Below are 1,153,433 nucleotides of genomic sequence, written 5' to 3' on the forward strand. Positions count from 1 at the left end.
CTCTAAGACAAGTATTTATTATGTACAAATTTATTAACTAAAAATGACGCATTCTACCTGAATACTTAACAATAAAAGAATTTTTTTCCAGTAAGAATATATCATAGGAATATTCAGATCTTAATTTGTCAAGATATTCAAATTTACAAAATCATATTATCATAATTAAGTTTGTTATACTTAGTGTTAAAGAGATTGTTATTATTTTTTCAATCATTAGTAGTGCACTGATCAAACTATTAAAAGAAATTTTATAATGATATAAGGATTTTAATTTTAATGATCTTACACAATAAAGTGTAACATCTAAAAAAATAAAGGAGAGTAAAATCTGAAAGCGCATTCTTTCTGGGGAAAAATACAGAAAAAAGGTAAGATTCCATACAGGCAATTGCTTAAGTGGAATTAATCATATTTAGTTTAATAAATTGAATTACAAGGCAGTGGCATATAAAATTAAAATAAGTTTGAATATACAGATGTGTATATAAATACAGAATGTTTTAGAAGAAATGATCAATACTTGGACATTAATCTGGGTATGAATAAATTTCACCATAAATATGTGTCTAGTTTGTTCTAGTTTTAGATTTATAATGTAAGAATTTCTGTAAAAGTTAGATAATCATTAACTACTAGTAAAAATGGCACGTAAAAGATTTAACACATTCATTTACTCTTGAACTTAAGAAACCAAAAAAAATGAAATACTAAGTGATATACTGCAGTTAAGTTTTGTTTATTCACAAACTAAGAATTACCCAAAATCTCTTACGGAATGCTGCTAATTTTCAAAATGGAAGATCCTCCAAAATTAAAAAAAAAACTATTTTTTGTGAAGTTGTACTTTTCAAAGTTCCTATTTAAAGTAAGAAAAAAGTGTAGATTTGGAAAAGTGGGGGGGCTGTGAGTATAAATTTATTTTTTGGCTCAACAGCAAAACATAAAACCAGACATGAGGGAGTCACAGCCCTCTGGATGTCAGTGGGATATTATGATCAACCACATAACTTCACTTAACACATCTAATTGGTCAGGGTTATTTTCCTCAGTCTTACGGTATTTCAATAATATACTGAAAAAGGTAGGAATAAGTGTTACATCAATCTTGATTCAAATATCTAAACCTTTTCTTCATCTCTTAGGAAATGGTAATAACAATGAAGATTGTTATTAATAAATTAATAAGCATGTTTATTAGTATTTAATATGGTACTTGAAATTTACAATCCAAATGTCCAGTCCAACTATTATGTTTTGAGTGCAGATTTTTTTTTGTTTCTATTGGAGCCAGCCATTCTAATGCTTCATTATATATAATATTAAAAATTTACAATAGTAAAATAAGAAAGAAAATGAAGCAAAAAATTTAGCTATGAATATTATATTGGCAAAATAAATAATGAATCAGCTATTATACAAAAGTAAAATGATAATTCATTAAAAAAAAGTTTTAAGAAAATGCCATCTAATTGGAAGTAGAGTTAATAAATCTTTTGCCCTTAAATACTTAAAAATTTATAAAAATATGTACAATAATTAATTACAACTTTGTCAAATACTCAATAAATATCTTCCAATATATATTGGAAGTAACACTAATATATATTATATAACATATATAATATAATATATATTATAATATATAATATTAAATGTAATATTATATGTAATATAATATATATTATAGTAACTAATGTCTTAATTACATAATTTGTAATAGAGTTTTAAAACCCTGTACCTCAGAAAGAAAGGTATTAATAAAACGGAAACAGCCTGAATATACTTTATAAAATTAGTCACACTGCATTTTGAGAAATAAATCTAGAAATAAAAGAATCAAACAGAAAACCGTAACTGAAAAATTAATTAAATAAACTTCAGAAAAAAGTGCTTTTAGATTACTACATAAAATTTTATGAAAAAAATCTCTGCTACTCACATTTTATTTCATAAAATATTTAAATTGACAATCCTGGAGAAACAGACACATATTTAAATGGAATTTTTTCTGCCCTGGATTATAGTATTATCTCTTAAAACATCAGCATTTATTCTAAACCCTTCTGTAAATATATATAATACATAATATATAAAATCTGTATACACAAATATACATTAATATAGTAAGGGTAATTCATATCTTAAGAACAGTATATAAATGTAATTTTAAGTATTAATTATAATATCCTTATACCATGCGTTAAGCGTTGTTGAATAATGTTATACTAAATAAATATATATATATTGTTGTTCTTTATGTACTTAATTATTATTTAGTTTTAATAAGATAAGCATAATATATAATTATAATAATAAACTGATAATTTATAATTATTAATAGTATTTAATTTTATTGTTATTACTTGTTTAGATTTAACTAAAAGAAAAAACCCAAAGATGTTTTTCTTTTTTGGTAATTATTAGTTTTTTTAAATAAAAAAAGAACAAAATAAATTTTTAATTTAGAAAATATTATTTTAAATAATATTATTACATTAATGTATAATTTTTCAATAAAGTATTAATAATATAAAAAAAATATTACATTATTATATCAGTTTTTAAGTGCAATAGCATAATGATTCAATCATGAAAAACAAATTTGAAAAACTTAAGGTAAAAATTCAAAAAAATCTTTGAATTCAGTACTTAATGAATTGTGTTATTGATCTTGCTACTTCTCATTCCAACAATATTATGTTATAAATCATTAGAAGTTGAAAATGACTTGCTTTCAAATTACTTGACAATTATTATACAGAACAATTAATTATTAATATAGCACAAAATACAACATATCAGACAAAAACTATAATTTGAATAATGTGACATGTTTGATCCAAGTAGGAGAGTACAAACTTCATCTATTACAGTGCAATACATTTGATATAAGACAAACAAGATGACACAAAGAATACATAAAAGCATTTTACTCTCCCAACAAATCCACTTTCATAAAACCATCAACTGAAACAAGTCATGCACAAACATCAACATAAATGCATAAACAAATTATTTAATGTATACACAACAAAGGAAGCAAACTAGACACAATCGAGCAAATCTGAACATATAGATGGCAAAAAGTTTAAAAGCAATGATGTAGGTGAACAAACACAATTTAGATCAAACCTATTTTTTTTTAAAACATCAAGGTGATCAAAACCAAATTTAAATACCATTAACACATCTAACAGCACCAAAACACTCAACACTCCTAGTGGCAGTCTCTATAGCTGTTTAACATAAACTGAAAGCTAGCACAGATACAGGTGCTGAGTTTATAACATTCATCTCAAAATAAGCATATTGTAATTGCTTTAAAAACTTCCATCTTTTGGGTCTTTTTAAGTTAATTAATTAATGATTTTTCTGATTTAACAGTTGACAATCAATAACATAATTACTTTATTATATATATTATTTGTATTATATTATTATTTATATTAGGTCCTTTGGAAGAAGGACTTTTAAGAGTGATTTGAAAGTGAGACATTTATAACTGTTATCAAGTTTCATCATGTTGTTCCATAAATCATGTACTATTCTCCAGTCAAAGTCTAATTAAATGGATTTAGTTCAGCTGTATACTTCTAAACAACACTGGGGATACACTATTCCATGCAATTCAGTCATACTTCCATCCTTACCTGAGGATGGGTAAGGCTTTTCCTTTAAAAATTCTATACTTGTTCTCAGGCAGCTTTTAACTTTGTAAAATGAAATCAGTTTTTGTTGCAGAATATATTAAGTTAGTCAATACAATTCTTTGATTAGTAATGTGTTGGTCCATCACAGATAAAAATGTCTCCTGATGGACTATGGTTGGTATGGATGCCCATTGTCTGGAGGGGTTCTTGAGCTATCCTCTGACCAAGATTACCTCTTCCTACAGTACATTCATGGATAAATATTTTCATTTATTTTTTTTCAGTCATATTGCTTTGGTTTTTGCAACTTTAAAGAAAAAACAATGTTTTGAAATAAAGTGGGTTAAGAATTTTTTTTTCTTAAGGGTGAAAAACGCTTTCGTTTTATCATTGTCTGGAGGAGTTAAGAATTAATGTTTTGAAAATTACTGATTACTGCTTAAAAATGTAATTTGATTTATATAATATAGTCTGTAATGAAATTTATTTATTACATTGAAAACCTGGTTCGTGTATGACTGGCACATTATATTTTATTTCAGTTGGTTTTGGATTTGTTTCCACTATATCCTGGAATTTTTTTTATCATCCATTATTCTCATGTTTTTTTATTAAAATAAATGTTATGGCATATACAAGGGTGTAATAATAAAATTAACATCCTTACTTCCATTTCACATATTTATCAGTCATACTTGACTCTATGAGTGAATAAATGTCAGCAATTATTTCCAAGCCTTGTGTTACAGAATTGTGTCACATTTCAACAGATACACACACACACACGCACACACACTCCATATAATCCATAATATATGTTGTAATACTCCTTATTTACTAAAAGGGTAGTAATTGTGGATGTGGAAATAGTCAGATAACTTCTCAAAATTCCAGGTAAACTATACTCCAGAATTTTGAAAAAAATATTTCAAAAACAAATAGACGTTCTACTTAGTGAGAGTCAATATGGGTTTTGGCAATCACAGTACTCACAACATCTTTATTCTGAAGCAGATTACTGAGAAGCACCTGAAGTACAAAAGGTAAAAGGACTATTCGTTTTGTATTTTTGGACTTGGAAAATGCCTTTACATAAGAGTTTTGATAAGTGTTTCCAAGGAAAAAATTGGAATACAACTTATTAAAGCCATACAAAATCTACCCTGGGACTGGTTTAATTATGAGAGAGATTGAACAAAAAATTAATTTGAATAATATATCTATAGGAGTTTGGCAAGAGGATGAACTGTCACCACATATCTTTGTTATGTTGATAATTATTGCTAAGAACTCACAAAGAAAATATAATAACTGGGAAATGAAGTTTGCTTTGTTAAAATGGCTTTTGTTGATGACTTAGTTCTCATCTCAATTCTATACTGAGTTTTGATTTGCTATAATAAAATGGGAAAAAGGAGTGAGAATAAGCCATACTAAAAGTAAGACCACTGTCATGAGTAAAGACGTCATAATATTGCAGTAGGAGATGAACCAACAAACCAAAGAGATGAGCTGTGTGAAAGTAGTCCAGTAGTTGGATGCTGCAGTTTGTGATGATACAGAATAAATGAAGAATTCATTTACCATGTCAGACTACAAGCAGGTTTTTCTTGGGAATTAATTGGAAAAATAAACAAGAGGACAAATTTAACTTTATTTAGCTCTACTTTAATTCGGTTCACTTAATGGCGATCAGGTTTTAAGAAAATTAGGGAACAAAACTTTGTAAGATAAAGTCATTAACCTCAGTATAAGGAATAAATGAAAAATGTAACTTCTTTAAAATAAAATAAATTATTTGAAGCTTGATATTAGGTGGTTTGAACAGGATAAGTGAAAAAGGGTGTTTGGGAAGAAAAGGTGGATGGAAGAAAGGAGAAAGAACTAAAGTTTGAGATCCTGGAAGAAAAATGTATGCATGATAATAAAGCAGAAAGGGTTGATATGGGGATAGACAATGTGAAGGACAAAGGACGAAATAAGTACAATGGTGAGCTCTCTGCAAGATCTCTACATCCAGTATGTAGAAAGGCAAACTAAGCAAGAGTAATGCATTTTGCGAAAAGCCTAGGCTTTATAGAAAAGCATAGTTTGTGTAGTTTTTTCTACTGATGTTCACTCTTCATGAATTGACATTTTTTATTAAATAGAAAAGAACATGTAATTTTTTTTATGATTAATTCACCACATAGGCTCAAAGCTTGTGCACAGTTATATGAAATGGAAACTTTGCATTATCAAGCATTCTCCAGTTTATTCTTACTCATCATCATTTTAGAAATGATAGTATTCTATTTTGATAATTTTTTACAGTAGTTCTCATTAAAATTCAGACAAAATTAAAATAATTCATAAATCTTCATGATTGGAGAACATTTTGTTATGTTTCCTAATAATTAAATAGTCATTTCATTATGATATACTGTATTAAGTTATGTTACTCTGTTTTTCTTTAGAACTTTTACCAATTAAATTATTATCATTATTATAAATTATTTATTATCATACAAACTGATTTTACTTATGTGCCACTGTCTAACCTACAACAGAATCATTTGCTATGTAACAAAGAAATAATTTGTATAGTTAATGTAGTACACAGGTACATCTTTATACAGCTAGGAAAGTAATAAAAAAAGAATTGTTTATGTGAAATGATAAGCATAAATAAATAAATAAATAAAAATATATCAATAATTAGTATTCAAACAAAAAAAAAAAAAAAAAAATGGTAAATTAAATTAACAAAATCTTAATTTAAAAAAAAAACCAATAAATAAAAATAAATAAGTAAAAATTATTAAAAACATTTATCTTTTAACTTTTCTAAGTTTCTCATTTGATTTCTAGCTTAACAAAACAATTAAGTTGATAAAATTTAACAACAAACTCAACTATGAAAGCCTACTTTACAATAAATCTTTATATTACAACCACAGAAAAGAAATGTAATGGAAACTTAGGAGATTGGTTTGATTTTTGGAAGAATACTGATACATGAGAAGCTGTTTTATGCCTTCACAGAGGAAAGGTTTCTGACAAACAATAAGTATAGATTTTTATACGCCTTTTAAAAACTTTTTATGTATAAACAGGGCTGTTATGATAAAAATTCTTAACACAATAAAAGTTGACTTCAGAGATAGAAGAATTATTAATCCAGAATATATGAACAGCAAACATCACTTATAAGGATAAGCAGTCAAAATTTTTCATTTAAGAAGGGAATAAGGATATGCTGCAAATTAATGAAGTTATTATTTAATATATGCATAGAACAAACAATAAATCTTAACAAAGTATGTTGTAATAGAATTAAGGTGAAATAAATCTAAATGATCTTTAGAAAGTTTAGAAAATAAATTAAAAAGTCACTTAAAATGAAAATCAATAAAATAAGGCAGAAGTCATGGTATATAGCAAGGATTCTGAAAATATTATTAAATAGATGATATTGTCCTAGAGCATCCATAAGATACCAGTTACTCTGGTAGTGGAGTCGAGGGTTTGCCAAAGCTGGTCATACAGTATATGTGGCTCAGTGTAAATGATCTAGGGATTTAGATACATATGCCCAGTGGATTAGTTTAATGTGAGTGTAAACAAATATAATGAACATCAGAGCAAAACAATTCAACTTGCCTTCATATCATTAAAGCTGACAGTTGTTGCATACAACCTTTTATTTTTTGATCAAGGACCCTCTTACCTGTTGTATAGGGATAAAATACAGTGATCACTATAGCTGCTAATATGAATGCTATCATTAAATTAAATGAAAACAAAGTAAAGATTTAATTTAATGAAAATAATGACAAATTTTTCAGTGTTACTACTTAAGTTGCGAGACAAATCAGTAATTGAAATATTATAAAATATTGTTTTTAATCACATGTGTGGTTAATATATATTTTCATTTAAGTTTTCAATATTAATATCCTTTTTAGTTATATTTATAGCATCTTAGAGAGCTTAGGAAATTTTGTATTACTTGTTTATTATTATTGCTGAGTATGTTGGAGAAAAAATTAAATTAAAAATTATATAAACAGTGAAATAATAAAGGAGGCTTCATTTATAATGTAGAAGTTACTACTAGGCTGTAAAAAAAAATGTGTTGTTTTTGCTAGGTTAGGAAGAAGAGCACTTAGAGTGAAGTTAGTTTATAATAACTCAGTTATTTCCAGATTTTTTAAACCAATTATTATTTTGAGGCTGAAAAAACTTTTGATTATAAATATCAATGTTATTATAGACATAGACCAAGAAAGGGAGTTTAAGCTGATGAATAAATGGAGAAAAAACATTCAGCGAACAATCAGTGTTCACTGAACAATCAGTATTGGGTATAAATGAATTAATTAATATTTAATTTTACTATTAATTAATAAATGGGTCTTATAAAGAATGAAATTTCTTGTTTGTAAATAGAAAACATTTTTTAAAGCAAGCAATATTGCATTATTATCCATTATACTTTTATAAATATTATAATAATATTTACAAAATCTATGTTAATCTCACTAATGTTTCACTTGAATTTTAGAAAAATGTTTCCAACATTACAATGTATGTTACAATGAGTGACTGACTATTGATGATGCTGGATAAAAACTTTGGCTCTGTTCTTCATTAATTAAAAATAGTTAATTCATTCAAATTAATATCTACGAGTAAAATATCAGTCGATTCTACTGTAACACAGTCAGCTAAATATCTTGCACTGTGTTGTCATGTGGACCTGAGTTTGTCTTTGACTATTCCCAATCTTCTAAATACTTTTTATTTTTTCTAAGTATTTCTTTTTTCTTAAACTTATACATAATAATGGAGTGATGAGAATAAAATTAATATACTCTTCTTGGACTTGAATCGGGGACCCAGTCTAGAAAAATATATAGTATAACTGAGAAAAGTGACATAAATAAAAATCAGCTACAAAGAACTCAAAGTTATTTCCATCTTATCTCTTGAACCATCTCAAACCATATGAGATACCAGATCAAATAATCAAAAAAGGTAATAAATAATGTAAAGTTTATTCCAGAGGTTTAAGTTAAATGCAATATGGCAAAACTATTTCATGATTGAAAAATAAATAAATAAAATAAAAATGAACAGTACTGTTATTCCAGGGAAGTAAGTGAGAAAAAGTGAAAAAAGAAATCATAAAAAATACTACTAAAATAATAAATATAAAAATAGCTTATATAATTGTGGAAAATCCACCATCCTAAAAAATTAATTTATTATTTATTGTTACAATTTATTTACTTGAAAATTTTCTGTAATTCTGCTGTATGTAAATATTTTTTTAAGAGTGAGAACTGTTTTCAAACCTTATCAAAGAAATTAGCAACTAGTACCTCACCACTCTTAAAAACACAAGTTTTGTTAATCTTTTACTATTCCGATCTATCTACTTTCTTTATAACAAAAAATTACGTTATACTTTAAACAGAAACTTGTGTAAGCATAAAAAATATTTAATAATAATAAAAAAAATATTGTTTTAATTCTCCAAAAGATAACAGTATAGTTTGATTTTGTTACGAATGAAATCAATCTGATTATTCTATAAGAACTTGTCATTTAGTAAAACACCCAGAAATTTCACTTTATGGGTAACAGAAATACTACCATTATCATTAATAGTAATTCTGTCCATGCGATCAGCAATGTTACATCTACCTGAGAAGCACAATGCAATAGTTTTATCTACATTTAAATTTAGATGGTTACAATCCAGCCAGTGAATAATTTTTTCAACTGGTTACATTCAATTTTTAAGTAATTTTACATAATTTTCTTCAGATATAGATATAGTTATGTTGTCTGTAGAGAAGTTTATAATGAATGAGTCCTACCTCTTTTTCTGTTTGCCTCCAGAACCACCACAAGGTGTTACTTCAGGGGATCAATGAGCATGATATGTATGAATTGTAGTCTTGTACAGTCTCAGGTTGACTGTTCCTGAGATGTGTGGTTAACTGAAACCTAATCACCAAAGTACATCAGTATCCATCATCTAGTATTCAAATCCATATAAAAGTAATGCGTTCAGATTTTATAATAAAGAATAAGAAACGCAGAGGTAGAGGATACTTCCTTGAGGACTCCACATTCTACTCTTGACAGTAAAACAAAGGTCACCTTGCTGTGAGTTGACAGAGACCCACCTCTCCCAGAGATAATCCCTCATCTGCTGGAGAAGATATGCACTGACATCCTTTCCTCGTAAAGCCTCAAGAATGGCATCGCCTGGGACTGAACCAAACACGTTGCAAACATTCAAGAGGATGAGCATCAGCAGCCTCCTGGTACGCCAATTACCTCATGCTGTTTGCCCAGGTTCAAGAGCGCTTGCACTGTTGAGCACCCCTTCCAGAAGCCGAATTGATTCTTGTAGTCCACGGTTAGAACTAATTTCATCGATAAGTCATGTCGCTAACATAAGTTCAACCGCCTTACCCATATTTTTAAGGAGACAGAGCGGTAATTACCTGTCAGACCGGCCGCCAACACTTGGTTTTGGTAGGAAGACAAGTTTGGCCTCCTTCCTGCACGCTGGGAACGAGCCTGTTCGTAAGCCTTGATTAGCTACATCGACCATATCCCTCGGGATCCGCCGTGCAAGATCCTTGAGGACAGCCGCTGGAATTCCATCTGGGTCTGAGCTTCGGTTGTATTGGAGCCGGTTTATAGCGGAAATCACCTCGCATACGGTGTACTGTCTCTGTTCAAAAGCGGTGGGGCCCGCCAAAACCCGTTCGCCACACGGGAACAATCTAGCCAGTTCTGATCTAGCCCGTTCCTCCATCAAAATTGGTAGGCGCCTGCCTAGCCACTTCATTACCAGCTGATATGCCTGGTCCCAAGAGTTTCCATCTATGTCAGCCCAGAGATCTAACCATTTCTGCCTCTTCGTTTTTTTGCTGAGAGCCCTCATGCTCTCTCGGTAGCGCTGAGCTGTAAGGTCATAAGCATCTACGTCGTGTCGTCTGAGCCGTTGCATTAATCTTCTGCTACGCTGTAGGTCTCCTCTCAATCTTCCTACCTCGGGGGTCTACCAATATGCCGGGCGATGGAATCGGCGCTTAATCCTTAGCCTAGCAATCTCGTGCTTGATAGCACCCTGTAGCACCTCCGGCGTCAGATGAAGACTACACATGACACTCTTCGAGATCTCCTGAACAATGCAATTCATCTCGCAAGTTTTCAGTCGGGTAGGTGGGCCTTGCGTTTGGGAGCGGAAGGAGGCGTCTCCCAGCTCCACCAGGGTGGTCAAGAGGTCACTAGCGGTGTCTTCTTCCAGCACTCTCCAGAAGCATCGATATTGATACCACCTCCCATCGAGGATCGTGAAGTCTAGCACAGAGAAGTGGCCTCGGGCGACATAAGTCGGCGTCCCGTCATTCACGCGATACAGCCCTAAGCCAATCATCATATCTGTCAGAATCTCTCCTCTCCGATCGGTGTAACTACTTCCAGCTTCTACTGCCTTACAGTTAAAGTCTCCTACAAGTACGTCCTTCTAGTAAGAAGGACGTACTTCTTGCACTCCCGGCCACAAGTGCGGTGTCCCGTGTTGGCCTTACACCCGGGACTTCCATAAAGGGGTACAAGCATTAAACCCCACCCATTTTTTTTTCTTTCTATTACACTTCTCTTTTTTCTTTTTTCGTTTTTAGGCTCAGTCACACTCTTTTACTAATTAGACGATTCCAGTACATTAGTATGCTACTTTGAGCGAGGGATGATAAGTATATTTATTTTTAAAAAAATTTTTTTGCTTTTCTCATCGATTGTTTTGCTTGATGTCTTCAGACCGGATTAAACGACTTTTGTGACTTTTCCACGATGACTTCTGGGTGACACGGGTGATTCTCTTTAATTTTGATAACAATCAGTGAAGGAGTTGGGAAGACGATCACCATGAGTCCTTATCTCAAAATTTTACTCAAAGTAGGATAATTTTTTACTTGCTTACTTACATAAACTAATGTTTCACTTAATTTAACTATTTAATAGTAAACTGCCCCGACAAAGTTATTCAACGCTTTTAGGTTTTTTTAACTACATTTAATGATATCTAAGACAGAGTCTTTATCTCAAGATTGAATTTGGGATAATTTTTGCGACTGGTTTAAGGAATCATAACAAATTTTTTAATACGTAAATAAATATAAAGAAATATTATAAGGGAAATAATAATTTTCAATTATGTTGCTGATAGTTGGCAAAATTCTTCACTGAAAAATGCTGGGAAAGTTTAACAACATCGTTGCCAGATTTGTTAATATGGCATCACATTTAAAAAAAAAGAAGACTATCCAGTGAAAAGGAAAAAGCAAGCTATTATATTTAAATACATATTTTAAATTATAATTCTTTTTTTCAGTTGCAACGTTTTATACTCTATTTCTATTTCTACTAGAAATTATTTTTACCGAAGCTTGTGAAATATTCTTGCGTTTCTTTTGTTTATAAGTTCAAAAATATACCTATTAAATATAGATTTTAGCTCTTGAATTTATAAGGATAAATATTTAAAACAGAAAAAAATAATAAGTAATGATATAAAACAAAACGAAAGTGTTTAATTATCTCTTACAAATAACCAGCCGTTATTTTATGAATTTACTCGTAAGAATAGGATAACTTAGATTTACCATCAAATGGCTAAGATTTAACGAATGCCGTGATGTATATTAAGTTTTTATTTTATTATTCTTTTTTTTGTAACCTATGTAAAAGAATTTATGTTTACTGACAGGCCTATACAGTAACGTACCCAATAACTCTTGTTCTTACTAGTATTATATATATTATAATATTTTTAATATCATAAAATATATATACGTATAGATAATATTTCTGACAAAAACATGTTTTACTTTTTCATAAAAATTGTATGTTTACATGAATGTTTTTAGGTGCGAGTTTCTATACGCTCATCCTTGGTTACAGGTGGAGTTTTACAGAAGAGACGTAATTAATTTCTCTATTAGTAACCGTCCAACATTCAGGTTTACAGGAAGCAGGAACATACACACACACACACACACACACACACACACACACACACACACACCACAGATTTCAGCCGAGTAGTTTGATTTATTTTTATTGTTCTCCTCCGGGCAGGCTGAAGAAACTTGCTCGGTCGTAAATGCAGCAAAGGATACTACAGGAAGGCAACAAGAGGAGCAGAGATGGTATCCTGCCGAAATCAACCCTAACATAAATCAGGGCTGCTGGCAGGAGGTCGAGCCGCGTTGCCGGTTCTCTCACCTTGTAACACAGTCGGATGCTGAAGAAGGAATTCCTAGGTTTTGTCATAAAACTGTTGGAATGTTTTGTTTAAATCATTTGTTACCTCATCGTTTAATTACAGCAACTATAACTACGTAACCGTAATAAAATTCAACTCGTCTTTAGTAGGAACAACCCTCGGTACTCGGAATCAAAACCAACTATTCGTTCCAGGCATAATATTTCCGCAATCGTAATAATAATTCACGTAATAAAAAGCAAATACGGCTTCGTCGATGAATAAAAAATCTCATAGAAAGAAGTTTTTCCGTCGGTTAATTAATGTAGTTGAGATCAAGAATAATATACAAAAATGCGTTAAGAAAAATACGGGAAGTTATAAAATAAAACAGAAACGGGATTCAGGGCATATATACAATTTATACCGAGAAACTTTTAAAAATAAAATATAAATATTTTAAGTCCTATTTTACAATTTAAACAAGCATTTACAAACACTTAAACAAATAAAATAAATATTTTATTAACAGTCTTTACGTAAGTTATAATTATAACTACTAAAATCCAACAATTAATTTTCAATACGGGTTTCGAACATTTCTTTATATATTCTAAACAGTAATTTTATGTTTCTACAATTATTTTTTATTTAAAGTAAACAGTTACACTTAACATGTGTAAGAAGATTTATAATAAACAACACTTCCTGTAAATAAATTATTTAATTAAAGTAAACAGTTACATTAAACGTGTGTAAGACGATTTATACTAAACAACACTTCTTGTAAATAAATTTTTGATTAACCTTTCAGTTAATATGTTCCTCCAACATTCATTTAAAAATTTTTTCTCCTGTCCTTATTAGGATGAAGTGAAGAATTAAAATTTATTATTATTTTTTTTAACATCAATAAATAAATATTCACGCTCGCGCACACATATTTTTTTCTGTCTGGAAAAAATAAATCGATTATATCTTACGATTATTGTGATAAGAATACCGACATTAAATTTAACAAATTTCTGAATCGTAAGAATATTTTTACAGGCTACTCCTAACATTTCTGTAACTTGTAAAATTCTGTTCATTGCCTAGCGACTAATATTCAGGAAATATTCTTTATTATATTTATTGCTCGAAGAAAACTCTTGTCAATATTCCAATTTTCAAAAAAAAAGGTTTTTTTTGAATTTTGTTTGTTTTAATTCCTATCCCTCCGAATTAAAAAAAAAATACATATCTCCTGCTAATTATTCACAAAGAACTTCTGCAAGACGGGAAAGGAAATTTCAAAAATAGTTTTATGAAATTATTTTTAAATACTATTCGCTGAGTTTTCACCCCATAAACGTTTTGCTAAAATGAAACATCTAGTGAATCATAAAAAATTCGATTTTGTCAAAAGGCAATCGAAGTTTTCGTTTGAAATGAACCAGAAAATTTCTAATGAAGTTTAAAATATTAAGTTTAATAAAATGAACCTTATAGACACAATAAATGATAACATTTATTTAAAACTAACGGGTTTATTTTTTCTTTTTCGGAAAAGTACTTACGAATTGAGTAAATTGATTTTTGTATTGAATAAACACAAAAATCTGTTTTTCTTTAAGAAAAGGAAGTACACGGATAAATATTTTAATTACCAAATCGCTATCAACAATTAAAACTAGTATTTCTGGGAAAAGTAGGTCAAAGGTGAAGCTACAGCCATTTGGACGCAAAATGATGGCCACGTCTTTTGGGATCAGTTTGTTATTACTGATTGATTTCACGCCACGTAGAACGACTATAAATGCAGAAGCCTACTGCGAAACTCTACGTAAATTACCGCGCGCCATTCAAAATCGGTTACGTAGGCGACTGACCGATAGCGTCGCCCTGCTGCACGATAATACACGTCCACATGGTGCGGGTCCGATACGTGATTTGCTGAGAACATTTGGATGGGAAATTTACGATATTGTTTGGACTTAGCTCCTTCTGATTACCATTTATTTGGGAAAGTGAAAGAATGTTTGAGCGGTAAGCAATTCGCGGGTGACTAAGAATACGACGAGAATACGATATTGAAGCTGGTTTATCACCACGATAAATGCCTTAATTCACGTAACAATTATATAGAAAAGTAGTATAAGGTATGTAGTTTAGGAGAAATATAAAATATTTATAAATTTTTCAGAATAAAGTTTTTTACAATGAAACGGTCTTTACTTTAGAGATAACCTCTCGTACAATACTCTCTGCTTCTTATGATAATTGAAAAAGAATGATTTTTTTCTAATCGTTGGTATCTGGAGAACGTCCCCTAATTTTTTATAAATATCGAAAATAAGATTTAGACTATTTTTTAAATTTAGTTAGTGTGAATCACGTAGTTTTCTTTTTACAGAAATTATTAAGTCAGTGACTCAATATAGGCTATTATTAGATGCAAAATAATTTAAATAGGATACGCTCTTTTTTTAAGATCTACTCTTCACCTAATAATAAAATTATTTCGAAAAATCTACTCCAAACACTTTTCTCGAAGTTCAATAAATGTAGTTGTAAAATAATGAATTATAATGTTTTTGAGTTTTAAAATTTGTACAAACTCGTACACGTAGTTACACATATATATATAATAAATTATATCATTAATTACTTCGGCGGTTTCTAAATAAAATAAGAATAAATATTTCTTTAATGAGAAAAATTAATAAAAACCAAACAAATAAGATTTTAACTTATCCATAATTACTATTAAAATAAGATCAGAATCATATAATGATTCATACATAATTTATATTTTACAGTGTAATAAAATACTGATGTGATCGTAATATGATATTTTTTTAAATACTTTTTTTAAGGAAAGGAAAGAGTTCAGACATGTGATTATTGTAAATTAAAACTAAGACATATGTTTGGCACTCATTAATTAATTATTACAAAGATAGTTAATAATCACTAAAAAGGCTGGTGGACATATAAAAATATACCATTGTTAACGTAAATGTAATAAAATACCATCAAAGATAATATTAAGGTAAAAACTGATAATTATTATTATTCAATGTTGAGCGCAATAATATTTTATAATTCTATATAATTAATAATTATACAATAAATATACAATAATTTTAATAATTATATTTGAAAAAATCCTGGTAATATCTTACTAAACGTTCCCAGCATCTACACACTGTAATAATTTAACTCGGGGATAAAGTTGAAAATTACTATTACTGTAATATAATAGAATATTAAGAACAGAACGGAAATAAAATAAAAGAATGAACTGATGATGGTAATAATACTGCTATAAGAATTGAGTACTATGTCGTTATAAAAAAATAAAATAAGTGTTAAATATAATAATACAGTATTTACTTTCCGTAACTAAAATCGTTTTGAAGTCCTCTCAGTAAAAAAAAAATAAAGGAATTCTTTAAGTTATTTCTCTCTCTCTCTCTCTGTTTGTGTGTATCGGAGGATTAACTGGAGTAATTTTGGCAAACTCATCGATCGACGTAGTTCTACATGACACATACTACGTAGTGGCACACTTTCATTATGTTTTATCAACAGGAGCAGTATTCGCTATTATAGCATTGGCTATTAATAGCCAATGCTATTTTGTGTGTATGTGTGTGCACACGCGCGCGTGTTTTCGGAATAATTCGATGAAATTAGTAAAGGACTCGTGTTACGAAGCACTGATACTTCGTGTATTTACGTGCATAAATACATGCACTGATGCTAATATATATGAAAATCAGATATCGGGATAAAATAATTCCTCTTTTAACTGTGGTAGGGTTGATTTCAGTCGGGAAAGTTTCACGATCACATTTCTAAAGATTGTATTACTTTCCCAGCCGTACATATCTAGTTGCAAAAGTATGATGATCAGTCAAAAAAACTGCCTACCGGGGTTTTAAAAAAATCTCGATCATTTCACCGCCTAAAAATCCATTAATACAAAAAAAAAACCGCTAATATATTTCCGGAAGTAGGTAAATATGTACGTCCCACTAATTTTTGCTAAATATCTTTAGATTGGATTAACCGATTTGTTCAAAGTTGGTCCATTTATCGAGTAAATATTTTTTGCAATTTTTTCAACAGAGTGAGGGAAAAATGAATTTTTCATCTTCGACTTTTTACTAGAGGTTATGTAACGTTTAAATAGTTGATAAATCTCAGCTTTCTTCACCCGCGAAATTTGCCGGTACACTATTTTTTATTATTTTTTTTAAATACTCACCCTCGTAATATATAATTTTATTTTAAAATATAAAATTCTTAATTCATAATTTTATTTTAAATTAAATGAAATTCATAATATCATTTTGAAATAAATTATGGTAAAAGTTTTGGTAATTACATTTTTAATTTTTCTCCTTTAAATAATAATCTAAATGAAAATAACTGTAAAAAAATTCTTTTAATCGTTCGAGAAATCGGTTTTTGAAATAGAGCTTCAATTTTTCAGTGGTCCATGATGATCAGTCGTATTTGTTTAGAAATGACTATAAACATATTAAAAGTTAACAAACGATTGCATTCAAACTGTTAACATCCGATAAAAACGTTTCAAAAACTTAAAATATTAATCAGAATTTTTTTGAAAACGTCTGTAAAAGACGATCCTGTAAAAATGTAAACGTAATAATCGCACAAACATAAGATTGCACCAGTAAAAATTAACAACTGAAATCGTTAAAAATATGACAGTACTTATAAGAAATTTAAATGACGATTACTGGACATTTTTAACGTAATTTATTTCATTATTGACCTTCGTAAAAAAAACATAAAACATTTTTTTCTCTTTAGAACGGACTCATGTTATGTTCTCCAAGCCATTTTTCTGGGAACCGACCTTGTGGACGTAGTCTGTAGCCTATAAATAAGAGCGCGCGGCCCGTTTTAAAAATGTAGATAGATCATGAAGCCTGTTGTTAAAGTTTATGCCTTTAAATGGGTCTATAATTACTGCTAGAACAGAACCTCGGCTACTAGCGACCGGTAACTGGTAAACGTTTATTCTCGAGTGTTTAATACTGTTTTGTTTTGTTACGTGATGTTTTAGAGACTTTACCGACATATAATATACGTCCCTACATATGTATACATAAGTGCATAAAATCTTGACATAATCTGGAATAAATACATTTTAATACTATATCATTATTTATTTTTAAAATAACATTTTATATCGTGAAATTATAATAGGAGATATTAGTTTAAGCGTATTAACTTCTGCCGGTAGTAAAATCAACCGTATGTGAACATTTTTTGATTTTTTTATCATTTTAGTATATTTTTAGAAAAATCAGAATCTTATTTACTTTATCTAACTCTACAATTTTTATGAATAAATTTTCTTATCAGAAAATTAGAAATACTACATTATAAAATTTGTGGATTTATTTGGAAATATTATGCTCATTAATTAAAATTTATCATTAGTGCAGTGAAATGGGACGTACAGGAAGTAAAGTGATTAAAAATAAAGATTTAAAGAAAAAATTATAACGCAAAATTTTATTATTTTGTAAGTAAAATCTCGAAGAATAGATAAATGAAGATATCAAAACTAGACATGCACAAGCCAAGAGAAAAACTGAGAACTTTTATAAGGAAAAATTTTCCTGGTATAAAAATACATTTAAGAATTGAAAAAAAACATTTTGTCAAACGGTTATATGGAGTGGAGCGTTTCGGTGAAGGAATTTAAAACGGTACAGCTTTATACGACACCGATCATAACATAATTTGTTACCAACAACATAAAAATATGTTAAATGCAAAAGATCTCGTTTTCCTTTGTTTTTTTAATTTTAATTTTTATTTTTATTAACTTTTCGAAGCAAAGTACGGCATGACTTTCGATCGCAAGATGGGATTGGGGGTTGTGAATTTTCTTTAAGTTTTGAAGCACAAGGAGTTCAAAATACCATTCACTCAAATTATATATGTATATGTAGGCCTATGTATAAAATAAAATTTGTGGCTCAAAAATCTATATCATGTATAGTAATATACAGTAATATATCTGAAGTAGTGAAGATTTGAAGCCGGCCTCCGTGGCGTGAGTGGTAGCATCTTGGCCTTTCATCCAGAAGTCCCGGGTTAGAATCCCGATCAGGCATGGCATTTTTCACACGCTACTTGTCATTCATCATCTTCCTAAGCAATACCTAACGGTGGTCCCGGAAGTTAAAAAAAAAAAAAAGGTGAAGATTGGTTGTAGTTCTTCTGTTACGCTGAATGTTTTTGAAGTCGACCTCAAATTGAGGTTATGTTGACTTTGTATTGATATATTTTTCATATGCAGTGCCGCAATAGTGATAAGTTGAAACTTGATGCTTGTGTGCGAGTTTCTTCGTTAATCGAACGAATGTTATGCGTTTTCTGAAAATCGGCGCGTTTCTGACTACAAAACTGTTAATTCGCCAGAAACGAGAAAGTCGACCTTCTTGCACAGAACTATACAAGAGTTTCTTAAATTAAACTCGTCGACAGAGTAATACTTTTTCACTTCATTGTACGAAGTAAAAGAAATATTGTGATTGCGAAAAATTTCGGTTTTCAGATTTCAACGGAAATATCCATTTTGACCATCCTCCCTGAATCCATTTTGACTAGTTTCGGCGTGACGTCTGACGTTTGACTAAAAAACGATTAGCCATAGGATGCTAAAATTTTAGATTTAGGTCTGTTGTAACATCTAGTCGATCATCTTCTCTTTTGATTGCAATCCACTGGACCAAAAGTGTCCAAATAGCCTAAACTCCAAAACACAAATTGGATTTTGGACTTTTTCTTAACTGCATAATAAGCCCTCATCGAGAGCTTTTCAACGATATGTCATAAGTGGTACTTATTTTCATTGGTTCCAGAGTTATAGCCAAATAAAATTTTAATCAATGAAATATTTGAATCTTACAAGGGGAAGGGACATCGGTTCGAATTAGACTTCATGTGTTTTTTTTTAACTTCCTTTTTTAATTTAAATATATTGATTTATTAGTAATTATTAACCTGTAATTGTAAAAACATTTTACGACAAATAATAATTCAATAGTAACAATAAAAAAAATATATGAAAAAGTATCAGAAGTTATTAATCGAAATGAAAATTCGGTTCGGTAATTTATTAAAATTGGCGATATGTAATATCACCAATAATATGTAATATGTAATTTACCACTAGACCAACCCGGAGGTTAACAATATTACGTCTACCTGGAAAAAACCGACTGTTTTATCAACATTTAAAAGTGATGGTTTCAATCTATCCGGTGAATAATATTTTTAACTCGTTAATAGAATTTTAAAGTGTTTTTAAATAATTATCTTCAATTGATTAAACACAGGATACAAGGATGTAAGTGCAGCTGGAGAGTGAAAATTTAGGACAGTTCAGGGTATTTAAATACATAGGCAGCGCAATAACATCAGGTGGTAGAAGTAATAGAGACATAAAAAAACACGAATAAGTCTGGCAAAAATAGCATTTAATATAAAGAATCATTAACTATATTCCAATATCAGTGTGGAAGTAGGGAAGCGGTTACACAAAACGTATGTCTGGAGCTTGGCACTGTATAAGAGAGAAATATGGACGATTGAAACCCCGGAAAGAAAGAACCTGGAAGAGTTTGAAATATGGTGCTTCATGTGATTGTTAAAAATAAGATGGACAGACAAAGTAACTGATTGGGAGATGCTTAAACGAATAAATGAAATTAGATCCCTACGGAAAAATCTTACAAGAAGAAGAGATATATTAACAGGATATCTGCTGAGACACAAGGGCATTCTGAAGACAATTACTGAGGATGCGAATGAGGAAAGGAACCGCTGAGGAAGAGAAAGGCTGGAATATATCAGTCAGATGATAAACGATATGAACTGCCAAAGCTATCAACAACTTAAGAGGAAGACACAGGACAGAAGACTTTGGAAGCTCGCTGGAAACCAATCTACGAATTGATGACAACAGAGACATCTGCGAAGAGGGTTACAATTAGCGGTTCAAGATTTTAAGCAAAAAATATTAATGATCTTTTGGCACCGATACTTCCTAAAAAACGGCATTCAAAATGAAGAAGCTATCTTTTGAGTTGTAAATTTTTATCCCTAGTTTGTTAATGTAAATTAAAAACGATATAAAGTAGAACTAATATTTAACATACTAAAAAAAATTATTTTTTTCTATTATGTAAATATAAAATAAATTAAATTATTTTGTGAGATAAGAAATTACTACTGAAAGCTTCTCTCTTATATCGAGTGATATTTCAAGGTAATTTTTGGGTTTAATTAATTTTATGTTAATCTACAGTCTTCTTAATTTCGAAATGTATGTTAAAATGGATTACACGAATATCATTTCTGTAAGGAAGCTGATATATTAGAAAAGTAGGAAATGAAAAATGAATAATGATCAGAGATTCGGAATTACTTTTTCATTACATCTTGCTTAAATTTGAAATTTATACAAATAAATTTCAAAGATAAAATTAAAGATAAGATACAAATCTTATCTTATTTTATTCAAGATAAAAATTTGATTTAGACTAACATCATTCTAAAAATCCTTTTTTGAAAAAAAAAAACAGATTTTCAAAACGAATGCTAAGGGTGACAATAGATCTTCTATTTATATTATTGTGTCAAGTTTATTTCTTTAAATTCGATTTTATTGCTTCCAAGTGACAGCATTTCAATACACAAATCTATCGATTACATTTAGTTATTACATTTGGTTTATATTATTTCGGAATTTATCTATGAATAATCAATAGAAGGAAACTACTCGTAACCCCACCGCCAGCACTTTATTAACATATTGGCCATAACGAATCGTCTTCCACGAAATACCATTTTTTCCTATAACGTTTTAGCGTAGGCCAATTAAAAATAAACTCCTCTGTTCATAACCGGATACGTAATTGAAATTCATCACTATAATACGGAAGGAACAGAAATGGTGAAGCATCAAGGTATTTATATTCGTCAAATTGTATCCGGCGTATTTTTCGAATTATACTTCTGCCATGACCTAAAATATAAGAGATAATATTTTCAAAAAATAAGATGTTAGGATCTATAATCCTGGTTTTTATGATTATCCTAATCCGTTGTTCGAATCCGAAATAAAAAAGTAAATGGATTTCTAAACTGGTCGTCTGTCTCAAAAATTATCGATTAATTCGCTAGAATGCTCTATACAACAATAATGAGTATAAAGGTTTCGTTTTATAGGTTCCCTATAAAACGAAACCTAATCAAGTTTCGTTTTATAGGGATTTTAATACAAGATGGTGGATACCGGTGTTCCTTGGTGGTTGGTTTCAATTAACCAAATATCTCAGGAATTGTCGACCTGAGACTGTACAAGACTGCACTTCATTTACTCATACATATCACACTCTGAAGTATACCTTAATACCTTAATACCTTACGTGGTTCCATAGGCTAAACAGAAAAAGAAAGGAGTAGGTTTCGTAATGAACAAGAAGTTAGGGAAGAGAATAGAGTATTTTAAAAAGCTTAGCGATACAATCATTGTAATAAGGATAAAATCAAAACCTAAGCTGATATAGATTTTTAATGTCTATATGTCTACAAGTGCCCATGATGATAATGAGATAGTGCGTATACGAAGAAATTGACAAAGCAATTAAACACATAAAAGGGGATGAGAATTTAATAATAGCTGGAGATTGGAATGCAAGCATCGGAAAAAGCAAGGAAGAAAATATTGTGGGTGAGTACCGACTGGGCAAAAGGAATGAAAGAGGTGACCGACGTGTTGAGTTTTGCAGAAAGTATAATTTAGTAATTGCCAACATCCAATTTAAAAAACATAATACGAGAATATACACATTGAAAAGTCTGATGATACTGCAATCAGATACTGATTGCAAGTATCTGATACTGCAAGGTATCAAATAGATTATATGATGGTTAAAAAAAATTTAGAATCAACTCCTCGACTGCAAAGTATATCCTGGAGCAGATATTGATAGCGATCATAATTTAGTGATAATGAAATGTAGATTGGGGTTTAAAAACCTGAAGAAAAGATGTCAGATGAATCGGTGGAATTTAGAGAAGCTTGAGGAAGAGGAAGTAAAGAAGATTTTTGAGGAGGACATGGCAAGAGGTCTGAGTAAAAACGATAAGGTAGAAAATATAGACGAAGAATAGGAAAATGTTAAAAAGGAAATTCTTAAATCAGCAGAAGCGAACTCAGACGGGACAAAGAGAACTGGTAAAAAATCTAGGATACCAGATATATTGCAGCTTGTGGATGAACGTAGAAAGTATAAGAATGCTAGTAATGGAAAAGGTAAAAGGAACTAGCGACAATTAAGAACTATAAACAGGAAGTGCAAATTAGCAAAAGAAGAGTGGATTAAAGAAAAGTGTTCAGAAGTGGAAAGAGGAACTATCATTTGTAAAATAGACGGAGCATACAGGAAAGTTAAGGAAACTTTTGTGGTACATAAATTGAAATCTAATAATGTGTTAAATAAAGATGGTACATCGATTTATAATACGAAAGAAAAGGTTGATAGGTGGGTAGGACATATTGAAGCGTTATACGGAGGAAATGAATTTGAAACTGGTGTTATAGAAGAAAAGAGAAGGAAGTAAGGGAAAAGAGAGATACAATACTGAGATCTGAATTTAATAGAGTATTAAAAGATCTGAATGATTATACAAACTGGTTTGTAATATTTACGAAAAAGGTGAATTTCCGTCAGACTTCAAAAAGAGTGTTATTGTCATGGCACCAAAGAGAGCCGGAGCAAATAAATGTGAAGAATACAGAACAGTAGTTAGCTTAACTACTCACGCATCAAAAATCTTAAGTAGAATTTTTTACAGAAGAATTAACAGGAGAGTAGAAGAAGTGTTAGGAGAAGACCAATTTGGTTTCAGGAAAAGTATACGGATAAGGGAAGCAATTTTAGCGCTCAGATTAATAGTAGATGGAAAATTAAAGAAAAACAAACCAACATACATAGCATTTATAGACTTAGAAATATCATTTGATACGTAGACTAGAATAAAATATTCAGAATTTAAAAACAATTAGGGTTCAAATATAGAAATAGAAGAAAAATTGCTAACATTCACAGGAACCAAACTGCAATATTAATAATCGAAGGACATAAAGAAGCCGTAATAAACAAGGGAGTCTGACAAGGATGTTCCCTATCCCCGTTACTTTTTAATATTTACATAGAACTAGCAGTTAATGATGTTGAAGAACAATTTAGATCTGGAGTAACAGTGCAAGGTGAAAAGATAGAAATGCTACGATTTGCTGATGACATAGTAATCTAGCTGAGAGTAAAAAAGATTTAGAAGAAACAATGAATGGCATAGGTGAAGTTCTACGCAAAAACTACCGCATGAAAGTAAACAACGAAAAAACGAAAGTAATGAAATGTAATAGAAATAATGTAGAAGGACCACTGAATATAAAAAAAGGAAGAGAAAAAATTATGGAGGTAGAAGAAGTCTGTTATTTGGGAAGTAGAATTACTATAGATGGTCGAAGCAGGAGCGATATAAAATTACGAATAGCGAAACGAGCTTTCAGTCAGGAATGTAATTTGCTTACATCAAAAATTAATTTAAACGTCAGGAAAACATTTTTGAAAGTATATGTCTGGAGCGTAGCTTTATATGGAAGTGAAACTTGGACGATCGGAGTACCCGAGAAGAAAAAATTAGAAGCTTTTGAAATGCGGTGCTATAGGAGAATGTTAAAAATCATATGGGTGGATAAAGTGACAAATGAAGAGGTGTTGCGGCAAATCGGCGAAGAAAGAACATAGTTAAAAGAAGAGACAGAATTATAGGCCACGTATTCAGATATCCTGGAATAGTCGCTCTGATATTGGAAGGACAGATATATGAGAAAAATTGTGCACGCAGCCAACGTTTGGAATATGTAAAACAAATTGTTAGGGATGTAGGATGTAGGTGGTATATCGAAATGAAACGACTGGTACTAGATATGGTATCTTGGAGAACTGCACCAAACCAGTTAAATGACTGGAAAAAAAATGACAAAAAAAAATCAATCTTTTTTAACTGACTTAATATAAAGGGGTTATAGTCAATCGGGAGTAATCATTAAAAATTACTCGCTCTTATTTTTTATTTTTAAAGTAAAAATTTCGTTTTTTTATATCACCCCCATGTTTAGACAAAACAAAAAACATATTTTCACACGATGAGAGCTTGCAACCGGTTATCTTTTTTTTAGCAGATCTTTATATCTCAGTTTATTTGAAAAATTTCTGACAAAGTTCTGTCAAAATCTGCTTAAAAATATAAAGATTCATGAAATATCAATGAGTGAAAATGTTACAACAAATCTTACAACATTTTTTCTGACAGTGATTTGATTTAACCGAATCCAGTCTAACGATAGTTGAAGTCAGTAGGCCTTCTCCGAGATCCGGAATTTTAGATTCTGAAGATTTGTACTCTGATGACGTTACCCTGATTAACTTATTTTATTTATATTGTAGGTATGTTTGTTGTATGTGTGTGTGAGCGTGTGGGAGTGGATGGGAATCTGCTAATTTCTCTGGGAAGGTATAATGTAAAAGTTTAGTATAATGGCTGATGTATAGAGTAAGTAATATTTAAGTTATAATGAAATTTGGAAAAGGGTTAGGGTAGTTCTGAAGCAACTAAAACCGATAAACAAATCGCTTGCATTACTAAAGTCATAGGTTTTTTTTACTTTCAACAGCTATTGCAATTTTTCACGCCAACCCGCTATTTTGAATTGTTATTCGAGATGACATTATTAATGGCGTTTTTTTTTAATTAGAAAAATACTTATTTAATTTAAAATGTTTTGGAAAATGAACTCTTAAATATATTTTTGAATTCATCGTTACAAAATGTTACCTAAAAAAAAACATAATTTTAAAATATAAAGAAATCCAACGATGACAGAGTAGTTATTCTAACAATTCAAACCACCTGACCTCATATAAACTTCAAATTTTAAAACTATGATTTACAAATCGCTCAACGCACCTGTTTTACAAGATCATGCAAAAGAATTTAACGCTGTTAACACGTCTAGTTCGTACAAATAGGTATACTGACCAATTCTGTATAAAAAATGAATAAAAGCAAAAAAAAAGTGTTTAAACATTACATTTCATGAAGCCCTTACTTAGATAAAAATGATTAGAAAAACTCATGAACTAGAAAAAAAGACATATACAAGAAAGCATTCTGTTTAAAATCATAAGAAATACAACACTCCTAACTAAAATTTCTTTATTGGACAAACGAGATATAAATTGAGACAAAGGTAAAATGAACAGATAAAAGCGTACAGGTAACAATCGCTGACCACTTATAGAGACAAATCTATCAAAATTAACATCAACCTAATATACAGACTATGAGAATTGACGCAGGAAAAGCCACCCTACTTCTGATAAAAGTATTCCGTGATGAAGGTTCACGCGTAAACATATTTATATATCGATGCGTATAATCGAAGAGCGAAGAAGTATTCAATGAAAGACGGTTAATTATCTCCCTTTCATTTGACATACTAGAGGCTACTGGCGTGTTGTTAGTCAGATGTAGTTATGTAGAGAAAGAGTACTTCTCTCGCTTTGCATCGATTTCAAATTTTAAACACCATTCTTTTGTTGCCTAAAGTTTAGAAATTTAACAAGTACATAAAAAAAAATCACATCTTAATACAATCGAACAGTATGCATAATAACGTTAAACATAAGCGATCGTATTGTTAAGAAAGATCACAAGAACATCTGAAAGGGCTTTGACACTACGTAAAAAAGTGTTAATTTCGTTTGGTATAATAATAAAAAACTAATAATCTAATAATAAATCTGTATTATTAATAATAAAGATAATAAGTTTATTTGGTGAACACTTAAATTATTACCAAAAACGTATACTTCTGAGACGGGAAAAGAACCGATCATTAACAGCATTCTTAACCTAATAATTTCATTTTTGATATATAGGTTTTATATACAGGTGAAGGAAGCTCAACTCAAAGGATTTCTAAGCCGACGACCGTGAATAAGAATTATACATACATATTTCTATTACACAGAATTTTGTTTGTTCTAAAAGATACTTAAATACCTTAGGTTTTAAGATCGACTTTTAAGGATTCTATGATATTAATCATAGCATATTTATTTTAACTTGTCGGCAGTTTATAATTAATTTAAATTGTTTATCTAAATTTTTGTTCGGTAAATTTAAAGCAGGAGGTCAAATGGCATTTCGCTGGAAAACAAGGTACTGAAACGTGCTGGAAAATCGGCTGAAGCCGTCGGGCTGTTCTGGAATAGATAACCTTTATGGTTAGTTTTTAAGACTTGAATAACATAAATCACTGTAAACAATGTATAGTAAACGTTAAAAAAGTTATTTGTAATAATAAATAATTTTTTTTTAAATTTTATTATTTTTAATTTATGTACTACAATTATGTATGAATATGCAAAACGTAAAAATAAAATAAATTATTTTTTATATCTTGATGTGTTGACCGGAGGTCAAATCTCTGATATATAGGGTCAGTAAGAATTTATCAAATAAATTGGGCAATTAGAAAAGCAATCGATTAATAAGGAAAAAAATAATAATTAATATAATGCTTTCGTGTTCGACAGCTTTATATTATTCATACGAAGCAGTTTAAACTTTACTAAAGTTGTTCATTATCGGCTGAAAACGCAAGGCGAAATTATTTTAAACACAAAATAACGATCATAATTAAACATTAAAATAATCTTTAAAGTCGAAGGGAAAACTATTAAAAAAAATTAGAAATGTAAAGATATTAAAAAAATATTTTATTACAACAATCATTAAATATTAGCATATAGTGAAATTATTAAAATTAAGATTCTTTCAAGAACACTCCATTTATAGATTTAACAACTAGATTCCAACCTACAAGTCAAAAAATGAGCGGTGTTAAAATTCTTATGATTTCACTAAAACTTTATCGCATTGTCAATCAAAAATCCAAAAATATATCATTTAGCTGTATTTCTCTCGATATGCTAATTTTATGAGCACTTTACAAACAGGTTTTACGAAAATCGGACGAGTAATTTTTAAATTTTATGACGGTAACATAGATAAACGCATACGTAGATTGTAAAATAAACGCATACGTAGATTGTAAAATATACGTATAACATTCCTGGACGTACACTGAGTGATGATTAACAAAGAAGTAAAATCTTTTCAAACTTTCAGAAACTAAAAGTGAATCGAGAACTGCAGTAAAACAATTAAGCATTACCGTAACTCCAAATATCGGAGAAAGTGCAATTTCCTCCAAGCATTAATGATAAAAATATATTATTTTTCAATTACATTTTTAGATATTTAAAAAAAAATCTGATGTGGACATCACATGACTTCTACGCCTATTAAATTAAATATACACATTTTTAAAAGTACATAAAATTTTATTTCACTAAAACTTCTGACATTTTTTTCATTTTTTATTTTTATTATTGAATTATTATTTATTATAAATATTTGTTTTCAATCACAGGTTAATAAATAAATAAATAAAAAATATAATAAATAAATATATATATTAAAATATATATAAATATTAAAATTTATTATTTATTTATTTATTATTATTATTATTATTTATTTATTTATTTTTTATTTTACATATTTATATTAAAAAAAAAAACAGTTAAATAAAGGAAATGAAGTCGAATTCAAAACGATTTGCCTTCCCTTTGTAAAATCCAAATATTTAATTAATTAAAATTTTATTTAGCTATAACTCTGGAACCAATTAAAATAAGTACCACTTACGATATATCGTTGAAAAGCTCTCAAAGAGCTTTTCAACAATTACTACAGTTAAGAAAAAGTCCAAAATACAAAAAAAAAAATTGGATTTTGAACTTTTTGGACACTTTTTTTCAGTCGATTTCAATCAAAAGGGGAGGAACACAACTAGATGTTACAACAGACCTATATCCAACATTTCTAAATCCTATGGGTAATCGTTTTTGAGTTATACGATATACATATGCACATACGTCACGCCGAAACTAATCAAAATTGACTCAGGAATGGTCAAAATGGATATTTGCATTGAAATCTGAAAACCGAAAATTTTTGAGATGAATCTGTAAAGGAAATTTTTCCTTTACTTTGTACAAGGAAGTAAAAATGATTCTTCCAAAACATTCAACCGAATGTGATTTTTCTCATACATTGTTATAGCGTATGATGAAAATTTTACGTAAAAGATCACCTACTGTAAATGCTTACTGAAATCACAAATATGTGTATTTCTATTTGAATTCATAAGAAGGAAGGTAGCAAGTGAATTTCATAATAGCTAATTCGATCATAATTGTTTTTTTTTTTTTTTTTTTTTTTTTTTTGTAAAACATTAATTCATAATAACATAAGTTTAAGGTTGTGCGTGATTATATTCTTTTTTCTGTTTAGCCTGCGAACCACCGTAAGGTATTATTTCACAGGATGAATGAGGATGATATATATGAATAAATGAAGTGTAATCTTGTACAGTCTCAGGTCGACCATTCCTGAAATGTGTAGTTAATTAAAACCGAACCACCAAAGAACACCGGTATCCGCGATCTAATACTCAAATCCGTATAAAAATACGCCTTTACTAGGATTTGAAGCTTAGAACTATAGACTTTGAAATCAGCTGATTTGTGATGACGAGTTCCGTTAGAACAACTCGGTGGGTTTGTGTGAGTATACTAAACAAAACTTCTGTAGCATATGAAAAATTCCATGGTTGATTAGATTCGAATCTTTCGGATGAAAGGGCTGACATCCAATACTCTGTCACGGAGATCGGCATTGAATTGTTTAGTTTTAAAACCAGACACATTTGTACGTTTAAAAGCAAACCAATCCAGTTGATTTTTGATGAAAAACAGTTTTCCTTTTAACAAATAATTGAACGATAATAATCGGGTTTGCTTAAAAGAATGATTACAAATTTTTAGCAGATCTTCACTGTTGCTAAATTTACAATTTCCCCAGTAAAAGTAACATCGCTCGCTCAGTCCAGAGTTATATTATCCTACTGAAAATTTGTGCTCCGTGGTAGGGGGGGGGGGGGGCTTGAGGGTACCTTATTATGTAAACGCTACAAAAGACTTCATTCATAAATCGATAGTAGATTACGAATGAAGTTCAATCACTGAATTGTCTTAATATTAAATTTTCAAAACCAGAACACAAAAAACTGGTTATAACACTTCCTTAATATCCCACCAAATTTTAATCAGATTTAAAAAATAAATCTTCTTGTGCAAAATAACGTACCAAATGTTTAAACGCAAATTATTTGTTCCAAAAACATAAGGGTAAACAGATGCCGACACACATAAATGCACGCATACATACATGCATACGACATGTTTAATTCTTTAAACAGCATTTTTTAACTTGTAGATTTCAAAAACAATATATCCATGGGGAAATATCTTATATCATTAGTTGGTTTCCCCTCTGTTGTAAAAAATTACAAAATGAATTCCAGTTCCTCTAGAATTCACATACTATCTCTGACGAATAGAACCCTCGGAAAAATGTAAAAAAAGAACCTTTAAAAACTGATTCATATTTTATTCGCTTAAATCCTTATTCCTTGAAATCTTTTACTAAAGTACATCCTGGGTGAATACATAAAAAAATAATAAATTCAAAAAAATTTTCACGCAAAACGGGGAAGGAATTACTTTCTTTAATTCTCAAACTCGAAATTTTGGGCTAAATTTCTTCCTTGGCTAATAAATAATAACGAAACTGTCAAAAGGAAGTTGGAGACTCCATTTCTCATTCGAAATAAAAAAAGAATTCTAAAAAAGTCAATGTGAATATTATTCTTTTCTCTTGAATTCTTTTGGTTGGAATACAACCTCGACCTTTAAAATAATTAAAAACAAAATCACGCAAAAAAAAGAAAGCAGGTTTAATTTTTTTCGGTCCGCTTAAACCCGATCCTTTAAGTTAATATGAGAGTGGATTTAAAAATCTATATTTAGTCAAACGGGGGTCGTCCAATAATAATTTTGTTTCTTTTTATACCATTCTCCAGTGATAGATTCAATTTTTACACGGATTTGAATACTAGATCGTTGATACCGGTGTTCTTTGGTGGTTGGGTTTCAATTTACCACACATCTCAGGAATGATCGAACTGAGAATGTACAAGACTACACTTCATTTACACTCATACATATCATCCTCATTCATCCTCTGAAGAATTATCTAAACGGTAGTTACCGGAGGCTAAACAGGAAAAGAAAGTGATAGATTCAAGGATGATGAGGATAGTATAAACTATGGTAAATTTGAACTAAATACTCCAACTACCAGAAATTCTTATGACAGGGAAGAAAAGTAATACTTCGATGATGTAGTAAGTTACTTTTCTATTAACTTTAAGCACTAATGATGTATGGTAATTTGTCTACAAACGCTAGTCATACGTAACATGGCTAATTTATGTACTTTCATTTGTAATAACCATGAATGATTTATTAAATTACCTTGAAAAAAATATATATATATATATATATATATATATATATATGAATGTGTGTTTTGTGTAAATATATATATATTAAAATTTATTGCTACAAGACAGGTGCTCATTACAAAAGAACTAGAATAATTAGAGCAGCAAAAATTCAAACATTTTTAAAAATTAAAAATTTCTGAGTATCCAGACTTTAATAATAAAGTTTAAAAGAAAAAATTTACAAATCGCCTAATTTTTGTTTTTTACTTAATTTTTGTTTTTTACTGTGCAGTGCGTCTTAAAAAATGAAAATGGTTCTAATTAATGAAGTTGATACACTCTAGTTTTATATATATAGTAGTAGTAACCTGAATGCCTATTTGTAAAAATCTGATCAATCAATTTCTAAAATTAGATTGTTTTTTTTTCTGTTCTATATCATTCTATTCAGTTTTAAACATCTTTAAAAAAAAAGATAAAACCTAGTATCTTACTGAAAGATTAAAAAATCCCTTTCGGCATGCCAGAAGGCGGAGGTAGATTTCACCGGTGCTAAGTAGGGGATAAAAATTATTTCCACCTTAAAGTTGAGAAAAACTTCAAATTTATTCAATACAACAATGGTTGCATGTGAAAAAAGTTTCACATGTTTAGCATACGACAAGCTCCATCTTCTTACAATTCCGGCAATATTTTAGTCATCCCTTACCGTAAGGGTTGATGATATCAAAAATTGTTTCAGATAAAGGTTTTATATATTGTTTAGAGTATTAACGACCACTTTAAACGGCTGTGATTATTAAACGGCTGTGATTATTATGCTGTGTCTATTAAGGGAGGTATGATTTTTTTGTCTTCAAAACCCCATTGGTCCCAAAACCACCTGGGCCAATGGTTGATAATCAATGGTGATATCAAAAGGCCCTTAGGCCCTTATCCAATGAATAGTAGGTACTTTAAACGAATTCAATATTTTACTTAATAAGAAAGTTATAGGGAAATATAGTTTTTTTTTCGAAAAAGTCCTCCCATTCCCACTCCCTTAGTCCGATTTTGGCTGAGATTTTGGGACGAGTTATTTTTAAGAAACAATTTGAAAGTTATTAGCGCAAATATATATATATATATATTAATATATATATATATATATATATATATATATATAAACGTTTAAGCTGACGGTGGTTTTGGAGTCTGGGAGATGTGAAACGCGAAGATAAGTCGAAATTTTCCGGAAGTCGAATCCTGGTACCCATTACAATAGGTAGCTTTCTTATGAAATCTACCTGAAAACGGTACTTACAACTCGAAAACATACTTTTGGAGAATTAGACATAATCTTCCTTACAATTCGTACTTTACAGTAAGATTCAAACCCTATTGGTGATTTTCCGAAAAGTTTCAATAGATTTCCTTAAAATGACGTATAACAATAAAATGAGTGTTCGACCGACTAAAAGTTACAAATGTTTAGTTGTATCCGACCAATTGTTCTACTACGTACTTGCTGATCGGCGAATATTTTTCTGTTTATAATTGTTTTTTGCCATAATATATAAATAACAAAAAATAATATTTAATAAAAATTATTTTAATAAAAATCTACAAAATTATAAAAAATAATACAAACTTAGAGTAATTCTTTTAGAATTTTTTAAGTCAGCCACAATGTAAAAATTTAATAATAACCTATTTATTAATCTTTAAGTTGATGCGTACTTCAGAAAATAGAAATTTATAGAAAAATTTTAGAAGCACATTTTAAGCTTTTTAACGAAAAAATGATCAGATCTAGGTTCGGGATTTTTAACATTAATTTACATTATTTTCAGTAATTTTTTTACTCGTTCGGTATTTTACATTAACTTTTTACTAGTTTTATTATACTAAGATACTGACTGGTGTTGACTACAAACGTACTGTTTGTATGACAAAAAAAAAAAAACAAGCACAAAAGCGAAAAACTAGAATCCTAATAATAAGAAAAGTAACGCAGTGCAACATGATGAAAGTACTATATATATTTTTTTTTGCCCTAAAGTTTTAACTAATTTTCTTGTATTTATATGTGAACATATTTTGACTGTAAGCTACATATCAAGCTACATATAAATCCGATAATAAGTTATGATGATAAAAAAATAAAAAAATATCTTTGAGTTTTTTACGTAAATAATGTATTTAGTTTAAAAATACTACAGATTAATTTATCCAGATTAAAACATACAAGGAATCCCAAAACAGCAACTTTCTTAATAAAATAAAGATAAAAATCATCAAAATCAGTCCATTTGATCAAGAGTATATATGTTGGATATATGTTGGATATATGTTAAAAAATATTAAAATAATGCATGCACACAAACGGATCAAATTTATAACATCCTCATTTTTCTGAAGTCGGTAAAAATTTTAAATTAAAACTAAGAAAATTGATCTCCGCAAATCATTGAAGAAATATGTATTTTTGTTTATTTTTAGAGTACACTGCCTCGAAATTGGTGAAAACTGAATTACGATTTTACATTCGATATCTTCGTCGAAGTTCTTTTGATGACTGTTCTAAGGATTGTGCCGAAACATCTGCAATACAGCGTCTTATTCGATGTAATGATAGATAATATCACCTGATTACGAAAGCAAATTGACGACTGTTTTAATATTGTTCAAATTTAATATTTAGTGAGTTCTAAATCACTGTGTAGATTCTTTTAAACCATATTTTTTAGAAAATGATAAAAACCGTACTTGGCGGTACAATTTTATTTCCAATTTTATAATATTTGAAAAAAGAATAATAACGATAAAAAAATAAATGTTATTATTTGTTCTGAAATTTGCATGAGTTACATCTTTGAATAAATTAAAAAGGTAAAAAATGAGATTAGAAAAATAAATCAAATTTCTAAACGTATGTCTTATTAACAGATTAATATTTAGTCTTTCTCCTTATATTTTTTACTAAGAATAATGAGAAATTTGAGATTATAAATGGAGATGAAAAATGACTTCAGGATGGCAGGTAGTTCAGTCAGGAATGATTATTTTTATTATTTTATTTATAAAATAATAACAACTGGTTGATGCCCGATAACACTCGCTACATTGAATGATAATGCAATTTGTAACGCGAGAAAAAGTAAAAATATCCGTATTATAGATTCGATAAATGGAAAAAGAAAATCGTTGTTACAAAACAGACAATGTAATGCTTAAATAAAAAGTTTTAAACCAACTGCTCAATTTACTGCTTCAGAGAGGAAAATATTGGATCGATCGCGTTATAACATAGCCTTTCTAACTGCTGTTGAAGTCTGCTGCTTGTGAGAAAAACCGGTTAATAATTTTCTAGTGTTATTAACGAAGCGTAATATTTAATCACATTTTATTTTCAAATACGAACGGTTTATAATTTGAACAAACGGCTATTCAATATCATCTCCGTGCTACTGTTCGGGCGGAGGATTCTAATTAGCTACATATCATGGGCCTAGACATCCTCGATGGTAAACAAGATACATACTTAGCCGTTTATAAGAACAAGGGACTCGACCTTCTACAAGCTCCCGATTAAGAAAGCCGCCCTAGATATCTGAGAACTTCCGGAATATCATACAATTAACTTTCAAACACCAATTTTATACCTGTTAGTAACAACTAATTTAATTGTTATACAAATTTTCTCCTTTGGGTTATCAAAACGAATGCAAAATTTATAAAAGTTCAACGTTATTGACTGAAAGAGCAATTACTTTATTTGGAAATATCGGGAAAACACCCAAACCAGGCGAAGAGACAGAATAGATTAACTATTAGACAGTTAATAGAGCAAATTTTTTTAATATATTTTTTTGTATGTCACACGGACCTTAAATCGTGTAAATTAAAAAAAGTGTAAAAGGTATTCTTTTAAGTTTTTCTTTAGTTCTTCGAAGACCAATGTCAATAATGAAATGAAAACGTATAAGTTAATAGAAAACCAATCGGTAAATAAATGAAACCCGATTATAAAGGTCTTATTGAGAAATCAGGCGATTCAAAATCTACTTGAATCCGCGATTCAAAATACTTCGTTTCAGTGTCTTACCATTTTAGTTTTAACAATAATAATTATTTTTGTCATAAAAAAATATGTATATAATTTATCATAATTATTTCTCGTATTCATAAAGAAGTTTATTTCTTTCTTTTTTAACGGCTGTAGTGAGAGAGCGGAGAGATATTTGCTTTGTTGCGACATGGAGGGGTTCTGCATCGGCTGCAATTGCATTGTTCTTAATGACACGTATCTTTTATAGATGTGAACAAGTCTTAGTTGAAGCATAATGCAATAGATCGCACCACTATGGTATACGCATACGTACGTGTGCAAGAATCTCACATATACAAATGTACAAATAAACAAACAGACAGACGTGTACGCTAACACGCACATACGTACATCTATATATATATATATATATGTATATACATATATACACCCACACACTCTCACCTGCGGACTGCAAGGGTTTAAGAGTCACCCGGGCGATAAAAACAAATTGACCCTGAAGTCTGAAACCGTATTACAGGATAACTTCTTAAGTCTCTTTCAACTCGATGGGCTTTATTTACAGCTTGATTGGCACGTTCGTAGACTTATGCTTGCACGCCTCCTCGCGCCAAAAGACTGGTCACGACAAAACAATGAAACTTTCTATTTCGTTCAAACGATTTACAATTTAAATAGTAATTATTCCGTAATAACATAATTTGAATACGTGAAAATAATAATATGTACATAAATACTAAATGTAATAGAAGCTACATTTCACCGTGCTCTTACAACATCGAAGAAATTAATCGGTTAAGAAAATAATCTCTATCGTAACAATTATTAAAAATTATTTTAATAAAAAAAATAATTACTTTTTAAACATACCCTCCACATAAAAATTATTTTCAATCAGGGATGGAGGGCTAGATAAAAATCATATTTTGCAATTCAAATTTACATTATTTTATTTGATTCTTCTTATATTTAGCCTTATAGCCTAGAAACGAGCCACGTTAACTGCATTTTCTAAACTAATCGTAATTCTTCTTCGAGTGAATATTTATCTGGGTTCACGCAGCACAAAGTAAAAGGTGTTGCATATCTTAAAACGCTCCGTAACCGACAATTTTTTCAGGTCTCGTTTTATTAGATCATTGTAATTTAAAGAGACTGAATTATTTAACGTTCGCGAACTATCGTGTATTTTAAAAAGAACATACTTAAAGCTACCTCCATTAGAAAATTTCCATTGGAGAAATTCAGAAGCGATTCGTTACTCCGAGAGGAAACAATAATCTGATTGTAAGCTAATTAGAATGTATATTACCGACAAAACTAATGAAGCAAGTCTATATATTTTCTTTTAATTGACCTCGAAAATGCAACTATTTTATTTTAACACGAAGATAAATACAATTATAGGTGAAAAATACAAGATTATCACTGAAATGACTTTAGCCTACCAATAATAATTACATGTACAAAAAAATTGTTTGTTATTATTGAAAACAGCTAAGCGATGTTTCAGTGCATTTTATATCAAATAATCTCATTTAAAATAGCTTAGAGCGTTTGGGTTTTGATACCTGAGAGATAGATTTTTACACTATCCATCTTGAGTGAAAAAATGTCAAAAATTCTCAAAATCTTTTAAAATTTATAAGTTTTATTTTTTCTAGTAATTTTTTTAATGAAATCTTTAAAGGAAAATATATTTCTTAGCAGACAGGACTAGACAAAAACACTTTTTATTAATATTTACATAAAATACTTATCTCCCTCAAGAAAAGAAAACCCAGGAAAAAATCTATTTTAGATAAACCCTGCAACTACTACTATTGATGCACACCAGCTAAAAGTGTTATAAATTTCATAGAAATCAGTATCACCGTTTCTATGACGAGCCACAACACTTAAATAATAAAGTTAAAAATAATTGGATTTACTTTTAAAATAAGAGTAGCGATGAAAAATCAGAAAAAAATCAATTTTTCATCAGGTACCGATATTTAAAAAAAATAATTATATTCATGAATGTTATTCAATTTCCCTATATAAGCTATAAGAAATACAATTACAGAAAGGAAGGAAGCAATGCAAGAAATAAAATAACAATAGCATACTTAAACCAGAACTGTATACATCGCAATCTATTTGTACAGCTGGTTTTATGTATGAAAAGAAATATAAGAAAACAGGAATTTTTCTCGGCATTTAAACTGATACCTTAACGAAAGTTAATTCATAAACCGTGATACGTATAATATATTTATGCAATTGTGTATAATACGGTACGTGTATACATCTTCATAAACACGCGCAAGTACACTGAAGCATATTCACACATTATATTACTCACGCAATACTGCTGAACTCGTGCGGAAAATATAGGCTATATTATTATGTATTACATAAAAATGAAATATGAGTTAATATAATGTCATTTCCATAATGCTTCTGTGTGATAGCTTAAAAATATGAAGAACACTTAACATTACAAATTCAATCTATCTTTTTAATATAGATTGTTGTTTTTCCCATAATTAAAGAATATAATAAAGGTAAAGTAATTATATCGATAAAATATTAAATTTTACGATAAGTAAAATTTTACTCGTATTTCCAGAATTTTTGAGGTTACAGAAACTAGAATTACAAAAATCAGTCACAAAATATGTTAGTTAGGTGTATGATTGTATATATTGATTGTATTAATTGTGTAAAATATTATTATTCAATTGTATGTATATATATAATAATAGAGTTTAACAAAATTATATATATATATATATATATATATATATATATATATATATATATATATATTAACAGTTACTAGTTTTTTCTTTATAGCCATGTATAAAGCTGATATACAACGGTATATTTATAAATTTTATTTCAGTAAATGAGATAGTTACAAATATCATCTAAAATTTTTAATTATTTTTATACAGTTATTAAAAATTCTTCTAAAAACGCAGAGATCCTTGCAAAAGTGCTAAACTGAGTTAACGAAAAAATAATTTAACAAACTAATTATATTTTACTCTTAAGGTGCAATGTAAAAAATTGTATATATATATTTATACATATGAAATAAACATTATAATGAGTACAGTTAAAATTTTCTTGTAAGGATTTTATTTACAAAAATGTTAAGTTTTACCTTTATTAGTATTATTTTTATTCTTTAGGTTGCCAAAAATGAAAGGTAATACAAAAACACAAAAAATATTATTATTATAAAAAATAAATAATGAAGTCAAATAAAAATTGGCTAAGTATACACAATGATTCGCCTAAAATTGTAGCAAACCGAACTTTATTTTTAATTTTTTTATAACACTACAGTAACTTTACAATCTGTGTAGAGTTAAAATTGAACAATAAGTAATTAAGCTAAATTTGTCATGAACATTAATAATGAAGTTAACAACGAAAAGAAATGAAATGAAAGAGGAGTTCGTAAAGCTGGTTTATAAAACCACTTAATTGATACGATATTTCAAATCAAGGATATTGTTTCTTATTAATCTTCAGGTAATTGCTTTATACCAAGGCATATGTAACATTTTTTGCAGTGTTTTTGTCTGATAATATTCAAATATGTCAATACTGGAGTTGCTTGCTGTACCCCACAATTCAAGCCAATAAGTCCAAATTGGTATCAAGATGGATTTATAAATCAATAATTTATTTACTACTAAGAGCCGAAATTTATGTCCTATTAGCCAGTACAGGTTTTCAAACTTTAGGTCTAACTGCATTCGCTTTGATTTCATATGTTTTACCCGAGTAAGGCGCAGGTCAAGATGAAAACCTAAATATTTACATTCTTGAGAACTTGGAATTGGAATATTGCAGTTGGGCAGTTTTCCTTTCGAAAGGTGAATGTGACGTGCTTCGATTTTGTTTCGTTTATCTTTATTTTCCAACTAGTAAGCCAGGATTCGAGAAGAGTGAGACAATGTTAAATGTAATGAGATGCAGTAGTTGGATTTTCATGGACAGCAAGATTTGCGGTATCGTCAGCAAACGTTGCAATGGTTGTATCTGCCGTAATTGGCAAGTCATTAGTAAACAGAACATATAAGATGGGCTCGAGAACGCTTCCTTGAGGTACCCCTTATTTCATTAGGAAAAAATCCGTTAAAATGTTTAACTTGAAGATATTCTAGGTAAGATTTTAGCACTACATAAAAAACATGCAGTAACACCTTTTTTAATTTGTACAGCAACCCTACGTGCCAAACTTTGTCAAAAGCTTGACTGACATCGAGCAAAACCGCTGAACTGTATTCTTTGATGTCTAGAGCATAATTTATAACGTTAACAATTCTGTTTGCTCCACAGTAGTATGTTTCTCCCTAAACCTAAACTGGTGATCTGGAATTTGATCATTTACGAACAGCTTCATTCTTTTTAAAGAGAGCTTTTCAAATACTTTAGAGAGCACTGGAAGCAGGCTGATAGGCCTATAAGATTTAACATCTGTTGGTTCTCTACTCGGTTTTATATAACAAATATTTGTGAAATTTTCCAGGGGCCAGGAAAATTACCAATTCGAATAACAGCATTAAAAATGACAGTGACTAAACGTATTGCTTGTCGAGATAATGCTTGAAGAACCTGACCGGTGATTAAATCATATCCTGGCGCCTTTTTTTGGATGTACTTCGTTATTAATCACTTAAGAAACCTCGTGGATTGTAACGCGTTTAATTGATAAGGGACATTTGAAAAGGAGAGATCAAATATTCAGAAATATTCCTAATTTCATGTGGATCCGTTTCAATATTACTGGGTTGGAACAAGTCGGAAAAGTGCTCAGCAAATAAGTTCGCCTTCTCTTGAAAACTTCTTGCCCATTTTCTTTTATTTTTACGGAGAGGAGGAATAGACTGCTGGGATCTCTTGAACGACTTTGTAGCTTTCCATAAATAATATTCAGCAGACTGCCTATCAAATACATCTTCAATATAAGATTGAAACGAAATGTTTTTAAGAGTTTGAATTAATCTTTTTAAATCTTGAGAAGCCCTGTTAAATCTCCCCTTATCAACAAGGTAACGAGTTCTCTTCCATACGCGTTGTAGTCTCCGACGTTCTCTATCTTTTCTCTGATGAAGACCGGATATGCATTTTGAGCTGGGGGAGCAGCCCTCAACCAAATTGGGAGTGGATCTATCATCGGCCAGTGATTTTAAAGACGTCCAACCTTGTATTTTCCTCCAAAAAATCTTGAAAACGTAATTTACTGGTCAATTTATTAAAAAAGAGTGGGAGATCGCGCAGTTAGCATAACGTCAAAAGATACCGTAAGCACAACAGGTGTATGATCCGACGACAAGTCAAAATGTTGTTCAACATATAAATAATTTTTAGAAATACCTTTGATAATGAAAAAATCAAAAAGATTATAATTTTTAAATTTTTCATTAATTTCAACTTTTAAAAGTCGAATTTTAAAGAACAACATTTATACGATTTTAAAATTTGTCAAAATTTACAAAGAAAATTGGAAATGTATCTGTTTTTATACGAATCATAAAGATAACAAATAAATAAAAATTAGCATAGCAATTTACATACTTAATTGAAATCGTCTTCATAACTATGAAAAATTACATCTTTCGTTTGTCTATGAAAAGTTTGAAATTTTTACAAGTTTCTCTCAAGACTTATCCTAAATCTTTAATAAAATAATCTAAAAAGTGTTTTTATTCAACGTAATACTTAAAATAGTTCTTTTTTTGTAAAACTATTCCTTCTCTACTAAGATGTGATTTTATATCGCTTTAATTTTATTACAAAAAAATTGTCTTCACTTATCTACAGAAATTTGTTTTATAATGTAATTTACTATTAAATCACTTATATCTCCAAAAAAGTTATTCTGATTTTGATAAGTAGAAACACTAAATTAAAATTCAGCCTGTTTTCTAAATTTCATTCGTAGATACCAAATATTTTACTTTTATAAAATGAGATGTAGTCAGCGATTTAAAAAGGAACACAAAAAATTACTTCGAAAAGTATTTCTTGTTTTCAATTTAAAGTATTACTCTCCGAATAGTATAGTCATACGAATAAATCTAAGCCAAAAACGTTCTCAATATATATATATATATATATATATAATATAAACTGAAGTAAGTGACATTAATATAACTTTGCTGTAGTACTATAGCATACCGATCGGGGTACTGAAAGCCTTGGTTGATTCCATAATTACGAGTAGCCTGATATGTACACATTTTACAATATTATTTCATCTCTCTTTTTTTTCATTTTCAAGATAAATTTTCATTTATGTGTAGTTCAATTTATTCGTTAAATGTAATTCTTATTCGAGAACTGTGCACAGCACATCAACACATGTTTGTTATGAATAATAACGAAAACCCGTATTTTTTATTAAAGAAAACTATGTTTAATCAGAAACAGAATAATAATACGCAGTCGTTATAAATAAATTACAATATTTTAAATAAAATAAATATATATATTTTTTTAAAAATAACTACCATAAACAAAATAGCTGTGTAGCTTCATCCCGAGTTATTCATCTCTTCTGTATATATGTTTATTTTATTTATCGTTCACCGTAGCTATTTTTCAATATCAAAAATAATTGTTTAATAGAATTTTATGTTAATTTCGAATGGAATTAGTCGTTTTCAAATGAGTTGATTCTTCCTAAAAGAAAAAAAGACAAGCATACGAACACTCATCTAAATGCTGTTTCGGCTTTATAACGACCATCGGACAGAATGGATCTTTTGGCTAAAACTACTCTGTTAACATCGCTGCTCCTCACCGTCCTACAGTATTTTGTTTACCACTCTCCCACCTTGTATAATGTCCGTCCAAGTCTGTTAGAAAAATACCTACGCAGCAGGAGTCAAATTGTTCTTTACAGGGCTTCTTTTCCTTTCCTTTCCTGCAAGAATTATTTATTACACTTTACATTTTTTTTCTCTTCTGTTCAATATTTATTATTCATTCATTTACATATATATATATATATATATATATATGTGTGTGTGTGTGTGTGTGTGTGTGTGTGTGTGTTGTTACAAAATAAAATACTACTTGGGGTCAATTTTATTTTTTATAACTTTTATTAATTGATATAAATGTAAAATTTTATATACACGTTGCTCAGTTTTTACAATTTTTTTCTTTCTTTTAATAAAAAATAGTATTTATAGTGTTTATAGTGGATTTTACTTGAAAATTTATAACTAATATATATTCATTTTTTTTTCAATTTTTAGAAAATTGTCTCTTATTTTATTTTTTATTCATTTTTTACTTTATTTTCTTATCATCGATTTTTTTTTTTCATATAATTTAAATTTTAATTATATATACTTTGTCATTTGTTGATTTTATTGAGAATTTTTTTTTTTAATAAAAGTAATATATATGTCTTTACAGAAATAATAAAAGAATTTCAATCATAATCATTCATCTTAATCGATCACAGCATAAAAAATATTTCATTAGTACAACGAATTGCGCCTAGTATATGCATACCACACGCTACGCACCCTACAATAGAACGCAGAACGACCTTGTTTTTTCTTTCTTTTCCTGCTGTTATACATGCCTTTGTAAAAATATAAATATTGATAAAAAAATACTTACCCCTAAGGTTTTGTATTTTCTACGGTTTTAAATGTTTTAAGTCTCTAAAAATTTAAGTTAAAGAATTCTATTTTTATATATTTCATTTCGTTTTATACCACAGAAATATAACATAAGTATATAATATAATATAAATATGTTTATATAATAATGTGTAATAATAATCATAATAATATGTTTATATAATATAAACGTAAGTATATGTTTGGAGCGTATCTTTATATGGAAATGAAACTTGGACGATCGGAGTACTTGAGAAGCAAAGATTAGAAGCTTTTGAAATGTGATGCTATAGGAGTAATATGTTTTATACAATATAAACATAAGTGTATGTTTGGAGCGTACCTTTATACGGAAGTAAAACTTGGACGATCGGAGTACCTGAGAAGTAAAGATTAGAAGCTTTTGAAATGCGGTGCTATAGAATGTTAAAAATCAGATGGGTGGATAAAGTGACAAATGAAGAGGTGTTGCGGCAAATAGATGAAGAAAGAAGCATTTGGAAAAATATAGTTAAAAGAAGAGACAGACTTATAGGGCACGTATTAAGGCATCCTGGAATAGTCGCTTTAATATTGGAGGGACAGGTAGAAGGAAAAAATTGTGCAGTAATTTGGAGTATGTAAAACAAATTGTTAGGGATGTAGGATGTAGGGGGTATACCGAAATGAAACGACTAGCACCAGATAGGGAATCTTGGGGAGCTGCATCAAACCAGTCAAATGACTGAAGAAAAAACCCCCAGGAATGATTTAACTTTAAGCATAAAATTTTAAGTTATCAATGAAAAGTCTAGTAAAACTTTCCCGAACGAACATTTTTATTATTGTTACTACTCTTTCAATTATTAATTAATTTCTAACAAATTTGTTATCTCTAACTTCTATTTACGCTTCAATCCCTAAGTTAATATAATTTATTTATCTCGTGGTTTTAGGCCATATTTTATTTTTTTCATTTATTAAAATTAGTTTTTCACCATTTTATGACCGTACACTTGATTTAAAAAACTGATATTTATGTATGTCTTAGGCACTTTATTCAAACTTTAATTAGAACATTTTAACCAACGACAGCTTACACCGTAATTCCATAATCATTATTACAAAATTTAAATTTGGTGCCCATTTTGAGGTGAGCCCAATGGCGGCCATTCGCATATTTTTGTAATCCTCTGACTATGTTTAATCCGAATCCAAAATCAAAATCAAAATCCGAGACAAAAGTGTTCGTTCACACACAGATACACACGTACATATGTATTAAATTCAATAATGGACTGTTGGTTCGTTGAAAACATTTGTAATATTACATCGTAAACCGGGATGACACATACTGTTAAAAAAATGTTTACATTGTAAGATAAAAAAATATATTGTAAGATAGAATTATATTGTAAGATAAAACGGGATAGATGAAATATATTACTGAGGTAGGCTGTATTTCAAACAATAAAAATTTCACTTTTAACTTTTTTTAGCTTATAAAAACACCTTTAAAAAATATTAGAATTTGATAAAACTTAAAAAAAGCACCCTACCTTAAAAAATTAATTTTTATAAAATGTTATAATTTTCATAATTTCATTTAAATAAGGTATCTTATGAGAGATATATTAAAACTAATATATATTAATAGGCTGTTTAGCTTTTAACATTTATTGCGAAGGTAAGAAGTAAAACTTTAAAAAAGTAAATTTCGGTCAAGTATGCAAAATATTCATTTGCGGAGAGAAATTTTTAGTGGTATATAAATCAATTCAAATCGTTTTGTTAATTTTAATTGTTTTTATTTAAGCAGATTGTCGGTAAAAACAATTTTCAACATCAATACAATGTACATTATAATTAAAGTTTAAGTTATATGCAAACGTAATGAATTCGCCACCTCTTTTTCCAGCATTTCATCACTTGTCCCAATTAGTTTGGTGCAAGGATTCAAATCCCGATTCCCTTACATCCCTTCCTTTGCTATTCTTCAAACATCAAACCGTGACTATGAGGCAGAATCTCGGTTTTACATCCGGAGACCTCCGAATTCGAATTCCGGTCTGGTATGGCATTTTTTATACGCAAAATTATTCTATTTTCATATTCCACGTACAAGTTTCAAGGTTATGTGGTGATATCATCAGGCAAAAAAATGCCTTCCTACATCCTATATTACATGTGTGCTTATAAATAGATAGACATTTTTTTCTGATCGCTACATAATAATAAATTATATAAAACACCATAAGAAAGGGTAGATACGACATTCAGCATATAAAAAAAGCGCTCCTCTAGTAGTTCCCTGGATGTATCAAGGGAAACCGTCATAAAACCTTGCTCGGAATTGCGTCAAAAAGTATACGCTTAATTATAAAATAAAAAATACAACTTTTTTAACTTTGCCTAGTACATAAATGTAATAAATAAATGAAGCGAAATTAAAGTAAAAGTGTTAGGATACAAAGTAGTAACAATTCGGGAGGTTTTAATGAAAATTATTTTAGAACATATAATTTGTAAATAAAAAATTAAAATGCAGAAAATTCAACTTTTTGTAGAATACTTTTTAGGCTATTATTATTTAAACAAACATCTGCAGAGTAATATTATTTATGTAAAGGGAAATTTTATTTTATTTGTATTTTAAGCAAATCAATGGGAAGATTTTTTTTTTTAAAAAGTCTATTATTTATTAAATACGGCATCGGAAGCATAATAAAGCCCTTATTCGTTCTCTGAAGTAGTGTGTTGCGTTCTGTTTTGCAATTTGAAATAGGTAAATATTTCTAGTTTTTTCATTACAATTTTTAATGTTCTAGAAATCGGTCTACACGATTTACATTAACGAGTACCGAATAACGATCTGATACCTATTTTTTTTTATACTAACTACTCGTAACAATTTTTGAAGTTGTTTAAGAAATTATATATTTAAGACGGGAGTACATTATATCTAGCGTAATAAATATTTAAAAACGATATCTTAAATATCATTTAATATATGTATTTTAATAATCATATACATTTAATCTAATTTTGTTTTCATTTACTGTTTTTTATCTGTGTATTTTCTTCGACAACAAAACTAAATAATAATATTAAAATCCATTGACCTGATAACTCGGTTTGACTTTTATAACAACTTCAGTAGCTATCCTAAATGTTTAATAGGCGAAAAGTGTACAGGTATTACAGAAATTGTCGACGTTAAAAAAATTTTTGTATATTACAACCAATGTTCATGTATAAATTACGTGTTCGATTAGGTCCGACATTTTTTTCTTTATTTTTAATAACTAATAATGTTGATATCTTAAATGATCTGAGTTATCTAAAACATCATCTTTTTTTATCCAGCTCAACGGTTTCCTCGTTTAATAATAGTTTTCATAATTTTCTCGTATCTTTCATTACACGAAAGGATATACTCGAATTTTATATCTTATCCTTTATAAATTCATACGATTCTTTTAAGCATGAAATGAGAATTAGTCGTGACGAGTTCGAATAGATCGTCTGATCTTTCTAGAATAAACTTTTTGGAATCATTAGACAACTGACAATGAGAAGTAAATTCAGTATATTCATGACTTTTAAAAGTTTTACCGATTGAGGAGAGAAATATTCATACATATAATACGTGTACAGAAAAATTTTAATGAATATTTCTTGATTCATTCCGAATCAAATCACCAAATGATAAAATAGTATGTATTCTCTTCCGTTAAAAACTGATGTTTCAGGGTCGTTTACAATAAATTACATAATATTACATAAAATCATAAATATATTACAGAGAATTCAAACTAATACAAATGTAACCTACTGAGCGCCAAAACAAACAAACAAACTTGTATGACTCCAAAGAATATTTATAAATTATTATAATGAAAAATAAACGATACAATTAGTATACAAAATGTCAAGTAGCAATAAAAGCGTGGGTGTGTGTGTGTGTGTGTGTGTGTGTGTGTGTGTGTATATATATATATATAAATATTGATAATATGAATATTGTTGAAATATATATGTTAAAGCGTTCACAATCAGTAAATTCCATTCCAGGAAAAAGACTTTACGGTAAAAGCAGTGCAGAAAATCAGAGACTACAATTTGTAAACAGGTAGCAGTTGAAGTAGGATGCGCGAAAACATGCATCTATTTACTCATCGAACGACTTCAATCCAATACTATTAATTATCGGCTGTAGAAGGCGACGTTCTCAATGATAAGTGATACCGTAATGAAACCGTTTAATTTTACAGCTAAGAACTTCTATTTAATTATTGTACTAATTTTAGTAAATGAGACTGAAGTAGGGATGAGTTCAAAGATGGACGGTGCGTCAATCGTATTCGTGCCGATGTGGTGTATAGGTAATGTTAGCCTTTGAAACGTTCACTAATCGTCAAAAGCGGACGGTTCATAATGGCACCACAGTGAAACGTACTTCCTGTCCGAGAAGAGATGGAAATAAACGCTTCCGAACGATTTTTAATGCATCTCGTAAACGTATCGGTTAAAATGTTATCCCAAAAGATAAAAGGTCGCAAGGGAGGCTATATTTATTAGTCGTATGGGCTATAATGTTTGTCGATATGTGAGCATATTTTAACCATTTTTTGCGTTTTATCGTATACTGAGCGGTTCAGTGGACTCCTCGGAAATTATTATTTTTTACTATATGTAATTATTTCCATTCGTTCGTAGCGCAAAAAGGCTCAATCGAAAATTTATTGATTTAATCGAACTTAAAAAACATGAAATTTGGAAAAAATGCGAATGTCACATAAAACGGCTTTTACTCCAAAGTCATTACCGAACAAAATCGAAGTTTAATGTTTAAATAAATTAAAAATCGAAAAGAAAATGCTACAATACTAAATAGCTGAAAACATCGTGAAGAGTTATGGATGGAAATTAACTCTATACGGAAGGAAACTATAGCGAAAGGAATAAAAAAAGCGACAAAGAAAGATTACAACTTTCGAGTTACAATATAAAAGAGGGAACAAAATGTTTCAAGGACAGTCAAAATAAATCACGAAGAACTAATTTAGAGGGTAACAGAGGATTGAGTATTCCTCTTGATGAAAATTTTATATATTTTTTTATTCAATTACTACAAATACAGAATCTAATTTAAAATCACAATTAACGCATAAAAATTGAAGCCCGTAAAAATAAAAAAATAACGTTCTTTAAGAATTGTTTTTAAAATTATGAATGGAAGGGGTTTCAACTTTATTCTGGTAGAAACATTCTTATTATTTTCTCATAGAGAATACCATTCAGGCCAAAAACATTAAGAGTTATTTGAACAAAAACCGAAAACAATATAATACAAAACAAACTTTGTAGAAAAATGTTTTTTTTTAAATTTTAAATCAGGACCCACCTTCTTTTTATTTTTTATTTTTTTTGTATTTCTACTCCATGGAATCATTGCAGGGAAAAATTAACAGTAAGAGAAAAATAAAACAAATTTCTACAATCATTTTTATGTTTTGATTTTAACGGAGCTCCACTTGCCATTTTGCAACGAAACTGTATTTTTGTAAAATAATTTACATACAATGGATAATAATAAAAGAAATTAGAATTTAAAAAGCTTTTAACAAGAATATATTGATATTTCAAGTTGAATATGAAATTTCGTTTATTACATCTTTTCGGAATTCTCTTCCGGTTTGTAAATAACAAATAATAATGTAACCGAAGGAGTTCAGATTTGGATTATCTGGCGTTGTTAAGCCATGCATACAGTTTTTTATTAATAACCTTTCCGGTTGTCGATTTAATATTTATTATTGAAAATTAAAAATCGTGCGATTAAAAAAGTAAGTAATTTCACAGAATTAATTTTTATCATCGGTTATTATTTTATACATATCAAAAAGCACAAAAAAGAGGTTTACAATTTCAAAATTTTGAATTTAAAACATCGTTTTGGTCTAAGGGACCTAGTTGGACCCAAAAGGTTAAGAATTGTAAAAAAAAATCCGATATCCCTTTTTGATATGATCATTATACTTTTCCCTTTATTGCAATAACTTTAGCTACAGTCGGGAGGAAAGTAAAATAAGCCGTTTTATTTTATTTAAAAACTTCTTTTTCTTTTTTCCTTATTTTATTATTTTTAAATCTAATTGTAAATGAAAAAAAAAAATTATTTCCATTAAAATAAATTGAAACCATTTATCTGTTAATTTTTAATAAAACTCTCACACTGATTCGATGTTGGTTCAGATTCAAACCTAAACCGTATTTCGGAAATATGACCGGGATGCCCCCGCCGACTTACTTTATTGTAGAAATGCTATTTTTGTCATTTTTTGTTATAAATACTTAAAAAGAATTAATAATTTAATCTTTAAAACTTATTCAACAATTTTTCTCTAAAACATTTCTGGATAAATTTAATTCTTTCAGATTAACGGTGTTCTGTTTACAATGGAATAGTCCAAATTGCTTAACATTTCAATAGAAATTGTATACATTAGAAGCATTATGAAATACGCAAACCATAAAACTTGTGACGATTACTCTAGATCAAAATAATTTTAGAGATTTCGGAATAAAAAATTATATTTAAAAACTTTTATCGATTACGAGTAAAGAAGGTAATATTTCATAGTAAAATATGTTTGTATTCAAGAATTTAAAAAATTAACGGATTCAAACAAAATATTTTTATTAAGCTTTTAGTTGTAACATTTAACTATTTTTCTTTTGATTGTTTTCAATACGTAGAAATATTTTTATAGATGACTTGCAGTAATTTTATTTGAACCGTCTTTTAAATTTGTTTTCCGAACACTTGAAATCGATCCTTTTTATGAATATGGTACCGAAATATCGATTCGGTTTACGAAGGGAGGATTCTACTGTCTAACGATTAATTTACACCTAATCGTCAACATTTTACGGAGGGTTTGAATGAAAGCGAATAAACTTCGGCAGTATTACTCCATGCGACAGTCAGACAACGGATTATTATTCGACTTAACCGTTTCTGCTGTAATTGCAATAACTTATTTTAGACCTTTTTTCCAAAGATAAAATTCTTTTTAGTGTCACTGTACCGCTTATTCTTAAATAGAAATTATTGAAGCACTAGTCCACGAAGGGTATACATTTTCACCCGTCCTCTATTCGGTTCACTCTCCAGAATTTCCTCCGCTAAGAATAAAAAAGCCAAAATTTATGTTGATGTCACAGTTATGCGACATTACGCACGCAGCAGAGTACATGCGTTATGTTTGACCTCTCTTTCTCGTTCAAATATATAAAATGGATACTATATTAAAAATTTAATATTATTATCTGAATATAATAATTACTCTGTAATAAAAAAATAAAAATAAAAATGTAAATTTTAAATTATGTATTTAAAACCTTGTGAATACTATGTAAGCCTACTAAATAATAAGTGAATTGTCACGATTCAGACAGGCAAAATATCTACCGTAAATTTCCAACCTAAAGAAAAAAATATCTTGAAGACAACAAAATGAAGATTAAAACTACAAAATCCGCGCACATGTCACGTTCACTCCAAGAGGGAAGTGGTATCAACATTTCTATGATCAGCTGTCGATATCCCACTCCCGAGAGGAGCTCTCTGCCGAATATACCCGTTTCTCCTTGACGATGCGATCATTAATCTTAATCGATACTGTTATTCTACAACACTTTTTTTGCTAACTTGCTTTTCTGACGGCTTATCTGGAAATACCAACAGATTTATTGTTACGAATTACCTTTTCATTTAAAAATAAAATTATTATCAATATAAACATCTCTTCTTAAACCCGTTCGGATGTATGACGTAAAATTTTTTTGTGACGCTAATAAAAGTATTTTAATATTCGTACAACTCTTAACATTTTTCCTTACATCGACCATCCTTCACATCGTTTATCCGATCATACCCTACATTCTGATTTAAAAGTTCCTATTGTAGAAGATACTACGATACAAAAGGATTGCAATCAAGATTTTAAAACGTTTTTCCAAATTTTCTACTCAAAATATTCAAATGATCAGATTTCAAGTAAATCTATCAAGTTTCATCAAAATATTTAAAAGATCTGCTTCGTCGGAGATTATAAAACTTATATTCTTAAAACTTTTTATGTAATTATTTTTTTCGATGAAATTTTAAAGATTTTGTCTATATAAAAAAATGAATGAAAGCCGGTTTTATTTTAATGCCGTTTCATAATTTTGTTTTTCATCACATCTTGTTGTACTGGTGGTGGTACAACGTTACATAAAAATAAAGGCTAAAAAAACCCTTCTTAGATCAATCATTATATTTCTTAATTTACAACAATATTGACAATGTGCAATTACAAAATTGTTAACTGTTTTATTAATTATTTTTTAAAAGCATGATTTTTTCGACCCATTATATTCTACTGAATGCTACCATACCACTGTTATTTTTTAAATCCTCTTTTTAAGAATGTATTATTCGTCACTCAACCACTCAGTGAGTTTTCTCACAATTTGGTTTTAAATTTGCTACGGCCTTGGTCTAAATTTTGGCTAAGTTTAATTATCATACCTTCTTTTTAAAAATCCGCGTAAAATGTATATATATATATATATACAAAACCAGTAAAACAAATATTGTGCGGTTTTTTGTATTTCAATAAAATAATACATTAATTTTTTTTTGTGTTTTCATAAAACAAAAAATTGATTCATAAAACAAACCAGAACATTTAGGTAGATGTCATAAGAAATCTACCTATTATAATGGGTACCATGATTCGACTTCCGGAAAATTTCGACATATCTTCGCGTTTCACATCTCCCAGGCCCCAAAACCACCGTCAGCTCAAAAGTTTATATTTCACATTCTTGTGGATACGATAACTGCCGTAATTGTGGGCTAATCACTTTCAAATTGACACATAAAATGTAACCACCTAAAATCTCCGTCGAGTTCGTTAATGGGCATAATCGAACCGGAGGGAGGGCTTTTTCGAAAAAAGAAAATATCGCTATAACCTTTTTATTAAGTAAAATATCGAATTCGTTTAAAGTTCCTACTATTCTTTGGATAAGTACCTAAAACTTATCTAAGTAAAGTTTTTTGATATTAACAACTAATGGCCCAGGGAGTGGAAAAAATGGGGTTTCGAATACAAAAAAAAAATTATACCTCCCTTAATAGGCACAGTATCGAATCGGTTTAAAGTGGTCGTTAGTACTCTAAGAAATATCTAAAACCTTTGTCTGAAACAATTTTTGATATGACCAACCCTTACGGCAAGGGATGATCAAAATGTTGCTGGAATTGTAAGAAACCAATAGGCCTTGTCGTGTGCTAAACAGTGGAACATTTTTCACATGCAACCATTGTCGTATTAAGCAAATTTAAAGGTTTTCTTAACTTTAAGGTGAAAATCTTTTTTTTATCCCCACTTATCACTGGTGAAATCTACCTCCGCCTTCCGGCGTGACGAAAGGGATTTTTTTTAAATTTTATTGAATTAATTTCGATTTAAGTAGTTAAATCTTCTAGAAGTACTGAAAAAAACTTTACTTTATTTTTGCTGCAGTAAATGAACAGGATGACCAGTGAAAAAACAAATTAAAAAAATACTCGTTTTACATTTAAAATAAAAACGATAAAAATTTACAACGAAATTAATACAATAATTTAGTAGATAACAGTTTTACTTCGGTCAGTACTATGAAATAAATGTATGAGATTAATACTTTATCAGAAAAATTAAAAGTTTATATTTAAAAGTATTAGGTTCTAAAAAGTTTATTGAATAAGTATAATAAAATAATATAAAAATACCACGGTAAAATCAAACAATAATTACATTAATACTATTTTACATGGCTCAATATTATGGTTACATTTATGGTTTATTATTGAGATTCCGTACAACTATAATATTTTATTTCAAATATTCCGACGGGGAGTCTTGCATTTTAAGACTTTGAGGGTTGACATTTCCACGGCCCTAGCCTCTGCAGCTTTCTTCCGATTACACCTAGAGATACAGAACACGTTACACTGCGCACACACTACACCGAGAACACTACCAAATTACAACATATACCCCCGTTACACAACTACACAACAACTTCCTACACTGTTTCTTCTTGTATTTATACTCGGCACGAGGAAGGACCTAACTAATATACCGGGAGAACATCGTAAAACCGAATCGCTACAAAATAGAGTTGCGACATGTAAAATATTCTACGAATGAAATGAAAAAACGAAAACCTGTGAAACCGAAAAAATAAAAAACTGTTTTCTTATGTCAGTTAAATTTTGTATTTATATAATCAAAATTTTACATATTTACCATATTTTTATAAAATATGTTCTAAGTAAGCGCAACGATATACTTTTGTGGTCTAATGATCATATAGAGGATCACCCGATGCAAAATGTTGTTGTTAAGGTCGTCGATTTCTTATTGAATTTTCGTTTTCAGTTCATCGATAGAATGGAGAATTAATTCATAAACTCTATCCTTCAAACAGCCTCACAGGAAAAATCGGAACTAGACATTTCTGGGAAACGCGGAGGCCATTGTCCTTGCTGATAGTTCGTTTTTTTATAAAAGACATGAATGCATGCTAATGAATGGTTTAATTGTGACACGTTTCTTCGCTGTTGGAAGAGCCGTACACCTTTTCACGATCATTGAACTGAGTGTAGAATTCTTCGAAAATTGTGTGATACAATTCTCTACTGGCAGTACTGTCAAAAAAATATTGGTCCAACTAAACGATTACCAGAAACGGCGCATCGTACACCAATTTTCTCATCCTGAAATGGACCTCTCTGAATTTTCAGTGTTGTTGTCCTGTGAATTATATTCTCGAATAAATGAAACCGGGCCTCAAGGAAAAACAGCATCGGGTCTGCCTGTCCATCGATAATTTTTTTTAAAAGCCAGTGGCAACTTAAGAAGTTTCAGTTTGTCTGTTTTTTTAAGTTGCTGCATACTTTTTACACGATATGGTTTGAAATTTAGACCATAAGAATCTTAAGGCAAGATGTGTATTTTAAACCATTTCTTTGTAATAACTTATAGATTTTTTACGTACTGGCAGAGATTTTTTGAATATCAAATATGTTTCTGGAATCTTCACGGAGAGTTAACTACTCAAAACCGTACATTTGTTTTCTATAAAAACCTATAATTAAATTTATAATTTTTATCATAGTTTTTTTACGGACTGGCAGAAATCCTTCTTTGAATATCGAATATTTTTTAATTTTATTTTTTTTCCCTACATCCCTGGGCCGGACATCCAATTAAGTATACTCGACCCAGGGATGTGTCTTTTGACTCTAAGGCTGTCTTCCCGCCCACCGGTTTTACACCCGGCACGGCAGGTCAACCGCCCCGGAACTAGATATTTTCTTGCTTGCCTCTAATTCCCGCCGACGAGGGCAGAGCCCGGCTGCGCCGTTCCCCACCTCCGCTGACAGAAACCGGGTCTCGGTCTTTATGCTATTTGCCTCTAACCGGCGCGACCAGCACAAGGGGCGCACACACCCCCAGAACCAGCCGTAGGTCTAGGTCTTTTAATTTTATCCCCACGAAATCTCCCCGGAGTCCCCATCCCCTCACCGAAACCTGCACGCCAGGGCATACAGGCTCTTAGAGACGGGGCTGTCCACCTGTCCCTATATACGGTTTAACCTAACGATTCCTTCGTCGCGCCTCCTCTTCCTTAGTGCGAAGAACCGTACCGGCGAAATTGTTAAAAACGTTCCAGTTCTGCTCGCTTCTTAGCGACCACTCTACTATGTTATTCGCGTTCAGGCTATTTTCTGCTACGAATTGTCTGAATTGTGCCAATCTCCGGCATTCGAACATCGTATGCTCTGCGTCGTCCACCTCGTGGCAGTAGTCGCAGTTGGGTGTGTCTCTCTTGCCGAATCTTTTGAAATAGTAACCAAAACATCCATAACCCGACATCATCTGTTATGTAGAAGTTCACCTCGCCATGTTGGCGATCCAGCCATGCGTCCAAATCACTTATTAACAATGTTTATTAGCCAGTTGTCTATGAGTTGGAGGGAGCGATTTGCTTTATCCTCTACATCACCAATTTCCTTATCTTCCACCAGTAGTGCAATGTCGTCAGCGTAAGTGACTACGCTGACTCCTTCCGGATAAGGCAGCCGTAGCACCCGATCGTAAAAAATGTTCCATAGCAAGGGGCCTAACACAGACCCCTGTGGAACTCCTCCGAAGACCGGAAATCTCACCACTCCCTCCAAAGTGCGAACCTCCGTCCATCTATCAGACAGGTAGCAGTTTACCTGCTTTAGCAAGTCGCTTACATTCATTTCTCTAAGCGCCGCTACAATGGCCGCCCACGGTACCGAGCCAAACGCGTTTTTAATGTCTAATTGGACCATTAGTGGGATCCTTCTGGTCCTCCAAGTACCTCTCCGTACATCCGCCGCCCAGCTGACCACCCTGTTTATCGCATCCAGTGTCGAGCGGCCCTTACGGAACCCATATTGCTCCAAATGTAGGCTTCCACTTAGATCCAACTCCTCTTGGATCCGGGTAGCAAGAAACCTCTCAGCCGCTTTACCCATATTATTTATGAGGCTGATAGGACGATACTCGCAAACGCCTGGGTTTGTATTCGGTTTGGGAAGAAAAACCGTTCTGGCCTCCTTCCAGCATTGAGGGAAAGTGCGGTGTTGCAGCCCGTAACTCAAAATGTCCGTCATCTCCCACGGTACCATTCTAATCAGGCCTTTAATGACCGCTGCCGGGACTCCATCTGGGCCCGGACTCTTCTTGTTATTTAACTTGTTGACTGCGGCAATCACCTCATCTTGTGCGAACCTGCCACGTTCGCACAAGACTACCTTCCGTTTTATCTCCTCCTCCCGTGGGAAAAGTACGGACATCTGACGCGCCGCTTCGTCCCCATTCAGCACAGGCACTCGCCTCCCCAATCGCTTCATTACTATTTGGAAGGCTCGCCACCACGGGTCAGCTTCGAGCTCACCACACAGTTCCCTCCACTTAGACCTCTTGGCGTTCTTGATCAGGTAGTTCAACGTTTTCCGAACCGTCCTATAGGCCTCCGTAGTTTGTTCAATCTGGGCCTCGGATCCCTGTCTAGCTCTTAATCTTTGAGCCATTCGTTTATTTCGCTGAAGTATGGTTCTTTGTTCTGCGATCTCCTGGTTCCTTCCACCAGTACACAGGGTGGTGCCAATGCTCCGCTTCCGGTATGCTAACGGAAGGTTAGCTATTTCATTTTTCGTTTAAAACCAATCCCGATGGACCACATTTTTAAATAAGATAGTATGCTACTCTTTTCTGGCATCCTGGTATTCAAAAACGTTTTCCGCGAATATTTGACGAGTTTCTTGAAAGGATCGAGAGTCGAATAACGTATTTTAGAAAAACACAACAGCAAGGAACGAGACTACACTGCGCTGAAGCATTATTGGTTTACAACTGACAATTATAAACGAGTGAACTAACACACACAAACGATAGTGGCACTAGTAGTAATAGCGTTAAAAGTGATACTCAAATTACTGTAGTTCGAGCAGGCTCAGTTTGGTTTTAAGTTGCTCACCTGGTGTGCAGTACTTTTAATGTAAATGGTGACAAACATTCATAGAATCTCTACAGATGAAACCTAGCATTTAAAGATTACGTTTTTTAATCTTCTGTATGTAAGAAACAAAATTTAAACTGTCATCCGTAACACATAAATCTTTAATTTTCATTACTCTGGAAAGAGTTAGACATTATTTATAGAGCTGAATGATGTAAGTTTAGTTAATTCAAATATACGAGATAATTGCACACATACTACTACTAAATTTGAGGCTAATAGCAGCTAATCAGTCTATTAATTTATTTATAATAAGCTCTAAGTCAAATGCATCTGCGATGCTAATTAACTTTTTAAAAATGTTAAAATCATTTCTACATAATAGACAATGTTACAACCTATTTTGTTTGTAATATTAATAATAAATAAAATAGAAAGGATTTAATTCTTTGTGCGACAAAAGTTTTATTTAAAAAAAAAACTAATGGTCATAAAATAGTTATGTCGTTTTTATCTTTCTAATAATTATAACATTTCCCTTGGATTTATAATAGAAGCTTGTTATACGAGTATAACAAACTACAAGTTAATATTATTTTTTTAATATTTTTCTTTATCACTCATTTTGTTGTTTTGATGGACTTTCCCATTTCTTATCGTCCTGTGCTAATCTTTTAATTTACGTTTATGTAGTTACTAGGACCGCTAACAAATTAAATTATGCAGTTGATGAATTCTGACATTTGTCACCCTAATCTTTATTTTCCGCACAGCTTTGTATTAATAAATTAAATAAATTCGTAAAACTTCAAATACCTTCATCTTAATACTTATTATCACATTTCATAAACGTCTCTGACCCGATTCATCTTAAAAGATTTTCGTTTCAAAATTTATCGATCAATTTTCTTAATTTTTGAATATTCTGTGATATCAATTTCAAAAAATTCTATTCTTTTCTATCTACACTTCCATAAGTTTCGTTTTCATAAAGCAATCAATGCACGCTACATAATACTTTATAAAATTCTCGTCTAAAAGTATTTTTGCTGAGTGTGGGTAATAAAGACGTTCAATAGGAAAAACGGAAAGAAAAACTAGTAGAGGTCTTTCAAATGGGGTGAAGAATTTTGAAAATTAGTGGTGAATCATTGAAAATCAGTCAGGTCGGAAAAAATCGAATAAAGAAGTCTAAAGAAGAATAAGAGAAGAGAGAAATTTTTTGACAGAATCTTCTAAAGATGTGAACTAGATCCTAAGACTATACATTTTAAAACATCCAAGTTTAATTAATTTAGTAACAGAAGTTTGTGCAGAAGGTAAAAACGTGAAGGAAAAAAAGACGGGCTTATGTCAAACGGATGGGTTAGATGTACGATACAGCAAATAAATGTTAAGGTTAAAATATAACCAACCGGAACGGAAAGGAAATAAAAAAGCAACAAACTGATCAAAGGATCGATAAATTAGCAAAAAAGTTCAATTTTCTAACTGTAAATTAGGTACAGAAATAGGCAAACATATTGTAACTTTTTAGTTGAAAGAAGTTGTTTTCTCTCAGTTAAGATAACGAAAGAAAAATACTTTCGATCAAGACATCGTACTTTTGAGAAACACCGTTAAAAAATGTACGTGATCAGATTATAAAACATGTTATTTTCTGAATTATGTAATTAACAACTTACACCGAAAACAAAAATTTCATCGTATATCTGAAAAAAAAAAATTTTTTTAACTTTTTATGCTCAATCTCTGAAAAGTAACTTTCTAAATCCTATAACTTCGGTAGAATGATAAAATATTTCTTCTTAAAATTATAATAAGATATGAACTTAACAAATTTCAAGTCATTTCCTTCTTCTTCGACGATTTTAAGCCTCTAAATAAAATCTACATCTCCGTTTACAAGTATTCTATAAAAACGATTTATTTCACCGTAATTAAACAGTTTCATCTTAGATTGCAATCCTGCATAAAGTTAAAAAAATTGTTTATTATAAAAAAAGGGATATATATTATTATTTTTAAATTCTGAATTCTTTTTTGTTTGGATATTAATCAGGAGACTTAAAATTCAACATCAGATGAAGAAAATATAAATATTCCAACTTATTTCATGGATAAAGTATTTTAGCTTTATGTAGGGTAGAGAGGGTGGAGTTCACAGACTTAACGGGAGATGGTAATAATAAATTTTAATTTTATTAAATAACGATTCCAATTTTTACTTTTAAAAATTTTATTGAAATTGTATGATAACCTTTACCTGTAGAACAGTTGGTGTATAAAAATCGACTGGAATGATCCAGGGAAATCTGTGAGATTATACTGAATATTAATTATAATAAAAGTATTAATTTATCATTTTACAAACTCGATATTGCAGTGTATTTTCACTTAATTGGGAAAGTGTGAGCAGTCTTTTAGAAAAAAATTATTCAATGCAAATTACGTTAGAATGATAATTAAAATCATCGTTCGATTCTCACCTATAAAAACCTTTTAGGACGGAATATAAATAATTAGTTGGTGTGTGTTTCGGCAAAAAAAAGAATACGTACTGGAAGTTCTTTCTATCTCAACTAATCGTCTGAACAAAGAATTAAACCCAAAAATTACTTTTACTCACAAATATAATGTAAATTAAATACAATTTTATTGTTAATAAATTATTTATTCAACATAAACACACACGCGCGCGCACACAAAAACAATATAAATGTTTTATTAACTCGAAATTTGATATTTGCAGACATTCCATCACGTTTAAAGCGCTAAATCTTTTAGATTATACCAGAGATGACTAATGCGATGTTTTACCCTATCCTTCCTTCACAAAACACACTGAAGAATAATAAATAGCTTTAAAAAGACGCTTACTACATTCTATACAGTCGGAAAATCATACGTGTGGAAAATTGCCGAGTCGCATATTCGGTCTCCGTCATCTGAGATCCTCAAACGAAGGAAGATTAATTAGGAACTGTCATCGTTCATATGTACTAGAAGGTGGCTACAACTTTCTTTACATCTCTAAGGAGCTCGACGTAATATACTCTTATTTGGAGGTAAGAACTTTCCTGAGATCCAAAGAAGTGGAAAAAGTAACACCAAACAAATACCGCACGCAGGTAAACGCATCGAACATTACGGTAGCGTAAACTTATTAGGATTAAAAGGGTTCTAATTTAGTAAATACTTTTTTCTGTCCAAGGTTAATTTTATTAGGGGAATGGGCTACTGGAATTTACGAGAGTTTACTTTCCTATATTAGTCCTTGTCGTTTAAATGCGTTGAATGAAACCGCTTATTAAAAACCGAGCGATCTAAAACTTGACCCGTTTCCGTACGATTACATGACGGTATTATTAATATAATTAATGATATCTTTTTACGATAAAATTACTGGAATTTTTTTTAATGTTCAAAATTATTTCATTAAACCGTTTAAGATATATTCGGTATCTGTAGGTACGGTGCGATTAATTTTCCAGTTCGTATTACTGATAATAACAAATTCTTATTCGGGTTATTAATGCGATAAACATTTTCTATTTAAAAACTTGAAAATAAAAGAAAAAGAAAACATTTGACGGATCGAGTAAACGGCAGGAGTAAAAAAGTTTGTAATCGATCGAAGTACTTTAGATAGGTGATGTCAGATGTTAGTACGGTGGCACGATGTATACGTTCGGCCCGGTTGTATGTCCCTTATCGAATGTTCGGTCCGGTGGCCGGGAGCGTTTACCCCGGAACGGGACGCAAAGAACTGTCAATCCTTCGCGGTAGTGAAACAGAAAGAGAGAAGTTCGATGTCGAGAAAGAGAGAGACGGACGGATCGAGATCGTGTGGAATGGAAAGACGTCGAGAAGGAGCGCGGTAAGAAAAGGGCAGGAGGAGGGTGCAGCGGTATAGTTGTAAGTCTGAGCGGCGGCAGCTACAGCGACGGCAGAGCAGCGAACGCAGACCGTGGTGCTGCGGATGAATCGGCAACACTGTGGATACCGAAGCCAAAGACCCGCTCTTATTGGTCGGACGGCACTACACCGCCGTTCCCCGTCCTTGTTCCACGATACCCGGTTCTCTGTCGTTCTCTCTCTCCTCACGTTATTGTAAAAAAGCAAACAAAATAAGATGGCCAAACGACGTTCGATGTAGCCGAGCTGGCCGTGCGTCTTTGTCGCAGTCGTAAGTGATGTGAACCGATACGAGTGCTTCCGGAAAGTAATATTGTCATGTGCATCCGACGATTATCATTATCGTTATTATTTACATTGTATTTGTGTGTTATACGTGCCACTGGATATATGTGACGTCATCGGATCGCTCGGATTAAATGCCTTCGACCGACACGGTACGTTATCGCCGGACACCTTCGCTTTCCTTCTAACGCCTTGGAATTCTTCCCTTTTTTCCCGTCGTGGACTATTTCTCCCTTTTTATCCCGCTTCAGATCCCGCTTGCATGCGCCAGCTTCATATATTTTAAAATGTATTGTAACATTCCTTATACATTTTAACATCAATAATATGTACAAAATGATACGAAAATAAATAAAAAATATATTAAATGACATGCACGGGCTTAGTTTCGAATTAAAATTCTTTTGAACAAAATTTAAAAAAACATACATTTAGCTAAACGTACCGTAGTTTTTAAATAAATCTAAAATAAAAAAAAAAAAAAAACAAAAAGTAATATTTTGAAAAATATTAAAAATATAAAAAAAATCAGTTACGCATTAAAATCCGTTCTAATAAATCTATAAACAAATATCAATTAAAATCTAAGTGGAAAAAACAAAAAATATAAATCTATAAATTATAACAAAAAATTTAAAATTTCAGGGTTTCACAGAAAAATAATTTAAAAGATCAGTTTACGAGAAAGAATATTTTTAAAGTAAACAAGACATGAATGCAAGCAGGTGTACAAGATCTACATCGGTCTACAGCAGTTTTCAAAAACATATACTTTATTCGCTAATAAAATAACGTTTAAAAAATTAATCAATTACCATAATATTATATATAAGCTTATTTAAAGGTCGATTCTACTTATGTTTTACAGAATCTAACCGTAAAATTGTATCGGTAAACATAACCTCTCATTATGTTATTTTATTAAAAATATTTTAAAACACATTCGTTTAATTATACTTATGTATACTGTACATGAAATATGAATATGCATATTTGAACGAGATCCTTTAATTATATACATAAGTATGTAAATGTGTACAAACAAACAAACGACTTCGGCAATAATTCATGAAATAAAATAAACAAAAAGGATTAATATTTAAATACAGCTCGTAAAGAACTTAAAGTTAGATTTATTATTTATTTTTTTATCGCGAATAAAATTTTATTAAATTCTGGTTGTATTTTATTCGATTTCACGTTAATTAAATTACGTAAATAGTATAATTAAATTGAAAGATTTAACAGATTGTTTGTTTTAGACGATCATAAAAGGTTACTATGGAATCTGCTACCGATTCCGTTATGTTTAAAACAAAATTTAAATTGCATTTTTCAATAAATTTAAATTTTAACTTATATCAAAGTTTAAATTATATCAAAGTAATTAAATATATATATATATATATATATATATATATAATTTTAAGCAGAATACACAACCAAAGTATTTTAAATTTTATAATGATTTACACAATTTTATATTAAAATAAAATATGTTTTTATTTTTTTATTTTTTATTTATTCTACCTAAATTTTTAACTTAAATTTGTTAAAATGGAACATAACCTAAAACAAATAGTAAGATATTTGAAGTAACATTATCTGTAGGTTTAATATCAATAATTAAACTTGTTTTTTACCAATTAATTATTTTTGGTGTTAAAACAATAACTTATTTTAAATTTAATTTAGCTAATAAAAACGTTTGTAGTATAGTAACAGATGAGTATATATAAATATAAATTTTAATAAACAATAAATAAATAATTTAATTAAATTAAAAATAAAAGCCTAATAATATTACTATGTAGGTCGTTATTAATTAAATAAATAAAGAAAAAAGAAATCACACCATCCTGCATTTAGAAGTGTACTATCAATTACCCTAGATTGTAGGCTAATTATATCTTTTTTCTTTATTAATACAAACCAAAATTAATATTAGAATACGATAATTATTTTACTAATAAATTGAAACTATAGATTTATTGATGTAATTATGTTTAGCCTGTTTAAAAGAAAAAAAAGTTTGTGGTCTAAATTTCTTAGAAATTTCATTATTACAACCAAAAATTTTTAATTTTTGAGTAGAATATTATTATTTTTTAAATATTAAACTAAAAAGTAAATAAACAAATAAAATAAATAACTAGTAAAATAAATCTCCTTAAAATCAACATTAATAATTTAACCGTTAACATTTTTTAAACTGATTATTAGAAATCCGATGAAATGAAATCAGTGAATGGGAACAAACATATAAAAATGAATAATTTATTACGAAAAATTAAAGAGGGCAACTTTGCTTTTTGTTTTTTTTTTCAGTTTAAAAACAATCTTATGGGTTTTTTACAACTTTCTAACTACTACTGCATACTATTTACTGTTACCATGTACAGATCGTCAGGTCGTACAACTATATAAAAAATTCTAATAAACCTTCACAAACATTTTTGTTAGCCATTTAAAATTATAGTTAATTAATATTTAGATCATTGGTAATAAATTTAAAAAAGGTATTTAAGTAAAAATAGAATATAAACACGAACGTTTTATTTTCTCACAATATATTGTTCAATAAATATTTTTATTAGTTTTAAAAGTACAAAAACTTATATATAAGTTTTTTCTTTAATATTATAGATAATTAATTTTAAAATTAGATTACCTGAGTTTATTTATTTTTGTTAAAAAGGTTATAATTTTTTATAATACATTCATACTTATATTTTTTTTTTTTACTTGTAATCAACATTTTATTAAAATATGTTCAACTTCAGACATTATTCCTCGATTAACAGTTCTTCAAAACTTTCTTCCACGTTATCTACAGTTCAAGGCTTATAAATGTATCTTAAAACTGATTTTATTATCGTTTAAAACCACTTAAAATAAAACCTTTTCATTAGAAACTATTAAGAAACGCAACTGATTCTCCTTTTCATGTAATAAATACAACGATACACTCAGACTTATGAATCCCAAACGCACATCAATAATTTTACCGTACGAATATATTTTTTTAAGATAACAAAATCGTAATCCCGACCTACCGAACTATCTGTATGAAGACTGAAGCCGGAATAGAAATATCCTAAAGCACAGTAATCAAAATTTATTTCTGTTTGTCTAAATTAATTATTCCCTTTTAAATATTTTCATGTGGCAGCGATTTCCTGAAGTTCTTTTACTTGTTTATTAACACATTTATTTATATTTTATTTATTATATTCGGGAATGAAGTATAATAATTAAAAAAAAAAAATTAACTTTACTATTTTAATGTAACCATTATATTGATTTGATGGTGTATAGGGTCCCGAACTATTATTTTCGTTTATGTGATTTTATTATCCAACAAATAACAGTTTAATTTCCTGTATTTATGTTAATTGTATGTTCATTTATACCGGTTAAATTAAGTCCAGCTTATATAATTTAAGAGATAATAAATGTAAAGTAATTAAAAATAAATAAAAATATAAAATACAAATTTTCAATCGAAAAAATATCTTTTGTTTTAGAAAAAATTAAAATGTTTAGGTTATTATTTTTGTATTTAAAAAAATTCCGTAACCGACCAAACTGGTTTATTAAAGTTAAAATTACAGTATTATGTAATATATTTATATTCATACTATAGAGTAATAAAAATATAAAAAAAGTAAGTAATTGTTTATTAAAAATAAAATACGTTAGATGGCCTGAATGATTTTATTTTTTTTTCTTTACTAATTTACATTAGACAGCGACTTCGGTTGCAATTTGATAGCTGATCATCTCCGGTCTAAGACGATACACCATTAATTAACCTCTGACAGTTAAAGAACGCCACGGAAACAGAAATATACATTCAGTTAATATTTTAATTTAAAAACTATTTTTTGTAAACGATTAGAATTTATGTTTAAATAGACAAAACCGGCAGTATAGATAACTGTGGATGCGATGTAAAATTAACTTCATAACTTGTATGAAAGATACGTACTTGTATGAAAAGAAATTAAAGGATTAATGAACACCTATTATAAACTGCAGTCAAATAAAATGCAGTTAAGAAATATTTTCGGTGGTAGTTAAAGTCTCACCACGGATAAAAAGGAACTAATGTCAACCGGTCGTCAGACATTCATAAAAATTGAATAACCTGAATGCCTCATAAATATTATATACTAAACCGTACCAAATTTTATTATTATACATTTACCCGTTTTAGGAGCTTTAAGGAAAACATAAAACAAATGTTCATATTCACAGCCAAGCAAAATTGAGCGCTAGTTATTTTCCATTTTAAGACTCAGTGGATATCAAAACTTCAAGAAATGAGTAAAAAAATGTATCCCACACTTTGACCATCGCAAAATTTACCCTTATTATATATTTGTTCAATGTTCTCCGATATAATAATCTTACAAATTAATTTTATTAGTATTTATCTACACTAATATTGTAATTTTATCAAAACCACTGATTTCATTTAATATTGTATTTATTCCATCTGATTAAATTTAATTCGCTTTAAAGTCATTATTTTTGCTAAGCGAACAAGTCTAGATTATATGTATCAATAAATTTTGTTTAAAAAAATTTAAACCTTGCAAATCTAAGCAAACAGAAAACTGGCATCGGTTCTGAGTAAAACTAAACTAAATATTGTAAAGAAATTAAATATTTTATTAAATTCATTAAGCATTTCTGCAATTCTCGATTTCACTTTTTGTAAATAATGGTAGTTAAAGATACTAATTTTATGAAAGTAGGAATAGTATAATTCGATTTTTATTATATATAATTTTTTTTTTGTTTTTTTAATTTAAAATTAATATACTTATCTCGTCACAATACTCTAATTCTAATTACAGTCGAGCAATTTATCTCATCTCAGGTAGATTATTTTTTTACATATTTCCATTAATTAACACAACCACCGAAGTATATCAGTAATAGTGGCATTCAAATCCTGTCGACATTAACAATAAATTACTTTCACTCTAATGTAGTAAACTTAAAACATCGCTACTGGACGGCGGTCCACCGATACCGCTGACCATTGACCTTATCGCCGGTTTATGAATTATAAAACGGTGTAATGAAAGAAAATTAAATTTTAAGTAATTTTTTTAAACAGTCATTATAACTTCAAAAAAAAATTGTTTAATTTTTGGGTCAACCAAAAATTATGTCTCTGCTTTTACAGAGACTATTTAATATTACAGAGTACTAAGTCACTACTGTAGCGATACTTTCAGCTTATTATTATTTTTTTTTAAATGGATCGTAAAAGTATAAAATAAACTTTAAAAAGCTAATAAATTAGATTTAAACTGCCATACTAAAAAAAAATAAATAGTAGTCATCTCCAATTTAAAAAATTTTTAATTTTTTAAGAAATATGCTTCAATATAATGGTTACTTAATAGGTAGTCGTTAATAAGGTCGTTTCTCTAAAAAAAAAAAAGTATTAACCGTCATTATTTAACCTTTTCTATAATAAAACTTATTTTAAGAAGTTTTTTTTGTTAAAAAATATGAATATCTACAAAAAAAAAAACGCTGCCCGCAAGGAACAAAACCTTTCTCTATGAACGAAAAGTAAGAAACCTGCATTTTCATTAAAAAAAATATGAGGAATAGAGATTTCTATCATGGTGGAGCCAACTAAGCGCAATAATAAACAATGCTAACGACAAAAAGAATTTAAAAAATCTTTTATTTATCTACGTAGATAAATTATTCGTTAGATTATAAAATTATCAAAAGATCTATTTGCTAAAGATTTGATACATATGTATATATGTACATGTATGTTTGCGTACAAATATATGTATATTTAAGTCGAGTATGTAATTTTCTATCTTTGAAATCTATTAAAAAATCTGATATTGAATTAATATAAAATCCCTTTGATCTGTACTTAAAAATGTACAGTCAGTTGATAATGTGAAAAATGATGTTTTTCAACAAATTGTTTTTTTTTGTTTTTAATACTTTTGCTTGGAGGGACTAAAAATATATAAAAATGCTTATTATTCCAAGCTACAACACATGAACATTAATTTTATGCAAACTGTAAGAATATTATTTGAAAATAATAATAATTATTATTATTAAAATTATTATTTTTTAATAATTTCATGAAAGTTGCTCGCGGTGTTAAAAATATAATCCAAGCATAAAATAATTACACAGAACAATAAATATACTAAAAATGTTTTTAAAATTGTTGGGGACGTTTTTTGAGAGATTTTACCAAACTGTGGTTGAGCTTATCAACCATAACAGGAGCTTTAGCATTAGAATTAATCCGGTTATTTTGGATGTATCGTTTTAGTAAAATGTACACGTAATTTAAATGTTTTTATAAGCAGAATATCATGTATTGCCAAGTAATAAAGAATTAGGTTCCTTTTACTTTAAAAGATGAGATTTTCACAATTAATCAAAATAAACAGATAGATAGAGAGAAATAGATATTTATCTCTGTACAAATATATCGTGTGTGTGTGTGTGTGTGCGCGCACACACACACACACCCTCGGTGGGTGGATCTGTCTGTGTGAATGGGACAAAAAGTAAATTTCAGACATATGTTGGGTTAAGTTTTAAAGAAGGCATTTTCCCTAATTGAAAAGTGAATCCGTTTTATCAAGTACAAATTGATTATTATTAATCAGCTACTACATACTTAATAGTAGATAATAATTTAAAGAGAATAAGATAGATACAATGAAAACAATGTAGATAATGCAATGATTTTTAAATAATTAAATATCTTTGTAAGTAGAACAGTTTTAAATATAATTTCAAGGAAATATACTAAAACTACGATCAAGTAAATTTAAGTCTCTTAAAATCTTAAATCTTATTAAGTAACAAATACATTTTAATTTTGAAGAAGTCAATTGTTTCGATGTGGGAATGTAAATGTCGATTTGTGAATAAATATAGTCCCTAAGAAGACAACCGACCTAAATTGTAATTTATTTTTGAAATCTTTTTTTTTAATTTTAAACTAGCAAAAAAACAAAATTAATTCGTTTAATTTAATATAATATTAATCTGATTTTGTATGATAATAATAATAATAATAATAATAATAGTTTTTTGGATGCCCCTTACTGACCCCAGACCCAAGGACAGAAAGGGCAACTGAGTTAGAAAGGAACAAGAATACAATAAAACATTCTCTATATTAAGTTAAAAAAAGAATTTACATTTAAAAAGTAATTTTTAAATGTAGTAGTAATACATTTGAAGTACTCACACTTTTTTATGCGAGAGCGTGCAGCAACAGCTACGGTCGTTGGCCCGGCGTAAATTGGTACCGTAAATTAGCCGTATGAAAAGATGCCATGCCTGATTGGGATTCGAACCCGGGACCTCCGCATGAAATTCCGACACGCTATCTACTCGGCCACGGAGGTCGGGATTAGCAATCTCAGTACACTTAATGAAATATCACATTTTGAATCGGATAAAAACATTTTAAATTGTAATCAGGTGCTCTTAATTCAATGGTATCAAGATAAAAAAAAAATTGAGTGAAAAAATAACAATTAATAATAATATTATCGGTTAAACTACTTTTTTATTACAATTAAGTCCTGATCTAAAAAATCTTTTAAATAATTTAAACGTGTAGAAAATTAAAAATAAGAAAATTTTAAACACAAAATAAACTTTTATAAGAATTAAATCCCATAACAAACGATTACATTTTATATTTAAAAAGCTGTATTTAGTATTAATAAGAGTTTAACAGTCAATTTATCTAACTGGCAACCCCTCAATTGTTTAATTTTATTTCCTTTTTTCTTCATTTTAAAAACGATTAAATTCATTTTTGATCCAATTAATGACATTTACACAATATGTTAAAAATTTTTAATTTTTTTTTTTTTTTTTTTTTAAAGGAAGTATCTTTTTATGCAAATGGAAGTTAAAGAAAACTATAAATACTCACTTTAACTTAACGGTACGTTATGTTAATACAGTTGATTAGTTAGAATAAACTTCATTACGTACACTGACATAATATTATATTACACAGATTTATAGAACATTATTAATCGGATACTAAAAATTTCTGCTGTAAGAAAAAAGGATTTTCGATTACGTATTCATAGGTAATCTTTAGGTTCAAAATTAAAAAAAAAACAAAAAAAAACTTATAACTGTTTATTTATTTTAAATAATTACTAAAAATTATACTATTTCCATTTATAAATACCTCTAACGTGTGAAATCTGTAAATATATTTTTATTTATTTAAAAAAAAAGGAAATTTATTTGAAGCCTTCTGAAAACGTTTGTCTTAAAATTTCTTATGACAATCACTAATAAATAACATCTAAGAAGAGAGTGAAATTAATTCAAATTGCTTCCTTTAAATGTAATAATATTCACTAAAGACCTACTGTCTTTAATAGTATAGAGTAAAAATTTCATTTGAGAAGTACCTGTATTTTAATCGGTTGGAATTATGATGTTTACCAGTACATTATTCTACCAATAATGTAAATGAAAAAACCCCTTCTCTTAATGTTTCCTTATAAATGATGCATTCAATTTTTTATTGTTCTTGAACAGATCCAGGTAACACATGTATAAATGTGTTTTTTTTAATTTATCAAAATTTTTACATTATTAAAAGGAAAATAATTTCAAAGTATCTGTAATATACAGTAGCGCATATAAGCTATAATCAGAAAATAATTTTGTAATAAACTTGTATTAAATTACGTAAATAATACATTACAGAGAATAATTAGTTAATTATTCAAAGATTTAAACAGTTTTTTCGTGATTATTTATAACAATTAAAGATAGTTTCATTAATAATAATATATAAAAATAGATTTATTAAAACAAAAAAAACATTATTTTTTAAATTGAGATTATTTTTATATGAGTAAAAGAAGATCTACATAAAATCTAAACAAAAAGAAACTTTTAGTTAATACTCCATTTTGTAATAAGTTAAATTTAAATACCAATCTATTTCAAAATAGTTTGTTTACTCAATACATAAATTTATTATATCATACGATTTTATTAAACAGTTATGAAGTAGTTGCTTAAGTTATATATATTTTCTATTTACTTATTTTTAATAAAACAACATTACAGAGGTATAAAAGAGAAAAAAAAAGTTTAATTATTTTTCTCTCCTCTCCTCTTTTAATCATTAAAAAAGAACTACCCAGTTTAAATATTTTAATCGATTTTTTCCTTCAATAAAATTTTTAATGCTTTATTAAGACATATATTATGTTTTACTGTTAATAATAACATTAGCAAATCAGTCTTGTCAACCACAATAAATGTTAGTTTTGTTTTTAAAGTGAGATTTTTCTCTTACTATAGGTTTAGCGAAGATTATTTTTACACAAATACAAAGATAGATTTGAATTATATACCCGCGGGGAGGGGGATGTAAAAGTAGGTATACAATTGTAGAGATCTAGAGTTCTCTTTATTAGTAGATGTAATGTTTTATACATAATGCGTTATTTATTATGAACAAAACTACCTCGATCAGAATTACAATAACAATTAAGTACAATCTGTGAGGTGTTCAAATTGCCGGCCTTCTGCATTTACATATTCCTGCAGTCTAGTTTCTTCACTCAAGTACACTTTTGCACAGAGATTTTTATCATTATTAATTTCTGGACCGAGCCAGTTGCATCAAATTTATTGCGTAATCTGTAAATTATTTATTTAATTGGCGGAGGTGTATCAAATTTTGAAGCCCATTTTCGTTGAACCTATTCAGCATTGAAAAGGTCTTCCAGTATTGTTTGACTATCCACTTCCGTTGGTCGATGGTTAAATTACCAGCCATGATTATTTGAAAAATACTAAAATGTAAGTAATTAAACAACTTACTAATTAAACACCTAATTAAGTAACAAATAATAAATCAATACCTATTACAACTGTATACCTACTTTTGCACCCCTCTGTGTGTGTGTGTGTATATATATATATATATATATATATTGTTGCAACCAATAAAGTTTTTATGAGAGATTTTTAACCGACTTTTCGAAAAAAAAAGTAGTATTACATTCGGTCACATGGTAGGTAAAAAAAAATTCAATTTCAACCCCAATATATATATATATATATATAGGCGTATGTATAACTTAGATGAAGATTGCTTGAGTCGTCCCTGAATTACGCTCAATTTAAGATCGACAACAGACAATATAACCTCAATTTGAGGTACTTTTTCCGGTCGCATGGTGATAGTGGGGGATGAAAATGAATTTACTTTACGTTTTGAGGTACGAAGATTACAAAAATTCTATTTATATATAAAGTTTTGTGGTTCGAAAATCTCTAAAAGTACCAGATCAATTTCATTGAAAATTATATGTGCTGTAGTAGTGTATCTGAAATTGTGCATGTGAGAATTTGATGGTGATTGGTTGAATATTTCTTGAATTACATTTAATTGTTTAAAAAATTTTAAAATTTTGTGGATCCAAACTCTTCAAAACTACCTAATCAATTTCGTTAAAAGTTAGATAGATATGCTGTAATAGTGTATGTGAAAATTTTATGAAGATTGGTCGAGTCGTTCTTGAGTTACGTTCAATTTAATGTCGATAACAGATAACATAACCTCAATTTGAGGTTATGTTGATTTTGCATTGGTGGATCTTTCATACGCGCTTATGCGGTAAGTCATAATGGTGAGCGAGTTGAAACTTAATGCTTGTATGTAGAGTCTTCTCGATTGAACGTATGTAGTGCGTTATACTCTAAAAATCAATGCGTTTCTGACTGCGAAACAGTGAAGGCTTCGGAAACAAAAATTAGAACTAGCCAAGACTTTTTTGTGATTATTACTTAAAACATCTTTAGTAAATAATGTAATTAAACGTGTTTTGTTAACAAGCTAAACCGATAACAAGTGGAAAAGTTTAATATATTAGACGGTCGCTTCACTGGCTAGGGGTAAAAACTTGTGATTAAACCTTTACTAGACCTAAAAAACACAAAATTTTCTGTATCTGGGAATTTCACAATTTTTGAATAGACGAATACCGTACAATAAAGGAAATCTGAACGATTTTTTAAGAACGAAATATTTCCAAAAGCGATTTTTATTTTTACACCGATTTGTTCGTGATTTTTACGTATGGATAACACTGAAGTACAAGAAGGAATGATGTACTGAAAATTATCCGTCGGTCGGGTTCCATCATTGAAAGGTTGTAAGTAAGTACCCGGACAGGAGACGAAAGATCATTACCGAAAAGTGAAAAGGTTTTCCATTCCATCGGCAAGCTGAGATTCCCGAAAAGTAGGGCATAATCAGGCTTAAATGCGGTTCATTTGTCTTGCAAATTGTAGAAACCAGTTGTATAATGAACTTATTACCCTGATACAAATATATGATCGGTGTCTCTTGTATTTCAGACAGTCTACATGAGTCACAGCCATTAAAGCGACTGGAAATTTTGAAGCGAGTGAAAAATGCCAAACTTCCCTGTGATCTGAACCCGAAAGCTTTCGATTGAAAAACGGAAATTCTACCAAAAGAAGTAAATATGTTTATGAACGTAAAATATCGCTATACTCGATAGTTTTCTTTCTTAGACGGTACTAAAGGTAATATTCACATACATGAAAATATAATAATGAATATTTCCTTTCCATTATAAGTTAAAGGATCATTTTATTTGGTCGATATCCACCTAGACGGTGACTTTTTTCTTACCAAAAAAAACCTACTTATATTCGCTATAAATGAAAAAAATCATTATTATCCGTTATTTATAAAAAAAGAAACTTCTTTCTGTCCCAGCGATAATATTTTTGAGATATTCTGTTTTATACTTAAAAATTATAATATAGACATCGAATATGTAACGCTAAATTTAGAAATTACGTCTATCCCGATTAAAGACCAATAATACACTTGATAGGATTTCACTTTATAAAATAGTAATTTTTAACGAGTTACCATACGAAATCAAAAACTGTCTCAAGATATTTAATTCTAAGATTCTTTAAACAGTTTTTAATTAAGTTTTGACGTATAATATCAACGAAATTCATGTTTATTATGATGTTTTTCTTTTTATATTTATTTATATTCTGATCTCCTTCCTTTAAAAAGTACCAGTCTCCTGGTGCTCCGAGAATTTTATTGATTATTTTTCACGATTAAAACAAAGAATACGATGTTTTTAGAATAAGAGAATTTTTATTTGAGCGATTATATTTTTATTATTTAGATTTGCATTTTTTAAGGCTTCAGTAAAAATATATTCTTTTTTAATTGATATATTACCTACTGTATAATGTATTTTATATATTACCTTATAATGTATTTTAGCCGATCTCTGTGGCGGAGTGGTAGAGTCTCGGCCTTTATCCGAAAATTTCCGGTTCGAATATCGGTCAAGCACATGACTTTTTCATACGCTAAAAATTGTTCATTCTCATATTCCCACGGTCAAGCTTATGTGATGAATTATTTCATCAAGAAAAAATTAGGTATGTAAATATAATGACTTGTAATAATATATTTTAATTTGTAATAGTATACTCACGTTGTATTCCTAGTATTTTATAGACGTCTTATGCGTTACAGAAGTTTCTTCCTATTTTATTACGAATAATTAAAAATCAAAAAAGTCAATAAGACCAGTATTTTTAATTCCAGGCGTAAGTCTTGTAGTGAATGGGTAAGTTGAGCTGGAGGGATAAGAAATGTTACCTATGTAAAATTATCCAAAGCTTTTCTCTTCCCAATAACTATACAGAAACAGCAATTAGGTTTCCAAATTTGTAACCGACGAGATTAAGCGAATAGAAGTTTTTAAATACTGTTTTTGTAATACAAAATGGAACCTTACGGCCGAATATTAAAAAGAAAAAAAATTAACAATTAATAGTTAAGTAGAAATAAATAACCCTAATGTATGCAGAACTGTTAATTTAAATTTTTATCAGTGCGCGTTCCATTTAACAAGTACTGAAAAAAGGATAGGCATTACATCTGTAATAATCAGTCCTGTAAAACTTTTTTTTAAAAGTGTACAATTTATAAAATGTAATTATTTCTTTATTCTCTTATAGCAAATTTTAGTATAAAACATGAAAGGAATTTTAAAAAAGGTATAAAACAAAGTATAATAATAATAGAGGTAGTAATAATTATGGGAATAAAGTAATTACATTATTCGAAGGCAGCAAATGCATGTATATAAGCGAAGAAGATGATAGTCTTGTCACAGCGGATGGTAACACTCATGCAGCAAATTTATTTTTTAACAGGTAATTTTGTTAGTATCTTTAACTAATTGGAAAGAAATAAGCGTTTATTTTTCATTTGTAAATCGATTTAATTTTATAATAAAAAATTGTTAATTCACTTTAAATATTTTCTGAAATAGAAAAATATTAAAAAAAAGTGAATATTAAAACATTTTTATTGACTATTAGTTAATCACTCACTATTTATTCAAATAGTGATTACGTGTTAAAAGAATAGTAATTCGGATCATTTAAAAAGAGTTAAATCTCAAATACTATTTCTTACTCGTCATAATAACAATTAATTTTAACTAATTTAATTACACATTCCTTACTCGTTAATCAATTAGAACATACTGCTTCGTTTAATTTTTAAAAATAACTGTTTCTGAATAAAATAATTATTACTTGAAAAATGGAGATAACTGTAAAATTGTTAGTAGAGAAACGCCCGAATCGGACAAGGACAATCGGTAAAAATCAGTTGTTAGCGATTAATAGGAGCTCATCTTTAGAATTTATTCGGCCGTTTTTAGTCGTTTTATTCGGGTGTTTTATTTTTTTTAAATAAGAAATAAAATTTACATAAAATAAGATGGGCATCACTATTATCCTGTTATGTTATAAAACGCGTTATTATTATCCCTCAAACAGATCAGTAAATATAATGCGACTAGTATAGTAACAGAAATAACGACAATTATCAGGTAAAGTTATTTTTAAACTTCAAATTATCTGACGGCTTATTTAAAATACTTCAAAAAACAAAGGATGGTTTAAATGTTATGCAAAGGCGCCCATATTTCGCAAATTTAAAGAGATAGTTAAATGAAACAATTGACATAAAAGTAAATTATATTTGCTACAAAACTTGGATTTATTTTTCCAAGTAGTTACCATTTACCAGATACACATTTCTCTTAACGGTAAACCAGTTTTCTCATTCCATCAATGAAGAATGCTGGGAGTCTTTTCTTGATCCACGACCTCACTGCATCCGTAATCATCCGTGGTAAAATTCCTTAATATTCTTCTTTAATTGCGGAAAGAAGTGAAAATCGCAGGGGATCAAATGTGTACGACTAGACGGTGTAGAATCAATTCAAATTTCAACTTTATAAGAGCACCCACAACGAATAGATTTTATGTTAGCTCAATTTTTACAATAACGCGCCTTACTCGTTTTATTGATATGCGCATCTGCGTGGCGATGCGTTGCGTGATGCGAGTTCATCTTGAATCAGTTCATCCATCTTGTTTACGTACTTTTCATCTCACAGACACTGATCGATCACTGCGAGGTCTGCTCTAATTTTCGGTTTACAATGTTACATTCTCACCTTCTCACAGTACTTGGATCAACAGTTTCATCTTCATAAACGACAACTAATGTCATTTGCGTTCTCTTTTCTGCTGTTAAAAATTCATTCACTTCACGTTATTTTAGACACGTTGAAATAGCATTCGTACTCGACTCCATACTGATGGTAACTGTCAGAAAATAAGAGGATGTGGGTCAACTAGTTAAGAATGTTACTTGCAGGGGAGTGAAACTACAAGTTGGCAGCAGCTGCCGCTTTGGGAGAAATTCTCTTCTTCCGTTATATTCCAGTGTCCATTATATTTCAGCCGTTCCTCGTATTCTATTTACCTGAAGAATAATTCCAAATTAAAAAAGAAATACTTGTAACTTCTTTTGAATTATTTTTCTCACGAGTTTTATTTTAAAGCTACATAATAATAAAAGTATTGGAAAAATGGGACGAACGAATTTTTCTTGAATGACTATCGACTGATAAATTATAATTAAAATTTTACTCTCAGAAGAAAACTTCAGTAATTAATGATTTTTTCAAAAGCTATAGAATTAAAACGAAATCTATCCGCTTACAGACTATATACACAGTCACCTATTTTAGCATCAATTTTTCTAGCGGAAATATCAGGCGTCACTAAAGTTCATCTTATTTTAGTCTGTCGAACCAAATTTTCATATCATTTAACTTTCTAGCCGATTCAAAATGTTTACTTTGGAAACAGATTTTCATTGAGTGTTTTTAAGTTGCATGTATGTAACAAAAATTCATTACATATTCGAATGTTTTTATAGCATCGATGCGTGGAATAAAATCACACTTCGTTTGATTTTTAAGAGTAGGATTTATAACGTGTTCCCTTTCCCATGTAAATGAATACGACTGTTTTTAGCTTCTGGGATCACCATTAAATATTGCTTCAGTGGATGACATGAAATGGGATTTTTTAGCAAGTAAAAATACCATACTTGACCGACATTCGAACCCGGTACTTCCTGATGAAAAGCCGAGATGCTTCCACTCGCGCCACGAAGACCGGAAAATGGATACCATCTAGATCGAATTAAAAAAACATTTCTTTAAATTGTTAGAGATCGTAAATTTTAAAAACTTCATTATTGTTTTGAATTTTTAAAAATTTGTTTATCGTTGTAATTTTGTCATTATAAGATTGTTTTTTTAGGTAGGTTTCATTAGAAAGCTACCTATTGTAATGGATACTATGATTCGACTTCCAGAAAATTTCGACATATCTTCACGTTTCACATCTCCCAGACCCCAAAACCACCGTTAGATCAAAAGTTTATATATATAGATGTTTCACTTTCTTGTGGATACGATAACTTCCGTAATTTTGCGCCAATCACTTTCAAATTTTTCCTTAAAAATAACTAGTCCCAAAATCTCGGTCAAGTTTGTTAACGGCCAAAATCGGACAACCGTCTGGGTGAAAATGGGGGGGGGGGCGCTTTTTCGAAAAACAAAATATCGCTATAACTTTCTTAGCAGTAAAATAAAGAATTCGTTTAAGTTCATACTGATCTTTGGATAAGGAACTAAAACGTATATAATTAAAGTTTTTTGATATCCCCAACCATTGGCACAGAGGGTGACAAAATGGTGTTTTGAAGACAAAAAAAAAATCATACCTCCCTTAATAGGCACAGTATCGAATCGGTTTAAAGTGGTCTTTAGTCCTCTAAACATTATCGAAAACATTTATCTCAAACAATTTTTGATGCGACTAACCCTTACGGCAAGGGATGACCAAAATATTGCTGGAATTCTAAGAAAATGGGGCTTGTCGTAAGCTAAACATGAGAAACCTTTTTTCACATGCGACCATTGTCGTATTGAGTAAATTTAAAGTTTTTCTTAACTTTAAGGTGGAAATTTTTTTAGCCCGTACTTAGCACCGGTGAAATCTACCTCCGCCTTGCCGAAAGGGATTCTTTATTTCGCAAACGTTTTTTTTTTGTTGTACACGACACCTCTCTAGTCATGCTTCTCTAGTCATGCTTTAGGGAGGAATGTTATAAATAATATTAAAAAGGTTTCTACTTTTAGAAGGAATTTTATGTTGTTTCTTCATAAAATCTTTGATAATGTCTTTTGTAATCCGTCCAGAATTCAGCCAAATTTTAACTAAGGCCATACACAGCCTTCGTTAAAATGCCGAACTCCGAACTTTACGTACGAACGACTTATCAACTTCGAAAAAGTTGATAAGTCGTTCGTACGTGAAGTTCAGGCGAGGAAGAACATAGAAGAAAGCCAATGACAAATACTGTAAATAATTGTGTAAACATACAACCATTTATTGTTACTTTAACCCTACATTAAATATTACCCTACTCTAATATTTTTTTAAGCATGACATAACATAACATAGCATAACATTATTTACATATATATTACATCTTACCACAAACTTCGCCGTTTTTCTATTCGTATTACCACCATCTTTTCAACAATCCGTAATATTCCGTAATACCCGTTCCAAAAAATCTACATTTTGGTTTATTTGACTTCCCTATTTTCCATGTTTTGCTGGTATTTATCGCGTTACATTACATACAGATATTTTAAATAATTAGTTTGTAATCCTCAGATTTACAATCGGTAAGGATAAACTTTTCATTTCCATATAAACGCCCTCCTGGCTTGTACCGGTCTGCTTTTTCTATTTTTCTTTATTGTTAATTCGTTTATCCTCCACAACCTGAATTATGTGTTTTCTGTTTATTTTAATATTTAAAGCCTGCTAATATTTCATTAAGTTAGTTTTACTTTTGTTTACTTTCAAACCCATCACTGAATCTTTTGACCAGTTCGTAATTTCAGCCGAGTAACATTTCATTGTGGTCGCTTTCCAAATCTGAGTACTATTAATGCGTTATATATATAAAAAAATAAAAAGCGAAGAAGATAGGCCAAATTTTGGTCACACTCCTTTTTATAATGGAGTCTCTTTTTTTAATCAATACAAAAAGACACCAGATTCTCGAACAAATTATAAATGACTATTATTTCACCTATTTAAATCCAATTTTTCGTAAAATTTGTAACATTTCTTTCTATTCTACACCATGAAATTTTTTCAAACATCTATACGTGACACTTTAGTAAAATTAATTTTCTTCAAAAATGTTCACCTCATGTGCCTTCTAAAATGTCTCATGCTTTTTCTAGGACCAGTTTGTTCTTCATTCATCTAGTATACATTCTTTTTTTATTGAAATTCTTTAAATTTATACATGAAAATGACAAAAATATCCCTGGTATTTTTTAATGCAAGAATATTGAACGACCAAGATCGAAATCGAATCTAAACATTTTTGAAGTGACATCCTTAATACATATTACGTTTATCTATCTACTGATATATAGGGGGGATAAAGACAATATTATTATAATCATTAACTGAGAAAAATATTAATTTTAAAGGTTTGGCCGATGAATTATATACATATAATTCATCGACAACTAAAGAGATGTACGAGTATGTGTAGGAAAACAAAGAGAATTGTAGCGCGATAAATTTAATAAATCGGCATTATATTTTTGAAAAAATAAATTTGAGTAATAGATAGTTTAAAAAAATCGTGATAACGGTACATAATAGGCGAGTAATAAACAATATATTTTCTGATATTACTTAGTACCCGTCAAATTTTTACTTAATTGACATCGAACGGCGTCTTATAATATTAATAATGGTCGTAGTACACCCTAAATTTTATAACTTAGATAAATCTATTATATATTTATGCGTTACGAAGTTCAACGTATTATTTTATTATTTTCACAGCTTATTTCAAAATTACCGAAATATTTCTTATTTTAGTACGCCTCGAGGCCTGATTCATCAAAGGAATTCCATATTTTGATGCGCATATATATTTATAAAAATTCTTATTTTAAATACACTAAAGGAAAAAACCACTATATCAAAAAATTTTGATAGTCGTTTTTTTCCTTTTAAAATCCCGCCGTACGTTTTGTACCGAACACCACAATATAACAGCCTAATTTGAAGTAATATTTTCAAAAGGTTATAAGTATTATACAGTACATTTAATGGGCACGATATTAAATTATTAATCACGAATAGCTGTAGAATTAGTCACGATATTGTATTTATATTCTTGTAAGTCCCTCGCGGAATTTAAGAGGAATACTTATTTAGACAGCGGACTCGGATGGACATGAAGCAAAGCAAAGAGAGGTCAGATCGCATTGATACCGGTCGGTTAGTACTGAAAACATCCGAACGATAAAGCGAGTTAAGGAAGTAAAGTACTGTATATACTTGGATCGAACGGGCGAATGATGCCGAAGTCAAACTCGATTAGGAGTGCTAACTAACTAACTCTTCGGGGTCAGGTCAAACTATACGTTTCGAGTTACGCGCTTATTTCCCTTAAGTCCGACCGATTTAATAAGTAAATTCATTAATATTTTTAATAATAGAAAGTATTATTAACAGAAAATATCAGTTTAACCGCTAATCGATTGTAGCTTTCCATGAAACTTTTAATTAATTATGCACTTATTCTACATAAATTTGTGCAGTTTGTCGGTTTACTACCGGTTACTTCATCTGAATTGATTTACGATTAGCTTTTATCTAAGAAGGGTTATTTTTTAGGATCTTCCATCATAAATTAAAAATTAATACAAAATCAAACCTTTTATACGGCGTATAAAATAATGTCGTCCCGTATATAAATGAAGTAAAAGAAAATGAGATCAATTCTGACAGACGGATTCTATATAACACCTAAACTGATAAAGTTTTGACAACCTGCTGTTAATTTTTTTTTTGTTATAACATACCCAGTCTTATTCACATTATTATGTTCATAAAAACAATCGTTTTAAATATTGTGAAATTAATAATTATACTCCGTCTATTAATTTAATTAATAATATATGATTTTATTTTGTTACTTTTTATGAGTGCTAATATGAAATTATTTCCCTACAGATTTTCAGGCGGTTTAAATTGTGTATTCATAGTGACTTATATAATTATTTATTTGCTGATGTGTTTTAATAAAATTCTCATTATTCATTTTCTTATTTTAATTTATTTTGTCAAGTATCCCTATATCTTGGTATAGATAGTATATCTTTTTCTATTTTTTTTGTTGACACAGTTGTAACTAATAAACGCTTAGCTCTCTTTTAAAATTGCTAAACATTTTCATAGCAGTAGTCACTGCTGGTTATTTCTGGTTTCCTTTTAACTGTGTTGATCAGATTTCATTTCATCGGCTCGAAAGGTTAATTCTCTTAAGCGTTCTATCAGGGTCTTAAACATCTATGAGACCAGACGGCTTCGAGGTTTTCATGCGTATGTAGTCTGTTTTCATGCTTAGTGAAATTATCGATTTCCCTGTTATCATCTTAACTTTTAGATTAAAATCCTCTATCGTACTCTGAACGCACGGCAGAGCGTTCACTATGTTTTTAATAATTTTGTTTCTGAATCTCTTATAATATTTATATTAATCGGTTACGTACAATTCCAAAATCTTATGTTTATACACTTTAAAATTTTCTTCTAAAGCAATCCTCATGAGATACACAGATACAAGACCTCGAGCACTTATTTCTTTACTTCAGGCAAAGTTCCTTACGTTTCTTTACAATCTGTGCTTTCTATCTTAACCCAGCGTTTAGCGTAAGACCCACATATTTTACGCGTTCGAGTACAGTGTGATATTTACTTGTATTGAGTCTTGTCATTAATTTAATTGATTGTCTTTTGCTTCGGTCATTTACATCGTTTATAACCGGTAGTTCGATTGCGAACTTCATAATGTTTATTTTTAACGGGTTCTAATCGACAACACATCTTGGCGTATTCAGAGACGTATAAGTTATAGATACTCGTTATATAAACTGGGGGATGCGGCTTCCTACAGGACCCAAATCAATAAAGCTGGACTAAAAAGCCAGAAACCCCGTTGAATATCACTGTAATCGATCGATATGTTAATTAGTATTTCTAATAAATTTTAAGTGTATTTTAACTTTATTTACAATTTTATAACATAATATCGATTTGGAAAATCCTATAATATATTTATATAATTAAAAATTATGATTTATGTGTACTCAAGATTTTATTTCTTCTAACATCTTAGTTTTCGTCAGTAAGCAAATATAACCGAGGGCTAATTTTAATTTCAAATATAGAAAATTAAAAAAAATATTAAAATGAAATATTTTAATTACTGAGGTAACCACCTCGGGGGCAAAGGGATAACGTGCTTGTTAGATACATTGAAGAATCCCCGGGTTCGTCAATGATAAGAATTTGAATACTTATTACTGAATTAAAATAAAGAACAGTCAGGTCAAGATTTCAGTATCTAGTTTTAATATTTAAAAAAAATAAAAACGTAAAATAATTTTATGTGGATGCAAAAAGTTCTCCTGAAGGAGTAGGAAATTATATAACTGGGACATTTTTAGAACTATGATTCGTTATAAAGTATGATATAACAATAATCAGAAATCATAAAAAATATTTTTCAATGGATGGTCTTTTTTTAAGTTGAACATTTTTCAACAATATATCAAACTCTTTCAGGTTTTTTTAAAAATGTATTCTTTATACAATTTAAAATACTGAATTTGTATAATTCAGTAGCTGAATGGTACCATTATGCTAAACGCATAAATCAAATTCCTACATACTGACTGATTAACATTTCCCAGTTTTTTATCCAGAAACTTTTACATTTACAGAAAATGTGTACATTACTGCTTGCAGCGAAAGAAGTTTTTTTATCGGAGTTAAAAATATTGGTTTTTAAAATGTATATTTTATATTTCCCGTTTTATAGCTTATATTTATTAGCTTACATTTCCCTTTTTCTAAACGGTTAAAATGTTCAAAATACAACTATAGAAAAAGTGCGCCTAATAAATTTGAGGGAGAGCTCTTGGTCTGAAATCTGAACTACTTGAACTTATATAGACCTAGCGTATATAATTCAAAGCTCTCACACATGAAATACGTATTTTGTTTTTAGACATCATATTTAAAAATTTTTCTTTTTTCTATATCGGATAAAGCTCGGTTAAAACGCCGGTCTCGTAGTAGTGATATTCTTTTACGGAACTGTAATTTATGTTTTCGACTTAATGCTTATTTAATGTTTTAATTTATTAAACGTATAACCGATATAATACCACACTTTCGAAAGTAAAAAGTAGCACGAACGAGTAAAATATTTAAACGGTAAAATATGGTAGTAACATAAACGAGTGTAGCATTTTCATTAATTAAATACTAAAAATATATAATTTCTGGACGACGTTAACACAAAGAACCTAAAAAACAATGCCTCATTATAAATGACCTTATTATTTCTATTACTGTTCATTACTACTTATAACCGACTGTTGTGAACTGTCTCCGAGGTAATAGCATCGTTATTTCATTAAAATTACATTATTGTGTTTAGACGTTTAAAATCACAATAATTAAAACAAAGGGTGAAGGTTTTCGATTAGTTTTACTTCAGCTATTAACCAAAATGAAAAAAAAAAATAATTTTACCCGCACCAGCGATCGACTTTGTTTTTGATTCAAAACAAAACTTGTTCGTCACCTTAACGAAATTTAAATTAACAATATCAGATTTATAGAAAAAATATTTGGATCGATTCAAAATTACACGGCAGTACTTCGGGAGATTAATATAAGTAAAAATATTCCTATAAAAATATACACCGAAAACATTTCCTTATCGAGTTACGGGTAATGTGAGATCTTTAGGCTCTGATTTCTGTTCCAATGGGTAAAATAAAACGAATTTGTGATCAAAATTAAGGGGAAGATTTGGTAGTTTTATATGGCTTAGACCTGGAAAATTGAATAAAATGGTCTCAGATCTATAACTTAAATAAAAAAAAAAATGTTGCAAAATCTAAAAAAAATTGTATCTGAAGTTTTTAACTTGATTAAATTTTCTACAAACAAATGCAAATTTAAAAAAAAAAATTATGTCGATATTTAAATCTCTTACCACAATTGTTTTTAGATTTATGAAGTAGATTTTTGTTGTATTTAAAAAAGTATCATTTATTTTCATCACAATCTGATCGATTTTCTTTTAAACTAGTCGAAATTTTGATAGTTTGCTTGTTATCTATTATCTATTTATATCAATTTTCTCAAAATTAAAGTTTTCCCCAAATTTTGTTGTAATTATTAATCGTTTGCCTGAAGATTAACGAAAGTAAATTACGACAAACCTAAAAAAAACGTATTTTTTCTATTCCGATTTTTCGGCCTTTGCAATAATTTTCTCGGAAAATAGGAGGAGATGCATTTTTGAGTCCTGCTTTATTAATTTTTTATGCCGAAAAGCATATAAAACCACATTTTCCTTAAATTTGGGACCAAAGAATCTTTGCACTGCTTCATTTTATCTTTGGAACAAAAATGAGGTCGAAATATTTTGAAAGCCGTAGCTTGAAAACAAAGATTTTCCTGATATATATTTATAGAAACATTTTTGCTTATATTAATGCTTTAATCAGCTACCGAAATATTAATATCATTTTGAATCGCGTTATATTTGATGTAAATAAAATGTTGGCTAAAAATATCTCTCGTTTCAATGTTTTTTTGTGAAACCGAATTTGTTTTCATCTACCATTCCTCTCTCGTTTTATTCTTCTTTGAAATGTTAACCTTACAGCGTGGTAGTTCTCACATTTATCAATCGCTAATTTCTTTTGCAGATTGAAGATATGATTTCATTGAAATCTGAAAGTATTTTTCCAGTCTCCAGTAATTTTACACTTCTTCTGGAACTTCCCCAGCGATTCTTCATAATAGTGTGTTCACCGTACTTCTAAGATACCATAGTAATTTGTATGTTATGTCGTTTTTTAATCGTTTTATCTTAAAAAACTGATGACTTTTCTTCTAAGAAAGCGATTAATAGTGATAAGGTGGCTAGAATTTTTGATAATTTATAAAGAGTAGGTTAGTGCAGCGGGAAAATTTAAAACTTTTATATTTAAACAACTTTTTATTTTAACATGAATGTTTCTACAGTTTTCTGTTAATTAAGACATGGCATTTCATTTTTAAAAATATCGCTTAACAGGTAGCCATTACAATCTACGCACTCTTGTATTCTTAATCGAAATTTTTCTATCAGTCGCCCTAAAATGGCAGGTGTAATGCGGGCAAGTTGTTTTTGAATTTTTAACTTTAGTTCCACTAAAATTTATAACATATAGGTTGCTCTTGAGAACCCCAACGAAAGAAGTCACATGCGGACAAATTAGAGATCTATCCGATCAAACAACATCCCCATTTTTGGATATGATAAGGTTTGAAAAAAGTTCTCTTAAAGCAGTAATAGATACACGAGCACCATTTTGTTTGAACCACGTAATCAGAAATTTTAATCAGTGCTAGGGTAACACGCAGCAGTAAAGTATCGTTTCTTGGATCGTCTTGAAAAGTCGTTTCGTCACCACCAATAACGCCAGGTGACTAAAGTGCAGAACTCAATGTTACCTTCGGACTTTGTATTGGTTTCTCATGTAACTGAAATGAGTTTTCTGCGCTCCAATATCGATTATTCTGCTAATTTACCAAGCCGTTCAGGTGAAAATGAGCTTTATCTGACATAAATAAGTAGTTAATTTAGTTTTTATCACAATCCAAACGCTCTACATTTCTTGACAAAAATTCATACAGCGTCTTTTTTATTTTTTTTGGATGATTAATTCACCATATAAGCTCGAAGATTGCGCATGGGAATATGAAATGGAAATTTTGCAGCGAATGAAAAGTGCCATCCCTGACCAAGATTCGAACCCGAAACCTCCGGATAAAAGGACTAGACGCTACCGATCCGTCACAGAGATCGGATTTGAATTTTATTGGGAGGAGAACTTAAGTCCTTATTTAAGATTCGACAAATAGTTGGATTTGCTGATATTCAGTGCTAATGCGTGTTTAATCGCAGAATGTTTTGGACTGCTTGTTATGATAGTTTGAACTCTACCAATGCAATCAACCCTAAGTTGATTGGATGAACAGACATTACCCGCCCATGACGCGGAATATTAACCGACTTCGAAATAACCTGTGTGCAGTTGTCGTGGAGTAACCATTTAAAACAATTTAACACAGAAAGTTAACAAGAAAGGTGCATTATGTGCACCTGACCACTGTTCCATGTTTACTAAAATGGCATTAAATGACCAATAGTACATCATTAAGATCAGCGCCCTCCTCTAAACAACAAATGAATAACCAAGCTTTTAAATTCTTCCGCTTCACTGACGTGCCCTTTATATATATATATATGTCCATTAAGAAAGGTAATTTTCCGGATGGTCAGTAATTTTCCCGTACTTTGGAAAATTTACATCTCAAAATAAATAAAGTAGATAAATAATGTCTTATCTCGATTCGTTTTTGGCTGCTCGCCATTTCGTATTTTTTCAATAAAAATTCATATCTCAAGAACTGATACAGCTATTTTAACCGAGTTTGATATACAAATTAAAACAGATATGTTAAAAAGAAAAAAATTAACTTGGATACTTTTTCTTGTCATATTTTAAAATGGTGAATATTCAAATATTTTAGTCTTTAATATCTTAATAACTGCATGATTTTTAAAATTTTATTTTATTTCCAAAATTGATAAGCATTTTTTGTGTCAAACAAAATCACGTCTCATTTGTGTAAATGGGATTTTAAACAAACCAGTTATAGGAGAAATGTTTTTCAAGTATATTATTGAACTTGTTTTCTTTCTCTCAGGGAAACCATTGCTATTATTTTAAAAATAGAGCTATTTAAAATCAATAATTCTGTTTACACGAATTAATTAAAAATAATTCTATTTTTTAATTTACTAACTTAAGCAGTGGTAATAATGTTATTACAATTCAGTTATACCAGTTAAAAACGTTTCTTCCCATGAAAGATGGAGTGCTCTTTCATAGAAACGAAAGAGTGTTTAGTAATACCAATTTATTCCATTTTGCTGATTCTTCGTTGAATTTTGCATTCATCAATGAGAACTTCTAATTCTTATTTTACTCTTTGATACACAAATTATAAGCTAAAAGAAAAATAATTACAAGTAAATAAGAAAAATAATTAAAAGAAAATGTAATCGATTGATTTAAAAATTAAAATTCCTGGTTAAAGTTGTTTTTTTAATTACGTTTTCTTCACAATATGTCGATCGGTAGAAGAAATACCGCTGGAATGATAGAAATTTTGATGTACAAACGAAAATATGAGGCAGTTTGGAATAACGACAAGAAAATCTGATGAACAGTGCACTGAATTGCAAACGTAAATCAGTTCTCGAACTTTCTCAATAGATTGGCCCATATATTATTTTCATACCATTTCGAATAAATAATATTTCATATTATTTGATATATATATACATATATAAATTTCATTTTAATTAATGAAAATATGAACCAGGACTTCTGCGTTTAAAAAATAAACTCTTGATTTTGCTCGAAATAAGGGAAACATTTATTTAACCGTTTACATTTTATAGCTCGGAAAAAAAATTTCGGTCATCATCAAAAGCGAGGTAAAAATATACTTTTGTTAAAGACGATCGAAAAAGTTTTGAATATTTAGGAAAACACATGGGGGTGTGCCGCTATGCCGTTATGCTTCTCTAGGTTGTACTCTTAAACAAAGTTTAAAAAAAAGAACGAATGTTTTCATTTACAAGATTTAATTAGAGTTAATTTTTATTTAAACGCACGAAAGAAAGTTTTTCTATGTAAGTTTTCTTTGATAATAATTTATATGTGATTTTTTATAAGGTAAGCAACAAGCAGTCAATAAAATTACGGTGTTGTCTGTCAAATAATTTTATTACTATTATTATTATTATTTGTTACATGCTATGTCAGATAATTAATTATTTCAAATCAGTGAATTAAATCTTCGTAATTAAAGACGACAACATTAATTAAATGCTAGAACCGTGGTATCCGGTGCCATCTTCATTCAATAAAGAGAGCAGTGTTTGAAAGCGTTTATACTATAAAAACAGAAGATTATGAAGGTAACAGAGTTTGTATGTTAGGTTGCAGCTCGTAGGTATATAGCTGCTGGTAGATAAATTATAGCTTACGTAGAGAAAAAACGAAAAGAATCAGTTTGTGTGTGTGTATACATATATATATATATATATATATATATATATATATATATGTGTGTGTGTGTGTGTTAGACCCGTCCATACTTTTGAGTTATTATCTGTCCTTGCATATCAACTGCCTTGTTATTTTTTTTTTTCATCTTGCAACGGCACTAGGAGACTAGTGTTTCAGTGCAATGTTATTATCTTTGTCTACTCAGTAAACGAAACTCGTATTTTTTAACATTTTATTAGATGTAAAACATCAAATTCTGATCAAACAACATGGTACGTTCATAAATTTTTTTTAGTACGTTCTAGTCCTTATCTTGAGTTTTTATTTTTTCTAAGTAATAGTTCACAGTATTGTCTATCAGATAATACTCTTCTTTTTATTTTTTATTTTTATTTAGGTGCTCCTTTTATTAACAATATTATAAATACTAAGAAAAGATAAATAAAAAAACGTTGAAAAAATTTGCAGCATTATTATTTTAAATGTAAAACATCTATTAAAAAAAAAAATTATCAAATTATTTTACCAGTTTTTTCTTATACTCCGTATCTGCAAAATTATTTTAAATCGACTTAAAACGTTTTAACTTTTATTTCATAGAAAAGGCTCTACCTCAAGGAAAGGAAAGGAATCCCGTATTCCTTTCCTTTCAGAAAGGATAGCTCCAGACAGAGTAGTTTTCTAATTCAAGATTTGGGAGCAAAATCCGGACTTCGAACGATTACACTTACTCGTAGGTTAAAGCCACGATATATACGGCCAGCAATGAAATTATTTATTTATCCCTTTACTTAAAAAAAAAACAGCTGTACAAAATAACAAACGACTAAATTAAATCTACTCGTTAGATACTTATTTTCGTTAGTATCGAAAATAGTAATATTTCGTAACTTTCTGTCATATTAATTTGTCTTTTCTTGTGTACATGAAGAAAAGATTTAAAGTATTCGTTGCATTAAATTTTTTTTTTGTTATTATTTTTCCATTATAAGTTTTGTATTTCAAACGAAATGTCAATAAATATTATAACAATAAATAAAAATAATATTAATGATCAACATTTTCATAAATGGTTTGAGACTGTTTTCGAATAACGAATAATTTTATATTTTAAAAATAGATCACTGGTATAAAAAACCTATCTTTATTTTTTTTTACCTCGACTTGATTTAAATTTAATTGCAAAACTTACCGGTAAAAGAGATAATTGAATAAGTTTCTCGATCCGATACGAACGGTTATAAATTTAAGTAAGTTTAAAGCGCATTACTGCTGCGTCGCAAATTATCTGGGAATAAGCGAAGAAACTACAGAAAACAATTTTTCATTACAGGATCCCGACCAGACATTTAAAATAATTAAGTATTGAAAATATTATTCGCTTTAAATTCAGTCGTATCAGTTGTTTGATAAAACACAAAATAGCCTTAAAAACAAAGAATTATTTTTAATCTAAATGCGGATGAAACCTCACCAGGGATATCAGAAAATAATTTTTTAGAAAATTATTTTAAATCGTATAGGTTTTAAATGTTCTTTTTAATAATTGTTATACGATGAAAGGTAAGCGATAAAACATATAAAATTGTTTTCATGCTGAGAAGAGTTCTCCGTCTCTACGAGCATTAATGAAATTCTATGTAGCTTCTAATCCTTTCTGATAATGAAGCTTTCCGAAGGTGAAGGATTCATTCAAATCGGATCTGCCATTCTTAAGTTAAGATGCACAGTAACAGACGCGTAAACTTAGTTCTAAAAGCGATAGAGACCGTCTCTGAATGCAATAAGATCGGCTAAATAACACCGTTAAACTGTCAAAAATTTCAATATGGAAAGACATTTTAATTCCATTAATATCGTTGCGTTTATTCTCATTTAAATATTAAAATAAAGGAAATCGTTGTAAACGACAATGCATTATCATAAATGTGCCTCGAGTTTTATGTTCTCGTTTGTTCAATAAATTTAATTTAAAGTATCGGTATATGTTTATAACAGACAGATTTATTTTTAATCTTGTGAATACAACAAGATGTATTTACAAAGTAAATTTCGGGCTTAGAGATCGAAGAAATTACCGTTCGGCCTACAAGAATATCTCTTTTTATACGTTTTAGAATTTAATAGAATAATAATATAAAAATATCGCTGAAATCTGTTGGTATTTATTTTTTAGATTAAATTAAATTAAAAAAGTCTAACCTGGTCGATTAGATCTAACACATTTTAATTAATAGGAGGAACAGAACAAAATAAATCACATCATGAAAAGATAATGTTCACTTTTAAAGTTAAATTCTATACATCAGACTAAGTAATGTAAGTAAATACTCTGTCTACAAAAAAAATTTATGTAGTATCTCTTTTTAAGAAACATTTCGATCACCCTGAGTTTTTATTTTCAAATCTACTACTAATTTAAAGTAAAAAGGTAAGAGAATATAAAATAAATAAATTAAATAAACAGATCTAATCGAAATAATTTGATTATATAAGCCGTTTTACTTATTAGTAAAATACTGTAGAACAAATAGGATTAACATAAGTTTAGATAATAAATACATATTACAGTTAATGTAATATGTATTTAACATATTACAATTTACAGTTAATGTAATGCCGTTTTTGTTCTTTGTGACAAGGAGGTCCAACGCTACTATTTAGTATTTTTTTGGAATTCTACACGTGAAACATTTGTGTATATATTTATAATCTATAGCTAATATTTTTTTTTTCTAAAACGGTAAAATCTGAAAATAAAAAAGAGAATAACGAAAAAATAATTTCGGAGAAACCCGTTAAAGATTAAAAAATAAAAAATAGATATTGTCGAGATAAAATGTTTTGTCGATAAAAAAGCTTCTTTTATTCGAGGCTCGGTTAACATTCTGTTGTCAAAAACATAAATGTTACCGAGGAGCAAATGAAAGTTTTTAAATGCGCGAAAAAATTAAATTTGTAAGAATGTATTCAGTAATACTGCATAAGATATACATTATCTACATAAATAAAAATGTGAATGTTCGTTTGTTCAAAATCTTAAATCTCCGAAAGTTCTTCGCCGATTGCTTTGAAATTTTAACACAATGTTGCACTCAAATTCGCGCGTGTTTTACTATTTATATGTTTTCTACTATTTATATACCTAAGATGTCACACCTATGAAAGGAAAAAATATACTTTTTTTGAAAAACAGCGATATCTGTTGGAAGTAAAACCACCACACACTATCGTAAATATTTTACGATTCCATTTCAATGTTTCCGATATGAGTGTCCGCGATAGACTAACAACTACTGGACCAATTTACGCGCGGAGAAAAAAGGAAAAAGGGAAAATAGGAAAAGGGAAAGAGGGAAAAATCGAAAAAGGTAAAAGGGAAGAAGGTAAAAAGTGAAAAATTGAAAAAAAAGGGAAAACGGGGATAAGTAAAAACGGGAAATAGAAATGGTAAGGGGAAAGGAGAACAAAAAGGGGAAATGGAAATAAGGGACAGATAAATGGGGAGAGAAAGGGAAGGGGTGGAAAAGGGGTAACGAGGGGAAAGGGAAAAGGGGAAAGAAAATATGGTAAAAATGAAATTGGAAAAAGGGGAAATGAAAATATGAAAAGGGGAAATGGGAAAGGGGAAAAGGGTAAAGGAAAATGGGAAAGATAAAGGGGAAAGGGAAACGGAAAAGTTAAATTTTGTGAAGTTCATGTTTTATCAGACTTTCAATTGTGTTTATTTAATTTATACTCAAATCTAGCAATAGCAAGGCATGCCGGGTCTGCTAGTAAGATATATATATATATATGTATACACTCGTATATGTAATCAGTTAATACCTTAAATTGAGTTAAGCGCCCTGAAATATAAGAGGGCGCTTTTTTTTAAACAATAGTGTTGTAATGAACAAAATGAAAAATTTTCTTATAAGGATAAAAAATAGACACTCACGATCCGATGGGCTCGGTAAACTGTTGAACAATATAACGGGAAACCGATTTCATTCTCGTTTTCCTTAATTAGCCAAACCCGACATCGAATCGATCGTTATAACTTAAAATAGTTGTGCAGTTTGCGACAGTAACTTACAATTTGTGGTGATCACTTAAACCGCAACATAGATTGAAAAAGAACATTGCGTAAAAAAAAAAATAAATCTCTTTAAGAATTTTCGTATATTTAACTATACTACTGATTAGATGAACTATTAATATTAAAATAATATTAATAGTTTATCTTATCCCTTCTAAATGTATATTTTAATCTAACTCGAAGAGTTCAACGGAGGAACATTTTTACAAAATATTTCCTGTAATAATTTACGTGTAAATTCGATATTAATTCAGTCGAATCTCGCTTTAAATCTAACCTCGCTGTTAATTAAATTATTTTTCTTTTTTCATTATTCTTTTTTAATAAAAGCAGGTAAAAATCATTCACCCTTGAAGATATATAAAGGTTATTTGGGGAGCTAGGATAGAAAATGTTCACCAGTGTAGGGTGAAGAATCTTTCTGAACTCGACTGTATTTCATTTATCTTGCTTTTTTTGACATATTTTATTTCTTTTACTACCGTATTTCAAAGAACTATTGACAGGGGATGTGTTGAATAGACAGAATTACTGACCGTATCCCCACTACCATTACACATTTTTAAAAATAGTTTTTTTTTTGTAATTTCACACGCTTCAAATACATTGGTCAGTCTTCTTTGGAACGTGTACTTGTGTGTTTCGTGTCGTTTGGTGTTTGTGTAGAGGTTAATTTAAGAAAGAAATGTACAATTACATTGTGCAGTATTAATTTGTTTTTTACTTTTTCCTTACAACAATAATTCTAGTGTCGCAGGTGTAGTAATTCATCGAGAATTACTGTACGGTATAATCACACTTAAAAGTAAGCAGAATATATTTTTTATATATTGATTTAAAATTTAACAGATGAATCTTAGCAACTTTCTATAAGAAAAATAATTAATAAATGAAAAATTTGAATAACAATTCACTACGTTAAATTAATTTTACATTGTTTTATGCCGATTGTAATACACACACACATACACACATATATATATATATATATATATATACTGAACACGTAAAAAAAAAATTGACCTAAACTTAGATGTCTGGAAAAACAACACTCAGTTATTTTTTTAGATTATTTAAAATCAATGTGAATGTTAAATTCAGTTCAAATTTTGTCAGTCATACCAATAACTTATGTAGTAATACTGTATAATGAACGAATCATGTGAAGTATTTTTCTTCTATACAAATGTAATTTTTAATTTTTCTTTTATTCCGATTCTAAATGAATTTCATATTTCGATATCCATTTCCTGAACGTAAATAAACGTTCAGGGTTTTCGGTCGGAATTTTATCTATTTTCATTGGTAAATTTGTACGTACAAAATGCTCTACTTCTAAAATATAATTCATAATAATTTTTTTAACCGAATTCATTAAAAATGTTTCAGTAGAAACAGTTGTAAAAATGAAACAGTAGAAAATGTTTGTAGTTTCAGTTTTTTTATGCATATTTTTATTTATTATTTTCTCTTCAGTACATGGACAGATTTCAGTGGTTTTATTTTATTTTATTTATTTATTTATTTTTTTTTTTTCATAACTTAAGTGAAAAATTACTTCGTGTGATTTAAAGGAATTTATCATTAATTGCTTAGAATTGAGTTGTGTTAACAAAATTATAAAAAGTCAATATCGTCATCCTGATATTCAAACTATTTTCACAGGATAATTTAGGAAAATTACGGAAAAAGCATAAGGTAAAAGATAATAAATAGTCCTATTTTCTAGAGCACCTTAGCTCTTTTTCGGTAGCAGTCTCGTGTCGTTTCTCTGCATTTTTATGAAAACACAGGTGTCTCTTCTTTCGTTTTTTCTTATCAGCTTTTCTTATAAGGGTAAGTTTTTTAAGATCTATTTATATTTTAAATATAAATAGAACTAAAACTTATACAGTAGCAAGCAAAAACTATTAAAAAAAAAAAAATAAAAATAAATAAAAACCTTTGTAATTCGTACAATTACTGACTATTTTCTTAACCTTAATTTGGTTCTGTCATCAAAAAGTCGTAATTTAAAGAACAATTTTTAAAAATTGCTTTTTTAGCTTTTAGTGCAGATTTATTGATGTCTTTTTCATATATTTTTTGACAAATATGTAATAATATCTAATAATGTAGTCTCAAAACTAGATACCCTAAACGTAAGCATGTCAGTGACAGTTAATATTGTTTATAAAGATAATTTTATCATTTAAAATAGTAAAATATAAAAGTAAAACATTAAGACTAAGTGAGAGTTATTATTTTTATAAAATAAATTTTTGTAAACCAAAAATACAATTTTTAAACATCTTTCATTTCCGCACATTACTTAATTTTTTTTTCATTAAAAAAAAAACAAAAAAACGGCCGTGACACGCTGTAGTTATCTACTTTGACGAAGTGGAATAAAGAAATATATATAAATATTTTTATTATAGATTTTGAATTTAATCTCTTCATAATAATAAAATGTACATCTATTCCAGCTAAATCTGAAACTTAAAAACCGAACGTTATACGCAGTATCATGTTGTAGTGTTAAATTACAAATCTATTCGTATTATAATACAGAGTGTTCCATAAGTTTCCATACGTAGAAAATAAATATTCTTTAATGAAAAGCAGTTTTATTTATATAATATGCTCTGTATGACTACCATTGTTTTGAAAAAAAAAAAAATTTTGATGCGTGTTCTTCAGCAGTGAAGGACACGCAACCCTATAAGTTTCCACAGGAAAAGTAAAAATTCTTTTATGAAAGCCAACTATGCTTAGCACAGATTATAATGGAGTTATGCTTGTAATGGCGTAGGTGATACGTTCCTTTAGATGATTTATGTTTTGTATCTTTTCCTGATACACCATGACCTTCTTAATAAAATGTCTAATTTTCCTATGTATGGAAACTTATGGTAGGTATACTGTGTACGAGTAGTCAGTACAACTAAGATAAAAAGTCTGGTTTACGATATTCGTACTTGATTAAATCCTTACAAAGTATTTAAGTAGGATACCGTAAAATGAAATTTAATAAATCTATGCTATCTCGGCTAATTTTTATTAATTTAACTGACATGGTCGTAAAATCGAAAATGTTATTACAATCGGATGAACCCTTCATAGATTTCTGTTTGTACGACAGGACCGGTCGCTTATAGGAAATGATTTGTTTTAGAAAATATCTGACAACAAAATTGTAATACTTTCCTGGCTTTGATTATTTACTATCATTAGCGAAAAAATAATGATACATGAAAAAAGTTAAGATTTATTTTTTGGATTGGGGGTGAATTATGATGAAATTTTATTGTAATATTATCATTAAAAGTTAATTATTTAGACTTTAAATATCAACAAAAATCACTAAAAATTTTGAAAAATTCGTATATCGATATTTTTAAACTATGATCGGCTCCCCCAGCCACAAAATTCCCCCAAAGTATTTTTTATTTTTTATTTTGATCGCTTGCAATACTGCTATACCTAGGAAGACAATAAAGACAATAAAAATGGTATGATAAGGATACACACATGTACTGAGCTTAATATAAAGTGTGATTATGTTTGAAAAAGTTTAAGAAATTTACTCCCAAAACCGTCCTTGAGATATTAAACCCAAAACTTTACCATCCAATTGCCTCATATACTCGATTCTGTATAAACTTTCATCAAAATCGGTATATCTAGTCAAAAGTTATTAAGCTTCAAACACGACAAGCACTTACACACTCGTACGTACGAATATTACCCGTACTCTTTTTTTTAGAAATCCCTGGGTCATGAAACGTCGAGAAGTGCAAAAATCCCATACCTCATTTTTTGACTGATTGATCTACTTTACTTCTTGCAGCATATTATTAGATTTATGATACCAGGAATTTAAAAGCAAAATTATGCGTCTTTATAGAGTTCACAGCATCATAAAATTCGTTACCAAATATTCAAATTCTTAAAAGAAAATTTTCACTTATTACCTAATACCAACCGGATAATTTATCCGATCATTCCAAATTTATCATGTGAAAACAATTATCTAAACCTGCACAGTTTACTTATTATACTCGTACGAACTCATGTGAAATATATGTCGGCGTTTTATTTAAGAAAAAAAAGGAGAAATCCAAGGAAAAATATTATATGAATTTATATATATTTCTATAAAACTTTACGCACTCACGCATACGCATCAACATAATTAAAGTAATAAAGTAATTTAAGTTTGAATGATATTAAAAGAATATATTTTCTACGGGTAAAACTTTAGATTTTTTAAAATACGTAGTCAAAATAACATGCAGCAATACAATAACATACAATTTAAAAGTGAAAATACAACACGGGTTATAAATCAACATAAAAATACCTAAGGGTAACTCGTTACCTATTGTTTGTAGACGGGAAACAAACGTATAATACTCTACCTACGCATATGTACATAAAGACAATTTCATGTAGTGACTCGGGTTCAATATATACTACATTTCTATGCGGAATAGTTAAAATCCACAAACAAGAGAATATGTTTTACCGTTTGCTATTGAATATATATTTAATAATAAGAATGAAATCTTACGTATTATTCTGTAATTGGTCTTTAGAAATAACAACCCATTAAAAAGATATTTATAAAAAAAAAACAATACTATTCTAAATCGTTTTTAAAAATATTTTAAATAATTAATAATGTAAAATAAATAAATATATCATTTTAGTGTAATAATTATATAAAAGTTTTTTTTGGTAATCAGAAAGTTTCCATAAACTTGGAAATATAATTAATAGAATCTCTTTAAAAACAAAATAGAATAACCTGTATTGACAGCTCGTAAAAGACCAAGAACTTTCTGTATTATCTCATCTTCCGGAGAAAGGACTAATGGATATTTTCCCTTAATGATGGATTTAACCCAAAAGCGCCCCAGTGTTAGGCTTTTAATGTTTGATTTTATTTAGATTCGTCCTTAATATCAACGGATTACTGCCAAGTTTAATAAATAATTTGTTTTTATTTCAATTAAAGAATAATTTTTATTGAAATTCGTAATATTTTATTCCTTCACTGGAAGAAGTTTTATAGTTTTTGTTAGTATAAAATAATGAAAATATGTTACAAAAAAAACTGTTTATAATTTAATCGCTGAAAATTAAAATTAAATTTATTTGGAAGTTTGCAATAAATTTGCAATGAAAGTGAATAACTGATGGGTTAAAAAAGAAATTTTTGTGCCTTTTGAAATTTAACTGGTTATTACTCATCAAAATTTAAAAAGCTCAGTTGAAGAACAGGATGAAGAAGGATTACTGTACCGTGGGGAAACAAGAATATTAACGCAAACACCGTTGGCTTGGCTTCTTGCTATCTAGACGTTCTGACGCCGGTACACTATCCTTCAACTGTACTATTGGTAACGCCAATAGTGTTTCGAACACCCCATGTAAAATTTACTCTTTCTAAACTTTGACGATTAATAATGTAATGTAGTATTCATAGTATTTATAACATGTACATAAATACGCACGCACGCACATACACGCGCGCGAACACACACATACACAGAGAGAGAGAGAGAGAGAGAGAGGGAGAGACGCTCGTGCACGCGCGCTTACGCATACGCACGTGTCTATTGTAGAGAATTGCACTGAAGCCAGCTCTAATTTTCATTTTAATTTTGAATCAAGATGATTAAAACGTCGAGAAAAAATTGAGTATCCGGCAAAAAGCGGATAACCAGATTATGATCCGTTGCAATACTACAACACTTTTTTTTTATTACAAAACGTTTACTTTCAATACCTCATGAATGCGGGCTGAAGTAATGCTTCAATTACCAGCTAAAAACATCAAGATAAAACGTTAACACTAATTGATCACACTGGCACGGATCTGACGCACTTTCTGCAGAAAAAATTAAAGCTTAGGTAAATCACATTTCAAACAAAAAGAAGAGAAGAAAATTTACCATTTATTATATATATATATATATATATATATATATATATATATATATAATAATGAAGTCGTTTGGAGTAGCATCTCAGAATCTAAACATATTTTTGAATTTTTTTTTCTTACTATCATACAGAAGTTGTTAAGCTTATTTACATTTTCATCAACTAACTTAAAACTACTCGATTGCTTATGGAGATGATGGCATAAAAAAAATAAGACAATCTTTTAATGCGTTAATCTTTAAAAAAATGCAAATTAGCAGTGCATTAATCAAGGCTATAAAACCTAAGATAAACTCTTTATTTCATGAAAACCAGTCGGATAATTTTTAAAATATATTACATTATAGTAAACAAATATTTGTGGTCGACCAGAATAGGTTTTTTAAAATGAAGTTTTACGTCCGATTAACAACATCATAAAAGCAAAAGTTCTAAACTTTTTATACTTTTTCCGATCGTATTATTTCTTGAACTATTCCACAAAATATTTACGGAAATATAAACATCATTAAACCAAAAAAATTACCTTTCTCTTAACAGAGACGGGTATCGAATAAAACTAGGAACAGATCTTTTTTTATTATAACCTGTCAAACGGTTTGATGAAAGATCGAAAAATATTTTATAGAAATAGGCTCCTATTTAATATTTCTTATTATATTTACTATGAGGAATGAAATCGAAACTTTAGATATTTGATCCGAATCGAACGGAAATTTTCGACAAAATTTATAATTTTGGAAAAATTATAAAGAAATACATTTATTACTTGCAGCAGTGGTTCCCAAACGTTTCCGAGTCGCGACGCCCTATTTCGATTAAAAATTTTTCATGGCGCCCTACCCTAAGTAAAACCATGACTACTCGTAATTGAGATAAAAATAAATAAAACTAGTGTATCTTCATTATTTTTTTACTATATTAACATTAAATTAATAATTATACACGTCTTGGTTCAATTAATCATGAAGCTTTTAAAATATTTCGCGGCTCCCCGAGACGCCGCGGCGCACAGTTTGGAAATCACTGATTTACAGGGTAGTCCCATAAACCGATAAAGTTCTTAACGTTTTCTAAAATATCGACAGGCAGGGATACAACGTTTCGACGGAGTAAGAAAACCGAAACGTTCTAAATAAACATTGTATGATCTAAAACATTGAACCGCATATAATTTTCTATATTTATATTTTTATTACAAATACTAGCAGACTCGACAATGCTTCGCTGTTGCTATATTTGAGTATATATTAAATGACTACAATTGAAAGTTTGATAAAACATTAAAAAAATGAACATTACGGAACTTCACAAAATTTAACCTTTCTCTTTTTCCCTTTTACCCTTTCCCCTTTTCCCATTTTCATTTTCCCTCTTTCCCTTTCCCAATCACACCTTTTCCTCTTTCTTCCCCATTTATCTCCCTCATTTCCATTTCTCCCTTTTCTCCTTTGCCCTTTCCATTTCTTTTTTCCATTTTCCCCTTTTTCCCTTTTAAGATTTTTTCCTTTCTCCCTTTTTCTCCGCGCGTAAATTGGTGTAGTAATTTTTTGTCTATAGCGGACACACGTATCGGAAACATTGAAATGGGATCGTAAAATATTTAGCATAGCGTGTGTTGCTTTTACGTCCAACGTTGTTTTTACGTTATAAATAGTAGGCATATAAAACACGCGCGTATTCAAATGTAACGTTGTATCAAAATTTCAAAGCAATCGGTGAAGAACTTTCTGAGATTTAAGATTTTGAACAAACGAATATTTACATTTTTATTTAAATAGCTTAATCTGTTAGATACTAAAAAAAACTTACGTAAACATGGGAATTTTTACGAAGAAATTTACGGAGGCATGTCGACAAACTCTTCTGTGAGTAAAGGCATTGTATATAACAAAATAGTCATTGTAATGTCGTTTCTAGGGAGAAATTAAAATATTTTATGGACCGACCCATACGGATAATTTTTATTTGCCTTTTTGTTACACAGTAGAATTCTTTGAAGAAAACTATTGTAATCGGGGAAACATTTTGGATTGACGGGTTTTAATTTTTTGATAATTTGAGATCCGTTGAATATACTAACGGAAAAAATTAGGGAACAATCGTGAACACGTGTTTTGTGTACATGTATGTGTGCTAGCATACATACAAATATGTATCTAAAAAAAAATGAAAGTACGATACTATTCAATTTTCATGAAAATCAGACATGGTGGTGGGGTAGTTCCCCTTTAATCCCCCACTACGTCCCTAGATCAGTACCTTTTGGTAAAGCCTTATCCAAAACATTCCGGAAGGAGATTTTCGAAATCGAATTTCGGAAATTTTTTATGTATCTATCTTGATTGGGTACGATTCTTTGAAATATTGTCTGAACATTTTAAAGGCTCTCAGTATCTACGTAAAAATTTTGAATATCTTTCTTCATGTTGTCTTTCAGATCAAAAATTTTATCTAATCATTCAAGGTTTAAAGTTTTCTCGACATCTTGCAGTAGAAACACGTACAAAAAATGGTGAAGGAACCGGAGAGGACAATCCTCCACCCTTTGTGTTCAGGGAGGAGGAATAGGCAAATTTATTCTTTTATTTTTTAAGAAAATTATTACAAGAAATATTCGTAAAGTCAATAATAATGTTTAAATTTGTTACTGAAAAAAAAATTTATACATAAATGCAAACTCCGAGAACTTCAGGTTCATCGTTAGTCGCTTTTTCTGGTCTGTATCTTGTGGATCTCAAACGTAAGAATATATTTTATTTGGAAAAGTAGATTATATGAAAAATATTTGAAATAATTTTTTTTGAAAAAGTCTCCTTTGCGATATGCATCGAATTGTATTCTTCGGGGCGAAAATGTTAAAATATTTAATTCGGATATAGGTTTTTTTACTTAACTAATTAGATTTAATGTTTAAGGTTTAATTTTTGTAACGCGGAGGGGTGGTACTTTATATCTCCTGCTACTTAGCTAACAGATAATGCGATACCGTTACTTCATTATTTGATCATAAATAGAGAACTATTTTTATTAATTTTTATATATATTTTATAACATCACTGCAGCTAATAAATTTTAAAATCGGTTTGTGAAAATGAAGTTTACGTACTTCAATGTTACATGTTCTAATAAGGAATTTATATCTTAAACGCATACAGAATAGTGGTCGAAGTTAACTTCAGTTTAGTTTGTTATGCATTCATTTTTTACGATTATAACAACAGATTATAACAGAAGTAAAGAGCATAAAAAGCGTGTAAAGTGTGAAGTTGTTAGTTATCCGGCGATGTAGCTTCGTGCTTAACACGCGCAAATCAACCGCTAGCAATCGATGCGTTCATACACATGCATACACATACTCCGAGCGGGGAGGTTCCAATGTGTAGGAATTCACGGTTGCAGAAAATGTTATTCATTACTCATAACCGAAGTATTTTACTATTTTTATAACTACTACAAATAACAAAGCACTAATAAACAAGTAGGTAAGGTGCTGTCCATTCGTTCTTTTTAGTGTACGATTGCCTACGTCTACTTCGTATAATTATACATGTGTATATTGTACGTGTCTCTCTCTTTCTCACTTCTCTCTCTTTCTCTCTCTCTCTCTCTCTCTCTGTGTGTGTGTGTGTGTGTGTGTGTGTGTGTCAGGCTGAGAAACAATAGGTAAACTCAATTCTTCATCATCTTTATCTTTACAAATATTCTTCTTTAAGAAAAATAGCTGTTAAAGGTTGTCTGTCAATGTGTATTTTATTTCTTTCTACATGAAACGGGTCATATGCGTGCCACTTAACACAATCACGCAATCCTTTTTAAAAAATATTCATGTTGTCGAATGCAATAGTATCTAATATTTACTTACAATTGACTACCGTACCCGGTGAAACTTCTAATTTTTATTTTTATTATTATGGATATTTTTGTTTGTTTTTTTAAAGTAAAGGAAATGAAAATACTAATTTATATTCTTTCTTATAAATTAAAAAAATAATTAGGTAAAAATTAATACGCGTGAAACTAGGGTTAATATGTATTATTAACAGAAAGTTAATCGTTTATAAAACGGTTCTTTCTTAAAACAAGGGTAATTATTTCAGGTACATAATATTTATACGTTAAAAAGCCGTATAAATAACGAATAAGTAAATTCATATTAATTAACTGTGAAAAGAATTTTAATTTTTACTTTAAAAAAATAAAATGAACTATTTAATTTTTGTTTTTCAAATTACGGCGTAGTAAATGAAACATTATAAATGCAACTTCGTAAGAGCTAGGCTAATACTAAAAACCTTCTAATATTTTACCTGCTTTTATTTCTACGATACTTAATTTGCATAAGATATAAATTTACTCAAATTTATTTGTTCACTTTTACAGAATTCATTATACGTTGCAATTTTACAACTCTTAAACGGTTTATGATATAAACGAGGCATTTAAAAAAAAAACTTTCATTTTTTAAGTGGCCTTATAAAAATTCCCAAAAAATTTCAATCCGCAATTGAGCCGTCATACCGATGGCTTAACTCACATCGCGGATGCAATTATCGTACTACGTTGTGCTCTAATTCTTATGTCGAATAAAACAAATACCTTCGGAGGTACAGGACTATACTACTCTCAGCGACTGCAAGTTTTTTTCCAGCTAAGAAATCCTAGCGACGATCGCAGTCACTTCAGAAATTTAGTTACAGTCGACTTTCGTTGACCGCGTAATCGATTCCGATTATACATTCTTCATGATTATATACGGTGTGTTTGAACGAGCGGTCGGTCATCGTCGACAGAAGCTAGACACATAAAAAATACTCTATCGCAGAGAAAATTATCATCGCAAACAGACTTATTAATTACATTCGACATCCTCGAAAAATGATAAATGTAAATAAAAACAGCCTATAAAATTTGACAGATCCCTTTTAAACAAAAACCGATGAGCATGCTGTAATATTCTATATTTAAGCGACACTGGCGACGTGGGCGCCATTATAAAAGTACAGAAATATTTTCTAGAAACACATTTTCACTTAAAAAACAATTCTTTATTTTTTATAACCTTATTTTTTTTAAGTAAGAAATCTTTACAGATAATGCTCGGTAATATGTAGAGTTTAATAATTAATTTTTTTTACCTGACAGATCACTCGACTGCACAAGCTTCTGCGATGAAGATTCGTGTTAAACGTAAAGCGTAATTTCGTCCGGTAGTGCGTCACGAGAACGGTCCAGAAATAAAGCTATGTATTATGTACATATCTCAGCTAAGCTATGTACATAGCTGTACAAATTGCCGATAAATCGATTATAAAAAATAAAAAAAACACTGTCTGTCACATCCTCCATTTCAGATTTAAGCGAAATAGTTCAAAGCGGACTGGATGATCAACATAGCAGATCCTACAAAATCGGTTCTGTAAACGATACACTCGGACGCTTTAACGGAAATATACTTCCAAACACGCACGCGTACACAAGAACGTTTACAGAAACGTAACTTAATGGAATCGTAATGTACAGTTCGACAGAAATATGCGGCGGTATTATCGATATCAAATATATAAAAATTTTATTCCGGCAGCATAATTTAAACATAACTTGAGATTTTTAAAGCGTACGACATCAATATTATCGGTGTAGGCAATCGCTACCATTTCTTCGTGTAATTGCTACCGTCTCGAAAGATCATTCATTATAAAGCTAAATGCAGTGCGACTACCTAATTATCGGATATAATCGTAGATTAAATAGGATCACAATGTTTCTAATAATACCCGACATATTCCTCCCCCCTCTGCCAGTACTTCTTCCATCTACCTACATCCTAACCGCCTTCACTTCTATCCGACTGAGCTCTGTACACAAGACGAGTGTTTTGTCTATACCGTCCATATTTTAAGTGGTTGTATAGGCCTATAAATTTTAAAATTTGAACGTTGATTTATTACTGAAAACGTACGCTATAAATATAAGAAAATATTTCATTAATCGGCTATCTATGTTTTTTTTCTTTTAATTTGGATACATGTATGTAAGAAGTTTTAATTATACAGATGATTTAAAACTGCACGGCAGCTGATTTTAGCCATTAATATGAGAAAAAACTTTCCTAAAAACATATTTCCAGAAACGTTTTGTTTTCGAGTTACGGCTAGCGAAAATTTCGTCCCGATTTCCGCTCCAAAATACAAAAAGAAAAAAAAATTAAAGTAAAATAGTCATACTGAACTTCTTGTAATCAAAATTTACGAGCAGACCTTGTGGTTTTGTATGTTTTTTGTCTTGAAAAATAATAATGTTAAAATAAATGCAAACTAAAAAATAACTTCTGATGAACATCAAATTATTTGAAAAATATTTACTCCAATAACATGGCAATAACAATCAAGTTTTTTAATAACATAAAAATAATTTTGTGAGCGGCTTTACATATCTGTTTAAATTAATAATTTAAAAAATAGTTTAGTTAATATTATACTTAATGAGAGATAACACGAATTTATATGTGTATTTCGCTAGCTGTAATTTGAAAACAAAGAGTATTCCTACATATGTTTACTTTTAATATTTAGTTTACATTAATGACTCAAATCAGTCCCCAAAGTATTGTATAATTTTCAATCACCTTACAAAACTAAATAAAAACTTACAACAAACTTGGTTTTAGGTAATTTTATCTCATATTTTCAGAAAGATGTTAGTAACACAATTGTTTAAAAACACGAAGAAAGAAATTAAATGTTTAATGTGACATGAACAACTTATTAGCAGGTAGTAAGTTATTTCAGCTATTAAAATACTTGATATTTCTTTTTAATATATAGTTATTGACAAATGAATAAATTTTTGAAATCGTTCGTAAAGAGTTCTTTCCAACTAACTTAAATTTTTATTGATGAATCGCTAAGACTACGTTTCTTTTATGATCTGTGCATTTTTGTTTATACGTTTGATCATCACACGAGAGCGGCTGGAATGAATGATTTTAACGAAATGCACAAAATTTGCCTGTCTTAATAGCGATAGAAACTTGTATTTCGGTCAACGTTAGGTACCGTAGCCTTGCAGTGGACGGAAAAACAAGGAAGCGACCCAGTATTTTTGTGGATGAGTCAAGGGAAATCCTGGTAAAACCTTGATCAGTGCGGAATCTCAAAATACACAGTTAATTATAAAATAAAATAACTGAGGTGATAAAAATAAATATTAATTATTTAAAATATAAAACACGTGAAATAATTTATAGGTAAATACATGAAGGCACTAAATATAATAATAACTACAAATAAATTACATTTTAGAACAGGTTAATGAAATTATTTAAGCGTATATTTATGCACATGTTAAAAGGAGATGCAGAAAATTCAGAAATTAAAAAAAAAATTTATGAGGTATTATTTAAATAATCATCCACTGTAAAATTCATTTGTGTAAAAGAAAATCTTTTAAATTGTATTTTAAATAATTGGTTGGATAATTTTTTTTACACGGTTTGGTAATTAAATGGAATGATAATTAAAAACGGAAGCATAAGGCTTTTTCTAATGAGCCGAAGTCTTGCAGTGAATTAGTCGAAAATAGTGCCGCTATCCGGTTTGATAAAGATGGATATTGTTATACTTTTAAGAATAAGTGACTATACTTAATGTTTAATTTTTGCTAAATTCATAAACACCAACACAAGAATAAGCTAACATTTTTAATTTACTAAATATAGGTCTACATGATTCATACTTTGGGAACCAAACAAACCAAACATCTGATAGAATGTTACATGGTTTACGTTTCATCACCTATGATTTTATTAAATGTTTTTGTCAATTGTAACTAAATAACGTTCATGAATTTAGCGTACTAACAACAAAAACTTTTACAGCAAAAAGCTTCAAAATCCTGTAAATTTTTAATTGTTTCTTAAGTTGTGAATTTTTAACACAGTTCTAACCTCAACGTTTTCCTTTTTTATTCTCAAAACACAAATATAATTTTAGATAAATCGTTCATATCAAGAAGTATAAATCGTTCGTGCGCTTCATTCAAAATAAAAATGTGAACACACACGGCAAACAAACCAACGCACCATGCTTCTTAATACGAACGATAATGACAAAGTTTGTATTTTATAAATGTGCTTCAAATTGAAAAATTAAGCTTTGAAATTACAGAGTTCTGTAATCGAAATTTCCATATTTTTGGAATTAGAAGACCAAAAAATGACGAAAAAACAAAACAAATCGCGTGGGATTTATTTTTTGATCCACAGGATGGATATTTCGTTCTATTATAATAGCCGAGAAAGTAATAAAACAATTTTAATAAACGTACATACACAATATTAGGATATTGTTATCAATAAAACTAGTGCAAGCTTGTGTACACACACACACACACACACACCCAGAGAGAGAGAGAGAGAGAGAGAGAGAGATAGAGAGAGTGAGAGAGAGGGGGAGAGAGTGTGTGTATGAATATCTACATGATTATATCGATTAGTTAAACCAGCTGAAATGTTAATTAAGTCCAGTTTAACCGCTTGTTTAAAGTATGATGAAAAAGTCTTGTTTAATGCGATATTTGCATAAATACATCTATCTTTAAAATTCACACAAACGATAAAAAATAAATAAATAAACGTAAATTAAAATGTATAAACTTATATAAAAAAGAAGAAAATTCTTCAATTAGTAAGGGTGATACTAAAATCACTATATTATTAATAAGTAAAAATAAATAAATTAAAAAAAAGAACATGTTCTTACTCAGGTATAAAAGAAGTCGGAACAGTATAAATTTTATAATTGTGATTACGCGAGTTGTACGCCTATGTGAAAAATTACTTATTTATTGCTGTGCGTGAATAACTCATGTAGTAAAGAATACAGAGTTGTTTGATATAAAAGAAATAGTGGGAGGGGGCCGATTGTGAGAGGAAGAGAAAGAAAGTTTTTCCTTTTCCTTTATTTGTAGTTCCTAGATACATTTTGTAGTTCAAGATCACACAACAAATTAATTCCTTACTTTTACCGATAGATAGCGTGGCGATCCACTCCGAAGCGTATGTAGAAAACACTGATATGTTGCTTATACAAAAACCTGTACAATATTCCGGTTCATTTAACTTTAATGTTTATTTTAATCTAATAATAAAATTATTATAAAATAATTAATTAAACAATTTAGATTCTTTCTTTAAATAATAAATTAGATTCATCTTAAAAAACCATTAGATTATCTATAATTAATATATAAATTATTATGTATTATAACATAAGATAAAGTAATTGAATATAATCGGCGCGCTTTTTTCTAATAAATATAACATAATATTAAAATAATAAATGCACGTACCTTTTTTTTAATTTATTGTTTTGCTAATATATTTTTTCTTTTTTTATTAATAAATTAATCTATAAAGTAGAAACGAATTATTATTAATTTAGAATTAAAATTTGGATTAAAATACAGTTAATAAAATCACCGCTTAAAACTTTGCCTTTAATTTGTAAAAAAAATCATTTCATAATGGAAAACAATAATTAAGTTTCTTATAAAAAAAAATTAATGGACATTTACAGATAGTCTATATTTATCAAAATACAATAGGCCTATCAAGTTAAATTTACTCTTTGGGTAACTTTATCGAATTACCATCAATTAACTATTGTAATGCATATTTTTTCAACAACAAAAATAAAAATAAATTAAATAAATAAAAAATATTTTAAGTTACAAAAATAACGACCGAATGAATTTGACCGTTTCTGTAACTCACTTATATTTTAAGTACAGAAGTGCTTCACTTATATCTGAAAAAATAATTTTAAAAGAATTGAACAAAACGTCAAAATATTATTCGATCTACAATAATTTTTTTCTTCAGAAAGTTCAATTGCTAGGTTTCATTAAATGTAATGATACTTAATATTTGAACTAAACTTTGTTAATACATTTATCTAATTTAATCAATTTTTTTTTAATTTTTATAATTTTTAAATTAACTTTTTAAAGTTAATGTATGTTAAATTCCTTCGCCGTTAAAAATTTATAAACAAATGTTTTTATATTGCCGGCATCCGTGGCGCAAGTGTTAGCATCTCGGCCTTTCATCCGGAGGTACCGGATTCGAATCCCGGTTAGGCATGGCATTTTCACACGCTACAAAAATTGTCTTTCGTCTCATCCTCTTAAGTAACACCTAATGGTGGTTCCGGACGTATAAAAAAAATTGTATTTATGTATTGTTTCTGGGTAATATTCTATTTGAAATATTAATTCAAAACTGAAGCAACGTAAGACTTCACATAAATCGGTCAAGAATAAAAAAAAATTTATGTAGAAATAACATATGTAAAACATGAATTACAGTACCGAAATCAACGTAATGAATTTTTATTTTACCAACTATTATTTTGGTGGTACCTACAGTTAAAAAAAAAATTATTCTCTCATAAGACGAAAAATAAGAATTTGCTACACCAACTTCTAGTATTAAGATATTTTTATATCCTCAAATTTGTTTAAATAGAAGTGGCTTTTATAAAATAAAAGAAGAAATCTGATGTGGACACCACATGACTTCCTTGTACGCATATTAAATTACATATACACACTTTTAAAAGTACATAAAAGTTTATTTCATTAATAACTTAAGATTTTTTTTTTTATTGTTATTATTGAATTATTATCTATCGTAAAATCTTTTTTACAATCAGAAGTTAATCATTATTAATAAATCAATATATTTATATTAAAAAAAAAAAATTTTTTTTAAAGGAGATGATTCGAACCGATGTGCCTTCCCCTTGTAAGATCCAAATATTTTATTAATTAGAATTTTATTTGGCTATATCTGGAACCAATGAAAATAATTTCCACTTATGATATAGCTGAAAAGCTCTCAATGAGGGCTTATTACTGCAGTAAAGAAAAAGTACAAAATCCATTTTTTTTGGATTTTGGCCTTTTTTGGAAACTTGGTCCAGTCAATTGCAATCAAAAGGGGAGGTGTACTAGATGTTACAATAGTCCTAAATCCAAAATTTCAACATCCTACGGCTAATCGTTTTTGTATTACGCGAGATACATACGTACACACAGACGTCACGCCGAAACCAGTTAAAATGGTATTGTCAAAACAAATATTTCCGTTGAAATCTAAAAACCGAAATTTTCGCGACCATAGTATTTTCTTTACTTCGTACAAGGAAGTAAAAACACACTTTTTTCCTTTTATAAAAAACTATTTATTTAAAAAATAGTTGTAATAAAATGCTAATTTCATATTTTTATAGTCATGGAATAATTTTATTTGAATTCTTTCAAAGACGTTCGTTCCAGAAAAGGGAGAATTTAGTATTTCATCTCATACTTTTTATTAAATAAAATTCTCGTATTTTGTTTCATTACTTTGAATGGAGAATTTGTATTATTATCTTTCGTTTAAATTACTAAATTCCGTTTTACTTAACTTAATATTAGGTACGATTTACTAAACCGTAAATTAAGAAAAACTGCTATTTTTATTTATTTGAACAGGATTATAATAAAAACGTTATTTATTATCATTTACTTAAAAACTGTAACGTTCCCCCCTATAAAGTAAGTATTTTTTTCTGATAAAGATTAGATGTATTAAATAAATTGTGAATAATATTAAATTTAATCTAAGCAGAATTTTATTACTCTGCTGCGAATGTAGAGTTCCATATTACGGTATAATCCTTCACAGTAGTTTTTACGTTAAATTCATTTAATTAAATAAAGTAAATATTTTGAAAATTAAGAAATACAAATAGGTATTTAATGAAAAGTGTTTTAGGATTACAGTAAAAAAAAATAATAAAGCAATGGCATAACAGTTTGCGATTTTATTTTTTTAATAATTTTAATTTACTTGGAAGATTTTAATGATCTCTTCGAGTTATAAAAAGTTTATATTTATCGACTGAATCACATGTTGCGAATATAAGATATAGAGACACGATTGAAACGCCTATTTCAACTCCTATGCTTATTAATTCTTCTATTGAAAAATAATTGGGAAAATTTATTTACAAAAAGAAAAATTAATTAGTACAAAAAGAAAACTTCGTGGACATAATAACAATTTTTAAATTTACAGTTATCTGTTCGCTTATTCTTTTTTTTTTGTTAAAATATAGATATACGTATTTTTAAAAGAGTTTCGAAATCGTTCTATCACAATAGCAACTACGGTTTTTCTAATTTCCTTATAAAATCAATAGTAATATTAATAATAATAAAACTTTAAAAATTAAAAAATCTTAAAATTAAGTGTGATAAAAGTAAAGAAAAAATTATTCTGTTAACATAAAACATTAGTTATTTGTTACATATGAAGTAAACTCTATCTTTCAATACTTTATGGTCGTCTTACAAATATATAAATACATGTTTATAAGACTCGAAATTAGCTCTGTTTAACATTTATGATACCTTAAAATTTACGCGTTCAAATTTGCAGTTGACCGATTAAAGACGATTAAGACCGATTAAATATGTAGTTGGCCAAATATCATCATCTTTGTATGAGATAAGAAAGCGCCCTTTTTAATGATGGTAGAACAGCAGAAGTATAGAAACTGATATTTTTATTTTATAGCCTATAAGATATACCTAAACAAAGGATTCTATAAAATGATAAAAAAATTATTCAGCTTGTATATGCCCCTGTAGATAGATTGCTTATTTATTCACAAATTTTAGTAATAAAAAATTATTAATATTCCGATAAAAGATATTGTGAACGCATTAAAAATATAAAATTTTAAACTACTAATTCATCCGATATAAGAACCGATGATCATAAGTCGAATGAAAAATCTAGAAATAAAAAATTAAAAAGAAAGAAGGCATTAATTAAAACTATTTGTTTAAGTATAAATCACAATTCCGAAAATAAAATAACAAACTCATTATCATTTTTAGTATCACAAAAGTAAATAATATTAAAACTAAAATGAAATTACATTCAGATAAAACGAATAATTTGATTTTATTAATACTAAACAATATTTAGCGTAAAACAATTTAAAAAACAAATAAATATATTAGACCTATATTAAACTATGTTATCTATAACGAATTAACAAATATATTGAGGGGTTTTTGACCGTCATAATAAAATAAAAGTCGATAAACGTTTGGAATATCTAAAGTTATAAAAGAAATAAAAAATACTAATTTCTTTTACCTCGTAGATATATTTATTTAGCTTTATGCAACAAGTACGTTTAATGCATATGTTATTTTAAAAATGATTGTTTTTTTTAATAATTTATCGACCGAAATAATTTTTTGTAATAATTAAACTTTAATCGATAAATAAAACAGAATTCCAACATTTAATGCAATATTTTTATATAAAAAAGGACTTTATGTAGACTGAATTAGAATTTAATGAAACAATACTACAGGTCGATTTAAATAATGATAATTATTATTAATGAACACAAAGATTAACTAATTGATTTTATTTTATAAATTGTTAGTATGTCCTTATTAAAAGTTAACGATGCTACAAAATAATACATTTTATGGAAGATAAAAACTACCTTTTTGAATAAATACTTACATTTTTTAACGACATCAAACAAAAAGAATATTTACTAATATATAATGCAAGAAAATAATTAATGAAAATGTTATTTCCGTTGAAAATAGTTTTTAAGAAATAAAGAAAAATTAGCTTTTTTATTTTAAATATTTCTACTTTTTTATAAATAAGCGATTATTTAAAAAGAAAGGAAGAGATCCTTGCGCGAGTTTCCGGTAAAATTAAATAGGCCTACGATGTAATTTAAAGTGCATTCGCCGTTTTTATTATGCGATTCCGAATTGCCGAATTTAATTTTTAATTATTAATTTATACATCGTTACCGTAAAGGTAACGAAGAACTGTCTCTCAAAATTTCGTAGTTTTAGTCGTTCGAAAACGATTTTTAATAATAAAGTAATACGAACGGTAAATAAAAGAGTGAACCGTATAATAAATACGGTATATTGTGTGTTTAAATTGTTGTAAAACACGTGAAATATTGTTTAAACAAATTTTATTTCGTTTACTTATGTTATATGATAAACTTTTATTTATAGTCGATCGATCTAACGTAAACATTGTTTTGTTTTTTTCCAGAAGGGAGAGAGGGCTGCGAATAAATTCGGCTATATGTGAGGGCCTTCTGAAGTAACAGCGAGAGCAGAGGTAAGAAAGAAGCCGGTGGGAGAAACAGAGAGGGGAGATACAGGTTGCCGACGCCATGTTGAATACCTGGCCGGCCTAGGCCCATCTATTTGCGGCCATAGGATCCCTCGCGGGCTCCCAGCGGGAGGGGGAACTGTGGAGTCAGTCGATGTTGGGCGGTCGCACAGTGAAGACAGAACTGTTCGCGTCGTGTGCCGCGTTGTCGTGCGAGATGTGATTGATGGTGATGAACTGGGACAGGTAGGAATGTCATGCATTAAGAGCGCCGCCTGGCTCTGGCTGGTGTTAGGCCTTGCGGCGGCCGCTGCACCGCCGGACCAGATGCAGTCCCGTGCCGTCGACACGCGTGTCCAGCTCGAGATCCTGGAAGGACAACCGCGAGGAACCCTCGTAGGCGCGATACCTATAAAACCGGGCTTTACTTATCGCTTTAACGAGCCGCCGCGGGAGTTCGTATTAAACGGTTCTACCGGAGAAATTCGTACGGCCGTCGTCCTCGACCGCGAGAGTCTCTCCAACGATCGCTACGACCTCGTCGTCCTCTCCAGCCAACCGACGTACCCCATCGAGGTGAGAATAGTGGTAGTGGATATTAACGATAATGCTCCTGAATTTCCCGAGCCTATCATCGCCGTCAGCTTCTCCGAGAGCGCCGCAGCAGGCACTCGACTGTTATTGGATGCTGCTACCGATAAGGATTCCGGAACGAACGGCGTGTCGGACGACTACCGGATTGTAGCGGGCAACAAGGAGGATAAATTCCGACTGGAAGTAACAGCGAATCCGAGCGGCGAGACTTCGTATTTACATCTTCAGACGACGGGCAAGCTGGACCGTGAAACGAGAGCGTTCTATAAACTTAACATCTCCGCCAGGGACGGTGGAAGTCCTACGCGCTTCGGCTACCTCCAGGTAAATGTGACTATTTTAGATGTGAACGATAATCCTCCTATATTTGATCACAGTGACTACAGTGTATCGTTAAACGAAAGTGTTCCTCCGGGTACTCAAGTGTTACAGGTTATGGCGACGGACAGTGATTTAGGAGATAACGCTAAGATAACGTATTATTTAGCAGATACAGTTCGTAAATTTACAGTCGATCCGGAAACCGGTGTTATTTCTACTTCCGAACCGTTAGACTGCCCCCATCAAAACTGTTTACAAGTTTCACATACTAAATCGAGCGGAGGGTGTCCTAAGAGTTGTGTATTTACAGTGTACGCTCGTGATCACGGTACCCCCCGTCAGGACGGTCGCACCTACGTAACGGTTAACCTTGTGGATGCTAACGATCACGACCCGGTTATAAAATTTAGATATTTTCCGCCTACAGCCGGTTTCGCTACCGTCGATGAAAATGCGGCGAACGGATCCGTAGTGGCAGCAGTGTCTGTTATCGACCAGGACGAAGGGCTGAACGGGGAAACTCGAGTTGAAATTCGATCCGGTAATGAAATGAACCATTTCCGGCTTGAGTACAGTCAAAGTTTTGATATAGTGCGCGTTAATGGTGTTTTAGACAGAGAACATACGAATAAATATAATTTAACTGTGGTCGCTACCGACAGGGGCTCCCCACCGCGGACCGCTACTGCGTTTCTTATTATTCATGTGAATGATGTTAACGATCACGAACCAGTTTTCGAAAAGAGTGAATATTCAGCTATATTAAGTGAACTCGCGCCTCCGGGCACGTATGTAGCCGGCATAACGGCGACTGACGAAGACTCCGGTGTAAACGCTCAGATATATTACGCTTTTGTTTCGGGGAACGACCACCAGTGGTTTCAGATTGATTCGGATTCAGGACTAATAACTACCAAGGCGGCTTTAGACAGAGAGGTGCAAGGAACCGTGGAGCTGCGTATATCTGCGAGAGACGGCGGTCCGAATCCGAAGTGGGCGCATACGCAATTAAAAGTGTTAGTTTTGGACGAGAATGACGAAAAACCGCAGTTTTCACAATCGCAAATTAACGTTTCTTTATCGGAAAGCACCCCACCGAACACTCTGGTCGCCATGCTTACAGCTATCGATCACGATCAAGGGACTAACGGGAGTGTGATTTACAGCTTACATTCCGACGTCCAACCGGGTGTATTCGCTCTGGATTCGGCTACCGGACGACTGACTATTAAGACGAAATTAGACAGAGAAACGATACCGCACTACGAGGTTCGAGTTATAGCAAGAGACCAGGGTACTCCACCGCAGTCGTCCACCGCTTCCGTCTTTCTAACCGTACAAGATGTGAACGACAACAGTCCGGAATTCTACCCGCAACAATATTTTGTTCAGGTCAGCGACGATACTCCCGTCGGAGCTTCGCTTTTGCAGGTCACCGCCACCGACAAAGATGAAGGAGAAAATGCAGTTATAAGATACGGCATGGAGAGCGGTAGCGAAGGTATGTTTCAAATAGACGATAGAACCGGTGTGATAACTTTAAAAGTGTCGTTAATAAATTCACAAAAAGTAATTTATAAAATAAAAATTTCTGCTAAGGACAGGGGTGATAGGAAAGCTGTAGAAGATGCTATCGTAGAGATTATTAAAGATTCTCATACGGAAGAGTTGGAGTTCGACGCTTATGGTGGATATTCTTTTCAGATACCTGAAGATCACGATAAAAAAGAACCTACGATAGGGAAAGAAGTGGGGAGGGTACAAGTAAGGTCGTTAGACTTTCATCAGAACGAAAGGTATTCGATAATGTACGGTGACCCGAATCGCAGCTTCAGAATAGACGAGAGAACGGGAGTGATTACAACAGCAAAAAGGATAGACAGAGAACAGCAAGCCAGTTATATTTTAACAGTAGCGGCGAGGGCAGGTTTATCGTACGGAAAAACAACAGTTAGTGTTTCTATCCTCGATCAAAACGACAATCCACCGTTATTTCCTAGGGACAAGGATGAAGTGCACATACCAGAAAATGCAGCTGTCGGTCAGGAAGTTTATCTAGCGAGAGCGAGAGATAAAGATTCCGGTATTAACAGTCGTGTAACTTATTCTCTCAGTTCTAATCCCGACCAGCAGTTTAGAGTAGTCGAATCGACGGGAGTTATCTACCTCAACAAGCCGATACACGCTGATCCCGGTGCTGCTATTACACTTGAAGTCACCGCATCGGATTCAGGGCATCCTTCCTTATCATCCAAACACACCATTATCGTCATTGTAGATGACGTTAACGACCACACTCCTGTGTTTGATCATACTTCCTACGAGACTTCCCTTTTGGAATCTACGCCTATGAACGACAGATTCTTCATGCTAGCGGCTACAGACACAGACTTAGGCGCTAACGGTCGAATTTCATATTTAATATCAGAGGGTAACGTGGAAGGAAAATTCGGTGTGTTTCCAGACGGATATATGTACGTAAAAAGTCCATTAGACCGTGAAGATCGGGATTATTACAGCCTGACTGTCACAGCTTGCGATCACGGTGTTCCTCCTAGAAGTTCGGTAGTACCTGTTGTCATTCATGTGATAGACGAAAACGACAACAGACCAGAATTTACCAACTCGACATTTACGTTTCAAGTTAGAGAAAACGAACCTCCGGATTCCTTTGTCGGTAAACTGACCGCAACGGATCGTGATATAGGGCGGAATGCGGAACTAACATTCTCGTTAACAAACGCTAAAAATGACTTCGCTATCGATCCGAAAAACGGTTTTATAAAAACTTTACATGTTTTCGACCGCGAACAGTTGCTGGAAACGACCGGACAGACTTATTTAACTTTAGAGGCCGTAGTGAGTGACAACGGGGCGACGAGACTGAAAGATAAAGTAAAAGTTAACGTTCAAGTGACCGACGTAAACGACAACGCTCCGGAGTTCCTTAGATTACCGTACAGAGTACAAATATCGGAGGGATCGAACGTCGGTACGCAGGTAATGAGAGTGTTTACTACGGATCTAGACGAGGGCCTAAACGGGGACGTATTCTACACGCTCAGCGGTGGTAACGAAGACGGAAGGTTTTCTATGGACGAGGCGACAGGACAAGTGACAGTGGCTAGAACGTTAGACCGAGAGACTACCGGACGCTACGTATTAACAATTTTAGCAAGGGATGCTGCACCTACCGCCCGGCGCCTATCCTCGACTACAACGTTGCTGATCGAGATTTTAGATGAAAACGATAACGCACCTGAATTCACGCAGTCCGATTCAAAAATATCGGTTTTGGAAAACACAGCCGTTAATACACGGCTGATACAGTTTCGTGCTACGGACGCCGACTTAGGAGTAAACAGCGAAGTCGTGTTCTCTATCTCCGCAGGAAACAGAAAAGACACGTTTCAAATCGACCCCGCTTCTGGCGCTCTTTATCTTCATAAACAACTGGACTACGAAGAGCTAAATTCTTATTTATTAAACATAACCGCATCCGACGGCGGCAACCCGAGACTGTCTACTACTATATTGTTTAGAATAGACGTAGAAGATTGTAACGACAATCCTCCGGCTTTTCCTAACACGGCTATAGTGCGTCAAATCAGAGAATGTATTCCTATTAATACTCCTATCGTGACGGTTACTGCGGAAGATCCTGATTCCGGAATCAACGGAAAAATAACTTACGCGATTTCCAGACAAGAGCCCGAAGATTCGTATCATCCCGGTCTTATGCATTTCCAAATCAATCCTAAGACGGGAGTGATACATACGCAGTTGCCTATCGATAGAGAGGCGGTGGATACGTTCAGACTCACCGTAGTGGCTACCGATCAGGCTGTGCCGGAGTCCACGAGGTTATCCGCAGAAAAACTGGTTACTGTGATAGTGGAGGACGCCAACGATAACGCACCGGAGTTCGTGTCGATGAACGCTGCGCTGTTGCCGGTAGAAGGTCGGGTGATGAGAGTGACCGCTAGAGACTTGGACTCCAGCACGAACGGCTTGGTCACGTACGATCTCGTATCCGGGAGCTCCGATCTGTTCCGGCTTAACCGCAACACGGGTGATATTATGTTACGCAGACCGCTCACTTCTCCGGAACCTAAATATCAGATAGCTGTAAAAGCGACGGACGAAGCCGTTCAATCGGACCGTAAAAGTACCGACGCGTACATCACGGTGATAGCAACAGGTCGCGGTCCCGGCGGTCCTCAATTCGATACGGATAGTCCTTCCGGTAGTGTGTACGAAAACGAACCTCCAGGAACCAGCGTGCTGACGGTGAGTGCTAGAGTACGAGACAACCCTCTCGCCGAAATAGAATACTACGTGACCAACGTAACCGGACAAGGAGGAAGACAAGCCGATCGACTGTTCGACGTGGACACCAAACTAGGAATCCTATCGACGGCTGATATGCTGGACAGAGAGGCTGGGACCGACTGGTACGAGGTGGAAGTCCACGCCATCTTATCAAACACTAACACACCACGCATCGCTAAAACAAAGGTAAGAAATATATGAAATTTTTATTAAATAGATTAATATGTAACATTACAGAAATGAAAATTATAAAAAAAACATAAAACACACACACACACTCACTCACACAGACATACACAAAAAAAAACATATTAGGATCCGTTACATAGTTTTAAGAAATTCGTGATATTTATGGTATTTTAAAATAATTAATAACAAAATGGGAACTCGATTTTGTAGCTTTTTAAAACGACAATAAAACTGATAAAATTCTTTATAAAACCACATTACAATATTTGCTGTAGTTTTACTAAAAGTAAAAAAAAGTAGTAGGCTAAAGAAACGGGTTTTAAAAAAGTCATTATACATTACTTTATGGTCCATTAATTATCTTCTAATTTATCAGCGAAACGATTTAAAAAACTAGTAAATTAAATTAATTAAACGATCAAAGACCAATAAATTGTCGATATCATCTTAATTTGTCTATAAATTGCACCTCCTTTCTGATTCTGATTATTTTTATCAGGGATCACCTCGGATTAAATTTAAAATAACGCTAACTTACTATAATTACTGCTTAATATAAATAAAACTATGTTTTCCATCGTTTGCAGCGTCTTACTTTATTTTAAAAATTGGAAAAAAAATGTTATATCTTAATATTAAAAGATCGTAAAACAGCGAATACAATTTTTAATATTTTACCGGACCGACTGAATTGAAACATTTAATATAAAAAGTGAAAAATACTTTACTCTGCAATCCATTTTGAAAAGATGTGGAATTGGTACACGAATATAACAGATTTTATTTAGAAATATTAGAATGGAAACTGTACTAAAAAATTAAACTAATTGACAGTTAGGAATGCTTTAATTACGGTCTGAGAATATTACTCGTATATTAAATTAAAATTAGTCGGTTAAATTGTAAAATAAAATTACATAAAATGAGGGGAATAATTTTATCGTAATAAAAGTCATAATATTTCTTTTATTAATATACTCGTATTATAAAAACAAAATCTTTAAAAACTTACAAACATTTTTAATTTATTAGCAAACAAATATAAATTATAAAACACATTTATATTCTAATGAATTAATTTATGTTGTAAGAAAATTTAAATCTTCAGATAAGAACCTACATTTAAACACATAGAAACGTCGATTCTTACGTTGGAATAATGGTCACTACCTATCAGCTGATATTTAAAATAGTTAGAAATAACTAATAATAATAATATTTTTCAGTAGAATTTTTATTAAAAATAAATTATTAATAAATGAAATAATTAGTTTTATAGTTTTGGTAGGTCAATTAAGGAGTTTTATACGCGTTAAAATAAAAACAAATTACCTAGGTTAAGTTTCTAATTATTTCACCACTTGTGTCTGAAACTGATTTCAAAATATTTAGCTTCAGAATCATTAAACAGACTTAGCTAATAAATAAGTTAATTTTGTTATTTTCTTCAAGACTGAACAACAGTTAAAGGATAAACAAAAAAAAATCTCCCAATTTCCTGTAAGAATTTTAATTAAATAAATAAATTAAAAGGAAAATTTGTTCATATAATCTAAATCTACTTATTCATTAATAAATTAAAAAAAAAAAAAAAAAATAGTATACTAGCGAAGCACAGTATTAGAGTTTTCCAAGAGATATGTTTAGTTATGTACAATATTACATGACACAAATATTTTAATAAAGGAAGTGAATTACAAATAATTTCTTCAATAGCTACTGAAAAACTGCTTGGATTAAAAAATTAGTACAAGGTTGATAAATTTGTTACCTCATTTCCAGAAATGTCCCAACCAATCTTACTTCTTTTCGAAAAAAAAACAAACAATAAATTATATGAATAACAATTACATTGAATACTACAAATGTATAATTATAAACGGATAAATATTTTCTGAAAACAACTAATTCGAATTTACAGATGCTGGAACCAAGTGTGCTCGTAAAATTATTAATAGATATATTTTTGCACCATCACACAAGAATTAAATTCAAATATACAATACAAATAAAAAATATAAAGAAGCGACTTAAAAATATCTATTTTTTTCAATTTAAGCATAAATATATCCATATATCTCTACAATTTTTTATTTATTGTTTGTTTTAATCAGACTAAAAAAAAAAAAAATCAATAAACTTCATGAATAATTGAGGGTTTCTATAAAGAATACAAGATCTTTTTAAGAAGTCAATAATCTAATCATAAAAACATAAATAAATAACTTCTAATTAAAGGATATTAAAAAAAGTTAGTTATTTAGGATTCACAAATAATAACCATGTAAATAAACACAGTAAGTATAATTAAAATTTATATATATATTTATATTCTGACTTTACAACTTCTGGATAAATTATAGAAAAGTTTATATACATTAAATCTCACAAAAAATTGATAAAAAAGTTTATTTTATTACGAGTATTAGTCTATTTTAAAATATAAAAAAAAAATCATAGTCAAAAAAATATAATAAATTTGTATTACTTTAAAAAGATTTAAAAATTTTGTTACATTTTTAATCATTTATATAATCTAAGAAAATTAATAAATATAAAATAATTTAAGCTAAAAAATAAAATAAGTAGACCTTTACGGGTCGAGAGTTAAAGCGTAAATCTTAATTAAGCAAAAAAAATATATATTTCCTAAATTTTATCAACAAATGAAATCAATAATTTAAGCAGAAAAATTACTCTCATCAACGCCTTTAACGTATTAAAAAACGTAAAACTACAAACATTTGGAGTAGAAAAAATAAAATAAATAAAAATAAACTATTTATAATACAAGAAAATTTAATGTTTTAATATCTTAAATATGTTCCCAATAAAGAAAACGATTAAAGGAAAAATTAAATAAAAATAATTTTATTTATAATTTTAATATAATTTTTACGCAATATGTTAGGCACATAATATTAATCTTCATTAGAAAATAAATAAAAATAATACTAATAAGTAAAGATTTATTCATTCCGATCGTCTGCTCATAGTTCTCAAAAGGGAGTAAAAATTCAAATTTTTATTTTTTGTGAAAAATAAAACTAGTTTAAATACGATAAAACTAATTAATTACGTGTTTATTTTTTTAATAATTTAATTCTGCGTAGAAATAAAAGTTTTCAGTTAAATACTAATTAATTACATCTCGGTTAAAATCACTGTCGACATAGAATTGAAAATTGTATAAAAAATACATATAAAATTAACTTTAAAAAACACAACTTTATAAATAATCGTAATTATTTAATAAGGAACCAGATAGAGATTAAAATTTTAAATAAAATAAAAAAATTACTATGTTTTTTGTAAAGGAAAACAAAATCGTACAAATATATGTTAAAATACAGTTCCATATAATAAATACTTTATATGGAAGATAAAAAAAACTATTTCTTGCTGCACTCAATCTAAATAAAAAATAAAAATTCCAAAAACGTTCAGAATTTACAGCTGTAATCGGGTTGACAGACATTTTACAGGTGTACATGTATATATAAAACGATGTATATATATATAACAAAACTGATGTCAATTATCATGAATTTCATCAAGATAAATAAAGATAAATATTTAAAATAAATAATTGCTTATCGAGGACTTAAATTTTTAAATAATACATTTATCATACACACATTATTTATCCTGACGTTTGAAAAATAAAATAAAAAATAAAATTTCGCATCAAAAATAAATATATGCATGTATAATAAACTTAATCTAGCGAAACGTTTTTTTTCTTTTTGTTGTTTTTTGAGGTACTATGTAAAAAAATTACTTATAAATTTGTTATTTTTTTAATTTTAATTAAACGTTAAAATAATTCTGTTTTTATTTTTATACTTGCTAAAAAAAAATGTAGTTTTAAACAAAATCAGTGAGGTTTAAACAGGTTTATCGTTACGATTATTCCCTGAAAAAATTATTTAGGAAATATTTATTCGTTTATACGTAGCGTTGAGTTAAAATTTAATAAAATCAAGTGATAAACATTTTTTTTAATAATAAATATTATAATAAAAAATATTTATCGAGGGATAAACTATAATTTTTAATTATTCTTACTTATTTTCCAAATTCAATAATACATAATTTTTTTTATAAATTTGTTTCTTACAACCAAGCAATTTTTAAGACTTGTTTTGTGTTAATTATCATTAAAAATTTAGCAAAGAGTTTTCTGATTAAATACAGTTTTCGTTTTCTTTAAAAAAAAAATATTGCAACAATATTACGTAAACTTATAATAAAACTTAAGCTTTTTACCTGTAAATGATATATATATATATATATATATATATATATATATTAAGATAAAAATAGCTTTAAGCTTTACAATCTTACTTATGTTGATTACTATCTTGATTCAAAAAGTAAATTAATTAATTAATACAAGAATATAATAATATTCGATTATAAAACCAAAATCTTTTTTGAAGTCCTACATTTATGAGAAGAGGTCTGTAATTTTAGTGGTAAGGGTGAAAACTGGTCTGATTTAGAGAAAAGTCCTTTTCTTGAAAGAGTAAAAAAATAAAAAAATATATAATACCAATCTTTATGAGTAAAAGTAATTTTTAAATAAAAAATTATCGATGATATTATTTCTAATGATATTTATAATCTGATTACTTTTTTATGCTTAAGTAAAATACTAGAACGAGTAAAATTTGTTAGTACTGTAGAGTTAAAATCAGTCTTTTTACAGATAAAAGCATCTCCTCAATATATGATTACAATGTATTCAAAAACATAACTAAACCGATCCCCCGATACACAAATTAAATATTTCACAATTTATGTAATACATTTTTATAATAACGAAACTGATATACAACACGGTTTAATGAAAGCTAAATACTTTCAGACTCAAATCGTTGGTGAATACAAAAATCTAAGAGGATTCATTTATTTAAACGGTAAGAGTATATAATCATTTATTATAGTAACCAAGAAGTAATAAAACATAATTTTATACAATAAAATTTCTAAAATCTTTTAAGGTATTCAAAAAATCTACCTAAAATATAATTTTTCTAAAAAAAAAATTGTAAATCCTTATTTTTATATGAGAATATTATGCAAATTGTCGTAATCTAATTTTTTTTTGTATTCAGACAAACCATTAAAAAAATCACAATAATAAAAATCCCTTTATTAGAGCACGTAAATATTAAAAAGTATTTTGAACATCAAATTATTGAGAAGCAGCCAAAAAAGAAACGTAATAGATTAGAAATTTGTAATGTCATACAATATTTTTGAGAAACTTCAGAAATAAACGATATATATATTACGTAAAATGAACTACGAGATAATAACGATACTTTATTTAAAACTATACCTCATTGTACTTATTGAGTAACTGCTTAAAAGTAAATATTTAATAATTATTCAAGCTCTTAATACTTAAAATTGTTTTAATTAAATGATTTTTATGTATTATTTTGTGTTTATCGGTCTGCTTTTATTAAATACTGATTTAAAGCTTGTTAGAATAGTCAAGTATGAAAAGTGGAATTAATTAAAATCACCAATAAACAACACGTTAACAAATATATGAAAATAAATCTAAAAAAATATATTATTTTTAACTCCTACATATTATTTTTTCCCTCCATTTTTTTAATAATTTTTTTTCTAAAAATAATTAATTTATATGCGAATTGTAAATATTAATTTAAAGTTTTAATCGAATGTATAAAAAAAGCATTATTTATTTTTCTAAAAAATAAAAATTATATGTCAAACAAAAATAATACGTTAAAAATAACACCTACGCTTATTCATTTATTCTGTAACGAATTAAAAATAAATAAAAGAAATTTGTTTTCTCACCACCGAATTCATATCAAAAAAAAAAAGATAGATTGAGGTCTGTAACGGCCAGGATTAAATATTATAATTTATTTGGGATTGTGTAAATTTGTAACATATATTTTGTTATACGATACAAAAAAATATTTATGACAAAAATGAAAACCTTGTAATTTTTATCTCAGCATATTAACGAATACCACGATCAGTAAATAAAAACAGAAGTACCCTATATAATCGTGTGATAGCAAAAATGGAATATTTTTAACAGATTGACACTCAAAACAATGCTACAATATTTTCCCTCAATTCCTTTTTTATTTGCAATTTATACATTTTCAATATAAGAACTTTAAAATACATTATTTTAAAGTTTGTAATTATAATAAAAAAAGAGACATAAATTTTGGGTACACAACTTCAGTGAGTGAAGACACAAATTGTAGCCCCAAAAGATAAATTCAACGAATGAGACGTAAATGGGGAGAGCTATACACTGTGTTGTTTACAAGGTTGAAATAAGAATAAAGTTGATTATTTTTTTGAATGAATTTTTATAATTAAAACACAAAAGCCAACAGATCATGTTTCTTTGTGAAGTCCCTGCCGATTAATATACAGTATATATAAAACGACAACTGAAACTGAAATACGTAATACAGTTAGAGAAAAGTTAAAAAAGATTGTCATAGTTGCGCGTAGTTGTTAAGAAATGTGCAAAAATGTAGTATTACACAACAATAAACTAATAAATATTTTATTTAAATAAATAATCATTTTTGAGAAGTTTAATTTTTATTTTTACAATAATTTTTGTTTAGAATCGCAAGAAATATTCGCAAAATATTTTAATTATACTTTAAAAGCAATCATATTAAATTTTTCTTTAGTCGGTATAAATTTTTAAAAAAAGTTTGACAAATAAATTTTGAAAATAATTTTGTAAAATATTGGTCGTACTTAATGCAGTATTAATGTGTTTTTTAATTCTATTTAGATAGTAATATAATTAAAAGAAATAATAAATACAATGCTTATTTCAAATTTTTCAAACGAAAACGTAAACAAATATTTTTGATTCAATAATAATTAGCCTGTACTACACCACTGTCAATCAAATTTAAATAAAAATGTAAATCGAAAAAACAAAGCAGACCAATGTATTTTACATTATAATTCGTGGGGTTGTCTGTTACTATTAAAATATAAAAAATTAATAATAATAATTAAATTTATAAAAGACCATCCCATAATGAATATAATTAGTGATAATAGTACATATTATTTATTCAAAATAATTTGATTTTTTTACACGTAAATGGCTACAAATTAAAAATACTATAATGCCTTTATGAAAATTAAGCTATTAGTTATTAGAAGTTTATCATTACAGTTTTCTTCTTTTTTTTAACCTGTGTGTAATAATATTAATAGAAATAATTATAACTGACCCGAAATATTATACATCACAAAATTACAATAATAAATATATTAAATATATATTATTCCTAACAATAACATCTATTATACTTAAAATGGATACCTATATTAACTAACAATAATATTAACATTTTGTATTCACCGGTTTATTTGTTGTAATATAAGAAATTTCTTTAAATCACAAAAAAAGACTTTTACATTTAAAAAAATAACGAAAATTACAAGAAAGAAAAATGTGTCATTAAATCAAGAACAAAAGTTTTATGGTACAAAAAATCTTATAATTTTTCGTAATTACATTTGATTACTTTAAATAATACAGGGAATTTAATAATTTTGAAAATTCTATCGTTTATTAGGGCCATCATTCCTTTTTATGTACTGTAACAGAGGAATCCCAGAAAAAGTAATAGTGTAAAGTACCTCCAAAGTGAAATAATATACATTAATGAAATACTTCAAAGTATTCAATTAAGGAATTCTTTCTGGGTTCGTTTGTCAAATATTAAAAATAAGTTGTCTTTAGTATTTAAAAAACCTAATACTGAAATGAAGACTAATTTAAAAAAAAAAAATTCCTACTATACGTCGATAAGACGTCTGCAATTTTTATTTTTTGAATTATTTAGTGCATAAACTAAATTTTTGTTTTGTATGTGACCAAGAAAAATTAAAACCCGTTTGAAAAGATTTAAAAGAAAAAAGTTTCCCTATAAAGTGTTGGATTTTATAAACTGTTTTTTTGTACGTTACGAAGAAATCTTGTTAAATAAGCTTCATTTTAAATTGTTTTATATTATAAAAACCCTCGATTTAGCGATAAAATGTATACATTCTTGTTTCGCTGATGTTTGGTATCTCTATTAAGTTAACATTTTCTAACCAGTATGGTCAGCGGTAAGAGGTTAAAAAAATTAATCTTTATGAAATATACTCGGGAAAATATAACATACAGGTCATGATTCGATTATCTTCTAGCTATATTATTATATATATTTAAGTAAATAAAGTAAAAAAAAAAAATGTTAAAAAAGTGCAGTTAGAACTAATAAAAACTTTTAATAAATGTAAATGAACTTTAAACAATAGATCGATTGAAGCTCGACTCAATTTTTGATGTGTATTTACTAGTTGTGTTTTTAAACATGATGTAATTTTTATATAAAAATTTAATTTCATGGCTTATTCAAAACGTCGATAGAGAAATATTTCTTATAATAGCTGCAGCACAACTTAATCAATAAGTAAAATAATTCAAATACATTTCTTAAGTTTTATATCCCGGTAACTTTCCTAAAGTTTAACGATTATAGAAGCTGTATATACGTACTATAATTTAACATCTTATTAGTTTCGTATTTTTTATTAAAGAGTAGGATAAAAAAGACCGAATAGTTTTAAAGGGATAATACCACAATCATAGAACATAAATACAATTTTTATATGTTTACAAACGTATTTCATTTAATGCGAATGCAATTTTTTAATAATAATCAGTAAAATGATAAAATGATAAAAATGAATTCACCGAATCGTGTCTTATAAGAGAGTAGGATGTTAGACAATCTTTTATCTACGTAATTGCATGCCTTACACTCGCAGTAATGTAGACTGATATGACTTTATCGTTTTACAAGAATGGCAATTAATGATTCATTTCGATCGAGTTAATGTAACTTAATATATTATGAAAAAAAAAAAATGATGACAGACGCAATTTTTCCTAAACTTTCCCGGTAATTTAAAAAAAAAAATATATATATATACTAGAAAAGCATTTTATCAATTTTATACGAGTTGCGTAGTTACATTATGAAAGAAATATAATTAATGTAACAACAGTTACTCGAAGTTAACATGTCAATCTTAACATGATAATTAACAAAATTTTAAAGATAAATCAATAAAATGAATTACTAAAAATTGTAAAAAATGTTTAAATTAGTTAAAATAAACAAAAGGGTCGAATAAAATAAATATAAAAAATAACTAATAGATAATGGTTTTTTTACAAATTGACTTTATAAAATGAAATGGAAATCATATATTTTCGTGAATCTAATTCAAAACTTAACAACGGCGATTGCTTGATGATTTTAAAAAGATTTAAAATACTTACTATTTTTGAAACCACAAACAATCAGTCTAATAATGCATAAGAAATCATACGATCTTATAAAGAAATAAATATAATTTTTTTTTTATGATATAAACAATTTTTTCACTTTTTCGATATATTTTTAAATACTACTGCGTAATTTCATTTGTTTTTTTAATTACGTATTTTTTAAAAATTATCTTAAATAACAATAACGCGTGATTAGATTTATGTCGTTTTCCGATCATAATCACAAATTAAAATAAATATTTTAAGTTATGTTTATTTTAAAAACTCCGCCGATTTGCACAACGAAGTAGCATCTCTACATTCATGTGTATGTTTCTGGTCCAGGCTCCGGTCAAAGATGATATTTTTCACACGGTATAAAAATTATAATCATCCATAAGCATCAGAGTATATCAGGCGTTAGTCTGTTGGTGGTATCAGTAAATAAATAAATAAAATTGAATCCAACTCACAAAATATAAACGTAAAATATACAAAGTAATCGTACGAATATTTCGTTAACGATTAAAATATAGTTGCTTTCTTGGTAGACTAATTGTCAATACGAAAAATTATTTATATCAGTAGCAGAAGAAAACAAAAATTTCATTCCGTACCGATATAAACAACTAATAAACTGCAAATTGAAATAAACAATAAAATAAATCACAATCAAAATCGTAACCGTATTATAATTATATAAGTGTACAAACGATTTAAAAACATTCGCGAAAGATTTCGTAATTTTTTAATTCAATTGTTATATATTTTCCACGACAAACACACCGGGTCCGAAGTCTTTAAAAGGTTAGATTTACTGGCATAAACTTCAAGTGTATCATTGTGAGGTTATTAAATAAAATCGATTTTAAAAAATGAACATAAGAACCCTTAAACCCTTAAAGTACATCGAAACTTTATAGTTTCGATGTACTTTTTTTATCGAGATTCGTTTGAAAATGATATTTTTTTTTAACCTCCGAGATCACCGTTAGGTATTACTTCAGAGGATGAGATGAACGATTTGTAGCGTGTGAAAACACCATGCCTGACCGGAATTCGAACTCGGGACCTCCAGATGAAAGGCGAGACGCTACCACTCGCGCCAAGGAGGCTGGTGAATATTATATTACAACAAAGATAAGAAAATATTCTTATCAAAACAATAATTGCGTTTCATCGTTATTCGCCTTAGAAAACAAACAATATTTTTGAGTTTATATATTGAGAATAAACTAAATAAATTCAATTCATCTGCGAATAAAATGCTTTTCAGGAATTACTTTTTAGAGACAGCAGATGTGATGCAAAAAATGTATTTGTCTTAATGGAAGAAATACAAGCAAACTTCAATCGCTATTATTAATTATGAAGATTTTCAGTCATAGGTTATTAAATCGTTCAGACTTTTTTTAATTAAATCACTCAAAATAAGATAACAAAAATTATGTAAAAAAGTGCTTGAAACCTCTTTACTTTCTTTCCATTAATAATCAAAAACACCAAATTTTCGGAAAAATCAATAACGAAAAATATTGTTATTGTAACTGCACCAATAATACTTGCGAGATATACATTTAAAGAAATGTAAATTATACGAAATTACTAATATTAGTATACACGTATTAAACACTTGCGGTTAAATATATATGTATAAAAAATAAGATAATAGCCGAAAAGTTGAACCTCAAAAAATTTTAAATTTTACTATAACATATTTTGTTTGTTATGTTTATAATTTAAGTTGTATAAATGTGCTCTGTAACTTCAACACAAACTATGACAAGAGAACAATTTAATATTTTTAATTTCTCACTCTGTAATGAATCCTTTTCTTAAAAAAACAATAATATATATATATATATATGTGTATGTTTTATTCCTCGTTCTCTAGTTCAAGTATATAATAATAATATTAACTCATAAGTTCAGAGAATTGAAGGTCTAACAGTTATTTCTCCAGAATCCAGCCGGGATTTGAATGTGAGGGTTTTCAGTTTATCGAAGCACTATACCGAGGCCTACGGACATTGAGATTAATACATAACAAAAATGATACACGAATTAATCCATTTATTACTCCGTTTTATCTCTATAATTTGAGACGATTATAGAAATAACAATAATTTCAAGAACATTACAGTGTAATTACATTTTATATTTTCTGTTTAATTAGATGTAAGTTAAAGACAGTAAAAGTATTTTATATTAAACAGTGTATTTTCTTTTTTTTAACCATTAAATAATTATTTTCGAAAAAAATCTTTAAACTTCGTAATAATAATAAATTTCAAAAAAACATTATTTTAAAATAAATTTTTGTAAGATTTAAAAAAAATAAAATTATAGAACTTTAAGATATTCCATTTTGTATGTACTAGAATTTTTTTCACGTAATGTCAGCTCATGGAAGTAATTATTTGAAAAAAAATTTTCTGTTAAAAACATTGTCTACCGTGAAGTAAAAAAATATTACACAGAGAGATTTTCTATCGATGCAATTTCGAATTAGGTTTTATATATATATATATATATATATATATATATAATCGGGTAATCGTTTATGTATGTGTACACACACACATAAACGATTACCCGAGGAAATTTTTAGACACAGTATTTATTTACTTTATTTTTATACAATCTTCAAGAAAGTTTAACCTTATAAACTGTGATCCCAGTATTTAAAAAGATTTGTCTGTGGCTTTTGAAGGATTTATATATATATAAATAAATAAATATATAAATTATATATATATATATAATCGATTATATATATATATAATATATAGATTATATATATATATATAATAATATATTATATATATATATAATCGTACTGTTAATATAATAGTAAAATTTTTTATGATGATTATTATTGTACAATTATTAACTGAATCTAAAATTAACAACTATAATAAGAAATATAAAATTAAAATAAAAAAAAAGAATTGAAAAAAATGAAATTTTAAAGCAATATTTTGATATTAATATATATAAAAAATATGCATTTTTTAAATTTCAAGTTATTACGATATCAAGAAGCTAAATTAATTATTTGGAAGCGATTATTACATTAGATAAAATATTAAATAGCAATAAAACAAAATCAAATAATATAAATTTTATAAACTTAAACTAAACGCTAGTACAGTAAGGGATGATCAACAGGTTACGGTAATTACCTAATACAAACATCTTAACCGAGTACTAAATAATTACATAATACGCATTGAATTCTTTGCTCTTATAGTAACTTACTAATACGGACAGTACGTAATTTTATTAATATCGGTATGGACTGTAAGTTATATTCTGTTGTAATTTAGTCTGCGGTATTCGTATGTGACCGATATTTAAAGCGATATTATATAAATAGTATGCATATGTATATTTTATTGAAGCCAGCGTTACACAATATGTTTACTAAGTATGATTTTTCAGAAGTTCCAATGTATATTAATATATCTAAAAAAAATATTACACGTTATTTTTCATGCGCGTTAAAAATATACATTTATTAAAATTATTTCGCTACGAGTAAATGTTTTTTTTCTTTAATGTGGTTGAATTTTTATATGCGTATAAAAAAAGGATATAAACATAGTTTACGTACTATATATAGATAAAGAATGATCTTGAACGATATTTTTAGAATCATAGAAATTGCTTTTAAATCGCCTACTACGTAATTATACTAATACACCTAGTTTATATTTTATACTTTAAGTTAAAATCTGTTTTTTCCTTACATATATATATTAATATGTAATTTATTTTCTAATATAAATTAGACATTACTCGTTAACAATTTTATGATCTATAAAAGATATAAATAAATAAATAGTTTATTTTTAAATTAAACTATTATTTTATTAATATTGCGATACAATAATTATTTGAATATTGATAAAAAATGGAAAATTTAACTACTAAAGCGAGAGTATTATAAAATAAATCTTTAGATACCCTGACAAATATCTTCTAGGTCACAAAGAGGATAGTTAAATAGTAATTTTGCTTGATTATTTTTATTCCTGTAGAACGGCAGCAGCAGTTTTCATTAATTAAATATCTAATTATTAGAATCGGTCGTGTGAGTAACAATCGGTAGATAAGTAATAGTAGAAACTACAATAGCAGACGGTAAATACTATTCACTATATAAGCCGAAAAAACAAATATATATAAAACAAAAACTTTTAAAACACGGATTTTAGGCACTTTTATGTATTCGGCCAAAAAAGTGCATATGATCTACATAAAATCTGATCGATTCAGTTGTTTTATTATTTCCGATTTACTAAAAAAAATTACGCTAAACTTACCGACAAAACGTGAGACTAACAAACTTTCTATTTAATCGCTGATACCTCGAAAACTACATTTTATTTCGATATACGAAATACGAAAATAAAATTCATGGTCTTCGGAGACTGTATAACTATTTATTAGGGGACGTGATTTTGTTGGAATTCAAAATATCACTAAAAGAAAAATGACACCCTAAAATATATCTTCTCGATTTACACATTATCCCTCGCCTAATTATCGAGTTATTAGGTAAATCTACTCATAAAACTTTCCTCAAAAATGAATTGTGAACTGATATAAGAATCATTCATATCGACTCTTTGGTTCACGACTTTTAAACAAACATACGCATAAACTTTTTTATTTAAATTCAAAGATAAGATAGGTTACTATTTTTGCTGAAAAAGTTAGATATTATATATATATATATATATATATATATTTAATTTACAATAAATACTTAAAATATTAAAAAAAATAAATAAAAATTTAAGTTCAATCACCGAAAATTGTTTGAAAAGGTAAATCGGAACGGATATTAAAAGTAACAAAAAAAATAACTAATAAAACAATAACACAAGTTAAAATTTTACAAAATTTTTAAAATATTGAATTTATACGGTTAAGATAATTGACATTTTCGTCTACAACCTTCTTTCTTTTTCCTGTTTAGCCTCCGGTAATTACCGTTCAAATAATACTTCAGAGGATGAATGAGGATGGCATGTATGAGTGTAGTCTTGTACAGTCTCAGGCCGACCATTCCCGAGATGTGTATGGTTAATTGAAAACTAATCACCAAAGAACACCGGTATCCACGATCTAGTATGCAAATCCGTGTAAAATTCGTCTACAATCTATCAGTAATGTTGGATATCAAAATCAAGAATTTACTTATACAATATAGTATTTTTCAAAGCTCTATAGTATTACATTCGGGTTAGAAAATCCTACCATTAAAAATCATATTGCTTTGAGCTTCCGTTTTTTTTTTTTAAATTAATCTTTCGCTAAATACAGTTAATTTAGTAAAGATCGACTTACATATGGAGCTCTTTTGTAGTAGAGATCATTGCTAAATTTTAACATCGTACCCGATCGCAAAGCTTTTAATTCGACAAGCACTAAAATTCAAACTGTTATGATGAAAAATGTGTTTTAAAAAATTCTAGAGTATAAGCGTTACCCTTAAAATGTTATCTAATATTTCGATATAAAAGCAAAAATTAAAGACTTTTTCTTTTTTTGGGGGGCGTTTACGTAGGAGGAGGCCAAAAACCAGATACCACAACGCGCCCGTATGTGGTTTTATCCGGTTCCAGTCAAACCGACCCGGGTCGATGAAACTAAAATTTGTTATACATCACAGTATAAATTCAAGTTTTGAAATATTTTGTATAAATATCAAGGTATAAAATATTTTGTTTTAATCGAACTATTTATATATTTGTTACTTCAGTGAAACCCCTTTTTTAACTCTTTCTATCGTAGTGATGTTTATTATCTCTAATTTTGACTATATATGGTTTATATAAAAAGTATTTATATGTGTTACATATATATATATATATATATATATATATATATATATATATATCACGTTAGTCGATAAAACGATTGTAATTAAACAGTGAACCGAGTTATCGGTTATAGTTGAAAAATTAAAAATTTAAATCTAAATAAAATTAGATTTAAAATCTTTATCAAATATTCAGAATTAATTTAGTCATATAGTATTAATTACATTACCTGATCTGAAACTGTGATTTTTAACTTTAGATTTTTTTATGAATACGTAAGGGAATTTTCAGACATTATACAACACAGAAATTATGAATTTCTTGAATTTTTCTCTCGGATAAGTTAACGACAACGATTTAATTTAAATAAGATTCAAATTTGATTTTAAGCCAAAATATTTATGAAAGATAATTTCTAATCTGTAATTGTTTTAAATAAGATTTTAAATTTGAATTTATATTCAACTACGCCAAAGTTTTACAATTATATAGAAATTATTCAGTTGTACATGTTTGAAACTAAAGAATTTATCATTACACGCACCCGACCACACATTTACTTTAATAATGTGTTATAATTATTGTTTATTTTGTTACCAAAGATAGAAGAAATACATTATATCGTTTTTACGTTGTTTTAATACAGCAAAAAAACAAGTATTTATTGTGTTAATTAGACTTGTTAATATAAACGTATATAAATAATGTAGTTTACAGATTTATAAATATGTATTAAGTCGATTTGTAAATAAAATCAACTATTAATGATATAACAAATTATTTTACTGATCAATGTCTGTTTGAGATACGTATTTTATAAGCTAAATTGAATATTATTACTAAATAATCAAGTTTCTTTATTATATTAATAAAATCTGTAATTCAAATGAAAAATAAGTATTTCATCAGATAAATATGTGAATATTTGATTGGTTATACAATTTTTAATGTTATAAAACAAGTTAAACTAAAAATCGATTGAAATAAATTGAATTATAATATAGAAATCAAAATTTTGTGTATCTATAAACAGTTTACCCGAACTATTTGTTATACTTTGAAAGTATATTATTTAAAAATATTTTCATATATTATATTCTATCTCTGAAAAGACGAGTAAAAGAAACTCGGTACGATAATAGAATTAAATGTCTAAAAAAAAAATTATTTTGAGTCTAATTAAATGATCAATATAAGGTGGATACAATCACGCTGTTATATTCAGAAAGTATGCATCATATATTTCATAGTTAAGATATGATGTTATACGATTTACTTTGTAAAATATCTCGTGAAACATTCTTTCTACTTTTTTTCCGGATGTTTTTTATATCTTACGATGAAATTTTAAAACTAAAAAATATGTAAGAATATTTTAAAATTAATTTTTTGCTTATTAAATGGATTTGAATCGGTGACCGGGATGAATTTTTTTTTTTTACTCGACCGCACAAGGAGGAGTGTAATTGGTACGGGTGGTATATTTATGCGTCTGCACCCGCTGTAAACCCAGAACGACCGCTTTTATTTTCATGAAACGGATATCGAACGATTCGTTACGACTGTGAAACTAATACCGAGAGACCATGACGGTTTGTTAAAAACAAAACAAAGTTGACGAGGATATGCCACTTTTTCAAAACTGAAAAAAAATATTATTTGAATTCATCAGTCATAACAAAACTTAAACTTAAAAAAAAAATTTAATCGCTTAAATTAATAAATATTAATACGATGAGGTAAGTCAAATAGATTTGCATCGAATCAATGGGACTGCAGAAAAATAGTTCTACATAATTACAAAAATCGAAAAATATTAAAGACTAAGTGTTATAACCTAGCTTTGAAAATAGTTTAACAACTCATGAAAATATTTTGATCTTTCACGAGTAAGGAATCAAATTATTTGTTATTTTTCTACTAGCGATATAAGGTATTCGCTAATTTGATGTAAGAGGAAAACTTAAAACTATAATTTAGTATTTATGTCTTCCTACAGCCTTTTCTCGTCATCAATAATTAAACAAATTTTTCTTTCTCTTTTAACATAATATTTTAATTTTATTTCATCCTTCATGTACCATTAAACAGGAATTTAAATAATTAAATTCATCTTGTTTTGAAGCAAACAAGTTGTCTTCAACAAAAATTATATCCATTGAATTATCTTAAAATTAAGTAATATAAAACCGTTGAAGAAAGTTTGTTTTTCATTATAAAGTTATATGAACATTTTAGTCGAAAGATCGACAATTAAAGTGAGGGATTTTCCATAATAGTTTTTAAAAAATTTGCTATTTTACTTATTTACATCGGTTTATCACGAACTTATTACACATGATTATTATAAAATAAAATCTTGATGAAAACGTTTTGTTTTTACTCTTCAAATATCTTTTAATCGTTACCTTCTCTTACTGATGTATTATTTTATTATCCAACAGTAAAACATAAACAAAAAAAAAAAAAAAAAATTAAAAAACCGACAACTTTTTAAAATATCCGTTTATGATCCTCATCCGTTTACGGCAAATCCACGTTAAGTTTTTAAAATATACGTTTTTGTTTACTCTCAACATTCTTTAAAACTTTACTTCAAATTAAAAAATAAGTTTTATTTATTTTTAAAATAAATAAATTTTTGGGAGGGGAATTAATGTTTCCTAGTCTAATAAATATGGACCCACCGGGTTGGTCTAGTGGTGAACTTATCATCGCAAATCAGCTGATTTCGAAGTCAAGAGTTCTAAGGTTCAAATCCTAAGTAAAGGCAGTTACTTTAATACGGATTTGAATACTAGCTCGTGGATACCGGTGTTCTTTGGTGGTTCGGTTTCAATTAACCACACATCTCAGGAACGGTCAACCTGAGACTGTACAAGCTACATTTTATTTACATTCATACATATCATCCTCATTTATCCTCTGAAGTTAATACCTTACGGTGATTCCAGAGGCTAAACACAAAGAGAAAGTCAAATATATTCAATTTTAAATATTGAAAAAGTATTTTTTAATCAAGAGTTAACATCGACGATTTCGATGTCTTTATGAGGAAATAAAGCAATATTCTACTTAAATCTTTTCAGTTATTGCTGCAGAATTATTTTAGCGATACTGGAAAACCTCTTGTATACAGTCAAAAACATAAATATTTATGTTATAAATATGTTTATGTTTATGTTCTCTTTTTATGAGATAGCCTTTTTAGTTTTTAATTAAAAAATTAATATTAACTAAAGAAAGTTTATAAAGTAATAGAGCTTATCGATTTATAATGATTGATAAGTTTATTTTTCTCCAATATCTTTTCAGTATATCATTCCGACTTCCGCAGCGAAGTGGTAATATCTTCATCTTTAATATTCGGTTTCAAATCCGACCCGGCACGGTAATTTCCACAGACTAAAATTTTCTACTCAAAATTACCTCCTAAAAGATAATTTTAGGAACGATATCCCTAATCGCAAAACTTCTGCCACATATCTCTCCTATAATCCCAAAAAAAAAACTTGGGAAAAACGGGTGTTAGAAGGATAAAAAACATTTTTATGAGTTTTAAAATTTTGTATTATCGTTACTAGCTAACTATTATCGGATACAAATTCTATAAGAAATAGTCCTTTTTAGAATAAAAATTATAAAACTATGTTTATAAATAATAGTTAAAATATATAAAAATTTTGAAAACTGTAACAGCGAAATTATTTAAATATAATAAAATATAAATTCATATGTTATGAACAATTTTTGTTGTTATTTATCTTTCTAGATCATTATTATTTTTTAGACGCTGATCTGGAACAAATTAAAATAAAATCAGTTATATTTATATTTGATATAGCCTCGCAATAAAATTTTATATTTGTATTCATTCGGATTAATTTATTTTATTTTATTGTTTCCAAGCGAGAGGCGACGGTGCACGGAATTACTCTGAACTACTACGTTTTTGCTGTAAATTTTGTTAAGAAATATATTAACCGTAATAATTTATCAAATGTTTTTTACATATTTTAAAAAGCTTCACTTTTTTGATCGGTTTAATCTAAATTCTATTTCTTTGTTTACGTTGCTGACCGCTTAATACATTACATACTCTTACATTCTAATATCTTCAGTTATCAGTTTCATATGTTCTAATTTTTGTCTTTATTTACCGTTTTATGCTTTCTTCTAACGCCGAATTCACTTACCCCGGGACGCCTTACTCATTTGGGCCACCGGGATTATAAGTAATTTTTAGAAATACTGCTACAAATTTTTCTTCCTTTTCAGATTTGACATAAAACCTGATTTCGTACTCTACAGGCTGATTTTTACAGAATCTGCTGTAACACTGCATCTTGAAAAGCTGTCTCTTTAAATTTTTCGGCTTCTATACCGTCTGCGTTTCACTATAGTACCGCGCGATTAGTAAATGCAGACAATGTTAAGTTCTACACTCCGTTCAAATAGGCTACATTCTTAGGAAATTACAGATTTCTTTATTATTCGTATACGTGTGATATTTTTAACTCTGTAAGAAATACGCTTCTTTTTTTAATAAAAACTTTATTGGCACTGGCCAGCAGAGCTTTTAATCTTCGTGACTACCTTCGTCTTTTAATTTACATTCCGAATAAAAAAATTGTAAATTCTGATATTTCTATTCTCCTACTTAATATTTAAGCATATTCTGTTTTTTTTTTTTTTTTTTTTTTTTTCACTTACCCTGGTTCATTTTTGAACTGAATTACTGTCCCGACAACGAATTCGTAACTTCCATTACTTCTAACTCGCTCCTATTCCTGACCTAAATAACGACATCGTCGGGAATCAGACCCAGTAGTTTGTGACTTTAATATAATAATGAAATAAAAGAAATGAAATGGTAGAGCCCTCTGTAAGACCGGACTATAAAGTCACCTAATTGAAACGATAAATCAAATCAAGAATATTGTTTCTCATCAATCTTGAAAAATCACTGATTGTATTATCCAATAAATTGACTGCCATATAATTTGGGTTCTGATACAAACGATCTTCATATCGTAGGCTGTCCAGAGAGATTTCCTGTCGAATGGTTCTCAATTTAAAATCAATATATACGAGGTTATTGCTTATATACCTCGGTATGTTCAAGAATGTTCAAAGTAGCGTTCAAGTATATCAATATTGGAATTACTTGCTGTACCCCACAATTTTCTGTACGCCGTAAGTTCAAATAGGATTCAAAATTTATTTATAAATCAATAATTTATTTTCCACTGAAAGCCCCGATTTACGTCCTATTAGCCAGTACATGTTTTTAAACTTGAGGTCCAACTGTATCCGTTTAGATTTGATATGTTTTACTCAGGTAAGTCGTCGGTCAACATGAAAACTTAAATATTTACATTCTTCAGAACTTGGAATTGGAATATTAAACATAGAAACAGTTGGGCGGTTTTCTTTTCGAAGAGTGAACGTGACGTGCTTCGACTTTGTTTCATTTATTTTTATTTTCCAACTTGTAAGCCAGGATTCGAGGAGAGTAATATAATCTTGAATATAATGAGATGCAGCAGTTGGATTTTCGTGAATAGCAAGAATTGCAGTATCGTCAGCAAATGTTGCAACCGTGTATCTGCCGTAATTGGCAAGTCAGTCGTAAACAGAACGTACAAGAAGGGTCCGGAAACGCTATAAGGAACAAATCCGTTAAAACCTCTTCATGTTTAACATGAAAATATCTTTATTCTAGGTAAGACTTAAGCTCTACATAGAAAACTTGCGGTAAAATTTGTTCAGTTTGTAGAACAACGCTACATGCCAAACTTTGTCAAAAGCTTGACTGACATAGAGGAAAACCGCTGAATTGTATTTTTTCTTGTCTAGAGTATAATTATAACGTTAAAAATCCTGTTTGCATGCTCTACAGTAGCATGCTTCTCCCTAAACCCAAATCGGTGAAGCGGAATTTGATCGTTCACGAACTGCTTCAGTCTCTTCAAAAGGAGCTTTTCTACCACTTTAGAGAGCAGAGAAAGCAGGTTTATAGGCCTATAAGATGTTACATTTGTTGGGTCTTTACCCGGTTTTGCTATCACAATTATTTTTGAAATTTTCCACGGATCAGGAAAATGACCAATTCGAATAATAGCATTAAAAATTAGAGTAATTAAACGTATTGCATTTCGAGGTAATGCCTAGAGAACCCGACCGGTCATCAAATCATATCCCGGCCCTTTGATGGATTTATTTCACTCTCAATAACTGACGAAACCTCGTGGATTGTAAAGCGTTCAACTGGTTTGGAAAGGAGAGGTCAAATATTCGGAGATTTCTCTGAATTTATCTTGATCCGTCTCGATATTATTGGGCTGGAATACGTCGGAAAAGTATTTAGCAGATAAGTTCACCTTTTCTTGAAGGCTTCTCGTCTATGTTCTATTAATTTTACGGAGAGGAAGAAAAACTGCAGGGGTCTCTTGAACGACTTTGTAGCTTTACATAAAGTGTATTCAGTAGCCTGCCTATCAGAATTATTTTCAATGAAGATTGAAACGAAGTGTTCTTAAAGCTTTGAATTAGAATTAATATTTTTAGTTATTGAGGAGCCCTGTTAAATCTTCCCTTATCAGCAGGGTAACGAGTTCTCTGCCATATGCGTCGTAATCTCCGGCGTCCTTCTATATTTTCTTGATGAAGACCGGATACTTATTTTGAGCCGAGGGAGCAAAATCCAAATTGAACGTGGAGGCCCACTACGCTGATTGAATCGATTTGGTCAATTCGTGTAATGCATTGTCCACATCGGCCGGTGATTTTAAAGGCACGTCCAATCTCGTATTTTCTTCCAAAAGGTGATCACAATTTATATTTTTTCCCCTATACTATATTTCTCGGGTATACTGTTTTATATACAAATTCGATCAGTGTATAATATTATACGACAATATTTTATTAGGTAAAATCAATATTTTCTGGATAAAAAATAACTACGTTCTGCTACATTAACAGTTGCATATAGAAATTATCAATAGGTCATAGAAAAAGTCAACAAATAAGAACATAAAGTAATAAAACAATAACCGCAGTAAATACTTTAAAAGTAGATTACATCTACGTAGTTCATTTACAACGATAATAAATGTTATAAATTTGAAATAATAACCACAACTGTAACATAATATAAATATATATATATTAAAAAGGATATTACCTTATATAGGATGTAATATAAAGTCGGAAGTTGGACATTGTAGAAATATATATATATATATATATTTATGTATACTGTATTGACTGCTACACTTAACATAGTTTAGTGAGTGAACTGTGATCAAGTATGTGATTTGTACTAGATAGTTGTATTTTGTATCTGTTTATTTGCTAAAAGACTACATAAATATAATCACGAAAAACACCACACACGATATGTAGTATACGTATAAATACAAACACACATAGAAAAAATAAAACTGTGATTGAATCGGTTACATTGCACTTACATTTAGTATATAGGTAGATTCGAATCTACTGTTTCTATCAGAGGACGTGAATGTAGCTTTTTATTGCATATGTGTTAAATCTGTCCCGATTGTGATTGTGAACCGCGGGATTGAATGTGTGTGTGAGAGAGGGAGAGAATGAGTGAGAAGATGTAAGATTGTTGTCGTGGTGTCGGCTCTCTCATTAGGCGGCACTAACCTTATCTGTAGTTTATAAATACCGTAAACTAGAGAAAAGGTAACAGAAATTCTGTAAGCGATGATAATAATAATAATGTAAGAACACACGATCACGTCACCTACTCTCTTTCGCATTAAAAAAAGTATTGCTACGTAATTGTGTAAAGGATTTTAATACTGTTTTAGAAACCGTACGTTATAGGAAAGTAATACCTACGGTTTCAATGAGGTAAACGAAAGGGTCCTGGAATTTTAGAAATCGTTCTGTATTGTAAAATCATGTTTTCACCATATGCAAGTCCTAATTATTTGTTAATACTTTAATCAATTTACCTAAGTAAATCATAGTAACGTTACTAAAAAATTATACTACATAGAATAAAACAGAGTAGTTTTTTTCACTGAAAATTTTGTTAACCCACTGACCGGTATATTCCAAAAATGCATATATATATATAATAAAGTAAAAGAAGGCCTATATTTTTTTAATATAGAGCGGAAGTCCTATAGAATTACTCAAGAAAAATCTGGTAAAAATTAAGAGAATTTTTAAAAAATTCACGGCCCAAGATTTGATGAAAATATTTATAAATTAAGAAAATCAGATAAAATTTACCAAAACATTTGAAAAAATACACCATACAGTGAGAAAAAAGATACTCAAATTTTATGGTCATTTTATAGAATGGATAAAAAATGGATTAAAAAAACAAATATTAAACGTTTTCGAAAAAGGAAGACCAGAATAAACTGGTTCACAAAAATTTAGTTATTAATTTAGCAGGCGATCTATCGCTGTAGTTTCTTAGATGGCGTCACTGAAACGTTATATTGAAATAAGAAAATAAATAAAATTATAAATATAATTAACCTACACTCGCGTAGCTAAAGTGTAGTTAAATTATAGTTACTATTTTATTACTAATTATTTATTTTATTACTAACTACAGAGGTCGCCTAATTCATTACAATAACGAAATTTAAATTATTAAACATTTCTAAAGAAATAATATTAGACAGAAAATTCTACAGAAAACCAGTGGACGACTCTGAATTTCCAGAGAATCAGAAAAAGAAATATAGTGGATGGTCCGAAGAAAGAAAAGAAACTTTAAGGGAAAAATAAAAGAATTTTGGAAATGAAAGAAGTTAGGACTGTTCACGCGTGATTGTTAGGTGATCCAATCGCAAAAAACATCCTCCAACTGTCAAGGCGTTGACCGATCAAGCCTTTGCTTTAATTGTGGGAAGGCCGGACCGGACATAAGGGGGCTCAATGCACTCACCGCGGGTATGTGCGATCTGCAGAAAGGAGGACTACCGGACGGATGAGTGCTTTGGCCGGACATGAACTTTCGTCCTGGCGATACGGGAAGGTGCTGGCGGCCACTGGACATCTGTGGTGACGAAAGGGTGCGGTGGCGACTACCCGTCGCTACCCCACCCTTTCGACTGTGCAGTCATCGTCCGTCTGCATTGTGCGGATGGGCAACGATAATGAACCACGGAGACTCTGGCACCCCGGAGCAGTTAAAACGAAGCGAGTACCGGCCGTGGCGACTTTTGGATCGCTTTTGTTAAAGTCAGGCACTAAAAAGACCGAGTCCCAGCGGAGGCGGATCTAGATTGCCTTTGCTAGAAGCACTAAAAGACAAAGTTCCGGCTCCTGGGACGGGTAGGCCGGGTCCGGCATCGCCGGGCCTGGAAGAATTCTTGCTCTAGGGGATAGAGGCGTGGCACCTCCCACGGATGAGTTATACTTAAGTGCGGGTTCTACCCTGGGAGGCTTCGAGAAAAAAATAAAATAAAAAATAAAACGACAAAAATATCACAAAAACATAATGTAGCTCGATTTTTATCCTTCTAATATCTCACTAATCAACTGTAATTAGAAATTTAATCCAATGGAAAATATATATATATATAATTATATATATTTTATATATATAAATTATAATTATTATATATAATATAATTATATATTATTTTTTATATATAAAAATTATTATATATTATATATATATATATAATCAAAAATTATATATATATATATATATATATATATATATATATATATATATATATATATATAATTTTTGATATTTTTATGAAGTTTGATTGAATTAATTTTTTATTATATATATACGTTTAACTTACAATCTATTTTATGAATATAAATTATTATTATTTTACGAAAAATAGTTTTATTAGAAGAGTACTTTGTTATTTTGAAATTTACTTTAAAAGTTTATTTATTTGCTTTAAAATTAATAAAAAACCCAAAAAAAAACCAGTAATTATATTCAAAACCTTTTTATATATTTAGTTGAATTAATATAATTTATGAACCGACGAAATAAAAAAAAAAAAATCAGGAAATTATAACGTATCTGAAGATGTATTCAGATATCTAACGCACGGAAAGAATTAAATGAAAATTTAAATTTAAAAACTTAATTAATATTTTAAGTTTAATAGTACTATTAATTTTGAATTTTGTTCGATACCAACGTATATATACGATTGCTGTGGATTGAGTTAATAAAAACTCTCAGAAAAAACAAATCAAATTAGAAATTTTTATCAGTTATAGTTGACAACATTATCACTTTTATATCTAAAGTTCATTTAATAACGGAGATCAATGTTTTTTTTTCTTTTAAATTATTTATTTAATTAAAATTTCTGTTTATTGTTAAATAATAAACATATAAAGTTAAAATAAATATTTAATGCATATTAAGCGATTTAATTTTATTATTTTTTAAATAATAATAATAATAATGCATTTTTTTCAGTTAATCTGCGTCACTGTAAATAACTATATAGAGATTATGTCAAATAGTCATATTAAAATGCAGTTTATTAATATCAAGTTTTATAAATTATTTCTCTTAAAGATAAATTTGAATTATTTATGCACAGGCGTTGCATCCGTCTGTGTGTACTAATGGAATACAGACAGGCAGTTTATTAAAGTGAAGTTCAAGTTTATAATGTAATGTTACATTCTTATTCTGTGTGTGTGTGTGTGTGTTGTGTGTGATGTTAATCAGTTTATAATATTCAGTAAATGTAAAAAAAGTAATAACCGATATATTTTTATTACAATTACATCAATTAATTTCCAGTACAAATAATCTCCAGGATATAAATATATTATTTACTTATCAAGTAGCATTGTACAAATTGTACTATTAAAAGCATACAAAATTGTTTTTATTTTAAATATTTATTTTGTAGGATTATACTGAAAACAACTTTCCAGTTCTCGAGCCTTTGTAAAAGTCATAAATAATTATTTAAAATTTGCTATTCAAACAGTTATATGTGTAAACAAACTTGTTATACAAAAACATATCGTTATCTAATGAAACAAAATTCATCAGTATGATAACATATAAGACATTTAAATTTGATTTGTAATAAAAGGGTTAAAATAGCAATCTCGGAGGTCTAGGATGATCCCGATTTTTTTGTTAGTTTATAAGAAAATGTTTGTGAAGGTTTAATTTTAATAATTTTTTTTATATTATTGATTTATATGAAATTATATTTAAACTTATTTATTTTTATCGAGTTTATATTATTATTTTTTTTTTAATAAAATGTGCGGGCATTGACTGCTATGATCATTTAGCCCGAATGGGAATTTGTAGCATATGAAAAATGCCATGCCTGACCGGGATTCGAACCTAGGACCTCCGAGTGGCGGAGACGCTACCACTCGCGCCACGGAGGCCGGCAGTTTTATTTATTTTATACCATACAAAGGTTTAAATTTTATTTCAAATATAAAAACAAGTGAATAAGTTAATATTTATAAGAAAAAACGTTTTACATGTTATTTCTAGATTAAAAAAAGAAGCAGCAATTATTACATAGAAAAATATTGAAAGTAGCTGGATCCGAACGATAGATTAAGCTGTCTAACATTCTTTTTGTCTTATTAAAAGAAATATTTTGTTCTCTAGAATATTTCATTACATCGATTTTGTAATTTTTTCGGTTCTATTTTTGTAGTTCCCATTATTTTAATTCATGAATTATTTATTTTTAATTTTAACTTTTAGATGGTTTATCTTTAAAACGTAAAGGCTTTTCAAGCTTTATTCATGCAATCACTTTACAGTAAGAAAAACAAATTATAAAGTATATAAAAAGTGTTATGGTAAATTACAAAGTGTCTTATATGAATGTCCTCTAAGTGTTTTATAAAGTACATTATCGTAATTATTACAACTTTACTCGTTTTCTGTTCTCATAGGTGTAATATCTTGATATAAAGAACACTCAAATAAGTCTAGGGGGTTTTTGCCTGCTCCATTCCATCCCGATTTTCGATGAAAATACTTAGCCCGTTATACTGCTGGCATAACAACATAATAAATAGGTAATTGAAAGTTTTTTTCGTAAAAATTAATTTTTAAAGAAAATCTAGAAGGTATAAATAAATCTTCTAAGGTAGGCGTTTTTATCACTTATTATCCAGAAAATTATTATTATTAGATTACGGTGGAATTAATTAATTTTTTTTTTAAAAAGTTGAAAAATGTTTAAATTAATTAGCTGAATATAGATCATCGTTGGAAAAAAATATTTCTCTGATCCTGGGTATTTAAAAAATGGATAACAACCGAAAAATCTTTTCATGGGGTTACATACAGAATAAAGATCCCAATTCCTTCTGGTAATGAATTAAAAAATATAATAATAATAAATAAAGTATTTATAGATAAATATCATTCAAACCTACTAAATCATTTAAAAAATTTGTATATAAAGAAATTTTAAACAGCATGCACGTGCGTGTGTGCAAGCGCACATGTACATATATTTATTTAGATATAAGAAAACCTATTGATTTTAATCATACAACAAAGTTGTTTTAGTTTTTTTTAAACAAAAAATAATAAAAATAGTAAATAACAATTAATAACTTAAGGTACACATTATCAATGAGAAAACAAATTTAACTAAGCTTAATGTTTTTATCAAAACAGATTAAGCAATGAGTAAAAGATAATAACAATAATAATAATAACAACAATAATAATATTTTTTATCTAAACAATGGTTATAACACTAACTGAAACGACGTTAATACGAACGACGTTTTTGTTAAATCGTTAAGAATCAACAAACTGCTTTCCTTTCCCCTAAAGAAGGAAGGCAACGACTAAATTCTTTAGACAAGTTTTTGTAAGCTGATTCTTTATAGAAAAATGTAGAAATGGACCCTAAACCGGTCAAACATTTTATGGTCCTTTGAGTCTTCTACATTAAATTACTATTCCTCTCCGCAAAATATATATATATATAAGCTAAATACAACTTCGTTTACCGCGCGTGTGTATGTGTGTGTGTGTGTGTGTGTGTGTGTGTGTGTGTGTGTGTGTGTGTGTGTGTGTGTGTGTGTGTGTGTGTGTGTGTGTGTGTGAGTGAGTGCTTTGGAAATAAAATAAAAGAACGTATAATTTTGTATTTAATTCTGTCAGAATTTTTAAAACAAGAACAGATTTAGGCTCTATATTGTAAATAATTATGATTTTATTACAATAAAAAATAAAATACATTTATTTTAGTTTTTTTTTAAATTATTGAAAGAATTATAAATTAAATATAAAAAATAGCTTACACAGAAATTAAAAAGAAAAAAACGAGTAAATCAGAGAGTTAAGGAAAAAAATACGAACAATCGTTTCAGCGAAATAAAATCACTAAGAAACATTAATTAATTTCATAAGCATTGATCTTCAGGAACAAGATTGTAAACGATTAATCATTATGAAAAAATCAAAAATGGGGGGTCTCTTGAAATCATTTTAACATAATAATTCTTGTTGAGCTGATTTCCGTGAGAGGGTAGCTTATCTCTGCTTCAATTAACTTTACAATATAATGTCATAATCTGTTCTTTTCGGTATAACAAAGGTAGAAAACGGAGAGGCACAGAGTAATGAACAATGTATATAAAGTAGTTTCATTTGTTCGTTAAATATCAGAATGAATGTCTTTTCTACCATACATACACATCTTTTCGGGTTTAACTATAAAAATTTTGGATGATTTATTAATTTATTGAAATTCATCTGCACGTCGGTAAAATAAATTAGTAACTTTTACTAAAAATTATTAATATTCTCTTTTATGAAACCAGACCTCAAAACTATTTTGTTGTAAATTTATTTAAAATTAAATATTCGTTTTTAATTTACATTATTTTCTTAATGAGGTTTTAAATAATATCAATATTTGGATAAGTCTGAATTTTCTATCTAGTACTTTTACGTATAAATACAAACACGAAAAAGTATGCTCTAATCACCGCCTTCAAAATTGTTCTTTTATGCTGCAATCATCTCATTTATTTATTTTACTCATTATTCTACATATTGAGGGTCAAAACTACTTCTAATTATTATATGTAAATTTTTTACTCGTTCTGACCACAAAATCTTGGTCAGATTTTTTAAAAGGTTTATTTTATTTTATTCGTTTAGATAACAGTGCAGTGTATTGTAGAATAATACATCTGTCAATTCCTAACATAATCTATTTGTTACATTATTGTATCTTAATAAAGAATTTTTTTACTTGTTAAAGAAATAAAATTATTTACTGTAATCGTGAGAAAAATGATTGCTTTTCTTATGTACTTACCAAAAAATGAAAATGCTGAATTAATACAAAAAAAAAAATTGATGTGGACACCGCATGACTTTCTTGGAAACCTACTACTAAATTACATAAGCACATTTTTACTTCCTTGTACGAAGTAAAGGAAGTGTCCTAAATCAACAGTCCTAAATCCAAAATTTCAACATCCTACGCCTAATTGTTTTTGAGTTATGCGAGATAGATACGTACGTACAGACGTCACGCCGAAACTAGTCAAAATGGATTCACGGATGATGAAAATGGATATTTCCGTTGAAATCTGAAAACCGAAATTTTTCGCGATCAAAATTACTTCCTTACTTTGTACATACCACCCTTTTTCTATCCTAAAAAAAAGATGTTTCATAGCCCACGTCTACTGCCATTATTTTATTTAACATCTAATCAACATTTAATTCTTTTTTTTATCGTAATATTTTGTATTAAAGTTTCTTCTACATTCTTTTTAAATCTTGTTATGAAAATTTTGTTTAGTGGTTTGTAGTTGTTGTTTTAAAGCTAATCAATTTATTATTTCTTTTCAAAAATTTTAAAACAGTTTAATATAAATAGTTAAAAGTTACGTAGTTTTAATTTTTCTCAAAATAATTTTTTTTTTGTTAAAATTTGAGATTTAGGTAATTTAAAAACCCACTAATCCCACAGAAAAATTTTGAAAATCATTCTGATTTGGTCTACAGACAAACGACAGTCATCGGAAAAAGATATTGTTGATTTCTGCGATGCTTTTGAAAATACTTACATTTAGTCGATCGATATTAACAGTAAATAATAGAGAATAAAGGCTGAAAAACAGTAGAGCTAGAACACGTTTATAACTGGGAATGTAGAATGTCAGTAATAAATCACCGTATTTTAACGTGAACGTATTATTGTAGATCTATAAGATATTGAGATTTTCATTAAACTAGTTAATATACCGCATTTATATAATACTTGTGTTATTCATAAAATATATCATTTAAATGATATTTTAATGTAGTAGTTTTAATAATATATAGAAAAGAAAAGGAAGTAAAACAATGAACAAATTGTTTGTGTAAAAGGAAATTTGTTATACATAATTATTCTGTTGCAATAATACTTACCTTTTCTTTTATTAATAATATATAAAAAAAAAAAACCATGAACTGCAGACAAATTAATTACATGTATAGCGTTTACGTAATTGATGTTTGTCATGTTTCCGATTTGTATTATTAATAATTTTTTTATCGTTTTTATGCAGTATGTTTGAGATTACGTAAATCGTACGCTCAAGTAATCGTTTTTTAATTATAGGTATTTTTAATTAAGTTTATTAAGTCAATTTATTTAATAAATTGAACATGCTTATCAAAGAAAAAGTTGCTGTCTCACTTGTACTTCGTATTCGCGTATATTTTGTCATTTGTTTTAACGTCATTTCTGAAGGAGTTAGCATAAGAAAAAGAAATTTCATAAAGAAACGAGTCCGTTAAGAGAAGTTTAGTAAATTAGACAAAGTCTAGGGTTCTGTGTAATATTAATATTAAATTTATTTACGGCGTGAAAAAATTATAATGCAAAATAACAAAGTGTTTGATAGTAATTTAGACCTTTATCGTAGATAACGTAACTAATTCGTATAAAAAAATAAAGATTATTTATCTATATTACATCTACGAAAATAAAAATATATATATAGCGTAAATACTTCCTGATATTCTATTGTAAAATTTTACTTTTAATAAGTAATAGTGTTTTAATTTTACTACGTTTGTCTCATTTCTAAAATCAAACTTTAAAAAGAACAGTTATCATTTTTTGGTTTACTTAAACAGTATTTTTTTTTATTGAAAAACTAACTTTATTGATTTTTGAATTTGACAGTATATTTTTCCGGTTAACTGTAAATAAAAATCGATTTCTAAGAAAATAATTAGTAATTTATTTTTTAGGCAGTTTATTTTAATACGTTATCTAATTTTGGAAAAACTGAGATTTTTTCCCAATTTTATAAAACACCGATAGGATGTTCGGGTTATTCTGATTTTTTTTCATTATTTAATAAACGCTATGGGATTAAAATTAAATATGTAAAAGTTTAATTTTGAAAATCCTATGATCGAAAGAAATTATAAATCTGTTTAATGTCGAGTTAGTTCTGATTTTTCTGCTGATGTATTTCTCATGTTCAAACAACGTCCATCAAACGTGTGTATTATATAAAATATTATGTAAGTAAATATAAATATCTGTATAAATAAATAAAAATATAAAGTATATTAGGGTTAAGTCGTATTTACGTGAATTTCAAGATCTATTTATAACAACGTTAACTCTCATAAACTTAAGATGAAATTCGTTTATCCTTCATGTTTGTTATTTTAATAAAATTTCTTTAAATGCTAAGTAAAATAAAAATAAAAATAAATAAAATCCAATTTTACGATTTTATCTGGTTTGGTGAAGTCGATATTTTAATCTGATTATGATGTCGAATCAACGTTCAAGACGAATCAAAAAATAAGATAAATTATACTTTTTATTATTATACAAATCGATAATAAAAAAAATCCGAATATAAATACTTTTACGAAAAAAAGAACTGTGGCATTGCACCTAAAGTATTTATATTGGCTGTATTTACATAAAACGACATTTAAATAAAAAAAACTTAATCCTTAACAGTTACAAACAGAAATTTCATCTCCTGTACAAGTCAGTCTAAAAGACTGGTTCCAGTTGAAGTTATCAATCCGAATAAAATGATATCGACATCGAAGCTATTGTAAGTTGTTATTTAACGCATAGGCAAAAGTTATGTGTACGCAATACAGTAGGACCAATAAATTACTCTTATACAGAGAACTTAACCGGATACATTACCGTTTTTTTTTGTTTTTGTAAGGTTACTTAAAATTCAACGTTGCTGTTCTTGAAATAATTTTATTTTTATTTTTGACAATCTATGTATTTCGGGCTAAAATAGAAATGTTTAATGAACAACACCTTACAGCGGTATCAGATTTATTCTATCTTATGTTGGTATCGATTGTTACCGTTCGTAATGGGTAAGGAACACAGATCACGGTTAATAATTTACGGAATAGCCGGATAGTAGCGTAAATAACAAAAGTTGATATGTTTCCATTACATACAGCCTAACAGATCAATTATTTTACAATACTAAACAAAGACTGTAGGACTAACAACATTAATTTACAGAATCGTGGACAGAGGAGAAAAAACAGGAATTTTTTAATCAGAAATTATAATAAATATTTTCATTTGGGTTGGAAAAATGTTGAATTTTTAACTGGATTTGAAGTTAAAATATAACTTATATGAAATAGAAAAAGAAAATCTAATCCGAGGTCTGTTACATACGGTCTCGTACGAGCTCACAGAAGTAACCCGATTCGTTCCTATAAAATAAAGTTAAAAGAAAAGTAATAATTTGTTTAAATCGCCTTTAAAAAACGTACAAAGAAGTAAAGATAATATTATTCGAATACTTTTTTATTTGATTTCTTGAAGTTGGCACTAACTGAAAACAAGAACTTCTTCGGATTTACTATCCTTTATTCGAAACTTCAAATAATTTAACATTTAAAGAATTATTGAAAGATTATTAACTTTTTAGTCACTATCTTTGTAAAATTTATATTAACTTATTTAAAGTTTTTTTTTATTTTATATTTGTTTAAAATACGGGTAAGCCGATAGAAAAAACCCATCGAATAAAAAAAAAGAGGTTTCATAAAAAATGCATACGTCTGGGACTTGATAAAAATAAGCAAAAAACATGGTAAATTATTCCCAACCTCGATGGGTATAAAATTATCTCTTTTACTGCAATTTTTCCCGTTAATTTTCTTGTAGTTTCTAGACGAAAATACTTCAAATATTAAATCTTTGATGATGCTTTGAAAATATCGATGATAAAATTACTCAAAAACAATCCGATACAACGGTAGCGATTACGATAAACGAGTAAGAAATGTTTTCAAACAGTTTATTTATACCGAATAATTTTTTGTTTCAAAATTACGAAAGGACCTTTTGCCACAAAATAAAGAAAAAGAATGATCGAGACTAGTGGATCACTGTAAGTACGGGAACATTTATAAAATAATAACATACGATCAAATCGAGAAAATCCTACATTCTTCTTCAAGTTTGTTAAAAATAAACAAAGTAAAGTGAAATCTGTTTAAAAATTACTGTTTTAATATTAAGAGATTTTATCTTAAAGGAGTAAGATTTATATAAATGTTCCTTTTTAGGAATATTATTGTGATTTTATGTAAGATGGTCTATAATTATATAAGATTTTTTTTGTACTATTTTGTTTATGAAAAATTATAGAAAACAAAACTGACTTGCAATAAAAAATGTACTGAGTTATTTTGTTAGAAAAAAAGGTACCCTACTGAGGTTAAATATTTTAACTAAATGATCTAAAATATGAGGTATTTTTAAATTGTGAGTTCGATTTATATATTTTTTAATTTTATCATTATTATAGAGATAAAAACATTAAATAAAGTAACTCGATATAAAATTAATTATTTGTTTTACAATAATTATAATAATTCGCTTCGTTATCGAACATCGGATATATTATTGTTTTAATAAATCTACAAAAATTAAAAAACAAAAAATACTTTTTAAGGTACATATCCATCCGAGGTGTTTGACGTTTGATGCGGATTACAGCAGCTGGAAATAGTGGAAGGACTGACCGTCCCACCAGTCACTCTCAGTCGGTCGTCGTTCGAAAGGCAGCAGCACGCCTCGTGTTAGAGAACATCGGAATGCAGTCGGTATTCCACGCTCGACAATGTACCTTTGCGATCTATTGTTAAAAAGATGGCGCATTATTCAAATTCTTTTCCCGGCTTCAGACTTCCAAATTCATGAATTTTTATGTAATTATATATTTTCATCGTATAATAATAAATATAAACGTAATCTACATTATTATTAATCATATATTAAATTTATAACAAATTATATTTTTATGCTCATTATTTAGGCTTTGTTATTATTTTATTTTTACAGACACCAATTCTACTATTACAATTGTATAGTCGTTTTTAATAACAGTAAAACATTTAAAACCAATTTAAAAACCTTACACAAAAACCTTTCAAAATCTATTTTTTTTTCATAAGAATGGAACTAACGATTCATAATTTAATGTTTCGTTCATAAAAGAAAAATATAATAAATAAATACAAAAAGGAACAGGTAATAATAAAATTCAATAACCACACCGAATTCCATGATCATACTTCATTCTTTCCAGAAATATTAAGCAAAATACGCATTCACGCATTCATTTACATTAACAAAAAAAAAAGTCTGTTTTGGCACTCAGGAAGGCGGAGGTAGATTTCACCGTTGCTAAGCAGGGGGATAATAAAGATTTCCACTTCAAGTTAAGAAAAACTTCAAATTTACTCAATACGACAATAGTCATGTGAAAAAAGTTTCACATGTTTAGCATACGACAAGGTCCATCTTATAATTCCCAGTAACATTTTGGTCATCCTTTGCGATAAGAATTGCATATCAAAAATTGTTTCAGACAAAATTTTTAGATAATGGTACTAATAATGATGAGTACTAACGACCACTTTAAACCGATTGCTGTGCCTATTAAGGGAAGTATGATATGTTGTTGTCTTCGAAACCCCCATCTTTTCGACCCCCTGAGCCAGTGGTTGGTGATATCAAAAACTTTACATAGATAGGTTTTAGGCCCTTATCCTACTAAGAATAATAGGAACTTTAAACCATTTTTATATTTTACTTAATAAGAAAATTATAGCGATATTTTTTTTTTAAAAGCCCCCCATTTCCACCCTCATGATCTGATTTTTTCCATTACAAAACTCGATCGAGATTTTGGGTCGTTATATTTTATGTAAAAATTTGAAAGTGATTGGCAGAAAATTACGGCAGTTATCGTGTCCACAAGAAAGTGATACATATATATATATATATATATATATATACATTACTTTTGAACTGCCGCTGGTTTTGGGGTCTGGTCTGGTCGGGTTTTGGTCTCAACCATGAGCATGAGCAGACCCAGAGTCATGGCACCCATTACAACAGGTGCTTTCTTATGAAATCTACCTAATTTAATGAGTCCATATCAAATATAAAAAAAAAAAAAATAGGATACAAAATTGCACCCGTTACTTGTATTAAATTTTTGGATTCCTTAAAACTCACGAAATCTGGTTCCAAAAGCTGTTACATATTACATTAATTTTCTTTATTATATACCGTAGTAAATAGTACTTAAGTAAACGACGGAAACAACCGTTCTACAATGACGTGTTGGTCCGGTCATAAAGGCAAAAAAGAACCAATTTTGTTTTACGGCGTTCTCCGGTTTTATTTCACAGCAAATGTTTTTAAAAACGGCAGTGTTTTATTGAGATATTAGCTGCAGAGACGTATCATAGACACGCCCTCCAGGTGGGTTGCCCTGGCGGGCGGCGTCTGGGAATTGGGATTATTAGGTGTCCAAAACTCCTCTTGTGTAAAAATATTTTTTTTTTGAATGATGAAAATTGATATAACGAAAGTTAAATTAGAAATTCAATTCTAGAAATCGATACTAACTAATCGGGATTTTCCGCTAGTGATCGGTACATTCAGGTGCTGGGGACGGACACACACACACACACACAGACACACATACAAATGCTCTTTAGTAGGGTAGGATTTGGACAAAAAACTAATTCTTAAATACGTTAAAAAATTTGTCCACCTTTTTCATGAGAATATTGAAAAATATTTCCATCCTCAATAAGAGCTTCACTTAGAGAAAATTGTACGAAAATAATTATACAGAAATTTATAATATCAGGCTAAATAGTTAGCTTTATCGGTAATTTAATTGAAATAACATTTATTTTATGAACCTTCAAGACACCGATCGAACTAAAGTAGATGATGGCGTACTTTAAACTGAGGGATCGTTTAACAGCACCGTCTGGGTGTTCGATCCGATTTATCTTTCTTAATACCGAACATGACCGGTTGAAACAGAAATATTAGCCTAAAACTCTTGGAGAAATAAGCAGAAAAATGTACAGAATTCTTAAAAATAAATCTTACTTTCTTATTTTGAATTATAATTTAATATTAAATGTTACAAAAAAAAAACCCAGTTCAACGTCCAGAATCTAATAAAATGAATTACCGTTTAATATCTAGTTATGCAATAAATAATTATCAGTGTAACGAAAACACCCCGTAATGCCTCCATAAAATTGAAATTACATAGAAATTCATTACAGATGCGATTTAATTTAATTAAATCGAGAATAAATTCGAGATGATCACAAAAACAGTTAATTTTACGACATTAATTCCAGACTATTTAAATTACTAAAATATAGTAAATGCTATTTATGTTAATAATAATAACTAATAATAATAATAATAATAATAATAAAAATAATAATAATAATAATAATCTGATTTAATCTATATACATATTTCTTAATAAGTGTGAGCTAGTTGGACTGCAGTAATTTTGATACGACTAGCCAACCTCTTCTTTCATTTCAGAAAGGGTACGTTTAAATATATTAATTTTACAAGAAGGAAAGTTTTTATATACTTTCAGTTTTTACTTACACTATCATTCGACAACCGCAAGAATAACGTCTCAAATAAATTTAATTCGTAATTACGTAACCACAGTAAAGTTATTTTACTGTAAATCTCGTCGTATATTAAAGATTTGGAAACTAAGAAATGTAATTAAAATGAAAGCAGCGGTCGATTTATATGTCGGTGCGTAATTAATTTTTCTCTAGGTTCGTGTTAAAAGTTAAGCTGCAGTATAAATGGCCTACTAATACTTGTTAAAAAACTAATAATTTTAATGTATATTTTAAAATAATTGTTATTAGTATTATTACCATTTAATTAAAGAAAATTTTGTCGATACTTTTTACTGTAAGTCTTCAGAAAGTCGAGAATTATTTTCAATCGATTTCATTGCGTTTACTCCATTTACGATCCGATTATTTACTTCTTTCGCTCGCAGAAAAAGAACGTAATTTTTTGGACGCCATAGTAATAGAACGGCGGTAGGTATGAAAAGCAATGTGAGCGATCAGTCGATCGATATTTGACCGCTAGGTTCTGTAATTCGGAGTCGATAATCTTTTCCATCTCGTTCAAGACACGTTGAACATCATACTTTTTAATAATACCTTATTTTAATGACGATTATGCGCGATAAAATTTTCCTTTAACATCGTGTTTAGAAATTTTGTTTTTATTTTTAAATTTTAACACTTTTAACTTGTATTATAACCGTATTTCATATAACACTACTTGTAAAAATATTACTTACGTACACTGAAAAAACAGTATTAAATGAGAAATAAAGTAAAAATTTAACGACGCTGCTACCAATTTAGGAAACAGACAATGATTATGTTCTCGGTATTTTTATTAGTAACGACAGCTGAAGCACGGCTGAAGTTATTGCCACATCGCTAAGTAAACGATAACGTAGCTGTAAGTACGATGATTGCAACAGTTTAAACTCGACCGATCTCTTATTAATTAGCAGACCAGAAATGATTGACTTCTAAACCGGGATTGACGGTTGATATATTTTAAACATAATTCTTCTACACGAGCACCCGTTCGGCTTTTATGATCGTCATTAAAAAAAAAAGGTTTTAGTAAAATTTCATAAAATCGTACAAAGTAAGGAAAATACAATTATATTATTTTAATACTTCTTTAAATTTCGATTTTTAGAAATCGACGCCGAATTAACAATCAGTAAAGTCTATGGTATTCGTTAGCTTTAATTCGGCCCCAACTTGTAAACGACAAAATTTATAAAACTGAAATAGTAGTTTTTAATAATCAAGGGGTTTTTTTTTTAAAAAGTCGGCTTTGTTTTTTTAATCTTATTTTACATGTTTTTGGTTTATTTAAAATATAACCGGGCTAATCAAACATTCCATAAAAAATAAGCTGTTCACGAGAAACAAAACGGCGAGACAAATAAAAAATCTGTATCTCATTAACGTTAGAAACTACGTAAAGTGATTGCGCTACCATGTGCGAGTTAAAACTTTCTTAATCGCGAGAATAATTAATATTTATTTTTTATAGCCCTGAATTGTTCATTGGAAATACTTTAAATACAAGAATGATATCGGATCGCATATCCTTACGCTACGATAATTACGTGAAAAAGTTTTTAATTTTTTTATTCCCTCCTAATTTAAATAAAAAGAAATTAAAATGCAACCGTAGCAGGAATTTATTCTACATAATAAAAACGATCGTCGAAGTAAATCTGTTTGGTGAAGAGAAAAACTTTAACGTACACAAATGACACAAAATACGTAGACGAACTCGAATTTAGAACTTCCTTCCAACTTCTTCGATCTTGATAATGCGATTGGCATAAATTAATTGTTGAGATTATCTATCTCAAAGCATTAAATAATCGCTCACATGATAATAAACACAAACCAGAAAGAATAATTTGTTTTACGCTTTATTTTGTCGATCTAGAAATTTGGTCCGGTACTCCAGTCGGTCAATTTGTCATTTTATTTATGCACAGTACATTAGAATGTACATCATTAGTAAAACCCGAAAATTAATAATTTTTTACTTTAAAATTTTTTCTGTAATTCTGTTATCATATTTTTATTTCTGATTCTCTAAATTTAGTTTTTATTTTTCAAGTAAGACGGAACTAATTTCATCAGAAACCGTAAATCATTTATTTGCTTTCGTCTTATTTTACCGTCGATCTTATAATAACTTAAACCAGTTATACGATGGACGTTGTATTATATGTCAAAATAAGTCGTTTATTCTGTTTGTTATTGAAACATATTTTTTATATATATATTCAGTAATATTTCTCAGTAATAATGGCAGCATATATTTTTATATCATTTCATTTTAAGTAATCTGGTTTTATATATTTCTATAATAAGAATAATCCTTTAACTAAATAAGATTCATTTTTTAATTAGGAATAATAAGATTTCTAATAAAGATTAAAATTATAAAATAAATAATACTTCCATAAAGCATCCGTAATAATAATTTAATATTTTTATCATTTTATATTAAGACTATAAAAAAATCGATTAAATAATTTTAATTCGATTTCGTTTTTAATATTTGCGATTTTGTCGCTGTACTACCGTTAACTGAATATTAAAAAAGATTATTACTTTATACTCCAGCATACACACGTACTAAATTTTTTGCCTGTTAAACGAACCGAAAAATAATTATTACGATACGTTAATAATTGTATTAGATAGAGTTGTGATTTTATAATTATACATTATTATTAGTACATTTTCAAGTTTACCATTTACGCTATTTCTTTGCCGATAAGTTTTAAGTTTCATAATAATTTGAAAAAGATCGGTCTTATTTGGTTTCCGACTGGATTTTTTTTTAACCAATCTAATTTCATTTTATTATAATTCATTTTTTTTTTATGAAGTAAAGATCGCTATTTTGGCTAATTTTTTTCTTAATTTAACTTTCTTTACACCCGCATGAAATCCACAGAAAAATGTTTAAAATAACTAAACTTTTCTCGTTACTTCATCCATTCTGGCAGTTTATAAATGGACCGTTTTCCAATTATCGTGATACTTGTACCGATTAAGATAAGAACGGCTGTTTTTTTTTTAATTTAAAAAAGAATCCACTCGATTGTTGTAATAAATCAAGTGAGAAAATAAGGAAAAAAACAATAGTTTTCGTCACGGAAAAATCTATACTTTAAATAAAAAATTTTATTAATTATTCGTGACGGTGTAGGGTGATTTACTTTTGCAAAAAAAAATTTACAGAATTAGCATTTTATTTTGTGAGCGGCCAACTATCACTAGTGTACATTATTATGTGATCATAACAGTATAAATTACTTTCCTTAATTTAAATTAATATTTTTCCCTTTTAAATATTTTTCTTATTGGGTTTATCTACACTGGCATACCTTAACAAAAAAATAGTAATAATAAATAAATAACCAACCTTGATAGAACACAGTTATTATTTTGTAAATTAATAAAAAATCTTCCGTCCAAAAAGACAAAATTCGGAAAAAATATATCAGGAATGATAATATTATTAGAACTTGATTTGCGTGATTCACATTATATAAGGTCGAAAAGTAGTTTTACTTTTTTATAATTTTTCTTTAATTTTTTAAATAATTATCGATTCATAAAATTACTTCACAAGGGTAAAATGAAGTGTGATATGAAATTTACGTATTAGCGGACAAAGAAACATTGTAATCGCTAAAAATGTCGGTTTTGAGATTTCAAGGGAAATATCCATTTTCACTATTTTCGACGTGACTCTGTACGTACGTACGTATGTATCTCGTATAACTCCAAAAACGATTAACCGAAGGATGTTAAAATTTTGAATTTAGAACTGTTGCAACATGTAGTTGTGCACCTCCCCTTTTGATTGAATCGACTGGACTAAAAGTGTCCAAAAAAATCAAAATTCAAATTTTTTAGATTTTGAACTTTTTCTTAAAAGCTCTCACGAGCTTTTAAGCTTTTCGTGAAAAGCTTTTCACGATATGTCATAAGTGGTACTTATTTTCATCGGTTCCAGAATTATAGCAAAATAAAATTTTAATTCATAAAATGTTTTGATCTTACATGAGGAAGGCACACTCCAAAACTCCACATAAACTCTTCAAAAACGGTTTAAAGATATCTCGATAGTTTTAAGCGAATCGGATTTAATGGTAGGGGATATTCAACGTTATTTCTAAACAGTTTTTGCACCATACCTAAAAAAACTCGTTGACCAAAAAATATAGAAATCTGACATAAAAGTTTGGCCCTGTATATATATATATTTATTCCAACTTTGACCTGATTTTCTGTTCCATCTACCAGAGGGACATCACAGTATATATATATATTTTTTTAATGGAAGTAAATACTCAATCTCAATAAATGAACTTTTAAGCTCCTAAAAACGAAGGGAATCTACAGTTATGAGTGGAATCTAAACTTAAAATATTAATTTATTTTAAACTTTCTGAAAACTCAACTGTGTCTAGCATTAATATAGACGATGCGGACCTTACAACATTAAAAATTTTTGAATTTTTATAAGTTTTATATGTTCTCTGTTTTTCAGATTGTGGTTATATGAGGGGTAACAATGGGTGATAAAATGTGATCCAAATTTTTTTAATCGTTTTTCCCTTTTTAGCAATTATATTCTAAATAAATTACTATTTTCTTGATAATGCCATTTGGTTAAGGGAATCAACTAGGACCCAAAACCTTTAACTTAACATTTTGATTTTTTCTCTCATGTATTTTTAATACTGCATAAATATTTACGGTAAAAAGGTTGATGATTAAGGTAGTAAATTTTCGGACCCAAATTCTTTTACTTAATATTCCGATATTTTTCTCAATTGTTGATCAAATCTGCTTTCTATACCCGATCAGTTAAACTAGTAAGATCACTATTTTCAATATTAATAACGATGATTATAATCGATTAATAACTTAATTTCATAATAATATTCGCAATTTTATATTTATTTATTTAATAAAATGATTTATTGACGCTAAATATTGTTTGATATTAGCATTCGTAAAAGCTGAAAATAATAATATTTACAATTTCCATTTAAAATTAAACAGATTTTATTGTATTATATTCATTATAAAATTTTTTTAAACATAAGAGACAGCGCGAAAAATGTTCTCAATCCTTTTTTGTATATATATTTCAAATATTTTTAGTTTTCTCTAGCTGCTCAGACAGGCGTAGTTTCGCTGTTGTCTTTAGGGCGTAAAAGGAAATTCAGTTTTTTAAAACCGATTTATTTATTGTAACGTGTAAAAATACATAACTTTAACTATAAAATTCACTAAAATTTTACAAAATAATTGTAACTGTTTTCCACACAACCCATGACAAATAGCCAAATGTGGTTTTTTTATAGTCTTGAAACTTTTTTTAAGACGTGATTCATTTTTGCCTGCCTCTCATTATTTGCGTATTACGAAAAATTACTGTAATTAAAAGATTTTTACTAATTGTTTTTACGGTAATTCAATTATTCGTTTCGATTTCTTATTACTATTTCATAATTATAATGTTAGCCCTTTTACTGCTATCAAATACGCTGTTTGAATTTTTAAAACTGGTGGTCCGTTCCGGAGATATAAGTAAATTTCGGGAAAATAACGGATAACCGAATACCCGAATGATCCAGTGTATATCTTTTTTTATGCAAAAGTTAGCACTCAGCATGGTAAAAATTAAGCCATTTGAATTTTTAAAATTGGTCATACCGTCTGGTAGATTTAACTGAATTTCGGAATTTGATAATGTCCGGATAACCGGACAACTGGATAATCGAGAGTATAAAAGAAAAACATAAAATCCACCCTTGCAATAAATAAAAACCTTTTGTAGAATTAGATTTTTTTGTATACCTATGGGGTCCTTAATCTTACATTTCAAAGAAATCAACTCCTTTTATATATATATATGTATATAAGGTTAGTGATCATTTTTTTTTTTTACAAAAATATTATTTAGGAGCAAATATGACTTTATTTACGTGGAACTCTACGGACGAGTCTATCTTCAACTCTATGGAAAAAATGAAATCAAAACACATTCTGTCAAGCTTAAATTTTCGCTCGATAATTTTCCTATTAGATGAAGTTTCTTTTAAATTTCAATATAAGATTTATTTTCCACATACAACTCTATGCCTAAACATATTTATGTTGAGCTAATGTCTTTTGAAAACCATTTATATATTAGATATCAACGAAAGAGATGTAATGAACAAAATGTATCACAATTTGTTTTTATACAGTATTCTTAATAGCGTTTCATATCTTACTGAATTCATCCTGTAGAATTCGTTGTAGGATAAAAACAATATATCTCGTATTGAAATGGGATCCCTATAGAAAAAAAGGAATCGACCAAGTAACCCACATCGTTAATCGATTTATTTTCAATCGAAAACACACGGGACTTGGCCATATTTGACCGAACTTCGTCAGTAAGAGGCGAAGAAGTCAATGAACTACGTTTACAGTTCTAAACATGACTTATCTTAAAAGTGAAATGAAAATGAGGGGGAAAAATAAGCGTGAAAACATTATATTTCAGTTCAATTAGATTAGTAATAAAGAATACTTTCAAACAATACCTCGAATTTTGTTAGACAATTTTTTTTCCATTTTATTCATTTTTTACGGTGATTTTACGAATCGCGCCGCTAGATAGCAGTACTTGATAGTACTAGCTAGCATACAAAAACTTTAAATGTACTTGAAATAATAAAATTTAAAAGAAAATATACTACAGCTTGTTTTAATAGTAAATGCTCTTATGTATGTGAAAATACTGAAAATGAAACGATTTTTTTATTTCCCATCACTTCTTTAGTATTAGTTTACGAGAGTTTATACTAGTTTTATTAAAAAAGGAATAAATAAAACAGAAATAAATTCGATTGGTAAAATAGAATTAAACATTAAAAATCGAGGGTTACATTACAAAGTAATAAGTGCAATATTACATCACGGGTTTTCGATTCGTAAAGATCATTATACAAGTTTTATTTAAAAAGGAAAAATGCCAATAGAAGCTGCAGAAATGCAGTTCGTTACGGCAGTTAAGAGAAATTTAAGGCTTAGAAGTGAGATTTTATTCGGAATGAACTGTATATTAAAAAGCATCATTGAGCTTAGAACTCCTTATCACAACAGGTATTAAGAACATTTACAGAAAATGGATAGAGAAGGACTTTCAATCAACATACAGAGATACTGACTTAAAGGAAGGAGAGACGCAGGAAGACCATGTACCATATGAAAGTAAGTTTTTATATCGAAACAGGTTTCACCAGGAACCTAATCCATGAAGCGAAGAATGTTTGAAATTTAACCTGCCACTAATTTTTTTAAATAAAATGAACGAAATTTAGATTTAAAATAGTATTATAAATAATATACTATTGTGAAAATAACATTAATTTATATTTAAAGATCAAAATCCTTTTTGAAATTAATTATGAAAGATTTAATTAAATTAGTTTTCTGTAAGCTATACGCACAGTTCACATCGTTTTGAGTCTTCAGTACATCAACCGCGTTAATGCATTCTTTTCTATTCTGTGTCGGTCGCTTACTGTGAATATATCTACCTCATCTTAAATTTTCAACATTATTTGTTTCATAGACACTAATATCTTTGTCTTTACTAGTTTATTATTTTTTTTATCGTTTAAAAAGGTATTGGATAAGCCAGTACACTTAAATACCGTGCACGGCCCACAACCTTTGCTCTTGTTCTTTTTTAAGATTCTGCCAGAAAAGTCTCTCTGTGCGATTAATTTTTAAAACTCTTCTAGAATTTCTTTCTTACAATTTCCAATAGATATGTTTGATAGTAGCGTTGTCATTTCTAAATAAAAGTTCCTGGTACTTGAGCTAGTCTGTTTTTTATTTATTATAACATCGATATCGTATAAAATTAAATACAATCTCAAAAGAAAATTTTGCAGTTTTTCTATCTAAACATTTAATTTCCTGATATTTTTGTTTAATTACCTTTGTACTTTTTTAACGGTATATTGTATTAAAAGATATTAATTTAAAAAAGAAAATACTTTTAAGCAAATGTACATTTTCTTAAAAATTAAACTACGTAAATATATATTTCAGAAGCAGTGATATATTTAATCGTTTGAAAACTTAAAAAAAAAAAGGTTAAACTATATCCTCACCGACTAAATGTAGTAAACGTAAAATTTATAATTCACTGTGTCGGTTGTTTCCTTAAATTAAAAATGAAATAAAACTAAAAAGTACAGACTACTGTATTTAACTATTTGTACGATGTTATGTAATGAAGTAAATTGTTGCGGTGGTAGAAGGTTGTTTGACGTGTTACTCGGTACATTCCGACTTTAATAGATAGAGATTTGTCGATGGTAGTAGTTACGTGTACGGGCAGGGGAGAGGATAGTGTGTAGCGCAGGCGATAGGCTATGTAGCAGACAGATAGATACGTAGACGACAGACAGATGAAGGAGTCTTGCGTTAAAAGAGAGGCCGGTATAGGAGGATGTCTGGGTAGTCGGTTAGTTCTCTTCTAGACCGTTATCGTATCTGACAGTCAGATACCGTTACATTCCCTTCTCGACAGAATATCTTGTGGTAGTTACTATCTTACATTTACATTTTTTTATCTTTTCTTTTAGTCGGCTACAGAAGAAGAGAAATTGGAAACATATCGAGGCGATGAGTTTTTGAAACGTTTTTGTTAAAGAAAAAATCATTAATAATTATCGTTCGATTTTAGTTAAACCTGAAATGAAATCGAATCGAGACAAGATATGAGTTACCGCATGCGGTTAAAATGAGCGAACAACAGACGGACAAGATTCGAATCATGTCCTCGGTATTGAATCGAAGTATCGGTCGGTTGCAGTGATGTCGAACGATGTAGTCACCGGGTTTCGAATGTTGTCGATGTCGGATGTCGCTCCATTAGCTTCTCTTTCTTTTTCGTTCTCCGTCTCTGTTACTCTTTGTAATACGACATACACGAGCTAGAGTTACGATAATCATATGCAGGGCGGCCTCTAGCTAGAATTCAATTTCGTGGGGGCTGGAACATATTTCAATGAACCGGTAGCAAGAAGCGGTTCTACAATGAACACTGCTGTAACTCGGTACCGACCCGACGGACTGTTTGTTCGGGAGCCATAAAAATAAAACGCTGAATTACTGCCCACAATTAACTATTTTGTTGTAGAATAAAAGTATAAAACTAAACCGATAAATAATGATTACTTTCATAAATTGTTTTACGGATATCTTCTTTCGATTCTGATAATTCAGATCGCATCGATTACTCGGCATAACAATTTCAGTGATTTATAACCTCACAATTAAGTTTACGCTATTTTGTCCTTCTTTTGGAATTACATCATCTGATTTCGCAATAAAACGATTAAAGCTAATGTTAGCACCGACGAATTTAGGTATAACTTCAAAATATTATGTAAAGGTTTAAAATCATTAAAAATTATAAACGATTCGCATTCAAATTATATGGAATTTTTTCTTCCGTGAAACCTTTCGGATTACGCAATTATTTTTTCTGTGGAGACAAGTTACCGTAGATAATGTCAATTTCATCAACTTAAAAAATTTAACGAACTCCTGCAGCGTCTAGTAAAGTGATACGAGTATACTACATCTATGACATGATTTTTCGTTTAATCTATGTACTTCAATCGAAATCGGAATCCTAATTTATATCGTTCAAATGAAGTGAGATCTTAGTTTTTATATTACGAGAAAATCTGCATGTTATTTATATAAACAGGGCAGATCGGATGCATGATCATCCATAAATACAAAAAAACAGGTGCAGGCACTACAAACGAAGAGGATATTGACTTCTGCAAATCTGAATTGTAAAAACTGAAACCGGACATAAGATAACATTAAGACTTATTCAACCGCATACTAAAGGTGTTTCGTAACTTTTTAAGGCAGGCGCTGTTAACGGTAGTGCCATTAAAAATTACGCTGAAGAAGGAACTTTTAATTATGTATAATAAAAACACTCTGAAAAAGCAATTTCATAGAATTTGACTTAAAACTCGTCAATAGCTTTTAATAATTTTAAATTTTATCGATTTTTGACATGCCGTTCGAGGAAATTATTTTTGATATGATGTGACACGGATTGGTTGGTAAATTAATAAAAAATCGAATTACCTTTAACGTTATTCGAATATCGGGTTCTATAAAGCTTTTATTTTTTACATTAAGTTCCCTTTACTTATATATTAGTCTTGTTCCGTTTACAATCTATACAAAAAAATTCTTCAAATTTTATTATATGTTCTACTATCTTCATTTTTGATAGCTTCATTTACGATCTATTTAACTGTTTTCCATTTGATATTTATTTTTAAACGTAACTTCTTTACGAGCATTGGGCCACATCCCACTACTCAGTATTTCTCAAAGTCATTTTTTTCTTTTTGTTAAAACAAAAGTGTATAAGTGTTATGTTATTTCTCAACTCGAGTCACATTCTGTACGCAAGAATGCCGATATGCATTTCTTTACGTACAAAGTTTTCCTTTTATCGTTTCATACTTATACAAATTTAATTCTCAGGATAGATATTTAACATGTGAATCTAGTTTCGTCTTTTTTTTTATTATTATCTGTCTTACGAGTAACACAGTGTCTTTAGAAAAAATAATTTTTTTATCGTTTGGTAAACTTGCTAAATTTGTTTAGAATTGAACAACAAAAAATAATTTAAGAGAAATTTCTTTGCCTTGTTTATTTAGAACTAAACCTATGTAATTAATAATTAGTTATTAATAAATATATATGATAAAATTTCAAGAAATTTTCTTTTGTATGTCTATCTTCTTCCGCTCGTTTGGGCATATAAGATGTATTTACAGAAAGTCAAACATATTACTTTAATAATAAAACTAATAAATTGAATTATCAAGATGAAATCTTTGTTTCAGACTTTTTTATAAAAAGGTTCTTAAAAAAATAGACAAAAAACAAGGGAGCAAAATTAATATGCAAATGAATCGAAATTTAAAATACCAGTTGTTTAAGTTTAGCTTCTTCGGGTATTTTTGTTAAGAAAAAAAAAATTGTAAAGCACTGCGCAAGAAGACCTTCGTTATTTCGTTTCCGACGCTCTCAACAATTCACAGTCAGAAACGCACTGATTTCCAGAGTACAACGCACTACATACATTCGATTAACGAGTAGGCCCTACACTCAAGCTAAGTCACTACTATGACTCGCTGCATAAGCGCGTATGATATACACGTATACACCACTACACAATCAACATAATCTCAGAATGAGGTTATGTTGTCTATAGTTGACTTTAAATTGAGCGTAACTAAACGGCTGAACCAAACGTCATCAAATTTTAGCATGCACAACTTTAGATATACTATTATAGCAAATCTGAATTTCAATGAAATTGATCCAGCAACTTTGGAGATTTTTGAGGCACAAATTTTATGTGGAAATTACATAAAATGTAATTACATAAAATTGAGGAAATTACATTTTATATGATATTTATGTGATATTTTTGTACTTCTCATTCCTCAAAACGTAAAGAAAATTCACTTTCATTTCCAATCCTATCGGCCCACTGAAAGTAATACCGTAATTTTCAACGAAAAGTTGGTAAAGAAAATTGGACAATATAAATACAAAGGTTACATAAATAGCTGATTTGAAGGAATTTTCTTAAGCATGTTAACAGATAAACTTGAAAATTTTAAAATTTCAATGTAATTTTAACAAAGACTGCTTTATATTATCCCGTATAAATTACGAGTTTTTATTCGTAAGTTAAAAGTAATACAGTAGAGTTTTGAACAAGAAGATCCGAGTTCAGTGATAAGAGATCGAATGTGTCTACCTTATCAGATTAATAAGTATTATCCCGATTTAATTATGAAATTCGATGAAAGAATAATTTAATTAATTTTTTTTACATTTTATAAGAGCTATTGTGTAATAATCTGATTTGATAAACGTTTTAACAGTTCACTGTATTAAAAAAGTTATAGAATTAAGTCTCAGCGTTCCCTTTTCTACTCGCACTAATAAATCTAATCTGTTAATGTTTCGCAAAATGTAGGCTATGTAGCTTGTTACACAATCTGGTAATACGGCTGTACAACGATATCGTACCTTATCTTAAAACAATACAGCACGTTATGTTTTGAAATTTAATTTATCTATTTCGATCTGACATTAAAATCTGGGGTAAAAGAGCAATGGAATTCACGCAAATTTATCTTCCGCCTTTAAATTATCTACAAATAACACCGAACAAAGCCGTGGCTATCTCGCTGTCGTTTTTATTATTGTCGTTATAAAGTTATAAAGACTCTATTTTATCGAAGTTCAAACATTGCTAATTTTTTGTAATCCTCCATCGGTAAAAATACGGTTTAAAATCTTTTTCAAAACTAAATCGAATTTTCTTAATTATTCCTAGAGTATTAATAAAATTTTTCATTTTCTTAATGACGTTTAAAAAAAAGGATTGAATTTTTATTTCCCACATTCGACAATGTCGGGCGGTAGAATAATTTCTTGAAAAGACTGAAATACATTAAGAGATTTTTACCAGAAAATCTCTTTTCCGGTTAAAAATACTTGGGATGCTCACAAACTCGCCTCGTTTTATATCCTACAATGAAATATACAGAAAGAAAGAGAGAGAGAGAGAGTGAGAGAGAGAAAGAGCGAGAGAAAGATGAACCCTCTCTCGAAATACATAAAAAAAATTAAACACTTCAAAATGGCATAAAAAATAATATTACGAAAATTCTTGATCTGAAACGACTGTATGTTAGTGAGTTATAACGAGAGCAATCAGAAATCATCGATACGTAAACATTACAGGAAAACCAAGAGGCGTTATCTCGTCGAAACATAAAACTTTCAGTAGAATTAATTATTGCTCTGTCAACATAAAAATATATAATATTAAAATATATACTCGTATACAGTATTTATATTGGAGGAGAAGTCTGGACTATATATATTTCGGCTTCTAGTTGTTATAGAAACGGTTTTGTCAGTGTTGGAATGCTATTAGAGCTACACTAAGAGTGTGCTGAAAGTGCATTACGAATACAAAATATTTGAAAATTTAAAAAAATGTAAATTTTTTTCACTCCTTTACAATGTAAACATAAACACAACTATTGTAATCAGTCCTCTTTACAGCGGTTTTTTTTAATTATAATTGTCATGACTTATTTTAATTACGGACTGCCTTAAAACGAGTTGAATTTCTGAATTCATGATTTTATTAAATCATTTAGTTTAATCATAGAAACATACTCTTAACGAAATTTAAAAAGCTACTGACCTAAGTTTTTAATAGGTTTAAATAAAATAATCTTCCCGTGAACAGGGTGTTCAAAAACAATACAAACAGCTTTGTTTTCTAAATACATATACATACTTTTGAAATAGCTTATTTTTTGATTTGAAATTTATTGTTTTGTTTTAATTTTTAATTTCTGTTATAGAATTTAGTTATTACACAACAAACACTTATAATCTAACCATTTTTCCAAGATTTAGGCGCTACAAATCTTTCATTTTAAAGTTATTTTGAGACTAATAAGCTATTTTGAGTCAAAGAAGTATATCCAAAAAACTGCGAAAATGGGCGTTTTCTTTGTTTTTCGTTTTTTTTTAAGTTTCTGTGACAGAACAACACGACACCATAACGTGATGAATTTCAAAATTTAACTGCCAGTAAGTTAATTTGTACGAGTAATTAAAATAAAAAATAACTGTAATAATAAATTCAAAACCGCTATAATGAAAACTACATTAAATTACAAAAATAGTGATATCCTTACATTTACAAGAAGAAAAAAATTATATTTTATAATTTTTTGAATATTCTTTATTAGTAATGCTTGTGTTTTCAATCAAACCTAAATATAGCTCTAATAAAGACCTTTCAAATTCTGTAACAAAGACCTTTGTACACAGAATAGAAGCCGACATAAAACATACATTATCCAACCTTTAACTAGCGTCTGTATAAATATAAATTAACTTAGAATCGTTTTTTCTTTAATAATGATTATTTCCAAAAATCAAGTATTAATTTAAAAAGTAGGCGATAAAATAAATTCGTTTTAAAAAAGAAAGCAGTTTTTTTTATAAAAACTTTAGTTCAATTTTAACAAAAATTCTTAATTAATATTATCAGTTTCTAACAAAACGTTTAATAATTTTGTTTGGGAGATCGCATGTTATAAAAGAGCGCGTACCCAATTACGTTTAGTTTAGTTTTCTCCCCTATTCGATCAACCATTCTTTAGAATCCAAAAAGAATTTTAAAGAAATTTTCGAATGAATTCAGTTAAAAATAACTGTTAAATAACCGAACGAGAGAATAGTTATAATTATTTCGGAAAATAAATCCATAAAAATAGGCAGATATAAACTTGCAATCAGTAGGTATTCATTATTATATAGACAGACGTATAAAAAAAATTGTTTATATGAGTTTCGTTGAACTAATAAAATTTCTATAAACCAATCATAACGATCATTTGTTTTTTTTTAATGACAAATAGAAAAAAATTAATCAGATTACATAAACTAAAACATCTACCTAATAAAGTTAAAATTAAATAAAATTACAAAAGCGCATGTTCAACCGTTTAAACAACAACGCTATAAAACAAGTAGGATAGTTAAAAATAAATACAAAAAATTAATGTTTGTAAAATAAAAGGATTAAACATATTTTCGACTTTTTCATGAACAGAAAAACTAGACACAAACTGGTTCAAACACACTCAAGAAGACATAAAAAAAAACTAAAGATCTACGAAATTATCGTTACCGATAGACAAAAGATCAGAACGACACTAAAAAACGAAGAGTTAAAATTTCAAGAAAAAATTTCAACCAAAAAGATCTAAGATGTCGGAAAAAAGAAGGAAAGTCAAGTAACCTCAGAAAGAATGAAAAAATATTGGAAGAAGAGAAAAAAACAACACAGAAGGAAATAACTTGATATAACGTAAAACAAAATATGTTTTTGATTTTCACAAAATTAATTTCATTAATTAATGAATTTTTAATTAAAATTCATTTTCACAAAGTTAATTAATTTTCCACAAAATTAATTTTGTGAAAATTAAAAAACATACTTTGTTTTCATTTTCTTTTTGTTATGATCAATTTTCATCTAGTAAAAGCTTCATCATTCGATTGATGTAACGTATCATCAGGCTAGTGAATTCAAAACAAAATTCTGAAGTGGACACCACATGACTTTCTTGTACGCCTGTTAAATAACATTATACATTTTTAAAAGTACATAAAATTTTATTTCACTAATAACTTCTGCTTTTTATTGTTGTTATTGAATTATTATTTATTATAAAAATGTTTTTACAATCGGAGGTTAATAATTATTAATAAATCTATATATTTAAATAAAAAAGGGAATAAAGTCGGATTCGAACCGATGTGCCGTGTAAGATCCAAATATTTCATTATTAAAATTTTATTTGGCTAAAACTCTGGAACCAATGAAAATAAGTACCACTTATGATATATCGTTGAAAAGCTCTCAATGAGGGCTGGGCTTATTACTGCAGTTAAGAAAAAGTCCAAAATCCATTTTTTCATAAGGCATAATTTCATAATCCATTTTTTTTTAATTTTAGGCTTTCTTGGACACTTTTGATTCAGTTGATTGCAATCAAAAGGGGAGGTGCACAACTAGATGTTACAACAGTCCTAAATCTAAATCTTCAACATCCTATGGAAAATCGTTTTTTGAGTAATGCAAGATACATACGTACGTACAGACGAAACTAGTCAAAATTGATTCAGGGGTGGTCAAAATGGATATTTCCGTTCAAATCTGAAAACCGAAATTTTTGCGATTACAATACTTCCATGCACGAAAAGGAAAAAAAATAAATTTGAAAAAATAAATAAAATCAATCTGATGATAGAACAGTCAAATTTGCATTACATATAATTCCCAAAAAATCAATATAACAGATGCAAAAGTTTTCAGCGGCAGGTAAACCTCAGCCTGTAAACCTCCTTGAAATATTATTATTGTTTCTGAAGCAAATTTATAACAAAAATAAATTGTTTAGAGGTTAAACGTAAATCCAATATATTAACAGAAAAGGAAAAATTTCGTTGGTTAACAAAAAACAACACAACTAACAAAACAGAAATAAACCTAAATAAAAGTAAACATACCTAGTAAACGTGCCTCATAAACATTATATATAAAAATACGACAGGTTATAATGACAAAATGATTTTTTTTGTCTCTTATAAAACGAATATCGCATAATGAAATTGTAAATCTAACCTTGCTCTAAGATGTTGTATGACAATAATAGTTACATGTAGCTAGCTATTTTATAACTCTTTCTTATATCATTTCTCTCACTCTATTTGTCTGTCGCGTGTGGTGAAGCGATGATATATCTGAATCATAAGACAGAGTGAGACAGAATTAGAGAAAATAAGAACATGATAGAATATATATATATATAGAATAAGAAAAAGATGAAGGCAGAAGACGAATCAGGACACCACACCGCGGTGTTGTAGAGTTGTTGTTGTCTGAAGTTGTCACGTCCCAGTAGATTACTCTCTTTGATGACCATTATTATTGAAGCCCCGACTTACAATTGAATTGTTCATTCATTCGATTTGGTGGAAAACCGAGTTATTTTCACACGCCGCGCTATACTACGCCGCGACATAAAATTATTATTTATTCCAAACACAATGTATATATATATAATGTTTATACGTAATCCTTTTGTTCTTTTATTTAATAATAATAATACAAAACTGAAGGGTGGTTGGGGTCAAATAAGTCACCTTTTTGTAATTTTAATTCTTATTGAGTCTTCATCAATAATTTTACAGATCTTACTAAGTGTCATTTTTTTTTTATGACATCGAAATATTGAGAGTAATTTTATGCTATTAAAATTAAAGTTGAGTTTTTTTGGTTATCTAATTTTATTTTTCTTACGCCAGCAAATGTAATTATACTTTTTTTCGTTTTGGCTATCCTAAGCTTTGTTGGAAATTTTTTTTTTAACTTGAGATATTCAATAGGATAGTGAAAAATATGATTCGATCAGAATATCACTTTTGTCGATAAAAATTATCGTCTAGCTTATACAAATAAATATTTCAAAGAATTAATACCAGAATACCACAATATTAAGTAAATCGTTGAAAAAAAATTAATAATAAATACATAAATCTATTATCTTATTGGCATGTAATATTTCATTACGTAAATCACATCAGGAATGGGATGGTAAGCTACTCTACTAATAAAAAATCAATACTCAAACCTGGCTAGTGATGGATAAAGAAAAACCGTGGTAAAACCTTGACAGAGCAGCATCGAAATACGTACAACTAATTATGAAATTAAAGAATAGTCGTGATGTTAAGTCCATATTAATTATTTAAAATATAAACACGTGAAATAATTATAAATAAATTCATGAAGAATAATAAATATCTACAAAATAATTTACCATTCAGAAGACGATGAAAATTATTCTATCGCATACATACATGTTGAACGGAATGAATTTTTTTTTTTAACTATTTTTGTTTCAGTTCAGGGCTCTTTGAAATTTTTAAAAGTTTTGTCATCTACAAGTAATATTTTTTCTGTAAAAGTACATTTTTTTATTTGTTTTTTAAATAGATTGACGGAAAGATTTTTGATAGTTTATTAAAAATGATAAAGAAGCACAATAACATTCCTATTGTACGCTGAAGTATGTATTAAGTTCCAAAAAAATTCTGCCGTCTGGTTTGATAAAGATTGATATGCTTTTTAAGAATAAACGATCAAACTTTCTAACAATGATTGCAAATTCATAAATATAAACATACGGATAAGTCCATTTTTGTTTCTTGAAAACGTTTTTTTGACCTTTTGAAGGAAAGAAATCTTATGGAATAAAATTCTATCATCCTTAATGAAAATTCTATCCACCGCAACTAGCAATGTTACGTCAATTTGGGAAGCTTAATCTACTATTTTATTCATATTTAAAATTATTTAATTACAATCCATCTAATGAATAACGCTTTTTGATCGCTACGGTAAAAGTTTCTTTGAAATTAATAAAATTTCCAAAGAAAATAATATATCTTTGGATATAGATACAGTTTTGATTTGCGAAGAAAGTAAGGTTGAACGGTTGAAGATTTTGTGGCAGGTCATTAATAAAAAAAAACAAAGCTAGGGATCGACGACACTTGTGTAAGACACGCTATTCTAGATTTTGAAGTGAAGGCCTACATTTTACATTTGCATTCTTACCAAAAGGTAATGCCATAGTTAACTAAGTTTTTTATCAATAAGAAGCACGGAATTAAATCGAGTTCTCTACTGAAAAATCTATTTGTTTTCTATGCTATTTAAATTATTTTCTAAGGACTGGGTAATGGTCCAGTCGGTAGAGAATATTTTTCTAAAGCAGTTCTAAAACTGTGACAATATGAATCGCTTTTTAATAAATTTTATAAGCGTATTTTTCACAATTTTATTAAGTAATTGAAAAAATAAGGATAATAATGAAATTAGCCTATATTTTTATAAATTAAAATAAATTCATTTTAAATTCTTTGTAGTATTATGTAATTTATGTACCCGGGGCGGGGGTTATGAGATATTTTTATATTTTCATAAAAAAAATCCTATAAATAGGGTTTTTTCTAGTAATTTTTCAAGTTAGTTGATTTTACTAGTTATAGATAAAAATTCAGTTTAAAAACATGTTTGGAAAATACTACTTAGTATAGAGATTCTAAGGCGTTTATGTAGCTTATTTCTGAGTCAAGTAAATATCTAATAATATATATTTATTAATCGCCGGGTTGATCTAGTGGTTAAACTCGTTATCGCAAATCAGCTGATTTCGAAGTCGAGAGTTCAAGGTTCAAATTCTAGTAAAGGTATTTTACTTTTATATGTATTTCAGTACTAGATCGTGGATACCGGGGTGTTCTTTGGTGGCTGGGTTTCAATTAATCACACATCTCAGGAACGGTCGACCTGAGACTGTACAAGACTACACACTTCATTTACATTCATACATATCATATTCACTCATTCACTGAAGTATTACCTTACGGTGGTTCCGAAGGGTTAACGGAAAAATAAAATACATATTTATTATTTATATAATTATATCTTCACTGCATCATCGGTTTAGATGTGAAATGATTGTGTAGTAAAGTAAATATCCTACCGGCGGAAGAGAGGGTCGATGGCGATTCAAATGCTTATGAATAAAATATCGATATAATTTTAAAAAAGTCACTTTGGAGGACTAACATAATTCATTGTAATTAGTCTTTTATTTTTATTCAATTGAATCAGTGGATTTAACAGAAATGAAATTAATTTTTTTATTATATATAATATTTTATTTACAGTTAAAATTGCTGCTTATGTCGGTTGTCGTTTTAGAATTATTGGTCAAAGGGACAAATATCATATTAAACTAATGTCAATATACTTTCCATGCATATGTATACAGGAGGGGAACAGTATCACTCGGAAATGCTTATTATTTTTTAAAGTTGCCCATTTTAAAGAAATTCTCGTTTGTGATGAATATAGTGGAAATGTCTCTTATTTGTTGATGGTAATTGTGCCTAAAAGTTTTTTAAGTTCAAAATGAATATACCAAAATTAATTTCAATAAATATATAAAATGGAAAAAAAATTGTTTCTACAATTTTTTTTATTTGGAGTTTAGTTAAAAAGGAAGTGGTGTTTATATCCGAATGATTTTTTTTAATAAGGACTTCTTGATTATTGGGAAGAGTTTTCACTCGTTCGCAGAATTAGAGTCTGATAAATCATTTTGCGATATTGTAATTTAATAAGATTTTAATGATAACCCTGATGTTAACATTAATGATTTTGATTAGGACCTTTAAGATCGTCAATACGCACGCATTATTGTCGCGTGGATTATGAAGCGATTATAAGAATAAGACGGTCAGCCGCTCATCATGGGTGGTACGCATATAATCTTACGGAGAATGATAACCGTTGCTCAGAAAGTCTTTAGCAAATTACGGAGTACCGTCGTGACAAGGCTCAACGTAACGCTGTAAACCAGTTTTATTGTATCTTTGTATTCTGTGTTCCACTCTCTTCTTCCATCCTCACACACATATATAAACACATACACATATATGTATATCTGTATATATATATACGTATATAATGTGTACACACACACACAAACACTTCTTACATCGCGCCTCACCTGTCAGACGGCGCCGCAACCACCACGGCTAAGACCACCGTACACCGCTGGCACAACTACCGGAACACCGCCTCTGTTCTGTGTTACTATTTTAATTCTCATCACTATGAAGGTACGTACTTGATGCCCTGCCACGATACGATACAGAACTTTGCAGACAGAGTCGCCTCTCTCCGACCGACTGTTTTACCGGCAGACCGACCGGCTGGTATTCGCCTTACGATTTCACTTTACTTCTTGCAACTCTTATTTCAATAAGAGTTCCCGTGTGTCTTCAGCTGATTTTAACGCGCGCTGTAATCTATTAGCTGCTATCTTAGTTATAATACCTGGCATTAATTTTATTCTTTATAATCGAATAATTACTGTGTGTCGCAACAAGTTTAATATACACAATCGATTCTCTTACGATATAATCATAATAATAAATTAAAAAAAGTAAAAAATGATAAATAGAAAAAATACAATATGAAATTTTATCATTTTTTTTTTTAAATTAATGCTCTCACGCGTTATTACCCCTCCATTGTTTGTATGCATTACAATTTTATCACTTATAACTATTATCGTTATTTTCTCAATTGTTATTAGCCCGTCTATTAATACGTTCTTTTAATTTCATAAATGCATAACATAACTTTTTTATTAATAGTAATACTACTAGAATATTTTTATTCTTCGAATTAATTTCTTTCCTTATATTTACTTAAATTTTGTAATAGATTGAATGTAAATAAAATTAGCAATGAAAATATATTTTTTAAAAATTAACAAAGAAAAAACAATATAGTCAATTTCGTTAAATTATTTCAACACAAGTATAACAGCAACAAAAATTCGTTTTTTTACAAAACAAGAGAAAAGAGAAAAATTGTTTTCAATGAAGGGATTTTTACCCAGAAAATGACTACGTAAAAGAATAATTTAAAATCTATTTTTAATTATTTTTTTTAAAATCAGATAGTACTCGAATTTTTTTGCTTGAAGGACAGGAAAATAATTTCATACTTAGTTCATAAAAATTAAAAATTCTTTATTTTTTTTTTTGTAAAATTAGTAGTCAAATCAATGGATTTTTTTTTAAATTACTAATTTAGTTCTACTTTAAATTCAATAATTTTTAAATTTTTTAAATTAATTAAATAATTTTTAATTTTGTTAATATTTTCTTGAACGTTTCTTTTAATTGTCACTTTTTTCACGAAATAAATATTTATTACTCAATTTTCTTTCTTTCAAAGTGCAAATCGACTCCAACCACCATTTGACCTAATCGTTTGAACTGTATCATTAATATCCCTTATGAAGTTACAAAGACACAAAGAAACACTTATCATATAGACTTGAACATATAATTTTCTTTTCGTTGAAACAGGTAATAAAATACGTGAATTCTGGAGTAATTCCTATTAATATTCAGATAAAAATATCAGTAGATAAAGGGAAAGTGTCTTATAATTTTATAAAATACAAAAAATGGGACTTGTGCTTGAAAAACATAAACAAATAAATTATATCAGCATGTCCTTCCACTATCGATATTCAGAAACCATAACCGATTCTAATTTAAGACCGAAAAGTGAACGATTTTTGCTTATTTTTCATTAATTTTGTGAAATATTGCTTAGTTTTACATATAGTGAAGATAAATATGGAGAAATATTCTCATTAAAATTTATTTAACAATAAAAAATTAATGTTAATTCTTTCATTTGAAAGAAATTAAAGGAATTACAAAGCAGTAGTTGTTATTGAAAAAATTATAGTTTTTCAATTAAATACATGATTTCGTTAAAAAATAATACAATTTCTGATCAAACAACTTCTGTTATGATAAATTTTTATACATTCTATAATTTGTATATGTCAGAAACATAAATATCAAAGATAATCCAAGCAAATTCTACATCGATGATATTTACTTATGATTATTACAATGATTTAGAGGCGATCCCAAATCCTTATATCAACACTCGTCTATTATATTATTTCCTTGCACTCCCTGAAAAAACTATAAGATGAATACACCGATGACGGAGTAGAGATTTTCTAAGATGAAATAATACTACTTTATATATTATTGAATATTTTTATTAAAAATATATGCGCAAAGGAGTCTTCTAGCCTAGCGTTCTCTACTAAGTTGTTCTCGCCGATGCTACCATTCATTATCAGCACGTTCCTTCATTGCACTGTTAAAAATGTAGTAACAAAATCTAAAAAAATAATCCTAATGTTATTTTGGTCTGACATTTGCATATTTTTTTATGTTTTAATGTTAAAATAAATCCTTGACTATAAAAAAACAAAATAAAATGTTATAAATAAAATACTAAAGTGAATTCTCACAAGAAAAAATTTATAAATTTGCGATTTTCAATTTTTGTTTTCAAAAAATGCATTCTTTATAAGAAAAAATAATGAAAATATTTTTGATGCTTCCCAATTTAAGTTTTAAGGCAAAAACACAAAATAACCTTTAGTAATACATATTTCTGTCGATTGTCATTTGGGATAACTTAGCGAAATCCTAGCTTAATCTTAGTCATTTAGCGACGGTATCCAAAGATTTCGTTAAGAATCAGTCAATCATTTTTTACTATAATCGAATAAAAAAAGGCTAGCAGTAAAACATTGTACTACGAAACTTTAAAAAAATATTTAATTTTCAATTTACACAGTAAAATTTTATTACAATAGTCAAGATTTACGTAGAAATGCGCGATACGTTTAAAGGAAATATTTTTATTAATTAACTTTTTTATAAATGATTACATTACTATATACAGTTAAAGCTCATTTGAGGGATGTAATACCGTTTTGTAACTCCACCAGAATTCGACAATTTATCGTGTGCGTGAATATCTTCTGTATTTCTACATCTCATCTTCTATTTCTAGGTGTTATCGGAGTTAAATCGCGTTTTAATTACGTAATTTTAATTTTAATTTTACACTTCTACACGGAAATTTTATTTAGAACTTTTTCCAAGTAAGCTTTTATATTAGGTGTTACATTATACCTGATTTCTTTAATCATGATTTTTTACTAATCATAACTATTTAAAAATAATAATAATTTTAATAAAAGCTTCGTAAAGCTTGTGAATTTTTAATTTCAAGAACAAATTGTTAAACCGTGTAAAACTTTTATACTCTGAAATAAGAAATTCGTTTTATAAAACTAAAATGATGATGTTTAACTTGCTTGCCCAGGTCATATTCCATACAGAAAATGGAGAACATAAAATTATTAAATTTTCGAAACATATTTTTATTCTTTCTGATTAAAATTAAGTCTGCCTACGATTTATTTTATCAGTATTATTAAACTGTTATGAATTTATTTTATAAACATTTTTTTAATACAAATGGTAATTTTTTTAATATAAATTCTGTTTTTTCTTATAAAATGCGACTATTAAGTGCTTAAACGATTACTTCGAATTAAAAACGGCAATTATTAATCTTTGTTACACCGACATCTACCGAAAAATAAAAAAAATGGTATCGATGAAAGTAAACTACATTACGATTATTAAAGAGTGATTATAAGAATAATATTATTCAGATAATTTTTTTTCTACGGGTATGGGGTGTAGATGATAGGGAAGAGAGAAAAAAGGTTTCATAAGGAGAGGCCGAGGCCGGAAGCTTGTTGACGCCAGTTCCCCCTACCTGTATATCTCCCACGCGAATTCTTACTACAATTCTTCATTTGTTATAGGGAATAATACATTCTCAAGGTAAAGACCGGCCTTCTAGGCAGTTCAACTTGATATTGAGTTAGGCCAACGCTGCTCCCTTCAGTTTATATGACTGATCGCGTAACCGCCCGCACTTCAATAAAATTTATGTACAACTAGTATACACTTTCTTTTCAGTAATCAAGTAAGATAAAAACATAGAAATTTAGAGTAATTTTACTAATTTTATCCATTTATATATATATACATATATAAATAGTCGAATTGAAAAATAATTTTACTTATATCCCTGGGATCAAATATAAAAAATAATCAAAAAGAAATACACAAATTAAAAAAAAATTATTCAATTAATTTTGAACTTATTTTCAATTAAAACTCTAGTATATTGTATAATCTAGCATTCGTTCCTTTCATTTATTTCCAACAAAAATTCAGGTGTCAATTGAACGTATGTTCAACAATCTATTATTAACTTTGTGGATTATGCAAAGTACAAAATTAAAAAAGAAAATAGTGTTCTATCTCGGTTTCTGTAAAAGTTTTTTTTTTTTTAATTGTTCTGTCTTCCATCATTTAACACCACCAAAATATAATTAAAGATTTGAAGTAACACAGTGATAACCGCTCTACATCTTCATGACTTATTCATTATGTTTACATCTCTATCATTGATCTAGAAAATTAGTAGTATTAAAATATTTTACAAGAACAAATAAATAATGACGAACAGAATAACCTTTATTTACTTTTTTATTAAATTTTACTTCTTATTAACTGTCTAGGTTTATCTCATTTTAACTGTAAATGAGTAGGAGATGCAAAAATTAAAACCGTTTATTAAAAATTAAAATTAAAAACCGTTTATGGAAAAACTCACATTAGAGATAATAATTAAAAAATTATGTCGATATACCTATCGAAACAAGAAATAAATAACTTTTATTACGTGAGATAAGGAAAAAAAGAGTTTTGTGATACAAGTATTTTCTAGCCCGGAAATAGTTACGAGGGCTACACGATGAGTAATATTTTATTCCTAACTTGAAAATATTTTTAAGCGGCATAAAATCGACCATCATTCGTAAGATAAAACGAATAGAATTTTACCTCATTCATGGGAGTTCAATTTTCTTTTAATATTGTAAAATCAGTATTCAAATAACACATATTAAACGTAATATTTGTTTTGTTTTTACTCAGTATCCGTTTCGAACCGTGTCCGTAAAACATTTCTGTGATTAAATTCAAATTAAAATTATTTAAATTAAATTAAACAGACTAAAAATGATGATTTAATATAGACTAAAAGTGAATGCTAAATAGTAGTAAAATGTACTTGTTTTTTTGTAAAAGAATTTGTATGATCCTTTATTTTAGCACAAAGCTCAATAGCTATAGCATTGTTATTTACGTTATGGCAACGTTTGTCCCTAGGTGTTTCGTTTTTTTAATAACGATGAAGAAAGAGGTTTATTGCGCTTTTCAGAAACATGAAATAAACTCATAAAAGTTGTTTTTACAAACACTTTGTCTATTTAAATTTATAAAATATAGGAAATTTGTTGACCTGGATTTCGGATTTTCATCTTATGGTCGCCTCTGTTTTGTGTGAAATTTCTAACGAACCTTGTAAGTAAATATTCTGTCCATTTTTACTTGAAATAGACGAAAGTGTGTTTAATATGCTTTGCTTTTCATGTACTACTTTTTCATATACTTAGGAGGAAATTTAAAATTTTCTCCTAGTTCATGGCCAGAAGCTTGTTTTCCTAGACAATTTGTGTACGGGGTTACTTGTAATCGTTCATATTTTATTCTATTAAATACTCGTACAATTTTTTTCGTTTCTCACATCTTTTTTCCTTTTAACAGGGCTGCTGTTGACTTCCACCACCAAAGATTATAATAAGAAAAAGATAAATATTTCCTTCTAATGCTACGAATATTTTTACTAAATATTTCGAATTTACTAAACAAAAACTCAATAATATAGATTAACTAATTTGAATAATTACTATTTTTTGCAATACAATGCAGCAAAACACAGAAAAACATACCACCTCACTTTAATATAATATAACCTTTATAACTGTTTATTTTTAGTGCAAAATAGGAGGGAAAAGATATTTCGATCAGCTGATACAGTGATAACTTAGTTGAGTATAGAAAGGGAATCATATAACTGATAACTTTTCACAAATATAAATAAATATATAATAAGAAAAATATATAAATAATCAATATATATATATATATATATATAATATTAAATTATTATTATTACAACAACAGATAAGGCCAACAAAAGATAAGGCAAAATTAAACATGTGTTTTCTTATTTGAATAATTTAGCCACAATATTGCTTAGAAAAACATTGCTGTAGCAAATATTAGAGCTCCAAAATACCACTGGCATTAATAAAATTAACAATAACATTAATTAGGGACAAACGTTACCATAAAGTAAAAAGCAATACTATAGCTATTGAGCTTTGTGCTAAAATAAAGGATCACACAAATTCTTTTACAAAAAGCAAGTACATTTTACTATTATTTAGCATTCACTTTTAGTCTATATTAATTCATCATTTTTAGTCTGTTTTTGTCTAGCTTATTAATATTTCACATATAAAAATCGATAGTACACAGATTAGTATTCTTATTATTTGGATTTTTTTATTCACTTTGTTATTATTATTTATTTTATTTATATATATTCCTAATGCATATGTTGCAATCTGTTCAACTAGGGAACAATAAGCAACCCCCCATGGCCCAATGAAATGAGGATGATGTGTATGACTTGAAAATGAGGTGTAGTCTTATGTAGACTCAGGCCGACCATTCCTGAGATGTGTGGTTTAATTTAACCACCAAAGTACACTGGTATTCACTGTCTGATATTCAAATCCGTATATAAAAGTAGGAATTTTTACTAAGATTTGAAGATTTCGAAAATTCTTCTGTTAAAAATTTGCGACGACGAGTTTACCACTAGAGCCCGATCGGCTACAAACAAATAATTTAGAAAACTTTTATTTATTTTTTTTAAATTTATGGTGCAAAAAAAATTCCTCAGAGAAAATTATTTCTTTTTTATAACATTTTACAAACAAATCATTTAGAAAATACGTTTATAAAAAGATTTTTCATGGGATTTTTTTGTATAACATTGCATTGTCATCAATAACGAATGTACTTGCAAAATTCGAGCTCGCTAGTATTTCAGTAAGTAGGTTTAAAATTGATTACAAAATTTTGAACATGACATTTAGGCAGGTTAAATAAAAGCGTATAAAACATCGTTATTATTTAGATACCGATTTCAGTACTAAACAAAATTATGTAAGATCTGAACTCTTTTATAATTCGAAAACGATTCATTAAAATTTATTAGTATTATTTTTATGCCGGCCTCCGTGGCGCGAGTGGTAGTGCTTGGCCTTTCATCCGGAGGTCCCCGGTTCGAATCCCGTCCGGTCAGGCATGACATTTTCACACACGCTACAAATCATTCATCTCATCCTCTGAAGCAATACCTAACAGACACAGTCCGCTAATATGTGTTGTGCCGTCAGTTGGCATCCGCAGCAAACACAAATGGGTGCATCAATCTGGTAATCAGATTTCCACGAGTGTGTCTAGTATGCCCTATTTGCAAACGGAAAATAATAACCTCCTTACGACGGTTATTCCTATATGAAGAGCTCCAGGGTGACACATTGCCCCTAACTGGACTAAAATTATTATTGATAGTAGCATTCCATTCACTCTGCCACTCATCACCAACTACACTCTTCAGAAAACATACAAAAAAAATTCGAAATAACGCGATTAGTGAAAGAAAGCTGCGAACAAGCTTCCTTTGCTGCACGAACAGCACGCTCGTTTTTAAAATTCCAACATGTTTGGGGATCCAGCAGAAGCTTACACTTGCATTACGTTGAGTCATTTCAGAGATTGTAGACTATATGTCACAGACAACAGAACTGTGTACTCTTGACTTTGTCTGGAGTACATATCACTAATGGCTGGCAAGGCACTCATGAAATCGTTAGATAACCGGATTCTTTTTTTTATATTGACCACAACTAAAACAATAATTCTCGAAAGAAGGCCGCCAAATAAAATTGAGTAGCAGGAGGCACTGTAGGTAACTGTATACGTAGAGCTAAGAGAAGGCGCTAAGCTCTGATGCCTAGCGAAGCAGTAGATCTCGGATGTTCCTGTTATCGATTAAAATTTGGTTGAAGAACATCGCATCAAAAGTAGGATGATTTGGTTGCGCTTTAATGCGAGCTACATAGGAGCAGAAAATTTGGCTTTGTCTATCCCAAAGTGGTGGCTCACCACTATCCACTAATAGATTTGTCTCAGGGTTTGAACGAAACGCACCTCTTAAAATGTAGATCGCTGGAATATTTTTAATTCGCAAAAAGACTTGAAAAATCTCTAAGATTCAGTTAATTTTTCAATAGTAATTCCTTCGAAAAAAGTAAAACAATTTATAATTTTAGTATCAGATGTAATAAAGAATTTAAATCTCGTTTATTATGCGATAAAAAAATTAAATATGTGAATTTTATTAAAAATAAAATGCTTTTTAAAAGCAAGCAGTATCTAAAAAACCTAAGAGACTCAAAATTAAAAAAGATAAATTTATAATATATAAATAACGATTTCGTCTCGTTTATTAATAATAGTTTATTATAGTGCATCGCTATTAAAACCAAAATTGTGATGGGTAAACGCGTATAAACCCATATTTATATACATAGTACAATATAAAATAATTAGGCATGTAACGTACGGCTAAATCAAAACATTAAATATTTCAACAACATTTTTTATGAACAAGTAATGTAACGGGTTCTCTCATATAACGACGTAATGCTATTTCATGCGTAAATTAAATTTTGCTTAGCTTTAATCGTGAAATGAAATTATAAAATGCAACAAGCAGTAGATGCACCGTAACTTAGTAGTAATAATTTAACTTCTTTTATTTACAAACACACAAAAGCTGATTGATACATGGCTAGTTATTTACGGCTTTTTTTTTCAAGATAACGCTTACAAATTGTAATACGCACTTAATATTTAACAATAATTTGCATAGTTTTTAAATATGATCGCAGACTGACGCACTGAAAAAAGATACCGTTATAAATAATATTATAAATCAGACATTAAAATTCTATATAGTTCCATCAAAAGCTAGTTTAATTATTTAGTCGGAGTAAAATTTCTTTTACGAGACTGTGTTGAGGAATAGGTGATGAGTGTATTCATCGCATAGGATATCTTTTGAAAAATATTAATTAACAAAATGAAGAGGATTAACGATAAATCTAATCTCGTTATAAAATATGAACGATGCAAGTAATTAAATCGATAATATTAAATTATGAGATCAAACAGTATAATTTTATCCGAATCATTTATTTTTCCGTTATTCTATTCCGTTTTAATGAATCATGAAGTACCTTTCTTTAGAATTTTATATTAAAAAGATTTACCAAATATTCTATCATTCACGACGTATATCGTTGTGTGACTTATATGCATCTCCAGACCATTAGTTTTCTTTTTATGCCAGTTTATTCGTTTTTATGAGAATAGAAGGTCGAAAAACGATGATATTTTTACGGTCTGATGCCTTTCCTAATGCTGACGTTCTAGAGAAAATATAGTAAAAATCGGTTGCATGTGAAAACTGTCGCCACACAGATTTGAATCGAAGACCCCCTAGTGAAAGTTTGAGATGATACTAACAAATACTCCGCCACAGAAATACACACAGATTATTTAAAAGTAATATTAATTTTTTTTTTAATTTTTCAATAAAAAAAGTAAGAGTATCTTATCAAAATGCGCATAAATTTTTTTTAGTTTTCATAAATTTAAATCTGCATTCTACAGATCGATATTTGTACCCACATTTCCTATTATTATTCATTTATCAATGTTTTTCAAAAATATAGCTTATGATATGATTGAATGGGATTTATTCGTTCTACTGAATTCGAACTACTGACATCAACAGTATTGGTAAAAACTAATAATTAAAAATTTTTAAATCAGTTTTAGCAAAATAATTTTCAAATCGATTAAACATACCGTTCGATTGGTGTTATAAACAGCGTATAAATATCATTATTTAAGAGTAGTAAAGTTTCTTCAAAGTTTTTTTTTTTTTTTTTTTTTTTAATAAAATCGTATCATTCCGGTAGTAAGCGTACTATCGAACGCACTTATATAAACCAATTTAATAAATAAATATATTTATGTAAAATATTTTTAAAAAATAAGTGAAAATTAAGTAATTAAAATAAGTAAAAATAAGCGTTTCTGACAAATAAAATGTAATAAATTTTGAGTTTTGTTATTAATATTGTATAAAAAATGGAATTATTTAAACATATAAGATTAAGAAAAAAAGAGAAACTTTTATAATAGGAGAGCCTAGAATGTTTCAAAAAAAATATTTTTAAAAGGATAATTGCACTGGAAACTCAAAACATTATGAAATTTTTTAATTCGACTGAGTCAAAGAAACAAATCTTTAAATTTCTTTATAATTCTTACAGACTTTTTAAATAATTTCAATTCGATTTTAAATTAGGCAGCCCATAATTGTTTTTTAGAAAAACAATTACGTTTATAGAAAAACAATTTTTTTCTATAAACGGGCTTTTACTCCTGCGTACATCGTCGTTGCTTCAGAGATGCCGATCAAACAACTTGAAATCATACTCATCAATTAACACCTGACAGTGTAATACGCTACACCGAGACATGAGTACTTTTAAATTACTCTTTGAAATTATAAACCTTTAGCATCGAATATAAAAGAAAATTAGGAAATGTCTAAAAATCGGGGAAAAATCGGAAATAACATTAGCAAGACAAATATTTTAAAACAAGACCGGTCATTATATAAATGTTACAGATATATCGATGAGTTTATACATCGGTTATTCGATATCAAAAAGTATTTGTAAATATAAGGATAATTTACTTTAATATTAGCTTGCAAATAACAGTAAAGTATTTCTGAAAATTCCTAAAAAAAAAAAAAAAAAGCATTTCATTACATGGAAGATACCCACAAAAAAACGATTTAAATTACCCAAAAACGTGTTTTTTTAAAAATTAAGTAACCGAATAAGCATTTAGAATTTTTAATCGTTAAGTTTATGATACTTCATGGAGGATATCTCTCATGACAATTTTACTTTTTTTTTAGATAATCTAAAAGTAACACCGTATGAAATTCCAATAATGTTATAAAATTTATTTGAAAAAAACTTTTTCATAAAAACCATAAAATTCTAGAAATTGCTTTTAACTTGTTTCATTAATTAATAGTTCACGGTTTTGTTTCTTTCGATTTCATTTTACTCGGCCGCTTAGGCGATAGACTTTAAAGAAAAAAACTTTTTCAAAGTTAATCGTTATCAATTCGTCAAAAGCGTATCAGCTGGAGAAAATGTAAACGTTTTGCAAATCATATTTTTCCCGAATAGCTCAAAAAATAAAAACGTTTTTGTTAACGATTTACTTAGAATCAGAATCTTACTGGTAGATAAATTTTATTTCGTATACTAAAAAAACTTTTTACTACTTTAAAGAACCATTTTAGAACTTAATTTATTACTTTTCTTTAAAAAAGAAAACAAGAGAATTAGTAACGTCCGTACGGCAGTTCCAATTTAAAATTTAATCGCTTATGAATGAATTAAACTTAAGGCTCCGTGCAAACACCAGGAAAGCACAGCGAATCGTTGACTGTTTTTTCTAGATGTCTTTTCTACAGATATCATATTAAAAAAATATTCACTACATTTTATCTATTTATGAAAAAAACGATTGAGATCGGATATAACATTTCAAAATAAATGCTTTTATCTGTGGATAGAAGATTTACTTTTACATAGCTGTTTTTGTAGAGCAGACATGTCCATGAGGTTTATAAAATGAATAAGAAAAATGAACACGTATTTCAAAGCAGACTATGTATTACAGTGAGAGAAATGATTGTTTTATCGATTCGAAAGGAAAGAATAAACTTTTAATATATATATACGAAAAGAAAGTAAATTCAATTAATTTTTTCGTTTAAAAGTAAATTTATTGAACGGCTATTTCGATTAACGATTTCTCCAAGTGTTAGAGTAACTTAATTTCGTTCTTCTACGTAGGAAAAAATACAATAGTTCACGAACGAAATAATGGCATTATTAATCCTAAAATAATATATCGGCGTTATTTTGTTACTTAATATTATCATAAACAACTTCATCGCTTGCCGCATTGTAAGATTAAAACGTAACAATTAAATTAACAATACTCGTATACTCGTATCGTTGAGTTCAAATCACTTTCAATTACAATTTCTCATACATTGCAATTGGAGCGCATAATTCATTTATTTATATATACGCGTATAATATATTGATATTGTGATATTGTGTTAAATTATCTCAAAACTATTTTTTCATATTATGCATATATAAACCAGGAAATATTTTTTGTTTTAAACAGTTATTATCTTATTTGCTATTTCATTTTTATTATGTCTAATCCAGTCTAAACCAGAACTATCTACTCGTATTTATTCTTGTTAACAATGTTTTATATATATATATATATTTATTTATTTATTTTGTGCGCACGTGCTCGTGTGTATTATTTATTTTAATTAAACGTGTTAGAATAGTTATAAATTTTCTAACGTATCCAGAGTTTAAGAAACAAAGTAAATCCATAAGAAAAGTAAAATTATAATTTTTTTACATTGCCTCAATATTTTTTAAAAAAATATACAGTATACAAGACAACAGGAATTGTGTTATAGAGTCTAATTTCAAAAAGTTGAGATGTTTCTTAATTTTATGATATCGTATGCGAATGAAATATATTGAGCTAAATATCGGCTGATTTTATTAACTCAAACCGAGTAATAATAAATGTAAATAAATATAATTAAAAAAAATCTATTATACGGTAAAATGAATTCGATCGATAAATTAATTTATGCATGCGATAGTTATTTAAAAGTTAAAGAAACAGCAAAAAACCTCTTAAATCAATGATTTTGCACTGTGCAATCTTGTGCCATTATATATGGCCATTAGTTGATGCTCTAATTGAATAAACGGCCGGTTTTATATCGCTGCAGAGTTAAACTAGACATTTGCATCGGATGCAAGCTATGCAATTGAGCTATTTATTTTATTTACTTAACAATGTCGTTAAATTTCAGTGATTATTGTTATTAGGACGGTTTTTCTCTTTCTCCCTGTCTCTCTCCTTCTTTAATGTTACTAGTTATTTAATTTTTACACCGTTTTTTTTTTACTCCTGCTATTTAATTAATTTTTCATAATGTATAAAATTCACTGTAAAAATAAAAAATATAAAACATTATAAAATAAAAGATTATTACGTTTCATTATTATTTTTTTTATACAAATAAATAACAAAAAGATTTTTTAAGGGTTATTATTATTCTGTTTGAACTAATTATAGAGTTTGGCGCCTACTATGGCCGAGGGGGAATTACTGGATAATGAAGAAAATACCGGATGATTATGTATTTAAAAAAAAATTGTAATATGTAAGTTACCTCAAATCATTAACATAATCATTATGTATTTTAAATATTTAATATTTCTGTTTTTATTACGAGGTCTGGCCTCCTAAATATAAATATGCCCCAACGTTAAGGGGTGAAATCTACTACATCAAGACACCGGAAACAGCTACGTTAAAATACGATGTAAATTAATATTCTTTTAATTTTAATTCCGTAGTTTTAATTTAAAATACATTTGATTAAATCAAATGTACGCGATATATGTCTAAATTATTAATTTCGTGTTTATCATTGCCTGTGTCGGTAAATAAAATTTACTAACCTTACGCAATATCTAAAAATCGTCACAGAGAATTTGACGGAATGAAACGTTTATATACGAAAAGAAAAAAATAAAGGAAATAAAACAAAAATTTGACAGCTTTAGTGGAACAACCAACCGAGAAAATTGAACGACAATAAAATGTAATGATGTAATATGTCAGCTAATAGAAAATATATCTTAATTTAAAAACTACTAATGAAATACAAAAATTTAATTTAGATTCTTTTTATAATAAAACATTAATTTTTAACTCGATTTAATCTGCAGAAACAATAGAGCTGTCTTGTAAATCAAAGTTTATTGTAAGATCTAAAAATTGACTTTAGGATTAGAATTCTATGCAGTTTAGTTTAAAATATTTAAAACTGATTTCAAGAAGAAATTATTAAAATGATATGTATCAGAAAATTATAAAACGTTATATATTATACTTTTATTACGTAATTATACATTCCTAACGAGGGTTAGGTCTGTCGTTAAGACTTTATTTGCAGCAGGTTTAAATTCGGTTCGGGAACCGAGACAAATCACAAAAACTAGAAATACACCGTAAAATATGAGCCTTTATTGTAGCATGCTAAAAAAAATAAAACTACAGCTTTAAACCACTTTAATCACGTAAAATCATCTGTTTTTATTGTGATGTCTTATGTTATATCCGATTACACCGTGACTCCTAATAGATATTTGAATGCATTAAATCATAATATTATTAGGCTAACTTGTTTTCATAGAAAACCTAGAACACACAGACCAAGACGAAATTCGGAATAAGTTTTTTTAACCGTAGACGAAGACAGATTAGGTTTTGATAACGATAAATCAATATGTGGCACAAAAAAATTAGAAATTAAATTTTGAATCATTTTATAGACCTCAACCCGTATTTATTAAAAATTGGACATCATTTGCAAAGTGGTTATCCATATTCCAGTAAATCCACATAAATGGATTTAATCCATCCTCCAACGGTAAAATTAAAAGTTATTATTGATATTACGGTTTTATTTATTTTACTATCTATATTTATTTACTAATTTCTGTATATAATGCGAAAAGAATGACTAAAATATTTTACAATTATTTGCTATAAAGGTCGTAAAATTAGCATGAATTCGATAGATTGCTATGCGCTCTCTTAATGAAACATAAAATGTTACAAGATACCCGAAAAATAATGCATTGGCATATTTACACTGGTAAAGTATTCCCATTCTATTTCTTCTTCAGTTAGAAAAAATTATAAAAATTTAAATATAAAATGTAGAAGATTTAAAAAGATCAAATTTACGTATAGAGTACATATAAAATTATTTAAAAAATTGTTTTCAGTTTTATTATTTACAATCGTATTATTCGTGAAAAGCTAGAAAATAATATAATTTAAATAATACATCGACGATATTGATCCTCTTCGAAATACAGTACCTTTTCGATACTCCCGCAACTATCTCGTGCAATTTTGAAAAGAATTTAATTTGAACTTCCCGTACGAGCTGTTGAACTAGATATACCTGTTCCCCCGACACATAAAATGAAGTAGAAGATATTGAATTCTATAACAATTTCGTGTTGTTTTCTCAAAGGGCTTAAAAAGTTGGGAACAAGAAAACTAGGGGGATTATTCTTTCATTAGTCGATAGCAATACGTTCGCTTGTTTTATGTCATACCAGCCATGTAAGTAAAATAAAATATTACTTGTTTCTATACAATTCATTATGCAACCGGTCTTCTGTTCGGTGTTTATTTATTATATTATTTGGTAAATTAGTTATAGAAAACTAAATTTACTTCGGTTCGGAATTTCATATATTTCTCTAGTAGGATGCAGTTTTAATAAATACAATAAAGTTAGTTATACTGACTTTAAAGTTATAAAAGTTACACGATAAAGTTTAATAAAGATAAAGGATTTGAATAAAATATTATACAGGTAGAAATACATTTCTGTTATAAATATATATACATAAAATAATAAAAGAAGTAGAAATAAACCACACAGTTGAGAAACTGACTACTCTTTGTCAACAATATAAGTTATAAACGCCGGTAAACAGTTATAATTTTACTATTACCAGTATTAATTTTACTTGTGAAAACCACGATACGAATTTAGTTTCTCCGACTTTCTTATCGACTACCTTTTAGACGGAACTCAATAAGTCTAAGTAATATCAAATTTGTTTAATTACTTTCATCTGAGACCCGTTAAAAATAACTATAAGCAAAAATGATGACATCTTTAGCCAAAAAACGTTTAGTAATCGAATTTACTTAAATTCTAAAAACAATCGGGTAAATACTCTTTGCATTAAAGAAAATAATTATTAGATTTACAATTTAGATTTGCAAATAATTTTTAATTTTTTACGTTTTAATTATAGTGCGCTGTTGTACGTACAAAAAAAAAGTTTACAATTTTTTATATATTTTATATTTTTTATGTCCTTCCACTAAGACGCGTAGTATGAAATGTTTTAGTCTTATGTACTTCTAATAATTATGACACTCACTCATGAACAATTAATTCGTATGTTTTTACTACCAACAATTGAATTTAGAACCGAACGATTCGGATCGTGTAGTTACTTTGTGCGAAAGATATCAGTGAAATGTCGTATCTCTCCCAGTAAGTATAATATTTGAAATAAAGTCGGCCTTATTGATAAAAGCAGGAAAGCATTAGCATTCTTTTCCATGCTTTATTCAGTAACCTCTGCTTACGCACGGTGATTTACGCGCGATTTTGATTAACGGTTAAATTATGTAAATCCTAGGGACTTCAAACAAAGTAAAATTCAATATTTACGTTATTTTAACACGATGAATTTGTCCTATATCGTATTGATCCATCGATATACTTTGTCGATCGACGAGTATTATGCCCGTTGAAAGAAACTTTACTGACTTATGATGTAATCTACCCTCTGGGTCAGTGTAATAGTACAATCTTCATCACAAATCAGCTGTTTAACAGATTACTTTCGAAGTCGAAGATATTGAGATTCAAATCCTAGTAAAGGTAAGTCGCTTTTATACGGATTTAAGAACTATACAGTAGATGCCGGTGTACTTTGATGATTGGAGTTCAATTAATCGCACGTCTCAGGAACGATCGGCCTGATTCTGTACAAGATACACCACCTTATTTACATGCCATTCATATCATCAAGCCAGGGGTTTGCTTATTGTTCATAAGTTGAGCAGATGCAACGTACATATTAGAAACAGATAATAGAAAATGGTACACTAGGTCGTTTAATGAGATCAACATATCTAATATGATTTTACGTACATTAATTTTATAACAATATCCAAACGAGCGAATTTATCGAGTAAAATAATAAATCATTCCCGTTCAAATGATTGTACGTATTTCTATAACAGAGAGATATTGTATTGTTAATTTTAATTTTTTATTACATTAATGCTCCAGGACCTACACTAACGATTTAATTTATTCTTTCGTTTCGTATTTATAACAGAAAAGAAATATACTTTCCTTCTTTCGCGATTAAAAGTTATATTTTATATCATTGTTCGTTTAAATTAAATAAATAGATATATTTGACCTATAAACTTAAAAAACAGTTTTTGTACACATTCTTTACTACCGGTACTTTGAACGGAAGTAATACGATATAATAGATTACTCGAGAGAATTCTATAAAAAAATGTTGGAGGCTTTTTATATATTTGTTTGATACGAACCTAGGTTTTTATTATTATTAACTATTTTATAGAATGTAATATAATATTTTGCGCTTTTATTCGGTGAGTTTTTGTTTTTCGATCGGCTGAGAAAAACTGCGGTCTCTCGAACGAAATACGATATTTTATTCTTACGATGTATTTTCTTTCCGCTTCTTAAGAAATAACAACAGATGGTTGTTGTTGAATCGAGAGCTATTTAATAGGACTAGTTGACCGGCCTCAAAAACTCCTCCCCCCAGGAACGGCTCACCGCGTATTACTTCCCCGTTCACCTTCTTTATACCCTATTATGCACCTTATCTACCCTTACTAGGGCTAATTTTATTTATTAACCCCGCGTTCTGTAAGGCTGTAATCTCGAGTACGATCCCTATAGAAAATTAAGTATTAAGAAATTAAAATTTACATAGCTTTTATAAATTAGTACCTAATAAAAGTACGATAGATATTAAATCTTATTATATTACAAAAAATTAACACCTGCTACCGTTGTTATATTAACACAATTATTAAACAATTTTTTACATTTTTATTTTCTTTTTTTACGAGTATCCAAGTATTTATATTATAATAAATAGACTAATAGTCCCGTCACTATAAGTATTAAAAAATACTTTCCCTAAAAAGTGTTTATATACCGCACCAACCGCTTAAAATTTTAATTTTAAACATTTTAAACGGTCTAAACTAATATAATCTTTGTAAAATTATTGTAAATTATAAAATAGGCGACCAGACGATTATTGATTTTTAACTCTGTGATAACCAGTAATTTATTACAACACGAGAATAATACCTAACTATTTATAAATTACCGATTATTATCATCGTTGTTGACGTTAGTTTGCGCGGGATAAAAGAAAAAAATTCTCGACCCAGATTTCTATGTATCGTTATCAAGTATAAAGATATCATAGGTTACCACATGATCGGGATCGATTAACTGTTTCAAGAAGAGAATATTGTACGCTAAAACTGAAGTGTATTTTTAATCGCGACAACATCACTTGCCAGCACGCGCGAGGGCACGAAGGACTTTATCTCCCACAGTCTTTATATTCGATCTGTAACTTTTTAAACGCTTTGTGACAAATAAAAATTTTTCCCGACTACAACATAATCTTTCAACAGTACACGGGCTACATCTTTAAGGAAACAAGATAATGTTTGAAAAATTTTGTATAAATTTTTAAAATTGTAATTGACTTAATAAAAAGATTAAAATGATAAAAGAGCTTTGTCCCGCTTATCTGAAATTAAAATCGGTAATTTATTATTACTCGGTTTTAAATGAAATAAGAATGCTTACTAATAAAATACGTAGTAGTATTTTAAAATTCATATAATAACGATAATATGGACATCAAAGTGGTACTATATTACGATGAAACTTACAATTTACAAGTATTATTGTACAGCTACGATAATTTAAAACAAATGTATAACACTTGTCTAGCAGCAAATCAAGAAACAAGTCTATTGCTTCAACATTGTTTAAAATCGAAATGGACAAAAAAGGCTCTTGTACAATGCTACAAAAGTGTTTAATAGCTGAAAAGACAATCTGAAATTTTTAAATACTAATAAAAATATCCTTAAATCTAAACCGCAAAGGTGGCTACTATTAATAAGTAAATAGAATATAATGAAGTAACAGAATATAACAAGTATTTTGATTAGATTCATTTTAGGAGTTTAAATTGGAATTGTATGAACTTCTGATACGAACTGAAATCTAAATAATGTTTTTAGGGTAAGATATTTTTCAATTTTTCTATGCTTTCTATCTTTATTTTTATAAAAGTTTTATAAACCTTCTACAAATTCCAGTGCGACTTGTATATGTGTAATAATTATATAAGCGTGTATTGGAATATTGTAATAATTCCAGGTAAATAAATATCCCTGATTAGAAGCACCCTGCTACCGCTTAAAGTGATATTTTCAGAAGTTAAAAACGTATGAAATAATACATAACAATAATCACATTTTTATTGTATGTAAATATTTTTAACCCCTTTCAGTAGAAGATTTTTCAAATTATCATGATACCACAACCAACAAAATCAATCAACAATATAGCCTCCTGCAAGATCACTTGATCAAAATTATTTCTAAAATATTTTAAACGATTATTTATAATGTCTGAGCTTTATTATTATTCTTTATTATTATTCTTTGATGTCTGAGCACCGGTTCGGTTTGAAAAATGTTAATTAAAACCAAAAAAAAATTAGACCTTTGAACTAGTTAAAACGGTCGAAAAAGTAAGAAACTTTATAAAAACTTTAATAATATTAAAAACCTTCTTCATAAATGGAGACTTAAAATTTAATGTGTATAAAAAGATGTTTCACCTGTCCATTTGAATAATATCGATTTATCCTGAACAACAGATAAACGTAAAATATGAGGAATGTATTAAGCAGAAAACCGATGTAGGAAAAAATATAAAAACTAACCAGCTGAATTGAACGTATAAATAAACGAACTGTTTAAGATACCCGAAAGAAAAATCACATCGGGCAAATTTGGGGAGCACAAGACAATTTTAAAACCGAGCTGACGTATTCGGTATTAGACAGTGGAGTACGGTAAGGAATCATTCAGAGATTTAGAAAATAAAGATCTTGGTTCTTTTACAAATCGATCGATATCTATATATGCAAAAAATTTTCGAAGAAATGAGATATTACAACAATCAGACAACAAAACGAACGACGATTTTCACATCAAGATTTCTTAGGTTTATATTTTTTACATAAAAACAATGAAACGATGAAAATTTTAAATAAAATAATAAAATGAAATAAAAATAAAACTTTCTTTAGGCTTAAAGAAATTATAAGTTTTATTCTTTACTAAAGGAAGTATTAATTTAAATTTGTGCATTCGACTAATAATTTTTTTAATAAAATAAATTCCTTTCATAACTTCTTTTTGTATAAAAGAAATGAATAATTAAAACTAAACAATTTTTATGGCCGACTGTAAACATTAAGTAACAACAGTTCTTGTATATTACGTAACAGGATATAGGAGAATCAAATGTTTAATAGAATCTAGCTGCTGAATTATTTTTAAAAACTTATAGAATATTTGTTACGGTCATTATTTTTAAAAGAATTTGTAACAAATGAAAAAATCAGATAAAAGATAAACATTTCAGTTAAATACTGTAAATAGATTTTCATTTAGGCTATTTCATGTATTTCTTATCTATTTTATAAATGAAAGTGTTAAATAAGGTCCATTTATGTTAGAAGAAAAAAATATTAGCGTAATTCAAGCAGGAAATCTATTTTTTTTTTTTAATTTTAGACTTATAGAAAAAAAGATTATCTATAATTCTTACGATACTAGGAACAATTACAAAGTTTTTTTAGAGAAATAATTTATCTATTACCTTAAGAAAATAGTTTTATACTCATTCATAAAAATAAAAAAAATCTACAAAGTGTAATTTCCAGGATATCAACACGATACACAGTTACTATGTGATGGTATGATAAACAAATAATACTTCAAAAAATTTCAATGAAGCAATAGGTCCTCAGGAGATTGATTTCATATTAAATCTGCCATTTGCCATACATTCGTTAGTCTTATTTTTATGTCTGTGGACGATATAAAAAGATCTACATTCCGCTTTTTGAGCTATTATTTATCTAATAATTTCTATTAAATAAATTTATTACGTGACTAACAAAGAACGGACCTTAAAATCGGAACAGAAACTTCGAATAGCTTTTATTAATTGGTATCGGGAATATATATGTACGGTCACGTATAGCTATACTTTACAAAGATTTATTCTGCTGTTTTTAATCGGTGGTAATTATTTTAGTCATGTAATACCTCCTTATTCGCGGGTGAGTTATTATTAATAGTCGACCGGCTTATTAAATTAAATCATTTCATTCCTTTTATGTGTTAATTTTTTGCACGTGTTAGATACCTTTCCTGATTATCGATGAAAAACCCGGGATGAAATATTAAATTTCAGCAAAGATGATATATGTAACTGCAGTTGTAAAATTGATACGGGATGCGCATTTTTAATTTCCTTCCTATCGCTACCTTTAACCGACCTACGAAAATCATTCGGAATTTTGAGAAGTGTTAGACTAGAAGATATGCAGAATATATATTCTAGAGTAATGACGAACAAAATAATAAATTTACTTCGTTCGAAATGAAAAATGAAGTCTTATCTCACCGTTTTAACCGAATATTCGTTAGGAAAAGTGAAAACAATAAAAATAGCAACAAAACTTAATTTACTGTTTCGTTAAAAGTCCTTTATGTAATGAAAACACTAAACGCTAAGCGGTTCGCTGACTTATACGATAACAGTCGCTTGCATATTACTCGGCTAAATAATTTCATTAAAGAAATATAGTTGTCAAATGGAGCTCGTTGATTACGTAATATGTACGAGTATAAAAGAAATGAGTCGGGTGCGGTCAAAACATATAACGAGATTACGGAATACAAAAAAACGAATACTTTTATCAGCTGACTTATTAATTTTTAATTAAATAAAGAGTTAACGTAGAATTTATTCAGAAACCGGTAGGTAGAGTAATGAATGTATTTAAGATGACGTCGAATGAGCTAAGTACAACAAAAATATTACTTTATTGTAGTTTATAATATACAAGATTTAAATAAAAATGTATTAATTTAAATCGTATTATTTCTGGATTTATTAATTTGTTTTTCAATAAATTACATTTGTTCTGACCGGATTTGTGTCGAACGTAACAAAATGTTTGGATATTACAGTAGCAAATGAGTTTATCGATCAAAGGCCGGTCGGTAGGGTCAATTAATTGGAATGGCTAATTAATGGTGCCCGTTGAGAGATGTTGCTCTAGATCGGACCGCACGACTAGTTCCAGCGCGATCGTATTATATGGACTCGCACGTTCCCGCACACATTAGTGCAACTAAGAAAAGTATCGTTCCTTAGTTATCAATATTCTCTGATATGAACTAAACTTTTTTCGGTCTTTTTTTTTTAATTTATAACAACAAAACACATCATTTGCGTATGTGTATGCGCAAATGTAAATGAATTTTATATATATATATATATATTTTTTTTTTTATTTCTTCGAATAACACACCTCACGACATCGTCGATTACAACAGAAACTTATCTTTTCCGATTTCAAGTACATATATAACCAAGTCGGTGTCAATTATTTAACGATTACTATCGAATTTCACTGATAACACGATCATTTAAATTGATACTTCGATCTAGTTTTGAACCGCAGTCTAGAATTAACGCAGATTTATTTCATTAGTTATTTTCAGTATAGTTATACGTAACGTATATGTAGTATACAAACACGATAATCATTTATTTTCTAAATCGATAACAGCTTTTTTCTAAACTTAAGCCGCGTGACTGATGAATTGTGACCGCAAAAGAGAGTTGCGATGATGTAAATCATTCATACAATAACTGAATTAAGTGTTCGTTATTATAAAGACGAATTAACTTTTTTAAACCGGATTCTTAGACGCGAACGTTTACAGACATGTCGGTTCTGAGTATCGATTGATATATCTTACTTAAAACCACTTCGATGCCGGCCTCCATGGCGCGAGTGGTAACATCTCGGCCTTTCATCCAGAAATCCCGGACCGGCCAAGTACAGTAACGTAGTTACGATTACGCGTTAAAAATAAAATATTCAATATTTTCACATTATAATTACGAATACTTTAAGTTATACGGAAGTATTTTTAAAACTTTATACGTTCTCTTCACCGAAGCCTACAGGCATCGGATTCATTTTCGCATTCATTAACACGTACGCAAACCACAAAAATCAAGAAGCTGTAAACCTCTTCGACGACATTGAAACACTTACAAGACCGAAACGAACACACCTTATCGACTTATTTTAACGACTACACGATTAGAGTTCATCCATGCATTAACGTTATAAGACACCAACGGGTGTATTTTCGATCGAAACATTTATGTATCGTTCTATAAGCAAAATCATACGTATCATTCGGTGTGAGACTACTTTCAATTAATTATTTCAAGCGCACTGGAAATTAATTATTTCGATTTTTTCGTTCGCTTTTGCAAATAATCTCTCAGCTGTCATATTATAAAAGTATAATAAATAATATGAGATCGATGATAATTTTAATTATTATTCTCTTTACATTTATATCTTTGTATTAAAGATTTTCTGTCTCATTCAACAATATTGTAAAATTTTGTATGCACTATTTGAATGCAGCAAGTAGTCTACTAATTAATCAATACGATGTTTACCATCGTGACTGAGAGTTAAATAACACGATTGTCGATATTATTATCTATAGTTTAAGAAATTAAAATAATAAAAAATATCGAAAATAAGACTGTTTAACTTTTAAAATCGAACCGTACTATAGAAAAAATGGTCGTGAAATATAAATACGACTTTCCTGGTAAATTTAATTACAGTAAAAAATTATCGGTTTGGTTTTTGTTGCAGGAATTATTTTAATAATTTTATTGTCTTGTAAAAAATTTATTCTATAAGTATGACCAAGAAAAAGCTAAAAAATAATTTGAACTAAGGATACAGAAGTCGAAAATATACTTGAAAAACGACAGACCTGTTTGTAATCAAAATGAAAAACGTTCGTCTAGAAAGCATCACGGTAACAGCTACAACCATCGATCTACGATTTTAAATCCACGTCACGAAAAATTATATTTCGTTAACTATTTCGATTTCAACTTCTGCAGATGATTTATTAAATGAGAAAGATAGCTGTTCATTAAACATGTCCATTTTATATGAAATATTCAAACGTATTGTATAATAATTCCCTCTCATTCCATGTAAAATCGATGCGCTTATAATAACCGATGGTCTTATAATAACACATCATTTCTCACAGATTTGGGTATATTAATTTCTCATTTTACACCGTCTTTCCTCGTTTTCCTTTCGGCCGTAAGGGGAACGAAAGCATCTGAAATACAAACAAAATCGGTCGGAGTGGCTTTCTCTTAGAGAAATGATGTTCATAAAATGGTCAGAGCCCCTAAGACAAGCAGAAAAAGGGGTCGCTGGTATAAATGAAAAGATATCACTGGTAGTGAAAAAAAAATAACAGGTATCGGACAAATGTTATATAACTCTTTCCTTTATTGACACTATGATCATAATTAAAAAAAAAAAAAACGCGTTATGTGTTGTAAATTATGTATATATTATATCAGGTGAAATTTTCCTTAAAGATATTTGTTTACTGTAAACATATCTATCACGATTAAAAGAAAACACTCATTATTTCGAAGTTATTGTTAACTGAAAAATTAATTCGATAAATTTCAGAACTATAATTCTGTTAATTTATTTATTTTACAAAAGTAGCTGATAGTTAAATGCACTGCCACGTACACCAGCACGAAAAAACTATCAAAAATGTAAAGAATACATTTAAAAATATTTCTGAATATTTATGGAATGAAATTGATTTTTCAATAACATTCGATTACAGTTTTTTTATAACGTAATAAATGTGTTTAAAAACAAAAGAATATATTGTAGGAAAATTCCAGATCGTGAATATAATATATGCATAAACTATAATACATAGCTCGTTTTTATTTTTAACATATATCTTAGCGTGCACACGCGCAAGAGCGGACGTTACATAAAATATAGCCGATACCCGTAATAAAATATCCGGTGATATTTTTTCATTTATACAACGTTTATATAAGCTATTATTATGTTATTATAATATGTTTTCTATGTATAAAAAAAATGTATGTGTATGTGTGTATGTTTTAGTGAGAATGAAACGGACGGTAGGGTTGTTGTAAGATGTGTGTAGGGCTGCGAGGCTAGATACGTCGAAAGGGGAGTGTAGAATGCAGCGTTGTGGAGTCGAGTGGTTCGGTTCGGAACCGTTTATCTCGGATCTGCGGATGGATAATGATAGCCGGTGGGTAGTAACATAACCGCCAATTCATCAAATTGTTTCCAACATCCTCCTGATTTTCAAATGGGTACTACTACATAACTACTAGTATATGGCCGGCTTAAGTATAGGCCAAACCAACCGTACTGCCGTATACCATTACTATTATAACTTATCATATCAGAATGTATATATATATCCCTGTTTAATAAGTGTATAAAAATTATAAAAAATAATTTTCAGAATAAAAGGAATGATGCTTTATACTTGCATAAAACCTGCAAGAATAGATTAAATATTTGCTTTAATATTAATATCGAGTTATATTCGGTCAAAAGTAAGTGCAAAAAAATTCATTTCGAGATAACCAATAAAAACTCGAGTGGATCTCGAAATTATTTAAACCGAAGTAAATCCATCATATGCGAGTACCTTTGTATCCGCTTTGTATCCCCTTCGTACATAGAATGACAAACATTAACGGAATTTTTTCCAAAGTGATAAAACAAAGTACACGAAAAAATGATTTCATAAAGAATACCTGTAAGCAATTATATATACCTAAATGCCAAAGTTTGTGGCGGGCTCTGTTTGTCTGTCCGTTCGCAACAAAATCATGCGAGAACCAACCGATCGATTGCTTTCAAATTTTCAGGACACATTCGTGTTATTCACCACCTCTTGGTGGTGAAGTTGTAAAATTTTACTCGTCAAAGGTCTGTGTACTTTAGTTACCATTATTCTGTCTTTTGTAATTTAGTTTCTTTCTCAGGTATTTGTAAAGTCGAAATGCTTTAATTGTTATTTATCAGTATTATTCTCGTAACCATGAGGATAACAAACACAGCAGGAGTCCAGGGCGCGGAGCTCCCTAGCTAGACGGCTAGCTGAGAAGGGGTCGCTCGCCCTGACCGGCTATATACGTGTGTGTAGACACACATATATATATATATATATATATATATATATATATCTTCGTTCAAATTAAAAACTGAAATATATTAAAATTTATAAATATAATGAAAATGCTCTAAGCACGTTCATGTTTCTTATATTATTTGTTATCAAACTCTTTGTCTATTTTTGATTGAAGATAAAATTATAAGTTAAAATATTAATATATCGACCATCATACTTAGTCGGATAAACGGCATCCGGTTGTAAGGCGCGCACCAAACGATTCCAGCATTGAACAAATTTAACGTTTTCGGTCGTTCGGACGTCCTGCATACAGCGACATACTAACAACACCTACATAGTAGAAAATGATTAAAATTATTCTCAGACGTATATACTTTCAAATTAGAAACATTTTAAAAAAAGAAAGAAAGAACTGTTGAATGTCACCGAAATTATTTAGTAATAAATAATGTAGATGCAGTAAGAAGATCGTAAACGTTATAAGCATCTTATGAAATTATTTAATAAATGCTCGATAATAAAAAATTTATAACTCTTTCGTTCGTGTTTTTCCAGTGGTAAACTTAAATAACTGTAGAAATAAACTACTGAACAAATCGTAAATTATTTTGAGATAGCTCTGCCGAGAGTTACATATTAAAGAGTAGATGTTAAGTTATTTGTAACAATATCTAAAAGCAATTTTCGTGAAGTTTGTATCCGTTTTCTGAATGAGAATCCCTTCATCAGAAACGGTATCATTTATCTTGTTTTTTCTACTTTCATTATATAAAAATATATTAAATCTTAAGATTGATGTGTTGGCATAATTTTGTAACGATCGATTGTAATTATGTGTTTACAGTATCGCATCATTATCAATGTATCATTAATGTTATTCTAGTTGATAATTCGATCGGTTTAATATTGTATAGGGAATACACAGATATTCGATAAAACACAAAAAAATAAAATAATTCTGTCGAAGTTAAATATTAATACAAATAAAGAAGAAATATTATCTTCTGAAAAAGTATAATAAAAATATTTACATACTTGTATACGTAACAAGACTTATTGTTAATTTATGCTAAAAACATTTACTTCTTTTTTTTTAATTGATCGAATGTATTGTAAAGAATATAGAAAATAAACTGCTATTCATTCTAAAAATAAGCCTAAAAAAGAATGAGAAACCGATTTAGTTTTTAAATAAAGAAGGTGTAAAGTATGATTAATGACAATTCTTTTTTTCTTCATTTTAAATGACGGACACGTGTTTTATGTTAAAATGTAATAAATATAATGCAATAATAATAATAATTATTATTATTGTATACCGATATAAATTTATTATTATAAAAAATTATTATAAATAACTATAATATTAATAACAAAAACAAGGAAGAATGTGTAATAAATTTTCTTAAGTTTTTTTTAACACTTATAAGTTACTCGGAATAGCTTATACTCGTAAGTTATACAACGTCTAGACCAGAACTCGATTCACAATAGATTCATTCATTAACAGTATATTCAAATGGAGTTACAGTAAGTTATCCGTGTTGTATACTAATTATTCAAAAACTTTGCAGACAATACCGAATGTTGAAGTGTCTATGATCGCATGCACACGTGTTCGTATTCGTATGTACGTTAATTTATATAAATTTTACATTACTAAAAAACAAACAAAATATTGTTAACGTATTCCGGTTATTATGTAGTAAAAAATGTATAATTTGATGTTTTGTTAACGTAACGTTGTACGTTTAATTTTGTTACAATATTAAATTAATTAACAAACGAAACTTAATGAAAATTGAAGAATTTGTAATGTTAAATGAACGTTTTGACTTACTTAGTGCATAGAAACCGAGTGTCGTATGCGAACGATTAGCGCATCTGACCGTTCATCCAACTGTTTATATACAAAATAATTCCTGAAAGGCTCATCTGATAATCGATGTCGATAGTCAAACCGATAAAAGTACGTATTATCAAACGTTATCGGGTTCAGGAAGCAGGTAACTGTATAAAATCGTTATTTTAATAACAATTCGAAAAAAATTGCTTTAACTGACTATCGTTCTCTTTCACTTATATCACAACACTTTCAATCGTTCTTTAATAATACAACGCTGATGTTTTTATCCGTTGACTTTTAAGTTTTATTTTTCTAGGTCGTATTTTTTATTAATAACTTTTGTATGTCTTTATATATATATTTTTACATAAATTATCATATTATCACATTTTACACTAAGTTTACAACGGATTACCCTTTATCATCATAAAAATAGTAAAAGCACAAATGTGAAAAATTGAAATGTAAACAGCATAGCAACTGAACGAAAAATACGATTCAATTATATTTGTATACCTTATGATATATGACGTAAAAGACGTAGTTCTTTTACGTTATATATCATAAGGTATACAAAATAGGTATCATAAGGTATCATAAAGTATACAAAAATAGAGTTACACGAGAAAGTAGTGCTTTCTTTTAAAATACAGTCTCGTTACTATTAAATACAAGTCTAAAAATTAAATAGAAATTCTTAACCATTTTTTTGCGAAAATACAGCTTTAGGTACACAATGTCGACAGCGGAAAAAAGAGTATAAACTTTTAAAATTCGATAATAAAGTAAGATAAGTAAGACCGCAAGTCGATAATATTCAAAAAGAAGTATTTAAGACGAATAGAACTGTAAAATATTTGTGGCAGAATCTTTTAAAAAGAGGTATATCTTATAAACCGACTCGGCGGGTGGGTCGTATATATTAAGCCTTCCTGTAAATTTCAAACGTGTAAAAGATAATTTTGTAGAGTGATGAATGTAGAATTAGATAAAGATAAGATATATTCAAAACTGAGAACTGAGAACTGAGAACCTAACATGTAATAACGTTGAGTTTAAAAGATTAGCGTAGAACTGAAGGAAAAAATGTAAACCGGTCATACGATTAATAACTTCCCCAAAAAATTATCTTACCGTCTACCGTCATTCACAACATTGTAAACATTTTTTAAGAGTACTCATTATGTTAAATTTCATATTTTACGGCTATAAAAATCAAATTGAATTAAATTTTATACCGAGCAAATAATAAATATTAATTTAAAATGTTTATAAGTATTGTACATACTTCGAATCGTACTGTGCATTAATATTGTCTACACCACTTCTAAAGAACTTATCGCGGGTTAGCTATATTTAATTCGATTCTTTATTTCTGAAATAAAAAAGGAACGTTCTTGTTAGGAACAAGGTGGGAGCAAACATTCATAAGTACATACGTACTAAAGATAACGCTGTTCACTTCCTCGCCCTACCGTCATGAGGTAAAAATGTGTAAACAGATTAATAAATTACACAGATAAGTCGTAGAATGACTATTATTATAATAAAAATAGAATAGCTATAGAAAAAAGGGTCCTGTAAATAACAATCAAATAGGTTTAGAATAAAGATGTTTTCAAAACACAAACGCGAGCGCATACACACAAAAAAAAAGATAGAATACGCAACTTTTAATAGACTGCAAATTCTAGGTGTTACATTTGTTGTCCTCGTTCGACATATTAATAGTGGGAAGTTCTTCTAGTTGAACAAACACAAACGTAAGATGACCATAATGCAGCTTTCTTTTTATCCTAGCAACAAAAGGGCGTGCCTAACATTCTTTTAAGTTATTTCTTTCAGAGTCGTATGTACACCGGTGAACCGTATTAAGCTGTTGTATTTTATTAAATCTTATTAGCTTCGACTCATATCTGACAGTTATTTAAATATATATATCATTTTATTTTTATACGTGGGATGGTATTACATGTACATAAATCATACGTTAAAGAAAATTGTTTATTACAGCCACCTGTCTTTTTTCTATATTTATACTCGTACATTTTTATAAAAATAAAAAAAAAATCGAGGAAAAAAAAAACTTAAAATTCTATTTTATTTTACAGTTAAGATATATTTTTACATCTATCCCCGCCTATCATGAGTACGTAAGATATTTATTATAAGTACACATATATCGTAGCATACCTACCGTTCGTTACCCGGCTGTTTCAGTACGATTCTGCATTATTGCGTGTTCTTTTGTTTCTCTTTTTAATTTTTTATTTCCGTTATAAAGCTCTAACCCGCGAATTATACTTTCGGTAAATTTTTCTACATTATATCTTTGTCGTAAAAACATTTGTTTATAATTTTTTTAGGATCCGATATAGCCTTCACATCATCTTTTTAATCGACTTCAAGAAAAAGGACGAAGTTTTTTTGATTCGATCAATTTGAGTTTTATATCAAAAGGTTTTAGTTTTCATCTAACTGAAGACGATGATACGTTTACTTGTGCAAGAAGTTTCTTTAATACCCCTGTTATAATGTTTCTTGCGATTAAGAAAGTTTTTTAAACGAAAATTTACATTATCTCTACGTAAAAGACTGACGATTTACAAAAAACTGTTTGACATCATTATTGGATGATTATAGAGTAACGAAAATTAAAGAAAATTATTTAGAAAACTTAAGAGTAAAAACAAAAATTCTTAAATACTGAAGAGTCCAGTATTTCAAGAAATCAAAAAAGAACTAGAAAGAAACAACATAAAACAGGATGAAATATCAGAATAAGATGTGTTTCGTAGAAGAGTGCGAAAAATAGGATTCCAATGTAGGAAGGATAAGAGAACTGGAACAAAGTGACCCGAAGAAAGGAAAACACGCATACCGGAAAGAGTAGTAAAAGATAAGGAAACAACAAAGGAGAGGAAAAGAAATTATTACTTGGTCCTTAGGCCGAAACGAAAAAATAAGAAGAAGAATCCAGTAGCACATGCTCAGTAGCAGTCTCTTTATGTCGTTTTCTCCAATCGTACTTCTTATTTTTATGGAAAGGCATGTTTATCGCCTCTACATTCCTTAAAAATGGGTTTTTCATCTGAAAAAACCCCTTTTTTAATTGAAATAAATTAAAAATGTAAAATGATAAATTTGCTAACAAGATTAAAAGATTTTTCATAAAATTTCAGTATTTTCTAATACAATGAATATGTTCCAAATCAAAAAAACAATTCTATCCAGAACATAACGAAAATATCTATAAATTTAATGTAGGTCACGGTTGTGTAGGTATAAGGATAAACGGAGGTCATCAGGTTTCCAGAACTATATTATCAAAGTTTTCGCAATACCATCGTATTTATGCAGTTTTTAATTGCTACTGGAGATATTTTCAAAGGTCTACTATTAATTTAAAAAAAAAAAACCTGTAAGATCATAGTTTTAAATTATTCCGGCTTTGATTTAACAGTAAATCACGATTTTACTTTCTCTTTATAATAAAGAAATGAATTTAAAATCGCGTATTGTAATTTTCATTACTATATAATGGAATCGTGAACATATTTGTACAAGTTATGTAAAAGACAAATTGGATTAAGATTCTCTAAAAGATTTTCAAAATTTCAATACTAATCTGTTTAATGAACCGATTACCGAATTTGTTTTATAATAATAACATCGATGCGAAACTGGATATAAACGTCATGAAGAATAATTATATTCATCGAAAGAAACGTAATTAACTTTTATCTTTTTGATTTTTATAATTCAACAACATATTTGAATCTGTAGATTTTATTTTAGATATTTCATTGTACTGAAAAAAATACTAAAATACTTGATTATAATATATATAATCATTATATAAAAAAAAAGAAAAACGGTTCACCATTTGTAAAATATTTAACGCTTTATTTTTTTAATTTTCGAAGGAGAACCTGTAAACGGTCAGATTAACATCTTTTATAAAGTAATCGATGGATTATTATACGTTTACGATCACATTTTAATTTTAATTTAAAGAACATATTTCCTTTCTTATAAATCTAAAAGTATTAACTATATATCAAGTTATTAAAATACGTTCAGTTTATATAAGTATTTAATGAAATCGTTAAATAACGATTCCCTTAAGTAAAATATTGATTTCATTATTTATCGTAAGTAAATAATAAACAAATAAAAAACGTTTACCGAACCGTTAATGTATACACATAATGGTATTGAAGTGAAGTGAGCGAAACAAAGGAATTTAACCGCACAATTTTAATCTTTACAGTCGGAACGAAACGGTAAAGAAGCGGTAGAACGGCACGGTATATTTGCATTTCAAGCCGTAGATTAGGGTGCAGCTAATTGTAAAAGTATAATTGCAGTCGACATTCCTAAATTTCCCACCGAACACATCCATTTCGAACCGACTTTGTGAAAACCGATATGAGATTAATCAAAGCTTTTAAAGTCGTGTTTCCTATTCCACTCGGATAAGGTAGGAGCTGTTGGCGCACAATGACCGTCTCGTTAGGCCGGTAGTAATCAGGAATTCGGTTCCGATAGGCAAATGAGAGTTCGAGGAGAAATGCTTCTGTCTAACCCTATCGAAGCCACTTTATCTGCGACTTACTATATTCTCTAAGGACGTGAAACTCTATTAGAAGCGAAAAAAAGTGTTTCTATCGATAAATAATTCATGACTGTACTCTAAAATATCAGTAGCTCGAATAAATATTTTCAACGAGCACGGAATCGCATCGATTAGATAAATCGACTGTTCGTTCTTTTTTTTTCTTCATTTTTCTTTTTAATAGCTAGTTTATAGTCAGAATCGTCGGATCGTCATCATATATTACACCGCGATGAAATGATCATACAACTCAGAAAATATCTATTTCTTAACCGGTTTCCCTACATCTCTTTTCTTCTCAAGACTTTAATTATTACGCCGTCTCTACTAATTTATCCACGAAAAAATCTAAAAAAAATATATATTAATTCTTATGTTCTCACATATTACACTAATTTTAGATCAATTACTAAAAAAATAATCCCAAATTGTCATAATCTTACTGTAAAAACGAGTTCAAACTTTTGTAAACGTTCTTATAAAAATATTTTACATCTTTTTATCCATGTTTTGTGAATATAACTGGTGATATAGATTACTTTATATTCCGGCTTCATTTTTATGGTGATTTTGACGGTTTAATTAATACTGTCGGCCGTGAAAAAAAATATCGAGATTAAATTATTACGACGTATGTACTAATAATTATTACTTTCTTAAGAACTATGACACAAGCAGCAGCAGTATCAAGTAAGATCCAATACTTCAAAACATACATAAAATTTACATTTATAGATTTGTTAATTTTCATACATCTATTTGTATTTATTTAATTGCGCGCGCGTGTGTGTGTGAGGTAAGACAGAGTGTCTGTTATTCGTTATATTATTATGCTTTCAGTAAAAATTTGTAAGGTCTGCAAAAAACAAAATCCTCCAGATAAACGGAAACTTAGAACAATGTCGGAGGAAAACTTATTTTTTCGTGAGTTGCGGAAATTCAATTCAATTCAATCTGAAGAATTAATTCCATATATAAGCTTTAAGCTTGCAGCTTGTTCGTGGAAATATGGAAATGGAATTTTTGTAGTGTGTGACAAATGCCATGCCTGACCGTGTTTCGAATCCGGGACTACCGGATAAAAGGCCGAAACGCTACCATTCCGCCACGGAAATCGACGGAGTAGTAGATATAGAAATTTTTTTTAAATATTGCATTTTCTAATGATTAAGAACATTAGAAATCTGTTTAGCGAAATATATATATATATGTAAAATCTCACTAAGCGTCTACTTAAGCAAGAGTTTTTATACTTATAACTTTAACAGGCCGATTCTAGATGACCGTCTATTTCGATGACATCGCTTTTCACAAATAACAATCGGATAGTTAGCTGTCGTGACTTACAATTTTTGAGGCACCCAAGAATGAGAATACCCCGAAAAAAGACACAGGTTTAATTTAGTGCTAATGTAGACTGGAAATAATATTTTTTCCGGTCACCTAGTGAGTTCAGGGTGCTACAGTAACTTTCGGAACGAAACGGTACTATTAAATCTCGGTCAGTTCCAGCAATTCATACTTAGAATTGATTACTTAATCTCAGCAATAAAATTTAAGTTAATGAACTATTAAATCGTATTACAATATATTGTTCATTTGTAAATAAATATACTATGTTAGTAAAGTTCTTTAAATTACTTTTCTTTTAGTTTCAGTACCATTTATTTTATACCAAATATTGTATTCAGAATTACCGGTCGACTAGAATGTATCGAATATTATGGAGGAAACTCAAAATGATTTTTAAATAAGTTTTTATCTTATAAACTACCTTAAAACCAGTACGGTAGGGCACCACTACATACTACGAAATCGAAATTGATAAAGTAATTAGAAACGTATTAAATGCTTTTATACTTACAGAAACATCGAATCATCGTCATCTCCAGATAAGGTATTTAACGGATGAAATACGACGTTCCAGAGTCGCCTATCGGATTAAGTCGACTCGGGTAATTTGTTCGAAAACAGCGAAGATACTACGCTATAAAATCTCTAGATCCGTGCTACAGAATATCTACAGTTATAAAAATTCAATATTTTAGCGAAGAAATACGGACGAAAATTAAGTGAAAGCAATAAAACTAGATAGTTTGATCAAATATTTTGAAAAACTTGATTAAGAATAACCGATTTTAATGATTTAAATAACCATAGTTGTGGGTAACGTTGGAAAAATATTTTTAATTCGGATTAAATTTTATCTCCATTGGAAGTCTATCTCCGCGTTGTAAGGAGCATATTTTTTGCTTATTATCAATTTATTAATTATCGCAGATGAAAGGATCGAACAAAAAAATAAACAAATAATAATAAAATACTGTGAGAATATGAAATTACGTAATTAGATAACATGGAAACGTAAACGTAACGTAATAAACAAAAACTATCATAAATTACTCTAAACATAAATCAGATAAAAGTTATTCTGAATCGATAAAAAACGTTGGTAGAGAATTAGAAAATAAAAGAACTGAAGTCGATAATAGTATAAAATATTAAACATAAAACAGTAAAGATTATTGTTATAAAAAAAGGTATGAGATTATTTTTTAAAAAAAACACCATACCGATTCGTATAATGAATTGACTGATATTTACCTACAATCAAAGAAATTTTATTAAGAAAGTAAGAGAAAAAATAGAATTGAAAAACTATTTACAAAAGTTAATATTTAATACAATCGAGCCGACGTAGATGCTTACTAAAAACCGATCTACGTAGTATCTAAATTACAATTCTGTCTTTCCATTAATTTTTATTACTGTTTTCCCATTTACTCCTTTCTTCTTTTTATTTATTATCTGATTAATAATAAAACGATCGTCTTGGTAAGTCACTACTGTGGTAGCGTGTGTATCGTTTTCTTAGTAATGATTTCTTTCTATTCCGGTTATTAAAGACTACATTTTTATTATTTTGTATAGCCTATCATAATGCATGCAGTAAAACACTTCTTTTCTTTTTAATTACGAAGGAATTTCTTTAAAGTGTTGGACTTTTAAACACGTTAACGATACATTACTAATCATCTCTAAAGAATTCTGCTTTTTTGAGCCGACTAACTTGTTGCAAATCCTTTACATTGTACTTTGTTGGATGTAATTTATTTAAAAAAAACTAGTTAAAAATTTCTTCGAACTAGTTCAGAAAATTTAAATCATAGACCTGATAGGTCATCTTCTAGACAAATTCTATCTCCAATCTCCAAGTATTCAATATTTATAACAAAAAATAAATAACATTATTTAAATTTAAATACATTTAATTCTACTGTAAAAAAAACAACTGACAACAGAGTTGTAGGACTTTCCCGTCACGAAGCTAAAGCCGCATTCCGGGAAACTTTTATAATTGAGGGTTGTTTCTGATGCACGACTTAGACACACGACATAATTAAAAATATTTATCACTTTATTTAAAGATAATATTTTTTCATTCATTTAATTCAATAAATTCTAATTAAAACGCACGCGCATACCATGTTTAATTCGTGCAGGTTTGACGGTACTAACGGCGACGGTCGGCACTAACTAAATAATGTAATTTCACAACTTACATACAACAATTTAGCTTGTGTGCTCGGCAGACTGGTGTAACCGCAAAGCTTAACGCATTAGGTACCGAGTCAACCGGGTAATCGAGTTCGAGACCAGCCAGACCGACTTACGTTTTTACACTTCAAATATTACTAATTTGTTTAATTCTACCGATCACCTGTGACGTCACAACATAGCAATAATAGTTTAGAACAATTTTTGGGGTGGGCGTGCGATTTTGCAAAACGTTTTTTGCAATATTGTTATTTTTTAATTATTAACAAATGTGTCTACAAAATAAGATCTTAATTAGGCGAAATCTTGAAATACTGAGAGTAATATTGTTCTACAGCTTAATCCCCTTGATTTTTTAAGTTGAAAATCTAATGGCATCAATGCCCAAATATAGAAGTAATCTGACCAAATTTGTTCAAAGTCTAGTTCTGGAGATAAAAGGTGATTTAGAGGCCAACACCGAACACACGTACGTACGAATATTAATATCCTAAAAATTTTCATCAGATTTTTTGGGTATTTTAGGTAAAAACGTCAAAATGTACTGAAAATAGCATATGCCCTAATCGGACCGATTACAACATCTTCCCTTCTAGAACTGTAGTGCTACCGTAATAGCTCTGCTGTAGCGCTATCTTACGGTAAAGTAAAAATCTAAATATCTACAACGTTTTCATAAATGAGCCGTCTTACGTCACTTCACCTGTAACTTTTTGGATTGGAACTCGGACACTAAAGTGAGTCAAATGTGAATAAAGTTTTTGTACTGTGTTCTCTACTTTAGGAGAGATTGGGAGGATCTGCTTTATCCGGTAGGCGCTTCGGCCCTTCACTTATTTGTGCGGCCAGCGGACAGGAAAATCCCAAGCGAGCCCCACAGCCTTAGTACGGAAAGGTTAAATAAAGAGAACTGTGAAAAGGAGATCGAGAATAAGGATGAACGAGTAGTTGGTGAACGACTCAAAAGAGCAGCACGAGAAAAAACTGTACCATCCAGAAGATAGCTTGAGACCTCTTCCGGTCGGGCTGCTCATCTGATCATCCTAATTATCTGGAAAATCCGGGTATTTTTATTGAGATAGAAATAGTATATTTTCATACACGATTCTGCTTCGGTCGACGTAAATGTATGCCGCAAAGAAGATAGGTATTCACGAAAGAAATACCGTACCTTCTTCAACCGAAGGCCACCTAAGCGAATCGGTGAAAGCCCTCGATATTTAGCCGGATCAGTAACAACCTTCATTCCGTCCATCACAAAAATTAATCGTGTTTATGAATAAAATTACTAATAATAAAATCAGCTTTTACGGATGCCTCTACTATTCTGGTAGGCCAGGTTTACACGCGCCAAGTAAGAAAATTCGGGACGAACATAGTAAAACAGAGAACTAATGTATTTCTTTTGGTTTCGAAAGCCTGCACTATGTACACTGTTTTACCTTGTTACGGGAAAATATATTTTTATAAATAAATACGTAAAATTATGCTTTTTTAAACATTCTTTTTATTAAATTGAAAATCTTTTTTAAGTTATTTTTGTAGTTGAAAAATGTAACTATTTTTTTTGTAAGTTATCGATTATAATTTATAAATAAAAATGAAAAATTTATTAATTATATGCGGTTATTATTTGCTCAATCTACGTCGACTAGGTGAAATGTTCAGAATTTATTCCTATTAGTTTAACTGTCAGTCAGTAAAACTTTATTAATACGTATAATTTATACTAAATAAAATACGAAAACTCAACTGTAATTAGTTAAAACTTAAGGTCATGAATACGTTTATAATTGCATATATAGCTTCGACAAACAGATATCACGTAATATAATTATTTTATTATTATTATTTTTGTAATAATATCTAGTTGTGGCATTGGAGAAATGATCGTCGCCCGGTTAGTAAGAGTTACGGTGTAGCTACTACGCTATCTGACCCCGCTGCAGTTCTTATTTGTATTTGTCTGTTTATCATATATAACTCGTATTCCGTGTGTGACCGCTAGCACAGTTTGTTCTGTAACTTGATATTCGTACCGTGTCGAGACATTTACGATTATTTCTCCTGTTAACAAATAAACAAAATATAATGATACAATGCGGTGGAGAAATTATCTTCGCATTTTGCATTCATTGTTTTCTTTTATTATAAGATACATTTTCGGATATATAATACGTTGTATATAAGTAAAAGGATTAAAGTAAATTAGTGTGCCGACTATATTGTTTTACTATATAAGTGAATACATAATAGGTAAGATGCAACAAAACGTGCAGAACGCTTGCTTTCATACGTCATACAAATTTACTAATAAATAATACGCGCTCATGACAATCTTTCTAGTAAAGGGAAAAATATTACAGCATAAAAAAGACTACAAACATCTTTCGTACTACTTGAGAAATGTTAAGAAAAGAAACCTTTTTTTTACGGAATAAAGTGTAGAATGAACAATAAAATTAATTATAAAAAGGCTCAAAATAAAATATTAAGATTCCAGAGTAGATAAAACAAGATAAAAGAAAAAAAATTACATAATATAATATCCAGGAAATAATACAAGGCTGTAAAAACTGCAAGGTAGGATAATATCGAAGCGGTTATAATTTTGGATGGAATACGTAAAAGATAACATTTAAAAAAAAATAAAACAGGCTTCCTTACATTTATTTATCACCTTTGTACATCTCACAGTAAAGCGACTGTTAGGTCCAGATTCCATAACAAAAGGAACATTTCGAATCCTGAATTCACATGCCCTTAGAGATAATTTACAGACGTTTGTAATATTTATCGGAGTATCGGCTCGATCCTATGATGGATTAAAACCTGCTGTTAATAAAAGTAAAATGTTAATTTAATACGCCGATTAGTTTTTCTTGTAGATAAAAAGTTGTCGGTACGACTTTTAAATGTACAAGTTGTAACTGTGTATGCAATTAGTTAAACTCGCTAGCTTATTACAATTAATTCTGTACACTCGTATCGATGAAACTACTGGTTATCAGTTATTATGAGAAGACGCAAATCAAAAAAAAAAAAATTAAATGTATCTTTCATAATGATATTGGAAGTTATTTTCAGAGTTTAATTAAATTTTTGCTATAATTATGTGGAAACTAAGATCAAGGTTAAATGAAATCGATAGTCGTACCGATCGATCAGTAATCGATACCATTTGAATATATTTGAGCCGGTCGAAGTAAGATCGTTAAGAATACGCTGATCCCGTATCGGAAAGAGATTTCTCGATTTCCTGAGGTACTGTAAGCGGAATGGAGGCTACTGCCGCTCGGGATGGCCTTGTGCAAATATAATCACCCGTTAACACTTTGTTTTATATTTGATCTCTTCTTCCTCTGTGTTGTGTTATGGGTTTTGACTAGACATCCACCGAATCTACTCTGAAATCTTGGATATCGATTTCTATAAAACCTACTACAGACAGTTTCCTATACACCGTACGAATAAGTCATACGCGGGACCGAATTGCTTACCGGGTTTTATTTATCTAATTCCTCTTAGGTAAACGAACGCCCTGACGATCAAAATTTCAATCGACAAACCTTTTTGATGATGCATTTCTGATCACTCGATTTCGCAAATTGCAAAAGTAATTGCATTACGTAATAGTCGCAAACATCTTACAAACATGACGATACTATGTTATTGATTTAACAGTTTAATTTAAAAACGATTATTGATTTGAATTTAAATTAACTACTTTTAGAAAATCCCTAAAGATGGAGTAACCGCTCCGAAAGTACTTTACATTTTTTAAATTGTTGGTAAGTGGAAATTTAATTTAAACAAGGGTTTGAACGCCTGTTATTTTGAACAAGCTGCATAATTAGACTTTGAATACAGTAAACCGACTTTTAAGAATATTCTAAAGATGACTGTTTTTGAAAATCGCCAACGTTTTGGCTAGACTTAACTGTAATCGGTTGATTCGCGCTGTTAGTACAAGGAAATTAAAATTTGTAATCTCGCTTGATGGTTAAATAAAATTTTTTAACGAAAATTTGAGTAAATTATCGTATAATACAAATTACATTTGAGTAAATATTATTTAATATGATCTTTTCGAAGAAAACTTTTATTTTTGTTTATGTAGAAGAAATATGTTTATTAAAAAGGATGTAACTAGACCCTTATATTAAGAATTACACAGTAGTTTTAAAGATTCGTCTTTCTTACATTTCACGGAATCTTGTTCTATTTATATGAATTAGATTAATAACGCATTATTAGGACAAAGAAATTGGAGCAAAATCAGCTACTGATATAATTCGTACTAGAACTCAATTACTTCCCGAATGTTACTACCAATGTTGTTTTTTTTCGGTTCCTTAAACTGCTATCTCTTCAGTCGTTGTCGATCGTATATAAAAACAAAAAAGAATGAATAAATATGTTTATACATATAGATATTTAGATTCATAAAAACATATTTTCTGAAGAAAAAATATATGTATTGAGAGAGAGAGTTTAATGTCTTAATTACTGCATTATTATTGGCTTATTTGTAAACAGTAAACAGAGGGCGAACGAATGGCAAATTAAAAAGCAAACAGCAAAGAAAGATCCAGTTCGGTTCAGTTTGTGTCGGCGACTGGACGACTCGAACGCCCGGCCGCGGTTAATTGTAATTCGATCCATACACTAATTAAGGAATCTCATTCCTCATAGTCGGATGCAGCAGGAGTAACCGTAGTGTGATTATACAGTGTGGTGAATCAGAAATGGAGGTTTGACAACGATAACGCATAAAAATGTTGCTTTAAGTATTTATGAATTCACAATATCAACCTTAAATAAACGTTTAATTATTATACCGTAATAAAATAAGTTGGAGTAATGAATTATTTATAAACAAACAATCATGGTTGAATTATTATGTGTGGGAGATAGATAAATTTTTGCATATATGTATGCATTAGTTTAGTCCGAGAATTAAAATTTACTGTTAATAATTAAATTAATAAAGGCTATTGGGATAGATTTTGTAAAAATAATAACTACTCGTAACTTCCATCATAAAAATACTATATTTTCATTATATGGTCTAAACAATAAAAATTAGTTGAATGTTTAATTTCTACAACTTTTCTTTAAATTTATTCGTTTTAAGTTTTTAAGACGCATTTATTATAATTTATTTATTTCTATACTTTATTTTGTTACTGACTTAATATTATTTAATGAAATTAAAACTTTGTCGGTCACTCCCGATCAGAAAATAAATTTAATGAGCCGTAACATGTTTAAAGATAGACGGTCTGTTTAAATATTCTTAAATTAAATTGAGTTATGCGCTACATTTTGTTCACAATTCGATTGAAATCAGTTATTTTATAAATTATTTTATCCGGTTACATTTTAATCGAATCTTTACTCGACAGAATTAGATTTATACTGCGATTTTCTTGAAAGATTAGAAGCAAACAATTTTATTTTTAATATTATACCTATACATATTATTCAGGTAGTTTAATTTGCCTAAGGAAATAAATAAGAGGAAGGTAAACTTCTCTTTTTTTTAAATTGTTCGATCGTTTGTCATTTATTTGTTTGGTTTTTTGACGGCTAAACGTATGATTTAGTCATTAAAACGTGAATTCCTTTCTACCGAATAATAGACATTCACTCCATCGATACCGATCAAAATTTTGTTAAAAGAGACTATATTATTAAAGCATTAGTAAAGATTATACGTATTAAATTTATTTAAATTTCCTTTACTTTTAAATTTATTAAAGTCGATGTACACAAAATATATTTAAAACCGACTTATTAAATTACTTAGCCGATAATTAACTAATTAATAAATATAAAGTAAGATTAAATTAACCAGGTAATTTTGCAGAAAGTAAATAAAATTTTACTTCGTTTGGTAATTTTTTAATCGGAGATATTTCTATATCAAATATTTTTTCGACGGAATAATTATGCAAATAATATTTTTACCCCGTTAAATACGATTATCGGTTCTTGTTTAAATAAATATTTTATATCGTTTATACTCGTAGATGCGGCTGTTATTTCCTAAAATAATTTCAGATATTTACTGCAAAGATTAGTACAACAAAACTTTTTTTTCACCTAGTTAGGCGTAACCGGACTGTTTCTGTATGGTATTTATATTAATCTGAATTATGACAAATCGATTCGTCCTTTAAAAAGAATTACTAAACTGTTATTAAAATTAAGTTTGATCGCTGAAAAACAGGCTTGCTTTTCTTAAGAAATATATTTATAGTTAAGAAATACCGAGAACCTAGCGTTAGCTAGCGGAAGCTGAATTACTCCTTTGTAAACATCAATGAAATATATGTCCTGCGTTCTTCGTTTACAAGATATGATAATAAGGAACACGTTTACAAGAATAGAAAAAAATTATCTACACCAGTCTTCTTGACAGTTTATTGTTATAAATTACACAAAATACTTGAAATTTATCATCCACCCTAATAATACTTCCTTTATTTACGTACTACTTCGATAACAAAATTCACGTACCTAAAAAATACCTTTTTTGGGTATATTCTTTCCTTTAAAAACTTATTTCTTACTAATATTTTTAATTTACGGTTTATTACATATATTTTTAAATTCCCAGTCGGTTATACTGTATAACAGAAGGAAATTTTTGCTACCAATTAAAAAATGATCCACTACTCGGAATTTTTTCCCAAATTAAAAAAAAAAACCTAAACTTTATTTTACGATATTATATAAATATGGACGTCAGTGCAAGGGTGCGTGTTTTGGCCTCAATTTTGCTTTACATTTTAATATCAAATTTTGCTATTTGATATGGTAACTTTGCTACGGTAACACCCAACAAAAACTACTAAAACAAATTCATGAAAATGTGTATATACGCGTATTTCTTACGGTGTAGGTGCATTCAAAGAAAGGATATTTGAAATTCCGAATTTAAAAGGTTAAAATGAGTAACTTAAATTTTACTATTTTTTCAATTTCTCGGTAAGAAATGAAGATAACAACTTGATTTTTGGTGTGTGTGTGAGTGCGCGCGCGCGTGTGTAAACTTTATATTAATACCCAAAAACTAATTTTTATATTTTTTAAAGTACAACCATGAAAGGGGCGAAGACGGATAACAAATTTCGAACAAACTAAAACTTTTCCCCATCTCCTACTATACCAAACTAGATATTCACCGATCTGGGCTTGCAAATACTGTTCAGATAAATATCTAAAAGCCATTTTCGGGTTTTTGAATTTTAATACTTAAAGATGTGAAAAAAAAATAAATCGTTTTTTATATTTTTGCCATTTTACGGTACCGCAATTAAATCAATCTTTATGATATTTGGTAACTTTGTGATTGTAATTTAGAGAAATGCTATAAATTTTGTTTCATGTTATACCTCAAATAGAAGTTGAATAATTAGAAAAAAGAAAAATATTTCGTAATTTTTCCGTAGGAAAATGAAACCTATAATTCATCGTGATAGGGGATTATGGGCCGTATCATCTAATGAACTTTTCAAAAACGCCAAATAAACTCGGAAAATCATTTTCTTCAAATACTCTGCCTTTAACCGCATAACATTTATAAAATACAGGTAATTTAATGACCGGGATTTTGGATTTTCATTTCGTCATCGCCTCTGTTTTACGAGTAAAATCTCTAACAAACCTTGCATGGAGATATGCTGTCCATCTTTACTTGAAATAGAGACGATGTCTTGAATACAGAAAGAAAAAGATTCACATGATGATACAAATATTCTTAATTCACTATTTCGGATTTACTAAACTCAACAGTAAATACTTAAAACAAGTGATCTCCCTTCAAAGTAACGTCATAGAAGTTACTATGATTACTGGCTGTGTACCAAGAGAATCGGTATTCATACCACGTATACCACTTATACCATCAGATATCCATTCGAATTCAAACGGTTGCAATTTCCTCTTAAGATTTGTTTTGCAATAATAATCAGTAAATCTCGAGGACAAATCTTTAAGGGAAGACTGTTTCTCTCATGGGCAATTATTTTTAGCCTGCTGTAGACTGAGTTTATCCAGTAGTCTATTTATTTTGGCTCCAGAAGGAAAGACTACTGTGTAATTTACAAGGAAGTAATAAACTTTTCAAAATCTACTTTAAATTCAAACAGCACTCATACCGTGATATGCTTTTATTCATTTGCATGAGCATAAGCATATGCTGACAAACCTACCATTCATTGTTGTATTAAGCTAAACATTTTCCTTTTTCTCAGAGCTCTTTTTTTTCCAAATGTTACATTTCGTACTATCTGTGTTCATTTTTTTAAGATTTTTTTTTTTTTTTAATAACTCATTTTTTTGTAATTCAAAAAATAAAATAACCTTGGCATCGAGTTAAATAGTCCAATGTAGACGCACGACCTTAACAAGTAATAAGACATCGTCATATTGACGATACGAAATAACACCGTCATATTGTCTGCTAAAATATCTCGGATGTTAGCCTCTTATTTCCGACGCAATACAGCATAACAGACACATTCAACAAGTATGTGGTGTACCGTTAGTTGACAATCGCAGCGAACACAAACGAGTGCATCGGTCTAAATCATGTGAGATATCCATGAGTGAGCCTAGTCTGCCCTCTCAGCAAGCGGCAAGTAATAACCTCCTCTCGACGATTATACCTGCATGAAGAGTTCCACCGTGACACGGTGTTCTTAACTGGACTAAGTTTATCGTTGATGGTAACTTTCCATTTATTTTGCCACTCATCACGAACCTCCTCTTCAAAAACAGACAAGATGATCCGAAACAATGGATTACTGAAAGCGGGCTGTAAACAAACCTCTTTTGGCGTGCTGTCACACGTTCATCGCTATTGAAATTTCCAATATTGCTGGGAATTTGTTCCACCAATCCAACATGCTCTAATTTTCTATGTCTCTTATGAATTTTAAGGTAAATCGAGGAAAGATAAAGTACCTTAGTCGCCGATACCCAATCGCTTAAAAAAATCATTATCCCGATTTTCAAGAAATAGATATTAAATGATTCGTCTCGATTTCGTAAGTGATACATAATATACGAGGTTTCGAAGAAAACAAAACGGTAGATTGAAGACACTTCTTCATCCGAGCGAAAACCCCAAGAATTTGAACCGAACGATTACAAAATCGTTTAAAAAAATTTGTAACTAATTTTTTTTAATTAAGTTAATAAATTCGCTTTAAATGCTCATTTATACTTTACATATTCGAAAAAAAATTCTCTTTTTTGAGTCATCAATCGTTCGAGCTGTTCGATTCTTATCCCCATCGCTTTCTGTATATACCTGTCCTATAAACAGAACATATCCTCTGTTTAGTATTATTCCGATCTATGCCTTCCTTTTCCTGTTTTCACCACGAACAAGTCTCTGTATCGGTGAATTAATCAAATCCGGATGTTTAATACTCCTGTAATCATAGTTTTTCGATTTGCAAGACTGTGTCCCACTTTCTCCTTCTCCCATTTTCTTTATTTAAAATTTTTTTGATCGCTTAACAACCAACGTTCCCTGTAACATTTCATACCTCCTTAGAATAGTTATACAATTAAAAATTAGGTGAAATTTAGTTGAAATAATCGTGAAAAAAATTAAGATAAATCTAAAAATCAATTAATAGACTAATGAAGACTAATAAGGAGAATTAACTTAAAAGAAATTTAGAGAAACGATTGAAAATCCTTTGATAATAAAGATTTTTTTGATTCTTTTAGATCTGTTGATTCTAAAGATTTTTAGATTTTTTGATAAAAGTTCAAAACTTTTGTTGAGAAGAACAAGAGCAGAAAAAAGTCATTTTTTTATAAACGGATAAAAAAATGATTATAGTTTGAGAGCGCATATCTATTTAAAGTTATATATTCATGAATAACAAAGGTTACAAACTAATTTAAAAAAATATAACGGTAATTGAAAAGCTTTAAAAATACTATTCAGTATTTAAGTAAGTTCCTGTAAAATTTTCAACTTGATTTTGCTTTTAGAAATCATAGCATAATATATTATATTAATAGAAAACGGACATGATTTTCTATTAATTCTTATTTGAAGATAAAAATAATCTGTTAGCTACTTTTAAGTATTACTTTGTTAACAATTGTATACTGCTGAGATTTTAAAAATAGTTTCTGACATACTACTTGTTTTTGAAACATCTGTACACATACAAACAAAGAAATAAATAAATACTGATTTAAACATTTAATTTTAAACTAATGTTGACGTTAAAATAAATCTGCGTATTTTCTAACTTTTATTATTATTATTATTAGTAGTAGTAGTAGTAGGAGTAATATTAATAATAATAAAAATAATAAACAAAATCTATAATTGAAAAGTTGCCATATTTTATAACTGACTTTAACATATACATCTAAGGAAATTAAATTGATGTATGATACTGAAACTGCTACATATTGTAATAATTATTTACATTATGTACTTTCATAACGTATTTACATCGGTCGATTAATAATAATAACTATTATTATTATTATATATATATATATATATATATATATATATATATATATATATACGGAAACTACATCTATAATAATAATTATTTAGATGTATTATTTACCAGTAATGTTGAATAATAATTAATATTAGTAGCGTTTAATTTAAGTTTTTACATTAAAAAAAATTACGATCTAAACACTGATATATATATATAAACTTACATGCAAACATTTAAATAAAAATATAATATGCTAGTCTTTGATTATGTTAAATAAGGTAGTTAAATTATTTATGACTGAATATAAATATAATAATTTACAATCTCTATTAGAAAACAAGATTTACCTGAAACTGTTAATTTTATATCACCGTAAGATTACTAGATTTCATTTAATATTAGAAAAAAGTTGTTTACCGGTTCTAGTAAATAGATCGGGCATTGTTATTTATGAACGTGTAATATATGTAATAAGTATAATACGAAATAGTTCGCAATCGAATTATACAAGTTATTAAATCGCCTATATAAAAGTAGTTTTGTCACAGAGTTGATTCGATAACTCGTTGTAAATGTTTCGACATATGTAGGCCGTACAATTTAAATGATAATTCGAGAATGCGTTTGTTCATCGTATTTGTTCAACGATATAGGTATGTCTATCGATTGTGTAAAACGTGAAGGACCGGCTGTCTCAGTGTATTACGCGACTGCTAAGTTAAGAGCTGAAAAGGGGTCGCCTTACTCTACCCTTTGCACCTTCCAAAACACACCAGACTACTCCGTAAACGACCTCTTTCAATCCGAATTTATACACAATTTTTTATCGTTACCGCACAACTAAACCGATCGAATTCGGTATTTTCATCACATGGAGTCATCAGACGAGTCCCGGTAGGCGACTACCAGAGGTCGGCAGCTTAAGCGTTTTGCATATTTGGTTAACTTAGATGAGTATTTTATACAAGTTTTTCTTAAAAATCTCTATTTTTTATCGGTTCTGGGAATAAAATTTTCCCCGTAACTTCTTTTTTTTCAGAAGTAGAGTATGAAATCGTTCCTATTATTAAATACACGAGTTTCAATAAATACAAATAATAACAGAAAAATTAAAAGTTCAGCTAATCTTAAAGGATGAACGCACATTTATCCATCGTCGAGTTCGATTAACGGTATCTTAGGAGTGGTGATAAAAGACGGCCGAAGACTGACTTCTAAGTACGAGTAGTAATTTTAATAGGATGTTGAAAGAGAATTTAACGCGATCGTAAAAAACCATTATCTCTTTTTTATCTGTGTATCAGTTTCAAATCGTTATCGCACGATGCCACTTATTAGTATTGTAAATATTTACTACACATTTTTTTTTATTTATAAACAAAAAAAATTAGAAATATATACTAATGATGGGAAAAAATATTTTATTTTATTTTTCTATGTTATTACATACATATTTTATAATAGATAAAAATAAATATAAAATAACAGGGACGTGAATTCAAACTAAACGATACGATAACTTACAGTTCGATTGCAAAATCGTGATACAAAGGAGTAAATGAATCGACTAATTTCTTAAAATACGATGTTTTCTAGATAAATCTATATTCAGATACGATGTAATCGTATTGAAATCAAACTGGAAGTTTTAAGAGTAAGCATGCTGTAAACACAAGAATATTTAAGAACAAAAGTATGAAATCTAGTAAATAATCTGACAATAATAGATGTAAATTATAACAGTAAGAAAATAGATCGTTTTGTAAACTATTATTATTATATATATAGAATACATTTGTAAGATAAACTCACAAATACAGATTCAATGAATTAATTTATTCCAATACAAAGAGAAGGGATAACTAAAGAGATCATAGGAAAAACCGAAAAAAGTAATAAATCGCAAGAGGATTGTTATTAGAATTGTTACTAAATAATAATAAAAAAAGTATTATAATTTGATTCGATGTATACAAAAAAAATTTAAAATGAACAATCGCATGAAGGACAGCTAACGTAGTTTATAACTACGAAAATGCATTCTTCCTGGTGAAAAAAAAAGATATGAAAATAAGGTGAAAATATTCTTATAGTTTACTACTAATATAGAATTCATCATCATAATTAATAAATAAAAATACTTCTATAAAAGAAATTCTATTTCAGTTATTAAATGCTTAATATTCCGATCGTGTTAAAATTGTTAGCATAGTTACAATACTTTTAAAGATATAATTGAAAAAAGAAGTAGTATAATGTGACAATACAAGCTATTTGCCTTTAATATAGTTTTCATAGAATCAACTCTTCATTATTCAGTTACTGTTTCTAGTAAGATTTTTTATCTGCACTTGTTGTTGTGCGTGCGTGTATATATATATATATATATATATGTGTGTGTGTGTGTGTGTGTGTGTGTGTGTGTGTGTGTGTGTGTGTGTGTGTGTGTGTGTGTGTGTATGTTCGTAAAAGAAAGAAAGAGAAACAGAAAGGATATATATAACAAACAAGAAAATTATTTTCTCTGAACATTTATAAGTGATAACATTTCTGCAGAAGCGTTATATTTATCATGTAATGCGTTTCTAAATTATAATTAATTAAAGAGCATTGAAAGGGAGATAGAATGAAAAAGAGGGAACGGAACGGTGGAAGATATAAAGAAAGAGAGAGAGAGAGTGAGCGCGAGAGAGAGAGAGAAATCGCCTTGTTTGCCTTCGTGCGGCTGAAACTACTTTCATTACGGTTAAGATATTAAAAGATGTGCGATGGGCGATGGACGATGCTTACAGACCGGTAGCACAGAAGCTGTTAAGAATTATCTCCCCTGAATCCTGAAACATTCTTCATTCAGTGTGAACCTTTACTCTTAGCTCTCTTCTAATTCTTCTTCTTCTTCTTCCTGTACCACCCACTATAGTTTATCCTACCCGACTTCAACGGTCCGGTATTTATTTATTTATTTTAATAATTAGATTATATGCTCTAATTTTATATAACTGCCACGTTTTACTTTAAAGACCGGTTCAGAAATAAGCTAACAAAATTCATCTAATTTTAAATTACTTTTCTTTCTAACTACCGTTGTTATTTCTTCGTTTTTTTCTTCTTTTTTTGTGCCCTGCGTTTAGACACGATTCGTACCGATTTAAAAAAAATAATTTTGTGAAAAATTAAAGATTTAATAGTAAAATAATGGAATGCGTATTTAGAACATCTAAATATTAAAGAATATACATTTTTGTTACCGGAAATTTGACACGTTTTTATTAAAAGAAAAGAAAGAAGAAACTCATCTGCAGTTCAGAATTAAAAAAAATACTAATCCTAAGTAAGAAGATTCATTAAATGCATTTTTAACAGTAGGGTCGTTTTAATTTTACCAATTAATAACAGAGATTTTAACTGATTATTTTCCCTGCTGAATAGACAGTAAATATAACGCAATGGTTTCCGCAGAAAGAGGTATATCAATTTGATTACACGCTACTTATTTCTAATGGCAGTGATGTATATAAAATACAAGTTGCACCAGTGAGAATTTCTTTCTTTGGGAGTAATGATGTTAATTATACTACGATGTCCAAGATGAAGGAGTGAAGATCGTTTGTAAAGAAAAGATTTCATATTTTTCGCGGGACTCGAAGTGCTTATATACACCAGTACATTCAGCTCTGTAAAAAAAAAAAAAAACTAGAAGCCATATTATTATTCACGCTTGTATTTGTAAGCGGGATGCTTGTTTAGCTTGGCTGTCCGATTTCCAAATCCGACTAACGTCTTTCCAAATCCGAGACGCCAATAACCGTATTGTCACGTCGCCAATTAGGTTATTGTCACGTCGCCAGTAACCGCATTAGGTTGCATAATACGTACAACTAATTAAATTTTTAATTCCCTTCCATCATAATATGTAAATCATAAAATAAATCGTCTTTGTGCTATAAAGATGGTTATCGTTTCAAAAAAATTATTAAAATAGAAATAAAGTAAAATTTCATAAACCTAACTATAACATTTTAGTCTTAAAACTTGTAGTTTTTAAATTTACTTGTCTTTTTTACTTGTAGTCTTAAGTTATTAGTTTTTAAACTTGCAGTTACAATTATAGTGTACTTATTAATGTTTGGATATTTGATCTTTGAAGTTCAGTTAAGTCAAGCCGATTGTAAAATGTCAGGAATTACCAGTTTGAGACAGGAGTAGACCAAAGTTTGAATAATAGTCCGCCTAATGACATCTAATAAAAATAATTATAAAACTCTTTTAAATATTTCATACAAAAGTATTTCTCAAAAAGGTAATAGAAATAATAGACGTTTACTAAGTTTATAGCGAGATTATTTGTTTTATGCCAAACCGTTATAATTCAGAAACTACTCTCGAAAGATGGTCAGCAGGCAAGAAAGTTAACGTGATGATAAAGATAGATGTACAGATAGATGCTAAACATTTAGAGCAAAAAAAAAGAAAAGATATATAAAACAGATAATCGATGTCGTAAGCCGTAGTAAACACATTAAATTAAAAAAAAAATCGTTAAAACAAAAAACGAATGGTTTCAATAAATCACTCGTATACCCTTAATGAAAGCCCTATTGAAAATTATTATTATTTTTTTATATTTACCGTAAACAGAAATAAAAGCTCTTATTTTATGAAGAAAAAAACTAATAAAAATTATAACGTATCATTAGGCTGATTTTGAATTCTGTTTGAAAAATTTTACTTTAAAAAATCTAAATTAATTACTCGTTAAGCTAAGTTTTATATAGTTTGTATGTTTCCCAGTTTTTGTTGGCGTTTTACATTCGAAAAACTAATCGAATTATTCGATACGATTTATTTTCTCAAATAAACATTTCTTATCAGTATTCTAAAAAATAAAAAAAACTTTTAATGGAATATTTCATTATTATTTTAAAATTTTTTTATTACAAAAGTGTTGTAATTCAAAAACTAATAACTTAACTAAAGATGATGTTAGTATTCTTAGTTCGACTATAAATATAAACTCTATCAAGTTTTTACTATTTAAAATTTTTTCGTTCAGTAAATAAATAAATTTTGATTCACTGTAAAGCATTTAAAATGCTGATCTAGCGAAAATTAAATAATACAAAATTTCATCATTTATAATAAAACTTGCATTCCATAAAAAAAAAAATTCACATTGATATTCACGATAATTTATTTAATGTTATTGTTCACACCGAGTAGCAAAAAATTATTTAATTTTCTTATCTGGGTAACGATTAATAAAAAAAATTAAATATTATCGGTTTAATGATTTTCAAGAACAAGTATTTAACGGAAGATGCAAAAGTTAAAAAAATATTTATAATGTATATCTGTGTTCAATGTATTTATATCACGTATTTTTTGTTAGTTTTAAAAAAGATAGAACGTATAAGATGCGGTTCTTGTAAAGTAAATAAACATTTCTATTCCTTCATTGTATTAATAAATATCGAACGGGAAACAACAAGAAGGAACCTATTTCTAACGTACTAAATCCGAAGTTCTTTTCTTTTTTTTTGTTTTCACACTCTCACTTAGACTTACAGTAGATATCTCCGATGATCGGGGCGCGCTAGTGCCGTAGTCAGCGTGACGTCATACCACCAAACGATTATTAATTACTCTTTGCCAACCTCCCTGGCTTTTATAAAAAGAGAGGGTATAAATTCATTGTAATCGATACGAAGTTGTAGGTTACGATACTAACTAATGCCTTCTTGTTGGAGTTAAATTCACTAAAATTTATTATATAGTACGAGTAAATATTATTATTTTTATAACCGCTATAAACTATTTTCAATATGCTCATCATTTAACTAATCAATATTTATTTACCTTAATAAGTATTATCGCGTAATTTTAATTTCGTTTATTTATTTGGTTACTTTTATAAACGATGTAGAAAAAGAAATGGATATCTAAATGGAAACAAATCTAGGAATTAGTTAACTTTTTACTTTTTACAATGAGATATTAATGAGATATTACAATGAGATATTATATAGTACGAGTAAATATTATTATTTTTAAAACCGCTATAAACTATTTTCAATATGCTCATCATTTAACTAATCAATATTTATTTACCTTAATAAGTACTATCGCGTAATTTTAATTTCGTTTATTTATTTGGTTACTTTTATAAACGATGTAGAAAAAGAAATGGATATCTAAATGGAAACAAATCTAGGAATTAGTTAACTTTTTACTTTTTACAATGAGATATTTCAAGTATTTTTTCTTATTGTTATTAAACAATTAACGTAAACGGAAATTACTTTATGTTATTGTAACGACAGCTATTTCCTGTCGATGTCTTTAAAAGTCTTTAGTACGTGAATCGAAATGCAATTGTACACAATCGAACGGAAATTTGGAAGCGGTCGGAATGCAGTAGAATTAGCGTGCGGATACCAGATTAGTTTAGAGTTACATAAGGTATTATTATAAATAACGTACTTATTATTACAATCTGTGTAATTAACGACTATAGATAATCTTAAGTTGCATTAATCTTAACCGAATATTCTGTTATAACACGGTCATTTTTCATTATAACAGTGTAATAGGAGTTTTAACAAAGAGGAGTGGAGTCAGGGAAAAGGTTCAAGAGACCTTTCCGTCGAATGTAACGGTTCTTCGTTTTTTCATGGATTAATCTTATTTGTAGATATTAGTTTAAAATATAGGAGTATAATGAACATTGTATAGATTTCGGGTATATCATATCGTACTCGTCTATTGTCCGGCCGTATTATCCATATTTAGAGTGTGATGTACGAGTAAATAAGCCATGCGTATAAATTAAGTCAGTTTTGTTTTCCTGTAAAGAGGAATTATCAGTTCCATTTTATCGGAAAGGTACTTCCGAAAAAAATATTAAAACAAATCGAAAAGCTTCCCAGGAATATATCAGCCTCTTCCAGGCGCAGGCCGATCATCCTGTCCGCAATCCTTCGGGAGCTCAGGATCTCTTTATCCGAGATCGACCGTTTCGAGTCTATCGGCTCATTTATGACACTATATAAATTTATTTCCTCCAGAAATTAAACGACTACACTGAATAGAATTTAAACGCCTAATGGAACTGACGTGTCTGGATCGACATCACAATTCTGTGCCGTGTAAAACTAATTATGACTATAAATCGTTCCACTCAACTTCTCGCTGGTATTGTAGATAATAAAGGCATATTTAAAGAAAGGAGAAATATTTTATTAGCTTCCATTAATCGATACGTGAATTTGAGAGACCGATATTGAAGCTTCCCATTTAGAGTAGATATATAAGCGCGTGTAATTTGTATATTTTATACAATTAAGGTTTATATGGTTTTTATATTCTTTAATACGTAGATCGAATAATTTATACTTGATTTTATTTATACTTCCTAAAAGGATCTGAGATAACAAAATTTCACACAGTTTACTTTACTGATTTTTTACTTTTTTTCATTTATCTTTTTATAAATTTTTGCAAAATAGATGGTTTTGATGAAAATGTATTTTAGCGGTTTGAAGCTGATACAAAATTTTTTTAAAATCTTTAAAATTAAGTACGATTTTAATGGCTTTTATTATGTTGTTTCATTTTTTTGCTGTTACAAGCACACTTTCGTAAGCAACATACAACTTTTATGTAATAAAAAAATATCCAAATAAAAAAATGCCAACAGGTCTACTCATATTTTAAATATGAGTAGACCTGTAGGCATAGAAAATGCCTACAGGTCTACTCATGCACAGAAAAAACCGTTCTAATTTGCTGCACAACAAAAAATGTAAAAAATATAGGGTCTATATATATACATATATTTAATACTCATATATATTCACCAGTTACATGTTTTTAAAATCTGGTAATTACCCGATGAATATAACGACGGTGATTTCATATGTACAAAAAAAAGCGAATTTAATTTACATATTAAAATTATTTCTAAGCCTATATCGATTAAGACGATAAATCAGGAATGTTTTTTAAGCGTACAATAAAACTCGAAATCTCTGTTAAAGAAATTAGAGAAGTTAAGATGTATCATTCGGATGTTTTAAAATAAATTAAAATCAATCGATAATGTAATTAATCGATTTGATATTCTTAAATTTTATTATTATTGTTATTACTAAATTTTTTTTTTCTACATCTATTATAATTATTTTATTTCTTTATAGTAAGAACGAGAATGAATTTGTTGTCTATCTATTTATTTAGCGATTTGGTAAGATGAAATCGAAAGAATCAAGCCTACTAGAAAATCTAAGTGAATGTCAGTCACGGGACAAATGTCTTCATCGGTCGTATTAGCATATCTGAACCGATAACGAACCATCAATAAAATAAACTTGAATTTTTATTATGTTAAACACTTAACCGAACCGTTTGTACTCGCTTCGTCAGTAAGTTCTCCGGTCTAATACTACAACCAAAACTACCACTTATTCACTCGCTCGCCGCTGTTCTTTAATGGATATTTTCGTTGTCCAATCGACATATTAGTGTGGCTGTAGTTCTCTGACAAGATTAAAACACAAAAAAAAAACACCGACTTTCCCACTATCTTTATAAACAAACGTACCATTAAAACTAAAAACCACTACTATTACTACTACTACTGATATTAAAAATAAATATGTATTACATTCTATAAATACGTAATGTAGATCTAATTATTATGACATTTAACCACAGATTTTCATTATACTATCATTTATTATGCCCAATCATTTCTAAAAAGGTTTTATAAACACGTTAAATATTAGAGTGATACTTTACACGTTTTGTTTTTTTTAATTTTCTCGACTTTCCATCAACCATGTATCCCCATTTCGATAACATTTTTCAAATCGAATTCACATTTTCGCTATTCTGGAATCAAAATAAATTAACTTCTACGTATATTCTGTATATTCTCTATCTTAAAGATTCAAACATATTACAAACCGACGCATAACTACTTCGTTTTTTGACATTATAAATGAATCGAATAACGTAAAAGAACGTAAAAGATATGTTAAGATACTCGGCCTGTAAAATATCCATTACAGAAAAAAAAGTACGTCGAACAGATCATATACCTGTAAAATAATAATAATAATAATGTAACTTCGATCGGTTAGCATAAACAAAAATCTTTTTACAACAGCAGACTTTTCGTCCTTGTACCAAGTAAAAGAAGTATTATAATCGCGAAAAATTTCTGTTTTCAGAGTTCAACGGAAATATCGATTTTGACTATCCCTGTATCCATTTTGATTAGTATCGGCGTTACGTACGCAAGTATCTCGCATAACTCAAAAATGACTAGCCGTAGGATGTTGACATTTTGGATTTAGGGCTGTTGAAACATTTAGTTGTGCACTTTCCCTATTGATTGCAACCTACTTGATAAAAAAACCCAAAAACCAAAAAAAATGGATTTTTAATTTTTTTTTTAACTGCAGTAATAAGTCCTTATTGAGAACTTTTCAACAAAATCGTAAGAGGTACTTATTTTCATCGGTTTCAGAATTATAGCCACATAAAATTTTAATTAATGAAAAATTTGGATCTTATAAGGGGAAGGGGTACATCGGTTCGAATCAGACTTCATTTCCCTTTTCTTTAAGTTAAATACATTGATTTAATTAGTTATTAATAAAATAAAATATTATGTTCTTTTAAAAATGTGTATGTATAATTTAATGGTCGTAAAAGGAAGTCAAGTGGTGTACACATCAGTTTTTTAAATTGTGAATACATGTTTAATGTCGTATCCTAGCAGAAGCAAACGTTCTAATAAGGACAAGTCGTTACTGGAAGCGGCATAAAAATTTCCAAGAATAAGGAATACGTCGTACCGGGGATATGTTAAGGAAAGCGAGTAATGTGTCGTAGAAATATTTTCGCGGATCGTTGTACCGCACTGTAACGTAGATGATACTCGATTCTATGAATACCCACCGGGTTGATTTAGTGGTGAACGCGTCTTCCCGTATCAGCTGATTTTGAAGTCGAGAGCTCCAGAGTTAAATCCAAGTGAATTCAGTTATTTTTACACGGATTTGAATACTAGATCGTGGATACCGGTGTTCTTTGGTGATTGGGTTTCAATTAACCACACATCTCAGGAACGGTGGAACTGAGACTATACGAGACTACACTTCATTTACACTCATACATATCATCCTCTGAAGTATTATCTGAAAGGTAATTACCGGAGGCTAAACAGGAAAAGAAACCTCTATGAACGACACCTCTCGGTTCAGCGCAGCAACGAACACTGTTATCCTTAAAAAAAGCAGCTCTGAATATATACTTGTTCATGAGCTGGTTTATGCACGTCGCAGCCGTAAGAAACACCGAAATAGGTAGCGTAAAGAATATTATTTTTACTACAAGTTTTTAAATCGTTTTATATATATAAAAAAACGAAAATCGAAGGAGTATTTAAAAGTTAGAAATATTTTTGTTAACATCACTCAAACAAATTATTAGATTCGTATATGTGCAGGGATGATGTGTTTGAACAAAAAAGAAGCAAGTTACTTAAATTGTGATCATAGGATAAATCTAAAAATTCTTGGCTGATAATTACAATATTTAAACGCTTTTGAAATCTTTTTTTTTAAAACAATAATCTGAACGATAAACGATCAATAAATTGATTGACTATTGAGCTAAGCTATTTATGTAATTTGGTTTTAAACATTAAATAGCCTAATATAATTGATTTAGATTAGTCCGACTCTCTGCTAGTATCACAATACGGTTGAAATATTACACCGCTATTCATTACGGTTATAATATTTGTTCTTTTTATAACTGCTCATTAAATAAATAATTTTTTTTAACACATTAAAATTTAGATTTCGTATCACAATATATTGTTTTTTGATATATTTATTTTAATTTTAACCCGCTTAAACAATTTAATTATTAAAAGAATCCAGAACAAATTAATAACGATATTTATTTTTTTAAGTTACGAACTGAATACCGATTCTAGGTGACGAACGGATTGTTTGTATAACATCAATGACGTGTGCGTCTATATGACTATTTTTAAACGTAAAACTTTTATCCTACAAAATACAAATGTAAATTAAACACGAATTACACAAATTAATATTAGTATATTTTATCAACACTTAATTAAATATAATATTAACACATAAAACGACCTTCGAGAATTATAAAATACAATATAGTTTTTTAAACGAAACTGCATGCCTGCATATTTCAACTGTTACATTCTGTAAATTTTATTTAAAACCCGATACTATTTCCGCTATAGATACACTTCTTTGAAGATATCAGAACTTTCTGATTCGATCCATCGAAATGAAAAAATCGAAATTGATTAATAAGTGGCAATCTTTGACGGTTTGAAATTATTAAACATATTATTAATAAAATCAACATTTATGAAGGAAATTTTTGTACGATATTGTTTTATTAAAAATATTTAAGAGATAATGCACATAGAAAATCAAATGCAAGTAGTCGGATAATAAAACAGGAACTGGACATATAATGCAAATTTGAAGTAAGTGTTGAACAAGAATAATAAAATCAACAATGAAAACAGTCTTACAAAAAAAAAAAAAAAAAAATTGAAAATTCTGAATAATAAAAAAACCTAAATATTCTATAAGAAAGAATTCAATAATAATTATTCATCTTATTTAGCATAATTACTGATATAATAATATACATTCAAGTACTAGTTAAGATTTTTTTAGTTTAAAAATACACCAAAATTAAAATTCTTATTTTTGCAATCTTAAATTATTAGTACTAATTTACGTAATAATAAATTATAACTAATAAAACATGAAAATGGTAATAAATTAAACGTGCATAAGTAAAATTACAACGGTTATTATTGTATTATTAGATGGGTGTAAATGTTATCAGATTCGTTAGTAATGCAGTTTCGACCTTCTGCAACACAATCTGTTATTTTCATTGTACGTTTTGTATTTTTCTAATATCAGTTCTTTAAAATTAGGCTAGTCACTAATTTCTCGTCCTGGCCAGAGTGATCTATTATGCTTATCGGGAAATCTTATGTACTATTATAAAGTAGGTAATAGGTTAGATATAAAATAAAATACAAATATTGCACAATAATTTCAGAAAATTTTATAAATTCCCTTACGATTACAAAATAATGACTGAATAGCGGTATTTTACCGATAAAAGTTAATTAAGAATTGTTATTAAGAATACGTTATAAATCGATAGGCTGTAGATTTTTACTTTTTTATTATTAAATCGTTATAATTAAATGATGAATCGTTCATCATTACGGTTTAAAATAAATTTATTCTTGGAGATCTGTTCAATAAATTCTGTTTGTAAAGAAAGTTATTTACACGATCGGTTTTTTCATCCTGTATAAAATTTTGTATAATTAAAAGAAAAACATTAAGTGCATTTCATTACGTAAACGTCCGTATACGCTCGTTATAAATAAATAAATCGTCCGTCATAAAGTACATTTATAACGATTCGATGATAGTCTATAAATAAATTGATCGAAGCCTATAAATAAAAGATCGGTTTAACACGATCAGTAAAAACATTTTACTATATTTATTTTTCTATCGTTATTATACGAATCGACCCAGTAAGATACTGTATATGAATAAGAAATCGATTGCTTTCACGACTATTAAAGAGTTTCTAGACGCCAGTCTTTTTTATCATAAGAAGTGATTGAATGTTTCAGTATATTTCTATAGATAATATTTTTGTGCACAATATTTTCTTCTAACTTTAAAAAAAATAGCATATAAAAAATACACGGCTCGTATTACATTAGTAAAACTTGTTTCTTATTTCTCGTCGTACTTTTGTAATTATTATTTCTATTTAGAAAACTTACCTTACATATCCCAATAATTTTCCATACAGTCGTGTTTGTAACAGAAAAACTAAAGCACCTTTAATAAATTGCGATAAAGAATACAAGAAATAAACTGAGCATCTTTCAACATAATTTTAATACTTTTCTTTCTTTTGTTTCAGGTAAGCTGAAAAGGTAGATTTTTCTATTATCTGATCGACTGTAACGACTCCGGCTATTGAATTATGTAAGTACAGTTAAGTAAATGTTTAAAGATTATATTTTCTAAAATAATTAATCTTCCGATTATAGAATTAGATCGAATTTCATCATTTAAGCTAGATTACAATAAAACTGCCGTCGTGTAAAACGAAAAAAAAATCAAATCAAAAAGACATTGTATAATTATGTTAGACTACACAAATAAAATTTTAGTATCTTTTTATTTAATTTATAACTTATTTTTTTTTTTTTTTTTTTTTAGTAATCGACTGGTACATAAATGTAAATATTTATATAGCTTTGATGCATACTTATATAGTGTCTTCCCTCTAGGTTGTAGCCTTAAATAACAATAAACTCGAATACGGATGAAATCTTAACCGGTGGGTTCTTTTAGTTCATTTAATTATTTTAGAGATAAGACGAAATATTTCACTGTAGTATTTCCTCCACCCGTGCATAGAGTGGCGTCGTATTTGTTTTCTTTTGAAGTTTAACTGCCGCTTGTCAAAACTTATTCGTTAAAATTTATTCGACTCAGAATAGGATCAAGTATTTTATATTTAGTATATAATCCATTTTTAAATTTGAACAAATTGAATTCTTCAACGTCTCTTAAAGTATTAGTTATCGAATATGAAAACAAATTAATTTGTACTTATAAAACATGCTCTGACTGATTCATAATCAACGCCCAGCAAAAACTAAAGACAAATTTATGAAATAACTAGAAATAATTGATGAAATGAGATAAACAACAAGATAAATTGATTAAATTTGAATACATGTTTTTTTTACGGTATAAGTGTACACTAAGATTGAAATTCCGAGTATAAAGGTTAAAATGGAGTAACACTGAATTTTTCAACTTTTTTAATTATTCGGAAACAAATAAAGATATCAACTTGATTTTTGGTGCGTATAATCTTTACGTAAATATTTAAAAACCGATTTCTAGATTTTTCAAAACTCGAACTTGATAGGGGTGAAGAAAGGTAAATATATTTTGATCAATAATTGCAAATTTCTCCCATTTCCGAGTGAAGAAATATTCACTCGATACGAGCTTGTAAATATTCTTCAGATAAATATCTAAAAACCATATTGGCGTTTTTTGGAATTTTGATTTTTTAAGCGGTGCGTCGGTGTACGGCGCAGCGGCTTAACCAACGCATCCACTGCCACTGTTACTGTATGGGCAACGCGACTGGCTGCACCTGCCTCCGGTTTCTTGATTAAAAAACATAAAATAAAAAAAATTAATACTTTTAAAAAAAAAATGAGAAAGGAAGTACGGTCACATCCTAAGTGGTGTTTGTCGGGTAACACAAAGAATAAAACTACAAAATATTAAAACTTGTAATTATCGAGTTATTTATTTAATAACAAACCATTGAACACGATAAGTCCTATTAGATTATCGGTTGCAACTTACAAATTATTTTACAGGCACTTAGAACTCAAACGGAATATACAGACTTGACGTTTTACTGATAGTCGTATGAGTAATAACTACAACAAATTTTAGAATTCGATGGAAGTTAAAAATTAAAAATGTCAATACATTATCATTAGTTTTTTTTCCGGAATGAGTGTTAGAATAAGCATCATTCAGTCAGTCGATATTATATATTTTCTGGATTAAATATTTTTGAAAACTGTTTTTTTAAGGGAAAACAAAATTCCAGTTTGCTATGATTACGATTCGGATTTTCCGGATGCTACTGTAAATTATATAATGCATCGCTTCTCGAAAGAAGCGCAAGAAGAATTATTAATTTGTCATTTAAGGCCTGCTTCCATCCACTTCGATTACTGAGGGTGGGATAGTCGGAAGGGATCGGACTATATTTTCACAATCTGCTGTGATACATTAAAGCAATGAAATCAAATCCATTAATAAGGAAGAAGTAGTCTGACTGTCGGATATAGTTAGGTTACTACTACTGGTTTGAGTCGGTGGTACTACAAACACATTAGACATAATTTTTCACGGATCCAACATTTTCAAGCATCAAACAAACATAAATTTCTTATGGATAGTAAAGTTTGCAAAATAAAAATATTTTTATTACGCCTGTCATCGACAGACACGTTACTACAAATCAGAGAAGAAAGGTATTCCATTCCTATGTTCATCATATCGTGTATTTGAAAAACACCCATTAAATTCACTTTCATCTATTTTCAAATTTTGAGGGTTTTCTGGTTTTTTTGTATTATTTTCTACAAAAAAAAAACAAGGTAAACGAAAAGAATGTGATTTACTGTTGGATTTTGGCTTTTCTTTGTAAAAGTTATAGAATTATTCAGTATGCTGAAAGAAAAATATTGCTGCTGGTCTGTTGGAAAGATAGAAACAGAAGTTAAAACTTAATTAAATTCCACATTTTAAACATATGTAAGCTTGGACATCAGTGCATATTACTAGATATTGGCCTTAACTGTAATAATTATTATATACATTAAGAGTAAAAAATAAAAAATAAAAATAAAAATTTTTTAATTTTTTTATAGAATTGAGCTAAATTACATTTTTTTTTTAGAATCAATTGATTAATAGATAAGCGTTTCCTTATGCTTATATTAGATAAATATATAAAATATTATATGAACGAATAGGGAATCGTTTAATTTACAGAACGACTACAAGAATATTAATACTGAAAATACGATATACTCTGACGGGAGTGGAGACATTAACGTAGAGTAAAACGTAAAAGAATAAATAGATCCTTTTACCAATTTAATGTTTAAGATGTTTTTTTAAAACCCTCAAGAAAGATCTGATAGTTAGCACATTTACGAGCCATAAGGATCAACTATTAATCCTGACCATTAACACGATCGTTGAAGTCCTCTCTCTCTTTTCTATATATAAATTTATATATATACACACTACTAAAATATACAATGTTTAGATAGATATAAACATACGCGTTCATACGCACAGGCAGACACATTTGAATCCCGCCATTATTGTTATGCCTGCGGTAATCATTCCCAATCTGTTTGTTCTTCAAATTTATATCCTACAATAAGAACAGCGATAATTAATCATGTATGTAGTAATTACGTACGAAAACTGTTGTGGCGGGTTGAATATCACTTATATTTTTCACGTCGACCACAAGATTGCGGTTCACGTGGGCGGAGTTGTACGCTGTTTATTTTTTATTATCTACTATGATTATTGGCAATTACAATAATAAAATTCAAAACGAATAATAAATTAAAGATGGAAGTTAATCCTATATATAAAACTAAGAGCGTAAGTAAAAATTACTTTAATAGTTTTTTATCGGCGATAATAAAAACTAGCCGTTAAGTTATAAGTATATAATGTGTAATATAAAAATAATGGTATCTTTATTCGAGGGTTATTTTTAGTTCGTTCGTAGAATACAGCATTTTCCCTTTTCTACTACATCATCTATGTCTTTTCTCCGGGTTATTCAAAACTTAAAAAAGCTGTTAAGTCGAACAAATAAATATAAAAGTTCAGATACTTCGATATTTTTCCGCAACATAAATGATTCTTTTGTGTCTCCAATATAAATCTGATGTAGGTGCGAGAAATCGGTAACGGTAACCGAGTAAGAAACTATCAAAATAATAATAAAAATGTGACGAATAATACGTACGAATTACATTTTTTAACGAAAATATATTACGCATCTGAATAATGAATTACTGAGGAAAGGAATAATGGTTATAAATAAAACTGGTTAGAAATAAAGTTTAACAAAACCCGTTAACCTATCTTTATCAAATTATTTAAGTGTCGGACGAGAATGTACTTTTATTTGTGATTATCTGTATGTTAGTTATACTTAAAAACGAAAGAAACGATAGATAATACGGTCGCTAAACTTTCCGGTCGTATTTGTCCCTGCCAAGGATAAAGAAGAAATCCCTAATTCATTATTTTTTTAATAAAAATATAATAACATTAATGCTCCGTTCCGTTCACCCTTTTCAGAAATACCACATAAAATATAGGCAGGCACTCGAGCGTTCTTAGTATGGAATCGCACGCTAGTTTTTTTGTATCTTTAAACTTAGGGGACTAGAAAACTTGAAAAGCAAAACAAATCGGGTACGTGTAATTTTGCCTGATACAATAGTCTCGAAAAAAATTAACAGTATTACAACTCGAATAATTTAACGAATGTGTTTTTATATTTAATTATTAAAATTTTATGAAATCTTGTTTTACTCCAACTACTTCAGTATAAAAAAAATTGTTTATATTTATTATTAAAAGTTACCGATCAAATAATAAAACTTTATAACAATTTTTTTTTGTTGGATTTAGATTTCAGTCAGATGTTTGCTGACACAATTACCGGATCGAGTTAGTTATTTTCTCCTTGACAGTTAAGGAATCATCGAAACTCAAAGCGGTCCTACCTTACGTCAGATATCTTTTCGTCAGGTATTTACGATGCTAAACGATTATACATTAAAAAACTATTAGACGTCATCAGTTATTATAACTTAATTAATAGACTGAAATATTACGGTTTAGCGACATCGATAAAACATTTTACGAATCGGAAAAGAAGTACGATGATATCAGTAGAAAAACTATGATTTTATAACAAACTCAAGTTTTTATAAAAATATCTTCATTAAGTACATTGAGTAAGTATTATTGTCGTAGTAATATTACCGATAAGATATACGTGTTAAAATAATGCTACTTACAATGTTTGTTTCCTGCTGGACAATACGAAGACCGCAGTTCTTATATCAAAATATATTAAAACGGTTTACTTGTAGTGAAACCCCAATGCATAAAGAAAAAATTTCTATCCAACAATTTAAATCTACAAATTTTTAATTTAAGCTACTCGTATAGTTAATTCATAGGGTATAAATTTTTTATAGTAAATTCTATTTATTAAAACAAGACTTAATGAACAACTTACACACAACACACACACACACAAACACAAACAGATATATCGCATATATTTTATGTTTATTTATATCTAAAAATACATTATCCACATCTGTAAAATTATTTTCTATGAAGAGTCGGCTAACATTCTCTAACTTCGGATATTATTATTGTTATTAAACGCGGCAATTCTCATACAGCAGAAATAAATGAAAAAATAAAAGAGTCTGAAAAAAAACGATTAGAAATAAGAATAATAAGAAAGGGATTACAGTACTTTGTCTAATTCACCAACGAACAATCGTGCCGATTAAATAATACTTTTTGCATAATCTTTTCGTAAGATGATTCTTTATGTTTCAACCAAGGTCACTACCGTACCGTGTCGCATACAAATTACTACGTGTTTTGTGTGCGCGTGCGTGTGAGTGTGTGAGTGTGTGTGTGTGTGTGTGTGTGTGTGTGTGTGTGTGTGTGTTGCTGTAGTTGTACTGTGGCTAAAATAAGTACAGCTTATATGAGATGGCTTCAGAAGAAAGATAGAGAAGAAATAAATAAGAGAGAGTTTAAAAAATTTCAGATAATCTACATGAATCAGATTTCATTATAGTCTGTATTATACTGTAATCCCTCAGTCCTAGTATTTTATACATGCAGTCGTTGATATACAATGGTGTGTGTGTGTGTGTGTTTGTAGTAGTGTAGTGTATGTCTGTAGATATATTCCTCCACAGATCCTAAATTGTGACCTTTACCAATAATTACCCGAAAATATTTTCTATAATTAAACTTATATACAATAAGTCTCAACTTTGCCTGTAATATTAACTTTAAATATTTTTAATCTCTATATTATATCCAATATTAATTTAAAGGCCTTTCATAGTAAACAATTATTTCAATAATATTTTTACCCGTTACTCTCATAAGATAAAAAGTTATAGTTTTTTTTTTTTTTTTTAGAAATCCTAATTTCGAATTTTATTCAGATAGCAAAAAGCCACAAATTCTATTTGTTTTCTGTTAATGTTTCGATCTTTTTTACACTAGAAACAGTTTTTACAGATATTTCCGAGTAGTTAAGAAGAACGGTTTGCACTACCAGATATTTCCAAAGTTACATTTTTATTTCTTTATTAGAATAATACCGTTAAATCAAACAGCTTTCATTACCAAAACGACATACTAAAAACACATAAAAAATACTAAAAAAAAAAAACAGATAAATAATTTCTCTATTAGGGATCTTTATTGTAGAAATAAAATCTCGGAATAATCTACTGATGTTACCTTTTTCTGAAAACTCTGTGAAAGGATAATATGCTACAAGATATCGGCGAATTAAGATATATATATATATATATATATATATAAGGATTCAAAAAAGTCAATGTAATCCGTTCAGAGAATAACCACCAGAACCTTGAATAATACCAACCGGGTTGGTCTAGTGGTGAACGCGTGTTCCCAAATCAGCTGATTTGGAAGTCGAGAGTTCCAGCGTTCAAGTCCTAGTAAAGCCAGTTATTTTTACACGGACTTGAATACTAGATCGTAGATACCGGTGTTCTTTGGTAGTTGGGTTTCAATTAACCACACATCTCAGGAATGGTCGAACTGAGAATGTACAAGACTATACACTCATACACTCATACTCATACACTCATACAAGACTATACTATTTACACTCATACATATCATCCTCATTCATCCTCTGAAGTATTATCTGAACGGTAGTTACCGGAGGCTAAACAGGAAAAGAAAGAAGAAAGAAGAACCTTGAATAATATTGTAATATTTAAAATCTTAGATTTTTGAGATCTCCAAGGTGAATACAGATTAGGAAAGTTTCTTGTAAAAAAGGATGTTTGCGGATTACTAAATTATTTTCTAAAATTTAAATTCTCCAAATTTAAGCTAGCAGGGCATAATATAAAAGCTAAGAAACTGACCTTATTTGTAAATGAAGTGGGAAAAAGACAACAGATTATAAATTCTAAAAAAAATCTAAAAATACAACATAACTGTATTTAACAATTTTTTCAAATAGTTTATTTAACAATGTTTTTCTAACACGTTGTGCCTCATAAAATAGAACAGACAGACATTGTTCAAACTTCTACAAGACAGATAGTATTAAAAAAAAAATTGAAGTCGGACATTACTATTTATCCGACTTCGACATAAGATTTACAGGTTTTTTTTTTTTATAAAAGAGATATGAAACTTAAAACTTTATAAAACAGCGAAAGAAATTATCTTACAGAAGAAGGTCTTAATCTAAAAGCTTTAGAAAAGGCTATTATAAATATTCATAGAACTGTCGGATTAAACTGTTTAACTCGGGTATTTAATAATGTTAGGGTAAAGATATACAATAAATTTATTTTTCGGTTAACATACCCTAGTGTGAACAAAGAAATCGGTAACCGTAAAATTAATTTTATAAACTGGCCGGACAAGAGATTAAAAAATATTATAAAATTTAAGCTTATCTCATCTTTGAATTTGGTACGAACTGCCACGTCGATATAAGAAAAATAAATAATCTAGACGTATTGAATTACATACTATAATGTTTTGTTAGAAAAGGGGTCTTTTATATTACAAAATACGATTCTATATTTTCTTCGATCAAAAATAATACTCGTACATTATAACAAATAACGGTTCCGATCAGTGCAAATTATGTAAATGTAATCCTAGATTACGAAGACTACAAATGTTAAAAACATTTTAATGTAAAGATTTGCGCGAAATTAAAGAAATAAATTTAAACAAGGAATTGCCTTTAAAAACTATAGTTAGAAAAGAAAAACGTACGTATTACTTTAACAACAGGTAGAAATACATGAAACAAACTGGATTCTACGGAGAAAAATGTCAGAAATCGTTTAACGAAGATGCTAAACTAAAAAGGAAGGCGCAATTATTAAATCTTTTATTCAGAAATAGTCGGAATTAAAATTATACCGAACAACATATCGCTCAGCATTTTGCATTGGAAATTTAAACAGAATTATATATATAGGAGTATTAGGATCTGTGGAAAAATATAGAAAACATTTTAAGGTGAATGTAATTACGCTATGAAATACGCTCGTAAAAAGGTTTTTTGTAATACAAAAATGCTAGTAAAAGAAGGATTTAAAACATATGTTTTTTAAGAGAAAGAGAAATACATAAAAACAATTGAAATTTTCTGTTCGTAGAGTTTTTAACAGTAGAAAGAGGATTAACATCTTATAATAGTAATATTGGTCAGATGTAAAAGAAACTGCTACATTTTTAATATTAGTTCCAAAGTCGATACAAATCACTTAGAAACAAAAAAAGATACAAAGGACGAGATTGAATAAAGCAACAGATTTGCAAACATACACAGGCTAATGACAAACAAAAATAATACAGCGCACTGAAAGAAGTTAAAACATCTAGAGCAGAATTAATAATATTTATCGAGTAAAGAAATTACAGGGGGCGATTAAGCTATATTTTTGACAAAGAAAATGTAAAAGAGTATCTTGCGATTTTGAAATTTAAGATTTAATCTAAACATGGACTTTAAATTAAGACAAATTTAAAACAACACCGAACAAGAATTTAAAAATAAAGAATATTAATTAGCAACCTTTAAACGTCTAAATTTTAAAATTAATGTTTTAAAGAGTATTTTCCTGTAAAATTTTGGTTTTTAAAACATTTACAACTAAACGCCAAATTATCAAATCTAAGCAAGTAATACTCTCCGTTTTAATTGAAAAATGTTTTATCTACTTCAGTTCAGTCCTTTTATTAATTTGCGTTAATAAGAGAGTATAAACACGAGTCTGTTAATTAACTTTTTTAGTTTTCTGGAATCTTTTAATATTAAGTTTAGATGTACGGTAATATTTGTTTGTCTTGTCCGAAATTATTTTGAAAAATATTCAATTGCGTTATTCTAGTTAAAATTCACGAGAGAATTGTTGAATTATACTAACGGTCTGAAAAAATAGAATATTAAGTAATAAATTAAAAACTTATATAAATTTGTAGGAAAGTAATAATTTCATTCTTACTTTCTAAAGGTGGAGTTTGAAAAAAAATCAATATAACGTAAACTAAGTATGAATATAAAAGCGTTTAGTATTTCAACATTAATAAAGAGTAAATAATATAGACAGGTTTTAAATAATAAAAACAGGAATAAAAAATAAAAAAAAGTGGTTTATTATTTTACTCGGTTAGATATAAATTCTTTTTGGAATCATTTGATTTCTTTATCCGAGACGAAAAACATAAATTGTACGTATTTATATTTTGACGTGAAACGTCTTTAAAATCAAATCGAAACATACGGAAATAGTTAATTCCTAACTATTAGTCTCAGAGACGTAAATGCGGTGTCATTTTATAACTTACAGGGTCAGCTCGCCGATACGACTTTGAGTTTGCGTCAATGTCGATCGGGTTGGCGAGGAGGTGGTACAGTGCAGATCGGCCAAAACTGGTACTCTCGTTCATTCGATTCAATGTAGCTCACCGCTTAGACTTGATAGCGGGGAGATTCGTGTGTTTATGTTTAGAATTTGTCGAGATAGATCAATTTAAGTAATAAATGTAATGTAATAAATGATTTAAGTAATGGACAATATTTATGTATAAAAAATTAAAGTAAACATGTAAAAAAGTATAAAAATTCGATATGTCAGCTTCAGCCCGTGCAAAAGCCAGCCGGAAATATGAATTACGCGTATCGTCAGAAAAAGGAAGTTATGGGCCATACACAGGTACCCCCGATGTCTGGTGCCGAATGAGCAAGACTGTTTCGGGAGCCTCGCAAAGCTGGCACGGCACGCTCAGTGAACGACGCCGACGGCACGAGCACCTCTACCGCTGCTGAAGATAACACCCATACATCTGTCGAATCCATTCCCGGGCTGATGGATATCATCAGTTGAACTGATGCGATGCAGGCCCATTGGCGTGCAGCGGACAAACGCTTCAAATCGGTATTTGAAAACAATCCTTTTGTCTATCCAGCAGCGTTTGTGATCGACTTTGGTTCGACGAGAGTTAAAGAAGGCGAAAGTTCGCAACATTCCTCCTCTTCAGACTGGCGAAAATGTAGCGGCATTTCGTTCATGTAGTACTTGTAGCAAGTCGATAAATGCTGATAAAATCGCGCTCAAACGGATTTCGACACAATAACGACCATGACACAACAGCTCTTTCATTGACGTCATAAAGAATGAATTCGGCCCAGCTACGTGCCCACAGAACCAACAATACCACGATCGATTGTATGTTCACCAGGCACATTGATGTTGATATTATACCTTATATCTCTTACATCACAGACCAATCTTGATTAAAATTGTCGTCGAATGTTAATCGAAATATAATAAAAGTACCATTTAGTGTCTGTTTGTATGTTAAAATTAAATTTAGTACGCAGTCAATGTCTCGTTTTTATTTCAATCCAATACACTAAAAGTGACTCGCTGACACACAGACCAACCAATTTATGTGTAGAATTGGCCAAATGAAGGAATTAAAATTTTCAATTGGAGACTTTCAGTTTTGTTCAAAAACCCGATTTTATTTTATTTTTTTTATTTAAAGGTATTTTTGGAAACAAATAAACCTGAAATAGTAATTGCAGGTCGTTGAGAATATTTTTATTTTTGTCTATTTTTATGGTTATTTTTAAGTTAGAATTTTTATTAATTAAATTTAAAATTTTAAATCATTAAAAAATTTATTATTAGTCTTTTTATATATAAAAAAAAAAAGATTACTACATACGAAATAAATTTAAAAAAAATACATATGAAGTCAAATAAAGCTATCTGAATGTAGAATTTTATAGCGTTACTTTTTTAAGTGTAGTCTATGAATTGAGTAAAAAATTCGAAATTTTTATTTTTCGCGGTTATTCTACATTAAAATTTTTTCCTTTCCGAAAACTTCACTTTACGATCCAGAAATAATTATTAATGGAGAGATCAATTTGTTCTAAGAAAAGTCACAGTATGCCGGCCACGGCCTTTCATCCGGAGGTTTATTTTTTACATGCTACAAAATTGTCATTTCATCTCTAACAGTGGTCCAAAAAAGGAAAATCTTTCTTTGTTACTACTCTACCTAAAGATATTTTGTGTTATTAATGTCATCGATTCATGTGTTTATAATATACTCTCTTTTGCGGCGTATTGTTTTTATGATCACAGGTTTATATCTTGTTCTTTGAGGTTATCATTATTTTTGTACAGTTTTGTTAGTTTTTATTTTATTAAATAGCTTTTATTGTTTGCAAATAAATTTACAAACTTTAGTTTGAACCAGAATCCCTAAAAACATTTTTTTGGTTCTATAGACATTGTCATTTAAAGATTAGATGTATCCAGATAAAAAGTGTTGAAAAAGAAACAATTTCAGTGTATAATAAAGCTACAAACAGAAATAAAAATTTTAGGCTAGTAGAAAGAAGATCCTGAAGACCCTGCATATGCTCCAGGAGTGCACTAAATTGTAAATAATATCTTTAATTGTCGTTTACAAAAAATTAAAATTTCCCAGACATATTACCCATTCTCCCAGAAACTAATGATCCCACATTTCTGAAAATTTTCCCACTAACTTACTACGGCTAGATAGCTTAATTGACACCTTTTTCATGGTTCTAAATTTCAAAGAAAAATTAAAAAAAAAATTGCCTAAAGTTTTTGGAACTTAAAAGCATAATAATGATGGATTTTTAAAATGAAGACGAAACATTGAAATAACTTCAAAAAAAATATGGAAGAAAAGCTGTAAAAACTTACAAATATCTAACTAAGGTAAACCAAACCTGAGAAAATGGGTCACAATGGAAAATGGGTTGTGAAATTTAACATTAAAAAGATACACGGTATAGCGCCCCGTAAAGGAAAAACTTTCCCGGTAAAAGAAGTACTTCTGAAAATACGCAGATTGTAAATTTATAAATCGATAAGGATGGAAATAATTCACGAAACTAGAATGTCCCTTTTGTTTACGAATGCTGATGAAACGCTGTATTTGAATTTATATGGTATATAATATAGATCTAGATAAATTTAAATTTGAGCGTAGGGTACATTACGGACTATTAACGTATTAATTGCCATAAGTGCATTAAAATATATGTTGAAATGCGCAGACATGCTCGTACATGTATTTTTAGGGAATTAGTCTGGTTACGATTATTAGATGCAAATATGAATATTCACCACCTATAAATGATAGTACGATAGATATATATTGATAATAGTATGGTAGTTTATGAATTATATGATGATCAACAAATACGGGTCCTGGCACGTATTCCAATCGCATATCGTTGATAAGCGATTTCCCACTCAATATTTATTGGTTATTTCTATTTTTTTATGGTAATCATATTCTATTGGAAAAAGCAAAAAAAGGTAATGGAAAAAACTGGTGCCATATAAGGGATAGATTTTCATAAAAGGGTGTTAAATTTTACTTATAAATAATTTTATTCTATACATTTACATATTACATACTTTTTATATTTACAAATTTTTCTGTACATTTAGTTGTTTTTTTATATATTTTTTTAAAGTAAGAAGAATTTTTATTACTTTAAAAATCTTATTTAAAGTGTAATCTTATGAAATAAAACTAGAAATAATAATTTGTTATCACATGATAATAGTTATTAAATTGCCATCATGTTTTGCGTTAAAATACAAGCGTTTTATAGTTATTCAACGTTTAAATCGTTAATATTTTGTAAACTCAATATAGGTAAAAAAAAAAAAATTGTATTTACAAGTAGTCTCTGATTAGTGAGAACTTAACATTGACTCTAACATATTTTTTTATTTTTTTGTAAGTTTTCGTTAACATTATATTAACTGGTACTAATTTTAAGAAAGACCTATTTCAAATTGTGTTATCAGAGGTGCAGTATATAAAAAAAAAAAAATATATATATATAGAGGTGCAGTAAATTAAAAATAAATACATTAATCTAGCTGGGGGTAGAAGCTCCTGAGTTTGTATCCCCGCTGTGTTTGTTATCCTGTTGTAACGTAATAATTGAAGTAATCAGACTTTACAAATAGCCGAAAAAGAAACTAAATTACAAAAGACTATGGTATTAGAAACTACGGAGGACCTCGATCTGTGGCTTAAAACCTTTCCTGAGACAACACGAATGTATTGTGAAAATTTGAAAGGAATCATCAGTTGGCTCTTGAGTAATGCTATTGCAAACGGACAGGCATAGAAGCCTCCACAAACTTTCGCATTTACTTTTATTAAAAAAAAAGAAAGAAAAATGAGATAAAAAAATGAGATGTAAAAACAATTTCACAAACACATAATATATATATATATATATATATATATATATATATATATATATATATATATATATATGTGTGTGTGTGTGTGTAAATCGTAAATAGCAATTTACACATTTTTTTTTAACTTTAACGTGGTTATTTGGTGTTTTTTGTTTGTTTATAAAGTGATAACGAAATAAGTTTTTTATTCAGAAATAACATGATAAAATGGACTGATTTTCCGTATCTTTCTTCTATTATTCGCATGTTTCCTTCTTTATTTTTCTGCGTTGAGAAAACATATATAACAAACTTTCAATTAATATACAGAAAATTAACCGTATAGATAGTTCCGGACTGAGGAGATATTTTTTACCCAGATGATTACATTTGATTTTATTAAAAAATTGTTAATAAATTTATATTTACTATTAAAAATCAGGCCGCTTTAATTCACTATTAACTTCTTATTAATCGCAGATATATTTTATTTTACACTTTAGGACAATTTTGAACGATATATTGATACCTTTAATACATCCGTACTGATACCGCACCAAGAAGATGCAGAATTCTAGTTGCAACGTCCCGGCGCTTTAGAATTATGAACATGCTTAAGAGATTCTGTGGACGATTATGGAAAAAGGATTTAGAGAAACGGGATGGTGGATAATAAACAGAATTTTTAACAGTCTACCAAAACCTGTTATCTTATGATAAATGTTTGGAAAGTATCTTGCAGTATTTACAAACTTTAAGCGGAGTAGTTGTAGTATTTATAACACATTTTTAAGTGGCTGTCAAAATGTTAATCAGAAAAATTCGATAATCATTATTATTCAATAAACAGCAATAATTTTAATAAACGACAAATTAAAAATGTTAAAGCTTTTAACTTTTAATATTTAAAAGTTAAAATAGTCGGTGATAAGACAGACGAAGAAGATTTAAAAACAAGTTTAAGATTTTGTTATACATTCACTGTAATAGGACAAGATGTATTTTATTAATAGACGAATATAATTCCTCTATTCAGCATGTAACTTTTTCTGGCGGTTTAGATTTAGACAAAATCAAATCCTTATTTTCTTCAATAACTTTTTAGGGGTTAACGGGTGCTAAAATCTAGTGCATATATTTGTCATTTTTATGATCGTTTACTTAATTATAAATAAATGACTTATTTTTTGGATTGTATATTCGATAAGATTTTTAAAATAATAATGGATACTACTTTGGTATGTACATTTGATGACCCGCATACTTGTACGTAAATATAATTTAATCTAAGACTAAAACTGTAAAATATTTCCCAAAGAGCTATAGTTCGCGTCTTGTTTATTTTCGATTATTTTTTAACTACAATTAATGGAGTACAAATTCTCCGTACGAAAAGTTTATACTTCGGTCGGATATTTCCATTACGCCACACGAACTGAAGGTTACCTTACAGAACGAATTGTTGGCTCTCGGGTAAATCTCTAACGTGTTGAGGTAAACCGACTGTTGCGTCATACATTTTAGCCGGTCGACACTAAGTTTTTTGCCGATAGAGTGCTGCTTCCGTTCCGATTAAAAACAAACCGAAGAATTTGCAGGCGGGACGTCATCCGCAATTCGAAGAAATCTTGACATTAAATCACGAAATTAACAAATAAAGTATTTTTAATTGTTGAATTATGTACGCCTCTTGACCGATGCCAAATCCTGATTTACCGATGCCGTTAAAATAAATTTTGTAACCGATTCAATGTGAAACATTTTTATAACACACATCATTTATGAGCATTTTAAAAACTAATAACCCACCTCTCTTACTAGATGTGTCTAGATTAATTATTATTAATCTAGTTAATTAATTAAATTCTAGCGTCAAATATCTTGTCCGAGTCTCCGTAGTGGCTTCCGACTTGATTTTGATCCGTACAAAGCGCCTATTCTTATTTATTATTCGATCCTTATCTTTGATCTTTTTTTGCCGGAAGTTTATTATGGGATTTGAATAGAAGCTTAATGGATCCGTTTGAAGGATGTGAGAATCTTTTGATTCACTCAATCTTTAGTATTTGTATTTTGATGAAGGCAGCAATACCTTAATTCACACCTTTAGATTCTACTGACCAATGGTCGTACAAAACACCGAGAAAGGGCTGCGGTGCATAGCATGCAAAGCCTACAGCCTATATAGGCTGTAGGCTTTGCATGTGTGTATATTATATATATACACACACACACTCACAAGAAAGTTTTGTATGCATACTTAAAATTGATTTAACGAGGAAAAATAAAACATACTGATATACTGGAACGAATAATCTTTAATCATGGAATTCTGTATAGTGATTCGTGCATATCCGGAGAAATAAAGCTATTAAATTTTTGTGAAAATGAAAAAAAAGAGGTGAGGTAATTCCTTTTAACCAGGTGTAAGAATATTCGCACTTAACTAAAAACTTCATGGAAGATCTTTTAACTTTTAAATGATATGGGTAGATTACGTGTGTATGTGTGTGTATATATACAAAAGTCATAATTGAGGCTAAATAAAATCGTACAACGATTGAAAATTATTGCAATGTTTCATTCCAATTCTAAATTATTACGAGATAAATTTAGCGTATTTATAATTATGTTTCTCGATAGAAACGGTCGAGAATAGTAAAAGAATTAGAATTATTGTTGTACTCGATATTAAAATCGCTAGAAATTCATTAAAAACGTTAAATAAGAACTAAATAACTATTGCTAATACTTCGTTACTGGCCAAACGTGTATGTTACATCAACATCCGCTGTTCCATCCCTATTAAATTCTACTAGGAGCTTAATATGTCTATTAAGTGCTCATAAATAGTTTTATATATACATGAAAATTGCACTTCATGTAATTCTATAAAAGCATGACCCTATTAAGTCATAATTGTATCAAAATATTTCCATCATCGAAATATTCGGTTGTTTTTTTTAATTTGGGAATATTTATTTTTTAACGTCGGTAAAATCTATATATGGCATACATTAAAATAATAAATAATTAATATTAGGCAAGAAAGGATGCTTTTTTGATTTTGTTACGATATCATAGTTATCAATTAGTTTTTAAGTTAAATATAAATTAAATTTACTTCTAAAGCCATAAACTTTCTTTAAATTCTGCTAAGTTTTTTCCCAGATAACAATTAACTAAATTATTGATATTAATATAATTATCATAACTTTTTAGTTGTGTTTTATCTCTACAGAGTTAAAATCTTAATTTATCGATCAGTAATAATGGTTATAAACAATTAAGGATATTCTTACTTTAATCCCGATCGTTTTTCTCTTAAAATGTACAATTTTATTTTACAAATGAGAATTTGTGATCAAAACTGAAGTAAAACAAAAGAAAATACCATTTTATACAATTTCTATTTATAAAATTTTACTCTAATTTATGCCCTTTATGGAACGCGTAAAAGATGAGCAGATATACACTTAACTGCCTAGTAGCTAATGTTTTCTCATTTTTCTCCCGAACTTAACAGATTTTTACCGGTGATATCAAGTTATCTACCATGGGTAAAAAATAGCTATTTCAGTGTAGGTAATTATTTCCAAAAATAAAACTTGAATATTCTTGCGATGTTCAGCAAGAAAATTAGTAACCATTTTTATGAAGGGGGTGCAAATAATTTAGAAAAAGTCATTTAAAATTATTTTCCGATCTCCGTAACGGAGTGGTAGTATCTTCGTCTTTCATTCGGAAGGTTGTGCTTTGAATTCCTGTCACTGCTGCGGGGAAGGAAAAGTATTATTACGAATACAATAGAAAACAATGTGAATCGTTACTCATAATACAGTGTATCGACAGATCATTTTATTACGAAAGTTACTGTAATAATTCGCATCGATGCAAAATAATTACATTTTTGTTTATGAATACAATCTATCTGCCTCGTTATCATTTTCCCACCATTATTTTATAATATTTTATTACTCGGCTTATAAATCGACTTACAGGTTTTTTTTAAATATTTTTAAAAATAACAAATATTACTAAGATAGCTTAAAAAATTGTCCGATTATCAACAAACCCACCCGAACCCGAATTGAAAGTAGAAACTGCAAAAAGACGATTAAAATAATCAGTTATTTTTGTAATACACTTCTGTTTTTTAAACAGATTTATTCTTAGAATTTTGTTCACGCTATTTAAATGTTTTGCTTGACATGTTTCACACGGGGGTGAAGTTAAATTTGATTAAAAAGAAGTAAAAATGTATTTTAATTTTTTTTTTAGTATCGTAAAAAAAGGTCAGTACTGAAATGAAATTTCATAGATCGACAGAAAAGTGATGGGGGAATAAATTAGGTAATGACCGCCTTCGATCTTTTTAGATTATTATCGAGCGAGATGCTAAGATTCAAATTCTTCTGTAAAAAATAACCACGCCGACAGCTCAATCTTGTAACTGTAACGTATTATCAGATCCTAAAATATATTTCACCGTCCAGTAGTATTTCGTTTACAGTTTTTATAACCGAAGGGTTTCTTCGAAATTATGAAATGAAATAAATAAATTTCATTAGTCTATGAAGAATTATTAGTAAATTTCATAAAATATAAAGGTTACATTACCGTTGAATGTATTTAAGGTGACGAAACCGTAATTATAGAGAACACAAAAATTAAACGATGCCACACCAAGGAAATTACATCGTCTTCCCAACAATAACAAAATTCCACGGCGAACTTACTGATTAAAGTAAGATCTAAAGAGGATTCCAGGCGGCTTCTTAACCTGCCAACTCGCTCGTATCGCAAGCCGAGCTCACTGAAATGCGGATAATATTGGGCCCTACTAAAGAAATCACTCGGTTTGCTGAAGGAAACGGGTGTATAATGGACATCTTTAATCTCTCGGGGGAAATGTTCAAGTACCATTTGTATTTCAGACGTCTTTACTTCAGGCTCAGCCATAAGAAAAATAGGGGTAGATTGTGTAAAACAACGAATAAATGTACCCCTTTCTGTGAAAAACTATACATTATAAAACATCGTCATTCAGTAGAGGAAAGATTATCGTTAACACTTTAAATGATAATTAAACTGTACATTCGATCAGTAAAAAATGATGTAAAATTTTCAGCTTTATTTTGTCAAATAAAAAGAGCAAGAAAATAATATCGACTAAATCTAAATAAAAATGTAAATGTTCGTTTGTTCAAAATCTTAGATCTCCGAAAGTTCTTCAACGATTGCTTTGAAATTTTGAAAAAAAAAACGTTTGCATTCATATACTCGCGCGTTTTTATATACCCACTACTTATATACCTTAGATGTCACACCTGTGACAGGTATAAACATGCTTTTATTGAAAAACAGCGCTATCTATTGGACGTAAAAGCAACACACGCTATACTAAATACTTTACGATTCCATTTCAATGTTTCCGATATGTGTCCCCTGTAAAGTAAAAAACCTACGGGGAAAAACGGGAAAAGGAAATGAAAAGGGGAAAGGAGAAAAATAAATGGGGAAAGGGAATATGTTAAAAGGAAAATGGGGAAAAGGGAAAAGTTAAATTTTGTGAACTTCCGTAATGTTCATTTTGTTAATGTTTTATCAAACTTTCAAATGTGTTCATTTAATCTATATATATATATATATATATATATATATACTTAAATCTAGCAATATCGAAGCATTGCCGAGTCTGCTAGTAATAAATAAAATAATTATTTTACAACATCTCCAGAATACAAAAATATGACTAACAAATAAGCTTATTATTATTAATATTAATAAAGATAAGAAAAAATTACAGACCAATCTAAAATGAAATGAGGTATCTAAATTTCGTGGGAAAGTGTAAAATTTAGTACTCTATTTTAATTCACACCGGTACTCATATATATATCCCATGAATATGCAGCACATTCTTTACGATTGGACACACTTATAACGCTTTCTTGATGTCGACATGCGTCGTTCATGAGATAACTTTATAATGTGAAACTTTATGATTACAATAACTTAAAAAATTAAATAATTTTTCCGATATAAAATATTTAAACCGTGAAACGAAAAAAAATGTTTAGTAATAATGTATAATGTTTAATTAATTAGGATCTGGAGGTTGGTTCAATTCCTCGGCTAAATTTAACCTACGGAGGAGCTTTTCAAGAATATCAATTTCTCACAATTTTCCTTAATATATTTAATTACTTACCCTTTCTTTGTTTATGTATTCTAAGAATAAATTTATGAAAAACTATTAACAATTTTAAATACGCGTAACCACCAATACAAGCAAAGAATTGTTTTATTCACGAAAATTTAACATTTTAGTATAAATTACACAATAAGGGAAGTATTGTGACTTGTGAACGTTTTGCACATCTCAACCTTTTCAACTCCCTTGAGTTCAAAGATGCAGAAGTTGATTCTGCATGTACATGCGTGCGCGGTTCAATTTCCTTATATCTCTAGAACGAATAAATCTTCAATCATGAAATTCTGTATAACGATTCGTGTATATACGGATTATTAATGCTATTCAATTTTTGTGAAAATGGAAAAAAGAGCTAAAATAATTCCCTTTAACCAGTTGTAGAAATAGCGATATTCGCACTTCATCGAATAAAACTTCATCGATTAACTTTTAAACTGCTAGCGTGAGGTAATATGATTTGGTACGAGTACTGTAACATTTTTAAAACCTATATTGGTAGAGTGTAAAAATATTGTTTTAGACTTCGTTCATCCTTCTCCGATCTTGAATACACTCAAGAAAACCAATCAATATTATTAAGGAATTAAATAAGTTTGTGTTTAAACGATCTACAATTATGAAAACGTCGGCTAAAGAGTCGGGGTTAAATAGAGCCAGAAACGTTTTGCGTTTGCATCATCGGTTTATCTAAAAAGTTTTAAAATTAGTATGTTAACGTATTAAACTATAACGTTTTTTTTTTGTTTTTTTTTTATTTTTTTTATTTTTACTACTGCCATTTTAAAACTTTCTTTAAATAATTTTCTAACGATTCGATTAAAATTTATTTAAATTAAAATAATTCTACTAATCTTTCAGATTGGTTCTATAATAAAGCAAAAAAAAAAACAATTTTTAGAAAATTAACGAATAGGGAATATAATATCAGTTATTATTCAAAAAATTAAGCGAAATATTTTTGACAGGAAAGGTGACATTCGCCAAGCCGATAGATATCGGTTTATCGGCTTTGCTTACGTCACGATAAATTTCACAGATGGACGGGTCGATAAATCGTTTTTATTTTCTTTATTATGTGGTTTTATCGTTACTCATCGGCTGAAGTTTGAAATTTTAATTGCTTTCTATCTACAGCAGTGATGTGCGGAACGTAATTTCACGGTTCCTGTACGCGTTCTCTCGGAATAGTTAAGTGGTATTTTATTAAACAAGAATCGTGTAATGCGATATAAGAGGTCATCGGATGCAAAAGGGTTACGATCTTAAATAAATATTGTAAATATACATTTGACGACGATTAGGATTGTTTTCGACGTAAGAAGAAAAATAATTTTTTTTATTCGAATCGATGATTCAACGTATATTTATGACTACAGATTAATAAAATACGTCGTCCAACCGACCAAAATAACAGATGAACCAGACGGACTATCTAAACCATCCGGACTGATAACCGTTTTCAGTCGAACTCGGACCGATGTAGGCCTAATAATCTGTAGAGATGATAGTAGTTTTTAACCCTTAAGAAGAAAAAAGAATAAGTAAAATAAGAGATGAAGGAGGCCTACATTTCCATCGAGTTAACCTCGTATGGAAACGTTAATTGGTGTAATTCAGAACTTCTTCTACGGCTTATCGTCTTGAAAATCTTAAATAACAACTCTTTTTTAATATTATCTTCCACAATATCAGTTTTTAAAAAGTAACTTATAGACGTTTAAAAACATGAAACAAGCATTTATTTTTATAAAGAAAGGTATAATATTTAACATTTGGTTTTTTTATTTTTTTTTTTACTTCTTAACTCTTATTAAAAATTAAATATAGCATATTTTAAAATTTTAATGTATAATTAAATGTAGTGTATTTTTTAAATAATCAATACATCAAACTTTTAATTTATAGCTTATAAAAAAAAAATACAAAAAATCCGATGTAGGCTACAGTCATTAAACATCGACATCGAATTTATTAAATCTATTACAAAAGAAAATATAAATACATTCTTTAAAAAGTTAAATCGATGTTCCTTTCATTTTTTGGGTCTAGTTAAGAAAAAATAAAATAATGTTTCGATAACTCCGGTCTTCGTAAAAGATGTAAACATTTCTTTTATACATAAAATGGTATAAAATTATTTAAATCTAACGGATGACGGAAAACGTTAATAATTCTAATCCACAATTATTTAGCTGTTTAAAATAATTAATAATAATAATAATAAAATCAATAATTATAGATAAAAATATTATAATTAAAAAGATAAACAAAGACCTTAAGGTGAAATGAAATTTTTAGGAACTAAAAAAATAAAACTAGAAAAGAAGATAGATCGTTCTGTTTCAAATAATGACAGAGTGCGTCGTGTTTTGTAAATTACTTCCCGTTGGATTAATAACGAGCACTAAACGAGATAATGATCTCTTTCTGGGTATTTCTGGATCCCGATTGAGAAAAGCTCTTCTTTTCTTTTGGCGTTTCTGTATATAGATCGTACACATATTTTATACATATACACACATACTTAGGCTGTAGGCGCGTATATTACAATCCTGAAGGCGATTAGAATTTTTTTATTTCCTTTACCCCCTTCCTTCTATACGTTCTCGGAAATAATTCTAATTAACACTATCTTACATCTTTATCTCCACCTTTGTTATGTAACACGATCAATCTTTATTCGCATTACAAACAAAATTTACATCTTTTCAACATAAAATGTTGTAAAAACGCTGTAGATTATCATTTTTATACTTATAACAAAAAGATTTGAACGTACGATTCGTTTAAAAAACCGTATCGTCTTTTCGGCCGGTACAATTATGACTTCCATAACTCGAAAAATATCAAAGCGTAATACTATCGCGAAACCCTCGAAAACGAGATAACATCAAACCCTAGTTCGTAAAGCTTGTAAAGCGATTCTGGATCTATCGATACAACGACAGGTGTACCACTACACCAGTGGATAATCTTACAATGTTATAAAAACCGAATCTAAAACGTCTAACAATATCGGAGACTGAACCAAATCCTGTTAAACATCAAATAATCAGTCCGGCGAGGCTACCGCGGATGGAAAGAGGTATCCGCACCGACTGGATTTTTTACTTACTCTAAAATGAAAAGTTTTGAAAAAAGTTGTTAAAAATCAAAATATTTTTTACTCTTGTATTTACTAAAAGGCGGGAAATAATTTATGCCAATTTTAATTAATTGAAGTCTTGGATCGGCAAGGGGTTTTTAACGAACTTTTTATATGTCCGTGAAGAATTATATAAATTGAAAATTTAAATATCACACAATTATTTATTATTCTTTTACTAGGAGCATTCGGGTTTTTCTGAAAGTACAACGTAGAAGCATTTTAAAAAACTTCGAATGTCGGAATAACCGACGTTTTGTTAATTCAAGAGCTCTGGGGGTTTACGAAAGCCAGTTCATGTAAACCTGAAACAGCTGTAAAAAATTATTGTGTAATTAATTAAATTCTTATCACAGTAGAAACTTTACAAAAATAAACGTTTGAGTATTGCTGTATTTGATGTTATTCTAAATAACATGAAATGTTGGAGATATCATGAACAATGAGTCCTTTATGATAGAAGGGGATTAGAAAACGTTTTGAGAGGAAAAGGGATGAACCTCTTCTTTTTCCTCTTCTTCTATATATATTTTTTTTTTTTTTTAGGTAGAACACGTTTTGAAAAAAGATGCAAATATCGCAGTACTTTATTTTTGTTAATTTAACAAGGTGTTAAGGAGGTAGAGACCCGTGAAAAGCAAGCTGATTTGAAATTTTTCCTCTCTTATACGTATGATATTTTTATTTTTTCTTAAGATAGAACGCATTTTGGAAAAGAAAATTTTAAATATCGGAATATTTTAATCTTCACTGGAGTAATTCGAGGTAGAGGAAGGAGTCTGATCCGAGAGAGTTTTATGGGAGTTGAGAATCTTTTCAATATTATTAATTTTATGCTTCTGGTCACTTAGGTCAGATTCAATGTTTGGTGGATGTTAAGGAACGGTTTTGTCACAGTAAAGATTATTTTCTTATCTACAAATTATTAATCATATTACCACGAAGGGGAACCAAAAGTACGAAATTAAGGGTTGTATAAGAGTTATGTAATTACTACGTCGTCTATAATACTCGGGAAGGAATAACGTTTAAAATACTGTAGGAATCCTTCATATCAGTTCAGGAGTTCTTCAGATTATACTAGTTAAAAAAGACGTCATATAAATGTACAAATTCATGTACATATCAATTAACTACAATTAGTCACCCTACAACACGCTACGGCTTGGATTTTAACTTCTTTTAAATACAATGAGAAGCATAATTTTTTTGAAAATAGGAATAAGATCCAGAAATTTTAAAAAGGTAATGTAGAAAAATATAAAAAATTTACATTCGAACTCTTTAATAATAGAATTTACTAGAGTTAAATTTTTGAGTTTCATTCTCCATTTCCGGTCCTTAAAGGAAAAGAAAATTACTTGCGATAAATCTGGCAATATTTTAGTTAAAAAGAAAAAACAGCGAATAAAAATAAATAGTAAAGACATTTTTATACGATATAATTGGATCGTAACAAAAGTTTGTATCGTTGAAATACTGACTCGGAATGGTAAACTTTCAAACCGAATTCTGCGTCGTATCGCGTAACTTTGTTCGCGAGGAAATTAAACGCTAACGTAGGATATTGAACCGATCGGCAAGCTGTTCAACAAACTCCCATGTTACATGTAGAAAGTTCCAAGTTCATATCCTAGTAAACTGATTTGATCCTAGTATACTGATTTGAATACTAGATCGTGGATGCCGGTGTTCTTTGGTGGTTGGGTTTCAATTAACCACACATCTCAGGAATGGTCGACCTGAGACTGTACAACACTACACTTCACTTACACTCATACATATCATCCTCATTCATCCTCTGAAGTAATACCTAACGGTGATTTCCGAAGGCTAAATAGGAAAAAAGTCTATACGAAGCTTAAAACTCGCGATAAACTTCCGAAAAATGTATTACAGACCTTTGCTTAGACAATGCATGTTATGTATAAACTCCAATACAGGTCCTTTGAACTCTTTTCAGAACTATTTTTATTTTTTAATGAGGTACTTCATTGCTTGTTATTTGTATCAGATAAGGAAACGTCTTTCTGATAAATTTTATATTTAAGGATCATTGTGAATATTAGAGAAAAAAAATGTTTGATCATTTTTTTTTGTTGTAAAAATCAATTTTTTGACACGGCTACAAATGTTTATATATATATAAACTTAAATGTAATTTATTGAAGTTAACAAAACATAGTTTACTTAAAAACATTATCTTTATTAATCTCTTGGGTTAACCAATTAACTATACAAACTTATAAATTAAATTCACTACGTTTCACTTAGAATTCTCAAAGCTTCCTCAGGTGACAATACACATTCATACATACATCATACTGGATTCTCTTGCATACTAGAGTATGAATTTAATTTATAAGTTTGTGATAATTTATACACACATCAGGTCTTGTTGAAAAAATTCTACACACAATTTTTTATTATTTTTCAATTTTACCGTTTCTATTACAATTGAAGTCCTTGAAGGTCAGATTATTCCTGCGTACCCTATTCTCCAAATTTCGTAAATCATCGCTTATCATCCGGTTCTGTTCTCGTTAGTTGTTTTACTATAGGGCTAAACATTTTATTTTTACCTCTCGGCTCTTTAATTTCAGATGAAACAACTTTTAAATCTACTTTTTTAGTTAAATTTGTAATCTTCTTCCCCAACTATTCTATCAAAAATGCCTTCATCGAGTCTATTAAATTTTTGTAACCCTGTTTGCTAGTCTCCACTTGCAACCGACTCTTTCCTATTTATTTCGTGGATTGGGGTGGCTCTCTACATACTTTTCTCGGTCGTAAAATACTCGTCTATCCTTTTATTCATTGATTCCGAAATTTATAGCCTGGTAGAAAACGAAACAAATGAGTAGCATTACGCCCTAAGAGCGATCATGTCATTTGATATATCGGCTAACTCATGATAAGACAGGATAATTCATTTGGGTAAACCAAGGAAAAGGAATATGAATCCTTCCTAAATTTGTTGCTTATGTTACGAATTACCCGAATAAATAAAGGCATTTAAATAAATTAATAAAACTTCTATCATTAATTTATCCGAACATTTTAATCTATTGCGATTTGATTTTATTGTAAATACTTGCGATAATGACATTTTATTTATAAATACTAATGTTAAAAAATCTATCTATTTACTTAAAATATATCAATGAAGTATTGTTACCGTTTCAATACATTAAAATGGTAATGGTACTAAAACAAATAACACTATTAGACAAAAAATGTTCAAGAACTAGAAATGCCAGATTATTCCCGTGACCGATCCGGCGTATATTGTCGTGTTTTAAACGTAACATTTTAAAGCAATACTTCTATTGTAAACTACCGTTTACCTGATACGAATACTATTATCATTTATTGTTAATCCTCCTGTTAAAAATTCGAGTGCAAAACGAATACATTACCAAATTATTGATATCATCACAACACTGATATCAAACGCACTGATATCAAACGCTACAATAAAAATATGCGTATAAAAATGATGAATAAAGCAGAAGTCCAAAACTACATTGAATTCACTTCTTGCTATATTTGACAAAGAGGTACCAATCTCCGGTATTGTGGTTTTACGTTATGTTTGTATTATATTTTGCAAAATAGGATATTATTTTGAATTTACTATGTATATTTAGAACTAGTCACATAATGTTCTCATTATAAACGTGCGTAGTTTATCTTCGGGGATAGTCAAATATTTCCATAAACGTAGTTATGTAGTTCGTTTTTTTTATTGTTAAAATCATGTTACACCATTAGTATTAACAATTAATTAAACGAATAATTAATTGATTAACATGTTTTACATTAGTTTTTTTGTTGAATTTTCAGCATAATAATCCTTGTCTTGCATACAATTTTTTGTATAAAATTTTGTAAATTTTACTTTGTAAGCGATCTGATATGAGACACATACATTGCTCCTGACAACATTTAGATAACTATGTACGAGAACGGTTCCATAAGGAACTTTGTAAGGGAAATGAATAGTAGAACGTAATTTCTTTCTTGACTTACTTACTTACTTATTCGTAATTAATTTTATTTCTCATTATTATTTAATTTTATTAACCAACAAAAAAAAAATTATAATAATTCCGACTTATCGTTGAAGACCGACTTTTCCTTATTTCATTTTGTATAATGTTTTGCACAAGAAATCTACAAAACGTAAATTAAATGAGAAAACTAAAAGAGTTTTTTTATTTAATATTAAAATATATTTTTTGTTTATAAGAAAATCAAATTATTATAACCGTAATTTGATGAAATAATAAAAAATAACGACCCTACATAAAAGCATCAAGTTCAAACTCATTCATCGCTGTGACTCATTGCATAAGAGCGTATGAAAAATATACCAGTGTAAAGTCAACGTAACCTCAAATTGGGGTGAAGTTGTCTGTGTCGACCTAAAATTGAGCGTAAATGAAGAACGACTGAATCAATCTTCATCAAATTTTCACAAGCAAATCTTCAGATACACTATTAAAGCATATCTAAATTAGATAAGCTTAGCAAATCTAAATTAGATATGCTTAGCAAATCTAAAGTAATTAGATATTACTTTAGCATATCTAAATTTCAATGAAATTGATTTAGTAGTTTTGGAAACTCCAGCCACAAAATTTTATACATGAATGTATAAAATTGTGTATAAACTGTTGAGATTTTCGAGTTATACAATTTTATATATGAATGTTATTTTTGAAATTTTCGAGCAAAAAATTTCACACATGAACTTTATTTTCATAATCCTCATATCTCAACACGTAAAGAAAATTTATTTTCATCCCCCACCACAATAGCACCGTGCGACCGAAAGTGATACCGTAGTTTTCCTCAAAAGTCGGAAAAAAGTATATATATGTATATACGAGTATACTGAACATGTATGTATACATATGTAAAAATATATGCATATATATATATATATATATATATATATATATATACACACACACACACACACATGCATATGTGTATGTATGAATATGTATACATATTTGCATTTAAAAAAAGCTTTTATTGTTTGTCTTTCTATTACAGAAAAAAATTAATTTAAACTAATCTGGTATGAACATTACGTGTAGATCGGGCAATAGTTTTAAAAATAATGATAAAACCCATAGAATATGCACTCTACATATCTGTAGGTTAGTTGATAAGCGTAAGGACATTTTATGTATGCTTTTAATTACAAAAGTATGAGGTTCGAACAAAGTACCTTTATTAATTTTGAACAAGACTAAGATTTTCTCGCAAACAGAAATGAATTAAAATAATCTAGAATTTATTGTAATGATTTTATTACAGTTAATACAAATTAAAAAAAAAAAAACAAGATTCCACACATTATATTTAAATCAATATATATTCATTGAATTACATTAAACAGGGGAGGTATAAAGAAAATTATTATCGGTCAGGATGACTCTCCCTAAAGAGTAATTTTTAGAAAAGTAAATGAATAAATTTTATTTACTTTTATTTTTTGTAAAGCCAAAAAAAGAAGGGGGGAAAACGTAAGAAAGAAGCTATTATCTTGTATTAATGCACGGTAATTCCGTTATACAAACTCTTACCCCGTTTGTCTTAGCGGCCTTTAAACAAAGAAGTCGATAAAGAAAAAGATAGGAGACAGAGATGTTTGATTAATTGAAGTTCAGGGGAATATTTCGCGTGATCAACTTATACTCCTGAACTCTTTCTTAATCCTTCTATCACTCTTTCATTCTTCTCTCTCTCTTACTATACATTATATATATATATATATTAGAGCGGCTTTGATGAAAAGTAAGTTAACATAACAGTCGTTCACTAATATAGTTTACATCACGCGACCCCATCATCGAATCACGTTTGTCATTGTCATGTGGTTTTTCCCTGCAGGTAAAAATTGATGACATCGGGTATTTGTTAATTACTACATCTTTATCAATATAATACAAAGTATATAAAATAAACTGAGAAAGGAAAAAATATAGATATCACGAAACGATCTAGAACGTAATGATCTAAAATAAAAAAAGTTCAAGAAAATGAAAACGATTCATATTTCACGAAATACTAAGTGTATCTCCCATACACGTTAGATTAATATCTTATTTTACTTATAAAATTTTTAAAACGGATAACTTAATAAGGCTGTATTATTAACGACTGTATTTTAAGCACATTTTTACCCGATTTCTCTGAAGATTATAAGAAAATAACATTTTAAGGTACTGTTTAAAAATATATTATTTAACAGAAAAGTGTAAACAAATCTTTTCACTTCCCTCCCAAAGAAGATATTAAAAAAAATCGAATTACACTCGCGCATTTAGAAATCTATCAAACCGTACGTACAGATCGATTACAGATGAAACTATGAGAAATAATGTACTGGGAGTTATCATTTATACGTTAATTATAAGTTAAATTAAATAATTATCGCGAAAAATAAAATAAAGTAATCTGATGGCTCAGAAATTCATACTATCTGACCTTAATTTTAAATTTATTTAAAAACGTTAAAAACCTATATAAATTTTGGGACTACAATTTACGATTTCTGATTTTAATATAATTAATTCTATACGCGTTGATTTTTAAAAAAAAAACCTCTTTTCTATTTTATTACATCGGATAACTTGTTAAAATCTTACAATCCATTCGACTATGAATAATAAGTAGGTACAATTAAATTAGAATTTTATCGATGAAATGAGACGCCCAGTGACGTATGAATTTAAACACAGACGAATTTAACAAAATAAAAACAATGATGTAGAAAAAACAACGCCAAAAATTATTATAACTTTTCATTAACTGAAATCATGTTAAAAATAAAAATCAGACATGAGAAATATAATTTAATAATTATATCGATAAGGGTCACGACTAAACTTCAAATTACAAATATACATAGATACTGACAGATTACGTTAAATGTTTTTTTTATTATGAAGATACAATAAGAAACTTTATTCTTATGTATCGAATCAGTGTTTTAAATTGAGAAGATTCAATCTCTACTTCAATAAAAAAAAACACGAATTATTGTCGAGGTGGTTAAATTCTAAAAATGTTAACGTTGCTGATATTATATGTAGTAAAAGTATTTGCTGATAACCTATACACTGAAATTTGTAATCAGAAACGTATTTTGACAGCGGATAAACCTCGCGTTTGGGTACATTGGCTACTAACGGGTTTTAATATCTCTGATATAATGTTGATTAGCTGTAAAATAACTATACGACCGAGCAGCAGATAGGTTTTTCAAAAACTCAGACCCGACTACTTCCTTTAAGCTATTTACACGCGTACTCGACGTTACATCGAGAAGAACCTAGATACCGTCTTCCTTCTAAAGAACGACTACTCTATGAAGCGTAAATCTGTCGCGTGGATTCGATCTCGTCTACCTTTAATTTTCATACGATAATCGACTTTTTATTCGGTTTTGTTGGGTAATATTAACATTAAACAAAAAATTTAATGTTACTTTTTAAATTCCGATTTTTCTATTTTCTGCAACTGATTTTTTTTTCTTGTATATTTATATAATAAAAACTGAATGACTTACGTTTAAATTATTTACGACGAACTTGCTCTTGATAAAAATAAATAAAATATGAATCGTATAACATGAAATAATAATATCTGATTTAAAATTACATTACTTTTATTTATAATTACGTACGGTTTGCGACGATTAAAATGAAAATAAGGAAGAGAAGAATTTAATTGTATGATGTAAATCAAATGACTTCGACTTCATAAAAATTCAGCAAATAAATGATAGTATCAATAATTACATTACTGAACAAATAATAAAATTTGCAATCTGTGCCAAATCGCTTAAGAAAATAATAATAACTATAACAAAAACAAAACAAAATTACGTCACAGGCGAAAAACATTATTAATATAATTACCTTTTTATAGGTCTAAATAGTCATTTCACATAATCAGTTCGTTGTCATCTCATTAAACACATAGCTAATGTCTAGAGGGTCGATGGGAAGGCTTTTCTAAAGGAGTTCAATAATGATATAATGCTTTATATTTTTATTATTTATTAAACTATAAATTATCGTTTTATTATGACAGATCATTTACGATTTTTTTTTTTTTATCTTTTGCCTTCTCATATATAAACACATATATATGTAGGAGTACTAACAAAACGATTTACATGGACTATAAAACGCCGTTTGTTCAACCGCATTGGAATTAGTAAAGAGAAAAGAGGAGGGCATTATCCTATTTTATTGAGTGTCAGACATTTTTCTTTCTTATTATTATTGCTTAAGGAGTTTGAGAATTTAAATTTTCATTTTTTATAACTAGGCTCTATCGCGGCTATCTCCGTAAATATGAATTTACAATAATCGAAATAAATAAACTTAATAATCGCGCTTTAAAATTTTTCTAGTCCCATAAAACTACTTACGTTTTAATATATTAATTTTAAACTATATGAAAATTAAATACCAAAAAATAAATCTTAGCCGATCGCTACGCTTCTAATCTGTTATTTTCATTTTAAGATTAAATGACGGCTAGTATAGAATTATACAGGCCAAACGTGGTTCGTAGACTTATCGAATGAAAAAATAAACAACTGAAATTAGAAGTGAACCGCAATACATCGATTGATCCACGTGCTTATATATTTAGAATCTAATGGTAGAAATAATAATAGTATCATTATACAATATTAAAATACCACATGACGCTTCAATAAACATCTCAGCAATATAAATTCATTAAGCCCTATAAAGCTTTTAGGAAATCATATGATGACTATATATGAATTCAGTACACGAATGCTGAATCGTTTCTACAGAATTCGATTGGTGGTCAAGCGGCTAAATCTCTCTCTCTCTCTCTCTCTCTCTCATACACACATATACACACGCATACATATATATATATATAAAATATATATACTACATATACACAAAGATAATTCAAAATTGCATGGCTATCCTATGGGATCTAATGTGGAACATTAATATAAGCGATTCTTATGAACATATTCCCGAAAACACATTGTTCCCAAGTTATAATTAAAAAATATTTCGCCTTGATTTCTGGTTCAAAAGCAATATAAAGCCATAATGCAATTCTTGGAAACCAAACTAAAAAACAAATTTCGTGGTATTATATGCTTTTTTGAAAAAAATTAAAAAAAAATTTCAAAAATGTATCGTTAGTTGTTTCCAAAGAAATTGTTAAAAGCATAAAAATTTTAAACGTTAAAAATATTTTCTAGGTTAGCCGTAAAGTCGATTTTGCTATACTGCGAATAAACAAATAAAAGATTTTTAAACGAACAAATAAAATAAATAAAACGTGTCAGAGAAACGTTACAATTTTAAGCGGAATAAAAATGTTTTTCATAATGTTAAAGTAAACAATAAATAAATTTTAAATAAACTTCTACAACAAATTAAATTTGGCGAGAAAGTTTTTATTTCACGATTAAAAAAGCTGATAAAAAATTAACTTTGGTGAATTTTAAATTAATAATTTGTTTTGCTTTTAAATTAACAATTTTAAAAAATCTGTCAGAGTTCCATACTCGTATTCTGGCCTCTGAGCGGCTTCAAATGCAAATTTAAGACTAGAAGTTTCAATTGAAAAGACAGTTTTTGACACGACGTATTTATTCTATTATCATTTCACTATTTCATGAAAAGGAATAGTAGCATTTTATTAATTTGATTGCTATTTTTAACATCTTGAAATAACAAATCAAAGGCAACATACGATTTTGAAAAATCACAATCGGATATGATATTTTCAGACTTAAAAATTAAAAGAAGTGAGATGTAGAAAACCCAATTTTTCGGATCATCAAACTATATCAGCGTGCATCGATAGAAAAACCTTCTTTTTTTAATTTTTCAAAAAATAACACACACGATGTCGGTAGTTTATGAACTTGAATCACTGAAATTGATTTTCTTGAGTGAAATTACCCGAATACATAACTGAAGTGCCATACTAATGTAATGGAATCATTGAATTACATAAAAATATAACTTTGTGTCCAGAAACGACAACAAGCCTAAAACTCCTTTTGGTCTCACGTCTTATACGGGGAGGAGGGGGCGGGTTTTGAATATATCAAACACCAACAGAATATGTTAGCTAAGGGCATTAAATTATCTGAACAAATCTAAATTCCCTTAGCTCTGAAACTCCCTGCTTACTTAATCGATTGTAACCAAAATTAAATGGCATTAATGCTCCATTTTCAAAAAATCGTTAAGCTAAATTTCATTAAAAATTGCTTCATCCAATCTTGAGACATCAGACAAAAAATAAGCCAATACGTACATCCTTCCGCAAATTATCAATGCCAATATATATATATTTTTTTCATTAGAGAGAAGTTATGAAATTTCAAGATTTAAAAAAACACATGTAAAATTTAATCCGATCAGCGCAATTTCCTTTATGTAGTATAGTTTGTGACTTATAATCCCAGAGAAAAAAGTCTAAGGGAATCAAATCACATGATCTTGGTGGTAATTGACATTATCATTTCTATCGAATCGCCAAACAATTTTTAACGCAATAACTAATTTGTTTCAACTATCAACATTTTCCAAATTTACAAACAAAGAATCACAGAATCATAGCTCGATAGTGTTCATCATTTATTGTAACAGCAGTTTAGAAGAATAAATGGTCCACTGATGCCACCAGCTTATAAACCACACCAAAAGTGGTTTTTCGTATGACCCTCATCTGAAAAGATGATTTTTTTTCATGAAAATTTGAATCCATTTCTAGCTGCTTAGGAGTCCAATGAAAAACCGTTGACGCAAAGAATGGTCCCGTGGCTTTAATTCTTGAATAAGTTGAATCTTATGTAGGGATAGACCAAGATCTTTACATGGTAAAATTCGCAATGTTATTGTTGAAGAAAGATTCAATTCTTTTGAACGATGTGAAACCGATAAATTTCGACTTTCACGAACACTTGCACTTAAAACAGCAATATTTTCTTGAAAACTTGCAAATTTTTTATGAATTGGTGTTTCAACATCAAATAGAGAAAATTGTTTTCGAATTTTTTAACTAAACGACGAATTATGCTTTTGTTTTCCCGATTATGCACACCGTAAATATCGCAAATATTATACGATTCCATATTTTGATAATAATTTTTTTTGATTTTTAAATGCTATTGAGGCGTGTAGCGTTCCATTATGATTTGTCATGAACTACTGAAAACAAATGACGCTTGAAAAATTAATAAAAATTCAACGTCACCATCACAACCTGTCGATTTTTTGCGCTCATTATGCAAGACGTCTTACAAAGAAAACAGTTTTTTTGGGATAAAATACCAAAGAAAACGCATAGGAGACACACTATTGAACACGCTTAGATGCGGATGTGGTTATCCAATACACATCGTCGATAAATATCAAGTAATTTTAATACGAATACAAAAAAAAAACATTTTAACGTTATTTTATTTTATAAATAAAATTATTTTATTTATTATTTATGGATTTTACTAATGTATGCGCTACAGCCTTTGATGAACTCTGACTTCCTGCACCACATTACCCAAACCATGTCTATCCCTCTTTTTCTCTTTTCCATCGTCTAATTGTCACCTTCCAAAGAACATCCTCCAACAACCACTTCTAGGCCTTGAAGTATATTTTTTGGTTCTGTGAACAGATAAATCAGTCAAATAGAGCATTTATTAGTATTTAATGGAAATATCTACTATATCAGTGGCTTCCCCCCTGCTAAAAAGACTCGGAAACGACCAGTCATAACCTCCTGCTTTTTAAACACAGGCTTTGGTAGAGTTATACATCAGAATATATGTAATAAAGGACATATATTTTTTAATTGACTTCAAAAATAAAAGATTAAACCTAATCATGTTCCCTTACGTATTACAAAATTAACATATATTTTCTTTACTCTGTCCTTTTTAGAGGAAATCCTTCCAATAAAGTACTTCTTTTAGGTACGGCTTTTCGATTCGGAAAAGCTTTATTCATCATCAAAGCCTGCACAAACGGTTTGAAGATTTAAAATAAGAATGTTTATCGTCCTTATCGTTTCGTATCGGACTGCTGTAGCAAATATAAAAAAGAAAATATATATTAATAATCATTTCGATTTCAAATTTATAAAACGATGTTGTAAATAAAAATAAGTGGAATATATATCTAAAACAATAAAGTTGGTAAGAGTATACTATTAGGGTTATGTCTTCACCTTTGAGGTCAAAATATAATGACTCCCTTCATAAAAATGAAAAAGGAATGGAGGTAGGTTCATTTTTTAATTCACGACCGCTTTTTTGAAAAATCTACAAAAAGACATTTCATTACTCAAATTTTCCACGAGAGAAAAACTAAAGCATAATACCATTTTTCGACTACATTTAATATCTCTCGATCCATATTAAACACAAAAAAAATATATAGAAAGAATCGAAAAATATGTTCTATTAAATGTAAAACTATTAACGCTTCTTAATGTCCTAGATGAATCAGCATTTTTCCCTTTTATATTCTTTACTGTTTATCGTTTGTTTTTTCAAGAAATCACTACTTCAATCGGGAATATTTATTTTGAGAGATAATAAAAGCCTATATGTTCGTTTCGGTAAACTTGTTAAAAAGATAAATATAGCAATTTAAAAAAAAATTATTTATCGCGGATGAAATTATATTTTTAAATAAATAAAATATGATTTTGCGCCGATTCGAGTGGTGTAAAATAGAGCCTTCATAAGAAAATAACTGGCGGTTCACTATAGCGGTTATCAAAGATTATTAATAATTTGGTTATCGGGATACTTTTCTTTTAACAGTTAATGTAGAAGTCGTTTTATGAAATATTTTCGATGGCCATTTTTTCTTTGACGTAAGCAATGAATGATAGTAACTTTACATTTCTTTTCACCTTATAAAAACAAAACAAACATAACAGTTTTTTAACATTTTTTAAATAACCATTCCTTACCGAAATAGCTATTAATTAAAAAAAAAAACAACCGATAACCGAAAAACCGTCAATCTTGGAATTTCCGAAGAATCAGTTAAGGAACATTAGTTATTTATTATGTTATTAGTAATAACATTAGTTATTAGAGGTAGCAGGATGTAGATTTAGAATTTTTTTGGACGCCTCACATGAACGTAAAGTAGGATTATGTTAAAACGTATCCCCAAAGCGGAAATTTTTTAATATTTTTCTTGAGTTTGAAGAAAATTAGTAATTAAATAAAATATAAAAGATTATCATGAAAGTAGGACAATAAATTAAAGAATTTTTAATCGTTAATTACTATTATTTTAGTTCGGATATTAGTTATTTATCTGACAATTGTTTGTATGAAAAACCGATACGAGATAATCAACTATTAACATTATCAAATGATATTTCATAAATAAACGTAAAATAATTATTAAGATCGTAAAATTACATATACAATCTTTTTGTTCTCACGAAATGCCCCTCGATAGATATAAACAATTACTGAACACCGGACAAGTATACCTTTGAAGTTAGTGTCAACCTAACGGACAATCAGATTAGGTGTATCACTGATAATTATTATTTAAACTGTATATATAGTCTTCTACATAATATAATTATAGTCTATAATTATATATATATACATATGATTTATATAAGCAACACGTAAGAAAAATATATCTTAAAAACTGATAGATGGAAAAGAATTTAATTTTAGCTAATTATTTTCTCCTGCATCTTAAGAATTAAGGTTTATTTCAAGAAAACTTGTAAGAAGCGCGAAAAATTAAGTGTAAAAAAAATTACCGGTTTTCGCTTATTATCTCATTAGTATAATGATAATGAAATTTAATTACAAGATAAAATATAATGAATATCATGAATTTAGCGTACTAATAAAACAAAAATATTTAAAACGAAAAACTAAAAAATCCTGAACACCTTTAGCCGTTTCGTGAGTTGTGAATTTTTAACACAGCACTAGCCCCAATGTTTTCCTTTTTTATCCTCAAAACACAAATATAATTTTAGATAAATCGTTCGTACGAATGAATCGTCCGTGTGCTGCGCGCAGCCGCCACCACCACTGGTCAGTTCTGCGCCAGTAGCAGCTAAAATAAAAATGTGATGTGCAACCATATGACTTCCTTGTACACCTGTTAAATTACGTATATACATTTTTTTTTTCTTAAATGAAAAGTGCATAAAATTTTATTTCATTAATAACTTCTGATATATTTTTTATTTTATTATTGAATTATTATTTATTGTAAAATTTATCTACAATCAGAGGTTAATAATTATTATTAATAAATCAATATATTTAAATTAAAAAAAGGTCGGATTCGAAGCGATGTGCCTTTCCCCTTGAAAGATCCAAATATTTCATTAATTACAATTTTATTTGGCTATAACTCTGGAACCACTGAAAATAAGTCCCACTTATGATATTTCTTGAAAAGCTCTCAATGAGTTTACTGCAGTTAAGAAAAGTCTAAAATCCAATTTTTTTTTGGATTTTGGGCTTTTTTGACAGTTTTGGTCCAATCGATTGCAATCAAAAGCACAACTAGGTGTTATAGCAGTCCTAAATCCAAAATTTTGAATCGTTTTTGATTATGCAAGATAAATACGTACGTACTCATCACGCCGAAACTAGTCAAAATGGATTCAGGGATGGTCAAAATGGATATTTCCGTTGAAATCTGACAACCGAAATTTTTCGCGACCACAATACTTTCTTTACTTCGTACATGTCAGTAAAAACTATCAAAATTTATTTATAAAATTATATTTAACAGAAGAGCAATTTTTGTCGATTTTTCCCGATTTAGAAAAAGGCACGCGTAGAAAGTATTATTACTCCAACTGTTACAGCGAAAAAAGCGACACGTACATATTATTATCGCTCGTAAAAATACTGCAAATATGTGTAACAAGAATGAATGTAATCATTAATAAAGTAATGCTAATAAAACTTCAGCTTTTAAGTAGATTTGATAACTATTATTTTATTATTGCAATAAATAAAAAAAATATTATTTTGTTACGCTACAGTAACTAAAAATAATAAATAAAAACATATAATAAAAAAAATTAAAGGAAAGTTTCTTATTTTTATTAGGAATTAAATAGTCCACATATATATATATAAAACTTTAATAAAATAAAGAAAATAAATAAAATTCTTATATAAAACATTTTACCAAAATAAAATAAAGAATTCTTTCAAAACCCGTCTATAAAATAATTTAATCAAAATTTAAAATCAGATTGGCATTTCAATAACTGAACAATCATCATCAATAGATACTCTCAAAATGGGATATAAAAAATAAATGATTAAAAAAAAATTAAATTACAACTATTATTATAAGCGTTAATTAACTTTATAAAACCAGTACTACGAACAGTGCTCATAAAATAAAACTGAACAGTGTAGATAGCTGTCGTCGTTTTATGCAATCCTAAATTGTAATTATGAGATGCACTTTCGACGTGTTTAATATAGTTGACTTCAGCGTTTCGGAGGATAGAGACCGATTTCCTAGCTGTACCACGGTAACGATGAAGTGTAAAGAATAATAAAGAAGAATGATCGGATAAAAAACGCAATTGTATATCATTTATGTTTCACGACTCACCTTTAACTTCATTTTTAATTTTTTTCGCATTATGGATTATTATAGCATAAAGTTTATACACACCGATGTCATTTTTGAAATCAAAATATTTTCGCGTTAAAATTCACCGAAATCAGTACGAAAGCTTTGAGGGGAGAACAAAGCATTTTAAACAACACATGTTCAGTAATAATCATTTAACGTCATTTATTTGCATTTCTTTTCTTGAAGAATACACACTTCTCTCATTACTCGCTAACAGCTTTTAATCTTACGGGCAGGATTTTTTGTAGGATTAATAATGTAAGGGTTATAATATAATAAATAAAATATAGACTTATGAATAACAAAACTTCAAAAATACTGAAAAAATGTAAAATAATATTTACGATTCATTTCACTCTTGAAGTGGAAATCAGAGAGAAATTTTTCACAAGCTGTATCTGGAATCGGAAGTGCTTCCGGACCTACTCGTATATTACACTAACCTTTTCTTTATTTTCTTTTTTTCACTTCTAAAACATATCCTGAAATTCTTCCCATTTCTTCGTGAGGTACTATATATATATATATATATATATATATATATATATATATATATATATAAAATAAAGTATTACAATCCGGTATAAACGAACAAATAAATAGTAGTCGCTAGAATAAAGATAACAAATTAAATTGAAGGGGAAAGAAAAATAAAGATAAAACTAAAAAGGGGGCAAGGAGTAACTTACATTGGTATCCGAAGAAGGGAGAGAACAAGAAAGCCATGACGGCAGAGAAGTATAGAAGGATAAAACAGAAGAAAAAGAAGAAGTAGAAGGAGCAGGAAAAGTAAAAGAAGAAGAGAGAAAACTACAGCTCGCCGAGTAGACCCCGAGGGCCGTATTAAATGCCGGCATCAAACAATAATTTAAATAATTTATGCATAATTCGAAGGAGTATCTGGTTCATTTTTATTCTTAACTTGTGAAACGTTGTATGGTATGTGATAGAGCTTTGTGATAAACCGGCTTCGATGTCCGTCGCTATTATCCCGGCCTAGCTATCTAGTCCCTCCTAGCCCGGGGGGAGGTGCTTTTGTTACGTGAAATAAAACATAAAACCGGCCAGAAAGGTACAATAACTAATTCGATAGCTGCACCGAGAAAAAATCTTAAATTCCTCCTTAGAGTCGGTCGATGTCGAGAAAAAGTTAAAAAAAATTACACGACCGATAACCGATCCGATGGAGGAATACGGTAACCGATGTTAATAACCGGTAATATGCTCGTATAATGTCGATTGATATTTTTTTGACAAGAAAATATGACATAAGATGTTCAAAAAAGATGTATAAATTTAATAAGGGTAATATAAGGTTATTAATAATAAAACAAATGAAATTTTGATTCAATGTAATTTTTATAAAAAAACTTACTCGATACCAGTACTGCATCCCTGTTTATAAAGAAGCGAGGCAAATATTTAAAAGATCGGATCGATATGTAATTTAATATTGCTCAAAAAATTTACGATATTCTTTACAAGTATTCCAAGAAAATATTTAAAATAGCTTTAAATATGAGATTGATATCATAATTTTCAATCTTTTACAACATGCAACACTACTTCTCTTTGAAGTATGAGAATTACGTCTGGGTAAAGTATGCCTAAATTCTGAAAATAGTTTTGCGTCATTAGTAAATCCACTAAAGTGGAGGCACTGCCGTAAACAGTTTACATAACTGTCGTAAACGGCAATGTCTAAGGGTAACCGTCGTTATTTATTAAATCCCTACGGTATATAACATGACTACCTCATGAAATGTAATCTATGTACAGTGTTTATTTGTTTAATATATTGTTTTATAAAAATTCATATCATTCAAGCTTGTTAAAATACTAAGTTTTTAGACTCTATATGTAAAATTTGGGGGTCAATGTATATCTTCCATAAGGTGACTTAAAAGAAAGTACACAATTCCTAAACATACCGTACTTTTGGTATCTATCGGTGAACGTGCGTTAAAATGTAAGGAAAGTTATCCTTAAATTTTCAATATTTCATTGTAATTATCTTATTTTTTTCAGGATGATAGATAACATGAGATTTAAATTTTTCTAAACTATAAAATAATCGATACTATAATACAGTTTGATTAGTTGTAATGAATATTAGAGAGTAATAATATGTCACTTGCGCGCGGGGCTGCATTTTCAAATTTCGTATAGAAATCTAAGATAAAAGATTCAGGAGAAATAAAGAAACGAAAAATGTACAGTAAAAAACTGATAAAAAAGTAAATTAATGATTAAAAATAAAAGAGAAATAATATTTTTCTTCTTTTTCTTTTTTTAAGAAAAATTCAAAGTACGTAAATTTTACATTTTGGTGCAATTTATTTGTTATTGATTTTTAATGAAAATGAAGATATCAAGGTAAATAATAAATTTGGTATAATTCTGTTTCCTGACTGCGTTATCTTTTAGTTAATATGACGGCGAGCATCTTGTAGAATGAAATTAAGTATTCCTTGCAAAGCGAAACGGGCAACAGGTTGAAAGTGTTTATGTTTTGGAAAGACCGAACGACTGTAGCAGGTTAAAAAAATCGATGCGCTGAAAAATGTTGTGACGTTACTTTGCTAACAGATCATGAAGGGAATATGATATTACAGTTGTCATCTAATACTCATGTTCACGATATCGATGAACCATTATCTCGGGGATTTTACGTGCAATAACGTTAAACGAAAAGCGGTTGATAATATCTCATCAGGATCCTCAAAGTTAATTTGAATTTAAGATTTAATTTTGAGAATCTAAGATGCACCCGGTTTTGTTCACGACATATTAACTCTTATCAACTTACAATATGCACGTAAAAATTCGTATAAGAATAGAAGGGCTATTCATCCACCTTCGCTAAAGAACAATGCGAACTTCAACGCGCTTTACAAAATTATATATGAAGAGCACGGAAGAACATGACCTGTTACTGATCAACGACAAAAACATGAACATCATTAATTTTTACTGAAGAGAATCTTTGATTTGTGTAGAATGAAACAAGTGTTCATGGAAGTTACATTTCGTCATTGTATATAACACTTCTTGTAACCTTTTAACAATTCGCGGGGTTGAAGGAGGGAATTATACCTTTAATATACTGCCTGCTTTCTAGCAAATAATTGTTAAAAAAGTGCAATCGGTTTCGTTATTACGAATACATTTATTGATGAATTACTTCATCCGAGTGAAGTTATTTGAAATGAGTGTCCACAATGCTATCCGTGCAACGTAGACTAGAATACAAACAACAGGAAACTATTTCTACCTAATAAAAACTCAGTACAACAAAAACTTAAAATCGAGTTAATATTTTTTTCATTACTTAAAAATCTATAAAATTCATTCGCATCCAAACTATGGGGAGTAGCAAAAGAGAAGTATAATTCCTTTCCTTCGTTTAGTAAGATAAACAAATATGTAAAAAGGCATGAATTCAAAAAGTAATTCGGAGATAGACGATGCTTAGTTATACCCCCTTTGGCCTCTATCAGAAGTTGAGGATGCGCTCATTGAGGATCTTACATCAAATTGAACTTTTTATGATGATCTCCTTAAGAAATATGCTGATAATAACGCATCTTTTCCATCGACTATATGCAAGTCCAGCAGCTTAATATCGGATAGGACCACAAATTTAAATCACAAATTCCAGTAATTCAACGAATACTTTAGCAGCTAACATTCAAATATGTTTTGTTTTTAGCAAGCTATAAAAAAAATGCTTATAGAAATATTCTTATGCATACCTAGCTAATCCGAGCAGATTTCAGAAGAAAACAAGTTCCGTTATAGTAAAACAAGTTAATAATATTGTGTAATAAGAATATTATTTCATTCTTCAGCGATTTTATTCTTTCAAGAATTATAGCATATCGTGTAAGTATTTTTTTCACTATTACCTTTAGACTCCGAGCGCAACTTACCCTTCAACCTAGTAATAGTGCAACTAGGTCATCATTCCTGCCTGTCAAATTTCACATTCGTTCAATTCGCTTTCATCGGTATCAGCGCAATCTTACAAGTATTGAATGCTAATTCGTCTAGTAAAATGACGTCTTGAAAGATACTTAACAGAATTAGAAAATTTTGAGTAGGTGTTATATAAAGATAAACGGATTGTTAATTATACAATTTAGATATACAAAAAATCGTCGAATCTTGTTTTCGGGTAAAGGTACCGTCGTTAGTCGCGTGATAGTATACTAATTATTGAAACAAAATATTACAGCTGATATCCGTTGCATATGATTTTTTTTTTTGCATATCGTTAGTCTATAAATTTTCTTGGGACGACGATCTATTTCATTTGCGACGGTAAACTAAGCAGTTTTACTGTGAAGAATCTTTATTGTTTGCTGATCTCGGCCTTGTTATTAGTACACCCACTTATTGTATATCGTTTGTCAGAAACGTATTATGTCTCAAGATTACTTCAGAAAGAAAGGAAAGTTTTTTATCACGATGCAAAAACGAGCCGTTATATTTTCTTTCGATTTTGATAAGATTCACGAATTTTGATATAAAATAAAAGAGAAATTCTGAATTTCTATGCATTTATATTATTATTAAATGCGACCTTTTTAAAAAAAAAAAATTACATAAGTATTATGTATTTTTTTCCACAAGTATTGAACCGGCTGAAAGTACTATTTTTCATGTGACGTAGAATTATAACCAGTTATGATATAAAAGGACCTCATTGTGCATTTTCTATTTCTAATAAATTACCTAACGATCTATTTATTCCGACCTATTTTTAAAAAATTAAATCAAAATATTTTTGCGAACATTTCTCTTTTATGTTTAATAATTATCTTCAAGATTAAAATTTTCTACGGTTTTCCTTGATCGTTTCAGACGAATGTCGACGCATATGTTTTTCTCTTTGAAATAGTAATTTACATTCTGCCTTTATTTTTATAACATATTTACGTTTTAAATGAAGGTATTTATTTACTTATTAACAAAACATTTTACACATCAATACGCTATAATTTTCCTTTCATTTTTAATCGTTATTAGATTTACTTATATTAAATTTATTGACCGTTGTACATTATTATTGAAATTTTAACCAAATAACTTTCCAGATTTATATGATCACAAAAAATGCAAAAATAAGATTGTATTCAAATATAATAATCATTTCAAAGGCCGATTTGAACTTTACAATGACCGTTAAAAATAGTCTTTTCGACGCTTACCTGTGAAACGGGCAAAGAAGTGAGTCGTGTAGCAGCAGGGTATCTGCTTTCCGATAAAATCATGCGCTATCGGTTAACGATTGACGGATAGGCCTGCAAAAAATTTACATACAATTCTACGAATTACCGATTACGTGTGCTCGTAACACGTTTATTACCGATTCATAAATGTACGGTTGAACGCCTAAGTTTAAGGAATAAGTACTGGACGTACACGTTCGATTACAACGGTTCACACGCGTGCTTCTGAGCGCGGTAACATATATTAATAACGAACAAGAATTAAAAAAAAAAAAATGAATCCGACAGTAAATCTTACTTTAAATCTTAAATAATAATTTATTATCGTAGTTTAATAAACATAATTTATCGGATGTAAAAGAAGAAAACCTAATAGAACGGTTCTGCGTGTTTGTCAAAAGTAATGCGTATAATATTTGTGAACTATGGACCCTCTTTTAAATTCATTTCGTGTGGAATCGATTGTATTTAATATCAGCCGGTACTACACGGAGTGTCGCTGAACGGCCTTCGACATCGGCAAGGACCTAAACCGAAGAATAAGAAGAGGTGGTCGTTCCCAGAAGTCGTGTAAATGCACTAGTGTACGTGTGTGCATGTGTGTGTACGCGCATATGTGTGCGTGTCTGTCTATGACCGATCGATCCGTACGTTCGTGGAATGTCCAGTTGTGGAACGGTCAGTCGCTCGGTGGTACCGGCAATGCGCATCGCATCCTGCATGCTTGATAAGCAGCGAGGCAGAGACATAAACGGTACAGACACCACACATATATACACACATACAAACACACACACACGATATTGTATATACCTACACCGCATATGTATAAATTATACGTACTTTGGAAACAGCACATAACGCTGAAGGTGAGACGGAGTCGAAGTCTTGAGAACATTCCTCGACATTTCCTTACGGCCGACTACCGTACTTCGATTATTATCAATTCGTTCACTACAACGGCCGTTCGCGCATAAACATAAACGTCTAAAGAAATAAACAATAATTACATGTGAATTATAAAAAAATTCGCATTCAGTTAATCGTTTATATTGTAAATACGTTAAATTGTAAGTCTGTTATTTTTCTATTTAACTTCAAAGTAATTTTATACACAACTTGCTGAAATGTTTGCAGTACATAATGGTTAAAGCGAAAACTTCACTATTAATTATTAATTGTATGGTATACAATTTATTTTTAGGGATACGACATTTAAAAATTAAAACAGTAAAGTTTTTCAAACTGAAAAATTTAGACGTAAACTAGTAACAGATACACTTTAAGGAAAATTTTTAATGTGATAGAAAATACGAATATGGTAAAAATATAAATGAATAACAAATAAGAAATTTACTGGAATTTATAGGAAAATATATATGATCAAACTGAAGACAAAAAAGATAAAACCGCGTATTTTTTCAAAATTCAAATACATATAAAGTTTGAATTTAGTAAAAAACAGTTTGTTATCACATATGAAAATGGAAATAATTTTGCCTCAATTTTAAAGTAAAATTAAAAAAAAATAAGATTTAGAAGGAAAGCGTTCGTAATTGCTTTCGTTTTATTTTTTCTGTTATTTATATAATAAAGGAACCAGAATCAATGCCTTGGAACAACCACCACTGTCATAGCCGGTAGACGTGTTCTGTATTTATGTTTGATATCTTATCGATTCGGCAATTAACTGTCGGTGAGCGATAATTTATTCCTTAAGGTTTTTATATTCTCTGATAATAATTCGGCCCAAAAGCAACAAATAGATCTCTGTGGGAAAAGTAATAACCTTAAATCGATATGACTAAATGAAGTTTAGACATTTACAAAATAAAAACACTTTCTCCTTCGTCAAAAGGCGTAGTACTACAATAGTAATCGGAGAACGGAACAAAAGAAGGCTTAACCCCTGGGAATAGAAAAGGTCAAAGAAGTAGAATGTGTAAAATGCACCTCGTGTAATAACTGCTTCGATCACAACCGGCCGTCTAAGAAGGATTAGAGCCTCTGAATACGTACGATACTGAACGAGATTCTTTTCTTGGCAACACGGAAGACTCTCTCCTTTAGCTGAATTAAGAATATAGTGAAATAAATTTAATATGATTCGCCTTCGGAATACTATACCCTATTTATTATACTCAACCCAGTTCCACATTATTATCAGGGAAAGAATTGCGTTATATTTCTGGGAAGATCATCCAATAGCATCTTTTCAATTATTTAGATAGTCAATAATACTAAATTTAGCATTTTGTAATATTCTTTCTTGTATTCATCATTTAAACATACATCATTTTAATCATGCGGCCGGTCGCTTCTTCGAGAAATTATACGATCTACATATCAATACACTCCGTCCTCAAACTTAATCTAAAAAATTCGGGTAATGTTCTACAAATCCAGAATAATAAGTACTACATGTAGTAGTACTATATGTACTACTATAAGTACTAATAATAAGTACTATATGTAAGTACTACATGTACTACATTCTTTTACTAGATTTTTTCATCGGATGATAAAAGTAAAGATTGATTCTATTTACAGACGAGGCGGACAGCTGTAGGAATAGAAATATCAATGTGTTACATAACTTATAGAATAATAACCAACAGACAACCATACTTTACAGACTGCCATATGGTAAGACCGTATGGTCTTACCGTAAGACTACCATACTTTACAGACAAATTTTTTTCATAAAAATAATAAAAACAGTTCATTTATACGTGTGTCTGGAAACGTTTTGTGTTCCGAGTTACGACTAGCGATAGATTTCAACCAGATTTTGGCTGGAAAGGTTAAAAAGTCTGCAGTAAAACTCTACGTACACAAATTATCGAGCAAAATTAGTGTTTTTATGCGCATACCTACGCTAAAAATTGGGTAAATTGATAAAATGGGTCTCAGAACTATACTCCAGTAGTTTCTGGGAAAATTACATTAAAAGTTGGAGTCAAAAAGCACATTTTTTTTTCATTGGGGGGTTTGGCGTAAATTTACTTCGTTAAATTGTCAGTAACCAAATAAAACCTAAAAACAAATTGCAGAGAATTTCTGAGAAAATTGAAGTAATTAAAGTAAAAAAAAATTAAAAATACTATCGTTAAAAATTTATTTTTATCAAGAACATGACAATTTGTTTCAATGTTTAATGTAATACGCAATACAAAACCACTAATTTTTCTATAATTTGTGTCCGAGAAGTTCAAGTAATGTGTTATTTGACTTTTACAGCAGAAATCTGGGCGAAATATTTCGCAACTAACTCGAATACAAAGTCCTTCAAAATTTACGTATTATGCATGAACTGCTACTATTATTTTTATGAGAAGAATACACATATATAGGATGGAAAATTCCTGTATTCCTGAAACGCTTAGTATATTTTATGGCTGTTTTAAAAGACAATGTTATTTTAAAGTAATTGAAAATAAATTTCATTTCTTCTTTGTTTTCTTCATATAAATATTAATAAGGTTAATAGTATCAATTTTTTTAGCGTCTACATAAAAATAAATCGATAATATTTTTCAATATAGATTTGTTTTTATAGTTTATTTACAAAAAATAATTCGCCAAAGAATTGCAGATGTAGTGATGAATTACTGCGAACCTATCGGTTCAGGAAAATTGTAAGTTTAATTTCTATTGCCTGAAAATAATTTTTATATTTTCTCTTCGACGGCTGTGGACGAACTTCCGGTGAATTTTATGAATATAAAACTGTAAGGAAATCGTCATTATAAAAGTTCTGTTCGCGGTAAAGTCCTCTTAATAATTTCAATCGCATCGATTACGAGCGATAGTCGTAAATCATCGTGTAGTGTATTGTAGCGTACTTAGCACGATGATCGGCAAACCGCTTTATCTTGGATCGGCTCCTTTGCAGACGAGCTACGCGACGCTGACGCTATCTTCATTGTAAAAATGATTGGGTCATTGCTAGATCACAGATTTCATGACCGCAAATTTAAGTACAAAACATATAGTTTTTCTGAATTTTTCAACTGCTTGAAGCTACACATAGTTTATAATAAATATATTTTTTTAGATAACACAATAATTAAGTAAAAAATTGATCGATTAATTAATTAGAGAAAATAGTCGGTAGTAGGCCGAATAATTATATAAATGAAAACAATAACAAATAATTAATGCGACAAGAATTTAGTTTAGGCTACGTACATTTTATGACATGGAAGAAAAAAAAAACTTTAAACAAAAATTGTCAACGTATGTTTCATTTGAAAACTCCTGAAAGGAAGTTAGTAATGTAAGCACTGTAATTTTCTTTAATTAAGAAAGTATATACTAAAAGACTGCAATACAGGAATTTCTTAACTTTTTTTTAAAAATTTTAATATAGATCATTGAAATTTAAATAAAAAAATATTATTAAATTAATGTCTTATTTAATTTTTTATTTATTTATTGTTTAATAACAGATTTATTTTTAGTAGAAGTTTCCGACATTGTAATGACTAATTTTGATTTAAAATTATTATACAGTGTCATTCTATCAAGTTTCGGTTTGTTTTATTTTTAATATAAATTTTTTAAACTCTTTTCATGTTTAGTCGACTTTTTTAACATCGATTTAAAGCAAAAATAAAATCTTCTAAAACTTTTGTTGTAAAATTTTAGTTTTACCAATAATTTAACGAGATTATTGTATGCCAAACCTAAAAAATAATATTTTACGACACCAAATTTTACGTTTTACAATGATTTTCTCAAAAATTACTAGTATACAATTGTGAAACCTACTTTTCAATTAAAAATTATTAATTTTTCAAGTAAAAAGTCATTCTTAAATCATAAGATTTTACCCTATGAAATTTTACGCTTGGAACCAGAGATCAGAGGGAAATTTTTGCAAAGTCTATTCGAAAATGAAGCGTTTCTAAACCCATGTTTTTATAAACGTTTTTCTTTATTTTCATTTGTAGAACATACGCTTAAATTCTATCTGTTTCTTTGTGAAGCACTCTGATAATTACACAAATCATATCGGAAACGCAATAAATAGAGTATTCCATCTGATATAAAAGGGACGATTCCAATATTGCTTGGAAGAGTCAAGATAAACCGGGCTAAAATCTCGATCCGAGTAGCATTATATAATAACCTATAAATAAAGAAAAAAATGAAACGATTATGTTTTTTATCGATGCATCCAAATAATAATTATATAAAATATCAGTAATAAAAATACGGGAAGAGAAAAAATATTAATAAAATCAGACTAGAAAAAACGTTTTTAAGACGTTTATTAAGAAATTTTGAACAAAACAAAAACACACTGATTATGCAGAAAATTCACATCCTATAATCGCAGCAATTAAAAAACTAACCGGCCGAAAAATATTTTTAAAATAGGAAACATTGTAATTTAAATTTAAATAAATAAAGCGGGAGATATGTAGTAGTGGCTAGGTTATTTATATATTTAAAAAAAATTCTCTTAAGCCAATTTATTAAGTTGTATAACGTGAAAAAAATGCTGATTTCTTGAAAGAGTGCATATCTTTGTTTATTAATATATTTTTTAAGGACTTTTTCACTGTTCTCATTTTTGCGAGTAATATTAACAAAAAATAAATTAGTAAATTAAAATTTACGTTTTATTTTTTCTGGAATATTTTATTTTTCATGCATCTCATTTTTAAAACTTTTTTTAAATCCTTAATTTATATTTCAGAATTTCCGTGTTCCACATTAAAAAAAGTAATATTTATCGGTTTGCAGAACATAAAAAACAAATCATACCGTTTTTTAGAAGTAACAAATTCCATCCGGAGGAAAAAACCACATAAAGAAATTATTGGATGTATATAAGTCGGATACCGTAACCTAACGGTTTCAGGCAAATACGAGAGAAAAATCGTTTACGAAAACGGCCCAACTGTTCCGGAGGATAACAAGCTTTCGTGTCAGCTTCCTATGGAAAGAAAGGGTAAAAAGCCGGTTCTCCTGTGATTTGTTGGAATTGAATTTTGTTATTTTTATGTCTTTGAATTCAAAAATTTAAAAACTTTATAATATGGCTTTCATTAAAACAATTAAATCTTGTATGAAAATATTCTAAAAAAAATAGAAATACTACTGTAGGGCTCATAAACATTATAAGTGATAAACACTAATTATTGATCATCCACAGCTGTTTTATCGTCAATTACTTTATTTTATTGGTTTTAGATACAACTCGCCTTATTACGATAAAAGTATTGTTTTTTTATCACCTTTTATATTTTTTTTCAGTGCCGGTTAGACAAAACACTTTAGTCTAATAAACTGCAAGCGAACGATCGTAAGTCGTATGCAGTTACGCGTTAGTCGATATCACGTAGCGTATTAAGTATTAGAGTATATTATACACCGTACGACTCGTTCCGCATTTCTTACGTAACCTATTTGTACGGGTATACACTCCCACGAATACTCGTTCCATTTTGTTCGCGTGTTCGTATGTAATATAGGAAAAGACATCATTATTTTTTAAGGTAAGCATAGACGAGAGAAATATCAGTAGTATGTCATCCCGGAACACCAGCAAAGAATAGAAGAAGTTAGTTAACGCGATCAAAAGAAGTTTTTGATTACGTTAAAAAAAAAATTATTGAAGAGAAGTGTTAAGGTGAAGTAGATAAAAAGGGAGAAAATATATATATAAGGTGAGGTAAAATAATTCATCCAATATCAAAAGAATATATACATTTTTTTTATACAAAATATATATATATATATATATATATATATATATATATATATATATATATCGGAGTAAGCCGACAGTTCAAGTTGTTTAATAAATCAATGGTTTTTTGGCTAGCATAAAAAACCTCAACATCTTTACATGCCCGACCGAACCTCGGCCTACATTGACAAAATTCACATTCGAACACGCATGCTCAGTCGGGTACCACTTTGCATTCCTCCACATCCCTCCTTAGTTTTTAACCTTTCCATTTACCTTAATATTTATTCATAAATTTTATTTATAGCGGTAAAGATTCCACGAAATATAAGTTTTTTCTATTATAATAAATTATTTCTGGTATACACTAGAGGACCGACCCGCTACAAGGAAAACGTATTTTTCCCCACGCACAATTTGTCGTTATTCATTTTTATATCGTATCGGACTATATTTTATATTTTTATATCTGAATTTCTTAATTTTCATTTCTACATCGTTTATTATACGATAATAAAATAAAAAAAGAAATATTGTTGCGGTCTTAAAAAACATTCCGATTCAAAACAAATCATATAAGAATCTTTTTAATTCTATTTCATATTACATTTTAAACGACTTTGTTTTTATTTTACGATCGTAAGAAATAAAGTTTTGTAATATTGACTTTTGTATTCGTTCATAACAGCATGTAGGTTTCAGATACATATATAAATAAATATAGCTTTCTTTAAAACCTCTTATGAATACCAAACATTTGTGAAACATCATACTTCGTTTTTCTTCTCTTATTATAAAGGTTTTATCGCGCGACTAGAATTTGTTATAATCATTTAAAAACACTGCGAATTCCCAAGGAAAAATAGGTAGGGAATGGTTATTGTACTTTAACAATAGTTTGTGGGAATATTCAGGAGTGATTTGGCGTAATAGAATTAGCACGATACTAATATCATCGACCGATCCACTGGAATGTCGCAACAAGAATTAATTAAGGATAAAGTAGTACGTTTCAAATTTTTACTATTTTTATACTATACCGTCTAGATTATTAATTTAATTTAAACGTACTTCACGTTACTTATTACTAAAAATAATTATGCGATACAAAATTATTTCGTATTCTTATACAAAAAAATAATGAAGAATTGTTAAACATTTTATGTATATTGCGATATAAATTGAATAAATACCTTTCATTTTCTTCATTTTATCGACGAGTGCGTAAAACCAAACCAAAATACTTCACACGGTCCTAGTTTACATAAACCATCACCTGTTAGAAATACTACGCAAAGACAGCACGACGCATTGGTGTCATCCAAAGTTCGTACATTAGTACTCAGCTTTAGAACGTTATAAATTATCTAGCTTATACGTAAATGAAATTATTGATTCACTCATCGATCGACTTCTACGCAAAAGAAATTCAAATAATAAAATATATATATAAAAGAAATATATCTGCAACCTATACATAGACGAAGACAAAAGGTTTAATAAATAGTGAAGTTAAAAATTAAGTTTAAAAGTTTAAGTCTGAGATAATTTTTTTTAATTCTCACGAATTTAAAAAAAAAATGGTTATGATGTACTTTCTCAATAAAAAGCAAAGTATAACTTTATCCACAAACGTAAAATAATACTTCCAATCGCAATGTTCTACATCGGCCAAACAGGACGTAGTTTCAAAGAAATATAAAACCGACACTATCCTATCCTATTATAGATGCATTTTTAAAACTATTAATTATTGAAATTTAGTTGTTTACATCATCGAAATAAATCACAAATCTACCGATGTCATAAACGACCTTCATATTTTAGAACTATAAAAAAAGGGCAAAATTTTAAAAATAATCTCAAACATTTTAAAATCTATAAACATACACAAAAACACGTGTTAAGTAAACAGACACGATTCATATCTGATACGCTTATAGACCGCATTCTAAATACGTCTCTTTGTACCTCCAGTAAACCGCCAGGGATCTCCAGTGCGAGAAATAGCATTACCGGCCACTGAAAAAGGCTTCCAAAGCGCTTGAAACAGTTTTCAAAAATCTTACACTTGAAAGTCTAAATACTTAAGCTCGGTTTGTTATCAATTCTGAAACCGGAAGATGTCACCGTTTGCTTAAAAAAGCATTCTTTATTAGTTCCGGTACGTAAAATTCTGTTCTGAAATTTCTGAATAACGGATGGGTAGATTTTACTTGCCATTTCCCGTGGCCGGATACCGAATATACTTATCGTCTCCAAAATAATTTTACAATCGAGAAGCTTGTTTAAAATAACAGAAAACTTTCTGCTCGACTACCTAAGTCGGTTTATCGAATTTAATTCAGTTCATCATTTTTAATTTTGATCTATTTTTATCTTTAAATCGCCGGTTTAAATATTTTTTTCTATTTAATTTATTTATTAATCCAAAACAATTTTCGCTTTCTTTATAAGAAAGAGCTGCATTATTTAAATAATATTAAAGAAAATTTGAAAATAGTTTCCTGATCGAGATGAACATTTCATATCGATTATTTGACAATTCGGACTTTCGATTTCATAGTCATTTCTTACATTTTTTGCCGCAAAACTTAAAACGATTGAGCAAGATACAAACAGAAAATTTGTATTCTTGCTAATAAAGACCAAAACGAATTTATACATTTCTTAATAAAAAAGAAAAAAAAATAGCAATAATAATAATAATAACATTGGTGATAACCGGTATAACATTTTTCAGTTAGGCCTAAGTGAAATCTTTGTTTATTAAATTCCTGTCTTCCTCACTTGTTTTACGTTTGTTTCTAAGAATTATTCATTTTGAAACTATTTTTACCGACTAGACAAACTACTATATTATTTATGACACGAGTAACGCTTTAATATGAGTATAAATAAAGTCTTTTGTCGGAGAAAACTGGTAAAAGTTAAACTAACATTATCCAGTATTACGGTTATTCCCTTCATAGGTTTCAGTTCCTGTTAAATTTTTTTTTCTCCTTTATTTAGAAAATAACTTATCTATTTTATTATATAAAGGTAAATTCTAAAAAACTATTTTTTTTGTTGATAGTTTACACATAATAGCAACAATACCAATAAATTTATAATTTTAGACTACCTAATTTTTTTTAAAGCCTCTTTTTCGCGGTACTGTTCCTTTTAAAAATAAAAAAAATACACTTAACTTCATGATTTGCTTTACAATATCTACTTTCTTATTTCTTTCCGTTTGATGTCGGTTTGTTGAATCTATTTGAACCGACCAACTTTGGTAAAAGCTATGATGTCTTTTATCTTTATTTTGAGTAATGTTACTGACGAATATTCAGTATTATTTAAATATATATACTCGTATTTTCTCATTTTAAATATAACATCATCTGTTAGGGGTAGTTTAAAAACTTCAGAACGAATTTTCAAGAAAAAAAAATGGGCTGTCAGATCATTGTTTGGTTCCCGTAAGTATGAATCATGTAGACCGGTATTTAGAAAATGGTAAATGTTAGCTAATCCTTGTATTTGTATTTATGAATATTCAACTTATGCTAAAAAGAGTAGTCAACTATTCTTAAAAAAAAAAAAAAAACAATATCCACCTCTAGCGAACCAGACAATGGAACTGGTTTCGTGTATCTCAACGCAATACTTCAGTTTACGAGAAACGGTCTTCTTATGCTTCCGTTACTATTTTTAATAGATTACCGAACCAAAAAATCTTCCCACCAATTTATTTAAAATACAATTAAAAAATATTCTGTTACAGAAACAATATTCCTCTGTCAATGATTTTTTTAAAAATATAAAGATAAAATAATTGTGGATTTTCTTATATATTCAGCGTTAACATGTACATAAATATGTGCTTAAATAATTTTTCTGATTAAAGCTTTCTGAATTATAAATTATTTTGTATTTCTTTTTTTTAATATTTAGTATCTTCATGTATTTACCTTGACATTATTTCATGCGTTTATATTTTAAATAACTAATATGACTTCAATCACTTACGTATATTTATTTTGTGTATTTTGTCATGTTTCTCTGATCACAGCTTCCCGGTTTCCCTTATTCCGTCCAGGGTAATGCTGGGTCAGTTGTTTCTTTTATTTTTAGAAAAACGCATCTACCCGTTCTTGATGATATCTATATAATGTTACATTATGTACCGATCGAATAAAAGGTTTATTATATAACAAATGCATCTGTCACTTTTTACTTCCTTGTAAGAAGTAAAGGAAGTATTTTGATCGCGAGTTATTTCGGTTTTCAAAATTTCAACGGATATATCCATTTTGACCATCCCTGAATTCATTTTGACTAGTTTCGGCGTGATTTTTGTACGTACGTATGTATGTATCTCGCATAACTCAAAAACGATTAGCCGTAGAAGTCGAAGATTAGCTGTATGTTGAAATGTTGGATTTAGGACTGTTTTAACATCTAATTGTGCACCTCCTCTTTCGATTGCAATTGACTGAATCAAAAGTGCCCAAAAAAAGCCCAAAATTTAAAAACATTTGGATTTTGGGTATTAACTGCAGTAATAAGCACTCACTGAGAGCTTTTCAACAATATATCATAAGTGATACTTATTTTCATTTGTTCCAGAGTTATAGCCAAATAAATTTTTAATTAATAAAATGTTTGGTTCTTACAAGGAGAAAGCACATCGGTTCGAATCAGACATTTCTTCTTTTTTTTGACTTTGTATTTCAATTTAAATACATTGATTTATTAATAATTATTAACTTCTGATTGTAAAAAAAAAATTACGATAAATAATAATTTAATAATAACAATTAAAAGAAAAAAAAGAAAATTATCAGAAGTTACTAATGAAATAAAATTGTATGTACTTTCATTTTAAAAAAATGTGTATATATAATTTAATAGGGGTATAAGGAAGTCATGTAGTGTTCACATCAGAATTTTTAAAATTGAAAATCATTTATTTAAAAATTAAGTTAAATATTTTAATACCACGTAATGTGATAGTCCACCACTTAGTAGATTTTTTAATCGTCTGTATTTAGCGGCTAATCTCTTATAAATGATTTAACTCTATTATTATTTTTATTATTAGAAGAAGAAGAAACAAAACATGATGATTTATTTTTAATGATGTTACAATACTGAAATTAATCACATTTTTTATTAAAAAATGGCAGTAAGCAGAAATTTCTTTGTCTCTTGTAAGAAATTTCTAAGATTATTAAGGAATTCTTTGTTTTTCTACACTAATTCTACTCTCAGAAAAACTATGAGTTTTTTTAATTTCGTTTTTATTTATTTTGTAGACAAAATTAGAATTTAAAAAATAAAAAAAATATATAATACATTAATATATTAATAGTATAAAGTAAATGTGCGTGTCAAAATAAGTGGATATTCAGGTATAAATTTTCTTTACTTTAGGCAACTTTCAGATAATAAACTCATCTACATATATAACACTGACGCATCCAACATGTAAAGGTCACGTCGGGTTAATGATATGCAAAGTTTTAGATAACGATTTTTATGAATGGAAAGTGAAACAATCGTGTAATGTCCAATGGTTTCATTCATTTTTTTATCTTTTATAACGAATACATCACAATTAACCGCGTACATCTATCATTATATTTCATGGAAATGAAAAGGTCTCTAAATTATTGCATTTACGTGTCGTTATAAGTACGTAGTTAACAGCAACCTAGAATCGTATCAAAATTACACACTACAATACATTAAATCCATCGATTATTAATCAATAAAAACACAACGGTTTCAGTACGATGAAATTAAATTAAATAATTTATACGATTTAATTACATAATATTTTACAACTAATTAGCTATACAAATTTAAATAAGGTACCGAACCAATAATAATAATAATTAAGAAAACTTAATATAGTCTACGTAATTAATTTTTAGAATAATAAACGTTACTTAAGAGTAATAAAAATAAAAATTATAAAATTAACGAATTTAAAAACTAATCTCTCTTTAACATTTTATTTTTTTGATTCGGCATAAATAACAAATAAAACCGATGTTTCTTCTGATATTACCCTTATTTAAGCTCAAATTTTTTTTTTTATCCGTTATACATTTTATGGCTTATTCCATTCAAATAGCAAATAGTTCCAAAGAAAAAATGAGAAGCCATCAAATCCGGTGACCTTGGACGCCAACGAAAATCTAAATTTTTCGAAATTATTAGATTCCAAAATTGTGACCCAAAGAACTCCATTGTGGCTCCGCTGTTGTGAGCCGTGGCTCCATCTTGTTGGAACCAGGCCTCTTTGACGTCATATCCATGATCGGGAATAAAAATTTCAAGAGTGCCGATATCTATTGCTATTCACTGTCACCGAAGTATAATTTTTTTGAAAAAAAAAAATACGTCCCGTGATTCTTTATTGAGAAAGAGCACACTACATAGTAACTTTTAAAGGACATTCACACGTAACTTAGAGATTTGCAATAGCCTAGAAATCTGCATTTTGTTTATTGACATTGCCACTAACGGTGGAAACAGGATTCTTTACTCATCCAAAAATTAGGAAAAAAGGAATCGTCAATATTGATAAACTGCCAGCAGTATTTCAGGAGTAATCGTTCGAGTCCATTTTATGGGCTAATTGAATTTTGTAAGGAAATATTTTTAAATCCTCGTGCTATATTTTGCGCAATGATGTTCGATTAATGTCCGAATGAGTGGGACGTTTTCGTGTTGACATTGTGGCATCTTCTGATACATTGTTCCTTACATTCACTATTTTCATTATTTCTGGAAGATTATGGTCTTCCTTACTTTCTAGTATCTCCCACCGATCTAATCTGTTCAAATTTCAAAACCTTTGCCCAATTGGCTGGGCCAAAAGGTGATTTTCTAATTCTGTAGAACTTTAAAAATTTTAATTGTGTTCAGAAGCACCCCTTAGACTTTCTGAGTAAAATGTGATTATTTTTATTCTTTCATAGAAGGTGTATTTTTACAAAAAGAATCTTGTTTTTATTTAAATTTAATCTGAAAGAAAAAAGAGATTATAATATTTTAATAAAAAAAATTTTAATTTTGTTTCAAAGGAAGCGATCTTTGTCCCACCCGGTATGTCCATAAACATATACGTATATAAATATGCTTCATGTGCGCGTGTGAAAAAAAATTATGTCGTAACCCTATTGTTATATATTTATTCAAGTTGGAACAGTAACGTTTATTATACACTTAAATTTTAATAGAAAAAAATCGTTTAAATATATTTTCAAGATATATATTCTTGATTTGGGAACGTGTTTTCTTTCAATAAAATCGATATACTTTATATTTTTTCAGTTTTTCTGATTAATTTCATATCGCTTAAGATTTAAAATATTCTGTGAAAATGTTTTGATAAGAAATTAATAGGCTGATAAACCCGATAAACTGATACATCCATTATTTCGGGTTTCTTTATTATACAGGTGAGGCAATGGGTTTTAAAACTTCACTTTTTTATATTTTTTTATTAAAATAATTTAATTTAGCAGGCTTACAAGGTAGATTGTTTGTTCGATATTTGCAATAATTCTGTCGGTATATAACAATTTGTTAACAACATTTACCGACGTCCCTTTATTGTAATAAAAATTCGATGACGTTAATTTTAAAGATCGATTAACCGAATGTGAATAGCGTATACTGTAACTACATGCGACTAATTTCATTTTTCTGTTTTATCGAACGAAATATTTTTACTTATAAATAAAATTTAATAAGATTTTTTCATACTATATCAGTAACTTCGGCTCCTAGACTTATCGTCCTAATTTTCTCACTCGGAAAAGTTATTTCACCCGAAATCGGTTCTTATTATGCACTATAATAACACACGCAGCGCGTAGTATAACGTTAAGTCAATCAGATTGCAATTCGTACGTTACGGCCTTCTACGACCGTTCCTACTTCCTACAGATCCTTAGGTATTTAATTCGCATCTTTCCTTTCCGATATTTTACAAACGCGTTATAAATGTTATACGCTAGCCGAAGATATATATAAGTATAAAATAAACACGTCGATGGTGCCGGTCGTGAATCAGAAGTTATGTTTTCACTTTTAACAATACACGATGTAACGTGTTAATGATATCAGATAGCCTTTGAAGTAATTCGACGAACTACCAGGATTACGCTAGGAACATCTTACAAGTAGCCCTCTAGTTAATTAACGGACCGAGATAGCAAGTACGAATCGGTTTGCGCGCTCATGTCCGTCCGTGTATAATCCCAGTGCGTACGTGTGAATACGTATATGTTGGAATTAACTTGTTCTCCGGAGCCGATCCTAGCGGACGACCATCTGGCAGCCCGTATGAAGGGTTTATAAATTATATGAAAGTGGAAGGTACGACCTAATCGGTATAGTTATTATTCGTGGAATCTAAACGGGATGTAAAGGCAAGAAGGAGATAAAGATATAGAAAAAGATACGGTGGATAAATAGGAGATTAAAAAAAGAAAGAAACGTAGAAAAAGACGGAAAGAGATTCGCATTATCTATCGAAGAGAATGAAATCAATTATCCAGAAATGGTCATTATCCAGTCAGGAAGACACATAAATCTTAGTTCCTCCCGGCCACGACTAAAATCTACACATTTTATCTCGTTGACGTTAAAATTGTTCTTATTATTATAATTATTTGTTCCCGGCACCGGCATCGGCACAGGCGCAGGGTCTCTTCTTGATATGGCCGCGGGTGGGTCGGGAGTCAAAACTCCGAGTCTTCTCGCTCGGGAAACATTCTAGACGTATACCGTGTTGTCGTGATAAGAATATACCGTACCTTATTCGGGGTGCGCGCGCGTCGAACGCTCGCAGACAAACTCGCGCACGTGAATGCACGCGCTCACTCGCTTGTATACAGACAGTGCCGTAGAAAAAAATTACGTGTGGGTGTATCGTGAAGGTTTTATGTATAAAAAGTATCAAAAACAAAGAACTATTCTCGACTTAAATTTAAAAGAAGTTCCTACAAAAAAGAAACAAAAATAGATATTCTAACATTAAATCGTCCTTAAACAATAAATTAGCGTAACTTTAAATAAAAATCATAAAATTGAACGTACCCGCCTCCGAAAAGAAGAAAATGTAAAACTTTTGAAATATAAATCGCCTACAATAAAACGTCTGTAAGGTCAAGAAGATTTCAAAGACCCGTAGTTACCCTTCATCGTCAGAAATCGATACGATTTTGTAAGCTTAACATAACATTAGACAATATTACACGTGTAAACTTACTTAAAAGATGAAATACACAAAGATCAAGCATCTGAGTGAATGAGTCGAGCGAGCGCGAATTCCTACGAAAATACGGTCGTTATCGGGTTCTAGTGGAAAAAATAATTATTAAGCTTTCCAGAATACAGAATGCGTTTATGCATTGTAAAAAGCGAGGGAGTGTTTTAAACCAAATTTTGAATTCGAACGGACAACGCGAATGAAATATTAAAGCACGTTTATGTTTGTTCGTCCCATAATATGAACTCGTATTTATAATAAAACCGATTCAGAATATGTGAAAGAAAATAATAACTTCACCTTTTTCATCGATGAAAAAATTAATTCATCGACTATAATATAATAGATCGCCTTTATTATTAATTTATTTATTTTTAATTATTAATAGTTAAAGCTAAGTTTATTTACAAATACTTGCACGTATAAAACTGTGCCAAAAAAAAAAACGCATATTGAAATTTTTAGTAAGAATTGATACGTATCCGCGTGACCTCATCTTAAATATTGTAATCATGCTGACGGTATAACTAAAATACCTCATTTTTAAAAAAAATAAGATTTATTAATTCAAAAGACAAATTTTTTCGTACAAATTCATATTCGATGTAACCAAACGCAAAAAGATCGTGTTAAAGTTCAAGCAAAATCAATTACCGTTTTATAGTCGTACGCATTTATTTAATCCAACGAAAAGCTATCAGTAGTATCTTTTCGAATTGAAAATTCTTCAATATTACGCGTCGATATGCTGCACGAAATAAAAAAAGACTCAATCGTTTGGATGGTCGTAAAAAAATTATCTTTATTAGTCTTTTTTATAACCGTCTGTAAAGGACAAGAAACCGTTCAAATTTATTTTAATTTAATACTCGTTCAAATCCAACCTAGATTACCGATTTGGTTACGCAAGAAGTAACTCGGTAACTCGAGATATACGAGCTACCAAAATTAAATACCAAAGTATATATGCTAAGTCGAATAAAAATTTACAGTACGATACTGAAAATCTAACTAGTAAAAAAATGAACAGATATATTTTAAGGGCGATGTAAATACAACTGAGAAGCGGTTAATGTTGTTTTTATTTTATTAAAAATGAAATTAATAACTTAGAACAACAAATTTTTAATTACAAAAAGAGAAAAAAATTAATAGTAATCGTGGAAATAACGTCAAGTACTCATCACTAACCGTACAGGAAATCGATTTGTCGGTGCAGTTTTTAAAATCGGTTTCATCAAATATAATGCATTAAATTGTTAACTTACTCGACGTATCGGTTGAAAGATTTAACGATTATAGGCTACCGGTTCTGTTACCGGATTTTGTAGGGGCGGTGATTTTATTTCTTTTTTCGAGAACCTAATTTTATTTCACCGATATTTGTATCGGCATTAATAAGTTATTCGTAAAGGCATTACGTTTAAATAGACGGCGAGTTTTATTTTACACGGTGCAGAAAGTTGTCGCGATGAATGCCAGACGATGTCGAACCCGGGACTGTAGGTTTCGACGGGACGTTCGGAACCAGTTAAGTAATTACCCTCAGTTAATTGCTGACAAACGGTGCCGTCGGCCGGATCGACTACCGTTCGGAAATGCTGCGAATTTTTTTAACCGAGCCGAACACAAAAGCTTAAAAGTGAGTGGAACCAGTCAGAAAAAGTTTTTTTCAAAAGAAACGACAAAGGGTACCTTAAGTCGCATAGCATCGAGAGCAGACATTCGCGGAATAAGAATGAGATCGACTTCTCTTCTTTTCCATCGTTCGCTCTTTATTTATATTATACTTACTTCTCTTCTTTTTACCTCTCCCACCGACGGACACTTACACAGATCCTTCCCTTCTTTTGACCTTCTACGATAATAATATAAACCCCTTTTTGTAATTTATTTCGGTTTCGGTCCGGGTCCGCGCCGCGGGGCGTCTACGGCCCCCCGGGCCGCCTAAATTATCCCCGACACACATTTTCTATGTTTTTCGCTTTCTGTTCTCGTAGCGAGGTTATTAAAACACCTTTTAGACATTTGCATATTTTGTGGTCGATTCCTCTCCGTATGTTACGTATATATCGGTATTTTATTACAGTCACATTTTATAAGCTTGTATTTATTTGGAAAACACCAGAAGGGTTAGCGTGTATCTATCAGGTTTCCTTTAGCGTTGTCGAACATCTTATCGCTACCTACTTGTTTCCTTCACCGTAGTCCTCCCTACCCGTTCCCCGTCCACCATCATCCGTTATTTATGGATTTCCTGAAGAAAGTAAATTATAAGAGAGAGAAAAAAACTAAATACTCGGTTATTATTTCATTTTAACAATATATCATTATTATAAATAGCAACTAAACATAACCGCGACCAGAAAATTTAATAAAACAACACCCGGCCATAAAACGAACAGTTTAAAAATAAATAGTACTTTAATAATAATAAAAAATTTAAAAACGAAAACAAATTTATTAAAAAGATTAGTATATTATGTGGATTATAAATTAGCTAAATGTTATTATAAATTCTGAACTAAAATTAAATACTATTTAATGCAATTAAAAAACCACAAATTCTAAAATTATCAACATGTGTTTATATTTCTATGCTGATTTAACATTTTAAAATATAAGATTTAAAAAAATATGATTTTTAAAAAGAATAACCGAATAGCGCAATTGGTATTCTGATTCGATTTGAAAACCGAGTTTAAACAATTTTAGTTTTCGAAAACCCAAAACGGGGTAAATGAGTGATTTTTCTTATTTATTCAATTCTTTCATTTAAGAGGCCCACGCTGATGTGATTTATGCTAATTAAATTAAATGAAATCTGATTTTATGACAACACATGGACGATAGGTTTTTTTTAAAAAACCGCTACAGATTTTTAATGTAGTGATATTTTTCATAGGAGATTTTGGCTTCCCTCCTCCGCATAATGTCCTAAAAAGCAATAATATTTGTTAAAAAAAAGCGGATACATCAATTTTTGGCACATCGATGAAAATATCTTTGAGGAATCTATTTTAATTAAATTATTTTAAAATTATCATCTTTGAGAATCCTTCAGCCTGGCTGAACCGTTTATATTTCTGCCTTATACCAAGGAGAGTCACAAAATTTCCATATTATGCGAGGATGTTCTTTCAGAACGGATAAGGGAAAATAAATGTACCTGGATAACTATTTCCTTTCCGGAGAACTTAAATTACGGCGTCTTTTAAGTCAGTTTACGTCAATCGATAACGAGCTGCTCCTGTTCCACGAAAATTCTACATCTCCTAAGGGTCGACGGGTGGTCACTGTCTTTAGAGGGTCTTGAAGCTATCATTTTGTGTGGCGGTCGTGTCGTTTTCAGGTTTTTGTACGAGTAGATATCTCTTGTATTTCAAAATCCGCCCTTTTCCCACGTCTTCGAGCCCTTTCGAAGAAAGGGTTTCGCGACATCGGGGACTAACTAATAAAATCGATAAAGATCTCTCCGGGGATTCTTGTCTTTTATGCGGTGGTTACATAATACTAATGACGTTTCAGGTAGTTATCTACAGTCAGAAACTTCTAAAATTCCCTAAGTAATGAGTTAGTTATCCACAAAAATAAAGTGAACCTGCATTATGTAAATTAAAAAAAAAATCAAAACCATTTTCGGTAGCTTAAATTTTATTTAAAATAATTTTTCATTTAATCTATTATACTATTTTCAGATAAAAACGGTGGTCGAAAAAAAAACTTTTTTATAATATTTTTCATTCTTAATAATCTAGAAATAACGTTGCTTCTAATATTTAACTAATACATATCGTTATCTAACTTACATATATTGCTATATATTAATATTTAATATATCCTATTTACTCTAAAAAAAAGTTGCAATAATTACGGATGTCAAGTCATTATTTATATTAAGGCTATTTATATTTTTTCTAAGTTCTGGAGTAGCAAAGTTAGAAACATATAAGTTACAAACTATAAAGCTAGTAATAAAAAATTCTTTGATAATTTATACAAATTTAGGTCATTAAAATCGTGTAGGCCTATTACTAAATTTATTGGAACGAGAAATTAGACGGTTACTGGAAATTATGTGATTTGATATCGTAATCCAATACATAATTTTATAACACTAAACTGTAATCAATTAAAAAATTATTCACGATTTATAAATTCGAAGAAAAGTAATAGTCGAACAGGTATTTTTACGTTATAGTTTTTTCCCCCTATTAGCCTTTGTTAAAGCTTTTTTTATAAAACTATTATATGTAAATAGTTCTCATTTTTCCTGTCAACAAAACCAAAGACCCGCGATATGTATTTTATGTTTTCGTATTTAAAAATCGATGCCGGTCCTTTCTATTTCGTGGCATTCTTCCGGAAGGTTTTTAAAGATTACATCTTTTGAATCGAGGGAAAAAAATATAACCCGAACATTCTGTCCACCTCATACAAAAACTGGAACAAAGAAATGGTAAAAGCAGTAAAACATTGTGTTCAGTTTGAAGAATTGCTGCTACTATGGGAAGCGGCCAAAGATTCCAATTATAAGATTCGTTCTCTCGCGCGCGCTCACTTTTTTCTTTCGATCTCTCTCTCTCACAACACACACACGAAAACACAGCCACACGCAGGCTCGTGCGCACACACTCTCTCTCTTACTCTTTCTTGTTCGAGAAGCGGGCTTGTTACGAAGTTCACCGCAAACTAGCTAGAATTGGAAGTTTTATTATAAAATCCTACAGGGTGGCCTACTATCTACGAATACTAAGCGGTTATTCTGTAAATACCGGGTAACAGTATGGGATTGATCGATGCAAATCCTTTATTAAAAATCTTGTCGACGATAATTTTAAAAACTTTACTATTGCGATACGGTAAAAAATTTACGTAAGCATTATAATGACAATTTTGTTATTATAGGGATATAAAATGATACGGTTAGCCTTTTCATAACAGCCAACCGTTTATAAAAATATCATTAACGTGAAAAAATAAAAAATTAATGTACAAAATTACTTATAATATTTTGGCTATTATATTATATTACTTATAATTTTTTTTTTTAAAACGGAATAGCTTTCATTTATATCCCGAAATAAAATTTATATTCCAATTTTTGTGTGAATTGGGTTTCTGGTTTCGATTGACAGATGTTGAACACATAGTTTTAGTACTTTCAATCGATTACTCGTATCATCGGTATAAGTCGATATTTAGAAATAAATTAACGGAATCGTCTCCGGACCGGTTAGCCTACGGTCTGAAAATTTCTTACTTAAGTCTAAAGCGATAGCTTTAAGATCATTAAAATTATAAGGGTAAGATTTATAACTTTGAATAATAAATACTCACAGATATTTAAGATTCTGTTTTCTACTCTTTTATAATTAGTATTTATATGATTTTACTACACTCGCTGAAGTGTAAATTCAAATGTCTATTAAAATACAATGTATTAGAAAATAAAAATAAAACAAAAGATGAAACAGTTTCAGGTGTATGTAAGAAAAAAAAGAACCAAGCTCAGGTCCTTTATTTTATCAACCATTGTGTTTATTTTAAATGAGGTACCGAGATGGCATAGTTTGATGAATACTAAAACATCTATCATTTATTTTATATTTTCACTTCGTAATTCTCTTTAACGAGAATGACTTTTTATCATTTCGAGTTACGTTTGTAAATAAAGCAATTTATTAATAAACTTCTTCTTCTTCGCTTCTTTTTTTCTTATTCGTCTTTCTCTTTTCACGTTTTAAAATAAGTAGTACACCTCGATAATATCGAAAATAACAGCCATATTTATCATCTAAAACCCTTTTATTACACAGGGAAATAATTTTATCCTTCTACGTTACAAACCAAAACGATTTTTTGCGGTGTGATACCGAACGATAAATAGAATTATACTTCTACGCATGATTAAACCGAAATAAATACAAATATCAAACGTCAATAAAATATTTACATTCTTTCATCGTATTTCTATATCGAAAATGAACCTTCAACCAGAAATTAATATATATGAACGAACTAAAATCTAACGCATGAAAACTTTCGATTATCGAACGATGAATACCAATACTGTTACCGATATACCAACGTAAATCTCAGTGCAAAATAGTTTATGATCAACTAGTAAATTAAAATTGAAATTTTAGCGGTGGTTTAGGAACAAATTAACAAATCACTCCGAAGCTCCTAATTAATAAATCGGGAAGATTCATTATTACTACTACTAAAAACCTCTACTTAACAGTAGTACAAAACGATAATGACGACGGCAGAGTGGAGATTTTCTAAAATAAAAAAATAAAAAATTTCTATTAGATAATATTTTATTGTAGGTAAAGACTCACTGTGTGCACATAAATGAGTAGAATATTCCGTTAACCAATTCCACACCGAAACTGTTATTTACAAACGTAATATTCACGGTAAAAAGTTGAACGTAAACTTCATATGTATTCGAGGACAACGGATAATGAAGTGCGATTTAGGTTAGTCCCTAAAACCATTTTAAACACGCATTTACTTAAATACGTTTGATGAATACGTGTAATTCAAATCAACATCTTTCCTTCCAGATTCGATTTTTTTATCCAATATTTTAGCCGGATTGTAATTCGGATCCCTTCCGATCAGAAAATTCAAAATTTGCAGAAATCGATTTCTGAGAATAATATAATATATCGAGATATTTTTTAAACGTCCTATGCGGCTTTGTGTAACCATTTTTTTTCCTGTTTAGCCTTCGGGAATTACCGTTCAGGTATTACTTCATAGGATGAATGAGGGTAACCCACCGGGTTGGTCTAGTGGTGAATGCGTCTTCCCAAATCAGCTGATTTGGATGTCGAGAGTTCCAGCGTTCAAGACCTAGTAAAGCCAGTTATTTTTACGCGGACTTGAATACTAGATCGTGGATATCGGTGTTCTTTGGTGGTTGGGTTTCAATTAACCACACATCTCAGAAATAGTCGAACTGAGAATGTACAAGACTACACTTATTACATATCATCCTCATTCATCCTCTGAAGTATTATCTGAACGGTAGTTACCGGAGGCTAAACAGGAAAAAGAAAAGGATGAATGAGGGTGATATGTATGAGTGTAAGTGTAGTGTAATCTTGTACAGTCTCAGTTCGACCATTCCTGAGATGTGTTATTAATTGAAACCCAACCACTAAAGAACATCGGTATCCACGATCTAGTATGCAAATCCATATAAAAGTAACTGCCTTTCCTAGGACTTGAAACGCGTAACCATCTACGTTCAGCATAACCTCCCTACGGACAAAGTATGACACATTTTAAATTGATACATATTTACACTCTTTTTAAATTAAAATATAATTATTATCTTCGCGTAATAATATTTCAAAGCGGTTGCTTGAATAAAACTATGTAAAGATACTTGAGTTTAATATTTGAACCTCTTAGAAAGTTGAACCCGTTAATTGTTTTGGGGGTTAAACAAATTTTTATATGTACAAGAATAGAGTATGTAACAATTATTTATTTAATCTAACCGGAAGTACACAAAAAAGTATTGTCATGAATGTACGACTAGAGGATAATTGTTGGATTTTCCCAACTTTTTTTTATGATAGGAAAAGATTTTAATAAGAACTTTAAATTGAAATTTAAAAATACGTGTGTTTACGGGAAAAATAAAGAATAATACCATAATTGTGGAAAAGTATTATCGTTATTCTCGATTTTAATAAAAAAAGAGTAGCGTGGATGATATTAACTTTAAATTTATAAATTTTTTTTCAAAAACGTTTTGTTACATATTCTTAAATCTAAGAATAGTATTTTTCAATCTCTGTAACAAATACCTATACGCTATTGTAAAGACATAAAATGTGTAAAAAGTAAAATCCGTAAATTATAGTGTATGAACGTTCAGAAATGATCGATTTCAACATTGTTCTACGAGCATACTTTAAAACGACCCTGATCTACTCTTTACATTACTCTTCGTTGTCAATTTTGCATCGTATAACAATATTTATAGATGAACTTTATGTATAAAATAATGATAATTTAGAGACAAGATGATTTATTTTGAGTACTCAGTACCGCAACTATTATGGAAGTGTAAACGTATGATTAACAAACGTTGATATAAATCCAGCATCGAAGTTTCTTAATCGTACCGCATCGCTCACACGATATTTTTTGGAATGACATTACCGGTTTTAATCGATGATATTTTTTTAAACAACATCCTACACGTAAGAGATTTTTAAATTATTTGGTAAAATTATTATTATAGAAAGTCAAATAATAAAATATTCATGTATTATTTTATTAAAATGTTTGTTTTTATTAGCCCTTTTAACTACTATCACACAAATTTCTGCCTTCCTTAGAACGGACTTTCATACAAAAAATTAATTTAAAACATTAAAGCTGCAGGAAAATATGTTTGCTACATCGGTGATAAATTTAAATATATGGAAAACATATCTTTATATTTCAGTGTTTTTAATTACTTTTTTTTTAATAACCGTAAAACACAAGAAATCTCCGCTTACGTACTTAAAAGAGCTAAAATAAAAAGCAGCGAGCAAATTCAAGTTTTTTTAATATAATAATTGTAGTCTACGCTAGGGTGCGATCGGCTAAGCTATAACTGAAAATGATTATTTTATTCACATTTTCAAGGACATACAACTTACGGTAAATATTCATACGTGTACAAAAATAAATAAATCAAAGGCGATTTCATAAAGTTTCAGATATTACATTCTTTGCTATATATGTAAAGCACGTAGGTAGTTTATAAGCATGCATTTATTTATACGTGCCGGTTTTGTATAAGCGTTTACTTTATACGTGTCTGCAAACATCTACAAATATTTGAAAGTACGATCGAACATCTGTTCGTATTTATATATACATAGGGTCAATTAAACATACCGTTATTTAATTAATTTACCAAAAAATAATACGGATATTTAAACCGACTTTAGTGTCGACATAATTACATTTATAGTTATTTCATTAATTGTTACAGTCCGATTACCGATTTTATTATTGTGAAAAAAATTGTGCATCAAAATTTATTATTTTTAAATTAATTCGTTCATTACACCGATATCGATTTAAATTATTATATTTTTTTTTAGATTCGATCATGTGTTCGGTCTATTTTATATTTAGATAGTCGATTACAAATAAATTTACTTCTATCATCTCAAAAATTATCTCCTATCAAAACCGATAAAGTTATAATAATAATAATCAGTATTACGAATTTAGATGTACTTTTTCCTTTTTTTGGACGCACAACGAAGATTTTCTGGGTAAATATTGTTCCGTTCACCGTTTAGAAAGTTATTTTAATCCACCGGGTTGGTATAGTGGCAAACTCATCGACGTAAATCAGCTGATTTTGAAGTTGAGAGTTCTCAGGTTCAAATCCTAATAAAGGTAGTTGCTTTTATTCGGATTTGAATACTTTCATTTTTTGTTCAGCCTCCGGAATCACCGTAAGGTATTACGTCAGAGGATGAATGAGGATTATATGCATGTATGTAAATGAAGTATAGTCTTGTAAAGTCTCAGGTCGACCATTCCTGAGATCTATGGTTAAATGAAATCTAATCACGAAAGAACACCGGTATCCACGATCTAGTTTTCGGTTGAATATTAGATGGTACACACCGGTGTTCTTTGGTGGTTGCGTTTCTATTAACCAAACGTCTCAGGAATGGTAGGTCTGAGTTTGTTCAAGAATACAGTTTTATTGGTACAATTTATATTACACTGATAAGTCCTAATAACTTTAATTTTAAATGCCGATCGAGTTTAAATGCCGTAATTTACGAGTAGAACTACACTAAAGGTCTATAACAAAAGCAATCTTAATACGATTTATAATTCTTTTAAATAAAAAGTATAATTCAATTATGCTTTTGATTATGTATGTAATAAGCTGGGAAGTAAATGAATGAAAATCCATTCTCGATATACGTATATCGGAAAAAGTTAATCCAGACGATGAATTCTTTTACGAATATGCAATGGTACTCTTGCAGAAAAGTAATATGTATTACTATAAGTAATATCGGCTTACATATTTTATTATGCATTATTTCTTGCATTATTATATCTTATCGAATTACTAAAAATTATTCCTTGCTCGAGTTTAAAAAAAAATTAATTGCGTAGCGCTTTCTATGATTAGCCAACATCTTTAGAGCGTTTTTAATGAAGTGATTATATTTTATTTTTTGCTGAAGATATAAAATTAAAATCACTGACTAAAGTGAAATAAATGAAAAATAGCTGCATGTTTACACGTCTTCTCTCGGTTTAAAAGTGTGTAATTTTAAATATCATTAATGTAGTAGAATTTAATCTGTTTGTGTTCATTTATAATTTTATTATTAATAGATACATTTTCACATAATAAATTTTTCGCTTATCGATTTTTTAAACCATAGCTAATCTTTATAGAACTTCTCTTTTAATAAAGCGATTAGCCTCCTTAGAATTACGAATATGTATGTTGGATGTAAAAAGGTGTTTTAATACTATTTGTATACAGAACGTGAAGAAAGTTTAATAACAGACTTAATAGTCTCTTAATATAAACGGATAAAGCATCAATAAGGTGCTCCTATGAAAATGTTTTAATCGATAAGATAAATATTAAATGTATAAAGGAATAGAAACAGATTTACTTCGATCGTAATGATATACATAGGCAAGTTGTAATGGACAGTGTGATAGTGACAGTGTGTTGCAATGACAAGTTGTAATCAGCAGTGAGAAGAATTATACCGGACCTGGATGCATGGCTAGATCGCTCTCATGGCAAATTAGATAACCACACAACGCAACTCATGTCGGGACATGGTGCGCTTGAGCAGTACCTGCGTAGGTTTGGCAGGAGAGAGTCACCCATCTGCTGTTACTGCGATGCGGTTGACGATGCCGAACACACTATTTTCGTGTGCAGACGATGGGAGGAACATCGTATAAATGCAGGACTGATGCATACCCGACCGGAGCAGCTCTCGGAGTGGCTCTTGTGGCTATGTCCGGAAACTGACATAATTTTGCAATAATAATGTTGCAAGAACGATCCTCAGAATAAAAGAAGATGATGCAAGACGACTGGGATACTGATGGTTTTAGTTTATAGCAGGGCTGGGCGGACAGCCTCGTTCCTGAGGGCTCACATGCCCTGGTGTGTGGGTTCCCGTGATGGAGTGGGGACTCCTGGGGTCGGTTAGGTGTGAATTAATGAAAAGACGGTGTGAGTTTCCGGATACGTTTCGGCTCCTGCGCCGGGTTTGAGGCTGGCAAAAGGAAAGACCGAGACCCGGTTTCCGGCAGGGGAGCTGGGAACGGCATAGCCGGGCCCAGATTCTTCCGTCGGAGATTAGAGGCAGGCAATTAAAATATCCGGAAAGGACACGTCCCCGAGCCGAGTATACTTAATTGGATGTCCGGCTCGGGGATGTAGGGGAAAAAAGTTGTAATTATTTATTTATTATGAACCGACAGACGAATTATAAATGTGTAGATGTTTTTACCAATTCCAGTAATTATTATTAACAGTGTGTTAAAAAAAAGTACGAGCTCTCAAGGCTTGTGCGCCGAAGTACGTTATGAAATATTTGTATTAAAATTGTCGGGTTTCAAACCCGGAATCTCCTGGATGAAATGAAGACGATACTGCTTGGCCGCGGATATCGACATATCCGTGCCAATAACATATCTAAACGATACCATAAAAGATTGTATTAATAATATTATACGGCAATCGATTGCATTTTTCTTTAATATATTATTCTTTTCTTACAGGTAAGACCGCTTTGCTCCAGATGAGATTTTCAAACCATTTACGGATATGAAAATGCCTATTTGTAAGTAAGTGATAGTTTTAAATTAAATAAATTAAATATCCGAATGAAATAAACGATCTGAATCCTAAAACATATATTTGGATCCCATATTTACACAGTTCAAAATCTTTCACCGTTGAAAAATCAGGAGCACGAAACCCGTATTTTTACATTTCCGTAATGTTTATCACTACGATATTTACTTTAACGACAAAATTCGAGATGAAAAAAATCATTGTTAAAGGTAAAGGTAAATTACAAAAATACCAAACTCCGGCCGAGAATTAAACCGAGAATCTATCTGAAAATCATAAGTTACATATTTTAATAGAAGATGGTTCCTTATTATTAACATAAAAAGTACCCATACAAAATCGTGTCGTGAACGATTAGAAATATTGAATGCATCAAATTTTAAATAATATTCCATTTAACAACCATCTCGACCACTATTAACGGTTAATAGTTTTGTAACAAACGACAATTCAAAAGAATTGCAAGTCGTTTCTTACACGATCATTAGTATAGCGCTAAAAAATTAGTTAATCGTCGATGTAATAGGAATTTATTCTTATATGATTTAAGTATCAGGTAAACTCAGTCAAATTTTGAAGTCTATCTTATTTCTTGTGAAAAAGTTTATAAAAGTCAATTTATTGACGCTAGTTATTATCGACTCCGTACTTCGGTTTCATTTCAAACTTACGGCGAAGCAGAAGTTATTGTACGGACGATTTTGTTGAAAATTAAACATAAAACTACATCTATACGTAAAATGTACACTAAAATAATTCTAAATATTAGAAGGAAAAATACAGTTGTAAAAAAAAAAAATATTAGAAGCATCTTAATTTTTGATTTTGTGGATGAACTAATATTTTTATTTTATCCGAATAAACAGATTTATCACCATCCGAATGCTAAGGTGTATAAGAAAATAATGATAATAATGATTATTATTATATATATTATTATTATGCTTTTACGGCCAACATGGGACCAGAAAGTCCCATGAAAGTTAGTTAGATCTTTTCTCAGAAAAGATCTAACTAAAATTAGAGTGTTATTTTACTCTTCCGAGCTGCCCAGTATTTCTTCATCCGTTCAGATCTTGCTTTCTTTTCTTCATCTGTAAACGCCCTCTTCGCTGTATTTTGTCGTTTTCTGTCTTTTGTTTAAATCTAATGTTTTTGACTTTTAGCTTTGTAATTTTTCCAGTTTTATTCTGTAGGTCAGTCAGGGAAATTCCCAATTCTTTCATATCTTCTCTAATTTTTTTGATCCATCCTACTTCTAGTTTTTGGAATCAGAGCTTTTCAATGATATTTCTTGACAGTCTTGTTTCCGGTGTCCTTATGAGATGACCAAAGAAAGAGATTCTTGTTTTCCGCATAGTATCAGGCTCTATTTCTCGATACACCTCCTCCTCATTTGGCACTATCCACCATTGCCTTCTTTTTGGTGTTTTTTATTGATACACGTTCTGACAATTCTCCTCTCTATTTTCAGAATTTTATCCATTCGGTTTTTCTGAGTGATTTTGAAAAGGGTTTCGGTTTCGTAGGTGACTTCTGGCTGAACTACAGTTTCATAATGTTTAAGTTTTGTTTTAGTCGAAAGGCATTTTTTGTTATATGTTGACCAAGTTAATTTTTGGGATTTAATCATTTTATTTGTCCTGTTTTGCCATGCCACTTTTTCATTTAAATTATAAGTTATTATTTCCCCTAGATATTTAAATTGTTTTACTATTTTAATTTTCTGATTGTTTACCGTAATGTGCTCTATTACCAGAGGATCTATGGCCATTAGTTCAGTTTTTTCGAAAGAGATATGAAGCCCTATCTTTTGCGCTACGTTTTGAAGGCTAATGATTTGTGTTTTGGCTTCTTGAATATTATTTGCTAAAAGAGCGAGGTCATCTGCAAATCCCAGGCAATTAAGTGTGATGAAGTTTTTCTTAGTACCCATTTTTATATTTTTGGGATTTATTTCATACCATTTTCTCATGACAAATTCGAGGGCGCAGTTAAAAAGGAGTGGTGAGAGGCTGTTTCCTTGCCTCAATATATTATATATAATAATACAATATATTATATATATATATATATATATATATATATATATATATATATATATATATAAAGGGAATGCTTAAATAAAGCATTCCCCTGAAAATAAATCATCAGAAAGATGATCAAACATGCTAACTAAATAATAATTACATCAAACTGATTATGATCATAATAATTAAGTTTTTCTGTGTAGTTGCAAACTAATTATAACCGTATAATTTCTTATGTGCAGTCCTCAATCACAATAACGTTAAAATAGAAATAATGCGATTCGAAAAATATTTGTATAAAAAAATAATAAATAAAACGTAAATACTTAATCGAATTGACGAAAAAAAATGTTATAAGTACAATAGTATTTACTTATTCTAGAACTACATTACTCTGTAAATAATTTGGCGTTCCTACCGTATTCAAATTAAAATTATTAAAAATTACATTTTTTAAGAAATAAACATATTTCAACTTTTTTTTTCTATTCATAAAAAAATGTACACACATAAGATTAGGAATACCTGTTTCAAATGTTAAAAAATTATGTTCATTCGGGAATAGTTCATAAAGTATTTTAATTCTTACCTTCCGGTCATAATATAAAATTTTTATCCTGGGTTTTCTAAATAATTTTTATATCTGAAGTAACATCAGCGAGTAAATAATTTTTTGAAAGGGGGCGAACTCTTTTCTTAAACAGAAGTTATTTCAACTTATATCTTATTTTATCCCTTTAAATATTTAAGTCGATTCTTAATTTAACGACGATATACTAAAGATAATATTATAATCTGTTCGTAGAAGACCATAGATGTGTTGAATGTTTACAATATACCCGTGAACGATCAAGAAGATTGGTATCAATCTAATATATTTGTATCCATTTGTTGTAATTCTAAAAATGTTACTATAGCGTGTAAAGTGAAGTTTTTTCGTTGATTTCAAGAAGATTTTTAGTTTCTGGTCTGTTTTCATATGCGGTGCAAAATGCTTAAATTATACTTTACGTGTTTATGTGTGCTTTTGAGAGCGTTCAAACCTCTCTCTCCCCTTTCTCAATTTCTCTCTGTCCATTACGGTATGAGTACGTACGAGATAAATCTGTAATTGTAAAAAGTATTTTTGATCCGAAAATTTGAAGTTCTTAAATGTTAATGCGACCTGTTGTACCCCAGAATCGAATGTCCTAATACATGAATAGAGTACAATCAGGAAAAATAAAGCCAAAAGTGGAACAAAGCCTCTGAAATTTTATTATTTTTAAATTTGGTATAATGAAATAATTTTTTAGTTTTATATGATGTTTACTACGAAAATAAACATCTCTCAAGAGGGTTTAATTATTTTTAAACTCCTTTTGAAATTATATATTATTTTTTTTTTTTTGTAGATGGCCTCTTATAAAAATTTTAAATTACAATTTTAAGCAGGATGTAACTTAATTTTATTAAAACTGATTCTGCCTTTTTTATATAACGGCGAGACAAATAGACTAACTTGATTTTTAGCTTAAAAATAAACAAATAGTTAATTCTGCATACGTTTTTTTTCAGCTCAAAGTAAAAAGTATTCCAAATGATAAACAAAATTTAAATTTTATGTAAATATATTTGGGATCTTTTCCAACAGAAACGATATTTAAAATGAACAAATAAATAAATTCATTATAATTTCTTCTTTTTTTTTTTAAATCGAGGATCTAAATAAAATTGAAGTTAAAAATAATCTAGTTATCTACACACCGTAGGTTTGTTTGCTTATACAACTTTTACTTCAATAAAATAATCTTAATTCTTTACATAAAAAAAGGATCGGAACGATTTTGTACTCGTATCTTAATATCATATTTACTTTTATCTTTTCTTTATTTTATTTTACATAATATTTATTCGAATGAGTTGTGGAATGCATGTTAAGTTACTACGTAGTTCTAGGTCTTGAAGAGGTTTGGGATAAAAGAACGAGGATAAATGAGAGAAAGATCGTGGGAGTGAGACGGATAGAGTAGGAATAACGGGAGGGGCGGTGGAGAAGAGTTGCTGCTTCTATCAGAATGGCTTTCCGTTTCTGACAGACGGCCTTCTGACAAGCGGCTGAGCCTCCCCGCTCAGGAAATTAAAAGACTTCAACATGAACAAAAAACTGAGAAAATAAAAGGAAGAAATCGAGAGGAGATTCAAATGAGAAAGGAAAAAGTCAGCGGTCGCTAGGAGGCGCACCTCTCCCGACTATCTCTTTTTCTTTCTATCCGATTCTTTTCAAAATATCTAACTCTCTTTCTCCATACTTCTATCCTTTTCCCGCACCATGTCGTTTTCAAAAATTCAAAACTAATTCTTAAAGAAAGAAAAGAAATAATAATAATTCCAGTAACTAGATAGCTCTACCTATTTAAAACATATATAAAATTAAACTGACGTCGAGCCGGATCGAAACAAACGATTATATGTAAAGATTATTCTTATTCTACACTTACCGGTTATTATTTTAAACTGGATAGATATTTTTAATTAAAAATTAAATTTCGAATTCCATAATGATTTCTCTCTTCTTTTAAATACCTTAAACTCGACTGCCGACCTGACTCTATTACATTCCACAGTATTTTTGTCGACTTCCCTTATATTTCTCATAACAACAGACTAGAACGAAAAAGAAGTCGTTAAAAGACTGTCACTAAAATTGTATAACGCTAATGATGAATTTAATATATATATATATATATATTAAATTCATATTATATATATATATATATCCATATATATATATATATATATATATATATATATATATATATATGGAGTTTATAAAAATTACCGTTAATGAAAGTTGGGAAGAATTCATGAAATTAGAGAAAAACGATCGATCTATGTTATAAGAAACAAATACAGAGAATTTACTAAAAATTATTTTTCATCAAAAGTACAAAGCGAGGGCATCGCCCGCCTTGGAATTTCGCGTTCATTCCTGCAAGCGTTTTAGCCGGTAATAACTCATAATGGACAAAATATTAAAACAAGTTCTCCACACTTTGTTCCTTGATTTTCAAAAGGAAGTCGGTTCGCTTGAGAATTTGATAACGATGGGTTTAGGGAAAACGGTAATCCTATATGTTCGATTGTATAGTTTTCCAATGTTCTTTTGCCTTCAGTTTACAGTTAACAAATTATAATTGATCCGTTGAAAAATCAACGGATAAAATTAGAGAAACAAAAAATAATTATTATTAATATTTGAAGCACATAGATACGTAACATGAAAGCAAATGTCTTATCGAATTAAAGGAAAACCCCAGCGACCGTTAAGATCGAATGTTATAAATAAATTTCTTTACGGATTACTTATTCTATTTATCCTGGAATTAATAACCGTATAATCACTTCACCGATGCATCCCGATTTGCCCTACATAACCCTTGAAAAGAACAAAATTCTGGTCGTTTATTTTTATTTCTGAAATTTTACAGAAAATCTCGAAATCCATCCTTTTGAGTACTAATTCCAATGCAATTAACAAAATATGTTCTTTGGTTTACTTATTATACGTGTAAAAACTCGAAACAAACAAATAAAAATATATAAAATTGATATATCCTAGATTAGAAAAAAATAAATTAAAATTAGACTTCATAGAGTCAATAGAGTTATAGACTTCACCGCATACGTTGAGCGACGATACAAAAGCTTAAAGGTTTTTCTTGAGAAACTTAACAGAACATTTTCCGATAACCGAAAAAAAGATTTAAAAAAATAAAATACAGTTATTTTCGAGTTTCTGTAAGAACAGGCTTTGTACTCAATTGTAGATACATTTTTTTTAGAATAGAAATAATAATGTCAATTTAGGAACTCATATGAAAAATGATTACGAAACCTGGGAAATGAGGAAATATACTCCTTCTTCGGAGATAATTATAATTATCTTTGGAGATAATTATAATTATCTCCAAAGATATGGTCAGAGGACTTGACCATTGTAATTTTGCTAAAGATAACCGTAATAAATAAAGAGACGTATCATAGAACTGTAAACTGAATGAAAATTTTACTTATAAATTCCTATAGTTTAAAATTGACAAAATTTATCGTGGGATAAAAATTTAGAAAAACTCAGACAATAAAATAGCACTCGGTTGTATAATTTAAGAAAAACCGTTGTATTTAACGATAACAAATTGCATCAGTAGAAATAAATTTATCAAGTTCTTATTATGTTTCGGTTTAGATGTTAGTGTTAGAATTAGTTTTGCGAGGGGCTTCAATTTATTCTACTCTATAAAACAAAAACATTTTTAAAGACAGAAGATTAAATTAAATCACGGTTATATACCATGAAAATAACACACAGTCATGCGGGTAGATTTTTGAACCCATATATCTATTTATTAGAATTTTAATATAACATGAAACGGTTTTTTTTGGTTTTTTTTTACAATTCTTCACAAGAACTGCTTGTTATAAGTAAAATCTTTTACATAGAGTAACGTGGCAGGAGACCATCCAATGATAGCCCACCTCAAATACAATATTAATAAATTGCATCACCCCTTATGATACAAACGAAGCAGTCAATTAACAAAAACAAAGATAACAGATGATAAAGTCATAAAAAGGCAGATAAATAATAAATTCACAAACATTAGACTTCAAAGTAAAGTTACAAATATTAAAATCAGATAAAGACAAAAGCAATAGAATCACAAGACAATTCTAGACACTGAAATCTTAGCAAAGAATCAGACGGTCGACTCAGAATCAACTCTAGCTTCAATATACGTCAAATTTCAGTATAAATTCTCAAAGTCTACACTATCTTTGATATAATGACCAGTGCATCATCCCACTCCATTGATCATCCATACCCTCAAAGATCAACGAAGTCCAGTACATGTAGCATCCTCAATCGTCTTACTTCCTCACCACTGTCAAATTAATTCAGCGCCAGATGATTCACGTGGTTGTTTAGTTTTGATATGTATTCCCTACTGAGCCTCAGTTATCTCCTCACGAACACGTAACACCCCAAGATGCCCATGGACCTCATCGTTCCTAGTAAACTATGGAGTCCCTGATACCATCCTAAGTACCTTGTTTTGAAACCGTTGGATGATTTTAACGTTACTATTATACGTAGTCCCCCATTCTTGTGCACCATAGCTTCATATTGAAAACCGTTAAGTTTATAAAATCGCTTTATCGTTTATACAAACGCTTTACATAATTTACAATCGCTCTAAAAGATCCTACCATGAATATACGGTATTTTTTTCTTTTAAATCCGATTGGGGTAAAATATTGAAAAAAAAACAATTATTTAAAGGTGGTGACGTTTAAATAATTGTTATTTATTCACCGGAGGGTTTTTTAATCTAGAATGTTTGATTCCACCAACGAATTTCTTTTTTTCTCGTAGAATGTATTAAAAATTGTTATTTATAATAATTTAAGAAACAAACTCTCTTGATTTTTAAAAAAATGCATTTAAAAAACCTATTATTTTGATTTTATTCTATTATTAATTGATTTTATCAGCCGACCTATCGAATAATAATTATATGAAGTAAATATTAACTGAAAAAAAAACTGTAAGGATTCTGATCTTAATCGTTGTACGAAAATATATTTCAGATGTATATCGTAAAAAAAATACATAAATAAATAAACTACAGTAGTTAAGTCGATCGAGTAAAGTGATCGAAAGGACATAAAAGTTAATCGTCGTACAAGATTTTTGTAACAGTTGAAAAACCGACTGCACGAGCGGTCGAGCTATTGATACCCGGTTTTTGGGGCTCGGGGCGCAAACCTACAGGCTCGTTACCTCGGATCCGTGACCGGCAATTAACAGAACGAAATAATTTGCCCCTCCACCGATTACAAATGTCAGTTTATATCAAATATCTGTGCGGTTTGAAAGTCAGAACGGATTAATTACGCAGTCAGGACTTCTTAATAACGACTTAAACACGTTAGAATATATTAAGGGCGCTATGCAACGGTCCAACTGATAAGCCCCGTGGATACGCAAGACGATTCGACCCGCTTTTAATCGCCTTATTAGAGCAACGCAAGAGGCGTTTAAAGCTAAACATGAGTACCATTCAATCTGACACTCGTTAAGATACGCTCGCACTCATATTTACTACGCACATACGTACACGCGCGCAGATAACATTTAAAGAATAACAATAATAGTAAGTAATAAATGAAATACGTTAATGATAATATTTAAAAACGGCATAGGCATAAATGACAAATGTTTTCGACCGCGACTACGAAAACACGTGAGAACCGGTCAAAGAGATGAATCGTTAACAATTTAATAATTTTTTTATAAATATATCCCTTCATTTATTTCGATCTATTCGAACGTATTTACGTCCGTACACAAGCAAGTGATTTTGAGATTTTTGTACGTACCGATGGGTACGATAAATAACTCGGAACGGCTCATATTTTTAAAAACTTAGCAAAAAATTCTGATATTAATTAAAATGATCATCTAAACAGTTTATAAAATCAATAAATAATTCCAAAATATTAAATAAAAAACTTTTAGTCCTCTTCAAGAATTATGTCTATCTGAAAGCAGTGTAGCTGTGTTATAAACAGATAGTGGACTTTAATTATAGGACTACATTTAAATACATATGTCCGATTCACATCGTTGTTTCACGTAAAGTATACATACGGTAACAAATATAAACTATTACGAAAATTCGGAAAAATGTTTAACTATCGGTGGTCATCCCAAGATATTCATAATCAAGATTTCAGAAGACCTACGTAAATGAAAATTTCAACGAGAAAATACCATATCAAATAAAACAATCATACCGATTTTTGGCAACCAAATCTAGAACATTTCACAAAAAAATTCATTTGCTGTAAAAAATATGATTCTACGATTTCTTTTAATATATACGGCACATACTCTAGCTTATCGTAATATAAAATAACACAATAAACAATTTACCAGTAAATTTAACTGGAGATTATAATTTCAGGTACATCAGCACGTCCATTACCTATAAAATATTATACGTCACTAACCGTCTTATTTTCAAATAAATTAAAAAAAGGACATTATAATAATATATTGAAGGAGTTTTATAAATATTAATATTAATATTTATAAAAAATATTAATAATCTTCTCACGATTATTTGATAATAAGGGAGGTTTCCTTGCACCATACCCTTCATAATTCTCCTTTATTCCCGGCTGAAGTCTAAATATCCTTTAAAGTTCCATTACTTTTTAGGTCGACTATAATCTTCACTCTTTTTCGATCTTTCATATTTTATCATCTACTGTACTTCTAGCACTGTTTTAATTGAGCCTTCGTCTTTAATCAATCACGTCATTAGATGTCTAATAACGTAGCTCAGACAGTTAATCTTCCCGTCCTAAATTATTCTGCTTAAGCTTTTTGTCAACTTTCCTCATTTCATCTTAATTTTTCACTTTATCCCCTTTTCTTCTCCAATCCTTTTCATGCCTACATTACAAATCTCTCCTTTTCTTTTTCTTTAGTTCCCATGTTTCAGATCCATTGAAAAATATAATTATAAACATAATTATAACACGGTTTTTCAACACTTAACTCCATCTTGCTGTAAAGTAGTTACTTTTTCTCCTATTAAATGCTTACTTAGCTATTCTCGATTTTATTTCCTCTTCACTTTAACAATCTTCAACTTAAAAGATCCCTTAAGCAATTGTATCGTTTTCTTCAATTTTTTCTTTTATTCTAGAGTCATTAATAGGCTTATTTTCTCTTGTTCTTATTACTAGTTTTCATACCATTAATTCTCATTCTATATTTATCTAGAGTAAGACGTGAAAATGAATGATTGTTTCCTCTAATTTTGAAATCATCGGTTGAACATCCTGTACTTTATCTTCTACTACATTTTTTATCATATCTTTAATATGCTTGTTAAAGAAGGTCAATGATAGGTAACATCCTTGCTTTATTCCTCTTCCTAGATCACATCACTCGGTTTGAGCATCATTTATCTTTACACTAGTTTTCTTATTCGAGTAGAATTCTTTAATTAATATCTTACTGATCTATGTTTTTTAGCTTCTTAACATTTCCATCGGTTTATCCTATTTGATACAGTTGAATATATACTGATATATATATATATATATATATATATATATATATATATATATATATAATACATACATATAACATACACTTGCTCCTTTTCCACCTTTTCCTTTTCACCTTTTTCTTTCACATTCTCCTCACCGATAGTTCTCATTATCTCAACCGCAAACCTTGTCCTCGTTCCTTTCCTCAATACATATTGTTCTTCTGTAACTGTTCCCTCCATGTTTTTCTATTTAAAATTTGTGGAAAGATATTTGTTGAGAATTATATAAAACTAATCCAGTTATTTTTAGATTTTAGTGCACCATCCTTTTTGAGAACCGGACAATTGTGGTTGTTTTAATAAAGCCTCCTGTCCACACCTCACTATCGAAGATTTTATTACACAGTTTCAAAATCTTGAAATGATTCTTCGTTATAACATTTAATTTCTAGTTGTAGCTCATATTCTCCAACAGCTTTTCCATTCTTCATAATTTTTAATTGCTTGAATAACCTTTGGCTTTAGAATTACAAATACTCATCATCTTTATCCTTTTTAACCTGATCTTCTATGGAAAGATTACCTTATTGTTAGATACAGTTCATCTGCCTATTCCTTCCGCCTCTTAGTACACTTTTTAGTTACTTTATAATTTTCTCCTTGTAAAACAATTTGTTATTTCATATTATTTATAAAAAAATATGTCAAAATACATCATGAAGTCTCTAATAATGATCTCTACAAAAATTACAAGTAAATTTATTTGTAATAACGATATATAATTTTAAACTTCACTTGTAATAACCTAATACTAAAAATAAATAAAATAAAACAAGTAAGAAAAACAAACCGAACTTTAACAAAACTAAACATCTAGACATGAAGCATCTAGATCTAAACATGAAAAAAAAACACGTTCGTTCCTTTTTTAATTATAAATTAAATCTGATATTTTAATATAAAAAGGATATGGAATTCATTATAAAAACGGCAACATAAGCTTTACAAGATGTATCTGCTCATTGGAATAGAAATAAGGGAGTCCATCGATCTATCGATAAAGCAGTTAAAGAATTTTGAAAAGTCCAGACAGCCAGGTAAAAAAAAAAAATAATAATAAATTAACCATTGAATATAAAAAGGGTCACTCTTGAAGAAGATTTACGAGTCGGGAAGTCTTAGGATTATGAAACCTTTGTACTGGCACATCAAAAGCATGTTTGTGAGTTGTGAGCAATGCATATGTTTTCTATATATATATAATTTATGTGTGTGTGTGTGTGTGTGTGTGCGCACACACACACACACACACACATCGAGAGAGAGAGAGAGAGAGAGAAAGAAAAAAGAGAGAGTGAGAGACACGGATTAAAACTGACAGCTACGATAAGAGTATTTAATTTCTGCCAATATTGTTATTTCGAGTTTCTTGTAAATTATTCTTGTAAGTAATTTATTTTATCTTTCTATTAAATTTAGTAAAAATAATTTAATTCTTCCTCTTGCAACAGCGTGAATGCTTCTGTCCATTAATTTTTTTTTTTTTTTTTTAAATCTGAAAAGTTAATCGTTTGTCATAGAGATAATTCCGTTTCATTTTAGCTTTAGCTTCGCAGTTACAGTAGGTGGCTCATACTTATAGACTCGCCTTGTGCGGTGATATTTCAGAATATGGATATCCCAACCCCATAGGGGAAGACACTCGGTCGTCACACCCACTCCCTCAGTTCCTAGCCCTGGTGGGCTTTAACGTGAATCGTATTTTGCCCTCTAACGTTTTACATCTCATAGTAATAAGCCAGGCCTCGTTGGGATGCCACCAAAGCAAATGCCTCGGTAGACATTTACATCGGTGATTTTCAAACTCAACTTTTGCCTTCGCTGTAGGCCTCGTTCAGACATATTGAATGTCCTACATTGTTGCCCTCTGAACTAGCTAATCGAGTTCGGGAAGCACGAACCCCGGCGCCTAGTTATACTTTACTGACCCACTTTCTTGTAAATGTCTCATAGATTCGAGGCAAATTGAAAAACAACATACCACCAAAAATGTTCTCAAAAACGAAATTTAGTCCTAGTTCCCTTAGTGAACTCAACTTCAAAGCATACCGATGACTTGGTTAATTTACGAAATCCGGTCTGGTCTACAAGGGAGAGGAGGACAGACCTCCTACTCCCACTCAGCTCCATCGCAGAGTCCCACGTGACATTTTCTTCATCTACTACCATCGTCGAGATGCCGCTACACCTCACGGCTGCATGGGATCCGTGCCCTTCAGAATATGGACAAGTGATCTATAACTGATCCTAAAGGTCACGTGCCACCCGCTTAAGATCGTATTTTCCTAATCGCATGTAACCGTCGGTGCAATCAGCCGTTTCGCTAATACAGTCAACGAGCACCTTTGTAGAGCACAGGCTACCCTCCTGCTACTCACACATCTCTGTCAAGTCCTGAAACAAGAAGCTATGTTTATTCGTGACCATTCCCAAACAGCGAAGTCCAACTAGTATTTAATATAATTGATAATGCCGTACTCATTGATATTAATATTTTTTTCAAAGATTTATCGGTGCTTAAATATTTTGTCGATGCCGGTGCGCTTCCAAGAAATAATTAGGGTAAATATTTCGACAACGACACAAGCATTAATTTCATTTGTAAAAGACACCCGGTCCTTTTAACGCATTCGTTAGATTTCTCATGGTATTTAGTACCCAGTGATGTACTATAATAGTAAAAAATAAATAGCCTTAGTGTCCGTAGCACTCCAATGCAAATCTCTTCTCTAAGCTTCTTACTCAAAATATTCTGCTTCCCGCCTTTGAATATCATTTTTATATTCACTGGACACTTTAACCCTTTCTAATAACTAAAATTAATTTCGAAAATTCTACGAATAGTCTGAAAAAAAAACACGTAAACACTTTTATCCTTCTCTTTCCACGTACTCGTTCTACACGCGTTCATTTGAAGGCTCGAACTACGTCTACATGAATATGTATTAATTTTTGGAGTTTTCCGAAGTCTATTACAATTCGATTAAGGGAATTTTATAAGCCGAAAAAAATATTCATTATTCTCACTATAGAGTCAATCCGGAAAATTAAAAAAATATATAATTATTAGTAAAATGATCGGCATTATTTAATTGACGAGATCTTCATTTTACACCGTGACAACAGAACTTTTCCGACAAAGAATTTTCACCGTCAGCCCATTAAGAGCTACATCATTTGACCATTTACTTTACTCTAAGATCAAATTTTATGACCTTTCTTACATTCATATAAAATCCTCATTCTTTAAATACTAAAAATAAAAATTTCTGAATTGATAAAAAAAAACTTTGGTGTAATAGATTAAATCCTGAACAAGATATATATTGTCTACTGGCAATAAATTATTGTGCACTATTATCTATTGAAATGTTACGAATGGTTGAAATGAAAATTATTTCATTTTGACCCACAGAAAATAAGTCGGTTTGCACGATTCAAAATGTTTGATGAAACCTTGAAATAAATTAAAAAGTGGAAGTCAGCAATTTTCTTACATTTAAACGTTTTCTCGATCCAAATTTTTTTATTATTCGAAATATTTTTTAGATATTATAATACGAAAACATCACAAAACAACAAATATTACCTTTGTAAATAAGACAAATTGATTTCGATGGAATTTTTTTTTTTACTAATAAAAGAAATGAAAATCTGTCACAAAGCATTCAAACATAACATAGAACATTAGATTTTGGTTAACAGTTGTTAAATAAAAAATGTTAAAGAAAAAAATCGACTCGATCTATTGATTATTGATACAAAGATCAAATGATACTATGAATTACTTCTCATTTATAGTTTTTAACTCTAAATAGTCAGGTTGCCAAGGTATTTTCAGTAAAATAGCAGCGGTACTAAATTTGGTGCGCGAACTTAGCCTTCGATGTTGTATTGCGTACCGTTCTATTCATGTGAAAAATTCATTGAAGCCAGTAAAAAGGATCACTTCTCTTCGATCGATTAAATTAGGGTGTTTTTCTGTATCCAAGCTGTTAATGTAAATGATTTTTTTTTTAAATAAATGTATAAATGATTCCACAGTTGGAGTTAAAAATTGTAACTACTGTTAATCCGCATTGATAATGTAATTAGGTATGTACTAGTATTTGAAGAAAGAAAACAATTAATAATGGTGTACTACGATGATATCATCACTACTTCTTATCGAGTAAAGTTTTAAGTACTATTTTTTTATATAATTAATAGTTCCCCGACGCAGCTTCACCCGCAGAATATGGATACTTGTGTATCCCCTGCGATCAATCTTTTTATTTTATGTTTTTAGTCAAGTAACCGGAGGCAGGTGCAGCCAGTCACATATACAGTAACGGTGGCAGTGACTGTGTTGGTTGAGCCACACGCGTATACCTTCGCACCCCTTAAAAAAATTAGAATTCAAAAAATCCGAAAATAATTTTTAAATATTTATCTGAAGAGTATTTGGAAGTCGAAATCTACTGAATATCTCGTTTAGTACAGTCATGATTGGGAAAATTTAGAATCATTGTTCAAAATTTTTTTTCACCTCCCTTTCAAAGTCGAATTTCAAAAACCTAGAAATTGGTTTATTTACGTGAAAATTAGTCACAAAAATCAGACTGATATCTTTATTTGTTACCGATAATTAAAAAATAGCAGGGTTTTAAAATTAAAAAATCTATAAATTGGTTTTTAGAAATTTATATGAAAATTACACACACAAAAAATCAAGCTGATATCTTCATTTGTTACAGAGAAAGTAAAAAATAAATTTCATTGTTACTTCATTTTATATTTTAAACTCGGAATTTCAAAAAATCCTTTCTTAGTCTGCGCTTATACCATAAGAAGAACATCTACACAAATTTATCTTCAGTGGTTTACCTTGATGTTGATTATAAATCACTAACAATACGTTGTCTTCAATTTTAGAAATATCTCTATTGAAAATATCTGTACTGAAAAATATCTTGGGAGCGGCTAGCTGTAAGAAAGGAGCATTAGAATTTAGCGGCTTAAATGAGAAGTGCAGCACCGTAACGGTTTGCTTATTATTTACACGTTTTAATAAATAATTTTTCATTTTTAGATAACATTTCCGAATAACCGTGATCTGTTAGATCGAGAGTGTACCTGATAAATGCAAAAGTTAGTCTTCAACCTACTAACAAATACCCCGTTTGAATATTGAAAATCGGCGGGTTGTTTGCAGAGATATAAAAAGGTCACCCCATTGCACATCCCAAAACAGCGCCCCAGGGGCACCCCATTTGTTACCAGTTGATGGTGATGATTGGTCTAGCCTCCAACGAGGTGCTCACATCCCTCATCACTCTAGCTTCATGGGAAGCCCATTATTAATAAACAATTTAAAAAAAAAAATAATATTATTTTATTTAATTTAAATTTAATTCTATTACTTTTGTAATATTATTCATTCGATTGATTCGAATCATTCAGTTCAAACCCATATCATACAATGATAGAGACTCACAGTTCATTAATTCAATTCATTAAAGTTTGTGGATACAACTGGCTAATCTCCAATATAATATATAAATATATTGTTTTTCGAGATGAAATATATCTAAAAACCTTCTCAGTTATGCCAAGAAACTGGGTAAAAATATGGTTGCGATTGATCGAGTAGTATCCCGAATAAAAAAAAAAACAAAAAACACCCCTCTTCCTTTTTATATAATGTATAGATTTTAACAACAGAGAATTTTTTCGGAGGTTAAGAATTTTTTCGTTTAGATTTCTTCTATTCTATTAACATGACACCAGCATTCTTTGGAAATAAGACTATTCGATTATGGATCGTTCTTTTTCAAAATTATTGATATTAAAACTTCTTAGTAGTACTTTATCGATAGTTTTGTCCAAAGAATACACGAGTTATAAATACAACATACGTTTGTGCTCTTTTTCAATAACTGTCAACCCACCTATAAAAGTCGGCAATTTTTTAATTTAAAGACGTTTATAATTCCGTCCATTAATAGTGGTATATATGTATTTTTTTTTCCTTTCGTTTGAAGCCCTATCAGTCATTAAATGAAATAATAATTAATTTATAAGAGCAGTAATCGTAATAAATCTGTGTAAATTTTATGACGTTAATAAATTAACTGAAAAATCTACCGAATTATATTCAGACTAAACGAAAGGGTAAAAAATCGATAGTTTAAATTTTTTCGGCTCATGTTCGGTTTTTAACGAAGAATAAACGTGTCTATTGGTAAGTCGAACAACCGTCTGGAAGAGCATAGTTTTGGAAGTATCCGGTTGTTTGCCCGGTAAGACGGGTAAAATAAACTACGTCATGAGCACGATGAGCCTCTGGCTAGGACCGTTTTCGAGCCGGTCACCCCACCTCCTTCGACAGCGTTACCGCTCCACCTCTTTTACTCGATTTGTTGTATCTTATCCTTCCTTCCTTCGTTCTCTTCGGTCTCCCGGTCCTGTCGAGGGTGTGATACCGATCGGGGAGGTTTAAGATCAATAAATAAAACGAGCGGAGGGAGGCCGCTTCGGTCACGGATCGCTTAGGAAATGCCGGGGTCGAGACACATAATCGCAGTTACCTTACTTTTTTTATGCGATCGTTACCGCTTATCGTTTAACTATTATTTACGTTACCGTATTCTATTACGACTACTGCAATATTTATCTTATTTTAACGCTCGACTTTGCGTTTCTGTTAATTTTACCTACTTGTACGCACGCCTACCCGCACGATCACAGAATTCATATATATTTAAACGATGAGTTTACATAAAAAAAAAAAAAAAAAAGTTTCCAAATTCTAAATATAAAAGTTCAGGTACGGCTAGTTTTGCGCATACACTTTCAAAAAACACAAATATTTAACCGACAAAGGTAAAACTGTAGTGAACAATAAATATATTTACTCTAGGGAAAAAAATTGAAATAATAAACAAGTTTCGGCAGAGTTGAAACGATGAAAATGATAATTACATATTTATTATTCACGAGGAGTAAATCCGAGGAGTAAATACGAGGAGTAAATTATCTCTAGTGTTCTTCCGGGTAAAAGTTCTTATTTATTACAATGAAAGACAACTCGGTTCAAAATTCCAAATATTGATAAAAATTTTATTCTTTTAATTTTTGACTGTAAAATAATTTGATAAAATATATCCCGGGCGAATAAAAAAAAATTGATTGTAAAGAACATGATTACAAAATGAGAGAAAAACCCTCGTAATTTTTTTTAAAAATTCAGTTTACTTTTCAACAATGAAAGTTTTTATAAAATGCTATGACCGTGTAAATAAAAAAATTGAGTTTAATTAAAATCGTTAATACCTCGAGAGCAGTTTATCCTATTTTTGTAAATGAAATAATAAAATAAAATTCACTCTATTTTGTAATTTTCATTTATGGAATCGTGTTAACTCTTACAAAAAGTGATTTAATCAGGGACTCAGAATATTACTACACGATGAATGACGATGAAAAATGATAAGAGACCGTATATAACAATATAATCGAGGTATCCTGAAGCGATGACTGAAAAAGTTTAATTCATGGTCGCCGAAATTTGACTTCGTCAAGTTTAAGTAAAAGTACATACCTGCTTATTTCAAACAAAATAAGAATAAACTATGGAAATTTTAAGGCATTTTTATTAGATTATAGGATTTTGTATATAATTCTTGGTATATAATTTTCGTGCCGGTCACCCTACCTTCGACATCGTTACCGCTTCACCTCTTTAACTCGATATGTTGTATTCCATCCTTCCTTCCTTCATTCTCATTGGTCTCCCGATTTGAGGATGTGATACCGGTTGTGGAGGTTTAAGATCAAAAAATAATATTTTCTACGATGTAGCAAATAAGAATTAAAAAGTATGATAACGTATAAAATAACTTACGTTAAAAAAATGGTGTTTTAAATAGGATTCAAAAAATTCATTCTGAAAACAGAATTCAATTCAGATTTCCAATGAAAACGACCCGGTTAACGAGAAAAGAGTAACCGTTGATTAATAAAGGCAAAATGTACGTTAAATTAATAAACTGAATACAAGCTGAGTCGTTGTGAACAATTTTAGCCAATGTGCATGGTCATTCCGATTTAAAAACTTTACGAAGTTCGTTATTTCCTTTTCTATAAAATATATTTTATTCGTATGCGAAATTAAACAGAAATCGAAGTAATTATCATTAAAAATACCGTTATAAAAGTGAATTATCTACTACTGGAGGAAACAAATCGATATTTGAGACGGTTGAGGCTAATATTCAGAATCAGAACCGAGATGCTTTTCGACCAGATAGTCTTCTAACGTTATTCTTACTTCCACTTACCGCGACGTTTTATCTCTCTCTCTCTCTCACGTGTTTTCTAGCCGTATCTCACTATGTCCCTTCTAAATATTCTTTTAAAAAAAAAAAATTTTCTGTAGAATCTCATAATGTGAGAAGCTTATTTATTCCCTTTGTGTGAATTACATGTAAGTACAAAATCCTAACCTAACTTCTGTCAGTTAACCGAAACAAGAAAGTATGTTGTTTTCAGTATGTATCATCTTATTATCATTTAGTCATTAAAATCGTCTCGCAACAGGTCGCTAATTAAGCTCTTAAGTCGATAATAAGTGTATGTTAAATTGATAATTACATAAACATGAGATGATGTACAAGGTGAAGTCTGTTACATTTATATGAAATTCAAAAAGAAAACTAACTTGTTTAATATTTAAACTATACTACTCCTGAATTACAGAATTAGAAATATTTATTTTTAAATTAAAGACTTGTTTTCGAGAGATTTGTTATTTTATAATTACAAAAGTATTTTCTCAACTAAACAAGAAAAAAATTTGAAACGTGGAGCTTTATTCGTATAAAAAATGTTTTACAAACATACACACTAGCACATACACACAAATTTTAGAATACAGATTAATTTTACTATTCGAATTAATATAAGTTTGCATCTCCCAGTTACTAAACAGAAATAAGAATGGACATATAACGAATAACAAAAACATGAATTGCGATCTCTTTCTCTCTCTCTCCATATATATATATATATATAAATGGACTGGTATATATAAATATGGACCGGTCTGTGATTAGTAGGTCGCAGCTACGATTTTATTTATCCTTAAAACGTATGTATAGCATCTAAAATTCGTCTTCGATAATTGGGATATATAAAATCTAGTGTATAGTTGGGTTTCTTACACTGATTGCTAGCCTAATACTTTCAACTGAAAAAAATGATTTTAAAAACATGAATAGACTTCTAAGAATTTAATTTGAAGAATGCTTTGACCAAATATTGGTAGCGAAATCTTTATTCAGATAAATTCACTGTCGTTAAATAAATCATTAAAACAAATAACTGAATAACATTGAGTGATAAGAAATTATTTTCAGAAGTAGTTATTAATCGTCAAAAATAAAACAAAAGAAAAACACCACCCGCAATGGTTTGAATATTTATTTTTAAAAATGTAACATTTTTTTACTTCTGGTGAATAAAATATCTTCACTCTTAGAATACGTCTTGTAGATGACACCGGATATAAATGAATATTAAAAAAAATTGAAAAACTTTTAAAACCTTATTTACTATTTTAAAACTCCATATTTTTTTGAGATGAACAATTTTGGTATCACAAAATCATAAGGTTTTCATTAACAATTTTTTTTTCATATGAAAAAAAATTATTTCCTCTTTTTATAGACTTTTACACATAACTTAAAAAAGATAGGGTGCACGTAGAATTTTTAGTAAAAGGTTTTGTTATTATCTTTTGGTTAGCCCGGCAGGCTTAAGATCGATTTTAACGAAATCGTGTTAAAAGGATTTCCTCATCGTCTGAGAAAAATAAAAGTTTTTCAAATAAGTTGAAGATGTGACAAATAATATTCTAAAACACTAATGTGATCTCGGTAAGCGTAAAATAGGAATCACTCTGACGCAAATATACCGCTGTATAATTCATATTAAAAATCTAATGCCGGTTACGTATATGAGAGTCTGTTTTCATAATACTTCAGAAAGAAATTAATGATTATACCAGACGTTTTAATGACTTCACTCGTTTTAAAATTTAAACAGTAAGGACAGTCCTTTTCGTTAGGTTAATTCAGCGATGCTTTTCAATTAAATAAGTGCTACAAGAAAAAATATCCTTAATTCGTAATTCTTTTTTTAATTTTTATTAAACGTTATTACGTTAGATTTAAAAAAAATAATACAAGGCGATTGAATCTGATAACAAATAATTAGAATTATTGTAAGAGGCTTTAAGATCACACACAACCCGGTGAAATTTTTCCAACTTGGTGTAACAGTTGATAAATTTATCTATGAATGCGTATTTAAACAGATTCGTCTTAAGATATACATTTTATACAGAGCGATCAGCAGGTCTGTAATTAGTGGGTCGCAGCTACGATTTTATTTATCCTTAAAACGTATGTATAGCATCTAAAATTCGTCTCCGATAAGTAGGATATCTAGTAAAATCTAGTGTATTGTTGGGTTTCTTACATTGATCGCTCGCCTGATACTTTCGACTGACAAATTGATTTTAAATACAACTTTAAACGTCAATAAATTTGGTTACCGTACACTCAAACGAATTTATAAATTTTGAGTTTTAGATAAAGTGTAGTTTTGAGGATTCTGAAATCGAGGAATTGAGCCGCTTACGTTTAGCGCCTTATCGTGATAACACGTTCATTTTTTATCGGTGAAGAGCCCTAGACAATCAGCCGTGTCAATTTGAGGTAAAGGTATGTGATATAGGTAAACAGACATTAAAGGTAGCATATATAGATAGATCGATTTTTATGTGATAGTCGCTAGTAATTACAATTCAAATTAAACAGTAGGTTAAGAATATGACCTTTTAACGATTTCCGATTGTATTTTTTTTGGAATCAAGTCTTTCTTCTGTGTACATTCTTAGACTACCCGACTGCATTATATTGAAAATATAAGAACATTTTAATTACAGATTTTATTTTGATCAGGTGTCACACAACATATGTAATATTGCCGGTATCGGTTAGACGGCGTCGTTCATTGATGAAAGCTAACTTTATGTGATATTGTTGAAACGAATTATTATTTAAAATTAAATCCTATAAATTATTTGACATGTAAAAACGTATAGCCTTCACTGAAACATAATCAGTATTGTTTTAATAATATATTAAGCGTACAAGAGATAGATGTTTTAAGTTAATATTGTTAATTTAACATCGCACATCGTTTGACATTTATTTAGTGGTATATAATACTATATTTATATATATTAGTCGTAAAGTTCGTGTGTGATATTTAATCTCACGAGTTATAAATGTAACTCAAAGTATATATTAAATATCTTGTATATGTATGTAATTTGTCACTTTCACACCGTTTTAGCAGTTGAATTGTGAATGTTTAGAGTAGATAATAATATACCGTGTAACCGTGTGCTGATTTTAATGACAGATACTGAGAGGCATCCTATTTGAGAAATGTAAAATTGCGGAGTCGTAATTTGCATAACAGTATAAGCTACACCTGTATACGAATGTAGAGGGAGGGGTTCGATACGATATGCTCGGATAGAAATAAATAGAAAAGGGTCGTTCGGCCGACGGAATAAGAAAAAAGAGTAGGGGTAAAAAGGATAAGTTAAAGAGAAGAAAAAGCTCGGTTAAGATTAGCGGTGCATTGTCGACAGCCGGCGGTATTCCGTAATTCTTGATTTGACCTATTGTGACCCGTTCGGCATCTTTCTTCATTCCTTTTATTTTCTTTGCTTTGAAGCCTTATCCCCCACCCCGACAAATTACATTTACTACGCATCCTATCCTACTCCTTTATTCCTCTTTTCATCATTTAATACCGAATTTTCTTTATAATTCGATTTAAAATAAGTTATAAATTAAAATGTATCGCTGTTTTTAATACTACGTAATTCTTTTTCCAACTATAATGCAAAACGGTCATTCCTTTTTTATATTTATAAGATTTTGTAAAAGGTTAAATGAGTTCCGTATTCGAATTTATATTTTTTGTAAATTTCATTATTTATAAAAAAGTCGATTATATAAAAGTCGATTGTGGGTATTTCAGATTCCTCTCTTGACAAAAGGAATAGGAAATGCTTATTTCGTGTAATACTGATGCGGAAGTTTGTGGGTTAGGTATTCGCAGGGAATACAGTTTACTTAATTCAGTAGAAAAGGTTTTAAAGCTGGACGCTTAAAGGAACTAAGAAGCGAATTCGATCCGGTTACAAACAGATTTTTCTTGTTTTTTTAAAATAAATCCGTTTCGTTTCTCGGTTTCTTTAGTAACCCGACAAGGGATGCTTATTATTTTTAAAAAAGGTTATTCTGAATCGGGGAACGTCAAACATCTCGAGTATCTACAGGAGTTTCGGTTACGGCTAAAAATTCACATTTTTAATTCTTGCAAGCAACTTTCACAAAATGATTAAATAATAATAATTTCGTTTTATTTCGAAATCTGTCCAATTTTAAATTTTAATTCATTAATAAACGGTTCCATCGATAACGATAAAATTATTCGAATATTTTTATCATATGGAATTCTAAATTCTTTCTTGTAACTTTAAAGTCTGTAATAAAAATTAAAAAAATTATTGTCATAAATATCACTTTTTACTTCCTTGTGCGAAGTAAAGGAAGTATTGGGATCGCGAAAAATTTCGGTTATCAGATTTAAACAAAAGTATCCATTTTGACCATCCCTGAATCCATTTTGACTAGTTTCGGCGTGATGTCTGTCCGTAGTATGTACGTACGTATCTCGAATAACTCAAAAACGATTAGCCGTAGAATGTTGAAATTTTGGATTTAGAACTGTTGTAACATCTAGTTGTGTACCTCCCGTTTTGATTGCAATCGACTGAACCAAAGGTGTCCATTAAAGCCCAAAAACCAAAAAAAAATTGGATTTTGCACTATTTCCTAACTGTAGTAATAAGCCCTCATTGAGAGCTTTTCAACGATATATCCTAAGGTTACAGAGTTCTAGCCAAATAAAATTTTAATTAATGAAATATTTGGAACTTACAATGGAAGACACATAGGTTCGAATTAGTCTTTATCTCCTTTTTTATAACTTTTTTTTTAATTTAAATATATTTTTTTATTAATAATTAATTATTAACCCGTGATTATAAACATAATTTTACAAAAAATAATTATTCAATATATATATAACAATAAAAAAAATCAAATATTAGTGAAATAAAATTTTACGTACTTTTAAAAATGTGTATATGTAATTTTATAGATATTATTGCATATGTGTATATGTAACAGATTTGGTGAAACATCTGATTATTTAATATAAATTGAAAATTATAATTCAGAATCGTATTATTTTTGGATTTTCTAGTTAAATTTCTGTTTAATTATCCTGGAATTTCTGTTTAATTTTGTTAACTACAAAGTGACTGAAGAATAGAATTTCACAAGAACAACCTATACACTAAGGCATACATGCCCGATCTTTATTAAATTGCAAAAAATTCGTATTTTTTTTATCATTATTCCTCTGATATTATCGGATAATATTTTCCCTAAGTCGGAGTTGATCATCATTTCGTTTATTTGTTGCCAATTATTTAATCGCTCTCTAGTTTGATATCATCCTTCTGATCTTAATTTGTGTACACGTTTTCTAGTTTTAAAAATTTCTCTCTCTTTATATTCATCATCTTCTGTTAATCGTTTTATTCTTCCGTTGTTCTTAATATCTTCTTCCTCTTCTTATTAATCTTCTTGCGGTTTTTTTAAGCTATATTTCTTTATGTTAACTTTCTTTTTCCTGCATGATTGTTTCTTTTTTATTTTTGATTATTCACCAAATAATCCAATAATAAAAACTGAATATCTTACACCGTAAGATCGAAATTAACATTTGTAACCCAGTATGAAGGAGTTCACTAAACGGAATAGATTATTTATTATTAACTTTTATTAATACATCAGAAATATGGAACTTTTGTTAATCAGCAACTCACGAAGATACGAATAATACTGATCTAGTAATACGAATAATAAAGGAGTTTTACTCTGTCCTAATATTTCATGTAGATTGTTGAATTAATAATTGTATAAATATTTTATAAAAACTAATATTTCAGCAATTGAGCAAAGAGTTGGAGGATCGTGTCTCACTTTCAAATGAAATAGGTTTGAATGAAGTGCAGCATAAAATGTGTATACGTAATTAAATAGGCGTACAAGGATTCATGTGGTGTCAACATTAAATTTTTCGTTTAATACTGCTCGACAAAATCGCTTGCAGTTTTGAAAAAACTTCTTTTTTTGTGTAATTTCTCACGATACTATCATTAGAAAGAATTTTCTGGTCGTTATAACTGATGAACGATAAAATTATTCCTTAGTGAACATCTACAATGTCGGTGCAGTAAAAGATATTATCGAAAATAATTGCGCTTCGGCAGTAAAAAGCAGTTAAGAAATTCATTTTAAAATTTAGATCGTTAAATCGATTCCTAGAGGAAACCTGTGAAGAAATATGGATACGTTTAGCCGTAAGTTAGCTTCGACCTGCGCTGCTTGCAGTAACGATGATTTCACAGCTAAATTGAACCATTTTATAAAGATATACCGAATAACTGTTATTTTCCTTTAATGTTTAAATTTTTTAACGATTTTTCTTTTATCTTATTTTTAACACTCATATTCCGGTTTGTTAGCAGCTTTTACGAAATTCCTATGATTTTTTGTGTGAAAATGATTTTTTTTGTCTTTGTAGGCTATCTATAGTCAATTATTGACAGTTTTTAAGAAAAAGAAATAAATATATAGACCAATATTATTATTAATCTCTTCCCTAAATACTCGTAAATAGCTTTATTTTTATTTTTTACCTATTGACCTAAACCGCTAATAGAGAAAATATAAATACGTTTGGGCCGGGAGAAATTATAACCGGATAATGAAATAAAATCGGATTCGTAACATACGACCTCTTACAGTTTGAGAATGTCATGTAAAAAATGCTTATCTAACTAAAATAAGGTAATTACCTCCGTCTTTATTAAAACTGTTCGGTTCGTCGCTGTAAGTTAATATAAATTTTATAACTATGATAAGAAATATACATAGAAACTATGTGCATAGAAGAGATTGATAAAATACTGTGTGAAAAAATACCAAACCCTCGACAGGAATCGGATTAGCTAATTTAGAAGAAAAGTACTTTTTAAATTTTCTTCGTAAATTTATTTATAATAGCTACAAGGTTATCGATCGATTCTTGGTTCTGCATTTGAATATATGAGTATATTCAGATAGGTATTATAACAATTGAGTTTTGAAGTAGCAGATCTCGAGGTTTTTTATATTTTTTTACCAAAAAGGAATTGCTATCAACCGTTTCCTTACGTATTTCTCTACGTATATTTCCGTCTTCGTAGATGGAATGATAAATTAGTTCTTATTTTGATCTGATTTAAAATTAAATCAAACACAGTATTATTTTGCTAATGTTTCTTGAATCCGCATTGCGCATGGCCTATTCTTCGATCTGAGTTAACTATAACATTTTATTATTTATTTAGATTTTCTAAAGAAAAATAAATTTTTAAAAAGGTATAAACTGAAACATCAGCCTACATTTATCGGTAAATAATGAAATATTCTGTCGATTTAAAAATTATTAAACTAAAAACAAAAGTGAAAGTAATCCTAGAAATGCTATAGGTAAGTCTATTTATTTACGATAATATTAATAAATGTTTATGACGCTACCGATTACAACAGTTAAGCATAGATCTATTTGTGTAAGCGTGTCTGTGTTCGTATAGACTATGAATGTGCGCGCGCGCGCATGTGGGATGTATTTGGAAAGAAGCCGATGTCGTCAAGATAAACCGTGTCCTCGTAGGTCTCTTTATATATATATATTCTTTTACATTGCCTTCTTTTTATTACTATTCATTTTCTTCTTCTTATTCTCAGTATACGGAGAGAAAAGTTGTACAATTTGGCAGAGCAACGCGCGCTGTGGATTCGCGGTTTGTCGCACAATAGCGACTAATTGAAAGTGACAATGATTTTGTAGAGCAGGTGGGGTTACAATGGTCCATTAGAGACCGAGCAGCATTAATCATGGATATCGAGTCGGCTTGCTCCGTCTTTTGATTGACTCCACTCTTCGTCTCCCTCTCTTTCAAACGTAGTATACCCCACCCGCGCTCTTCACCAACAGGACGGGAGACTCCTTGCTAACTCTGACCGTATGAAACATCATCTTCGTATTTACTTTAGACAGAGCTTGCTTCACATAATAATAAAGTATAGGTTTATGAACAGTACAAAAATTAAATCTCTGTCTTACTATTGTAATTTTATTTTAAAGCTGTTTTATCTAAATGCCGTTTTTTTTTTTATATTTTACCTATTATTTACATATAGAGTTAGCCATTAACTAATGATAATAACAAATGATAGATCAAAATCTGAAAATTCTATCTTTTAAAAGTGTGAATCTTATTTCATAAAACAAAATAGTTTTTACAGAACTACCCGTAAATTTAGTTTATACATAATTATACGGTACAGTAAAAAATTAGACATTTTGGAAATAGAAAACGGAATATACTTTCTCGTACACTGAATAGCAGTCATCTAGGAATCAAACTTCTGTTGAAATCGGCGGTCGACCACTAAATCGATTTTCTGAAACTCATAAATCTTTAACAGGATAAAAAAATAATTATTAATAATAATGCGATCAATATATTTGAAGTATGAGGCCAATTTTTTCCCCAGATTCATTTTAGAGTTTATCCCGATTGATTTAAAAGATTCTATTTTCACATTATATATTTTACTTTATAAATCGATACTTTTTATTTTTAAATAATTTTTTAAATGTCAAAGTTTTCTTTGAATCGATTCACAGAATTTAAAAAAAAATTATTTATTACATTTCGAGACGGTATTTCTATTTATAAATTTTAATCGGTGTATTTAGGCACTGACCGAAATTATCGATCGTGATTAATCTTAAAACAGCGCGTATCAAATGATCGTTTCAAAAAAATGTTTGGAGGAAACATGGTAAACAAGGCAGTACGTTATACAGAATAACTTGAACTACTTTTTTTTTAATATGATTACACATCGTGAAATTTAAACAAAGTTCAAGTTACTTCTAATTTGGAAGACCATTTTTAAAAATCAAGTGAATTTTCTAATTATTATCATACGTACTTAATGCGATGCAAACTCTCCGAAAAGTTTAAGCAAAAATTTTCTATTCGCCGAATTATGTATATCTCGGAACGAGGCAGATAGTACGAGGGGTAGACGGTCCGAAGTTTGCCCGGACCGGTTATATTTTTCACTAGCGGTTTCTTGACATCGCCTTACACTGCCGTTCTGCCATCGGATTTCTATTAACCATATCATATCCGTTTTGGCGATCCACGAATGTAAAGACTGACAAAGAAACGATTCACTTACGCGAATAAGGGATGGAACCTATGAGCCCTGAACCGACAGAGTGGGGCAAGATATTCTTTGACTTCTGGAACGTCGATCTAATTTTTCCTTTGATGGATTGAAGATCAAAGATAAAATATAATTCTGTTTCGATTTTTTTTTTTCAAAACAGCACCTCTAATTTGTAAACTGGAATATAAATAAACTTATTTTATTCATCGGTCTCATAGAGACCATAGAGAAGTAGACAAAAACGAATTGAAAATTATTTTAAACCGTATTCCGAGAAATTGACTTCATTTTTCTTATTTCAGAACACGAAATCAGGTTATAAAACATCGAGTAAATTCCTTCTACTAAAACCGAAAAACTTTACTCATAAATTGCCATTCCGAGTAAATCGAACCGGTTCATTTACGACAAACATATTTTTTTCAACGATAAATCATCGGGCCGAATACCCTTTAAAGGATGAAAAGATTTCATTAGATTTGCCTTTTCATTCTTCCCGCTTAACAACCATTGAAGATTTCTCACTAATAATAAGTTCAAAATTAGGTTGCAAACTTCTACTTTTGCAACCTATCTAGATTTGCAAAAATCTAGTTTTGCTTTCCTTTTAAGTCAAAAGTTTCATCGTACAATTTTAAAATAACGATTTATAGATTTTAAACACATTAAAATAAACATATCAAAATAAGCTAATATTTCCTGGTAATAATATATTTTTAATTTAATCTTATAATAGGTTCTTTTCTACTTTTCAGTAGACTACTGCAGTACAAAACAGAATTTTATTTTTAAATCAAAATTATTAATGGAACCATTATTTTCTAAAATTAAAAATAAAAGAAAATGTAAGAAATTATAAAAACCATATGTTATTTAAAAATTCGCATAAAAAATGATAACATATTAATAAAACACAAAAAAAAACCAACACACAGTACAAAGCGGTATACACTGTGAGTTAATTATAATTATTATCCAATGAAAATATAAAATAAACTAGTTCACGTATAATTATTATGTAAATACACTCAAATATTTATGTTATTTTAATACTTAAAATTTCTTATTAAAAAAAAAAATAAATAATTTTAAGAATAAAAAATAAAATTTCTAAATTATTTATGATGTTCTTTTTTCTTTTATACAAGAAGAAACTTCTTTACGTTAACTCATTTGTTAGTATAATTTATTCCTAAACCATAATATAATCTCATTCTATAAGATATAAATCCTTATTTCAAATTATAATAAAAAAAGATTTGATGCCTTTTAAAAACCTGTCATATCGATCGATTTAGATTACAAGCATGTAAACGCGTGAGAATGTGAGTGTGTGTGGCGTGTGTATGTGTGTGCGTGTGTGAGCGCGCGCGTGTTTATATTTCTATATGTATGTATTTCTTTTTTTTTTTAAGTTTTTATACAACGTACCTAGGTAAATAATTACACGGAATCGTAGATTTTTTGCTAGTTATTCGGAGAAAAACTAATCACTATGTCCTATCGGTAGGTATCTAACACTAAAAAAATCTCCGATGATTTTATTGGTTCAGAATTTCAAATTATTGAATTTGTTTAATGTCGACCACATGTTAATAATTTTATTTGGATGCCATAATCGAATAGTCGAGGTGATCTTCCTTTTTCCTGTTTAGCCACCGGGAATTGCGGTCTGGTATTACTTCAGACGATGAATGAGGTTATGTATGAATAAATGTAAGTGAAGTATAGTCTTGTACAATCTCAGGTCGACCATTTCTGAGATGTGCGGTTAATTGAAACCCAACCACCAAAGAACATCGGTATCCACGGTTTAATATTCAAATCCGTATAAAAGTAAATGACTAGTAGGACTTGAACGCTGGAACTCTCGACTTCCAAATCAGCTGATTTACGAAGACGCGTTCACTACTAGACCAACCCGGTGGGTAAAGTCGATGTGATCTAACATAAGTTTTTCTAACTCATTTGACCGGTTTGATGCTATTTTTCGTTCCTTTCTATTGTGTGCTAATATTATTTTCGAAATAAATCTCTATCTTACGTCATCCATTTTTAGTAATTTCAGAGTCCAGACTACAAAGATTCTGCGCGAATTAAATGTGTTATGTCCCCACCTTTTTTATCAACTAAATATATCGAATCATTGATATAAACATATGTATATCACTCATACACGACAAGTTTTTTTGTACATTTTATAATCATATCGTTTATATTTGTGTAATTATATATCGGAATAAATAAAACTTTATCATTTATTTATCCGGTCAAAAAAGAATTAAAATTTGTCTAATTTTGATAACAATATCAAAATAAGACTTATTGCAAATGCGATAAGTCTATTTTCACAGATATGCCTATGATAATCGAATAGACATTATACATAAGAGATATTAAGAGCTCAATTTTTTTCACAAATAATGAATTCTATAAGATTATTTAAATCTAAAACCCAATTTTTTCTTCACTTCATCGAGTTCTTGTGAACTTTTCATAACCTAAAATTTGTGACTGTGACTAAATTGGGTACTTAAAAAGTTCTTAATAATAATGAAAATATACGGGAAAATTTTTCCTTACTCCTTAATAACCATAAATTCCTCCTTTAACCGTGTCGTGTTTTTTTTTGTTTTTATAAATATTATTTTTAGTTCCAATCGAAGTATTTTTTCTTAAACGACTGTTTGGCCCGCCTCGGTTATAATATTTATGTTCTGACCAGAACGATTGAGGGATTTTCTATGAACGGGATTTCATTTTTTATTTTTGTAACTTCAATTAAAATAAAATTATACAAAAACCCGATAGAAAACGATAATAACTAAAAATATTACAAAATCGTTTTCCGAAAACGAGATCCGATGCCGAATTTACAAAGGAAAACGAGGAGTAAAGTAATCTCTCATCGATCTCTTAAATCATCGGAATACACGTTTAAAGCATCGGTACGTAGTTTCACCGATATATAGGTGATATCGAGACCTACTAGTGAAACCTCTTGGCTGTTTATAACGAGAGCTCGATACATGTTGTTATTATCATTACTCTCTGAGAAAGCAATTTGATGCTTCTCGTAACCCTACTTCAGACGTTTCAAATGCCTTCATAAGGAAGATGGAGACTGACGCTGTAATTTAATAAACTAACGCAGATCTTTTTATAGAGAAGCGATCAATTTTACATAAGTTTTTCTTTAGAAGGAAATAAAGCTGATACACTATCAATAACACAATCGAAACGATTTAATTTTAAATTCTCTTTGTTATGAGCAATATTTATCGAATGTTAAAGATTTAATTAACATAAATTATATTTACTGAAAGTTTTTCGAAATAAAGTGATCGCAAAATGATCTTCTGTTTAAAAAAATAATAATACATACGCAGTAGTAATATAACTTAGAATGATTTGATAAAGCAGCGCGGGTGCATGCTATGAGTTATGAAGTATAAGGTCTGTGTTCTGTGAATCTAATATACCGATTTAATGATAATAAAGGTGCAGACATTAAAATAATCAAACGGAATGCACGGTACGTAGTAGGGCGTATTTCATCGTGTGAGTCGGTTTATAACGCGTTCACAACCGGATTAGAAGATTAGAAGTGTATCGGCCGGAGTATAAAATCCGGTAATGGTGTAGTCGAAAAGAATGGCATGGACCGAACGGGTAGCAGCAATTCGATCGCGATGAGCGGCGGTGATGGCAGCGGTGGCGTGTACGATATTTTTTGCCCCGAATGTGTCGGTGACCTCATCACAGTTATAGTAACATTAATCTTATTACTACATAAAGTAATAGCGATCTAATCTCGTCCGGTATCGCCGAGCCGAGCGGTTCAATTCTTTTATAATAAAAGTTACCGACTCGGTTGTCCGGTCGCTGTGACCATACCGTACCTAATACATAATATATAAAGTTTAAAGGATAGAGTTGTAATTTTCATGAAAAACGAATTCCTGATAAAAATTAAAACTCGATTACGGGACAAATTCTTTAGCTTGTCTCGCTATCGGACGGACAGATTAATAGAATGGGAAATTGTGCCGGCATCAATCATTGTAACTTTAATGATGTGTCGTACCTCTCTGGAAGTTAATCAAGGTGCTGCTATTAGGTCCGCTCGCAACGCACTAGCCGTCGAAATGCACACATACGCACGCTCACATATACAAAAACCAATTGCTTGTTTATTGTAAGCTCGCTTGCGTTGAACGTATTCATTCGTCCCGTCTAGTCGCTTCGATCTCTCACAATTCCTCTTAATAAGTATATAAATAACCTGAGCGAACCGAGTTTATTTTGAAATCGTTAATTATAATCAAGTTTTAACTACGTTCACGCGAAATACGGGTTATACATTTTGAAAAAATAGTTTAAAATAACAGTTTTCTTACAAATTATCTTTTGAAATCGTACTACGATTAATTTACTAACGATTATTTCAGACGGCGTCCCTGTATTTCACCGCATAGGGTTCTTAGGATTTAAAAAAAAAAATTCGTCAGTAAAGGCTGTCGGCAGAACGATGCGCGACAGTAATTTCGATTCAAAAAAGTACCAAGATATCGCTTTGTTTCCCACTTTTCCCCAGTAAGTCTTTCCAGCAATACTTTCATAAAAAAGGAGGTGGCGTGGCGTTTTGAAAAGTATTTATAAGCAGGGATTAAAAGTCGCTTAGTATTTCTCCTACAGAAATCGAAAGAGAAACTTTAAAACGAAGTAACCCGAATTTTATTTCGGGTAACCCGAAATAAGAAATAAAGACGTTAATATTCACCGATGACATCGTTTACTCGACAGAAACCAAGATAAAGTCGGAAGAAAATCAGAACGGTATGGACCTATAAACAGGCTACAAAGTAGCTTACAGTAAAGTAGCTTACATAAACAAACATGTTTATAATTTTTTTTTAAATAACAAATCCTGACTGAAATAGCCATTTCTTAAAAAAAAAAAAATGGCCGTTAACTGAAAAATATTCGGTGAAAAAGTGTTAAATATAATTCGGGGAGGATGTCTAGAAAAGAACAGCTATGACGTAGATGTTAGGGAATATTTTTAAAATACTTTTTGCGAGTTTTGCACGGTCGTATCCGATTAAAAAATAACACCATTTTTTTGTTTTTTTTAAGGAAAAGTTTTCAACAGTGCAATGGAATCGTGAGGTTTTAAAAACGATAAGGGAATATCATAAGACCACTCTCGATTTTTTATCACTCTTATAAAGCGAGTTGTTTCAGATTCATCGGTAAAGATATACGGCTTCAAGTACAATACAATCAATAATGATAATTTTTATGGGGTATAACCACATCGGTAAAGGCTGTTTAAAGAAATATTATTTTTATTTGCGATATATATCAGAATTATGGGAATTTATAGCGTAGCCTATTTTATTTCCAGTAACTTTGTTTAAAAAGTTTAATGAATTCAGCAGACTTCTCATTCAAAAGCTTGATTAAATCGTAACTTTAAAAAGCGAGTTAATTTTTAATTTTATATCTTTCACCGGTTCTTAATGTCTTTGTCTACATAAAAATAAAAGATGGTTATAAATAATGAAAATTTACGTCCGTATGCCAAGAAGAAGAAAATTAGGAAAAAAATAAGCGAATCATTTTTATAGTCTTAGGTTTTTACTCGATGGAATCGAAGAGTTTATAAAAAAATAAAAATAATAATAATAAATGAATAAACAAAAAAAGTGAACGCAAAATTTGAACGGGATGGAACCATTAGAAGTTCCGTACAATAACTGTCTTATATCGAACGTTAACAAAATATATGGTAATAATACTGCTTATTTACACGTAGAATAAAACCCCATCGCTGTTATTTTTTTTTTTTAACTTTATTACAAACTATAAAATATAAATTATAACAACACGGATAGCTTTATTGTCAAAATCTTACTTATTATAACAGATAATGAATGCATACAACTCGCAAGGAATAGGCTACATCGGGAATCAAAATAATTTATTTTGTACCGTAACAAATTTTTATAAATATAATAATATTTTTCCCCACGATGTACGTATAATATTTATACAAATTTAACATGTAACATACATACACTTACTTATAAGTATTTAATCTGAATAATTTAATTCTTTTATAATTTACGTGAGTATATTTTAAAATGCATGATTAAGTGAAAGTGTGTGTGTGTGTGTGTGTGTGTGTGTGAGTGTGTTAACTGTAAAAAAAGTATAAATTATACGGTATTAAATATTATTACCATCCTTTTTGATGTTATTGAATTAGACATAAAAAATGTTACTTTTATACATTCTAGAACAAAAATTAATTTGAAATTCAATAAATACAACTTATTTCTTAACAATTCAATTGTCATACCTAAGGTGATTATTTTAGAATATAATCTCACCTATAGTACATTATAGTTATAATTATTACCTTTTTTACCAACTTTTATAAGAAAACTACGGTATTATTTTCGGTTACATGATAGTAATGGGGAATGAAATTGAATTTTCTTTACGTTTTGAGGTATGAGTAATCCGAAAATATCATTCACTTTAAATGTTCCTTATATACATATATGTATATAAGGAACTTATGTATAATATATTTAGCTCGAAAATCTCCAAAACAACAGCATCAATTTGACTGAAATTTAGATATGCTGTAGTAGTGTATCTGAACTTGTGCATATGAAAATTTGATAAAGATTGATTGAATCGTTCCTGAGTTACGCTCAATTTAATGTCGATGATTGGCAACATACATCAGTTTGATTGTGTAACGGTTGTATTTCTCATACGTGCTTATGCAGTGAGTCACAGTGGTGAGCGAGTTGAAACTTGATGCTTGTGTGAAGGGTCTACACGTTAATCGAACGTAAGTAGTGCGTTCCTGACTGCGAAATAGTGAGGGCATAGGAAACAGTAAGTCCGTCTTCTTGCGCAAGAGATTTTTTTTAAAATTAGATACTAAAAATGTTTTTTTACATACACTTCAACATATGTCGTTTTTAAAGTTGAAAAAACAAATAAATATTTCATTCGGTTCGATACCTTATATTACTTATAAATAGTTCATGTCAGGGATAGATAAGCGCTTTACTATTCTAAGGTTAATAAAAAGAAACTGCGCTAGAATTTACTTGGACAGATCAAAAGAAACCGTATCAAAACTCTTCTCCAGAGAACCATACTGCCGTGCACAAGTGGAGCTTATATGGTGAATTGAATTATTAAACGAAAGAAAAAAGCCAATAACAAAATACGCTTCATATATATTGGATTTCATATTCATACTTAAACGCAACAAATATACGAAAATATAATAAAGTAAATATCTAAAAATTCTAATTAAATAAAATTTTTCAAAAAAACAATTCAGAAGGTTTTAATAGAAATTATTTGTACACGTCGAATAAAAATAACAGAAAAGTCAGGGCTTGATTTAAATAACAAAAAGTAGAATTATTTAAAAACTCTTCTAAATAAATATATTGGTCCGGTAAAAGAAATACTTTTTTTGTTTCGGAGGATCATTTAAACCTGACGATAATTTGTTAAAATTATCAATGGAAGCGTAATTAGATCCTTTTTGTACTTTCAAATATTGTACTGTACATTATCCGTTTTAGAAAATAGGGAATTGCATCGATTCATATTTTTATATTTTTGCGGTGAAAACTTTTATTTCTTAAAAACAGGAGTAGCTAGTTGGTATAAATAAACGCATAGGAAAGTTAGAATTCTTATTTTACTAGATATCAATCGACATGATAGGCACCAAACAACGATTAAACAATTTTTTACCCTAATATGTGATTCTGAGTTTATTAAAGTCCATGAGGTAATATAGAGTTCAAAAGGGGTTCGAAGAAACACGATAGACAAACATGTAGAATTAATACATAAAAAACAAATTATTTATTTTGATAACGTTACTTGTTTTGGGTAAACGTTCTTAACCATTAACGGGTAAAGATTTCATTTGGATATTTACGTATGATTTAAATATTTACGTTAAAATTTTTACAAAAAGAAGTATCTCTTTTTTTTTATTACTAAAAAAACACAAAAAAGATTCTACTTTAAATAAATGTAACGCCCTCACTCATGATTTTACCGTTTACAGTCTATCCAATTTACAAGCTCTAAACACATAGAGTATACCTAAATAATTATAAATTACTATTTATACGAATTTAAAATATTTTAAGAGAAAATTTTAATGGAAATTCATCTAGGAAAAGAAATGTATTTAAAATGTTTTAAAGTACTCCTCACTTAAAGAATGCATTCTTAAGATTTTGAATTTTCTTTAACAGAATATTATTATTATTTATTATTAATAATAAATTATTAATTTATTTAGGGAAAATAAATTCTTTTTATCATTATTACGGTAATAAATTATCTTTTAAATATTTCATACGTTAAATTTTTACGTGTAATCGTTTAGTTTTCAAGATTCTATATTATGCAGCACGTTACTAAAAATGAAACGGTAAATTTAAACATTATCTCACGATTTAATATAGGTAAAGCGTTAAAAAATAATATAATATACAATGTATCGGATACCTATAAAGAATTATCATAAAGGCGTAAGGTTTAAAACTTATGTTGAAACTAGAATTATGACAGGTTGCGATAAATAGATGTAGTCGTTGATCTGAATAATATCGTGACGAATAGTAACTTTTGGTATGAGAAGATAGATAGGCGAACAGTTCAACATTTTTTTAACTTTTTTTTCATTTTATCAAAATACAAGGGTGAAATATAAAATTAACTTGATGATCCATATCAGAGATCTCATTTAAATAAGATTTAAGTAAGTGGCGAGGTTCAAGAATGTTATGAAAGAAGGCGAATCGCCCTCAAGGCTTCTAAATACAAAACATACACACACACACACACACACACACACACACACACACACACACACACACACACACACACACACACACACACACACACACACACACACATACACACGCACACACACACACACACACACACGGATACGCACTCACCCCAAAAAACACACATGCATACTACACGCTCACATGCACGCGCGCGCGCGAACGCACACACATACACACACCACCACACAGAAAAGATAGAAAGGTATTAAGAAAAAAAATTCATACGCGGTTGTTTTGCCATTTTATAAGTGTTGTTTGGTTAGTAGAAAAGTTTTTAGTGAAGTAAATTTAAAATAATTTTTTTTAAATACAAAGATATTAATTTTTAAAAAATTATTAGTAATGGAGAAACTTGAAAATTACATGTATCATCATGCCTGGACTTTACTTGTACATGGTTCTATATGTAATTTAGATAAGTTTCTAGGAAATCCGATCGGCTGCAAATTAAATACAATAACGGTAAAGGCAAAGTTAGTTGTACCGAGGTAACTTATACTAGCGTTTTGAAAATAAGGTACATTAATATTAGTAAAAGGACAAAACCAAATTGTTAATCCTTCCGGTAAAATACAACGAACTCAAATCTTAAAAAAAGACATTTCATTACAACTTGACTATTTTACAACCTCGTGAACGACTCTGGGAGTAGTATCCTGAAAATTTAACGGTGAAACACGAGGATAAAAACGACGAAGGTCGAACGAAGCCCATTTAATCAACAATTACAGCACATTGCTGGTGTTAAAAAAAAAATACGTAGATTCATTTTCACTGCATGCTATTGGTATTTATTAGGTGCGAATGACTTGACCCACCGGATTGGTCTACTGGTGAACGCGTCTTCGCAAATCAGCTGATTTGGAAGTAGAGAATTCCAACGTTAAAATCCTAGTAAAGGGTTACTTTTATGCGGATTTGAATACTAGATCGTGGATAACGGTTTCTTTGTGGTTGGGTTTCAATTAACTTCACATCTCAAAAACGGTTGACCTGAGACAGTACAAGATTACACTTCACTTACACTCATACATATCATCCTCATTCATCCTCTGAAGTAACACCTGACGGTGATTCCCGGAGGCTAAACAAGAAAAAAATAATAAAAGATCCGGATGACTGCATCAGTCGACGTATCTTAAAGGAATATGAAATCCTATAAAATATATGAAAAAGCGCAGTTAAGAGATCATTAAATCTAAAGAGATTCAATGATATAAAATATGTCGATTGCAGATTTAAATTAGTAGGAAATCTTTAAAATATCTTAATTAAAATAACGTATTTAAACATATGTTAAATTTTATTTTACAAATGATGCGCGAATAAATATTACAATATATCGCGTGCACGCTTCGTATAAGTAAATGAAGGCCGAGACACGTTTTTTTTTTCTTAACCGATATCTCTGTTAACATAATGTTACATTCAGGATGAACACGTTCTCGTATTACATGCCGTCTGCGTTAATTTACTCTCAGTCGGTCACCCGAATGTCAATTCAATACATCTTGCACGGAACCTTGTTAATTCTCCATGCCTTACTCGGTAACGAGTAGACGAACGCGCATACGCACACGTAAGCGATTTTAATGTGCTTCATTCAATGCAGAAGATATAATCGGTATTACGTTTTTCGTTTTCATTTTGCGAACAAAATATGTAAAACTTAAAAACATCGAATGCGATGCTTCTATTAAACTGAAAGTTATAAAATACGATTTGTTAAAGGAAAAGCCTACATGATCCAAGCCGACCAGAAACTCAATCGAATACTAGTAAATCATTTCAAATTACTTAAAATCGTTTCGACTGCTTTTCACTGGTGTAATTATGTACTGTAATGAAAAAATATATATTTAAAATTTTCTTTAAAAAAACTACATGTTAAATATATGTAATAGACATATATGTTTAAGCGTTCCATATAATAACCAAAAAAAAAAAAAAAAAATTTGTTACAAAACTATTACCGGCCTTATTTCATTGATTAAATAACGGAAAATCATAAGAACTATATTATTTCTGTAAACGTGATATGTATTACATATAAATGAAGTCGGGCCGGTAACAGTTTTGTGACATTTTTTCTTTTTTTTGCTTATTATATGGAACGCTTAAATATTGTTTAATATTTATTATTGTATATCTATTGTCTATTACATATACGAGGTGCGACAATAAAGTAATGAGACTGATTTTTCCTTGCAAAATGTGGTAATCCTGCAGCTTGCGTAGGCACACCTTGGTCTATAAGCTATTTCTAATCCAAGCGGCACATTGATACAACTGCTCAGCCGTGATCGTCACAGAAATGAAACCGCAAAATATTGCGCAACGGTATGCCATTTCTTTTTGCGTTAAATCGGGTGAAAACGCGACAACAACTTATGATAAGCTTCAGAAGGCTTTTGGAGAGGAGGTTATGTCAAGAGCTCAAGTTTTTCGGTGGCATAAAATTTTTAGTGAAGGCAGAACGAATGTTGAAGATGAAGACCAGTGGACGACCATCAACCTCACGGACAGATGTCAACTTGACCAGGGTGCGTGAAATCGAACGATCTGATCGAAGATTATCCGTGAAAATGATTACAGAAGAACTCAACATCAATGAGAAACGGTTCGTCTAATATTAACTGAAGATCTTGGTATGAGAAAGATTTGTACAAAAATATTCCCCAAAAATCTCACACAACAGCGAGAAACACGGAAAAATGTGGCAGCCGATCTGTTAGAGCAAACGGAAATCAATCCAGATTTGTTGAGCCGTGCTATCACTGGTAATGAAGGTTGGTTTCTTCAATACGATCCAGAGACAAAACGCCAAAGTTCGCAATGGTGCTCAAAGGGATCACCCAGACCAAAAAAAGCTCGCATGTCAAAGTCAAAAGTGAAATGCATGCTTGTGTGTTTCTTCGATTCCAAGGGAATTGTTCATAAAGAGTGGGTGCCTCCTGGACAAACAGTTAACCAATATTTCTACAAAGAAATTTTAGAAAGACTTCGTAAACGAGTTCTTCGTGTCCGTGCCAACATTGCTGCTAATTGGATTCTGCATCACGATAATGCGCCATCCCGTACTGCTCTGTCAGTACAGCAATTTTTAACCTCAAAACTAATTTCAGTACTACCACAGCCACCTTATTCACCAGATATCGCTCCGTGCGACTTTTTTCTATTTCCAAGAGTCAAAATGGCGGTCAAGGGACACCATTTTCAAACAACACAAGATGTCCAAAAAGTTGTGACGAGGGTCTTGGAGGATATTACAGAAGATGAGTTCCAGAAATGTTAACATCAATGGCAGAAGCGCTGGAATAAGTGTGTGCAATAAGAAGGGAATTACTTTGAAGGAGACAACACTAAACATGACTAAAACGGTAAGCAACATTTTTTTTACATCAGTCTCATTACTATATTGTCGCACCTCGTATTTAACATGTATTTATTTTTTAAAGAAAATTCTAAATTAATGACAGATTTTGATAATAAAAATGTAGTGTCTTACCTTTTTCGGTATTAGTATCGTTTTATTAATACTACATAAATTTCTGTTTTTTGAGCGGAAGAAATGATATCTACGAGACTCTTATCGTACGGTTTACAATTTCATTGTAATCTTTGTGGATATCTCTGCTCTTGATAGATTATTCTTTTTATGAATTACTGATTGTTATCTTATGGATTTATTATTAAAATTTATTGCTTTAGAACAAACAAATTGAATTTCACTGCTATATTTTCTTGTTGATAGTCATATCATTCACTTCATACCATATTTTTCCTTTATTACTAAAAATTGTATAATGACTTTACGAATCGAAAATCCGTGATGTAATATTGCACGTATTTCTTTGTAAGTGTAACCCTCGATTTTTATCGTTAAATTTGATTTTACCAGACGAATTTATTTCTGTTTTATTTATTATTATGTTTTTTTTTAATAAAACTAGTATAATCTCTCGTAAACTAATACTTTTACCTTTTTAACGACGTGATGGGAATTAAAAAAATTGTTTCATCTTCAGTACATTCATTTACATAAGAGCATTTACTATTAAAACAAGCCGTAGTATAATTTTTTTAAATTTTATTACTTCAATTACATTATATAGTTTTTGTACGCTACCTAGTACTATCAAGTACTGCTATCTAGCGGCGCGATTCGTAAAGGTACAATAAAAAATGAATAAAATGACATATTCGAGTCCCGCGGTTCATCAAATGGAAAAAAAACGTTGTCTAACAAAATTCGAGGTATTTTTTGAAAGTGTTCTTTATTACTTATCTAATTGAACTGAAATTTAATGTTTTCACGATTATCATTTTTTTCCCCCATTTTCATTTCAGTGTTAGGTTAGATCATGTCTAAAACTGTAAACATAGTTCGTTGACGTCATCGCCTCTTAGCAACGAACTCCGCGATTAAACTTTATTCAGATAAAAAAAAACAATAAATAATACATTATTATATCACAAATATTATTATTTCAAATAATATTTTACTTTTTCGTAAACAATAAACCGTAAAATAGTAGTCCTAAATAAATGTTTTGATGATTCCTATATGACTATAAACATAAGTTTATTTTTGATAATTTTGGTTTATCGTGGAAAATCGAACGGTCAAAATATCGTTTTGTAGGTTGTAAAAAAAAAACATAACTAAGACAACCGTCATCATTACCACGTTCTCACGCGAATTTCTTTACGTATCTTTAATATTATCTTTTTTTTTACGATATCTATCAGATTAAATATCGAACCGTAAATTTAATATCCCGACCATACTAGTACTACGGATTCGGCTCTAAGAGAACAGAAACGGTATTCCTGAATTTGTTATTCCGACTGGAGATTGGATTTACGGCGATGGAAATTACCTCGAGTCGAAAACACAGGTATCTATTTTTATTTTTACAACCTTCGTACACTTTATTAAATATTACAAAGATTAAAAGAAAAATATTCTACGAATGAACACAGGTAAAAAAACACATCTGTCTGGAATAAAACCAGAGATCGACCGATCGGAAGTCAGCGAGTGCTAATCGCAATGTAATGTGAATCTTTCAAAAACGTTAGCAATTTAATTTCTTAAATTCGATATTATCTACCGATTATACATTTAAATCACTCTATTATTAAAAGGATTTTTTTTTTTCAATTAAATTCTTTTGGTGTTCTGACGCCAACATTTTTAATAGTACAATCGGAAAAAGAATATAATAATATAATCGCGAAAGATTTGATTATTCTTGAAGTAATTAATCTTAATGTAAAAAATGTTATTAAAGGTTAATTTTATTTTGGAATCTGATAAATTAAGATTCGATCGATATAGTTTAGAATTCTCTATGGCCGCAGTTTTTATGTCTCATATTTTAGTAAAATTTTATAGGCGAAACAGATTTTACACAACTTCTAAGAGTATAGACTTAATTCTACAATATGAAATCCTTTAAAAGCCATTTGAGTGAAATTTATTAATATATACTATCTTAATGGAACAAATGAGTTCGTAAGTTACATAAGTAAGCGCAAATGATTACGTGGGTTTATAATTGAACTCATCTACTACGAAAAAAACTAATTTAAATTTTTATTTTTAATTTACCACTTAATGTTGAATTTCCTTTGTTTTTCTTTATAATTGCTTACGATCATTAAATATTGTGCTATTGTACATAATTTATTATGATCTTGCTTAGACGGTCGTCAAGGTAGCTATCTCGTAATTCCAGATAATTTTAATAATTTCAGTAAACCGAGGTGTAAGAAAAAGAATATTTGTACCGATCGAACAAGGATAAACATTGAAAGCAAAAAAAATTACATTTTACCATAGGTTACAAAAAAAAAATAAAGTCAAAGGAAAATTTGTGAAGAGTTTTTGATATTTTTACTTAATCCTTTACGTCTCGCGACAGCTAAAATTCATCTCAGTACGACCAAGAAATAGGCGCTCTAGTACCAGTCTCGCACATCTCTATTAAGTCGACGTTAAACCGACAGCTGCGTTACATATATCATTATTTTTTATCGCCCGGATTAAGTTAAATTAACTTTATGCGCGGATATCAGAACATTTTTCAACTTATAATACGATATATCGTAATCCATACTAGGTATAAGACCTGTTAGTTTTATAATCGATGTTCGCTTATTAGCCTATATAGCTATGAAACTAGAAAAGCCTAATCGTGTCAGAAACGATATCACAACAAACTATAAGCATTGATCTAGGCCATTCGATTAAAATAAAGATAACATTATATTAATGACTTAGCATATATATATATATATATATATATATATATATATATATATATATTCCGTATATGTAAAATGTACTTTATTTTCAAGGTAATTTACTTACGACAATATAATGTAAATAATATAATAAACAGATAAATAAACAAATAACTTATTAGTCGTTACATTAATTACGATCATTAATATTGATACTAATAAATAATTAACGAACGAGAAGGCCTAAGAGTAATAAATTTATACAAGTGTCGACAACAACCTGTCATTACGTGTAAAAATGCCTGTCGTACGACATAAAATATCGCATCGACAATAATTTTTAATTAGTCTATGTTATTAATTATTATTCGATAATACTCGTAATATCATAAATGTCTATAAAAGAATATTCAAATTCGTATGAAAATATAAGTAAGTATAAAGTTTCATAAATGGTGAAGTATCACCACTGGATTGGTCTAGTGGTGAACGCGTCTTCCCAAATCAGCTGATTTGGAAGTCGAGAGTTCCAGCGTTCAAGTTCTAGTAAAGCCAGCTATTTTTACACGGATTTGAATACTAGATCGTGGATACCAATGTTCTTTGGTGGTTGGGTTTTAATTAACCACACATCTCAGGAATGGTCGAACTGAGAATGTAAAAGACTTCATTTACACTCATACATATCATCCTCGTTCATCCTCTGAAGTATTATCTAAACGGTAGTTATCGGAGGCTAAACAGGAAAAAGAAAATGGTGAAGTATAAGCTACTCGTCCAAGTTTGCGCTAATAAAAACAATAAACTCGACTTGTGAACTTTGCAAAATGTGATGGGTGTTTTTTTTTAGAGCGACAAAACTTTGAATTGAAATAAAACATATAAAAAGTAAGTTTGAAGCCAGTTTTGTTTTTATCTGAAGGATAACTTTCTGACATTTAATTTTTGAAAATAATTTCCGGCGTATGTCCATCACGACTAACTTTGGTGAACCTGATACGATCAGTCCAATTTTGAACCACTTTTTCAAGAATTTGGGACGTATTTCGGTAGTAACACGTGTTATGTTTGCTTCTAAAGCAGTCAATTGTTGCTGATTTATCAGCATAAACCACAGACTTCACATACCCACAAAGAAAATAATCCACTAGCGTTAAGTCACATGATTCTGAGGCCAATTTACTGGACCATTTCGTGAAATAATTTTGTCGCTAAATCGATTGTTTCGGTAGCAGTGAGGTGTGGCACCATCCTGTTGAAACCAAAACTATAGCTGGTCGATGTCATATAAATTTTGAAACAAATAATCAGTGATCATTGATCTGTAACGATCACCATCGACAGTAACATGGACTCCCCGGCCTCATTTTTAAAGTAATAAGCACCGACGATGCTTCCAACATATAGTGCATTTTTCAGGATTCAATTGAGACTCGTAAATTTCCTTAGGATTGACCTTACTTCATAAACGGTAACTGTGCTTGCTGACAACCATTTAACCAGAAATGAGATTCGTCACTGAACAAAATTTTTCGATAAATAAGTGGATCAGTTTCCAATTGATTTAGGCACCATTCACCAAACAAACGACGCTTACTAGATCTTGCGGCTACAGTTCTTGCACCAATTGCATCTTGTAAGGGTGTAGACCAAGATCTTTATGTAAACTTTTCCATGTAGTGGATGGAAAAAGTCCCAAGTTGTTGAGAACGACGAAGAATAGACACAGTCTATTCAAAAATCTATATTCACAGTCTATAGTCATAAATCCAAAAATAAAAAAAAAAAAATAAAGTAACAGACATTCAAGCCCTGGATCTTCTCCAACACTATCACTGACAGCACCGATATTTTCGTCTGTACGTACAGATCTTTGTCTTGTTGTTGATTTTTCATTGAGTAGAGTAATTTATCGAACTTTATCAATAGTTCAACGAATAAGTTGCTCTGCTGGACGATTATGAGCACTATAAAAATTACAGTGTTCTTTACATTTGGCGAACAGAACATTGATTTTGGAAATATATTTCCACAATTTGTAAACGTTTTTCCGGCGTCAGTTTTTCCATGATCATTTGCCAATGCTCACTGATCTGAAATGTCATCAAAACAAAAACAAATGACAGCAATCTCTATCAAAAGTTCTATCAATCTTAAAACAACGCCGGTTATATTTGATATAAATAACCCACTCGTTTAATTGTGAACAAGATGTAAAGAAAATGTTTGTTTGCAAGAGATTTTTTTAGTTAAAATCTGGTTTTATAATCGAAACTAATATTTCATAGGCGATTCCTCTTTAAGATTTACGTACTGTTTGATTTCTATGTCGGGTGTGATAACTGAAAAGTTTACGTACGAACTGCGCACGAAGCACATATTACTCCCGAAAACGGCAAAACCGATCTTAAGAACAACGATTGGGCAGCTGGAACGGTGAGAAGCGTTTAAACTGTTATAATATAGGTTAATTTAATTATTTTTACTTCCTTGCACAATGTAAAGGAAGTATAGTGATCGCGAAAAATTTAGATTTTCAGATATCAACGGATATATCCATTTTCACCATCCCTGAATCCCTGAATTTGACTAGTTTCGGCGTGATGTATGTATCTCACGGAACTCAAAAAAGATTAGCCATAGGATGTTAAAATTTTGGATTTAGGACTGTTCTAACATTTAGTAGTGCACCTCCCATTTTGATTGCAACCGACTGAACCAAAAGTGTCTAATAAAGCCCAAAATCTCAAAAGATTTTGGATTTTGAACTTTTTCTTAACTACAGTAATAAGCCTTCATTGGGAGCTTTTCAACGATATATCATAAGCGGTATCTATTTTCATTGGTTCCAATGTTATAGACAAATAACATTTTAATTCATGAAATATTTGGATCTTACAAGAGAAGACACATCGGTTCGAATCAGACTTCATCACCTTTATTTTATTTTAAATTTATTTTTTTAACTTTTTTTTAATTTAAATAGTAGCAGACCCGGCAATGCTTCGCTATCAGCAGATTTCAGTGTATGTATAGATTAAATGAACATAATTAAAAGTTTGATAAAACATTAACAAAGTGAACATTACGGAACCTCTCAAAATTTAACCTTTCCGTTTTACCCTTTTCTTTTTTCCCCATTTTTCTTTTCCTATGTTCCTTTTTCCAATTTTTACCATATTCCCTTTTCCTTTCTCCCATTTTCCATCCCTTTTTCCTTTCCTTCTCTCATTTATTTTTTTTACCTTATTCCCCCTTTCCCCTTTTCTTTTTTCCATTTTTCCGTTCTTCCCTTTTACCTTTTTCCATTTTTCCCTTTCTCCCTTTTCCCCGCGCCTAAATCGGTTCAATAGTTTTTTAGTCTGTAGCGCACACACACATATGGGAAACATTGAAATGGAATCGTAAAAAATATTTAGTATAGCATGTGCTGCTTTTACGTCCAAGAGATAGCGTTGTTTTTTAAAAAAAAGTATGCTTTTACCTGTCACAGGTGTGACAGGTAAAAGCGCGTATTCGAATGCAACGTTGTGTCAAAATTTCAAAGCAATCGGTGAAGAACTTTAGGAAAATTAAGATTTTGAACAAACGAACATTTACATTTTTATTTATATAGATATTGATTTATTAATAATTAATGATTACCCCTGATTGTAAAAAAAAATTACAATAAATAATAATTCTATAGTAACAATAAAAAAAGTTATTACTGAAACAAAATTTTATGTACTTTTTTAATTGTGAATATGTAATTTAATAGGCACTATTACGTATGTGCATATGTAATTTGGTAAAACATCTGATTATTTAATATTAATTGAAAACTATAATTTATAATCGTATTATTTTTGGATTTTCTAGTTTAATTTCCGTTTAATTTTATCTACATTAAGTTAACTGCAGAGTGACTGAAAAATAGACCCTCAAAAGAACAAAATATACACCGAGGCATACATGCCCGATCTTTAATAAATTGCAAAAAATTCTTATCTTTTAGTTCATTACTCCTCTGATATTGTCGGAAAATATTCCCCCGAAGTCGAAATTGATCATTTCGTTTATTTGTTTTTTGTTGCCAATCATTTAATCGCTCTCTGTTTGATATCATCCTTCTGCTCTTAATTTGTGTACACGTTTTCTAGTTTTCAAATTTTCTCTCTCTTTATATTCATCATCTCTTAATATTTTTATTCATTCCTTGGTCTTACCGTTCTCTTCTTTCTATATTTATCATCTTCTCTTAATCGTTTTATTCTTTCTTTGGTTTTAACATTTTCTTCCACTTTATATTTATCATCTCTTAATTTTTTTATTCTTCCCTTATTCTTAACATTTTCTTCCTCTTCATATTCACCTTCTCGTCGTTTTTTTTTTGTGATATATTTATTCACGTTACCTTTCTTTTTCCTGTATGATTATTTTTTATTTATTTTTGATTATTCACCAAATAATCCAATAATTAAAACTGAATATTTTACATTGTAAGGTCGAAATTAACATTTGCAACCAGTCTACAAGAGTTTACTAAACGGAATAGTTTAATTGTTACTAATTTTTATTTATACGACACATCAGAAATCTGAAACTTTTGTTAACCAGCAACTCACGAAGATACGAATAATAAAGGGAGTTTTACTCTATCCTAATATTTCATGTAAGATCGTTGAATTAATAATTTAATAAATATTTGATGTTAATAAATACCAATATTTCAGAAATTTTGTAACTGTCCACTTTTTGAAAGAATTATAGGTCGTATCTCACTTTTAAATTAAATAAGATTAAATGAAGTACAGCAAAAATGTGTATATATAATTTAATAGGCGTACAAGGAAGTCATCAGGTGTCCACATCAGATTTTTTAATATTTATTTGGAATTTATTTATTTAATATTATTATAATCGGGCGACGATAATAAGACATCTAAAACAAATAGTCAGCGAAATTCATACCCTTGTTATAGAAATTCTCAAGTAACACAGTCCTTAATTTCCATAGTATAGATGTCAGTACCGCCAAAATTTTACAAGTTTCTCATCCCCTTAGTGAACGAGAAACAAATGTTATTAGTGACATTCTTATGAGCAATCTCGTCCACTACCGTAAAAAAAGATGCCCAAAAAAATAGTGCAAAACCAAACGGTCTGTACTGAAGAAAACGAAGGACTTCTGAAGACGAGAGTATCCGTTCTGGTTAAAGGTCAGTTCCGGTTTAAAAGAAACGCCTTATAATTTTCTTCATTCTAATGATTGAAATTTATTTACGTTATTAAAAAATGCGTGTAATTTCGGAAAAATTTTCCCGAATTACCAACTTATCTTAATGAACGTCAAGATACCATTTAAAAAGTTTACCAAAACAAATAAGTTGTGAAGTTTGCCCTTCAGAACTTATACGTATAACGGAATTATATTTTTAAACACTAACTTATACTTTTTAACCGCCTTTTCACCCTTTAAAATTTCGTGAATCGACTTCTGTAAATCGCTCGTGTTTCATTTCTTTTGTTAAAAAGATTAAAAGAAATACGAATTTCATCGTAAAAGTCTGGTTTTATTAAGTTTTCTGGTCGATTTATTTAATAACGGATGAAGTAGAGGACTCGTTTGCATTCAAATCATACCTTTAAAAGAAAGAAAATTAAGACGTTTCGTTTGCGATTGAAGAGTATATAGACAAAAACGGTTCTTTCTTAAGTCGCTGCCCTGACGAAATATAGAAATTAACGGTTTCACAGTCAATATAAAAGGTAAACTTCCATCTTAAAAACGAGAATCAAAGATATATATATAACCGAAATTCAATCGGTATATGAAATAGACTTCAACACTATAAGTCTATTAGTACAGTATAAGTATTATTATTCTTCGGTAACTCTGTTTTATTATTATTTATTTATTATTCACTGTTATTCAGTGAATAACAGTGATGTACAATAATTAATGACAAACGATTAAAATGTCGATGCAACCCGTGGGTAATTTTCTTTGGTGCAGTTTACGAGTTAATCTATTTACAGTGCAAATTATCACTGCACACAGAATATGCTGCTGTTTTGCAGCGGCAAGCCGAGTTTATCGAAATGTAATTGATATTTGGCCCCGTAAAGAAGTCTCTTTTTTACGACTACCGTAAAGGATAATGTACATCATTAGAGCTCAAATAAACAATCTGACATCTCATTTGTACTTCGGATACACGTATCTAAATTATAAGATGCAGACATGTATTGTAAAACGATAAAATAATTCCTTTGGTCAAGAAAAAATTCATTATAGAACTCGATGCTTCTAACGTTACAGAAACTATTCGATCAAGGAAATAAGGTTTTCAAGGTGTAATTTCAGCTTCGTTATTATTGTTTAAGAAAAAGAAAAATTAAAAAATTTCTCTTAAATAGTTATTAAAAAAAATAATTACCGAATCGGCTTACACCTAGATTCCCTAAAAAGAAATTATTGAAATATTTTGTAGCAAAATGGACCGAATGACTTTTTTCCCAGAATCGAAATCGGCAAAAAAATTCCTGGAGACTTTATAAATTACGTTAATCTAATAATATATTTTCTTAAGATTACTACTGACGAAAAAATAAATAATTATTATTGCACTGTACTTAAAAATACTTGCAGTTATGAATGCGTTAATTTAAAATAAAGAAGGGAGACACATATTTTAATTATTTAACCGCTCTAGATATTGACTACTTTACATTAACAGCTCATCGTTATCTGAATACTGGGTGTGGAATATCAAAAAAGTATGCGTAATCGAAAAATATATTTGATATATAAAAAAAAACTATAATATATATATTTAATTTCTTCAATCCATGGCGTAGGCACATACACCCAACTATTAAATACAATGAATTCATTTCTCACAGGTAAGCGTACATCACTCTAATCAAAAGTCTCATAAAGCAAAAGTTATTAAATTTTCTCTTTATTTCCACTATTCGACACGCTACTTGCAGGACTTCTCGTGAACATTAATTTTTTTGTTAACCGGCAATATTTGAAACTCCTCTCTAATAAAATCACTCCAATTTCCCTAGCTGCTCTAAGAAACGAATCTCGGCTGTCTGCACACTACCTTCCTCTTCACTGCCTAGAATCAAGGTGTTTCTGGCGTACATTAAAGCGTTGACTACCATCGTTTAATATAAAGAAACTTTGTCGCAGTTTTACTTTTCAAATTCTTTTGTAGAGTTTTAAACTTCCCGTACTTGATATTTCTTCTTATGCAATACTAATACGTATTAAGAGAAACTTAAAAGATGTCACTTGTTCCGTGACAAAACCTTCAACAACTATTTGGGATCTGATGAGTATCTTCCTTTAAAGGGGAATTACTCCGGATATATGTATATCTATACTCGATATACATGATACATTTTGACAGCTTATAGAGTAGGAAGATGAAATATTGCCACTGATCTTGGTTTCCTCCACGATAACAACGAACAACCACGAATACATTGCTAATTCCTGTTCTAATGATTATATTACAAGGTTCCTGCGAATAAATTCCTCTATTAAATACCAGGTAACGCTTATTGTTATTATCCAACGGGACTGAGCCATCTATTTTACAGTCGATCGGCCCTCCTCAGAATCTAACTTCCTTGAGTTATCGTCTCAGCCCTTGTGTACACGAAGAAATACGGATTGTCATTAGGTAGCGGGTCGGAAGAGGGTAAAAAGGTGGGTTTTCGGAGCCTTAAAACTGAAACATAAAAATCGAATACAACAATAAAAAACTTGAAATTAAGATTCTGATATTTTGATATCAAATAACACGTTTTATATCGACAATACCGTAAATATAAATATTTTAAATATTGTACACATTAAGGAATAAAAATAAACCGAGCTTAACCAAAAAAGATGTTAACTTCATGACAAATATTGCCGTGCACTTTTCTAATTATCACTTACTAGTAATCGGGTTCAAAAACGATGTCAAAAAATATAATACCGTTTTATCATCCGTTATTCGATTAAAGATATAGAAGTTGTTATATCGGCGTTTAGAACGTCGATGTAATCTCTATTTCTCAGTTATTTCTTCCGATTATAGAACAATCTTATAACCGACCTTACACCCGAGTTTATTCCGCCTGTGGAGCAGGGTCATACAATCTTAAAGGCCTACACACAAATGTGTGCCACTGAGCTTAATAAACGATACATCATCGCTGTAAGAAATAAACTTATTTCTATACGATAATAATTAAATTACACGCTTTTATATAAAATGTATTACAAACCTATCCGTTTAAAAACAACTTGTAGGCGTTTTAGTAATACATTCAAAAAGTCTTACGACACTTAAAAACGTTTGATGGCTATAAATCCTTTAATTTTTCTTCAAAAAAACTGCCTTTTCTTGTGGTTATCATTTACTCACCGACACTCAAAATAATCGCTTTTGATACTTTTATATAATATGCACTTTTAAATAATAAGGCCGATATTAGTGAACGTATACAGATATACAAAATAAAATATACCGCACGAGCAAAACTAATATATTAATTCAAGCTTTCCGTACGTTTCGAACATCGTTTGATTCGTCATACGGGGGATAGAAACGCATTACAATCGATCGGAGTATGTCAACGATCAACTGGATTGACACGGTGAGTATAGTTAACGTTTGACATTATCTGATCGTTAGATTTTTTTACCCTTTTACAAAAGAATTATAGTAAAAGACAAAAAAAGAAACGATCGTATTAGATTTTTCTTATAGTTATTCAACAATTAGGTTTAAAATTCATATAATAATACAAAATAAAACGACATACGACTGAATTAATTCACCGAGCCGTACGTAATCGTGGGGAAAGTAGCGATAAGAATTGCAAAAATCAAATAAATACATTTATTATTCATTTAACTCGATTTAAACAAGTTTTAAAATAAAGACGGGACCTTGTTTTGTTACTTAATTGTACAACTATACGACCTTATATTTATATATATGTCCTATACTTCTACGTCAAACGGCAAAACGCACGCACTTAGCAATTCAAGTGTAAAACTATGGAGAAACATTAATTTCTACCCACGACCAAAGTGTTTCTCTTATACGGTACGTCCTTCCCTCCCTTCTTTTTCCAACACACATAAAGATACAAATAACACAAGCATATACGCGAATAGTGAACGGTATTAATGTAAAATAATACGTTAATGTTATATCGTATATTTAACAAAACACCCCACGTATATGTTTCTGTATAATTAAACTAATAATTTAATTTCAATGAAATTTAAAAAAAAGTAGTAATAATAACGAAATGTTACAATTTATAATCAATAATTACAATATAAATTATTTTTAAATATTTCTTAAGTAATAAATACAAATACGCGACGCGTTTTTTTAATCTTTTATTTTGAAACCTAATGACGCATAAATAAAATAAAATATTTGGCTATCTAAAATGCACGTATTTTTTTATTCACATGACATCTTTTAAGTTTCATATTTTACTGTAATAAATAACTATTATCTCCATTTGTATTATCTGTTTATCTTTTTCAGTATAACATAAGAACGGTTGAGCCGATTTTCAACCGACTTATAGGGTGAAATATCTTCCGCTGGAAACTTTTAATTTCAGACTTTAGCTTATAATATTTTCGTGAAACTCTTACCCTATTTAAAAAAACAAAATTCGGCTTTTATTTATCTGGTAATGAATTTTTCCAAAACATTACATCAAATTAATTTATAGATTTATAACGCAAATTGTACACAGCATTTTTTTAAATTTCAAATGTAAGCTACACCCCTTCTTGCTGAAAAGTTTTAATGAGTATTAATTTATTAATCTGCTCAAAGAAGATAAATTCATTGGACAAGATTAACAAGCATTAAATATGAAATAAAATTTCCAATAAATTATGTCTACCCCTTGAGGTAAATTCAATTTTTTGCTCGAAGGAATAAATTTCTATCAAGCGATAAAATTGCTGCGCAAATACAATTTCAAGAAAATTTTATTATCGTTACGATTAATTTATTATTATTTTTATTTATTTTTCCTTTGTTACATGATAAAATTTATCGCATAGACTTGTAAGCCAAGATACGATAATGGTACATTTTAGCGTAAGGAAAATTTATAGCGAGCGAAGGGCACGATCGGCAATAGAATACAGAATTAACCGGATGAAATTCCGAAATCGTGGAGGTTTTTCTATTTTTATTTATTAAACGATTTTACTTAATACGATTTCCAAATAAAATTACTCGTACTGAGAAACTTACTCGAAATAACGTCGGCTGTTTACCGGTTGTTTCGATTAAAAGTACACGAAAGAAAATGACAGGCACTAAAATTTATGAATATATAACTTAATTTTACCTCGCTTTCTGCTCTTTATAACAGATTAGAAATGCGGTAGATGAGGAAAGAAACCTTTTCGAATCGAACATATCAAAGTGCACCGATTTTTCCAAATCTCCACCTTTGTGTCCGCTATAAGAAATAAAAATTACATAAAATGGATATAAAAAAAAATTACACGGATAAAAAAAAGTTTTTGTAATCCAAATTACTTGAAAAGATTTCAATTAAAATAAAATAAGTAAATTTACTTTTATAAATTTTAATTTAACAATGAATAATGTTTTTTTGCAGGTAAGTCAAGACGTTCATTATCGCACATGGTCTGAAAATAAAAATTATTAAGCACTTTATTTTATAAAAAGGTAAGATAAATATTCAATTAACCGTTAAAATATAAATCTATTTTGCATGTACTTTTAGCAACGAATAAAAACAAAATAAAACTAGAAATCGATTTTTTCATCAAAAAACTTGGCTTTTCTTCTTTTCTTATTTACAGTAATAGAAATTCAGTTACCAACATGTAAGTAACAAATAAGAAAATAATGTTTTACAGTTTTATAATTTTTTTATTTATTACGGAGCAAGAATTTAATAATTTTTAGTTAAATTTATTCTTTGATGATGATGATAAGATTTTCTCCATCAGTATTTGAAAAAATGAACGATGTAGCCTATATATTTTTTATCGTACCTTTGTCCTAAGTAAAGATCATAGAGGCTAAAAAAATATTTAAGTCTTCTTTTCTTAAAAACAAATTTTCTGAGTTAATTTACATTTACTTGTACTTTTAAACTTTAAACTATTATATCAAACATTTTCGCAACTAAACATTTTCCATAATATTTCTAATTTTTTCATTTCACGAAAAATGTAGTTAAAATAACCCCAATCTTAAGGAACGTCTTTTAAATATGTATAAATGGTACACTTTATTACCATAATCTGTAATAATTGCAGAGGATAACTGCAAATATCCGTGTTATGTAATTTTAAAATGAAGACGAAAATGAAACTGTTTTGATGGAGTAGATTTTGATTTGGGAGAAAGGAAAAGGGAATATACCAAACATGAAAATGGGAAAAAAGAACATAGGAAAAGGAAAATGGGGGAAAAGGAAAAGGGTAAAACGGAAAGGTTAATTTTGTGAAGTTCCGTAATGTTCATTTTGTTAATGTTTTATCAAACTTTTAATTTCAGATATATATATATATATATATATACTGAAATCGCTGATAGCGAAGCATTGCCGAGTCTGCTAGTATTTAAATAAAAATTTAAAAAAATAAAGGAGATGAAGTCGGATTCGAACCGATGTGTCTTCCCTTGTAAGATCCAAATATTTCATGAATTAAAATTTTATTTGGCTATAACACTGGAACCAATGAAAATAGGTACCATTTATGATATATCGTTGAAAAGCTCCCAATGAAGGCTTATTACTGTAGTTAAGAAAAAGTACAAAATCCAAAATATTTTGGGATTTTGGGCTTTATTGGACACTTTTGGTTCAGTCGGTTGCAATCAAAATGGAAGGTGCACAACTAGATGTTAGAACAGTTTTAAATCCAAAATTTTAACATTCTATGGCTAATCGTTTTTAGTTCCGTGAGATGCATAGATATATACATACACTCGTACGTACAGACGTTACGCCGAAACTAGTTAAAATGGATTCAGGGATGTTCAAAATGAATATTTCCGTTGATATCTGAAAATTTTAATTTTTCGCTATCACGATACTTCCTTTACATTGTACAAGGAAATAAAAATAATTAAATTAACCTATATTACAACAGTCTAATCGAAAGATGTATTTTACTATTTTTCTACACCGGTCCAATTTATATAATTCGAAGTCGGTACACTTAATTTAGATTATCGACTGAGAGAGAAACTTATTTCATTTGAAAGTGAGATACGACCTTCCAATTCTTTTATTAACATCAAATATTTATACAATTATTTTTTTAACAATCATGCCGGAAATATTAGGATATAGTAAAAGTCCCTTTAAATAAATGTAAGTATTATATCTATTTAATACTATGTTTTTTAAATTATTATGATGTAACCATCTCAAGATGAAAACAAAAACGATAAACAGATGTTTCACTAAATCTTATGTGGACACCACGTCACTTACATGTACGCCTATTCAATTACATACACACAATTTTAAAAGTACATAAAACACTATTTCATTAATAACTTCTGATATATTTTTCAAATTTTTTAATTGATGTTATTGAATTTATCGTAAATTATTTTTACAATTAACAAAAAAATATATTTAAATTTTAAGAAATAAGTTCAAATAAAAAAAGGAGATGAAGTCTGATTCGAAAAGACGTGCCTTGCCCTTATAAGATCTAAGTATTTCATTAATTAAAATTTCATTTGGCTACAACTCTGGAACCAATGAAAATAAGTACCACTTATGATATACGGTAAAAAGCTCTCAATGAGGGCTTATTATTGCAGTTAAGAGAAAGTCCAAAATCCAATTTTTTTAGGTTTTTGGGCTTTTTTTAGACACTTTTGGTTCAGTCGATTGCAATCAAAAGGGAGGTGCACAACTCGATGTTACAACAGTCCTAAATCCGAAATTTCAACATCCTACTGCTAATCGTTCTTGAGTTATGCGAGATACTTACGTACAGACGTCACGCCGAAACTAGTCAAAATGGATTCAGGGGTGGTCAAAATGAATATTTCCGTTGAAATCTGAAAACCGAAATTTTTCGCGATTACAATACTTCCTTTACTTCGTAGAAGGTAGTAAAAATAAAACAGTTAATTCCAATTTAATGATTCTAACCAGAATGAAAAACATACAAGGAAATCGGAAATTATAAGATAAAATCAATAAAAATTACCCGATTTATTCGACGCGACCATCCATAGAATGAAGCGAAATATCTTCGTTTTATCTTATAATTGAATTAAATCATTAGCATACAAATATAACACTCGTTCTCATGAATTAAGTGTTTTTTTTTTATTTAACCCTTATTTCTCGGGTTTTTGAGTTCCATTTCATTTCATAATAATATAATACAAGGTATAATTTTGTATCTTACGAACCAGGTGGAATAACTTATATTTATACATTGGTAAATGATTTTTGTCCTGACTCCCTCCTGAAATGGATTTTATTGGCAAATGTTTAATTAATTCTATTGGTATTTATATTATTTTATTTATTTATTTTTTCTTCAGGGTTTCGGGCATCGACTGCTATGGTCATTGGATCTTTTCACAAAAAAAGGGACAAAAACTTTCCCACTCTGATAAAAAGAAATTAAAATTATTTAAAACATCTTTTAAAATAAATTCATTAAAAAACTTAAAAACTACAAACAATAAAAAAAAGCGTAAAAAACAGTCCTGTTGATTTCTAACTTTTCTTTTTATTTAATCCCATCCTTTTTTTATTCTTTTTTTCATTCTCCTTACGGTTTCTACCTCCGAGGACAGTGTATCTGAGATCTCGGAGATGCAATCTTCTTCCGATACCGCCGAGGGTGGTAGAGAGGATGCTCTAAGCCAGAACCTGATGACCCCGGCTCAAGTGAAGCGGGAAATATTGCATCCTATTCTACGTTGAATGCAATCACCGCTGAGACTTTTCGGGTGGCTGAAATGCTCGCCCTTTCTTTTGGAGTCCTCAGTGTTTTCGGAGGTTCCATAGCTTTCTTTTCAACCGCCTGTCTAACAAGGACTTCCTCTATCTTAAGTTGCATCAGCATCCCACCAAGCTCAGACTTTTGAATTCTTGCTACACCTTCCTTCACCTTGTGACTGCTTTAAGGAGTATATTCGGCCTTCTCAGATGTCTACTCCAAATCCTTTCGTACAACGTTCAGTAGTTTCTGCATCTTGGCAGGTCTTGCTCGTTCTTCATGATTGAAGAATCCTGAAGAAAATTATCACAAAGTCTTGCAAGAGTTCAAGACTTGGTGCAAGAGTAGAAATTAGTTCTGCGTTGAACTTTGACGATGAATAGTAGTAGTTGTTTGTACATAAATCGAAGTCAGTCGAGGTATTCAGTTGTCAACCATATTTCTTGCTTTCGGGTAAATGACTTTTTGTAGTGCTTTCACCTCCTGAATCATATTTTTCATTTTATAGACCCAGTAGATTCTAGAACAGCAGTTATGTAGCCCCTTGCAGTTAATACAGATAGGAGGATTTCTGCAAGGTTTGCTCTTATGACTTGACTCATCACACGTGCAGATTTACTGCCTTTCGCTTCTGAGTGAAACGTGAACAAATCGCTGGCATTTGGAACACCGAATTGGCTACGGTATAAAAGCTCGCACGTCCAAATGATGTAAGCCACCTTCTCTGGCAGGATGGATCTATCAAACCTCAGCAACTGAGAAGCTGAAGGTAGAACCTCCTCACTATTCCTTTTCATGGTCAAACAAAATGACGATTTGAAGTTACACCTTGACTTGATAGTTCTTGAACTATTTTTATTTCTGTGCAATTGAACATATCCCGACAAACAAGTACCCCTTTGGATGAATTAAGGATGCTGTGTGAATGTCCAAGCATGGAGAATTCACCAATCTTCTTTTACGTAAGGATTATGTAGGAAGTGCTCGAGTACTGCTCTACGATTTGAATCTACTTGAGGAATAACCCGGTGAAAAAATTGAAGCTTTCCAGAGATGAATGATTTCCAACATGCAATGCCGTTGCCTTACCGAGCATCTTCCATCCTACGAGGATGGTTTTAGACGATGGAGACTCACGTCCCTTAAGGCAAAAAGAGAGATTCTGGATGTGATGTTCGCCTATAAGGCCACACACAGTTTTACTGAAATCGATAATTCGATCACCGATTACACGGGGTGTGCCTCATGCGAATAACAGAAGTTTACTGTATTCCGTTATACTCAGCATAGTCGGCTAGCTCCTTTAGCAGGATGTTTAGCATTACTTAACAAAGTCTGCAACGAAATCGAACCTTTTTGTAATAGTGTAGGATCACTGACTCCGGCCTATGATTTGGATGTTCAATTACATGGAAGAGACGATTTATAGAACTATTTCCTTCTGTTTTTGTTTTTTATTTTTAACATTTTTCGGTGATGTAGAATCATTTTGCTTTCATGTTTTATATAATTCAATATAACTTTTTAGAGAACTCTAACAGAACGTTAAAGAATTGATGTTTTCTATGTTAGGACAACATACTAAAGTACTAGTTGTTACTCTTCTATTGCTCTAAATCAATAAAATAAACAAATTAATAACAGTAATTATTGTTATTAAACATCTTAAAATGTATTAAACCGTTTGTTTGAATCTTCCATTAAAATAGCATTAAAAAAAATTTATACGAAAGGACACGATGCGTAACCGATAAAATAAGTGGTATCCCGATGTCATATACAATCGGTATCTGAATTATTTGTTTATTATTATTTTTTAGAAAATATATTATACATACCAAATTTAATATGCTAAATGTTAAGATATGTGTTGTGCAGTTAATAAAAACTAAAAAATGAAAGGAAGACAGATACGCAGATAAAGAGAGGTGAGAGCGAGCGAGCGAGTGAATAAGAGCATATAAGAAAAGAGGGGAGATATTGTTAAAGAGTGAGACGGATATAGTTGAAGTAGCAATCAATGAAAGCAGGTAGCTCCGTGCATGGAACATTAGAGGATCCCGGGATATTTTGTCTTAATTACATAGATGACCGGTAGCTACTTCGAACCGTGCAAGGAGCTGCCCAACACTCTATCACTAACTACACAACCATACATTTGAACACGCGTGTACACACATACACACACCCATAAATATACACTCTCACAAAAATATATATAAAAATGCATAAACATAAACAAGTAAAATCGTATTTGAATTAAATTCATTTTATTCGTTTCTTACGTCTGGAATTAAAATGAAAATTTAATCTACAGAGGTAGGTAGAGTGAAATTAACGATAAGTATTTTAAACGTATGCGAGTCGGCAGATTTAAAATATAAAAATTACAAATATATACAAATTGCCGATAGAAATATTTATAAATGTTTTAAGTTTTATTAGCGTTTTAAATTTCAATTAGATTTATTTTATTTAGAATTAATATAGCAAAATTTTTTTTTGGCAATGAGATTCAGTTTAATTACATTCTATAAGATCGAGGTTCAATAACACGAATTCCTAATGTAGATCATGCAGATTAAAATGAGAGAAAAAGAAAATGCAAATTTATATTTGTAAACACGATATTTAATAAACATAATATTAAAATTAAAAGAATTATATGGGACTGCATCGGTTCCAAAAATGTAATTAGCCACCCACGTAGCATTGCTGCCAGAAACCCTTGGTTTAAGTCACGCTGATGGCATCTGTCATAACATTTATTTTCCACCCGCCTAAATTTTTATATTTCTGTACAGTTTTTAGTCTCTGCACACCCTTTATTACGGAATTAAATAAACATGAATGTGTGCCGACCAAAACACAAAACTACTGTATCTGTAACTTGAATTCGCCTATTGCCAATTATCCTACTTTTTCTCTTTGTAAGATATTGACAAATTTTTCTGTTTTCCTATTCCAAATCTATCAACCCACTTATATTCTACATTTTTCTATAATACCGCACTTCAAATATCTGTATTCTTCTCTTTCCTCTTTTTCTATTGACGATTGTGTTTGTGTGTGTGTGTATGTGTGGGGAGGAATATATCTACATCTACCTCTGTATTAGCAGATGCCATTTTCCTCTGATATCTGTTTATCCCAAGTCAAAAAGCTATCTTTCGAGTAAGATAAAAGATACTCTCTCTTTTTTTTATGTATATCATTCGACTGATTTCAATATTATTTAAAGTTACCTAAAATATCTGATTTCTATTAAGCCATAAATGTTTTTTTTTAACAGATTTAAAACATTTTCAGAAAAACTGATACAGCCTTTCATGTCTTGAATCAGTCCTCTAATTAGTAGATTTCGAACGGATTAATTCTCAAATAATTTGTAAACACACAATTTTTTTGTTGAACACAGTGTATAACCACTAACTTCAATAAAATGTCGTTTTTAAAACATGTTTACGAACTAAAATATTAAAATAAATTTTTTTTCTTTTTTTCCCCTTCAAGACTACTGAGGATGGTCCAGCAGTTACGCATCCTCAGTGGTTTCCTGGCCTCTAATCTCTCGGGACCCCACAGGATCCGGCGATGCCGTGCCCTGCGGAGGTCGCTCACCCAGTAGGCCGGAACTCGGTGTTTTCTTTGTGCCAAGCCTCAAACTAGTTTCCCTCCAAGAAGGAGGATATAGCTAGCTGGGTCTCCGGTCTTCTGAATTTTCCCCGAACTCAAGGAGTCCCCGGTCAATCATCGAGGATGGCCCATTTCAGCGAATCGCCCTCTCATGAGAAGGGCTCCCCCCTTGTATTTCCCTACCATCTGTATCTGTCCCCATCCCACACCCTAGCGTCTCATTCCTTGATTTGTACTATTCTGGTTACCATAGAGGCTACGTTATCCCAAACATGTAATCCTTTTAGCGTGTACTGCAGGGTATTTTCCGGATGCAATTGACTTATACCAAATGAGTGCCTAATCTCGTCCCGTCTATTACATCTGTATATCGAGTGCTCTACCGAGTCAATTTCGTTACAGTATCGGCAGTCTGGGGTCATCCACCTACCAAAACGGTGGAGATGGGCAACACTCTCCTCATAATAAAATAATTGCAAAGTACGTACGTTTCCTGGTTATAAAAAATAATTTTTCATTCTTACTTTAGAATGAAAGGAAATTATTATTTATCTGAATATACTCGTATGTAAATTAATATTAAAAAAATTAGGTTTTCATTAATATTTCCGGTGTTTTATTAGATATTAAGAAGACGGAAGCGTGTAAAACTGAGTTTAGTTTGTTGAAGTGTACATATATGTGTGTGTATATATATATATATATATATATATATATAGGCTTTATTATTGCTGCGAGTACAGTGCACAGTCGGACCCCTACTGTTTGAGTTAAGTCCATTCGCTAAGTTCTGGACATGCGGGGGTTGCGACGTACATTCCTGCTCAAAAATACTATGTATTTTTACGTACATTCTATACTAATAACAAATCTCTTATTCAGTTCTAAAGAAGAACTAAGAACGGTTAATTTCAATAATTTTTCTATTATCCAGCAATCTGTAATATACTGCATATGTGTATCCTATAACATGTAACGTAAATATTCATTTATTTTACGCAAATATTTCAAAAGTAGATTCGATATACGAGTTTCAAAAGTATACGAGGAGTAGCTTCACTAAGAACAACGTAAAAAAGAAATTCATAAATTATCAATTAATATAATCCACCTTAGGCGTTGATATGTTCTCTAGATCTTTTGGCTTACTTGGAAGCCATCATCAGGAGTTAAAATTAACGCATTTAGTATATTAGTACGATCGACACAGTCATGATTGTTTTTTTTTTTTTAATTTTAACTATGATTTTTTAAAGTTTGACTTTAATGGATTAATTTTAACTCCTGATGGCGGCTTCCAAATAAGCCGAATAAGCTAGGGAACATATATCAACGAGCTGGTAAGGTGAATTATATTAATTGTTAATTTATTTATTTAACATACCAGCGGTACCATGTTTGAGAAATTAAACGAAATTCAATTATAACAAAATCAAAATTAAGAAATTTAAAATTCAATGTACCCGTTCTCCATTGCGTACTTTTTTATTAAAGTACTGATCGATATAGAATTTTCTGTAAGAAACAAAACGAATCAATTTTTTTTTTAAATTAAATTTAAATATTTAATTTAATTTAAAATAAATAACAAATTAGTTATCTATATATTAAATTCTTCTTTTAATTTAGTAGGCTTAATCTAATTTATTACTTTAACTTTTACTTCCAGTTTAACTAGAAAAACGCAGAAATTATCGTAACGGTAATCAATTTTTATGTTAAGATTTTACAAAGAAGTATTTACGATGTTAATGATTCAGTTTAAAACACTTTCTAAAAAAATTTGTTTCTGAATCACTGACTCAGTGCCCTACCACCTGTACGGATCCGGCTGACCGATTTATAATTCAGACGGATAGGTCTTTAACTCGTTAAACGAGTGTGTGAAGGTTTTCTTTAAGAAAACCTGAGCTCGTTTTTAACGCTCCTTTAATAAAGGGAGAAAAAGCGATTTTAAGTTTAAATTTTTGATTTATTAATTTTTTTAAATTTAATTTTTTGAAAATCAAAGAAAGTACTTTGTGTTAATTTTTTTTTCTGTAACAGTAGATTACAACAAACAAAGGCTTCATCCATCCATTATGTAAAATTATTGATTGACTGGATGTAGGTTTGTTATATATAATTTTTTTTAATTTTCAATTCTTAGTTTTAAATCTTATATACACGTTTAATTTAGCAAGCGCTATTCAAAAAACAAAATATTTCTGTCTTCAACTCTAACAAAGTCTGCCGTTGCCTCAATTTCTTATTCTTGTAGCCCTGATCCTTGTTTCTACAATCTGAAACTAAAATTTTGAATTCTCTCTTATTATAATCTAAAAAGTGTTACGTTATTTATTTTTAAATGTAAAGGATAACCTGTTGTTTATAATATAATCTCATTTTTTCAAATGCTTTCATTCAGCGGTATTTTGAATCTTAACCGCTGAAAAAATGTCTTATAATTAAAGAAAAATATATTATAATGGGGATTAATAATTCTAAATTGAAAGTCATTCCTAGACGATTCCTTATTAAAATAAGCTAAATTTAGCGGTAAACGTTTTTATACGATTCTCTTAAACCCAGAAACCCATTAAAATCGTTTTAATCGCGAAACCAACAATAGTAGTAGTAGTAGTAGTAGTAGTAGTAGTAGTAACTAAAATGAATTCGCCTATAAAATAAGGAGAAAACTATAATCGATAAATATTGTTAATTCATTAGCTTTTGCTTGTAATACGACTCTAGTTTTTAAGACAACTGTAAACAAATATCTTTTCTTATACTTTCTGGCGAAAGAATATCTAATTCGACTTGGAAAATGTTTAAATTACAATAATTTAAAATTAACCGATCTTGTCAGTATTTTAAATTCTTATTTCGTACGAACAAAACAAGGAGAATTAAGAGAATTTATAAGTACATCGTCTGTTAGATGATATGGATTCGAAGGCCGTTGAAAGTTACGTTCGTACAAGAACGAACGGTAAGTTCTACAAAATATAAACTTACTGTCGAAGTTTATCCGTTAAATAATATTATTATCGATGCTCGACCGATTCGGCAAAAGTTTGTTTTGAATGCGGACGATACGTATGGACCCGGCATTCCGATTCGAGTGTTACGTATGTCAGTACGCGATAGCACGTCTAGTATCGTGGGTAGATCATTAACATACAACACAACACGACGAGAGCTCCTTCTAGGTCGTTCTCTCTTTCTCGCCGTTTGATTTTTTCTTTATACATTCTTACACTTGCACGAGCACACATCCGTACGAATAAGTACTGAATGCAGAACGCACTCGCATATAAACGCACGAGCAGAATGTATTTTCTTCTCTTACGAGAATATGCAAAGAAAGAAAGAGAAAGAAATAAAGAAGGACCGCGAAGGAGGGGAAGGAAGCGTGTTCGAGAGATACAACATGAAGCCGACAGCTTTACATCTCATTTCGCCCCACCCCTGTTCATGGCTCCTCAAATATTTCATGCGCTCTCGAAACGACTAGGCCGTAATGAATAAGCATCGAAGAGTCTAGACGCGGTGAGCGTTTATGCTCCCTCACGGCTTAAAATCAGAACGAGCTGCCTCGTCATACGATTATAATAACGTATATTAAAACTCGTTTCATAAATATAATTCTTGTTAAAATATATCTATCATCCGGCTTTTAAATTCTTTTAAAATTAAAAAAAAATAAATAAATAAACAAAAGACATAACTCCGAATCTATCTTTTTCAAAAAGGAATAATATCAGAAATTTAGGTAAACAACGAATCGTTTACTGCACTATAATACTAAAATATATTTCTTCAATTTTTAATTGCTTGTAGTTTTGATTCAATAAGGGTCTACCGAAGGCGTAGATAAAATCTACCTATGCCGTGGCTTCGGGAAAATTAATTTCTAGTTCTATCTGTAAAAATATAGTAATAAAAAATAAATTAGTAAAACTATTACAGCGACACGAAAATAAAATAACGAATTCGATTTGTATTATTTAAAAAACTAATTAATTCCAATTAATTAATTATCTTGTCAGCGAATAATGCTTATATTGAGACAGGTTAAAACAAAAATTTTATTTCATAGAATTAAAAATTCTGATGATGAGTAATACAACAAACAGTTGTAATGATTAAATGAAATGATACCGAAATGAACCACACGCGTATGTAGGAGTACCCTACGTTGTTTGCCACACCGATGATAATAACAAACTTTTTACGTGAAAATTCATTTATAAATTGCCTATTTTTGTACGGTAACTTTTTTAATTTTTATTTTACTCGCGCTTCAGATTAAGAAAATACTGCATATACAACAAAAACAGTGTTACAATAAACAGCGTCTTTCGATCATAAAGAATAGCAGACAAAAAATATAAAATAGTTAATTTTATGCATAAAACCATGAAAATCTCTTGAAAATTACGTAAAAATACAAAAAAAAAAATATATATATATATATATACATAGTTACATTATGGTTTCATAGATCGTGGCAAAGAACTAACAGATATCACCTTTAATCGTATAACGTGATTTGTAGAATGCTAGTAGAATGAATGAATGTAAAATATTCATTATATATTGAATTTTTATTATCCGAAACTTAAGGGTTCAATCGTACAGTTTTACTTATTATAAATAATAGTTTAAAAGAAAAACAAAGAAATATTATTGCTATTTGCAATATTTTTTTTTGTCTTTCACCCAAATCACAATCAAACCATCTCAAATAATTTTTATAATTTTAAGGTTTATATATACAGGTTTTCAGTAACAAAAGTATTAACAGAATAGTAAATGCAACCTACTTAGCTATGTTGGAATAACTTCTCTTTTCCAGGGATTAATACAGTACATTTCTACTTTCAATTTTTTTTTTTTTTTAAATATTAGCCGATCTCTGTTTACTTGTGTAGTGCCTCCAACTTTTATTAATATTCATTACGGGCAATTTTATTCAAACTTTTTATTAACGCGCGCGCGCACACACACACACAGCCACAAACACAGTGAAATCTACACTCCTAACATATTTTTCGTTTATTTGTAGAGAAATGTACTAATAACGTGTTTACTTCTAAATAGTATAAAAGAGAGATTATCTCCTTTTAAAAAATATTTGCGACCTATATACAAGCATTCATATTCAAAGTGAATGAAATATGTTTCACTTTTGACTAATTTATAAATTTCAGTTTTAATTGTACCATCGTCGAAAGATTATGAATCTGAAAAGTTTTATAAGCTTTCACATTCGACGGTCGTTATTCGGACACAAAAATTACCGTCTACGTTTACTGGACGACGCCGTTTTTTCTATACTTGTTCGTCGGTAATGGTATATCGGATTCTTTACCTTCAGTCGTAGTCGTACGATACTGTTGAATGCGAAATCGTGCGACAGATGAGTTATGTTACAGTACTACTCGGTTCTGTATCGCGGTGTACAGTCTAGAGGAGAGTACACGAACCGCGTACTTATCTTATGCTTCATCTGGTGATGTCCGGTTCCAACGCCCATAACATTCTCTCACTCGTCCTTTATCGTATTCTCTCTCTTTCTATTTCTCCCTTATTCTTTTCTTTTAGTCTCTCTTCGGTCTTTACCTCCGCGCCGGATTACCCGGGATATGCGACAGCAGCAAAAACAGCGGCGACGCAGACCGAACCGAGTGCCGGATAGCATCGACCATATATACCGGTTTAACCTCCGATACTATTCAAACGTCGTTATAGAAACAAATTCTATTGTCTACATCGATTATGGTAATTGTACCCGCCGTAACGATATCAGTAATATCATATGTAATAGGAAAATTACAATTTCTATAACTACTGAAATATATCGATGAATTTGAATATATCGACGATATTTCAATTTTTGTAATTAAAATAGACTGTGCACATTATGTAATACAGCGTTTAGTTCTCTAGTTGAGGGTAATAAATAATAATGTAGACATAACGATGTGCCTTACCTCCACGGATTTTTTAAATCATAATGCATGTATACTCCCGTTAATTTACAAATAATACCGTTATTTAATTCTTCATTTAAATTAAACTATTATCAAGATTTATATACGGAAGCAGGCCGAATTTACAATATGACGTAAAACGGTTATTTAAATTAATAAAAAAATAATATTATGTCCTTCAGAGTAGTCCCTTTATTTTTTTTATATTTCGGATGCGATGATCGAGAAAAAGAAATATATTTATAATATATGCGTTTACAACAAGCTGTAAAAAAAAACTTTTTTATAACCAGCACGGGTTGTGTTTATAATCTTTAAATCTTTTGGTTAACTGATGATTTTTTTATACAGAGTTTAAATATTGAAATTTTGCCGTAAGACAAATGAATTTAAACACACCGGATATAAAACATTGATGTCCGGTTGTTGTAGTCGACTTCGAACGATCGGCTATGGAAATAGTTTTTCTTCAACTGTGATAATCATTAAACGTGCTATATTTTTATAACTTTGAATTAAATTTTGTATTATTCTTTAAAATAGATAAATATAAAAGCGTGTGATACGTTCACCTTATTCATAAATCCGGAAGAACAAAATAAAATCATCAACCGATTCCACTTGTCGTATCGGTCGACAATCGTCATCATGGTACTACGATTATAAATAACCGGGGCTTAATTTTTCACTTACTCTTAATTGAATTTTAATATGTCCACATCAATTCGACGATTGTTTGGTATTCTTTCGACGCCGATATCTCGTATTCAAGTAGCCAAAATCAACCTCGAACAGTAAACGTGTTTGTACCCTGTTTTAAGACTTAATCGTAATCGATTCACGTGAAATTAAATTCGGAGTGTGAAATATATATAAATATTTATATAATTATTATTGTTTCTTATAGAAAAATATTTCGATACTTACTGTATGTCACCGAGGTAGTGAAGGCGTCTCCAACGGCTGAATTTTTCACTTGTATTTTGGCATTATGATCGAAACAATCGATGGGTAAATTATCGATGGTAAACCCGGTCAAAGAATTTTATTGAAATAAGTTTGAACTTAAAATCGATAACTAAAAATATAATTAATTAATTATATATTATTTTAATAATTAATTTTTGTGCAAATTTGATGTTAACTGATTTTAATGATACGCATCGAAAATATAGGTAAAAAATTATTTGTATAAAAAATATTCATTTTGCAATTATTTCTATAAAAATTATACGTAAAAATTGCTTTTCAGAACTGCTAATGAATTAATAACATAAAATATTGACGTTATCAATATACTTGCTTCAAATAAACAACCTATAAGGATCAGAAGGAGTATTTTAATCCGTTAAAAATTACTAAAATAATTACGAAGTAGATAATGATTTTAAGAAGTGTAGGGAATATAATTAACGATGCATACACATTTATTTATAAAAGAAAGAGAAGAAAGCCCTTAGAATTATTCTATTCGAAATAAAGAGTATAAGGATCGACTAGACGTCGAGCTATAGAAAGGAGTAATAATAATAATAATCATAATAATAACTACATTATAAAATTATTTTACATTATCAGTGATAGGATACGGTTTAAACATTTGGCATAACGGCGTTTGAGTTAATAAAGGCTGGGAAAAATGGAATTAGCTAGTGGGGACGGGGCGGCAATGGAGGCACAAGAGGCCGTACGGAATGTCGAAGAACGGGTTTCTTCCGTAGTTCTGGCGGCATTGTTATCCCTCAGCAGCAGGTACAAAACGAGAAACTTGAGCGTGGTCTGATCAATCATCACTGTGTGTGTGTGTGTGTGTGTGTGTGTGTGTGTGTGTGTGTGTGTGTGTGTATGCGCTCTCATATGTGCATGCGTATGTATGCGTATGAGAACAAGTACGTGTATGAGTATATATATATATATATATATATATATATATATATATATATATATACCATGTTCTGACTGGAACAAAACAATAATTTAGTGAGATGTACTTTTCGAACGAACAAATAAACAAACAAAGCATTGCACCTTAAATGTAACATCGATTTGGCGTATGTACTCGTGCAGGCACAGTGACCGATATCAAAACCAGTCTTAGCGAGTTGATATCTTATATAATCAATATAGAAACAGTTGTAACCGGGGACATTGTTAAGAATACAATATATTTTGTATTATTTATTTGTATTTCACAGTTGTAGGCTTACATTATGAAGCGTACATGAATAATCGCACGACGCGTGAGATCGGATAAAACCACAGACAAACACATTACAATATTTCTCTATGTGCATTGTTTAGTTCTAAACCGTTGTATCGTTATTAAATAACATATACACTGTTATATTTTCTTTCATTTAACTGCATTTAATATCTGATTACAAATTATAGCATCTTTTAATAATTAATTACAAACAAAAGGTTATTTAATTATACATTCCCTGTTTTTAGATATCACATTGTTTCGCACGTGTTTAATTATTATATTATTAATTTTAGATAACTAATTAATATAACTACATTTTTATCATTAAATGCTAATACAGGATGTAATAATGAAAAAAATCATAAACATATAAATATTAGACTAATTACGAGTATTACTGGGCAACAGTCTTTTTTTTTTTTTTTAATAAGAATTAACTAAAAATTTATTAAACTTCTTGAGTTTGATTTGTCAATTGTAACAAGTAAAAACACTTTTATAAATTTTCTATTGATCTAACTAACTATTGATCTCGGTATTTAAAAGGTTCTAATACCATTACTATTCAGTAGTAGACTCAAGGTCGGGTAATTAAATTAAAAAGTAAACGGCATGGTGTAAGGAAACCAAAAAATATACTCGATTCTAACACTATTATACTAGAAATATTGAATTAACTCCGCTAAATAACGAAGTACTTTTTTCTAACAAATGTTTTTCAAATAGACAGTAGTAAATTTAAATAACAATAATAATAATTATTTTTTCCAAATATAACCTCACAGCCCTCCACAACTACCTACAGTAGAAAAATATCTGGAAAACCTAGATAGCCTAACAGGGAAAGAATGCAATGAATCGTTTTATGAATCGATAAAACCTTGATATATCGCCCCGAACATAAGAAATTAAACGTAACTAGAATCCTTGGTGAATAGCATCGATAAACATAAACATCAAAATATTATTGTCGGGTCCTGATTACGGCTAAAATTAATTACTTATATCTTCTACTGTCACTACAAGAATTCTCCTACTTCATTACCTTAATTCCAGCAATAACATCTTTTTTTCAGAAAAAAAGATTCAATTTTTCCAAACATTTTGCGAAGGAATCAAAAACAATAACGCAGTTCGTTCTATCAATTGAAATAAAAGATGCTTCCTTGGGACGACAAATATACAGAGTGTGTCACGAAGTTCTCCCGGAATTTTCATCACCTATTCTACTCGTGAAAATAATGGAAAAAGTTCACATTAACAATGTCTTAAAATGCTTCGTTTGCGAGTACGGATAGTGAAAGATTTCGCTCGGATTTCAGCCACCCCGGTGAAATGAGATCGTATTGAAATTTTTAGAACGTTAAATCTAGTGTTTTAATTTTAGGAAAATCTAGTGATTTGTTATGGTCATTGACCTGTAAATTCGAATAGGTCCCAGAACCTTATCTCTAGTAGTTTTTAAAAAATGTGGGGAGAAAACAAATAAATTAGTGTAAAAATAACCGTGTTTTTTTTTTTTTAGATTGACGTACAATAATTTTGTTAAACGGTTTGTTAAATTTTATTTATACCCAGCAGACGGCCCGCTTCGCTTGCAGTTCTGCAACTGGTGGAATACAAATCGACAACTATACAAGTATGTCTTGTTTACCGACGAGGCAAATTTCACTCGACATGGCGTCAACAACATACGCGATGAGCATACATGGACAGAAGCAAATCCTCATGAAACGGTGGAAGGCAATTTTCAACACCGATTTATCATCAATGCATGGCACGCCTTCTGCATGGCACAATCAGCTGTTTTGACCGTTCATATTACCTGGCCGCTTAAATGTTGAGACTACTTGCACTTTCTTCAAGAAAAATTGCCGCAGCCGCTTGAAAATGATGTTCCTTAAGCGCTGAAACGGAAAATATACTTCCAGCACGATGGCGTACCTCCCCAAATCTCTTGTGCCGTTTACACTCACTTAAATCATCACGTTCATCATAATGAACTCATTATAAACCGATACGTATAACGCACTTTAGTGTAATGCACTATTTTTAAATAGAATTCTCATCTTTCTAACTTTTCATTGTTTTATTCAAGTTATCTAACGCCAATTTTTTTCAAAGTTATGTTCTCAACAAGTTTTGTTTACGGTTTTATATGTTTATTACTCGTTTAACAAAAAGTTATTCTACGTAAAACATAAAAAAACCGGACGTTTTACCCCAATTTATTGATTTTTTCCCGAGATTTCTGAAAAACTGCTGCATATATAGTTCTGTAACCTATTTTATACGATATTATGGGTTAAGAACTATAAGAAATAATTAATTTTGTTCCTTAACGTCTTAATAATTTCAGAACGACCTCATTTAACCGGGGTAGATAAAATCCGAGCGAAACGTTTTCACTAACCGTAGCTCGAAAACGACGCATTTAAGAATATATGAACCTTTTCCATTAGTTTCACGAGTACAATAGATTATGAAATTTTTGGTGGAACTTGGTGGTACACTTTATGTAAAACACATCGGATGAAGTAGTATTAAAGCGCTTAGATGATTGCTGATTTCTTTACAAGTATCTGCAAGTATATACGAGACGACGTAATTTGATTTCAAATTTTTGGAAATTTATTTCGTGCTTTGATTTCTAATTTGATTTCGGAAAGCCATTCTGAAAATTGATGAAAAATTAACTTTTCGATACGAATTTGATTTGTAAAAAAAAAGAAATTTACTGAAATATACAGAATTTGTCTAACAAAATGTTTAAAAAGAAATTCTTTCCGTACAAAAGAAGTATCATACCAATAGTACTGTATCAAGTCTTTATTTTCACTCGTTTATATTTTAGGCACGTTTTCATGTAGATTATATATTTATTTTTAAGATATTATTAAATTCTACGGAATATCCTTCCCGGACTATCTTAAAATTTATTCTAGTAATATTTTACTTTAAAAATATTTAATAAAATCCATGGATGATTTAAACAATTTTTGATCGTCCTACTTTATAATGAATTCATGTCGGCAAACTCGTTTATCACCCCGGGATAACAAATTAATATTTATTACCCGAAATAGTTTATTACTTTAAATAAGGTTGCGTATAGTAAAAGAAATATCAAATAAATAAAAAAGCAGTAAATATTAAGAAAGGAAAGTAAATGGATGTGATTAATTCATATTATCATAGCGGTAGTACAGCGTTCACCATAATTCCGTGACTATTTAAAGCGAACATTTATTATATTGAAATGAGTTTAAACCAAAGCTATAAGTTTTTATTCGGTTACATTTTCATCGATAACAAGAGAGTAGTTCGATTGTTCGACTCCTTGGAGTGTAAGAAATAATATTTAACCTTAATTTTACACTTTCTTATCCGATGGCCGTAAGAGGTAACAAAATTGTAAACGATGAAGCAAAAAGAAATATATTTTACTAGAAAATATTCACGATTATAAATCCATGCGGTACGTTAGAACTGGAAGAACGTTCACGCGTCGAAATAGGAATTAAATGGAAGAAATGATGGTGGCAGGGCTCTGCAAAAACGACTGGGGAACGGACTATTTAATTAATACGTGTATTAAAGCAGACAAATCTACGCGATAAACGTTTCGGGTTTACGGTGTATGCAGAAAAGAAAGAGTATAGATTTTTCAAAATCTCAGTGTTTTAGAAATAATAAATTTATAAATCTTTAAAAAAAAATACATCCGTATACATAAGTCGTAATTTCAAAAACTTAAATACGAATAAACGTTTTCTCTTTCTTCGGGTTGAAAAGGAAAGACCTGACTTCGCCATTCCTCATGATTGTCGTCGATATTATAGGTAGAAGGAGTAAAGGTAAGTAAACTGAATTTATAATTCTGAAACTCACGACAGACGACCCTCTATTGTTCGTTTCTAGTTTAACGAGAGACGTTTCGCTCGTGTTTAATCGTTTCCCCTTCTTCATCGCTTTATTTTTCCTATTCGTTATCTATTTTTTCTTTTACGTTTTGTTATTCTTTCAGAAGATACGATCATCCGGCTCGTTCTGATCATCTGACCGCATATATAATGCCCTTTTCACCTCGCAGACCGAGGATGAACCGGGCGACCGACTGAAGGCAGAAGTAATAGTGGTACCGATAAAATAATAATAATAATAATCGAATCGGCGCAGACTCGACTTAACATTCCACTATTTTCTCGTTACGGGCTCGGTTCGTAATCTTCCCGATACAAATCTCAGAGACCGTTTACCGTGGGCATTTTCATCCGACAACGGATCCGAACGTCTTCGATCGAAATAATTTTGTAAATCGCCTTCGGTGTAAACATTTGAATTACAGGTTTTTTAAAATTTTTTTACTCCGTAAACTTATATTTATTCGGTTATATTTTATCTTCGCTATTACGACTGTAATCGAATCGTAGTGTAATCAAAGGTTAATTTAAAAGTAATTTCGAATCCGATTGCGAAGCGATATTTTACCCTATACTTAATATTAAGGTATTTTCATACTATTGTAAATATTACATTTAACGAGTTATTATTTCATCCTGTTAAATATAAAGCGGACTTAAAAAAACAAAATAATAATTTTTCAAAATCGGTAACTTACTTATTGACAAAAGATTAAATAAAACTTTCCAAAATTTATTTAACTTTACAAGAAACCCAGACTTTAAATAAATATATTAAATAATAAATTAAAACCGGCAACGAATCTAATATCGAAAATTAATGTCGTTTTATTTCGATTCATTCATCTGTTTGATTTTTTTAATGAGGTAATTTTTCGTTACACTGTCTCCAAAGTAAATTCATATACCCGCGATCAAGACGATCATTATCATGCTGATTTCAAAAACCAATGTAACTCATAATTCGTTTGTGCAATACTTTAAAATTGTAATAAATTTGCTCGCTGGAAAATTATTTTCAATAGCTTTTCCGATACATAATAATATCACTACCAATTTCGACTAAATTATCACTCTAAAATTCGAGATTAAATTCTAATACTGTACAAAGTACAATTTTTCACAGATTTTTGACACTTTTTTGCAGTCATTACAGTAATATTAAAAACACAGATGTTCTTTTTTTCGGTTTTAAAATGTATCATTAGTTTCAGAATTATACTGGCCGAAGGAATCTACTCGACAGTTAATTAAAAAACCTGAAGAATATATAGGTTTATTTGCGTTAAAGTTAAACGTTAATCCTTCTTTGAATAAATTTGAAAATTATTAATCCCTCGGATCTTACTTTCTTACAAATTTCTTTAACCGATAAAAATTAGTTCTAGAATGATTTGCTAAAGTGTAAAGAATTATAAAAACGTTTTGTATATTAACTGCCTTCTTAATTTGGACCCAAGGGCATAGCCGTACCCTTCAGGTACTATTCCATTTCCGGTTTATGTATTGATCTTTTTTTTTATGATGGGAAATTTAATTTATTTGAATTTGACATGTTTTTTAGTTTTCTTCAAAACGGGTTCATCTCCGAATAGTAATCATGAGTTGATGGAAAACTACCCTATTCGATTTTTAGAAAACTACAAAATACCATTGGAACTTACCGAGTTAGCTCGCGAAGATTTCCAAACAGAGAATCGGGCTACCTCAAATAACAAAAAACTTAAAGGGGATCATATAAGAGTGGTTCTAGCTATATGAAACAAAAACATTGTTGGCCATTATTTTGAACTGGGCGATCATAATTTAGTTTTAATTGTGTCACTGTTCTCGTCTCACTGGCTCTTTAAAATGATTTATCAATTGACCATTCGCTCATTTGAAAATTTTGAGTTGCCTCCCACCACCCGCCGATCAAAAATCAAAAAGAGTGAAATATACGTTCATTGAAATATCCTCTCAAGAAAAAATGCTGCAAACCGCACCACTTATCTCAATTATAAAAAAAAAAGATAAGAGTGGGGTTAAGTAACTTTTCAGCTGCCTGTCAAACGTCATAATTCATAATCAACGTCAAGCAAAAACTACTGATAAACTAAGGAACATTTTTTTTAACGTTCTTCTGACGGTGTAAGTGCACTAAGAAAGTATTTTTTTGAAATTCCAAGTTTAAAGGGTTAAAATTGAGTAACAATGAAATCTACTATTTTTTTTAATTTCTCGGAAAAAATGAAGGTATCATATCAATTTGATTTTTGGTATGTGTAATCTTTATTTTAATATTTAAAAACTAACTTCTAGATTTTTTGAAATTCACTTTGAAATGAGATTAAGAAAGGTAAAAAAATTTTGAATAATAATTGTAAATTTTCCCCATTTCCGATTATAATAAACGAGATGTTCGCTACACTTGGCTTGCAAATACTCTTCAGATGGATATCTAAAAACTATTTTCCGGTTTTTGAATTTCGATTTTCTTAAGGGGTACTTGCTATATACGGCGTGGCGTCTAAATCAGCACAGCCACTATCACTGTATGCGCGACACGACTGGCTGCACCTGCCACCGGTTACTTCACTAGAAAACAAAATAGAAAAAAAATTAAAAAAAATATTGTTTAATAATCCCATATTCTTCAGATCGCTCATAGTTTCAGGTCCTTTACTGGCCAAACTGTTGCTGTGAAGAAATTACATATAACACACTGATATTTTTTATAAATTGAACAGGCTTTAATTTTTATTTATTATTATCATCACAAGTACGAGTTTAATGAACACAGAGGGGTCCAGGAGATAAAGCCCTCTAGCTAGATGGGAAGATCTGATAAATATCTCGTGACCGCACGGGAAACGCAAGTAACCGTACAGCGACGGGGATGCTAGTATTATATATTATCGTCTTTAAATACGTGAAATCAATTTAAATAAAGTAATTGAGAAAAACATTTTTTTTAAAAAGATTTTATTATAAAATTATTACGTAGCTATCAATTCTTTTCGTGAAATTTTACGATTCCTTAGTATTTACGATACAACCATTTTATATTTAAAAAGGTGTCGTATAAAAAAAAGTTAATGGTAATACATGATTGTAACGATATATATCCTAACATAACAAAAACGTTAGCCGTAAAATAATTTACCAGTATTATAAAGCGGTGGTACAGATAATTTATTTGTTTAAATCTATAAATAATTATTTTTATTACTGTTATTACCGCCGCAAATAGCGATAATTATTTAATATTTTTAATGAAAATTTATTTTTATAGGAAAACAGGATAAAACCGCGACTAAAAACACAAAACTAACTAGCGAGGTAATAAAGTGACTAGCAAAACTGTACCGCATGACATGAATACGTTTATCTTTATTAACGAAAAAAGCAACAAATGTGAAGAAATAGAAAAAATAACTGGTAGTTGTGGCATCGGTAAAGAGTATTTGGTAGTGAAATATGGCAAAGAAATGCGGAGGAATCCGGCATTAACTAACGTCGAGCGAGGTTAATGCTGAGAGAAGAGTAAAGAAAAGAGGATCCCAAGGCTGATGTAGTAAGCAAAAGCGAACTCCAACGAACGAGGTAACAGGCAATATATATTGACAGCCGAACATACATAGCTTGCAGACGTTATAACATAACCGTATCCGGGCACGCAAACCTTTCTTTCTGACTTCACTTATAATATTGAACTGGTTAGAGGATTGTTTCGTATAAATAAAAATCAACAGAATAACTCTTATACGGCGTTTGAAAGATATACGGTACGGGTAAATATACTTAAGTTATGGCCGGTGCACGTCTATTAATTATAATAAATATAAAAAAATTATATGTCGTAAAATAAAATCTAATTCTATGCGCTCATATAAATTCCTCGGTAAATTAGTCATAATTTTGCGTACGAGATCCTCTTGACATAAGTTTTCTCGAGTGCGATTCTGTTTTTCCACCTCTTAAAGCGATTTAAAATATTAATAGTATAATTAAACGTACGGTTAATTTTTACATTTAAATTATATAGCGATTATATATAATCAAATTTGCTTTTGTATAATATTTATCTGTAATATTATCGAAGAAATAAAGCGTTAATACTGAGATACAAATTTCGAATAGTAAATATCAAAATTACAAGACGTTAAAGAAATGCATTTTCATTGTCACAAGAGTGTTACTTTTATAAATAGTTTATATACGGTTTATTATTTACGTGTAAGTTACTTGTCGATACAAAAATACAAATAAGATTACAAAAATCGCTGACGATACCGCCGGTAATATTATTTGTGTTCAGGAGGGATTAGAAGAACTGTTTTTATCCGATACGCGCTAAAACCACCGGAAAAAACGCGTAGCTGGATCAGTCCAGAGATTGCCGCTCGCTGATCCCATCGGGAACTGGCCGTACAACAGATCCTATTCTCCTTGGCACAGATTTAACTCCTGCATACCAGGAAACCGTTGCACATCCAACCTTGAATCAAAATATCCTACCTTGAGAAAAGCTAGAGGCACCCTTCCTAACGGTGGTACCCGTTTTGTCCACAATCCCTAAGAACAACGAAAGCGGGTTATTTGGGATGTTACCGATCGATTGAATTTCACATTGAAAGTTTAAACACAGTGTAGAATTATCCGTCTGAAATACAAACCGTCCAGTCAGATTACCAAAGAGGTTGCAATAGACTATACGTGAAAGTTTACAAAACAATAATGAAATTTTATAATAATAATCTTTTTTGCGGTAACCCGTCTTATTAAATAAGAAAAATTAGGAAAAAATGTGCTTACTGTATTTGAAAATATGTAATCCTATTTTCAGAACTGAAGCGATAATCTTTTTAAATTATTTTTTTCGAAGAACATTTCTGTTTTGAAATATAATTTAGGAGTTCATTTCACAGAATTATAAAACTATGTATTACTGTCATTCGTACTAAACAAACAGTTAACAACTTCATGCGAACGTGAAATTTATGAAACACACCACTCTTGACGAAAACGGCCGAAAATTTATTTATTATAAGGACTTAAATGAGAGAAAGAAAAAAAATGAGGATTTTGAGAAATTCAAGATAAATCTCGAAATTCTTGATGATTTTGTTATTAAAATTCTTGTTAGGAATGTAGTAATTCTATCTCCTACATATCAAGGAATTGTATACGGGAATATGAAAAATAAATGTTTTCCGACGATTAATATTACATTTTTAGAACAAAATGTGTTATAAGTATTTCTTTTCTATTATAAATATTTCTATGTTTTATTTTATAACATGTAGACACACACGCACACCCACACCCAAATTTTTACGTCTTTATAATTTTTTACAATTTTAATAAAACATGGGGGGAACCCTTAAATAATTTTTCAACATAAAAAACTGAAACATAACAAATACTTCTACCTCTAAACGATTCATCTTTTTGTATGAAATCACCACATTCCTAGCTCCCAGGAAGAACTCATGGAAGGGTTAATTGTTATTGATTTTTTCGGTTTTATTATTATTTTTTAATATAGCTGAAAATTTAAAAAAATAAATAATGTCATAGAAAGTTTTAAATGGAAAGGTTAGGATTGTGACACGTAATTTTATAGGATACTGAAAAACAAAAAAAAATTGGTATAAAATAAATTCCTATTAAATAACTGTAATCGTGAAACATTAAAAAAAAATTTACGAAAGTCCTAGCTTGAAACGACTAATTTTTCTGTACGAAACCACTACTTGGAATGTACTGTAGGGCATTCCAAGTCAATGTAATATTTTTCACAGCTGGTGAAAAATATTAGCTTGAAAATTTTTACATTTTTTTCTAATACCTTTGAAAACGATGTAGCAACCCTACACTTTCCATTTACAATTTTTGAGTTACATCTTCCCACAAGGTCTCAGGTATTTGGTGGTTTCAGCTACGACCACTGGTAAATTTAATTTTTGTATGTTTAACGCGTATATATATATATATACGTGCGCGCGCGTCTGTGTGTTGGAGGGGTGTTAATTTAAAGATTTACGCAGTATACACTGCATCAGTTAACCTATGATTTATGAAAATATTCATTTGCAGGTTAGAATCAGAATAAACGAGTTTTAAGGTACAAAGAAGGACTGACAGAATACTGTTTTCCACCCGTAAATATGAATCATAAAGACCGATATATGGATATATGTGATTTGTGTGGCCCGGCAATGCTATGCTATTATACTATATATATATAGATAGATTAAATGAACACAATTGAAAGTTTGATAAAACATTAACAAAATTAACATTACGGAACTTTATCAAATTTAACCTTTTCCTTTTCCCCTTTTCCTTTTCACTAATTTCCTTTCTCACTTCCTTTTTCCCGTTTTCATTTTTTACCATATTCCCTTTCCTACATTTCCCCTTTCCTTTTTCCAATTTCCTTTCCCCATCTCTCTTACCCTTACTTCCCTTTACCCCTTCCTCTTTCCGCCTTTCCATTTTCTTTTCCCCGTTTTCCCTTTTTTTTCTTTTTCCATTTTCTCTTTTACCTTTTTCGATTTTTCTCTTTCTCCCTTTTTCCCTCTCATAAATCGGTCCAGTAGTGTTTAGTCTGTAGCGGACACACATATCGGAAACATTGAAAAGGAATCGTAAAATATTTATTATAGCGTGTGTTGCTTTTACGACCAACAGATAGCGGCATCTTTAAAAAAAGCATGTTTTTACCTATCACAAGTGTGATATCTTAGGTACATAAATAGTAGGTATATAAAAACCCGTGCGTATTAGAATGCAACGTTGTGCCAAATTCCAGAGCAATCGGTGAAGAACTTTTGGAGATTTAAGATTTTAAACAAACGAACATTTACATTTTTGTACATATATATATATTAAATTAAATAATAATATTATAATTAATTACATTTTATTGTACTGGGTAATATGTAATAGTTTCTTAACTCAGGGTTATGAATACTGATACATCTTCCAGGAATTATGATTGGCCATAATCGAACCATAATTGGCATTTTATTTTATTGCATCGAGGAACATTAATATAAAAGACTACAGGTTTAATTAAATTAGATTCTATTACGCTAACACTAAGAGTATGTTTTAATCTAATTCCAACAACTTCAATCGATCTTCCAACACAAGAGACTGAACTCTGTCTAAATGGAATTAAATAGAGTCGGAAATACTACATCGGTTTTAAGCTTTCTCTAAATTCTCCTGATACAATCAATGTTTAATCGACCTGAGCTGTAGTTTTTTATTCAAACAAACTATTTCTTAAGCGAAAAAATCAAGTTATATATTATAGCTATCACAATTAATTACGTTATGCTTACATCACATTTAATTTCCATCGCCGCAGTAGTAATTCTTCTAAATAAATATTTGTAACTAATGAAAAAATTGATCGTGTTATGTATTTTTTACGATCTAAAGATTAAATAAGGCGGTAATACCCGTTTCCAGTAAATCGTTTTTTAATGTTTTTAAAAAAACGGTTTACTGGAAAAACTCATTGTTTTGTAACACATTTATGAGTCGCAACCGATCCGACGTTCAGGCCGTCTGAATCAGTTATGAGTTACAGGTCACCATATATTTCTAAAGCTTGTGCGATGACATTTCGATGCATTATAAGATACGGCTAAGAAACAGTACCATCTTCGCCTTAGAGATCAATAGAATTCGTTTCCGTTGTTTTTAAGGACGTAAGCTTTCAGAAATAGATATTTTTAACCGAATAAAAAAAAACAAGTGAAATTTAAAATATAACATTTTGTTAATTCTTGTATTATTATTATTTTTATTTTATTCGTTATACTTTAACATTTTAGCGATTGCGATTAAAATGTTGAAGTTAAAATTAGTTCTCTTTTGCATAATTTGTCAACGAATAGAACATTTTATTATTAATTATTTTATGAGAATAATTCGAACATTCAGTTATGAAAATTAAGTTACGTTACCGCATTTTATTTTAGTATTTTTAGATCACTTTCCATCAGGTAAAAAGCTTTTCAATCGAACATTGTTTAATTCATTATGAGACTTAAAATAGAATAGCACCACTTGAGGCAAAGAAATTGTCTATTAGCGAAATAATAACTAGGATAAATAACTGATATTTAGAGAAAAAGAAATGACGGTAACAGAATTAAAGGATTGAAAAATATTACATCAAAGTATGAAAAGCAGAAACCACTATTACTATTTAAAACTAATAAAATTAACTTTATTGAACATTTTCATAAAAATATTATTTCGTATTATTAGATTGAAAAAAAAAGACAATGTATTTTACTTTTTTTTACTTGTTTTAATAAAATACATGTATTTGTACGATGATTATATAGAATATGCGGATAAAAGATTTCTAAGTAATTCGTCGATGTACGTATAGATAAAGAAAGTAAAGAATGTTTCTTCCTACAAACGTATATTAACCCGTAAACCTAGCGATTAGAAAAATATAGCGCATTATTTTACGTAAATTTAAACGTATATATTTATCTAAAAGTTATAGACAGTTATTTTAATATTTACAAAAGCAATTTTTACACAGGATGTCGAGTTAATGTCAGTAAAGGGAAAGGTCTGTAAGCGACAGAAAGAAAAAAATTATATAATTATATGCATCGATATACATACGAAAGAGGGTGTGTTCAAAGGTAAGAGTTCGTCGGCCCGGATATAATATGACGGGAGAGAGATCTCTACATTTTAAACGTCGGAGCATAAATAAAATGTTATCGATACATAAAAATTTAAAACAATAATTAGTGAAATAACAGCGTTTAACGACATCGGTGGTGACCCGATCGAAGAAAGATAAAGAGGGAGAAAAGAAAAGATCGAGGGGGAGTGACCGGCGGGTACGGTAAGTGTATAATCGATAGTTTTGACCCTGTCGATTTAGTCGGTGACGATCTAAGCGGTAAAAGATGGCTTGAAAATGATAGTCATTGTCGGTAGTAAAATTTTAAGGGGAGGCGTACCCGGCGTCAGAACGGTCGCCTCCGGCGTCGGTTAAGGCACGGGTCTCTTATGCGCTGATGGCGGAGGGTGGGTGCGAGAGGAAAAGAAGGGGGAGGAAATATTATTATAGATTATAAATCCATATGATGTACAATCGTGCACAACCGGCACCGAACTGGAATTATAGTCTTTTTAATCGGCAGAGCGGCCCGTAACGCACCACCGCTGTTGACATCATGAGCTAAGGAGTTTGCTTTGTGCAACGCACAACCGCATCTAAGTCATTTCGTTGCACAATGCAGCCATTTTATCGCAGACACATACACACATACATATGTTAATAATATATATACTTCTATAAACCAGTGTTTACGTACATACACACGCGGCGCGCGCGCACACATATGTATAAAAAGGTACTAATGAAGAGATTATTATAAAATATAACGCCGCAGAGTCACCACGGCCAATACCGTGTCACTCTCCATTACAGTACAACATTCCTTTACTGCTTCTATTTGCTTTATTTACATCGTTCGTACGTGTACAAGTTATATTAGTTAGTAATGAATTTTAGTAGTCTATAATGTTTAATTTAATACTAAATGTTAAAAGATTTGCCGATAAAAATGTAATAAAAAAGGCTTATCAAAAACTTTATTGTAATTAAAAGCATCATTTTCTTTTTAAGGAAAGAAAATAACAGGGTTTTTTTAAGTAAAACCTAATTATATCCGGTATTACCTTTTCATTTTTATTTCGTATTAATTACTTACTTAAGTTTCATATAATTTTGTTATGTTTGTAAAATAATAATAATTAAACGTTTAAAATAATTTATTTTACGAATTTGTGAAGTTCGGTTAGCGATGTAGAATTCATCAATATTTCAGAAAAATATTGATGAAAGGCGATAATTTTTTCTTCCTATTTTGTATAAAATATATATTTACCCTACAACACAAAAAGAAAAAAAGGTAATGAACCGGAGAGTTAGTTTCTTGCTCGTAGTATACACAGAAACTTGCGAAAATCAGAACCGATTAAATATATCTCCGATAGTTTCACTAACGATAAATAATATTAAAAAATATACTTCGAATATCGATTTTACAACGATCGGCATATTTTGATTTTCCGTTAATAAATTAAAACGAAATTTAAACAGCTTCCTTGATTACTTTGTTAGTACTCGTTTATCAAAATATGAATATCGATCGAGCTCGTACCTCGAAACATTTACAAAGGTGTTACTGTGCAATTTATATGAGCTATACTCGACATTAGATAATAAAAAACTGTCGTTTAAATATTCTTTGCTGTCGTTTTTTTTCTTTTGTTTCTTCCTTTATTCTTTTACCGATCGGTTAAAAAATCAAATAAAATATCGATAAAAATTTAAAATCGTTAACCGTAATAGGTATCATAATAGGTATTGTGGTAATGTAAAGTAGTGGAAAACTTAAAAATGATATAATTTAGTCGGTACCGTAAAAAACAAACTTGTTCGTCAGTAACAAAAGATACTGTGTGATCGCGTTCGTTTTTCGCACATAAAGATCGGATGGTAGTAAGATTTTTAATAAGTCTACGACAAAAAGCTAAAAACCTATCTTTTTCATAAATAATAATAACGGCGTTGTTATATACTCGAAGAACTTAACTTTAGCTAAAAACGTTTTAACTGGAATCGGTTTCTTGCGGGTCGAAAAACACGTGTATGCATCAAGCAATTTGCATCGCAACGTTTAAGGGGATAAAACGTCTTAATAACTAATAATCGTAAAGTTAAACTGAATCGTCCAGTATAATAAGATCACACGTATTCAGACTTACAGTACGTTCGTGATAAATAATTTACCTTAAAAACTCGACAGCGACTTATTTACTTACAATAATAAGAAAAATAAGCGATAAAATAAATGTTCAGAGATATAACATTGCAATTTATGTGGCAAATGAAGAGTAATGGAAAAAATGGTATTTTAAATGAACGCTAAGCAATAAACAGTCTGTCCGGTAACTGCTACGATTTTAAACATACAATAGGAGAAAGAAGGTAACATTTGCTACAATACCTAATAAAGAATTCCCGGTGACTATACGTATATATATATATATATATATGTATAAAATGTGTGCACGCCCAACCGGTACCGGTAACAGAGCACAGAGGGTAGAGTTTTCTTAACAGTATTTGTACCACGGTTCCGTTTATAAGGTACCATATACACGATATATATATATAAAGAGCGAATGTAACTTTCAACGCTATTTTACATCTTGTAGGCTTGTATATACTACAAGAACGAGATCAACAAAGCATAGTGTTGACAGTGGAAGGCCGACAGATATGGAGGCTAAACAAGCTGCCTTGGCGCACCTAGAATTTTTTTATTACATTTTGTAGGTGTGAGAATTAAAAAAGTATATATATATATTCATTTATTTATTTAAATATAATAAGAAAATATAAAATATGAGTTCTTTAAATGATTCTATATATTATTTTCTATTATTAGAACAAAAAAACGAGAGAGTTTATTTATAATTGTATATTAATAAGCTTTTAAAATATTTATGTAGGTCTACTAACTGCGTGGTTAAAGTAAGAAAAAAGAACAGAAGAAATGTTGTATACTACCACGAGATAAAATTTTATAACGTAAATGACTTCAACACGGAAAATAAAAATTGCATTAAAATAAAACATCGATAAAACTATCCCGAATCTAAAAAAAAATTAGTTCGTTTTTCCTTTTTCTTTAGAAAATATAATCGATTAGAAAAAATATGATAATTTCTTTACTGTATTTAGGACAAGCGTGAATAAGGGACGTAAATAACTACGTATAGAATAAACAGAATGAAATAAATAGATCGATAAATAGAATATTCCTAATAAAAACAATAATTATCATGAAAATATAAACTCAAAAATTTTTCCAGTTCTTGGCATTTCAACATTTCCATTTCTAGATAAAGAACAATTATCTAAAGCAGAACGTAATGGTGCGAACGGTCTTTTTAGGTTTATCTGTATAAACCTTTTTATAGAGAGACAGGTTCTCTAAATAACGATAACGATGTTGTAGTCGACACGCGATATCAAAGATACTGCAGAATCTCGATTAAAATTTAGTATTTTTATTCCATTCGAATAATTTTTGCGTTTCGATCACGGAAGTTTAACTCAAAGATTAAGGCGTATGTCAGAGTTGTTAGTACTCAGTCGAAGATTTGTCACGATCGGTTGCACATTGTAATCGGTGTTATAGCCCGTTGTAAAGTAACATAATAGCAAACAACAAATATTTAAAAAAATAAATCTCTTTTCAAAAAGTGCCTCGACAAAGACGAATGATATCATCGCGAACAATTCAGCAATAACTTCGACTACTTTGTTTCATCTTACTTGTTGCATGAAATTATATTTATTTTTTTAACTTTCGAATAATAAATGTAATCGATTATGAGACTTAAAATCTGTAGTCAAAGAAAAGGAAAATCTTAACAAAGTCTAATTAAAATCGGCTGATGCAATAATTTTACGGTAAATCGGTTGCATTTATGCAAACATAGAATAATAATTATTAACCGTTCCTTTCTCAGGTTTCGAGGATAGTTTATTTATATATAAATGTAAAAGAATTTATTACGTCAAATGAATTTTATTACGATAAATCTGTTTTCGTTTTATCTTTTAAAATTAAATCGTTGTGTAAAATAAGTTTGTATCACATTTTTCACGTTTTTATACTTCCGAGTTACATCGAATTATGACTTTTACGAGATGTCAACGGAGGAAAGAACTAGACGGTAATCGGCTCCTAAGCGATAACGAACATAAGGAATACAATTCCGCTGGATGGATTCGGAGCGAGTGTCGCTCTGTACGATTCCGGCCGTCGTTATATACATAGACAACACAACAGATAATCGGTCTTAGAAGACCGAATATAAGCCGGACGTCTGTGTACGAATCATAATTATACGGTAGAAACGGAAGAAGGGGAACTTAAAATTATAGGATTCGAACTAAATTTGAGGATAGCTAATGAATTAATTATGAACTTGATTCGGGTGAAGGCGCATAAGGGGAATGGAACTTGAGACGTCGCATCGCAAAACGAACTCGCTGAAAAAATTAAACGAGTGTTGGATAAGAGGTAATGGGCGGGTACCTCTTAGAAGCATTACCACGGTACGGATTGAAGTGATTTTCGTAAAATCGGATACCAATGCGAACGATATTTCCAATTTATTTAGACATAAGTATTGTAGAGTATATTCTGATAAAGCGTGATTTTCACATCAAACAAAAAATATTTTTTAACATACTTAAGCCGTTTTAGTTGGATTACGATAAGAGAATAATACTGATGAAGTTGATGGCATCATAAATGCGCTACCTAGGCTATAATAAATGAAACTGATACGAATAAAGAATAGAGTAAGCTAACTACAGAGTGTCCCATATAAAACGCAACCCATCAATCGCTCATCCATGAAATTTCAAAAGTCAAGCTTACTCCCCTACTCGTTACTGAAATGGACTCGTCCAACATCTGAACATCGCGGCGACGCAGTGGAACACTACCGATAGTAACAACAATGCAATCATAACGTTCAGTGTATTTCTAGAGACAAGATGGTGTTTTCGCTAGATGAACGTGTTTTCATTGTTGAGTCGTACTTCAGTACGAAATCAGTGGTTGCAGTGCAAGATTTGTTTCGCCATAAGTACCCAAATAAACCAGCTCCTAACAAAACATCAGTATTAAGGTTAGTTGCAAAATTTAGAGAGACTGGTTCTGTTAATAACAAGGAACACAAAAGATCTGCGTCAGTGTAGATGTGCATACGTATATTGTAATAAGGGTATGGTAGCCGATTAAAATTCTAGGTTTCAACAGAGCAACTCACTACTGACACGCTTCTTGCGGGTTAACTTACTCGAATTTAATACTACTTCGGAAAGGTTTTGCAGAATATGGAGAGTGTATTTGAGTAACCGGTGATCGCGATTCGGATTCTAAGATTTTTTAGATTGAAATTCTGGATTTGCGCCGATTAACTCTGAAACAGAATATTTATCGACAGAATTTTATTATAACTTAAAATCTAAAAATACTGTAAACCTGGATCCAGTATCTATACGCTACTTTAAATAATAAACTGACGGATGAAATTATTTTTACGAGGTAGATTAATTTTTTGTAAAGTAAAGGGAGAATATTATTTTATAATAAAAAAAAGGATCGAATAAAATAATAGTACGTCTCAACTCGACGATAATCTACGTTCGATATTGATTTATTTGCGAATGTGAATTCATCTGAAATGGTAAAAAGAAAAGCGGTGGAAGGAATCGACGATAATAATAGGGTTGGCAACGCTGAGCGGGCGGCTACGGAACGTAACCGTGCACGCACAAGAAAAACAAGACCTGTCGGATCCCCGGCCGACTGGAAGAATGTACCTTGCGGCACACGTGCATAATATCGACGAATATTCGTTCTGTTAGATCGACAGATAGGACGGACGGACGTACAGAGGAAAACAGAGAGAGAGATGTACGTATACCGTAATAAGAGAGCGAAGATGATTCTGGCACTCTGCAGCAACACTCCGTTTTATGTAGCCTGTGTACGTACCACGAGCGCATCCAGTCTTCGTTTCTGTCCGACCGCTCTAATCTCTAAGAAAACAAAAACGATCTCTAAGTTTCCCCTCGTGTCGTAATGCTTTAATTATGCATATAATATTTATTATATTTTACCGATTTAACCCTAAAGCGTTTAAACGATGACGCTCGGAAGGGACCGGCCCGGAATCGAGTTACATGTGCTATCGGGCTCAATTCTGTTTCTTTCTTATCGACTATATTCACCACGGATAGAACGCGCCGTTCGTTTACGTTTGGAATTTTTAAATTAAGGAAAATATAAAATTTCAAGTGAAGAAAATACTTTCGACGGATTGAAATCGAGATAAAAAGCCAAACGACATAGATAAGGAGCACAAACAAATACTCAGGTTAGATATTTATTCTAAGGTTAGATTCGTATCATGCTAAAAAAAAAATGTAATAGTAATCTCATAACAATTACATCATAGCCGTTCTCCGTGGTTGAGCGGTCTCTACTTTTTATCCGAAAGAATTTGGGTTCGAATCCCGTAACACTTAGCATACCACGCGTTAAATAAATATTAATATTTCGTTTCAAAAAAGGAGCGGATTGGTAGCTTTATTCAAACCTAAGCCTATAATTACAGGAATGTAAATTACGTATATTGTTTAAAATAATTAAATTAGGTTCGCTGAAATTAAAATTTCCAATAGATTAATAGCGTCATTAACTGATAACAATTATAATGACACAAATTTCGTTACTGAAAACGACAGTGTTTTGTTAAATGTTCTTGAGATAACATGATCTGGTAGATTTAGTTTATCGCATTTAGCCTAAATTAAATTAAAAAGGCTTTCAGTTTCTTCAATGGTACGCAAAAGGTGGAGGATTAAAAATTTATCCTCATCTTTTGCTTTCTTCTCCTTTCAGAAGGAAAAAGGCCTTTTTCCTTCTTTTTTAAATACGGGTACCGTAATTTACTTCGTGGATATAAACGCTAATTATCTAATTCGGGATATTTACTGTTCTTCACCAGGAAGGTTTTGGATTTTTCATAAGTTACAAAAAAGTAATAAATTAGACTGTAGGAATGACAGTTTGCTGATTTAAATTCCTCAAAACGTATCGTAAATCGTAAATGAAATTTCACTCAGATATTTATATGTATACATATATAATATATATATATATATATATATATAGAGAGAGAGAGAGAGAGAGAGAGAGAGATTGAGTGGTAATAAATTTTTAAAAACTACGTTTATTCCATAAAATTACTAAACAATAAAATTCTTAAGTTTAAGTCGTATATAATTTTAGAAAAATATTACTTATTGTAGACAATTCGACATCGGAAACGGGACTATATAAAAGAAACTATTCAGCTGAATAATGAGTGAAATTGGGATACTAGATTAACTATATATCTAATACTACTTACACTTACACATACCGTATAAGTTGATACTCTGGAGTATACGAAGAGATCCATTCGATTATGAAAAAGTGGAACTTTATTTTTTTAAATTAAAACGATTTTAAGAATGTTATTTGTTCGTAATCCTTTAATTTTTAAAACATTTCATGTGGTCACCACATGGCTTCCTTGTACGTCTATTAAATTATATATACACATTTTTTTTTTTTTAATGAAAAGTACATAAAATTTTATTTCATTAACTTCTAATTTTTTTTTTTTATTTTTGTTATTGAATTCTATTTATCGTAAAATATTTTTTATAATCAAAGGTTAATAATTATTAATAAACAGTTAAAAAAAAGGGAGAGAAGGTCTGATTCGAACCGATGTGCCTTCACTTTGAAAGATCCAAATATTTAATTAATTAAAATTATATTTGGCTATAATTCTGGAATCAATTAAAATAAGTATCACTTATGATATATGGTTGAAAAGCTCTCAATAAGGGCTTATTACTGCAGTTAAGAAAAAGTGCAAAATTTTTTTTTTTTAATTTTGGGCTTTTTTGGACACTTTTGATTCAGTCGATTCCAATGAAAAGGAGAGGTGCACAACTAGATGTTACAACAGTCCTAAATCCAAAATTTTAACATCCTACGATTAATCGTTTTTGAGTTATGCGAAATATGTAAGTAAGTACGTACAGTCATCACGCGGAAACTAGTCAAAATGGATTCAGGGATGGTCAAAATGGATATTTCCGTAGAAATCTGAAAACCGAAATTTTTCGCGATTAAAAACTTCTTTGTATGAAGTAAAAATGATCGTGCCTAAAAATTAATAAACTTTACCAAAAAAAAAAATTATCTATTAACTTTTACGATAAAAATAGAAAAATTAAAAGTAAAGACTAATCTGTAGGGAAATTTATATGAAATAAAATCTTATGGGCTGTTATTTAAAACTCTCGTTTTTCGTATTTTTTGTTAAAACAAATAGCATCTTATTCAGTGACAGAAGTAATAATTCAGTCTCACTTACATTATTTTTATTTGTTTAAATCACCAGAGGATTCAAAGTCGTACGACAAATTACCTTTCTGCCTACACTTAAATGTGCTGTGCGCGCAAAACAGTTACAAACCGTCTAGTACACACCACGACCACACTTTCCCTGTACGTTTTTGCATTCTGTGACGGAAACAAGAATATTCAACGACACACACTGATTACTCGGCGACTAACATAGGAATCTAAAACGAACATTTTATCTCTTTTTATGCATTATCATCCTTTCTTTTTATTATGACTTGCATTTTAATGTACGCTAGGTACTGCACTAAACGAATGTACATAGATTTGCCTTTATTATACGTACTACGTACGCTCTATAAATAGAATTATCTGTACTTCAGAAGTTATTTATTCGTCGCTAGAGACAATACATAATTATTTATAAACGTAATTTTTCTTTTAATAAATTATCATATATTAATAACAAATTTAAACTATTTGTTTTTAACAAATTATAACTAAGTAAAACTAAACGTTCTAAAAACATTATACGATTTCAGCTAAATGAGCAAATTTAACATTTCGGCTTAATTATAAAAATTGATAAGAAACAGTTTGAAATAAAAACTAACGTTTAATAAAACTGCATCCGAAAGCGTTGACCATAATAACGAAGAGGAAACTTGTAAATAAACTGGGAACGTAATGAAAATCCATTCGGTGTTTCATAGATGAATGTCATCTTACTCAAAAAATATTTCAAATCTTAAGTCCATTATCAGTTTCACTTCTACCTGTAGATTTAAAAAAAATTTAATACGATGACCAAAATAGCGCCCGCTTTAAAAAGTTAAAAGTAAAAAAATATGTATACATTTTAAAAAGTATTATATATATATATATATATATATATATATATATATATAATTTTATATATATAATTTTTATTATATATATGAATCACTGTTTTTAATGCGTAGTATCTCCGTCACTATGTACGAGCATTATAGTATCTATAAATAAAAATCTAATGCGTCCCTTTTTGGGGGAGGGTCTCTAAATTTAAAGATTGTAACGTATTTCATCTGTTCATAAAGTTTACATTTTAAAAAACTAGAACTATAAGTATTAATCTATTAACTTGAATTCCGGATCCAGAATCGATGTGGAATTTATTTTCTTTCAGCGTTCTAAATTTGGTTTCTTTTTAGATACATTAAATATAAACTATTTCAACAATTAGTATTTATTCAAGAGAACCTTTTGTTCTACTTTAATTTATAATCTATCCGTAAACTTATTCTTTTTTAAAGTCAAAATGATAGGATGATAATTAATAAACAATAACCTACAATTAGGTAACGATCTCAAAAGACTATCAGTATATATATTATATTTATTTTATATAATTAATATATATTAAAATTACATTTTATATTAATTTATATATATATATATATATATATATATATATATGTCTATTTCTTTCAGCTATTTATAAAATGGTTGATATTACTTTCCCAATATTCTACTAACTTAAATCTCTATAGATTTTCCTTGTAGTTTCATTACTTAATTTTCAACGAAAACTTAATCTAAAAATATTTTTGTTTGTAGTTATATTTGCTCCTGTGTTTTTTTTTTTTTGCTAATTCTGTGCCTCAGTACTAATTCTGTTGACCAGAAAGAAAATTAGATATGCATTTAATTTCTAATACCTCTAGCAAATAACGTTTAATTGACATGCCTTTACTTATATAACTATTTAAATTTATTAAAAGACGCAGGTTTAAATTTAATTGCTTGTAAAGATAAATTTCTGTAATCAAAATATAAATACGAATATTCAATTTATTACGCCAAAGACGGTGTGCTCTCTTTTTTCTAATAAATTTGCTGTGTTTATTGTATGAAAAAAATTGCAGTAAATAATTCTCAACATGATAAAGTAATTTTCTACTATATCTTGATCTAAATAAAAAAAAACTTCTTAAAGGAATTATACATACGAAGAGTTTTATTTTACTGGGCCCACAATATACAAAAAAAAAAAAAAAAAAATGCAAAGGTTACTTTTAGAAAAAAAAAAACTTATGTACCAGCTTTAATTCATTAGCAAGTCATCGAATGTCGGTTTGCTTTGAAATATAAATATTTGAGTTTCTTTAATTTTTATTATATTATTACAAGATAAAAATAAAAGCTTATACTAGTTGCTTATCATATGAACTGCCAGTAGTCTGTAGGGAAGTAGCTAGAGTATCGGGCTTCAAGGTTAGAGGACAGCGGAAATTAGCGATAATCTTTTTCATTGAAGAAAGAAATGGCGCAACTATTATTTTGAAAATAAAAAATCTCTTTACCAACATATTAGATATATAATGAAAATTCTCGCAGAGGAGGCCTGAAATGAATTATAAACAGGTGGTAAAAAGTTTAAAGAAAAAAATTAAATGTATTTTTAAAAATACGAATAGTGGCTATCTGATTCCCACTACGAAGGTAAAAAAAATCATCCCCCTTGTAATTGAATTTAATTCAAATAGTAAACGCTTCAAATTTTGAACATCACAGATGAAATATATTTAAAAAAAATGATTTTAATGTTACGTTAACAGAAAAAAGGTATATCAGCGGCATGATGACACGTTAACTCTTTAAAATTAAAACAAAAGTAAATAATGCATAAACTGGTAAGACTACGATCCCATCAGTAACGCACGATCGAATAACGTTTTATAATTATCTTTCATAGGTCTTATAGAAGAACGATCGTTATTTATAATTGTTAAAAATGGCATACGTTACCTTTTTGTTTTACACTACTATCGTTTTTGTTTATTCCTATGTCTTCGACGTGTGTAAAGTGGCCGAGTACAAGTGGTACCAATCTCAAAATCTTTCTCTCTGAGATTAATGATGTACGGCATAAGTTTATTCTGTGTTTGAACAAACTAAATATGTAATTTGCAAGGCCGAAAAATTTATTTATTTACGAAATTAAATAAAATTTATTTAAGGCCGAAAAATTTATTTACATTCGAGCGAGTTTTAATACTTTATTGCAAACACTATAAATAACTAGAAAACGGTCTACCGTTACACATTTTTGTAAAACGTTTGCAACGTATAACCTACAGTAAATCTTGTAGAAAGGATGTAACAGCAGGCATATCATCTATTACCATCGTTCGTCAAATTAACAAACAATTACAATTTTCTATTATAAATGTCACCTTTAGTAAATAATGATCTAGTCAGAAATATGATACAGATTAACATTATTTACTGTTCGTATTTTAAAACGGTGTTCGAGGTAAATTTAATCTCATAGCATATCGACCGATGAAAATCCTTTTATCAATCTATTCGTAACGGGTTTACCAAGAAATTTTTAGCTTGAAGGATTAAGAAAAACAATAAAAGTAAATTATTTTTGGCTAGTATTTTCTTTACACGGTAACTGCGATGGTGATGATTAAACGATATAAACGAACACCCGGTTTTAGATCCTTTAGTTCTTTTAATATACGTTTTTTGAAAGTTCTCTTTGACATGTTATTAAAATAATATTCTCGTATAAACAAAATCGGTCTCGTTTACGTAAACGGCAATATTTGATAAAAATCTGTTACTTTTAAGAAATTCTACGCCAAAATTACAAAACCAAATTTTCATATATTCATAATTTTCGTGTAATTAATGGATACTCGATGGTTTAGAATTTAACCAATTATAAATGCCATTTTAAATCATTTAAAAACACTATTTATTATTATTATTTTCCTAACATTTTTGAAAAGAATTAGAAATAAAATCATTAAAAGAAATATATACATTATTAAAACGTGAATCGTCGGTGTAAACGAAGAAAAACATACATTCCTGTACGTAAGGTGTAAACGTAACAGGAATTTATTATATCTATACTATTTATGCTAATTAGATCTAGTATGTACGCTAATACGATGTTTGTGAATACTTACTCTGCTTATCTGACACGAGTACATTTTATAAATATAATTTAGCACATAAATATAACTTTAGCATATTTTTGTAGTCGTCAGCTTTAAAAATTGTTGTTTTGCAGTTTATTTAAAACGATCATTAACTTTTTTCTATAATAATAAAAAAAAAATCCGTAAGAAAATAATTTAATTTAATTATTATATACGGTCGGTTTTAATGATCGAGGGAGCCGATCGTATTACAACAGTACGATGAGCTTCACACAGACAGACTATCGTCCGTGGTAGTTACGGTAGCCGAATCATCAACGACCTCTGTGATTAGAATTTCGTGACTTATATTTTGAACAAAGATTCGGCTACCGGAGTACTGTTTAAAACATCATGTATCAGCCGGAGCCGGCGCTACGGTTTCTTTTTATTTTTACCGAAATAAAAATCGTTCACTCTCCTTATCGATATCATATATCGATAATATGAAAAATATATAAAGAAATAAGTTTAATCATAACGTAACAAACCGCTACTTGCAGAACGGGTACGATAAAAAAAACGGTTCGGTACGGAATTTTTTCAACAAAATTATTTTCGTATTACGTCTTTATAATAGTTACAATGATTACATAACAAAATATTTCCTTACGTAAATATTAAATTGTAAAAAAATATTACGTCGATTTTAAAAATCGAACACATCGTTCTCCGATACACGATCGAATGTTGACTAAATTAGGCGCTGTCATGGGTATCTGAATTATCTTAAATAAACTCCATTTAATGGCATCGACCGAGGGCTGTAACTTTATTTGAATCGTTTTAATTAAAACCCATAAACTTTCATAAAAGGTATTTTATATGTTTCGCTTACGTATCTTGTCTCAAAAAAAGTATTATTTTGCTTATACTTGTAAAAAGAGAAAATCAAGATAAATTTTATTTTTAATGTTTTGTTACGTGATAGTTTTTTCATAGTAATAAGAAATTATTCTGTTCAATAGAATATAGGTATAGTAGATTATAGAGTTAGAAGTTACTAAACGAAACGCTCGTAATCCTATTTTAACACTTACTAAAAATCGTAAACCGTTTCGTAATCGCTATCACAAATCTTGTACCAATTTAAACAGAGGAAATGTTCTTACTTCGACTTGAAATTTTGAAGACGTAAATTTTCGAATAAGGCACCACTTATAAATTTTTATCGCTTTACCTAAATTAAAAAATCAAACCCCCTTTGTAAATTACTAAGAATTCTTACCACAAAATGAAAATTCTTACCAAAATTATCATTATCAGTGGTATACTCGTATTCTATTATTATTTCTCAGTACGTAATACTGTAACTATAGAGTTAAACCGCTATTCGCTTTTTGTTTTTTTTTTTTTACTTCAGAATTAAAAAAGAAAAAGTAGTTTTCAAAATGATTCTCCCTATAAAAGTTTTTTTTTTTTTTTTTTTTTTACTATTCCGAACGTTATATATAGAAGGAAAAGAGTTTTATTTGGAAAAAAACGAACGCTTCCCCAGAGTTTCATATTTTGAGGTCTTGAAATCCAAAAATACTAATAAGGATGAATGGATCTCGATAACGGATAGTTTGTTAAATTAATTAACGCTTCTTTCTCGATTAAATTAAATGAAAATACAGATTCTATTTTATCTGAAATACATATATATATATATATATATATATATATATATGTGTGTGTGTGTGTGTGTGTGTGTGTGTGTGTGTGTATATATATATATATATTTAAGTTTCATCGGTAATAAAATCATTTATCTTCAAATTTTTTTTAAGGAAGTATTTTTGATCCACCCCTAAATTCTTTGATAATAAAAATCAGCACAAGAATTTTAAAAATAAGTAAAATAATTTTTTTTTATATACGGCTTACCGGGAATTTTATACTACAAAATATTTCCCCTGAATTCTTCCGATTTTTTAGAACTAAAATAATTGTCTAAGGTTGCATACTGGAAATTGCAGGATAATCCCATTTTACTTATTTTTTTCAATATATAATATAAGATTCAAACGATCAAATTGTTTTATCGTTTTTGTATTAATACAACGATTTATTCCTAAATTAAACATTTCTGAAAATTACCTACCTTACCGATTTAATTATTTTTGTTAGCAAAATTATAAATAGACCGCTTCCATGCCAAGTTAAATTTTGTGTTTAAAATCGTCTCTATTGGAAAACAATAAATAAATAAACCCCGTTCGTGTTTCTCTGTTTTTGCAAGTGGTTTTTCTTTCACTTTGTTTTATTATAATTATTACTATTTCTTTTTTTTATTAATTAATTACATTGTCCTTTATAAATTGATACGATGTACTACGGACAAATATTGCTATATGTTACTGGTAAGATCTTACAATTCTGCTATACTGTGGGTGTACGATGTGCCTTTCGTGTGGGGAGGCACTTTGTGCAAGTGTGCCGGAGAGAGAAAGAAAGACGGATAGATACAAGGAGAAGGATAGACGATGTGTGTGCGAGTGTGTACGAGAGAGAAAGGAAATCTCGCGTGTCGGTCCAGTGTCGTTGGATCGGTTGGAATGCTAGTCCGATCCCCCATCTAGTAGTATTACTGTATAATTGTGAATCTTTTCTGGAGAGCGAGTCGCCTCAGCCAGTCACTCAATGTAATACATATAACAACAACACGGTCAGTAATACATTTTATTTATTACCGAATACATGCGCACTGTGCGCTGCATAAAATATATCCTACCGCATTTTTTTTTTAATATGTAAGATTTATGTGTAACTCGTAAGATTTCGGATTTCAAAAATAATAAATAAACAAAAACTTATCGTGTTAATATATTATTTACCCGAGGCAAGACAAACATATTTATTATTCTATTAGTGTTACTCTAAAGTAATAACCGAAGGCAACAACGATCAACGGTTTGAATATTGCAAAAATATTGATTATACGTAAGTTTAAATATACATATATATATATCTTTTGTCATCATTAATTTGACCGGTTTGATGCAATTCTCCATTTATTTCTATTGTGTGCTAATCTTTCCGCCTTTTATTACCGTATATCACTAGACTCCTTATAAATATTTTGAAGTTTTTTTGGAAATTTTCATCGTGGTTAAACTAAATTTATGAAATAAAAGGTCGATCTTTTTTTTATCTTTTCTGTTCTTCAAACTTCTGGTAAATTATTTTCATCCCTTTCATCCCATTCTTAATCATCCCTTTCCTCTTTTTTTTTTTACTCATTTATCAATCGAATAAATTCCTCTCCTTCATACGACAATTTCCTACTTTCAACAGATCTCCCGATTAGATTTTATTTTACATTTGTTTTTTAAACAGAAATAAATTACCTATTTTCAATCCGTACAGCTTCTTGGAATGTTATTCTGCTTTCAAAATTTTCGTTCATTTATTGCTGTTTCAAGAAATCTATTTGTAGATTGGCGCCAACCTTTTTGTCCTGTTCTGTGATCTCATTTTAGCGACCCGATCATCGTACAAACAAACCATAATTTTTTTATATTTTCATTTAATAAAAAATACAATTTATTCCTTTTGACATTTTTAACATCTATACAGCCAGAATACGAAATAAAAATTATTATTAACGAAATAAATAAAAAATAATCGAACGATGATTAATGTAGATAATAAAAAAATATTTATATTTTGATTTTTTTTATTGAATATACGGAAAGAGTTTTTTAATCACTTTATGTTTACAAAGTAGTATTTATTTTTTAATTATGCTTAGCGATTAAAATGATATGATAAATGTAATAATGTTTTATTTTCCAGGTAATCGTCGCTTGACCTTCTTAACGAACGAGTGCGTGATACATGTAATGTAAAAAGTAAAATTATCTAATTATACTTTATTCATTTATTAACTTAATTAGCATGGGTTATATTCTCTGAAACGCTTCAATTATCTAAAATAAAACATAAATTAATAATTCAGATTACTATATAATTATTGAACCGTGTAATTGTATAGCTATAATTTATTATATTCCATATTTCGAAAATTCCACAAATATTCGATCTTTGAAACGATCGCGGTATACAGCGAGTCATTTGTTTGATGTTAGAAAACAGACCGGACCGGGGTAGGTACGAGTCTTAAAGAATAGTGTAATGCAGAAAATGAAACTAACCGGTAACCGGCATCAATCAATGTCCGACATGATTAATATATTGCAAATAAAACTTAAAAAACCTGTTTGTCGGAGTACAATTGTCCTGCTTTTATCTGTCTGGGGGACAGGATAATCCCTCTTTATCTAAAACTGTATTTCTTATTCTTCTAATCCTAACTTATTTACTTGCGATGTTACTCTCGACAATTCTTTATTAGGTATAAGAAAAAATATAACAGCACGGCTATAAATTATATAAATAAATAAATGTTAAAAAGACACGGGAAGAATTATATCGGTGGCCGTGTACTGTCCGCGTTTCTCATGTCGCTACTATTTTTATAATATAATTAAACTAAAAGTAAGATTAATTTCCTATTTCGTATTTATACCGCTTGTACTTATTCTATTAAAAGTAAAAAGTCATCGAAAGTTAATATCAAAAAACGAAAATAAAAAATAAATACGATCCGTTTCGCCCGCACAAAACATAAAAAAATTAAGTAGTCTTAAAGAGTTATGAATCCTTATATCGATATATGATCAATGGAGTTACGATTTGTACCGAGTACGTCCAAACCGGATTGGTATTTTAGTAGACGTTAAAACCGATCAGAAAATTAACAGATAAAATAAATAAAAACAACAAAATCGATTTTATCCCCTAAAAGAAAGTTTAGACGAGAATCTAAATCTTTACGAAGATCAGAAGACAAATTGAAGTTATTTACAATATACACAGTACAGATATTACTTTTATCCGCACGCAGGCCAGGTAGAGACTGATAATTTAATATGTATATTTAACATTACGTATCGATCTTATTCGTCCAAGAAACAATGATTATTGGATATTTAAAAAAAAAAAATAACGAAAGTAGTCCCCATTATTTTGCAAAAAGAAAATAAATAATTTGAAATTATTTGTCGTTAAAAGGAATTTTCATGTTATCGAAAAACGAAAAACAAAAGAGATCATACATTAAAAAGATGTTAAAATAGAAAAAAAGGAAAAAGGTGTGATTCGGTTAAATATTTGTTTTTCTGTGTCAAAATATAAAAATATCATTAATAAGGAACGATTTGATGATGAGTAACACCGGGTACTAAGTAATTTGAAATATTAGAATATATGCATAATTAGCATTCCCCATTGTAAATTAGAGAAATTTTTAATTTAGCGAATCCCAATCACAGAATTCTGCATTTTCCTCTTAATAGGAGTAAATATTTAAATTATTTTTTCGGTTGACTAATTATTTAATTATTAAAACAATCATATTAGTGTCATAATATAATAAAAAATTTACTTTAATGGTTGGAGTTTTATCCTTCGTTTGTTAATATTTTTATTCTAGTTTCTATTTCATATTCATCAACTACGTGTATAGAAGTTTGTATTTGGTAATTAAATGAGCGGACTATTTACTCAATCGGTAAAACGTCATTTTAAAATTAACTGGTTCCTTCCCTATATCAAAATGATTTAACTCTTTTTTTATTTGTGATTCAATACGAGTTTACAAAGATCTCTTATCAGGAAACTTTATCGGAAAAGCTTCATTTGGTAATTTATTTGAGTGATGGGAGGTATTCTGTATAAATATTAAATTGTAATTTAACTAGTTTTATATTAGGTAAAACCAATTTAAAAAATAAAAATCTAAATTTTATTCTCAAAAAATAAACAGTAAAGTTAATATCCTCATCTCGTTACTTTTCTATCGCCCTACTTTCATGAATCCGTAATTTTATTTAGGATGATATAAAAATTCGAATTTATATAATAAATTTCATAATATTTTCTTTTAAACATGATATATAAAAAACACACCGTTTAATAAACTTCTAGCGATATAAGATATAAACATGATTTTAAAGAATCAAGAATTCCGGAATCGTCCGTTTTATTTCCTAAATTCTGATTGATCGCTGAAAATAAAACAAAAGAAGTAAATCAATTTTATTAAAAACTGTTCGGTAAAATATTTTTTTACTGATTGTTTACATTTATCTGGTCTAACAGAAATAAAAGTATTATAATTTCTACTCGTTACAACGAAACAAAGAAAGCAGTTCTCGTTCATAGAAGTCTACTCTAGTAATAAAACCGAGTGCTCGTCGAGACGAAGCTTCGTTCACCAAAACATAAGTCACGAAATACTAATCGCAGTAGCTGATGATATTTGTCTATCGATGCTACACTGCATTAGTTTGCTACGAGTAAAGTACGGCGACCTTAGAGTAAATTAAAACGGTATAAGTAAGTATATCGATAATAATTTCCGCCGACATTTAAGATAAACATGAACTTTCGGAATGAAATCGTGCAAAACATTCCGTGATATTTATGAAAAAACTTCCCTTTGTAGTAAAAAATATCATATATAATAACAGTAAAATGACTATTTAAACACAATTTTACTAACCATACTACTTATACAACACACTTTTCAACATAAATTGACAACATTTCTGGAAATGACCGTATTTTGTTCGACATAAACAATTTCAATTCGTATTACACAATCAATCGGGTTAGTTGAATTGAAATAATCCAAAATTACATTTTTTAACGATACACTTAAAATTAAATACTGTATCGAAAACTAAATTATATATTAGTAATTACTCGGTTTATTCATGTTCTATACATTACCTGTACGTTATTTAATAAATTGATTATTTCTGTTTAGTAATATTATTATTTATTAAGAGAATTATAATTATTTAAACCCCGACAGATTTACTTCGAGATCATTCTATACTGAAAAAATTTGACTTATATCACGGTCGAAAGTCGTTAATCGGGTTAGTTTATAGGAATCGAAACGGTCTTTAACGGTGGCAATTTCTCATGACCGCTCGACTGAGCCGTGGTTTTCATTAATTTTTTATTATACGACGAAAGAGCTCCAAGAACCTTTTCGGACAGAACGCGGGGGCGAGACTAAAAAAATTATTTCATAAACGTGACATTATGAGGGCCGATTTGCTTTTTATTCGGTCGTGTAGATTATTTCTAGGCAGGTGGCTTTCGACACGACAAAGAATCGTATAACGTACCGTATCGGACGAGTTCGGTCCTCTCGTTTACCCGTGACCGAGCGAAGAAGCCGCCGATGAGTGACGGGAAAGACGAAGTACGTACAGTCGAGAAATAATACGGGCTACGGAAGGACACTGAAGTAAGTGTCGATCGAAATATATAATGTGGCTGGCCCTTTTCATACGAAGTGACAGCAATTACCGTCGTAAGATTTGTTTTTAAAAACCGTGACTCGATCGGATGCACCGTACAAATCTAAAAAATCTTATTTTAAACTATACAATTTCAATTTGAAGAAAAATAGCCAGTTGTATTAGAATATCTTGACTCGACTGGTTAACAAAGAGACTTTTAATTTAAATTTAGTACTAAAATTGTACGTAAAATACTGGAAAAAAATTGTTTGCCTACGATTACCATCTATAAGCTTACTTTAATAATTACTTTGCGTCCCGTAAATATAATAAAATAGATTTAATATCTATATAACTTTTTTATTTACCGTAACTAGTTAGGTCTATATTTCAAAAATATGTTTTTTATTAATATTATTATATTAGTTAATGTAATTAATTTTTCGAACACTAAGTTGCTACATCGATTTGGCTTTCGATAATATTTTAATGAATAAATTTGCTTACAACTTGCGTGAATAAATGTTAAAACAACCACATTTTCATTTGTATTCCGACTTTTAAATTTATTATAAGCCGAGCCTGTAATATAATTATTTGACATGTATTTTTTTTAAATATTTTTTAACTTCCGGGAGCGCCGTTAGGTAGGTATTGTTTCAGAGGATGAGATGAATGACAAATATAGCGTGTTAAAAGCCATACTTGACCAGTATTCGAACCCGGGACCTCCAGATGGAAGGCCGAGACGCTACCATTCGCGCCACGGAAGCCGGCTGATATGTATTAATGTATTTTAAAAAGTTTGGTAAAAATTGGCAAATAAAAATATAATTATATATTTTCTCCTAAATTATCACAGGCGAAAGATAAAAGGCACTAAAAGATATTATTTTGTTTTTTTTTAATCTATATAGAAAGAATATATATATAATAATTCGCAGACTCTAGTGCTGCTTAAATATATAATAAAAAAAAAACCTATAAATAGATTAAAGAATTTTGTTAATGCTTATCAGATTTTTTTCAGCTTCTAGGTGGCAGTCGTAGACAAACAGATTTGTTTCAGTATATTTAAATACATTTTTCTTTTAAATCTTATATATTAACAGATAGATCGCTTGAAGACGTTCCATTAATTACAAAAATGCACAGTCCGACATCTATTATATACCACTGTTAAAGTCTTTGTCGTGTATAAGTCGTCATATAAAACCCTCGTTAAATTCTCCAAATTATTTCATCATACATCGGTTAGATTTGTTGCTATTCTCATCCAAAATCCAATAAAAAATAACTGTCTTGATAAATTTGGTGAATTCATGAATACTAAACTAAGGTCGAATCGATCGGCTTATGATAAACGTTACCACATATATCTAAAAAAAAAGAAAGGTAATAATAATACAAAACGTACAATTTAAACGTTTCCTTTTGCAACGAATAGCTACAACTTCATTTTGGAAAAGGTGTGTCCACCCGTTGACAAACGGTTAGTAAAAAAAGAGTAGGCCTATATATATAAATCCAAAAATGGTTGATCCTGAATTAAAAAAGTAAATAAATAAAAAATAAAAAAGCGACAGATTTGAAGGCGTGACAACCGGAAATAATAGATAAACTAAATGTCGTCCAAGTCTGTCGCTTGAAAGTAAAAGGTGGATTATCGCTTATGATGTGACTTAGGGGAGGATAATGAACCAGTCGGCCGCACGGTTATACCGTGCCGGCCGGCCGGTCGGCCGCGTCAGCTTGTGCTTGTGCTTGTGCTTCGGCACGCTGCCACGCTGCCGTGCCGACCGGTTACCTTAGATATAACAACAACAGCGACAACGGCCTTTGCGGGAAAATAAATCATTAGTAAGTTTATCTGTTGGCGTGAAAGTCGGCGAAGCTTCACGGCCTTTGATTAGTTTAGTTCGAGCCGCTAATTAGACGATATCGACACACAATAGAAAAGAGAGCCGGGCATTAAACTGGAGCGGGGTATTTGGAGAAGACGACCGTTCATCAAAAACGTTTTAAAGCAAAATATAAGAGTGCGTGTAGTATATTACGAGTAACGATTATAAACTTCCCTTTTTTCTTTATTACTTTAAGTAATTCATGATTTTTAGATGCAGAATATTTTTCTTTCTATTAAATGTTAATCTGCTTCTGTTAAATGCTTTTCTTGAATATTAAACGTGAAGATTTAATAAACTACCGTACTGTGTTTTAGGTAAACAATTTTTTTAAAAACGTAACAAATTTTGACATTTAGATCTGCATTTTAATTAATATTCTAAATTAATCGATAAAAAAATAAAATATCATTTCATTATCGTTGAAATATATCCTCAAAATAACATCCGACCTATTTTGACTTAAAAATTTTCCTTACATCTCAGTGTTATCTAATCTGATTTTCCTGTAATCTGAAAAAAGTTCATCTGAGACACAGGCAATGAAAACAAATTTCTTCAGTCGTTTTCTGTGCTATGAAAATAACGACCCTATTTTTATTCTGAAGCCAGAAAGCCTACAAAGTCCTTTTCCCATCCCCACAAAAAAAGAAGATTAATTTTCCTATAAATCTGTAATAATTTACTTTATTTATTATAAATATATCTAAATATTTAAAAAATTAATTCTATAATGCTTGCGCAATTAACACATTTTTTTAATTTAAACGATTATTTAAAATCAGAATTATGGGATTAATAGAAAAATATCTTAACGATCTCGGTGATAGGATTAGGGCTAAGTCGTAACAGGGTGTGATTGTATACGCGTGGGCATCGAACGAGCAGTAAACACGAGTGGTTTATGGTACTTACTCGGACCATGGCTCAAATTTAATGGTGTCCGTGCGGCCGTAGCGTATAATATATGCCACCGCATCGGAATCCCTCCTTCGTATCGTTCCGTTTCACTCCCTTCGGTCCGTCCGGTCCCAATTAAACTTTTCTTTCTCATCTGTATGTTTGTATAAATATACAAGTTTCTTACATATTAACTCGCTTTACAGTCTGTCACAAATATTTGCCCGGAGCCAATAACTCGTCGATTTACTGCTTATCATCGTCAGTAAATGTCGGTCGATCTGTATACACAATAAATGAAACAAACAAACAAACAAGCAAACACGTTCCTCTACACACAGCGTTAATCTCGCTACTTTTAGTTGCGATTTCCAGGTACACTTTTAACGATTAAGAAAAAAATTTCGGTTAGGTACAACGAACCGATTCAAATTAAAGATGTTTTTTTTTAGAGAGATCATTTTAATAGGATTTCAGAAAAGTATTTAATTTACGTTAATTTAATTTATACGATATGAAACTTATTTTTTCGGTTAGATTACTAAATGGGTGCCAAACCATTCTCATAAGTTCAATAATGAGCAACGATTAAAAAAATGCATCAAATAATTGCAAAGTAATTTTTTTTTTAACATTTATCTCGTGTAATAATTACGTTATTTATGAAAAAAAAAATTTTTTTCCACAAATGTTAAAACGTTTCTGACTGTTCTCATCACAGCATTTTTTATGTAGGACCTAAATAAACAATATCAAGGGTAATCGTTGCTATTAACTGTAATACGAATTTACTGCTGAGTCTAATTCTAAAATTAAATGTAATAATAATTATAAGAATCCTGCAAGGATGCATGAATTCGTATTAACTAAACGACTTTCTTTCTTTCTTTCTTCAGAGAATGAATGAGGATGATATGTACGAGTGTAAATGAAGTATAGTCTTGTACAATCTCAGTTCGACCATTCCCGAGATGTGTGGTTAATTGAAACCCAACCACCAACGAACACCGGTATCCGCGATCTAGTATTCAAATCCGTGTAAAAATAACTGGCTTTACTAGGACTTGAACGTTGGAACTCTCGACTTCCAAATCAGCTGATTTGGAAAGACGTGTTCATCACTAGACCAAGTTGGTGGGTTTAACTAAACGACCTGTGGCTGCGTTATCTTCACGTAGGTCCACCCTTACATACGTTTTTCCCCTAAATCCCCGAGCCGAACATCCAATTAAGTATACTCGGCTCGGGGACGTGTCCTTACCGGATCTTTTAATTGCCTGCCTCTAGTCTCCGGAAGAAACTAGGCCCGGCTATGCCGTTCCCAGCCCCCCCGCCGGTCTTTCCTTTTGCTAGCCTCAAACCGACGGCGCAGGAGCCGAAGCCGCGGAAGCGTATCTGCGAACCCACACCCCCGGCCGGGTCTCGGTCAATTCATTAATCCACGCCTAACGGACCCTAGTAGTCCCCGCTCCATCACGGGAACCCACACAGCAGGGCATGTGAGCCCTCAGGAACGGGGCTGCCCGCCCTGCCCGGCTATAAATTAAAACCCTCAGTATACCGGTCGTCTGGATCATCTTCTTTTATTCTGAGAACTGCTCTTGCAAATATTGCAAAATTATGCCGGTTTCCGGACATAGCCAAGAGCCACTACGAGAACTTCTCCGGTCGGGTATGTATCAGTCCTGCATTAATACGATGTTCCTCCCATCGTCTGCACACGAAAATAGTGTGTTCGGCAATGTCAACCGCATCGCAATAACAGCCAACAGGTGACTCTCTATGCCGAACTTATGCAAGTATTGTTCAAACGCACCACGTCCTGACATGAGCTGCATTGTATGGTAATCTAATTCGCCATGAGAGCGATTTAGCCAAGCATCCAGGTCCGGGATAATTCTTCTGGTCTATGCGGCCACTGCTGAACCCACCCATGCCACCTTCCATTGTTCCCGTATTAAGAATTGGCCTCAACTTTGGCTACACCGGACGCCCTTAATTTTCGTCCTTTAATCTGCAATTCTATCAAGGGCATCGAAGAAAGCACGCACAGTGCATCAGACGATAAAGTTCGGTACCCCAAAACTATGCCCAGTAGCGATTTCCTATGAGTGCTAGTTAATTTGCTTCTGTTGCGCTTGACATTAACCGCATCGGCCCATACCGGGGCGGCGTACAACAGAGACGATGTTATCACCGAGGTGATAAGTCGCCTCTTCGACGCACGTAGAATTCCTGGTCCCGCAAAGAGACCTCGCAAGGCACGGATTGTTGTTTCCACTCTGCCGCAGATCATGGCCACATGACTGGAGTATTTGAGGTGTTTATCCAGTAACACCCCTATTTCCATCTCGACAATCGCCTCTCCTCTCAGGCGCAGATTTAATCTTCTGAGTATCCTCCTACCAGTGAAACGGATACTCTTACATTTGGAAGGAGAGACTTCCAAACTGTTATTGACGAGCCATTCATTCACTAATAGGTAGTCATTCATTCACGTAGGTCCACCCTACATGATTGTAATGTAATAGAGGGTTATCAAATAGTGAAACTATTTTTTTATCTAGTTTGTCATTTCCCTAATAATCAGTACTACTTTAGTTTTATCATTTAACGTTGTAGTAAAGCCATGCTAATTATGGAATTTGTGCTTCTAGCTAATTAAAAATTTAGAAAAAAGAAATTACTAATATTTATCGTAAATGCATTTATTGCATGTTTTCCCCGAATATACGCAAAAAGAGTGTTAAGTGATACTTTCATAAGATAGGTATTTATTTCAAGTCAGTAAGCTTTCAACGATACTAAAATTTCAAAATCTATGTCATCGCATCGACTTTGAAATCCTGAATTAAATAACTGCATCTTGACCTAATATAAATCTAAAAAAAGAAAAATAAAATAAAATCTTGATTACATTCAACGATCAAAAAAATTAAATAAGGGGGTGATTTTATCTTAATATATCATATAACAGAAAACATGGATGAGCAAGAATAAAAAAGATATTTCAATTTTTTTTTGGTGATGCATTGAAATTGTTTAAAAGAGAATTTTATTTTATTTTTTTTTGGTATTATTTAATTTATTTTTTAGTTTCTACTTTGGGGTTAGTTATTTCTTCATTGTTTTGGTATACTGTCTTCAATTTCAATTAGAAAAATTAAAATTTTTTGAAACTTATCCAATATGTTATCTGATCAATTTTCTAAAAATAGAACTTGAAAAATATATTCTGAATATCACAAAAAAGAAAAATCTAAACCATGAAGAAATTAATAAGAAAACAGAATTTAAAATAAAATTAACTAATTAGAAAATTAAATTTGAAGAATAATAGAAAAGATATAGATTTTAATCTTCGTGAGTAAGGAAAAATTCTCGCTTAATTTTTATGAGTAAAGCTGATTTAAAGAGGATACCTTAACAGAGCGTCATTATTAGAATCACTATGGTCTTTTATGGCCAAGAAAACCCTATTATCAGAAATTATATGATTTAATTCAATGATTAGCCTATAAATATCCTATTTATTCTTTTATTAGATGCATATCTGATGGTATCGGCTAAAATTCTGAGTTTATTCATACCTACTTTTTTTTTTCACTTAAATATATTTACGAAAAATAATTAATTTGTGAGAAAAACTAAAAAACGTATAAGATTTCTTCGTTAGTGAAAATCTAAAATTTGAAATCGCTTATAAACCTTTCAGTAATTTTCATATGTTATCTTTCTATTTCAAAATAAATTAAGAGTTCATGTCACTTTTAAACAGCCTTGTAGTTTTATAAATTAAGAGTTAACAGTTTTTCGTTCCCTAAACCTCTCATATCGTGATTACTAGACAATGTAAAATTAAAAATAAGTTCGATTTGTAAAACAACGCACAATGACTGTAGATTCAGTGAAAAATAGTAAAAGTATTGACTAATAGGTATTTAAGTCAGCGTCTCAATTTAGAACACAAAAAAAGCTAATCTGTTTGAAGAAACGATCCTTAATTGATTTCCTTTGAATACTGCAGTTCTAAACAGGATAAGAATAATCAACCTCCTATATGCAAATCAATTTTTTGGATTTTTATTTAAAAAAGGAAGAGGAAAAAGAAATAATATAACAACCTAATAATGAAAAATTGCGTATTTTTTTTAATTTAAGAATAAATGAATAAAAAAAGATTTTTTTTTTAAATTAATTAGAAATTGTTTAAAGGTTCTATAAATTTAATTATTTAGTTCGATTAACCACTTACAAAATAAATTCGACGAGATTTAAGATAAGACGCCGGCTTACGCGGTGACACGGTTTTACCTATATTCTCTTTTGTGTAGTGATTTAATAAACCCGTTTCCACCAAGAACCAAACCTTCATCGTCCGAATCGCTCATCTTGGTGATAAAGCTCAATAAAGCCTAGATTATTTTACAAAAAAAGTGATAAGTTTCATCCTCACTGTAGGCTAAAGATTTAATTAAAAAACTATTTCCCATCTAAGCCTTATATTTTCTTCTTTCATTAATATTTTATTAAATAATTAAAATATATTTTCTTTAAAACAGAACGGTTCGGTAAAAATATAAGAACAAAAACACCGCAAGAAAATTTAATTTGATTTTAAAAAATTACAGAAATCTGATAAATTAAAAAGAAGCTCAATTGTAATATTGTAACCCGAACGACATTATCGATTGCAAATGTCAATCGATCAGTCCTTAAGTTTTGTTTAAAAAGTCTTTATAATATATACCGAGAAAAACCGACAATAAATACGGAAAAGTAAACGGTTAATACAGATTTTTATTCTTAATTTTTTTAAATAAAAATAAATTTCAATGTAATCCTGTAAGCCAATAAAAGACATTCTAACCGTTTTAAACAGAAAAAGACGGATTCGACAGAATTACTTACCAAAAAATAAGATAAGTATGTAAAAAATACGGTCGTGATAAAAAAGTATAAAAAAATGATTTTTGTCGTATTTTAAAAACCGCGTTAACGAATAAAATAACCGAATCGGTTCGACCTATTGAAGTCGAGAGAAAAGGATGGCGATTTAAGAGAATAAACATTTTTCCCCTGAAGGAAGATGTAAGATAAAAAGGGGTAAATTCATTTTAAAATCGGGGAAGGGAAAGGAGGGATCATCGTGCGCGGATACGAAGTGTTTGTGTTGTAGCAAGTCGGGTTAATTGCCGCATTCTATTTCGGCTCGGACCGAGATCGAACCGACAACAACAATCGAACCGGGCTAGCGAAGCGAGCTCGCTTTATAAAGTTCTCGATATTTTAAAATAATATTCTATTGTTTTCATCGGCCCCGTCTTCTACGACTAAGGACTGGTATTTATGCTTCCTGATGGCGTCCGAACGCCGTCCCCCTTCCCCGTTTTTCACTCTCCTTCATCGATTACCCTCCGGCACGCGGTCCATTCAGATTCAGTTCTGTTTTGTTTCTTTAAATATAGACCTTCAGCGACCGAAATATACGACCCTGTCATTCGTCCGTTTCGCAAAATGGCCGCCTTCATTATCTTAAACCGTCGATTATTAATATTGTCAATAATATATCAAACATTATCTGATATCCCGACTCGCGCGATTTATTTTTTCACCGTGACTTCTCACCCGATTCCGGTTCGATTCGTTTAAACGATATATACTGTACAAAGATTTTTATTTTAAACGTACCGCGAAGGTAACGATTCAAATTTATTATCGATTTAGCGTTCGCAGATATTTCATTCGACTGAATCATGAGCATCGTTACGCTTCTCGAATATCATTACTGATTTCTGTAAGAAATGCCTCGAAAATCACAGTATTTCTAATAAAATATTTAAAAAAAAGTTTATTTATTTTTTAAATATTTCAATGAAGTAATCGCTTTTATATGGGAATAATTTTCTCGCGCTTTTTGCTTTTTTAGCGAATTTTTATTGTTAAAGCTAACGATTACTTTGACGTTTTTTGAAAATAACTTCGAATTATTTTACTCCGTATAAATACACAAAATGAAATAAATTTACAGAATTTATATGTAGGCAGATATATAATCTTATAATCGGAAAATATGTATTGAATCGTTTACTGTTTTTAAATAGAATTCAGTGAAGGGGATGATGAAATCTTGTTAAACTTGTGAAAAGGCAGATTAAATACAAAACGAACCATCCTATAGAAAAAAAAAGTCATTTGTCATAGTGCCGGTAAAGAAGGGATCGAATATCTATCATTCGAGTGTGACTTTCTAAAAATAAAATTTGCTTGCGGTAAAAAAAATACAATAAAAATATTTTAAAAATTGTAGATAAGTTGTGACCTAATACAACCCCTATAACCGTTAGGCAAATTTACTCTAACGTTATAGTGAGGTGAGGAATTCCGACCGTTTATTTAAATCGCTTACAATAAATATATTTTCCTTCGGATGCCTTGACGATCAACCCGGTCCGTACATTTCTTTTGCGATCGGGATGACTGTCCGATCTGCGGTCGTAAGTTCTCTGACCGAGATATACCTTCTGCGGCCGATCCTCGTTCGCCCTCTATCTCGAGATATCATTTGAAGCGGTTTTTATTTTTCACCCCTCATATCATGTTAAAATAACTAAATGTATGAAAATTTACAGATAATTTTACATCGACGCACGCGCGTGTTAAATAAAAAGAATAAAATAGTCATTATAACGTATGTTAATATTAAACGTACGACTGAAGAATTGTTTTATTAGAATCTTCGCCTAACGTATAATTTGAATCGAATATAAATGCTTATAATAATCGGAACGACTATTATTTATATAAGATATCGAAACAGAATACTACGTTTTTTACGGCTTTAATGTCGTGATGCATTCGTTGATCACCGTTGTAAATAAATCAAAATTTAGAAGACTCTACTATAAGACGGAGTAGCTATGATAGGTATGCTCTCGGGCACTATATTTCATAATCGAATCTCTTTAACGGAGATGGAAAAAAAATACTGCGTCTGAAAATAATATGCAGGCTCGGTAATTATGCTAACTAAAAAGGATCGTATCAACTTTTCACTGTTCGGACTAGCGTTTGACTTCTTTATATATTTTTTATCGGTTTTTTATGTAGCCTTATAATTTTTCTCGCTTTTTTTTTTGTGTTTTATAATTCGGTCGTTAGTCAAATTATCCTTACTACTGTTACATTCTTATACGCTGGTTTTCTTGGTGTACGGTTTAATTTTTTTTTTAGATAAATTTTAACAAATAGATAAAACAAAATACAAATCTTTAAAACTCTATCTATATTTTTGGATAAATACCAAAAATATTACCGGTAGCTGTAATATTTGACACGAATGTTCTTCGGTTTGATACTCATTTCAGATTATGAAATTTTTCATTTATCATCAGTTAATCGCATTTTTCTCGTTAAAATAGTGGGGGAACGGTATAGTCGTACTCCTATAGATATTTACCGCATGCGGATTTAAATTATTATAATTATCACATTTAGCCGCATAAGACGTTCAAGTAACCGTAATTAAGGCGATTAAATAAAAGAAAAAACGAAATGATGTATGATCAGATGTGTTTTGTATGTGCAGTAAAATTAGATGATAAAGAAGTAAATGATTAGAGGCCATTGGCTTTTTCGTTCAATACGTTCGTTTTTTCTTGCTTATTACACGTTTCTAGATCGTCTTTAAGAAAGATGTGGTGTATGGATTGTCGAGAGGTGGAAAAGGTGGATAAAATTATGGTTTTTCAGTTACATCAAACGGCATTTTTTACACGTAATAAAGTTATAAAGGATACTTAACGGTAATTTATTACCGTTTATTTGTTTCCCGTTTTACTTTTTACAATGATTTTTTATCGTTAGCGTCGACTCCGATTGATTATTGATATCGCAGGATCCGGTTCAAATCCAGGTATTTAATAATCGGATTCGATTACCGATATCTTAGTGGTATTTCAGAGTTTAGGATTTAATTAACGGTGTCGTTTTAAGATCGATCGACCTGACCGGATTTTGAACCGGACGAACTAAGATGGCTAAACTGTACTCTAATATACAGCCTCTTGTGATGGGTTATTATTTAAAATAAATAAAAAAATTATGAATAAGAACAGTGCACACTTTGTAAACGGTAAATGAATTCTTATATAGAATAAAAATGTTGAGATCACGAAAGTTGAATATTAAAAAAATTAATAAATTAAATAATCGAAGAAGGGTTTAAAATAGTGACAGCATACGCTCCGTCGGGAGGGATAATCCCTGGTAAGAGGATTGCACACTGCTGTCAAATTTAGAAAAGGTTTTTAGTATTTCAGAAATTCCAGATGTCGTAGGTATAGCTAGAGATTATTCTACAGAATTTTTACAAATACAAGCACACCACGCGATGTTCATACATCCAACATTTGTGTTAATGTATATATATATATATATATATATATATTCTCACACACAATCAGATACACACACAAATATGTAATCTCAGAGGGAAAAAGACAGTGAAAGAAAGGTAAAGGAAGACGTGAAAAAGAGTGAAAGAGATAGAACTACGAACGATTGAGCGGCTTGTTTTATACGTATAACTCTGCTCTTGCCACGCTTCCCTATGCCACATTATGATATTTTCATCTTTTACTACGCAGCTTAATATTTTTATCTTTAGATGTCAATTTTGTTCGTTACAGAAATTTATGCAAATACTTCTATAAGCAAGCGGCCGGATTGTTGCCTTTAAAAATTGTTTACCACAGCCTAAAGATAAGTTAAACTCGTTTAAGATGACTGATAAAAACTAATCGAAACAGTAATAGTAATTTCCGATAGAAAAGACGATTTAAAAAACATTTAAAAAACTGGAATTTAAATAACCATTTTCAATCAAATAACAAATTTTCATAACAAATTTTAAGTATTCTAATTTAGACCTTTAAACTCCATAACTGAACATGATGTATACAACTATGTGAACACAAACCTTATAAAGCATTCACATACAGTCTGAAAAAACAATTCCCGAAATACACTTAAATTATTTTTCCGTTATATATTTATATTTAATTTTTAAATATAAAAATTATATAATTATAATCCGGGTTCGAATCCCGGTCAGGCATGACATTTTTCATACGCTTCAAAATTCCATTTCCATATCATATCCCACGCACAAGCTTCAAGGTTCGGTGGCGATATCATCAAACCCCCCAAAAAAATATTTACTCTTAAAGAATATAGTTTACGAATACATAAAAAAATATATCGGCCGCTAAAGTCATTACCGTCAACGTTGGGATCGACTCAATATAAAGTATCCAAACCTTATTAAGGATCAAACCAGTAACCTGGGGTGTACCACGCAACTGAAGCGAAGTACAATTGAAGCGGTCGATTTACATTTTTTATTTAAGAAATTGCAAATTACTTCGTTATTTAAACGCTGAATGTCTCTGGTAGGCGACGACAACATATCAGACAGAAAACATTCCCAAAAACGGCCGTCTTCAAAAAACCTACCTTTTGTGTCAGCTTTATTCGGGAAGCAGAGGATATTAAATCGATTCACGTTGGATTTTAAGCCGAACACATTTTTACACATACTAAGCCGAACCGACTGAATTTTAAGAGATATTCATTCTAACAAGCGACACCTTCACTTCGCAAGCTGTACCGCGGTCTATGATGAACAATGCATTCATTATAAAAGACAGAGCGCATTATAATGCGTTCTGAATGTAATGCGATTACAGAGAAAACAAATCTTTTATTTGATTAATAAAATAAGAAGCCTCTTTAATATTCCACTCAATCGGTTTCAAAAATTATGTCTTTCAATCTGAAAAAGTAGAAATTACCGGGTTCATTTCTTTGCGTAATTATTAAATACGAAATAGTTGGAGCTATTCTACAATTAAAGAGTCAAAAGCAAACGCGTTACCCGATTCCTAATTCGGTACGATTGAATAAAATAAATGTTTTAACAAAAAAATGTTTACGACTTTTTTACAATTTCATCATGAATTTAGCTTATAATGACCAAACCCTGTAAAATATTTCAAAACAAACATCTATCTTGTTTTCTATTATCTGATCAAATAGTCTTACAAGGCAAAAAATTTCTATATATTTCTGAAATAATAACTAAATAATGTAGAATACGTTTTTCCAAAATGACTCGGCACAAAAATTATAGCAATATATACCCTGAATTCAGTACAAGATATATTTATGTCCAGAACTTGGATCGTAGATATCCATGTAATCTATTGAACCCTATCTAGATTTCTAGATTTCTGAACAAAACAAAGAATCACAGTGGTATTAAAATAAAGAAGTATCCACTAAATAAATAAATTTGAAAGAAAATCGGTTACAAATATAAAAAGCACGAATAGTCTTCCAGAGAAAGAAAAAATACCTACTTTTAAAAATTCTATTGTTTGTAGCAAACTATAATTAAAAGTTTGTTTATCTATTTTTTACAATATAACGTGGATTAAAACAAAACAAATTAATTTAATGAACTGTTTCAACTAATATAAAAATTATTATTGCTCCTATGTAACAATTTTATATACATATGTACTTGTAAATGTTTTTAATATTTATGCAGTCCGTAAAAGTGGTATAATATGTTTCTAAGAAATTTTGTGACGTAAAATACTTCGATGTTATGATCGAAACAAAAACTAAAATCGCCGATGATGAACGAGAGGTCAAATGGAAATCCGGCTGTACGTACACAAAGTTCCACCCACTTCTCCCGCTTTTATTTTTTACTCGTTTGACTAATCGGCCAATTATATAAACGATGTAAATGTTTTTGAAACGTAGAGTATAGAGAGCATGACAAAACCGACTTCGTTATTTCTATGACTGATGTTTCGCCATTAGTTTTACAAATAGACGCGTCACCCTGGGACGCTCGTATATAAACCACTGGCCCTTTGTTTAGTCCAACAAATTGGGGATAAGAAATAAAATATATTATTACTATTATAAAATATGTCTAGAACCAATTAGTTGGAATCCACCGGTTATGACCGAAAGTCCTATACGTTACAAGTAACCGATCAGTCAACAGTTAATGGACAATGGCTCTCTTGCATACTTATCGCATGACGATGTCAGTGTGTGTCGGTGTTCGTACGCGCGTATGCGCAAGTACTTCTTTCCGAGTAAACCATTAGCGTTATTTTTATTGTCACTATTTCACGTCGCATTATATCTTTACCGACGACTTTGACGCTTAATTATAAATAATTTTATTTATTACCCGATCGATTTACCGTTAAATTACGTGATAGTTTTTATTAAAAGAAAACAGAAAATTTATCCGGAAGTAATTCCGATAACTTCTCAACTTTACGCTCTTCCCGCGAAAAGCTAAAAAATCCGATATGTTCCCTTTAAACCGCCTTAACAAATATTTTTTTCTAATGGTCTTCGTCAGAAATAAAGTTTTTCCAGTTATCGTTCATTTATTACGAGTATTAGCTAAATAAAAAATGGGTATTTTTAAAATTTAAAAAATTTGTACATACGTTCAGATAAACCGAGGAAGAAGAATGAAGAGTAATGGAAAATAACCGATTTTTCGAAGGGAATGAAGTTAAATTTTGAAAAAATAAAAAAGACCTTTAAAAATAAATTTCAATAACGACTGGAAGAGAAAGAAGTGTTGTAAAGATTACCTAATAACACCAATATTAATCTGCTACTGTATAGCGCTGCCTATAAGATGTTGTGCCAGCCATCGCTTTATTTATTTTATTTGGAAAGCCAAAAATATCCGAATCGAGCTAGGAAACTTAGAAAATATTAGTTGCTATGCGGTTAATAAGGATTATAATCTTTTTTTTAGCATTTCGTTTGAAATGTTTGAGTTGGAAATATTGGAATCCGGCTGCTTTAAGTGTGGAGATACGCTTTCTAAGATCGGAATAAACGACAGTTTCTTCTTTGACACCTGATATGCAATATCGTTTCCAGGAATCCGTCAGGAATTTGATGATTTCTTCCGGTAAATTTCACCAAATATCTTTACGGTAGCTCCACCGATCGGCACCAGAATAAACTTTATTACAACGTTTGATAAACTGAACTGTACAAACCGAATTAGTTGTAAAGTATTCTAAATTATAAATTATGTCAATTCATTCGCTGTAACGACAAATACATAAAAAAAATAAAGAAAACGAGCTGATCGGAAGAAATACTATAAACATAATAAGACTTCATTTCTTGTAGTAATTTAACATTCGGCACAGTAGCTAATTCGATATGAATCTCATCACAGCCATTAGATTCTTCGATCGGTTAGGTATTCGGCTGCAAAGATTGTGAATTCGAAACCGGTAACCGCAGCGTAAAAATTTGTAGCTAAACCGAGTGATTTCCTGTTAATTATAAGTACTTTGCAATCTTCTCTTATCGACGAGGACGACGATGAAATATCCACTAATAATGTTACATATTCTCTCCGGTATCAGTGGTCAACCTATAATTGTCCAATATAATACTATTCTGAGCATTCACGTCCATTACCGCTACCGGATCTTTACTGAGATTAAACTTCGGTCCTACAGACCGAATTTGAGGATCAAAGGAATCTTTGATCCTCACCGATCACTGGATACTGGATTTTAACCCAAAAGAGAGCAGCTCCCCTCGGCTATACAAAAGCGGAAGTCGGATTGTTCCTATGATCCAGGAGAGACCCCCGATGGGAGCCTTCTGGTAGGGGGGGGGGGGGCAAGTCAGGATGGAGCAATCCGCTGCTACAACACTCCGGAGCGATCAAGTAATGCTTTAAGGCTGTACCGGTCGTTCTGGGAGTGTTTAAAAAAAAAAAAGAGAAATTATTTTGATTAATTGGAAATGTACACAAATAAATAAATAGTACCTAAACCCTACAAAAACCTGTATTTTCTTTTCACACACACACACACACACACACACACACACACACACACACACACACACACACACACACACACACACACACACACACACACACACACACACACACACACACACACACACACACACACACAGAGAGAGAGAGAGAGAGAGATTGAGAGAGAGAGAGAGAGAGAGAGAGAGAGAGAGAGAGAGAGAGAGAGAGAGAGAGTGAGAGAGAGCTCTCTTTCCGTTCTTTCTTTGTATATGAAAACAAAAGATCAAACATAAATTGAAAGAATAAATCGAACATAACTATCGTAGTGTTAATAACTCGTATACTAGAATATTAAATCGAATAAATGTATTGTTTACACAATCATTAATATATAGAAACAAAACACAGCATACAAACCGACAGCCGGTCAATCATATAATATACGCGAGCATATGTTGTTACAAAGAGAGACTAGAACGTATATTAAGAGCAGGATGACGGTTTGATAAGTATATTATTATGAAAAATGTTGTGTTCGTTTCGTAATCAAAAAAATGCCCGACACCTACATTAAATAAAGTAAATAAAGGTCGTGGTGTCGACCGTAAGCCGGGTATAGGGTACGTAACACACTGTCGGTGGTGTACTGTACGTGTCGAGTCGGTCGGACATACAACAACAGTCTTTTTAATTATGTGGGTCATCGCGTTACAGATTTATCGCCCAACAAATAGACTACGGCTCTTAAAAATATACTTTTATAATAAAATATAACCCGGCTGAAATCTTTCGAATGTGTAACTTCAACTATAGTTTTTATTTTATAACTGTTTACAATTCATAATTCTTTCTTTTTTATTTTTATCACCTTTATTGTAACCTATTACGATATTTTAACACGACGTAAATAAAATCGATGTCAAAAAAAAAATTAGTTATTTGTTTACACAGACTTAGGCTACGTCGTAAACGACCGATAAAGAGAAAATACGTATAAATTCTATTTCAATATTATAAAGTATGAATGAACGAAAAAACCTTTTAATATTAAAAATTATTTTTGTTCTTTGATGCCAAAGAGTAGAATCGGTAGCGGAACAGAGTCCAATGTATTTTAAAACGCAGTTTCTTACATAGACTGATTTCTATAAACGGAAATATAATTTACGTATATAAATATTACCTGTCAACCAAATTTATTATAGTTGTTCATATTTGCTAGAAAAAAAAAAAAGAAAAAAAATTATTTATTACTAAAAATAACCATCACTTATACTAAACCAGACAATAACAAGATCCTGCGGAAAATTCTCGGTATAACTATAATATTTGTTAATTATCATCCTTTAGATGGCGTGTTGTGATGTTTCAGACGCGTGCGCTTAGTTGCTTGTTTGTGACGATCGGGTAAACTAAGTAAGTTTTGACAGTTTCTGAAAAATTGAAGTTTTAAAAGATTTAACCTCCACCAACACACCAAACAGAATACAGATTCCACTTCAAAGAGTCTTTCCCTTCGTTTTCGACAGTAAAATAAGAGGCTGTTGAATTTAAACGTGGTCCTACATCCATTCAAGATGATGAACGTTTTTACACGGATTTGAATACTAGATCGTGGATATCGGTGTTCTTTGGTGGTTGGGTTTTAAATAACTACACATCTAAGTAATGGTCGAACTGAGACTGTACAAGACTACACTCATACATATCATCCTCATTCATCTTCTGAAGTAGTATCTGAAAGGTAATTACCCGAGGCTAAACAGCAAAAAGAAAGAAAAGATGATGAACGTTTGAGACGCCCAAGAACCGCTACGACCGGTGAAATCGTCACAAAAATCCACAGTGCCGTATTAATTCATTGCCGACTGAAGGTACGCGAGTTTGCTAACATCGCAAACATCTTCACAGACCGCGTGAGCTAAATTTTACATCATATTATGAATATGAGAAAGTTTTCCGCACGGCGGATGTCTATTTTTTATCGATCGATCAAAAACAACCTGAAGTGTTTACTATTGAACATTTCTCTAGGGTGTTTAGACTTATTTAAACGAGTTCCACCGAGTTTCATCGACGTTTTATAACAGTAGATGAAACAAGGATTCCCTCGTCAGAGACCGAAAAGTGGATGGGACCAGGTGAAAATGCGCTACAGAAGATGAAAACCATTCCGTCTGCAGGAAACGTCATAAAAAGGATATTTGGGGATTTTCGTGTTGTGGTGCTTGTAGACTACTAGATCGACTACGTTTATTTATTTCAGTAAATTTATTAATTTTATTTGACATTTCTGTAATAGTCCGATGTATATAAAATTCCTAAAATTTTAGCAATTAGTATAACAATTTTAAAGTCTAAATATAAAATATTCTACACGATTCTTTATCTGTTAGTAATTCGACGCGAATCTTTCTGAAAACAAATAAAACGTAACAATCGTTCTGAAATAATAAAAATTCAACATCTCACAAGATATTCGAATAAATCAAATATCCGCAATTATTTAATTGAAATCGGTAGTCGTATGCTTAAATAGCGGTATAAATATTTTAATTCATTTAAAACGCACTTTTCATCGCTCAAAATTTGATAAAGTTATTTATATTTGACGAATTCTTTCATTCATCAGAAATAAAATATCAGCGGTACTTACTACCTCTTCAATTCGTGATGAAACAATTTTTTACCTCATCTTTGAAACGCCTACGATTCTTCTTTCGAAAAGAAAGTTGTTGAAACATGAAAAATTTATTTAAGAACTCGTTTGAATAGATATGTTAATACAATTTAAAGAACAGATAGAATATCTTTATAATTATAACATCTCTCCGATTGAATTCGTACGATATACTACATGCACGTTTCTAAATTTAATTCAGTTTTTATCGTTACATTTGGAAGTACACATACAAAACTTATTAAACAACACGACTTACGTACGACTTTGGTGAATTAAACCGCGCGTTAGTTTTATTTACAGTAAAACAGAGTTCAGAATTAAATTTTGTTTCGATAGAATAAATATAAAATCAAAATAAAATGTTTAAAGAATATTTTCATACGGAGTAAGACAAATAATTTTGCTCTAACATAACTCGCCAGTTTATTCTTCGGTCTTAATAAAGAATCGCTTGTTTGTTTCCATCGTAACGAAGAAGGCTACACGAATCGCCCTCATCGCTTGTGTAACATAAGAGAAGAGAATGCGAACAATAACTTTATACCGGCAGCCATTTCCATAATAATGAAACACTTGGTGGCTACTTGTTTGCACACATACAGCCACAAAATACCATCTTAGAGTGAAACATTAAATACAAACAAGCTCTATTTATATAGCTTGTTCTTTATTTATATATATATTTAAAAGAATATAATAAATACGTAACTGTATACAGTACTGCAAATATTTTTATTCATTCATTTAGATTTGTGATTCGCGTTGATAAATCGTTATTTTGAGACTTTTCTTTTTTAATATTTTGATTTTCCCGCAAGGAAAACTTAATATAATCGTAAAACAGAGAAAAATTATACAAATTACAAAATAAAATTTCAATTAATCAGTGTAATTTTTAATGATATATTACACGATAAATAAATGCTGGTCTTTATTATAGTACATTATATGTATAAAATATATATACTATTTTAAAGCGTATTTAAGTTGTACTATTCTATATAATTTATGGAGCTTTTATTTTGTTTAAAATATATGATAAGATTTTATCATAAATTTACAAAAGACGTATTTAGAGTAATCATTTCTATTCAGTCATATTTTTATGTGAGGGTTTTTATTTTTTTTTAAATTTATTTTTGTTTGATTTCGTTGTTCTTTTAGTACTGTAATTAGGCTTGTAACCTGTCGAAATAAAGAACGTATTCGCGCGGTTGCTAGCTACAACCAGTATTTTATGGTAGTACATGGAAAGGTTGCTATGAGCAATTTTGTATAAATCAGTACAACTTTTTCTTCTTTTTGTAGCTCTTTATTCTTCCTCCTCTTCCTTTCTTTATTTCTTTCCTCCTTCATTTCTTATATATATATATATATATATATATTTCTTTTAATTTTTATTTTAATATTTATATACGAGTTTAACTATGGGTATTAAAACATACGTATTGTGTCTTATATTATATAAAACGTAGAACTTAGTACATATTTTAAAGTATTTCTTATATTCACTTTCTCATTAACAACTTTTCCAACGAAATGTACAAATTATTAATTTAGTTTTTTCTGTTTTATTTTTGCTGAAATAAAAATTCATAAAACCTATTTTCTTATCGAGTAAGCGATGAATTAGTTCGGTAATAAATTGTTGTGATATTTACCACTCTTATTTTAATACTAAAGGTAGCAATTTACCGACTGAATGCGATGTTTTCTGAAAAGGTAGGTACATTATTTATTTATTAGGCCGTTATAAACACCCACCGGGTTGGTCTAGTGGTTAACGCGTCTTCCCAAATCAGTTGATTTGGAAGTCGAGAGTTATTGTTCAAGTCCTAGTAAAGCCAGTTACTTTTACACGGATTTGAATACTAGATCGTGGATACCGGTGTTCTTTGGTGGTTGGGTTTCAATTAACCACACATTTCAGGAATGGTCGAACTGAGAATGTACAAGACTACACTTCATTTACACTCATACATATCATCATTATTCATCCTCTGAAGAATTATCTAAACGGTAGTTACTGGAACCTAAACAGGAAAAAAAGGCCGTTTTAAACGCAAACATTTAGAAAATGCGTCAATCGAAAAACGGGACCCAAACGTCATCTAGAATCCGGCAAAATATATTTTCTCTGAATGGTTTACGCAGCAAATATATTTTCCGCATTATTATTCCGTACACTCATCATGGATTCAATTACAAATTAGTACGTTTTAAATAATTTAAATACGATGTACTACTATCCGATCGTTTATTTTCGATTCTTCTTTCGAAAAGTGAATTTATTTTTAACTAGAAAGAACATTTCTTTAATAAATATATATATTAATCTGCTACTATATTGCAGAATGTTTATGTAATCGAGTATTTGATTTTATTCTAAGTTTTTTGAATTTCTTCTTGCTTTTTGCGCGATAACTTTTTTCGAATTCTAACCATTGCTATCAGACGTTGATTTCAACAGCACCAAATATTACCAGCGATTGAATGATAAAATTAAAAATTTTTAAAACAAAATAATATTAAAGGTTAGTTAAAAAAAAATTTAGCCCCTGAAAGAAACCGGGGGTAGTAGGGAATGGAAAACTTTAGGAGGAAATGCAAGAGATTGGAGAAGGATAAGAGGCCAGGAACTTGCCCGGGGTGGATGACTAATTAATTTTTTATAATTTTGTGAATATGTGTGTTGGTGGCAGGTGTTTAATATTTCAGCAAATATTTAATATTAACGTAAAAATAATCGTATAAAACACTTATCGGATCATAAGAATAGATATTGAAAAACTATTTCAAAAAAAATTACCTAAAGGATCGTGAAATTTGAATTTTGTATTCAATCGAATTTGTTTTAATTTACTTTAGCGATAAGAGTAAAATTATACTCTTACCGTTAAATCATACAAAATAAAAATATTAACAGTAAATCAGACTATTAAATCAACGACAGAAAAACTGACAAAAATTAATCATACGAAAAACATTCGTCATATCAATTTACGTTGTCGTTCTCTGTTTATTTTGTTTATGAATAATGAAACCGATGTTTCATTAATTTTAAAAGCATATACTTACAAGGGGTCGCGAGGACCCGGCTTTACCGATAAGCACTTCGTTCTCGGTTGAACGTTTTACTGGGTAAGAAGCAGTCTTCGAACAGGTAGACACACCGCCCCCGCCGAATCGCAATTACTCTTTTAATATTTTTTTTTAAATGTCCTATGCGAGGAAATGATATTCGTAAGGTTGCCTTGTCCAAAGTACGAATTCCACGGGAGTCCGGCTGAAATCCGTGAATATCCGAACGAAGAAAGGATCGAGTGTAACGGAAAAGGATGGATAATAAGAAAGAGACGATTTACCGATATCGAAATGAATTAAATAGACCCTTTTGAAAGAGTGATCCAAAAGCTCCTCTGAATGTAGGATGGTCATTCCATCCGAAAGTCCGTGGAAGATCAAGGTATCTTTAATAATGGATGAGGGCAGCGTCTTACGTATTATTACTGTTAATGGATTTGAATCGACGTTAAAATTATGTTCTGTAACGATTTGTTACAGAAAATTTGTTGTAGAGCGATTTGCTTTACCTCATAAAAGTTTGAATATCCTCAAGATTTCGGATTCAACGAAAAAACTTCTTTCGTTTGAAGAATCGTACATCGTATGAAATTTATAAATGAATTAATGATAATTTATTTATCGATATACAGCTTAAATTATTTATTACCGTTCATTCTATTTTATTTATAACGCACCGTAAAATATAATAATACAGTAGTATTATAAAATATCACTTTGGATTCAGATTCAAAATTACCATTAATGTAATTTTTTGAATTACACGTTTTATTAATGCATAATTTTAATAATTAAAAAATAATAATCTAAAAACAGTTAAGGAGATACATGTTTCCTTTATTTGAGAAAAGAAAATGACCGATTTTAATACTAAACAGATGAAATATTCTCCGGTTAGAAGAAGTGAAATTCTTACTTCGGTGTGTGTCAGGATAAACATCTTTGTTTGATAATGCAATTATATGAATGAAAGGATAACGATTCGGAATGAAATCGGGTCAATCGTTTTAGCCAATCGATAATAAATCATACTTCTCCTTAGAAAAAAGAACATTAAAGCCGGTCTGGACGTAGAGGATTCCTTAAGGAAAATGACCGATACATCTACCTGTTTAATATTTTCAGTCAAAATATTAGAAAACCTTCAATCATGACTCGGGGTATATCACCCGTGAAATATTGTAGAACGATCTTAAAAGAAGAAATCGCCCCCGAATAATACTTCCAAAATTTGGAATAGTTTCAAAATGCAAAGTTCCTTTAATCTATCGGCCTCCTAGGCGATTAATGTCTTGACGAGGAGGAAGTTCGGAAAGTTGTCTTATGAGCTGACACAGTTTTTGTGTGGCCATGGCTGCTTTGGGGCATATCTTCATAGGATTGGGAAGAGGGCTTCTGCCCTATGCCAGCATTGCGGGGTCGTTGACTCCCCAGAACATGGTGTGGGCAGTGGCATGAAATAAGTAGTGAATGAGTTTGGGGAGTTAAGGGTCGGGAATGTAGTCCCTAAGATGCTTACCTCGAAAGCAGCGAGGCGGGGTATAACTGCCATGATTGAAGCTATTGTGCGTGGAAGAGAGGCAGAGAACGGCGAGTAGGAGTACCTCGCACGGGTCGTAGTTGATATGCTCTTTTTCGGTCGAGGCTTGTATTTTATTGTGTATTTCGTTATTATTCATTGTACTGTATACATGTAGATATATGTAGTTGGGCGATATTAATTTCTGTATGTATTATGTGTATTGATTTTTATGTATATAGCTGATGTTGCATCGTCGGTATTTATGTATGTATTTTGTGTATTTTATTAATCATATATTATGTAGGCGAGTATTCGGGGCGTGGCTTATGTTGTGAATTTTATGGTTTTATTGTTACATGTTATGCGTTTGTCATAAAAGTTTTCAGTACTATTATGTACACAATTCCATAAAAGGGGCTATTAACGGTCTTTATATGTAAGAAATTACCTTCGGGAGTAAGTTAAGAAGTGTGGAGCATAACATTGTTCAGTACATGAAAATTATACTGAACAATTATTTGCAACTGTTTGATCGTAAATTATTGGGGGTGTCCGTTTTTTGCAGAGGTGGTGACCTCTTGCAGGATGGGGACTGAGTTAGGCATAAAAAGCGGGTCCGGTCTCCATCTGGTACAATTGCAAAAAAAAAAGAAGTGTTATTAAGAGGACAGTAACGGTTTGTTGTTTTCCATAAAGATCAAACATTTATCACATTTCGTGAAATTTTTTGTATCCCTTTCTTTCAATGGTAAGATTTTAATTAAAAAAGTTACATAATAATAAATAAATTATTTCAATATTTCGCAAATATAAATATAATACAAAATAGTGATCACAATAAAAGTTACGATGCGAAATATACGATACGATGTAATAGTAATTGTCTTCGTTTTTGGCCGATAATTACACTAAATTTCATAAAACATTCGTGATTTATTTTGATTTCTAATTTTGAATACAACCTAGATAATTATTTACACCTAAGTAGGATATTAAACAAAATTTAAAGGATTGGAAAATATTTTTATAGCATAGTAAGTTTAATCAGAATAAATTTTGTTTCACTGAAATATCTGACCTAAACTTCCAATAGTTAATACTAACGTGATAGCAGTTAACCTTTGAATTTAATGTTATGAAAACTAAGTCGCTGTACAATAAATTTTTAGCCGCATATCTTTTTATGATCGGTGTTAAAAAAAAAATAACTTGTAAACATTCAGATAAAAGATTTGTATCGCAGAAGGTTATTAACTGACCATTAATTAAAAATAAACTGAAGAATAAGATCTCGGGGTATATTTAAATCGATCAACAGAAAATCTTTCGAGTATAAATTACGTTTTGAAAAATAAATTTACGTGTAAAAAGTTTTAAATCGTTTTGATTTTAAGAAACTAAGAAACGTAGATTTTTTTCTAAAATAAAAAAAAATTGAAGCTGCTACTTCCAAGTCAGTAAACTTTTATAGCCAGATTTAAATTTAAAACCAATAAAGTTGTTCAACAAGGTAATGTTTATTTTTTGAATCTATATTTTTAGTTACTTAATGATTTTCCTGTCTAAAATATAATAATACTAAATAACCTACCAAGAAACCTTTTAGATGACATGATAAACTTTTTGAAAAAATGTGTTCTTTATAAAAATACGAATATTCATGAAAATAATGGTGAAAAATCACGTCATCATTTATTTAGTAAAGTTCCTATTAATTAAAAAATTAACAGTTAAACGTGATATCAAAAAATGAAATTACATATTTAAAAAGTTGTTACCTTTACAGTTAAAAAAAAAAAAAAAAATTAAATTACACATGTAAAAAGTTAATTACCTTCTCAGTTTTCAATTTAACAAACAAAAAGTCAATTAAATAATTTAATAAAATTCGTGATCAATATGTCGAGACGTGATAACACTAACAAAAGTAAAACGTGCCACCGGAAATTTTGCTGATAAAATATCTGTAACAGATTTAAAACGTTTTTAGGAACTGAAAAGAATTTGACGAACTAAAATATCTATAACAATTTCCACGAAATTGAAGGGCTTATTTAAGCCGAAAATTATGATTTTTAGACTTCCTCCCCTACGATTTATCTTTCAGTCAAATTTTACAAGACCCTTAGCTCTTAATTGACCTCAATAAAACTGGAAAAAAAACAGTATTATATTTTTAAAATTATTTTCGCAGAATTTAAAAATTATCAATAATTAATATTATTTTTTATTATAACATAGGCCTAAGTATTAAAAAAATAAACACACAGTGTGTGTGTGTGTTTTATTTTTTAATACTTAATTCTTAGATACCTCTCTCTCTTTTTCCTGTTTAGCCGCCGGTAACTACCGTTTAGATGATACTTCAGAGGATGAATGAGGATGATATGTATGAGTGTAAATGAAGTGTAGTCTTGTACATTCTCAGTTCGACTATTCCTGAGATGAGTGGTTAATTGAAACCCAACCACCAAAGAACACCGGTATCCATGGTCTAGTATTCAAATCCGTGTAAAAATAACTGGCTTTACTAGGACTTGAACAATACCTTACCTTAGATACCTGACGGATACTTAGATACCACACAGTGTGTGTGTGTGTGTGTGTGTGTGTGTGTGTGTGTGTGTGTGTGTGTGTGTGTGTGTAAAACACAACAGTTCGTATGTTATTATTCGAAATTGTATACACAAATTTATTGAGAGGGAGAGAAAGATGTTTTTTTCATTATCAAATTACTTAAAGCTATAACAAATTTTTATAAATTAATTCTTCTACCGATTCCGGAAATCGATACCCCTTCAAGTTAATAGGATTAATAATGCACTGATAAAACATAACGTCTGAACGAAAGCTTTTATTAAAATGGTACTTTTTTTAACTTCCGGGACCACCGTTAAGTATTGCTTCAGAGAATGAGATGAATGATTTATAGCGTGTGTGAAAATGCCATGCTTGACCGGCATTCGAACTCGGGACCTCCGGGTGAAAGGCCGAGACGCTACCACTCGCGCCACGGAGGCCGTCTTAAAATGGTACCTGATAAGAAAGGATTCACGCCTCTTTGTTCGTGATTCCACAGCCTTTAGTGATCAAAACTTGATATCCAGATTATATTCAAATTGTTTTCTTTTCCAAATTTTTTTACCATATTAAAGAAAAATAAAAATATATAGCGATATCCAAAGGTTTTATGCTCTCGTATCGTAAACTGATTTTTCCTTCTTCTTCCCTTAATTAATTAGAAAATTCCCTAAATTTATGTGTTATTCCAACTTTTTAAAAATATGTTCTATTTCTGGAAAAATTAAAAAACATGTTATCCATGAAGGTGAGTCCCTTTTTGACTTTGGATAATCTGATCTTCCTTTCATTCAGAATTCAGTGCTCCGAATATTCAATTCTTTAACAAAGTTTCACTTTTCTTGAAAATCATTAAAAACTTTATTACACAAGTTTGAGCGTATTGCTCAGTCCTGTCTGATAAATCTCACACTTTTAGTAAGATTAATAACTTCTGCATACAATATAAAATTCAGCTTCTCGTTTATATCCCAATAAATATGTCCTTTTCATGTCTACATAAAACTGATGCAATTTCTTTTCATTTCTTTCAGTTAATTTTTTCTAATCAAATAACAGCAGTCTTGAAAAAATCTTTCATAGGAAGTAACAAAAACTCCTATCGAAAAATGATGTGTCTTTAACGTGAAATATTTAAGAGAGGAAAATTAACCCCCTCTAACAATTTTCAAATTTTACTCCTACACATAATAAAAATTAAGATAATACTATATACTTTCTTTTTTTACTCAGTTGTACACATTTTCCTGTAAAAACAATAATTACCGCTTCCATAGATGATGGTAGCACATGAGCATTTCTCGAGTGAAACCTATTATCTGCTATTTCAAAATATTGCTATTTAATATATAGTATCTGCTATTTAAAAAATAAAAAAAGTGGTTTTACATCTTGTGTTTTTCAGATAAATGTATTTTTATTTTATATGAATCAATATGTATAAATATAAATTTATTATGTATAAATTTATGCATATAAATCTACTATGTATAAATGTCTACTATAAATTTTACGTTTTAAAATATTAACACCCCCATCCCTTTTTGATAGATGAAGTAAGATTTTCTAATTTTCTCTTAATTTTCATGTTTACTTAAGTTAATTAATGGATAGCCCAGAGAAGTTTTTAATTTTTAAAGTTAAAAAAGTATATAGCATAATTATTAAATAATTTAAGAAATTCTATAATTTTTAAATATTCTCGTTTATACTTTTTTTTACTACTAAGGTGTGTTATCACATTTCTAATAAACGATAGCAGAAAAATGAATTAGCTTGCCTGAATTAAAGAGCTATCACAAAGCATATCTAGGTAAATTATGCGATCGTTTATCTATTATTCCCTTTGGAGTACTATCGCTGAGCAATTTTATCCCTAAAACCATTTCAAAATGAGTTACATCCGATTACATTTTAAGTGCGCTTTAAAAAAAATATATAATCTTAAATATCATTTTTCGACAATTAAAACTACAAATAAAACGTAACATTCTCATTAAAATAAACATAAGGTACATTTAAAGGAAAAACGTGAAACAAATAATAGTTTTTTTGTTCAACTTATTTATATTATAACGATTTAAAAATAAATTATCGAATCACCCCGACCCACTACTCGGTCGTTTTTCTCCCCCTACACTTCCTGGCAATCTTACAAGACGCCGATGGCGTACATTCTATTTTATGATTATTTAAGACATAAGCTCAAGGCTTGTGCGTGGGAATATGTTATATTTATAGCGTATGAAAAAATGCAGGCCTTATCAGGATTCGAACGTACATTTTTTTTAGAATTTGACAAGATAAAATAATAGTATGTACTGACGACTATTAACTGATTATTTCATTAAAAATGTATATTCTACACGACATTGTCCTCTCTCTCAATAATAATGCTTTCTAACACTGCACATTTGGTACTAGCATATACCTATTTTTCAAAAAAACATCTGTTTATGACTTAAAAGTTAAATTACTACGCAACACAATATTTCGATCGCGTAAAAGGGCCTTATTACTTCATTTTCTACTTTTTTATACATTAGCTAACGATTTCTAAATGATTTTCCGACTGATTTATTTAAAATTAAATGAGTTTCTTGAAAAACAAATTACCCTTTCGATGAGGTTTTAAATAATAGCTACTAATTAGATAAACCTGTATAATTTGCATATTTCGTCTAACATGTACTTAAATATACACTCAAATATTCATCAATTAACGCTTTCAAAATTGTTATTTTATTCTACGCTGATTTTATTTCATTAGCCTCTGAATATAATTACGTTCTAATTATTATTTTTTCCCGTATTATGGATTATTCCCATTTGTATCGATTAATCTTGATCAAGCACCCGGCTTTTTCTAGCGTTTTTTTCTTTTTGATTCCTTTTTCCTGTTTAGCCTCTGGGAATTACCGTCAGGTACTACATCAGTGGATGAATGAGGATGATATGTATGAGTGTAAGTGAAGTGTAGTCTTGTACAGTCTCAGGTCGACGATTTCTGAGGTGTGGTTAATTGAAACCCAACCACCAATGAACATCGGTATCCACGAGCTACTATTCAAAACCGTATAAAAATATTTGCTTTTGCTAGGACTTGAACGCTGGAACTCTCGACTACCAAATCATCTTATTTGCGAAGACGGATTTACCACTAGACCGACCCGGTGGGTTCCTTCTTTTTCCTATTTACAGTTTCTTTTCGCGATAAAATATTTAATAATACGGTTAACGATCGGCGTTTAAAATCAAATATACTTTTCACTATTTATTAACGGGTCGTTACTGGTTTTCCAGAAGGTAACGATTGTATACAATTTTACTAAATACTGAAAAATTCTTTAAAAGCTCACCGATAGGAAAAAATTAATATTAAGATAGCTCAAATTAATTCTAAATTTTAACAGCCTTCTCGTAAAAACATGGAAATGTATCGATTTGAAAAATGTTTTAAAACAAATATTTCTCGACGAAATGTTGCAAGTCGAATCCCGATAATTGTGCTGAATTTTACGTCTGCCCATACGAATTATTTCTCGGAGGAATGAAATCGAGTTTATCGTTCTCCGATCTGTTCGCGGTACCTTCGAGTACGGAAAGAAAAGAACGAGACGGGTACCTGAGAGTAAAACCGCCGGCCCGCACGGCCGTAGCCGGCGCATAGCTGAAAGACAGTTTTAGTATTTTCTCCACGGGCTAGAGCGAGAGGGCCTCGTAAATCGCGCTCCTCCCTGACAGTTTTACTGCGCTTGTGGCCGCCACCACCGTCCGTTAACACACAAATTACTTCTTATATAATATTTCCTTCCACCGACCGGCCGGAGAAATCTATTAAAATATAAAAATCTCGATTCCAAAATATATTTGCCGATCGCTGATCCGTGTGCAGCGTCAGTCATATGCGATCTTCAGACGGTCCACCTATCCCGGTATTATTTAACGACCTTATTTCTCCCCACCACCTTCCATTCAAAGAGAAAACGAGTTTTTATTTAGCGGTTGTGACCGGAGCTAAAACGGAATGGACTCCCCGCTTCTTTAAACATCGACGATTGTGCATCTTTAAATTCCACTTCTATTTTTCTTTCTTTCCTTCTTTTATTTCTTTTCTTTTATTCCCCTCTCGCCGTTCGTTATTCTCCTTTTATCTTCGGCTGACTCCTCGCAGTCAGGCTGTTCGGTATCGCCGACGAGTTATGCCTTGATATATCGAGACATGTTCGTTCGGTACTTCTATTCTAGGCGACCACACTAAATGTGCATGTTAAAAAGCTGACAACTTTTAAAAAACTTTACTACTGGATTTGTCACGGCTTTCGGAGGAGATATTCTAATTCTAACCGATTTGTCGTTTAGTCGTTCGGTATGTGCTTTCCGCCTTTGTTTTTTTATCATTTTCTCATACCGATTACTCGGTTTAAACTTTGTAGTACAATTCATTCGGTTTATTCTAAAAAGAAAAGAAAAAAGCTGTTTTTACATCAATTTGAAAACATATTTGTCGTATTTTTATAAACAGAGACCGCATTATTACTGAAACACCTAATTTATTAAACGTAAATCAAAATTTTAATTAATGGAATCTATAAAATATAAGAAAAAACTATTGCAATTATTTCCTCGCAAATAGATTTTCTTTTAATAAGAATATTTAAATAATGGAACTTAACTTTAATAATTTCTTAAAAAATAAAATATGTTCTCTTCTAAATAAGTCTAGGCGATAAAATTTTCACTTAAAAAGGGTTAACCGCAGACTGCGTTTAATATCTAACAAAATTTTTCCGCTTATATTCCTTAGCGATGAGGAAAAGCAAAGAATTCCCATCGATAAAACAGAATAATTATGACTTAACATTGTCAAAAACGTTTTCGAATAAACTCTTTAAAATTATAATGAATTTTTACTTTTCCCAAAGTCCTGACATATTTTTTACCGATATTTTAATTCTGTTCAGATAGCAACTGATGAACATTTTTTTGTAGACTCAATTAAAAAATTTAAATTACGTTGTTTTACACAGGCTTTAAGTAAAACCTATGTATTAGAATTGTTTCTTTAATCTATACGACTAAAAGTAACGAATGACTTATAAAATCGTCAATAAACTATATATATATATATATATATATATATATATATATATATATATATATATATATATATATATATGTAAAAGTATTAAGAATTTATATATCTACTAAAATAACTGGGTTATATTAAAAGTAACTTTATTGATGATATAACTCTTCATTCTAATGTCTGTTACGATCTTGTAAAAACATTAATTTCTTCGATTTATTTTATTAAATAGGTCAAAACGAACACAAAAAGAATTGGTAAGTAAAATAAAGTTTTCCATACCCGATTAATTATTACTTATCGAACCACTACAAAAAAACCTAAATTTAAAAAAATAAATAAAAAAATTGAAAATTAGCAATTGTAACAAATAAAAAGAAAGCCGTTATCATTGTAATACATAAATCAACGTAATATAGTAATAATTAATACATTTATAATATTAAGCGAGACAAAAATTAATACGAAATAGTAGCATTCATTATAAAATATTAAAAGTCAAACAAAATCGAAACTGTGATCTATGAACTGTAATGGAAAAATTCAATAATCGTAACTTAAATATATAAATATTAATATTGTTGAAGGGAGGCTACGACTGAATTTTCTAAACATAAAGAAACACAGTATCGGAATTATAACCGATATAATTATATTATCGCATAAGCAACAGGAAAGCTCTTAGGGGTTATGTTGTAAAATAAACGACGCGCCGTTCTAGGGTTAGTTTGAAATGTATTGAATATTTGCCTCATCCGTTTTCCATAATTTAGCAGCTACCTGTCTAAATTCAAGTGATTTTGTATTAAATAATATTATTAATATATTAATATAATTAATATATCCGCATAAGGAACCTGAATTGTACAAAAATTATACTAATTATAGAGCAAAATATTTATGAGCTATTTAGCGATTAAGCAACGCGTACAATGTTTTAAACCATATCAGCCATTTTTGAGATTTTTTAAAGTAGGGTCTACAGTGCTAAAGTGGGTTTTTCGTTCAATTTAATGATAGTTTTAAGAGAAAATTTTATTTGTTTTAATCATTTCTTAAAAATAATATTTCTGACGGGCTTATTTGTAGTTTCTTTGTTTGATACATTCCGTTCCAGCTTATGTATCGCTACATTTAATGTCGACTAAAAATAAACAATGGTTCCTTCATACTGATGTGCCGTAATCCTTAAAATGTGACAAACAAAAAAAGATTAAAAGTCTTACCTGTAACGAAAGCGTTTGAAAGAAAATAGAAGGATAGAAAAAGAGTGTGCAGCAGATCAGAAAGCGAGATGATGAAACACAATAGAAGGAACACGAAAGCAGGTAAACTCATTGTATTCCATTGAAAACTGTTTGATCGTGAAAATAACTTAACCTACTCTTATACCTAAGGTCTATACGATGTCCTTTCACACCTGCTCATTTACACTTACAATGTAACGAACACGCTTAACAAAAAGTATACTTTGCAGTCATCCGAACACAATTTAGCGTTTTTTATTAAAATTTTAATTAAATTGTTTTTTTAAGAAAAGAAAAAACTTATTCTCACACTGCAGAACTAAAATCCCACCGACTTTGTAAATGTGATACTAGCCTCGTAAACTTATTAGCAAACCGAAATAAGTGCGAAAGTGACATACAGTATAAGTCGATTACTGTAGAAAATTCTCCGTAGTAAAAAATGTGGTCGAACGGTTTGTAGTTTATGCGGTTGGATCTGCACGCTACACGATCCTCTTTATCGCCTAAGGTGTTTATTAAGGAAGTCCGAGTCCAGCATCAGTTAGTCGTTTTATACCTTAAGGAAAAGCTATTCGTTTAAACATATAATCGAGTCGGTGCAAAATTGTTCGTCGATAGAGTTACCTCGTCGTCATCGATAAAGAAAACTCGGTCTCCCAAAAAAACTGTGGATGGAACGGATACCCGTCGTTGTCTTGAGAAAATTTTGAACGAGGTTTACGTTCCGATTTTTTTTCTACGAGTAGATCATCGGTTTATCACCATCCACCCTTTTCCGCTATATTTGTCCTTCTGATGGATGTCGAAATCTTAAGAGTCCTGAATATTTATACAGTTTAAAGGTACATCTTGACTACGAACCGATCCCGTTAGTTCTTCAGTCATATGTTGTGATATGAAGATACAACAAAGATACAAAGATCGCTTGTTGTGAAAACAAGCGATACAAGTAAAAAAAATAAGTGTGACAGCATATACGATGCGATTCAAAAACGTAGATCGCTATTTCTATCTACCGTATTGATAAGAAAACATTAAAAACTCTTATTACTATTGATAAAAAAAAAGCTGTGCTACACTAACGATTTCTAAAATTAAATTATTGTTTCCATTTCTCTGCATCCACTACGCAATCAAATCACGAATCCCATCTTAACGCTTGGTATTAAAGATTCATTATAACAAATAACATTTGTGCTAAAACTTATTGTTTTGTAAAGAATGTCGTAACATATTATAAAAATATTTTTTTTTTATTCCGTGAATAAATAACCGGAAATCTTCACTATTTGTCGCTGTAAAATCTTAAAGCTATACTTCGATCGGGGACCGTGTCTACTTATTTTATTTCGGATCACCGTTCAAATTACTTTATTACCGTTCATCGTGATAATTTTATTTTCTGATAATCGGTCGTCCGACGCTATCCTCGGTTACTTTCTGCTCCGCGGTAATCCTTTAATCTCTACTATATTTACTACATTCTACAACCTCTATTATCTGTTGTATATAATTCAGTACTTGTCTTATTCTGTACATCCCTCGTTACCGAATTAAATCGTACCGTACCTTGTAATGTACGTCCCACCGACTTGTTTTGTCTTTATAAATTCTTGCATAGATTTTTGTTTTTGTGAATCTTTATTATCTGTCTTAAGACTTCGTTTTATACTTTATCGACGTACCTGATTTTCAAGATAATCTTGTAAAAACCGCATTTCAAAAGTTCCTATTTCCCCTTTTACATTCTCTTACCGTCCGCATTTCATCACCGTAAAGTGCTATATTCCATAATTATTAATCGAGACTTTATATCTAATTCCTGGACCTGCATTCGATAACGGCGGGTTTCGCTTTTTACACAATAGATCTGTTCGCTCTTTAATGCCCTTCTTACCTCATCATCTTTCGTAATAGTTTCTGCCTAATTGATAAAATCTGCACCTTCTAGTAGCACGTAATATATTATTTATCTTAATATGCATTTAATTCCTCATCACCTTCCTTATAATAATAGGTCATAACCGTGTTGTTTTTCAATCATTCATGCCTTTTAATATTTCTTGCATCCGCCAAAAGGCAACCTAAACTGAACCTCTTAACAGTAACGAGCGGAAGATAATTTCGATTTCAAGACAAGTTTAATCATCGAATATTCGTAAACATCCTTCAGTAAGTTAAAGATAACTGCAACTAACCAAAAACAAAAAAATAAAAACATCACGGAAATACAAACAGAAAATTACCCTGTTAAAACGATCGATCGACAAGAACTCGAATATTGAAACCCGCTGATAACGTTAAACTTATCTAAGGTAATAATATTTTTTTTAAATTTTCATTATAGCAACGCATATATATATATATATATATATTATAATTAATTCACTATAAAATTTCAAAGCTTGTGCAAGGGAACATGAAATTAAAATTTTTTAGCGTGTCAAAAATGGCATGCCTGTGATTTGAGCTCGGGACCTTCCGGATGAAAGTTAGAGACGCTACGACTCCGCCACGGATCGGCGAAATGATAGTAGAAAGTGGAAAAATAAAATATAAAAAATGTGATATTATAAAATGAAAAAATCCACGGAATAAGAAAGACATCGTTACCTTTAAAGAACATTCCAAAAAGGATAGAGGGGGGTCACGAAATTCTCCTCCACTTATATGAGGTGCCATACGTTTTTCCAATAAAATATCTTTTGTGATTCTAATTTTCTATAAATATTTTATTAATATTAAAAAGTCTATACGCACGATTAGACCGAAAAAAAAACATTTAACATAAACCCTTGGCCTGTTTTGTCAATACAGCTTAATGCTACATAGTTAATGACCCGTACCGACTCGTTTCCGTTCTTAAGTGAACGATGTTCCGCATTCATGTAAACGGATTTGCGATTGAATCTCTTTCAGATAAATAATTATAGATTATTACTGAAATTTTTGGTTTTATTATTTTTTTTTTAAACGGCTTACCGATATTAGTGATAATATACAGCATATTAAAGCATTTAAGCGACTTAAAAATCAGAAAAGTACACATTTCGATGCAATTGATTGATGTAACAATTCTAGATCTACCGTACTCGGGTTCGATTTCCGGCGACGGACGTGCTTATTTTTTTAATTATCATTTCATTCGTCTCATCATTCGCATTAAAATACGCGGGGAATCATGTTCCACATATTAAAATAAAATAAAGTAATCTGGTTTAAATACTTCAGTTTCCACTTCATTAATTAATGAGACTAAAACGTACAGTTTTTTATTTAAGCCTGTCCAATATTAGTTAAGCCTGTTTGGTGTTAATAAAAAACCCCGAAATGTTTCTGAAGATGTAAGTTAATTTTTTCTTAATTTATTATTCATTTTTTTCCACAGGCTTCTTGGTAAATTCGCAAAATATTTATACATTAAATATATTTATACTTTAAATTCTTAAAGAGTATATAAGTACACATTATTTTGTGTAATAATTAATTAAATGTTAGCAAATAAGTATAATCATAATACGATGAATTTTGAATCGACAAAAGAAGAAGGTTATTGAACAGTCTAGAGGTAAAAAACAAAAAAATAATCAATAAATTTACAATTTATTTTTAAAGTTTATTTACTTGGTTCAGCATTGTTTTTTTTATTATTATTTTTATTTCGTTTAACATAGAAGGCCACTACGATAAATATTATGATTGAATAATGCTGTTTGATATCCAGTTATGCCGAGTAGTAATCTACAATAAATTCTTAGGTTGATTTGTTATTACAGAATAGAACGAATATATTATTATTGTGTATGTATATATATACGGTGAGGCTATAAGAGAGCGAGTGTACTACTCGAGTAAACATGAAAGAAGGCGAGGTAGAAATAGAAGTCTTGCAGTCTCAGTCTCTTCAAAGAGTTGTTTAGTCACGCTCGCTACTCGTATCTGCGTACAGCGACCGACAACGCGAGCACCTACTGTTAATGTTGCGGCCGATCCCGTCCGATTCTTTCTTCTAATCTACTCTCTAAAACACTACTGTCGAACCGTCCGTCTCCGAAACCATGATCCGTTGGAGCATTTTCGGCCCTGGAAGTTCTTAAAAAATAAATCGCAGCGAACCGAAATGGGTTTCGGTATGGTATTACCGAATGCGATCCGACCGATAATTTAGGTGTTATAAAATAAATTTTATATTAAGTTTTTCTAACACGGCACCGTTGGGAAAAAACAATTATTGTATATAATATAAACTGCTTATCAATATATTATTTGTTTCACTCGAGCGCTTTCGGCTATTCTAGCATCTTCAGAATAAATAAATAAATACGCCCGTCCGATATTATTAAAACATCCGTAAGCTATCGTTTATGCCGAAAAACGAGCTGAAAATCTTCCATAAGAAAGAATTTCATATTTTTACAAGAATAAATCCAGATTCACTTCAGATTGGTAATAAAACACTTCAGATCGTAAAGTAATACTTAAATACAGACGAATTCATGAATACGATAAAAGATAACACTGATTTAGAAACGCTTACTTCGCCGGTCCTAAGTCATAAACACAGCATGCATGACATTATTTAATTTTGTCCTTATCCGAATTTATTCGTGGACGATACACCTATAAGAGAATCCGAAAACTTTGAAAACTAGAAAAAAAAATAGCAGTTAAACCGATACCGATTTTAAATTACGTTTTATAATATACATGAAACTTTATCGAACAGATGTACGCTTAAAACAATTTCGTTAAGACGAAAAAACTGTGTCGACCTCAACTGGCACAACGGTACCACTCTACCTTTCATTATAAGGTCGAATCCCGGTCAGGTTCACCATTTTTCACGTGTACCGAATAGCCATATCGCATTCCTACGCGTAAGTCTTCAACTTATCCCGAAAATTAATCTTTGAAAAAAAAAATGGATAAACCACACGATTTGTATCGATAATCTCCACTTTGTTAATTGCCTATTAAAAATAAATAAAACTATAAAATTCAAATTTACAAAGATTGGGTTATGTCGGTGGTAAAATTCGTATAATAATCTATTTCTATTTCTATGCCTTTTATTCTTTAAAAGACAGTAGCTTTGTCTTTTCAACAATTTCTTTTAAACCCGGTTCAGATTTTACAATCGATTTACGATATCTTATTCTTCTATTTCTATTTAATTCGAAAATTTTCTTTTTTACAAAAACATGTTCTGCAGGAAAACACGTTATAAAAAAAATTCTACCATAGAAAAAAAATCACAGCAGAAGACATAAATTCGGTTATATAAATCGGTTTACATAATTTTTTTTAAAACGTACGAACAATATCGTATTTGCGATATTTAACCTTAATCATTTTTAAACACATAATTTTGTTTAATAACAGTTTTTTAAACATGTTTTATGTACATAACAGCACGGTTAAGTTAAATTTTAGAAAACAACGGACTATGACATGAATGAAAAGCAACAACGCCTACGACAAAAACTAATACTCCTACAGAAACAGACAGAGTACTTAACCCACCGGGTGGGTCTAGTGGTTACTCGTCATCGCAAATCAGCTGATTTCGAAGTCGAGATTTCTAAGGTTCAAATCCTAGTAAAGGCAGTTACTTTTATACGAATTTGAATACTAGATCGCGGATACAGGTATTCTTTGGCGGTTGGGTTTTAATCAACCACACATCTCAGAAATGGTCGTACCTGAAACTGTACAAGATAACACTTCATTTACATTCATACATATCTTTTTCATTCATCCTCTGAGGTAACACCTTACGGTGGTCCCGGAGGCTAAAGAGAAAAAAAAACCGAGTACATATTTTTCAACGTTTATTAAAACTAAACTTTAGTGAAAGATCGATGTGTAATAAAGCCTCTTGAATTCAACTTTTTTTGTCCTTTTTTTCATTTTTATTTTGAGGTTTTTTTAGAGCTTAACGATTTGGCTTGTGTTGTGTTTTTTTTTTGTATATATAGTAATAATTATTACAAAAGGAAGAAATGTAATTCGACAATAATTTCTTATTTGATATCCGAGTATTTGAAATAATATGATCATCGAGAAGGAATCCGGGGATTTAATCAAGCAAAAATTACGGTGACAGTAGCCCAAATTATGCCTTGAATTCGTCTGCGTTTTTCTTTGAAGGTAGCAATTATATTTATATATATATATAGACAGCATGCACTCATGCTCTCTCTCTCTCTCTCTTTATATATATATATATATATATATATATATATATAAATTTCATGTTTATATGAAACATTTAAATTCTTTAATTAATATAATACGGGCTCTAATTCAAGTTATAAAGAGAATATAAAATATTTCTACACCTTAACTTTATGACCACACAGGAAGTCTAGTTTTAATGTTGCAATCTAATAAAAATTCTAATTAACCTAACGGATTGGTATACTGGTGTACGCGTCTTAGCAAATCAGCTGATTTCGAAGTCGAGAGTTCCAATGTTCAAATCCTAGTAAAGACAGTTACTTTTATACAGATCTGAATACTAGATCGTGGATATCGGTGTTCTTTGGTCGTTGGGTTTTCGATTAACCACACATCTCAGAAACGGTCGACCTGAGACTGTACAAGACTACAATTCACTTACACTCATGCATATCACCCACATTCATCTTCTGAAGTAATACCTGACGGTAATTCCCGTAGGCTAAACAGAAAAAAATAAAAATAAAAATTGCAATATTTCTTATTAGTAAATAATATTTTTTTTAGATTTCTTCTTCAGCATTAAGGAAAGCTAAATAAATTTATATTGTATACTAATTGTTGTGTTGCTACTTTCTATTCAAGGTCATCATCATTTAATAACCGACATACTGTTTATAGACGACCTTCTCTGAAATTAAATGTAAGTATATACTGAACTATACTAACAGAATGAATATTTACATTCATTATATTAAACTTTATGAAATGAAAATAAAAATACGGTCGATGGAAATCTATACTGCTCGTCCGAACTATTATAATCCCATAAATAATCTATAACTGCAGCTTAGAGATGCGATAGTAAACGATTGTTTCTTGTGTTTCACGGACAAAAGCGAAAGTAATTCGAAATAAGGAGGAAATATGATACTCATTTTTACCGTGAACAATAGTTCATGACGGTGGTCTTAAGGAATCCGTTCCGGCTATTAATTTTGTATCGGGTTATTACTTATGCGGTTTTTACGTTTTCCCTTATTTGGTGTTCGAAATGTGTTATTTATCGATTTAAGTCGATCAAAGCTTTACATCCACGCTTTTGGGAAACGCTTAAGGAAATACACGATAAAAAAGTAACAAAAAATATTTTTATATAATAGAACAATACTGTTTTTTTTCTGTATCGTTCTATCTTTACAAAAAGTCCGATACCATGATAGCTTTTCGAATAATCAGGTTAGAATATTGCTAAAATTCATTCCTCTCGTAATTCAGCAGACTTAGGCGGAAGCAAAAACTTTCATTAACAAAATTTTAAAGTATAAAAAACTTTCAGCTTTACTAAAATTTAAAAAAAATATATATATTTCTTCTACTAGTCATATTATTACTCGTAATGATTATAATCGATCATCCAACATTACAAGAAAACATCGGTACTGCCAAGCATTAGAGGGCAACTAGTTTATTTCTTAGTAAACGCTGCTCGCCACATTTCCGATAATTATTTAGCAGCTCCACTCATGTACCAAATATAAAAACAATAATATTATCCGATAAATAATTTAAATATCTCACTGATTTTTTCTGGAAAAAAATTCTTCAGATTTGCGATTTATTTGATTTGTATTATCTCAAATTATATTTACAGTCCGTTTCGTAGGTTAGAAACCATAAGTAAATTTCATCACAGTAGTCAAGTTGTAAAGGAGTTTCTCTTGAAACATCTTAATTCATTCACATTCTCGACATCAACAGTAAATCAAAGATAGTATAACGATCGATAAAGTCAAGCCAGTAAGTAACGAACTAGAAATCATATGTCCAGTACTACTAATAAAACCACAACGTAAAAATGAAAATAGAACATAGGAACAAATTATATTAGAAACATAAACGATCACAGACATGAAATAAATACTTTGATGATGCACAACTTAAGGAGAGGCCTCGTCCTGAGTTTCACTATTCGGTTCCTAGGTCCGATGCATCCTCTTTAATCCCCTTACATCTTCCCAATCGTCTAAGAGATTAACAGCCGGATGGTTTACGTGGTCGTTAAGTCTCTTCTATTTTGTATTTTCTTGTACATCGATCGACTTCTCTCGAACATAGGATACCTTAAGTACTCGTAAAAATCTGCAAATAAAAAAGTTATTTTGCATTAAAACAATCAACGATCGAAAAAGAAGTTTAGCTACTTCGTAAATCATAGCTTAATCAATAATAATATAATAATCGTAATGAATTTGTTTAGATTTTCTTATTCGGTTAAACAGCCAATATTATTCCTTATCCCAGGTTATTCCCAATATCTAAATTAATAGTATTTTTATGAATATACATATGAGTTGTAACACATATAAATACAATATATATGATATGAGTATACCTATAAATAAAGGGGTATTTTTATTTTACTCCCAGTTCATTATTCCGTTGACCTACGCAATTTAAAAGAAAGTACGCTTTAATCCTACTTAACGCCCTGTTGAAGAGCACAAAAAATCTAAAACTAATCCTTATTAACTGCCTTATAAGTTATTCTAATTAATGTGATCCAGTCTGGACGATTTCCAGTCATTTTCAAGTAACATCTATTATTTTTGTCAGGAGTGGTTATTTCATTTTTTTTAGTTGCAACGTTCGTATTGATACAATTCAAGTAAAAAAATCTGATAAGTTACTATAAAATAGTCATTAGTACGGCTTGGAGGAAATTAAATCGGTTAAAAAAATGATTAATTATTGTGACCACTCAGATAAATATTACGCTGGCGAGATATACAGTGACTTTCACAATAAAATTATTAGCCGACTCCCTTGTCCTTCAGAACACACATAATGTGTGTTAAAACAGAGTGCACATGTGATACAAATTAATAGTAAAGTAATTAATTAGAATAAAATATATAAAAAATTGAGTGTGTGTGTATGTGTATTAATAATACGTAATAAATGAATAATAATTATAAAGCAATTACTTACAATTAAATATATAATAATTACGTATGTGTATATATATAATTTATAAATAAAAAATACATAAATAATAATTTTATAAAAATATTATAAATAGAATTATGAATTACTTTATAAAGTACATTTCGTAATTTTAGTCCTCTTTTATGAATTTATTGGGTTTATTACGTTTTTAATAGCATAGTATTTCAATTATAACAAGACTAGATTATTAGTCCCTTGCACACAGGCTAATATACAAAAAAAATTAAACGGCTTTACAAACGATAAAGGTGGGTATTAAATTAATAAATAATAATAATAATTAGACATGAGATGCTTAAAATTAGTAACCATCAAGCTTGTATTCATATAATAATATAATATTATAAATAAATAAAAAAATAATAATAAGTAAATGAAACATATTTTGACTTAAATGTAACATCTGCTCCATAGCTAAAAAGAATTTTATATATATATATATATATATATATATATATATGTGTGTGTGTGTGTGTGTGTGTGTATAGATAAAGAGATAAATCGTAAATCCATTTAAATATGAAGTAATAATTTCATCAGTAAATGTTTTTAATGAAGGAAACCGTTTCTCATTCCTTCATTCAAAGAAAAAACCACACTCACGCACTTATTATTTTATAAATAATACCATTAGTAAAAACTTTATTTTAGGAACAGTTTAACACTAAATAATTTATTTTAAATTATCGGTTTCAATGTTATCGTTAAGGAATTCGTTAAATAGATTCTGATCGGACTGTACCGGAGCGGAAGGAGATCTCTTAGCTGATGGCATTTTGTTGGTTAGAAAAGAAAAAGAATAAGGACGTTAGTGAAGAGAAGAAGGCAAAGTCTACCTGGGAAAGCTAAAACTATTCAACACGACTTTTGACACAAGTGTTTGTGAAGTTGTGGAAGAAAAGAAAAAACCCTTCTCAAACAGTGGCAGGACACATTCCTTTACAAACAAAACTTCTACCATCGGTTTTCAGTTCTGTAAGGCAACCTGTGGATCCTTTAAAAGAAAAAAAATGTAAACATACAAACGCGCACGCACGCACTAACGCAAACATACCATCATCATAAATACTCAGAAATTGAAGGTTCTTTTAAGATTGTCATTTATTATAGCATTTATTGAAGATAACTGATATATGATACTGTTAGCAAAAATCGATATATTCATTTTAAATGTATTAAATACACTTAACTGTTACAAATAGTTCATTTCCAACTTAAAATATTTACCGTCACGTATTTTCAATAAACACAAAATAATAAAAATAAAGCAAGCAAACTTTGTTGTTTGATTTTCATAAAATTTATTTAAAAAACCGCAACAGCTGTTTGGTACAAAGGTATAGTAGCTTCTGAAGAAGGTACTTTTATTTCATTGTGTGCTTTATGAGGAAGATAATGTGTACCCGGAAACTGCTATTTTATTTTTTTAATTAATTTTGTGAAAATCAAGTAACAGCTTTACCTTTTGATTATTTGAAACGCAAAGTAATTTAAACATTGTTAATACTTCTACAAACATTTAAATTTCTTTTAAGCTATTTACCTATTTAGCTATTCTACAAAAAAATAATAAATAAGTAAAAAGTTAAAAGTAACTGAAATTCTACTATGAAACTCCATCTACACTGTTAATTAAGTTATTTAATTACCAATTTTATGAAAAAGGTTAAATACATTTTATTAATTAAATCAACGTATTTTTTAATAATGAATTGATTAAACTAAATCTTAAATTTCCATAAATAAAAAAAAAAACAAAAAAAAAATAAACAAAAACCACAGAAGAAAGTATTTCAAAAACCATACTGAATAAAAAACAAAATACATTTGTATAAAAACCACTCTTTAAGATATTAAAATATATATATATATATATATATATATATATATATATATCCACAAATCAAAATTTTAAGTTTTAACTAAATAAACAATAATGAAAAAGAATGAAATATAAGACACATTAACATTTAATCGACTAACAATTATTAAAAACAATCAACCATAATCAGACTGATTACCTATTACTCCACCAGCTAAACATTCTTATAACAAACTAACAATTACAACAAATTTCTAAAAAAAAAAAAACAGTTGGCGAGATTTTCAGCTCGAAAATGGCTGTTGCGTCTCCTCTTTGTAATTGAAAAATTTGATGTGGACACCACATGAAGTTCTTGTACGCCTATTAAATTACACACACATTTTTTTATAAAAGTATAGTACATAAAAATTTATTTCATTAATAACAGATATTTTTTTCATTTTAAAAATTTTTTATTTTATTGTTGTTATTGAATTATTTATCGTAAAAATCTTTTTACAATGGTTAATAATTTATTAATAAATCAATATATTTAAATAATAAAAAAGGGAGATGAAGTCTGATTCGAACCGATGTGCCTTTCCACTTTAAGATTAAAATATTTAATTAATTAAAATTTTATTTGGCTATAATTCTGGAACCAATGAAAATAGGTAACACTTATGATATGTCTTGAAAAGCTCTCAATGAGGACTTATTACTGCAGTTAAGAAAAAGTTCAAAATCCAAATGTTTTGGATTTTAGCCTTTTTTTGTCACTTTTGGTTCAATCGATTGCAATCAAAAAGGGAGGTGCACAACTAGATATTACAACAGTCCTAAATCCAAAATTTCAAGATCCTACGGCTAATCGTTTAGAGTTATACGAGATACATACGTATGTATAGACGTCATGACAAAACTAGTCAAAATAAATTCATCATATTTCATTTAAAATTTGAAAACCGAGATTTTTCGCGGTCACAGTACTTCCTTTACTTCCTACATGGAAGTAAAAATCAATAAACAACTTCGGCGGATAATGATGTTTTAGAATTTCTTAAACGAAAATAAACTACAAAAAATTTACTCTTCACGATTAAAATTAATGTACAGTTTGCTGACCTCCGAACGTATAGTTTGAAGACATTAAAAATTTGCAGAAGAATTTCACCTAAGTCCTAAATACATCTACATGTACTGTGTATTTTAGAGGATTGCATAATAATTATAGATATTGTAATAAAAATAATTACAAGTAAAGATTCCAAATCGTTTAATGTTAACAAAAAAATAAATAAATAAACAATAAAAATTGTTTTATACGCAGTTGGCCAAATAAATAAGACAATTCGAAATCTTAATCTTTAGCTCATTTCCTAAATATATTATCAACATTGTTATTTAGGTTATAGATTTCTTACTAAGGACTTCATTGGAAGATGGACAATTAATGTTACACGGAGAAGCAGTTATTACGGCAAATTAGTTTTTAGTACTCATAACAACCGAAATACTAATTACTGACATATTTTAAACGATTTAATTGAAATAAATTAAAATATTACAAATAAACAGGTTGACTTTTTTTTTAAATAGTCTCCTCTTTGTTGATAATTTTATTTAATTTTGATAAACCAATTAAATGAAAGTTATACATTCGTTAATTATTAATATACCGATTTGTAACATACAAGTTAATTATTCCTGTGAGTAAGAATTTGTTTAGTTCAGTTGAATCTAAGCATTTTGAGCATCTTCACACGTCCATGTAAAAAAAAAATTGATTCTGTAAAAATTTTGAACCGATTAATTTGGTTTTTGTTATATTCGACGTATTAAGACAAATTCGGAAACATTCCTTTACAGTGGAAAATCGCATCTCTTTTTTGTCTAGGTTAATTAATAATATCATAACTGAAACCCAGTTTTTAAGATTTTATTTTTTTTATTTTTGTAAAAGCATTTCATTATAGCCAACAAGTTGTAGTCGAATAGTAAATAATTTTTTTTTCTGTTTTTTCTGGGTGGAAAATGCTTCGGCATTATCATCGCCCAGATGGTTTTTTGAATCGGAATTGATTACGGGTAGAAAGTTACCTGGAAATCAAATAGCGTCTTCAATTTAAAAGGTATGGAATAAAAACAAACGCCTTCAAATGTATGCGTGTCGCATAAATATTTGATTAAAAAATAACCATAATTTTTTTACGTAGCAAATTTTCTGGTGATCATAAAATAATTTTTTTAATGAACAGGCATTACTGAAATTCTTAAGTTCCTTCAAAAAACAGGTAGATTGAGACAAATATTATAGTGATAAGGGACAAGATTTTAGATGATAGTCGATCTTCTTATGTACATTTCTATATTTATTTATTTATTACAAGAAATAAATAATTTAATAACGAATGTAGTAAATTAAAGTAGCCGTTGCGTGATCATAACATAATTTAATTTATCTTATCTCATCGCGTAATAATCTTAGCGGCAATAATATAATTAATTTATAAAGTTCTTTCAGTCTTTAAATTTTTACAGATAAAAAAGTAAATAAATGAATAAAAATGTTGTCGAGTAACCGTGCTTAAACGGTTGTTAAACAATTACGATATATAATCATTTAAACTCGCTGTCAGGAGAATCAAGATCTTGCGTGTAATATATTCAAATACTCTTTCTGACAAAACTTAAAAGCTACCATTGTATCGATTAAATATTACTCATATCACAAAAAAAAAATATCGGGATTGATAACGAAAACTAACAATTTCTATTAATATTATCGGCCATACGGATCAGTAATAATCCAGATGGATTTCCACAACTTTAAATTCTTTTGTCACGGTTTGATTCCGGATAAGGATTAAATTAAATCTTTCTTCGATATAAGATGCGATCTTTTTTTTATGTAGAGTTGTATTGTTATCAACGAAATAGCTTAACATAATTCATTAAGGCTAAAACGAATATAAAATTTAATAGAAAGGTCACCGCTGTTCGTTAAAAATATCTTCAGATGCTTCGAAGATAAGCAGGCCTACAGTAAGTAATAAAGAACCAATAAATAAGTAATAAATTAATCATTAATTTAACAAATCGCCACGTATCTGAGAATAGTAGCTAAACAATATTCTCCTCGTCACGTGATTTCATAACAAAATTACTGATTTTTTTCCGAATTGTTGCTATATAGAACAGAGTTTAGGTCATTTAAATCGTGGAAACGATAATATTTGTTCTTAAAATATAAGTTTTACAAATTTTGTTCGTTCGTCAATTACAGCAAAACACCTTCATTTTGTACAAATGTTTAAAAACATCAAACTAGAGTACGAAGTGTGATTTACTGATCGTAAATTAATAGTACAAATTCCAAAATTTAATTGATTTCAAATTAAAAAAAGATATTTCATTAATTAAATGATAAATACTGTTTCGATGAATAGACAAAGTAATAAAATAAATTAGTAGAAAATATTCTCACGGGAAATTTTTCCCGTTTACGTAAGTTCATTTGCAATTTTAACACATTTTTAATGAGTATGGATAAAGGATAGGAATATAATCGAAAAGAAACATAGTTTACTCGTTTTGGTATTTAATCTTTACAAAATTTCATATAATTTTATATCTTATTAATTGCGAAACCTAAAAATTAATACGGGCAAATGAATAATTTTTTTCTTCTATATTCTATCTTCAAAATTAATACCTAATAGTTAATAAAAGCTTAAATAATTTAACCATAATCTCTATTTTATATGAACTACTTTTTATCCAATAAATACATAATTTCTGATAGACTATACAAAAAAAGATTATAAATCTTGGAATCACGATGTAGTCTACGCGCTATATTATTTAAATTTTGCGACTTGTAAATGTGTTGTTGAAATACAGTAATTTAATTAATTTTTGCTTTCCTGTACACTGTACTATAGAATACGGGAAAATATATATTTTAATAGATTAAAATTTGGATAACTGGCTTTTGTATTTAATTAAGTCCAAATGTTCAAAATAGGGCGCAGTATTGTTTACAACATTTTTAGCTGTCATTTAATCCTTTATAACACCAATAACACTTTTCATTATTTTATTTTGTTTCTTTAGAAAAAGTATCAACTTATTTTAATGTAAAATTTTACAAAAAAAAACCCCTTCGATCCATGAAAAATAGTTACACGCGAAAAAGCACTACAATAAAAATAAAAAAGACAAGTTTCAACTCATCTCTGTGATTCACTGCATAACCGCGTTGAAAAATACACCACTACACACAATCAACGTAATCTCAAATTTTTTCGATATTAAGCTGAGTGAAACTCAAGAATGACGTAACCAATTTCAACAAAATTGTCACATACACACAAGTCAGATATACTTCTACAGCATATCTAAATTTCAATGAAATTGATCTACTCGTTTTGCAGATTTTCGAGCCACGAAACTTTATCCATAGGCATATATATTATAATTTTTATATATATATATATTATAACAAAAGGGCAGTGTCTCGCAACGCGAAACTACGACATCACAACACAGTTGTCTTGCCGGAGCCCTTGTATGCCGCAGAAACCACAATAATCAAAGGAATGACCAAAATTCATGAAATCGAGAAGCAAGAACGGAAAATCCCCAGCACATTTTTCAAAATCTAATTTTTTTATTCAAAAAACCCTTTTTTCGAATTACCAAGCATTTTCAGCATTACGCATAATTATTTAATTTTACGAACAAATTACAAATTCTTAAATAAGATTTAATCATTTTGAAACACGACATATATATCCACTTCAATGAATTTTAAGTATTTAAATGTTAACGTTTCCCTCGCTAAGCTAAAACGGCGATTTCAGTATAAAAAATTCGTTGTTTCACAACTGAAAGATTTACAATAATTTGTTGTGCTCTGTCTTTTTCAACCTATCTTATAAGAGTTGAAAATAATGATTTTCATCACCGATCTCGTTGATGAACAAAGTAAAGTCGTCGTTTGTAGCGCTGAATGACAACGGTATTTCGTTAGACGAGAAGTCTGGGAAATTACTTCTCATTATATATGTTAGAGTCATTTTCGGGAATGAATTGTGATTCTTATCGGGTATCCTAAAAACACTAGGTTATGGCATTCGAAATTCATATTGTACATTGATGGACCGCATTAGAGTTGTGAAAGAAGAGATTAAAGTTGTTCGAAGAGTTATTTATTACGAAGCCTTCAATCGGACAAAATTATTTTTTAATAACGTAAAAATTTGTTCGTTGATACGAATCACAATTCATTTGAAAAAATTTTGTAAGAAATACAGAAAGCTGTGAATAAAAAATAATTTTCGTTAACTGTCCGGCAATGCGATTTCGAAGCTTCAAAGGTTCGTTTACAATTGAAATGAAATATTTTTTTTAGGAAAAGAATTTGAGAAAACAGTTATTTTCAGGATGAAAAAGTACTGCGAATAAAAAGAATTTCTGTAAAAAGAAAGGAAATATGAACGCTAAGTCGGATAAGACTACTACAGTCGCTTCAGTGCTTCGAGGAAAATCAGATATTTTGACAAGTATTAGGAACGATGCATGTATTCTACGGTTATGAGAAGCGACTTAGTCCAGCCTCCGAAGTGCGAGTGGTAGCGTCTCAGCCTTTCATCCGGAAGTTCCGAGTTTGAATCCCGATCAGATATGGCATTTTTCACACGCTACAAAAACATTCATCTCTCATCCTCTGAGCAATACCTAACGTGGTCCCGGCGGTAAAAAAAGATATCCTTGTTGAAAAATCTACTGTGTTTTGCTTTCGAACCGATTCGAGTTATGGCCAAATTTTGACATATTTTTGTTACGACGAGAAGTATTTTTTCGGCACAGGCGGTGGATAAAGGATAGGAACACTGATAAAATAAAAATCAAAGTACTAGCAAACCGTGATATAGGATCGTATGATTGTATAAGCCTAAAAATATAAACATCGTTTTGAAATACTTTTGTACAATTTTCTCAAAATTTCCATTTCAAATTCTATTAAATCCTATCGAACTGTTCAATTTTCATCTTTCTATTCTCCTAAACCTTTTATTATTATTTCCGTAATTCTATTATTTTTCGATAGTCTACATTACTTTTCAGTACATAATGATATTAATTTTCTAAAATAATTGTTTTAAGACGCATTTCGATCAGAGTTCAACACGTAATACTTCACAATTGACAACCGATCGCTACAGTAAATCTACTTATCCATATAGAAATAAAACCGGAGAAAAACAAAAGAAAAAGAGATAAAGACACGAGTACGTTTAACATAGAGTCGCAGGAGTTCAGGAAGACGACATGTTAATGCAATTACATTCCCGTCTACCTATTCTACACGACGAGGGTAATTTGAAACGTAGTACAGCTTACGGTTTCTTCCACTGTCTTCTTGTTCCGTTCGTATTTAATTAATTGTTTACGATAAAATATTTTCTAGAAAATCTTTTTAATTAGTAATAATACAAAACGTTTACTTCAAAACTTTTAACGATTTGTTCAATAAATTACGTAAAAATCATCATCATCAGAATTATCGTTAATATTATTATTTACATTGTGCATATCATCATCATCATCGGTAAACATTTTATTTCAAAGAGGTAATAAAACAAAAATAAAATAAAGATGTAGAAAATAAATAATAAATGAAAGGATTCGGTACCGACAATGTTTTTATCTAGGTAAAATTATAAATGTTTATAATAATTATACACCTATCATTTATTTTATTATTTTATTTATAAATAACCGACTGTTATTTCTGTTATTATTATTATTATTATTTTATCCCATCAAGAATATATAATAGTTGTTTTTGTTTTGAAGAGCAGTGGGAGTACGTTTAAAATACTATGAGAGTCAGCATTTTGGAAAAGTTGACAAAAGCCTACAGCTATTCTACGATGTTTCCGACGTGTTCGGTCAGAGCTACGTTAACTTGTTTATTAGAGTTTTAGTATAACTAGCCTTTAGCCCACATCTTCTAATCAAGAACCGAGTGATATATATATATTTCATTTAGTATTATTATATTTCTACAATAACAAAGCAGACGTGTTAAAAATAAACTACTTTTTAAATCATTATCTAAAGCGTTAATTAGATTAAAATCCAGCTTTACATTTCACTGTAATAAATGTTTTGGAGAAAAATTATTATCATTTTATAGTTAATGTTTTTATTTTTACCTGTCTATTTCAGCAGAATTTTTAATGTGTTTAATGGTAGTTTTTTCGTGCGTTCCTGTAACTCAATAATGATGGTACAGATTTTCACGAAACGGATCTCAAACGATTCGTCCCAGTCGAGCGAATGAAGATCAACTCATTCGTTGTAATTACTAATACTTTCTTCTTCGATGAACATTTTATGTTATTTTTTTAATTTAAGTTTGTTGGTAATTAATATATCTAAAAAGATCGGCAGGACATTAAATTTGAGTAGAGATGTTTAATTTGTTCGGGCTTCAACCAGTACTGTTTTGGTATAAATTAAATTATAATAGTTATCGAAGTGAATTATAAAATAAATTTAACGGAAAGTAACCGATCACATATCTTACTGGTTTTTAACTTTTTTCCTTGTTGTGACATCAGTCGGTCGGAATTTTAGAGTGATTTTATTAACGCTACTCGCATTATATTTTTTCCAACGAGTTTGAAGATTAAGAACGTTCTTACTGTATCTGCGGGTTGCTTTACTATTAAATATAATTGCACTTCTAGATTGAAATTCGTCTTATAAAAAAATAATTTAACTTAAAAAACAAACAATTTGTAAATAAACACGAAGCTAGTTGGTTAGCAGCGCTGTCTTACAACAACCGCAGATTAATTTGACCGCTACCCACTTGATTTAACCATTTCACGACTGTTTAGTCAGTTACCCTTTCACGCTTTTATTATCTGATACCGATATACTTTTTTATAAAAACTGTTTCGCTGAAGAACCGCAATAAACGATCTTTTATAGCGGTTTCATCGGCACAAGTAAAATGATGAACGTAATTATAATTTAATGCAGTAATTACATATGAAATGTAAGAAAAGAAATCGTTTGAAAATGTCACTCGGCGTGACAAGCAGGATGATAGATGATAAAGTATGAAATAATGTCGGCTATTATATCCGGATCTTTTTCGACCGGTAAAATTATATAGAGAGGTAAATAGAGCGCTTTGTATTATTATTAACGTCATCAGAGTTTAGAGCGCAGTATAAACAATGTGAACAGTCGTTAAGTCCGCATCCGTTCGAAAAAACCGACGATACTTTTCCGAAGAATGGAATAAGAAAGTTAAAGAGTAAAAGTGAAAGAGTATGGATATAATGAAGCAATAAAATCCAAGAGAAAGAGGACAGTGACGAAACCGAGTACGAGAACCACCACGTGAGGATAACTCCAACGTCCTATCACGGATCGTAAAAGGAAACAAAGGAAAAGAAGGATCCCCGGTCGTACGGACACCGATACGAGTTACGTTCATGTCGAGTCAGTATCCTCTCGCTTTTACTGCCGAATAAAATCCGACACGAGCGTTTCCCTTCCCGTCTTCGCCCGGCCTACTCTTTACCGTCCCGTGAAATTCTATATCCTCTCCACGACCTGCATACATGATCGTTCTTAATTATTTCACGATATAAAGACTCCCCGGCTAGGCCTAGTATCTGATGTCATTAGACCGTACACATAGGGTACACATTCGTCCGACAGATAAGAATCATTCTGTTGCCGTTTTGTTTCTCCTCTATCCTGTTGTTGTAGTCGTAGTGGTTGATAAAGTGTCGCGCACTCCAACAAACAGAACAAATAAAGATTATACTAAGAACACTTTAAAATGGAATCGACTCCAAATAAAACTAAAAAAAAAATGGTTTATATATTAAAAAAAATCATATTTACTAATTACATAAAACAATCACGTATCGAAAAGTATAGTCCCTGTTTTTCTTAACTTTTATTCAACATAGTTGATATAATTCGTAGCATTGCCACGATAACTCAAAGCACAAAATTAATTACTCGAATTTTCATCGATTAAGTACAGAAGAAATAAATTAAGTGAAATCCTATAACTTGAATGAAAATTGTCATTTTAAAAGAATACGAATTATTTTAAAACGAAAATTACTGTCGTAAGATATTATTTTATATTTTTTAATTTATTTTAAACAGTATGTGGAACTGTTCTATTATTGTAAATATCATTTTCTGTCTTTTGACAAGTTTCAAGCTAAGGGTTTTCTCGATCCTAAGCTTCTTTCCTTCCTGATGTCTGTAAGCATCCAGATTAATTTTTTCCACGTCTTCTATTTTCTCGTCTGAGATGCTTTATCGAAGACAACATTTACGTATGATATCTCCGAAGCGAGGTATTTTCCTTCCTCCTTCAACAAATACAGCTCTTCTTCTATTGTTCTCGGTAATTCTTAATATTACCTGTCCATTACAGATAAAATATATTGTATGCTATTTTATCTATTTATAAACATTACAGATACATTTAAGTAGTACAGAAATAAATTTCCTCGTTTTGATGAAGCACAAGTTCAACGTACATTCAGGTATGACGTATTAAGAAAACGAAAGAAGAGCCGAACGAATTTAAAAGGTTTCGATTTACCTGTACCATTTTCTCCGAATACGATGTCGGCAAACGACGATCGTATAATTATTAATCGCCACCTTCATATTATTAATTACATTAATTTCATATTATTTATTAATCGCTACCCTTCGGAGAACGATTTACGGTTCCGGTTAGATATCACGCCACACGGTTCCGAACATTCTTTTCCTTCTACCTCGATACCTTTCTTCCCGGTGGAGACCGATTTGATTTGTGAGGGTTTGTTCTAGTCGCCAAGTTCTTAGTATTTTTGTCGGCGGGGAGAGCAGCAGACAAGGATTCTGTTTCCTATCCCTACAAGAAAAGCCTGACCCGAAATCGAGATGCTTATCGCATAAATCCCGGCCTCCTACAAAAATGAGTAATAAAATCTTTGTCGACCATGTATTCGTTAACGCGTAGTGACACTTTGTCGATTCAAATTAAGGTATCTCATCACTAATGCTATTCGAATATTATTCTCTTTATTTCTTTCTTTTTTCTTTTTTTTTTTTGAAAAAACTACATGAATTAGGGAAAATTAAACTGGAATATATTAAGTAATGTCAATAAATAAATCTGTTATTCTGGTCGATATAATAATACATTATACAGGTAGCATCAGAAACGGGTAGATGATATCTTTTTCCATGAACAAAAAACAGAACTTGCCAGATTGGATCGAGGTAAACCATAGTAAAACCTTTATCAGAGCAGCATCACAAGATACACAATTATAAAGAAAAGATAGATATCGTTATCGTTAAATACGCAAAATAAAAACAAAATAACTCACATTAAGAAAGCGTTAATGAAAATTGTTTTAGTGCATGTTTATTTACATGTTAAACGGAGATGCAGAAAATTAAGAATTTTATAATTTTTTTTAATTATTGTTATTTAAAATTCATTGACAGAGTAATATCGTTTCAGTTAAAATGTACAGGTGGAGAGAACTTTTAAATAGTTCAGTAATTTATCAGAAATGACAACTGAAGCATAATAAGACCCATTGAGATATACGAAAACAGTTCTACTGTTTGGTTTAATAGAGATGGATATCGTTATTTTTTAAGAGGAAGTGTTTATCATATACATATATATATATATATATATATATATATATATATATATATATATATATGCAGATTTATATTCTTACATCTCTCTCTCCCCCTCTCTGTGTGTGTGTGTGTGTGTGTGTGCGCGTGCGCACACACACACACACACACACACACAAAAAACCACGATAAGGACGAAAGATTTTGCTGCAGGTTTTTATTTTGTTTATTTATCTTAACTTTATTTTAAAGTAGAGAATATAATGCCACACAACGCGATGTGAACCCCATTATAGAAAAGCGCAATCGGTCTTCTTCTGTCTCAGATCAACGATTCCCAACACGGAGCCGTTAATTACAGCCCGATTACCAAATTACACCGGTGACCAGTGAGAGAGAATAAGTTGCCGGTTAAAAACAACAAAAACTCTTTTTCGGTTATTTCTTACTATAAAAGTATTTAACCCAAAGATTTGATCTCTGGGTCAGTCAAACTAAAGCGGTCTTTGTCACATAGCGTGACGGTACACGATGTTTTGCCCGTAAGGTATGTTTAACTCTTTCCATGTTACCCATACACGTAAAATATACATATATGCGGGTGTAAGCGCTAACTTTTATCCTATTTTGAGTAGTTAACGTAATCTATTTTTCATTCATATCTTACAAAAAAAAAAAGATGGAGTTGTAATGTCTATAGGCACTCCCCAGAAATAGTCGCCGAAAAAATATTAAACGTAAAAATAATAAAGTTGTATGTGCTTGCTAAACGTATGAAAAAAGATTAAAAAACAAAACTATATTTAATTACCTAAAATTTTATTATTAAATTTTAATCAAAACTACTATATTTTTATCGTTTTGGTACAGGGTCAAATCAATTTACTTTAGTTACATAACCAAAATGATAAAAATAATCCATAATCGAAATGTATAACGATCCGAGAACACAAAAAGAGACTGTAAAAGGATTCGACTGAAATCAATGACCGTAAATGAAAATTTAAAAGAGATTCGAAAAAAAAGTGTTTTTCTGGAAAATTTTAAGGTACTTTACAAACAAAAAATTACAAAAATAAAAGAAAACAGAAACTAATACTGTTCGTTCGATACATCCAAAGTGACTCAGAAGCGAGAAACTAAGCTAGAAATAAGTCTTCTACTTAATTAAGAATATTACAAATATATAATATTACGAATTCATAAAGAGTGAAGCTACATTTTTTTAAAGCACTTTTGTTCAACAAATTTATCAAAATTTCCGGATAATGTTATTATTATTGAAGCTGTAATGATATTATGAATTTTGTTATTTACAAAAGTAAACAAAACACCCTATAAAAAAAGTGCACTTCTGATATTACTATTATTAGAGTACTGTTGCAGTTAAAAGCAGAGTCACTCCTATTTTACTCTGTTATTTTCCTAGACACAGAGTTCGATGAGCTTATCGATGTCTACATTATATCAGTTGTTAACAGATCATAAAAAAAAACAAACAGATCGTAAAAAAATGTAAAAGATCGTTTCAAAAATTGTTTCATAAAATATGAATTAATAGTATAGCTGCTTGGAATCGGATTTCAATTCACCTACCTCACAGACCGAACGACGACAAAGAGATGCGGTAGCACATTTCCTTATTTACAACTTATCTCGTTTACTTATGCGAGTAGAAATATATTTACCTCTTTTACGTTAACATGCGAAATTATTTAATTTCTGAATGAATAACACGACTGAAATCGACAGCATATATGAATTGCCCTTGCGATTCAATTAGATGTCGATACGTGAATGAAAAGTGCAATTTTTATTAATGTGCTACAGCGATTAATAACAGAAATTGTAAAAAGTGGCAAACGTCTAGAAAAGAAAATGTGTTTCTATTTAAACTGTAATTTTAGATAGATTTCATAAGAAAGCTTCCTACTGAAATGGCTACCATGATTTAATTTCCGGAAAATTTCGACATATCTTCGCGTTTCACATCCCCCAGACCTCAAAACCACCGTCAGCTCAAAAAAGTTAATTATACATTTACATATATATATAATTTCACTTTCTTGTGGACACGATAACTACCGTAATTTTACGCCAATAACTTTCAAACTATACCTTAAAAATACTCGTCCCAAAATCGCAATCAAGTTTGTTAACGGCCAAAAATCGGACCATAGGGGGGGGGGGGTGGAAATGGGTTGGTTTTTTTAAAACAATATATCGCTATAAATTTCTCATTAAGTTAAATATCAAATTCGTTTATTAAAGTGCCTATTATTTTTTGTTTAAGGGCCTAAAACTTATATAAGTAAAGTTTCACCAAACATTAGGTCAGGGGGTGAAAAGAATGGGGTTTTGAAGACAAATAAAATCATACCTCCTTAAGCACAGTATCGGTTTAAAGTGGTAGTTAGTCCTCTAAACATTACCTAAAACTTTTGTCTGAAACAATTTTTGATATGACCAACCCGTACGGCAGTGGATGACCAAAATGTTGCTGGAATTGTAAGAAGATGGGGCTTGTCGTATGCTAAACATGTGAAACTTTTCTTAATTTAAGATGGAAATCTTTTTTATCCCTATTTAGCACCGGTGAACTCTACCTCCGCCTTCCGGCGTGCCGAAAGAGATTTTTTTTATAATCCTTTCAAATAATTTTTATGCTAACGGCTACGATTTACAAAAACAATTATAATACAAACAATCAGCAGCTGAAGAGGCTTTTAAAATTACGTACTACAATTAGCAGTTGTAATTAGAGCGTTGAGTAAATTAATAGTCGGTTAATTCACAACAAAATATCATATCGTTTTTATATTATAACTATACAATTAGTATAAGGAAAACATTAAAGTAAATGCCACAATGAGTTGGAAAGTATAAAAAACACACTTTTAAATGCCTCTTATCCAGCCGAATGAAAACTACTGTTGTATATCATCACGCCAAACTTATCGAAATATATAAGATATTCAATTTAACAAGTGAAACCCTCACCGTTTACCGCAGAAGCTGTTTCTACAGCGAACAATACTCTCTAGAAGGAAGCAATTCTGAACGGTACCATATATTATCTCGGTGGCTTTACACGCAACAGATCCTTGAGAAAAACTGGATAGATTGTGTACAACAGTAAATAAATGAACTTCTTTTTGCGAAAAACATCGTGTTAGACAGACCATCTCTTGAAGAATCAGTAAAAGACAGATTTTTTAAACGGCCTTTAAAAAATTCTCTTAGTTGAAGTCGCTGAATTCTATTGTAAGTTTCGACGGTAGATGACATTATATGTATATTGTCAGTATACGTTGGTCGAAAATGTCATTGTTTAGCATAATCGATGTTTAAGAATGATTTAACATAAATAATTTAGATCTAAAATGCGTTTAAAATTACAGAATTTAATAATATTATCTGCATACACAAATTAATGATGGATATTTAAAATCGATTTCAAAAAATATTCACCGCATAAGAATTACAAACAAACATCAAGACGTTCGCTCAAATACGTCAGCATGTACTTCCTTGTGGGCAACGTGTCTAGTTATTTTACTACTTAAATAACACGCTACTGCGATCGTTAGGATGTTGTGTATACGCTACATATAGGGGGAGAATTGTGAATCGGTAGGTGGTGGCAGTGTGTAGTCAGTTCTCACGTGAACCGTTCAGCACATCATTAGAGTTGAAATATGGTGATTGGACGTGCACCCAGGGCACCGCTACATGCGCATGCATCCTTGTGTGTGCACGGTGACACTCCCGACTCACCCACTTTCTCTATTCCTATCCGATATATTCCTGTGTGTGATCGTGTGTATATGTGACGTATATTTTTTTATTCGCTGATTTTTTACGTAGACACTCACCAGATGGTAAAACACTGCATCTCGTAAATGTCACTGGGGCATTAAGATGCTGAAACCGTTCCTTTACGTTGTTACTTCGGACATCGAAATTCACCCGCTCGCTACGCTCCAATATAACACAATTAGATACGGCTCTGTGGTTTATTTCGAGTTACATTAATCTTAATTTAATGTTTACATGTCTGGACCCGATTATAATTTAAAGTTTCATTATATATTAGAAAGCTAAAATCGTAACCCTCTTTCGACCTTTAAACGCAAACAATTACTGTTTTTCAAGAAAAGACACAAGCTCATATGATTTTTTCCGTCCTCTTTTAAATACTTATAATATTTACATCACCCGATAAAAAAGATAAATGGGCTAAATTTATAAAAAAACAAAAAGATTAAACATATTGGTCGTCGTGTTAATTCACGACATTCATTTTTTGAATTAATGTATGTTAATTCAATATGTACAACCCTTGCATACAAGGGTTGTACGGGAAGAGCAGATAGAATTCTCGGCCGACCGAGAGGAAAAGTCGATCTAGTTCCATTCCTTTCTTTCGGGAAGAGTTAGGAAACTCGGCTTTACTCGATAGGCACTTAAGTCGTTTGGCTTATTTTGTAGCCACTGGTCACGTAATTCAATCCCCGGATTGGCACCACCCACTCGTCGACATAAAAATGCAACAACTCTACAGATACTGATACTCTCAGCATGGACCTACCGAAATTAGATCTACTTCCGCAAAACCGTTTAGTACGGTAGAACGGATAGTTTTAAAAGAGCAGCTGATGCGGGTGATGGTTCTATGTTTATCGATGGGATGGCTCAAATTCCCTAAAAATTAAGAGCGCCCGCCCGTCATTAATCTAAAGGAGATCACGGAGGTTTTTTCGGGATGGGAGCAAAGTATTAAAACAAGCCGTTTTGCTTTTACCGGCTTGAATAGTTGCTGTAATAAATATTCATTATACTTCAAAAATTAAAAAAGAACTCGAAAACTAGTAGCGAGGTTTTTAAAGGAACGACCTCGGCCCCCAAAATCGTGTAGCTAGAGTGGAAGTATCTCGCTGAGTTGTAATTATATCATCGAGATTCAGACTGGAAGCCACCGGGTAGGTGTAGTGGTGAACGCGTCTTCGCAAATCAGCTGATTTCGAAGTCGAGAGTTCGAACGTTCAGATCTTATTAGGCAATTACTTTTCTACGGATTTGAATACTAGTTCGTAAATACCGGTGTTGGGATGCAATTAATCACACATCTCAGAAATAGTCGACCTGAGACTGTACAAGACAATACCTTACTTACACTCATACATACCATCCTCATTTATTTCCTGACGGCAATTCCCGAAGGCTAAACAGGAAAAAAAAGATTCGGACCGATGACAAGAGTACCCCCACAAACGATATCATTAGTCCGGTATATACAGCTATAGCCCAATAAAGACTATCAACAAGTAAATTTTATCCAGTCTAAGCTAGAAAAAGATTTCTTGAATAAAATAAAAATAACAAGAGTTGGATTTGAAAAAAATATTCTAGAACTGGTAATAGAAGTGTATATTGATTTTTAGGAAATTTTTTCCGAACAGTGGTAAATTCACAATAAAACAATAGTACAACAATAAAAAGTGATAGTTTCACAAGCATTGAAAAACGGTATTAGATTACTAAGAAGTATGATATAATAGATGATATTTATCTGATGTAAAAACATTTACTCCGCATTTGATAGCCCACTGTTTTCGAATCAACCGTTTAACTTTTCTAAATTAACGAAATAATTTTAAAATTAAATAACGAATGATCAAATATTGTTTATTAATAATTATTATACATAATGAAAATGTAAAAAATGTATTTAGTTAAAAATAAAAATAAATGATTAATTAAAAATATTTTTTTGTATCGCTTTCTAAACATTTTTTGCGATTTTACTATAAATAATAATACGATTTGGTATAGCTTTGTTTTTTTTTTCTTGTTTTCCGTTGGGGGAAGAAAAAGCTCTGCCTGTCACCGACAGGCCCGCTCTGACGGCAGTGCGAGGCTCTCACCCGCTGAAAATCTCCTCTTTCAGGCACGCAGGGGCCGGAACTAATTCCTACGGCATGTACCCCCACGTGATCACTCGGGCTCTGTGTTATCCGATTCAAAACGACCTCTTGGCGTCCTCTGGGGGCAAATGACGGACGGCGACTTCGTGGAGCCCCCGCCGCCCTCCCACACAATCATTCGTCTTTGGAATCCGTGCTTTGGTTCATCAGTTGATCCATATTCTATCGAATTCTCTCCTCATGCGCCTTTTCACGTATCATGATGGACACTACTATCAATACTTTATCCCACTTGTCCTTCCTGCTAAGCATTACTCTTATGATATCGCTCGGGCCCACTATTCCTTGTTCCACCAGTCCGATTCTCAAATCTCGTCATCATGGCGGGGTATAGCTTTGTTTTAGTTAACTTTCAGAAAAATAAATAAAGTTGACGAAAAAAATGGTATTTAAATTGAAATAAAAGTTGAAAGATCGTACAAACCTGATACAAAGAAATTGAAAACCGGGCTAAATATAAAATGTAAATACATCATCGGGTGTATACACTGCGTGGAATTTTAAAAACAATATGGGAACAGAATCGAACAGTATTAATAATTTCGATCGCGTAAAATTAAAATTGAATTATAAATTATTTAATAGAGTTGTAGATAACTTTGGAATAATTAATTAATTGAGCGATCGATAGATAATTTATTCAAATAATAATCAAGCAACACGTTACATGTCGTAGGTGTCGCAATTATAACGCCGAAAGATGCATATTATGAGCACTGTACAATAAGCACATAGATCACTTAAAAATACCAAAAAGCAGGACTATTAAAGAAAAAAATTTATCATATAACAGGATAAAAACAAATAAATAAGAATTACTATTGAAAAATTTATGTATAACATAATAAAAATCGGCTCATTTCTATTTTCAGTTTCGGAAAAAAAATATTATTAAAACAGTTATATATAAATATTTAAAATCGCAGACTTCTAGTTTCTAGTTTTTTTTATTTTTTGTTACGTTTCAGTAGATTATAACAGGTTACTTATTCGTAAGAAATTTACGTGGCTTTGGTTGTTTTGCATTATACCTTTTGCATCACCACACGTCGTAATATGATACGAATAAGAAAGTCTATTTTTACTACTATTATTATTATTGTGACAGGAATTTTATGACTACAGATGTCTGTAAATTCTTTTAAAATATAAATGCATATTATATGCGAGCATAATATAAGACAGCGATCGTTATATTTGCAACACCATCATCAGTCAGTGACAGTAGTTCGCTGCTTATTTTCAGTCATAAGTTTTTTTTAATATAATTTATTGCAAAATTAATACAGTGTACTGCATTTTGATGTCATTAAAAAATATATATAAAATAAAAAATAACTTAGAGATGCAACAGTGTAACTTTAATGATATCGTCTATGTTACTCTATAAATCTATTACCGGTTATCTCATACATAAAACATTTTCTTTGCATTATTACTTAAATTCTATGACGCAGGAGGTCCAGACTGTTAATATTTTTATACAGATATTCCCCCCATTCCTCTTTAGTGCTTAATAAAATAACATACACACACACTCAAATGAAAGTACTCGCATACACCACCTTTATTTTATAAAACTCAGACGATTTGAGTATGTAAATTTATTTATAACATACCTCCTTATTATAAAAAAAAAAATTAACGTGTATAAATTCAAAATGAAAAGATGAATGCGTTCATTTATATAATAAATATGGAATAGTATCAGTTGATTAATACTGTATTTTTAAATATTTAATTTACAGAAAAATCTCTTTATTCAACCGAGTGAGTTTACAAATAACAAAACTTTTACTACATAATTTAACTTCATCTCTATATGTAAACAGTAATAAATTTAAAATATCTATTCAGTATCACTCTTAAACAGACTGACTATTCAATGAAGTTTCGTTAGCTGGATTTTTATTTCAGTCATACATTATATTAAAAAAATCTTAGGGGGTTGAAAATTATAATTTTTATTAAATAGTAATTTTTAATTAATATTCCACCGATATCAGTGGTGGAGCGGTAGTGTTCAAATTTTCACCCGGAAATTAATGTTTCGAATTTTGAATTTTTTATATTTTCAAGAAAATATTACAATTTTTCATTTACATGATACTCAAACATAATGCTGTAAACATAATGATGTATACATACTTTAGAAAAGGTAAATAAAATATTTATTATTGAACCTAATTGAAAAAATATAAAATAACGTGATTTGTGACAGTAGGATTCTGTATATCGGTAAAGGATATCGGATATTACGAATTTCGAGTAATATTTTTCAAACGTTTTTTAGTATTAACAAATATATATGTATATACATATGTGCTCAGCGGCACGCACAGTATTGATAAAAATGTCCGATACGTTTATTATTTACAAAAATTAACATTTTTTAATTTTTTGAAAATTTAATAAGTTCAGTGCCCTTCGATATAGCAGCACCGCAATATCTCATCACTTCCTTTGAATGATATTTACAAAAATTTAATTTAGGAATGTTCATGGTGGTCCATCCTCATTGGACCACCATGTTAATAACAGTAAATTAAAGCGTTCAGATTAAAAATGTGCACGTACCCTCACACATAAATTCATACAAAAATGTTTGACAAAAATTGCATTATTTCCGCAAAAGTTTGTAAATAATTTTGCTATTGCACTTATTATTTCATAATACATTACAATACCGTAACATCTATCATCTAAAAATTACCTATCTTATAAGAATTAGAATCTGTCAAAAAATTAATCTACAATAGAAATAACTTATGAGATTCTATAAATCTGGAAAATAAGAAAAAGTCAATAGGGGCATTTTTAACCGATAGCAATAATTTTCCTTACTTGTAATTCAAATTCACATCGATTACGCTGCGTGGCTGTGCACGAATACGACAGTAGATATGTTCTGACGACCGCAAAATTTTATAACTGAAACGTATCCTACCTTATAGAAAAACGAATAAAAATTACTAAAACAGAAAAGAGCAGACATTATGCACATATTTTACTATTATTACTACAATTTTTATATAAAAGTTTTATTTCAAGGTAAGTGAAATGAATAAACGTAAATGTAAACAAATCTACAAATGCCCTACATAGGCTCCAAACTAATCTGTATAACAATTATATTGTGGAATGATGAGTTACGTAACCGATAGTTCTCCATAATTTATAATTTTGTAGAATAACGTTTATGTGTTGTGTAATAATTACTGGGTTTTATTACGGTAAGAAGAAAAAAAATTAGCAAATAAATTTCTTGCAAGAGAGAACATGTGTATATGTGACCGTCTACTCTTTCATGTGCAAGCGGACTACGTATATTTATAAACATAAAAATAATAATTTGACGCTATAATGCTAACAAAAGATGTAAGGAAGTCGTTTAAAAGAGCGTAGCATATATTGTTTTCAAGAGGTACTGGCATAATATCCGCCCCCTGCCCCTCCACAGTCGATCGTAGTCCGTCCACGGTGTGTGACATAAGTACAAGTTTATGTTTAAAGATTTTACACTACGAAGTCAGCAAATCGCTTATTTTACGACCGTATACGCATATCGCTTCGACTTCGCTTGCTTCATTACGGTTCAGACGGTTCTCTTATTTTCTTTCCGTCCTTTATTCGCTCACCGCAGCCGGATCACCGGCGTACAGTTGTTTACTATCACGGTCCTGAAGTCTATCGAACCGCTCTGGTTTTATAAAAATTTTACGTAACGAAAATATTGCTCATAACTTATCTATTTTACGAATAACACAAACGATCGTAGGACCTCTTAACGTTATGATCGCTTCAAAACGCATCATTTAAATCTAAATTATGTTTAATTAGATGTTACGGTAGCCGTATTATTTAATATTTAACTACGATGTTGTCATCGGATTATAATTCGATGAAAATCTATAATATCGATCTATAAACAAGAGTAAACGTTACAAAAATTATGAGCAAACGCCGAACGGTAATTTATTTTAAACGTCAAATCGAATGACATACGATTTCATTATAATTTCATAAACTTTTACCACAAAATTAACGATTTCTGACCGACTGACGTCAGTTATTAAACGTATTGTGGGGGAAATGAAGAAGCATAAAACTTTAATTCGAAATGAAGGCTCGTTGTTACTCCAATTTTCTTTTTTGGAAAGTGAGAAATGAATGGGTCCCTTCCTGATTTACTGAATACACGATCGTATCCCGTCAACTGTTCCTTCTCGGCCACCCTTCACGCCGTAAGATCTGGTCGTATAATAAGAGCACCTCTATTTTTTTCGATTTCTTTTAGCTTAGAAGAGGCTTTATACGCACCGGAATCAACATCGAGAACATTATTTTCGCGAAAAGATGAATTTTTATATTTTTGAAATTATTTGCTAAGTAAAAAAAATGATCGATTCGACTCTATGATCGATCAAAAGAAAATATAAATCTGCGTAATTAAAGGATTAATTATAATTTTTCTTTAAGTTAAAAAGTAAGCTAAAAAGTGTCTGGCTTTTTCATACTTTCAAAATTATTTATATAATCTGATAATACTATCGAAAATATTTTTGATTTACGGCTTATTAACAGATCGAACAAAACATTTTTCGTTTAAGAATTAAAGATCATTAAACGATATCCTTAAAAAGAGTACGTTACTTACAAGAATTTATTTCTGAGTTTACCATACATACGTTTGCGATAGTAAAAAAAAATTATAACATAACTTCTGTGTATATTTCGGTTACGTTTCGAGTAATCAGCCGAGAATACAACAGACTTCCCACCGATTCATTCGTCTTTTATATTCTCTTATTCATTATAAATTTAATTAAAAAGAATGAGGTCGACGGTTTATCGTGCTGTTCGGATATCTGAATCCAATTAAATGTCGGCCGACTAGGAATCCGCACTTCCGGGCGGAAGAAAGGGTTCGCGGTTTCGACACGAGCGCATCCTCCGGTCTCGTAAATATTCATCCCGAAATATTTAAGATCAGCAGGTAATGTTAGACGGGCACCTCACACTCGGATATTTCCTCCGTCACAACGCTTCGTTTTCCGACATTTATTTCCTACGATCTAAAGGTAAGTGCAAATACTACCGTATAATTATCTACGCCGTAAATCGGATAAATTCCTGATATACCCGACCCTTTTTTAATGCTTCATAAATTTAATTCGATAACGACCGGTACAGTCGTAGCGGTCCGTAGGTACGGTCCGGTGTATATGTAAAATATATACCGAATCGATTATACAGGCGGTTTTGTTTTTTACGATTTAACGGCTTTCGTAAGTACACGGTTCTCTGGTATTCATTTTTTGTGTTGGGACGGCGCAGCCGGCCCGGCCGACCGCTTCGGGCGACAGTGTATTATTTTAGCGGACGACGACTGTACCGGGCCCGCTCCGCATACAATTTGTCCGCGCACAGCCTCGGGCCCGCCGCATATTAAATGCGTCTCGCGTTATTCTGACGAACGTCATTTTTGTTCGACCTTTTATATTCTCCCCCCTTTTACCTCCTACCGCCTTGCCCGTTACCCCTCCCGATTCTTCTTTCTCCACCCGGACTCGCTTCGCGTAAGGGTATCGGCCCGTTAAAAATCTGTACTCCGGAATGCATCCACGCTTTTCTAAGCCGTGCATCATGTTAACGGGCCGATCGTCGAGTGAAGAGAAGGGCCGAGGTCAAAGGAAATATTCATCTCGTCTACTCCGTAATAGGTATTTAACCTACGTTATTAATACGAAGCGTTCTTTCTTACGAACTAATTTTTTTGTAAATATTTTTTAACGTGACCGAATGACATATCGCTAATTTATAAAACATAAAAGAATATAAATATTAATTTATCACTATAAAACATAAAACAAATCGAACGACCGTTTACCGGGTAGAATTATCGGACAACAGTTGCTTAAACTCATCTCATTTAAAATTAGGAAAGTTTACGTAAATCGTACTAATTTCATTTGAAATAAAAATACGCTTTGAATTAATAATAATCGGTTATGTTTTAACAGTATATAAAAAGCTGTTTTAGAAAAGACAATGTAATGTAGTTATTTAAATTGTACAATCGTAATCTAGTAATAAATAACACAGACCGTAGCATAAAAGCGAAACGTTTTAATTAAATCCACGGGAAGGAATTTAAAGTTACGCACAACTATGTTTTACCTGAACGAAAAATACTTTTTTTAAGTACTACCGGAACAAATTCTATCGTTATTATTATATTCATTTTATAATTAATGATCATGATTTTCACAACGTCAACATTTCAACTAAAAAATAAAAATAAAGACGAGCTTTATGGCAGTTTACAACAATTTCCGAGCGGAAAAAATTATTCGATTCAATTTGGAACATCGGTCGAATTCGATTAGAATTTACTGTATGGATGTAAAGTTTATGTAGCCTATTACATACACATACACAGAAGCCTATTACACATACGTATGTGTAATAGGCTATGTAGCCTATTACACATACGCGTCATACACAGAATTCTTCTAAGATATTTTTTTCTAATTTAATATAAAAACATTTAAAAGAAAATAACACATATTTTATTATTAATATATATTTTAAGTTATTTATTTAATTTTCTTACAAATTTCAGTATGAAAAAGAGAATTCGTAATCGATCTTTTATTTAAAGATGCATGTTAGGTTTTGGTTTTTGAAGCAATAACGTTCAGACGAAAGATATTTCTCAGATTCTGTATTTATCTGTTACATTACGAGTTATTGCAGTGCTAAAAATTGTACACTTGTCTAATAAGCGTCTTTACAGATACCACATAAGGAATAACGTTCTACAATCCTTTAGGTAGTAGGTTTTAAAAGTTCTGGCTAAGATTCCATAATTTTCTTTGTTGTAAGTCGCTACTTCTTACAACAAAGACGTTATTATCCCACCACGCCTTCTTTTGAAGCATAAGCTCGGTAGGACGTATTTCGTCAATTTCTGTTTAAATTATATCGATAATATTCTCTACAGTTTTTCTTATAAATTCTGAATTAATCTGGTCTAGAAGATTGTTTTAAAATTTTAGTTTTCTGAGGATTTTGTGTTTTTTTCTGTTATATTGTTTATATACCAGTTTTTCCATCCTTGTAGTCCTGTTCATTTTACTATCTGTGCTTGCGTTTTTTAGTGTAGGCGATTTCCCGGGCTGTACATATGGGACATTTTTTAACTCTTGTCAGTTTCGAGATTTGAGATCTTTGAACCTTATTTGGAACGTTTTTTTTTATTAAAAAAGAGTTTTTGGATCTTAGGATCTTGGGCTGGATACTGCTGTTTTTTCTAAGGAAGGATTTTGACTGAGCTCAGGTAATGGCCTGAGTCGAAGTTTAGACTTTTCTTGACTTTAACATTCATAATTTCTCTGATGTTTGGTTTGGAAACGGCAAAGTGATCGATTTAGAACCCGTGAAGTTTCTCACAGGAAAATTTCTATGTCTTCAACTTCTTCAGGTCTTTTACAATGTGTTATTATTTTGAGATTCTCCGATCTTCAGGGAGAGATGAGTATTTTTCAATTCCTGTTCATTCGTTTTGCGTATTTTAAAACTTTCGATTCTCTAATTTTTTCTGTTAATTTGAGCATTGTTTCCTAATAGAAATTTAAAGTGCTTTTGAGGATTTGATTCTTTTCAGTTTCGACGAAGTCCCAGAATTCTTCCACTCTTTGTGGATTTATTTTATTATCTACATTGTTAGTGTAGATATTTGTTGATATAAAGTCTATCGATGGATTTATTATGTTTTGATTTACTGCGAAAGTTCTGTCCAGATGTGGAAGATTTCCTTTGATGTGAAAGATTCCTGGTTTACGTTAGTATATTCTAAACTTTTCCGAATCAAAATCGTTGTCATGCATACTGTCTCCTGCAAAGTTATTACCGAGATTTTCTGGAAATTTAATTTGTCGATGAGGTACTTGAGTTTACCGATTTTTAAACGCAGAAGTTCATTAGAACGGAGAAAAAATGTGATAATTAAAGTATAATTGAAATATGTATAAAAATAACTACTCTCTCTAAAGAATTGAAAATATAAAAAACTTTCTAAATATATATTTTATAAATTTACTGTAACTTTTACGTACAAATTACTCTGATATATTCTACAATAAAATTAGAAAGATAAACCAAATCGGATAAATTTGTTAGTTAAGAGTATTTCTTAAAAAAAAAGTAAAATAAACAAAAAAAAAGAAAGATTAATAAAAAAATAATAATAATGATGATAACAATAACAATAGATCTAGAATATATCTCGTACTTTTGAATGTAGGTTATATAAATGTGCGCGTATAAAAGGACCGGTTTTTCAAAGAGCTAGTGTCTTTGTCTAAGGTACAATAGGAATTCAGTAATCAAGGAGACCCCAGAATCAATGTCATTTGAAACCGGTTCGAACTTATATACATTCAATTAAACCTACCGAGTAATTAGCGTATTTAAGTAATAAACAGATTAATAACATTATAATTTTATTCTTTGAAATATGTTAAAAACAATGCGGTATAGTATATCAAACAGAAACAAAAACTCGTATCTCTCTGTGTGCGCGCGCGAGGGAGTGTGAGAACGCGCGCGAACACACACACATACACACACCACAAACACTTATGTGTCCTATGCTCATTTAAACGTTTTCACTGTTTCTGCATTATCACATTATCCTACAACGTTAAAAATGATAAAATAAAAGCTTTTTTTTTAATTTTGTGTTATTTTTTATTAGAAAAAAAAAAGTTAACCTGCAAACGTTTAAGTGCTTTAAATTTCCTAGGAAAATGGATAAATATTGTTTTGTTGACTGATAAACGATCTATATTTCTGTAACTAATAAAACTAGGCTCGATCTATAGACATCGCTTGTAAGCAACTGAATTATATGACTAACAAAAACGAAACCGGAGTTAAACTAATTCATAAAATTTTGGAGCAGGATAACGATTTACATATGTATCTCATTTTCCAGATACACCTCAAAACCACCTTTTGTCTTGTTTTCGGAAAAAATCAACTGTAGTCATGGAGACAATATAATTCTGTTTATGAAGAAAACCTTGGTATATTGAGGTTAAAAACTAAGTAATATCAAAAATTGTGTACGAAAACAAGACAATTTTAGCCTGGTTTCATTTCACTCGAAATGAAAAAAAAAAATTTAATGCCAGAAAGACAAAATATTAATATTTGTTGATTTAAATTACATTAAATGAAGATTTCAATTAATATTTGTCGGAATATATTTAGTCGACTCTCATACAATACAGATATCTTAACGATTGATTCATCGTCTTTCGTTGTTTGTTTATCATCATCTTTCAAATTTTCAGTCAAAAAAAAATCACATCTCAACGAAAAAAAAACAATAAACAAAGTGGTAGGCAGACAATTCAGGTTGATTGAATCGATATAATTTTTAACCGATCTACCAAATATCATTTTAAATAGAAATCCATTAATTTAATTTTAAAATACTTTGTAAGGAGAATGCATTATCATTAAAGGATGAGCACCTGTAACAACTTCTGTACAAATGCAAATTATATGTGATCGAAACAATATTTGCGAACGTTTTAAACTTATTTTTAGTAATTAAACATTTTTTTTAGGATAACCTACATGTTCATATACAAATATCGGATTTTCCTTTTTTTTAATAAAGAATTAACCATTTTCAAAAAATAAATAAATAGAACTTCCAGGGGTTAAAATCGCATGCTATTCGACTGTACCTAACCACTGTTAGTACAAACTGTTGAGTACTCAACAGCTAGTCTTGAGTTTGATTCCCAAGATGGAACTAATTTTGTCAATCATTCATTTAATTATAAAAGTAAATGAGAATAATTAAATATATTTGTTTTATATATATTGGTATGTGTACACACATACACATACCTGAATAAATAAATAATGTAATTTCCCTTGCTTTTATACCGACTAGAATATAAACCACACACAATATAAACAAAATGGAATAAGTACGAAAAAAAATTCCGAATTTTTATAAAAATCTATTTAATAGGACAGTCGATTTGAAGTAAATTCATTCAGTAATAGTATCCCGCATAGTTATATATATATATATTATATAAAACAAGGCGTAACCAGAATTTGAAAAAACTTTCAGTAGTGGTAGACACATAGTCCTTAGTCCTCTGTTAGTAGTAGACCATTATAAAAGCGTAGTTAATTTACATAGCACGGGCATTACTATAAATTTATGGAAGAATTAAAAGTAAGTTTACTACATAAATCTATTGTTTTTATGTTAACTCTAAAACAAAACATCTCTCCTGCCGGTCGGTCGTTCGTTTACTAATTTTCGAAACAATTATTTTACGGGGAAACAAAAAGAGAGAGGGGGAAAAAGAAAGCGTAAAGGTTAAAAAAGAGAAAGAAAACCTTAGCCCGTTTGTTTATCGTATATGTAGATGACCGACTGTAGATACGGTTTACACTACACGTTAACTTATAGTCGGTCGGTTTTTGACCGGCCTTTATTTTAGTATTGTGGTGTAACGTTATAAGAAATACATCAGATATTGATCTACGATCTAGCGGAGATCTAAAAGGAATTTTATATTCTCTTCTTCTAAAAAATTTTACTATTTTTTTTACTTTATTTTTACAACACAAATTCTTCTTTTTTGCTTTATTTATCATATTGTTTGTAAAAATTAAATCATTAGATATTTAATTAATCTATTATTAGGTCGGGTTCAACCGGTATATTTAATCTCTAAGCGCTTTCCATTACTAATCATTATCTATAGAACGGAGTCGAAATACTTGTAAAAAATAAAGGCCGAATGAGAAAAAATAAATTAAAGTAAAGTAAGTTAAAAAGATATCAAAATATTAGCGCTCTAATTTTAAGTAATGGCAAATCATACTTTTTATCGCAATCATATATTTTAGATTATCATTCGACTTGATTTCGTTCAATATCATTACCTTTTTTTATTGCGATTACTTAACGGCGCTCCAAAAATACCTAGTCATCTAAAGCGCTAAGCGATTTAATACTTATATATTATTTAAATACGCGGAAGTAATAAATTAACACGATATCTTAAGTAAATCTTCCATAACGATGTCACAAATAGTGTTAAATAAAATATATAGTGCATTCTTTGTAAATACCTACCCACGGCTAAGTGGTAATAAAATAAAATAAATAATAATAAACTATGTATGAATTCGAATATATTATGTAATTTACAATAAATGTATATAATTTTACTTATAGTAATTCTCATTTTTACCTACTCAGAAACTGAATACATTATAGAATCATATGATATATTGCATGCCAGTTTTTCGGACGATGGCTGTTAATATAATTATTCCTGAATTGATCATCGGATTCACAGGAATTATTTTTTTATAAAATTATGTAATCGATATATCCGCATAATTCAGAGAAAAGCCGAATTCGACTAAAATTTGTTAGTTGAGTATTATCTTGATAATTCTAAAACAATATATACACAGTTAATCATATACGATGATTTTTATCAATCGAAGCTCTTAAGTTGAAATCAAAACGAAAACTAGACATGAAATTCTACATACAACTTAAACACTAAACTTCATTACATAAACTAAACTTAATTTTCTAAATATTTGGCACCGTTATTATTAATACAATTGTATAAATTAAAATTTCACTTACCAACAATTATAAAATATATTTCCAAGTACTTTCGGACTAGCTACTCCATCATCCAGATAATAGTCGTAAACATCTTACACGGACATGACGTTACTGTCTTATTGACGTATAAATCTTTTTTATTTCTTGACGACCGACTATTATGAACGTAGAAATCTTAATTTAAATATAATTATACATATGACATACGAATTTTGAATTAACATCTTATAAGAAATCCCTGATAATGAAGTATTAACTCCGAAAGCACTTGGAAATGTTTTTTTTAAATTATCGGTAAGTGGAACTTTAATTTATACAATACATTAAACTACTGAAAAAATTATTCTAATTATTCTTATGTCGAGTACTGAAATATTACGTCTAAACCATCGCTTTAACTAAAAAAAGTATGATACATTTTTTATAAATTAAAAAGTGTTCCTAAAAGAAAAAATGCAAACCATCTCTCTTTGTCCCGTGTATTAAATATTTTTATTAATACTTGAAATGCTTCATAATATTATTGATATTAAATTGATTATTGTAATTTACTTGTAATTGTAAATACCATGGTATACTGTATGATGATTACGAATATATAATGATAATTTATATTGTAATTGATACTGACATGTAATTGTAAGGTAATTAATATTGTAATACTGGACTAACTGATATGGTTATTGTAATTGTACTGAACATGTTATATTGTATGATCATAACATATTTTGCAATTGATACTGTATTGGTATGTAACTGATGTATAATTCATATTGTAATATTGAACTGTGTATGATTTGTTTATTTACGTTTTTTTTAATCATGAACGATTTTCGAAATCAAATAAATATGTAAACAAACAGATAAGGAAACATAAAAATTATATTATGCAGCAAGTCGGACACGAATACATAAAGTAAATCTAAGGAAATTTATTTAGTATTTATATTTTAATATACTTTTGCAACGAATATAATATTAAAAAAATAATTAAATTTAAATTAAGTATCATGCATTTAGTATTACGTTTTCTTACAACAGAATAACAGTAATTTAATTTTTTTAAATTTGATGTGTGTATAAATTAATAATTTTAATTCGTCTAAACGTTTTCTGATAATTTTTATTTCTCCGCGTATTTTCTTTTTCTTTTTTCTTCAAAATCCAACAACCATAAAAGCAATTTAATAATAACAGCATATCATATACGTTGGCCGTACTTTTTAAAAAGACAGTTTTATAATTTGATTCTGGTCTTTAAATCTCTTGGCAGTTAGTCTTCAGTTAAAGATTTCTTTTGACAAGATGTACACAAAATGATCATATAAATTAACATGAAAGCTATTTTTTAATAACAACAACAATAATAATAGCAACATTTTTCTTCAGAATTTTACTACAAAATTAATTTACACTGGCATTTTTTTTTTATTCGATTAAAAATAACGCGAAAGGAAAGATAGAGTTTCACAGAAGAGTAGTGGAAGACACTTTTTTAATTTGTTATTGTTATTACTAGTACTATTTCACCACAAATCATTTCAATGAAATGTCATATTAACATAAATTTTTACGGGTATTCTTAAAAATATTCTCGAAGACGTGGAATGAATAAACAAAATCATAATGATTTCAAAATGTAATTTACCTTTTTTTTCCTATAAAGTTATCAGATATAACAGGTGTTTTAACATGAAAAAGTTGTTTTTAAAAGATGACAAATGGATAAAAAAATGAAGCAATACTTGAAAATATAAAATTAACGCTATTTAAAATTCATATGCATTTCCTTTATACTTATATTTTAACTTCGGCTATATCAAATTCTTGAAATTAATAATTTTGAAATATAAATTAAATTTTATATTTAGCCGTATGGAATAAACATTTAACTAATTATATTTATTTATTTTTGAAATAAAGACTTTTTTTACGCTGTTGTTTTGCATGTATATTCGGCTTAGAATATACATGCAAATTATAAAATTATAAAATATAAAAAAAAAATTATTTTTGTGTATAACATAAAAATAAACAATACGACTCAGGAATAAGTTACTGTCGTTATCTTTTCTATTTCTTGAGTGGTTTAATTTGTATTATTATTATGCACTATTGTTGTATAAATAACGGGTAAATAAACAAAAATTACCCGAATTTTTTATATTTTAACGATGGTTTACTATGCTTATTTGTTTATTTAAAAAAAAAATAATCAAATGCCTATAGATAAGCCTATTAGCTATTAGATAAGACCATTTTGTAAATCCTATGTTTAAAACGATCCCTTACGTGGTCGTACAAAAAACTACTAAAATGTTTAACACGAATCATTAGAGATGTTCTTTATAAAAAAAACTATTGTAGAATTTTATACGCTTATCGCGCCATTTTCTGAAAACGGTCAAATTTTTCATGACTATTAAAAAAAATAATTTACATTTTATTTGTTTTCATGGATTATTATATTAATTTTTATATTTTGTAATAGTAATCCGAGCTAAAAATATGAATTAAAAGTAAAAGACTATACCTTTGTTCGTTATCAAGGATTTACAACAACAAAAAGTACAATAAATAAACGGCGTTAAAGTCGTTTAATTTTAAACAGTTAAAATTCCATAATTAAAACTTGAAAAATTGATTTACCCTGCGATTTATTTACAGGTGGTTATACTATAACAATTGTGGAGGAAATTACCTATTATCCTAATAAACCCTTTGTTATAATGCATTTAAATTCAAGGTTTTAACAAAGGAGACAGAGCCTTTGTTTCAAATCACAAATAAATTTTTACCTTAATTATTACTCGTTAAATAATTTTTGTTAAAATGCACCCTAAGCGAATAAATCGTAAAAAAAATACTTTTCTAAGTAGGAATTTTTTTTTTAAATTTAAGGAAAACTGTTTTTAATTAAATTTTAAAATAATTGTTAATATCGTAAGATCTTTTGTTAAAATACATATTAACGCGACGTATCTAAATTAAAAAAATATATATTTTCTCGTAAACTTGTTCCACGATTTCATTTTTATACCTCTGATTAAATTAATTTTCTCTCTGAAATTTGTATCCTTTCGTACACATACGCGCACGTGCAGAGAGAAAGTAAAATATATATAAATTAAAAATTCATCCGAACAAATAATTAATTAATAAATATTTTTCTTTGAGTAGTTGGTATTAAGAAATATGCGTAATATTTTAATTAAAGCTAGGAAAGTTCCTGTAAGTTTGTAGCAATTGATTTCTCGGTATTTTTGTTCGATGTTAAGCGCTGATCGAAGTAGCGATCTAATATTCTTCAGTTTACATGAAACGCAAACACGACATAAAATAAGCCATTTCAAGCACTACGAAATAATTTTTTAATATTGTAACAAGATTACGAATATGTGCGTATCTGTACATACGTAACGGATTTATACGTAAAGAATATATCTTTTGAACTAGATTTTGGCATTCTTTACCTCTAGTATACGCGAACGATAAAGTTTTAGGGATAAAAAATCGAAAAAAGTTTAGTATGACAGTTTACGAATAGCCCTTACAAATAACCTTTTGTACCTTAACTACTTATCCAAACACACGTACGTATACACGCACGCGGGCGCATACAAACAAACACACACACTAGTATTCAATTGAAATAAAGATCACTGGAATAACTATTCACGTCATATATTTCAATTAGTAAAATTAATGATCATAAAGCCTGTTTATTTTACAATTATACGCAAATAACAAAACCGCAACATGCAAATCTTCCTTTTTCATACTGGCGTCTACTATTTTATTTATATACAATATCAGGCAGTTATTTTATATAATTATTTTCATATTAAAAAAAAAAAAAAACTGAATAGTGAACAGCATTAATTAAGATGAAATACGCATACGTTTCTTTGGAGTAATAAAATAAAATATAAAATCATATTCCCATAGATAACTTGTTTTGTTAACAGTTTTTTTTGTTGGGAACGATAAGTCAGGTAGGCGATTATAAATAGTAATTAAAAGTATGTTTTCAATCGTTGCCGGATTCAAATAAAGAAACGGTAAGTCTCTCGCATTTCTAACGCTATACTATTATTTTATAAAAACAAAAGTAACGTAGATTTCTCCCGGTAAATAAAATTAACCGAATTATTTTTGTACATTTACAGATTTATATTTTTATAAATTTATTTGTCAAACATTATAAAAATTTAGCGCCCGTTAACGAAACCGAGAGTCTCAGTTATTGAGTTATAGACTTTAACAATTGAGCTTTGCACAGAAAAGAAAGTTTGCATTTATTTACTCCCTTTGAATTCAAAAGTAATTTTTATAAATTAAAGTGTGGCAGAGATGTTTATATTTTAATTAGGTACTTGTTTTTCGTGCAAAATTAAACCCAGATTATTTAATCATCTAGATTCGTAGGGATCTTTCGACAGAAAAGTATTACATCAAAAAAGTCGAACCAAATTTAATGGAGCGCTCTATGAAATTACTTTCATACAATGAAAACTATAATAAATTATCAAAAACTGTGGAAAACAACACCTGTGTTAATCGTATTTTATCCGTACTTTGTACCTATTGTCTTACGAGAGATATATGGTACGAAAAGTCGTATCCGAGTCAGGAGGCTCGGCTTTATCCGATGAGCGTTACCGTTCCTTTCGAGATTTTTGCAGAGCCACCGTACAGAAAAAAGTCCTAAGTGTGCCCACGGGTGAGCTCGGCCCACCTATCGACGAGACAGGAACCTTAAGGGCCCCCGTAACTTACTGCAGATCCGGCGTACGACAAAAAACCCGCAGAACACGCGTGTAAAAAAGGAATTGATGACGAGGTGGAGAGCAAAGATGGAAAAATTTATTTAAAGTCGGATCGTGAAACGAGACCGAACGATCCTCGCCAAAGTAGTATTTTAAAGTCTCTCTCAGGGTGGCAGAGATGTTTTTTTATCAGCGTCCTCCATCCCGTTCTCGATCATTTTTATAGTTTGATGCTTTCTAATATTCTTTTCGTTTTACAACAAAATATAAAAGGTCAATTTACATTTTTAGTCGATTAAACGGATAAAAGATCAACAGCCTCTTTTAAGTCCATTTTATAATTTTCGGTTTTCATGGGATTTTAGCAAGACTTTTAATAAGATACAGACCTATAAAAATAGGCGAGACACCTGTCCATTAATTTATGACTCCAAGATCTATCTACTGCAGCAAGAAATTAGGTATTAAAGAGTACAAATAATATTTAAGTTGTAGTTAATAAATAAAAAATTACAATCGATTATTTTATAAAAATTAATACGCTTAATTTAAGAATTTCTTTACAAATAAACTTTTATGTTCTTAAAAAAATAAATAAAAGATAAAAAGGAAAAATTGTCGACACGTAAGTATACAATGAAAACGATTAGATCTAACGAATTTTTTAAATAATTTTATTATGGCGATACCACTCGTTAAACATCTGGAAAAAAAATCTCCTTTTTTCTTTTTTTGAAAAAAAAAATTATATAAAAAAAGAATATTTATTTACGAGAAAACATTTTCAAGCCCACGCATTTTCATCTCATCAAACTACGATGTTATATGTTCTTTCTTGAGTTTGTTAAGAAAGCCTGCAGCTAAGAAATACATAACAGTATACTATTAAACAAAAGGCTGGTAGATCTTAAACCCTTGAGCCGTGTTAAGTTTTAGGCCCGCACAGCCGTTTTAGATTTTATCTTTGAACAGCAAACCGGGAATATTATTCCTTACAGCGGTCACACACATTCACACACTTGCACGATATTTTTATATATTTAGATAAGAATTCATTATCACTTAGTATTACCATTACTAAATGCGAACGAGGTACCGCCTTATGTATTCTCGATTCGCTTTTAATTTCTATTTTATTATAAAATACATTCTCATCTACTTAAGGCATCTTAATGTTCAAATCATTTACATAAACTGAATTATGTTACGTTTTATATTTTCCGCGATAAAATAAGAAGCGATAAATGAGATATGAATCGTTTTACCGATGAAAAATAATACAAGCAGAGCTCGTAAAAAAAAAAATATATATATCGGACAGAATACCGTATACGGTAGATAATTACTCCGTCCGTATATATAATGTGCGATCGATGTAAGTCGGTCATCGGATAGAAGGTGAATTTAAAGCCGACCTATATAGAAAGCCGAAGCGGCGCTAAAGAATTTCAATAAATCGATAATTATGGGGGAGCGAAACGAATTTTAGTCTCTAAAACTTATCCTATCCGATAAAAATACTTACGGATCACCGAGTGACGACTTCTAAAAAAAAATTAGTACCCGTTGTTCGTCTCCATCAGTAGCCGACCGATTAAAGACTTTTGTCTTCGGGCAGAACTGTACGAATATATAAATACCTAACATGGCCTTTAATTTATGTTATAACTCATCCCGATAAACGCTCCGGTTTTAATATAACTTTTTCCCTGTTTAGCATCTGGGAATCGCCTTCAGGTATTACCTTCAGAGGATGAATGAGGATGATATGTCTGAGTGTAAGTGAAGTGTAGTTTTGTACAGTCTCAGGTCGACCATTTCAGAGATGTGTGGTTAATTGAAACCCAACCACCAAAGAACGCCGGTATCCACGATCTAGTATTCAAATCCGTATAAATGTGACTGCCTTTACTAGGATTTGAACGTTGGAACTCTCGACTTCGAATCAGCTGATTTGTGAAGACGCGTTCCCCACTAGAGTAATCCGATGGCTAGGTTTTTATATACCTCGTTTTATTCTTTTTCCTGTTTAGTCTCCGGGAGTTACCGTTCAGGTATTACTTTAGAGGATGAGTGAGGGTGATATGAATGAGTGTAAATGAAGTGTAGTCGTGAACAATCTCAGTTCGACCAATCCAGAGATGTGTTTGAAACCCAAACATCAAAGAACACCGTTATCCACGATGTAGTATTGAAATCCATATCTGCCTTTATTAGGACTTGAACGCTGGAACTCTCGACTTTTAAATCAGTTGATTTGGGAAGACGCGTTCACCACTAGACCAACCCGGTGGGTTGGTTTTTATATACTTATAAGGTTTTAAATTTACTTTCTTCGGATAAACAAGAAACTTACTTTACGTCACAATCATATAAACGGTGTGGAAGGGGGTTTTACGTTTTTCTTATACCATCATTAAAGTCATTCAATTTTTATAATGTTTGAATATTTATCAAGATTCAAGGAATTGTTCGGCGTCCCGGATAGGTGGATCTAGAATTTTTGTTGTACGAAGGAAGATACATAATAAAATGATAAGACTAAAGCGAAGATATTTCACATATATATACAAAATTTTAAAACTGAGCGCTCTTTCGAACAAAACGTTTTTTTATCAACGAGGAAACAATTACGAGTGTAATGAAATTTAAATATTAAACTTTAACAACGATGAGTATTCCACTAAGTAAACCGTTTTAAGTGCTGAGTGAGTGGACACATAGAAATAACAAGTACGTTTGTATTAGTAATTATAGATCTTGTCTATTAGGTGCCGTAATCTAACGTTGGTAAGTGATACCATAAGACACGAGTATCTCGCGAAGACATCTTAGCCGTTCTCAAGAACAATTAGCTATCCATGCTAGCCCTTCTAAAGAAAAATGAAAGAGTTTCCTGTTACTTTTACGGATCAGAATACACTTTTAAAAATGGCACGATTGCCTATCGAAAAGCAGTTGGCGTAAAGCACTCCTTCGTTCTGTTGCCAAAAGGAGTTGCCAAAACAGTGAACATCATTAAGACGATAAAAGCGACTCTAATCGGTATTGTGAATATCATCTCAGACTTTTTATGCTTTACGCGAATTAAAACATAATAAAAACGATACTATTTGTCGAAGTACGAATGCGATTCCCCGCTCACCGTTATGAAACTATTATAGTAAATTACGGATAACATGATATTGATGACATCAATATTTGTTTATATTTATTCGATGTAAATATTTCTGAAAAAATATTATCATTTAAAATGATTTATTGAAAACAAAAGGTAAAAAAAAAGGATATGACAAAAATGCTAATATGACATAAAATACAGCTCGTATAAATCGTACAGGTCTACACGAATAAAATTAAGTATTGGTTCATGAATTTTAAAAAGGCGATAACAATAAAACTTCATTAAAGAATTGTTTGTTGATAATAAAAATAACCGTATTAAAACAAGCAAACTGAGAAGAGTAAAGAGTAAAGAGTGAAAAAGCAAAAAATATAAATTCGTTATAATTAAAAGCTTACCTTTTTTGATGTATGTATTTTATTATTTTATGTCTTGCATAAAAAAAATAAAATAAAACTAATGAGCTATTTTGTCCAGCAAAATACTAAAAGAAAAAAATATATATATAAATACATAAAACCGGAGATGGTTACGTATGACTTACGAGCATGACTTGTAATATGAGAACACAGTTGTCTGGATGATCATCCGTTTTCATTTTAGAAGATCGGGTCGCAGTGCTGAAGAATTAAAGAAAGACAAACAAAAACCCCTTATTATAATCATTTCATCGAATCTTACTCACATAATCGGTAACGGAACGGCTTAAAAAAATAATAATAGTAATAATAAAATAAAATAAAATAATCGTCGAAACCATCGTTATCTTTCTCGACGATAAAAACACTTTTATATTCCTACGTTATTATACGGCGACCGAAGAGCAATATTAATATTTAACAAAATTAAAATGTGGACATGTGTTATTTCTTTTATTTTAGTTTAGTTTTCTGTTATTTTTATTTCTAAAAAGAAAAATACGACTTCTAGTTTTAAAATTTATGCTTATACGTTAGTTACCGAAATGTATTTTACGTACATTTACTTAGTGAAACAAGAAGTTTGCGTTCTCTTTCTTTTTTCTTCTCCCTCCGCTCCACTTTCTTCATCACCATTCACTCTTTCTATTTCTTTTTGAAGTTAAAGAATGTATACGATCGTGCGTGTGTTTATACCCATGTTTATATATATATATATATAATATTGCATATGTTACTGAAGCTACTTCTTTCCTTCTCTGGTATTAAAATCACTATTACCAGATGATGTATCATGTTGGTTTTATTTTTTGACATTTACACTTTACATCTTTAATATTTATATTCCATATATTACTTTGTATTTCTGTTTGTTGTATTTTGCTTATTTTATTATTTTTTTTATATTAATTTAATTTATGAAATATCACAGTAGGATTTCTTTTAATTTATTAAAATAATAAAAGAGTAAAAAATTAAATGAAAAATAAAATTACAGAAAACATAATGTAGTAGAATTATAACCTGGGTAGACTTAACGTAAAATATGTTTTAACGGATCCATTATTTTTAGTTGCATCTCTGATTACTTTTTTTCTCTGTAGTAGGCAGACGTCATGTTATTAAATCGACCATTAAATAAAATATAATATTTAGGAATCGAATCCGAGACTTTTTAAATCGAACAGAAAAGAAAAAAAACGTTCGAGAATATTTACAAATAATAAAAATGTAAAATCAGATGCGCATTTCGATTATTAACGCACGATTTTATATATATTGTCATTAGAAATAAAGAAGTTAACAAAATAAACACGACAAAAACTTAGAAATAAAGTAAATAAATTTATATAGAAACAATATTAACAGGAGAAATCAATAATAATTAATTAATAAAAAAATATAGTATTTATAAACACGATAGATATAAATATGCATCAATAACACCGTAAACTACAAAATTACACGATGTCTCTTATAATTTCGAATTGAAAGCTTAAAGTTAGCCTAAATAAAGTCTGAATTACAATTCTCCACTCTAATCCGCCAACACGCCTAATTCCACACCCATTTCGCAGGACAGAATAGAATAATCGTTTTTCTCCATAAACTCAAATAGAATGAACTTTCAATCGTCATAGAAATATCTCCGTACAGAGTTAAACGAATATTATGCGAAATAAATGTTCTTATTACAATAAAGTTTCACCGAAATATTTTTAATTCTTTTATAATTTGAAAACTGTATCGGATATCGGTCCCTTGTCGTTGACTGACGATCAATTTTTTTCATCGCTGTTAGTAAAATAAACATAGCGACCGTCTATTTCTGTTTAATAAGATATTTTTTAAAACCTTTGGTTTGTAATAAATTTATTTTCAGATCAATTTCCAAAAAATGTTACACATAGAGGCCGATCTCTTTGGTCTCTGTTTTTATTCTTGTTTTTGTCTTTCTTTTAAATTGTCCTGCGTTTTCTAATCGTAAAATTTAATAAACCGATTTAGAGATATCTATACTTTCTACGGGTTTAGTTTTTTCTTTAGCATTTGATCTTTTAATGGACATGAGCACATGATCTTTTAATGGAAACGACTCACTGATTATATATAGATTCGTTTATTATATATTTATTTATTTGATTTTTTAAATATAATGAATAATGAAACATATATACATCCTACCTAAATCTGTAATTTTAGTATACGGTAAACACATTCTTCGAATAATTTAACTTTAAATACGATGGATTTTTTTAGATTTTTACTTCCTTGTAGGAAGTAAAGGAACTATTGTAATCGCAAAAAATTTTGGTTTTCAGATTTCAACGGAAATATCCATTTTGACCATCCCATTTTGACTAGTTTCGGCGTGACGTCTGTACGTATGTATCTCGCATAATTAAAAAACGATCAGCCGTAGAATGTTTACATTTTGGATTTAAGACTTTTGTATCATCTAGTTGTGCACCTTCCCTTTTGAGTGCAATAGACTGAACCAAAAGTATAAAAAAAAACCCCAAAATCCATTGGATTGGATTTTGGACTTTTTCTTAGCTGCAGTAATAAGCCCTCATTGGGAGCTTTTCAACCAAATAAACCAAATAAATTGGGAGTTACAGCTAAATAAACGTTTACTAACTTCTATTAATAAATTTTTATTCTGATTGAAAAAAAAAATCATATGTTATTAGTGAAATAAAATTGTATGTACTTTCCAGTTTAATTCAAAGATCTTTACAGAGGTTAATATATTTTAAATAAAAAAGAAAAGTAAGAAATATATATATATATATATATATATATATATATATATATATATATGAAGTCAGATTCGAACCGATGTGTGCATGGTTACGGATCCAACACGTTCTCACTTACACTACAACTACTTGAGCGACGTGAAACAAAATTAATATATAAAATAATATAAAATGCTGATACGAAATTCACAAAAAATGTGAATTGTATTGTGTTGCTATCCTCCACAAGGCAATTGTGTAACTATCCACTTTATTAAAGAATTGGAGGACCGTATCTCACCTTCAAATGAAATACGTTTAAATGAAATGCAGCAAAAATTGTGTACATGTAATTTAATAGGCGTACAAGGAAGTCATGTAGTGTCCAAATCTGATTTTTTAATATTAATAGATCAAAAAGATTTCTTACACGAATCCAAACATTTCACAATATTAACTGATTAACGACTTGTAAAATAGACAAGTGGAAAGTGCTAATTAGATTATATGCGAGTTCTTATTATGTCACCGAATTAATCTAGACTTATTATATTTTTACAGGTTCGAGTCAAAGTACTGGACAGAAATGATAGTCCGCCCTCGTTTCCAGAAGGCAGTTTACAGTTTTCTGTATCGGAAGATATGGCAGCGGGTCAAGAGGTAGCCGTTCTTAGAGCGACAGATGCGGATTCACCCGGGCCGTTGACGTACACCCTCGTATCGGGCGATGAGGGAAGATTTGAAGTTGATCCGGCTACCGGAAGTCTACGGCTCAAGGACGCTTTAGATCGTGAAACTAAAGATTTGTATCGGTTACACGTTAAGGCCAGCGACGGAGTACAAAGTACAGAAACTGTGGTGACAATACAGGTGAGTAACATTTATAAAATATGTAATTTTACATCTTTTAATCTATAAACTAAATTTTTTTTCATTAATTATTATTAGCTCACAAATTATACATCGTAATACAATAATGTTTGTATATGCGGTTTACTTCTGGAATGTTATTTCTGACGACCCATCTTACGTAACATGAAAGAGTGAGAGATGAGATGAAAACATCATAAATATTTACGAAGCAAATTTAATCCTTTTATTTTTAAATGAGATCATCGATTTTATTTTGAATAGTTCACGCGGTAACAATAATTAATTTTATAATACCTGCTAAATTATGATAAGTCGAATCACAAAATAATAGTGTTATAAACATCCTATAAATTTCAATTCTTTACCGAAAAAAAAAAATTAATACATTTATAAACGTAAACAGGACCCGATCGTTTTGACAACTCTCGATTACTCACCCCTATTGATAATTTTTACTAATTGTTCTTCCTACTATAGAACTCATTTGGATCGAAACAAAATCGTGTTCTTTAAATTACTTCATTTGAATTTTTGCGAATCGATCCCGTATACGCATTTCTATTAGTATTTTAACTAGAATGATAAGATGAATGATGTAATAGATAAAATAAACGCCAGAACTCATCGGGGATCAAATCCTTTAAACCTTCCGGTTGTAAAACCAACTTTAATGTGTTTACTGTAATTCGGAAAACGGATGAATAATAATGAAAGAAATTGTGTTGACTGGAATCGAGAATCATGTTGCAGATACAAAGAGTAAGAAGCTAAAGTTTAGAAACAAAATGTAAATGAAGGTACAGAAAAAGTTAATAAAAATGATATTAATAGATGCATTTATAGTTACTGTATTTGTTTGATTTTACTCTTTTAAAAAATACTTTTATCAATAGCTTGTCAAAGCTAGAAGAGCGTAAACAATAATTCTACTGTGATGTACGAAGTAGTGTTGACACACTGCTAATAGTACCACCGGCTTGGTCAAGTGGTGAACGCGTCTTCCCAAATCAGCTGATTTGGAAGTCGAGAGTTCCAGCGTTCAAGTTCTTGTAAAGGCAGGTAATTTTACACAAATTTGAATACTAGATCGTGGATACCGGTGTTCCTTGGTGGTTGCGTTTTCAATTAATCACACATATCAGGAATGGTCGAACTCAGACTGTACAAGACTACACTTCATTTACACTCATACATATCATCCTCTGAAGTTATACCTGAACGGTAATTCCCGGACGCTAAACAGGAAAAAGAAAGAAAGATAATAGTACAGTGCAGAGGGAATAATGTTATTCGAATAGGATGTTGAAGGTCCTACTCCTACCCAGCAGTCCAATCCTCCGACATTTAGTTCAGAAATCCATATCATTCTGCGTGTCAGCTGAGCTTTCTATACTCTGACTAGGAATACCTGTAGTTACTACTAATTCCATTGTATCTATTAATAACCATCGTTTAAATACATAAATACGCATTTAGGTTTAAGTTTTTACTATCTATTAAACGGTTTTTATGTTTTTAATTTTAAAAAAATAATAATTTGTCTGTGCTGTAAGTCATTTTAAAGGTAAAACCCGGTATAAATAAAGAAAAATATTATTTTTTCAAGTAATCAAAACAAAATATTACTAACTAATTTAAGCTTCCGATTACAATAATTAATTTTGTAGCGTACTAAAAAATCCCGAACCTGACCGTGATTCGTACCCAGTACTTTTCGAATGAAAGACAGAGACGCTACCTCTAACGACTTCCGTAGCCGAGAAGTTGCGTGATAAGTAACATTTTTATTATTTTTAAATAATACAATATATTTATTTTGTATAACTGTACTGACAGTATTTTTATTCTGTTTAATATATAGGCGATCGTGTGTGTTAACAAAATTGTAAAATAATCAAGTAAATTATTTTTAATAAAAGTTTATTTTATTAATATTAAATTATAATAAATTGTTGTGTAATAGTAATAACGTATTATTAAAATATTGTAATTGAAAACGATAATTATGATATAATTAATAAGTCATTGTATAGATTAATAGACTTTAATGACACAACTTATTTAGAGTGCGGTGGTGTGTGTATATTTATATATAAAACCTTAAATATTTTAACTACATAAAAAAAAAATTAATGATCGACTGCCATAACTATAAAATTTTGATGGAGGGCTAATATATGTAGATTGGAGGAGGTTTCTTAATAAATATAATACTAGATGTCCATGAACGCTTACTTATTAACACTACAAAATTACATTTATGTTGTAATGTGTATGACATAGAGTACAATTAGTATTTGCAAACAAGTACACATCAGTTGCGCTTACTTAGCGATATACTTTGTATTTAAAAAAACAAAACAAAAAATAAAAAACCATAATAATAATAATAAATAAATATAAAAGGATTAGAAGAAAAAAGAGTGAAGTAGGCTAATAGAAAGAAAGAGAACGAGACGGTAAGAGGTGAAGAGAAGAAATGGTGGTACGGTAGGAGGGGAAATTTGAAATGTATGCAGCCTGCGGGCTATAGGTGCGTAACCTGATGGTGATTTATAATATACAGATTATATACTAGAATTAAGGGTTATATATTATAAGGAGAACGTACCAGAGGCTCGATCCGGCTAGTGGCTTCTCTCTTCTTGAGCCTCGCTCGCGTGACACAAGTGCGTGACGATAGTCCCACTCAAATGTATTCCAGAAACGTTCTATAAACTGTAATTTGTTTTTAGTAATTAGAGAAATTAGTTAGCGCGCGGCAGGGTACACATTTCATCCGTTGTACCTGCAGCCGATGTATATACCGTACTTACATACTTATGTATAGATACGTACATACGTAGGTACACACATCCATTTATTTATGTATATGTTCATATATATAAACGGAGGACTTCGCTTGGTCCACAAGCTAGCACAACTACGTCGACGTCTCCGTGTTCGCGAGCACGCAACCGGGCGTCGGCCTCTATGTTTCGCTACGCCTTCTCGAGCCAGCGTGAATTCCATTCTTTCAGTAAGATTTTTAGAATATAGCTGTCGATATCCTAAAAATAAACCTTAGACCGGTCCGGAAATTTTTTGAAAAAAGTAAGCACTTATTGTAGTTATAATACCGCAGAGAGATATAAATAAAACCATTAAGCCACCTTTAAAACCCATCTATCGTAGTCGGAATCGATTCTGTTAGAAATAAACTATTGATAATAAAGGATAAAAAAAAAAAATTAAATAAAAATAAGGTTTGCAAAGTATAGCTCGCGGGTAAAAGTATTCCGAAAGCCACGAACCTATAACTAAATCTTACATGTAACGGTTAATTTTATTCTCGATCGATATAAACAGAGGTATTACTTTTGTTACCGTTTGAAGTTATTGCGTGTGAGGAATAGAATTTAGAGGTTACTATTACACAATTTTTATAAATAATTATTTTATATCCGTGGCGTAAGATTTAAAAAAAAATAAACCTAATTTTCTACGAGAAAATTGGAACCTTGAATTTTTACATTTTACAATTTTTTTAGTCAATTTACATTTTTTTTCATGTAAAATATATTTTACGAATATCAGATATAATCATTATATATAAGTATTTTTGTTTACCTTTTAGTGGTTTTTTCCTGTTCTATTCTATAAACCTTCTACCGCTGATTTAACTCGGTGAGATATAAAACTTACGTGTTCTTATCATATTTATACACCTTACAACTTCAGTTTAACGAGAGATTTTTAACAAAATAAAGAAAGCATTTGAACAAATAATATTTACAATGGTAATTAAAGAAGCAGGTTCTTGTCGAAAATTTGATAATTTAATTATCGTAATTTACATTATCATAATTTCACATCACGAATTAGTCTTAGAATCGTTTCGGATTTCTTCCGATGTTTCCACAATCTAGATATGTAAACAATAAAGTCCGCTTCGAAATTCTTCGATCGTCCGTTCATTCGAAACGTTTCAAATTTTCTCTATAAAAATACATACAGTATCGAACGCAAGAAATTTATAATTCCTGACGAATGTCTTTATTTCGTATTCTATCCGTTCGAATAAGGACCCTAGTACTTTTAATAAGATATCCACCGGTACCATTGTACTCGTCTCTTAATTTCTTAACCTTCACGACCTTACAATAGCAGCGGTAGTAACCGGTACTGCCGTCGTGTTGTATAATTTTAATCGGCTTCTGACGATTGCCTTATTCTGTGGGTCCCTTCCGATCACATCTGTCGATCTTGGTTTTCTTTTTAGCACCTTCAACAGCATCCTGTGAAATAATCAAAGGAAATTAAGTGTTGTATGAACTGCACTTAATTACAATTTTCGATCTAACATCAGAGTCTCTTTTCCTTTAAAACCTGTAACATTTTTATTCTACGAATATATTGTTCTGTCTACTTGGAAAATTTAAATAACTGTATCTTAATTCATAACCTCTGTCATCTAGAAGAGTCATATCGTCCGCAAGCAATAATAAATTAATATACGTAAAGTTCATTAAAACAGAGAGTGGAGGTCGCATTTTCCGTAAAGAAATTAGATGGTCAAGATATAAAATAAAAAAAATGGGTAATGGCTAACATTCTTGTCCAATACCTAAATTAATAAATAAATTTTCTCTTCCATCAACAATCTTAATATTTGTTTTATCATACGTACTGTAAAATAATTTATCAGAATAAAAATGTAACGCATTACGCAAAAATATTCTCCCCGATACTTTTCTGTCAATCCGATCGGGCCTTCTCCGAATCGATAAACGCAATATACGTCTCTAAATTTTACGCTTTAATTTTCTCAATAATTCGCTGAAGAGTGAAAAAAATATCTACACGAGAACGACCTTTATGGAATTCGTTCTTACTTTTTTCGGTTCTACTTTCGCTATCGGTCTTAATGTTATAATTTCTGATTATGTTTTGTAACCGTATGAGAGCGATGATATTCTAGGATAATATTCACGACGCTTTTATCACCGTTCTTACAGATCGGTAGATTGCTTCCAACGCCCCGGAATTTCCAGTGGTGTCCAACTTGTTTTCAAGAAGTTCAACATAAGAACCGATTTAAATAATTCTCTATTAACCGGTCTACCCTGCACGTTTTCCTACTTCTAACTACCTTAATGCTGCTTCCTACTCGTCCAAAGAAACCAGACGGACACCCTTTCACACATAAACTCCACCCTCTACATCACCGGTGTCGTTAGCCGAACAATTATCAGACCAGAGCTTACGAAAACGACAGGATCGAATCTTTTCCTTTATTATACTTATCCTTCATGCCCTCTTCTAAAACTATCATAATTCTGTACTTTAAGACCGATTCCACATGTAACTTATGTTCTAGAGATATTACAAATCGTCAACGGTTCTTGAATACGCAATACCAACTGCTTTCTTAGCGTTAACTTAATAATCATCTTAATCCATATGGGCTCATGTTGTACTCGTAATAACGGTAAGGCTGTTTTCTCATCATCAATTATTTTCTCTAATTCTTTGTTCCGAATCCGCTAGTCTCAAGATCTTCCGCTTTTTACCCCATAGCTTTATTGCAGCAGCAGAACAGCGACATATAACACTATTCCGCTCTTCGTTGATAATATCAGCTGCAGGAATATCCTGATAGTTAATAGTCCCTCTTTTCCGATACGAATCCCTTAAATATTTCTCCGACAAATGCGAGTTATAAACCGTTTCTTTATCTTTCCGAGAGGTCTTCTGGGACCTGAACCCTCATAAAATCTTATACTCGATACGACTGAGTGATAATAAATATTTAGAATTGCTCTCGAAACGCACAAGTATCTATCTGCTGTCTAGTCTTCTTCTTTTATCATAAACCCGTTAATAATCTGTCAGAGATATTAAATCTTTACCTTCCGAGTAAACTTGTTAATAACTTTCTTTCTGAAAAAAAGCGTTCGCAATTTTTAATCGGTTAAGATCACCTTTAAAGTTTATACCATTTTCATTTACAAATTCAACAAATTTACAGACTTCTTTTTTCTTTGGCCGATTCCCAACTCACGCATTAGATAAAAGACTACTATTATAAATATAGTTTTCATTTATCGAAGCTCTTTCTTTTTTCAGATATCTATAAAATGTCCTTCCTTCTCTCCGTCCTTCCCTAAGATCGTAAACACCGATCGGAGAGAAATTATTTCTATCCTTTTAGCTGCCCGACAAAATTATTTTCATTAACAGGTTATATGATAAGACGAACTTGTGGGAAAATTAACTGTTTCGTCGCAGCTTTCTTATCTTTATTAAAACCATTATAAAGCGTTACGTATTGCACAGTCCCACCGGAATAAATAAACAACTGAATAATAAAACTCACACAACAAATTCCAAGAAATATCTGGCTTTGTAAACGTATTCAGTCGCCATAAGAATTGAAGCTAGCAAATCGTAGGCAACCTGATATTTCTGTCGATCGGTACCAGAAAACAAGAGTTGTTTGTCGTTGAAAAAACATCATTTTCTGCGACGTATCTCACTTTTTATCTAAATGGAAACAAAACTGTAGTATCCGAGGCAATGAAAAAAAAAAAGAACCGAGAGATCTATGAACAGGGAATTAATCCGAAATGTCTAGTGCGATTTTAGTGCTTTAGATATTTTCTCGACCCTACGTTTTTGAAAATGAAAATATAAGTATTTATGGTGAACGTAAAACATTACTTTTTAGGGTGAGAATTGATCGATTTGGATTTGGCCGAAATCCGGTTCTAACAATACGGATAGACATTTTATACAGCCGACTGAACGATGAATTTATTTTCAATAAAGTTCTAGGAGAAAATTATTTCACCAAACGGTGATATCGGTCGTCTTCTAAGATTGTGAGATTTGACACTGCCGGATAATTTATTTTGAGATATATGAAAATAACGGTATACGTCATCGATCTGTTAACTATCCGTGATAAAAATGAGACTCGATCACCTAATTGCGAGAGACAGAACTGCAGTTTTGCTCAGATGTCACTGAAAACATCGAACCCTTCGAAAAGGGTGGCTATCGTAACAGGTTTTTTAAATAGTTGTAATCGGTCAGGGTGTCAATTGGAATAAACTTGTTCAAATTATTCTAAATTTAATTAAGCTTTTAATTCATGTATCCCTTTGAGTAAGAAATAATACATCATGCACCCACCATTTACACAGTAGGGAAAATAGTCGGACAATCGGAAATAACGTACGCAAAGGCAGTTTGGTGAACATCGTTTAAGGTAAAAAGAAAAATAATAATAATAATATCGGATTCTGTGCATGAAGTAGGATAATTAATTTCTGGTTAAGGATTAATATTAAACCGTTTCTAATAAGGCCGTAATAAAAATTAATTTATTATCATACGACAATAATTAAACCTAATATTAAACAACATGAATTTTATACACTTACTTTTTCTTACACTGTTTTATTTATATTTATTATTGTTTTATTTCTTTCGAAGAACATTTTTGCGGGCACTAAAAAACATATCGATTTATAAAATACTGTTAATATATCATAAAATGTATATCTACAGAATAGTTTCTTTTGTTTTATTATTACTACTATTATTATGTTTTTTTTTTTTGTATAAAATATAATACTAAACTGCACTGGCATACATCGATTATTAATTTATCGATTTTTTATGAAGTAATTAATTCAGTATCATAGTAATTATTGAATTATAATTTACACAGTGATTATTCAGGATAATTGGTTTCACGGGAAAAAATCTTTAGATATGTATATTAACCGGATAAAAACCATTGTTTATTATCATTTAGAGGTCAATGAACTCATTTAATGGCAATAAAAGTGTAGGTTATATTAAAATTTACAGTTCTAAGATACAGTGTAAATGTTATGCTGTTACACTTTATCAAGATCGAGAAGGTGAAGAATCGATTGCTTGATTCGATATTAGTAAGCTATATACGTAATGTATATACACAAACACACTCAACTATATATAATATATATGAAATATCAACCGGAAGCGTTGTTATCAACAACTGTAATATTGTGTTAAACCATAAAACGCACGATATTAATTTAAACATTAGGCAGAGATAATGGATACTATTTGGCAGTATTTTCTTTTTTTTTCTTTTAAGATAGTCTCGGTTAACTCGCGCTAAACGATGGGTTGGATTTGATTTTGGCGTCTATTAATTTGAAATTTGTGAGCCTGATAGTCGATAAAGCGGTGAACGGTGTTAGGATGTATCCTCAATTAGGAAAGTCGCGATTTATATTTTAAAGATCCTCGACCGGCCGATGCACGTAATAACAGGACGGTGTGGTTTTCTTATTATATAATAACGTGTAAATAACTCGCTACAGTCAGATCGACCGAATCGACTTCTTGTCCGCCCCTCCTCGAATTCAACCCGATTTTTTCAGTCTATATCGATTTCTCTTTACGCGAACTCACATACATATTATATCCCTATTTTCCGTTACAATACGGAAAAAAAAATGTTTCGAATAATATATTCTCATTCAAATTTTTCTCATAAGAATTCGTTTTTGTGATCAGAAAAACATTTCTTGATTTTTTTCACTTTTTCTAACGGAAAAAAATTAATACGTGAAAGTATTTCTAATATTTTGAATTTATATATCATTAATATATAAAATTCATCCGCGTTTTCTGGCAAGAAAATTATCTACTTCAATAAAAGATTAATGTAAATCTTTTTTTACTTCCTATCTTTATATATATATATATATATATATATATATATATTGTGGGTACGATAACTGCTCTAATTTTGCGCCAATCACTTTCAAATTTATACATAAAATATATCGACCCAAAATCTCGATCGAGCTCGTTAATGGGAAAAATTGAACCATGGGGTGGAAATGGGGGCTTTTTCGTAAAAAAATATAGCTATAACTTTCTTATTAAGTAAAATATCGAATTCGTTTAAATTGCTTTTTGGATAAAGACCTAAAACGTATACAGTTTTAGTAAAGGATTTTAATATCAACAACCACTGGCTCAGAGGGTGGAAAAAATGGAGTTTCGAAGACAAAAAAATTACACCTCCCTTAATAGGCACAGTATCGAATCGGTTCAAAGTGGTCGTTAGTCCTCTAAACATTACCTAAAACCTTTGTTTGAAACAATTTTTGATATGACCAACCCTTACGGTAAGGGATAACCAAAATGTTGCTGAAATTGTAAGAAGATGGGGCTTGTTGTATGCTAAACGTATGAAACTTTTTTCACATGCAACCATTGTAGTATTGGGTAACTTTAAAGTTTTTCTTAACTTTAGGTGGAAATATTTTTTATCCCCTACTTAGCGCCGGTGAAATCTACCTCCGCCTTCCGGCGTGCCGAAAGGCGCCGGAAGGTGGCGGAAAGTAAACGGTTCTGACCAGCATCTCTTAAATTACAGACGCTTTATGTTAAGTGCATCTCAGCCATAAAATATTACAATAGTTGTAAGTAAAAACATTAACGTATCCCTATGTGTAGCGAATTGTACAGCTTAAACTGACTTTTATGCCGAGCAAGGCAAATAAAAATATAATAATATTCATAATATAAAAAATGGGTACCTTAAATGAGCTTAAAAATGTAATCCTTAATCTCCTAACACGTATTTAATTTATGTAACAGAAATTTGAAATACAGCGCATTCGATAAGTCCAACCGGCGTATGAACTATACTTCCGATTCCATATTAAGATAAATATAGATAGAAATACATTATTCTGCATTCTGATTCCAGATTAATTGCATTTTATAACGAGCATCTTATTATTTTTAGGCAAATTTCATAAGAAAGCCACCTATTGTAATGGGTACCATGATTCGACTTACGGAACAATTCGATATACCTTCGCGTTTCACATTTCCCAGAGCCCAAAACCACCGTCAGTTCAAAAGTTAATATATATATATAGTGGGCACGATAACTGCTGTAATTTTGCGCCAATCACTTTCAAATTTATACATAAAATATATCGAACCAAAATCGGATTGTAGTCTGATTGCTGATTTGTAGATTTAGACAATTTTTTGAACTTGAATTGACTAATACATACAAAAATGGGTGTGTGTGTTTATATACATATATAATTTAATAAAAATTATAAAGGAATTTTAAAATTAATATAATTAGAAAAAATTTCTGTTATTAATTGATAAAAAACAAAACAATCCTATATTTAAATTTAAATTAAAATCAATCATAATAGTCATGTAAACGATTAAATTTTGCGTTTGATAAAGATTCCGATTTAATAACTCAGTTTACTTACAAAAATAAACAAACAAAAAACAAAAGATATATATATATATATATATATTACAGTGTTAGACAAGATAAAATCTTTGCTAACAAGAATTAACAAATGATATATTAAAATAATTTATGATCGGTTCAGTTACGCGATCGTCTTATCTTAACAATAATAATTAATAAGTTAATGAAGGTATTATTGGACCGGGTTACGTCGCGATACGATACTGAATCTAGGTCAAACAGAGCACACAACTACGGGGGCTTCGCTTAAAAGATAACATCTTAACAGCTATCAGTGCTTAATTGGTTTATCCACGACCCCCCTCTTCGCTTACTAATTTCCTCTCTTTCTATTTATACCTTCCTCGATTCTTTCTCCTTTATTTTTATTCTTCTATACATTTATTATCTCTCTATCATCCTTTTTTAGTACTTTATGGCCGTTTTTCTTTTCTTTTACAAAATTTAATTATACCGTACTAAATTAGTTTTAAAGTAGACGAAAAAACTTTTTATACAATTTAGATAGAACCTTCTATAATTCTTGTAACAAAATATCATTTAATATTGTACATGTTATGATAACTGAACTTATGTTATTTTGCACTTACGATAAATGCTTATATAACTGCACTTTTTTAATAGGTTTTATGCTTTTAACGTTGTAATAAAAATATGTTATGTTGAATTCGTAAAATATACTAAATAATTATAATTAACGATTAAAATCCACGATCAGTAAGTAAAAACTAATCAATTATGAAAAAAAGATTTAATTACGATAACACTGAAATGATTATTTAGCTACTACAAACTGTTCTTAATAAAATATCAGAAATATATATATATACAAAACGAAATTTTTTTTTAGAATATTAAATAAAATACACTGCTACAGTAACTGAATAATTTTTTTATATGTAATTTTATATATCATTTATTCACTAAAAGAGTGTACATAAAATGATAGCACTCACATTGCATAGTATTTTTATTGTTTTTTCCAGCATCATCAGTTCTCTTATCAGCAACAAAAACATAAATTATTAAGAACCTCCTAAATTTATAAAACTGTTTTCTCTTAATTTCTTGTTTTTACTGATTTTTTATGTATTTTATGAAGAAGAGTAAGGGCTATTAATAACTTCATATTAATTATCTAGGTAGTATGCTTACTTATACATATTTGTGTATATATACATATTATATATATATATACTTTGCTTCCATCAGCCATAAAACAAACGTAAAATATCGAACACAAAAATAATTCAAAGGTAAAAAAAATTCTCACAATATTTAGTCTAGTTTACAATTTTTTTTACATCAGCCAACATGGTTTAAAGAAAATTCAAGGATTAACATTTTTATGAAAAAAAGTAACGATTTTTATTAAAGACATCGAACCAATTTATTTGTTTGCAATAACTTAACCCACCGGGTTTGTCTAACGGTGAACACGTCATCACCAATCATTTGATTTCGAAGTTGAGAGTTCTAAGGTTCAAATCCTAGTAAAGGCAGTTACTTTTATACGAATTTGAATATTAGATCGTGGATATCGGTGTTCTTTGGTGGTTGGGTTTCAATTAACCACACGTCTCAGGAACGGTCGACCTGAGACTGTACAACACTACACTTCATTTACATTCATACATATCATTCTCATTCTTCCGCTGAAGTAATACCTTACGGCGGTAGGTTAAACAGAAAAAGAAAAAGTAACTTAAGTTACACGAATATGAATCAGTAAAACGTGTGTCAATATATGGATATCCAGTAATTAACTATTCAATCGTTAAACAATGATAAACAGATTTAGAAGTGTTATAAATAACATAAAAGACTCCGGTTCATAAAGAAAGACTTAATATAGTTTATATATATATATATATATAATCATACTCTACAAGCTTTATGGCGAATGTCGAAACGGCCTTTATACTATCAGTTGATTAGTTATTCATATTTCCAATAAGTATAATTTAATACCGGTACTTAAATAAATGCTAACAGAGTAAAACTTTACACGACAGTATTTTTTCAAATTTTTAACTTCCATGATTCCTAATCAAAAAAAAGATTTTAACACAGGAAAATTCCAGAGGGATGTATGTATTTTTTCTTTTTTTCTTTTGTGTTACCGTGTTTTATCTTGATATCTCCAGACTGCAAGCACCGATTTAGATGAAATTTGGCACGATAATTTCTGAACATGAGGCATCGAAACGTATAATTTTGGTCGCAATCGGTCAAGATTGTAAGAATTTACAGACCTTTTTGTTTCCGTATCTCAAGATTTTATTCAAAGGTAGGTACATTTTTTATAATTTAATGCTCCTTAGAAGTTAAAATAATAATTTTGGATTTTCTTCGGTCTTTTCAAATCTCCATAAAGGGACGGGAATAAAAAATTATATTTTTTCGTTACTAGTCTCAATGTCACATTCTTGTACTAAGTAAACGTTCCACCTACATTAATATGTTATTTTGGTACGTATTTAGGTAAATTAATTGAGGGAATGGGGATAAAGGGCCTTATTTTATTTGTTTGATATCTTCAGATTTTTTTATCGATTTTTACGACAATGAGTCAAGATTAGTTGTTAAGCAGTTTATGGGACAAATATAAAAAATTTGTTAGCTTCTTTTACGCGGGTCGTATTATAAAGTAATCATTTTCTTACTTTAAAGAAATGAACGCGACTTTTACAATAACTTTAAAAATAAAAAAAAATTTATTATATTTTATTAAAATAATTTAAAACTGATATAAACATGTTTTACTATTTGATACTTTGTTCGGAACAGAATAAAAATAAATAAAGAATAAACGGAGGACTGAAATCTTCAAGGCGAAACTAATTAAACATAGTGTAAATAATAATAGCGAGCATGTGAGCAGATATAAATATACAATATTTCAGCCACAAGAACATGATAGAGAGTAAGGGATAATATTCTTTTGTGTGTGTGTGTGTGTTTGCGCGCGCGGGTTATGATGTGTTAACATACTGGAGAAGAAGGACCAGCCGATTGTATAGGTTAATTGACAAGCCATGTTTTATAATTTATGGTATACTTTTCTTATATACTCGACCACTTCACCATTTTCTAATTCCTCGCATCCTCCTACATATTTTTTTCATTTTTCATTATGTTTTTTACTTTTAATCGACGCTTTTTCTGAATAATAAGAACAACAATAATACAGATTATAAGGAATTTATAATAAAATGCGGAAAAACGGAATATTATTACTGTACTTTATGCGATTACAAGTAACGCTGTTAAAAAAAGATAGACTTCAAAGTAAACGGAACAGGTTATAGTAATGTATACTTATGTGGCCGGTAGTTAAGCGGTAACCAAAAGTTTGTTCGTCCCGTATTCTTTTCGGCTGTGTTTGAAAGGAATAATAAAGACAGAGGAGGACGAGATAGAAAATAAAATAAAAACAACAGATAAAAGATTCATGACATCAGATATTATTCGTAACTTATACTGGCTTATCATTAAAATACAATTAAATGTTTCCCCAAATATTGTTCAAGTTTTATTATACGTTGAACTGATTGTTGGTTACCCGAAACAAGATATGTAAATAAATAAATAATTAAATATACACATATATATATATATATATACATTGATACACGCACACAAACATATACCTGTTCTATGTAGGGGTTAACACGTTTTCTGCTCGTTTATTCGAATCCACAATTATCCCTTGCTAGTCTACCATTAAGAACTAAAAATGTTAAAATCATAACCACTGCTCTCAAATCTTTTGAATGGTTCAACTGTTTATCCCTTCTCCAATTTACAAACCATTATCTTTAACCTACTTTTATCTCTCATCTTACTACAATTAATCATTTATTCCTTCCTGTGTTTTTAAAGCGATTATGTTTTTAACGATTTTTGAACCGAACTAAAGAACCACGTTTCCCTTTCATATTGAAATAAAATAAAAGGTAAAAACATAACTCGATTATAAAATTATTTTTATTATTTGACATATTTCGTTACAAAAACGTATATTGGATATATAAAATTAATAACGGACATACAGAAATCTTAAAACGATACTTTAGTATTATCATCACAATATACGCGACTTAAATATTATCGCTCTATATAAAATCCAAAATATGCTGTTGCAAAATATTATTTTCAAAATAGTAGTTGAAATATTCTAGTGAGAAATAGTAACAATTTTTTATTTAAAAATTCGTAAAAGTTTTTAAAACCTTATAACTTTACATGTTGTTAAGTGAAATTAAAAATACGTGAAGTATTGCAGGAGATTAGGCGTTCAGAGTAGTTTTGTATTCAAGATATGAGTAAATACGCATACTTAGTATTGTAATCGTGAAAGGAGTTATTCTGAACAAATTTAATAGAGGAGATTGTTTTAATTATAACTGACGAATGGTAGATAAAAATATAGGACAAAATGAATAAGGCTATTTAACTTTCTAAATACCGATCTACAAGAATTTGTAAATTTGTTTCCTCATTTGTCTCTAACAATTTAAATTGTAAACGTTTTACATTTTAAACTGTTACTTGAATCACCTCCAAAAATTTTACATTTTAACGTAAGTTAAGTCGGGAATACAAATAAAATACTATTAGAAATGTTTTCTTTTCTACTACTCATGAGAAATATCATCTGTCTAATTCAGGTGCGGCCAACAGTTTTTCCTCCGGGCCGAATTGGAAAGAAAACTTTTTACACTGGCTGAACGAAATATTAAAATTAAAAAACGTTAAATACAAAACGATTCATTTAAGTAAACAAAATTTTATTAAGGAATTTTTTGTACTTTTATTTATATTCATTAAAGAAAAAGTTGAGCTGAAGATTACTAAATATTTCTCGGTAAGTTTTTTAATTTCCGTATTTCCATGATTCAATTGCTTATAAAAAAAGCTAATATTGAAAAATTTTTCACGGGCCGCATAAATACATTACGCTGGCCGCATGTTGGCCATCTAATTTCTCCAGTATTTCTGAAATATGACTTTTCTGTGAAAAATTTTATCGGCTATAAAACAGAGTAATTTTGCTGACAGGACCTTTTAAGAGTGTGGTGAAGAAAAACATGGAGGAAATTGAAATGAGAACAAGTTAGATGAATTTATCGTGAGCTCTCAGCCGAAAATCAATCACCGATAGAAAAGAAACCAGCAAACAGGGAATGCATTGAGCCTGTCCAGTTTGAACACGTTATAAAAAAAGTTATGCCATTTTCAAGAATAATTATTTTTTTAAATTGCGCGGTACTAGGTACGTCTTCATATGGAGAATGTTTTATTTAGTGAAAAGGGGTACTAAACTTTCATTTTTATGATATAGAGTCAGTATTGTCATGAAGAAGGTTGTCTCTGGGCATATTGTAAGAGTCCGTTTGATTCTTTAAAAGGATAGGCATGTAAACATCCGTCATTTAGATGCAAGTCTATTTTTATTTTATAGTAGGAATAATAAAACAAACAGGAATAATATAACGGACAAAACTATAATTTGAAAAAGTTATGAGTTTTGCATATTTTTTGGATTATTTACTGATAATTTGTGACTACGTAAAGTTCTTTTTCAAGCCGACTTCATTATTTTTTCCTTTTAAAACGAATATACTCGTATTTATCGTAATGTACATATAAGGAATATTCGTCCTATGTCTAGAACTCTTGTAGAATCTCACGACAAGTTTTTACTGCGTTTATAAACACGGTATCAAAAATCATTACTGTATAAATGGACATTACACAGCTATATTAATTATTTCCATTGTAATTATTTGAACTTGCAGACTATCTGAACGACTGTGAACCGATGAATACGAATGATCTCATTGTACAGTAAAAGCGATTACTTAAGGTAGTTGTTTTGTCATCGATAACCATTGTCTTATCTCGCGTACAAATAACCGCAGGAATGAAGAAATATTATGCAGTACGTAGATAAAAACGTTGCAATTATATCGTTTACATACGTACTCTGTACGTATATCGGGATTTTTATCAGGATTTACACGATACCTTTTTTGTTTTCTTTTTTCCTGATGTAAGACGGTAGAGATTTGAAAGGATCTGTATGGCCGGTCGTAAGGAATAAGGTGTAGGAATCTTGGCGTGTGAAACGCGATAAACCCTTCCGACAATAGAACTTCCGGATGAAAGGCGAGACGCTACCGCTCGGTCACGGATGTTTCTTCTTAAAGATGAAGAACGTGGAGTGCCTCAGGGAAGTGTCCTCGGTCCCTTACTTTTTTATTGTTTATTAATGAACTGCTATAAAATCTACAGCGTTTCATTGTAATCCTTTTCGCAGATGTTCCAACTGCATCTACATTCGAAGATAATTATTTAAAAAGAATTTAAAATTGTACATCGACTCAAAAAATTATTTTGAACTCGCTAAGTTTATATATGGATAAAGCAGTTGCAGTGTGCTTCTCAGGTAAACGTAAAATTACTTATCGGGTAGATAGAATTCCCATTACTTATAATGGTAGTACATCTACTACCCGTAAAGCAAAATTTCTGGTTGTTTTATTAGATGAGAAGTTCTCGTGGGACGAACAAGTTGATTTCATTTTTAACAAAATAAAAATGTTTAATAAAAATGAAAACCCGATTTGCTCTGAATGTGATAATCACATTCATGTGATAATCACAACACTTTTGTTCTGAAACGCCTTAATAAAACCCTAAGCTTGACGTAATTATTAAATATATATTTTACCTAAAATTTTACGTAATCTGTCATGTAATCTAGTAATAATCTGACGTCCACAAGTATGAATCCTGAAGACCTATATTTAGTATATTAAATATGTTAACTTATCGGTCACTTACTCTTAAAAAAATAACAATATCCGCTTTAAAAAATCACAAACCAAACTATTTACGTATAACTAAACACAATAATTCGCCTTACGAAATAGGACCTTATCGTGCTTTCGTTGCCATTTCTAATCAATTGCCGAATCGATTGAAAAATCCCTCAACTATTTATTTAAATCCAATTAAATTTTTTTTTTACAGAAACAATATTACTTTTTCGTAAGTTTTTAAATGCTAAATAAAAAAAATGCCGGCAATGAATTTTATCAATTATCTTAAACTTTATTTGTAACTTTAAGATAACATAATTAAAAATGTTCAATTAGCCAGTTACTTTTTCATCGCCATATTAAAAAAATCGATGTATTGTAATAAATTTTATCTTACACTTTTTTTTTTTTATTAAATACAAAATTACTTGTTTGATTGTGTGTATAAATGTTATAATTTTATGTTTTTAAATTAGCATCACAATTTCGAAAAATATGTTTTCCATTTTTGAAAATTTTCGGGCTCATGCATCGAGGATTTGTTTAATGATTTTTAATATCCACTAAAATTATTTAAGAAACTATTATTTTAAAAAATACGTTTCGAGCATTAAAAATTTGAAATTACGAAAAAATCTTCTTTTCATTTTAGGGGCTCCCATACTCAAGGGGAAACCCATAAGTTATAATAATAAATTAAAAAAAGAACTTTTCAAAATCGTTTAAAGAATACTACATAATTCTAAATAAACGAAGTTGTAATTTTCCAGGAAGAGGGTAAAAATCTTTGGCTGTAAGAGTAAGGGCTATCAAAGAATTAATAATTTACATATTAAATGCAACGAGTAACTTACGAAATTAATTTAAATTTAAAATAAACTTAAATAAAATCTTTAAAAAATTAAAAAAATATTTTTTGTTGCAACAGTCCATTAGAGTGGAATGAGCAAAGATTTTTATAGCGGTCCTTCGAAGGCCTATTGATGTAGAAAATATACATCCAAGAAAATTCCCGTTATTTTCTTTTCTGAAGCAAGATATAGCTAAAAAAAGAAAAGAAAAAAGTTTTGGTACACTGTGATCTTTATGAAAAACCTTTTTACAAAACGTTTTTGCAGAAGTGTCCAAGTAAAGATTTGAAATTTTATTTCGGCCAAAACACCGCCACTCCATTTAACAATTTTTGCAGAAATGTATTAATAGGAATACAAAAAGGTTAATTAATGCATTAATTAACCTTTCCTTCGGTTTCCGTCCGTTAAATTTTGTCATTAAACTGCGCAATTATTAACTGATATGTGGGAGTAACTCAGCCGTGCAGTTATGCAAGCGTAGTGCAACAATAAAAACATAGTTATGTTTCTTGAACCTTACAGGTCCTGCTTTTGTTTACAAAGATTTTTGTTTGTCATCAAACTAGCAAAATTCAAGTCCAAATGTTATAAATATAATACTCAGAATCGCCTACATTAACCAGATAATCTCCCCTCACTATTAAAAAAAATTACAGAGCAGAAAGATATTAGACCGTTAAATGTTGAGCTTTTTTCGGAAACCCTAAAAATATTCGACATTATGGTCAGTAGAAATAAATACGTTAAAATCCAGAAATCATAGTACTAGTAATTATGATTCGGTACGATTATTTCGGTTAATACATAAATTTCATTTTTTATCATATTTAAACGTCAAACTTATTTGCGAGTATTAATAAGAACGTTTAATTTATACATACGCGTGTGCGTGTGTGTGAATATGAAGGAAAGGGGATAGTTAATATCTCCTCCAGGGTTAATACCTACAGTTAAATATCTTAACTCTAGAAGTTAAGATGGAAGTTAAACATCTTAATCCAAGAGAGCACAGTCTGCTCGGGAACGCTGCCAGGAATCTCTTGTACTACAGTTACTGTACAGTTGAACGGAATAGGGACCATAGCGTGCTCTAGCCCTCTAATAAAATACGATTCCAGCACAAACGATCGAACAAACTGACCTGTTCACCGGCAAACAGCGCCTAGGTAAAGTCGCCTTAATCCTGCAGCCGTCCAGACCGATCGCATGTTTATTCGCAAGGAAGTCTTAAGTCTTCCATAAAACCGACCTGTAACCGACAACATTGATCACCATTTATTATAAAACAACCTGCTCCACCTTTACAGAATTTCGAAGTGTTCCTATCCGGATAATACGCTACTTTATAAATATATAAAACCCACGCACGCGCATTCGTGCTCGCGTAAGTACGTTAAACTATAATTATTTCAGTATTAAATGTTGCATCAATAATGAGAATGTCCTGTTCGATGTAATAACTAATCTTTTTCCAAAGATTAAACTCATGCAAAATAACGTAATATTTACTAGTCTTTACTTATAGTTAATACTTAGAAACAAAAAAAAAAAGAAATATATATATGTATATATTAAACCGGATGAATGATAAGAGCGCTATATTTCAAACGGAATCCGAATTTTAATATGTTTATTTCCGATTGTCTTTTATAAACCCCATTTTTAAAATTACAGAAAACACAATGCAATATCATCTTGCACCCCTTGAAAGATTATTGTCTAATAGATTTTTCTAACTTTTATCTGATTTACTATTGAAACTTTGTATTGTGATTTTCTATAATGTGTCAATAGGTAATGTACCTCCCTTCCACATTTAAAAAACAATAATTCTATTAATTATTCTATTTTTACTTTTCCGTCCTATACAGTTAAAATTTTCTAACTTACTTTTGTTGTACTTGAGTAGTTGGCTTTTGAGTGGGAACAATTTTCAAGCCTTATTGCGGGATTTTTCAATTTTAAATTAAAAATTGTACACTACTATTATTAATTTTTTAACTTATCACGTGGAAGGGAGAATATTTAAGCTTCTTATAAATATCAGGAAAATTAAGCGACATCGTAACTAACATTTTACTTCCTTGTACAAAGTAAACGAAGTGTTGTGATCATGAAAAACTTTCGGTTTTCAGATTTCAAGGGAAATATCCATTTTGATTAGTTCTGCGTGACGTCTGTACGTACGTACTTATGTATCTCGCATAACTCAAAAACGATTAACCAAAGGATGTTGAAATTTTGGATTTAGGACTGTTATAACATCTAGTTGTGAATCTCAACTTTTGAATGCAATCGACTAGACCAAAAGTGCCCAAAAAATCCAAATCCTTTGGATTTTGGACTTTTCCTTAACTGCAGTAATAAACCCTCATTGAGATCTTTTCAACTATATATCATGTGATATAGATATATGATATATATCATAAGTTTTCAATAGAGTTTACTTTATTTTATTATAAAACCTTTATTATATTTTGGCTAAAAAGGGTACAAGGGGAAATTCCTATATTAACCGTAATTTGATAGCGCAAGAAATTTTTTTTTACTTCCTTGTACGAAGTAAAGGAAATATTGTGATCGCGAAAAGATTTCAACGGAAATATCCATTTTGACCACCCATCAATCCACTTTGACTAGTTTCGGCGTGACGTCTGTACGTACGTATGTGAGTATATATCTCGCATAACTCAAAAATGATTAGCCGTAGAATGTTGAAATTTTGGATTTAGGACTGTTTTAACATGTTGTGCACTTCCCCTTTTGATTGCAATCAAATAAAATTTTAATTAATGAAATAATTGGATCTTACAAGGGGAAGGCACATCGTTTCTAATTAAACTTCATTTCCCTTTTTTTAACAATTTTTTTTTTTTTAATTTAAATATATTGATTTATTAATAATTATTCACCTCTGACTGTAAAAAAAAAATACAATAATTAGTAATTCAACAATAAAAATAAAAAAAAGAACAGAAATTATATAAAAAGGAGAGGCAAATGAAGCTAATAATGAAAAAAATATATGACGCAGTGTATTCAAGTAATTAAGATAAATAAATCAGATCAAACACTACTCATTACTATCTTTAAAATGGGGGAATGGCTTAATTATAAGGCTTAATTACTTTCTAGAACATTTTATTGTTTCGCATAATTTTATTACAAATTCCTACATTAGAATGGACATCTTGAAAATGAAAGAAACCAGTGACATATAGAAACTAAAAAGGTTGTAGGCGAATTATGTCAAATTCTTCAAAGGCTTAAACGTTGCTTCGTTAAAATTCTTTCGATCACTTAAAACTTATTATTGGCCGTACACAAATGTACGTTCTTCATTCTTCATATGATTTTTATTAAAAAAATAGACATGTTTTCTAAATAAAAAAATATTTTAAACTTATTAAAGGTATAATCAAGTTTAATCGTTAATATTGTAATCCGTACCCTATTATCTATTTTTAATCGCAAAATTTCATTTTGGGCCCGTAAATTTAAAAAAAATATTTTTTTCATGGAAAGGGAATCACTCGCTGATGAAATCTTTCGATTGAAGAAATAGAAGCTGGGATTTAATTGTGTAAATCAGTACGTTTACTTCAAATAAGTCCATTCTTATAGTTTTCTTAAAATAACTTATGATGTTAGTGCGTAATCTCGTACATACTGTAAAATAGTAAGAAATCCAGATTTCGACGCAAGTTGAAATAAACGAAATCGAATGTGTAAAATTATTTCACTTCGGATTTAAGCGGAATCCAAAGAAAATATGAAAATAAAAATCACCCAGGTAATTATTTTCACTCTAACTTTAATAAATCAAACGGCGATACGGTAAGACAGAATGGGTGAGAAAAAAATCAAATCGATCGCTGGATCGAACTGGACCAAAAGTGTCCAAAAAAGCCCAAAACCCAAAAGAATTTAGATTTGGACTTTTTCTTAACTGCAGTAATAAGCTCTCATTGAAAGCTTTTCAACAATATATCGTAAGTGGTAGTTATTTTCATTGATTCCAGAGTTTATAGCCAAATAAAATTTTAATTAATGAAATATTTGGATCTTACAAGGGGAGGAACATCGGTTCAATCCGACTTCATTTGCTTTTTGTTAACAATTTTTTTATTTAAATATATTGATTTGTTAATAATTATTAACTTCTGATTATAAAAAAAAATTGCGATAAAAAATTATACAATAACAATAAAAAAAAAATATGAAAAATTATCAGAAGTTATTAATGAAATAAAATTTTATGTACTTTTCATTTAAAAAAAAAAATGTTTAATGTAATTTAATAGGCGTACAAGAAAGTAATGTGGTGTCGACATCAAATATTTTTTTTGAGAAAATGCATTTTTATTCTCACTGAATCTCTTCTTTAATAACCTCTCTAATCTCCTAATCTCTTCTTTTTTTATTTTAAAAATATAATTATAAATATATTATTTGTAAAATAAATAAAAATTAAAAAAAAGAAATAATTTACTAAATTTAACTTTAATAATTAAACGAAATAAATCAAGCAATATACAATATCTGAAGAAAATTAAAACGATATATAAAAAAACAAAAAAGCTACCCGATTTAAAAGTTACTCAAACCGGAACGATATTTATGAAAAACATAATCGAACTAAGAATAAATTCAAAATAACATAATAGAATATAACGTTTATAACGATAGAATAACTTTCAATTTAGATGTATCGTATTAATAGAAGTCGAGGAGAAAGAACAGAATCTTGCGTTAGTCCTTAGGATGTCCGTCGAATACTCGTACTTTTTTAATATTACAGTAACAGCAGCGGTACGGTACGACCGACCCGATAACTCTGCGCATACATGACCGCGATAGAATAATAGACCCGTAAATATCGCCGCTACTCTATTCCTGGGTATTATTATTCTTATAACGCCTTAGAAAGATACAATCGTTGCGGCTCGCGTCCGGTGCAGACAAATGTACCTTACTCGGCAGGGGGCTTTGCTGATCCAGGAATTATGTTTGTCAACCGGCTTTACACCGCATCGGTACACACCTCCTCTCGTCACTCTATCTCTCTCTCGAACGTATTCCTTCTCTCTTACACCTAATATACTTTTTTCTCGTTTCTTTTTTTGCTTTCGTAATAGATAGGTCAAGAACGGCTGATAAACACATCCGACCGAAGAAAACATTACATAACATAGCGGATACAACGGTTTTAAATTTTGCTTAAAATAATTTACGATTTCATCCTTAATAATAATAATATACTACTCAGAACACTATTTAAACTATCAAGAATATTGTACACACTTCACGACTCAATTTAATACAAAAGATATGGAAAAGTATCATTGCAGCGCATTATTATAAAATTAACTTATATTTACTATTATTATTTTCCTTTCTACCTGCCGCTGTTGATTCATTCATAAACTATAGTAACTTAATCGGATAATATTTAATATTTATTAAATAAAGTTGTAGTAGTTTCTTTAACTTTGCATTTTATTCCTTAACAACAAGAACCAAATGACTTGTGACGTTTAAATTATATCGATTTACATTATTACTCTATTATAAAAATAATTATAATGTTATTCCAAATTACATTATTTCTAGAAAACGTTAAACAATTCCCGATGTTCGCTTTACATTTGTATAGCTTACACAAATATATTTTAAAACGTACATAAGCGTTTTATATTTATACGATATCTGTTAGAAAAATATGCAATAGGTAAAATAGTATTACCATTAAATTCTCACTATGTTACAGACTGAGATATGTTTTTATTTTTTGCTATATACGTACATGATTACAGTACGTACTGTATTTATTAACTATACTATGATTTTTTGTATAATTTTATGAAATCTTATATTTCAACCAAAAAACTGAATTTAATGTTACGAGAAATATTTTTTAAATAATCCCTATTCACGGTAGAACGAAATATCGTAACGGCCACTTCTTCAGTCGATAAAGAATTATTTTTCGTCGATCGGCAAGCGGAAACGAAGTGGCGCTAATAAAAAGCTGACAACGCGATCGCGAAGTCATCCCGGCCGTATTTAACCGGACTTTCACTCGAAGAAGAGTTTTCATAAAAATTTATCGCTATCGATATCCCGTATCTTTTTTTATAAAGGGGAGGAATACCATTTTCGTACAAAGTATCTGACTCGCTAACAGGTACCGCAATATGTTATTGAGCGCGTATGTATGCCTGCGCCCTACCGATTAAACCTCCACCTCTGATAGTCCTTCCCCTTTCTGGAAACTGCTGTATGGCATTACTTCAGTTAGGGGAAGCTTACCTTCCTGCACCGAGCATCAGAGTGACCACGGGTTCATCGCATCCAGGTGACCCCCACAGGTTCGGAAGGGAAATTTAGGTCTAATGTCTTGTAGAGAGTAAAACCATAGGAAGTCAAAAAAACAGAATATATGAGCAAATTTAAGGGTTTTTCGCGAGTAAGGATTTGTGCAGAAAAAATGTGGGGTAAAGGCCGTAGAACCCTGCCAAATTTCTGTCAAAAAAGTTTTTTTCTTTTTTTAATTTTATTCCTTGAAATCTTTTTGTACATTTTTCAGAGCAGATTAGAATTAAAATTTGATACAAATTTTCAAATTTCTGAAAGAGTATAGAGATATATTAAATAAAAATCCTTTTATTTTGATCCGTACATTATTATACAGATCATGTCAGGAATGTGTATTTATCCTACTCCATCTTCAGGGAAAAAGGGACTGCCCCAGAATCTGTCTGGATCGATCTTGGGAAATCGTATTAAACTTAATCAGAGCATAATCATAAAATACAGCATAAATTATAAAAGTAAAAAAAATAAATAAATAAACAGGATGGATTCAGACAGATTGAACAAAACATTTTTTGATAAATTTTTGAAATAAAAAAACTCCGCCTCCATACACAAAACAAATAAAGGAAGACCTAAGTATAACAACTATAAAAATAATAGATTGTCGAGATAGAAAAAAATTTAAAAAAAAAATCCGCAGAATAAAAGTTCTTGTGAATGCAAAAGAGAAAAGAGAGAGCATGTGCTGGACAGAAGTACGAAAACAGCATAGTGAAAGTGTGAAAGAATTTTGATGGAGAAAGAGAGGAAATCAGAATAGAAAGAATTGAAATATTTGCATGGCTCCTGCTGACCTGTTCGGAAAAAAAATAGAAACAGTCTCGAAAATTAAAAATTCTAAATACATGAAATAATGTTAAACTAACATAAATGTTTGAAGGTACAAAAACCAATAAATAACTAGAAATGAATGATTCAGATGATGTTAAAAGAAATTATTTGAGCACTCGTTATTTTCGTGTAACGGTGTTACAGAGCTGTGAGGTTAAATTTTTATAATTCCTTTTTTGATTAATATTTTTTCCATAAAAGAAAATATTTTATTTCTATTTTATAGAAATAAAGATAGAATTATATAAATAATTATAGAAATAGACAGAAAAATCTAATAGTTAGGTCGATAATTTATACGGGTAGGGAAACACGAAGATTTGAAAGGAAAGTGGAGGGTTGTGCGACATATCATTTCAAAGGCTAAAGTTTTTCCGTAAAAAACTTCGAGCTAAGACAACCCTAAACAAAATGGCGCCCATTTTTTTCATGGTTTCAGAAGTAGCTTATAGTATACTCAAGTCGTAGTCTCATACCTTTTTTCGGTATGAGACCTCATTTTGAGGTGGGTACACTTACTAAATTTCATATTTCTACGTCGTTTAACAGTCAAAATGTTATTTAAGAGTTCGTTAACATTCCATGTATTTTTGGTGTAAAAATATAATGTATAAGTTTTAATTTTAATATTTCCACAAAAAAAAATTTAGAAAGAATAATTTGCACTTAACTTGAAAGTAAGTCGTTCATTTCTTTTATTACGGTTAATGTTTTTTTACGGTTAATGTTTTTATTTTCCCGACTCTAGCGGTGTAGAGTAATTATACCGCTAAGCAGTACCATAGCACTCTTCCAAGGGCGGAAAAAGCTGAAGGGCGTTCGGAATTTGAAGCAAATCTTTTATACAAAGATCAATTAACAAAACGTATACGATATGTTAAGTATTCCGATGTGAAATATACGGTAGAAAAAAGATTCATAGATTTTATAAACACGACAAATAAACTGGTAAAGTAATTGCAAGTGAAATTACGAAAAAACTGATCGTAGATGGGTTATTAATTGAAATTATTCGTGGCGAGGGCTATGACAACGGAAGAAATGTGTGGTAAATATAAAGCTGTACAAGCTGTAATAAAGCCGACCTCCGTGGCGCGAGTAGTAGCGTCTCGGCCTTTCATCTGGAGGTCCCGGGTTCGAATCCCGGTCAGATATGGCATTTTACACACACGCTACAAATCATTCGTCTCATCCTCTGAAGTAATACCTAACGGTGATCCCGAGGTTAACCAAGAAAAAAAAGTTAACTCTCTCGCAAGATATATCCTGTGCTGTTCGCCCAGTATAAAGCTTATCGGCTTTTATGCAGCGTCCGTAAATGTTGATGTCACGAAGGTTTTTAATATTATACAAGAAATTTTCAATTTCTTTTCTTCTTCTAGTAGACGGGAAAAATTATTATCTATTATTAAAATTAACCTCAACATGCATTTCGATACGAGATGGTGCTCTAAAGGAAAAGCAATCAAGACAGTTTTTCATCAATTTGAGGATATCGTTTCAGTCTTCAGAAATATGAAAGACGACGATTCTTTTACAGACGAACACATATAAAATTTAAAGATTTCTGTGCCCAAGACGAAGTTTATGTTTTTCAAGGGTGCAAATAAATTATCATACAGTCGTAACCCCAGTATTAAGTATAAAGGCTGTGTAATCATCCGAGTTAGGGTTCATAAGTACCTAGGTTTTTGTTTGATGTTGCTGTTTAGTAACTACATTAGGCAAGTAGCGTCGGACGCCGTCTCTGTGATTCACAAGCATAGGAGGATTACTCGAAAGGATTACGGGCTTTCGGGCCGTCATTTGTACATGGTGTACCGAGGTATGTTTTGAAAGTATGGCCTCTTATGCTGCATCTGTTTGGGCGCATAGTTGAATAGAAATAAAGGAATTTAAGGAGTGCCCAGCGCAGAGAATTAATGGTATGCACTGCTGTTTTTAAAACAACCTTCTACAAGGCTACCACCGTATTGGGAAAGGCTCTTCCAATCGATTTAGTGGTGAAAGTTCGAACGGCCATGTGGAAGTTACGAACAGGCAGGGGGAGACCGAGGTATTTGGGATGCAGTTCCGAGCCGGGCCTGTACCGGAGCGGAACGGTGATCACATGCACCGGTTCTAAATTTCGTTCAGTTGCCCATATTCCGCCTGAGGAGGAGGCTTTAGTGCCTCGCGATGTATGCATGGCAGCAAGAATGGCACACCACGACTAAGGGAAGGTCCTTGTATAGATTTATACAGGACTTGGGGAGATGGTATGCCCTCCTTCGTTTTTAAGGGCAACGGGTATCCAGATGCTCTCCAACCACGTGAACTTGAACCAATATTTGTTTCGGTTCCGCCTGGCAGCTGATTAGCTGTGCGTCTGCGGAGGGGAGGTCCAATCGAACGAACATATGATGTTCGATTGCCCAGCTCTTGGGGGGGGCCAGACCTCAGGCCACCCTGGAACTTAGAGGTAAAGGAGAAAACTGGTCACTCATAAGCGACGAGTTAATGTGGCGTGAGCCGCATTGTCGGACTGTGTGGGTGTTCCTTGATGCCGTTGCTTCGTTCAACCGGCATCAGTAGTTTATTTAAGGGAAGGATTCCTACCTCACTGCTGTGGGAAGCTACCCGAGGGTTATGGCTGGCCATCAGCCAATTAAAGCTCCAAGCGCTTTAATATTGGTGGACAGGTACTTGCTGGCATTCAGCGACCTAGGCGTGGCAGCGAATTGCTCTCTTGACGTGATAAATTTAATTTGTTGAATGTGATATATATTTTGGTAGTTCACGGAGTGCGCCTATGATTTTAGTAAATATATGACAAGTGAGCAGTGGGACACGAAGCAAGTGGTATGTGGCACCATGCTTAGTTCGCTCACGCTATTAGATAAGCTTTAGGAGCTAATTAGGACACTGTCGCTAAACTGATTCGAGGCTCAGTAGCCGTTTGTGGTACAGACATTCGGTCTTATGCTTTAACGCGACCGAATGGGGTGGTGGCGGGAGAAATGCCATGCAAATCAATCAATCTATTACTGACTCGAATTCGCTTGCCAAATCGCTTTACAACCAGATATACAATAAATTTCTTATATTTTGAATCTCTGAAATCTGGATACTAATTACATTAAACAATTTCATTATATTACTTCAGAAAAGAGATCAAGATATTTATATATCGTCGAAATTAATACAAGGGCTTATTGATTATTTTAAACATTTTCGAAAAAACAATGTGGATAAAATTTTCATAATGGTTGTTGTTAATCTTTGTGATAAATTAAGTATTATTACCATACCTGATAATAGAAAATATAAAAGGAAGAAACTGACAGATGAACTTGCCAATGAAGAATCGTCAAATTTTGATTTCATTAAAATGTCGTGTTACAGCGTTATAGATGCTGTAATAATACAATCGGGAGAAAGAACTCTTTCACTGCATTCAATAGATTATGTTCTATTTTTTAATCGGAAGGCTTAATTTCATCATCAGTAGAAGAAAAAGGAAATCTATTAACGGCAGCATACACAGAAATAGACAAAAATAAGTTCATAAGTGAAGTGAAATGTTTTAAATAACAAATAAAAACTTTATTGGAAAATAAAGACCCGAGCACTATTTACCATACGGATATTTTTAATAAACTGAATGAATGGGATTTAGAAGAACCATATTCAAATATTGTACAATACGCATATTTTTGACGATAGCCATCGCCGAAAAACATTTTAGCAAATTAAGAATAATCAAAATTTATTTGAAATTTACAAGTAATCAAGATCGTACTTCAGATTTAAGCCTTTTGTAATAGAATACATATTAGTTAGCGATTTGAAATTCAGCGATATCATTAATTATTTCGCTAATTCAAAATCGAGAAAAATAAAACTATAAATGCATTTTTTATTCAAATTTTAAGTATGATTACTTAAATTGGTACCACGAATAAATGTTATGTTTTATTGTAAATTTATATTTTTCATTTTTATTGTTTTAAAAAAAGCTTAATTTTGTACAATTACTTTTATTACAATAAATAATTTGCATAATAAAATTAATTTTTTGTGTTTTTGCCATCTAGCGATTTACAAACAAACATAAAGGGGCGCCATAATTGATATTTGCCAAGGGCACCAAAATCATTGTTACGGCTCTGCCACTAAGGAAAAGTATTATAAAACGCAAAATTTTACGTACCGATTTTTTTCTTCTTTTAGACTTTTTAAGATCTCCTTGAACAAAAAAAAAGTGGAACTAGCTTGGCACAATTCAATGTATGTACAGGTGTTAATGTTAATCTCGTTGAATACTTTTGAGAAAGGATGAACGTACAATCAAAGAAACTCGATACATTAACTATTATTTAGATACGGGATATCGATCCCCCAGGGGTCGGTCCTCGGGCCGACTCTATGGAATGTTACATACGATGGTCTATTTTGTGTTCCTGTGCTCTCTAAAGTGGATATTGTGGGCTACGCGGACGACCTTGCTTTGGTTGTGAAGGCTGGTATCCGTAGGGAAGCCAAGAATAAAATACCCAAGTCTTAACGGGCAGGGCTGACTGGATGAGCGAATTAGGATTACAGTATGGCCCCGGAGAAAACAGAAATAGTTGCAGTCTCTAACGCTAAACGGAGACCGAAGATCTTAGTGGAGTTAGAGGGCAGGTGTGTGCGAACCAAACCCGAAATTAAGTATGTAAGCGTATGGGTGGACGCGCGGCTGCGATTCGGCACTCATGTCCTCGAGGCATGCGGTCGATCGGATAGGGCCGTACGTCTCATTGTGGGCATCCTGCAGAACTGTCGGGGGGCCCCGACAGCAGAGGAGAAGGCTCTTGACTGGGTTGCCTACGATGCGATTCTTTACGGGGCGAAAATACGGGTATTTGCTATGAAATACCGCAAGTATAGAGCGATTCTTGAGTCGCTTCATAGAAGATGCTGTTTGAGGATGGCATATGCTTATAGGACTACATCCAGAGAGGCGCTCGAGGTCATCACAAGTATTTGGCCGGTGGGTCTTGTGGTTTCATTACGGACCAGAATGCGCGAGTTTGGTGGTTTGACCCTTGCGGATAGGAAGATGGCGAAGGCGACCATTGAAGAGTACACTTTGAGGACATAGCAGGAGAGGTATGAACAGGGGACGAAGGGTAGGTGGACCCACAAGATAATTCGTGATATTAGCAGATGGATTGCGTGACCCCGTGGGTCGTTGGATTTTTACCTCGCTCAGATGCTGACGGGCCATGGGGACTTCAGGGCGTATTTATATCCTTTTGGACTAGACTGCGTGGAAACCTTTCCTGAATGTAGAACGGAAGAAACGGCGCAGCAAGTCTTCTTTGAGTGTCCTCGCTTCGCTATGGAGAGAGACGAAATGCTTGAGCTTCGGGGTACGACGGTTATATTACCGCCTGAGGGGCTTATGGATTTCTAGCCAAAGAAGAGCACTGGCTTGCTGCGGCCAGGTATTCCGGAGCAGTCATGGAGAGGCTTAGGATGGCGGAAGAAACAAGGAAGGCAGACACATGCCCGAGAGGACAGCACCGCGGTCGAGTGTTAGGGGGTCTTCCGATCATGTGGGGGTCACCTGAATGCGGTGAACCCGCGGTCACTCCGATGCTCGGAGCAGTAAAGTAAGCTCCGCTTACTGGAGCTAATTAAAAAAAAAAAAAATTCAAGTACTCCTGGGTACGAAGGTTATGTTCCCGTCCGAGGTACTTATGGATTCCAGGCTAGCCAAAGAACTCTGGCTTGCTGTAGTTACTATGGCTTAGTCCATATGGTGATGCTCCGGACGGAGGAAGAAGCAAGAAAGCAGACGGGCGCTTCCCTTCCGAACTTTTCACTTTTACATTTTGCTCATCAACCTCTTTTGTTTTTATTTAATTTTAAATTATACAGATTCATACAGTTTTTAAAACTGTCAAAGTCATGTTCTAAATATGATCTAATCTATTCTCTGAATTTTTAGTTTCTCTATTTCACTGTTTTAAAGTGCTATAAAACAAAAGATATTTTTAAGAATTCCATAATCTTATATCTAATACTAATTAATTTCTTTTCGGCATTAAAGTTAATCCTATATTTAAAAGACAATTTTCTTACCTATATAATCCTTTGTAAATTAATCACCTAGATAATAAAATTTAGCAATTTCTATTAGATACAACATAATATTTAACTTCTTATTTTTTTTTAAAGACATGAACAAACCTTGTTAGTGAAAACAAACACACACACACACACACACACACACACACACACACACACACACACACACACACACACACACACACATATATATATATATACATATATATATATATATAGTCAAAATTTCTTACAACATTCTACTCTGTTATTTGTAGTATAAATAAATACTTAATAAAAAACTACAGAATTTTATAAAAGGTATTATTAATAATAATAATAAAATCCATCACTTCCTTGAAGAATGGGGCAAAAAATAAATTCAAAAAGTTTTTAAATAAGTTCCAGAGAATAAAATTAAAATTAAAAAATAATAATAATAAAAACCGTCCCGGGTAATGTAAAGGAAGTAAGTAATACACGCGGTAATTTCCGGTTCTTTTGTAAACTCATGTAATCAAGCCTTTTGTCTGTATTTTTCTTTCAAATGGACTATTTTTTTTTCTTTTCTTTTATATTTCATTTCACCTGTCTATTATGTATTATTGTCTTATTACTGCACGCTCTATTTAATAATAGGGTAATACAATCAAGTTAGTTAAGTTTGTGTAAACTAATTTTAATGTAATTTTTAATTACTTTATTAACAACCTTTTATTAAGGTGTCTGTTATTCTTTTATTTATTTATTTATTCTTTTTTCATTAGATACGGAAAGTTTCAAAGTGACAAAAAAATAAGTGACTTTTTAACAGGTAAATAAATAATATAAAAAATAATTACACATAAAAATTAACTCTTTCATTAAGGTACAGCTTATTACTTTTATTTTCCTCAACGTTTAGCGCTTTTTCAAAGATCTCTGCTCGTTAGAACCGATAAATAAAAATTCATATAAAAAACTATTTGAAAAGGAGGATGTTCTCATCTCAGGCAATGGTAAAAAACGATAACGGTTAATAGCTTTAATTAAGTAGCATTAATAACACTCGTGCTGCATTATTGTTCGGTCAGTTTCGTAATTCAAATGTACAAATACAGTAGTATTTGTACATTGTTCGTACAATGTTTAGTATAACATTGTAGAAATATCTGAATACGTTATAAAGTATATTATTAAAAAATCAATAACTCGGGAATTACACAAAACATAACCTATATCTAAGTTTAAAAGCCCGATACAGTATAATGTTAATTCGCGTTTAATTCAGCAAACCCGAATAAAATTGTTAATAGTAAATATGAGATATTTAACAGGACTGAATTATCGGTCGGGCACTTTGAGCCTCAAATACTGGTGTGGAAACATATGTCAGATGCTATAACAAGAAGGTTGCAGGCGACCAGATGATTCATTACGTTAGATTATGTCAAAGTAATTTTCAAGAATAACATAACACGCTGAGATTTCTAAGGGGGGCGAATAGGTTTCCTGTTGCCTTCTCCTAGCCGAATACATTGTCGCACATGAGTACGGCAAACCCTCGGGAAACTCAAAGGAATATTTAATACTAAAAACTAGATTATTCCGTTTACTACAGAGACATGCTGTATAATAACGTAGCTACTCTTGAAGAAAATAAATTTGATTAGCGCTATTTGTACATTAAAGAGAGATTTCAAGAAATAGCGTAAGTAACAGATTAATGTACCTCTTTTTGCGGGTTTTAATACACTGTTTTTACTCGCAGAAGAAACAAGTGGCACTGGTCAGATAAAGAGGTACCTTCTCAACACTAATAGATTAAACATATTTTATTTACATATTCTTATTTATATATTTTATATTTATTTACATATTTTTATTTTGTTTAAAATAAATTTTAAAAAATCTAAAACTAAGCGCCCGAAGTCGTGTAATTAATATACCCATCACCTAGTTTAATGAATTCTGAGCGTTTTCAACTAATGATTTTATTTTAATAATTTTTTAACTTAGCTCTTTCTTCGTATTTAAAAAAAATACTTTTATTTAAATACGAAAATTTTTATTGAAATTGGATATTAGATATTAAGGAGTATTAAACAATGACCTGCAGACGAAGTCAGAAAGTATAGTAATTACGTAGATTTCATAAGAAAGCTACCTATTGTAATGGGTACCATGATTCGACTTCCAGAAAATTTCGACATATCTTCGCGTTTCGCACCCTCGCATCCCCAGACCCCAAAACCACCGTCAGTTCAAAAGTTTATATATATATATATATTTTAGTTTCTTGTGGACATGATAACTGTCCACCATGATAATTTTACGACAATCACTTTCAAATTGATTCGTCAAATATAACGACCCAAAACCTAGGTCGAGGTTGCGGGCCATGGGGGTAGAAATGGGGGGGGGGGGGCATTTCGAAGAAACGAAATATCGCTATAATTTTTTTATTAAGTAAAATATCGGATTAGTTTAAAGTTCCTACTATTCTTTAGATAACGGCCTAAAACCTATCTAAGTAAAGACTTTTGATATCACAAAACATTGCCTCAGGGGGTGGAAAAAATGGGGTTTTGAAGACAAAACAAATCATAACTCCCTTAATAGGCACAATATCGAATCCGTTTAAAGTGGTCGTTAGTTCTCTATACATTACCTAAAACGTTTGTCTGAAACAATTTTTGATATGACCAACTCTTATGGCAAGGGATGATCAAAATGATGCTGGAATTGTAAGAAGTTGGGGCTTGACATATGACAGACATGTGAAACTTTTTTTCACATGCAACCATTGTCGTATTGAATAAATTTGAAGTTTTTTTAACTTTAACGTGGAAATCTTTTTATCCCCTACTTAGCACCGATGAAATCTACCTCCGCCTTCCGGCGTCCCGAAATGGAGTTTTTTAAAAAAGAAATCTAATCCATTTTTTATTACTGCAAAAATAAATCGTAAACAAATCACAGTTAAGACAGCCACTTTATTAAAAATTAAACAGTAAATAACGTTTGTCCAGAATAATTAAATACAAAAAGAATATTAAATAAAATTTTACAATAATATAATATAAATCGGCTCTATTAAAATAGTTGTAAAATGTGAACATAAATTTGAAACAAATAGTTTTCTTTTATACCGGAACAAAGGATATATATATAAATGCGAATAATAAACGAGGCGGTTGCATATGCGATAAAACACCAATACTTGTACTTACTGCATAGTATGTAAGAAGGTAAGGACGTTCAAACGAGAATGATTGTATTAAAAAAACCGCCGGTGTACTACGAAGAAGAAACAAAACGCATACGATACGAAACCGCATCGCATCGCACGAATGCAGAGGTGTGGATGGAGTAAAGAAAGGTTTGCCCCGGTCGGAGCAGATAGGTACATATCTTCTTGTAAGAAAATAAACGGCAATAGTCGTCAATAAAATTTTATCGCTTCATTCCACGGTGTAGATGTATGAGCGACGCGGCCCTCGAACAGCATGCCTTCACCTCTGAGATACGATTGCATACGCCCGAGCCCCGCGTGGGCCAACTACAAATGCAATTCTTGTAAAGTACGTAACCTATTCCGATCTTTCTCTCGTTCTTTATTTCGATAGCTTTTACTTATATACCCTACATTTTATTTATTTATTCGTTACAAACGCACACGCATCCTATATAACAATAATAAATTTATCATACAGTAACCGTTTTACAATTATACAACCCGTTCGAAGAAAATCTAAATATAACTTCTAGTGCACTTAATGGTATCTATTTAACGAACGAGATGCCGTCTTTGCAGGCTTTAAGATCGGTTCCCAGGGACCCCAAACAGATCCTTCTGGAATCTAGGATATTTCGGAATAACATAGTTTCTATACCTTTTTGAATCCTCTCTTACCGAGGATTTTAATTTTAACCTAGTCGAAAAGTTCTGGCGCTCATTATAATAAGATAATAATTAAGACTTACACATTCCTCATAACATAAGTCCAACGAAGCGGGAATCAATAGATCGTTTTACTCCTCTCGAGACGAAATCCTCCTCACAACAAAAAAGGGTGTATTAATTTGTCCCCTCATAACATTTTCCTCGGCTGTGACGCATGTAAATCACCTGAGGTACAAAAGATGCCGTTCGATCGTTCTGACTAGGAACAGTAATGTTCACTTCATAAGCCATTCCATACGACATAGAAACTCAATTTGTAAGGCTGAGTAGCGTCTGAATAGACTTGGGTTGTAAATATACGACCGCATATTCGGCTCGGTGAAAAAGGCAAAGGAAACTACTTCACTCCATACATTTCTTAGTAAGTAAACAAATAGTCTATAGAAATACAAAAAACTATTAAAAAATAAAAGGAAAACTGATAACATACATTTTGAACAATTTATGAATTGAAATATACGACGGGACAAACGAAATATCGATAAAAATACTTTTAACGGAAAGTGGAATTAAAATTTTTTGTTTGATAAACCCTAAAAATTAATTTAAAAATATCACTACGACATCAAAGAGATAACAGGAAATTTTTGAAGTGAAGCGATAATTAAACAACAACTTACAAAAACAAATTATTTGTTTGATAAAAGCGGTCAGGCATGGCATTTTCACACAAATCAATCAATCAATCAATCAAGCAATACCTAACGGTGGTCCGAGGTAAACAAAAAAAAAAAAAAAAAAAATATGTATATATATATATATATATATACATGTAGCATAAAAAAAACAACGTCATATTATGTAATGAATAAAAATATCTGAAAACATGCTTTCAGGTTTTTTTAATTTTTATTCTTAGAGATTAACACTGCACTACAATGGTCTTAAAGGATGAAATTGTCAAGGGACGGTGAGCTACATGAAGGCCGTTTAACTTATAAATTCTCTTATTTATACCTACAAAAATGTATCTATAAAGTATCATTTTCATTTATATTTTTATAAATATATTATTTCATTTACTATAATAGCCTATTATTTATATATGATTTTAATGTAACCTAAAATAACTCCAGTAGTAACGAAATTTTGTTTTTTTTATTCAGACATATAAAATGAGACCGAACTAGCGAAACAGATAACGATCGGAGTATCTTTCTCTAAGAGTAATAATGATATTCGGTGTACTACCAATATCTGTGATATCATAAACAGAATTAAGGTGTATCTTATAGATCTTGTACATAAACTATATTTGATTGGACTCGGTAAGCCGATATGCAACCGGATAAAAAAAAAATTCGGCTCGGTAAAAAAAAAGATAACGGGAAACCACTTCACTTCTCACATTCTTCGCAAGTCGGCGCGGGATGCATATAGAAAACGCGATGAAATCTTTGAAAACGACGTAAACGTTACATCAAATCGCTTCTTTTTATTATTTTTTTTTTTGTCTTCAGTCATTTGACTGGTTTGATGCAGCTCTCCAAGATTCCCTATCTAGTGCTAGTCGTTTCATTTCAGTATATCCTCTTCATCCTACATCCCTAACAATTTGTTTTACATATTCCAAACGTGGCCTGCCTACACAATTTTTCCCTTCTACCTGTCCTTCCAATATTAAAGCGACTATTCCAGGATGCCTTAGTATGTAGCCTATAAGTCTGTCTCTTCTTTTAACTATATTTTTCCAAATGCTTCTTTCTTCATCTATTTGCCGCAATACCTCTTCATTTGTCACTTTATCCACCCATCTGATTTTTAACATTCTCCTATAGCACCACATTTCAAAAGCTTCTAATCTTTTCTTCTCAGATACTCCGATTATCCAAGTTTCACTTCCATATAAAGCGACACTCCAAACAAACACTTTCAAAAATCTTTTGCTGACATTTAAATTAATTTTTGAGAAAAAATCGCTTATAACTTTTTTTCTTGCTAATACACTATCGATCAGACATTTATTGATAAGAATGTAAACGGTCAAAATCTTTTATTAGGTATGAAAAATACCATATTTTTCAAATCTTTTCAGCTGCAAAAAATCTACGGGTTCATCGATGTAGTTTTTAACAATAAAAATATAAAATTAACAAATAAAATATAATATAGTTTAAAAACTTGATTATATTATATCATCGTATTTCCATTTCTAATAATTATTTTAAGTTTTGTAAAATATATTAATCGTATTTAAATCAGGGTCATTAATTATTCATTATGTTACACCATCTGTTCCGGTCGATATTTAAATAAAAATTTAGCAATTTGTGTAAACACAAATAAAATTATACAATATAGAATCAAAATATACTTGTGTGTGGTTGTGTGCGCGCGCGTTCATGTGTACGGCTGAGATTGTTAAGAGGGTTGTAATTTGCAACAACGGGTCTTGAGTGACATGTACAATAAGTCATGTTGTACAATATAAATGACTGGCCTGGGGTCACTAAATGTTGACTGCACCAATTCCCCTCTCTTAACACAACGTCCAATTAAAATACTCTGATCCCCCTTCCACTACTATAATATATCTCATGCACGCGCGCGCACGTAGGCCATACATATAACTAGTTACAAAAATACATAGGTAACATACATCACATAAACTTACACAAATTTTTTTTTCTCTTTTGTATTTATACTTTCATCGTTCAATAAATCTTTCGGAGAAAAAAGATTACTTTTTGGTTCTGAAAGAATTATAAAGAGACTAACCGATAGTTTTTTCACCCTTGATAACCCTACTTCTTCGGATTTTTGAGCCGTGGCAGAAAAGATTTGACAGGATTTCATGCTATCATAAAATTTGAATAATTTACGATATTCTAAAATTTTTGAAGAAAATTTGGCAATTTTTTTTTACTTTATAAAAACATAACATCTCTTTGTTTTATAACATTGAAACTTACGAGTTTCCGTATATGCTGCCTAAAAAACTAGTCTAATTTACAAAAATCAGAAATAATTCTTTGTTTATTGTACAATGATAATATTCATTTAATTAATCTTATAACAAGAACTATTAAAAGCAGGATGATTCAGATAGTTAAGTACACTTCAAATTTGTAATTTCTATTCTGACAAAAAGTCATCCTCATCTTCCTTTTTCATAGACACAAAACTTCCCATTTTTCCTTATCCCTTAAACCGGTTAGCTCATAACCTCGGTCGTTTGAATTTTACGTTGCTAGTCTTTTCCATCGGTACAGCAGTTATCGCTGCTTTGAGTGCGTATACGTTTTAGTATCGAGAACATAATATTTTTTGATTCCTATTTCTTATAGTACAGATTAACTGACGAATGTTGAAAACGAAAGACCACGTTGAAATCATGATATATATCTCCACCACATGATTCGATGCTCTTCCCAGTACAGCTTAAAAATACTGTACAATAATTTTAAAAATTATTAGTCGTATCAGAGTAATAAAATAGTAAAGTTATAGTGAAACAAAATTAGATTACTTTGGGAAATACTATAAAAAGGGCACATATATAACTTATCTCTCATTAAGGGTTCATCGTATGTATATGATTGCCGATGACGTAACACAAACTATACTAAAGTTATAGAAAACAATTCTATGCCGGTTTTATTTATGTTTTCTTTAACTTGAATGCATCCACCAAGAATTAATAAAAAAAAATTTAAAAAAATACAAATCATTACAATTTTTAATATAATACTGAAAATTAGAATAAAAATATATTTTTTGTAGAGATATTAACATAAATAACGCAAATAATTAAGAAATGTTTTATACGCTGTTTTATTATTATTTTAATTCGATATGTTGATAATTTTGTATTAATAATTAAGTTGTGAAATAATACTTCGAAAAGGCAGTTATTACACGCACGACTGATTCTTCCAATTAAAAATGTTCAGAAATCAGTTGTAACCTTTGAACTCCAGTAAACAAACAATCGGTTCATTAGCGATCTGTTAATTTTAAACTTTCCTCTCTACTTCTTGGTATTTATCATTTTCTTTTTCTTCTATCATTCCTCACTGTACAGAGATAATTATTACTAGTGCGCTTTTCTATTTATCTCGAACTCGCACTCGCGTAAGTTAGTTTTCTTTTAACTGCAACAATTAATTCTTAAAAAACTTTTTTAATTTTAAGATTTTTTTTACGCGACTATGAACAACAGTATGCAATTTAATTAATTGTATTTTATACGGTAATAAAATTAATACAGTATATATAAAATGTAACCGGCCTTCTCTTAATGAACAAAACAAAACAAAGCTGCAATAACATTAAGATAAGCGATCAACTCGGTTCGTTTCACATAACACCGAAAAGTAGTTAAATACAAATTTAAAAACAAACAGACTAGAATTACACTCGCGTCACTTTAATTTTCGTAAATACGAAACAATTACTACATCTTGTTTACAAGCTAATGATTTATCGTCTTCATAGTTTGTTGCTTTTTATTTATTATTATTAGTTTTTTCCCTTTAATTGACGCTTACAATTTATTAGAATTTCATCATATAAACCTTTCTTTTATAGCTGAAAAATAAAGGAAGATGCAAGATGTCAAAATTAATATTAAGGTTTAATTTTTAATTTGCTAAGTATTAAAAAAACATTATCTCTGTTGATTCAAGAAGGTTAAGAAAAGAAATAGAATGTATAGTGCTCCCAGGAAACGTAAAACGTTTGGAATCCAGAATGCGAAATACATTAAAATTAGATTTAGACGGTTAAAATTTGCAACCCGGTATGATTTTACAGCATCAATCCACGTAAAGCAATATAATGGACAAATTATTGCGATATCGGTTCAGATGTTTGACGATATCTTTAAATTTTTAACGTTGTTGTAAAGATTATTTTAAAAACATTTTTTTACGAATCGCAATTATATTCGAAATACATAAATTCTGTAAAGCAGCAATACTTTAGAAAAAGTTGAAGAAATAAAAAATAAAAAGGATCCACAAAAAAGAAAACTAAGCGTCCTTGATTTTTCAATTTATTGTCTTTTTAGTTCCACACTAATAGTTTTTTCTTTAACGGTATAAGAATCGTTGCCTAATTCGAAAATTTATTCCACTTTTTTCCTAGGATGACCCTCTTTCTCTAAATCCTGGTTTTTAGGGCACACCGGTATAATTCAATCTATGTGCCGATACTGCTACGCTCAATATTTCATAACTCAGTCTTGTATGGAGAACGTATATTCACGGTCGCTGCAGAGGAATTTAATTTCTTCTACCTACTACACCGTACCGTAAACCGTAATTCCTTTTTTATGAACTGTAAATAGCTCTATAAGCAAAGTATTGAAAGAATAAAATTTTGCACGACCGGCTTTTTGAATTTCTAAACGTACAAAGTCTCTCCGTTCTGAATTACAACAGACGTACGTATGGATGTATGCGTTATTTAAATATGTGCGCATTTCGGTTAATATTTCTGCAATGGGCCAACATATAATCATGAAACTGTATACGGTGGCTCTTGTAGACGAGGCGATAATGACACTAATAAGTTTTTATATTAATCAAATGAGGGAATGAATTTGATTTTTTTTTACCCGTAATTAATTTCTTGAGATAGGAGTATTTTACTGATGATTCACTGAGAAAACGTTTTGAAAACCATTAAGTGTATTGCATTTTTTATTAAATTCTAACAATCCCCATCCTTAAAACAATTTTTATAAAACCGGACGTAAAAATATGGTTAATACTAATTTCATCTACGTTCGATTCGGTGAAAAGTTTATCGGGACATCTTTAAAATGGCAATGTAAAAAAAAATACAAATTGTTTGTGCTTAAGACCGCATGGCCGGAGTGAAAACTTGTATGGCGATCGTAATCGTTTAGAAATAGTGTAAAGTATATATGATATTAATGATCTTAATATTAAAAGTTAAATGTTTATATTACCGTAAAATTTTTTTGCTGAACGAACGCAATGAGTAAATTACTCGTATATAAAATATTTTTCAGTATTTTATCGGTATACACGTTTTTCTTAAGGTGTAAGTGCACACTAAGAAAGGATTTTTTGAAATTCCAAGTTTAAAAGCTTAAAACGAATTACCGATGAAATTACTAATTTTTTAATTTTTCGGTAACAAATGAAGATATCAACTTTATTTTTTGTGTGTATAATCTTTACGTGAATATCTAAAAACAGATTTCTAGATTTATGAAATTCCGAGTTTAAAGGGTTAAATTAATTTTTGGATTCTTTTTATGAAACCCGACTATTTTTTGAACTCCTCGATAAAAATGAAAATATCAACTTAACTTTTGGTATATTTAATCTTCATGTTAATATCTACCTAAAAACTAATTTCTAGATTTTCTGAAATTCGACCTTGAAAAGGGTGAAGAAAGGTAAGAATATTTTGAAAAATGATTGAAAAGTTTTCCAATTTCGAGATATACTAAAGGAGTTATTCACTCAATTTGGGTTTACGATACTCTTCAGATAGATGTCTAAAAACGATTTTCGGATTTTTTAAATTTTAATATTTAAAAAGGGGTAAAAAAACTTTAATAGTTTTTTATATTTTTGCCGTTTTACGCTACTACTATTAAATCAATCTGTTTGAGATTTGATAACATAATGATTGTAATTTGTGTTCGTAATTATGATTATATATTTCACGAAGCCACGACCGGAATGTAAAAACTAATTAGCGGATCCTTTTTTCTTATTTATTTTTTTTTAACCTCCGGGATCACTGTTAGGTATTACTTCAGAGGATGAGATGAATGACGATTTTTGTAGCATGTGAAAATGCCATGCCTCTGCGGGATTCGAACCCGGGACCTCCGGATGAAAGGCCGAGACGCTACCACTAGCGCCGCAGAGGCCGGCTAATTAGTGGATCCTGATTGACTAAACTGTTTGCTCTGAAGAAATTACAATACACTGATAGTTTTTATAAATTGAATAGGCTTTAATTTTTATTTATCATAATTATTCTCACAAGCATGAGTTTAATGAACACAGGGGTAACTAGGTGGGCAGAGCCCTCAGGCTAAACCGGAAAGGCAAGCCCTGACCGGCTAATAATCCCATGACCGCGAGGGGAAACGGAAGTAACCAATGTAACGCGGGCTAAGCCGCGACGAGGATGCTAGTGTATGTATTTATATTATATAAATATTATATTATGTGTAAAACTCTGTTCCTCCGAGATTACCCGAATGAGCTTTCACAACAAAGCCTTACGGATCATACTTATTTACTATCCAGCTGACTGTTTCTCCCGTGCTCGGTTAAACTCGGCTCGCCCGAGTTTATACGAATGAGCAAAGCCTGACGGATCATACTTTTTGAATGCCCATCCAAAAGTGCCCGCCAAGTCTAAAGAGATTTTTTTGCTTCAAAAATAATATAAAAAAAAAATGAAAAACCTTCCTAACCAACACTGCTCACGGATGAAAAAAGTAGTCTAAACATTTATTTTTTCTATATTTTAAAGTACAGTTACTGTAAAAATAAAAAGTGGCATCGAAGGGGTCAGTGTTATTTTCGTTACGTGAACAGGGGTAATTTAAAAATTTGTATAAATATTTACTCGTTGATTTAAAAATATTTTTCAATTATTTCTCTTTATTTACAGAAATAAGAAATAAAAATGTTCGAAAATAAGTAAGGTCAAGAGATTAGTATTAACAATTTTTAAATTTATCTAGGGAGTCAGATTTAATTTTAATTCATCCGAAACGAATAGCGGAGAGTATTCACAAATATGAACCTTCCTTTTTTAAAATTAAATTCCTTATATAAAATTATGAATCTGTCAAAAAAGAAATTAACAAATTTCTATTTCGTAATCTGTAAAATGTAGTTATATTTATTTTTTAAATATTCAAAAATATTCATTATAGAGATTATTTTATATCAATTTATCAATAATATTTTGTTTGTTTTAGGTTTTGGATACCAATGACAACGCACCAGTGTTCTCCGAATCAGCTTATTCGTTCGACGTAGCCGAAAATGCTGGTCGTGGTTCACGTATCGGACAGATAGAAGCCAGCGATGAGGATCAAGGTGCGAATGGATTAGTTTCTTACACCGTGATTTCTGATTGGGCAAACGATGTTTTTTCTCTTAATCCTCAAACCGGAATATTTACTCTAACAGCTCGTCTCGATTACGAGGAGGTAAGTGTAAATAATTTTAAACTATGCAAGATAGAATATCACAATTAAAACTTTAAAATTGATATCGAGTACAATTTTGGTTTGGTTTTTCTATGGTATCTTACTGTCGAGTACGAGTATGTCTGCAGGCCACGTAGATTGTGTTGTAATTAATTTCAAAGCCGTTTGATTCAAATGCGTGCCAAGACATAGAATGCTACACATATTATACATCTAACGAATTTCTGTGTTTCAAAGTCATAAAACTCTTACCTTAATTAAAAATATCTATACTTACTCATATAAATAAATTATGAATTTTCCAATTTTTTATTTTCGTTTACTTTGTACAGGCGCCTAAACCTTTGAGAGTATTCGTCCCTCGAAATATCCTTAATACACCTTTACCCATAACACAACTTATTTTATTGTTGTTCCGTACTAGTTCATTTCATTAATATTCGATTGGAAATTATTCCGATTGCTGTCAGACTCTTGAAAACTGGGAATGCTATTTACCTTTAAAATATAAAAAGAATTAAAATATTTATTTTTAAGGGTCTACTGGAAATCGAATGGAATAAATAAAGCCTTCAAAATTAAAAAATCACAACTGAGACTACCGCCTTTGAGTCTAATAGTTAATATAACGCGATAACTTACAGAAACTTAAAACATAAACGGATTGAAATTATTTCAACATTCGACAAATTGTCGACTCTCTACCAAGTAACACAGCCTGCTGTAATAATTTTAATTCTAATTTTCGATGGGTTCTAATATGGTATAAAAAAAGGGATATATTATTTTCATCCCAAGATGGGATTTTATTTCTGAAACATGTCGTAAGACATAAAAGAAGAATCGCAAGACGGGTTTAAATCAGGGTATTTATAAATTTTTCATGAATCTACAATTTTTAAGCCATTAGTAGAGAGCTCATCAGTTTTTTAATTAAAATCGCATATGGACACCTCTGATCCGTATTCATACTTATGATATTTACTCGGTCTGAAACGTGTTCTTTAATCTTCTCGGTCAAATATTATTTTATTAAGAAAATGGCTTAACCTCAGAAAATTTTGTACTGTTTCGTACAAAATATTCGGTCTAAAATATTTATAATAAGTGCGTTGGTATTTTTGTTGTTATCAATATTTTGCTACCGGCAATTTTGGCTGCCATCATAATTAAGTCGACACATTTGTAGAAAAGCAAATAAAAGATAAAATATTTAATAAGAAGAAGAGTTAGTGGGATTATCTACGTTGTAGTTGTTTCCTTAGTACCATAAAAAGTTTATGTTTGGTGTAAAACAAATCGATAAATTATTCGTGGAAAGAGCATTATTTTCATTATTTTGGTAAAATCAATTCGTTATTTTCTCAAATATTATGTTATATAGTTTAGATATATACAAAGTCTCCCACGAAGAAAGGGAGAAACTTTCAGGATATGTTCTATTGATAAGAATAATGAAAAATTTTTTGAATAAGCAAAGGTCTGGAAACCTTTTTTTCAAGTTACGGCTAGCGATAAATTTCGTCCGGATTTCAATTCTTCCAACAAAAAGATGCCCTACTGTAGTTTTTTAGACCCAAATTAAGTAATAAAGTTGGTGGTTTCTTATATAGAAATTTGAGCTGGCAAATAGGTTAAAATAGGTCAGAGAACTCTGACTCTGACTTTTTATGTTTGTAGTACAATTTTCTTTGTTAAAAGATAAATAAATACGAATTATTTAGCAACAAAACTTGTAGAGTATTTAATTCTGAGAAAGTTAATGTAAATACAAAACTTAAGAATCGGCTTTTTATTGAAAAACAGACGAAAAAAACGACAAAGTTGTATTATTCTTTCTGTTCCTAATAAACATCCTTTTTAAAAAAAAATTGCTGAAAATAATTCTAAAAGAAATAAAAATGTTATAAATCAATATTTAGGTGTGTATATTTAATAATTTACAAAGATAAAACGAAAAATTACGTAAAAAACAAAATTAAAATGTACGTTACTTTAGAAATGTTTTAAAAACCTTATTGCATAGGTTGATAATACTAACTTTTGGTTAACAATGAAAATTGTGTACTTCGTTTGAATCTGTTGTCATAAATAATATACAGATAAAGGAAGTGTAATTATATCGTCATGTAGAAATGCAGTTTCAATTTTACCATTTTGAGGAATATGTCGATATAATTTTTGTTTATGGATTTTGTAAGGGAAATTCTGAAACTGCTCGACGTGAATATGAGGAGAAATTTCCTGGAAAACAGATTCTAAATACGAAAACATATTTTTCGATATATCGGCATTTACGAACGAATGAAGGACCATTTCCAAAGTGTTCGTTTTCTGTTGAACGCGAAGTAAATCATCGTGTTAACGATGAACATCGTGTAATTCACCAAATTCAGCGTATCCCAAAGAATTTCATGTTATACAGGATTATAGTAAAAGAATGGTGCGGTTTTGAACATGGTTTAAATTAAAACAGAATTACTTACAGTTTATGTTTTTTTATTTTTCAAATTTGTCGTCTCAAACATTTTTTTTTATTAATTAATAAATTTCAATATGTGCGCCCTTAGTGGCTCGACAAATCTCCAAACGATAATCAACTTCTCTCCAAATATTAGTTAACATTTCTTCGTTAATGGTTGTCATTGCTTCATTAAACCTGTTTTTTAAGTGGTTTAGGCCGCGAATTTTTTGTGTATAAACAACGCTTTTGAAGTAACCCCACAAGAAAATATCGTAAGGTGTCAGGTCTAGACTCCTTGGAGGCCAAAGTATGGATCCTTGCCGGCCTATCCATCGATCTCCAAATTTTTCGTTCAAAGCGTCCGTGACCGATGCATTGAAGTGCGGGGGAGCACCATCTTGTTGGAAATGAAGTCGATGAATGTTTTCGCGTTCATCCGGCTGAGGAAAGCAATAATCGGTTAACATGACAAGATACACAATTCCATTAATTGTTTTCTCAACAAAGAAGAAAGGCCCTATTACACGATTTTTCATCACACCACACCAAACATTAACTTTAGGCGAATCGCGTTGTTTCTCAATAATTGCGTGTGGGTTTTCAGAGCCCCATATTCGTGAATTTTGTCTGTTAATGCATCCATTCACGTGGAATGTAGCTTCGTTTGTAAAAATTATATCGTCTAAAAATGATTCGTTTTCACTTATTCTGTCCGACATTTCAACAGCGAAGTTGTAACGTTTTACACCATTATCGGGTTTCAATTCCTGCAGTATCTGGATTTTATAAGCGTGTAATTTCAGTTTTTTATGTAAAACTTTGTGAACTGTTGATTTTGGAATACCTAATTCGACGCTTCGACGGGGGATGGACTTCCCAGGACTTCTAACTGCCGATTGTCAAATTAGTTCAACCGTTTTTTCTGGTACACTTAGTCTGCCGGTTGATCTCTGTTTCTTAACCGATCCAGTTTCTTCGAATCGTTTGAACCAACGTATTATGTTATTTCTGTGTGGTGGATCTCTTCCGAATTCACGTCGAAACGCACGTTGAACTAAAATTACGGATTTTAATTCAGCCATCAATAAAACACACTTTGGTTTGTCTTTATCCGAGGACATTGTAACTCGCTAAACTCACCACAACAACAATACAAGAACTGACGTTGTGGTTACAACTGCTGATAAATTTTTGGGTTGGAGGCTTTCAGGGATACCAATATAACATCTAGAAATTTCCCGACAATCTTCCTATGAATTACTGAAACCGCACCATTCTTTTATGATAACTCTGTATTTTATTATATTATTCATCGTACAAGGCGAATTTTATGACGCATCGGTTTGTCAAAAAACAAAGTGTGGCGCATCCTACGGAAAGAAAATGTTTATCTTTTCCGCCTGCAGAAGGTTCAAAATTTGCGGCCAACAGATTACCCTCGACGGTTAAACTTCTGTCATTGGCTTCTATACAACGCTGACAAGGTAAATTCAATTTTATTTACTGAAAAAGATACTTTTACGAGAAACGGAGTATTCACTTCTAAAAATAATCATTTATGGAGCAAAGACAATCCATCGGTACGGTGGAAAGTAGTTTCCAATATAGATTTCACTTCAATGTTTCTTGTGACATTATTATTGTTTATGTTTGGGACCATTTGATTTCAATGAAAACATTACGGGAGATTTTTTCTTGAAAAATTATTTGCCGGCTTTTTTGAGGATGTAGCTTTACAAACTAGATGGTAAATTATTTTCCAGTAGGATGGTGCAACGTCACATTTTTCTTCAGTAGCTAGAAATCACTTGAATACTAATTTTTTAAACTGGATTGGACGTGGTGGACCAGTCGATTGATCACCACAATCACCTGACATAGTGCCATTAGATTCATTCGAGGTCATATGAAAACGATAGTATACTGACAAAAGGTTAGTAGGGGAGTTACTCAATAAAATACAAAATGTTACTGATTTATACAAAACGATCCTGAGATGACACGGAAAGCCACCAGAAATATTTTACGCCGGGCAGAGTGCTGTGTACATTGGAAGGGAGAAATTTCGAACAATTACTGTAACTGAGGTTTTTTATTCTGTTACCATTTATCATTTTATGTATTTTATTTTTTTGTTTTACTATATTAAAAATAATGTTTATTAGTTACAGAATAATACGGTTTACTGTTTATTTTTCGTCTGTTTTGCTTCATTAAAAAACCAATTTTTAATAGATCTTATTAACTTTTTATTGTCTGTATTTACATTAACTTATTTAGAATTAAATTTTCTTGAAGTTTTGTTACTAAATCTTCCGCATCTATTAGTCATTTAACAAAGCTACTGTACTAAAACATAAAATAAAAACTTGTTTTTCGACACCGAATTTTGTGTTTTACATCATATTTCTTAAAAACTGCTAGAGTTACAGTTCTGAGAATTATTTTATCCTATTTCCCAGCTCAAATTACATAAGTACCAATAACTTTACTCCTTAATTTTGATCCCAAAAATTATAGTAGGGCTTCTTTTTATTAGAAGAGCTGAAATCAGGACGAAATCTTTCGCTAGTGTAACTCGAAAACAAAGCGTTTCCAGACCTACGTTTTTATGAACATTTTTCATCATTTTCTCCAGTAGAATGTCCTGAAAATTTCTTCGTTTATGTATACACAATTTACAATGGCATTTGTTTTTTCTTGTAACCAATTTTGAGCCTTTGTTTTATATTTAGAACTTTCAATGAATCAACGTAAAATTATATTCTATTTTAATGTTAATATTTAAAATTATTACAGGATATTAAAATTCATTTGAATAATCTTCGTTAATTTTTTTCATTGGAATCATAAGAAATTATTTATATAATAGTTTCCACTTTAATAGTAATGTTCGAGCGCTTTCGCATTATTAATCCATCCTCAGGAACACTGATGTGTTATACATTATAATTACTTACTTCACATACCATTAATTACACTAAATTGAATTTTATAAAAATATAAATATAAATATAACAATTGATCGTCAAAAGGTAAAATAAATTTAACGTTATCCTTCATGTCAGTATGAAAATCTCAATTGTTAAGTAGAAAGAACAATTGGGTTCTTCATACTGACATGACGGTTAACGTTAACTTTATTTTACATTTTGACGATCAATTGTTATATTTATATTTTTATAAAACTCAATTTAGTGTAATTAATGGTATGTGAAGTAAGTAATTATAATGTATAACACATTATTGTTCCTGAGGATGGATTAATAATCCGAAAGCGCTCGAACATTACTATTAAAGATTGTTGGTAAGTGGGAACTATTACAGATAATTTATATATTAATACCAACGAGCCATGATTAATAAAATTAATTTAAATCATAAGATACCAAAATATGCGTAGTAGTAAGTCTACCAAAAATTTAAACGACTCTAATGATTTTGATATGTTTTATAAAATACTAAACGTAAATTATAAATATGTTTTTTTTTTTATAACAATTCTGCATGGATTCCATAAATTCTTATTTCAAGCACTTTTATTGATATTATGCTCTGTATTTTAAGGTTCGATAAAATAAATAATCTATTAAGGATTTTTCTGTTAGCAATATTTTACTTTAAAGTAAGTTAAATTTGATTAAAATAAAATGGACGAATACGAATCACCTCTTTTGGGAATCCACGAGAAAGGGAGGGGATGTATAGCTAGCTCGATATAACAGACGTTATAGAAATGCCGCTAAAAGTAATTGCGTGCAGCAGCACAACTCGAATTACGATCTTAATTAATTTATAGTATTTACAATAAGGTAAGGTTTAAAACTAAAGCCAAACAAATTCTACTTTTAAGTCTTTACGTACGTTTTTCTACTTATTATTATTTTTATATTTTATTTATTTCTGTATAAAAACATAAATCCAAATAGAACATTAAATTTATATATTTAAAACGATAAAGTAAGTTATTCGATAGCCGCTATAAAGATGGAATGAAATAAATAACGGTAATATTAAGCGATGAAATAAATAGATATGATGATTGACAGGAGACGATGTTTTCTGGACGGATAGTGGATCGGTCGGCAGATCGGAATCCCTGGGGTTTTTTCAATGTCGCACAGACTCCTCATAAATAGAACTGGTGAACTGGCGTTGCAGGAAGGCATCGGCCTGCCGCGCGCCGCAGTCGCGTCCTTCCCGGCTGTAACGTGGCATTCTGCAAGTTCTAAACTCGCTCCCGGCCGAAGAGATGAGATGTAAACCCCCCCTTTCGCTCTTATATACATCCCTTTAAATGAAATCCGAGGCCGACCACACAAAACCGATATGTCCTTTCTTCGATGAAAATCGAAAAAAAAACATTACTTTAACGCGTAAAAAAAAAATCACCTTACAAAATGTAGCGCGATCTGTCTATATCGTGAAACAATAAAAATGAAACGAAATAAAAAAGAATACTCGTACATTATACGAATACTTCTGTTTGAATTCAACTATCTGTTTCTGATCGCGTAACGGCTTTATTGTTAAATTTCATACATTTTATTTTATTAGCGTATTATTTTAATGCCATTAACGTTCCTGTCCGATAATTTGAAATATGTGTCGTATATATCTATCTGCAAGTAATATTTTTAACATTAGTATAAGAGATGTAATTCTCGTAAGATATAATACGCTATTGTTTGTTTACTAACATAACCGGACTGCATTACGTATAACATAATAGCCGCATTGCCTATTCTAAAGGACTCGCGTTGTACAGTTATTTAACAGGTAAAAAAAACTGGACGCAATTTAATCATAAAAAATAAATAAATACAATCTTTGATTAATAATTAAATTTGTTTTTAATTTAACATCCATTCACCGCAAACAACGTTAAAGTTATTTATGACGTAATTATAACTTACTATCATAAAACCTGAAACCTCATTAAGGTTACTGTAATAATAGCAATAATTATAATTATTATATATATATATATATATAAAATTACACAACTACTTTTTATTAATGATTTTGCAACTAAACTAGTGTTTGTTTTATAAACTCGTTAATAATTTTAACTGAACACTGAAATTATGAAATGAAAATCATTACAACAATGCGGACGCGTTGATCGCTACAGCAATTTTTGTAACGTTTGTGGATGATGAAGTGTAAGACAAATGTTAAGCCCAAGATGTTTTATCCACGCAAAGTAGAAAAACCTTTCGGAATCCTGTGATATTTAATAAAGCTTCACCCTGAACGAGCCCGCAAAAATGAAGATTATATTCACATTTGCAAGCTATATATTTATTCTTTTCTCCATCTTGAATCGGCTGTAGAATGAAAAACATTACTCTCAGAAAAAGCAACTCAAGAGCTGTGCCGATTGTATTCGCTCGCTTAACACGACCCGCAGCAATAATACGGACTAGGACAAATGGTATATATTTGGTATACATTTATACTCACACATATCATCCTAATTCAGCCTCTGAAGTAATATCTGAACGGTAATTCCCGGAGGCTAAACAGGAAAAAAATGGTATAAAGCAAAAAATTAATAAAGACTATATACATGTTTCTGTCGAAAAACAATTTATTACAGCTTACACGAATGCATTCTCTATTCGATAAGGTAAAGCGGTAAAACGAATATGTTACATAGAGAAAGAAAATATGAGTATAAGAATGTGTCCACAAAGTTATACTAGGCCTTTTTTTTTTATTAAAACACGTTAATAATAAATAAAAACTGAAATTTTGGAAAGTATTAAACAGTAAAACCTAATCAAGCTCTTAGTTTCAAAATCAAAATCGTAGTTTTTATGGTAAAGAGATAAAAAATTTGAAATTTTTAATAATATAACACAAATTTTGAACAGATATTTTCCCAATTTGGATGTGTGATTTTAAAAAAATTACACATGCGCTAAGATGAGACATTACTTCGGTAATACGGTACGACTTTAGGGAATACCGCAACAAAACCCACTACTACCTAGTCAAAAGTATCTTGTCTCGCTTAATAAATCGAACCCATATAATCATCGAAAATTGAAAAAAAATTGTTCAAATACTTTTTTTAAGTCTAATTTTTCATTGAATAATTCGATTCAGTTTTATAAATAAATTTTGTCACCTGTACCAATTGATAAAATAGACTTTCAACAGTTCCCCTAAAGATTGGTAGCAGTATATATAATGCGAGCTTTTCCACAGAACAATGTTTTGTTTCTGGCTGTGCAGCAGACTGTCTTATAGCTGTGACATGTAAAGCACCTGAGATTTCGAATCAAATATATATACTTTTCTCTTAGAGTATCGATATATGATATTAAGTGGACCTTGTGATGGACAGAATGAAGGTGCCGCTTATGGGGCCGACTACAGGTCGGATTTAAGCAGTATGAACGAACTTACACGCAACGGTAAAATAGGCCGAATAAAGAAACCGCGGTGAGAGACCACTTCTCTCCTCATCACCAACCGGTAAGGCTGGCGCAGTATGTTTGTTATTCTTCGAATTGGATGGGCTATTTTTGTGATCATTTATAAGAGTTACGTTATGGCACATGATTTAGATCGATCAAAATAATTATTTACTTGAAAAAAAAATCACTTTCAAAGAAAACCAAAGAACATAGCTCTGTCGATAAATTTAAAGAATTTAAACTTTTTTTTTTTTTTTAGAATAATATTTCCCTTATATCACTGTAATGTATTTTTTTTTACGACGGAATAATAAGGGAATTATAGGGTAAATAAGGTAGTACAAGGTTTTCATAACTTACTAAGGGGCGTGTAAAAGGTATGGATTTTATGACGAAGAAGAATCGATGTGGGTTGTACTGAGCATACTGTGTTACCCATTTATTAAATTATGTTATTAGAGAGAAAGAGAGAGAAGAAGTTAGAGGGGAAAAATAGTAGGAGTTGACTCGGGAGGCATAATGGGGTCTATGAGAAGAAAGAAGAGTGTGAGAAGAGAGAAACAAGAAGTGAGACACTTGATGCAAACTCTCGTGCGAGAGAGATAGCCGAAGACTCTCTTCGTGTGTGTGTGTGTTCGGAGCAAACGAAACAAGAATGATGGATTCCCGTCCAGCCATTTGTGCAAGAATATTAGTTCAGTAATAGGATGTTTTAGACCTAAATGTTAAACACTTAGCTCATAATAAACTAATAACATCCTTCCTCTGTATCTAGTCGTATATAGGCTGACATGTAGCCATTTTTTGACCCTCTTTAAATCAGAATAAGATAATGTTTCGCTACTGTAAAAGAGACAGAGATAGCATACATTATCCCCACCACCAAGCGATTCCGTTCAGTCTATAAAAAATTCCCCATTCCGATCGTCAATATATATTTTTTTTTATCGGCTGTTATAGTCCACGCAACAGAGAAAACTACTGATAGCAGTAAAAAAGTAACCTATTCATTTTCTACATGAGCTTTTTTTCTCCAAGTTTTGAGGTTTTGTGGCCGTAAAAACATTAAAACAAAGCTGACCTAAAATTCTAATAAGTAGACGTTTCACAGATAAAACGAAGGTGCCGGCTCCAATTTTGTTTGTATTTCAGATCTGATTTAACTTAGAATTGTACGATTCGATTTGGTAACTTTTTCGAAAGGGTAGTTGATTCTACTACATTTTGAGGAAAAAGAACATAAAAATGAGTTTATATCTAAAAACGGTTGAATTTTATACAAAATGTTCTATTTAATTCCTTAAATAATAAAATTACTACATAAATATGCTAAAAATTCAATTCTCTGCAGATATAAGTTCTTTATTTATTGGCAAATTATCAGCTTATTTACTAATACATCAGCTTTAACTAAAAACATAAAAAAGTGTGTTTTAGGCTGCTGTCAGTTGAGTTTGGGGGAAAGAAAAGGGGGATAAAAAGAAAGGGAATATGGTAAAAATGAAAACGGAAAAAGGAAAAGGGGTGAAAGGGAAAGGTTAAATTTCGTGAAGTTCCGTAATGTTAATTTTGTTTTATCAAACTTTCAATTGTGTTCATTTAATCTATATATATACTCAAATCTAACAATAGCGAAGCATTGTTGGGTCTGCTAGTTCTGAATAAAAATAAAAATAAAAACTTTTTTCTTTAAAAGAAAAAAGAATAAAAAAAAAAAAGTCTTTATTTTTATTTTTTTTATTGAAATTATTGGATGTACATTTTCGAATAAGCCGATAAAATTTAAATGAAAAATTGAATGAAAAAATTTGATAGTAGATTTAAATTATAAGACCACGCGACTAAGCGTTAATAATGATTAACTCATCATTTAAATTCATCTTTAAATCCGTTAATATTTAATTTAATCTATTACATACGAAATCATTAAAGTCATTCAATTTGTAGAACTTAAAAAATTCATATTCTTCTGCCCAGAGCAGGCAGTGGACGACACATTGTTTCTCACAGAAAGGGAACATTAACTCTATGCTTTCCACTCTCTGTCACGGACTTAATCACGACTACAGTGTAAATAAAGCGTCAGAGTACAACCGATACCAGTCAAGAGTCCCTTTCTCTGGTTGTACCCATATCCATTTTTCAACCGTTCGTTCGTAGGGGAAGTGAAATGAGGTCATCCCTTAAAGGTCTGAATATTACCTGTTTTTCAGAAGTCTTTCGGCGTCGATACGCGTCAACATATACTGCTCGGTGAAAAATTCGACGGTATACGCTTCATTCCTCACATTCCCTTCCGAGCCTGGTACTGGACCTGCATTCTTGAAAAAAAAAATTGTTTTTGGAAGCGATCGGTGACTCAGATCAGGTCTCCAATAATCGTTACGTTATGGCGCTTAAATAATATACAAATAATTATCATGGATATTCAGTAATGTAATTAGATATAAATTATAGAAAAACAGTTGCTTTACGTAATTATTTCATGAGTTTCTGCAGTGATAATGTTGGTATAAACCATACAACAATGTAAAATGCTGTAATACACCTTTATATTGTGTTAAAATTAAAAAATAAAAACATCCATGTACGCTCGCGTGTCAGTGTATCTATGTATGCTACTATTTAATTAACTAAATTGTTAAAATATAATACCATTATTTGGGTGAAACAGAATTTTGGTGTAATTAATTTTACACTATATTATAAGCTCTTACGTTTTTGAAATTATATTAGTATCATCATTAACAAAAACAAACAAATAAAATACATCAACCTACACAGGTTATAAAACTACATTCTAGTGAAATAACCTAACTAGTTTTACTACACGATCTGCATTATTTATCGCATTGTTTAATTTTAACAAATTTCAATCGTGATTACCTTCACTAAAATATCGATAATTTATAATCGATGACGAAGATAATTTCGTAGTCGCTTAAGAGTTGTGGTATTCATTTCGATGAGAGGTGAAAGACCTAAAAAGTACAGCGGTTTGGTTTGCCAGGAATCGAACCCGAGATACGAATACTAATTCGATTCGACTTATTTTTTTTCATTACATCATCGACTTCCAATTTGAATTAAACTGGCAGTAAATTGTTTTCAAAATTGTACGAGTAAAAACAAATAGTGCAACACAAACAAGAGTAGGCCTAAAAAAATCTCAAACTCTGATAATACTTATTTTATTATTTTTCCTGAACGTGATTTAATAAATAACCAGTTCTTACAAAGTAAGTTAATTAATCGTAATTATCACCGTTTTCTACTTTTTCAAAGGTTGAACATTTTAATTGTACTTTTAAAAAATATATCGAGCCGGCGCTATGTTTCATTTCCAAACTCATTTTTTTAGATATACGAGTATAACTTCGCCAAGGAAACTAATGTAAATAAATAATTTACACTTGTCTTTTTTGTTTGATAAATTAATTAATTAATTTAATACAGAAGCTTTGAAGCTTCTACTTAGAAATATTGAAATGGAATTTTGTGGCGTATGAAAAATGCCGTGACCGATCGGGATTCGAATCCGGGACCCCCGGATTGTACGCCGAAAGGCGTGGTTACAGTTGGTTAGGTGTAGTTACAGTTGAAAAAAATAATTTGAATTGTTTTTTCGGGCGACTCGATATTAATTTGTTCAGTAAATAAAATCTACAGATTTAAGATTTGATAAAAATCTTTAATTTAGGATTTTAAGTAAACGCGTGTAAAAGAAATGTTAGATTCCAAGAACTATAACGATAACATGGTATTATAATCGATTACATGAAACCGAAATTAAGATAGCCGATTCAGAGCTATCGGTTTTTGCTTCTCGGTAAGCTCGATCGCAAGGAATACAATCAAATGTAGAAAGGAAGTCATACGGAAAATTATTTAAATTCTCTCTAAGAAAATAAAACCGGTTTGGCCGTTTACAACCTATAAGGAATAGTTTATCAGGAGTATAAACACAACCTGTAATGTCGCATCTCCTGAAAAGATCAAGATTATGAAATATAAAAATAAAAAGCCGAGTATCTGGATCGCATAAAGGTATAAACGAGTATTAAGTTATTATTAGGAAGAGGTATAAATAAAACGACCCAGTTCAATAACAGAAAAAGAAATTTTTGAACGGATCAAAAGACTTAATTCATACGGTCTGGACTGTCGTAAACACTGAAAGGAAAATTGATTTGAATTCAATAAAGGAATAAATAAATGAACACAAAATATGAAAACCGAGATGACTAACCGATAGTTACTTGACATTATATATATAGATCATATTTTAGGTGAAAATATAAAAGCACATCTATTACCGGTTGAACTGAACATAATCAGAATGATATGACATCTAAAAAATAAGAAATCTACGATTTTTATACAGTATCTACTACATTACTGTAATCAAACACATAAAAGATCCTTAGTTGAATCTTTTGAATTCGATAAATGTTTCCTTTAATGAGGGCTAATTCCTTAGTAAACTGCTAAGACGAAAATTGTAGACTATCGATATTCTAGCGTTTCAGAAATACGCCGAGGGATCCCCTATCATTGGTTCATATTTTATTTTTTTCTCCATTAATGCCACTGCGTTAAAATTGTAATAAAATCTATTTTCGTAATATTTCGAACGACTTTGAAATGGAAATAATTTCAACATCTTAATTTTACTCGTTATTGTTATTCTTTGTACGGTATTCACATAAAATAAGCTCTTAAATTGAAGCGCTGAGGTTTAAAAGGATACCGCGATGCAAACGACTTAGTATTTAGTTCAACACTATCCAAAAATAATTATTCAAAACAACTTTTCGAATGTAACGGAATGTACGATCGAAACTTTATTCGTAGGTGACATGACATGAGATCCAAGTCGCTCTCAAATCTGAAAAGTAAAGTAAAGTAAAGAAAAGTAAAGCGGTTTAGAATCAAGTTCATTACCGAGCTATTTTCTCTGCAAATCAGCTTAAGATCACCGAAACGCAGGTGACAATTAGGCTTTACATTTTTTTTCAGAGAGACCGGTCTATAACGTCTATGATCGATTTCGAATAAAGAGATTGCGATCGTTGCCGTATCTTCCTCAACTGCAAAAAGACCAGGACGGATATCGTTTAACGGCAAATACCACATTCTATCGAAAAAATAACGCATCATATAGAACCATCTTTTCAGTGAAAGAAAGAAGCTGGATACGAAGGCAAAAAGAACTCTCTCAAACTCCCTCAAAGGGGTTAATATAGTTGTACGTTTCACCGGAAAATCCGGATGAAAATTCATTCCCTCTCTAAAGATGAAATTCGACCGGTAAAGTCAGATATAAGAATAGCAGTGGTTCTAGTAATTAGCCCGCTGTGTCTTCGACCACATTTCACTTACGATTCTGATCTTAATAAATTAGATCTTTAGGCGTTGAAATATTTGAAAAAGCAATAATCACCCCAGAAAAGTAAACGCGCATATTGATATACGCACAAATGTAAAACCGAAATCCATATTTCTTTCGGATAACAAGGTATGAATAATGATTAAAATCTTGACTTTAATTAGGTTTCGAATTTTACGATGCAAATCGTAAATTATATCCAAGTAAAAAGAAAATTAAATTTTTTTAGACGAAATATTTTCAGAAAATTATATAACTAATTTGAATAATATTAGAGCATTTTAAAACAATTATTTGTTAAAAAAGTACAATGCAAAAAGAAAATGAGCGTGCGCGCGCGTATGAGTGTGTTTGTAAGCATATGTATATAGAAGTTCATAAAGAATAATTTGTAATATGGCCAGCGGTCGATCGGTCAGTAGACGAACGTCGGTCGTAGGCCTATGAAAGCGGAGGAGGGCCGCGTTATGGTCCACCGTGCCCGGACCGATTAACAATTCGCTACCGCGGGCAACTACAAATGAGTTTCAGAATTACATTCCCAGACGAAATCATCTATAGAAGATAGAACGCGGCCGCCGTACCCGTTACGGCAGCATCCGATGAAAAAACTACATCGCACTACACTATAACTACACGACTATCTATCTACGATTACATTTATTATTACTCTCGATTAAAATGTTTTAAATCCAAATTAAAGAACAAAAGCAGAGGCGAAGGTACCGCATCGATTCCGTTCGAAATGATTTATAAAAAACCATCTATTATTATTGTTTCATTATTTTCTAAATTCAACGAAAAAATTTAAGAAAGAAACTATTAAAATATCTGTAAGTAAAAATTTCACACACGGTATTTCAGAGAAGCTTTTGTCATTTTTATTCTTATAAATTATATTTATCTAGCGTCTGTTCTATAAATACCCACAGCCACGATAATATCCCATCTATTTACATCAAATATAAAAAAAAATCCAATTAAAGGGTAAAAGATTCGATTAAACAGAAGTTAATCATCCACCGACTAAGTAAATAAAAGAAAAAAATGTCTAAATTTCTCTAAATTTGTCTAATCGAGTGTAAGATAACATACTTACATTAAATTTTCCGTAATAAATGGCTGAGTTTAATGATTTATATTTTTAGAATTATTTAAAATTTGGAAACCTTTATGTAATGCGACTGGATATGTTAAAAAAAAGGTCAGTATTTTGAAATGTTTCAAACAGTGTACAAATAGCTTTATCGTAGATGTTTTAATTTCAGAAAAGTTAAACTACAGAAAGACTTCTCATCTTGCAGTCTAGAAATTATTTATCTCTTCGTCCAAATTTCAATTACGATTCTAATCTTTATAAATTACATTTTTAGGCGTTGAAAAATTTGAAAAAGGATATAATTATCCTAGAAATTGATATACTTACAGATGTCAACCCGAAATCTATATTTATTTTGTCTAACACGGAATCACCAATCAAAGAGAAAATTATTGAAATTATTTGCAAAGAGTAAGTAATTTGAAGTAGGAATTTCTTTAATTAAAAAAAAAATATATATATAAACGTATATATCTTAAAAAGTAGATAATATTTTTTTTCAATTTAACAGTTTTTATATTTATTTATTTCCTTTAAAATACTCGTTTAAAGCACAAAGGGTTCTTTAATATTTTATAATTTATTATTATTTTGGAAAAATAAGTAGGAAAGCATACAAAATATAATTTTGAACTCAGTAATGTTCTGTTAAGATTTAAGAATAGACTTCAAAAATTTTCTAAAATGTTTTAGTTCCATAGTGTCATATCGGTAGTAGAAAAATTGGTAAGGGCACACGAATTATCATTTTATACGTACTTTCAAATGGAATATCAAATATGAGAAATGTAACAGCTTTAATTGTCAGAGCGAGCGAATCGAAGAGACCAACCTGATAATGCTATCTTGAAAACGCAACCTAAAATTGCTAAATTGAAAAAATATACCATGAAAATTAAAAGGTGTAATTGTTCAGTACTTTATTTACACGATACACAACATTCTATATTACAGTTTCTATAGTAAAATTAAGTTCAATATTGTCATAATTAAAAGACTTAAATCGCGCGCTTGAGCCGTTATGCATAAATTGCTTTCGTCACAGCTGCTGAACGCTTCGACTACGTAACTGAAAAAGAGCTCCTTACTGAGAAGTTTGACGGGACGACAGTTTCATGATGTAATTACACATACTTGACATAAAATGTGTAAAATTAACATTATAAGTACGATCAATAGACGGTAAAAATAAACAGTAGGTTAATTTACTTTTATACAATTTTAATCCACATAGGTCTTTTTCTTCAGTCACTATTTATTTTTTATTTTTTTCTCTATATTCAGCGCTTTCGTCGTAGATATCTCTGCACCGTCAGAAAGTATGAATATTTACATGGAAATTTAGATTAAAAACTATTAAAATAAAGAGTATTAAAAAATTTAAATATCGAGAGATGTATTTACCATCTCAGTAACCGATATAAATATATTTTTGAAAAAATAATTATATTCTACTATAAGGATGCAATCTGTTAAACTACATAGACATATTCACACACTCACGCGCGCGTGCGTATACACATACGCGCTCAGTACATACGCGCTCAGTATTTTACACGAGTACATACAATTTGATACATCTTTTAATAAAAATGTTTTAACAATTAGTCAGAGCTGAATTCAGATGTGTTTTACTAAGAATGCTTTTAATTAGAACACTATTTTGAACGGTTCTTTAAATAAATTACACAAACATATGTCTATCTAAATCTATATAAAACAAACTTTTAAGTTTTTCCGCGCTACAAAACCATTACCTGTCAGTAAATATATAGCACCTTAAGACAAATAAAATAAAACAAGAGATAAATATTAAAATCTGGTGTGAACACCACATGACTTCCTTATAAGCCTATTAAATTACATATACACATATATTTAAAATTAAAAAGTACATAAAATTTTATTCCATTAACAATTTCTGATATTTTAATTATTATTATTTAATTATCATTTACGTAAAACATTTTTTATAATCTGAGGCTAATAATTAGGGTATTAATTAGCGTATTAAAAATCAGTATATTTAAATTAAAAAAAAGTTTAAAAAAGTAAATGAAGTCGGATTCGAACCATCCTTCACGATCCAAATAGTTCTTTAATTAAATTTTTATTTGGCTATAGCTCTGGAACCAATGAAAATAAATACCGCTTATGATATATCGTTGAAAAGCTCTCAATGAGGCCATATTACTTCAGTTAAGAACAAATTTTGGATTTTGAGCTTTTTTGAACACATTTGATCCAGTCGATTGCAATCAAAAGAGGAGGTGCACAACTCGATGTTACAACAGTCCTAAATCTAAAATTTCAACATCGTATGGCTAATCGTTTTTGAGTTATGCGAGATACGTACGTACGAACGAACGTACAGATGTCACGCCAAAACTATTCAAAATGGATTCAGGAAGGTTAAAATGGATATTACAATTGAAATCTGAAAACCGAAATTTTTCGCGATCACAATACTTCGTAGAAGGAAGTAAAAATTAAAAAACACGACTGCCAAAATCATTGCATTTTAATATAGGATAATTAAAGAGCTGGTGACAATTATTTATAGCCGTTGAGCTGGTACGGTGAAACAAACACACACATATATATACACCCTAAATACATTACACTCCTTTTTGGGCAGTAGTGTAATAACATGAACGAAACCAACCTTCTGAAGTCCTTTTCAGTTGTAAATCTAACTTTGATAAAAATATATCTAAACTTTTTTTTTTATACGAAAAAACAAATAATATGATACAGGCTAAATATTAACTAAATCTCTAACAGAAACATTTACTATTAATAAGACGGTACTTTAACCCCTGTCACATAAATTTAAAACAAGTAATACGATTCAATATTTTTCTCTACGGTTTAGCAAACATAGCTACATTAAAAACATTAAACTACGAGGTCTGTAAATAAAGTAATGAGACTATTTTTTTTTTTTTTGGCAGCCAAAATGGTAACATTGTAAAGTTACTAATAAATATATGGTTATATGAACAGCTGATTTATGTTAGATATTAATATTTTTAGTGTATTGTTGACACATGAGACGTAAACAAACTTTTCGTGAAACGAGTTTTTGTTGTGCGTTACAAAAATGAGTGATACTAATTACGAGCAACGTTGTACATCAAGTTTTGTGTTAAAGTTGATGAGAATGCTATTGAAACTTTTTTTAAATTTGAAAAGGGCGTATGGAGATGATGCTCTGTCACGAGCCCAAGTTTTTAGGTGGTTTAAAGCATTTTTTGATGGCCGGGAATCAGTTGCGGACGATCCACGTTATGGAAAACCGTTAATGTCAAAAAGTGACGACAATGTTGAGCGAATCAGAGATACGGTACGACCAGCGATTAACTGTCAGAATGACTGCACAACAATTGAATTTGAACCGTACCACAAGTCCATCAAATTTCAACAAAAGAATTGGACATGAAAAACGTTTGTGCAAAATTGGTCCCAAAAAACCTCACTGTTGAAGAGAAAAACAACAGGCTGTAAGTGTGCCGCGATCTTCTAGGGCGAATTGAAACTGATACTGATTTTCTAAAAAATGTTATTACTGTTGATGAATCTTGGATATTTGAGTACGACCCACAAACAAAACGTCAGAGTAAGGAGTGGCACACTTCAAACTCACCACGTCCCGTAAAAGCAAAAATGAGCAAATAAAAAATTAAAAGCACGCTAATTTGTTTCTTTATAGTAATGGCATTGTCCATAAGGAGTTTTTACCTGCAGGACAGAATGTAAATCAATATATTTACCGATAAATTCTTGAAAGACTGCGGAAAAGAGTTGCCCGCTTGAGACCAGCCATCAAAGACAATTGGATGCTTCATCATGACAATTTACACGGCACACTGCATTCTCAATCAATGAGTTTTTGGCAAAGATAAACATAGCTGTAGTTCCTAAATCACCTTTAACCTGACTTGGCAAAGATAAACATAGCTATAGTTCCTAAATCACCTTTAACCTGACTTGAGTCCCTGCGATTTTTTCCTCTTTCCGACTTTTAAAAAGCACCTCAAAGGATACCATTCTGGAACAGTAGAAAACATTTTAAAAAATGTAACCGACGATCTGAAGGATATTCCGATTTCTGAATGGGGGAAAACTGCTTGAAGTGTTGCGTGGCTTCCCAAGGAAACTACTTCGAAGGTGATAGAGTCCATGTATAATTGGATTGTAAATAAAGTTTTTCTGAACCAGTCTCATTACTTTATTTACAGAACCCGTATGTTCTAAATATATATTCACGGGAAAAACGCGCAACTATCTTTAATAGAACATGATTTAGTAACGGACTCAAAATATAACCGAATAAAAAATTACACCGTAGAATGCAAAATACAACATGCTCTCTGTTTAAATCAATGTTCCCCAAATAATCGAGTTATATAGGCAATTTTATCCCTAAAATATTGTTTAAATTTTAATAAATACTGCCGTAAAACAATTATTCATATAGGGCAGCGAATATATTTTCAGTTTAAACGAACGTCTCTACATAATAACATATAAATGTGTATTTATTTTATGTATATTCATTTAAGAAAAATAATAAGTAAATAAAAAATAAAATGAATAAAAAATAATAATAAAATGCATGGACGGTTATGTTAGTCACGTTTATGTTTCCTTTTATATTAAAATAAATACATACAACAGTTATTCTTTCTTTCTAATTAAAATAAACAAAAGACCAAGCAAAATTTTTTAAATTCATGTAACAAACATTATAATAATACTCGTTTTATATATATATATATATATATACAAACATTTTGTAAAATAAAAGACGTAATAGCAATAATATCAGAAGATTTTACAACGGAGATGTCTTGTACAGTCATTTAGACCGTGAGGACGCTATTTCTTTCACGTTTTACGGTAACAATTAAGCAGGACATTTATGTTAGGTGGTACAAAAGGACGACGATTATGAAGTACAACCCAGCTTCTTTCCTCTATTTATTAATACCCATGATACTTTTTCTTCCTAAGATATCCTCAACTTTATTTCTTATATTATTATATTTAGAAAAGTGAATTACGAGCGAACTCTGCTACTTCTTAATAATTATAAAAACAAAATGAGGGCTTTACCTTCTCTAACTTTCGTTCATTTATTATTGTTTTTTCTCGTTGTTATTTTCTTCTCTTATTTAAAAATTAAAACTCTACCGGCTAACTTAATTGTTATTATAACAAAACAAAAATTACATGGTCGATTATTCTACTACGTGGTTTACCACAATAAAATGATATAAATTTTATATTGCGGTAATTATTTTATTTTATTAGAGAACGAACAATTAAAATTTTTTTTAATAAAACTTTTTATAGCATAAATAGTCCGAGCCGAATTAGAAGCTGTTACTTTTTTAATTTTTTTTTAGATAAATTGCATAAAACGATTCTGAAAACTTTGAAAAGATTTTAAAACGTTAATTTTTATGTAGTTCGTATTATAATGGTCAGATCCAAAAGTGTAGCCTTTTACCTTTTATTTTATAATTTTAAGAAACGATAATAAAATTAAAATAAAATTTACGACTATAACAGTCCCGTTATTTAGTTAATGCCCTGTAACTGTAGTGATCGAAGGAAATTTCCCCGATCTATAGACCTGTTACACAAAAATGCAACTAATTAATCTTTGTCTTTACCCTAACACAGAGATCTACGAAAAATTTGAGGTACCGGTAGTTCAATATGTATACGTATATATATATATATATAAATATGTGTGTGTGTGTGTATAATTATTGTAGAATTAAAATTCAAAAAATTACATTAAATTTAAAATGCTGAAAAGTTTAAATGTAACATTTTTCTTAACATAAATTTATTTGAAATTTTTTACAAGTATCATATTTTTTTGTAACATTTTAATTTCCTTCTTTAATAGATAAAAAGAAAATGGTATGTTTAATAAACTTCGATAGATATAAAACTACTGATGTATCTAATAAACAATAAGATAAATATTATTTTAAAAAGAAACATATTTTAGTTATACTACAAAGTTAAAAATATTAATGTACGTGTTCGTAAGTAAACTTAAATTAAATAAGAACGATTACTAAAGTTTGTGGAAAACAGAGACACGAAAATTATAACGTAAAGATATCACACAGAAGATTTAGAAATAAACGCAAAAGAATTTACAAAAAAAAAAAAACCTAATATATAAAGTTATGCGTTACGGCATAAAAAAATGTAATTACGTGAGTTTTTAAATTATTTTTTAAAGGATTTTAGATTTATTTTATAAAGGCTTTGAAGAAGGGCATGTAAATGTGAAAAGAATTTGAATTTGAAATTCAAAAAACCATTTGAATCGAAACATAAGGGAAACCAAATTAAAAAATAGTGAATAAAAAAGAAAAAAAAATATTAAACGGTTTACTGAAATCATTCGGACAAGAAAAAAGAGATTTAAAATATAACGTTATACAAACACAAACTGATACTTTCATCAGAAGTTAAGTTATACTAGAAGACATTTTGAAATATCCTTCCTCGGAAATTGCTTCTTATTTTTATATCAGCAATAACAAGTCAGGAGTAAACGCATTGGTTTTTTTACGAATCAACAGTTTAAATGCTTAAAAGATCAATTTAAAAATTGTAAGATTTACTTAAGACAATAATAAAAAGTTGTTTTATTTTTTCCACCGTTTGTTTACAGCAAAGAAACCAATTTTTTTTTAATTTATTTACATAAAAAGTAGAAATTAAGTAGTTGTACAACATTTTTTTAATTACAGATTAACAAAAATAAATTTTGTTTATTTATTGACGGACGTAAAGACACTTAGAACCACTTATAAAAGAAAAGCCTATTAAAACTTTTCCGAACGAACATTCTTATTCTTATTATTATTATTAGTATTCTCTCAGTTATTAATTCATTTCTAACAAACTTATCTCTTACTTCCACTTAACTCAGATTATTACATATTACATGTTTTTATAATATATTTGAGTCGCGGCTTCGCCCGCTCTATATGGTTACTTGTATGTTGGCCGTGACGGCCAATTTCTTTATTTTATTTTATGTTTTTTAGTCAAGTAACCGGAGGCAGGTGCAACCAGTCGCGTCGTACATAATAACAGTAGCAGTGGCTGTGTTGGTTGAGTACACCGTCGCATCCCTTAAACAAACGAAATTAAAAAATCCGAAAATATATTTTTGATATTTATTTGAAGAGGATTCGTAAGCCCAAATCTAATAAATATCTCTTTTAGTAAAGTCGCAAAAGGGAAAAATTTGCAATCATTGTTCAAAATATTTTCACGTAGGTCCCGCGACCATTATATAATCTTAATCACATTTTATAATCTTAAATGCCGTAGGTTCCTTTTCAGAATCTGTAACAATTAAAAATTTACACATTTTTCTAATTTTAAATTTAAAAAAATTTTTTAAATCTGCAGATGGTCCGATTGAGTTTTTTATCGTTTTAATAGATCCTTATTGCGGTCATACATAAGCTAATATAATTTATCCCATGTTTTGGTGGTTTTATAGCATATTTATTTTCAATTATTTAAACATTAGTTTTACCGCAATTGTGAAGATCTTAAACTTGATTTATAAAATTCATGTTTACATATTTTATGCATTTTATTAAACATTAGTGTATTTGAACCAGCTTGATAGCTTTCGCTGTTATTTTTAATGATTATTAAAAACTTTTAATTTGGTGGCAATTCATGTATTTTGTAATCCTTCATCCGAATCCGGATAGAACTTAATCCGAATCCGAAATCAAAATCAAAATAAAGATAGGGGTCCGATACTACCGGGTGTCAAATGGGCAGAGTCCCGTCTTTCAAGTTAATTTGCATTCATATAAAAAACCAGTAAGATGCCTTTGATACCTTTGAAGGTGCCTGCGGTAAAGCCCTCGGTGCTAGGTACGGAGCGGGTGATGTGGCGTTTAGATCAGTCAGATGGCGGGTGTCTTCCCCTTTGGGGGCCAAGATGTTCACACATATACATACTGAATTCAACGAACTGTTCGTTCGTAACCGTAATAAACAACCACTGGGATCCGATTAATCATAAGAAAATATGGAAAGCAATTTAGTTGAGTTTTAGATCGCTTCGGTTTAAATGCGATTAAAAGAATTCTTTATTTTTTACAGGTCGAATAATAAATGTTTCTTCATTCAATATGTTGTTTTTGTTTATTTAGCGATATTGTACGTTATTTTAAATAATATTTCATTTAAATAATAATCATAAACCTATATAAATAAAAATGTAAATGTTCGTTTGTTCAAAATCTTAAATCTCCGAAAGTTTTTCACCGATTGTTTTGAAATTTTGACACAACGTGGCATTCAAATACGCGTGTGTTTTTATATATATTCCTACTATTTATATACCTAAGATGTCACACCTGTGACAGGTAAAAACATGCTTATTTTGAAAAACAACGCTATCTGTTGGACGTAAAAACAACACACGCTATACTAAATGTTTTACGATTCCATTTCAATGTTTCCGATATGTGTGTCCGCTACAGACTAAGATACTACTAGACCGATTTACGCGCAGGGAAAAATGGAAAAATCGGAAAAGTGAAACAGGGAAAATCGATAAAGGTAAAAGGGAAGAAGGTAAAAAGGGAAAAAAGGGAAAACGGGGATAAGGAAAAAAGGAAAAAGGAAATGAAAAGGGAAAAAGAGAAAAAATGGGAATGGTGAAGAGAATGGGGAATGGGAAATAAGAGAAAGATAAATGGGGAAGGAAAAGGTAAGAGATGAAAAGGAGAAATGGTGGAAAGGATGGGGAAGAGGGAAGGGAATATGGTAAAAATAAAAAAGGAGGAAAGGGGAAAAAGGAATTGGGGAGAGGGAAAGGGAGAAAGGGTAAAAAAGAAAGGTTAAATTTTGTGAAGTTCCGTAATGTTCGTTTGGTTAATGTTTTATCAAACTTTAAATTGTGTTAATTAATCTATATATATACATACTCTAGCAATAGCGAAGCATTGCCGGTCTTAAATACATATTTTAAATATGTCAAGCCATTTTCATGTAATGCGGGTAAAATTGAATTTCGCATTTAATAAGTTTCTGTTTTACTATATATTTCGGGGAATTGTTCTTGTACCTAAGATAGAATGCGCATCCGGTTCGCTTGATATACAATTTATTACAATCACCTAATTCTTCCGGTAGTGTTTATTAATTTGTATTTTTTATTGTCTGATATGGCCTTAATGTTTCCTCAATTTTAAAAGAAATATTTAAAGAATGCATATCGGATAGGGAAATACATTTTATTCAAATAAATTTTGGCAAAATAAATTCTTTTGAACGAAAAGATGTAAATCGTTTATCGAATGAAGATTTGTAAAAAAACTTTTGAAAAAATTATCGCTATAAAAACTTGAGCGAGATATAAGTTCTTATAACTGACTGGTATTATAGAATTTCTTAAATAATTTTTTTTATATTATCAATAAATGCGGGATTTATATTCGAATGTGTGTGAAGAAGTAAACAAGTCCTTTTACAGCCGATTTTTTTCTCGCTTCAAGTAAGATAAGATCTGATGATGTAAAAATTGAAAAATTAAAATAAATTTTGATGTCTGAAATCTTACAATGGAGGGTATACGTTTCCGGTGTTTAGGCATAACCACTAGGAGATTCTTGAAACTACAAATCTTGGAACTTCTTGAAAATGATCGGGAATCCGTTTGTGTAACCGTGTAAATAAGATAACATATCCTATCTATCGCGACACACTCGATAGAGAATAAATTTCTTAAATAAATCGTTGAGCAGATTAGAATTCGATAACGTATAATATTAAATCTCTGCTCCGATCCAATACCAAAAAGCATTCTACTGAAAGTTTTTTTTGTCTACTACCTTTGACAAGTCCTTGCGGTAGCTAAAAATATGTGAGTACTTTAACAAAAAAAGAAAAGATAGGATACATTTTATGAAAGTTGTAGGAACGTTTTTAAATCATACACAGGGATAGAGCCTACCGCGTAAGGGTTTCAGCTTTTCTTTTAAAAACGTCTAGACTGATGAGATAAAGACATTTCAAATAAACGTCCGTTTTTCGATAGTCAAAAATATAATATAAGCTAAAATATCAAAAATTGTTTAAATAAGCATTTTCCCACAAATTCCATCGATAATGAAAAAAAAATTAATACCTTCTAAGGAAAAAAAATTAGGTAGTATAAAATTCGTAAAAATTTCTGTTAAGAGGTAATTAGAATTTATTTTCCTCATTACGACCGTATAATACTGTAATAAGTACGATAGTTCTCATCGGCATAAATTTACATTTATTTTTTCAGCCTTTTGAACCAAGACCTGTATGTTTTGCATAATTTTAAAAATCTGATGTGGACACTACATGACTTTCTTGTACGCCTATTAAATGGCATATACACATTATTTTACAATCAGAGTTTAATACTTATCAATAAATCAATATATTTAAATAAAATTAAAAAAGTTAAAATAAAGGGAAATGAAGTCGGATCGGATTCCAACCGATATGCCTTCCCCTTTGCGATCCAAATAAGTCATTAATTAAAATTTTGTTTGGCTATAACTCTGGAACCAATGAAAATAAGTACCACTTATGGTATATCGTTGAAAAGCTCTCAATGAGGTGTGATTACTGCAGTTATGAAAAAGTTCAAAAATCAATTTTTTTTTATTTTGGGCTTTTTTGGACACTTTTGGTCCAGTCAATTGCAATCAAAATGGGAGGTGCACAACTAGATGTTACAGCAGTCCTAAATCCAAGATTTCAACATTCCATGGCTAATCGTTTTTTTTTTCAAGTTATGCCAGATACATACGTAAGTACAGACGTCACGCCGAATCTAGTCAAAATGGATTGAGGGATGGTAAAAATGGATATTTCCGTTGAAATCTGAAAACCGAAATTTTTCGCGATTACAATACGTCTTTTACTTCGTACATGGAAGTAAAAATTGATTTTGAAAAATTAATAATTTTAATTCAAAATAAGTAATACATAACAATATTATAAAAATTATTAATATAATAATTAAAAATATTGAAAAATTTTGAAAAACGTAGACGAAATTTTCCGGTCGATAAATTAATCCCTTGATGAGCGACTGGCAAAAATTGTATTTTTTTCACCCCATATAAATTATGCGAACAAAATTCACTACTTTATAGTCACTTATCGATTCAAGTTTTTGTTTTTAAAAATTAAACACCCGTAAAGAAAAATTCCAAAAGAGCATTCTATTACTCGAAAAAGACTATTCGTATCCAATATTTTTTACAACTAATCGAATTTTAATTTATAATGCTTACTAGTATGAACCATAATCGATTTTTCTGTTTTCATCGCGCTTTCATTTAGAAAATGCGTCAAATCGAACGAAAAATTTAATATAAACAATTTTGAACGCAATATAATTCCCTCAATAATAAACTTAATTTTTCTATTTGAAAAATTCTAAAATAAATTCATGATAATGTGAAAAATACATGAGACTAAATAGTTTTAAAATTTTCTTACAGAAAAATTATATTAAAAAAAATCAATGTACGCTTAATTTAAGACTGCAGGAAAGACGGTTTATTAGAAATTCAAACAAACACGCACACACGTACCGAAATCAAATATTAAATTATCATTTTACAACATTCAAAACCTTCTTTTATCAGTTAGGACAATCAACAAACGATCTAAAACAGGAACATTTTACATTTGTTCAGGACACCAAAATGCGTTATTCGAAAGAGATCCTGATATTCAGATTCGTATTTCTTTCTCGTCGGACCGAGCTCCAGTAACCGGAGCTCCTTCTAATAATCCCACACTCTCATCTCCGAATTCCTTTTATACAATATGTCGCCATATCCCATTACGCACGATTTTATATAACAGATGCACGCAAACTACACAAATTCTCTTGTTTATTAGTCGATCGTCTTGAAATTTTTCTTCAATCCTACGAGCAAAATATTTAGGAGATGGAAAATTGCTTCGTATTATCAATTTCCCGATCTTAAATCACCTAATCGTTACTGACACGTCAGGTAATGAGAATTATTATTACATTTTTACATCTACCTTTTAAGTCTTTAAAAATAAAAAAATGTAAATTTACATATCTTCTCGTTTTACGACTCAAAAAATAATAAAATAACTTTTTTTTTTCATAAGTTCGCTTTAAAATTGTTACATCCAAATAATCGATAAGAACTAATTTTATACAGCTCTTTAACGTACAAAGGATATAATTTTTAAACGCGATAACTTTAGTTAAGAGTGTTGACATAGGTGATACGAAAATATAAATTTTACGACTTATTTTTGTAAAATACGTTCAGTCTTGAACATTTTCTACTTATTCTTAATATTTAATACGTATCACAAAGAACTGTACCCTGTTTAAAATGTTCAATACTGTATAAGAAATAAAATTTGTTTTAAAGTTACCGATTTAAAAATAATCTTCAGGAATCATTTCTTTTTATAACACACCGAGGTAAAAGAAATTTTAGACGATATAAGTTTATAAGATATAAGATTTATTTTTTATAAGCCTACTATTTTAATTTCACCAAAATTTTTAAATCGTAAACTCTCTCCGCGTCAAAATTTTATGTTTTGAAGTCAGTGACGATATAAATGGATGGATTTAGGTACAAATATTTATAAACACTATCATTTCAGCGCACAATTCTTTCTACAATACATCGCTGTATAAATACCTTTTTTTCTTATGATGATGCAGTTTTATTTCGATCTGATGAAGATCGACAACGTATTCGGCGTTTTCAAAAAAGTTTACACATTCAGTACGATTAGAATTACGTATTCTTTGCGTAGTACTCAGACTGAAACATCCAGCTACCGTATCTTTAAAAGCAGGTTTTAATAATCGTATTTCTAAGCATATTGAAAATAATATTATTTATTTAATGCTCAGATATTCATTCGATTAAAAGTTGATTATCTAGCTTCCCACTAAAACTGCCCGTTAATACAATGACTTACATCTTCATAATGTTTCTAAGACGGTCCCGAAATCTTACTGTGTCTTCTTGAAAAAGGGATAATTTAGATTTTTTTATAAAATTAATACACTTTAGATAAAATCTTTATAATTCTCAATTTACTTGAGAACGTTACCATAGATTTCTTGGTCCATCCCGTATAGTCATATAATTTTTATATATTTTAAGTTTGGAAGTAATTTTATTAATAAATTCATAAAAACTCATAAAATTCACAAAATATTATTACAGTAGCTTTGTTTTTCTATAAAAGTTTTCAATTTATAAACCTCTAGCTTCTTATTCGATATAATATATATTTTTATTTTTTTTTTTGTTTAGTCCGACGTTTTGCGAAGTTTTAATATAAGTTAAAATTTCAGAAAGAATTTTTTGGAAGTATGATCAAAAAAACAGGAGAAAAAAAGAGTAAAAAAAGAATTATGATGGTGGATGTTCAGCCACCGTTAGGAGTCTCTGTTTAAAAAATTCTGTAACCAAAATGTTAGCAGGTTTCTAAAAAACAGATTCTAAGACTATACAGGTAACGTTCACTTCACGGGCACTTATGCTAATTTATGGTAAAATCATGTACCGGAGAATAACATTAATCACTATTCCAACAAAGAAAATGATTTAACGGATGGTTTTTGAAATAAAACAGAAAACCCTCAAAAACCGCCTACAAAAATAAAATATTTATTTGAAATTAGTTGTAATTTGTATTATTTTTTTAAAGTGGTTTTTGAGGAATTTTCTCTTTACAATTTTATTATTAATGTCATCTTTACTATTAACTATTATAAAATTCCATAGATTTTATATTACTTAAAATAATATTTTTTTAAAAATTAATCTGAATTAAATTCCCCTTAAAGAAATTTTGTAGACTTCTAAAAAACATTTTATGAAAATTTTCAAGTACTCGTATATGGTTAATTATTTTTATTTATTATTTTTTTATGAAAATAATAAATAAAATAAGTACAGAATATATACATAAAATCATTTTGATATATCAAAATTATTTATTTAAAGTTAAAGAAAATAAAAATTAAATATATTCTTATGCAGTAAAATGTAGTATTATAATAATTTTTACAACAGTTTCAATAATTCATCCATCATTAATAAATAGGTTGATTTATTACGATTCCTAATATTACCATATTCTTTTAATATATCTATAAATATTCCTTCAGTTTTGTTTGGTAGCATAGTTTATATGTATTTATAATATATACAACCGTAAAATAAAAACATAAAAGTTCTCCGATGAACGGTCGTATGTTTTATAAAAATATACGGCATAACCTTCATAAATTTTCCATAGAATTGATGTTAAGTAGAAGACAAATAAGTCTAGGCGGTAAAGGTATAAGACGAGAGGGGATGTAGGAACCGCCGATTTTTCCAGTCGATTAAAATCAGTTTGTTTAAGGCATTTACGATGTTTGTCAAGGACTGTCGGTTCAGTGAGTTAAATGAGCTGACTGGCCGGGGTTGTGAAGACACTGTTGAGATATCGGATCTCAGGATCTCCATTAATAACTTGGCGGATTTACTGCTCGGGCCTCTGTTCACCGACTATAATACCTACAACGGATGGCGATCGACTGTTGCCGAGGCAGCTGTCTCTATATTTATTCGTGTGTTTGTGTTCGGACTGTTAGTTTGTCTCCATTTTCTACCGATCTCGTGTTGCGTTTAGTAAATTAAACGAAAAAGTTATTATTTAAAAATTCAGATTCCGTTCGGGCTTCGGCCATATCATCACTTCCGCACAGTATTTGTTTTTTGTTAACTTTTCTTTTTTTTAAAAATTCGTTTAGGATTCTGTAATATAAACTTATTACGACATTTTTAACGTTTTCAACGGTGAAACATCAATATTTTAACAATCGAACATTCAACATGTAAAATATCGATAGCCAGTTCCGTTTATAAACGATCAGTAAATTCATTCGCCGGCTTCCGTGGCGCGAGCGGTAGCGTCTCGGCCTTTCATCCGGAGGTCCCGGGTTCGAATCCCGGCAGGCATTTTCACACGCTACAAATCATCCATCTCATCCTCTGAAGCAGTACCTAACGTGGTCCCGCAGGTAAAAAAAAAATTCATCCGTGCAAAAAATGGTCGTTTAATGATTTCCACTGTTCTTCTGTGCTCTCCGATCTAATAAAAATCGATCTACATGAACCGCTTGTAATTTACAACTAAAATTTTACGGTATTTTTATAGGTCCATTTTAATAAGTGAACAGCAAAAAATTTTAAAAAATTAAATTTTAAGACACTAAATTTTTCCTTTAAATAGCACACTTAAATGATTAACTGCTAATTCATTAAAATTTTCTTTGTGGCTTAATTAAAAAAAGAAAAACATTCTTCATAAATTAAAAAAAAAATATTACCCATTATTAATTTTAAAGGAATTCCTGTATTATAAAAATCTCTTTTATATGTGTCAAATGTAAAAATCTTGGTATAATCGGAAAAAATAAAACATCAAATTCAAAACCGGAATTAAGATAGAAACAATAAATCACGATACCCAAATTTAGAACAAAACTATTTGAAATCATCATCCAAAACTGTACATTACCTATTCTTTCACGATAGATAATACCAATATTTTGTAAAGTTTTAGAGATAGTATGTTAAAAACGGCAATTCCATTTCGTAAAATTAATATACTGCGTTTTTTTGGAATTTGAAGAATTTTTCACAAACTTATTGAAAAATGATAATTTACTTATTTTCAAAAGCTAAATTCAAAACTGCGAGATATAGCTCATCAGTACTTTTAATTCTAGAGTACCTAGAAATGAAAAAGAAGATTGAACTTTTTGCTAATACGTTACATTAATGTATTCTAATTTAATCAGATTGCTGGCCTCCGTAGCGCGAGTAGTAGCGTCTCGGCTTTTAATCCGGAGGTCCCGAGTTCGAATCTCGATCAGGCATGGCATTTTCACACGCTAAAAAAAATTGTCATTCATCTCATCCTCTGAAGCAAATACGTAACAGTATCAATCGAATTTAATTAACTAAATTAATCGGAGTTAGAATGATAGACTATATCGTTCAACCCCTAAAAATATCACGGACATAATTAAAAACGTAATGTTTAATTTTTAGTTATCCATGTTTAACGGATTCGAATAAAACGTTGCATTTTTAGTCAACATATTTTTACTTAGTCGGTGAAGTTTATGTATAATTAATACATTTTTATACGATAAGTTGAATTTCCGATGTAAAATTAAAAATTCAACAGCTGAAAACAGCTAAATATAATTGTCAACAACACAAATCAAAGTCGTATCTGAATGCTATCATTTTACAAGGTTAGATATATGATAAATGTAGTTCAAATAATGAAATTATAAATTCTGCGATTAAAATAAAGAAAAAATTGGTATTATTTATGGTTACCGATGAATGTTATAACTTTTTTACCATAAAAACCTCGCTTCATTTATACAATAATTTTGGATGGTGAAGTAGGCTATCCGAACTATTCAACTAATATAAATATTCTATGATCTGCAGAGTTTAAAAAAAGAGAAATAAAAATTAATTTTTAATGTAAGCTTTACGCCATTCTTGATAAATTTTATTTTAAAAACCGAATATACACAAAAAACTTGAAACCGTTTTACTTGTAATGTATTTTTGAAAACGATCAAGATAAGTTACACTGTAGAACATCATTTAATTGTGTTGTTGAAAATGATGTTTACATGTTTTCAGCTGTTGAAGCATAACTGGGTTAAAGCAATTTTCCCGTTTTTAATTTTTCGTCGCAAATTTAACTTAATCGTATAAAAATAAGTGTTATAAACTTCATATAAGTCCATATAAACTTCATTGACTGGGTAAAAATATGCTGAATAAAAACGCAGCATTTTATTTGAATCCATTAAACAGGGATGTCTAAAAAAATAATGCTTTTTTGACCAAAAAAAAAATAATTTTTTTTTGATGACAAAAAAATAACAATAATGTTTTTTAATGAAAAAAAAAAAAATTCGTTTTGTTTTCGTGCAGGTAAATTCACCTCGCCTCAAAACCGTTCGTTCATCATAAATGAATTTTATAGTATAAATAACTTAAATAACCTTCCTCGGCCGGGTTACATCCCGAATACGAATTCGACGGAGAATTTTATAGCAATCGTTACGAAGACTCAAGGGGAAGACATATTTGATCGAGGTCGACCTCATAGAGGAATATAACGTAATCGTAATCGTCTAACCTTCGTAATTTTTCCGCTAGATAATAAAATTCTTTAAATTACATTGTATTACTTCGCCTATCTTAAATTTTAATTAATATATCATTGTTTTTCTTTTTGACTCGTTCTGTTACTTTCATTTTGTCAGTACTATTTTCTTTGAAGTCGCATTTTTACTTCCTTGAACGAAGTAAAGGAAGTACTATGATAGCGAAAAAATACAGTTTTCAGATTCCATTGAAAATATCCATTTTGACCATCCCTAAATCCATTTTGACTAGTTTCGGCGTGACGTCTGTACGTACGTACGTATGTATCTCACATAAATCAAAAACGATTAGCCGTAGGATGTTGAAATTTTGGATTTAGGACTGTTGACCACCTCCCGTTTTGACTGCAATCAACTGCACCAAAAGTGTCCAAAAACCAACAAAATTTGGATTTTGGACTTTTTCTTAATTGCAGTAATAAATACTCACTGAGAACTTTTGAATGATGTATCATAAAAGTGGTACTTATTTTCATTGGTTCCAGAGTTATAACCAAATGAAATTTTAATTAATGAAATATTTGGTCTTGCAAGGGGAAGCCACATCGGTTTGAATCAGACTTCATCTCTATTCTTTTTTTACTTTTTTTTAAATCAATTATATTAATTTATTAATAATTATTAACCTCTAATCGCAAAAAAAAATTTACGGTAAATATAATTCAATAATAACAATAAAAAAAATATCAGAAGTTTTTAATGAAATAAAATTTTATGTACTTTTTTAAAAATTGCGTATATGTAATTTAATAGGCGTACAAGGAAATCATATGGGTTCACATCCGAATTTTTTCAATCGAAATTTATCTTCCAACTCATTTTTAGTTTCTGTGATATAACGATGACATTGGTGAATCGTAGAATTTCTGTTTTTCCTCAGAATTCGTTAAAAACCGCTCTCGATTATCACATATCGCTATAAAAAAATTAAAAATATATAATTATATCGTGCAGGCGCGCGCGTATGCGTGAGAATATATATTAATAATGTAGTTAAAATATTTTCCCCCGACTCGATGAAGAGGGAAAAGGAAGAGGTGGATACGGTGACGAGTCACAATCGGGGGAAATGAGAAAAAGGATGTGAATGCCGGTCTGTTAATTTTAAAAATGGCGAACGATAGATGTTCATCGAAGGTAAGGAGGGAAGGTTAATAACGAGCTGACCGAGGAGAGATGACTGACTGACTTCTACGATGATGATGTATCGCGTGTAGGTAGAAAAACAATGGGCGCCTCTGTGAAGCATAAATCAGATTTTAATAAGCGGAACATCATGCGTGTATGTGAGTTTCTGTATATACACATACACATACGTAACTTATACGAGTACGTTCGTACGTATATTCAGCTTGTCGATAATATAAGAAATTTACGTACAGTTTGTTGAAAAGACTGTAAAAAAACTCAAATCATCCCGTGAAGTGTTTTCTTACTAAAATTAACCATATTATATCCCTGAAAACAATAAAAGTAAAGGCAATATATCACAATATGGCCCATTCATTCTCCAGTAAAATGATCATTAATTGTTTACTTAAAAGAGTAACCGTGAACTTAAGATACGTAGCTATATCTATAATCCTTTTTTCCATTCACACAAGCTGACGATAAATAATATTAAAAGTAATAATATATTCAATAACAAATAACAGTTACGAATAATAACAGTTATTTTTTTATTATTTTAAGTAACGATTTGTAGGAATACGTTGAATATAATAAATTAATATTGTTTTCACGTTTCTCGCGATATTATTTATATAGTAAAAAGCTAAGTTCGTTATTTTTAATAATTTTACTAGACTACATTATTAAGTAGTTATAAATAATAAACTGTAGTTTATAGGTTAAGTTTAAACCGTCGTTCATTATTTATATTCGTTATTTATCCCCGAAGGTCTTAAATATTAAATCCACATATATCAAATGAATTCGAGCCACATTTTGTTAATGTAATACAATAGGTGTAGAATAATCTTATGAAACGATTACGGAAATATAATCATTAATCCCACATATATAAATTCCGTAGAACTCAGCCCTAACAATTATTTCTTTTAATCTCCATATAGTATTTTAAAATTTCTGCAACAGAAATTTATTTCTATTTTCTAACCGTCGTCCTTATTTATTTAAAAATTAAATTATTCATATGCTTGACTTCACCAAATTTTATTTTATTCGAATCAGAAAAATATTCTGAAGTCATTGAGCCTGAATAACCATGTTTGAGGAAAAAACCCGTCGGAAAATATGATTCACGAAGAGAAGGATTAAGAGCCGCTAAAAAACGTAACTATCTGAAAATATTTAAACTATCGTAATCTTACAAATATCGAGAAGAAATGAAAAAGAGAATGGAACTTTAAGCGAATACGTTACATTATGTATCCTAATTTAATCGGAGTTAAAATAGTAGACTATATTGTTCAAAGTTTGATGTAATCTAATCTAGATTAGATTTAGAAGAAATATAACAAAAATTCTATAGAAAAATTTCACCTACCAAAAAGCCGGGATAGACTGCGTCGGGATTACGAGTGAGGCTACCTCAGTATAGTTAAGATGTTATTGCGTCCTTACCGTGAATCCTGTAACCGTTCAGTTAAAACCCTCGGTGCACCAACGGGGATCATAGAAAAGAAAGAATAGTAAAAAACTAAAGGTTTATCTGTAGAAACGGTGGAAGGAGATAAAGAAATCTCTTTCGAGGGAATCAGAATATGCTAGACAATAGGCATCCATCTCACCCCGATACTATCAGTAAATCGGGACATCTTCATCCGGATAGGAGCAGTAAAATACAAAAAATTACCATCCCGAAATTATTGTGCAGCATCTCGGGACCGTTAAGGATAATTTTAATTTTTTTTTTCTCGCTCATGTCTGAACCCTGGCTCGGAGTCAGGGTACGTGTAGATTATAAGCCGACCCTGATCGTTCGTGGAATACAGAACTGTGTAATCTATTCTACCCTGTGGTTATTTAAGCGTTAAAATATAATCATCAGTACGGATCTTAAAAACAGAAAACTATCTGTGAAATCCACTCCGAATTTAAATATCCCTTACTATTGATTTTTTGATTGCCTATTTATAGACAGGATGAAAAAACTAATACAACTTTTTCCGAATTTTACTACTTTTTTGGGGTACTTTTCTATAAATTAGATAGTTTCGGAGAAAAATGTTTTTTTCTTAATTTGTACGTCGCAATCTGTTCAACTAGTGATTAATAAACAGCCTTCCTCCACGACCCGATGAGATGAGAATGATATGACACGGTTAATGAAGTTTAGTCTTGTGCAGATGAGGGCGATCATTCCAGAGACATGTGGTTAATTGAACCCCAACCGGTAAAGTGCACCGATATACACTGTCTAGTATTAAAATCCGTATAAACCTACAATTGCACCTTCGACTTGAAAACTGATTTGCCACGACAAGTTAATCACCAGATCATTCCGGTGGACTATAAAATCAATTAAAAAAAAAAAAGTGTAAAACGAAAGTAAAGAACTTATATGTGTAAAAACATTATTTAATTAACATTAATTAATTTCCTTTTAAGGTAATTGTTAATATTTTTCTTAAATCTTTTAGAAAAAAATATTATTTTATTTAATATTTTGTTGCGTAATTCAAATGGAAATATCTCGATCGTGATTTTTAAGTTCTGCTACTCTTGAAAGTATTTTCTTTACTGCCTTTCATTAACTCATTTTAAGTAGAAAAAATAATACAACATTAAATTAAAAGTTAATACAGCAAAATGAATTAACGTTAGTAATTTTTTTGTGTTGACGTCTTGGATTTTGTCACCATGGGATTCGCCCGAGGAGAGCCTCGATTTGTCCAAGCCGTCCGTTCGGTCACTACTTCTTACTCTACACTGCAGCATAAATTAATAATTAAAATGATGAATATCTAATTATGGATCCACGGACTAGTCCCGTAGTGGATGAAGGGAAGGGGAAATGAAGGCCTTCACAAGACCGCATTGTCAGCCTATGATTTAGACAAAAGAAGAAATATGGGCTCTTTAATTCCTTATAGTAGGGACCACTTTTGAAAAGTGTTGCTTTCGAGATATGCTTCTCTCTATCTCTCTCTCTTTCTCTCTCCTACTCTCAAACATACACACACAAACACTTTTAAATATATATATATATATAATATACACAAGAGTATTTATAATGTCGGTTAAGTCTATCCTCTCTTCAAGTTCTTAATTGAAATATCGATTGCTGGTATTTTTCGATGTCAATGAACCCCCACTCTCCACCAGTCACTATTTTATCCGCCCAAAACAACGTAATTATTTTTTGCTAACATCATTGTTAAATTTTACATAAAACTAATCAGGTAATATGTTAGTTAAATAAACGTATTATATAACTTCCTTAAGAATTATGTATCAGTACTTGAAAATAATTTTTTTTTTATTTTTTTAACATTTTAAGAATTTTATAAACATACGGATATTTTTACTTACGTATTATTTCAATTATAAATATACCAGCAGATTTTGACAACACGTAAATTGTTAAGTATACTTTCTATAATAAAACAAATACAATTACGATTTTTTTTTTTTACATGTAACTTAGGATTAAATCTCATATAAAACTTTATTCAAAATAGGAAATGTTGGTACGACATTAAAGTTCGGATAAGAAAATAGTAATGGAATTAAACTGAAAATGTTAGAAATAATGATCTGTCCATTTAGTTTTCTACATTTTTTTATCAAAACTAATAATATATAAAAATAAAGTCGGGGAAATTATCTCTAAACAATAATAAATACTAATTTAAATCACAATCAAAGATGAACAATTTTTCTCTTTTTTAATTAATTAACATTTGTCTAGATTATTTCGCCAGATCTTACATCAAATATGTTTTTATTATTATAAATCTGCTTTTGCATATCTAAATTTTAATTTATATATTTTTATTTGTTATAGGTGCAACATTACATATTTGTCGTACAAGCACAAGACGCTGGTCGTCCGAGTCTATCTTCAACGCTTACGGTATACTTTAACGTTCTGGATTTAAATGATAACGCACCGCTTTTTGATCCGATGAGTTACAGTAATGAAATATTTGAAAATATACCCGTTGGAACATCGGTAATCTCAGTAACAGCCACCGATTTAGATTCTGGTAAGTATGTCCACTTTATTATCAGAAGATCTATATTATATTATGTCTATATAAGTTTTAACGTTATTTTTACAATGAAGTAATAGATTCTCAGTCTTCATAAGAATTTTTTTTTTCATCTGATTATAACATTTTGGTTAATTGATTCCTTCCGACTAATCTCATCATGAGGGGTAAATTTAATTATAACTAAATTAAAGTTATCGTACACACGTATGTACGATAACGATTACTAACACGATTCGTCGTAATCGCGTAAGACTCACCCGGTGTATTTTGATTTAAAGAAAACAAAACGGCAGACGTTACGTGAAATTTTTCAGTAAAAAAATCGAAATTTTTTAAAAATAAAAAAAGTATGTTACCGGGTTATACTATAATAACATACAAGAAAAATAATAATACTAGATAAAAATATTCAGACTAAATTAAATGAAAAAGCTAAAAAAATTTTGTAATCTTATACACATTATACTGTTGGAAATTCATTAGAAAAATATCTCGAAATCAGTAATTGAGAAAATTAAAACAAAACTAATGGTTCAAATGTTGCAAAATAAATTAATAAATAAAAGATCTGAATACCGATTTAAGTATTCGTAAAAGAAAATTTAATTTTCATTAACCGAGAAGAACAAAAAACTGTAAATACTATGAATCACACTGAATAATTGTGAATTTAAAAACTTTAAAAATATCATTTCATATTTTTCAAATCACCTTTAGCTTTTCCGGCTTGAATTCTAAGATCAAAAACTACTCCGCGTTCGCATTTTATGATAAAATTAATTTCGTAAATTTGTTGACATAACTTACTAAAGGTAGATCGTAACGTTAAATTATTTTGTAGTCGGATCGTCGATTAATTTGTAATAGGTAAATTTTGCTGATAGGTTGTCAGGAAGTTTTTTTGCTAATACCCCTACTATCTGTCAGGTAATTTTATTTAAATTTCTTATAAAAAAACTTGTAGTCTTGGTTTAATATTTATAAATTATTTTTGAAGTTTGACATTTTTTTCATCTAACATTCGTTAATTTCCTACAAGGTTATTAAGGAATTCTTACTAAAAATCGTCGGAACTTTAGAGGAGCCTCTCCCAGCAAAAATAACTAAATGATTTACTACGACCAGTATAACGAATTATCTCATAAACCGATAGTTTTAACAAAAACTAATTAATGAACATTGTTCTTCATAATTTCATCATTTTACAATTTTCCTTTTTTTACGTTTAATTACATTTTACTTCTAATATAGATACGTTTAGTAATCGGAAAAGAATTTATGAAGCCGATTATATTAAAAATCAGTATAATAAAAATAATAGACAATTTTAAATATTTATAAATATGTAACCTCTGGTTAACGTAACGTAAGTTGTAGTGTACAGAACGATTAAAAATATTTTCGTTTCCCCGGAAAGTGAAATTAATGAATATCGTGTAAAATATTTTTAACATAGCATTTACTTTAAACAGAATAAATTTAAACAATTACAAACGAACTTTTAAGTTAACTATAGATGTTATTAAAACATCTTTTATTGTTGGTAAAAAAAGATTTAATTTACCGATAAATTACAAAACATATCACTTCATTACGTCTCCGAAGATCTCCCGGTGAAAAACCTAATAATTAATTAATTCAAATATCATACCGTTCGTTTACCTACACTTTACTTAAGAAAATACAGTAATAAAGAAGAGTAAATAAAATATTTATTAATTGCATAAAATAAGATTAATTAATAAGCAGGTATTAAATATATACAAATATTCAAGTTATTTAATAAATTAATATATCTGGTTTTATCTATTTGCAGTCGTATTAATGTTCATACGCCAAAAAAAAAAAATATATATATATGTTTTTAAATTTTTTACCTTAGACCTTACTTTATTTTTAACCTATTAATATAGAATTTTTTTTATATCAACGATTATTTACGTGGAAGAAAAATGTTTAACTTTTAAAAACAAGAACAGCTTGCAAAATTAAACAAAAGAAAATAAAAATTTTGAAAAAGTACACTAATTACAATCAAAATCTACATCAAAAGATAAACCTGTGTCGAAAGTAGGAGCAGCAAAGCGTAGTTCAGAAATTAAATCTTTTAGAAATAAAGATAAAAATAAACTCATTTAATAAAACTATTTAAGAATATGGTAAAGTAGCTTTTAGGTTTTCCTTAATGGACGTATTTAAATCTGTTCGGCTTTCAACTTAGTTGCAATATTTTAAATATGTATGCTACAACATTTATGTTTTGTTTGTAATCAGATTTGTTGACGAAAATAAATCGAAAAGTTACACTGCATGGCACATGTATCGGTTCAATTACGCGATCAGAATAATTTTTATGAAATATCCTAAAACTTAAAAATTTCTTCCGATCGAGCATCAATAGAGCAAAAAGTTTGTATTTTATAAACATAAAAATGTAAGGACCAGCTCCCCGTCACACCTTCACCCGCTATACGGTTACTTGCGTCACCCGTAGCGGTCATTGTTTTATTTTATGTTTTTTACTCAAGTAACCGGAGGCGGGTGCAGTCAGTTACACATATAGTAACGGTGGCAGTGACTGTGTTGGTTGAGCCACAGTGCCGTATACCTTCGCATCCCTTAAAAAAAATCGGACTTAAGAAAACCCGAAAACGGTTTTTAAATACTTATCTGAAGAATATTTGCAAGCCCAAATCTACTGACTATCTCGTTTTTTATAGTCGGGATAGGGAAAATTTATAATCACTGTTCAAAAATATTTTTACCTTTCTTCATCCCATTTCAAGGTCGAATTTCAAAGATCTAGAAATTGGTTTATTGACATGAAGATCAACCAAAGATCAGGTTATTTCTTCGATTGTTACAAAGAAATTACAAAAGTAACAGGAGGTTTAAAAAAGTCAAAAATCAATTTTAACCCTTGAAACACAGAATGAAACTAAAACAATCTAGAAATTGGTTTTTATGTGTTCATAATCAATCAGTTCAAACCCGGCTCACACAGTGATAGATATACTCACAGTTCGCTATTCATTAATCCATTTCGTTATTGTGCTTCAACCGGCAAATCTCCACTACTACATATTTTTCAAGGTGTAAAATATCCAAAAACCTTTTCAGTAATGCTAATAAACATGAATAAAAATTTAGTAACGATAGATCGAGTAGCTTTTTTTATCCCTATCAAAATAAAACCTTCCTCTTTATATAATACAGTATAGTAGTATAAATTAAATTTTTTTGATTTTTGTATCAATTTCAGTTCCTTTAAGTTAGCGCATTATCAAAACCAACTATTGATTTGGCGGAGATTTAAAAAAGTAATAAAACATAAAGGAAAAATGTAATTTTTAAGCAGGGAAACATTAAAATCAAAGCTATTTTTTATTTAGAAATTCAATTACTTAGCTATAAAAAGAAATAAGTTTATAATAAAATAAAACTGCTTTTCAATAATTTTTAAAAATCATGTTGAAAATTTAAAAAAATCCCTTTCAGCAAGCCGGAAGGCGGAAGCAGATTTTACCGGTGCTAAGTAGGGAGTAAAAAAAATTTCACCTTAAAGTTAAGAAAACTTCAAATTTACTCAATACGACAATGGTTGTATGTGAAAAAAAGTTTCACATGTTTAGCTTACGACAACCCCATCTTCTTACAATTCTAGCATCATTTTGGCCATCCCTTGCCGTAAGGGTTGGTCACATCAAAAATTGTTTCAGACAAAATTTTTGGGTAATGTTTAGAGGACAACCACTTAAACGGATTCGATACTGTGCCTATTAAAGGAGGTATGATTTTTTTTGTCTTCGAAACCCCATTTTTTCTACTCCCTGGGGCAATATTTGATAGATATCACCAATCAAAAACCTTTAATTAGATAAGTTTTAGACCCTCATTCAAAGAGTAGGGGAACTTTAAACAAATTAGATATTTTACTTAATTTATAGCGATATTTTGTTTATTCGAAAAACCCCACCCATTTCCACCTCACGGTCCGAGTTTTTCCATTAACGAACTCGACCGAGATTATTGGTCGTTATATTTTACGTATAAATTTGAAAGTGATTGGCGCAAAATTACGGCAGTTAACGTACCCACAAGAAAGTGAAATAATATATGTATAAATGTATAAATCAATTTTTGAATTGATAGTGGTTTTGAGGTCTAGGAGTAGTAAAACGCGAAGATATGTCGAAATTTTCCGGAAGTCGAATCATGGTACCCATTACAATAAATTAAAATTAAAATTAAAAAATAATTTTATTAAATACTTCTTTAAATTTCAACTTTCTAAAGTCTGTATCTAATTAGTGAACGTTTGAAAATTAATCAGAGACTAAAAGGCAAGAAACCTACAACTGAAAAAATATAAAATAAAAGAACTGTGGAGAAACAAAGTAAAGAGAATAATTGAGTATGAACTATACCTCTTTGAAAGGCAGAATATGTGTGCCGCTTATTTATTCTAGTTTTCTGATTTATTTTCCTACATTTTCGGGCAAAAAATATTATAAACATAGAAATGATATCAGGATATATACGATTAACTTACAACAGTCGATACTAAGCAATCGTTAAAGGAAAAAATCTAAACACCGTAGTCGAAGTAATTTATCAGCTAAAGAAATAAATCTACTTTTATAATTAAGGAGACGGAAAATTATGGTTTTAAATTATATATATATACGGGTCGAACCCAGAACCTCCTATATTTAAGTCAGTTGTAAACATCTCAAATACTCCAAAAAATAAAATTTGATAAACAATTAAAAAAAAAAAATCACTTTCTTTTAATTATCCTAAAATCTAGATAAGTTTTATTAAAAACAAATCCTACGCACCGAATATCTACAGCAACAAAAAAAAAATCAAAACAGCACAATATACTACAATATGTTGGGAAAAAGTCGAATTATTATTATTAAAATTTGTTAAAAGCAGTTCAACAAAAATCAAAGGTTTAAAAATGCAATAAAATATTATTGTGGAGGTACATTACAAATTAATCTTACGATAATATACGATATATTTTTATTATAATTTCCCGGATAATTGATGTAAGCAGTGTAATTTTGCTACTACTAAAATATTTCTTGCCGATGAGGTTCTAAATTTTTGGATAAAATTGTTAAAAAAAAATGTTTAATTACAACAAGCTAGCTTTACAGAATTAAAAACGTTAAAATAATTGTTCGATCTATATTTAGTTCCCCGTTGCAAAATGATATCCACCACGTCGTTAAAATACTTGCCTTTCAATAGTAATAAATAAAAAAAACATAACATTTATATTACTATTTTAATGAAATAAGAACAATAAATCGTATATTATTTATTTACGAGAAAGCAATTAATTGATTAATTGGTACGGCAATGATACATTATTTTACACGAAAATTTTATGTTTTTTAACAAGAATATTTCGATGTGGATGATGAAAAATTTTAGGTATAGGATGGTAGTAAGGTTTTTTTTTAGTGGATATGTGGATATGGCCGAAGAAGGGGACAACACTGGATTTATGCGTCTGTGGGCTGATGATTGCTTAGTCTGATTATTTATCTCTCAAAGGGTAGACATTCATCATGTACTATGGTGCTCCCAACATCTTATATGTATACATATATATACCGGTTCATTACACTTGGTGTGTGTGTGTGTGTGTGTATGTGTGTGTGTGTGTGTGTGTGTGTGTGTGTGTGTGTGTGTGTGTGTGTGTGTGTGTGTGTGTGTGTGTGTGTGTGTTGTATCTTCCCTTTTCCCCTTCATCAATTCTTCACCGTCCTTCTCCTTCTCGTTTCATCATCTTTCTTCTTTTACCCCACCTTTATCTTATCTTCCTCCGCTGAGCAATTTTTATTTTTTCATTTTTTACTTCCTATTATTTTTCATCTCCGCTTATACCACTCTTGTTAACAAACAGACTGCTTGTCTGTCGGCCGGTGTAATATAAAAGAAAGAAAATAATCATATTGTTATCGATCTATCGGCCAATAAAATATATTAATAATCTTTATTTACAATATTTCTTTTAAAATGCGATTTGTTTATGTAAAATTATTGAACTGTAACAAACAAACAAAATAAATAAAAAAATTCACGCGTATACTTTTTTTGTATTACAGTCTTTAATTTAACTAAACTAGATCGTATATATTATACGGCATGATTAACTGACGTCTCTTTCTGTAACATAAACAATATTTTTCTTAATAAACTACATTTTATTCTGACGTAATTATGTAACATAAGAAATAAAACCCGTGGAAGCCAGTGACCGGTATTCTTTATTTTCTTTCTATAACTCCGTTTCGTAGAAATACATTTTTTAAAAATAAATAGGTAAAATATTAAATTTAAATCGATTAAGGAATTTACGCGACTATTCTGTTTTTAAAATTAGATAACCGGAAAATCCAGAATATTCATAAATTCATGCGAATCGTCTTTAAAATGATCTTTTCTTTCTTTTTTCGGTTTAGTCTCCGGTAATTACCTTTTAGATAATACTTAAGAGGATGAATGAAAATGATATGTATGAGTTTAATGAAGTGTAAAGTCTTGTACAGTCTCAGTTCGACCATTCCTAAGATGTGTGGGTTAATTGAAAACCCACCCACCAGAACATCGGTATCCACGATCTAGTATTCATATCCGTGTAAAAATAACTGACTTTACTAGGACTTGAACGCTGTAACTCTCGACTTCCAAATCAGCTGATTTGGGAAGACGCGTTCACCACTAGACCAACCCGATGGTTTTTCTTTTAAATGATCTACTAATTGAAAAAGTCGCAGTATGCAATACAATAATTTAAATAATCTTTCAGTAATATTTCAGAAAAAATTGTTCAGTAGGAGCCAGTAAACGCAGGTGTCAACTCTTTTCTTCGTGTTACGACGTGATGCGACTTACCGCAAAGTTGTCGGACCGAAAATCAAATAGATCGAAAAATTCACACCGCTACTGTGCTGTGAATTTTTCACATAATAGCTACTATATTGTAAATTTCTAACATACTGTAAATTTGGTAGTCACTTTTGAAATTCTCAACAGAGGATCCAAAGCTTTTCTAATGGATTCTTTCTTTTTTTTTTGTAGGTTACCCCTAAAAATAACTTATGTCAAAAATGTTTACGTATAAGAAATCTGTAAAGTTTTCTTAGAAATACATCTCTTCGAAAAGAGGTTCATTTGTTCCCTTTCTTCACAAATTTTTATTGTAAACATTAAAGAGAATAAAGTGTTTCATTTGTATTAATACGTTCGTATTTTCCGGATTCTCCAAATATCAAACGCAGCTTTCTCGGTTCGGAACCTATTCCCGGTCGTGTCTCTTTTCGTGTGCAGTGAACCCGTAAATTATTGGATCTGTAGATCGCCAGACCGGAATATGTTGTTAATTACAACCTGACAACAGAACGACGGCGGAGTCGATATCGAAAAGTTGTTAGTGTTAAAATATAAACGTTCGATTTTACCTCGAACTACCGATTCCCCAAACGCTAATGGAATTTTAGCGCTAACCGTCTGCCAACCTTGTGAAATAATTTTCTTGTGCTAGTTTAGAAATGCATTAAAGAAAAAACAAACAAGTAGATTAAAATGTAAACTTTTAAACGATATTCGGAATAACGGATAGTAACCGGTAACCGAACTAATAATTACCCTTCGAATCAATTCTTTTATGTTTCGTAATAGTACGTAATTTTTTAAAACTAAAAATATAATAGAATTAAGTTTTTTGCACTTGTAATTAGGAATACCGAGAATCCGACATTTAAAAAGAACAGCATCAAGTTTCCACTACCTACGCTCGAACACAAATTAAGACAAATGCGGCGCAATAATTTATGATTTTTATAAATATTCAATACAGACAGACGAACGGACAGAAGAAATTAAGTAAATTTATACACGTGTGTTATATAATATTGAATTTATTTATATAAACTTTTTATTTTTATTTTGAATCGCTCGATCTTTTATTTAGAACCCTCGGGCACACACACGGACACATATGCGCATACGAAGGGTAAAGAGAGATAAATAAACGGTCGAGCGACTAGAGGGCAAAGGATAGCGAGATGTGTCGGCTGTTACCTCGCTATCTCCGCGTTAGAATCTCCTTACAAATATCGGCCCGACCCACCACTCATTTAATGATCCTCTGAGGAATGCCACCGCATTCCAGCGCCCCAGAATAGATCAACTTTAATTGACGTTAATGCCTCAAACAAACAAATTCGTTTTAATCCTCGTCAGTCGAAGCTGCCTTTTTATAATATTCAGGGACGTCCTCCCGACTGACGTGACATCCCTCTGAGCATCGATAGGAAGTGAACGTCTTATCTATTTCTCCCGTTCATCTTCACGTTATTCTACTCCTTCTTCCTCCGCCTTCCCTCGTGTCTACCGCTGCCGAGAACTGACGTTCGCATCCTCTTGTAAAAGAGGTAATACGTAGCAGGGTCAGAAAGAGTTTGAAAACAAGAAATTCTAAGAAAGAAATATTCTACCTTGTAAGATGAAATAATTTAAATCCAGATTATAACCCGTGTAACAGACGAATCGAGTCGATCATAACCGCATTACTGTTTCACAAATAAAAGTAATAAACAAGTTATAGAGATATAAACGATGGACTTCTATGAAATTTACCTTGTTTAAAATATTAAAGACACTATTTCGTAATGTTTACTTTTATTTTAATAACGTATTATTCCTACATTCTTAAAAGCATATATCTAAATATTACAATCCTAAAAAGAAATTTCTTTTCGGTCTTTAATTTCGAAAACACGTTAAATAATTTATATTAAAACATAATAAAAAATATGACAATTTTACGGGTTAAAAGTAATAAATAAACCACCGTTGTGTGGGGTAGGGGGCAAAAGCTCCGATATAAGCTGGTAAATTTTGAGAAGGATCTTTCGGCGCAAAGAATTATCTGTCTACAGGATAATATATTTGAAAAATCTCTATTCATACATATAAATAATCTATATCCCCATTCGACTGTACGCCACTTAAAAAAAAAAACCAATAATAATAAACTTAACACTTTATCGTATTAAGGTCATTTATGTTTTTTAAATTAGGTTTTTCAAGAAAGTGAAACGCGTAAAAAACGTGTGTAAAAAAACAGAATTTCAAGAAAGAAAAGTCGAATTTTCATAAATCTATAACTTGAACAATAATTCGCACCGCAATTAAATGTTATTCTCGATCGCCTTTTTCTCAGAGAACAAAGTTATTCATAAACTAAAGGTTTTCCTTCATGAGAAATTATTATTTAAAATTTCTTGCATTTATGTAATTTGATAAATTGACTTAAAAATAAAAAAGGGTTGCGACCGTAAAAGTATGAAAGAGATATTCAATTTGTCTATATCAATTTCAAATGAGTCCAGAAACCGGAAGTATGAATCATAACATCACGTAACAGCGGAACAGTATATTTTTAATATATGAAACAAAAATTAGAGATGAATTTCCTAAATCCGTAAAAAAAGTCCTTACCGTTGTTCAAATTAATTTTTAAAAAAATTTCAATCTTAATACCGATGCAGAAAAAATTTATAAAGATCAATCATAAAGATCATGTTTGCCGGCCTCCTTGGCGCAAGTGGTAGCGTCTCGGCCTTTCATCCGGAGGTCTCGGATTCGAATCCCGGTCAGGCATGACATTTTAACATACTAAAAAAATCACCATCATCTCATCCTCTGAAGCAATACCTGTGGTGGTCTGGAGGTTAAAAAAAAGATTAATGTTTATTTTCATCATGTAATCTCTCTCTCTCTCTCTCTCTCTCTCTCTCTCTCTCTCTCTCTCTCTCTCTCTCTCTCTCTCTCTCTCTCTCTCTTGCAAACACATAACTTGTTTCACATACGTGAATATCGGTAACAAATTTTTTCGTCTCGCTTAGAAAACAGTTTTCGTCGAATCGTAAACACTGTCGACTGCACCCATTTAGATAATGAGTTTTTAATTAATTAGAAAAAAGTAACAGTAAATAAATTCAGAATATTGCTATAAATTAAAACATCTACGTACTTTCTGACATGAATTACTTTATACGTTCAGACGGTGTAAGTATCCATCGGTTTTTTAAACAAATTAAGGATGTAAGATATAAGGATCGCAATACGTTGAGACTATTATCGATTTCTCATACGTAATCGATAAACAGATACTTTGATTTATTCAACGGACGTTTAAGTCGACAAAATATTTTTTTGAGGAAAAAAAACTAAAATTCTATTTTATTTATTTATCGCTAATAAGGCATAGGAAACTGAAAACTTGTACGCGAGAAAATCACGAATGAAATTTGTAGCTTTTGGAAAATAGAGCGCACCAACGCGATTCAAATCCAGAACCTTTCGGGTGAATGGCAGAGACGCGAACTCTATGGCATGAATGTCGTCTAACGTTATCAATTTGTGAATAAAAAGGTTCTACTGGATCGGCATAAAATCTACGCTGTTTAGTAATCGATGTAATTTTTATTACAAATTAAACGATTTGTGGTAAAAATTTTAATCATATAAATTAAATTGTTTCTGTTTTTCGTGATATCGTCAAAAAACTTGAGTATTGAAATTATTTAATCTTAAGACACATATTTTTCTTTTACATCATGAAAATTCATTTAAAATAAATTTAAAGAAGAGGCTAACGTTTAATAATAAGTATTTTATAAATTGTATGACTTAATAAAACATCAAAAAAATTGTATAGCGATGATTCTGATTTTGGTCACATATCATTCGTAAATAATTTAATTTTTTTTTTAACAACATCAAATCTATTTGAAGAATTAAAAACGCATACAACCTTATACATGCTACGTGATCTCAACAATAAAAATTTATAAATCGTTTGAAGATTCAAAATCTTACTTGAATAATTCTTAAATAGTTGCATCCAAGTGGCCGATTAATAAATAGGAATTTCTAAAATCGCCTGAAGTTAAGACAAAAAGGGTTACTGTACCGCATTTTAGAATTTTTGATATGGTGTTTAGTCGGTTTCTAACAGCCCAAGCTATTCAATGATAGCTTGAACGAGATCAATTCAGTAATATGTCTTTCAATGAACGAGACATTATTGAACGTAATGATAAGGAAGGTCTTAAACTTTCCGACCGATCGAAAATAGTCACTTTTTGATCTCGATCTCTCTCCGTTATTTTATACGGAATGCTAATATAGTGCGCGTGAAAACAGTTTCTTATAGAAATCGATAATACTTAACAAGCAAGTACCGATTTGTGTAAACGTTTTTCTTTAATTCTTTTTCGATGTTAATTATTCTATGTTATACGACGCCATAACCGAGTGAATTTCTGAGATTTTATTATTCCTATCAGTAAAGTTGCATTTTGTACGCAAAATATGTATAGAAAATGAGAGAAATGAATAAAAACAATTTTTTCCCAGTTTAAATATAAAAATCCAATATTACTTTAAGAAGTTTCTGGATGTTCTTTCTACGAACATGTTTGACTACTATTACTGTAACAGTAATTTTATTACATTTAATATTTTTTAGAAAATAATGTTTTCATCTGAACGTATTTGTTAATTTCTAAAGCACTCATTCGTTGTCACCGGTGTGATCATCAGGGTTATTTGCCCTTAGGCAGGTCTCTTACTTCATGTCCATCACCATTATTTTTTATTCCCAGTAAAAATATTTAACAGCTTTATAGATCCCATTTCCTTTAAAATCATATATAAATAATTTTTACTATTTTCCGGCATCTCATTTTATCCTTTTTACTGATTTTTCTAGTATTGTTTTAATCAATCTTTCTTTTCTCTTGATAATCTTTCCGCCCGGTTACCTACCCGAATTTTTCCGATTAAACAATTAAGTATCTTCTCATTACTTCTTCATTTTTTCCTTTGTGTTTCCATTTAATCTTCTCCGATTTTCTCCACGGTAACATTTTAAAAGCTTTCGTCTTTCTTTTTCTTAGCGTCCCTGTTTCACATATTCGTATAAAAGAAGAGCATACCAAACATAGTATTTCATAAGACGCTTCTTCAACTCTTAGTCCTTTTTACTTACTCATACATAATAATCGTTTACTTCCGTTAAAGCTTCCTTGACAGTTAGTCTCGATTTTATTTCTTTCCATCATTTTGCAATCTTCTGTTAACATGGTACCTAAGTATCTACACCATTTACCTTTTCAATTCTTTCTTCATTTGCACAGACATTCATCGGGTAATTGTCTCCTATTATCATTATTTTTATAACATTAATCTTTCATAGCGTATTCTGTCAGAGTGCCTTCTATTTTGAAACCATCTGTTGAATATATCCTGTGTTCCATCTCCTAAAAAAAAATCCATGTCATCTGCAAACTTTATACAATCTATCCTCCTTCCTCATACATCTAGCAATCTTCTATAGCATTTTTCATCATACGCAACATTCATATTAAAGACCATCGGCGATAATAGACAGCACCCTCGCCGTACCTTTTTTTTAAATCAAACCAGTCGGTTTGAGCATCCTTTTATTTTCAAAGCGGTATTAGGTAGATTTCATAAGAAAGCTACCAATGGTAATGGGTACCGTGATTCGACTTCCGGAAAATTTCGACCCCTAGACCCCAAAACCACCATACACACACACACACATACACACGCACACACACACACACACACATATATATATATGTATACGTATGTATGTTTCACTTTCTCGTGGATACGATAACTGCCGTAATTTTGCGCCAATCACTTTCAAATTTATACATAAAATATAACGACCAAAAATCTCGGTCGAGTTCATTAATGAAAAAAATCGGACCTTGGAGGGTGGAAACCGGTGGGGCTTTTTCGAAAAAACAAAATATCGCTATAACTTTCTTATTAAGTAAAACATCGAATTCGTTTAAAGTTTCTACTACTCTTTGAATGAGGGCCTAAAACCTATCTAAGTAAAGGTTTTTGATATTACCAAAAATTGGCCCAAGGGTTGGAAAAAATGGATTTTCCAAGAAAAAAATCATACCTCCCTTAATAGGAATAGTATCGAATCGGTTTAAAGTGGTCGTTAGTCCTCTAAACATTACCTACAATCTTTGTCTGTAATAATTTTTGATATGACCAACCTTTACGACAAGGGATGACCAAAATGTTGCTGGAATTATAAGAAGATACGAATTATAAAAAGAATTATTACACTATATTCAATTCGATTTTTATTAATTAATTAAAGAAGAATCGTAACGATTCTTACCAAAAATGTTTTCTACAACATTTACTTTAATGTTTACATGGTAATTACTATTCATGAAATATTGTTAAAAAATACTTTCCCGTCAATAAATTTTAAAAAAAATTCTAAAAAAATTGGACATAGTCTTCCTTCTGACATTTGCAAAAAAACTTCCAAAAGAATGTTGCTGAAACTCCTCCTATGATATCCGATAAATAAAATATTGCTAAAAAGTACTTATATAAGAATTAAATCTTACACACTTAATTTTATCTGTATATAGATCCCCTTGTTTAAGACATTAAAATGCGTTTTCAAAAAAGATAATTTTCAAATTAAATTTTATTTCATTAGAAGAAAACATTTTTACCGATATAGCCGTTGAAGAATTAACTTAGGAAGAGAACACGAATCGCCAGAGTTATATAGATATGTGCACGTTTAAAAATATGTTCGGATACGTACAGTGACAAGTCAACGGTGCGGTAAGAAATTATTTGAAACAGAAAGACGGATAGAGGACGAGGGTGAGAAAGAAAAACCTGGAGTAAAGAAAAGTAAATAACTGCATAAGAAGTCTCGAGCGAATGTACTAAGATAAAATTTTTAGTAGCGGTTCGCATACCGGGTATGTAACTCGATTAAATCAAAAACAAGACTGCGGCCGGCCGACGCTTCGGTAACATGAAAACCGTTGCTTTGTTACGTAAGGAATTCTTTACGTTCTCATATAATATATATTACTTGTTTGTTAACATAAACAAACACTATCAAATCTGTAATGTATTACAAACGAACAAGAGACATCTTGCGTATGATCATTTTAAGCGATACGAGTTAACATTCAAAAATAATTATTCAATAAAATACAAAAAAACAACAACCGGTAATAAAAAATTTTAAAAATAATCCATTTTAAATTAAATAAATCAAATTGTTTTCATTTTCTTCTACTTTTATGTACTTTTAAAAGGTTTCTGTAATTACCATAATTAATTATAAAGGGATCAACTGTAATAGAAAATTAATCAACTTATCGTTTTAATTTTCATTGGATCTAAGAAAAGCTACATAACGGTTCAACAAATTTCTATTAAATAGTTAATGTTCTCCGTGAATTTCGAAAGGAAGGAATAAATTTATAACAAAAAATTAGCAATCAGGTTCAGTCAACTTATAAAAAAAGCCAAAAAAAAACGTTTTTTTGGCTTTTTTTTATAGTCAGTTTTCTTGTTGAAATCTCCATCGTCGAACCACTTATTGTACAGTAAAAACAATTCTTTGTTTTAGCGATGAATCGTAAAACCGTCTTTAAGAAACAAATATAAATAAGTAATATTAATGATAAACCTAAAAGAAAAAACTATTTATATTTTCAAACTTCAACAAACTCCTGAGTTTTAGTTCATCATCCAAAATTATAACTTTATTTTACACAAATACAATTACAATTTTTAAAAGAATGTTTGTATTTTTTATCGGAAACTATTCCATCTTACACGAGAACAGAGTCCTAGTTTAAAATTTTTAAGAAATTTTTTTGAGTATAACTTTTAAATACAAAATCTAATCGATTTAATTCGAAGTTTATCGCTAAAATCGAATGTTACAGGACAAATAATAGAAAAAAAATTATACAAACCAGAAATTTAAGCGCCCTTTAAATTTCTATAATAAAACGTAAAAAGTGTCGGAAACTACATTAAAATCTAAAAAATTTACTTATAAGGAGGCTTACCTGAAAATATTAGAAAGCATGATATTAAACGTAATTCAGGATAAACGAAGTTAAGATATCCTTATCCTGGAACTTTTATTAGAATAAGGAAGAAAAAATAAATAATTTTTTTTCTGATCGGTACAAGATTAATATTAATAATGACAATATATCATGTCAGGAATGGATAGATATGCTACGTCACGAATAATAAAAACAAATTACCTCATCAATAGCCTGGATGAATCAAGGGAAACGATGGTAAAACTTCGATCAGAACGCGTTACGGAATACAAAATTAATTATAAAGTAAAAAATAAATGTGTGTTAAGGTCCATATTAATTATCTAAAGTAATAAGAAGACATTAATGATAATTATTTGTAAACGAAATTATTGTAATGACAATATTTAATTATACATATTGTCGCGTGTTCGCGGCTCGAACAGGATATTGAGAGATGAACAATTTAGAATGTTTATGTAATTACAATTTATTGATTTAAAAACATAAGTAAAAACAAGAAAAATCGATAAGAATGACAGTAGTAATAATTACAAGCGACAAAAATAAACAGCTTACAATAATAATTACAGTAATGACAATAATAAATAAATAAATAATGATCATAGTAATCACAACCACAACAACAATAATAATAATAATAAACAGTGACTACATTTGCAAAACAGTGGCTAGAATTTAAAGCAATCGTCAGAATTTATTCATAGGTAGATAAATAATGAAAACCATAATTCAGTCCCATTGAAAATAGAATTAGCATAACCGCTAGTCTTAACAATTTTAATCACTAATCTTGTATTAACAACAATAGTACAGTAGATAAGACAAGTATAAAGTTCTTTAACTGCAAATACTTTTGCTGTTCTCAAATAAAACTACCCTAACAGTTTATGAATGAAATTTAGTGCATTATATCTTTCTCTTATAGTCCAACAGTAACTCACCGAACCATTTCTTGTTTTCATGTACTGTCTACACTGGAATTACTTGTGACATCACCTTAATCGCGTCGAATTTAATTCACAATAGAAATTCGCCCCTTCGATGACCTTATCGCAGAATACTCACGCTAACTGACGTCTCACAGAACTCTTCTCGCAGATTCACATCATAACGTTTCGCTTAGAATGAATTCGCAAAACTCACGTCGTAGACTCTCATCATAAAGTCTCGCTTAGACTCATTCGCAAAACTCATTTTTAACTGGTCTTCCCCGGAGTAGGAGTACATATACTCCACCTGCAGGATCAGACTCAACTAGAAGCGTGAGTATGATCGTCCGCCCTCACACGTTCCCCTGAAATTCCTATCCTGGTCCAGTAAATCTTCTCACGGAACAACATCTGTTTAGGTATGTAAGTAGGCAGTATTACAAAGGACCATTGTTACACTGATCTGTTACATTTGCTAAAAGGGTTTCTTTTATCCCCTTTCTGGATTCCTCCCGTTATTATATTTTCTACTACTTTCTTCTTAATTGGCAAGAATCTGTTACTCTGGTTCGTTATAGCGGTCTTGTTACATTATGTTCGTATTTAAATACAAAATTAAATACATTTATGGGTATTAATTACTAATATATATATATCTGTGTGTATGTTTGTACGCGCTCGCGTGTGTGTCCTGTATGTGCGCGCGTGCGCACGTGTATCTATGTTTTTTCTGTTTTAATTTTATATATATATAAAACAGAAAAAAAGATAAGTCCAAAGGAATTTAATCTGCAACTTTTTCGTTATATGTTTTTATAACTGCAAAAACTTCCTCTTCCTTTATTAATGGCTTAAAATTCAAATTTTGTGCTATATTTATAGTAACACGATTAACTGTTGTAATAGCAAATATTTTATGTAATTCTGTTTGTATATCCTACAAACTTTAAAAATAATAATAATAAAAGAAATTACTTAAAAAAAAAAATAAAAATAAAACGTAATAAAATAGTATAAATGCAGTGATAAAAACTAATAATGAATCAATTATAAAAAATTTACAGTTTTAATTTGATTCATGTTAGTCGCTAATAAAGCCAAACCTTTTAAGAAACAGTATTAAGTTGTAAAATCCTCAAAACAAGAATAAAAATCCGATTAAGATAAGTAAACAATTTAATTAAGAAATGCAAATCTTTAATAGAAAACCTGAATAATAACCTACTTTGTATTTAAAATAAAATAATTATACGTATGATAACGAAATCAATTTCAAACTTATAACACAAATATTGTAGTTAATAAATAATATACGTTGCATCTTTTAAGATAAAATTAAAAAAAAATTACTTTAAATATAAAAGTGATTATGTACAGTATATATGAGCGAGCACAACATTTACTCGACACACATATACTTATAAAAAATTAACATATAAAAATAAAGCAATAATAATAATATATGTATTACAGTTGATTTCTTAATTAAATACACTTAATTTATTAAATGAAGAGTAAAAATCACCAGTAGAATAAGAAAAAAATATATATATAAGGGCAAATAATATACTTAACGATGAAAAATAAAGATAATTCGTCTTCTCAAAGCTGAAATTGCCGGTAATAATCTATTAATTTGTATCTATTAAATTATAAAATTGAATGAATAAGAACTCATTTTATTAAATAGTAAAATGAGGGACAAGTTGCAGAAATACCAGCAGAATAAAACTGATGCACTTTATAATCATTTGATCAATTCATAAAATTTCCCTTGATTTGTTATAGATTAAATAAATTCTTTCTTACGATCTGAGAAAATTACAATTCGACTGCATCCATCCATGTAATATAAAATTCCGGGATGTTCCTTTAAGAAATCTGATCTTGCTCCCGGCTGGCTCTTTAATTTTTAGAAAAAAAAAAGTTTCTGTCGTGGTCGGTCCAAACAAAATTGTCGATCGATAACGATTCCCGTTTTAAGTAATAGTACCGTGCCCAGCCTGGTCTAGTGGTAAACTCGTCATCGCAAATCAGCTGATTTCAAAGTCGAAAGTTCTAAGGTTCAAATACTAGTAAAGACTTTTAAAGTACTTTTTATGCTGATTTGAAGATTTTATTAGATCGTGAATGCCGGTGTTCTTTGGTGGTTGGGTTTCAATTAACCACACAACTCAGGAAAGGTCAACCAGAGACTACAAGACTACGTTCAGATTCATACATATCATAATCATTCATCCTCTGAAGTAATACCTTGCGGTGGTTCTGGAGGCCAAAAAGAAAAGAAAAGAAGAGAATAATAGTATCGTTTTCTCCAGAAAACGGGCGAGAAAGCAGCTAAAAACTGGAAGGACTGACCACTTCGAGGCAGTTCTGTTTTTTATCGTTCTAAGGTCATTCTATCAAATTATTCCTTTCTCAATACATACTGTTTTCTTCGTTCCTTCATCCCTGCATTTCCGAGGGTTTTCTGTAAGTTGTTAACTCTCATTCGATCCAAGCTTAAGAAAATCTGCATGTTTTGCAAGTATATTATGTAAATGCATATTTGTGCGCTTTGGTATCTGTGTTAACGAATTTACGGTACAGCGGCTCTTGTATGCTATTTGGTGGTTTTGAAAAATTAAACTAAGGACTAAAATGAGTAAAAGAGAGAGAGAAATTGAGAGAGTGAGGCCATAAATACGGATCACTATTAAAGAATAAAATATAATTAAATACAGAGAGTTCGGAAAGTCGCAGTGCTGTATGCTTTAGAATTACGTAGTGCATTCTGTTCTTTCGGCGTTAGATTGGTTGCTCTGTAGTTCGTCGGGCGTTGCTCAGTAATAAACCATGATGTCAGTTTTGAGTTGTGATTGAACATGCTTCGTTTCGTTTCGTGTTGTTTCGTTTATCAGAATCAATAATCGCGAGAAACGTAATGATTCTTTCGGTAGAGGAACGAATTTTTAACGTCTATCGTGAAGATGACAAGTGTACTGATTTAGTGAAACATAAATTTTCTGAAAAGCTTCCAAATACTCCTGTTCCTCACTACAATGTAGTTTGAACTCTTAACGAAAACTTTCGGGCAACAGGCTCTGTTGAAGACGCTGATCGAGGTGAGACACCATCTAAACCAAACGAACAGAATATTTCAGATGCTATAACCGAAATTCTATCAAAATCAATGCGTAAGTTAGCACAGCAGCAAGATATCGGACTTTCATTCTTTAGTTATTGTTACTGCGCTGTTTCCACAAACTTCATCGGTCAGTTCACTTAACAGAAATGGAAATCAATCACGGTTGGTTCCAACAAGGTGGCGCCACAGTGCACACAACTAACAAATAGGTAAATGACTATTTCACTAAATGTCTTTAGTGAACGAATCATTTCGAGGGTTTGTGGACTGCACAATCGACCAATCTGACTCCCCAAGAGTGTTTTCTATGGGGGCAGCGAAACAAGCAGTGAATCGCAACAGACCACGCACGATTGACGAATTAAAAACTGCAATAACGGTATACGTACGAGATATTCCAGTACATCAGCCGGTTAAAGTGTTTGAAAACAAAACGTGTGCAGTTTGGAGATGTTGGAGCAGGTCATTTTCAACACATTTTATAAACTATTCCAGTTACTGTAATATCCTTTTCAATAAAATAATGAAATAAAAATGCAATGTAATAATTAAGAAAATTTCGTCATTTTACTTCTATAATTCCAGTACACAGCAAATTATATGTTTTAACTTAGTAACATAGATTTTTTATGAAGTAAATAGAGCGCGTAAAAAATTTTTCCTTTCTTTTCACGGTTAACTTTCGTTATACACGTTAACTGCTTTTGATCATTTTCATTCAAAATTTAAGAGCATCTTACTTTTTGATTTATGGAGCCGTTGGAGGTACGAATTGTTCAATGAATCAATTTATAAAAACTTAATCCTATTTTATAATTACGTATATTTTACGTAAAAGTTTTTACCACGTGTACACTTGTGTCAATGACTGATTGTATATATATATGTGTGTGTGTGTGTGTGTGTGTGTGTGTGTGTGTGTGTGTGTGTGTGTGTGTGTGTGTGTGTGTGTGTGTGTGTGTGTGTGTGCTCGCGTGCTCGTGTGCGAGTTTTTGTAATGTTTAAACGAATAAATTGACGTTCTTTCTGGTTGAACTATCAACCATAAACATACATAAAGAGTAATGTGGCTCGTTAACAACACAGTGTTAAGTAAGGCGAGAGATTTTGTTATTTCTACTTTTTAAAAAGAATACTTTAAACCGCTCTTTATGAAATGTTTATTTCCGAATAGTTATGTACCATTATATTTAACACGTCGATAGGTTTTTTGTTTTTAGTTTTTATTATGAGGATTCGTTAAAATATTTTACCGGATATTCCTCATTATACTGTATGACAAGTTTACTTAAATTGTTAATAAAATGCTTTTTTAAATTATTTTGAGTAATTTTTTAAATCTCACAAACCATGAACTTAATGATGATTTTTCGGAAAATGTGTGATATATTAATTCGATACACTAGATCTTTATTCGAATAACGACAATAATTCTCTTGTTTAAGCAATATTTTAGAGCGTTTTTTAACGGAAAATTGAAGAATCAAACTCCCCTGCAGATCGAAAACTTAAATATAGATCGTGCATCGATTAGCTGCACTATTTTTTTTTTTACCTCCGGGTCCGGTGTTAAGCAATTTTTTTTCCGCAGAGGATGAGATGAATGTTTTGTAGCGTGTGTGAAAAATGCCATGCCTGACCGGGATTCGAACCCAGTACCTCCGGGTAGAATACCGAGACGCTACCACTCGCGCCACGGAGGCTGGCAGCTGCATTATTAATTGAAAAATTATGTTTCCGATATAACGATTCGAAAACAGATTAACGATCCAAAAATTTAAGATTTATGTAATAAGAAATGTTTTAAGATTCATCGAAGATAATTTTTGGTGAAAAATGGATAACATTTGTAAGAAATAACGGTCGGCATGAATTTAATGCTATAATAAGAAAATAAATTACAGGAAAAATAAATGAAATTAACAGATAATTAAATGACAAAACTCAATTAAATAATACTAAGATCCAGGGGACATACTGCACAGATAAAAATTACAATAGTTGGACGAAATAAGGAAGAAATCGATGAGGATAGGCAATGAGAGCTTTCATCTAAAAAAATACACTTTCTAGAATCTAAGAAAACGAAAAAAATTCTTAAAAGTGCACGCGCGCGCGCACACACACACACACATATATATGTATATATATATATATATAAAACAGAATTGTTTGGTGGTGAAACTTGGACAAAACAAATACGAAAAAGTAAAAGAATAAAGACGGAATGGATCTACGAAAGCGAATACGAAGATCTTGAGACCAACAGGTAAAGAGAGAAATAATTACGGTAGGTAATTCTCGAAAAGAGAATTAGATATGCGAGCCACGTATTAAGACGATCAGATTTAATAAATTTTTTAACAGAAGGGTGAATAGAAAGTAAAAACTACGGAAAGATCGGATATAGTGAAGTTACGAATAGAATATTAACGGTGAAATGAAGAATGCTATAAAACTAGAAAAACGACTAATAATGCAAAAGTAAAATGAAATAAAAAATATTAATTTCCTTTTGTATTTATAATCACGGTTACGATTTAAATTTAAGTGAAATATTATCTATTTTAAAATAAAAAGATGTAAAATAGTACTACTGTAAAACGATATGGAAATAAAAAGCATAATTATACGTATACATAGTTTTTATTGTTAAACATTTTTAAGAATTTAAACCGACAGCCGACATTAAATCCTTTCAGAATTCTAAATTTTTATATTTTTTTAAACACCGATTTTAACAATAAAGACTGCGGTGATCCTGTGACAATATGCTACTTATAATATGATCGTACGTACTACCAGTGAGACTAGCGGCGGGCAGAAGCGGAGTCGCAGGCGGCCGACCGAGGTCACGCGGTACTACAGGTCGCCCCATAAATACTGGCCGGCGTACTATAATTCCATAAGTTCTCACCGATAGCTGGCGGTATCGGAACCTGCCCATCGGAAGGACACACACACCATAACGAACGACGACGACGCAACAACAATCCCGGTCGGACCGAGCATTGTTTTATTGCCTTCTCCCGTTCAAATAATAATTAATTTCTTTTCCTCTTTTCGATGAGGCCGCGAATAGAATGCGAACGGACGGAGTAAGTTATGACAACCGGAGTAGGGGATTCATGTATTATGCAGAAGCGACAGCGGCAGCAGACAATTATTATCTTCTGGAGGCCCGCTAAACCCGACACATCTCTGAATCCGGTGACTCGTCACCGAACGACAAGACGTTAAACTTTTCTAAATAAAATCCGTCCTGTCCTCGAATTACCGAATTCTCACAATTCGAATTCATATCCTTCTTGAACGATCGACGCGGTACGTATTTTATTTCATTAGTTATATACTCCTCCGCAAAATTTTAGATTATAAAACACTTCCGGCAGCGTAATTGTTTTATTGCGAGATGTAAATTACAGCGAAAATTAAGAAGATAGTATTCGAATCAGATAACTAATTGTAAGGAATGAAAAGGTTTTCCCATTATTATCATAATATGTATTCACTCTATCCGCTATCGTTTTTATTTTTATTTCATTATGCGCTCTATTTTAATGTACCTTAACTTCCCTTATCAGTAGCTTGTATGTTCGTAATATTCAGATTTCAAACCGTCCTATCGACTGAAAATACTGGTAGGTTTTCGCAATCTATTTTCATAACTACAAAAGTTTATATAAAATCAAAAAGAATTCTTTTATTTCATAACAAAAGTACATCAATAACAAAAAAAGGAAAATATCTAATATCCAAACGTTTTTTAAAATAAATTTTTATCTATTCTTCTCTGCCACTCGATAATAATTAGTAGCTACATGAAGTTTATATATCATGTACAGTTTACCCATTAAATGTAAATGTTATGGGTATTTATTTCGTCCGGTCAATGACGATCGTAAATTACAACCTTTCCTTTTTCTTTTAATTCTAACCTAGAATTTATTCTCTCCGATCTTAAATGATTTAGCCCACTAGGCTGGTCTAGTGGTTAACCCGTCATCGCAAATCAGCTGATTTCGAAGTCGAAAGTTCTAAGGTTCACATTCTAGTAAAGGCAGTTATTTTTACACGGATTTGAATACTAGATCGTGGATACCGGTGTTTTCTGGTGGTTGGGTTTCAATTAACCACACATCTCAGGAACGGTCGACCTGAGATTGTACAAGACTACACTTCATTTACGTTCATACATTTTATCCTCTGAAATAATACCTTACGGTGGTTCCGGAGGCTGAACAGAAAAAGAAAAGAAAAAAGGTGAGTTTCGAACTTTTCAAACGATCGATATACTGATTACGTTGACGATTATTTTAAATTTAAAAAAATAAAATTTATATAAGTCGACATATGGTTTTCGTAAATAGTAGTTCATTTTTAAAAAGGTCAATATTAGCTGTATCTTTTTCTTTAAATAAAAATTTATTACGCGTACAAGTTTAAATTAATGGAATAAAAAAATTTTATTCAACATTTTCAAAACTTGAATTTAGATTTAAACCGCTATCACAAAGTTATCGATAAAATTAAAACACATCGATTCAGGATTATACATTATTTTACTAAGATTTTTTTTTAAATTTCTTTAGTAAGTCTAAAATTCTTTCTGTGTATGTATATGAAATAAAATTAAAATAGCAGTTTACAACGATGTTTCATCCAGTAAGTTTTTGTATTAAGGAAATTTATTTAACTTTTACTACCAGAGTAGATAAAATATGCGCGCGAGGAACTTAAATTAAACATTTTCTATTAAAACAATGTAATGAAACTATTACAAAATGTAACAATTACAAGTAAGCTGTATATAAATAAAGTACGTAAATATAAATTAACAGAAACGTAACATTTATCGACAGTTTTACACGTGTACGTGTAATATGCCGATCCGATACTATTCGATCGTATGAATTCTAATCGTGCATTCACTCCTTACATGTGCTACGACTAGCGGTAAAAGCGACTTCGCAAGCGAAACCAAATATAGGAGCCTCTCTGTCTGGTGTTTTTTCTTCCTTTTATAAATGTATAAAGCACGCACGCTCTCGTACGCACAGGGTCGTATTGTACGTGCGAGTTTGTTAAGATTACACGAGAAAGATGACACTATTAAATAACGACAGGAAGGCGTGAGTCGGACACGTCGATAATTTAGTCGAGACACTATCATAGCGCACGACATAACGTTTCAGTAATGTATTGTTTGTACGATTCACAATGGTTCTGCACGTCTGTACCAGAGAATTTTTAAAGAAAGAATGACAACCGATTACGGTTAACGTGTACTGTGCGATTTCTAATATACCATGTTGTAACACTAACTAGGAAACATATTTTACGTCCGTATCTTCCGTGCACCTGTAAAGCTTTTATAAATAAATGAATAAATATATATATATATATATATATATATATATATATATATATAATCGTTACACAAACAAGTTTCCGTATTATTCTGTTGTGTGTGTTAATTCGTATATGTATATACTGTACTTTGTAAGAGGCAGATATGATCACGAATCGAACTTTTATTTCTGCGAGTCTTAAGATTGTTGTAATTATTAAAAAAAGAATACCGCTGAACAAAATTAAATACATTTGAAAACACCACTTTCTTGATTTTTATCACATGTATAGAGACAGATTCTTATCGACAAGAATTCAACCACAAAAAAAGTGTAGAATCCTAAAATTAGAATTTCCATATTTAATAATTATGCCGATCTCATTATCCGATACATTAAGAGTTCGCTTACGAATAATATGACAAATATCAGTGAAAAACGGAACTTTCAAAATAGAACTGTTAAAATTTCTACAGACGTAATTTAATAATTAACTAATCAAACCTAACTTGTATTTAACGAATTAAACGTTCAATGTTTGTAGGATTATATTTTTTATGCCCGTAAGAATAGGAAACCCCCAAAAAATAAAAAAAATTCTTAAAACTGGGTCTAGTAATTTTCACTTTATATCTAGAAAAAATTAACTTGCCTATATGCACACTCGTACAACAGACGTTTTATTTCTTCATTTTTTAATTACTAAATTTTTCCCCGCTTTGAACATTACCGACATTCGCCTGTTATTCTTGTTTTTAAAAACCATAAGGAATAAATAAGATCAGCAAATATCATACATCTACATCAGTAATTTTATGTATCATTTTAAGCTTTATTGTGATCTCTACACGAACGTTTAACAGAGTATCAAAACGTTGAGGTCAAGAAATACTTTCTTTATAATTATGTGACATTTTCTTGCACAGCTGTTCGTACTAGAAGAATTAACCCGATTCGAATCGTGTTTCCGATCATGAGAAGAACGTTGAGAAAATTCCTGAGAATAAGATATAAAAACTATAGATTTTACAAAAAATCTGATATTAGAAAACGTAAAACTGTACCACAAAGAGTACGGTTACGCATAAAATTAAAACGATATGATGTAAATGTAGTTAAAATAAATATTAAAATATCACTGTTTTGGTACAGAGTCGTTCTTGACGAGCAGACGCGTTTCGGTCTAATGTCAGTCATCTTCGATGAAACCTTACTTTTTTTTTTCTGTTTAGCCTCCAGAATCAACGTAAGGTATTCATCCACTGAAGTAATCTTCAGTGGATGAATGAGGATGATGTGTGTGAATGTAAATGAAGAGTGGTCTTGTACAGTCCCAGGTCGACCGTACCTAGCCCACCGGGTTGGTCTAGTGGTGAACGCGCCTTCCCAAATCAGCTGATTTGGAAGTCGAGAGTTCCAAGTCCTAGTAAAGTCAGTTATTTTTGCACAGATTTGAATACTAGATCGCGGATACCGGTGTTCTTTAGTGGTTGGATTTCAATTAACCACACATCTCAGGAATGGTCGAACTGAAAATGTACAAGACTACACTTCATTTACACTCACACATATCATCCTCATTTATCCTCTGAAGAATTATCTAAACGGTAGTTACCGGAGGCTAAACAGGAAAAATAACGGTCGACCGTACCTGAGATGTGTGGTTAATTGAAACCCAACCACCAAAGAACACCGATATCCACGACCTGGTATTCAAATCCGTATAAAACTGCCTTTATTAGGATTTGAACCTTAGAACTCTGTTGTTGACGAGTAGACGCGTTTCGGTCTGAAGTCAGTCATCCTCGATGTAATAGACTGTTAAACTGCTTTTTCGATTATATTTTATTTATTTATAGTTAAATTTTAATGTGGCAGAATGAAAATAAAAAACACAGTCGGTCAAGGAGAATTAAAAACTCTACTCTTCAACGATTTGTTCCCGTATTTTCACAACGATTAAAAATGTTATTTATGAAATAAGTAAACCGTGAATACATTATTTAGAGGGGTTATAAACCCTGGAGAAATCAAGAGTATACTGGAACACGATATACACCGCCGAACGTAGTGGTTCAACATTTCGCTGCGATAAAAAGGTTTCATTCAGATTTAACTGACGGTTTGTATACTTCACCTATTACATTAACGTCTTCAAAAATTCTTAATAAATGAAATATTACCAGGCCATATTTTTTATGTATCGTTGAAAATATTTCTGTTCGTCAGGGTAAGTCGCAATTTCACGCGAGAGGAAAATCTGCCTTAAAAGACAAACCTCATCTCTTTTCACCACGAGGTTTTCTAAAGGACGAAAATATGTCATAATGATTGATAAAAAAAAGTTTTCTAGGAATGATTTACGTTTTTTCGAATCGGTTGACCATCGTAATAAAGGTTTTCTAACATTTAAAACATTATTTCTGTAATTTTGTTTTTGCCAAATATCAGATAAATTTAAAACAGGATTATATCCGGAATAAATAAAACGAAAAAAGATTTGATCGGCTCTATAGAAGTTATAAAAAAGTCTCTTCAGTTTGTTAATTTTTTCTTCTATTTGTAAATCGTTTATTTAATTTCTCAAAAAAAAAAAAAAATTCGGAAGAAGGCTTCAAAAATATGAATCGAAGATAAGAATTTTATAGTCCTAATTCCAGTTTCTATGATTTTGAGATGAAGATTAATTTTCAACATTTCTATTTTTTATTTCTTTTCTTTCTACGTAAAAAAAAAACGTTAGAACGCGTGAAGCAAATAATTGAAAATGTTAGATAAAGATTGGAGCAAAATAGAAAGGAATGTTGAAGTTTATCGAACTAATCGAGTGGACTGGGATGACAAAAAAGTAACTTTTTAATACGAATTCCTTACGTTAGAACTTTCCTTTGTAGCGAGTTCCTACACATTTAAAAGACAAATAATTATTTATAAATCAATAACGAGTTCGATTAATAATAAAGCAGTATTATACGATAATATAATAAATTAGACGACCCTGAATATCAACACCCGACCTAACTAATAAAATTAATATCGTTGATTTTATCAATTTTACAATAAAGCGGAGATAATATTTTATTATAATTACACGTTTTGTATATCAAAATTTATAACATAAAAGTTCATATTAAAAGCGATTAATTAAATAAATTATAAAAATAGATACAAATCGTAAACGTTTATCGGATCGAAATTAATTATAAAATTATATTCAATTTTCATATGCAGGCCTATCTATTTATACATTAATTAAATCTTATACGATAATGTTTTCAAAGAATAAAACTACCAGTCTATCGCATAAAATTTTATTATTTTTATTACAATACGATCAAAAGAAATGAAACGCAACAGTCGGTTTATAAAACGGTACCGGAGAGAGCTTGTGGCGTATGGGATAATGACAAACTATATTGTCCTCATAATTATATTATACCCACCTACGAGACCTACATACATAATAGTCGCATATATTTGCACGCTTGCATATATTAACATTCATATTCGCCAATAAGGAAGCATTATGTAATACGTAACCTACGTCTTATCGTTTTATTTACGATAACAATTAAGAATTTATAATATAATTTATTTTTTTTTTTGTACCGATATTATTAATGATATATATAATGATAAAATAGCTTAAATTTTTTTTACACATAATCGATAATAAATTCATATTCTAGCTACACATAGATACGAATAAATGGTAATTTCTATTTTTATTTTTTGCGTTACTAATAGCTTTGCCCGGCATGATATCGGTTCGCTCGTCTCGTATTAAAATCAATTCCATTTCACGTAATATAAAAATAAACCAGACGCGTTACCGTAATTCCTAAAACCTTTTTAGGAAACAAAACTTATTTGTACTCTAGTATTTATGAGAATATATAAAATCCCGTGTTCTATTAATAATATATAATTTTATTTAAAAAAATATATATTCAAATAACGCTGTAAAATTAGAACACGGTTCATAATATTTTGTTAGATAAATAAATAATTTAATCGTTAATTAATTATAATATCTTAAAAATTTAAATTTTATACAAATCTTCTAAGCAAGAATGTACCATCGTTATTATAAAACGATCGCATAGAAATAAGGAATCAAATTTTTCGTTCCGATCCTGCGAACAACAAGGGCATACGTTACTCTCTGTAGAATCTTTTATATTTCGAATTCGAAAAGCCCTACGATTCTGCTTTTTACAACTCATCCATCAGATCAGAAATCAAACGGTATTATTTTTTTTAATAATATAAAATATATATATTTATACATACACTAGCGTTCCCCCCTTGCAATATCAATGTGGATTCACCTGCAATATTTTTAGAATAGCAAATCTATTTATTTATAAATAATAATCATTTAATCAATCATATTCTTTTGTAGATTTTCATTAAATCTTGATAAAACTGTAAATAAAATTTGTTATTAAAAATGTGTAAGGAAGATACGTACGATAAACAAAAAATTGTTGATCAACGCTTAAATAAAGAAAAACAAAAAATAAAGATAAGAAAATTGACTAATCTTTGTCAAACCAATCCATCTTGTTAATGAACTGAAATAACGCAATATAAACTGATAAACAAAAGCCTATAAAGATAAGGAAAAAATTATTATTAGCCCCCAATCTAGCATCCCCGTCACGGTCAGGGTTATTTAGCCAGTCACAGCTAGCTTCGCTCGCTCTTCCCACTAGGCCAGAGGGCTCTGCCATTGAACCCCGTTGTGTTCATTAACTCATTCTTTTGAGAATAATAATAATGATAAATAAAAATTAAAGCCTGTTCAATTTATAAAAAACATCAGTTCATTGTAATTTCTTCAGAGAAAAAATTTGGTCAGTACAGGACCCGAAACGTTGAGTGATCTAAGAATGTGAAAACACCGTGGTACACCGTCGTACCCCTTAAAAAATCGAAATTAAAAAAAAGCCAAAAATGTTTTTTAGATGTTTATTTGAGGAGTATTTGCAACCTCAATCTAGTGAATATCTGTTTAGCATAATCGGAATGGGGAAAATTAGCAACCACTGTTCAAATATTTTTTTTTACCTTTCTTCATCTCTTTCAAGGTCGAATTTCGAAAATTCCAGAATTTCTTTTTTTAGTTATTTCTTTATTTATATAAAAATTAAACACACCAAAAATCAAGTTAATATCTTTAAATGTTACCGATATATTAAAAAAAAATAGCCGGGTTTAAAAATAATTCAAAATCCATTTTACCATTTAAACTCGAAATTTAAAAAATCTAGAAATTAGTTTTTAAATAGTCACATGACAATTACACATACCAAAACTCAAGTTGATATCTTTATTTATTATTAAAAAAGTAGTAATTTCATTTTTACTCCATTTTAAACCTTTAAAATTGAAATTTCAATAAATCCTTTCTTAGTGTGCACCAATACCGTAAGAACATGTATACAGATTGTCTTTAATTTATCTAGTTTACCGATATCCCTTCGGTATTTCAAAAGCTCTCTGCAGTTCCGTGTGATAACTTATTGTCGCATTTCATTTCTTGGGATCGCATCGAAATAAAAATAACAGAAATTTGCATGATATTCTGGTTATTAAGTATTCAGTAAACGCTACCGCATTACTTTAATTGTTTGTAATAAGTTGTTAGATCTAAGAAAGAAGATCGCGAATGGTACATTTTATAATAGATTTTAATACAATAAAGGAATTATTTAGTGTTTTTAAATATAGTAAAGATTAATTGCGATTCTAAGGTTTTACATAATTCTATACCTACCATTCTGGTTTATGTTTTATCGTTTGATATGTTATCCATTACTGAAAGTTTTTATATATCTTGAGGAAAAAATACAAGCCTTAAGTTCAATTTGACGGTGAATCACCCTAGTTCACATCGAAAAATTAAATATTTAATTTAGAATACAAGTAGATAGTTCGCTCGCCCGGTGCTATTCATTTACTTTCTAAATCATAAATCTTTATTGTAATCGATATAAAAATGTAACTATAACAGTTTAAACTGGGTTTAAGCCCGCAACGAGCTCAACTGATTGCAGCTTTTATTTTACTTCTCAAAAATGTATTCGTCAACAAATATAAAAACATACTACGTTTAAAGTATTAGGTAAGTAAGTGTCTATGTTTTTAACTGACGCAGCGCAACATCTTAATGGTATAATTAAAAAAAAAAACCCAGCAATTCTTCAAAACCGTTCATAAAATTACTGAAAATGCTGCTTCTAAAGAATATTCAGTACACATTGATTTTCACATTTAATAAACATTCCCTATTTGAAACTGTTACATTTTTTTTATTACAGTTTTTTTTTTTTAATTTGCTAATGTAAGACTAGGCGAAAATGTTACTATCTGTCCGTATTTATTAATAGATATATCTTGTCCACATTTCTGAAAGTCTTTCTAGAATTTTTGTTTCTATTTATTTTCCTACGTACCTTGTCTTTTTTCTAATATTATACAGAAACAAACTTCTTCCTATGATTCATATAAACAATATGACCTACTGGAACATGGAAAATTTATGCACGGTATATTTAAAATCTGGTATCTTTATAAAGTTATATATTTATATTATATTATATATATATATATATATATATATATATATATCGATTTGAATTTTAATGTATCACTTGAATATATATATATATATATATTGTATAGTTAGTTTTAATGAAATCTACTTGAACTCAATCCATGATGTAATATAATTGAAAAATACACATTAATTCGAAACTCCGAAAAATTCAATTTTGGGGGAAATTGTACTTTTCCTACTCGATAATATGATAAGAAACTAGAAAAAAATCAAACACACGGCACTTGCACACAATATATACGATACGAATAAAGATTCATACAATTATAAAAAGTAATATCTTCACTTTGAATTATGAAATCATCGGAAAAATCGATGAAATGTATTTTCATATTTCTAACTTCGGGCTCTTACAAAATTTAAGCATTAATAAAAAAAAAAAAAAAAAAAACATTATCGCGCAAGACATAATCTTGTGAATGTTTGTTTGTTTGTCCCGTATGCTTTCCTATACCATTCATCCGTTTGGGATGAAACTTTCATGAGTTGTGTGCATACCGCTAAGGTTTCTGAATTAGTTTAAACCCGCTAGGTGGCGCTGGAGTCGAGATATTTCAAAAAATTGTACTTATGTTCCGATTTGACTCATATTCAGAATATATATTAGTTACGTGAAAAGAAATATTTTTGCGAAAAAGAAAAAAGGGAAAGATGTGATTAGGGGAAGGGGTGAAGATGGAAAGAGGGAAAAGTTCAATTTTGTGATGTTCCATAATGTTCAGTTTTTTAATATTTTATCAAGCTTTCATTTGTGTTCAATTAATCTGTGTATATATATATATATATATATATATTTATACACTCAGATCTAGCATTAGCGAAGCATTATCGGGTCAGCTAGTTCTCTAATAAATGATGTATTTGTAAGTATCGAGTAAAAACAAACATAATAATTTACAAAAAAAAGAGGGGAAAAGAGAGCGGATAAAAGTATATAAAATATTTATGTTGTTTCGATAACGGCAAAACGTTTACATTAAGGCAAAAAATAAGTAGGAAGACGTATTACATGATAAAATGAATACGTAAAAGGAAGTTTTAAGACGAATGAAATGAAAGTTGACCCCCGATCGAGAGGATGAAGTCGGAAAGAAGCGGAGAGACTGAAAAAGAGAGAATACGACAGGGATACGAAGAAGAACACATACGCTTAGAGGGTACAAACGGTTTAAAGTCCTTATGCGGATAGAAAGATTCTTTGCAGTACAAATGTGACGCCGCGATCCCTGATCCGCACGCACTTGTTCACCTTCATTGCGAATGTCTATCCGTTTTTTTATCTTTTATTCTTCTTTATCCGGATATTTTCTGTGTTTCTTTTGACTATGCCTTTATTTCATTTTATTAAATCAAAGGGAGTTTAAAGAAATTCCTCATATTTGTAATTCGAAAAATAATAATGTCAAAAAAACTATTTCAATATACATGAATGTGTTATCGATTCGCTAAAACAGTACAGCTGCGTCTCATAAACATGAAATGTTTATGAGACGTGTGTACTGTGATGTACAGACGTGTGATGTACTGTACAGAAATAATATTACTTTTATCGACAAAGTAAATCGTAAAAATAATATTGACTACACAGAAACCCAATAAAATATCAAATTAAAAATGACCTCTTTAAATTCCTCTTCTGCCGGCTTTGAAGCTTAAAATTAAATCCCTCCCTCCATTTATAAAAATTGTGATTTATATTATATCTTAATACTTTAATTATTACTAATAATACCTTAATAATTATAATGCTTTAATTATTATTATATTAATTTTATTTTTTTGTAAAAATGTTTCTAGAATCTTTAGATTGATTTATAAAATCAACAAGCGTTAAAAAAAATCACCCAAAATAAACTCCAAGCAAATTTATTCAACTTAAGTATCAAAATTAATTGTCGATAAATACATCTCGATCTAAATTATTTTTAGATTTTTAAAGAAAAAAATTATGAAATTTAAAATTAACTCATTACCGCAGTTTAAGTTAAATCTTCAATTCCGCTTAAATGCCGCTTACAGAAAAATGAAAAACGTTGTGATAAATTGAAAAGAAACGTTATAAAAGTTTATTCAACTACAATTTTAGGTCCCTTCTTATCAATAACTACAACCAAATAAAGAAATTCCATGCTTCTTGGTTTCTTCTGTCTTGAACTGCATTAATGACGTTTTTATTCTGTCTAATACATGTAATAAAACCAAAATATTGTGATATTTCGCAACCTTTTATCCGGCAAATAAAATAATAAAAACGCGAATTTAATCATTCTTCATTAGAATCTGCACTCCAAATCGGAGTGTTATCGAAGCATTACTCAGTATCTACTCGTTATTTATTAGATAATATTTTTGTTCAGGAAAATACAAAATTTTCCATAGTAATTTTTATCTACAATGAATATAATGTAATGTAATATATATATTCCTCGTCCTGTGTACAATTATTATTTAGAATAATTAATTAATAGTAGTAATATTTATAATTTTAACAAAATCTGTCTGATTTTCATCAAAATTAAACAAATATTTAAATTATGTTAAACGTATAATTTACAATCGTAAACAAATACACATGTTTAGAAATTAATTATAAATTAACTCTACAACCATATTCTGTTATAATTGTTTAAAGAAATAATTCATGTTTGCGGACTACTCTTATAACAAAAGCATTTCAAGTTATTAGTTTGTGACGATATCAAGATACATGGATTTAAAGAAATGTATGAATCACTGTCGAGAATTTACAAAACGTTAAGAGACTCAATGGAACGTTTGTATTTTGTGAGGTTACAGGAAATGGTGTGTCAGCTATTTGATCGTTAAGCATGGTCCTCAGGGTCGAGGTTGCATTTTTTAACCTTTTATAAAAAGAAATTTTTGATAAAAATATTTCAAATTGTATTAAATCAATATGAAAACAAATTTTCATTATTAGAAAAAAAAATTTGCACATGCAAAAACAATTCTGCAATGGGATATTTTTGTTTTTTTTAATCAGAAGATTTCAAAGACGAGAAATAAAAAAATAACTTTTATCAATAACATAAATTTTTACCGACGCCACAACATATTTTATGCAAAAGCTGGAAAAGTGAAAGAATAATCCGAATTAATTAATGAAAAGTTATTTTGAGTTTCAACAATTATTATATAATGTAAAAAAAAAAAATAATGTTATAATATCAATCTATAATTCTACTGCATGCATTGTAAACTCATATTTTAATATTGTAATTGACCGCTGGATGAAAATTATTGATTTCTACAAAATAACCAATAACAATAAAATGAATAAAAATTCCTTTATCATTAGAAATTAAATTAATTTGATATTTTAAATAAATTAATCGATCTATAGATTACCACAGTGACGTTGAAAAAATTCAAATATAAATGTATATATAAATATTTTTTTTTTTTTAATTACAGGGGAAAACGGACGTTTAGAATACAGCATAGCATCCGGCGATGAGGATGGAATGTTCGAAATGGAAGTCGATAACGGAACAATTATAACTAAAAGACCTTTAGACAGAGAAACCAGAAGTTTGTACAATCTTGTGGTAGTAGCAACAGATCAAGCGCGTCCACCTCAACCAAGACTTTCATCAACTGTCCAGGTAAGATTTTTAATCTAAAAAAATTAAATTTAAAATATGTATATATTCCTTATTAAACATTTAATATGCATTTAAAAAAAAAAAGTATTCCTTAGATGAACACTGCTTATTTAAAGAGAGCAATTGTTCATATTTTGCTACGGTTCATCATATTTAATTTACAAAGAATTTTTAAAATTCATAAAATTGCAATCAGATTTACTCTTAATGTAAAAAAGCCTTGTCGTCATACAGGGAGGGTATTTCTATCGACAGTAATAAAATTACACGGGTAAGAAAATTATTCGTAATCTTTAATGTTACAAAGAACTGAAAACTTTGACTTCCATAAAGAAATGAAAAATTACGTTATTCATTCCGATATGATGTAAACTGCTGAAACAGTTCCCATCATATACGAAACATAAATTAATTTTTTTTATTTCCAAACGATGTAAAATAGCGTGTAAATGTACGATTAGATGTTCGTCTTCTTCAAATCGCTTAACACCGATCTTAAATCGATTTACTTGTAGTTCTTATCGACCGATTTAATCTTTCTCAGTTGAAAAACAAAAAATAAATAAATTATATTAAATCGATGAATTCTCTTCAAAAAACTTAGGCGATGAGGCACAATGTTTTGACATTTTGTTTGTTTTTTTTTTGTCTTGTTATGTTTTTCAGATTTAGAATTTCAGAAAAAAGAATTACGTATTTAAAAAGAAATCACACTATAAATACTTCTTAAATAACGAACCAGGAAACGAACTTGTCTGATTTATATAGGTGGTACTGAGTGAATAAATTCCGTAATAAAATCCATTCGTTAAGAGTTCTGAAATATGCGAAGTATGCGGTTTACTAAAACTAATTTTCTTGTGTGCTATGCACCTTTTAACTTTTTATTTTTTATTTTAATAAAATGGATTTCGTTTTTATTATTACTATTATTATTATTACAACTCTTTAATATATTCATCGATTCCATGGTTGTTACTAATAGTTTCTACATTTATTAGATAAAAAATACTACTTACAAAATAATAAAATAGGTTTATTTTGATATACTTTGGGGAGTACTTTCATGGAATGATACTAAATAAAATCAAGCAAGTTTAAACTAAAAGTCCTCTAAACTTTTAATTTAAACTAAAGTTTACTAAATAAAAGTCCGCAGAACATCCCGGTGCGTTTTTATTTCTGACAGGGTAGCTGCGTTGAATTATTTTGAAGCGACAGTAGGCCTGCATCCTAGTTTTAGGATATAGGATTTATCGTTGATTATAATCGAAAAATAGATTTTGATAGAACAAAGGAACCGGTAACGATAAATTTTAAACTGTACAATTAGGATTCGATCGATCAATCTGCTGCACAAAAAGGCAAACGCTTAAACACTGCGCTCCACGTCGCTAACAGAATAGCAATTTACCTTAAAAAAATGATTACCCGATTGAAAAACCGGGGGAAAAATTTCCTAGCTGCTATAAAATAATTAAAAAAAGTATTACAATTACGAAGATATAAATATATAATTCATAAGAAACTTAAACATTTCATTTGAATCATGTCTCAGTAAATGCCTTAATTTGAAAATGTTAGTAATGAATTACTTAGCTCATTTCTATAATCTCATTGAAACCCAAGAAAAAGTATAAAACACAGCTTGAGAAATCGATCACTTAACATCAAACAATTAAAACTTCAGTGAGCACTATTAAATAGAGCTTTGCATGAGCCGAATGACGGGTAAAAATCTATCTACTTTTCAGATATATAAACGTACAACTTGTATTTTGCAAAATTTCAAAATCAAATTTCTCAAAAAAAAAAAACATTCATTCGGTTTTACATGTATTCGGTACATTTATTATCTTGAACTGTGATTCTGCACAGTTAGTAACTAACTAAACGCGACTTTCTTAGAAACGATTGAAAAGTCACGTTTCATTGTAAACCATCATTTTAGAAATAACGGTACTTACAATCCATAAAAAACAAAATTAATAAAATTGCGGATAAATATTTATTTTTGTTTAACGTCCAGGACCACCGTTATGTATTGCTTCAGTAGATAAGATGAATGATTTGTGGTGTGTGTGAAAATGCCATGCCTGATCGGGATTCGAACCCGAGACCTCCGAATGAGAGGACGAGACGTTACCACTCGCGCCACGCAGGCTGGCCGCGGATAAATACATTAAACAAAATGTTTAATTTTTGGCGATATCAACATTATTAGGGATAACTACGTAATAATATAGTAAAATAAAATAGAGTAAAAAACATGGTATTTGTTTTTTTACAATCGACGTCCGATCGGTTCGATGCTGTTCAAATCTATCTACTTGATACCCATATCTCGGCTTCAATATATCTCTTAGATTTTACATGTGTCATTATCGGTTTCAAACATTATAATTTTTATTTTGGTTTACGTTTTCATTCTACAACAACGAATTCGATGAGCGCAGGGACGACTTTATATAAATATGCACCACCATCTTCGTCTTTCTATTTGCAATATTTTATCTTTTTACATTCTTCTAAAAAACCTTTTCTTTCGGATTTCTTTTGACATACTTGACTTTAATAAAGATCATCCTGAAAATACTGCGTTTCAGACATCTGTATTTATTTTTTGTCTAACTTTCTTATTTTCGGCGTTTCGATGCCGTAAACCGATACTCATAAAAATATTAATTAGATATGTTTATTTTTATTTAAAAAAAAGAGATTTCACTATTTGTAACGAGCTATTTTCAGTATATTACGGTGTTCGTATACTCCCTCACGTCGTAGATCGGCTTACAAGTTCTCGTACGAATACATGTATACGACGTTATCTCGACATCGTTTTTGAAAAATATTATCGGCACGATTCACACGGCCGTATTAATAGCGTATAATAGAAATGATCCTATTACTCGTACAATTTACCGTTTACATTCAACAGCGTCGTCCGGATTCTTAGAATCTTAACACCGATATCGTATCTATTTCACTGATCCGCTTCTTAACGAGTGTGAACGATCTGATACAAAGACCGTTAAAATTATCATAAATATTTCGCGTCTTAAAGAGTTTTAAGTATTATAGTTCAAAATACAGAATGGTATTTTCAAGAGATACATAAAATTCTGTGAGAGAATCGATAGAAAAGTACGCACTAAATCGTATTGATTCGTAATTATCGAATGATATTGAGATAATTTTTTAAAACTAAATCGTCTACAGAAACTCGAATACAATTCGTATGAAATTTGTAGTATACAAAAATTTCAAGTCGGAACGGATTCGAGATTTAAAACTTTCCCGATAATAATTAAGCGCTTAACGATTCCGCTAAGTTGCTTTTTAATTTTTTTTTTTGTTTTAATAAAATTTCTTGGATAATTAATAAAAAAATTTCTCATGATCCTGCATTGCCGTTTCTCGTTATGAAATAAGACGGCAACATCAGAAAGATAATTATTTTATTTATATATTTAATTTTTACATCCAGTATAGCGTACACAGATAATTTTTATTTATTTAATAATACAGATCGTTCGTGATCTGACCATAACACAGAAAATAATCGGTAAACCAACTATCGATAAACCTATGTATCGGGTTCAGTTTTCCGCTAGGGCTTAATAGGTTTTAGGTAGATTTCATAAGAAAGCTACCTACTGTAACGGGTACCATGATTCGACTTACGGAAAATTTCGACATATCTTCGCGTTTCAAATCCCCCAGACTCCAAAACCACAGTCAGTTCAAAAGTTTATAAATACATATATATATATATATATATATATATAAAACATAGGTATGTAATATACGAGGGCTATTCAGAAAGTAAGGAACGTTTCCACCTGACGCCGCCAGGCGCACGCCAATCGCGTATATATTGCTGTGCTCGTGCTCGGCACCTCAGTCAGCGTCCAGCCGTGACAACGGGAACATCTCCGCACTGCCCATTTTTTTATATACAAATTTGAAATGTGTGCTGCAATCGAAAATCCCGCCAGTTGTGAGGTGCGGTCTGTGATTCGTTTTTTGTTGGCAAAAAACTTTAAACCAATAGAAATTCATCGGGAACTGTGTGAAGTGTATGGGAACAACGTAATGAGTGAAAGTTCTGTCAGGAAGTGGTGCATTCAGTTTAAAAATGGCCGAACAAACGTTCACGATAAAGAGAAGAGTGGACGTCCAAGCATTGTGACTGACCATCTGGTCGCCAAAGTTGACGAAAAGATTAGTGAAAACCGGCGTTACACAATAACTGAGCTTTCTCCATGTTTCCCACATTTTTCACGGACTTTATTGTTTGAAATTGTTTCACAGAAGCTAGGCTACCACAAATTTTGTGCAAGATGGGTGCGTCACTGAGTGGTTGAGATCACAGGCGGCAGAATTTTATGACACAGGAATTTCAAAGCTTGTCCACCGCTATGATAAGTGCCTGAATTTGTATGGTGATTATGTTGAAAAGTAGTATTTTAGTCCCTCTTTCACATGTATATAATAAAAAATTTTCCTGTACTTGGTTTTTTAAAATTGCAAATCGTTCTTACTTTCTGAATAGCCCTCATACTTTCTTGTGGACATGATAACTGCCGTAATTTTGCACCAATCACTTTCAAATTGATACATAAAATATAACGATTCAAAATCTCCGTCGTGTTTTTTAATTGGCAAAATCGGACCATTGAGGTGGAAATGGAGGGGCTTTTTTTCGAAAAAAACAAAATATCGCTATAACTTTCTTATTAATAAAATATCGCATTCCTTTAAAGTACCTACTATTCTTTGGATAAGGGCCTAAAACTTATCTAAGTGAAGTTTTTTGATATCACCAACCATTGGCCGAGGGGGTAGAAAAAATGGGGTTTTGAAAACAAAAAAAAAAATTCATAGCTCCCTTAATAGGCAAAGAATTAAATCGGTTTAAAGTGGTCGATAGTCCTCTAAACATTAACCTAAAACTTTTGCCTGAAACAACTTTTGACATGACCAATCCTTACGGCAAGAGATGACCAAAATAAAAAACAAAATATCGCTATAAATTTCTTATTAAGTAAAATATCGAATTCGTTTAAAGTTCCGACTATTCTTTGGATAACGGCCTAAAACTTATCTAAGCAGGGTTTTTTCAAATCACCAAACAATGGCCCAAGGGGTGGAAAAAATGGGGTTTAGAAGACAAAAAATATCATACCTCCCTTAATAGGGATAGTATCGAATCGGTTCAAAGTGGTCGTTAGTCTTCTAAACATTACCTAAAACATTTACCGAAACAATTTTTGATATGACTAACCCTTACGGCAAGGGATGACCAAAATGTAGCTGGAATTGTAAGATGGGGCTTTTACGTATGTTAAACAAGATCCTTTTTTTCAACTGCAACTATATTTTTATTGTCGTATTGAGTAAATTTGAAGTTTTACTTAACTTTTAGGTGAAAATCTTTTTATCCCCTACTTAGCACCGGTGAAATCTACCTCCGCCTTTCGGCGTGCCGAAAGGGATTTTTTTCATCCCTGACTATTCCCTTTATTACATTATTATAAGAAAAAAATAATTACATTCGTTCCTCATGTTTAATTTATATTTGGAGGGAGATATGAAACAAAATATCTTTAAAACACCTACACGTTCTGTAGAATTCAAAATTTTCTTATGAATCAAAATATTTTTACTTATCAAATAACGAACTACAAGTGAAAAAATACAGTACAAATAGAGTACAACAAAAAAAGTTTAAGATTAATATTACTGACAAAGTTTAATGCTCGGCGATTGAATAAAAATACAAAAATAATTCACTTTCTTATCGTAATGAGAAGTAATAATCGCTCGATAGCTTACACCTGTTGTGTAAAAGCACTTTTATTTATTAAATTTACTTCGTTTTAACTTATTAGCGAATGTATACTAGAATAAATAATCGCATAATTATGTAGACAGAACATAATCTTCCTCTGTAACAGTGCACATTAATTATGATAAAATATACGCCTCTAAAACGGTTTCGTCTCTGAATAAGAATAGAAAGGTCAAGTCGGATGAACGTGTTCGTTACGATTTAATGTATTATCCTGTTGCTTTATCGAGTAAACACCGGATTCATTATAAAATCTGAGGATATGTTACGCGTAGAACACGGTAACTGGATATTACAGCCGATCCTTTGGGATTTCTTCAGAAATATTAATCTAATGCGAACGACTATTTACGAATAAGTTAATGATTTTCAAAGTTTAATAAATACGTATTAAGTAGCGAATGAGCATTTTAAGTGTTTAGCGATCACAATCGTGAATATTCAAAGATAATAATCGAATTAAATAACTGATATAAAGTTAAATAAATGTGTAATTAATATCTAAAAAAGAATTCATAGTAAACTAGATCCGAATACGCATCTAGTTTTAGTCGTCTACTTTTGTAAACGTTTTCGATCGTTTGACTATTAAGTTTGTCGTACTAATCCTGATGGCAATTTTGAATTTTTATAACTATAGATTTACATGAGATTTATCTAAAATAAAAAATCCGGCAATGAATTGCGTAACTTACCCGGTCAATTTATGAAATCCATTTTTGAAACATTTTTCTGGCTAATTCAACAATTTTAAGCTTTAATCTTTATAATAAAATAATTCCTTTTTATTGAAAAACAATAACTAAAATTATGATTTTTTTTACAACGTACTAATATGTTACAAAATATCAACCAAAAATGTTCAATTATCCAGCTTCAATTATTTCTTTATCGACGTATTGAAAAAGAATGTATCTTTTTTAATTATATTTGTAAAACTACTTGTTCGATTATATTTAAATCTTTCAGTTTTAATTTTTGAAGCTAAAATGATAAACAAAATAGAATAATACGAAAGTCTTTAATGTTATTATATTAGCATCAAAAATTCAAAAAATATGTTTTCGACTCTGATAATTTGAGAGCTAAGTATCTGTCAATGGGCTTTTTACTTTCCCGTCTAGATAGTGCTATAGCAGAGCTATAGCTCTAGAATAGGAAAGTATTGTAATCGGTCCAGTTTGGGCATAGCAATTTTCACCGTATCTTGATCTTTAGACACCTAAGGAACCCAAAAAACCGGATGGAAATTTTCCGGATGTTAATGTACGTGTGTTCGGTGTTAGCCTCTAAATCACTTTATATCTTCAAAACTACTGGACTGATTTTGACCAAACTTGGTCAGATTACTTCTGTGGATGGGGTACTGATGCGAATAAATTTTCAGCTTAAAAGGTCAAGGGGGTGAGGCTGTAGAGCAAGATCACCCTCAGTATCTCAAGATTTCGCCTATTTAAGGTCATATTTTTCTTAGGCACATTGATTAACTATTAAAAAACAGCAATATTTGCAAAAACCTTTTGCAAAATCGCACCCCCACCAAAAAAATGCTGTTGTATTTCTCTGCTATGTTGTGACGTCACAGGTGAGCGGTAGAATTAAATAAATGAATAATATTTAAAGTATAAAATAACAACTCGGTAAGGCTGGGTCTCGCCCGATTGACTCGATACCTCGTGCGTTGAGCCTCGCGGCTACATCAGTCTGCCGACTGACAAGTGAAATTTGTTCCGTGTAAGTTGTGAAATTACATTAGTTTAGTTAGTGCCGACCGTCGCCGTTAGTACCGCGCGAATTAAATACGGTATGCCCGCGCGCTTTAATTAGAATCATTGAATAAAATAAACGAAAAAATAACTATTTAAATAAAATGATAAATATCTTGAATTAAGTTGTTATCTAAGCCGTGTATCAAAAACAACCCACAGTTGTAGGACTTTCCCGTCACACAGCTAAGCCGCGTTCCGAGAAAGCCCTACAACTGTATTGTCGGCTTTTCTAACGATTAAAATATTCACTGAAATTGTTTTTAAAATAAATTTAAAAAAAAGTTCGACTTATTTTTAATTTTGGGAGTTCCTCCATCAGGGGAGGGATATTAAGTAATTTTAGTGACTTTATTGTTTAACAGAATATGCTTTGAGCATTAAAGATTTTAAATGGCGAAAAATCTTTTTTTTTTAATTTTGTAAACTTCCGTACTCAAGGGGAAGCATTCGGGTAAAATTAATTTTTATGAAAATGGTCCTTAAGTGGTGATAATAAACAAAAAAAACTTGTTTAGAAAACATAATGATATAGCCATAAATCCAAATTAACAAATTTTTTATCTTCTAGGAAGAGGGTGGGAAATATTGGCTAATTTATTTTTTCAAAAAATATTACAAAGTAAGTAAGCTAGTAAATTTTTTCTTTACATATTAAACGCAGAGGGTAACTTGCGAGATGGATTTAAATATAAAAGATCTTTTAAAATTACAAAAATATTTTTTGTTACCTCAGACCACTGGAGTGGGATGGGCAAAAAATTTGTGTACAGATTTGAAGGCCTAACAATGTAGAGAATTTTTTTTGGTTTCAGTCATTTGACTGGTTTGCTGCAGCTCTCCAAGATTCCCTATTTAGTGCCAGTCGTTTCATTTCGCACATCCTAACACGTCCTATATCCTACATCCCTAACAATTTGTTTTACATATTCCAAACGTTGGCTGCCTGCACATTTTTTCTTCTACCTGTCCCTCCAATATTAAAGCGACTATTCCAGGATGCCTTAATATGTGGCCTATAAGTCTGTCTCTTATTTTAACTATAATTTTCCAAATGCTTCTTTCTTTATCGATTTGCCGCAACACCTCTTCATTTGTCACTTTATCCACCCATCTGATTTTTAATATTCTCCTATAGTACTGCGTGTCAAAATCTTCTAATCTCTCTTATCGGGTACTCCGATCGTCCAAGTTTCACTTCTACATAAAGCTACACTCCAAACACACACTTTCAAAAATGTTTTCCTGACGTTTAAATTAATTTTTGATGTAAACAAATCATATTTCTGACTGAAGGCTCGTTTCGCCTGTGCTATTCGGCATTTCATATCGCTCCAGCTTCGTCCATTTTTATAATTCTACTTCCCAAATACCAAAATTCTTCTACCTCCGTAATCTTTTTTCTTCCTATTTTTACATTCAGTGGTCCAGCTACATTATTTCTACTACATTTCATTACTTTCATTCTGTTCTTGTTTATTTTCACGCGGTAGTTCTTACGTAGGAATTCATCCATACCGTTCATTGTTCCTTCTAAATCTTTTTTACCCTCAGCTAGAATTACTATATCATCAGCAAATCGTAGCATCTTTATCTTTTCACCTTGTACTGTTACTCCGTATCTAAATTTTTCTTTAACATTACTAATTGCTAGTTCTATGTAAAGATTAAAAAGTTACGGGGATAGGGAACATCCTTGTCGGACTCCCATTTTTATTACGGCTTCTTTCTTATGTTCTTCAATTATTACTGTTGCTGTTTGGTTCCTGTAAATGTTAGCAATTGTTCTTCTATCTCTGAACGTGAACCCTAATTTTTTTACAATACTGAACATTTTATTCCAGTCTACGTTATAAAATGCCTTTTCTAGATCTACAAATGGCAAGTATGCCGATTTTGTTTTTCTTTAATCTTCCTTCTACTATTATCTAAGCGCTAAAATTGTTTCCCTTGCTTCTATACTTTTACTTAAATTAAATTGATCTTCTCCTAACACTTTCTCCACTCTCCTCTCAATTCTGTACAGAATACTAGTTAAGATTTTTGATGCGCGAGTAGTTAAACTAATTGTTCTGGATTTTTCAAATTTATCTGCTCCTGCTTTCTTGGTATCATGACAACAACACTCTTTTTGAAGTTTGACGGAACGTCCCCTTTTTGTAAATATTACACACCAGTTTGTATAATCTATCTATCGCTTCCTCACCTGCACTGCGCAGTAATTCTGCAGGTATTACGTCTATTCCAGGAACCTTTCTCCCATTCAAACCTTTAAATGCTCTCTTAAATTCATATCTCAGTATTGTTTCTCCCCTTTCATCCTCTTCGACTCCCCCTTCTTCCTCTACAACACCAGTTTCTAATTCATTTTCTTCGTATAACTCTTCAGTATATTCCACCCTCCTAACGACCTTTCCTTTCGTGTTTTTAATCGGTATATCATGGTTGTTTAACACATTATTAGATTTTAATTTATATACCACAAAAGTTTCCTTATTTTTACTGTATGCTCTGTTTATTTTACCAATAATCATTTCTCTTTTTTCACTTCTGGACACTTTTCTTTAATCCACTCTTTTTTCGCTAGTTTGCATTTCCTGTTTATAGTATTTCTTAGTTGTCGATAGATCCTTTTACTTTCTTCATCACTAACATTCTTGTATTTTCTACAGTCATCCTTCAGCTGCAATATATCCTCTGATCCAAGATTTTCTACCAGTTCTTTTTTTCTGCCTAAGTTCGCTTCTGTTGATTTAAGAATTTCCTTTTTAACATTTTCCCATTCTTTTCTATATTTTCTACCTTATCTTTTTTACTCAGACCTCTTGCGATGTCCTCCTCAAAAATCTTCTTCATCTCCTCTTCCTCAAGTTTCTCTAAATTCCACCGATTCATCTGACATCTTTTCTTCAGGTTTTTAAACCCCAATCTACATTTCATTATCACCAAATTATGGTCGCTATCAATGCCTGCTCCAGGATAAGCTTTGCAGTCGACGAGGTGATTTCTAATTTTTTGTTTAACCATGATATAATCTATCTGATACCTTGCAGTGTCACCTGGCTTTTTCCATGTGTATATTATTCTATTGTGATTTTTAAACTGGGTGTTGGCAATTACTAAATTATACTTCGTGCAAAACTCAATAAGTCGGTCCCCTCTTTCATTCCTTTTGCCAAGACCATATTAACCCACAATATTACCTTCCTTGCCTTTTCCAATGGTTGCATTCCAATCTCCAACTGTTATTAAATTTTTATCCCCTTTTAGGGATTTAATTGCTTCGTCAATTTCTTCGAATACACACTCTACCTCATCATCATCATGGACACTTATAGGCACATAGACGTTAAACATCGTTGTCGGCTTAGGTTTTGATTTTATCCTGATCACAATGATTCTATCGTTATGCATTTTGAAACGGACTCTACTCTCTTCCCTATGTTCTTATTCAATACGAAACCTACTCCTGTCTGCCCTTTATTTGAAGCTGATGTAATTATTTTAAAATCACCAGACCAAAAGTCGTTTTCCTCTTTCCACCAAACCTCCCTAATTCCTACTACAACTACAGTTAACCTACCCATTTCCCTCTTTAAATTTTCTAACCTACTAACTTTTTTAAACTTCTAACATTCTACGCTCCGACTCGTAGAATGTCAATTTTTTAATTTTCTGGTGACCCATGACCCGTTCCTTAGTAGTTCCCATCCGGAAATCCAAACGGGGGACTAATTTACCTCCGGAATATTTTACCAAGGAAGGTGCCTACATCTTTGTTAAATGATAATGCAGAGAGCGAAATTTTCTTGGAAAAAAGCAGCTGTACTTCTCTATTGCTTTCAGATGCGCAGTACTCATAAGATTGAGTGATGTTTATATGGCCGTTTATGTCCTCCTGATCTACGCCCTTAACAACTACTGAAAGAGCTGCTGCCCTCTTTCAGGAATCATTTCTTAATCTAGTTCTCAACAGACACCTCTCCGATATGATTGCTCCTTCGGTCCAGCTACTCTGTATCACTGAGCACTCAAGCCCCCCCTCACTATCGGCAAGGTCTCATGATTGATATAGGGAGGATATAGGGAAAATAGATGTAAAAAAAACTCCTATTAACTCTTTTCTGATACAAGATATAGTTAAAAAAAAAGAAAATTATAAAGTAAATTTTTGAGGAAGGGTGAATAATAAATATACGTTTTTTAAAAATTTATCTCGATAAAAAAACTTCAAAAAAGTTTTTTTTAATATGATTTTCTAAAGATTTGAAATTTTAATTCGACAAAACACCTCCATCCCTTTTTCCAATTTTTGCAAATATTTAATTCATTCTTTCCCTCCAAAGGTATTCCCTTCCATTAAGTTGGAAGAAAATCGATCAGTGAAGTTCAGATCTATAAAACCAAATACAGGTCAACTTACGTTATGTACATACACGTATATACGTACAAATGTCCGTTTGACAAAAATAGATTTTTTGGTCTTGGAAGGAAATACACTGAAATAAATACATTTATTCCAATATATAATTATACATATAACTAAAAAGTACACTATAATTATGTATATAATATAATAATTACATATATTTTATTTATATATTCCAGTAATGGACTGGAATAAATTTTTTAGACATTATTTACAATTTATTTAACTTTATTTTTCCTTTGTTATTTTTTTTAAATGTCTTCGTAAAGCATAAAACTTAAAAATAATATCAATTAAAAAAATATATATTTTTTTTAGCGATCTTTATACGTTTCCGCTATAGCAGCGTATATTGTTATTGCCTGAAAAGTAAAAATCACGATATCATATAACGCGAAAGTTGACTATAATGTCCCTATTTTTCTGACCGATACGATACGGTGACTACAGAATATTTCTTTCACATATCTTAAACATAACGTTTAACACATTTTATGCTGAAAAAATTTTTTTTTAAAATCACCATACAGTAATAAGAAAATTCGTTTTTATTACATTTTCTCACAAAACGGTTAATAAAACAGAAGACAATAGCGATTAAAGAATTATATACAAAATTAAATAAAGGATTAGAATTCTAAAAGTAAAAAACAATTACCAAAGTAATACTAAAGTAAACAAAAACATCGGAATACATATTAATTATTGAAAGAAAAAAAAAAGAAAAAAAAAAATATATATATATGTTTTAAATGCAGATTTATTTTTCATTTTAATAGAAACGTTATTATTGAGTCCGATTAATAGATAATTTTAAAAAGAACTACTGTAAATTACGTTGACGCCGTCGTAAACAATATGTTAATTAATTATACGATCTTGAACCGGTAGCGTTATCAAAATTCTTTCGTTTAAATAAAAAGAAAAATTTTAATTACATTATTTAATAACAAACAAAATAGAATTTTTATATTGTTCATTTCTATTTTAAATAAAAAAAAAAAACATAAGCTAAACTAGTTCGTTTAAAAATAAATAATTTTAAAAGAGAATAAATGTATTTATTTTTTAATTATATATTTATATATATATTATACAAAAATTTTCATTATACACTAAAAAATAATGTCGTTTAAATCATTACAATTTATTTCTATTAATTAGTGAATAATTAAATAAATAAAATTAAAATCGGATATGATATTAATTTAAATTCCCTATGAAAAAGTTAGTAAAAGAAAGAACTAAATAAATAAATAAAACAAAAACGGTCTTGTTAACTATTATAAATAATGAACATCATTTCAGCCGAACTTGAACTGGCTTTACATCAGTGAGCCCATAAATAACACGTAAGAATGAGAGAAAAAGTAACGTAGAAAGAAAAAAAAACAACGAAAAAGAAGAGAGCGAATAGATGAAACGAGAGGGAATGACCGAGACGGCAAAAGATGGAAGTGCTTGAGAATTAAAAGTTAAAAGAACAAAAGAGAGAGAGAAATACGTAGAGAAAGAGATGTCGCGTGAGAGCGAGAAAGATAGAGACCGATCAGCGGTTTAGTGAGGACTGTTAAAATTCCATTCCTGATACAAACAAGCATTCCCTTAAAATATTAATGAATAGGCTGCGTCAAAGATATTTAAATTCTTCTTAATCATCATTCAAAAGTTACGTATTGTATTTTTTCATAATAAATTTCCAACAATCAAATTTTTACTTATACGTTGTAACTTTGTAATTATTAACCGGTAATATAACTTGTATAACAATATAATTCTCAACTTTAATTATTTTTATAACTGCTATAAATATTTTATGATTTTTTTTTAACACAGCATATTCCTATAAATTAAAAATAAAATCAATATTATTTAATAAAAAAAATTTCTTTACCCGAAAAAAAATATGAATTTTTTTCAAATGTTTAAGGGAAGAACTACTTATTTGTATATAACAGGTTCTTGTAATGGCAAAAAAAAATAAATATTTTGAACACATACAACAATCTTATATGCCAATTTAAAAATAAAAATCATTTTTCGTGAATACTCGACTTCATTAATATAAAATCCCACGACATTATTTCCAAAACGAAAGCCGATAATATGAAACGCTTTAAAATGAAAAAAATTAATTTTTTTCGAAGATATTAAAAACGATTTCGAAATGAAAATAATTATGAATGTATTTCACTTATAATAACAGTAAAAGTTTATAAGCTATTTAACCAAACACAAATCGCCACAAAAAAAAAAGCATAGCCATTGTCGATGATACAAGGATGCCGTACCTGGCATATAAAGTGAGGAATGAAGTGGGTCCGCGGTGCCTTCTGCATCGTGCCGAATATCCTGTTACGATGCAGAATATCTACTCCAAAGAAAAACAAGTGATACTTTGCTTTATAAATTACACTTTCATTTTGCTCACAGAAGTTGTTATACAATGAACATTATTATCATAGAGAGCAACACTAACTGATGCTCGTTACTGTAGAATATGCTTAACATCCGTAAGAAACCCGGGATAGTGTATAACGCAATAAACTAATCCACCGCTTTACGTGTGAAATACTACAATATATGAGATGACTGTATAGACGCTGTTGTCTCTACTTAATAGGGAATTATTAAAAAAATATATATATATATACGAGGTGCGACAATAAAGTAATGAGACTGATTTTTCTTTGCAAGATGTGGCAACCCTGCAGCTTGCGTAGGCACACCATCTTTGACCTTGGTCTATAAGCTACTTCTAGTCCAAACGGCACATTGATGCAACTGCTCAGTCGTGAGTTGTGCTGTAATAAGTGAACACGTGTTTGTGTCTCTCGTCACAGAAATGAAACCGCAAAATATTGCGCAACGGCATGCCATATTTTTGCGTTAAATCGGGTGAAAACGCGACGACAACTTATGGTAAGCTTCAGAAGGCTTTTGGAGAGGAGGTTATTTCAAGAGTTCAAGTTTTTCGGTAGCATAAAATGTTTAGTGAAGGCAGAACGAATGTTGAAGATGAAGACCGCAGTGGACGACCATCAACCTCACGGACAGATGTCAACTTGACCAGGGTGTGTGAAATCGTACGATCTGATTGAAGATTATCCGTGAAAATTATTGCAGAAGAACTCAATATCAATCGAGAAACGGTTCGTCTAATATTAACTGAAGATCTTGGTATGAGAAAGATTTGTGCAAAAATGGTCCCGAAAAATCTCACACAACAGCGAGAAACACGGAAAAATGTGGCAGCCGATCTGTAAGAGCAAACGGAAATCAATCCAGATTTGTTGAGCCGTGTTATCACTAGTGATGAAGGTTGGTTTTTTCAATACGATCCAGAGACAAAACGCCGAAGTTCGCAATGGTGCTCAAAGGAATCACCCAGACCAAAAAAAGGTCGCATGTCAAAGTCAAAAGTGAAATGCATGCTTGTGTGCTTCTTCGATTCCAAGGGAATTGTTCATAAAGAGTGGGTGCCTCCTGGACAAACAGTTAACCAATATTTCTACAAAGAAATTTTAGAAAGACTTCGTAAACGAGTTCTTCGTGTCCGTGCCAACATTGCTGATAATTGGATTCTGCATCACGATAATGCGCCATCCCATACTGCTTTGTCAGTACAGCAATTTTAACCTCAAAACAAATTTCAGTACTACCACAGCCACCTTATTCACCAGATATCGCTCCGTGCGACTTTTTTCTATTTCCAAGAGTCAAAATGGCGGTCAAGGGACACCATTTTCTAACAACACAAGATGTCCAAAAAGCTGTGACGAGGGTCTTTGAGGATATTACAGAAGATGAGTTCCAGAAATGTTACCATCAATGGCAGAAGCGCTGGAATAAGTGTGTGCAATCAGAGGGGAACTACTTTGAAGGAGACAACACTAAACATGACTAAAACGGTAAGGAACATTTTTTTTCACTTCAGTCTCATTACTTTATTGTCGCACCTCGTATATATACAATAAAACCTTGGCTTTCTGTATTATTTTTAAATCTTTTTGTCCGATGAAGCATTTAAAAAAACATAGTTTACCAAAAGGCTAGATTACTTTATAATAATTTTATAAAAATGGAATAAAATTTTAAAATAATGTTAAAAAATTCTGATCTAAATTTACACTAATTGAGGTGTAAGCTCAAGAGGTGCAAGATCAAAGCGTACAAACCAAATTTGGTAATACCTTTTAAAAAAAGGCAAAATTTAAAAAATTTAATATTATTATTTTTTACTGTTTTGAGTGTTTTTGAAGGTGATTTGATATGATTTTTTTTAAAGTTTTTTTTTAGAATTATTTAGTTTTATGTTTAATTTAAAATCGAATAAGACTACTGAATGAAAACGGTCGTATGAAAGAAAGAGACCATTGACCGGCTACAGAATAAAAATAAAAAAGATATTCGGAGAAATGGCGTTAGTGATAACCACCGAGAGTGACCTAAGATGAACTGGTGTATATATAAACTCACCGGGTTTCTAACCCGGAAACTCATCATCGGAAATCAGCTGATTTTGAAGTCGAGAGTTCTAAGATTCAAATCCTAGTAAAGGTAGTTGCTCTTATACGGGTTTGAGTACTAGATCGTGGATACCGGTGTTCTTTGGGTTTCAATTAATCACACATCTCAGATATGGTCGACCTGAATCTGTAAAAGACTGCACTTCATTTACATTCATACATATCCTCATTCATCCTCTGAATAAAAGGTATATACGGAGTGTTTCTAAAATGGTGAGCTGGGTATAATTTTTCGATTTTTACTTGTAAAACTAAGTAAAGTATATCCTTAGGAAAAATGGCGATTTATTCTTCGTTCTTCCCCGACCATCATTTGGTTATCTTTATATAAAAATTTATATCTCAAGTTCGGATAAACAAATCACATTAATAATTGAAAAGCGTCTTGGGAATAAAGTTTTAAAAGGAACAAAAAATAGGATTTAAATACCTTAGCAAATAACATGCATTTTTTAAAGCTAAAATTTATGGAGATATAATGAATTAAGAAATAAATGTGGCCGCCATTTTGTAATTTTCGAAGGTATTTAAGTCTTAATTTTTGCTAATTTTAAAACTTTATTGCCAAGACGCTTACCAAATAATATTAATGTGATTTGTCTATCCGAGCCTGATATAAATTTTTATATAAAAATAACAAAATGGCGGACAGTGGGAGAACGAAGGAGAAATTGCCATTTTTCCTAAGGGTAATTTTTCTTTAGTTTTACAAGTACAATCCGAAAAGATATAGTCAGCCCACCATCTTGGGAATACTATATATATATATATATATATATATATATATATATATATATATCGTGTGTGTGTGTGTGTGTGTGTGTGTGTGTGTGTGTAGTAGTAGTAGTAGTAGTAGTAGTAGTAGTAGTAGTAGTAGTAGTAGTAGTATTACATCTCGATTTTTAAATAATTTTCTTGATGTTTCGCCTAACAACACTTTGAATGTAAGAAAATTTTCTGGTTATAATATGCAATATCAAATCTGTATTACACAAATAAAACTATGTCAATCAAATTTCTGAAGAAACTTCTGATGTCTACATCAAACAATTTCAGAATAAAAAACCAGACGAAATTAGATTTCGTTTTTAAAACGAATACTCTGATAGAGAATCTTTCAAAAGCTTACACCCACTATTCAAGTTATTTCTCTATTTCTTTATAAATGTACGTCCATAGTAACGTTTATCACGATTAGGGCTAAGTTAACCCACCGGGTTGGTCTAGTGGTGAACGCGCCTTCCCAAATCAGCTGATTTGAAAGTCTAGAATTCTAGCGTTCAAGTCCTAGTAAAATCAGTTATTTTTTCGTGAATTTGAATACTAGATCGTGGATACTGATGTTCTTTGGTGGTTGAGTTTCAATTAATCACACATCTCAGGAATGGTCGATCTGAGACTGTACATGATTACACATCACTTACGCTCCTATATATCATCATCATTTATCCTCTGAAGTATTATCTGAAAGGTAATTACCGGAGGATAAACAGCAAAAAGAAAGAAAGAAAGGGCTTAATTAGTTGCCGGCCTCCATGGCGCGAGTGGTTGCGTCTCGGCCTTTCATCCGGAGGTTCCGGGTTCGAATCCTGGTCAGGAATGACATTTTTCACACGCTACAAAACATTCACCTCATCCTCTGAAGCAATACCTAACGGGGGTTACGGAGGTTAAAAAAATAAAAATTCTTAATCAGTTAGACATTGTGAAATGGTTTTGTGAGAAAAAATAAATTATACCGTCAAAAAGTTTAATTAAATTTTATTTATTATCATTCTAATATTAAAAAAGAGAAAATAAAATTTATACGAAGATTTACGATAAAAAGGGGTAGATTATTCGGTCAGCGACTGTCAGAGTCGATTTCTATCAGAGTAATGATGTTCATTAAAAGGCCGGTCCCTGCGATGAACACAGTGAATGTGTCACTAGTAGAACTAAACATCGCTTGTATTCTGTGGAATTTGCGTGTCGTCGACCGACAATACGTGATACCGGAAAATCGCTGGTCCAAAACTTATAGCTACAGATTGAACAGCGAGAGAATATTTTCTGTTTGCCGTTTAACAGAGCTTGTTTTAAAACTATCTTTTGAACATTTCATACTAGCGTTAAATGGAACAAAGCTAAAAAGCATTCACTAATAATTTTTTATAATATTTTGTAATAGGTCAGTAGAAAAAATAATTTCTGAAATCAGAATAAGCTGCTTTCATTTGTTATCTTATTATAAAGCGAGCTATTATGCCTCAAGCTCATCGGTGATGATATAAAAGGACCCGATTATAATCAAAGACCGAGGTCAGGATTGAAATCAAATACATTAAACAATAATTTACTAAAAAGCTCAATAAATGCTCGCATTTATTTTATATAATATAAGTATATATCTGTGGAGAAGGTACTCATATCTATATTAAATTTATTAATATATGTATTACACTAAATAAAGAAGATATTTATGAATAAATTTTAGTAGATTAATATTAATAATTAAATTATAAGTAACTGCAAAAATTATTACACGATTCGACGAAAAGCAAAACGTACATAGTAACCTAATACAAGGGAATTTTAGGTTTCTGGAATGTAATTAAAAGTCAGCATTAAAAATTCTGGTTATAACGGACTGTAATACAGTTCATTCTAATAAATCGGCTAACATATTAAAAATACATATTTTTCAAAATTTTACCAATAATACATATTTATAAAAAATTTTAAAAAAATCTTTCCAAAAAAAAAACAACACATAAGCACAGTTTTTCAAAACGCATTAATTAATTAAATTAAAATATATATATATACATATATGAAATTAACATAGTTGATGGAAATAAGATGAATTTCTTTTCTCATGATCTTATGATACCGACACGCCGTTCTTCTCTATACTAGGCTACTTTTAAATCCGGATTGTTCGGTTAAAAAATGAAATACAAAAAAAGATTAAAAAGAAAGAAAAAATAGGCAAAAGAAGGAAATGAAGGAATATGATGTGCTCGGTGGAGCCTTGACAGGCGAACCGACCGACTATATTTCTATCTTTTTCTTTTATTACATCTTTTCCCTCTCTCTCTCTCTCTCTCTTTCAGTCGCGTAGAAGAGATTGGAAGACTTTGTATTTCGCAGTTTGTTCATTATCGGACAGAAAAATAAATATTTTATGCTGCCATGAATTTTAAAATAAAAATATGTAAATATATGCTGAATAAAATTATGCTGGAAGGGCACCACCGCTCTCGAACTCGCATCGGTATGGGAGTCTTCTTCTACTTCTTCCTCTCTCCCGGTGCAGCCTTTAAAGAACACAACGACAATAATGCCACGAGGCAGCAGGATATTTTCACATGGTGGTACCTGCTTGCCGCTCCTGCTGCTATTTGTCGCGAATTGACGAATTGCCCGCACTCCTCGTGTTTACTACGCCCAACTCTTCTTTTTTTACATATTCTTTATTCATTTTCTTCTTTTTATTTTTACTAGTTCTCTTATTTATCTTTTTTCTTTTACTTACATAATTCCGCTACTGATTTTCCATACAACTTTGATGATACTGCATAGAGTTTTCTTTCTTTTTTTTTAATAAATAAAAGATAACGATACAGTTAATAATATATTAAATGAACTCATAAAAGGAAAGAATTACCGGTAACAAGAATAGAAAAACAACTTTAAAATTTATAATTGGTTTACCTTCCTACCTTTTTTAAGAGTTTTCTTCGGAAGATATGTTTTTAATAAATATCTGATCGTGCAGTTCTACGAGTAATTTATATCACATCTTATTAAAGTAATCGTGTTTATTCTAAAAGACCTACATATATATTTTTATTTTTTGTAATTTATTACTTAACTGATTAAGGTAACGCGATACGAATAAAGATTACGCCATACCGTACTAAAAAAATGACGAACTACCCGTTTCAAACTGAAAACGAGATGTAAATCAATTTTGCGACGAAAATACATTTCAGTTGGTCGAATATACTGCAGCATATCGAACGCCTCACCCGCAAAAATAAGTGATATTAAAGCCCACAAGTGAAACTTTTCCTTTCCCTATTAACCACAAGAACCGGCCGTCTAGTGAATATCACATCAGTCTTTGTGAAAGTGAACGACTGACGGCGCTTGAATCTTGGATTTTTAATTTATACAGCCCTAAAAAAGATTGGGACAAATTTTAATTTGATTTTAAATTAAGACTATTGTGATATATCTATTTGATATATGTAGTTTAAGAATAAATTTTGTCATTTACTTTTTTATCATAATACGATCGGAAACAAAAACTTGTTTTCCCTCCGGAAAATAAAACCGTATCACCTATTTCGCAGACTTTTTTATACCGTGGCACTTGTCAGCTACTATCAATTAAATTTTTTTTTATTAAAATAGTATATCAATTTTAATGGAATTAAAATAAAATACTTCATTGATTAAAGTCTACATTCTCCGCGAAAAGTTACGACTAAATCGGGAGGTCAGTTATTTGTTAATTTTCAGTACGAACAAGGTTTTTTCTAGATTCAAAAAACGGGAAGATGTTATCGATAAGAGGCATTTTTGTTTATGGATATAGTTAGTCTAATTATATCTTTAACACAAGATCGATGGAGTGAAGGTGAACTGCGGCCTGCCTGTCTTCTTCGCGTAAATAATGTGAATTACGAATCACTAAGATAGATAAACTGCGACATTTCTTGAAAGAAATGTTTCCGGACAAAGATTGAAAAGCCGGACGCAGAGATTATAACAATTTTATTATAATGCAGGTTGTAGTTGTAATAGTCCTATTATATTTTTGTCAGTGAATTCAATAAATTTCTTCATGATGATGGTAATTTTTTTTTTTTACTTCAGTCATTTGACTGGTTTGATGTAGCTCTCCAACACTCCCTATCTAGTGCCAGTCGTTTCATTCGGTATACCCTCTACATCGTACATCCCTAACAATTTGTTTTACATATTCCAAACGTTGCCTGCCTGCACAATTTTTTCCTTTTACTTGTCCCTCCAGTATTAAAGCGACTATTCCAGGACGCCTTAATATGTGGCCCATAAGTCTGTCACTTCTTTTAACTGTATTTTTCCAAACGCTTCTTTCTTTATCTATTTGCCGCAACACTTTTTCATTTGTCACTTTATCTACCAATGTGATTTTTAACATTCTCCTATAGCACCGCATTTCAAAAGCTTCTAATATTTTACTCCGATTGTCCAAGTTTCACTTCCATATAAAGGTACGCTCCAAACGTATATTATCAAAAATCTGACGTTTAAATTCATTTTTGATGTATATAAATTATATTTCTGAATGAAGGCTCATTTCGCTCGTCTTATTCGGCATTTTATATCGCTCCTGCTTCGTCCATCTTTAGTAATTCTACTTCCCAAATAATAAAATTCTTCTACCTCCGTAATCTTTTCTCTTCCTATTTTTACATTCAGTGGTTCATCTACATTATTCTACTACATTTCATTACTTTCGTTTTGTTCTTTTTTGTTTTCATGCGGTAGTTCTTGCGTAGGACTTCATCGATGCCGTTCATTGTTCCTTCTAAATCTTTTTTACTCTCTGCTAGAATTACTATATCATCAGCAAATCGTAGCATCTTTATCTTTTCGTCTTGTGCTGTTACTCCGGATCAAAATTGTTCTTTGACATCATTAACAGATGGTAAAAATAAAAGTACATTTTGTTATATCCCCAATCATTTTTTTTCTTAACAAATCAGATTTCATATCATTTTTAAAATTGCTATTAAAATATTAATGAAGAAAAGTACCGTGTCTCGAGTATTTTTTTAACTCGCTTCCAATTCCAATTAACTCGCGATGAAATGAAATCAACAAATCAATTTAGAATATTCTCCACATACTGGTTGATAAATAACCTTATTTTACAGTCTTCGCCCGATCCGAAAGTTAACGGATCAAGTTTTCTGATTATCTGTTAATCATTGCAGTTTTCTCAAGGCCGACAACGTATAGATTATGTGAAAAAAAAACTTTTTTCCGAATGTGACTTTATCCCATATAATTAATATGAGAAGCAATTGTGACTGTGACAACTATTATACGAATATCGAACCAGAAAACTGTAGCTCAAAAAACAAAGCCCCCAAACCGGATGAAAACAATGAAAAAAGGTCGGTTAATAAACACGCGGGACATGTTTTAACTACAGAGTTTCCCATAAGTTTCCATAGGAAAAATAAATATTTTTGTACGATAGCCATGGTGAATCAGGAAAAGAAATAAAACATAAATCATCTCAAGGAACGTATCACCAATGCCATTACAAGTATATTTCAGCACAGCTTGAGTACACTATAGCCTTCATAAAAGAACGTATATTTTTCTTAAGTATCGAAATTTATGAGACACTGTATTTTTATCTACGTTATTAAAAACTAGGGTATTTGTTTGGTTTTTATTTTGCCTTACTGTTTTGCTCTGAAGCGGCTTAATAAAACGCAAAGGTTTTACGTATATTCTCGTATACAGTGTAATGTCATTTATTGAGACTTCCTCAAAAAATCATAATGTACTTTTAAGATACAAAAATGGGGTGTCAAATCACTATCTGTCGCCCATAAGTATGAATCTTGTAGACCTCTAATTTGAAAATTAAATATGTTAAATACGAGATCTGTAAATAAATTAATGAGACGAGTTTTTCTTGGCAGCCATAGTGGCAACACTGTAAAGTTACTAGTAAATATATGGTTATATAAACAGTTGATTTATATAAGGTATTTATATAAGGGATTATATAAGGTATATTTTTAATCTATTGTTGCCACGTGAGATGTAAACAAACTTTTCATGAAACGAGTTTTTGTTGTACGTTACAGAAATGAGCGATACCAATTGTGAGCAACGTTGTGCAATTAACTTTTGCGTTAAACTCGGTGAGAATGCTACTGAATTTTTTTCAAAATTGAAAAAGGCTTATGGTGATGACGTTCTGTCACGAGCCCAAGCTTTTAGGTGGTTTAAAGCATTTTCTGATGGCCGGGAATCAGTTGCGGACGATCCACGCTATGGAAAACCGTTAATGTCAAAAAGTGACGACATTGTTGAGCGAATCAGAGATACGGTACGACCGGCGATTAACTGTCAGAATGACTGCACAATTGAATTTGAACCGTACCACAAGTCCATCAAATTTTGACAAAAGAATTGGACATGAAAAAAGTTTGTGCAAAATTGGTCCCAAAAACCTCACTGTTGAAAAGAAAAACAACAGGCTGTAAGTGTGCCGCGATCTTCTAGGGCGAATTGAAACTGATACTGATTTTCTAAAAAGCGAATCACAGACTTGATACCATACAACCGGCAAATAACTGTCAGAATGATGGCAGAAAAATTGAATTTGAACCGTACCACAGTGTTGAACCTTCATAAATGAAAAACCTCACTGTTGAACAGAAAAACAACAGGGTGGAAGTGTGCCGCGATCTTGGTAGGGCGAATTAAACCCGATCCTGATTTTCTAAAAAATATTACTGGTGATGAATTTTGGATCAAAACGACCCAGAAACAAAACGCCTGAGCAAGGAGTGACACACTTCAAACTCACCACGTCCTAAAAAAAGCAAAAATGAGCAAATCAAAAATTAAAACCATGTCCATAAGGAGTTTTTGACTACAGGACAGACTGTAGTAAATCAATATGTTTACCGAGAAATTCTTGAAAGACTGCGGGCCCGCCTACTGGATGCAGGACAATGCTCCTTGTCACCCTGCAATCTCAATTAATAGGGGTTTTGGCAAAGGAAAACATTCCTGCAGTTCCTCAACCACCTTATTCACCTGATTTGAGTCCCTGTGACTTTTCCCTGTTCCTAACTTTAAAAAAAATACCTCAAAGAACACCAAAAATAATATAACCAACCATCTGAAGAATATTCCGGTTTCTGAGTTCCAACACTGCTATGAAGAGTGTTGAGCTTTGAAGTGTTGCGTGGCTTCCCAAGGAAACTATTTCGAAGGTAATACAGTCCATGTATAATTGGATTGTAAATAAAACGTTTTTTCTGAACCGGTCTCATTACTAATTAAAGTAATGAGACCTCGTATATACTTAAATAAGTATATCCTTAAGTACTTATGAATGTATAATATTTGCTAAAATGAACAGTCAATTATTCTAAAAAAAAAAAAAATAACAATATTCATCTTTGCTAAACCAGGCACCGGAACTGTTTTCGTATACTCAACACAATACTTCAACTTACGAGAAAGAACCTATTATTTTCCCTTTCCCATTTTAATAAATTGCCGAACCATCTACGAAATCTTCTCACCAATTTATTTAAAGTACAATTAAAAAAAACAACGTTTTTATAGAAACAATATTACTCTATTGATGAATTTTTAAACAGTACTAATTAAAATAAAAAAAATCACGATTTGTGTGCATCCTTTCAACGTGTACATAAATATTTGCTCCAAATATTTTTCAATAGCGGCTTCTTAATTGTGAATTATTTTATAGTAATTTTTTATAATTAATGTATTAACCTTAACATTATTTCAAGTATTTTGTATTTAAATGATTACATGAACTCTAACTATTTCCATATTTTATCTTATAGTTTGTTTTTATATTTATAATGATTTATCTTATACTGACGTGATCTATATAATGTATTTTTATGTTCCGATCAGAATAAAGATTTATTATTTTTTTTAAAAGCCTTTAATAAAGAAGTGGAAATGGTAAAGGTTTAGAAAAAAGTAATCGGAGATATGCCTACCTTTGATTTTTTTACGGCTATTTTAAAGCCAGTTAGTTTTTGAGTTTTAAACTCATCGATAAGGATATAAATAAACTTAGTAATTTACCGAAAAGAAAGTCTTACTGTGAAAAACACAATACAATAAAGGACAGATAAAAGTTACAACAAAGGCTAATTATATCTTTCATTGATTTTTATTGAAAGTTTTTATTTCGTAATTAATTAATTTTTTTTAATACATCAATTTTCCTTCTCAATTTTTATATTCTAACGACTTTATTAACGCATTTTTATATTAAAAATATCTACTTTATTGTATTATTACAATGAAGTAAGTATTGACTACTTTAATAAATTAATTTACTTATAACAGTAAATTAACTTTTACTCTATAATTTTTATGTTTCAAATATCAAAAGAATAAACTGTATAATTACGCATAAGAATGAAATATTTAACTTTAGCCCTTAAGATTTATTTTTACTTATGCCGATGTTTTGAGATGCAGTCATTTTATTTTAATTAATAATTTATTCTAATAAAGAATACGTCATATCCGATATCTAGAAAAATAGTTAATTTATACGAGAAGTTATAAAACGGTAATGTATATCTTCATAATACAGTATTAACAGAAAAGTTAAATGATAACCGGTTTTATTTTTAATAACTCATTTGCAGATAAATAAATTCGAATATTTATATTTGGTAAGATTTTCTAGTAGTAAAAATTTGAAATTAAAGACATAAAGAAAGAAAAAAATGGAATGACGAGAAGACCAGACACACAGACAGAAAAGTGTCTGTTAATTGGTAGACATCGACTTAAAAATTTATGTCAGATGAATATCATAGAATTACCTAAAAACTGAAGGAATTAAACAGAAATTTCCTAATCGTCTCAATTCATCATTCCCGCTTTGAATCCTCGGACAAAAAAACAAACAAAAAATAAATAAAATAAAAAATGAAACAAAAATAGTAGTAGCTGTTATGAACTCTAAGATCTCCTGTTTCAACAGAATATTTATGCAAATATGTCGCTCGTTAAATAGCAAGAAACTTTATCGAATTCTGTATTAGCTACTTAGTTTGAATTCTTTTTTAAGAAAAAAATATTTACATATATTTAATTTAAAAATAGAAATATACAAATTACTTTTGTTTCCACTTATTAATTTTTCATAAACTTTTAATAATTACATTCAAAATACCCAATTTTACTAAACTTTAATACAAATTAAATCACTTCAAAGTTTTTTGTTTTTTTTCTTTTTAATAATTCATTACATTTTTAATTATTTCTAACTGCAACAGTCGTAAAAATTTTTTAATTTTATTGTGTAAGGTATGTATAAAATACATCCGCGATAGGACATTGGACAGAAATTTCATAATCATTAGATCATAGTGGAAAAGATTGCTGTGTATAGGAAGGGTCTTTGACCTTTTTTCCTCATAGGGCCAATATTTCTAACGCGCATTGCTCGAGGGCCGCAATCAGTAAAAGTAAAAATTAATCGAATATACAACACGTTGCTTTTTGAAGAAAGTACTGATATTTAAGGGAAAAGGGCGTCTCAATGTACATCATATTTGAGTTTTAGGTAATGTTTAGAGGACTAAGGACCACTTTGAACCGATTCGATACTGAGTCTATTAAGGGAGGTGTGATTTTTTTTTTGTCTTCGAAACTCCATTTTTCCACCCCCTGAGCCAATGGTTGGTGATATCGAAAACCTTTACATAAGTTTTAGGCCCTTATGCAAAAAATAGTAAGAAGTTTAAACGAATTCGATATTTTACTTAATAAGAAAGTTATGGTGATATTTTTGAAGCTGACGGTGGTTTTGGTATCTAAGGGGTGTGATACGCGAAAATTACGAAAAAGCCCCCCATTTCCACCCGCATGGTTTAATTTTTCCCATTAACGACCTCGACCGAGATTTTTGGGTCGTTATATTTTACGTATCAATTCGAAAGTGATTGGCGCAAAATTACGGCTTTGTGGTTTTGGGATCAATGTATGTGATACGCGAAAATATGTCAAAATTTTCCGGAAGTCAAATTATGGTACACGTTACAACAGAAATAATAAATCTACCTAAAAAATTTAATCGAATATACAACATGTTACTTGTAAAAGGAAATACTGCTATCTCAATGTACACCATATTTGAGTTAAGGGAAAGTTACTACATTTTTTCTATTATGTGAACAAATTTAAATCTTTTTTGAATACTTAGAAAACTAAGGTACTCTCATTTGGGTTAGGAAATTTTCCACACCACACGAATGTTCAAGAAATTTAAACTTTACCGACTATTGTTCAAATATGTTAAATGTTCAACAAACAAAAACAAAAGGCGTAAAAAAAATATTAAAATGACCAAACCTATGTCGTTACACGTAAAAAAAAAAAAATAAAACCAAGGGTATATATACATCGACAATATATGTATGTTTCTGCTTCTGATATAAAAAAAAAATGTATCACCAGTTCATAATCCGTTCTGTTTCAGAAAAACTTATTAAGTAAAGGTTGCTGAAACTAGCATATGTATTACGCACAGATAAAATATTTATAAATTTTGTTAAGTACACGAAATGATGTACTGGCGAAATAAATTATATTTTAACTAGTTCAATGTAATTCATTTACTAGCTAGTTTTAGCTTGCTCAAACAAGAAATATATTTTATTACAAAGAATTACGTACAAAAAAAAAATTAAAAAAAAAACAATTTTTTGATAAATGAGGAGTTATTTTAATTCGAAAATTGGAGTAGGTATAATGAAAGAGAAGAGAAGATTAAAAAAAATATATACAATTCCTTTGAGACCCTCCTCGAAACACATTTAGGAGCCTCGAAACGGTTCTTAATAAAAATTCCAGAAAAAAGTTAATTATGTTACAATTGCGTTATGCAACAACAAAAATAAAAATTCACTTTTAACAAGACATGTAAATGGTTCTCAAAACTTAACAATAAATCAGTTAAATACCGACTGACATATTACTCCTACGTAATTTCTCAAACATAATTTTTCTATTTTTTTTTTGTCTTTATAAATCCTACCAGGCTTTAGTTTGTTCAATTTTAAACCTCTTAATGAAGAAGATTCACAAAATATTTCTCTCTTATTCGCCATCCGATGAATATTTTTACTTAACTTTTATAATTCCTTCTAGATATTTGTACCTTTACTCGGCTCGTTTTAACAGTCAGTAATATGTTAGCGAAGTACATGCTTACTCTAAGTTATAAATAAATACATATATTTAGTTAGTAAATGTAAAGATTTTTGTTTTATTTTTAATTTATAGAATAAAAAACGTTTAAATAATTCACATGTAATGACTCTAGTTTTTCTATTTGTTTAACAACAGGTGAGCATCGTTCTAAAAGACGTTAACGATATGGCGCCAGAATTTATAACACCGAACGAAACATCAGTACCTGAAAATATACCGCTGAACACAGTAGTATTGGCGGTGAAAGCGGTCGATAAGGACGAAGGTCGAAACGGATATATTGAATATTCGCTTATGCCGGATTCAGATCCGAGTGTCGCCGGAGTGTTTTCATTAGGACCCGTCGACGGTCTGTTGAGAGTTTCTGGTCGTTTGGATAGAGAATCGCGTGCGAATTATACCTTACAAGTGAGAGCGAAGGATAGAGGTGAACCGCCGAAATTTACTCAAGCCGACATTCTAGTCAAAGTACTGGATGAAAACGACAATAGTCCTGTATTCGATCCAAAACAGTATTCCGCATCGGTAGCCGAAAATGCGAGCATCGGAGCCTCTGTTTTACAGGTAATTATCTTGATTCATACGCTTTACTTTGTTTATTTTTAAAAGGATGTACTTTAAATTTTTTCACAGGCTTGAATTTAACGGTACAAGGAAAAAGGACTTTTAACTCGGCGAAGATAAAACTAAAAGCTAGTGGAAAAGTAGCAATACTCAAAGCTGCGGGGGAGAGAGATACTAAACTCCCCTAACCCGGCCGTTCGTTAGCGATCAGCATCGACACCTTCTAAGTTAAATACAGCCATCGCTGCTTTAAAATAAAATTAATAAATTTACCCGAAGTTTACTCTTCTTATACACATATAAATTTCTTTAAATACTTTTAATACGACTACATAAATACATATGCGCTTTCCTTTAATCTGAACGGTTCACTTATTACCGCATAAAATTATAACCGAGACGGATTATAACCGTGCTATAATAGAGATATAAATAATTTTAAGGTACAATTTTCTTCTCATTTGAATAAACGAATGAATACTACGACAGCGCAGAGCTGCTAAGTATTATATTATGAAAATATATAATAATCTTTTGAGACGTTTAATAATAGAATATTTAGGGAAAGGTCGATATTTAATCTTCTTTGTAATGATTTACGTCACATTTTACAAAAATAGTTACATGACGTTATTGATGCATCATCATAAACAGAAAAATCAGATACCAGAAACACAGATAATACATCTTATACACTATACATTTAATATACCGTACCTGGTAGTCGGTAAAAACTTACAGGCTAGACTATTCGCATTACCATATTGTTGTTTTTAATTTTCTCATTAGGAATGTTCAAACCTTAATTAAAATTACATCAAACAAACTATGGAAATTCCTTGGAATTCTACTTCATAGTAAATAAAATGTATAATAAATTAAACTATTTAAGTGCTTTTCACCTATCTGAATACCAATTCTGCACGTTTTAAAAATATTGTTACTTAACACACACGGGATTGTAATTTTATGTAACATGTGTTGTGTGTATGTTGTACCCGTTTTAACTAAATTATTATAAAATTAAATTTATTTGTACAGGTATCTGCTACAGATGTCGATGAGGGTTTAAACGGAAGAGTTCGATACGCTATAGTCTCAGGAGATGAAAACCGCGACTTCAGTATGTCAGAAGACAGTGGTGTAGTGCGCGTCGCTAAAAATCTTAATTTCGAAAGAAAGAGTCGTTATGTGTTGACCGTACGCGCCGAAGATTGTGCCGAAGAATCTGTCCGTCACGACACGGCGACGATATCCGTATCGGTCGCGGATATCAACGATAATCCTCCGACGTTTCTCGATTCGCCGTATCTCGCATACGTCATGGAAAACGTCGTTCCGCCTCACGTTATAACAGTGCGAGCTTATGACGCGGATACTCCGCCTTTTAACGGGCAAGTAAGATATTTTTTAAAAGAAGGTGACGCCGATTTGTTTCGTATCAACGCATCGACCGGAGATATTTCTCTTTTGCGACCGTTGGACAGAGAAAAACAGTCAGAATACATACTCACTCTCGTCGCAATGGATACCGGTGAGTTATATTAAACTATTTTTAATACTGCACGTTTAATTTTTATTAAAATTTGTCAAAAGTAATGATAATTAGTTTTTTTTACATATAATATTTCTTTTTACAGACTATCAACTTAATATTATTATAAATATAATATACCGTTTTTCTTTAACAAAAATTTTAATGAATACTGAAATATAAGCTAGATGTTTAAAGATTACATTTCTAGGAAGTTGTTACAAACCGATTTTCATTTGTGGAATGTTAGTTGTTAGTTATTCGTAGCAAGTTGAATAGTACATTTGAATAAACAAAGTCGAGAAATATAATCTAACATCGGTTACAAAATATTATAAAATATCTGAAATAGAAGAAACCACAACATGGAAATCTCTAGTATTTGTGTAATTTTTTTTCTTTTAATAAAAAACATTTGTTTAATATAATTTTCAATACTATGTAAGATTTAAAAATAAATAAACTTACCTAACCTTTACCTAAATTAGTTAAATTATATTATTTAATTGAGTTAAGGATTTCTTTTTATTACATTTGTAAAAAGAAGAAAATGACCATCTTTACATTTGGCAAATAAATGTTTCTTCAAAGACGTTTTTTATAAAATCAAATCACCTTTTTTTCCAAAAATCATAAGGCATCGATCATCTGATTCTAATTGGAAATCATTAATATTTGTATTTATAAATGATTTTTAACAGAAAATAGAAATAAACATCGAAAATGTTTGGAATTATTTAAATGAAAAAAATATGTTTTTTACTATATAACTTGAACATATTTATTGTTATTATTCTGCTTCACACTAGGACCCCGTTCAGAAGTTAGGTCATCCTTCTACAGGGGAAGAAGTTGCTTCCGATCGCATAACGATTGTGATTCAAACGAACGGATATTATATATTGTTATAATGACAACGGACACTTTTCATTACACTCGATGAAGCAAAAATTGCAGTTACTTCTTTTTTTTATAATACTTTTCCGTTGGTAATTTCTTGTAATAATTATGTGAACTAATGTAAAATATTTGAATACTGGATCGTGGATACCCGTGTTCTTTGGTGGTTGGGTTTCAATTAACCACACATCTCAGGAATGGTCGACCTGAGTTTGTTCAAGACTACACATTTACCGGTACAGTTGCATTTCACTGATAAGTCGCTAATGACTTTAATTGTTGATGCGACTATAAATAAAAATATTGAAAAAAAGAATAATGCAATATTCACTCGATATAGAAATTTCTCATGGTTATAAGTGCTCAAAAATTGGGAAAATGCAATATTTGATAAATGAAGATTAAAAATTTTTAAAAGAACATTAAAAATATTTCTTATTGAGTATTCGATTTCGCATTAAATTATTACTTTTTACGATATATTAAATAAAAATAATTTCCAATCTCCCAGAGCGCCGTGAACGAATTAATTTTTCACATAAATATAATATTTAAATACTAATATGCATGTGTGTCATGGATGCAAAAACGGTTACATCATAACCGATTTAATAAGGAAAACAAGTCGCTAACGAAATCTTTACACAAGCATTCCCAAAAATAACAAACCCCGCTTATTTCAATTTCCGATAACTTCCTTATTTCAATTTAATCTCAATTGAGATATCACTTTAATTATGTTTTTACAATTTTTTATGTTGACAACTATCCGTACATAACAGGTTTTCGTTTTTGTAAATAAATAAATAAATAATTTTATTACTAAATTAACAACTTTAATCCATTTAATCGGAATTTTTAAAAAACATTTTATATCTAGAGAGAGAGAGAGAGTGAGAGAAAGGAAGAAGGTGATTGATTGATTGATTTTCTTTGTTGCTTGGTTTTAAAAGAGTTTTGCCACAAACACAAAAAAAGCAAATAAGCTTACATGGCAAAAATGAAAAACAATTTATACATACGTATATATTTCGCGAAGGACGAATCGTATAATAAAGTCTATGAATGTGATTGATTGTTTTTTTATTTATAGTAATTTTGTTAGTACAGAAATCGATGAATCATTCAAAAATGAAAAGTATAGAAAAGCACTTACAAAAAATCAGATTGTAGAAAATCGCACGATTAAAATAAGTAAAATTGTAGACGAGCAAATAAATAATTTAAAAGTAAATAATCATAGTGAGAATTAGTATATATATATAAAATAATTAAAAATAAAATACACAGACTATGCAGAAGTGAAATAAATTTGAAATTTAAGGGAATGAAAAAAAATTATTCGGAATGGACAAACAAATTAAACTTTCGTGATCGGCTAACTTATCGATATTATTATAGCTTAATAAGAGTTCTAGACGATTTATCCTTAAGTACACAAAAAAGAATAAAAAAATACGATATAAGTACTGAATTTTCAAAAATCTAAAAACAAAAAGTTAAGTAGAACCGCAAGGTAGAAGAGAATTCTTAAAGATTACCTTGCGATCGGGCATCTTTTTTTTTTACTTGTACAAAATAATAGAAGTAATGTGATCCCTAAAAATTTCGGTTTTCAGATTTCAATAGAAATATTCTTTCCACTTTTGTAATAAATAGTTACGTGGTTTACATAGACGATATGAATATACTTAATTTTTTTGTTATTATTACTATGTCTTTATTGCTTACAGCTGCATTATGTAAAAGATAAGGTAATGGTATATAACCTGATAACATTTTTTGTTCAAAATACTTTCACGCAAATATTCAAGAAAATTTGTTAGAAATTGGCATTAATTGTAGAAAGTAGACCTAAACACGAATTTGATAAATGATTTAAACGGTTATATAATATTGGTTATTTATTTAAAATTGTGGTAAAAAATTATACAAGCTTTCGCGTTCTTCTAAGCCTTAGCGCACCCTCAGTAGTAATCTCATTAAGTTGCTTTTCTTTTCTTACTTTTATCATGACGCATATTGTCGCTTTTTGAGTCTCTTGCAAACAACTGATTTTATACGAAAAGAATGTTTTATACAATTTTTTGGGGAAAATAAAAATAAAAATAAAAAAATTATTAAAAAAAGCTAAAAAAAATAAAATTATTACCTTAATTCAATTTTTTATTTCGTTTTACAAAGTAAAGGAAGTATTGTGATCGCGAAAAATTTCAGTTTTCAGATTTCAATGAAAATATCCATTTTGACCATCCCTGAATCCATTTTGACTAGTTTCGGCGTGACATCTGTACTTATGTACGTATGTATCTCGCATTACTCAAAAATGATTACCCGTAGGATGTTGAAATTATGGATTTAGGACTGTTATAACATCCAGTTGTGTGCATCTTCCCTTTTGATTGCAATCGACTTGACCAAAAATATCCAAAATCCCAAAAAGTTGGATTTTTTACTTTTTCTTAACTGCAGTAGTAAGCCCTCATTGAGATCTTTTCAACAATATAAGTGGTACTTATTTTCATTAGTTCCAGAGTTACAGTGAAATAAAATTTTAATTGATGAAATATTTGGATCTTACAAGGGAAGACATATCGGCTCGAATTCGATTTCATTTCCTTTTTTTAACTTTTTTTTTAATTTAAATATATTGATTTATTAATAATTAGTAACCTGTGATTATAAAAAAAAAAATTTACAATAAATAATAATTTAATAATAACATTTTTTAAAAATTAGAAGTTATTAGTGAAATAAAATTTTATGTTTTTTTAAAAATGTGTATATGTAATTTAATAGGCTTACAAAGAAGTCAGATGGTGTTCACATCAGATTCTTTTTAACGTTTTTGCAACAAAATAACATTATTATAGAGCGGATATTCTTGTGTTTTTTTTTTAATTTGTAAATTATTAAAAAATAAAAAAACTGTTTTTATTACTTAAGGATTAACTGTTTTAACTATCTAAAAAAAAATTATATTATGCTCAATCCGTTTATTATTACATCATCTTTATACCGTATTGAGCAGTAAAAGTACTCCACAACACTCGTTTGCTACTATTGTTATGCACTAGCCAGAAAGACTGAGAAAATTGCCTAAAGAGAGTGCGTTAATTATATTATTATCACTTTTGTATAGTAAGCATTAAATTTACAGCATATATGTATATATATATTGTTGGTATGTATGTTGGATCGTGATTGAAAAAAAATTATGAAGTACAACAAATAGACATGTAATACTACTACTACAGAAGTACGAAGGAAAGCAATTGAACGGAAGGAAGTATGATAAACCTCTTGATAATATGTCACAAAGTGGCCGTTGAGGTGATATCATACTGCAGTTCAATGAAACAGTTGCCAGGACGGTAGTGTAATATATAAATAATATTATTATTAATTGTTGTCTGGTCTGTATGTAATTAATAATGTTTGAAGCCCCCCCGGGTAGTTCCGACAAAGGAACGTACTGTCTTACAGATGAGTATCTATGTAAGTTACCGGCCTTTTACGGCCCCACCGTACCCTCATCCGTCCATCGTTCGCTGCTATCCGACCTTCTTCCACCTGGCTTCTTAACCTAATCGATATAATCGATAAACTGAACGTCAATAACATTTAAAACATATCGTAATTTAAAACTATTCGGTTACATAATGACTAATTTAATTTAATTTCGGGAACCATTCGGTTTTGTCATATCGTATTCGAGTACGCCTACATCGCATTCCAAACTTTTCAAGGAGAAAAATATTTTAAAAAGAGAAAAATATTTTAAAAGAGAATAGCTGCGTATTATAAAAAAATACAAAAAACTATTAAAATCCTTCAATAATACTTTCGGAATACTTTTGCACAAAAAATGTTTATCATTTAAGATCAAAATTACATAGTTAATTGTATCAGTAATTTGAAGAAAATCGCTCGCATTATTTTTGTTCGATGACAGGTAGATTACCACTAATTTACCGATTCAAAATAAATTATAACCTATCAAACCGGATACACAAACCTGTTAAAGACAAATGACATCCATAGACAAAACTTGTTGTAGGCCTATATATTACAACGAAATAAATTAATAGCCAAAATAACAAAAAAATCGTACAAATCACTATTCAATGAAAGTTAAAAAATCGAACTGAAAAAAAAAATTACGAAATAAAAAACAAATGAGATTATTATAATTATAACTAAACGTAATCGGTCGAACTCGACCGATAATTCGGCAAAGAAAAAGAAAATCAATCGATTATTTCCCGTTTTTATATTCGGACTGCCAAAAATATAAAATGTAGAACTCCTTCCATAACATAATATATATTCATATTTATCTACAAGATTTCTAATGCGATAACAAAAATTTACTAGTTATATTTTTTTTAATCCGACTTTCAAGGTCCTCGTTTCGCTTAAAAATAAATTTAAAAACAAAGTAGCTGTTATCTTACTGCAACAAACAAATAATTACTACAAGAATGATGATATTAAATACATCTGATATTTACTTACATTTCCTAAATCAAAACACGTAAAAATTTAAAAAATCGATTTGTAATATTTTGAAAGATATATATATATATAAATTGATTATTATTATTATATATAAATTGATTTTTCCTTTTTAGTTTTTTTTTCCGATTTAAAATATTTTTATATTTTACAATAAACATTCGTTTACTCTTTGTCTTTTGTCTTCTCTCACTCTCTCTCTCTCTCTCTCTCTCTCTCTCTCTCTCTCTCTCTGTCTCTCTCTCTCTCTCTCTCTCTCTCTATATATATATATATATATATATATATATATATATATGTGTGTGTGTGTGTGTGTGTGTGTGTGTGTGTAACCATAATATTCTTAACCTTATACAAGAAATTTATTTGTACAATGAATACTTCAAATAAATTTATTAACCCCCATGGGTTAATAACCCGTGGTTGTGGCTAACATGGGTTTAATTTTATTCATTTTTTTTCTTTTATAAAGAAAATATATTTATATATATAAATTTTTTTCTTTTATATATATATATATATGTATAATATAATTTAATTTAAAAGAAAAAAAATCATATGAATAAAATTAAACCCATGTTAGCCACAACCACGGGTTATTAATCCATGGAGGTTAATAAATTTATTTGAAGTATTCATTGTACAAATAAATTTCTTGTGTAAGGTTAAGAATATTATGGTTACACACACACACACACACACACATATATATATATATATAGACAGAGAGAGAGAGTGAGAGAAGACAAAAGACAAAGAGTAAACGAATGTTTATTGTAAAATAAAAAATATTTTAAATCGGAAAAACTAAAAAGGAAAAACCAATTTATAATACTACCAAGGGCAAAAAACATTTTAACATGGGACGCACGCGCCTGTTGGCGGAGAAGCGCTTACCCCTTCCTTTTTATTAAGAATTCTACTAGGCAGGTGGAGTGGAGGCTTTTCATCTTTGAACATTAAGTTCATTTATAAACAGGTGTTCGTCTGTGTGACTTATGTTCCACAAATTACTTTTATTCTTAAAAAAATCCACTTATTTTTAAATTAGCTCAGTCGATGTCCGGTTAAGTTGATAGTTCTTGAGTAATACGTGTTAAAAAATTAAAAACTGTATAAATCGCTTCCTTTCATTACTCTTTTTTTTATTGTATCAGATTTTCTTTTTAATTATAATCATTTTACTTTTTGTACTTCTCGTATATTCTATCAGACATGAAAAAATATTACACATACGTTTTATTACTCCGATAATTTAACTTTAAAATGTTTTTTAATTTTTATATATTAATAACTACGTTTATATTTCAAGCCGTAATATTCATAAAGGAATATCTAAAGCTGTATAAGTACCATAAACTAGTAAATCCGATTTTATAATCAAGTTATGAAATGTACTCGTAAAATAAATTCTTCCTTACAGGCGAATATAATGATAATAAATTACCGAATTTTACCCAGCAAGTCTCATATGTCTACCTATTTGTATTTTTGAGGCAGTTAACAAAAAAACTGAAATAAGCAAAATACATGCCGAACATTCTTAAACTGAATCTTAATTTTTTAACAGAATTTATCGTCTGTTTTGTTTTTCACTTTATTCGTTAATAATTTTTATTTCATTTTGAAAATCAGTAATCTATATAAATAAAAACGTAAATATTAGTTTGTTCAAAATCTTAAATCTCCGAAAGTTCTTCACCGATTACTTTGAAATTTTGACACAACGCTGCATTCGATACGCGCGTTTTTATATACCTAAGATGTCACACCTGTAACAGATAAAAAAAATGTTTTTTAAAAAAACAGCGCTATCTGTTGGACGTAAAAGCAACACACGCTATACTGAATATTTTAAGATTCCATTTCAATGTTTCCGATATGTATGTCCACTATAGACTAAAAAACTACTGAACCGATTTAAGCACGGGGAAAAGGGTGAGAGGGAAATCTGAAAACGAAAAGAGGGAAAACTCGGAAAAAGGAAAAAGGGGAAAACGGGAAAAGGAAAATGGAAAGGAGAAATTAAAAAAGGGGAAGGGAAAAGAGAATCAAGGAAATAAAAATGGAGGAAGGAAAGGGAAAGGTTACATTTTATGAAGTTCCGTAATGTTCATTTTGTTAGTGGTTTATCAAACTTTCAATTGTATTCATTTAATCTATATATATATATATATACTCATACCTAGCAATAGCGAAGCATTGCCGGATCTGCTCGTTTTATTTATAAATACGGAATAAAGTAGAAAAATATATTCGACTTCATTAAGCCGATATAAGTTTGTGACAGCTGTCATTAAAAACTGACAGATAGTGTTAAAATAAGTAGTTGACACTCGACTATTGCGTAGCTGTCGTTCACTTCGTAATACCATTTAACTATTCCAGGGTAAAAATCTACACATAAAAATTAATGTTAAAATAAGTATAGGAATCTGTATTAACAGATCCTCCTTCAGGCGTGAGAGCAAAGAGTTAGATTCTGTTATATTATATATAATTATATTAGAACACGGAGTAATGTTTCTTTTAGTTTTAATGCGAATTTTTCTAAATTCCTCCTCCGACTGTTTTTTCTTTGACGTCTCTTCAACTAAGTATTAATCCAGGCCGCAAGATTTATGCAGTGTAAATTCATAATAAAAAGAGTTATGTGATTCAAACGATAACATTTTATCTCGCCATGTTTCGACCGGTTCAAATCAACTCTGAAACAAATTCAATACGCTTTAAAATACCATGGATTACGATTTCGTTGGTAATTCAATTTTTAATTATTTTATATCAGAATACTCCCGTTTGTTTCAAATGATGGAATTACGAAGTAGAACTGATAGTGAAAAAAATCGTTTTTATGAGATGAGGAAGAGACCTATGACGTGTAAATGAGATGTTGTTTTGTACAGACTCGGTCCAACCATTCCTGAAAACTTTAACTTAAAACAAAAAAAGTTTTTTCTATAAATCTATTCATCGCTAGCTTTGAATCTTAATTTCCTGACAGTCTTCAGAATACTCGATCATAGGAACCGTATATAAAAAATAACATAATGTCAGAAGTTATAGGCTGATGTATTCGTATTCGCTCTTATAAGTTTCTTCCTGAATAATCTTCCCCCTTTCATCAGAAGATCCAATCAAAGGATTATTTTATCCGAAAGAAAGTCATCGTACGCACTTAAAAAAAAAAAACACAGAAATAAAAAAATATCTCTTTGGAAGTTATTAATTTCCAAAAAGTACGAGACTAGCCCGTTTGTAGAAGAGAAATACAATTTCTTCTAGAGATCCGGTGCCAAAAGCTCAGCGTTAATTTTCGATGGATCAGATTGTATTAAACGAACCCACCGCGTCGGTCTAGTGGTGAACTCATCAGAGCAAATCAGCAGATTTCGAAGTCGAGAGTTCTAAGGTTCAAATCCTAGTAAAGGCAGATACTTTTATACGGATTTCACTACTAAATCTTGGATATGTTTAATCTTCTGCCGTATTCCCCCTTAATGCACTTTATTATGTATATTTATTAATTATAATTAATATGTATACTTATGTATTACTTATTATTTTATTACACGAGTATATACTTTATCGGTATATGTACCGATTAATTGACGACCCATAAGCGTTCAAACTAAACTTAAACTATCGTTATGTACTGTGAAGTGTAAATTAAGATAGCAGAATTCAAAAACTGGACATTGTAACCGGCAAAATTAACTAGAAATCCGAAATATTTAGCTGCTCGAATCGTCTTCCTGCGGGTAATCGCGGTACATATTCGCGTACAGATAAACGAGCATTATTAATCTCCGCAACATAATCGACATTCACGAATCACCGCGTACAGTCGACATACAGAAATAAAAATATAGGTTAAACAAAATATTCATACTTCGGATGTAGTACACAAAGTTATGATTTATGAACACAAAAAAAAAATCTGATGTGTACACCACATTACTTCCTGACTTCCTTGTACGCCTATGAAATTAATATACACATTTTTTTTTTTAAGTGGAAAGTACAAAAAACGTTTTAATTCATTAATAAATTTGATATTTTTTTATATATATATATGTATATTTTTTTTATTGTTATTATTGAATTATTATATATCGTAAATTTTTTTTTACAACCAGAGGTTGATAATTATTAATATATCTAAATTAAAAAAAAAAGTTAAAAAAAGGAGATGAAATTTGATTAGAATCGATGCGCCTTCCCCTTATAAGATCCAAATATTTAATTAATTAAGATTTCATTTGGCAATAACTCTGGAACCAATGAAAAAAAGTACAAGTTATGATATATCGTTGAAAAGCTCTCAATGAGGGCTTATTACTTCAGTTAAGAAAAAATCAAAAATCCACATTTTTTTGATTTTGGGCTTTTTGGACCAGTCGATTGCAATCAAAATTAGAGGTGCACAACTAGATGTTACAAACAGTCTTAAATCCAAAACTTCAATATTCTCTGGCTAATCGTTTTTGAGTTATGCGAGATACATACGTACGTACGTACGTACGTACAGACGTCGCGCCGAAACTTGTCAAAATGAATTCAGGGATGATAAAAATGGATATTTCCGTTGAAATCTGAAAACGGACATTTTTCACGATCACAATATTTCCTTTACTTCGTACAAGGAAGTAATAAATAAAATAAATTTTTGAACACGACACTGATCAATATATACAGCCTGACCGAAACAGTAAACAGATTTCCTGGCTGCTCAGGAGTTTGAGTATTAACGGCTTGATGCCGTTAACAACTCTACGTACAGTATTTAAAAAAGTTAAATGGTATGTCGAGTGTTATGTCGTTAAAATCGTAACACAACTGAAAAAGAAAATAAACAAATGTAATCAATATAGATAACTGATAAACGGCAAAATTAGTTGTAGTCTACAAAGGAATTAAATAATATTGAGCTGTGATATTAATTTTCAGATCACGAAAGGAACGTTTTACTCGTGTCAGATTTACCGTATAAATGAGTCCGTGAAATCGTATACATAGCGTTACAAGCAAGGGAATGCGCAACCATGTATGAATTAGCTCGAATGCGCCTATGAAAAAACATAAAAAAAGAATTAAAAAAATTACGATCCATTATAAATTTATGCATACGACGAACAATAATGTAAAATGAGTTAAAGAATGACAGAATATAAAGTTTGTTGACGAAGTGAAATTTGAGAAGATGAATAAAATTTAGAAACGAAATTTTGTCGACACGTAAAAACAGGATTTATAAAACAAAACACGACACACGACGCAGGGTGATTTTTTATTTAACTTTGTACTCTACCTAATACAGAAAATGCCACTTCTGTGGCGCTAGCTATTTATTAAATACATTATAATCATAGTATTTTTGTATCTATTTAAATACTTTGAACGCACACACAAATATATGTTTTTATTTACTTAAAAATAAAATGTTTTTCATTTATAATAAATTTTATCTGTTTAAAATCATTAAAAATTAGATTTTTAACAAGTAAGATAGTAAAAATTAACGACGTTTGTTTTACAACCGTCGAAAGAAAAACCGTATGATTTCTACTAGAGTAATTATTGATCTTGGAAATGACTGTAGCGCCTTCACGACCACTAATAATAATTTTTTCCTTTTTAACAATGTAATATAGCTATTATCTGTTCGTAGAACAATAAATGGAAGTTCTACGAGAATTGATATCTATCCAACGCCTACGTCGATTGTGTACAGTGTAGTCCTATCAGTATTTTAAGTGTATTTCTACTGTCGAAGAGGTTTGTAGCTTCTGGATTTCCTTAGTGTATTAGTTTTCTTTCGGATATATTGCTGAATCATTTAATTTCTTCGTGAATCGTAGTAGTATTCACGTTTTTTGTGTACTGCGGGTCAAGGTAAGTATTTCTTACTGGAATCTCTGAAATATCTCGTGGTTACGATTCGATGCATTCAAAGTCGTATTTCGTTACGTGCAGACAGAATCTTTTTTTAATAAATTAAAGTTTCACTTACCAAAAATTTAAAAATATATTTCCAAGTACTTTCGGAGTTGGTACTCCATCATCAGGGATTTCTTATAAGATGTTAATTCTAAATTCATATGTTAAGTGTATAATTAAATTTAAATTAAAATTATTACGTTCATAATAGTCGGTCGTCAAGAAATAAAAAATAATTTATACGTCAATAAGACTGTTACGTCATGTCCGTAAGATGTTACGACTATTATGAAATAGTACTAACCTATTAATAAATAATTATTGTATAGTTTGTTTATATATAACTTTTTTTTGTTTATTGGTAATAATTCTGCTTTTTTGTTGAATATCTTTCGATAAAGTGTTTGATTTAAGTTTTTTTTTTTTTAATTCGCAAGCAGCCGGTGTTTTTCTTTACAGACAAATATTTATAATTACCTTTATATCTGTATTATTCTATACTGAATTTATAATCTTATAAAATGTAAAACAATTTTCTCTACCGATTAAATTTTTTTTTCAGAGCTCTTTTTTATACTTTATCGTTTCTCAGACAAATTATTAAGCATAATCAAACATATTAAATGTTACGTTAAAGTTTTTAAAACGAAAGGTGTACTTTATGAAGGAGTTTCTGTTTCATTTTAGCCGTCGAGTTGAGCTTTAGAAAATTATTTTTACGTAAATAACCGACATCGGTCCGAGCTAGTTTTCGCAATTTTAATCTATGTTCGTTTTTACCGTAACGGGTCTGACAGTTTTATATAGATTTAAAACTTTTATTCTAAATACTACTGGACGGTCGTCCGTCGATATAGTTCAAATGAAAACAGTTCGTTTTATAAATGCAGCCTTACCCTTAAGCGAGTTATTTTTCCGGATACAAGGAGAATAAAACACGTAATAAAAGGCTTAGAAGAAGCAGGGAAGCGACTCACGATTCGAGGGTATAGTTGTAGCGAAGAAGGTATAAAATAGAAGGGGGAAGCATGTCTTAAATACGAGTCCCTATCAAATTAATTACAATTTATGATTGTAGAAGAAGCAAAAGAAGAAAAACACGGTGCGGTAATGCCCACTCCCTCCGGCGGACTCGTGATGTTTGTCGGGTAGAGGAACGGTAAGCGAAGGTGCAGTAACGAGGGGGGAATAGAAGGAAGAAGGGGAACCGGCTGATTTTTTTAATATTTGGTTAATATCCCCCGTGCAAAGATAGGCGGAGACGATCGCTGTACGGAGCGTAAAGAGGCCGAGCGAACAAAACGACCGATGATGTCTCTTCAAGCCGATGAAAGATCACCGTTCGCGCTGATGATCTCCTCGGAGCGGTTTACTATTCGTCAAAAGTCCGGCCTTAGATCCACTCCTCATCGCTCATAGACGCTCGGATGGGTTTATCATCGTCCTCCGCTCAACAGCGTCGGAAATAAATAACAAAAGGAGAAAAATATCAGTTATTAACCTCTTTAACGATTCCGTTTCTACTATTTATCTCGTATAAAATACAAAACGTCCTGCTAATATATTTAGTGAGTTCCAATAATAATTTTTTTTTTGTGACAGCCATTAGTTTTTTGCAAATATTTTAAAGAAATAATGCCGGTCTAACATGCGCCAAACACATGCACAAATGTAGTTCAAATAGATATAATGTTTTGTCATTATCAGTGGTGGATACACGATTAAATTACGGACGTTCAAAATAACAGTTTCTATAAATAGTCCTCCCTCTACTAATTATCGAATAAAACACCCTGGAGTGTCGCACTGACAATGTATGACCTACTGTAGCACTGTAGCTTACGTACGTTACAATAGCATACTGTGGTAAAATATTTAATCGACTTATTACGCCGAAAGACTTAAGAGATTGCACGTTGCGTTCGGCCTATTCTTCGGTTAAGCAATTAAATATAAGCTAAAAATAAAAGCTAGGCCCACAGCTTAGTTAATATATTTCCCGTAATAATTATATAACTTTTCGTTATCATCTTCAGAAATTCGCATTTCTTCAATTATTGTCGGCCTACCTAGGATCTACCCTAGATAAGAACTCAATTCAAATCACTTAACAATGGAAGAATCATTTGAGTATATACCGAATTCAAGTAGCCTCTTAATATTAATAAAACGGTCTACCCTGCTAAAAAGAAAATGAATTCGAGTAAAGTATTAGCTTTCTTTTTATTTACAGATCATAAGTCGTGTTCTGAAATTCTAAGATTCTACTAATTACTTATTGGCCAAGATAAATAATCTAAAAATTGATTATGTGGTTTCAAAAGTTTAATAATTCTAATTCTGTTTTTAATAAAAGTACAATTTTACCTCAATTTTTATTTTTGTCTGTTTTTGATTCGATAACTTAATAATTAGTTAATTTGACTGAAATTATTATTCAACTTTGTCCTTGTGAAAAGGATTTCCTCTTTAAAAAAATGTTAGGTAATTTCTGTTTTTTTTAATTTTTTTCAAAAACTGATTTCAGCCGTATTTAAACATTTTAGTTATTATTTTTTTAATAATTAATAACAATAATTCTATTTTTTATAATTTTTTCTTTATTGTGAAAATCAATAAAGATTTCATTAACTTAAAACAGCTCCCATTCACTCTTTTGGTATTTTAATTTTTTTCCATACAAGCAAAAATGTAATGTATTTTTGCTTAAATTATAATATAAGCTAAAGACCATGTATGACAGAAAAAGTAAATGTGATGATTTTTTTGCGTAAAAAAATAAACTACGACAATAGTTACTGCAAAATTATAAATTTTAAAGAAATACTCGTACGTTAAAATATAAAAAATTCCTTTCGGTACGTTAGAAGGCGGAGGTAAATTTCACCAGTGCAAAATAGAGGTATTGTACGATCGGATTATACGAGCTCGTATCAAACAATACTTTCCATGTTTTACGGACACTACATTTTCTCATTAGACTACAAGCTATTGCTGAATTTATCTAGACTTCCTTAAGAATTTTTGTGAACGGCTTGACAACACACCTGTTTGAGAATTAGTGGAAGATTCTAGATTTGTCTCTCTGTATTGATAAAAAAGGCAATGTTTTCAGAAAGTTTTATTTAAAAACGTGTATAAATGTAACAAAAGTGATGTTGAGAAGATTTGAAAGTACAATAGGCCTACATTACCCACATTAAGTATTGCAAATTAAGTTAGATACCCTACCTTATTTGAATAAATAGAACTTTTCTTCATAAGTCTAGACATATTTACGCACTTTACATTAAGCAAGAATAACACATAGAAAAATCACACATTTTGACAATAAAATATCGTTACTTGTAAAAACTAAAATATTCGCAGTACTAAGTCACGGCAGTATAAATGCGTTCACTTCAAATTCACTCAATACGACAATGGTTTCATATGTAAACAAGTTTCACTTGTTTAACATATGGAAAGCATCTTCTTATAATTCCAAGAATATTTTTGTCATCCCTTGGCGTAAGGGTTGGTCATATCAAAAATCGTTTCACAAAAATTTTTAGGTAATACTTTAAACGGATTCGATTCTGTGCCTGTTAAGGGAGCTATGATTTTTTGTCCTTGAAACCCCATTTTTCCACCCCTTGGTCCTTAACCAAAGAATAGTAGGAACTTTAAACGAATTCGATACTTTACTTAGTAAGAAACTTATAGCGGTATTTTGTTTTTACTGTTTTTTTTTGTCATCCCTTGCCGTAAGGATTGATCATATCAAAAATTGTTTCAAACGTTTTACATAGTATTTAGAAGTACGACCACTTTAAACTTATTCGATACTGTGCCTATTAAGGAAGGTATGATTTTTTTTGCCTTCGAGACCCAATTTTTTCCACCTCCTGGACCAATGTTTGGTATAAAAAAATTTTACTTAGATAAGTTGGCCCTTATCCAAAAAAATAGTAGAACTTTAAACGAATTCGATACTTTACTTAATAAGAAAGTTATAGCGACGTTTTTTTTCGAAAATCCCCTATTTCCACCCCCATGGTCCGAATTTATTTTAACGAACGCGACCTAGATTTTTGGTCGTTATATTTTATGTATAAATTATAGAGTGATTGGCGCAAAATTACAGCAGTTATCGTGTCCACAAGAAAGTGAAATATATATATATATACATATATAAATGTACATATAAACTTTTGGACTGACGGTGGTTTTGGGGTCTGGGGAATGTGAAACGCGAAGATATGACGAAATTTTCCGGTAGTCGAATCATGGTACTGAGTACAATAGGTAGCTTTTTTATGAAATCTACCTAAAATTAATAGAAACTGACATTGCATAAATAGAATACATTAAAAACAAATAAATATGAACTTTGCGTATACTTCAATTTATACTTGAAAAAATGCCGATATGTCCCACCTAGTAAATGTTTTTTATATGTAGATAATTTAAGTTAATGAAAAACAAACGTAACGCATTTATGATAAATATCAGCATGATTTTATTTAATAATTTTTGAACAGTTTTTATATAAAAAAAATTTATCGTTTATTTTCATTAAGCACTAACCAAAGTAGAAACAGGTTAAGTAGATTTATTTATCATACAAATGTCACGTTATAGTTAATTTGGAAATAATGGATCATTTATCTCGTAATAAATAAGGTCCATTAACATACAATGTTCATTAATTCGGATTTAGCCAACCATATCTGTACTGAAAGGGTTATACACAGTCACATTCGATACAAAAGAATATAAATATATTTTTTAGGAAATTACTTCAAACTATTTATTTTTATTATTACACTTTTATTACTTACCAAATTCTAGAGAGACTCATCCCCACACATTATTAATTCGGTAAGAAATTAGCTGGGTGCAAAAGAGTGCGGAAGTCACTACAGAAAAAATTAATAGAGACATAAAATTGTCATGATATACCGTTTGTCAAAAGAAAAACCAATAATCATTAAAAGTATTTAATATTTAACCGTAAAAACGACTTAATAATCGGGATAAACTAACGGGAATAACGATAAAGTACAAAATTTGGTCAAATAATATATTAAAATAATTGTTCTTTTGTTTCTTAAGGAGGCATTAAAATTTTTTATTTAACAAAAAAATATATTTAAATAAATAGTAAATAATCTGCGAAAGAAACGTTTTATTCCAGTGTTCCCAAGTCCAGAAAATCTATTTTTGTATGACGGACGTTTGTGCGTCTGTATATGTGTGTAAATTGGCGTGTATTTAGTGTTATAACTCTGGAACCCGTTGAGTGATTTTCTTCAAACCTGGTAGACAGGTTTACCCTCCAGAGGAAAGATGTATTAATTTTTTTAAAAACCTCGAAAAAGAAGCAGGAATGTTTTGACCGAAATAAAATTTCAATATTTAGTGGGCACTTAGAAAAAACGTTTTTTTTTACAAAAGTTGAATTTTTTTATTAAGATCACAAATTATCAAAACGTTTTATTAAAAATCATCATTTATTCATCCCCTACCCAAAAAATGACTATATATATATTTTTTTTTTAGCTATATCTTGCTTCTGAAAGAAGTCAATGGGAGTTTTATATTTTCTAATTCATACCACTATAAAAAGTTGGCCTTCAAACAACTATAAAAAGTTTTTTCTCACCAACCTTCAATTCTGTGATAACAGGAAATAATTATTTTTAATTTAAAACAAATTTATTTTAAATTTAAATCAATTTCGAAAGTTATCTACTTTTAAAATGTAAAAAACTTAATTTTGTCATATCTTACTTTTTAATATTTCTTGGAAAAAAGATTAACCAAAAATTTTCATCTCCTAGAAAATTACAATTTTGTGTATTAAAACTATGGCTGAATCTTTGTATTTTTTTTTTTTTAATTCTTTTCTAAATTTATTATCATCAGTTATTTTCTTAAAACTAATTTTATCCGAATACTTCCACTTGAGTATGGGAGCCCCCAATTTGAAAAAAAAAATTATTTTCTATTTTTTCAAGATCACAAAGCAATAATACCAACTTCAACTTCCATTAAGCCCTGTACAAGTATTTAAATACTTTTTTTTGTATTTATTTGAATATGTGTCATAAGATTAGAAATGGATTTTTTTTATAAATTACGAAAAAAAGAATACACATAAACAGGAATTATTTTATCATAAAAATACAACAAATACAGCTTAAAATGACTAAATTCTACAACTTGAAATGAATGAATGTCCCAATTTATTGCCGACTTTTTTTAAATATATTGAAAAGTGGCAATTTTTAAAAGCTGGAAAGAGATCATAATGATGGAACTCGTGTTCATAATGTAACAATCCATTACAAAGATTATCAAAATCGGTATTAAAAAAACTGCTACACTAGTTAATAAATAAAGATACTCTCAATACGATACAAAAATGATTTCTATTTTTTAAATTTTACTATTGACAAGATAATGAAAGGTCCACTGTACGACCTACCGTTTTTTAATAAAATGTTAATTTAATACAATGTTTTCGTACTGCGTAGAAGCGAAGTATCAATGCATTCGTTTACCATACCAAAGAGTACATTAATTTGTTGATCCGTCTCGGCCTCTTATGACTGTCATAACATCGGAAGCATTACATTTTCCAAAACAGGGAAAAAGGGGCAGGGGTGTTTTGACCGAAACAAAATTTTAAATATTTACTGGGCACTTTAGAAAAAAAAAAGGTTTTTGCGAAAGTTGAAGTTTTTTTAAGGAAAGGCCTTAAGAGCAACTGTCTCAATCAGTTGTTCGATATACAAAACATCTGTCTTATCAGCTGTTCGATATACAACTTAAAAATAATAAAATTGTAAAAAATTCGTTCGGTCCCTTGTAAAAAAAGAAGATGAAACTTATTGACACGAATATCTCTTACATTTCATTGTGCTCAGCGTGTCGATATGCGACAATATGTTTGTTTCAACCAAGAAGATAACAGAAACCTGGTCGCTTTCCTTGATGAACCCGGCATAGAATGATTATTTTCTTGAGAGCCGCTACACCGATTTCAAGAACGACTTGTATTTCGTGTCAGGTCGACTGCCCGCACCACATTTATGACACCTGACGAAAATAATATTAAAAAACATTGATATTTTAAAGCTAAACAGGGTGTTAATTATTTTGTTTTGATTCAGAGCAACGACCGTGAGAGGTACTCGTATGAATACAATGCGATAATTGCCGAATAGTATCGGGTCACAAATAAACCCGAAAAGCGAACAGTTTTTTGTAAGCCGGTTTTAAAAAATATATTTAATTATGGGGACTGAGCTCATTAAACTCGACATCTGGTAAGCGAGAAACGTATTCTGTTTTAAATAAGTTCAATAAACAGTATATAATATTACGTTTAGTGCGTACATGTGTTATGCTACCGTTTGTATTTACGTATGTATAATAACGTGTTGTAGGTGCACTTGTCTTGCTGAACACATTGTATTAACCGAGTAGACAGGTACCTTATAAAATGATCCATTGTTCTTTCTTTTATTACCTCTATTCTCTGAAGTATATGTTTAATATATATAAATATAAGGTATTATACATTCAAAACCGTCGATTTTAAACAACACTTGTTCCTTTTTCTTTCTACATATGTAAATATGTACGTGTTAGATACCGCGATCATAATGGTTGTATGATACCTAATACGAGACACAAGGTACTTGTTCAAAACCATTTGCACGACAACCTAACTAAAGAGAGTGAAGAACGAAACGGTTTCTTCCACTTCCTTCACAGAGCTGAATGTACTGTCGCGAATCGAAAAACCGAGCTTGTTAAAATGCAGTTGGTATTCGGCCTTACAACCGATACCTTGTCTCTAGTTCATCGCAGAGATCGATTGTATAATGAGGAACAATACTCTAATAAAAGCGACTCCTGGACTAGCCCTACCCGTTTCTGAAATTCTTTATACGCGTCACAGTCATAAGAGAGATCGTGGCACGTTGTATAAAGTAAGAGATTAATTAATCCGCTTCTGTAGGAAAACGTTGCGTTTATATGCTCTACATCCAATCAATAAGGAAATTTTTCTGAAAATTGGAACAAAATCAAGGCGTCTTACTTAAACCGAAAACTAAAAGTGTTGATTATTAAAAACTTGTAACAAAAGAAAAATATACAAATATTTTCACAAAATTATTTTTAAAACCCAACAGATGTTTCGGTACCTTCTTTCACAGTATCTATAAATAAAAATTTCTGTTTAAGGTATTGCGTACCGAAACGGGTATTGTGGTTTTTTTATTAAATAAATTTGTGAAAATCAAATAATATATATGTTTATTTTCTTTTGTTAATATGGATTTTCAACAAGTAACGGTTTCATTTAACGATTCTTTAAAAAATATAACCAATACAGTATCGTTAAAAAAATCTGATGTAGACACCACATTACTTCCTTGCACGCGTATTAAATTACAGACACATATTTTTAAAATGGAAAGTACATGAAATTTTATTTCATTAACAACTACTGACATTTTTTCATTTTTTTAATTTTTATTGTTATTATTGAATAATTATTTATTGTAATTTTTTTTATAAGCAGAGGTTAATTAATTATTAATAAATCAATACAAGTTAAAAAAAAGGTGATGAAGTGGGATTCTAATCGATGTGCTTTTCCCTTGTAAGATAAAAATTTCATTAATTAAAATTTTGTTTGGCTATAACTCTGAACCGATGAAAATAAGTACCATTTATGATATATTGTTGAAAAGCTTATCGTCTCGACGAGGACTTATTACTGCAGTTGCATAAGTACACACAGACGTCACGCCGAAACTAGTGAAAATGGATTCGGGGATGGTCAAAATGGATATTTCCATTGTAATCTGAAAACCGAAAGTTTCCTTTACTTCGTACAAGGAAGTAAAAAACTCTTATTTAATATACATATACTCGTAACACTCAATTAAACATAAAAATAAGTATACATATATAAATTAAACCTTCAAATTAAGTAAATGTTTTCGATTACAGCTGTGTTATGAAAGTATAATATTCTTATTAGAAAACATAACTTCATCGCTTTCTCAGTCGCACAATTTAATTCTGTCGCTTTCGTTTTTTCACAAAGTATCATCACTAACATTTAATGGCACCTGTTTCCGTGTATCTCGGTAATGTTATTCTTTCTAACTTTAAGACCCCCCATTATCTCAGAACACAAATTCAGCAGGGAAATTTTGTACAGTTGTTTAAAGGTTTTACTTTTAGCTCCTGAGTTTTTCCCGTACTTTTACTACATTTTTCACAATTTTTATTCAATTTTTCTATTTTGAAGATGATTTTTCCCACAAAAAGTTAAGTATCCTAAAAAATATAGATCACTAAGTATTGCAATTTTCGGAAAACGATTAAAAACGTTAGTTATTGCAGGTCAATGCATCCCAGTACCACATTCTGTATTGTTTGAGTCTTCTTCCTTATCCTCTGTATATTCTGGCTGACTACTTCTGTTTTACTTAGTTCTATGTTAATAAAACAATTTCTGCTCCTTATCATCACTTTTATTCGATGATACTACGTTGTTTTTAACGCGCACATTATGTTTTCACCTGATTCTATTACAAATTTTTGAATAACTTTAACACGTCCGGCATTCCTATCTATGTACGTTAAGGCAGCATCATAAACACCGATATAAACCTTTCAACCCAACAAAAACACATTTTGGTTCTGTGGACCATAAAACATTGTTATAAGATTCAATGGGGTTCGCTTAAGACCATGAAAACATTATCTGAAAACAGTAATATCAGCAACACTTTGAAAAATTGGTTTTATTACTGCGACATTTGGTTTGCGGACAGGTGATTTATGTGAATATTGTTTTTATTTATTTTAGCTAGGTTATTTTTTTCCTCTTTAGCCTCCACGAATCACCGTCAGGTATTACTTCTGTCTTTACTAGAACTTGAACGCTGGAACTCTCGACTTCGAAATCAGCTCTTTTCGAAGTACCTATTCGATCTGAAAATTTTTTGTTGTAAGTTTTCTTGGCCCAGCATCCAAAAAGAATATTCAGATACAGCGCTATATTACATACATCGATATCTAAAACTATGGACTAAAAAAGGATATTCTTTCCTGATACTCGACTTCTTCTTTATCGTGAAATTCCGTTTCTTTTTCCAGCAAACGGATCTATATCTATACATAATTCATAAATAACTTCAGTATCGATTAGGAAAAAGATAGTAGTTAAAACTTATCGAGCGATATTTCGTGCTGAATAATGTATGATTTAATTTTAATAATATTACTCTCGTCAAAGACAACATAATTCCAACAAAGAAATGATATTATAATTAACAGTGTTTTATTTTAACATGACCGATAGGTTTAACTCGATCAATAGTCTTCCCTGCAGCTATTAAAAATAATCAAGTTAGCGTTACGCAAATAAGCTACAGAACTCCGGCAAACAACAAAAGCATTATCATTAAAATACGAGTACAAAACAAAAAGACTTCACACCTCGTAGGGTTGTTGTAAAGATGTTTCCCGTAAATTAAACTCATGAAAAGATAAGTACATAAAACGCATTATTAAAAAATAAAAAGTAAATATAAAAATAAATAAATAGAATTAAATAATATAATATTAAATAAAATATTTGATATAATTATAATATTCCGATACGGTTGAAAAAACGGATATCCAAATTATTTTCTACACGAAAACTTTACTACAGCTAGTTAAAAATAAGAACTATACGCAGTATTCCATCATAATCTGCATGAAAATCCACCCTCTTTGTCGTGAAAACGAAGAACCCAGCGTATCAATCATGTCTGTTTTTTCTTTTAAAAATAAAATCGGCCGAAAAGAAGAAATTTTACAGATTTAATAGCTTACATCCCTAGGTGGTGAAAAAAGACCTGCTCTTTCTAAACTCAGATAAAAACTTATTAATACCCGAGTCCCTCAATTTCCATATTTTTCACCAGTTAAACCGTAGCTCCAACGTTTAATCACTAAAAAAATTTTATTCCTTGAATGCCTATTAAATTACATATACACATTTTTTGCTGCACTTCATTTAACTTATTTCATTTGAAAGTGAGATACGACCCTCCAATTCTTTATTAAAGTAGACAGTTACACGATAGCTGAAACTAGAGAACATGCATACAAATTAACATCAGTAGAATTATATGAAACCAAACAGCGATTAAATGATTGGCAAAAACAAGTAAACGAAATGATTATCAACTCCGATGGAGAATTTTGTCCAACAATATTAGAGATGTAATGAACTAAAAGATAAGAATTTTTTCAATTTATTAAAGATCGGGCATGTGTGCCTCAGTGTATTTGTTGTTCTTGAGAGGGTTTATTCTTCAGTCACTCTGTAGTTAACTTTAATGTAGATAAAATTAAACAGCAATTCGAGAATAATAATAAATTAAACAGAAGTTAAACTAGAAAATCCAAAAATAATAGATTCTAAATTATAATTTTCAATTAATATTAAATAATCAGATGTATCACCAAATCTATTATATACATATATATGTAATAATGTCTATTAAATTACATACACACATTTTTAAAAATAATAAAATTTTATTTTACTAATAACATCACTTTTTTTCATATTTTTTTTATTGTTATTGAATTATTAGTTATTGTAGAACAAAATTAAAATCACGGGCTAATAATTATTAATTAATCAATATATTTAAATTAAAAAAAAAAGGTTAAAAATAAGGAAATGTAGCCTGATTCGAACCAATATGCCTTCCTTTGTAAGATCCAAATATTTCATTAATTAAAATGTTATTTGGCTATAAACTCTGGAACCAATGAAAATCAGTTGCAATTATGACATACCGTTGAAATGCTCACAATGATGGCTTATTACTGCAGTTAAGAAAAAGTAAACAATCCAGGTCTTTGGATTTTGGGCTTTTTTGGACACTTTTGGTTCAGTCGATTGCAATTAAGAGGGGAAGTACACAACTAGATTTTAGAACAGTCCTAAATCCAACATTTCAACATCCTACGACTAATCGTTTTTGAGGTGTGCGAGACAAATACGTAGGTATGTAAGTACAGACATCACGCCGAAAATAGTCAAAATGGATATTTCCGTTAAAATCTGAAAACTTAAATTTTTCGCGATCACAATACTTCCTTTACTTCGTACAAGGAAGTAAAAAGAAGCAAATAATAAAAACAAAATCATTTATTTTTTTCGCCTCAATTTACTGTTTTATATCACGACGATATAAACCATCAATTTCAATGTTTTTTATCCGTTCTTTCTGCCCTGATCAATTAAGTTTATAAATTTCCGTTTTCCAATTCTTTTGTGAGATAAATCATGTTATCTTTACTGAAAAAAACAGTTCCTCAAAATCTAAATTTATCAAATTCCAGAATCATAATAATGTGCATAGGAAATATCGCCAACTAATACACAAATAATTTCTAGTTTTCTCCTTTAACAATTTACCGCTACGAATCTTTACATACCAGATCGATCCAAATATTATTATACGAAAATATTGCAATCCTTTGCATCCAAGATGATTTTTTAAACACGCAGATCTGTTTTATCACAATTTTTTTAACCGGGAAGAAATGTTTAATTGTATAATATTTGTTAAATATTCTCTTCTTAATCTGATAAATCTGAAATATAATAGAAATTATAGTTTTATAAATTAAATAAAATTCAGAAAGTGTTCACAGATAAGAAAAATAAATAAACGAACAGCTGCATGTGGTCATTGCAGATTAATAGTTACTGAGGCGCGTTATGCAAATGAGGTTCCCTGTGGATCTGAATCAGTGACTACACAAAACACATTCGTTCACCGGCGTTAATTATTATTTGAAACAGAATATATATAGCAACAGAACCGTTACTTTATCAATAAGTAAATAAATGCAGTAGCAAGTTAAGATAGCGAAGATATAATACTTTAACGTGTTGTGCGTACTCAAAACACATCACTTATACTGATTTACTGATTATCTACTATAATTAAAATAATTATTTTAAAGTATAACATTATTTCTATTAAAGAATTTTAATTACAATTATTAACGGTAATTAAAATTTAATTACGGAGCTAATCAATCGTAACGAAGAAAATTAAATATTCTACAAATGAGCAAATAGAGATAAAATCAAGTTTCCAACAAAATAACGTAGAACTACCCCCCCCCCCCCTTACGCACAACTATTTTCTTACGTAGAACTCTTTACTAATAGAAACATAATTGATAAATTAACTTCAGAAGTAGTTTGAAGGAAAACAAAATTACCTATCTGCACGTTACGTTTACGTCTCTTATCATTATGTAATGAAGAACAGAATGGAGTTATTTAAGAAAAACGTGATAATAAAATTAAGGAGAGAGAAGATATATTTAAATTTTTCAAAATAAATAGGCATTTACAATACGGGTAAAAAAAAAAAGAAAAGTAAGATGTAGTGTACAGAAAACAGCGAATCGAGGTGATAAGACATGCTGTCCCGTTTATCTTTTATTTGAGAGCCGACTAACAGTGGGAACATAAAATAAAATATAAATGTTAAGACTCGCTCATTTGGCTGAAACTAGAAAAAGGTTAAATACATAATGATGATATGAATTCATTGGCGAGAAAGACATCGTTTACAAGTAAACAAAATTAAAATGAAATTCCATAAATAAAGAAGAATAATAAAGATTTAAACTTGAAGATAATAGAAATAATATACGAAATGTTACAAAATGTTATTTAGATAAAGAAAGTATGGTCCTACAAGTATATACAACACACACACACACACACACACAAACAAGCACACACACACACACACACACACACACAGAGAGAGAGAGAGAGAGAGAGAGAGAGAGAGAGAGAGAGAGAGTGATTGTAAACAGATATTGCAAACCTTAAATAATGTTTCCGCCGTTATAACGTGGAAAAAAGAGATTATCGAATGCTCTTCCTCAAAACGACCTATTTGCTTTGCGACCACTACATTCCAAGTACATAGGGAATTCCCTAAGTACTTGGGATGTAGAGTATAAAAATGTGCAAAACAAAAAATTTAAATAGAAGGGATAGGGCTGGGACAAATCAGATTTCAAGGGCATTTAAAACAGATATTTCCAAGTTTTTACACGAAAAAACCTTCCAGAAACCCTAACTAAATTGGGAGCAATTTAATATTTTTCAGACCTATTTTCAAAAGCAGTGTCTCAAGTATTGGTCTCATATCGAAATAAAAAACGTTTTGAGGTAGGAAAATTTGCTAAATGTCATGTTTAACCGTTGAAAATATATTTAAGATTTACCATAACTTCTTAAAATTCTGTATATTAATTGTTAGAATGTATGCAAGTGCATATTTTTCAAATAATTTTTTTGTAAATAAATTTTAGGTCTTTTCTGTTTATCTCCCACAATGGTTTTTTTATTTATGTTACGTATTAGTAATTGCTCGTGTTAAGAATATAATTATATTGTATTTGGAAATATTTTCAGAGAAATTATAAATCTAAATATAATCTAACCAAACTACCTACGCTCAATATTCAAAATTAGCGAGTGTATGTTAAGTTTGGTTAGATTACATTTATAATTATAAACATATAACTACAACATGAGCCATTATTTGTTAATACGTAATACGTAACGAAAAACAATTGTGGAGGGAAAACGGAAAAGACTCTAAATTTTTTCGTGACAAACACTTATCAGGATAAAAACACCTGAAAACCACATGACTTCCTTGCACGCCTTTTAAATTACATATACATTTTTTTTTTTAAATGATAAGTACATAAAATTTTATTTCATTAATAACGTTTCATATATTTTTTATTATTGTTATTATTGAATTATTATTTATCGTAAAGTTTTTTTAAACAATCAGAGCTTAATTATTATTAATAAATTAATATATTTAAGTTAAAAAAAAAGGATATGAAGTGGGATTTGAACTGATGTGCCGTCCCCTTGTAAGATCAAAATATCTCATTAATTAAAATTTTATTTGGCTATAACTGGAACCAATGAAAATAACTACCACTTATCATATATCGTTGAAACGTTATCGTCTCAATGAGGGCTTATTACTGCAATTAAGAAAAAGTCAAAAATCCAAAAAATTTGGATTTTGAGCGTTTTTGAACACTTTTGGTCCAGTCGATTGCAATCACTAGGGAAGATGCACAACTAGATGTTACAACAGTCTTAAATCCAAAATTTCAACATACTACGGCTAATCGTTTTTGAGTTATGCGAGATACATACGTCACGCCGAAACTAGTCAAAATCGATTCGGGGATGATCAAAATGGATATTTCCGTTGAAATATGAAAACCTAAATTTTTCGCGATTACAATACTTCCTTTACTTCGTACAAGGAAGTAAAAACCTAATAAAAAACCTAAAACTAATAAAAAAAAGATGATCAAGAGCAACAAAAAATTCAAACCATAATTACCTCAATATAGTAAAACAAAATTAGCTAAGATATCGCTAAGTTTGTTACATTTTTTATATAATTATTATTATTATTAAACTTAGCCTGTAGTAATGATAACCGGCAATGAAAACTTCTAAAATAATAAATTTCACTATGACAGTATGTATTCAAAAGAAATTTTTATATCACATTACAGATGGTTAAGTAAGATTTCCGAATCGTTAACATATTATTTCACGTTTTAATTTAGATGTCTACTTTAAGTAGAAAATAAACTCATTACAGTGCGCTTTATTGGCATTAATGCAGTTATTAATATTTGTTACAAGTAAGTCTATATTTATGTATTAACTGAAGAGTATGTTAATTACTTAACAAATAACGGTCGTATAACAGGAATATATATATATATATATATTTAACTGGAAATTACTACCGATAATTAACTTGAATATTATTATTAATACCGCAATAATTAAAACAGTTATAAGTAAATTACCTTTATCGGATTCCTACACAAATATTTTGTTTTAGATTATTAAATTAAAAGTTGAAAATGGAGGTTAAAATTTAACGGTTATTACGATTACAGATGGTTAAAATCCACTTTTATGACAAAGTTTAACTTAAAAGTACAACAAAAAAAATATTTATTTTTTATTTTTGTGTTCAACTAAACTCAAAAATCGAAAAAATAATATTCCTTAAAATGCGCTTTAACAAGTTAATGGTTAAACAATAATATTACATAAAACTAAACCTCCTCATTATTTATCCTTTTGTTTCTTTATTTATTTCTCTTCTACGTGTTCCATACCGATTCTTTACTAGGTACGCGGTCGGTCATATACGAACTAAACTAGTCTGTGCTGAACGTAAAAATTCAAGCTACAAAAACACGTATTTTTTTAAAGTAATTTGCTTGTAGTAAATACATTGAATAACCTTGAAAAGCGACTAGAGTTTGAAATGTTTAATAGCGTCTTTATAGTTTGTTTAAAACACATAACTATTTTAAAAAATATTTAGAAAATTAAGTCCCAATTAATTTGTGTGACGCATGTATAACAAAAAAGTAGTTGTAAACATTTTGTAAATTATTTAACAGGATAATAAAATAAACGACCATCATAAATACAAGTTACCTAAATTTGGAGGTATCAGCGCCAAGAAAAAAAAAGCATAATTGCCGATATTTAACCACCTTTTACGATAGGAAGGAAAGAAAAACCGCCATAACAACATAAAACATTAAACAAAATTACATCATATAACCGAACGAAACATTTTAACAAAATGGAAGTTCTATTAATGGAAAATAATTCGCTACAGTGTTTTGCCGATCGAAAAAGTATTTTAGTGAATTTTCGGTAGATTCTTTTTCCAGTAGACATAGGATTACAGTTAAAAACTGTAATAGTATTTTAGAACCATCTGGGTATTAGTATTTTTATTTATTTATGAGGTTAATTAATGGAAACAATTTTTAAAATATATATTCTATTGTGATATAACAAGTACATAATTAATTATCAAAAAATTCTTCAGCATCTATCGGCCCAAGACACGGTAAATCCAAATTAGTCAATGTTTATGGAAATGTTTAGTAATGAGGACGTTTAGTTTTATGTAATATTATTGTTTAACCATTAACTTGTAAAAGCGCATTTTAAGGACCATTATTTTTTCGATTTTTGAGTTTAGTTGAACACAAAAATAAAAAATAAATATTTTTTTTGTGTACTTTTAAGTTAAACTTTGTCATAAAAGTGGATTTTCACCATCTGTAATCGTAATAACCGATATTTGGAATTACCGACTATAATTGACTCTGACTTTCATCCCACTCTTTATATCCATTTCTGATTTAAAAGTTTAATTACCTGAAACATGTAAATTATTTTTGTCTCAAGACATGGGTAAGGGTAAGGGAATTTTTCCATTTTTTTTTTTTACCGTTACTAAAAATTATTAATTTACTGATAATCATTAGAATTGTGCCCAACAGGTTTTCACCAATCGCCTCCGAACAGTAGTCAAAGGTCGCAAAGTAATAATAGCGTACACTTTCCGTTAAAGTTTTGGGATTTTTTTTTTGATTTGGGGGTGAGGAGATCAAAATACTCTTCAAACGTTCTCGGTGAAGGTTTAATCAAGACGACATAACTTGAGACAGTAATCCTGGGTTAGAGGGGGAATTACTCCACCCACTGATCCGATTTACATGAAATTAACTTAATAGCACACTAACGTCCGGCTAATTCAAGTCACCGGAATTTCGTCATCATCCATTGACCGTCAAATTTAACCTAAATAGATGCGCGCGCGCACACACACACACACACACACACACACATATACATAATACGTGATCCAATATTACAGGAAAGAATATATACACAAGGGTCGTTGAATAATTATTATTCCTAATATGTATATTGCAATCTGTTCAACTAATGAACAATAAGCAACCCCCCCCCCCCACCTCCATGTTCCAATGATAGGATAATATACAGGGTGTCCCATATAAAACGAAACCCAATCTTATATTGGTAGGTATTGAAATAATAAAAAGGCATGTGTAAATGTAAATGTAATTTTTATTATTACTATCCATTACCTTACATTTAGAGTAAATGTTGGAAGTGGCCGCTTCTTCTTGAATACAAGCTTCAATTCTTTTTACAGCGTTTCTTGCAACTTTTTTCAAAGTTTGTGGCTGGATATTTAATACAGCTTGTTCAATATTGACTTTCAATTGTTCAAGTGTTCGTGGTTTGTTGCTGTAGGCTTTTTCTTTGAGGTAACCCCGTAGAAAAAATTCGCCGCAGTCAAATCTGGAGATCTTGGTGGCCACAAGCCTCAACCGATAACACGATTACCAAAGAATTCCTCAACGAAATCAGAAGTTTAACCTGCGTAGTGCGATGTCGCACCGTCATGTTGTAGCCAGCAGTGTCTGTCTTCCTCTTCAAAGAGTGCGATGAAGCTGGAATAAAATATCCTGATATCGTTCTGCATTAATGGTGTACTCGGACCGATTATTTTCTTCCGCAATATCGCGCACCACACGCCCAACTTCTGCGGGTGTAATTGTTTTACGTGATAAACATGGGGATTTTCAGCACTCCAAATTCTACTGTTTTGGCTGTTTACGTAGCCATCTAAATGAAACCGTGTTTCATGTGTGAAAAATAACGTATCCATAACATTAATTCCCTCACGCAGGAATCGACGGAACCGTTGACAATATTGTAGCCATTTTTCTTTGTCGGGCTCAAGAAGTCGATGAACCGTTTGAATGCGATAAGGTCGTAATTGTAATTGTTTGGTCGCCCGATGAACAGTTGATTTAGACAAATTAATTTCAGCCGACAAACGTCTGATCGATTTATTTGGCGAGGCGAGTAATCGGTCTTTGATTTCAGTGACTGTATTTGTATTCAACACTGACGCAGATCTTTTGTGTTCCTTGTTATTAACAGAACCAGTCTCTCTAAATTTTGCAACTAACCTTAATACTGAGGTTTTGTTAGGAGCTGGTTTATCTGGGTACTTATGGCGAAACAAATCTTGCACTGCAACCACTGATTTCGTACTGAAGTACGACTCGATAATGAAAACACGCTCATCTAGCGAAAACACCATCTTGTCTCTAGCAATACACTGAACGTTATGATTGCATAGTTGTTACTATCGATAGTGTCCTACTGCGTCGCCGCGATGTTCAGATGTTGGACGAGTCCATTTCAGTAATGAGTAAGGGAGTAAGATTGACTTTTGAAATTTCATGGATGAGTGATTGATGGGTTGCGTTTTATATGGGAAACCCTGGATATGACATGTAAGTAAAGTTTAGTCACGTACAGACTCAGGCCGACCATTCCTGAGACGTGCGGTTAACTGAATCCCAACCAACAAAGTACACCGGTATTTATTGTGCAGTGTTCAAATACGTATAAAAGCAAATAACAACTGCGGCTTTCCTACATAACGGATGTAATTACTTTTACAGTATGACGATAAGTTTTTATGATATTAATATTTTATAACTTTTGTATCTACATATGTTAATTTTAATTTTAATACTTTTAAATTGAAAGAAAACTTTTCCTGATGATGGTCGAATGACCGAAAGTACTCGAAAAACATAAGACTAATTGTTGGTAAGGTTGAATATTAATTTATTTTATTTATATATAAATAATCTTATATACCAACGGTGCCATGCTTGAAAAATTAAACTTACAAAAGTAAATAACTTTTACTAGGATTTGAACCTCAGAAGTTTCGTCTTTGAGTTTACCAATACACTATCTCGAATTTTTATTTTTGAAGATCTGCCCTGTAGTTTCTAGGCCTTAGCCTTTACCTGCAGACCTCAAATTACCTTTAGACGTTTATATGATGTAGCACTTGCCAGGCGTAAGATCTCCTCTCTCAGCCATCCTTGGCGTAAGCCACCAGCATCGTCGGGCGGTGCCTAGGGTCGGCACACAAATACCGGCCCAGTCGACGGGTTGAAGCGAGACGAGGGACTCCAAAGGGCCCCCACCACTACCCACGTGACTGTCTGTATTCTAAATATCAATACGACTACGTAGTAAGTCAAAATCCCGCGTAAAAGCAGGACACTCTCCCCTCAACGATTACTATATCAGGCCGGCTTCCCGGCCTTATCGCAACTGTAACATCTGGGCGTTCTACTAGCTAACCGTACAGGACAATCCTTGCAATAATGGGACCCTTTACTACAAAGTGAGCAAAGCAGTTGCTCCTTCACACGATTCTTCCTTGCATAATTCTTGGCCACATGGCTAAGCCCGGAGCATTTAAAGCACTTACTCACGGTGACATAGTCCTTCACCTTGCACGACAAATAGTTGATTAAAAAGCGGTCCTTTTCAATAAGGCTGCCTCAGTTGCTTATCACACTCAGCTACAAAGTGGACATTACAACTATCTCTTTTCTCGGCCTTAAAATCGATTTTAAATGTGTCCTTAAAATCAGCCGCAAAATACTACCTATAGACCAGCCCGGTGGACTAAAAAGACAAATGACTGCAAAAATATGTTATTCGTTTAATGACAATGAAACGACATACCCGGCTACATTTAGGCTCTTGCCCCATCTTTCTAATTCCAGTAATAAAGTATTGCTCATCTTGGTGTCTCAGAATCAGATGTTTCAGTTTCGTACTCTGAGGTTTGTGTTACGACTCAAAAATGAACCCAAGTGTCATCAAAAATTATTTTGTGATGAAAACATTATCTTCCACTAAAAACTGCTGTTTAAGTTCCGTAAAAAATTTAAATTCAGGTGCCTTCGTGATTTTGAGTCACCTGTCTCTGAACCCACCTTTAACATATTTTGGGGGAATTCAACTTATTGTGGATAATAAAGTTGCGCTACAAATTTTCTCATTTTCCTAAAACGTTATGCGTCTGTCGTTGCGAATATTACGATGAAACATGTCACAATGAAAATCGGTGACTCGAGTACTGCCTAATTTAAACATTACTTATAAAATTTACTTGTAAAAATAATCTACATATAAAAAATGTTCACAGTTAATACACTTATTACCAAAGATCTTTATCATCCGCGAATGAATTTCGGCCGGGTTTGGAGCCTCAGAGAATTATATTCTTACCACATCAGTTATTCGACGGTACACGTTTCAGGTGGAGTCGATATTTTGTAATAAACAAAAGAGGTTATAATCAGTGGCGACTTATAGCTAAAATTAGCGACGGTGCTGCTCCAGATAATTGTTTTCTGAACCTTTTCAAGGCCACGGTTAAAATAAAAAAGGTTATCTGTAAAATAAAAGAACCGAAAAAATGAATCAAATAGAATAGCTGGAAGCAGGATGATAATCTAATCTAACTTTATCACATTCAAGAATATGGTACACGGTTTTTAAGCACAATGTGCTTAAAAAGTGTATTCGGTTTTACCGAATAAATAATAAAATGTCAATTCAGATAATATTTTTTGGTATTATTAGATAATAAATTAATAAAATGTCCGCTTAAAAAAACTATAGTTCAATAGTACTTAATTTAAATTTCTACGTTTACAAAAACAAATGCATAATTAGTTTTTATTAATTACCTTCTCTTTCGCCCTTTCAGCGTGTTTTTCTGCAAATTTGGCAATCAAAGAGTCCTTGCTTTCCGCCATCTTCTGATCACTACTGAAAAAACAACTAAACCGTTTTCATATTCCTTCCACCGACTAAACTAGAAAAGGGAACGAACAAGGAACGTTCCATACACACGCGGAGTAAAGAAAACTACCTTCCACTAGCACGCCAGAGTCGGCACTGTGGGAGTGACAGTGCTCTTTCTTCTTCGAAACCTTGCTTGCAGCTTCCTATGTGCGCAGACATACAACAGCCAAACACCACGCCGCTGGAATTATGAAGCGCACAGTTCCATACAAAGATTTTTGTACATTTTTCATAAACTGGGGGATGGCTACTGGTATTGGGCCTAAGCATTTTATATTGTACAAGAATAAAAAAAGAATCAAAGAAAAAAGGACTCATTATATTAAATTTATAATTATTTATTATCGATAATATTAAGTGGAAATATGGGGTACTGCAGTTCCACAGTGTCTATACGCGAGCCGCCACTGGTTATAATAATGACATTTTTTTCGAACATCTGTTATTTTCTGCCAACTTGAACGAGAGACAGTTTCAGTTAAGATTTCTATGAAATAGTTTTTCCACTTTTGCTTTTTGTCTGAAATTAATGACCGACTCTCGTATAATTATACAATTTTGTCAAGGAATATATTTTAGTCAGGGAACTACAGAAAGTCAAGATGTGCAGAAATTCAGATTTTTTTTTTTTGTCTTCAGTCATTTGACTGGTTTGATGCAGCTCTCCAAGATTCCCTATCTAGTGCTAGTCGTTTCATTTCAGTATACCGTCTATATCCTACATCCCTAACAATTTGTTACACAATTTTTTCCTTCTACCTGTCCTTCCAATATTAAAGCGACTATTCTAGGATGCCTTAGTATGTCGCCTATAAGTCTGTCTCTCTTTTAACTATGTTTTTCCAAATGCTTCTTTCTTCATCTATTTGCCGCAATACCTCTTCATTTGTCACTTTATCCACCCATCTGATTTTTAACGTTCTCCTATAGCACCACATTTCAAAAGCTTCTAATCTTTTCTCCTCAGATACTCCGATTGTCCAAGTTTCACTTCCATATAAAGCGACACTCCAAACATATACTTTCAAAAATCTTTTCCTGACATTTAAATTAATTTTTGATGTAAACAAATTATATTTTTTACTGAAGGCTCGTTTCGCTTGTGCTATTCGGCATTTTATATCGCTCCTGCTTCGTCCATCTTTAGTAATTCTACTTTCCAAATAACAAAATTCTTCTACCTCCATAATCTTTTCTCCTCCTATTTTCACATTCAGTGGTCCATCTATGCATGACTAGTTAAACTAATTGTTCTGTATTCTTCACATTTATCTGCCCCTGCTTTCTTTGGTATCATGACTATAACACTTTTTTTGAAGTCTGACGAAAATTCCCCTTTTCCATAAATATTACACACCAGTTTGTATAATCTATCAATCGCTTCCTCACCTGCACTGCGCAGTAATTCTACAGGTATTCCGTCTATTCCAGGAGCCTTTCTGCCATTTAAATCTTTTAATGCTCTATTAAATTCAGATCTCAGTATTGTTTCTCCCATTTCATCCTCCTCAACTTCCTCTTCTTCCTCTATAACACCATTTTCTAATTCATTTCCTCCGTATAATTCTTCAATATATTCCACCCATCTATCGACTTGACCTTTCGTATTATATATTGGTGTACCATCTTTGTTTAACACATTATTAGATTTTAATTTATGTACCCCAAAATTTTCCTTAACTTTCCTGTATGCTCCGTCTTTTTTACCAATGTTCATTTCTCCTTCCACTTCTGAACATTTTTCTTTAATCCACTCTTCTTTCGCCAGTTTGCACTTCCTGTTGATAGCATTTCTTAATTGCCGATAGTTCCTTTTACTTTCTTCATCACTAGCATTCTTATATTTTCTACGTTCATCCATCAGCTGCAATATATCGTCTGAAACCCAAGGTTTTCTACCACTTCTCTTTATTCCGCCTAAGTTTGCTTCTGCTGATTTAAGAATTTCCTTTTTAACATTCTCCCATTTTTTTTTTTTTGAAATTCAGATAGCAGAAATAAAACTGAGTTCTACGCCTGTAATTATTTATTAATGAATTTGGCGATGATAAAGATAGCACCGGTATACAACCACGGTTCGTCGTCAGTATAATTAAAGGAAATTTTCTAATACCTACCCATGCTTATTATTTCACTTAGAAACTCTTTGTCTTTAGAGCGTCGATATAATTTCAAGAAAACCGTCATTGAAGTAATTTGTTTGTAATTCATATTGAACGGTTTAGTTTGATATCTATCACTAATATTATTTTTGTCTAATATATGTAATGCGTCTGATAAGAAACGTATTCACTTGAAGGTGTTCAACGGCCATGTCCTTAACCGCCTTCGATAATAATTTGCAAATATTGTGATTGATTTCGAAAATTTTTACATTTAGAAGTACAAGATCATTTCATTTTAGTTTATATTAAGTTTGTTTAATCATTTACTCAGCGACAACAGATTGACACCGGATAATAATTACTGCGATATATGATAATGCATTAATATATCCAGATAGGTTTAAGAATAGACTGTACCCAGTCATTTTAGATCAACCTGACAATAAAGACCGTAAAAAATACTAACAATATCTTTTCATACGGTTTAATAAATAGTAGGGTTACTTAAAATATTGATAAACTTCAAAATATTATCTACTTACGTTCAAAATAAGTTTTAATAATTGATACTAGGAAAAATATTATGTTTGCGGTTCGACCAGGATATTAAGAGACTAATAAACTAAAAAAATTCTTTTAAATACAATTTATTACTCTAAAAATAAATAAAATAAAATGACAAGATTTATTTAATGACAGTTAAATTATAAAAACCAGAATACCGTCCAATTTATTAAAAATGTTATAATGACTGCTAATATTAATACCTTATATTGCATTAATAACAAGATAACACTAGAATAATCTAAAGTTTATATAATTCAATTTTTGCAAGAATTATTACTTTTATTGTTTATAACAGAACTACCCTAAATGAATATAATGCTATAACTTTCATTACTGTTTACCAATTACTCACCGAACAACTTCTTGCATTCACCCACTGTTCTACACTGGTATACTTGTGACGTACTCTTCACTCATAGTTACCACGCTGTTATCACGACTGCGTCTAACACGGGCTCACTGATCTATTGACTCCGCTGATCCTTGGCAGTACTGATATCCCCCGGCCTGCAGAATCAGTATACGACTCAAACATTTAACTGTTGAAGCTTTAATTGTTCACTGTCAGCGCCCTAACTTTTTTCTATAAATTCTCATTCCAGGTCGGTAACATTTCTGGTCGAACAACAGCTTTTGGAGGTGCCATTGCATTACAAAGATCAGATTGTTAAACGGATCCGTTGCTTTAAGAAAAGAATCTTTTTTAGATCCTTCTGGATCCTTCTTTTCATTATTATTTTCTCTTTCTTTCTTCTTAATAGGAAAAAATTCGTTACCCTGGTCCGTTACACAGAGTCTTTTACACTACTCCCTCCTTAAAGCTGTTCGTTCCAAACAGCCCCCTGATAATGCACCAGGCGATCCAGATGAACGATCTTCTTCGTTCTTGAACTGGGCTGGATTCTGAAGACTACGTCGTTGATTCTGTTCAAAACGTGTTAGGTCCGTCCAAACTAATCTGAAGTTCGGACATCTTCCGACAGTCTTCCTTGGACGGTAGAACCAGACTCGATCTTCTTCTTGAAATCCAGACGAATTGATCTGTAAGTCGTACTTTGCGTTCATGCGGTCGCTGGCCATCTTCAAATGTTGTCGGGCATAATCATGTACCTCTGTTAGGTGACTAACTACTTCTAGTGTGTACTGGGTTGAAGGTTGTTGCTTTCCAGGCGGTGAACCGAAGAGAAAATAAAACGGTAACTTTAAGTCTCTTCCGAAGATCATTTTGGCGAGTGTAATGACGGTGGTTTCATGCTCAGCTGCTCTGTAAGCCATTAGAAAGAGAGATAGTTTCTCGTCCCAATCGCGCTGATTAACTGAAACGAGCTTTCTTAGGTGTCCTCTAGTTTTTATACAACATTCTACCATGCCATATGACTTCGGGTGAGGTGATGTAGTTATAGTTTTACGTACACCAAAATGCTTGAAGACCTCTTGCAAAAGACGAGATTTAAGATTCCGTTCTTGATTATTGTATATTTCTCTCGGTACCCCAAAACGACAGAATAATTCATTCACCAGAGCGTCTGCTACTGATGATACTTCTTGGTTTGTAAAGGGTAGACTTCTGACCATGTAGTGAAGTAATCCAAGGCTACTAGCAAATACTTATTTCCTTCATCGGTCATCCAGAAAGATCCAATGATATCGATGGCGACGTGGTCGAATGGTGCTCCCACGTTGTATTGTTGCATGTAGCCTCGGCTTCGCAATCTGGATCCTAGACTAGCCGCGTACTTTTCACACAGCTTGCACCAATTTTCCACGTCATCTTGTAAATGGAGCCAGTAGTAGCGTTTTCGCATCTGTTCCTACGATTTATTGACGTCTATGTGACCTCCCGGCGTTCCGCCATGAACTTCTTCCAGAAACCTTTTCACCTTACCGTTTTCCATCTGAGGACTGCGATTCCCGGTAGAGAACTACAACCTCCCCTACCAGAGAATTCCATTGCGTCCAATAACTCTTGTACACCGGGCTTCAATCGCTGATCTCCCATTTTGGTTCTTCTTCAGTCTCCTCAGTTAATATTGATCTGATAACTGCATCTACTAATTGTTTTCTCATGTCTTCGTTCTGCCAGCCCGTTGTTACTATTGTAGTTATCCGACGTAGATCCGATACTGCGGCACTTTATTTCACCCTGAAGCAGTGACTAGAGCCGACATTACAGAGTCGTCTAGAAATAGCGTCCGCAATTAACGTTTCCTCCCTGGGCCGATGTTCTTCCTTGAAGTCATATTATTGAAGGTTTTGTAAAAAGCGTCCTGTCTCCTCGAATTTTTAACATTGAGCAGCCATGTGATTGCCAAATAATCAGTGCAAAGTGTGAAGTGCCTTCCATATAGATATTTGTGGGTGTTCTACTGTTTTTACTACGTAAGTAACTCTCGACGAGTTACGCAGTAGTTTCTCTCAGGTTTCAATAGTTTTGCTGAAATAACCGATTATTCGTTCTTGAACTTGCGAAAAAGTACCCCTTCGATTCCAACGTTGCTTACATCTCTATCATTGACGAATCTATCATTCGCCCGAGGATAACCGAGGATTGGAGTTGAACATACATTTTTCTTCAAGATTTCAAACGATTCGGCTTCTTCTTGATCTCATCTGAACTTGTTCTCTGTTAGGTTTGTCAGTGCCTTAGCGTTATCGGAAAACTCTTTTATGAAACTACGATAGTATATGCATAATTCAAGAAAACTTCTCACTTCGTGTTTGTTCTTCGGCCAATCGCATACAGTTTAGTATAACCCATTTTAATTTGTCTGGGTCCATTGATCCTTTCGCTGAGACGACATGACCTAAGTATTAGGTTTTTTCACGAAAGAAATTACGCTTCTTTGGATTCGGCTTCAGATTTTTATTTCGCAGCCTGTCAAAAACCTTTAAGTAAACGTTGGAAACGTTTTTCTACAGAACTATCGGCAACAATCACATCATCCAGGTAAACTAGGAAGGATTCATAGGTTATCAGGCAAAACTGACTCCATTAGTCGTTCGAATGTTGCCGATGCACTGTTAAACCAAAAGGCAACCAAGGCGACCCAATTGACACAGTGTTGGACAATGCGTCTAGTAGAAAATGCACTTTTGTTCTTGTTTTCTGTGTTGACAGCTACTTGATAGTTTCCACTCTTCAAATCCAGCGTAGAGAACCATCTTTTACCTTGAAGCGTGTCTACAGTGTTCAGAGTGTAGATTCGCAGTAGAGGAAACATATTCTCCATTCTAATGTCGTTCAGTCTTCTGTAATTTACGCAGAAACGTAGTTCACCATTTTTCTTCTTCATTAAACAACAGGAGAGGACCAAGGAATTGTCCGAATATTTAATGATTCTCGTATCTTTTTGAATCCCTCACGATCTTTTCGACCTCATTTTTTTGTTTTGCTAGAGGCCGGCGCCGTCGTGGTTGACGAATTGGCTGGGCGTCTCCCCTGTCGATGAACTTTAGTTTTACAGCCGTAAGAATCTTCTTTTGTCACAAAGAAATCTTGATATTCGACCATAGTTGCTTCTGTTCTTCAACATCAAATGCAGCGCTTGCATCCGATAACATCGTCTACTACATCATCAACGATCAGGCTGTTGGATCATCTTCTTCTTATTGTTCTAAGACGTTCAACATGGCTTGATGAGGGGAAAGTGATGATAGAACGGCAAAGTCCTTCTTTGACGAGCGATTCTTAGTTTTCCTGAGGCTGAAAGGAAAGTCCTTTTCCGCTCAGAAGAGAGTTCTTCTTTCAGGGCAATTAGCTAGCCTGGTTCACCGCAGTTCCAGCAGACTGATTGATCGTTGTTCTCTGGTTCTGCAGCAGGCATTTTTCTGTATTGTAATGTTCTGGTAACTGGTACCTTCAAAGATGTCTTAAAATGTTGTTTGCTGACTTCAAGTTGTAGCCGACTCGCATTTCTCGAAGGCGAGACAGCGTGCTGGCTATCTCAATTCGCAGAGCCTGAACAAGGGCGTAGTTGGTTGACTTCGCTGACCCGATTAGAAGGTGCCTCTTGATCTGGACGTCCAATTGCCCGTCAATAAAAGTTTGTGCTGCCTCCTCCTGGATAAATGCCGGCGGCAGCCGCTTCGTCCTGAAATGCGGTGATCAGGAACGTGGTCTTCTCCGGGGGTACCTAACCGTTATGACTAGATGCCGCCTCGAACTGCCGCTTGAAAACAGCCCATGATGTTACGTCAAACTCTGATGGCTTCACCACCGTAGAACGTCCCATCGATGCCCCTAATCCTTGGTGCTGTAAACTGTTAACACAAGATTCCCCAGCACTACGGGCTACTTCCATTGCCCTTACGATTTCCTTATGGCTAATTTTTATAACTTTATTTACATCAGTCCCTATGTTACTACTAATTGCTGGCTCTTAACTAACCTATCCTCTAACTTACTAAAGTCAGACTTAACCTTAACACTCTCTTCCTCATGTCTAAGTTCTGCTCTAAGCAATCTAACTTTTTCTCAATTTGAAACTTATAATTATCTATTTTTTCATTCATTGTATCATATTTTCATTTAGTTTACTCACTTATTTTCTTTCATATTTCCCTCAATTTTATTCATACTTCCATTAATTTGGGTTAATAATTCAATAATGTTCTTAATGGTAGCAGTCATCTTATTATTAATAAATTGAACTGATAAACACAAAAACGAAAAATAGAAAAAAAATCTTGCAAAGCTTCTGCGGTGAAGTAATTCATCAGGCAAAAAAAATTAATACCTCTTTACAAATTTTAATGTATTGCTAATTTAATAATAATATTTGAAACGAAAAAAAAGATGGCCGATTAAATTTGTTTTATTAATCTTTATTAATGCATAAAAATATAGTTGTTTTAGAGAATTAGTTTTATTTCGTTTTTAGTTGCATTATTACATGCGACACTCGATATGGAAAGACGCCATTCAATAAGTCTAGTTTTCAAAAATAAAATCGCCTAAAGGTAAACAATAAATATATTCGCTTCTAATATATTTTTATCACGAGTAAAAAGAAATTAGTCGTTGTAAATAAAACGAGGAGCAGCAAGCAGCAGTCTTGTCTATGCCGGTTTAAAAATGACGATGACCGTCGATGATGATGATAATTACATCGATAACGATGAATAAAAATGAAATACATTGATTATGTAATTTTTTCATAGTTCGGTGTCGTAATAACAGGGTATTTCATCGATTGAAAACGCTGGTATATTGTAATAAAATTTATATCGGTTGTAATTTAAACCGCGTTACATTCATATAACGTAATAATAATAATTAACTTATATTATAAAGTAAATAATTGTTAAAATGAATCACTACTTTTCTGTAATAGACTAAATTTCTGATCCGTTTTGTTCACGTGTTTCTGTTTTTTTTTTTTCTATAACTTATTTATAAACCGATAATATTATTAAAACAAAAAATGATGTCTTTAACACCTAATAATATTTTATATAAGAATTAAAAAATAAAAATAAAGAACTGTAAAAAGTAGTTGAAATTTTATCGCGTTATTTATAAATAAATTACCCTTAACGACACGGACCTCCTAATTAATTATAATATGATTAAACAAAAATAAATAGATAAACGCGACTTGCTCACCTATTGCAATAGACGAATATTTTTTAATAATCTTTTATTTTAGAAGCGATTTAGAGGAAGTTATTAGGCAGGCCTTTCGGTCAGACTACTGCCGATCAGAAAACAAAAATTCCGTTATCACTTCACGCGCGGCTACCCCTTAAATTGCACCGAGGCGGTATCTTTATACGGATTTTGTGAACCTGCGTTCAAAAAATTGGGGGTGAAAAAACGAACGGGGTCAGGAAAATTGGAAGCGTGGCAAACAAATACTCGGAGGAAACGCGGTACGAGACGAACGATCCTATCCGGAGAAAAGATCGAGGTCCTTCGGAATAGCGAGCGTCCGTTCCCCCCAGATCCCTCAGAATATCCAAACGGGAGCGACGCGTTTCCGATGAAGGAATACGCTTCGACGAGATAGATACGACGTGTGAATGTATCCTACAGAACTATAAACCGTTCGCTCTGACCTTGACCGGCGGATTCAGCATTAATATGGGAGTGAGTTTTCTTCTTTTTTCTTTTATATGGAAGCCAGTTGGAAAATCAGAGCCTAATGATTATACACAATATTTTAGTCCGATGAAATACAAACGTAATCGTTACTCGAGCCGATTTTCAACGTCCTATTTTTCTGCCCTAATTTAATTTGAAAGTGTATTTAAATAAGTTAAGATTATAACGTAAATATCAGAATAAATGTTTATAAAAAATAATTACTTAAAATTTAGCTCCCGTTAATATCATCGCCAAAATGTGCTGGTGTTAAAAACGTCGACATCCGAAAATCGGATAGCGTTAGAGATTTAAAAATACAACACTCATACACGATTTACTTTTCCAGTCTTTTCTCTGCGTTTAGCCGTTGGTGCGATACAGAATTAAGCGCATCGTACGATTAGTATTTAATTGCTGCGAAAGAGTTTACGTTAGCGAGAACAAAAACAAAATCTCATTGTTAGATCTTTTGATTTATTCAAACCGGTATCACGTCGTATATGTGAATTTAAAAATGTATTAATTGTTTCCTGAACTGAATGCTCCGTAAAGAATTATTTACTTAGATTTTTCACGACCATATATATAGTCCAACCAAATTATACTTAAAGAAAAAAAATTGTTACCTGGACTTTTATAAGTGGAAATGGCAAAGGGTCTTATAATAAACGTAAAAAAGAAATCAATGCGTGAGCGGAAGTGGTGAAGAAGTGATTTGGGTAGGTGAAAGTTGGGGGGGTTGAAATAAAAATTGTCCAATACAAAAGTTGTAGATCATGTAAAAATCTACAACTTTTGTAGAGGTCACTTTTAACATAATCTAAAAATTTCCGCGAAAAATATTCTTTTTTCGTCTTTTATTTTTAATTTCCGCAAAAATAAATTAATTCTGACGAAACTTGGTGAAAGTATACCTTTCCGTGTCTTAAATAACCACAAATTTTTTTGACGTCGACTTTCGACGGAAATTGCAATAACATCATTTTTCACTCCTTTTCAACACCCCAAATCTACCCTCCACCACCCCGCTCTCTCATTTACGTTTTTTACGTTTATTAACCGTCCCTTTACCATTTTCGCTTATAAAAATCCAGGTAAAAATTTTTTCCCTATCAGTTATTTCCCTCTCAGAGTTATTTCGATCGGTCTAATAAATGTGTGCGCGCGTGCGTGGACCAGAACATAACGTGGTTAATCAATCAGGTATTATTTATTTTACATGTTCGATAAAATAAAATATTTATAAGAAATTTTACTATTTAATTATTTATTTAGTACGACCATAACAGGACACTGTGAGACGGTTAAGTTTTCTAAATACAACAGATATTTTTTGAAAATAACACAATTGTTTTTCTCTAGATATTACTGCCTTATAAACTGTGTAACTAAAATTTAAATCTGCAAATTATCCATTAGAATCATGAAATCATCAAAAGTAAAATGTTTTTCTGACAATACAAGACTCTTTTTTCTTCTGCTCCCCTGGGTTGAGTCGACATTCAAGCAGTACTCAACCCAGGGGGCCGGATCTTTTTATTCACCTCATTCGCCTGCCTCAAATCACTGAGGCGGGGTAACCGGGCCCGGCTATGCCGTTCCCGGGCCCCGTCAGAGCAACCAGAACTCGGCCTTGCCTCTTGCCTGCCTCAAGCCACCAGGGAGGAAAACCAAGTCCGGCTATGCCGTTCCCAGATCCCCCCTAGTAGCCGGGTCTCGGTCTTTCTCTTCTTTTTTTATACTTGCTGTTCTCTACTCTAGTCACGAATCCCTTTCCTCTGAGGAAATTCCGTGGCCATACGAAACTAGTAAATATTATCGGTAATCCTTTGCATGACCGACTGTAATCTAATTAGCACCGCTAGTTCAATTGTACGGAAGTCAAAACCTACTTTTTAACCCACCCGTTTACTGAAATAACCCTTCCTGGAGCAAACTTGTAAACTTTAATAATTTTCTTAAAATCGCACTGATAACAAATCGGTCGAATGAAATTATTAAAAGAGTTCTGAACGTATTTCGAGTTCTTTTTTAAATCCGCGTAAAAATGTAGTTACCGTTTACCTAACTTACGCCGAGGAGGTAATGGGTTCGGAAAGGTTGTTTATTCGCTTGTGTCCGCGCAAATTTAAATGATTTCAATCATTTTCTTTTTGTGCAAGCATCGCTACAAACATAATGATGTAGATACAGGAACAGTTTTTGCTAGAATTAAATATTCATAATCGTTTGAAACTCACTAAATGAAGAATCAAATAAAACAGCCTCTGAAATAAAGGATTAAAAAATATATTTAAATACTATAATGTTTCATAAACAAATACAAAAAAAAAAATTGTTGTAAAATATAATCGTGTAAATAGAACGAATTACATTTAAAAGAGATAATTATTAAAATTAGTTAAAGAAGTTATAAAAAAATTAATTAAAATAATTTTAAACTGAATCACTTGAAGTTCTTAAGGCAAACAATTGGAATTTAAAATCGAATGTCACGTATTTCAAATCGAATAAATAAATAAACGATATGAATAGCGATTTAATTATAATAAAATTTTGAATCTTCATAATTCAACTTTTTATCCGTCCAACGGATAACAGCTGGTACAGGGAAAAATTGTGGGATTTTTTAACATCCTTGTACGATGTAAAGGAAATATTGTGATCGCGAAAAATTTCGGTTTTAGGTTTCAACGGAAATATCCATTTTAACCATCCCTGAATCCATTTTGACTAGTTTTGGCGTGAAATATGTACCCCAGAACTACTGCTTGTTTGCAGTACGTATGTATCTCGCATAACTCAAAAATGATTAGCCGTAAGATGTTGAAATTTTGGATCTAGAACTATTATAACATCTAGTTGTGCACCTCCTGTTTTGATTGTAATCGACTGAACCACAAGTGTCCAAAATCCAAAGAAATTTGGATTTCTTAACTGCATTATTAGTAAGCCCTGATTGAAAACTTTTCAATAATATATCATAAGTGACACTTATTTTCATTGGTTCCAGATTTATAGCCAAATGAAATTTTAATTAATGAAAATTTGGATCTTACAAGGCGAAGGCACATAGGTTCGAATACGATTTCATCTACTTTCTTTTTTTTTTAACTTTTTTTTTAATTTAAATATATTGATTTCCTTTAATTATTAACCTCTGATTGTAAAAGAAATGTTTACGATAAATAATTCAATAACAATAAAAAAAAGAGAAAATATCAAAAGTTATTAATGAAATAAAATTTTATGTACTTTTCATTTTAAAAAATGTGTATATGTAATTTAATAGACGTACAAGGAAGTCATTTGGTGTCCACATAAGATTTTTTACTCCTTTTCTTTCATTAACAATTACAATATTTTTAAAGATAGACTACAAAGAGGAAGGATTTTCTTTTAAATTACCATTCAACCTTCAATTTTCCGGACTTCATCCTGCGCTTAAAAATATTTTTAAAAATAAACGGTTAAATGTAGCTTAATTTTGGGAGCATCCAGATGTAAATTTTAAGACTTTCACTTCCAAGAAATCGATTCACACGGGAAATTTGTTAAAACATCTGTAAGAAACCTTTTCACACATTTCTTTTTTTTATATTTGCAAAAACATACGTGAACAACACAGAAATCATTTAACCCTAAAAAAAAAAAATTTATTTAATATTAAATAAAATTTTTTTATTAGATTTTCTCAAGCTTTGGACTACAATGATATCAAACGGATAGAGTTTAAAAGGCTACTCCAATTAATTGAATTTCAATTTCCCAATAATAAAAATTCGAAAATAATAATATTAAAATTATCGGTATAAAATGTCACTTAGATATTTTGTCAGATGACATAAGTATAATGTTTTTAGTTTATTGTAGCGGCATGAAACGATCCACAATTTATTCCAGTAAACGGTTTCGTGCAAAATAAAAAGCATTCTGTACCAGGATAATTACGGAATGTGTGACGTGAAGTAGTTTCCGGTCGCCTGCTTTACCAAATCTGTATGTACCATTTCGTATCGTCATGCCTAGTACATAGAAATGCAGGTGATATTTCCAACCATTATTTCCACTCGGTTCATTCCGGGAACGGACGTATGAGTGTGTATGATACATAGCCTCTACTCATTAGGGTTAATGAATTTCACTATTTTTAGTAAACGTCCGGTAAAATACGTAATTTATTACTGAAAACACTAAAATTAAAACAATTTTTTTTTAAAGAAGAAAAGAAACATCTTTCCGACCACTATTCCTTTGTATCTCCTACCATACTTATATTTTGTCCAAACCATTAAAACTTTAACATAACATTATATACATTTCTATACAAAGCTATAATTCACACCTCGAGATATATTCATTAAAAATAATTTCATTCACCTTCGTGACAAATTGCAGGGTTTTCATCTAGTTGTATTAGAATTGTTTTTATGTTTATCCTTTTCAATATTTTGCTTTTTTGTTTTATACTCTTCGTACAGTGATTCATTAACTATCGAATATTTAAAGAATACTTTACTTTTTCTATTATATTTTTTCTTTTACACTCTTTTGCATGTGTAAGAAAATAATATATCTTAATTCAACTTCTTTCAAACAAAATATAAGTAAAATAAACTGTTATTTTCTTTTTCAGTTTATGTAGAATGTAAATATTTTATGAAATAAGCATAAAACATTTAGCGGCCAGAAGTAATAAAGCACATTACTAGAGCCAGATAATGGTATTAAAAAGAACGGTTTCAGAGGATGGGTGTTTACAACACATATTTTTTTCTTACCATTTATTAGAATGCAGGTAAATTTTTAAAAATCTAAATTTAAACTTTTTTATATCGATCCCCAAAAAACAAAAAAATATAATTTTTAAAATATTTAAGTTTTTACACGAGTCCAGATACGGTTAGAGAATGTAATTACATACATCATTATCACCACTTTTCTGAAATCGGGTTCTTTCTATATAGCATATTTTCGATTTAGTCTTTCGATATAGTCTACGTCTACTTAAAAAGTAGATGAAGAATAGAGGAGTTCTTAGCGGGTTGGCGGGTGTGAAGTTCTCTGGATCTATTGTAAGAAGTGGTATTAATATACTCGTATATTAATTATTATCATAAATATTATTATTGTTATTGATATTCCTATAATGTCTTTGGTTGTGCCTTATTATAAGAGGATCTTGAAAAATAAATATTTAATATTTTTTACGTGTTGAAAATGATAGTTTAAATATATATTATTCATATAGTTTAATAGTAGAAATTAAATATTTTCGTAATATGTTTTCAGTGATAATATTTAATTTTATTTTTAAACCCTATTCCCACTATCTATCACAGTTAGATGAATTTAAAACTTATTAACCGACTTCATATAAATAAATTATTCACAATTCATTATATATTATATATAGATATAAGAAAAAAGGCTTACACCATTATTGCGAAATGATTACAGAATTTTAATTTTGGCGGCCATTTTGAGATGAATCCAACGGCCAATTGCAGCCATTAGTGTATTTTTGTAATCCTCTAACGATGCTTAATCCAAATGCGAAATCAAAATCGAAGACAAAAACTATTCATACACATGATTATTGAATTCAATAATGAACTGTTCGTCGGTTGAAAAGAAAAAAGATTAGTTTCTCATTTCCTTTGTTCAAAAAAAACAATCAGAAGATGTAATGAAATTACAATTATTTTTACCAATTACTTTATATCTATCAATGATGTTTGTGTAACAATGGAATCTAGTTTATACTTTTATCAGTACTAGGAAAAAAGCGGACCTAAGGCCCGCTACGAAAAGGTTACATGATTTATGTTTAATTACACGTGATTTTGTTAAATGTTTTTGCCAACTGTAACTAAATAATGTTCATGCATTTAGCGTACTAATAACAAAAACTTTTTCAGTGAAAAGCTTCAAAATCCTGAACATTTTTAGCTGTTTCTTGAGTTGTGACTTTTTAGCACAGGTCTAACCCCAATGTTTTCCTTTTTATCCCCAAAACACAAATATATTTTTCGATAAATCGTTCGTATAAAGAAGTATAAATCGTTCGAACGAATATATCGTTCGTGCACTGCGCGCAGCAGCCCGGCGCACCACGTGGTCAGCTCTGCACCAATTGCTAAAATAAAAATGTGAGCACATATATCGAACAAACTTACGCACTATCCTTTTTTTATGGGAAAGATTTATAAATATTTGTCATTATCATTATAAATATAGGATTGTTATAGTAAAATGACATGTAGGCAATGTGATTATGATTATATTGCCACGCAAAAATTAAACAAAAATTTAAGGGAAAACAGTAAAGTAAAATCTATTCACACACTCAAGACGACCTTAGCTCATGAACAGTAGTAGTTAATGTTGTTTCTCCATATTCCTTTTCTTTTTTTTTACCAAGACGCAGGTTTTTTGAACTTCTTTAGAACAGCATCATATCATACCCATTTTTAAATAAAAATAATACTAACCTCTTTTATATGAAAGGAAAAAATACTAAAAAGTAAAAAAAAAAGAACTGAGGTATTTAATTCTTTAAATTTCGACTTTTTTGCAGTCAGTGCAAAATTATGGGCCGAAATAATCTATAATTTTGGTAACCCTCAATACTTGTACCGGCTACATATATTGTTGTATATAAAATAAACAATATATTTTATGACTGAATGATAACGTTATCCGGTAATGATTCCGAAACATTACTTGTCTATATGTTAGGTGCCTTAATTGTTTAAGACTATAGTCTATCTGACATGAAACAACCATTAGCCGCTCTTGAAAACAGCAAAGCCGTCCAAGAATGACAAGCATCGTACGTCGTTCTCGTTAAAGAAAGCGTGGCATAAACCGATTTCCATCGCCCTCTTTACCAAGCCGAATATACCGTCGAGTATATTCTGAGTATAAATGAGTTTTGCTGATATTGGCCTACAAACTATACCTTCACTTTTTCCATTGTATATGCTGCTATAAGAGGGACCGGAACAAATAACATGAAGGAACAAATTAACATACCCACTTCCGCGAAAAATGTTGCACTATATTTACACACAGGCTTTCAAGGGAAATAGAAATTTACTTCGTTTCGATGTTATAACATTTACATTACATTATTTACATTTATAACGTAATATTATAACACTAGCTGCAGAGGTGTACCGTATGAACGCCCTCCGCAGCTAGGCCCTCCGGACGGGTTGTCCTGGCGTGCGGCGTCTCGGAATGGGATTATTAGGTGTTCAAAATTGATATATATTTTTTTTTAATGATGAAAATTGATATAACGAAAGTTAAATTAGAAATTTAACTCTAGGAATTGATACTAACGAATCGGGATTTTCCGCTAGTGATCGGTGCATTCCGGTGCTGAGCTAACGGGGACAGACAGACACACAGACTCACACACAATCACAATGCTCTTTAGTAGGGTAGGATCTGAATGGACTGAGAAGTAAAATCTGATGCCGTATTTATATAATCGAATTATAATAATTAAACAAATTACTTACTTGTTAAAGTGAGTATTTATTTTATTTCGGCCGGTAACTGGTGCTACTGATTTACTGTCTTTAAACAATAATAATAACCATAATAGTAGTAATAGTAAAATAATTTATCTAAACGGAGAACGGTTAGAATAAAGAGGAAACAATTATAATATGTATAACGAAAGAAAGTAAAGATCCCGAGTCGATTACACAGTAGACTGCCGCTGTCCAGACTAGATGGTGTACGGCTATTAGCACTCCGCATTATTATATTTAATAAGGCAATTTACATGGTTTGTGGACCAAGAAACCGCTTATATACATTAACCACTAGTAAAACCTTCCGCTTCGTTCTCTCATCGTTCTAGCACTATTCTTCAGACTACTGTACGCGTCATAATTATTATTATTACATTGCACGGTACTAATTTAAATAAATTTTCAACTTGAAATTAATTTTCTACGTCATCCAATTAACAAATGTCAATATTTTTATCAACCATGTCGACGAACCGACATGATGTACAAACTAACAATAAGTGAATTTGTAAAAGAATATATACGATGGGATAAAAGAAAAAGCTCAGAACTGCAGTATTTTATCGGTTTTAGTATCATTTAAAAGATATTCTTTATCGTTGAATACATCGTATTCGAAAAACTAATGAAAACCAAATTACTGTCGATTCTTTAAATATTGTATGCGAATACATCTTCTATCTATTCTGTAATCATAAGTTTAATTAGTGTTACACAACATTTATTAAATACACAAAACCAGGTATTTTATTCGATACCGCGTGATGAATTTCAAACGATCGTTTTTTTAACTATGACAAACTTCGTTGGATCGATCGAATTTAAAATGGACTGGTTTTTAAGCGAAATCGAAGAAGTTCGAGACAAAAATTCTTACATGAACAAGAAAGTACATAGTAGGTTATAATATAAATGGCTGAATTTAACTGATTAATTGATAAAAAGACGTGCAGAAAATAAATATTGCAAGGAAAGAAAAAACAGAGTAAATCTGAATAAATATATAGTAAATGATGGAAGATTTAGGATGTAAGTAAAATTTTTAAATTGAAGGATTTCTGAACGAGAAGAATACAAAATTGCATCGAACACGTCCAGTGAGTTATAATGAGAAATAAATAGGATTCATATTTCGAAAAAAATTAATATATTAAATTTTTTTTAAATATATTAAATTCAAAAAAAAAATTTTTTTCGGGATCTGTATGAAATAAAAGTCTTTGTAGCCTGAATGATCTTTTTCTTTCACGGAAATTTATCTATTCCCTCCGTATCGAGGAGATGGAACTTTTATAGCCGAATTTTCTTCCTGACGATAACCTTTTTTTTAGCGTCCGAGGTTACTGTTAGGTATTGCTTCAGAGGATGTGATGTACCTGACCGATCCGAGGAAATAAAGGAAAACTATAACGACTGTGAATTCCGAGCCCGAATGCGATCGGAACCCAAAAATTTTGCAAGACGCTATTTCTGCGACGCAAAATTCAAATATTAGTGGATTAACGGCGGCAATCGATTTCCAACTCCAATTCTGCGAAGAAAACAATTTAATTAGGCCATCGATAGATTTGTCGTTTTTTCTAAAACAGAAAAGATATAATATTCATTTGATAAATTATTTCATTATGACGCTAAATATAAATTCACAACTTCAACGTAACCGATTCATTTACCATGTATACATTTTTATCGATTTCATTCTCCGTGTTGAATGAAACTGTATGTTAGGGGGAAAAATTAAAAAACTGAGAAAACGCCACTTGTTAGAACAGTCACGATTTTTTCTTTAATCGATACCATTCTGCTTCACAAACATTAGAAGACTAAAATATTTTCGTACTGTGCTTTATCCTAACTGAAACTAAACTCTTTATCGTTCATTAATTTATCCGCAGCGGTCAAAGTAAAACGATAATGCGGTCATCTGTAATGTGGTTTTTCTATTTGTATTCACACCTCGATTTCGACATTATAAAGAGAATATTTTTTAACTTAGAAATAAATTTGTATTTAGTAAATCTACATGCGGTAAATTTAAGCCTTCAGATGGAATTTATTACAACGGATTTTTATTTTATCGAAGTAAAAACAGATTTTTGTAGATTATACATATATATAATGTATCATGAAGTTTTTCGGGGACTTTCGTAACATACTCTACTTGTGAAAATAACGGAAAGAGTTTATATAAACAAACGTCCTAAAATGTTTCTTTTCCGAGTACGGCTAGTGAAAAATTTCGCTCCCATTTCAGTACTCCGGTGAAATGAGGTCGTATTGAACTTTTTAGGACGTTAATTAAGGAGTAGAATTAGTGCCCTGAAAAATTGAGTAAAATAGATCCCACAACGTATCTTCAGTAGGTTTTGGAAAATCTGGGGTGAAAAACATTAAATTGAGGTAAAAACACTCTTTTTTTGTTTGACGTACAATAACTTTGTTAAATTGTTAATATTGTTAAACAAAACATCTAGACAATTTAAATATGAACAAGATGGTCTAAAATAAGTTGAATAAAACGAAGAAAAATTAGAATTTTAATTAGTGACAGTACATTACTACATTTCTCAGAAAACTACTTATTTAATGTAAATAAAACCTCATTCATTTTTGGTGATGTGAAAAATCTGAAAAAACTAAAATTTACTGTAAAAAAATGGAAATTATACAACAATAAAAATATAAAAATAAATAAATAAAAATTACTTAGATAATAATTTTTTATTAATGACAGAAATACAAAAAAACATTTGAAAAGATATTATTTTAAAATCACAATATAATAACAACTAATAACAATAAAATAACAACTAATCAACAATGCGCCAGTACTGTATTAGTATTTAAATCATTCTACAAGGAAAATTAAGTATATCGGGTACTGTGAACTGTGCTGTAGTTAGCGTAGGTTTCCTGTGAATTTTAGATTGACATGATCGGTTTTCCGTTGAAGTAATGCCGTGCTTATTTACAACAGAGGAATACGCTGATATGGTATTCATTGTGGGTGTATGTAATGGTAATGCTACAGTAGAATATGAAATACGTTTTCCGAATAGCAGGATTGCAGATTCCAAAACAATTAGCGCAACTTTTCGCAATCTTCAGGAAACAGGTTCACGACCTAGTATTGGTACTAGCTACGAACAGTCTGTCCAATACGACGCTGTTATTGATGAAATTATTGTTGATGCAGTTCAGAGCAGTCCAGGCGTCAGTATACGACATCCTTATAAGCGGATCGGAGTTTCGCATTGGATGGATTAGAGGATACTTAAACAAAACAAGTTTTATCCTTATCGTAAACAGCCAGTTCAATAACTACACTCAAGGGACGGTCCGCTTCGCTTGAAGTTCTGCAACTGGTGGAATACAAATCGACAACTCTGCAATTAGGTTTGTTTACCGATAATTACCGGATGGTAAACAGGAAAAAGAAAGGTTTGTTTACCGAAAGGCAAATTTCACTCGAGTTGGCGTCAACAACTTAAGCAATGAGCATACATGGGAAGAAGCAAATCCTCATGAAGGCAATTTTCAACAACGATTTAGCGTCAATCTATGGTACGGCCTTCTTCACAATCAGCTGTTTGGACCTTTCATATTACCTGGATGCTTAACTGCTGAAGTTTACTCGCGCTTTCTTCAAGAAAAATTGCCGCAGCTGCTTGAAGATGTTCCTCTAGCGCTGAGACGCAGTGTTTTTCCAGCACGATGGCGCGCCTCCTCACTTCTCTTGTGTCATTTCCCCTCACTTAAATCATCATTTCACTGAGAAACGGATCGGTCAAGGAGATCCACATCCCTGGCCACCAAGATTCCCTGATCTATCAAAATTTTATGTGAACATAAGAAACAGGTGTTTTTACCCCAATTTATTGGTTTTCACCCAAGATTTCTCAAAATTTACTGCAGATAGGATTCTGGAACCTACTTTATTCAATTTAACGTATAATAACATTTAAACTGAAGACGTACAATATCTTCAAGATACATTTCTCTTCCGTTCACATTATTTTTTTTAATTTTAGTATATAATGTGTCTGATCATGGTTTTACATGGTGATCCATCCATTCAAATGCTGGGATAATTCAGTTTTTTCTCGTGGAGTAGTAGTTTTTATTGACGTAATATATATATAGCGCACTATTGTACTATAAACGTGATGCTATGTGAAATGCTATAGGAGAATGTTAAAAATCATATGGGTGGATAAAGTGACAAATGAAGAGATGTTGCGGTAAATTAATGAAGACAGAATTTGAAGAAATATAGTTAAAAGAAGACAGACTTACAAGCCATGTGTTAAGGTATCCTAGAATTAAAAGCAGGTGTTTTGCCCCAATTTATTGGTTTTCACCCAAGAATAAATTCAAAATTTACTGCAGATATGATTCTGGAACCTACTTTATTCAATTTTACAGGGTTAAAACCCCAAGAAATCGCTAATCACCAATTCCGCCTCTTAATTAACGTCCTAAAAAGTTCAATATGGCCTCATTTCACCGAGGTAACTGAAACCCAAGCGAAAGTTTTCAGTAGCCATAACTAGCAAACGAAGCATTTTAGAACATTTTAAAGCATTTTTGCTTTAATATTGGCGGGACATGTAGGTAGGAAAAATTGTGCAGGCAGGCAACGTTTGGAATATGTAAAACAAATTGTGACTGATGTAAGATGTAGGGAGTATACCGAAATGAAACGACTGGCACTAGATAGGGAATCTTGGAGAGCTGCATCAAACCTGTCAAATGACTGAAAACAAAAAAAAAATTAATGCACTACTAAGGCTGCACTATATTTATTTTTTTAACTTTATAACCTGTGTTTCTTAACTCTCAAAAAAGTAATAAAAAAGAAGTAAAATAAAAGGGCATTTTGTCATAGATTCGGTCAAAATACCTTGAACACGGTCAAAATACCACAAAAATTTAGCATTTCGTATCATACTGAAATTAATAAAATGTTTAAAATAATAATTAAATACTTTTGAGAAATTTTATTTTTGAATGAATAATACCTTTAATAAAATACTATGTTAAAAATATTCAAACTTATTTGAAAATTAAAACACTGATCTAGGTAAATTTTTTTAAATCGATTTTCAAATTATAAAATCGTAAAGTTCTGAAAATTAATGAATGTACCCCTTTAGCGGTAGTCACAACATTTTTATTGAGTTTTAAATTGAATCAGTTAAAAGTTCAAGAGTGAATATAATTTTCATTGTACTTTACAGAATCATAAATGATACTGAATCTAAATGATTCCTCATTGTTTGTATCATAATTGAGTTTATTCGTAAAAAAATAACAAGTAAAACCTTTAAAAATAAATATATAGAAATCTATAAATTTCTTTTTGTAATATATACAGAGTATGCCACAAATAAACGGAGAAATTTTCAGGACATATTCTAATGGTAAAATAATGAAAAAAATTACGTAAACATAGGTCTGCAAACGCTTTGTTTTTGAGTTTTACAGCAAGCGAAAACTTTCGCCCGGATTTCATTCTAATTAAAAGAAGCTTCACTTCAATTTTTGGGATCCAAATTAAGAAGTAAAGCTGATGGTTTCTAATGCAATTTGAGCAGCGAAATAGGATAAAAGAGATCCCAGAACTTTAACTCTAGCAGTTTTTAAGATATCCAAGGTAAAACAAAATTCGGTGTCGAAACACGTTTTTTTATGTTTGTAGTACAATAGCTTTGTTAAATAACAAATAAATGCGGAAGATTTAGTAACAAAACTTGTAGAGAATTTTATTCTGAAAAAATTAATGTAAATACAACCGATAAAAAGAAAACAAAAACATTTAAAAGTCTGTTTTATATCGAAGCAAAACAGATGAAAAATAAACACAGAAACTCGTATTATTCTTTCTGTGCCTAATAAACATTCTTTGTAAAAACAAAAACGCTAAGTACGTAATAAACATTCTTTTTAAAAACAGAAACGATAATTGCTGAAAATAATTTTAAAAGAAATCAACATTTATAAAACAATATTTTAGCTATGTATTTCAATAATTTACAAAGGTAAAACGAAATAATTACATAAAAAATTAAATTGAAATGTGTGTTACTTTTAAAATAATTTAAAATATTTTATTGTATAGGTTGTCAATTAGTAACCGGTCAACAATGAGAACTGTGTACTTCGTTTGAATCTGTTGTCGTAAATTATAATGCAGATAAAGGAAGTGGTAATGTTAGTGTAAAAATGTCGTTACAGTTTTCTAACAAGGAATATGCCGATATAATCTTTGTTTATAGATTTTGTAATAGAAATTCTGAAGCTGCTCGACGTGATAATCAGAAAAGATTTCCTGATGATACAAGACTCCCTACAAAAAAATATAGTATACATAAAAAACAACCAGGTTTCGATATTTTCGAATTCGATTAAGTCGAATTGATCGAAACCATCTTTCCTATGCATAAACGCGCACAATAAACTTTATGACCGTATATCGAGTTATTTCTTATAATATAAGAAATATATAATAATAGAATATATAATAAAGTATAATTATAATATAAAGCGAAATAAATACAGACACACGCACACTGATGGATTCTGTAACTTAGATTTTTATTATTTTTTGAAAACTTTATTATATAAAAATAATAATAATAAAAATAAAAAAAAATAATAAAATCAAATCTTATTATTATTATTTTTATGTAATAAAGTTTTCAAGACGTACAGAAAAAATATTCACGTGAGTTAATTTTTTTTACAGAAAGCGATACTTTGCCTCTAGTTATAAATTTACTATCCAGTCGGAAAGCTAAAACTTATTTACGTGTTTCGTAAACACCTTAATATACGTACCAATGTTTTACAGGAACATACAGATTTTTACGAATTAAAAAAGGGCTTAAGCTTGTAAATAAAATAATTATTTGTTCGACAAAACGTTTAAAATATTACAAAAGAGTTTTTTAACCGTAACATTCAGATTCAATATCATTTATAACCGAATATTACTAACAAGACCGCATTCGTAAAATAAGTTTCATTATCTTTGTTTAACAAGAGGTCTTTGCTAATTTTAGCTCGTTTTAACGGTTTGAATTTATATTTAACGATAATCCGCATTAACATATCGATCGAAAGAAAGATGGTTTTTTTTAATATCGCCGAATAATAATATATATTTCTAAAATAAGAGATAATAATAAAACAATAAACAAAACGATTCGAAGAAACCTAAATGCAATTTTCATTCGGGCGATGTTGAAACTAGCGAGCTACTTCTTTCTAGTCGACCGTTCCAACTCGGACTTAATTGCTTGTAATTAATTGATTTCTCATGTTTACAGATAGCACTCGTCTACCGTCCACCGCCTTATAAACCGGTTTTAACTTCCTCCCGATTTCATTTACTGCAAAAATCTGAATTATACTTATGGAATGCGCATTATTCTTATTATTTATTCAACTATTTACCAATTTATATAACTTTTCACTAGGGCCGCATACTTAACATTTTCAAATAAAGATGATTCTCATAATTCGTTCGATAGCAATATTACGGTAGGGATTTTGTTACGTTAATCGCATACGACACATAAATACACGGAAGCTATGTAAAGAGTATTAATTTTAACTTAGGAAATCTCTAAAGCGTGTTACGTAATTTGCATAATTAATAACTTAATTTTCGATTGTACACAAGGGTTCGGTGGAGAAACCGTATAAAAAAGAAAACGTTAATCGATAAGTTACTTTTAATAAACTTTTCTCAAGTATTTCGATTTACTTGATTAGTCAACCTATCCTTTCACGACATAAAGAGCTGAATTAATTTATTTCTTTAAGCGTATTGTTCTGGTCTACCTTACGGTCCTGACGCGCGTAAAACCATCCAAGTTATAAGTATCAGTAACAGGCCGTTTATTCAGAGAGTAATGAAATTTAAGTAAACATCCATAGTCTGCTTGTAAATTTTTAACTACATTAATTTTGCTTTAATGGTGTTTCTAAAAGACACACGATCATAGTTGTAGTTTTGGCCTACGGAGCGACGTACTTTTGGTTTTTAGCTTTCAGTTGCTCATAACTTTCTTGGTCGACTATTCTTAAAAATGTCTCGTGTAACAGCATCGTGTAAATGATGATGATGATGATTACTAACAAGAATTAACAAGCAGATTTAATTTACTTTAATTAGTGGTACGATTAAAAAATTAAAATTAACAATTTCTTAATCGGTTTTTACGATCGAATTTTTAAGCGTTACTTCTATTAAATATTATTTATTTACATAACTTACAGTGTTATATTTAAAAATATATATATATTCATTCTTTAAAAAAAATGGATTATCACGAAAATGTGAAAATATTTCCTTTGTTACGATTGCATTTCCTTCTGTTTCTTTCTTTTTCTTTGTTAGTATCTTTAACTGGTATTTTCTTTACGTAGGAATTCGTAAAGTATTTAGAATGAATACTTAAAATCTTATTTAAAACTGAAACGTACTCGGTTACTAGCAAACAATAAATGAATCTGAAAACGAACAGTTAAAATAAGTTTAGAAGACCATTACCGCATGACAAAAGTGAATTAGACTGTCCGATCAAACCGAGTTAATTGATTAAAAAGAATATATATATATATATATTTTGATTGATAATGCCTTAATTTACCTATACTAGTCCGTCGGTTTTAGTTTTCATGAGAAGGTTGGTTGTATGTCTGAGAAATGAAAAGTCGGTTCCAGGTAGATCTTTAAATCGGTTAGGATTGCAATTTAATTTATCCGAAAACGTATATATGTATATAAATACGGTAAAAACTAGTCATCGACATGTGGAATATGAAAATCTGGTTAAGTCATTTCTCGATCCAAGTCATCTCGGGTGAATTTGTTACTTCGCGTAACCGTTAAGAATAAAAGCGTTTTGATGTGAAACGTCTTTAAAATCATACCGAAACATACGGGTACCAGAACAGAACTTTGTAGCGTAACGAAAAGATCTATATTGTCCTGCCTAAATAATTCCCTGTCTATTAGTCTCAGAAACGTAAATGCGGTGTCATTTTATAACATATGGTCAGCTCTCCGATACGACTTAAGAGTTTGTGTCATTGGTGAGCGGATTGGTTGTGAGGGGGCACAGCGCAGAAAGATTAATCGGTTTCGAATTTTAAGTAAAAAAAGAGCCTTTAATCATCTCGTAATCATAAATAGTCAATAGAAAATAAAATTATCCTTAAAAGACAATAACTATACTTATGTTATGCGCTGTAATGTCTACGTAATATACATATTCTCTCTCTGTGTCTTATACACACAAACATCGAGCGCATTTTCACACAAACACGTACTTACAGTGATATTAAATCTATTTAAAAACAATACTACGGTTATTTTTTTTAAATTTAATCTCGTATTATGAGTATTAGAAATATAAATACCTAAATTTAAATGTACAAAACCTACACCGTACATTCTTTTTAACTTAACCTATTTCACCAAAAAAACTGTCGAAAATTACATCAAATATCTTGCATTTATTGTAGATAACTTATTAACTTCTAATAGCGTTTAAAACTAATGTATAATAATTTCAACAGTTAGATAATACTTAACATGTGCGCGCGCGTCTGTGTACATACAAATTACACGTGAAAAAATTATAATAAAAACTAAAAAAGAATGTACGAAAAAGAAAGAAAAAGAATAAAATATATACATTTGTCTACGTGCATACACATACGCGCGCGAGACAGTAAGATAAGTGGTAAAGAATGTTTTAATACACCGTGTTTAAGTTAGTACTAGATGAAGTAAATATGTGATCAAGTTTATTTGCATGCAAAAGCACGCCATTCTAAAATATACCAACTTTTTACTTACTTACTACTACTACTACTTCTCGTCAGTTGATCATTTGCCAACTATTTGTCAGTACTTATGGTTTACTTATAATACTGTCGTTCTTTTCGTTATAGTTGTTATTTTTGTAATCATAATGTCACTTAATCGATTTAATGAAGATATCAGCATCCTTTTTTATGCAAACAGTATGTATTAATTTTACATAAATTATAATAATAAAAAAATAATACTCGTTTCAGAAATGACTTTACGTACACAAGCATATAGTACTAGAGTTCATATTTCAATAAAATTTTAACACGCGTTAAATTTATTCAACCAAATTCCCTTAACAAAAAATAAATAAAAACAACATCTAAGATTTTATATGACAAAAATCTGATAAAACTATTTTCACTTAAATAATATCGCTAATAATGACGTACGAAAAAATAATGAAGTTAAATAAAATAATATAATAGATTAATTCCCTTACTGAGAACAGGCAGTACAGAATATACTGATTCTAACAAAAATAGTCACCATATACGCGGTCCCTGTGGTGAACAGAATGAGGTTTAACATGTTCGGCCGAATATCGCTCGTACTTCGACGGCCTATGCATGCCGATACGGAACATTATATATCTTCTATATTGACGGGAAACCCATTAATTTCTTTCACTCTCTTGTAAGCCCGATAGGGATCGCTTTTTATTCTTTCAATAGGTATGCCGATTTTGGGAACGATTTTCCCCTTTTTTTCTAACTTTTTGTTTCACTCGCTTTTATTTAAGCTCTCTAAAAAAATGTTACCGGAAGTACCTATATGTTTTATGTATGCCAAAACCTAATCGGTATCGACGACCCGACGAGTAACATCGGTCGTTCGTAGAAAATCCTGTAGTCGTTCTCAGGGAAAAAAAATCCTTTTTAAGCTTACTTGAGAAAACGCGGGAGAGGTATGGTTCTTCCTCGTTGTAATTAATTGTTCTGTGAATCTATGAGACCCCCAAAATAAGAATAAAAGATAATATTCGTTGTACATCCAAGTTTTTTCTTTTTACGAAATGTACATTTTCCTTCTCGAGAAAATTATATTCTTCGACAACAAAATACTAAAAGGCAATTTCGTAGGAAAACCTTTATCACACAGCGATAAAAATTATTCTGTTACTAAGCTAAAATTGAACGCTGCTTAAAACTTAGCCCGTCTTTTGGTAATGAAAATAAAATATTAGTTTACCCTTATGACTTCTTAAAAAAAACTTTTTTAGCTCGATTCGATAAACGAGTAAGAAATCAAATTAATTCACATCTGAATTCCACCGTTCACTACGGTACATTTCTAAGTTGTCATAAAATTTAATTAATTACATTACACACACCGGATACTGACCTAAATCTACCTTTATTATATTACTTCTTTTGAATTTTCTACAAGGATCTTTGGATTCCAATTTCCGAAGTGGATATTACCTGGTAAAAGCATTTTCCATATTCGTCACTCACAGCTTTTCGGGGAAAAAATTCGAATCTAAATATAAGTAATTAATTTTGATAGTCGTATTGTACCCAAGTTTTCTGTAAGTTTGAAGAAACTTGTCGTACAAATTTTCTATAGTTATCCGTTTTATGATTTCAAAGGAAATTATTTACTACACTTTGAAAAGATTTTTTTAAAGCGACTTTAACTTCATTAAAATTTCTTCAAATGATTTTTCAATAGTTTTCCTATTTAAGGTCCAACAAATATGCCTTTTTTATCTTTGCATCACTTACGAAAATTTTATACCTCCTGACCTGGATAACCAATAACCCGACCAGACCTCTTGATTGTCAAGCGTAATAATTTTTATTTTCCGCGCCTTCTACGTTTTTCTATAAGTCCTTTTTTTAGAAATAATTCCTTTGTCGCTTCTTCTAGATTTTTTATTCTTTCTTCTTTCTGGAAGAAACCCATTACACTGGTTCCGTTACAGTACATTATTTATTACACAACCAGTGGCAGTGATGAATACATCGAAGTTATCGCCTGCAGTGCAATTATCATCTGCATTTCGATGCAATCGGTACTGATGTGAAATGATATATACCTCTGCGTGTGTGCAGATGTGAAGATTACCCCGCATATAAACGTGCAATAGACTTATTGAATAACAAAATCGAGTTTTATAATTTTGTAAATGGCCTTTAGACTGTGGATTTATTGACTCTACCGAGATATAGCGGAAATAGGGAGGATTAGACTGCAGACAGTCCTTTAGACCAGAGTTGCGGGGTTCCTTCGGGTGTTGTGTTTCTTGTCAAAACCTATTGGAACTTTGCTCAGGGTAGGGCGGCCCGTAGTTGCAGGTACATATTAAGTGTATACTAATGTTAGTAGATCGTCTGGTGGATTGGAATTGTACACTTAACATACGGTAATGATAGAACAACGTTCTGACGGAGATCAGACCACCAGTGAGACGATTTGCGCTGAGATAAACCACTGGGTCGGTATTTGTGTACCGGCTCAAGGAGCACCACCCAAAAAAAGCCGGACGCTTCAGCCGAGGATGGCTGAGCCCGGCATTCTATTTCGTGTTGCATATTTATTTATTGCAACCGGTTTATTGCAACCGGCAAGTTGTAATTGATGTAATCACTTGATGTAATCACTAATTGATGTAATCACTGCAATTGTTTGCATCACTTGCGTTGCAAGTGATGCAAACAATTTTTTGCAACGCAAGTGATGCAACACGAAATAGACTGAGGGCTTTTTGAGGATTGCAGGTAAAGCCCTTCAGGGCTAGGAACTGCAGGGGTGGTGGACTACCGGAATAGTTCGTGGTGGGAGTTTACTCAACAAATTTCGTTAAAAATTATCTGACTTTTTAAAAAGAGTCAATTCTGCTAATATACGAAAGATTACAATTTTAAACGGTTCCCAAGATACAGTGTAGACCTAAACAAACAATTCACCAACACAGCTGCATACGTCCCCATGTACACAAAATTTTCTAATTAATAATTTAATATTTTTAGACTCAGGGGACATCAAAAAATTGTGAAATACAAAAATTCGGGGAAATGTTAATTTTTTGATCTGATAACACTAGCATTCCCTCTGTTAAAAGCTGTAAAACCCGATACAGTAATACCGCTAATAATTAGCCAGAGCACTGTGTTACGGGAGATAGAAAGCATAATCTGAAACTTTTTCTCGCCGTCTAACCTTAAGATCCCGCAAATAATCGAAACGAAAACAATCAGTTTATTTTATGAATAAATATTTTAATTCGCTGTTATGTACTACGTAACAACTGCAGTACAATCAAAATATAAGCTAAATTAAATAAAATCTAGCAAATTTGTTATTCAAGTGTTTCTATGTTATCAATTTAGGTCTCCGACAATTCGGCAAAAGTTTCCTTAAACGAATTAAAGGAAGTATTACAATCGCGAAAAATCTCGGATTTTCAGATTTCAACGGAAATATCCATTATGACCACTCCTGAATCCATTTTGACAAGTTTCGACGTGACATCGATACGTGCGTATGTATCTAGCATAACTCAAAAACGATTAACTGTAGAATGGTGAAATTAACCTTAGATAATAATAAAGATAGATAATTAGAATAGATAAAGATCAATAATTAAACCTCAGATAAATAATTATTAACCTCAGATTGTAAGAAAAAAATTACAGTGAATAATAACAATACACAACAATAACAATAAAAATAAAGAAAAATGAAAAAATCAGAAGTTATTAGTAAAGTAAAATTTGATGTACTTTTCATTTTTTTCCGGTTTAGCCTCCGGTAACTATCGTTCAAATAATACTTCAGAGGATGAATGAGGATGATATGTATGAGTGTAAATGAAGTGTAGTCTTGTACATTCTCAGTTCGACCATTCCTGAGATATATGGTTAATTGAAACCCAACCGCCAAAGAATACCGGTATCCACGATTCCTATTCAAATCCGTGTAAAAATAACTGGCTTTACTATGACTTGAACGCTGGAAGTCTCGACTTCCAAATCAGCTGATTTAAGAAGACGCGTTCACCACTAGACCAACCCGGTGGGTTTGGGTATAACTCTGGAATCAATGAAAATAACTACCACTTATAATAGATGTTGAAAATCTCTCAATGAGGGCTTATTACGGCAGTTAAGAAAAAGTCGAAAATCCAAACTTGTTGGATTTTGGGCTTTTGGACACTTTTGATTCAGTCGATTGCAATAAAAAGGGGAGGTGCACAACTACATATTACAACAGTCCTAAATCCAAAATTTCAACGTTCTACGGCGAATCGTTTTTCAGTTACACGAGATACATACGTACGTACAGACGTCACACTAAAACTAGTCAATATGGATTCAGGGATGGTCAAAATTAATATTTCCATTGAAATCTAAAACCAACATTTTTCGCGATTACAAATACGTCGTACAAGGAAGTATAAATATATAAATGATTGTACCAATGTGAAAATAATTTTTATCATTAATTTTTTGCCATATTTATTCGGATTTTTTTTACCTTTTCTCCTTTTTTTAATATATTTATTTGTAGTCACATTTCTTCATTAATAACTTCTAATATTTTTATATTCATTTTTTTTTTTATTGTTACTATTGAATTATTATTTATTGTAATTTTTTTTACGATCACAATTTAATAATTATTAATAAATCAACATATTTAATAAAAACAAAAAATGAAAAAGAAATTGAGATGAAGTCGGGTGTGAGCCGATGTCCCCTTGTACGATTTAAATATTTCATTAATTAAAACCTTATTTGGCTATAGCTCTAGAACCAATGAAAATAAGTACCACTTATGATACATCGATGAAAATCTTTCAATGAGGGCTTATTACTGCAGTTATGAAAAAGTTCAAAATCCAATTTTTTTTTATTTTGGGCTTTTTTGGACACTTCTGGTCCAGTCGATTGCAATCAAAGATGTTACAAGACCTAAATCCAAAATTTCAACATTCTACAGCTAATGGTTTTTGAATTAAGTGAGATACATAAGTACGTACAGACGTCACGAAGAAAGTAGTGTAAATGGATTCATTTTTAAGTTATATTAATTTCTGAATTTTGTTTATCAAAGAAATATAATTCATATTTTTCATTTTACTACATTCATGCTGATATTTTTGTTAAAAGGCAGCTTGTTGGTCGAAATAATTTTTAATTTTATTGAAATTTAATTTTTTAATTTTGAGATTATTTCATCGATGACATTGTTATATTACCTAAATTTTATTTCTTTATTTTATAAAATCGAATAAAACAAATACTTAATTTCACGTTTTCTTGATTTTTAACGTTATTTCTCTTTGTTTCTGTAAAAGGTAATCCTCAAACCGTACGATTTCGATTTCCATATCATGTACGTCCTTTATTTGCTTCAATATGCGTGCCATCTGTTTCGTCTCTTTTGGGACTTTTATAATATTAAAATCACGAGTTCATTATAAATTATTCATGTCTAACCCAGAAGATCCTTTTTGTATCGCTTGACGGAATTAACTTAATTCCCCTGCATTTTAATATCGCTTCTACGAGAAAAGTATGATTAAAATGAGTTCATGAGAACATCAGAATTACTTTCTTCAAAAATATATTCATTCAAACCATCAGTTTAGAAACCGTACCTGTTTCGTTTTTAAAATGGCTCCGGGTGGTGAGGCTAAATGCAATGAAAAATTAAGATTTATACGACAACTAAATTGGAATGCAACTACGAGGAATCCCATCGATCAAGAGAGCAGGAAGTATAAATTGAGGATTATTACAATTCTTTTGAAGATTAACGAGTCTTATAATTCCAGAATAAAACTAAGAATGTCTCGTGTTATAAATTTACAGAACGGTAAACTACGATCGATTCATCTTTATTATCTCGTTTAGGAAGATTAATATAGTTATGAAAAGACGAATGGTCAGATAAAAGATTTCCGACAGATCGTGAGATCCTTTCTCCTCGACCTCTTGGTTGTTACCAAATCGAAATATCAGACAGAAAATTCAATTCTTTATCGATCTCTTACACTCACCGCGTATAAATAGGGTTGGATCCGAATCCAAACTGACTTCTTATCTCGAATATTACCGATGGTAGAGCAAAAAATTGCGGTTTAGGCTTTTCATAGCCTAAATTTTCCTTATACAGTGAATTTGCATAAGGAAGAAGAAACTGCATAATGTCGTGCGACATACTATAAATAGAAAAGATGATACGAAACGCAAGAAGATCGAAAAATTAAAATAAATCGTTGCGTTTTCGCGATTTTTTAAAATTTATTTAAACAAAATGTTCGGTTTTAATTTATCAAAATCGTGTACTCGTTATTTTCATTGTAAAACACCAATAATATCGAATGTTTTTTTTCTGTATGATCCACATTTTCGAGCGTATAGTAAATTTAATATACGACTAGTTTTAGTTATGTTCTTTTTCTGAATTCTTATTTTCCAAACAAAATACTTGAAATTTACACACGAATAAACTCAAACAGTAGAATATTACGATTACAAATATCATATTTTGCTTCTCGGGAACCGGTCGAGATATTTTATAAATTTATTTTATGTTACTCTTTCGAAGTTTTTCGTTATGCAACTATTTGTTTACAAACCCATTTTACATAACACGTCGATCAAACAAGTTTAAATAAGCTATAAAAATAACGTTACCGTTCGTTCGGTAACAGTGCCTTTGCTTTACGTCTAGAAATGCGATTTAACGTTTATTTTATAATATGTTAATATGAACAGATAACACTTGTATAATAACAAAATAGAAGCAGTAGTAGCAGCAGGTATGTTCGGCAGGAATACAATTCATTAGATTGCCCTGATGTATTAAGCAAGAGAGTATATCGTGTAACGGTTTCACATCGCGTAACATGTTACCGCAACTGAAATAAGAGCGGAAAGGTTTACGTGCACCGCCGTGTAACATGTACGCGTATATACATATAACGTAGAACTCGTCCTGAAGTGATCGGTTAGAGTGAAGTTCATGTACGATAACGAGCGTTGTTTGTCGTCGCCATTTCTAATTTAATGTTTCAATAAGAGAAAAGTATGGCGGTTGCGTGCACGCCCCTAGGGATCCTAATCGATGATTCTCGGTTCTGACCCCCGCCGTGTTCGCGCATTCCATTAAATCAGCTTCCGCTTGGTCCTATAACTTTAGCCATTATCTTTCTTTAATCGGGTTATCGGAGAGACACGGCCGCGTAAATCGAACGAACTCGATCGCAATGCTCGAACGTCACGATCGAAATCATCATCGGCACACAGCTTATTTTATGCGGGAACTTATATTTGCTGAAATAATAATATTACATTTAAAACTAATGAAATCCCGTACGAACGAGAGCGTCATTACTTAGATTCGATCGAAGATTCGACGAGTATTTTTATGGTGTTTACACGCACTAGTAAGGCGTTAAGAAGAACAAAAAGCACATACTTAAAACTAAACAAAACTATAAAAGCGATTCGTATTAGAAAACTTTCATCGTAAAATTATTTTTACACGATTATCATTTCGCTCGTTAACTGATTAACCGTATTTAATAAACCAAACTTTTAGATAAAAAAAGTAACTGTAGGTTGTGTTATTGTACGGGATCCTGTAAAATCTTTTTTCAGAGGCTATAAATAACCTCGATTAAAAAAAAAATCATCTGAAATATAACGAAAAACCTAACTTACCGTTTTGTAGTTATTCTATCCGGCTGTCCCGACAGACGTTTCAACAAAATACCGTCCTCTGTACACCTTACAGCACTGACTTTGATATGCGAGTAGATGTGTTGCGAATAACGGCGCTTTCTTCTTCCTGTAATCATCAGAGTTTTAATTTTATCTAGAAAATTGAACAAAAATAACGAGTAAATTTAACTCGGGAGAATTCCGGACCGAAGGATATTCCCAAAGATTCGATCACACTTTCACGCAGTAACCGTCAGATCACACTAGACTCGAAAAAACAAACCTCAAGTCGGAAAAAACAGTTTTTCTTCATCGAGTACGTTTGTTGATATCGCAAAGAACCAAAGAACCGTACTGAAAGTCCCTAAAATACTGCCTGTTCCCCATCATTTTATTTCATTTTTTTAAGGATAGTTCGAATTAAAAACCTGTCGCTTTGAGTATATTAATTAAAATAAATCTTCATTCATATTTTCAGATCACTGCGAAGCCGCAGTCGTTCATTTTGTTTTACACAAAGTTTTGAAATAGGTGTTCTCCATTGATAATCTCTGATGATTTCATCGGATCTGAAGTACTTAGCTCGCGTTTGTCGGATTTCTTTGCGTTTGAGTATTTTCTCCGCCATCGCTATCAAATGCTGAATGATACTTTTAATCCGCAAAGATAATTTTTCTGGTTCTCCGTAATTTGAACACATATTTTCGAAATCTTTATTCAAATTTTCTGTTACCCGTGGCCGAAATTCTGGGCAATTTTTTTATTTATTCATCTCTTGATAAATATTGGAACAATCTTCACCACCTTTTATACCGATTAATATAGATACGGTCGGTATACCTTCCTTCAGCGTTGTCATCGAATAGATTAACCGTCATTTAGACGATAATGTAATGCCGCATTAACGCATATCACTTAGCCCACAATTGCATGCTTAGTGAATGATATGTGATGGAACCTAAAAACGGTTACATAAGAGTGTACGTGTCTATTTATTTATTAATGATATCATATGTATTACACACATTAGACGATTCATATATGCATGTGATTTTTAATTATTATCAGTTAATAAGTAAGAAATTATTAAAAAATACAAAATTAAGTGACGAAGCACAAAGAAAGTTTTTAACAGTATACAAAATATTTTTCAAGAAACTTTTCCGTTCAACATAGATTATCTACAGATAAACTGTACAGCTATTTTTTTTTTTTTTTTATCTTAAAAATACAGGTAAGATATTTTTGGTAGTAATTCATAAGCGTTGGTTTTTTATTTAATTATTTATTTATATTTAATTTATAACTTTTACATACTAACAGTAATTGCATTGAAACAAGCGTTTATTTTTAGACCTTTATTTCTGTAAATGGTTTTTGAGCGTTTCGCTTGCTTATTTTATTTTAATAATTAATACTATTGAAATTGTACAATTTGTCAATTAGAAACAAAAATATATGAAGTTTAGTCAAACTAAACCTCATTCTAGTCGTCATTGTAGACTTTAATATAAGGAGTCCGTAGTTTGACCCGTAAGTACTTTTAAGGTTTTAAACTTTTCATATGTGGAAGATTTAATAAAAATAAGTAAATAGTCAACACAAATGATTTAAAGATATAATTTTTTTTCATCAACTTATAACAATGATATATAAACTGATACTTCTATAATATTTAAAGTACTCTCACGCGAAAATTCGTTAGGTTAAAACTTTAAGAAGTTAAAAACGGAGGGCAGGCTCCAAAAAAGTCTGGAAGTCTGGGGGGTGAACTGTGGGATCGTACAGGGCCAGGGAGGCAGCCTTTTTGCTGAGGATGTCTGACTGCATGAGTGGCTGGGTCGGCCACTAAAGACCCTCGAAGTGTGCGGGGTGAGTATGCTTGTTGTGGAGGGGGGTATACGTGTGATACATAGGAAAAGGAACGGGAAGGGTAGCCCTTCTAGGGAAGGGCATCTCATCCATTCAGAAAAGGAGGTTGGGGGTACTCTTAAGATCCAGCAGGAACCCCGATGGTGGATCTGATTGCGGATTCATGACAGGGTGGGTGGTTAGTCTACGCCACGTCACTCAAGGCCGACCGAGGCGAACCTACTAGGCGATTAGCCTAGTAGGTAGTTACCCCTGTAGTGATTAAATAAGGATAAATAAAAAAGTCCAAAAAAAATAGTGATTAAAAAAAGGATAAATAAAGAGTTCTAAGGTTCAAATCCTAGTAAAGGCAGTTACTTTTATACGGATTTGAATACTAGATCGTGAATACCGGTGTTCTTTGGTGGTTGGGTTTCAATTAACCACACATCTCAAGAATGGTCGACCTGAGACTGTAAAAGAATACACTTCATTTAAATTCATACATATCATCTTCATTCATCCTCTGAAGTAATACCTTACGGTGGTTCCAGAGGTTAAACAGACAAAGAAAGAAAGTTTACGAAAAAATAATATATATAACACCACATTCTTAGCTTACACTCGGCTGCAGTTTATATCATTCTCTTATTTTCATTAAACTTAAGGATTTCTCACTGCTGAGTTTTAACAACGATTTTTTTTTATACGGGGAGTATGAAAAAAGTACTTTTTGTAGAACTATTTATTTTTTATATAATATTAAATTAAAAAATCAAAATAAAATCAATTTTATATATATATATATATATATATATATATATATATATAATATAAAACCGATTAAAATAATACTGAAAAATGTAAAATACTTTTTCATATTCTTTAAATTTCAACTTCTAAAAGTCTGTGTAAATTAGAAATAGTTATTTGTTAGTTATCTTAATTTGGCGCCGACTTTAAAAGTCAATATTTTTTTTAAAAATTGAAGAGCATTATTTTTATTACTTTTAGGGTTGTTTCTCAAGTCGGTTTTATATATACATATATATTTTAATTCTTTTATATCAGTTTTATCCACTTTTTCCATTTGGAAATCAATAGAACACGAAATCACTTTTTTCCTACCAAAATAAGTTGCATAACCTAAATAATAATATTTTCGGTTATTTATCTATAAATATATTCGTTTTTATGTTTACAATTTGAAATCATTCCGTGTAAAATCGAAAAAAAGGTCAAAATGACATTAAAAGAAAACACGATTTTCCTGTTAAAAATTTCATCTCTCATAAAACATATGCTCAAGTAACGTTCACATACATATTAGTCAGGTAGACGATGCGCTGGTTATAGAATTATGCCTCTGAAGTTTTTATTTTAGAAATAGTTGTATGTTGTGTATTGTATGAATATTTATTAAAAAATACATATTTGTATAATCATACCAGCTGTTCTGTAAATTTTTCACGCTTTTCTTCTAAGTAACAGCAAATTGATAAAAGGTCTTAAATTATGTTTAACACAATGGTAAGACTGTTATTTTTTTTATAGGTTTTCTCATAAACCTATCTAAACCTAAGTTAATGAGACTTTTTTTTAAAATACGGGTACAGATAGTAAGAGTAAAATATCTACGTAACTTTAATACGTTCACGTTTGGTACGAGCACATAATCACAGTTACGCGTGGGAATATACGGATTGAATATTATATTGGCTAGGCACTATATATATTTATTCAGTGACCGTTGACAATTGTCATGAAAAATGTATAAAAAGACTGGTTAAGATCGGATCAAATACATGGAATTAGAAGCTGAATTAATCGAAATGAATTTGAGGCACGAATCTTATAAAAAACTAAATTGTCCCCACAAAGAACCCACCGTTTCAACCTGTATTTGTAGTCAATTACTAATAAACCCACCAAAAACATGTAAAGAAAACTAACGCGCATGCAAGTACGCATGCGCACAGGACGCAGCTGGTCGTCGGCAACAATACCCCCACTGAAAACTAATCTGAGTGACTGGCAGCAATCTTTCCCAGGGTTTCCCGTTTTGGTTGAAATCCCGCCTTTCTTTTCTTTACATGTCTGTATTGGTTACATTTTTAAATTAAAAAAAAAGATTCAAACGAGTTGTGTTTTAATAATAAAACTTGTACATATACAAAAAAAATATGTATATAATTATATATATATAAATGTATATATTCTAGCCCACGTACACTTCATCAATGGTAAAACACGTTGTGTAGATCTGCCATCTCTTTTCCATCGCTTTCTGGCGATTAAAATGTTTTAAGTAGATGATGTAAATATAATATGTTTAGAAAGACAAATGAATTATTGAATTATTAAACAAATTTGTAACAGATTACATTTCTTATAAATACATCTTTTTTCTATTTAATATAATAATAATATTGTTACTGAATTTGAATTATTTAAATTCGTCGTAATTTGAAGTCGAAAAACTCTGATGTGGACACCACATGACTTCCTTGTACGCCTATTAAATTACATATATACGTTTTTTTAAATGAAAAGTACATAAAATTGTGCTTTTATAACTTTTGTTCATTAATAACTTCTAATATTTTTCTTTTTTTTTATTGTTACTATTGAATTATCATTTATTGTATTTTTTTACGATCACAATTTAATAATTAATAATAAATTAACATACTTTATAAAAAAATAAAAAATAAAAAAATTTAAAATTAAGGAGATGAAGTCGGGTTTGAACCGATGTCCCCTTGTACGATTTAAATATTTCATTAATTAAAATTTTATTTGGCTATAACTCTAGAACCAATGAAAATAAGTACCACTTATGATATAACGTTGAAAAGCTCTCAATGAGGGCTTATTACTGCAGTTAAGAAAAAGTCCAAAATCCAATATTTTGGGATTTTGGGCTTTTTTGGACACTTCTGGTCCAGTCGATTGCAATCAAAGATGTTACAACAGTCCTAAATCCAAAATTTCAACATTCTACAGCTAATCGTTTTTGAGTTAAGTGAGATATAAGTACGTACAGACGTCACGCCGAAAGTAGTCAAAATGGATTCAAGGATGATCAAAATGGATATTTCCGTTGAAATCTGAACCGAAACTTTTCGCTATCACAGTTCTTACTTTACCTCGTACAAGGATGTAGAAAGCGCAATATACAAACAATGAAAAACGCGGAATCGATTTCTGACACACTTGATTTTAACGATTAATGTTTAAACTCGTAAAATCATGTTAAAAGTTTTTGATGCAATACATTTGTATTACCGTTTTACTTCTCCTTTCATTTTATTTTTTTAAAACAAACAGTATTACAATTGATAAAATTTAGTTCGCCGCCGGAAAACTTACGTTCTACTCAATTACACGAATAAGTAAACCTTTTTATCAAACTCATATTTGTACATCTCGTCAAATATTGGTTAATTAATGAATGGCTGAAAACTGTAACTATAATGAGAGTGTCAATTTTGGAAAATAACGTTCTAGTCTTTTCTTCTCATCTTCAGTAAAAATAAACACATCTAAAACAATATTATGACTGATGGGTAATACGTTTATCAAATTATTTTGAAATACACCGCTTAAAAATAAGTGTAAAAGTATATTCATCATAGTGGATGAATCGCGCGCTTATATGTGTATGTTTGGCTGATCACGTACACAAGAATATATAATCTCCAAGACGAAAAACAGTTTAAAATATAGTTACAAAAAATATTAATATCAAATATAATATTTCCGAAATATTAATTTTCCATGAGGCAACAGATTTCATTTATAACCGACACGAATAATAAAAGTGTACTTTATAAAAACAGCTTATGAAATATTTCTTTAAAGCAAGACTTAATACATCGAAACTTAAGAAAATTTATTACGGTCGCAAAAATTAAACTCGAGTGTGGGATGAGAAGTTCGTGATCACGATAAAATATATTTTACTTTACGAACAAATCGTATCGCTTTAATTCGATTTGAAATCTTATTACTGAAGGTACAATAGATTCCGTGATGACAAAGACAGTCTTTCAGCTACACAGGGGAATCAGACAGAGGGAAGTAGGTTATACACGACAAGCAGCGTAAGGGTGGTACGGAAATAAATAGAAAAATAAAGATAGTCAGATAGTGTGTGTGTGTGTGTATGCATGCGTGCGCGCGCGGGAGAATGTGTGTACGTGTATTGGGTAGAGAGGAAGGATTTCACGGCGTGCCGATCGCGGCCCCAGCAGGGGTACCCTTTGAGTTCCACCAAATCAAGTCGATCTTCCATAAAAATGTCCATTACATTAGAGGTTCGATCAAACTGTCGGCCCTTCTGGTCGATTTCAACACGCTCCTTCGCTCCATACTTTCGCAAGGCCTAGTAAGCGACATTAATTAATCATCCGACGTTTCCACGGCTTACTGAATAATAATAACAATAACAAATATAATTTCATTTCGGCTAGAACGCTATTGCTGTCATCGTAACGTACCATACTATCCGTGAAATAAGCTCAGGCAGCGGCAAAGTAGCTAAAAACAAGTTTTTTTTAACGATTATAATTTTAATAATATTAAACGAACGATTCAACATTCCATTCTCTTGAAATAGATCAATTTTTTTAAATAAACGTTTAAAAAAAGATTAATATTTAAAATAACAATCTATCGGATTTGTAAAACTGATTTATTTAATCAGACACAAAACAAGCGATGAAATCAAGATGAATTATAATCTTCCTTAAAAGCTATACGCGCTACTGAAGAATTTAAAATACTTAATTATACTCGTTTATTTATGTACCTATATTTATAGACTAACGAATCACGGTATATGGAAAATATTATTGAAATTTGATGGATAAATCGGTCAGAAACGCAAAATCTGAGAACGAACAATCGAAATTTCTTTTGTTTTAAAAAAAAAAAGATTATGATTAAAATCTCTGCGTGTTAGCTAAACGATTGTTTAATTTTTGCGTTTGTAAAAAAATTTGTACAGAACTTATCGAAAAAGAAAATTCGTTTAAGTTTTGAAAAGAGAAAGAAAAAAAATCAGAAACGATTCTAATATACGAGTGGTTTCTCGGTCTTCTGAAAACAATCATTCCGAAACAAATTTTTTAACCTCAAAAATGATATATTATAGATTTAAAAATAATTATTTCATTTATCTGAAGTAAAAGATTTATTTATAAGACGTGTACAGTAGTATATTTTTCGAGCCGGTTAATCTAGTAAGAAGAAATAAAACGAGATCGTCTTAATAAAGAAAAAATATCCCAAAAATTTTTAAAAACGACAAAAGAATGTCAATTAAATCGATAATGAGACCGTAATTTTAATTGCAGGTAATTTAAATTTTTAAAAGTACAAACTAAATCAGTATTTCAGTCTTTTCGTACTAAACAAAGGGTTACAGAAATGCGCACATAGAAAACGGTGCGTCTGAAAAGGAAACTGTGTATAAGACCATTTCGGACGGAACCGAACGCCCAATCCACCATTTAATATACGGCACGATGTTATGTAAGATTATTTATTTATTTACTTCGTTAACTGAGGTAGACATTTAATTATAACTATACTTCCTCTTTTCTTGTAAGAGATGAAGTTTTTTCTAATAAAAAATGTTTAACCAAGATTTGAACAAAACAAAATTTGTTAAACACTTCATTAGTTAGAACGAAAGTAAAAAAGATCGTGTTTTATAATCTTGATAAATACAGATAATTTTTTATTTATTTCATCGTACATGGTATTTGTTCATTAATATTTATTATTGTATTTCCCATTTATTTTCTATTCAACTATTTACGATGATCGATTAAAAACAGAGACGTAAATTTAGATTTAAATTTTTATTTAATACAAAAGATCTTTCAGCGTTTTTTCAGTGATTTTTAAGCAGTTTATAGCGGAACGTTACTGTAAAAAACTGAACCTTATTTAAGTAAATTTTGTAATTGTAACGATAAAAGTAAGAAATAACAGCTATTGCATTTATTATTAATTTTTCTGTCTTTCTTCATAATTATGTTATACATAAGCGTCCAATCTCATGAGTGTACACATACACAGATCCGCGCACAGATCAACATTATAATATGGAGTACATTCTTTTCACACCCACATTTTTACAAATCTGTTATTATTACATACGATAGGTATAATTAATATTTTAAATACCATACCGGTAAGTATTTTGATGGAATACGAACAAACTAATTAATTCAACCGTTTTTTTAATGCTTAGAAAACAATGTACACACACACACATACTCAGACACACACATAAAATGTATATTAATTGTAGCTAAATCTATAAACTTATATATCCATATATTTTAATTAATATAAAACATAACCTTTATTTCATTTTTATGTTTCAGGTGAGTGTAAATGAAATGTTTTTCAAGTTATTGTTTTGGAACATGTAAGTACATTCTAATATACAATTTTTTTACAATGACAAATCGAGTTTATAATTAATTACGCTCAAAATAAATTACAAATGAACTGCAAAATTATCCGATATGTCGATTGACTCTTAAAGTACTCAAAGTTTTCTCTTGTAAAAATAATTAACTGTCGTTTATTTTATTTTTTAATTCGCATCGTTAAAACGGATGGTACTAAAGCCTGGTCTCATGCACGTTTCGTTATGCAAGATATTATCCGATTCAAAAGAATAACGATCCCAGGAAATATAGATTAAAAAAAACTTTGCTAAATCGGTTCATTATTACAGTAGAAAAAACTTAGTTTGTACTTTCGTGTAATGAACGAGAACCGTTTTTTCTGATTCGTATAATTTGTATTACTAATAATAATAATAATAATAATAATAATAATAGTAATAATAAAGTCTCGTGATATTTTATAAGGTATGAAATTGTTCTATTTATGGCGAGTCATTTACAAACGTTTATATAAATAACAGTGATTAATAATTATTCAGTTCGATGTTTGTAGTAGATACGGGTAAACGAAATTATTTTTTATAACTGAAAGAATTAATTTTATAACTTTTGATTCGGTTCATGATATTATAAAAAGTAATTAGCAATCGCATATATGAAAACATAATTGATTTATTCTGATTTCGAAGATTTTAATCAGGTTTTTTTTTTACTACAAATATCTTAAAGCGAGAGAAAAACGATTAGAAAATAGGAATATATACGTTTTTAAAAACAAAATCTTACTCATTAAAATCCCACGCCGTGTGGTTGTAAATAAAGGTTAAAAAAATACGGCAGATGTTAAAATTTAACAACTATCAAAGATATAGGTCTAAAGGTCTACATAGAATTTATTAAGCAAATCCTTGAGAAAACTTAATCATGCTCTAAACCGAAAACGATATAGCCAGAACAGTTATAACGATTTACTGATAAAAAAATAAACGGTGATTATTAAACCGTATTTTATAACTATTAAAACTATTTGCAACTAAAGAAATTAATGCGGCCGTAGAGAACGTAAACTCCTGATCTCTTCCACCTCGTAGATACAGTTAACCGATGTTACCTACTCCAGTCATCAAGAAAATATTTCACCGCATTTTGATAAACAAAAATATATTACGAGCGAAACTTCTTATTTTATTAAATATTTCATTTAAAGAAACGTAAAAAATAGTTTTGATTAAATTAATTAATTTAATTAATTAATCGATTAATAATCGATCGACGTTTTATATTTTTGCCCCGTTAATTACTTGTACATAAGTAACATGGATAGGGTGTATTGCCTACACGTGAAATCGATAAAATGGTATCGGTACTACATTAATTCAAATTTACAAACGTACAAGTATTTCATCGTAACACATTCTTACCCGGAGGGGGTGTAAAATTTTAGGAGCATTTCGTTTTTCAATCCAAAATGAATTTAAACGTGGTATTATAAAATAATGTAATATCTTTCTGAATAAAACCGTTTATATCTAATAAAAAAAAGAACACATAGTTAAACAAATTAATTAGATTTGGGATGTGAAATTAAAATATTAGATTTAATATTAATATTATGTCCGGATACAAGCAAACATAAACAGGATTATATGAAACAGAAGATAAAATTTGTTTATATTTGTTATTTTTATTTTATTTTTTTTTAAGTTAAGTATAAATTATTTCCTATTACAGATTTGTAAATATAAATCAAATAGGTTAGTTATTAAACCTATTTTTTTTCTATCGTTTTGGGATGCAGGTGACAGGAAGTAGAATTTTTTAATCTATTTTTTCTAAGATTATAAAAACCTTAAAACTGAAATAAAACAAAATATCGCTGTTTATATATATATGTATGTGTATTATATGTGTATATATATATATATATATATATATATATATATATGTGTATTTAAATATGTTAATAAATTGATGTAAAAAAAGAAGATTTTATTTAAAATATAAACACGTGCACGAAATTTTCCAAGTATTTTTTTTTTTTTTTCAATTAAAACCATTTCTTAGTATAAGATGTCATTTCAAAAATATTCATTCAAAAAGATTTCACATAGTTGAGATGTCGAATTTTTACAATAATCTTTTAAAATGTTTAAAAAAAATAATAAAATCACATTTCAACAGACGAATCGAGAACTAAAGGTTATAAACAATTTAAAGAAATTTACAGAACGTATATGATTTATTATTACATGTATGGAATTGTATAACGCGGTTTAAGCCGATAACGACTAATAAACATAAGGATAGTCTATTATTACAGTTTTACTCGTACGAAAATTGTTTTAAAAAAAATAATGTATCATGATGTAAATACTTACCTCTTACGAGTTTTTATAACTAATTTTTTTAATGAACAAATAAAACATATTTTATAGTAAAAATTTTAAGCGTAGTAAATTGTGTTAAATTTATTCTTATTTATAAACATAATAAATAAAATGATATATATTAATTATACATATTTTATAGATTTATTGTATTATTAAAAACAAAATATGACAACGGATCGATATGAGTTTTCGAGTATCTATATTTTTAAACATAATCAACGCCTTTCATTAAGAAATTTAAAGTGAAAAAAGCGAATAATTTGCAATATTTTTTTTTTAAACTTGCTGTAAATACTAAACGTATAAGCAGAAATTACTATGCTACACGACACAAAACATGTTGGATTTGTTTTGGAGAAAATAAATTTAAAAAACTAGCATTTACAACATATTAATATAAATTACTTTTATATAAATAACTAGTTTTAAGTAATTTACAAATGTTTCTTGTACATCATAAGAATATAAAACTACTTAAAATAAAAACTAAAAAAATAAAACTACTTCCCTTAATAATAAATATAGGACTTCAAAAAAATCATACGAATCGTTTCTAAGAAATTCGGTTTTAAAAATTTGCAATCTTGGTACACTCCATGATAGGTAAAAATTATTTTATCGAAAAACCGGTAAGCTTATGTTTCAATTAAAAATTTTAATTTAACCGAAATTAATTTTACATACGACGGGTTAAGCGCCAAAGTAATATAGATTACGAAAGGTAATAGAGCGGAAAAAAGAGATTAGAAAAGAAGATGAACGTAAAAGAAGGCGTGAAAGATAGCGATAAGACCGCGCGATGAGTACTAAAGAGGTTATCCGATCTATCTTTTATCTTGTACAGGACGGAGAAAATGAATGTTTTTGCCCCGGCTAGTAGAGTAAGCTCGGATCGGTTCCGGTCCAAAACATTAGTTTTCATGTCACATCAAAATACTTGCCCTCCGTTCTCCTCTCTGAGAATAAAAAGAGGAACGGCAACAACCAGAAGCGGGAGCAAGACTAGCAGCGGCAGAGACGTCGGAGGAATCTCTGAAATTTTTCTTCATCCCCCTTTGTCCACGGCCGACCGTATCTTTTTCATCGGTTAACAGTCTCCAAATTATAAATTCCTCCGATCTTAATGTCGCCCGCTGCAACGCGTGACAACTTTTTGAGTTATACGGCTATTAGTGAAGCTAAAGGATGCCCAGAAATTTGCCAGGACAATGAGCATGCACCATACCTTTACGGTAAAAACTAAATTTCTTCCTCTCTGCCTCCTTAACTTAAAAAAAAAAAAAAAACAACACAAACAAAACTCTGCCCATTATCCTTCAGATTGCTACGTTGTGACTCCCTCCTTTTGATATAATCAGAGTCGGCACGGCCGAGGAATGTGTTTCAAATTCTGTAAAATACCTATTCTCCATTATTTTTTTTTGTGTTCACCGATCAACTGTCGCTCATATTTTTAATAATTGCTTCGACGGTACGTCCTTAAAATAATTTATTTAAAAAGACACAATATAAAATAAATACTAGAAATAAGAAAACATCTAATGGAAATTAACTGAAAAGAATTTTATCAAATAGTTTATTGGAAATCTAATTTAAAATAACCTATCAATCTAATAAAAAAAAAAAATTACATATATAACTGAAAATTTAAACTCATTAATATTATTACCAATTTCTTCACCTAAGATCATTATCCGCCCCCTAACTGTTCACTCCTCGATTTCTCAGGAATTCAGTTTACGAATTTATTTTAGCTAAACGAGCGCAAATAAATCTTCAAATCTATCCAATGAAAGAAATATGTTTTTTAATCAAATTATTATTTGTAATTCAGCTTATTAAATCGTGTAACAAAAATTTTTAATTTTTTATTTCTTATAATAAAACAAGAAGCAATATCTAATTTATTTTAAAAATATGATAAAAGATTTGATGTAAAAACCACGTGACTTCTTGGTACGCCTATTAAATTACATATACACTTTTTTGTTGCACTTCATTTAAACTTATTTCATTTCAAATTGAGATACGTTCCTCCAATTCTTTAGTAAAGTGGACAGTTACACAATTGCTGAAATATTCGTTTTTATTAACATCAAATATTTATACAATTATTATTTCAACAGTCTTACATGAAATATTAGGATAAAGTAAAAGTCCCTTTATTACTCGTATTAATACATCAATATTATTCGTATCTTCGTGAGTTGCTGTTTAACAAAATTTTCAGATTTCTGGCTTGTGTATAAATAAAAGTTAGTAATAATTAAACTATTCCGTTTAGTGAACTCTTGTATACTGGTTACAAATGTTAATTCTGACCTAAAATTAAACAGAAATCCCAGAATAATTAAATAAAATAAAATAGAAATAAACTAGAAAATCCAAAAATAATAGATTCTAAATTATAATTTTCAATTAATATTAAATAATCAGATATTTCACCAAATCTATTAAATATACACTTATGTAATAATGCCTATTAATAACATATACACATTTTTAAAAGTACATAAAATTTTATTTCACTAATAACTTCTGATTTTTTTATTTTAGTTATTATTGAATTATTTATTGTAAAACGTTTTTGCAATCACGGGTTAACAAATTCATGATAAATCAATATATTTAAATTTAAAAAATAAATTTAAAAAAAAGGAGATGTCTGATTAGAACCGATGTGCCTTCCCTTGTAAGATCCAAATCTTTCATTAATCAAACTTTTATTTGACTATAATTCTGGAAACAATGAAAATAAGTATCACTTATGATATATCGTTGAAAAGCTCTAAATGAGGGCTTATTACTCCAGTTAAAAAAAAAGTCAAAAATCCAAACTGTTTTGGATTTTGGACTTTTTTGGACACTTTTGATTCAGTCGATTGCAATCAAAAGGGAAGGTGCACAACTAGATGTTACAACAGCCCTAAATCGAATATTTCAACATCCTATGGCTAATCGTATTTGAATAATGCGAGAAACATACGTACATAAGTACAGACGTCACGCCGAAACTAGTCAAATGAATTCAGGGATGGTCAAAATGGAAACTTCCGTTGAAATCTAAAAACTTAAATTTTTCGCGATCACGATACTCCTTTACTTTATACAAGGAAATAAAAAATTGAATTAAGGTAATAATTTTATTTTTTTACCTTTTTTTAATAAATTTTTTTATTTTTATTTTTATACCCAAAAAATAGTATAAACCATTCTTTTCGTATAAAAACAGATGTTTACAAGAGACTCAAAAAGCGACAATATGCGTCATGATAAAAGTAAGAAAAGAAAAGCAACTTAATGAGATTACTACTGAGGGTGCGCTAAGGCTTAGAAGAACGCGAAAGCTTGTATAATTTTTTACCACAATTTTAAATAAATAACCAATATTTTTATAACCGTTAAAACCATTTATCAAATTCGTGTTTAGGTCTACTTTCTACAATTAATGCCAATTTCTAACAAATTTTCTTGAATATTTGCGTGAAAGTATTTTGAACAAAAAATGTTATCAGGTTATATACCATTACCTTATCTTTTATATAATGCAGCTGTAAGCAATAAACACGTAATAATAATAATAAAAAAATTAAGTATATTCATATCGTCTACGTAAACCACGTAATTATTTATTAGAAAAATCTTCTACTGATATTACCTAGTAGAAATTTATAACAGGACCACTCTAGAAATCTCCCCAAAAAATACAAAATAGAAAAATTAACACCAAAGCCATTCGTTCGGTAAAAGTAATGCTCTAATATACAAAAAAAAAATCTGCTGGATCGTATCGAGGAAAAGTCCGAAGTCTTTTAACATTGGACTACTTGTTTATATTTGAAGTTTTTCCCTATTTATTTATTCTAACGAGCGAATCCTGCAACGATTTCTCAAATCTGGGAGAATTACAGTGAGGCTTGTAAAGTCGACGGTCGAGGCTCAAAAGCGGCGATATTTACTCCCGCGTATCGCTCGCTATTCCCGCATTTGCTCAGCACTTAATATTTTCAAACTTTATTCATAACCGTTCGTTTCCATCATTTTTGCATTTTTTCTAAAGTTAATTATTTTGATCAAGTGACTGTGTATTCTCTATCAGAATCTCGGAACACTAGTTTCGCTGACCTTACGCACCCATACTTGAAAACAAAAACGGAGTTTTAAGTCAAAAATTACACATGGACGAATCAATAACTTCCCTTTTTTCAATAAAGTCTGTAATTAATAATGTAACAATTATTGGTAAAACTGGTGACTTCCAAACTCAAAAGTTGAATGATTTGCTAAAAACAATCATCAGCAGTCAATGTTCTTTTTTCTTTCTTGTTTAGTTTTTGCATAAATAAATAAAAAATCTGATGTGGACACCAGACGACTTCCTTGTACGCCTATTAAATTACATATTTTTTAAAAAAGGAAAAGTACTAAAATTTTATTTCATTCATAACTTTATTATTGAGAAATTACTTTCTCAAACATGGGACTGCTGATATGTTAAATAAATAAATTAACAATTAATGTAATCCACCTTACCAGCGCGTTAATACGTTCTCTAGATTTTTCGGCTTACTCGAAAGACATCATGAGAAGTTAATGCATTAAAGTAAAAATGGTTTTTTAAATTTTGACTTTAATGCATTAATTTCAACTCCGGATGATGGCTTCTAAGTTAGCCGAAAGATCTAGAGGACATATCAACTGGTAAGATGGATTACATTAATTGTTAATTTAATTATTGAATTATTATTTACTGTAAAACGTTTTTTTTTTACATCAGGTTAATAATTATTAATAAATCAATATATTTAAATTTAAAAAAATAAAGGAGACGAAGTCTGATTCGAACCGATGTGTTTTACCCTTATAAGATTCAAATATTTCATTAATTGAAATTTCATTTGGCTGTAACTTTGGAACCAATGAAAATGAGTACCGCTTATAATATATCGTTGAAAAGCTCTCAGTGAGGGCTTATGACTGCAGTTAAGAAAATATCAAAAATCCAAATTGTTTTTGGATTTTGGGCTTCTTTGGACAATTTTGCTTCAGTCGATTGCAATCAAAAGGGGAGGTGCACAACTAGATGTTACAACAGTCCTAAATCCAAAATGTTAACATCCTACGGCTTATCGTTTTTCAGTTATGCGAGATACATACGACGCCAAAACGAGTCAAAATGGATGGTCAAAATTGATATTTCCGTTGAAATCTGAAAAACGAAATTTTTCGCGTTCACAATACTTCCTTTTGCTTCGTACAAGAAAGTAAAACACAACTGCATAGTCATATTGTTTTAACTATACCTATATTATAAGAAAAAACCATATATATATATATATATATATATATATATATATAAATACAATAAAAAATTCTTTTAACGTACAGTATTTACTTAATTTACGTAAATTTAATTAAAATTTAAATAAAAAAATTAATATTGGACCCGGAGTTAAAAAATATATAACTCGATTGGACAAATTTAGTATTTTATGCAAGTAAATTAAAAAAATAACTAAATAAAACATTAAGGAATTTTAAATTTGTGACTTTTAGACGATTTAAATGGAGCTACTTGTTTTTATATTGTTCCTATAAGAGCACAACTTTTAATAGCTGACGACGAATGAAAAATATTCGAAAAATAAAGAAAAGAAAAAATTATTCTCAGTAAGGAATTCTAATTATTCCTGTTAATAAGTAATTGTTATTTGTCCTTATTATACTAAGATTGAAAATTACTTCATTCCTATTAGTTCTTGTGTTAATTATAAAACAAAAGTATGTTTTAAAGGTATAATAACGTTTTAATTAATTTCGTTCCCTTAACAGCGTATCATTCCTTTCTACTCACGACAAAAGCATAAAAACTTTATCAAATTAATCTGCTTTTAAGTAAAAAATTTAATTCTACGATTAAAAAATGTTTAAAATAGTCTTATTAGTATCGTACGTTTCTTAAGGTCGATCGAGGACTGTCCGTTACTGTTTTCTAGGCTTTAGACAACCCGATGTTTGCATCGGTTAACCGTCCTTCTGGCCGATATGTTTACTTGACGACTGATTTAAGGCTTAATAACTACGAAACCATTCGAAAGAAATTTCTGAATATTTTGTTATTCCTGAAAACGGAGAGATTTCTCTATTAAATTTTAATCCTATCTGGGGAGGAGAAGTTAGGGAGTTGTGGAAGAATGGTAACGCTATATCTGGAAGAGGACCGATTTCTAAAATATCTTACTCCGAAACAATTGAGGACGTTATTTTAAACCGTATGAACGAACGAGTAACGAGATAAATATTAAAAATTAAAGGACATAACTGTTAAAAAAACACTGTTCTTTAATATAGGATAATTAAAAATTCAGGCGGGTGACAATTTTTGTATTTAGTATTTGTACATAATATTTAATTTTTAAATTTATTTAAAGATATATATATATATATATATATATATATATATATATATATATATATTTATACAGCCTGTAACATTCACGGTAACGTAAGGATTGCAACGCGGGGACATACATCAAAATCGGTTCAGCCGTTGAACTAATACAGTGGAACAAACATACATATATACACATACATACACACTAAATACATTATACTCCTTTTTGAGTAGTCGTGTAATAAATTATACTAGCAAATACCCCGTTTGAATTTGGAAAATTGGTTACGAAGTTATAACCGTGATCTGTTAGATTGAGAATGTACCTGATGCATGCAAAAGTCAGGCTTCAACCTACAAATAAATATCCCGTTTGAATTTTGAAAATTGGACGACTGTTTGCAGAGATATTATAAGAGCACCTCATTACACCTACCCAAACAGCGCCCTAGGGGCACTCCGTTTGTTACCAGTTGGTGATGATTGGTCTAGCCTTGCAAGGTGCTCGCATCACCTCACCACTCTAGCATCACACGCATTCCCCACGGGAAGCCGTTCCATTATTATTAAGCAGAAAATTTGTATATCTGTTTAATATTATTTTATTTAACGTAAATTTAATTCTGTTATTTTTTTGTAATATTATTCGTTCGATTGATTCGAATAATTTAGTTCAAATTCAGCTCACCCAGGTTTACAGTTCATTAATTCCAATTCATTAAAGTTTGTCCTTTAACAGGCAAATCTAATATATATATTACATATTTATATAGCCTGACACTCCCGGTAAAGTAAAGATTCCAACACTGAGTCATACATTTAAATCGGTTCAATCGTTGAGCTGCTACAGTGGAACATACATATATACATTAAATACATTACACTCCTTTTTGGGCAGTCGTGTAAAAATATAATTTTTATGTTTAATTTCAACTTTATGTTTTAGTTAAAAATAATTAAATGCTACTTCGGATAAAAGGAATTATTGGAAGACTACAAATTAAATTGAATATTTAATTGGTTTTTGAAAGCTCTTATAAATTAATTTATTAATCAATTAACTTATAAATTAATTAGGTTAGTTTTATAGGGTAAATTTAAGTAATAGATTAAAAAACGTTATTGGTCAAAGGGTTAAACACCCTCGCCTTACCACTGTTTTTCATAAAAATTGTACATGCACTATTCGCCGTACTGAATTTCATGAAAAATCAAGAAAAATATACAGCACTCATACACATATAGAACTGCGCACGAGTCTTTATTTTCCATTTTTGGTCAGATAGACTCCAGAACGTTTAGAAATGGAAAAAACTAGTTACTCAAACTTTTTCCAGATCAATACTTTTTTTACAATATTTTGAATCATAATAGTCGATAATATAAACGACTGTCACCAATGTTTTGGTTTACAGTTTTTGTTTCAAAAATACAGTACTTTACGCAAATAATCTTTATTTATTGTTTCTATGTTGATTTTGTCAATTTATATTTGTATACTAATTCTTTTATAATGAAGATGAACGATTTGTAAAAATCGAACTGTGCATTAGTTTTTTTATTTTACTTTTTTAAACGATTTTGAATATTCTCTTACTTTTTCCATTAACTAATACACAAATTAATATTTAATCTGATTGGTATATAATAATGCAATAATAAAAATTCACGTCAATATAAGATAAATTGTAAATAAATATAAACTATAAGCTAAAATACAGAAGTGATTAAAAACAAAGTTAATTATTTAAAATATAAACACATTAAACAGTTTTAAGGTAAAGCATTTAATACGTGAAGAGATTATATATAAAAAATAACTGCAAAAGAAAGCTTATTGAAAATTGTTTTGAATACATATTTATATACATGTTGAACGGGATGCAGAAAATTAAGGTTTTTTTTTTACATATTATTAAGAAATTCATTGACAGAGATGCATATTGTTTCTGCTAAAAGAATTTTTTTAATTTTACTTTAAATAAATTGTTAGGAAATAAAATAATTTGGAAAAAGGGAATAATAATTCCCATATTTAAAAAGAGGAAGAAGATGTTATGTTACACAGATAATACACTACTTCTACATATGGCAAAGCTGGCTGTTTGAAAGTGTTAGAAATCTGCATCACAAGGAAGGCGGAGGTGGGATTGGAAGAGGAGTAGATGAGAGTCAGTAATGATAGAACCACTACAGATGGAATATTTGCGCAGAGACAAATCAACGAGAAGTAAGAGTGAAAAATGAAATTAGTAATGGTATTTCTAGATATAGTATAAAAGCATATGATAGCATGGATAGGAAAGTTGTGTGGCAGGTGCTAGAAAAAGGAAATGTGGGAAAACGGACATTCAGATGGTTAATGCTACGTGTGATGGGAGCCAAAGTTGTATCAGGGGAATGTCAGATCGGTCTGAGATAGAGAAAGGATTGAAACAATGCACACTCCACATTTGTTTATAATCACTACGGATGGAATCTTCAAGAAAGTTAAAAAGGAAATAACAGAAGGAACGAGCGAATTGTTATTTGCAGATGACCTGGTTATAAAGCGGGAGTTTGAAAGAGATGTAGAGTGTGCAGTAAATGTGTGGAATGAAGAAATTCAGAAATGTAGCATATAGTTTAATGTTGAGAAAAGTTAAGTAACTGTACAAGATAGAAAAAAGATGGAAAGAAGTAGATATCCGCATTGTGATTACACAATGGGATAACTACAAACGGTAGAAAACTAGAAGGAATAAAAGAGTTTACTTATCTCGGAACAGTTTTTGTCTCAGGATGAAAGATTGGTTAAAGAAATAAGTGCAAGAGTACAGAAGACAAGTGAATTTTATCAGAGTGTAAGAAGTCTGGTCTGAATCAAGGAGGTACCTTTGGAATGTAAAAGAGTTATGTATAAGGTCTAATTTTTGCCAATTCTTACCAAGCGACAGAAACCTGGAAAAATGGTAGAAAGATGAGGGTCGAGTACAGTACAAGTAATGAAATTCAAAAGAAACATGCTACAGAAGACAGGAAGGGATAGACTAAGGAGCAATATGATTACACAGAAACTGAAATCGGAAAGCCTTGTCGAGTCAACTGGAAGAGTAAAGCTCAGGTAGTTAGGGCAGATTGAAAGGATGGATGAAGAAAATTAACAAAAAAGGATGCTGCAAGCAGAGGAAACAGATAGAAGATCAAGGGATAGACCAAGAAGTAAATGGATGAAAACGGTGGTGGAGGGTGTTCACAAGGGAGGGGATGTGATAAGATTAATGGAAAAGAGATGGTTCATGGATCGGGGCAGGTGAAGAAATTTTGTAGAAGACCAAACCTGAGGAAACTTGAATTAAAGGGAACTGAAGATGATAACACTAAAATTTTAGGAAGATTTTTGAAGTGATTCGGTAATTAATTAAAAATGGCAACGGAAACATAAAAGGCCCTTTATCGTAAGCCACTGTGTTGATTTATACAAAACAGTTCCGCTGTCTGGTTTGGTAAAGGTAGATATTGTTATTTTTTAAAAATAAATATCAATTTTTTTTAGCTAAGATTGGACATTATGTATATAAAAAATATAAAGTCGCCAGATAACGATCTGACAGCCCACTTTTGTATCATAAAAACTGATTCTGACTTTTGGGGAGCACCAAAAGATGACATATTTGAGACAGAATGTATTTAAGCACTTCCCTATCGCACGCCGCGTTGTACTTCTTGAAGTGAGAACCTAAATTTTAGGTGTGCATTCTTTTTAAAAGATGAATTTTTTAACTACATATTTACGGCCAGTAAGATATGTAAGCAGTAAGCAGTTCCTCCGATAATATAATCGTTAAGTTTTTCATACATACAAAATATCGAATAAATCGAATGCTTTACGGAGATATCAAAACATTGAAAATTCAATCTTTTTGTTATCTACGCAATTTAAAATATTTGCTACACACTCTTAGATAGCTGTGACGGTAGACAATTTTTCTTAAAACCTGGCTAAAAGTTTGTTAATACTTTTATGTTTTTCAAGAAATCTTAAATATTTATTTTGCATAACTTAATCCTTGTAATATTGGCATATTGTTTGTAACTAAGTAAACTAAATTCGTAGATATACATAACTAAGTTCATATTTTATAAACAAATAAAATAAAATATATGAATTTTTTTACAAAATAATGTCTTATCGATTGCATTTAAATACTAGATATATACTTTTATTAATTTATTTTAATTAATCTTGTAATATTTTTAATTAATCTAGTAGGGTAGTCGTAATAATGAAACCGGCGTAATTAATTAGTGCCAGAACAGAAGATAAAGTTTACAAGAGAATTGCCTTAGTAAACCGGGTTTAATCTTATATAGTCCATAGTAAAAACTGGTTGAAAAAAGCATACACACACACACACACAGAAACTGCATAGTTAAAAATATTATGTTTGTCTTGTGTGTATGTATATGTACGTAATTCTTTAAATAGTTAATGTAATACGATCCGCATGCTAGAAATCGTATTTATATTCAATAAAATTTTACAGATAAATTTATTACAAATACTGTTATCACAATTACGTTGTCTGTAGAAAAGCAAATAAAATATAGCCTTTATAAATAAATTTAAAATAAAGTTTATGTTAATTATTTAAAACGAAAACGAATCGGTTACGGTCGTTTATTTCATTACATTTAGAAATAAAGATACTCAATAATTAAATTCGCGTAAACGTCCCGGAAAAAGCATTCGGTACGGATTTATCATTCGATTTTAACGTTAATTTCCACAACCGTAACTTTTAGCGAGCGACCTGGTATGACTGACAGGCCGTTTCAAAAAACCACGAAGCCGTTTTTAAGAATAATAAAAATCCCGTGCCCGGAAACTGAGTAAGTTAACAAACGGTTGCTCTACGAAGAAAAGTCTCCCCCCCCCCCACAAAGTAGATTTACTTGTTACTTTTTGAAAAGAATAATTTACAAAACGTCGTTACACATAGATCGTTTTCCCTAATAGTGAGGAATGTTATTATAAAATTTCGTAAAAAATTGAAAAACGTTTTGGCCTTCACAAATAGAAATGCTAAAAGAACGAGTTAAAACAGGGCCGTGCTTCACTCGGCCAATTAACTTTTTCTGTTTAAAAGAGCCGACATAGTTTTCAAATTTTATCCCACGTACAATAAATTATAAAACATTAAAAAAAAAATGTTGTCTAAATGAAAAATCTGAAGATGAATTTATAGATTTAAAAAGTCATTCAAGAACTTAATCGATTGTCTCCAATTTACATAAAATAATTTTAATGAAAATAAGTAAATAAGTAAGAGAAAACAAAAAGATAATGTTATAAGTTTAATAATAATAATGTTTTTTCTCTCTCTCTTTCTCTCTCTCTCTCTCTCTCTATATATATATATATATATATATGAAATACTATTTATACAATAGTTTATTGCATGTTACTATGTCGCCAGCGAATTCGTCGATCTATACTTGACATTTCGCAGGATAATCCACTCAGATCCTAACCAAAATTGCTATGTTAAAAACTAATGTAAAAATCCTTTAAAAATGAAAAATTCAACATCTTATAGGAAAATAAGATTTTAACCGATTGACCGAAAATCATAACTCTGAAATTTTACGTAAGGTTATAAAAAATTGAAATTATAACCATTTTGTTTTATTCACTTAAAAGAGTTTTTAATGTTGATGTAATGTTTTTTAAAGCATTAAAATAGTTAAAGGGTGCTGAACTCCTCAAAATAATATTTGTACATTACTAATCTGAATTCTTTTGTTTCACTGAAACTTGCTACACGAACGCAGTTATTCGTTTCAACTCATCGTTCTTTTAACTTGCAAATCAAAAAAATATATTTTGTCTTTAGATATGATCGCGATGTTGTTTTAAAACTACAGAAACTACGATCGGAATAAAAAAAAAATATTTTACTAGTATAAACATACGTAATAAAACCACTTCGTTAACGAGACCTTAGGCAAACGGTAATTTATTTCAAAAGAAAAATTACCCACACGAACGCGTACGTTTTAAATATATGTTAATCTTTAATGTATATATATATATAAATTAAGACAAAGGTATTTTGGTATGCGCATTCACGCACTCTTCATGCATGTTTAAAGCCGAAGTCGGAGTTAAACCGACAGATTGCATAAAATCATTCGCCTAAAATATTAAACAGAGAACCTATCGAGATGAACGAATAACGTAAACGTCGGCGGAAAAGTCAAAATAAATTTCCGCAACGGAAGGATAAGGCCTTAAACGATCTATTCGTACGGCGAATAAAATGATCACATTCCGGACTATGTGAATCGACCTACATGCGATTAAACGGACCGGATCGATACGGAAACGTAAAAAGTTGATCTCGCAAGGCGTTAACCGATGTTCTACAAAACGAAGACGGATTTAACGATCGTTAAACGATATCGGCGTTTTATTATTTTTTAATCGTTTATTTACCGATCTATTAGCCGACGCTAAAACACTCAATCGTAAGTACAAACTCCAGTTCTTCCACTCACTAAAAACGATGCCTGATGTACCGACCGACGTATGCGATGATGCTTGCTTTATGGGAATCTTTATAACCGGGCACTGATTTACAGCCGAGCATCATCTCCTCCGGCTATCACTCCCCTTCTTGACCACAGCTTCTTTTACTCTTCGCTTTTTCTCTTCCCCTCGACAAAACGAGCGCCCCGGTCGCTTGTTTCTATTCTCTATAATAATCTAAGCAGTTGGTTTCCGTTCGACCCGAGTTTAAAAACAAATATGAAGGTCAAACACAGGTCGACTAGAACATCCGTTTCTAATTCCTGTGAAATAGGATAAAAAACATATAATTGTTTTCTCATCTAAAATTATTAAAAATATGTAAATATAACGAATAAATAAACGAAAACGATATAATTATGAATGTGACAGAATTATATTTCAATATAATACACACGGCACTTACACAAAAATTACGATACGCTGATCCGTCAGCCTTTTTTATCAGACATATTTAATGTACCCCACACTATATTTTGTGTAACTTATGGATTCGGGATAAATTTAATTTTTCTTCACGGTACCGTTATACTCCACGATAGTTTTAAAATATCCGAGATCCGCCGTACTTGTAAAATACTTCATTTACGTTACTTCACGTTACGTTAGCGATCTACGTGGACAACAAGCCCGTATTTAATTCGAATATTACACTCGTATCGTTAACTATTCGTCGAAAAACGGCTTGAAGAATGGATGATGAAGATTTGTCCGACAAAATATGGACGAGTACGATTATCCTGCGGCAAGAGATCATCATTCCATCATTTTTTTGTAGACCGGCTACAAAACTGTAGCCGGTCTACAATACCTACTATTTGTTATTCGAGCTTTAATCGAATTAAATTAAACCGAAATGTAACTCAATCGTGTAGCGTCTTTACAGGATTATTCGTTACGAATCGCTGTAGTTTTTTATTGCTCTAAAAATGTCTTCTTCGACCGATTCGGATGAACGACGTTCAGATTTTTTTGATCGCTTTCAAAAAATTATACACGTATAATCTTCGGTTAAAATCAATACGAAGCAGTGAATTTCTCCATTAATAGTTTGAACATTTTTATATTTCTCAATACTTTAGACATTGCAGATAAGTCATTTTCTTTCACATTTTACTTGCAAACGATATCAGCGAATGTCAGTTTTATTTTAATATCGTTTTCTGTTTATATCGTGTTTTGATACATCATCTCATTGTTGTACTCTGAAGCATATCTATGATTGGAGGAGAATAAAAGTTAAAAAATGATTTATTTCTTATTAAATAGTATTTAACGTCAGTCACTTTGTTTTCTTCAAGTCACTTTATACCCGACATTATTTTGTATGATTTGAACCGATCGTTTGATACTTATTTAATGAAATCGATACAGCCGTTATAAAGTTAGAAAACTACCATTCTAACGCAATGTTAGATTATATACCGTTCTTTTTCTATGTATCAGTTGATTTAAAACTTAGAAATTTAATTTTATCCGAACTATTAATATAACTAAACAATGAACTCAACTTTCCAAAAATTGTATATATAAATAATAAATATAATATGCTACTTGAAATCAATAGAAATTAAAAAAATTAATCTAGATGAAGATTAAAATCCCGTAATTAAATACGTGACAATGCATATAAAATAAGTTGTTAAGATTATTTTTAAAAATAGTAATAATAATAACAATCATTTAAAAAAATAATCTTCAAATTAAAATAAATTTTTAGGGTAATAAATTAAGAAAGTATTTAATTTCTTTTTTCTAGAATTGAAAGATAATAAATCTTATAAAATACAACGTTCAACCGTAAAACAAATGGTGTAAAATATTATCGTGGGATTTATTGCAGCTGTATTTTACGTATTCTTTTTTTAAAAGTCCAATAGATCTTCTCTAAATAGACAGATAGTGAGAGAGAGAATATTTCGTTCACTCCTTCGGTGAAACGGAATGCGGGGGGACGGGAGAGAATGAGTACGAGTGAGAAAGAGTTGTATTGAAGTTGTCAAGCTTGAACTGAGGAGTACGCATAATCCGTAGCGAAATGTTAACGCGTTAAAATACGATACGAAAAGTAATTTCATTAAAACCCATACAGAAAATGTTAAATTACGTGATAAAAAGCTGTACTATCAATAGATTTATCCAGACGACAAGAAATTTAGTAGGTATAACTAAACCGCCTAAACGATTTATTCTTCGTAAAATATTATCGGCAAAGACATGCGAACAGAAGGAATTAGCTATCGTCTAGTGAAATGAAACATTTGAAATTAAAAAGGATCGTATAGATTTAAATTCGTATCCGTAAAGAAATAAACAATTACTTTTAACTAACACTAAAATCAAGTAGCTATCAGAAACCGAATAATCCTTCAAAAAGGTAATTTCAAATACGGAAAGGAAGGGAATATTTCGTAACCTTTACAAAGAACTAGAAATAAAAACAGATTAACGATTTAAAAAAAAATTAAGACTTTTAAATTCTTTCGGGTGAAACTAAAAACAAGGAAACCTAAACGTTAGGAAAGAGTAATATCACGTACCAGAAAAATAATTTTTACTTAGACAATAACTTTAAAAGTAAGAACGACGTAACAAAAACAAAAAAAAATCAGATCGGCCAGCGCGCATAAATATAGTAATATCAAACGTAAATTTCAAAATAAACAGGATTTTTAAAATTATTTGTTTGACTTAACAAATAACAGTAACGTTATTCTTACGATATTGGAATACGTATAATAAAATTGCTAAAGGGGAAAATACACAGGGCTAAGCTTTTAAAAAAAATAATGTTGACCAAAAGGATCGATTAAAATTCGGAGGAAGAAATTTTGAATCGATCGAAGATAGAATAAGCATGAAAAAATTCTTATTACAAATCGATCGGTATGTCGTATCCAGCGGCGCCCAATTTAAATGAATTTAGTTAAAGAGTTGATGCACAAAATAAAATATACGATTGTATTTCTTTTTGCCACACGGTGTACGCCATTCAATATTCCTTTCTAAGGCGAAACTTACCTTCTTTGTTTAATACTATCTCAGAATTTCTTCCAAATCTCCTTTTTCTTTCTGTACGTACGAATCTGAAAACAGGAACAGACGAAAACCTAAACTCAATCCTCCGCTAATTATAATTATAGTTACCTTTTCGTGATCTACTCTAAAAACGAGAGTATTCACCGTATTAAGAAAACGAGTATTTTTTTAATTCTATCCGCTTGTATTGTTTTCGAAATCTTCAAGCGTTACTGTTCATTGATTCCTATGTTTTTTGTATGTTTTTGTAGACTAAGTTCCTCCGGTGATTTTTAGATGATATAAGTAGGCGATTTTCTAAACCAAAAATAGTAGAAGAATGAAGATATTTGTAATCGTCATTTATCATCGCTTAATATCGATCGGATTGTTATAGCGTACTGATATTTTGATAGTGTTCTGTTAATTAGAATGGAAATTTTTTCTTACTTTATTGTGAATTTTTAAAAATGAGTTATTATTTTTAAACATAATAAAAAAACTCTTTTGTGTACTTTAATCACGGAGTTCGTTAGAACTACGTCGGTAAGAGGCGACGAAGTCAACAAACTAGTTTACAGTTCTAAACATGACGTAACCTAACACTGAAATGAAAATGGGAAAAAATAAAATAAGCGGGAAAACATAATATTTCGGTTCAGTTGGATTTGTAATAAAGAATACTTTCAAAAAATACCTCGAATTATGTTAAGACAACGTTTTTTTTCCATTTGATGAACCGCGGGACTCGAATATGTAATTGTATTATTTTTTTTAATGTACCTTTACAAATCGCGCCGCTAGATAGCAGTACTTGATAGTACTAGGTAGCGTACAAAAACTTGATAATGTACTTCAAATAATAAAATTTAAAAGAAAATATACTACAGCTTGTTTTAATAGTAAATGCCGTTATGTAAATGAAAGTAGTGAAGATGAAACAATTTTTTTAATTCCCATCACTTTATTGAAAAAAAAATAAAAGTATTAGTTTACAAGAGATTTTACTAGTTTTATTAAAAAAGGAATAAATAGAACAAAAATAAATTCGATTGGTAAAATCGAATTTAACGATAAAAATCGAAGGTTACACTTACTTAGTAATAAATGCAATATTACATCACTGATCTTCGATTTGTAACTGTCATTATACTAGTTTTATTAAAAAGCAGAAACATATGGTGTGAAGTGAATGATATGACCATCAACAACAAAAATTAGCCGTGAAATTCAATTTGTTTGTTCTAAGGCAATAAATTTTAATAATAGATCCATAAGATAACAATCAGTAATTTGTAGAAAAACATAAGAGAATAATCTAACAAAACACAGTGAGATCCAAAAAAAAATTATAATTAAATTGTAAACCGTACGATAAGAGTCTCGCAGATATCATTTCTTGCGCTAAAAAATAAAAAATTCTGTAATATAAAAAACTATTTTTAACAAAACAATATAGATATAAAAAAAAATTAAGACACTATTTTCTATTATCAAAATCTGTTAATTTAGAATTTTATTTAAAAAAAATATTAAATGTATATATATTTAAAAATTAATAATTAAATAATTAATATTTAAAAATATTAAATATAAAATGTTAAATCTATGTAATAGACAATAAATATACAATAATAGATAACAAACGATGTTTTAGCGTTCCATATAATAAACAAAAAACAGAAAAATTTGTTAAAAAACTCTTACCGGCCCGATTTCATTTGTACGTAATACATTTCACATTTACAGAAATAATACAATTCTTATGATTATTCCTTGTTTAACAAATGAAATCGGGCCGGTAAGAGATTTTTTAAGAAATTTTTCTATTTTTTGCTTAATATATGGAACGCTTAATCATTGTTTATTATCTATTATTGTATGTTACATATATTTAACATGTATTCTTTTTTAAACATAATTCTAATTTAATAATAGATTTTGATAATAGAAATGACTACATTTCTAAAGGTAAGACACTAGTCTTATCTTTTTTGATATCAGTATCGTTTTGTTAAAAACAGTTTTATTTATATGACAGAAATTTTTGAAATTTTGTTTTTTGAGCGGAAGAAATGATATCTGCGACACTTACTGTACGGTTTACAATTTCATTATAATTTTTTTGGAAAAAATATTTTATGGAATATTTAACTTTTTTAATTTTTTTATTATACATAATCGAACTTCTTTTTCTTATTAATTTTCTATTTAAAAAATTAATTTTAAACATCTTTTTTTCTTTGTGATCCCAATTAATACAAATATGCTTATTTATATACACCTTTTATGTATATGTAGTTCATTCGAAACCTCTCTTCACGTACTTTTTGTAATTCAATTTTCTTGTGGTTCCTTAAGCAGAACCTATTCTAAATACACGATTTGCGAGACAAAAACAAATCTTTTAAAAAATCAACGTTCCCACGTACGATCGTACAGTTCGGTAAGAATATGTTTCATTATAAACGCCGTTTATTACAAACAGTACGATGAATAGAGCTAAATTTCAAACGTCAAAGCACTTACATTCGATATCGTATAACCAGATAAAAAATAAAAAAATAAATGCATATACATTATGCAGTTAAAAATAAAGTTTCTATGTTGCATGTGTAGCGCTACTAATAAAATAAAAACAAAATAATTATTAACAAAAGTATTTATCGATTTAATTTTCAATCGAACGAAAAAAGTTGCCGCAAGTTTTTTTCCTGTAAAGCAGCAACGTTTTTAGTCTGTTTCAAATAGGCTACTCTTTATGCCGTAGATAAATGTCTGACTAGAGAAAAGATATTACTTTAAAAAATGTGAAATAAATGAGTGAATTGCGGTAATGGGCGGTGGTGGTTTAAAAAGAAGGGGAGGAAGGAAGATTCCTTTAATTGAGGACAGCTTTCCTCTCCCATCCCGTTTCTACCGATCCGTCTTTCTCTCTCCTTTACTTCGAGTCCGTATCGGTGGACATTCCTGGAGAAACGCATTAGTGCACTCCTCCACGGCAACAAATAAATCATGATAACCGAGCATCACTGAACTTTTCCTTTTTCCCCTGCATTCTGCATTTAATGGAGAAAACGCCCGCATTCAATTTTTGCAATTCTGCTTGTCGAATTCAACTCTACAGCTTGCTTTCTTTCGGTTTACTTTAATAATAAATACTTCGTAATGGAAATTCAAATGCTGTGAAAACAAACGACCGATAAAATGCTTTTTTATTCGTGTGAATACAAATATTACGTTTACTTTTAAAATACTGTTTTCAACAGAATATGTTTTCATAATTGTGTAATTTTTCCAGTTCTTTCTTTAACTCGCAGTGCCGCTTTTATTAAATCGGCTCACTTTGTAGATTTAAAGTAAATTTGAGAATAAAATACAAATTATTCTAATTAAAAGAAATCAAACAAGATATCTCAAAAACGGACGGGCCAGAATATTACCAGGAACCTTGATTTGTTTTTTTTAATTCTGTCGGAAAACTAATTTTTGTTACAGTATATATTAAGAGCCGATGAAGATGACGTCATCGATCGGTAACGTACTGTTATTATACGGATAATAGTCTCCCGATCTTCTGAAGGGCGTGAGACCATCCACTGCCCGAAGTGGGCCCTCAACTTTCCTCCGAGTAGTGTTCTTCTTGCATCGGTAGATTTTCCTTTCTAATCTCTTGCCCGAATACGAGATTTCCTTATCCTGGGCTCTTAATTCCTGTTTTCGAACTACGGATTCGAGTTACGGATTCAGTAATCGAAAAGGCTAAAGCGATAAGAGGGTAAAGCCGGTCCTAATACCTCTTAAATTACAAGTACGTCGAATTTTCTTGCGATTCAAAACTCGAAAATATAAACAATTTTAAAAGAGACTACTATTTATAGAGCAAGAGGATTATCTTATACTTCTCGGAAGATTATAAATGGTACTTTGCACTAAACGACCGATTAAAAATTAAATAAAAAAGTATTTTGCATTTTTCTCAGTATAGTACGGAGCAAAATGCGAATCCATATAGCCCGTACCGAGTAAGCGTACGTATCCGCGTGGATAATACTTATTTTAGAACAATTTTAATGTTGTTCTTCATTCTACTATTATATCTTTAAAACCCGACATTACATTAACGCAAAAATTGATTGTAAAGTAGACTTACTACTTTTTTTAAATTAAATGAAAATTTCTGTCAGGTTATAAAAATATAAACAAAAATTTATTATTAAATACAATACATCAAGTTTTCTGAAATCAAGAGGTGGTAGTATTTGCGTTCGGTTCAGACAAGTTTACTAAAAAAAAAGAAAGCATTGTACTAATTAAAAGATAATAACTTAGATGTTTTGACGTAAGAGTAAAATTTTTACATACGAATCTTCAAATAAAAAAATAAAATCTTCAAACATAAAGTATTTTCATAAAATACTAGAAATAAATTACGACGCTACTTGCTAAAAGCCTGCAAATTCTGCGCAAATTTGACTCGACACCGACCGAGATGTCCGATGACATTACCGGACTACATCCGATGATCAATCGGATTTAGTCTTTGAAGAATTATCCTGTAAAAGGGAAAGACTGAAGGGGAAATATCGATCTAAACTTATGATACTAATTTTAAGAATACAAAAACTGAAACGGAAGGCTACCACCTAAGGGCTGTTAAATTTTTAACCGTCTCAAGATCGCTTAAATAAAACCATAAACTTTTAAAGACATAAACAAACGAAAGAAAATTCTACTACTAACAAAAAGTAAGAATATTTATAAATAAATTTTAAAAACGTTTACAAGAATAATACTTCGTGACAACGATTTCAGCTTAATAAATAATACACGCACAATCGATAAATGTTAACCGGAATTCCATAGTCTTATCTGAAAATTACATACTTGTGTGATTATAGTAATTTATTTATTTGTTAACTACATTTTTTACAGAAATAGTTCCAAAATGCATACATTTTCTCAATGTTATCTGTACTTCCACACATAAAGGATGCAAGATGCAGTCGATTGCACCTGGAATTCAAACAAGTCCATAAAATACAATAATGTACGAATTTATTTACTAATATTAAAAAAGAAAATATATTTAATTTACCCTTTACGTACTTCTTTTGTAATCTTATAGACGATTCTTTAGTAAAGGTCGATACACGAATGCGATAGAGCGATTTGAAATATATAAAATGCCTCCAAAAGTAATGGTTGGTTGCTTAACTACCGCTATCGTTCGACTGTAACAGCTCGTATAATATGGTAATTTATGAATACAATCGAAACATAGAACTGAAACAAGCGATCGATAAATCGGTCGAAGTACGGATCTCGAATACTAGGCGCGTAATAACTGTTGTGCCTTCGTGCACAATTTTTTTATGTTGTGATTTTTATTTAAAAGCGGTTTTATCTTCATCGACGCGTTATTAAGTAATGAATTTAGGTATATTTGCACGCACTGATGTAAATAGGTATTTAGATAAGACGAACAAAATTGCAAGACGGATTTAAATTAGTTATTTACGAATTCTATGAAGTCGACGTAATTTTTATTCATAAAATAATCGGTTAAAACATTTTGATAAGAATCCCGAGTTAAGAAAACAAGTAAATAACTAATAATAAATGTAGACTACTAATTACTGATAATTAATTAAAATATGTTACCACAATGAAAATTATTACCACAAATGAAAGATTAGTTTTCGTAATTAATTACACACGTTGAAAAAATATCTAACAAAAGGTAAAAAATCAAAACTGTTAAACATTTCATTCTTATTATATATATAATCGGTCTTTTATTACGAAAATAATATTTATATGAAGATTCTGACAGGTTATGAGTCGGTCAGAGGACTTAAAAGTAAAAATAAATGTAATATAAGGGAAGACTAGAGAGAATAAGTACGGAGTGATGCGAGAGGCCGGAGATGTGTGCGCACAAGTGTGTATGTATGCTCTTGCGTGCGACAAAGAGAAAGATACGATGAGAGAGAGAAAGGACTGAAGAGTGCGGTACGATGTTACTATGTATCATTATGCCGGTGGAAATGCACTCTCATGGAAAATAATAATAGCTTAGGTTTAAACGCTCAGAGAAACCACAGTACACGCCTTAGCATCACAACTATCGCTTATACAAGAATACTATAATACCGTCTTCATAATACTGAAAATTTACCGTTACCTACACCGGTATTATAATATGGATTATATATTATAATGAATAGTGTTAAATTATAACATTAATAAATATAAACTATAACAGCAGATTAGAGAAAGATAATCTAGCGGATACGGTAGGTTAGTCGAAAAAGAAAAAAAAACCGTAATAATGAAAAAAAAGGTAAAAGAAATATAATAAAGCGGGGAGGAAGAAAGAGAAAAAGAAAATAGGGTTAAATGTGTTAAACGAGTGCAACCTCTTTCCTCGATATTCTCCTATGGCAAGACAAGAGTCGGACATGCTTACTTCTTTATGAATAGCGAATCCACAAGTTTACAACTGCTTTGTTCTTTTACATGTACATAATAACCTATCATTGTAACAACAATATTAATAATACGCCGCATTACTTATCACGTTTTTTTTTTTATATATGCAATAAATAATGTTAGGAAAAATATTGCAGTTTCAACTACAGATCTCAAATGGTAATAAATGAATAAACTAATAACACGCTAATATTATATATATATATATATATATATATATATATATATATATATCAGTATTGTTTATTATTATAGTTATTATTGATTTTTTTTTGTTTATCCTCCGGGATCACCGGTAGGTATTGCTTCAGAGGATGAGTTGAATGATTTGTACCGTGTGCAAAAATGCCACGCCTGACCGGGATTCGAACCCAGGACTTCCGGATGAAAGGCCGAGACACTACCATTCGCGCCACAGGGGCCGGATATTATTGATAATTATTATTAAATATCAATACATTGTTTATTTCATTTGGAATTCATAATTTCTGAGGATATTCGTTTTTTTGGTGTTTTTATTTTATAAATTCAGTGAAAGGAAGGGCTTTTCCACACATTTGTCGATTTAAATATTTTTTTACGTACGGTCTCATTGTCTACTGATGATGATTGTATACCGATCGAAATGGCCGTCGTGGATTTAATTTAATTAGAATTTTCAAAACAGTTTTTTGAGCGTAATTTTGTTCCTGTTTATAATAAATAAAATTTACTTTATTATTTATAAAATAAATTATTTATTTATTTACGTACAACTTTCATAACAATGTACAAATTAATTTTGGTTCGAATATATTTTATTTAAATTAAAATAAATTCTTAACATTAACACCACAACCGATTATATACATAACCGTCATTAAACCTGGTCTTTACTCAGTTAAGTCAATCGTAAACTTACAAAAAGAATAAAAAAAAGGATCTTTATTACTGAAGAAGAGGAAAAGGTTCTTGACGGCAGGATTCAAAAAATATATACAGGCTTAAATAAAATTATATAAACTCCCCCCCCCCCACCACCCTGGCAAAAGTAGCGTGGAATTGTTGGTTTAATCTCGTTAATATAAATAAATAATTATTTTATTGTGATCAATATTTAGTAACGCATCGTACAGATCACGTCAGGAGAGGGTAAATGTGCTATACCACAAATAAAAAAACACTTCCCCAGCATTCACCTGAGTAGATCAAGGAAAACCGTCCTGAAGCATTTACTAGAGCGTCATCACAAAATACACAATTATAAAATAAAAAATTGGTGCGAATAAAATCCGTATTAATTATTCAAAATATAAACAAATGAACCTTAAATAATACAAAGTTAAATATAAAATATATGCTGGCCTCCTTGGCGCGAGTGGTAGCGTCTCGCCCTTTCATCCGGAGGTCCCGGGTTCGAATCTCGGTCAGGCATGGTATTTTCACACGCTACAAATCCATTCATGCCATTCATCTTATCCTCTGAAGCAATATCTAACGGTGGTCCCGGAGGTAAAAAAAATATATAACAATTCAGAAAATTAAATTTATTTAAGCATACATCTATGTAGATGTAGAACAAACATGCAAAAAAATTACGGATATTTTATTTATTTATTTTTGAGATATTTTAATTCTTAAGGAACAATCGAAGTGATTTCGTCGGCAACAAAACGAAATCGATCTCTTTTACGCGTACTTTTAAGCGCCTTAATAAGACGCTAAACTTATAATCATAGTTGATTATCTATTAAACCTGTTATATTTCTTCGGAAATTTATATTATCTGTTGGGCCACCTTCAAATATCAGAACGAATTTTGATGACAAAAGGAAACTGTCATTGCTCGCCGTTCATCGATCTGATTGTCGTTGACCGATGTTTAGAAAATAAAATATTCTACCTAATTCACGCGTTTATATCTATGAATGTACAGTTAAAAAAAGCACAGTATACACAAACTCTATCAAACCAGAAGCAGGACTATTTTCTCGTAACAGAGTACAATAACATTACTTCGGTGCTCGAAAAATGAACTTATTATTGTTTTCATTATCATTTTTACTTCCTTGTACGAAGTAAAAGAAGTATCGTAATCGCGAAAAATTTCGGTTTTCAGATTTCAACGAAAATATTCATTTTGACCATCCCTGAATCCATTTTGACTAGTTTCGGCGTGCCGTCTGTACGTACGTATGTATCTCGCATAACTCAAAAATGATTACCCGTATAATGTTGAAATTTTGTATTTAGAACTGTTGTAACATTTAGTTGTGTATCTTCCCTTTTGATTGCAATCGACTGGGCCAAAAATATGTATACAGTCAGACCTCTAAATAAAGCGGGATTTCAATTGTGAAACATTTGGATTAAGGACTTTTTCTTAAATGCAGTAATAAGCCCGCGTTGAGAGCTTTTCAACGATATATCATAAGCTGTATTTATTTTCATTGGTTCCAGAGTTATAGCCAAATCAAATTTTAATTAATGAAATGTTTGAATTTTATATAGGGAAGACACATCGGTTCGAATCCAACTTCATATATATATATATAAAATAATAAATAACTAAACTCTATTCTTTGGTTAGACAAATATATAAAAACAAAATAAGTTAGAAAATTATCCAAATTAACAGAAAATTTTCTAATGCAATTCATTAGGTCAACAAACAAAATAATAAAACAAAAGCAGAAAACCTGCACGTTTCGTTCAGGATGTAAGACTTTATCAAGACAAACCACAAATCATGATTTTTGGTTTGTGGTTAACCTAATGAATTGCATTAGAAAATTTTCTATTAATTTGGATAATTTTCTAACTTATTTAGTTGATATATATGTATATATATATATATATATTTATATAATGTTTTTTGAACTCTTTTTTTTAATTTAAATATATTGATTTATTAATAATTATTAACCTCTGATTGCAAAAAAAAATAAGTCATAATTCAATAATAATAATACAAAAAAAAGAAAATTAATCAGAAATTATTTGTGAAATAAAATTTTATATGCTTTTCATTTTAATTCAAACATTTTTACAACCAGAGGTTAATAATTTATTAATAAGTCAATATATTTAAATTAAAAAAAATAAAAAAAAAAAATTATATGTATTTGAAGTCGAATTCGAACCGATGTGTGCATGGTTACCGATCCGACACGTTCTCTCTCACTTACACCACAAATCTGCTTGAGCGACGTGAAACAAAATTAATATATAAACTAATATAAAATGCTAAGAAAATTTTCAGGGCCATTTTTCTCGAGTATAATTGAATATTGCGTGTTAGTATTTGTGATGAAGACACGTAAACAGTGTACTATTCACACACGCAATATGGTTCAAATCGGCATCCCGAAGCCCGTGCCTTCCCCCCTTGTTAGTGAGATGTGAGGCCTACTGAAAATTCACCAACTGTTATAAATTCAGAATAAATATACTAAGACAAAAACCCTACAACACCAAACACAATTTAAACCCAGTAAAAACATGTTAAAAATGTAAACTAAAAATTTAGTAACCTTTTCCAGTTTTGTTTTTATTTTTTCATTGAATTTAATGAAAGAAAAAAAAAAAATATATATATATAATGATGATGAAATATGATATGCGTGAATAGGTAACAGTAACTTGGTTCTCCATTTCTCCTGTACAAACTTTTTTTTTATTTATGTTTCTGTTTACTTGATAATAAATATCGCTATAAAATTTGGTAACCTTCTACTGTTTCTTTTTTGTTTTCATTTTGTTCTTACATCATAATCTTTAAAAAAATATATAGTATTAGATAAATACAAGACATACATTTATTTAAAAATAAAGGGACTTTTACTCTATTCTAGTATTTCAGGTAAGATTGTGGAATTAATAATTGTATAAATATTTGATGTTAATAAAAACTAGTATTTTAGCAATTGTGTAACTGTCCACTTTATTATAGAATTGGCGGATCGTATGTTACTTTCAAATGAAATAATTTTAAATGAAGTGCAGCAAAAAATGTGAATATGTAATTTAATTTAACAGATGTAAAGGAAATCATGTGGTGTCCACATCAGATTTTTCTATAAATGACCCTCCTGCTAAAATCTTCCCCTCTGTTATCTAAAATAAATTAAAAGATTTTCTTTTGCGAAAGAGATATAATTCTGTTGATAATGTTCTAAATACTACTAATAAAAAAAAAGAGAAATACCGAAATTTAATTAATTTTGTTCAAATTTTTATTTTTATCTTAATCATTTATTCTTTACGTTTATCTAATCGCTTTATTATTATTTTCTACTATGAAATATGGACTGTAATGTTTTTACCTTTTTCTACTGTGACATTGCTAATGATCAATGAACAAATTATTTGATCAATGACCATTTCTTCATTCCTTCCAGGCAAATCCCGGAGATGTTACCTTCATATACATAATACAGCACGGGTATCCGTTCTAGATATAATTTATACATAAAGTATAATTATGTAGCGTACCGATCTGAATAAAACATTCACAAACATTGGAAAAGATGAGATATACAGCTTATTTTTTAAAAATATACCAACGTTTTAAAATGTTTTAAAATCTATTTATCGACTATTTTTGTAATTTCAAATTTTATACTCAAATTTTATAATTTTTGTTTCATTTCACTACGAAATTTGAATTTTCTTTAAAATTCCCCTTTTCAGTATAAATATAACATTCCACATATTAATTTACGCAATATTTTTTTATCTCTAGATTAATTTAATAAAAGTATATTCATGATTATTTCCAAAAATAATACCTTTTTTATACTATTACGCTATTATGTATATACTTCATAACAAAATATTGCATAATATATGCAAATTTTTATCTCCCCCGAGATCAATTTCAAATAATTTTTATCTTTCGTTCCCTATTTTATTTTTATTTTCAAATTATTATACCGAATGTCACTTAAATCTATTTATATATGGTTATATAAAACCGTTGCACTTATATAAAATAGCTAATTGCATAAATAGAATTCACTTTAATTATATCGATAATAATTCTGTTCCCCATAAAACAAAATTTCAGAGTGTTTTATTAGATGACAGTCAGTTCTCTTGGGTTGATCAAATAGATTTCATTTCCAATAAAATCAAACGTAACTGTTTTGTCTTGAAGCGCTTTAATAAATCTCTAAGCTTATCATTATAATTAATCATTTATTATGCATACGTATATTCACGTCTAAAGTATAATACGACCTCTTCAATCTCTCTCAAAAAGTCAGAACGAGTTTTCAAGATACAGAAATGGGCTATTAGATCATTTTTTGTCCCAACGATATGAATCATATAAAGTGATGTTTAGAAAATTAAAATATGTAAATATGTTTGGTTTATATTTATGAACTAGCAGACCCGGTAATGCTTCGCTATTGCTAGATTTGAGTATATATTACATAGATTAAATGAACACAACTGACAGTTTGATAAAACATTAACAAAATGAACATTACGGAACTTCACGAAATTTAACCTTTCCCATTTTCCTTTTTACCACATTCCCTTTCCCCCATTTCCCTGTTTCACTTTCCCCATTCCCCTTTTCCTCTTCCTTCTCCATTTCTCTTATTACCTTATTTCCCTTTTATGTATTATCCTTTCCCCTTTCCATTTCCTTTTCCCGTTTTCCCCCTTTTCCTTTTTCCATTTCCCCTTCTTCCCCTTTTCGATTTTTCACTCTTTCCCTTTGACGATTTTTACTTTCTCCCTTCCCCCCACCCGAGCGTAAATCAGTCCAATGGTTTTTTAGTCTATAGCGGACACACATATCGGAAACTTTGAAATCGAATCGTAAAATATTTAGTATAGCGTGTGTTGCTTTTACGTCCAACAGATAGCGCTGTTTTTTTTAAAAAAAAGCATTCTTTTTCCTGTCGCAGGTGTGACATCTTAGGTACAGAAATAGTAGGTTTATAAAACACGCGCGTATTCGAATGGAAGGTTGTGTCAAAATTTCAAAGCAATCGGTGAAGAACTTTCGTAGATTTTAGATTTTGAACAAACTAACATTTACATTTTTATTTATATAAACTATTAATCTTGGTTAAAAATAATAATCGCTTGTTAAAGAAAGTAATATCCACCTCTAGAAAACCAGACATCAGAATTGTTTCTTTTAATTCAACACAATACATTTTTGCTTCCATTGACATTTTAAAAAAATTACCAAACTATTAAAAAAAATATTCTCGCAATTTACTTAACATACAGTAAAAAATTTTCATTTACAGAAACAATATTACTCTAATAATGAATTAAAAAAAAAAATACCAACTTTAAAATTTTAAAAATGCCCCGAATTTTCTTTATCTCTCTTTAACATGAACGTAAATATGTGCTTAAATAAATTTCAGTAAAGTTTTCTGAAATTTATATATTTTCTATTTATATTTTATATTATAGCTATATTTAACGTTCATATGTTATATTTTGGACAGTTAAAACGGATTTTATTTGCATTTACTTTTACTTCTTTGTACGAAGTAAAGAAAGAAGTATTGAGATCTCGAAAAATTTCGGTTTTCAGTTTTCAACGGAAATATCCAATTTGACCATCTCTGGATCCATTCTAACTAGTTGCAGAGTTAAGTCTGTACGTACGCATCTCGCATAACTCAAAAACGATTAGCCGTAGGATCTTGAAATCTTTGATTTAGGACTGTTAATCAATTAAGTTGTGCACCTCCCACCTCCCATTTTGATTGCAATCGACTGAACCGAAAGTGTTCAAATACCCAAAATCCAAAAAAAGGTTTGATTTTGGACTTTTTCTTAACTGCAGTAATAAGTCCTCTTTGAGAACTTTTCAACAATATATCATAAGTGGTACTTATTTTCATTGGTTCCAGAGTTATAGCCAAATAAAAGTTTGATTAATGAAATATTTGGATCTTATAAGGGGAAGGCACATCTGTTCGAATCTTCATGGGCTTTTTTTTAACTTTTTTTTTTAGTTTAAATATATTGATCTATTAATAAATAAATATTAATTTTTCATTGTAAAAAAATTTCTACGATTAATAATAATTCAATAACAATAAAAAAAGAAAGAATAAATATGTTATTAATGAAATGAAATTTTATGTTCTTTTAAAAATGTGTATATGTAATTTAATAGGCGTACAGGAAGTCATCTGGTGTATACATCAGATTTTTTGTTTTATAATTAATTATAAAATGTATTTTGTGATTCTGCTCTGATCAATGTTTTACGACGGTTTTCTTTGATCTATTCAGGTGAATGTTGGGACAATTGGTTTTTTATCTATTTAGTAGCTTACTTAACCATTCTAGATGTGATTTATATAATGTATCATTGTTTACCGATCGGAATAAAATATCTATTTATTCTATTTCATGCAAATCAGATCAGCTATTCTAGAGTTACAGCGGCATCTAGTATGCACGTACTGGATTCATCGATCCGTACATTTATATAAACAAAAATTTTCAAAATACCTTTTCTTACTATTGAGGAGTGAAAATATTGATGTCACAACAAAAATTAAACTGCAAATTTTTAAAAATTATTTTAATGGAATAAATACAACTAACAAAGAGAATTTTAAAAAGTTAAATCGAATGACTTATGTCATCGACTTCAAATTTACTGTCGCGTAGCATAAATAAACGCTTGTAAGTTACCTAACATGAGATACCAAACGTTCTTGAAAGCAGTGAGGCTGTTCTTAAGAATAACAAGCGATCGCACACTCATTACAGAAATAGAGGATAAAAGATTTCTTGGCGCCATTAAGATGAAAATGTACTAATAGATATTGAAATTTCATCGAAATATAAGGGATATTCAAAGCTCCACCAACCGTTACTCTCCCCGCCGGGGGATTGATCGTGTAAGTAATATCATCATTTTTAGAGTAAGGGGTTTCGACCAACACCGTTCGTCCTTCGGCTGCTTTACATAAGCTATCACCGTAAAAAAAAAAAAAAAAAAAAAAAAAAAAACCGGCGAGGATAGAGTAAAGACAAGACATATAAACCGAATTTCGATTGAAACAATACGTAGCGTATCACCGCTACACAGAGTAAGATTTCGTATGAGGTCGGATTCTTATCTACGTTTTTAAAATATAAGATAAAACTTCTGATTCGTGTTCAACTTTCAACTTCTAGCCGTTCTTAAAGACTAAAAATCCAATTACATTTTTTGAATAAACCAAATTAATGTCAAAAGAGTATAATGCGTGTAATTGAAAATAAGTAAAAAAATATAATATAAAAATAAGCACAATATTTACTCCTAGTATTTTATATAAAGGGGAAAGTTTGTGTTTTTCTGTCCGTTTTTATGTTCTCGCATCACACGAGAACCAACTGACTGATTGTTTTCAAATTTGTAGGATACATTGAGTTATCCCAGGGAAGGTTTTAAACCATAGACCGGGACGCTATCCCCCTTATGAGTTAAAATACTCGATGAAGAAACAAAAATTAATAATTTATTAATAAATAAAAATTAATTAATTTCTGTTTTGCGACAGAAATAAATAAATTTTCTCTTCAAAGGTATGTGTACTTTCTTCATTTACCATAGTTACTTCTATTCTGTCTTTTGTAATTTAGTCTCTTTTCAGGTCGCTAAAAAAACCTGAATACTTACATACATCATTATTTGCGCGGAACACTATAGAAATCAAAATTATACAAAGGTATACGCCGTATAAAGATCTATTTCAAGTCGACCTTTTTATAAATAGCGTAATGAGGAAAAAATTACATGAAATATATATTAATTTTACATAACATATATTAATTTTAACAGTTTCCTTATCATAATAAATTTTCCTTCGTTTTGATGTGTTCGAGAAAAAAGTGCTAATATAAAAGTGTAATACGCGTTCGTAAGAGTTATAAAATTAAGTAATAAACAAAGATAACATGGTAATAAAAAAGCGATAAAGGAAACATACTTGTTATTTGTTAAAAATAAATAAACGACTCGATACCGAGAAAAGGAAATTAATGCTGAAGATATCGATTTAAAATGGTAATCAAAATTAAGATCGATAGATCGAATAAAGAAGCGGATTTTAAAAATCAAACTCGACTTGTTAATAATTCGGCGGTATCGATCGTTAACGAAGGTTACATAATAACGAAACCGCCGGTCACTTAATGTATTAAATTAAAAATTTATTCTGAAAAAAACCTTCCGGAATGGAAATAATATAAGGACCGAGAGTTTATCGATAGTTTAATGTTATAAAGAAGAAAATGTGCGTTCTAACATAAATATCAAATACTCACTTTTTGGGTGGCCCTCGAACGCCTTACTACTTATCTGGCTTTCTTATCTTCTTATACACGTAACATTAACATTCTATTCAGTTAGGAATATTATTTTCTTTTTGTTATTGTTTTATTTTTTATTTAATTTCTTTGCATTACACTTTTTTAACTTTTTCCCTTTACTCTTAACACAATTACAGTAAATTTTATTTCTCTTCCATGCAAGTAGTAAATTTTGGAAAATTATTTAAAAATGAAATTAACCGACTTTTTCTACAATAAATGTGCCCATGGCGAGCGTACATAGATACACACATAAACAAACAATACAAATCGTTTACGTTAAAATTATTTTCCGAAATATTGATACAATTCGATAAGCGGAAATTCTTATTTAATCTAACAAGTAGAAGTTCCATCTTCATGACCGTCAGACTAGATTCACTTTCAGCAGGATTCAACTTTAATCGGTATAGGTAAAAAGCAGATCCGTTATTTACAAGCGGTCAACAAAATTTTTATATGATTGCCGAAATTCTTTGTAATACTTGCAAAACTTCATTTAAAAAATTCATTTCAGATATAAAAAATAAAAATGAGATCAAAATTCTGTAGAATAAAAACATTTTAAATCGCATTCGAATATCTAACTCGTTTTTCCTTTGGATGATCGTTTTATTCTCTTCAGGTATTTTAATTTGGAGATCTTACGATATTCAGGGATTTTAATGCGGTTTAAAATTCTGCGAACTACATGAGAATTATTTTTTTTAAATAAAAGAGTCCGATTTTATCTATGCATTGAACCAATATTTTCAACCACGTTTTTCTCTGTACTCTCATTAAGAAGCACTCGATATAAATTATATAAATAATACGTAATTACACAAATATCACTTTAATAATAACTTAATGTAACATTACGTTACATTACGTTCACGTTCTATTTCGACATACGAAATAACAAGCTAAAAAGTTTTTTGATAATATGTTTTGGCATAATTACATATGTTTTTTTCATTTAAATATTAAATTTCTTTGATCGATTATTTTTATAAATTGTTTAATTATTTAACTTTGGAAAAAACGTGTAAAAAATTGTTTCTTCTTAATTAACATGTTTGATCTAATTTTTTTTTAATTAATTTTAATTTACATCGATTAGTCATTAGCGATTTATTAGTGTAATGTAGCATTACCGGTAAATTTGTAGTCTTGAACAAACTTAGGTCGACTACTACTGGAAACGTTTGGTTAATTGAAACCCAATCACTAAAGAACACCGGTATCCATGATTTAGTATTCAAATCCGAATAAAAGTTACTACCTTTATTAGGATTTCAACCTGAGAACTTCGTCTTCGCAATCAGCTGATTTACGACGACGATTTTACCACTAGACCAACCCGGTGGGTTAAGTCGAAAGTTCTTAGGTTCAAATCCTAACCCACCGGGTTGGTCTAGTGGTTAACGCGTCTTCCCAAATTAGTTGATTTTGAAGTCAAAAGTTACAGCGTTCAAGTCCTAGTAAAGCCAGTTATTTTTACACGGATTTGAATACTAGATCGTGGATACCGATGTTCTTTGGTGGTTGGGTTTCAATTAACCACACATCTCAGGAACGGTCGAACTGAGAATGTACAAGACTACACTTCATTTACATTCATAGATATCATTCTCATTCGTCCTCTGAAGTAATACCTCACGGTGGTTCCGGAGGCTAAACAGAAAAAAAAGAATTTACATCGATGCCATCGACAAATATGTATTGAACATCAATGAATTAACAGAGAGAAAATCTGGCATTTTCGTTTGAAAATTCGATGAAATTAGATAGATCATAATCATCGTCTAAGCATTTATTATTCACTAAACGGCCCTTTTAAAAGTTAAAATGAGGTTAGTACTGAATCTCAAAAAATCACGTCGTGGAACAAGGCTATGATAATAAAAATAGGTAGCGCCACGTGTAGAACCATGAAGAAACTGTATGTAAATCTGAACCAGCAGAGTAATCTTTAAATCAAATAAAAATAAATTATTATATTAATCTAAACTTATAGTTATTAAAAAAAAGACGAGCTATTGGCAGCCGTAACAGGAAGCAGATGGTTTTAATAACAAAGAATCAGCTAAAAATTCAAAATACTATCAATCTAAATAAAAAAATCAAATAAAAAACTTTAATTTTAAAATATTAAAATAAAACTATAAAGGACACTCACTTTGTTCATCACAGCAACTGGTCGAGTAATAAAAATCTTATTCGCAAAGGAAGTAATTCTGAAGGGTGTATTTCATTTTAATTAATTGAAATAAAATTTTTCTTTAACAATATTTTTTTAAGTACAATCCAAAAAAATATATATAATTTCCGTTCCGATTTAAATCGTACTTTCTGAAATATAACTGAATAAAAATCTTCAGAGAAAAAACCTTTAGAAATAGTCTGTTAAAAAAATCTAGAACCGGCAACTTTAGGACTATAGCGTATGGATAACCGGTTAAGTATATAATTAAATTCTCAAAGAAACATTATTCAAAAACCTTAACGCAGGCTGTGTACGAGTAGTCGTAATTTCGAGTTCAATACATTCCTCTCAAAGGACTAGAGAATAAAACTTACCGATATATTATTCGAACAAAAAATTGTTCGAACTTATTGATAAATAAGTTTTCACTATTTTGTAATATATAACCCACAAATATGGTAAAAATCCATTTAACATCGTTTAATGACCTTTATCCATCGTCAATGACGTAAACTATTTTGATATATTTTTCCGTTCGTTCAGTCGTTTTATTTTTTCTGACCTAAATCTACTCGTGGCATTTAAATCCCTGATTATCTCATCATATATCCGATTTTCTTCAAACCTTACACTTTTGTATAATTGTAAATTAACACACTCTTCTCTCATCAAATTCTCTTAACGTGTTATAATGTAGTATCACCCCGTTTGTAAACGTATTATACAGTTTACCATCCCGTCTCTTATTTACACAGAACCGCAGTTTTCCAAGATTTCGTATTTCACATTCTGTAAATTCGCTTTCGTATATACATCCAAAAACCTAGGTTTTTATTCCAATCTTTAAATCGCCTGTAGTGAACGAGACAGTTTTAGTCTTACCGCAATACAAAATGAAAGAAGTGATACAAAATTATCGCAATACAAATATGTAGCAGTACAAAATTATCGGTGTGAGGAATACGACACCCTAAACCGATCCCAGTATAAGAAATTCCCCGGGCTAAATTACGTAACTGTCTTCTTTCGTGTGCATTATAACTTTCTCCTGAAGATTCGCTGGCGTAAATTAGTAACGATCTTACAATAGGGGTTTGTCGCGGTCGGATTTGCTTTTAAATGTTAGCATCGTCTTCATAGTAATTCGGTTATCGTAATCGAACTAGTATAGGGTCCCGACAGCAGATTCAAGTCGTTTTCAATAACAAGCATGTTGTGCCCGGATTACTAAGGAAAGCGAGAAACCAAGCGATTTCCCTTTCCCGTCTTTATTTAAATCGATACTCTATTGATCATCGGTTCACCGAACCTGTTGCAGTACAGTACAAAGTAGGTGATATCCGCACACAAGTGATACTTTCATTTTGTTTACCACGGACGCGTTCTACAATGAATTCATCATTCTCGGTGTAAAACTCTGATTAGCGTTTCTAATAACTTGGCTGCTTTCCGTGCGTCACGGCCGTAAGAAACGCCAGGAATAATAGAGGTGTAGAGAAAGGAAAGATAATCATTATAAGAGGGCCAGAGACAGTCTGTGCAGTGAACAGAATGAAGATGACTCTGTAGGGCCGAATATTACTCATAATTCAAAGAACTTGAACCGATCTATAGCATTAGAAGCGGCTTAATGATAAAAACGACAGAAACCCGGATTCGTAGTAAGGCCAACGCGAATATCGGTTATGCTTGCTTGATAAACGCATACAGTTTTCAGAAGCATCTTGTGACTCGTAAAGTTTCAATCGTTTATAAAAACAACTATTTTTGTAGATCGATGGCCATCGATCTTCAATGAGATTAAAATCTCGCCGACCATCCAACCGACCCGGCGATAACAAAAGCTTTTTCTTTGAAAAGTGAATAAAATCCAATCAGTTCTTGAATTTCCGATAAATCCGACAGTCCAACTGCTATCGGAGCTTCAATCTTTATCCTACTCATCAAAAAACGCTCGAGATCGCCCGCAAAAACGTATATTTTGTTTTCTTAAACTTCTCCCCTTAAGGGTTCTAGTTATACTGTGATACATAATCTGGAAATCCAGTCACCTAGTAAAATTTCTAATACCTAAATCTATGAATTTTTAACAGATTTATTCTCCCCACACATACTGTCTGAACGGTATGTAATATTTTTAATTTAATCCTAGCAAACTTTAGTTGCTTTTACACGGATTTGAATACTAGACAGTGAATATCGGTGTACTTTGGTGGTTGGAATTCAATCAACGACACTTCTCAGGAATGGTCGGCCTGAATCTGTACAAGACTACACCCATTTACATGTCATACATTTCATCCTCATCTAATTGGACCGTGGGAGAGCTATTTGTTCACTAGTTGAGCAGATTGCGACGTACACGTTAGTATAAAATTAAATAACATATATTATCAAAATAAAAAAAATAAAAATACCGAAATAAACTAGCAAATAAATAATTTTCTAATAAAAATAAGCATTCTTTAATCTAAATGAATAAAGAAAAGTACTGGATAATAAATACTCGTACAAATAATATTAATATACTAGCATACCAACCTTAAGAGAAAATACACACTTACGCATTTTATATATATTAAAATAATATTTAAAGATGAAAAAGATTAATTAACAAACAACAATACGGTATGATATTTTATTTTTCATTTCTCTTTTATAACAATTTACGTATGAATATCTAAAAAATATAATGTAAACATATTTAAAGAAAGATTAAAAAGTAAGAAATAAATTTAATCTAATTAAATATCTAACATGTAAAAATATATACATTTATACATGTGTCTGTGTACGTGTAATTATACACTAAGAATTAATGATAATGACAACAAGTCATGGGTTGTGGTCTTAAAAGAAATAAAGAGCATAGAAAATGAATAATATAGACCTTTAGTAGAATAAGACTATAGTGGTGAGTGACTCGATCTCGAATGGTATGTCCCTCGCGGCTGGATAACATTTTTTATTCGTGGCAGAGAAAAAAAATCGACCCGCTAATGATTCTAATTAATATTTTTGTAATTACAAATATATAATGTTAAAGTCGAGTTAAACGATTAAGGTTACGAAGAAATCGCTATTCGTTAAGTTCTCGGATCGTATAGCCCCGTAACATAATGGGAGGTCGTCGGATGGAAAAATTTTTTATGGGATGGCGGTAAAATTAAATAAGCGTACCGAGTGGTTAAAAAGTAATGTTTGTAAGCGCGCGTACATATATCTCTGGTGTATATTACTTCGTGATATAAATGATTTAAAGGGAAAAAAAGAGATAAACCTTTCTGTATATATTATAATCATTGATTAACAGCGTGTGGTAATCAACAATAAATAAACGAAAGTAAAAAAAAAAATCTGTGAGAAAACATGTGGTGTTTTTGATATTTCATAACGTGAAACATCATGAAGGACTCGAGCAGATGATGTCTGAATAAGAAAAATTATACCGCTTAATGTATAATGTACATTTTCGTTAAAAACTAATTTTCATTCGACCGTTTAGGTCTTATGATTTGATAAATTATAGCGAGAGTTATAATCAATAAATCCCCACAAAAGTAACACTATTATAAAAATAATAAATTAACTCCTTAAAAAAAGCAATAATAAAATTTCACATAACCGATGTATTAATTTAAAAAAAAATCTATACGCATATTTTAAAGAAACCCTTTTAATTTATGAATTTTATCAAAATAATACGAGTCATCGAGTTTATGCATTCGAGTACGTTATGTTTCTGACTATATTTTAAATATAACGAGAATAGATATAATCGTTTAATGTTTAAAAAAATAAAAATCTTAATCATATTTTCAAGCGGTTGCGGATATACTCGATTTATAGTTATATACTCTCTTTAAGAGTAAATTGTGTTGTAAACAAACGGGTGGCGTCGGTAACAGACTGTCTCGAAAGTTACGCGTAAAAATAGTTTCGATGTTTTACGTTTGATTTTATGATCCGATTTATGTTTGACGTTTTCATTTGGCGCTGACCGAATCGAGTTATTCATGAATTAATTACACGGCGGCTATATTTAAAGTTATATAGCTGTTGACAAAAACACAATAGACGATAAAATATTGTATAAATACGGTGAGGAATAACAAACTGAGTTATCTGGTGCAAAAATGCACAAATACAATCGCCCACGCTGCAGTAAAATCTCATTATTACAAACAACAGCTAGGCTAACTCTTACGCTGAACACAGTATAATTACGAAACTTTTCCGTTTATTTAATTTAAAAACATAGATGAATAATCAAATATCAAGACGCCAAAGTCATATTTAATAATTAATAGAACAAAATTACTTCTGTTAATTGCTTAAAGGACCTACGAGGTCTATTCAAAAAATAACCAAACCTTTTTAATTACGCGCCAACAAAGATATTTAGTGACGTGCTGTTGGCATCATTGTTCCGCATAACCTCCTCTGTAACCATATGTTTTTGGAATGTTGTTTAGTTTTGTTATTGTTATTTGAGTGCAACGTGCTTAAATGTTAGTAGCGATTTTTGGAATGTGCGATTTTCGGGAACAACGATACAATGTACAGTTTTGAGTGAAACTGGGGAAAACGTTCACAGAAACGTTTCAACTTTCGAAACAAGCTAACGGAGATGATGCTCCGGGTCGTACGCAATGTTACGAACAGTTTTCACGGTTTAAAACTGGTTGATGACCCTCGATCAGGAAGGCCTTCGACTTCATCTGACGACATCCGCGTTCAGCAAATCAACGATTTGGTACGTGCAAATCGCCGACTGACTGTCAGAGAACTTGCACAAGAGGGTAGCATTTTAATTGGATCGTGCCGTAACATTCTGACTGAAAAATTGAACGTGCATCGAGTAGCAGCGAAGTTTGTTTCTCGTTTGATGACTGAACAGCAGAAAGAATATCGAGTGGACGTTTGTCGGTAACTTTTTAAACATGCCAATAACGGATGAAACATACAAGCAAAGGATCATAACGGGAGATAAAAGCTGGGTTTATCCGCTACGAAATTGAGACAAAAGTTCAATCATCAAAAAATCGCACATTAGAAGAATCGCTACTAACACTTAAACACGTTGCACTCAAATAATAATATCACGGAAAGTAAACGAGATATCCAAAATCCAGGAACATTTGGTTACAGAGGAGGTTATGCGAAACACAATGCTGCCAATGGCACGTCACTAGTATCTCCATTGCCCCGTAATTAAAAAGGTTCGGTTATTTTCTGAAAAGATCTCGTATATAAATTAGATTACCGAGTAAAATAGGAATAAGAAGTAGAAACGGTTACCCTTTTAATAAGGATAGAGAGGTCTAGGCGGAAAGTTTAAACATTAAATTTTTGAGTGTTTTTAAATAAAACGTTTCCTTCGACTTGACCTAACTACGGTAAAAATACAATTCAAATATTTTTAAAAAATAAAAAAATCGTTTAATGATCAGTAATGATTTAATAATTGCAGATTTCCTATTTCTTTTTTAATTCCTTGTAGGAACTAAAGCATTGTGAAAAATTTCGGTTTTCAGATTTCAACGAAAATATCTATTTTCACCATCCCTGGATCCATTTTGAATAGTTTCGGAGTGACTTCGCTTCCACTGTAGAAATTATACTGCCGGTCTTGGTTATGAGCAGAATGGAAATTGGTATTTTATGTTGATAACAATACAGTACATGAATTCAGTACTAAAAGTTTTAGTACTGAATTCATGCTAAACAATGTAACGAAAGTTAATAAATTAGTTTTTCTATGTACGCGTATGTATTTCATTAAATTTGCTCACATAACCGTTTAAACATCAAAAACCGTACTAAAGTTTTACGAATAATATTTGTTTTTTCATTCAATATAACATAGTTTGATTAGATTTAAAGAAAAATCTGATCTGGACACCACAATACTTCCTTCTACGCCTATTAAATTCCTTATACACATTTTTAAAAGTACATAAAATTTCATTTCACTAATAACTTCTGATATTTTCATATTCTTTATTATTATTATTATTATTATTATTATTATTATTATTGAATTATTATTTATTGAACATTTTTTTTTTACAATCAGAGATTAATAATTATTAATAAATTAATATATTTAAATTAAAAAAAAAGTAAAATAAGAAATGAAGTCAGATTGAACCTATGTGCTTTCCCCTTCTAAGATCCAAATATTTCATTAATTAAAATATAACTATAAATATAACTATAAATATTAATTAATATATAATTAATTTGTCTATAACTCTGGACGAATGAAAATAAGTACCACTTATGATATGTCGTTGAAAAGCTCTCGATAAGGACTTAACTTTCTTAACTGCAGTAAAGAAAAAGTCCAAAATCCAAAAAATTTGGATTTTTTGGCTTTTTTGGACACTTTTGGTCCAGTCGATTGTAATCAGAAGGGAAGGTGCACAACTATTTGTTAAAACAGTCCTAAATTCAAAATTTCAACATCCTACGGCTAATCGTTTTTGATGACACGCCGAAACTAGTAAAATGGATTCAGGGATTGTGAAAATGGATATTTCCGTTGAAATCTGAAAATCAAAATTTTTCGCGATTACAATACTTCTATGTACGTCGTACAAGGAAACTGAGGGTAATACCAACAGCAGGAAACATATATTTTATATATATTAATTAGTATTATTAATTAATTAATTAATAAGAAGTATTACCAATTTTTTACTTCCATATACATAATTTTATAAGTAAAAACAGATTTGAAAACATTTAAGTAATTTCAAAAACCTTTTAAATTTCATAGAATGAAGAACAATATAATATGTGGAAAAAAAAGTTAAAATGTTATGTAAATTTTATTTTTTTCTAGCTTCTAGAAAAAGATAAAATTTGTATTAACGGAATCGTTTCGGTTCACCGAAACCGTTAATACAAATATTCCGTTAATACAAATATTAATTTGTAATTATTTTTTAAAAAAATAAGGAAGAACTCTTTCTGCTAGAATTATACCTTAAATATTAATAATCGAGTTTGGCAAAGGTTATTAGATTTTGACATACAGATGTATTACTTTTGAACAGATATAATCGGATTCTCTACCGTAACTGAAATCATTCGATTTTTTAAAATTGTATCCTATCTGCGACGTAAATATTTTTAAAGAATAAAAAAACAGTACACATCGTAAACGATCATAAAAACAGTTATTAGTAGCGTAGAATATTTAAAGAGTTTGTAAACCTAATAACGATAAAAAATTAACCCGACAAAAAAAATTAATAGTAAAATCTACCGTATACAAAATTTCATCTACCTACGCATAATTCGATTATAGATGAATACAGGCCTACAACGTATCAAATTAATAGCTTGGATCGAAGTATACGTTTTACGTTTATCTAGTTTCGTCTTCTTTTATAATATGGCGTCTAAGACGCCATTTTTATCCGCCCGAGGGGAAAAAACTGTGGTGTAGAGGAGCGTTATGGTTGTCGATATATATAGCTATGGACGGACGGAACGAGCCGAGCTATCCGTCTACGAGAGATGCAAATGACGTGCGGTTCAACATGGCATCGCGGAAAATTATAATATTATTATTACATAATAAAAGAGAGCACACGATGTAATCACCGCAGCAGACATTGCAAATTTTTAAATCACCCGAGGGGTCTGCGACTAGGGTAAAACGCGTTATTACCCCGGAATACATTAACCCCGGCTACTCCCCGGTGATGTCCTTCTCTTCAAAGAGATCATCTCTCTTCTTCGTCTTTCACATCTATAATATCTTGTCCGGAATTAATATTAATAATAGTCGCCCGTTTTCTAATCTTATAATTATATATTCTTCATCTCGCATGGGCTTCTTTTAATACGGTTATTTGACATGGAGACTCTCAATCGTTAACATTTGATCGTAAATCCTTGTTCTTATAAGAAACATAAACTCGGTTACATCCCTAACATGCCCCCCTTCTTTGACCTTCCCTACAACACTCCCTTCTGGTACGGTGTAGCGTCCAATTAACTGCAGTTTAGGAATGTTTCCGAGCCGACCAAAAACAAAATAAGCGCTTGATTTCAATACTGATAAAATATTTAGACAGAAAAGAAAGAAAAAGAAAAGAGACACACCGATGTTTAGAAAAATTCCTGTTTATGATGACCATCTGACAACTTTAGTATACAAATTTTTATTATATAGTTATAATAAAAAATTCAAATTAATTTACCTCGTCCTTTATTTAACCTTCATTTCTTCTTAAAAAATAAGAAAAAATGAAATAACTTCTATATTTATATATACTAACATTTGTTTATGTTTTAAATTTTTTTTATAAAAAAGACCCTAATGAATAAGTTTTTTTTAATCATTAATTTTTTTTTTAAATATATAATATTTATGAACGAAATAAACAAAAAACTTATTAAAATTGAACAGAGAATTTTGGAACAAATTTAAAATATGTGATGAACAAATTTTTGCAAAACTTGAATTTATTACGTCTACCGCAATCTGTGATTATATTTTAGTTTTATAACTTATTAAAACGAGAGGAAGAAAAAACGATAAACTGCTAGCTTAAATTACTGGTGACTAAAAATTGGTTAAAAATAATATATATATATATATATATATATATATATATATATTTATTTTTTATTATGTACTGACTGTAGCCATTATATCAAAAATATTTTTAATTTTATTGCAAAAAATAAACAAACACGATAGTTATACCATAAAAATTAAATTATTCATACTTTATTACTTGTGACTACAAAGAATTATTAAAAGCTACAGAGATCTTTTAAATAATTTTTTTTTAAATCCGATTAAAAAAATTACGCGGTTTAGAATTTTGTAGAAATTATATTTCCCAAAATTTTGATTTTAATCATAAGAAAAGAAATATCAAAAGCATAAATATTAAAAGTTACTGAAAAAATATACTGATAGTCGTCCTTAATAGTCTTTTGATATAGTATAAAATAAGCTAAAAAATTCTATTCCAACTTGAAAGAGGCGTGATGAAATAACCGGCCTAGGATTAAAAAATTGTAATTTAGGCAAATTTTTGAATTCGTGTGTGCTTTAAAAATGATCAGAATTTAATAAAAAATGAAAAAATAGGTATCGTAATCAGGTTACAGAATTTTACTATCTCGCTGAAAAAAAAAATTAATTTTACCGATTCAGAATGTTAGAAAATGACAAAATAAATTTTTAATGTATATTACATTTCATATTTTAATAAATAAAATCAAATAAAACGTTTTTCTTATACGTTATAAACAAGTTTTTTTTTAAAGAACTTGAATGGTTGATCTATTCGTGTCATTAACCGGGTGATAATAATTATTGATTATTATTTACCTGACGTTATTACGTCAACCGATATATTATATAGTTTTGCACATAGGATGAAGCTGTTAAAAACCGATTCATTTTAATTTTTTAGAACCAATTCATCATTCTTATAAAAATTAATTATTAAAAATTTACCGTTGGCCTTTATTTTGCTGAGGGGCAAAGCGAGAAGATTATGGTACGAAGGTACCATAGATGACGGACATTCTTTTTTCTATGTACAAACGCTCGAATATTATGCGCTGATGGAAAGCTCAACCGTTCGAACAGTTAATTAAAAAAGTAGAAAATATAGGTTCAATTTTAATTTTTTTATTGACGGAAATTAAGTTTATCCTGGTTTTATTTTTCCTTCTACTTAGAAGTTTTTTTCTGCTGTAAAGAAACACATTTGCATAATTTATTAAATTTACAAGTCAAAATTATACATATAAAATTGAATTACATAGTATAATTTAAAAAAATTTAATACTGTTTATAAATTAATAACTAAATTGCTTTAAATTTTAACATTACTTCCAAATGTAGTTTTTTACTTTGAAATAAATTTTTAAATAATTGATACAGGCTACGTAAATTTTTTGCTTCGCTAAAATTTTAATCTACATTTTTTCTTTTCGTTCAACCAGTTTTGACTTCTTTTTCTTTTCCCGAAAGTTTTTCATTCTTTTACTGCGTTGTTATCCCTTCTCTTCCGCCCATCAATTTAAGTTTATGCCCTTCTTTTTCTTTCTTTCTGGAAACTTGGATTCTCGAACACTTTTCTAAATGTATCTCTGTCTTTACACAGATCTTTAAAAATGTTTAATGTTTTTACATCTATTTCTATTTCGTTACACCAGTTGGTCTTTGTAGTTCTGTTTATGCAGAATTTAAATATTTGTTTTGTCAATCTTTGGTTGTTCATTGTGCATAAATGTCCATAAAACTATAATCTTCTTTTCCGAATTCAGTCCCCTATTTTTTCTGTATGTTTACAGAAAAATTTCTATTTTCTATTTCTTTTTCACTTTTCAATTTGAAAATTCTTTTTCTACTTTTACTATTTCTTGTTCTGAAAAAACTGCAAATATTCTGTCCCATACAGTGCTTCTGGTAGGACTACAGTTTTATAATGCCTCAATTTAGAATTATATGACAAGGATTTCTTATCGTAAATGTTCTTCGTGAAGCGATAGGTAGTTTACATTTTTCGTACTTACTCTTCATCCCATTTTTTTTCTTCTTTTTTTTTCAGTTATATTTGTTGTTATGATTTCTCCCAAATATTTAAATCTCTGAATTCTACTTATCTCTTTGTTGTCGGAAATTTTAAGGGTTTAAGTTCTGTTCTCTTTGTCATTGGAAAACCAGTTAGTTTTTTCATGAGAAATTTGGACACATTTCAATATTGTCTGCCAAAGCCAAAATGTTTGTATTTATGAATGTACTTTTAGTGCCCATTTTTACGTTTTCGTGCGTGTTTAATTTTTTAAGTTCTTTCTCTCATTCTCTTTTCAAGGGCACAATTAAAAACGATTGAAGACAGTCCACCTCTTTGCCTTACTCTAGTTTTAATTTCGAATGGTTCTGAAGGTTCCCCTAAGAATTTCACTTTTGATTTTGTATTTGTATTTGTATTTTCTTTAATAATGTTTATTGTCTAGGGATCTATTTTAAATTCTTTAAGGATTTTAACTAGAGATTCCCTGAGGATGGAGCGTAGGCTTTCTTAAAATCTGTAAAAATTGTAACTAATTTGGGTTTTTTAATTTTTTTGGTATAGTAAAATTTGTTTTAGATTATAAAGATTTGCTGTGCAAACTTCTTCCAGGTCTAAATCCACCTTGATATTCTCCGATTTCTTTTTCTATTGTCAGTTGAGTTTTACTTAATATTTTGGACAAAACTTTGTCTGGGAATGACAACAGTGAAATTCCTCTATAGTTGTTGATGAGTTTTTATTACTTTTTTTTTGTGGAGGGGATATTAAAGCGTTTTTGCAATCCTCTGGAATTCTTTCAGTTTCCAGATTTCTTTTATCTACATTTCTTTCTCATCTACATCTCTTTCTTTTTTAATCATCTACATGATAATAAATAATACATACAATTTAATCGTTAAAATGTTTGTCATTTAAAGATTTATATTGTACAAAGTTATTAAATCTGTTAACAAAAATAATTTAAAATAGTGTTCCATATTATTACGCGTATACATTATTGTGATTATTATCTACATTTTAACCCAATTTCTCTAACTGCAGAAGCTTGCTATTGAAACCAAAATATTAGTTAAAAAGAGAATAATACCCAGTCATTTGCAAAATCATTTCATCAGATACACTGATCGAATAAAAGTAAAACTTATAAAATGAAAAGTTTGATACCTTATTCGATTTTTTTACCTCCTCTTCAAGAAAATTTAACCGAGTTTGATTTATCAATGTGTACTGCAGTTTATTCAAATACTTAAAAATTTTCGTAATTCGAGTAGAAAAACATCTTTGGTCATTGTTCGATTCATATACGATTCGGCTTTCCAATATTTCATTCACGTTAGCGATATACCGATTTCTTAAACCTATACGACTTTCATCTGAAATACTCGATTATCAGTTTTATTTATGTTTACCTTTACTGTTTTTAAATTTCACCATAATCCGTAAAATATATATTATTTTGCAATTATTTACAGAACAATTCTTATCCGGCTGACTTTGAATCAAAATTTTATGGATCCGTAAAAAATACTTAACTGGAAACAAATATTGATTTATATTTTTTATTTTATTTTCATTTTTAACGTAGCCGGATTCAAAAAAAAAGGTTTTGTCCGCTGAAACTGAATAAATGCTTTTTTTTAATCGAACTCTTTGTATAATAATGGAGGAGGCGTTAAAATTCTATTCTGCACACGGATGATATTCAATTGAAGCACCTGTTAGAAGAATAATCTGCTAATTCCTTTTATCCTACCTTGTAGCTCTTTTTTCTTGCAAAGCTATTTTAATCAAGGAATAATTAAATAATTAACAAAAAAAAGGAACTCGGTCGTTAAAAGAAACTACATAAAGTTGTTTTTCCTTCCAGTTCTTTTATTATATCCATCGTTCTATTTTAATGACCCCCTGTATTTGAAAATTGTGAGAAATTATTACAAAAAAATACCAGTTACCTCATTAAATAAATCACTCTGTAATTTATCCACGAATTTTTTGCAATTTCATATACGAACATAACAGATGGAGATAAAGGTTTGTGTTCACTTATAATGAAATGTCTTAATTTTCATTTATGCAGTTTAAACAAAAGGAAGTTGTTTTTCGGAGGATGTATGACTTCTTTAATCTCTGTTTTATTTTTATTATTATATATATATATATATATATATATATATTATAAATAATATTGCGTAGATTTTTGTAATGCTCATGAAAATTTCTAATAAACTATAAAATCATTTAATTTTAAATAACTGAATGCCGATAACAAAAAAAAAAGAAAAAAGTAAAAAAGATTTATCAATTAAAAATCTTTTGCAGATTTAAATCAGAAGAGTTGGAAAAGTAAAATAAATAAGTAACAGGCGGTATGAGTTAAAGAATAGATTATGAAAGTGTATTTTTTTTAATTATATCTCCTACCGCATGAGAGACGCTTTCATAATTTCCTATTTATAAAAACGAAGTGAAATTTTTTAAGTAAATTCTGAAAAAGGCGTTAATTAGAAACCCTTCAAAAACAGTTCACAAACTAATAATAATACTAATGAAAATATGAACTAGATTCCATTGTTAAACAAATATCATCGACAGATACAGAGTAAAAATAATTGGCAACAATCGTTAATTGTTAGTTGATATAAAAATAATTGAAATTTCGCCATATCTACTGACTTTTTGTTTAACTAAGTAAATGAGAAACTATTTGTAGATGTTATTTCTTTTCATCGAACGAACAGTTCATTATTGAATTCAATATATACGTATTTGAATAATTTTTGTCTAGGATTTTGATTTCGGATTCGGATTAAGCATCTTAGAGGATTACAAAAATACACGAATGGCCGCAATCGGCCGTCGGGTTCACCTCAAAGTGGCCGCCAAAATTAAAATTTTGTAATAATCATTACGCAATAACAGTATAAGCTATCAAGTTTATTCATACGCGTAATGCAAGGTTTAATAAACTGCATAAAATATATAAATATCAAGTTTGTAAATCAAGTGTAAGACTCCAAAATGGAGGAAAAACTACTTTTTTAATAAATGAGAGAAAAAAACCATAATTATAACCGCCAAAACGCGAGATAAATAAATTATATTAATTTAGCGTATGTAGGATCCTAATAGAGATTTATTAAAATCATAAATTCATTTGCGTCACTAAAAGATTAAAAAATTTTTTTTCTAAATTTAAAATTAGAAATATGTGTAAATTTTTAATTATAACATACTGAAAAAGAATCAACATCGTATATGACTATAAATTACGATTAACATAATATGTGAGTACTGATTTGATCGACCACCAAATACTGATCACATGACCTAAGGGAATTTAAAACATAAAAATAATTCCTTAGATTTATGTAACCTTAATATACAATAATTAAATGTTAATTACGGTGAAATTCCTGAACAAATAACTTTAATCGCTTAGGAAATGTAATTAAACAGTAATAATAAGAAGAATGTTCATTCGGGAAAGTCTTACTAGACTTTTCATTGATAACCGGTTTGTTTCTGAAAGGTTCCTTTTTCAAAAAATGTATTATTACCATAGTTTATCTTTCAACGTAATAATAGCAAAACTACGTTGATTTCCAATGAAAATTTGACAAACTGAATCCGTATTTTCTGTAAACGCGATTTTTTTCTAAACAATTTTAGAACTATAACTTTCTGAATTCGTCCTTGATATCAATATATACAAAATTCAAGCAAAATGTAAATCTCGATCTCCGAGAAGGGCGGCTTAGATAAAGAAACCCACCCTTGAGGTCAACTTCACAGTTATTGAAATTGATTTTTCGCCTAAAACACCAGCTTGACGACATCCTTGGATATGTTTGATGGACGGAATAATTTTTTAATCTTTGACCCGACGAACGAAATGCGGAATGAACCTTCCTCGAAAGGAATGGACTGTCTTAAATCGTTTCCATACCGGAATGGGCAGGTACAGTTATTGGAAATTTAAACGGGGTCTAACAATTTGTAGCTATACAGTTAGACATTGATTGATCAATGTTAGACATAGACATTGATTGATCTTTGCGTGCCTTTTCTAGGAAACCGCTGGTTTGAATTTTGCAAGCCAGGCAGGGCATGAATGGTTAAAGGAGTTGGATTTAGGTTTATGACAGATCATCCTTGTTATAGATTCGACTTTTTTTATATTATATTATTTACTGACTAGTTACCTGCTACCGAAGAGATTTTGTAATCATTATCCCAACGGCTGGCTGATATATATCATACGATACACACACACATATATATATCTGTGATATTATGCCCTTTAATTATTTATTCTACTGATAGTGAAATATTTATGATGAAGAGTGTAAGCAATTTAATTAACATTTAATCAAACGATTGTATTGTGGGAGGTAGGGGTTCGGATATGGTTAGCGTCGATCAAAGAGTGCGTCAGTAATTTGTCACCTACTTTATCAACATTTACCGCAGCTATACGATTCGAAAACGGAATTCAGGTGAATCCAGTTGTGCTGGTCGATGTATTCCTTAATACTATGAGATTTGCGGATGACCGAGTAGTAACGCAGAGCTTTGAAGAGCCGTTGGAGAAGTCTTGTACAAATTCAACCGGTCGGGCGAAAAGTATAACTTAGATCGAAAAAAAAAATTACAGTTATTTACGGGACGCATCTTCGGACCAAAAATATTTAATAACGAATAGTTTTAGAACAGATTAGTATTTCGTTTTATCTAGGATGTTAACATCCACCGAGAAGAGATATCGACATGAAATTAAATAGACTGCTATTTATATGCGATACTATTCAGTGTACACTTAAGGGTAGGACCGCATCCGAGACGAAAAATAAAGTTTTACAAGATAATAACAACAGTTACTTTTCTACACGGTTCACAAAAGTTGGGCTATCAGAAAATTGATGAGTTTCTTCTTGCGAGATAAAATTTTTGGATGTTCGTCAGGAGTTATACCCATTACTAAAATATTCGAGGAACGAAGACGGAATTGGTATCTGCAATTCATAGATTAGAATACAAACTATACGGAAGCAAATAAACCAAGGGAAGAAAGAGATCGGAAAGACCCTGAAAGAGATGAAAGGTTTCACGGGATCGGAGTAGAAAGATCCTTAATCCTTGTTGTAGAAGAAGATATTTATACTAACTATAACTAATAAACGTATATCATACAACCCTTAAACGATTAAAAGAAAAATGGTTAATCAGTTTTAATATAGGTAAATTATTAATTACAAATGTTATCAAAAAAATAAAAAATGATTATTTGATAAAATAAATGACATATTAAATCTAAAAAATGATGCACGGGGAAAAAATGCTTTTTCAAACAAAAAAAAGGGAGAAGCGGAGAAAACTTTTTTTTATTATTTAATTTTAAATTTCCAGGATTACAGATTATTCTCTTATCTCATTAAGTTTTGAATTTTTAAATTTAAAATCCTTAAATGCCGTCCTTTTCCTTAATTCGAGTAAAAATAATAAAAAATTGTTTACATTTTACCGTTGATTATATTGACATTTTGAACCAGAACTTTTTTTTTTAATTTTAAAGTGTGATGACAGAGTGATAATTTTAAATTATTTATAACATTTATTTATTATTTACAAGCGAAACGTAAATTACTCGATTCTATCATTTTTTATTACAATTTATTATATAAATAATTAAAACGTTAAAAATAATATATATCAGAGGTAATATTTTTGTAAAATATTATAATTTAAAATAAAAAAGAAAACTGTAATTCATGAGCTTGTCGCTTAAACATTTTTATTTATGCAAATATACAGACACGGTATTTTGTTACAAAATATTAATGCGGTCAACCCAAGGCCGATAAAAAGAAAATTATATTTACCACACATTCTTGAAATTTATACAGTTCCTTAGATCTTTATCCGATTTCTTTTATAATTCCGGATGAAAATTGTCTATTTATTTTGAAAACGGTCAGTCGGTTTTCACAATTTACTTTTTTTGTTTTTATTACTTTCTCTTGTAGATTTTTATAATATTGATTTTTGAGAAAATCAGTATTTTTCTTTTATTTCACGGTTTCATAAAATATATTTTTATTATATTGTTAGTAACAAACTAATTGGCATTACATTATCATATTATTCTTATTTAAGCGATGAAATATTTTTAATTTAAAAAAAATTCTATTATCTAGTTGTTTAATTACTTCAGGGTAAATTGATAAGTTTAAATTTAGTCGAAACTGTAAAAATGAGGAGACTCTCTTATATCCCGATCTCTTAATCAATACATAGTAACTGACAGATGTAATAAAATACAGATTGATTTTATGTCTAAAATAGCGAGTTGCAAAAATAATGACAAAATAATAGAAAGTAAACAAGATTTTATTTATAAAAAATGCACTAAAAATTAAAATGTTTTTTAAACTTTTAAATTTTGGCATTCAGAAATTAAAATCGTACATCTATTGAAGACATTATTTATTTATTCAATGCTCAATCTATTGATTCAAGTCATTAGATTTCTGGCCATCCAGTACAATGTTCAGTTAGATATTTTTCTACAAACAATCGGTTCTTTACATACTCTTAAATGTTTCCGATACATAACAGATCCTTTAGTTCTACATATAACAAGCATAGGAAATGTGAGGATTTTCATCGCGAAGAGATGTTCTGCAAGGCAGTCATGACCCGTAGTCATCCTGAAGACTGCCACAGATTTCCTTAGAGGATAGTCAGAATAATATTCTCGCTCTTTAATTAGAGTATATACTCGTACCTTCCATCTGAGTTGTTAAATAATTCAGGGACTTTAGTTTAAACCTTAAGTTTGTAACATTTTAAATGGAGTGGTAAGACAATCTACATGTTTTAGCCGGGTTAGCCGGCTATCGACGACATAATAATGCTTAATCTGGCGCCGATGTTGAAATTTAAAAAATTGAAATACAAGTATCACCGTTAAATTTTTTACAAAGTTTTTAATTTCTGTACAAAATTTATTTTAAATGTTCTCCTTTTAGCCTTATTCAACAAAAAATATATAATTAAAATGACTTCTGGAATATTTTAAATAATTTAAATTGAAGCGATAATTGAAGCGTTAATTGTTGTATATGTTGTAATATGTGTAAGTTGTATATGTCATAAAACAAATTTAATATGGCAGTATATAAAATTATAAAATAATTTTTTATAAAAAAGGAAAAACGTGAAATTAAAACTTGATTTCTGAATTTATTTAATTCTGTTATAAGAAAAATTACCCGTAATTGATGAATGAAGTAATTTATAAATTACTTCAATCAACTTCTTAACATAATTTTATTATTTACTCCTTTACTAAAACAGCATATTTGGAATTCTTTTATAATAAATATAAAAAATACATGAAATAATCTTGTCTTAAGCATAAATGAATTATGCTAATGTCAATCAGCATTAACATCGAGTTAAATTTTTATGCTTCCTTAAATATGTTGTATTTCCCTTACATATTTTATTATACATATACGTGTGTAAGTGTGAGTGTATATCTATATATGTACACAATTTTTAAAACTACAGAACCGATACAAACCGTATATTTGATTTGATTTGATTTGATTATTTCTTCTACGGACCGGAGTAACTCAGGAAAAACACTTGATTTTATTGGATTTTTTGGTTGGTTTAAAGCATGTATTTACCCAGACAACACCATTATCTGATGAGCATAAGGCATAAAAGTACAACTTATAGTATTTTACAGGGTAAATATTAGTGTAATATAATTTTTAATCAACGACTAACTCGCTGAAAGAGATTATATCAGTCCTGCGAGTAAAGTTTATATAACAGACTGAAAGTTATTTTTATTTATTTATTTATTTATAAAATTCGGGTAAATTATTTTCACAATATTAGCTATTTAACAAAAGATTCTGTAAGACACCGAAATTACCGCGGCGACCTTACTGCTTTTCCGTAGTGAACGCTATCGATATACTCGATAAGTGATTAAAATTATTAGTAAAATACTTTCATGTAAAAGTTAAGCCAAACACATTTTTTATTAACTTAGTTTATTTTAATTAGCGCATTCGTTACCATCTTTGTTACACTCAATTTTGCACGAATCTGCTTTAACGAAATTTACATAATCAACTGTTTTATACTAGAAGTAGTGATTTACATAGATTGAAATATTAGGAATTTCTGTTATTTTTAATATTAATATTTAATAAATATTACTGAATATTTAGTCCTTATCTGTGTTTTCTCCAGGAAAATAATAATTGTCTAAAAAAATTTACACCTCAAAGCGTACATCATAAAATGTAATAGAATAAAAAATTAAACTCGATCTTCTATTAAAAAAAAAAATTAATGTTTAGCTAGGGATGAATTTTACGAACAAAATGGAATGAACAGAATAAAATTTGAATACCTTTCCTTTTTATATCGAATACAGACTTGGGTTCCACCCACCAATTAATTCGTAATTGTGTTTTTTAAGGTATAATATCTATGACTGAATTTTATCGAAGTAATATGTCGAAAGACAAATATTACAGCGTATAGAATCGTAAACACCTTTCACAAAAACGTTTTTGAAATTTTAAGATCATTTGTTCCCGCATTTTGTAAGAACAGTTTTCTTATTTTCTTCCGACGGATGAATTTTAATTAAAGCTATCAGAGGATAAAAATAACCGGAAATAAAATTATAAACAATTTTAGTACAAAATATTTTTTTTTTTTAATTTTGATTTAGGTTGACAATAATTTAAACAAAAAACGGATTACCGATTATGTAAACACAAAATGAACGTAATAATATTTAAATGATAGACCTTCAAAGTTTCTTTGTCGTAAATTTTCACGTACGCGATCGATCTTATACATAACTATTAGCGATTAATAATTACAGCAAAATTATATCGATCTTTAAAAACAATTGTAAAAAGTAATTCGCAAAAACCATATTTAATGAATGCACTGTAACAGTACATATCGAAAACGTTTTTCCCATCGCATCGAGTAATAACGTGAATGAACTTCACAATTATCACCGACAAATTACTGTTCTATAAATAAATACAGACTATAAATAGATTTATTGTTTATTTATTTATTTAATTGAATACCGATCTGATTTTATCGTAATTAATTTACTCGTACGACTAATGTAAGGTCGTATATAATAACAAGTAACTAAAGAACGGAACTGGTATGAAGTGTTGAAGAATTTCTTTTTTTACTGTCAACATTTATCCGTTTACGGTTTTCTTAAGCAGAGTTTCATTCTTTAATGTGAAAACAGGATCGCGTAGAATTTTTTAATATAAAAAATTTTTCTTTTTTCTATAAAAAAGGAGCGTATAACTTAAAGAGATCGGTGACAGAAACAAACACGTTGAGTTTTCTATCGAGTTACTCTTGGTAATTTATTATATTTGTTTTTGCGATTTACTTTTATGGTTACAATTAATGACATAATATAATATTTTTCTTTACACTATTTTTAAATGTGATCAGTTACAGACGTAATATAAATTAATTGTACTTTTGATGGTTATGTCCAAAAACAATACGAATCAACCGTATGAAGTGATTTCCACATAATTCGGAAGGTCCTGTAGTCCTCTTATTGGAAAACTCATTTTCTTGCTAATACTGCGTTCTATAAAAAACGTTTTTTAACGTTTCAAAGTTAGCTCTATTTAACGTCTTCGGCCGTTCTTTGTGGTAACATAAAATTTACTTCCATAATCCAATTATCATTTAATTATCCGTCGATGTACATCCTTATCGATATAGTTGACAAGCAGTGTTTATCTTTTTAAATAAAAATGATTTTATTATAATCTCTCCATTGTAAGAGATATCTGACGTACGAATAAAATAAATGAGGATTTGTCATAACCGACCTCCCACAGGTTTCAACATAAAAATTTATAAAATTTAAGTAAAAAATTAATCCGTTAAGTATTCATTAAAAATAATCGTAAATAAAAGTATATTTGGAAAAAAGGGAATTTTACCTGGCAAATCAAATAATAAAATAATGTAAGCTATTTTGCTAGGTAGTCGTTCTTTTGCTCTCTTTGAGGAATTAAAAGTAAACATATTTTCCCTACTTGTAAACAGATTATAGTAATTCGATAACACCCGCTACTCACTAACTTGTCCAGTCGTATCAAAACTTTAATGTTTTTATATTCTGCATCTACGTAAAAGCTTACAAATATCTCACGACTCGTGTCGATAAGTCCATCATATCTCGACTTCAGACATAATATATGGATAATTTGCGTCTTTGAAGAAGCACATAATCTTATCGGAAATTACCTAAAAGCTTTTATCGAAGCGTTTATTATAAAAAAAAAGCCGAACTACAAGATGTTTCTTTGGATACCGGATTCATTACGATGAAAAAATCCTCGGTCGAAATTACAAAACGTGATTTTTTCGAATAAAAATCATTTCAAAGTTTATTCGCTTTAATTCTTATCCCAGGAATTTTCTTTTTAAAAAATTCATCCCAGCAAGGAACCTTCTTCTTTTTCCTGTTTTAGCTTCCGGTAATTACCTTTCGGATAATCCTTCAAAGGATGAATGAGGATGATATGAATGAATGTAAATGAAGTGTAGTCTTGTACAGTCTCAGTTCGACCAACTGAAATGTGTGGTTAATTGAAACCCAACCACCAAAGAACACCGGTATCCACGATCTAGTATTCAAATCCGTGTAAAAATAACTGGCTTTACTAGGACTTGAACGCTGTAACTCTCGACTTTCCAAATCAGCTGATTTGGGAAGACGCGTGAACCACTAGACCAACCCGATGGGTTCCGGCGAGGAACCTAAATCGATCAAACCTTACCCTCGGGGAAGAGGGAAGTTTGAAATTTGAAAAAATGTTTTTTTAAAAACAAAATTTATTGACGATTCTATTCATTAAAATTTCCGCCAATGACATTTTTTGTTTTAGATTTACTCTCACAACTTGAATGTTAAAAAACATTGTTTCTACAGGATGGCGAATCCTCTTCCTCGTTCGTAATGATTTTTATCATTACAAAGATGCACGTTTCAAATTTTACTTACGTCCGTAAAATTCTATTTAAAAACTCTTCATGATCCGATAATGCATTTTAAAAACGTTAACAAAAGGAAGAGGGAGTCTAATTTTTTTTGTCAGATTTCTTCTTTTGTTTGAATTTAAGTAAGCGCTTAAAATCTTTTCGTTGACGGAGTAGCCAACCGATAAATATTTCGAGTTAAAAAAAAACAAATATCGCTTTGGTTTCGATCGTGTAGATCGATATATCTTGTAGAAATACTTTCATTATGCAAATTTCTTTCAAATCAGTTTTGCCGTTCGTGTCTGATCAAACAGACAAAACTCGTGACAACGGATTTCTTTTTTGCTTCAGTTTTGTAAGAAAAGTAAGATTTATTTTTACGTTTCGGATCTTTAACTATCTAAGCGATTTACTGACATAACTTTAAATTATTATGCATACTGTATATAAATAAAGCTCGATACAAAAAAAATAGTCTTCGAATATCTAAAAAAATTTTGGAAAAATAAAATTTATAAAATATAATATCTTGCTAATAAAAGCTAATATCTTGAGAACAGTTTTATACACATAACATTTGTTTGTTACCCAATTTTTATTTTACACAATACATTTTATTTTATAAGTTTCATCCGTATGAGCCAACCAGTTAATAATCTACATAACGTGATGCGGTTAGATAATCACAATTAAGCCATAAAATACGGCACACGCTGTTTAAGCCGGTCCACCCGGTAATGGCCTCAATCGAATAATCTATCAAAATTTTTTTCAAAGTTTAATTAAAAGAACTTTTAAATCGGGCCAGCGGTTCCTGAGTTTGCAGAGAATGAATATACTGACGGATCTTCTGAATTTATATATACAAGGTCAAAGAAAACAATTAAATATCGAACAGCCTTGAATAATTAATGTTTTTGTCATATTGCTTACATCTTATAATAGAAAACCTTTACTGCGTTAGTATAATATTATCAAAACTACCGGGTTGGTCTAATGGTGAACGCGTCTTCTTCCCAAAGCAGCTGATTTGGAAGTCGAGAGTTCCAGCGTTCAAGTCCTAGTAAAGTCAGTTATATTTACACGGATTTGAATACTAGATCGTGGATACCGGTGTTCTTTGGTGGTTTGGTTTCAGTTAACTACACATCTCAGGAATGGTCGAACTGAGACTGTACAAGACTGCACTTCATTTACACTCTCTACATACCATCCTAATTCATCCCCTGAAGTATTATCTGAACGGTAACTACCGGAGGCTAAACAGGAAAAAGAAAGTATAATATTATCATCTATTAAAAAGCAAATTTGACAAATTCCGATTATTTAATCAGCTTTTATAAAAACCAAAGAAAAAAGCTTACATGATAATTCCTTTCCTTATAAAACTAAAATTGTGTAATCAATCTGTGTTAAATCTGCACACATGATATAATTTTTTTACACTACACATAGAACAATAAAAAAAATCAAGAATAAAAATATAAATGAATGAACCTCCTTCCTTTTTTTAAAGAGATATAATTTATTTATTACTTAATTATCTTCTCTAATTAATTTATCCATATCTTCATAGATATCTTCTAACTTCTTCAGCAGTCTTTAATTTTCTTTACCAAAATGTAATGTACTAGTTAAAAGGTTACTTGACTATACCCAATTAGCAAAAATGATGACCAATAATATAATTTCATTATTATATTTTTATAAACAATATTTATTGAAAAAAATTAAAATTTTAATTCATTTTTATTGCCGTATCTTTCATAGCAATTCGGCCAATAATCAAATATACCTTTGAAAACAATTTTACTCCAAATTCTGTTTAAATCGATTCTTCAGTTTTTAAGCAACAGCTTGTAAAATTTTACGAAGCATGACGATGTAAAAAGATACGTCGTTTGATTTTGTGTAAAAAACAGTTGAAATTTAAACCCGGATCGTAAAACCATTACTGAAACGACTGTCATCAAAAATTTTAATACTGGTTTCTTTCAAATGAAGAAACAAAAATTAAAAATAAACTATTTGCAAATAGCATTTTAAAAAATGTATCCGGTAAACTTCAACGATTTAATATGAAGAACGAGAAAAAATACATAAATTAATTAATAAATAATTTTCTATTAACGACATTTCTACACAATAAATGTTATTTGTACTATAATCGATATATACAAATTCTTGTAGCCAGTACGAATATAAGAGATCGACATATGTCAGAATCGATGTGAACGATTAAGATGGTACTTGATGCCGAGACCGTGTGGGTGATGTTATGTGCGCGCGCCCGCAGACATGTAAAATAAAAGAGAGAGAGTGACAGAGAGAAATAGACTGTGTGAGAAGACCAAGTGAGTGATTAAGAGAGAGGTTAAAAGTCTGCCTGTGGCAGAGGCGGTGTCAATCGCCAGTGCACATTTAACAGCTGAAATGATGATCGCTTCACAGACAACAGTTTCCACCAATCAACGATCGAGGGAGGGGCTTCTCCCCTCCAAAAAATATTTAATTAATCTCTCCACCATATCTATCTTCTACTCTATAATTATCTCGTCAAACGGCCAGGTTTTCTGTATAAACAAGTTCTATTTTTCCACAATTGTTCGATTTAAAACAGAGCATCCAAATTTAGGTACAAGATACAACTTATTTTTAGATCGATTAAGTCTGTCGAACGATTAAATATTTCACTTATTAAAATTTAAATATTTTTACGTATAAAAAAATAAAACTTCTTGCATTAAATAATCAAAACACGACAACCGTTGGTTGTTTATTTGTCCTTTATGCAATTTCCTAGGACGATCTGAACTTAACAAAGTTCATTTTGCTTACGTTTTCCCTTAAATTTAATTCATTTTTACACGCGAATATCACATTTTTCAATTAAATGTACTATTATAAAGGTAGTATCGCACAAATGCTAGCTCAGCCAATTACATAATTACACACACTTCTCTTTCTCTTTTTAAATATTTTCTGAAATAATTGCATTTACTTCAGTTATTAAATAAACTTAAGCCATTAAGTAATTATGAAATTATTTCAGTTATTAAAATAACTGATATAAATAGTTTTGAAACAACTGAATTTATTAACTTTAATTACTGAAATTATCTAATAATCTTGTATATAAATGCGAAAGTTTTTGGATCTGTCTGTTGGTTGGTTGGTAACAGAATCACGCGAGAACCATCCGACCGATTGCTTTCAAATTTTCAGGATACATTCATGTTATCAAGGGAAAGTTTTAAGCCATATATCGAGGTCTCAGCCTCCTTGGGGGTAAAGATATTAAAGATATTCATAAAAGAAACAAAAATGAATTCTTTTACTTCATTATATTTCTATCACCGACAAAATAAGTACAATGAAGTAAAATAACTAGTTTTTTTTTTTTTTTTATGAATATCTGTAAAATATTTATTTTTCATAACAACGAAGATGACGAACGCGTCGGGGGTCTAGTATATATTAAAATTTTGATAAAAGTGAGCGATATTTAAAAAATTTATGCAAACTTTGTAGGCAATAACTCAGCGATTTTAAAATATTACGAGATGAAAGAAATTGTTTTTTTTTTAATGAATTCTGATATACTATTCTCAGTTTTAATTCAATCTCTCAGTTTTTAATTCGAATTCAATAAATATTAGGGATTAACAAAGTAAATAAAAAAATAAATCGAGTGGATTTTGACAACATTAACCGTTTAATTATTTTATTATTATTATCGTGAATTAAATTACTGTAAATTAGACTACTGTAAAATAATTTATTTACTGTAAAATAAATTACTATTAATCTTTTTTTCTTATCGTGACAAATGTACGTACAAAACGAACTATGAAGACGGTGACACTGAAATTTGAAGCAAGTTTTTTCTAAAATATTTAATTCATAATATTCTTTCAAGATCTTTAATCGTTTCTAAAGTCCGATCCCTGAATTTTCTGGCAGTATAATTTTTTCTCTATTATAAATAAATAATTTCACTTTAACATAAATTTTTGAAAGTACCGTGTTCCGTTTTTCTTATTTTAACTTTTCTTTTGAAAACTTAAATTTCATAATTAAACTTAACAGGAAATTAATTTTTTTATTATTAACAAATACACATGTTATAAATTAACTTTGAAACTACATTATATTAAGACAAACAAAATAAAATTTATTACAATTTTCTAAAATAATTAATTAAAAGAGTAGCACATTTTTTCAACAATTTTTAATAGCAATAATATACAAAACGATTATTATACTGCAGATATTCGCGATAATTCGTTTATTACAATCGTGCTTTCTTTCAAGAATTCAATCAACGTAATTTACGTAAAAATATTACGTAGTTATTTATGAAGAATTAAACGTATTCTATTCCAAGTAGAAATTTTAGTATGAAGTTTATAACGTAAGATTTTTCCCGATAAGAACCGGATCACAAAAACTAACGTATCATGTAATACTAAAATATCAAGTTTTATTTCTTTTAAGAATCTAAATTTTAATCGAACGCTTTTATATGAAAAAGAAAAACATCAGTTATACAGTTTTCATTTTATGAAACGTAGAACCTGCGAAAAACAAACCTTTTAAGCTTATATTATATATGATACAGTAAAAAAAAAGAATCATTACTACTACAGACTGATTCATCAAAGTACGACAGAAATAAAATCATTCACGAATTACATATGTCACAAAAAATATTAATGTGAAAATACAGGCTCACAAGAGTAAAATGTAAAGAATAAAATATGTAATAAAATAAATATTGTAAATGATATAAGTAAAACTACAATAATAATAATTATAATAATGAAATTTACCCGAACGTGAAAGTAACGATTCCTACTTGAGTTAAAGAAAAATAATTAAGTAAAATTAAACTAAATTTCGGACGTTAGTCTAACACCATATTGTTTAAATAAGTAAAATATTCTTCTATTCCAACCAGACCATTACCCAAAATGCAAAATACCGCCGAAATTTAAGCTAATTTTAATTGCCTCCGCATTTTAATTTTAAAAACTGCACAATATAAACGACCGGAAGAATGTGTTCGCAATTAAACGGCAGTTTTCCATAGGACATATCGAACGATTTGAGAAATTTGTGCGATGTCGAATACTGCGATCACAGACCTTAATGAACAATGCCACAATATCCTTATGTGATGTTATCTCAGGCAGTATAAGGCTTTTTAGAAGGCAGATGTACTGCCTTGGACTGATGTTTTTTCAAAACATTTACGAATGGAATCAATCATACTCGACGAAATCCGAAGATAGAGCGGATCGTTCGTTACTTATGACATTTACGCGACTCGTAATCCGATAAGAAACAGCTACGTTTATTGCAGTTGGGTACTTACGTATTATCGCCACCGCAGCTACAGCTTTATTTAAAAACAAAGTAGTCAATCGGATTTCGGTGGAAAATGAACAGTCTCTTTATTAATTTTAATAAATGGTTATTTATATTTATTTATTTTATAAATATAATTTAACCAAACTTAACCTACGCTCGCTAACCTTGACTAATTAACACCGTAATTTTTTTAGTATTTATTTAATAAATTCAGTAATTATTGCAATTATTTATTATTTAAATAATTAAAACAATCCTGTTAATTAGTCAAGGTTAGCGAGCGAAGCGAGCGTAGGTTAAGTTTGGTTAAATTATGTTTATAAAATAAATAAATATAATAGCCATTTATTAAAATTAATAAAGAGACTGTTCATTTTCCACCGAAATCCGATTGACTATTTTGTTTTTAATAAAGCTGTAGCTGCGGTGGCGATAATACGTAAGTACCTGCAGTTGTAAACCAGAGGTAGACATATGCATGTATATAAGTATATATTATATATTTGATTGTGAACTATAGATACGGTAAGAAAAGATTACACTGAGAAAGGAAGTTGTAATGACGGTTAATATTCTCCATAATAGATTATTATATATATAAAATCTAAGTTTAGATTCTAAAAAAATGCGAATTTTTTTTCAGCATCACACGAATAAGTTCGTTTTTTTAATCAGGATTTTATCGGAAAAATCCATATGTTAGAATAAGTTTCTTATAAATTTTGGAAGTTTATTTTATGGAAACATGATATTTTAAAATTAAAAAAAATCGTTTTTAAAAAAAATTTTAATTACCCAAAAAAATAGTAAGATAAGTTTAAAGATAAAATAAATCAGATTAGTTAAAGTAATTACAAAGACCGGATAAAAATACTTTATTAACTTAAACGGCTACAGAAAAAAACTACAGTTTTAAAGTAAAACGTAAATAACTTTTTGATGTAAACAGTAATTACTTCCCTCCCCTACTTTCGTTTCGCTAAGGTGAAAAGAAATTATTACAAACATTAAAATTACCGAATAATTAATACGTTTATAAAATTCAAGTTTAAAGAAACAATTCGATCCCAACTTTTCCGGCACGTGATATTTCTTGTTAAATCCTTTTGACGTTTAAAATTATTCGAAAGAAATATTAAACCTCAAAAATTATATTTTAAGTCTTAAGAACTAATCGTGAAACGTTTTATTTTAATCAATCTCTCGTCTTTACGAAAGCACTATACGTAGAATTAAAGTAATATCTAATTTTTATATTCTGGAAAACCAAGGCGTTCCGGTGAAACGGATGATGATAACAATAAGAAGTTTGAATTTTTAAGGGTAATGTAAGCCTGTAAATTAAAATTTACTGTTATTCATTTATCTGTTTGTTTAAAATCGTAACAATTAATTAACGTTAAATGAAAATCATATTTTTAAAAACAAACAAATATCTTGATTGTTCGCAGATGTAATATTCAGAATAATAATAATGTTAATAAACGATTTCATTGTTTTTCCACGGACTATAAAGTACATAAATAAAACAAAATACATAAAAAAAAATAATTTTTATTGGTCGGAAATTAATGATCTGAACACTAACGTGAAACAAATCTTTTCTTATAAACCGAATAATAACTTACGTTAATAAAGGCTATATTTTAATGACACCAGTAAAATAAACATTCGTTATACGATCGTTAATAATAATCATCAATATTATTATATAGGACAGTACTTTTGTCGTGTCGAGAGATAAAACGTTTTCGCTCGGACGTCGAGAATAACCGAGGATTAACTTTAGATTTATACAGATTTCACGAAAAGGTAATAAAGAAAAAGGTTAACGCAAAAAGACTTTTTATTATTATTCATAAATAACTCGTATTCAAAACGGATAAATGTATCTTACACTTAATCCGACCTACTGCACGCCGAAATAAAAGTCGAATACAGACACGAATTCCGCGCACATAATACCGGTACATTTCTATAAATTAATCCGTAAACGAGTAGACCGATACACCGACTAAAATATTCGTCTATTTGAATCGTTTAATCCCTATCGTGGTTCGATCCTTAACTCGCTCTATTTTTTACCGAGTCGACTTACGATCGTTTTCGATTCGGTTCGGGTCCGGTCGAGAAACTGCCGGTTTAAACGGCCGCTAAAAACGAAGGGGGAGGGATGAAGGCCCGTGGTCGACCGGAACGGGTCGGTCGTGTCGTTTTCTGGGCGGCTGGGCAGATTCGAAACGATGTCCGGCAACGTAGTTTGCGCCGCTGCGACCAGAACAGAAACCCGACCTGTCGGTTGTTCCCCTGTGCGGTGGCTAATAGCCGGCCGGATCGGATGTGATGTCCTCCGCACAAAACATCCACTAAACCGTGTCGTCTTGTTTTAGTATTCGACCACCTTATAGCCACCTTATATCTTGCGTTCTAGATGATCACTCGCTCGTTCATCGTAGGTTAAAAGCGGCGTGTTATATGTAGGCCGATACACTTACGTAAAATACTTTTATAACTAAACTGTAATAATTCGATTCGCTGAGCCGAAATGTAATTAATTATCTATACACGGTCTACATAAGCTAAAAAGACATCCTTCTCGAAATCGTACATTTTTAAAGATAAATAATTAATTAAACTCGACCAAATTTTATCGTGACAAACACGAAATTATTCTCGTAAGTAATTTTAATCGTTGAATCGCTTCGCTTAATTTTTAATGTATTCTTATTTTAACAAAATAGAAATGACCTTGAAAAAAAATTTTTAACATAAAACAAAGTAAAGTAATTATCCTTAAATTACCTCTCATTCCTTCGATATTAAGCATTATCGATAGTTTCCTAAGCAATAAGCATAAATACTTCGAAATTAATGCAGAACTCTAAGTTCTTTTTTGAGAGTGGCTAAACAAAGTCTGTTGTTAGATCCCATAACCCCAACAACTTTATATATATATGTAGTATATATAACACACACGCGCGCACGCACAAGCATTAAATAGAAATATTTTCGATACCGGATAGTGATCGACAATTAATTTTGAAGAAACACCAACTGGAAAAATCAAAAAGTGTATAATATGCAATAAATATATATGGGCTACATACTACATCGACATTTTTTATCCGAGTAAACAGTGTATAGGTCTAATAACGCATTGTTTCCCATATAAAGGACTACATTAATCTGTTGCTTCGGAATATTCTTGGTCTCTTATAACTATAATGAATGTAAAACATCGGAAGTACTAACACCACTAGTCACGGTAGCTTTTTCTGAAACTAAACGTGCTCATTACAGAATCGGTCCCTATGTCGAACCTAACAAACACACATGTCTTGTAGATCTTATATCCCTCCCGTTTCCATAAGATCGGAATGCTTACGTGTAACATGGTTTTAGGCTCGGCGGAAAGCAGTTTTCCGCATTAATAGTTTCACTCCGCATTACTCCAGATTATCCTATTGTGGGATGCTTTTTATTCTATGAAATGACTGTGCCGTTTTCGAAGGTGCTTGAGTCGAGTCACCTATTAACTGTTCCATGAAGGCACGGATCATATTAAAAAAATGTATTTTCTCTATCCGCTACCGGATTTAAAAATTTAAGTCTTCATATTTTCAGTATTGATATGAACTAGTTTAAGTTAAATTAGATCAGTATACAAAGATTGTTTGAAGTGAAGATAAAATGTAACCAAAATTAAAAATTATTATATTAAAAATAAAACTACATTTTTTTAAGTTACAAAAGAAATTTAAACTGCCTTACCGAATTATACATTAAAAAATAAGAAAGAATAATTTATGTAAGATGTGTGGGTCGGCGTAAGAAACCAATGGGATTAATAATGTTTATATTGGTTTCTTAATGGGAATAAAAAGAATATAAAATGCCGAATTTTATACTGAAACGAGCTTACGAAAGCTCGTAACGAAACGAGCTCCCAAAAAATATAATAATCAGTCAGAAATATAATAATTTTACATCAAAAATTAATTTAAATGTCAGGAAAAGATTTTTGAAAGCATATGTTTGGAGCGTCGCTTTATATGGAAGTAAAACTTGAACGATCCGAGTACCTGAAAAGAAAAGATTAGAAGCTTTTGAAATGCGATGCTATAGGAGAATGTTAAAAATCAGGTGGGTGGATAAAGTGACAAATGAAGAGGTGTTACGGCAAATCGATGAAGAAAGAAGCATTTGGAAAAATATAGTTAAAAGAAGAGACTTATAGACCACATATTAAGGCATCTTGGAATAGTCGCTTTAATATTAGAGGGACAGGTAGAAGGAAACAATTGTGCAAGCAGGCAACGTTTGGAATACGTAAAACAAATTGTTAGGGATGTAGGATGTAGGGGGTATACCGAAATGAAACGACTAGCACTAGATAGGGAATCTTGGAGAGCTGCATCAAACCAGTCAAATGACTGAAAATAAAATAAAATAATGGGAATAAAAAGACAACACGATAAATGTACCACAATCGGTGAATTAGCGATTTCGTATTTGGTGAAGCAAATAATTTTTTTTAACATGAAATGTACCATTCGGTTTCGACAAATTCAAGAAAACGATTGTCAGCAAATTTGGCCTGTGCTGGATCGCTCGATCTCACATAATACACTCGAAATCATTTTAGTAGTTAATGAAGAAAATACTAACAAAACTAAATTATAAAAAAAAGTAATATGAGATCAAGGATTCGTAGATATAATAATATTATTATATCAAAACAAACAGATTACAAATGAAAATAAAATTATATACTTAGTAGAAACTTAGTAGACGTACAACCAAACAATGTAAAATAATAAAAGTAAACAATTATTACATAATCTTGTGGAACCAGGTACCCTCTACAGTAATAACTAACTGTATTGGACGTTACCATCCAGTTATTTTCAGCGAGTAAAATAATAAAGTAATCATTTATTGAATAATGGTCAAGTGTGGATTTCTAAGCTGGATTTTAAAATAATTACACGATTCAAATCTTGCAGTACTAAAATTTCAGCTAATGACAAAATTATACACACCTACATACAGATTAAATAACTCAGAACCATAAATACAATACAAGAATACAGTGATAAAATTGAAAGAAAAATAATGATAATAAAAATATGAAACTTTTAGTCATAGATTTCACCCAGAATCACAGGCCAATCAATCATATAATACACTACACAGATCGTAGCGAATACAAACGAGTAGCTATTATTCTGTTATAAACTTTTTAGAATACATCGTAACAGTCATAACGTAGAATTTAAAAATAATGAAGCAAATAAAAAACGCGAAGAATATATCGTACACTCTTTCCGGTTTATCTTTTAAATATATTTAAATACATTTTCCCGGCTGTTGCAGTACAGTATTGTAACGGGCAAACATTTTTGGCACCCGTCTCGAAGTTTTAAGTCCTCAGAGTTTAATACTGTACGTACGTACGGGGTATATGTCGGTTTCTCCCTTCCAAAAAGGGGTGAAAGCGGGTGAAATTTAGTTCCGTGACTCCTGTAAAAGGGTGAATGATAATGTTAAATTATGACATTTGAACAAGGGATGGAACAGTTTCCTTTTAATTTCAAGTGTTAGGTACAGCCAGGAAAGTTTAGCGACTGCGTCGTCTGCTTTTCACTTTTCCGGTGTTGTAATAAATAACACAGATAAAGTAATGCTGTAAGTCGTAACGTGGCTCTTGTCTCGTCATATTTTTTTTTTTTAATTTCTTAACAATTTGAGACATCCAGTAAGTGCGAAACTACTTAAATCTTGGTTACAAAATACGATCGAGTATTTTGTAACTAATCGACTTTATATATATATATATATATATATATATATATATATATATATATATATATGTCAGAAATGATTTAACTTAAAAATCAGGAAATACAGTGAGGTAACTTTTACTCTCCCGTCTTACGCTATAGCTTTAGAAAGGAAAGTATTGTAATTAGTCCAATTTGGGCATACGCGGTTTTCAACAGATCTTTACGTTTTATCACCTAAGGAACCCAAAAAATACAAAACCCGGGTGGAAATGTTCGCATGTACATGTATGTTCGGTGTTTCGCACTTTATATCTCCAGAACTACTAAAATTTTGACCAAACTTGGTCAGATAACTTCTACATATGGGGTACAGATGACGGTAATATTCCCAACTTAAAAGGAGATGAGGCTGTAAAGCAAAATTATCCTCAGTATCTCCAGTTTTCGCCTAATTAAGGATTTATTTTTCTTAGGAACTTTTGTTAACAATTAAAAGACAATAATATTTTAAACAAATTTTTGCAAAATCGCACTCCCCCAAAAATGCTCTAAATAAACTAGCGGCTAAGTAGGTATTTTAGTCATTAGTACCCCCTCTCGCCACAAGGAGCGCTAGTGCAGCACTGACGTACAGCTGCTGTAGTCTTCTTCTATGTTGTAACATCACAGGTGAGCGGTAGAAATAAATAAATGAATAATATTTAAAGTGTAAAAAAGTATTTAAAGTGGCCGCTAGTACCGCCACACCTGCGCGAATGAAATACGGTATACGCGCGCACGCTTTACTTAGAATCATTGAATTAAATAAACAAAGCATATTATTTTTAAATGAAATGATAAATATTTTTAATTAAGTTGTGTGTGTGTGTGCGCGCGCGCGCGCGTGTGTAAGACGTGTATCAGAAAAAAGCCGCTTAACGGGAAAGTCCTACAACTGTGTTGTCAGCTTTTTTAAAAAGAGATCAATCTTATCTATTATTTAAAAAAAGGAGAGACGGTATTGGGGAGTGCAATCAAATGTTGAAAGGAATTATAATTCACAAATATTCTTTAATTTTTACTGTACTGAATAATATCATCAAAAATACAGATTTATTAAAATTTATCTTTAGAAAAAAAAATATAAACCCCCACCTTAAATATATCATCTTATTAATGTTTCTGAGTTTCTTTCGACCTATAGATTTGACATTTTTTAAAACGTATCTTTATTAAATTGAGAACAGCTTTTTATCAGGAGTTTAAGCGCCAATAAAATCTCCTTGACTACCAAAAATACAAATTTATATGCTTTATCTAACCATTTATTATTTCATCCTATACATATATTTTTGTAAATGAAGCATTACCTCGGTTAAAATAAATTTTCAACCTTACCACAGATATTTAGGGGATATTATAAAATGTTTTTTTAATAGTTTTTTGAGTAGCTTTACCAAGATGGTCTTTATTTTCTGTGTATAGACGAGCACCCCGGCATTTGTGCCGATTTTACAACCGGTCCAACAAATCATATAGATTCTTTATCGCTTTATTTTGATAACAAATTTTAAAAAATAAAAAAGGTTCTAAAAGTAATAACAACAATTTTTAATTGTATCGATGGGAAAGTAGTAAATTTCAAACTCTATGTGAACCCCAAGATATTTCAGCGACATTAGGCTAAATCGATAATACATCTTCTGTCGACACGGCCATCCACCTTAATTTGTTCAAAAAATTTCAACCGCAAAGATATATTTTAAACGAATTATATCAAAAGCCGCAGAAGAAATAAGCAAAGAAAATGAGCTAATGTAAGGCAGATAAAACCACCCACCCCGCTTACAGTTTATACGAAATAACTTGAGAGTAACATATCTAAATAATAATAATAAAGGTAATACGTTACGAGATTCCTAAAATCGTAAAATATAACGACGTTAAAACCTGCAGAACTTAATTAAATTCATAAACGTTTAATTGCATCGCTGTAAACGTTTTATTATTATTTATTTTTGTATATGTGTTAGTATAATTATTAATAAAATACTTAAATACAATGAGAAGTCGGTTCAATTATAACTGGTAATCGTTATATGTTAGATTATAGAGCTCATTAAGTACTTAATCGATTCGATTTAGCATCTGGAAATACAGTATTTCATTAGGCAATTATTATTGTTGTGTTGTAAGTCAGAATTCTTACCTTAATCGGGAAATTAAATCTGAGTTTAGAACTTTAATATAAAAGAAATTTCCTAGAAAAATTACGCTACATTTATTTTCAATTTAATTATAATTTACTTCGCAAAAACGAGGTGGTTCTTAGTTAGATCGTCGTCTATTTACTTTTTTTTTTTTTTTACGTTTAAACTTTAATCTTCAGCTTACGGACCGACTTCGATAACGCTTTATTTTGTAAACCGAGTTCCTCCGTTTAAATCCGTGTAAGTTTCTATCAGATAAAAATATCTTCAACATCATCGTCAAAATATTTTCGAACTGCGTCGTCTGTGTGACGCCGTTGGGAATTTTGTTTTCAACGTCAACGCTTATTAGGGTCGTTATGGCATAATTACGTAGAATCAATATATCTTTCTAATATTCTAAATATTTTCACGTGAAAAATAACAGAAAAAATTGGAAAATTAAAGAACCTTATAATAGAGAATTCATTCGGTACAAACATCTTTAGTCGGTTTGCAACGCATTACTTTTCTTACTTTTTTAAGAACGCCACCTTTAATAATTATGAGTAGCGTTTTTGTTAATTTTAATTATTTTTAATTAAACGAAAAATTAGCTTAAAATAAAGTTAAATAAATAATGTATTAAAAGAAACCACATTAAAATAAAAAGTTATCCTTTTATTCTTATTACGATTTTGACTATTTTAATTAAGCGCCGATATAAGAAGTAAAAATTTAAAATGGTTTTTTTATTTTAGAAAAAACACGTTTTTATTATTATTATTATTATAATATATTTTTTAAGTCAATTTTATTTATTTACTTTTTTCTTAAGGTAAAAAATATCGAATACGGACTACATGTTAAGTTATTTTTTTTCAAACTTTGTATATACAACGATATATATCTAAACGGTTTCTACTGCAGCAGAAAAAAAATTACCTATTTACTATCAGATAATAAATAATAATCGGCTTCCGTGACGCGAGTGCTAGCGTCTCGGCCTTTCATCCGGAGGTCCCGGGTTCGATTCCCGGTCAGGTATGGCATTTTCACACACGCTACAAATCATTCATATCTCATCCTCTGAAGCAATACGTAACGGTGGTCCGGAGTTTAAACAAAAAAAAAAATGTTTTTGTTTTAATACATTACTTATGAATCGCTAGTGCATTCAATCGATGTACATTGGAGTAAAATATTTCTTTACTTCGCTTGTGTGATAATTACATGGGCAAAACGTCGCGTACATTATTATTTTTCTATAGAGACATAAAGATAAGTTTAATTCGATCTGAAAATGTAATAATAATTTTGTTGGAATAAGTGGTTTTTCATAGTTTTTATTATTAATTCAATGTAAATAAAAGCGATGAACAAATATAGATAGCATTACATATGTCGCTACTAACGTACGAATTCACTGATCATACAATCTAAAGGCGGTTCTTCGTACACATTTGTGTACGGAGTCCACACACATGATTGTACACGACCTCAGATTAAATATCGATTGTGTTCGAGTAAAACGCACTAATTATACCGGCCGGCCTATTCAACGTCACTCCAGAACCCGTCGGTATCTATACACCGAGAAATGCTTTATGTTCTGTTCCCATGGTTTTGTATCGCATCACTTAACGCCCGATATTTTAACATGTTAAACGTAAAAGAATGTATTACATTTCAGATCAAGTTTTTTTTCTTTATACAAAATTGTACATTATTTTCTTTTCTCTCGTATAAACCGCATGAAAAATTGAGTCATCAACATCCTACCTGTGACCGAGTAGCATATCAATCTGCTACTGAATATATTTTAACAGTCTATTATGTTAAAGGTTACAAATAATAGAATGTAAATATTTTTAAAAAACACAAAAAAAATAATAAATAAATATATATATATATATATTTACCATCACAGCTTCGCCCGCGCTATATGGTTACTTGCGCTTCCCGTCGCGCTCATCGATATTTAGCCGGTCGTAGTTCGCTTCGCTCGCCCTTTCAGTCTAGCCGAAGGGCTCTGCCCCTTCTACCTCACAGTGTTCATTAAACTCATGCTTGTGAAAATAATAATGATAAATAAAAATTAAAGCCTGTTCAATTTATGAAAAATATCAGTGTACTGCAACATTTTCGTCAGTACAGGACCCGAAACTTTGACTGATCTAAGAATGTGGATTTCAAAACAGTCAGCTTCCATATTAAAAAATATTACATATAATTGGTTACCTGTACTTCGTACGAGTAAAAATGTATTTTCCCGGTTCTTTCGTGTTGCCCGACAAACACTGTAGGTCTACTTCATTTATCATTTTCATAAAATCCGTTAATTACTTTTATTTTATGTTTTTTAGTCAAGTAACCGGAGGAAGATGCAGCCAGTCGCGTCGTACATATATTAACAGTAGCTGTGCTGGTTAAACCGCCGCGCCGTACACCGTCGAACCCCTCAAAAAATCGAAATTCATCGAAAACCCGAAAATGGTTTTTAAATATTTATCTGAAAAGTATTTGCAGACACCAATCTAGTGAATATATCGTTTAATATACTCGGAAATGGACAAAATTTGCAAGATTGTTCAATTTTTATTTTATCTTTCATCACTCCTTTCAAGATCGAATTTCGAAAAATCCAAAATTTAGTTTTTAAATATTTACACACACCAAAAATCAAGTTGATATCTTCGTTTGTCACACAGAAATTAAAAAAAATAGAAAATTTCATTGTTACTTCATTTTAATCCTATAAATTCGGAATTTCAAAAAATCCTTTCTTAGTGTGCACTTACACTGTAGGAACACGTACACAAATTTTTATCAATTTATCTGTAGTAGTTTTTGCTGGGCGTTGATAAATCACTCACTCAGTCAGGATATATATATATGAGAAAGAGGGGGGAAGAGACAGAGCCTGCTTTTATTATCCTCTCTCTTCGTAATAAAGAATACTTCCAAATGTCATAGAAAATGGAAATTTTGCAGGTACTCTTGATTTTGGCATTACTCTTGATTCTGACGGGGGAAAAGAAGATATCTTGAGATTTACTAATGATGGCTCTCAAATAGAGTTTTGGAAAATTCTTATTCCTTTAAAATTCAGCTTATCTTTTAATCTATAAAGTTCCAACTATGTATACCTACATATTTTTAATTCTTAAAATTAAATAAACAGTCGTATTTGAAAAAAAAAAGTTATTCTACCAAATCTAACAGCGTATAAAATCCATTGTTTCCTGAAAAAAAAATCGGTACTGTGATTTCTTTCTTTATACAGCTCCTTAATTACCGAAGGTAGAAAATGTGGGTCAGATCTTTTTCTTCAAGTTATGTTTACCGTACAGCCGCTCACTGCGGTAAACAAAGCAATCTTACTCATCGGGCCCAATATCATCATCGTTTAAACGGGCTATAGATGCCGGTACATGGCATTCAATACGTCATTGCTCGCTTTTTTCTTTCTTGTAATCCCGATTAGGAGTAGGATTTAACCTTGGCCGTGCCGATTTCGTGAACGACTTGTGTCGTCTTTAAGATTATAACAACCGACATTAGAATAAAATGTTTTCAATAATCGTGGAAACAGAGAATTTACGAAATCAAAAAACCGATACGACGAATCGGGTGTGCTGAACAGTTATCGAAATAAAATGGCGAAACGAACTACTCCACAAAGGTTAAAAAAAAAAATTATTCGATTATCACCTAAATAATTTTATACGATAATTATATCTAACGATCGTCATCGGTAAACAAAAAGGAGTAAATTACAAATTAAAGCCGATTCAAGTCGAAAATTTTAAATGGTGTAAACTTCATTATAAGAAATTTTTTTTTGACATTACTGTTATCTACTAACCTGTATTTTACACACACACGCCCCTTCACACACGGGATGTGTGTGTGTGTGTGTGTGTGTGTGTGTGTGTGTGTTTTATAAGTACATGTATAAAACGGTCGATATTCAGTTAACTTTAAGAACGTATTTTCTTTTTGTTAATATTTTCGTTAATTATCTCTACTAAATAATAAGATTTTTTTCTTTTTTAATTTAACAATGATAATTACAAGCGTTTGATCGATTCAAAAGATATTCCAGAATCGCCCGAAGAGTTCATATATTATCTATGATTTTCTGTTTAGAGAAAACGGTGTTTTCCGTCTGTTTTTTTTACAAATCATTCTGTATTCCGAATAGTACGCGCGAATTAGATGAATCGTCTGTTGCTATTTCGTGGAAATCGATGCGACCGTAACCAGAGGGACATAAACAAACTTAAATTCTGACTCCATGATATTACTCTCCTCGACTGTGTTCATAGTACTTCTACCGGATCGTGTGTATACCCTATATTCGTATATACGAATTATTATTAATAAGGGACAACCAACTGGCTTTTAATTGAAAATATATTACCGGCATAGATTCTAAAATTTAGAAAGTTCGATTAATCATACAGATTCGATATAGTTAGCCCATAAACGAAAAAACCCAGTCGGTTTTTACAGTCTGAATGTAATTACCTGGGCCATTCCAGAAACTTATCGGCCTGACAAAGAAATGGCTCAAGCAAGACAAATAACTCTATTTGTCAAGTATAACACTAATTAAATTAAGCGCTGCGAAGTTCCGGGTGCTTTTAGTTGCTTGTTTATGGCGATCGAGTAATTATTCAGAAAATACATTTTTAAAAACAGCAATATTTTCTGAAAAACGGATAAAATGATGTTCAAACTGTAACATATTTATTCGTTTTAAAATAATTAACCCGATGGATATCCAAAAAACGTTAAGATTCCATTTTAAAGGATTATTTTCCCTTCGTTTATAAAGATAAAAAAGTGAGCTGCTTAATTTAAACGTGGTCTGTTTTAATAACGTTCGAGGCGCCCAATAACCTCTACATCGGTCGTACAAAAAATCCTCGATGCCGTATTAAATGATCACCAACTGAAAGTACGCGAGCTTGCTGAAAAATGTAAAAATATCGACAGATCGTGTACACAACATGTTCGATGTTTAGGCAATGAAAAACCTTTCACTCGATGGCCGCCGCTGTCGAATAGGCCTTTGTTAACAGTCGACTGAAAACTATCACTTCTGTAGGGTATTTAGACAGTTAAACGCGATTCCGCTGAGTTTCTTCGACGTTTTATAACTATAGATGAAACATGGATTCACCATGCCAGAAATCAAACAGTGAATGGGAGCAAGTGCAAGTGCACCAAAGAAAGTGAAAACGGTTTTATCTTCAGAAAAGGTCAGGCTACGGTTTTTTGAGATTCTCGTGGTGTTGTACTCATAGGCCACCTGGAAAAAGGCAGGACCATCACCAGGAAATATTATGCTTCACTTCTGGATCGATTAAAGGGTTCTATTCAGGCTAAACTTCCACAACTGTTCAAAAAGAAAGAGCTCTTTCACTACGATAATGAAATTACCAAGACTCTCTCTGGTTGCTCCTCTAGCTGAAGTACTTCCACAAGTGCAACATTCGCCGTATTTGGCCCCCACCAATTATTTCCTCTTCCCAAACCTAAAGAAATGACTATCTGGACGAAGATTCACTTCAAATGGTGTCATCAAAGCTCAGAAAACCGCTTATTTTGCAGGTTGAAAAATTAGCACCATATTGACGTTATTAAAAAGTTGGAAAGCCGTTGGTCTAAATATATCGATTTCCAAGATAACTACGTTAAAAAAATCTGAAAAATCTTTTTTTTCCCGGCCGAGAATAACTTTCCGAACTCTCTCCTATTCGGAGAGTTTTTAGCAAAAAAGTAAATTCAAAAAGAAATTTAAGAAAGCTAATAAAAAGAAACTCTTGAATAAACATATGAAAAATTATAAATCAAGAAATGAAGTATTATTTTAAGCGATTACATTGGTCAACAAAATTTAACTTTTTGTTTGTCAAATGAGAGTGAATGACTGATTCTTATAATATTTTTTATGCCGATTTCATATATGTTAATAGATTTTTTCTATCGGGCTCAGTTTTTTGTAATTAAAATTTCTTTTTAAACAATAAATATATGATGAACGTCATATGGCAATACATTACATGCATTTTGTACTTACCTAAAATCTATTTCTTTTTTATTTTCTTCCGGAATGTGCCATAGGTAGATCCCTCTTTAGAGTCCAACAGTAATCGGCTAACATTTTTGGGTTTAATTTTCTCTGGTATCGTGTTTCCATTGTAAATATCTCCAGGTGAAAGCGTTCTCCATGTTCATCACTGCTATCACCGAAATCGTTAGGAAAAAAATTCAAATGTGAATGTAAGAAATGGATTTTGAATGATATGTTACACCTTTGTAGTTTTAAAGGAGTTGACTCGTAAGTTCTCTGCAGTTACTGGCTTTATGGTTTCCAAGGAAGTTGTTTACCACATTTAGAAATTACTTCCATGCAGCAATCTCAAAGTCATTCACACATTCATCAAACGCCGGATCACTCATTATTTTTCTTGTTTGTGGTCTAACAAATGCATCTTCCTTTATTTTAGCATCGCTTATATTAGGGAATTTGTCTTTTAGAAACTGAAACCCTGTACCATTACGATCCATTGTTTTAAAAAAACTTTTGAATAAACCTAGCTTAATGTAGTGGAGGAAGATAAACTTTTTCTGGTTTTGCTAATACCTGACCGACACCATTCTTCTCTCCTACAGTCAGTACCTCTCTCTTTGGCCATTGCTCTTTTATATAGTGGTTTTTCCTATCTCTGCTGTCCCACTCGCACAAACAGCAACAGAACTTAGTGTATCCAACTTGCAGTCTAAGTAAAAGTTCTATTACTTCCAGATCCCCGTAAATATTTCCCATACTGAAACCTGCTCAATACAAGTTTCATATTTTCATAAGACTCATGTGAACATCGTATACAAATGGTATTGATGGGTATTTATTTCCAATGTGAAGTAGACCGGCTTTCAAATTAAGCTTTGACGAGTCAATAAAAAGTCGCCATTTGTCAGGATGGTGCATATGTTCCAAAGTTTCCAGTAAAAAGGCCGCTTCATTACAGCGTACTAAGTTTTTATACTGAGAGAAGAACTGTTCAAATTCTGACTGTCTGTCACGGAAAGCACTTATTTTAGCGTTTAGTTGTAAAAAATGTCATCATTTGAGTCTTGATGTCACTATTTCTGTTTGATTCTTTGATACATTTAGATCACGATCATTTAATTCTGACTTATTAATTAAATGGGATTCAGTATATCTATTTTCTAAAACTTTTGAATCTCTTTTGCCATCGCCCGATAAGTCAGCACAAGATTCGATATTTTCATCTTCATCTAAGTTCCATGTACCTAGTGGTACTGGAATTGGAAGTTCTTGGCTACATGGCACTGGCCGAATGGCAGAGGAAATATTTGTCAACGTATTTACGTTCACAAAATGCTATATTTATTGAGTTCATGCACGATACTACATGAGAATAAGAATGGTACTTAAAAAAAAACTAAGCCTGATAGAATAATTCTGATGTCATATTTGAAACTAGCGTGAAAAATTCTATAAGAATTAGTTATTCACTTTCATTTAACAAAATCATTGTTGATCGGTATTATCTGTTAGTTATTTCTCAAATCTGACTGCTTCGACACTATTTTATCGATGCTAAATTGCTCTTTTTATCTTAATAATTTGAGCGATCTGTTCCGAATTTACGGAAGATAACATTTATGTTTCACTGTAACTTTCCGATATATTTTACAGATATCTCTGTTAACGGAAAAGAAAATGCAAGCATATGATTGCAGAAGTACCAGATGTAAATTATAAGGTTTGTGAAAAAATATTACCTGCTTAATAAAAAACGAAAATTAACGTGCGAAAAATTCATTGTATCATAACTGTAAAATAAATCAAACCAAACACGTCTCACTTCCGTGTAATAATAATAATAATAATAATAATAATAATAATAATAATAATAATGATAACAATGTTTCATAATGAAAACAAAACACCATTCGATAAATTTATATATATATTATGTCCATTCAAATTTATAAAATTGCTATTGAATAATTCTCTATCGATATTTACAACTACACAATAATAAAAATATTTTAAACAGTAATTTTTATTCTACTGATGTTCAGTAAAAAAAAGAACCACATTCCATAATCGGTTGTTACATCTTACTCACTATCGGAATAGAAATGATCTACTCGCATACACATTTTATAATTCGTATTACAAGAATATTATAATTAAATGTTGTTTAACGCGATTTAACAACATTATTATTCAGAATTGTTTTGCTCTGAAACTCGTGGTATATACCCGTATAAAAATAATAATAATAATAATAATAATAAAATCTTTAAATTTTATCGACTCCATTAGTAGATAAGTAATTCCCAACAGAAAATGATGATATATCACTTCGCAACCGTATTCTGTTGTCCGCATAGACTACTTGTCGGCCGACCCTCTTGTAAATTCGCTTATTGCAACAAATTGTTATAGAAATAATGATAATTTCATTCCTGTATCCTGTATTTCAACAAATCGTTTTTTTATTACATAGTGTTATACGATATAAATGGAAATTTATCTGTTGAATACAAATAAAAATATGTTTTATAGTGTATTGTTTTTCCTTTTATTACTGTTATTATTTTTTATTAAGTTGTCTTTAGAATAAAAAAACAAACATTTCAATTACAGTAAATGCATTCTTATAGTTCTTAACTGGCGTAAGCCGAATGCAAAAGCTACTACTTTAACATGATAAGAGCGGTCACTATTTTCCATAATTTTACTCCTAAATCTTTCAAAAACGGTTCTTATATAATTTTTATAAAAACCTTAATAGTATTTATTTTCTAAGCGATGACAAGCTTACTCTCGATTACAGTCGCCTTTATAATAGACGAATTGTATAACGTATGGTGAACACCAAACCTGACCGGAATTCGAATCCAGAATTTTTCGGATGAAAGGCAGAGAGATACCACCGATTCGCCGTGGAGGTCAACGGATTTTTCTATGACAGCCAACAAAATATTACAATTTTGCCAGCGATTCGATTATGAGTAAATATAATACTTTAATTTTTCGCATAAAATTACCGCTTACAAGTAATATTCATAAAATAAGGAATTTTTTTTACATTTATTTAAAAATTTGTCGAAGATATCGTTAAATTTTCCCGATATTTGCATAAAGCTTACTCATTCTCTTCTATCAACAATATATTCGAGCTATACTATCTATCTTCGAACTCTACTGTTGAAAATAGATCGTTCTAAAATAATTTGATAAAAAAATTAAAAACAAAGATTAGAAAAAATTACATGCCTTACATCTCCGGCCAAAATGTAGGCTGTGCTTCCACGTCACCTACGACATCTCCTCATGTTTAATTACTAAGTAACAAATTTAATAATAATATAATTAATAAGAATGATAATTAATAATTTAAAACCTTCAAAATATAGATTAATTTTTTTTATATTTCCGAAGATGAAGATGGAAATAAGAAAAGTTTTATAAATTTTCTTTTAACTTATTAGAATCAGTAACTTTTATAAAAGTTTCCGGATAAACCTTTCACAAAATTGCGCCCGGATTGAGATAGCAGCCACGGGTTAAACGGGAACCTCCCTTATGTGTTTTCGTAAAATTTACAACACCAAGCCCTGCATTCACGAATCCAAAATCACATGATATACGCTCACCCGGTTCCAGAGATATTAAGCAAATCAGATGCTAAAACATCAACAGACGTAAGGAACAACTGCGTCACGATTGCGTGAAGGTCGACAAAAAGAAAAAATCAAACCCGAGTACTTATGAAAATGTTTTTTCTTCTTACAGTGTATCGTACACTAAAGTAGCTAAAAAAAGTAATTATATATATAAACTCAGTTTATCGAATTTATTTTATACTGACCCACAGTCCCCTTTACAACGTGATCATACAAACCGCTCATACTTGTCTGAATCTGGGCGAATAAAATGGCTTACAATACTTCAGCATTTCATGACCAATACAGGTACATAATGTCGATATTATTATAATGCCGTCATTATCATAATTGAAAGAAGAGGAAATAACCCCAAACGGTACTTCAACCGTAACCGCTTATCATGGACTCCAAGAAACTGATTTAGCCAATCCGAATCCACATTTTAAAGTTGTATCAGAACTTTCCTGCCGGATCAGAATGCTTAAAACAATAAGAAATCCATGTTTAAAAAATTTGGGAAAGCTTCGGATAAATTTTAAAAACTTGATTTTAAGAGATGACAAATTCTACGAGAAATGTAGACTTTTTAGTAAACGTGCAGTACATACACAGCCGACATTAGAATCTCGATAAATGAAAAATAGGAACCTTCTCATAAATCCTCTACCCGACCGAAATGGAAATCTGAAAGAAGCTTACTTGGTTTATAAATTAATATCTGCCTCGGGTGTATTTATGTATAAAAATTCTTTTTGAGAATTCCAAAAAGACCAGTTATATAAGACAAATAGAATGATCTACTGATTTCGGCGTACACCAGTTCTAAAATATATTTAATTTTAGGTGTACTTTTTATTAAATTTATGAAATTATAACAGAGTACAAATATACTCGTACGTTCGCCGCTAAATTATTTATTAGCGAAATTTATCTTACAGCATTAAAAAATACCTACACAACTGCAATTTCTTTCATAATTCTTGACCCATACTTTTGGGTATCTAAAAGTAGATCTTTCTGTTAGGAAAGAAAGTATTATTTAGTGTGTCGTATGGCACTTTCATTATTCTAAGAATTCATCATGCGTTCGAACAGCTACTATAATGCCTAAATGAGATGTGCATTCGCCAATTTTTTTTATAAAAAATCACGCACAAGTTGTATACACACAAAATAATCGATTATCTTTCATTGAAAGAAGACAAATACACACAATAATAATAATCACAACTATACAACTTTTACAAATAAATATGAGTAATTCATGTAAGGCATTACCTCAACATGATATTTTAACAATACAAAATTTACTAACACGCAGTTTGAAAAAAGCAAAATATTAAACGAACAAAAACAACACACACAACGGGCTCATCTGTTCTATTCGGGCTCACCTGTCACCTACAACGACGGTTCTAATGAGGAGCTGGAAAATAGCTCCTAAAAGAATTTCGTAAGTATATTTATATTACATTACATACATATATTTATGTACGAATTTTAATTTTGATACCTGTTTCCGTGTTTTTATCCAAATACAAAAACAAATCAATTTTAAGTATATGTTAAAATACGTAAAAGCTTTAACTCGAAAAATCAAATTACTAGCCTTCTATACGAATATAATAAACGGGAAACCCCAAAACCCTCACTGACATTCATCATGGATTTTTTTGTTTCCCAGACGACTAAAAGGTTGTATAATTATTCCTGTAGTAGTCTTTAGGAAAAAAAAAACTACTTCAAAAATCGGATGGGGCTGTGTCGGGGGCGCACGGCCATTGGTTTAACGTGAAACGTTATAGACCTTGGATGAAGTTCCTCCAAGCTACAGCCAACTTACCTTTAGACTTAAATGGGAGAGCCACCATCGTACTTTTTTTAACAAAACTAAAAGTTTCCAATAAAAAAGTTTAGTTTCTTCATTTGACCAACTTTACAAATAAACTGGTCGGTCTGTATGTCAGCGAGTCACTTTTAATGTATTGGATTAAAAACGAGACATTGACTGCGTTCTTAATTTAATTTTAAATAAACAGACACTAAATGGTACATGATATTTATTTCGGCTAATATTCGACGACAATTTTGTTCAACATCGGTCTATGATATGAGAAGTAAGAGACATAAGGCATAATAAGCAGCGGTAGAGGTGTTCGCGCCGTCAGCGTCGTTCACTGAACGCGCCGTGCCAATTTTGCGACGCTCCCGAAACAGTCTCGCTCGCTCGGCACCGGATATCGGGGTACCTGTGCGTGACCCATAACCTCCCCTTTCCAACGATATGCGTAATTTATATTTCCGGCTGGCTTTTGCATGGGCTGAGGCGGATATATTGTATTTTTATTCTTTTTTACATGTTTATTTTAACTTTTTACACGTATATTTGTCCAAAATACACTTATTATTATTATTATTTAAAACGATTTATCTCGACAAACTCTTAACACAAACACACGAATAACCGCGCTATCACGTCTAATTCGTGAGCTACACTGAATGGAAATAAGCGAGAGCGCCAGTTTTGCCCGATCTGTTCTGTGTCCCCTCCTCGCCAATCCGCTTTCCAGTGACGCAAACTCAAAGCCGTATCGGTGAGCTGTCCATGTAAGTTATACAATGACACCGCATTTACGTGTCTGAGACTAATAGTTCCGGAGCTATTAAAGTAGACAATATAGACGCCTATTTGTTACGCTACAAATTTCTGTTCTGGTACCCGAATGATTCGGTGTGATTTTAAAGACGTTTCATGTCAAATATTCCTACGGGAGTTACTCCTCGGTAGCGCTAACAACTCGTGACGAAAGCGATGTTACTCTCACGTAGTATTCCATCGTTAAAAAAATTGTTTCCCTCACGGTCTTAGGGAACTAAAAGGGACGCAAACCGATTTTTCAAGTAGAATATTTTGTCTTGATCGAGTCGTTTTTTTTACTCTAAAACACTAATTTCTATTGAAACGACTTGCAACAGAGTTACGCGAAATTTACGTTGTATTTCCTAATATTCGTTATGGTGTTGAATCAGTTACGATAGAAGCTTGAAATCCGTAACGGATGTTAACTCCAACAGTCTAAAAATAAAAAAATACCGATATAACAATAGTATAAGATAAAGTAGGGTTATACGAATAACGGTCTCGGATTTTCCCTGTTAACCCGTAAAACTGTACATCCGTATTAAGATGGGATTTGTCGTACATTATATTTTGCGATGGATTTTGTTCAAAACAAGGTAACTGTAATCGTTGTAGGCCACAAAAATAACAATTTCTTTGAAAAAAATGGCCATAGCTCATACTTTATTCTAAACTCGTAAACCGTTTCTACGCATTCCTTTTGTTGTACTTCTAAAAAATCCGGTTTTTAATTTTATATTGTCGATTTATCTAAATTTTAACTAAAAATAAAACAAAAAACTACAATTAAATAATTTCAAAAAACTAAGTTAAAAATTACAACAAAAAATAATTTAATTACTTTTTTAAATTTAAACTTTTTAAAATCAGCAGCAAATTTAGGGTTGAATCAGGGAGGAAAATACTTATTTGTTTAAAAATTTGATTGAAAACGTTCATTAGAAATAATCAACTATATACTTTAATAGAAATATATCGGTCGTATTTCTTTCTTTTTAAATATCTACACCAACTTTTATTTCGTTTACTATTTTTTATTAAATCTGTTTAATGTTACAAAAAACTAATGGAAATAATATATATAATTTTTGTATTTTATTGTTCTCCGGTTGATTTTTCAATTAGGTAAAAGCGATTATTAAATAAACGGAAGCGAATTATAAACATGATTACACTTACTAAGGATTACCTATTAATAAGAATGTAGACGTATTATTTAATCACATTAGAATTCATTGTCTTTAACGATGTCAGAATGAAAACTAAAAAATAAACAGAACCAAGGAACAGAGAAATGCAAGATACGAACTACGTACTGCGGTATGTCATCAATTTTTATACCGTTATGTCAACGTCATTTTGTAACCGAAATGTAACAATAGCAGTATAATAATGATTAAGAAAATAATAATATTGTTATGTTAGTATTTTCAATATTTTTGGCGACCTTTTAACAATCGTACATTTAATAGTTAGTTATTCGACCGATCGTATATAATCAAGCGACTATTGACTAGCTCTCACCGATCGGTAGAATTAATCAGAGCCACTTCTTTTTAACTTTATCTTTTTTTCCCCGACTCGGATTCGATGTTTCCCCGATGAAATATCATATAATTGAAGCTAACGAGACCCTCCCTGCAAAAGTCACTTCTATAAACCAAATCCGACCGTTACTACTATTTCAGAGTTACAATACCGACATCGACATTCTTCCATCTGTTCGTACACCCCTCTACCACATATAACAGACTCCTCCACTTCCTCTTCGTCCTCCCGTCATCATCTCGTATTACATTCTCGAGTGGTAAAGGTCGCTAGCAAATTAAGACGAATGTACGAATTATACGTTTATTTCTCTTTGTCATCCGGACCAGCGAATTTACTATAGTCTAAGGTCCGTGATAAACGAAGAAGCATATTTCATTTAAATATATAATGCTCGGTTACACGACAAAACCGGTACGATATATGTGTAAGTCGGTCTTATTTATGAATTATTCAATAAATAATATTTTCTAATATAGATTCTTCTAGCCGTTGCAGCCCACCGGGCCTCAATTTTACATACGTCTGACAAATGTCTCTATAAAAAAAAAATTAAATGGACCGCATCGATTTTTTTTTTAATTCTAAATCTACGGACGTAGACGAGTATTAAGTATCGTTGTCGATTACTTGTTTTTTAACGGTGTTAAGATTTGAAATAAAATTGAAATTTTAATCACTTTTGATCGATCTTCAGTCCCGATAACGTACAGTATATCGTGTTTCTACGAGCATAACGTTCGATAGTTTGAGGTTAAATAACGAAATCGTCATTGAAATGGCCGCACATAGACTAGGCACGGCAAATCGCTTAAATAATATCCTGTTATTTGGTTAGAAAAAAAATTGTTTTTTATCGAATTAGAAGTTGAGGAGCTCATTAACATTAAAAAAAAAAAAAAAAAAATTATATATATATATATATATATGCTTATTTTTATATTTAAAAAAATAATTCAAATGTTCTTAATCGTTTGTTTGCATACAGATTATGTAAAATCATTCATTATAATTAAAGAAGTAAAAATGTTTTTTACACACGTAAAGTTTAAAGTATAGAGTTCCTACCAAAACAAAAAAAAATCACTCAAAATTCATATACGAGTAGATCTATACGTGCTCACGCACACAAACACTCACACCCACAGACAAATAAGGATTAACTAAAGAACTTCTAGATCACCTAAGTTTTTAATTGACCATCTTGAATTCATTTGAATGATTTGATGCTATCGAAGATCAGCAGAAAGTGATGGAGAGTCCTTTCTGTTCTGCGCTAATCTTTTAACGTCAACATAATTACTACATCCTATATTCTCGGCTATCTGTTTTATAAATCCGGTCTCTGTTCTCCTCTACAGATTCCGTTCAAAACGTTACCTTCTACCCCATTCCTCTATTACAAAATTCGGATGTCGTATTTCAAAATTTTACAACCGATACATCTCTTTTTTCGAATTCGTCGTAAGACTCTTAATTTCATAATTTATCGATCGATGTAATTTTCAACATTAATAACATCAATTTCAAGGGTCTCAATTGTTTTCCTTTCTCACGACCTACACTACCTTAAAACGCTACCCTCCAGAGGAATATTTTCAAGAGCATCTTTTAATTTCCTAGTTGTGTCACTCTGCTTTGAATATCTACATTACTTTTTTCAATCCTTCGTAATTAAACCCTCTAAAATAGTACAATTCTGCAATTTTAGCATATTAAATTTCCTTATTTTAATTTAATTAATAATTTTTCTACGCTGTCTTTTCTGTCATATTTCATTATTGTTAGTTTTGTTCTGTTTGTTTTCACATTAGATTTCTCTTAGCAATAAATCCATGCTGTTCAGTATTTCTTCTACCTCATCTCATTCTTGGTTTCTTCATAAAGAACAATATCGTCAGCAAATTTCACGTTTTAATTATGCGGCCTCGGATAATCGAGGCGAAATAATTAAAACTTGTCCAATACCCTTATCATTTTTTCCGGGTAAAGTAGAAAATAAAATAATACAAACAGGCTAAATCCTCGTCTTCATTGTTTTATTCCTTCTGAATCAGAGCACTTCTCTTCAATTTCTACTTTTATATCTGCCACCCTTGATTCTGTAGGAAAAATTTCACAAAAAATCGTTTTGATCAAATAAAAAAAAAAAAAAGGATAAAATAGCAAAAATGTATCACTAGAAATAAAAAATTAATTCGTACTTACTAAACACTACTCTACACCTGTTTACATAAGCGGTTCGGTTAGCTTCGGTAACGTTCTTCTAAATCTAAAATTCATTAATTGTATGTAAAATATCGATACCTTTATTTTACATCCGTTCCTTTGACCCGTTTCGCATTCTACAATAACGATTCGAAATAAGAAATCAAAGCTTGATTTTTTTGTACAAGAGGCATCTAAAAGTAATAAAACGTTAATTTTCTGATTTTTATCCTCTTTATTATTAATTCTAGTACGAACAGGGGTTAAAAAGTTTAAAAGAAAATGTAACACCGCAGTAAATATCGGAGGAGATACAGATACATAAATTAAAATTAACCGATATCATACTTTTTACCTGAAACTAAAAATAAGATACAAGATATCCCGAGCGGTTAAATTTATTTGAAAGGAGAGAATTTATTTCAAAATAAGTAACAATAAAACAAAGGTTATTAAAAATATAACAAAAAAAAATCTGATGTAGACAGCACATGTTCCTTATACGCGTATTTAAATTACATTTACACATTGTTTTAAAATGAAATGTACATAAAATTTTATTTCATTAAAAACTCTTGTTATTGAATTATTATTATTCAGCATAAATTTTGTTTTTACAATCAGAAGTTAACAATTATTAATAAATCAATAAATTTAAATTTAAAAAAGAGATAAAGTCTATTCGAACCGATGTGCCTTCCCCTAAGATCCAAATATTTCGTTTATTAAAATGTATTTGGATATAATTCTGGAACCAATGAAAATAAGTACCACTTATGATATATCTTTGAAAAGCTCTCTATGAGGGTTTATCACTGCAATCAAGAAAAAGTCCAAAATCCAATTTTTTGGGATTTTTTTTTTAACACTTTTAGTTCAGTCGATTGCAATAAAAAGGGTAGGTGCACAAATAGATGTTACAAGTCTTAAATCCAAAATTTCAACATCCTACAGCTAATCGTTTTTGAATTATGCGAGATACTGAAGTACATACATACATACGTCACACCGAAACTAGTCAAAATGGATTCACGGATGATCAAAATGGATATTTCTGTTGAAATCTGGAAAGCGACACTTTTCGCGATCACAATACTTCCTTTACTTTGTACGAGGAAATAAAATGGACTAAAAGATAAATATTAAAGTAAAAGAATATGGTGTACGCTACTCAAGGAATTTTGTTATTCTAGCGGCAAATTTAAGAAAATAAAATTTAAATCGATTAGAGAAATACTAAAAGCAGGTTGACATAAACGAGAGTCATTATGTAGAGAATAGGTTTACAAATATCGAAAATAAATTTATGAATAAAACAATTTTTTATGATTTTACACAGTATAGCATTTACGACACCGAAACGTGGACAATAGAAAAGCTATAAAGTCAAATAGTAGAAGCTTTTGGTTTTTTGATGTTCGACTATGAAAATTATGAGGGGTAACAAGTTTTGAGAAGAATAAAACACATAGAAGCGTAAGTAAAATCCAACGTAATAATAGTAAGGTTGAGAGTTCATATTATAAGACACCCGAAATCAGTTAAGTAAAGGAAGAAGATTAAGCTGTAGAAGAAAAAAGTTGCTTTATATAAAACGTAAGTTTAACGATTTCAAATGTAACAAGTATCTTGCAATTAGAACAGAAAAAAGAGAATGGTGACGTGCATTCAACCAGTCGAGTGACCGAGAGTAAAGGAAAAAATAGTCATCTAACTAATTGCTTAACCGATTCGAGGAGATAAGACCCGATGCGGCTTTACAATTGAGATAGTGGAAACTTTAAAATCGATCAGATTCTAAAATGATCTACGTGCTTATTGGAAAGGCTTAAATAGTACTATTATATTACGGTACAAATTTGTTTTTGTACATTCATCGACTGACTGTTTTCACCATGACACGTTATACTCTAAATCAGAGTAAATCTCTAGAACTTATACTACGTCATCGTTAAAAACGTAATTATGCTGTTGTAAATATACATGCCGAGAATTAAGTCTTTGAAAACGACATAAAAGTGAATGAAGGTAAATTACAGAACCAGAATTATATGCGTGACGGCATATGCGATTCTAAAAAGGTAGATCGCTATTTCTATCGACCGTATCGATAACAAGACGTTAAAAACTCTTTCATTACTTTTGCGAACAAAAGCTGTGCCACACTAACTGTTTTTTAAATTAAACTATTGTTTCCAGTACTCTGCATCCGCTACAGGACGCAATCAAATCACGACTCCGGTCGACACGCTCGGTATTAAAGATTCATTATAACAAATAGCATTCGTGCTAAAGCTTAATTTTTTACAATGAATGTAGTTATACGTATTGTAAATACGAGTACATTTTTAAAAATATTTAACGTTTCTTTATTCACTGAATAAATAAACCTCAATATCTATTTATTTGTCGCTGTAAAATCTTATAGCATTCGACTTTTTTTAAGAATTTTTATTCTTTCGGACCCGTGTCTGTTTGTATTAAATCACCGTATTACAGTTTAAATTACTTTATTCGTCGTTTATTGCGATACTTTTATTTTGGGGTCATCGGTACTACGCTATCCTCGTTCACCTTCTGTTCCGCGTTAATATTTTAATATCTACAATATTTACAAAATTCTACAACCTCTATTGTCCGTTTCATATATTTCAGACTTTGCATTTCTGTACTTTGCTTTATTCTGTTTTCTTAATGTACGACACGCCGATTCGGTTTGTCTTTCTATTAGTTTCTTATAACGAATCCGCCTAATTTCCTAACAGTCTGAAAATCCGCTCATTTTATACATTACCTACCTAACAGAGTTTTAAAATAATCCTGAAAAATCAAATTTTTAACCTCCCAGTTTTTTATGTACGCTGTCTTTGTGTTTGGACGTAAAATCCTACTGTACTTTAATCTAAACTTTCTTTTTAATTCCTAGACGTACATTCGATCGACAGATTTTTTTTTACGCAGTAGATCTGCTCACTTGTGCCGATCGGCTTTGATGTTCTTACTTCGTTTTTCATATGTAATCGTTTCTATCAAATAAATAAAATTTGCAACCTTCAATAGCCCGTATTTTATTCATTATCTTAATATTTTCTTCCTTATCGCAACGTATAATCATTTTTGTTCCATTCTTATTTATTTTCAAACCTAGCAATAAATAATAGTTCGTGTCGTTCATTATTTTTTATATCTGCCAAAAGAGTAACGAATCCTAACTATCTTTCAACTGCGACAATTACAGAAGATATTTTACAATTTCAAAAGAAGATTTAATCAGCGAAACCGTCCTTTAAGATAACTAAAACTGACCGATAATACGAAAGAACACACAGGAATACAAAGAAAAAATTATCACGATCAGACGATCGTTAAGCGATCATTAACATCAGACGATCCATTAAAACGATCAGACGGTCAGAACTGGAATATTAAAACCTGCTGATTACATTAAAATTTATCTGTCATAGTAATTAAGAAAACTTTATATCGGTATAGAATATCCGAGTGTAGCACTTAATATGTTCTCCTGAGACCCCGATCACTCTTTGTGAAAACAATCTTTTTTATTTATTATGCATTTTGGAAAAAAATAATTAATGAATTTTCTTTTAAATTTACAATAATAAAACAATTTTTTTTAATGTTTCAATTGAATTTGTCTCTTTCTTAAAAAAAATTAATTTTTAACCAATATGGTAAATAAAAAAATAAACATGCTCAGTAAGAGATTACATAATGGTTTAACCTCGATACAGGATAAAAATTCATACGATAAATCGCTTACTGTCACTTCATATTAATTAACTTTACATGGATACGGCCCACCTACAAATCGGTCCCACGTTTTTAGCCCGATTAATATTTCATGACCCCTTCCTAAAAACTTTACACTATATTTTGTCATGTAAAATCGGTTTTATCAGTTCGTTAACCTAATATAAGCAAATGCATAACATTCGCTAACAAATCTTTCATGCCGTTAGATTAAAATGTTTTATGGGATGATCTGATCCGATGCAAATTGTTTTCAGACAGCAATATGTATTTACCTGTGTTTCCTCACAGTACGCGAACAAATAATGTTGAGAGCTGAACGTTGAAGAGCTATTTTTAATAAATCAACATATATAATTAATATTATCTTTATTAGTCCTACTAATATGAGGCAATTTTTTAAAACGCATCGATCCATTTATATCACCATATAATTTCTCTTCTGTAAATTTGTCCCTTCCCTCTAACATATCCTTTTGTATATAATTCAAATGGTATTTTCGTAAATACTCGCACATACATATTTAGATACAAATGTACAAACCACATCCGTTGGTACATTAACAGAACACTCATTTTCCCTCTTACAAGACTTTAAAAAATTCCTTAACCGTGATATGCAATGATTATGAGGTTACCAATAAAAAGTTAAAATCAAGTATAAAATGTTAATCAGCTGTCAAATACTGTATTCCATTCTTTTTCGAATTTTAACCGTTTAAAGAATTTCCTTCTTCCAGATAATTCCAAAAATATTTAAAAATAGGTTATTTCCGTCATCCCAAAATTCTGAAATGAATTTTAGCGATGCATTCTAAAATAATTAATTTTTTCGATCAGATTAAATAAATAAAGCAGAATTTAACGTTTGAAGTTTATTTTTATTTCGCTAATTTTTCTTTAGCGTTTACCTTAAAACTTGTAGTCTACGATAGGTCGAATTAAATAAACATCATCTGCGATATTATCATCCGCAAAATATACTACGGATAAAGAGAGAGAGAAGGTTACGACCGATGGAGAAGACGGGATCGCATATTGGAGAGGTCAGTGGTCGGGTTCGATCCGTGAATACACAGTCGGTGGCTGATCATAGTGGGGGTACGTAAGTCGAAGAACGGCCGTGCCGCGCGGCCGAACCGCCGACACCGACACGACGACGCGGCTGTGTGACCGATCGTCCCTTTGTCCACCCGGTGATCGTTTCAGAACCGTGTCGGAGCGATCGCCGCTTCTCTCTGTCGCACTCGGTACATATATTTTTATCTTTCTCTCCCGCAGTCTATCGTTCGCATACGAGCTCTCACAAACCTTTTCTGTTTTCTCTCTCTTTAGTTTGCCGGTCGGCCGATGATGCATACTCTATAAGCGGATTCATCGATATTATTACCTGTGGAGATATCTGTCGGGCTACGACATAACTTATTTTAAGCGTCGTTTCTTATGTCTTCCGTCCCTACCGTAGATAAATTTATTCCACATTAAATCGCAATTATAGTATAATTTAACGAATTACACTAAATTATAAACAATAATTTTATCTACTCTCGATATATAAAGTAATTTTCTTCCGAATAATTTTATAAAACCGTCTTTTTTATTTTTTTCTAGCGTACAAAATTATTTTTTGTTACTTCACTTCACGGCCCGAGGTGATTTTAAGTTAAAAAATATCGATCGTACATCGTTCTACCCGATAGGGTTATCAAAATGAATAGATCTTTATCAAAAATCTATCGGATAACATTTTTCTTACATTATCAAAACAAATATAACAACAAAAATGGGGACGTATTTAATCTCACCTCATTTCATAACGCTTAAAAAATGATAATATCGTGTACAATGCTAATTAAGAACATCGTTTGGAAAAAATGAAAGAATAAAATACAACGGGTAAAGAGTAAAAAAAAAAATTAATGTTTAAAATTAATCCTCTGATAGACCCCAATAAAAAGAGAAAAGAAAGAGGGTCCAATTTTCTTAGATTATTTCACTCAAGAATAATTCCTCCTTTAACATGTCAAATAACTTAAAATCTCAAACAATTAGATCGACTGTTTTTATTTTAGGATGGCCGCCCTTAAGTTTTTTTCTAGTGCTACTACCAACAATATTATACAGAAGTACCGATAGGTAAATTTCAATCAAATGAGATCGGGTTGATTTAAAACTCTTATCATTAAAATAACTCTTTTTTTAGTTTGAGGAAAGAGATGTCAGGGAAATTTTTATTAATTTAAATTTCTACGAAAATTTAACCTCCTGTTCTGAAAGTTTTCTTTTCTGAAAGAAAACTCTTTTTATAATCGAGATAGCCGATTGCGATTTGCTAGCAATAATCTTCCTTGTACCGAAGGGTTACTTCTATGAACGTATTTTCACTTTTTTTTATTTTTGTTCAGTGACGGTGGCGGGGGAGGCAACTCAAAAATTTCAAATGAGGCCGGTGGTCATCTGATACATCATTTTAAAGATGTCGATAAGACGAGAAAAATCATACAATTGAAACTAAATTCCGATCACCCAATTCAAAATGGCGGCCAACAATGTGTCTGTTTCAAATAGCTAGAACTAGTTTTAAACCCTCTTTAATTTTTTTGTTATTTGAGGTATCTCGATTTTCTCTTTGGAAATATCCGATAAGAGAGGCTAACTCATTAAGCTCCAATTTGGAGTATTCCGCTTTCATTGAGGGGCGAGGAGTAGGGGCGGCTCAAATTTTTAAATGGGACATATGGTCATATGATAGGTTGTTTTAAAGGAATTTGCGAAACAAGCAAAACGGTATCAAAAAAATTAAATTCTGGCTATTTAAACCAAAATTGCGACTACAAATGTAATTATGTTAATTAAAAATTGAAAAAATTAATTATTAAAATTTTTTAAATACTTCTTTTAATTAGTATTGACGAATTTTTATTTAATTTCAGTAAATAACAGTTGGAAATTTAATTACCTTTTAATGCGTAATTAATTTTATCATTTACTTATAAAAAAAAAAAAATCCTATAATCTTATAAATTAAAAGTACCACCTAATAAGATTATTTCAGTTAAAAAATGTTATTAATTCTCACCCATATTAAATTTTCAAACTGCCCTACCTGTTCCTCCATGCAGTAAAACAGACACTGCTTGAAAGCTTTTCTCACACTGTGAAAAGTTTTCCTACATTTTATCCCTTAATTCTTCAAGAGAGGTTTGCGGTGAGCTACAAATTGTTGATTTTTAATTCCCGCACAGGAAGAATTCAATGAGATCCAGGTCAGATGACCAGGCTGGCCATTCAATACTACCACATTAATCTCCGCACTGATCTTATTAATTTTTATTAATTTCAAATTAATTAATGATTTGAAAACTGCCGGTTCAACACAATTCTGACGTTGCAAGCATAGTGTGGAGGAGCACCGTCTGACTGGAAAAACACGTCTTCTCTCATAATAAAGATTGTCCGTTTGGTCTACAAGTTATCTCATTCATATTGTGGTATTGTGATATGGAGTTATCTTATCGTTCAGCAAGCAAATCACCAACTATATTAACATTAATTACAAATAGTCAAAGAAGTGTGTCACCTATTATTCTAGCTCATAAATTTAACCGCTCTGGATGTTGGGTATGACTTTCACGATACCAGTGAGAATTTTCTTATTACCAATACATAATATTATATCTGTTAACAGCTCCATATAAAGTAACTAAGGCTTCATCAGTGAACAATATGTCGAAGCAATAAATAGTTAGTTCTTGATGTTAATTCTGTGTCAAAATTTCACTGAATCCTATCAAAATTATCTTCAATAACTTCTTATACTAACTGAATCTTGTATGGACGGTATTAATGTTTTTTTAATACTCTTTACACTGAACAGCTAGAGCACTCCCACCCCCACCTCTGCCCAAAAATCAAAAACGTGAAATATATGTGCATTAAAGTAGCCCCTCAGTCAAGGAAAGGTGCCATAAGCAAACCGCATCCAATAATATCAGTTTTAAAAAATTTTAGAGGAGGTGTAAGTTACTTTTCAGCCACCTGGATAAACAGTCACCGAAAAAATAATTTGGTTTTTGTTTATATTAAATAAGAACTTTTCTGACAGATGTAGTAATGTACTGTTTCTAAATAAAATTTGAATTTTTCTAACTTTTCTTTGTTTTATTCAAAATTATATGAACCATTTTGCTCAGAATTAAATTCTGTACAAGTTTTGTTTAAATTTTTACATGTTTATTATCCATTTAACAAAGTTATTGTTCAAAAAAGATAAAAAAAACTGGGATTTACCCCGATTTGTTGTTTCCACCTCAGATTTCTCAAAAGCTGCTGCAGATACGATTTTGAGACCTATCTTATTCAATTTTTCAGGTCAAAAGCCAAAAGACATCACTAATTCTGCCCCTTAACTAACGTCCTAAAAATGTCAGTACAATTTCATTTCACAGAGGTAGCTGAAATCCAAGCGAAATCTTTCACTAGCTATTGCAAACAAAGCATTTTAGGAGATTGTTTATACAAACTTTTTCCTTTATTTTAATGAGTAGGTTATAAATATGAGTAGATTATATAAATCCCAGGAGAACTTCATGATATAATCTGGAAGTATATATATATATAAACGCACAAGTGCGCACACACAATTATTCCATATTATAATAACCAAAAAAATGAAAAACAAATGTACCAATAAGTTAAGAATAATGGATTGCTTCTCTCATAATGGAGAATAACCTAAACTAATTTAAAGAAAATTAAAAAAAATATCCATAAAAACTAAAAAAAAAAAAATAATCATGCTTAAAAAACGACATATCTTTAAGGAACTTAAAATCTCACTCTTAGAATTAAATCTTAATATTTTCTTCAGACCACATGATACCTAATTGATAATTTAAACATATAACTTCTATAAAAACAGATTGAACTGAAATGAAAAGTTTTTAAAAACTTCATAATGTAATCGGTTATGTTTGCAACTATCTTTGGTGATCTCAACTGACATCAGCTCAGACATCTTTACTTTCTCAACTGACATAAGCTGATGTTACCACTAGCAGCAATGTAATTATTCATTTTTTTTTTTTTTTATTATACAAACATATATTTAGAATAAGGTGGAAAAGTATGTTGGGTTTGAATTATATTCATTCATTTAATATACAATCATTCATTTATGTAATTCATATTATTCAAATGTATTAAAAGGCGATTCTTTTTTTATGCATTTGCAGATAACCAAGGTTGTTGTTAAAGTCAATAGATTTATGGCTATGAGATGATTGGTAAATGTTAAGTCTACGCAATATTTTTTTAAAGTCCTAACAGCAACATATTTAACATTTGCTGACCATCTCATTATGTCTGTGATCTTTGACTTATGTCATTTATAGACATAAATCACAGATCTACAGTCATCAGATACCTTGATATTCTACACTACAGGTTCTTCAGGAACATTTTAGCTACCATTTAAAGTGTACACTAAATTCTGGGTTCGATGATAAACTTTATTCTCTCAATTTGTTTATTTTTCCACAGCTGGAACATTTTGTGGAGTAATTTCCTGAAAATTCACTTTACAAGTAAAAGATATATCCCTATTGAGTAATATGCTGTAAGATATACATCGCATTTGACAAACAATGCTTCTTCCAAAATGAACTACGTGTGCTGTGGCATTTACAAGAGACATTTAAATATAAACATGAACTAAATTCATTTTGAAAATGGTAACAAACTCTTTAAAAATATGCCATTCAAGGGGACATTTGTAATTTCATAAAAGCTTAATGTGTTAATATAAATTTTCTACTTATAACTCACTATGATAAAATATCTAGTGATTTTATTTGGCATTGGCAAAAAACATTATCCTACAAAATATGCACATTCTTTCTCTTAAAAAGTGACTAAAAATTAAATTTAAGATTTTCTTTTAAAGACTATACATGTAACTCCTTCCCGACACAGATTATTTTTTAAATTGTAATAAATTAGTGTTGCAATATTTATAGATTACCATAGATATTTACCAGGTTTTAAAATTAAAGTGAAATAGTTTACTGTACATGTACTGTTTAGAAATACAGTTTCTGTTTCATTATAGCTGTCAACAATATTCTGTTTAATAATAAAATTGTATAAAGATACCTAAAAGTTGAGAACACTGAAGGAAAATTGTTGTACAGTAGAGATAACTGCAGATTGCATTTGTTATTATGAGAAAAATAGATTGTTAAATTATTTAATGCAAAAACTGAATTTTTTTTAAATTAAATTTTAAGTGCTATGCACTAATTGGTATAGTCATTAGTCACTAATAAATGCTGACAGAATAAAGTGAAACTGCACTAAAAACTCTTTTAACATTGGTTATCTATAGGAACTACTTAATTAAACAATGGCTTAAGGCATTTAAATTTTATTTATCCTTACTTCACACGCATCAAATCTACTCCGCAAAACATTTCAAGTATAATTAGGTTATAAGTATTTATCTTTGCCATACTTTAGGACCCAAGTCATCAAATTATCAGTTAATAAAAACTTTTTATGGCTGTTTAATTTGTTAACTAGCATGTAAAGATGTATAAAATCAATGAGAAACTGTAGTTCATTAAGGACAAGAAAATATTAGGGACAAAGATAAAGATAAAGATAATATTAGGGATAAAGATTATACCCCATCAAAAAGGATGGGGTATGATAAACAGGTCAATGTTGGTAAAAGAGAAGGCTCTGTGAATACATTACTGGGGACAGAGATTATAAAACAGGCTAGTCAATTAAGTATTTTAGATATCTGGAACAGAAACGGTATTACAGTAATAAAAAGCAGAGTTTTATAAAATGTGGAAGGATTACTGATAAGATGAACGATGCTGATTAAACTTAGGAAGAGGATTTGTATATAGCACTGAACAATCTAAATTGATGGAACTATCAGAGTTCTTAGATGTCTTTTAAATATATGGATCATTATGGAAAAACTGAAACAAACAGAAATATTACAAAATACGATGGTAGAAAGAAAAGAATTTGATGAAGATGATAAAAGGAAAATAACTAGTCGGGATATATACCACATAAAAATTGTCTTTAGTGAAAAAACATGAGAAAAAGTAGAAATTAGAAGAAATGAGATCCTAGCAAGGAATAATTGTAGCAATATTAATGGAAAAAATTGGAAAGAAATGAAGAAAGATAATCAAGACCAAGAAAAATAAAGGATATTCAGTTAAAATCTGTCAGAAGGTGGACAATAATAAATATCATGTTGCTGTAAGATAAATTATAAACATAAAAATTTAAATTGTAAGATAAAAATTAGACACGATTATTATATAAAAGTCCATATTATTTAATTAAAATATAAACACATGAAATAATACTAAGATAAATAGATTAACTATAAAAAATTACTACAAAATAATTTGCTACTCTGATGGTGTCAAGAAAAGGTTTACTTTCACTATATATTTATGTACAAGTTGAATGGAAATGCAAAAAATTAAGATATTTTTTTTAATTCTCTAATTTGTATTACTTAAAATTTCATTGAAAGAGTAATATTGTTTCAGTAAAAGCAAATCTTTTAATTGTGTATTAATTAAATAAATGGTGGGAAGATCTCTTAAATGGTTTGATGAATTATTAAAAAGGCAACGAAATCATATTAAGACTCTTTCTTCTAAACTAAAATACTGTATTAAGTTGAATGAAAACAGTTCTTTTGTCTGGTTTGCGAGAGGTATTGTTATTTTTTAAGAATATATGACTATTCTTTTAGCAAAGCTCGCTCATTCATAAATAAAAGGACAAGGATACGTTAACATATTTAATTTTATAAATATCAATCTATAGGATTCACACCTACAGGCATCAAACAATGATCTGACAAGTCCATTTTTATATTGATTCACGCACTAAGAACAAAATACTGCAATGTGAGTATTGCAAAAGTTTAACTCTGTAAGTAGAAATTTCAACAATTGATAGTTCCTTTAAACATTAATCAACATGTTAAAAGATCCATCAGATTTTTATAGTTGAAGATTTTGGAAATAAAGAACAGCCCAGACCACATCAAAGCCATTAACTTCTTACTTGCTTCCAAAAATAGAAGTTTTCCAGATGAATGGCATGTCAAGGAAATATTAATTAATTTCAACGAATTCAAGGCCTGGGGATAGCAAGTGATTTGTAACCACGCTGAAGTTTTTATACATGTCCCAGAAAAAAATGTGTTTTGAAAAAATATTTTTAATTGCATGGAATTAAAAGTTTTGTAAATGAATAGATCATAGATCACCTACTTCATTATCAGGACTCAAACTTTCAGTACTATAAAACTTTTACAGATCCAAAGAAACATGTCAGTTTGAAAAAGATATGATTGAATTGAAAAAGAAAGTATTTCAACTATTAAATAAAGCATGCTAGAAGTCCTCAATAGGTAACATGTCTTTCTTGGGCAACATTATGATTTTAAATTTTTTTCTTAAATGGAGGTATATTTTGTAAAAGAATGAGTATTGTAATAACCTAATATTTTTAATTTGGAGGTCTGGAGAAGAGACCTTTTCCAATCTATATATCACATCTTGAAAAATAACTATTTAATGTCACAATATTTTAATTTTTGTTAATTTAGAGGATTAGAATGAATATTAATATTATTCTCTTAGAATTACAATATAATTAATCACATTATCATAAAAGAATACCAAAGATAGGCAAAATTAAGGGAATGGTACCTAACTATTACCTGTGACACTCAAGATGAAACAGACATTAAAGTAGGAATTTTTTTTTAATATTTTTTTTAGTAATTCTTGAAATAACACCACAGAAACTCTGTAACTGTATAATACTGTAGTAAATGTATGAAATGTTTCATGTCATTTAGATATTAATGATCACACTTAAATTTTGAAATAACTAAATTATATGTGGAAAAAAAACCAATTATAATCACATTCATAAATATTTAATAACTGACCAAATGAGACCCTACAACACAAAATTAATTAAAAACTAATGTACACTGTAATTACAAACTATTGACGTATTTAGTGATTTTTATAAGAACATTTAATAGATATTTTATATTTAAAAAACCTTGCTTTATGATAATATCACACTAGCTAATCTTGATTAAAAAAAAATGCCAACAACTCAGGTGAGACAAGGTGGAAAACAACAGCACTATTAATTGAAAAGCAACAACAAAATCAATATTAATTGAAAATAAAAGCCTCATTATAGTATGAGTTTAAAAAGCATTAAAATAAGATAAATATGATAGGTTTGTAATCATACGATAATATTCATAATAATTCAAAACTGACTACTGAAATTTATGCTGTCAATCTTCAACTAAAATGTCAGAGATGTGGAGTTTATCAAACATATAATAGTGCATGAACAAAAATTAAATAATTGTTCACCACTACATAAAACTTTTTTGTGGTTTATTTATACATAATATCTTCGTGGTACCATATAGCATGTTTACAGTATTTAAAGCTCATTAGAAACTTTAATGTATCAAAATCATACAAAAAAAAAACAAGGAATAACAGTAACTTATACAAAACTGCACCTACCTAATTGAAAACACAAGATAGTCATCAGCCACACTACAATATCTACAGAATTAAGTTGTATTTAATTAACTGAGAACAAACGAAAGATTTAATTTTGTGATACTAGATAGTGTTCATGTAAAAACCACAAACAATCGCGACGTCTTATAAGTAATAAAAATGACGAAGTTTAATGCTTCAATCTGTAATTAAATTAAAAGAAGTATTATCGGTTTTCAAACGCATAAAAATTAAAATTATCATATACGAGAAACATCAAATATCTTAAACGTTTGTCAACGGAAAAATATATAACTGCCATTATAATTATCTTTGTTATCGTGCTGCGCCTCTTCTTTTCAAAAATTTTATAAAATCTCATTCCCTCAAAAATGAGATTTATAAATTTATTATTTCGTGTAAAAGCTATTTGACATTTTAACGATAACTACTCCCCTTGCTTATATAGCTAATTTTATATTTATATTTTATTTAGGCGACGGTAAGATAAATCTAGTGACCTCTAGTGACATCTCAGGAATGGTCGAACTGAGAATGTACAAGACTAACACTTCATTTACACTCATACATATCATCCTCATTCATCCTCTGAAGAATTATCAAAACGGTAGTTACCGGAGGCTAAACAGGAAAAAGAAGTGACCTCTATGTAGCTGGATAGCGAATCCTTATGGCGTAAAATACAATTAAGTATTCAATTTTGGAGCCTATTCCAGCGCTACAAAATGAGTGATTGGGAACTAACCAAAACCATTATACGCTTGCGCGAATATAATGTGATGGTAGGGATGTTTATTTTACAAAGAACCAAAAGAAACCCACTTGGCTGGTCAAGTGGTGAACGCATCTTCGCATATCAGTTGGTTTCGAAGTCGACAATTCCAGCGTTCAAATCCTAAAGGCAGTTACTTTCTACGGATTTGAATACTAGATCGTGAATGCCGGTGTTCTTTGGTGATTGGGTTTCAATTAACGACACATTTCAGAAATGGTGACCTGATACTGTACAAGTCTGCGCTAATACATTTCATCCTCTGAAGCAATACGTAACGGTGGTTCCAGATGTTAAACAAAAGAAAATAAAAAAAGTGATTTGTAGAAATTGCGCGACTATCGATTACGAAAATTGAATTTAGAATCCGTTAACGAAATTTGGATAGTAGTGTTAAATTATCGTGTTGGAATAAAAGATTGGTATATGGTTTATTTACCTACCTCTTCTTTCTATGAGAAAACTACCAGTAAAGTTGAACATGAAAAACTGTGAAATTCACTTTAGGTAATTTTTTTCAAGAGGCATGGATGGCACACAGTTTGAATTTTTTTTTTTAACGTAGGTATATGTTAGTAGTTTTACCTAATAATATTAATGGTGATATACTTTTCAATTTTTATGAATTTTTAAAAAAAATTTAATTTTGGCATCAAATAACTCTGATGGGGATGGTGATCAAAATCTTAAATTTTCACAACTTAGTGTTTTTGTAAACGTTTGTGGCAAATAAAATAGTTTCTTGTGTATTATACTAATAAAAAAAGTTATAACCTATCAAAAATCGTTAAAAGCGATACCGCAAATAAGTGCTCCAAGAGTGTTTCTTGTCTTCTTTAAACTTTACAGTTTTTTTTTTATTTAGCCCCTATGTTGTTGAAGTTGATGTTTTCAATATTTTTAAGATAGTTTTTTTTTTTAAATTATTAATGATAGATCATAATTTTATGATCAGTTTCCCAATACCAGTAACCCTAATACAATTTTGATTCAAAAATGCTTGAAAACTTATCCAAACTGAGATTTCAATGAGTAGCCTACATATTTTTTGCAAGAATTCGTTTTTATTATTATATTGGTTTATTTTTGTAAACGCTATTGAAGAAAAAATAAATTGTAGCAAAATTTGAATTATTTTTCAATGAAATAGCCTGCTTTGTAGCAATGATAGTTTATTATTTAGTGTGCTTAACCAGCAGATGTGATATCTCTTCTGATAATTCTCTTGAAATTGTGTGAGAACGACCCGTCACTGTAGTTAGCTGAAGTGATGTCAACTTTCTCATGAATTTGCAGATTGATACCCACACTTTGTCTTGTTGAGACTTTTGAAATTATGTATGTGGTCCAGCTGGCTGGAAAATATATACCTGCACATTAACATTTTTGGGGCTAATAACTACCACTTCTATCCACCACTGATCATCATACACACAAGCATTAGAGTCTTTTTCCTTCAGTGAAAGTGGTACAATACTTGACGCAGGACGGTCTTCATAGTTCTTGTAGTCTGAAGTAAAGTAACATCTTACAATGCCTTCTGGCATTGTGGTAGCCTCCAGCACCAACAACTGTTTCGTAACAGTCTAAAAAACAAAATGTTTTTTAGACTTTCTGAAATCTTAGCTATCTCATCTGATTTAATAAAAAAATACTTGATGTTTGTCAGCTTGTGATTACAAAATAAATACATTTCATCGTTTAGTATGTGACTGTTTAATGGCCTTTGCAGGCTTGCCTGCAATATTGTAATGTGGGGTAATGTCTCTTGGTCTTCACATTCATATAGTTCTTTGTTCTGCTGAAAGAAAATACTTTTGAAATGGGTAACACAAGGAGACTTTCCAGGAACTAAATTTAAATTTGGGAAAATGTGTTCTTTAAGAGCATGCGCTAATATTATTTGTCATAAGTTTTTCTTAACTGATTTTTTTTGAGTTCTCAAAGGGTCACAAGAGAACTATCCATACAGGTGACTGAATTTTAACAAAAACGATTTTTCATGATATTTACAAACACTAGTGACATCTGAATTAACACGTAAAAAATAAGTTGGTTTTCATCTCTAAATTCACAAATTTTAATGACTTCTTTTGGCACTGTACCATACACTGTTTTATGACTCTTCATTCACATAAATTCCTATGGAACATTGTTCTTCCATTATTTTATGTGAAATTACTTGAAAATAATTTTAAAATTTAACTGATTTTAAAATTTGCAAATATAATATTATTAAGTAAAACGTATTTATTTAATAAACACTTCCACAGGATGAAATTTGACAACACTCTGTAGAGATGTGAACAGGTCACTGACTAATGTCAGACTGACATTAACTGCAAAAGCTAAATGATGCAACAAGCATAAATGAGCATGTTTCAACATGAATTTTCCTGACAACTGGAAATGACTTCAAGCGCCTGTTATAACATTAACACTGCAGTTGAATGGTTCTAACAAGTCTATTTCAACTGTAATACTAAGCATAAAAATATTAAAGTGCAAAGAAGACAAGAAACCCCCCCCCCCCTTGGACCACTTATTTAGTGACTCAAAATGGTATCACTTTTAACAGGCTTTTCATGATTTTTGAGAGGTTATAACTTTTTTATTAGTAAAATACACAAGAAACTTTTTTATTTGCCATAAACATCTACAAGAACACTATAAGTTGTGAAAATTTGAGATTTTTATCACCGACCCCATCAGAGTTATTTGAAGCCAAAATTTAAATTTATTTTTTTTAAATTAGTTTTCAAAGATTCATAAATATTTAGCAGTAAGTATATCACCATTAATATTATTTATGGTTAAACTACTAATATATACCTACATATAAAATAGTAATTCAAACTGTGTATGCCACCCCTGCCTCTTGAAAAAAATTACCAAAAGTGAATTTCACAATTTTTCATGTTCAATTGTATTGGTAATATAATACATAAAAAGTATTGTTAATACTGTCATAGAAAGAAAAGAGAGCTAAGTAAACCACTGGACCATTTTTACCTTGAGAAAATATGAATAAATTGCTTTTTCTTTCATCCTTCCAGGATCAATAGTTTTTTAGTTGGGAGTCTTTCTGTAAACCCTTACAATCACAAAAATAGGCGTGCACACCGTAACAAAAATGGCTGCTACAAGTAAACTGCTTAAATAAAAATTTTTAAAAAAATAGTTAAAGGTCCTGGGACATGTAGGAAATAAGTGGGTAAGTTTCAATTTTTTTTGAATTGGTCAAGCAACCATCCTTGGATCATCAAATAGATTGACCCCTCAGTTTTTATAATAATGTCTCGGTAGAGTAATCTCAATCACATTACACACACACACACACATATATATATATATATATATATATATATATATATATATATATATAATATTTTACCAGATTAATGTGGTTAATTTGGTAGAATCTGCCCTATATTAATCTGGCTTTCTCATTGAATAATTTCAGTTTTATTTTTGTATATTTTCCACATTTTGATTAAGTGTAAATTTTGTTACAGGTACTCCGCCACTGACTGGTTCTGGAACAGTTCATGTGATTGTGCAAGATGTTAATGACCATAGTCCTGAATTTGAGCGTCAGATTTATTCTGTATCTATTGCTGAGAATTTACCACCAGGCTCATCAATTCTCCAAGCTCAAGCAGTCGATAAGGATGCAGGACTTAATGCAAAAATAAGGTAGATATGAATATAATTTTTTTTATACATTTCTTAGTAAAATTATTAATATTACCTTATTAACTAACTCTATGACTGGAATACTGATTTATAGTGTTTTGATATGTAGAGAGTACTATATAACTATTCATCAGTTAATTTATGTGCTTTTTTTATTGTAATTTTTATGATCTATCTCATAAATAAATAATGATTCTAATTAAGTTGTGTTAATGCATAACTGTATTTCAAAATTTCAGAAACATTCTTACTTCTAGAAAAATATATATTTTTGAGTTGATACATAACCTATAAGAGATGACAGATTACTTTGGTTAACAGAAAATGGTACTTACGTATTAATGCCACCGCAGCTGCAGCTTTATTTAAAAACAAAGTAGTCAATCGGATTTCGGTGGAAAATGGGCCGATATAGAGTTTTAACATAGATTCAAAACAGTCTCTTTATTAATTTTAATAAATGGTTATTTTTACTTATTTTATAAATATAATTTAACCAAACTTAACCTATGCTCGCTAACCTTGATTAATTAACACCGTAATTTTTTGAGTATTTATTTAATAAATTCAGTAATTATTGCAATTATTTATTATTTAAATAACAATTACTTAAATTAATAAATACTCAAAAAGTTACGGTGTTAATTAGTCAAGGTTAGCGAGCGTAGGTTAAGTTTAGTTAAATTATATTTATAAAATAAATAAATATAAATAACCATTTCTTAAAATTAATAAAGAGACTCAATAAAATAAATACTCAATTTTAAATAAAGCTGTAGCTGCGGTGGCGTTAATACGTAAGTATCCAGAAAAGTTTTACAAGCTGAAAATTATTTGAACATAACTCAGGTTAATATGTGTCTTAGAATTTTTGTTTAATAGTATTAAGAAAAAAAATTGTAAAGAAGATTTTTCAAGACATTTCTTATCTAATATTGTATCATTTACTGATGTTACAATTATCTTTGGAGTTCGGTTATTAAACAGCTCATGGAGTTACAGTCCAAGAATATTTGCCTAGAAATGAACTGAAAAACTGTCCAAAAAATAATGTGAAATTATTTTGTTTAAATAAACAAAACTTGTTTATTGTTAAATTATAACATCCTCATTGAATCAGGATCAAGACAAATAAAATAAGATTTATTTTTCTTTAAAAAAAACATTGTCTCAACCAGACAACATAATTATTTTCATGTTTTATTACCTAACTGCACAAAACAATTATAAACAATTTATTTAATATTAGATTAAACCTTTTTTTTTATTAAAACAATATTCTATTTTTTTTTTTAAGAACTCGAACTTTGTTAGTTTTTTTTTTTTTTTTTTTTTATTATTATCTTTATACAATTATTATTTTTATGTAATATTATGATCTGTAATTTACTTTTTTCTTACTTTTATGCTACTCTGATTGATGTTTTCCCATGGTTTTTTTATATTTCTAGTAAAATTCCTGAGGATTTACTTATTTTACTCGCAGAATAAAAACTTATTCTTTCCTAGCATGATTTATATAATGTTTAATTATGTACTGATGTGAATCAGACAGGCCTACATATTTACTTAGAGTGAATTTTTTTTTAAGATAAATGTGTCATTAATGAATATCTTGTGTATGATATGGTTTCACATACTGCATTTTCTCACCCTTAGTCCAAATTCAGTTTGTTAATACGTTACTGTAATATATCAATTTAAATCTTAGAACTGACTATATACAACATTCAGTTATTAACACTGTAGATTGTTGTGACATTTATTGACTCTCATTAATATGTTCAGTACCAGTTAATATTGATATAGTGTAGGTTTTTCTTTGACATTTTATTAGTGCTTTGTTAGTTGTACATTTATTTTTTTAAGTTGTCAGCCTAAATCCTATCCAATTAGTTACTTTATGATAGTTCACAGCACATATTTATTGAGAAAAATTTACAAAATCATCTACCATATCTGTTAAAAAGAAATAGAATATGTAATACAACAGTTTAAATTGGACCAACATCACGCTTTAGATAACACAGCATCATTAGGTTTTAATCTTATAAAACTCACTTTATGTGCTGTCTGTTTTTGTTATGTGGATAATGCAATAAAAAAAATTTCACATATGTTTTGCTAATGAAAAGTACATGTTCAGATGTCACTTTTAATAAATTATGACTGTATACTAGCAAAACTACATACAAAAATGATAACTTGTTTATTGCATACCAAAAATATGAGTTCACTTTACATTTGTATGTGTGTGACCAACTGGCTATTTAATAATTCCTAGACACAACCAATTCATCTGATCAGCTTGAATTTTTATACCATATTATTATTATTTATCTCAATGAATCTCAATGTTTTTACAGAATTTATAAATTTAATACAAAAAACGTATGGGTAATTCTCTCACATGCCCAAATTTAGCCCTTACTATCACAACCATATTGTTATATAATGACTGTAGTCCTCTGTATTTATATTTATAAAGAAATATTTAAATTAAAAAATATTATTATTAAATTACAATATTTATAAAAAATATTGTGATTTAACTTCAAGTAAAGTTAAATTACTATATTTTAATTAAGCAGTTAGTTTATTAGTTTAACACTGTTGTTATGTGGTCTATCAGAGCCTGAAAACAAGGTATACTTTCTTTTTATTTGCCTGTAGTATATTTAAACAGTGACATACATTTTAAGTAAAGATTTCTTTCATCAACAATAAATATCAAACTAGTATAGTATTCAACTTTTGTCACTTAAGATAACATTTTTTTTTTTTAAATTTTATTAATACTATTTCAGATATCTCAATATTGGCTTTGTAAAAGAAAATTATAAACAGACCGATGGGAAGACTATTTATTAAGTGGATCAGTATTTTATTAAAAACAAGATCAGATAATATTCATTTTAGTTTTCACATTTAATCACATTCACATTTAGTTTTCTTATATGTTTAATCAAGGTTTTTGCATTGTTTTATTTTCATCTTCTATATATATAAAAATCTAATGTGGAACTACATAACTTCCTTGTACACCTATTAAATTACATATACACATTTTTTACTGCACTTCATTTAAACTTATTTCATTTCAAAGTGAAATATATTCCTCCAATTATTTAATAAAATGGACAGTTATACAACTGCTGAAATATTAGTTTTTATTAACATCAAATATTTATACAATTATTAATTCAACAATCTTACATGAAATATTAGGATAGAGTAAAAGTCCCTTTATTACTCGTATTACTAGATCAGAAAATGTTAAAATGAAGAAAGAATAAAAAGAAGAAAGTGTTGCAAACCAAAAAAAAATAAAAAATAAACAGAAAGAAAATGTTACAAACAAAGAAAGAATAAAATTATTAAGAGAAGATGGTAAATATAAAGAGGAAGTAACACTAAGACCAAGGAATGAATAAAAAGGTTAAGGGAGGATGATGAATATAAAGAGAGAGAAAATTTGAAAACTAGAGAACGTGTTCACATTAAGATCAGAAGAATAATATTAAACCAAAGAGCGATTAAATGATAGGCAACAAAAAACAAATAAACGAAATGATGATCTTCTCCGACTTAAGGAGAATATTGTCCGACTATGATAGGAGTAATGAACTAAAAGATAAGAAATTTTGGCAATTTATTAAACGTAGGACATGTATGCCGTATTGTATATGTTGTTCTTGTGAGGGTCTATCTTCAGGCACTCTGTAGTTAACTCTAATGTAGATAAAATAAAAAACAGAAATTCCAGAATAATTAAATAAAATTAAACAGAAATTAAAATAAAATTACAAAATAATACGATTGTAAATTATAATTTTCAATTAATATAAAATAATCAGATGTTTCATCAAATCTGTTACATATACACATATGTAATAATGCCTATTAAATTACATATACGCATTTTTAAAAGTACATAAAATTTTATTTCCTTAATAACTTCTGATTTTTTTCATATTCTTTTTTTATTGTTATTATTGAATTATTATTTATTGTAATTTTTTTTACAATCAGATGTTAATAATTTTAATAAAACAAAAAAAAGGAGATGTAGCCCGATTTGAACCGTGTGCCTCCTTTGTAAAATCCAAATATTTCATTAATTAAAATTCTGTTTGGCTATATTCTATTGTATTATGGTCTGATTTGGCTCATATTCAGAATATGTGTTGCATGGAAAGAAATACCTCTGCAAAATATCGACCCGGTAGATGGCGCTGGGACCATTTAATGGTCCGCGTTGTCCGGAGAAGGTGTAAACATATTTAAAGCCTCCATCTGACTAGTAGAAAGAATGTTAGGGGTATTTTGAACAAACTACTGTGTTTAGAGAGCAGTTTGAATTAAATCCGATAGGTAGTGCTGTTTAGACAACTGGATTTATTTACATTCTGAGTTTTAAAGTGAAAGGTTAAATTTTGTGAAGTTCCATATGTTTTGTAAGTTTCTCAATGTTCAGTACTAATTGTGAAGATTTTGCAGCCATATTTATTTTCATTAAAAATTTATTTTCCAGCAACTACTATGTTTAAAGAGAGGTTTGAATTAAATTCGTTAGGTAGTGCTGTTGTTCTGCCAATTGGATTTATTTACATTCTGACCTTTGTAAAGTGATAGATTAAATTTTGTGAAGTTCTGTAATGTTCACTTTTTAAATGTTTTATCAAACTTTCAATTGTGTTCATTTATATACACACAAATCTAGCAATAGCAAAGTATTGCTGGGTCTGCTAGTTTCATTTTAAAAATCTTTTCATGTTAGTAATGCAAATTGCCTTTTCATAATGTGTATTAATTTAAACTTCTCTTGGTTGGTGTTCTTTTATCATGCTTTATTTTTAATAAAAGTTAATATTAATTTTGATGGTTATTAATGTTAAACTCGTTACTTATTTTCTAAAATTTGAGATACCAGAATGCATCTGTTCCCTCTGCCAAATGTTACAAATTTTTTTATCATCACAATTTAATTTGAACTCATGAGTAGTCAATGTATGACAACACGAAGGTCATGAATTTGCTGCTAGTTGAATAAACAAAGGGACTTACTTGAACTTATAATCATACATTTTTTCTAAAACTGACTGCCCTTAATGCATTTTATTTAATTGACAAATTTGCCTTTATTAGTTGAATATTAGAATAAAGACTATATTTTTGTAATCAATCATTTTAAAAGTCAGTTTGGTATTTTATAATATTTAGATTACTTCTACATGAGGTATAACACATTGAAATAGAGTTAATCAAACACTATTCTCACATATTCCCTGAGAAATTAAGCACACAGACTTATTATACTGTCGTACTTATTGAATTACATATTTTATTTCTGTTTGTAGAATCAAAAGTGCTTAGGTAATAAACTATAAAAAATTCATAGTGGTAATCTTGATTTTTTTGTATTATAGCTCATGCCGTATTTTTTAAATAAAAATATTACAGCATTATTAAAAGTATTATTAATCTGTACTGCCGTGTAAAAGATTTAATTAGTATTTATGTTTATATGATGTAAGTAAGAAAGCACTGAACCGGTTTCTAAAATTCTTTTACTGTTTAATAGTATTTGCCTGTAATTCTGTTCTATATTAATTCTATTGCATAAATTGTAATTCTTGATGAGGTAACATTCTGATTCTGATTGTTAATCGATTATATAAATTCAGGATGGCATATAGAAATAGACTATGTATGGTATTCATATTTGATATTTTTTCTAAAATAGTCAAATTGTTAGCAGGAATTTAAAACATTAAAAACTTTCACAGCCTATCTGAAAAATAAACTTAAATAAATTCCTATGGATATTTCTTCAACTGAAGAAATAAATAGATACTACAGGTTATATTAATCCAGTAATTGAAGCTCCAGGTGGTGCAGCTCCTTGCCTAGGCAAGTTGGAACGTGGAAGATAGTCGAACCAGCAAGTAATTGTATAAAAGTGGTATTCAACCTAACAAACATAATTGTGATTGGTGTTTGCAACTTTTAAAGTTGTGAAGTGAAGGTGCTTGTTATTTATAGATAAATGGATAAAAAGATTCTGAGATTTCATGAATAGTGTTCATCAATTGGAAATTATAAATAAAATATTTTATTAAAAATGAACGCTTTTATTACTTATTGCTTTTTATTTGTTGTCTACATTAAATACTTTTATGGGAATTTTTGCTTCATGAAGACATATTTATTATAAGTATGTATATAATGATTGAAAACATATTTTATGATTTTACAAGTATACAGATGTATGTTTACTATCTCAGTCATTATATCTTCAATGTTATAAAATAAGCTTTAATAATTTAAAAAAAAAAAAAAAAACATCCTGATTGAAACAAAGACCTTTATGAAAGAACATAATTAACAAATGAAAAGTATTACATAATAAAAAAAATAATTTTTAATAAAATATTCTTATTCTGCTAAAAGGATTCAATTTTCTGTACTATTTATTAAGACGACATGTTTATTATTATTTCTTCAGTAAGTTTTTCATGAATTAATCTGCTGTAACATTTTGGGTACAGAACAGTTTTTTTTTTCTTAAAATCTATTTCAAATATTTTAATTCATTAAAATTTTGTTAGTTTGTAAATGTTTATTAAATCTCTTAATAACAAATAAAAAATTGGAATAATTTTCCAGTAATCTAATGTTAATTGTATTTTGAACATGTTGCCTATAATATTTGATCAGTTTTCATCCTTTAAATTGAATGAAAATGCTACCAAAATTTTCCCATCAATGTGTAGTTATCAACTATGTGATTGTTAATTGATTTATTTTTATTACTTTAGTGTTCAGTGTGAATACTTCTTTGGCTAGGTTTTTTGTGTTAATATATAGAAACAAGCAAAAAGGATGAAAACATTAAATGAAAAATTAGTTTTTTATTAATTTTTTGCTATTTGTTTTAAAGCCATCGAAGAGAGTTATCAGTAACTTGTTTCTCCTGTTATAGTTGGAAGTGATAATTTGTGTTGGCATATAAGTAGTTACTACACGTTAATACAACCTAATACAGACTAGTAGTAATTATACCTTGAATATTTATGTAAAGTCTACAGTAACAATTTTTTTTTTCATTTTTATTATAATCTTTGGATAAAATATTAATTAAAGTAAATTATGCATTATTTTATTGATTAAAATTCATAACTGGTCGAATGAGTGATGACCAGAAATTATGTACAGTAGTGTGTAAATTAATCCAAACGTAGGGATTTTGTTGTTTATTTCTATGCTGTGGGTATGTTAACCATACCCATTCTTTAACTTATCTTGTGCAATGTGAGGTTATTATTCTTTTGTTATTTAGCAATTTTCACATTATAAAAAGTGTTTTGTGAAAATTTATTTTATTGTTTATTATAAAATCTTTTTTTTTCTGTTTATCTTGAATATATAATAATGGATGTAACTCCAAGAAAGCATTTGAAAATTGTTTTTCTTTCTGAGCATACCAATATGACACAATGACAGATAGCTTCTAAGTATGGTGTTGGATTAGGGACAGTAAATGTTATTTTAAAACAATGTAAAGAAACTGATTCCTTTTCACCTCCACCAAATATGACTGTAAAAGAAAGACTACTCCAACACATGATCACTTGTTAGTGAGTAAAAGTAAACTTGATCTAAAACTATCTGCTTAGATTCAAATGGAGAATTAGCAGCCATTGGAACAGATTTAACATGACAGCTGTTAGAACTGACTTGCAGCTGTATAGAAAGCTGGTTGGCCAGCTAAAAAACAGCTTTTAACACCAGCAATGTGAAAAAAAAAGGTTCTTGTGGGCCAAAGAAAACTAGAAAAATGTTATGTTCTCTAATGAGTCACATTTTTATGTTCAGGGGCAAAGGGTTTCATATGTTAGAAAAACATCAGATGAAAATGCATTACCGGCTCATACCCAGCAATCAGTTAAACATTCACATTAAAGTGCTTCTGTGGCCAGACAACTCCCCAGACATAAATTCAATTGAAAATCTTTGGCAGTTATCAAAAAATCATCCTCACAAATGAACTGTACCAAAAAAATTGACTCATTAAAGCAATAATATCTGTGTGGTTTCATGATGAAGAAATAAAAAAAAATGTGTAGTCACTTTTTGAATCTATGACAAATTGTGTATGTGAAGTAATTAAGAATAAAGGAGAATATATTAATTATTACTAGATATTCACAAATTGTGCAGGTATGATTTTTTTTTATTCTAAATAAAGTTACTTTTTATTAAATAACATCTGTGTTCGAATTAATTTGCACGCTACTGTATTTTTTTATATATTATCCAATATTCGTGTAACAAATAATCCTACAGCTGTTAAGTATTATATATGTGATCTTACATGTTAATTTTATATGTCCTTGAAATACTGTATTTAATTTAAAAATTATTTCATTAAATTGTTGACTATTATGGACATTTTTTTAAAAATAATTTATCTCAAGTTTATATAAATTAAAAAATTTAATTTAATTTGTTTACCTTTATTATTCAAATCTTTTGTGATAATAAAGTTTGAATAATTTTTATGTTATCATCTTTCAGATACAGTCTTCTTGGTGAAAATGTGGAAAGGTTTATAGTAGATGGAGATACAGGAGCTATCACAACTACAGTGCCACTTGATAGAGAAGAAGTTGCTGTTTATTACTTAACACTAGTTGCCCAAGATTGTAGCATTACTGAGCCAAGAGCTACTGCAGTTAACCTTACTATTACTGTTACCGATGAAAATGACAATGCTCCACAGTTTCTGAATACACGATATACTATTCATATTCCAGATCATACCCAACCTGGTAAATATTTATCAAATAATTTTTATTGCTGCCTAACTTTTAAATTTATTAATTGTTTATGTTTTCATTTGTATTGTTTGTGATGTATTCTAATAATATGTAGTAGGTTTGCTTTTTATTAATTTCCTTCATTTGGGAATTTTCATTATATTTTACTTTTAAAGTTCTTTAATATTATTTTTATAACATTTCATATTTGTTTTATCTACAACTTTTTTATAAACTTCAAATATTTGTCTCCAATCAAGAATAGGTAAAATAAGTGAATGCACCAGTCTTTTCATCATCTATCAAACCACCAACTACATCTTGATCTTTTTCTTTTCAAAATTCAACGGGCTCCTATTGACCAAGTTGAAACTCTTCGTTGTGCATTTCAAAGTTGAGTTAGTTTAAGTTGGTTTTAGTTACTGAATTATTATTAAGTAAATAATATAAATTTTCTTATTTATAAATAATATAAATTTAATATATAAATATATATTAGAATATGACTACTCAATCTTGTAGTATTGATTATAGGATCGTGTGGGATTTAAAAAGGAGTGTCAAAAAACTTTAATTAATGCAGTTTATTTGTTAACCACACTATTTAAAAATAATATATATTAAACATTTTGTTGACAAAATTTTTCAGTTCTATTCTTTAAATTACAAAACGCACATTCTAACTTTTAATAATTTATAGTGTTGATTTTCTTCCTGATGTTTTTCAATTGTTTAGTTAATTTTTGGTTATTATCGTGAATTTTTCCTTTTAAATGACACCAGAAAATGAATTCACACAAAATTAATTTTGGAGATCTTAATTGCAACTATTATTTCCATTTCTAGAAATCAAACAAGTAAGAAAATTGTTCATAAAATACTGTAGACTTTCTTATAGCATATGGTGTAGCACCAACCTGTTGGAGCTATAATTCATAATCCTTTTTCTTTAAGTACTGAAATTCAACGAACTGAAATCTCTTTAAGCATATTGCTGAGCTGCATCCATTACTTTTTTTTGTTTATCAGTGATTCCAGACATTATCATTTCATACTAAACGATCTACTTTTCACAAAAAAAGTGATTGTTGATGCAAAATATAAGGTTGTTTGAAAGATCAATGCTTGTAGTTCTTTTTGTTAACGTACTGTATTGAATAAAATGAGCTACATCAGATGTAATTAAATTATGTAACACTAAGGTTTTTCGTTAATTCTTGAATTAATTTTCTACAAAAATCAAGGCTATTCTGTAGAATAGTTACTAGAATTTTCTGAATAAATAGAATTTTGGGTGGATGAAAAGATATATTTTGATGAAGTACGAGGTGTGATAAAAAAATACGGTGAATAATTTTTTATTAAAAAAAGTAATAAGGTTACATAGAATTCGATTTAATCTTCTTCAAAGTACTGTCCTTGGCTAGCAATGCACTTATCCCAACATTGACTCCATGACTGCAGGCATTTCTGGAAGGCGTCTTTCAGAAGGGCTTTCAGCTGCTCGGTCGTGGACCTCTCAATGTCAGCAATGGTGTCAAAACGTTTTCCTTTAAGCACAGTTTTAATTTTTGGGAAGAGCCAAAAGTCGTATGGTGCTAAATCCGGTGAGTATGGTGGATGTGGACAGACAGGAACACATTTTTCGGCCAAAAACTCGTGAATGAGAAGCGAGGTGTGACACGGCATGTTGTCGTGGTGAAAAAGGAAGCCATTGGTCCACTTTTCTGGTTGCTTTCTTCGTATGTCGTTTCGCTTTGGACAGATCCGTACGAGATGTTAAGGTCTTCCAATAGCTCTCGAATAGTCATTTGCCTGTTTGAACGAAGCATTGTTTCCACTTTTTCACATTTTCAACTGTGTTTGAGGTTACTGGACGTCCCGCATGCTGCTCGTCTTCAACAGACTCATTTCCATTTTTAAATCGGTCATACCACTTGTACACAGTCTTCAAAGTTACCACATTATCGCCGTACATCGATTCTAACATTTCGTGAGCTTCTTTGGCACTCTTTTGCAACTTAAAACAAAACTTAATGTTAATGCGTTGTTCAAAATCCATGTTGCGCGACAGACACGATAAACACAACCTCACTCTAGCGGCTCTGGCAGCTGACTGGCAAGCTCGAACGTGTTACAACTTGCCCCTGCCTGTCTCAGTTGATCACGCTATTGCACAAATTACAGCATATGGATGTAGCGTCAGCAGTTGCCGCTATAAAAATTCATTCACCGTATTTTTTATCACTCCTCGTATATGTTGTAATGTTCTATTTTATTTGTTCAATAATAATGATTATTGTTAAGCTAATTTTCAAGGGTTGTGAAGAATCGCTTTTCTTATCTAAAAAATTTGGCTATAGGCAAAACAAAAGTATCTAATAACTTCTATCAGTTCAAATATTTTTTCTTTTACCACTGTAAACTAATGTTCTTTAAATTTTCTAAGAAATCTTCTTCAATGTCTATGACATTTAATTCAATTATATTTGAAGCAAATACAATATTGCTTCACCATTTCTTTGTTATGGACACAATTAGCAAATTGTATGTAATGTAGAAGTGGGATAATGCAGCCAATGGGCTGCATTATCCCACTCCAACTACTTCCACTATAATCAAAATAAAAAATCATATCTTGTGCTGCTTCTATTACTTTATTAAATTACTTTTTTCACTAGGATTGTTAATATCTGAAATTAAATCATTTCTTTTTTTCCTGTCATTGAATAATTGTTAAGAAAGATTGCAGTATATTCTTAGTAAATTGTAAATAATAATTACTTGTTATTGTAGAATTAAAGTACTTACAAGTAGAACATTTTGTGCTCGTATTGAAATTCCTTTTATGTTTTTATTGAATGATCTGTAAAAAAAAAATTATTAAAAATGGGTGAATAAATTTTTATTGAAAGTGCTTAACCATCAAATAAAATTTAAATTTTTCTTCCAATAAATTATTGAATTCTTGAACTTATGATTAAAATCCACCCCCACTTCAAACATCTTTTAATTATGATGGTTAACATAAAGATTTTGTTTTTCCAAATTTTGTTATAAATGCATCTTATCTTGGGTTTTTCTTTTTCTAGCACTGGTAATTTCAGTGTAGTTGATTAATATATTAAAGTTGTAATTTAGTAGGCTTTAGAATATCTGATTGATCTTTGTTTAGTCAGGACTTTTCAGTAGCTGCTTTTCTTATTTATGTAGTACTGTGGACATTTAACTATTACATCCTAAGAATCCTAGGAACACAAGGTGCAGTTGTTATTAAAATTCAACACCAAATGATAGCTTACAAGCATTACTAAGGAATTAATATGAGTAGGCATTACTCTGTCAATCTTCTATATTGTAAGGTAATAAATAAACATATTGCACTAAAAGTTAGGTGTGATAAATATTTGTTTATAATTTTCTATGAAGTTCATGATGACTTGTGTAATATGTTCATTCTTTTCTATTCTAATAATTGATATAACATTTAATGTAAGTTCCATTATTTCTATATTTAGATGTTCATACACATCAGTTTTTTGCTAAAAAAAACATTTTCAGTTCTAAGAAATTATCATTTTTACTCAACCATTTTCATAATGTTTGTATTTATCTAATTCAACTCAGAAGAGATTATTTTTCATACTAGATTGTTTTCTTTGGTTCTTTAACCTGGTTGTATGAAAGAGTTTTTTTATAAATGTACTTATTTTCTGTAATCTACATTCATTTCTAAATATATTTTAAACCTTTTTTTTTTTTTTACAGGACAATTTGTCTTTGGAGCTAAAGCTGCTGACGAAGATGATGGCATTAATAGTCATATCACATATTTTCTGGGTGGTGAAGATGCTAAAAAGTTTACTATCAATCAAGATACTGGTGTTATTAAAGCAGCTGAAGAACTTCGTCTAGAAGATCGTAATGGAGGTGATGATACTATGTATCAGTTGGAAATTAGAGCTACGGATGGAGGACATGAACCTAAAACAGCTGTTGCTGCATTAGTTGTTAAGTTATGGCCGGCGCATCTTTTCCCAACTATTATATCACCAAAAGAAACAAGGTTTACTTTACCAGAAGATGTTGCCGCTGGAAGCGTAATTACAAAACTTAGTGCTTTTTCTCCAAAACCAGGTACTGTAGGCGGAGTGAGATTTGCAATTGCCGGAGGAAATATTGGTGAAGCTTTAAGAATGGATTCAAATACAGGAGAAGTTTTAGTATCAGGCAGTGGGTTAGATTATGAAACAGCACCTCAGTATGAAGTTTGGGTTGAAGCGAAAGATTCTGATGTTCCTCCTTTACGTACTGTCCTTCAACTTTTAATAAATGTTACAGATGCCAATGATAATGCTCCTGTAATGGAAACAAGCATATATAATCCTATGGTGCTTGAAGAAGAACCTCCTTCACAAAATGTTGTAACTGTTCACGCACGTGATGCTGATTCTGGTCTCAATGGTAAAGTAAAATATCGATTGAGTAATGATGGAGAAGGTGCATTTTCACTTGATCCAGAAACAGGAGAAATAGTTACAAATTTTAAATTAGATAGAGAAGAAATCCCTAGTTACACACTGACAGTAGAGGCAATTGATCAAGGTGTTCCTCAGATGACCGGTACAGCTACAGTTTTAGTTACTGTTTTAGATAAAAATGATAATCCACCAAGATTTACAAGATTATTTAGTGTAAATGTTACAGAAAATGCAGAACCTGGTGCATTTGTTATCCGTGTTACTAGCGCTGATTTGGATATTGGAGAAAATGCCAATGCAACTTACAGCTTTACAGAGAATCCAGGAAAGAAATTTTCTATAGATTCTACTACAGGTAATGTTACAGTTGTTGGACCATTAGACAGAGAGACTCAGGATGAATATTTGTTAAAAGTTGCAGCTGTGGATGGTTCATGGAGAGCAGAAACACCTTTAACAATTACAATTCAGGACCAGAATGACAATGCACCTGAGTTTGAACATTCTTATTACAGCTTTAATTTTCCAGAACTACAGAGAAATGTTGTTTTTGTTGGCCAGGTTGTTGCTACTGATAGGGATAAACAGGGACCAAACTCTGTAATCTCATATTCTCTCAAGCATCCTTCCGATCTATTTACTGTAGATCCTGCAAGTGGAGAACTTTTCTCAAAAAGAGGTCTCCGTTATAAATATACTGCACTCGACTCATCTCCTGAAAACCAGTATTCTTTGACTATTCTTGCTACTGATAACGGTAAGCCACCAATGTCATCTGAATGTCTTGTAACTGTGAATATAGTTGATGCTAATAATAATGCTCCTAAATTTGAACAAAGAGAATATTTTTCTCCTGTACCAGAGAGTGCAGTAGCTGGACAGCAAATAATGCGTGTTAAAGCCAAAGATGAATTGGACTTTGGAATAAATGCTGAGATAGAATATGTAAAGATTGGAGGAAATGGTAGCGATCTTTTTACTGTTGGTAAAAATAGTGGTTGGATTTCAGTTACAAAATCCTTAGAAGGCACTGGAAAGTTGAACAAGCAATATTCACTTATCATTCGTGCAGTCGATCATGGAGTTCCACCCCAACAAGATCAAGTGACAGTAACACTTGTTGTAACTGGTGAAAATAGATATAGCCCATTATTTACAGCCATCAGTTACCAAGTTATCGTACCAGAAAATGAACCAGTAGGATCAACTATAGTGACAGTTAATGCGGCTGACGGTGATGAAGGCCCGAATGGGATGATTCGTTATTCAATCTCTAGTGGAAATGATCAAAAACATTTTATGGTAAATCCTGTCACTGGTGCTGTTACAATACTTCATGGACTGGATTACGATACAGTCCACGAGTATAAACTGAACATTACTGCGACTGATTTGGGTTTTGAACCCCGTCATACCAAAGCTATGCTTACAGTTACATTAACAGATATTAATGATAATGCTCCAGTATTCAACCAGTCTGTGTATGAAGCATATATTCCTGAAAATTCACCACCAAAGACGTTTGTTTACAATGTTAAAGCTCAAGATATAGATTCACCAAAGAATTCTATTATTCAATATTCAATTGTTGGGGGAACTGGTAAAGATATGTTTTTTATCGAATTAAAAACTGGTGCAATTTATTCAAAAGCAAAGTTTGATTACGAGGAAAGAAACTCTTATACTATTGATATATTGGCTGTAAATCCAGATTCACCAATGTATGGATCTACTAAAGTAATAGTTCATGTAACTGGTGTAAATGAATTTTATCCACATTTCTTACAACCTGTTTTTCATTTTGATGTATCAGAATCTGCTGAAGTAGGAACTAGTGTAGGTATGATTCAGGCAACTGATCAAGATGCTGGAGATGATGGAAAGGTATATTATTTATTTGTGGGATCAAGCAATGATAGAGGATTTTCTGTTACTTCAGACACCGGAATTATTTCTGTTTCTCGTCGGCTGGATAGGGAAACACAGAATCGTGTTGTACTTACAGTAATGGCAAAAAATGCTGGTGGAATCAGAGGGAATGATACCGATGAAGCACAAGTTATTGTATCAATACAAGATGGAAATGACCCTCCAGAATTCATCGAAAAATATTATGAAGCAGAGGTTTCAGAAGGTGCACCTTTAGGAACAAAATTATTGACTGTACATGCTCAGGATAAAGATGTGCGACCGCAAAATAATCAGTTCAGTTATTCAATTATTGGTGGTAATAATGGAAAAGCTTTCAAAGTAGATCCTCAGAGTGGTGAAATAGAAACTACAGTACAGCTAGATCGTGAAACAATTCCTCTATACACATTGACTGTTGGTGCAATTGACACAGGTACACCGCCAGAAACCGGTACTACTATGGTTAAAATTACTGTTACAGATATTAATGACAATGGACCAGTGTTTGATCCTCCAAATGTAGTCGGCTATGTGACTGAGAATGAACCACCTAACACTAGTGTTATGACATTAAGTGCCATTGATCCTGATTTACCACCAAACGGTGCCCCCTTTACTTATCGCCTTGTTGGTGGACGTCAGCAGGAGCTTGTATCTGTTGAACCTAATACTGGTATTATCAGGACTATCCAGACTATAGATCGTGAAGCTACACCTCAGCTTGAGATACTGGTAAGATATGAAATTATATTTAACAATTTAACATTTATAAATAGGATTCATAATTGTATGATCTTGTTAACATAATTGAGCTAAATACTTTTTTGTTTGCTGATAATCTCTTCTTATTATTTTAACTTTTATATATATTTAACATTTATATATTGAAAGAAAATGAGTGCAAAATAATATGTCTTTAGTAAACAAAGGTTTACTTCCTACATACATGTACTGCTTTTTAAAGTCTGTGATTGTATGCATAATTAATAACACCATTAAATTCAGATGTGGTATTTTAAATTGAGGGTAATATGTAGGTTTATTTTATTATGTTGAATAAATACATAAAATCTTTATCCCATATTTTTATTTAATATACCAAATCTGTTGTTATTCTGCATCATAAGTTTTAAAACATTAAATGCAACTCTAAAAAATTGTTACTATACCAAAAATTTGTTTTTGTATGTACATTTAATCTGTACAAAATGAAACTCTGGTTACAGTATAATTTTCAGAAAACTTATAAAATACTGGTTAGAGTAAAAATAATGAGTATGTGTTTATGAATTTATAATAGTAAGTTGCTTTGACTTGAATAATAGTTTCTTTTCTTTAAAAAAATTGAAATTTGTCTGCATAATCTTATAAAAGTGAAAAGAAACTATTCTGCAAATTTAAAACCAAATTCATTCAGCATTAGAAATTTTACAATAAAACACAATCTTTTCACCCATACATCGATCTATCATTTGGAAAAAATCAGTCATCACATGAATACAAATAGTATAACTGCTTATAAATACCAGAGAAGCATATGATTTAAATTTAAGTAATTGAAAGCACTGTAACAGCACAGTGGCTACTTAGTTTATGGAGATAGTTCTTCATTCATGAATTACATCCTCATTAACAGAACTAAGCAAAGCATTTTATATTAATCCACAATTTAGATACTGTTTTCTATATGTATGCAGAACTATTGTTTTTTTAAATAATAGTGCTGATCATAGCAGCAGAATATAAATAGATTACTAATCAGTTATACTTGTTATTTTTTTAAGATTTTTTTTTTAACTAGCACTTTCATATCATGTACTGCTTCTTCTTAGGTAGATAAATAAATACAAAGCATGTTTTTAAAGTAAAGTACATTTTTAATTTGCCACCTGTATATGCGACATAAATAGATGGCACTTGAACACCTTGGTTATTTCATTTAGTTGTCAGCTTTTAGTAACAATAATTTACTCATTTTGTTATTAGTTGTTAATATTCATCCATTTATTATAATGAGTAAATATTCCACCAAGTGTGAAGTACAAGGAGTAATCCAGTTTTTGATGGCAAAAAACAATTCGCAGCTGAAATTCAGAGGTAAATTTTTACATTAAGGAGCCAAATATTATGAGTGTCATTAAAGTAAGATAGTGGTGCTGCCATTAATTTCGAGAAGGGCAAACCAACGTTCATGATGAAGAATGTAACAGCCTGCCATTTATGATAAAAAACGATTTGATTGAAAAGTTAATGAAAAAAATTTGAGAAAACCACACTTTGCCAGATTGATTTTTAGACACGGTTGCCTGTGATGTTTCACAATCTTTGATTTTTGAAATGCTGATTGAAAAATTTGTTTATAAAAAACTTTGTGCCAAATGGATGCCATAGACACACACAAAGAAAAAGATTTTGCTGCAGTACATGAATTTTTTAATTGAAGGTGATGAATTATTTCATCAAATTGTTACCGGAGATGAAATCTGGATTTCTTATTTGATCTTCAAAAGAAAACAGCAGTTGATGATATGAGGGTATTCTTCATCTTCTAGGCTGAAGGCGTTCAAACAAAAGCATTTGGTAAAGAATCTTATGGTAACTGTGTTTTGAGACAGGGTATCTTGCTTCTCATTTTTAGTGACGGCAAAACTACTGTGAATACAATTATTACTGCAAAACATTAAAAAAATCTTAGAAGAGCTTAAAAAACTGTCATTGTGGTATTCTTTTGTCAGCTATCTCAACCCAGCAGGTTGTTGTTTCTAATAAAGCTGAGATTTTAAATATTCTGTTTAATGATTTATTAACAGATGATATTGTAACTAATGAAACCTTGTGTCATCTGCAAGTCTGAGAAGAAGTTGTTGCTTATTGCTCTGATGTTTTGTCTGTGGAAAATAAAAGGAAGAGAGAGGTACATCTGATAATAATTTGCTGGTAGAAATAAAGCCATGGGTTTTGATGGAATTACAGTGGAGCTCCTTGTCTGTTCTGTCAGAATTTGTGTTTGTATTTTGACTAGAATTTTTAATAGGATGATTTTGCTGTCTGTTTCCCTGTTTGCTGGAAAAAGGTGTTCTAAAATTGTTATTTAAAGGTGGTGACAAGGACCCCACTGTGAGCTTCTCTTATAGGCCATTAACACTCCTGCCAGTTACTGGAAATGTTGTGGAAGATTATTGTATCTTAATATTATTAATAGTTGGAAATCTAGAAAGTTATTGATAGATGATCAGCATAGTTTTTGCCCAGGCAAAGGGACAAAAAGATCCTATTCTTAAGGTTATGAACATTGTTTCTTCCAGTGAGTCTGAGTATGTCTTAGGTATCTTTTTGGCCAAATAAGGGAGTTTTTAATAATTTCTTATGGCCCTCTGCCCTGATTCAGTTGCTGAAGCTTGATCATATGCAAAATGAGCTGAATATATTGTATAGTTATTTCAACAGTCTAGATGTTGTCTCAGAAGTAGGAATAATGCTATCTAAAGATTGTTTACCGGGTAGTGTTTCAGAACCCCTACTCTGGGTTGTTGAATTTGATTCTTTGGTGTGGTTGAGGTTACTCATGGATGCCGCGTCATCATATTGCAGTTCATGGGCTTTTCCTGGTTAAAGGAGATTTGATGAATGAGATTGAATTCTGGCCAGCCTAGACTTAACAAGATACTCCTGTTGTGGAGTAACATAAGATGGTGTTTAGCTTAGAGAAAACAATGATGATGTTGCTCAAGGGCAGACTAGCTGTTACACAATGACCTTATGTATCAATGGCAGGTTATCAAGTTAGCTGTATCCCACTGCAGAAGTATCTAGGTATTATCTGTGGTGAGAATCTTCAATTCAAGGAGCATTTTCAATATGCTGCCAAAAAGGCTTGTTCTGCTTTCTTTAGTGTCTGGAGAGCACTTCACCACTGATTGGGGGCTTAATTTCAGAACCATGCATGTTCTATATAAGGGTGTATGCGAAGCTGTAATGCTATATGCTGCACCTGTCTGGGCTCATTGAATGAGGTACAAATGTTATAGGAATATTTTGTTGAGAGTCCAGCATCTCCTACTGTTATTTGTGATTGGTGCCTACAGGACTGTTTCTCAAGAGGCAGTCGTTTCTGGTATTAAGCACATTGATATCCTTGTGACTGAGCGCTAATTACATTATAATGCTAAGAAGATAGGCCAATTTACCTCTGGGTGCATAAAAGAAATAGACCACTAAGGTTTCAGTTTATGTCACGTCAGGTGAACTGAATCATCTGATGGCCATTACACACATTGTATTTTTCCTAACATGAGAAGTATGCAGGTAGTTAGGTGGATTTCCCCCAATCCACCTATTACAAGTTTTTTTCTGGACGTGGTGCTTTTTGAGATAGTTTGGCCAGATTTAGTTTGAGGCATGTGTCCAGAGTGTTGGGCCATTGATGATGTGTGCAATGTCTTATATTTCTGCCCCAGGTACGAAGCTGACTTACCAAAGTAGCTAGAGAGGTTGCAAGGATCAATTCTGGTTTTGATTTGCAAGTTAATTGGAAAACCAAAAGGAAATGGAACATAGTTGCTGGCTTCCTTAGATACCTAGCCCTGTGGAAGTTAGCTGAGGGGGTCTGATGCTGTTATAGATATATAGATAGAATAGCAATCCAGGTGGCTAGGAACCCACCTGAGTGCTTACTTCGCCAAGAGAGGCATTTTGGCATTGAGCCCTGGTTAGCTGAGATATTCACTGTTGAAATGAGAATGGATGTGTGGAGAACTCTGTGATGGAGCTGCGGTGTGGGAAGGTGTAGGCATTGACCTCGCTTGTGAAAGCAGATCAGAGTGGAGAGAAATAGTATATGTTTTCATTAGTGCCTTATTAAATTTTTGAATCTGTTTCTTAATTTTTAAGTCAATCAAGAGGAATTTGACTAAATTGAATTGCAGGACAAAATTTTCCCTGTTGCAATCAATTCTTGTTTTGTTGGTATGAGGATATACGTTTTGGTGTTTAAAGATTCAATCAAGAAAATGATCTAAGTGCATAGTCTAATTGGATTTAGATATAGGAAGAGTTCTTGTTTGAAACCTTTGGTGTTAGAGGAAGGCGCAACAGGGATTGTGCTTCTGCGAATCAGTTAATTTGATAGTTGAGGGTTGTAAGTTATGGTAGGTGGTTGTGGTGTAAAGAGGCCATACGAAGGCAAGAGTAGGTTCAGTAAATATACTGATGGAAATGTCTACAAAGGCATTTACATCGGAGGCATTCTGAAAGAGGTCAAACTGATGACTGTGTAGTATTACCAACTTTAGAGGGTCTAAAAGATGACCTCCGATAAATCCCATCAGGGCTAGGAACAGAGGAGATGGTGTGGCAACCAGGATTGTCAAAAGGCAGGAGTCTTCGCCCATAGGGGTCAGAATGACAGTGTGGAATGCCATCCCACAGATTTTTTTTTGCATGACAATGCTCAGCCATACACAGCAAATCAGACAGTAAGGCAAATAGAAAATGTTGTTCAAAAATCTTCAATCATCAACTCTTCCTGACTTAGCTCACAATGATTATTTTCTTCATCTTAAACAATGGTTTAAATCACAAAAGTTTGACAATGACAATGAATTGAAAAATTGCATTACTGCATGATTTAAATCACTGACAGAATTTCTTGAAGACAGAATGAAAAAGCTAGTGAAATGCTGTGAAAAATGTGTTGTAATTGAAGGTAGATCTATAATAAAGTAAATTAATGGTATCTTTATTCGTAAGTAATAAAATTTGTTCATATTTTTCACTTTTTATTTATTTCAAAATGGACCTTACTTTAAAACCACTCTTTGTATAATTGATTAATTTTTTTTTAAATATTGACTGAGGAAGAATGATTTTTTATCTTATTTGCAAATTAAATTAAAATGCATTGTTTTTACCATTAAATCACTTGCAAAAAAAAAAAGGTCTTCAAACATGATCAGTAAGTGGTAACATTTAATTAATAATTTAACTTTTTATATTTAAAAAGAATATAAAAAAGTCACTCCATAAATTAGTTAATTTTTATTGATTGGGTTAAATAAGTTGAAATAGCAGCTTGTGAATGTTATTTAAATTTTATTGAAATTGGAAAAATTAACTAAAAAACAAATTAATGAATTACTGCTTTTTTCCTATCATCAATGAAATGTGAGTGGTATATTGTTGATTAGATTACTTGTAAATTTCAATAAATATGCTATTTACAAGATAAATAGTTTATCTCTTAGGTTATTCAGATACATAGAAGTATGTGTTTTTAATTATGTTATAAGGAAAATGTGAAATAATTTAAAACTTACTGAACATAAAGGGCATGAAAATGATTAAAGATTACGTTTAATATTTCATAGAAATCATGAGTATGATCTCAAGTAGTATATGTAGATTCAAATAAAAAAATATCTCTATGTTATAGATGTATAGTTATCTATAGCTAATAGCAATACAATATTTTTAATTAAAAAAGAATAATAAGATTTAAGGTTCGCTTTGAAGGTACCTTTTCTTCAGTGTGGAATCTTTTGTTTTATAAGAATTAACTGAATACATCTACTGTATGACTTGAATATTTTTACATTGCAGTGGTACCGAAATCATTGTTTTAATTAATATCCATTCATATTCATGACTTGATATGAAAACCATTGTTTTAAAACACATTATTGAGGAATGTGCATAAAATATTTCAGTTGTACAGCTTCTGTATTACAAACATTCCTATTTTAAGTTTGTTTCAGAGCATGTCAAATTTTTTTATTGTTTAACATAACATCGTGCTAGTTTTTTTTTTTTTTAATTTAAAATAAAACATTTAGTATTAGAATTGATTTGTTAAAAATCATACTTTCTAGTTTTGTTTGGATAACTTATCAAATGTCATACAAAATAACTAATTGAACGCATTCAGTTTCTAATAAATTAAAATCATATTAAATATAATGTAAAATAATGCAAAAGATATTGTTCATAATTTTTATATTAAATATTCTCTAAATGTGATTTATTACAATCATCAGTGTGTATTATTTTCTAAGTAGCCTTCTGATTAACTACTGCTAATCTATTTATTAATTTTTAAGTTATAGTTCACAACATAAAAATAAATGTTTGAAGGTTTATATAAAGCTAACATTAATTTTTCTAAATTGCATAAATTTACTTTCTTAGCTATTATATTATAGAATACTATAAGCAAAAGTACTGTGCATTTTTCTGATAACATATGTTGGAATCAATCTTGCTTAATTTCTTTAGAATTGATAAACAAATAAGCATGCAATTTGTGCAGTGACTTATGTATATGGAACATTTCTAATTCTCATAAAAATTAGACAAGCACTGGGTAACTTCCCTAGGTTAAAACTTCTAGGACACTTTAGGTTAAAACTTCATCAGTGATTTTTTGTAGAAATTAGCAACAAAGTAAAAAAAAAGTTAAATTTTAAATTAAACTTCCTATCACTTTCCCCTTCTTACCAATTAAAAAAAAAAATCTCATTGTTCAGAAGTTTTAGTTTTTACATTTTAGGATAGAAATATATTTTTAAATAAATGATATAGGAACTTAAGGGGCACAGTGTATCCCTCTCTTGAATCCAGGGGTAAGTTTGAAAATCATGGTTAATATGTTTCTTTTACATCTTTTTAGAATGTTTTTTTTAATTATTTTCATTAGATAAGGAAATAAATTAAAAAAGAAAAGTCCAGTAATTATTTTTAAGTAAATAATAATAAATAAAATAATTATTTTCAAATTAATCACCAAGGAAGTTGCTAAATTTTAACATTTAAGCAAATGCCAAGAAAGCTCATTTTTAATTTGTACTAGTTCTTATGAAATTAGAAATGTTTTGTTTCTTTTTCTCAATTATGTTCAAAATTTATACTATACTGACAAAATCTCAAAGCTTTGCTATAGATTTTAATTGTTCAATGTTTTAATAATATATAAACTTTAATAATTCAAATAGAGCTATAATCAACATGGTCTTGAAAGAAACAATTTGACATGGCCTTGAGTTTTGATATGTAATAACTAAAGAGAATGAATAATTATTAATTAAATAAGATCATGATTTCTGAGACACTTTTCCATGTATTTATTTCTTTACACAATTAATATTAATGTTTATTCAGACAATAGATGTATTAAACTTTTGCATCTTGTAAATATTAAACCCAACATTTTTGTCATCTATCAAAAGAAATGAAATCTTTTGATTTCATTTCTAAAAAAAATTATAGTGAGTAGCAATTTTACCTGATCAGATGTTACATTTAACACCTAGATTCATAGAATGTTAAAGCAATTAACAGATAAACCCCATGTTTACCTCTTAAGGGTTCTATGCTGACATGTCCTTTGCTTAGTATGTCTCAATGTGTGTTTAAGAACTGTCTGCCCAGAAATATGGCATGCTAGTGGCAGTTTGTTGCCTTTTTTTAGATTGCTATTTATTTGGGGTTAAAATACATGAGAGCTTTATTTGTTATATTGTCAAAAACTTAATTTTTCCAATGATGTATATATATATATATATATTATTATATCATTGGCAAAATTAAGTTGCCAAACTTTTAAGGAAATCTATAAATGTCCTTAAAAGTTGTAAAAGTGTAATTAAATGTTAATGTTAAAAGTAATAATCTCATGTTTATTGTTTCAGATTGAGGTAGAAGATAGTGGTGAACCTCCAATGAAATCTCAGCATCCAGTCTCAATTGTTGTCCTTGATCAGAATGACAGTCCTTCTACTCCTCGTGCTGTTCATATTCTAGTCTATACATTTAATGACATGTTCCCTGTTGGAAAGATTGCCGATGTCCATCCAAATGATGCTGATACTTCTGGTGATTATCAGTGTAAGCTGATAAATCCTAATGTACGTGGAGTGTTCTCAGTTCCAGTCGGATGCAGTTTACACGTGTCTCGAATAGCAGTTGGTACTGGATACTCTCTAAGTGTATCAGGAAATGATGGAAGACATCCGGATGTCGTGTCTACAGTTACGGTGGAGTTTCTTTCTTTTGATAATTCAACTGTTGAGAACAGCCTTACTGTTCGCATTGAAAACATGACTGCACCTAAATTTCTTACCCATTATTACAAAGGTTTCTTAGATCTCATGAAATCGGCATTTGATGTGAGCGATTCACCTTATCTTTACAGTATGCTTGAAAAAGAAAGCGGTTTAGAAATTGCTGTTGCTGTGAAAGGGGCTAAAGGATATCAAAATAAAGCACATGTTCTGGATGTTTTGTCACGAAAGCAGGATTCAATTCAGCAATTAGTACATTCATCTCTCGTTACCATCGGATATTCACCTTGTCAGAATCCTACGTGTGAAAATGGAGGTTCTTGCAGCGAAGGTATTAATGTTTTTGAAGATACTAGGATTACAGATAGTCAAACATTGATTTTCACATCTCCACTAGTCACTCATGATTTCACATGTAGATGCGTCGATGGATTTACCGGTAAAAGATGTGAGAGACGACAAGATCCTTGTTCACCTAATCCGTGTCAAGCTGGAGGATCTTGCAGAAGACAAGGATTCGATTTCCAGTGTATCTGTCTGCCGCTTCGAGAGGGACGCCTTTGTGAATTAGAACGTGGTGATGCGTGTGATGGTAATCCTTGCAGAAATGGTGGTTCTTGCCGAGAGAGTCCTGACGGCTCAAGTTTCTTCTGCCTCTGTAGGCCAGGTTATCGTGGTAATCACTGTGAAACAATCGCTGACTCTTGTCGTCCAAATCCTTGTCTTAATGGAGGTCTTTGTGTCAGTTTAAAACCAGGCTATCGGTGCAGTTGTCCAGATTCAAGACATGGAAGACATTGTGAAAAATCAACATTTGGTTTTAGTGAACTTTCATACATGACATTTCCTCCTTTGGATGCTAGTACAAATGATATCTCTATGATATTTGCCACTACAAAACCTAATGCTTTGCTCGTTTATAATTTTGGAGCACAGACCGGTGGACGTTCTGATTTTGTAGCTATAGAACTAGTCAATGGAAAGGCTGTGTTTTCATATGGTGGTGCAAGAACTGCTATTACATCAGTTACAGTTGTAAATGGAGATTTGTCTTTAGCTAATGGTGAATGGCATAAAATTACTGCTACTAGAAATGGTCGAGTGATTTCTCTTAGTGTAGCTTCCTGTTCAGAAAATGGAGATGTATGTCATGAATGTCGACCGAGTGACAGTTCATGCTATGCAGATGACATCGGACCAGCAGGGTAAGGTTCTATTATTATTTTAATTAATACTTTATTATATTTAACTATTATGTTTAAACCTAGAAATATTTAATTTATGTAATATAAACACCTATAAAATTCTCAAACAAGACATTGCATTTACCTACTATGTAGAATTGTACATCTGTTGTCATTTTTCAATGAAGACTGTTATTGCTGTAATGTACTTTTTGGAATTAAGAATAAATTTTTATTAATAAATGCGGATATCTTGGGGTAGTGCACTTTCCTTAGTACTGCACTTTATGGAATAGTTTTCTAACTTAATTTAATTTTTATGGAATACTTGTCCTGATGATGTATCCTGTTAAATATTTGTAAAATACTATTGTCAATCTGCTGCTGCTCTAAAATAACACTTCTTTGTAAATATACCAAAGGAGTTAACAATTTAAGCCAGTTTGGTACTTTGATTTATCCAGCTCCTTTTACCATCTATGGTGACAATAACTTCATTATTGGTAAAAAATCTCTTCCCTCCAAGCCATTTTTTTAGATTTAAAACAAATGATAGTCTTTAAAATCAGATCGTCTCATCAACTGTTACAAATCAATGTAAAAATTCCTCTGGATTGTGCTGAAAAAGCTCAAGACAATCGCTTGAAATGTTTTTTCAGCACTGTTTTTGGTCAGGCATGAACAAACACAGCACCCAACTAGCGTACAGCTTATTCATGCCCAAATATTCATGTAAAATATTACATACACATTATTTTGACATGCCTGCAGGCTCTGCTGTCTCATTCACTGTTATTCGTCAATCCGGCAAAATGATTTTATGCTCTTTTTCTATTATTTCTTGCATAATCACTTCAGAAGGGTGTCTACTGCATGGTTCATCACTAGTGCTTGTTTGACCCATTTTAAACTCTACAACCTGATGTTTAACTGCTGTATTTGATGGAGAAGAGTCTCTCAATGTCGAGTCAAGCTCTTCTTTAATTTCTTTTGCATTTAAGTCTTTCAGAAAAAAGTATTAAATCACTGCACGAATTTCCAGTTATTCCACTTTCCAAAAAATGCCCTAATTCTAGACTTTGAGATACTATTAATATTATACTATGTGATGCAGCAACTTGAAACATTTGTAGTAAACTAATGAAGAATGGAAAATGAAATCATGCGACGACGTTGAGAAATTAAGCCTACTTATGCCATCTCTGGGTGAAGCCTGGAACTTCTCACCCCACCTTGGTATGAGCTGGTGTGTAGTACTAAACTGCATTTAACAAATGTTACAGTAGTTCTTTTTGTTGTTATATTGCTCTTATAAATTGCCATTTATAATTTTTATGTAGATAGTTTATTAAATTTTTAATTTTTTTTATTTGTTTAAGCACAGTATAATCTTTATTCTTAATCAAAGAAATTTCCTCATTATAATAAGTTGAATAAAAATAGTTTTTGTTCTGTAAAAAGAAATTATAGCAGCATTCAAATTAGATTGGCATTGACAGATAAGACGATGACTGATTTTATAACTGTCTTGCCTTGCTAAATACCAATAATAATCTTTAAATCTATAAATAATGTTCATAATAATGTTGACTGTTGCCAAGATGGTTGTGCTTTAATAAAATAGTTTGTTAGTATGACTGGTATTTTTTTTTATTACAATTGTGATTATCCTTAACAAAATTCATTATTGAATTTATAAAACAGTTGTTAATCAACATCTGTTGAGAATTTATAAAATAATGAGCATATTAATGAAGATTGTATATTACATAGCATTCTCAATGGTGGGCTCTGCTGACATGGCTTGTTACATTGATTTATCTCTATAGCAGGGCAGAATGTAACAAGTTTTAAAATATTATGTATCTGTCATACATTGTGTGTACAGCAGCACTGTCACGGGTTTGTTAGAACTATCAAAAACATTCTAATTTTTATAATATTTATTTATTATTAGTATCTCTAGACAATAGGACTAGAGTAGGTATCTATTTAAAGTACAGGTTTATGAAAACTATTGTGAATGTATTGCATGTATATGTATGGGTGTGCATGCACTTGATATTAGTGTATGTGGCTTGTAACTGCAAGTAGCTATTAATTTAAAATGTCTGATTATAGTGTTACCCTAAAGTTCACTTTTTGCCAAAAAAAAGTATTTAATGATTGATTTTATTAAATTTGTTAATAATGAATCTTGATTGATATTGATAATTAAAATACAGGATTGTCATAAAAGAATGGTTTAAGGCATGAATTAAATAAAAATATTTATAATTATATTATTTTATTTGTTAAATTCTTCATCTCAGATAGTTTAGTTGCATAATCAATAAATCTCATCAAATGTGTAAATCAATATTGGTAAATCTATAATTGATATTCAATTTATGCCCATACTCAGCGTAAGATATCTTTTATATGGTTGTAATTGCTTTCTTAATTCTTTCCTTTAAATGATTCAAGTCACATAATTTAAGCAAATAAACAATGTTTTTAATCTATCCTCACAAGAAAAAATCACACGGTGGTTAAGTCTGGACTTCTTGGAGGAAAAAGTATTTATTTTGTGAGATGTGTATATTATAGATGTTCTGAGAGGGCCTTCTCAGCTTATCCATCTGTCTGTGAATTTTTCATTCAAAACCAGAAAACAAATGCATTAAAATGTGGGGTGCACCATTTTTTTGGGAAATGAATTCAGTGTACATTCTCGAGTTCAACCAGTTGAGGAAAGTGATGGTCATTTAACATATCAAGCTAAAAATTTTCATTAATAGTCATTCTTTTCAGCGAAGGAAGAAGAGCTCAATTACATAATTTTTCATTAAACCATATCTAACAATTTTAACTTCAGATATGTCACATGTTTCCATAAAAATTATGTAATTTAAAAAGTATTTCGCTAATTTTATAAAATTTTAGCAGAGAAATGAAAACATTTCTCTGTATCAGATTGCCTTATTTCTTACAGAAGCTGGATTTTGTACTCATGCCAGTATAATCTTTTATGTAGAAACTTAAAAACAGTTGTTTTTGTAATTTGTAACTTGAAGCACTTATGATCGATGGATTTATAAGATGATCTGATTGTCTAAATTTGTCCAATATTTTCTTCTGATACTGGTGGTCTTCCAAGCTGTTTTTGTTTGAAAAAAGATTCTGTTTCTTTGAACTGATTCTATTAACACTTTATACCTTTTTCATATGACTCCTTTTTATTTGTACAAGTATGTTGAAATGCAGATTGAGCTAAAGTTATTGAAAAGTTTGGGATGCCATAAAACACAGTTTTTTTTTAACAGAAAAAGTACTAGACTCCTCAGCAAAAATTCAGACTGACTCAGCAATTAAAATGGCCATTACATATTTTTTAGATTGAGGCTTTCAGTGCTGCCAACATAATTTCTCAAACTGACCCTAGTACTATTTGATCTGAATTACTGAAACGCCACCATTCTTTATGATAATCTTGTGAATGTATTTGAAAATATATATAAAATTTCACAAGTTATATTTCATACTTCATTGTCGTTAATCTTCATATAAATATTTTGAATTTTAATTTAATTATATTAATTAAATAATAAATTATATTAAATAATTATCATTTTTTATTGCATTTTCATAATCAGAATTTTCTTAACAATATTTTTGACATCAGTTAAATTAAAAAAACAATAAATTTGTCTAATATAAACCATCTAAATAATTTCAATTGCGAAGTCTAAAAAAAAATTTGTTATAATATTGATAATATATTGCTGTTTGTTATTATGTCAAGTTCTCTGGATCTGAAGGTGTAACATTTAGTAATTAAACTAAATCAAAACATTCTGAATGATATTTACTTTTATTAAATTACATATGCTCTTTCTATTAATAAAGTCTTCTGTGTAATCTGATTTCATAAATACCAACAAACACTACCTTAATAATTCCTATTTGATTCTGATGTAAAATCATACATTTACTCTGAATTAAGTTATGGAGCAAAAATTAAATATGTGATTTTAAAACAGTTAATAAGTAAAATATACAGGTCATCACTATTTTTGGTATTGAAAAGGAAGTGGGTATTTTATTCAGCATTTTTCTTGATAAATCAGAATATTGATTTCAAAATACTGTACTTGTATGATATCACATTTTCCAAGTTACCACCACCTAAAGCTGTGTATTGTATCATAATGTTAATGTATAAAAGCCATACAAAGTTTATAAAACAATCCTAACAACAAAATTTAGGCCTAACTACATGTTGGTGTAAAAATGCAGTTGCAATACATCTTACTTTATTTTAGTTTATTAAGACTTTCAGGAATTTATAGTATGAATAGAAATTGTACTTAATAGAAATAAGTAAGTAAAGAATTATTTATAACAGAAATGATTCTTCTCTTATTTTTTGTTACATTTGCAGAGAATTTATCATAACAATGCTAAAAACTGCTTATAAACATTATTTTGGTTGTTCTTTAGGATACCAAGATGAAACTTGGGCCCTACGTATACCATTATTAAATGTTATGTTAAATTAATCTGATGTTTATAAGAAAAGAATGAGCATTTGCCTTTGGAAGTACCAATGATTTGGCAGAAGCCAAGAAACCATTATCGCAATTGATACTTTTACTAAACAAATATTACTGATTTTATTTTTTTTTAAATAAAAGCAGTATTGTATATCCATCAGCTATGAATATAAATAAATGTTTCATCTGCTATGAGACCAGTGCCTCATGATGAAGAGTTAATGATTCCAGCAGCATCAGCTAGGCTAAAAATTTTTGACCAGTGATAAAAAAATTGACAAATTTTTAGCCAGTGGCTAAAAATTTTAATTTGTAGACCAGTTGTATTAATAAAACCTAGGTTAAGATTAGATTCAGTAAGTAAACTTGAACGTACTACTGATAGCCACGTAACAAATGACACACAAGATTTGTTTTTATGACAAAAATTGTCAAAAATAATAAAAAAAAACCTGTTTATTTATTTGGACAAAACATCTCCATGTCTATGATGTATTTGAATTTTATTTTAGATTAATATGACTAATAGATTTACAATTTTTTATTTGTAATTTAATAGTAATGGAATCAAAATTTTCTGCTAAGTATTATCTTAGAAAACTATGTATTATATTGTTTGTTATTTTTCTTTTATTATTGTGAAAAGAACGTAATTTCACAAAATAATAAATGTACCTTAATTGCATCTTGTTTGACTATATGTTCTGTGTTATGCTAGGACATTTTCAATTTCTTTATAAGTAATGCAACATTTAGTTCATTATTTAACACTATTAGCAAATTAATATATCTTTCACAAATAAAGTTATTTAATGGTTCTTTGTCAAACCCCAATTCTAGCCACTGTGAATTAAGTCTGTTTAATTCTGACTAGGATAGCTACAAATTTTAAAAATATTTTATTTCCCATTCATTTATTTTCATAGTGTATGTTTAACTTATTACTATTGTTATACAATTTGATAATTCTTAAATGTTAATTAATTGATTTCTTTTCCTTTGTTTTACAGAACTTTAAACTTTAATAATCAACCGATGTTTGTTGGTGGTTTAATGTCTGCCGATCCAATACTAGAACGTCCAGGTCAAGTACACTCTGATGATCTTGTCGGCTGTGTTCATAGTGTAGCTGTCAATGGAAGATTATTAAACTTGACCAATCCTTTAAGATCACGTGGCATTGATCCTACATGTAGTAAATCTGCAAGAAGTCCTTGCTCCAGTTCATCAACCGTATTGTCATCAGATGGAATGGAGACATCATCGGTACAAACTCCTGTTTGTGGTGCATCAGGTGCATGCTATAATAGATGGAAGAGTGTATCGTGTATCTGTGAAGGTTCGGCTTTGATCTCACCTAATTGTGTCGAAGCATTAGAGCCAATAACATTAGTTGATGGTGGTTTCATAGAATTTAAAATCTCAGAAACGCATAGAAGAATGCAACTTTTAGACACATTATATGGTGGTTCAACGATATGGAATTTAAGAAATATTGAAAGACATAAAAGATTTGCATCTAGTGATGCTTATGGACCTTTATTACCAGCAGCATCCGTCGCTCAACCACCAAAAAGAATAAGTCTGATGTTTCGTACACTTAGAAAAGATGGATTAATTTTCTTTGCTGCTACAAATAAGGATTACACTTCATTAGAGGTATGTTAATATTAAAAAGCCATCAACTAAGATTAAGCCATCAACTAAGATTCTAGCTGTGTTTTAACTAATAAGGTATTTCAGTTTATTTTGTATTCTCTACCTCCTCTTGTTAAAATTATGTACTTCAAAAGATATCTTCCAGAATATCTTTTGGAAATGATCAGCTCAATAAATTATGACTGTAGTTGTAATTCCTGCAAAAGATAACTTCATACTAATATTAATTAAGGTTGGTAACATCAGTCATCACTGGGTAATAAGACAAATGCAATATGGAGATATATATAAAATAATATCAGTATGATCCTAGTTAATCAGAGTTATGGGATGAAACATTTATAATTAACAGAAATTTTCAGAAATAATTCAGGTTTATCCCATTTGATGCTATAAATTATTGTATTGGGTTAACAATTTATCTTATATGTTTGAAAAATTAAGTGAAAAATGGTTTCATATTTTGCCATATATATTTATGACTTCAGTATTACTAAAAATTAGTGATCAGGAGGAATTTGTCGTACTAAGATCTATTAGATGACTAATCTATAGAACGTAAATGTTTTAGACATAAAGATATTATGTATGGCAAGTCCCAGTAAAGGAAGTAATCAGTTATATTTTATTTTTATGTTTATTTACTTTTAGTATAGTTACCCCTTTATGTAGAAGTATCAGTACTTACAGATGGTTTTTTTTCTATAAGATAATTGTTAGAAAAAGGCTGCTAGGTTTTTTATTCAAATTTGTAATTAGTTCTTTATCAGCAATTTTTTATTACATGTATTTCAGTTAAAGTAAGTTTGGTCAAGAGGAGTTATATTGTAGTAGAATCTGAAGTAATTCATGGCTGTACATAATGGCTTCAAAGATTTTGTTGAATATTGGAAAACGTTGTTAGTAATAGATTAAACACTGTTTTGATATAAGACAGAAACATGAATCATAAATTAATAATTTAAGAGCAAATTCACAGTATTATAAAGTAATATTGATAGCTTGCTGGAAAAACTGGAAAGATATAACTGCATGCAAATCATATTAAGGGAATGGAGAAGGGCAGAGTACTAAGAAAGACATTTTAATACAAATTAATATTAGGAGACCAATGGAATGTCCTTTTCCAGTGCATGGTGAGAGGTAGAATCATAGGGTCCCTCCAGGTGATTTTTAGCACTAATGAATCAGATATGCAATGGATAGGGTAGATGTAAGAATAGTGTGACGAAATGAGGATTTGAAGAGGCCTTGCTGCAATTGTGATTCTCCAAAGTGAACCATTGAATGTATTGTGAAGAAATAAAGTCCCACTGTACATTTTGATGGTAGTTTGCTGGAAATTAAAAGTGTGACTGAATCACCTTTGTAGTTAAAAAAGTGTGTTAGTAAAAGAAGACTGTCCTCTGTAAAGAGACAGAAGACAAAGAAATTTGAAGGAATATATAAAAAGAGAGGCTCTGTATGAATCATCTACCTTTAAAGATGATAATTGATAATGGAAAAAAGTCTAACAACCAACTTGATGTACTAAGAAATCATGTTTTGTCCCTTTTTGCAATTCATGCACTTTTTGTTTTATAGATACTATGAATGTATTCAAAAATATAGTAAAACTATATTTATGTTTGTTTAGAATGTAATTGGATTAATTACCCTCCACTCATTTTTCAAAAAATTTATACTGATTTTATCATTCAAATCAAAGAAAATATTTTTACCTTTAATTTATAAAATGTGGATTTAGTTAGAAACACTCTTGCTATTGATTCCCCAATATATAGGATTAATTATGGAACTAATTTATTAACAAAAGAAATATGTAACTGTGGAATAATAAAGAAAAACAAATGCATTATGTAACAGTGTAAGAAAGAGGGAAAAACTAAAACGTAGCATAAACAAAGTCTGTGAATTTTGTTTATTGGAAAAAATTTAAATAATCAAATTTGATCAGTAAGGTAAAATGTAATATCAAGTAAGGCAATAAAAAAGATCTTTCTTGCCTCCCATGATTCCAAAAATGGATCCTAAGTTATTTGTTGAATAAAATTCTTTTGAATATTTTAGAAAGAATGATGTCTTAAAAATCTTTTCTAACATACTCAAAGAAATATAATAATACAATTTATATTTCAAATAGGTAACCCATGCTTTAATAAGCTGCAGTTTAAAATTAATTACACGTTAGATTCCTACAATGACTAGAACTTGTTAGACTTGTGTTAGATTATTTCATTTCATGAGTGGATTAATTTCTACATTTTAATTATAATATAAAAAAGTAGTTTCATTTTTCATCTTGATTAAAATGATTATTTGTTTCTAGTATATTATAATTTTTTTTATTGTCAAATTTTTTTCAGCTTGTTGGAGGCTATCTTGTGTATGTGTCACAATTAAGTTCGGCTGGATCACCTGTTAATATGACTGTGACAGACAGAGGAATGCTTTCTGATAATGAATGGCATAACCTCACCATGATCTCACATTATAGAGGACTTCGTTTAATGGTCGATGGTGAACGTGTTGGGGAAGAGCTTGATTCTGCTGGTGTCCATGATTTCCTTGATCCTTATTTAACTGATTTGTTCCTTGGTGGTGTTCGTAGGGATACATTACATGGAGAAACTTTGCCTCCAAGTAAGTTCATCAGTTTAAAATTTCATAATTTATTTTATATAATTTTAGTAAAGATATGAAGCTTAAAAAACAATTTCTGTTAAATAGTTTTGAACAGTAAAATCTCAATAATTTGTCATGCCTTGTATTCAAGAGGAAATTAGAAAAAAATGATGAATTATAGAATAAAATAAGCAAAATTTTGACGAAATGTTATAAAAATGTATTCAATAATATTATTTATATATCGCTGTTTTTCACAATTACTATATTTTATTCTTTCCTTATTAAATATCTTTTGTGTTTGTATATTCACGAAAAAGAAACTACGTTTTTCTGAAAGACTTGCTTGTACAGTTTCTACCTTTTAGTTAGATAATCATGTTTTATTTTTAACTTACACTGTAGAATTAATCAATCAAATAAAATCTTTACCACATTTCTTTTTATAGAAGAATAGAACTTAAAAAGATGATTTAGCACAATTATTCTTATAATAATAATAATAATTCTTATAATATATTCTTCACAATAATTCGTATTTATGATTATTCCGCCTAGGAAATATGTCAAGATTATCTTGTAAGATAATCTTGAGTAAGAAATTTTGGATATTTATTTACAGTCTTTTTAATATTTACTGATCAATATGACGTAACATGATGGTACTTTTTCAAAGTTTTAAAAATTATTAACGATTTCTTTCAAATTATGTTAAAATTGTTCTTCCAAAAAAATATCAAATAATATTCATAGACTAATCATAGGTATGACAAGAAGTGACAAAAGAGATGGCCAAATCATTAATATAGCCTTGGTTGTATTTAAATATTAATTACATTAGTATTGTTAATGTTTTCATTATTTTTTATATCCTTTTTTTTAGGTTTTTCTGGATGTTTAGCAAATTTTACTGTGAATAATGAAGTACAACCAATGAATGGATCTGGCAGCATATTTTGGGACAGCGTGCAGTATGGCAAAGTATCACCTGGCTGTTCAGGTGAATATGTCTTTATCAGTTGTTTTTTTTTTTTTTTTTTATATATAAAACTGCATATATTTTAAATAGTTAAGAAACTGTTTCAAAATCAACTTTTTTTAAACTTGTATACCTTATTAAAGTTTTTTGTACTATTTAAAAGTATAATTTATTAGTCGTAGTTTTTTGTTGATTAATTTATTAGGTGATTAGTTCTGCATCAAATTCTTAGTTTGACAGAGTCTGGAATATGAAGAAGTAGCATCATGAAAGTAGATGGAAATGAATTAAGAATGAGATGGCAGTAGTTGAATCTAAATGTTCATATTTCTTGTTCAGTTTTGTTACTTCATACAGTTGGAATTTTTTGTTTCATCACTTATGAAAATTTTATTAGTTGGTGCCTTTTAAAAAAAAGTTTCATTTGGTTTATTAATTAGTCTAACAACTATCTATTATACTTTTCGTTTATAATTTGCCCTGTGTAGCAAATTTTTATTTCCTAGTGCATATCCAAGGCAGCCATTAGTATTCCAGAGCTGGGTTTATCAATGGAACTTTTTTTTGTAATATATAATCTGTATTATATTAAACAGAGTTATTTATTCATCAGGGTTGTTTTAAAAATTACTGAACTGATGTGAAAAATCTTTCAGTACATTATTACATAATCCCCCTTATAATGTTACATATTTCTCTCCTGCTGGTATCACTTCATGGTAATCAAATTAATATTTTATAGATAAAAATTAATTCTGTTTGTGAGGAAACTGTTTAATCACACATCCAATAAATTTCAGAATCTGATTGTATGGAACCTTAAATAATATCACTTCTGAGTCATCTTCCAGTGTCATCACTAGAGTTGGAAAGATTTTATTTTGGTAATATCCCACCACCACCATCACCACCACCACCACCACCAGATATTTTTCTCCAGTAAAAAATTTTAATATTTTGATATTCAAATCATTCTTTTACAAGATGATTCTACTTCAGCAAAAATAAAAATACTTCATAGAAGATAAAAATTCCTCACAGGAAAGGTTCATATCCCTTTTTTCTCCACAGCTTCTGTCTCCCCCAGCCACTAGAGTAATAAAATTTGATATAAGTTATTTAAATTTTTATTTTTTAAGATTTGTTTGACTTTAAAAAAATTAGAACTCATACAGGATAGGTTTGATGTCTTTTCACTCTGAGGGCTTGTCCCGCTAGCTCTTATTTTATAAAACTTGAATTTTAATGACATACAAACATTTTTTTTCAACATGTTTCTACCGTAAAAAAAAAAAAATGCATAATGAGTTTTGGGCTAACTAGCCACAGTGGACTGCTCTAGTCCCCTACAGCTCTTTAAATTTACAAGAATTAAAGTATTATGATATTCAAACTTTTCTCTTTAAAAGTATTTTACCTTAAAAAAATTGAACATTATTTAGAAAAAGATTTTCACACCTTCTTGCCTTTCAAATAGGTCATTTTTTTATGACCTAGGTTAGTATTCCTTGTACTCTAAGGGCCTGTAGCTCCCATTCATTCAAAAGTGAAAGCTTGGAATATTTAATCTTCTTTTTCAGTACTGTGTTTTGTTGGGGCCAAAAAATATTTAATGATATTGGAATATTACAGTTTGGACTGGGTTGCCCACTCATTTGTTCGTAAGTTCCTTAATCTCGTTCATTAACAAAAAAAAAAAATGTATGATATCCCAACTTTATTTTTTATCAACATTGTACTTTAGTGACACAAAAAATCTTAATCACATCAAAGAAAAGTCAAGGACTCTAATCAACCGAATTCTTCATTTAATTAAAAATAATTATTTCCTGCCTACAAATTATGAAAGTAAAAATACTAAGGGTGGCTGAAATGTAATGTCGAATTACTAATAACTCACAAATGAAAAGAGGTAGCCAGATGAAATAAATATGACATAAAAGTACATTTTATTTTTAAGAAAAGTTTATGTTTATTTTTCTATGGGCTACAATTTACAGCTATACAATTCTCTCAACGGTGAAATAATTTTCTCATTTTGTCAATGAAGAAGGTCTTTCTTTGATCCATCACCTCACTGTGTCCATCAGTTCATTGTTTTTGGTGAAATGATCACCTAGAAATCCCTCTTTCAGTTGCGGAAAGACGTAAAAGTCACAGGACACCAAATCTGATGAGTATGGAAGGTGTGGAATAGGTTCAAATTTCAGTTTTATAAGAGCCTCGGTGATTGCAAAAGATGTGTGTGACCAAGCATTATCATGTGTAAAGGAGGTATTTCCATCTCTTTTTGGTGCTTCTTATCACAGAACTTGGTCAACCTGTGAAGTTCATCCTCAATATTTGCTTTTATTAGCTTCAAATACACAAAATTTTATCGTCTCCTACTCACAGTACTGCAATCAACAGTGAATAAAAACCTTTATGGCTTTTAGATGATGACTGTTACTAGTGTTTACTCTTTCCACTGTTAAAATTTCAATCACTGTGCATTTTTTTTTAGATGTGTTGACATAGAAACCATACTCAACACCATAACAATGATGACTGACAGATAATGAGAGTGTTTGGGTCAATGAATTTTGGAATGTTATTAGTAAGTTAGTAAAACTACAAGATAGGACCACCTGTTGCTTTGTCCAACATTTTGTGTGTTACTTTCCAGTGTGTATTATATTTAGCCGCCCCTCGTATTTTGATGTTCTAACCATCCTTATTTTTTGAGCCTGTAAAAACTCAGTTATATTGATCATCTGAGACCTCCTTTGTGCTACCCTAAAACCATCAGTTATAAAAATCTGATGAGCCACATAATTATTCCAAAATTAATGTCTGAAAAAAATATTTGTTGACATAAATGTGTATTAACTAAAGTTTTTGATTACATATTATCAGTGTGATCTAGACACATCTAGTGTTTAAAAAAAAGGCTGATGTAAACTAGCACATTAGTATCCATTCTTTTATTGTTTCTGCCTGTTACTTAATTCATAACAGCATTGCTGTTTTAATAAAATTAGGATATAAATATTTTTACCATGATTGAATTATTTTTATGTTTTTACATGAAATATTTTTGAAGTACATCTACCATCTAACATTTTCAAATTACCCTGTGTGTAATAAAAATTATAAATGATGACAACAAAACATAGTGAAGCCACTTATTTCTGGTTATTAAATATATATTTTTTTTTTACAGGACCTGTAGGCGTTGGAACAGCAGTGACAACTGACCCGTTGTCCATCGGTATTTCTCTTGTGCTAGTCTTTTTTGTCATTTTGCTGGTGGCTATATTGGTCAGTTTTGTGGTGTTCCGTCTGCGGAGGCAAAAGAAAGAAAAAAGTGGTAGTGGAGGAGGTCATCCGAAACAAAATGGTGGTGCTACACTTGTTGCTGGCGGTGTTCCCGGTGATAGTGGAAGAACAGGACTTCATCCAGAAGCCACTGTTCCTGGATTTATGACTGATAATGGCGATGTTATCCGAGGAGTCGGTGGACATCATTTAGTAGGACCTGAACTAATATCAAAAAGGTGGGTTTTTCTTTCATTTTATATTTCTATTAATACCAATAAAATTTATATTTAATCATAAAAAGAATGTACATTCACATATATTAAATGATAATAATATAATAAAAATGGATTAAAACAAAATAAATAGTATAAGCTTATATTCTTCTAACTTAAGAAACAATGATTATTGCAATTAAAAGTTACCAAACTTTTTTGTTACATATACATTGCATAGAATAAAAAGTAGTGAGAAGAAAGTAATTTTACTGTGAGCCATTTCGGAATGTTACACAGTTCAGTACATATTAACTATGAGAGTAAACTGTGTACAGTCCTTTCTCTGAAGTTGCATGTTTCAGTTACATTCTTTACTAAAACTATTTTACACAGTATAGTAATAGTAACGAAGTACTATCTTCTGTTCATATAATTTTATAGTATAACAGATACTTTTATTCTTAGCCATGAAGAAATTCATATCATGTTATTTTAGGTTTAGAGGTTAACTTAAAAATGGTAGAAAAAATTTTGTTTAGTGATTTATATTAAACAATTAATTCAGATTATAACATAATTTTAGCATTTTATAAACCATGATGGGAATTGGTGTTGACTATTCCATAGATGATAAAAAAAATAAATGCTAGAAGAAAAAAAATTTGCTCAAAAGTACTGAAGATAAAACATTTGCTTTATCAAATTGTAATCAGAGGATCATTATAAGTATAAAATTAATGAATGGAAAAGAGAAGTTGTTATAATACATATCAATCAACAATCATTATATAATAATGACAGTCATGCAAGTATTTGATGAAAATGAATGAGTGAATCAGTTCAAAATAAAATTGTAGTTTTGAAGTTAAGATTAAAAAGTATGCTGTATTAGGTGACTGCGTAACATGACAATTTTTCTGGTGAAAATATATATAAAAAATAACTTTTGGTAACAAGTAGTGAAAATACTGTTTACAATATGCAGCTATGGAGAATGGGAATATTGAAAAATACTATTTACAGTTTGTAAAACTGAAGAATGAACATTAAAAAGTGATATTTATAAAATGTGGAAATGAAGAAACAAATTAATAGCACAAATGCCACAAAGAATCTGGTTTGTTGCTACCTATGATGTCTGTTATGGTACACTAACCCTTCTAGTGCACAGTAAACATTACTGTTACTTTAAACATTCCCAGACAGAACTGTGCATCTATGTGTTTACTCTTTCTAAACTTTGTTGAGAAATAGATAGGTATAATAAATATTTAATATTACACTGATACACAAAAAAAAAATGTTTAATGTTTCTCTGTGTGATACCATTTCTTGAGTTGCTTTTTTACATACATTACAGATCTGCAAATACAATTTTTCTATCACCCTTAGATTTAAACAAATTACACTTCAAAAAAAATTAAGGGAAAATATAGTTAAAATAAATAAAATTTATAACTTTGCATGGCCATACCTGTGTTAGAATGATTTTACTGATACTTTTCTTTTATAAATAGCCTCAGGCACATACCGAATTAATGTCTAACAGTAATTGGCTAGCATGTTAGTATTCCATTTCCCTTTATAATGGCTTTTCATCATTGAAATGTCTTGATGAAAAGTTCACAGTGTTTGTCACTTACGTCGCCGAGGTTGTCTGGGAAAAAATTCAGATGTGAGTGAAGAAAATGTATTTTCAAAGATATATTACATCCTATAACTCTGTATGAAGTAAGAAGTTGATTAACAACAATATTGTAGTAATTGTCCGATTTTTGTTTGCCAAGAAAGGTTTTGCAAAAGTCTTTAAATGAAGCCCAAGCTGCACTTTCTACATTTTTTAATATTGAGTTAAATACATCATCTTTGACCAATTCTATTATTTGAGAACCAACAAATATTCCTTCTCTAATTTTTCCTTCACTTGCATTCGGAAATTTCTGCCTGATGTACAAAAATCTGGGACTATACTTCATTGCTTTTACAAAAATTTTCATTAGTCCTAGCTTGATATGTGAGGGGGTAAAAATATTTTTTTTGGGTTCAACTAAGGGCTCATGAATAATATTTTTCCCATTTGTAGTTAAGTTGTCTTGTTTCTTCCACTCTTTGGTAATATAATGTTTATCCCTAGCTGTCCCATTCGCAAAAAAAAAACGTCTACTTAGTGTAGCCTAACTGCATGCCTAATAAAATAGTTATAGCTTTCAAATCACCACATATGTTCCAGCTATGTTTTTTATAATTTATTTTTTCAAGAACGTCTTTCATCACATCATATGTCTCTTTCAAACCATAAGCAATTGGTATCGAAGGATATTTGTTACCATTGTGTAGTAGAACCACTTTTAAACTATACTTAGAAAAATCTATGAAAAGGCGCTAATCCTCAGGTTTATGAACTTGTCCTAAGTGCAACATAAACTCATCAATATTTATCCAATAAACCAAATTATTTCCATCAATAAAGTACTGAGAAAGTTCTTTTTGTCGGCTTCGAAAGCCTGAAATTTTGTATATTTTTTGAAGTAAATTCCAACCTTGCAGTCTTGATTCTAACAGTTCAGCTAGATTTTTTGATAAATTTAAATCCCTAACCAAGTCATTTAATTCACCTTGTGATATAAGATGTGACTTATTGGAAGATAATTCAAAATCATTATTGTCATCTTCAGTACTGCCTGATTCTTCATCACTGCTTTCGAAACATACATTCACAGGTGGCTGAGAAACTGGAATAATGTCACTGTGAGGTACAGGCCTGATTGTAGATTGCAATGAAGAATATTTTACAGTATATAAATTTGTTTTGAAATTAAGTTACATCATTGAAAAGCATTAAATATCTGATACATAAGTTGTTCCATTCTTCATTTCATTATATGTATATAAGTTTACTTATTTTAGAATTTTTTGTGAAACTTTTATTTTCTTACAATTACTGATTATTTTATTTTCATTATTTTTAGATTTAAAGAATCAGAATCTGTTGGTTCTGAACATCAGCGACCACAGAGACCTGATATTATAGAAAGGGAGGTAGTCGGTAAATCACCTCCGCCAAGAGATGAGCATCACCCTCCGCTACCTCTGCATCATTCACATGATCAACCTTCTGTAGTGGGAGTTGATTCAGAGATGCCAGAGCATTACGATTTAGAGAATGCTTCATCGATTGCTCCATCTGATATCGACATAGTTTATCACTATAAAGGTATTATCAGTGTGTAATTTTATTATTATTATACCATTTTAATATAAAATAAACTTAAAAGTTATATTTTTTAACTGAATCAAAATAACTGATATTTCTCAATAATTCAATTATTAACTGATATTTCACTTTTTTGATACGCATCATGTCAAAAATGTGCTTGTAAACAGCAATTGGGAAACTTTCCCTAAACCCAGTGCAGTTAGTATGGATTTTTCAGTTATTTTTTTAATTTTATATTTCTCTATTAATTAGGTACTAAGCATAACACCTGCTTATATTTCTGACTGAAAATGATGTAATCCAGATATCGATGTTCTTTGGCATAGTGCCTATTTTCATTCAGGTTAAACATTAAAATCATATTAATAAATAATATATTATTAAAAATATTATTTTGGAAAAAGATGAATAATCAAAGGTAGTTGAATCCAGATGTGAGTCTGGATTCCAAGGACGCATCGTCCTTGGTCCCAAAAAATTAATATTTTTAAAACATGATAAATAGAGCAATAAAATACATAAACAATAAACAGAAATTGTATAATGAAATAAATAATATAAAAAATATAGCTATAAAAAATGGAAGTCATTTGTCGCTGATTGATAATATAAATAAAAAATATAATCCAGAACGTTTTGAAACACAAACTTACTACATTAATACTTATAAATAAAAATAAAAATAGTGAAAATATTTATATAAAGTACTATTATATAAATAAAACTATAGAAAACTTGGTTGACGCATATAATGATAAAAAATATAAGCCTGCTTATAAACCTGACAATCATATAATAAAACATTTAAAATATTATAATAATAAAAAAGTAAAAAATAAATATAATTCTTCCAGTATTTATAAAATAAAATGTAACAATTACGAAAAAATATATATATAGATATATTAGAAAAACAAATGTCCCCATTATTATTAAAATTATTTAAGTTGGCATACAAAGATAGATAAATTAATAGTTATTGCAATACTTTTTCATTCTCGTGACTGAACAAATATTGGTTCTGACTTTTAAAATGTTTTTAAATTTTATTAATGACAATTGTTACTAAATAAAAATAAAAAGATAAAATTTAATGTGTAAATGTAAACAGATGAAGAATTATTAAAAAATATCACTGAAGATGGGCTTGGGCTCAAAAACATTTTGAACATAAAAAAGTAAAGTAAGAGTGTTTTCTAATTCTGTATTTTGCAGAGGCTGAAAAAATATTGCATTATGTATAATATATATATTTTTATATTATGTAGAATAAATATAGCTTAATTGTTTGTTTAACATGCGCATGCTTTAAATACTCTTATAAATAAACTACACTCTTAACAGTTTGAATAATTCAGGTTGAAATAGATTTTCTGTAACAGAAATTCATTGTTACGCAACAAATCTATAATGATAGCTTTCAATGCATGAGTGTGAAGTAAGTTGTGACGCGAGCCTTGGCAAGTATCGTAAACTTCACAATAGTGCATTAATGGTCTATAGAGAGTTGCATACTGTATTTTTTCTATGACTGAAAAAATATTGTTACTATTGATTTAAATCAATGATAAAATATCTTGTTTATGAAATATGTTTATTAATTTTTTCAAAAGTACATTAAGCAATACATTTCTGTTGCAATAGGTTTTTAGTGATAAGTTCTGCCTTTTCTTTAATATCGATCAGTGTAAAAGACATTTCTTCCTCAGAATCGGACATAACTACAAAATGGTAAACAGTTTAATATAAAAACTTACTATCTGTTGGTGTATTATGACACAGATTTCTATTATGATATAGGTGTTCAAACCAATCAAAAAACCTGTTCTTCTCAAACACTGACCAATCAGAAGCAGGTATTGTTTGATGTAGCAACTGTCTTTTTAATTTGATTTAAATCTGATTTAATAGTTAGCAAGCACAGGTTAATTTGAAAGTACACCAATTAAACAACAATACCTTCTTCTGATTGGTCAGTGGTTGAAAAGAGCAGGTTTTTAGATTGGTTAAATCCCTGCATCATAATAGAAACCTCTGTCATAATGATCTTCATTTTAATATATGTTCCATCCACATAATTCGAATGCTATAGTACAGCCACAGAAAAAATATAATAAAAATCATAATAATTTATTTTTATTATTTAATCAAGTTTGTCTTAAATAATTTTTTTTATAAGAATTATAATTCGATTTAAATTAGAACAAAGAAATACTAAAAAAGATTAGCATGGGCAGCTTATATACATAGAACTATTATGCTGATTTAGTACATACAAAAACCTTAAATTAGGTCCCATTGGTACCAAACATTTGTCACCATGATTTAGTGCTTAGAAATCAAAAAACTGTCTTTAAGAACAACTACTGCATTTTTTCTTATTACCTAATTAATATAGATAGAAATTTTCTTGGATAAACTTAGCACAATCTGTAATAATGTTATATAGAATTAATCATGAAAGAAAAGAATTATTTTCTTTGAAGAGCTGTCATACCAAATATTTTATGGAAACATTTAATTTTAAAAGGTCATATTAAAACTTATTATATAACTTAAATTTTATAATTTAATTTTAAAATTTTGAATTCATTTTGAAGTTAATTTTTTATTATTTCATACTACTTTGTGGATTACCACAGTATAGCATGGAGGAACTCAATGAATAGGTGGCGCAACCAGTCTTGATGCTTGGTGCCACGGCAGCAACAGCCATTGTTCGAATCATTCTCCTATCCTTGTAGCATAACATTTCCATCATTGTCTAACAGAGAATGGGCCTTTGTAAGATGTATTGTGATGTTAGTATTGGATCGTAGAACAAATTTTTTGTGTAATTTTAATCACCTCAATGTATAACTGATATTTAAAAAATTATTACATTTTTAAATTAATTTGATTTAATTATATATGCATATATACGTATGTCAAACACATAGACAGTAAACTTTTCCCTGTTTGCTTTTACCCATTCATACAACTGTGGTTTCAGCATCAATGGAGATTGAGAAACAAAATACTTCTGCAACCACTTTATCATATCTTCTTTTGTTGAATTAAAAATTGGTGATTTTTCTAAAATGCCAGTGTGATAGGGTGCATAGTCAGAAGTTACCACAGAATCATCTAGAAGCTTGAAATTAATATCTCTCCTGTCCATTTTAAGTAATTTTCTGCCTTCATTTGACCTCTTTAATAAATTTAATAAAATAATTCTTTAATAAAATAAATTTTGGCCACTTTTTAAAGTTACTTGCCAATTTATTAAGGTGTTTGGTATGAAACACATTTCTCCTCCGGCATACACTATAATAATTTTGTTGGCTTTTGAAGTAGGAACTTTCAGCCAATCACCTAAATTACTACACCACGATTTTTTGAAGTGTAAGAAGGTAATATATATGACTCGTTAATGTACACTACCTGCCGATTTTCAGTTCTAAATTTTTTACAGTACTAAGATATTGTATATGCTTAAATCTTATGTCACATCACTCAGTGAGAACCTTCCTGTTATTTTCAGTTTTTCTCCACCTAAAGCCCAATTCTTTTATTAATTTTTTTCTAAAACTATTTTCCTGAATAACCACTGGCATTTTGGGCGCTAACATTATCTTTTTCAGTGTCGGCAGTTGTTTATAAATTTTGTAAAATTCATTTATAGTCCATCTCACTATACCCTTGTTAGTTATATATTTACTTTGCAGGCTTTTCAAGAGGTATTTTATTGGAGTAGAGAAAGAAATCTTCGCTGGATTTTTGGCTAATTTTCCTAGCAACCACTTTTTCTCTTTTCTAACTATTTGGACTTGGGATTGTGTCCTCATGCTGTTCTTACTTCACATTTTTTAATGTGACTCAAGTGTTTATCTTGCTTTTCCAACTTCAGAAATCGACCACCATTTTGTTTTATAAACTCATATATACTATTTTCTAGGCCTGCCATTTTTGTTTTTTGCTTTTTACAATAAAATTAACTTCACTCAATTATAAGACACTGAAATACAGCCAATTATAAAATCTGATTACTTTTCTCAAAACTAATAAAAACAAAACAGAATTTACACAAATACTCTTATAGGATTAACAAATAGAGGATAAATGTTTAATTGGATTATACTCAAGCATTCAATAACGTAGGCTTATGGGTAATTATATATTTTTACATTGGCCTGGCTGTATTTGGAAAATATGAGCACATAGCAAAAAATATAGCAATGTTGTTTCTTGATATGATTCTAAAAAGGTGACTCATTTCCTGAGTTACAATACTAGTCTTGTCAGTGTTTATTTTTACAATAAATATAATCACAATAGATTGTAAACTATATATATATAAACAAAATATTACTTCAGAAAGGACTGAGAAAAAGCTTAACCTGAACACTTCTTCAGCCATAAATTTATTATTATAAACATAAGAGAAAGTGTCCTCACATTGGTCTATGTACAGACCACTTCAAGTGTTGACTGGCTGTACAAGTTCTAACATCAAGATTTACCTCAACATGAAAAAAAAGTGATGAAAAGTAGGTGTCCATTCCACAGAGATTAGAGCATTTTTACCCAGTTGGAAACACTAATAACTGTTTTAATTTTGTTTTGTCTAATATTTTACAACTTGCTTTTCCTCCATATAGTAAAGAGCTGCTCGAAAATGGTTCTTAAAATAATACCATCCATCTAACAAAATAATAAACAAACTGATCCCATCAGAGGATAACAATATTTGTAAACATTGAGATTAAAAATAAAGATGATTATAGATCACCTTACAGTTGATCAGTTCTGATCAGTTACTGTATATTTGTTGATACTGACATTTTTAATTTATGAAATTAATGGACCCTACCATTTAAATTACACGGTCAACCAAAAAAAAATAATAATAATAATTTGGAACTGAGATAAAAGTATGTGAATTAGAATGTATTTTTTATGCAGAATCTTAAAATGTAATCAGTTTTTCATCATCACCCTCAGATTTTTAATTATGACCCTTTAAAATATTGAGAAACTTCTTAAATAATAGAATATTTTGTATATTTTTATTCAAAATAATAATAATAATAATTACAATTAAAATTCTTGCCTTTATTTTACGGACACTTACATTTATCTTAATTTCTTTTTTCTTATTTTCCATTTGTGTTCAATGAAATCTTCTCTTTTTGTTATCCTGCAGTAGTCACTCATCATAGATTCATCCCATCTGCCTTGATAATGTTGTTCCATCTGCAGTATGTCTTGGTGGAACCTTTCTCCTTTTGCATCGCTGATGTCACCCAAATTTAAAGGGAAAAAGTCCAAATGAGAATGTAAAAATTGAATCTTCAATGATATTCTGCAGCCTAACTTTTTGTAGTTCACTAAGAGTTAATTTTTAAGATGATCATGGTTTTCAGCTTTTTTTTCCAAGAAAACCAGTAACAACATCTTTGAATGACTTGCATGCTGCTAGTTCTTTAGGATATAGTTTGCTGTCAGATATACTTTCACAAATTAATTTTCTTATTTGTGGCGCAATGAATATTCCCTCTTTTTATTTGGCTTTACTTAATTGTGAAAAAACTTAATTAAACATTAACTAAAACTTAGCTAAATATTTAAAGCCGTCTCCATCTTTATCTGATGCTTTTACAAAATTCTTCAGGCCTACTTTTATGTGTAGAGGTGGTAAAATAATACATTTTGCTTCGACAAGGGTAATATTGACAACATTCTCCTTTCCTGGAGTACACTGATTTCTTTTTGGCTTTAATTGTGTATTGTTACCTGTAGCCTGACTATCCCACAAACACAAGAAACACATATATTTTGTAAAGCCACTCTGGAGACCGAGAAGAAGCCCTATTACTTTTAGGTCAGCAATGATTTACCATGAGTGTTCATCATACTTAATAATAACTTTTTAAATTTTTGACATACTTTCATGTTTCTTTCATTTCTACAGCATGTGCTACTGGTACAGAAGAAAACTTATTCGAGTTACGCAACAACACTCCCTTTAAGCTTCTTTTTGATGAGTTTATAAATAAATGCCAATCATGAATCATATTCAATGTCCAGTTCAGACATTAACCCTTAATCTCATGGCAGAAACAAATTAACCATCTCTTCTAAAGTATTTCAGTAAATTTTCATTTCAATTTCTATATACTGAAATTTTAGTATCCTCGTTTAATAAATTCCATTCTTTAAGATGTGAACCTAGGAGTTCTTCATGTTGTTTCAACAAATACAAGTCATGAATTAGGTTGCTCAGTTCTGCTTGTGTGATGAAGTGAGGTTCAGTATTTGATTCTTCTGGAATGTAATTAATATCAATTGAAGTTGAGGATTCAAAAATAGCAGTCATCATAATGGTTAATAGGCTCTTGCCAAATCATAGGTGCACCAAAAGGCAAATGCTCTTTTTTTCCTTTTAACCACTGAGTTAGTTTAATGTAGCACTTGATGCATACTATTTATGGAGCCCAGCATTTATCTTGGTTTCCCAAGGGACAGTCAAAATAATTTTTGTAAGCAGTTTTCAACAAATTTGACATCGGTTTTCGTTAACTTTTAGTGGTGAATTCTCCACAAATGTAACAAAATAATTTAGAAAATTTTTACAAGTCTGATTTTTATTCATTGTAAAGTTCAAAATATTTTAATGAATGAAAGTAAACTAAAATATTACAGTAATACTTACTTAATTATAAAAATAATTAAGTTTTAATTTAGAAATACTTAAAGTACTTCATAAAATTGTTTTACCGTGGAGTGCAATAAAACGCAGTGCAAAACACACACACAAAACTTAACAAATCTTGATGTTCATTAAAGTAATACCAAACGTTGTTCTGACATAAAAATCTTTTCACTAAATTTATGGCATCACTTATAAAACAATCTTTTTAATATGTGTATGATAAAATGACTACCACAACTAAACACAGCAAGTCATACAAAGAGCTGAACTCATACTGAAGAAAATTTCATCACGTTGAATTACTCATTACTTCACTCACTGACATGTTTATACATGTCTAGCTTGATATGAAATGACATCATTCATCAAATATAGGTTTACAGCTTGCATCACAATATAAATCAGATGTGAATAAGCAAACATACAGAGTACTAACTCATTTGTATTGTTTGTTCCACAGATGATGGAACAAATAAATTTAAGGGGCTGTAAGTTAAGAACATTACATGATGAGTTGTTTCGGAATACTTATTCAGATTCAGCATATAAAATTTTCTATAGAACACCTACTCCCTTTTCAGTTCAAAATTTTATGTTGACCAGTGTTATTCAAAAAAATATGGACACATTTGATTGAAACATTTTTAAATCTACCTTCAACCAGGTTGACTATAAATTCTACACGACAAACTGAAACATTAAAACACCATCAGAGATGTTTGTGAAGGATTCAATAATTCACAGAACTAATAATTCTGCAACATGATAATGCTCGGCTGTACACATTTTATGCAACCTCTGAGGCTCTGTGAAGTTGAAATATTAACCTATTGCACCCACTCCATACTCACCACGTTTGGGCCACTGTGATTTTCAATTCTTTCTCGAATTAGACAGTTCTTAAGGTATTAATTTCATGACAGATAATGAAATAAAGGACACAGTACAGTTGTGGATCAAGAAAAAATTTCATTCTTCATTAGTGACAAAGTATTAAAAAAGTTATTATTTAAGCTAAAATGTTCAAATTATTCTTCAACTTCTCCTGCTATTGGGATGTAGATATATATGTATCCTAAGATGCTATATATATATATATATATATATATATATATATGAATGTGTGTGTGTGTGTGTGCATGCATGTGCGCACACACACATAACATTCTCTCAGGTAAAAACAATCAGACTAAGCAAGAAAAATTATTTAGGTGATTAAATAATGCTCTCATTTTATAATTTGGAATTTAATAAATTCATTAGCAATAAACCATTTTAAGCAAAAAACAAGCTGTCATTTGGAAAATATGACTGGCCTGCTGCTTGATAGTTTAAATGAATGGTTGTTGTTTTATAAATTATAATTAAAATTTTGCCCCAATACTTTTTTTATAGTTCCATTTACATAAATAAACTAAGTAGTTTGCATCATTTATATCAATGTGACATATTTATTTATATTGTTACCATTGGTGGTTATTTAGTCATTCATTTTACATAAATTATATTAAAAAGTGCATTTAATAAATTATATTAATAACGCCTGAATATTTATTATGCATAAAATAATTTTTATGCACCACACAAATATCATTTCAATTTCTTCTGTTCTGATTTTCCATCTTTCTTCTCCAAAATGCTTTCTTTCTTTCACTATGCTATGTTTTTTGCTCTTTTGTCCAGCACATGTACTCTCTTTTCTTTTTTGCATTCACTAGAAGCTTTATTCTGAGGATTTTTTTCTACTTTGTCAGTCTTTTATTTCTATATTTGCTTTATTTAGGTCTTTATTTACTAGTGTTATGTGTTTGGGCGGAATTTTTATATTTCAAAAAATATTCTTGAATCTATCTGAATCGATTCAAATCGTATGTCCCACAAAATTTAGTCTTCTTTTTGGGATTGTAAAAAAGTTCAAACTTCAAAAGTTTCATCTTTTTATCTTTACCTTTTTTAAATTTCTTTATTTGACTTCATTCTGTATCCATCTTTCATTTTTCTTGGGCCATGGTTCAATTTCTCAAAAACTATTTTTCTGCTTTCAAACACCTTCCTAATGAACCATAATACCACACACTTCACACAACATACCACCAACAAGTATACTGTCACATATATTTTCTTGGAATTTTACAATAAAATAAATAATATTTTATTTATAAAAGGCATAACAGTATCCACCTGCAACTATAATAATCTAATACACTATCAAGTATAAAAGGGGTCAGTTGAGTTACTATGTAAAAGTAATGATGTTCTCCGATATAGTTCTTATCATTGCATATAAATAATGCTACACATTGCAATCAGTATTTAACAGAATGAAGGTTTCACTCCTCACTTTTACTAATAAAACTATCAGAAAATATTTGTTATTTTTGAGAATGGCCGTATAAAAATTTTATTCTCTAATAAAAAATATTCAGTTTATTTTAAATATTTAATAAGAAACCTCATTTCTTATAAAAATAATTCAGTAGTGTGTGTGTGTGTGTGTGTATGTGTGTGCATACCTTTATATATGTATAACCTGACATACCTCTGCCTCTGTAATTTCATCAGATAAAACATCAGAGCGAAAAGAGCCGCAACTTCCTCTCAGACTCACAGATGATATGAGGTTTCATTAGTCACAACATCATCTGGCAATAAATTACTCAGTAGAATATTTAAAATCTCAGCTTTATTAGAAACAACACCCTATTAGGTCAAGAAAGCTGATAAAAGAACATTTTTCTTATGCTTATGCCCTAGTACTCTATACATAACACCCCAAGAATCCTGTTTCCTTGCTCTCTAATAAAAGAATACCAAGAAATCCTTTTTGATGTCCTGACCTAATAAAAATATTCAAACCTTTGCCTTCAGTAATCATCTACCAAAACCACTTGCTATTCAGGATCACTCTCCCACTGAGCAGCTCTCCTGTGATGGTTCACGGAGTGTTTCAACAAAGATAACACTCTCTATTCCACTAAGGGACAATTTTCTCTCACCCCAAACTACTGGGAATTGAATTCTCAGTGGCATTGATGAAAGCCAGAGAAAATCTTTCTGCCAGGTCTTCCAGCTGAATATCATTCAAACTTTAATCTAAGACACAGAGTCTAGCAGAGAGAATATTAATAAATTTAGGCCAGTCTGCCTTCCTGTACATGAAGCCCCTGCCAAACAGTAACATTGCAACTATAAGCATCTAATAACTCACTAACTAACTTAAAGGTAATTAATCGATGATCACTAGAACAATCAACAACAGGCCAAACATCAACCCGTCCAGAAATATTCTTATCAACAGTAATATCAGTATTTGTTCTACCAAATAATCTCCTTCCATCTACCATCCCAGCATATGTTGATAACTCACTGAAAACATTAAAGACCTCTAATCTATACTGCACAGCAAAGCCTTCAACTAATTCACCTCTATCATCTGTGACTTCACTATGCCAAAGAAGCAACTTATAATTTACATAGCACGTAGCACTATAGGACAGTTACCAACAAGACCAAGAATTCTATCCCACTTTAACAAATATTCCTCATTGGGATCTCTATAATAAAAGTACGAGGTTTGATAAAAAATTATGCTGAATTTTAGTTTTTCTCAGAAAATCTTTATTTATTCATCAATATTGATTTTGTCACCTTCAAAGTACTCTCCTGCAGATATAATACATTTCTGCCAATTCTTTTTCCATTCTTTGGAGCGCCTCTGGAACACAATTTTCAATATGTCATTTAGCTCCTTCAGCAATTCTGTCTTTATCTCTTCAATATTAGCAAAACCTCTTCCTTTCGTGGTTCTTTTCAGCTTGAGGAATAGGAAGAAGTCTAAGGGGGCAATGATTGGCGAGTATAGAGGCTGAGAAATCAAAATGGTGTTGTTTTTGACGAAAGATTCATGAACAAGCAGTGAAGAGTGAGCAAGTGCATTATTATGGTGTAACTGTCATGAATTGTTTCGCAAAAAATTTGGACATTTACTTCGGATTGCTTCTCACAAACAGCACAGAACTTTAGGTAGTACTTCTTATTGACCATATGACCTGGTGCCAGGAACTCATGATAAACTAAGCTAATCGAAGGACACAGTGATCAGAACCTTTTCACATTCTATTAAACTTGATTAGCTTTTTTCTGTCTTGGCTCTTCAGAAGGCTCACTGGGAAGGTTAAGTCTTAGTTTCAACATCATACCCATACAACCATGTTTCATCACCAGTTATGATCCATTTGAGCAGTTCTGGATTGTCATTCACTTCATTCAGCAACTCCTGGGCAATCTTCATTCGGCATTGCTTTTAATTTAAATTAAACAATTTTGGAATAAATTTTGCTGCCACACATTTCATGACCAAAACATCCGAAAAGATTGCTTGGCATGAGCCAAACAATAGCCAACATCATCAGAACCTCTCTGATAGTGATTCAGCGATTGTCCATAATCATTTTCTTCACTTTTTCGACATTGACACTGGTTGTTGATGTGCTGGGACATCCAGGGTGCTCATCATCTTCTTTATATTACGGCCCTCTCAGACACGTTTGTACCCCTTATAAATGCTTGTTTTATTCATAGAAGAATTTCCGAGAGTAACATTCAACATTTCCAATGCAGTGTTGCACTTTATTACATTCTTAAAGCAATATTTAATTGACATTCTTTGTTTCATTTTTTCCACAAGTTAAAAAGCACTGACCATATGAAAACATGTTTAGCCTTCAAAAGCCAATAGTAAACTAAGCATCCAATATGGCTACCAATGTAAATATATGTTAGGGACAAGTGTACCAACACAACAAAAGAAAAGTTGTGAGAATTGGATTTACACAACATGGAGAATTTAAAGATTCTGCTTATTTTTTTATCAAACCTAGTACAAACTAATAATACAGAAACCAAGACCATAAGTAACAATTTAACAGCAATTTGATGATTATCAGAAACCTGCCTCAAAAAGACTCCCTACTAATGTACTCCTCCATAGAACTGCAGACATACTGTTGTTACTTCCAGTATAACATTTTTATCAACTATTAAAGCCTGACAGATTGTCCTGTACCATATATGGATGTTGCAGAAGAATTATTTCAAGAAACCCCTTCAACAGTTTCACATAACTCGCTTTGAGCAATGTAAGCACCTTGAGAATTTATCTGTCCAAACAAACTTAATCGTGTAATAAATTAAAATACATCTCAACAACTCTCAAATAATGACCTTAATCCTTACTATTGACTGAGTTCTTGCAGTCTTGTGCAAACTTCTGCAATTTATATTAGTAGGAGCTTCAGACTTTTTAGGACACTCTTCACACTTGTGACCCTCATCAGCACAATGCATGCAGAATGAAGCATATTGACAAAAGTTTGCCTTATGACCAAATCTACATTTAAAATATCTCTAAACATCTGTTTATTCTTTGATTCTACAAGAAGAGAAATCCATAAACAACCTACCATCAGCAACAAACTTGTTAAAGTTGGTACTACACCCAACTTCAAATACACCGTAATTCCTTTGGGCATCACATCTACCAGTTTTGAACAAAAACCTCTACTCAAACTTGAATGTTGCCTCATTCAAGTTGGTGTTTGCTCCTGTATGAGATAAAATCTCCTCCTCAGAGAGGTGACAATCTATATCAATTACTCGAGGCCTTTTACATTTATGGTCCACCTTGACCACCAACCTTTTACTAATGACAGATTCTAAATTGACTCCTATTTGTTTCCTAGTATCCTTTATGTTTCTAATTCTCAAATTTGACCTCTTGTCCAGAAGGGGTAATCTGAAATTCTTCTCTAATTTCTTTAATTGATTTTTATGGAGCCCTCCTTCCTGTTTAGGAAGATGATCTCTGGCTGCTTGCAGCCTAACCTGGCCTCCCGCTTGTCTTTAAGTACCTCAGCATAGCGTTTCTACTCCATCCTAATAGGCATAGGCACTGGTACAAGAATAGAAACTACCACTTTAGATATAATATTTTTGACTTCTGTTGGCTTAGAGGCAAGTGTCTCAAATCCATTTGGCAATGCAGAGAACATTGCCTCAAACTCATTAAGCATCAGGATCACTTATCCGTGAACCCCTGCAGAGGGACAGAAATACCAGCCTTGCTCCCAGCCATAATGAAGTCACTAACCAGACTACTTTTAGATACCTGGGTGGACATACCTGCCTGACTAGCTTGGTTGTTGTCATCGGAGGAGAAGACTGAAACGTCTTCCACATTCCTCCTGACTCTTCATTTCTAACTTGCCTGCATTTTTCCTCAGATGACTATCCAGACTTTACAATCAACATCTTCACCAATGCTTTCTTAAGTAAATAAGACAAGCTAATCTATCTACTTAGTCACTGATATCTATTACTTTGTTGTTTGGATAAGCCCACAAATGTGATAACTGGCCACAGCAAGCTACAGGCAGCTAGAGGCTGATTGTCCTCCTGTCTCTCTTTGTACCTCTAAGCTGTTGCTGGATCATTTAGACAAGTGCAAGTAATTATGAAAACACTGATTATGGTCCCTGCTCTGAAAAGAGTGCAAGCAGGACTAGGGCGAACGCTTATTACTGGGTACTTACAACCAGCAGTTGTTGTTGCTACTTTGTCACCATATTCCTTGTAGAACAAAAACTCATCACTTTACAAGGCCCCATATAAGGCACATGCATGTCTACTTTAATCAAACACAAGGTACCGAGTAGGATGATATGCACTCTGAAGATCAGAAGAAGGATTAAAGTTTCAATATTCATACAAAATATTTTTATTACATACCTATTCTTTTTATCATTTAAAATGAATAGTAGATTGTTATGGTAAAAAGTTTTTTATTTTTTGAAAGTATATGTTTGGAGCAAAGCTTTTATGGAAGTCAAACTTGGACAATCAGAGTACCTGAGTAAAAAATATAAGAAGCTTTTGAAATGTGATGCTAGAGGAGACTTTTAAAAATCAGATGGTTGGATAAAGTTACAAATGAAGAGGCGTTGCGGCAAATTGATGAAGAAATAAGCATTTGGAAAAATATAGCTAAAAGAAGAAACAGACTTATAGGCCACATCTTATGGCACCCTGGAATAGTCGCTTTGATATGGGAGGGACAGGTAGATGGGAAAAATTGTGCAGGCAGGTAACGTTTGGAATATGTAAAATAAATTGTTATGGATCTAGGATGTGGGGCTAAATAAGCAATCTTGGAGAGTTGCATTAAACCAATCAAATGGCTGAAAACAAAAAAAAAACTTATTTTTTTTGACTTGATATTGCCATATAAGCTTGAAGCTCAAGTATGGATATGATATGGAAATGGAATTTTGTAGCATACGAAAAATGACATGACTGAGCAAGATTTGAACTTGGGACCTTCGGATGTAAAGCCAAGGCACTACCACTCCGCCATGGAGATTGACATTTTTTATAAAGCATTGCTGTTTAAATAAATCTGTGTTTAACAGTGAAAAAAATTAATTTATGGAAAAGTTTGTTACATTGTTAGATATAATTATGACTTCCACTATTTCAACAATCCAAAATATGTTGAACAGCCAGCAGATTTTTTTTTGGTGATGTGAGTGTATTCTGTTTTTTTATTATTTGACTATTAGCTTACACAAAAATAGCAATTGTTGTTATCTTAACATGTTTTATGGCATTATATTGTTAAATATTGTATGATAAACAGTGAAAAATAATATATTTTAATTTTTTTAGGTTATAGAGAAGGTGGAAACCTGCGAAAGTACAAAGCTACACCTCCTCACCTCCCCCCACCGGGTGCGCCTGTATACCACAAACACCAGGCCGCCTCTGCGCAGCATCAGCAACATAGACATTCTCCCCACCACGGCTCTGGCTTTCCTCCTCACTCTAGAGATTCGCCACGTCCTCCACCCCCTGTCACTCGTGTAGACTCCCCCAACAAAATTAACCTACAGCACCAAAGTACACCACTCGCTAGGCTCAGTCCCAGTAGTGAGCTATCACAGAACATACCTAGGATATTGACACTGCAGGTAAGGAGTAATTTTATGTTTATAGTTTTATAATATGGAGAATAATATTTTTTCCTTATGTGTTTTACATTGACCTGTGTATCAGATACCATTATTTTTTAGAAAGATAGTTTTTGTTCAGTAATGGCAAAATTAATTCAAAGAAAGATTATTTTATAAATTACGTTTTTATAAGTAAGCAAATAAAAATATATAATTTTAGCACTGAATACATCCTCAAATTTATAAACCTACTAACACTGTTAAGGATGGATTGAAACTGTGACAGAGTTTTTCATATGTTAGCTGTGCTATACTCCCTATACTATACTATATGCTAGTATGCTATACTATATACTTTCTATGCTAGCTGTGAGCAAAAAGCATTATGCATTGAATGTGGTTATGCTCACAACCTCATATTTAGTCTCATAATAGGTAAATTATGAATGTGTAGCATTCATCTAATTTTTTGTACATCCCTGAAAGTGCTTTTTGTTTCACAATTTTTCACTAGGGTGCTACTCATACCAACTACTTACAGTGTAGCAGCCTTTGCTTACAGGTTTGTTATCTGTGGAATCATTGAAATAATACACGTTCTAAGCTTATTATGGAGGAAATTGTTTTATCATGAGGAACATATTAGTATTTTTGTGTATTTTTTTTACTTTGTTTTATCTTGTTTTGTAGAGTTTTAATGTTATTTAATTATTTCAAAATGTAGCAAATTTTTTTATACCTAAAACCAGGTTTGTTTTATAATGTTTTTCTTACAGAGTAAGCAAAATTTACACAACCCTTATAAAAAACCATACTTGGAAACTAATATATGAAAAACTTTAAGTTTTAAAAAAGGAATGTTAGATAATTCCATAACTTAAAGTAATTATGGGAAAGTTATTTTGCAGCCACCCTAAAAGCAAATATCCAACTTCCTTGGATTAATGGATTCAGAATTGTGTGACTTTTCGCTCACCTGCACGTATATATATATATATATATATAATTACTATTATCTTTTACGATCAAAAAGGATCACTTTCATCAGTCCATCCAAGTCTCTTTGATGGGACTGTTTGGTCCTTGTGGTCAGTACTGTTTCATCATTTCCAATCTTTGTGCTCTTTCTAGTGTTGAAAATGTTCATCTTGTGAGTGTGAAGTGAGTGTTTTTGTTTTTGATTTTCTTGTTTAATTTTATCTTATTTGTGGTATATTCTGATGTAAAGCAATTTCCTTCAGATCCTTTCTTATTTCTCTGATCCATCTGTATCCTATCTTGGTGTTTTTCAATCCGAGATTGTACTATACTAGCTGTTTCAGAAATCTTGAATCTTGCATCCTCAAAGTCCAAAGAATCCTGGTCTCCTCTCACACATGGTGTCAGGATGGGTTCTAACTCTTTGTACATGACTTTGTTGATCACAGTCCACCACTGCTTTCTGGTACTTTTTATTTATACAGGTTCTTCCAATTCTTCTTTCGATTTTCTGGAGTCTGTCTGTTTTTGATTGTTCGTTCAGGTGGAAAAGTGTTCCTGCTGCATAAGTGGCTTCTGGTTTTATAAGTATGTTATAGTGTATTATTTTTGTTTTTATTGGTAAGCATTTTTTATTGTAACTATTCGAGATTAATTTTTGAGCTTTAGCTAGTTTGTTTCTTCTTTTCTGGGTTGAAGTTTTTTGTTTAGGTTGTTATTATTTCTTCAAGATATTTAAATCAGGTTATTATTTTGATTGTATTACTGTTTATGTTTACTTTTAATCATGCTGATTTTTGGGGCATAATATCTGTCATTGCGAATGATATTTTGAGGCAAATTCTATTTCCAATGTTTTGAAGTTCTAATATCTGTTCATTTATTTGTTAAATTTATGTAAAAATTAACTGTTTTATTAATTAATATTTAGTTTCAATTACTATTAATTTAATTTACTATTAAAATGTTAATATCGCTATTATGATTGCATTTTAATTTAGAAGTATATTTGTACATTACTTGAATAATGGTTTGATTAGCATAGATAACTGACATATTTTGCTGACCTTGATTTGTAATATATGTAGTACACTTATATACAATCTGCTCTAACTATTTGAATGAACAGTTTTACAGTTTGTGTGTGTGTGTGTGTGTGTGTGTGTGTGTGTGTGTGTGTGTGTGTGTGTAAATTTGTTACATTGTAACAACAATAACAATATTATTTCCATCAAAGAAAAATCTTCCCATTAGAGACAGTATGTTGCTATCTCTAATCAACATTTGGTAGAAAAGAATTATGTTTTATTTCGTATTTAATCTCATGAGTTATCACAAATTATTTTTAAACAGCATCTATTTTATGCCTGTTTTCTTGATAGTGCAACTTCAAATGTCATTACTTCATTAAGATATTACATAAAATATTAGTATTTAAGTATACTTAAAAACATAGTTTTATCTGTTGTTTAAGTACTTATGTAAGTTTATCCACTGATCTGTTTTTTAACAGTCATTTTAAAATTGCGTTGTTGATGTTAAAAGGTAGGAAATTCTTTTATACTAAACAGTGCATTTTAAAATATGCATACTTAAATATAAATATATATATATATATATATATATATATATATTTAAGTATGTATACATATCTATGAATATTCTTGTGTATATATATTTTTTATTTTTACATGTTACTTTTAGTGAGGTGTTAATGTTATTTTTTTTTTTAATCACAAAAACAGTAAAATTAATGCATGTTATATGTTTCTAGGACATCAGTGGTAAGCCCTTGCAGACAGCACTTCTTGCAACCACATCATCTTCTGGAGGAGTTGGTAAAGACGTCCTTCACAGTAATAGTGAGAGAAGTTTAAATAGTCCCGTGATGAGTCAGCTCAGTGGGCAGAGTTCTTCAGCGAGTCGCAAAACACCTGGCACAAGCCAAGATGTTAGTAATGGTGGAATTCCTATGGGTTTGACAGCTGAGGAAATAAACAGACTTAATGCTCGACCGAGAACATCAAGTCTTGTCAGCACCCTTGATGCTGTTTCTAGTTCGAGCGGCAGAGGTGGTAATCAGACTGGTCGTGAACCACACCACATGCACCATAGCGCAGTTAATGGTGGTGATAATAATAGCTCAACGACAACAGATGAAAGTGGTAATGACTCGTTTACGTGTTCTGAAGTGGAGTACGACAATAGTAGTGTCACCGGGGAAAAATTAAGTGATGTTATTTTTACTAAGCTCAGTCAAGACGATGAACAGACTAGAACACGAACGAGTGAAAACGGTACACCAAATAAACCTCCACCCCCACCTACATCGTACGATGGGTTCGATTCATCATTTCGTGGCTCATTGAGCACACTTGTCCCATCTGACGATGACTTATCACATGTCGGTGGACCTTTGTACAGGCCTCAAAATGGTTCACCGTCTTCTATTCCAGCCTCTGTAAGTTGGGAATACCTTCTTAACTGGGGACCAAATTTTGAGAGCTTAATTGGTGTTTTTAATGACATCGCAGAACTTCCGGATTCGGTCAACGGAAGAGTACCATCATCACTTAGGCTACCAAATGGTGCTGCTAAACCATCAGAAGAATACGTCTGAGTGCGGTGAAGACATTAGAAAATTTTTTAATTCTTTCAGTACAATTGTGAGCTTATTACTCTTAGGATTTTTTTATTTCATTACTCAAAGACTGTAATAAATTATGTATGTCGAATTTTAGCTCTCGATAGTATTTTTTTCTTAGTGTTCACCGTTCAGGTCATACGGAATTTTGATCTGGACATAATCAGGGAATTTGTTACGATTTAGTCATTTTTTTTTTGTTTTTTTTTATAATAATATTTAATTTCATTCAGATCCTTTTGCCATTTTGTATTTGTACAGTTTTAAAAGACTAGAAACATATCTGTACAGTTTGAAACGTAACGCTTATATATTGCCATGTAGTGAATGTTTTATACAAACAGATGTAAATGAGTAGCAAATTTATTATGCTCAAAGACATTTTTTTTTATTTTTTGCCATAAACAAATGTAAATTGTAACTTAGTGGCAATAATATTGTAAATTAATAAATATAAAAAGCGATTTTGTAAATAGACAAAAGTAGGATAAGCATTGTTAAAATATTCAGAGTTGATTGATTGTGAAAATAGTGGACCTGTTATGTTAATATGATAGCCATATACAGTAGTGCCAAATATTGTTGTTTGTATTATTACTTGCGTGAGTGGAAGACTGAATGAATGTATGTATGTTTTGTAATAAAATCTGTGGACTCAGATCTAAAATACTGTTTTCTTCTTTTTTTTATCCCTATGTAAAAATTGACACATTTACTGTAATACTACGTGAAAACAACTCTAATTTAATAGAAAGTACAGATCAGTTTTTCTCGATTGAATCTATGCATAATATCTCTGGAAATTAATTGAAATCAATAGAAAAAATTATATCAGTAATTAAATATTATTTACCATTCACCTCTGTGCCAGATTTTTTATTTTCTTTATTTGGCTTTTTTCTGGGTGGAAAACGCTTTGGTGTTATCATTACCCAAATACGATGTATGTATGTGTTTCAAAAAACTAAATTTTAAAAATCCACAGTTAAAAATTAAATAAAAACGCCCAGAAAACAAAACATGAAATATAAATACAAAAATTAAAACAAAATAAAAACTTAAAGTAGAAAGTCAAAAAAAATTAAAATATTAAAAACAAAAAAATTAAACTAAAATGTTAAGACACAAAACATACAACTACTGTAAAAAAATTTAAAAGCATTATTAAAAAGTACGTAAAATATTAGTACCCCAGAGAAACAAAAACACCTGGTCCAAAACTTCTTTATTATTGTGTCAAATGATTCATGTTTTATGTTATCAATTTAGTACTGTAAAGCCAATGTGTTCTTGAGAACTGTTATTGCTTGACATGCACCAAATAGTTTAATTTTAAGGATCTGCTTAACAAGAATGTTAATTTTAATAATGTTGATGAAAAGTTAGTTTTTAAATTTTTATGAAAATTAGTTGTAATTTAAAATTTAATTTTTTAATTTGTCACTGAAGCTGCTTTTACATATAGATAATTATGTGTTAAGTAAGCTAATGCTCACCTAGTATCTGTCACAAGGCATAAATCGCATTAAAACAATTTTAGTTGTTTTAAAACAAAAAATATATCTAATGTATTGTTTCTAACAATCACAATTCATACTTAATAAATAACTATTATAATATGAAATGTTTTGTATCAGTTTTTTTTTTGTTTTTTGTTTATATCAGAAAGTTCTCTATTCTGATTTTACATTTCTTAAATAAAAATAATTTGAAAATCTTAACTGAAGCAAAATTTAATGGTGATATATCTCACAAAAGATTATAACCAAGAAGATGTTATACTTTACGGTTTAACATGATTATAACAGGAAATGCCTTTGTAGTTTAAAAAAGCCATTTAATTTAGTGTACCGGTGCCAAACAGAATAGTAAAGTTTTAGATTAGTGAAAAACTTAATAAGTAACCCCTAATCTATATAAAACAAGACTCAAATATGTAATAGCATAAATAAAACTATTTAACTGTTCAGAGATTGAAGATAATTAGACTTGCAGAATAATCTGTTCCATACATCCACACAAATTGACTATTAATCCCTTTGTATATGCTGTTGTTAACAAATAACATTTTTATATTTAAAATGTTCTCTAATATCTATATTTCAAAAATAATAAAAACAGTTTTGACATGTTACAGTTGTTTTTAAAAATATGGTATCATTTTTAAATTTATTAAATAGGGACAGAACTAGATTAGTTTGCTAAATTAAAATTAAAGAAAGTTTGACATTAAATTATATTTTTTAAATAATTAGCAAAACAGAAAAAAATAAATTTATTTACTGTAGAATGCTTGTTTAAGTGCAAAATTATCACTTAATATGTTGTGGTTTAAAGTTTAAATTTTAATATTTTACTCATTTTTTTTGTAAACAACCAATATCTTCTTAAATTAGGAATGGTTTTTTTTAGTTTAAAACTATAAAAAAATTTTAATAAACAACTTATCGGATGAAGTAAAAAATAAATAAAAATGCAATTTAAAATTAGCTTTTTCCAAAATGTATTTTTTAAACTACATTGGCTACCAAAAAAAATTAAAAAATAGGTTTGGAAATTTGCATTCTTTATCTAAACATTTTGAAAATATATTCATCAACTTATATTTTTTTAAATAATTTTTGGATGGATGATAACTGACCAAATATAGAGAATAGGAGTGATGTAACATTGAGGTAGGAAACTAATCTGTTACCCACTGGGCTGGTCTAATGGTTAACTCATCATCGCAGAACAGCTAATTTCGAAGTCAAGAGAGTTTTAAGGTTCAAATCCTAATAAAGGTAAATTACTTTTATACAGATTTGGATACTATATTGTGGATACCTGTTGGGTTTCAATTAACCACACATCTCAGAAATAGTCAATCTGAGACTGCACAAAACTACACTTCATTTACATTCATACATATCATGCTCATTCATCCTCTGAAGTAATACCTTACGGTGGTTCTGGAGGCTAAACAGAAAAAGAGAGGTAACTAACCTGTGGATGCAGCTTCATTAATAGATGTTTAAAATTGTTTATCTAAAAAGTTATATAAATTAGGAATAAGTGGAAAAATCTTCCAAGCAAATAAAATCATAAAAAAAGGAAATTAAAATTCTTTGTGCTAAAGATGTTTTAGAAACTATACATAAATAAAAGTAATTTTGTCCCCTGAGGAGAAAGATTCCTTGATTTGCAATATTTTTACTATATTTCAATGTGTATGAGTATTAAATTTTTGGGATAAGACTATCGCAAACAATTTAGGACTAAATTTTATGAGTAAGACACTCATAATAATTGTATATTAGAGTAATAGAGTTACTTACAGACAAAGAAGAATTTTTGTTGTAGACAATTCTTGCACATTAATACGTGTCATGTTGCTAGAAGAGTTTTACATGAGATGTTTATTTACAGTAAACAGGCCATCTAGAAGCTCAAAAATGATTCCCAATGAACATGTTTGGGTGAGTTTAAAATATTGTTCAGAAATATAAATCTGCTGTTAATTTTCAATAGATACAAGAACAATAAAATATTGTTCAAAAAGAAAATCAAAATGTGGTTGAAATATTTTTAAAAAAGAATGAAACAATAATCAGGACGGAAGTGATTGTATTGATTAATCCCCTAGCATTATCATTAGATTTCCTCAGGTTGGAATTCCTAGTGCTCTTGTTCCACTTTCTTCACCCTTTTTTTCTTACTTCCTCATTTAGTTGTAATTTTTTTTTGTCTCAGTCATTTGACTGGTTTGATGCAGCTCTCCACGATTCCCTATCTAATGCCAGTAGTTTAATTTTGCTGTACTCCCTACATCCTACATCCCTAACAATTTGTTTTACATATTCCAAACGTTGCCTGCCTGCACAATTTTTCCCATCTACCTGTATCCAATATCAAAGTGACTATTCCAGAATGCCTTAACATGTGGCCTATAAGCCTGTCTCTTCTTTTAATTATATTTTTCCAAATGCTTCTTTCTTCATCAATTTACCACAGTACCTCTTCATTTGTCACTTTATCCACCCATCTGATTTTTAACATTCTCCCCATCACTATATTTCAAAAGCTTCTAATCTTTTCTTCTCAGGTACTCCAATTGTCCAAGTTTCACTTCCACATATTTACGCTTCCAACATATACTTTCAAAAATGTTTTCCTGATGTTTAAATTAATTTTTGATATAAGCAAATTATATTTTGGACTGAAAGCTCATTTTGCCTGTGCTATTCAGCAGTTTATATCGCTCCTGATTCATCCATCTTTAATAACTCTACTTCCCAAATAAAAGAATTCTTCTACCTCCATAATCTTTTCTCTTACTATTTTATATTCAGTGGTCTATTAATTGTAATATTTTCATTAATAACCTTAACAACAACTAAATTCGCGCATATATCCAAACCACTACATTTGTATTCTTTCAACACTAGCAAATTATTAATTCCCAACAGCTCTCCACTACCCTCATCTCCTAATCCAACTCTCCTTGTTTTTCTTAAAACTAGAATACACCTTTCCATCCATCTTTCTTTTTCTAGTTCATACTCTGTTGATGTAATTTGATGCAGCAGAATTATATCTGTTTTTATTATTTAAATAATAATAATAATATTGTTTATAAAAAGAATAAATTGTTAATTACTATTTTTAGTACAATTCTAATAAATAGAATTACTTTATAAAGCTAAAAAAATTGAAGAGACTCCTGGTTTGATGTTATAATTTTTTAAATAACTACTTGCAGTTAATTGTAGTAAATATTATTGATGTATAACTGTAAATGAATTTTATTAATATACTATAGAAAATCCAGCTTTATTTTAAAATAAAATATTGATAATTATAAATGAATAAAAAAATAATACTCATATAAAAAATTATAAACAGACTAGTTTTAAAAAATTACATTTACTCACTGGAAATTGTTACTATTTCCAAGAAAATAACTACAATTCTAGGATTTGAGATATTTTTATTAAAACTGAAAATAATTAAATAAAATTATTATAACTTGTATTAAACTAAAGGATTTGAGATGTTTTTTTCAGTTTTATTGGAACTATTTTAAATTCTACACTCTTCCCTCTCCATACAGTACTATTACTTGCTAGTGCCCTTTTTCTCACTCTCAGCTGGTTAAATTGTTTCTTCATTAGAATACCCATACAAAATACTTAACAAGATTATGGTCCATTATGTTGTCCGAGTTCACATATACCAAACTAGTACATTTCATACTTTGAATACAAAATACTGATAGAAAAGAGACAATTAGTTGGTTTTTATCTGTAGAAATAGAGACTTTTTCTAAAGAAACTCCATGACATATTAAAGAATGCTCTGTACAAGCCAAAGAGCAGTTATTTAGTTGATAGACTGTTCTGAACCCGTTAGCATTGTATAATACGATTACAAAAGTAGATCAGGAAGCTGATGTTAACCTTAACTAATATTGGGCTTCCTCAGAATAATTTTTTTTTTAAGACAACTACCAGCTACTTTCGACAACATTAAATGTACCTGAAGAAAATTGTCGAAATAATAAAAAAGGCATGATCAAATGAAAAATTCTAATAAAGAAATAAGGGTAAAAAATCATAGTGTAGATTACTGATTAGAATGCAAGAATTGTAAGGAAACATAATGAACCAAATTCGTAAAAAGTGATATCAGGGAGAATTCTGAAGAAGGAACAATCTGAAAAGCCGAGTATGAAAGGAGCAGTAGCAAACTGTTTAGAAGGGGAAAATTATACGATTTGGACTATCAAGAAGTTCGTTACAACTTCCCCGGTAAGAGCGCACAAAACTGGACAGCACGGCTAAGTCAACGAACTACGTGTATAGTTCTAAATATGACCTAACTTTTTTTTCCTGGGACCGCTTATGGAGAGCATTACGTCTGGTAAAGGGGAGTGTCAGGCCCCGAAATGCGGAATGCTCACAGTCTCATTGGGCAGGGGCAACCCCCACGTGCTGGGGACGCCCCTTAAGCGCTCAGCCGCGGAGCTATCTGTGAACAGGCTGTTCTTCCACGACTGTCAGTCCTAACAGATCCCCAATGTATGGACCATGCGTTGAAATCTCTCGCTATTAGTGCAGGGCGATGCGCGAGGAGATACCTCGCCATATCAGTCAACTCCTCAAACCTCTCGATTGGAATATTCGGCGATATATAGCAAGAGTAAAGGTAGATCTTTCCGACTCTCGCCCTAACATAAGATTTTCCTAGGTAAATGTCAATGATGGGTAAAAACCTGCATGTCCAGATGGCAGCACCTCCTCCACCTTCTGACAGATGCCACCCAGATCGGGAGCAAATTATGTACGGCTCAGAGACGAACGCAATATCCGCGCCCATCTCCGAGGCATATCTGGCCAATAAATCATGTGCCAGTGCTGTGTGATTCAATTTAACTTGTATAATCTTCATTTTCGTTCTTTACTATAGCCGGTCCTCAGCGGCAATCTCCTTTCCAGCTCCTCTAGGACATGCTGTAGAGCCTCAACGCCACAGGACAGACATCTATCTGGACGCTTCCCTGCAGTCCGCCGGCCTGTGGCCCTCGCCTTCACAACTCTTAAACATTCTCTAGACCTGTCGTCGCCGCGGCAACCTCTTACCGTGTGGCCAGCCTCAAAACACCTATAGAACTTCAAGGGTTGCTCTGTTGTATCGACAAGACACGAAACAATGCCGATTCGTACGCGGCCCATCTGCGCAATTGTGGCAGTTATTTTATTACAGATAAATAAAGTATATAAATATACTAAACGACCTCATTAAACAAAACATATAGTTTAAAACACAGCAAATGTCTATAAATACTTATTCAAAAAGATTGTTATAAAAACTGCGCCACGCTTTTATTTAACTAAATATTTTCATTACTTTTAATTTTAAAATTTAATAATTATTACATTTATTTTTTATTTATTAGATATTTATATAATTTATTTTTTACTTTTCAGTACATTTTTATATTTGTTAATATATTATATTTTTTTGTTTAAAATTCTCAATTTGATTTAATTCTTATTTTTTACTTTTTAGAGGGTTTTTCTAATTTGTTTCCTTTTTTTAATAATATTAATATTAATATTAGTTAAATAAAAGCTTTTTTAAAAAATAATTTTTTATATGTAATCAAATATATTTTTGTAACTTTTTTTGTTTTTTGTATTTTTTTAAAAATTATAAATAAAAAAGATGCATACATTTTTTACACAATCCTAAAAGTAAATTAAGAATTGAGTTTATATAACTATTAAATCACCAAAATTATTTAAAAAACAGAATAAAATATTCTGTTATTCTTGTCATTCCAGATAAACGAATTTTCTTGTGGCTCCAATAGAGTCAACCATTATTTCTGATAATATCTACTTAAATATTTTTGACTTGTTCCACCTCAAAATTAAAGACACCAATCTCTTATTCTGTTATCGCTCATAGAAGAATTTATTACCATAAGCATGACATAATCATCTTAATGGGTAGTCCTTTACTTATAAAAAACACATCACGCATTATCTCTTCGTAGAAATGACAATTGCTGCATACCAATTGGACAAGCATGTTGGTATGCAGGAGTCATTTTCACTGTTGACAGGAGTGAAAATAATACGTCCCACATTTCAACTGTTGCTTTATTAGTATTGAACAAAATGGATGGGCATGTAATGAAGTTATAGATAGCTGGTGGCTACTGTCCATGCAGATTGTTTCTCTGGGTTCTTATTTATTCTCAACAGCTTATTTAAAGTCAAGTTTGATTAATTTCTGTTCTTTTTTCTTTAAAAAAAAACAAAATGATTCTATATGGATGGCTTAATGTCAATTCACATACCCTTTCATTGACATTTTCTTGAAAATTTTAACTCCAGTAGTATCTGGGGCAGTGATTGTTCCATTAAACAATGCTTAATACAATTGCTTAATGGATGTTATATTGGAGACTAGATCAAAGATAATCACTGCTAGATCCCGCTTCATTAGAAGGTATCTAGCAGTAGCAGTTACATATAAGGTTTGATGGTAACCAGGAATTATACCTAAATTTTACTTAACATTTTACATTGTAAAGTTTTATATGAGGTTATGTTTATAACTAGAATGAATTCATTATATTGATTACATTAGATTGCATACTGTAAAATGAATAGCACTTTAAAACTACATAGCTTTAAGTGCAACCATAGTATTGTTATGGAACTTATAATTCATAATCCTCAAACAATAAAACAGACATGCTTACTGAAGAAATATTCTTAAAATTAAATTATTTTTTGTAGTTATTATGAAATACAATCTAAACTTTGGTAAAAGGATTTGTTTAATGCTGTTCACTTTCTTCATTTTCAACTTTGGCACTCAATGCAAAATCATTGATGAAAGGAAGCATTATTTGATAAAATACATTTTAAAAGCATTTATATAGTTGAAGTATAGAGATATAAAGTATTTTTGTGCACTAACGCAGAAAATATAAAAAATAAATAAAATCATTATTTGATAGAAAAATAAATAAAATATTGATTACCTATTTATGAGGTAATTTAATCAAATGCTTCATAATATTTAATTATTTCAACTGTAATAGTAATAATGTTTTATTGTTATGGACTAGCAGTATTCCATAATAATTACTGACATACTTAAGCATTTGTACCACTAGCCAAGTCTCCAATAATTCAATTAACTTGTGTTTGTACTCAGGACATAAACTTTAGTCAAGGAGTGGGTATTTGACCAGGATATCACTTGAAAAAATATAAATAATACTTGATTATACTCGATAAATAATATGCAGTAATACTTGATGTAATAGCATTCCTCTCAAACATGTTCTATAAGCTGAAAGGTAGCACAAAGTTTAACCAGCAATTAAAATTAGATTATGAAGAATCAACCAATGAATGATAGTCAGGGTATTTTAGATTGTTCTCCTGAAATCATGTTTTGCATGTTTTTTTACAGCATAGTTTTTGAGAGAATAATTTAAATTCAGTTGTCAAAGATAAAACTATTACTCTATCAGATATTTTTATTAATCAGAAAGAAACAGGAGGTGGTTTTAAATTAATCTGTACGTGTGTTTTCTGAATATGTTGAAGTCTTTTGCTTTATCAAATGGACTGATTTTAAAGAATATTTTTCTTTTCTGTTGAAGAAATTCCTTCAATAGTCAAATAATAGATAATTTTTTTTTTTTACTTAAATGAAAAAGTTTGAATTGTAAAACTAAATTGTCTTCTTAAAAAATTTTATTTCTAAAAAAATGTTGTTATTGTCATCATGTTTAGTATTGAACTATTATATGAAATGATTTATGACTTCACATCATTCTGGTACTTAATGTACTTTTGCAAAGATTAAAGAAGAATTACTTGCAAAACTTGGGTAAAAGATAAATCAGCATTCTAGAGTCTTAGTTTGGAGTAAGCAGCAGTTCTTTATTATGTTTATCATTTTCCAATTAGTCTTTAAATTTTTACTTTCTAAAACCTGGGCCAAATTAGCAATTACTTAACTGTAGTTCTGAATTTAAAAGTCAAAATTTATATAATAATTTTATAATTTTTAGTGTAGTAATTTTATAGCTGCTTCTTTTTTTTATAAAGATTATTTTATTCTCAATAATATTCACAAAGAAATTTTTTCAAATTAATTAATTAAAAATATATTACAAATTGGCTTTCTCTTCTCTAAATGCAAAAATGTAAATAATTTTTGGTAAGCCAGAAATGGTTGTCCGGAGGGGGAGAGGGTTTATTTATTGGAATAAATTTTTTCCTCAATTTCCTTATGCAGGTAGTACTCTGTCAATCATTTCATTTTATGATTAAATGAATATTTCAATCTGAGAAATGGCTGTCAAAAAAAAGGCAGGGGAAAAGAAAGAAAGTGTTACTTTTCAAATGTGCATTTACCAAATCCAGCTTTTCATAAGAGCATCATAAGTTTAAGAAAGGCTATTTTCATGTATAATTGCAAAAATTATAAAACTGGTCAAATCTAGATCAAATTAAATAAGGTACAAACTAAATGTTTATCCGAATAATTTTTTTAATAATAATTAGTGTTTCAAAAAGGACGAACCGTAAGATTAAGAAGGTAGAAGTCTCGAATAGGTAAATGTTATTTCTCCGTACATTTCACTTGGCAACACTGAGTTAAAGGTATCTCTTCTGTTACAGCTTGCAGCTTGTGACAGTTGAAATGTCATTCTTATGCTTTAGTGCTATGCCAGTATAAATTCGTCTCTATTGTGTTAACAATGTCGTTTTCCAATGACGAACGTGTGTTTATTATTGAGACTTATTGTGCGTATAAATCTTACGAACGAGTGAAAGACGAGTTTCGGATAAAATTTCCCAATTCTTCAGTTCCTAATAATTCGACAATAACACGTTTAAATTAATAAATTTCGTGAGACTGGGAGTGTACATGATCGGAAAAGCATAGATCGACAATCACTGTTAACAGTAGAAGTTCTGGAGGATGTGAAAGAACGTTTGATTCGCTCACCCAGAAAGTTATCTTCACAGGCTGGGCTTTCACTGTCTACAACTTACTGCTTATCGCATCGGTGTCATTCAAGAACTGAAAGAAATAGACCACGGAAAACGTTTACAGTATTGTCATTGGTTTCGTTCTCTTGTTGATGACAATGGTATTGAAATTTTGGATCGTATTTATTTCAGCGACGAGGCATGGTTTTATTTGGATAGCTACATTAACAGCCAAAACTGTCGAATATGGAGCGCTGAAAATCCTCACGCATTTTATGAACGACTATTACACGCACGTTAAATTGGTGTTTGTTGTGCGACCTCCCGACGTCGTGTAATAGGGCCTTTACTTTTTGACAAATCTGTTTGTAGATGGTGTGGTTTGTCACAATTTAATCGAACAGTTTATTGCCATGTTAGATTTACACGAACGAGAATTTTGGTTCCAGCAGAATAACGCAACGTGTCATACTGCTAATGAAACGCTGAGTATGTTAAGGGAATTTTCTGACCATCGTTTGATATCAAAAGGGTTGCAGCCACCAAGATAGCAAGATCTTAAGCCAGCATACTTTTTCCTTTGGAGCATTTAAAAAGTGTCGTTTTTTTAAAAAAACAATCCTCTTACACTTGACGAATTGAAGGCTAACATAGAAAGTGAGATTTCAAACATTACGAGAAGTAGCTGCAAATATTATTAAACGTGTACGACTTTGTATCGGGATCACAGGAGATCATTTTGAACATCTGTTGTAAAATTATTAAAAGTAATTTGAATATTGCTGAGAAGTATTAAATTAACACTAATATTTTTGTAACAAATTCAATTCGTCAAACAAAGGGGTCGCGTCCTTTTTGAAGCATCTGTAGAAGAAAATAGAAATAGAGAGTTAAATTATAGTCATCATATGACATGTTAATTTCTCATTGATTAGCGAGATGAAATATATTACATTACAATAATTTACTTTCAAATTATGTAGAATTTGTGCTTCCAAAGATCTTTTTATAATTAATTATAAGATCCTCACCAGCTGAGTTACTGATTACACGTTAATGGTACACAATTTAAAGTGGTAGAATTTAACTTAATTTTATTCAATTTCCTAGTAACTTGAAAGTAATTCAGTTTTTTATATTTAAAAATATTATTTTGTCATGTCATTTGAACAGTTTGACGTCATTTACCATTCCACTCCAATCTGTCCAGTCACTTAACATTAATATTTTAATTTTATTGAGTATTATTTTATCTTAGTACAGAGTGATTCAAAGAAACGGGAAATTAAAAAAATTAAATAACGATGATGAAAAATATTTTTTAGAAAATGAATTTTATTTCATGTAATTGTACAAATGTTGCAATTTTAGGATACATACATTTTAGTTTATTTTTTAAAGATGACATCTTGCATGTGACCTCCTCTTCTACGTAAACACTCACGAAGTCTCTTCGTTAAATTGTTCATGGTTTGACGTAACTTCTCAACTGGAATTTCCGCAATTGCTTCTCGGATCTTTGTCTTCAGTTCTTCCGTTGTAGCAGGTCTACTGTGGAACACTTTGCTTTTAAGGTGACCCCAAAAAAAGTAATCGCAAGCTGAGAGATCAGGCGATCTGGGAGGCCATCTAATGTCACCATTTCGTGAAATGACACGTTGCCCAAACAATCGGCGTATAGCTGCCATCGATATTCGCGCAGTATGTGACATTGCTCCGTCTTGTTGAAACCAGGCTGTGTTAAGAATTGGTGGAAATCTCTTTTGTTGTTCCACAACAAAAGTTTCAAGCATGGCTACGTAACGAGCCGACGTCACTGTAATCGCAAGACCGTTGTCATCTTCAAAAAAATAAGGGCCTATAACACCGTAAGATGACATAGCACACCACACGGTCACTTTCTGGCTGTGCAACGGACGCTGGTGTAGCTGCGTAGGATTTTCTTGTGCCCAGTATCTGAAATTTTGCTTGTTAACAAATCCACTGAGTTGGAAATGCGCTTCGTCTGACATCCACGGTTCGTGAACAAACTCTTCGTTATCATTTATCTTCTGAAGCATTACATTACAGAATTGTGCTCGCACAACTGCATCGTTCGGTTTCAGTTCCTGAACGATCTGCAACTTGTATGGATGGAATTGCAAGTCCTTCACTAACATTCTTCGAACACTTGAATTATGAAATTGTAAAGATGATGAGAGACGACCGATTGACCGATGTGGACTTCGTGTGACAGCATCTTGTAAAGCTTGAACATTCAGTGGTGTATGGACGGTTCACTCACGGCCTGGAGGTTTCTTTTTCATTGCCAAATCAGTTTCCTCAAAATTAGATATCCATGTTTTAATTGCATGTGCTGATAGAACACGGTCGTGCCGTCCCAGATTAAAATGACGGCGAAATTCTCTACGCGCTCCCTCCACACTGTCATTGTTTTTGTAAAACGCTTTGATAGCAAATGCACGTTACGCACCACTCCAAGGATCCATGACAACTAAATGGCAGGTTAGGTTAGAGAGGCTGGCGCCACTTATCAAGTGGTACCAATCACTCACGGCTACCAACACAACTTTCAAAATTTCCCGTTTCTTTGAATCACTCTGTATTATAACCTTGCTGCATACTGCCATATATTTTAACAAGGAAATTGATATAGATGAATTGATAATTGAAAATAATGTTAAGACTCTTGTAGTACAGATTAAAAAAAGAATGTAAGTGGTGGAAAAAGAGTGCCAATAGTACAAAGATTGAGAAGTGAGCTGTATCTTTGTAAAAAAATAAAGAAGGCAGTATGTATGTTTGACAACAGTTGTGTACAATACGAGAGGTGGATCAGAAATTAAGTTTCACCCTTGCCGTGTTCTTGAACTGAAAGGGAAATATTAATGTCTTGTGGTGGCAGCACTGGTTATCTACACGCTTCTTCAGCAGCAATTCTGTACGACATTCAGTACGTGTGTAGTGTCATCAATTTGGCGTGTCCTCTAAAGGTTTCGTCCAGCACAGAAGTGCGTTCGTCCGATTTTTGTGGGCAAAATATTACAATTCTTGTGAAATTCATCGCCAAATTGTTGAGGTGTACGGTAAGAATGCTATGTCACGCTCCATGATCACAAAATGGTGTCAAATGTTCAGAAACGGAAGAACAAATGAGAGTGACGAACTGCGTGCTGGGCGTCCTTTACTACAAACACGACGGGTAATGCGTGAATGAAATGATCTTGAGTAACCGGAGCATTAAAATTAGAGAGATTACAAGTGAACTTAACATCAGTTATGGTAATGTGTTTCCGATTATTCACGATCAGCTTGATTACCGTAAGATGGGTGCCACATCTGTTGACCGACAATCACAAACATCTATGTTTTGCGTTTGCTCTTTCTTTCCTCCAACGTTATTCCAGGACTGGTCCAACAGTTTTTGAAATAAATCATCACAGGGGATGAGAGCTGGATGCTTCTTTACACTCCTGAGACTAAACGAGCATCACAAGAATGGAGACAAAAATTCGCCGCAGCCAGAAAAAGTGAAAACATCCCTACTTGTTCGAAAAGTTATTCTGAGGGAGTTGTTTACAGTGAATTTACGCTCCGAGGAACAACAATCAATGCCAAATCTTATTGTGAGACTTTAAAAAAATTCATGATTGAAGACCCGGAAGATTGTGCGATGGGATCATTTTTCTTCACGACAACGCTATTCCTCATTCAGCCCATGTGACAAAGTAGTTACCTCAAAAATTTAAGTGGGAAGTGTGGTATCATCTGCCTTACAGCCCTGACCTACCACCCTGCGACTACCACCTGTATGGTCCTCTTAAGTGAGACCTAGGACAGTCTTGGAAGTTAAATGGTGAAGGAAATTGGACAACATTTTTGTAAGAGTGGAATTGAAAAAATTGATAAAAATATGTAGTTTTTTGTTCAATAAAAAAAAAGTCATCTTATAAATATGTAAATTATTTATATAATATTTTCCACTTACCAACAATCTTTAATAGTAATGTTCGAGCGCTTTTGGATTATTACTCCATCCTCAAGAACAACGATGTTATACATTATAATTATTTACTTCACATATCACTAATTATACTAAATTGAGTTTTATAAAAATATAAATATAACAACTGATTGTCGAAAGGTAAAATAAAATTAATGTTATCTGTCCTGTCAGAGTGAAGGTCTCAATTGTTATATTAACAAGACAGATAACGTTAACTTTATTTTACCTTTTGAAGATCAATTGTATTTATATTTTTATAAAATTCAATTTAATATAATTAATGATATGTGAAGTAAATAATTATAATGTATAACACACATCATTGTTCCTGGGGATGGATTAATAATCCGAAAGCGCTCAAACATTACTATTAAAGATTGTTGGTAAGTGGAAAATATATAAATAATTTATATATTAATACCAATGAGCCATGCTTAATAAAATTAGTTATAAATATGTGTTTTGGGGGTGTAACTTATTTTCTTATTGTCTCTCATATATGCTCATGTACCATCATATGACTTTGATGACTATACAAAGTTACAGAAAATATGCTGATGGAATCTGTTCATGTTTAAGATCCATTGGAGTAACACATTGCTGGTGAGCAGACAATTAGAAATTTTGCTAGCACAGTGCAGAGTATATTGCGATTTAAACACTGTATTAATATTAATACTCATTATCAATATTGTACTTGAAATTCCGCCTTCTTCTGTAGATGTGAGGAACAATCTGTTCTCTTCTTAATCTGTATTTGATATTTAACTAGCTGATCTAGAAGCCGCTACACCAGCTGATATCTGTGCATCTTCTGTGCATCTTTCTAATATACAAATCTTTGCTTACTTCATGTATTTACTCTTTACACTCACATATGTCTACTAAATAAAATTAACTTACCCTACATTAAGTTAAAACATTTGTTCTTCTTTTTTTCATATCTGTTACAGACATCTCCCTTTTCCAGTTTATCTGAAAACTTCTCAATTTTTATTTTATCAACTGACCTAATTTTTTAGATATTTCTGTTAAACTACATTCAAGTCTTTTTCTTTTTGTCTTTGATTTTGCTGCCGTAGAGTTTGCACTTATACAAATATTTATACATTTCTTTTTAACTGTTAATCTTTGATACTTCTTTTCTGCATGAAAATAAACTTCTTTCATTTACCAATTTATTTTTTTAAGGTTTTCCATACTTTGTTCATTTTTTAACTTTCTTGACACCAAATTAAAACTGTTTCAAATTCTGTTATTTTGTTTTATTTAATATTAACATTTAAATTCTCAAGCTCATCCTTTCAATTACATATGATTTGCATTAAAACATTTGAAACAGCAAATTTGAATCAATCTTATCTGTATTTTATATAGCAGTTGGGGGAGTTGATTTTTAAAAATTCAATTCATTTGTTGTAACGCGTAGATTATGTTTAAGTCCTTCATTATGTTCAAATATTTGGGCAATAGAAATGCCTTAATGATAATAATATCTATGTTGGGTATGTTAAGTCTAATTTCATAATTCTAAGACGATTATGTTTGAAAGATTTTGTCAAAACTTTTAAGGAAGACCTTTACATTTTTATTTATTTTCTATTCCCAATGAGTACATTGTAATTTGTTAACTTCTGAACAACAAGCAATTCCAAAGCCCATTGAGATGAGGATGATAATTATGACAAGTAAATTAGTGACTATTCAGGCTGACAATTCCTGTGATGTGTGGTTAATTGAACAGAACCTCAATTACCAAAGTACATAGATTGCCACAGTCTAGTATTCAGATTTGTATAAAAATAAATTACCATTACTAGAATTTGAACCTCATAGCCTTCTACTTTGAAAATCAGCTGTTAAAGAGTTGATTTGCAATGACAATTTTATCACTGGATCGATATGGTGGGTTCTTTCAAGAACAAAAAGTAATTTAAGCTGTGTTTTATTAAGTTATAATCTTACATATCACCATCAAAGCTTGTTATCAAATTCATTCTGAGATACCATTCTAAAATTGTGATGACATGTAAGATTATTTGAAAGTCATAGCTTCAAAAAAATTTGAAGATAGAAAAAAAGATTGAGATACTGTCCTAAAATTTTTTTTACCTTTAAGTGCATATAATTTAAGAGTGGTGTTTTAAAATTTTTTTTACATATTTTTTATTAATTTATGTGATTACTTTTTTTTATAAAATAATGAACTATAATCAAAACGTTGGCACCGGAATGTACCAGTCACTAACAGAAAATCCTGATTTGTTAGTATCAATTTCTAGAGATAAATTTCTAATTTAACTATCGTTATATCAATTTTCATCAATCAAAAAAAAATTTTTTAATTGCTTTTCTTTAACTCACAATGTTTTCTTTTCATGTTTATCCTCAAATATTGCATCCTTAATTTATCATACATACTTCCTGACATTGCCAATTGATGAAATTTTGCAGTTGCTAAGGTGACAATACAATATTCCACCATTACTTCTGTAAACTTCCCCCCGTACAGGGGTAAATTAAGGGTGTGAGTGTATAAAATTGCAAAACAGCTATGTGGGGCCATTTGATATAAAAAAATGACAAAAATTTTTCACAAAAACAGAAGTTTTTGTGGTTTCGAATTTGGCAACACTTTATCATCACTCATATATATATATATATAAATAGACACACACAGGGAGATTATTTTTGGTGGGCAGTATGTTGAGACAACTCCTTAATTAATAATTTAATAAAGTAAACGAAATAAAAGTTTCACTATGTGAAAACTTCACTATTTCATTACTATGTATAGTAAATATTTGATTGAAAATTTGTTTGGTATTTTATAAACATATTAGAAATTTCTATAAATGATGTTATTTTTTTGAAATCCAAATTAATCTACTAATTAAACTCATGCAATGTATGATAATAATTTGGCTAAAGTATGACTAAAAAGTATAAAGCAAATTTAAAAAAATTTTTATAATATTATTACACAAGAGGTAATCAATTTTGGATATCTAATAATCCCATTCCGAGATGCTGCCCACCAGGGCAACCTGCCCAAAGGGCCTAGCTGTGGAGGTGTGCTTAGGTATGCCCTGCAGCTAGTAGTTCTATAAAATCTAAGTTACACTATGATTCTTGGCCTCTCATCTGGAGGTCCTGGGTTCGAATCTTGGTCAGACATGGCATTTCACATGCTACATTGTCTTCCATCTCATCCTCTGAAGCAATACCTAATGGTGGTCCTGGAGGTAAAAAAAAAAAAGTTACACTAAGATACACTGTTGTGTGCTTGTGGTTTGACAAAAAATATTGAGAAATTAACAAACTTAAACATTTTTTATAAATATAATTTATTACTCTAATTATGTATGAAATGATAACAATAATAATAAGTATATATAAATCATACAAAATAGTAATTCAAATAAAAAGACAAAATTGATTTAGACAATTAAAATTATAAATACCAAAAATACAGACCACTATATTTATTAAAGATGTTATAATGACTGAAACTAATATTGCATTACATAAAAAAAATCTAAAATTCATACAGTACTTTCTGTAAGTATATTACTTTTACTGTTTACAAAAAAAAAATAATACATAAGACCTATCCTACACTTTATGAATGAATAGAATACTGTTTCTTTCACACCAAATTACAAATAACTCGCTGAATGGCTTTTTTTTTTCAACTGTTGTCTGAAATGGAATACACACTTACTGTTATCTCATGCTGTGCTGAACTCGACCTTGCAAAACTACTAACTCCTCAGGTCTCTGGCAGTATTTATACCTCCTGGCCAGCAGAACCAGTACCTGACCTGTTTTTTTGATTGCTCAGTACAATAATTTTTATTGTCTGTGCCCTTATGTTCTTCTATAGTTCTTTTTGTGGTCCAGTAATCCTTCTGGTCAAACAGGAGCTTTTGGAGGTGCCATTGTCTGTATTACAAATAATAAATTGTTAAATTCATTATTCTAAATAAAAATATCCCTTTTAATTCCTTCTAGATTCTTTCTTTATTTTCTCTTCCTCTTAATTGGCCGTTACAATGGCCCCATTACAATATTTAGATATAGCACTATTTTACAGTATGTTATCTCTTCCCAAAATGACAACCTCCTTTATCCGCTCTATGTTTAGAAACTAGTGGTAGTGACTCTTATTGAAATGATAACACTTTACATAATTTTAACTTTACCAACATACCCCAAGAAATTAATATGATTAAAACTTAACTAGGAGGTTGCAGTAGTACTTATTTTAATAAAGTTTGTGCATTTAATGACTTACATTACAAATGTTAATTAATTAATAAAAATAAGTTGTTCTTATAAATTTTTGCTAGACAGGAATGATGATAAGTGTTTTACTTACAAGAAGTTAAATTCATATCTGGGGTAAGATCTTTAAGATATGAATCTAATTTGTTTAGATTTTTCAGGTTGCAAAAATCTCCAAACTATTCATTAGTGTTTATTATTAATATTATACTGCATATTATTCAATTAAATTAAAATGTTTAAATACTAGTGAAACTAAAATTTCTAATTCAATTTAATTATTTTAATGCCTAAACACCCCAAAAATAAAGAATGCTGCGGTATAGTTTAATGAAAAAAATTATATACGCTTCATTTTGTATTGGTTAAAAAAATAAATGTAGGTAATTTAATAATTTAAACAATTATATTAATAAAAGTCATTGATTCTTTTCAATCCAGAATCATTATATGATCATATGTTATATAAATGGATATGGCAACAAAAGCTACCTAATTGCTACTATATAATTTTAGGTGTTAAAAAAAAATTGTATACTGTGTCTATAACTAATGTTGCTTGGCTGCATACACAAAACAAACCATTTACGGATTTGAACATTGCTTAAAACAGATAGTCATTTAAATTCTTTTATGATGTTTATAATTTCCCTGAAATTTTGCACACGAAATAATTATCATAATAAATATCGATTTAAAGAAAGGATAATAATTCGCTAAGAAAATAAAATATCATTAACGAGTCAATGACTGCGCTCTACTACAATTATTTCAAATTAATGTTCTTTGATAATTTTGTCTTCAACAGACTTTATTTAGATTACATTTACGCTATCTATTGTATTTATAAGGAACTTCTAGACGATCAGCTGCGAAGACTCGCGCGCATGCTAAGCAAATGGTGAAATAAGCCAATGACTGCAGCGAGCGATCCATAATCCCAGGATCTGGTTTATGACGTCATCTAAACATCGCTCAGCTGTGTGGCAGAAAGAACTGTTTTGGCTATCATCTGTGATCACTCTGGCGTTCTTTTAACATTTTTCCACGGAAAACTGCCAGATTTCATCACGGCGACCCGTTAGCAAGCCTGGCCTCGAGTGGGGAGTCGGACGACGGTGGACTAGCTCCGCCACCGCGAAAAAAAACCCGTACTTCTTTGGAAGCTACAATGCAGCAGCAAGCAGCGAATGGCTGTTCGCAACACAATGGAGCGTCCAAAGATCACAATTGTGCGTCTTCCTCTAATCAACAGAACGGAACAGATATCGCTACTGAGAACAACGCAGTTAACGGGGAGATTATGCCAAAAACAATGGGAAAAACTGATCAGGATATTGTTCGACTTATAGGTCAACATCTCAAAACTATTGGACTTGAGTAAGTACTCCCTATTAACATTTTTTATTAATACTTTATTTCATTTTGTATTTTGTTATAATATTATTTGTTATGAAGTAGGGTAATGATGACAAAATGTCCACGACGTTACTGGTATTGCATATGGTGAAAAGAAACGTAATCGTGCGAATACGTTTATCAATAACTTTTCACAAATCAGCTTTTTTGTTTAATGTAACTTTTTTGTTCTTAAAAATGTTGAAAATTTAGGCATTTCAGTTTTGGCTCTAGTTACTCGAATTGGTGTCACGACATGGCTGCCTACAGTAGGTGTATAAGAACGTTTACTGTTATTATTTTTTAAGTTTACTTATTCGTTTAATTATTGTCTATTTGCATTTGTTTGCCTTATGCTATTTTAATTTCTTATAGATAAACTAATTCACTATGTGCTTGTTTATTTCTTTGAATTGTATTTGTCCTATTTTTTGAATATTTGGTTTATAGATAAAATTTGTTATGGTTATTGTGCTTATATGCATTTTCTTTTGATAGTGTAATGTTTTGTGAGTTTAATTCTTTGAAGGCTAAGCATTTGTATAAAATACTGTTGCATTATGAAATAGTATAAGTATATTGCCGTATTGTGATGATCTACTTGTATTATTTTTATTTTCTTGAGGTCTAATTTATTTAATATTTGTTTAAATATTGCAGGTTTACTGTTGTAATTTGCTTATTACACTAAAACATCCTTTGAAGTAGGTTAATTTGAAAGTACTTATTTATTGCTGTTTGTTATTTATTTTTTAAATAGTTGATTATGTAACCCTTTAAATTCCATTCCTCACTGTGATTGTATTACTTCCTCCTTTTGGTACTTAAAGATTTCACTAATTAGTTTTTATAAAATAAAAATGACTGGTGTTATCATAATTCTTTACAGAATTTTTTTAAGAGAGTAACTTTTTTAAGTAATTTGTTTTCCTAGTTTTGTTTTTTAAAAGACACTTTTAGAAGTCTAATTTATTTTTAAAAAAATGTTAATCTCATTTGAATATTTTAAAGTAATTGTCAGAATTTGATTTTGTTGTTAATTTAAGTGTGTTGTACAAGCTTGAACGTGTCTTGGTAATGGTATTAGTGTAGACAAACAAAAAATTGTTAGTAGGATGAACATCATTGAAATAGGTTGGCTAAATTAATACTTGATTGTTTAAGCTTACTCATGTAATATTTGTTATGTTGATAGTTCATCCCTTTTTATATGTAAAAATCTTCAACTGTTTTAGTATATTAATTAAAAAATTAATGAATTAAATAAATAGAAAACACCAAAAGAAAAAATACAATTAGATAGGAAATTAAAAATACATTGATTTATATTTTTTACTAGATTGGTCTAACCTAAGTTGCTATTAAAAAAAAAAAAAATATTTCGATAGACATTATGTTGGTGATGGATGGGATGGAATATCAATTGTTATATTTAATAAAAAAGAAACAAAAAAAAAATACTTTTTATGATAAATATTCTCATATGTTTTTTGATAGTTATCTATATTTAATAAAATTGTGCTGAGGTATGTTATTTGACTGTTTGTAGATTTGAAGTTCTGTGGGTGTGTGTATGTGTATACCCACAGAAAAATTATTAAAAAAATATGTATAAATATACATTATGTATACATGTAAGTATGTATTTATTTATACATCTTTTTATAATTTTTCTGTGGGTATACACATACATACACCCATAGAACTACATGTTTATTTACATTATTACATGTAGCAGTCAGTACAGTTTGCTTCATACAATAAAAATATGTTGATAATATAAAATTATTGTTCTTTGTTTCTCAGGAGTATATCAATAAAAATTAATTGTGGTTAATTCTTCAAATTTCAGTTTTATCTGTTTTGACATTTCTCTGGTGAAATAACAGATTTTGACGCTCAACACTAGGTTAATTTTGAATGCTGCAGTGGATTAACTTTTCAATTTAAATACAAAACTGTTGGTTTATAAATGCAGAGTTTATATATATATGACAACAAAGGAAAGAATCTCCTTTGTTCCTTGTCATGCACATAAACAATATTGACCCTTCTCTTACCATTTCTTCTTAATATTTATGTAGGCATTAAAGTTATATTAGTATCCCGTTTAAAATAAATTAAGTACTTATGCTCTCAAGTATAATTGTCATTAATCTGACTAATGTCCACTAATTGTTCACTTTATAAAACATTTACAGCAAAACGTTTTTCAAGATTAATATCAGGGAAATTTTGTTATTATGCTCCTCTCATATTAAAATGGCTGTTACCACCAATGTAACTGGTATAGCCTAGATAAGTTTTTTGTAAAGTAGAAAGAATTACTTCAAACCCTGATTATGTTTGTATTTAGATAGTAACTAGTGTTAAAAAACATTCAGCACATGCCACACAGAACTACTGAATTTAAATTTGGATAATAGCATGATAGTATAATCTCAAAGCAAAATTATACACTAATTAATTAATTATCTGACAGGCATTGAAATAGATAACTACCTTTGATAACAGGTTTATACAGTTTTTTCCAGTCTTAATAACATCCTTCAAGGGAGAGCTTTAAAGTTTTTAGCCTTTGAAACCACTGTAAGATATTATATCAGAGGATAATTTGTATGAATGTAAATGAAGTGTAATCTTGTACAGTCTCAGGTCGACCGTTCCCCAACCCAACCATAAAAGAACACTGGTATCCACGATCTAGTATTTAAATCAATGTAAAAGTAACTGCCTATAAAAGGAATACTACTATAACATTATATATTCTTTTATCCTCTTCATTCACGTAATCACTGTATTCCACGTGATTAAAAATTTTAATAAAAATCATAACTTCATTTGAATATATGATAAAACGCAGTATGGCCTATATTTCTATGAGTTATAGTTGCAGAGGCGTCATTTTAATAAATAGCATGAAAAATTGAAAATAAAAAAAATGTAATAGTTTGTAATTTGAGTCGGCTGATCCATTTAAAATATGAGGAACAATGCTTCAAGTTATGAAATTATCTGATTATGAGATAAAAATTAAAATAAGACCTTGGGAATTAAAACTTTATAACAGGGATTTTTTTTGTTTTTTACCTACCTAAGAATAAATTGTCCAAAACATTTTTAAAACTAATCATGTGAATAAATTTGATCAGGCTAAATTGTTATGCATATTTTATGAAAATAAATTGCCCACCTTTTCAGAAATATTTTTCTTCTAACTTGACCTTGTATAATATTTTATTGGATAATATCAGCATACATTGCTTGAATAGAGGTATAAATTGTTTTTTCTAATAAAAAAATACATATCTGATTAATTAGTTTCATTACATATAATGAAGTGGACAATCAATTTTAATTAATTTGTATTAAAATTAAAGCTTTATTTGATAATTTTTCAAATCTTTCATGCTAGCATGTTTTTAATGTCATCGGATAATTTACCCTTGCCTGTAGGTCTTTGCTATTGAGATATATTAATCTAAACTTAGAATTGATAAATAGAAAAAATTTAAGTTGGAGAACTCATAAAAACATACATAACCTTAAAAATTGTCTCCAAAAATTTTTGAATTGTCTGGCTGGCTGCTAATCACTCAGAACCATTGTAAAGCTGCCCTATGCTTTGAAGAGTGCATGAATTCATGATTTATGGTGTGGATTGATGACATGAATTCGTCCAGATCTCAAAACAATCATTAATGATAGTAGTGCCTAGCAAAATTAACTGTTTCGTTATTATTAATAACTTTTCACTTCCACAAGTTGAAACTGAAACAAATGCTTTTTTTTACTGCATACTTAACATTTGTGAAGATCCGGTTACCATCGATCAACCTATCCTTTTATATTTTCTATAACCTATTTTTGTTTTGTCTGTTTTCTACAGTTACTCCTACAATACCACTGACAATTACCTGTAGTACACTGTATTCTCAAATTTCACGATGTATGAACTCCAGTTTACACGTATGAGAAGTTGTGTCAATCTCATTACACAAGAAATGTTGGCATAGTGGATTTACTGTAATCCAAAATGCAACAAATCTACAAACCTGTGTTTTAGTTAAATTATGATGGAAGGACTAAGTATTTTTATTTTGTGATTGTTTTGTTACAATTTCTTTTTCCAGTGAGAATCAACTTAATTCTTTTGTAACATTGAAACACTTCCCTTTCTTCATTAAATGTCATTTGATTTCCACAATTCCCACTTCTTAGATTTTGATAAATCACTATGGTCATACTTATCTAAGCAAGGTTTATGTTCAGATAAAACAATAAACTGTGATAATCTACTGCTGAAAAAGCCTGTTCATGTGAACTTGATTATTACTGCAACTGAATTACACAATCCTCGAGCATTAACCTTCAGACATGCAATGAGCGGGGTTCTATCTGATAGTGACAATCTATTTAATTGATCTTCCCATTTCTTGAATCCTATGTCCTTAATGTTTGCAAAGTATTTCATGGAATATATCACAGAATTTAGCAGTAGGGGCAAATAATAAACAATTAACTATCATTGCCCCTGAATATTACACATATTCACATATTGGATTGTGAAGACTACATTTCCATGCAGTTTCTGTTGAATGTAGACAGAAATGAAATTATCAGTTTCAGTATGTTTATTAAAAATATGATAGTGCATTTCCAATTATTAAATAAATCTCTTTGGTGTCTTAAAACTTGATTATACTTAAGCTCATTGAATTGTTTGCGACAGTCAACTTTGAATTGGTGACCTCTAAGAATATAATTTGCCCCTTTTCATAGATTACTTGGTGCCCAAGTAAGGGTAGATCTGTGTATAGACTGTACCATAGGTGATTTTGTGTTACAGCTGTTTATAAAATCTCCAAGATTTAGCCATTGCTAGTATTTCTGCAGATGTTAGTTTTATACATCAGAACATATATATATATAAATTAGTAAAATCAATTCTTCCTTTATTGTTGCCAATATCTTCCCCTGTACTAATTATATTAAAGACTAAAAGTAAAACTCAGCAATCCATCACAGTGCAGAATCTAATAATATTTCTTATCTTACTATTACTTGTTCATTTTTATATCAGTAGTGCTTTCAAGGATTTTCCCTCATCATCAGGTAATCAAAGATTAAAAACTTTAAAATTACACATTAAAAATTAAAATTATCGCATAGATAGTGTAAAATGTGCAGTCAAAAATTAAAATCAAATTAAACATTCTTAATTTTTTAAAGTTCCTATGAATGCCTGTGGCCAGCTCACTAAAGGCTGGCTACCTGTAAATAGGGAGAGAGTATTATACACAAAAATACTTTACCTTAAAAGTATGGGGAAATTCCATGTGATCCAAATTCTGATATATGCGTATTGTAATCTGTTTTCATAAAATTTTTAAATTAGAAACTTTTTTAATTCTGTTATGTTAAAACATGCCTGTTTAGACGACACACTGATCGAGTAGATTGATTTTTTTCTTTAACTTAATGAAGGTCTCACAAGCCAGTAAGTAATTGATATGAAAGATAACATCCCATTGTGATATTTTGAACACATTTGACTGGTTTCACTCACCTCCTTCATTATATGATTTAAAATTAATTCTACTCATTCTGTCAATTATAAATTAATCTACTTAAAAGAACCCAAGAAACAAATTTTGTAAAATTCTTCAGTTAAGTGCATTAGGAGAATTTTACTTAATATTGTTATGTATGTGTCACTGTTATAGTTGTTTGATTAAAATTTTTTTTATTTATTATCAAGCCTTCATGAGGATGAGAAAAATGCACTTTCATTATAAATACCTACATTTAAAAAATTTGTGGAGATGATTACTGTAACAGAAAAAGGTCTAAACAGAAATGTTAGGTTGCAGGAGATATATCTAATAAGATACGGTTAATGTGTTACAAAATTGTTACCGATTCTGAGCATCAAAGAACTGCAGGAACTTGACTGAACCAGTATGCAAGACATCATATTTGTTATTTGCTTTGGACTGATTTTTGCTGATTTACTGATTTACGTTGTAAATGCTATCTTATCATATTTTAACCAACTTATCTTATTTTAACTGCATATAAAAAGTGCAAGAATAAATAGACTTCCTTGGTTAACTGAATGAGGTATGGGGTTCGTGCTCCCACAGAACCATTTTGGAGAACCTTAAAGCTGGTCAGAAAAGTGAAGATATTAAAAAAAGAAGATTAAAAAAATATTCTGAGCAAAGGCAAAAGCTGAGATTTAATCACTGATGGAAATGTCTGCTTAACATTTGTATCTAGTTTCTTAAAAGAGACCTAACTGATGACTGCAATATGTAATCTATGTAAGAATACTTCAACTTTGGTAAAGCCCATCTGAATTAGGTACAGAGGGGGTGGTATGGTGATTAGAATCACTATCAGGTGTCCTCCCCCCTAGGAGTCTATTAGTTTAGTAAAATTATTTTCACTAGATGTATGCTTTTAAAAACATTATATTAGCAATAAATAAATAAATAAATTAAGCCAGTAAAATAACATGATTTCTGCAGCAAAATTAATGTTTATCGGATGTGAATTATTATAACCAGCCAGTGTGTTGTTCTGAGGGTTATTTAAACTTCTGATATTTAAATTATTAACTTTTAAGTTATTTTTAATATTAATTTCTTTAATATAAATGTTGCTATCAGTGATTGTTATGTCAAACAAATAGTTGATTGTGTCATTAAATTTAACTTTTATTTTTAATGTTTTACTGTTAGGCATTAATACTTCTAATGTTTACAATTTTCTTTGTGCAGCCGAACTGCAGATCTGTTGATGCAGGAATCTGGGTGTCGTCTAGATCATCCTGCAGCTGCCAAGTTTCGCCAGCATGTCATGGATGGGGATTGGAACAAGGTATTTTTTTTTAATGTTGAAATTTTCTGATCTGCCCATCTAACATAATTTCTTCATAATCAATAAAATTAAAAAAAAAATATATTTCGTAACTTTTAAAAACAATGAATGAGTTATTTTTAAGAAAGAATTTAATTTTCAGAATCATTTATTTTATGCTATTTTGTACTCCTTTTTTCCAGTAATGATCTTTTGATCTTTTTTCTTCCCTCTTTTTCCTACCCATTATCTTTTTAAGTTTTCTTGGCCCTTATAGAGTGTAATCTTGGAAGAAAGTACTGCTATAATGTTGAAGTGAAAGCTAGTTGGGTGGTTGAAATATGGAATGAAAAAGTTTTTAAGATGAATAGAAAAGATGTGACATTTGGGATAGAATGTTAAAAAGTGATCAACATCAGCAAGCGATGTCTTAATGAATTAAGACATTTAGGTTTAGTTGATTTGGTCATAGAGTAATGTGAATTTAAAACTGTTTAGAAAAACAAAAGGCTGGAATTTATAAAACAAACTGAGAACGTAGGCTGTATTAAATACATTGGGATTAAAATATAAGCGAGGAACAGAAAGGAAAATTAATCATTAAACCAAATCACTGATCCCTTAGAGCAAGGTACCTGGTAACAAAAAAGCTATAGATCATCGATTGCAGGGGAGGGAGAAAAAATTTATAAAATTTATTTGTGGATCATCAAAATAGTTTACTGAATTTTTTGCCATATATTTTTATTTATGTTTTATTTATTATAGTTGATAATGTAAGTTATTAGTGATGTACATGATTATAATCTTTTTCACTTCCACATTAACTTTATTTACATTTGGCATATTACCAAATGTATAAGTTAAAAATATTGAAACAATTTTGCTTTTTATCAGTTTTTCTGATTTGCAAATCACCAAAACAGAATTATATATAATTTATTAGGTTAAACGTCATTTCTGAGTTTATTTGTATTGTAATTGATTGATTTTGATTATTGGGAGCTTAATGTAACAGTGTTAGTTCATTAATATTTTAGTGAATTCTAAAATATTAATGAAGGTTTTTTATTACCAGTAAATGTTCTACTATGTAGTCATACATCATGTAAGAATAAATTTTTCTTGATGGAAGAAATTGACCTTTACAACCTATTAAAGCTTATTTCTTCTCCATATTATTCTTGTGAGTTGCACTTTATTTGAAAAAAAAACCTGTATGGTTTAAAGGAAAACCAAAATTAAAAAAATACCAAGTTTTTTTGTTCAAATTCAATATTCTGTAAAATGTTAAGAAATCGTAAATTAGTATGCAAATATATTTATAAATAAAGTTTTGTTTATCAGTTAAATTTAAAAAAATTCTTATGGGTAGTTTCAAATTCGACTGGTTATGATGCTATTTTGGCTCTCACTGGAGTTAAACATTTTTTTGCACTTAATATTTAAAATTTAAAAACATTGTACACATTGTTTCATAATTTCAATTAGTATTGGGGATGGACAAAGGGTTGTGAAGGAAAGAAGAATTTTGATTAAAACTGCTGACAATTTTAGATGTTTATTAATTAGGAATACAGTTGCTTCACAGATATACATCTGTACTCAATTTTACTCTTAGGTAAATTTTTTTTTAAATTATTTATCATTTGTAACTTTTATAGCTTTAAATTCTTTTCTTTGCTTATTGCTTAATTTATTTCACAAACTATATTGATTTTTTTTTTTTATTTGTATTTTATAATGGAAAAAATTAAGCTTACGTGATGAATACATTTGTATTCATTTTAGAGCTTAATGATAAAAGTTTAAAGGATCTTGTTTCTGATTTCTTTGTCATTTAGTTTGCTATTTGTTTTGAAGCTAATCGACTGTACTTAAAAAAATTACAATGAACTATGCATTTAAAGAAATAAAATGTATGTTTAACAACTATTATTATACTAGTCAAATCTATTAGTAAATTTTGCAAAATATGTGTACTTTACAAGTATTAATGACTGATTTATGATAAGTTCTAGTCGTAGAATAATATTAAAATTACTGATTTTGTCAAAACTCCCTTTACTATTATTTTCATTTCTTTCACGTATTCTCATGAATACTTTGTAGAAATTGCTTCATCAGATGAATATGTTAAAAATTAAAAAAGTAACTTTAAGTACAGAAAGGGAAAATCTGTCTCCTTTAAGTTATTTAATAAAAGCATGCTTCATGAGTATATGTAAAAGAAATAGCAATATTGGTCATATGAAAAAATAGTTAATGTGTTTTTATTGAAGTAAAAGTTTTATTACTTATGAATGTATTGTTTCTGACTGAGGTTTTTGGTTCATACTTGGTTGTTTTTATTGGTTGGGTAATTTTTTAAATGTTTTATGTATAATACATTCATTAGTTTCTTTGATTGATACATTTTCATTGTTAATTGTCGCTGTTATGTGAACACTTTATTTTACAGATAAACTGGAATTTTATACAATAAAGTAATTGTGAATTTTGAAGTAAAATTTATTGTTAGCATATTAATTGTATTTTGTGTAAAAAACGTATTGTGGCATACACTTTAATTGTTTAGTAATTAAGAAAAAATTATTTTCCTGCATCTTATTTTTTCTGCATCGCACAGCACTATTATATTAAAATAAGATTTTAAGCAGGATATAGAATAAATTCAAAGATTCATTGAAGTACTAACAAAGAAATCATAATTATTTATGATTAAAAAAAACTCTGTTACAGATTGAAAGGATATTTGTTATTTTAAATATGTTTTGTTATGGAGATGATGTCTCTCAATTGTAAATTTAACAGCATAACTATATAGCTGGATTTGGGTTGATCTCTTATGCGGTTTTCAGATTCTAATTTTTTTTTTAAATTCTGAAATTAGTATGGCATTTTATCAAAGTTAGGTAATACAACCCTACTTAACAACTTTTAGATGATTTACGTATATTTTAAAGTAGTAAGATTCTTAAGAATTTTCATTGAAATTATTTCAAGTTACAAGCGTGCACACATATGTGTGTTTTAATTGTGTTCAGAGGTTTGTATATTTATGTATATATGCAATTTATGTGAGCCAAGAAAACGACACAACTGATTATATTATTTTCTTTGAAACATATATTTTTACAGACAAACGTTCCATTTAATATCATTGTTAAAGACAGCTTCAAGGTTATCTTTATTCATGTGTGTCTAGTGTGGACTGATCTTTACGTTAATCTGAAAAATTTGTTTGGTTAGTCTTTGGGATGTTGGCATGTACTGACTAATATATATAATTGCTAATTTTAAGAAAAATATTTTTGAATAAAAATTATTCCTATTATCTTGTCTGCCTTTTGTAAACAAGCATTGTTTCCTGACTCATTGATGGTAGAAGTAAAAGTTTTGTGGGGGTACCATCAAGAACATTGGTGTGCAAGCATTGTTGCAGATTGATTTTTTCACCAACTGCACTGCAGCTATAAAACCTCTGGTTACAATCAAACAATGACGCTATTGTTATGTGGTATAGACTTTAAAATGTATGTGATCCAATTTTTTTTCAGTAACTTAATTAACTGGAAGAAGTGGCGACTTAATATTAAAATTCTTTCAGAAATGAATTTCTTATTATAAAGAAGCATGGACTGCAACAAGGTTTATGATATTGATAAAATATTTTACAAGTTTCTTGGTTGCTGAAGGAGAGGAAGGCTGCTTTATTACTGAAAGAGAAATGAGTGTCTGTGGTGGTATCTCTTTAATAGACAGATAAACTAAAAGCAGTTCTTTTGGATAGGTTGCAGTTAAGTAGTTTTTCATGAATTAAAAATAGATTCATCACCAAATTAAAAATTTTCATGAAGATTTAACAGAAGTAACTATCAACTATCTTCTCTATAGTGTTTAGCAAACATGGGAATATTATTAATAATAATAATAACAGCTTGATACAAATAAATAACAGGAATTCTAAACTTACATGCACAAAAATATTAGATTCTTCAAACTAGATAATATATTTTTAAGAAATTGATCTGTATAAGTAAGTGGTGGTTCAGTGGATGTTAGACAAAAAAAAAAAAATTATTTACTTGTTTGGGTAAATTTTATGAATTTGTCCTCTGGTAGAATGAAGTAACCTTTATATTGTATACCATAAAGAGTCACAAGTTCATCCTTTATTATTAATTAAATTATATTAAAATACGCATTAATGGTTGAAATAATAATTGTAATTGTTATTACACCAAATATTTTGAAATTTTAATGCCTTTTAAGTTCCCTAATAGAATTTGTATAAATCAAGATTATTATGTAACATTTATCCTCATTGGTAAAATCAGATTGTTTTATCATTGTACATTATTATTTTTTTTATTGTAAATTGTATTTTTTTCAGGCTGATAATGATTTAAATGAGTTGAAGTCTCTTCTTGAAGGTTCATCGCAAAGCTTATCAGTAAGTTATTCATTATCCATTATTGCATGAATGAATTACACTTTTTTCTTTTTTTTTAATTTATTGTACAAAGCTATTATCTATTATCTTTGATTTCCTGATGAATGTAAACTACTAATATATTTAAATATCTAAGTTTTTAAAAACTGCACATTTCAAACACCATTGTACAGTTTTACTTTTGAAGGTATAAAAAGTTATTTAAAATAATTTAAAAAAAAAAAGAATAAATAAATCAAATAATTTTGAATTTCAATGCTATTTTTAGCTCGTTGCATGGTGTTCTGGATTGTTTTGCAGAACTGAATTAATGTTTGGTGATAACGTGTTTAGGAGATGAAGTTCCTTCTTCTGGAACAAAAATATCTTGAGTACCTTGAAGATGGACGTGTGTTGGATGCTCTGCATGTACTGCGAAATGAGCTAACTCCACTGCAGCATAACACTGCTAAGGTTCATCAGTTGAGCAGGTTAGTATTTTTAAGTAGTTGTTACTAAATATATGTTTTTTTTTATTATGATTAATTTATTCTCCAAATGGTATTTTGCTATTATTGATCATTATTTATTGAATGTCTGTGAAAATTCCACTGTAGTTTGCTAATTAAAAGTAGATACTCTTATTCAGTAGGTTCTTCATTCTACAGTTTATATCCATGGGAGAACTGGGCTCTAGAATTGCATTAAATTAAATTATGATTTTATTTTAACTACAATGAATTTACCCAGTGTAAATATACATCTAACAAAATTCTTCTTTGTTACTACATGAAAGTGTACTTGCCCTGAAAACCCCATTAAATCATCTAATTATGTTTGCTAGAAATCCTAGTATATTTCTATTACTACCTTTTTTTTGAATATCTGTCTGAATTTATAGTGTGGTCTAATTTTGATGAAAATAATTGCCTTGCTGTCTTGCAATTAAACATTTTCTTCTAACATTAATTTGTTTTGATGATAATACTTCTCAAAATCATCTTTCTGTCTTGTATACATATATATCTATCTCCTCTTATTTTCAAGTTTCAACTTTATGAATTAGTGGATTTTTAAATTCTAATGTTATACTTCCCTTTGATCCTACCCTTGTAGAATTCTTAAAAATTGTATTTATCTCTTTAACTACATTTGTTCATTGTTATTAAACATTTAAATTACATGTCCTACCATGAAGTCTTCTGCAGCAAAAATGCTATACTGGAAAAATTTAGTAGTAATTGCTACCCTGTTATTTATCCTTATTTTATCATCTCTTTTCTCTGTTTTAACTTCATTCGTTGTACATATTTTTAGTTAACACTTTTGTACACTAACCTATAGCTCCTGATAACCTTTTTTCCTGTACTGTACCCATTTTCAGTTTTCTGTTTGACCATCTATGTGAATACAAAGATCCCTACTATTATTCAGTCCATAATTATTTTAATCATTTCATCCTTGTAGTGATCATTTCTCTAAATAGCTTTGAAAGCTTATGCTTACTAGTCTAAGTTTTTATGCAAAGTCCTTAAATACTGAATAAACAATTTTTGGCCTGTGTAAAAATACATCTAAGCTATTATTTGAACAAACGGTTGTTAAATCTTCAGTTTATAATTGTCTCAATTTATTTTATTATGTGGGCCATTCAGAAAGTTCTTGCTTGATAAAAAAATAGAGGTTTTTCAGAAATTTTTTTTAACCTTGCAATTCGATACATTTTGACCACCGAATTTCTGACTTTTGTATGTAACTTTTTGTGTGTCTGTTGGGTTAAACCTTTTAACATAAATACTACTAAACAGCTTGAACTTCAATTATATTTAATAATTTTTTTTTTTTTAAATGTCAAATCTTGTTTACTTTACTCAATCGTCACAGATGAGCTACAAAACCCACATGTCTGAAACTGCAGCAACTGATTGATCTAAAGGAACATACCTGACAAATATAATCGTTATTTGGTTTTTTGTGCCATCTCTGAATCGGGTCGAAAATGTTGCAAATGACCCTGGTATTCTTTCCCAGAAGAGAAGGTATTAATAAAAATTAAAAATCATGTTGGGGATGACACCAACTTCAACCTCTAATCTAGAAAAAGTAAACAAAATATAATTCATTTTTATGGAACATTATTGTATTCATTTGTTTTTGTATAACAAACAAAGATTTTATGGAACCTAAAATCATTAGGTTCCATTCTCTTCCATAATATTGTAATTTTTCTAATAAAAGATCTTATGGAACAAAATCAAAGACTTCATATTCGAGTATTAGTAAAGATTGTTTCTCTTAAGCTTTTAATTAGTCTCCATAATTTTTAAACCAATGTAAGAGTAAAGTAACCCCTTTGAAAGCCAGTCTGCAAGTTTTAAACAAGGTACTATTTCCAAAAGAGAAGACAAGTTTTATAAATGATATTAGTTCTATATTTTTTCAAAATTATGGTGAGACTAAATATGTACAGTAATTAGTCTGGAAAATCACCAACTTTATGATGAATTATTTTGATACTTTAATCCAAATGGGTAAATCAAACTCTTCAAAACTATTTATTAATAAGAATCAGCGTAGTTTCCCATAATACAGTAGATGCAACTTTAATATATAGCCAATAAAACCGTACAAATCTTGTGAGGACATTATTACATCAGTGATCTCTTTAATATCAGAAGAAAGATTTATTTGAATACTTTTATAAACTGCATAGAATTGCCATCACAAGTTTACTATAATTTAAATTATTTGCAAGTATTGATATGAAATAAATAATCTGGAGAGCTACTATCAATAACAGAATAAATTTCTCACCATCCGTTACAGTTTTTTCTTCAAAATTGATCTCTTTATGTCGCCTTAGATTTAAAAACAGTTATAAAAACTGATTAACCTCATTTTTCAGTCATAATAAATCAAAATTATATCTCCTTTGTGCATCCCAATATTTTGGATTCTACCTGTATGAGAAATTTTTATTTAATTGTAACGCTAATTTTAGTTAATTGTAACTAACAAAAGTAACTACCAATCTGTTTTGCTGAGCAATGAAATAAACATGTACATTTGAAATTTTTCAAGTTTAACTATTTTCAATGTTAGTATCACATTTAACATTTTGTGCTAGGAATTTGGAATCTCCTTAAAAATTATCAGACAGTCTAGAAAATAATACTCATCAGTATATGATGCAAATTTGCATCATTATCAATATGGATATTGTCTAAATAGTTATTACTATGAGTTGTATTACTACAGCTCAGAATAATATAATACTGTACCTGATTTCAAACATTTTCAAAAATTCTTTTAGCTCCTAACCTTACTTTACAATTATCATTAAAATCTATGTTAAAATTTCCACATACTATAAACTCAATGTTTTGAGAATGATAATTAAACAAAAGGGCTTCTAAATCACCTATTAAGACTTAAAATTGCCCAAACAAGTGTGTTATACCAAACCAACAAAAATTGTTTATATTTCACAACCAAATATTCAATAAATTTTAATAGGAACACCAAAATACTCAAGATACAAAATTAATATTATGGTGACAAACAAAAATTTTCATCATGGGAGTGGCATTCCAGTTTAAAACATTCTTTTCTAGCCATCTTTATGTTAGATTATAATTTGCTACACATCTTGGCTTCATTATCTGGAGATGTACACCACTTAACATAATCATAGAATGCACATGCCATGAAATTTCTAATTTGTTATGTATGTATATAACCAATAGAGCATGATGTTGCAGGAAAATATACAAAGAAAAAATTGTGGGTTGTATCTTTCATTAAAATCCAATTTGTGTTATGAATCTTTCACTTGATTCTCAATTTTTATTTAAAATTTTTTAAATTTCAGTTTTTTTATAATTTGTAATTGCTTTTCTTTTTATTGATTTTATAGTGTAATTTTTGGATCTTATTGTTTCTTATCATGTGTATTTTGTATAATACAATGGTTTAAAAATCAGACGTACACATTTGAACAATTTTTTTAAAAGATTTCTTTAAGAAAAGTTAATCAACACCTGAATAACTTAACTTCTGAACTAATGCACTGGTTTGGCTGATGATTGGGATCAATTGATTTGGGTTGAAGTAGACGCATACAGTTCATAAAGGGCATTTCATTTTTAAGTAGAAACAGGAAAATATCAGCCAGTCTCGATTCAAAATACTTTTAAAAAAGTATGCGACATGTTATCGATTTTACTTTCTGATATGAAAAGTTAATTTTCAGTTAAACAGGAAATTAAATCTAAAAAAATTCCCAATTCATTTTCTCAATGGTTGAGGAATTAAAAGTTGATTTTTCTGATTTGGCAGAATTTTCAAAAAATATATATAAGTAAAAGTTTTAAAACACATTCATTAAATTGAACTATAGATAAAAACATCTTTTTATGTAAAAAAAAAATCATTCTTTTATTTGTATTATAAAAATCAAATAAATCTCCAGATATATAGTTAATTAATTTGTATTACTGCTTTAGTAGTATATCCTAACTTGGTAAGGTTTTATAGATTGTCTTATGATACAATAAAATAATCTATTTTAACAATTTTATAGGTGATTTTTAAGTAGTGAAGAACTGTGGTTAAGAAGAAAGTTTACATAAGCCATTGTTGATCGTTATTTATTTATCTAAAAAAAAAATTTGATATTAATTTACCAAATGTACTAATTTATGTTATGTGTTGATTTATATAATTGTGTTAGCAGAAAACTATAAAATTTATAGCAGGCTAAAATTTATAACAGACATATATTACAGTAGTTAAATTGATTACTATTTTTATTTTTTGATGAAATGAAAGTGATACTTAAAGTGTGTATGAGTACAATAAAAATTTATGTAGAGTGAATATAGGCTGTGTTATGGTATGCATTACATCAATCTTATATAGGCTGTGTAGAGGTATATAGGCTGTGTTATGGTATGATGGTATGTACTACATCAATCTTATGGAATTACTTTAAACTGTATCCACTTAAAGGCAGTGCATCCATAAAATTTCTAGCTGTTAGTTCACACACAATTGAGGACAGTATTCATAGCTTAGTGACTCCTGTCTCTAATAAAATAATATTGATTGGAAAACTTTTCCATACTTTGTTAAAGCAGTTGTTGTTAACCTTCTGTCTGTTGATTGCTGTTCACTAGGTTCATTCTATTCTATAATCACAGTCTGATTTTAATACTTAATCATTGTAATCTTAATACTTTGATTGCGGGCAAACTATAATTATTGATTAGAAATCCCTCTTATGAATAGTAATTTATTACATTTTAAAAACTGTTGCTACCTTAAGTAAGCTTAAATGTATTTGTGAAAGTAAAAACAAAATATTCTAATGCATTTTTAATTTTCTAATTTTTTTTTACAAATACGAAATGCCAGCTTTAGCTGTGAAATTTGTATTGGAAGATTAGGAGCCTCAGCTTGCTGAGTGACATCACTAATCCTGTTGTTTACTAAATAAGGAGTCATTTTTTATGATATAGTGTGAATATTGATTGTGATTTTGTTTACCTCTCTGGATTTTGTAAAGTACAGAGCCTGAGATATTACAATTTGCACTGTTTGATATTTACACATCATTGAGTTATCAAGAAAATGTGTATGCCCTTTCTCTGACTACGTAATGACTGTAAGTGCAAATCGCTGATATAGAAACTGTAATATTTCTCTGGCAGTTGCCATTAATTTGTATATCATAAAAATATTTATTTTATTGATTTGTTTGCAATTTCAGCTGGTTAATTTAGTAAAGAAAGTAATTTTAGAATTTAAAAGGTTTTAGTAGAGGCCAACCAGATATATAAATTATACAATTCAAGGTAGATTAACAAATTTGTTAAAATTAATAAATATTTACTTTGATTAGTCAAGTTAACTTGCATCAAACTAGTTAGGTGACTGGTTAGAAGAAAAAAGTAGAATTTCAAGTAAATCTATAAATAACTAATAGATGAGATATCTATTTGATGAAAGTTTTGCGGAATCAGTTCGTAAAGTCAGCAGTTCAGCAATTAGTGAAAAAATTTGAAAAAACAGGTGCTGTTTTAGACATAAAACAATCTAGTCATCTTTGCACCTGCTGGTCTCTTGATAATATTGAGTAGGCGCACAACAGTGTTGCAGCAGACCCAAGAACATTGACTTGCCATCGTTCACAATAACTTGAGATAACCAGAATGACTTCAATGAGAATACTAACAAAAAATCTACACATGCATTAACGCAACAATTTATTTCAAGGGATTTCTATCAAGTGTTTGCTAATTTTGTGTCTGTGTGTGTGTGTGTGTGCAACATCAAGTGGTAATTAGTGATTTTGCAAACAATAACTCTAGTGATTAAGTCACACTTCTACTTGATGGGTATATTGACAAGCAAAATTGTCAAATTGAGGGACAGAGAATCCTTGAGCTCTTCATGAGGTTCAGTTATATCCATTGAAAGTTATTGCTTGGTGTGGATTTTGGTCCGGTGGAGTTATTAGCCCATACTTTTTTGAGGATGAAGTCAGATATATAGCTACAGTTAATAGTGAAGAATATTGTAACATGCTAACTGAATTTTTTATTGGCAATAATTAGATTCAACTGGTGACAATAAGTTGTGATTTCAACAAGATGGTGCAACATGTCACACTGCAGGAGTAACCCTTGATTGTTTGCAACATGCCACACTGCAGGAGTAACCCTTGATTTGTTCTGCAAGAAATTCCCAGGCCACATAATTTCAAACCATGCTGATTAACATGGCTGCTGATTTACATCACATAACAATAGATCATGTGATCTGTTGTTGTGTGATTACTTTCTTTGGGGATTTATGAAGTCAAAGGTTTATAAAAATTCCTTAAATAATCCCAGAGTGAAATTGGAAGATTCAAATAGTGATTGCAGAAATCAAGCCGCCACATCTATGTTAGAAAGTGATGGAAAACTTCAGGAAAAAAATGATGATATGCCAACAAAGCCTTGATGGACATTTGTGTGACATTATATATTCCACTCGTAATCAGATAACATGTGCTGTGAGTGTATTTAAAACTGTTGATTTTCGAATAAATTCATGTTTGGTTAAAGTTTAAAACTGGTGTTATTTTAAGGCACGCTCATATTATTTTTAGGCAATGACTGTTGCATTCATTGGATTTTATCATACAGATGTATGAAAAAGATTTTTCCTTACATTTGTCTGATTTGTTTCTAATATTGTCTTTCATGCATCTGTGGTTTTGAATGATAAGTTAACATTGAGTTTATTAAATTTATTTATTTTATTTTTTTATAATATTGGGAATTACTAGAAAATTAGTGTATTCAACTGAAATGCAACTATTTACAATTTTGTTAATTTTACTACTTGTTCAAGCTATTTTATCAATATATTCATTATTTATAACCATGTATTTGATTTTCTTAAATTTTCCTTTGGAATCTCGGGACTTAATGGAATCAGTAACAATCTTTTTCTAGTAATAATTATTATATCCTTACAATACCACATGTAATAACTTTGTATTTGCATGAAAATGTTTCAAAGAAATCTATCTTGGAATTAAAATGACTATGATTTGTTAATGTAATCAAGTATATTTTGAATTTTAATAATCATAAAATAAAAATCAATGTAAATTATATAAACCTAACATAATAAATTAAAAGTAGAAGTTAGTTTTTTCAGTGTTTAATTTTATTTTTATTGTTTTCAAATCTTTTTATGTATTACCATGGGGTAAAACAAATTTTATTAATGTAGATTAATATTTATAAGAAAAGGATTCAGTGTAGTGTGTTATTTTCCTTACTAGTGTTATTTGAATTCTAACCATTGTCATCATATTTAATAAATTGCACCACTTACTAATGAACTTTTCACTTTATAAAAAATCATGTCATTGTATCCAAAATGTCTTGCTTATAAAAAGCTACTTGCAGAAGATTCGTTTTTAAAATATTTATCTATTTGTCTAAAGTAAGTAACAATAAGTTTTATTTCAGTTACAGTAACTAGTTTTATGATGAGAGATAACTTTTGTATTGTGTGAAAAATGCCATACTTTATCAGGATTTGAACCGAGAGCCTTCTGGAAGAAAGTAGAGGTGTCACCACTTTGCCACAGAAGTTGGCTAAGTGGTAATTAATAACAATAGTATTGCTAACAGTATTTGTATTCCAATTCTATTCTGTAATGACATTTTTTCACAAAAAAATGTAACTGCTAAATCATCCAAGATGTAATAAATCTTATATACATTTTTGAGAACATGTTTGTTTTGAGTGTAGCAATTTTACAGTATTCTTTAAAATCAGATTTATTTTCCCTATTATATTTTCTGCTGTTAATTAGAATTATATTTAAAACTAACTGATTTTGTTTAAAGTTGAATTAAAATAATATTTACTTGTGAATAATTTGGGTGAGTTTGTGTATGTAGGTCAATGATTTTATAAGTGAATAATGATAATTTTCAATTGTGGTCATTGAAAGTTTGTGTTAATTAATTTCTTGTTGAAGTTAAAAGTTAATTTATTTAACTTTACAATAATTGTTGCAGTTTCATGATGTGCAGTGGTCGTGAAGAGTTAATGACAAGAGCCGGATGGTCTGGTAAAGGACAAAAATCAAGAACATTGTTAATGGACAAACTTCAAGAATTTTTACCGCCATCAATAATGCTGCCACCTAGAAGGTAATTTTTTTTGGTACTTTTTTAATGTTAATAATTATTTTTTAATGTTTCTAGGAGAACTTTCTGATACATTTGGTATCACGGAGTTCTCCTGGGACTTTCATAACCTATTCTACTTGTGAAAGTAATGAAAAAGTTCATATAAACTATGTATTCTTTATTTGAAAGTTATGACTGGTGAAAAATTTTGCTCTGATTGCAGCTACCCTGCTGAAATGAGGTTGTACTGAAATTTTTAGGACGTTAATTAAAGGTCAGAATTGGTGATTTTTTATGGTCTTTGAAAAATTGAATAAAATAAGTCCCTGATCCATATTTGCAGTAGTTTTTGAGAAATTTGGGGTGAAAACCAATAAATTGGGTAAAAACTTTTTTATGTTTGACTGACAATAACTTTATTAAATAGGTAATAAACACGTAAAACTTTTAAGCAGAACTAGTAAAGAATTTAATTCTGAACAAAGTGGTGTAAGATAAGTTGAATAAAACAAATAATAGTTAGAAAAATCTGAATTTTATTTAGAAACAGTATATTACTATATTTGTCAGAAAAGGTACTTACTTAGTGTAAATTAAAACCAAATTACTTTTTGATGAGGTGAAAATTTGTAAAAACAAAATTTACTTTTAAAAAATTAAAAAACTGGACATTACGCAATAAATAGAATAGATTAAAAAAAATTACTTAAATAATAATTTTTTATTAATGACAGAAATACAAAAAATTATATGAAAAATTATTATTTCAGAGTTGGCAATAAAATAACAATAGCTGATCAACAATCCGCAATAATATGTTACTTGTTTAAATCATTCTGTAAGATACATTAAGTATATCAAGTACTATGAACTGTGCAGGTTTTCTCTGATCAGTTTGCCATTGAAGTAAAGCTGTACTTATTTACAACAGAGGAATACATTGATATGGTATTCATTTTTTGTGTGGCAATGTTATAACTGCTGCTGTAGAATATAAAATACATTTTCCGATTCGGGGATTCCAGATCCCAAATCAATTAGTGCGACTTTTCACAATCTGAAACAAGTTTACTACCTAGTATACGTACCAGCTACAAATGGTAAATGCTGTTACTGATGAAATTATTATTGAAGCAGTTCAGCACAGTCCAGGTATCAGTATGTGACACGTCTTTCTAAGCAGATAAAGTTTCGCATTTGATGGTTTGGAGGACAATTAAAAAAACAAGTTTTATTCTTACAATAAACAGCCAGTTCAATATCTACACTCAGGAGATGGTCTGCTTCACTTGGAGTTCTGTAACTGGTGGAATACAAATCGACAACTGTAAAAGTATATTTTGTTTGCCAACAAGGCAAGTTTCACTCCAGATGGCATCAGCAACTTATACAATTAGCAGACATGAGCAGAAGTAATTCCTCAAGAAATGCTGGAAGGCAATTTTCAACATAACAGGGGTATTCCATTTTAATTCAACAAATGATCAGTGAATCACTATTTTTAATTTTGATGATATTTGGTATATGATCTACCCACTTTGTAGTGGCCAATTTTAAAAAAACTTTTTCTTGAATAATAGACTGTTTTCTATCGCCAACAGGTAAAAATAGCCATTTTCGTCACTTTCCATGAGCTGTAGCATTCTGATTTTACACTTACAAGGTCAAAAAGGGCTTTTTGGAAAGAATAAAGATGGAACTTCATTTTAGGTGTACTTAAAATTAATTTTTTTACAAAATCAAATCTTATACTGTTTACAGTTACATTTACAAATTGTTTTTTCAAATTTTGGTCCCAAAATAAATAATGAAAGGCCTGTTTTGTACCTTTTAACTCTTAGGTACTAGTAGTACTTAGAAAAAAATTGGACTGTTACCGAATGTCCATTAAAAAAAAAATGGCTGCCAAATCATAAGATTTTGAAAATGTCTCAATTTTTGGGCCCCAAAAACCACATGTGGGACAGGTGGGAAAAATCTGAAATTTTTACAGCAGTAAGTACTTTAAAAACATATAAAATTTATTTTATTACTCAAAGGAGTTGAGACGTAATGAAGCCAACTAAACCGCTAAAAACACAGTTCCTTCTAACTGTAAACAACATATCCAAAAATACTGATGTTATGTATTCTTTTCAGATTATAAAAATTACAACTAAACTGATTAAAATGAATCGTCAATTACAAAATTATTAATAGTCAATTACAGAATGATAAATAATAGTTACAAAATGATAAACAATTCAAATACATTAACAAGTTGTTCAATTCACTTTTACCTTATTTTACTCCTACTAACGGAAGCTATGAATAAATCCTGCATTTTTTGATAACAAACTTAACTAACTTAATTTAGTGCTTCTGCTATTTTTCTATTGAGCAGTACTGATAAGTTCTCGTACATCTTTGGTGTAATGTTGTGTCCCCTTCCAGTAGTTAACAGAAAAAGCTCTAAAGATTTGAGAATCTTCAAAATATTTTCCAGTTGAACCCGTGTTTGATTATCCCTCAATGATTTCTTGAATGAAGTACCAGGACCCTGTGGATGGAAAAAGTGTATTCGATATTCCTTTTCATTTTCATGTATTTTGACTTCAATGACTTCGCCTAACCACCACTTGCCATCGTATGTGCAGCAGACATAAGTTTTACATTTTGGCTTTGGTAAACCTATAAAGCAATTAGAAACACTAATGTCCTTGTGTACTGATATTGTGTAAATGTTTCTGATTCAGAGGTCACCTGGACATTCAGAATACATTTATGACTGGAACATAACTGTGAAAGGTTCTTATTTCTGGGACTGTTGTGATACCTGATAACGAGAACTCGGGTATTCTTCAGTTTCTTGAACATCTTTATTAGAGCAGAAAATAAATGCTATATTTTTAATATTGTCTTTCCAATAATTGTACATTTCAGAAGGTGTAACAATTTGATTGTTGACTATGAAGGCTTGCTTTAGTCACAGTCTTTTTTACAGTTCCACCAATACTATCACATGGTCCTTTTCATAGGACCATGATATATACCAAATATCATACCATGGTATTTGGTATATGATAACTACCCACTACAAAGTGGGTAGTTGTCATATACCAAATATCATCAAAATCAAAAATAGTGATGCAATAAAATTTTTGAAAATTTGTTGAATTAAAATTGAATACCCCAACACCAATTTAGCGTTAGTGGATGATGCAATCATCTTCACAATAAGTTAATTGGATGGTTCATATTCCCCGGTCACTTAAATGCTAAAGTCTACTCGTGCTTTCTTCAAGAATTGCTGCAGCAGATTGATAGTTCCTCTAGCGCCAAGATGTGAAATATACTTCCAGCATGATGGTGCGCCTTCCTACTTCTTTGTGCCTTTTCTATTCACTTAATTATCATTTCCTTGAGAAATGGATAGGTCATGGAGGTTTACATTCCTGGCCACCAAGATCATCTGATCTAACACCTTTACATTTTTGCATCTGGGGGTGGATAAAATATATTGTATATAAAATACAAATACATTCTTGTGAGGAATTAATTGTCTGATTGTTCCCATTATGGATGTGGCTGAACAACGTAGGACAGCCGTGAACTAAAAAGAGTAACAAAAAAAGGGTAGAATGTGCCAAGAAGTGTACTGAAAATTGTGTGCTCATTTTTGAACATTTATTATAAACAGGTGCATATAATGGACTTTGTTCTAGTTTCCTTTTTCTGAATAAAATTCAAATTTTTCTAACTTTTCTTTGTTTATTCAATTTATCCTACACCATTTTATTCAGAATTAAATTCTTTAAAAGGTTTTTTGAAAGTTTTATGTTTAAGTTTTTAAAAGTTTAAACTTAAAAACTTAAACATAAGAAATGTAAACTTAACTTAAACGTCTATTTTTAAATTTTAAAAGTTTAAGTTTCTATTACCGATTTAACAAAGTTATTGTACATCAAACATAGAAAACAGGGTTTTTTATTCCAATTTATTGGTTTTCACCCCGGATTTCTCAAAACTGCAGCACTTAATGTTCAGGGACCTATTTGATTTGATTTTTCACGTCAAAAACCTCAAGAAATCACTAATTTTGTTCCTGAATGAACATGCTAAAAATTTTTGGATGACCTCATTTTACAGAGGTAGCTGAAATCCGAGCAAAATCTTTCACTAGCCAAAACTCGCAAACGAAGCAGTTTAGAACATATGTTTATATGAATTTTTTCCATTATTTTCATAAGTAGAATATATTATGTAAGTACCAGGAGAACTTCATGATATATCTTGTATGTATATATAAAATATATATATTTCACTCATAACTTTAAGACACAAAAGAAGAAAGGAAAAATAAATATTTTTCCAATTGAATCTGAATTTAAAAAAGTGATATTCCATTTTGAATTCTTCGTTTTAAAAAAATATTGCATCTCATCACTCATAAAAAATATGCTGATATGAATTTTGTGTATGGCTTTTGTAATGGAAACGCTCCAGCAGTGGTGGTTGAATACTGACATAATTATACTGACGATTAGTTTCAAACCATCAATTATTTTGTAGAATTTTTAATTATTGTGTTGATGATGGTATACGAAAGTATACTGTCCATATTTCATCTGAATGTCAGTGTGTGTATATTGTGATAAAAGGGAAAACATTCTTCAGGTGGTACAACTTAGTCCTAAATTGGACACACGAAGAACTTCTACATGACTTAACATTCCACAAAGTACAGTATGGAGGACATTACATGCTCATGTACTGTGTCCTTGTCATGTTCTGAAAGTTCAACACCCCCCAGCTTGGTGATCATGCCAGATGACTGCAGTTTTGTCATTGGGTTAACAGTGACTACCACATAGTTCCATTCATATTATTTTCAGATGAAGCTCTGTTTACCCTTAATGGCATAAACATATGGAATTCACAATGGTGGTCTGAAGAAAACTGCTCTTGTGGAATCTAATTTCCAGCATCAATTTTTGGTTAACGTTTGGTGTGGCATGATCAGTAACCAATTCCTTTCAATAGTAAAAAACATGTTATTGGGAGAAATTATCTGGAATTTTTAAACAACGAATTTCTCATAGTGCTTGAAAATGTCTGATTTATGAAATTAATTGAATTGTACTATCAACTTGCTGCAGTACCAACACATTTCATCAATGAAGTAAAACAATTCTTATATGAAAAATTTACTGGCAAATAGATTGGACTGAGAGCCAGGAAATTGGCCTCTTAGATCACCAGACCTTAATCCCTTAGTTTACTGTTTATGGGGATGTATGAAATACAAAGTATACAAAGACAGAGTAGACACACATGATGAAATGATCACTTACATTCATAATGCTGGTGCCCTCATTAAGGAACCTGAAGATATTAGGTTAGCAACAGAAAATATAAGGAAACAAGTTGAAAAGTGCATTTATGTATTGTAAATTAATAAGTATAAACCAGAATAAGTATTTTTTTAAATTAAAAGTGTATTAATATTTCAAAGGTTTAAATTTATTGTACTAAAAACAGCTGTTTTTAATTTTTATAAATTCATATTTATTTTTCTGTTAAATGTTGTTCTGTTCTGTTTTTTTTTTTTTTGTATTTCATTGACTGTATTATAGCAATTTTCTCAGAATTAAATTCTCTACAATTGTTGATAATAGAATCTATGCGTTATTACTTATCAGTTATTACTTCAAATCTAAAAAAAACGTATTTTTCATCACTGAAGTTTTCTGCTCTACATTGGATATCATGAAAACTATCAGAGATACAGTTGTGGAACCTGTTTTATTCAATTTTTCAAGTCAAAAGACATAAGAAACCATCAAGTTTATCCCTTATATTATACTTATGAAATGTTTCCCTAATTCAGGTTATAGAATCTGTTCTCAAATTATTTACCTTTCCTCCTGAACCAGTCTACATACTGTAACATGCTGATATAATAAATATATCATCCCATACAAGATATATCAAATTTATCATGATCTAATTTCTGTTCTTTATACACAGATAGTTTAAAAAATTCAATAGTTTAAATTCCTGATACATTTATATTTTTAATATACTTTTTGGAAATATCGGATTATAATTAGGTTTATTTTCTTTCATCATATCAGTCTCTTTTATTCACTCCCATCTTTAGTTGCCCTAAATTTCCAGAATAATCATCAGTGATTCTTCCTCTCATGTCTGAGAGCTGGTGACCCAATTCATATCTTGCTGGCAATTTCCACCATAGCTCATGCTATTCAAATCAATGTGCCTAATGTTTCTCCTGTCACCTCTTCAATTTGGTCCAGCCATCTTTTCGGCGGACTTCCATGTGAACTGCTGCCCTCAATTTTTTCCTATACGACTACCTTCTCAAAATTTTTACACACCTATTGAGACTATATAGCTGAAAGAGTGGAGGATGCTGCTGGAAGCATATTGTGGACAACCTCCTCTGTATACCCAGCTTGTTTATAATCGAGTTGTTTGTCTTCTTTTCCGTCCACATGAAACAGAGCATTCTTCTGTAAACCCACGTTTTGAATGCATCAGTTCTCCAGTCTTCCACGTTGTTGGTCCAGGTCTCAACACCATACTTGATTATTGGGAAGACTAGTAAATGAAGCAGTCTCAGCTTTGTATTCCGTGTGATTACCCTATCCTTCCAACTAGCACATGTTTGTATGTGTGTGATACATTCAGCGTACAATTACACACTTTAGTTGCTTTATATATATTTCAGATAAAGTATTTCTTAAATGAGCTCCCATTACTTGTCTATATTGTTGCTTATTCATTGTGTTTAAAAATATTTCTGTTATTTGTTGTATCCAAAATGTTAATTTATCTTTCAATTTATTATTTTCTATTTTTCTTCTTCATAATATAATATCTCTGGTATTTTTTATTCTCCTTGTATTAGTTTCATATCCACAGAACTCTGTGTACTGATAATTTATTGCATATAATAGAATGAGATCAGTAAAATCAGATGTATCTTAGGTCCTAGGCATTTCACTTCACTTATAATATGAGATGTGATTAATTAAGATTGCATGTAACTAATTTAAATATTCAAATTTAATTAAAATGATTTACAATCATTATATTTAATTTTACTTATATGTCATAATCATATCAGATTTTCATACTTTGTTACATATGTATTTGAGAATTCTTAAACATATTTAGCTGGATTTCTTAATTTTATTTTCTTTTTCAGATTACACACTCTACTTTCTCAGGCTGTTGAACTTCAGAAACACCGTTGCCCTTATCATAACACTAAGTGTGAAGAAGGCTTGGACAGTATATCTCTACTTGTGGACCATCATTGTTCCAGGTATAATAATCCTGATATTGTTTTAAATATATTTTTTATTGTGTAGTGTGTATATATATATATATATTTTTTTAATGAAAATTATTTCTAATAATATTACCCATGTACCAAACATGCTATATTTGTGCCTTCTAATCTTAGTCTTGATGCTAAGTTTCTTACCATTTGGGTAAGGTACCATTAGGTACTAAGTACCTAATCACTAACTCCCATTATTGTAGCACACCACACTGAGATTACTGTATAGTTGATGGGGCAGTTGCTTGTTTAGTAGGGCAGTGGTATTACTACAGTCAACCCTTTTTCAGTAGAGTAAATATTCATATTAACAATAAAATTTTTTCATATTTAATCAGTGAGGATCTTTGCTATATGGCCATATCATTTTTTTTATTTTGTCAATGCATAAAAGACAATCCAGTTTTCAGACACTGTCATAGATTTCACTAGAAGAAATGTGAATTTAAGAATGATTACTATTGGATTAGCTGTCCTCCATGGCATGAGTGGTAGTATCTCAGCCTTTTATCCGGAGGTCCCAGGTTTGAATCCTGGTCAGGCATGGCATTTTCACACACACTACAATCATTCATCTTATCCTCTGAAGCAATACCTAACAGCGGTACCGGAGGTTAAAAAATATATATATATATATATTGCATTAGCAATGCATAGAAAAAAATGTTTGTTTAAATGTTCAGTATGGTTCATCTGTCTGGTAAAGTTGGATAATTTATTTATTGACTTAGATTTGTCTGATCTCAATTGTCAGTCTGAAAGAAATGAAGCAGACACAAGTGTGTGATTCAGCTGTTATGGTTGTTAGGGCATCTCAATTAAATTAGAGAAAAGAAATTGGAAAACTTTTCTTGAACTGAAAACTAAATTAAAATGAAAAGCTAAATTAAGAGGATGAATCAAATGTAAATGGTATAATTTTTTTTTTTTTAAATAATATACACAATTCATACTTTCTTCATTTCACTGTATAGTCTCTTGCATGATCTACACACATTTGCCAATGATTTGGAAGATTGAATATTCCTTGTTCATAAAAAGTTTGAGGACAAGTCACCAACTAATTGCGCATGCGCTCCTCAACTTCATTATTTTTTAATCATTCCTTTCCAAGTGGTTCTTTCAAGGGTGCAATCAAAAAATAGTCACAGGAGGACAAATTTAGACTGTAGGGAGGGTGGTCAAGGGTTTCCCAGTGTATTTTCTCTAATTTATCCCTTGTCAAAATCACGGTGTGCAGCTTGGCATTGTCATGGAGAAGGATGACATCTCTGATGGGCAAACCCCATCTTTTGTTTCGGTAGGCGACTTTTATTGTCTGTAGCAGCTGGCAATAGTAAGCCGCATTCACTGTTCATTAATTGTAGAGAAAATCAATGAGTAAAACTCCCCTTGAGTAAAAAAAAATTGTTGCAAGAACTTTTTGGGCTGATAGACCGGTTTTGGCCTTCACTGGGCAGCCCTCATCCTTCTCACCGTTTTTGACTAGAGTGTAATGATGGACCCATGTCACATCACATGTGACGATGCACCTCAAAAAATGTTCCCCTTCTCACTGAAATCAGTTCAGAAGTCTCTCACAGATCTCCAACCTGACCTTTGTTTAATTTTCAGTAACAAACTCAGAACCCATCGAGCACTAGTTCTTCCAAAGCTAAAATGATCAGTGATAATGGATTGAGCTCACCCACAGCTGATCCCCACTTCTGGCACGGTCTCTTCAACAGTGAACTGGCAATCACCTTAGATAAGCTCTTGAACAGCACAGATGTTGTCAGCTGTGAGACTTGACCTTGTGCATCAATCCTGACTTTAATTTTCTACACTTTCTCGCTCGCCCTAAAATTGTCTGGCTCACATATACACGTGGTTTTGGGCAGTGTAGTGTCCCCAAACTGTACCTTTAAACAAGTTAAATTTAGGGGGGGGAGTTTAATGCGTTCATTAGTTAAAAAATGTATGATTATATGTAATGCAACAGACGACAGAATCTCTTGCTTGATCATAGCTATACTGATGTTAGAACGAGCGGAGGAGCTAGATCAAGCTGGTTCCCTCTCTCTAACACACTGAACATTAACCCCCCCCCCCACTCTGCCATTCAGCTCGAACTGCTTGCTGAATAGAATATCAGAATTACTGTTTAAATTTGATTCACCTTCGTAAATCAAAGTAAAAAAAAAAAAAAAAAAGGTTCTTCCACAAGAACCTAATTTTCTTCTTTCACTGGGAAGAAGTGGTTACAGTCAGAAAATCATGATATTCTGAAAATAGAATATATTTGTTAGGTCTTGATGGGGAGTAACAGATCTCCTACGTTAAGCCCAGACAGTTGTTCCTCCTAATCTACCCAGAATCTATCTGCAGTATGTGATATATTAGCTGTTTGGTGGTCCTTTCTAAAAGTAATCTGGTCATTAAGCTTCTGCAATCTGATTACGTCTTCTGTAAATATCAATTTAATGTTAATATTTGTACGAGGGCTGTTTTTTTACAACCTCCTATAAAAAAAAAGATATTGACATAACAAAATGATTTTATTACTAAAATTTGAGTAGTATGTAACTTATTATGCATAATCGCCAAAATGATTGAGCCATTTGTTGTATAGTAGCACCAGCTTTCTGTTGCCCTCTTCAAAGAAGTTTGCCACCAGTTAGGTAAGGTACGTCCTGACAGCCTCCTGAAGTTCTTCGTTGGTGGTGAAGTGTTGTTTGCCCAACCATGTCTTCAGTTCTCGAAAGAGGTGAAAATCACTAGGTGCTAGGTCTGAACAATATGGTGGATGATCGAAAACTTCTCACTTGAATTTTTTGAGAAGGTCTTGTGTCATGTTGGCACAGTGTGGTCATGCATTGTTGTGGATCAAAACCACGCTGGACAAGAGCACGCCTCTTTGTTTGTTCTAGATCGCTTTGCAGAGGTGATGTAAAGATTCGCAATATACTTCCTTTGTTATTGTTGTCCTGTGCTCCGTAAAGTCCACCAACAAGACACCTTTATGGTCCCAAAAAACTGTAGCCATTGTTTTCCTGTTCTTCAGTGTCTGAACTTTTTCGGCTTGTTTGGAGGAGTATGTATCCACTGCTTAGGCTATTCTTTGGTTTCTGGATTATCATACTGGATCCAAGTCTCATCGCCAGTAACGATAGACTTTATAAACTCTTCCCCCCTCATTATCGTAGTAGGTGAGAATTAAGGCTGATGCCATTTGCTGCATTTTGTGATCGTTACTCAACATTTTTGGGACCTAATGTGCACACAGTTTCTGGTATCCTAGGTACTTAATCACAATTGTGTACAGAGAAGACCTTGAAATTTCCAGGATTTCTGCAGAAAGTTCACTTATCATAAATCTCTGCTTGTTGCGAACAAAATCATCAACATTCTCAACCAGGCTTACAGTAGCAACAGACTTACGTCCTTGCCCACCTTTGTTATGGACATCTGTTCACCCTTCTTTAAATTTCTTACACTATTCTTGTACATTACCATCACTCATAAAGTTTTCACTATACACTAGGCTCATTCTGCAATGGATTTCAGCTGCGCTATATCCTTCTGTTTGCAGAAAATGCATCACACTTTGCAATTCACGCTTGGCAGGAGCATCGATTGTAGCAGCCATGTTCAATTGCCAATAGCTCAGCTCAGACTGATGCAATGGTAGAGATTGTGGTGGAGGGGGGGCAGTGCAATTAAATGACACACAGACGCTTGGCTCCTGCCTATCTCTTGTTTACCAGATGCACGGAGGTTGGAAAAAAAACAGCCCTCATATATTCTAAATAGCTATGGAAAATTTAGTTCACATTAAAGCAAATAAATCCAGCACTATATTGTGTTATGACCAAAATATTAGCAATGTAATTTAAATAATCTATATTAAAATAAAGTTTATATAAATTTTAAATAACTTTTTCCTGTTAATTAGACATTTTCTTATTAATTAAATAAATAACTGGAAACATTTTAATTGTTGTAACTCAAATATTGTGCTCTATTTTTAGATACAAGGTGCTTGCGCCTTAACTTTTACACTGAGCAGTATTATAAATATAAGTGAATTTCACTTCTTTTTTGCCATTTTACTTATTAATATAACTGGGGTTTAATGGGTTATTCGAAAGTCAGAGTATGGAGCAATGATTCAATTTTTTTTTTTTTTAACAGTCGCATCTTTATTTGCAGGGACCAATTCCCTTGTGAAACTACACAAATTCTCAATGACTTTATTTGCAGGGACCAATTCCCTTGTGAAACTACACAAATTCTCAATGATCACTGTGATGAAGTCTGGTATTGCCGGTTCTCACCAGATGGCTCCAAATTAGCAACCGGATCGAAAGATACAACAGTTGTCATCTGGGATGTAGATCCTGTGAGTACTTATTATAAACTAACTGTGTTTTATTCTTAATTTATTTTGCAGTTTTGTATTTTGCATTGGGTCTCAGATTCAATTTATTGCATTGGGTCTCAGATTCAATTTATAGTAAACGGTTGATGATGTAATTTGTCCGTCAGACTTCAGAAAGAGTTATTGTCGTAATTAATTAATTAAGCAGGAGCAGATAAATATGAAGGATACAAAATAATTAGCGTAACTATTCATGCATCAAAAATCTTAACTAGAATTCTGTACAGAAGAATTGAGAGGAAAGTGGTAGAAGTGTTAGGAGAAGACCAATTTGGTTTCAAGAAAAGTATAGGATCAAGGGAAGCAATTTTAGCACTAAAATTAATAGTAGAAGGAAGATTAAAGAAAAACAAACCAACATACATGGCATTTATGGACTTAAAAAAGGCATGTGATAACGTAGACTGTAATAAAATGCTCAGAAATTTAAAAATTTAGGGTTTAAGAATAGAGATAAAAGAATAATTGCTAACATTTACAGGAACCAAACTGCAACAGTAATAATCGAAGAACATAAGAAAGAAGCCGTAATAAAAAAGGGAGTTTGACAAGGATGTTCCTTATCCCCATTACTTTTTAATCTTTATGTAGAACTAGCAATTAATGATGTTAAAGAATGATTTAGATCTGGAGTAACAGTGCAAGGTGAAAAGATAAAGATGTTACGATTATCTGACGATATAATAATTATATAGTAAAATGATTTAGAAGAAACAATGAACAGCATGGATGAAGTCCTACGCAAGAACTACCGCTTGAAAATAAACAAGAACAAAACAAAAGTAATGAAATGTAGTAGAAGTAATGTAGATGGACCACTGAATATAAAAATAGGAAGAAAAAAGATTATGGAGGTAGAAGAGTTCTGTTGTTTGGGAAGTAGAATTACTAAAGATGGACAAAGCAGGAGTGATATAGAATGCCAAATAGCACAGGAAACAAGCTTTCAGTTAGAAATATAATTTGCTTATATCAAAAATTAATTTAAACAGCAGGAAAACATTTTTAAAAGTATATGTTTGGAGTGTAGCTCTAATACTTTCAAACGGGTAGATAGGGGTACCTCAGAAGAAAAGATTAGAAGCTTTTGAAATGTGGTGCTATAGGAGAATGTTAAAAATCAGATGGGGTGGATAAAGTGACAAATGAAGAGGTGTTATGACAAGTTGATGAAGAAAGAAGCATTTGGAAAAATATAGTTGAAGAGCCTGATTTTTGGGTCACATATTAAGGCATCCTAGAATAGTCACTTTGATATTGAAGGAACAGGTAGATGGGGTAACGTTGCTGAATGTTTCAACAAGATGGTGCACCCCCACACTTTAGCCTAGATGTTTGATGTACTCTCAATGAAAGATTCCCTAATAGTTTTTGATCGGATTGATAGGGCCGGTCCTGTGACTTCGACAAGCCCAGATTTGACACCCCTAGACTTTTTTCTATGGGGATACATTAAAAACATTGTCTGCAGTGAAAAAATCAGGGCTGTACAACATTTAAGACAATGAATCACTGCTGCTATTGCCACAGTTATGCCTATGATGACAAAAGTTGATTATTGGCTAATGGTTTGTAGAGCAACCAGTATAGCTCTTATTAGAACATTCTAATGTATGTAAAAAAACTTTTTGAGTTTGTGAATTTTTCAAAGAAATACTTGTTTTATTAACTCCTCCAGCAGTTTCTGAGAAACAATTTTTTTAAATATCTGTAAACTTTTTCGATGATCCTGTACATTAATTATAATGTATATATTATTTTTAATTTAGTTGTAAAGTTATTTATTTTCTAGGTGAATTATGTGTGTATATATATATATATATATATATATATATATATATACACACACACACACACACACACATTTTTACTGCCAACTGCCTTGGGACAAAAAATCTTGGTATTGTTAATATTGTAAGAACATTCTAATATTAAAGTTAATATTGATTGTACCAAAAAAAGTATACAATTTAATCTCATTTTCAGTAATCCCTTGCTATCTGTTCACAGGGATATGTTCAACCAATTATTCAATTATTGTGAGTGTTGAGAATAATATTTTATATAGTAAAAATTCTTGTAAATGATACAGTAAGGTAGATGGAGAACTTTTTTTAGGTGAAAGATAAATAAATTTAAATATTTTTAATTAAGTACTGTTTATTATTACCTTGTAGATGTAATCTCAAAATCTGCAATTCATAATTATAATAAAACTTTCTCCTAACTTAATTTGTTACCTTACATCCTGAAAGGTTTGTAGTCTAACTAAGTTAAATTTATTAGAAAACTGCCTTGCTAAACATGAATATGTAACAAACTGATTATAAAATTAGATTCATTTATTTATACAAACACAAAAGAAAATTGTAACTCAAACAATTTTTCTACAAAGCTGTGGAACTCAAATGGCTTTCATTGAAAAACAGATAGGTTTTACAATTGTTGAGAAAAAAAAAGAAATTTATTAATAGCTCTAAACTAAGCATTTTTTTAAATCTGAAATTATTTTGGGATTAATGTTAACTTCAAATTTTTAATTATTGAATAAATTTATTGCTTTATACTGTGAGAAATTTAGGTAATTTGTAATATTAGGCTTAGGCAAATAAAATATTTTTCTATTTATAATTTTTTAATCTCATTTAAAATCTTTAAATTATTAATTCTTTGATTTTTTCTTGTCCACTATTTATTTAAGATATTCAACTTATAATATCAGATGATTCATTGTCAAAGTTTAAGCAAAGCATACATAACATGCCTAATAATATTGTAGTGATTATTAATAATATAATATTTAAGTATTACAGAGATGATCCAAAATAAAAAAGAAGTCCAGGAAAAATAATTTCAGCTATCTATATTTTAGTTTTATATTCCAACAGTAAATAGCAGGAATATAATCCACTAATAATAGAAACATGAATGACAATGGACTATTATATATATATAACTTTGTATTGTACATCAAGAAAGGTAATGTCACTAAGCTCATTATAAATGTTTTGATTTAATTTTGTATATGGATTAAAATAAATTTCTCCATTTAGAATTACAAATGAAATTAACTTTAATTTTTAGGAAGTGATTGCATCTTTTGTTTTTGAAATATTAGATTTGTTTTACAGTGGTATTGTTTTAATGATTTTAGGAGACGTTAACATGTCATCATAGAAAAACTTTGGAGGGTCATTCATATGGTGTCGCGTATCTTGCATGGTCTCCAGATGGTACTTACCTTATTGCCTGTGGTCCAGAGGATTGTCCTGAACTCTGGATTTGGAATGTTGAAACTGAAGAACTTCGGGTTAAAGTGACGCATTCACCTGAAGATTCGCTTACTGCCTGCTCCTGGCATAAAGATGGAACAAAGTTTGTGACTGGTGGCATTCGTGGCCAGTTTTACCAATGTGTAAGTTTTATTAGGTTTCGTTTGTATAATGTTTTCTTTGAATTGCACTCACAAATTTATTTACCTCCATTTTAATGGTAAGTTGGTCTGCCAATAGATGAAGTAATAGGAGCATGTGGAAAAGGTATTTTAAATGATAAGATTGATTGATCAGTTAAGGTAAAGATTAACTGAAATAGTTTTGATTGTAATTAATGAACGCCTTCTGTTACAAAGAGATCCATAAGTTTAATCAGTTTCAATCATTACAGAAGTTAAATTGATCATAGAGTATATTGTTGTATTAGACTGAAATTTGATATTAAAATGGCAAATTCTTAGTGCAAAGGATATCTCGGTGTGATTGAGTTCATTTTTTGCTGATGGTGCAAATTAATGTTTTACAAAAATATGAGGTGACGATTAATCAAATAAAAAACATCAGAAGTGTTTATTCCTCTTTAAGTAATGTATAACATATGTATTCAAGGCTGGAAAGTGAGGAATTGACAAGATTTTTTAAATTACATAAAAAATGAGTTACCAAAATATATAAATATCAAATTATATATTATTATATTTTATTATATTATTTCTGAGATTTATATATCAGCTTTTGAAAAATTGCATTCATGAAGCTGTAGCTGAGACACTGTGGTTTCTTACCAAGAAAAGATTTGTTAGCCATCTCGGTGGAATATGCACTTAAGAGTTGATTAGTAATAAAAGTACCATTTTCAGAAATTACTGTCCTTCAGAGATGTAGATATGTTAAATGCATATTTACACATTACTTGGTAAAAAAGGAGTTAAAGGCAAAGGGTAATTTTGGGTAATTCTACTTGTTATAGGTGAAATCTATTTGAGCTAGGTGTTAAACAGTTGGATTGATGTACAGAATGAGATTAAATGATAGGAATGTACAATGATTTCATTTGTTGATCACCAGGTGATTGTTTCTGAAGATTCCAATTATATGATCAGAAAATTAATCGGAATATAAAAAGTGGAGAATAGAAGTTGATTTTGATAAAACTTTGTATATGGCAGTTGACCAAAACTGAAATATTTTTATTATTATTGAAGTTATTATAAAGGCTACCAAAAAATTGAAAATTTAGCTATCATTCTTGCTTCAGAAGCATTGGATGATAGGACATCTTGAATTAAAGTGGGAAATAAAGAATAACAAAGATTGCTTCATTCTTTTTATAGAAACAACAAATGTTCTGGAGAACAGAATGTATCCAGAGAAAGACTGTTTCTTGGCCTATTAAGTTCTAACTCTTTTCATCTTCAAGCATAGTTTGACTGTATAGTTATGAAATGTGGGATATCAGCACCAGACTAAGAAAAAGGATTGATGCAATGGAAATGGGCTTCTGGAGATGTTGGTATGGCTTCATAGCCATACCAACATCTAACATAGGGTTAGAAATGAGGAAATTAGAAAAAGAGGAATGGTGGAGAAGCCACTGAAAGAAAGATTTCAGAAAGACAGTTGACATGATATGGCCATTTAATAAGTTAACGCATGATAAAAATCCTTCAGTTATCTTTGTCATATTACAACTAGGTGACAAAAGTGTGGTAGACCCTGATAAAAATGAACGGATGGTATTTTGGGCACAATGACATAGTGAAACTTGAAAGATGAGAAAGTATTTGATCAATATAGAGATTGTGTTTTGAAGTATCTGACCAAAGCAATAAAGGAGTAGATTAATAAAAATATACCTTCATTCATGTGTCTAATAGTTGATGACCATACCAACTTTTTTATGTTTATATTTTTCTTTGTGACAAGTATAAATTATAAAAAAAGAGAACTGATAATGAAGTTACATAATTTTTCTGACATTTACTTAGAGGTTAAAATTCAACTTCTTCCCATAATTGAAAGTTATTTTTACCCTTATAGCCTTATTTCATAAAATTGTTAAAATTGTGAAATTGATAATCATTAAATGTAGTTCATGACAATATTTTGGGCTATTCAAACAAAATCTTTTTTTAATTTATCTCATACTCCTGAAATAAAACTAAAACAAATTTCCTATTTTTATTATGTTAGAAAAAATAATTTTTTTAAATTGTTAAATGTAGAAGAAAAATTCATAAACTCATTAATATACTAATTCTAATTCTTGCAAAACTGATTTAATTATTAAGATTATTTAGTCTTTTCTTTTACTTTTCATAATTAAAAAAAAAAATAATCTGCTGCCTTTTTTGTGCGAGACCCATGCCTTTAATTGGCATGCTCGGGTCAGATATTTTGAATCAAAATTTGTTTCTAATTCTGTAATTATCTGTAATTATTATTGCTTTGGTCATTAGTATATTTTGCTTCAGTTTTTAAGATCTTTAAGCTATAAAGCCTAATTCTTAGAACCTACAGGACAGTTATTTGTATTTTGAGGAATACAAATTGTATAACACTTAATAATGCTTAGATTATTAAGTCTGCAAAATGTTGTATAAATAATTTATCATAAATTAATATTTAATTTATTGTTTTACAATGGAATGATGCTGAGTAAAGTATTTCTGTTTTAAGGATTTAGAAGGAAATGTATTGGATTCGTGGGAAGGAGTTCGTGTCAATTGCCTTTGGTGTCGTTCCGATGGAAAATCTGTTCTTGCTGCCGATACGCATCACAGAGTTCGCTCATATAATTTTGATGAGCTGTCCGATACTAATATGTAAGAAATATATGTTGTAAATGTTATTTATTGTTATTAGTTAAATTCCTATCAATAGTTTATTTTAATGTAAAATACTGTTCAGGGAAAAAAAGAAATCAAAGGAAGAAGATCAGAAACTTATTAATCTCCTTGCTCCTCAGCAAATTTTCTGTATTAGAAATTGTAAAGAAATTGAGGCAAAAATGGCATGTATCTTTTCTGCTATCACATTGACTGGGTATTTTTTTAATGTATGTAATTTTCATTTATCACAAGTCCCTTTTGTTCGGTATTCATTTCCACTGGTGTGTAACAGGATTACAGGATACCTGTATCTTGTAAACTTTGTAAATCTTTCATCTCTTCTAATGCTATATGTCAGTCACTGGTAACTATTTGTGAATTTTATATTTCAATCGTGTGCTATTGTGCGTAAGCAAGTCCAGTACAAATTTAATCCTTCTAACATCAAAATTTAATCTTTACAATTACTTGGTATGATTTAAAAAATAAATGAGGATTGATGAAAAATACACCTGCCTGTCACACAGAAGAGAAATTGAGGGGAAATAGGGCACCTCATTGTAAATGCTTGTACAGGACACATAAGTAACTGGTTCCGCAGCAAAAGTGTTAAGAAACCTATTAATATACATCTTTATTGTGAATAGTAATGATTAAAGTTAGTCTTAAAAAAGAAGAAAAAATGTCTTATTTCATAATGTCATATGATATGACATAATGATTAACTGATATATTATAATGAATTATATGCAATAAAAAGTTAAGTATAACATTTTGTCATGTATCTTTAATCACAATATGTAATGCATTTATACAATGCAGCCTGACAGATTGAAAAATATTTTCTGGAAGTTTAAACATAAATTATTAATTTAATGCATTAAGTTTTGACACTAGTAGTGTGATTGATTTTTTCTGAATTAATAGGATTGCGATTGGATTTTGTACTGGAAGCTCCCTGATTCAACTGTAGTTAATTTTAAGTACCAGTTAATGATTTGGCAGTTAAGTATGGCCAGTTGGGAAGAGCACCAGTTGTTAATTAAGGGTTTAAACCATTAGGAGATACTTCACTCAATTAATTACCTTATGGATTCTTTTTATTTTATTATGTGGAGACATTTTGAAAAACAACATCCTTCATTGTTATCAGCCCCTGATTTCTGATGTCCCTGGAAACATTACTTATGTTTATTGGAAACATGTACATGGAAATATTGCTTATACTGTCAGATTATTTTTAGCATTGGTTAAACCTTCTTTAACAAATTGCCAATTTAGTTTTTTATTTTGAATTTCGTTGTAGAGCTTGATTTGTTAAACTGGAACAAAATGAGTTAGGTCCTACTTGTTACTTACTTCCTACAATATGTATAGTTTGAACAGAAAATATACGGAATTTTAGTTTTTCTCAAAAAATCTTTATTTATTCATAAATATTGATTTTATCATCTTTAAAGTACTCTCCTTCAGATATAATACATTTGTGCCAGTGGTTTTTCCAATCTTCAAAGCGCCTCTGGAATGCAGTTTTCAGTATAGTGTTTATCTCCTTCAACAAATCTGTCTTAATCTCTTCCATATTGGTAAAACCTCATCCTAGCATGGTTTTTTTTTTTAGCTTGGGGAATAGGAAAACATCAGTCATAAAATCAAAATTTGAATTTTGTATGATGTATGTATGAATGTGCCTTGTCACCTGAGGAAGCTTAGAGAATTATAAGTGAAACGTTGTGTATTTAATTTATAAGTTTGTGTAGTTGATTGGTTAATCCAAGAAATTTATAAAGGTAACATTTTTAAGTAAAATGTGTCATATTTATGTCGTATATATACATATACAACTTTATTATATATATATATATATACACAGTAATATAAAATTGATTTAATATAACAGCTGTGTTTATATTTTTTCAGCCTTCAAGAAGACCATCCTGTTATGACATTTTCTGTCAACAAAGCAGATCGATTAGCACTGCTTAACGTTGCCACACAGGGTGTCCATCTTTGGGATTTACAGGATCGTTGTCTCTTACGTAAATTCCAGGGTGTAACTCAGGGACATTTTACAATTCATAGCTGTTTTGGTGGTGCTAACCAAGATTTTGTTGCTAGTGGTAGTGAAGGTAAAGATTTCAGTCTGCTTTAGTTTATTTTCAGTTTTAAGTTCTGATTAATGTAAAGAATGAGCTGTGCTAAATGGTTATTAAAATAAAATAACTGAGAGAGTGCTGAAAAAATACTTACAAAAAAATCTAGACTTTTAACTTTGGAATTCTTAAATTTAAATATCTTTTTCTATTTTGTTATCGATTTTCTTTGAGGTAATCTATAAGAAGAGTACAAGGGTGGTGGCGAGTCTTAAGTTCAGTGGACTGGTCTGGAGTTAGTGAAAATTTTAGGTTCTGCAAACCTTTGTAAGCTAACTCATCATTTTCTTCTTGATTTGATTAAAAAAATTGCATTATTTCTTTGGTCTTCAGTTTTTGTTTTATAAATAGAGGTACACACAACCTTTGAAAATTCTACCTAGTTCTAGGTTTTTGATTTTTTGTAAACATTTCTTTAGCTTTATGTTTATTTTTTCTGTTACATCCTGTTTTGGGTTTGTTTCTAAAACAGCATAAATTTAATAACATAGTTATCAGAAAAATGAAACGATTAACTTAGTATGAATGATTGATTTTTTTTTATAATAGTCATACCATAGAAAATTGTTATAACAGAATGACAATAGCGTTTCCAATTCTCATTCAGATTATAGGAATTTGGATTATAACCATATGAAGCATAATTCAGACAGTATCCTCATGAAAGAAAACAAAGTTAAAATAACTCTCTAAATTTGATTTCTGAAAGCCAATCCATTTATACCAAATTAGTTAGTTAAAATAAATAGACGATGAAGAAAGATCTGTAAATATACAAATCAAACAGTAAAGAAGTCACTGGTAAGATGGACGATCTACCTGATAGTTAGATCATCCTTTCTTTCCACTCACCTTTTTTCCTTACCATTGATCTCTTCTTTCCCATGATCAGCTCTGTGGGCATAGGACCCTACTAGATCTTTTGTTCTTGTATTAAGAATGTTCTTGATGGTACAGACAGTGCATTCTTGGTGTCATCTGGAATGAGAACACTGGTGATCTGAATTTGGGGATTCTATTTTCTATTTGATAGCTACACATTAAACCCAGTTAAAGTGCTTATTGGGAAAAGCCAGGGCTTCCCTAATTTTCCTTGAAAAGAACAAAAAAGGTACAATTTGTATCTTTTTATTTTTTATGTAGTTTGTCTTTCTTCATTTTTGAATAACTGTCTTCCCTTGTGTGAATTGTAGATATCTCTTTCAATATATTTTACTAATGTGTCAGTGTTTAAATATATATATATATATATCTATCAACATATTGACCACTGCGCTAAACTAATTCAACATAAATTAAACTTAAACCACCAAAACACAGTAAACAGATTTAAACTTAACAAATTAATACCAAGAATCAATTTTCATTAACTGCAACTGCATGTTCAGTTGGTATTAAATTCTATATTACACAAAATCAATTATTTTTAAAGGTTAAGAATTTAGAAATTGCCAAAATCGTTATAGTTTTATGATCTTGAAGTTTGTTATGGAGTTATGTATTTGTCCATAACAAACTACAAGATAAGTTTAAAAAAAAATTTATTTTACATAATTACAGAATTGAATACCAAATAAAGATATGCAGGATCCTGTGAAAATTGATTCTTGTATTAGTTAAGTCTAACTTATCTGTTTACTGTGATTTGGTGGTTTAAGTTTCATTTATGTTGTGTGCATATATACACATACACACAGATATAGGTATCCTGAGAATTGTTGGCCAGACTTGGGACTGATTCAGGATATCAAACAAAACAGTTTATATAAGTAATTGCTCTGTCGCACTTAATTTTCCTTTTGTCCACTGTTTTGTTTTTTCAATAAAATCTGTATCTGAAATTTGGTATACATGTTCTCAGCAACTTCCACAAATTGAAAACTTTTAAAAGTGAAAAGAAGAAAAACTTGTTTCTGCAAATCTGATAATAAATTTCTGAGATATGGCTGAAATTGTTATACTTATTACATAAAAAGAAAATTAATTAAATCTGTATATAATAATATAAAAAGTTAGAGCAAAAAATATCTATTTCATATGATGAATTGTCTTACTGTTTTTTTGTGATTTGGATGACTAAGATGTTATGATAATGTGTTATATGAATCAACCTTTTATATTATACTGCTGTCTTGAAAAAGGTATGTTTGAATATTGCTGATTTTGTGGTTTATTTTAATCGTAACATTAATTTTTCTTTTTGACAGTCATTATTTTCAATTGAAAGATAATGCAAACTGTTCTGCAAATAATTCAGTAATTGTTTCGTGATGCAGTCTATTTAAAATCTCTGTAATGTAAAATGTAATACATTATTCTTTAAGTAATTTTACATTTCTATTATTTACAGATAATAAGGTGTATATATGGCATATGAAAAGAGAGTTGCCGATAGCTACACTTGTTGGTCATACAAGAACAGTAAATTGTGTTGCCTGGAATCCAGTCCATCATCAGATGTTAGCGTCAGTATCTGATGATTGTACTGTACGGATCTGGGGTCCATCAGACAAATACCGTAATTCAACTCCTACATCGTCCAATTCATTTACTAAATCTGGTAAATTTATTTTGTAATAGATCAATAAAAACATTGCTTGTAAATTTTATTTTCAATATTACTTTTTTCCACAGTTTACGTACCTCTTTTCAAATTTATATGCTACAGCATTTGTTTTAATATAGAGCTGTTTTTGGTGTACCTCATCTTGTTAGCAGTTTATGAATTTTTTTGAAATTCAGAAAGATACAGGTAGATTTATCCTAATCATGAAAAACACCGCTCTCGATCAGACTCTCAAACTGTGATGGTGTACAGTGTTTCTCAAGGCAAACGGACACAACACTACTAACAAACTATTATTTTTAACTTTTAATACAAAAATTTTGTATTGTAATTTTTATAATACAAAATTATTAGTATTTATTGATTAAGATTAATACAGTGAAAAGGTTTGAGAACCATTTTGAAACTTTTTTGATATGTTATTAGTTTATTATGCATTCCCTTTCCCCTTAATTTGAGGAAATTATTTGTGTGTAGCAACAGTCAGTTGCTCGGCTAGCAAGAATGAACACACAAGACTAGCGGCTTCTTACATGTCACAGCACTAGCGACTTGTCTGGCCCATGCATGTACCACATCACGAGGGGCTTTTTATTTATATATAAGTATACACACACACACACACACACACACTTATTTACCTACTTTGCTTGAATTAATTTGGTTTAGTTTAGTTGATATAAAATACAGGGTCCGGCATATAAACCTGACGATTTTTGAGGGATAATAATTAAACTGTGTTTCGAACTATTAAAACATTTAATATATCAAATTAAAGATCAATTTTTGCAATTTATAGTGAATTACTTACATAGATTTTTTTTTATTTGAATATTATGTCGTCCAAAATGTTTTCCATTGCTCCTCACACACTCACTTAACCTCATTCTAAAATTTGACATTGCTCGCTCAATCATCACCTGTGGAACTGCTTCAATTTCTCATTGAATGGCCTCCTTGAGTTATGCAATTGACTGTGGTCGACTACTGAAGACTTTATATTTGAGATACCCCCACAGAAAAAAATCATAAACAGCCAGATCAGGTGAACGCGCTGGCCAAGAAATGTCACCAAATCAGGAAATCAAACATCCAGGAAAGGTTTCTCGCAGAACATCCATTGCAATTCTCGCTTTATGGGGGGGTGACACCATACTGTTGAAAACCAAATTTCATGTCCTTGAAAGTCATTCAGTTTCGGTCGCAGAAATTCATTCAACATGTTTACGTATCGATGAGATGTTACTGTTACTCTGCGATTTAACTCCTCAAAAAAAAATATGGGCCAATTATGCCGAACTTTGAAACCGCACACCACACTGTAACATATTGACTGTGAAGTGGTTTTTCAAGAATTTGCCGTGGATTATGCGAAGCCCAATAACGGTGATTTTGTTTATTCACAAATCCTGACAGATGAAAATGTGCCTCATCACTTAAAAGAATAATGGCATCCTGATGGACATTTTCGAGGATGACCTCGCAAGCTGCTTTGCGAGATGCCCAATCATTTGCATTAAGTTACTGCACTAACGTCATCTTATACGGATGGAATTTCAGGTCGGCATGAAGAATTCGTTGTACACTTCGATCAGAAATGGCTAGCACAGCAGCATGTCTCGCTGCTGAATGTCGTGGAGACCGCATAACAACTAACCTTACAGCGTTAATGTTTTCAGGCGTTCTCACAGTCCGTTTTCATCCTGTTGATTTAATTTTTAAAGCAGACGATGTGTTCTAAAAATTCTTCACCCACAACAATATTGTATTCCTACTAGGAACAGATGCATGTCAATTTAAATTGAAATGTCTGCGAAAAACCCCGTGTTACAATAACCGAGTCATTATTTTTAAAATAGGCTTCAATCACAAACGCTCGTTATTCACCCGACCACGACATACTGGCTACTGAAATAGCATGAATAGACCTGTCAACATGTACAACACTCCCGCCTTCTCATTGACAGTGTGCCAACATAACAATTACTACAAAATCGTCAATTTATGCCGGACCCTGTATAAATCAACATGGATAAGTGGCTTAGTAAAGTAATAAATAAAAAATTGTCAGTTAAAAAACCCTGTACCTCTTCAAGCTCTACTTCAGAATCGAAATTTGAAGTGAGTAGAGATATTTTCCTACCAAAATATGAAATGTTTTAAAAAAGATGATCCTGAGTTCAATAATATTAAATTTACTATTGCAGATGTAACAATGAGCCATGACCTCAATGTGTAATTTGCTTTGAAATAATTTCAAACCAAATCTCCCTCATTGAAATGGCACCTTAGTAATAAACATTCAACATTAGAAAACAAACCTAAGGATTATTTTGTTTGAAAATTGTGAGATAAAATGCACAAAGAAAATTGTGGTATCTTACAGGCAGTACTCAAAAAAAGCAGTTGAGGGATCTTCCTTAATGAGCTCTAAAACATCAAAGTGTGGAAAACTCATACAATCAGTGAAGAGTTGTTAACTGTTGCAAAAGAGATATGATGCTATGTTGGGTGGTATGTTAGCTATAAGCAGCTAGTTACGATACCACTATCAAATGATATCATGCACTGCATTATTGAAAGTGTGATATTAAACATTAAAGAGAAATTAGTAGTTCAAGTCAGAAATAATGACTTTTTCATTGTACAACTTAGTGAGAGCTCAGATGTAAGAAATTATGTTCAACTGTGGTTTACGTAGGATATCTATTTTAAAGTAAAATTAAGGACGAGTATTTATTTTGTGATGAGCCGTCTAGACTAACTACCACCAATGAAATAGTCAAAAAGCTAGATAACTTCTTTACAGAAAATGGACTGTATTGGAGGCAGTGCATTAGCTTCTGTTCTGATGATACTTCAGCTGTGACAGGAAAATGTGGAGGTATTGCTACCTAAGTAAAGTCTGTTACAGATTGTATGTTCATTCATTGCAGTATTTACTGAGAAGCTTTAGTCATAAAACAGATGCCTGAACAATTTAAACATATTCTCCAGGGGGTTAAGGTAGTTAATTTTATTAAATTTTGGGCTTTAAAACTCCTTGTTTATTTTTGAAACTGTTCTGAATTTGGCAGTTACCACATTCAGATACTGCCATACACAGAGGTAAGATGGATTTCTTAAGGAAAATATCTAAGCAGTTTATTTGAGCTACATTCAGAGGTGCAGGTATTCCTAATGAATATTGGTTTTCAACTGCATGATCAATTGACAGTGAGTAATACTAACCTACTTATCATATGATCATTCTCCTCAATAATTTAAAAGTAAATTTGCAAAGTGAAACAACAAACTGATTTGAAAGATAATCTCATCGGTAATATAAAACTCCATTGCCTAATGCTTGCTGAAACTTTTGAAGAATATTTTTAAGAAGATTATTCTGAATTCCTATGGATACGAAACCCTTTAATACTGGATGTCATTCCTGGAACCCTGACTAACAATGAAACAGAGGTTTGATGGAACTATCTTGTGATGGAGTTTTGAAAATGGACTTTACTAAATTAGAGGTATGTAAATTTTGGTTAAAGTTAAAAATGAATATCCAGAAAAGCATTCTTATTTTTAATTTCCTTTTCTACCACATATCTTTGTGAAACTGGATTTTCTTTTGTCGGTGACAGTCACAAATAGATTTTTTAATAAACTGAACCTTAACCAAGATTTGTGCCTAAGATTAAATTCAACTGAACTAGATATCTTAACTTGTTTCAAGCATGTAGCACCATCCATCTCACCAAATTTTTAGTCTTAATCGGTAATTTAAATAAAAGTTTTGTAAAAGAGGATTAAAAAATTTGTAATAAATAAAAAAACTTTTGCTCAGTTCTGCACAAGAAGAGAAGACTTTTCCTTTCTGATGCTGTCATTTTTTCGCTGTCAGAAAGGCACTGATTTTCAGAATACAGCATACTACATTTATTAACCAGTAAACGCTGTATACAAGCATCAAGTTTCAACTCGCTCACTGCTGTGACTTGCTGCCTAAGTGCATATGTAAAACACACCGCTACACAAACAAACCTCAAATTTTAACATGCATGACTAGAAACACTCCTACAGCATTTCTAAATTTTAAAGAAATTGATCTTTCAGTTTCAGAGATTTTCGAGCTACAAAATTGTATACGTAGGCATATATATATGGAAACCTCAATTTAAGTGATTGTTATTTTCATATTCCTCGTACTTGAAAACGTAAATGAAAATTCATTTTCACCTTCCACTCCCACCTTGCAACCAAAAGTAATACTGTAGTTTTCTTTGAAAAGTCAGTAAAAAATTGTATTATTTTTTTACTTTTAAAAAAGATGTAAACTTTTTATTTCTTTACAATTCTGAGATAGAACTATTGCTAACTAATGACATATTATTATATATTTATAGTTCATGGTACACTCATCATGTGTAATTCACGTGAATGGTGTGTAAAAAAATTTGAGAACCGCTGTTCCAGATAAATTTTTTGTAAATGGTTTACCAACATTTCCATACTTTTATATTTATATGAAGCTAGTTATGTAAGACAAATCTAGTTCAAAATAAAAAGAAAGTGTTCATCCATACCAGTATAATATAAGAAGAAAGGACTAAATCATCTATTATTGAACAAAATTAACACTCTTTCATAAGACCCCCATCTATAGTTAAAATGAAAAAACTTAATAAAATATATAGCCCTTTAATGCTTAATTGTGCAGATCTGCTTGGAACTTTTCATGCATTAATCTTGTTCCAGTAATCTCGGATTTTGTGTACATTAAATTCATTGATTATTATTTTGAATTCTAATTTATGTTAACCTAATATTTACTGCTGTGCATTGATTTGTTTTTTGTCTGCTAATATAAATAGATTGATTATGAATTGCATAAAGTACAGGGTGACAGATGCTTCAAAGGCAGAATAACTAATTTTAAGAAGAAAATAAATGTGGTGGTTAATTAATTGTTGTTTTTTTTTATTCATTTTATGTAATTTGTTAATAACACCGTAGAATTTTACAAATTATAAAATACATCAGTGTTTGTAATCAATTAACGCACTAGATAAGGCCACTAAAAAATTGCTTAATATGATTGATGCATTAGACTTTTTTGACTATATAGTGTTGCTATTTGTGTTTTAAATGTAAAATCAATTACTTTTTGTTCCATTATTCATTTATTTATATGAAACAATTATCTAATATCATGAAATTAGATCATTTTTTTTCATTTTAGTGTAGTTTGTTATTGTTTTGCTTTGATTATTTAAAAAATAAATATGTACGGGTATAAAAAGAAATATGTAAAGCGTATAAGCTATGTTTAACAGAGAAAATGTATGTTTCATTATTATTAACAGTGATTGCGAGTTTTTTTAACATATTCCATATGAGTTTCATTTATAAAATTTAGGAATTTATTTGATTATTTTTTGGCAGGCATATTTATATTTTATTTTTTGTTATTTAAAGAAGAAAAGGAAAAGTATACCTGGCGGGCAACCTAGAAGGTCAAGTCAGACAAATTTGTTTATTAGAAATTTTCTTTGTACTTTCTGTAATTTGTAAAGGAGAAAATAAATCTACTTACTATAAATATAAATTAATATTATTAAAAAAGAAAAAATTAAAAACTAAACGTGCCTTGTTTTCCTTTCCTGGAAATTTAATCATCCTACCATCTTCTCTAGTTATTGTTATCTCTTTGTTGTTTGTTTTTAGCATTTTTCATGCTGCTATTCCATCTCCCACTATTTTACTATAAATTGGAATGTGGATATAGTTTTCATTATTATAGCTACGATTTTCTTTCACATAAGTCATTTTCTAGAATATAAATGCATTTATTACCATTTCCATGTAAATATTGAATGCTATCTTCTTTCAGCATTTTATTGTCTTATTTAAATATAAAATCAGATCAAAGTGATTTATTTCCCCCCATATACTTATTATAATATAAGGTTTTACACATTTACTGTTTCTCTTCTGTGCCTTTTAGATCTTAGATTTCTACATTCTCAACTTTTGTATTTGTTATAGCAACAGTATTGATTTTTTTTGTTGTATGCAGGCTATAGCTACTAAAATTACCTTCTTTTTTTTTAGCGTTTACTCAGAGCCCCTCCTTGTATTTGATGTCATGGCTAATCTGGTCTTCTTGTTTATTTGTTATTAATGGTTATACTTACCTTTAATTTTATTTATCTATTGCTGACCTGTTCATTTATGATCGATTTAATGTCCGTTCTTCCTTCAACATATTTGTGAATTATTTTCATTGGAGTATGTCCTTTTAATAAATACATTGCATAAATAGAATCTTTTTTTTTTAAATCCTCTCATGTGTTTGCTATATCTTAATTTTAAATTTCTTTCCGTTTTGTCCAATGCATGTTGCATTGCATTTACATTTTATTTTGTATACTTCATTACTTTTGTATACATAGTAGCATAGAAGAAAAAGATTAAAATTGGGGGAACAAGAGGTACATTTCATTTACAGCAATTCTCTCTCAAAACAGGCTTTTTTAAAATAAATTTTAATTCATAATAATATATAAAAAATGTATTTAATGTGACCTTTTAATATTTTCCTTTTACTGTAAGGCATAAATCTTTTAAAAAGATTTTTTTGTGACGTGCTAATTACTATGGAGGATGGTAATTTTCATTCTGTTTCATTTAGTTATGGCTGGAAACATTTTATACAATAATCACATTCTGGCAAATGAACCTTTTTATTCTTTTTCTTTTTTTTACCCCTACGCTGAAGCATAAATGGGCTTTACGTAGGAGGAGAGGAGTGGTTACCTACTTACCACCTCCCTCATCCCCCCATGAAACTACCATTAGGCATTACTTAAGGGAAATGCAGGCACACAAACTCCATTCACTCATCCTTTCATGCTTGCCTGCTAGTTTAATAACACAGGTAAGTAAACTTACCTAACTGCATGGACCCATCCACACCATCTCCAAGCAGTGATACTTCGTACCAGTACTACTACTCCGTAGCAACAATTGAAATGAATAGAAAGTGTTTCTTGCAAAATCTTTTTTATTTTTGAGTTGTATCACTGTTTTATGCGAGTAAAAACTGTAGAATCTACTACAACTAGATACATTTTGAATTTCCTGTATGGCTTAGATAATCTTAAATTTTGGTATGAATAAAGAATAGATTCTACTTCTTGGATCTAGATATATCTCTTCATTACACAACTGTGGTGGGGCATGCTTACTTTTTAGTGCTTGTCAGTTCAGTTCTCATTCATTATCATGGCGATGTTTATGCCAGTTAGACAAGAGAAAATGTACTGTGTGTGAAAAGAGTTAAGTTAGTGTAAGGAACTGCTATATTTTGATAGTGGAAATATAAACTTTTTGGCAGCAGGAATTTTTGCCAAGAACTGAAGAAACACTTGGAGAAGCCCTGACTCCCAGAAAACGGATGTAGATATGTTTACGTGGGTGATCCAGGTTTCCAAAGTGAAGTAGCAGAGGATTTCAAAGGATTTTCAGCTGTAAAACTGTCAGTTTCGTTAAGGGTAGGGTTCTTGACAAGAACGTGGATACCGGTGTTCTTTGGTGGTTGGGTTTCAATTAACCACACATCTCAGGAATGGTCGAACTGAGAATGTACAAGACTACACTTCATTCACACTCATACATATCATCCTCATTCATCCTCTGAAGTATTATCTAAACGGTAGTTACCGGAGGCTAAACAGGAAAAAGAAAGAGAGAGGACAAAGCTCACAATTTGATAACTTTCCCATCTGCAATGCAGGAGATTAATAATGCTAAGTTAGACATGTTTTCATCTGCCATCATCGTTGGTGTATTGGACTGCACACAAGTAGAAATAAAAAATTAACTGTTCATGGCAGTGGAAAGAGTATATCAGTATCAATGTGCAAGCTAGAGTCGATGCTTATGAGAAATTTATAAGTATAAGTGCAGAATGACCTGGAAGTGCACACAATGCTAAGATATAGAGATGTAGTCCCGTTAGGAACATTATTTCTCAGTACAATGGAAATGCTTGTTTACTTGGTGATTCTGGATACGGAATATCTCCATGCCTTATCATTCCATTTAACCTACCAAGAAATGCCATACAGCACTGTTTCAATTTGATCCATGCCAGAAAGAAAGTAATAGTGGAAAGAACATTTGTCAGTTAAAGCAAAGGTTTCTGATCATTAGTAATTGCGTCCAAGTTTAGATGGAAAATATCCCCTAATGATAGTCACATGTTCTGTGCTTCGTAACATTGCTAAGCTCTTGAATGACCCATCTCATTATATTTTAGAAGACTTGGAGAAAACAGAGAATGAGCATAATGAAATTTTAAAGAACATATTAGGGGACAGTATGACAACAACACGACCAAAGTTCATGGTGAAAAGAAGCACCAGGAGATGTTGAATTTTATAATTTTATTTCTATAAAATTTACATTTATAATTTAATTTTTTAGTCATAAAAGTTATTGCAATATGATAATAATATGATTTTATAAAAATCTTGGTAACAAAATTTAATAAAAAATATAAAATCTAAATTCTCCCTTGAAAAAAGAAAATTATGTCGATAAAAGGAAATCAGTAAAAAAATAAGTATATAACAAATTCATTTTTTTAAATTTTTGTTACTACTTTCATCTCATATACACACTTTTTTCTATTTTTATTCTACTAGTTTATTTTTCTTTTATCTAGGAAAAGGATAAGGATTATTAACCAAAATCTGTTAGAGTTGAGTTGTCAGCTACAGATTTATTCAGGTTTCAAGCTGTTTTTCCCTCTTTCGATTTGGATTTTGTTCAAATTGCTGAATTAAGACCAGCCTTTGCAACCGAGGCATTGACATATCTTTGGTTTCATCTGTTTAATTTTACATCAGCTTTATTATGTTAGGTTTAACATATGAAGTTGAAGGTAGTATATGTCTTTTGATAACATCATATCTGCTGATAAATTACTGTCACTTTGCTCATTATTACATACATTCAACAGTTCTTTTTGTAAAAATTTTTTCACACCTGAAACATTTCCAGGCTCTTTATAAAATACAGGATTTTCTTACTGAAAAAATAACACCAATAGATATTTATCCCATTCCTGTAATTTAATTGGTTTATGTCCGGTTTTCTTCCTTATCTGGCTCTTCGTGTTGGTCAATAGTTTATTCATTTGAGCAATGCTAACTTCTTTCCCGGTTGCATGACAGTATTGCTTGATTAAACTGCACCATGTACTTTTTTTCTTCCACAACTTTAGGAACTCAATATTTCAAAACAACATATTCCAACAATAAATTTACTAACAATTGTTTATTCACCGTTTTCTTCTCATATTCTTCACCTTCACCACATGACCAGATTAAATTGATACGTTTAAAGGACTGTTGTTCCCTTGATGAACACTAATAGACTGGTGACAGGACTACCAACTTGTTAGGGGAATGACATGATGCAACAGACAGATGAAACATGCCCAGAAAGAATTACACATGCATGGTTGAAGCGAAAACCAAGATGTGTCAAAGCTTTAAGATGTAACTACAATAGTAAAGTCTACTTAACTTTCTGGTTTAGGGAGGATGCAACTACGTACACTTTGGATCTGTTTATTCACATCAAAATTAGATAATTCTAAGTCTAGACTAGATACTACAAATTAGATTCAGCCTTTTATTCACTTCACCCATTGAAGTAATAATATTTCATTATTATATTTGAAAAGTGGCTAGGTCCATCAACCTAGCTGGATTTTAAAAATCCACTTCAATACATCAGCAGTTGCAGTTGTTGGTTAGTTGAATGTAGTTGTTAAGGCCTGATAAAATTGAAATGTAGTTATCATTTAGTCAAATAAAATTTAACTTTTGATTATTTATCGACATCCTGTTAATTTATTTTTTCATCCTTTTCAGGTTGTACCGCTGAAGATTCATCGTCATCATCAAATGGGAGCATCTGGCACGATATGCTATCATAGTGAATTGTTAATTTTTTTTCCAACATTTTCCTCTTAGCTTCTTATTTTTCTCTAATGTATTCTTATTTTACACTCCACTACCTTCCACATGTCCCCATTTTTCCCCTAATGCACTTTTTTTGAATCGCCCTTTAATAGCAATTTAAATAAACATGAAGATTAAAAACAAAAGGCTCGTAGACCCATTTATTTTCCTCTTTTAAATGATTATTATGATTTAAAAATATTTAATTTAAAAAAGTTTTTTAAACTTTATAAAAACTTATGGGAGATTGAGACAGAATAGTTGTACTATTATCGCCTATAACTGTTGAAAATAATACCTGCAGTTGTGGCAGTTTTATGGACTATTACAGTGTACTGAAAACAATCTTGCCTTAACATTTCATGATGAAAATGTAATTTACATTATTTATGTATATAGATTGTAATTATTATATAAAGTACATGTGAAATAGTAGGTTTATATATATATATATATATTTTGTTGTTTAATATAAAGAATTTAGTGTAATTAATACATAGATTTTTTAATTTAAAAAAAAAAGAAATAAATATATATAAAATATCAAAAATATTAAATTTTTTGCTTAGAGTGCATTAATTACATTTTTGATGTTATACTCATCATGTGTATAATATAATGATATTTATTAAAATAATATTCTGCTTTATTATTATTAATAATTTTATTATTAAGTGTTCTACTTTTTCTGGTGGAGGTCAAAATTACTTCATAATATTTTGCAGTCAGCTATATTGTTATTCTGTAATTAATGAATCATTTTTGTTAATAATATGTTTTCTCTTTGAGTTTTAGATAAAATAATTGAAACAAAATAAAATTAATTACAATTTATTAATTTTTTGTTCAGTGTAATAAAAATTTATATCAATTTCATCATGATAAAAAAAGAATGCATTTTTAATTATGGTTGTATTTTTCTTTTTTTAAATTATAGTCAGAAATTGTTTGATACATTTTATGATTTATTTTTAGAGATCATAAAATAATATGAAAAAAATTATATTTGTTATTTTTTGGAATAATTTTTCAAGAATTAAAGTTAAAATTGGAAATACAGCTCTAGTCATGCAGAAGAGTTTTGACCGATTATTATATTTTATAATTTAAAGTTACTTTATTATTATAATTTTTTTTTTTTGTTTTTGTTGGAATTTTTAATTTTATTTTCTATATATAAATAATGTTAAAGATGTATACAGATTTTAATCTTCTTTTTTTTCTAATATATATTTATATAATTAGGAGACTAAATCAAAAATATGACTTATTCATTAAATACTGTTTAAAAATGATGTAATGTACAGAAGTATTTTTGATAATTTTAATTTTTTTTCTTGAAGTTTTTGATTGTTTTTTTTAATATTCGATGATTATATTTTAATAATTTTTGATAAATTCAGTATTACGTTTAAAAAATATGTAAAATTATTATATTAAATATGTTAAAACAATTTTGATGATAATGATAATAATAATAATGATAATGAATAATGATGTGTAATAATTTTATTGATTATTAATCATTGTATGTGAATTTTGTAATAACTTTTTTATAAATAAAATGCAATTGTATGATAATTATTTCATTTGATTCTAATTATTACTTTTTCTAATTTATTATAGCTTTTAACATTGTTTTCCTCCTTTGAAATTTTTCTTATATTTTACTTTTAACAATTTTATTGCTGATAATAACAACTCTGTTTATTATTATTATATATGTTTTATTATAACATCATTATTAATTGGTAATGTATGCTTTTTATTGGAAAGAAACGCACTATTAATTAAGGATACCTCTAGTGCCATTATAAGATTGTTTACCAACTGATGGTATCAGTATTGTGTCTATCAAACCAGCCATCAGGGCTAATAACCATAGATGCTTGGTGTATTTGTTATAACAAAAATTTTAGTGAGTTTTACATAACTGTTAATATTTGAAAGATTTATACATATTTCTATCACCACATACAGCTGGGTTTATATAACTTTCAACAGCATTTAAATATTTTTTTGTAGAAGTTGTAAAATTTTTTTCATTTATGTATAGTAGAACCATGATAACTTCGACTGATGAGGGTAGAAAGCTGCATGAATAATTCATAATAATAATTATTTTTTAAAACATGAAAAATTAAAAATAAAAATCACTTATAAATATTTATTTATGACTTCTGTGATAAGTTATTCATATGATCAGCAATTTGAGCTGAGACTATTACATAAATATAACAATGAGAAAAGTTATTGAATTGATCATGTACTGTTGAGCCAAACTATCTGCTCACGCGGCCATGTTGTAACTAGCCTAACCGAAAACATGGTTGCTTCTGTTGGCTGACACCTGTAGTACGACTATGTGAACTGCTAAACTAACATTCATCAAAATTAAACTATTTGATAATACACCTCATTAATGTGTAATATAGAATAATTGTTATGACTTCATTATTTAGTTTGAATTAATAATATTAAAATCAAAATATGATCTTATTATACGGTACTTATTTACAGCATAAACGACACATATTATTTAAATCCTAATTTATTCAATAAAATGTGAAATTATTTAATAAAATAGAACCAATTATGTTATTGTAATAGCGCTATAAAATGATTAGGTAGTGTAATATTTAAAAGCATATTTTCTGCCAATTAATAAAAACTATTATGAACTATTTCATACATTTTATTATAATAACAGTAAAAAACAATATTTTACTGTACTTACCCTACAATGAAATGGTTAAAAAAAGTCGTTGTTTTATCTATCACTTAACTATTTCCTTTGATAAGTACTAGTCTTCAATTTTTTTTTATGTTGTCGCACTTCCGTACTCAGTCTTCTTGGCCCATGCTTGCAATCTTCTCTTTGGTTAGCGCTTGAACTTGAAAACTACAAGATATATTTTTACTAGCGACATAGCTTTTAACATCATTCCACATGAGTTCAATTAGGTTGAGGTCTTGATGATATGGTGGCAGGCTTAAGATATCATGACCCTTCTCTTGAACAACTTCATAAAGGATATAGGGGCAAAATCTAGGTTTGTGGAGTTTTACCAGTTTGTACGACTCAGGCACATACAAATCATTGGTGAAAGGAATTTGTGTTTCATATCTTGTTTTCTGCTCTCTGAGTTTGAGACTATCAATTTTAACATTATGGTAAGTAATGTCTGTTATTAAAACACTCCTTGGCTCTAAATTTGGTAGCAATTATTTTCCATCCATTTTCATAAACTTATCAATGTTTATATTATTGTGATAAACCCCAGTTTGATTTGTCACTTTTTACGTTGTCAAGGCATTTGGAACAAAACCTTTTTCACTGCCAGCGTGAATAATATATTAATCTGTACCCTTTAAAGTTTGGATGTTAAACACCATTGTTGGAATTGTCTGACCACAAGTGATTTTTAAGGTGACTGCTAAGTAAATGCAATTCATCAAGATAAATTATGGGCTGTCCTTGATTTATGAAACGCTTCATTGCCCTCAGGTAACAGATTCTTTGTTCTTGAATGTCTGGTATTTCAATTAATAGTTTTCTGTTATTTTGGGTACTTCTCCATTTGAAGCCAAGATCCTTCAGAATATATTTCAAACTGCTTTTCTGCCCTTGAAAGTTAATCTCTCTTATAATAGAATTTTCACTGTAGGAAGTCAATGTTTCTGTAATTGAAAATTATAAACTGTTCATCTTACCACACAAATATCGAAGTCATCCAGTCCTGTGGTATACCTTTTAGTTGATCGTTTACCTGGGGTTGAAAAATGTTTTTGTTTCATTCTCATCACTATCTGTTTTTTTTTTTTTCAGTTATTAATTGTCACCACAAGCTCGGACACACCACATGCTGTAGCAATTCTTCCTCGAGCTTTTGATGAAGGAATTTTCACAGCCTTGTTATCTGCTTCTCCTTCATAAACTTGTAAATGTTAGAAATAATTTCTCTACTTTAACTAGAAATGTATCCTTTCAATTTTGATTGAATGCCATTGTCCATTTTTAAATTTTTGTGCAAACACAAACTTTTTAAATATTAAATTACTACCAACAAAACTACCATAAAATTGTTTGTAAGCATAGATTCACTATCACAACACTTGATTTCCATTTATTAGAGGAAGATTACTATGTAAAAATCTTATGATCGTACTCAACTTTGCAATGCTCGATTAAAGACTGTTAATTTATGCAATCTGTTTGTAGTTTTATAAAGGGATATTTAGGGGAGGGTTGTTAAAAATTAATTATAACATTAGTCACCAAACTACAATAATTTGTAATTGCTATTATGTGTTGGTAATAATCGCATCAGCAAATCCTAAGATAAATATTAGTTTAAATACGATGACGTAATAAAAATAATATGATAGACATAATAATATGTTAAGTGTAATGAGTTATTGCTTATGTGATTCAAATGAGACACTGAGAAATTGTCGTGCTGACAGACAGTCAACATGATGTTTTTGGAAGAGAGACCCCTCTCCACTGCCTGCCCACTACCACTCAGCTGGCCTGGCCATGCGCACAGATATTTTGGCACAACAGTATGTGCCTCTTGTTATATGTGAGAATTTTCACATTAACATAATATTATATATTTACCAACTTAACTGTGTTTTTTTTTATACAAAAAAAATTACACATATTTGGTGACATGAATCTAAACTCACATTAAATTATCAGGGTTCTACTGTATTTGTTTCAAGTAAGAAGATTATTATTAAAGATGTAAATTTAACAAAATAATATAAAGATTAATTTATTCATTTAATTTTTCACTTTTCATATAACATTAATAATTGCCTGATTGAACAAACTACTAAAATATTAAGATAATTTATTACTTATGCGGGTTTAATATTTAATTGGAATAACACTTTTGATGATAGCTATCATTTTCAGAGCATTGTTGGAGTAATTATCCATAAAAGGTTTAATAAAAATAATCAAAAATAGCTGGTAGTATTATAACTTTTTAGCTATATATTACCATATCTGTATTTAAAAAGTTACCCTTTCTCTTCAGAGAGTTCCACAGTGGGGTGGGCTGTGTTTTGAGATTATGGAAACAGATTTTAAAACCTTTTTTGTATGCTGTTACTAATACTATACAAAAGTTTGGTCTAAAATTGCACCTACCATGATACATTTTTGATAATATAAGCTAAGGTGGTGAAATTGCTGTTCCCTTTTAACTGATTTTCATAAAAATGTAATAGCATCATTAATCTTGTATACATGAGTCACCATAAAAATTTTCATGATTGTAAATTCATCCATTGCAAATATTAAACAAAATAGATATCAACACATACACACTATACATACAGAATCCTCTTCGTTTTTTGGACTTATTCAAATCATCAAAAAAAAAAAAACTACAAACTTTTGACTCGTAAATTTCTAATTGTTTGCTGTCAAACTAAAAAAATTATTAAGCAACTGAAAAACTGATTTAAAAATTTCCTTGTTATATATATTATGTTGAAAGCCCAAACTACATTAGTTTTTATTTGATTTAACTTTTATGAATATTTACTTCAACATTAATTTCATCTTTTGAAGATGATTGCTAGTCATTGAAAGGACTGAATAATTTAATTGATTGGCTGAACCTGCTAAATTGTTTAATATTTTGATACTAACTTGTTAATTTAGTTTTAATAGATTATAGATAAATTAATCTTGAAAATTTAAACAGAATTCTTTTAAAAGTTTGGTTTTATTAGTGAGAGGAGAAAAATACCTTTAATCTCAAGAATAATAAATGAGTTTTAGTCATAAAAAAATAAATATGTATTATTGACTCATTGTAGTAAATTTAGTAATTACAAATATAAAATTTCTTTAAAAACAAAGTTATAACTATTACTAACAAAAAAACCTAAATTCTATCAAGATGGGCTAATCTAAAAATGAAAAACATATAGTTCGCAGTTCATAATTAACATATATGCGTTCAAAGTGATGTTGTTGAAGGAAGTATGAGTTCCATGTCATCCGTACATTTAGAAGTAGTAGTACTTGACTTGACCTGTCTTTATAATTTGGTTCATGATAAGTGCTATGTCACCGAAAAGTGGTAAAACACTACAAACTTTATTTTATTTATTTGTTTTACAAAGAATTGTATTGTAAGAAAACAAAATTCTTCAGTATTCTATTTTTACAAATGTTAATTTTACTTATGTATATTAGATATAATGGAAAAAAAGATTCTTAACACAAATACAGTATTTAATTTTTTTTAATTGATTAACAAAAATTTTATTATATTACTGTCATACCAAAACATGACCACCAGTGGTCATTTGGATTACTTTTTTAAGGTTATGTACATGACCAATTTTTTCTATTCTTATTATCTATTATCTTCCCTACTTGAGTGCAGTATAGTTATTACTGATATATTTGTCAGGATTTCATTGCTTCAAGAAAAGGGTAATTGTAGTTCTGATCAGTGATAAACTATAAATTTTAACATGTACAACATTTATAAAACCCATATAGCTGTATAGTTACTGACATTCAGCTTCTTGTAGGGATTAAAACAAGAAAATTTCAGTAATAGATTTAACAGAAGTACAACTATCAAGTTTTCTACCTCAAAACATTTTTCAGCTTAATAAAAACTTTGTTGTACGAGGTTAAGGTTTACTTAAAATAACATGAAAAGCATCCTTTTTTATTGTAATATATTTTTGACAGTTTATGATCTATGTATGAATCTGTGCATCAGGAATTTGTTTTTCATAAAAACGTTAATGTGTCATCCTAATCTAAGAAAAAAAATGTTAAAAATTTACAAAACTGAAAAGAATTGTTTAGATATTTAATATTGCCTGTGTAAAGAGATACAATTGTGTTCATTTAATAAAATCAGTATCATGTTATTACTTAAATGTAATAAAAGTATTTTAAAAGAAATTTAGCTACTAAGTAAATTACACTAAAATCATATTTTTTCACTCCTCAAAAAATGAGGTGATCATGGTAATAACATTTTTAGAATAAAAAAAGTTCAAGAATAAAATAATATTATGATAGTTTTCTCAAACAATAAAATTAAGTTATTTAAAATACATTAAAAAAATAAAGTTATTAATATGTGACTATTCATAAAAACTTTCATTCATAGAAAACTATTTTAGAACTATAAAATGTTCAGATAAGTTATTACTTAATATGTATTAAATTCATTTAATACACTTGTATGACATGTGAGTAATCTGTTAAATAATAATCTGTGGCCTAATTATAAAGAGCATTTTCAATCTGTAAATGTCTACAACAATTAAGCTATAATCGACCATAAAAGCTATACATATTTAAATATTCATTTTATAAATATGGAGAAATATGCTTCCAAAAAATTTTCTCTGAACTATAATGATGTGGTTTTCTCAGTAATGAAGGAAATGCTGTTCATATTAAGCTGTTAGGAAATCTGTTTAGTATTTGGTAAAGTTATGCATTGCATCTGTGTCAATTTGGTTATTTAATACATTGGTTTTTCATAAAATGTATTATTTTTTAAAGTTTTGTATTGTTCTAAATTTGAGTTTGTAGCTTGATGTACATGTTAATATATTCGTATATGTGCCTATGAAGTGGCATGTAAAGTTGATTCTAATGCGGAATGATTTTATTGCTTTCTTTGTAAATCCCACTTACCTGTCAATTTAAAGAATAAAATCAAATAAAGAAATCAACCTTTGCAAATTATGTTGAATTGAAACTATATAAATAATATTTATTATTAATTTCTTTAAATAGTAATTAGGTAAACCTGATTATTTTCTATAATCTTTTAACATATTCTTAAATCCATACTCGATTATTATTCTACTTTTTTTTAGCCTCCAGGATCCACCCTTATGTATTACTTTGGAGGATGAGATGAAGTGGCAATTATATAGCATGTGAAAATGCCATATCTGACCGGGATTTGAACTCAGAACCTCCAGATGAAAGGCTGAGATGCTACCACTCACGCCACAGAGGCCGCCCAATTGTTATTCGATTAATGCCTTTAATATTGTTTTATTCCATACCATTTACATTTGTTTATTTTTCAAATTGTGATATTATTTTTATTTATTATAAGGACCATAACTGTTTCTCTTTTGTGTTCATTTCTTTAATTTTTTCACTTAATAATCCTGCTTTACCAAGGGTTACTCTGATTCTTATAGATAAATGCTGGAGTAGTAAGTAGTTCCTTTTGGTTGTTTGTGGGATAGCATATCTTCTGTTCTTGATGTGGTCTACATATCACATAATTATATTCTGATTTGATTGTAGTATTCAGCTGTTTACACATTTACAGACATTAACTATAGCAGGCCCTGTTAGGATGCAAAAGTCATGAACTCAACATTCTGAAACGAGTAAAATTTTCAACAGCAAATAAAATTAAAAGGAGCAAATACAGAACAGATCAAGCCTAATATTACTGTCTTTACTTATGTACTTTGCAGACCTTTTTTCTTAAAAGCCAATATGAAATTTATGGATTCTCCAAATCAGGGTCCAATATGTGTATTTACCATTGTACTACATAATGTAGTACAATGTATGATAGTAACATAAATAAATCGTAGTGTATTTTAATTACTTTCAATTTCACATCAGTAACTTAATGTTAAGTCGCATCTGTACATAGGTTATATCATAATTACCTGTGTAAAAATAAACTTATAAGCATTTTTGTTTATCTCCACACTGTTATTATTCATCAACCTGTATTTTTTAATAAGACACAAGTCATTTTAGCCAAACAAATAATAGTATCAATTTTGTTTTAGTCGAGTGATAGATTTTGTTCACTTTATTCTTATGCTTAGTTTTTCCAGTTCGTACTTCAAGTGAGCAGTGTTTATCAATATACCATAATTTTTTTATATAATGTAGTATTTAATGACAATCTGATTTTAAAGTTCATATTTTAGTATTTAATTATTATTGTATAAAAAATACATAAAAAGCAATTGAAAATTTTTCGGTTAACTTTTTCCTGAAAACTAAAACATTATTTTTCAAGAGTGCACCGTGGTCATAAGAGAGTAAACAAGATATATTAAATAGATTTTCTATTGTACTTTGCAAGCGATCTGGAGTTCTAGTCGTAAAATTATATGTTACAGTATTTAGTTATAGACTGATGAAGTTTAGTTGATTAACATTTATCCTGTAATCAGATTATTTTTTTGCTTAGGTCCTATGTTAAAAGCATCTTTATGCTAGTGTGGTTTTATTTAAGTGATGTTATGTCAGATTCAGCCTGATGAATATCATCAAAAATACTGTCTGCAACATTACTGAAGATGGAACTGCATCATATCCTGAAAAGGTTTTTTGGAATATCATATTTAGGTTCATTTAAAACTATAACTTTCTAAAATGTTTGTATCGTATCAGATCATTAATACTATTTCATAAGTTTAAATCACTTTTCATCATATTGATCTGTAGATTTAATTCATTTATTTCTTTGCTTTTGTATCATGTTTCTAAATTAAATAATCAGTGACTTGAAGTGACTGAATTCAATGTTACAGCAATAAATCACAATGATGAAGTTATATCAATAACATAAATTATCCTGAAGTTTATCCTAACATAAGTTAGGAAACAAAAATGCTGTAAAACTATTTTCAGCTATCAAGATTGATGAGGCATTAATCTCTCGGTCTTCACAGAACAGTATGATGTGGCTGTTGGTAAAGATGTTTTTTTATAAAAAATGTATAAAATAAAAAAGGCTGATTTCATTGATATAAATACCTTCTAAATTATTTTAATGTATAATTATTTCAATAAATATAATAGGATTCTTCATTCCTATTATACTTTCAGTTTTGTATAATACATTTTTTATATAGCAGTACTGTGTAAACAAGTACATTCTAGAATCTTTCTTTTGAATTTGTAATTAAAAACGTTATAAACGCTTTGTTTGTTTACTTAGTGAACCTTAATTTTGATGATAAAAAGATTGCAATATTTTCTGCAAGTATTTTGTAGTAAGTAATTGTAGAAAAATGAATAGATAGTAAAAAATTTAAGCATTAACTTGAAAAAACCATATGACCACTGGTGGATCTAAATGTATAAGTTAATTAATGTTCAATAAGAAACCTATTAAGATTTTTAAGGGGTCTGCAGAGCCATTAGTTTTTATGTAGTAATTAGTTTAAATTGGTGCTTTCAGATAGATTATTTATTTTTATAGTTTCTTGTAAAGTATGAATTTAAATTAAACTCGGATCAGTTATCTGAAATATAAATGTTAAAACATTTTATTAAATAAAAATTTGTATTTTACCAAAATTTTAACCTAAAAAAATTTGCTTACACACTTCCCTGGTTATTATCTGTATAATTACCCTACACTTAACACAGTGCCTTTGTTTTTTTTATAGACTTGAAATTTTATTATAATAAAGGAAAGAAGTAAAATGTACTACTGAGTTTTTTTACAAATTCAGTAATAATTTTAATGTAACAAAAGTTTTATAAATAATAATTTTAAAAACTGTAAATTACAAAATAAAAGTACTTGATCTCGTATATCACTTACTAGGATTTTTTTATATTAAGAAAACTGGTTATTTAGTATTAAAATGTCATTTTAATTGTAACTGTATTAATTGTGTGTAGTTAATAAAAATCATTAAATATAAATTTGTTATGTGGTTTTTTTTTAACCAAATTGAAAAATGGATTAATTGCATATTTATGCAGATTTCAATGATAGTTGTTTAATAAAATTTGGACTCTTGTTTCTGAAGGCACCTTCATAAGACCTTATGATTATTGTAACTTATTTTGTTTGAGATTTTTTTTGGTTTTACAAAAATATTAAAACACAATGTGAGCTAGTAACTTGTTATACCAGCTTAATTTAATTTTAAGCTGGACTTTGAAAAATGTTAAATAACTATTACTGTTAATTAACCATAAATTAAAAAGTTTTGCTTTATTTCAACTCTTCAATTAAATGAAGTGTTCAATAAGTTGAATTAAATGACAAGATAATTAATATAATAGAGTACAGTTGTTAGACTCTGATTTCTGCTAGAGTTAGCAGTTTTTTTAACCACAAATAAACTGTGTAATTTGTTCTACTAATGGTTTTATTTATTTTTTTAACAAACGGATTCTGCTATTGCATCATCAAAATATCAGGACTGCTTTTAATAACTCAAGCTAAACATTTTGCATAGAGATCCATTATATGTATTTTATGAAAACTATTTTTTAAACAAATTAAAGACTAACTTGATTTAAAATTTAACAATAAATTTGGTGAAAATGTAAACATTTCACAGGAAATGAATCGTGGAATTTTTTTGTCACCACACCTTAATTTAAAATAAATTGTAGATCTGTCAACATGATATCAAGTTAACAGGCCTTCAATTTTTTAAAATAAAAAATAGTAGATAATGATAAAAGTGCTACATCTTGGTATGTGCATTATTACTTGATTTATTCTAAACAATCGTATTATTTTTGTCATGTTATTAGTGGATTTGTTTATTATTATCATAACTTTATTAACTGATGAAACAATTTGTGTGGTTAAAAATAGCAAATTTTTGCACAGCATAATTTGATAATTGTACTTTAACGCAAATTGTTTTTTGTGGTTCTTTATTGAAAAGAACCATGTGGTTTTATTAAAACCTTTACTAAAAAATTGAATTCCATTAATTTTTTTAATATATAGTTTTCAAGTGGTCATGCCAATTTGATGTATGTTCTTAATACATAACATAATATGTATTTAATCCTTTGACGTCGCAGTACATTTCTTTGATTTGTAATCTATGCAAGTATAATTTTCAGTATGGAAATAATTGGTCATTTGTTTTATTTTTCTAAATAAATAAACTCTAGAACTAAAGGGTTGCGTATAATTTACTGTAATTTAAGACATGAGTGATAATGCTAATTAAAAGATTTTTTTTTTGGTTTTATGAAATGATTTATGGAATCCAATACAAATTTCCATCTAATAAAGTGCTTCTGCATTGGTTAAAGAATTCTTAAAATCAGATGAAAAATGAAAAGAGGAAACATTAAAACTTAATGGAATCCTATAGAAAAATAGATAAAATAAGATTTATTTATTATTTTTTTAATGCCTTCCTTTGTAAACTACTTTTCATTGTATTAAAAAAAATAGGTGTACGTAGGTAGAAAGATGGATAGAGAATATGAGAAAGAGAGAGAGGGCTGCTGCTTGATTCTTTGAGAGACCAGTGGCTGATTATGCAGATGGCTGCATTCTGTTTTTAAAATGCCCATGTCCTCTTACTCATTTGTTATTAGTATGATTGATTAGTTCTGTAATTAAATAAATTTATTTTATTATAATTGTTACTTTTTATTTTATATTGAAAAATTCAGAAAAGATCATAGTTTGATATGAATATTTTATTAATATCTTAATGTGCATATTTAATCATATTGATTTTGTTCTGGTATTGATATTACGCATCAACTTTCTTTGGGATATCTTGGTTTTGGAGTAGTTGTCTCTTTTATAGGATAAGATAAAACAATTTTGTTGAAAAGAATAAATATTTTTCCAGTGCATTTGATAAAAATGTAAGATATGAGAATGAAATTGTATGCTAAAAATTACATTAAAAATATTTTCTAAAGCCAAAAAAAAATCTTTGTGTGAATATTTTGGGTAGATAAGCTAACATTGAACAGATTTTACTCAGATGTGTTTATGTATTATTTCAATAATAAAAATGACCAAAATTACATTATTTGAAAAAAATATTTGTAATTTTTTATATTAGTGGCTTGAAAATTGGTGTTTAGAAACAAAAATGCTGTACAATTTTAAGTAATCAAATTTTGTTTCCATGAGTGATTTTTCAAAACAGAAAAAATTACATAAGATAATTGTTTAAGGCAAATTTTTACAGTAATTATGAGAGATTTATTATGAAAATAAAAAAAAAGATTTAGTTTTTTTTATTAAGGAAGATATCGTTTTTTAGATGTTGAAAATCACAACAAAAAAAATGCCTGAAATTTTTTGTTATAAGTTCTGGAAAATGATTAGCATTTTCTGCAAAATTTCAAAAAACCTGGCTAGTGCTCAAAAGCATGAGAACAATACTTATGAAGCAGCCATATTTTTACATTCATTTAGAAATAAAATTTTTTTTTGTGGAAGGATTAATAAAAAAAATGTTTTTTATTAACTATAGTATTCTTTATTTAACTTTTTTTTGTTGTACTATGGAGACAAGGTCTACCTGCACTATTTCTGGAACCATAGTGAAATGTACCAGGATTTTACTATATTGAATTGAAATTTTAGGCTAAAATATTACTTGGATTCCATTGAATGTTATTATTTATATCACAAATACTTAACTCATACACTTATAGTATACAGTTTATGTATATATATGAGGGTAAGTCAATTATTATCCGCAATGTAGTTATAAATTTTATTGCAATACAAATAGGAAACTTACATGTACATCATTTTTCAACATAGTCCCCTTGAATTTCAACAGACTTGGTCCATCGTTGCACAAGCTTCCTGATGCCCTCATGAAAGAAGGTTTTCGGTTGAGCTGCGAGCCAGGATGCACCGCTTCTTTCACTGTTACGTCCTATGTAAATTGACGGCCTCTTAATACCTCTGACTGGACCAAACAAGTGGTAGTCAGAAGGAGCAAGATCAGGACTATACGGAGGATGAGCCAGTACTTCAAAGTTGAGTTTCTGGAGCGTTTCAGCAGTGTGGGCAGCAGTATGTGAACGGGCATTGTCGTGCAACAACACAACACCTTTCGACAGCAGTCTTCGGCGTTTGCTTCGAATTGCAGGCTTCAGCTTGGCAGTAAGCATTTCACTGTAACGCACACTGTTTATTGTCATGCCCCTTTCCTCATAATTTTCCAGTACTCTGGTCCTTGTGAGTCCCAAAAAACCATAAGCATAGTTTTCCTACGGACGGTTGGGTCTTAAACTTTTTTTTGCAGGGCGAATTTGGATGTTTCCATTCCATATTCTGCCGTTTACTCTCTGGCTCGTAATGATGGATCCATGTTTCGTCACCAGTAATGATTCTGTCTAAGAAGATGTCCCGTTCGTTACCATAGCAATCCTAAATGTTATTGGCAGATATCCAAGTGCATTTGTTTATGCAACTGTGCGAGTTGTTTCATAAATCTTGTACAGATTTTATGAAACCCAAGTCTGTTGTGGATGATTTCGTAAGCAGACCGTGACTAATTTGTAGACGGTGTGCCACTTCAACAATAGTTGCTTGTCTGTCTAAGAAAACCATGTCACATGCACGCTCAATGTTTTCCTAAAAAAAAAAAAACGGTCGTCCGGCTTCTTCATCATGCGTAACACATGTGCGACCATTTTTGAATTTTTCAATCCATTCATAGACGCTCCATTGTAGCAACACACTGTTCCTGTACTGTAACGAAAGTCTTAGATGAATTTTGCCCCTGATACACATTCCGACCCCAAAAAACGGATCACTGAACGTTGCTCTTCTTGGTGCAAACAGAAAGCGGAGCAGCCATGGTTAACGGCATGGCAACGATAACGGAACTAACGTAGCAGCATCAAACCTGTACAGACATAAAAACAATTAAACCATGCATGCGTCATCTACGCAACACAACAGTACTACCAACATAAACAAAAATATAACTAAATTGTGGATAATAATTGACTTACTCTTGTGTGTGTGTATATATATATACACAAGAGGTTATCTCGAAAGTAAAGACTGTTTCATATAAAAAAATTTATTCTGAAAACTTTATAAGTATTTTTTATTTCTCTTATAGGTATTTTACATACCTTAGAGTACTTCCCTATATAATCATCACATGAATTAAGACATTTATCGTAGCGATACACCAGCTTCAATATACCCTGTTCGCATTCTTCTGCCGCCAGTCCATTTAGCCTCTGATTAACAGCATTTTTAAGTTCTTAAATTTTAAGTTTTTAACTTTTGCTTACAACTCAAAAATTCTTTTAATTTCCTAAACAAATGGTAATCAGAATGAGTTAAGTCCAGTCTATATGGTAGGTGATCGTTAATTTCCCATCCAAATGTTTACAGTAAATCATGTGTTGGACCTGTAACATGTGAACGTCCATTATCGTGCAGCAGGACGACACCGTCGGTCAGCCATCCACATCGCCGATTTTGAATGGTGTGTTGTAACTTATGTAGCGTTTTGCAGCAGGCTTCCACATTTATAGCCATTCCACGTGGCATCAAATCAATCAGCAGTATGCCAAAAGATTGTGTCATTAGTTTGGCTGATTGAGGATGATTGAAATGGAATGGTGATTGAGGATGACACCATTCACTTGACTGTTGTTTTCTTTCTGGCGTGTAATACAAAATCCATATTTCATTGCTGGTAACAATTGAATTAAGGAACTCATCACCTTTTTTGTGTAGCGCATCAAAAATTCCAAAGCAGATCCAATTTGGATTTTTTGTGACTTTCCGTTAAGACATGTGCCACCAAATGTGCATAAAATTTTCTGAAGCCTAAATGGTCATGAACAATGCAACCAATAACAGCTCTTGAAACATCAGGAAAAGAAGGGCCAGGTTGGAAATTGTTGAGAGAGTCTTTTCTGATTTCATCATCGATGCATTTCAACAAGTCCTCAGAGATTATTGAGGGGCTCCCCGAACGTTCTTCATCATGCACATTAATTCTTTTATTTCTAAACCTTTCAAACCATTTTTGTATGTTTCTTTCATTTATTACATTATCACTGCACACAGCAACCAACTGCTTATGAATTTCAGCCAACTTAACATTTTGATTTAAAAACCATATGACTCCACATATTTCACGGTCGGCGGCAACATCAGTTTTCCTATTTATTTTATAATGTAGTCAAAGATACTACAGTGCGACAATTTACTGACAACAATGCAGTGTATACATTACTAGCATGGCTATGAACAACATGGTTCACTAACCTTAAGGAGAGAAATTTCCCAGCGTTCTTTACTTTAGAGATATCCCTCATGTTTGTATACACACACACAAACACACTATACAAATTGCATATTTTGAAAACAGAATCTAAATTTATCTTAAGTATGTAAAGAACATGCAAATTGATTAAAATAAATTTGAGTATAAAAAAATAACTGATTTTTTTTTTTATATTCTTAATTAATAAATTTCTTAATCGATACACATGCAATTATGATCAATATTTCAGTTAAATTTTCATTAATTTTTTAATGCAGATTTGAATATTTAATTCTCAAATTATAAGTACTTTAAAGATTAGGTGATTCGAAAATAGTAAAAAATTTTTATCAAAATTCTATACTCTTACTAATGGTAAAAGGTATTTTCTGCCTTTCATGTAAATGTTAGTTTATGTTATAATGTAATGCAGCCTAATTTATATAACACTATCATTAATAGTGATTTCAGAACATAATTTGTAAATTTTTTATTGTTGTCTTACTTGTGGTTTATTTATGATTATGTTACAACTGAATCGATTATATTGAAAATAAATATGTATATCAAGTGATTTATGGGTTACAAAAAGCAGATGTATGATGTTTTAATTTAAAATAAGGATTCTTATTTGTACTTGTATATATTAAATGTATTTTTGTATTAAAATTGAAAACAAGTAACATTATTATACAAAAGTGTTGTGCCTTCTGAAATTGCACAATGTTCTTGAAATATAAATATTCTATATATTTGAGAATTTAATTTTGATGATTCGACTATATACTATTTTGATTTTGACTAAATACTGTCTAATTTTATAATATTATATATTAGTTGTAATAGTTTTGTAAAAATTAGTAATAATTATTTTACAAATAACAGTTTTGTGAAGACCATCAAATGAAATATTTATTAAAAAAAAAAAAAACAAATATTAAAAATTCTTACTCTCTACATGTGTGAAAATTATGTTCTTCCAGAAGAATATTTTTTCCTTTTATTTAACCCCTTTAGGTCATCTGGAAGTAAATTTCTATGCAATTAGAAAGCGAGTTATTTGTGTCAAATGATTTTCTTATCTTTTGTTTTAAATATTAATCGCATTGAATCGTGCAATCAATAAACTATTAATATTATAGAAACTTAATTTTTAATGGCAAACCAACCGAACAACTTATTTCAAATAAATATTTTTTCAAGCTCACGCAAGATCTTAGTGTACCTTCATCCATAAATGAATCACCAATTAGTGTGTCTACACATATTTTCATATTTTAGTCATTCTTGTGGTTATATGTTTTTTATAATTTTTATCTATGATTATAATGAATTAAAATTATGAAATAATGATAAAGTAAATTTTTCTGTCTTGTGTTTTTCATTATAATGACTGGTAATATCTTCTGCAGTTTCTTCTCTACAAATTTTATCTGTTCCTTCATAATACTTCAACCTGCAGTTTTATTCATGTTTATTTATAATTTTCTCCTACCACATCATCCATATTCTCTTCTTCACTAATCTTTTTGATATATATTTCAACAGAAAAAATTTCTCAATTCAAGTGCTATTATTTTATAACACTGTTATTATTTTTTTTTACTTTTGACTGAGTGTAACCTTTTTTCTGTCCTCATTAGTACTTCTATATTCGCATTTCTATCACAGAATTCAATATTATCGATTTCAATATTATCATAGTTCACCCTAATGTAATACTTAGCCATTCTTTTCCTAAGTCCTAAATCTATCTCTGACCTAAAATTACTTTTGCTATGTGTCAGTTTAACATGTTAAATATAAAACAAACTCTAAACTAATACTCTTCTGTAGTTTGCATTAATAAACATTTTGAAATGCTAAAATATAAATAAATATGATATTGGAAATGTAAATTTGAAGTCAAGTTCTGTAAAAGCAAATAGTAACTGCATTGTTAAATTTCACTACAAGATAGTCATACCTGATTGTTTCCCCTTTTAGATTTCACCTAACTAGTCATGAAATGTTCCACTCTCACCCAGGGGGTTTCTTTCCTCCCAACTGTCACGTAACAAACATACAACTTATAATTAAAGGATTGAACTAAGACTCTTTAAATAAATAATATTTTTAAAATGATCATAAAAAAATAACAAAAAGATGCAAATTTTAGACTGAACTTAATATTATGAGCGATTGCTTATTAATGGATTAGGTTCCCAGTTACCTGCATTCCATTTATCTGATATGATCAGAGACCAAACTTATCCCTTACTTTTGAAAGATATGTTGTCAATAACATGATTGTCTATTCAAATTAACATTTTTTTTTTTCATTTATATGTTATGATCTACTACCACAATTATTTTTGTGATCACAGATTCAGTTTCTTGTTGTAGTAGATCATTTTGTGATCTACTAACACAAAACATTAATAATTCAACAATTTATATGGGAAAAACCATTACCAGATGGCAATTCTTCTTAACGTAAATTTGTATCATGACGGGGATCTAATAGACCATCTTTCTCTTTTTTTTTCACTTTTATTTCATTGAACCTCTTCAATTGGCAGTCCCCAAAAAGTATGTGGCCCAACTCTTTTCCCCTTCTTTACTGGTATCATAGTGTACCTCTTGACCTCTTCATTTCTCTAAGGATAAGGAAAGTATGTGAAGATACAAATCAAAGCAAATGGGGAAAAATTCTTAATCAGATATAATATTGTAGTAATAATTGTTTTATTAATTTTTACTAAAAATATAGAATTTAATGAAGTATAGTAAATTAGTTTTATTACTTTTTTCTTCTTAATGGCAATTAAAGTTTCAATGTTGAATGAAATTGTCAAATGCTGCTGAATGTAACCCATAAATTAAATTACAAATTTAAAATAGATTATTAAGACTGATGGAGAATGCCTTTCTAGGGATTGTCATGTCTTGAAAATAAGAATTTAAGAGAGTGCAAGATTTCTTTTTCCAATCAGTGGTGGAAAAGATTATGTTTATGAAGGTGTAGGTAATTTATTAATTTGTCTTAAAAATGCATATCAAATTAAAAAAAATATTTTAGTGATAAGTTAAAAAATAATAATAAGGTATAATTAGTTAAATAAATGTGTATGTTTATTTATTTTTTTTATTTTATTAATATTTTTATGTTTATTATTTTTCATGTATAACTTATTGTTATTATTCTTTTTGTTGTAGTTAACTTTAAAATCATCTAAGTAATAAAACTTTTTAAATTATCATCTATAAATTAATGTATTCAATTGTTCAACTACTGTCTGTGAATTAAAGATAAATTTTTTTTTTTATGCAACCAACTAATATTCTATTGATTGATTATTTTTTCAAATAATCATTAAAATGGTTGTATTAAAACTGATGCTTAAAATGTTTTCTCAAGTGAATTATTATGCCTGTGATTAACTGTACTTATTTTATTTATTATTATTATTATTACTGTTACTATTTTTTACAAATATATATATATATAATAAAAGTATATTAAATTAATAACTTCACAAAATTACACCATAAAGTGCATTTGTTTATTAAAACCAAAGAATAGTTTAATTTTATATTAAACTTTTATTTATATTCACCTTTCATAGTTTATTTGTTAAATTTTATTTAAAATAAGATAGCATTGTTTTTTTTTTTATTTTTTGGCTTTTATTTGTTTGCAAAATTGCTAGCTTATTCAGTAAATTGGAAAATAAAATGATTTATTCAGATTTTTTTAAAACACTAATTTATTTAAATACAAACGATGTACTTGTAGTATCACTATTATTAATATTATTTTTGCTTAAGTACTTAAAAATATGCATTCATATAATAAAATTTACCATATTTTGCCATATTTTTTTTAAACTTTCAGAGAAATTAAAAAAAAATCATAAAATTCTTTAACGTGTTTTCTCCATTTTACTGTATTCAGAAAAAATATCCTGTTTTCTAACAAAATTAGTTAGAAAGTAACTGAAGTATATGTATTTATTTATTTTTCTATCTAAAAAAGAGAATTTATCTATGTCTGCCGTTTTCAACAATAATGATTATAATTTGTTGAAAGTTGTGAAGTTAACATCTTGACCCTGAGTGGAAAACACCCACTATGTGATGGGTCTGACTGTCACACCACCCCTCTGAACCTAGCCCTTAGAGGCTTTAGCAGAGGTCAACTTAAAGACCTCAAGACATCTCCCACTCTGGCCACTGTCATGATGCTACCAAACAAATGCCATATTCACATCAGTGTAAAACGCTTATCTCAGAACTTGTAACCAACAAATCTAACATGTTCCAAATGGGACCATCCTATTGAGCTGAAACCCCAACAATGCCCCTAATGGGCAAGTAAGCTCAGCACTCAACACTGGTGTACAATATCTCAACTAATCAACAGAAACTAATATAAACACAACACAAACAAAATATAAATAGAACACAAACATAAACTGCAATAACTATCAAAATTAACAAACATTAACCTAAAAATGTAAACAAAAACAGACTTTATTGAAAATCACACAATAAAAAAAGTGAGACACAACTACATCAAATAACTATAAACACAAACAATGTGTAAACTCAAAGCATGAACATTACTGGGTAGCAAAACACCTACACCTCTGAACCGAAGCATACACTTAACAACAAAAGAAAATGACAGCATCAATCCAACCTACAAAACACAACCAAAAACAAAAATTAACCTAAACAAACACATATGAACACAAAACATAAAAAATTGACACCTAGATGTCAGAATAACTAAACATCAATTCCATTGACTAAGAAGTCCCGTGCATGCTTGTACGCAGGACAGTCATCAGGTCTACAATCGTGACCAGAGGGTTTTCCAACTTGTGAACAATTTGAACACATGGGAGAACCCTCTGCGTTCTTGACTGCAGAGTTAGTAATTTAATTGGAGTTCAGCGATTGGTTTTGTTAATCTTAATCAAATGCTTCTTCAAAAAATGGCATTTAAATAATGTACATCTTGAAATCTTTATTGGTCTCTGACATAGTGTTTTGTTTTTAGAAATTAGGTTTTTAAAGAGTATATTAGTGTTATAAAAATTACATTACTTTTTTTGTATTATTTATTTTTTTTAAATATGTAACTTAAAGTATTAATTCCTCTTTATTTTGACTAGGAAGAAGGGGGTTACCAGTTTAGTATTCGCATATTTTTTTAGTAATCATATTATTTCTTTTTGCCTATACTTTGCTTGCATCCTTGTATCTATTTCTTGAATGTTTTATTGAATTACATTCAAATTATTTTTTCATTGTGTTAACAAATTAATTTTATCTGAATTATATTGTTATAATTTGCTTTATAATATTAACTAACATTATAACTATTAGTTATTAATATTTACATTTTAAAAGAATTAGCGATATAGCTTTACCCATCAGGTACCTCAGCTTTTGTGCAATCACCAGATAAGAGACAGAGTTCCCCAGGAAATCTATTAGTGTTGTCATTATCCATTGAACCAGTAGTGGCTCGCATATAGGCACAGCAGAACTGCAGCATTTTCTATTTCCAGTTGATATTATACATAACGTTTAATATAATGAGCCTTTTTTCTTTAATTTTCTTTATATTTGTACAATATATAATCCTTAAGCTTAATGTCAGGAGCCATCCCACAGTTTATGAAAAAGATACAAAAATCTCTGTATGGAACTGTGCACTTCACAGTTCCAGCAGCATGGTGTTTGGCTGTTGTGCACATGTGCACGTAGGAAACCTGCACGCAAGGCTGCAAGGGAGAGAGAGTACTGTTGCTCCCACAGTGCCTTCGCTGGTGTGCTGGTGGAAGGTAGTTTTATTTTTACTCCGCGTGTATATGGAATGTTCCTTGTTCGTTCCCTTTTCTAGTTAAGTCAGTGGAAGGAATATGAAAGCGGTTTAGTTGGTTTTTCAGTAGTGATCAGAAGATGACTGAAAGCAAGGCCTCTTTGATTGCCAAATCTGTCGAAAAACACCCTTAAAGAGCGAAAGAGAAGGTAATTAATAAAAACTAATTATTTATTTGTTTTTGTGTACATAGAAATTTAAATTAAGCACCAGTGGACTAGAGTTTTTAAGTGGACATTTTATTTAGTTGTTATCTAATAATACTAAAAAATATTATCTGTTTTGACATTTTATTATTTATTGGATTAAACCGTGTACTGTACTCTTGAATGTGATAGTGTCAAATTAGATTATTATCCTGCTTCCAGCTATTTTATTTGATTTTTTTTTTCAATTCTTTTATTTTACAAAAAACTTTAACCATGGCTTTGAAAAGGCCCAGAAAAAGATTCTCTGGAGCAGCACTCCCATTAATTTTAGGTACAAGCTGCCACTGCACTAAACAGCAAAAATAAGTGATCATCCTGTCAGCTAGAAGTTGTGGCAGATATATAAATGCCTAGGTGATGGTTGACATTATTGCATTGCCTTCTATCTTAAGAGAAAGGAATGAAGGATACTAAAAGGGAATAGAGGCAAGAGACAAATAACCTATAAAGGAACCTCAAATCAGAGTATATTGTGGCACATTTTACCTTTGATGACTGGACAAATTATTTTTACAATAAGTATAAAATAAAGGTTAGTTATAAATTATCAAATTAAAAATTGAACTACGACAGAATTTTTCTACACACTAATAAAAAAAATATATAAATATAAGAAGCAGTATTCCTTTAAAATTAAAATCTTCAAAGTAATATCACAGTTTTATATTAGAATATTTGGCCCAGAAACTTAAGTGAACATAAACGTCCTGGATATTTTTAACCATATGCTAATAAATTTTAATTCAGACATAAATTGCAAAATTGTTTCAACTTTTTATACCTATTGGTCGGCCAAGTTGTCACCAGTTAGCCTTTCTTACATCTGTAAAGTTACTCTGATAGTTATATTTAATTTTATCTAGATTTAAATACCCATATTACTGGTGTCTTTTAGTTGTTGAGGGTTGAATTGCACCCCAAGTATGTCACTGTGATATTGAACAAGACATTCTTAATAAGTATTTGGGTTTCAGCCTGTTATTTTTATAAGTTGGTAATAAAAATAGATTAAACTTGGGGGTTAAATTAATCTGCTTATTTTTTAATATGATTTCAACTTATAGATGCAGTTTCGTTTTACTTAGCTGTCATCATAGTTCTAGAGCACTGCTAGAAAAGGAAAGTATAGTAATCATTAAAAAAAGGTATGGTTTTTTTTCATTTCTCTATGTTTCATTACCCAGAGATCCCAAAAACAAAAAAAAAATTCTTGAAAGGTGATTTTGGAGATGAGGCAGCAGAAAAAATACAGATTGTTTAAACTTTTTTTGATTTATTTAACATATAATCATAATTTTAAAATAAAACTTCATCATAAATTACCCCCAACCCAAAAAAGAAATCTTCGGTAACTTTTTTCATGTATTATTTTTCACTATATAAGAATTAAATAATCAATGCCTGGAATGTATTACAACATTGTTGGCAGCTTTTTTTATTTTATTATAACAGTGGAGAATATATATATTTTACTTAAATTTTAAGAATTATGTTGCAGCAGTAAGAAATAAGTTACAGAAATATAATAATTTTTCATTAGATCTATATAATTTTTTTAATATATTAATTATTATCTGTTATGTAACATTAATAATATATATATTTATTAAATTGATCTGAATGTTTTGAGACAAAAATACTGCCTGCTCTGAATTCATAACTGGTTGAATATTTTATTTTACTTTGAATAACTGTAGTAAAATAATTGAGAGAAGATAAATAAATACATACATTATAAAATAATATATATATAAAATAATACATAAATCTATATTTTAAATGATAGGCTCAAATCATAAGTACTTTTTCACTTTGGCTGTCATGTTTGTCTACAGATCATTGATATAAAATGTTCAGTTTGGTAATTATTATAATAAATTTTATGTTGAAATTTCTATTTATTGATTTCAAAAAATATATTTTTTGAATATTAAAAACTAAATACTGATCTCCATGGTTAAGTTTGTCAGCCTTTCATTTGGAAGGAATGTTTGAATCATTGTCTGGCATGACATTTTTCATATTCTCCAAAATTTTCTCACACAAGCTTTGAGTCTATTTAGTGAATTAATCAGTAAACAGATAAATTTTAAAAATAAAATTATTAATTGCATTTCAGTGGAATCTTATTTATCTATAATTATTGTGGCAATGATTATCTCATTTTCAAGAAACTCTGTTGATAGATTTAACAAGGGCTATTATTTCAATTTTTTATTTAATTTACAGTTAATTGCTAGTAAATTTACAGTATTATATTTCACTCGATAAAATTTTATGTAATTATGTGTACAGATCCTAAAGTTATTCCTTATTAGATTTTTTGGTAGGTACAATTACTTTTTTATGGATTTGAATGCTAGTTTGTGGATACTAAGACCGTACAAGGCTATACTTCATTTACATTCATACGTATCATCCTCTAAACTAATACCTTATGCTGGTTCTGGAGCCTAAATAGAAAAAAAAGAAAGAGGTATGTACAGTAAGCGAAATTCTTATTGAAAACAGAATTTAATTAGACACACATTAATTAAAAAAATATAAATATATGTGCTTTAAAACATTTAAAGGAAAAGAAATGCGTATGTACAATGTTTATTCTGTACATTATTAGTTTTTTCTTATCAAGTAAAAAAAATGTATATATTAAATGAAATTTAAACCACCAAAACACAGTAAATAGTAAAGTTAAACTTAACATATTAATTCCAAGAATCGATTTTCACAGGATTCCAGTTGGTATTTAATTCTATAATTACATTAAAATAATTATTTTTTTATAATTTGTGAATTTTGTAACAATTTTGACAAATTCAAAATTCACAAATTATAAGATAATGATCACACAGTGATCAGTATGTTAATAAATTATTTGAATTTTCAAAAAAATTATATATTTTACACTGGATCATAATTAAATGTGTAACTATTTTACTAATTAAAATGTAGTTATTTATTGCACTGCTGAACAATCATATCAGCTCCACAGCATCTTTAAGTCGGTAGAAGAAATTTTCTTAAAGTTTTCCAGATATTTCATGATGTATAACCTATGTAGGTACCGATTTGTTCTCACTTGGCCTGACCTGTTGCTATTTGATTACTCTATTCTCTTAGGTGTATCTTATTTTACCAAGAACTTTGTTTATAGTGGTGTAATTAAAAACATTATATTTTATTATAACCTTGTTATCGGATTTATTAAAAATACAATTATTGATAATTATAAAGAAAAAAAATACTATCTAATTATTAATATTCTATCATATTTGTTTTACAAAAACATATTTTATGTTTATAGTGAGCAATAAAAAATATATGTATTTTTTTTATGTTAATGTAATTAAATAAGACTGACTGATTGTAATTTTATTTTATTATTTATAGGAGCAATAAAATATAAACAACTTCAATATTATGGTGGACAATATTTGTATTTATTTTCATGAATAATAAATAAACAATAATTTAAGCAAATGTTCCTAATAATTAACAGTAGTTTGCCATAAATTTTGTTGATCTAATAATCGTAACATTGCCTTCATAAAGGGTTTTTTATATTATAATGTCTTAAATATGTAGATCGTATATTTATTTAAAAAAATCAATATTAAATTTCTATAATCAAATTTGAGGTACTATTTGTGTTAATTATTTTATTTTATATCATGATATGTTTTGCATTTATTTTAAATGAAATTAATTGTATATTTGTTTAAATATTCATTTAACACACACACACACACATATATATATATATGTATGTACTATATATGTTAATATGTTTTGCAACAATTGAGATGGCTTTTTTGTTGATGTTTACTATCCAGATATCCTAATAAACACGATGCTTCATAACAACATTCTTTGACAATACTACACTGTTAAAACATTATTTAATTTGAGAAATAAAGAAAAGATAAATCAATACAGTAAAATCTCCATGTTCGTGAGTGTTCAGAGTCCCTTGAGTCGGGCATCTTAGACCACTCTGCCATCCTGACATACAAGTGTTAAAGAGTTCACCAAAATGCTACAAATACTGAAAATCACTAATACAGATTGGAAATATAGTAGTGCAAATTGGTATTCAACAAAGAAAGATTAGAGCCATGTAAAATGAAATGGCTTGCGCACTTGAAATTATAATCAATCTGTTGAAGAAATACTGTGGTCATTGTTAAAATACTACACTGTAAATTAATAAAATGTCTGACGAAACTAAAAAGTATTTTACAAAAATGCCTTATAAACTACACAAATACATATTTTTTATTGTTCACAAAGTAAATTATTCTACTACAATTCTGTTTGAAAAAATTATTTTTCTACAAAGTCTGATTAGAATGTCATTTATTGTAAAAATATTTAATTTTTACTATGCTTACAGTCACAATAATTATAACAGAAACTAAAAAAAATTATAAAAACTAACACAATTGAAAAAAATTAAATAAAAAAACCAGTGACACTAAGCTATTATTGATTTGCCTTAAAAAGCTAGTAATTTTTAATTTTTTGTTTTTAAGTCTACAGATAAAGAGTTCTTGCATTATACCTTCTACTTTACACTTGTAGAGTACACTTCTTTCCAAATATGTATCAGCATCAGTTAAAAAAACTTAATTAGGTTGTGGGTAGTGTAATTCTCTCTGGTAATGTTTTCGTACTAGATGGTTTGACAGGGATTGAATCTGCTCCATATTTTACATTTTCTTATACTACTAACCACCTTTATTAAATCTTTCAGAACATGTTCTTGTGTGTTGTTTACAAGGTTTTCTATAGATATGTCATTATCTCATTAAATTCATCTCTCTCTATAGAATGAACAATTTCTTTCAGGCCTTCAGTAATATTTCAACAAGATTTTTTATCAAATTTTTTCAACAAGTTTTAATATCCATTTCAGAATTAGCATTTATTGCATGCAATTTAATTTTCAAGGTTCTGATGCTGATCTTTTATTTTTTGAGGTGAATGTCTTATCAGGCATTTGCTCTAAGACAGTACTGCTTCGTCTGCATTAAATATTTGGTGTAATTTTTAACTGTGGATGATGTAGTAGTATCATTGCAGCTCAATTCTTGATTATATGGATCACAACCATTTTGATATTTTTCCCTATAATCCACTTATTGGTTGTTTTTATCTTCAGTCTAAATACTTAATGCAGTTTCTAATTTCGCCATGCATAATTGCTAATAAACATTTTATATGATGAAGTGAATGCATAATTTTTATCTGTTCTTTGAATTGTGTAACATAATGAATAAGCTATTCATTTAGAGCAAACCTATAATCCAGACATGCAAAACCTATTAACTATTTTGAAGTCTATCCAAAACTTCAAATATTTTATATAATGACTTAACTTTTTTAACCTCGTAATGCATTATGAGTATTTTAGCATTTGTGTGGCATATTTACAATAAAATAATACAATCTTTGTTCTTTAGAAAAATAAAAGAATAAAAAAAATAGAATGTTAATAATTTTTAGAAACATGGAAAACTATGTACAATATAAAATAATATAGTTGATAAAAGATCATCCAGTCTCTTAAAGATTACAAAATTTATTACACAGTAAATGAATGTATTTACAGTTCTGACTTTTTAACTGAACTGTATTCAATGGCACCTGCTGTATTGTATTGTGACTCATATTCTATATTATTCAAAGATAAATTATAATAAGGTTTCTTTAACTTTAAAATAAAAAAAAAAAAGTATTAAATTATTTGTCAGATTTAAGATAATTTTTTTTAATATCACTCCTTAATATTTAACAGGAAAATTTTGTCTCAAATATTAAAAATGTGTTTCAAGGTATTATACTGTGAATAAGGAGATTTTACTGTTTGTGTATGTATATATATATATATATATATATATATATATATATATATGCTATACACTTATAGATTATATTTGACTAGAAGTGAGAGATATGTTGATTAAAATAACTTTTTTAAAAGTGCAATAAATAATGCCTTACTTAAATTCCTTCAGCAAGGATAAGGCTAAATTATTTATACATTATTAGAGACTTTCCCATGTACTGACTTGTTAATATCTAAAAGAATAATATTTGTTGCTGTGTATGTTTAAGTTGTTTGACACAGAATGAATTCTATTATTATTTTGCTATTCCCACCTGAATTAAAATGCCTTGTTCTGTTAAGGGATTTTGGATGATTGAGCATCAACTGCCTGCTGGTGGCCCTTAAACTTTTCTCTGGGTATCTTGAGCTTTCTTTTCTTGTATTAGTTTCCCTAAATTCTTAATCACCACCTACCCATTTTTCTTATCCTTGAACCTTTTATTCCCATTTTCAATTTTGTGGGCACTTGTTGAACACTGACCAAGATCATGTGATAATTCCAGAATTAAAATGGTTGAGTATATTCTCTGTGTAATCTGCTCAAGGAGCTGAATTTTGATTAACCCAGGGTTTTTGTCCATGTTACAAGCAGGATAATCATTAAACTGCATATAAATATATATATATATATATGATAAAACCAGGGTTTCAGGCCCCTTATGAAATGCAATATTTAAATAAAGAAGATAAAATAACTATCCAAATTTATATATTTATAATTTATTTATTTATATAAGTATTTAAATTTATAAATTTAAACTTGAATCAGAAAACAAATTTCTGATCATAACATTAGATTAATTATCATTATTTGTAGCGGTGTGGTGTTACTGGTACAAGTATATTGTAAGTTCATTATCCTGATATTCAATTAAAATTGTGAGTTTTTTTATCATGATCTTTAATCTAATTATTTTTAAATTAAATAATTTATTATCAGTCTTAAATATTTTGTTTAACAGGATATTAAATTATTTAAAAAACCTTTGCAAATTAAATTTGTATATAATTTTATATTTTTTTCTTATCTTTGATTTTTTACAATTATGATTTCTTAATTTCTTTAGGTCGATAAAATGTATGTATTAGTGTTTTTTGATATCTGGATGTTATGACAACCGTCAAAAAACATGTTGAATTTAATAATGCAAATTTTTTGTTATGGTTTACTTTAATATTTAAAATTTTTTTATTTTACTGTAACAAATTATACTAGTAATAAATAGATAACCATTTTCCACCACTGAATTATTAACAAGAGTAATTTATGAAACTATAATTATATTGATTTAACTTATTTAAAATAAAATATGTATTGTAGTTATATTATTGTTATTTACATTATGTAGCACAGTGTTTTAGTTTTAAAGTCAATCATTGTTTGTTATCAAAGTTTAAATATTACTGGGGATCTATGAATAGATTATCCAATCAATAAATTTAGTGAAATTTTATAGTTATATAATGCTTTTATATTTTCATTGTAAAATCATACATATTTGAGCTTCATAATTCATGATGTTAACCAAAACAATTGCATTGTTAAAAAAAATGTAAGATGCTACAACTTTTTTTATAATAATTTCAAATTTATTGTTCGTTCATGAGGATTATTCCTTATTTAATATAAATTAAATAAAATATCATACATAATATTACATTCATAGTTTTAATTTTTCAGAACAAAAGGTAATCCAGTGCTGCAGGACAAGCTGCTGTGATTAACAGATTAATTTTTTTACTGATAAAATTGAATAGTTTTCAGTTATTTTTATGTAGTATCACTTTTGTCCATCTTCATCTCATAAAGTAGATTATTTAAAATTTAGATAAAATAAAAATACAGATCCTATATTTGGTACTATATGATAAGCTGTTGCTCATAAAAATATTTTCTATTTCCAACATGCCTAGTGGCAGAATGAATGAATGTGCAACATTTTCTTTTTGCCTTTTAATTGAAACAATTAGTTACAACAGTATATCTGCTGTACAAAATAATTTAGGGAATTGCAATAAACAGGTTTAAGTAAAATCAAAAATATCCAGCTGAATGATTGTGTACTATAAATTTTGAGGATAAATCTGAATTTGCTACAAAAAAGTCATATTTTCTTAAAAAGTATTAATAGTTGTATTAACCAGACAACAGAACTATTTGTGGATAATACAGCATAGCAAATCAGCATACAAAAAGGATCATTTTATGCTTCTGTTTCCATTGTTAATGAATTACTAAACCAGTTAAAAGATCTTTCTGTAAATCTGTATAAAATGAAATTAACGGTTTCTTTACAGAATTACTGTATTTAGTTAATGAATATTTTAATTATACTCTTAATAAAAAAGAAGAAAAGCCAGTTATCAATGAAAAATCTAGTAAGACTTTCCTGAACAAACATTATTATTATTATTATTATTATTATTATTATTATTATTGTTCTCTTAATTATTAATTCGTTTCTAACAAAGTTATTATCCCCAACTTCAACTTACGCTATATATACTAAGTTAATTTATTTATTTATCTTATGTTTTATGGCTTTTTTTTCAATTATTTAAAAGTTATTTTTTCTGCCATTTTGAGGTCTTACACTTGATTTACAATATTTATATTTATATATTTTATGAATTTTTATAAACTTAGTGCATTTGAACTAACTTAATAACTTACACTGTTATTGTGTAATGATTATTACAAAATTTTAATTTGGCGACCATTTTGACGTGAACCTGATGACCGATTGTGACCATTTGTGTATTTTTGTAATTCTCTAATGATGCTTTATCCGATTCCAAAATCAAAATCCGAGTCAAGAAGTGTTCACATACATACGTACTGAATTCAATGAACTGTTTCTTCTTTCAAAATACAGCAGTGGGTTCCAACTATATTAATTAATAATCAATTATTAACAGCAGTTTGTAACTTTTTCAGTGATGACATACAGATACTGCTTTTTCGTGCATGTTTGTTTCTCCTTAGTTAAATAATTAACACTATCTCTCTATACTTACCTCATTCATCACACCATTCACTTTAACTAGCTGTTGATGAATCATGTGGATGAATGATTTTAGAATTAAAAAAATAAATACTAATGATACCTGACCGATGACCAACATGATTAATGAAGTCTACTGGAAATTAAAACCCATTGAACTCTAGAAAATATTTGAACCTAACTGGCATCACAAACAAGTAAAAACTTGTTCCCTCTCATGTTACATTCCAAAGTTTCAAGTTTGGTTGATAATAAATTCAAACAATTCATACTTTAAAAATGACTCTTTTGTAATAATATTAAAAAATAATGTGATTTCAGATTTTTCTTTTAATAGAGTTTGTAAAACTTTTTCATATGTACAAATACAACTGATTTTTTTTAAACATATATATTTATTTTAATTGGAATTGAGTTCTATGAGTTACCATTTAATGCCAACAACTGTGACACTACTTGTCAGCTCTTAATTTTGATAATGTATGGCAGTACTTAGTTATGGTAATCTATTACTTCCTGTGTGAGTTTTCTTAATTGTGGTTTTTTCTTCATTCTTATTTCATACCTCCTTAATTTCTGAGAAATTTCTTACGTTTTGGAACGATCAGGTTATAATTGGATTCTGTTTAATGTAATGTTTTCACCAGGACTCTGCTCTTCTAGTTTGTTTCTTTTGTTGTTCTAGTTTGTTTTCATTAAATATGTATTTAGTTTACATTAAATACTGCAATACAGTGCCTGCACCATATATTGACTTGCTGATAAATTCTTCCCACTTTCTTCTATATATTGATGCAGAATTTTTGTTGCTTTTCTTCTCAATATTCTGCACTTATAATGGGTGGATCTTCATGTGCAGTTAATTTTCTTTTATTAATAAGCATTTTAAAACTTCCATATTACTATAAGAACGATAATTTAACTTTTTGTTTTTGCTAAATGTTTGGAAATAATACAAACAATGGCTTTTTTAAATGTGCAGGTGTTTTTTTTTTCTAGAAGGCTGAAACTTTATACTTATAATAAAAAATAAAACTTTTATACAGTATTGAACATAAATAAAATGAGGAACAATATGCAGTTTTAAAACTGGGCTTTGTATTTCATTTTACAGAATATAGATATTCTTAATTAAAAAAAATATTTTATTTCTTTTTTACCTATATTTTGATCTATTTTTGAAAATAGTGTGTAAATTACATCAATTCTAACATATAGCAAAGCTAATAGTTTACTTAGTAGTAATTACTTTTATAATGTATTTGCTGCCATTAATATACACATACAATATTCTTTTTATACTGTATATTACTTCTCCAGTGGCATTTCAACTTGTTATATTTATATTATACTATGACAGTGTATTGTGTGTAATTGTCACTACACTATTATAACTGTAGTGTAACACTAATAGTTGCTGTATTGTGACAAAATAATAGGATGTTAATAAATGTATTTTTGCATTTTTATTGAACAGTGTGTGTAACATTCCGCTGTTTCTGGGTTAACTCTTTGCTTTGCTGTAGCATAAAAGAAATATAACTATATTGAATGGAAAATTGAAGTAATTTTCCATGCAAATATGTATAGAGAATTACTTGTTTTCCTACACCAGGATTTTGTTACACGGCGTAGGATTAACAATAGAAAAATATTATGCATGTATATAAAAATAAAAAACTTTTACACTAAAAATAAAACAAACATTGACATTACTATAGATATAAAACAATTTCCGTCAAAACATATAATAAAAATTATTTGAAAGTAAAAAATGTATAATTCATTATATGTAATGATTAACCTGCTGTAAAATATACATTAATTAGAATGCTAGAAAAAATGTGCTCTCGTTTGTTTGTCTAAAACATTTTTTTTTTTAAAATGAATTTTCTTAAATCAATTTTAATTACCTAAATGAATGTGTATTATTTATTTAATTGTTAAAAACTGATGTTTATTATTACCCAAACAGCTATTTACTTAGACACTATTGTTTTTATTTCTGTCAAGTACTATATTTTTTTATACATAAATTTTTTTAGCTTAAATTAATTCTCTTATCATTAAAGTAATAGTGTTAAATACTTATAAGTTGCCAATAGTTTTGCTCAAATATTTTATGTTTATTTGTTAAATTACTGATTTTTTTATATTATATTAAAATGTTAGTGATTTTTAGTTTAAGTTTTAAAGATTTAAATAATACGTGATTTTCACCATTGTATTTAGATGTAGAATTTAATTATGGGCTAAATAATTTGTATTTGTTAAGTTTATTTGTTAGTGATGATTATATTTTTATCAGTTTTAATCCTTAACTATGAAAATTCAGGTTTGTTGGATCCATTACCAAAGAGGGTTCATTCAGTTACATCGTCTTTGCTTTAAAATGTAATCCTTTTTTTTTTAAACTATTTATTTTGTTTAGAATAGTGCTAATAAAATGAAAAGTATAGCTACTTTAAAAGATATTTTTAACATTACCCAATTTTTATCTTTAAAAGGTATTTTATACTTAGAATTTATAATTAAAAAAAAATAACTTCATTATATTCAAGCAACCAAATTAGGCATCAAAGATTTTGGATCTAATTTCCAACCAGGGCCCAGAATATTTTTATCATTTTCAATTTATCTCATATTTTTTTGCAAATGAAATTTTAATATAAGAAACACCTTTAAACAAAAAGTATACAATTTAAAATTTTCTTTATATATTTTTTCATCTGATTGTAAGGGACTCGTTTATCACTAACTCTCCTTTTTCAGGTAGATAGGAAGCATAATATGGTGTAGTTATTCCTGAAAAGTTAATTAGGAAAGGTTAATAAAAAACTATTTTTAAGAACAATTTCTAAGAGGTTAAATAAATTAAAAAGGGATTCCCAAAAAGAGGAGGTAGAAACTTGAAACCTGCAGGGATGTTTTCTTTAGGGAATAAGGTGGTGCTAATAGTAGTAGATTTTTTCTTCATTCATCTGCTAAAGGGGTGCATACCAGTTTTTAAAAACCATTGTGCCTTGTTCCATTTGAAATTCAACAGAAAATATTTGTCAAAAAATATTTACTTCAGCAATACTTAGAATATATTAAAATTGTAATAGTTTCCCTTCAAATCATCCCTTAATTGGATTAAATGGAGCTAAAGTTCTTTCCTTGATCTCTGTGTATATCTGAACCATGATAGAAGCATGAAATTTGACATTGACTAACAATGTTCTATAAAAACGTAACTTGGGTTTCCCATTAAACCTTTTCTAAAAGATGAAACTGAATTAAGATTAATGTCCATTGTTCCTGTGTACGTTGTGTTTCAGTACTAGTAAATAGTGGATATTGGTATTTGGCTCTAAAAGGAACTTAATACTGAAAAAAAAGAAAATTATAAATTTCTCCAACAAACTAAAAAGAGGCTTTATTTTCATTCATCCTAAATGATAAAACATGGATTCTCTGTGGATATTTCTGACATAATAAATAATTAAAAATCCAGCATAGTTGCCAACTATGGGATTCTATAACATGTTTCAGGATTTTTCTTTAAACTATATTTAAGAAGGTGAAACTGGGTAGAGATTTTGTATTTTCAGTTTATATTCCAAAAATACTGGAACATTTTAATAAAGGCATCTTGTGAAGGATAAAACTTTAACATCAGATCAATTTTGTTCATAAAAATCAAATTTTAAATCTACTTCACTCTGTAAATAATACATTGATGTGTAGATACAATATGTTTTATTTCTTTCAATAAGAAATAAAACATATATGGATATGGCGGATATATGGAAGAGAGAGCTTAAAAATGAAGTATTTATCCATTTAAAGATTTTTGTAAATGTGTAATCTATTTGTTCTTGTACAAATGTACATTTTTTAACATTGCCTTCAGTATTTATACTAATTTTTATAAATTATATCTAAAAACTGCAACTTCAATAATATGAATGACACTGGATGGAAACCAATTAAAAAAACATGGCAGACCAAGGTGGCATATTAAATCTAAATCAAAATTGCATGAAAAACAACAACCATAAGAAATCATAATTTTTCCTCTTTTTTATAGTGAATATTTATAAATTAGTTTTATTGACATGAATTAGTAAAGATCTGCTACTAGTGCAAGTTTTTCTGACATTGATTTTTTTTTATGATGTTAATCTCCTATATGTTAGTGACACCTTTTTGATTTTATATCAAGCATATTGTACTTAAAAAACACACTTTTTAATCATTTAAAAATACACTATTAGCCTGATGATTATTCTCCTTTAGCGAAATAAAGCCTGAGGACTCTCATTTTTTAACTAATTTTATTAAATTATAAGGGCTTAACATAACAAATGGTCTCCTTGTCTTTTGTTGTGGATTTATTTAGTTTACTTTTTTTTATTTTATGAGATTTGATTGCATTTATACAGTATTTTAACAAGATGAAAAAAAATGAAATGAAATATTGTAACAGTAAATGTGTAAGCAAATCTTTTATTCTGATAGTTATGTAATAATATGTACCACAGTTTAAGATATTTTCTTAGGAACGAGTAGGTATGCTACTTATGGATTAATAAGGAACTGCCCCAGCATTTGCCTAAATGGATAAGGGGAACCATGGTAAAATCTTGATCAGTGCAGATTTTTCAAAATACATGGTTAATTATAAAGTAAAAAAATAAATGTTTTAACAGGTTGACGCCACATTGAAAAATGCAACATTTCCAAGGCTGTTATACTTTGCTAAAAAATATCCACCAGTGCTGCAATTTTTTTTCAATTTCAATAAAGGTTTTGTTTGTTACCCTTTTAATAATTTTTGATACCAATTTTACTCTGCAACTTTACTTTTTGAAATATTGTCTCATAGCAACCATGGATAAGGAGGTCATGTGGTTTCCACATCAGATTTCTTTAGTTCAACAAAATAATATTGCTTCTATTAAAGACGATTTTATTTGAAATTCATTTTAAACAATTTGATGGGAATATTGTTTAAAATAATGAAAATTTATTAAATAATATTTAAAAGTGATAACTGAAGCATACTAAGGCCTTTTCTTTGTTAGGCAAGGTATTGCATGAAAACAGTCCAGTTGACTGTTTGATAGAGATGGATGTTGTTATTTTTTAAGAGCAAGTGACTATTCCTTTTAGCAAAGTTTGTATATTCATAAATATAAACACATAGATGTTAACATTTTAATTTACTAAATATCAGTATGCGATTCTTATTTTTAGACAGCAAACAATGATATGATAGTTCCATATTTTTATCTTGAAAACTGACTTTTTGAGGGAACTCCAAGAAATATTATACTTCAGATGAGAAAATATGTAGATATAATAAATATTTAATAATAATGATAAAGTTAGTGTTTTATTTAGATGCTTAACCAAACCTATTTAGATGTAAACCTGAAAGTTTCATCTTATTTAAAAAAAATGCCATTTTCATAAAAAAAAGTATTTTCTTAATTTTCTTAAAGCTCAATAAAAATAGATTTTTAATTTGCAATAAATAGGTTAAGTGATTTGATCTGAAATTCTTAAACTAAAATCTCATTATGTCTGTTGTATGTGTATTGTAATTTCTTCATGAATTCATTTCATAATTTTTATGTTTATCTTAATGTTATCGTATTTATAATAAATTATATATATTTATTTTGAATTAATTTTTCTCTTCATTAAATTATGGCAGAAAATAATTTTTAGTTCATTTCCGTTCACTCAGGCAGTAACAACAAAATGGAACTGGAACTCACAGTTCTCTTTTAGATGATTAAAAATTATTTTATCATAGGTTCCAGAATTATCCTTGAAGAATTAAATTAATGCGTTGCAAATGTAGCAAGTTGTAGGAAAAATGTTGAGGATCAACAAATGTTTGTTCAAGTTACATTTTGGTCTCTAAAAAAAAAGATAAAAATATTTTTACCAATTACAGAGCTAACACAAAGGGGTTTCAGCCCACAGGTTTTCTGTTATTAACTGATAAAAAATCTGTAATAAGATTCTGAATAGGGAGAAATATTAAGGACAGAAACATAAGTGGATAATTGGTTTAACAGATCTATTGTTGATAGTTAAGGGTTATTGTTTTTAATCTTTTTTTTATATATAATCTTTTTTATACATAATCATCTTTTATTTAGTTAAAGATGATCACAGAAAACCATGCTTTTGTATCAGTTGTTTAGATCTCAATCAAGGACAATGTATACAGTTTCTTTAATAAGTACCTGTGGTATAAGTACATAACAAATAAATATATATTTCATAAAATAACTTTTATCTGTTTATAATAATTATAATGAAAATTAGCATCAATACTTTAAATCACTATCTAAAGCTTATGAAAAAAATATCTGAATGACGGAATGAATAGATAAACCTATGTTAAAAATAACAGAGCATCAAAACAATTTTTTTTTTGTTAAATAAATACAAAACACTTAAATAAAATACGAAACACTGTAAAAATAATTTTTACTTCTTGTATTATTGAAAAATAAAGTAAGTGTGTGATTTAGATGGTTCCATTAAAATTGCATGTTTATTTTATACTAACATAAGTAAATTAGATTAGATAATATTTATGACACATTAAAAATTTCACGTAATTAATTTAATTGCTTAATAAATTTTTCAGTTTATTTAATGATGGTTTTTCTAATAATTTATGTTTTAATTATTATACTGTTTAATAATTATTACATTTATAATATTGTAGTAAATTATTTTTTTTTCCAAATAAAAAAAATTTAATATATGTAATGTAAAAGGGGATTAAGTTGCTCAGTTTTTGGTGAAGGTAATGTGCTTTTTACTTTCTGTATTTGTAATTATAATTGTAAATAAGAAAATCAATTAACGATAGATTAACAAATTATGAGAGCCTTATATAAATAATTATGTATGATTGATTGTACTTAATATAAAAATATATTAATCATTTAGATTAGTGATAGTTCTCGTAATAAATATTACATATTTATACATTTTTGTTTTATTATTATGGTTGATTTTTAAATGAATTGTGTGATTGTAGCAGTTATATAATTGACGGTATATTAATTTTGTACTGTATTTTGTAATCGTTTCATTGTATTTTAATTAAAATAATAATATATTGTGTGAATAAATTAAAAGAGTTTTATCTATTAACTTCTTTCTTGTTTTTTTAAAACCAAGTTGGAGTTTTTTTAAAAAAAAACCTGACTAGAACTTTTTCAACATATTCAAATGTCTTATTTTTATCTGTGAGAAAATCAGCATTAACCATTTATGACCATCTCATCCCACGAGGATGGTTACAAATTTATCTACATTTTTCCACTTAATATATATGAAATGATGTATTTCTTTAAAATCTTTGAGTTATTTCAGTGAAATTTTATATGAAAATTGTTACATGGGCAAAAAAAAATTGTGCTGAAGTTGAAAAGCTGTGTAGATATATAAAACAAATCTTATATAGAGAAAAACCTTACCGATTAATTCTTTCATTACCAAACAATTAAAAAGGTTAAATATTTTAAATGATTTTTCTTAAGAAGGTCTTGGAGAACAAATAAATTTTATTTTTCATAACCGTGTAAGAATATTTTTTTTTGTGTGTATTTATGTTGTGGTATAAAATTGTGGTATTTACTAATAAATACCACAATTTTAAATTTTGTGTAAAATTTTAACAATTCGTAAAAATAGCAACGCCCAGTCTGAAATTTCCTATTATTGCCCAAAATTTGGCAAATGTTTTTATGTAATTTAAATTTATGATGCAATGCCGCGTAACATATGCAGTTCACAAGTATGTGGTGCACAGTCATGCGGCAGTTGCATCATGCGCATAGGGGTGTATGTCCTGCTGACATCAGATTCTTGTGTGTGACTCTGGTATGTCCTAATCGCAATCGACAGAGGACCACTTCCTCATGATGAATTTTTCTTCATAAGGAGTCTCATAGCAAAACAGAATCTTTAATGTGCCGGAGTTTGTTATCAATGGTAGCTGTCCAGTCAGCTTGCCACTTTGCACGAAGAGACTGTTTTGTACATTTAATAAATTCAGAAGTAGCAACATGATTGGTGAAAGGAGGTTGATTATATGCATCTTTATCAGCAGAATCTGCATGTTCATTACTTGGAATTCCTACATGGCTAGGAATCCAACAGAAACTAACTTGTGTGTTGCGATGGTTCAATTCAGTGATTGCATTGTAGATTTCAGTCACCAAAGGATGTCTATAGACCAAAGGAGTAGAAATCTTCTGAAGCTTGGAGTACATTACACGAGTTGCTACAAATAAGGATATGATGGCATTTTGGGTTAACAATATTAAACGCCTTACTGATAGCATACAGTTCAGCAGTAAAATACCTGTAATATTAGGCAGACCAAACATATATCTTTGGTATTAAGAATAAATGTGCATCTAACAGTATCATTCTGTTTTGTCCATCTGTGTATACTACTGCATCTGGGTTTATATTGGAGAGAATATGGTGAAAACTTTGTTGAAAGACAAAAGGTGATGTTGATTGTTTCTTGTATATGGCAAGATAAAAAATAAAATTTATACAGTTAATTCTCCACAGAGGATATGAACAGGGGGATACATTGGAAAAAAAAGGTACGTCAACGTTTAAAAGCTATAGTAACCGCCGGGAACGTACACCTATAGGTGCAGTATAACGTGGATGGTCCTTGTATCTTTGTAAATAAGGATTTGCAAGAATTACATTTCTTGCAAATCCTAAGAAGCCGGGTGATTCGGTTGCTTTAAGATGGGCAAAGTAAGATGCTAAAAGTTGGTCATGTCAAAGTGATGGTTCACCGCACTCAACAACTATGCTAGTGACAGGGCTTGATCTAAGAAAAGCATTATGTACGACATCTTACATCTTCAGCGCAGTATACGCGCTCAAGAGTAGGCAATACAACCATAATCTAAGTGGGAACAAACTAAGGAATAATAAAATCGCAACATACATAACCGATTGGCTTCCCAATTGGTGTTGCTAAGGACTTGCAGCACATCTAAAAGTTTGGAACATTTTGTTTTTAATTTTTTGATGTGTTTGACCCAAGAAAGGCGGATATCAAAAAATAAACCTAATATTGGAAGAGATAGTAATTAGCTCTCCGTTGAGAAAAACTTGTGGAATGGAAGGGTCCTGCAGCCGAGAAAAGACTACACATTTTGTTTTCTCAGGTGAAAAGGTGAAGCTGGTAACCCTGGACCAAGTTTCAAGGCGAGATATAATGTTCTGCAGCAGTCTCTCTGCTGTGGCTGTTGAATGGGACGTAATATATATAGTAAAGTTATCAAAAAATAATGAACATGAAACAGGTGGCTGTACACATTTAGTAATACTGTTGATGGCTATAGAAAATAAGGTGGTACTTAAAACACTTCCTTGAGGCACTCCATTCTCCAAGGCGATGCTACCCAATAAGGAATCTCCAACACGAACACGAAAGTTCAGTCATTTAAGAAACTCCTCATAAATGCAAGTACTCCTCATAAATGCAAGTATACAGTCCTTGACTTCACCAGGCTGTGTCGTACACCGTTTTGATATCAAAGAAGATAGCTACAAGGCGCTGGAAAGTACATAAGGGTTTTAAGTAGCTGCTTCCAGTGACACTAAATGGTCAATGGAAGAATGACCTTGGTGGAAACCACATGTTCTAGATATAGAAGGCCATGTTTCTCCATGTACCATCTGAGCCTGCGGTTCACCATTCTCTCCATCATTTTGCATAAAACACTTGTTAAAAAGATAGGGCTGTAGCTTGAGAAACTTTCTTTGTCTTTAGCATATTTAAGTACTGGTATGACAATGGAATCTGACCTGACTGAAGGGAAAAACTTGTGAGGAGAATAGAATATTATAAATACACCATAGATGTTGTAGCGCCGAATTAGGAAGGTGTGAAAGCATACTGAGACGAATGTTGTCAGGTCTGGGGGAGGTGTCACGTGAGTTTTTAAGTGCGTGTGACAACTCGTTGAATGAAAATGGAGCGTTTAATTCACCGATTGAATCACCAAGTTCAATGATAGTACTTCTATCTGTAACTTGTACCTCTGAAATTCATTACTGTATGATGACGTGAGGTACACCAAACGGAAACAATTTGCCAAAATACTTCCCATTGTAGAAGGTGATGTAAGGATTCTCCTTCATGAATCAGTCTGAGAATGGATTGTTTTGGTGATCCGCAATTGTTCGGATTTTTTCCCCACAGTAGACGTGGGAGTAGTACGTGAGAAGATGTCCACGTAATTACTCCATGACTTCCTACTTGCATCTGAGAATACCCGACAACAAACCACTCTAGCCTTATGATACAAATCTAAGTGTTCATTTGTAGGCTTACAGTTAAATTTGTGGAGTGCTTGTCACCAAGTGGTAATAGCATATTGGCAATCAGCATTCCATCAAGGAACGGAAGTCTTGGGTTTCTCTATGGTTGTGAAATATATCTATTAGCATTATCAAGTATCAGAGACATAAAAGAGGTAAGTTCATCAAGGGCATCTTCACCATCATCATACTGTTATGGGAAGACTTTATGGTAACTGTTCTTTTCAAAATCCATCTCCGTGGTCTTTTATTCACCTTGCAGTCAACTCCAATAGTTAATAGTAATTGGCCTGAGGTCACTGCCATGAAGGTCGTCAAGAGCAGACTAATTAAAACAAAGTAGTAAATTTGGTGAGCAAAAGGAGAGGTCGATGTTTGAAAGTGTACAAGAAGATGAGAACATAAATATGTATGACCCATTATTCAGTAGACAAAGGTCCAAGTCTTGTCTCACTCTGTTTATCATATTTCCTTGAGAGGAGCAGAAAGATGAGCCCCAGAAAATATGGTGGTCATTGAAGTCTCCTACTAATGACGTTGATGGGATTTGCGTGATATTTAATATCTCTAGAGCATTGAACTCAGCGTTTGGCAAGAGATACAAATTGCGGATATGCAATTTAAAGGGAACTGAGATTTTTACAGCAACAGCAGGAATGAGGGTAGCTAGTTGTAGCTTTGAGTCGAAATTTCATTCCACATGAAAATTGCAACACCACCACTCTCTCTACTATCTACAAGACTATCTCACAGGTATAGCCTCTGAGTGTTACCACATCTTGTTGTACTAAATGCCTTTCTTGGAAGCACATTATTAATGGTTCATATGCGTGCACCAACACTCTAGCAACTTCCATGCGGGACCGAAGGCCTGTAACGTTCCACTGAATATTGCTTTTAAATAAAAGGTAATTAGATACAGAAATATAGATAAATATATGACCTACCTGTCATATATTTATGACAGGTATACCTGTACCGAAGACCTGTAACGTTCCACTGAATATTGCTCTTAAATAAAAGGTAATTAGATACAGAAATATAGATAAATATATGACAAAATTAGTCACAGGTGATCCGGTTTTTCTTTTTTGAATTTTGGTTTTAAGAAAATCCAATGTCCTGGGATCAGGCATTTCCTCTACCATATCTTCCAGTATATGTGGTGTTGGAGGAGGAGATTTTGAAACATGGGATGTTACAGATGACATCCTAGAGGAGGTGGTTGTGTTGGATCCCTTAATAGGAAGTTTATTTGGTGGTTTACCACCAGTTGTATTTACTCCTGTCTGTAAAGATGAAACTTTAGAAACAGGAACTTTGAGAGCGAGCCTATTAGTGTTATTTTCACTAGTTGTAACTACTGACTTCTTATTCATGTTTGTTAACCCAGAAATAGTTGCAATAAGTGAAGTAACCTGATCAGATAACACCTGAACAAGCTTCTTTAGCTCACTAGAGGATCTGCAGTGTTTGTTGTCTGTATTTACGAGAGCTTTACTTGATGTTGCAGCAGCGAAAGAGACATCCAGTTTAACCAGGTTTCAAGAGCTAAGCGTTTTTTTATATTCTCTTCGAGTTATTGGGAAAGAAAGCTTTTGCTCAGTAGATTTTTAGGATTGCCTTCTCTTCTTTGAAACTTGGACAATCTCGAGATCGAGCTGAATGTGTTCCTCCACAGTTTGCACATCTTTCTTCCTCCTGACAGTCAGCGTCCTTGTGGCCTTCTTTTGCACATCTAACACATATTGTGGTGTTCAGACAAGAAGTTGTAGTATGACCATACCTTTGACAATGGAAACACGATCATGGGTTGGGATGAGTGGTCATACTCTAATCACTAGGTATTCTACTTTAATTTTCTCTGGTGGTATGGGAAGATTAAAGGCTAAGGAGAAGGTTCTTCCATCCCACTCTAGACCTCATTATTCTCTTCACCACCGTAACACCTTGGGGATGAAGCTCTTCAGCAATTTCTTTAACGTCCATCTCAAGAGGATCCCGGCAAAAAATTACTCCTCGGCTAGTATTCAAGATTTTATGACATACCGCACTTATACTTATACTGCCCATATTTGTTAGACGTAAGAGCGATCAACTTTGCTCATCACTGAAAGTCTCTATTAGAATTGATGCATCTCTCAGTTTCTTATGTTCTTGGGGAAACCATTTGAGTCAGTTACTACTTTATTGATCAGGAAAGGTGAGACCTTATGAAGGGCCCTTCCTGATTATTATGTAAAACAACAAATCTTACATTTGCGTATTGCAAAGGTGATTTGTCATCATTTAGATTATTTACCTCAGGACAGTTGCTGACATCAAACAAAGCCAATCAAGATCTTTTCACAAGACATATGTTTGTGGTTTTTTCAGATGGACCACCAGCCATCATAGGATTTGCCATGAGTAGCAGCGATATAACGTACCACATCAGCAGGGCACATGCAAACTGGAGCTAGAACTAAACACAATTGGGTTCGCCTTGGTACCCAGAGGATATCATTTGAGACTAACTATGCAGAGCCATTCACCCATCGGCACGATAGTTTCCACCTTTATGGTTGCGTTACATAAGATGTTGCAATACCATCGAGTGTAAATTTAAGGGAAAAAATGCAGGATGTTGTGTAAGGGTGTATGTTGTAATTTGTGTAGTGTTTTTGGTATAGTGTAAAGTGTTCTGCAGCTCTGGGTATAATAGGAAGAAAGGCTACAGAGGCTAGGGCTGTGGGGATGCCAACTCTAAAGTATTAAAGAGTAAGACTCCCCACCAGGGGTTTAGGAATAAAACTAAATACAAATTAAAAAATAATACTGAGATGGAAAACTGGAAATTTGAAACCAGACAGGGATATTTTCCTCGAGTTAATGCTAAGAAGGGATTTTTAACTTGATCTTCCAGAAGCAAAGTAGATTACAATTTTCAAAATTACTTTATTCGATTTAAGATGTAATTGCTCTTAATACCATCTATGAATGAGTTGAACACTTTAAAGTTCCCTAATGTCTGATCTTGATGCAAGCTTGAAGTTCAGGTAATATGGAGGCAATACTATGTGACACATATCTCAGGTTTTCCCTTTAAACTACTGCTAAAAGAGTAAGATAGCATAAAAATGGATTCTCTAATAACTATGGGTATTTTTAAAACACTGAATACAAAATACAAATTTAGTACTGATTCTGTCCATGAAAACTTATTTTAGGATTTCATTTTAAAGCATCCTTAAAAGAGGATAAAACTAGATTAATGGGTTTTCTTTTTCCAGTTTATATTCAGAGAATAGTACAGAGAACTCTTGACTGATTCTCCCAAATTCTCAATACCTAGTAAATTCAAATTTATAATATTTAGTCATGAAGGGTCCTTTAGAAAAATTAAGCAGAAATTAGTCTGGTTACAATCTCTAAGGGACTTCCTAAAGAAAAGGAGGGTTCCGAAGCTTAAAAAAGAATCAATATTTACCCATGCAAATGAGGAGTACTTAATGCAATAAAATATAAAACATTATTACAAAAATAGTTGAACTATAATAAACAAAGAGATTAAATCTAAATTATATATGTGTGCATGTGGTATAACAATTATCCCAGCAGGAAACCTTTCTATCTAAAAGGTACTATTTTGATTCTGTACTAAATTGTCAAAAATTTTTTCTGTTTAAAAAATAACATCCAAACTAAACATGAAAATCAGCATCATATGATCACAACACTCAGATGTTGATAGTGCTGTTAAATTGTGTATTTCACATAGGCATTCATTTTTTTCTAGGTTTTTCATCATAGCTTTTAATTGAGTGAAATTATAAGTATGCTGAAAATCTTTACTTGGGTTTGTACCAATATCATAGTATTGATAGTTATATATGTATTAGTTTATATTTTATTGATCGACCCTAAGTACAGAGCAATTGAAATAGGATGACTTGCCTTATTTCATTACATAACAGAAACACTTTCATGAATTTGATTCGCATCATCAGCTGAGTACATTATATGATGCAAAATGTAATATACATATATATATTACAAAACCATCAAAAAATTGTAATTCATGACAACATAACGCCCATTCACTTATAATTTCATGTTAAAATATTTTTTTTAAATTTAATTTATACTTTAAAACCAAACAAAAATTTAGAACCTTTTATTTAAATAAAAAAAATTAAAATTATAATCCCAACAAGAGATAAAAATATAAAATTGTTTAAAATGACAAATATCAATTAATTACAATCAACAAAGTCAAAATTAAAATGTAATTAAAATGAAGACAAAAATTAAATAATTAAAACTTCAAATAAAAACAAAAACTTAAGTAAAGCCAAATTATGTGCTGCTAGCTAGTTTAATTTAAAAATTTTAATTTGAATTTTTATTACATTCTAATTTTACTTATGTGGGATTGGATTGAATTAGCCAGAATGCTTACTGAGAAGAGAATGTCTGCTGAAGACTGCAATTATGTGATTGGTGGATTAAAAGAAGGAGGTATCAAATGACAGATTCATTTAAGATAATTATGGCAACTTTAAGAGACTAGCTCATAATTGTGAAGTATGGAGGACTATAAAGTGAAGACCTGTTACAAGGTAGGCATACTTGATTTAAGTGTAATCATTAAACATTATTATTGTGCTGAAGATGATAAAATAATATTTTATATATTATAAAAGTTATAATTATATGTTCTAAAATTATTTAAAACATATACATGTATATATAAAGTTGTAATAAACAAAGAATAAATTTAATTTTCGTATCATGATATCTAAACTTAGTTAATTTTTAAGTAGGGCAAAATGGATAATACTGCATTTGTTCACGTTTGAAGTACCCGGTTATCAGCTGTGCTCATCTGCAGTACAGGCACGGAACGGAAGAAGGAATGCGTCAAGAACCGATATCACTGCTGTTTTGTCAAACATTAGAAAGTCGTTACCTGCAGTAATACAAATCAATCGTACCGTTTTAACTCTTGTGTGATATTCATAATTAATCTTTTGGAATAATTAAGTAGTGTATTTTTTCTTTCGATACTGTTCCTGGGTTATAACTGTGATTTTTTTTTCAATAAATAATTATACTTGTCTTTCAATAGTTATCATAATGTATTCATTCAGGTCGCCGCCCGTCTCTTGAAGTTATACGAATTTAAGCTATTTCTAATGATTACAAACTATATTAAGAAACAGTTAAATTATATTTAATAATCGTTACCAAACTTTGTAGTTTTATTAGTATATATTGTAGAGTTGTATTGAACTTTTTTTTCTTACGTGGTTTTATTATCAATATGCTTATTTTCTAATCTATATGCACACATAATTAATTATGTGCAGGATGTCTGCGCGTTGGGCATTATGTAATCCGTGCAGTTCATGCTGTAGGAAAAAAGTAACAGACACTGATCATTTTTATTGTGGTTGTCAGACTCATAAAATCCGATCGAAAATGCTGGCAGATGAAGGCTGTGCTACAGCTGATGTGGATAAACAAACTCTAATTGCGACTGCACACGATGCGTTAGAATACGACTTTGTTGAAAATAAAAAAGAGCAATGGGAAATTCAAAATCCGGTAAGTTTATGTTATTACGGTACACGTTAATTTAACTGTGTTGCAAGGTTAGGTTCTTAAGGTAACTAGCAGAGTAAATTGTAGAATGAATGAATGATGATACCAGTTGTAAATTTAATTTTTAAAAGTACGTTATTTGTGTTCAGATAATTGTTTGTTTTTTAAAATAAATTATAATCATTTTCTCTGATGTAATATATAATAGTTTAGGAATCAAATTAATTGTGTAATAAGTGGCATTTGTTTTTAACTATAAAAATTTACAGAATACAGAACTTGTTATGTTGTCTAGATGTATTTCATGATTCCTTTACATTTTCAAAACCTAAGTGAGTTATATGGCAAATAAGTCAGAAGATTTAAATTGATTGGATTAAAAATATGAATGGTAAACAATCTCTTAAAACATTAATAATGGTAAGTGGTGGTAATTTAATTAAATCTTTTGACTTCAGTTTTAAACTTGGAAATATACTGTACAATTTTTAACTTAATAGAAATTAGACGTTTTTCCACAACATTGTAATTCATGTAAAATAAAAAAAAACTTTACACCTAGGGTTACCATTTTTTTTTGAAAATAAGTAAGTAGTAGGATTTATAAAAGAGAGTACAACTTCCCACATTTGGAATTATCTGTATTCTTCGGAAAGTCCAAGAGTTACATAGTAAAAATTCAGATTTAATATTTTAATTTCTTTTTTGCTGTTGTATGAATATATATTTATATATCTTATTTATTAGTTTAATTTGTTGGATAAACAAACACATGATTCATATGTTCCGATATGCTTTACTATTTTTATAATTTTATAAGTTCTGCGAAGATCTCATTAAATATTGTGTTATACAGGGTGTAGACACTGTATTTTGTAAATACGAGGTGTGTTCAAAAAGTAACGAGTATTTTGAAATTTCATGGGTTGTATTAGTCTGATTCTCAGGATTTTTCGTTGTTGTATTAGTAAACATGTCTGAAGAGTTTCTATACATTTTCAGCCATATTGGATGTTTAGTCTGTTGTCAGCTGTCAAAAGGATAACACCTTATACTTTTATTTTGGTATGATCAGTGATTTTTTATTTGCATAAATAATGGATCAGAGAATTTGTATTAAATTTTGCTATAAGAATGGAGTAAAGAGTGTTTTAAATAATGTTTTGGTGAGTCTGCTATGAGTAAAGCAAGGGTTTACGAATGGTATAAGCATTTCCAAGAAGGTTGTGAAGACGTTGAAGATGATGAGCGCCAGCTTGCTCCAGCACATCAACAACTGGTGAAAATGTTGAAAAAGTGGAAGAAATGATTATGAATGATTGCCGAATCACAATCAGAGAAGTCGTCGATGATGTTGGGATATCAATTGGTTCATGCCATAAAATTTTTTTGGATGTTTTGGATATGAAATATGTGACAACAAAATTTGTTCCAAAATTGTTGAATTTCAAACAAAAACTGTGGCAAGTGGAAGTTGCTCAGGAGTCGCTAAATGAAGTCAACAATGATGCAGAACTTCTGAAATATGCCATAACAGTTGATGAAACTAAGGCTCTGTCCCGATGAAGGCATTCTGGATTACCAAAACTATAAAAAGCTTGACAAGTACAGTCGGATGTGAAGGTGTTCACTGTGTTCTTCAATTTTAACGGCATAGTGCATCTTGAGTTTCTTGTCACAAGGTCAGGTAATCAATAAGGAGTATTATCTACAAGTTCAACGCCATTTGCATGAAGCAATCTGAAAAAAATTCCCAGATTTATGGTGAAACAATTCATAGGTTTTGCACCACGATAATGTGCCTGCTCACACTTTATTGCTTGCTCGTCAATTTTTAGTCAGAAACAACACTATGATATCTCAGCTGCCATATTCACCAGACTTGGCCCCAAGTGACTTTTTTCTATTCCAAAAAATAAAGAGAACTTTAAAGGGTTGTCATTTTACAAGCACAGATGAGATTAAAAGTGAATCGCTGAAAGAGCTAAACACTATTTTGAAGATTGTGTTCCAGAAGTTTTTCGGGAATTGGAAAAACTGCTGGCATAAGTGTATATCTAATGGGGATAACAGTAACGTAGATGAATAAATAAAATTCTTTCCAAAAAACAAAAATTCTCATTACTTTTTGAACACAGTCGTGCATATAGTTTATTAATGATGTATGGCTAATATGTGTGTAATTATCAACCGTATGATTTGTTGACTGTTGCACTATTTATTTACATACAAGTATACAATTGAAAAACTGAAGTAAACATTTTTATTACTTTTTTCTCTTCTTTACGAACTGGTAAAGTTGTAATCTGTATTTTATGCATGGTTTATCAGGTTTTAAGTGTGGTTAATACAAATTGTTTTTCAGTTTCAATGTATTACTCACCCTTAACTAGTTTCTACATTGCATTCATATGTTAAGTCCGCTATGAAATTAACAAAAAGGAAAAGAGGGTTGATTACAAATGAAAAAGAGCTTGCATCATTCTTATTTAAAAAAAAATAAAACTGTCTTAATAGTGCGATATAAAAAAATATACTCCATTACTATTTGAAGACCTAATTAAAACATTAATATACGTTATATTATAGTTTATTTTACTGTTTAAAAAATACATGAGCTAATTTTTAAACAAAAAAAGTATTTTTCTCATATCTAAAATCATTCCATATTCAGAAGATGCCCTGCCTACATTATTATGGTTTGAGAACAAAGAGCAGAAAAACTTAATACTCAGAACACTTTGAAAGATAAGAACACTCTACCCCATGTGTGTAAAATATTAACTTCTCTAGTAATAATGGTCAGATTGGTTGCTTCAAACAATTGCATAATAAATAAATCTGTATTAATGTACATTAATGCTATTAATATAAGCACTCGACCTAAAAAAAGTAGGCATTCAACAGATCAGTAACTGATTAAAAAAAGCAATAACATTATATACATTCCTTGTACGTATTATATCTTAGACACTTTAACAATATAAGTGTACAGACAAATATACATTGATCTAACTAGTATTATGCATTCATTGTAAATGGGTATAATAAATGGATGGACTTTGTTTTGAGTAACTAGTGTATGTTATCTGAGTAGAGGAAAACTACTAGCAACAATTTCAGCTAGAGCCAAGATATAGAACAATAATTATATTTATGGATTGGGACAATTTCGATTGTTGTTTGGCCTCATTTATAACCTTTAGTTTACCTAAATTTATCTTTTTTATCTTATGTTTGAATGTTCTATTAAACCTTCTTAGCATAGTAAATAATAAACACATCATTTCTGAGTTGTAAGGTATCAGTTACCATGTCTATTTTATTTTACAGTATTATTTTTTTAATTGAGAGAGATTAGTATTGTAATTTTTATTTTGGAGAAAATTTGAGTTGAATTTATGATTTGTTATAGTTTTTTTAAAATGAAGTTTAATAAATATTTTAATAAATATAAGTAAAAATATTTCAACAAATGTAAACATTTTTTATTTAAAAAAACTACTTTTTGTTCAATATTTACCTACAGAGTTAGTCAGTATATTTAATAATCCATTGTTTCATTGTGTAGAAGTTTGTTAAATTGTTGCTTTATACCAACTCATAATATTTTGTACACTTGTGATGTATGCAAAGCATATGCAGTATAAATGATGTGACTTAAAAGTTGCTTTCTCTGAATGTAAAGATGTTATTATTAAGCCAGCATCTTGTGAACAGAGTGAAGATGTCATTTGTAGAGCTGAATAGCTATCCTTCCAGATTGCATACAGTCTTGTTCTGTTCACTAGTATGCCTTCGTATGGGATAAGCCTATATGACTGAATGTTGATCCGTGTGTGAAAACTAACCAGAGAGTCTACCATAGGTGGCTGCTTACTCCCAGTGACATTTGTTCCATCAAAACATTCATTAGTTCAGGCGACTGTAATTTTGACTTAAACAAGATAATAGTGATGGCATTGTTTGCGATAGAAAGGCTGTATATTCAAATGTGGGGTGTGTTCTCTGCCCAGGTTATTTGTGTTTTTGATCTGGTTGTTGATTGATCTTTCATCTTGTATCTCCACAGGTTAGATCAGAACTCTATGTCTTCTAGCAGCTCTGGTTTCAGGTTGGTCCAGATGTTGTGTTGGTTGCTTATCATCAGAATGACTTTACCTTGTGTGGAGTTGGCTGGAGCTAGGTGGCTATTTTGAAGCTCGCTGAAATCCAAGCTCAAGGTCCAGATCAGGTCTGGTTTGGAAAAATCTGCATTTATCATTAGAATCACATCTTCTAATGGGATACAAGGATGTGAGGAAGTTGAGTTGTGCTTACTTCTAGTAGGCATCGTGTAATTTTAGTAGTAGTTGGGAATGTTGTTTTTTAAAATATTATGAACAATCACTAATGTTGTAACATATTCAACACCAACATGCTATTAGGAGGAGAATAGCCTGTGATCTTCCAGGTGACAGCTGCATATGTGAGGTTTGATTCCACCAAGGTTGTGGGTGATTACATTCATTGATTGGACGTAATTTTACTCTAAAATCTGGGTTTGTTACATGCAACGTATTTTATTACAATCTCATTATGTGCTAAGTGTAGCTAAATTGTCACTGAAACATATTACCACTGCATTGCAATTATGAAGATGTAGTGGCTATGCCATTGATGTGTTCTGCATGGTGTTAAGCAACAGTGTATTAAGCCCGCAGAAAGTAATGAGAAAATATTTCAGACTTCACTTCATGTACATAGTAAGTGTGCTTAATGATGCTTGTTAATATTGGGATTACTTAGCCATTTTTGTTAGAGAATCATAGTGTCATGTCACATACAACCGTTGGTTTTATATTTGTATATGCAAGTATGTACATTAAAATCTAGTTCAATAACAGGAAAATTATTTTGAGTTATTTTCATTATGATTATTATGAACTAAAAAAGATTTTGATTTCTAATTGTAATTACTCATCGACTTCATAGTCCTTTCTTGGTATTTTCCTTTTAAATATGAGTAATTATATAAATTTCAAAATGCTTAAAAAAGGAAAATGCTTTTAAATTCATGTGAACATTGGAAATTCAAACATAATCAAAGTATCCAGTTTTTCTGTTTAATTTTAAGCATTATTGACTTTTATGGTAATTCTCCAATAATTAAAGCCAACAGTGTATGGATAAGTTTCATTAATTTTGTTTAACTTTAATAATATATGTGATCCATTTTATTACATGTGGCTTCGAGTGTTTGCGTTTTTTACATTACATTAAACTATTTCTTTTCACTCATTTGAAATTATTTGACAAAGGTCAAGTATATGTTCAAAATTATAAATAATCAGTGTATTTTTAAATGTATTAAATGATTGATGATGTGAAAACATACAAAATTCTGTCAGGTTTTTGAATTATGATTTAACTTAAAAAATTGGTTAAACATAAAAAAAAACAAAAAAACAATTCACTTATACTGTGTACTACTTTTATACTCTATATATAAATAAAAATATTTAATGTGTTTTTATGAGTTATTAGAACGTAATGAAGTGTGAAGGTACATTAGTTTATTGTTAATGTTTAGAGGGCTACCATTTTGGTCAGAATTATTGATGAATAATTCATTCATTCATTCAAATGTTTTGGTTGGAATTATTATATTAATACCATAGAATGTTGTACAAAAAATGACAAAAATCATATTTAACACTTTTTGTTTAAAATAAGAGTTATAAAACCCTAAAATGAAAATTTATTTGGAATAAGTAAGGATTTATGAGATATACTGTGCTAGGGTAGCTGTTTTTGACAGATCTTTTCAGATCTGATTTGAAACTCCTTTATTGTTGGTGTTACTTGTCTCTTGTTGGTGCTGTTGTCAATGAGATTCATCTTGAAGTGGTTAGGAAACCCCTTTACTCTTGTATGTAATTCAGTAGTTTACATAATCCGTATTATTTATTTCATTTGTTTTTTTATCTTTTGCAAAGTTTTACCGTATGGATTTTTTTTTCTTTTTAGTCTGTTAATTTGTTTAAGCATGATGAATTGCTGATTTAAGTGCTACATGTAAAATTTACATTTGCATATTTGTGAGTGAATGTGTCTGATCTAACTAATATTACTTACTGTAGTCAGCACAGTTAATTTTTTGTACACCTAGATTGGGTTTATAATTTCGTTTTGTTAGTTTTACCTATAATTATATTTGTGATCTTGAATTATCTTCATGATTTATGTGCAGTTAACATACTTTATTGAAAGTTAATAGTAATCATTTTTAATTAATTTTTTGTTTTCAGTCTGTACCATTTCAGTCTGAATTTTGTGATGTGTTAGAAGCTGGTCGGTGTGTAACTATTCATGGAACAGTGCTTCAAAATGCTTTAAGGTAACTATTGTTATTTTAAGTATTCATAATATTTATTATTAAAATAATATATGTATTTAATATTATTAAATACATGTAAATATTATATATGTATTTAATATTTATTATTAAAATGCAGTATATGCCGTTTTTTTCTTTATGATTGTGCTTGTGCATCTGAACTGTAGGTTGAGTAGTGTTATGTGCAGATTACTATTATTATTTGAGCTTTAATTTGTTTTTGCATGTGACTTTCGTGTAAGTTTAAAAAAAACAAAACTTTATACATTTTTTAAAATTAAATACATCTTTTTTAAAAGGATTTGCTAAAATTTGTAAGAGTATTGTGAAACCTTGAACAGATTTTTTCTGTTGTTATTTTTCCCTAAAGCAGGTAGTATAATTAAATTGCATTAGCAGGTACTTAAGCACAGAGCATGTACTGCAATTAAGAGTATGTGCTCCAATTACGAAGCATGTGTTTATTCTTTGTAATGATTATGTAGAAAAAGTTCTTTCTAATCTGATGGGTGCTCTGCATTCAATGTTAGTGTTGGCTTAATAATTTTATGTTATATTTGATAGTGGTAATTTTCTTCTTTTTTTTTTGTTGAGTAAGAGAAATGCCATTTACACATGCTCCATAAATGGAGCAGTGTCAAACTCACATGTGTGTCATGACACAACATCTGTTCTGCTAGATGTTGTTAAGAGCGTTTGTATACCTGTACCCTACCGACTAAAACTCCTATCTCACCACTTCTCCCCACTGAGGCTGGGCCACAATGAAGCACTCTCAGCTGTGAGGGGGGGGGGTTGCCTTCAGGCTCAGGGGTTCAAGAGTCCTCGTGCATCATCATCGTAGCCCATCCACACAAGTGCGAATGAACTACGGCTCTGCAGGAGGCTGTCCATCCCTGTAGGTTACAAACCAAAGTCTGGGCAACTCTATTTTAGACAAAATAACAGGCTTCACTTTATTTTTAAAATCATAATTGATCATCAGCACTGATCAATAATTAGTTCTTTGTTTAAAAAGTTTGAACAAAGTATTTCCTTTGAATCCCTAAAGAAGTTGCTATTATTTTCTTTTATGAAAATTTTGTTTTCATATGGTGGAAGTTAATTTTAATGTATTCTTTGCATATTCTGCTCATTTTGAAATAATACTCATTTTGTTTGGAAGTAAAATAAGTCACCTATGTTTCTTCACAAGTTATTTTAAGTCTAAGACTTCTCTCACTGTACTTTTCTTATCTGTGTAGAAGTATGCAACAGCAGTGTTAGGCTGCAAGAGGCAGAATCCCCTGGCAATCAGTTCACTAAATTTGTGATTATCTCTTATGATATTTTTTCCACTCCTAACTCTTATTTCTAGTGTTTTTTGAGATTTCTTTTATAACAGTTCATAAATTTTTTCAAATAAGTATTTCACTCTGTTTGCCTTCATTGACAGAGGTTGTTGGTTGATGAGTATGTGGTTCATTTTCAACTCTCTCCTAACTATTTCTGATTGATGAACACCATTCATATATTTTGGACCAAGAATATGCAACCCTGAAGTCTCTTTCTTGTTTAAATCAGAATTGTAATGACCACTTCATTTATCAAATATTTTTTAATATGTGGTTAAGACTATTTTACATTTCTTGTCCAGACAATGTGGTTAAAATTGATGGGGAGAAAGAGAAAAAACAGTTAATTTTTATAAGCTCATACTTAAGTAAGTGCTTGTCTAATAACTGTACCTTTAAGTTATAAGTGTAGGTCATGAAAATTCCTTTTATATTTTTAATTTTTTGTCATTAAATAAAGCTAATTAGAGTCTTGTTATCAACTTTATTATCAATTTAATAATACATTTTATTTTATTTCTATCCATTTTTTATTTGATAAATTTTTACTTTTGCTTTTATTTTATTTTTTTTAACCTCTGGGACTACCGTTAGGTATTGCTTCAGAGGATGAAATGAATGATTTGTAGCATGTGTAAAAATGCAATACCTGACTGGGATTCGAACTTGGGACCTCTTGATTCGAATCCCAGTTATTTGATATTAGTTTTGGTAAACATAACAGACTAGACCAAAATTTGTTGAAAAATGCATTGGAAAAATATTGTTGATCTGTAAGTCAGTTCAGTAACAACAGCACCATCTAGTACATTAATACTATCGTCTTTTGCATTATTATTTAAATTTATTTAATATTTTATAATTTTTTAATCTAGTACTTAGCAAATTGTGGGTTACAGATGTTATACATTAAATTCATTGATTTCAAAAGTTGAGAATAATCTTATAAAAGAAATATTTCCTATTAAATTAAAATAATTACTATTATAGTTTAAATTGTTGAACTAACTTGCCTAGATTCACTTGGATTGATGTTTGTAGGTCATTCATCAATTTAAACTTTTGATCTTTACTATCTCTTGAATCTGTCTGTGTTGGCCTAAATTGTCTTAAGATAATAATTTGACAAATAAGAACTGCCTGAGTGTATATATTATGTATATTACATATCTTAATTATGTTGTAAGGTAGTTAGAATTACATTTTAATGACTTGTTTTTCTAATTAATTAAATTAATAATTAAATGCACATTATTAATGTTTATTGTTAAATGTATATTTTTTTTTGAAAGAGTGAATTAAAGTATTATTATATTTTTTTATTATGCATTTTTCGTTTTTGTTTATTGTTTTTTCAATGTGCAGTTATATCTTATTAAACAAAGCCTTAGTCCATTTTTATTGGTCATCTTTCCAAATATAAATTCATCTTTACTGACCTCTTATAAAACATATATTCTTGAACGCTTTCAGCATTTGCAGTCATTTGGACAACAATAAAAAAATAATGATTTGATCTAGGTTCTGGTATATATGATCCTGGAGTTCTAGATTATTGTATGGTTCGAATCCTGGTTAGGCATGGCAGTTTCACGTGCTACAAATTTGCAGTTTCATCTCATCTTCTGAAACTATACCTAATGGTGGTCCCGGAGGCTAAAAAAGATAATAAAATATTACTGTATTGATTATTACTTTGAAAATTGAATATTGAGATCCATTTTTTCAACTAAATATTGATTGAATATTCAAGTAAATAGTAAAATTATTGATTACTAAGAAACAAAAAAATAACATTCTATAAAAAATAAACTATTAAAAAAAGAAAAGAGACATGTCTTCAGTTTTATAACTGCACACACTTGTAGATAGGTAAATAGTGAACTCTGAATTATTCTCTTAGTACATTTTTTTTTGAGTGCTGCAGTTTGTTCATTTATAATGTTAATGTTATAAAGTGAATTTAGTTGTCATATCCTTAGCATAATTAATATTTTTGGGGTTAAATTGTAAATTACACTGATCTATTATAATTAGAAGCTATCTCTAGATGGGTAGATTGTCCCCTTTTTTATCTCCTTTCTTGATTCCTTCTTTGGGAAGATACCATATGAAGTTTTTCAGCTGCTGCCCTAGTTTCTAACTGTAGCATAATGTTGCTACCTTTTAGTAACCTATGGTGCAGTTGCTTTTATATTGAGGTTCAGTTGGGTAGTGACTGATGTTAAACCAACTTTGTTATTTTTACGTATCATGGGAGGGGTTGCACAAAAAAAGTTGCATTAACCTTATACTAAATTGTCTGTTGGGAAAGTTGACACACTTTATTCTGTACAAGTTGTTACATTTTTATTCTGATTGGTACATAATAAATTATACAGATTCCATCAGGACTGTGGATAAAAAAGGAATTGCCCATGCCATTTGGCTGGCTGGATCAAGGGAAAATGTAGTAAAACATTGATCAGAGCAGCATCACAAAGTATGTAATTTTAAAATTAAAAATAAATAATATATATGTATATATATATATATATATATGTACAAAATAAATCACAATTCAGAAGGTGTTAATGGAAATTATTTGAGCACATATTTATTTATATGTTGAACAGAGAAGCAAAGATTTCAGGTTTTTTTATTAGTATTTAAAAATTCATTGACAGATAATAATATTTCTGTAACAGAAAATAATTTAATTGTATTTTTAATGAATTAATAAGAGAATTTTTTAAATATTTAATATATTAAAAATGCTAAAAGAAACATAAAAGGGTAAATAAAATTTAAACTTTAATTCTTTTTTATAAATTTATTGATTAATAATGTACACAGTTCATACCTTCATAATTTCTCTAATTAGTCTCCTGCACGATCTACACACTTTTGCCAATGATTTGGAAGCTTGAATATTCCTTGATCATAAAAAGTTTGAGAATGAGTTATCAACCAATTGCGCATGCATTCCTCGACATCTTCATTGTTTTTGAATCATTCCCTTCCAAGCAATTCTTTCAAGGGTGCAAACAAATTGTAGACAGGAGGAAAAATCTGAACTGTATGGAGGATGGTCAAGAGTTTCCCAGTGCATTTTTATCAATTCATCCCTTGTCAAAATCGTGGTGTGCGGCTTGGTGTTGTCATGGAGAAGGATGACATGTCCAATGGGCATAACTGTCTTTTATTTTGATAGGTGACTTTTGTTGACTGCAGCAGCTGGCTGTAGTAAGCCACATTCACCATTTGTTGATTATGGAGAAAATCAATGAGTAAAATTCCCCAAAAATAATCATTACAAGAACTTTTCCGGCTGAGAGAATGGTTTTGGCCTTTACTGGGCAGCCTTAATCCTTCCTTTGCCACTCCTTACTTGCCATTTTTGACTTCGGAGTGTAATGATGGACCCATGTCTCATACCATGTTACAATGCACCTCAGAAAATCATCCCCTTCCTGCCGAAATCAATTCAGAACACTCACAGATCTCCAACCTGACTATCTGTTTTTGATTTGCAGTCAACAACCTTAGAACCCATCAAGCAGTAATTCTTCTAAAGACAAGATGGTTGGTGATAATGGGTTCAGCACTCCCACAGCTGATATCCACTTCTGATGCGATTTCTTCAACAGTGAACCAGTGTTCACCTTTGATAAGCTCTCGAACAGCATGGATGTATGTTGTCACCTGTGAGACTTGACCTTTGACATTGATCATGATAATATTTGTCTTCTAAATTTTCTCGCCCTCCCTTAAATTGTCTCGCCCATGTACACAGTCGGTTCTGGGGTAGTGTAATATCCCCAAACTTTATCTTTGAAAGAGTTAAAATTTTTGCAGGTTTAACACCTTCATTAGTTAAAAACTTTATGATTATACATATTATACATTGTGCAACAAACATGGAACCTCATGCTCACTCATATCTGTACTGATGACAGAACAGAGCAGAGGGCTAACCAAGCTGTTTTCCCTCTCTAACACACTGAACATTAACCCCCATCTCCCCCTTCCAGCACGAAACTACTTGCCGTGCAGAATAGCAAAATTTTGATTTAAATTTGATTCACCCTTGTAATAAGGCCCTTTCTCATAATCTAAAGTATTGTATTGAATTATCCAAAAATTACTGTTGTCTGGTGTGATAGAGGTAGATGTTTTTTGAGAATAAGAGAATAATGACTATTCTTTTTAGCAGAGATTGCTTATTCATAAACATAAACACATGGATAAGTTAACATTTTTATTTTATTAGATATCAGTACATAACTCATATGTTTTGGTGCCTTAAAAGTGTTCTGGCTCTTTGAGGAAGCCTCAAAAAAAATTATACTATATTTAAGTTTGAAACTGAGTAATTAAGTGGTAAAATTGTTTTTCTTTCACCTTATGCAACAGCATTAGTTGAAACTTTGGACCAGGGAACACTAGAGTTTTAAATGTAGTTAGTGTAAAAGCTTCTAAGGATATATGACAGATGGCTAAAACGTAATGAATGGACACTCATATCTCACAAACGAGAAGCGTTATTAAAATGAAACAAATATCATATAAAAATACATTTTATTTCTACAAAAACTTAACGTTTATTTTTCTATTTATTAGCAATTTACAGCTACACATTTCTCAAAAGTTGAATCAGTCTTTTTGTCGATGAAGAAGAATGTTTGATCTGTGACCCAGTGTCCTTCAGTTCATCATTCATGATGAAGTGAATATCCTTAATGTTCTCTTTAATTGCAGAAAGAAGTGAAAATTGCAGGGCGCTGAATCTGGCTAGTATGGAGGCCTTGGAATAGTTAAATTTCAACTTCACAAGAGCCTCAGCAGTTGCACATGAGCATTGTCATGTTACAGAATCGTCAGCTTTGTGGATTGTTGAATTATGACACACACATCTCGTAAGGTGTTCTTACATTTCTATGTATTGCATAGAATTTATAGTTGACTGAACTGGTTTCTAGATAATCAATTATTTACTTGTGCTTGGAATCCCAGAACACTGTCAAGAAATTTTTTTTTCAAAGGGCTGTTTTTGAATTTTTTTCGATTGTGGTGAATCATAATGTCAGTATTCCATTGTCTGCCTTTTCTCTTCTGAGTCATAATTATGCATCTTCGTTTCCTGTCGAAATATTGAAAAGGAAGTCATCTTCCTTATCACTGTAATGTTTTGGAAGTTGTTCACAACATTCCTTTTGTTGTACTTTTCTGTGAGTTTGTCTGGCACTCACTGTGAGATATTATGGTAGTCCAGTTGTACAATAATGTGTCATACTCTTTCTTTCAGTATGCGTATCCAAGTTGCATTGCGTTGTGTAGGTTGGTCATTTTGAATCGGCTCAACCATCCTTTTTTGGTTCTTCTCATCAATCACAACTATTGCAAGGTCATCCTCAATATATGCTTTACCAACTGGTAATGCACAAAAGTTTATTGCTCACCTACTCAAAGTACTTTGATCATCAGTTTTATCATTATAAATGGCTTTTAAATGATAGTTAATGTTATTAGCACTCACTTTTTCTGCTATTAAAAATTCATTCTCTGCAATATTGTTTTAGTTGCATTGACATAGCAGGCATTCTTGAGAGGTTGGAGATCAACAAGTTTTTGAATGTTAGTATGTATGGGAATGAAACTACAAGATAGTAGCACCTGTCACTTGGTGCAACATTTTGTTCTCCTGTTACTTTCCAGTGTGCATTAGACTTCAGCCCCCCTATATGTTATAAAATAAAGATGAAAAGCTCTCTTTATCAGATAAATTAAAAAAAATTAATAATTTAAAAATCATTAAAATTTTTGTTGTTTCATGATGATTGTTAATGAAGCCAACACTATTTTTTCCCTAATTTGACAAATTCCTGGTTATGGAAAGACAGGACATCAAAATGTTATTGAATGGCTCACTGCTCATACTGAAGATTTTGGGCTTTCAAAATAATACTGATTAAATGATAGTTTCGTTTATCAAAAAGCAAGATGAGCTTTGTATTTTACCCGGCCACATTTAGATGATTAAGTGGCCGATAATGTTTCTCTTTTTATTTGATGGTTTCTTGTGTATTTAAAATAAGATACATAAAAGTAAGACAGTTGTCTTACAGAGATACAGGCCAGAGCATAGCTTCAGTTAGAATTGTAATTGTCAGTTTCATTATTAATTTATTCACAATAAAGATGTACTCCCAATTTAAGAGATAATTTGTTATTGTTTTGATTTAATTGAATTTATTAAAAACAAAAAATGATTATTTTTATTGAGTATCATAAAAATTCTATTTACAATATTGGTCCACTATAATTACAGTGGCATTTTGGACGTATTCTAAATTGAATTTTTTTTTATAGGACTTCTATATGAGCTGTTTATTAAAGAATGTGATTTATTCATTGTTCTGGATGCAAAGGTCTGTTTGGATATCAATCCAAATACATATTTGGAATTATTATCAGTCATAATTTAGTCCAGAGAATGTATTACTGTTGTGATTAGGCTTTTAAGATTCAATTTAACACTTAACTTTGGATGAACATTAACAAGTACCTGTTAATGTTCTTATGCTTTCACTTGTTGTTGTACTTGTGATAAATAAGTTAATATTTTGTTCTCATTAGTGCATTGCATCTTATGTATTGTGTCAGGAATGGGTAGATCTGTTATATGGGAATAAAAAGGAACTGTTCCAATATTTATATAGAAATGTAGAGGAAACCCTGAGTGAAATATTAATCAAAACAGAATCACAAAAAAATCTCATTGTTCATAGTAATGTACAAAAACAATTCTACTCAATAGTGATTTAGAGATGTAAATGTAATAAAATAGATTAAAAATTGTAAAAAAAAAATACTCTACCTAATTAGTGGGTCTTTACTAATTTTTGTCATTTTTCTTTTGTGAAATTTCAGGAAATATGTTATAAAATGGCACCTGTCTTAAATAGATTAGAAGAGCCCTTAAATACACAATCGAGTAATATATTATAATTATGTTGTATTCGATTAGTAAGTTGTTTTTGTCAATTAGTTTGTTTTTTTATTCAATTTGATCTGGTTTTTTTTTAGCTATCTGTTAAATTTGCATGTTGAAGTTAAAGTCTTTGTGTCCTGTTTCTATGAGATGATCAAAAATATCTAGTGCCATCACTACAGTTTAATTTGTGCAATTCTGAGCTGTTGTGTTAGTTTATACTTTGTAATTTGCGTTATGATCTTATGTATTTTGTTTTGCTCTGAAAGTGATGTAGAAACCTTTCTTGAAAATTTCGGTAACTTTGATGACTATTGATTGACGTCTATTCGTGTCACTATCACTAGGTGATTTTTTGTGTTTTATAGATATGAATTAAGTTGTTCTATGTTTTATGTGGTCTGATGTCTGTAAGTGCGTATGGGTAGCCCTATTTCTGCCAGTTATTTTATTATGTTAGTTATTCAGTGAAGTTGAATTTAAAATTTTATCGTGTTTCATCATGCTATTTAAACAACAAAATTGTAGAGAGATAATTTAAAAGCATGATTAAATACATTAAAAAAAAAGAAAGTTATTTATTAGTAATTTAGGTTTATTTTATTAGTGTTATTTACAAGGGTCGTTTGATATTAAGAGACAAATGACTGTAGAAAATCATTATTTATTCAATGACAGTGAAACCAATGCTACTTTTTAACATAATTCCTGGCCACATTTAGGCCATGACCCATGTTTTTGCTAGCTTTCTTATAAAGAATTGTTCACCTATGTGTTTGAGACATTCTTGTACCGCATTCTTGACCTGTGTATTGTTGTTTAACTTGGTACGATGTAAACCTCATTAAAAGGACCTAGCAAACAAAGATCTGATGATTGATGTGAGGTGATGTAAGATGGAGTGACAACACTTCCCAAATTAACTTTTGAATGGTGGAGTGAGCGTTATCATGCAGAAGAATGATGTCTTTTGAGAGAGAATCAGGATATTCCTTATTATTTAGGTATCACTTTTCATTTCTAGTGTGTTACAATAGTACTCACAGTTGATATTTGTTGTTCTTCTAAATAAACACAATAAATTTTGTTTTGTTTCAAAGCACTGTTGTGCATCACTTTACTGGCTGTCACATAACTTTTGAATTTTTCCTGTTGGGCGAACTCGGATGTTTCTATTCCATACTCTGATGTTTGAATTCTGTCTTAAAATGATGAATCAAGTTTCATCATTTGTTATTTTGTGATCTAAGAAAGCATCTTCTTTAGCTAAAAACTGTTATTTAAGTTCCATACAAATGTGACTTTGGATATCTTTGTGATTTTAAGTCAACCATCTTGGATCCCACCTTGAACTTATAAATGTGTTCAAGGGGGATTCATTTATTAATTGATGTATGTTATTTATGTAGTAATTCAATTATGGATAATGTAATGGACAGTACCAATACTATACTATATTATTACAAATTTCAGCAACTTCCCAAATTTAAAAGGGTCTGTTTGTGTAAATAAGATCATTAATGCAGTTACATAAAGGCATCAGTCAAAACTTCTACTAGTCTTTTACTGTAATGAAAATCGTAATTGGCAACATTTGCCCTGCCCAATGTAAACTGTTCAATTCATTTATAAATATTTGCATGGTTGGCAACATTTGCCCTGCCCAATGTAAACTGTTCAATTCATTTATAAATATTTGCATGGTTGGTACACTTTTTATCCTACTGTTTTAACATCTTGAATGAATTTTGGCTGGTTATTACACCTTCAGGTTTAATAACCAGGCATCAGGAAAACATTTTTGAAAGTATATGCTTGGAGCTTAGCTTTGTGTGGAAGTGAAACTTGGACGATCGGAGTATTTGAGAAGAAAAGATTAGAAGTTTTTGAAATGTGGTGCTATAAGAGAGAGTGCTATCAGATGGGTGGATAAAGTGACAAATGAAGAGTTGTTGCAGCAAATTGTTGAAGAAAGGAGCATTTATGAAAATATACAGGGTCATTCACGGGAACCGGATGTTTTTAAAATAATCATAAAAAATTGAATATTTACTTTAAAAAAGTTTTATTGGTACTGAAACACTTGTTATATCAAAGCATTTGTTACTTATTCATGAATGAAAAATTATGTCTGGCAAGTGATGTCCATTTTGGGCAATACATTGTTGTAGACTTTCACGATAACTGGCCTCAATTCTTTGCAGCATGTTTACATCAATCTGGGTGACGTGATGACGAATTGCGATCTTTAGGTCCTCCAATGTACGCGGTTTATTGCCGTACACACGCGATTTCAGAAACCCCCACAGAAAAAAATCACAACTACTCAAGTCAGGGAACCAAGGGGGCCAAGGAATGTCCCCAAATCTGGAAACGATCAGTTCTGGAAACAAGTTACGGAGAACAGCCATCGTTACCCTCGCTGTGTGCGCTGTAGCTCCATCCTGCTGGAATAACACATTTTGAAAATCGATTCCCCGGTTTTGTAACTCAGGGATGAAAAACGTATTCAACATCGCAATGTAACGATCAGCTGTTACAGTTATGGTAGCGTCATTTTCTTCAAAAAAATATGGTCCAATAACACCGACCTTTCCTACCTTGCACACCAGACTGTCACCTTTGGGCTATGAAGTGGTCTCTCGTGAAGCTGATGTGGGTTTATTTCTGCCCAATACAATTCTGTTTGTTGACGAAGCCATTCAGATGAAAATGGGCTTCGTAACTCATTAACAATAACAAATTTTCATTTTCTTCAAAAATGGTAAGCATTTGTCAACAAAATTGTAATTGCTGGGTGAAATCTTGCTCGTTTAACTGCTGCACGACGGCTATCTTGTATGGATGGAAATGCAGGTCTGTATGCAGAATTCGTCTTACCGTACTTGTGCTCGTTTGAAGTGCTGCTGAATGCCTCTGAATAGAGCGGCGTGGGCTTCTGACAATGGCTTCCCTTACTCATTCGATATTCTCCAGAGTGCTAGCAGTTCGTCGGGGACCCGGTGGTTTTTTCTTCAATATTGAACCGCTTGTTCGAAGGTTGTTTACCCATCCCAATATTGTGTTACGAGAAGGGACACTTACATTACGATGGATATTAAACTGACGGCAGAAATCTCGCTGAACAGCAGTTACGGATTCGTCATTTCGCACAAATCTGTCATATGCGTACAGGCGTTGATCTAGCGTCCACGGCTCCATCTCAATGACTAAAATGTAAATGCTATGAACAAAGGAAACGTCAGACACTAGCCACGTGCCCCTCCCATCATGAACACCCAAGTACAACCCACTTCACAAAACATCCGGTTCCCGTGAATGACCCTGTAGTTAAAGGAAGAGACAGACTTATAGGCCACATATTAAGGCATCCTGGATAGTCGCTTTGATATTGGAGGAACAGGTAGATGGGAAAAATTGTGCAGGCAGGCAACATTTGGAATATGTAAAACAAATTGTTAAAGATGTAGAATGTAGAGGGTATACTGAAATGAAACAACTGGCACTAGATAGGGAATCTTAGAGAGCTGCATCATACCAATCAAATGAAGACAAAAAAAATTACATCTTCACAAAACCAAAATCCTATCACAACTTATTGTTCTTCCATGGTTCACATTTCCTACATTTTGAAATAATCAAAAGAGGTTATAACAGAAATTCTTTTTGAACAGCTGATATTTTCTATGTCAGGGTTGTCAATTTGAATATCAGGGAGTTTCAATTTATATATTAATAGTTTTACTATTGTTGTCATTTGTCTCTTTAATTATTGAACAATCCTTGACTAAATAGAGTAGTATTGTTTTTGTAGGTCAAAATTTTAGTACTGTTTAAATAAACTGGTCAATGATATTTTAGATCATTAGATGATTTAAAATGCCAGTTTCACCTTAGTTGTGTCTTTTGTGGAGCAAATTTTCAGATTGAAACCTAAAAATTATGATAATTTGTTTAATAGAAGTGATAAAATTTTAGAATTTTTTATTTATTAAGTATCTGCTTACAAAATCCATATTTACTTGCATAAACAAGTGATCTGATAGTTCATTTTTGGATGTAAAAATTCAATATAATGTATGAAATATAATGTATATGCATACTTGCATTTGAGTATATAATAGTTCTTGCAAGCACGTGAAGAAATAATGTTTTGTGGCTCTTAACAAATTTCTCTTGTTCTTTTATGTAATAAAGTTGACAACTTTGGTAGACATAGTCAGCATAATATCCTTTTATCGCACTCACAGTCGGCCATAATTATTATGATTATGCTTATTGCTCTGTAATTAAACTGTGTAGCTTTGCTTCGGAATGTTTTATTAATTTATTATTTATTAAATAAGTGAGTAATTGTGAACAAAAATGACTACCGGTGATATGATCTTTTTACAAGTTTGTTTTCATTTGATAATAAACATTTTATAATACAGGAGCATTTTTTTTTCATTTCACTTCATTGGTTATGGACATCTTTATTTTCATGGGTTGAGTCTTATGCAGGAGTTGAAAATTCCTGTAGGAGAGAGTATGTAAAATAATATTTTGTCGTTTTATAAAACATCAGATTGACTAATAATGATTAGTTACAAAATTTGAATTATTCCTTAACAAGTAGGTATTGAATTAATTGTAGCAAATTGACTGATGAAATAAATTCCATTGAAATGCAGTTATTTTTGAAAATAAAATTGTTGCTTATATGATAAGTCTACCTGCAATAAATAAATACAATTAATTTTTATTTTTAAATTGTTTATTGGTTTCCTTGTCAGTTTTTTTTATTAAATTAGTACTCTATTGATAACTATTTATGTCCTTTGTGTAGTTACTACTATAAATTGCACTGAATAAAGGATAAAATGATTGTCTTTTAGAGGGATGGGAGACGGGTATGTTCTGGTATCAAATTTTATAAAAAATTTGCTGTGTTAATTTGTTCCTTATTATTTAGTATATTAAAAAAATAAATTGCTTCATATTACAAAGTATGTCTAAATGATAAAAACAGATGCAGATTTATGTATGATTTTAAAAATATTTTACAAAAAGTTTGAAATTTCTATCCACAGTCTTGGATCTGCTGCCACCTTGAATCCAGGATTTTATATATGATTAAAATTATTTTAATTATTTAAATAAAATGGTATTTGTATGATGATCATAGTTGAAAATTGAAAAAATAAAAAAATTATGGTAGAAAATGAAATCAGAGAGAAAATTAGTAAAAATTCAAGAATCAAGTTTCATGTTCAGATTGCATTCAGTAATATACTGTAGTCAACAGAAAGCTGCTCTAATTGTTTGTAGCCCTCCTTATGTACAGTTATGTAAAAAAAAAAAAAAAATTCACCTTTTTTTTATTTGTTACAGTTGACTTGCATTATATTTATACATTATATACGTTACACATAAGCATACATAATAATATATTATGTGTATGTTACTTATATGCCATATATTGTACCATTATTTTTATGTTATATGAATATGTTTAGTAAAGAAATTATTTATTAGTCTATTTTATTTTACATTCTGTTCATCTCCTGTGTCTAGAATAATGTTCAATAGTGTATCTGTAATTATTTTCCTAAAACTAAAAATGTCCTCAATGTTCATTGAATATTTAAAATGTGATATTAGTTTAGTTTAATGGTATTATTAATTTACCATATATATAGAGTGCCCATAATACTATGCCTAATGACAGTTTTATTATTAGTTCACTAAAACAAAAAAAAAAGAAAAGATCAAACAAGATATAAGAGACTTAAAACAATCTTCTTAAAAATGTTATTCATCTGATGCTATTGCATACAAAATTGAATCCTATTTCCTGATTCACTGTAATATCACCTTTCACAAGTGGTGAGCTTTACACCACCTCTTGTATTAACGGTTATGATTATAAAACTTTATCATTAAAACAATCCTAACGTAGTATTTGGTAACTAATTTGTTCAATTTTGGGATATTTGCTTTTTGATACTAGCATTATTACTAAATTAAATGAGGTACTGCTAAAGATAAGCTGACATTATTTACTTGAGCCTGTATTACAAATTTAAAGGGTTAACAAGGTATTGAATGTAGTAGTTACTTTTCTACAGAGTTAATTATTTTTTTTACACTTTGCTTTATGTTGTTGTGAGTGACTTCTGATCAGAAGTGAAACGTCAATTTATTACATTATTGAAGAATTACATAATAAAAGCTAAAAATTTATTCTTTAAAATTTCCTGAAATCTTTTTGTTATTTCTAGGTGTGTTTTAATTTAATTAAATATTTATTTTTTATCCGCGTCTTTTAAGTAAAACTGAAAAGACAATTTTAATAATAATTTACATGTATGGTGACCAAAAACGGCCTTTACCATTAAAATTACCATTTAAGTTAATTACCATTATCATTAAAAATTCTTTAGACATTAAAATAGTTTAAAGAAAATGGTAATAGAACTGATTGTATCCATTTGGATTGTATCCAAATGTTGGTGATAGATGTTAATCTATCACCAGTGAGGAAAACCAGTCATAGTATTGAGGAGCTCTCTGTTTTATGGTTTGGAAAATTGTGTTTTAAGCCATAACTTGAACATTAATTTTCAGAGGATGATCTTGACTGTCAAGTTACTATAGTTATGAGCAGTAATTTGATCAATTTTCTTTAATTCAGTCATATTTTTACATGCTCATTTTATTTTAAATTTTACTTTTGTATTAATTATAAACTGCTGATACTGCAGCCTTGTAAATGAATACGCTAATTATAAATCTTTAAATAAAATATTAAATGTTTCAGTACTGTTTTGTTTTACAGTTATAATTGTTACAAGTTACACATGTTTCTAAATGCAGTATGAAGGTTAAACACAATAAAAAATTCCTATAGCATATTTTCCTTCATGTTTTTTTCTTAAGTAATTTTTTTAAAATTTGGTTGCTTGTATGTCAAAAAGAGAAATGATTATTAAAAAATTGATTTTAAATTGTTTTTGCTGACAAAACCTTTTCTAAAATTTCTGTGTCACAACACAAATTTTACATAATCATGATAATTCAAATGTTTTTTATAAAAAAAATTTAACATCAGTTCAAAATAGCATATTGAAAATGAAAAGAAATTTAAACTTTCTGTGAAACTGTACTCATTTGCATTTGGTTTTTATTATTTTATTTTATTTAATAAATTATTGTAAAAGTTATTATTAACTTAAATAAGTATGTTAATTTTTCTAAGATTAGACATAGGAAATTGATTAAATTTATTAGTTTCTAATAATATGAGAGTATATTAATATTAAAACAATGTTTTTTTTATATTTAATTTCACATTTATAAGTTAATATAATTTATAAGTTAACACTCATGATCTTTTTTACCAATTTAAACAAATATAAATGTACATATTCGCAATTTATTTTCACATTTGTATATTAGAAAAGTAATTTTTAAATTATTTTGCTCAGGCCATTATGATTTTGTTCATTTTGACTAATAAAGCTAAAGAAATTTCTTACCTTTTAATAATCAAAAGTCTAATAATGTTGTAAAATCCTGTTTAACAGAAATAGTGTCGGTTCATCTGTTTTGGACACGATGAGAATTTTGAAAAATTATTCAAAATGAGTTTTATGTAAAATTAATACACATCTATTAAAGAACTTAAATTATTTTTTGTGACTGTCTTTACACCAATCCCCTACTAACTATCCTTCTCTATACAGGTTACTAGATAGAAGTGAAAAGCAAAAACCATGAAATAGGACAATAACTTGCTTTTGTAAAATTTGTGAATCTTTTAAATTGTGTGACAGATAACGCTACTAATTGAATGTGTAATATGCTGTGTGTATAGTGGGGTAATATTGAGTAGCAACCTGATGAGTAGCAAATTGCAGTTTTCATTGCAATGAAAACTGCAATGTAATATTTTGTTTAGTCATGATACTATGCCTAAGTGTGTCAATAAGTGTTACATGTGCGCTGCAATTTTTATCCAATTTAATATGAGTGATTTTCACTTGATCAATAATTAAACTGAAATTTTGTCTTTAACTGAAAAGTTCCTTTATGAAAACATTTGAAATATTATAAATACCATATAGGGTGTGGTTTTAAGCCAGACTTAGACATATGAGTTGCTGAAACACTATCAGAGGTAGCTGAATTTTGATGATGATCCTCTTCAGATCGACCTTCAACTTCCAAAATTGATGAAATGTTGCATAAGTTAAGGAATTCATTCATTCTAATGTCGTTTAATTGTTCACAAGGTAGCTGAAGAAGTAATCATGTCATAGATTTTGTGCCATGAAATTATTATGCAAAATTTAGGCAGTAAATTTATGAATAACATTCCAGACAAATTTGTGCCCCACTTTTTGATTGAAAATCTAAAACAGAATTAAGTTGATGTGTCAAGAACTTTTGAAGTAATAAGGATGAAATTTAAAAAAAAATCATCATGATGGATGGATATGGTATTGAAATAAAATCTCGGTCATTGCAGTGGGTGTCAAAAGAGTTCCAATGACCAATAAAGATAAGACAAGTGAGGTCAAACATTAAAGTTTTGTTGTTTGCTTTTTTTTCAACTGTGAAGCTGTTGTTTACTATTAATTTCTTCCAGAAGGCAAGACAGTGAAAAAAGAATATTATGTTGAAGTAATGAAACATCTTCATAAGGCTATCAGAAAAAAAGGCCTGACGTTTGGAAGTCAAACGAATGGATGCTTCATGCTGACAATACTCTCTTAAACAAATTGCGGTACTTACGTATTAACACCACCGCAACTACAGCTTTATTTAAAAACAAAGTAGTCAATCGGATTTCAGTGGAAAATGGGCCGATATAAAGTTTAACATAAATAAATAAATATTTATTTTATAAATATAATTTAACCAAACTTAACCTACGCTCGCTTAGGACTAATTAACACCGTAATTTTTTGAGTATTTATTTAATAAATTCAGTAATTACAATTATTTAAATAACCATTATTACTGAATTTATTAAATAAATGCTAATTAGTCAAGGTTAGTGAGCGTAGGTTAAGTTTGGTTAAATTATATTTATAAAATAAATAAATATAAATAACCATTTATATTCTGTCTTGAATCTGTTTCGGCCCATTTTCCACCGAAATCCGATTGACTACTTTGTTTTTAAATAAAGCTGTAGCTGCGGTGGCGTTAATGCGTAAGTACCCAAATTGCTATTAATCAGTCATTTTTTTGGCAAAACATGATACAACAATCATTCCATCATCCCACTTATTCACCTGATCTAGTACCACTGAATTATTTTTAAGTTAAAAGGTCAATGTTTTCGGTCTACTCACTTGATAAAGGAAAATTCATTTGCTGACCGTTTAGTAACTAGAATGAAGAGTTGCAGAAATGTTTAGAAGGATACAAGAAACATTATGAGTGGTGTATTCAGAGTGGAAAGGACTATTTTGAAGGTGGCTATGTTGTATTCAACATGCTGCTTACCTTACGCTATTGCATGTAAGGTAAGCAGAATATTTTATATTTAAAAAAGTTTTGAAATTTTACCGATAAATTTTTTATGTTGTATTCAGTATTTAATGTATAACTGCTTTAATTATTTGAATAAATATAGAGTAGGAGCATTAGATTCAAAACATGAATACAGCTGCAAAGTTTTACTGTTGATTAGGCCAGGTGGAAAAGGTTCCTAAGCATACCTTAATTAACATATTAAAAGTTGAGACACTCACTATTATTCTGACATTTGTTTATGAACAAAATAAAATTTAAGAACCATGTTTTTCACTATTTTGGCTATAGGTCGTTAATATGTTGATATTACAGAATATCATTCTTGTCAAAAATGCAGAGCAGAAAATTCTACACAAAAAAGGCTATAGATACATTCCAATCAGATAAAAAATAAATGAGCTAGTGGAATAAACAGTAGTGGTGCTCTGTATACTGCCTATGCAGAGAGATATGAGGTAGCCAGCGGCATCGTTTCAATACATGCACGAGATAAATAAATACCTCTAACTTTTGATCTATGATAGATAATTCAAAAAATCAAAATGCCATCGATAAGTGATACCTAAAGGAATAAGTGTTGGTAAATTTAAAAGAATTTGTTACATTTAGAATAACGTAATTATAGTATATTGTTGTTAGGTTGAAAGTTTTTTCAAATTTGTTTCAAAGGCTTGCAAATAAAAAACAAATTTCTAAAATCGAAAAACAACTATGTGAACATATTCTTAAGGTGATTATTTATGATTAATAATTTTCATAGCAAAATGTATTGTTTTTTTTTTTAATATTAGTAATTTTAAAATAATTATATTTCAAAATATGTATGTTTGGTCTTTCACTAAGTACAAAAAACCAATTATAACTTACTAAAATTGTACGAAATTAAATATTAAACAGGTAGCAATAGTTAGGGGGAAAATGTACTTTTAGATGGTAATATCAGTTTTATATAAATTTTAATGTTTGACTGAGTTTTGTGAGCATACGTGTATGTTTGTCAAATGTAGCACTGTGCCCAAAAAGTGAAAATAGCAATATAAATAAATGTCAAATGTTAACAAAAACAAATTTCTATGTTAAACTTGGTACAGTTATGCAGAAATATCTACACTTTATTGAGTGTTAACCTTTGACTTCATTATTTTTAAAAAGTTTAAAAAAATGTAATTGTTTAAAATAAAAAAGAATTTTTTTGTGTTTGATGTTCAGAACATTCTCATGTTTATTTATGTATTTACGATCTTATGAAAATGTTACTAGAAGTTTTTTGTGTAAAATTTTCCATTTTACAACTTTTGTTTGCAACAATTTTTGATAAATTCAATCAATATTTTATTAATTACAACTGAAAACTGGGTCTGACACATTTACATTGGTACGAGTAATTTTTATAGATACCCTCTGTATAAGTATTATACAGAATACTTCTGTTTATTGCGCTAGCTTGTTTATTTTTGATCCGATTGGAATGTGTCCATAGACTTTTTTATGTAGAATTTTCCACTCTATATCTTTGACAAAAATGATTTTTTCTGTAATCAATATTTAACGACCTACAGCCAAAATAGTGAAAAAAAAACATGGTTCTTAAATTTTTAATTTTATATGTTAATTGAGGCATGCTTAGGGACTTTTTCCACCTGCGCTGATCGACAGGAAAAGTTAGCCCCCACATTCATGTTTTGAACCAGTGCTACTACTTTAATAACAGAAATAATAATATAAAACATTTAACGCTGGATTTAAGTGGAAGTGGAAGTCAATATCTTCTATACAATTAACTAGTAATAGCTTTTCAAACACACAAAAATTAAAAAATAATATATATGCTATATATGCAAAATCTTTATTTACATAATACAATACAAATTGTCAGATCTGTGGTCAGTTTTCCTTTATTAGCCATATAATTTTTTTTATTGTTTATACAAAAATGTCAAGTTTTTAGAAAATATTGTTGGGGTTTTAAGCCCACTCCAAGAAGTATCACCCAAGATGGAAGTCATTCATAAAATTGATTACACTATGAATTTGATTTACAGATTACAGTAAAAAAGCATATAACTCATTTCAGTTGAATTTATGGTCAATATAAGTAATAAATCCTCTCCATAATTATAATTAAATAAAATGAAAAACATACTGTTCAGTAATACTATAACTATAATCACTTAGCAAAAAGTTGTAAATTTCTTCCAGCATTTTTATTCTCATCCCTTTTTTCTGCCAATATCACAGAAGCTTTTAATAATTAATCCATTTGTAATTAACCTCTCTATTATTTTTTAAATATGATTGTTATAATTTCCCTGTTGCAAAATTAAAATAAAATTATTTACTTTATTTAACAAATCACACTAATAAAAAATATAATTGTACATTTTCCTACAAATAATTTACATTATTTTGTCATTTTTATATTATTAACAAAACTACAAACAAAAATAGAGAACTACAAACAAAAAAATAAAATAAAGTAGGTAATTGAAATGATTACAAATTTTAATATCAAATATTTCACAATAATGGAAATTGTTGGGATTTTTTTTAGTATATCATTTTATTATTTCTCGGATCACAGCTAATCTTTTATCATACGCTGCAGTCTTTTGGGTCCTTCACATAACTATTAAGGTAAAATATGATACTGTATAAAAATATAGCAAAGGAAAAACATCTAATTATTACAGACAAAAGCACATAAATAATGCTGGTAACTCTGAGCCTGAAAGTTCCTTAAGCAGGTTAATTCATTGTCATCATTTGTAAGTTATGTTTATGTTTACATAATCTATTTATTAATGTGAGTACATTGCCTAACATGCATTTAAAAAAAAATATTATTGTGATCAGTTTTTTAAGAGGGAGTTTACTACATTATGCATATTCCACGAATATGCTCTGTTTTCATTTGATTCTAATAAATTTTCTGCATCAACAACAAAGTGAATTCACTCACTGGTTAGATCATGTTATATGTATGATTGATCTTATAATTGCTTGTTACCAGTTAATGTAAAAGAAAAATTTGATACTGAATGTTTATGCGCATGAATTTTAAACATGTTTGAACATAAATGGCAATGAGTTAAACTTCTTAATATTTATTTGTTTATTAATAAATAGTTATTTGTCTGGGTGGTTTTTTATGAATTTTTTTATAAGAAAGTATTATTCATTTTATCTTGTTTTCTATTTAGATATCCTTTTTTTGCAATATTTACTACTCCAGTAAGGAGCCTTATTGAGATAGGAAGATAATTGTTTTGTACTGTAATGACTATCCAAAATTATACTGCAAACAGATATTTTTGAAAATTGAGTTTTTGAATAATTTTCATGTGAAAGATTGTTCAAATTAATTTTTTTGATTCCCATTCAGTATTGTGAAATAGAAATATATCTCATGCTCTGATAAATAATTCTTATTCAGTTATTTTTTTTTGTTCTGCTTTCAGTAATCACTGTTTATTCATAACTCATCACTTCTTTGCTGTACTTAAAGTTTTTTTGAAATGAAACTATAAAATTTGTATCGTCTGCTGTGTATAAATGATTTTATATTATCAGTTGCATATGTTAGAGCAAAATAATTTTAAAATTGTATTTGATAAAATATATTGTTAATATATTAGTAGTAAGGTAAGTTATTCAATAAGTTAAATATAAATGTACTTAATTTATTGAAAAACTTACCTTCAGTAATATATATGTATTTAGATGATATAAACTTAAATTTTATATAATTATTTAGCTGTGGTAGTTTGTAAAGATCTGTAAAATTAACTAAATGAGCTGTAGTATATTATGAGTAAATTACATTAATATAAACTACGTAGTACAGAATATTGAGATAAGACACATGTTAATTTTATCATGAAAGTACTTTCACAGGATCCTACATCCTCAGTAATGATTGAATTCATTTAATTAAATTGCATATTAAAATAATTAAAAAATTAAACGTACTAAAATAAACCATACACATGGTGTAATTTTTGTTGGTTTGCTGTGTAATTTAATAATTTATATAAGTTTATGAATATTTTTAATTTTTAAATTAATATTACACAGTAGTGTAATAAAAATTTCACCATGTGCATGGTTTATTTTAGTATTTTTAATCTTTAACATTTTTAATATCTTTTTAATATACAGTTTAATTAAATGAATTCAATCATGATTGAAAATGAGGGATACTGCAAAAATACTTTCATGATAAAATTAAGATAAGATATCTCTTATCTCAATATTCTGTACCAGATGGTTTATATTAATAGAATTAAAAATATAATGTAACAGTGCAGAGGAATGATATGAATCTTAAAAATATTAATTTCAGTAAAATAATTACGAGTAAAACTTTTATTAGTAATCGTAAATTGCTCATAAACTATATCTAAACTACAAACTATATTTTTATAGTTTGTAATTTATTACATTTTTTAGATTATTTTAAATTTGAAATATAATTACTTAGTTTTATGCATAATGATTCATCTTGTTTCATACTTAATACTTACTAAAGATTGAAGTATATTCCATTTTTTGATTGAATATTTTTGTATTATTATTTATTAATTTCTTAAATTAGTTGCTTGATTTTTTCTTACAAAATTTTGTTTTTAAAATTGAAAGGTTTTAAAATAATCTGCCCTGAGCTTTGATTAAGAATTTTTTACATTATCCAAGAAATTAAAATTTAATTGTTACTTTTATTAAAGAATACATGTTATTAAATTGAATAACAAGAGTTACTCACAAATTAATTTTTACTGGATTTAAAAAAAAAAGAAATTGAGCAGTCAGGTTAATGAGAATTTATTGTTAGTTTCAATTAATCTACATAGAATTAAGGGTAATTTTCTTGTGGGAACTTTTTAAAATAAAATTATATTTATTTTCTTAGATCATTGGTATTTTACTAAGAAAATGACATTTTTTTTTTTAATCTTAAAACATATTAAACTATATAAAAAAAAATGTGTTGTGGAATTAGAAGGGCATTATTTTATTCCTTACCCTTCATTATTCCTTATCAGTCAGTTTGTAAAACCTTGCTATACATTCATGAAAACATGTGCTGTAATTACCAATAATTTCTATGGGTATTAGCCATTAATAAATGAAAAAAACTGCTCTTGAACTTAGTTTTAACTTTAGCGATTTACAGGAACTGTTTTATTAAATACGGCTTTGGGTGAAATCATTTTATTTGTTATAGTCTAAATTTTCTTGCCCTATGGTAGTATCAGACTGCAAGATTTCAGTCCCACCAGCGACTCATTTCATAAATTATTCATTTTGTCAGGTATTTGTAGTGCTAGTTTTTCATTTTTTAAGTTTAAGCTGAACATTGAAATTGAAATAATTTATCTTAATGAAAGTAATCATATTTTTGTGGGTTATCACTCATTGGACAGATTGGGTTCTATTCTTTACAGTTTTGAGTTTTGTGCTTTTCTTTTAACTTCAGTATCTGTATTATGTTCTGCTTCATATGTTATAATTTTAGTTTCCATCTATACTTTTTGCCAGCTACAAATCATTGTTAATAATTAATTATATCAGAATGTCTTATGTACGGTCCACTGCCTTCTAAAAGAAGAGTCTTCATTGTTTCTGATAGAAAGCATTAAAGAGGTTCAATGATTGTAGGGAAATTTGATATCATAGGTTTTCATTTTTGTTCAGATGCACTGTTTGGTACGTTGTGTTAACAACACTTGACAAAGTATAAATGTCAGCTTCACAGTGAACTTCTGCAAAGGGACTGGAGAGGATGGCGACATAGGATTCCATATGAACCCGAGATTTGATCAATACTACATCCCTCGAAATTGCCGTTTAAAAGGTGCCTGGGGAACTGAAGAGGCTCAAACATACTGTAAATATCCATTTAGACGGGGAAAACAGTTTCTCATCGAGATTTTCCTTACACATAATGAATTCTTGGTAAGAAAATTTAAGTTATTTATTTTTGATTAAATGATATTAAAAATAACATTTTATTCTAATAGTGTGTAATTATAATGTATTTGGATAATTTTATCTGCACTATAAAAATGAAAAACTGTAGAAATTCAGTTTACTTTTTCACTGTTTGATTTTGCATGTGTGTTTTATTTTACTTTGTAAATTATGACTTGGGGACTAATTATGTGTGTGTCAACTTAAAAATTATTAATTATTTATGGTAACTGTGTGGTGTAGCTCAAGATGACTATTGAAATTAGAGCTCTTTACTATGATAATGCTGTGTAGGATTAGATTGTATGTAGATCAGAATATTATGTGCTTTGATGGTGCTATTTACTGTCTAGTTTTTTTGTTACTTTGGATATTGAAAGATTTCAATGAGGTAATATACTAATAAAACATTTAAAAAATTTGTAATACTACATTATTATCTATCAACTGGTAAGTATACTTTTATAATAAAAGTCCCGTTTAGTGAAGCATGTGCCAGTTATGAGAATTTTTTTATTTTTTACTGAATAGCTCTCTGCATTAGAGTCAATTTATTTGACTAACACCATGTAGCCATATGTCAGCTTCACAAAATGAATCTAAATTGCCATGTTTAGATAGGGATTTGAAAATTTGTAAAATTTCTGTATGCAAAATTTAAAGTTTTTTTTTGATGGATATGTTTATGTTATTAAGTAGATCAAACTATTTTTTCATTCTTGAATTAGATCCAAAATTTTGGCAAGTTTATTGTACTAAGATGAATCAAATATAAATGCTAATTATTTTTTTTTATTGATTAATAATATTTACAATTTATACCTTCATCATTTCTCTATACATAGTCTCCTGCATAATCTACCCACTCTTGCCAATGATTTGGAAGCTTGAATATTTTTTGTTAATAAAAAGTTTGAGGACTAGTCATCAACCAATTGCGCTCCTTGATGTCTTGATGTTTTCAAGCGATCCTTTCATGGGAACAAACAAAAAATAATCACAAGGGGACAAATCTGGACTATAGGGAGGGTGGTCGAGGGTTTCCCAGTGTATTTTTTCCAATTCATCCTTTGTCAAAATCGCAATATGTGGTCAGGTGTTGTCATGGAGGAGGATGACATCTTAATTGGGCATAACTATCTTTTGTTTCAGTAAGTGACTTTTCTTTACTGTAGCAGCTGGCTGTTGTAAGCCGCATTCACTGTTTGTTGATTGTGTAGAAAATCAATGAGTAAAACTACCCTTGAGTCAAAAAAAAAAACCGTTGCAGGAACTTTTTCGGCTGACAGGCTGGTTTTGGCCTTCATTGGGCAGTCCTTCCCTCACTACTCCCTTACTTGCTACTTTTGAGTCCAGAGCATAATGATGAACCCATGTCTCAGCACATGTTATGATGTGCGTCAAAAATTGTCCCCTTGCCGAAATCAATGCAGAAGTCTCACAGATCTCCAACCTGACCTGTTTTTGATTTTCAGTCATTAATCTCAGAACTCGTCGAAACTAATTTTTCTAAAAACAAGATGATCAGTGATAAAGGATTGAGCACTCCCACAGCTGATACCTACTTCTGATGAGATTTCTTCCGTAGTGAACTGTTGATCACCTTTGATAAGCCCTTAAATGGCGCGGATGTTGTTACCTGTGAGACTTTGACCTTTGATGTTGATCATGATATTCATTTTCTACACTTTTTCGCCGTCCCTTAAATTGTCTGGCCCATGTATACACTCAGTTCTGGGACAGTGTAGCATCTCCATACTGAACCTTTAAAAGAGTTAAAATTTCCACGGGTTTAACACCTTCATTAATTAAAAATTTTTATGATTATACGTTGTGCAACAGACAATGAAACCTCTTGCTCACTCATGGCTGTACTGACAACAGAACAGAGTGGAGGAGCTAACCAAGCTGGTTGCCCCTCTCTAACGCACCTAACATTAACCCCCCACTTTACCATCCAGCTCGGAATTGCTTGCTGCATAGAATAGCAAAGTTACTGTTTAAATTTGTTTCACCCTCGTAATTTGTCCTCAAAAACTTTTCAAGAACTTTTTTCTATGAGGTAGAATCAACCAATGTTACATTTATGAATTTTTTTTGTATTAAATTATATCTGATTTAATTTTGTTAGCTTAATTTACAAAAATGGATATTATAAATTTATATTGTATTAAAAATAAATGTAAAAGAGCATAAATAAGTCGTCATGAATATTTTTATCTGATTATTACGTTATTAATGACAATAATTATTATTATGTGTACTATTATTATTTATTATAAAAAAGTAAAAGAAGAAATATAAATAAAATATTTGTTTATTAATGTCATTATTTTAAGTTTTAAGTTTTTATCATAAAACTTAAAATTATCTTGTAATCATTTTGGTATGTATAAAAACCATCATCACAAATGGAAAAATGCTGGTGATCTATAGATTTTCTTGTACACAATTTTTTGCACAGTTGTCTAATTCAGATCAGCATGCTTAGTCTACTTAGATAACACATTTTGTGTGAGGTGTTCTTTTTATATTACCTTACTTTTTTCATTAATTGCTTAAATAACTTAAGCTCATTTTATTATTTTTCTAAAATTTCACTCTTTCTCGATTGTGTGTAATGTAAATTAATAAAAGCAAGGTTAACTTAAAATGTGTATTTTGGAAATAAACATTTATAATTAAAATACAAAACAAAATCAGCTGGATCAGTGAGTACAACCAGCTAGGAAAGAGCAGCTGTCTAGGGATTTTTATCTTGGCTATAGAAATCTGGGCAAAGGATTTTTTATGATGCAGCTCCCAGTTGTATGATCTCTCCTTTTTGTTCTTTTGAGCTACATTACATAATGATGTAGAAAACCATCTTAATTTTGTTAGCTTACAGTTGGACTTTTGTTGCACATCTATATTACATAGTTGCACAATAGTGGGGGGAAAAAAAACAAGTCAGTATCACTTTGATTTTTCTGCCTTGCCTTTTTTGACCTCGGGGTTCATTGCAGACTTCCACTAACATTTGTAGTCGAAGTATTGGTTTCTTGGTCCTACTGATATATTTATTTATTTTATTAGTGTTCTCAGTCTGAAGTAAAACCATTCGCATACTCCAAAATAATCTCTAAAACAATAAGGCAGAGCTTTTTTATTTGACAGCAGCTTGATATAGAAGTCACCTTTCAATCAAATCATCTGTTCATCTGCAGAATCATTGCTTCAGTTCATCGGTTAGTTCTGGAGTCTAATATAATTGGATTCTTTGTCAGTGACATCTGAATTTTGACTTTTTCTTGTCTTGTCAGTTAAAGTTCACTAATATTTAAACCAGTAACAATTCTTTTTTTAATTGTCTAACCTCCGATGACTTACTTAAAGCATGCTCTAAATTTTATTAATTATGTTAGTTTAGGAATTATTCAGCATTTTTTTAAAAAACTTTAGTTGTCAGAATATAACAAAATGTTATTGATTAATATAATAGTAAGTGTTTGTAAAACATATATATAAATATATGTATATACATGAGGCTCTGCTGATAAATTTTGCACATATATGCATAGCATGGGAATGAAAGAGATATTGGAATGAAATAAAAAATGAATAAAAGTACAATACCTTAGCTACAAAATGCAGTATTTATTTTTCAATGTAATCATCATTTACACTGATATACTTTTCCCAAAGTTTGACAAGTTTTTGCATTCAGTCATTGAAAAATTCTGGTGGTCTTTCTTGGATACAAGTGTCCACAGCTTTCTTCATCGTCAGTGGTGTAATGATTACCTTTGAGATCCCTCTTGAGATGAGGGAAGAAATGAAAGTCGCACAGAGCCAAATCCAGCGAGTATGGCAGATGTGGAGTTGGCTCAAACTTCAGCTTGCAGAGAGAGAGCCATCAGAGAATTTGTGCAGTACCCATCGTGCACAGATTTTATGGTAACCGAATTGCTCGATAATGTGGCCTACTTGTTCTGTAGATATGCCTAATTGAATAGCGATGTATTGCTAGGTGAATTGCTGGTCACTTTGAAGCAAATCATCTACCTCCTTTTGATGTTTCTTATCAGTCACAGAAACTGGTTGTCTACTGCGAGGTGCGTCCTCAATTGTCACTTTACCATCCTCACATTCATGAAATTTCAACTCCCACTTATTCATACAAATCCTGTCAACAGTTTCACTACTGTAAACTGCTTTTAAACAATGAAAAAGATTCGTAGGATTCACATTTTTTGCTGTTAAAAATTTGATCACCGAGTGCTGTTTTACCCGTGTTGACATGTTAGCCATATTCGACTCCATTTTAACTGCTGCTAAAAAACAAACCGGTAAACAGATTTCAACACATTATTGCAGGTTTGTAGAGGGGTGTTTAGCTATCATGTGCTGCCACGCCCAACTCAATAGTACATTTTGTCTGTTATAGCATACCAATATGCAAATTTTATTAGTCAAGCCTTGTGTGTGTGCGCGCGCGTGTGTGTGTTTATTTATTTATAAATAGCTGATTAAAAATTAAGAGAGTTGAGTGGTGACTCGGTCCGGTAAGCAGCTAGATTAGGTGTATTCCGTACGGGTGATAATATCAGTGGTTTTTCATAGTTTTCGGTAGTTATTAGTGTTTAGTGATAAAATATAGGTTTAGACGAGTGGATTAAGGCATAAAACGTTCAAATCGGTTGGAAATTACAGTAGATATAAGCATTTTTAGTTTAAATATGGACCGCATGGCGGCCATGTAAGGCGGTCGTATTAAGTGAAATTTTAAACAGTGCCAATTAGTGTAGAATAGTTTGTAGTTGTTAGTGTTCGACAAGACGATCATTTTAAGACATCAACCGTGGAAATCGGTTCGTGGGAAGGCGTGATATTAACCTTTTTCCCTCACCAAGTGACCACGTGGCGACACTTCGGCGCCAGCCCTTTAAGTTAATTTATACATTACTAGTGACTCTTTTTTAAGTGATAGAATATCAACCTTGTTTGTTTTGTTGATGATAATAGTAGTTTAAGACAGTTAGATATAGTTTTAATTAAATAATAAGTGTTTTTAGGAGGAAATCTAAACGGGATTCTCGCCACGTGCTTTGTGGAGGGAAAAATACTAGCATAGCAGGCGGGATACTGTATAGCGGTATCAGCCGCCATTGTCCGCCATTATTAGGACAAGTTAAAGACAAAGAGGTTGCAGCAGTGTTGCCAACCTACTTAGTGATTCAGTTAAGACTCGTTTAAGTGAACTAGACAAATAATTAGTTTTAGGGCCGTAATCTTATTTAATTCGTGTGTTATTTTTGAGTGGTGCGAAATCTAGGGCGTAAGTCCTGCATTATTTAGGTTATTTTGTTAATTATTTTATTAACGGGCTACAGTAAGTATAGTATAGGACTAGTAAGTGGAATCTGCGGGGTTTTCCCGTACCAACCAGTGTTGATGGAGCGAGCAGACGATATGGAGCAAGAGCTGATGATTGCCGGCGATGCGGGGTGTAGCGCAGCAACGACAGAGGAAGAGAGGGCCTTCCGACGGTCAAGGAAGACGTTGCGCTCACCGCCCCCCGCTGACTTCCTCCACCGACCAGTCAGAGGAGGAGGCAACGGACGAGACGGTTTTGGGCAAGCTCAGGGCGCGGAAGCGCAGGAAGGAGGTGAGTGAAGACGCGGAAGAGGCCCACCACCCCCGACCATGAAGTCGCTTCTGGAAGAAATTCAGGTCCTGCTGCTTTTATGTGAGGCGAGCCCAGAAGTGAGCGGCATTTTCAAGGAGACGGCCGGCAGAGTCATGGAAAAGGCGCAAAGGGTTGCGACGACGATGCAGGGCACTCAAGGGACTACGAACCTGGACAATAAGCATACCCAGACGGCACGGTCGGACCTCGCCGCGATCCAGGCAGCGCTGAAGAAGGGGGAGGTCCAAGACCTGAAGGAGCTTGCTGAAAATAGGTGGCCCCAACAGGCCTTCGAGCTAGTCGAGGAGGTGCGGGGCTTACCCAAGGCGGATGACAAGCGTGCATGTGTCTACGTGCTGGACCTTGAGGGCGACAAGAAGTCAAAAATAGCTTGCCGGGTCTGCGACCTGGCACCCGGTATAAAGAGGAAGCTGAACAGTGGCGATATGCTCCCAGGCACTGTGGTGCGACATGTCGCAGCCACAGACGTTATTGGGGAAAAAGAGGAGATCGACCCGTCGGGAAACCTGTACGTGATACCAGTTAAAGGGGAAGACATAAGTGCTGTCGACTGGTTGCTATCTGGTCTGGAGACCGTTTCAACGTACTAGGTAACCCGGTGACAGTTGCGGCGCCAGGGGGTAAACTGGGTAGCATAGTTAAAAACACCCTGGAATTCTGGGCAAGAAAGTATAAAAGGAAGGTTACTATGTTTCACTCAGGGGACCCGACCGAGGAACGGCGTGAGAGGCAGACCGAGACCGTGGTCCTACGGCAGAAGGGCAAGTCCTATGCAGAGCTACTACGCCAAGTGAAGGTAACAGTGGGAGAGGAACTGGCTCCTAACATACTCTCAGTTCGTAAAGGCAGGGGCGAGGATTTCGAGGTACGGGTGCGGGCGGGGACCAACTCTGCCCAATCCCTACGAGAGAAAATGGCACAGAAGGCGCCAGAGGTGAAGATTGGTGGGAAAGGGCAGTTGGACAGAAAAGAGGTTGTCCACATTAGAGACCTTGACGCTGAAGTGACTAAGGAGGAGGTGATGGCGGCGGTACAACGCGCGCTGGAGGGAAAGACGTCTGCTAGGATCACGTCGGTCCGCCAAGCATATGGACAAACGCAGAACGCCACTGTGGTGCTGCCGTTGGAAGAGGCGAAGAGGCTTACGTCCACCGGGAGGCTCCTTGTAGGGTGGCAATCGTGTCGAGCGGAGATACGAAGACCAGATGTTAACTTTTTCGCTGTTGGGAGACGGGCCATGTTGCGGCACACTGCACGGGTCCCGATAGGAGAGCCTGTTGTTACAATTGGGGGGCGACGGGGCACAAGAGGGCAGAGTTCCGGGAACCCACCAAATGCGTGGGTGGGTTGCGGAGTGATTGGGCATAGACTGGGTAGCAGGGACTGTAAACACGTTCGAAAATGAAGTGTTTACAGCTCAACGTAAACAGAGCTGTGGCTGCCCATGACTTGGCATGGGCGGCAGCGCTGGTTGGGGGATACGACCTACTGCTGGTCGTGGAACCTAATCAGCGACTGGTTAACTCAGGCCACTGGTATGTTGACCAGGATGGCGATGCTGCTATACGGAATGTCACCGGCAGGTTTGCAGTCACGAAGGTAGTTAGAGGTAGAGGGTTCGTGGCTGTAGACATCCATCAACTCACGGTGATCAATGGGTACATCTCTCCCAACAGCGGAATGGATCGACATGAAGAATTCATCGGAAACCTGGAGGAATGCATACGGAGGGCTGGGTTCCCGGTACTTTTGACCGGGGACTTCAACTCCGAATGCACTGAACTCGGAGGGTGCCGGTCCACGCGGAGAGGCTACACCCTAGCTACAATGCTTGGGGTCGCGGGACTGGTGGTCATGAACACGCCTAGGGTGCCTACATACGACGCAAGGGGTGATGGATCGGTGTTGGATCTGACACCGGCCTCAGATAGGGTGGCAAGGATAGTGGGCTGGCAGGTAGTAGAAGATGATTTTGCCAGCGACCATAAAGCCATAATTTTTGAAATACAAGGATGCGGAAGGGGTCTAGAGGAACAGGACCCTATCTGGAGGCCGTCGGAACAGCAGGCCGCAACGGTAGCGGATAGGACGGCGGCAGAGGTGGCCCGTAGGCGCGTTCACACCCCCGAGGAATTCATGGCCATCCTACAGGGGAAATGTGTGAAACAGCGGCCACAGCCTGGGAGACGCGTAAAGAATGTTTACTGGTGGAACAGGAACATTGCGAGACTGCGTGGTGAAACCAAAACAGCAAGGCGCAGGATGCAGCGCGCACGACGGAGGGACTCTGAGCGCCTACAGGAGGAAACGGAGGTGTTCCACGCGGCACGAAGAAGCCTTTGTAGAGTCATTAAGGCTGCCAAACAAGAGGCGTGGCAACACCTCGTGGAAGATCTGGAGCAAGATCCGTGGGGCAGGGCCTACCAGATCGTCACCAAGAAGTTTGGTAGGCGCCTGACCCCATTGACAAGGGAACAGTCTCTCACAGCGATAACGGAGCTCTTCCACGTCGAAGAGGAGGAATGGGAACCGATAGCTGGTGATCAACAAAGGCGCTTCACTGTAGAAGAACTACAGTGGGCGTCCAAGCAGATGAGCCTGCGGAAGAGCCCGGACCCAGATAACATCCCTGGGTCCATCGTGAAGGTGTTGGTGGATAGGCACCCGTGGACGATGTTAGACATGTTCAGTGGGGCATTGTCCACGGGGAGTTTTCCCGGCTGTTGGAAAGAGGCCAGGTTGGTCCTCCTCCCGAAACCGGGAGCCGAAGAATCCAGGAAATACCGGCCGATCTGCCTCATCAACACGATGGGGAAGCTGTATGAGAGACTGATCGCTGAAAGACTGCGGTCGGAGATTGAGGCGGGCGGAGGTCTTCCCCCAGACCAGTACGGCTTCGTTCGGGGAAGATCGACCGTCGACGCCATCCGACGGGTGCTAGAGTGGGCCAGAGTTCAGTCGGCAGGCACGTGGCGACGAAGGAAGATCCCATTGATCATTCTCCTAGACATCAGGAATGCATTTAACAGCGTGCCATGGGGAGTGATCATGGGAATACTCCGGGAGAGAGGGATCAGCGGCTACTTGCTCGCCGTAATAAATGACTACCTGCATGAGAGATCTCTGCGGGTACGCACAGAGGAAGGAGAAGATGACTTTAACATGTTTGGAGGCGTTCCGCAGGGGTCGGTGCTTGGCCTCTTCTTTGGAACATCGCGTACGACGGCCTTCTCCGGGAAGAACTCCCGGAAGGATGCCAGTCGGTCGCGTACGCATATGACCTCGTGCTGATGGTGTCGGGACGGACGGAGGAGGAGGTAGAAGATAAGGCAAACTTGGCGGTGGCAGTCGTCAGCAGATGGCTGGGGGAGAGAGGACTACGACTGGCACCGCACAAGACGGCAGCTGTCTCGATCACCGGCAGAAGAAGACTGAGGGGAATGTCCTTCATGGTGGACGACGTACGGGTCCACACGTCCGGTTGCGCTAAGTACCTGGGCGTGTGGATTGACAAGAATGGGCTGTCTAACACCCACCTCAGAGAGGTCACGAAGAGGGCCGAGCAGATACTAGACGCTCTACAAAAACCAATGGGCAACAAGAGCGGACCACGGGCGAGCAAGCGACGGCTGATCCTTTCAGTGGTTTCCTCCGTCTTGCTGTACGCGGTCCCGGCCTGGAAGGACGCACTTTCGAGAAAGAAGAACGTACGAATGCTAGCCTCCCTTACCAGAAGAGCGGCGATACGCATAACATCGGCGTATCGCACCGTATCTGGATGCGCAGTGGCAGTCATTGCAGGGGTGCCTCCCATCGAGCTGCGGGCCACGCAGCTGGTCTCCACATACGAAGGAACGCCGAAGGCGGAAGCCGGGAGGCAGCTGATGGTCAACTGGCAGGAGATGTGGAGAGCGGGTACGGCTGGGGCATGGACCAGGAGACTGATCCCGGACTTGGGACCGTGGGTCAGGCGGAGGCACGGGGAGGTAGATTACTTCCTCACGCAGTTCCTGTCTGGACACGGGGAGTTCGGGGTCTACCTACATCTGTTCAAGAGAAGACGGACACCGAGGTGCTTCTACTGCGGCCAGGATGACACGCCGGAGCACACCTTTTACGAGTGCGAAAGGTGGGCTGTGGTCCGGCGTAGGCATGGCACAGATGGCCTCACTCCAGAAACAACTGTAGCTCACATGCTGAAAGGGAAGAGAGAATGGGATGCGGTACAGAGCACGGTGGCTAGCATTCTGAAGACGAAGGAGGTACATGGAAGAGAGTGGGGAGAAGACTTCTAGGCGCGGGCAAGCAGCAATGTCCCTAGCAAGTATACTGTGTGTTTCTTCTATTATATATTTTATTTTTGTGTTGTATTGTATTGTATTGTGAATTCATTGTCTCCATTGTCACTGTGGTTGGTACTCTACGGCCGGCTCGAGATGACAAGCACGATCGCTTCGACCGTGTGTAGGAGGGCCACGGCTAGAGGTGACATCGCCGAAGAGACAATATGAAGTGTGAGTTTCATTTATTATGTATTTTCCTTGTATTGTATGATTGTGGTATTATTTTATTTTATTGACTGTGTTCCTGCTAACGGCTACGAGGGCACTCACAGCGAATGTGCCCGCGGATTGCAGAAGGAGGAATAAATTCAGATGCCAATGTGATGGGCTGCAACTGAAGCCAACTGGTCAACGGATGGGAAGAATAGACTTTTATTAATTATGTATTTTGTATGGGTGTGTTACTAGGCTTAACTGCGTTTTCCTGATAGCGGCTAAGTGGTGGTGTGAGTGAGAGTGAGTGTGTTTTATTACTTGTGTTGTGTCCTGCGGATGGGTGAAAAAAAAAAAATACAGGGGGCGAATCGTGGTCGCCGTGCAGGGCCAGGGAGGCAGCCTGGATGCAGAGGACGCTTTGGCTCCTTCATTTGCAAGAATGAAGGTCAGTTGGGGTGCTCCGATGATGCATTTGGGACCCTCAGGTTGGAGAGGGGGGACGCGGCGGTTTGCCGGCTTCGCGCAAGGCGTAGCCGGCAACCTAGTGTAGGGACGGGAAGGGTAGCCTCTCAGTGGAGGGATGTAGTGGTCGTCCAGAAGGGAGGGCTGCTGCATCTTGATGAAACTGAGAGGACCCCGATGGGATGCCAAAGAAAAGGCAGTCGACTGCCACGACACTCCGACATTCCTGTGCATAGCCTAACGGAAGCCGGGGATGTTGGGGGTGTTAAAAAAAAAAAAAAAAAGGTTTATGTTTACAAAAGTAACAAAAAAGGTGATTAAAAATTGCATGACAATATTCAGAGCTTATATTTTAACATTAATATAAGCAAAAAAGTTCCTATAAATTTACATCCAAAAATTGTTTGCTTTTGAGTTAATAGTAAAATATTTTGTCCAGACTTCTGCTCCTAGGGTAAGCTATAATGAAATTCTTAGGTTCCAATTTATGGGGAAAGTTTAGTTGTTTTTTAATATGAAAAACTGAATATGGTATTATAAATACCATATTATATGGTATATAAATAACTGAATAAGGTGGATCACAGAACTGCATCTCTAATAGTTACTGAGAAAGTTGTTGCAAAGCTCAAAACAGTGGAGTCAAAATAAAATACTTTTTAGGTTTATCATAAATTAACTTGTTATATTTCCAATAATAAACAAATATAAGTTTTAGAAGTACAGCTTTAATTAAAACCAAAACAAAAAATTTTTTACAATTTTAAACAATAAAAAATCTTGTTCATAATACTAAAATAATGGCCAGATTTTCTTATAAATTGTTGATCTCAAAATACATTGTACAAAATTTAAAATTAAATTTTGAAAAAATCTTGCAAAGTGTAATTTTGTAGTACATGATTTAAAAGATTTTACTATCTCTGTGAACTGTCTGATTGAGAATAAGATTTTTTTTTATTTAATTAACTTCAGTGAAAATTAATTTGATTAAATTTATGACTTATATTACATATAGGATTTTTAATAATTTAATGGAGGATTTTTTGACATTTTTTGAGTTTTTAGAACAGGCATGTCAAACTTGTTAACCACTGAAGGCCATATTATGTGTTATATATTTCATTGCGGGTCGCAAAAAAAAAATCCTGAAACAAAGAGCCTTTAATAAACAAATCAATGCTTACAAAATACGAGTAATAATACACAGAATATAAACATATTAAAAAATACTCATATGTGCGTAGGAAAGTATTTTTTTTCAATTTAACATTATTTAAATAAATCATCATTTTTTGTTTAAGAAACTTGGCAGTTTTTCATTAATCAAGTCTTCAAAATTTGCTTGAATCTTTTGAGCTGTAGTTATTTTTAAAATTGCATGTACATGCTTGTCTATTAATCTTGATCTTTCTGCAGTTTTGTTTTTTTTCCAAGTGAAAAATAGTTGTTCTCACAAATATGTTACTGAACATAGGTAAAATACGTTTAATTGCTAATAACACATTGGAAAATTGCTCCGATGATAAATAATTATAGAAATGTGGAATCTCAACATCCATATATTTCTGTTTCAGTACAGAATCACACTGAATTTAGATTAGTTCCAGTTGTAAATTTTCATCAACAGTTTCAGCATCAATGGACAAAAGAGAAGAAAATAATTGAAATTGTTTTTCACATTTCTTGAAGTCCAAAAATCTTCGTTCAGATTCATTTTCTAACAATTTAAATTTGTTGGCGCTTCTGAAAACTTCAGTTGTAGTGATTTTTGTAATAATGCAGAATTCAATAGAAGATAAATTTCCTTTTTGAATTTGTTTCTGCCAGAGTAATAATTTCTGTTTGAAAACATTATATTGTCAAATAAGGTGGTAACCATATGCTGTTTGCCTTGTAGTTTGAGATTAAGGTGATATGTAATGTCAATGGCAAAAGCCAGATCTTTATCCATTAATCTTCTTTTAATATTTCACATTCATAATTTTTGGATTCTTAAAAAATGATAATTTTAAAACAATTTAAAGAATCGCTTTAAAACTTTATGACTGGAAAGCCATAGCATTTCTGTGTGATAAGGTACGTCAATCTATTCATGTCCTACATCTTCTAGAAACTTATTAAATTGATGGTGATTAAGTACACATAATTTACAATTTTAGTAACATTTTTTAAAACATGCCCGATATGTACAACTTTGGAGCATAATGTTTGTTGATGAATAATACAATGAAAGTGTTGAAGAGAATTATTTTACCTTGTTCTGTGGATTTTTCTTTTACTTATATAATAATGCCTTTAATAACACCAGTTATAGCAGGAGCACCATCAGTTGCAAGAGAAACTAGTTTTTGTAATGAAAAATTATATTTATTCAGAACGTCCATCATTGCATTAAATATGTTAACCGCAATGGTTGTATCATGCATTTGGATAATCTTCAGAAGCTCTTCAATAACTTTCAAGTTTGTATCACATCCGTGAATAAAAACATCTAGCTGAGCTTTATCTTGTATGCTTTCATCAGTTCTGGTGGAATAAGTTTCAAATGTTAGAATTAATGATTTTAGTTGATTATGTAAATTTTTGGCTATATTGTCAATTCTGCTGGTAATGGTGTTTCTTGTTAAGCTTACAATTTTGAATTTTTTAAATTGTTCTGGGCACAGTTCTTTGACTGCCTGAATCATACATTCGTTAATGAATTCCTCTTCAGTGAATGGTTTCGACTTGGTTGCAATTAAATGCGTTTTCAAATAGCTCGTTTTTACAGCAGCTGTATTATCTTCAATAGGTTTGGCAAATATGCTTTGTTGTTTTTGAAGTATCAACTTTAATTCTGACAATTTATTTTTACGAAGCTTCCCTACTTATTTGTGATAATTTTGTTTCTGAATGTATCATAGTATTTTATTTATAATTATTATAATTTATTTTTTCAAGAATGTCTTTCATCACATTGTATGTCTCTTTCAAATTAATACCATAAGCGATTTGTATTGAAGGATATTTGTTACCGTTGTGTGGTAGACTTCTTTTAAAATATACGTGGATGAATCTATGAAAAGGCCAGTCCTCAGGTTTAGAACTTGTCCTAAGTGCAACCTAAGCTCATCAATATTTGTGCAATAAACCAAATTATTTTCATCAATAAAGTACTGAGAAAGTTCTTTTTGTTAGCTTTGAAAGCCCAAAATTTGTGATTTTTTTAAACTAAATTCCAACCTTGCAGTCTTGATCCTAACAGTTCAGCTTGATTTTTTGATAAATTTAAATCCCTAATGAAGTCATTTAATTCACCTTGTAATACAAGATGTGGCTTATTGGAAGATAATTCAAAATCAAAATCATTGTTATCTTCTTCAGTACTGCCTGATTCTTCATTGCTGCTTTCAAAACATATATTCACAGGTGGCTCAGGAACTGGAATAATTTCACTGTGAGGTACATGCCTGATTGCAGATTGCAATGACGGATATTTTACAGTATGTTTAGATTTTTTAGAAATTCCAGACACATTTGTTAAACAAAAGTAACATTCTGTTACATGATCCTTTGGTTCACGCCAAACCATAAGTACATATGTCGTAATATGTGACTATGATATGATTTAATTCTTTGTGTAGTATTGTTTATTTATAGCTTAAAGATTATGTTAACAAAGTTAAACAATAAAAAATGTGCTAACAAAATACAATATAGGAGTTTAAAATGCTAACTATACGTTAAAAAATGAAAAAAAATCCTTTAATTAAAATTACAAAATTTTTCAAAAATGGTGGGTGATAGAAAGATTCTGAGTTGATATTCATTTTCAGCATAAAAAAAAAATTAAAATCATATATCACATGTTAGGAAACAGAAATTGTATTTTTCTGTGTAATAGATTATTTACATCTGAGCTTGTGAAAACATAAATATGATTATTGTATAGTTTTAATGTAAACTTTGAATTGAATTAAGTGTAATGAATTATTTAGATGGGAAGAAAAAATAATAAAAATACATACATAAGCAAGTCATAAATAAAGTACTGTATCACTCATGTTATTGTGAATGCAACTGAGTTAATAATAGTAACTGTGGAAGTAAGGATAGGCCAAAACCTGGAGCTTTTCTCATTCTTCTTGGACAGTGCTTACAATCTTACAAAAATAATTGCTCGTAGATTCAAAGTTTAAAAAAGTGGCTACAGCTTGGATAGAAAAACTATTAATAAAACAAAATTCAGATTGTCAGACAAAACGTTTTAGAACAATCAATCAGAATTCATTTTTCAAGGGGTCTACAAACTTGTTATAAGTTCTACATGGTTGATCAAGATGCAGTTTTTCATAACACTACATATACATACACCCATATTTCCACTGATGAATTTACTTTGATTTTGTAAATGTTCCTATCGATTTTTTAAGTCAATCAGGCACAACATCAATTACAACATGTTAATCTTATAGATTAACAATAAAGGACAAAAAACTAGGTACACTTTAGCAAGTTCAGTTGTAAAAAACACATAAAAAACATAAAAAAGATTGTAGAGTCCTCGGTTCGATGACAGTTTTGACTGCATTTACTACAATTTGATTATCCTGCAACAATTCAAATTTCTTGAGGAGTAATATTCTGGAGGTTGATGGTTTTGAAATAAAGTAAAATGCCAACAGCTTGCCCTAACATTAACAGAACTAGTTTTTGTGTACTGCTAAAGTTAAGAATGCTGGCTCCAGTTCACAGTATGCTGGTGGATTTTCTAATGACTAATAACCATAGCAATCTGTTTCTCACTGTAAAAAAAAATTCTAAATAAGATATCATCTGCCAAAAAAATTGCATACTCTTGAAACACCTCATGGACAGCAGAGATCTCTAAAACAGAAAAACAAATAAATCCTTCCCAACAAAATGGATTTTGCTTTCAGTGGTATGTCTGAAGAAGTTTGTTATAAAAGTGAAAGCTGCAGTCAATTTAAAAATTATTCTATAGTTACTTTTCAGTTGGCTTTGTATAGAGGAGGCCCGTCAGATTACCACAATCAAATTTGTCAGTATCTTTAGATTTTGATAACTAATTGAAGCATATCTTATAAGTCATATATAAGTGATATATCTCGTGATATATATATCAAGACTCAAGACTTCACTTAATTATGAATGTCATTTTAAATGCCATTAATTTTTGTTGTGATCTTGAATGAATGGTTTCTAGTATTAGTTCTGATTCTCTGAAATGATATCAAAAGCAATTATTTTTAACATCAGTTGAGTACAGATCCAGAAAGAATTGGCTTCCAGAAAGAATTAAAGATAAGGAAAGGGATCAGAAATGAGAAGGGAAGTTTTATCTGCACAGAGACAAACTCACCTAGGGTTGTTTCAAAGTCCTCCAGGTGTGGGTTGCCCATATGATTCTTTGGAAGAACAGAGTCTCTTTACCTATGGTGAGATCAGAACATTACTGATTTTTTGCCAACTAGGTCAGATGTATAGTAAAAACATATTCTTTTCCTTATCCTTTAAAATCTAAACAGCCATGTGAGAACAGGTTCAACCTTCATATAGTTAAATTCTTATCTTCATTCAGAATTTGTTGATATGTAGAAGTATCCAGCTGATCTACGTAGTTCAGCTAGTGCTACACAGTAAAGTGCTGATATATGATTATATTATTTTACATTATACATACGCTCTTACATTATATTATACATACGCACTTCACATTTACAAATCACATTGTTTGCCATTTACAGTTTATAGTTTTAAATAAAACAAGAGTAAAATTTAATAAATATATTGGTTTTAGTTGCTGATGGGATTATCTTTATTGACTGTTGCTGTTGGTCTTTTCTTATCTTCACTTATTATTTTTAGCAGTTTGAGTTAGGCAAACAAATTGTAGAATGTGGTTGAAAAGTATATTGTATTTTTATCATTTCATAATGGTAGTGTTTTGTTTTTGTGTGTTTTATATACTAGTCTTTCATAATGTTCCAAGGGTGTTCCATTTTTGTGTATTTATAGACTATTTAAGGATTTTGATAGTGGTGATTTGTATTTGTGAGATGATTGACAAATATTGATTCAATGTTATTGTTAATGGCTTTTGAGAATTTGTTGTATATTTGAAGTTGAGTCTCATTTGAAGAATATTATGGAGTGAAATAGTTGAGTTTACATATTCCTACAGGCATTGCATTTGTTCTGTGTGTAATAGTTTGTTTAGTTTACTTTTTCAAAACCACATTGCTTTCAGAATTTTTAAATTTGTGGGCTATTTTGTTTGAGTTTTGTAATTTTTATGCTAATATGTAGTTTTTTTTTTTTTGCTTGCTGAATTAATATTTACCACAGAGAGAAGCTTGTATGTTGGAATATGGAAATAAAATTTTGTAGTATTTGAGAAATGTAAAATCTGATCAGGATTCATTGAAATCAATTAGTCTTTTGTTACATTAATTTTTTATTCAGTAGATGTTTGTGTGTTGTGTGGTTTTCAAGTGAAATGGTGTTTTGTATATGGTCTGTTAATCATACTTTTAAAAGCTTGTAGTTTATATGGGGTCTGGTGCTTTGAGGTGTGAATGATAATATCTGGTATTATTTAACTCAAAAAACCATTAGCTGTAATATAAACTGTCACTAAATCTGAACATTAGCACCAGCCACTGAAGGGGGTTGGGTAGTGACTGAGAACATTATGATGATTAATATTTTGAAATGTTAGATGTCTTGTATATTTTATGTTAGTGCAATTTATTATTTACAAAGTTTGCAGTTTTAAATAATTTTCATATAGTTCTATTATGTACAAAAACATAGCACGTTATTTTAAATACTCCATATCATATTGCCATATTCAAATTAGCACATATTGTATTGATTTTAATTTTATCTAAATCAGCAGTTATTATTCTTTAGTAATGTGTGAAAGCTGCATGGTTATACTGTTTCTTGGTAAACCTTTTTTGTTTTTGATGTTTATTTATTATAATAATGTCTTGGGATTTACATAACCATCTCAATAAGAGTCTTAATGGTTTTCCTAAATGGAAAATGTTTCAAAACATATATATTTTGTAGAATGTAATGATGTTAGTTTAATATCTGACTTAGCATGAAGCAATTTGTTTATACCAAGTATTATGATCATGTATCATCACATACATATATGATCATGTGCTAAATTTTTTTTTTAAATGTATTTCCCTTATTATGTAACTCATCAAATTTTTACCTAAATAAAATTTAAAAAAATGTTTGCATGGTCTTTTTTTTAAATTATTTTAATTTGGAGATTCCAGATGAGGCATGTGTTTTTTTTTGTAATTATGGATTTAAGCACGAATTTGTTTATTATTGTATTTATTATTATTTTTTAAATAAAACTGTTGCTTTGTGTTCATTTACAAAATTGAAGATTTAAATTAGGAGGTTTAGTAATTGAAAACCATATCACAGAATTAAATAATTAATAAGGTTTACTTGCATTGTTTTATAACATTTTTATGTTTTTTTTTCTTTTATATTTATCTGTTTTTTACAAAAAGATTTTAACAAAAAGTATGTTTGTAATTAAAATATTTAACAGACATGTGTATAAAATAAGGAAAGCTAAATAAATTTACCAAAATTTTAAAATCATTGATCATAAGTTTGATAAAATTATTGATTTTGTTTTTGTTGTTATTGTCTAGCTTGGCTGTTTTTGTAAGTAAAAAAGTTAACAAAGTATCGCATGACTTTCCCGGCTATACTGGTCAAGTTATACAATTCCTTGCACAGCTTTTTCATGGTAAAATCATTCTTTAACTGGAAAGGTTTTGCAATTCAAACATTAAGGGTCTGACTTTTATTTAAAAAATTAAAAAAAATAAATTTCAAAGAGAGTTATTTTAAAATATTAAAAAAAAAGTTTAACTTTCCTGAAATTAATGAAAAAAAATGCTTCCATTTTGAGTCTGGAATATAATATTGAATATTCTGTTTCTTTATAAAAAAAAAAACAAAAACACATTTTATATATATTAGTGGTGGGGAATAAATTTTAAGAAATATTTTTCTAAAAATATTCATTATACGAGGGCTGTTTTTTTTTAACCTCTGATGGGCTGTACAAAAAAGACACATTGACATAACAAAATGATTATTTTACTAAAATTTTTTATAGTATCTAAATTATTTTTCCATATAAACGTCAGAATGATGGAGGAAATTGTTGTATTGCGACACCAGCTTTCCGATGCCCTCAAGAAGTTTGCCGCCCGAGAGGTAAGGTACATTTTGGCAGCCTCCTGAAGTTCTTCGTTGGTGGTGAAATTTTGTCTGCCCAACTATGCCTTCATTCTTGAAAGAAGTGAAAATCGTTAGGTGTTAGGTCTGGACTACACAGTGGACGGTTGAAAACTTTCCACTTGAATTGTTTGAAAGTCAATGTCATGTTGGCACAGCGCGGTTGTGCATTTTTGTGGATCAAAACCACGCCAGATGAGAGCATGCCTCTTTGTTTATTCTGGATTGCTCTGCAGAGGTGATATAAAGACTCACAATAAACTTCCTTTGTTATTGTTGTCTTCTGCTCTATAAACAAGACACCTTTATGGTTAAAAAAAACTGACCATTGTTCTTATGTTGCTCAGCGTCTGTCTGAACTTTTTCGGCTTGTTTGGAGAAGTGTGCATCCACTACTTAGACTTCTCTTTGGTTTCTGGATCATCATACTGGATCCAAGGCTCTTCACCAGTAATGATAGACTTTAAAAACCCTCTTCCCTCTCATTATCATAACATGTGAGAAACATTAAGGCTGATGCCACTTGCTGCATTTTGTGATCAACATTCAACATTTTTGGGACCCAACTTGCATACAGTTATCGGCATCCTAGGTCTTTAGTCACAATTGTGTTCAGAGAAGGCTTTGAAATTTCTGGGATTTCTTCAAGAATTTTTAGAAGTTCACTTTTCATAAATATCCGTTTGTCACAGACAAAATCAACATGCTCAACCAGGCATACTGTACTGACAGACTTGCATCCTTGCCCACCTTCGTCATGGACGTCCATTTGCCCTTCTTTAAATTTCCTACACCATTTCTGTACACTACCATCACTCATAAAGTTTTCACCACACTAGGCTCATTCTGCAATTGATTTCAGCAGCACTACATCCTTCTGCCTGCAGAAAACATATTACAGTTTGCAACTCACACTTGGCAGGAGCATCAATCATAGCGGCCATGTTCAATTGCCTGTAGCTCAGTTTAGACTGATGGAATGGAGCTGGCAGTGGCAGAGGTTGTGGTAGGGGAGCGGCATAATCGTACGATGCACAGACCTGGCTCCCGCCTATCTCTTGTTTAATCAGAACAGTCCTCGTAGCATAATAAATTCGATTAAGTAGAGTTTTCTCCAATTGTCACAGTCTAACCCTCCATTTCAATAAAATCTAAAATAAGGAAAAGAAAATTAAAAAAAAAATTCTGCATCTTAGATCCAGGGTCTTTAATGCTGGAAGAAAAAATAATTTTTTTGTCTTGGGAAGAAAAATCTGTGATTCTGATAGTATTTTTTCTCCTGACGTCAAATATGATATTGGTTTTCCCCATCACGCAAGGTTTCCAAGAGACAGGCATTTATCATTTTAAACATTCTAATACTTTCTGCGTTCTTAACTACACAGTATTCAAACATTTGATTCGGCTAGAAAGTAAGAAATGACGATTTTCTGTTATATTTCGCCTGTAGAGCATCTTTTTTGATGATCCAACAATAATCAACCAGCCTATTAGGATTCTATTTGCCTTGATACCTCTTTTCCATATTTGCTCATTGCTCATTGCGCCCAGATTTTCCCGAAGAAATCTGCGAGTGCAGGAAGTGCACTCGCAGCTAGATTTTAAGCATATATTAAACCCAAATTTTTATAAGATGTTATAAGATCGTTGACAATATCATGGTGATTTTCCTCCTTTCTATTTCTCAAAAAACTCTTGAGTAACATTTTTGAATGCTTGTCAAGCTGCTTTCTCCAGTGGATTCAGTAGTTCCCCAAACTTTTCATCATCTCATATTTGTAGACCCACAAATATTCCTTCTTTAATTTTTGTATTATTAATTGTAGGAAACTTCTGTTTTAAGTACATGAAACCAGGTGAATTGTCATGGCCTTGACAAAATTCTTCATTAATCCTAGTTTGATATGTAATGGGGATACATAAACATTTTTAGGATTATACAATGGGTCATGTTTCACATTTTTCTGTTCTGAAATGAGTGATTCACGTTTAGGCCATTCTTTTCTAATGAAATTATTTTTTCTGTCCCTACTATCCGATTTACATGAAAATCAACACTGCTTTGTCTAACCAAACTGCAAACCAAGAATAAGTGCAATTACCCTTAAATTACTACAATTGTTTAATTCATACACTGCATATTGAAGCTTTTCCATTACACATTTAAAGTTTTCATATGTTTCTTTCATATTAGCAGTGAGCTACATGTTCTGATGGGAATTTATTGTCATTATATAGAAGCACAGCTTTTAAACTAACTTTAGAGGAATCAATGAACAAGCGCCATTCTGTTGGGTTATGCTCATTAAAAAGTATCTCCCTAAGAGAAGAAATGTCATTACAAAACATTAAGTTATTTTCTACAGAAAAATAGTCTTTAAATTCAGAATGACGATTACGATAAGTATGTTTCTTTGTATTCTTTTGAAGAAGATTCCATCCTTTTAGCTGGGAAGCAAGCATTTGAGACCATTTTTTTTGGATAACTTTAAATCTCGTATGAGATTAAAATTTTCTTGAGTCAGTAAATGAGTCCCATATGAACTGCTTAGTTCAAAAGTTGTATCACCAGAATCTCTCTTTTTCTTCCTTACTTCCATCAGACTTTGAGCTCTCTTCATCTAATGTTACATGCTCTGAAGGCTTTGGTATGGGCAATTCTTCGCAGTGTGGAACTGGTCTCATTGCAGATTGCACGTTAGGGTACATCACTGTATGTATTGATTTTGAGGTAATCCCTTTAATGTTTGTTAAACAGAAATAACAGTCAGAAGAGTGATCTTTGGGTTCCCTCCAAATCATAGGGATAGGAAATGGCATGTGCGATTTTTCCTTGCAGTGAGAAGCCTAGAACATGATAAACAACAGATATGTGGGGCCCAGACCCTTGTTTGGTCCCCAACTTTACACCCAAAATAAAGTTCATAACACTTTTTTACTAATTGAGTAAGGTTTTGCCTTTGAGACTTTGGGACTTGAGCATCAATTCACCACGTACATAACAAAAATTGTTAGGATGATTTAATCAAACTCTGGGCATTTTGTAACTAACGACTAATTAAAAGAAATGAAGTTGTAAATATGTAATACACAATAATTCAGACACACAAAGCACTCACAATGATGTGTGTCTACTGCTTCTCTACCATCTCACAACTGGCATCATTCTGATGAATGTGTGCTACACTAGATCACGTTTGTACATATCTATACATGTCTGAACCTGCACAACAGTAGCAATGCTACCCTTTGAGTTAGCTCATTTGGTTCCATCATATTTACAATGTTCTAGCAGCTTTCACTTGGCAATGGGAAAATGGATGAAAAAACTTTTTAAAATATTTAAAAAAATTAAAATACAAAAAAAACTGTGGATGATGGAGAGATTACAAATACATATTTGAAAACTGGATAAAAAACTGCATATAAATACACTTATTGATACTCGTAAGACAAAAATCATGTTGATCAGTGTAATTTAAAGTATAGACTTGTCTTGATTGTAACTATGAAGTAGACTTTCAAAATTTTTTTGAAAAATATTTAAACTGAAGGGAGGTAGAGCAAAAAATGTATTTCAATTTTAAGAGGAGGAAGTTGATTTTTTGAGAAAAGTTTTTTTGTAACTCCCTTCACCCCTTGAATGGATTTTGACAAAAATTGCTGTGATCAACGTCTCATATGTAGAAATATTTCTGCCAGATTTGAAGAAAATCAGTTTTGTCAGTCCTCAGATATCAAAAGCATTGCAACACTTACATATGTATGCAGTACATACATACTTTTTTTTTTTTATCTAAATGAACTATGTGAACTCTAAAATGTAAAGATTCCAAAAAACTTATTACCCCATTTTTGATATGATCACCACACTTTCCCCTTTAGCAGTTCTAGCTATATTTGCTGGGAATGTAAAAATCAATATTTTCCTTGCAATAAAAAAAAAATTGATGACAAATATTATATTGTTTTTTTAAACTATTTGTTATAAGGTAAAGCCAATACCAAGTATTTTTTTATGATTCAATTGATATTAATTTTGTTTTCAAGAAGTGTAATATTTGTTTTGTTTTATATTATTCCAGATTGCTATCAATGGAGTTCACTTCTGTGCCTTTAGGTATCGTTATCCTCTATTTGAAATGGACACTTTGGAGATATTTGGATCAGTTAATTTACATAAAATACATTTCAAAGAAACCAATGAATACCCTGGTGATTTAATTCAGTCATGTGATGGTATTGAACGTTTGCACAATTTCTCCATCCCGAGATTTTCACAAGAAAGATATATGCTGGATTTAAGCAACTGTGTAAGTATTCATATTTTATGATTATTGTAGATATCTTTTTACTGTAATCAGGATTGTGGTTTGTTTATGGTATTATACTAACATTTGATTTTTTCTGATTTTTATTAAATACGCCTTTATGTAAAATACAGAATGGTCCAAAAGTCACAGTACAGCCTATTATTTCAGAAGTTGTAAGGAAAATGAAACATTTGGATACACCAGTATATTAGGTATGAGGGCCCACCTTGGGGGCATAACAGCAATGGCCGTCATTTTAAAATCTGCCATTTTGAATCGTCGTCCATTTATTTAATTGGGAAGAGGTCATGTGACATATCAAAACAGATTCAAATTTTACCAGGAATTCATTTCTGCAATCAGATTTCACATAACTGTTACGGTGTAAGAGGTATTGGCATCCAAAATTGTCACTGAAGGGCTTCACAATATGTTCAATATGTCGACCATTTTGTTGAATGCATAACTCTAGTCAGCAGACACTCGCAGAAGCACTCTGGTGTGTTTTTCTGTGCAGCACAGCATAATTATTTGTTGCAGATTGTGACATCATGAATCTTCTTTGCGTAAACAAGTTGCTTCAAATGCCCTCACAAATAAAAGTCCATAGATGTGAGGGCAGGTGATCTTGATGGGCATTCCATTGGTCCACGCTGATCAATTCCATTGCCCAGGCAACTGGACATCAAGCCACTGACGAACATTTAGCCCAAAGTGTGGTGGAGCACTATCTTGTTGAAAAAACAAAGGGAATGTTCCATCTACATTTAAAAGGGCAGGAAAGACAGAGTCTCTCAGTATGTCGTACTGCTTGGAATTAAGGGTTCCATTGAAGATTGGTCCAACCACACGGGTACTCCATATCCCAGATAACACCATAATTTTAACATCTCCAACAACATTAGGTGAGTCAATCCAGTGGGGATTTTCATCACATCAATATTGGTGATTCTGCAGTTTTCCTCACCACTGACATAAATCATTGCTTTGTCACTGAATAGGATACTCTGTGGGAATGTAGTGTTTTGATATTGATGTAATGCCCACGTACAGAACTCGACATGTCTGTGTGGGTCATTCTCAGAAAGTTTTTGCAGCATTTGCACTTAAAGAGGGTGCCATTTGTTGGTGTGAAGAATATGCAGAATGGAGGAATGACACACCAATTTCACTTGCAAGATGTGGAGTGCTGCATTGTGGGCTCCTTGCAAAGGCAGCCAAGACCATCGTTCAGGATGTCTCATCAGTGGAAGATTTGAGACAACCATTACATCACCTGTCGGACACATTCCAGTTTCCCTTTGAATTTGGATATGAGACATACAACAGTGTTATGTGAAATCGGTGGTCTCTCTGGGTGGCACCTGTTAAAATCTGCTACAACGACTCGACTGCTTCATTCACCAGACATCAGGATCACCTCAATTTGCTTTTCCTTCATCAAAGCCATCATATGTCACCTCTCTTTTTCCTGTTTAGCCTCCGGTAACTACCATTAAGATAATTCTTCAGAGGATGAATGAGGATGATATGTATGAGTGTAGTCTTGTACATTCTCAGTTCGACCATTCCTTAGATGTGTGGTTAATTGAAACCCAACCACCAAAGAACACCGGTATCCATGATCTAGTATTCAAATCCGTGTAAAAATATCTGGCTTTACTAGGACTTGAACGCTGGAACTCTCGACTTCCAAATCAGCTGATTTGGGAAGACGTGTTCACCACTAGACCAAACCGGTGCTGCATCATATGTCACTTGCAAAAAATAAGATTTTCAAACTTTTTGATGCCAATAACTCCTACACCATAACAGTTATGTGAAATCTGATTGCAGAAATGAATTCCTAGTAAAATTTCAATCTGTTTTGATATGTCACATGACCTCCCTTCTCATTTAAATAAATGCACGGCAATTCAAAATAACAGATTCCAAAATGGTGGCCATTGATTTGTTATGCCCCAAAGGTCGGCCCCTCATACCTAATTTACATTAGTGTATCCAAATGTTTCATTTTCTTTACAACTTCTGAAATAATAGTCTGTACTGTGACTTTGGATCACTTTGTATAGTATAGAATTTGTTGTAACTTATTTGTTCTAATATGCTACAACTACAGAAATACTAGAATAAAAAAATACTAGTATTTTAAAGTCTCAGTTATTATTGGCAGTAATTCAATTATTTTACACACACGACTGATGAGACTGATTTACTGAAATTTCAGTAACTTGAAATATGAGGAGTGGCTGAAATTTAATGCACAGTTCATAATTCATAAATGAAAATGAAAAGAGATAGTCAAATGAAACAAACATGGTAAAAATACATTTTATTTACAAAAACTTACATTTATTTTTCTATGTGGCTATCACAGATAGTTACACATTTCATCCAATGGTGAACCAGTTTTTTCATTCCATCAATGAAGAATGTTGGTGGTCTTTCCTTGATCTGTTATTTCACTGTGTCCTTTGGTTCATTATTCATGGTAAAATGAATAATATTAATATCCCTCTTTAAATTTGAAGAAAATAAGTGAAAATTGTAGGGTGCCAAATATGGTGACTGTGGAGCATATGGATTAGGTTCAAATATCAACTCTCACAAGAGCCTCAGCAATTGCATGTGATGTGCGGTGACTGAAGATTGTATTGTTGGAGAATTATTGGCTCTGTAGTATGTTGAACATGGTTCACATGTCTCCTAATGTGTTTTGTTGTCAATATATTGAGTAGAGTTTACAATTGACCCAGCTTCTAGGTCACATGTGTGTGTGTTTGGAACCCCAGAATACTGACAAGAGAATTCTTTTTCTCTTGTGGCAAACCATAGTTCCTGTATTCTATGCTCTGCCATTTTTCTTCTGGATTGTAATGATGTACCCAAGTTTCATCTCCTGTCACAATATTGATAAGGAAGTCGACTCGCTTGTCATGGAAACATTTCAGAAACTGTTCACAACATTCCTTTTATTTGCTCTTTTCTGTGAGTTTGGTGTTATCCACTGTGAACAAAATGTATAGTAGCCCAGTTGTCAAAAAGTGTGTCTTGCTCATTTTTTCAATACACCTATCGGGGTGGCAGTGCATGTTTATTTAAATTACAGTCATCTTGAATCAGTCCATGCACTAAATTTGGTGCTTCATGAATCACAGAAACTGGTCTACTAGTGTGAGTTTCATCCTCAATATACCTTTTACCAGCTTCTTTTGCACTAAATTTTATTGCCCACTTAACATGTTACGTCAAATAAAAGTTTCACTACCATAAATAGTGTTTTAATTGATGATGAATATCACTAATATTTCTGCTGTTAAAGATTCGCAATTGCTGCACATTATTTTAGATGTGTTGACAAAGCTGGTGTACATGATTTCACAATAATGGTGAGTGACAGAAATTGAGAGGATGTGGTTCAACAAAATGTTAGTAGTAGGAGATTTGGATAAACATGATGAATTAATTAAGTTGAAGGTAAAAACATATTTTCATCTTCATTATTTTTCAGTTTCAAATAGATATTAAAAGGAACAGGTTTTACCTAAGTTTATGATGATACTGAATTATTAAGAAATAAGAAACGTATGGTCGCATAAGAAATATGACAACTGAAAAAAATAATTTACGATGCCAAATATACAGTAGGTTCAATTTAGAAATAAAATCACATTTCATAAATAAGTCTAAAATTGAATTCTATGTTTATGAAAAATATATTTACATTTTATTTTAAACCATGTCATACCGGATAAGTTTAGTTTTCTTGTGTTCCTTTTTTCATTTGGAAATTGTGATTTATAAATATAACAAAACAGTTATAAAATTATGGAAACATTAACATCCCAACCCCGTAAGGGAAAACAGACACCTGCCTGGTGACATTCTGGTCACCCCCCCTCGTTACTTGCCCTGATGGGCTTTAATGGGAGTCTCTATCACCTTCTGACTTTTTACATCTCATAATAATAAGCCTGGCCTCGTTGGGATGCCACCGATGTAAATGCCTCGGTAGACATTTACATCGGTGATTTATTAAGTCATCTTTTGCCTTTGCTGTAGGCCTCATCCAGACGGAAGCATTAACAGCTATAAGATTATGAAAATTAGAGAAGTACCAAGTAAATGTAGCTATAGAAGTAGTTAAAACTGTAGTAAAAATTTGGTTGATAGTCTATCCATTCTACATTTCATTAATGAGTAGATAGATTTGCTGTTAGAAGGTTTTCAAGTTTGGCTTTTATAACCCCGAAACAGATTTTAAGGAACCTTGATGTTTAAGGAACAGATTTTATGTTAATCTTGAAATGAGTGGTGTTATGAAGAAATAAAAAAATATTGAAATTAGAATAGTTATTAAATTAAATTTGAAGTGTGTAAAATAAATTTTCACTTAAAAAAAACAAACTTAATATATACTTGGAATGGGAACAAAAATAACATGTACATAGAAATAATTTGGTTAAACTACTTGATGATGGAATTTGATATGACACCTTAAAGTTATTAAATAAACCTATATTATTAAGTAAAAATGTAGAAGGTACTTCTACATTTTTAGGTACTTTTACAAAACACATTTTGAAGTTAATTAGAAGTATTAACTCCAAAAGGTGTTTATGGAAGAAAGAATTCCAGCCAGTATTTAGAAAGTAAATTATTTTGAATTTAATAATTCAAATAATATATTTTTTAATTTAAATACTGGTTTTGATGAAGTTGTTATGATTTCAGATAAAAATGATAATAATATTGTTATAAAAGAGGTGGGTGGATTCAAGAATTTATGTTAACATGGGATATTTTTCTGGTTGTATTTTTGGAAAGAACAAACAATTATTAAAAGTTGCAGTAATACTTTAGTTAAAGTAATATTATTTTTTAAGTTCTGACATCCAAGATATTTGATATTTCTGACAATGAGCTTTTGAAATTTAGCCCTTTTTGAACTTAAAAATATCAGTGTATTAATTGTTTATTTTTTGTTTTATTTCACATTTGAGTAATCTTATGGAAAATGTTAAAACTACTAATTTTTAAAAATATCTATTTAACTGTTAATTTTTCAGGAGACTCCACATGTGATATCTCTTAATCATCAGCTATGTATTGGAAGTGAAATAGAAATATCAGGTCGAGCAAAGCTGCTTCCTCATTCGTAAGTTTTATGTAATTATTTACTGGGTGGTGCATGGTCTCCCACATTTTGAAAGATTATTAGAAAATGGTTACCTTTGGAAACAAATATTTCATCTAAAAGTAAAAAGCTTATGAAATTAATTTCTGAAAAAGATATCTTCAAGATGAGATTGCATTTTACAATCAATACTTTTTTATTACAAAAATCCATATTATTAAATATACAGGGTTATCATTAAAGAATGGTGCAGTTTCAGTAATTCATAGGAAGATTGTAGGGAAATTTCTAGATGTTATATTAGTATCCGTGAAAGCCTCCAACCCAAAAGTTTGTTTATCAGCAGTTGTAACCACAACGTCAGTTCTTGTATTGTTGTTGCGGTGAGTTTAGCGAGTTACTATCTTCTCGGATAAAGACAAAGCAAAGTGTGTTTTATTGATGGCTGAATTAAAATCCGTAATTTTAGTTCAACGTGCGTTTCGTGAATTCGGAAGAGATCCACCACACAAAAATAACATAACACGTTGATTCAAACAATTCGAAGAAACTAGATCAGTTAAGAAACAGAAATCAATCGGCAGACCAAGTGTACCAGACGAAACGGTTAAACTATTAGACAATCGGCAATTAGAAGTCCTTGGAAGTCCATCCCCCTCAAAGCGTCAAATTAGGTATTCCAAAATCAACAGTTCACAAATTTTTTATAAAAAACTGAAATTGCACGCTTATAAAATCCAGATACTGCAGGAATTGAAACTCGATGATGGTGTAAAACGTTACAATTTCGCTGTTGAAATGTCGGACAGAATAAGTGAAAACGAATCATTTTTAGATGATATAATTTTTACAGACGAAGCTACACTCCATGTGAATGGATGCGTTAATAGACACAATTCACGAATATGGGGCTCTGAAAAAACCCACACGCAATTATTGAGAAACAACGCGATTCGCCTAAAGTTAATGTTTGGTGTGGTGTGATGAAAAATCGTGTAATAGGGCCTTTCTTCTTTGGTGAAAAAACAATTAATGGAGTTGTGCATCTTGACATGTTAACCAATTATTGCTTTCCTCAGCCGGATGAACTCGAAAACATTCATCGACTTCATTTCCAACAAGATGGTGCTCCCCCGCACTTCAATGCATCGGTCACGGACGCTTTGAACGAAAAATTTGGAGATCGATGGATAGGCCGGCAAGGATCCATACTTTGGCCTCCAAGGAGTCTAGACCTGACACCTTACGATATTTTCTTGTGGGGTTACTTCAAAAGCGTTGTTTATACACAAAAAATTCGCGGCCTAAACCACTTAAAAAACAGGATTAATGAAGCAATGACAACCATTAACGAAGAAATGTTAACTAATATTTGGAGAGAAGTTGATTATCGTTTGGAGATTTGTCGAGCCACTAAGGGCGCACATATTGAAATTTATTAATTAATAAAAAAAAATGTTTGAGACGACAAATTTGAAAAATAAAAAACATAAACTGTAAGTAATTCTGTTTTAATTTAAACCGTGTTCAAAACCGCACCATTCTTTTATGATAACCCTGTATATAATATAATATTGTAATTTATTGAAGTTATACTTCTTTTGGCATGTTAGGAGAAACTGATCAGAGTGTATTTTCAGCAAGTTATAGAAGTTGTGTGCGCCGATATAACACACCATGAAGCATGTATGCACAGGCCCAAGTGGATCAGTTTACATGCACGTGCGTGTAGTGTCTAATTCAGTCAGTCGTTCAATATAATTAAGTGATTAGCATGTGTTGTAAACATAACAGATATTGAGTCATAATAAATATATATTTACATACCTGGATTTCTGAAGACGGATATTTTAAACTGTGAATATTATTTTTCATATTCATAAAACTTTATATTGTAGCATATATATATTTTTTTTTTTGTGAAAATTGTGTATCAAGATTTGAGGTTATATTAATGTATTATTTTGTATGAGTAAAATTATATTTTTTAATGACAGAAAATAGCACACCGATGAATTGATTTTGCATAAATAATTTTAAATTTACCAAACACAAAATTTTTGATAAAATACACTACTGTAAAATAAAATCATTTGTATCATATTTTTCATATCATAAGCTGCTGATAACCCTCATGCCTATTCAATCGTCATCCGAAGTATTAATGGAATTAAACTGATCGAAATATATTCTATGAACTTAGTTTTATATTACAACAAATACTTCAATATTTTTAAACTATATAAATTTAATTTAAGTGTTATTTATTCAAACTTTTATTCATGGTGTTTAATGTCATGTATCGATCATTTGACTCAGTTCAAATTTGTTTGAACGTGTAAAAAAATTGTTTTTTTATTCACGCCAAAGAAGTATAACTCCTCCTTACATGCGTACATAAGTTCACACAAGTTTTTTTTTTTTTTTTTATAATATGATATTTTTTTTTTTTGTATTAATATATATGGTGGACAGACCATATGTCATCATTTTGCAAGATATCATAATTGAAAGTTTTTTCATGTATTCTGTACTTTATTAGCCATATGTGCAGTGGCCCTGTCTTGTTGAAAGAGCCTTCTCAGTTCATTAATTATAAAGGTTTGCAGGATTACAATATAATGTTTGGAATTTGCAGTTAGTTTCTTCTGTTAGTAAAGAAAAATTATTGTGCTGTTCCAAGAGTTCAGACACCACACCACAAAGTTAGATTAAGAGAATGCTCTTGTTCCTTGACAGATTGATAGATATTGTTTGATGCCCACTACCTCATATTATGTTTGTTCACAAAACTGACTAAATTAAAATGGGCTATGTTACTCATGTTCAATAAAAATAGAATATGAAAGCAGTAGGTATGATTTGTTATCATGTTGTACATAATATTGCAAAAGTTTACTTTATACTGTCGATCTGTAGATAAATGTTTCAGTTGTTTTTGATTTATAAGGCAGAATTCATAGTACAGTTAGCAAACACCCCAAAAACCTTTGAGAAATTCATAGTACTCTTGCTTGTATTTGAGCTGACTGACTTAAGATACTCATTTCTTTCATTCGAGCTAAGTTCTCTGTTATTTTCACTGTTAGAGGAGGTGCATGTTTATTATGTTTCAATGTCTCATTGGCAATGTTTCATTGCCAATATTTTTCAATTTACTGACCTGTTCCAAAGTCATTTATGTGAAGAAGATAAAATTGTCTAAATCTCCATAACAAAATTGCTTTTGTTAAAAAAGTTAAAAGCTGTAATCCAGTGCACACTCCAGTGCTCCATTGCTGTTAACTGACAACAAAAACGTGAAATTTTCCCCGATTTTAACTTAGTACGTTATTGCTAACAATATTCATTATAAACAACTAATGTTTATAATGATATACATCATAATTTAAAATATATCCATTTAATTAAAAATGTTTACTGCAAAGAGAAGATCATTCTTTTTTGTGTATGTTGGCAACAAATGACCTTGTGATTATAAATTTAGCATATTAGAACTAAGTAATCTCACTCTTTCTTGTTAATAATTACAAAGGTTAATAGACAAAAATGTAATTAACTTATGCTTAATGTGCACTTATTCTTGAGCCAGTGTTCAGTTGAATATAAACATCCAAATTGAGTCGAAGTTTATGGAGATATACCATGAACTTTTAGAGTAAAAGTTCATGGTCTAAGTACATTATATCAAAATGGCACTGGGGTTGTAATATTTCAAAAAATTGTATTTATGGTCCCATTTGGCTCATATTCAGAATATATATTAGTTACGTGAAACAAAATTTATTCATTGCTTTATATTTATTTACAATTAATATTCAACTTTTTTACTGTGTTGAAACCTGTATTTTTTGATATCCAAAATACTTGTTCTACTTCTATCAATTATAATATTCAGGTTGCATGTGCAAATGAAGTAAGGTATTGCTGAAGTCTTTCTGTTTTTGCAGATTTTTAAAGTTCTGCCAATTGTCTTGAAAGTATTTTAGTTAGTTTGTAAATGTACTCTGACAGTATATGTTATATTTTCTTTACATTTCTCTTAGTTTTGCTCCCTTTCTGTCTGTGTGTGCACATGCAGTATAAAATGCTAACTTTTAAAGGTAGGAAGCAGCCCTTAGGAGTGCAGTGTAAAAAGGACAAAAGAATCTAAACTATCATATATAATAGAATAATTGTAATTTATTCTTTACTACTTTTCTTCATTTACAAAAAGTAAAGGTAGAATTTTGCCTGATGTAGCTCAACAGAATGCAAATATTAAAAAAAGAAAATTGCAATGAGTATAAAATTGTGTTTATTATAAATTTATATCTGATTAAAATTGAATGTTGATTGATTAAAGACAGGTGTCTGCAAGAATCTCTCCAGGGCATCATAACCTAGAGAGCTATTGTATAATAATAACCTGTAAATATATTGCTGTAGCTGTATCTCTTAAATGAGGTTTCAGAGATTTTCAACCGTATGATTTCACTAACTTTCAATGAGTTAGAGGTTCCAAGACTTCTACGCACTTTTATAGAAGTAAGTTCCTCACCTCTGAATGTAATTGTATTGCTATTTCACCGAGGTTGTACATTTGATCCTGCTAAGATACTTCCTGAGGTCACAGTATCCTATAAAGAGACCCTGAGTGCATACTTATTTGTTTTCTCTGATGTCAGTAAAGCACATAGAACAAGCAATCATTACTTAACCCAGAGCAATTCAAAATATTATGCTATTTGATATGCTCTGATTGTAATACTATCATTATTACCTTCATTAGTACTATATTTGACTCGTGGAACATTGCCATTACCTTATTAGGTAATAGAGACTATCTTCCTATTCATATGTCATTGAGCTCCAGGACAAAGTTTAATGATACTTGCCTATTGGATTATCAATTGAGAAATTAACTTCAATATATACTTGGCATGTTTACTAAGAAACATTTGAATTATCCCTTGTTATTGTCAATGTTTCTTTTTTTTTAATAACATATTTTTTTAGGTGGGGACTGTTCCTACGTAGTTTTCAGGTACAATAAACACTATTCTCAGGATGATGCAATTATTCAACTTCAGCTGAATCATCACATTAAGCAAAGCCACTCCACTAATGAGCAACTGATTGTATAAGGGCTGTGGCCTGGCTTGGAATCATTTGTTATGTGTTATGGGGAGGTGCAAGTTAGCCTTCAGCAAATCAGGGGAAGATATGGAATGACCCAGAAGTTATTTGTCTTCATACTTTTTCTGAGTGATGAGTACTACTATTACTGCTACTCCCTGCTGCATTAATTCAAATTACAGTTCATACAGTAAATATTATGCAATTATCTCCGTGTAACTGGCTGTTAACAGCCACCTGCAGTAGCAGAAACTAAGGTCAGTGTTTGGGTAATACAAATGGCCTGCCATGTAGCTCAGCTCCATGTTTTCTGAACTCAGTTCTCTGCATAGGCCAGGGCTCCAGGCAAATTGGAATTAATTCTTCCCATAAAACCTTTATCTTATCGTAAATATGTACTGCAGTTTGGTTGCAGTGAATGGATGTTTATGCAAAATCCAGTTCTTACCAGGAGATAAACAATCAGGTTTAAACAGGATACATACATCAGGTTATTAATAAAATATTTGTCATTTTTATTTTTAATCATTTTATTATAATTAACTATCATTATGTTTTTATTTTTAATGGATGGTTTTTATATTTTTTTGTTTTGTACAGATTTTACATAAATCTACAACAAGGGGATAAAATATGGCCTCATCCCATAGTAAATTTTCATATTAATACAAGATTTAAAGAAATGACATGCACCAGTCGCTCCATTTTAGCAAATGCTTGGATCGGTGAAGGTTGGGGTAAAGAAGAATTTGCTTCTGTAGATTGTTTTTTTTTACCTGGTCATTTATTTAAAATTCAGATCTTTTGTACCACTGATGCATTCCATGTTTATCATAATGATCAGCCTACTGTTATGTTTAAACATAGAACTGATTTTACTAAAATTAATACTATTTATATTGTAGGTGATATTTCATTATCATATATCTCATTCCATTAGCGATATGATTTATTGCTAGTCAATCTGGTCTTGAATAATAGCTACATTCTTGAAGATCAATTTGTGATCACATGAAGTAGTTATTATACAAAGTAATTATTTGGAAGGAAATTCAACTTTTTATTATATCTACAAAATAATTGGTTCATTGAACAAATTATCCTGTCACCAAGAAGTGTCCTGTAAAATCAAAATCCAGACTTTCAAAATTTGAGTAAATTTATTGCAAAAGAAATTAATGTATTTCAGCATGCAATTAATTTTTTATACAATTCCTTTAATTTTTCCTCTATTTTACAAAGTAAAATCATAATCATTCTCACAAGTTTGTAATTAATAAACTAAAAACAAATTAATATGGAGCCGAATATAGTACATTTTGGTCTTAAACCTGGATACTGTTTTATGGAAAAAAGGAAAATGGATATAGAAAATTTTTTACGGAATTATTGCTTTTTCCCAAAATTAAAAACTGTAGTGGAATTACTACAAAATTTATTTTATGTTGAAAATAATAGAAATTTATAATAATTATTAAAAATTAAAAAAACAGTTAATTAGGTTGGCAGTTATTTTACAGTTTTAAAATAGAAATTAAACATGAAACATTAAATTTTATACAATGCTGTTAATACCAGTAATGAATTACTTACATATGTAATGCAAAGAATACTATTATTTATGTTTTCACATTATTATTTTAAAAATATAATATAATACATATTTTTTAAAGTTCATTGAAAAAAAACCAGTTTATTTATTATAAAGGTGCAATTTGAAAGTATATATAAACAAAAATTAAAAATTATCTTCTTTGTAATAATCATTATTTTCAACATCTGCATTATTTGGATTATTTGCTCACAAGGAAATTTTTGTAGAAAGAGTGACTTTCACAGTTAATTCTAATCTTTTTCAAAAGATCCTTAACATCTTCTATTTTTGCTGCTTATATGTGATTGGATTTTTTTACTTGGGGCAATTGCAATATAATTTTAGAAATATTCTTATTTTTTGCTTTCAAAAGACTGTGGTTTCCTTTCTTTCAGTGTAAAATTGCTGTACTGTTATAGCTAAAGGTTTTTTGTAATCAAACTGGATAACTTTGGCATCTAATATATTAAATCCCTTTTAATTTTTTAAATACGGTTTTACTGATTCTTTCCAATTTTGGATGACTTCACGGGCTGAATGAAATGTTCCAATCGATGACAATATGTGATTATATTCCTCTGGTTCTTATTTGCTGTTTCTTTCGAAATTGATTTTCTACAATCCTATAAGCTGTATCTGCAGGTAATTAAGAATGACCATGCACTGGGATTGTCCACTCTAAATTAATTTTGTTTAGCTTCTTTGACTAGCATAAAAACCATTGAGAAAAAGTTAATACATGTTTGAAAATTTATTTTATTTTTAATACTATTTATTAACAAAGTTATGGAATGTTATAATCCTTTTACTGAGAAAAAAAGATGGTTGCATTCCTATCTAGGGAAAAACAGTATAGTTTTATGTATAATTTTTCTAATCCCTACAAATTTCCTTCCAAGTAATTACAACTCACAACAATATTGCTTGAAAATATAAGATTATCGGTAATGTAAAACTCGATTTTTTTTTTAGATATAACATGGCTTTTCTTTAGTGATATCTATTACAGTCACATATAAATTCTTCAATTTTTTTTTAGTAAATCTTTAAAGAATCTTGATGATGATGATTGCAGTGATAGTTATATTTGTTATGAAATGTATGTAGTTTATGTAATATTATTCACATTAATTGGCCTAACATCAGTCTGAAGTAAGAAGAAACTTAATGTTTTAATGAGGAAAGTGAAAAAGTTAAAATAAAAAAAAGTAAACTAAGAATGAAGATATAAAAGTAAGACCTGTTAAAAGCTTTATGGTTATTTACTATTAAGGATAAGCATACTACAATTAGGATAGAACTACCTGCCTAGGTAGTTTTAGACTATAATTATCTGACTCTGTTAGTGTATTGGAGGTATATCATTAATATGCAAAGTTGCATAATTATGGTTTATGGCAGGAACAAGGTGGTATATTATCAGGTTAGGAAGTGTTTCTTGTTTAATGAGGTTGATTTTTCATAATATGGTATGTTTGCAGCTACAGTAAGTACAGATTAATGTTATTGCACTGTAATTATATATGAATGAAGTATACAGTATGTATAATTAAGTAAATATTACTTAGTAAATATTTTATTTTATGTTTTTGTTATTATTTTAATTTGGTTTGGTATTTAAGAAATATGTAGCCAATATGATTATATTTTTTTATACATATTTATTTTTTTACAAAATAAAATTTTTTATTATTAGTTGTTGCTTTCAGAACATTATAAAAAGAAACTTTTGAATTTTGCTCAAAGATAAGAGCAAATTAAAACTGTTCATAATCTTCCTTGTGTTACCTTCTTATGAGTGCAAAGAAATAAGTAAGTATGTGCCAAGATTGTTACAAACTATTAAAAGGGACAAAAACTTTCTTAACAAGGTCATTAATATTGATGAGAACAGTTGTTTTGTACATGATCCAGAAAAAAATACTGGAAAGGGTCAGTGAATATTCAAATGTACAAAAAAACTGATTTTTCAGAAATTAAGTATAGTAAGAAGTGTATGATGATTCACTTACATATGTCTGATAGTCTATTGGTGGTTCTCCCATGCCACGCGATTTTGGTGTTGTAACTCATTTATCTGTGCGTTTGTTGTTTGTTTTCAAGTGTCTACATAATTAATTAAAAAAATTAATTATGTTATAAATGTGTGTAATTATTAATATTACATTATTTATTGACATTAAACATCTTAATTGTGTTTATTAAAAGATTTTACTGTTTATTTAATTCTAAACTCTCCAAAATGTAGGAGAGAATACTGTGGTTCTAAACTGATAAAAAATCGGTATTATTAACATTTAATGAACTAGAAATTTTAATTGTATTTCTTTGTAGATACTGTTTAAAATGGCCACCTTGCTTACTACAAATTTAGTATAATCTTCAGTGTAATTGATACATAGGTATTATTTATTCCTATTAATAAGATTGCACTCAATAAGTCCAAATTTGTTAGTTTAGATGATTACACAGGTCAACAATCGAAAAGTTGTTTGAAAACTAATAACTGATTCATATAGATTTTTGTGTGCTGGTTTCACAAAAAATAGTCAAAAAATTCCATCACATACCATTTTTTCACTAAATTGGTTTTTGTATATTCTCAAAATTGTTAATCAATATATTTTATTTATAAATTGTTGAATAAAAAATTAGATCTGTGTTAATTTTTTTGGTTCTTGATTATTAGTTTGGTTATATGGAATGAATAATATAAGTAGTGTTCATAATTTTGGTTTGATACAGTAAGATGAGTGACTAATAAGATGGTATATTATGATTAATTAGAGTGACTATGTGAGTCATTTTTGTCAAGCTATTAGCTAACATGATGACTCGCTCATTTCTACTCTCCTACAGAAATAAAAATAAATCAGTTGCAATTAGAACATTGTTTTGAAAGACTAGTTTTGCTAGTGTTAAACCTTCTACAGTGTTTTAGTTTTCTTCCATTTTTTGAAGTTATTTTATTTTTGTTGTCCTTGTGTTTTTATATTTCAAAATAGCTTCAAGGGATTGTGTTAATTCACCTAATAACTTCTTTTACATTTTTGGGGGGTTGTGAAGAAGAAACAGCAAAGAAATTTTATAGACTTCGTTAAAAAAGTATACTACGCCTACTTTGGGGTAAAACTCGGCGACCAAGATAAAATTAGGGCCATTCATACATTTTGTTCTACTTGTGTGGAAGAGTTACGCAAATGGACAAAAGATAAGAAAAAGTCTTTTTGGTTTGGAGTACCAATTATCTGGAGTACCAAAATCACAGTGATGATTGGTACTTTGTTTTTGTTATGTACAAGGGTTCAATCTAAAAAATAAGAAAGAAATTGTTATCCAAATTGTTATTCAGCAATATGCCCTGTACCTCACAGCCCTGGTGTACTTGTACCTTCAGTTCCAGAAAAATTGGAAGATATAGTAAACAACTCTAAAACAGAGTCGCAGGATGTTGATGTTGATTTTATTATTGGTAGTTCCAAACCACAACTTTTTTCACAGCATGAACTGAATGACTTGGTCAGAGATTTAAGTCTTCCTAAAAATCCAGCAGAACTTTTAGGATTTAGATTAAAAGAAAAAACTTACTGGCCCCTGGCACTTCTTTTTCATGGTACAGAAACAGGGAAAAAAGTCTTTACTTTGTACTCTTCTGAAGATGTAAGATTAATTTATTGTAAAAATGTTCCTGGTGTAATGGAGCACTTGAACATAAAGTATGATGTGAATGAATGAAGGCTGTTTATTGGCTTGTCCAAAAGAATCCTCAAAGGTGTTATTTTTCATAATAGCAACAAATATGCTTCAGTGCCGATCGAACACTCTGTGTATCTGAAAGAATGCTATGAGAGTTTAGAAATAGTTCTGTCTAAACTGAAATATTGTGATCGTGATTGGATAATATATGGTGACCTAAAAGTAATTTCTTTGCTTCTTGGGCAGCAGGGAGGATACACAAAATATCCCCCTGCTTCTTGTGTGAATGGCACAGACAGGACAAGAAGAACATTGACTCAGAAAAGAATGACCACATAAGGTATTATTAGAACCTGGGAGCAAAAATATAATATAGAAAAGTTTGATCCACAGGAAGTCCTCCTACCTCCACTTCACATCAAATTAGGATTGATGAAACAATATGAAAAGGCTCTATCTAAAGAAAGAGAGTGTTTTTAATAGATAGGCCATAAGTTTCCAGAACTGTCATACATGTCATACTGTTTTACAGTATGACAACTGTCATACATGTTTTTTATGCCTTTACTTTTTTCATGTTTTTGATATTACTTTATTACATATCCATCAGCTTACTGTCCATTTATATTTTTTCTATATCTGCATGTCCCAAGCTTGTATTGCTTATGGTCAAGCTGAAATCCCAAACATATAAAAGAAAGCATTTTTTTCATGGCCAGATATTCATAAACATTTTAAAAATGACGTCTTTCAAACCAAAGTTGAGGTTATTAAAAAGAAGCATGAAAAGCATTTTAAGAAGTCATAAAAAAATTTCTTGGGAACAATAAGGACCCGAATTTCAAGTATATAGTGGAAAGCATGCTAATGAAATTCCAAGACTTGGGTTGTTCGATGATGAGCTTGGAAGTACATTTTCTGCATTCTCATATTGATTATTTTCCCGAAAATCTTGGTGCTGTAAGTGAAGAACAGGGTGAAAGATTTCACAAAGATATAAAGGAAATGGAACGCAGATATCAGGGAAGGTGGAATGTAAACATGAATGCAAACTACTGTTGGTGCATCCATAGAGATCACAAGCTGACAACAACAGAAAATGTGACCTGAGAAGCATTGAAAAGAAAAGAAAAAGGCAGTACACATCTTTGTATAGGTAAGAAAATATACAAAAATTGTTTCTTTAAGTCCTATTATTTTTTTTATAAATAAAAGTTTTCAATGAGGAATACATGTACAATATGCCTTTTTTCTGTTTTATTTTTTTAGTGTTATGAAAAATTCTTACATGATAGAAAAAAAACGTTGGCCATATTTGAAATCAGTACACAAGATAACATAAAAATTAGTTATCAGATTACAAATAACTTCAAATTCCTTAATTTTGTTGACCTATGTTATTTTGCAATTTTTTTGGCTGTACTTTTATTGTTTTGCATTATTTATTTTATTATTGGTAAATAATGTTTAAGCAATTAAAAATGATAATTAACAAAATTTACTTTAGGTAAGGTTTTAATTCATTTTAGGAAGTTTTGATAATAAAAAGAAAAAAGATAATTATTTTAGTATAAGGAACTAATATTCACCACCAAATATAACAATCACTTGTGTTTTCACAATTGCATTTTGTTCAGGTGTGCTAAAAGTCACATTAAGTTTTTAAAATTAATTGATGGTAATAAAAATAAGTTTTCAGCCCTACATTAGTGTGAATTATTTTTCTTTATTTTCATTTATAAATGCATTGCTGAAGTATGTCAGTATGCTCAAGGAAGTCTGTATATATATTTTTCTGCATTCAAAGCTCTGAAGGTAATTTTCAGTTAAAATATTTAATCTATTAGTCATACATGTTTTTTATGCCTATTGATATTACTTTATTACATATCCATCAGCTTTCTGTCTATTTATATTTTTTTTATACTCTGCATGTCCCAAGCTTGTATTGCTTACGGTCAAGCTGAAATCACAAACATATAAAAGAATTTGTCGCTTATTCCATTATGTAGTTACAGATTAATTGCAGTTTAATGTTTGATGTTATGTCAGGTGATAATGTTTTCGAGTTTGGAACCTTTATCAGTGTATTTTTAGTGCATAGTTTTTGTAAAGCAATTTTGTATCTGGAACTTGCCTATGTGCTGGTGCTGTACGATACTTCAGCGATAGTCATATTTGTGTCTAGGAGTATGTATTGGGATGGTAACTGCCATTATGTTTTTATATTTGATGTTTAACAATGGTTTAAGCGAATAAAGTAAAGCTGTTTGTTGTTACGTACTAAAATATGTTTCTCTGTTAATCATTGGCTAGAGTGGTTTTAGAATGTAAGTGGTTTTAGTTTTAAGTCATTACTGTGCCTGAATTTTATTATAATTCAGTTAGAAAAAAGTGCCTTTTATGATAGAAGATAGTTTGTGATTTTCGGGACTGAAATATTGTGCACCCTCCTACTAATATTCCTTAGGTGAAACTTAATATGATAATGGGAATTTCTTTTTGTGAATTCTTATGCTTCATACAGGCACTCCACAGTGACAGTTTGTGCACAGTACCACTACATTTTATACTGAAAACAGTAGAATCCCATTAATTCAAATTTTATGGAATTATAGCTGGGTTCTTGATGAATTAAAAACTCATTAACATGTCAAGATATTAATTTTTGTTTTGTGGTGAACAAAGAACTATCACACACAATAAAAACAAAAGAAATTATATACTTTATTATAATTCTAGGTGAAATTAATTTGAAGTAATTGTATGAAAAGGTGATGCCATTTTTCTTAAGTATAATGTCTACATGTTTTTTTGGTAATTTGAATTTGTTTGATAATGAGTTAATCTTTTCTTTATTATAGTTCATTTTTATTTTTCAATAGTAAGTCAAGTATGAATAGACAGATTTTGAATTTTAAGGATTCTGCTGCATTCATTATGCTGTAATTGTGTATTATTTAGCATATAATAGACTGTTTTGTGATATGAATACTATTATGATGACTTTTAATTGCTCATGCACTTTTTAATTGATTATTTATATTTATCATATTATATATTTCAGCCTCGCTTCTTTTTTGATATGCAATTTGTGTATTCAGGCTGCTGCGTGCTCTAGTAAGTGTGAATAGTTTGATTGTCATTTTTTTTGTGTATAATTTGTCCAAGTGAATTAATTATTAGGTTGTTATCTGAGTACTTTGATTACTAAAGAAATAAACAGAATAATGAAAATTAGTCTACATAATTTGTGGAAAAGGGATTATATAAGAATTGCAATCCAACACTAATGTAGGGATTAAATGTGGTTTTGGTGAATCTATTTCATTGAGCCAAGGCCAAATTTCTCTTTCTTATTATAATCAAATTTGATTGTCATCTGGGTAAGGAAAAAAATTGTGAATGTTGTCTCCTGTAGACAAGGATATCAAAATAGTATACCTTGTTATTGTTGCTCAGGATTCTTAACACAGAAAGAAGAGTAGTTTTTACATAAGTGCTGATATGAATTATCTTAAGGTTAAAACTCCTTCCTTTTGACCTTTGTGTTATTTTATATTTAACATTGTGAAGCAGTGCTGTTAATTAAATTCCAGTGATTAATTAATTTATTTTTATTTATCATATGGCATATGCTGGTTCCAAAATAGAAATACTGTGTCCGAAATATTAAAACTAAACATTCAAATAATTGTAATAGGTATGTACATACAGTATTTACACAGGTATAATTTCAAACTTCACCATAGCTACAAATAACATCCAGTTTTTCAGCCATTTGACTGCAAGTGGGGTAGCATGATATACATCTTGTGGATCTTCCTTGTTTGCTTGTTATGGGCAGTATTTAATTAAATGTTGAACAGTTTGGACATCCTCCAACAGATGTTTCTTGTTCAACAGTTTGGCTGACCATACCTGCTGTAGGTGACATACCCATTTGTTCATAAGGTAATTATATCTACCATGCCCAGTTCATATGAGATTAAATCTGCATAACAACTGACTTGGCAGACTAAAGCCCAGCACTTGTGCTTGGACTGCCTCTATCCATTGGCAGGTGTAGTTTTCATCCCACAGAACTAGTGTTGTTAATAGTTATTAAAATCCTCCTCTGTAAGATTTTAGACCACCTCCCATGCAGATTTCTAAGATTTCAAGCATCGATTAGTTATTCCACTAACAGTCATGTTGAATGGTGCCACTGCATTGGTAATCTTTTCCAAGAGTAGTATGAGGGCATTCGAGCACCTGAAATGTGGCCATTTTTCAACAGTGTCGCCCATACATTCAGTTTCGTTATAGCTCCATAAAGTGTAATGTGAGTTAAAATCATCCAATATAATGTGGGAGTGGTTGGGGAGAGGAAGATCTTGATTATGATTATTAATATCAATAGTTACCGTCTGAACATCTCTGTAGGTATAAGAAGAATGAAAGTTACAATTGGTGAAAGATATTTTCGAGGTAAGTTGCTACACCGTAATTATGATGGATTGCTCTGACTATATTATATCTCAGAATCCCACCTCTTTGTACAAGATCTTCATCACTACCAGTATGTGTTTCTTATAACAATCACAACAATGTTTTGTTCTTTTGCTAAGTTTGTTAGCCTCCTAACAAACTACTAATATCTTCAACATACAGTTGTACACTTATTGAATGTCCTAGACTTTTCCTTTTTTTTGTTTTCTGATTAGCCTCCGGAACAACCATAAGGTATTACTTCAGAGGATGAATGAGGATGATATGTATGAATGTAAATGAAGTGTAGTCATGTATAGTCTCAGGTCAGCCATTAATGAATTGTATGATTAATTGAAACCCAACCACCAAAGAACACCAGTATCCACAATGTATTCAAATCTAGTATTCAAATCTGAATAAAACTGCCTTTACCAGGATTTGAACCTTAGAACTTTTGACTTATTGTGCTAGACTGTAGCCTTGAGAAGGGTTGTTGTTGATTTGGTCATGGTGTTGTACATTGTAGATCGAGAACCTTGTTTCCAAGTAATCAATCACCACTGTTGAGTAGACTTCTAGTCTACTCAACATGTGCTGTCCAGGGACAGCACATGGAGGTAGTCTACACTTCATCTCCCAATTCCTTGATAAAATTCGTGATTAATTAGAGCATTCAAGTCCAAATTAAAATAACTATATCTCTGTTTGTGTTTGAGTTTGAATTTGTATGTGTCCATAACAGCTAACTGGTGATTATGATAAATACACTGGTAAATTCAGTAGTTAAGATTTTGTTGTGTCTTGTAGGTTAAATATAAAGACTTATTAATTGTAATCAAAAGTTAAACAAATATAAACAAAAAATTAACCACCCTTCTTCATACTGACCAAAAAAAAATAAAAATTATTTACAAATACTCATATGCATTTAGCTTTATTTGGATTGTTGTTTATAATAATAATTACTAGGCAATTTAATTGAAATAATTATAGGAAGTGAGTTAAATTACTTTATGGTGGATTGTTAGCTTCTAAGTCTTTAATCTGGAAATACTGGTCAGGTATGGCATTTTTCATAACACTACAAATTTTCATTCTCATAGGACAAAATAACCAAAGCAGTTGGTGCCTGTCGCCTCAAAAAAAAAAAAAATTGATGTAATTTTCTTGTGTTAGTTGTCTCCACTTCCACTACATTCCCACTAGTGCATTGGTCTAGTGGTGAACGCGTCTTCCCAAATCAGCTGATTTGGTTTCGAGAATTCCAGCATTCAAGTCCTAGTAAAGGCAGTTATTTTTATATGGATTTACTAGATTGTGGATACCAGTGCTCTTTGGTGGTTGAGTTTCAATTAACCACACATCTCAGGAATGGTTAAACGGAAACTGTACAAGATTACACTTCATTTACAATCGTACATATTATCCTCTGAAGTAATACCTGAACGGTAACTCCCGGAGGCTAAACAGAAAAAAGTTCAGGTATGAATTTAATCCTTCAAACATAAAAAGTTTATCTTTTGAATTACTCAGTATGACAAAAAATAAATGAGGAGGATAGATGAAAAATACACCTGCTATATTTAAGGGAAATTGAGGGGGAGATAGGATGTCTCACGGTAAATTTTCAAATAGGATATCAATACCCTTGAATGATATGATGACATTTACAGATGCATAAAACTGAACAAAAAATGCATTAAAAGAACAGATTGAATATATTATGTGATTATATACTAAAGGAATTTCCTAATCTATTAGGATCAAGGCTGGTGTTATAACAATACTATATTGGTAACTGCACTGAGGATGAAATTGAATAATTAGCTTTAAAAAGTTTGAAAGCTTTGTAAGGTTCTATGCAAATCCAATTATCATAAAATTAAAAATTTAATTGCCTTAATTTTAATGGATTATCAATTTTCATAGTGCTTTGCCATAACAAACTGCTAAAAATGGGAGTTGTTATTGATTATAACCATAGTATTTTGCTATTTGATATGTTTTTCACATTAAACATTTTTTAAATTTAACATTCTGTAATTGTATGTTATTTTTGTAAATCTTATTTGAACTGATGGAAGAGAAAACTAATGAATATGTTAAAGAAAATTGATATGTAAAATTGTATGTTATGTCTACCAATATAGAATAAAACTCAGCATTATTCTGATGTAACATATTTTGTGACATTAACACTGTGGTACCGCCTACTATTATTTTGAGTGCAATTGCAACTTTTACTGTGATTTAACATATCATTCACGACATCTGGCAGCAATTAATTAGCATCTAGTGTAGATGTCAGTTAATTGATGATTGAAAGTTTCAGTCATATCTTATTTCATAAAATTTTGTATTCATTTTATACTTTAAAACACACCATATAAGTTTAATCCTTCTTGTTATAAAGGAAGTTAATTATTATAGATCATTATTATAGTTTATTATTATAGATCTATAATTAAAATTTTATTTGAGAATTATTGTTCAGCACATAAATTACTAATTATAATATGCCTAACTCTTATAATATGCAGTTAATGATGTCAAATATTGAAGCCTAGTCACTGCAGTGTTAAAAAAAATAATAATTGAATGAATGATGTAACTGGAGAAATATTATGACACTACTAGACATAGTGCAAGTTAGAGGGTGCGAGTAATGAAACATATGGTACTGGTATAGACATAATATTTTATTTTGCAGTAGCATATTTAGAATTTTTCTGTGGTCCAATATTCGATTACAGCTTTAGAATATGTTAAAGTTAATAATTGTATATGTAGATACAGTGATAAACATTCAAAAAGGGATCAGTCCATGAAATCATTTATTATCCACAATTTGATAAATAATATAATAATAGCAAATTCTCTTGAGACATTAAACTATGTCATCTTATAATCTGATGGGTCCAGAGCACCTAAAATGTCTTCTTATGCCTTCTAAATTAAGAAATCTTTGATTATTTGTTGTAGTCATGTTTTAAGGCTTTTTGGAAAAGATGTATTTGTTCAGTGTTGGGTTTAATTTGTAAAGTTTCTTTCAGTGGACTATTTAAATTATCCATTCATGTATGATTGTTGCTTGGTGAGGTATAAATAAACTAAAATTGTAAAATATAAATATCAAAGCAAAGTTGTCATTTCCTATCTAGTTTCTTCTTCTGGTTAAAAACTCAACATTAACAGTTTAAAAAAATATTAGTTTTTTGTAAACAAAATCTTTCAATTTAATTTTAAATAAATTTATTAAAAATAGAAACTTAGTGTAGTAAAATCTTTGCTCATTATCCAAAGTATTATGCTGTGTAGTAGCCAAACTAGTTATGTTGTCAATTTAATATGAGTGAACTTGTTCTACTATTACCTTTTATTTAGGAATAAATGGTTATTTTTTCTAAAAGTAGCAGATTTATAAATATAAATGCTTGGGAAAGTCAGAGTTTCTAATTTACCTAACACTGGTCTTAATGGATTACATGTATGGTATTGAAATTAAACAAAAATCAGGGAGTCAATTTGTGTGTCCTGAAAACATTTTTGGACAGTTTTTGTGAATCACAGTAAGAGTATACATAGGTATAAAATAGTTTAATAATGATGATATCAGATTGCAAATAAAATCATTTTGATCTAGTCATAAAAATTTATCATCTAGAAAACACCAAGAGTTTTGGGTCTGTATATGCAAAGGTACAATTTTGTTACATTGCTTCCTAAGAAATGGTAGTGACTTAGTGGGTTTGTCACAAGTAATCTTTGGTTCAAGTTAATTACTAAAATTTTATTTTACAAAAAAAAATGTTTATTTTAGCATGTAAACATTTGTAGTATTTTATAAACATTTTGTATTTTATAAAAAAAAAACCCTAATTTCCAACCTCTGGTGCTCAGAAAAAAATGAAAATTTTTTTTGGTGGCCTTATCACTGATTGCTTACTTTATATTTTTTAAAATTGCATTCTGGCAGAGATTTTATATAAATAAAAAAAATATATATATATATATATATATATTTTTATTTTTTAACAGTTTTTATTTTTTAACCTTTACGCACACAATCCATGATAAAGCAAAAGTATCCCTGCCTCTGATCCAGTTGGTAGGTTTTGTATTGCGGTCACCTTGCATTTTTCTTTTACTAGAAACATTTCTTACTGCATTCTTCCATTCAAGTTTCAAGTGTATGTGTTAAATTATTTCACTGCATTTTATTTCAAAAACATAAAAAAAATTACTTTCACATTTCATTGGTTTTGTGCACTGGGCTGCCTACAACTCTTGCGTCTATTAGGAAAGGTTTGTCGGCATATTCTGTTACCTATAAGATCAATCTACAGCCTACTTAGCTATAAAATATTAATCTCTGGTGTAAAAATATTAATTTCTGATGTTTCAGTAAGGACATTTCAGTTGAATGATGTTTGGTCAGTGTTTAGAGGGCCTTTTATTAATTTCCCTTTTTACCAATGTGAACCTCTATGAAAAAATGTCTATTTAGATATTTTAACCCATTTGGGTTCAGATTTTTCTTTAGGAGTTGTGCAAATGTAGTATCTGGCATTTGGGCTGTTAGATGGGCTGTAAAAACATTCCATACATCTGTGATTATTATAGATCCTTTGGAAAGAACCCATCTTGTTATATACTTAACAGACAACTTGCTTTACATTTATATTATTTTTTTAGAAATCAGATATAAAATATACACTCTAAGATAATGCAGTTGTATTAATATCATTGTTTGAAGCTCAATTATGCTAATCTTTATATGCTCTTTATCACACTAATGATTTGTATCATGTTTATTATCTCTTATAAAAAATAAAATACAGTATTGTTTTTCATGAACATTTATCTTTATTTTTTCTGGAATGATAAAAATATATACATATATTGAAATGTACCTTGTGTGTGTGTGTTGTTTTCCTGTCAGGTTGTTATATCTATCTTTTGTATAAAGATTATGTGATAGATCATTTATTCTATAAATATTTATTTACTATAAATGGAAATTTATACATTTATTCTAATCTCTGTCCACTTCGTTATAGTATTATATTAAGACTGTTCTATTTTTGAAATAAAATAGGGGAAAAATGAAGCTAGTAGTATTGTTAAATCTTAGTATAACTTTTAAAGATTAACTAGGTATTTAAAAAATAATATTATAAATACCGGTAATCTGCTGTACAATTGATTGATAGATAGATATAAAAATTAAATGATTTCTTCCTCCACAAATATATTGTAATATTCATTAAAAAAATTAATTTACAACACTGTTTTACTGATTATTGTCTTACATAATACCTAAGAGAGGAAAGATACCTCTGAGATTTTGCTTTTGAGTTATTCGCTGATGTTTTCAAAGTTTGTTAGATAACAAGAAGTTATATTATCTAAGTTTAGGAAACTCCCATGAGACATATTCAACTTAGTTGAAGGTTACAGTTTAAACTTTCTTTATGTTCAAAAGTAAACAGTATGTAAGATTTTAAAGTGAACTTAAAAAGCTTAACTTTATTGAAGTATACTTATACCAAGGTATTAAGCCCATCAGGTGTTTATAATGTAATTTATCAAAATCTTGTTATTTGTGAATAAATAGATAAGATTGTCTAGTAATTTTTCTATGGGTACACGTTTGTAGAACTTACCACAGAAGATTAAACTTTTTGAAGAGTATAATTACTTTAATTTGTGATTACAGCTTGTATATATATGTTAGTTACCATAATTGTAATGTAAGTGTATTCATACAATTCATGAGTTATTACTGAAGTTGCTTACCCATTCCCAAGAATAACCAACTCATGCTAAGCTTGGTACTGAAACCAAGAATAAAATGGTTTCCAATAGCCTTCTTCACTGAGGCAAATATACTGCAGCATATTGGAATGCCAAAAATCTTCAAAATGGAGGTGTTATTTGACCACAAGTATCACCTTTGTTCTTTCACCAAAGTACATTATTTAGCTTAGATATATAAATAAAAATTATTTTGTAGAGAAAGCAAACTTGATTAGTTGTAGTTCAGAACCTATATTTATTTGTGACTCAATCCTAAGGTTAACCAATATTGTAAAACAACAAATTTGTGTTCCTTTCTTCTGAAAAGATGCATTATTTATATTATCTACTTATTAGGAAAAGTTATGGCTTGTAGCTATACATTACAAGCATTGTATTTCAATATGATTATATTTACTTTTTTTTTAAATTTCAAGTATGAAACATAATCAGAAGTATATCATATTTGTAGGAAAATCAGACCAAATTTTTGAATAGACTTACAAATTTTGAGGTCCTAAGATAAAAAAAGTAATTAGTAAATGTTCATGTATTTCTGCCAATTCAGGAAGCATAACCAATGGATTACAGGGTTGATCTGTAATTTTCACCCATTCTGGTTCACTTCTCTAGTGAAAATGTAGACATGAAATGACTATGTCTGTTTTTATGTATCCATTTTACATTCATTCAATTAAATATTGTTTTTATTTGTTATAAATTCTAGTATTGTAAATCCGTATCAATGTCAGTAATAATTTTCTGCCATAACTCAACTATTTAACAGATTTAAAAAAATAAAATTTATTTTGTTCAAAATAAAAAAAGGCTTAATATTGTAACAAATAACATAAATTTTGATAAAATTAATATTTATGGGGATATAATGGACTGAAAAAAAACATGGCCGCCATTTTGTAATTTGCATAGGTATTTTTAAGTTCTGATTTTTTGATAATTTTAAAACTATTATCAAGATGCTTAACCAAATATTAATGTGATTCATCTCTCTGAACTTGAGATATAAATTTTTATATAAAAATAACAAAATGGTGGACTGGGGAGAATGAAGGAGAAATTGTCATTTTTCTAGGGATTTTTTTTGTTTAATTTTACACGTAGAATCCAAAAAAGTATAGCCAGCCCACCATTTTAGAAACATTCTGTGTTTAATTTGCAATTAAAATTAACTAATTATAAAATCAAGAATTGACAGTCATATAAATTTAACATTTATGTAAAAAACATGAAATATAAATATACAAGTATATAAAAAAGACAGAAATAATTTATTTATATATACATATATTTTACTGAAAGGAAAATAAAATTTTTCTTGAGTTGTGTTCATCTACTAGATACATTTTATTTGCCGTTTCAGAGACAACTAATTATATACAATTAAAAACATAAAAAATTAACATTAAAAATTACAAACACAAATCAAGTCTTTTTTTTATTAAAATTATGACCTAAATGATTTAGATAAATTTCAAAAATTTATGTGAATAATATTCTCTTATAATATATGCCAGGTGGTCCGTTTAAATTGAGACATTGTATCTCAAAAACTACACACTGTATGAAAAAATGTTTCCTATTAAAGTTTTTCCATTTCAAGGGGAAAATACATTCACAACCTATGTCATTTCAAGGTCAACTTAATTTTTTTAAAAAGGAACCTATATTTTTTATTGCAAAATTGAAATTCTTTGCAAAAAAATAAAAATTTCATTTCAGATTTTTTTTCTAAAATTGTTAGTTTTTTGGTTATTCATCTTCAAAAATGCTGTAGGCCTATAAATTGATATTTTTAATTTCATTAAGTCTGACGCAGCTGACTAGTTACATCCAGCTGATGTTAAATTTTTAATTAAAAAAATTAAATTTTAAATAAAAAACAATCAATGCTGCTAATGATAATGAAGAAGAAAAAGAAGTTAAGTATGTAAAACACCAGCAAAAAACGTTTGCTACACCAGCAAACTTTTTAAAATAGCCTAAAAGTGAAGTTCAAGTTACAAATGAAAATTATCTAAGTGAACATATTATCAGTGTCGTCAATTAATTTTTTTATTTTGTTACTTGCAAACTAATAATGAATATTAAATTATTTAGTTTTTACTTACTGGAAATTATGGAACGATTTGCAATTGGAGACAAAAATTGTAATAATTTTGCTTTACGGAGAATGTCACTGAAATGTTGATCAGACAATAGCTTTGTATGCACTATGATTCCCTGGTAGAAATACTCCCAAGTCGTTCTTCTGTGTACAGAATTGTAAAACAATTAAGTGATTCTGGAAGTCAAGGGGACCAAAAATAGGAACCATCAAAATACTGTAACAGCAGAAAATTAAATAGTAGTGAGTAAAATTAAGTAGTATCGTATCAGGTTTTACTTATCATGAGCAGTAGACAATATGCATTATTGAGCAGTTTGAAATCTATGGGTGGCTAAGGGAAGTAGAACATCAACATCCACGGACTATCAATATTTGGTGCACATAGGCTGTACATTAATCGGACCACATTTTTTAGATGGAAATTTAAACAGAGAGAAATATGTAGATTTTCTAGAAAATCAGTTGCCTTTACTGCTTAATGAACTACCCTTGGAGAAGAGAAAAGAGAAGAACTACCCTTGGTTTCATCATAATGACTCTACTGCACATTATTCAGTTATCACCAGACTAATTTTGGACTGCGAAACTATGATCATTTGATTGGTCGAGCTGGTCCAGTTCACTGGCCTGCTCGTCCCCAGATATTACTGCAGTAGAGTATTTTATGGGGTTACCTTAAAGAAAAGGTTTACCTAGAAGTACCAACTACCCCTGAAAACATAAAAGAGTGTGTAAAAAGCATAAGGTAATAAACTCTATTACATGTTGATGGGTTGTTTTTAAAACATATCAAAAAATGCATAGAAGTAGGACACCACTTCAAACATTTGTAATTTATGTAGAGTAAGTTTTTGAAATTATTTTAAATAGAGCATTAAAAAAAAAAAAAATGTAAAGTATCGGTAATAAATTAAACCAAATATTTTCATAGTCGACATGAAAAGTAGTCAGTCAACTTAACTGACCAAAGCATGCAATGTACTATTTAAAAAAATGCATTAAAACTTTAATGGATCTTATTTAGTTTAATCCTTTAACTGATTGTTTAATTTAAAATTTAACAACAGTTGGATGTAACTCAACAGCTGAGCCAAACCTAATGAAACTAAAAGCACCAATTTATAGGTCTTCAGCATTTTTGAAAATGAATAATTAAAAAAAACTATCAATTTTAGAAAAAAAAGTCTGAAATGAAATTTTAATTTTTTTTGCAAAGAATTCAATTTTTTATAGGTTCCTGTTTAAAAGAATTAATTAACCTGGAAATTATATTTATTTGACCTTATCAAGTACACATAGGTTGTGAACATATTTCCCCCTTGAAATACAAAACATTTTTTCCATATAATATACATATGCCTGTAAAAATACCTAGGTTACTTTTCTGTTTTGGTAAAAATGATTTTTTTAAAGTGAGCAAATTTCTGTTGGAAATTTGTTAAAAATAAAATAAGATTTCATAACATTTTTTTGAAATTAAAAAAATTAAATTGTAGTTTTGAGGCATTACAATCTACTTGTAATCCTTTGCTTATAACTAATTTACTTTAAAGAACTAATGCTCTGCTGTGTTACTGCCTGCTATGTGTTCTTTGGAAACAATAGTTGATATTGATAAAAGCATGATGTATAAAATATCTGCAAGCAAGACTAGCCAAACATCCATATCATATTTGCAATAAATTTCCTAATGATCTAAAGATCTAACGACATATATATTTAAAAATAAATTAAAATATCACCTTTGACAGAAAGCATCATTAGTTTGTTAATGAGTTTTGAAATAAAGATTTTGTGCATGTTTGTTAGTGTTTTTAGATGTATACCCCAATTATCAATCAAATGATACCTTCAAATTGTTATTTATTTAATTTTTATTTGTATATTTTTATTATCTTCACATAGTTGTGTCACTGCTCATATAGTTATTTTTATATGCTAATTAGGAGTACTTGTTTTCAAGTGCTCCCAGGTGGCAGTCATGTACTAACATTATTTTCAGAGATGTTAATCATTACTAACTTAACCAGAACAAAATGTAGATAGATATAAAATTTTTTATAACTTTTATCATATAGAGGAGATAATTTGAAAAAAGTGATCATTTAGAGGAATGCTCTCCCATATATATATATATTTTGTTAAAACAGAATTTTCTTAAATCATGGTTTATGTGATAAAATTACTTACGCATTTTATTAAAACCATTATTATATAGTAAGAAAATAGTAAATTTAAAGAAATATTATGGAATAATAATGAGCTTGTTTCCATTAGGAAATAAAATTCTTACTACTAAGCCATGGATTTTTTTTAATGATAGATAGAATTTTAGAAACAAATTATAACTTCACAATTGTAGGTTTTAATAATTATTATTTTTTATCAAATATTAATGATATGCTAATTTTGAGATCCATCAAGTTTTCACAAGTAAGTGGTATTATGGGAAGGAGGGCCCAAACATGAGTGAATAATTAAATCTTTACTTGCTCTAAAAATAACATTTAAAAGAAAATAATTTTACTTTAATAATTTGAAGGCGAAAAATAAATTCAGTTTTAATTAAATGTTGGTTGGGTTGGCTAGGGATTCCTGACAAAAATCAATGAAATTTTTGTGTCCTTTAAAAGTGAAGAAGCTTGAAAATAAAGTTTGTGTAGAAAAATTTCTTTTTCATTAATAAAGGGTCGTAGGTCCTGTAAGACCCCCTTACAGTCTTACAGACTAAGATACTCGTAAGACCCTTACGAGTATCTGAGTAGGGAATTGGTTAAACTTTAAATATTATGTAAAGTTTTTACGGGCACCAAGAAATTTAATACTTGCAGGAAATTAACATTTGAAGCTTTCAGTTTGGAATTAAAAAAAGCTAGAGGGCTTGGGAAGGCAAGGAAGAACTTTTTTTGACCATATTATATTTTTTTAATTTTTACAAAAGGCACAAAAAATTTTTAACTGAAGAAGGACTAATGAACATCAAGCTTTTTGAAGGCCAAGAAGGCATGAAATCTTATTTTCCTATATGATTTTTTAATCTTTGTTGAAGGTAAAAAAAAATAATTTTTTCTTATTCAAATTTGTTTTTATATCGGACATCCTTTAGGAATTAAAAAAAAATATATATATTTCTGAACGTAAAACACATTTTGAAATAACTTTTGATTTCACAATACTTCAATGTTATCACTTGATGGGGAGTAGAGGTATGAGCACTTTGGGAGGTAAGGTGAAAAAGTTATTTATATATCTATTACTTTTTTTCTGTTAGAACAAATTTTGAAAGAGCAAAGTTCTGAGTATATGTTTGGTGATTTTGAGGTTGTATCATTAGTAGTTTTATCATAGACGGACTTATTTCTTATATTATTAATTGTATGACCATAAAGGTTATGTAACTGCATAAATATATTTAAGTAGTTATTGAATTTATCCTAAGCAAACAAACTACTGTGTGCATTTAATACCAGGTTAGATTTTTGTTCTTTGTCAAAGATTTACTTAAGGTTTCAATAGAACCTTCCAGGTAAATATTATTCTGGAGCAGTTCCTTTGTGCCCATGTAGTAGCACTGCTAATAAAATAAATATTTATTTATTAACGTCTTTCAAGTGTGCTGGGAAACACTGCACGTTATAGATTGAAACTGAATGTGAAGGATTCGATTTGTACAGTTTTTATAATTACTTAAGGCATTTACTTGTTAAATCAATAAAAATATTTGGTTGATTTTATTAGTTTACTTTCAGAAAATAAAATCTGCACAAATTGACAAAAACAGATTAGGGTTATTTTCTACGAATGTTATTTTCTATGAATATGTTCAAGTATTATAATTTAAAAATATTGTCGAATGTAAATTTTTTATATGAATGTATATTTTTACATAGATTGGAGAAAATAAACCAACGAAATATACTAATAAATAATTATAGGGCACCTCATCTGAAACTGTATCATAGAAATTATGTTCCGAAATATTATTAATATTTAATTTAATATCTAATAAAGACATTTTGTTAGTTCACTAACATCTTACTTGGTTATGTACGCCTAATACACCGGGTTGGTTATTGGTGAACGCTTCTTCGCAAATCAGCTGATTCCGAAGTTGAGAATTCCAACGTTCAAATCCTAGTTAAGGCAATTAGTTTTATACGGATTTGAATACTAGATTGTGGATACCGGTGTTCTTTAGTGGTTTGGTTCAATTAACCACACATCTCAGAAATGGTCGACCTGATGCTGTACAAGACTATACTTCATTTACACATACATCATTCATCCTCTGAAGTAATACCTGACTGTGATTCCCGTTGGTTAAACAGGAAATTAAAAGATTTATGCCAGTGGTATCCTCCGCGCTCGAGAACAGCTGATATGTGCGGTTTGCTATACGCATGCGTAATTCTATCTAGTCGACTGGAACGATACATACTAAACACGCAGCTTTTATGTGTTGACAGGTAGTTTTATATTTGTGTTGTTTCGCCCTAGTTAAACATTTTTTATTTGTGTAACTGCCTGTAATCAAATATATCCTGCCTTCAGTCTCGAAGAAACTTATGCAATGCAATTATTATTTATTCTGTAAGTAGAAGTAATTTTTAACCATTAGCAAGTATATTATAGAAAATATGTGCATGAATTAACTTTCCCCTGTCTAAAATTGTAGGTATGTCTTAAAACACTTGAGGTTCGATTGCCCCTTTACAACAGTAGATAAAGTTGAAAAACATACAGATCAGTCTGATTAATAAATACAAATATAATTAAACATTAACTGACTGAATTATAGGACTTTTTAAAAGATTAGTATGAAATCAGCGTACCTGTAAAACGTTGAACATGTATTCGTCAAATCGATCCATTTCTACAACATTCAGCCCTTCGGGTGTTAAATCTAGTTAGAAATATCTAAATGGTAATATTTTTTCCTACTTAAACAAAACATTGATTTTAAAAATTAAAAAAATGTTAAACATCTATCTCTGCGTTTAACTTGAAAACAATTTCCTTTCTAATAATAACCCAGGTATATACAATTAATTACATACTCGCCTCTGATTTTGATGAAATTTGGAATATACTTTTATTTATAACCTAACTTATTCGTTACAATTAAAATTAATAGTCGGGAACGCCTTTCACTCGCGTAATTTTACACCATACACGTGCAATATACATTACTTTCTAAGTAATTTACGGTTAAGTTTAGATTTTTGTACCTGATGAAAATTGCCATGCCTGATCGGAATTCGAACCCGTTCTAGGACGAAAGGCAGAGACGCTACCACTTCGCCATGGAAGTCGACAATTAATTACAAGTCATATTAAAACAGAAAAATAAAAATTTTTAATAGTAACTAAAACACTATATTACATTTTCTAACTTTGCATTTAATTTGACAAAAGTTATTAATTTAAAATAAAAAAAGGTGATGCAATTATTTATGTTAACTGTTTTTCGTGGGGTAATTCTTTCAAAATTTCAAGTGTTCATTTGTTTAGTTACAAAAAGCTTTATGATAGATAATAATGAAAATTGTTAATTGGCTATAGTTTTTTTTTTTCTATGAATTGCTATTTTATTTTAAATTACAATCAGCCTACTATACCTTTGTGATCATTTGTTTAATTTTTCTTATTTTAAAAACGTTGTTATACGTGATAAAAGTTTTTGAAATTTAAATTTAAGATTTATTTGGCCAGATAAACTATTAACGTAAGCTTAAGATAAACTTAGCCTGTCAACCTCCGTTGCGAGAGTGGTAGGGTTTCGGCCTTTCATCCGGAAGTACTGGGTTCGAATCCCGATCAGGCATGGTATTTTCTCACGCGCCACAAATCATTCATCTCATCCTCTGCAAAAATACGTAGCGATGGTCCCGGAGGTTAAAAAAAGCAACGCCTAAGCATCCACTAAAATCATCTTCCATAAAAATGTTAAATTCTTGGATCCGAAGATTAGTTGCATTATTATACATGTTTTGAACCGGGATATATGAACGGAATATTTATGGTAAATAAAGAGAGGCTTTTAGTTAACTGACAGCGAGATTACGACCTGTGCTACGACTGAATACAAATTGGTGACTGTAATTTCGTTTGTTATGTCCAAAAGTTACGATATTTTTAAACAGGAGATAGAAGGAGAGTATCATCTCGTAAACTTGGCTGCTATCTGGCAGCTCTTAGATTCAATTCTTTGTGTGGAACAGATCTCTTGTTCATTAAACTCACCGGGTACATTTATCCTTATTTTATGTAAATTTTATTGGTTACTGAATTTCATATATTTTTTTGTAACTATATTTTTTAAATCAGGTGAAGTTTGTTTTTATTACATCTAGTTCGTCTCTAGTTGAGTTTTTTTTTAATTTAAAGTGGATAGATCCTTTGGACCACAGAATAGCTGAAAACGGGGACTGTTTTACCTTAAATTATTTTTTATTACCATATTATTTGATCCTGGACGCCTTAAAAAAATATGTCCTACCTGGTTTTTTTTTTACAATATACTGCCACAAATTCTCTCTTATAACCTTGTTTTATCCACTATTTCCTACTTAATCAACATTACTGATTCTAAACAGCCTTCTGTAACATTATTCTTCAAGTCTGTGATTTTAGTTTTTTATTTATGTCTTTCTCGCTTTTCTGTCTGGTTTCCGCTGATGTAACTAATAAATTCCATACCTTTTTTTTTTTTTTTTTTTTTTTGTCTTCAGTCATTTGACTGGTTTGATGCACCTCTCCAAGATTCCCTATCTAGTGCTAGTCGTTTCATTTCAGTATACCCTCTACATCCTACATCCCTAACAATTTGTTTTACATATTCCAAACGTGGCCTGCCTACACAATTTTTCCCTTCTACCTGTCCTTCCAAAATTAAAGCGACTATTCCAGGATGCCTTAGTATGTGGCCTATAAGTCTGTCTCTTCTTTTAACTATATTTTTCCAAATGCTTCTTTCTTCATCTATTTGCCGCAATACCTCCTCATTTGTCACTTTATCCACCCATCTGATTTTTAACATTCTCCTATAGCACCACATTTCAAAAGCTTCTAACCTTTTCTTCTCAGATACTCCAATTGTCCAAGTTTCACTTCCATATAAAGCGACACTCCAAACATACACTTTCAAAAATCTTTTCCTGACATTTAAATTAATTTTTGATGTAAACAACTTATATTTCTTACTGAAGGCTCGTTTAGCTTGTGCTATTCGACATTTTATATCGCTCCTGCTTCGTCCATCTTTAGTAATTCTACTTCCCAAATAACAAAATTCTTCTACCTCCATAATCTTTTCTCCTCCTATTTTCACATTCAGTGGTCCATCTTTGTTATTTCTACTACATTTCATTACTTTTGTTTTGTTCTTGTTTATTTTCATGCGATAGTTCTTGCGTAGGACTTCATCTATGCCGTTCATTGTTTCTTCTAAATCCTTTTTATTCTCGGCTAGAATTACTATATCATCAGCAAATCGTAGCATCTTTATCTTTTCACCTTGTACTGTTACACCGAATCTAAATTGTTCTTTAACATCATTAACTGCTAGTTCCATGTAAAGATTAAAAAGTAACGGAGATAGAGAACATCCTTGTCGGACTCCCTTTCTTATTATGGCTTCTTTCTTATGTTCTTCAATTGCTACTGTTGCTGTTTGGTTCCTGTACATGTTAGCAATTGTTCTTCTATCTCTGTATTTGAACCCTAATTTTTTTAAAATGCTGAACATTTTATTCCAGTCTACGTTATCGAATGCCTTTTCTAGGTCTATAAACGCCAAGTATGTTGGTTTGTTTTTCTTTAATCTTCCTTCTACTATTAATCTGAGGCCTAAAATTGCTTCCCTTGTCCCTATACTTTTCCTGAAACCAAATTGGTCTTCTCCTAACACTTCCTCCACTCTCCTCTCAATTCTTCTGTATAGAATTCTAGTTAAGATTTTTGATGCATGACTAGTTAAACTAATTGTTTTGTATTCTTCACATTTATCTGCCCCTGATTTCTTTGGTATCATTACCATAACACTTTTTTTGAAGTCTGACGGAAATTCCCCTTTTTCATAAATATTACACACCAGTTTGTATAATCTATCAATCGCCTCCTCCCCTGCACTGCGCAGTAATTCTACAGGTATTCCATCTATTCCAGGAGCCTTTCTGCCATTTAAATCTTTTAATGCTCTCTTAAATTCAGATCTCAGTATTGTTTCTCCCATTTCATCCTCCTCAACTTCCTCTTCTTCCTCTATAAAACCATTTTCTAATTCATTTCCTCCGTATAACTCTTCAATATATTCCACCCATCTATCGACTTTACCTTTCGTATTATATATAAGTGTACCATCTTTGTTTAACACATTATTAGATTTTAATTTATGTACCCCAAAATTTTCCTTAACTTTCCTGTAAGCTCCGTCTATTTTACCAATGTTCATTTCTCTTTCCACTTCTGAACACTTTTCTTTAATCCACTCTTCTTTCGCCAGTTTGCACTTCCTGTTTATAGCATTTCTTAATTGCCGATAGTTCCTTTTACTTTCTTCATCACTAGCATTCTTATATTTTCTACGTTCATCCATCAGCTGCAATATATCGTCTGAAACCCAAGGTTTTCTACCAGTTCTCTTTATTCCGCCTAAGTTTGCTTCTGCTGATTTAAGAATTTCCTTTTTAACATTCTCCCATTCTTCTTCTACATTTTGTATCTTATCTTTTTTACTCAGACCTCTTGCGATGTCCTCCTCAAAAATCTTCTTTACCTCCTCTTCCTCAAGCTTCTCTAAATTCCACCGATTCATCTGACACCTTTTCTTCAGGTTTTTAAACCCCAATCTACATTTCATTATCACCAAATTATGGTCGCTATCAATGTCTGCTCCAGGGTAAGTTTTGCAGTCCACGAGTTGATTTCTAAATCTTTGCTTAACCATGATATAATCTATCTGATACCTTGCAGTATCGCCTGGCTTTTTCCAAGTGTATATCCTTCTATTATGATTTTTAAATTGGGTGTTGGCAATTACTAAATTATACTTCGTGCAAAACTCTATAAGTCGGTCCCCTCTTTCATTCCTTTTGCCCAGCCCGTATTCACCCACTATATTTCCTTCCTTGCCTTTTCCAATGCTTGCATTCCAATCTCCAACTATTGTTAAATTTTCATCTCCTTTTACGTGTTTAATTGCTTCATCAATCTCTTCGTATACACATTCTACCTCATCATCATCATGGGCGCTTGTAGGCATATAGACGTTAACAATCGTTGTCGGTTTAGGTTTTGATTTTATCCTTATTACAATGACTCTATCGCTATGCATCTTGAAATACTCCACTCTCCTCCCTATTTTCTTGTTCATCACGAAACCTACTCCTGCCTGCCCATTATTTGACGCTGAGTTAATTACTCTAAAGTCACCCGACCAAAAGTCGCCTTCCTCTTCCCACCGAACCTCACTAATTCCTACTATATCCACGTTTACCCTATCCATTTCCCTTTTTAAATTCTCTAGCCTACCAACCTTTTTTAAGCTTCTAACATTCCACGCTCCAACTCGTAGAATGTTATTTTTTACTTTTCTGGTGACCCCTTCCTTAGTAGTCCCCACCCGGAGATCCGAACGGGGGACTATTTTACCTCCGGAATATTTTACCAAGGAAGGCGCCTCCATTATTGCTTTTGAAAATGCAGAGCCACATTTTCTTGGAAAAAAAAAACAGCTGTAGTTTTCCATTGCTTTCAGCTGCGCAGTACTCAGAGGACTGAGTGATGTTGATACGGCCGTTTAAGTCATTGTGACTTACGCCCCTAACAACTACTGAAAGAGCTGCTGCCCTCTTTCAGGAATCATTCCTTAGTCTGGCTCTCAACAGATACCTCTCCGATATGGTTGCACCTTCGGTCCAGCTACTCTGTATCCCTGAGCACTCAAGCCCCCTCACCAACGGCAAGGTCTCATGATTCATAGAGGAGGGTCTCATGATTCATAGGTATTCCATACCTATATTCTTAAAAACTTCTTTACAAGAAAAAAAGAATGCAATCCCGGTATAAATTCAACTTTCTTAATGAAGTGTCTTCTTTACATCCCTGAAAATTACCTTTATATGTTTTAATAGAACTTCGAAGAAATTTTAACGATTGAAACGGCTAAGGTAATCACTAGGTAATGGAATCACTGGACGAATGAGTCCGATATACCTGAAATTTCAGTTCGACTCGACCCATTCGAAAAAAATCTAAAAAAGTAAAAAACTTAATAAAAAAGGTCCTTTTTAAAAATAAAAAAAACTTAATAAATCAAGGTACTTAAGTATTAACGCCACCGAAGCTACAGCTTTATTTAAAAACAAAGTAGTCAATATAATTTAACCAAACTTAACCTACGCTCGCTAACCTTGACTAATTAACACCGTAATTTTTTGAGTATTTATTACTCAAAACCATCCCTGACTCCATCCCTGAACCCATTTTGACCATCCCTGAATCCATTTTGACTACTTTTGGCGTGACATCTGTACGTACGTATTTATAAGTACATACATATGTACGTATGTTATTTATTTATAAATACTCAAAAAATTACGTTGTTAATTAGTCAAGGTTAGCAAGCGAAGCGAGCGTAGGTTAAGTTTGGTTAAATTATATTGACTACTTTGTTTTTAAATAAAGCTGTAGCTGCGGTGGCGTTAATACGTTAGTACCTAAATCAATTACTGTTTTCAAGTTATGTAATCACAGAAATTATTTACTTCAATTTGAGAAACTTTATTTTATAAAAAGAAAAAACGATACTTTTTACTTGTACGAAGTAAAGGAAGTAAATTTCGGTTTTCAGCTTTCAACGAAAATATCCATTTTGACCATCTCTGAATCCATTTTGACTACTTTCGGCGTGACATCTGTACGTACATATGTATAAGTACATACATATGTACTTCATCTCCTTTTTTTTAATTTAAATATATTGATTTATTAATAATTTACTAACGTCTGATAGTAAAAAGTTTTTACAGTAAATAATATTCAATAATAACAATAAAAAAAATAAAAAATATCAGAAGTTATTAATGAAATAAAATTTTATGTATTTTTCATTTAAAAAAAAAAAATGAATATGTAATTTAATAGGTGTACAAGGAAGTCATGTGGGTCCACATCAGATTTTGTTAATACATCTTTATTTTACGAGAATTAAATTTCTCGTAAAATAAAATTCTCGTTAAATAATTATTTATTTTTGAAAATTATGTTCTTGATTAAAATGTTCTCTCTGCTGGTAGGTAAAATGTATTTCTATACATTTTATACCTGTACGAATAACCTTTGTAAAAAAGTAAGGTTATCTCTACGGTTAATTATATCGCAACGGACTTGGGTGGTAACACGGTATTATTAATTTTGTCAGGGTAGCCGCCGCTAAATAATTCCCAGATTATCCTAGTATTAATCTTATGTCACGTTTGTTTTAATTATTTGTGTGGTATAACGACTACTGTCGGTTTTAAAAGGGATTTGTCTTACTTATCGTAGAGTCTGTATAAATTATAGCATTAAAATAAATCACTATACATACGTAAGCCTATCTAATAATAATTAAAACACAATTTGAGTTTAAAATTTTATCAAACGAACATTAATGTAATTACGATGATAATCGAAATTATCCCTCGAACGAATTGGATCGAGTAATATGTCGAATTATTTTATTTATAATAGGCTAAATGTATCGAAGCAACTATAATAAAATTATAGTATCTATAATTAGTATTATAGTATCATAGTATTAATTAGTATTATCTCTAGTATTACGGTAAACTTATCATAAAATACATAGAAGGCTAATGCCTCTGTGTATCTAGAGTATATTAATGTATGGACTGAAAAGATTGGCGGTCAATATTTTTAATCGGTATACTACCGTTCATAATGTATGCGGACCGATCAAGCTTGCGACTCTATTGGCCGAACTTGATCGGGTTTGAACTTGCGATCAAACTTGCCACTCTATAGGGGGAGAGCGGTTGAAAGAAGACATGTATGCTTCCTTCTTTCTTCCTAAAGCGTGAATGATTTGCACTCAAAGGAGGCAATCATTATGATCGTGGCATCGTAATTAGCTCCACATAAGAGTTAACACCGATAGGATGCAGTGATACTGCATCTGATGTTGTTTGATTAAAAGAACAGACAAACAACTTTGTTATAAGAATTGAAAAACAAGTTAATTACTTTTCTGTGTTTCTGATTGGTCAGTGGTATTACAGTTGTTTAATCGTTCTAATGAATCCCTCCTGACGTAACTTAGTAATCTTTTATAAATAATCGCTTTAAAATATATATTTGAATTTAAAATAAAAAGAAGGAACTAATTACAAAATTATTTTTTTGAAATAAGTTGTGGAAAAACGGGCTATAAAATTTGTGGCTTTATCTTTAGATATTTTTTCCTTCTTCACACGCTTTAATTTCCATCGTGTTTTTCTTCCACAAAATAAAGATCCTGGTGTTGTGAAACCGAGTCGGTAAATTATAAATTTATAATATTAATAATAAATAATTATTAAGAAGTGAGAATAATAATAATTATTAAAATTATAACACAATTGAAAGAAATCAATACATTTATCGTAATACTCCTTAATGCCATCATAAAATTCATTTGGATTACTTAGATCTACTGGAACAACAATTATAAAATTCGAAGAATGATGTGAAGAGTTACGGATAATGAGGTATGATATAGTGACTATTTATAAAAAAAAATCTGGAATTGGGATTAACGAAGTGAATATGAACATTTAATTGTTATCTTGTTTCTGTACGTACTATAACTGCGTGTTATAATACTGTATTATGTTAGAGTCTCTTAACATTCTCCTCTTAAGCCAAGCACTATTACGACAGACACTTTTCTTAATTGTGCATTGCGAAATTTGTTATTAACATAAAATCATTTACTGTTTGTTTCTTTACTGTGTAATTTTAAATAAATACATTATAAAATAATCTGTTCGTTAACCTTTTACTATGTGTTGAAAGTTGTATAGAAATAGTTGTAAAAAAAATTACTTACGATGTTATTTTGTATAAGATTTAAATTTTGAATATATTGCCTTATTATTTTTTATTAAACTTGATAAATTAATAAAAAAATACTTGTTCATGAATAAAAACGTACCCACTGTAAGTGTATGTATGTTTGAAAAAACCGTATTATCATTTTACACTTATAATGTACCTTATAATTATATTTAATTTGTCGGGCTTTTCTTATTTTTTTCTTCTTTTTTAATAAATCTGTAGATATGAAAATTGCCGTGCCCGTCCGGTACTCCGGATGAAAGCCGGAAATACCCTTTACCACAACGTCATAATCTCATTGTATTTATTATATCTATTTGTACTTAAGCCTTTCTCCGATAGGATCATTATAGTTTTGGTTTTTGACGAATTTTAAGTAATGTTTCTTCTATTAATGTCAACGAATATTTTTAATCCTTCAATAGATTTACATAAATATTTGGAGAAAGACTAGAAATCGCATTTCAATTAATATATTTCGTTTGCAAAGCAAAACTCGAAAGGAAGTAACAATTTGTTATACACCAAATGGAGTTTATTTTCCAAAATAAAATATTCAAATTTATAAAATAAAATGATGAAAACACAGGGTATTCCTTTTTTAGGAAGTCTCACCACCGTTTTAATAGGGGGAGGGAAATTTGTTATGGGAATGAAATTTCATAAATTAGTCTGTTTTCTCTCTTATAAAAAATGTGTTTGCGTGCGCGTACGTGATTGTTGGAATAAAGCAGTAATTTGAGTTGAATATATTAAATCTGATGTCGATTAAAAGATTTCTACTTTAAAAATATTTAATACTAGCAGACCCGGCAATGCTTCGCTATTGCTATATTTGCGTTTATATAAATAGATTAAATGAACACAATTGAAAGCTTGATAAAACATTAAAAACCGAACATTACCGAACTTCACAAAATTTAATCTTTCACTTTTCTCTTTTTTAATATTTCCCCTTTTCCTCATTTCCCTTCCCCTTTCCAGTTTAGTTTTTCTCCTTTTCCCTTTTTCTCTCTTCCTTTTCCCTTTTTCCCTATTTTCACTTTTTCATTTTTCCCTTTTCCCGTAAATCGGTCTAGTAGGTTTTTAGTTTATAGCGGACACATATACGAGCATATATATATATATAAATGGCAATATAGAAGAAGAAAGTCTGTTTGTGTATTTGTTTGTTTCGTAAATATATCGACACCAGCGCCACCTAGCGGGAATAGTTTTTGAAAAACTTTTTTTTCACGTTGAATATGAGCCAAATAGGTAAAATAAATATAATTTTTCTAAATATTTTAACCCCAGCGCCACCTAGCGGGTCCATTTTTTGTAGAGATATTTCTTTCCGTATAAGTAACACAAATTCTGAATATAAGCCAAGTCGGACCATAAATACAATTTTTCGAATTATCTCGACCCCAGGGCCACCTAGCGGGTCCAGATTAATTCATAAACTTTCGCGGGCGTGCGCACAACAACTCACCAAAGTTTCATTGCAATCGGATGGATGGTATAGGAATGCATACGGGACAAACAAACAAGCAAACATACAAACATCATTTTTGTATATATAAGATTAGTAGATATTTCCAATTTCCCCAGACTAAAAATATGGGTGAAAAAATTGTTCCTTACTTTAATATTTTAAAATTCTATAGAAAAAAAAATCATTTTTTTGTGCGTACTTCCAATAAAAGCAAAAATAATACGATAGGAATATTTTATAAAAAATGTTAAACAGAAGTAAATTTTAGATTTTACAAAGGATTAGTTATTTTTTTAAACTGATTTGAACAAAAGCATACATTTTTCACACTTGAAAAATTTATAAAAAGGTTACAAAAAAACGCTTTTTTACTCTTACTTCAATAAAAATACGCATTAACTTGTGTGTTTATATGTGTAGGTGTGCGAGTGCGAGTGTGGTCGCTCGTTTTGTTTACGTATCAATAAATGTTTCGTTTGGGAAATTCACTTTGACCAACTTTGAGATGTACCGCAAGTCGGGCGAACAACTAACAGGGGATCGCTATTGAAGTAATTAGTAAACTTAACTGTGAAACTTGGAGTGTTGCGGGTGAAGAGTTTCTCAAATTAGTTTAAATTAAACTACAGCGTTCGTAGATTTATTTTAAATACGATATTATTTTATTTGTATAATATTTTATTGAAATTCTTTTCTTTTGTAATTTTTTAATATTTTTCTTTAAAAATTGATATGAATGATAATCTTTTTCGTCAAAAAAACAGGGAATAGCAAGCCTTTTAAACATTAATATTAACGTAACCTAGTTCTGTTATTATAGCTTGATAAAATAACATTTTTTATAATTGAAGACGAATATCGCGTCTTCCATTAACGGATTTACATCTGTTTATTTATTATTATTTCGTAAGTATAATGCATAAAAGATTATAATCATTAATTGGAGTAAATGAAGATGTAGAATATCACTGATACATCGAGGTTAAATTATTTGTGCACATACGGTTAAGAAAAGTGAACTCATCAACGTTGGTGAAACTAGCTCAGGCGAACACATACTATACTGACATGATAGGTGGTACCACTATTTTCACTATTTTATTTTTATTAAAATACTCTTTATAATATTATAAAATTAAACTAGAAACGATGTTGTTGAAATTTTCCGATATTTAAATAAAACTTAAAATTTAACCCAGTTGACCTTAGACAAACATTATTTTTAACTTTATGATCTTTCTAATTTTTATTTATTTTTATGATATTTTTTATTTATTTTTTTCTATATTAAGAAAGGTAATAAATAATAAAGAATAATCTAAAGTGATTTAACAACTAATCTTTCCTAAGCTAGGAAAAAAGTTAAAAACCCCTCAAACGATTATATTTTGAGATATCATAATAAATTACGTTAAAAACGTTTTTTAAGATTTTCTCCATGATCCTGTGGCAAGGGTCGAAAACTGTTCGAATTCCTGGGAAAATATTGCACCAAAAGGAAAATTATAAAAATATTACATGTCGATATAGAAAAAAAATGAAAAACTCCAGTTAAAAGATGGATTGTTCTTTTGAAATTTTTTGTTCAAAATTTGGAATTATAGTATTTTTAATATTTTAACAACCTAAAGTATTCCCGAATAAAAGTTTCTCGTAAAGTCTAAGCCTTTTGAGCTACGTTTTTCTCATTATCTGTTTACAGCTTATCCGTTGTCGCTTATTCCCTCTGATATACAAGCTACCTTACTAAATCTCACGATCGGAAATAAAATGGTTCCTGAAATTAAAACAAAGCAAACATACATAATTATTCACACGTATTTAATCATAATGTTTTATTGTACACTTTAGTAGTTTTTGGACTCGAGGAACTAGAGAGACGCCTGAAGGGAGTCCACTCATACCATATCCGTCCTTCCGGTCTTGTGTTTCTTCCTGGCCATGTAAACTAGCGTATGCCGGTTACAGATAGTTTCATCAGCCGGTACCTGCTAAAACATTTATTATAGTTTTTAAATATGAATTGTAAATGTGTAGTTAGGACCACAGGATATGGATGCGAAATCATTATTCTTCTGATCAATCATCCAAGACGGATCAGGAAATCATTTTTTCGATAAGTGACGCAGTTCGGTTCGGCCAAGAGTATTGATTTTTAAATGTTTTGTTTTTAATAAATTGTGATTATTTTAAAATGTAATCTGATCAAAAGCCGTGAAATCTTTCATACTGAATAATATAAATGGTCTAAGTAATTCAACTTAATTAAAATTTAAAGTGATAAAATAAACGCATTAAGTTATAAACAACATTTAAAATAATAAACATAAATTTATTATACGTTAATAATATACTTTCCGGGAAAATATAACTAGAAGAGCTAATATTAAAGCGGAAAGTATGATGATTACGCCAAAAATTAGTATAAGGTTTTTAGCAAAGCTTTATCTTTTATGGGCAAAATAATTCATATAGCCTCCCCAAAAAAATATGTATGTATGTGCGCACGTATGTGTCACACTGCTTTTAGACTTATATCTCAGGATTGAACCAACCGATTTTTTTTTTCAAATTTGGCTCAAATATTTCTATATATATTGCATTGATCATATTATTTTTTTCAAAATTCTTTAACGGGGTAGGGAATATCGTGAAAAAAACAATCTGGATTTTCTAGAGGCATTTTAGAAAACAAATATATTAAAGCAAATTTGTTACCTCCAATACTTAGGTAAATAAAAAATAAAAAAAAATAAAAAAATCAATCCCCACCTCTAAAAAGTAAAATATATTTTTATTCTTCGGTTTAAATATTTTTCAAAAAATGTTTGAAAGTTTATACTTCATTTATAGAGGGGTAACAAGAAATGTCTACAATTTTTTTTTAAAATTATAAACCTAGACCTAAAATGGAAATAAGTTTTTGAAAATCTTCTTTTGCTTATGCCTTTATTGAAGGGTCTGTTAGTTTTAGAAAAAAAAATTACTTAAGAGAATTTGTTAAGCTAAAAACATATGTATGAATATTTTCAGAAAAGTCTTTCTTAGAATTTATTCCCCACATCTAAAAAATATATTTTTGTTTTTTGTTTTTTATTGCTCTAACTCTTTTAATATTTATTATTAAAAAAAATTTTTGATTTTTCTTCAATGGCTATTAAAATTAAAGTAGTTTTGACACCTATATTGTATTCCGGATCCAAAATCAGAAGCAATTTTTTTCATTACTTTCATAAAAGTTAAACTATTTTTTCAATACTTTTTAACAATTCTCTTAAATTTTTTTTTTTTTTTAGCTTTTTAGATAAAAGTCCAGACCGTTAATGTTTTAATTGTAAAACCTTTATGGCGAAGCCTGAAAGATATAAAAGCTGTGCAGTTATTGTATGACAAGACTGACGTAGAATCTCGCGCAATACTTTCCGTAATAAAAATAAAAAAGGTAAAACGACTGGCAATACTCTGCCAGCTTTTATAGTTTATAACAGCTAATAAATCTTTTTTTTGTCGTCTTTTCGTGTTGTTACACTTTTCAGTTTATTTGAACTAATCTATACGGCAGTGATATTATTTACAAAAAAATATTATTAACTTAGAGAAAACTATGTTTTTAATGCATGTTTAAATTAAAGAGGTTACCAAGGTTACATATTTCCTAATATAAATTTATTAATAGTTATGTTGTCACGAGCAAGCTCCGACCCTATGTCCGTGAATTTACATCTCTGCACACGTCCGGGATGGGCAACGGATCTTGTCGTTGCCCATCCCGGAAAATTAAATTTTTATGTCTGCCAACGGGGCAATGGTATTGCTCAAGAGCACCCTGTGGAGTATGACATTGGCGGTTCCGTCCTGGTCTCGACTTTTCTAACTGCAGCGAGAGCAGGAGGCATGACCGTAGTCTGTTTTTGCCGCCGGGGTCTGTTGGGCGAAATTCCGACGAGCAATGCTTATTCCCCTTCGCGGTGGTGGAAACCGGGTTGGTGGTTAGCTTAGTGAGCTTGCTCTGCTGAAGTCTTACACCGCTCGAAGTAAATCAGTCAATTCAGCCCTTGGCAGGGATTGTCCGATGGATAAGGGTATCGGAGCCCTTACTGCTACGTGCAAGCCCTGGGATGTCGGTATAGTGGGTCAGACAGTGTTTGATTCCCCGGGCCGGGTTAAATCTGTGGAAGGCAGATGACTGGGGGAACCCAGGCAGGATCAGTGATCCGAGGCATGCCCAAACGCCTATCCGTTCGCACCTTAAGACATCTTGACTGGCAAAACTATGGATATTTCTACTTTCACACATTCTGTGACAGAAGGTCCACACAAAAACCTTTGTCATGGTGTGTCTTCGTCATTGTTTGTGATTCGATTGGGGCTCCCGCTGGTGAAGGTGGCCGCGCCGTGGGAATATGTTAATCCGCGCGACCGGGGGTGTGACTTCTCTCCGCCGGTGGTGGTCCTGATCGTGACTTGGTAATGCCACGCGGGACACCATGATGGGACCGAGTGGGGGTGCGGGGTTGTGTCTCCAGCTCCTGTGCGGACCGGAATGAGGTTGCGTTACCCTTGTTAGGTGGCCTAAATTGGTCGACTTATTTGGGTGTAGGTCTGAATTTCTATGTTGCGTAAGACATAATTTTGATTGGTATGAATGTAGTACTGATTTAACTTTAAATCCGTTCGTTTTCTCAGGCGTTCACAGTCACAAACGGTGCTGTCAAATTTGGACTAGGCGTGGGGTTCACGTTTCCGCGGTTTCGGTCAGTTATTTTGAGGAAATCACGGTAGGTTGGATGTGAAGATGTCCGTTTGAGGCGTACGTGAAGGCGAAATTTGATATGTATTTTACTGATGCAAATGTCTGCCGAGGCATTTACATCGGTGGCATCCCGACCGAGGCCTGGCTGATGGCTGTGAGATGTAATCAATTAGAGGATCTAAAGACGACCTCCGGTAAAGCCCTTCAAGGCTTGGAACGGAGGGGGTGGTGTGGCGACCGGTTACATAACAAGGTGGGTGTCTTCCCCCTACGGGGTTGGGATGATGAAATTTGGCACAGTTACTAAGGTCGGTGAGAATACAATATTCCACTATTACTTTTGCAAACATCCCCCCATACGGGAGTAAATTAAGGGTTTAGGTGTATTAATTTAACATACTTCTTGATATTGCCTATTGATGAAACTTTGCACAGTTACTAAGGTCATAGTATTACTTTTATCTTTTAATATTACAAAAATTCGATATTTTATAAATATATTAGAAATTTCAATATATGAGGTTGTTATCTTTTGAAATCCAAATTAACCTACTAATTAAACTCGTGCGATATATGATAATAATTTGATTAAAGTATGACTAAAAGGTATAAAGCAAGTTTTAAAAATTTTTGTAATATTACAAGACGGACATTTGTGCGTATGTAGTATGTATGTTGGCCTGTATTTCGTCTTAAAACTCTGGAAGCCGTAGAACGATTTTCTTTAAACTTAATAGACAGGTAATATCTTCGGGGAGAAAAAATCTATTCAATTTTTGGAAAAATTAGAAAAAATTATTGGTTTGTATTGTCTGAAATAAGATTTCAAATCTTTACTGGGGCATTTTAACAAAAACGTTTTCTTAGAAATTTTTTTATATAAAGGTCACAAATTACCAAAAATCTTTATTTAATTTTCACTCCTTCCACAATAGTAACTGCATCATTTTTTCTTTTTTTATCTAGATATTGCTTCAGAAAAGGAGTAAGTGAAGGGCTTTTTGTAACTATATTTTCTACATCGATAGACCTTTAAACCAATATACAATTTTCTTATCCATCCCACTCCATTGGTCTGTGGTAATAAAAGATGTTTTTCTTAATGTTTAGAAACTTACATAAAAATTTATTTTTAAATTTATATCCATCTCGAAAGTTACTAAATGCATTTAAATTGTAAAAATCTTAATTTTTTTATAGCCTTAAGTATTTCTTGAAAAAAAAATTAATCAAAGGTTTTCACTCCTTCCATGAAAATTACAACTATATTTATTTAGAATTATGCGTGTATCTTTGTATTTTTAAATTATTTTAGAAAATTCTCTTTTTAAAATTTATTATCACCGCTTAGGGATTATTATTTTAAAAATTGATTTTACCCGATTTCTTTCCCTTGAGTATGAGGGCCAGCAAAATGAAAGAAAAACATCTTTTTCGCAATTTCAAGGCCTTAATGTTCAAAACGTATTTTGTTAAACAAAAACTTAATTAATTTAATACCCATCCCAATACAAAATTAAAAAGTTATGCAATGAATTGTATAATTTGGCTGACGGCTTTTTTGTGTGAATATATAGAATAATTATGTATTGTGCGAAAATAAATGTATAAAAAAATATATTGAAGAAATTTCCTGAATAGCTGTTTGAAAGTTTCCTAAAATTTATTCATGTTTTCAGCTTTTTAAGCCTCCAGTTGAATAATATAGATACGATCAGTTGTTAAACTCTTAAATAAATTCGTTTAGATTTATTTTCTTTGTAGAATTCGATTGAAATCATTCGAAAAAAAAGCTAAACTTTTTTTACATCTGTATACGTAGACAGCGTAATTTACAAGTTTAACACTCTTTGCAGTCATTTCATTTCTATTCTTTTAATATAAACCTTCATATTCCTTCTTTTGTTTTTTAATCATTAATACTTAAATCCATTTTATATATTTTAAGAATACAGTTCTCGAAGAAAAAATTACATTTATGTGCTTGGGCTTTATTTATTATTATTATTAATTCTAAAATGAACACCTATTATATTTTTTATACAGACGTGAAAATTTATAAAGAGTATTTTTTTTTTGCCGTTTAAAATTTTACTATCGATTTCATTATGAATATATGTAAATTCAGTAAGTGATATTTTCGTGAATAAATAATTTACTTCGTCTGGTAATCTCTAGAATTATCTTTAAATTTAAACAGTAACTATTCTAGTTTATTTTCGTTCATCATCTGAATCATATATTTTATCTGCCTTGATGTAGATTCTTTCCTATTTTCAGTTCCTGATAACTCTCATTTCCTTTCCCATCGTCTATAATATTATCCTTTCACCCGCTCTTCTTTACACCTTCATCGATCGTTCTCTTATGTTCCCACCCGTCCCAGCCGAGTATATTCTGATTAAGCTTTTTTCTTTTTCTTTTTCATCGAATCTCCCCATTACTTCATTTTTCACTTTTTCTGTCCCGTTTATCACCGTTTCTGTCCGTTTGAATAATTCTTCATTCTTTTGCGTAGACGTTTATCGGCTTGCCGTCTCTTAATCTCGTTTTATTTTTTTTTCTTAACGTTATTAATTTTCATACTGTTTTCTGTATTAACGTCTTCCTCTCAAACGGTAAACGATTAAATATTTTGCTCGCAAATGGGATCATCGAGTTACTTTGGATCAAAAGGTGTTGTTAGTTAAATTATCCTGCTTATTTGTTTCAACTTTGTGTCATCTACAAGTACTTTTTTTACGATTTATCTTCCTTTCTCCGCTTCTTATCCCATCATCTCCTTGTAAAGCATTATTTTTTGAATTATATCGTCAAAATATATATTAAAAAAAATTTGGGAATAGGCCTTAAGTTATTCTTTTTCTAAGTCGAACCGTTCGGTTTGAGCATTCTTTATTTTCATAACCATTTTCTGATTCGGAATCAATTCTTTAATTAATATTTTATTTTATAATGTTCTAATGATTTTTAAGTACTCCTTATTCCGTTTCACAAAATCAAGTGGAATAAAATGTTATCAAGATGTCATTAATAATATGTAATTTAACACTTAATTTTTATATATGTATTTTTTATATATGTAAATATATAAATAAATAGTCCTTAATTACTAAACGGAGAATTTAATCATTGTATAAAAATCCATTGACTACTAGTAAAATTTTACAAAATTTATATTTCACTTACCTCTTGTGAAATTATATTTCAGAATATCAACTTGTTAAAGAATTTCAGGTGAGCTTATATAGGTTTTGTTTGAAGGTATTCCAGAATATATATATATATATATATATATATATATAAATATATGCGCGCATACGTAATATACCGAGATGCCACCTACCGATTCAATAATATAAAAACAGTTTCCTCTTACTGCAGTATAGAACGACGATATTTGTTACATATCCGACTTAAGTTGTGTCTTACAACCGCTCTAGGCAGGTGGTTACCCTTTCAATTATGTAGGGCGGCAGTTTTAAGGACAGTTCACAGAATTCTCTTTGTTTTCCCTATTGCTTAACCACGAGCATCCAAATTCGGAGCTTACCGAAATATGTGTAAAAGCTATTTTACTACGATTATAAATTATAAGATACGCGTATTTACTAGAGTATGATTTTCGACGTTATGAATTTTTTCTTAAAACAACTCCTAAGACCGGGATTAAAATTTAATTTATAATAATTTATGGATATGTCTTCTATTGTGGCTAAAACTTGAAATTCGGTACGGTTAAAACTCCAACATTCTACAAAATCATATCTCAGGTTTTCCCGTCAAATCTTTCTAAAAGAGATTCCTATATATTTTACGATTTATCTTTGTGAAAGCTAAGATTTAGTAGTGAAAATGACATCAACAGTACATGAAAAAACTGGTCTTCCCTTTCAACTACCTGATAAAAAGGAGAAAGTAGGATAAACATGGATTCTCTTATCTCCGTGGATATTTTTAACGCATTAAATAGAAACTCAAAATTTCACTAATACTGATTACGAAATCCTATGAGACCATTTTGTTGGATTTTTTTTTTAAGTCACCTTAAAGAGTATGAACTCGGTGAAGGATTTTTTTGTTTCACATTTACGAGTGTATTCCGAAAGTGGTGATAACATTTAATGTAAGTCACATATAAGTCACGTATGCGGTGCTACTAATTCTATTATAAACGGGAAGCAGTAACATAATGCAAGTGTTTTTTAATTTGTACATTAGTACCTGACTTATAAGATTATAAATATTGAGCAAATATTGAAAAAAATTTTATGTAATTATTCTTTCTGTTGTTTTTTATACGCATTGTATTAATTTTTATGTAACTAAAATAAAAGTGGTTAATCGATTTTTTCGTACACGTAACATTCTTTATAAACAGAAGAGTTTAACCTTCATTTTAGTAACGATAAAGAAAATTTTGTTTATTCTTGTTTTAAAAGTTAACTTTTTTACTCAATTCTACGCTTAACAAGATTTTTTGTATAAGAAAAAGTTTTTCGTAAATTAATTCTTCGCTTAAATTAGGTATAAAGACGTTCACGATTCTCTTTGTAATCACTTTCCGATCTAAGTTTAATATGTCTGCTTGAAGTTAATTACTTTGTATTAATTTGAAATCATTCCGTTTCGTTAGAGATTAATTTTCTTGGCATAAGCACTGAACTACGTCTTACAGCAAATGAATTATTTATTCGATGAATATTTTAATTTACCTAATATTTTTTTTTAACTTTGTATTGCCAGTCTTAAGACATAATTGAATAACTTAATAACGCTTTAATAAGCGAGATTGCTTTCGAAAGTTAGAAGTCTTCTTTGAGTTTTGTTAATAAATATTTTAAAGTGATAGAGTATTGCGGATAACTGCTAAATCCAGTCAGTTATTTCTTTCGTACTCAGTAGGTGATCCAAATTAAATGAGTTGTATATAAAATTAAACTTACAAATATTATTTTTTAAAAACTTATTAACCAAAAATCTTAATCTTTTTTAACGGTTTTCACTTTCATGTCATCCATAAAGAATTTTGCACTTTCAGAGAAGGGATCATACTTACTGTGACCGTTCAGGCCGCGGGGGGGTTATTCGAATAAGAAGTCTCGTTACACACTTTCGGGATTCATAAGACCTTTGTTCAATCTCTAAAAATTGATCTCATCTTACAGCTAAGTCCAGGTCTTGGCGATTGGCGAAGGAAAAGCTCTAGTAAAAGGAAAGCTCCAGGAACTAAAGACAGCGTTCTGATTGCCGTTAGACGACTGGACGTGAAGGAAACGTTCGGAACGCCGAACTTTTGCGAATCGTTAAGGAAGATCAAGCTGGGCGATCTGTCGCTATCCACTTATTAAGTAGATGTAAGTTTTGCGGACCTTACGTTCGTGGAACGTGCTTTGAGATGAAGGAAGAGTTCAAGGATGTTAAGTAAAATTAAAATTACATTTGAAATCTTCGTTAACACTTCTTCAAAATATATTATATATTGTAGGCTACTCGTTAACTAATTACTGTAATTATATATATTTTTTTAAATATAGCCAATCATCTTGTTCGTAAATTATAATCGTAGTCTGTAGCATTTGTTGTAAATATGGTTTAACCGAACATATCGAATTGAAACGTTGTTTTCTGAATAAATTAATATTTCCTTTAAAAAAATGATTAACGTCACCTGGTGTTATTTATTCGAATCGGTGTCATGTAAATTTTATTATTCGTATTTATTTAAAATCCATATTTTACTGGTAACAATTAAAAGTACGCTATGTAAAATTCTAAAAAATAAAATGTAGGGAGTATCTATTGTTACGTGACATCCGTTGGTTGGGAGGGTAACCACCGAGATATGTTCTGATCACGATTCCCATAAAAATACAAAAATATAATTCATTGTTTTAAATTTATTCTGAAATATTTTTACATAGAAATAGCTTAGACTAAATTATTCTTTGTTTTTTCCCATTATTTTCTTTTTTATATAGACTATATAACCTTTTTTCTGATGAAGCCGAAATGCTGAATAACAGAACGTGTACTGGTAATGGATTCCACTACCGTAAAACGCTGTATGGCCTCTTAAACTAGCTCTCATTTTTATATGATTTTGTCACACGAAGTATAACAATAATGGGTATTCACTCCTTTTAAAGACTTATTTATGATCGTCCTCACCTAATCTCACCTAATTTGAAATATATTTTATTGCATTTTTAAAATAAATAGCTTTACGTTCTATCTTTTATTGCGTTGTTATAAATGCACAGTTACAATCGATTCAAAAACTTTCTTTCAAATTATTAAGCATGTAACTTTCTACTATTAATTAATGTTAAGTATTTTCTTGCAATATTTTAACGTATATTATCTATCATATTATTTAATATTTCACAGGAAGTCGATTAATACGTTTTTGATTATACAAATATAAATTAAAAAAGAAGAAATTCTATATAAGAACATATAATGCTACTGTAATTCTACGCTAAATTCAGCTGTTAAAATTCTTCTACATTTTTACTTCTTCGTACGAAATAAAGGAAGTATTGTGATCGCGAAAATTTCGGTTTTCAATTTCAACGGAAATATCCATTTTGATCCTCCCTAAATTCATTTTGACTAGTTTCGGCGTGACGTGTTACGAACGTATGTACTTGTATGTACATAACTCAAAAACTATTAGCCGTAGGATGTTGAAACTTTGGATTTAGGACTGTTGTAACATCTAGTTGTGCACCTTCCCTTTTGATTGTAATCGACTGGACCAAAAGAGTCCAAAAAGCCCAAAATCCAAAAAAAATTGTATTTTGGACTTTTTCTTAACTGCAGTGATAAGCCCTCATTGAGAACTTTTCAACGATGTATATAAGTGGTACTTATTTTCACTGATTCCAGAGTTATAGCCAGATAAAATTTTAATTAATGAAATATTGGGATCTTACAAGGGGGAGGCACGTCGGTTTGAATCCGACTTCATATATATATTTATTTAATTTTAATATATTAAAATTTAAGATAAATAATAATTCAATAATAACAAAAAAAAAAAAAAATAATAAATAAATAAAATATGAAAAAATCAGAAGTTATTAATGAAATAAAATTGTATGTATTTTTCATTTTAATTCAAAAATTACAGAGGTTAATAATTATTAATAAATTAATATATGTAAACTAAAAAAAAAAATGAAAGAAAATATATGTATATGATTTCGGATCGAACCGATGTGAGCATGGTTACGCATCCGACACGTTCTCACTTACACCACATAACTACTTCAGCGTCGTAAACAAAATTAATATATAAAGGAACGTAAAATGCTGATACGGGCGTTACAAAAAAAATGTGATGCAATATGGTGTCTACCACAATGCAATTGCGTAACTGTCCACTTTATTAAAGAATTGGAGGAACTTATATCACATTCAAATGAAATAAGTTTAAGTGAAATGTAGGAAAAAAATGTGTACATGCAATGTATTAGGCGTACAAGGATGTCATGTAGTGTCCACATTATATTTTTTTGACTGTATTTCGTGCTGATGCTAGATTTTATTCATCGCATTCCTGTTCCTTTAAATCGGTCAGAAAAATTGTTATGTGCACTAAATGTCTTCAAGATTTTGTTTACCTTCCTTATTAAGTGTAAGGATGTTTGATTTATAATGTTTAACGGATGACATTATCTAACCTTAATGTGCCACCGATTAAAAAAAATTGGAAATTTAAACAATTGAAACAATATCGGTTTCTGATTTCTAGTATAATTTTTTGTAGCCGGTTGTTTTGAAAAAAATCCGTTATTTTATGTTTTTTTTTTTTTTTTTACGTTATTTTGAAGTATCGAAGGTTTAGAAAAAAAACACTTGTTTATGTAATAAAAAATCCCTTTCGGCACGCCGCAGGGCGGAGGTAGATTTCACCGGTACTAAGTAGGGGATAAAAAATATGTGCACCTTAAAGTTAAGAAAAACAGATTTACTCAATACGACAATGGTTGCATGAGAAAAAAGTTTCACATGTTTTCACATGCAACCACTGTCGTATTGAGTAAATTTGAAGTTTTTCTTAACTTAAAGGTGGAAATCTTTTTTATTACCTACTTAGTACTGGTGAAATCTACCACCGCCACACACACACACACACACACACACACACACACACAGAGAGAGAGAGAGAGAGAGAGAAAATAGCATCCCTATTCCGATCAGCCTCATCTTAACAATTCCAGCAAAATTTTGGTTATCCCTTGCCGTAAGGGTTGTTCATATCAAAAATTTTTTCAGACAAACCTTTTAGGTAATGTTTAGAGGGTTAACGACCACCTTAAACCGATTCAATACTGTCCCTATTAAGGGGAGGTATGGTTTTTTTTTGTCTTTGAAACCCCATTTTTACCACCTTCTGGGCCAATGGTTGGTGATATCAAAAAACTTTACTTAAATAAGTTTTAGGCCCCTATCCAAAAAATAGTAGGAACTTTAAACGAATTCGGTATTTTACTTAATAAAAACGTTATACGTGAAAACACACACACAAAAGAATTAAACCAAAAGTTGTTGCTTCATATTTTCCAACTTCCATAAGGGAAACGACGGAGATTATGAAGGGACCATCAACCTAAGTTGATGGTCCAATCTTTAGATTGTTGTAAAACTGAGGAGCATACCAGGTTAACGGATCGATGTAAAAAACAAAACGCTTATTTATTTAATATTTTTTTGTAAACAAATAAATGGAGGAGCAATGGGTAACTCCCTCCTGGTTTGTAAGCTGTTTGTTTTTTTCATCAGTAAATTAAAAATGAAAACTAAAAGAGAGTTTCAATATTTCCCGCGAGTTTGGTTGACATACGAGGAGTGATATTTTAGTTGTTTTTGATATGGTATCATATATTTGTTAATATATATTCTACTCGTTTTACTATATTTACATTATATATATATTTTTTTTTAATTTCCTGATATCATAACTCTGGAGTTATGCTGCAAGAAGGAAAATACGGTAATCTAACAAAAAATTGCGAATGGGTAATTTTTGCATTTCTCGACGTTTCATCATCTAGGAACCGCAAAAAAAGGGGTAATGCTCGTACGTACGTATGGGCGTGTGTTGGTGTGTTTGAAGCTTAATAAATTTTACTAGATGAATCGATTCTGATTAAATTTTGTGTAGGGAAATGTGTGTATGGGGAAATTTGTTGGTTAAAATTTTGGGTTAATATCTTCAGGGAGGGTTGTGTATATGGGGAAATTTATTGGTTAAATTTTTGAGTATATATCTTCAGGAAGTCGGGTTTTTTGGGGGTTAATTTTCTCAAAATTTTGCGAACAAAACCCCACTTTTTAATAATCTCAGTAAAAGCGTGCATGCCTATCTTAATATTTTTAAAAAAAATTTTCCCGAACTGCCCCTTCGCAAATATCGAAAAAAATATCTTTTATTTATTGCCTATTTTTAACCGAATTTTTCTAAATGTCTTCCTAGACATTGTAGTAGTGCGACTCAAAGAAAAAAACTTTAGGGGCAATATTGAGGTGGGGGAATTTATCTAAGTATAAAAATATAATTTTTTTTGAATTTTCAAAACTTTTTTTGATTTTTAATACTATTAAAAACGTTTAATAACTTTAAAAAATTTAAATAATAAATTATTAGTATAATTTTGCAATCAGATTTCAACTTAATTCACTACCCACTCAAACATTAGAATTTTTAGATAACTTTTATTGGTTGTACATATTACAGTGAATTTTTTTTTTTAGTTTCTTCCATTTAACAGAGTAAACGTAGAAATAAAATGGTTTCTTGGAAGTTGATTTTGGAGGTAGGGAACAGAAAAAATGTTTTTGAATTAAAAAAAAAAATTTTGTTTTATTTAAATACATAATGATAATTAAAAAAAATAAAACTTCATCACAAATTAGCCTCCTCCAAAAAAAAGAAATTTTGGGTAATTCTTTTCATGTATATTATTTTCCATATTATAAAAATAAATAACTAATGCCAGGAAAGTATTAAAACTTTGTTATCAGCGTTTTTTTCATTAGTGTCAGTTGTACATCCAAATTAAGTTGAAATTATTTAAAATCTAAATTTTTAAATAATTCTTGACTCAATCTTTTATATCAGTTTATTTCAATAAACCAGTAGCAAAGCTCTTTTCCAAATTTTTCATCGATTGAAAAAAAAATAACTCGCTTTCAATTTTTTTTCATTATAAACAGATTATGAAGGTTTTATCTTCCTTTAAAAAAAACCGTTTTTATTTTTTTATTTTTTGTTACAATTTAGTTATTGAAGATGTATCTGCAGAAAGAAGTAATGAGGTGAACGAAGGAGAATAGAAGATTAATGAGAATAATTTAGAATAGAAAAACTAATCGGCTTGGACATTTCATAAGAGGAGGCGTGATTTAAATAACCATAGAGGAATCTGTAGAAGGTGCAAATAGAGGGAAGCCGGAAAAGAAAAAAAGATTACTGATGATATAAAAGGAAGTGAAAGCTATAAAAAACCAAAAAAGGTTTTATTGGAAGGGGTAGAAGAGAGTAAAAACGAACATAGTGTGACGAAGCCGCCTTCGGGTAGCTAGCACATGATGACAAATTTAAAAAAAAAATCCAAGCTAAAAAAATTATCTTTTTTACAATTCGTGGGAATTTTGGTTAATTCAGTTCGTTTAGTATATTTATTACTAGTATGAATTATACTTTTTATTACTCGAAAGAGTACATTTGTTATATATATATTTTTTATAAATTTTGCGAGATATAATCCTTTTAATAAAATTATATCTATTTAAATAACCTACAAATCTTCTTTTATTTAAACCGGCCATTATTTTGAAACAATAATCGGGTGAAATGAAAAAATTCGAAATCTTTTCTCGTATTCAAACCGAGAACGAATTGATTGAAAGTCAGCATCCCAGTTGCCATTCTAATCAGCTGGTAAGTTCAAGAAAACTACAATTGTAAGTTTATGTTTTCATACAGGTCGATTTTTTAATTTTACTATTTTTTTTCGTGTCATCTGTAAACATATAAAATATAAAATTATAATAATGTTACATAATTAAATATATCGTAATATTATACGCACTGAGCTGAAAATTGTGAATAAAACCGATATAATCTTTATAATTAATATGATACATTATCTGGAATATCCGTTGATTAGGACAATGTTAACATGGATTATTGCCTTATTGTTTACTAGTTTAATATAGGTTTAACGATCCCCTGAATAGCTGTTTTAGTCAGGCGGTTGTGAACTTAACCGCTTACATTATCGTACTAGAGCTTTACTCTATAACGCAAGTAATTTGTACCAAAAGTTTCCACCACAGCAAAATTACATAACTTTATTGAATCAGGTAAAATTTTTGTTTTTGTTCCTAAACGGTTCACAAAATTATAAGAAGGTTAAAAATCCCCTGAAAATAATAGAGCGGTAATAATATACTAAGTTCTAAGAGGGATTGGACTTCATAATTGAACTTAATTTGTTTTCATCAGAAATCTTTTAACAACCATTTATACGTTTTTTAAGTTTTATTGGTTTTTAATCTGTTTAAAAATTAATTTACACTTATACATACAATATAATATGATAAGTTTTGTTATTTCCTTTGTTATGTCTTCATTATTTTTTAAGTGTAATAGGTTATTTTGTAAAACATACTTTGACAGAAAAATTTACCAGGTGTTTCAAAGAAAGTACGACATACTTTATTAGAGTATTTCCCTCATAAAAATAATGAAAAATGTTCATATAAACATGGGTTTGGAAATACTTTGTTTTTCGAGTTATCTTTAGCGGAACATTTCACCCAAATTTCTGCTCTTCAGAACAAATAATTGGTGGTTTATGTGAAACCACCTTTATAGAAGGTTTTTTATCACATGAGAAAGTGAAAAAAAGAAAACAAAATAGTTCCCAGCATTGAATTTCCAATAGTGTCTGAAAAATTTGTAAAACAAAAAAAAAATTGGTATCTTTTTTTTTTACGTTTGGTGTACATTTTTCTTTAAATTACTAGTAATCACATAAAACTTTGTAAAGTCAATATTTGTAGAAATTTTAAATCATATATTGATGATGAATATTATAAAAAGGGTGATGAGGGAAACGATGTAATTAATATCTCAAAACAATTTTTCCATTTGATTTTTTGACATTTGATGTTGATGACATTAAATTATAACTTGTTTTCTTACCTGTTTTATCTCTTTATCAATGCTATTAATAATTTCCGGAAATGTTTTTTAAAAAAACAACACCCTTCTCTAAAAACATCAAATATAAGAATTTCAACCTATGTTATTTTCAATTATTCTATTTATCAGTTCTTGTGTACAATATGTTTACTTTTTTGATATTTTGGGGCCTACAATGAAGTTATTTGGCGTGAAATCTGTGCGTGTGTTAGTACGTATGTGCTATGTATCTCGCTTAACTCAAAAACGATTAGCCGTAGGATGTTGAAATTTTGAATTTTGTGCTCCTTCTCTTTTGATTGTAATCTGCTGAACCAAAAGTGTCCATAAAAAGCCCAAAATCCAAAAACGTTTTGATTTTGGACTTTTTGTTAACTGCAGTAATAAGCCCTCATTGAGGGCTTTTCAACAATATATTATAAGTGGTATTTATATTTATTGGTCCCGGACTTATAGCCAAATAAAATTTTAATTAATGAAATATTTGGATCTTACAAGGGGAAGGCACATCCGGTTCGAATCAGAATTCCTCTCCTTTTCTTTTTATTTTGACTTTTTCTTAATTTAAATATATTGATTTATTAATGATTATTAACCTGTAATTATTAAAAAAATTAAAATAAATAATAATTCAATAATAACAATAAAAGAAAACATTTGAAAGAATACCGGAAGTTATTAATGAAATAAAATTTGATCTATTTTTCATTTTAAAAAATGAGTATATGTAATTCAATAGACGTACAAGCAAGTCATGTGTAGTTCACATTAGATTTTTTTTTGTCTCATGATATGTCTTGGCCAGTCATTTTTTTTTATCTAGGTTGTTCCGTTTGAACATCTGTTCTCACTCGATTTCTTCGTGACTTCTCCATTTTTCACATTGTCTGTCCAAAATTTCCTACATGTTCATATAACAAATGCTTCAAGCCTTTTTTTGTATCTTTAATTTTTCTGACCGTTTTTCAAATCCTTATATATGAAAAACATAACTCGAGGTGGTTCTACAAGTTAAATATTTATACAAAATAATCGCATTCTTGTATTTCTGCCCCCGATGTTATTGGGTTTTTATTTCCTTCGCTTTTGTAATCTTCTCTTTTATACATTTAAATTATTAAAAAAAAGAATTTGAACGAAAATGTTTTAACCAATATGTTTGATTCTAAAACGCTATCCTGGGTTTTTTTAATTACTCTCTACTGTTAACCTTCCTACCTGTTCCTCGTTAGACGTACAACTCTTTCTTCTTTTGCGTAGAGGTTTATCGACTTGTATGCTGTTCTAATTTTACCTTTATTTTTTAACATTTAATCTCATATCGAATTATGTTTTCTACTAGTTAATTAATTAGTTTTATGTAAAAAATTTACATTCATTATTTTCTGGTTTCGAACTTATTACCTACTTTTTTATTACTTTTTGAAATATTATGCTCTCTTTATCTCTGTTGCCGAACCTAGATTGGAAATTCTTTTAAAAAGTTTTTTATTTCAATTATTGTAAAAAGGTCATTTATGTAATCAATAAACTACTTGTTTTTATTTATTTTATGTAATAAATCCAATGTAGACAACACATGACTATTAAATCCTTGTACGCCTATTAAATTACATTTTCACATCTTTTTAAAATGAAAAGTACATAAAATTTTATTTCATTAAAAATTTCTGATATTTTTTTATTGAATTATTATTCATCGTAAAAATTTGTTTACAATGAGGTTAATAATTATTAATAAATCAATATATTTAAATTAAAAAAAGAGATGAAGTCTGATTCGAACCGATGTACCTTGCCCTAAATTCCAAATATTTCAATAATTAAAATTTTATTTGGCTATAACTCTGAAACCACTTATGAAGTACCAACTTATGATATATTGTTGAAAATGCTCTCAGTGAGGGATTATTACTGCAGTTAAGAAAAAGTCAAAAATCCAAATTTTTTGGATTTAAATGACGTCTGTAAGTACCTATGTACATATGTCACGCCAAAACTAGTCAAAATGGATTCAGGGATGGTCAAAATGGATATTTCTGTTGAAATCTGAAAACCGAAATTTTTCGCGGTCACAATACGTGCTTTACTTCGTACAAGGAATAAAAAACTTTACATTCCCTTAATGTAACTAAAAAAAAATCTAATTGATGAAGTAAAAAAAAGTGTTTCCATTAATTTTATTAAAAAAATTTTCTGTTTGTTAGTGTCCGGTACTCTGAAGTGGTCCATTTGAACACTACCGATTATTCGACTGAGGAATGAACTTACAATTTCACCCTAAATGTCTTCGAAAGAATTATTTTAACGAAAGTAGTATTAGTATTTAATAATTTTAGAATGTTTTCTCGGGTTTGGTCTTGGCATTCGAAGAATTAATAAACGAAGCGTAGGGAATCAGCTGTACCATTACCCCACTTCTTTCTACATTGAAATTAATTTTCTTATTTTGATATAAATTCCTGATTGTAGTATCAGTTACGAATGTCTCTACTTCTTTATATTCTATTTCCCTGAAAGATTTTAACAAATTTATTCCGTTTTACGTTTTGAAATTCTTAATATTAAAAAAATATTTAAATGCCATGTAAATAGCTTTGTTACTTTTAATTCTGCCTTCTGAATTTAATTCGGGTTTAATTTAAATCGGGATATCATTCTTATGTAAAGCCGGATCAGTCCTGGTTTAGCATGGCTACTTCTTTTTCTAATACATTACATATTGTAAATGTATTGTTTTCAAATTATTGTCCGTAACATCATGAATAATAGCAAAGTAAACGACCACAAAAGCGTGTTTTAAATAAATAGTTGATTATAGGAATTATTACGGCTACCGATTATGGGGAATACAGTTTACCGACTGTAATAATTCAACCACTAAACGTCGCGATTACCTTTAAAATTGTTATACTAACAGTAGTTTTGTTTTCAGGCATAATTTATCGACTTTTCTTTCTATATTATTTATGGAAGATCTCTTTTTAAAAAAAGTATTTTATATGCGCTTCAAATTTAGGGTGATGACATAATTTCAAAATGTTGATAAATATCGTAACTTATTCCTTATAATTTAAAAAAAATACAATAGTTTTATTTACTTTCCACCCGATGTTTAAGAAAGAAACCAAATATAAAAATTTTCTTTTAAAACTTAATCGAATTAAAGGTCGTATTTTAAAAATTTGTGCAGGTTAATTATTATGAAATTTATATTAGTTTAACTAGAATTACATCCGTACAATAAGTAGTATTTACGTAAGACTGACGTTTTCAAAAAGTTATTAACTATTTAAGATTTTTTATCGGTCGAAAAATTCGATTACACTATTATATAAAAAAGTATTTTGTTTAATCTTTACCAAGTCTATTTGAACGCTCGCTACAACTTTTGATCGTCGATAATATTGTACGAACTTTGTTAACACTTTCTTATTTAATGACGTTCTTCGAAAATTTATTTAAATATTTTCGTGAAAAATACTCGCTTGAAGTATGGACGGATTTTTTAAAAGTCGGAGGAATCTCTGGTGTTTTAAAATTTAAAAAAGAAGGAATCACTTGGAATTATATTTTATTTATATCATTCATTACTCAAATAACTTGTTATCTGTTTTGTATGGTTTATACTCTTGCTACAATGGATCCGGTTTTAAATTCTTATATCGATGTATTAATTGGAGCGTCACCTGCAACGTCACTTTTATTAGAAGCGTTGATATTTTTTTATTATTTCGACGAAATAAACTCTTTACAGGATTTATTTAAACCTGATTTCTTGAGATCATGTAATACGGAAAAAAGAAAGAAAATATTTTACGATCGGGTACGGTTTGCTAACGGGTAAGTAATTTTACTAAAAACTATTATTCTCGTTCGAACAAACGGGCGTAAGGAAGACATGGAAACGGTATAGTATTACAAATCAGTAGGAGATATAAAAGGATAACAAACGTTTATGTAGTTATAAAAATACTAGTTTACGGTAGGCTGAGATTTCTATCTCATTTTTTTAATTCAAATTAAACATTTTTAAAGTTTGATATTCATGCAATACACAATTTCCGTGTAAAATTTGTAGAGAGATACCGTTTACGGGAAAATCCGAATATCGATAACTCCTTGAGACAAATGCAAAACCGTACAACACTTGAAAACGAAGCAAAACTGCTACAGAAATGAATCCCTCTTCGGTAAACTGTTTTAAACAAGTTGTGAATTTACTACAAAAACATATTAAAAAATTAATTTTCTCTAAATAGGAATTGTATTCCAAACGTTCCAAATATTTTCCGAATGAACCTACTATACCTTGTCTCTTTCAAAGATCACTTCTCTTGAGAAGATACACAACTCTCGACGTCGTAGTCACATATCCGTTAACCTTTCTCGTGGGCTTTTTCGGGATCGTGCGTATTCACGTTCCCGAATTTTCTTAAATAACTTTCAATTGACTGAGAACGTTATTTTAAAGAGGATCTCGGTTGTCGAATAAAGGAAAGGTATGCTGGAGCCGGATCGAATGAGTCCGGTGGTCGAAGAAGCGCAACAGTTTTAGAACTGGTTAAAACATCAGCAACCAGCACCAATTTCCTAGTCGGAGCGTTGTAGTGATAAATGATCCGAGATTTCTTTTTCCACGACTAATGCTCTTTTTCTTCTGACAATCTGTGTCAGAGATTTTAATATTTTGAGATGATATCGGCGATTCACTGTTTGTTCTTGGGATGGCGATGCGACTTTCACGTTCGACTTCTCGTCTTGCCTTTTATTGTTTCCGCAAATGTTTTTAACCCTTTGGTAAAGAGTGTGATGTTTATTTACACATCGAATCTTTAAACCTTCATCATCTTCTGTAATTCTATTTTTTTTTTTTAATTTTCATCCTCGGTAGCACGATCCAGAAGTTCTCGATTAATGGAAACGCGATTCAAGGACACACGATTTAAATGGTTTTTTACATCGTTTTTAGGTCGGGTTCTTTGGCCTCTGTCAAAAACCGTGGGATGATCTTTGCAACTGTTCAACCCGTTTCTAATAGCTTCTTAAAAAATAATCCTATCGATATATTGTAATCTTCTGCTATTCGTTAAATTTTCAAACGGCTCACGAGCTCGCGAATCCATAATAGCTTAATCCCTTAAATCAGAACTTAGGGATAGTACACGGTAATCCAGACACTTTTTAAATCAATTTCAAAGTTATTAACCTAACAGGCAATTAACTGATTGTTTCATTTTTTCTATGGGAGAAAATAATAAAAAAATTAGAAATTTTACAAAAAGGCTTTTCAACAATTATGGAAAAAGTTGTTTCAAATTATATTTTAGTTTGCCTTTTAACTGTAGTCGACTTGTTAAAATGTAAAAAATAGAGCATATAAAAAAAACAAAAGGTTGCGCCGAGCAACTCAAAATGCAGAAGTATATGATTTAAAAATTTTGACTAATAACAATAATAATTTTTTTTTTGAAAAGTGTAGTGGAAGAAGTAAAAATCCCACTTAATAAATAGCATTCCCACTTAATAGCATTCAAGAGAGAATTGGTCTTCTGGTAAAAATTTTATTTTATTACATAGTTAAGGTTCAAATTCGTGTCAGAATACCTTGGTCAGCTAAAAAAAAAAATATGACAGAAATAGTGATAACAGTCTAATATTCTTCAGTTTTGAATTAAATGAAGAAATATTTGTTAAAATACAGGGTCATTCACGGGAACCAGATGTTTTTGAAGTGGGTTGTACTTGGGCGTTCGTGGTGGGAGGGGCACGTGGCTGGTGTCTGACGTTTCCTTTGTTCATAGCATTTACATTTTAGTCGTTGAGATGGAGAAGTGGACGCTAGACCAACGCCTGTACGCGTATAACAGTTTTGTGCGAAATGAATCCGTAGCTGCTGTTCAGCGAGATTTCCGCCGTCAGTTTAATATCCATCGTAATGCAAGTGTCCCTTCTCGTAACACAATATTGCGATGGGTAAACAACCTTCGAACAAGCGGTTCAATATTGAAGAAAAAACCACCCCCATCGGGGTTCGTCGGGGACCTGGGGGGTCCCCGACGAACTGCTAGCACTCCGGAGAACATCGAACGAGTAAGGGAAGCCATTGTCAGAAGCCCACGCCGCTCTATTCAGAGGCATTCAGCAGCGCTTCAAATGAGCACAAGTACGGTAAGACGAATTCTGCATACAGACCTGCATTTCCATCCTTACAAGATAGCCGTTGTGCAGCAGTTAAACGAGCAAGATTTCACGCAGCGATTACAATTTTGTCGACAAATGCTTACCGTTTTTGAAGAAAATGAAAATTTGTTATCGTTAATGAGTGATGAAGCCCATTTTCATCTGAATGGCTTCGTCAACAAACAGAATTGCCGGTATTGGGCAGAAAGAAACCCACCTCAGCTTCACGAGAGACCACTTCATAGTCCAAAGGTGACTGTCTGGTGTGCAATAGGAAAGGTCGGTGTTATTGGACTATATTTTTTTGAAGAAAATGACGCTGCCGTAACTGTAACAGCTGATCGTTACATTGCGATGTTGAATACGTTTTTCATCCCCGAGTTACGAAACCGGGGAATCGATTTTCAAAATGTGTTATTCCAGCAGGATGGAGCTACAGCGCACACAGCGAGGACAACGATGGCTGTTCTCCGTAACTTGTTTCCGGGACTGATCGTTTCCAGATTCGGCGACATTCCTTGGCCTCCTCGGTCCCCTGACTTGAATAGTTGTTATTTTTTTCTGTGGGGGTTTCTAAAATCGCGTGTGTACGGCAATAAACCACGTACATTGAAGGACCTAAAGATCGCAATTCGTCATCACGTCACCCAGATTGATGTAGACATGCTGCAAAGAATTGAGGCGAGTTACCGTGAAAGGCTACAACAATGTATTGCCCAAAATGGACATCACTTGCCGGACATAATTTTTCGTTCATGAGTAAGTAACAAATGCTTTGATTTAGCAAGTGCTTCAGTACCAATAAAACTTTTTTAAAGTAAATATTCAATTTTTTATGATTATTTTAAAAACATCCGGTTCCCGTGAATTACTTTGTATATATATATATATATATATATATATGTATATATATATATAGATATTACGACCAGCATAAAAACTACTGTTTGTATGCGGAGGAGAAACATCTGAATAGACTACAATAATGGGTCAAAAATATGCCTATTGTTTGTAGGAATCCGTAGTCAACATAAGGGCTGATAAAAAATATATCTCTTTATGTTTGTCTGTCGGGGTTAAATCTTTTAAAACAAAGTACTTTATAACAGCTCAATTTTATCCATTTAAAAATAAAATGGTAATTTTTCTTTACTCGATTGCCAGAAACAAGTGATTAAACGCACGCTTTTGAAACTTTCTAAAGGATTATACTCGACAAATATTGTAGTGATTTGGCCATACTTGCCCTATCTATATTCTAGGAACTCTACGGATATAATTTTTTTTTTTTAAAACGAACATTTTCATTCTTCTATTTACGTTTTGAAAGATCAAATATTGATTTTATAATCTGATCAATTGAATATTCTGACTATATCGAATATCGATAGATTAAATATTCGGTATAGTAAAATTATTCAGATGCTCAACGATATTCGATTATACAGATCGTTTCGGGTTACTCGTCAGGGGTTACTTATATTCTATTTTTAATACTTGGCATTTCGTAATCTGCTGTAAAACCCGTAATACATTTTATTGACTTTAATTTGCGTAAATAGAGTTTCTTCTAAAATAACGTGAAGATAATTAATGAACATATCCGCGTAATACTTATTTAGAAAATAAACATCTTTTACTGCGAAGGATCGGATGATTCCATCTTTGAGACCTCAGATACCTTGAATTCGACGTAGAGACCTTTAAGAAGATGGAAAAGTGAAGCAAAACTGGATGACCTATGGGAAAACCTAGGCGATAGAACATAAGAAGAAGCTCGTTTTTATGTGTTTTTTGACGAATTTTAATGAAAGGATGTACGTTTTAATTTTTGCATGACGTTGAAGATGCTTTGAAAACTTTTGTTAGAAATGGTTTGCGTGCTATTTAACAGGCAAGAGCCCTTTAAAACCTTGTTATTTTGTGTTTAAAATTTTTTAATATAAGTGTTTCTTCATTTTCGTTTAACGGTGAAATCTTTCTGATAGTTTTGACAAAATTCGATTAGAAATGGCTTATGTTTTTAAGTGTCAAGGGCACTTTACATCCTTATCATTCTGTTTTTCTTTTTGTGGTTTTAATAACCTTTTTATAAGTCTACTTTTAGATGATCTGTTTTTGATAAAACTAGTCTGCTGACTATGTTGATAGTGAATTAACGGAGAAGGAAAATAATTTTTTTTTCTTTTTTGATTTGAAAAGGGGCTAATGACCACAGTTGTCGATGCCCCTAAAATCTGAAAAAACAAAACATTCTAGATTGAATTATTACACAGTAATTTTATAAATATTGTTTTTTTTGTTTTTAATTGTTACAGGTTTTCTTTTGTTTTTATGTTATTAAATGTCGGTAACGTTTTATTTTGGTGTTGCCGTCCATTCACAACAGGACCGAACGAGTTTAATTCTGTAAACGGAACCGATATGGTATTTAAAGTTTTGGACGTATTATATCCGTTTAATTATAGAAAATTTCCTTTACATCAAATTACCATATTATTTGAAATTTACGGCGTTATCGGATGCGTTTCTTTAGCGATGATCGAACCGTTTATTTGCGTATTAATAACGCTTTTATGCGGACAGTTTGATGTTATTATGGATGCCGTTGAAAATCTACAACACGATTTAAATATTAACGATAATGACAAAATTAATCAAAATTATGACTTTAATAACTCTGATCATTTTGATTACAAGAATTATTTGAAACGATTTAAAATTCAAAAATTATTTGTCGTTAAGAATACATCAAAAGATGTTTTGTATGAAGAGCTAAAAATTGTTATCGATGATCACCAAAGATTAATGTCGTAAGTGTTAAAAGATTTAAATGAATAATCTACTGCATGAAATCGTTTATTGTTTTAATGTATTGTTAGCAGGGCCATAAAGAAAGGGATAAATGTGTAGAGAATGAGTTAGAATTTATTTACATTTATTTCGGGTAGAAAAAATGTAATGTCGCTTTGATAAACTGCCCTGTGATGAATAAATTATACTAAGTGCAGGTTAGAAGTATTGGTATGCGATAAAGCTCTACTAATCGCACGACTGCATCACATAAACTAACTTTTTTCAAACGAAACAAACAGCATTTTTCCCTCTTATTTATGAAGGTTTATAGGTTTTGACAAAACTTCAATCCGACATAATTCAGTTTTTTACATGAGTTACTCGGCCGGATAACACATTTTTTCATACTTTCTATACGTCACCCTGTGTATTTTCCCATAAGTTTTAAGCTTGATAACTCGCGTTATAATGATGACAAAAAATTGAGAGTCGCCTTATTTTATCAGTTTATTTCTTTTTCATTTCTGAAAATTTTCTTTAAAAACTGAAAAAAAATTCAAAAGTTAGTTACATTTTAATCTAACATGATTAAAATTTTAAGTATCGTGTTGATCTTCAGAACTCCTTTTTTATTTTATATGTGCTCAATTCACCGAACTTTTCTGTTTCCATCAAATCTGAATATTTTTGAACAGAAAAATTTCCAGTGCATGGTTATTTTCCAAGTGATAGTTATTTTAGACAGAATTAAGTTACTTTAAACAAAGAAACTTATATGTTTAATTTCCTTAACTGGAAACAGAATGTGTATAATAATAAAAAAAATAAGCGTTATTACGTCACGAATGAAAGCTATACTTATACTAATAAAAGAAGTGTATGTGTGTGTGTTTATGTATGTACGTTATGTGGTAAGCGCGCGCGCGTATGCGTGTGTGTTTTACTAATTGGCACATTTCATCAAACTATAGTTTACGAAATAATCGAGGAGGGTATCAGAACATCATGCGAAAACCAACCGACCGATTGCTTCCAAATTTTCAAGATACATTAACGTTATTCCAGAGAAGGTTTTAAGCCGTATATCGAGATCCCAGCCTCCTTAGGGGTTATGAGGGGAGTATCAGAGCTTCTATGTCAAGAACGATGGAAATGTTAGAGGAAAGAGAGCTATTGTGGCTTTAATTGTTAATTATCAGTATTACTGTCATACCATTAGGATAAGAAAACACAGCGAGAGTCCAGGGAGTGGATTGTCTGGCTAAACGAGAAGGGCTCGTTCGCTTAGCTCGCTTTGACCGGCTAGTGATATTTTAAAGTAATAATACAGTAAAATATTTCGCGTTAATGAGTACAATGTATAATTACATTTGTATGAAAATTAATGTTATTACATTATGTTATAAGCAGCGTATGTGATGTGACCTATTTACTCCGTTTTTACCCGATCGTTACTTTACAGCTACTTTTTCCACACTAATTATTAAAAATTTTTTTTTTTACAAGTACCCTCTGAACTATCTTAATAATAATTATATTTACTTAGTTACAGTAGACACGTTTTCGTATTAATTTTGGTATAACAAATAAACCATCTTTTTTACGAATACACTAGTTTTTAAAAATGTTAACCGATCATTATTACTTAAAAATTTGTCGATAATTGAGAAAACCGTCGGTCCAAAAACGTTAAAATTTGGAGAGAGAATTGTAGTTTTGGAGCACTTAATAGGACATATTTTTTAGTATTATTTTTTCATGTTTTACGCGGGAGGAATTTGAGTTATTATTAAATAGTCGGAAAAGAATACTTTCCTATAAGATTTTCAGTCTTTTGAAGACAAATTTCAGTGAAATAATTCTAATACATAATAAATAATATTTTATCGGGAAATCAGATTACCCTCAATTTTCCCCGTTATTTTGATCCATTAGTTGATCCCGGGTACCTAACTATTATCTAGAACATTTTTGTCGGGTTGTTTTTCTCTTCGATTCGTCTTAAATTTTCTTCATTTTGAAGTTTATCATTTTACTTTATTTTCAACATGCTTATCTAATCTCAGTTTAAAAACTCCTGTCATTGCCTTTTTCTAGATTTTTACGTCTTATTGTCATAAAGCGATAAATTCGATTCGAATATTTATAAAAAATTCTTCAATTCCAAAATCTACGTTTAGTATCGTTAGATTTTTTTAAATTTTCGTCATGAAATCCGGCAAATGCTGACATTCTTTTTGTTTATAAGGTTACTTTCATAACTATGCTCGGTGTTTAAAATATAAAAAATATATATATTTTTTTTTTAGCTATGTAATTTTATGTATCTGTGAATATCATAAATTTAAAATACGGCATGCTTTTAGTGGAATAATAATAATTTTGCAATGAGTTTTTCACAGTCTTTAAATCTTCTTTAACGACTAAACTACAAACTTTTGGTCAAAACGGCTTTGAATTATTGGCAAAAAATTATTCTTAAGCAAATATTTTTAATTTTTTTTTTGTATAATTTACAATCCCCTATGTAAGTGTATATACGTTACTTAATCGGTACAAATCAGAGTAGAGTGTTATACATTTTAATATTTTTTAGATCACTGATTTATAAATTTTCGAAAATGTGTCAGAAAGGTAGGTCCGATGATCGACAGCCGTTATTTATTGTGTTTTATATTTTAAATGAGTTTAAGAAGCTCAACATTAATTAATAAGCACTTAAATAATTAGTATAGTTTGGGGGCCACACCAGCGGACTTTACCGAGGGCGCTCTGTACTTTCGGCGTTCTAAGAATATAGACCTGTTTTATTCAGATCTACATCCTCAGGACCTAAAATCGATCCTCCCCTTAGGGAAGTGTAGAAGGAGACAAAAAATTCCACCCGAAAGTAATCTTGATTTATCCTCCTAGCATACGGTTTCCATCCGGCCTACAGTTTCTCATACGATCGGATAATTTTTATCTAGATAAAATTAGAAAAGTTTCTGATTTATGATGTTACGTCGATTGACTTAAATATATGCTGCTGGAGAGGAGGTACAGAGTTCTTAAAGAAAACGACCTTATCCTAGCACCGGATTGATATTTAAATTTTGTTGTATAATTTATGTTGTAGTTTAATTTTATGTTGTGTAATTATTACTTTTAAGTAAAAATTGAAAATTTCAATAAAATATATTTAAAAGGGACGTCATCCATGAGACTATCCCGTACAATTTTTTTATTTTTAAATATATCGAAGTTTCGTGATGTACGTGTGTGTATGTATGAGGGGGCGTACGTGTGGCTGCTTTTAGCGTAAGTTTTAATGTCTTCTTTTTTTTTAGAAAGTTTAAAACTTTAAAAAATGTACTCAGTCCAATAATAACAGTGCAATTGGCCATGTCGTCTGTCTCTTGCTGTGTGGTTGTTTTTAAGGTTGTGAAGGTGAGCTTAAAATTATTTAGCTTTTAATAATTAAATGAAGTAGTATAAATAAGCGATAGATATAAAATTTACAAATTGTAATTTTCGTTTCTATCTGCTACTTTATACGACAGAATGAAACTACTATTACTATTACTAATACTTAATTAAACTACTATTACTATTACTTATCGAAAACGTTCTCCCTGAATATTTTCTTATCTCTCGACATTTTAGGTTTCTGAATCCAAAAATACTTAAACCTAGGTAAAAAAATTTTTGTTTGTAGCCGTGTTTGCCTTCATCTCGTTTTGTAACTCAGCAACAAAAGTATAACTTACACGATCGTGAAATCAGTTAGGTTAGGTTGTTTGTAAGAGGAATTGGTTCTAATAAAATTTTGAAAAATCAGAAACGTATGGAGATAAAAGGTTTTTTAAAAGGCTGAACGACGGATTTGCTATTTTTGACTCTAAGCCACAATTAGTTAAGTTGTCGCATTACATGTGATGTAAATTACTCTCTGCATTTTTCAGAATAGATGTTAATCAAAAAGACGTAAAAGGAATCAAATAAAATTTTGGAAGTAAGGCGTAGCAGTTACAAAGAGAGCACGGTTATAACGGTTATGAAGGGATCACACAATCTGAACTCAATAAACAAGATGAGTATAAAAGTTCATCATTCGGGAAAAAAGTAACAAAAAACCTAAAACGTAATGACCTTTATATGTAAACACACCCACACAAACAAACACACCCACACGAGAGAGAGAGAGAGAGAGGGAGAGAGAGAGAGAGGTAGAGAGAGTTAGTTTTATCATGTACGTACGTTAAAACATTAATTTAAACATAATACAAGAGAAGTAACAAGCTCTAAACTGAATCTTCCAAAGCAAATTACAAATTTTAAGTTTGAATTAACTCCCTAAAATTGCCGTATTATGTAGTGAAAAGTACTAAACTTATTAATTCCTTCTCAAAAAATAATTTACTGTATATGGAGCTGAAGATATTTTTGTTTCAAGAAATTTTGTTTCGGTGATTGTAATTTCATGAGGCAGCCGGTTGTAAACATTTTAGCATTGATAATAAAGACCCCTTAGGATAATAAAGACTCCTCTCATAAAAATGCAATCGGTGTTATGAGATTTTAATTTTAAATTACGAAAGACCAGATCGCCCGACGGGCGTGGATTTTTATCGAATACATTTTTATTATTTACGAAAAACTTTGAAACAATTTAGATAAATAAAGCACGATAAGAATTCTTGACTTCTTGAAACGGGGTTTGCAGGAATTACAGTTACAGGGTATCATTTTGATCCCCGTTTTTTTAAAATTTTGATACACGATTATTTTGAACAGAATTTTCCCAGAAGATTATATCTGAAGCGCACGAGTGTACTTAAAAGAAATATGTCTTTATCCAAGTTAGACGGAGCGTACTTAATCGTGTAACATTAAGATTAAACTCGTTTGATGATACGTCTGTGAGATTGAAAAGTGCTCCGACCAATAAAACAAACAACGATCGATTAATATTTTACGTTCAAACTAAAGCTTACGTATTCAAAAGTTTGAACGGTCCATTAATTTTATTCCCATCCTCTCTTAAAATAACGCTGATTCTATACGCTGGTTTAGCTCTTCGACTTTATGTTTTAACTCGAAGGGTTGAAGATACGCCCCGTGAATTTTTAAGCTTACAAAAAAAAGTATCATAAACTATTCATTTCATTTATGTAGTTAATAAACTATAAATAGTTAATAAACTATTTATTAAGTATAAATAGTTTACCGCCTTCCAAAATGCCAGATTTTTTATTAAAAATATCTTCATCGGATAGGTAATTAATTTCCACCCGTAATATCGTACCATACATCTTTCTCTTTCCTGGTTTTCCACCGTTTCTTTTTCTTTTTTTGACTAATTGGAATCCGTATCTAACCCTTTCTCAAAAAATGTTCACCAGACCATACATGGTGACCGTACCGTGCCGATTCCCTTTCTTAAATTGACTTCATATCGACTTCTCTTCGGAAGGTCTCATTTATGTCGTGTTTTATTATCGTATGAAAGTGCAGATATTCTGCCATCCGAAAATACGTTTTTTAAAAGTTTTAACCGTCGTTTTATTTAACCTTTGTTTCATTTTAGGTTATAAAATCCAAGCTTCTGAACTGTATGTTGCAATTACTCTCTAAACCGTTGAAAAAAATAAAGTTTCATGAAAGCCCCATCTATTTCATATATTTCCATTTATTTATTTGTTAAAGGAAGTTCGTTTCGATAGTTATTTATCATAAAAGTGAAAGATAAATTTTTTCTCAAAAAGAATATTATTAATCGAGATGTTTTTAATTAATTTTATTATATTTTATAAAAAGATGGAACTTATTTTAAGATGGAATTAGTAGTGTTTTTATAAATTTTTACTGGTTTATCCAAAATTCTACATGTTTATTATTATTACTACTACTATTATTATTATAATTATTATAATATGCTCTTGATAATAAAATAATTAAAGTTCGTAATATAATAATAGTTTTCTGCTTATCTATGTTAATAAAAAAATCAAGTTATACCAAATTCAGGTAGAGACAACAAAGCCCAACTTTATTGTTATTTATGAAACATATTTTGTTTTTATCTTTTGAAGAAAAATAATATTTTGTGGTATCTAAGCTGGAGTGAGTTAATATCTTATTTTTCTCAGGTTGGTTACATTAATTCAATGCAAACAATGAGAGATATACAGTTTTTTATTTCTGTGGCAACAAGAATGTTTTATTTTCCATGGTTTGGAACAGACCTAAAAAGTAAGGTATGTGATTTTTATCTGTGTATAAATTTTTATTGTTTACGACTAATAACGAGTGGATTAGAATTTTAATATGCTCGTGTTGAACTTTCACTGGAAAGTTATATTTTTCATGTTACATATATATATTAAATTTACTGGTTTATAAATTTACTCCATTCATTTATCGATTCTTTATAACTAATTTGAAAGTTTATTTTTTAAATTAAGTGTTGTAGTAAGAACTGAACAATATTGTCTCGGAAGATTTGGGAACTCAGTTTTATATATATATATATATAGTACGTTCCCCGTCGCAGCTTCACCCACAATAATTTTTTAATAGGAAACTTATTTATTTATAAAGAAAAACTATTTAATTAAGAATATTGTTTTTAGATTTTTATTAAATCCCCATCCCGGCATTTGATGAAAATTTTGGCATTTTTTTGTGGTGCTAATATGAATAAGTCGTATAAAATTGCCCGTGAGAGAAACAATCCTCTCGTAAGTCAATGCCTTCCAATTTCAACTATTGTCCTTTAGACTTATTAATCGTCATTTTTAGCATCCTCGTAGCGGCTTCGTCCGCGCTTTATGGTTACTTGCATTTCTCGTTTAGCCTTGGGGCTTGGCCGCTTGGACCCCTCTGTGTTCATTAAACTCATGTTTGTGAGAATAATAGTGTTAAATAAAAATTACAGCCTGTTCAATTTATAAAAAATTCAGTATATTATAATTCCTTCAGAGCAACAGTTTTGTCAGTACAGGAACTGAAACCTTGAGTGATCAAGAATGTGGGTTTCAAAACAGTCGGCCTCCATCTTAAAAATATTAGTTATAAATGGTTTCGTATGGGTAAAAATGTATTTTAGCTGGTTCTTAACGTTACCCGATAAACAGCACTAGGAGGTGACTGTACTTCGTTTTTCATTCCTTTTTTACATTTTTTAATTACTTTTATGTTTTTTAGGCAAGTAACCCGGAGGTAGGTGCAGTCAGTCGCGTTGCACATACAGTAACAGTGGCTGTGTTGGTTGAGACGCCACGCCGTACATCGTCACACTCCTTAAAAAATCGAGATTATAAAAACCCGAAAATGGTTTTTAGATATTTATCTGAAGAGTATTTGCAGCCCCAATCTAGTGAATATCTCGTTTAGTATAGTCGGAGGTGGGGAAAATCTGCAATCATTGTTTAAATTTTTTTAGCTTTCTTCATCCCTTACCGGTTCGAATTTCGAAAAATCTAGAAATTGTTTTTTTAAATATTTACATGAAGATTTACACACACCAAAAATTAATTTTATATCATCATTTGTTCCGAGAAATAAAAAAAAAAAAAGTAAATTTTACTTTTACTCCATTTTAACCCATTAAACTCGAAATTTCAAAAAAAAAAATTTAACGTGCACACTGTGAGAACATTTATATAAATTTTCATCAATTTATCTTCAGTAGTTTTTGCTAGGCGTTGATGAATAAGTCCGTCAGATCACGTTGCTTTATAGGTACAGATATAATGTGTGTATATGTAAATACACATATTTAAACAAACACTTGTCGTGCTTATAATACTGAGCAGTAGCTTATGCATTCAATTTAAGCCGGTCGTAATTTTATTGGTTGTTGCACGATTCGCTTTGGAAATTGATCGATGGTAAATGAGATCAGTTCACATGATTACGGAAACAGTCTCTAACAAACAAATGAACCGAATATTCATGTCCCTCCGGATTAAGTTGTTCGATGCAGTAGGAGTACTGCGTATAGTCTTTGTATATGTCCTATCCCGGCTACAATGAATAATTGGTGTACTCTGTTTTTAAACGGTAACTGGTAGCATATGCGGTGTAGGAGGTGAAAAAAACGTTTATTTTTCTTTTTTTAATTTTAAATTTTTATTCAAAAGTTTTAACTATTATAACACATTTTTTTACAAAGTTATCTTTTAAAAATTATAAAAACTATCAAAAAATCGCCCTAAAATAAGAAGTAATTTCCTGATATTTTTAAAATTTTACTTTTAGAAGTTATTGTGAAATTATAAATAATAATAATTTATTTATTATTATTATTATTATTATTATTAACCAACCCTCAATTTGGCCCGAATCCAAAAAGTATAAATTTAGAGAATTGAAAATGTTTTATTTAAAATATGGGTAGGTCCTTAAAACTGGCGTTTTGAAAAAAAAATACAAGAAACGCGAAGTTAAGAAACCTGTCTGTCTGCAATGAAAAAGAAAGGAATGCAGAGAATTTATGTAGTGAGATTACTACCGACTTTGAGCTAAAGCTGTCTGGAATGCGGTGACAATAATCATAATAAAAGTGTGTTTATTTTCCGTGTCAGTTATTTCATACTTTATTAGGTAATACCAGTTATTGCATACATCACGGTAACACGTACTTTAATTTATGTATTATATTTGTAATCGTATATTTTACGCTAATTATGGAATATATCGTAATTTTAACAGAGCTTTTCAACACTAATTATTAAAAAGATAAACCATATTACCAATACTTTAATTGAATTCCACATTGAAGGGATGATCATGCCATAAACTGTATTATTTAAAGAGCTTAAAAATTACAATTTAAACAAGTACAGAAAAAGTAACACACAAATAACAATAAATAATATTTTCTGGTTCATATCGTTGTTTACATTAATAATTAAATTTTTCTTTGAACGACAACAGTTGCCTTAAATATTTTACGTAACTATTTCATTTCTTCCCGATTGTTAAAGTAATCAATTTTCCTGTATCTAAAAATATTTTTATTAAATTATATGTATAATAACGTAATTTTTTTAGTATCATTTGTTTTGCCATAAAATTGTAATATTTTCTTCCACGCTTCTGTTACGCAAGAAGCAGAGTGAAATTTTTGGTTCCCGTTTTGGAGCATAGCGTAGAAGTCTTAATATCCCTGTTCTCTCTGTAAATCTAAAGTTAAGTTCTTAAAACGTTAATGAAACCGAAATATGCTTTTTCAGTTCGTAATCGTCTAACTTTCTGTTAAATTGTGGAGTATTGTGTTGTGGTAAAGAACCCCAAGAATTAATTGTTCTTGAAATCCCTAAATAAGTGAAACCACTCAAAGTATTTTATCTGGCCTAATTAGCACTTTTAAAAATTTATTTAATATCGATGTCTGAATTCTGTAATTCCTGCAGTCCTAATTAAATCTAAGCACAAAATTTAATTAAGTGTATTTACTGAGAGCCCAAACGTTTTTATCAAAAGAAATCTCTTAAAATTTTCTTGGTCCTGATGATCTATACTGTTTTTTTTTTTTTACCTCCGGGACCATCGTTAGGTATTGCTTCAGAGGATGAGATGAATGACAAGTAGCGTGAAAATGCCATGCGTGACTGGGATTCGAACCCGGGACCTCCGGATGAAAGACTGAGATGCTACCACTCCCGCCACGGAGGCCGGCGATCGTCTACACCTAAGTGCTATACAACACTACAGTTTTACATGCTGCCTATATACGATATTTTGCTAGACCTGAAGCGAAATATCTTCTTTAACCAAGTAATTTTTTCACCGTAGTATCTACTGCAAATTAAGTCGATGCTATTTTTTCCTTTAAAATCTATCTCTAATGATAACCGATTAATAAATTTTATCCCCCAAATATTTGTATTTATTGATGACTAAGAAAGTTAAATTACCTCCGAAAAAAATGTTCTTTTTGCGTAAAAAAACTGCCGCGTTTAAACACTATTATTTTTTATTTTTTACTAAACCAAAATATAATTTTCATCACTTTAAATTACTGTTCATTCTTCTTCATTTTTTCCTTCCAGAACCGAATAAAACTACACGTTATCAGCATATAGTAAAGATTTAATAATTAAATTATTTATCTGCAGCTTATCACGTCATCATGAATAACATTTAAGAATAATGTGAATAGAAGAGGAGACATGGCTATAACTTCAGAAATAATTTCACCGGATCGGTGAAATCACACTAGAGTCGTTAAGAAAATTTTTTAACATTTTCAAAAATGTGTTAACTGAACCGGACTATGTAATGTGAAAATAATTCGTATCTATTAATGTTGAAATCATTATTAAAATCTAACAAAAAATATACATTTTTCTACTCCCCCTCTTTAAGAATGTTTAAAGTTAAAATATTAAACAGGTTAAAAGTTTTATTTAGCGCCTATTATCCATTTCTAAAGCTAGGTTATACGTTTATACTAATTCAATACATTGTTTCTAGGACTCCACCTTTTTAGGCTTAGAAAATTCCTGTAAACATTTTTGAAATCTATCCAGGGCGATTTTCCCTCACAATTACCACTAGTTATATATTATACACCGGTTAATATTAGTATATACTCGTATTTATATATACATATATATATGTAAAATATTAAAATCAAGATCGTCTTTCTTGTGAAGGGGAAAAACTTGATTTTTTTAACGTTTTCAGGGTAGTTTCTAAGTCCACAATAGCGTTAAATACATCAAGAATAATAGATCAAGAAATTCATCTGGTGATTGTTTGTAAAACCCAGATGGAATTTGTTCTAAATCTGGGCTTTATTCTTTTTTTTTTTTTTTATCATTGTTAGTTCCAGTTAATTTTTAATGACGTGACTATCTTCATGACAGTGCTTCACATACAGATTTTAAACATTTAACTACAAAGTAGTAAAGTAGTTAGAGAAACAATTGACAGGTTGCTGATAGTTTATACTTAAAGGTTGAAACATTTTTTGTGTACCCATCTTGACATTGCCAATGATTTCTCAGAAAGTTTCAGAATCTTTAACTTTTTTAAAGTAACATTATAATTTTAACGTTTAATTAAAGTTTATGTTAGCACAGAATGCTTTATTTATTTCCAAATAGTCTTGTTTGAGAGGGTTAGATTTACTTCTACGATAGGAATTTATTAATTTAGTAACCTTATTTTTATCTATTTCTGGATACATTCGGCATTGAACTACTTTCTATCTAATATCCCTACCACCTATTTGTTGATTTGCCGGTTATTCGAAAAATATTTAACTTTAGACACAGAAATATAATTTGTAATGTATAATTTTATAAATAAAAACATAAGTTTCTTAATTTTTGTTATTAAACGATTTTAAAAATATAATAAAATATGTGAAACGAGATTCACATAACTTTCACCAGATTTTGTAAATTTCGTTTATACAATTTATGTAGGTCAAGTACAATTGATAGGAAAAGTGAAGCTGATAGGACACAAGTAGAAAATTCTTCGAATAAACCACCTTAAAATCGAAAAAAGTAGAGAGAACAAAAATTCACTTTTTTTGTTAACAATGCATTGATGCTGATACGCGAATATGTACGATATATGTCGTATATATTCCCGATGAGGGAGTATACAATAATTTAATTCTGAAGGTTTCAGGCTATTTTATTGCATTTTCACATGTAAATCTTTTACGGTGATAAGTAAAGTATTTTCACAGTTAATCGTACATCAGGCTAAATATCATTATGTTGTAACAATGCAATAATAAGTGATGATGGTGACAAAAAAATCTTCAAATCGTCTATGTAAGTAAACCCTGTGATTTAAAAAAAAATTCCTTACAAGTTATGAAGCCCACCAGGCTGTGGGCGTGTGCGAGGCAATTATAGTATATGCGGCACCTGTTTGGACGGATAGGCTAAAATTTAAAAGCTATCTGATATATTATTAAGCGCTCGACCCTTTATATTATTAACGGTAACGGGAGGTTACTGTACTATTTCACGGGAGGCAAACTTGGTGATTGCAGGGGTGAAACCGATAGATTTAATTGTGTCAGAAAAGCAGCAGCGTTATGTTTCAAAGAAGTCAGGTGAATTGACTTCAGAAAAAATTTGGGAGATATAACGACATGCAATGCTTTATAGCAGGTCAAATCCACCAGCGATTTGACTTGGTGGATGTAGGTGTGTGTCCAGATTGTGGACAACTAGATGACGCATACCATATAATTTGTTGTAGTTTTTGTCACTTAGTTTGGCTACTTGTCTTCTTGTTAGGGTGTAGTTAGTTTTATTATTGCATTTGTGTTTTGTTGTTTATTATTTCGTGTTTAGTTGTATTATTGTTGTCCTTGAATGATTTGATTTTTTCTTGTTTTCTCATTAGTGTTTTCTAATTGTAGAAAAAAATCTTTTGATTTATTACTTTCTTATTTTGATTAGTGTTTTATTATTGTTTTTTCATGTGTAACTCGTTCTCGTCGGTGTTATTTGTTGAGCTCATTCTCCTCTCAGGTAGGAGCTCAATAGGTGTGGTCTCGTTTGAGACTGATAAGTGGTATCAGTTTAGGGTTAGTATCCATGCTAGGCGACGTACACAGATGTGTATGTCACTTGTGACATTCACACCATGGCATCTTCACAGCGGTCAGACTGAAATATGTCTTGAGTCTATTGAAGATGACCTCCGGCAAAACCCCTAAAGGTTAGGTATTGAGGGGGTGGCATGGCGACCGAAATTGTCACATTGAGAGTGTCTTCTCCTACGGGGTCAGGATGGTCTAGTAGTTAACTCGTCGTCGCAAATCAGTTGTTTAACAGTTAAATTTTGAATTCGAAGGTTCTGAGGGTTCAAATGTTAGTAATAATCACTTGCTTTTTTACTGATTTGAATACTAGATGGTAAATACCGGAGTACTTTGATGACTGGGGTTCAATTAACCACATGCCTGAAGAATAGTCGGCCTGTAAAAAGATTACACTTCATTTACGTGTCATACATATCATCCTCATCTCATTTGCTTATAGTTTACTAGTTGAACAGATTGCAATGTACAGATTAGGAAATAGAAATATAGAAAAGTTATGAAGAAAAAACTTGCAACGGGTTCGACAAAGGAACTTATTCCGTTCGGCGAAGAGGAAAGGTTTTACTACATAAAATATTAAACATTAGAATCGAAACCTTAACTTTCCATTTTCTGAAAAAAATGTTAGAATAAAATCTTATTGTACTTAAACCTTTAATTTTAATGCCTTTTTTACTGCGGTTTATCGATTTAATCTGAAATTTAAAAAATACTGGTCTAAAAAAAACTTTTATTTAATATTACTGGTATGTCGTAGCAAAATAGTGTGATCACTTTGAAAATAAAAGAATATTTTTGTATTTTACGCCTGCTTCGCTACATCTTACCGTAGTTGAAATTTTTTGTTTGTTTGTAAAGATGTAAAAAAATATTAAAAAAAATTAAATTATTAAAGCAAATATTATTTAACAGAATTTAATTTATTTGAGCTCAAAATTATTATATTGGACGAAAAATATCCATGATAATCTGTTAAAATATTACGAAAAATCACAGTTTAATATAAGCGACTCAAATATAGCTCCGTTTCTAAACGGAAAAATAGATGTTACAAACCAACATTGTGACATGTAATCTTTGTTATTAGCTGAACCATTTCTACATATATTTTAATAATTTTTTCTTCTTATTTTTGATGTAAATCAAGATATTCCTGAACAAAAAAAAATTATAATGTAACTTCATAAGATATTTAATAGACTTTTTTTATCCTTTAGAAGATACATTTAGAAATATACAACTTCATTAGAATTGATATATTCATTTCCGGTTATTACCGGTTGAAATATTTGAACTTTTAAAATATAGAACCAGATTCATTTTGTAAAGAATATATTTTTTTTAAGAAGATATTTTATAATAAAACTTTAAAAAAAAATTGTGAATTGAAGTTAGGTGAATGTTATCTAATATATAATTGCGAAAATTTGTAGATCTGTTTGCAACATCATCACGCGAGTACAAACAGATTGCTTTCAAATTTTTAGAATGCATTTGTTTTATCCAAGGAAGGTTTTATGTCGTAAATCGAGACCCTAGCTTCCTTGGGGGTGAAATTAAGTTGTGAATTAAAAATAATCCAAAACAAAAATTATCCCTTTTACTTCATTATATTTCCGTCACCATGGCAGCAGAAATATAATGAAGTAAAATGATTCTTTTTTTTCTAACAGATTTTTTTAAAGTACTTAATATGCTCATAGCTATGAGGATAACGAATACGTCGCGGGTCCAGAGGGCCCCAACCTCTGACTAGACGGTCGGGCGAGCGAAGTGAGCCCTGACCGGGTAGTTATCTTCTAAATAATAAAATTCCATGTACTTTATTTAGTAAAAATCATATTTTGGACAAGTTTTGTATTAGTAGAATTCTTTAATCTGTGCTTCCGTGTTATTTAATTTCGTATAAAAAAGTAATTTATTATTAATAATCAGCTTTAATTTTTTTTTTTTAAATTAGAAAAAACAAGTTTTAGTAAACTAAACTCGGCTTCCGTGGCGCGAATGCTGGCGTCTCGGCCTTTCATTCGGAGGTCCCGGGTTCGAATCCCGGTCAGGCATGTCAGGCGGTCACGCTACAAAAATTGCCATTCATATCTTCCTCTGAAGTAATACCTAACGGTGGTCTCGGAGATTTTAGTAAACTAACGAGTTTACTTCATTATAAACATAAAGGTTCTGTCTGATGTTTTACTTAATTTCTACCTAATTATAAACATATGTTTCTAAAAGCGATAGACCTTTAAAAAACAATTTCACCTGACGTATTCGTTAAAGATAGAGAAAATTAAAGCTGGGAAATTTTAAGTAGATTTTTATTTAAAATATTTAAGGATTTCTATACAAAATAAATTTGTTTTATTTCTTTTGATACTCTACTGGGAAGAAGTGTTATATAACAGCATCGTTTTTTACTGAAGAGATATATTGCTTTACAATACTTGTCCAGTCGTTCTCACGGCTGTAAAATGGTAAAACACTTGCGATTTAAGAAGTATTATTCGAAGTCGCTTTCTCTAAGAACAGTCTATCGTCAAATGCGTTGACAAAATGATGGTGTTATTCGTACAGCCAAACTCTATGAATGGTGAATTCGATATGCCGACGTACACAACAGTGTGTTATTCTCGTAAAGAAGTAAACGAAAAGCCACTTCAGTCTTCATTTCTTTATTAATCCTGGCATGGATTGCTTGATATCTTGAGAACGCTGACTCTGTTTTACAAATGTATTTATACATTTCAATACTTAATAATTTAAAAACATAAAATACACATTTTAATTTTAACAATTATGTATTTTGAATAATTATTTTGTTCGATATTATTCTGCAACATTGTAAGCCGAATTAATGTGATCTGACTGGAAAAAAATACGTTTATATAAACCATTTCCGCTTATATTTTAACCGATATAAATTAATGCTGTATTGTTATTGGCCGGTTGTGTTCTTAAGCTCATTGAAAACGATTGGCGTGAAATATTAAAATGTTATTAAATTTTACTTATAATATCCCCGTATTAACATCAAAATAAATATTAAATTATCTTTAATATTTTTAACTTTATAAACAATAATTATAATTTTTTTTAGATATAAATCGGTTACAGTTATATTTTCTACCGTTTATAATGTATCGGGAGACAGACGGAATGTCAGTCAAGCTTGGTAGGAGTAATCTTAGCGGCTGCCGTTACGTTGGAATGTTTTGTTTGGAACAAGTGAATTTAGAGTATACAGTGAAACTGTAATACATTCATTCCGGTTATATTAAACAACTGTTGTGGTGCAACTGCGATGCAACAGTGTGAACTAATTGGATGGAAACTTTCATTTATTACCTGCTGCGGTATCATTACAACAAAACAGTCATTCAGCTAGGCGAATACCACACATTTGAAGCAGTAATACCGCAAACACGACCGCAAAACAAAATGCAATCTGAACAGTTCATCTCTTTTACTATAATGAACTATATGTTTTTTTATTTGTGGTATATCTTAGTACAATTAACGTGCCACAAGCTGTAGTATAACAGTAGCTAAACGGCCTAAAGATATGCGGAAGGCCGTATCGCAAATTACGCATACGTAGACGGTTTAATACTCTATTAGGCAATATCTGTTGAAAGTTTCTTCTCTTAAATTAATTCACCACAGAAGAATCTTGTACGTGGTAATATACCACGTGGTCCAATGAACCCAATGGACCCAATGGACAAGTGACCCGTGGACAAGTGACCCAATGGAAATGGAGTTTTATAGCGTATGAAAAATGCCAAGCCTGACCGGGAAATTTGAATCCAGGACCTCCGGATAAAAAGCCAGAATTCTACCACTCCGCCACGGAGATCGGCAAAAAGTTTCATCGAAACCTTTTTTTGTATACAATAAATGTCTGTTAAACAGGAATCTTGTCATCGAGATATAAAATTATTTACTAGCTTAACCAGCAGTATTCCTTCATTACCTTGTGCGATCCGTAAATTTTTGTATTTGGATCACGGTCCAGGCTTCTATTGGAAGATTATGAAACAAATTTTATAAGTTGGTCGTATTCGATTTGTTTTATTAATATGATTTTTGTTTTAGTCGGCAGATCTAAACCGGAAGATTTATCGTAGCGACTGGTGTAATGGAAGTAAAAGTTTTTGTCAAGCAATCTTATTAATGATGTTATACGGGCAAAAAACGCTTTGTTTGAAACTCTGTGGTGTACTCGATGTTGATTTAGGAGCGTTTATATTTGTAAGTATTCAGATGGATATTTTTAATGTACAGTTTGTAACATTAAAATTGTTATTACAAAATAAAGGTTATGAATTTAAAAAAATAAAATTAGTAGTGGGGTTTTACTAAAATTTATTTTATTATTTTTAATGGTATCGCAACAAAAGTTGGTAGTTCTTGTGAACCTTAAATAATGCTGTCGGCGGAATAGTTATAATTACTGTTGTTGAATACCCGCTAATTCACGAATAATCTGATATGTATTCATAGGATTTGTGTAAAAATTATTTTTACAATACTAGTTTTCTCGGTCGTTATGACATAAAAAAATCTGATGTAGACACCACATGACTTCCTTGTACGCCTATCAAATTACATATACACATTTTTTGCTGCAAATAATTTAAACTTATTTCATTTGAAAGTGAGATACGATCCTCCACTTTTTTTAATAAAATGGACGGTTACATAATTGCTGAAATATTAATTTTTATTAACATCAAATTTTATACAATTATTAATTCAACAATCTTACATGAAATATTAGGATAGAGTAAAAGTCCCTTGTTACTCGTATTACTAGATGAGTATTATTCGTATCTTCGCGAGTTACTGATTAACAAAAATCTCAGATTTTTGGTGTGTTGTATAAATAAAAGTTAATAATAATTAAACTATTCCGTTTAGTGAACTCCTGCGTAGTGGTTACAATTTTTAATTTTGCAGTTTTTATTATTAGATTATTTAGTAAATAATCGAAAATGAAAAAGAAACTATCATACAGGTAAAAGAAAGATAACATGAAGAGATATATCTTTTAAATATAACTTTTTAAAATCACGGGTTAATAATTATTAATAAATCAATATATTTAAATTAAAAAAAGTCAAAAAAAAAGAAAAGGAGAGGAAGTCTTATTTGAACCGATGTGCCTTCCCATGTAAGACCCAAATATTTCATTAATTAAAAGTTTATTTGGCTATAAATCTGGGACCAATGAATATAAATACCACTTTTGATATATCGTTGAAAAGTTCTCAATGAGGGCTTATTACTGCAATTAAGAAAAAGTCCAAAATCCAAACGTTTTTGGATTTTAGGTTTTTTTAGATTCTTTTGGGTAAATCAATTGTAATCAAAAGGGTGGTACAGACCTAGATGTTACAACAGTCCTTAATCCAAAATTTCAACATCGTGCGGATAATCATTTTCGAGTTATGCGAGATGCATAGCACATACGTACATACGTGCGTACCGACGTCACGCCGTAAGCATTCAAAATGGATTCACGGATGATCAAAATGGATGTTTCAGTTGAAATCTGAAAACCGAAATTTTTCGCAATCACAATACTTCCTTTGCTTCGTACAAGGAAATAAAAAGAATTACTTTTACACTTCTCATCTTCAAAATAAAGATGTTTATTTAATCTTTTCTTTGAGGTTTCCATTATAAATATCTGCACTGTATAGGTATCTAAATGGCATTTCATTTTAGGTATGATTATAAGATTTATCGTTAAGGGATTAGTTAATTATTTTAAGGAATATGAAATAATATTAAAAAGATCATCTTAATTTCTTAGGGAAAGTTTTTCACTGCACTCATGAAGTCAAGCTGAGAAATTTAAAAATGTGTGAAATTATGTGCGGTGCATTTTTATTTTATGCTTATATTAAATAAGCAAAACAATTATAAATATGCAGAGTGTATAACTAAGTTCTCCTGGGAATTTCATAACTTATTCTACTCGTTATAATAATGGAAAAATGACATATGTCCTAAAATTTTTCATATACGACTTACGGCTGGTGGAAGATTTCGCTCGAAGTTAAGCTACCCAGATGAAATGAGGTCGTACTGAAATTTTTAGGACGTTAATTAAGGTGCAGAATTAGAGAATTCTTACGGTTTTGGACCTAAAAAACGAATAAAATAGGTCCTAGATTCAAATCTTCAGTAGTTTTTGAGAAATCTAGGGTGAAACCCAATAATATTTGGGTAAAAAACCCTATTTTTTATGTTTGAAGTAAATTGATTAATGGATAATAAACGCATAAAACTTAAAAAAAAAGCTTCTAGAAAATAGTGGTGTAAGATAAGTTGAAGAAAACAATGAAAAATAAGAAAAAATTTGAATTTTGTTTAGAAACAATACATGGACCAAAGTCTATTATTATACGTACCAGTTTAAAATAAATGTTTAAAAATGAGCCTCCATTTTTAACGCATTTCTTGGCAAGCTTTTGTACTGTTTTTATTGCTCTTTTTAGTTCATCAAAGCTGTTCTTAAGTTGCGCAGCCGCATCCATAATGCGAAGAATTAATCCCTTATGAGAATGTATTTTTGTCCCGAGATAACGTCGTGATACACTCTGTATGTCATAAGAATCGATATATTTAAAATCTCCTCATTTCGATGCACAAGTCGGCGTTTTTCGTCCGACGGTAATTCGATTACTGGTAGTTTTGCAAGTAATAGCTGTTTCAATCGGAAATATTATTTTTTAAATACTCTAAATAGGAAAAAAGTACTTCAACGGTCATATAAATTAATGTCATATCTCTTACACCCAGCTTTCATTGTGAATCTCTGTTCAAAAACAATCCTTCCGTTAATAATTTCCTTGCGAAGTTCATCGCCGATACTAGTAAATAAGTATTTAATAAATCGTTCACTTATAAATAATTACTTGTATTAAAAAATTGACATATTTTACTATGATATTTAATTTATTAAAACCAAAAATATTGTTCTTTACAATATTTGAGGAAGAGATTTTTAGATTTGAGGAAGAGTAGGTATATGGTTTTTTTAGAAAATAATTCCACACTTTTGGTAGGTTATTTAATCATAATTTTACTGTAATCATTTCAAAAGTGAAGTCATTTTTAAAATAAAAGGACAAACTACGATACTTAGTACCCATAAATTGCCTAAAATTGTTTTTTTTCTTGTTATCTTTAAAATACTAAAAACTTACCCATTATTTATTAGATGAGGGTTCATTTAAGCGACAAATTTTAAGTAATGAAAATTAAAACAAATATTAATTTATATTCAAAATATTTAAGGAAATTTCTGCCATACTTATTAGGCATTTTCCTGTATTCAAAATAGTGAAAAAAAATCCATGGTAAATCCATAGGTCTGAAAACACTTTGTATTCTAGCTACAGCTAATGAATGATATCGCCCAGATTTTTTTCTAAAGATCATATATTGCTATACTCAAATCCACAAATTACTGAGAAAAATTAGTGATTTTGTATACAACATTACTTGAAAAATTAAAAAAGAGACCTTAAAACTGTATGCCCGTGGGTTTGTGAGTAAATTTTTATAGTTACCGGAGTAAGAATTTAAGCATAAAGCTTAATTATTTCTTAATAAATAATTTACGCTTTTTATAGTTGTGTTGTCGTAAGCATGATGGAAGCCGGTTATGTATACTAATGCGCCAGCAGTTTTAAGTAGATTATGATAAAAATTAAAAAAACATTTTTCAAAAAAATTTTTAGATAAAAAAGTCATATTATAAAGTCTATAAATTATATAATTTATATATTATATAAGTCTATTATAAAGGATTAAATGTTAAGTCATTCAAACTATTATAAAGGGTTCAAACTATTATAAACATTAACATTCGTGTGAAAAGAAAAAAGAATAAAATTACTTACATGGGATGGCATATCCCGTTATAATGTTTATATGCTCGATATCAAATCCACCTGCAATTTACGATTAAAAAAAAGGTTGATTGTTTGGAAGCAATAGCCGACTTTGCTATAATTTTTAACTTATTAGTTACTTCCTTGTACGAAGTAAAGAAAGTATTGTGATCGCAAAAAATTTCGGTTTCCAGATTTCAACGGAAATATCCATTTTGATCATCCTTGAATCCATTTTGACTGGTTTCGGCGTGATATCTATACATACGTACGTGCTACGTATGTCGCATAACTCAAAAACGATTAGCCGTACGATGTTGAAATTTTGAGGACTGTTGTAACATCTAGTTGTGCACCTCCCCTTTTTATTGCAATCGACTGGACAAAAAGTGCCCAAAAAAGCCCAAAATTAAAGAACTTGGATTTTGGACTTTTTCTTAACTGCAGTAATTGAGAGCTTTTCAACGGTATATACTATTACTTATTTTCATTGGTTCCAGAGTTATAGCCAAATAAAATTTTAATTAATGAAATATTTGGAGCTTACAAGAGGAAGGCACATCGGTTCAAATCTAACTTCATCTACTTTTTTTAAATTTTTTTTAAAATTTAAATACGTTGATTTATTAATCTGTGATTGTAAAAAAAAAAAATCAAAAAAAGTGAAAAAATATCAGAAGTTATTAATGAAATAAAATTTTATGTACTTTTCAATTTAAAAAAAATGTATATATGTAATTTAATAGACGGACAAGGAAGTAATGTGGTATACACATCAGATTTTTTTTGTTCATATATGAAATAAACATATTCTTGTGAGAGCAATCATATTTTTAAAAAAACTTTAATTTAGGGTATGTTTTGATATTTTCTGATATTACGATCACTGTTTAAGAAAAAAAATTAAGTATTTAATTAACATAAATTCAATACAATAGGTTTCCAACTCGAGTTGTATACATGATTATTTTATTGTTGCAGGCATGTTTATAATGAATTAAATGATCAAAGTTAAACATATAAATTAAATTAGGCTACAGTTATATATTATGTGTAAGGAATATAATGGATTTGACAGTTTGACACTTCAGCAAAGTATGATACGGCTTGTTTGTGATACCTCAAAAGAGTTAAAACAGTTAATTGAATTATTTGTAGCCTGATGATAAGTTAATATTGAGTAATTTGGTTTAATGAATTATTACAATAGTTGTTCACTTGCACTTTGCTATCCGCTTAGCATCTATCTCGACAAGTTGGAAGGTTAATAAATCTTTTCATACAACGGTAAAAAATTGAAAGCGGCTAGTGTACTCCCCGATCAGTTTTCCGATAATATATGTCATTTTATTTCATTACTGGGATCTGTCTTTAAAAATTAAGAAAAAGAAAGGATTATTCCTTTTTTGAATACTTTGTAATATCATCTTAGTTTGTTTAAGTCGTTTGAAACTAAAAAAAGATCTCGTTAAATAATTCTACAATCAGGAAAGATAATTTCAAAGAAAAAAATGTAAGTTTGTTTTGAAACATAATGATGAGCATGATAAAAATTATCTACCAATAAAAAAAATCTCAAAACAAAATAATCAACTTCACCGAGAGGGTAGCATCAGTAGCCGCTTCAGGTAACACCCATTAACCCGCCTGCTATCTAATAAGAGATCGGCTAATTTTTTCCAGAATGGAAGCAAAACAGTTATCAATCAATAATTATGAGTTGGTTAACTGAAATTTATACAACGTTAAATAAATTTTGTATTTTCATCAGATACTAAAAAACAACCGACATAATGTGTTGCAAAGGAGCATCGTTGCTGACGTCCGGAATTAGGTGATGTATTTGTACTTACCTCTCCTATGAAGTATTACTGAAGGCTCTACTATATTCCGTTAATTAAATAGCCGTCTACTGTACCATTAATTTATGAAATCGTTTTGCTCAAAATATATATACGATTGAAAGTGTGAAAAAGTAAAAACTATTAGGTAATATTGCTTCTTTGCGTAGACTGTCGCTCCATGGAATATTTTTTCACCAAATTACCGATAAAGAATCCCTTATATAATATCCTATTCCAAAGCAGTTCAATTTCGTCATAAGGGTGGATACAGTCTAAGTAACTGCGTCTATCCATAACTTCTTAATACCACGTAACGAAATCTTTACGTTTAATTTACCGTAGTGATGGATGTGATATCGTTCAAGTGTCCATCCAGTTTATTTATAGGAATTTTATTACAACTTGTGTGTCAAGGGAGCGATGATACCGGTCATATTTTAGCATTTTTGCTCGTTTGCCGTCTCGTGGTCCTTCATTTTGTTGTTGATTTCTAATTAATGATATATCCTGTTCTTGCCGATGCAAGAAATCAACCAGAAAAAATTTGTATAACTTTATTTGCTTTGTAACTAACTGATAATGCGTACGGATTTTTTAAAAATACTTCTTATAAAAATAAATGCGAAAGTCGTTATTTTAATACGTTCATCAAAGTCATAAAATGGATAACAGTAGATTTTTTTTTTAAATTCCAAACGTTACTTGGATTTGATAAACCGGACGTGTTTATTAAGATTTAACTAGCCATTTTACAGATTTAAAATAAATCTAAACCTTGTTGAGCTTGGACTACTCCATACTATGCGAAGACCAGTTTACTGGAAGAAGTTTACCAGAAGCAAAGTCTGGTGGGACTTCGGCTAGACTACACTATTAATCGGAATGGAACGCAAGAGTATCGGGGAATATTTTATTCTCCTATTCATGGCAGAGCCTGGACATTAGTCCCTTGCAGCTGTCTTTCTAATTATCTGGGAGGTATTAATTTTTTTTTTAGTAGCGATTATATATTTTATTTTAGTTTGAGATGGACGGAGTTGGGATTGCGTTTCGGTTCTTTGTAGATCTGGTTTTGAAATATATATTTTTTTTACATGGGAAAATAGCAAGATATTTTCGACCTTCTCCCGCCGAGATTCCTCTTCATTCCGTCCGTTGAAGGCCTTTTGGTGCTAGTACCTTTCGGTCTATTAGGAAAGCGCCTATGAGGCTCAGTTTTTGGAGGGTGCAATGCACTTTCTTTGTGAAGGGACTGGCATGTCCGTAGGCAGTTGCCTGACTAATAATTGTAAGATCAAGGGGAATGGTAGGGAATCTAGATTTTGGAAGTTTTTCTTCATCGTCTTCTTACACCAGCAGTCCGAGTACGCTGTAGTGGGACGGCCTTTTTGTTTCTTACTTCTTTTTGCTTGACTCCGTGTTTTTCGTTGTAAATACTTACAACCGTAACCTTAGAAAGATGTTTCACTTTCGTGAAACGCTACAATCTCACACGAGCGAAAGAGGCAGATTCTTTCGGTCTCCGAATCAAGAAAGCTGGACTCCGAATCAAGGAAAGATTAGCTTAATAAGATAATTTATCTTATTAAGGGATTAAACATGAATAAATGAATTAAAATTTGTTCATATTTTACCTGTTATTAAGGAAAGTAAACAGAAAAATGATTTAACTGGTAAGTCGAAAAGACAACATAATAAATACTGTTTATACAGGTTCTAAAGAACTATAAATTAATTAATTTACTTTAACGGTATAATAATTCCTTCTCCGTTATTATAAAATAAACTTCTTTCAGGAGTCTATTATTTTATAATGGATGATATCAGCTAATAAATAAAATAAAAGTGGCTTAATAAATAATTTTATAAGTTATTTAAGATGAAATAACTTTTCATTTTCATTTTTTTATGAATATCAAATTACCGCTTTATTCAATAAAAAAAAAGCAGATTAGGATGGAAGTACTATTAAATCACACTTCTTGTGGAATATTTTCATAGAAGCATTTCAGTGTTTTCTATTATCAGGAAGATTATAAAAAATTATTATCTTTTACTGTTAAAAAAAAGAAAAAAATGTATTTTCACAAATTACTCATTTTTTATAGATATCACCAAATAAGCTTGAAAAAGCTTTTGCGTGGGATATGGAAATTGAATTTTATAGCGTACAAAATATGCCATGTCTGACCGGGATTTGAACCCGCGACCACTGGATGAAAGGCCGAGACGCTAACACTCCGCCACGAAGAACGGAATTTGTTTCATTAAAAATCGTTGTTTGGTTATAATGTTAAAAATTATGAAAATTAACTTACGATAAAAGCAGTTTATGGTTAATAAAATTTTATCCTGGTAAAATCTAATTATTTTATATGCTATTATAAATTTATAGCTGTGGCAAATTCATCTTCTGCTGTCTCACGTATAATAAGACGTTTGCGTACTTTGTTACGAGCGTTCGTAAGAATATAAGTAGAAAGAAAAGCTGAATTTCTAAAATATAACAAACAGAAGTAGACCTAAGTGTATCAAAGTAAAGTTATTGAGATAACGTGTTAAATTTAATATACATTGATATTTTAATTATTAAAATACTATTATTTACGAACAAGTTAATTGAAAAATAGGTTACATTAGATTTTATTTAAATAAATATTATAATTATCATATTTTTTTTTAGAATATAACCTAACTAATTTAGATTAATGCTTGTACATTAAATCTCTTTCTGTTTTTTGTAGGGTGTTCGCTTAGTTTATAACTACTTCACTGTTTTGAGAACTATAAGTGAACGACAGCAGTAAATCAGAAGCGATATTTTTAATATTTTCTCTGTTACAGTATATTATTTAAAACGATTCAAAGAATTTAGAGTCCACGTTAATATATTTACTAGTGGTTTTTATATCTTTGCCGATGTGTTTGAGGTTTAATTACTTGATTCGTAATAACGGTAAGAATCGAGGCTTGTCTTATTCTATTATTGAATAAGTTTTCTGTTAATATATGCTTTTTCATTTTGCAACTGAAATCTCTTTTTTAAAAAAAACCGTTAAGAAAACCTAAACCCTTCTCTGATTTTTTTAAATTTACAACAAGTTATTCTTAAATATTAAAACAATTTTTTATGTTCGAACAATATTATGTTTGTGAAAATTTTATAAAGGTTTCCCTATTAATTATCTTACTAGTGCTTCCTTATCTAGCCAAATTTTGACGATCATGGATCATGAAGTTTACAGTAATTGGATTTTTTCCACTAATACCTTTTTTGCTCGGGAATAATTTTTAAAAAAAGTGATAAAAAATAAAATAAAAAAATACCTATGTTTTGAAAAGTCTGTATAGGAAATTGTATATGTAACAATTAAAAATAAACAAAACGACAGAAATGGTATTTGAAAAAAAAATTAAACATCTCCTAAATTTGTTTCTAAAAGAAAGAAAAAGAATGTTACGAACATAAAACATTATGGATTCGCTTCCATAAAACATTTTGCTCCTATTCATTTTCTTGGTGAGATTCTACTTTATATCTCACGCGTTGACGCAAATATTTGATCTCATCTTTATTAACAATTTTAATTCATCCGCGATTAATAAAATAAACCGATTAGTGTTTTTTTAATGTAATATATTTTTTATTTGCTGAGCTGATCAATACAAAGCTAAAAGTTTTTAAATTAAAAAAAAAAGTAATTTTCTTTAACTGAATATACTTGTAAGATGACAGTCGGTTGAAATTTGATACACGTATGTAACTTCGATGTGTAAAAATAAATATTTTTACTTTTTTTTTAGTCTTAAACAAACAAAGCTTTTATTTAACCCTCTTTTTTTAGTCTTAAACAAACAAAGCTTTTATTTAACTCGCTTTAGGGATAATCAAATCTTGCAACTGCTGTATCTTTTGATCTATCTATGAAAATCAATGAAATTTGGTACACGTATGTAACTTCGATGACAATACAGCACTACGATGTCGGAATTTGGTATGACCCACCCCCACGCCACCACGCGCTACCCCTACGCTAAATTCATGCATTTAGTTGAAAATTTTTACTTCTCATGAACTATCGTATGAAAATGATTGAAATTTGGTACACGTATATAACTTCGATGTGTAAAAATAAATATTTTTACTTTTTAGTGTTAATAAACAAACAAACTTCAACAAACAGTAATATTCAGATATAAATATTATTTAGAATATTTTTTTTGGATGTAAAAACGGGTGATTGGAAACTCGTTGGTGCGAAAACGCAAATTTTTTCTTAGGATGGTGAGAAATCATTTGTAATTGCACAGTTAGTAGTTTGGTCATATTTTAAAATTTTTTTATACGTTTCAAACGGGCGAAAATTCTAGTAAGGTTAAAGTTATTCAAATAGGGTAAATTTCTTTATTTTCTTAAAAAAAAATTTCTGTAATAGGATGAAATTGTGATAATTAACAGAAAACAGATTATGTAATAATTAATATGAACTTGCATTTTTTATAATTATTAATATGGAACAATTAATTAAATTTTAAACCCGTTGGTAAAGATGTAGCATGACTATATCTTTACCAATATTAACTTAAATTAATTAATTGAATATTGATACAGTAATATGATTGAATTGTAAGCTACAAAATTAGGTTGAAACATGTTTAATGAAATTTAAACAATAGTTTAATGAATTAAACTATCTATACTATATTTAGAATTTAAGTATTTTAATGTAATTAATTTACATGCATTCATAAATGTAGTTATTTATTGATTATATTTTTATTTTTGTAGCCTTAAAATACACTGATCTTGTGTCCTGAAAAGGTAATATTGATTTTTCTTCTTTTCCTTTTTTTAAAATCATTTTTATTTTGCTTCTTCTTATTTTGCGTTTTCATTTCATCATATTTTTCATAGTTTATCTGTGCGAGTTTCAATTTTAAAAAGGTATTTGTTTCTTATCCAGTTTTTCTATTATCGACTCTTCTTCAGGGAAAATTCATCTTGTGTGCATATTATTTATTATTGATAGAAGTACAAAAATTATTGGACAAATAGCTTTTAAAATTCGATCAACCAAATTATTTTTTATAAGATAATTATGATTACAAATAAAACTGACAGTTCTGATGGTTGGTAAAAAATTTATTTTGCAAATATAGAGATAATTGTTACACGTTTTTACAGAAAATTTCTTAAAGTTTTTTATGTAGTTATTCCATCTGTACAGTATGTATCACAACACGGTAGTCCAATTCATTCCAAACATGTAAAAGTACATCACGCATAACATTAGCTACAACTTTTGTGACACGTTGATTTTAGCCACCGACATATTCAGAGGGGAGAGGGATAAAAACTTTGTGTTTTAATAAAACTCCACAAAAAATAGCCACAAGGTGTTAAGACTGGAATTCTTGGTGGCAACGTATCAACGCTATACAAGCTCGTACCAATCTCTTACATTGGAACCTCTTTGAAGGTGTTCATTTAGATAATTTTGAATTTTTATGTGATGCTGAGCTCTATCTTGTATGAGAAATGATTATCGGTGTTACCTTGAGTTGAGATATAAATTATAAAGATTAAGTGGTATTCATTTAACATATCTAAATAAATTTCTCTAGTTACTAAGTGTTAGTGAAAAAAAAAAAAAAATGATCGGTACACTTTTTTGCGGGAAATAGTACAAAATATGTTGACTTTAGGCTAATCATGTAAATGTTGTACGTGTTCTCCAGGGACTTCTGTTCCCCGTATTCGTACTTTGTGATCTTTCAGATGAAGAGAAACGTATACTCGTCACCAAAAATTAGTTGAGCTAAGAAACCATTTTCAACACGTTCCTGCCTGTTTACACTGAAATCATTATGTAACATTTATTGTCATCATTTACACCTTGTACTAACTTTAATTTGTAAAGCGTAATTTTCAACAATTCCTCCAAAATATTTCACGCAGTCGGTTGAGGAATTTGTATTTTTAAATTTTCTAATCAAATTGAATTACCTGGATTATGTTGCTACACAATACAAATACGATCGTCTTGTTATTCAGACGCGGAAGAATTTTCAAAACTTTTTTTTACATAGACCATCGTGTTTTTTATTCATTTTTCCGGTTGTAGAAGGGTTGCCTCAAACAAAGTTTGGTCGCCTACCGATTTGTTTTGGCTAATTCGAACACAAAATGAGCTTTCTCCACATGAGTAGTGATCATATTTCCAAGTTGCTTATGCCACACAATAATCAATGTTGACGTCAATGACAGCAATTCTACCAACTTAAAATCACTTTTTTATAAAGTCACATTAGTTATTGTATTCACATAAAAAGTAAATTTTAAAAACCGTAGAAAGTGTTGTTTATTCATCTGCAACCATTCTGTAGTATGAAATTAATTACTTCAGCCAATTACTACATAGATTGAATAATTCTTATACTTTACCGGATCAGTTTTTAAATTTCTTTAAATTCAATAAAAGTAGAATTAAATGATTAACTTTGTATGGAAACATAACTATGCAATGAATAACTGCTTTATTAAGCGTTTTAATAAAATGCTGATCTTGTCATCAATAATAAGTATATATTATGCTTACATACTCTCCAGTCTGAAGTTTACTGTCATCTTTTATAATTCCCTAAAATATTTAAAGTGAGTTTTGAAGATTTAAAAATGGACTTTCAGTTCATTTATTTGACAACCATAAGGGTGAATCATATAGACCAATATTTAGAGAATTAAAAATTTTTAATTAATTTTGTTTTACGATTTATGAATGTGTAATCTTTACTAAAAAAAAAAGGAACTTATTTTAAAAAAGTAACAATAACAACAGAACTGTTTCCGTTAAACTCAACACAATATTTCGGTTTCCAAGAAAGAGCCTTATTATGCTTTCGTTATAATTTTTAAAAATTTATCGAACCGTTTAAAAACTTTTTTCCACCAATTTATATAAAATACAATTAAAAATTTTTCTTTCAAACAATATTACTATGTCGATATAATTTTTGATAATAATAATTAAAAAATTTTTAAAATCCTTGAATTTCTGCATTCCGTTCAACAAGTACATAAATGTGTGCTCCAATAATTTTTATTTCTGAATTGTGAGCTATTTTGTATTTATTTTTTATATTTAATATCTACATTAACATTATTTCAGTATTTATATTTTAAGTTAATTAATATGGACATTTGAACCCTTTTTTTTTTTAATTAAAATTATGCATTTGTGATGTTGCTCTGATCAAGGCTTTACGATGGTTCCCTTAATCCAAATGCTGCGGCAGTTCCCTTTTAATCGTTGGATTGCATATCTATCCATTCCTGACATGATATATATATATATATATTATTTATATATAATATGTACTGACCAGATAAAAGATTTAGTTAATTAATAAAAAAATGGTAGTGTTTAGGTTTGAATTAAAATTTAAATAAAAAGAAATTAAGAAACGTAATTAACTATTTAAAGAAATTTTTTCAATACTTTTAGAATTATGTGAGATTGAACGAACAGTCGACATCCAGAATGAAGAAGAAATGAGTACAACGAGACTCAGTCCTCAGTCCTCAGTCTTGTTGTTGAGTACAACAATACTGAGGACCGTGGTCGCCTCACTATAGTCGACCCATCTGCTCAAAATTCCTCCTCCGGCTTTCGGATGCGAGTCAAAACGGTTTTTTTAATAACCACCCGAAGTTTAAACTCTCGGACGGGACGACCTCGTTGCTATCTTCTCCAGTAACTCGCAGAGAAACAGCTCATTTCAGAACCAATCTTTTAGGTAGATTCTCGTTTGCTTAAACTACCAATATTTAACTTCCTGGAGGAACCTTTTAAAGACCACTTACGTATATAACTTAACTGATTATAAAAGTTTCAATACGAATCTTTACGAAAATAATGATGACTGACGTCATGCAAAAACAGAATTTCTTTCCAACTTTAATGAAAAATTACATCCATCTTACTTTGATTTCAGATTTTACGTGGTTCTTTAGAAGGTCAATTTTTTTAATAAATATTATAAAAAATTTCAAAATTTATACATTTAACATGCAGAAATAAACAAATTATCTATAGTTATATGCAGTTTTAAACACAGTATTTTTATATATTTAAAATTGCATGCAGTGAAATTGTTGTATGATGATATTCAACTATCTAGAATTTATGAGTTTTAAAGAGAACGTTACACAAAGGTTTTTCTTTCAAAAGGGAGAAGGAGTAACATAGTTGTCCAAACGTCAGGAATTTGCTCTAAATGCTTTTAAACTTTATCCTTGAAATAAAGTTATTTAGAGAGGTAACTGAGTAGCCCTTAAGTTAGTTTATCCTGTAATAGAAAGTTCCTATTTCTGAAAGGTATTTGACAAAATTGTAAAATAACATTATTTGAAGTAAATTGCGTTTATAAAATTAGATTTATAAAAATCAGTTAGTGAAAGTTTTTTTAGGTTAGTACGGTGTATTCGGAATTAAATACAGTATTTGATTACTTTATTCTTTTTTTCATGAAGTTTGTTTATTTTATTTGAATTCAGTGCTAATATTTAATCAACTACTGTTTTTAATATTGCTTTTCATAAATGTTTAGAAAAAGGAAATAATATGGTACTTAAGATTGAAAATAAGATGTTAATTTTTTTATCATTAAAACTTAATAAAACCTTACTAAAACATTACTTCGATGTTAATTGATCGCTTATCTGTGAAAATAAATAAGAATGCCGCCATCTTGTTGAATAGGTTGGAGTAGCAAGGTTGGAGCTTTAAATAAATTTAAAGCAGGGTTTTGCAAAGGATTTTCAATGTTTGATAATATATCCAGTTTACTACCGCTTAAGTTATAAAGGAAATAAAGTTTACAGTATTTTTGTAGATTTCAACGCTGCATTCAACAGAATAAACAGAGGTGCTCTCTTTAACAAACATTGGTGATAAAGCTGTTTCTATCGATGCTGCTCGGATGTGGGACTGTAAGGTATTAAGAAACTTGAGAATGTTTAGAATTTTTTTTATTAAAAAGTTGTTTATTTCACTTCAAAGCACAGCTAATTAAATTGTTTATTTACAGATAGTAGGAACTTGATTTTTTCACGTTTAGGTTTCATTTTGAATATGGCATTAAGGTTATGAAAATTCTAGCATATTGTCTGGCTCACGTATCCAGATATTGAAGGAAATGGTCGTTTTAAAGTTTAGATAGATCTGGTATTTAAAGATGAATACCTTCTTACTAATAATACAGTTGAGGATATGTTACGTTGAACGGATAAGTTGAGTACTCAACTAAACAAGATTGTTGTGCTCTATGTATAACGCAGGAGAAGAAGAAATGTTAAGGAAATTTGAAAAGATTTGGGGTAAGTGAAAAAGTGAACACTTAGTATAGATGAGATATTTTAATTTTTGCCAAGGCATCTGTTTGTAGTCTGGCGTGTAAGTGTAAATGTACCGGTAAATGTGTAATCTTGAACAGACTCAGGCTGACCACTCCTGAGACGTGTGGTTAATTGAAACCCAACCACCAAAGAAGACCGGTATCCTCAGTTTAGTATTTAAATCCATATAAAAGCAACTGCCTTTACAAGGGCTCGAACCTTAGAACTTTCGACTTCGAAAATCAGCTGAATTTGCGATGACCAGTTTAACCGCTGGACTAATCCGGCGGGTTGATCCGAGAATTAGAAAAATATTTTTAAAAAAAAATGTGGAATTTTACGCTTAATTGTAGCAGAACGTAGACACTAGAGAAAAGGATAGAAAGAAAGAAAAAAGTGAAGGGCTTTGAAATAATTTTACTGAAGGACGATTTATACTAAAAGACGAATAAAAGAGAATAGTTTATAGCAGAATATTTTAAAGATCTAGGTCGGTTGATACGCAGTAAAACATACAGGCTCAGTTAACTTGGTTATAGATAGATGTGTAAATACTGTGGAGAAAAAACAAGGATTGTTTTACATGAAACAGATAATCCAGAATGTAGTAATGTGATTAGGTTAACAAATTAGCGGAGAGTAGAAAGTTATGAAGTATATAATCAAACCATTCAAAAAACTGACAACTCGAAAGAAACTTTTTCACTTCCTAAAATTTCGAATTTTTTGGAGTATGTAACAAATTTAAAAAAACATTCCTACTTTATAATAATTTAAAAAATTATTAGAAAATTCCTACTTTCGCTTTTTTAATGTGTTTTTAAAACTGTTTTATTATTATTATTTGTTGTATATTGCGAATTCTTCAATTACACTTTTATTTTCTTAAAAATTGTATTAAAAATACAGCGTAGTTTAAAAAAAAAAAAAAAAAAAAAAAAACATTACCTGCGTATAAAAAGACATTTGCAAAGATAGGAAATCCGTGTGATGTAATCTCCTAAAAATTCTTTTTTCAGTTTTTAATCAGTTCTGCATTCCGTAAATTGCAATAAAACAAATGAATTTAAATATTTTACAATGCTCATATTTTGTAAAACAACGTTAGATCCATTACCGTTATTTTTATATATATTTTCAGTTAAAAAAAAATAAAATTATTATATTTATCTTGCAGTAATGAATACGAGTTTAAATTATACGCGTCCATTTACGATATTTGAATTTAGGGATGCCCTTATTAGAGATACAGGTTAGTGTTTCACTGTTTAGATTGTAGATCGTGTTTAGCTGACGAGGTATTCCTGTTGAGGTATTGTATCTCGGTTATATTAAACTAATCTGTCAGCCAAAATCTAGTCTTTTGCATTAACACTCAATCATCCTAACCTCTCCCACCCCTTCCCGCAGTAAATACCTTTACCGATGGATGAATAAACTTTGTTTATGAACTTCCGTATTCCCATTTTGTTTTGTTACCCAATTCCTTTACAAACACGAATTCTATTACAAAACATAATCTATTGTATTAATAAATTATGTTTTTGTTTTGCATTACCGTATTCATTTACAAACATGAATTTTATTTTAAAACATAATTTATTTTATTAATAAATAAAATAAAATATTGCAGAAATAATTTTAAAAAAAGAAAGAAATTTTACTTGGTTTAAGTTGTAATGTTTAAATTATAGAAAAGTGATTAGAGGGAAATTCTGATGTAAACAAATCTCGATCTTCTGCGATCGAATAATTTATTTTATTATTATTATTTTTTAAGATCACTCACTTAATGTAGTGTTAAATATATTTAAACACATAGTCATTATATTACTTTTAATTATATCGGAATTCCATGATATCTATGGATAAACTTTACACGATAATAACGCAAAAAATTACGGTGACATTTATTCTTTGATAAATATTTTTAAAATTCATACTTTCCAACATAAAAAAATTAGAGAAACATTAATTCGCTTAACTTCCGTGTCAGACATTTAACATGTTTAGAACATTTTAAATAATTATACCCATTAGCAAATCTTTTCTCATTTTTCTTGCCTTTTCAGAATGTTTTACGATCAACGGTATTCCCCAGCACTAGCTATTTCTCCCGAAATGATTATTTAAAATAAATAAAATTGTTTTGCTACTTTTAATAACTTGATCAAGAAAATGTATGTAATAGTTAAAAATAACGCT

The 1,153,433-nt window shown here is 30.2% G+C and overlaps 3 protein-coding genes across 8 annotated transcripts; all 3 read left to right on the forward strand.

Annotated features, from left to right (window-relative positions):
- Window positions 1–60,997: 60,997 nt before the first annotated feature.
- On the forward strand, window positions 60,998–878,457 carry ft (cadherin-related tumor suppressor fat). Its single transcript, XM_075367925.1, has 19 exons — window positions 60,998–61,149; window positions 111,960–117,455; window positions 490,017–490,325; window positions 533,491–533,724; window positions 571,409–571,610; window positions 606,071–606,261; window positions 634,984–635,412; window positions 636,454–636,946; window positions 817,320–817,500; window positions 826,081–826,334; window positions 830,091–833,446; window positions 841,396–842,972; window positions 848,497–849,145; window positions 851,512–851,788; window positions 852,654–852,770; window positions 855,952–856,285; window positions 859,234–859,478; window positions 873,898–874,199; window positions 876,934–878,457. Exons 2-19 carry the CDS (start codon window positions 112,275–112,277, stop codon window positions 877,777–877,779), a joined length of 15,177 nt encoding a protein of 5,058 aa, XP_075224040.1. The 5' UTR covers window positions 60,998–61,149; window positions 111,960–112,274; the 3' UTR covers window positions 877,780–878,457.
- Window positions 878,458–897,559: 19,102 nt separating this feature from the next.
- Window positions 897,560–951,246, forward strand: LOC142325957 (WD repeat-containing protein 26). 4 transcript variants are annotated; one of them, XM_075367926.1, is made up of 12 exons: window positions 897,560–897,987; window positions 904,791–904,890; window positions 909,266–909,325; window positions 909,659–909,795; window positions 917,893–918,027; window positions 925,220–925,339; window positions 929,531–929,738; window positions 932,932–933,192; window positions 935,732–935,877; window positions 937,804–938,012; window positions 940,387–940,596; window positions 950,535–951,218. In XM_075367926.1, exons 1-12 carry the CDS (start codon window positions 897,779–897,781, stop codon window positions 950,597–950,599), a joined length of 1,860 nt encoding a protein of 619 aa, XP_075224041.1. In that variant the 5' UTR covers window positions 897,560–897,778; the 3' UTR covers window positions 950,600–951,218. The 4 variants fall into 4 exon arrangements, with proteins under 4 accessions (XP_075224041.1, XP_075224042.1, XP_075224043.1 ...); XM_075367927.1 differs by having other exon boundaries at window positions 897,561–897,987; window positions 929,549–929,738; window positions 950,535–951,217; XM_075367928.1 differs by having other exon boundaries at window positions 897,561–897,987; window positions 929,600–929,738; window positions 950,535–951,210.
- A 45,138-nt stretch (window positions 951,247–996,384) lies between these two features.
- Window positions 996,385–1,071,218, forward strand: LOC142325958 (galectin-8-like). Of its 3 annotated transcripts, none has more exons than XM_075367933.1 (7): window positions 996,385–996,622; window positions 997,464–997,610; window positions 1,003,898–1,003,986; window positions 1,027,569–1,027,776; window positions 1,050,816–1,051,043; window positions 1,056,113–1,056,201; window positions 1,061,899–1,071,218. In XM_075367933.1, the coding sequence occupies exons 1-7, from the start codon at window positions 996,590–996,592 to the stop codon at window positions 1,062,236–1,062,238; spliced, it is 1,134 nt and encodes a 377-aa protein (XP_075224048.1). In that variant the 5' UTR covers window positions 996,385–996,589; the 3' UTR covers window positions 1,062,239–1,071,218. The 3 variants fall into 3 exon arrangements, with proteins under 3 accessions (XP_075224048.1, XP_075224047.1, XP_075224045.1); XM_075367932.1 differs by having other exon boundaries at window positions 996,388–996,622; window positions 997,373–997,610; XM_075367930.1 differs by lacking the exon at window positions 996,385–996,622 and having other exon boundaries at window positions 996,884–997,610.
- The last annotated feature ends 82,215 nt before the right edge of the window (window positions 1,071,219–1,153,433 follow it).

The sequence above is a fragment of the Lycorma delicatula genome, chromosome 6, assembly GCF_047948215.1.
Source record: "Lycorma delicatula isolate Av1 chromosome 6, ASM4794821v1, whole genome shotgun sequence".
Lineage (NCBI taxonomy): Eukaryota > Metazoa > Arthropoda > Insecta > Hemiptera > Fulgoridae > Lycorma > Lycorma delicatula.

Excerpts from the sequence above, each read along its gene's own strand:
- LOC142325957 (XM_075367926.1), top strand. The coding sequence starts at position 897,779 with ATGCAGCAGCAAGCAGCGAATGGCTGTTCGCAACACAATGGAGCGTCC. Across the intron at positions 918,028-925,219 it reads ATAATGCTGCCACCTAGAAG|ATTACACACTCTACTTTCTC; the intron begins GTAATTTTTTTT and ends TTTCTTTTTCAG. Across the intron at positions 940,597-950,534 it reads CAATTCATTTACTAAATCTG|GTTGTACCGCTGAAGATTCA; the intron begins GTAAATTTATTT and ends CATCCTTTTCAG.
- LOC142325958 (XM_075367930.1), top strand. The coding sequence starts at position 997,365 with ATGTGCAGGATGTCTGCGCGTTGGGCATTATGTAATCCGTGCAGTTCA. Across the intron at positions 1,003,987-1,027,568 it reads GTGCTTCAAAATGCTTTAAG|CTTCACAGTGAACTTCTGCA; the intron begins GTAACTATTGTT and ends TATAAATGTCAG. Across the intron at positions 1,027,777-1,050,815 it reads TTACACATAATGAATTCTTG|ATTGCTATCAATGGAGTTCA; the intron begins GTAAGAAAATTT and ends ATATTATTCCAG.
- ft (XM_075367925.1), top strand. The coding sequence starts at position 112,275 with ATGTCATGCATTAAGAGCGCCGCCTGGCTCTGGCTGGTGTTAGGCCTT. Across the intron at positions 117,456-490,016 it reads CACGCATCGCTAAAACAAAG|GTTCGAGTCAAAGTACTGGA; the intron begins GTAAGAAATATA and ends ATATTTTTACAG. Across the intron at positions 826,335-830,090 it reads TCCAGATCATACCCAACCTG|GACAATTTGTCTTTGGAGCT; the intron begins GTAAATATTTAT and ends TTTTTTTTACAG.